At 45.8% G+C, this 1,153,433-nt stretch overlaps 9 protein-coding genes and 2 long non-coding RNA genes across 62 annotated transcripts in view; 4 read left to right on the top strand and 7 right to left on the bottom strand.

Moving 5' to 3' along the window:
• Nucleotides 1–19,975: 19,975 nt before the first annotated feature.
• On the top strand, nt 19,976–73,459 carry LOC142829099 (uncharacterized). Of its 4 annotated transcripts, XR_012903369.1 has the most exons (5): nt 19,976–20,179; nt 23,220–23,277; nt 62,682–62,734; nt 64,909–65,099; nt 69,522–72,092. XR_012903369.1 is itself a non-coding variant. In XM_075926819.1 (3 exons), the coding sequence occupies exons 1-3, from the start codon at nt 63,908–63,910 to the stop codon at nt 70,586–70,588; spliced, it is 762 nt and encodes a 253-aa protein (XP_075782934.1). In that variant the 5' UTR covers nt 63,348–63,907; the 3' UTR covers nt 70,589–73,459. The 4 variants fall into 4 exon arrangements, 2 of the variants coding, with proteins under 2 accessions (XP_075782934.1, XP_075782933.1); XR_012903368.1 differs by lacking the exons at nt 19,976–20,179; nt 23,220–23,277; nt 62,682–62,734 and adding an exon at nt 63,348–64,385 and having other exon boundaries at nt 69,522–70,351; nt 70,496–73,459; XM_075926819.1 differs by lacking the exons at nt 19,976–20,179; nt 23,220–23,277; nt 62,682–62,734 and adding an exon at nt 63,348–64,385 and having other exon boundaries at nt 70,496–73,459.
• Nucleotides 27,232–32,816, bottom strand: LOC112544899 (uncharacterized). The gene is made up of 3 exons (XR_003088262.2): nt 32,681–32,816; nt 27,560–27,658; nt 27,232–27,361 (listed from the first exon to the last, which is right to left on the bottom strand). It is a non-coding gene; the product is annotated as an uncharacterized LOC112544899 (long non-coding RNA).
• Nucleotides 73,460–75,835: 2,376 nt separating the features above from the next.
• On the top strand, nt 75,836–205,922 carry ANGEL1 (angel homolog 1). Of its 8 annotated transcripts, none has more exons than XM_075926811.1 (12): nt 75,836–75,955; nt 78,427–78,520; nt 80,639–80,759; nt 194,103–194,702; nt 195,236–195,462; nt 196,463–196,532; nt 197,108–197,541; nt 198,316–198,442; nt 199,739–199,849; nt 200,892–200,961; nt 201,485–201,648; nt 203,439–205,922. In XM_075926811.1, exons 3-12 carry the CDS (start codon nt 80,714–80,716, stop codon nt 203,597–203,599), a joined length of 2,010 nt encoding a protein of 669 aa, XP_075782926.1. In that variant the 5' UTR covers nt 75,836–75,955; nt 78,427–78,520; nt 80,639–80,713; the 3' UTR covers nt 203,600–205,922. The 8 variants fall into 8 exon arrangements, with proteins under 8 accessions (XP_075782926.1, XP_025037769.2, XP_075782928.1 ...); XM_025181984.2 differs by lacking the exon at nt 75,836–75,955 and adding an exon at nt 76,017–76,303; XM_075926810.1 differs by lacking the exon at nt 75,836–75,955 and adding an exon at nt 77,083–77,211.
• Nucleotides 148,033–184,714, bottom strand: LRRC74A (leucine rich repeat containing 74A). Of its 5 annotated transcripts, XM_075926817.1 has the most exons (15): nt 184,140–184,508; nt 180,375–180,500; nt 177,462–177,637; nt 175,825–175,932; nt 174,772–174,868; nt 174,318–174,367; nt 173,018–173,099; nt 167,661–167,746; nt 165,916–166,110; nt 165,449–165,544; nt 157,560–157,703; nt 153,856–153,963; nt 153,004–153,089; nt 151,228–151,304; nt 149,791–149,859 (listed from the first exon to the last, which is right to left on the bottom strand). In XM_075926817.1, exons 1-14 carry the CDS (start codon nt 184,174–184,176, stop codon nt 151,247–151,249), a joined length of 1,449 nt encoding a protein of 482 aa, XP_075782932.1. In that variant the 5' UTR covers nt 184,177–184,508; the 3' UTR covers nt 149,791–149,859; nt 151,228–151,246. The 5 variants fall into 5 exon arrangements, with proteins under 5 accessions (XP_075782930.1, XP_075782929.1, XP_075782931.1 ...); XM_075926815.1 differs by lacking the exon at nt 151,228–151,304 and having other exon boundaries at nt 148,033–149,859; nt 180,375–180,511; nt 184,140–184,518; XM_075926814.1 differs by lacking the exon at nt 151,228–151,304 and having other exon boundaries at nt 148,033–149,859; nt 184,140–184,514.
• Nucleotides 205,923–218,443: 12,521 nt separating the features above from the next.
• Nucleotides 218,444–237,525, bottom strand: VASH1 (vasohibin 1). The gene is made up of 7 exons (XM_014570814.2): nt 236,140–237,525; nt 228,497–228,585; nt 226,946–227,002; nt 224,138–224,212; nt 222,584–222,965; nt 221,906–222,018; nt 218,444–221,292 (listed from the first exon to the last, which is right to left on the bottom strand). The coding sequence occupies exons 1-7, from the start codon at nt 236,401–236,403 to the stop codon at nt 221,220–221,222; spliced, it is 1,053 nt and encodes a 350-aa protein (XP_014426300.1). The 5' UTR covers nt 236,404–237,525; the 3' UTR covers nt 218,444–221,219.
• On the top strand, nt 237,493–433,184 carry LOC112544898 (uncharacterized). 4 transcript variants are annotated; one of them, XR_012903376.1, is made up of 7 exons: nt 237,528–237,680; nt 241,135–241,266; nt 241,526–241,560; nt 373,224–373,472; nt 407,617–407,715; nt 415,283–415,350; nt 432,655–433,184. It is a non-coding gene; the product is annotated as an uncharacterized LOC112544898 (long non-coding RNA). The 4 variants fall into 4 exon arrangements; XR_012903374.1 differs by lacking the exon at nt 241,526–241,560 and having other exon boundaries at nt 237,493–237,622; XR_012903373.1 differs by lacking the exon at nt 241,526–241,560 and having other exon boundaries at nt 237,531–237,680.
• ESRRB (estrogen related receptor beta) lies at nt 403,644–589,255 on the bottom strand. Of its 4 annotated transcripts, none has more exons than XM_025181980.2 (7): nt 589,118–589,255; nt 466,244–466,653; nt 454,355–454,471; nt 429,608–429,718; nt 428,138–428,299; nt 414,507–414,776; nt 403,644–405,991 (listed from the first exon to the last, which is right to left on the bottom strand). In XM_025181980.2, coding segments are annotated over exons 1-7 (1,317 nt in total). In that variant the 5' UTR covers nt 589,120–589,255; the 3' UTR covers nt 403,644–405,746. The 4 variants fall into 4 exon arrangements, with proteins under 4 accessions (XP_025037765.1, XP_025037764.1, XP_075782950.1 ...); XM_025181979.2 differs by lacking the exon at nt 589,118–589,255 and adding an exon at nt 511,664–511,762; XM_075926835.1 differs by lacking the exon at nt 589,118–589,255 and adding an exon at nt 484,321–484,364.
• Nucleotides 559,650–756,437, bottom strand: GPATCH2L (G-patch domain containing 2 like). 17 transcript variants are annotated; one of them, XM_075926820.1, is made up of 11 exons: nt 756,342–756,437; nt 705,064–705,734; nt 699,532–699,596; nt 696,453–696,629; nt 695,795–695,874; nt 692,591–692,658; nt 691,697–691,751; nt 687,928–688,013; nt 671,693–671,790; nt 589,118–589,285; nt 559,650–560,641 (listed from the first exon to the last, which is right to left on the bottom strand). In XM_075926820.1, exons 1-11 carry the CDS (start codon nt 756,360–756,362, stop codon nt 560,511–560,513), a joined length of 1,620 nt encoding a protein of 539 aa, XP_075782935.1. In that variant the 5' UTR covers nt 756,363–756,437; the 3' UTR covers nt 559,650–560,510. The 17 variants fall into 17 exon arrangements, 14 of the variants coding, with proteins under 14 accessions (XP_075782935.1, XP_075782940.1, XP_075782941.1 ...); XM_075926822.1 differs by lacking the exons at nt 559,650–560,641; nt 589,118–589,285 and adding an exon at nt 662,117–665,263; XM_075926821.1 differs by lacking the exons at nt 559,650–560,641; nt 589,118–589,285 and adding an exon at nt 662,117–665,266.
• Nucleotides 756,438–788,424: 31,987 nt separating this feature from the next.
• On the bottom strand, nt 788,425–873,532 carry IFT43 (intraflagellar transport 43). 4 transcript variants are annotated; one of them, XM_075926854.1, is made up of 9 exons: nt 873,403–873,532; nt 855,452–855,544; nt 832,662–832,729; nt 815,225–815,257; nt 814,587–814,633; nt 792,572–792,644; nt 790,802–790,877; nt 789,463–789,525; nt 788,425–788,663 (listed from the first exon to the last, which is right to left on the bottom strand). In XM_075926854.1, exons 2-9 carry the CDS (start codon nt 855,542–855,544, stop codon nt 788,544–788,546), a joined length of 573 nt encoding a protein of 190 aa, XP_075782969.1. In that variant the 5' UTR covers nt 873,403–873,532; the 3' UTR covers nt 788,425–788,543. The 4 variants fall into 4 exon arrangements, with proteins under 4 accessions (XP_075782969.1, XP_075782967.1, XP_075782968.1 ...); XM_075926852.1 differs by lacking the exon at nt 873,403–873,532 and adding an exon at nt 856,267–856,410; XM_075926853.1 differs by lacking the exon at nt 873,403–873,532 and adding an exon at nt 855,897–856,243.
• Nucleotides 873,533–873,879: 347 nt separating this feature from the next.
• TGFB3 (transforming growth factor beta 3) lies at nt 873,880–894,259 on the top strand. The gene is made up of 7 exons (XM_006117777.4): nt 873,880–874,363; nt 883,800–883,963; nt 886,060–886,189; nt 888,192–888,299; nt 889,146–889,317; nt 890,131–890,284; nt 893,110–894,259. The coding sequence occupies exons 1-7, from the start codon at nt 873,880–873,882 to the stop codon at nt 893,266–893,268; spliced, it is 1,371 nt and encodes a 456-aa protein (XP_006117839.1). The 3' UTR covers nt 893,269–894,259.
• Nucleotides 894,260–906,249: 11,990 nt separating this feature from the next.
• The window catches only part of TTLL5 (tubulin tyrosine ligase like 5), a 280,508-nt gene continuing 33,324 nt past the window's right edge, over nt 906,250–1,153,433 (bottom strand). For 5 of the 13 annotated variants that reach the window (XM_075926837.1, XM_075926838.1, XM_075926847.1 and 2 more), the window contains 25 exons: nt 1,149,318–1,149,419; nt 1,149,052–1,149,143; nt 1,137,931–1,138,038; nt 1,118,371–1,118,452; nt 1,116,285–1,116,346; nt 1,101,370–1,101,461; nt 1,084,032–1,084,160; nt 1,083,474–1,083,565; nt 1,082,503–1,082,565; nt 1,080,933–1,080,971; nt 1,079,448–1,079,605; nt 1,078,239–1,078,539; nt 1,072,740–1,072,860; nt 1,062,736–1,062,882; nt 1,044,433–1,044,536; nt 1,038,075–1,038,208; nt 1,037,495–1,037,608; nt 1,036,327–1,036,728; nt 1,034,335–1,034,525; nt 995,875–996,029; nt 944,769–944,967; nt 931,433–931,653; nt 923,371–923,456; nt 919,544–919,669; nt 906,250–906,847 (listed from right to left, as the gene is read on the bottom strand). In XM_075926837.1, the coding sequence (XP_075782952.1) occupies nt 919,545–919,669; nt 923,371–923,456; nt 931,433–931,653; nt 944,769–944,967; nt 995,875–996,029; nt 1,034,335–1,034,525; nt 1,036,327–1,036,728; nt 1,037,495–1,037,608; nt 1,038,075–1,038,208; nt 1,044,433–1,044,536; nt 1,062,736–1,062,882; nt 1,072,740–1,072,860; nt 1,078,239–1,078,539; nt 1,079,448–1,079,605; nt 1,080,933–1,080,971; nt 1,082,503–1,082,565; nt 1,083,474–1,083,565; nt 1,084,032–1,084,160; nt 1,101,370–1,101,461; nt 1,116,285–1,116,346; nt 1,118,371–1,118,452; nt 1,137,931–1,138,038; nt 1,149,052–1,149,143; nt 1,149,318–1,149,419 (3,319 nt within the window). In that variant the 3' untranslated portion in view covers nt 906,250–906,847; nt 919,544. Of the gene's footprint in view, nt 906,848–919,543; nt 919,670–923,370; nt 923,457–929,654; nt 929,890–931,432; nt 931,654–944,768; nt 944,968–995,874; nt 996,030–1,034,334; nt 1,034,526–1,036,326; nt 1,036,729–1,037,494; nt 1,037,609–1,038,074; nt 1,038,209–1,044,432; nt 1,044,537–1,062,735; nt 1,062,883–1,072,739; nt 1,072,861–1,078,238; nt 1,078,540–1,079,447; nt 1,079,606–1,080,932; nt 1,080,972–1,082,502; nt 1,082,566–1,083,473; nt 1,083,566–1,084,031; nt 1,084,161–1,101,369; nt 1,101,462–1,116,284; nt 1,116,347–1,118,370; nt 1,118,453–1,137,930; nt 1,138,039–1,148,722; nt 1,148,788–1,149,051; nt 1,149,144–1,149,317; nt 1,149,425–1,153,433 lie in introns of those variants that run through there. The other 8 variants (XM_075926849.1, XR_012903377.1, XM_075926839.1 and 5 more) reach the window with 8 other exon arrangements.

Raw genomic sequence — 1,153,433 nt, forward strand, 5'->3', positions numbered from 1 at the left:
ATTATCAATGATGGGAGTTCTCAGAGAGATAAGTAAATAGAAAGGGATTGTGTTGATTTCAATTCCCTTTTATATACCATTGAAGAGTCAGAGAAAAATATCAACACTTACCAAGTGGAAAAGGATAAAATCAGTCAGAAAGAAATGTGAGTTTAAAAGGCTAAGTTGGTTTTACAGACAATGAAAGTAAGAAAAGAAACCCTATAAAATACAATACTGAAAACTGAATGCATTAAAAATTCTTTCCAAGAATTGCATGCTGATGAAAGGCACTGGACTGACTGCGCTCATGACCAAAGTTCTTTATCCTTGGGAAAAAGAAAGCATAGGTAGTGGAAGTACAGGCTTCACCCACACTATCCAAAGTACTCCACCCCTCAACTGGAGATACCAAAGGAAAAACAGGAGATCACACTCCATGGCATTCATCCTTGGCCTCTTTGCTGAGTTTCTAAGAGTGCGTCTACACAGTAAGGCTTATCTTGAAATAAGCTACACAAATTGAGCTACGTCAGGGCTACGTCTAGACTGGCCCCTTCTCCGGAAGAGGCATGCAAAGCAGGCAAGTCAGAATAGAGAAATCCGCGGGGGATTTAAATATCCCCCGCGGGATTTAAATAAACATGGAGGACAGTTCTCCACTATCCAGTTCTGGATAGTGTCCAGTTCTGGGCGCCACATTTCAAGAAAGATGTGGAGAAATTGGAAAGGGTACAGAGAAGAGCGACAAGAATGATTAAAGGTCTAGAGAACATGACCTATGAAGCCAGGCTTCATGAACTGGGCTTGTTTAGTTTGGAAAAAAGAAGATTAAGGGGGGACATGATAGCGGTTTTCAAATATCTAAAAGGGTGTCACAAGGAGGAAGGAGAAAATTTGTTCCTCTTGGTTTCTGAGGACAGGACAAGGAGTAATGGGCTTAAAGTGCAGCAGGGGAGGTTTAGATTGGACATTAGGAAAAAATTCCTAACTGTCTGGGTGGTCAAATATTGGAATAAATTGCCAAGGGAGGTGGTGGAATCTCCCTCTCTGGAGATATTTAAGAACAGGTTAGATAGACATCTGTCAGGGATGGTGTAGGTGGAGCTTGGTCCTGCCTTGAGGGCAGGGGGCTGGACTCGATGACCTCTTGAGGTCCCTTCCAGTCCTATTATTCTATGATTCTATGGTGATTGATTCTATGGCTGCCGCTTTTTTCCCGGCTTGGGGAAAAGCCGGAAAAGAGCGTCTAGACTGGCGCGATCCTCCGGAATAAAGCCCTTTTCCGGAGGATCTCTTATTCCTACTTGAAAGTAGGAATAAGAGATCCTCCGGAAAAGGGCTTATTTTCCGGAGAATCACGTCTAGACTGGCGCTTTTCTCCGGCTTATCCCCAAGCCAGAAAAAAGCGGCAGCCATGTAAATGCAAATGCCGCAGGGGATATTTAAATCCCCCGTGGATTTTGCTATTCTGATGTGTCTAATCTGCATCCCTTTTCCGGAAAAGGGGTGCAGTGTAGACACAGCCTGAGAGTTACAGGATTTGGAGTAAGAAGTCCTCCAGCTTGACAGTATTTCAACATTATTTCAAAATAACTATCTGCTTTGTAGATGCAGACTAAGGGTATGTCTACACTACCCTCCTAATTCGAACTAGGAGGGTAATGTAGGCATACCAAACTTGCAAATGAAGCCCGGGATTTGAATTTCCCGGGCTTCATTTGCATAAAGCCGGCCGGCACCATTTTTAAATGCCGGCAGTTTGAACCCCGTGCCGCGCGGCTACACGCAGCACGGAGTAGCTAGTTCGGATTAGGCTTCCTAATCCGAACTAGCTGTACTCCTCATTCCACGAGGAGTACAGCTAGTTCGGATTAGGAAGCCTAATCCGAACTAGCTACTCTGTGCCGCGTGTAGGTGCACGGCACGGGGTTCGAACTGCCGGCATTTAAAAATGGCGCCGGCTGGCTTTATGCAAATGAAGCCCAGGAAATTCAAATCCCGGGCTTCATTTGCAAGTGCGGTATGCCTACATTACCCTCCTAGTTCGAATTAGGAGGGTAGTGTAGACATACCCTAAATTATTTCAAAATAACGCTATTTATTTCAAAATAATGTTGCTGTGTAGACATACCCTAAGAGTAGGATCAGTTGTATTGCTGCTGAAAACATCCACTCAAAGTGCAGCATCAAATTAGGAATCATTGAAAAAGGGATAGGGTACATCTATACTTGCTTCCTAGTTCGAGCTAGGGATGCAAATGTAGCCAATCAAAATTGCTAATGAAGTAGGGTTTTAAATATCCCGTGCTTCATTAGCATAATCTCACCCGCGCATTATTCTGCTCGCCAGTTGATTTGAACCAAGAAGTTCGCTCCGGGACACATTAGTTCTTCAAAAAATGAAGAGTAACGTTAGTTCAAACCAAGGGGTTTGATTCGAACTAACGCGTCCTGAAGCACACTTCCTGGTTTGAATCAGCTGGTGAGCGGAATAACACGCAGATGAGATTATGCTAATGAAGCACGGGATATTTAAATCTTCACTTCATTAGCAATTTCAGTCAGCTACATTTGCATCCCTAGCTTGAACTAGGGAGCAAGTGTAGACGTACCCATAGAGATTGAGACTGAGAATATCTTATTGCCTCTGTATAAATCCATGGTACACTTACATCCTGAATACCGTGTACAGATGTGGTCACCTTATCTCAAAAACAATAATTTTGGCATTGGAAAAAGTTTAGAAAAGGACAACAAATTGATTAGGGATTTGGAATGGCTGCTATATGAAGAGTAATGAAAGACTGGGACTTTTCAGTGTAGAAAAGAGGAGACTAAGGGGGAATATGGTAGAAGTCTATAAAATCATGATTGGTGTGAAGAAAATGAATAAGGAAAAGTTATTTACTTGTTCCCATAAGAACTAGGGGTTACCAAATGAAATTAATAGTTAGCAGGTTTTAAATAAGCAAAAGGAAGTATTTCTTTATATAATGCACAGTCAACCTGTGGAACTCCTTGGCAGAGAAGGTTGTGAAGATCAGGACTTTAACAGGGTTAAAAAAAAACTAGATAAATTCATGAAGGTTAGGTCCATCAATGCTTATTAGCCAGGATGGGTAGGAATAATATCTCTAGCCTCTGTTTGTCAGAGGCTGGGAATGGGTGACAGGAGAGAGATCATTTGATGATTACCTGTTCTGTTCATTCCCTCTGGAGCATAAAGAATCATAGAATCATAGAATACTAGGACTGGAAGGGACCTCAAGAGGTCATCGAGTCCAGTCCCCTGCCCTCATGGCAGGACCAAATACTGTCCAGACCATCCCTGATAGACAGTTATCTAACCTATTCTTAAATGTCTCCAGAGGTGGGGATTCCACAACCTCCCTGGGCAATTTATTCCAGTGTTTGACTACCCTGACAGTTAGGAACTTTTTCCTAATGTACAACCTAAACCTCCCTTGCTGCAGATTAAGCCCATTGCTTCTTGTTCTATCCCCAGAGGCCAAGATGAACAAGTTTTCTCCCTCCTCCTTATGACACCCTTTTAGATACCTGAAAATGGCTATCATGTGTCCACCCCCCCAATCTTCTCTTTTCTAAACTAAACAAACCCAATTCTTTCAGCCTTCCTTCATAGGTCATGTTCTGTAGACCTTTAATCATTCTTGTTGCTCTTCTCTGGACCCTCTCTAATTTCTCCATATCTTTCTTGAAATGCGGTGCCCAGAACTGGACACAATACTCCAACTGAGGCAGAGTAGAGCGGAAGAATGACTTCTCGTGTCTTGCTCATGACATACCTGTTAATGCACCCAGAATTGTGTTTGCTTTTTTTGCAACAGCATCACACTGCTGACTCATATTCAGCTTGTGGTCCACTATAACCCCTAGATCCGTGGTCCCCAACACGGTGCCTGCGGGCGCCATGGCACCCGCGGGGGCATTTCCATGCGCCCGCCAGGTGCTCGGGGCTGGCCTGGCACCGGGCGCATGGCGGGGGGAGCGCCGGCCCCGGGCGTGCGGCGCTGGTGGGGGGAGCACCGGCCCCGGGCGCGCGGCGCTGGCGGGGGGAGCGCCAGCCCCAGGCACAAGTGTCCCCGCCCCCTGGCACCCGGCGGGCGAACGGCCACGCCCCCTGGCGCCCGACAACCTCGAAAGGTTGGGGACCACTGCCCTAGATACCTTTCTGCCGTACTCTTTCCTAGACAGTCACTTCCCATTCTGTATGTGTGAAACTGATTGTTCCTTCCTAAGTGGAGCACTTTGCATTTGTCTTTATTAAACTTCATCCTGTTTACCTCAGACCATTTCTCTGATTTGTCCAGATCATTTTGAATTATGACCCTATCCTCCAGAGCAGTTGCAACCCCTCCCTGCTTGGTATCATCTGCAAACTTAATAAGTGTGCTTTCTATGCCAATATCTAAATCGTTGATGAAGATATTGAACAGAGCCGGTCCCAAAACAGATCCCTGCGGAATCCCACTTGTTATACCTTTCTAGCAGGATTGAGAACCATTACTAACTACTCTCTGAATATGGTTATCCAGCCAGTTATGCACCCACCTTATAGTAGCCCCATCTAAGTTGTATTTGCCTAGTTTATTGATGAATATCATGCGAGACTGTATCAAATGCCTTACTAAAGTCTAGGTATACCACATCCACCACTTCTCCCTTATCCACAAGACTCGTTATCCTATCAAAGAAAGCTATCAGATTGGTTTGACATGATTTGGTCTTTACAAATCCATGCTGGCTGTTCCCTGTCACCTTGCCACCTTCCAAGATTTTACAGATTATTTCCTTAATTACTTGCTCCATTATCTTTCCTGGCACAGAAGATAAACTAACTGGTCTGTAGTTTCCTGGGTTGTTCTTATTTCCTTTTTTATAAATGGGCACTATATTTCCCCTTTTCCAGTTTTCTGGAATCTCTCCTGTCTCCCATGATTTTCCAAAGATGATAGCTAGAGCTCAGATACCTCCTCTATCAGCTCTTTGAGTATTCTAGGATGCATTTCATCAGGCCCTGGTGACTTGCAGGCATCTAACTTTTCTAGGTGATTTTCAACTTGTTCTTTTTTTATTTTATCTTCTAAACCTATCCCCTTCCCACTAGCATTCACTATGTTAGGCATTCCTTCATACTTCTCGGTGAAGACTGAAACAAATAAGTCATTAAGCATCTCTGCCATTTCCAAGTTTCCTGTTACCATTTCTCCCTCCTCACTGACCAGTGGGCCTACCCTGTCTTTGGTCTTCCTCTTGCTTCTAATGTATTTATAAAATGTCATCTTGTTTCCCTTTATTCCCGTAGCTAGTTTGTGCTCATTTTGTGCCTTTGCCTTTCTTATCTTGCTCCTGCACTCCTGTGTTGTTTGCCTATATTCATCCTTTGTAATTTGTCCTACTTTCCATTTTTTATATGACTCCTTTTTTATTTTTTATCCTGTCTCTCCTGGAGCTGTGCAGGGAGAAGAAGGCCCTGAAGTATGTGACCTTCAAGAGCCTCAATGCGGACATTTATGGGCGTATGGCCGAAGTTTTGGCCCAGAGGGGACACCACCCCCGCACCCTCGACCAAGTCCAGAGCAAAGTAAAGGCGCTCCAGCAAGGGTACGCCCAGGCCAGGGAGCACAGCTCTTGCTCCGGGGCAGGACCCCGCTCCTGCCCATACTATAGAGAGCACACAAGATACTGTGTGGTGGGCAAGCCCTTTCCCCACGCATACTGGTGGACTTGGGCTTGGGAGACCCTGGTGGTCACCTGGCCGGAGCTCCTGGAGGAAGAGGATGATGATGATGGTAACAGACATCAGCTGCAGGAGGAGGACACCAGCAGTGTTGCTACCCTCAGCCTGGAGCCAGTACCCCAGGCTCTGGACGTCTCTCAGGTATCATCTGACACAATAGAGGGAACATTCCACATTCCACCTTCATGCAAACCCAGTTCAGGTGCACGTTAAATTGTTCTCTGCTTAGGTCCAGGTGGCCAGTGCAGGGCTTCATGAACCAGGGCATCAGTGGGTAGGCCGCGTTGCCCACAATGCAAATCAGCATCTGCACATCCCCAAAAGCAAAGTCCCGCTGGGGAAAGAATGTCCCATCCTGCAGCCTGTGGTGGATGCTGGAGTTCCTAAATATGCGGGCATCATGTGCCCAGCCCGACCACCCTACAAAAATGTCTGAAAACTGTCCCCAGTGGTTTACCAGGGCCTGCAGCACCATAGAGAAGTAGCCCTTTCTGTTTATATATTGGGCATTCTGTGCTGTGGTGCACGTATTGGAATGTGGGTCCCATCGATCGCTTCTACACATTTTGGGAATCCAAAGGCACCACATCTAGCCACGATGAGGTCCAGGTCTCCAAGGTGGATGATCCTGGACAGCAGGATGGAGTTGATGGCCCTCACCACCTGCAGAAGGAGACATAGAAACACACAAAACAAAGAATGAGAAGGGTGCCTGAGCACTTGGGAGGTTCCTGCTCCCTCTCCTCCCCCCAAAGATGCCAGAGCCACCCCCTATGAGGGTGCCCCCCTCAGCAGCAGGGCTGTGTGAGGGTGGAATGGCACAACCCACCTCCCGGGGAGGGGCCTTGCCCCCACTTCCACTCCACCGCCCACTCCCCCTCCCCTTTCCCGAGGGTCCCCCTTTTCCAGCCCCCACTACAAGGAGTGTACCCTGAGAGTGCCTTACCTCCATAAAGACGATCCCGACAGTGGACTTCCCCACGCTGAACTGGTGTCCCACTGAGTGGTAGCTGTCGGGGGTGGCAAGCTTCCATACAACAATTGCGACCCTCTTCTCGAGGGGAATAGCGGGCTGCTGGTTGGTGTCCTATCATCGGAGGGCAGAGGCAAGCAAGGCACATAGCTCCAGGAAGATGGCCTTTCGCATGTGGAAGTTTGGAGCCACTGTTGGTCGTCCCACCACTCTATCACGAGGCGGTTCCACCAGTCGGAACTAGTGTCCAGCCTCCAAAATTGGCTCTTGACCAGGAGGTATGGGGGCAAGGGCATTGCTCCTGCATCGAGGCAGAGGTTCTCAATGCTGAGCTCAGATTTGAGCTGGGGCAGTACCATCATGACAGTCTGCTGAAAGTGTTGCATAAGCTGCAGCATGGCAGTGTGCGGCCATCGCCTGCCCAGGAGCAGCTCTGGCTCCATGGCAAAAAAGAAAAAAAAATGCTGTGGCATCCAACAAAGCTAGGCAACCAAAGCATGCCCTGCAAAAGCTTTGCTGTCCCTCAGAGAGGTAGGCAAGCCCGCAGCAGAACCTGAGAAACGGCTGTCCAGGGGGATCCCTTTAGGAAAGAGTCTCAGATAGCCTTCGGTAACAGCACCCAGAAGTAACTGCTGACCTAATGCCCTGACTGAAGTGGTTGTAGGTGGCCTTTTATGTGAGAGAGCATCAAATGAGTGTGGATGCTCTCTTTCGAAAAGCAGATCACATTTTCGATCCACTTTTGAAGTATGGATGCTCTCTTTCGAAAGAAGCTTTTTGAGAGGATCTTTTCTGAAAAAGCTTCTTTCGAAAGAAGCTTGCAGTCTCGACGTACCCTAGTAGTAAAAAACATCACTTTTTCATTTTTACTATATAATTATAAAATAAATTGATTAGACTATAAATATTATCATTATATTTCAGTGTATAGTACATAGAGCTATATAAAGTCATTGTATGAAATTTTACTGATTTTGCTGGTGTTTTTTTATGTAGCTTGTTGTAATATTAGTCAAATATCTAGGGGTGTGTCTACAGTACAGTGTTAATTCGAGTTAACTTAATTCAAAATAGTTAATTTGAATTAAGCTAATTCAAATTAACGCATCTACACACAAAACCTATTTCGAAATAGCATTTTGCTATTTCGAAATAGCGCGTCCACACTGAGTGGACCCTGAACCGAAGTTAAGGCTGGCCGGAACCAGAGCCGGCAGGGCATCAGGTTAGGACTTAGTGTGTGGGGCTGCTGCCTGAGGCTAACTGAGCTCCGTGCTTAAAGGGACCCTACCCCTACCCCGGACAGACAGTTCTCAGGGTTCCCCACTTGCTTGTCTACCTCGATGAGGGACAGCAAAGCAGTCCTGTCTTGGAGTGCTCTGAGTGCCCGCACTCGGGACACCACAGCACTCGGCCACATGGAGCCGGAGCTGCCCCGGTACACCGGTGCATCTCGTGGGGTCGTTGCCATCAGCCCGGCTACACTTGCTGCAGGCTGCCATCCGGGGGGTCCATCGGGGGCTGTCAGGATCCAGGAGGCCCTGTGGGAGAGCGTCCACCCCAAGGAGCCTTCAGAGCCACCCCGGTCCTCCCCACCAGGGGCTCCTGCCCCATTCCTCCCTCATGTCCTTCCACTTATCCCTCCCTAGCCCCCCTTCCTGATGTCAAACAAAAGACACATATGTTCAAAAACAGAAACTGGGTTTATTGAACAAAACTGGGGGGAGGGGATGAACCTCTGGGGAGATTGGGAAAAGGAGGTGGGAGAGGGGAAGAGAGAGGGTGGGAGAGGGGAGGAGGAAACCTGGGAGGAGGGAGCTGGAAGGGGGAAGCTCAGGGCCCAGGGTTGGGGGTCTCACTGGACCAACTTGATTTTCATGCAGACCTGCTCCTAGGTTCGCATGTGGTCTTTGGTGGCCAGGCTGGCAGCTATCCTGCCATAGATGGCTGCATTCCTCCGTCTAGTGTGGAGATCATGGACGTTGGGGGCATCCCCCACCAACCTGAATAAGGGCCAAGATCTTCACCCTAGACCAGGAAGGCACCCGCCTTCTCCAGCCCCTGTCAGGCTCCTGGGAGCTGGTAGACTGCTCCTGGGGAGTGGTGGAAGACTGGCTGCTAGTGGCTTGCTGGCTTATGTTTTGGGGCCACTGGGTCAGGGGCCCCAGTGGCCACTGCAGGAGCTGGGCTGGCAGGCTTGGAGCTGGCACAGGCACTGTGGCCAGGGTCTACCCCTTTAATGGCTCCAGAGAGAGGAGAGTAACTTTTCCTGGTTGTGCCCAGAGTGGCTACCAGGGCTTCCTGGGAAGGGCTGGAGGTCAGCTATTGCGAATTAAGTGTCTACACAGCACTTAATTCAAAATAGCTATTTTGAATTTGGCGTTACTCCTCATAGAATGAGATTTACCATGTATAGATGCTATTGAAGTGAATTCGAAGTAACAGCTGTTATTTTGAATTAACTTGCTGTGTAGACATACCCTAGATGAGTTGATGTACCACATGAACTCTGAACAGCCCTAGGTGTACACGTACCTCTCTTTGAAAACCACTGCCTTAAACCATTGCTCACATATCACACACAACACTTGTAATAAAACAATAGACTATTTATTTAAAAAAGAATAGAGATTCAACTAGAAATGAGAGGGAGTGATGGAAACAAATGGTTACAATACAAAATAAAATCATAAAACATGAAGTAGGACATACACTTATTAATAGTTATCTTTTATAGCTAATAAAGTGCATTTCCTCCCCAAAGTTCAGTGCAGAGCTGGCTGATTTCACAAGAATCAGGATCCAAACATTCATGAAAACAGCCCCCTCCCAAGACTCCACAAGGGTTTCCTCAGTGACTGAATACAGATTGCTTCTCCCTCCTCTGTGCTGTAACCCAAACTGTCTTTTGTTTCTGTTAACTCTGAGGGTCTACTGTGCCTGTTTCTGGTTAATGATCTTACATTTTCAAATATAATTCATTCTCTCTTTCACGGTTTTTCAGTCTGCATGGCAAAAATGTCCACTATAACCTAAAATCTCTAGTCTAGGGTTGCTTATGGGTACTAGTACTGCAGGATTGTACTTGAGAACTGGAACCAAAAAGTCCAGGCTTTTCCATTGTAAACCATGAGAATGTAGCTTGAATGTCTTGTCATGAGCATCCCTAGATCAAACTGGATCTTCAGCTCCACTGTTTCCTCTGAGTATATACAGCTAAGAAAGCAGATTCCATCCTCTGTAACCTAAAGTTGGCGACTCCAATGCAGTATATCACCGGGATTAGAATCTATAGAATTTTTTAGTCATTGTCACTGGGATTAGAATCCATAGAAATTTTTAGTCAGAGGATAAGATGCAAACTGTAAAATAAAGTCTCCAAGACACTACACATTCTAATGCTGAAACATCTCCATGTATTTTCTACATACATACAGATATGCACATGCATTCACAATTTCTTCCATGCATTCAAAAGCTTGTGCATTCATAATCTCAAACACATTCACAGTCTCTCTCTTACACAAAATATGTTCTGTAATATAGACGGTACACAGGATATTTCTGAAGATGGAACAAGATGATTATAAACTGACACTTACACCTACTAATTAAAAAGAGCCAAGAAAATCTCACTCTAGAATGAGTCTGATAATTAATGCTGAAAAATTTTCATTGACAAAGCAAAAAGTAGCAAGTGGATGATGACTTAAATGTTGAATGATTAATGCATAGAGAGGGCGATGAGGAAAGAGACAACTTCAAGGACAGCTATTGGTATTTATGCATGAGATAGAATATGAGGCAGATTCTCATCTTACTAGGTTGTAAATATATTGTCTTTAATAGGTGTAAATATGGACTATTTCAAGTGGCCTAAATTCTGCTCCTACTTATGGTACAGAGTATGTTCATGGTTGTATCTGTATGAGCAGAAAAGAGAGAGCGGGAGAGAGGATATGTGTGTGTGAGTGTACACACACCAGAAGAATTAGATTATGAATTGATAGGCTCTTTCTGAGTTTGTGTGTAAGGCAGAGGAAGAATGTGTGATTGTGTATGTGCGTGTGAGTTGTGAGTTTGTCTGAATGTGAGTGGGAAGATAAGAATGTGTTTGTTTTTGGACTCCCTGGTTCAGTGAAAATGGCTCTTGGAAATGCCATTTCAGATTAGAGAGCAAGGTTGGGAGATGGAGATTTCATTACCTTCCTCTTTGTGTGATGTTTTGGAGTTGGTAATGTAAGAGCAGAGCTATAAATAATCCAGTCACAGCTGCAGCATCCTGGAGATTTATAGTGCATGCTAATGCCAGGGATCTTTGGGATGTTTAACTATGCAAAGTGAAATGAGAAATGATCACCTCACAAACAACAACAAAGCAACAGACCCCACCTGACTGTCCTGACTTTCCAGGCAGGTCTGGAGGGAAAGAAGAATTCTGTTTCTTCCCAGCTGACACCAAAAGTGTTTATGTATGTGTTTTGTGTTTAGTGGCCCATTACCATGGTGCTCTTGTTCTTCTTTGCCTTTGGAACTGAGGTTGCTCACAACCTGCAGTTTGTGTCTGCATCAGGCAAAGGGCTGGGGGGAGGGAGAGAAAGGGGTGTGGAAGGTCATAAGCAGTCGTCTGCTGTGTGCAAGCGTTTGAGGCAGCAGGGTCTGTATTTTTAGCTACTCTAGATTCCCTCTGCTGTCATGGCCAGGATATGATGCTGAAGATTTTATTGCCATAGGGATGTGCCTAGAATACCAGGCAGTCTCAGAAATGGACTATGCGGCAGAGCCTGGACTCAGCGAGTGCATCTTTGTGACATCAGTGTGCTTCTGCCATTGCTAGAGAGAGGAAAAATAGTTTATCTTGCATCCTGTTGCTACAGGAGGCAGAGGGATAGCTGCTCTGATTTACTGAGAGCATTGCTGCAGGGAGTTCCCATATCAATCTAAACTGCATTTTATAGAAAAAAATGATCCTTGGCATTTTTCCCAAACTTATCTACATTTTGTCTAAAGCTTTGAAATTAGTGTTTGCTATTGTTTGTCAATGCATTTCCCAAGCATTTCTATAATCCCTCAGTAAATATTATTTTTAGATATGGATACTAAGCATTTCCCAAAAGCTAGGGGCATTTCACTGGAAATGATCTATCATGACATTTCAGATGAGGATATAGAGTGACTGCCAGGAGTATAATGCTATGATGAGTATAGAGTATAATACTGTTAAATTGGGTGAGGTCTCAGGAAAGTAGCCACGGTTCCTAAAGCTAGCAGGGCTAGAGTTTTCTGAGGGCTCACAGAAAGTAAATTGCACAGAAAGTAAATGAAATTGTCAACACTATGGTACACTGATCAAAGAGCACCTGCAGGTAGAAGTGTGTGAAGTACTGGTGTTAACCCTAAATGCACCCCAGTTGTGAGAGCGCTGTTTGTGAACTTTAGTCCATGCTTGTGAAAGTCTAACCACTTTGTTGACCAAACCCTGCAGTTCACGCATAGCCCCAACTGCAAACCATAATAAATGGTGAATGAAGAAAGATTGGGAAGGCCTGTTGAGTCACTTCGAAGTCCATCTGCTGGAAGCCAGAGCAGAATTCTGTACCTTCTCCTGGGCTTTGCCTATTTCAGTGACCAATATCTCAAAAGGTGGGGTTTCTGCCACTAAGAAGATAATAAAGAGATAAGAAGTAAAAATTATATCAGTGCAGTAATATTGGCTCTTAATTCCTAATTCTAACTGAGGCTCCTTGCTGCCCCCTTGTTGCTAGAAAGAGCAGTGAAAATAACATCTCTAGACTGTAAAGAGAATATTTTTACCATTGTGATGTTGCAAGCTTGAGTGATATTCTCACATTTTGGGGGACAGTAATGATAGCAGTAATGTTTAGCATTTATCTAATACTTTACACTATCAAAATGCTTTCTGAATGTGAATGAAATTATTATATTCTAAAAAAAATAAGATCCTAATGATAAAATGTCTCCTGCAGAATACAGACAACACACAGTCCTGGGTAATTGAGACAAAATGGGAAATAGTACAGGAGGCCCCTGACTTGCAACAGCCCGAGTTCCGACCCCCGGCACTTACAACCATTTTAGTAAGTGTAGAAGGGTTGAAAACTCCTGACTTGTGTCGTCGGCCCGCATTTACGACAGCGCACAGCACCTACCGTAAATGAGGGATTGAGTTACGATGCCCTTGACTTGCGACGCTTCCCCAGGAACCAACCGCGTCGCAAGTCAGGGGCCTCGTGTTTTGATCTGAGGAAGTGGGTCCCATGAAAGCTCATCATCTAATAAACCATCTTGTTAGTCTTTAAAGTGCTACATTGTCCTGCATTTTGCTTCGTGTATTTAGATCTCTTTAATTCCAGGTTACTGTTGTGACTCAGTAGTGCCATCTGTAGTATATTCAGGGATCTGTATGAAATTATTTTGGCAGGTCACAGCCCAATTCTGGATTGGCAGGTGTCTCTATCATAGAAACTATCACAACTGATGCCAAATTGTTCCCTTGTTTGGAAAGGCCAGTGACTGAATGGACCGTAGAGAATGAACTCTGTCTCCTAAAGGGACCTAAATCAGGTCTTAGCCACAGCGATAGAATTCAGTGATATGGAAAGCTTGCCTTGCCATTTTCTGTTCTGTGAATGAACCTAGCATTTTAGTCTCTTGAGATGTCAAGCCTGTACTAAATTCTTAATGAAAATTTAAACACACACATACACACACACACAAACAACCCAGTGGGAAGTGGGATGTCCTGTTTGTCCTCAGTACTCATGAGTGAAAGTAGCTATCACACAGCAAGGGAATTGTGAGAAAATTTGTCGGAGACTTTCTAGGCAATAGGAAGAGAATCCCAACATATTGATATCTCCAAAAGATACGTATTTGTGCCTCCATAGAAAACAAACAACATGCAACAATGTCTAGAAGCAAACACAATTTTCAGGAAAGATAGCACAGACATACCTAATGTATAGGTTACTGCAGCCAGAAGCATTCCTGGTTGCCCCTGAGACTACTGGAGTAACCTCTCTCTTGGTTTCTCTCACACATTCTGTGTCTTTCATATACACACATACAGATCAAAAATCCAGAGTTTTCTTGAGCTGGCACCATTGGGTGACCTCATGGACCCACTTGTCATCTCAGCAGTTTCAGCTTCACTATTCCTCCTTAGATTCATGAAGAAAATATTTAACATCCAAAGAAAGGAAGGGGCTGTGTGGTCTCTGAAGCCTGTCCTGCTGTTCTCTTGTCAGCGAAGCCAATAAAAACAGAGCCCCAAAGCACTATTCTGTAATCATATACTGAATTTCTAAGGATGATTCCAGGGCATTTCTACACTGCAAGGAGATGAGAAAAAAGCCTCACTTTTATAGAAGACAACTAAACCCCAATCATGGTGGCCTTGAACATTCAGAACCCAACAAATGGCAATTAGAAGGCTCTCTCAGCAAGGTGTTTTGCACCATTTTAAATATACATATTTATTGTGGTTATAACTCTTCTCGAAGCTTGAGACTGAAATCTGCTTTATTATTGACTTTTTTCTTATCAGATTTTCATCTTTATCACATGCACACAGGTTGGATGGTTGGATAATGTAAGAATACTCAGACTTATGCATTGATAAATATTTTATTTATTTGATTTTTATAAAAAATAACACCGAAACTTTTTAGTTGGAGGAAGTTTCTTCAGATAAAGTATGGGAACTTTACAAACAAATTAAAATATGATAGTAAAATATTGCCACCTTCATCCCAGTGAGGCCTGCTGAGCATGGGGGCAGGAGAGGAGAGAGGAGAGAGCTTTTAAATCACTGCTGGAGTGCCAGGCCTCCTGCTCTGTGTGGCTCTGAGGGCTGGGAAGGGTACCCTGTGTTCTGGGCACCATGAAGGGCTGGCTGCCCCTTTTGCCTGAGGTCCTGCCCCTTCTGGGTATGTCTACACTAGCCCCCTAGTTCGAACTAGGGAGGCTAATGAGGGCAACCGAAATTGCAAATGAAGCGCGGCAGAGAAGGGTGATTCTGAAATAAACCCCTTACTTCGAATTAATAGTTAAACCTCATTCCATGTAATTCAAAGTAAGGGGTTTATTTCGGAATCGCCCTTCTCTGCCGCGTGCAGACGCGGGCAGTTCTTCCGGGCTAGTCAATTTCCAAAATGGCGACCGCCCAGGAACATGCTAATGAAGCGCGGGATATTTAAATCCCGTGCTTCATTTGCAATTTCGGTTGCCCTCATTAGCCTCCCTAGTTCGAACTAGGGGGCTAGTGTAAACATACCCTCTGGGAGTGTGGAGTCAGCCACACCTTGCCCAGGGGCCCACAGAGGCTGTCGGCTCCCCTGATACCAGCTCTTCATATTGGGGCATGAAAGCTTTGTGTTAACTTGCCTGCTCTCAGCCCTTGGTATTGCTGTGTTTGCAGCCATCTTGGTGTTTGTAGAATTCAGACCTTACTTTCGGCAAGATCAAACAACAAATAAGCTTTTCTTCCTTAAACTTGCAGAACACACCCCAAAATGTGATCTCCTGATTTTTATGCAAACCTCTTGTTTGGTTCAGTGGGAATTTTGTGAGCAGAATTTTGATAGCATGGATGGGGCACTGAACTGCTGGTGGATGATAGTTCTGATAGTGCCATAGCTGCATGCATCACGTGGAGAAAACTACATTTGGGGTGTGGAATTTCCCCCTCAGTGGGGCTTGGATGGGCAGTTGTATTCTCCCCCCCTCCCCCCGAAGTCTCCAAGGCAAATTAATTCAAGACGCTGCACTTTGCACCAATCCCATCAAGGAGGGAAAAAACGCTAAGTGCTGAAGTAAGAGCTGATACAGGCCATTGGTGTTTTGTCCTCTCCAAAAATGGGGCTGGGATGGAAGAGGGATTGCAGAGTGTGCTTGGTACTGACCTGCTGAATTATGACTTTAATGCAGTCACTTTAATAACTTGCTATAGCTCCAACCACCAGATGCAATTTATGACAAAGCAGGCGCCCAAGTGTTTTTCTTTCTCTGAAGACTAAGCAGATCTCTGATTATCACCCCCCTTCCTCCCGCCTTGCTCTGCTAATGGAAAAATGCTACATGTCTGTGAGCTTTCCCCCCAAACTCTGTTTTCCGGAAATAGTAGGGAATGAGAAGTGAACACACAGACAAAAGCTCTTTTTACTCTGCATTTTTCAGCCATACATAATTCCTGGTGCTTCCAGATACTCTGAGAATCTTTCCCCAGAAAACTTTAAAATTCCAGATGGGCAAAGGAAAGGCAAACAGAACAGCAAATTCAGTGATTTACATTTGTATGGAAAAAGTCCCCTGGAGCTAATTAGATAAAAATGAGCCCAAGCCTTACTTTTCAAGGCACACTACAAACCCCATCTTGTATGAAATCCTGCTATCAAGAATGCTACAGAACAAAACAAAACAAGAAGCTGAAGTAGTATAGAGCAAGGTCCTTTAAAGAGAAACCTAATCCAAATGCTAGTTTTGTATTTGGTGCCCCTTCTCTGCTTTCTGTGATTTGCATTATCATTTGTTAAACATGTTATGAACTATTTACCTAGGTCCACCACTTCAAAAGAAATACCACAAATAAATCATGACCTGAACAATAACCTCAAGTTCTGCTTTAGTTTTCTCAGTTGAGGGAAGGAAATCACATAAGAACGTAAGAATGGCCATACTGGGTCAGCCCAATAGCCTGTCTTCCAACAGTGGTCAATGCCAGATACCCCAGAGGGAGTGAAGAGAACAGGTAATCATCACATGTTCCCTCTCCTGTCATCCATTTCCAGCCTCTGACAAACAGAGGCTAGGGACACCATTCCTATCCAGCCTGGCTAATAGGCATTGATGGACCTAACCCCCATGAATTTATCTAGTTCTTTTTTGAACCCTGCTAAATTCCTGGTCTTCACAACATCCTCTGGCAAGGAGTTCCACAGGTTGACTGTGTACTGCATGAAGAAAAACTTCCTTTTGTTTGTTTTAAACCTGCTGCCTATTAATTTAATTTGGTGACCCCTAGTTCTTATATTATGGGGTGGTCTTTATTATGGGAACAAGTAAATAATTTTTCCTTATTCACTTTTTCCACATCAGTCATGATTTTATAGACCTCTATCATATCCTCCCTAAGGGTACGTCTAGACTACATGCCTCTGTCGCCAGAGGCATGTAGATTAGGCTACCAGACATAGTAAAATGAAGCGGCGATTTAAATAATCGCCGCTTCATTTAAATTTACATGGCTGCCGCGCTGAGCCGACAAACAGCTGATCAGCTGTTTGTCGGCTCAGCGCGATAGTCTGGACGCGCGGGTGTCGACATCAAAGGTATTTGTCGACCACCCAGGTATGCCTCCTGGGATGAGGTTTACCTGGGTGGTCGACAAATACCTTTGATGTCGACACCCGCGCGTCCAGACTATTGCGCTGAGCCAACAAACAGCTGATTAGCTGTTTGTCGGCTCAGCGCGGCAGCCATGTAAATTTAAATGAAGCGGCGATTATTTAAATCACCGCTTCATTTTACTATGTCTGGTAGCCTAATCTACATGCCTCTGGCGACAGAGGCATGTAGTCTAGACGTACCCTTAGTCTCTTCTTTATTAAGATGAAAAGTCCCAGTCTCTTTCATCTCTCTTCATATGGACCCGTTCCAAATCCTTAATGATTTTTGTTACCCTTCATTTATTTAATTTTTTAAATGTTACCTTTTAGTGTCAGTCTTAGTAAGACTGGTGCACACATTTCAGAGTTCCTGTAGTATGATTAGATCCTAGGATTAAACAAAAACATTTTCCATTTTATTTTTTCTGTTGCATTTTCTTTTCCCACAGAGTGCAAAATTCCAACTGCAGCACTTGACAAAGGCATCTTTGAAAGGGTCTCCATAGACAGCATCACAGAATAGACCTGGATGACTCTTAAATATCTACCAGCTAAGCAAACCCTTCCTAGGTTACAGCAAGTACAGTTTACAACAACCTGCCATCTGATCTTGAAACAAGCATTCCTTTACAATGCCCAGGTTCTCATTCAACAAGAACAGCATTCTTCCTGTCCCCAGTGTCTAGATTAACTGGATTAATATGTAACATACTCTACAACTTGCTTAGTAAAGAGGTAGCAACATGTGGGGGCACAAGAGTTCGAGAGAGAAAATTGTAATTTGAGCATTTCCATGTGAATTTAATCTAATGTGTTTATGTTTACAATGAATTGCCCTTCTAAACCTTAACTACAGGAGTATTATTGCCTTGAATGCTAATATATAATTGGTTATAAATAAGGCTGAGAGTTTGTCACAGATGTCACAGGTTCTGTGACTTTCTGGGACCTGTGATTTTTGTAGCTGCAGCAGCCAGTGCAGCTGGCCCTAGGGGCTACCCAACAGCGACACTTCTGGGGTTGCCCCTGAGCAGTGGTTCCAGAGCAGCAGCGGCACTCTCCCCCAGCAACAGTGGTGCTGGGCCCCCTGCCTCCCCAGCAGCAGTGTTGGCACTCTGCCCTCCCCCAGTGGCACCCCAGCAACCCTTCCAGAGTAGCAGTCCCCCCCCCCCCCCCCCCAACAGCAGTGCTTCCCTCCTGAGCAGCAATGACAGGCTCTCTCCACCCTCAGAGCAGCAGCACCCCAGGGCCTTAGGAGCAGTTAAGATTTAGTCAAGGGTATTAATGGCAAAAATCATGGACTGGTCATGGGTTGTGAATTTTTGTTTATTGCCCATGACCTGTCCCTGATTTGTACTAAAAACACCCATGACTAAATCTTATACCTATGTATAAAACATTAATTTATTTATTTCCCAAATTGTGCTGTGGATATGCATGTCACTTTACAGATATGAGGCATACTCCTGAACATGAGGATTTAGAATCTGATTTAGATTAATATAAAAACCCAAAATTAAAGTTATCATAGCAAATAACAATGGGTTAGATCCAAAATGGGATTTAAGCACCTAACTGCTAATTTAGGTACTTAAATCCAAAATGTAGATCCCCAAAATCTCCGCTCTCCTGCTGCCCAAAGATATTCAATTCTTATTTCCTTTGGCAAAGTGCCCCTAGTGCCTGAATTTCTGACACTGGGCATGTGCACTACTGCCTCAGCAGGAGCCTTACATGTTGTCTTGCCTCTCTGTGCCAGTTTGGCAGGTATGCTCAGAACACAGCTATTGCCTATATAACATTTAGCCCATAGGCTGAAGCACTCATGCAGGATGCTGGAGACACAGATTCCCTCCCTGACTCCTAAGACTTCCACTTTTCAGGAGAATGCCCCCAATCATAGAGCTGTAGCATGTTATTGCTGGTGGGGGGAAGGAAGGAGGCACTATCTCAAGCTCTACTGTTGAAGTTTTTCCACTTTGTGGCTACGTCTACACTGGCATGATTTTCCGGAAATGCTGAAAACGGAACAGTTTTCCGTTATAAGTATTTCCGGAAAAAGCGCGTCTACATTGGCAGGATGCTTTTCCGGAAAAGTACTTTTTCCGGAAAAGCGTCCATGCCAATGTAGATGCGCTTTTCCGCAAAAAAGCCCCAATCGTCATTTTCATGATCGGGGCTTTTTTGCGGAAAAGAAATCTGTGCTGTTTACCCTGGCCCTTTTCCGGAACAGTTTTCCGGAAAAGGACTTTTGTCCGAACGGGAGCAGCCTAGTTTTTCTGGAAAAGCACTGATGATTTTACAGTAGATCGTCAGTGCTTTTCCGGAAATTCAAGGGGCCAGTGTAGACAGCTGGCAAGTTATTCCGGAAAAGCGGCTGATTTTCTGGAATAAGTGGCCAGTGTAGACACAGCCAGTGTGTATGGAATGGAACCAAGAACTTGAACTTGAATTGTTAGCTCATAGGTAAATACTCTAAACAACTGAGTCATTTTTATGGTGTGTGTGGCCCTTTAGCTGTTAAGCAGTTCCTACAACGTGGAACCTCTTTAACGAGAGATATAACACAATGACAATGAGGAGTTCTGTGGCACCTTAGAGACTAACAGATTTATTAGGTCTCAAATTTTCCTGGGTAAAACTTGAGCCCTAATAAAAGTCATCAGATTAATTGGAGTAGAGGTTACAGAAGCAGGGATATATGTGTGAGACAACAAAAGGAGGGTATTTGTGTAAATTAGGATAATCAAGTCAGGGTGGAAGTGGTTCATTCACAGCTGTTGATGTGGAAATGTGGATATCAAGAGAGGGGAAATTGTCTTTGTAATATATACCCATGCCTTTGTAAACTCCAGTTCATCTGATAAAGTGGGTTTTACCTGTGAAAGCTTACACCCTAATAAAGCTGTCTCTAAGGTATCACAGGACTCCTCATTGTTTTTGCAGCTACCCCTTTGAGAGGTAGTGCAGTGGTTAAGGTACTTAAAGGCAGAAATGAGGCACCTTGGGTTCAAGAGCTTGCTCAGCAACAAAGTGGTATTTGAACATGTGCTGTAGGTAAGTGCTTGAATTACTAGGTTATTGAGTATTTGTGGGGAGCAGTGATGACATCACCACTTTTTTGTGAGAAAGGGCATATACTTCAAGGGAAGGGCTTCTAGTTGTGAATCCTGAGTAGATGGGAACATATCTCTCTGGCCCAGTTATGTACCTACCTAGGTTTGAGAGGTAGAGCTTCACCATTTCCTACTGACTAGTTTAGGCAGCTCTCTGCTCACTCAGTGTGCTGAATTCTATGGAACCCATTTTTAAGCACCTAACTGTCCCTGTACATAGAAGAGGGAGCCTGAAGGCCTGACTCACAAAGTTGCAACATGGCTTCTAAGTCCTGTTTATGGACATCTGCCCCCATTGCAACATGGTGTCTAAATCTCTTTTGTGAATCTAGACTGGTATTACCAGCACATGCATATGTTACAACCTGATTGTATGTATATCTAAAGTATATACTTGCCAGGGTTTGTTTTGATTTTTTTGGTGGATTGAGGCTCTGATCCACCAAAAAAACACAACTCACATGTAGAAGCTAGTTTGGTTTTCCTCCACTCCTGGACTACTTTTGCATGAAGATAGTCCCTCAGGATAAACTGGAGCAGCTTGAAGGCTTCTTTAATTTGTGCCAACTGCAACCAGCTCAAAGAGGAGTAAAAAGAGTTCTGTAAAAAGCTCTATGGCCCTATCATGCTGAGTTGATCCTCCTGTGGCTAGCAATGCCCGCTTCAGGGCCACTTTGCATTAGAGGTTAGGTTATTGCAAAGCCATAGCACAGTTGAGGATGAAAATCAAAGAAGCTTGATTATATACAGAGATAATATGAATTATATACATATTTGAGAGATGCTTGATTATATAAATACATACAGAGAGAATATGTATGTTTTATCCTATAGGTGCACTTATACGGATGTATAGTGCTAGCTTAGCCCATCCTGAACTTTCTGTGATTCTGTTGTTGTTTTTTATTCTTTGAAGCAGTCTTCTGATTAAGAGTCATTTGCTTCCAACTCACAATATCTTTTAAATGGTTCTGCAAAGTCCTCATGGTTCCCAGCTCACATCAGGAGCTGAGAGCTGGAAGTGTTTCGCTGTAAAATAAACATATGGGCTGTAAATCCTGTGATTCAGAAGTTCGTCTGCAATATTCCCCTCTGCTGTTGCCATAGGTAACCAGGCTCTGCAAAACACCATTTACCCTGGAATGCAAGGAGACGTGGAGCTCAGCAAGGACATTCTAGTTAACCCCTTCCCAGCCAAAAAAACCCCCAAACTCTCTGATGGCTCCAGCAAGAACAAAATGCACTGCTGCTTAATCATCACACATGCCCAAATACACACATAAAAATGTATACAGCATACCACATTTGAACAACATAAAACAATATATAGCCCCCACACACATACACTTCATGACCAGGTTCCAGGATTCTCTTGTCTCCCCACCCTTTTAACAGGTGTTGAATCCTTGAGAGCCTGGCTGTTCAATTAATGCTGTCTCATTTGGCTGGTGTGACTCATTAGACTCCACCCTGAATAAAAAGGAGATGGTGGGGGTGGGGAGAGATAAGTTGCTGTTGTCGGCTGAAATGTATGTATTGTTATGTTAGAATTGCTTTTTGTTAATGTAAGTGGATTTCAGAAGGGATGACTGACTTTGTAACCAAAATGTAGCTTTTGTTTGAAGCTGACTGGGGACCATAAAAGCCTATCTAATATACATGCATACCCACACCAGGTTAGGTACGTATTTCTTGTACACCAGAAATATGTTGCACAGAACGTACCACATTGGTACCATATGTGAACACTACAAAGATACACATCTATGTCACTCAAATACATGTTGCATACACTAGCTGAACCTACATGTGTGCACAACTTCAAATTATTCTTTATATAGCGCTGGAAAGAACCATGTATTTCTGCAAGCAGGTAAAAGAACAAGGTTCCTGCTCCAAAGACCTTATTATTTATATTACTTTTGCATCAAAAGTCTGGCTGAGTGTAACCTAGAAAGTCTGGGAAATTCAATTAAGGATGAGATTATTTCTGGATGTAATCTTGTGATGCCTAGGAACCATAGTCCATGTTTGGACAAGCTGGCACTGAAGCTGTTGTGATGTCTGGTTAAAATGGGGCATGAAAGAGAGGTAAGTATTTCTGGAAAATTCCTTGACATTAGTGGGGGGTAGGGATGGGAGAGTTATCCCTCTGGGTTATTTGAATAGTGATTAAGCATTTTTAAGCTTCTTTTTGCCTTACGCTAGAGTAAAAAGGAAAAAAGAGGGACAGATTGTCCCTGGATTTCTTAGTAGTCAGAGAACTACTGGTCTGGAATTTGTGTAAATACGCAGTCAACTCATCTTCCTGAAGGCCATTCTTCCCTGAAACAGTTTCAACACCACAAGGTTGTAATAGATGATGAAGGGAAGTGTTAAGCCCCAGGAGCTTTCAGGGATTCCGTCTGATTCTCTCATAAAGTGCCTCATAGTGGGCAAAGTTCTCTCAATTGCTAGTATGTCAGCTCCCACACAGCCTAAAAACACACAGTAATACAGAGGCATTTCAAAACATGAGTTGAAATCTCCAGGGTTGTGCTTGAACTGTGCTTGGTTCCTAATTTCCCTGAAGTCCCCTGGCCCCTGTTCAGACCTTGCACTGGATTCTTTATTTCCTTGGAAGATCCTGTGGGCTGCTGCCCAGCTCCAGTGCCACCTTCTGAAGAAGTGGGCTGTGCCCACGAAAGCTCATAATACCATCTACATTTTTTGTTAGTCTCTAAGGTGCTGCAGAACTATTTGTGTGGTTTTTTGTTTTTAAGTTTTTCCATATAACATGTGACTCTTGTGACATTATGGATTCCTGCCTGTCTGTGAAATTAATGTGTTCATGTGTAGATCAGAAACAGCAGCTGTCTGGGAAGCAAAGCAAACTCTAGTTATCAATAACGTGGCAATTTAAATGTGAATGAACTACCTGAAAGCCAAAGTTCAACAAAAACCTTCTCTCCTTCCCCCCCCCCCCCCGACCCCCGCAACAGGGACTGGAGGAACGAAGGAGGGGAGTCTTGGATCTAGATCAATTGCTTCAAGATGAAGGTTGGTTTTAAATTGTCAGATTTTACATATCTTTATTTATAGAAGCTAGGTGTGTGTACACATAACATACCATATATAAATACGCACACACACGTGTGCCTGTTTGTGTGTGACAAATACCACAGGTTTTATAAAGAACTTGGGTTGTTGTAACATTGAAATGAAACACTCCCTTTGTTCCCTTGCTGGTGGAAATCGGTAATGTTTATTTCCTGAGGATAGGAAATCACCAAAGAAAGGAATTTTTCAGTTGTAAACTGTGCCAAAAATGTCCTTCCCCCAGTCCAGCAGTGGTTGTTCTTGTTGGCTATGTCTGCAGAAACAGAATGAGAAAGAAGGGAGTGGAGGGAAAGCCTGACAGAATCTGGGCTGGGGCATGAAGGGGTTACTGACTGCATTGCATTCTCTGTCTGCAGCTCCAAGCAAAACCCAGAGAGACAGTGATGTCAGCACTAACTTCCATTGCCCAGGGCCCCTTGCCTGACAGTGTAGATGATCCAACACATTCCAATCTACCACAATCAGAGGTTCATGCTGCTATTTCATGACTTCTTCAGATGAAAACATGTGGAGTTAAATATATATACAGTCTAATGTACACATACAGATTTCAGCAGAAATAGATCATCGATGGGAAACAAGCTGCAGTTTTCTCTGCCTGGTACTCAGTATCTATGTTGATCTCCTCATTGAGAAAAATACATGTTCATGTAGCTAAGAGACAATTCCTCTGTGAATATTTTAATATTGGGTTCAGCTAGCACTGTCACATAAGAGGTAGCCAGACAGAATTGGAGATAAAGTAAAAGGTGGGGATTAGGAAAATAGGAGAGCGAGAGAAAATTCAAACTTGTAAACAGAATAAAACTTTTTTTTTAATTTTCTAGTGCTATTCTTTTAAAGCACTTGTGGCAAAGCAAGGTCACAAGTGGATTGTGTAGCTCCTGCAGAACAAGGTCACAAGTGGGTTGTGTTGCTCATGTCCAGCTGCCGGTGATAAAGAGAATGTTACAAGGAATCCCTTTGCATGTTGGAGTGGAATGAAATGCTCTGGGGAATCGCTGGCAAAGAGAAGCTTTTTGTTTTCCTCTGGAGTGGGAGCCAAATGTTGGAGGAAACTTGTAGCAATAACAGGATTTTATTGATAATTTTTTATGTCTGCGTGTTTAAATTGCATATATGTGTGTGTGTGTGCCTGTGTCTATATGTTGCTTTATCTATTATCTGTATGTCTCCGTATTTGTCCATCATTCGGTATCTATATTTCTCTGTATGTCTCATTTGTCTGTGTATGTGTATGCATGCATTTTCCATTATTATACAATCAGAGAAAGGCAAACCCGATGATAGTTCTTGATTTCAGGATTCAAAAATATGGGTGAGAGAAATTCTGTCACTTTTGTCTTTCTCATTCTCCCTTTGTTTTTGTTTTTTCCCCAGATTCCCTCTCTCCCCCATCAGTTATTTCTCTTTTTCTTCAGCTCTTTTCATCCCCCAGCTTGTAAATGCTTGTTCCTGTAGAAAAGTCTCAAAATTAATCTATTTCTGCTTGGTCATAGAGTCTGACTCCTTTGTATGATACATCCTTGTATATTTTACTCTTTTTTTTTTAAACTTATTGAAGGCTTCAACCTTGCAAATTCCTATGAACTGTTCTGGTTTGTGTCTCCCCTTCATTTGGCCCCTGACTAGAAGATGCATAATTTTGGAGAGAAAGAGAAGCTGCTGTGGTCCCCAGTGGCTCACTGGGGTCTTGGTGGCTGGTTTAGTTGGTAAAACCCTAATCAGGTACTGGAAGGGGTAAGGCCAAAAGTTTAATGTAGGATAAAAACGCAAACCCCTTAAATCTCTTAGTGTTCAGCTTAACCTTGCTTTGACTCTGAAGAGATGACTGCAAGGGAGGATGAGCTTGTATTAGAAACAGGATTCTCTCTTTCTGCCCAGACCCTGCTATGCCAGTTCCAGTATTAATCAGCATCAGTAGTGCAAATCTTCTGTATTGATTTCTGTCAGTTGAGGGTCAGACCTGCCTTACTTCCCCATTAGTGTAATCAAGGCTGAGAACCTGACATTGCTCTCAAGTGCTTTTTTCCTCTGTTTGCTAAGATAAATTCATGCCCTGCCCTGGTGCAGGATCACTCAGCCCTCCTGCAACTTGGATGATGGAAAAACTGTCAAGAAAACATGGGGCAGGTTTTAACAGAGATTGTATTTCACTAGTGATAGAATGGGGGAGCTGCCCCTGATGTCAACCAAACATAATGAGGTATATAGACAGAATATAGTAGTAATATGCATAGTGCCTGACATCACCCCCAGGATCTCAGAGTGCATAGTAAGCACTAATTAAACCATTAAAAGAACTTGAGATGGATTTGAAACTGGAGTGCTCCTAGGCTTCCCTGGAAAAGGGAGTATAGTTTAGTGATCTGAGCACAAGAAATCTTGAGTTCATTTCCAATCTTTGCAGCTGACTTGCTACTGGTACATCATTTTAGGCAATTCTCTTCATTGCTTTGTGCTTCAGTCTCTTCTCCCCTCTTCCCCCGCCCCAGTAACATCTCCATAATTTACAATGGGGTGTGTAATATTGTTAAACTTCACTGAAGATACAAAGTACTTCAAGTATTAATTGTATAATATATAATGAATCCTCAAAACCAGTCTGTGAGATGGATATAATAATGATATGTGGAGCTCTTTGTTGTCTCAGATTATCATGTCTGTTAGAGAGGTTTAGTGACTTAGGTGCTCACACACAGTGAGTCAGATTTAGTCTAAGAACTTATATTGGTATCCCTGTGTTGCCCAGAGGTGTGGAAAATCTACACTCCTGAGTAACTTTGTTATGCCCAACTAACTGCCACCGTAGGCTGTACTAGGTCAATGGAGGGCTTTTCCCATCAACATAGTTACTGCCTCTTAGGGAGGTGGAGTACTAGGGCAGTAAGAGAAACTCTCCTGTTCGCATAAGTATCATCTTGCACTGTTGCAGTGTGAACTTACCTTAAGTGTACACAAGCTCACAGTAGAAAATTGTAATAGAATTTCCAAGCCTTGACTCCTAGTCTCTTAGGGTATGTCTACACAACCACCCTAGTTCGAACTAGGGTGGTTAATGTAGGCAACCAAAGTTACAAATGAAGCCCGGGATTTAAATATAATAATTAGAAAGCCTAATTTGAACTACCTACTCCGTGCCGTGTGTAGCCGCGGGCACACAGTCCGAACTACTGGGGCTTTAAAAATGGCGGCGCCCGGTAAGATGCAAATGAATCCTGGGATATTTAAATCCCGGGCTTCATTTGCAACTTCGGTTGCCTACATTAACCACTCTAGTTCGAACTAGGGTGGTAATGTAGACATACCCTTACAAAACTCACTGGAGCATGATCCTGGTTACAACACTTTTGTTATATTTCAGCACTTTTGTTAGTAGCATTATTTCCATTGGGGTGTGGATAACCCTGACCATTTTGACGGGGGGGAAGGGAAAGGGGGTGAAGAAATCTCTGTAGCTCAGATCCCCAATACCATCTTTCCCTTAGCCGGGAATATTCAGTCACGGCTGCCCAGAGGACATATTCTGGGAGATTTCAGAATTTTATTGAGTAAATTCTAGTTTTCATTTATGACTGAAATAAACAAAGGTGTCAGCCAAAGCAGTGCTGCTGAGGAGCTTGTCACACTCCAGTGCTAGGCAGCTGCGGCTGCTGCTTTGGAGACAGATTTATTAAGATTATTAGTAAGTGTTATTTGGAGGTGACTGAAATCACTTGGTGAGCTCCAGAGGATTAGCCTTCCAAAGATAGCAAAGGCAAAAAAAAGAAACCTCAGACAAACAAGCTACCTAGTACTAGTTGTATTTATTTAATGAAGTCTCTGCACAAGATTAGCTCACAAGCAATCACTTGTTTTCGTGGCAGAAGATATGGGGGAGGGAAAATGGAAAACATTTTAAGAAGCAGCTCCCTCTCTTGTCTGGCTCAACAGGTAGGAGATTGCTTTTGCTGGGAGGGCCCTGGGTGAGAAGGCATCACCGTTTCTTGTGTTGCTGTTTGCTGACTCCCTAACTATACTGCACCTGTGATACAGAAGTAACCTTTATTATGAAGGCTGTATGCAGGGAAAATATATCAGTTAAAATGGATACTTGTGTCTTGGGCACTGATTCAAACTGGTTTGAGACAGAGGAGTAGCTTGAAGGAGGAGTAATAATCAGGGTAATTTTCTGCCATTCTCCAACACCTTTCATCACAGGATTTCAAAATCCCTTGCAAACCTTAATTCATTAAGCATCAGATCCCCTCTCTGGTAGGAGGCAGGTCACAATTATTGTTCCCAGATGTGGAATCCAAGGTACTGTACAAGGTTCTGTGCCCTAGATCACAGAGGGAGACAGTGGCAGGTGACAATGGAAAGAGACCAAACAGACACAAGTATCATAGAATGAATAGAAACACTGATTTATGGCTTATTACAACAAGCTGAAACCCACTAATAATCACCCTCTCAGCTGCCTTCCTACCCCTTCTTTCCCCTCTGTGAATGTAGGGCTGTTAACAGGCCACTTCACCTTGAATGGTGCCTTGAAATGTGTGCTATTTATGCTAAACAATCTGTACCACCTTGTCTTTAGCTGGGAAGCTCTGAGTATGTTTCCCAGACCAGAAGAAGAGCTCTGTGTAAGCTTGAAAGATTGTTTCTCTCTCACCAACAGAAGAATAAAAGATATTTCATCAACTAATTTGTCTCTCTAATGCAGAAGGAGAAAGAAAAAAAGCATTTCTACCATAGGGATGTTAAATATCAGTTAACTCATGAATAACCTCATGAGTTGATTAACCTCATGAATTCTTATTGGTTAGTTGACTATTCAATAGTTCCTGGGCGTGGGGCTGGCAGCCAAGTGTGCTCTGGCTTCACTCCCAAGGAGCCCCCTGCCATTCCACGCTGCTGCCTCTTTATCAGAGCAAAAGGGCTCCCTCACCCCCAGATCAATCATGGTCTGTGGGTGAGGAAGCCCAGAAGTATCCTGGCCCCGCCCCTTCCATTGGAGGCCCCGCCCCTTCCAGAGCAGCCCCGGGCCAACTTCAACAATTTATTGCCCACCCCAGTCTAGCTTCTAATATACTTTAAATGCAGAGCCGCAGCAGGGATAGGTCCCAAACCCATTGCAAGCCAGGACTGAGCTGGGCTGCTGGCCAGCCTGCTAAAAAATTTACTGGCAAGTGGGGGGGCAGGGGAGAATATATGTAGTCTATAGCAGTGTTTGAGTGATTCTGTAGAACACTTTCAAACACATTAACTGGCCACTCCGGTTTGTTTATTAACCGGCACTGCAGCCACGGAGCATCGCGGCTCCCATTGGCTCCGTTTTATCCTTTGCAGCCAAAGGGAGCCACGGGAAGCGGTGGCCCGGCCCACGCCACTTCCCGCGGCTCCCCTTGGGTGCAAAGGATGAAACGGAGCCAATGGGAGCCACAAGGCTCCATGTCCGTGGCGTCGGTAAATTAAACAAACTGGGACAGCATGTGTTTCTGAGTGATTCCACGGAATGCTTTCAGAAACACTGGCCTATAGCATTAACCTATAAGTTTTTGCTTATTGGTTAATCATAAGAACAGCCATACTTGGTCAGACAAAAGGTCCATCTAGCCCAGTATCCTTTCTGCCAACAGTGACCAATACTAGATTCCCCAGAGGGCAGGATCGCAACAAGTAATCCTTGCGTGATCCCTCCTCTGTCACTTAACTCTAGCGAAACAGAGGCTAGGGATACCATTCCTACCCATCCTGGATAATAGCCATTGATGGACCAAACCTCCATGAATCTATCTAGCTCTTTTTGAGCCCTGTTAAAGTTCTAGCCTTCACTGCATCCTCTGGCAAGGAGTTCCACATATTGACTGTGTGCTGAGTGAAGAAAAACTTCCTTTTGTTTGTTTTAAATCTGCTGCCTATTAATTTCATTTGGTGACCCCTAGTTCTTATATTGTGGAAATAAGTAAATAACTTTTCCTTATTCACTCTTTCCATAGCAGTCATAATTTTATAAACCTCTATAATATCCTCCCTTAGTCTCCTCTTTTCTAAGCTGAAAAGTCCAAGTCTATGGCTACACTACCGTTTTTTGCGGAAGAGGATATGCAAATGCAGTGCTTATTTGCATATCTTCCTCTTTTTTTTGTTTGTGTGTGTGGAAGAGGTTTTGCTGCTAAAAATCCCCATGTGCAGTAATTCCTCATTTAACAAGTGCCCTCTTAAAACGTTTTTGCGATAGCACGATTTTTATTTTTTAGGGAATGTTTTTTGAATTACACGACTGTCCCCGGAATAACATGTTTTCCCCAGCTTCCCCCACCTCCCTGCAAAGCAGCAGAGGGTTTACCGCTTGCCACGCCATTCCCTACTGACTCCCCCTCGCTAGACGCCTTGCCCCTTCTCCTCCGCCCCCGTTTGCAGGCTGGCAGCTGGGTTTCACTTACGTCTACACTGCTATTGCATTCTTTTAACAGAAAATCGAAAGAACACAGGGTTTTTTCCAACATTGGTAATCCTCATTCTACAAGGAAGAACGCCTTTTCTCAATTGAGCTCTTCCGCAAAAAGGCATGCGTGGACACGGAAGAGGGAGTTTTTTTGAAAAAGGCCTCCAGGAAAAAGCACAGGTGCCCTGGTGGCCACTCCGTCCATAGTAATCACAACTTAAATGTGTGAGAGTGTCCACACTGAATGGACACTATCTTTAAATGCGCTTTGGCAGTGTGGACGCTCTTTTGGAAGAAGTTTTTTTGGAAGATCTCTTCTGGAAAAGCTTCTTCCAAAAGAAGCCTGAAGTCTAGACATACCACTGGAGTTGTAGCCCCCTCTCCTTCCTTCAGAGCAGTACACAGTTCTGATCTGGGACAATATACACCATTGCCTGTGCATTCCATAACTTTGCTAAAAACCACAACAGAAGCTGAGCTCCTTAGTTTTGTAAGCCTGTTCAGACAGGAAAGGCCTTTGATTTCACTCAGACTTGAGCAGACAGGGGCCTATGAATGTAGCAACTCCTCCTTCAGCCAAGGGAAGGCCGCAGGACACACAGCTCTGCTCTCTTGAGATAAGCTGTCACTGGAAATGGGAGTAAATGAAATGGAAGAATAGGATGGGAATTTGGCTGAACAACATGACACTTGGGTGGTGGTAGAACTCTGTGCTGATCTGTGTATTTATTCCTGTGCAGGGATTGGAGGGCATGCCAGCAGGGCTCAAAGAAGTAGATGTTTGAAGCCCTATTGGTGAAGTTCCTGATTCCTGACAATGCAGCTCTTTGGGATATTAGTTTATGGCCTTAAATTCTTATTTAAATAAATGATTCCCAAATAATGAAAAAACTAGTAAAGTATTGGAAAGAGACTGAGAGCAGAAGAGAGGGAGAGAGAGAGAGAGAGACACTGTGGAATTACAGGATCATCTCCTGGCCTTTTTTTTTTTTTTTTGGCAGGCTCCAACATTTCTGTAGCAGTAGTTACTTCCTCAGGTGAAGCTGGTGAAAGCAGAGCCCATTTTCTTTCATAAATAAAATGAAGGAACATGCATTAAGATGAGAGAGACTGGATTTTCTCCTCCTGAGAATTTCTCTCTGCATCTGAAAATATTCTCAGGCTAAGGAAATAGAACTTAAATTTCCATGGAACACTGGGGGGAATTTTTGCAGCAGGAACAAAAATATAATCAGAGGCTAGTATTTTATAATATTTGATATACTATAAAGCCCAAGGAGCTTTATCTTCTCTCTTTGGAATCAGTTATCTAGAACATATGTGCCATTGCGTGGCATTTTGTTGAGCCCGGGCTTTGTCTACACAGGCAGATGTAATGTGCTGGCGTTTACAGCACTGCTCACAGAGGCTATGTCTACACAGCAGCGTTATGTCAGAATAATGTTCGTTATTCCAAAATAACTATGCGAGCATCTACACAGCTAGCCCGTTATTTTGAAATAATTTCAAAATAATGGGTGGTTTATTTCGGCATTTGTAACCTCACTCCATGAGGAATAATGCCTCTTCCAAAATAGTTATTTCAGAATAGCAGTAGTGTGGATGCTCCACTGCTGCTATTTTGAAATAGTTCCTCCCTAGGCCATTCAAAGTAATTACTCCCCAGTGTTTCCTGGGACTCTAAATCGAGCTAGTGTGCCCACATTAGGGGAGCCTGCCTAGGACTAATTTGCAGGCTTCCTTGTAGTGTAGACACGCTATTTTGAAATAAGCTATTTCAGAGTATTTCTTCCAGAGTATTTCTTCCAGAATACCGTATTTTCCGGCGTATAGGGCGACTGGGCGTATAAGACGACCCCCTATGTTTTTAATTAAAAGATAGGGTTTCATCTTATACCCCAGCGCCCCTCCGCCTCCTTTGCTCCCGGTGTCCCTGGTCTGCTGGAGATGGTCCCCAGCAGACCAGAGGCACTGGGAGCAAAGCCGCCAGGAGCGCCTGGGCTGCCCCCCCCGCCGGAGCCCCTCCGCGGCTTTGAAAGCCTCGGGGGAAGCCGGCGGGGGGGCATCCCAGGCGCGCATGGGCTGCCCCCCCGCCGGAGCCCCTCCGCGGCTTTGAAAGCCTCGGGGGAAGCCGGCGGCGGGGCATCCCAGGCGCGCATGGGCTGCCCCCCCGCCGGAGCCCCTCCGCGGCTTTGAAAGCCGCCGCGGAGGGGCTCCGGCGGGGGGGCAGCCCATGCGCGCCTGGGATGCCCCGCCGCCGGCTTCCCCCGAGGCTTTCAAAGCCGCGGAGGGGCTCCGGCGGGGGGGCAGCCCATGCGCGCCTGGGATGCCCCCCCGCCGGCTTCCCCCGAGGCTTTCAAAGCCGCGGAGGGGCTCCGGCGGCGGGGCATCCGGCGTACAAGACGACCCCCGATTTTTGGGGGATGTTTTTTAACATCAGAGGTCGTCTTGTACGCCGGAATATACGGTAGTTTTTTCCTAAATAATCGTGTAGTGTAGATGCAGCTAGAGTTCTGCAGGGAAGCTGCTGTTGAGTGTCCCTAGTGTCCACCAGGTCTGTCCTTAAAGGAGTGTCCAGGGCAACCCCTTCCCCGCCACAGGCCCCTTCCCCTGCCTCTGCTCTACATCTAATCCATCCCTTCCCCTGCTCTGCCTCCTTCCTGCCCCAAGTTCTCTTCCTTAAGTGACACAAGCCATTACTGGGGGGCCTGGTGTGAGGCAGTAGGATGAAATGTCTCTCCTGCACTCATCATGATGGCAGCAGCCGGAGAGATCCAACAGCCTGCTCTGCTCTACCTCACCAGCCTGCTGCACTTCACTTCGCTGGTAGCACCACAAAGACTCAAGCCTGCTTTCTGCAACCCTCACCCAAAAATTCACTTCAAAGCTTCAAAAAAAATCAAAGCCACTTACTGAGGCATCCTCTGCTGTTTGCGTTTCCCCAGCCTGTGACCTCCGCAACTGTCTAGCGGCCTCTTCTGAGACAGAAAATAGTTCCTGATTGCAAGTATCTGTGGATGCTGATTCATCCTCTGTCTCTGGATCCCCCTTGGCACTTCAGTGCACAATTTCCTCCTCCTGGCTCACTCCACTCTGGAATGGCCTCTGAGGCTCTGAAGTATCCACAGGAGTCTTTGGGGTGGAGTTTGGGGTCACCTCCAAATATGTCATTCAACTCTGTTTAAAGCCAGCAGGTCATGAGCACAACACTGGAGTGGAGGTTGGCCTCCTGTACCTTTGGTAGGTGTTTCACAGCTCCTACACTTTGACCCTGCACTGCAGTGCGTCTTGGTCATGGTCCCTTTCAGTCATGCATCTTGACATTAGCCCACAGGTGTCATAATTCCAATGACTGGAGCACAGCTGTGATTGGACAGTCTCCTTTCACCAAACACTGAGGAGGTCCAGCACCTCAGCATTGCTCCAGGCAGGAGATTGCCTGGTATGTGGCACAGGCATGGTCACCTTGAAAGATATGCTGAGAGCACTCCACATGTCAATGAGAAAACTGGAAAGGGACTTTCAGAATTCTCAAGTAATGAAAAGGGAAAGTGTGACAGGGTGAGGCAACTGCAGTGACCTGGTGTGCCGGGAGGGCTGGGATGAGAGACACCCTGGAGGGGATGTGGCTGGGGAGGAAACCCTAGTCCAAGCCAGGGGATTGGCTGGGGTCAGGCCGAACACCGGCTCAGGTGCAGAAAGCACGACATGCACCGGGGCAATGGGTGCCGGCTGGTGACATCACCTGGTGACAGGCCGGTGACGTCAGCAGAGTGTCGGGGATGCCAAGTGGGGGGGGGGGGGGAGATAGGCCCCGGATGGGATCAGGAAGGATAAAAAGAGCCGAGGATCTGCCAAGAGGGAGGACGGGCCGCAGCATGCTGAGGAAGATGTGGCCGCAACGGTTGAGGTTTTAGAAGGGAACATCCTTTGCACCGAGAGGGGAGGGAAAAGCTAAAAAGCCCGAAACGTGGAGGTAGGAAGTAGCCCAGGGCTGATGTGTTTAGGGGCAGCTCCCCCGTCAGCCAGGCCAGGGAGAAACTATCCTTGCCTTAGGGCGCTGGGCTGGGACGCGGGAGAGTAGGTGGGCCCGGGTCCCCTTGCCCCACCATTTGCGGTCAGGTGTCTCTGATCTGGAAAATGTAGTTGCTAATAGAAACTTGATTTATTTGGTGTATACGGTGCCGAAGGGGTATCAATGGGGATGAGTAAATCACAATAAAAGGGGCATTGATAGAGCCTCCAAAAGTGGTCTGCGTACAGCAGGTCTAAGGATTGGTCACCTGAGGGCAAGGCAGTAGAGTTCAAATCAATGGCCAGAGAGATGAGAACAGGCATTGTGGGACAGATACCACAGGCCAGTCGCAGGGCTGTAGTACACCATGGCATCCATGCTGGTACCCCAGCGCTGTAAATACTCCATAGAAAGCTCTGTGCCTGTCATCACATAAATGTGGAGTTAGTGCACACTAAGTGCCTTGCCAATGATTTACCGCAGAGAACCTTGCCAACATAGACAAGGCCTGAGACCTGCTTTAATAGATATCTGCATGATTCTTCCTGGGCAAGGTTAGGGGAACCCTTAAATAGCATAGAACAGCTGTGGTGCTTCCTAATCTACCCACGTCCTGCCTGACAGTGCAAGGAAAAAGGAGAAGTGGGCTGATGGGGTTTCCTTATGCTTGGCCAATTCCCAACACTTCAAAAGGAAACCTGGGGGGGCCACTAACAGCAATCATCCTTCCGGCCTAATTTATACCAGGGATCAGGACTCGGGAACTTGAAGGTATTTTAAAGCCATCTTTGTCCTCTGTGCATGAGCAGAATGTGAACTACCAGCTGGTGGGAGGCTAGTCCCCAGCTTTGCCCCTTCTGCCTGAGTTCCCCACCCTTTCCATACTCCCCACCAGAGGACCCCCAGCTGCCAGCCCCAGTTCTGTATTGCCCCCAGACACTCCCCATGAGCAATGGGAGAGAGGGCAGCACAGCAGCAGCCTTTCCACTCCCGTAGCGCCATGAAGGCAGGTGGTACGGCCCACGTCGGGGCCACCCCACAGAAGCCTCAATGAATGGGAAGCAGGTGGGGAACGGGCTCGTGGTGGACCATAGGTGGGGATATACCTGGCTATTTGTAGAGGCATAGCCTCCTTCAGCCTTTGATACCTGCTGACCATATCCCTGTCTCCTTCAGCTGTACATTGAGGTTATGTCTAGACTGGCAAGTTTTTCCGCAAAAGCAGCTGATTTTGCGGAAAAATTTGCCAGCTGTCTACACTGGCTGCTTGAATTTCCGCAAAAGCGCTGACGATCTCATGTAAGATTGTCAGTGCTTTTGCAGAAATACTATGCTGCTCCCGTTCGGGCAAAAGTCTTTTTCCAAAAAACTTTTGTGCAAAAGGGCCAGTGTAGACAGCAGAGATTTGTTTTCCGCAAAAAAGCCCCGATCGCAAAAATGGCGATCAGGGCTTTTTTGCGGAAAAGCGTGACTAGATTGGCCACGGATGCTTTTCCGCAGCACTCACCACTTGCTTTCCTGCTGGAAGGCGAGTGGTGGGTTCCGGCTCAGCAGAATGCCACACAGCCTGGTTGCCTCATGTGCTGTAGCTACAGCCAGGCCATAGTGAGGCTGCCCCTGCTGGGGAAGTCTCACTACTATCCCAGTTCCATTTCTGTGGCAGCCACGTGGCCTGTTTAGCGGGGCCGCATGGTGGAGCTGGGCTGATCTGGGGACCGGACTGCTTAGGGGGAGAGTGCGAGCCACATGGTGGAGTGGGGTTGCTCAGGGGGTGAGTCACATGGCGGAGCAAGGCTATTCTGGGCCTGGGGCTGCTGGGGCAAGCTGCCTGTGGGGTGGCTTGGGCCCTGTCAGGTCCAGAGTTGAGTTGGAGTTGCGTGTCGAGTGGCAGTGGCCCCGGCCAGCTCCAAGTCCAGTGAAGGTGTTGTGTCAGCTATAGCAGGGCATGCTACACTCTCAGGGCTGAGAAGGCACCAGCCTGCAGGTCCGGCTCAGGAGTGGAATGGGCTGAGGGGTGTAGGGCTGGGAAAGGCGGGCACTGACCCACTGTGCCGGGGCTCACAGGGAACTTTCCTTCATGAATATTACTGATGTTAAATGAAGGAAATGCCACATTCAGATTTAGATCACAGACCTGCTTTGCTGGTGATTGTTTTTAATAAGACTTACATGTTTACAAACAGCAAAGTTTTAAAAGCAGAATAGTATCAAGTCTATTTATTACTCAAGACACCTAAAAGCAATCTTTAAATTGTATAGAAAGAATGGCCATTCAAAAGCGCATTGTTTCAAGGAGAAAGAGAGAGGGTATGATTTAGTGGTTGGAACAAGATACTGGAAATCAAGGCTATTATTTTTTAAATCTGGTCTTTGTATTCCCCCCCCCCCCCCCCCCTCTCTCTCTCTCTCTGTGTGTGTGTAGAATAGTGATAGAAATGTAGCCGTGTTAGTCTGGGGTAGTTGAAGCAAAATGCAGGACAATGTAGCACTTTAAAGACTAACAAGATGGTTTATTAGATGATGAGCTTTCGTGGGCCAGACCCACTTCCTCAGATCAAATGTGTGTGTGTGTGTGTGTGTGTGTGTGTGTGTGTGTGTGATATTTGTTAGTAACTGGTGGGTGCAATGGTGGCACACATCCAAACAAGCATGTGACCTCAATATTGGTGCACAAGATGAAACTCACTCCACTTGTGGATGGAAAATCTTAGAGGGAACACTGGTAATGATTCCATATTTAACACTGTAAATAGTTTTTTATAATATGTTTGATTTTGACACCACTAGCTCCAACTTCCACAAAATATATCCTTTCTACCTGACATTTTTCATGTGTGGTGTCCTGCCAAAGGTTAATTCATTTGGAGAGACTGAGATGAATTGACCCAGTCTCTTAATACAGGAGTTTGAAAAATGAGAGGGTTTTAACTTTTGGAATAGTCTTCTAATAGTTGGAACATCATATCTCAAAAATGCTTTGGCTTAGAAACACTACATTTGTTTAATTCATTCTTCTTCAGTGAGAATTAGTGTCTGAGTATTTTATGGAGTTTCAGTTATTGTTTTTGATAAATTGATTGTGGAGTTTTGAACTATATAAAGTCTATATAAAACTATACATAAAATTATATAAAGTTAGTAGGCTCACTGACATAGTTTAGAAATTCCCAGGGACTAAGAGCCACAAGGGCTCAGAGCTAACCTGGGATAGATAGAAAGAAGTCCACAATTACTCTGCTTTATAAATTTCTCAAAGTCTGTAGCCAAAGCAGACCTATTGACAGGCTAATTATACTATAAACTCCTGATAGTTAGAGATATAACTGGCTGAATTTGAAGAAGTTCAGAAGTGTATGGGACGAGTCTGCACATTTCTTTAAATCTGGAGCTGAACATACGAGGTTGAAAGACTTTAACATCAAAACAACTTGAAAGAATCTTTGGTTTTTAGGGTTCCCACAAAACAATAACCCAGGGATAAAATACCTGCTATATTCTGATGTCCCGTTCATTTTATTATCCCCACAAGACAGCCTTAAAAAAAAAAATCTTCATTTGTAAGAAACATTCAGCAACTGACGAGCCACACAAGTCAATCTGCAAAAGACCAAAATCATAATATTGAAGAAAAAGCTGTTAAACTCTATTAGGGTACGTCTACACTACAACGTTAATTCGAACTAACTTAGTTCGAATTAGTTAATTCGAACTAAGCTAATTCGAACTAACGGATCCAGACTAAAAAACTAATTCGAATTAGCATTTTGCTAATTCGAACTAGCATGTCCACATTAAGTGGACCCTGAACCAGGCTTAAGGATGGCCGGAAGCAGTGCCGGCAGGGCATCAGAGGAGGACTTAGAGCGTGGAGATGCTGTGTCAGGCTAGCCGAGGGCTGTGCTTAAAGGGTCCCAACCCCCACCCCGGACAGACTGTTCTCAGGGGTGCCCTGCTTGCAAAGCAGTCCTGGCTTGGATTGGCTAGAGTACCCACACTGGGCACATCACAGCACTCGGCCATCAGCCCGGCTGCACTTGCCATAGGCTGCCATCTGGGGAGAGGGGGCAATTGGAGGGCTGCAGGAGAGCTTCCATCCCAAAAGCCCGCAGAGCCAGCCCAGTCCTCCCCATCAGGGGCGCGTACCCCATTCCTCCTTCACCTCCTTCCACTTACCCTTCCCTAGCCCCTCTTCTTGATGTACAAAATAAAGGACAATTGTGTTCAAAAATTGAATCTGTCTTTATTGAACAAAACTGGGGGAGACTGGGAAAAGGAGGTGGGAGAGGGGAAGAGAGAGGCTGGGAGAGGGAGGGCAACTAAAATGATCAGGGGTTGGGAACAGGTCCCATATGAAGAGAGGCTAAAGAGACTGGGACTTTTCAGCTTAGAAAAGAGGAGACGGAGGGGGGACAGGTTAGAGGTCTCTAAAAGCAGGAGTTGGGTGGAGAGGGTGCATACAGAAAAGTTCTTCATTAGTTCCCATAAAGAAGGACTAGAGGACACCAAAGGAAAGGAATGGGTAGCAGGCTTCAAACTAGTAACAGAAAGTTCTTCTTCACAAAGCAAAGAGTCAACCTGTGGAACTCCTTGCTGCAGGAGGCTGTGAAGCTAGACCTAGAACAGAGTTTAAAGGGAAGTGAGATCAAGTCATGGAGGTTGGGTCCATGGAGTGGTATTAGCCAGGGGGTAGGAGTGGTGTCCCTGCCCAAGGTTTGTGGAAGGCTGGAGATGGATGGCACGAGACAAATGGCTTGGTCACTGTCTTCGGTCCATCCCCTCCAGGGTCCCTAGGGTTGGCCGCTGTCGGCAGATAGGCTACTGGGCTAGATGGACCTTTGGTCTGACCCAGTACGGCCATTCTAAGCTCAGGGTCGGGGGTCTCAGTGGACCACCTTGACTTTCATGCATACCTGCTCCTGGGTGGCCAGGCTGGCAGCTCTCCTGCCCTAGCCGGCCACTTTCCTGTGCCTAGTGTGGAGGTCGTGGACGAGGTCCACAATGTCCGCACTAGCCCAGGCGGGTGCCTGCCTCTTGCGGTCCCGGGCAAGCTCCCGGGAGCCGCCAGCCTGGTCCCGGGAAGAGGGGGAGGGCTGGGGGGCATCGGGTGGGTGGCTCGATCCGTGCCAGGTGCAGGGTCTGCTGGCTGGGTGCTGGCAGGCTTGCACCTGGCACTGGCACCGTAGCCAGGCCGTGCCCCTGTAAGGGGTCCGGGGCCGGGAGAGGGGCAGTAGAGTTTCCCTGGTGTTGGCCAGAGTGGCCACCAGGGAAACCTGGGGAGGGCTAGGGTCTACACAGCCCTTAATTCGAACTAGTAAGTTCGAACTAGGCTTAATCCTCGTGGAATGAGGATTACCTAGTTCGAACTAAGCGCTCCGTTAGTTCGAATTAAATTCGAACTAACGGAGCGCTAGTGTAGCACCTATGAAAGTTAGTTCGAACTAACGTCCGTTAGTTCGAACTAACTTTGTAGTGTAGACATACCCTTAGAGACAGAAATTGAACACATCCAAATTAACCACTTCTGGGTCTTTCACACATTAGAAAGTTTAAGACTATCTAGAAAAACATGGTGAGAAAGAGCTGTGCAGATTCTCTGTGTTAAAAAGGGACAACTATACAAATGCTATCAACTGATGATATAGATGGCTAAAACTTAATGAAATCCATGTATCACATGGAATCCAGCTAATTTTACTCTGTGAGAGTGAAGTCTGGTTTAACTGCAAATTAAATTGAACAGAACAAGCCAAAGCTTGCCAAATAATGAAAAAGTGTATTTGTGATGTTTATGCCACTAACAAAAGTCCAAAATTCACAATGAGCGTTACTTGTAATGACTCATTCAACTGGCTTCAGACAAACTTTCAAGAAAATCCCTGTGCATACAGTTCTGCAAACAGGTGTTATGAACACACCTGCACTCCCCCAACAATGCTATAGGCAGGGGAGCTGACAGCCTGCGCGGGCCCCTGGGCAAAGCGGGGCAGGGGAGAGGGGCAGCTATGCATTCCCGGAAGGGGCAAGGCCTTGGGTGAAAGGGATGGGGTCAGGGCAGACAGTCCTCCATGCAGCCTGTAGCACAATCCCCCCCCCCCTCCCCTCCAGGCCTCAGAGCCACCGAAACACAGCAGGCACACTCCTCCTTCCCAGCTTTCCGAGCTTTCTGGAATGTGGTGTGTGTCCCCCCAGCCCTCAGCATCACCCAGAGTGTGCCATCTAGCACTCCAGCGATTTAAAGAGCCTGGGGCTCCAGCTGCCACCATTGCCACAGTAGGAGCAGTGGTGGCTGGGAGCCCCGCTGCAACCCCAGACCCCTTTGAATTGCCAGGCCGGGCCCGGCACAGCTGCCCCTTTGTCTTCCCCCATCATCCTGTCAGTGGGCTTGGCTATAGGGCAGATGTTTCAGACTGCCACTCAATATACAGGAGATGATTCTGCATTTCTGGTGCACATGCAGTAGAAGTTACACATGCTTCACAAAGCATTAGGAGGCCAAAAACTTAAATGCAGTAAGAACACACTTCCCTCTTACATAGTTTCACACTCATACCACAGCTAACAAATCTGCAGTTTTTACTTGGGCAATATAAACCTCAGGACTTTGCCAGCTGATATTAACTAACTACTCAGACCCATGATAAGAACAGTCCCACTGTTTTTATGAGAACTTAATAATGAGCAAAACCATAGACCAAACCCCAAAGTATCCAGCATTGTAGAAAGGAGTGATCATAGAAAAACTCAAGAAGCTAAATTGCTAGAAGCCCTTCACTCTAGCACAAATTACTTTTCGACTGTTCAATTCACAGAGCACATGCAGACCCACACAAAATACAGAATCAGCAAACTCATGTAGCAGGGATGTATGTGTGTGGTGTGTATGTGACATGCCTGTGCATAGGTTCATACATGTGTGTGATGATAGCCTTCTTGAGTATGTATGTGGCACAAGTATTTGAGTGAATGTGTTAGTACTGTATGTGGCATATGAGCATGCATATGTTGGTGACATGAGTATGCATGCATATGAATGTGATGTGGGTTCAATGAGTGTGCATATATGTATCTGATTTGGTGCATGAGTGTGCTTTCATTTGAATGTGGCTTGGGACCTATGTATATATGGCACACCTTTACATCTGCATTGTAAACATGGGTGTGTATTTATGTCTGTGGAATGGTTGTCTGCATACACATGGATCTTTGGAGTGGTTTCATAGGTTTGTATTTCTGTGTATGGAACATGAGTGCATAGATGTGCCTATGGGCATGTGTGTATTTTCCATATCACCTGCAGTTCATCAGCAAGCTTTCCAGCCCTTCGATAGGAGTTGTGCTTGGGCACAGACCCAGGGTTTCTGTTTAAGCAGCAAGCATTAGCAAAACAAAGTGAAGGAGTGCTGCATTATTTCAGGTAGGATATGCTCGTTGGTGTCTTTAGTCTTCCACACAGCACATATAATTCAGGTCAGTGCTTGTATTCCTGATGCTGCCTGATGGTGCATACGCTCTGTTTCCCAATCCAAGTCACACATTCCTTCTCCTTTCTATACTCTGGAGCCTGCTCATTCCATTAACACTTAATGAGATGCCCTCCCAGTGTGGCAAGCAGGGCCTGTGTGTCACTGCTGAAGCCAAGGACAGACCTTGGACAGGAATTGTCCAGAAGTGCAGACACCAGTGTGAAGGAAGGGAAGGAACAAAAAGAGTCTTTTACTTCCAATCACGCTTAGTATTTCTGGGGACAGTTTCTCTGAAGCACTGAGTCAGCAGTGTCTGACAAATTAGTCAACAGGATGGCTGGGCCTTGGCGTCTGGCAATTAGCATTGACAAAGCTCTGTGTGTCTGCGTGTGTGTGCGCGTGCGTGAGCACACCCAAGGAGAGAGGACAGATTGTGGAAGGAAATTACTGGCTTTGACTTCACAAAGGGAATTTGCATTCCCAAGGTCATGCAGCAGTCACCTGATTCTCTGTTTCAGAGGCTTGCAGTCTGTAGCCATTAGGAATATAATATTCTAAGCCTCTTAGAATGGAGGTGTATCAGTAGAGCTGAAGGACATGGGAACCCGGGACTGGAATAGTAGGGGGCACTACAAGTCAGGAAAAATGTGTATTGAAAAAGCTCTAGGAGTAGCTCAAGACTCGAAGAATAGGGAATGTCGTATGTCAGGGTTGAGAGTATTTATTGACAGCAATCAGGGGGATTGGGGGGAGAAGCTCAGGATTCAAATAATAAGGATGCTGCAGATCAGTACTGAGAAGCATTGGCAGAATTTAGGAGGGGGCAGGGAGTGTGTGCAAGGAGAGCCCAGGACTGGAATAGAAGAGGGTGTTTCAGATCAGGATTAAAGTGCATTAGCAAAGCTGTTTGGGAAGCCCTGGGCTAGAATAGCTGGTGGGGCTGTAAATCCAGATTATGCTGTACATGCTGAGCTGCGTTTTATTCCAGTATGACTGAGGTCTGCCTCCAAAGCTTCTTGGCAACATCATGACTCCTGCAGTGCACAATGTCATTTCCTGGTTTCAGGTTTTTTTGAAACTACACCTAAGTTTTTTTTATTGCTATAATCCTGTGAATCTCTTCCTGTTTTCCTAATCTTGAATGCTAAGTCACTATCCATGGTCACATGGGGGTTGAGAGTACTGCAAAGGACCCAGAGAGAAAGGTCAAGTGCTCTTGTTTGTTTTTTCAGTCTTTCCCTTTTCTACTCCATATTCCCCTCCCTGAAAAGTCAAACCTTATGATTATCCTTTCTCCTAGTGTTCCAGACACACTTGCTGATTGTGCCTGAAATTCAACTATTCTAACCCCAAGAACTGAACAGCCTAGTTTTAACCTATGAAGATTTAGTGGGTTTTGTTCTACATATCTCTGAGACCTGCTTTACCTGCTGATATGGTTTCACAAATCAAATCACAAATCCAGTTCATGTGATGAAGTGAGTTTTACCCACAGAAGCTCATGATTCTATGTATTAGTGGTCCCCAACGCAGTGCCCGTGGGCGCCATGGTGCCCGCTGGGGCATTTATGTGCGCCCACCAAACAATCTGGGCCAGCCCTGCCCCTGGGCGGCCCTGCCCCCGGGTGTGTGGTGTGTGCGCGGCCCCGCCCCAGGGCGCATGAGTGGCCCTGCCCCTGGGCGCACGGCTCATGAGCGCCCGGGCGCCTGGCAGCCTCAAAAAGTTGGGGACCACTGATATTGTTGTTAGTCTCTAAGGTGCCACAGGACTACTCCTTTTTAAAGTTACAGACTAACGTTGCAACTTTTTCACAAATGGGTATCAGTGAACTTGAGCTGAATATTTTCAGGTTTAAATGGATGGAGGCTGTGGGGAAGACTAAATGAGGGCTCCTCAACTCTAAAAATCACTTTCCAGCTTGGTGAGAGAACTAGAATCTTTTAGAGTCTAGGTCACACTGTCTACAGCCTGACTTCAACGAATTCATTCATGCAGACTTTTGATAAAGGGGTGGGTTGAAAAGGCTATATGGGAGTTAAATTGCTGACCCTGATTTATTAGGAGGCTAAGTTTATTCGCTTTCTTTGTATGTGTTGCTTTTTTAAAAAAAAATGTCCAGGTGTTTAGAGACTAGTACAGACACATTGTACTAGCCTAATTAATTTATTAATTAATAAGCTGTGTTAGTGCTTACCTATTATTAAAAGAATGGTCTAGTGGTTAAGGAGATGTGAGCTGAAGTCACTGCCATTTCCCAGACTTCCTGTGTGACCCTGAGCAGGTCAGTTAGCATCAGACTTTTAAAAATTACGTATGTGCCTAAAGATGCAGATAGGGAACTGGATGTTTTTGAAAATACCACCAAGAAGCTGCTGGAGCATGGCAACATATCTAGTGGATGGAGCAGTGGTAGGTAGGAGTACAGGCAGTCCCCGGGTTACATACAAGATAGGGACTGTAGGTTTGTTCTTAAGTTGAATCTGTATGTAAGTTGGAACTGACGTCAGCCGCTGCTGAAACTGATCAGTTTCAACCGCGGCTGAATCTGGATGCCAGTTCTGACTTACATACAGATTCAACTTAAGAAACCCAGGCGTCCCCAAGTCAGCTGCTGCTGAAACTGATCAGCGGCTGATTCCAGGAAGCCTGGGGCAGAGCAGCTCTGCCTGGGGCTTCCTGTAGTCAGCCGCTGGTCAGTTTCAGCAGCGGCTGACTTGGGGACACCTGGGGCAGAGCAGCTGGGGTGCTGCTGGGTTGCTCCAGTAGCGCGGCTCCTCGGTGCTACTGGAGCAACCCAGCAGCACCCCAGCTGCTCTGCCCCAGGCGTCCTGATTCAGCCGCTGCTGAAACTGACCAGCAGAGGCTGAATCAGGGCGCCTGGGGTAGAGCAGCTGGGGTGCTGCCGGGTTGGTCCGGAGCGGCACTGCGGAACCAACCCGGCAGCCCCCAGCTGCTCTACCCAAGGGGTAGGCAAGAAAAGCCTGGTCTGCTGGGGGGGGGCACTAGCTGCAGGGAGACAGGGAGCAAAGCCTTGGAGCACGCCTGCAGCAGGACAGCCCGGGCGCGCCTGGGCTGTCCCGCTGCGGGCGTGCTCCGTGGCTTTGCTCCTGTCCCCCTGGTCTGCTGGGAGGGTCCAGCAAAGCCCCTGGACCCCCCCAGCAGACCAGGGACAGCAGAGCAAAGCCGCCGCCTGGGCGGCTTTGCTCGTTTGCCCGGGAGCAAAGCCGCCCAGGCGGCGGCTTTGCTCGGGTGTCCCTGGTCTGCTGGGGGGGGGGGTCCAGTGGCTTTGCTGGACCTCCCCAGCAGATCAGGGAGACTGGAAGAAGCTTTTCTCGTCCCGGAGGACACGGGTGGCGATCCGCCGCCCGTGAGCTCCGGGGCGAGAAAAGCCCCGTTCGTAAGTGCGGATCCGACATAAGTCGGATCCGCGTAAGTCGGGGACTGCCTGTAGTAGTGAACACAGATCCAAGAATCTGGTCAGGATGAAGTTGGAATCATGGTCATGGAGGCAAGCTAAAGCACAACCAGAATCAGGATCAGGGTACCAAGCCAACAAGCAATCTGAAGTGAGTGTCAAAAAACCAAACCAAAGATCAAAATCCGGAGTAAAAAATGGGTAGCAGGGTAAGGAAGCAAGTCTAGATGGAACCAGATGAGAGTCAAGGCTGGAATGGGACTGGAACAAGACTGGTGGAAGGGCTGGAGGCAGGTCAAAATAGGGATGGAACATGATTGGAGCAAAGACTAGAAGCAGATAGGAGCAGGGCTGGAACAAGAGCTGGAAACAGGAGCAGGGCAAATGCAGCTGTGGGCATGGTATGCGTTGAGTAGCTGCTGCGTTGCTGCCACTGCAAGGTTCAAATAGCAATTTGAAGACTTCCTTGCTCAATCAAGAAGCATGAACATTTGGAGAAACCTCTCTGGACCCAGCCGAGCTTCCTACGTTGCCTAATGACCAGGCTGCAAGTCAGCTGTGCTCCTGATGATAGATGCCCCTCTCCAAGGTCATAGTTTGTCAGGATATCATTGATTAAATTCCTATAACAGAGCTGAGATATGTTTTTATGGGCTCTTGTGATTGCTCCGATTGCCCATACCCTTTCCACTTAGCTATGTACTGGAGTTTATCGCAACCCATTGGGAATCAAGGATTTGATGGACCTTATACTCTTCCTGCCCCTGGATCATTATGGGTGGCTGAAAAGAGCCTGTGCATCTGCCCCCATCTTAACCCACCAAGACCCCACTGAGGCCTTCATCATTGCAATTCCAGGCATCAGTTTCAAAGTCCTTTCCCAAATCATGTGTTCCTGCCAGGTACTTCATTCCTGTGCCTTTTTCTCTAAGAAACCGATCTCCCTGCAGAAAAAAGAAAAAGACAATACCTATCTATTTTAAAAATATCTATCCAATCGGGGAAGGGGTTGTTGATGAATGGTTTGAAAAGGGAGACAGATTGGCAAATTGATGCCACAAACAGGTTGCTGGGGAGTAGAAAGATGATGGTTATCAAATGGCCCTCACCCATCCTTCTGATGAAGTGGAAGCGTTGGATAATTGTGGCAAGAGCTTCCACTACTTTGTGGTGCTCATCCGAGCCGGTTAGGTTCTCTATCTTGTGCCTTGCAGGTCTTAGTCCTTGGTTGATAGATGATTATAAATTTGAACTTAGCTAGAAAAAGTGCCCAGTGAATCTGGCATTGGTTTAACCATTGGAATGCCTGTAGGTGCTCGGGGTTTTTGTGATTGGGCCTACCTTGGACAGGGCATGCCCCCTACATAGGGAGGTGTGATCACTCCTTGAGGTTGGCTCTTAGGGCCCACAGTTCCTTATACCATATTTGTTTTCTGCAGGGAGATCAGTTTCTTGGAGAAAAAGCCATAGGAATGAAGTAGCTGGCAAGAATCTATGATTTGGGGAAGGACTTTGCACACTGAACCTGATGCTTGGGATTGCAATGATGAAAGCCTGAGTGGGGTCTGGGTGGGGAGTGGAATGAGGGCAGATGCAAAGCCTCTTTTTGGGTGGTCAAAGGCAACCAGTGCATTAGTGGACCAGGCAAAGTTGGCCCCATTCTTTAGGAGGAATGTTAAGAGAACTATCAGGTTGGAGACTCCCTAATGGGGAACCTTTTTTGGGCCGGGGGCCACTGACCCACAGAAAAATCAGTTGGGGGCTACACATAAGTAAAAAACCATTACTGTGGCCCCTGAGTGAGAAGGAGACTGACACTCCTGACATTCCCCTCACACACCAGAGTCTAGGGGGTCTAGACTACTAGATAGTGTGCTCCAGCCCCGCAGGGGGGTCTGGAGCACCAGTATGGGCTCCCCAATGCTGAGGAAATTCCCCAACCCTACCTTAATGTTAAAAGCCAGTCAGAGTTTGCAAAACCCAGCAACTTCAGAACCCCATCCACACTTGATAGTCCCTCCAGTCTGTTATTGTCATTACCTTGCAGGGGTCCATAGCAAGCCCTGCAGGGGAGATAACATAACCTAAGAACTCCAGTATGTCCTAGTCAAATTCATACTTTTCAGGCTTGGCATAGAGTTGATTCTTGTGAAGCCAATTGAGAACGATACATATAGATAGAACAAGAAGCAATGGGGTTAAACTGCAGCAAGGGAGGATTAGGTTGGGCATTAGGAAAAAGTTCCTAACTTTCAGGGTGGTCAAACACTGGTATAAATTGCCCAGGGAGGTTGTGGATTCTGGAGATATTTAAGAGTAGGTTAGATAACTGTCTTATCAGGGATGGTCTAGACCGTATTTGGTCCTGCCATGAGGGCGGGGGACTGGACTCGATGACCTCTCGAGGGCCCTTCCAGTCCTAGTATTCTATGATTCTATGATGTGTGGTAGCCATGGAGCTCTTGATTCTTCTTTGAGTGCTTGCTCAGGGAAATGTGTTTTGGTTATAATGGACACCACAGCAATGTTTTATATCGACAGATGGGGGTGCACACTCCTCTCCGCGGTGCCAGGAAGCACTCATTCTGTTGGACTTTTATGTAACTCACTCAACACAGGCACACATCATACCTCCCTGGAGTGCAGAACAAGTTGTCAGATTATCTTTGCAGGTCGTTCCAGTGGTGCCTGTAGCTGGACATCCTAAACTCCATCTTTCAGCTGTGGGGGCTTCCCCTGATAGACATATTCACCATGCAATGCAGCAGGAAATGTCAGCAGTTTTGCTCCTTCCTGAACCACAGCCTGGACTCCATTGTGGACACTTTCCTCCTTTCCTGGGGAGGCCACATCCTCTGTGTTTCTGCCCATTTTCCTTCATTATCTGATGCTCCTCAAAGTGTGGATGGACAACTCATTGATGATACTGGTTGCTCCAGCCTGGCCTTATCAACACTGGTACACATCTATCCTTGAAATGTCCAGAAAGCTCCAATCATCCTGCCACTCTTCCTGGAATTGTTAACTCGGGTTCACAGTTGTCTTCAACACCCGAAGCTCAAGCTGTTTCATCTCATGGCAAGGAAGCTCTATGATTAAACCTTCTAAAGCTCACTGGGTCAGACAGATCTTCTCTGACATCAGAAAGCCCTCTACCAGGCTACCTACCTAGCCAAATGGAAGAGATTTTTAAATCTGGTCTGTGCAACACCATCAGTCTTTGACACTTGTGTCCATACCCTTTATAATGGGCTTCCTTCTCCACCTCTCTCATGACCATGAGGGTTGGCCAGCAGCCTGTGGTCTAAGGGGTTAACTATGTCCCTGTACCTAGCCAGGTATTTGCTCAGCCAATAGAAATGCAGATAGGGATTTCAAACTGTGTCAAAAGAATTTTTGGGTTTTCCCTTCTTTGTCTCTGAGCCAGTTTTACTTTCTAGATACCGAGGGAGACAGAAGAGATGTCTCTCTCCAAGAAAAAGACTCTTCATAATGTGTAAGTAGGGTAAAGTATAGATAAATCCATCAGGTTTTATTGTTTTCTGGTTTGGGAATTTGGATCTGATGTCTATGCTGTTAGAAATGGGTTTTCCTCTCTTTTGCAACTAAGTTTTTGGCCCATGGGGGAATCCTCCATGGGTATATTAATTGGTGGCTCTTACTATCTAGCCATTCCAACTATGCTTGTGACTGGGGTATTATTTTAATAATGAAAGTTCTTTCTTTTTTTTAATTAACCTGGTATTGATTCATTTCTGTGTCCTGGAAAATCTGTCTGTGGGATCTGCATGCCTCTGACAAAGGGACAGCAATCACAGACTGCAACTTGTATATTCTCTTTTCTTTTCAAGCTCTTTGGAGAAAAGAGCTTGGGGTGCCTTGGGGTTGGTTTCAAGTGTCCACTCCTGTTTGTGGGTTCAAAAGCACTTGATAGCAGCAGATTCCCCAAAATCTGGGCATTAGGATTTGGGGGGGAGTTTTTGTACCAAAGCCTGTCGAGATCAAGTTTTGGGGTTGCTTTTGTGGGCCCCCACTTCTGCATTCATTGTGCCAGAGTGTGGAATCAGCCATGACAATCTCAAACAGCAGAAGCTGTCCATATTGTCAGTAAGGCTGTGTCCACATTGGCATCCCTTTCCGGAAAAGGGATGCTAATGAGACACTTCAGAATTGCAAATCCACGGGGGATATTTAAATCCCCCACGGCATTTGCATTTACATGGCTGCCGCTTTTTTCCGGCTCTGGGTTTTTGCCGGAGAAAAGCGCCAGTCTAGATGCGATTTTCTGGAAAATAAGCCCTTTTCCGGAGGATCCCTTATTCCTACTTTCAAGCGTCTAGACTGGCGCTTTTCTCCGGCAAAAACCCCAAGCCGGAAAAAAGCGGCAGCCATGTAAATGCAAATGCCGCGGGGGATTTAAATATCCCCCGCGGATTTGCAATTCCGAAGTGTCTCATTAGCATCCCTTTTCCGGAAAGGGATGCCAATGTAGACACAGCCTAAAGGTTTATTTGGCCACCAACTCTGCTTTCCATTTAGGCACAGAGAGTTGGTCAGTCTTTGCCAACCCTATGGTCAGCTGTTTCCTGAAAGGTCTTGGCAGGTTATATCATGTCTGATAGCCGGTCCCAGCATGAGACCTCAGTCTGGCCCTTTCCAGACTAATGGGGCCACCCTTTGAACTGCTGCTGACATGCTCTGTGCTCTAAGTCTCGTACAAGGTGATGTTCCTGGCAGCTATAATCTCTTCCAAGAAAGTGTCTGAACTCAAGGCCCTACAAAGGGTGTGGTGTGTCTGAGTTGACCAACATCTCCAAACAGAGGTTGGGCATTGTGGGGTGCCAGAGGTGGAGGGCATGATGAAGTGAAATGGTGCAACAGCAGAGTGGCTCACTGTGGGTTGAAACAAAATACTGACACAGACTTGGTCCCACTATGGGCAGAGTCCAAGAGCTAGTACAGGAAGAGTCCAAGAGCCAATCATCAGTGGAAAGGTGGATCAAACTTAGTTGAACTGCCTCTGTTTAGGGCCTGGTAGATGAGCTGGAGTTCCATAGGATGGATGGGTCTGATTTGGTGAGGGTTTGGATGCTCTCTTTTCTTGTCCTTGCTATTGATCAGTCCTAAGGCACAGATAAATCAGGACCCCAGGCTAGGCAGGGATTCCAGCCATCCGAACTAAATTCATCTTTAATAGGGACATAAGTCCTTGCTGGAAGTGATGTCATTGCATAATCTTGTTTGAGCACGCCTCATCTGCCTCGTATCAGAAACTGGCTGAGTATCTGGCGCCGGACTAAGACTCCTGCTGGAGTGCTTGGAGAGCATCTTCTGCAGTATACATTGCTAGGGTTCTCAGAAATGCCTGCCATTTCCTGGCCAAACTCCTTGAAGTTTTGAAAGGAAGGTTAGGCTTTTCCAATAGTGGGGAAGTCTGTGCCCAGACCTCTCCAGTAAGCAAGTGTGACGGACCAGGCCATGTCTGGGCACAGCTGAGGGCATCCGCTCAGGGCGAATTGCTCAAATCTGGGGCTCCTTACGGCCCCCAGACTGGTGACCTCTCCAAACAGGCCACAAACCAGTCCCACAGAGCGCTTCAGCTGCCTGCCTGAAGCCTCACGAGCAAAACCCCTCCGACACTCCAGCAATATCCGTGCCCCAGATGGCCCCGGGCCTCATACACCGGTGGGGGGGTCTTAGAACCCAATCCCACCTACCCCCAAACAAGTTCTGTCCGGTTCCAAGAAACCAGCCACAGATCCCTGGTCAATTTACCCTCTGGACCTTACCCACAAATCACGCTGAGCCAATCCTTTAGCATCTAACAACTAAAGGTTTATTACCACAAGAAAGAAAAGCATGAGAGTAAGGTTGTTAAAGGAATAGTACATTACATGCATCGAATCTCCCAGTTCTCGATGCAGGCTGTAGCAGAGATGTTACAGCTGCTGGTTTAAAAGTCCTTGTTGCGCATCGTAGGATCAGGATGGGTCCACAGTTCTTTCTGGCTGTTCGATCCCTGCATTGCTGCCTCTGGGATGAAGTGCTAAGCTGAAGACCAAGATGGAGTCCACCACATGGCCTATTTATCCCTCCTTCCTGGTCTCTTCTTGGCTACAGCAGGTCACCTGGCCCACGGCTTATTCCTGTGTTCCCTGCTGGTAGCCCTTAGGTATGAGTCACCACTCATTCTTTAGGTGTGTCCTTGGCCCATTGAGTGCCATTGTCCCACAGGGCCTCGCTGATTAGCATGTCCATAGGCTGGGCCCTGCCCACTGCTCAACCACATGCAGAGAAATATTCAGTATCTACACAGATTACAGACTCCTAACTACACACACAGACATTATACAATCACATGACTAGCGTACATAGGATTAGCAGACAATAAGCTTCTATTCAATACCCCACATGGCCCCTTTTATACCATTTTTGGGGTCAACACCCCCACCTATGGGTGCATCAGTGATCTGGCTGTTCCCCTCAAAATCCAGTAACGTGACAGCAAGCTAATCACAAGTCCTACTCAAGACTGGCCCATGCATGGGATGTGATAGTGGCCACATTATGAATGAACAGCAGGCAATGTTGATTCTGACAGCCGCTGAATCTGGCACGGTTCTTATTGAACTAATCAGGTAGGGGACCTCCAAGATGCAGACAGCAGGTCTGAGGGTTGGATCTCCACCTGGCTTATACCTGGGCTGCATTCTGATCTCAGACTACAGCAACCTGGGCTTGCAGCTCCTGTAAGGACCTGAGTCCTGACTAAGTCTGTAAGGATGAGCTGACATCCTACAATGGTCGTTACACGTCACTAAGGCTATGACCTCTCTGTCTGGTCCTGCTCAAACTATAAGCTACTGGAGCAGAGCTGACGATGGGGGAGGCAAGGGAACTCACGATCCCCAAATGCCATGGGCAAGAGGGGCAAGGGACCAGCAGCCAATGGGCCAAGAGCCTCTCAGCAGCCCAGAGTATTAGCCAGGGGTCCTGGTGCCCGCAGCAGGGATCGGGCCCCCCACATTCACTGGTAGCACTGGGACAAAGTGAAGTGATGTGGTCCTACCTCTGCTCCTCCCTGCATCACTTGAGGGAAGAGATGGGACCTCCTCCGCATTCACTGTTTCACTATTTCAGTACCATCCCTACAGGTCTATTTCATTTCAAACAGGAGATGTTGTTCTGTGAAATATGGGGGAAACATTGTCTGGTAAGGTTGGGGTTTTGTCATGGTAATTTCCCCGCCCCTCTCTCGTGCCTGATTCTCCATTCTGAAAAGAAGCATCTTGTTTCTTTCAAGACGTTTTGCTAACTCTGAAAGCAGCATCCTCCCCTGCTGGATGATGTGTCAATATGTCTGTCTAATTTCTCTTCAATGTTGGTGTTTTGCTGGTAGCAGGTGAACAATTTTGGAGGCTGAAGAGATATAGCAAGGTCAGGGCCAGTTTCTCTTACACTGTCTTGACAACGTGCCTCTTGCCCTTCTGGTGGGCCTATCTCTAGGGATAAAAAAGGAATTCCATTATTCGTAGACCTGTCTGTGCATTGCCTTTCTCCTGAGCCTGCCAACTAATGCCAGTTGTAATGAGGGAATTTGTAATGGTGATACTTGTCTCGGTGGGAATTGGACTGAGATCCATCCATCTCTCCCTTGCAGAATTCATTTTACGCACAGCACCAAAAAGATGTCAAATGGGAATGTCTTTGTCAATGTCAATCTGGACTGGACTTGAGCTGGCAAGCTAGAGATAAAAAGCTCGATGGTTAATTCCACAGCCCTAATAAGCCACCCAATCTCTGCTCTTTGAGTGTGTGTCCATTTAGGGAGTTAGTTCTGACAATGTTAATATATGCTGCCACTTATTCAGTACCTACAGTTCCTGCCAGAAATCAATGAAAAGTGAAACTGAGAGAAAATGGGGTGCCACTACCCTACTGCCCATCCATTTCTGGAAAGATGGTCTCACCAATTCCCCAGGAGGTTATACGATCCCCACGCTCTTCCTCCTTCTCTCACATGCAGTGCAGGTCCATCTCAAAGAGAATATGAAGGCTATAGGGTCTCAGAAAGGATCTGTTAAAAGAGCATAATAATCAATAGCATTAATAATTAATTCTTTGAACTTCTCTAGTGCCTTCCATTTTAGGGTCTAAAAGCATTTTACAAACATAAGTTAATTAAGCCTCATCTTCCCAGGAGGTGTCACAATTCCCATTGTATAGATGAAAAATAGGGAGGGAAATCCTACAGGGCATAGAAAAGTCAGAGTGGCTCCTATGCTACTGCTCCTCATTGACCCAGTGCAGAGAGAGTGAGTAGAACCTGTGCCAGAACCATTCCATCCTTAAGAGAGAGACTGAACTTTGGAGGCCCCACACTTCAGGAGGGTGCAAGGTCCAGGATGATATGGGAAGTTAGCAGGGGGCCTGGCACCAGCAGCAGCAAGTGACCCAGCCCCAGCCTGGCCTGCTTCATTTCACCCCAGTCCCGCCAGCTGCCAGCATTGCTTGGGAGAGGGGGTGGAAGCTGGAAAGAGGCAGGACAGAAGTTTGGGGGAAGTAGTGCAATGGAGGCAAGGAGGAGCAGAGCAGGTGGCGGAAGAGGCAGGACAGGGGTGGAGTGTGGGGGAAAGGATGGAGTTGGTGTAGGTCTGGGGGGGCAGAGCTGAGGGATTGTTCTGGGCCTTGCAACCCCAGGGATGTCCCTGTCCTGTGCTATAGTGATCCATGGCTTTGAGAGTGAACCAAGATTAAGAACATAAGAACAGCCATACTGGGTCAGACTAAAGGTCCATCCAGCCCAGTAACCTGTCTGCCAACAGAGGCCAATGCAGGTGTCCCAGAGGGAGTGAATTGAACAGGTAATGATCAAGCGATCTCTCTCCTGCCATCCATCTCCAGCCTTTGACAAACAGAGGCTGGGGACACCATTCCTTACCCATACTGACTAATAGTCATCTATGGACTTAACTTCCATGAATTTATCTAGTTCTCTTTTAAACCCTGTTATAGTCCTACCCTTCACAACCTCCTCAGGCAAGGAGTGCCACAGATTGACAATGCACCATGTGAAGAAGAACTTCCTTTCATTTGTTTTAAACATGCTGCCCATTAGTTTCATTTGGTGGCCCCTACTTCTTATATTATGGGAACAAGTAAATAACTTTTCCTTATTCACTTTCTCCACACCACTCATGATTTTGTGTACCTCTGTCATACCCCCCTTAGTCTCTTCTCTTCCAAGCTGAAAAGTCCCAGTCTCTTTAATCTCTTCTCATCTGGGACCCATTCCAAACCCCTAATCATTTTAGTTGCCCTTCTCTGAACCTTTTCTAATGCCAGCATATCTTTTTTGAGATGAGGAGACCACATCTGTACGCAGTATTCCAGATGTGGGCGTACCATGGATTTATAGAAGGGCAATGAGAGATTCTTCGTCTTATTCTCTATCCCTTTTTCAGTGATTCCTAACATCATGATTATGTAATGAATGAGGCTGTTGTTTGTAGGATCCTTGCCTCGTTTGTTTTAAACATTGTAGGGGCAGAAGGCATGTAGTGAATGAAGCAAGGAAGTGTAAAAAGGATGGTCTCATGGTTAAGACAGTTGAAAGCCACCCCGGAGGAACTGCCTTTAGCACAGAATGTTAGGCTGTGTCTAAACTACATCTCTTTTCTCGAAAAAGGAATGTAAATTAGACACTTCAAAATTGCAAATGAAGCCAGGATTTAAATTTCACGTGCTTCATTTGCATAATGGCAGCCATGGTTTTTTTGAAATGGGGCTTTTTAAAAGAAAAACGGCTGTTTAGACGGGGATCAATCAAAAATGAAACCCTTTTTTGAAAGATACTGTACTCATTTTTTTTCAGGGGAACGGGCGGCGAGTTACATGGGCCAGTGGTGCCTGTGCTCCAGCATTATTTAGAGCATGGGACTCCAAATCCAATGTTTGGGGCTGGATCTCTCCCTGAGCCACAAGTGTCCTTCCACCATGGGCAATGGATGGCTGCTCCCCTGCTGCTCCCTCTGAGCTCCGCTCAGCTCTGCTTGGCATATCAACTGCCACCACAGGTTCCTAGCACCCCCCAATCACCAGTGATAGTACAGACTGACCTACACTGTCCCTGCCCCTGCCCTTCTGCCTCAGATAAACAGACTCTTCTTTTTCTGGTGGGACCCTTAACAAGCACAGGTGAATGCCAGCCAGTACTCTGGAGTCTGGACCTGAGCAGCAGCCTGCAAGTACTTATCAGGAGTACATTTCAGTGCATAGTGCAGTGCACTCTGGGTAGGTATCCCCAGTGCTTTTTCTGTGACAGTTCTGCCTGGTATGCAGTACCGGCACCTCCAGTCAGAGCTCAACAACTTTTCCCCTGGAGTACCGGCACCTTTTTTTTTTTTTTTTTTTTTTCCAAAAAACCCACTGGGTATCCCCATGTAAAACTTGCCACCATCTAGTGCACTGTCTTTTGGGAACTTTTGATAATGCAGGACAGAAATTAATCCTACTGAGATGATTAGGACTGTGAGGTCAAGTTTCCATTATGCTACTTTCTCCACCCAATAATGCCATCGCTATCCCATAATTTTTACACTTCTTTTGCATAATTTTTGCACAAACTCTCATGGGATGGCATCTCTGACAGAAGCATGGAGCTTCCATAGCTCTGTACTTATTACAGGCAGTCCCCGACTTACGCGGATCCGACTTATGTCGGATCCGCAGTTACGAACGGGGCTCCCCCGGAGGACACGGACTGCAGGACCTCGCGGTCCTGCCGCCCGTGTACTCCGGGGCTTTCTCCGCGTCTCCCTGGTCTGCAGACCAGGAAGACGTGGAGCAAAGCCGCGGGGGGGCTCGGGCAGCGAGGAGCAGGAGCAGCCCAGGAGCAAAGCCGCGGGGGGGCTCGGGCAGCGAGGCAGCCCAGGCGCGCCTGGGCTGCCTCGCGGCCTTCCCCCCCTCCCTCTCCCCCCCCCCGCGGCTTTGCAAAGCCTCGGGGAAGCCGGCAGCGGGACAGCCCAGACGCCCCGCGGCTGTCCCGCTGTGCTGGCGTCCTCAGAGGCTTTGCTCCCCGTCTCCCTGGCAGACCAGGGAGACTGGGAGCAAAGCCGCGGAGGACCCAGGTAGCGGGACCGCGGTGCGTCTCGGTCCGCCGCCCGCGTCTTCCTGGTCTGCTGAGGTGGGGGGGGGCGCAGCTAGTACCCCCCCCCCCCCCAGCAGACTAGGCTTTTCTCCAGACGCCTGTGGCAGAGCAGCTGGGGCGCTGCCGGTTGGTCCCGCAGCGCCGCTCTGGGCGCTACTGGACCAGCCCGGCAGCACCCTAGCTGCTCTGCCCCAGGCGTCCTGATTCAGCCGCTGCTGGTCAGTTTCAGCAGCGGCTGAATCAGGACGCCTGGGGCAGAGCAGATGGGGTGCTGCTGGGTTGGTCCAGTAGCACCGAGGAGCCGCCCAGCAGCACCCCAGCTGGAGCAACCCAGCAGCACCCCAGCTGCTCTGCCCTAGGCATCCCCAAGTCAGCTGCTGCTGAAACTGACCAGCGCTGACTACAGGAAGCCCGAGGCAGAGTTGCTCTGCCCCGGGCTTCCTGGAATCAGCTGCTGATCAGTTTCAGCAGCAGCTGACTTGGGGACGCCTGCGGTTCTTAAGTTGATTCTGTATGTTAGTCAGAACTGGCGGTCAATTTCAGCAGCTGCTGAATCTGGACGCCAGTTCCGACTTACATACAGATTCAACTTAAGAACAAACCTACAGTCCCTATCTTGTACGTAACCCAGGGACTGCCTGTATGCACAAAATGCACGATCCTCTGGTATTTGGAAAGCTGTAAGAAGAGCCATGGGAAACATTGTGATTTACTTGGAGGGCAGATTTCTATGGGACATAGTGAGAACCAATTTCAGATTGTTGATGGCCTTCACAGAACAGCTGCAAATAGTAGAGTGCCACTTCAGAGCCCAACAAATGAACACAGTTGGTTGGGATTGTATCGTAATGCAGGCTTGGGATGACAAGCAGTGGCTGCCAAACTTTCAGATATGGAAGGCCACATTCCTGGATCTCTGTGTGTGCCATCCTGGCCCTAGACTTCCATCACAGGGACACCAGATTTAGAACCATACTGACAGGGAAGTGAATGATGATCATACTGTGGCAACCTGCAATGCCAGATTGCTACTGGTCAGTAAGAGCACATTTACACAGCAGGGCTAAAGCCAAAATAAGTTATTCAACTTAAGCTATGTCAATTGTATAGCTTAAGTCGAAATAGCGTATTTCGGCTATTGGAGCTGTCTATGCATCAGGAAGTCCGAGGAAGAGCACTCTTCCTCTAACTTCCCTTAATCTTCGTAAAATGAGGGTTACAGGAGTTGGAGTAAGAAGTCCTCCAGCTTGACGTTATTTTGACATCATGTTGAAATAACTGCTGGTAGTGTAGATGCAAACTATGTTCTTTTGGAATAACGTTAGTTATTCTGAGATAATTCTGCTGTGTAGACATAGTCTAAGAAATCACTTGAGAGTTGGCATATCCACTCTGGGGACCTTTGTCATAGAATCATAGAACACTAGAACTGGAAGGGACCTTGAGAAGTAAATCGAGTCCAGTCCTCTGCCCTCCTAGCAGGACCCAGTACTATCTAGACCAGGATTCCTCAAATTTGGAAGCCCTGGGGGCCGCAATGATACTCACAGGACATGCTGCAACTTAAGTGTGGTTGCAAATATATATGCAAATAGCTTTTCACATTGATGGGCATGAATACGAAGATTAAGGCAAGACTATACAATATGCACGCTGCATTTAAGACAGTTCTGCTGATATTAATAAAATGCAATATTTACCCGATTTCCACCTATATGACAGTACTTTTAATGAGCAATGTCAGTCCAGGTATTTAACTATTAAAACGCGTAGCAACAGAAGACCATTATATTGACTCACCATTATGGAGTGTGTTCCCAGTGGAACCCATGTTCAAAGGATCCACCTGTGGGTCGCGTGTTGAGCCCCGCGTAAACCCAAACTGCACCGCAGGCCGTTTGTTGAGTAGCCCTGGTCTAGACCATCCCTGATAGATATCTATCTAGCCTGCTCTTAAATATCTCCAGAGATGGAGATTCCACAAACTCTCTAGGTAATTTATTCTAGTGTTTAACCACCCCAACCGTTAGGAAGTTTTTTCTAATGTCCAACCTAAACCTCCCTTGCTGCTGTTTAAGCCCGTTGCTTCTTGTCCTATCCTCAGAGGCTAAGGAGAACAATTTTTCTCCCTCCTTCTAGTGACATCCTTTTAGAAACCTGAAAACCACTGTCATGTCCCCTCTCAGTCTTCTCCTTTCCAAACTAAACAAGCCCAATTCTTTCAGTCTTCCTTCACAGGTCATATTCTCTAGACCTTTAATAATTCTTTTTGCTCTTCTCTGGATCTTCTCCAGTTTCTCCACATCTTTCTTGAAATGTGGTGCCCAGAACTGGACACAAATTTTATACTCAAATTTGAGGCTTAATCAGCACAGAATAGAGAGGAAGAATGACTTCTCCTGTCTTGCTCACGATACTCCTGTTAATGCATCCCAGAATCATGTTTGCTTTTTTTGCAGCAGCGTCACTCTGTTGACTCATATTTAGCTTGTAGTCCACTATGACCCTTATATCACTTTCTGCAGTACTCCCTCCTAGACAGTCGCTTCCCATTCTGTATGGCTGCGTCTAGACTGGCATGATTTTGCAGAAATACTTTTAACAGAAAAGTTTTTCCGTTAAAAGTATTTCCGCAAAAGCGTGTCTAGATTGGCACGGATGCTTTTGCGCAAAAAGCGCTTTTGCACAAAAGCATCCGTTGCCAGTTTAGACACGATTTTGCACAAGACAGCCCCGATCACCATTTTAGCCATTGGGGCTTTTTTGCGCAAAACAGTTCTTCCCTGTCTACACTGGCCCTCTTGCGCAAGTATTCTTGCACAAGAGGGCTTTTTCCCGAGTGGGAGTGTGAAAGTATTTGTGCAAGAAGCACTGATTTTATACATTACAATGTCAGTGCTCTTGAACAAATTCAAGCGGCAAATGTAGACAGCTGGCAAGTTTTTGTGCAAAAGCGGTTGCTTTTGTGCAAAATCTTGCCAGTCTAGATGCACCCTATGTGTGAAACTGATTGTTCCTTCCTAAGTGGAGTATTTTGCATTTGTCATCCTATTTACCTCAGACCAATTCTGCAGTTTATCCAGATGATTTTGAATTATGACCCTATCCTCCAAAGCAGTTGCAATCCCTCCCAGCTTCATATCCTCTTCAAACTTAATAAGTGTACTCTCTATGCCAATATCTAAATTGTTGATGAAGCATGCAAGTGTGCAGGGCTATTATCTCTTGCTATGCAAGACTGTGACTTTTGGCAATGTGCAGAATGGACTTGCAGCACTGGGGTTCTCAAACTGTAGTGGAGCAATATACAGCCTACATATCCCTATTTAGATACCCGTCAACTTTGCTATAAAGTATATCATTAGAAAGGGCTAATTTTCAGTGATTATGTAAGCACTGATGAATCACTGGGGATGCCACTGGTAAGGGAAGATGCAGGACACATCTTTAAAACACAGGACTGTTCGGAAAGCTACAGGCGGAGACTTTCTTTCCTGTCTGGTGGATTACTACTGGCGATGTTTAAATGATAATAGTGTTCTTGGGGAGCACAGCCCTCCCCTGGCTCCTGACAGAGTACATCAGCCATCTCAGCAGTACCAAGAGGATTGTTAGGTTTGAGATTGATAATGCAGTGTCTGCGCTAATGCTTTGTTGACTTTAGTGCATCAGTCATGGCCCAATGCAGCTCAGGGAGGTGATCCTATGTCCGCATAATAACTTACAGTGGTGGGAGACATATTTAAATGTAGATACATGCACAACTAGGACAATGCAAAGCATCTTACATTGACAGAATATTTTAGTGTAGACCAGGCCTAGGTCTCTGATTTCTTGGAACAGCTAATCTGTGGGTGATGTGATGACAGCAGGCAACAAGTTCTTTTGGGGCAGGTTCTTTTTCATTCACTTTGTTTCCCTCTTTCTGTAGCAATTGCTGCCACTGGCAGCAAGGAAGCTATGGGGGATGGAGCAGTAGCTATTATTAGAGATAGAGGATTCATCATGACTGTTAGTCCTCTCCATGACTTCAGCACCAGCTGGGCGGGGGCAAGGGGGAGGATCGAGGAGGAGTTGAGCCTCAGGCTCATTCACAGCTGACCCAGGGTTATTTTTAGCTCTGGAATGCTTTTCCCAATACCCTTCGGGTTTATTTCTCTTCTCTTGGCAAATGACACTTTGTGAGCTCCTCAGCAGAGGCATTGGAGCGCACTGGAAAAAGTCAAAGGGCAGCCAACTAAGATACTCCCCAGAGAGAGGGACATTTGGAGCATTTGTGCATGCCTGGGATAAGGGCACCTCACACGAGCTCTACTCACTCATCAATTGAGGCTATCCAGCTCACTATGATAAAGCAGTAGGATCTAATCTGAAGGAGAGAGGAAAGGATGGAAATGCAAAGAAGAAAGGAGGAGAGAGACAAGTGAAGCAAGAGGAGGAGGAGGAGAAGAGAAAGGAAAGGAAGGGACATGGAAGAGATGTATGAGGAAAGAAGATTGGGTGAAGGAAGATGTGGAGAAGGGTGGGATGAGTGTGATTGAGAAAAAGGAGAACTAGGAATGGCAGTTCGTTCTCCAAATCCTCAGGATGGATTATCTGGGACTGACCTGGCTTGTGAGGCTGCTCCTCAGCCGGTGAGCTCCTGAATCACCCAAGTCAATCCCATGAAATAGAAGCATTACAAGAGGAGGCTTTGGGCCTGTCTACTATGAGAATTGGCCTTTTTCCTTATCCCCAGGATAGGAGTCAGCCCTAGTGGATGTGGGTAGCTGGCCCAGATTCAGCGAGGTGGTGAGAGTACTCACCTGAGATGGGGATAATACTTCCCTGAGAAAGGAACCAGGCTGTGCATAGGTTTTAGGAAGAGAATCCACTCCAGCCAACCCTTCTAGAAAGACTTTCCCTGCCCCTAGTGGAGAACTCCTTGTCATCTCATCCCAGCACCTCCCTGGCAAAGCCCCAAGTGAGGTCTGGGGTAGAAGACCCAGATTCTGGAGTCCTAATAAATATCAAAAGCCAGATTCCTAGAGCTTTCTGACAATATTAATGTCAAATCTAAAACATAAGCAGCCTCTGGCGCCTGTGCATAGTGAAGCAGTTACTGTGTAGGAAAGGAAAGATAGTAATAAATGCTCAGGTGCTCAACTGCAGAATCCTCAAATGCGTGGGAACTCCAAGTGCTTGAGCTGACCTCGTCTGCATGTTCTAATGTCGCTTTTTTCTGTCTGTTTACTTCTCTCACAACTAGTTGTATAGTACTTGAGCCACAGTAACATTAACGAATGTAGCGTCACAGTCCCTGTGTGAGGTAGAGATGTATGATTATCCTTAGTAGACACCTGGGGATGGTTCCTGGGAAATGCATTAATAACCTTTCCCCATGTGTTGTATGTTTGAAGATAAAGTATGCTCTGATTTCCCTTCTCTCATCAGGGACTGGCCAGCAGCTTCCCTGTGCCAGCACTTGGGCTGCTGCACTGGTGATTGGATCAGGGCTGAATGTCACACCGATGTGAAGGCAGAAATAAGCTACTCAAAATAACATGGTCTCTTCCCCCCCCCCCCCGCTTTCTGCCCCCCTCTCTTTTTACAGTAGCTTCTCCTTAGCTTTCAAAACTCCCAGCTGTTTCTACTTGTCTAAGGCAAGGGAGGCTTGTTGCCTGGATACCAGTCCCTTTGATGAGCAGCTCAGTCCTCCTGGAACTCACACTGCAGCCTGCAGCCAACACCCTCCCCCCTCAATCACGCAGCATTGTTGCTGTGTGTGAAAGACGGAAGCCAAGCACATTTTGGTCCTTGTAAGGCTTTAGTGCAAAAAAGGGAAAGCATAGATGATAAAATGCCTTGAATGGCAATCTTCTCCTTCGTCTCTCAAAAGCCTACCTATCTGTAGTGATTGTAGAGACAGAAGTGGCCAGCAGACCTCCTGGCCCTTTGCTGGGGGCAAAGCGGGATACAATTCCTAAAAATATCATTGATAAAAACTGATCCTGTGCTTGAGCTGAGCCAAGAGGACAATTCAGAAATCTGCATTCCAGGAAGCAGAGATGCAAACTGATTGGCATGTCCTGGCTGGGGAACTGTGTATGTGTTTGTTCCACTAAAGATAGAGACTCTGCTCTCAGAGTACAACTTCACACGGAGGGGCAGTACTGGGAGGGAACAAGATGATGATTCCTTTTCATCCAAGCTAGGCTTTCCGTGTTCCTTCACCCTTAAATGGCTGCTTGGCTCCAATGCAGTTAACCCTGGCTGCTGATGCTAGAACTATCAGCTAACTTGGCACCGTTGCAAAGAGGAACAGATCTGAGAGGGCCTACCAATGTCTGAGGGTGTAAATGCCAGTGAGGAAGATCAGGTTGTTCAAAGGGAGTTTACCTAGTAAGGCAGATATTAAAAGAAACATTGGTGTACTTAGGTGGGTGAATATGGGAAAAAGTGCCCTGATAATGAGCTTTCTTTTGATTTTAAATAGAAAGATCATACAAAGCCCTGTTCAAAACACCTGGGCTATGTCTACACTCACGGCTTCTTGCGTGAGTAATATGCAAATGAGGCGAAGCGTGGAATATCGCCAAGCCTCATCTGCTACCTAATGAGCCACCATTTTTTTCAGAAGAGGCTCTTGCGCAAGAAGGAGCTTCTACACTGCCCTTTCTTGCGCAAGAAAAACCCTCTTGTGCAATGCCATTCTTCCTGAAAAGTAATAGGTATAACGGCATTTGTACAAAGAATTTTGCTCCTCAACATGGCTGACACAATTTGCTGTTAGAAGTTATTGACTGGTTAATTTAACAACCCAATATACTTTAACTTCCCCTCCTCCCCCCCAAAAAAGCCCCATCACATCCTACTTTCTATCCTCTTCCAGGTTTCTTGCATCTTGTTCTGAAGCATCTGATTCTGGTCACTGTCAGAAACAAGGTAATACACTGATCAGATTCAGTGGCAATTCCTAAGTTCCAAAAGGCTAGCAAATAGATACTGTTTGCAGCATGCATGCCCTAAAGTTCAAGAGAATAAAGCTATTTCAGAACAAATTCCTAACATTGGGGCAGGCAACTGTGTTCCCTGTAAGCTGAGCATTTGGGAAGCCACCCAGTAGAGATTCAAATGCTGCCCAGCTGATTAGCAGAGTGCCCACAGCTGGCAGCATATGTCTTTACTGGTGGTGCACAGCTGCACATACCTCATGCACACAACAACATTTATTCCACACAAAGGTAGGGAAAAAGAGAGGGAACATTAGTGGGCAATATGTGGCCCATGGGCTGGATGCCCAGCGGGCTGCAAGATGCTTTATTTACCTTTGCATCTGCAGGTACGGCTGTTTGCAGCTCCCGTTGGCCACAGATTGCCATTCCCAGCTACCATGAGCTGTGGGAAGTGGCACAGATCGGGACAGTGGCTTGGAAGGGTGATCTGCGTCAAGTGGTGTCCCGGTCTGCGCCACTTCCCATAGCTCATGGTAGCTGGGAATGGCAATCTGTGGCCAACGGGAGATGCAAACAGCTGTACCTGCAGATGCATAGGTAAATAAGTAATCTGGCAGCCTAGTAAGGACTAACCCTAGTGAACCATGTTCAGACTGCAGGCCACATATTGCCCATCCCTGCCTAACAGAGGTTGCCCTGCTAGCAGCACATTCTTCTTTTCTGACTAGGCTTCAGCTTTGTGCCTCTGCTGATCACAGCTGTGCAATACCTCACTGAGGGTATGTCTACACTACAAAGTTAGTTCGAACTAATGTCTGTTAGTTTGAACTAACTTTCATAGGCGCTACACTAGAGCTCCGTTATTTCGAATTTAAATCGAACTAACGGAGTGCTTAGTTCGAACTAGGTAATCCTCATTCCACGAGGATTAAGCCTAGTTTGAATTTACTAGTTCCAATTAAGGGCTGTGTAGACCCTTAATTCGAACTAGTGGGAGGCTAGCCCTTCCCAGGTTCCCCCTGGTGGTCTCTCTGGGCACAACCAGGAAAACTCTTCTCCTCTCCCCCAGCCCCGGGCCCTTAAAGGGGTAGACTCTGGCCAGACGGCACTGGAGACAGACAGCCCTGCCAGCAGTGTCTACCCCTGACCGAGTGGCCCCACCATGAGCCAGGCAGCCAGTGGCAGCGAGCCGTCCCCTGCCCAGTCCCCGAGCACCCAGGGGCCAGCCAGGGGCCGTAGATGGCGCGCGGCCCCCTGGACTAGTGCGGAGGTCATGGACTTCATTGAGATTTGGGGGCAGGCCCCCAATCTCCAAGATCTCCGCACTAGGAGGAAGAACGCGGCTGTCTATGGCCGCATAGCGACTGCCATGGCCCGAAAGGGACACAGGCGCACCCAGGAGCAGGTGCGAATTAAACTGAAGCAGCTGCGGCAGGGGTACGCCAGGGCCACCAGGGGCGGCGCCGCTGCAGGGGATGACACCTGCCCCTACTTCCCCGCCCTCCACCAACTCTTGGGGGGAGGGGCGGTCCGTGCCAGCCCGGGGGACAGCGAGCTGGGACCGGAGGGCCCTAACCTGGGCGCACCGAAGGGGCCACCGCCAGCTGTTCCAGCAGGGTCGTCCAGGGAGACCGTACCGGGTAAGTAGTTTGAATTAAGTAGTTCGCGGGGGGGGAGGTGGGAGGGAGACCAGAGACCGCGCGCGTGGGCCATGCCTTCCACCGATCACGCAGACACCTGTGCACGTGCAAGCACGTGCCATGCCACCCTTGGGCAGGTGGCTCCAGCTGCGTGACACCCAGGGGCCATTGCCCAATAGGCACATGCTTGTGCAAAGAGACGTGACATGCTCCCGACCCCGGGGCAGGACCCAGCAGGATGATTTCCCTTCACATGTCCCCTCTACACGGAGGCAGGGGACATCTCCCCCTCCCCCCCCGCCGCCCCGGCCACACTATACATGGCACAGGGACATGGGTGCGGTCTTGGGGCAGCTCCCAGTCCCGGGGAGAGCCAGACATCCTGACCATGGCCTCTGTACAAGCACAGCGGCTGTGACGGTGCAGGACATGGTCACCCTCACGTTGCGGGATGGGGGAGGGGGCTGGGCATCATCCTCTGCGTCCCCAGGGAGAACTGACCACTTCTCTTCTTTCTCTACAGCTGCACCAACTGCTCGTGCAGGGCGCACCACCCCGCCCGGGACATGCTCCGGCACCCGCGGCCTTCTCTGGACCGCCAGCACGGAGCAGGAGTATTGGGACCAGCACCTGGGGTCCTTGAGAGCCGTGCACCGCACACTGCAGGCCTGGATGCGGGAAGACCTGCAGTTCCGCCACAAGCTGCTGGCTGAGGTCTGAGGGCTGAGCACCAACCTGCAGCTCCTGCTGCAGAGCATGGTGCCCCGTGCTGGTCCTGCGTCTGCTGCCCCCCCAACTGCTGTCCCTCCTCCCACTCCTGCCCCCCCCTCCCACCTCTTCCTCCTCAACCCCCACAACCTCTTCCTCGATGTCCACACCCCCCACCTCAACCTCCGCACCCTCCACCCCATCCCCCCGGGGACGCCGAGGCCCCCTCCCTCGCCGTGCTGGGAGGCGGTTGGCCCAGCGAGACCCCCACCCCTGATCCTTGAGTTTCCCCACTTTCTGTAGTGGGGGCCCTACAGTTAGATGCAATACTCAAGATGTGGCCTCACCAGTGCTGAATTAAGGGGAATAATCACTTTTCTACATCTGCTGGAAATGTTCTTTCTAATGCACCCTAATATGCCATTGCTTGGATTAAAAAAGGGTGTTTAAAACAATCCCCCTAAAACTGAATTGGATGAAGAACTGTAATATATGAAGAAGGAAGCTATTCTGCAAAGGTCTTTGGGCTGGGGACACCGTACCATAATTAGGATTTTCCCTCTCTAGGCATTATGAGATTTGGATCAATGAATGAAGGTAACAGGGACAGGTTTTGATGGGGATTTTCCCACAGTCATTCTCCTTCTAACTCCCCTTCACTCTGTGCTGGATGTTTATTTAAATGAAGAGACCAGCCATATATCTTGTTTAAAATGGTGATGTGAGAGGGAAGGAGAGAAGAAAGGAAAAGTTTGATCACAGGTCCTTTAAAAATAATTCTCCCATTCCCATTTCAAAGAGAGAGGGAACGAGAGAGAGAGAGAAGAGAGAGAGAGTGAATCACTTAACATATATTTTAGCTGCATGAGGACTGATATAAGTGTGCAAAATAGGAAGGAAGCACATGAATAATGTAGAGCAGGGCTCTTTGCAGCAGGAAGATTGTTAGTGTGTCCTCTGCTTCTAGCTTCCCAGTGCAAAATGAAGTGGAGACGGAGGGAACATGAAAGGTCTGTGTGGTCATTTCATGCAGATGAAGTATTAAGAATCCATCCCATATTTCAAATAATCACTTTCCTGTTTCTATGCAAGATTAATTTCTATGCCAGTGCTGAGATGAGCACAGAGATAAAGGGAACATGGAATGTGCTTTGTTGATTCTGAGGCTTGAGGGTGCATGTGAGGTGCTGTCCTAAGTTTTGCCTCAGCTGCAGTGGCCCTTCTAAGATACTGGGCATAGGACCTGCTCTGGCTACCCCTGGACATGCACCCAGGACATTCTGTGGGAAGCCATGAACAAACAGGATTGATGATCCAGAAGAGGGTCTTTTTCATTAAAATTATTTCTTGAAGGACTTATACCTACCCTGCACTGCTCCACTGGTGCAAAGAAACCATAGGTCACAGATGAATTCTCCTTAACCTCCCAATTCATCTAGTGCAGGATTGGGCAAGATACATCCTACAGGCCTGATCTGGCCCATCAAGCCTTTCAATCCAGCCCACCTGCCCCTGTGGCAGGGAGCAGCACTGCTCAAAGTAGCAAGCTGCTCCCTGTGGCTCTCTATGCTGTGAGGGAGAGGCTTCGTGTGTTGCCCCCACCCCTAGTAAAATCTCTCAGCTTCTATTAACTGCCTTCTCCCACCCCCAACACCTGCCTGAGGGTATGTCTACACTACAGAGTTTTGTCGGAAAAATGGCTGTTTTTCCGACAAAACTTGAGGAATATCTATACAGCAATTGCATTCTTCCACAAGAAAATCGAAAGAACAGAGGGGTTTTTCTTGTATTGGTAATCCTCATTTTACAAGGAAGAAGCCTTTTTGTGAAAGAGCAAAAAGGTGTGTGTAGACTGGGAAGAGGGAGTTCTTTCAGAAGAAGAGGAAAAAGCAAGGTGCCCTGGTGGCCACTCCATCCATAGCAATCGCAGCTTACATGCGAGAGAGCCTCCATTCAGTCTAGACGCTCTCTTAAAAAAAAAAAAAAAAAAAAAAAAAAAAAAAAAAACCAGATTGCTTTTTCAATGCACTTTTGCAGTATGGACGCTCTTTTTCAAAAGATCTCTTCCAGAAAAAAGCTTCTTCCAAAAGAAGCCAGTAGTCTAGACGTAGCCTGAGAGTGCTGCTGGCCAGGAGCTGCTTAGATAAGTGCCTCCCGGACAGAGTTTACCTGTGGCACCCCTCCCCCTCCCACATGCTAACTCCCTCCCAGACTCTGCACCCCCTCCTACACTGTGCTAGAATTCTCTCCTGCATCCATATCCCCTCCCAGATCCTGCACCTCAATCCCTTGCCAAACTCCCTCTCAGACCCCACACTCTCTCCTGCACCCCAGTCTCCTACCCTTAGCTCCTTTCTGTACCCAACCTACGTCCCAAACCCTGAACTTCCTCCATAGAAAAGTGTGACCCTCGACCATTACCAAAATCTTGGAGTGGCTCCCCCCATCAAAATTACTGCCTTCCCCTGGTCTAGAGATCAAATCATGGATGCATGGCCTGGAAGAGACCTCAAGAAGTCATAAGTCCAGCCGTGTACACTGAGTCAGGATCAAGTAAACCTAGCTCATCCATGACAGAAATTTGTCCAGCCTGTTCTGAAAAACCTCCAGGGATGGGGCTACAACCTCCCTTGGAAGCTTATTCCAAAGCATAACTATCCTTATAGTTAGAAAGTTTTTTGTAATATCTAACTTTATTCTTCCTTGCTGAAGATTAAGCCCATTCTTGTCCAACCTTCAGTGGACATGGAGAACAATTCATCACTGTCTTCTATATAACAGTTCTTAATATATTTGGAGGCTGTTATCAGGTGTTCCTTAGTTTTCTTTTCTCTAGGCCAAACATACCCAATTGTTTAACCTTTCCTCATAGGTCAGATTTTTCTAAATCTTTTATTATTTTTGTTGCTTTCCTCTGGACTCCCTCCAATTTGTCTACAACATTCCTACTGTATGGAGCCCAGAATTAGACAGTACTCCAGCTGAAATTTCACCAATGCTGAGAAGAGTGGGACAGTTACCTTCTGGGTCTTATATACTACACTCCTGTTAATACATCACAAGAATATTAAGAGCCTTTTTCACAGCTGCATCATGTTGTTGACTAATGTTCAGTTGGTGATCTACTGTAACCCTGATCCTTTTCAGCAGTGCTACCAACTTTGCAGTTGTTCCCCATTTTATTTTTATGCATTTAATGTTTTCTTCCTAAGTGAAGTACTTTGTACTTATCTTTATTGAATTTCACATTTTTTATTTCAGACCAAATCTCCAGTTTGTCAAGAATTCTTTTGAATTCTGATCCTGTTCTCCAAAGTGCTTGCAACTCCACCCAGCATCGTGCAAATTTTATAAGCATACCCCCCCTGCCATTATCCAAATCATTAGTGAAAATATTGAATGGTACCAGAACCAGGATTGATCCCTGCCTGACCCCCCTCAGATTGATGTCTATTCTTTGAGTACCATCTTTCAAACAGTTAGCATATAGCAAATTCATCTAAACACATTTCCTTAGTTTGCATATGGGTTTGCCATTTGGGGCACTATTAAAAGCCTTACAAAAATCAAGACATATCATGTTTGCAGCTTTGCCCTGCCAAAGAAGGAAATTAGGTTGGCTCAGCACTATTTGTTTTTGGCAAATCCATGCTGGGTATTCCTTGTAATCCTATTGTCATGTAGGTGCTTACAAACTGATAGTTTAATAATTTGTTCCAGAATGTTTCCAGTCACAGAAGTTAGACTGACTAGTCTATAATTCCTGGGACCCTTTTTGTTCCCCCTTTTAAAGAAGGGTACAATAAACTTTACCAATATTTTGCTGGCTGACTGCAGGCAGGTTACATCATTACCCCATGCCTCAGTTTCTTCTTTGTAATGCACTTTGAGATTTACTGATGCAATGTGCTACATAAGAACGACATAGGGTACTACTATTTTATGCAAGAATTGAAAAAATTGGGTTTGTTTAGTTTAGAAAAGAGAAGATTGAGGGGGATATGATAGCATTTTCAGGTATCTAAAAGGTGGAGGGAGAAAACGTGTTCATCTTAGCCTCTGAGGATAGAACAAGAAGCAATGGGCTTAAACTGCAGCAAGGGAGGTTTAGGTTGGACATTAGGAAAAATTTCCTAACTGTCAGGGTAGTCAAACACGGGAATAAATTGCCCAGGGAGTTTGTGGAATCCCCATCTCTGGAGATATTTAAGAGTAGGTTAGATAAATGTCTATCAGGGATGGTCTAGACAGTATTTGGTCCTGCCATGAGGTCAGGGGAGTGGACTCGATGATCTCTCGAGGGCCCTTCCAGTCCTAGTATTCTATGATTCTATTTTTTTGCTTGAGAGTGCCCATCACCATAGTAGATGGGAGTTTTGTCCTGAAGATACTCTTCTTATTTTCTCCATTTTTTTTCACTTTTCGCAGATTGGCATTTTGGATCAGCAATGTGTGCTATGCATTTACTTTCCTGAATTGTATTACCCCAGTTCTCCAGTGCAGTGGTGGGAGACCCTGAACATATTTTATCTGAGGCATTCAGTAGCAGCAGAGTTCATACAGTCATCCAGAAGTGCTGAAAATTTCTCAAAGTCATTTGAGGAAAGATATTGATTACCTAATGACACGCTCTCGCTCTCTCTCTCTAGTTTAATTATTGCATGTGCATAATCATATAGCCTAGCAATGCCATCTTTAGTGGTGTGATGCAGTTCGTCTAGACAACCACTGAACTAGTCAGCAGGTGTTTGTCAACAATGGGCATCATTGTCTGTGTTGCATCACAAAGGGCTGTCATGAAGGCCCCAGCGGAGCTTGCCCAGTCTGAAACCTGTTCAACAGGGACCATTGATGACGGGGCAGGTCAAAATCAAGTGGGCAGATTGTGGAGTTGGTAGCAAGGGACTGGTTGGAAATTTTAATGGACGTTCAATGCTCTCACTAGAATATTTCTTCCCTAATATCCTGATATGGCAGCTCAAACCCTAATGGGAGATGTGATATCAAGCATGTAGTTGCCTGTTTAAAAAGGACTTTGTGCAGCAGCAGGGTTTAACACATACTTGCTCCAGTAGCTTGCCAGATACTCTTGTCAGATATGAGGAGGAGCAATATTGCTGTGAACTGGGGCCATGGGAATGGAGTCTGACACAGGGTACAAAAAATGATACGCATGGTGTCATGTAACTATGTATCCACGTGTGATATGTGACAATTGACTTCATACTGGTGCACAGTACTCCACCACCAAATACAAGGTGAATAATTTACTGTTATATTAGGACAATGAAAGATATGATCCATCATTAAGAAGGTTTACAAAGCTGACTGAGACTGGAGGATGAGTATTAGGATGTGAAGGCTTCCAAAAAAAGAGGAGCTTACCTGTTGATCCATTACAGAAGGGAAAGAATGGAGCTAACCTTTGGCTCTGGAAGGAGGACGAGAAATGGAAAGAGACTGGTGCTCTGGGGAGAAGAATGTGGAAGACCTAAGAAGACTCTCAACAGAAAGGAATTCATTGGAATGATGATAGCCTGCACAAATAGACATTCTTGTACTCATCCTGCCTGTCCAGCCATCCTGATAGTATATAAAAAGGCAGACTGTGAAAAGTCCAGTTTCATGTAGAGACACGTACATTTTTTAATACAACATTAAAAACAGCTGCTATGGAGAAGCAATGATGCTGCTGCAGTGTGGTGATGGAAATAAACCTGCCTACTGCTGTGAGGAATGAAAAAGCACAGTGGCTGCATTCCACCTTGTAAATCTCCTACTGATCAAAAATGTTCACTGTAACCCTTCTCCAGCCAATAAAGGCATCAAAACTGGGCCTAAAACAGCATTCTTGTTTTCCCCATGTTCTTACTCCATGTTCCTGTAGTGTGCAGCAAAAGGCAAGGAACAGCTTGGCAGATGGCCAGTAGGGACTGTAAAGATTTTAATTACTGCATTTTCTGTTGCATTAGTAAAGTGCCCTGCATTTACTTTTATCTAATATCTTTTCACCTTGAAATGGCAGTTGCAGATGTGGGGATGGTTAGGTCTGCCTGGTGAAGGTAAACCTGCAGCCTGAGCAAGCCCTTGCTCAAGGTTGGGGGGGCGTTGTCTTTGTGCTCCTGGAAGGGAAGGGGACTTGGGTGAAAGGGGCAGGGCTAAGGGCAGCCAGCCCTCGGAGCAACCCGGAGTGCGGCACCCTTCCCAGCCCTCTGCGACATCTGGAGTATGTGGCGTGGTGCTCCAGTGGTGATTTAAAAGGCTCTGGAACTCCAGCTGCTGCCACTGCCACAGGAGCCTGGACCCCGGGCCTCTTTGAATTGCCAGGCCCTGAGGCAACTGAACCCCACGAGTGGGCCTGCTCTAGTGTCATTGCAAGCCTTTCTGTATGTGCTGCTGAAATATTGCAAGGGACTTCCCACAGTAACATCCCTTCATGATTCTCAGTGGCAATCCCTCCACTTGTTACAACAACAGAATATAGAGAAACTATTTTCCTTCCTCTAGTGTAAGGATGACAATAGAGTATCGGGTTCTGTGTCCAGTTCCTTGTATACCCCCCTGAAATGTACTCTGTGAGTTATTGGTTCCCGTATAATACATCCACTACTTATAATACTTTCTCTAGTATAATACTTCTGATACCCCTGCCCCAAGTCACAACCCAAACCCTCTGCGCCCCCAAACCTGCACCCATACCCCCTCCCAGACCTTGCACTCCAATCCCCTGCCTCCAATCACAACCCCCTTCTGCCCTACGTCACAACCAAAACCCCTGCACCCTCTCCTGTACCTTTCCCCCAGCTCACAACCCCCTCCTTCACCCAAACTCCCAGATCTCATACCCCCTCTTGCACACCAATACCTTACCACGTGCTCCCTACTGTACCCAACTTTTTGCACCCAACCTTCATCCCAGACCTTGCACCTCCTCCATTAATATCATGGAAAAGTGCGGCTGTTGAACACTTACCAAATTCTTGGAATGGCCGCCCATCAAAAATTATTGCTCACCCTTGCATTATGCGCATTTCTCCACTTGCACAACTGATTCACAAGTCATAACACCCTATAAATGAAAGCAAGCCACATTGAATCCAATATTTGTAAATAAACAAAAGTAATATTAAGTCTACCCCCACATAAATGAAGGGCTGTGTTGATTCCCTCCCACTATTCCCACTCAGGAAGATGAGCCATATTGAAATTCAGCCTCCCACACATATTAAAGGAAACAACTTGCATTGGGTTTAACTCCCAACATAAGTCACGGTGAGCTGTACTAGTTTCTTCCCCTAAATGAAGGCAAACCTTACTGAGCCAGCACCCAGACATGAAGAGTAGTCTGAGTCTAGCCCCACCAATACTGAAAGCAAACTTTACTGACTCCATCCCATATATTAAGGGAGCTTTCTGAGTCCTTTTCTCCTAGACATGAAGGTGAGATATACCAAGTGTGTCAGCTCATACATGAAGCCTACCTGTATTGAGTCAGTCCCTCCTAAACATGAAGGCAAGCTGAGCCATCCTGAGTTCTTTTCCTCCCCTCGCCTCCCCTACATAAACGTGAACTGTATTAAGTCCATCCTCCCATACATGAAGGTGAGCTCTGTTTAGTTCACCTCTCAGATATAGGAAGGCAAGCTGTACTGGGGCCTTTCCACATAAAGGGAGAGTCATGTTGAATCCAGCCTTTCTAAAGGAAAATGGGCCATGTCAAGTCCAACCCAACATCCCCATGAAGCTGCTCCATAATAATTCCCCACTAGTAAAGGAAAGCATACTGCACTGAGTTCACCTCTAGAAATAAGGGTGGGCCATATTGAGCTGGCTTCTATCTACATAAAGAGAAAGGTGAGGTCCATTGATTCCACCTCCCATAACTAAAGGAGAGCTGTGTTACATTCCCCCTCCCAAGATACATGATGGCAGGGCATATTGATTCCACCCGCCATAAGTGAAAGGTGAGTTTTATCCAAAATAAATGAAGTTCAGTCATACTGAATTGAGTTTTCTCTCCAGAAAGCATCTTATTGTTTATAATTGACACACCAAGATCTTTAATGCATTCATATTACAAATAGGTTCAGTTGACTAAAGCCTGGTGCGTAAGTGGAGCCATGTGAGCCAAGTTACCTAAAAGGGGCAACATGGTCTAGAGTTGAGATGTCCAACCAGTTCTGAACTAGCCACACGCAACTGGCAAATATCTACATTGTTCAAGCCAACTAGCCACAGTCAGCCAGCCAAATATCCACATATGGCTAGTGGCTTGCGTGCTGGACACCACAGATCTAGAGCACTCAGATAAGGACCAGGACCCTGGAGGTCTAATCCTGGCTTATCTGTAGACTCACTGTGCACCCTTGAGCCAATGTCTTTCCTTCTATGTGCCTCAGTTTCTCTGTCTGTATAATAAAGATAATAACTCTTGCACAGCTGATAGATTTTGGTGTCGATTCATTCACAAATGCCTACAGTGTGCTGTCTTGATGTTAACTGTTGTTATGATGAGGTCCCATAGTCCTAGGAATTCCCATGGAAGTGGATAGAGGGCTAATGCTTATTGCCTAGTTTAGGCCAGAAATGAGACCAATTATATGATCTGTGCTTTAGGCAGCCTGGGACTATGCACTTCCAAGAAACCATCTGCCAGAAGCTTCCTGGGATCCCTTCCCCTCACTCATTTCTCCAGCTCTCTCCCATTCCCCCCACATTGGGTTTAAGAGAAGGGAAAGCTGCCAAAGAAGCCCCATCTCAAAGTCATGCACTAGTGCAGGAATTGGATGTTTGGAGTGTGACTACTATAGCTTCATGTTAAACAACTGGGAAGCAAGTGTATGTCTGCAAAGGGAATTGCTGAAGGCCTGTTGCCCAGCTTTGTATGGAGTTGTTGATTGCAGTCCTCCAGAGCCCAGATAGTGAATGAGGAAGATGGGGCTCCTGTAAGATGGAGCTGCACCATGTGATGTGCTTCTGTTGGCAGCACCTGCCAAAGAGCAGGAGGGCAGAAGGGGAATCAAGTAACTAGAATAGAGAACATACCAAATTTAGCACACTCTGACCTCATGCTGCCTTGGGTGCTCCCTGCTATAACCCTTGCTCCTTTTGAGAGAAGCAGAGGAGCTAGAGGCCGCTCCCAAAAAAGGAACCTGAGTGGGAGTAGGGAACAAAGGGGCCAGGACAGATGTGAGTTTTAGGGTTGACTGATCATGTCAAATTTTCAGAAGCCCTACCTGAGTTCCCATGTACAGAAACATATGCTGCTTATCTAGTCCTGGCATGAGTAGGACTAACTCAGCAAGTGAAATCTGAGTTGCTTTTGACTATCCCCTTGATCCTTGTTCAGGGCTTGTTCAGGAGGTAGATCATGTGTAGTCTTGGCTTAATCCTGTGTGTCACATTCCCCAAGCAGTCACAGAAAGAGAAACATTCTAAAACATACATTTTATTTATTTCTTTTTACAAAAACATCAGTGGGACCAACAGAATTTCCTCTGCCAAAATGAAAATTAAGGAAAAGTTACAGAATGTACAGTCTAAAATACACCATTTCTCTTTTAAAATTCCTTTTGTTCTGGGTTGCTGGGAGGTCTGCATCCTTCCAGAGGAATGTGTACAGCCTCCAGAGTGTTGAAAAATATAGGACAGAAAAGGGACATCAGCGAGGAAACAAACCTAGGTTTGCCACTTTTAGTTCCCCACCCGAAATATCCCCAAAGATCCATATTGACTTCCCCATAGTACTCCATCACTGAATAGCCATTCCCTCTTACCTTGAAGAATAGCATAATCTCTGGTGAATCCACTGGAAAAGGTAGAAAAGGGTGAAAATTGGTTGAGCCTGATAAAGGGTCCTAGTGGTCTGTCATTCTGTCAAAGATGATCACTCCTAGAGTGATGACTCCTAGAGAGAAAAACAAAGAGCAAAGAAACATTAAGGCAAGACACAGACAGGTTACACACAAGTAAAAAAAATATAGACCATCAAAATAAGAACTTCAATAAACACTGAACAAATAATACAGTCATAGACAAACCTTCATCTCAATAAGCACTTCCACTCAAAAGTAATATATCTCGGGGCACGGTGCCAGTGGTAGTCAGGCAAGGATCTGGGGGATACTCCCAGCTTGTTGCCATACTGTCCTCCTGCATGAGGGTATTGCAAGAGTCTTTGGCATTACATAACTAAAGCAAGGAAGAGAACATCCTACTTTGGGCCAAGATCCATGGTCATGCAATCTTTTGTCTTGTCCTCACTAAGGAAAAGGTTTGTTTAATATGTGCTAGTAAACATGCTACTGTATTAAATCCCAAGGCCAGGCATAGTTTTAAATGATCGCTAGTTGAGGTTAACACTAGCCTCTTCCTAGATGGCCAGATTGATCTGATATTTCTAAATCAATTTGCGTGCCCAGAGCACACTGAAAAATTCCTGTACCACCTTGAGCAGCAAACCTGAGTGTTCAGTTTCTCTACTGTGCACCCATTTCACCAGCTTTCAAAATCCCTCTGAGGGAGGATTTAGTTTGGGTTTTATATTGAATTTATACAGTGTGCCTCATGTCCTCCCCGGCAGAATCAGACAAGGTTTGCTCCACAGAGCACCAGAGATGCAAAACTCATTCTTGATTCAGGGCAGCCTTTCAAAGGGGCACTAGAACAGTTTCCATGGCAACTGCACATATGACTCAGCTGCAGTTGCCATGGAAACAGGAGGAAATGACTGGGAACCAGGAGAACTAGTCCCAGAGGAAAAAAACCCATGCTAACAAAATAAATAAATAAATTAAATAAAATAAAACAAAACATCCTGCTCTGAAATTGTGAGATCTCAGAAACAAAAGAGCAAAATAGAGGTGGGTGTAATCATTCTCCCAACATACTGTTTGTTTTGTTTTTTACTTTCTTTTGAATCAGGAGCAAAGCATCAGGAACTTTCCCAGTAATTACTATGAGGCGAGCTTCCTGAAGTCCTTGGCCTGGTCAGCGGATCCTTTTGGGATGATCTTCACTAATTAACTTCTAGCATGGAGCCACAGACCAACACTGTCAGTTCAGAACTCTCTCCCCTCCATATTGTCTCTGCCTTAGAGTTGGGCCTGCTCCCCAGTTTTGAAATTGTCTTTGGAAAACCAAAGCTCCATCAAGAGATATAGTGTCCACTGTTAAATAGGAGGCAGCATGCACTGGCTGGGACAGTCAAGGTAAGGTCTTAGTCAGGGGAAATCACGTTACTGCTTAAAACGTTCCAGAATCATAGATGTTAAAAATAAAAAAAATCCTACTAGACTACCTAGGAGCCAGGGCAGGATTATTTCCTGCAGTCTTTTCTCTAAGGGTGTGTCCAGCCATTTTTGAAATGCATGAAGGATTTCACAGCTTCATACATCTCGCTGTCATGCCATTTTGCTAGAATATATTGCTAACTCACATTCTTCTTTGAATGCCTGCACATGTCCATTCCAGTATAGATGTGTGCTTTCCCCAAGCACAGCCAATGAAAAATTGTCCTTCTGTGGTATCTGTCTGGTCAGTTCTGATGCCCCCTGCTATCACACACTCATAGTGATGGTATAAAGGTTCCTGCCAACCTGCAGCCCCCTTTGTTCTTTTTTTTGTCACCCAACTCCAACAGAAGGGTAGGAGAAAGGGTCTTAAAATGGAAAAGTGCAACACATCTCAAAGAACAATAGTTACAAAGAGGTCAGTAATCATTTTTTCTTCAAGTCCTTGCATATGTCCAGGGGTGGCCCATCCATAGAGGCGAACTAGGCGGTCGCCTAGGGCACCAAATGGTGGTGCAATATCATTGAGGGGTTTGGAGGTGGGGGCGCTGATTGCATGGTTCACCTAGGGCACCAGTTGCTGGCAGCTAATCTAGAGCTGCCCCTGCACATGTCCTCTCCAATGTAGGTGATTCCCAAACAGTTGTGCAATTGGAAGGTTCATAGTTTATTGACATGCTATTTGCAACACTTCTCAGCCAAATCCAGACCTGACCTGACAGATACTACTGAGAGAAAACTTTCCAGGGGCTGTGCTCAAGGCGAGCAAACACCTACATTGGAATGGAGATGTGAAACATATCTCAAAGAACACCAGTTATGGAAAGGTTAGTAACAGGGTTTTTTTGTGTTAAAATTTATTATTAATCAGATAAAGATAATGATTAAAACAGAAAAAGGAAGGATGCTGGAGGGTGGGATGAGGGAAGACAAATCCAGCCTCCATCCAGTAAAAGTTTTCTTTATATTGAGAATGAAATAGGGGAGAGCACAGGGTATGGGGTGGAGAGAGACTGCTGAGGGAGGAATAGATGAATGGAAACCAAGGATAGGAACTGAGGTTGCAGAGGTATGGAAGAGGACATGGAAATATGGACAGAACTAAGGGGATGGGGAGCGTGCCAACCGAGAAGATGAAAGGTGAGGCAGAGAGAGTGGGATTAAATGAAATGTGATGGGAGAGAAGAAAGGAGATGGAAGTGGGAGAGCAGAGCACATGTGTTTAAGTTGGGAATAACTGGTGAAGGTAACTGAGAGGGAGGCTGGATCAGTGTTGGCACCAGTGTGTGAAATGACAGGAAGGGAGAGAAGAGGGGTGATAGAGGCCGAGACAATATTATGGGAGCAGGGTGGGAAGAAGAAAGAGAAAATGAAGCTGGGGGAGCAGTGGGTAGGGGCTACTTTTGATTTTCTTGAATATTTACTATTTTACTAGAGTTCCATGACTTTTCTAAAATCATTGGGTGATGTATGTTTGTTAGCTAATTCCCTTAACACCCTAAATAACAAATCATCCAGCCCCAGTGTAGTTATATTTTCCAAGTATTTCTCTCCCTGTTCTTTATCAATTGTTGACAATGTAAAATCTTCCTTATGTTTTAATTGTCCACCATTTTTCATTGTTTTTTATTGACCAATTTAGAAAATTAACTCCGTATCTCAGGTGTTTTTGAGTCATCATTAATTTCATCCATCTTCTCATTTTGTGATCTCAGGTCCTGTCTTTCTGTTTCAGGCTCCCTCTCATTCTGACTGTAAATAAAGGATCTGATCCATTAGTTTTTACATACAAGTAATTCCTACTGTAGTCTATGGGGGTGTATGTGCAAAAGGATTGCAAGATTGGGCAGGATTCCCATTTAAGGGGATATAAACTATTTACATTTACTGAGGAAGAGAGAATTTTTTTTATTCAAAATATAAATCCTTTCCTGCTAAGGAGCGAACCCAAAAGTCAGCCTTCAGGATATGAATATTTATGCCTTTTGCATGAACAGCAAATGTAACATTTCCAATTAATTGTAAATGTTTCCATTTCTCAGGTTGCTGCAGCTTCTACTCCCAATATAGAAAAGAAATATGGATAAGAGGTCCACCTGATTTACCTAAGCTCAGATCTCTATTCATATTCCCACAGTAAGTAAGATGAAATCATTCGTGAAAATGTTTATTTATTAGTGTTTAACTTATTTTTTCCTGTCTTTTTATTTCCTCTATTTTATGTGAAGTGAATCTGGTGAAAGATGTCAAACAAATGCCCAAATACAGAAAATCTCATAGGACAGGTGCAGTCCAGGCAAGGGCAGTACCCATTTTCCCACCTATGCATAGACCCTGCCCTGACAATACTATCTCAACTCTGTCCCAGAAGGACCCCTCTGGAGATGAGAAAAGAGTTCAGTCTCTAGTTCATTTGACCTTTGACCTCCCTGCTGGGGCTGCAAATAAGGGGGCAAGTTAGTGCCAAATATGATGGGGTTTATGACATAGACACCAGTTATGTAGAAACTAGATTGAGACCCACCAAACGTATTTTATGTGACCCAGTGAACAGCTCACTGTGGCTATGTCTACACAGCAAAGTTATTCAAAATAACAGCAGTTATTTCGAAATAACTTTCCTAGCGTCTACACAGCCATTCCGTTATTTCGAAATTAATTCAAAATAGCGGAGGGCTTATTTCGAAATTGGTAAACCTCATTCCATGAGGAATAGTGCAAATTTCGAAATAGCTATTTCGAAATAAGTGCTGTGTAGACGCTTATTTCGAAATAGGGGGCCTCCAGCCCTTTTCAGGATGCCCTGCTGGCCGCCCTGACCACAAGGCAACTTCTGACCTGATGCTCTGCCGGAACTGGTTACAACCAGCCTTAAGTGCGATTCAACGTCCACTCTGTGTGGATGCACTATTTCAAAATAGAAAAACACTATTTCAAAATGCATTGTGTGTGTAGAGGCGTTATTTCAAAATAAGGTATTTCGAATTAACTATTTTGAAATTAGACATTTTGAAATAACGCTGTAGTGTAGACATACCCTGTGAGATTAAAGACAGCAGCCATCCTATATCCATTCAGATATCAGAGCCTTTTTTTAACCACACAAATGAATGCCAGCAAGGACACAAGGATTAACACTGATTCTTTTTGAAAAGTACTGTGTGAGGGAGCATCGTATACTTCGTATACATCGTTAAAGCAGGGGTCTTCCCAAATCTGCCACTGACTCACTGGATGACCTTGGTTTTGGAGGTCTATGTTTAAAATGGGGATCACACATATCTACTTTTGTAAAAGGATTTTAAGTCTTCACATGACTAGTCCTATGAGTGCAAAGCTATGAGTAGCCATCAGTAGACATCAGAGCTTTGCAGAACAGACCTCTAAAGGTCTCCTCTGAAGGATATTTGTCCAGTAGAAAAGCACATCAACTGTGCTCTTGCTGTACTGCAGTATCAGTACTGGGAAGAAGCCCAGTCCAATTCTGGTACATGAGCCCTATGACCTCAGAATTTTGCAATATTTTAAATCAATTGTAAAACAAAATCTGGACTGAGATTGATCCATAGAGATAGATGGTTAGGAATACAGTAGCCATGAAGGGGGACTGACATAGGATTCTAAGCAGAGCTGGTAAGAATTTTCTGGACAAATTTGTTTTTCTATCAGAAAATGCAGAATTATTGGATTCCAAATTACTTGTGGGAAAGGGTCAGTTTTGATGAGCTTTTCATTTAAAAAAATGGAAAAAGAAGTTTTGAAATTGTCAAAAGGTCCCACTTGAAAAGTTTTGTATTTTGATGATTAAGTTTTGATTCTGAAATGTAAGTTTATTATATTTTTTTTCTTAAACAAAAAGGCCATCATTGAAACAAAGTGATTTCATTAATACAAAATGAATTTTTTTGGCTTATTAGTAAATTAGCATTTTTGAGAGTTTGACATTTTCCAGATTCAGGATGGGAAAACATTTCAAATTCTTCCAAGTTTCCTTGGGAGAGGAAAATCATTTCCAGTCCTGGTTTAATTTTGAGTAATCTCTGTAGTAGTATCTGTTGACTTTTTTTTTAACTTTTTTTCTCCATTTCTTTTCTACAATCTTGGTTTTTCCTGGTGTCTCTTATTTAACCCTAGTAATGATAAACTCCCATTTCTACAGCTCCTTTCCTAAAGGCGATAGGTGTACAGCTGGGTAAGCAGGAAAATAAAACTTACTAGAGTTGTCAATTTAACTTTGAAATTGGCTTCATGCAGATAAAACTAAAGCACTTTACTGGAACCTGATGGGAGGATGAAATCAGAAAACGGGCAGGAGAGAAGCAGCAGTTAATGGGAAACCGGGGAAGGCAGGTGTGCAGGAGGCAGATTTTGAAAGGTAACTGTTCCCATACTCCCTTTCCCATGGGATACTTTCTGCTTAGCCTCCCATCCTCCTATCCTGGCTGGCACCCATAGTGAGTTTGGCTCAACTTCTCATCTTTTCCTTATATCTTGTGGGAACCCAGAAACTGGATGCCGATTGGGGATTGAATCAAGCCTAGAAATTCTTTTTCATATAATCCTGTGTTCACAAATGGTTCTGACAGAGAGCCACTTACCTGTCTCTGAGACTGTCTACACTATTAGCTTGGTGTATGATTCCTACCTCACATACACATACTCGTCCTCGCTTGGTAAGAGGTAGCGCAAGTATAAACAGTGTAGTTGTAGTAGCTTAGGCAGCACAGCTGTGGCACGGCTTAGCTGTGCACATACAAACCCACCCGAACTCCATTGGTATTTACTTGGCATGGCTAAGCTGTGTGTCTGCTGCTGCTGTCCATAACACTACCACTACACTACTGCTTTGAATCACACTAGTTCACATCAAGCAAGCACAAATATATACACATGAGCTGGGAATTCATACCCCTAGATCATAGAGTAGAAGTAGCCTAAGGAGATAGGACTGGCCTGAGAGCTGCACTGGGTGAGCTTGTGAGGTCAGCCTTGCTTTTCACCTTCTTAAAGAGTTAAATTGCTCTCCAAAGGAAGCTCTCACTTGTGCTGTTACTATGGAAACAGGGTTCTGCTCTAAAACCATCTCTGTTGCAGTGCAGAGACTGAGGTGTCTGTGATACCACAAACTTGTTGGGTGTGCATCCCACATAGACCTCTGTCTGATGCCTTCCTTATCTGAGTTTCTGCTTGCCCACATTCAGGGAATGTCTAGATAGTGGTGCTATTTCGGGATACCTCCAGAATCCCAAACAGCATTTTCTGTGTCTTAACAGCACACCCATTATTTCAAAATGCAGTTGAAATAATGGGCTTGCTATTCCGACATCCCAGTACACCTCATTCTACGAGGATCAAGGGATTTGTCGGAATTGCTATCTATTTTGAAATTTAGCACTGTGTAAACAGCGCCAAATTTTGAAATAAGTTATTTTGAAATACACTCGAAATAAGCTACGCAATTTGCTTAGCTCAAATTGCGTAGCTTATTTCAAGCTACAGGTGTAGTGCAGACACACCCTCACTGTGCTGTTACTATCTCTACTGGATTCCTCACCTGGATACCTTCTCCCCACCCCTCTGCCATACTAACTAGGATAAAAATCTCAACTTGCCTACAGAGCATTAAAGGTAAACCCTATTATGTAACTCAGAAACATATGAAGCAAGAGACTATCTTTGTTCCATTGGATAGAGCACAGCATGGAAATGGGAACTGTGGAAGGATACAAAGAGAATCATGAGCCTATACGTTGGACCTCTCTGGTCGACTTGATCAGTCCTGAATGAGGGAAGCTGACCAGAGGAGGTCCCCTTCTACCAGCTCCCCAGACCAACTTCTCTCCCTGCTGCTGGTCCCAGCCACTCCCCTCCCTCCACTGGGCTGCTGTGCTGCAGTGGCTCCAACAGCCCACACTGCCCTGGCCCCTGTCCAGCTATCGGGGCTGCCATGGCTGCCACATCTCCAGCCCTGACCCCTGACCCTGACAGCTGCTATGTCTCCAGTTCTGACCCCGCTACCACAGCTGCCGTGTCTCCAGTTCTGGCACCGCTACTTCAGCTGCCGCATCTCTGGCCCCAGCCCCGCTACCACAGCTGCTGCAACTGCCACATCCCTGGCCCTATTACTGGGGATGCTGTGGCTCCTGCTGCGCTACCAGGGCTCTGGCTCTGGGCTCCAAGCTGCCAGTCCTCTTGCCCTTGAGGCCCCCCAGCCAGAACTTCCTGGTTCCGGACCACAGATGTTGCCAGATGAGGGAGTCCCGGTTTTGGGAGGTCCAACCTGTACTATAATTGGTAGAGGGAAGAGGATGGTGGTAAGAAACATAGATGCAGGTCACAGTGGAGTTGTGAGCAAGTGTAAATAAGCAGTGCCTGGTGTTTAAAGGTAAAAGGAACTCAGACACTGAATATAAAGGCAGTAGATACTAGACATGGTGTGTGGCTGTGGTATTAAAACCATCATTGCCTGTGTCTTGCATAGTGACATCAGCTGGCTGCTTTACCTCTCTGATTGCCTTGATTCTGCAGTGAGACCATGAAGATGGGTCCCACCTGTTTGCCTCTCCCATAGGACAAATAATTACATTGTGAAATTGCACTAATAGATCATGCTGATACTGTCCCTGACTCAGGTGCTCTCCACTGTTTGTGTCCCCTTAGGGGCAAGGGCAGCTGCACAGACGAAGCCAGCTCTGTGCTGCTATGGCCTTGGCCTGGTTAGTGAGGGTGGGGTAAGCTATTTCCCAGGTGAAGAGTGAGAGAGTAGCAAGGGAAGGAGGGAGGACAGAGAGAAAGTTCATATGAAGATGGAGAGAAGAGGAAGAAGTAACAAGAATGAAAAAGTGAAAAGAGACAGGGAAAGAATGATCTAGATAACAATATAGAAAATATCAGAATGGTGCTATATAAATCCATGGTACACTCACGCCTTCAATACTGCATACAGTTCTGGAAACTCCACCTCAAAAGAGAGATATTAGAAAGGAAAAGATACAGAGAAGGGCAACAAAATGAGTAGGGGTAAGGGACAGCTTCCATGTGAGGAAAGACTTGGACTGTTCTGCCTGGAAAAGAAATTACTAAGGGATATATGATAGAAGTCGCTACAGGCATGAATAATGTGGAGAAAATGAATAAGGAAATGTTATTTATTCCTTCACATAATTCAAGAACCAAGGGTTAGCCAATGAAATTAATAGGCAGCAGGTTTTGGACAAAAGGAAGTACTGTATTCTTCATACAAGGCATATTCAGCATGTGGAACTCTTTGCCAGGGTATGTTATAAAGGCCAAAAGTATAATTGAGTTCAAAAAAGAATTAAATAAATTAGTAGAGATCAGGTCCATCAATGACTATTAGCCAAAATGATCAGGGAAGAAACCTCATACACTGGATTCCCCAAGCGTCTGATTGCCAAAAGCTAGGACTGGACAATAGGAGATGGATCACTCAATAAATTGTCCTATTCTATTTATTTCCTCTGAAGCATCTGGCACTGGCTGTAGTCAGAAGACAGGATACTGGGCTAGATGGACCAGTATTGTAGTTTTATGGTGATGGATAAAAACTATTGGAACAGATTTTGAGCTCAGTTTCCAGAATGTTGAAACTCAGGAGTCACTGTCTGGGGTGGGGCAAGATGGCTTTGCACTGCCTTTGTACTTGTCAGATTCTCAGCTTATCTGAGTACCAATGTAGTTTCCCACAGACTTTTCTGATTTAAATCACTTGTAACAGCTCCTAATGGAATTGTGTGTCAGCCTACTACGGCTGAAGCATAGTTTCATTTTCATTCTTATGCCTGTTAGCTGCTTTGTCTAGGAAAATATACTTTTTTTACACTCTTTGTTGCTTTTTCTGTGGAGTAGCTGTTTTGGTTTGATTTGTGCTCAGAGTCGTATTAGACGGTTGGTATCCGTACCTGCTTGTGATTGTATGTATTATAGAACTGGAGAATAGATGTCTTTCCTCCAGCTTGGAACTGTGCACACATTTCTCAAATCCTTGGAGATGGGCTCCTTTGTGTTATCCCATCATCTTTTCGCAGTAACTGAGGTTGGCCACTCACTAGATGTATACTTTCCTTACTTTGTGTGGAAGAGGAACTATTTCTTTATCAGTGATGCTCCTGGGCAAATTCATAGAAAGTGGCATTTTAATAAATGACAACAATTTTGAACTGATATTGTCTTCAAGGCCTCTGTGTGGTCAGGAGTAAATGTGTGCTAAAGGATATTTTAGGTGGGCTGCGCTGCTCCATTTTTGGCTCAGATTTGATCCTGGAGATTTCTTCTGGGGCTCTTCTAAGAAAGATGTAGGCTGCTGATGTATCATGTCACATCCCTTGCAGATATGCTTATGATGAATTTGGATTACTTCCTTCCAAGTAATGAGACTATGTTTCAGAAGACAGTGGAGTGTCCCTTTCAATTTTCACATTAACTGACTAGATACACTGTGGACACCTCTCTGGAGTGATTCTGAAATTTCATTGCTCAGGATTAGCATGTGGCCTGTTGTTACATTACCTGTAGCTGGTGTCAGACAGGTACAATGACTCAGCAATAAACTATCCTTCTTGACATCAGCAGCAGTGCATTACTTGACTTGAAGCTATATTGGAGGAATACATGTACTTGATTTGCTTGTAGTGCAGGCCATATATTGTTGCTCTCGTCTAGGGGACCATCCCCTATCCTACCTCTGACTGTTCATCAAACACAATATTTTGCCTAACTTTTTATGTCCGCCACCCTGGTGGGCACCTTTTTTGTCCCTTCATGATTGATAGAAATTATTTTATTCCCTTAATGTTTTAGTCTGATTGAATTCCTTCTTGCCTACCTGTCTGCCTTCCCTGAAACAAAAGGAAAAACTATGTAGCAAGTGAACATTTTCAATAATTTATTTTATGATCATTCTATTATACTTCTATTTATTTCTGACATGTTTTACGCCAAGAGGTTAAGATGTTCTTCATTTCCCATTCATTCAGAAAATGAAGGAAAATGTTTTGGAGGGCACAGAGGCACCAGCTGTTAGTTTGTATATAAGACACACCTGATGGTGTCTCCATGGGTTAAAACAAAAACAACTTGAAAGCTGGGGATTTGATCTTGTCTCACTAAAGGGCATGACCCAACTCTCATTGATATAGAAAAGGCTGTGACAGACTTCATTGGGAGTTGAATCAGACTGTAGAAGTACAAGACTCATGAATCTAGCAATATAATTTAAAAGAAGCAGGGTGAGTTTTCGTTATTAACTCATAAGCCAAGCCAAATTGGACTGAGCAGCATTTAGCTGGGAAATCTCCGAGAAAAATCCACAGATCTGAAGGAAGTGATGGTGGTGATTCAGTAAGTGGAGTTCTTCCCTCTTCTTTAGTCTTAAGGGGGCATTTGCAGTTACTCTGTGGAGGACACAGTGAACCATACTGTTCATTACCCATAATTCAGTATTTTCAGATATTTCATTAAGTGTTTAATTATTTTGTTTTACTTTTGGTGGTTTCTCTGCTTCTTGATTCCAGCCAGGACAGGAAATGCTGAGTTTCCACAAGAGAAGCTGCTTTTATGAAATCTCAGAGGCAGGTGAAAGCAGAAAGCACAAGGAATCCTATGAAAATACACTCTTTTTGTCTCCAGTCTAAAATCTCAGGGTCAATGTGGGGGTAAAGACACTCTGAACAAAGAAGAGATGGGTGGGAGAAAATGACACAGTAACTTCAGAATGGCTCAGGTCCTGCTGCCAATGCAAGAAATGAGGTTGAAGAGGAGCTGTCAAGCAAACAAATGAATCAACTAGCCATACAAACTGGTTGATAAAATAGAGCTGGAAATCTGCAGCTAACAAACACGTCTCTGTCCCTGCATCTCCTGGGCAGAATGAGAGTCAATTACCCACCTTCCAACAATCTATTGATCGAGATGCTGCCAGGTATTGAATCTCAGGCCCTGTCTGCCCCGTGTGTGGCTCTTTGATTTTCTCTCTTTCTGTAGCAGCACGTGGATAGAAGCCAGATGAGCTGGCACAGTACTATCGATCAATATGCTTCCCTCCTCCTGCTCCTCCACCTCCTTTCCCTCTCTGGTCACCATGGAAACTACTGCTACTGCAGCACTGTTTACCTGGCCCCATTTGTTCTCTTTTCCAATATTTTTCCCTTCCCCCAGTTTCTGTCACCTTGGCATGCAATTGGCAAAGCGCTCAGTGGTTGTGAGAGGTGAGTTTTCATGACTCTTAGGGACAATGCGGTGTTTTTATAACAAATCCTTGGCAAATAAGCATGTTGATCACCAGCTAAATCACACACACAATGCTGTGGAGAACCGAGATACTGCCAATATAAAAACACAGGCCTCTGCCACTTGACCTAATGAGGACTTTAAGCTATTGCAGTATTCTGGTTTGTTTATATATATCCCTAATGATTGCAATAGTTCCATACAATGGAGAAATTCTGAATTTCCATCCAGCACAAGTCCTATGTGATACATTCATATTACAGCAGTTCCATTTCCTAGATTCCTCAAATTCCAGACACATTTTTCACTCTCCCATCTCATCTCTCCACAACAGGAAGTAAATCCATCTGCCATCACCTTCCTTATGCTGCTTCCACCTCTCTAAAAACAGCCACTGTGCCCCTAAATAGAGCAACCATCTATGTTTCAAGAAAACAAAAGATGTTTTATTCATGGTGCTAAAGCATACATCTGCTGCCTCACATTGTAGGACACACTGCTGAAATACATGACAAAATGCCTTTTATATGGACACAGGATATGTGATATTGGGAACTAAGTAAAGGACATGTCCTAAAATACAGGTGTTCACCTTCCTCCTAAACAACTCCCTGACTCTTTTAATCCTAATTATTCACCATACTCTCATATTCCTGACTCTTTTTATAGTAAAGCTACCAAAACACATTCCATGAGGCTCCTCGTTTCCAGTGATTCATAAAAGATCACTTGTAGTAGGCAGGCAAAGATTCTCTCCCCTTGAAGCAGAAAGCTGTGGGATAAACTGTGGAATTTGTTACTATACTATATTATGGAGGCAAATATTAAGTTTAATAGCAAAAAGTCATTTACATGAAAGAGAATAGCATCTGCAATTATGATAGATATAAAAAAGTTTCAGACCACAAGTTTCAGAGCAGAAGTTAATGGGGGCCACGAAATAATCCTGGCCTTTCCCCTTATCCTCTTCATCACTGAATATTGCTCATGAGGTTGTGTTATAAAGTTCATATACCTTCCTTGGAAGAATTTGGCATGGAGCACTATTGGAAACAAGTTACCAGACTAGGTGGGCCATTGATCTATTTTTGTACAGCAGATGCAATACTACACTGAATCAAAGGACTGCTTTGGAAAGAGAAATTATTTGTATCCATTATGCATAAATTGGACAAATAATAAAAGGGGATGGGAGAATGGTCACCTGTCTTTGAAGCATCCAGTACTGGCTACTACCAGAGATATTGGACTATTTAGTAGTGATGGTCTAATCCAGCATGGCAGGGGTGAGGCATCAAGATAGATGGAACAATGGTCAGACCTGGTATGACAGGAGTCATGATACTATTTTTATGTATTAAGTAGAACCTTTACCTGGCCTTGCTGGAGTCCTTCACTGAAATAATTCTTGTTTTTCTTCTTTTAAATCATCACTCTGGGGTTGGGCTGGGGATGTAGGATTCAGTATGCAGACTGCCCCAGGGAGAGAGAACAACCCCATCTCTCTCTCACCGCAGCAGGATGGAGCCAGATGAGAAGGACCTCTCCATGGCCACTGCAGCTCTAGAAGGGCAGGGGTGAATGTCCCCCGGCTGGGGCAATTCCATGTTCATCTGCCCCCTGCACTCCTCAGCCAGAGTGAGGAATACAGCAAACTGTGTGCTTTCTTCTTGCTCCCTGACAAAGGAGAACAGCCCGCAATATTCCTGTATGAATGGGAGCAGGAGGTTCAGCCCCCCTGCTGTCCCTAAAGGGCATCTGGGGGGTGGAAGGCTCAGTGCTGGGGCAACCCTGGATTGGGAGGGCACCCCCCGCAAGCCCTTTCACCTGCCTAGTGATTCTGTCTCTTTTCTGTATGGTTTTATGAGATGCAATCCCATTCCAAGCACTTCCCATTTCCCTGGCTCAACCAAACCTTTACCTTGCTTTAAGTTATAAGAGGAAGATGCATACTGAATTTGGTGGTCCTAGATCTTACTCTTTAGGAGGAATTCTTGAACAAACAGACACACAGACAGATAAACTCTCCGAAATACATGGTAGATTTTATGACTTTTGATGAGCACAATGTGCTCCACACGTTCCAGACAGAGAAAAGCACAGTCCCTGCCCTTCAAAGCATAAAGTCTGAAAAGACAAAGTCAAAGAAAGGGTCATGGAAAGGAATACAAGTAAAGGGATCAGGGTGAGATGAAACACATGGCTTAGAACCATGGTCACCAACCCGTCGATCGCGATTGACTGGTTGATCCTGGGGGCCCAACCAGTCAATTGCAAGGCTTTCGGGCCCCCCCTCAATGTCTCCCCCCCCAGATAAACGCTGCGCTGCTGCTACCTCCAGGGATAACGGAGGTAGCACAGGCTCCCTGCGGGGTGGGGTGGGGGGAGTTCTGCAGCTGCGGGCCAGGTCCCAGAAGTGCACAGGCTGCTATTCCTCCCCCTACAACAGCCAGTGCAGTATCTAAAATGCCGGTCTGTCGCATGCTGGGGACTTTGTTCCCCTGCTGCCTTCCTGCGCATGGGGGAGGGGGTGAGGGTCTGGGACTGCGCCTGCTCCAGCTGAGGGGGTGAGGGTCTGGGACTGCGCCTGCTCCAGCTGCTCGGGCAGTGCACGCTGCCATGGGGAGTGGAGAAGCAAGGTGCGTGCTGTCCAAGTGGTTGGGGCTGGCATGGTCCGGGATTCCCCCTATTCCCCCCCTATGCAGGAAGGCAGCAGTGGAATAAAGTCCCTGGTGTGCCGGCTCCAGCTCCTTGGGCAGCACACGCTGCTGTGGGGAGTGGAGGAGCAAGGCACACGCTGCCTGAGCAGTTGGGGCTGGTGCGGTCTGGGATACCCCTCCTCCCACACACACGTAGGCATCAGGTGCATGACGGACTAGCGTTTCAGGTACCGCACCACTGTTTGGGGGAAGGGAGAGCGGCTTGTGCACTTCCTGGGCCTTGGCAAGCAGCTGCAGGATCCCCAGGTACCGGTCCTTGTCCCCTCCTCCCCGCCCAGACCACCACAAGTACCCCGCCCCAGCACCCACCGGCACCCTGTCCCCTGCCCTGGGCCCCTGCCCTGGCACCCACTGGCACCCTGTCCCCTACCCCCATCTTTATTAGTGTAACATCCCTTTCTTTGGCCCGATACCCATCTCTCCTGCTGCACTATATGCAAAATGCAGCTTTTGTGATTCTTTCTTCTCCATCATTTTATGCCACTCCTCTCTTAGAAGTCATCCTCTAGGTCTGCCTTCTCTACCATATAACATCTAAGGTTCTTGTGATCATCTTCAAAGTCATCTGCATAATTCTGCTTCCCCTGTTCTCATATTGTGTTTCCTCTCTGTCCCCTTTGCTTTGGCAACATCAGACTCATTACTCCAACAGTCAGCTTCTCCTACAAAAGTCTCCACAACTTCTTTCATGCTGCCTCCTCTGCATGTAACTGGTCCACAAGACCAACACTTTTTCATCAAGTCCTGCACTTTTCTTCAGCATCTTTGCAAAATTAGCTGACTGAATTATTTTCTTATGTATTTAGTTTATTGGATTTCATGCAGGGAAGGGATGAAATAGTGGGTGAGGCCTTTAGCAACAGTGGAACTGAAGCTGAGAATTGGTGTGGGAAAAAGACAAAAAGGCTGAATTATGACAAGAGATGGTAAAACGTGATCTTTAAAAATGCAACTTCTAAGCCAGTGGTCTCCAACCTTTTTACACCCAAGATCACTTTTTAAATGTCAGGACAAGCCACGATCTACCCTTCCCTTCCTCAAGTCTCCACCCCTTCCCTGAGGACCTGCCCTCTCTGTTCCCTTTCTCTCTGTCACTTGCTGTCCCCGGCCCTTATACACTCGCAGGGTACGGCTACGCTGCTGCTTTTTTCCGATCCTTCTGTTGGAAGAAATTTTTACGACATTTGGCCCATCTACACTGGGCCAAATGTCGGAAAAACCTCTTCTTTTGGAAGCCCCCTCATTCCTCATGGAACGAGAAATACAGGGACTGCCAAAAGAGTGTGTTTGCCAGATAAACTCCTGCAGTCTAGCCTCACTGGGTTGAGACAGGAGTTGCAGGCTCTGGGGTGGGAATGAGTGATTTAGGTGTAGGAAAGAGTGAGAGGTGCAAGCTCTGGGAGGGAATTTGGATGCAGGAGGATGTGGAAAAGGGGAAGCTGGCTCAGGAAGGGGGCTCCAGGCTGGGGAGTGTTGCACTGAGGTGGAGGGTTGGGGTGCTGAGCAAGCCACAGGATTGTGGATGTGAGGGTGCAGGAGTTTGGGGTGGGATGTGTGAGGGACTCAGGGCAGGAAGGCTGGGAGTATGATGGGCTCAGGACACAGATTTGCAGTGTGTGAAAGGTGCATGAGTGTTGTGGCAGAAGACTGAAGATGTGGGGGTGCAGGAGTTTGGGGATGTGAGGCTCAAGATGGAGTTCCAGTATATGATAGGCTCCGATTTGGGGTAGCGGTGGGGGTTACAGGATTGTTATGATGCTGTGGCCAGATGAGAGCTTGGCCCCAATTGAGGGATTTTTGGCCAGGCTTCATTTTTAAATAAAATATTGTGTCAAACACAAAAGGTTTCAGCATTGTCTTTATTTATGAGAGGCGCGGGGAACCTGTTTTGAGTGAGGGGTCACTGACCCACAGAAAAGTCATTCAGGGCCACAAAACTGTACTGGATGGAGAAGAAAGATAATCATAAAAGCTGCATTTTGCATATAGTGCAGCAGGAGAGATGGGTATCGGGCCAAAGAAAGGAATGTTAAACTAATAAAGATGAGAAATATTGATGGTCTGGGTTAGATATCTAGAGAGAAAAGGTCAGATCTTAGTAATATTGAGTAGGACAAAATGGCAATATTTGCTTTCTGCCTGAATGTGTGGAGTAAGAAAGAGGAAAAAGTTGATGGTTATAGGTCAGTGTGACAGAGAAGATGATGGAGGAATCAACTGTAATAAGAATGAATGGGCCAAGTGTGGTGGGTTTGTAAAGAAAGATTAGGAACTTAGTTATGTTAAATTTTATCTCATGTCGAGATATCCAAAAGGAAGTATTTGATATTCTAAATTAGACAGAGGAATAGTCTGATCTGGCAAATCCTATTTATTTCATGAACCACATGTGCTGTTTCAATTATACCCATTTTTTAAATATCAAATTGCATGGTATCCATTCATTCAGGTCTAGCGCATTCAGGTTAGATTATAATTGGGGAAGAGTCTAGAGTATTTTGGTATGAACAATGATAGAATCATATTATGTGGTATAATGTTCCTTCCTTTTGAAGCCTGAGGCTTTTTGGATGTTGATCCTATGTCACATACAGATACGCCTGAGTTTTTGCATTACTATATACTTTCCTGTGCACTTTCACCCTTGCACATGTAGACATATTCCTGTGTCCTCTATGCATGTGCATGTACAAACTCTCTTGTGCACACGCATTTATGCATTGCAAGTACACCCCTGTATACAGTCTGTGCAGATCTGCCCAAACCATTAATCTTCTTGTCTTGCACTTCTCTGGATTTCCTCAGTCACAGATTTGTGGCTTTTAACAAAGCTTATTTCCTTGACCCCCTCCAACTTCCCTCAGGCTATAGGCCAAAGTAGTGCCATCATGCTGAATCTGCAACATCATGGTAATTTCCATGGTAACATGCCCTGATGATATCACAGGAACTGCACTATCAGCTCAGCCTGATCTCCCCCCAGAATTTGACACAATGCTGGGCTCCTGTTAGAGGTGTTATGGAGCCAATACCCTGATTTTAGTTTTTTTTAAAAGAGTGAGAGAGTGTTTGTGTGTGTCCCTCCCCCCAAAGGGATTCGTGTCTCCATCTGGGCATTCATTTCCTCAGCTTGGTTCCTTGCCCAGTTATCTCTTCTCACCATAGCCTGTGCTGTACCAAGTCAATAAAACACAGCCTTTCCTGGAACACTAGGGAACACTGCCAGGCTGCCTGCCCCCTGGGAGGAAAGCTGAATCCAGATCTCGCTCGCTCAGGCATCCAGCTATAACACGTGCAGCATCCAGTTCCAGAGCCTTGCACTGCACCTCCGGCCCACAGGCAACACTGGGTGCATTTTGTATAAATTATTTTCCTATCAGTGTTTACCCCAGCGCCAATTTATTAGCTGGGTTTTGTCAGGACAGAGCCTGTCAGCCCCACCTCAGGCGTGGGGTGCATGTGGGGGGAGGATGGCTCCCACTGGGCTCCCCAGACAGGGAAATGCGCGTCTCTCCGCACACAACATGAGCTGTAATTTCCGGCAGACATTTGAGGTCCCTGACATCTGCATAATGTGTGCTAGTCTCCTAGCAACCGGCAACAGCTGTCTGGCATTTCCAAGATTAAACTGTAACTATACACGGTCATTGCCAGGGAGCGCGGGAGAGAAACGGCCCCTCCTGGCTCTTTTTAAGTCATTTATGTTTTACTCATTTCCTGCTCCGAGTAATGAGGCCAGAGATGGGGGTGGGGAGAGGCCGCTGCTGAGAAGGCAGATTGCTACACACCCGTATGTTATTGTTTCTGGGTGATTTGTTCGTGCTCATGAAAGGGAGGAGATAATAGAGGACGGACCCAAACTTCCTGGCAAAGCTCTGCCAAAAAACGTCACTCCAGCTTGGCAGTACCCACTGCTATTCCAGTCCTGGCCTTCTCCTCCCCCAGCTCTGGCAATGTGTCTCAGTGCTTAGCTGCCCCACCTTCTGCTATTCTTGTAATGCTCCTCCCCACCCGTCCAAATCTGCAGTTACACCTCAATGCTGAACTGCAGATTCCTTTGCTACTTCAGTGCTGGGTTCCCAATGCAGTTCTGTGATTAACAACCCTGACCTGACACTACCTCCCTCCCTCCCAATCGGGGCCAGGGGGGAGAGGGGGGAAACATAGGTTGGCTTGGTGGTGGTGCCAAGAAAGCTCCAGAGCCCATACCTCTTCCCTCCTTAAAGTGCTTCTACCCCCACTTGCCTAAGGCTCTGGAAGGGAATTTGCATGTGGAGGGATGCAGGCTCCGGGAGGGAGCTTAGGTGCTGGGTGCAGACTCTGGGCTGGCACAGAGGATTGAGGTTGGGGGGGGGGGGGGGGCGATGCAGGCTCTAGATAGGAGTTTGGGTATAGGAGGGCTGAGAAGTCAGGCTCAGGGATGGAATGTGGGTGTAGGAAGGGATCTGGGGTACAGGCTGTAGGATGGAGTTTGGGTGCTAGGTGCAAGCTCTGGGTTGGGGCAGGAGGTAGGAATGCAGGAGGGAGTTTGGGGGCTATAGGGGGAGCAGGGGGAAGGGGGATGTGGGAGGGATTTTGAGGGTGGGGATGCAGGCTCTGGGAGGGGAGCAGGAGGAGATGGGGTGCTTACCTGTGGCACCGCCTCTGTCAGTGATTTCTAGGTGGGGGGACCTAGGGGTCTCTGCACACTGCTGCCCATAGGCACCTCCCCAAGCTTCCCATTGGCTTCAGCACATGAAGACACCCCTAATGGGGAGACACTGGGACTCGTGTGCCGGTGGCCATGCAGAGCAAGCAACCAGAAACCACTCTAGCCCCACTGTGCTGTGAGTGGTGGTGGGGGAAGGGGGCTCAGGTGTTTTAAATCACATGGGGGTGGCTGGGAAAGAAACCTGGTCCCAAACTCAAGAATTATACTTAATAGGGTGATACACATGTGCTATATACACATTTCCCTAAGGAGAAATCAACTTGAGACCATCCAGACTCATTGCATTAGTTACCTAAATCTGGTAAAATGTGAATGCGGTCACCCAAGACCACATGTCCACACCCTTGATTCTCTTGTTGATCAGTAGCCAGCCCTAGCCTGCCAGCCAGCTGATCGGCAGCTAGCCCTGGGGATGTGGAACCACTGTAGCTAGTGGGTGCTGAGCACCCCCTATTTGTTTTCTTTGGGTGTTTGAGCCCCAGAGCATCCATAGAGTCAGTGCCTATGATCTTGATCCTTCATTATAATTTACTAACAGGCTTCTGTGTTTCTTTTAGTTTGTTTTTAAACCAAAAGGGAGGGGGAACAACTGTTTGGCTACAACCAGTTCCTTTCGGTCTCTCACTAATGCCAAGGTCAGCTGGATTCAGAAATTCCTCTACTGTGCCAGCAAGAAAGCATTGACCCAAACAAGGAAGCCAGAGCTTGGGCTAGAGTCCTTGCCAGGGATCAGCAAGCGGCCAGAGACCATGCTGCTGAGTCATCACTGCTTCAGTTGCTACAAGCCTTTTCTGGGGACGCGGCTGTTGCTAAGGTTCCTGGGAGTTGACTGATTGCTCCTTCTATAGTCATGTATCACACACACAAATCAGAGGAGTAAGAAACATCATTCACTGGGCCCAGCTCAGACCAAGAACACAGCCTGCTGGCCACGAGCAGTCAGTCTTTTTGACTGCATTGATCCACAGCAAAGGCAGTCATTTAAGCCCATTGTATGTATTTCAGGATGCCGTTTGCAAATCTTAGGTTGTCTCTCCCCTGTATCTAGCTTTTCTTGGCATCAACTCATTAAGATGTTTCAGAAGGTTAATGATTCAACCAGTGGCTCTTTAGAAAGTTTTTTCCTTAAGATTTTTCCCCTTTACTCTCACAAGTTCATTCCTTTATTTTCAAGATCACTGGAAATCACGCTGTCAGAGACATTAAGAGATGGGAAAGTCCTTAGGTCTTATCTAGTCCATTCCCAGGGGGATAGGAGACAGGCAGGATTATTCCCTACGTTTCTGGGTGCCACAGTCAAGAAAAGATGTGGACAAATTGGAGAAGGTTGAGAGAAGAGCAACAAAAATTATTAAAGCTTGACCTGTGAGGGAAGATTGAAAGAATCTTTGTTTGTTTAGTCTGGAAAAGAGAAGATGGGGAGGAGACAGAACAGCTTTCAAGAACCTAAAAGTAGAGAGAAAAATTATTGTCCTTAATCTCTGATGATAAGATAAGAAGCAATGGGCTTAAATTGCAGCAAGTGAGGTTGAACGTTAGGAAAAACTTCCTGTCAGAGTGGTTAAGCACTGGAATAAATTGCTTAGGGAAATTGTGGAATCTCCATCATTGGAGATATTTAAGAGCAGGTTAAACAAACACCTATCAGGGATGGTCGAGATCTGGAGTGGGAAGGATATGGCTCATGGGCCGGATCCAGCCCACCACACCTTTTAATCCAACCCACCTGCTCTTGTGGCAGGGAACAGCACCATTCAAAGAAGCTAGCTGCTCCCTGTGACTTTGTGGTAGGAGAGGGGAGGATTCATGTGTTGCCCCCACCCCAGCAAATTGCTCAGCTCCTTTGGCTAGAAACTGGCCAATAGAAGCTGACAGATTTTGTTGGGGATGAGGGCAGTGCAGCACAATTTCTCAGCTCTCATTGGCCAGTTTCTGGCCATTAGGGGGCGTAGATATTTTGCTAGGAATAGGTAAAGTGCATGAATCCTCCCTCCCAGCGCAGACAGCCACATGAAACAAAGCAGTGTGAGGCTGTTGGCAGGCAGGGGAGCCTGCCTGAGAGTGCTGCTGGCTGAGAGCTGCTTAGATAAGAGCCTCCAAGCCACAGCCTGCCTCTGGCACCACTCCCTCTTGCACCCCATCTCCTATCCAGACCCCGCACCCCATTGTACACTCCTCCTTCAGGCCAGAATCCTCTCCTGCATCCATACCCCTTCTCAGACCTGCACCCCATTCCAGCTACTAATATTTTTGTTCCTCTTCTCTGATTTCCTTGTAGGCATAGAGTTCAGAATCAGACACTGCAAAATGAAATTTAGGGTGTTTATCACTTTCCTGTGGATGTGAGATGGGTCTGCCAAAATTGGAGTTCTTTCAGTCAGGAGATTTAGGTCACAAGGAAGAGAAACTCTGGGTTTGGCCTTCTGCTCCTTAGAAAAAGAGTCTTGAATCTGAGTAGTTCCTTTTTTCACTACAGAACAGACATGGTGGCTGCATTTCCCCAAAGGTCTTCTAAATGTTTGATATGGACAATACCACCCACAGATCCAATCAAGTTCTAATCAACAGTTGTCAGCCGACGGTCAGGGCAGTGTGTGTGTGTGTGTCTCCTAAGTCTTTAACTGCTGAGACACGAAGTCTCGTTGCAGCGGGTAGCCAGAAGGCTGAAAGGAGCCCCGAGAGTTTAACGTCCGTGTCTTTACTGCTAGGACCGGGGTCCCGTCGCAGAGGGTGGCCAGCAGACCAACAGATGCCCCGGTTTGTAGGAAGAGCTTATTACACCTAAGATTTTAGTTGCTAAAACACAGGGTTCCTTCGCAGCGGGCAGCCCAGGAAAGGCTGAAAGGTGCCCCAGCGGACCCTGTCACCTGGGAGTGACACAGATCCAAACGCCCAAGCTCTTCCTATAACTGTCCCTTTATGACCGGCTGAAGTTCTTTTAAATTGTGCTTGGTTCTATTACAGCAACTGAAGGAGTCAAGTCAAAGCTTAAACAGTTACAGGTTGATTAAAGGAACTTATAAATCATATGGTTACAATGGCTGTTGCTCTATTTCTTAAATGCTAGCAAATATATATATAGATCTTAAAAAGTGATACAGGAAAAAGGTAAAGATAGAAAATGGAAATAATGGTACCAAATGACAGCTTAATCTTTAAAGAGCTCTAACACTATGTATATATATACTTAAACAAAGGACCACATCCAGGTACAATTTTTACCCCCTTCTGTGCCTCTCGACTCCAGCGTGTCAGGCCAGGGTCGGTCCCTCAATTCCTCGGAAAGACGAATACGAGGTGGGCGTCCCCTCTGGAACCTCGGGAGGTCAAACACCAAACCCGACCAGCAGATAGGTGGTAGATTGACACACAAAGTCAGTGTGCTGCTGGACTCATCTTTATACCACTGGGGGCCCGTATTCTCTTTCTTATCTTAAGAGGCCAAATTTTACTGGTCCGTTTTGTGGCGCCAGTTCTTACAAGCAAGTTTCAAAATAATTTACACTTGTAAGAAAGGAGGATAGCTAAATTAGGACTGCCGGATATTCTTTGCTGGGCGGGAGATTCCTCCCCTCGCGGACGGCTGTGTGTTCGTATCAATATGGGTTAAGTCAAGGGCACGATGTACAGCCTCTTGGTCAACAATTAGTTTGACCACCCTCCTATCTCTGCTTACAGTTGGTCATGGTCACTGAGGGTATGTCTACACTAAAGCGCTAATTCGAACTAACTTAGTTTGAATTAGTTAATTCAAACTAAGCTAATTTGAACTAACGGATCCAGACTAAAAAACTAGTCCGAATTAGTGTTTTGCTAATTCGAACTAGCATGTCCACATTAAGTGGACCCTGAACCGGGGTTAAGGATGGCCGGAAGCAGTGCCGGCAGGGCATCAGATGAGGACTTAGAGCGTGGAGCTGCTGCCTCAGGCTAGACCAGGGCTGTGCTTAAGGGGACCCGACCCCCACCCCGGACAGACAGTTCTCAGGGGTGCCCCGCTTGCAAAGCAGTCCTGACTTGGAGTGCCCTGAGTGCCCACACTGGGCACATCACAGCACTCGGCCATCAGCCCGGCTGCACTTGTCACAGGCTGCCATCTGGGAAGAGGGGGCAATTGGGGGGCTGCAGGAGAGCTTCCACCCCCAGAAGCCCGCAGAGCCAGCCCAGTCCTCCCCATCGGGGGCTCGTAACCCATTCCTCCCTCACCTCCTTCCACTTACCCTTCCCTAGCCCCCCTTCCTGATGTACAAAATAAAGAAAATGTGTGGTCAAAAATAGAATCTCTCTTTATTGAACAAAACTGGGGGAGACTGGGAAAAGGAGGTGGGAGAGAGGAAGAGAGAGGGTGGGAGAGGGGAGGGCAACTAAAATGATCAGAGGTTTGGAACAGGTCCCATATGAGGAAAGGCTAAAGAGACTGGGACTTTTCAGTTTAGAAAAGAGGAGACTGAGGGGGGATAGGATAGAGGTCTATAAAAGCATGAATGGGGTGGAGAGGGTGCATACAGAAAAGTTCTTCATTAGTTCCCATAATAGAAGGACTAGAGGACACCAAATGAAATGAATGGGTAGCAGGCTTCAAACTAGTAACAGAAAGTTGTTCTTCACAAAGCAAAGAGTCAACCTGTGGAACTCCTTGCTGCAGGAGGCTGTGAAGGCTAGAACTAGAACAGAGTTTAAACAGAAGTGAGATCAAGTCATGGAGGTTGGGTCCATGGAGTGGTATTAGCCAGGGGGTAGGAGTGGTGTCCTTGCCCGAAGTTTGTGGAAGGCTGGAGAGGGATGGCACGAGACAAATGGCTTGGTCAATGTCGTCGGTCCATCCCCTCCAGGGTCCCTAGGGTCGGCCGCTGTCGGCAGACAGGTTACTGGGCTAGATGGACCTTTGGTCTGACCCAGTACGGCCATTGTAAGCTCAGTGGACCCCCTTGATGTTTATGCACACCTGCTCCTGGGTGGCCAGGCTGGCAGCTCTCCTGCCCTAGACGGCCACTTTCCTGTGCCTAGTGCGGAGGTCGTGGACGAGTGGAGGCCTGCCTCTTGCGGTCCCGGGCAAGCTCCCGGGAGCCGCCAGCCTGGTCCCGGGAAGAGGGGGAGGGCTGGGGGGCATCGGGAGGCTGGTTCGAGCCGTGCCAGGTGCAGGGTCTGCTGGCTGGGTGCTGGCAGGCTTGCACCTGGCACGGGCATCGTAGCCAGCCTGTGCCCCTTTACGGGGTCCGTGGCCGGGAGGGGGGCAGTAGAGTTTCCCTGGTGTTGGCCAGAGTAGCCACCAGGGAAAGCTGGGGAGGGCTAGCCTCCCACTAGTTCGAATTAAGGGACTACACAGCCCTTAATTCGAACTAGTAAGTTCGAACTAGGCTTAGTCCTTGTAGAATGAGGTTTACCTAGTTCAAACTAAGCGCTCCGCTAGTTCGAATTAAGTTCGAACTAGCGGAGCGCTTGTGTAGTGCCTATCAAAGTTAATTCGAACTAACGTCTGTTACTTCGAATTAACTTTGTAGTGTAGACATACCCTGAGCCGGCATATCTAAACCTCTTGCTCCAAGGTTTTCAAAGAATATGCTGTTTTCCTGCTCTTATGTGCCCTGCATGGTTTCAAGCAGACAAAGATGGATATTAAATGGGGGTTCGTGTCTGGCTACAACAGTAGAGGAATTATCTTTGTCCACGAGGTCTGATGGATCAGTTTCCTGGAAAAATAAAAGTGATAGAAACCACATTGTATAAAGCTCTGGAGAATATACATTAGGAGACCATCCAACACTCGCCCCCAGGGGGATGAACTAACTAGAGTTTTTCCAGTTTAAACATTTAAATTCCCTGTGAATTGGGGGAAATGGAGAACAATGCATTACAGACACAGAGGTTTTTCCTAATTACTTATATGTGCAAGCTTAGAAGCTACATTTGAGTCCTAATTAACAGGGCTCGACAAAGTATTGAATCTACTCGCCTGTGGTGAGTAGAGTTCAGCTGGGCGCCCTGTTCATTTGCAGCGTGCGCATGCGCAATGCGGGTCTCGTGCTTGCGCAGTGCGGGGCTGGTGAACGGCTTTCGCCACCATTCGTCAATCCCTGCTAATTAAACTCTAAATTACAATGACAATGCCTACATGTACAGTTATGGCCTTGCCTACTCAGCGCTCACATGCAGGAGCAAATGAATGCTCTCTGAAACATAATTTTTTCCTAAAAACCTCTGCTTTGACAGTGATTAAACCCTAGTCTCTGTCAGGTAAGAGTGCCTCTGTATCGCCCAGATATTTGCTCTTTCTTCTGTGAGGGTCTGGTAATGTATGGTAAGAGGTAGGGATGTCAATGTGTAGTCGACTACACAATTAACCAATAAGCCTGGGTTTATCGATTAATCCTATTGACTACACACACTCCCCCACCTTGCTGCCTCTGAAAAAGAGGCAGCAAGGGAGAGGGGAGGCTTAAGCCAGCTCCCCATGAGCACCAGATCCACAGAGCCACCTGCCTCCTCCCACCCCTACTGCCTCCCACAGTGGCAGTGGGCCAGAGGGGAAGCAGGAGCCAGGTGCTCAGGGGGAAACTGGCTTAAAAGCCAGCTCCCCCATGCACTGGCTCTGCGGAGCCGCCTCCCCACCCCGTACACTGCTCCCTATCAGAGGCAGCAGCATGGGGGTGGGGCGCAGGGGAGACTGCCATGGAGCAGCCTCTGTCCGCGGCAGGCCCAGGCTCACTATGGAAAGAGGCTGTTCCATGAAATAAGGCAGCACAGGTGACCAATTCCAATGAAACCTCCAGGAAGAAATTAAAGACAGACTAGGTTGGATAGATACTCTGATGAGTCTATATACCCTCATGAATCTTGCCATCTGCATAGACAATCGTTTACAGCCTATAGGAATGAAGAGAGTTAAAAATGATGTCTGGGATGTGGGCCAGCAATGGTTCACTCCATAGAACAGGAGCACCAATGCCAGCATCATCTCTGCTTCTATTGCAGTGAGTCAGATCACGCTATCTCTGTGTGCCCTGTATGAACTCCAAGAAACCTGGAAAAAGAGCCCACTCACTTCAGTCTTGGTGGAACACATTCAGAGCCATTTGCAGGTGCTGGGCCATTTGCACATTTCTGGAGTATCACTGGAAAATCTCATCCTACCAGCTCTCATTGATCTTTTTGCAGGTGACATCTTCATAGGTGCATCAGCAACCCAAATCCTGCAGGTACCTTTGCAATGCAAGGTCATTCCTGACATTGTAGAGATTATTGGCTCCTTTATCTTTTGGTTCACTGAGAGGTGTTACATTTTGGTATGATTTATGCTTCATACTTGTCCCAATTCTTGATATCCCTTGACTGACCCTCCACAATCCAGTCATTTGGTGGCAAGCACAGGAATTTAAATCTGCCATGCTCTAATTAGAACCCATTGCCTCTTGTCCTGCTCACTGTGGCAAGAGAAAACAACTTTACACTATCTTTTTTATGAAAGCTTTCAAAGTATTTAAAGATGAAACATATCCAGTTCCTTCAGTCTTTGCTCACATGGCTTGCATTCCATCCCTTTGATCATCTTTGTCACTCGCCTAGGGCTTCTTTCCAGTTTCTCTACATCTTTTCTATATATTAGTGACAAAAACTGGACTCCAGCTGAGGCCTTACCAGTACCAAGTAGAGCAGTACTATCACTTTCCATAACTTGCATGCTATGCCTCTGTTAATGCAACCTAAACTGCATTTGCTTTTTTTTGCCACTACATCTCAGTTGACTCATGTTATGGTTTTGATACACCACTGCTGCCAAGCCAGTTATATATATTTTCATGTTTGGTTGTTTTCCCCTAAGTGTGGCATCTTATATTTGTTTTGGATGTTTTGTTGAATTTCATGTTATTGTCTATAACCCAACTTTCCAATTTATCAAGATTCTTTTGAATTGTAGCTCTATCTTCCATAGTGTTCGCAACCACCTCAGCTTTGTGTCATCTGCTAATCTGATCAGTATGCTCTCTATTCCTACAGCCAGGTCATTCATAAAATAAGATGAGACCCAAAATAGAGGTCACGGAACTTCACTTGAGGCCCCTGTCTAATCTGACATTTTTTCGCTAATAACTACTCTTTGTTTGTGGTTGTTTAGCCAATTATGTATCCATTTAATGGTAATTCTGCTGAGCCAGCATTTCTCCAGCATACTTATCAGAATGTCATATTGGACTCTGTCAAAAGCTTTTCTAATATCCAGGTATATTATATCTACAGCATACCTCCTATCCACCAAACCAGTTACCCTGTCAAAGAGGGAAATCAATCTGGTTTGATATGATTTGTTCTTAATGAGCTAGTAATTACTCCTCATCCTCTAGGTATTCACAAATTCAATGTTTTATACATTGCTTTACTAGCTTCACAGATATTGAGGTCAAGATGACTGATTTATAGTTTCCTGCCTTCTCCTTTTTCATAAGTATTGGGTCCCAATTCAGCAAAGCATCGCTAAACATAAAAGCACGTAGAGCCAGATTTTGAAAGATATTTAGGTGTCTAAGTCCTATTGATTTCAGTGGGAGTTAGATACCTTTATACTTTTAAAATTCTCATCTTTAACCGTGTTTAATTTTAGCTAAGGAATATAATAGTTTTAAATGCCTGAAGTTAAGCATGTGCTTGAGTGTTATGGGGAATTGCTGATTTAGAAATGACTTGATGTAGTGTCCTTTTAAATAGTCCTGGCCAGCATTATTAGTATTTATTACTTCTATTACACAGGTTTCCAGAGACCCAAGTTGGAATTGGGGTGCATTGTACTAGGCACTGTACAAATGTATATGAAGATAGTCCTAACCACAAAGAGGTTACAACATTAGAAACAGAGAAATCACCTAGGCTGTGTTCCCTCTAAGCTCTGTGGCAACACAGCTTCACAGGTGATTAATCAGCCCTGCCCAGTCAGAGACTGAGGGCTCAGTGCAGGGAGCTGACTGACTGGTTTGGACTGATTAATCACATGTGAAGCTGGGCTGCCAGGCAACTTAGAGGGAACACTACCTAGAGTATGTAATTAGTCAATCTAATTTAGAATGCCATGAGTTTAGGGCAGGGGACATGTCTTAATCTATAACTTGTATAGCACCAAGTGCAATATGACACTAAATACAGAAGTAATAGTTCTGCAGAAGCAGTTGAAAGCTAGAGAGGAAGATAGTAGGGCATACCTGCACCTGCTATTGGCAAGTTTCTTATCCAGCCCATCTAGGAGGCAGAGATGTGATGCTTGCCCTTCATGTGTGTCTTCCAGATTCTTGTCATCTAAAGTTGCAGTCATTAGCCATCACTTTGAGTGGCATGTGTCACAGGAACAGTGGAGATAAAACGGAAGTGTGTGCACTGGAGCATGCAGTAACACAGCAACAGCAAAGACATCTGAAAAAATTCTGCTTCCCAGAATCAAAAGAATATGGAGATGAATACATTTCAAATTGGCCACTCTGTGTCTGACTGAGAGTCATTCCAAATCAACAGTCACAACTGCCATAATCAGGTACAACAAAATATAAAAGAAGCTGAAGCAATTTCCCTTGCTTGCTTTCTGCCTCTCTTGCACACACACAGATAATCATCTCACACACACAGAGGAACAGATTATATAGATACAGGGATATAGTGTATCTGTATACAGAAACACGCACAGAAATATTTATCCATCGTTGTGAATGAACAGAGAAATACAATATAGACATGCATAGGTGAAGGACTCATTCATGCACAGACACACATAAACACATACATAAACAGACTCAAATTCACACGCCTATAGTCTCTTTCTCAGCACTGACACCTATATAAACACACAGACCCTTACAGACACAAGCTCATCAATGCTGACACCCATAAGCACACACAGAGATACACATACAGTTACTTTGAAGCTTCTTGTGAATTTCCAACTTAGTGTTCTGTTTTTCTTTCCTTGTTTCCTAATAACCCAGCTGCAACTTTATGGCTGCTACTGTCACTAACTCATATTCCCAGGGAGTCATGAGGCAAACATAATAATAATAATAATTAATTACTATATAATTAATAATGTTGCTTTGTTCTTTTACCTCTAGGCTTTCCTGAGAGCCAAGCAGTCAGGCCTTGGTCAGATTGTTCCATTTGTTCCCTACTCATCGACCACCCCCATACTGTATAGGCTAGCTGTTTTCAGGCTAAAAAAACAATAAATGGTCTAGTAGCACTTTATAGACTAACAAAACATGTAGATGGTATCATGAGCTTTCGTGGGCACAGCCCACTTCTTCAGATGACTAGAGTTATGCGTTTGGGATGTGTACACCCGAAATAAATAGGAGAGGGGAAGGGGAGACGGGTAGGAGACAGAGCATCAGTAAGTATCTGAAGATTGGATAGTGAAACTGAAGCAGATAAAAATCAAAGTCAATAGTTAGACTTCCATGTCAGGAAGGAGGCTGTCTGCTGGTTTGGTCTCTCTGCACTATGATTCCTGAACCTGCCTTCAGACTTGTAGTCTAGATGTTCATTGGAGCTATTGCTAGGGCATTTGGCCATCTTCATCCTCTAGATATTAATACTCTGCTTTTTCTGTCCTGGGTGCTCTGTTCTTAGACACAGCCTTTTCAGCAGTCTTCACAATTACGTTCTTAATACTATTAATTCTATTAGGGTATGTCTACACTTGCACCCTAGTTCAGACTAGGGATGCAAATTCAGGCATTCGAATAGTCAATGAAGCGGGGATATAAATATTCCGCACTTCATTAGCATGATCTCACCGGCGCATTACTCTGAATGCCAGCTGTTTCGAAAGTGAAAGTGCACGCCAGGACACGTTAGTTCGAACCAAACCCCTTGGTTCGAACTAACGTTATTCCTCTGACTATGGATAGTTACTCTAACCATTTCGAATGCCTGTATTTGCATCCTTAGTTCGAACTGGGGTGCAACGGTAGACTTACCCTCACTGTCTTGCTGCACTAGGACCTGTTTCCAAGTCTGATCCATATATATATTTCCCAATATGATTGTTCTGAGGTTATTTGTTCCTCTCAGTTCCTTCTCATTACACTCTCATGAAGCTGAGGTGGATTGGGGATATCAAGGGGACTGACTAGAGACCCGGAATATCTCTGTAGAGCCAACCAGAACTTTTCAGGATATTTAAGTGTGACACTGTTGCAAAAAAAGCAAACATGATTCTGGGATGCATTAACAGGAGTGTTGTGAGCAAGACACAAGAAGTCATTTTTCTGCTCTGCTCTGTGCTGATTAGCCTCAATTGGAGTAGTGTGTCCAGTTCTGGGCTCCACATTTCAAGAAAGATATGGAGAAGGTCCAGAGAAGAGCAACAAAAATGATTAAAGGTCTAGAAAACATGACCTATGAAGGAAGACTGAATGAATTGGGCTTGTTTAGTTTAGAAAAGAGAATACTGAGTGGGAACATGATAACGGTTTTCAAGTATCTAAAAGGGTGTTACAAGGAGGATGGAGAAAAATTGTTCTCCTCTGATGATAGGACAAGAAGCAATTGGCTTAGATTGCAGCAAAGGGGGTTTAGGTCAGACATTAGGAAAAACTTCCTAACTGTCAGAGGGTATGTCTAGACTGGCGTGTTTTTCCGAGATACCGGCGGTGCAATTTGCATAGTTTTTTCCAACAAAGGACTGTAGTCTAGACCTAGGCACGGTGGTTAAACATTGGAATAAACTGCCTAGGGGAGGTTGAGGAATCTCTATTGCGGGCGATATTTAAGAGCAGATTAGACAGACGCCTGTCAGGGATGATCTAGATAATGCTTGGTCCTGCTGTAAGGGCAGGGTCTTGGACTCGATGATCTCTTCAGGTCCCTTCCAGATTCTGTGATTTTAGAAAGGATATGGTACAAAAGCTGCAAGATGCCTGAAATGCCAGTACAGGGACAAGATAAAAATGAGCACCGATCTGGGAGGTCTCTAACCCCAGTCAGAGCACTCCTGTTGCTCTAGGATGAGAGAGGGCTGGTGTATCAAGTACCTGCATAGGATATTTTTCCTGCAGAGATATGACATCATGCCTGGCAGCCTCCCAAGACACCATATCCAATTATCCGAGTCATCAGCAAAGAGAAATTGCCAAGGGATTGTCTATGAATTCACCCCCCAGTAAACACAAAAGCAGAAAAGGCCAAGAAAAATGGCTGACAGCAGAGGGATGCACACATACACACAGAGGGTATGTCTACACTACCCCGCTAGTTCGAACTAGCGGGGTAATGTATGCATACCGCACTTGCTAATGAAGCCCGGGATTTGAATTTCCCGGGCTTCATTAGCATAAGCGGGGAGCCGCCATTTTTAAATCCCCGCTGCTTCGAACCCCGTGTAGCGCGGCTACACGGGGCTCGAACTAGGTAGTTCGGACTAGGGTGCCTATTCCGAACTACCGGTACACCTCGTTTCACGAGGAGTACCGGTAGTTCGGAATAGGACCCTAGTCCGAACTACCTAGTTCGAGCCCCGTGTAGCCGCGCTACACGGGGTTCGAAGCAGCGGGGATTTAAAAATGGCGGCTCCCCGCTTATGCTAATGAAGCCCGGGAAATTCAAATCCCGGGCTTCATTAGCAAGTGCGGTATGCATACATTACCCCGCTAGTTCGAACTAGCGGGGTAGTGTAGACATACCCAGAGAGAACACAAAAATTAGAAAGGACGCAGGAAACTGAGATGGATGCTACCAATGAGAGAAACTCTGATTTGCTCACTTTCATACATACATGCTTGTGCCCACACAGTCTTATCCGTGTATGTTCGCACTCCTATATGTGTATGCTCACAGATGCCTGTTTTCAATAGCACATGTAAAATATATACCTATAACATACTATAGTGGCCATGCACAAACATATACACACAGACATGCAAACTGAAATCACACACTTGGAAGAGTACAACCCAGCACACACACATAAACATATGTGACAATATCGGTATAACATTAGCTACTTAATCACATAGTAACTGTTCTTGTTTACAACATGAGGAACCAAAAACATTGGTCCAAATTATTCCCTCTGCCTCAGTGTCAGAGGAGACAAGACCCTATGGAATTTAGACGGGGATTGTTCCACGTAGCCACAGAGTAGCCCTTCTCTGGGCCTGAGAGGAGAGAATAAGTATGGGAGGAGGTGGGCTGCAGGGAATAATTAAGCATGAAGGCCTTACCAACTCCCTGTGGTTTTTATAGCAAATATTACCTATTGAATTACTATGAACTTTACTGCACAACTTTCATCCTATGGAATCTCAGGGGGGAAGTCCAGGGTTATCAGCTAATGGGAGAGTGGAGAGGCAGTGCTGAGGCATAACTCCACAAAGGTATCCCAGGTCTTTGGCAGATCCCCAAAAATTATGATTGGCGGGGAGAGGGGGAATCTTCTATTTGGGAAACTGTAAGGGAAATTTAGAGGTCTCGGTCCTCCACATAAAGGTTGATCTTGGCTGTTGGAGAATGAGAGGTCTTTTGCTTTTTTTGTATGCAGTGTACACAAATCTTCACTGGAAACCAGACCTTTTTCTCTATGACTCAGCATGGATTTTATCCGGAGTCTCTAATGTATTTACTTTGTCTTCCTGCCTTCAGCCTTTTCAGCATCAATTTTCAAAGGCTGAAAAACAGACATTCTTAGCCCTATCCATTCCCTGGCCTGGATTATGCTACCTTTGCAGCTGCAATGTGTTCCTTGCCTGAAAGAGCTTGCAAGGAGCACAGGGTTCTTCTGAAGCTGCATGTGCAGTGTTTTTTTAAAAGCCAGGCCTCTGGAGGGTTCCCATAATTACTTCACCAGAATTCATTTATTTATCTGAAACTCCCCCAGCACATTGGAGAAATAAAGGCTTGTACTGCCTCATCTGCCAGCCACTGAAGTGACAGCTATAAATAATACTATGATATAAAGGCCATCATTGGCATAAACACCTGCACACAAAGTCCCTCTCTCTTACATACACACATACATACTACAATTTCACATGCACATTTAGAATACTTAAGCAGATAGGCGCACAATCACAACAAATACACAGAACTCCTCCCCTGGCCTCAAATAATCTTCCCCTCTTCCACACATGTAGTTGCATGCAGGGGCGGATATAGGGCAGGGTGAACGGGGTGGCCGCCCCGGGCCCCGCGCTTAAAAAAGCCCCGCGCAGGCGCCGTGGCACCACCATGCATGCGCATGGCGTCACGGCGCATGCGCCGTGGCAAAGGGGGGCCCCGCAGAGTTATGCTGCCCGGGGCCCCGCAAAACAGTCATCTACCCCTGGTTGCATGTACATTCAGACTTACAGTCCCAGAATTACATTCACAGGTCAATACAGAGAGACAGAATCACACACACAGTTTATAGAGATAGAAATTCTGCCTCTACAGACAATTGAAATACATACCCAAAGATTTAAAAAAATGAGTAGTCCTGTAGCACGTTAGAGACTAACAAAAATAGACATATAGTATCATGAACTTTCATGGGCAAAACCCACTTAACTCTCATCTGAGGAAGTGGGTTTTGCCTACAAAAGCTCATGATACTATATAGATATATATTTGTTAGTCTCTAGGGGTATGTCTACACTACAAAGTTAATTCAAACTAATGGATGTTAGTTCGAATTAACTTTGATAGGCGCTACACTAGCGCTCCGCTAGTTCGAACTTAATTCGAACTAGCAGAGCGCTTAGTTCGAACTAGGTAAACCTCATTCCACGAAGACTAAGCCTAGTTCGAACTTACTAGTTCGAATTAAGGGCTGTGTAGCCCCTTAATTCGAACTAGTGGGAGGCTAGCCCTCCCCAGCTTTCCCTGGTGGCCACTCTGGCCAACACCAGGGAAACTCTATTGCCCCCCTCCCAGCCCCGGACCCCTTAAAGGGGCACGGGCTGGCTACGGTGCTCGTGCCAGGTGCAAGCCTGCCAGCACCCAGCCAGCAGACCCTGCACCTGGCACGGCTCGAGCCAGCCACCCGATGCCCCCCAGCTCTCCCCCTCTTCCCGGGACCAGGCTGGCGGCTCCCGGGAGCTTGCCCAGGACCGCAAGAGGCGGGCACCCGCCTGGTCCAGTGCAGACATCGTGGACCTCGTCCACGACCTCCGCACTAGGCACAGGAAAGTGGCCGTCTAGGGCAGGAGCGCTGCCAGCCTGGCCACCCAGGAGCAGGTTTGCATGAAAATCAACGTGGTCCACTGAGACCCCCGACCCTGAGCCCTGAGCTTAGAATGGCTGTACTGGGTCAGACCAAAGGTCCATCTAGCCCAGTAGCCTGTCTGCCGACAGCGGCCAACCCTAGGGACCCTGGAGGGGATGGACCGACGACATTGACCAAGCCATTTGTCTCGTGCCATCCCTCTCCAGCCTTCCACAAACTTCGGGCAAGGACACCACTCCTACCCCCTGGCTAATACCACTCCATGGACCCAACCTCCATGACTTGATCTCACTTCTGTTTAAACTCTGTTCTAGTTCTAGCCTTCACAGCCTCCTGCAGCAAGAAGTTCCACAGGTTGACTATTTGCTTTGTGAAGAAGGACTTTCTGTTGTTAGTTTGAAGCCTGCTACCCATTCCTTTCCTTTGGTGTCCTCTAGTCCTTCTATTATGGGAACTAATGAAGAACTTTTCTGTATGCACCCTCTCCACCCCACTCGTGATTTTATAGACCTCTATCATATCCCCCCTCCAGCTCCTCTTTTCTAAGCTGAAAAGTCCCAGCCTCTTTAGCCTCTCTTCATATGGGACCTGTTCCAAACCCCTCATCATTGTAGTTGCCCTCCCCTCTCCCAGCCTCTCTCTTCCCCTGTCCCACCTCCTTTTCCCAGTCTCCCCCAGTTTTGTTCAATAAAGAAAGATTCTATTTTTGAACACAATTGTCCTTTATTTGTACATCAGGAAGGGGGGTTAGGGAGGGGTAAGTGGAAGGAGGTGAGGGAGGAATGGGGTACAAACCCCCGATGGGGATGACTGGGCTGGCTCTGCGGGCTTCTGGGGGTGGAACCTCTCCTGCAGCCTCCCAATTGCCCCTTCTCCCCAGATGGCAGCCTGCGGCAAGTGCAGCCGGTCTGATGGCCGAGTGCTGTGATGTTCCGAGTGTGGGCACTCAGGGCACTCCAAGCCAGGACTGCTTTGCAAGCGGGGCACCCCTGAGAACTGTCTGTCCGGGGTGGGGGTCGGGTCCCTTTAAGCACAGCCCTCGGCTAGCCTGAGACAGCAGCTCCACGCTCTAAGTCCTACTCTGAGGCCCTGCTGGCACTGCTTCCGGACATCCTTAACCTCTGTTCAGGGTCCACTCAATGTGGACATGCTAATTCGAATTAGCAAAACGCTAATTTGAACTAGTTTTTAGGTCTAGCTGCGCTAATTCAAATTAGCTTAGTTCAAATTAACTAATTCAAACTAAGTTAGTTCGAATTAGCGCTGTAGTGTAGACATACCCTTCGGCACTACAGAAATACTAGTTGCTTTTTTAAAGTTACAGACTAACATGGTTACCACTCAGAGACCCAAACATAAGCACTGTGTTCACACAAAAGCTAGTAAAATGTAGAGGTGGTTTCATTAATCTTTGCTGTTGTACAGATCTTATTCCCTAGCTTTCCTGGGGTATTTAGATGACAAATGGTGCCATGTTGGAACATGGCAAAATGCCAAGTTCCTCAGCTTGTGCTACAGAATGAAATTATGAATTTCTTATATAATATGTAGAACATTTGAGGTGAAAGGCAGAGTGACATGTGTCTCTGTGTGTATAAATGTTAGCTGTGTGCATTAGTCCCTGAGATCATCTGGGATGCTTGAATTGATTTATCTATTAGAAGGTAAGGGACAGAACACTTGATTTCAGAACTCACTTCCTAGTCTGACAAATCCTGAAACTGATGACTTTCAGGGTCTAATACGAAGCTTATGTGGGTAGGTCAGTTTTCTAGCAGTAAAGATAATATGTAGTCAGTATGCATGTCTTTTACTTTATGTTTGTGAATGTAAGCGCCATAGACATTTAGGAGAAATACGTTATAATAGCTACCTACACACGTGATGGTGCTATCCCAGAGATGATGCGTAGAGTCACATGATGAATTCTTTAACATGTATCCACAGAGGACACACATTTGTTATAGCCCCAGCCATGGAGGTTGGTTTGTCCAACTATTTAGGTTTCTGCATTTAGCTTTGGAAATCCATGACTCAACCCCTTATGTTGGCCATAATGGTGGCTGTTGCATAAGCAAAGCTTTGTCTGGGATTCAGAGGTCCTCAAATACTTGGGGAAGAACTTACTTTGTCCAGAGGAAACATGTAACTTATTGGTCAATATGCACAAGCCACCAAGGATACAAGCTTCATTATTTTTCACCAACTGCTTCTTTTGTTCAAGCTATCTAGACTTATGTTTTTTATTTTGGTGATCACTAGTTCAAGCTCCAGTGTGGATCAAAATTTGGCTGCTACATATATGTACATATGCACCTATGTATGCAGAGGTTTAGGCCTGTGGTACAGTTATAACCTGTGTGTACATATGCAGAGCCTGCTTTAATCTTCAGTGGATAGACCAGCATGTAAATTGCCTTAATTTTTTTACAAGTAATGCTCTTTCCTGGGGTTCTAACCATATCCAACTCCAACACATTCCAGTAAGGAGTGCTATTTCACGGCTGAAAACCCTAAACATGAAGTAGGTGGGACTATTCTTCTGTTATTTCAGAATAGGGTTTAGACTGTCTAACTGGGACTTGAGCTATGAAGTTAGCGGGACAGGGGAAACAATAATGGAGCTGTGATTCCCCAGGAACTGGACCAGCAATAACCCAAACAGGAAGTGTGTCTGCCTGGGCTCCTCTTCCCCCACTTTTTGGAAGAAGGCTCAGCTAGCATGGGAGGCTTTTTGTAGGAGGGTTTGGGACTCCTTTCATGACTAGAATTCTAGTGATCTGTATGCAGTATACATCTATTAGTTAGGTAATATAAAAACATTTGCCCGTATATGGATTTGCCGCATTACCATGAAACTGTGTTGATTGTGGAGCTGGAGCAGAAAATGGATAAGAGTTTCCTTTCTGCTTTTCTTTTCTGTTATATACAACCATCCCTTCTCCTTGCCTGTGCTTCCCCATCTCCCTTCTTTTTGGAAGCTGTGCAGAATTTCAGACATGTGGAGCTCCCAGATGAAAGCATCATTTTTGTGTTAAAGATGCATATTGAATTTGACAAACAATGATTTACGACATGACAACCCACACAGGGTGCAATAAGGAATTTCAGCTCTTCGTCACAGCCTGGGGATCTGTTGCATTCCTGCCTCATCTCCTCAGTTCCTCTCGCTCTCATTGGAGCTCTGAGTAGATCAGACTTGACAGATGCAGAAAATTTATCTCTTAGCAGAGAGGGAGAAATGGCCAGACAGACACACTGGGGGAGTTTATCACAAATAATTTCTCTCTCTGACCCTTCACTGGGGATCACTCTTAATATATTAAACTAACTTTAACTAAGCAGAAGACCGGGTGGCACAAAGCAGGATTTCTCGCCAGGATTCACTGCCGTAACCACCTTCTCTTTTAGGCAGTTTTATTTCTCAGACATAGGCAAAACAAAGTTCTTCCACTCACCCTGGGCTATTGTCCCCAGGGAAATTTCCTTTTTATCTCTCAGGCTCTCACTGTCCCTGCCTCCCATAGGGGATTCTGGCCATCCTGCTGCTATCCTTATTTCCTGCAGCTCCTCAGCGTTGACTCACTTAAGGTTCTCTCTATCACTGGGTCTCTTTCTTTTTTGCGCAGCTGATCCAGATCTTGGTTGGCTGATGTAGCACAGGTGCACTAGCCAATGTACACTAAGCCCAGGTTCTGACTCAGGTTTGAGATAAGTCCCCCTTCTGTCTATACACAGACCAGTCTGAGTCATGTCAGCAAGCACATGGGACATAGTCCTAGAGCTGTGCTAGGGGATTGGATCAGAGTCTACATCTCACTATGACTCAGTATGGATGCAGCTCAAGCTGCAGGCTTGAGTCAGAAGGTGTACAGTGCGTATATGTGTTAGCATGTCTGCGAGTCCCAGATTCAGCCATTGTTAGCCTAGCTTTATAATGCAGCATGAGTGCAAGCGCTGGCTTGGAAACATTGAGTCTACAAGCCTGGGTCCCATGGACCTGGCTTTATAAAGCTATGTAGTCATACCCTTAAAAAGTTATTATCATCTTATGACACTTCAGTTTCAATCCAGGGCCTTGAATGTTCTGTATTGCCTCTAGGATGATCTGGGTTCAGCTCTCAGGCCTTGTTTCCTGTCCTCTGGGCCAGTAGGCCCATGGCTGTGTGACATGAATTCACCTGAAAATCTTGTGATTAATATGTTGTACTTCCATGTATGAGTTCAGTTTCCCAGTCCAATTTTCCCCCAGACTGGCAGGGGCTAGGTACACTGTGAAGGCAGCACACTCAGGCCCTGGAATAGGGAGTATTTGCTGACTAACCTTGGTAGGTTCCTAAAAGATATTGTTTGGCTCTTATTATTGGCAGGAAGGGTTGGCACAACCAAGAGACTGAGTCAGAAAGGTTTGAAACAGGGAGTAAAATGTCTAGCATATTTATATCCTTGGCACAAGGACAGGCTACTCTTTTCTGGAGGTGATAAGGGAGTATTTTGTATTTTTATAATTTGCTGGAGACATAATTCAAAGTTAATCAAGAATGAAGATTAGAAGTCTAAGAGCTTGTCTATACAAACACTAGTTTGTGGCAGTCTGGGATGTAAATGTACTTCTCACTAGCCATCTGTGCATTAACCATCTGCTTGGACTAGGGATGTTAAATTGTGAGTAATTTACTAATCGAATAGTCGAGCATTTTGCATCAACTATTTGATTAGTAGATAAGACGCCTCCGCCTTTGAAGTGTAGCAACAGCCCTAGGGTCCCCTGCTGATCCAAGGCTCCCTGCGGCGCTGCTGTTTTGAAATGCCACGGGGAGCCCTGCATCAGGCTCTTCACAGTATTTCAAAGTGGCAGTGCCATGTGGAGCCCAGGATTAGCTGGGGACTCCCCCAGGGTATGTCTACACTACCCCGCTAGTTCGAACTAGCGGGGTAATGTATGCATACCACACTTGCTAATGAAGCCCGGGATTTGAATTTCCCGGGCTTTATTAGCATAAGCGGGGAGCCGCCATTTTTAAATCCCCGCTGCTTCGAACCCCGTGCAGCGCGGCTACACGGGGCTCGAACTAGGTAGTTCGGACTAGGGTGCCTATTCCGAACTACCGGTACACCTCGTTTCACGAGGAGTAACGGTAGTTCGGAATAGGAACCTAGTCCGAACTACCTAGTTCGAGCTGCCTCTTTCTGATAGAGGCACAGGGGGAATGGAGCGACAAGGACTGTCCGATAAGCATTTGCTTATCAGATAGTCGACTAGTCCTTAACATCCCTAGTTTATACTTAGCTGCCATGCATATATGGTACATAGAGCACTTTCACCTAACCTTGCTTTGAAATGGTAACAGGTTAACTTTGTGTAGACAATGCCAAATAAGGAAATAAGCTATTTCAAAATAGCATAGAAATAAGATATGCAATTTATGTGGCTCAAATTGTGTATCTTATTAGAGTTACAGTGCAGTGTAGATGCACCCCATGTTTCCAACAAGGCATGGGAGACAAAAAAACCCCTAAAAAACAACAGCAGTGTGGACTAATGATTGGAGCAGAGAACTGAGATTCAAGATTTGTAAGTTCTACTCTTAGCTCTGCTAGGCTATGTCTAAACTACACCCCTCTGTCGGCAGAGGGATGTAAATCATAGAATCATAGAATAATAGGACTGGAAGGGACCTCAAGAGGTCATCGAGTCCAGCCCCCCGCCCTCAAGGCAGGACCAAGCTCCTTCTACACCATCCCTGACAGATGTCTATCTAACCTGTTCTTAAATATCTCCAGAGAGGGAGATTCCACCACCTCCCTTGGCAATTTATTCCAATATTTGACCACCCTGACAGTTAGGAATTTTTTCCTAATGTCCAATCCAGCAAATGAAGCACTTTGAAAGTGCAAATGAAGTGGGGTTTAAATATCCTGTGCTTCATTTGCATAATTGTGTCATGGCGCCATTTTGAAACTGAAACCGCGGTTTAGACTCAGTTTTTTTGACAAAATGCCCCATTGTTGAAAAAACCGTGTCTAAACCGCGGTTTCAGTTTCGAAATGGCGCTTGATCGAAACAGTGCCATGACGTGATTAAGCAAATGAAGCACGTGATATTTAAATCCCCACTTCATTTGCACTTTCGAAGTGCTTCATTTACATCCCTCTGCCAACAGAGGGGTGTAGTTTAGACACAGGCCTACTGACTTGCTGTATAGACTTAGTCAAGTCATTTTCCCTCTTTTTGCCTCAGTTTTGTCCTTTATAAAAGAGTATAATGACATTCATTTTCTAAAAGGTTTTCTTAATGTGACTTAAATAAAATGAATCCTGTGTTGGAAGAAGCTAAAAAGGATAACGGATTCCTATTATAAATGACAGCTGATGCATAGACTTGGCCATCCACATGTCATACCTTCATACATGGCAGCGTGCAACCAAAGATGTGATGTGTGGCTTTCAGAATGGGTGGCCTAGCTGGGATTAGATGAGGAAGGGAGTCTGCTAAGTGTGTCACACCTTTTGATCCAAATGGCTAGCCAATATTTGGAGTCTTGCATGTTGTTTCCATAGGAGGAGAAATTGATAGTAGAATCAGTATTTCTTTAATGTAATTCTGTTTATTTACAAAATAAACCAAATCCATAAAGACCCATTTCCTAGAACACAACAGACATTAAAGAGTGGGACAGAGTTTCTTTGCTCGCTGTTCCAAACCTCTTTCTGACCACCACTCTTCCCCAAATCTCTCTTAGTTTTTTCTCGGGGCCAGGCTGGACCCTGATCTCTCATTGTCTCTGGGATTTCTGGCTGCCCTCAGTGGACACATCTACACAGCCGGGCAAAAGTTGAATTAAGCTATGCAAAATCAGCTATGTCAACTGCATAGTTGAAATCAAAATGGCTTAATTCAGTTTTTGGCACTGTCTACACAGCAGGAAGTCAAAGAAAGAACACTCTTCCTTTGGCTTCCCTTACTCCCGGTGAAATGAGGGTTCCAGGAGTCAGAGTAAGAAGTCCTCCATCTCAACATTATTTCAAAATAATGTCAGTTATTCTGAAATAACGCTGCTGTGTATCTGTACCCTCTGTGTGCTCGTGTGGCCTTTTGGTTTCTTCCTCTTACACACAGCTTCCAAAAACGATGTTCAGCTCACTGCTTTTACATTCAACCCCCAGTCCAATCCTATCACACACATTGCTCAGATTCCTAAGTGGTCTTGATAATGCCTATGTTTTTGGTGGTTCTACTGTTATTTCAGCTACCTGTTTTATAACCCTTAAAAGGTGGTTATTACACTCAATTGCTGTTTCTATGAGGTCTCACGCAACCCCAATACAACAAGTGTAAATGTCTCCTCAACTAATTCATCTCACTCCAAATACTGGATTGTGGGAAAGGAAGACCCCTGAATGCTTGTGGTTTTTGGCCATGGGCTGCTTTGAGCAGTAGCAGGGGAAAAAAGTATTTATTGGCATAGTGAGGTGTCCTCAAGGATTTCTGCCAGCTTAATTGCACTCCATTGAGGCTTCTTCTCGAATATCTACTCTGAGCTTCAGGAGAGAGCAGGTCTTATTTCCATTGTTTATCCCATATCATATACAACAGTTAGAACATAAGAACGGCCATACTGGTTTAAACAAAAGGTCCAGCTAGCCCAGTGTCCTGTCTTCCAACAGTGGCCAGTGCCAGGTGCCCTGGAGGGAATGAACAGGATGTGATCCATTCCCTTTTTGTTTATTCCAAGCTTCTGTCAAACGCCATCCCTGGGGCACCATCCCTGCCCATTCTGGCTAATAGCTATTGATGAGCCTATCCTCCATGAATTTATCTAATTCTTTTGTGAACCTTGTTATAATTTTGGCCTTCACAACATCCTCTGGCAAGGAGTTCCACTGGTTGACTAAGCACTGCATGAAGAAATACTTCCTTTTATTTATTTTAAATCTGCTGCTTTTTAATTTCATTTGGTGATTCCCTAGTTCTTGTGTTATGAGGAGTAAATAGCACTTCATTATCTATTTTCCGGTCATGATTTTATTGACCTCTATTATATCCCCCCTTAGTCATCTATTTTCCAAGCTGAAAAGTTCCAGTCTTATTAATCTCTCCTCAAATGGCTGCTGTTCCATATCCCTAATCATTTTTGCTGCACTTTTCTGAACACTTTCCAATTCCAATATATCTTTTTGAGATGAGACAACCACATCTGCACACAGAATTCAAGATGTGGGTGTACCATGGATTTATATAGAGACAATATGATATTTTCTGCCTTATTATCTCTCTCTTTCTTAATAATTGCCAATATTCTGTTTGCTTTTTTGACTGCCACTGCTCATTGAATGAATGTTTTCAGAGAACTATCCACGATGATTCCAAAATGTCTTTCTTGAGTGGTAACAGCTAATTTAGACCCCATCATTTTATATGGATAGTTGGGTTTATATTTTCCAATGTGCATTACTTTGGATTTATCAATATTAAATTTCATCTTCCATTTTGTTGCCCAGTCACTGAGTTTTGAGAAATGCTTTTCTAGCTTTTCACTGTCTGCCTGGGACATAACTGTCGTGAGTAGTTTTGTACATCTGCAAATATTGCCACCTTGCTGTTACCCCTTTTTCCAGATCATTTAGGAATGTGTTGAATAGGACTGGTCCCAGAACAGTGAGGTGGAAAAATAGTATTGGTGCAAATATATTCAGCCATGGGAAGATGCACCAGATTGAACAGGACATATATAGGTATAAGTCTTACCTCTAAATTCTGGACGGTGTTGAGAAATGGCAGCCATAAGTAATAACAAAGTAAACTGGGACAACATGAGAAATCATGTCAATTCTTTGCAGGAAAACAGTGACCATGTGGGGAACTCCACTAGAGTTACAGAATCAAAGTGTTTTTGAGGTAATTCCTATGGTACAGAGAGTCCTTTCAGTCCCAAGGTTGGAGTTAGCTCTGCTTGGAGTTGTTGAGAAAGTGTACATGCAAGGTAATATGTTCTCTCCTGTACACCACTCACAAACTTTCATTCCAAATACTACTCACATTTGGGACAGCGACCACAGGTCACTTGGGAGGGCTCACTCCATAGAACAGCTCATAGCCAGCATTGAGGGATTGTTAGGCTATGGTACAGATGCAGCCAAGATGAAGGGACAGTGTAGGCTTTGTAGAATTAGGAGACTGGCTTCTCTGGCAAGGGAACTGAAGGGGACAGGGCTGGAATACTGCCTATGAGCAACACTTGGTCACTATGCTCACTTTCCAGAGGCCTCCATTCCCCACATGTAGCCCTACCTCCTAGGTCTTCAGGAAGTTTTTAGCTTCCTTAGGCTCTCTCTTCCCTGGGGTGGGTTTGTGCATTTTTTGGTCAGTTTCACGGACATTAATGTTTAAAAAGGAGCAACTTAATCTTGCCCTTCAATTTCACTCTGCTCCTCCAGTCTTGCCACACACATATCCTTGGTTTTCCTTCTACTCCAGTTGTGAGAGCGCACCTCACTCTTGTCTGCAACACTCCCATTAGTGCTGCACTGGGACACATACGCAGCCCTGCCAGTATACCTCAGTCCTGCCCTGTGGTCCCTGGCTATTTCAGTACAGGCAGTCCCCGACTTACGCGGATCCGACTTATGTCGGATCCGCACTTACGAACGGGGCTTTCTCGCCCCGGAGATCGAGGTGGTGTATTGCTGCCTGCAAGCTCCGGGGCGAGAAAGCCCCGTTCGTAAGCTGCTCCCAGTGCCCCTGGTCTGCTGGAGACCGTCTCCAGCAGACCAGGGGCACTGGGACTGAAGCCGCAGCAGCGGCGGGTTCCCGGGCTTCTGAGACTTTGCCAGAGCAAAGCCTCAGAAGCGCGGGAACCCGCCGCTGCTGCGGCTTCAGTCCCGGTGCCTGTGGTCTGCTGGAGACCGTCTCCAGCAGACCAGGGGCACCGGGACTGAAGCCACTGCAGCGGCGGGTTCCCACGCTTCTGAGGCTTTGCTCTGGCAAAGCCTCAGAAGCGCGGGAACCCGCCGCTGCTGCGGCTTCGCTCCGGTGCCTGTGGTCTGCTGGGGACGGTCCCCAGCAGACCACAGGCACCGGGACTGAAGCCGCAGCCGCGGCGGGGTCCCTCGCCTCTGAGACTTTGCCAGAGCAAAGCCTCAGAGGCGCGGCACCCCGCTGCCGCTGCGGCTCTGCTCCCCGTGTCCCTGGTCTGCTGGGGGGGGGGGGGGGCGCAGCTAGTGTTCCCCCCCCCCCCCCAGCAGACCAGGCTTTTGTTGTGGACCCTGGGGCAGAGCAGCTGGGGCGCTGCCGATTGGTCCTGCAGCGCCGCTCTGGGCACTACTGGACCAACCCGGCAGCACTCCAGCTGCTCTGCCCCAGGTCCTGATTCAGCCGCTGCTGGTCAGTTTCAGCAGTGGCTGAATCAGGATGCCTGGGGCAGAGCAGCTGGGGTGCTGCTGGGTTGGTCCAGTAGCGCCAAGGAGCGAGGAGCGGTGCTATTGGAGCAACCCAGCAGCACCCCAGCTGCTCTGCCCCAGGCGTCCCCAAGTCAGCCGCTGCTGAAACTGACCAGCGCTGACTACAGGAAGCCCGAGGCAGAGTTGCTCTGCCCCAGGCTTCCTGGAATCAGCCGCTGATCAGTTTCAGCAGCAGCTGACTTGGGGAGCTTGGGGTTCTTAAGTTGAATCTATATGTAAGTCAGAACTGGCGGTCAGTTTCAGCAGTGGCTGAATCTGGACGCCAGTTCCGACTTACATACAGATTCAACTTAAGAACAAACCTACAGTCCCTATCTTGTACGTAACCCGGGGACTGCCTGTACTGGGCCACGCTCATCTCAGTTAGTGCTATTTGGGCCCTGTAGTTCCTGCCATTCCAGTTTTGCCTCTCCAAAACCCCCTATCAATGCACCTCAGTCCCACTTTGCAGCAACTGCAAGTAGGCCTTCTTCTGTAAGCACTGCAAGACTAATAAGTTAGACATACTGTATTGGTTGGCTCATCCAGAAAAATGGAGCTCTACAACTGATTTTGATTCATGGGCATTTTTAGAGTAAATATTGTGGAGTCCATCTTAGCTCTGTGAGGCATGGATGGAGAACAAGTGAGCCTGGGGGAAGTTCTTTCAGGCAACAGACCCAACATGTACAACACCCTTGCTGTGAAGAAAGCACATAACATGCAAAGGGTAGGATGGGTCTGGAAGGAGACACTTCTCTGCTGGCAGGAAAGCCAGCATGAAATTGGGATTCTGCAGATGGAACGCATTAGCCTGGAATGTGTGTGAAGTGGTCTGAAGCAGTGCACAAAAGAACCATGAGTTATCCAGCATTCAAGAAGGGCTGGAGAGGATTCCCTGCCTTTTGCGTGCTCTTTTCCTATCTCCCTCCCTCTTTTTACCTCCTATTGTTCCCCTCCCTTGATTCCCCCATATTATTAAAGCAATTTCTTTATTTCACATATTAGTAAGTGAAACTGTTTCTCTCAGCTTCCCCCCTCCCCCCCCCCCCCCCCCCCCCCCCCGCACACACACTGTGTAATCTATGGAGCAGGAAAATGGCTGGGAACAGAGAGGGGCCTTGGTCTAAGCTCACATATTCCTATGAGTCCTGGGGTAAATTTAGCCCTGGGGTAAATAGATATAAATCTCATCTGCTCCATAAGTATAGCAGTCTGCACAGTCAGCAGCTTTTCCCTTCTAAGTGGCCTTGCCAGGAGTTGAAACCATAAGTCATCATCTTTATGAGCTGTTGGAGGGAGAGGGTGCTCCACCCCTGCTCTACCATCACTTTCTGCAGCTCCCATTGGCCAGGAACGTCAAACCATGACCAATGGGACTGTGAGCAGCTGTATCCTATGGATGCTTAGGTAAATAAAGTGTCTGGTGGACCACCAAAGGCTAACCCTGGGGAAGCTGGTGGTGGCTACCCAGTTTCTCCTGGGGGGAACCCAAACCTACAACCCCAGAGGCTGATGCCTTATCCATTAGGCCACTGCATGACCCACCCCACTTCTCTACCTCCAGCAGTTGCCTTAGTCTTCTTACCTTCAGCTGATGCCAGCTGCAGCCCTGGGCTTATTATCCACTGTTGGATAAGTGGGAGGTTCTTCAACAGGTAGTATTTTGAGATAGAAATCTCTACCTACCTGGTCCCCACAGTGTAGCCTCACTGACAACACTGTATGTTACTCCCCATTAGCCACGTCCATTTCCAGAGAACAAATCTAAATACATGTTTGTATAAAGTTTTCATCCCAGTGACCCCAAAGCACTTTACAGACTATATATACAGAAATCCCTTCAGCCATTTCTGAAATGCTGCTATTTCTGCATAGGAAAAGGGAAGTTATTTAACAGTGCACAGCAAACACCATGTAGCAGTTTAATTCTGGAAATGAAGGTGAGCACTGTGTCCAACTGAAACTACATGGGCAATTAAGGAAGGCAGAAAGTAAATGATTGAGCTAGAATTTGGATTGCACATTCAAAAAGGCTCTTTAAGTATGAGAAGAGGACCATGACTTAAGTTCTTATTAAAAAGATGGTACATCCTGCAGTCCAGCGCTCCCTAACACAGATGTATTGGGTTTAATATTCATTTTTCCTCTTCCTGCAGAACCTAGGCCTGGAAGTTCCAGTACAAGTATCTTCCTGGCCCGCCCCTGCTTAGCTGTGAGCTCTGATGTGATCGCAGTCCAAGGCAAGTTGGCTGCAGAGCAGAAGGCCTAAACATATAATTTCCACTTCTGTGATATATTAAACAGTTTCTAAATTATTCCACTTCAGTCAGCAAGGACTATTTCTTTCCTTTCTCCAGAGGGGAAAAGAGCTCTAATGCTCTGCATCAAGGGCTTGTGCTCTGTTGTAGGGATGGATGTCACTTCTGCAGGACAGTGGTTGGCGTAAGCGCCTGCAGCAACACATGTAGCAGGACGCTGCACAGCTGGGTGGCAAAATGGTTTTTGACAGAATCTAATATGAATGACAATACCTCAGAAAGCAGATGTCAGGAGGAATAAGCACTGGCTAGTAGGATTGACACATGGTTTAGACAGCGGCCTAATGTTCTTCCTAAGCACCTCCATGAGGGTGTCTCTGCTAATAGAACTTGTTCCTGTCAACACCCCTTCTCAGTTTCTTAAGCAGTAATGAAGCAAAGCTGCTTTGGGGAGGAAATGCATAGATAGGAATGGGCAACACTCCAGAGGAGGATGACCTATCCCAAGAGAAGAGAGGGAGTTTGGGACCAAGCAGTCCATGTGGTAGTTTGGACTGCATGTAACCAAGCAGTCCATATGGTAAGCCAGAAACTTAGCTCTTCTAGAAAAAACAGAACCTAGTCTTTGCTGAGGGCAGTTTGGTCTGTTTGTTTTGTAAATCTCTGGGCTATTGCAGAGACAAGGGGCCAAAATAGCCTTGTATAATTCCAGTTCACTCTACTGACGTCAATTAATGTGCTCCTTAAACATCAGGGATGAATTTGGGTCACATATGGGAACTGGGTTTAAAAAGGGTCTGGATAACTTTCTGATCAGTAACAATATTTGTAGTTCTACCCGGGAACATTGTGGCAATACAGTGTGGACGTTCAGAAACTTTTGTGATAAGCACCATATAAAAACGTAGACAGATAGACATTTCATGTTTTAGGGTCTTTTCCCAGCTCACCAGTCAAGAAGTAATTCCTTCCCCCCCCCCCCGCCACTCCCGCCATGCAGCAGTGCATAATTGGCCAAGCAGATTATTAATTTTTCTCACCATTCTCTGAGGCATCTGAAGTGCAGCAGTTGGTGGATCAGTATTCTGATCCTGTCTGGTAAATACTGTGTTCATATATTCATAGATTTTAAAGCCAGAAGGGACCATTATGATCATTTACTTTGACCTCTGCATAATATAGGCCATGTTCTTAGTTTACCTAGGATAGGCCCAATTCATCTTCATTTTCAGAAGTAATGGTAAAACACATTTCCACAGACTCCTAGACCACAGCTATGGAAAGCCCTGATAGGGTATCTCATGGGGAACTGTGCTTTTTTTAGTATATTTTTAAATCCTGCTTTCAGTTACTCATGCGGCGGAGTTTTTCTTGATATTTAGTCTAAATTTTCCTTTCCTTAGCTTGATTGTTCCTGGTTCTGCCTCTTTTTATTATATGCAGTGTGCTTGTAGCCAGGTCAATCCCAAGATATTAGAGATACAAATGTGTAAGGACATATCTTTTATTAGACCAAATTCTGTTTGAAAGCTTCTCTCTTTCATCCACAAAAGTTGGTCCAATCAAAATATTACTTCACACTCCTTGTCTCTAATGAAGTGAACACAAATATTATAACCCTTTAAAGATATTGCCATCTTAGGTGAATCAAAGCTGTCATTTCAGATTTCATTCTGAGATGCAGATTCCAGAGCCCTTCTAGGCACAGAGGTTTTTGTGCTCTAATATTTTGGGCTTTGTAGGGGATGTTTATAAAACTACAAGGGGATTCTTGCAGGTCAGGTTCACGGACTCTCACTAACAGGGCCTGGGCTAGTGCATAAAAATGCCTAGATAGATGTTGTTTTGACTCAGACTCTGACACCCAACCTCTTTCATCTACACTGCTATTTTTACTACCCTAGCATAAACTCCGCTAGTCTGTCAGCCTGGCTCTGACTCACTTTTAGCAGCTGTGTAGACATACACTTACTGTTTCCCAATTCTCTATGTCTCACTTTAAGTATTTCTTCATGAATAAACTCATTAATACCCCGTGTCCACGATGTTCTTCTTCCCTGGACTTGGTAAATCAATGCCTGCTAGTTCAGTTCAATCCTCTGCCTTTAAAATCTGTTCAGAAGCATCCATCACACTCAGGCATTAGGCCTTAGGCCATTTCCACAGCTAGGAAGCTGCTGCCGCCCACTGGGTACATCAGTGCAAGAGATACTGTCTCCATAGCAACACAGGGTTTTTGTTTTTCAGAGGAACAGTTAAAAGGATAGAAATAGCACATCTGGAGTTGAAGTATCAATCCCCCACTCCCTCCCGCAGCCTGGAGGAACCAACCAGACACAATACCATGGCTCTGGCAGACTTAAGACTGAATATATCAAAGACAGAAAGCAAATAATTTATATACAGTATACTGCTGGGCTAGGAAGGGTTTATTTATTAGCACATAGTTGGGACAGCCATATTACTCACAAGTGTCTTTCCATGTAAAATCTTTAGATGCTTTCAGCTTATTATCTATATGCCACTTTTGGTACAGAACATTTTATTAGGACTAAGTGCTTTATCCCTCCAACTGTAAATCTTGACAGACAGATGCTCTTAGCATCATGAGTTCAGCTATACAGGCTTTTGAGAGAGAATGAAATGTATCTAATGCATTTTCTTAAGTTCTTTTTAAAAGGTCAGTAAATGTGGTTTTTTGTTCTACTGGAAAGTGGGAATCTCTCCTTCCCAGAGATGTCAACCTCCTATTCCAGGGCCACGAAATGTCAGGCATTAAAGCTGTTATTGATACAGGACTGAACTTTGCTCACTATGGACACTAGATACTCCAGCCCTCAGCTTCTTTCCTTCTCTGGCTCATTCATGGCATCCCCCTTCTGCAACATTCTTACTTGTCTTCTCAGAAAGCAGGAGAGTTTTTAAGGGTCCATATCCTTCTGATTCCAGCTTCCCCAAGCAGCCATTTTAGCAGACAAGGGGCATTCAGCTGCTGGCTGGCTGTATCACTCACAAGAGGAGACGGAGGAATCAGGCTTCCTGCCACCAATCTCTAACTTCAGCTGGTGGAATGTGGGAAAAAGCAAACGCCAGCACCAGCCAAGTTAAACTGGCCTGCAAAAGACCTTCATTCTTGAGGAATTTTTGAATTAAATACTAGATAGAGCCGGCCAGATTCCATTGAAAGTGACTATGTCAATTGGTTTTAAATAACAATAGTCTTTCAAGCACATGTTTTTATATAACTCTCCATTGTTTGTTGATTTCCCCTTAGACATGGGGAAATTAAATACTTTGCTCAATACATTTTTCTTCTTTTTTCTTTGGCAAACAAACTTTGTTTAGTGAACTGCTGCTGCATAGGAGTGCTCACACCTTGGCCTTCTGCATGCCTGATCTTAAAGGAATCAGTGCATTTTTTTATCCTATTCTCATCTGACCTTCACTGCTCCTGCTGTATTACTGTTTTGTTAATGTATTGAATAGGCCAGTCCTAGTTGTACAGAGTCCCTTTGTGTGGTTATATATTGATCTTGACTTCTTCCTGAACCACCTTGTAAAAGTGCAACTTCAGAGTAATTCTTGTAATTCCTACCCATGTCATTTGGTGGGCTAGGAATGAAGGTTAGCCCCTTACTAGCACTCCTACGTGCCTCACCTCTTTTTACATGCTGTCAGAAGAATTCTGCATTTTTGGTGATAATGGAGCAATTCAAGCCACCTGAGTTCCTCACCCTGCAAGAGAACTGGAGAAGGTGGCTGTAGCACTTCCAGATTTTCCTAGAAGTGATATTGGAGAGAAACTGGAGAGGCTGGAATCTTCCACCTGCTGCATGTGACAGCCAAATAAAAGCTGCTTCTCTTACACCCAGCATTTCTATGCACCACAACTCTGGTACACTGTTGGTTCACTTTCAGTTATTCCCAGAATTGTAGTAAACCAAGTCAGTAGTTCCAGTCCTTTAGCTGTATCTTTAAATAAGATGAAAAAGGCTGCATAGTCTCAGAACAGGCTGAACCCATTGCCTTTTATACCACCCATGCAATTAATGTCCTTCCTGCACACATAGTGGATTTCTTTGAATTACTGGCATACTAGGGTATAGCTGAAACATCTTGCAGTATTATATCTTTTGGACATAAGGCAACATGGCCTTTGAGTTACATCAGAGGACTGAGATTCAGGCCTTCTGGGTTATTTTCCATGCTCTGCCACTGATATATGTATCCTTGGGTGAGTCACTTCCCCTCCTTGCTCCTCAGGTTCCCCCAAGTGCTTTTGGATTCCTGAGAGGTACTAGTGAAAGACAAAAGTCTTATCATCATCACAATTATGTAATGCGGCTGGTGACAATTCTTAACCAGGAAGCAGCTGATATCCAAGCATCATGTATAGTTTTGTTTTCTTATGCTATGAGGTTTCTAAAATAAAGTAATAGGCTTCACTTTACCTGGCCAAACTCTCAACTGGATGGCATTTCTGTTTGTCTGTAACACAATAACCTTTGAAGTCCACATCTAACAATTACAAAATTTCATGGAGTATTCTAGGTATCAGAAGGAGGAAGTCTATTAATTTTTGGTGACAAAAGTCTAATTGGCTGATTTGCCTCTGATGTCCCAATCCCACTGAGGAGTTAAAGCAAAAGAGGATGGGGGATGATTGGCTGATTTGCCTCTGATACTACTGAGGAGCTTCTGGGAATTGAGAAAAGGGAAATGGGGAATGCACAGAGGTCTGGGAATAGGAGGAGGAGCAGGCACAAAAGTCTCCTGGCATGAGAAGGGAAGAATGAGGAATTCTGGTATGTAGGATGGGGAAAATGGGGTATACAGAGCCCCTATCACGGAGGATTAGGGAAAACACTAGGTTAGGGGGATGGGAAGGTGGGACACAACATTAGGTGTAGAAACAGAGTTGCTTGGAGATTTTCCAACAATATTTTTTCTGTCAGAAAATGCTGACCTATTGAAATGGAAACATGCTGCGGGAAGTGTCATTTTTGACAAAATATTTGCTGGAAATGAGGCAAGCTGCCTGGCCTGCCAGCCCACCAACCAGCCAGGAGTCCTTGGTGTGTAAAATGAGGTCGTCCTGTAGAAGCAATAAAATGTTCAACTCTTTAGTAATATTTGTCACTTACACCTTTTTTCATTCAGCACTTTCCAGAGTCCAGTAGTGCAAGTCTCATAATATTTGATGTTACTTGAAACTTTCAGCTTTTATTTAAAAAACTGAACAAGTTTCTAGCCTTCATGATAGCAGAGAAAAGTTAAAAAATGTGACACCTCCCCCAATGGCTCAAAAACCCAAAGGCACATTAAAAAAACAAAAATATATTACTTAAAAAGAAATCTCATGATTTTAAAGGGCCTGACATTTGAAAGATTACATTGGCAAAACTGAAGACCTATCCCTGCCATTTCACAAATGAGGAGACTGAGGCACAGAAGTGAAGCCATAGACTCATAGACGATTAGGGTCAGAAGAGATATCAGGAGGTTATCTAGTCCAACTCTCTGCTCAAAGAAGTACAAACTTCAGATAAGTCATCCCAGCTAGGGCTTTGTCAAGAGAAGAGTCCACCCATTAACACCAGGATGTTTGGGGAAGTACCACACAACATTTAAATAGCTCAGAGCAAGGTGAGACTAAAGCCCCATGAAACATTTTGAGGGACATTGGGCCCCTGACACAAAAAAGGTTCCCCTCACCTGCCATAAAGAAAGAAAACATTGAAACTTATGTGTTAGACACAAATTAATATTTTATTTTATTTTATTTAAAATGAAGTTTGATAAACTAACATGAGAAAGTTAAGGAGATTAATAATTTAATAATAATAAAGCTAATAATAAAGCTCTTTGTTTAATCATTTAAATTAAACCAGTCTCCCTAGCTGCAGCACTAGCAAAATGGCTTGGGCGTAATTATGTAATTAATGATGGGTTTCCATTAGCAACTGGTGGTCCACGGAAAGGTTTACATTGAGCCAGATGGTCCCTGGGCCAAAAAGTTTGAGAACCGCTGCTCTAGACAAAGTTTGAGAACCACTGTTCTAGAAAAATGTTTTGAAGGTCAAGTCTAGGGTACAATAACCCACATACCTCTAAGGCATCTACCTTCTACCTTCAACAATCATCTAACACTAACTGGAGTTCTATCACTTCGGACAGATGGATACTGGACATTATCAAGAATGGTTATTGTCTCCCCTTTTTATTTATTCCTCCAACCCACACTCCCTCTCCATCCCTCTTCAGGGACAATCTCACGAGAACCTCCTCAACCACCTACTCCAACTGGGAGTAATAGAACCCGTACTCCAATGTCACAGGGGAAAGGGATTTTACTCCCACTATTTCCTTACAACAAAGAAAGCAGGAGGATGAAGGCCCATTCTTGATTTAAGAAGGCTCAATCATTACATTTACCCTCAACGGTTCAAGGTGGTCACCCTATCGACAATAAATCCTGCCTTAGAAAAAGGTGATTGGTTATCAACCCTTGATCTGCAAGATGGGTGCTTCTATGTGTCAATTCACCCAGCAGGCAGAAAATACTTTCACTTATCAGTGAAAAATGAACATTTTCAATATAAGGTGCTCCCCTTTGGAAGCTCAAAGGGTCTTTTCCAAAGTGTTGGCCATGGTGGCAGCATACTACGCAGGTGGGGATTCACCTTCTTTCCGTATCTCGATGACTGCCTGTTAAAAGAACAGACATATTAAGGGGCAGAAGAGGCAGTTAGTCTTACTATGTCAACGTTTCAGAGTCTAGATTTACAGATAAATCTACAGAAATGCAAATTCACACCAACACAAAAATTAGAATTCATAGGAGCTCATCTGGACTGCACTGTGGCAGAGGCCTCCACTGCAGCTACGTGCTCATTCCACAAGAGCAATGGTGACTTCTGCAGCACACCTTAATAATATTCCTCTGACTGACATTTGTGGGGCTGCCACATGGTCCTCTGCTCATACGTTTACCAAGCAGTAAGCAGTTGACACTTACCTCTCTCATGACACTCACCTTGGCCAGACAGTTTTAGCTGCTGTGAATAAAAGCGACCAACTGTAGCTCCCTCCTCCGGGCACGAGTACTGCTTCATAGTCACCTAAGGTGGAGCACCCACAGGACACTCCTTGAAGAAGAAGAAAAGAGGGTTACTCACCTTGTGTAGTAACTGAGGTTCTTCGAGATGGTTGTCTCTGTGGGTGCTCCACCACTCACCCTTTTTCCCCTCTGCTTTGGAACCATCTATCTGTAGGGCAGAAAAGGAACTGAAGGGATAGTTGGCTACGCATTCAGAGTAGCCACACCAGCGCATGCCAGATGCCTCACATGCACAGCCTACTGAGGGCACTGCTTCCAAAATTCTCTGACTAGAGGCGCAGCAGCGCCCAGATGCCTAAGGTAGAGCACCCACAGGAACAGCCATCTCGAAGAACCTCCGTTATTGCATGAGATGAGTAACCCTCCTTTCTCTAAAGCTTGACATGTCTGATTGTAAGCAGGAATTGTTCAAATCCAGAATTACAATTTTCCAGCCTGTGAGAACACATTTTACTGTGTGCTCTAGAGATTTGCTGAGCTTTTGTGTGTTTGAAGTGTTGTGAAGTAAATTGGAACTAGTTAAAAATGTGAAGTGATCGATAAATTGCTGTCCTTTTTGAGAGTGCAGAGGAGACCCTGTTGGCTTTGCATCCCGAACCTTTTCCTCTGATGAAAACCAAATCGTTCTTTTCTTCAGTTAATGTAGATCAAGAGAATGATGCCACACTGAGAACCCTGGAGTCTGCAACCTGTCTGCATATCTAATCACTGCGGAACAAGGACAGTGCAAGGAGCAGTAAGACATATTTCTCATATGTGCTATCTCTCACTGTTGTGCTTGTTCATGCAGTTCACGGTTACTAAGAATACAACAGACCCTCATGTACTGGTAACCAGATGGAGATTCTCTAACTCATTCCATGTAAACCAATAATCAGCCATCAAATTTCAGTAACTTCTGCACAAGGCATATCTGATTGGTGACGAATATAAATGGTTCCAGCTCCATCTTGCCTCTCCTCATGGAACCATTATTGAGATCTAACTAAACTTTGCCATTTTTTCCTCCCAGTCATAATCTCTGGACTTTTATGTTCCAGCTGCAACCATATGGGAAATTATCAAAATACTACGAGGAAAGCTTTTTTCCATGGCATTTCTAACCTGCAGATACAGCAAAGAATCAGAAATCTCAGGAGAAAACCCAGTCTGATGAGGGGTCCTATTTCTGCATAAAAGAGACTTGGAGGTGTAACTACTAAATTTTAGATACTTTCCTAGCCTCTGAATCTCTGAATCACCTGTTACTTGGGCCATCACTAGTTTGATCTAATCGCATCTAATTTGTCTGTGGATTTCTAATACATTGTAGTATCTAGGTGACAGATTACAAAAATTAGACAATCTTGCAGTTCCATTTGTACCATATTCTCTGCACCGCAAGGCACTTTCGGGCTGGATTCTCTGGTCTCTGTCTGCCAAATTCATTTTGTGTTACTTATGCAGCATAAGGTGAACTTAAACTGGCTGGAGATACTCACAGGAAAATTTCTCCTATGGTGTGGGAATCTCTGTCAATCTGGCTCAGGTGACATCACTGCCTCCTCTATGGCAGCTGTCCCCCATCCTCAGCATACTGAGAAAATCAGAAAAGGGATTGGACAGGAGGAACTGAGAGCTCCAATATACCTGAACCTCCACTGCCATAACCTTTCTTACAGAGCTTAAGCTAGTGTAAAGTAATAGGCCCTTTAAGTACTGGGAATATCAAAGCTGCCGCTGTCAATCTTCCAGGGTTTGAATTAGTGGATCTAGTGAAGACAGTAGTTTGAACTGAGAGGGGCACTCCGGTCAATGCGGTAGTCCTGCTTCCACAAGGAGTAAGGGCAGTCAAAGGGAGACTGTTCTCCCTTTGACTTCCTGCAGTGTGGACAGCACCAAACGTTGAGTTAAGGTACTTCAGCTTCAGTTATGCAATTAACATAGCTGAAGTTGTGTATCTTAAATCAGCCTAATCCCATAGAGTAGACATAAGATAGTAGTGTAAAGTAATAGGTCCCTTTTTACACTAATTTTCATCAAGGGTAAGGTGTTCAAGGATCAGAGAGCCACCACTATCTCCCTGCAGCCACTGCTCTTCACTGTGTGCAGAAGCAGAGTGTTTGTCTTTCTGATTAATCATTTTATAGGATGATCACTGGGGACATGTCTCCAGGTCATTGAGCAAATGACTTTGTAGAGTGGATGCCTGTGTAGAAAGGCATCTCCAAAAGCAGTCAGATATAAGAACTCAAGAACTTCCCAGCTGAAAACCCTCCACTAAGAACATTTTGCCCTGACACCTGAGGTTTTTAACTTTGTGGATAGTGAGGAGAGGCTACTGGTTTCCCAGCCTGAACTTTCTGCTCAAATGTAAATTCTGTTCTCTTTTCTCCCCTTACAAAGTATGTCTTCCCTGCAGAGTTAGCCCATGCTCCTACCGAGGAGTTGTCTTTAATCACTGTCCTGTCCACACACATACAAATCTCAGCTGAGTTTAGCAGTGCTTTTAAACTGCACCAGCTGGTATGCCTGGGGAACAGGTTAGAGTAGGGGTTCTCAACCTTTGTGATACCGCAACCCCTTAAAATGCTAAATAAATTAATGTGACCCCACCCTCGCTGCCACGAGTAAAGCTAATCATTTTATTGGGATTAGGATTGCACAAGAAATAAATATGCCAATAATTTTTGATAATGTAATTTCTTTGGAAGTAGACAAAAAATATCAAATTTGGAATCATATTGTTTAATGTGAAGGATGAGCTTTTTTATTATTGCATAATTTTTGAAATCTGGGTTTCATTGTCGAGATAGCCACTCTCATTTCTCGTTCCACATTTACTTTTGATCTATATTTGCTTTTTATAGCAGCAATTGCAGAAAACCCTGACACACACAAATAAGATGTTGCAAACAGGATCAGTATGTTCATAGCCTTCTCACTTAATTCTTTGTACTCATTTTGCAAACTGATCCAAAATTCAGAGAGACACATTGTTGAGAATTTTATTTTTAAAGCAGTGTCAGAAGAGATATCAATGATTTGCTCCTCCTTGGTAGTAGTGAGTGTACCAGCTATTAGTTTAGCGTCAAATAGGTTCCTTATCCAATCAAATTTTTCAATATCCATATCTGAGAAATAGTTCTTAAAGTGAAATTTTAAAGAAGAAAGGTGATTTAAAATTCAGAATTTCACATCTTCACTAATATGTGTGTTATTGCTTTCAATAAATTGTTTTAAAGTAGGAAACATGTCTAAATTTGAATTTTCCATTTTGCTCCAGATGTAGTTTTAGTTTGCTTGGCTTCATACTTTCAGCAGATAGCATTTTCTGACAAATAACACATTGAGGAAGTTCTATTCCAGTAACAAAAACACTCATGAAACCAGAAGATATGTAACTTTCATCATACAATCTTGATTTAGGCCTATTTTTATCAGCAGTATAGGTAGATTTGCCATCAGCTTTTCGCTTACCACCCAACAAAAAACTTTCCATGTTGTAAGGCTAAAAATTTAAAATAACCGATAAAAGTTTTTATAAATTTATAATAATTGATAAAAGAATGGAACTTCACATACACTCCAAGGACTACTAAAAACGTTGTACTAGTAAATAATATGCCACATCGGCAGACACTGGAGACACATGAATATTTTCAAAAGAAACCAACCCCTACCGTCTGAGATCACGAGATCGGCATTTAGATTGCCAATGGAGACATCGGGGACAAACGAACATTTGCAAGAGAATCTAAGCCCGACTATTGGTAATCACATGATCAGTGTCAATGGATTGCCAGTTGAGATGCTGGAGATACACAAATTTTTTCAAGAGAAAAATTGAATCCAGTTGCGATCCCCCTCTAAGTTGCTCGTGACCCCCCGGGGGATCGGGACCCACAGTTTGAGAATCGCGGGGTTAGAGTCTGAATGCTGCTTTACAATGAGGATGCCGAATAAATCGCTTGAGTTCTGCTAGTCCTTCAGTGCCTTTTCACAATTCTCCCAATGTGTCCAGAAAGATGAACACTATTTCCCACAGTTTACTTTGCACTTACTTCATCACAAAGGATGCGCCTACAGAAGCACTGGCAACAATGTGCAAGATGAGGATAACACTTGAGAGGGAACAGTAACTTGAGTGTGGCTTTCCTGTGAGGCTACATAAACCCAAGTTAGGCTAACATGGGCATTCAGACCCAACTGCTGGTCCTCTGAGCTCACTTTGCGGAGAAGACGTACCTTTTAGTTAATTCAGCAGGGGCGAATGATGTCAAACTGAGCACCAAGGGGTGTTCAAACTTGGCATTAGCAATTTGTCAAGAGCTGAGAAGCAACACCTAATTTTTATAACTGGGATTAATTTCAGTCATTCTTATCTTTAATGTAAAGTTTTTCAGCTCAAGCTGAAATACCGCAGGCTGGGATTTGTAGACTCTTCACAAGCCACACCTCCATTTTTAAGCTGTGGGTCTCATTTGATGCACTTTAACTACCACTGCTTTCTGTATCAAAACAATTGTGCAGTAAGTAATACATTAATCACACCAGGGGCTCATGTTTAAATTGCAGCAAAAAGTTACAAAATGCGAGCTCCTTTTCACACTTGATTAGGAAATATACCATAGGCAAGTATCCTGTGTTGGCCCTGAAAAATGGACTGACGAAATTAATGGGGCTTTTCCATCTCTAACTTTTATGGTAGGCATAGTTAATCCTTTATATAGCACCATAAATTACATAGCACTTTGCCCCTATTTGCATTGAATTCCACAGCAAGACTCTCAGGATCAGGCCCACAGCTAAAGCATATTCACTGTTCAGAAGAGCTTATGATCTAAATTCTTTGACTTTACGAGTCTGTGATAAAACTGACTCCTATGTTGTGTTTGTAGAGGAAGGTGGCAGACGGGAGGAGGGCTGAAATGCGGTTTCCCAACTCCCTCATATCACAGCTGGACTTCTCATCTGTCTCTCCATGGCCTGCTTCTGTATTGCCTGGATGGAGGGTAGGTTTCTTGGGGTTTTGACACAGTCTGGCTCTACTCCAGCCATCTCCACAGCACTCCCTCCCCTCCCATATGCTCTCCATTAACATAATTCCATCTGCTGAATAAAGAAAGAATAACTCTCCCAGCAACCCCAGCCTAGAGCCCCTGAGCCAAGGGAGTTCATCAGTCAGACTAGTTTCTCCTGAACTCAGAATAGGCCTCATTAATGGGCCAAGAGGGGGGTTTATTTTGCCTTTCAGCTAGTGGCTGCTCTGAGCCAGGAGTGGAATCAAGTTACAGTGTCTGGGAATCTAGGCTATTCCGAGTGAGCTGCTGACTCAGGAGGTTTCCTAGGATTTTCAAGCAGAGCCCAGTCCTGTAAAAGCAAATTCAACCATGGACTTGTTTAGTTTTCACCTGGCCCCATGACTGCTATGAAGAAAGATCTGAAGACTACTGGAATATGCTGGCAATAGTATTGGGGTGAGATTCTTCATCAGGCCCCTTCTTTTTCACAGACACTTTTGCCTTTTCAAAATGTCATATCAGCCCTTTGCTTGTTCCTACCCCCTTTCCCTGGAGGATCTCAAAGCTCTGTACATTCATAAGTTCCCTTTCACAATTTACATCAGTGTCATTCATCCCATTTTACTGAGGGGAAAATTAAAAATCAGAGAGCAAGAAAGGTCACACAGCAAGTTAGTGCCAAAGAAATTGGGCATTCTTGACTCCTACGACTTTACCTTAACCACAAGACATCCTTCTTCTCTGTTGTATAGGGATGAGGGAGGATCCCTGTATGGAATACTCTTTGGGATTCAGGAACCTGGAAACTGTGCACATTGTCATGGGATATGACTAGATGCCAACCTGCTCATGGTGATGACATCCTGGTTATTGCTGTCATCATCTACTATCCTGATTACTTCAACCTCCACCTTCTCAGCTCCTGCCTCACATCCCTCTAGTTCATTCAAAGTATAACTACTATGATCACCTCCTTTGCCCAATGTTCTATGTTACCTTCATCTTTAAATCCCTTCACTGTCTGTCCCCCCACCCTTTCCCATCGCATTAAGTTCAAGCTGCTTATCCTCACTTTAAGGTCATTCCCAGCCCTGCCTCTCCTTATTTTTGTGCTATTGTCTCCTGTGACATTGCCCTCCACCCCATCTGTGGTGCCAATTCAGCCACTTTTGACCACCTAATTGTTTTATCTTCCCCTTTCTGCTTTAACTTCTCCTATATGGTCTCCATGCTTTCCCTGAACTGATCCAGAAACCTACTACCCTCTCCTCCTTCAAGTTCTTTCCCAATATTCGCTTCTACAAGGTAATAACCAACATATGTGGAGAGGCAGCTGGGATAGCTGATTGCTATATAATAAAAACTGTCTACCTATAGATACTGGCTCAGCTCTTTGGACCCATCCAAACTCCATTCAGCATAGGAACCAAGGCTAAGGACAAATGAGGCTTATAGCTTTAACTTATGCCATCTGAAGGGCTGTTAAATACTGGACAGTGATCACTAGTACTCTGGCCCTGCCCTCTCACACCCTTCACACAAGTAGCACCAGTAATTACTAATACTCCTGGTTTCCTATGTAAATTTTAAACTTGTCTCTGTGCCAGCCACAGAATGAAAATTCCCTCAACAGTTTGATTTGTTCTTGAACAATAGCAACCAGAAACCCAGGTCTGAATTCACCCTTTCTCCAGAAACTCCTGAATCAGCAGAGACAAAACAATTTTACTTTGGTGATTTAGCTGGTGTTTGGGGGATGGGTTAAAAGCAGATGTGAGTGTGGGGGAGCAAAGCTCCCCATCTGCTAAAAACAGAGACATAGACCCCACTCCTCTCCGACTTGTGTGGATGCTTCTCCCTCAGAATTCCCCCTTCTCTCTCTGTCTATGTTTAGACTGCAGGCTTCTTTCGGAAGAAGCTTTTCCAGAAGACTTCTTCCAAAAGAGAGCGTCCACACTGCGAAAGCACATTGAAAATGCAATCTGCTTTTTCGACAGATAGCATCCACACTGAATAGACATTATCTTGCATGTAAGCTGTGATTACTATGGGCAGAATGGCCATCAGGCCACCTGTGCTTTTTCCTCTTTCCTCTTCTTCTGAAAGAACTCCCTCTTCCCCGTCCACACGCCTTTTTGCAAAGGAGCTCTTTCGGAAAAAGGCTTCTTCCTCGTAGAAAGACGTTTACCAATGTCAGTTTTTTCAATTTTTTCCCAAAATAATGCAATTGCAGTGTGTATGTAATTGAAGTTTTTTCGGAAAAAACGCTGTTTTTCCGAAAAAAATTCTGTAGTGTAGATATACCCCCTTTGATGAAATGAGGACTTCTGGCGGGGAGCTGTGAAGTGGGAACAGCAGGAGGAGTTTGTGTCTGAATGGGGACTTTGGGGGGCTTCATGTGAGCTCAGCACAGGTAAAGAAGAAGCTTCTTTTAGCTGGGATTCCCCTATCCACTGCCTCCTTTTCACAAGAAGATCTCTTCCTCAGCTGCTCCCCCACCCCTTTAGGGAGGCAAAGAAGGAAAAAAGGCAAGCCCACCACCTCTGTCTGTTCCCCGGCCAGGGAAAATGGGAGACCCTACTGTGGCTCTCTTTCCTTTAGCCAAACACTAGATGAAATGCAATGGCCCTGTTAATTCCCTCTCCCATCCTGGCAGTCCACAGTATGTGTGTGGGTGGACGAGTGGGAGGGGCAATGGGAATGGTATATGGCACACAAGGGATGTTTCTTCTGCACAGCTCCATACCCTGTCCCCTCCAACTCATAGCTCTCTTTAGGAACACACACAGTTCCCCTACCTTGTACATACAGATATCGTCCCCTCTTAACACATTAATGCAGTTGCCTCCAGTAATACACACATGCACTTATCTCCTTTCTGGGACTATTCACAGCTTCCCTGAGACATGCACTTACTCACAAACACATGCATTAGCAGATGTCATCAAGACCCAGGGCAGTTGCTACCAGCATTGGAGCTCCCCCTCCCATATATGTTTTTCTGGCTTGGAGGGATCTATAGCAAGGATGGCTGAGGCCTCTTGACAATTCTAAAGAGCCTGACTGGCACCACGTATATGTGATATCCCCTCAAAAACATGATGGAGGCAGTTCTGGGGAGCAAGCAGCTAGGATTCCCTCTTCTACACCCCAACAACTTACCTCCATTGCAATGCAAACACAATGCCTCTCCCCCGCACTGTGCTTTTCTGAATTATGCTCAGGGAGGGGTTGCAGCAATGCCCATTTCACGGGCCAGATGATGGAATAGAGACAATGGGGAAGTGAACAAGGCCATTACTATCAGGTTGTCCAGCTGCCTGGTGGTCCAGATCTGCTCAGAAGATCCTCAGGATTCTAAGTTCAGAGTGTTCCTCTTGCTTTCTGAATCAACTGCACCACCAATTTTCATCAATGTATCCATTCAGCATAGTTGTAGGGCCTACCATAAACAAGCAGGCACTCCCCGCAAAACATTCTAATGCAGCAGTTAACTCAGACTAATCCCAGAGTTGATGTCTGGGGTTACACTGGTAGAGGTAAACATGAGGAAGTTATATTGGCTTCAGTTCCTTGGGAAACATAGGAGACCCAGAGGCAAGTTGAAGGGGGTAGAAAATGAATGGGTAACACTAGGGAGGAAGAATATTTATTCAAGAGAAGAGACCAGAAGATGTGTAAGGGCAAACAAGCTGTTTTATTTCCAGGCACTGAAGTGGGTGCCCCAAGCTCTGTAAGTGCCTCCTAGATCTGTTTTTGATTCCTTCCTCTCTGAACAGCACAAGCATGGTACAAAGCAAAAAGAGGTGCTTTTCTTTTGCAGATGAGACTTTTTTTTGTTCTTGGCTCAGGCAAAAGTGTTCAAAACCTGTGACTTCAGCAGCCACAACCCCGAGGGAAGGGAAATCTGGTTCCTCTGAGCAGTTGTGTCAGAGATGGATGGGGAGGGTTGCACACTCAAATTTCCCTGGCTTGCTCTGGAGCCTCCGATAAGCAGCAGGACTTTTTTTAAAAACCCATTTCTACAGCCTGAAGGAAGGAATTAAATAAAATAGGTTCTGGAAGGGGGACAAGTATGTTCCAAATTATGGAAAAGGAAGTTAAAGGTTCAAGTACTTGAGATCTGGCTCCGCCTGTGTCTGTCTCCACCCCCCAGAGAGAAACTTGCGTTGTGGCTTTTTCACTGCACAGCAAAACAATGTGGCATTTGGACTAGACCGCCCAGTGATCCATGGGAGCACAGGGGTGGTCCCTCTGCAAAGGAACAACCCTGCAAAGTTCAAACTTATCCGATCAGCCTGGCAGTCCTGGGGCCTCACGCGCCCTCTTTGGCTCACAAGCCTGTCGCCTGACTGGATTTTAAGGGGTTTACAAAACCTCTTCTCAGTGCAGAGAGAGAGAGAGAGAGAGGGAGAGAGAGAGAAAGTGTGTGTATGAGAGAGAGAGAGAGTGCTGCCAGGGACCTACACATACAGGGATGTTCATATACATAGAGTGCCCTCTGCCAGCTGGAAATGGAATAACAGCCAAAAATCCCTTCCACAGCTGCTATGTGAAACTCAGGGTTGAACAGTGCAGATCCTCCTGCACACTCCTGGAGAAAGACAGAGTTAGACACTCAGGCTGTGTCTACATTGGTGTGATCTTGCGCAAAAGCAGTCACTTTTGCGCAAAAACTTGCTGCCTGTCTACACTGGCCGCGAGTTCTTGCGGGAGAACTCTGACGCTTTTGCTCAGGAATAAGCCCTTTTGCGCAACTGTTCTTACGCAAGAGGCCAGTGTAGACAGGCAACATGAATTTCTTGCGCAAGAAAGCCCTATCTTTAAAATGGCCATCAGAGCTTTCTTGCGCAAGAGAGTGTCTACACTGGCATGGATGCTCTTGCACAAAAGCACATCTCTTGCACAAATGCACATGCCAGAGTAGACGCTCTCTTCTGGAAGAGTTCTTGCACAAGATCATGCCAGTGTAGACGTAGCCTTAACCTATGTCTACACTTCAGGCTTTTTGCGCAAGAATGCCTGTTCTTGCGCAAAAACTTGCAGAGCGTCTACAATGCACACATATTCTAGTGCAAGTAAATTTACAGTACAGCGTCGGAAAAGAGGGCTTCTTGCGGAAGTGTTATTCCTCTCCTCACGAATAAGCCTTTTTGCACAAAAGCTCTTACGCAAGAAGGCAGTGTGGACAGGCAACATGGATTTCTTGCACAAGAAACCTCTATAGCTAGAATGGCCATCAGAGCTTTCTTGTGCAAAAGAGTGTCCACGCTGCTATGGACACTTTTGCGCAAAAGCACATCTCTTATGCAAAAGCACATGGTAGTGTAGATGCACTCTTGCGTAAGAACTTTTGGGTAGAGGCTACATCTACACTGCCATTTTTTTCTACAGAAGATATGCAAATCGTGATCTCATTTGCATATCTTCTGCTGAGCCCTTTTGTGGAAGAGGTTTTGCCATTAAAAAATCCTGTGTAGATGGAGCCATTTGTCGAAAAAAAACCTTTTTCCTCAATAAATGAGGTTTACAGGATCTTGTGAAAAAGGGTTTTTTTCCCCCAACAAATGGCCCCATCTGCACGGGGCTTTTTAGCAGTAAAACCTCTTCCACGAACGGATCGGCAGAAGATATGCAAATGAGAGTATGATTTGCATATCTTCTGCCAACCCCCCCCCAGCAATGTAGACATAGCCACAGACACACCATGTAATAGGTGTTAACTTTGTAAACTGCATTCAAAGGAGACATATGACAAAACACAGTGGACAAGTATAAAAAAATGACCTTAACAGAGAGTTGGTGTAGAGAGAAAAGGAAAATTACAATAGGGTCACTAAAAGCAACAAGTGGACTAAAAGTGTGTGGTTGTGGTGGGAATTAGGTCAGCATCCTACATATACAGTATGTAAGGAGTATGGGGAATAAAGAGGAAGAACTGGAAGTATTGGTACATAAGCTATATTATGACTTGATTTACATCACAGGGATGTCATAGGATGAAGCTCATGACTGGAATATTGATGTAGAGGGCTATACTTTGTTCAGGCAAGACAGGAAGAGAAAAAAGGGAGGAAGTGTTACATTATGCATCAAGAATATATACTCTTATTCTGAGATCGAGAAGTATTTAAACCAGTTGGAAGTCTCTGGATGAAGACAAAAGGGGAGAAAATGCTTCATCCTCAGGAATGAGGTCATGGTAAGGATTTACTGTGGAGCATCAAATCAGGAAGAGATAGATGAGGCAGTTCTAGAATGAATAACAGAAATACCCAAAACACAAGACCTGACAGTAACTACTCCAACATCTCTTGGAATGGTAATAACTCAAACTACAAAATGTCTAATAAATTCTTGGAATGTATTGGAGACAATTTTGTTTCAGAAGGTGGAGGAAATAACGAGGTGGACAGCCATTTTAGACTTGATTCTGACCAAGGAGGAGGAATTGGTAGCCAATCAGAAGGTGGAAGGCAATTTGTGTGAAAGTGATCATGCAATGGTAGATTTCATGATTATAAGGAGAGGAAGGAGTGAGAGAAGCAGAATAAGGACAATGAATTTAAAAAAACAGACTTATCAAACTCAGAACAGCTAGGTAAGCTCCCATGGAAAGAAAATCTAAGAGAAAAAGGAGTTCTGGAGAGCTGGCAGTTTCCCAGAGAGACAGTATTAAAGGGGCAAGATCAAACTATCCTGATGTGAATTAAAAATGGGAAAAGGTCAATATATTTCCATCAAGAACTCTTTAATGAAATGGAAATAAAAATGAATCCAATGAAAAGTGGAAACATGGAAAGATTGCTAAGAATGAATACCACAGACTAACACAAGCATGTGTGGATAAAATCAGAAAGGTAAAGGCACAAAATCAGTTATGTTTAACAAGGGACACAGATGGCACTAAAAAGATTCTATAAACACATTGGGCTCGTCTACACTGGCCCCTTTTCCGGAAGGGGCATGTAAATTTCATGAGTCGTCATAGGGAAATCCGTGGGGGATTTAAATATCCCCCGCGGCATTTAAATAAAAATGTCCGCCGCTTTTTTCCGGCTTTTAAAAAAGCCGGAAAAGAGCGTCTACACTGGCCCCGATCCTCCGGAAAAAGCACCCTTTTCCGGAGGCTCTTATTCCTACTTATTCCTCCCTCCCACCCCACCCCGGAGCCCTTAAAGCTGCAGCCTCTGCAGAAAGGGTTTGTGGCTCCCAGCAGGCCTGATAGCCCTGAGCCACCTTGCAGCTGCACCTGACTTGATTTTCTCCAGAAATGAGCCAGTCTGATGCTCCCACCCAACCCTCCACTGCTCCCAGGGAGCAGTCAGACAGCTCCCAGGAGCCTGCCAGAGGCCAGAAAAGACATGCGCCTTCCTGATTTGGTGTGGAGATCCTGGACTTTATTGAGGTTTAGGAGGATGAGAGCAACCTCCAGGATCTCTGCACCAGATGCAGGAATGTGGATGTCTATGGCCAGATGGCCAACAGCTTGGTAACTAAAGGCCACATCCATACCTAAGAACAGGTGCAGATGAAGGTCAAAGAGCTCCGCCAGGCTTATACTAGGGCCAGGGAGGACACCTCCCAATCTGGGACAGAGTCCCAAACCTGCCTTTACTTTAAGGAGCTGGACTGCATCCTGGTTGTAGACTCCAGGCTCAAGACGCCCGTCATTGTCCTCATGGTGGGGAAGAGACGAGGAGGAGAAGGAGGAGGATGAGCAGGACCCAGACGAGGCCAGTATCAGCACACAGCTGACCCAGGAGCCTGAAATATTCCCTGTAGATGTGTCCCAGGCATTGTCTGAGGATGGGGAAGGTATATCATGTGAGTGCCATCATTTTCCCTTCATACAGGGGGTAGAGAAGATGGCCAGGGTGAGGGTGAGCTGGGTGCTCCACATTTGGCCCTTGCTGGCTGCGGATCATGCAGCAGCCTGTGCACATGGGAGCATATGCTGTGTCGCTCCTGGGCACACGGCCCCAGGAGGCTGCCACAGAGGACCCTTGTGCTATTGGCCACAGGGTGTTTGGAGAGGCCTGCCATGCTCCTCACCCAGGGTGGGACGCCCTCCCTCCACAATTCACCTCAAGAAAGAGACTGGGGACATCAACACACACACACACAGCAGTCCTGTACACAGCACATGGGCATGCCCACAGCCTTGGAGCAGCATCTACTTCCAGGGACATGTGGGCCCACTGGCCATAGCGCACATGGCCTTGCTCCAAGCACATGGCCTGCAACAGAGAAGAGAACTCTCACTCTCAGCTCACAGATGGGAGCTAGGCTTCAGGCACTGTTGTCCCCTGGGATGACTGACCATCTCTCTTTATTCTCCACAGTCAGACCAGCTGCAAGAGGAGCAACCCCTTCCAATCACCTCAACTCCTGGCAGGGCTTTATGAGGGTAGGACTGAACAAACCCAGAGAGGAGGCTTGCACCACCCCCACCACCACTTTCCCTAGGGACGCCCATTCCATCCTTCCACCCCCACCCCCACCCCCACCCCTGGAACAATAGCCCAAGAATGCCATACCTGCATGACCAGGGCCCTGACGGTTGATCTCCCCACACCAAATTGGTTCCCCACGAATCGGTAGCTAGCCAGCGTGGAGAGCTTCCAGAGGGCGATGGCGACACACTTCTGGAGGGGGATGGCAGGCCTCATGTGCGTGTCCCATTGCCTCAAGGCAGGCGTTCTGGAGCCATGGTTGGTCTCCTCAGCGCTATAGAACTATGTGGTCCCACCAGCCTGCGTTGGTGTCCAGACGCCAGATGCAGTGGGGCACGGCATCCAGTACAGTGCAGGCAGCATCCAGCTACAGGAGCTGTGCCCGCACATACCCAAGGAGGGTCTGCCACAAACACTGGGGGTTGGGTTCCTGCAGAGCCTGGGAAGGTGCATGCAGAAACTGCTGCATGACTTGCAGCAAAAGCTGCAAGAGCTAAAGACTGCCTCGGAGGCGGCCCCAGCTCCATAGTGGAGAGAGCTGTGGTGTCCTGAAGCAGGTCAACCAGAGCAAGAAGAGAAAATGCTTTGCTGTCCCTCAGAAAGGTAGGCAAGTAAGCAGGGAAACCTGACAACCGACTGTCCAGGGGGGTCCCTTCAAGCACAAGCCTCAGATAGCCTGAAGCAGCAGCCACACAAAGTAACTACTGACCTGATGCTCTGCTTGAACTGGTTCTGGGTGGCCTTAAATGTGATTCAGCATCCAATCAGCGTGGACGCTCTATTTCAAAATAGCTACGCGCTATTTCAAAATGCATTTTGTGTGTAGATGCGCTATTTTGAAATAAACTATTCTGGAAAATCTCTTCCATAATAGCTTATTTCAAAATAACTGCACAGTGTAGGCATAGCCTCAAAGAACTAGCTGAAGCAAACTTGGAGCCGTTAGAACTCATGGAGGACAGCCGAGGTCCCAGAGGACTGAAGAAGGGCAAACTTAGCAACTGTCATTAAAAGGGAAAACAAAGAGAACCAGGGAATTATAGACCAGTCAGGCTAATTTCAGTATCTGAAACTACACTGGAACAAATGATTAACAAATTAGTTTGTAAGCACCTTAAGGATAATAGGATTAAAAAGGAACACCCATCATGGATTTGTCAAGAACAAAAATCATGCCAAAAGAACCTAATTTTCTTCTTTGACAGAGTTACTGGTATAGTGGATAGAAGGCAAGCTGTAGAGATGATGTATCTTGATTTTGGTAAGGATTTTGATGCAGGCCCACATGATATTCTCATAAGCAAACTATTGAAATGCTGTCTTGGTGACTTTACTTGGTGACTTGGTGGGTGCACAACTGGTTGAAAGACTGTACTCAAAGAATAGGTATCAGTGGTTCACTGTCAAACTGGAGGAATGTACTAGTGGTCTCTCACAGGTTTGTTCTTGTACTAGTACAATTCAGTATTTTCATTAATGTCTTGAATAATGCATTGGAGAGTGCTGATAAAATTTGTGGGTGACACCAGGCTCAGTGGGGTTGTAAGCTCTTTGAAGGACAGGATTAGAATTCAAAACAACTTTGACAAATTGGAGAAGTGGTTTAAAATCAACAACATGAAAGTCAATAAGACAAGCACAAAGTACTACATTGAGGAAGGAAAATAAAATGCACAACTACAAAATTGGAAATAACAAGTGAGGCAGTGGTACTGCAGAAAAGGATATGGGGGCTATAAATCACAAATTGAATAAGAGGCAACAATGTAAGAGTTGCAAAAAAGTCTAATATACTTCTAAGTTGTGTTAACAAGATTTCCATATGTTAGATATGGGAGATGATTGTCCTACTCTACTTGGCACTGGTAAGGCCTTAACTGATTGTCCATTTCACAAGACAAAGTGTTTTTGTTGTATTCTGAGATGATACATTAAGGCCATTGGAGTTCTCTTGTGGATAATGATGGACACACAGCCACATTTCTTCTGCTCATAGTCACACTGCTACGTATTCTATCTTTTATCTTTTCTACTTTTGCTTTTGTTGCTGCACCAATAGGCTGTTTAATGCTGCATACCTTTTGGTAATGCTGTTTGAACAGCTGATGTGGCACAGTGCAAAGGGACTGATAAAAAGGACTTTGAATAGGCTGGTCACTGCTCCCTGATTTCAGGCCACCTTGTGAGTCAAGCTTGGGCATTCACACTTAAGATAGCAAGATCAGCCATGGCATGACTGACACCTAGAAAGTGTTGGTGCCACTGCTAGCTCTCCTTAGAGCAGGGGTGGGCAAAAAGGCCTCTGCGGGCCAGATCCGGCTCGGCAAGCAGGTTGATCCAGCCTACAGAGGCCCTGCTGCTCCCCGCCACCAGGACAATTAGGGCCTGGGGGCAGGGGAGCGCGAAGCTTCCTCCCGCCCTGCCAGGAGCACACAGTGCTTTGAAGCGCCATGCACTTCTCGCAGGGCGGGAGGAGACGTCACACGCTCCCCTGCCCCCAAGCCCTGATTGGCCTGGGGTACGCGGCACTTCAAAGTGCGTACGCTAGCGCAGGGCGGGGGCAGGGTGAAATAAGCTTCGCGCAGTTCCTTCGCCCCTGCTAGGCCCTCACTGGCCTGGGGCCGGGGGAGCACACGAAGTCTCATCCTACCCTGTGAAGAGTGTGTGGCACTTTGAAGTGACACGTGCACCTCGCGGGGTGGGATAGGGTGGGAGGAGGCTTTGCACACTCCCGCTGCCCCCAGGCCAATCAGGGTCTGGGGGGTGGAGGAACTGCACAAAACTTCCTTCACCCTGCTCCGGCCCTGTGAGGAGCACATGGTACTTCAAAGTGCCATGCACTGCTCGCAGGGCAGGAGGAGGCTTCGCATGCTCCCCCGCCTCCAGACCCTGATTGGCCTGGGGATGGGGGAGCGTGCTAAGCCTCTTCCCACCCTGCCAGGGGCATGGGTGCCTGGTGGGAAGGGGGGGCAAAGAGGTTCTTCCACCTCCAGACAAATCATGGTCTGTGGGGGGGAAGCCCAGAAGCATCCTGGCCCCTCCCCATCTGGTTTAGGCCCTGCCCCTTCCAAAAATTTCAAAATTTTCAAGTCACCCCTGGCCAAAAATTATTGCCCACCCCTGCCTTAGAGGAAAGGTGAGGTCACAGTGGCAATGCTTTTCAGGAAGGAAAGAGCAAAGGAGATCCACAAGGGTATCCGAGGACTGGCCCTGGGCAGGAGATTGTCTGAGAAGAATCTAGTTGCCAAAAAGAACCCAAGCTACATGCATGTAATTTTTGGTGCTAATATTATGGCACTTGCTACAGTACTAACATCAACACATCTCTCCCAAGGCATGAGACAGCCCATGGCATCTTCCGACTTTTGATACAGACATGACACCTAGTGGCTAAGATAAAAAGCTGTCCTTATATGTGACAAAAATCCTTGCAAAACAGGAGTCCTCAGTTTCAATAACAAGTCTGTGCCTATGTCTAAATTACAGAGGTTTTTTTTTTTCGGAAAAACGACCATTTTTCCAAAAAAAGTCATTTATGTTCTCACTGCGGTCTTGTTCTTTTGAAAAAAATCACAAGAACAGAAGGTTTTTTCTGACATTGGTAAACTTCTTTCTACGAGGAAGAAGCCTTTTTCCAAGAGCTCTTTTGGAAAAAGGTGCGTGAGCTTCCTTTTAAAAGGTAGATGAGATAGATGAGGCTTTCTTTGGACAACTGAGAGAAGCTTCCAGATTGCAGGCTCTGGTTCTTGTGGGGGACTTTAATCACCCTGACATCTGTTGGGAGACCAATATGGCAGTACACAGGCAATCCAGGAAGTTTTTGGAGAATGCTGGGGATAACTTCTTGGTACAAGTGCTGATGGATCCGACCAGGGGCCATGCGCAGCTTGACCTTCTGCTCAGAAACAGGGAGGAACTAATAAGGGAAGTAGAAGGGGGTGACAACCTGGGAAGCAGTGATCATGAGATGGTAGATTTCAGGATCCTGACCAAAGGAAGAAAAGAGAGTAGTAAAATACACACCTTGGACTTCAGAAAAGCAGACTTTGACTCCCTCAGAGACGTGATGGGCAGAATCCCCTGGGATGATAACATGAAGGGGAAAGGAGTCCAGGAGAGCTGGCAGTATTTTAAAGAAGCCTTATTGAAAGCACAGAAAGAAACCATCCTGATGCGTAGCAAGAGAAGCAAACACGGTAGCAGACCAGATTGGCTTAATGAAGCGCAAGACATCAGGCCCTTGAATAGCATCATCAGTTCTTTTTACTTATTTGTTAAACATCACAAGATAATAAGAAATATTTTTCACTAACATAAACAAAAATGTCCTTCTCCCAGAGCGCCTGCTTCTGTCACTTCCTTCCTTTGAAATGTATCATAGCATCAGAGATGAAGATTACCTAATCGGTCCCATCTTTCCAGTACTGTACCTCAATACTCCACCGCCACCCTCTCCCTGATTGGGTAAGAGAAGGAGTGTTCCTTACATCCTATTCTCCAAGTAGTGTCTAATCCATCTTTTAAAATTTCAGATTCTGAGACTTCTGTCATTTCCCTTGAGGAGACAATTCTACAAACCAATACAGGGTTTCTCAACTATTTCACACTTTTGGTCTCCAAACCATTTTTTTTTATTTTGTCTCATGTGAACCCATTTCCCAGAATCTATATGATCAGGTGGTCCCTTCATGCCTTAAACAATATTATTCTAAGCCTTTGTACTGTTTCAGTCCAAAAGACCAATACATGCTGTGTTACTAAGTTCACTGTAGCATAACCTGTGGGCAAAAAAAAAAAAAAGAGATCTGTGCAAAGTCAAAAGAGGTGTAGAAATTCACACAGAAATAAGTACAATCATTTTAAGCTTGTTTCATATTTGAACATAAGTTTGGTGTTTTTACCAATAGTACATAGTAATGCCTGAATTTTGCAAAGATTTACATACATGAAGACTATGGGAAGAGTCATTGACTTAAGGGCACATTCCCAATGCAACTGAAATCAAATAGGAGTTTTGCCACAAGGGCAGGACCAGACCCTAACTTAACAGAGCTTGTATGTACATATATATATATATATGTTTAATTATTTTATTATAAATATTTTCTCTCTACATATTTGTGTGGGAAAAAGCTGCATATTCAATAAACCCAACTTATGCAATGATTTCCATTCAAATGATGGAGCACAGTTCAACAATTACTATTGGCCAGGATTGCTCTGGGGTCCTAAGCCTCTAACCATTACCTTATTGCGGTGGAGAGGCTAGTGTATTTCAGTGATCATCAGAACTACGTCTTCCAGAGTCTTGTACTTCTAGTAGGTCCTCCCTGGGTGCTGAGGTGAGGTTCCAGGTGAAGTACAGTCCAGACTTTTCAAGACAAGACCTTATAAGTAACAGTAAATGGTACCACCTATCACTGTTGACCAGAGTGGACAGCTATATCTGGCTTCTTCTGGAAAATTTGTTCTGGTGGACCAGGCAGTTAAGTAGATATGTTCATCTCCCTGGCTGTGAAGATGGATGTCAAGAACTGTGTGGACAGCCTAGGGCATCAGTTCAGATGCAGTAGGATCTGATGGCCACCCACGGCATCCAAACTTGTCTCCAGAAATCTCAGTGTTGTCATGCTTCTGGATTGCGACAGACCTGGATGAGAGAGGGGTGGTGACTCTATGTGATTTTCCCTCACTTAAATCCAGTTCACATGCTAATCATGATATCAACTACTCACCTTTTCTCATGTTCTGTGGTGATAGGTGAGCAGCAAAGCAGCAGGTGCAGATATACTAGGAGCTGTAGTTACAGACCTGCATATAGATGGCTCAGGACATAGGGTCACTTTTCACTGGACTGATGCAGCAGTGGAATATGGCAGCCCCTTGGGTGACCGAGCAGTCCTTTTTAGTATCACAGTGCTCTTCTCTGTGGTGTGCAAAGGCACCTTAAATACTGTCTAATTCACCTTCACCTTGGTTAGTATACCATAACCTATGGGGACTCTACTATAGTGGTCAAAATCACACAAGGAGTAACAGTAGTTCAGAATAGGAAGCCTAGTCCGAACTACCTAGTTCGTGCCGCGTGTAGCCGCGGGGCACGGAGTCTGAACTAGCGGACATTTAAAAATGGCGGCGCCCGGCAACATGCAAATGAAGCCCGGGAAATTCAAATCCCGGACTTCATTTGCAACTCTGGTTGACTACATTACCACCCTAGTTCGAACTAGTGGTAGTGTAGACATACCCCCAGAGAGTATTGTAACACAAGGCACTGTCAGTTACAGTGCCCTAACTAGTGGAGGAAATTGAAGGTACTAATAGCTCACCTAGCACTTGAGATAATGAAGCAAGCTTACTTATTCCATCTAACTTGTTCATCAATCTGCTTCCATTGTGCTCATCACTTTGGTATCTGATTGCCTGCACACCATATCACTGACACTTCCAGGTGAGTGTGAGCAAGAATGTGGAGTCCCACTAACTCTTATAGTGCTGGGTATTATTTCCCCTCACGTGAGTGTGTGAGAGGTGTGAAATTTAGTAGTTTGCATTTGGCCAGGTAGGGCATTTCTGCAGCACAGATCAACTGCACTGAAAAGGGGATAGAAGAAAGGGAATGAATTTGTTACCAGGAAATCAAACACATCCCTATCTACTATAACTCTCCAAGACCCACATCACCACTTCCCTGATCCCTACTTGGGCTGGTCATTTCCCATTGTCTCAGTCCTGTCATTTGGGCAACTGAGCACTATATCCATGCTTCTGTGGTGATGAGGCAGCATGGCAGTTCCTGGCCAAGTAGTGGACCTTATGAGCAGAATTTCTAGTTCCCAGTGGCATCACCTTGTAAGAAGTGGCTGTGTCACTAGACTGGGCCTTGGAATATGTTTCGAGGTCAGAGGTTGCTATGATATATTGATAGTGGGTTTGGGCTTCTGAAATGCTGAGGTTGGGCCAGAAGTAGTATATCATGTGTTCTGTGAGACTGAATGAGGTTTGCTCTGGGATAGCTGATTTTTGGTGGGGCCCTTTTGCTCACTGAATGAGGGCTCAGCAGAGTTCTGGCTGTTTGTGGATATCCTGGTGGTGACTGGTTGGCGCCATGAGCTAAAAGAAGTAGTTGAGAAGTGGGCTAAATCAGACTTGGGCAGTGCCAGTGGCTAATGGCCAGAGGACATCACCAGGGAACTGCGTGGTGTGACCATTTCCATAGCATTCTTGAAAGTCTGCAGCACTCGCTCACTCTTGTGTTTCTCCTTCTTCTGCCGTGACTCTTCTCTCCTCTGCTGCCACCGTTGGTCTCGTATCATCTGCTTCTGTGTGTCCACCAGGCCTCTATGCAGCCAGAGATAGTGAAGAAGGAGGGACAGAGAAATGGGGAAGTAAACAGGAGGCTACTGTCGTTATAGGCCCTTGCCCTATTCCCTCAGGAAGCAGGGCTCTATGTTTAATCAGGACAACTTGCTGCTCCTTACTGCTTGGGTCCATTCTCTTTTCTGGCCACAGGCAGGAGGCTCTAGATACTGATGAGCTCAAAACACTTTCTTGGATTCATCTTCTCACGCTTTGTCTCCCTTTGATCATTCACCATTTAGATCTATTTGTAGTTCCTTGGGGCCTGGTTCTCGGCTGCCCTGTATCTATGTAATTATTTATATCTTTGCAAACTGAATGTGAAGTGGGTATAACATAGTACAAAATCCTAATGCCATTATTCTAACACCTCCTCCACTCCCACTTTGCATTCAGTTTGGCTACGTCTAGACTGGCCCCAAATTCCGGAAAAGGGATGAAAAGCAGGTAAGTCAGCATAGGGAAATCCGCGGGGGATTTAAATATCCCCCGCGGATTTAAATAAACATGTCCGCCGCTTTTTTTCCGGCTTGGGGAAAAGCCGGAAAAAAAGCGTCTAAACTGGCGCGATCCTCCGGAATAAAGCCCTTTTCCGGAGGATCTCTTATTCCTACTTGAAATTTAGCTATGTCCATTGTGTAGCTTAGGTCAAAATAGCTTATTTCAGCTTTTTGCGCTGTCTACACAGCAGGATGTCTGAGTTAGAGCATTCTTCCTCCAACTCCCTTACTCCTAGTAAAATGAAGGTTACAGGAGTCAAAGTAAGAAGTTCTCCAGCTCAACATTATTTTGACATTATGTCGAAATAACTGCTTGTTGTGTAGACGCGGACTATGTTATTTTGGAATAACATCAGTTATTCCAAAATAATGCTGCTGCATAGATATAGCCTAAGTGTGGCTGCTCCCCTCTTTAATTCTCCTTCTTCTTTCAGGGTCCCTGTATGATACTGATATTGCTAAGATCTGTCTCATGGTGTCTGTACAGGACTTCATTTAGACCTTGACCACACTACTCCAGAAAGAGGACAATAGTAGCATATATCTCCAACTGACTGCCACAGTACACTCCTCCTTCTGCTTCTCCCTCTGCAAATATGTACAGCACTTCCAGATTGTGGAGGAAGATGCACTGCTACCCGGACTCTCATGGAGCTATCTTCTTTCCCCCAAGCCAATAGAACTATACTACAGCCTTCACAAATTTGTCCCAAACGTGTAGGGGAATGTAAGCTTTATTTTCTAGATTCAGTAGCTTTGACTATCCCCCACTCCTCTACTTTCCCAAGTCATAGGTCACTTTGTTTTAGCGTCTTTCCATCACTTAACCTTCCACTTTTCAACAGCTGACCTCCCTCTTGGCTTCTCTGCTAAGGTTCCTCCTCCTCTTCTTTAGGCTTCTCTGTTGGCTGCTTCTCTTTTAAATAACTGATTTAAAAGGTGAAAGAAGAGAAATCAGGATTTAAAACCAGTATAATGAACCTTGTCCGTCCTTCCATATTTACTGGGAAGAAGGCCATGAAAAAATTGTCTGAGGTGTGAGTGACCTGGACATCAAAGTTAGACCAGTTCTGCCTCTTTGGGTATGTCTACATTACCCCGCTAGTTCGAACTAGCGGAGGTAATGTAGTCATCCGCAGTTGCAAATGAAGCCCGGGATTTGAATTTCCCGGGCTTCATTTGCATGAAGCCGGCTGGCGCCACGCGGCACAGACTAGCTAGTTCGGATTAGGCTTCTAATCCGAACTAGCTATACACCTCGTTCCACGTACAGCTAGTTCGGATTAGAAGCCTAATCCGAACTAGCTAGTCCGTGCCGCGTGTAGCCGCGCGGCACGGGGTCCGAACTAGCCGGCATTTAAAAATGGCGCCGGCCGGCTTCATGCAAATGAAGCCCGGGAAATTCAAATCCCGGGCTTCATTTGCAACTGCGGATGACTACATTACCTCTGCTAGTTCGAACTAGAGGGGTAGTGTAGGCATACTCTTTGATACATGTGTGACAGTAACAGTATGGCACACATTATAGCACTGAAATAGACCCAGCTGGATAGGAATAGATTAACATTTGCAAAACTGGCCCATACGCTTCAGACCTTAAATCTAGGATACAATGTGAAATATTTAAAATCTGTGGATGCGTTTGAATCGTGAGGATAGCGAGACAAAATTACCAGAGCTTTGAGATCATCAGTCACATTTGAGCATGGCTGCAAATCAAAGGGCAATTTCCATTCCCAGGACAAGTGGCTTGGCCTGCAGCTCCTAACAACCTTGGAGTGTCCAACCACTCAGATTCTCAGAACTTCCACCCTGCTGCATAGGCTGATATTTATTAAAAATTATGGAAGGCACTGTTTGAAAGCAGATTTGTGTGGAAGACCAGGACCTTTAAGAAGGACCATAGAAGGAAGGAAATGAAATGAAATGAGGTGTGTCAAGATGAAATGGAAAGTCTGAAAAAAGAAATTTGCTATCTTGAGTTTCAGAGTGTAGGGTGATGCTGAAATGATATCTGGAGGGTCTATAGCAGTCACACAACATGTACAGCAGTGAAAATGCTATTCAGCTGTGAGATACATGCCATTTCACAGCAGGCTCAGGAAACAAGGGATTTTGTGGTATATGAGAAGAATGCAGAAAAATATAGACCCTCGGGCCTGAATCAAAAAGGTTGCTGTGCATACAGCTGGTATTCTCACCTCTAAGCTATTTAAAAAGACATTCTGTAATCGAGTCACAGAGTGAAATGGATACCTGAATGACCAATACCATGTGCTCCAGATCTGTCCCCTCTTCTAGTGTGAACTAGCATAGGTTCATTAGGGTACATCTACACTGTGGGGGTTTTCCGGGATACCAGAAGTATTTCAGAAAAATTCCACCTCGTCCAAAGAACACGTTTGCTCTTCCACTTTTTTTTTAGGAAGAGCAAACGCGCTCTTTCGGGCAACCCTATATACCTCAACTACAAGTCTAGATAGGGCCAAATGGCGGAAAAGCCTCTTCCGGAAAAGCAATCAGAAAAAGCTAGTGTAGACCTAGACTCAGTGTCAATCAGAACTGAGACAAATAAAGAAAAGAAGAAAATGAGAGAGAAACCAAGTGTAGGAGATGCTTCGCTCACCTATAATCCACCATCCCTGTCCGGTGCTGGTCCAACTTGTGTACCAATTCCACAATCTGTGCTCGATCCAGTGGAATTCTTGATTGCTGGTAGGACAAGGGAGACAGAAGAGTTGTTATTATCTACCTTCTACCCAGTGGCTAAAATACAAGTGGTGCCATGCAACTTGGCTTCTTTGCACAAAGAACTCTTTTTATTAGAATGGGAAGCACTCATTAGTTAATAGCTAGGTAAATAGCCTAGAGCAATTAGGAAGGGATAGTGGCATAGTCCACTTTACTAAGGAGTCAAGAAAAAATGCTGTTGTTTTTTTATACCCCTTGTTCATCAGGTGTAAATAGGATCATATGTTGAACTTTAGACACTTTCTTACAGGCACAATGTTGCACTGATCACCATAGTTGAGGCCAGGGAGGGATTTTTTTTCCTCAGGTTCTGTGGGCAGGGACTAAAATGGTTTTGCTTTTCCTCATATCACTGAGCAGAGATCATCCATAAAGATCCAATAGACATATTCCACAAAGTCTCCTTTCATCATCTGTTTCTCTTAAGTACCCTGAAGGAACCAGAATAGATGGGAGATGAAATGCTGGGATTTTACATGGTTAATGTGATTCCAGAATGGATCCATAGTTATTTTGCCATCCACATCAGATATTAGGTTCCATGGCATTTCCTTTAGCCCTCATTCAGGAATAAGTGTTTCGCAAAGCACATGTGGAATTAACCTAGTGGTGTGAGCTTCCTTACAACAGGGCACAACCAGCGCCAGCTGGGAGCTTCAGCAATGTGAACTTCCTCATAACAATACCTGCTCCAATAAAATTAGAGCACCATATTTCTGAATCACACCTGCATCATAGCTTTCCGGAACTCTGCCACAGGGATCTTCATACTTCCATCTTTGTCCATGTTCCTAAAGAAATCCCAGAGTCTCAACTTGTGTTCATCCAAGTAATTCTAGGTAAAGCAGACAAACAAAGATGAAACTGAAATAATATTCAGTAATGCCTCTATCACTTCCCTAGGGCAACTATTCCGCAGTCGAGTATCTTTCTAGGTATTTATATTGTGCTCATTATTGTGATATTGGAGCATCTCATGGAGTCCATTGTCCTGATTTTCATGCTAAATTTTTCTTTGCACAAGTTCTTTCCATTCTTCCTACTTAGATCCCATGGGAACAACCCTAAATAATTTTTCGGTCTCCTTGCTCTTTATCCTTCAAATATTTATATATAATTCTCAAGTCCCCACCCGACAAGTCATTGTTCAGTCAAGTGATATTTAATTCTTTGCATCTATCCTCCTAAGTCAGTCCCTGCCTTCAGGTGCCTGATTGTTTTTATTTCCCTTCTCTGAACTTCTGCCACTCTGACAATGTCTTAGTAATTTCCAGGGATCCAGACATGGATGTAATATTCCAGAAGAAATGAGCTAGAGTGCCATTGAGAAGTGAAGCCAAGAAAGTAACTGAAATATTTCTCTGATAGATTGTATTTACTGAGGGACAACGTATACTAGATTCTCGATTACTGTGGAACAATCTACACTCCTTACTATATTTGCTTTCCACAAGCTGCTTTTAGTATAACTCTTTATAAGTGATGTACTCAAATGTTTGGATGCTAATATTTAAACTGTATTCTTAAACTTATCAGCCTTAATTTTAGGTATTGCAAATTATATATCATATGTATTTTATGATTTTTTAAACCAAACTTTTTGGCTGCGTCTAGACTGGCAAGTTTTTCCGAAAAATGCTTTTGCGGAAAACCTTGCCAGCTGTCTACATTGGCCGCTTGAATTTGCACAAGGACACTGACAATCTAATGTAAGATTGTCAGTGTTCTGTGCAAATACTATGCTGCTCCCATTCGGGAAAAAGCCCTCTTGCGCAAATGTATTTGTGCAAGAGGGCCAGTGTAGACAGCTAAAAACTGTTTTGCACAAAAAAGTCCTGATCGCGAAAATGGCGATCGGGGCTTTCTTGCGCAAAACCGCGTCTAGATTGGCACGGACGCTTTTCCGCAAAAAGTGCTTTTGCGCAAAAGCATCCGTGCCACTCTAGACGCTCTTTTCCACAAACGCTTTTAACGGACAAACTTTTCCGTGAAAAGCATTTGCGGAAAATCATGCCAGTCTAGATGCAGCCCTTATGTTTGGGTAATTTAAACATTATATATACACTTTTTTTAACTTGTCTATTAGATAATTTTAACATTAGGTTTATTAAAAATGGTTATTCCTGATGCCATGTAAAAAGGCACTAGAATTTTCTTGTTGAAAATTACAGTGCTTCTGCACCTACAACCCAAAACCAGCTTTATCTACTTTAGATACCATATTCTGTTGCAAACACATGGGCTACATCTAGACTGGCATGATTTTCCGCAAATGTTTTTAACTGAAAAGTTCTTCTGTTAAAAGCATTTGCAGAAAAGAGCGTCTAGATTGGCACGGACGCTTTTCCGCAAAAGCACTTTTTGCGGAAAAGCGTCCATGCCAATCTAGACGCGGTTTTGCGCAAGAAAACCCCGATCGCCATTTTCACAATCGGGGGTTTTTTGCGCAAAACAATACCGTGTTGTCTACATTGGCCCTCTTGTGCAAAAGCATTTGTGCCAGAGGGCTTTTGCCCGAACGGGAGCAGCATAGCATTTCCGCAAGAACACTGACAATCTTACATGAGATCGTCAGTGTTCTTGCGGAAATTCAAGCGGCCAGTGTAGACAGCTGGCAAGTTTTTCCGCAAAAGCAGCTGCCATGTTGTGTTTGCTGTTAATTTTCATCACAAGTGACTGTCAGCTGCTAAGATCTGTTCATGCAGTGAACAATTCTCTGTGGCTCTCACCCCCTTTCCCACCTTCAGTGCAAACAGCTGTTCCAAATGTACTCAGGCTGTACACTTAGGGCTCCTAGTACAGGCAGTCCCCGGGTTACATGGATCCGACTTACATCAGATCCCTACTTACAAACGGGGTGAGGCAACCCCGCACTAGCTGCTTTCCCCCAGCAGACCAGGGAGATGCGAAGCTAGCGCCCGCCCCCCCCCCGCCCCCCCCAGCAGACCAGGGAGACGCGGAGTGGCTTTTTTCAGCAGACACCTCAGCTTGAGAATAAAGGACTGAGGTGTGGGAGAATAAAGCTGAGCTCTGGAGAAATGTTTGGCTAGAGTTTCCCCTACAATATGTACCAGTTCCGACTTACATACAAATTCAACTTAAGAACAAACCTACAGTCCCTATCTTGTATGTAACCCGGGGACTGCCTGTAGTTTGTATAGATCCCAACACCTCTATTCAAAGCCACATATACAGTGTTGCAGAGGTTAATTGGCTAACATTCTGCTTAGGCACTGAGGAATGCAGCCATGTTAGCAAGGGTGTTGATAGCTTCCATGGGCCCCCGGGCAAGGTATGGGGGGGCCTGGCTCCCACCCCAGGAAGGAATGGGGCCTCAAGTGGTAGGGGCGGGCTGAGCCAAACCAGCACTGAGCACTGGTCTCAGCACTGCCAGGAGCATGGCATACTGCCCCACCCCCAGCCTTTAGAGCCATGCAGAGCACACTGCATGGTGCTCCTGTGGTGATTAAAAGGGTCCAGGGCTCCAGCTGCCACGTTAATAATGGCACCCTGGACATGAAAAAAATGTTATGCAGCTCACCAGGTCTGATTTTGGGCATCTCTTGTCCCAGCAAAGGGAGAGATCGCCACCTACTGTCATTTGCACAAATTACAGGCCTTTGAAAATACCCTATGGCAGTAGTTTGTGGTAAAATGTGTTTATATATATATATATATATATATATATATATATATATATATATATATATATATATATATATATATATATATTAATCTTTTAGGCTCCAAAATTGCTTTTATATATATAGATCCTGACTGATGGGGTGGAGGGTTTTGTGATGATGTGAACTGAGATCCACCAGCATGTTTCACACAGCGCTTCTGACACCCGTCAGCTGGATAAGGGAGTAGTACTTGTTAGGTGATTATAGAACCGGACTGGGAATCAGAAGAGCTGGGTTATATTCTCAACTTTGTCACTGACTTGCTTTGTGAAATTGGGCAAATCATTTAATTGCCTTGTGCCTCAGTTTCCTCATCTGTAAAGCAGAGATAATACTGATTCATTTCTGTAAAGTGCTTTGAAATCTCTGGATTAAACTGTAATACAAAGTAACTGAATGATTATTAGTAATGGTGTTAATCATAACTAACATGAATAAGAGTCAAGTCATCAGACTAGGGATTACATATTATTTTATCCTATTCAGACCCCATTGAGCCATCCAATCCCCAGCCATTTATTTCCTCTAAAAATCAGAAAGATTTGTTAAATAATTCTACATGGAATGAGATGTGCGACTATGGAATGTTCCCTTTCACAATAGAAGAGGAGATTGCGTAGCCTTTTCTGGAAGATCCTCATTGGCTGAATGTTGTGCTGAGAAGAAAGCACGTCCCTCTCTGCAGTAGCTCAGAATTTGTGCACTGGGTATTGCACAGACTATGGTACCAATCTGCACTGCTCACCTGAATGACCTTCATGGGGTCTGGACGCTGTTCAGGTTTCTTGGAGATGAAGCCTTGAACATCACCATAGATGACATCTAATTCTGGGTGCACCTGACACACAGCATCTAGCAGTTTGAGGAAGCTTCCATTCACAATCACATTCTATTGAAGGGGAAAAAGGACACTACACTCAGCCTAGGCATACCAGCCTTCCTGTCCAGCCTGCCCGGCAGTTTATTGAAAGCAAGAAACCACCAGTATTAATGAATCCCATCTTGTGTCAATATTAACTGTTTTCTTCACGCCTCATACCTTCTCTCTTCCTCACAGTTCACTTCACTTTAGTGGCTCCCCATTGGGAACCCAAGACTCCTCAGTGCTTCAGCCTATGTGCATATGTTCCCTTTCTTTATCCTCACCACCCTTTGCCACTTCTGAGATACATAATTTACTTCTGTTTGACAGACGACACATGCCTATCAAGTTGAAACACATCTGCCACCTTGCTACACTAGCTGGTCAGCAAATGATTACTAAGAGATGGTCCCTTTCCCGCTTGGTCAACATATGCCCTGCTCATTATTGTTTGCATTCTGCAGAAAAGAAAAAAACCTGTGATCTAAACTCAAACGGGTTAGTTTCTCCAATGATGACTCTTTACAATCCATCCTACAGGGGCAGGTAAATCTGGGAGTGGGTGAGTTTCACTTAACACCTAGAATTTTCAGTGCTTTTTTTAAAACCCTGTTTCAATATGTAGCACTGGTAAAAGGTTACAAATCAGCAATATCTGAAGACTAAGGGTGTGTCTAGACTACAGGGTTTTGTCAACAAAAGTGGACTTTTGTTGACAAAACTAAACTTGCATCTACACTTCCTCTGAGTTCTGTCGACATAACGTCGACAGAACTCAGCAGTTTTGTCGACGCTGGTAAACCTCATTTTACGAGGAATAACACCTTTTGTCGACAGAGTTCTGTTGACAGAAGGCATTATTGCATCTAAACTGTCCTTTGCTTCTACACTGCCATGTCGACAAAGCAGCTTGCTTTGTCGACAGAACTGAATGTAGTCTAGATGCTCTTTGTCGACAGAAGCTTTGTCAACAGTATCTGTCGACAAAACTTCTGTCGACAAAAGCCTGTAGTCTAGACGTACCCTAAGAGTTTGGTTTTCAGAGATGCTGAGCATCTGCAGCTCATTGATTTTGATGGCATAGTTGGGGCTCAGCATTTCTGAAAATCAAACCTAAATTAACTATCCCCAGAGCAGGTACAGGAAGGACAGCAATATTCTATCTTAAGGTTTTATAGTTAGCTGTCATTGGTAAACCTCAATATTGATGCAAAAATAGTTATTGATTAAATCATTATAGTTGATTTTTATTATGTTAGGTTATTCCAAATTTGTCTTTGCCTTTATTTGAAAATTTTAAGAGGCATTTAAAATTCTGTTCTATTCATAATGCTTGCAGAACATGGTTGCTCAAAGGCTTATTAGTAGCTTATTTGATTATATAAACCATCAAGCTAGTTACGGAGATTCCTTGAGGTCTCTGCTTTCTGTCAGTATAACAGGCTTCCAAAGCTCCAGGAAAATAACCACATTTATTATTCCAAGTGAAGTTACCAAAATTCTGAAATTCATCTTGATACCTTTTATTTTGCTTAAGTATTTTATGCTCTTTTCTTTTATCATATTTTATAGTATTATTTGTATTAGTTATTTTCATTCATGCGTAATATAGAATATTTGATAGGAGTCTTTACTTGCAAGTTATAAATTCCATATGTAGTAGACTGTGTAAAAGAATGTATGGAGTACCAATACTTAGGATGTGTTATCCAGTGATAAGCTAAGAGGATGTCTTAACTATGGGCTGGATCAATGGGCAGCAATTGAGCCAGTAGGGATCAATTATCGTGTCTAGTATAGATGTGATAAATCAACCACTGAACACTCTCCCATCGACTCTAGTACTCTACCTAAACAAAAAGAGTAGGCAGAATCAAAAGGAGAGTGTCAGCTGTCGACTTAACGCAGTGAAGATAGCACAATAAGAAGACCTAAGTACATCAACTTCAGCTACGTTATTCACATAGCTGAAGTTGCGTAACTTAGATTGACAACCTGTGTCAGTATAAACAAGGCCTAAAACACCATAAAAATGGGCCTTTTCACTGCTTTCCTCTGCAAAGAATCCCACTCAAAGGATTCTAGTAAAAAAATCTTATTGGAATTCTTTCTTGAAAGTCTTCTTTCTTCAAGTGATAAGGAGAATACTTATGATTGGGAAATGTGGGCTAGAAGACTTTTGGTTACATCTCACTCCATGTTTCCATTTAAAGGTGAAAACTTTCATTTATTCCTTGAATACTTAAGATGGCATACGATTTCTTGGTAGATGTATATATGCAAATATATTTATCAAAATGCAAACTTCATATAATAACTTTCTGATGTCATTGCAATATGAATAACTAAATGTTTTGTGTACAAATATAGTGAGGTCATTTGATTCTGTAACTGGTCACTAATGTAGGAAGCCATTAAAGTATAAAACCAGTTGGGGAATGAATTAGTCAAAAAGAAGACACAATGTCTTCTTTGATGACTACTTGAATTTAAAGACTCTCATTGAGAAGTTTAAAAGACCTGTTTGGAAAATTGAAAGACCCTTCTATATGAAACAGGGGTGTTTGTACTCATTTAATAGGGGATGAAATTCTCTTTAGACTCTTTTTTTTCTCCACTCAAGCTCATCTGAGGAAGTGGGCTTTGACTGCCCACAAAAGCTTATGATACCATATATATATACTATATATATGTTAGTCTCTAGGTGCCACAGGACCACTTGTTGTCTTTAGACTCTTGTGAGATTGAACTGACTGAATAAAGGAAAGAGCTAAAACTCTAAAATGTAAATATGCTCTGAGAAGTTCCCCCCTCAAGCACAAAGCCATTTACCATGTGCTGCATGTGCATTCACAGATTGCATATTCATCAGCTGAAGATGCTACTAAGATTTTTTAGTAAGGTGTTAAGCCAATGAAAAGGTGATAGCAGCTGGTATTTGAGCCCAGCCAAGCATTGAATAAGATATGCCTTCCTTGTTCAGTGATACTACAGAAGGAGAATTTAAAACTCTCCAAACTGAGTAAGCAATTAACAATCCTCTACTTCCATTTCCCAGCTTCAACTGCTCACTCATCACAGCACCTTCATCTAAACTCAGCTGTGCATCTCACCACTGTAAGAAAGCAGCAGCTGTAATAGACAGCTGAGAAAAAGAAAAACTAAAACTGAACATTAAGAAGAAGAATCCTTCCAATTCAGCACTATTTCTGCATCATGACACAACAGTGTCTAGAGCAGTGGCTCTCAGCCTTTCCAGACTACTGTACTCCTTTCAGGACTCTGATTTGTATTGTGTACCCCCAAGTTTCACCTCACTTAAAAACTACTTGCTTACAAAGTCAGACATCCCCTGGGATGTTAACATGAAGGGGAAAGGAGTCCAGGACAGCTGGCAGTATTTTAAAGAAGCCTTATTGAAGGCACAGAAAGAAACCATCCCGACGCGTAGCAAGAGAGGCAAACCTGGTAGGAGACCGGATTGGCTTACAGGGGAAATCCTTGGTGTACTTAAGCACAAAAAGGAAGCTTACAGAAAGTGGAAACTTGGACAAATGACTAGGGAGGAGTTTAAATGTATAGTTCGAGAATGCCGGGGGGTTATCAGGAAGGCGAAAGCGCAAATGGAGTTGCGACTAGCTAAGGATGTAAAGGATAACAAGAAAGGTTTCTACAGGCATGTCAACAAGAAGAAGGTGATCAGAGAGGGTGTGCAGTCCCTAATGGATGAAGGAGGTAACCTAGTGACAGAGGATGTGGGGAAAGCTGAAGTACTCAATGCTTTCTTTGCCTCTGTATTCACGGACAAGGTCGGCTCCTGGACTTCTGTGCTAAGCGACGCAAGATGGGAAGAAGATGGACAGCCCTTGGTGGGTAAAGAACAGGTTAGGAAATATTTAGAAAAACTAAATGTACACAAATCCATGGGTCCAGACTTAATGCACCCAAGGGTACTGAAGGAGTTGGCAAATGTCATTGAGGAGCCTTTGGCCATTATCTTTGAAAAGTCGTGGAGATCGGGCGAAATCCCGGATGATTGGAAAAAGGCAAATGTAGTGCCCATCTTCAAAAAAGGGAAGAAGGACGATCCAGGGAACTATAGGCCGGTCAGTCTTACCTCGGTTCCTGGAAAAATCATGGAAGGGATCCTAAAGGAATCCATTTTGAGACACTTGAATGAGAGGAAAGTGATCAGGAATAGTCAGCATGGATTCACAAAGGGCAAGTCGTGCTTGACCAATCTGATTAGCTTCTATGATGAGGTAACTGGCTCAGTGGACATGGGAAAGTCAGTGGATGTTATATACCTTGACTTTAGCAAGGCTTTTGATACGGTCTCCCACAATATTCTTGCCAGCAAGTTAAGGGAATGCGGATTGGATAAATGGACGGTAAGATGGATAGAAAGATGGCTAGAAGGCCGGGCCCAGCGGGTAGTGATCAATGGCTCGATGTCAGGATGGCGGTCGGTTTCTAGTGGAGTACCCCAAGGTTCAGTTCTAGGACCGGTTTTGTTCAATATCTTTATTAATGACCTGGATGAGGGGATAGATTGCACCCTCAGCAAGTTTGCAGATGACACTAAGCTAGGGGGAGAGGTAGATACGCTTAAGGGCAGAGATAGGGTCCAGAGTGACTTAGACAAATTGGAGGATTGGGCCACTAGAAATCTCATGAGATTCAACAAAGACAAGTGTAGAGTCCTGCACTTGGGATGGAAGAATCCCAAGCATAGTTACAGGCTGGGGACCAACCAGTTAAGTAGTAGTTCTGCAGAAAAGGACCTGGGGGTTACAGTGGATGAGAAGCTAGATATGAGTCAACAGTGTGCCCTTGTAGCCAAGAAGGCTAATGGCATATTAGGATGCATTAAGAGGAGCATTGCCAGCAGATCCAGAGATGTCATTATTCCCCTTTATTCGGCTTTGGTGAGGCCACATCTGGAGTACTGTGTCCAGTTCTGGGCCCCCCACTACAAAAAGGATGTGGACGCATTGGAGAGGGTCCAGCGGAGGGCAACCAAAATGATTAGGGGTCTGGAGCATATGACCTACGAGGAGAGGCTGAGGGACTTGGGTCTGTTTAGTCTGCAGAAGCGAAGAGTAAGGGGGGACTTGATAGCAGCCTTCAACTTCCTGAAGGGAGGTTCCAAAGAGGATGGAGAGAGGCTGTTCTCAGTAGTGACATATGGCAGAACAAGGAGCAATGGTCTCAAGTTGTGGTGGGAGAGGTCCAGATTGGATATTAGGAAAAACTATTTTACTAGGAGGGTAGTGAAGCATTGGAATGGGTTACCTAGGGAAGTAGTGGAGTCTCCATCCCTAGAGGTGTTTAAGTCTCGGCTTGACAAAACCCTGGCCGGGTTGATTTAGATGGGATTGGTCCTGCCTAGAGCGGAGGGCTGGACTTGACGACCTTCTGAGGTCTCTTCCAGTTCTATGATTCTATGATAAGGGGATGGTTGGATGAAATAACATGATCTTGGTAACTAATTGACCATTCATTATAGGGAACTTTCTGGGTGTCTGGCTGGTGAGTCTTACCCACATGCTCAGGGTTTAGCTGATCGCCATATTTGGGGTCAGGAAGGAATTTTCCTCCAGGGTAGATTGGCAGAGGCCCTGGAGGTTTTTCGCCTTCCTCTGTAGCATTGGGCACAGATCACAGCTGAAGGACTCTCTGCATGTTGGGGCCTTCAAAGTATTTGAAGGCTTCAATATCTGAGACATAGGTGAGAGGATTATTCTAAGAGGGGTGGGCGAGATTCTGTGGCCTGCGCTGTGCAGGGGGTCAGACTAGATGATCATAATGGTCCCTTCTGACCTTAAAGTCTATGAGTCTATGAGACATAAAAATTCAAAAGTGTCACAGTGTACCAATACTGAAAACTGCTTATTTTTTCATAGAGCAGTGTAAACAAGTCATTGTTTGTATGAAACGTCTGCACTGGCTTTGTTTGGGGATGGCAGAGTTTTACATGTACTCCTGGTTGAGAACCACTAATCTAGAGTATCATTGGTGAGATGAAGTTTGCCAACACTGTCTAGTGATTAGATTTACATTTTTCTTGTAATGGTTTTAATGAGATATGGAAAACTATTGTAATTTAAGGTGTTAAGTTCTTTTCTTAGGCAGCATTCTTGGAGAGGAGATATCAGCTAACTCTGGTAAATAAAGAGAAAATATGTGATTTAATTTGGATTTAAGAAACTTAATATTCATTAATTGCTTATCTAAAGTCCTCTCATTGAATGGCTTCTTTTAAGTAACTGGATTTAAATGACTTTGGTTTCATAGGACTTAGTTAAGATTACTCATTGTTGCCCATTTTTGTGTTTATATTATCAAATGATAAGCCAAATAGGAGTCACCTATATTTGAATGAAATTCTTTTGTCCATCTATAAAATGTTTTAGTTACCTGTGATAAACTTAGATGGGACTCATTACTGATTTTGGGAATAATATTCTTTGGTCTTAGTTTACCTAAAGAAGAATAGCTCCACTGGAAGAGGACCTACCTTGAAATAAAAATGCTCTTCACAGAGAGGCATACAGAAGAGATTGTAACTGAAGTAACCACTGTTTATTGCTTGTGTTCTGATTTATTTTTAATTTTTCTCTTTTTTAACAATAAAATACTCATAGTGAGTATTTTGCTTCTCTTTAATTGTGGGGTGTTCTAAGAACTGGCAAAGAACCATAAGTAACTAAAATAGTGAGTATGTAGCACTTTAAAGACTAACAAGATGGTTTATTAGATGATGAGCTTTCGTGGGCCAGACCCACTTCCTCAGATCAAATAGTGGAAGAAAATAATCACAACTATATATACCAAAGGATACAATTAAAAAAATGACACATATGAAAAGGACAAATCACATTTCAGAACAGAAGGAGGATGGGGGGGGGGGAAGGAAGGTAAATGTCTGTGAGCTAATGGTATTAGAGGTGATAATTGGGGAAGCTATCTTTGTAATGGGTAAGGTAGTTGGTGTCTTTGTTGAGCCCGACACGTAGAGTGTCGAATCTTAGCATGAATGACAGTTCAGAGGATTCCCTTTTTAATTGTATCCTTTGGTATATATAGTTGTGACTATTTTCTTCCACTATTTGATCTGAGGAAGTGGGTCTGGCCCACAAAAGCTCATCATCTAATAAACCATCTTGTTAGTCTTTAAAGTGCTACATAGTCCTGTATTTTGTTTCAGCTACACCAGACTAACACGGCTACATTTCTATCACTAAAATAGTGAGCATCATGTCCCTGAATGGGCATTGAAAGAGGCAATGGTTAAGATTGGTCCTACCATTTTTTGGTCTGGCTACAATAATTTAGTAATATTTGGAATAAAAAAGTTACTCCGAAACTTGAAACACCCTTTTCTACACAGCAGTCATCATAGAGCACATACTCTACTACACTGCCCTAGAAGATCATATTGTATCATGGGAAGGGCATTCAGCTTCCCTGGCAAACTCATGTTTTGTTCTCTCTTCTGCAACTGCAGTCAAAATGGCCAATTACGGCTAACCGTGATGGTGATAGGGTAACTATCTACCAGGAATTCGAATGACACTTCACAACTTCCACTTATGCCACTGAAGAGCTATTAAATAATAACTTTTTGTCATTAGTGGCTGCAGCAGAACTGATACCGGTAGTCTCAAGGACAGACCTCAAAAAGTTTTGAAAGAGTCTAAAATTCAGGCAGCTCCAAAAGGTTCTAAAGTATATATTTTGGGACTCTACCAGCCCTAACATCATCTTACTGAGATGTTGAGCTCTTCCATCTTGGATTTTGGATTCTTCCTGAGGGATGTGACAAGTGCAATGGCACCCTCTACAGTTAAGGGATTCTGAGTCATCTGTGATGAAAGATAAATGGAAACAGATTAGGAGGAGAATTTTACTTCCTGGCAATGAGCATGGGTGTATCTCTCGTCCCTCCCCGCCTCCGGTCTAGACTTTAGGGTAGTCATGGCCCTTTCAACAAATTTATTTTCATTATCTGTCATCTTGTCATCTTCCCATTAAACTCTGCAAAGCCAACTGCAGGAATACATTCTGGTTACTTCTTTCTTCTCCTCCTTTGCCTGCCTGTCACTTAGCACAAAACCAATTGCTTTCCACTTAATCTTAGGCAGATCAGATCAGAGTTTTCTTTACCCCTCCCCCTGTCTTCTTTCTCCGCCGCTCACGGTTTTCCATTCTAGCCCAATTCTGGCTCCATCTTTACCTTCAGGATTTTGAGATTTCCATTTTCCTCTAGCCCCTTTGCCAGCTTTCCTGCCCCTTCATTGTTGATATGATTGCTGCTGATATCCAGTAGGACCAGAGTGTTGTTCTGTTTCAGAGCTTCTCCTAGGGCCACAGCCCCCTCATTCCCAAAACCATTCCATGAGAGGTCAAGTATCTTCAGTGTTCCATTGGCCTCCAGAGAGAGAGAGAGAGAGAGAGAAGAGAGATCACCACTGGCATCACAGCCATTACAAATCCAGATGATACTTCAATCTATTCCTCCTTTCATGATTGAGGCAGTGTGTCTGCCTGTGTCTTCACTGTTGTCTTTGCCAGATAGAATTCTACCCACATCAGCGGTCTCACAGCAGTACCTAGCTGGAGCTTCCATACTGTGAGTTTCTTTACAGATGTGACCTAAGAGAGCCAGTCCAGAGCAAAGTGATGCCGAACTCTCCCCAGCAGTGCTAACTGGGACTGCAGCAATGTGAGCTAACCAGTGCCAACCCACTGATGTGAACTTTCTCCTAGCACTGTTAGTGTTCTCTAAGGGCACGTTTACACTTCAGGGCAAAAGTCAAATTAAGATATGTAACTTCAGCTACGTCAATTGCATAGCTGAAGTTGAAATAGCTTAACTCAGCTTTTAGAGCTGTCTACACAACAGGAAGTCAAGGGAAGAACACTATTCCTTTGACTTCCCTTACCCCTTGTGAAATGAGGGTTACAGGACTCAGAGTAAGAAGTCCCCCATATTGATATTATTTTGAAATAATGGCTTGCTGTGTAGACATGCACTGTGTTATTTCAAAATAACATCAATTATTCAAAAATAACGCTGCTGGGGAGATGTAACCTAGGACTACATTTGTGAGAGCTACCAAATCCAGCCCAAATCACAGTGATGTGAGCTTTTTCTCTGCACTGCCCTATTATTACCAGCTGACACTCCCTACTATGAAAATAGGTGATTATGAAAAGCCAAGCAACACTCATGAAATAGTGCATTTGAGAGAGAGGTGCTGTGCCTGAACACTCATTCATGAATCGTGTTAGTCGCTACTTCAGTGGTGGGCAACCTGGACACTGCTCATCAAGGTAAGCCCCTGGTAGGATGCCAGACAAGTTGTTTTACCTTGTGTCCGCAGGTATAGCAACTCCAGCTCCCATTGGCCACTGTTCACTGTTCCTGGCCAATGGTAGCTGCTGGCAGCAGTATCCATGGATGCAAGATGAACAATTTGTCTGGCAGCTTGCCAGCGGCTTCCCCTGATGAGCCAAGGGCCACAGGTTTCCCACCACTGCATTATGTCATATCAGCCAGACTTTGGCTCAGTGGTGGGAGATGTTCAAGAGTGTGGGTAAGGAGGGGAATCTGTGCCTTTCCCCAGAGAAGAGGGATCTCTGAAGCAGATTAATCTAAAATGAACTGAAGCTTGAGAGGTAAGAAGCTTAGATGAAGGGTCACTAAGAGTATGTGTCATGGGAGAAGACCCCTTTGTCAGAGGAGGACATGAATGGGAGTATCTGTTTTTTCTCTCTTCCTTGGCTTTAAGTGTTGCCTAAAGTTGCCCGTTGGTAAAATTAGAGGGGTGTAGGTTATTGGCAAACACAGGAATGGCAAGTGGTGATATAAAATCAATGTTAGCAGAGCAAGAGCAAGCCAGTGCTTCATACAGAGTATGCTAACCTCCCAAGGTCAGCTAACAGTCATAGTCAGACTTATTCCAGAGGGATGCTTACCCTGAGACCTGCACCCAATGCCACAGCCCCCTTCAGCCGCAAGTGGTTCCAGCTCAGGTTCAGAAATTCCAGTATTTCATTGTTGGCTGAGGAAGAGGAAAAGAGATGTTAGTGAAGAAGAGGGAGAATGAACAGAAATGCATTTTAAAAGGCACAAGAGGTTCATGTTATTGAAGGAGTAGGGAGACATGAGGTAATCCCAGGCATATACCATAAAATACATGCTACAAATGAACACATATAAATATGTCACTGGATCAATGAGCAGTGATCATCCAGCAGGGGTTGATTTATAGTGTCTAGTATAGACAAGATAAATCAACTGCTGAGCTCTCTCTAATTGACTTCACCAGTAATCCACCAGAAAGAGAAGCACATGGGGAGTTGATAGGAGAGCATACGCTGTTGCCACACCTCAGTGAAGATACCACAATAAGAACAAGGCCATCCCTGCCAATATGCAAAATTTGCAGCTGTGTAGGATGCCACAAAATTTGGGGCACCAAATTGCCCCAAATTTCATGGTGCTATAGACATCTGAGTGCTGCAGTATGCAGTGTTGCAAACTCCAACAGCAAGCCCCATTGCCTGGCTGGCTCCCCAATGGGATGCACCCAGGAGAGCCTTCTTTAGTGGGGTGCAGTGCCTAGGACAACATCTCCTTCTTTGCCCTGCCCCCCCACTCTGCCCCTATGTCACCCTGTCCCCTCCAACCATGCTCCACCCCACCCTGATTTGTCCTGCCTTCTGCCGCAAGCCCTCTTCCCCCAAGTGACACATCCTGGGGAATTAGTGGGGGCCCTGGCACTGGCAGCAGGGGAGCGGACAAACTTTCCAGGCCTCTGGGCAAAGTGGAAAAACCGGTTTTCCCAAAAGGGTTGGAACCTAGGGTGGAAGGGGCAAGGCTGGGGGCAGCCAGCCTTCAGCGCCATCTGAAATGGGCCATGCTCTAGCTGCTGCCTCTGCTGCAGCAGTGGCAGTGACTGCCAGGAGGCCGAGGCCCTTTTGAATCGCCGGGCCCTTTTGAATCACCCTTTTGAATCACTGGGAACCATTCACTGGCAGTAGCAGGAAGCAGAGCAACCTGGCCCCAGCCTGCTCTACTCCACAGGCTCCTAGCCATGTCACTCCACTTCCCACTGCCGGTGAGTGCAGGGGGCAGTTATACCTCTTCCCTGAGCATTGCATCTGGGAGCCAGGGGAGGGGAGCAGGCTGTGGCCAGGTGCTGGTGAGTGCAGGGGTGGCCCTGACACCTGCTGCTGCAGTCTCCCTGCTCTACTCCTGCCCCCCACAGTTCTGCGCCTGTCCTCCACAGCTCTTGACCATGCAGCCCACAGGTACTGAGCGCAGCCCTCCCACAGGGGCCCCCTCCCTGCTGAGTGCAGCCCACCATAGGAGAGCTGCATAGGGTACCAGAACTGCTAGGGACAGCTCTGGGTAAGTAGACTGAATATGTCAACTTCAGCTATGTTATTCACGTAGCTGAAGTTGCATAACTTAGATCAATCCCTTGCAGTGGTATAGATCAATCCATAGATAAATAATATAGCTAGGCATTCATGGTAAGTATGCTCTCAGACAGACCCACACAGTTTCTCTCTCACTCACCCATCCAAGCACCCACACACACACACTTGCAGTTACTACAAACAGCGCTGCATAGACCCATGAACACATATGTACACATGCAACTATACAAATGACCCTCCATTTCCCAACCTCCGAAGACACTAGACACAGACTGCAGATACAGAACATGGACACTATTAGGAATCTTAAATGAATAATAATACATCTTGTTTTAGAGAAACAATATGCAGCTGCTATTCTCAAGGTTGATTCCACACTCTCCACTATTGCTGCCATCCCTACTAATAACAACTCCTCCACTGATACATGATAGTGATACCAGTGGCCCTTCCTCCAGTGAGAATCTGATAGCGGCTGAGCACCAAATACTCCTCTGGTAAGGCATATGTGACAGCCCGACAACTTCCTGCAATGTCATGAATGAACTCTATTGATTTAAATGAAATATTATAAATTAGGCTCAATATCTTTGCAGTCCATTGTGTTAAATATGCAGTTGTGTATATGTTAGTGAGGAATTGTCTGTAGCTTCTCTAATAAACTGACTAATGCTCCTGCTGGAAGGGATTAGGACTTTCAAAGGGCTTTTTGGAATAATATGGGTAGAGTGGATTTCCCAGGAAGCATCTGGGGTTAAGGAGAATGCAAATGATCTACTGGGAAACCATCCTTTTGATCTCTGTTTGGGGAGGAAAACCCATTTCTACTAAATACCTGCTCCTGGAAATTTCAGCTGCAAGACCCCTGAATTGTAGAAAGGATGGACTAAGCATGTTATGAGTGTGCATGTTCTGATCTAAACCTGTGATGAATTTGAAACCACAAGGAAATCACTGGTTGGGATTGAAGAACTGCTAGAGCACATGTAAGGGTTGGGCATTGGTGCAGAAAGCAGGAGCATGGGGGGGTGCTATGGCACCCACAGGTTTTCCACCCAGCTTCTATGCCCAGGGGCTGTCCCCACTACTGGCTCCATCACTTCCCTGCCCCAGCTTCTGGCCAGCCCTGACACCTCCCCGGTCCTGCAGCCCACCATCCCCGGGATCTGGGCCACCAGTCTGGAGGCTACACTGTTGTTCTGGGTCCCGCCACTGGACCAGGGCTCTGCAACCACCTCCAGTTGCAGCTAAGTCACCATCTCCTGTGGATTGGATGGACCAGACACCATTGCAGCAAATGGAATCTGGTCCATCTGGTTCAGGAGAGTCAGCAACATTTGTGGGCAGAACAGATTTGGGGGGATGGAGCTCAGCACACTCACCCTAAAATCTGTTCAGGCTCCACTGTGGTTGGGGTGATCTGTGATAAAATTATTAACATGCATATGCAGGTTCTTTTATTGTTTTTAACATGTTTTCTTAGTAATGCTTTGACCTTAAGAATCAAATAGGTTTGCTCAGAAAGAACTATGTGGTAACTTAGTTGTGAGCAGTCACACCCTTAACCATCTCTGAAGAGAAAGCAAGCAAGTGTGCTTGGACAGCCTGGCTCTGCCTGGAGTAGCTCAGTCAGAATGGTGAGAAGAAGGAAAGGCAACAGCTGGGGAGCTGGAAGCCTGAGAGAGGGAGCCTTTATTGGACCCGAGGGGAAATACAGGTGCAGTTGACCTAAACTGTGACAGTGTGGCTACGTCTATGCTGCACCTCTCTTGCGCAAAAGCCTATGCAAATGAAACGCGGATTAGCAGGGCTCGCCAAGCGATGGCGAGCCCCGCTCACCAGCCGCGCGGTCCGGCATGCTACACATGCTCAGACAGTGCTGCGCATGCACTGACTGCGCTGCGCAGCTGTGCCGGTTTGTAATCTACTCGCCACAGGTGAGTAGATTACACTAATTGTCGAGCCCTGCAGTTTAGTATATTGCCACGGTTCATTTGCATAATTAATTAGGGGCCATTTTTGCACAAGAGGCTTTTGCGCAAAAAGGAGCTGTGTGGACGGCTCGTTTTGGCGCAAAAACCTCCTCTTGCACAAGAGCTGTTCTTCCTGAAAAAATGAGGAAGAACGGCTCTTGCACAAAAGGGGTTTTTTGCGCAAAAAGGAACCATCTGCACAGCTCCTTTTTGCGCAAAAGCCTCTTGTGCAAAAATGGCCCCTAATTAATTATGCAAAGGAAGCACAGCAATATGCTAATCCATGCTTCATTTGCATAGGCTTTTGCGCAAGAGAGGTGCAGTGTAGATGTAGCCTGTGCAGTGGAGTTCTCTGAGCTGGTAGCTGGTCTGTGAGGCCCAAGGGTGCTCTGTACAAAGGGAGAGCTTGAAATAGCCTATCCTGCAGATACTTCTTGGAGCAGGGCAGCCCCTGTGAAATTTTGAGGGCTATCAATCAACAAAGGGTTGATGCAGATCCATGAACAACAAGAGCTGATTTGCAGCAGGTGAATCCTGCCTCTGTTTTAACTCTAGTCAGAGTCTCCTTATTCCCTAGAGCATTTGAAGGGCGGAGGAGAATACAGTATGTTGGTGATGCAGAGTATGTCTCCACATGAAGCTGGAGGTTAATTTTCAGCTTAAGGAGGCAGTAGAACAGTTTCTTTGGCTTATATAAAGAGCATAACACGCTGGAGGGTTAGGGAAGGGAGACGATTAATATAGTGGACACTCATTTTCTAAGCAGATGGGTGGGACAGTCCCTCCCACACACACAAAAAAGCAAGACTCACTCTGCCTGCAGGTGATTAGCAAGCAGATAGAAATCTAAGCCTTTGTGCCATATGTATGCAGCTGTATGCAAGCCTTTGCCAGTCCAGCTGCACAGCATGGCACATAGTGGCAATTTTACTCAAAGTAGGGATGGATATGAATTCATCAGTGCAGCATGTGAATCCATTAGTGAGAGAGGAGGCCTATTACTGTGCTGGAAAATGACCTCTGACTGGGGTGAGAGGCTGGCTGCCAACATGTTCCTATCTGATTTTATGACAATTCCCAGGGATAGCAGTTTGGATCCCAGCAGCTGGCATGTTCATCCCATTTTTTTAAAAATCTATTAAAAATTGTTTTGCAAATATCTCTTCATTTTGTGCTTCAGTGGAGCTGGAAGAAATTGAATCTATCATGGCATGGGTTGGTCTAAACAGTAAATCCATGATGGTAGAAACCCTGAATCAGGGAAATGAAAGTGTTATTTTGACTAATGAAAGGATTTCAGTAGCACTGTGTGATTATAGTGCATACATCTGCTGCCAAGGGGCCACTGTGATAGGTGGGCCAGAAATGTTAAGAGAGAGATTTGTAAAGGTCTTTTCTGGGACTCTATTAGCAAGTGAGATTTGGGTTTTGGCAGACTGAGAAGTCTCAGCTCACGGGAGGCAGGTAATGTAGGCAAGGGAAGGAATGGCCTTCTCAAAACTGCCTACACTCCATGACCTTTGCAGAAGGCTGGCACTGCAGAGCAGGCTAGGGGTGGATGGGGCTTGGCCCCAACAGGGGAAGAAAGTGTGCTGAAGGGGCAGGGCTAGAGCTTGCCTTCCCCTAGCTGGGCCTTTACCTGCTGCCCATATTTCAGCCTCAAGAAAGATGAGAGAGTCACCTAAAATGACATGGAATTAAGGGTGAGTTGTTGGCCCAGGCAGAAGGGTTAAAGAAAGCCCTGGCTCCTAGTCCTTTACAACAGCCATCAGGCCCCACAACTTTCTTGCTGTAAAATGTGAGAAGAGTGGTGGATTCACTCCTCAATCAGGATTGGGCCCCAGAGGTCTTTAAGGGAAAAGGTGCCTGTACTGGCTGTCCAGCTGGTTCCATGGAAGTAATGAGTGGAGTTACCCAACAGCTGTCCTAGATGCTCTCCTCCCTTCTCAGAGAACTCATTGTGGCTGAGGTCCAGCTCTTTCACTCGGTAATTGCCCTATGGAGAGAAATTGTGCAGAGAGATTCAGATCTTGCACCCAGCTGCAGCCAGCTGCCATTCCAAGATCCCAGAAGAGAATGAAACAAAGGCTGTCAGATAGATTAGTGCACAGCAGTTTGTCAGGATGGAGATAGGGAATTGTGATTCCCAGAACAAAGCAAGTTTATCAGTCTTTTAACACTGTATTTTTTCCTCAGGAAATGGCAAAGTACAGACAAATGCTGTCCCAAAATCACTCTCACAGCTCTGTTCATGGACTTAGTCCCAGGCCTGCCTATAAGGGGGTCAACAGGGGCAGTTGCCCCAGGGCTGGGCAATTTAAAAGGGCCCGGGCTCCCAGCAGTTGCTGCCACTACCACAGCACGGTTTATCTATGACTTTTACTAATAATAACTCCAACTAAATCTTAGGTGCTGAGGGTGGATGGGTACTCTCACAGACCCTCGGGGGAAGCTCTAGGATGTGCCCCCCTGGAGGGGCATAAAGAAATTCCAGGGGGGGCACGAGGTGACCCAGCCCACCTTCGCCCTCCCAAGTTTTGCTGCTATATTTGTTTTTTGGCCCCGGTCAGTTCCTTTTATTTATTTTTTTTGCTCAAGTTTTGCTGCTATTTTGGGGAGGGAGGCATGACGGTTTCTCAAAAATCAAAAAGGGGGCGTGATGCCGAAAAGTTTGGGAACCACTGCTCTAAGGAATGCTGTTGTGTCCGAGGCCCCACTGCTGGGGAGGGGTTGGCCTGGGGTCATTATTGCTGGAGGGAACCTTGGGTCCCTTACAATTGCTACTCTTTTTTTGGAGGGGGGAGGGTGGCCCTCAGCATCACCACTGCTCTGGGTGGAGTACAGCACCTTGGGGCCCCACCACCTCTTCTGTTGGGGGAGGAGACCTGAGATGCCATCACCACTGCTTCTTCAGGAAGGGGTAATTCAGGGCCCTACCACTACTCTTGAAGGGATGGCCTACAGCACTACTGCTGCTCCCAGACAGCTGCTCCATGGCAGAACCCAACTACTCGGACAGCCCTGCGCTAGCTGATGGAGAAGTCATAGAAGTCTAGAAAGTCAGAGAATCCATGACTTCAGTGACCTCCATGAAAGACTCACAGCTTTATCCTTAATACATATCAGAATGACTAAGAATGGCTCTGTGCAGAAACCTGCTCCCTGCTAGGTCCACTCTCCTATCCACCTCCTCCCTGCCTGGCATGTTACTCACCAGTAGTGCCTCAGCGAAGAATTGTGCAGTTTCCTCCCTAAAGTTGTTTCCTGCAGAGGGGAAGTGTGTATTAACAGAGTCCAAAGGCCTTCTTTGTGACATTACACTGTGTCTGGGAGAATCTCTTGGGCTGGCTGGAATGTCATTCCATAAGATGAAGAACAAATAGAGTTAAAGGTTACTTCCCCACTTTCTCTTCCTTTAATCTCCTTAGTAGTTTTGTCTTAGAATGCACAGAGTGCTCAGACATTGCCTCGCTGAGGGTCATACTTAATTGCTCAGAGGTGGCTATATCTTGGTATATAAGTATAAATCAAGACTTCAGTGCAGTTACTAGCAATTTACATGGGAGCAGAATCTGACCCATAGTCTATAAAGATGAGAAGAGCTATAGAAGTGTAAAATGTTATCACATCATACTCCTCCCCCTCTTTCCCAGAATGCATGGACCCACCTGAGAGCTGAACAGCCCGGAGACTAGAAATATTGTCCAGGAATATCCTGGAGATGGCTTCTGCTCCTTCTGTGTCTAGGTGGTTATTGGAAATGTTCTGAAAGGGAAGTATCAAGCATATGAAAGGAACCTCCCTCCAGCATGGAGCTGCTTTCAGTGTTGTTTGTGGCTGAATGTGAAAGAAAGGCCAAGAGAATACAAGACCAGCAGGATAGAGGCACTGGTCAGGCAGGGACACTCCTAGACAGTAATTAAAACCAGAGGTTTCCTTCTTTTTTATGCTTGTATGTGCAACCCCAGCTCCTTCAAAGTAGGGGCAAAATTCCAGAGCCAACAACTTCACTGAGGTCTTGGTCTTCAAGGAACCAGCAATTACTGTACTATGTCAAGAGATCTTCTTTGACTCAACACAAAGCCGAAGGCATTACAAAATCCATTCCCTATGCCCCCAGTTTTGGATACAGGAAACATTACTCGGGACATATATAAAAAGTATTTTTTTATTCATCTCTTAATCTGTTCAGAAGGATTTCCACATACCATGTCAGAGCATGAAGTCTCCAACACAGACCATTTTCTCCATTGGCTAACCATACTAAAGAAGGATTTGTTTATGAGAAGGAAGATAATCATTTTGTTGGTTTTGGTAAATTAAATAACTTCTTACTTCTGGGGACTATCATGCTCTCAGTATTTTGCTTTTCAGCAGCTTATACTTTTTAAAGTAGAGGGGCACAAAAATTATGATATTCAGAATGTGAAATTTTTTGTGGAGGGACAGTAAGACCCTGGAAACCAATTAATTGATTTTTGTGAAATTCAAAATTTCCTCAGATAGTTTGTGCAGAAAATTGAAGGCAGATACTCTGCATTTTCAACATAAAACAATGGTATGATTTGATATAGCAGATGGTAGGGATATGAGACCTGAAAAATCTGTGGCCTGACCCAGTAAGGAAAGTTACTGGATGAGATGCCCAATGTGGGAGCTTGAATGTCACGTCCTATGCTGCCATGTTCCAGTGTGTTAGAACTAAGAAGAAAATTGGATACCAGCTCTTGAATGTAGCAGTTCTCTCGCAGCATCTGCACCAGACACATGACTCCTTCAGCCAGAATCCAGTTGTCTTCCAGCTCCAGATGAATAATAGTGGTGTTGGACTAAAACAGCTCAAACAAGACAGAGAAAGACAAAGAATTGCTGGAAAGTTAGTGAAATGGGAAATGTCCAAGGTGTAATTTAACAGCCCCTGTGTACCTTCCATATAAGGCAGTGCGGGAACTATGTCTAACATAACTATGGTCAGTGAAAAAGGGCCTAATGGTGTTTGGACATGAAAGAGACATGGTTAAGTGATGTAGCTTCCAAGTGACTAATGCTCTGAATTGCTATTATGGGAGAACCAGGTCCAATTCCCAGTCTCAATCTTAAGCTCTTTGGGCCTACTGAGTGGTTAGCAGAAAGCCACGGTTGGGGTACCAAATTTGTTCTCTAAGGGTGTGTCTAGACTATTGAGTTTTGTCGACAAAAGTGGACTTTTGTCGACAAAACTATACCAGCGTCTACACTACCGCTGAGTTCTGTCGACATAACGTCGACAGAACTCAGCAGTTTTGTCGACGCTGGTATACTTCATTTTACGAGGCATAACACCTTCTGTCGACAGAGTTCTGTCGACAGAAGGTGTTATTGCCTGTAGGGTTGCGTCCAGACTACGGGGTTCTATCGACAAAGCAGCTTGCTTTGTCGACAGAACTCAATGTGTCTGGACGCTCTTTGTCGACGGAAGTTTTGTCGACAGTATCTGTCAACAAAACTTCCGTTGACAAAACGCGGTAGTCTAGACGTACCCTTATTCTCTGGGCCCAGTGGGACCTGTAGAACCCTTCTACCGTCAGCAAAGAGGTTCCTTTTTTTTTCAGTTGGAAGGTTAATGGCTGCAACAGCTTTGATAAATTAAATTGATAAATTAAATAGTAATAAGTCATCATGGCCAGCTGGTATACACCCAAAAGTTCTGAGGGAACTCTGGGTATGTCTACACTTGCACCCTCTTTTGAGAGAGGGATGCAAATGAAGACATTCGAAATCGCAAATGAAGCCAGGATTTAAATATCCTGTGCTTCATTTGCATAATTGCATTATGGCGCTATTTTGAAATAACAAACGCTGTTAAGACGCGGTTATTTTGAGAGAAAACCCTTCTCTCAAAATAATCCTTATTCCTCATACAATGAGGTTTACCAGTTATTTCGAGAGAAGGGATTTTGCTCAAAATAACCATGTCTTAACAGCGTCCGTTATTTCGAAATAGTGCTATTTCAAAATAGCTCCATAATGTGATTTTGCAGATGAAGTGCAGGATATTTAAATCCCAGCTTCATTTGTAATTTCGAATGTCTTCATTTGCATCCCTCTCTCGAAAGAGGGTGCAAGTGTAGACATACCCTCAGATATGAAATTACAGAACTACTGACTGTGATATGTAACCAATCATTTAAATCAGGTTCTGTACCAAATGACTGGATGATAGCTAATGTGACACCAAGTTTTTTAAAAAGGCTCCAGATGTGATCTCAGCAATTATAGGCCAATAAGCCTAACTTCAGTAGTAGGTAAACTGGTTGAAACTATAGTAAAGAACAGAATGATCAGAAACCACTAGCTTCATCCTTAACCATGTACTCACCACTAGTGCAATGGCAATGGCTTTGGCACCCTTGGGTCCTAGACCATGATGGTTCAGGTTCATGTAAGGCTCCTCCATGTTCCTAATGAAGTAAGACACAGGCACCACCCCTACAAGTTTGCAAGCCTCCAGATATAGCTCCTCACCCTTCGTGGTTGCAAAGGACCTCTCATTATCTACAGAAACAAAGGGGGCGTGTGAGCAATATACTGAGTGTCCCATCTCTCTGCCCCCTCCTTGCAGCTATTTCTTCACCTTCAGAAGGAACTGGTTGTTTCCTTACTGGGGTGCATAGGTTACCTGAGGAGGAAGGACTAGAAGATATGAACCTAACCTAACAACCACTCAGAAAAGTCAAATTAATAAGAATCTCTATACATTTCTCCCTTTTGCTCAGTCCTACTCCTGTAGTTTGATGGAAGGAGATATTAGGATCATGTGGGAAGTTCTCTTCCCCTCAACTGTGAAGATGGGCAAGACTGGGACAGCCCAAAAGTTGCCACGCATGTAGAGCTTTTTGTGTTCATGAGAACTCACTCCACACCTTTTCAGATTCATGAGTCATTTTCAACTTTTCAGTCAATAGGCCATGGGCAGGGCTTTTTGTGACTGGTCTGTGTCTAATTTTGCCTTCTTGAGCTAAGCTGAGAGCAAATGGAATTCCACAGAATAAGAAAAAAGCCTCTGTTCTTAAAGACATCTGCTTTCTGGGAAAATTTATGCTGTACCTATTTCTTCTATGTTCCAGTGTGAAAAACATGCATTGGTTTCTCATATTTAATTTCAGAAACCTGGAGCATGACTGAATCATTCTGGGTCTAAATGAACACTTCTGACATCAAACAAGGAAGCCCTATTTTATTTATCTTAGCTGAAACCTGGCCGATGATGCCAGAAGAAAGCTAGTCAGCAGGAATGTCAAACTCGAAGCCTACCAAGGGCCACACAAACAAAAACTGATAGCTTTCAGGGCCACCTAGGATTCCCAGATGGTTTGTCGAGCAAAAAAATCCCAACCAAACAAACAAAAAAAGGCAGAAGGCACCAATACTGGTCACAAGGCAACTATAGAACCACCAAAGAAAATGTACTTTGTCAGAAAGTCATAGTTATTTATTATTATAGATTATGTTTTAGGTATATTTTATAATATTACAGTAATTTGATGTGTAAAATTATTTGCTCATAATAAATAATTTTAAAATTAATGTTACATAATTTTGTATTTAAATATAAATTTAAGGTACTTTTAAATATTGTATATGACACATAACTTGTTTTGTTGAAATAAAAACAAATATAGACCATGGTTAATCAAATAGTACAGGCTTCTGTGAAAATTTCAGATACTTTGTAAGTTTGAGATTTTGCATAAAGATATAATTATTCATGCAATTGCAAAAAATTGACATATTTATTGATATACAATTAATATACATTTTGTGATTTTATTTGGGAATAAATAAATAAAAAACAAAATATTAACAAAGTAACCCCTTCCTCTCCCCCAAAGTCAGGCACTCCCATACCCCCATTCTAACCCAATCCTCCTCCACTCCCCCAAAGCCAGCCCCCCCCAACCTAATGCCTCCTCCTTCCCCCAGAGCCAGGCACTCCCAGCCCCTCCCCACCTAATGCCTCTCCCCTGCCCCAGAGCCAGGCACTCCCAGCCCCCCTCACATAATGCCTCCCCCCTTCCCCAGAGCCAGGCTCTCCCAGACCCCTCAACCTAATACCTGGGTCCCATAGTCGATGTTGCTGCCTGAGGCGCTGGGGTGGCATGAGCACAGTGGCCAGCTGTGAGCGCCTGCTGGAGCGCTCACTGCAGAGCGCCCAGCTGGCTGTGAGTGTGTGCGCAGAGCAGCTCAGCCGGCCTGTAAGCAGGCACTCGGCCACGTGTTCCGAGCGGCCAGCGGGCCGCACTTCATTCTTTTATAAAAATGTTCTGGGGGCCGCAAAAAATTTAGATCAAGCCACATGCGGCCCTCCAAATGCCAGTTTGACATGCCTGGCCTATAGCATTTTGGCTTGCAAATGACAGAAAGAATGACTGACACAGCTGAAGTAGAATAGACAAGGACAGCTGATGGCTGTATTTCTATAAAAAGCTGTCATTTGGACTTTCTTCATCGAACCCAGTATTTAGAGCAGAGGTCTCAAACTCCTGGCCCATGGGCCAGTCCCATCTGCAGCTATTGCACAATCCAGCCCAAGACTCTTGGTAAAACAGCGGGGGCCTGTCCATTATTGGCCCCCAAAGCCCACCTCTTCCTGCCATTGCCCCACCCTCTCCCCCCATGGTACCCAGACCTGAAGCACATGTCTTTGGGGATTACCAAGGGTGAGTCTGGCACCACATGGCAGAAGCGGTCCTGCTGCCCCACACTCCCCTTAATGGCAAGACAGGGAGTTTGAGACCCTGATTTACAGGTTAATTCTCCATATTGCTACATTCATACAATCGTTTAACCTCAGCACAAACTCCTCTCTAATTAAAGTACTTTTTGCCAGTTATATTTGAGGCATCTCCCAAACATCTCCATTTACTTACATTCTTCTGGTTTTTGATTTTCTTTCTCCTTTTAATGTATAGTACATTAACAAAGTGCTGATCCTAGGCACCAGATACCTTTACCATATATAAAATGGGTGCAGGGCTTGGTTAATCAGATCTTTACTAGCTTGAGGACTAAACCCCACTAGCTAAAGAATGATGCTCCAGATAGGAGGGGCTCCACCAGCATGGTCTAGAGATAGATCCCTTGGTGAGAAGTCCTCCCTTTTCCTACCCATACTGCTGGAAATCAGGAAGAGGGCTGGGATTCCTGTAATCACGGTGTCCTTAATCCCTGCTGAAGGACTCCACTTCCTATATTAATAGATTAGTTGAAAGCGTGTCCAGCAAATGCTCACCTTCAATCTCTAGGTCTGTGTCTGAGCTGTCTGCTGTCATCTTTTCTTCTGTCGGACTGTTGGATTGGTCAGCAAGCAACAGGGATTCCACAGACCGGCTGCTCTCAGACATTTTCTCATTCTTGTCTGGAATGAAACTGAACATCTTCATTTAGTGAATGCAGACTTAAAGCATTTGCAATACCCCACAACACACTGCAGATAGTACCATTTTCTCTAGTCACTGAATCCCAGAACCTCCTTCAGAATGTTTCAGATACTTTTTTCCCCGTCTCAACTCTATGTGCATCCCTCCCCTGCACTATACTCACTTGGAAGCTGTCATTGTTATATAGATGTTCTCACTTGAGCAGCTGGAGATACCTGGACATCCAATGGCTTGGCATCTTTTGGAGCAAACTTTCCAGTAAGCCAGCAGCCCAAGTTTATGGAGGGCTATTGTTCTCTTACACTAGTCGTTAAATGATTCTGGTGAAGTGCTTCTTCCCTCTCCCTGATTTTTGAAATAACCAGTCACTGGCAATCAGATCCTCCCAGCCCTTCTGTTAACTCTCAAGACAAAACTATGTCCGTTACTTTAAACTTTTCCTTCCCAAGTGGCTTTCTCTCATCTTGCATGCTACCTTTACTGTCAGTCTGAGAATGCTTTGTTGTGTACTTCAAGTAAGGCAGAGGAGAAATGGTTTGAATGCTACTGTACACCAGCATTGAGCTGTTACTCAGGAGCAAGACTTGTAACCAGATCCCAGTGGATGTGATACAGACTCTCTCACCTCCAATTCATAATTTATTTTACAATTAGGGAGAAAGAGAGATTGGAAAACTACCCTATAGGGGAATAAAATGTTATAAGAATCAAGAAGACTAATGCCACCACACCCCGTCCTGGCTGACAAGTGGCACTAGAAGTAGTTAATATTTATCTGTCTCTGTTTTCACTGTTAGTACTTTGCTGCTTTTTTCACTGACTTACTTTCCTTTACTGGCTGGGTTTTCTAGCCCTAATCCTGAGGGGGCAAAGAAAGAAAAAAAGTATCTCTAAACTCTGCATAAACAATTCAAAAGACATACCAAACAGAAGTGACTAGGTGAAGACATACTATAGGTTCTCTTGTGATCTTTCATTGTTATTGTTTATTTGTATTGTGGCAGTGCCCACAGGCCTTCTCAAGATCAGAAGTCCATTATGCTGGACATGATAATAAAAACGAAGCCCCTGTTCTCAGGAATGTATATTCTCTTTTTGTAACACTGATTCTTGCAGACTCCCACCACCCTCTGACATCCCTTGCTGTTGTGTGTCTAACAGAGCACCCAATCCAGTGCCACCTGAGTAATTCCTGAGAAGGAAGAGATATAGATTTGAACTCCTGGCGGCAAAGACCTGCCTTTTTTTCTGTGAAAAGCCACGCACACTGGTGGTGGTGTAGATGTTAGTACTATATCTACAGTGCTGTTCAAGAAAAGCAAAGGCAAGGATTTTAAATAGTGCAACATTTTATAAAATTAAATTTTTATGCACTAAATATATTAATATCTTCGTTGTTAAAGACACAAAGTGGGTGAGGTAGTATCTTCTCTTGGACCAACTTCTGATGGTGAAAGAGACAAGCTTTCAAGTATGCAGAGCTCTTCATCACATCTGGAAAAGGTACTTAGAGTGTCATAACTAAATACAAGGTAGTACAGATTGTTTAGCATAACTATATTATATTATATTTTTATTTATTTATTTATTTATTTATAAATTTAGCGAAAGATGCCAGATTGACAGTTCTGGGGAATCATGTCCTTTATTTATCCAGATTGCTGGTATTGCCAGAGTAGCATTACGACAAATATCCCCTTGATACACACTCAACGGTGTACTTCAGTCATGCTGGTGAGAGGAGTTTTCAGTCTCAGTGGCTTAGAGTGAGATAGGATTAAGAGTGCCAATTTTCTAATTTCAGAAAACAGAACACCTTGCCCCATCCATTGACCCATCCTTGCCCTGCTCCCTCTCGTGACCCTGCCTCCCACTCTCACAATCACTCTCACCTTTGCTTATGAGCTCATTTTCACTGCAAGGATCAAATAAGCATGCTTATTGTTTGGACAGATGTATTATGCTACATTCAGGTTTTATTTGTTATGGGACAGTAGAGTTGGCAGCAAAATAGTCAAAAAGAGTAATTTAAAAAACCGAAATGTCACAAAGGTTTTCTTGATTCTTTCCCTCCCTTCTTCCCATTTTTGTAACCAGCTCCTCGCTAAAGTTATTGTATTTTTATGTGTTGAAATTAGGACCAAACATTATAACAGCTGCAGTGGGTCCGTTAAAGGCCCACTCCTGAAGCCCAAATACAAATCTAGAGAGCAGAACCATAAAAATGCACCTGTCCAGATACCTAATTACATTTGTAGACTCCCACACGTACATGCAGATACACACATGTATTCATATGCACACATCTAGCATGCACTAATACATATACTTGCACGTTATTTGTTATTACAATTGTTGTTTAGTGCCTACAGAACCCAGCAAATATCAGGGCTCCAGGGTGATAGGTGCTGGACATACACAAAAAATAAAGATTCTGCAACAAAGAGTTTATAATATAACTAGACACAGGTGGTGAGAATGAATTATATATTGGCTCTTCTGCAATTACTGGTAAATAACATTCACCTTTTTAAAATAGTACTCTACTTTTAGAGTTCCTTTCTCTTTTAAAAACTTATGAAATGATTTTATGTCATCAATTTTATATTGACATATTTTATGTCATCAATTTTTTGTGTACAAGCCAGAAAAAGGAATAAAAGAATTTGTAAAGTTATAAAACCAAAATTTTATTTTACTATGGCCAAAAATCTTCCAAGTGTGAGTCTTATTGGAGAAATTAAATAGGAGTAGCTATACTCTGCTAGAATTTTAGGTCATAATACTACAAAGGAATACAGACCTTTTTGCTTCAGAGTATAAGCATGATGGCCAACTAGGGGCTCAGAAAATGCCACATTCAGTGATAGCGCCTGCACAACTAGGACCTAATCCTGAAAGGTGCTGAGCATCCCACATAAGAATATAAGTTATTAAAGTTAATGGTAGTTGAGGGTGCTACAGTACCTTTTCCCCGGAACTATTATAGAGATTTTTATTTTCACCTGATAGAGATCCCATATTAGATGGGTCATCAGTTTGCTCCAATATGGTAGGTCCTATAGTTCTACCTCAGTACAGTAAAACTCCAATAGTCCAGCATCCAATTGTACGGCACTCCTGATAGTCCGGCATCAAAATGGCAAGAGCCTAGTGAGTGAACTTCGGCAAAAAATGAGTCACAAGGCAACAGTGGCAGCAGCTGAACCGAGCGAAAAGGGTAAAAAAGGGTTAAAAAATGAAAACATCACAGTATACAGTATGTACAATAAAAAGGGTTAAGAACACTTTATATACAGTATATAATGTATACAGTATATATATAACCAGTTTATAGTATCTCCTGATAAGTCTGGCATATCTGATAATCCGGCACCACCTAAATCCCAAAGGTTCCGGATTATCGGAAGTCTACTATATATAGGCACTACACATCCAAATTTACTTCAGGTTCCAGATTTTTCATCAGTGGCTACCTAATAGCCCAATTTGAGTGGGGAATGGTAGTCATACATATACATAGAGCCCTGTTTTGGCAGTGGTAATACTTGTGGTGATTCAGATGGTTTTCCGTAAGATTATTTTAAAAACAATTTATTAGTAACTAAATATCCCACCTTCATCCTCCTCAGAGTCAGAAAACGCATGCTCCATGGTGTGTGTCCTTGTCACCACACTGAGAGCGCTGCTTGTTACTTTGCTTTTTGTCCTCTGCAAGTTAGTGGTTTACAGTCATCTCTGTCTGACACCCTATGACCTTCTCACACAAAACTCCTGCTTTAGCCTCCTGAATCTAATGATCAATTTCTGAAAACCTCCAGGAGCAAGGGTGTCATTTATAAGTTTTGTAGTCTTTATGTATACTGTTTCTGAATAGGAAGGTCACATTTCCCAGTCACTGGAGATGCCTGGGTCTTGTGGGAAGTTTTTGCAAGGTTCCTCTTTCATTTCTTCCCAAGCATTCCATGACCTCATCTAGACATTGTGACTCAAAATAGATGAAACTTATGACAAAATATCCTGCAGTCATATAATATCAGTCTTTGCATGCATCAGATCTCACTAAGTAGGATCAGGACTGGTCAGCATTTGGGTAAGTGTTTCAAGAAAGTGCTGCTAGTAAGCTGGCAAGGAGTGCTCACAGATCAGAGTCACTAGTGACACAATGTCCCAACCTAGTACATTTTCATAAGAAAAATCCAGTTCTGATCATTTGTAGTCTTTAAAGAACTCCCAGGACTTTTTGCAAAAATTGGTTTATTAGTCCCCATGTCCTAAATAGATTCCAACTTTCCCACTAAAAGTTATGTAAAGATATAAGCTATGTAAAGATATAAGCATCTAAAAGTGCCCCAAAGCCAGGTATTTATTATTTATCCAAGCAAACCTTAATTGATGCCAAAACTGAGGTTCCATTGAATTGTCAAAAGAATTGGATCCATATTTTTTTATTTATTTATGTACAATGTTAGGTAACTACTCAAAAGGCTGGCAAAAATATTTTCTTAACAGAGGAGACTTTTTTATAAAGGTGTAGGAAAACTATACTCAGTACATCCAGGTGCAGTCTTCCATAACAAGAGGAAGTCTGATAAGATACAGAGAGGTAGCCAAATCCGTAACTGGAAAAAACTTTAAAAAACAACAAATAGTCTTGCAGCACCTTAGAGACTAACAAAACATGTAGATGGCATCATGAGCTTTCATGGGCACAACCCACTTCTTCAGATGAAAGAAGATGCTTTATCTTCTTTCCCAATAAGTTTTTCTCATAGAGGTTTCATAGTTTATATATATTGCACTGATTGCTAACTTCTGTATAAAGTCTTTGTCCCCAAAGAACTAGGTATCTTAGACACATTGGTGGTTTTATTTACCCATATTTTACAGAAATCTCTAAAACATTCCAGTTATCAGAGTTCAAAAAGTGTTGTATTTTGGTGCAGAAGACTAAAGTGTTGCATAAGCCAATGGAAGTTTTGACCTTAAATTGCAGGCTCATTGTTTTGATTTTGTTTGTGAATAATTTTTCAGGAGCAGGCATTATAATTTTGATAGCTTGGACATTTGGTTGCTTGTGGTGCTAGTTAACATTCCTCACATTTCAGTGTGATTGTCCTAATGTTGTTATGTTCTTGGATTCTATACTTCTCTCAGAGGTCTACTTTTGTTTAAAAAATACCCAAGTAATTATCATTTGCTGTTTAAATAGCCTGCTGCCTCTGAGCTATTAGTATTATCACCTTCCATTTCTATAGCTCAACAAAGAGGAAGAATAATGCAGTTAGGAAAACTGAGTTAAATTACCTGCTCTGCCACAAAGGTCTTGTATGATCTTAAACAAGTCACTTTGTCTATGCCTCAGCTGTAAAATGGGCAGAAAATAATGTTCCATCCTCACAGCCATGCTGAGATAAATACAGTAAAAATTGTGAGGTGCTGAGATGGCAATGGGGGCCATATAAGTATCTTAGGCACAGTCATATCTGTACAGAGATTGGTCTGTGGCTTTAAAACAAAATTGTTATTTTGAAAACACTTTATGGCTCACTAATGATTTTTGTGTCATGCACTGAAGCAGTGAGTACAGGTTCTGTTAACAATGTATCAGCAATGTTCTCTATGGCTAGAGGTTTCAGAGTTGTTTTGATGACAATCTGATTAATGTACTAATCAGCAAGTGATGGGGTTGTTTTTAAGGGATGTCTGGAGATAGTCAGCAGCTTTAGTCTTTCCAGCTCCTTGTATTACCGTAAAACATCAAGGCTGTGTCTACATTGGCAAGATTTTGCGCAAAAGCACTTGCTTTTGCGCAAAATCTTGCCGCCTGTCTACACTGGCCGCGAGTATTTGCGCAAGAACACTGATGTTCTACTGTATGAAATCAGTGCTTCTACTGCAAATACTCTGACGCTCCCACTCAGGGATAAGTCCTCTTGCGCAAGTGTTCTTGTGCAAGAGGCCAGTGTAGACAGGTAACATCAATTTCTTGCACAAGAAAGCCCAATGGCTAAAATGGCCATCGGAGCTTTCTTGCGCAAGAGAGCGTCTACACTGGCACGGATGCTTTTGCGCAAAGACACATGCCAGTATAGACGTTCTCTTGCACAAATACTTTTAACGGAAAAACTTTTCCATTAAAAGTATTTGCGCAAAATCATGCCAGTATAGACGCAGCCCAAGTGTATACTTGCAGTAACAGGGCATATTGGTACTCAATTTTATGAGAGTTTAGTTTCAGATTTGTAATATGGTCAGAATGATGAATGCAGCAAAATATTGAAACCCTTCTCTTTCCAGGAAAAAACTATCTGGTTTCAAAAAGTGACAGGCTTCAACTTTCATAGGCTATAATTTGAGTATGACCAGCTGGGTCTGTTTGAGCTTGACTGAAGTCTTCTAGCCTTCTATTAAAGGAAGGATTGAAGGAAAAATAGGACAACATGTTTGTATGTTCATTAAGGTTACATATGATGACATCCCCTGCTTCAGGCTAGGGATGTGAATGGATAAGCAGTTAACCAGTGGAGCCAGTCCCCCACTGAGATCCTGCTTAATTGGTTAACTGGTTAAACCTAATGTTTAACCAGCTAACCGATCAACTGGGATTTTACATCCCTACTTCATGCTGTGCTTTGTCCATACAAATTTAGTGTAATATTTCATAAGATGCTGAAGAGTAACAATTACATTTGCGACGTTAGGAAGGCATCAGGCTCAATAGCTGATCACGCCTAAAATGACTTATCTGCAAAATTGTTCAGATAAGACTGTTTCTTTTGTATTCAGTTTCAATTGATATGTGATGACTGGTTTGAAAATACATGTCCAAAGACTTTTATGTGGGTTTTAAAAAAATTTGTCCATGTGTAATATGGGGCGTTCAACAATGTTTTTAGTGCATCATCATGTTCTTGTTCTGCATATACCTTACACAGCAGATGAGATGACATTATGGAATGCAGTCAGACATTACAGTATTTTGTGAATCACTGGCCAATGTGAGTGAAAAAGATGGTTAGGTTTGTGAATTCAGGGCGCATTTGAAGTTGTTTATGCCCAACATTATTAAGGTAATGTTCAAACTAGCCCAGGTAAGTGTACTATATGCTGCTCCTGCCTGATTTCCTCCACCAGACACCTCACACAGTTCTGAGCAGATATGAGTCATAGGTTACCAGGAATCTAAGTTTTCCCAGACATGCCCTCTTTTCTGGAACCCTGATCTCTGCCCAGGGAGATTTTTTCAAATAAGAAGAAATGTCCATGGTTTTTTCCGTGCAGATCAGATGTTGCAGCTCAGAAAGAGCCATCTCCATCCCGATTGTTTCCTCCTCTGCGTCCTCAGCTGCCAGATCCCACGAGCCATGGCCTGACTTGATAAATAAACAGACCTGCCATGCACTTCTCCGCTGGGCCTTCCTGCCCTGCTGTGGAGCCTCAGAGCCTGGCCAGGAGCCAGGGCAGGACCAAGAGCCTTGCTCCCTCCCTGGCCTAGAAAGGGAGACAGGCCTGTGTGTCAATTGACAGCCTAGTTCTGTGTCCTGGGCCTGCACCATTCGCCCTACCACTGGGGGGAGGGGAGGCGAGGGGAGACACTGCCCGCTGTCTCCAGAGTGAGGGTGCAGGCACCCCCAAATATCCGCCCTGGACAAACCCTTCCAGCACCTCCCAAATGCCTCCTCAAGAGCCCCCAAGTGCCCCTCCCAATATACACACATTGATTCAGACCCCCAATACCCCTACCGCACCCCCAACCTTCCCCTGCCCTCCCGCTGGTGCAGTGTCCTCTGTTCAGTAACGTGACTGTAACGCCGTGTGATTCCCCCGCAGGCTCGGACACAGCCCAGCTCCACAACGCAGACTCCGGCACTCCGGGGTGGAGACACAGGCCTGCGGGCACCAAGGGCGGGGCCGGAGAGCAGAGCCCGGGTACCACAGGCCTCCTCTCATCCCCCCGCTCGGCCTCCGGGACTGGCGGGCTGAGTCTATGCCGGGGCCGCGGGGCAGCGCTGTGCCAAGCACGGCCTAGGCCAGGCCGGCCGCGGCTCCCAATAAAGTTGTTGAGGCGGAGCCGGGCTGGCTCATAGCAGAGGCCGGGAGAGGATCGAGCTGGGCGGCATGATCGGCACCGTGCTCTGCTACCTGCTGCTGCCCGCGGTGCGGCTCCTCAGTGCCCTGCGAGGTAACAACCCCCGGGACTGGAGCCGCCCGCTGGCCGGCGGGCAGCCCCCGCCATGGGCCCCTCCCACGGGCCGCGCGGCACCGCCCCGGCCCCACAGTGCGGAGTCACCGCGGCAGGCTCCTGCCCGCGCCCACCGCCAGCGGCGTGTAGCCCGGAGCACAGGCCCTGCGGACGCTCCGGTAGCTCGCCCTGAGCGGCGGGTCGTGGGCAAACTAGATATCCCGGGCGACCCCCCTCAGCTCCCGGGGCAGGGTCACAGGCTTGCCCGTAGCCCCTCAGCGCCCGGCCTTCTCACGGGGGACGCAGCTTTCACCGTGGAGAGACCAGCTCTCCCAGGACCTCTCGGGTACCTCCCCCAGCTCTCACCGAGCAACCCTGGGGAGACCAACTGCCCCCAGGCCGCAGTGAATCGCCCCGGGCCTGATTGTTCATATAGCAAAATGTTGGCCGGGAGCAGGCAGGGATTAGAGTGGCCCTGAATATCAGGTATCGTGCTTTAATTTAAACAGTAGTGAGACTGAAGGGGTCATTAAATAGAAGCGAGGTGGCCCCTAAAACTAGCAAGGGGACCAGTCCTCCCTCCCAGTCGCTCTGTAATTAGCTCACTGCTAACCAGTGCTTTCGCCTCATTAGACAAGGTCCCTGGACTGAGGAACCTGGCTTTTGGGAAGATGGAGGCAGATCTGAGTGGCATCTGGAACTGTGCTCTAGAGCTGGTTGAAGTAACAGTTACTCTCTCTGCCTCTCTTTTAAAGGAGTTAAGATTCTTAATGGTCTAATTTAATAATTAATCAGAGGAGGGTTTAAAAGAGAGAGTGGAGGAGTGCTCAACTGAGAGACCATCTCCTCCAGCTTCTTCTCCTTACCCTGTATACAGGAGAGAGTAGTTCCTCCAGATTTTCTCAGGAAACTCCAATTCTGATCAATTAAAAAAAAAAGAAGAAAAAAAATAGGCATCAGCATGTCTATTAAGGAGACGGGTTCCTCTGGGCTAGTGCTGACTACTACCAGTAGAGCACAGATCCCCAATTTGTGGGGCATGCTCCCAGTGGGTGTAGAGGAACATTTGGGCAATATGGCTGGGTGCTGAGCTACCTTCCACAGGGGGAGAGTATCACTCAGCTTTGTTGCTGGCCGGGTGCCTAGAGATCTGCTCTTATCCCCTGTGCGTAAGGACCCACTCTGGGCTGTGCAGCTGATTAAGGTTCTGCATCTGCCCCAGGTGTGGCCGCAGCCCCCTAATCCTTGTCTGTGTCGTCGTCCCCCCACCCAGTTCCTGGAGCCATAGCCCTACTCCTGGGGAGTAAAGGGGGGGGGCATGAGATTAAAAGTTTGGGAACCACTGCAGTAGAGCATTCTTTTGGTGGAATATACTTGAAGCAAATACTTTTGAGAGGAATGTCTTTAGAAAATTATTATATTTTAATTAATTTTTTCTTCCACTTTATACATCCTCCTCCAAAAAAAAATAAAATAGGGTGCATCTAAATAGAAGTTCCTTGACACTACTTAAAAATACATTTTATACTTGCTTTTCACACATGCAATTATTCTGAAATATCTAATATCTAAATTCACAGCCTACTTTATTTTGCAATAGTATTAATGTGTAGACAAACTCTGATTTGTAGTTCCATTAATTTCTCTTAACTATTCCTATTCCTGAATCTCCAGTGAGCAATCTTCAGGTTAAAGATAAACTAATAGGCTACGTCTACACTGGCGCGTTCTCACGCAAAAACTTTTTTGTGGAAGAGTTCTTCTGCAAAAACTCTTCCAGAAGAGAGCGTCTACACTGACATGTGCTTTTCTGCAAGAGATGTGCTTTTGCTCAAGAGCATCCTTGCCAGAGTAGACGCTCTCTTGCACAAGAAAGCTCTGATGGCCATTTTAACCATAGGGCTTTCTTGCGTAAGAAATTCATGTTGCCTGTCTACACTGGCCTCTTGCGCAAGAACAGTTGCACAAAAGGGCTTATTCCTGAGCGGGAGTGTCAGAGCTCTGGTGCAAGAAGCCCTGATTTCATACATTAGAATGTCAGTTTACTTGCGCAAGAACACGTGACCAGTGTAGACAGGCAGCAAGTTTTTGCGCAAGAGCAGCCACTTTTGCGCAAGGTTGCACCAGTGTATACACAGCCATAGGCTACATCATCACTGTTTGTTTTTTGCAGAAGAGGAAATTCAAATGAAGCGCTCATTAGCAAATGTCATGCTCTCCTTTGCGTATTTTCTTCCGATCCTTTTTGTGATTTTTTTTTTTTTTTACGAAAAAAACCGTGGTGTAGACGGGGCCATTTTTCAGAAAAAAAACCCTTTTGCACAAAATCCTTTAAGCCTCGTTTTTTGAGGAATAAGAGATCTTGCACAAAAGGATCTTGCACAAAAATGGCCCCATCTACCCTCTGAATTTTTTCACAAAAACCTCTTCCGCAAAAACGATCAGAAAAGAATATGCAAATGAGAGCACAAGATTTGCTAATGAGCGCTTCATTTGCATTTCCTCTTCCCCAAAAAACAAACAGTGTAGATTAAAGAGTCTAACTTTCTTGGGGGGAGCAAGTTCTAAATGCCCTGCTAATGTCTGTGTAATATGGAGGCTTCAGTGACTCCGATGAACACAGTTGCAGCAGTATGGGATAGGATAAAGGTGGTCTTTTGGGTTGGAGGCTGTTAGCCATTATGGTTTTATAGGAAACAAATAAGCAGGGCAGATCAGAGCACCTGATTAATAATCTTGTGTTGGTATGCTTACTAATCAAATGACTGCCAAGTTCTTTTGATGAGTAAGTGCTCATTGTGCCCTCAGTCTTAAAATGGGATTTCAAGGTTTATCCTATTTACAGATCATGTACAGGCTCCCAGTGTAGTTCTGAACTAGATTGAGGAATCTATATCAATAGATTTAAAAAACCGTATTTCTATAGCATCTTTTATCCCAAAGAATCCCTAACTGATTCACAGATAGATTTTACTGTAGATACATAAAGTTCTCCCTGCAGCCTTCTGGGTGCTGCCAGTACTTCAGTGCTCTAGCGATACACCAGTATGCAATCATAGAGGCATCTGAGGGTATCCGCTGATTGTGGGGGGAAGGGAAGGATCTTTTTGGCCCCATTTTCTCTGTGTAATAACTTCTCTGGCCATCGCAATTACATGGTGCATACATGGTGAGAGCTCCATTCAACCCTCCATAGCAAGAGGAACAAGATGTGGGGATGGGATACTGCTGAAAGCAGTAACAAATATCGGGGTTCCTCACAGCTCTGCTATTGCTTGGTATAAACCAATTGGTTTGTACACAGATTCTAGGAGAGATGGATGCCTTTTCTTTACCATCTCTGATAATACATATATCACTAGGTTTCTAAATAGGATTGCAGAATATATCCTAAGAGATAGGGGCTCTTCTAAATCATTACAGTATGAATTAATGTTCATAATGATCACTATGACCTGCTTAGTGGTGACTGTAATGACCTTTCTGTACTCAAACTTACACACTTGTGTGCATTATTATAATACTTAAAAAAAAAAGAGAGAGAGAGCAGTCCTGTGTCATTTTAGAGGCTAACAAATATATTAGGTCATGAGCTTTTGTGGATAAAACCCACTTCCATCAGATGAGTTGGAGTTCTATTTATTAGTTCTAAGCTGCTACAGGACTGCTTGTTTTTAAAGTTACACACGGCTACCCCTAAGACATAACAATACTCAGCTCTTACTAGGGAGGGATGTTAAATTTAGATTAATTCATTAACTGAATAGTCGATGGGATTTCCATTGACTATTGGATTCGTTTATAAGGGCACCTCTGCCTTTGGACTATAGCAAAAGCCCTGACAGCCTCTTGCTACAGTTCAAAAGAGGAAGCCCCACAGGGAGCACAGGGCTTCTTTTTTGAAATGTACAAGAGCTCCATTAGGGGTTTTGTACATTTCAAAGAAAGCCCCCCAGGGAGCATGAGGCCACTGGGGGGGCCCCACTGGGGCTCTTGTGCATTTCAAAAGCAGAATCGCAGCAGAAGCAGCGCAAACAAAGACTGCTTCAGTCCCTGCTCATGCCATTTCTGCTGTGCCTCTACCTCCACTGGCCCCCATGGAGATGGTGCTGGGGGAACCAGCTTTTAAGCCAGCTCCCTCCCGCAGCACTCGCTCCTGTCCCTCCTGCCCCCACCTCTCTGATAAAGACAGTGGGGAGGAAGTGATTAGTCCACGGATAGTCGACTGGTCTCTTACATTCCTAATTCTTACTGTTACTAGCCGTTTTAATGTTGTGCCTAGATACTACATTGTTGAACATATTAGAAATAATGAAAATGTCTCTGTGTCGGGGCTTAACTTCTAATATTTTTACTTAGAAAATTCCAATAAAGGCTTTTAGTGATATTGCTGACTTGCATGCTATTATCTAGGGTGACCCTTTATTACAGGGTATATAGTATGAGCAAAGTATAGGAGAAGGAAATGAATGATTTGCAGAGAACTCAGTCTGCTAATCGGTGATGGGGATATGAATGTACAGAGATACTAGGAAAAATGCAAACGATTTCATCATCTTGAAGTGTATAAAGGGGAGATACGTATCTTTTTGTGTTGAGTGTGCACTGAAGAATTTTGGTCCATTACCTTTGTCATTCACTCCCATTCAGTGGTGAATATTTATCATGATCTGCCTACTCCGACCATGGTTTCTTTCATGGTAGCATTTCCCCTCATGGAGCTTTTCCATCTTTAACTTCTGTTTGTGCTTCCTGTGTTGGTCTCTCCACTCCTTTTCTTATATGCATTTGAAAAGACAATTCAGTGTAGAATGATTCTTCTATACTGTATTGGGTCTCTGCACTTAAGAAATTCCTGATACCTAAAAATGCTGTCATCTGAGGACCTCTAGTTGATTTCCTGAAAATTCACCCATTCCAAAGGTCAGCTGCTAGAACTTCCTTCCTGATGAAAATTCACCCATTCCAAAGGTCAGCTGCTAGAACTTCCTTCCTGATGTCTCCACTCCATGTGGCTAAATGTATCTGCATTTGGATGGAAGATGCCAAAGAAGAGCTAGCATTATAACTTAGATGCTGCTCAGCTGACCACTTATTGCATTATTTAAATAATATTACAAAACTAGCTTAAATTTTCAGTGTCAGTTAAACCAGCATCACCTTACTGAAGTCCATTGAATTGTATTGGCATAACTATAGTCAGAGTATGGTCCAAGAGGCAGTTTTAGTTACTCAGAACTCTAACCATGCACCTTTTTTTGAGAAGTCACTCAGTGCTGTTGATGAATTCAAATGATTCTGTTGCACCAAATAGTAACTGATTTCTCTAGACTAAATGAGCCAGTAAGTGAAGAGAGCTGTGGATTTTAATTGACTTGTATTGACTTTTTGACAGATGCTTTCTTTACGTGTCGAAAGAATGTGCTTCTGGCGAAGAGCCCGGCCACCCAGGTAGGGGACCTCTCTTCTGTTCCCAGCAGGAGGCAGATCCCAGAAGAGCAGGAAGCCCTGCTGCAGCAGCCGCTGGAGGAGGAAGCTGGTGGGCTACAGAGCAGTGAGAGTGTGCCAGCAGTAAGGAAGGTGTCAGTAACATTGACTAGTGACTGGCCGGAAGGCTCAGAGTTACTGATGACCAGTCTCAGCAATCTCAATATGGCTTCAGAGGTCACATGGTGCAGTGATCATCAGCTTGATGAGCTACATACCTTAATGTCTCTAGGATCAACGGAAAATGCTGTAATCACACTGGCAAAATTACCAGAAGAGGAAAGTGTGGTTGTGGTTGACAGTGCAGCCTGGGCAGCAGTACGGACACAGACTGATCATCAGATTAGTGGCTGCACCCTTTCAGCCCTGGAAAGGGAAGATGAAGATACTTCTATGTTAGGCTGGAGTTTAGCACATGATACAGCAATAGTGCCAGTGGAGGCCACGGCCTGGCCTCTTTATGACACAGGACAATTTCAGCCTTTTCCATCAGAGAGACCTTATCATGGTCAGTAATAGTACAGACCTGTTTGATTCTGCCGTGCTAGAGTGGGACTATGTAATGTAACAAACCTTTTTGATCTCCCTGCATATGAATGCTAAATGTTGGATGAGCTAGGCATATCTGCTCTTGCCGTTTGTTAGGCATAGGTTGCCTCTTTTCATACCAGGCTGATTGCATCTCTTGATGAAAATGGTAAAAGTAATCTTTCCTAATGGAAATGTCAGAGCTTCTGACATTATTGGGTTGGATAGTGCTGCTATTCACAGTTCCTTTACAATTATCATACGTGTCTGCCTCATACTGGAGGTGGCCTCCAAAGAATGGTTGAGCTTTTCCTCCCCATTAGGACTCTTGCCATCCCATCACTACCGACAGCTATTCAGATTAATCAAAGAAAAAATAATCCAAGGGCCCAGCTTTAGGGAACAAGAGAACAGCCAATACCATGTCTCCCAACTAGAAGGGGCATCCCAGGAAATGGGACAGGAAGGATACCCATCATAGATCTGACCTGACTTCTTCTCCCTTATATATAGAGATTTTATGGAGGGACTGGGAGGATCTCTCTGCACAGACGGCTGATCCAGATCTGGGCTCAGAGAATGGGCCTCTGTTTGAATTTCGAGTCATGTCTTACAACATTCTGGCCCAGGACCTGGTGGAGCAAAGCCCTGATCTCTACCTGCATTGTCAACCAGATATCCTGGACTGGAGTTACCGTCTCCCAAACCTCTTGCAGGAGATCCAGCACTGGGACCCCGATGTGAGTACTACCCAGGTCCTTCTGTATCATCTATCATCAGAATTTTTGGAGTGGAAAGCCAGAGCCTCTGAGGTTATTAGGGTCCTTGGTTACATGCCCACTGACTCATATAGCCTTACTAGGATCCATTCTTCGATTGAAGGGACTCAACTTTTACCTAGTAGAAGTGGGAGCAGGGCAGCCTGCTACAGTCCTTGGGGAGGATGCAGAATCTGTAGGGCAATTTGGAAGAAGTCTAGATATAAGGCCTATATGGGGGGAGATTTCCTGCTCCTTGCTGCTTCAGACTACCTTAGCATGCTGAGGAAGAAGTGTGCTCATCTCTCAGGATGAGACCTGAATTTGTTTCATTCTTGCTTGCCCACTGGGTAACTGAAGGGGAAATATGTGCTACAGAAATTGCCCATCATGCTCTAGCTCAGTTTTCAACCAAGTTTATGTGTACCCCTTGGGATAACCAAGCTTTTCCAGGGGGTATGTCAGCTCATTTAGATATTTGCCTAGTTTTACAACAGACTACCTAAAAAGCACAAGCAAAGTCAGTACAAACTAAAATGTTATATAGACAGTGACTTGTTTATACTGTTGCATATATTATACATTGAAATGTAAGTACAATAGTTATATTCCAGTTTGATTTATGATTATATAACAGAAATGAGAAAGCAAGCATTCTTCCAGTAATAGTGTGCTGTGACACTTTTGCATTTTTATGACTGATTTTATAAGCAAGTAGTTTTTAAGTCTGGTGAAACTTCGGAGTACGCAAGACAAATCAGACTGCTGAAAGGGATATAGCACAGTATTCTGGAAAGGTTGAAAGGCACTGCTGTAGCTGGAGGGGAGGTTACTTATATAGTCTTTCTTGGTGAAGAGGTTATATAGGGGAAACAGTTTTTCTTTCTCTTCCTCTGCTGTCTTAACTCCTCCCTCCAAAAAACAACCTCAAAGAAATTGCCAAACAGATGTGCTGTGAGCTATGTCTCTGCCTTTCTTCCAGGTTCTGTGTCTCCAGGAAGTGCAGGAGAATCACTACTGCGAGCAGCTGGAGCCAACATTCAGAATGATGGGTATTTCCCTTTCTTATCTACAGGTTTGATTGTGACTTGCTGAGAACACTCCATCTTAGTTTCCAGAGCTCTACTGTGTGTTCACAGAAGTATTTCCCACCCCAGATTTTGATGCCCACATTTCTGAAGCTATCTGTGCTCTTTTAATTGCCCTGTTTCTGTTGTAACTGATTTTTCCCCAGATTCGCTAATCAGGGCCACACAACTTATCAGGGGCCTGGTTTATGCAAAGAGAACAAAAGGCACTTGATGGTAAATGATGGCTAACAGGATAGCACTGCCTACAAAGGTATACGTGTGAGACAGAAGGAGAGAGATGGATGAGAGCATCCCTGGGGGCATAACTAGAAGTATGGGCTGAAAATTCAAAGTGGGTATCAGGGAAGTCTTCCTGCCAGTGAGGTTTGCTGGGCTGTAGGACAGTCCCTTGAGAGGAGTAATAGGAGTGCCATTGGTTGTGCTATTTAAATCCTGCAAAACAGATTTTCTATACTTCGTTACATCTAACTAAAGAGGAGTCCATGCTCCTGGTCCAGCCATTTGGGCCCTCCTGATGAGTGGTGGTTTCTTTTCAGGCTTTGTATGTGTATACAAACGGAGAACAGGAAAAAAGACAGATGGCTGCGCAATTTGCTACAAGCACAGTAGGTTCCAGCTGATCAGTGCCAGCCCTGTAGAGTACTTTCGGCCTGGCTTGGATATCCTAAACAGAGACAATGTGGGTCTGGTGTTGTTGCTGCAGCCTCTACTCCCAGAGGATATAGAACAGAAGGCAACAAGCCCCCTATGTGTGGCTAACACTCATGTGCTATATAATCCCCGACGAGGAGATATCAAGCTTGCACAGATGGCCTTGCTCCTAGCAGAGATTGACAAGGTTGCAAAAACTGTTGAGGGTAGTTACTGTCCTGTCATCTTGTGTGGAGACCTGAATGCTGTGCCTGACTCCCCATTGTACAAGTTCATCCGGAATGGTCAACTCTTCTACCATGGGATGCCAGCCTGGAAGGTAGGTATAGCTAGTGAATGGCATGGAATAGCTTTTTGGATTGCAGAGAGTGGAGTATTTATGTAATTGTGGCTCTGATCACTATTATAAGGCTACTTCCTCCTTATAAAGAATGAGTCCTGCTCAGCATCAAATTCATAGACATACAGTAAATCACATTCTGTGTTCCTAGCAAGAATGGAGGTTACCAAACCAGAGAGAATTTTTAAAATCTTCTTTCTTTTTCACTACTGATGTTTCTTGTTTGTGGTGTTAGTTCAGATGGCAAAACTTGACTGGTCAGTATTCTCCTTCATTCATCCATCACTGTTGTACTTAGGTGATAGTTAATGTAGGGGGAGGCAGAAATTCATATTCATGGAAATATTATCTAAATGTTTGGCCTAAAGCTAGTTCTGTTCTTGAAATATACATCCATGGGAGTACCGCTCCTTTACATGTATTCTCTGTGGCTGTGCACACATACCCAGCTTGCTCTCAGGCATTGGCTCTCAAATGGGTTTGAGCAAAATATTTCAGAGATTTGTTTTCTCTTTTCTCCCCCCTTTCCTTTTCACCACATGTTCCCTAGCTAGTAGGTGCATCACAGATTTATGTGATACTTTTTCTGTGCAAGAGTGCAGGGGTTTGGCTCTGTGTGGGTGCTGTGTATTCTCTTTGAGTGTGCTGTGCCTGTCTCATGAAGTTTCTGCTTTGTGATGTTGCTGGCCTTGCTTAAGCCACTTCTTCCTGGTGTTTTGTTCCCCTCACCTATACCCTGCTGCCTTTTTGCAGGTTTCGGGACAGGAAGACTTGTCCCAACAGCAGCACCAGAGGAAGCTGCAGACCCCACTCTGGCATAGCTGTCTGGGTATAACGGATAACTGTCAATATGTTACACTTTGTCAGCCAAAGAAATCAGGTGAGCTGTGGTGTGAACAGGAGCTCAACAAATACAATCATTTGGTGGATCTTGCACCCACTCATTGATCTGCAGGGCTGGGAATTATGCTGCACCAAGTGGTCTCCTTGACAAGGATTCTGTCATTTCGGAGTACCTGATTTGAATTGTATCACTTGTATGCCCCACAATTCAGGTTGGTTTTCTACCATCTTCCTGCACATGCTGGAAGCTGAATGTCCCACAGTACTTTACATATCATAGTTATATTTAGAGTAAGCTTGAAAGTGCTCATCTTTTTCTTCAAAGCACTATGTGGTGTAAAATCCATTTAGCCTTTCACTCAGCACTTAGGGTAAATCTAGACTACAGGCTTTTGTCGACAGAAGTTTTGTCGACAGATACTGTCGACAAAGCTTCTGTCGACAAAGAGCATCTAGACTACATCCAGTTCTGTCGACAAAGCAAGCTGCTTTGTTGACATGGCAGTGTAGACGCAAAGGACAGTTTACATGCAATAACGCCTTCTGTCGACAGAACTCTGTCGACAAAAGGCGTTATTCCTCGTAAAATGAGGTTTACCAGCGTTGACAAAACTGCTGAGTTCTGTCGACGTTATGTCGACAGAACTCAGCGGTAGTGTAGACGCAGGTTTAGTTTTGTCTACAAAAGTCCACTTTTGTCGACAAAACCCTGTAGTCTAGACACACCCTTAGAGTCCAGGTCAAGATGTTGTTGGTAGAAGCTGGGTGGTTATGAACACGCTAGAAATCAGGCTGAACCTATATCTTTCTTTTTTTCCCCCTTCAGGCAGGAGTTTCCTCAAACATCTATGCCGTTAACACCCCAAATGCCTTGCTTGGAATTTGACTGGTAGACAATTTTTTGAGAAGGGGAAGCTCTTAATTTGTGAAGCCTCCAGATATCACAGTGATGGGTGCATCAGCAATAGGTGTTAGAGTATCTAGGCTGCAGTCTAGAGCAGCGTTCCCTCTACATTTTTCCATCTGTGTGTGGAATAAATGTTATGTGCATTAGGGCACATGCAGATGTGTGCCACCAATGAAACACCTGCTGCCAGCTGTGGGCTCTCTGCTAATCTGCTGAGAGGCACCTGGATCTCTCCTGGGTGAATTATAGGGAAAACTGGTCTAGACTGTCTTTTCCTCTTCTATCTTAATGTCTATTCTATATTCAGTTTTTTTTGTTATGCCTATCACTGTGGCATTCATGTATTCTGGTAGTGGTTTTGGCATGGAAACCTAAAAAGATAGCTGACTTGGTTGTTTTCTTCCTTGAACTGACTCTGCTCTGCAGACAGACACAAGTACAGCCGGGACTTCCTGCTGCAGTTCCGTTTCTGTGATGCTGCCTGTGAACGACCTGCCCATCTGATTCTGCTGGAGGGTGTGACAGATGTTAAACCAGGTATTGGAGCAAGTTTTCCCCCACTTCAGCATCTTTTCAGTGGACATAAGCTTCCTTTGGCAAGACTTAAACCAATAAGTGGAGATCAGTTTTGGCTGCTTGTTGGCTGGATGAGTCCCTGAAAAGGCAAGGGCTTGGGAAGGTGGGAGCCCACCATTCCATCATACTCCCAGGTCACAAGTAGATTACATAAGGTCTCAGCAGCTTTGTGCTGGCCTGCTCCTTGTATTGCAAGTCTTGATTTGCTGATTTATGTGCTTTACCCTCTGTGTGGAGGAATGGCAGAAAGTTTCTGTCCTCTAGAAACTAATTTCTGTCCTCTAGTTTTGGAGTCGTGCAAGTATTTTTTCATTCCTTCTGTGTTTCCAGCTCCACTGGAAGCAATCTGTACTGGCACCTGAGCTGCTTCCATATTAATGTACATTGGCATCAGAGGGGGACCACAAGCTGGCATTAGATCTGCTACTAAAGAAGCAGAACCTCTCCTCATCTCTGGGCCTTTTGACATGCTTGGTTCTGTTCTCCTCATTCTCCACCTTCTTGTGCCTTGCAACCAATTTCATGATCCCAATTCTGTAACTAAGTTTGTCTGACAGCAGAGGTTGTAATATAGGCCCACAGGGATAAGTCTCTGAGCAATAGTCATATCCACAGTGCTAAGCACAGGAGCTGTTCGACCTAAGTAAGTTGGTTGCACTAATTTATTGTCAGGAATGGCCCATTGACCTCAGGGGTGTAGGAGTTTGGCTTGATTTTTGGCCTTGTATCAACTTGTTATTCTTTCAGCGCCACTGTACTTAGAGGCCTCTTGTCTGAGACCAGGACAGTTTGCATTCAGCTTTGGAACCTTACCTTGATTTCTCTTCATGTACTATCACTCCAGAGGGTGTCTTTCCTGGAGGCCATTTTTAGGATAAGATGGGACTGTTGAGGCAGGAATAAGAGACCATTTGGGCCCTGGGAAGAGCTGTCAAACTCAAAATGAGCAAACTGCTCCAGGCCCAGTGGCATGTTCATTTGGAATCTCTCTGCTCCTTTTCAGACTGTCCTGCACACTGGCCCAAGCATCTCACCATGGTGAATGATCCTAATCCAGAGCTGTTCTTCCCAAGGTAACCTGGAGGGAGGGAGGTTCAGCTCGTTCCTGTGAAGCTAGTGGCACCTCTCCTTGGAATAGCCGTAGTGGGGTGCTTGGAAAATGGGCACAGGAAGCTAAATTTATGTAAAGCTTAAAATAATTCCATGGTCCCTTCTCACACGCTAGAAAAAGAACATGTCAGGAATGGGAAAGAATCTGAAAAATCTGTCTACAGCTAGCCAGATCAATTTTAGGCTACACTGGCAGCTGGGAGCTGCCATGTCAATCCTAGGTTGGTGCTGCAAGTCAGGAATGCAGTGTCTTGGCAGGACTGTATCTTGGTGGTGAGGAAACCCCTGTCCACTCAGTGTTTTAGGAGAATTGACATTAATAGTTCTTCACTGATATGAGCATTACAGTGTATTGAAAAATATGTGTGGAAATAGTCTATAAACAGCTGCATCAGGAAGGTGGCTAAGTTTGCTTAGATTCCCGAATTGAGCTTTGCATCCCCCTCTCCCATGTGTGGGAATGGGGGATCTGTTTCTTCTCTGCAGGTCTCCAGGTGTTATCCGGCACGGCCTCAATCTGACCTCTGCCTATAGCCACTTCTTGCTCCAGGAAGGTCGCTCTGAGGTCACAACCATGCCCATGGGCCTTGGAGCTACAGTTGATTATATCTTCTACTCGACAGAACCTACTGAGAATGGGAACAAAGGGGGTGAGTGTGGCAACATGGTGCCTCCTGAGAGCTTATCCCAAGCATGGTAGGAGGGAGCTATGTGGCATAGGAAATGGAGCTGACCATGGCTGGCAGTGTGTCTACAGCATGACAGGAGTGGGCCACTGGGCTTGGCAGCATGTAGTTTCCAGGGATCTGCGCACAACAGAGGCTGAGTGAGGAGATGCTCTCTTTCCCAGTTGATGTGACAAAGGGGATAGAAGGGATAAAGTAGTTCTGCCTGTCCTGGCCATAGTCTTTAAGGGGAAGTCAAAGTAGAACACTCTGCTTTGAGTTCACTAAGGATGTTAAAGTTTAACTATTTAATGATAAGCTAATGCTAATCAGTTACTTAAATGGTTAAACTCACCAGTCGACCCCACCGGTGGCTGAGAGCCCTCTGGCAGTGGGGCCAGCTGCCAGATCTGGGAGACAGGTGGATCCTGCAGTGAGGGGCAGCGACTCTTCCCTCACTATTGCTACATTCCCTAAAATGTTTAACTATAACTGTGACTTAGTGGGGGTACTGTCTGCTCTGTAACTCGGTGTTCCCCTGCGCTGTGCTGTGTGATTCCCACTGACTCAACCACCTTACGTCACAGTAACTGATCACATTTTGATCAGTTATATGGTTAATGTTTTTCTATATTTTTACATCCCTAGAGTTCATTAGCATCTAACCCTAGACCAGCCCCACAGGTGGTTGCCTTGGAGATCTGAGCTCCCCTAGTAATTTGTGCCCTTCGATGCTGCATAGTCCACCTGTAGGAGGTGCCTCGCTTCACCTCCTAGGGTACATCTAAAGTACATGGCTCCGTCGACGGAGCCATGTAGATTTGTTTGTTCGGCAAAGGGAAAAGAAGCCGTGATTTAAATAATCACGGCTTCATTTAAATTTAAATGGCTGCCCCGCTCTGCTGATCAGCTATTTGTCGGCAGATCGGGGCAGTCTGGACGCTCCCCTGCCGACATGAAAGTCCTTTATTGACCTCCCCGGTAAACCTCATCCTACGAGGCATAACGGGGAGGTCGATAAAGGGCTTTCAGGTCGGCGCGGGAGCGTCCAGACTAGCGTGCTGAGCCGACAAACAGCTGATCAGCTGTTTGTCGGCTCAGCGCGGCAGCCATTTAAATTTAAATGAAGCTGCAATTATTTAAATCGCGGCTTCATTTCCCTTTGCCAATCAGTCTAATCTACATCGCTCCATCGATGAAGCCATGTAGTTTAGACACACCCCTACTGATACCCCCTAGAGGTATCATACTGTCTGACTTGAGTTGATGAGGCTCTGCAGCTAACTACATCCAACTCCCATTCCCTCAGCTCAGTGTGGGCTTTATGGTGGTGGAGTGGGAATAAAGTGGGAAGAGTCTTCTCAAGTCAAATTTTGTTTTTTTCTGAGCCAGTGGTTCATTGGACTGGCATGGTTAAGGCACATGTAATTGCCTGTGGTACACAAGTCTCTTCAAGTAGAGACCTAAATTCACCTCTTGAAACTTGAGTGCAACTAGCAAGAGCTTCCCTATGATCAGTTGTGTTATGACAGCAGTGTGTGCTGCATCTCCTGTGTGGGCTGGCTCATGAATTCATGTATCAGAAGCAGTCTAAGGTGCCTGTTGCTTTAGTACCAGACATGAAGAGGGACATGCTGTTTTGTATGACTGTCTGTATGGACATGCCCTTGCTTCCCTGACAGTGCAGCATATGCTCACTGTCCTGTGTCTGCGCAAGGAATTTGAGCATGAAGCTCCAGTCTCCATCTGACATATCCTTCCTGTTCCCTTGTCAGGTCGCAGGCTATATCGAGATGGAGCCCTGAAGCTGCTTGGTCGCCTCTCCCTGCTCTCTGAAGATGTCTTGTGGTTGGCAAATGGCTTACCCAATCCCTTTTGCTCATCTGATCACCTCTGTCTGCTGGCTAGCTTTGGCTTGGAGATCTCCAGTGCCTGAGAGAGAGGGATTATGTGGGACTCCTTCGATGAGCTGGACTGAATGCAGAATACAGAAATTGTGCATTCAGAGCCCTGATTGGCTCACAGGAAACTTCCTTTCCACTCCCCCACCTCTGCAACCTCATGTCACAGGAGCATGAGGGGGCCAGAAAGGCTGAGCCCTTCCCTGCATTGCTTCTCCATGGGACTCCATTGTTGGCTGATGCTCAGCTCTTCTCTTACTGCACTATTTCTTAAAGAGTCTCTGGCAATTAACGTCCTTGCCTGTTTGGTCCTGCTACATCTGTCAGATGTTCTAGCTGTGATGTTCTTATGCAGCAGGAGTCAACATGACTTGCACTCATTTACTTGTCTTTATGTGCTGCACCTGGGAAAGATCAGGTGCAGTTTTGAGACTCATATTGGCTTTTTTTTTAGTTGGCTACTTACTGCCAAGCAGCAGGGGCTGCTCCCAGTCATCTTCTGCCACACCAAAATGGTGATTGTTTTTTATTTCCCTGCAACCATATGTGGAATTCATTCCCTTTGGATTCATTCAAACATCCCATGTGCCACCTGTAACAAACAGGACCAAGCTTGATGATGACTTGGTAACAGAATTAAAGTAGCCTATACCTAGAGATAGGAAATGAAAGTTTCCACCAGGTTCACCGGGGTCTACACCCAGCACATACATCAGCAGAGTGAGAGTTCGAGTTTCAATAATTTTTTGTGGGGAGTTTTCTGTTGTTAGTAAGGTCTGACAAAAGAATCGGCGTGATATGGAAACGCTGGTTCTCCAGAATCATCATAAAAGCCCTAAAATTACAACAGCAGAAATTGGAGATCCTTTGATAGGCTTCCTCACTGCCTTCCTGACCATCTCAGAACTGTTCCTAGTACCTCTTCTTGGCACCTATAAGTCATAGAGAAGGATTTGCCAAGGTCCTTCCTAGAGGTTTCATGCAGGAGGAACAGTGGACTGATAAGAATGTGAATACCGAAGAGCTGTGGTCATAGGTATTCCCAGAACAATGCTAAAAAGAGAAAATGTGCCAGAGGAGGTGGAGCCAGAGGAAAGAATAGCGGCTTCCTCTTCCTTTTAGTAGGCACCTCAATTTGTCTGTCCTGAGACTTGACAACTACATTTTGCAGACCTGGTCAATAACCAGTACTACAGTGTCTTGGCCAAATACTTTTGTGTAAATATCATTGCCCCATTCTGGAGTCTGCACTGAAAAGGGATGTGAGCTGATAAGGGGCAGCTCTTCTGTATGAGATTTGGAGCCCTATCTGTTTGGAGCCAGAGTTTCAATATTTGCATCCCATTGTAGCCTTATTGTCCTGTGCTGAAATAATCACTAGGCAGCAGTGGCTTGTTGCTAGTTACTTTGTGAAGGTTTTGATGCTGGACCCTGCAGGTCAGATTCTTCAGCAAGGCTTGACTGTTGGTGCCCAGTATTTATCAATGAGTTATGAGAAGAATGTTAGTAGAAGAGTTCTCCACCCTTAAGCTCCATTTCTGGGGCTGAGAAATCTCCTGACCCCATTGTAGCAGGGTTTGGTTTTTGGGTTTTTTTTTGCGGAGAGGGGGAGAGGATGGATAAGAAGTTTGCAATAACTTTAACTGGGTTGTATTGAATAATGATTGAAAAGATTTCAGAGTTTTAAGTGTTACTTTCTTAAACTTATTTGAAAAATAAAATTTTATAATTTCAGAGAAAACGCATAGTAAAAGTGGCTGCTGGGGCTCCTAAGGGCAGAACCTTCTCCTTTTAGGGGCCGTGTTACACTTTGTTTGGACCATCAGCTATTGTTAGCTAGCTGTGTGAAAGAGAAGTGGGATTGGATGTTAGCTGTGTAATGGTTGTGGCAAGAAGAGGGGAGAGGTTGGGCTTAGCTCATATTCTGTGTAAACTAGGCATTCGCATCATCAGGCCACCAAAACATCCAACCCCTGGTGCCACTCTGGTATAGCTCATTTGGGCTGTTCTGTAAAGCTTCTAAACTAAAGTGAGCTCAATCCACTAACCTTTCTTCTATAAGTAGGAGAAGCTATTGCTGATTCCTAGAGCTTATGTTCAACCTTCAGTTTGTCTAAGCAGTTCAGCCAGGCCTTTGTTATTGGGCTCCCAGGTTATCTTTACTGTCGGGTAAGGGAGACCTGTACTTGTGTGAGAGGAAAAGGACACACTTTTCCTCTACTAACATGTTGTTGGGGGTGATGTCTGCCTGCCTGTAGGTGCTTGATGTGGAAAGTGGGTGACTAAGATTCTTTTATCAGAGGGGTAGCCGTGTTAGTCTGAATCTGCAAAAGTGGCAAGGAGTCCTGTGGCACCTTATAGACTAACTGAAGTGTTGGAACATAAGCTTTCGTGGGCAAAGACCCACTTCTAACGAAGTGGGTCTTTGCCCACGAAAGCTTATGCTTCAACCAACACTTCAGTTAGTCTATAAGGTGCCACAGGACTCCTTGCCACTTTTTAAGATTCTTTTGTCCATTTATGTATATGCGGTCCAAAAATGTGTTGTGGTGAAGGGGGTAGGGGCAGATCTACCAAAGGACTTAGAAGCATGAGTCCCAGTTATAGGCACCACTGCAGTCCATATGCCCCTTCAGCGTTCCCCAGCACTTGGTACTTAAACTTCCATTGAAGAAGTTCCCCAGCTGCCTGTTTCTGTCACTGGGCCTGTTGGTGTACTCCTCTGGCAAGAAGGAGCTGGCCAACTGAGGTACTCGGCTGCAAGAGGAGGGGTGGTACGCTCCCAGACTGGCTACTGGGGCTCTATTGCAGGCTGCCACACTAAGCAGCAGGCAGATCAAAGGGGCTGGCTGGGGACATGCTCCCCACCCTTTTAGGACTGCCCCAACCCAGAGCCCCTGAGAACATCATTTAGGGACTGGGGAGAAGACCCCTAAGATTCATACCAGGACATCAGGGAGTGAGAGGAAAGTTCACAGCCTGCCTTCATTCCTCTCCCTCCTAGCTGGAGAGGGACAGGGGCAGAGGAGTGAGTGGCCCATGGCTGTGAACTTTCCTCTGGCTCCCTGAGATTGATGAAGGGGAACAGCAAGCAGCATCCTGGTATGAATCTCAGGGGTGGAGTGCTTTAGCCCTCCCTGCCTCCCTAAATAGTGCCCTTGCCCCCCATATTCCTCCCTATCCACACATACCTCAACTCCCTGCCCCGAGTCCCTCTTCACACCCAAAGCCTGATTCCTCCCACATTCTAACCCTCTGCCCTGAGCACCTTCTCACACCCCAGTCTTGATTCCTGCATCCCCCATGCATACCTCAACCCTCTGTCCCGAGCCCCTCATCACACACCCCCAACCATCACTCCATCCCCTCACACCCAGTCCCTTGCCCTGAATCCCCACACCTCCAGGTTTGTGCCTCAAGTCCCCCTACACCCACCACAGCCTCCTGTCCTGAGTCCTCCTCGCTTCACCCCACACTTAAATTTCTTACTGGTACTATCCTATGTAACCCCCATGCTCTGAGCCCTCCCTCCCCCGATACAATAATACCTGTAAGAAATTTAAATTACTTTCACCTCTGCTAAATCCAGTGCAACCCATATTGAAGAAGTGTGTCCTAACCACTGAACTATGAGAACAACTCACATAAGAATATTCTGATGTCGCCAGTTGAAGCTGGTCCACTTTAAATACTAATTAGGTCAGAAAGTGAGAATCACTCCATAGTCTAGAGCAGGGGTGGGGAACCTCAGGCCCAGGGACCGTTGTGGCCTCTGGCTTGTCTGGATCCGGCCTCTGAGGCTCAGCATTGGGGAGCCCATGCTGATGCTCCAGCCCCCCCTGCCACCCACCTGGAGGGCTGGAGCACACAAAATCTAATAGCCTGGGCCCCTATAGGCTCTGGTATGCAAGGGGAATGTGGGGAGTATCTTTCTTCTGAATCAAAGGCTTTTTACTTAGCTTCTCACTTGTGTGCAGCCCCCAATTGATTTTTCTGTGGGTAAGCAGCCCCAGACCAAAAAAAGGTTCCCCAGCCCTGGTTTACAGGTTGTGGCACTTACTTGAGAGATGGAAGATCTCGGTTCAGATCCCTTCTTATAAGACATAGAAGGAAATTGAATCAGGGTCTGCCACATCATGGGTTAGTACCGTGGCCACTGGGCTAAAAATTACAAGGGAGGCTAGGGCTGCCAACCCCTTCTCTTTCCCTTTCCCTGGTACAGGATGAACCTCTTTGGGCCGGCAACATACATGGTCAGGCAGTTATCTGGATGTTCACTTATCATGTCCATGGCCAAGTTTCCCGTGGTCCCATAAAGTTTGTTTACAGCCACCAGTCCTGGCTCTCAGTCCTGTTCTGTAGCTCTAATTTACCCCTAACTGTATTTTAAGAGCCCAACAAGCAATGGAAGTGTTGGTAATGCTGCTAGACAATATTGACTTCCATGGTCTGGCATTTCCTCTGGTTCAGCACCAGTTAGTTTCTGAGGGTGCCGGACTAAAGAGGTTCAACCTGTACTCACTTAATTCATTCTCACAAGAAACAGCCCAGGCATGTAAGATGCCTGACTTCAGGAGAGGGGTTCCCAGCTGTGGATCACAGGCAGAGCTAGGTGCCTCCTGGCAGCCCGGACTTAAGTGCCAAACTTTTCGATGGGGAAATGCTTAGGATACACCCTGCTCATCAGCATTTCTCATTGGCTCAGTTAGGCAGCTCTTTGCAGTAGTCTGCTGGCTTTTGTGAATCAATTCTTAGCAATCTGTCATTCCCTATTCATTATATATGGGGGTTGTGGATCCTATTGTTGTTGGTTTCTAGGTGCCTAAAAGTGGTGATGCAATAGTCAGTGCCTTTGTGGGTCTAGCAATAGTTGCAGTCATTCTTGAGTGTTTATAAAATAGCTCTTTCCCCAGCTTGTATTGGCTTTGGGGTGGCATTGATTGGTGGGGTAAATGCAGTTGTGCACAAGTTCTCATAACTGGTTGATCTAACAACTGTATTAATTGTCGTAACACTTTTATTTTCGCTTCATTACAATGAGAGTTTCTGTATTCACAAACAAATCCATCGAGTCCAGTGGTACCTTAAACACAAGGCTACGTCTACACTTCCCTCTCTTGCGCAAGAAAATAGGCAAAGCAGTGAATATTGCTGTGCCTCATTTGCATACTTAATGAGCTGCCATTTTGTATAAGAGGCTTTTGCGCAAAAAGGAGCCGTCTACATGGCTTCTTTTTGTGCAAAATCCCCCTCTTGTGCAAGAGCCGTTCTTCCTGAAAAAAGTAGCAGAACGGCTCTTGTGCAAGAGGGGGTTTTTGCACAAAAAGGAGCAGTGTAGGTGGCTCTTTTTTGTGCAAAAGCCCCTTGCGCAAAAATGGCAGCACATGAAGTATGCAAATGAGGTGCAACGATATTCACCACTGTGCCTCGTTTGCATATTTTCTTGTGCAAGAGAGGGCAGTGTAGATGTAGCCTAACAGTTTTTTTATGGCTAAAACTTTTATGAGTTGCAGCTTACTTCATCGGATGCATGAGAAGTGCTTTTGTGTGTTCTGTGGAAAATATCACTTAGTTTGGCTGCAGTGCAAATGTACTTTTTTTTTTAAATACACCAAGGCTTCTCTAAAGTACACAGGGAAAGATGACTTTGTAGGAGCCTCACTGAGTGAGCACCGTAGGTGGGACAGTATTCTGTTGGTGTCCCAGCCAAATTGTAGCAGATTCTGGATCACTTTTATTTTTTGCCACCTTCATAGAGGCAAGGGGAAATGTAGGAAATTCACTTTAAAAAATGGAAGTTGCACAACTATGTGCTCCAATCAGAAAAGACCAAGCAGAGAAAGCAGGTGCAGCCTCAACTCTGGTGTCTGTGTATTCCCATGCATTTATTTAAATGGCATAATCCTGTACTGCTATTGAAATAACACCAGATAATTTATCTTCAACAGCCTTTCATATAAATGTAGAGATTCTGGATGCATATAAAACATATATTAAATGATATACCATGTCACTAGAAGACAAAACAGCTATACAGATGTAGGTGGGTGGGGGAATAGCATAATACGGTTTTGAGAATAGCATGTGGGGAGATAATTAAAGAGTGTATCATAATGAGTAGTTTTCAGTAGCACACAGTTAAGGTTGCATATATAGCCTTAACTAAAGCACTTGCTGACCCAAATGCTTAACCAGGCACCATTAACCATTTGCTGGATGATGAGTGGGGCTGGAATCCAAATTATGGAATCAAAATTATGGGAGGAAGTAAAAGGGCAAGAATATCTTTCACTTGGTGAATATGAGAGGGAGAGAGTAAGGGGGAAGGATCAAGAGAGTTCTGCTTTCCCCCTTTGATGTGCTATAGTACTAAAGAGTCTCAGGGCCCTTTTCTCTAAGAGGACCAGAGTTCTGGGTGAGTGTGCATGTTGTTTATGAGCTAGTTTGGCTGCAAGAAGACCAGTTCAACCAGGATGGGGTGTTTATGGTGGCTGCCTGCATTTGCTAGATGACAGTACTGTAACTTTTAGCATACTCTATGGCTATGTCTAGGCTGTGGGCTTCTTGCACAAGAACTGTTTTGTTCAAAAGTACTTGCGCAAGAGTGCGTCCACATTGCCATGTGCTTTTGCGTAAGAGTATCCATGGCAGTGTGGACACTCTTTGCAAGAAAGCTCTGATGGCCATTTTAGCCATAGGGATTTCTTGCGCAAGAAACCCCTGTTGCCCGTCCACACTGCCTTCTTGCACAAGAGGGCTTATTCCTCATGGGGAGAGGAATAACAGCCGTTCTTGCGCAAAAAGCCTGCAGTGTAGATGTTGCCTATATGTCCCATTTTGATGGCCAGAGGTGGATTGTTTTACTTATCCCAAACCCTAGATCTCTTCACCATTTAATGCAATCCTCCTTCCAAGGAGCTGCCACAACCACATTACTTTTGGAAGAAAGATAAACAATATAAAAGGGAAAGGAGAAAATGAGCTTTGGCTCTTTTTTGGGATGTTGGGTTCTCTACTCTTTTTAGGCATTTGGACTGCCACATCCCGTCAGGCCAGTGGTGTGTTTCTGCAGCAGCTGGGTTTAAGCTGTGAGAAATTATGGGAGGGTTCTTGGGTTCATAAATTTCTTAAGACTTGTCTCTTAAGGCAGAGTCTCTTAAGGCACTCCATTAGGTCTATCAGTATAGCTACAGGCAAATACTGTAAAAACTCTAAACCCCATGCCTGATTTCTTTGCCAAGAGAAGAGGAAAGTAAAGTGGTGAGCAAATGGGAAGGAACACTGGATGCAAAAGGAAATGTTACATACACACTGTAAAAATATCGGGACAGGTAATACAGGTTGTACCTCCCTAAACACCAGGGCTACGTCTAGACTGGCATGATTTTCCGCAAATGCTTTTAATGGAAAAGTTTTCTATTAAAAGCATTTGCGGAAAAGCGCATCTAGATTGACACGGACGCTTTTCCGCAAAAAAGCCCCGATTGCCATTTTCGCAATCGGGGCTTTTTTGCGCAAAACAAATCTGAGCTGTCTACACTGGCCCTTTTGCTCAAAAGCCTTGCGCAAAAGGACTTTTGCCCGAACGGGAGCAGCATAGTATTTCCGCAAGAAGCACTGATTTCTTACATGAGATCGTCAGTGTTCTTGCGGAAATTCAAGCGGCCAGTGTAGACAGCTGGCAAGTTTTTCCGCAAAAGCAGCTGCTTTTGCGGAAAAACTTGCCAGTCTAGATGCAGCCCAGGACTCTCTGGTCTGGCTGCCAGACCAGGGAGGCCAGTGGTTGCCAGGGAGCCTTTGAGCAGGTGCTCTGACAGCATGGGGAGCCCCAGCAGTGAAGCTGGGAGCCCCATGGCAGGAAGTTCAGGTGGTGCAGGGAGCTCCTGCAATGAAGCCAGGAACTCCACAGCAGGGAGCTTAGGTGACGCAGCCAGGAGTCCCATGGCAGGGAGCTCAGGTGGCATGAAAAGCCTTGCAGCAAGGGGGGGTTAGGCAGTGCAGCCAGGTGTCCTGAGTTAGAGAGGTCTGGCTGCATGGCTGAGTGGTGTGGCCAGGAGGCAAGGAGCAGCTGGGACTGGAAGCAGAGCTGGTGGGAGGCTGGGAATCTGGTGGCAGGGGGCCATCCCGGGCCAGCAAGTTCCCTTGTTTGGAACCAGTCAGGTCCTGAGGGGGCTGGACTACAGAACTCCAACCTGTACTTTCCATAGTAGGCACTTACTGCTACAAGAGCATATTTTCCACAGTCTTTTACAGTGGAGGCAACACAGATTTCTCCCAATTCCCACCATCTTTCTCTGTACTTCCACTATGGCTGACTAGTTTTACACTAGGAAAGGCTTTTTAAAAAATAGTTGAACTTAGAGAACAGCCAGGTGCTGCATCTCCAGCCAGCCCCACCAGTCCCCTTTCCAGGGTGTGGCCGAGTTTCCCAAAGCACTCACAATGCATTGAGACTGCAAGGATTCCTTTACTTAGGGTACAAAAACAAGAGTTTCTGTGGAAAGATAATGCAGATAAAAAGCACTGTGGGACTTGTATCAAGTCAGTTTTGTTTCTTTGGGGTTATTTTCTCCTGCAGCGTGGGAAGGGCCTACAAGATCAGAACCCAGCCTGGCTGTTTTGTAGCTTGGTTGGCTGATTAATAGCACCCTCAGCTGCTGGCAAAGCTGATCATGCAGTATCTGCTGCAGAGCCATGGGTTTTCAGGAGCAGCTATTATTCAGAGGTACCCTCTCTCCCCAGTAGATATAGTGCAACAGAATAATGATTTCAAAAAAATAACTCAGAAGCTGGTGCAGAAAATTCCTTTACCAAGCTGAAATCTTTTAAAATAAGTTCAGAAGTGGTGACTGATTGCTAGGTGAGGGGTTTATAGATCTCTAGGGATGCAAGAGAGGGTTGGCAACTTGCATCTTATCTGAGGTAGGACCTACTGCTCTTTTTGGTCTTGATTTTATCAGCTCTTACTTTTATTAGCTTAATTTTTTCTTTTGCTGTGACCCAAAAGAACTGTGCAGAGCCTTTCCTCCATACAAAAAAAAAAAGGCTTTTCCTTCATGATCAAGTGCTTTGGTATGAAATTGAGTGAGAACTCTAGAATTGCAGAAATGAAGCTAGTAGTGGCAGCTTGTAAGCTGGGAGATCAGAAGCTGAAGGAGAGTATAATTTTTATGGACTGGGACCTCCCGGTTTTATTCTCGGTTGTGTAGCTTTGGGCAAGCTGCTGCTTTTTCTTCCTCTCTGTAAACTAATATTCATCCTGGCCTATCCTGCTTAGGATGGGTAACTGATGTCCAAGTATCATTAGTAATATCTGCAAAGAGATGGGGGAGGGGACTTCATAATGAGAGGAATGAGAATTGGGCATTGAGGTGAAATGGTGTTGTAGCTGGCATTTATAGCAGCTCCCAGTTCTGCATTTGAAAGGTCTTTTCTCCTAATATCTTGTGAATCTTACATTTAGTTGATGGGAGAAAGGTATGTTGTAGTTTTACTTGGCACAAGAGACAGTGAATTTCCCATAAGCACAGCACAGCAAATCCACAGATGTGGATATCCACGGACCATGGTTGCAGATAAAAATTGTGTTTCCGTGAAGAGCTTTAGCTACAAACCTCTTGCCTGCTAAAAACATGGGCCTGAAGATTTACAGTGAGATCACCTTAGGGATGAGGGGGACAGCCATTGCTTAGTAGGGGGCTTTTTACTGTTACTTTAATATTGTAGTATGGCTTCCTTTTGATGCAGACCTTATTGCTGCTCAGAGGGACCGTTTCAAGTTCCATATTTCCCTTCTCATCACAAGACAGGAAGGCCTCATACGGCATTGCTCCCTTTCACATGTGCCAGCTCTAAGCCTTAACATCTCCATGTGCTGCTGCGATTCAGCCCTCTACAGTTAAGCAATATGCTTTGTAGGAGACTTATTAAATAAAGATGAATCTTCCCTCATGGAGAGAAGACAGTTCTACAGCTGCCTTTCCTTATTAGGCTACTTTGTGCTCTAAGAAAGAATCACCAGAGGGACTGAGCTGCCGAGGACATATGCTTTGCAGAGCCTTGGACTATGAGTTAACTCATAGTTTGGTTAGGATCCGTTGCTCTTGTAAGGACAGCTGGATCATCTACTGAAGGTAGGCCTGTCTGACTAACAGGAGGAGAGTTCTGCTTCCAGCCCACAACACTTCTTGGATCACCACATCATCTTGAAGTTTGCCTCAGCTTGATTAGCAGTATGAAGGGAGCCTGGCTGCTTAGCTCCATTCTGCTGGAGGCAGGAAGCCATATATTTCATTCCTGCTCTCTGAATGGCTTCGGCTAGCATGGGCATATTGACCAACCCAGATGATGAATGAGAGGGATGGTCTAGGACTCTTTCACCTTCCCTATGAAAGCCACCTTTATTTATTCCCTTTTAGTAATAATAAAAAGGGATAGAGAATAAAACCATGAATATCTTATTGCCTCTATATAAGTCCATGGTATGCCTACATATTGAATACTATATATGGATGTGGTTGGCTCATGTCAAAAAAGATATATTGGCCTTGGGAAAGATTCAGAAAAGGCTAACATGATTAGGGGGTTTGTAACAGGTACTATATGAAGAGATATAAAAAAGAGTGGGACCCATTTCACCTTAGAAAAGTGGAGACTAAGGGGGGGGGAGAATATGATAGAGGTCTATAAAATGACAGCTATGGAGAAAATGAATAAAGGAAAATTATTTACTTGTTTCCCTAAGAACTAGCAGGTCACCACATGAAATTAAATAGGTAGCAGCTTTAAAAACAAAAGGAAGTTTTTCTTCACTCAGTGCAGTCAGCCTGTGGAACTTCTTGCCAGAGGATGTTGTGAAGATCAGGACTTAACAGGGTTAAAAAAAGAACTAGATAAATTCATGGAGGTTAGGTCCATAAAAACTTATTAGAATGGGTAGGAATGGTGTCCCTAGCCTCTGTCAGGGGCTGGAAATGGATGACAGGAGAGGGATCACTTGATTACCCCAGAGGAAGTGAACAGGTATCTGGCATTGGCCACTGTCAGAAGACAGGATACTGGGTTAGATGGACTTTTGGTCTGACCCAGTATGGCCGTTTTTATGTTGCATCCTAATCTAGCACATGTTAAACAGCATCTGTGCAGTGGTTTTACTGATCAGCAACAATGAAACACAGACTCTGCTTTTTTAAATTCTCTGCACCAGGCAAGAGCTGTGCAGACCAGAACTTTATTTCCTAATGAGAAAGGAGGAAATACTGATGATACACAGGTGCAGTAAGAACTAAATCTAGAGACAGTTTGTGTTTACAGAAAAACAGACCCACAACTAGGTAATTACAAAAACATTTAAAACAGTCCATAATGAAAGAACCCCTTCATTTCTTGGTTAGAGTTGTATCAGTGATAAAATGTAAATGGGTCTGCTGCACCATATAGTAACAGAAACAGGATAAATACTGATGTGCATGGAAGGGACTACGCAAGTCCCACTAGCACCATCTCAGCCCTGACCTGGAGGCTGGAGGGAAAACTCTGCTCTGCAGAGGTATAGGAGATTCAATTGCCTTCTTGGCCTAAGCTGGTTTGCTCTTGAGCAGACAGTGTCTAGGTACCACTCCAAGGGAGAGTGGTTGTGATATGAATAAACATCTGTTGAGGAGACCAGCAAGTATTTTAAACTTCCTGAGGAGCACAGCTTGGCTGCATACAGACAGACTCCACCTTGTTTTGGCAGAGCAGGAGCCAAGCAAGAACTGCTGACTTCAGTTGGATCACTGGTTCCCTCCTATGCAGATTCTATATATTAGAGATGCCAACAGTGCAAAGACAATTAGAGCAGATGGTGTTGTTTCAACCAAGTAGACTCACTAGTAAGACACAGGGAGGAAAAGCATTCTTGGTTTACAATTATCCACTGGGTACTTCAATCACAGGAACAATACCTAAAGCAGCTGGCCCATGTCAGTAGCAAGAGCCTCTGCAGTTGGTTCAGGCCTACTACTGCCTATCTAGTCCAAGCTTTTGCTCATTAGCAGTGTAGGATTCTTTTCTACCCTGTGGTTTCTTGGCCTTTGTAAGTGACTATTTTTGGAACATATTTCTAGTTTATACCATACCATGTGTGAACTTGGCTTTTAGGTAACTCAGGAGGTCAGAGCCTGGATTTTACCTGCAATACCATGGCAACACTTCACAAAAAGCAACTCTAGTAACAGCAGCACAGCAAATAACTTACCTCGCCTTCTCCACAAACTACATTCCGGACAAGGCTCTGAAGACATCTACTCTAACTGGCAAGTTATAGAGTACACTATAGAGGTGTGCAGTGCATACAAAATGAGCATTACAAGGGGTAGGATAATTGCACCAGAATACAAAGCATGACGCCCCCTAGCTGTGGCATATCATGAAATACAGTAAGCCACAGCAGAGTGGTTTCAGAGCAACAATGGAGTCTAGACTATTGCACAGATCTTAATGGAGACCCAAACCTACCTTTTCAGCTGTCAGCCTGGTATATTTGTACCATGCCAGGGTACCCCAGAGAAGGCATCCCTTGGTCTTGACTCACTGCTTCATTCATTTTAAGACAGTTGTAGAATTAAGTTGCTGACGAGTGTGGAACAAGAGGCTCTGTCTACACCAGCACCATAGAAGTTTCAGAGCTGTATTTTGAACCTAGCATTCATATTTGAAAGTGGTCTGGCCAATAGGAGTTCACTAAAGGAACTCACTCTGAAGCCCTGGTTGACCACATATATCAGAGATGACCAAACTTACTGACCTGCATAAGATGGTCTGGAGACAAGGAATTTGGATAGAGTTTCTGAAGACTCACACCCCCAGCCACAACACTCACTGCCCACCCCCCACGCCCTGCCCCACATAACTTCCACACAGAGTAAAATTCATTCCATGCATTGATGTAAAAAATTAGAGGGAACATTGCCTACTAGTGATGTTTTTATAAGATCTTATTAAAAGGACTCTAAACTAGTGCTGGACAAACCCCTCTGCCCTGCACTTTACATGGTACATGTTTTGCTCTGGAAACCGAAGTATTATGGATAGGCCCAGGCCCACTGCCTTTTTCATTCCTAATAGCTTTAAACTCATGTTCTTAGAGAGGTTTGGGATACAGTGAGAGGATCAGCATCAGCCTTAAGCTACAACATGGTTCCATCTTTGTGTCTAACAGTCAGACTAGGAAACAGACTACAGTGAGTAGCATGGGCAGAGGAACAAGATAGCCAGCACTACTACTTAACTAGTGAATGAAGGTAATGAATCTATGTTCCCATGGTGTCTCATGGCAGTGGCTGGACTCCACCAATGCTTTTTGCTCTGGGGTACCAATCTCCTGCCCTCTGCTACAGTGGCCACTGAAGTGGCAGGGAAGGTGGGATTTATACTGAACTAGCTCGTTTGGAAATAATTTTTTCTCCACGTTTTGCTCTTTCATGGTGAATATAGTCAATCTCCTTGCACCGCCCTAGGAGAGAGATACAAGAGCTCTAAATTGGTGGTCCCAAATCCAGGATGTAGGCTGCAAGAGAACAATGGAAGAGCCCTCAGGTAGTCCTCAACTAGGGTTACTTCACTGAAGAAGCTTGTGGAAGATACAGACAGTCTTATGAGTTCATTCACCCTTTGCCAACAGAGGAACTTGACCACTGCCGTAATCAGCTGTGATCATGATGATCTGCAGTACGATTCCAGCTTTTGTGGCTTGGACCATCCATGAGACCACCACACATTTTTACACTGCTGCATCCATAAAAGGCATCTCAGTCCTGGAAAACAGTCCCTTGGGGGAACGCATGTAGATAGTATTCTCTCTAGTCTCCAATCACTGTTCCCAGAAGAGGACTTGGGTGCGGAATCTGTCACAATTTCTGTAACTGGTATAGAAGGGCTTTTTCTTCAGCCTGGGGGTTTCTCTCCCAGAGCCTGCCTAAGAACAGCAGCTGTTACAAATGCGTGAAGCTGCTGATATTCCTCTCATAAATGATAGGCTCTAAGGAAGGCAGGCAGACAATTACTGTTGAGATATAAGCAGCACATCTGTGAAAGTATGTAGACCACATGCACTGTGGATTCGCATAGGAACAAACCAATACAACATCTACTTCTTTACTAGTCTTGAAAAGTGGTCAGCAACAAATGCTTCAGAAGAATTTAAACCCTTCTAATGCATGTAATCATGCAGCTACACTTTGAAAGAGGATATTCATGTCTGGCCCCAGCTAGTGAATGCACTGAAAGATGAGTTCTAAGAGACCTTGAAAAACATCTAGCTGTCATTCATTCAGAATTCTATACTATGGTCTCAATTTCACTCTGTATAAACAAGCCACACAGCTTGAATTACAGGGTGGGACAAAGTATTTGCTTCATCTATTCTATACCAATGATCTTTTAGAGCCACTGAGCTTGTCCTTCCCTGTTCAGCATCATTAAATGCTGACTCTTCTCAATTGCACTCTTCTGTCCATCTACAGAGAAGGAAGGGTGCAATCTATGAAGGGGACATCCTACTCAGTCACAGTAATCAACTTTTAGGTATCTAGAGAAAAAAATCCAAGGCATACCACAGTGATGCACAAAGCCAAGTTAGGCACCTAGACTCTCAAAATGAATGGGGAGAAATAGGGGCCTTAGGACGCAATCCACAAGAGTTAGTGTGCTAGGTTGGAAGCCACTTCAGCTTGAGGTATGTGGTAAACCTCACTTCTCTCAGAAATAGCCAAGCTCCACTTAGTTATCCACAAATGAGAATTAGCTTCCTGGAGTCACTCAGCCCCTAAGGCATTTAAGGAAATTAGTTAAGCACTTGCCTTGTTCCACACAAAATGGCAGGAGCTGGAGTCAAGATGTGAGAGATCCAGGTTCAATTCCACCTCCTGCTCCAAAACCTCTCTCCCATCCCCTAGTGTGAACAGAGGCTTCCTCTTCTCAGAGGTACGGGTCTAATCAGGCATGTTCTGATTTGGGCCTCTTTTCTTCTTCTCTTGAAAGTGATTAAATACTTAAAAACAGTCACTGGAACAAAGTGAGGGGAAATGACTCAGGACTTCAGTGATCAGGGAACACAGGCAGGAGACTCCAGTTCCAGTCCTCCTATTCCAATCATGATTTATGTTCTGGAGACTGGTACCTGTGTCACTTGTTAAATTCTTCAGAATTAGTCTGCAGTTCTGAGTAGCCAGTAAATTATGCGACTTCCCTATACAATCTTTTTTCCTGGTTACGTACCATACTGCAGAAAGGACAGCAAAAAAGGAGCTTAGACTGGCAAACTGCAGAGAGAGGCACAGAATAACTGTTAGTGAAACACTGTGATTAGATACCTATTAAGGGGCCAGTGAGAGCCTTCTGGAACAGCACTTTAAGGGTCAATACTGTTTTAACTGACATAAGAGCAGTGCATGCTATTACTTGATGTAAGGCCCCATTTAACACTACCAAAATAGCTGCAGTCCACCCATAGTATGCCAGAATGCCCACTTACCTACCATAGTTATAGTCTGAACCATGCTTCCAACACGTATTCAGGCAGGAAAGAATACAGAATGCTCCAACACAATTTGGATACTGCCACAGTCCATATATGTTTAGACGTTTTTGGAGGGAAACTGGACATAATGTTAAACATTTCAACAGCTTCTAGCTATCTCAGCATACCTCAGGCTTGATCCCCTAATGCTCTTACTTCCCTTACTGCTCTGAATCAATTCTGCCATGAGCTGCAGCACCCCTGGCATGCCAAGTCCTGGGCCCCAAACACACACACCTGCCAATGGCTCCTCACTTCTGAACTGTTTAGCTGTGTCTCTCGGTTGAATGGAAATGTTGTGAGCTGCCAAGGCTTTAGTTAAGTGTAAGGGCCAGCCCCTCTTGCTGGAGAATGGTAATCATTAACAGTGCTGTAAAATACCCTGTCAGGGAAAAACAAAACAGGAGGAGGAGAAGCACACAGTTGTGCTCCCTGCTCCTAGGACTAAGATAGTCTGCTGCAGTCAAAATAGGTTAGACTGAAGAGTGAAGAGAAATGGAATACCTGGGAGCAAGATTCTCCAAAGACATTTCAATCTTGATTGGGTTGGCAGGTGTTGTCCTACAGCAACAGCGCAGCACCCCATCTGATATCACCCTGAGAAACATTTCCCCACCGTATCACCCACTAGCATTTGTCACCTGAAAGCATCCTGACAGAGTACCTCAGAGAATTTGCTGTGACAGTGCCCTGTGTGTTCCTAAAGGCAGTATGCCTCAGTTTTAGGGGCACTCCAACAGGCATTGGCCAGCTGTGGATGTAGAAAAGGAGTGGGGGTGAACAGGCCAACAACAGGACCACAACTTGCCATCTTATTTTGTGTAAGGTTTCGTCAGCACACTGGCCCTTTGAGCAGAGTGTATTGGAGCCTGCATGAATCTGAGCATCCAGGAAAGGGAGCTCTTTCGTAAAAGTGGAACTCAGTTCTGTAAGGGGCACGTGCAAGGTGTCACAGTAGTAGTTTCATAAGCACAAGAGCTAAAGGGAATTTGAAGCAATAGTGCCTTGAATATTCCAGAGTTAAGCAGGATGGGAAGGAAGAGGCCCCCCAGGAGATTAAATGCTATAATTCAGAAAGGACAAAGTGAAGCTTTTTTCTTTTCTGCACAGAAATATGCTCATGTGCATCAGAATCACTTGCTTTCTAGTGGATCTTGCACCTCAGTGGCCAAAGCTTTCCCTGCAACTTCCAGTGACCACTGCTGAGACGGGAGTGGGGAAGGCACAATTTCCAACCATCCTATTGGCTTAACACCCATCACCACAGAGAGCTGTCCAGCAGTCTATTTCCTGATCAGACTGTCATGAAGGGAAACATCCACATCAACTCACAGGAACAGAGAAACACTCACCCCCCTCAGCGACAATGAGATACCGGGGGACAATTGCAGACCAGATGAAATGTTACAGTGGTAAATTAACCACATAAGAGGACCTCAACACCACTGGCAGGCTGCATTGTCATTAGCAATGCAAGTGTTAATGATTCCAGGCCTTATTCCTCATCCCTATGGGCACAAGGGATGGGGAAGGTGATCGTGCATTTCACTCACTTCCTCCCCAACAAGAATGACAGTAGAAAAATACACAAGTTACAAAACCAGAAATCCTTCCTCCACCAGAGGCAGGGGGCTTCCCATTCCAATATCCTCCCCTCCTTCAAGCCCAGGGGCTTTGTGGTGGCTTGAGACCTTCATCACAGAAGAGGAAGAGGCACTGTTGAGAAAATACCCCACTTGTCTTTTGTCAGCCCAAAGGATTCCATGCAAAGCCTGAGCTCTGATGGCCTCACTAGCTCCATCTCTCACCATGTTGCAATAGGAGCCTTCTCAAGCACCTTGCAGGACCTTTCCATCAACTGGCATATCTGTTCTCTTAAAAACTTGTTTTGTTGAATTAAAAAGTGCTATTCTGGAGAAGACAGGCAGGCAACTCATCTGATGCCCAGGAGATAGCTCTGGGGTAGGCCTGATAGAAGTACCTTGGAAGACCAGCTCTCCACTCCTACTTCCCCATATTAAGCTTGCTACAGGTGGATCCTGGTCTCAAGTGTGGCCAGCAGGGTCCATGGCACCAGGCACACAAGGCGCACCTCTTCACACCCGGATTTGATACCCATTGAGGTCTGGCATGGCTTTGGATTCAGCAGGCTTCTTCTCGCCTGACAGCCTGTGAAGAAAGAGGGAAGCAGATATTCAGAGGTAATCTCAACTTCTCCTCTGACAGGGCAGCCACACAGAGTGAGAGGTGCCAGCATGAGAAGAGGCATTTCATCCCCTACTGCTTGCATGACAGGGGGAGGAGGTGAGCTCTTCACCTGGCCAACATCCTCAAGTGAATGGAATACAGAGTGGGAATCCTGGCACCTCCTCTTGAGATACTTTACTGGGAAAATAGATTTGGGGTAAGCCTGAAAGCAGGGTCAAAGGCACATCATTTCTCACTGACCAACGATAAAGGTTCAGACGTCTCTTTGGGCATCACGTGTGACCCAATCCACATTAGATGGGCAACTCTCCTCTACCTGCGGCCAACCCCAAATTCCAACTATAGTTTGAAAGTGGGAAGGCAGCAACTCACTTAGGAGAAAGCAGTGACAGAGCTGACAGGCAAAGAGACAGGACAGGAGAGCTCCAATGCAGCTGAGACACATATCCCCTTATGGGCCACACCAAGAGAGTTCTCAGAAATCTACTTTATCCAAGAGTGGGAAGGTATGGAAGGAAATCTTATTGCATGATTGAGAAGATCCTCCAAAAAGCCATTCACCAACCCCACTCACCGTCTCTCCCCACGGCTGTTGCGGCGATGTGGACTAGACTGGCTCCGCTGTGGAGAGGACACATCTTTCCTCCTATCCTTGGTGGGAGATGGTGGCCCTGTTCCTTTGCCAATCTGCAGGAGGAAAACAACAGGTGAAATGGGAGAGGAACTAGGGCCAGCAGTGGCTGGAGAACACAAGGCCCAAGGTAATTCATTCTCTAGGAAGGGGTGAAAGCGAGATGAAAAAAATTCAAGGCAGTGATAGGCATTAAGTAGCTCTCCTGTACTGTACTCTGCCTTCAGAGAGAATCTCAAGCACATCTCTCCACCCAGATCTTCTGAGCAAGTGTGTACCTTGGCTATCAGTCCCATGCCCAGAAGGCATACCTGAAGGCATAGGATTCAGATTCCCAGCTCCTGGACAAGAGCTGCACCCTGATACACAGCATGTACACCCACCAAACAGAGAGGGGTTTACACCCCATTGGGACCAAGGTCTGCAGAAAGAAGAGAAGAATCCTTCCCCTCCTTACTGCGCCTCCCTGCCTCTCTTCCCTCACCCCTCAGCAGGATCTGTTACCTCCGGCATACTTGTGTCAGGATCTAGTTAGAGCTTGGGCACCAAGAACAAAATTCACACCTGCAGCCTCCCACAGCAGCAGCAGGCAGATCTCCCCAGCACTTCCCACCTTCTCACCTTTAACCTCATGTCTCGGGCATGTCTCTCGAGCTCTTTACGGAAGTCCTCACGGCCCAGCTTCTCCACATCCAGGATGGAATGCTTCCACTCAATCTGCTCCACGCTGTGTGGGTCATGGGACACACAATGACCCAGCTTCACTTTTTTGAGGACATGCCAGCAGCGGTGGTACGCCTCCTCATAGTCGAAGATCAGCTCACTCAGCGTGCGGAAGGTGGGTGCCTTATACATGAGCTCCTCACGCCGGCTGATGCCCAGTGCCCCATAGCGGCCCCCAAAGTTCACTCCCAGCACAATGTGGCGGAAGTAGTTCCCTGAGAAGTGAGTTTTGAAGCTGATCGGGAAACGCTCCAGTGTGGGCATGTTGTTGGTGAGGTAACTGGCCCTGTTCAGGAAACAACTGGTGATGCCAAGAAAAGGAGTAAGATTCTTACACCCCATCCCCCACAAACATCTCAACCAGCCTAGACTGGAAAGAAGATTTACTGCTGGGGATAAGGACCTAATTGACAGCCCTAGAGACCAAATCCTGTCTATTCCCAGAGCAGATACAGCTCCTGCCCACCACAAGATACCTCGTGTGTTCTAGGATCAGATGGATTTCTTGGACCTCACTTTCCAAAACAGAACTGCCCACAAAAGGCAGCCAGTTATAATGGCAGTTTTGTGTTGTGGACACCTGTCCTGGTAGGAACTGGGGGGAAGCAGGCCACCATTTAATTTCACACAGAGGCCACCAGACAATTTAGTTAAATTGACCATCACTATCAACCTAGGAGGAACTGGACCTGGTGCCCTACAAGTAAAATGCAACCCGTTCTCCTGAGCCACTGAGGTCCTCAGACTGGCATTTCAGACCAGCATTGCATCTGAAGACAACTAACTTTCCAAAACTCACAGGCCAGTTAACTTAGCTTTCTAATGTTTCCTCATCACTGAGGCAACCCTTAAAAAAGAGAGAGAGATGTGGCCCCAGTTGGACTTAGCCTGCTGGGTCCCAGAGGAGGTGTGCTTCCCAGGACTTGTGTGTATGGAGGGACTGTCACAAGTCCAAGACTGAAAACAAGCATTACCCAAGGGACAGTCTGACAGGTTCCCTTCCATGTCTGCCTGCACTGCAAAGAAAATGCAAGGTGATGTATAGTGAGTGAAACATCCCCACCAGGCAACAGAGCTTGACCTGATGCTATTTCCTTTCTGTTTAATCACCACATTCTCCTCCTCTCTCTTCCCCAGTTATGTCAAAAAGGAATAAACACTCAATTCTATGGTGTGGGGGAGAAGAGGCTCTGAAAAACTAGCTCCAATACTCAGGTTCTCTGATTAGCTCCTTGCAATGCACTAGCAGCATGAGAGGGACATAAGGGAACAGGGGGAGTAGAGCTCTGCATGGATACAACATTTATAACCACATCCAATCCATGTTCCGCAAACATGGTCCACAGATATCCGCATCTGATATAAAGTGGATATCCCCAGATTTGCAAGGCTCTACAGAGGGAGAATGCATTAGGGCGGGCACACATGCACATTTTAAAGGGGAAAGGATACATTCCCAGGATCACAGCTTCCAGGCATTTGATTGGCAGGGCCTCTTTGGTCATTTCTTTGGCCAGGTCCATCAGCCTGTTAGACAGTACAAGACGGAGAGACAGAGGAGGAGAATTAAAGGGGTTTGCATTGAACAGGGTTGGTGAATTCAGTCACTGGATGGCGTGTATGCAGGGCAGGTTGCAAGGAGAGAGGAAGACTATTAAGGCAGATAGGAGCGGAAAAAGCCTTTTAGGAATAAATTCAGATTTAGTCTTTTGCCATTCCCTTTCCACACTGCTGCTGTGACATTTCCTCTCATTGAGCCAAACAGGATCCACTCTGTCAGACTCTACTCTCAGCAAGTCTGGAAACATTCCCTTTCATCTCAATGCAGTTCCTCTAGATTATATTCATCCAACCAAGATAAGCTGCCTGAGGCAGGAGGCCAAGTACCAGAGACACTTTCTTTCCCAAATGTGGGGGCAGGGAAGAGGCTTGCAGAAGCACCAATCAGTCCTAGTCTCCCTGCATTGGTCACAGGCTGCAGAGCATATTCTGCCCTGATCATATCATAAGGTGTGTGGAAAGCCCAAATATTCACTCATGCCTGATGGCTTGGGCCAGCAGCATTAATGTGGGCACAAGGGTTTGGTTGGCAGACTAAGAGGTCCCTACTTGTGCACGTGGAACCTAGTTGCACAAAGATGATGGATTTCTTCCTGTGTGTATGTTATGGGGCTCACAAGGCACACTAGTGTGGCATGTCCACCACCACTACCTTCTTGTCCTTCCCCACACATTGTTTCTCTTTATAAAAAGTGTCCATCACAAAACACACACACACACACACACACACACACACACAATTGCAGAGATGTTTCGCCTTTGAGAACTTAAAGCTTTACTTTACACACAATCTCTCAAAGTCCATGATCCAGAGCAGGGCAGGCTGGATCTAGCCTGTCAAGCTACTGGATCTGGCCTGCAGCCCAGCGTGAACCTAAGGTAGACTCCCTGCCTCCGCATGCCACTCAAAGTGGCCAGCTGCAGGGACCATATGCTCAGTGTGCTGCGAGCCCCTGGGTGGGTGGGTGGGTGGGAGGGAGGGTTCGGAGGGGAGAAAGAGGCTTCACATGCTGCCCCCACCACAATCTTGCAGCTCCCACTGGCCAGAAACTAGCCAATGGGAGCTTCGTAGGCTGTGTCTGCAGCACAGGCAGTATGCAAAGTGCCCTCCGGGTGCATGGAACTCAGAGAAGCACATGGTCCCCACAGTCAGTCGCTTTGAGCAGTGTGCAGGGATTGGCAGGCCTGAGGGACCTCCTGGGCTACTGGCCAGAAGCCATCTAGGCAAGTGCCTCCTGGTCAGGGCCTGCTCCTGGCACCCCACCCATCATATCATACACCAATCCTCTTCTTCCCCTCCTGCACTCTTGTCCAGGTCACAACCCTAACCCTCTGCACTAAGGATGTAAAAGACTAGTCGACTATCTGATAAGCAAGTGCTTATCAGATAGTATTTTGTCTAGTTGATATCTCTCCCCTTTGCAGCCTCTATAAAATATTTTAAAGAGGCAGCAAAGGAGGGGGGAGGGGTACTTCAAAGTGGCACCGCTGCACAGTGGCATTGCCACTTTGAAACCCCCCGGCGGCTTTTCAAAGGGGCAGCCACTGCACAGCTGATCTGTGAATCAGCTGTGCGGTGGTAATGCCTTTAAAATGCTGCCTGTGCACCTTTCTAAGGGGTAGCCGTGGAGCCAGGAGTCAGCTGGGACTCCTCAGCTAATCCCAGGCTCCACTGCCCTAATCCCAGGCTCCACTGCCCCTTTAAATTGGGCAGAGGCTTCCCCTTTGAAACTGCCACCTCTGCCCATTTTAAAGGGGCAGTGGAACCCAGGCCCAGCTGGCAAGTCCCAGCTAATGCTGGGTTCCCCACAGCAGCAGAAACGGGGTCAGCTGAGGACTCCAGGGAAATGCGATGTGGAACCCAGAGTCAGCTGGGCACTCCCCAGCTGACCCCCGGCTCCATGGCTTTGAAATGCACAAGAGCCTCCGCTGGGGACTCTTGTGCATTTCAAAGCAGGCACCTGAGTGCAGCCTGGAGTCAGCGGGACTTCCCACTGGCCCCGGGCTGTATGCGGAGTTCTGCATTCCTCCTTTGAAATGTACAAGAGGGGCTCTTGTACATTGCAAAGTTGGAATGCGGAAGTGCCTATCGACTAGTTGACTAGTCAATTAACTGCATTTTAACATCCTTACTCTGCACTCCTGCTTCCATACCCCCTCCCGGACTCTGCACCCAATCCTCTGCCCCAGATCACAACCCAAACTCCTGCACTTCCTCCTGCACCCCTGCCCCAGGTCACAACCCCCTCCCAGATCCTGCTCTCCCTCCAACGTCCCTCCTCCAGGATCCTCTCCTATACCGATACCTGCATCCCCTCCTGCACCTTAATCCCCTCCCCTAGGTCCCAATCCCTCACCTCATCTCAACTCCCTCCCACATACCACACCCTCTCCCGCACTCCAATCTCTTACCCTGAGCTCCCTTCTACACCCAAACACTGTACCTCCTTCATTAATATCATGGAAGAGTCTGGTTCTTGAGCACTTACCAAGTTTTTTGAGTGCCCCCCCCCATCAAAATTATTGCCCACTCCCAATCTAGATTACAAATTAGATGTGCTCAGAGACAGGATGTCTCTGGCTAATAGGTAGTTTACTAACTCTTGGCAACCAATCCAGTCAGTACTCTTGGCCACACTCAGGGTTACTAGGTATTAGAGGAGGCATGTTCCCGATGTGGGAAAGGCTGACAGTACTTACCCGGTCAGAGGTCTGCTCTTCTTAATTTCAAAGAACTGTGTCCCAGTGTGATTGTACCTGGAGGAAAAAAGTTAAGGGGCCATGCAGACTAGAATAGAGCTGAGAAGCCAGAGTTGCCCACATACTGCAATCTGCCTGGAGGAATCTTTTTGTGCCATCAAGGTATCGATTAGGTTACGCCTACACTACACATTTTTGTAGTAGAAAATATGCTAACGAGGGACTCAGCATAAATTGAGATCTCATTAGCATATTTTCTGCCATTTCTTTTTGCGCAAGCGGTTTTAGCACAAAAAGAAACAGTGTAGCTGCTTCCATTTTGTGCAAACCCTCCCATTTTGCACAAGATCCTTATGCCTCAAAGGGTTTTTGCGCAAAATGGAAGCAGCTACACTGCTTCTTTCTGCGCAAATACCCCTTGCACAAAAAGAAACGACAGAAAATATGCTGAGTCCCTCATTAGCATATTTTATGCGGCAAAAATGTGTAGTGTAGACGTAGCCTTTACTGTCCTCCCAGGGACCTCAGGATCCAGCAAGCAAAATACCCACAAAGAGAAAGGATTTCCATTTGGCTGTGCCTCCCATTTGCATTCTTTGGTTTGGGGGAGGAAGGAAACAGAGTGACAATATATTTCCCTCCCTAGTCCCAAGTGTACCTATTTATTGACAGCACATTTTTGCGTCAGCCTCCTATCCAGCAGCATAAGTTTTGAGGTTGAAACAAACCCTCTCTTGCTGCTGCCTGCAGGGGATTATGACCAGTCTAATAATGCCAAGGCTACCTTGCTTTGATGCTGGCTGTGACATATCCTAAAAGCAGCCCAACCCCAAGATTAGCAAAAAGGTGCTGACATACTCCCTTCCCTCGAGTCAGCTCCATATCCCATCAGCAAGGTAAAAATGCACTTGTGTTGCACATGGCCTCATCCTCACATCACCCCAGCACACAGAGCACGGGGGCATGTAGGAGTATTATTCTCAGGCCATGCTTAGACGCTAATCATCCACCTGACCATCCAAAGCAGGAGTGACTATCATGTTCTGGCCACTTACAGAGCAGAGCGTACCCAGTAAAATGATTCAGCATAAAGCTCATGCTCCCCAAACCCAGTACACCCAATCTTGGCAGAAGAGATTAGCATTTTCTAATCCTAGGCTTTAATTTGTCCCGGGCCCTCCCTGCAGGGTTAGGCAGGCACAGCAACTACCAGGGCCTTCAATTAACTATTCCTTTCAAAATATCCTACAGTATTTGAATTCACTGTGTGTGGCTGAAGGAGAATCTATTACCGTTTAGTTTGGCCCTGCCACTATTCTGTTGCTGGAGCAAAGGCATTAACCACAGGAAACACAATTGGGTAGGATTAGAATGAAACAGCAAAACCACTCACTCTCAACTTCAGTTTCTTGCTTTTAGGAAACAAGTTTCATTTCCCCTTCTGGCTGAAGCAGAGTCAGCTGTTCTCTTATGGTCAGCTAGGAGAAGGTCTCCTTGCTTCCCCTTCTTGGATCATCATTCCCTGGTGTTTGTGGTAACAATGAAGGATACTGAAGCTCCTTGATGTAGCGCTGTATGGCTTCCAGGCGCTCAGGAATGGGGGTGGACGGCTGGAGCGCAGGCACACTCGGTATAGGAATCTGAACAGGGGAAAGCAGAGTGAGTCACAGAGCAGATGTTTCCTGAACCTGCCAGTCCTTTTGCCGAAAGCTTTGGCACATCACCACAGAAAATGCATTCCTCTGTCACCCCACAAACTAATCCCCTTTAGCTGTCCACCCGAGACAGTCCTTGAATTGACAGCCACTGTTTCTTCTGTCCTCAAGTTGACATGCTGGAGGAAATTCAGAGAAGAGCAACACAAAGTTGGCAGGAATATGGAAGGACTGTTGTTTTTTTTTTTTTAATGAAAAACTTAAAAAAAAAAAAGTCTGCAGAACTTATTTAAGTGACAACCACAGAGGAACACAAAATAGTCTACAAACATCTAAAGAGCATACATACAAAGGAGGAAGATGGGTGGTACATGGGTATAAGACGGGCATGGATTGAAAGTTTAGACAAGCTCAGTAAATTCTGAAACAGAAAACCGTATAAGGGCATGAAACAGACTTTTAAGGGAAGAGGTGAAAACCCCAACTCTTGGTACTGTGAACACTAGAAAAGAATTGGGAATGAACTTACATTGGCAGGGGGTGGACTGAATAAGACAATACGGTTTTTCCATTTTTAGACTTCTATGATTTTTAGTTACACAACTGGAATTTGCAAATATATTACCCAGACTATTGCCTTCATTCTGCAGTCTTGGCCTCCTGGATCCAGCCAAGCTTTCCTTTCCATTTATTTGGACGTCAACATTTACAGCTTTGACAGCTGATAAGAGTTATCCTAAGAAAGGAGAAGGGTCCTGTCTGCCCAGCAAAAACAAAAGACAGAGCTGGACTCACAAACAGGGCCAAGGAAACACTTGGTCTCTCATTGACCATGAAAAAATAGATTTGTTGCGACTATAACAGAGAAATCTGTGCCACAGCTAGGGATGTAATAGTATAGTCAATTACCAGTAAGCAAAAGCTTATCAGTTAATCCTATAGACTACACCCCTCCCCCAGTAAATTTTTTAGCAGGCTGGCCAGCAGCCCGGTTCAGTCCTGGCTTGTGCCGGGTATGGGACCTACCCCTGCTGCAGCTCTGTATTTAAAATGTATTAGGGGCCTGGTGGGCAGGCAGCCTGGCTCAGTTCTGGCTCATGCTGGGTCCAGGAGCTTAGACCCCTTCCTCACCCGGAGAGGGGCTGCTGCCACCCCACGCTGCTGCCTCTGTATCAGAGGCAGCAGTGTGGGGCAACAGGCAGCCAGTCTGTGATGGGAGGTAGTTTTTAAACTCCCCTCATGGACCAGCTCCCACCTGGCACCCCATACTGCTGCCTCTGATACAGAAGCAGCAGCACAGAGTGCTCCTCGGGAGTGGGGCTGGAGCACACTAGCCGCCAGCCCCACCCTCGGGGACTATAGAATAGTTGAGTAACCAATAAGAATTCATGAGGTTAATCCACTATTCAAATAACTGATATTTAACATACCTAGCCACAGCTTCCCCAAGTCTACTAAGCAAAGTTAATGCCTTTTGCTCATGGATTCAACCTCAAAGCCCCAAGCTCTGTGTTGGGGTGATTGACAACAATGTGTTCTCTGAAGAATCGAATTGACCCACTCACCCCTTAACAAAGTCAATCAGAGACAGAGCCCTCCCTCTGTCTTTTCATTGTATTTCATATTGTCTACCCATTTAGTCTGCAAGTGTGTGATGGGAAAGAATGGCTTTGTCTATAGTTAAAAGTTTAAAGCACAGTTGCAGTAGTGCTTTAAGCCAAAAGCGTAGCCATGCCATGAGTGCTGGAAGAGAGCTCTCCCAGTACTCCATGTAAACCACCTCCATGAGGGGGAGTAGCTAACAGCGCGAGGGGCATGGCTCCCACCACTGTAGCCTGGTTCAGATTGGTGCTTTACACCCTTGAGCCAAAAAGTTACAGTTCTGTAAAGTGCCAGTGTAGACTTAGATGCAGTTTGCTGCGTGGAGCTCCAAGCACTGACAGTATTTACACAACAGCAGGTAGCTGTAAGATATTCTAGGTCTTTATATTCTCTCTGTATTGTTTGATAAAGATGCCATTTTGTGACTGGTGCCAATTTCCCAGCACCTCTCGGGGAGAGGAACTGTGACCGGACATAAGAACCAATGAAGTGTGCCATCTGTTGTCTTCAGTGCCTTTTGTGAGTCGATACCTCACCTCAGTCCCCTGCTGGGAATGCGCAGAAACCTGATTTTCTTCCATGCAACCTGTCCTTGCAGGAAGCATTGCAAGGGAGGGGAAGGAGAGATGCAAGATCCCCAGCAGTTTGCGCTCCTAGCCCCCTTGAGAATGATGTAGGGAATTCGGCTGTCTCGAAACTAATGCACACTAAATTGGTTTAGAAGCTATGAGTTAACATACTGAGTCACAGGAAATTATTCCCAAGCAGAACGAATGAAAGTCGTAAAACCAGGGCAGGCTCAGCATTTAGACTTACCTCATTTCTTCAGCGGGTGATTTCTGTCGGGTGTTTTTTCAGAGGCAGGCAGCTAAAAATTTACTTCCTGGATTCCAGTCAGATGCATATTAACAACATAAGTTACTGGCTCTTTTTAGTTACTTTTCTCTCTGCTACTGGAAACTGTTGCTCACCCTCACATCCCCTTTCCTTGTGAGGAACATGCAATCTCTGAGACAGTGTAATGGAACACATTTCTCTGGGGAGCTAATTAATGTAGAAGCAGCACTTTAAGTAATGAAGCTATACTCTAGCTCTCAGATCTGATCAGGATGCCCAAACTGGTCCCCCTCATCTCTGTGCTGAACGGAGGAGAGATGACAATACTGAGAACTGTGCATGGAGGATGCTGGAGTAGGCCAAAGAGTGCAAACAAATATCTTTGTGGGCCTCAAGGAGGAGGATGCAAATGTACTGTAAACATGGAAGGGAACATAGAAGTGGATTACCTTACCCATGGTCACCAACAATTTGGTGGGATAGCAACACATGTTTCCTGGGGCCTGCCACTCCAGTTACTAGAACACATGCTCCTGCAAGGTTGGGCACCTTACCCATTCCGGTCTCCTCTTATGTGCATGTCTGGGTTACATCCCAGCACTTCCAGACTCATACACACTGGGATTTTGCACTGGACTCCTGCCAGACACAACTGAGTCCCAATTCCATCAGTACAGCCTGTCCTGGGAAGGGAGCCTGGTGAAGAGCTGAGATTTTTATGCTTAAAATGAGCCATGCAGAATGAAAATAAACCAGACAGAAGAGAGGCATAGAGCTCCCTCAGAGAGGTGGTGTTTTAAAGACTTAAAAAAACAGTTTATCTTTTCATCTTACTGAGGCATTAACTCAGATATATGATCTACAAAAATGTTGTACACTAATGGGTGCTTACCCAGGTAAGTGTCACTATTAACTCACTCAGAGGAGCAGCCGTGTTAGTCTGTAATTTAACAACAAAAAGTTCTGTAGTACCTTACAGTATGCCTACACTTGCACCTTCTTTCAAGAGAGTAATGCAAATGAAGACATTTAAAATTGCAAATGAAGCCAGGATTTAAATATCCTGTGCTTCATTTGCATATTCATGTTATGGCACTATTTCGAAATAACAAATGCTGTTAAGACGCGGTTATTTCAAGATAAAATCCTTCTCAAAATAACCCTTATTCCTCAAACCAGTTATTTCGAGAGAAGGGTTTTTTCTCGAAATAACCGCGTCTTAACTGCGTTTGTTTTTTCGAAATAGCGCCATAACGTGAATATGAAAATGAAGCACGGAATATTTAAATCACGGCTTCATTTGCAATTTTAAATACCTTCATTTGCATCCCTCTCTCGAAAGAGAGTGCAAGTGTAGACATACTATTTGAGACTTTCATACATTAATCGTGAGCTTTCATGGGCAAAACCCACTTCCTTTTATTTCCTATTATAAATTGTGAGCATCCCCCTTTTTCCTCTCCATTCTGCTCATCTGAGAGAGGGGATGAGGAAATGTTAATTGTAGTGCCAGTGCTTAACGAGGCCAATTGAGCAGGCTGGAAGTGTCGCATACTTAGTTTTTGATGTCAATTGGGTGTTGAATGTAAGGAAAGCAGGTTTTATAATGACCCATCCACCTCACAACTTTCTTCAAGCCACGAGAGAGAGTGTCAAATTTGCATATGATGGACAATTCTGCACTCTCTATAGTTGGTTTATGAAATTCCTTGTAGAAGAATGGCTATTTTTAAACCCATCAATGAGTACCCAAGTAGGCTAAAATGTACTGCTATAGGTTTCTGTGTATTACCATTTCTGGTATTGGACATGTGTTCATTTATTCTTTGCCAGAGACAGTCCAGTTTTGCCAATATACATGGCACAGGGGCATTGCTGGCACTTGATGGAATATGTCACATTAGAGGATATGCAGCCTCTGATGTTGTGGCTTATGAGAAGAGGCTGAAGGAGTTGGGTCTGTTTAGTCTGCAGAAGCGAAGAGTGAGGGGGGATTTGATAGCAGCCGTTAACTTCCTGAAGAAGGGAGGTTCCAAAGAGGATGGAGAGAGGCTGTTATCAGTAGTGACAGATGGCAGAACAAGGAGCAATGGTCTCAAGTTGTGGTGGGAGAGGTCCAGGTTGGATATTAGGAAAGACTGTTTCGCTAGGAGGGTAGAGAAGCACTGGAATGGGTTACCTAGGGAAGTAGTGGAGTCTCCATCCAGTTCCGTTAAAAGCATTTTCGGAAAAACACATCTAGATTTGTGGAAAAGCATCCTGCCAAAGCACTTTTTGCAGAAAAGCGTCTATGGCCAATCTAGTCGCTGTTTTCCGCCAAAAAAACCCCGATCGCCATTTTCGCGATCGGGGCTTTTTTGCGGAAAACAGTTCTGTGCTGTTTACACTAGCCCTCTTGAGCAAATGATTTGCGCAAGAGGGCTTTTGACTGAACGGGAGCAGCAAAGTATTTCCGCAAAAACACTGACGAACTTACATGAGATCATCAGTGTTCTTGTGGAAATTCAAACGGCCAGTGTAGACAGCTGGCAAGTTTTTCCGCAAAATCATCTGATTTTGCAGAAAAACTTGCCAGTCTAGACACAGCCGAGGTGTTTAAATCTCGGCTTGACAAAGCCCTGGCCGGGTTGATTTAGTTGGGATTGGTCCTGCCTAGAGCAGGGGGCTGGACTTGATGACCTTCTGAGGTCTCTTCCAGCTCTATGGTTCTATGATTCTATGTGGTTAGGTCCTGTGATAGTGCTGCTTGTATAGATGTGTGGACAAATTGGCAACAGGGTTTACTGCAGGAGTAGGTTCCTGGGTAAGTATGTCTGTTAACTATGTCACTACTGATCAAGTCATGTAAGACAGTTAAAGGGGAATCATGTTTTGAAAATCTACACCAGCCTGTGATGAGATCTTTTTCACTGGAGTAACACCGTTTTCTCTAACAAGACTCAGAACTCAGCATGCCACTGTGGGAGAAAGAAGCCCCAGCAGATCACCAGTAGTGCAACATACTGCAAGCAAGTACATCTCATTGTAGTGTCTCAAGGTATGGAGCTTGGAACAATATCACTGTTTTCACCACTTTACTGATACTCATCCAAGACTGGATTTTGGATTAGGTAGGCCACTGGGCTGATCAGTTACAGCAACTCCTTATCCCTCTCAAGGTCCATTCAGCCTCAGGAACCAAAGGCCATCAGCTTTTCATAGGAGCCAGCCCTGCTGAGCAAGTACAATATACACTTTCCTCTGCAATATTATTGCCAGGATTCTAATCTGTTGCATCAGTTCTTCGAAGAAACTACACCCGTTTCTGTACATCCCAATATAAATGGTGCTCTGAGATATGGGAACATCACCACAGGCAAAGGTGGGCTCTTTCCATTCCTTATCCCAATCCTTCCTACCACATTCTCTCCCCTGCATTCCCTGTAAAATGCTGAGAGACTGAAGCAGTGAAGCAGTGAGTTCAGAGGACAGAATGCGTTTTGAACACAGTGCACAAACTGTACTACTATGCAATAGTGCTGCAGGTACCAGAAACAGAGGCTTGACCCATGCCACTTGCCTCCACTGGCTGTAGACCCTTGGCACTGATGGTGCAGAATACAGCTGCTTCTAACAATGGAAACTAGCAGGAATACTTTGAAATATGATTGCAATGGAGGCTACACAGAGTCTGTTCCCTTATGCCTCCCTCTTTTCCCCTGCTCAAATCAGCTGATTTTGCTTTGTGCAGAGGACAATAAAATTTCAGTCAAAGACATCCCCAGTTCTGATCCAGACCATGCTTAGGAGACAGAAGAGAAACAAGATTTGGAGTATGTCTCATGATTCAAAAAAAGGGGACTGGACCCCTAAACTCTTAAGTTTCCTTACTGGCTCTGCCACAGACTTCCTGGACGAGCCTAGGAAAGTCACTTAATCTTTTTGACTCAGTCATCTATATTTGTAAAATTGGAAATAAAGGATAGTTATAAGAATGAATATTTAAGAAGCACTTTCAATATGAGGATCTAAATATACCCTAGATTTTTTGCCAGAAGCCATACATAAACAAACATAGCAGTATCTACAAAAACTTTCAGGGCCTACACACAAAGGACTCACCATCAAGATTAAGTTGCATGATCTTGGGTTCCCCTTTTCATAGAATTCTGAACAGTAGGACCAGAAAAGCCATGAGATCATCTAGTGTGACTTCACTTAGCAAGAATTCCCCTTGTGGAGAAGACTGTTCCTCATGTTAAAACAAAAGACAGGACTATGCAGCACTTTAAAGACTAACAAGATGGTTTATTAGGTGATGAGCTTTCGTGGGCCAGAAGTGGGTCTGGCCCACGAAAGCTCATCACCTAATAAACCATCTTGTTAGTCTTTAAAGTGCTGCATAGTCCTGTCTTTTTGTTTCAGCAAGACCAGACTAACATGGCTATATCTCTATTACTATTCCTCATGTTAAACTTCACATTGCCTTTTATAGCCTATAGCTTGTTCATTATAATTACTACTCAATCTCCACATCTCAAGTATTTCCCCATCTCAGTCATAAATCCCTGCTTTGCTCTCCTTTTCCCCAAGATGCAGTACTGAGTTTCCTTAGCCACCTACAATAGGTCATGTCAGTCACCTTGTACTCTTAGCAGGCTACCCTTCTGGATGATTTTTAATTGCAAACTTTTACGAGAAGAGTGTTCAGGCCCATACACAATGTTTGCAGTGCAGCTGGAGCACTGTCACCCTCCTCTTTTAAGCAAGGCAGGCTGCCTCACAAACTAAATCTCAGATGGGTATTCTGTCTCAGAATCCTGGCTTTCCCCCCTTTTCTCTCAGCTTATCCTGGACCTGGCTTTTTGCTTCACCACAAATATCACCACAGCAGTTAAATGGGAAAACTCTATTAAATCTAAGCCCAAATCCCAAACAGGGCAGGCGAGTGTGTCTTCCGCGATGTGAAATCCCAATAGCTTACACCCTATGAATGTATTTCATTGAATGAAACCCCCCACTCCAGGATTACTGATCTGAATTTCCATGTTATATAACAAATCCCAGTTTCTGGCTGAAGCCATGCCATTTATTAGTATCAATTCTTTCAAGACTTCTCACCTTGGGTAGGTCGGTGGCTCCTCGAATTCTTTGTGCCACCATTTCTCCCTCAGGGTGGATCTTGGCCACGTGTTTCCACATTCTCTCCCAGGTGGGCTCATCAATGGGTAGCCCTCCTCGGTTCACAAAGAAAGGCACTCCGCCGTCTCGCAGATCTTCATCACCATCATCTTCCTGCTCCTCCTCTCTCTGCGTTGCCTCTTCATTGGCCTCAGGGCGTCTGGTGGCAGCAGCGCCACTGCCTCCTATTTTGCCTCCCGGCATCCCAGCCTGCACCTTGGAACTCGGTGGCCTACAGCACAATGCCCACCACCCCTCTCAGTCTGCCAGAGACAGAGCGGCACATGGCAGCATGAGAGCAGAGGCCCTTTAAGGGAAAAAGGGTGTGGCTCATTGACATAAGCACAGTGCACTATCGAGGTGTATTTTAGCCAGCAGGAGGCGGTTTCCTCAGGACAAAGCAGGGCCCAGATGAAGCAAGCGGAGTGGCACTGAAGACACAGCATAGACGAGGCGTTTTAAAATATACGGTCACCCTCGGTCAAGCAGGCAGACCCGGACGGGCTCAGAACATTGACACGGTCCGGTTACAAAAAAGTCAGCAAGGGGCTGTATATTCAGATCAGGCCGCCCACACGGGACAGGCTTCGCTGACCTAGTTAGAGATTGCCAGTTACACTCAGTGGGAGCAGATCGATGAAGCGCTACACCTAGGTGGAGCGAAGAGGCAAGGGCAGAGCGCAGCTGATTGTTCATAGGCTCCTACCACTCACAGCGTCTTGGTGGAGGAAAATTAACCCGGTAGAGATGCTGAGCGGGGAAACTGCAGCCATCCTTAGACAATAAGACCATTAAACCCAGCAGAAGCGAATGGCCAGGAAATAAGGCAATGAGGCCTCCAGCCTTTGTTTTCTCCTCGGGCGGAGCGAGCCGTCCTGGGGCAGCTCTGGATGCTCAGATGCCCCCTCTGCTTTCAGCCCAACTCCTGCCTGCTCCGGCTGGGGCTGCTGAGCTCAGGAGGGGTCACAATGCAACAGGGGCCGGCGGCCAGGGCCAGCGAGGCTGCAGCTCCCTGCGTGGGGACGAGGAGCGGAGGAGGCGCACGCTGTCCCGCGAGTGGCTCCTGCTGAGACTGCCGGGCAGAGGCCGGGGTGCAGGAGACAAAGGCCCGGCGGTCCCTGGCTGCCGCAGCGAGGAGAGCCGGCCGGGCAGGGGGCTCCGGCAGCTGCTGCATGCGGAGGAACGAAGCCCCCGCGCCGGGGCTGGTTGCTGGCCGGAGCCGTCCCGGGATCGCGGGAGCCCCAGCGGCACCTCCACTACGGCTGCCCCGGGATCACACCCCCGCGGGCTGCACCGAGCGCTGCCGGCTCCACTCCATGCCCGGAGCTAGAGCGACGCCCCCTGCGCATGCGCCCCTCCCCTGGGCAGCCCCACCCGGTTAAAGGGACAAGAGAGCCCCGGCCGCGAAGCCTGAGCCTCCCGGGTGAGGAAGCAGGGGTAGGGGCAGGAAGGAAAGCGCAAGCAAGCAGAGGACCTAGGCGGTAGGAAAAGGGAGGCTTGCCAGAGCGGGGGTGGGGCGGACCCGAGAGGCTGGGCAGACAGAGGGCAGTTAAGGAGGATAAGCATGATACGAAACTGCAGCTTTGCTTTGCAGCCCTGGAGGGGCAGTTGGGATTAGCCCCTGGGCTCAGGGGGCTACAGGAGAGGGGTTGCTGGGTTCAGGCCTGGGGCTCAGGAGAGGAACAGAGAAGTCATTTTCCCACTCTACTCTGCACTGATTAGGCTTCAACTGGAGTATTGTGTCCAGTTCTGGGCACCACATTTCAAGAAAGATGTGGAAAATTGGAGAAGGTCCAGAGAAGAGCAACGAGAATGATTAAAGGTCTAGAGAACATGAGCTATGAGATAAGACTGAAGGAATTGGGCTTGTTTCGTTTAGAAAAGAGAAGATGTGATAGCAGTTTTCAAGTATCTAAAAGGGTGTTACAGGGAGGAGGGAGAAAAATTGTTCTCCTTGGCCTTTGAGGATAGGACAAGAAACAATGGGCTTAAATTGCAGCAAGGGAGGTTTAGGTTGGACAGTAGGAAAAACTTCCTGTCAGGGTGGTTAAACACTGGAATAAACTGTCAGGGCAGTTGTAGAATTTCCATCACTGGAGATATTTAAGAGCAGATTAGACAGACAGCTGTCAGGGATGATCTAGATCCATGGTCTCCAACCTTTTTACATCTAAGATTACTTTTTAAATGACAGAACAAGCAAAGATCTACTGCCTCACTCCTTCCTTGAACCCCTGCCCCTCTATTCTCCTCCTCTCCATAACTTGCTATCCCCAACCCTTATACTGCTGCTTTCCCATAGAAGAATTGTGAAAAAAGAGGTTTTTCCAACATTTGCCCTGTCTAGACTGGACCAAATGTCAGAAAAAACCCTTCTTTTGGAAGCCCCCTTATTCCTCGTGGAAAGAGAAATATAGGGGTGACCGAAAGATCATGTTTGCTCTTCCACTAAAAGAAGCAGAAGAACAAATGCATCCCTGGATGTAGAAGTGTTTTTCTGAGATATCTCCGGAATCCTGAAAAACTCCTGGGCTGTGTCTAGACTGGCAAGTTTTTCCACAAAAGCAGCTTTTGCAGAAAAACTTGCCAGCTGTCTACACTGGCCACTTGAATTTCCACAAGAACACTAACGATCTCATGTAAGAAATCAGTGCTTCTTACGGAAATACTATGTTGCTCCCATTCGGGCAAAAGTCCTTTTGTGCAAAAGCTTTTGCGCAAAAGGGCCAGTGTAGACAGCTCAGATTTGTTTTGCGCAAAAATGCCATTTTCGCGATTAGGGCTATCGGGACTTTTTTGTGCAAAAGCGCGTCTAGATTGGCCACGGATGCTTTTGTGCAAAAAGTGCTTTTGCGGAAAAGCGTCCGTGCCAATCTAGACGCTCTTTTCCGCAAATGCTTTTAACGGAAAACTTTTCCGTTAAAAGCATTTGTGGAAAATCATGCCAGTCTAGACATAGCCCTACAGTCTAGCCATACCCTCGCTGAGTTGAGACAGGATGTGTAGGGTCTGGGGTGGGAATGAGGGATTTGGGCGTGGGAAGGGGTGAGAGGTGCAACCTCTGGGAGGAAATCTGGATGCAGGAGAAAGTGGATAAGGGGACGCTGGCTTGGGGAGCGGGTGCCAGGCCGGGCAGTGTTGGGGTCAGATGTAGGGTTAGGGTACTAAGCAAGCCACAGACTTCTGGATGTGAAGGTTGAGGAATTTGGGTTGGGGTATGTGAGGAGTTCAGGGCAGGGGGTTCCAGTGTATGATAGGCTCAGATGCAGGGTCTGAGGGAACGGGGAGTGCAGGAGTGTTATGATGCTGTGGCCAGATGGGGGATTAGCCCCAATTTGGGGTTTGTTGGCCACGCTTCATTTTTAAATAAAATACTATGTCAAACAAAAAGTTTCTGCATTGTCTTTATTTCTCAGAAGGGCAGGGAACCTGTTTTGAGTCATGGGGTCACTGACCCAAGAAAAGTCAGTTGGGGCCACACAAGTGAGATGCAAAAAAAACCTCCTCCAACCCCCCACTCCCCAAACTTCACTAATGTGGCCCCAACTGTGTTGGTGGGAGCAGGGGACATAGTACTGGGGAAGGGTGCTAGTGAGTGCTTTGGCAGGGGACAGGGTGCCAGTGGGGACAGGGTTCTGCGGCTGGAGGCAGGGGAGAGGGAACAGTGTGCTGGGAGGGCAGAGGACAGGTTCTGCAGCAGGAGACAGAGTGCCACTGGGGACGGGTTTCTGCAGCTGGGGACAGGGTGCCAGTCTGGACAGAGTTCTGTGGCTCGGGACAGGGTAGTGGGAATAGAGTTCTGTGGGTGGGGAGAGGGAACTGGGGAATGGGAACAGGAGGCAGGGGAGTGGGGACAGGGCGGGGTGACAGTGGAGGCAAAGTCCCCTGCATCTTCCTCCTCCCAGGATTCCCTCCCCCCCAAGGGAAGCCAGCGTGTGCCTCCTCTGGGCCTGACCCTCCCCATCCCCCACCGCGGCACAGGAAAACCCTGCGCATGTCTGTCCCGGGGCCAGAAACCCCACACGCGCTTTCCCTAGGGCGGAAACACCCCTCCTCCCCCCGTCCCGCTCTGCGGCGCAGGGAAACCCTGCATGCGCCTGTCCCAGGGCCAACTCACCCCTCCTGCGCCAGTGCAGGGAAGTTGCCGTGCTCCTCCTCCAGGGCCAATGCCCCCTCCCGCAGCACACCTGGCAGAGCAGCCAGCTCACTTCCAGAATCCCTGGAAGTGGCGCTAAGCTGCCGGACTTCTGTCCACCCACGGGAAGCCGGCACTACCTCCATTTTCGCTGGAGGTAGGTAGTGGGGCTTCTCAGGGGTGGGGGGCCCGGACGCCTCACGATTGACTGGTCAAGGCCTCATGATCAACCAGTCGATCGCGATCTACCTGTTGGTGACCACGGATCTAGATGGTGATTGGTCCTGCCAGGAGGGCTGGGGACTGGACTTGATGACTTCTTGAGGTCCTTTCCGGTTCTGTGATTCTGTGAACTGCTGCAGATCACTGATAGGTGAAGGTTGGTAGGCGTCCATCCCCAACCAGAGAGGAGAGTTGGAAAACCCTGTCAGTGGGGAAGGTGGAAAGAACTGGGCAGGTTTAGTCTGGGGCAGAAAAAGCTGTGGGGGGGGAGGGCTGCTAACAGTCTGCAAATGTGTTCAGGGCTGGTACAAAGAGGACTGCAATCCATTGTTCTGCCAGTTCCACTACTAGGGCAAAACATCCTCATCTGCCTAGTCTGCAGTGAGGGAGATCTAGGTTAAAGTGCTACATAGTCCTGTATTTTGTTTCAGCTACCCTAGACTAACATGGCTACATTTCTATCACTAGGTTAGACATTAACTTTTTAACTACGAGGCTAGATAAGACTAGCCACAGGCAGAGCTAGCCTTAACTCTTTTGCTAACCAGAGTAAAAAAATGTTTTTGTTCACCCCGCAGAGCAAAAATGAAACAAACACCAGCCAGTGGGAGGGGGTGAACAAGGAGGAACCTTCTAGCTGAACAAAAAAAAGGAGGAAAAAACCCCAAGTGCCACCGATGCCCAGCAGTCTCTGGAAGTTGGCACCCCAGGTAATCGTTCTACCACTTTCTCACCTAGCTCTAAAAACAGCCTTGGAAACAGGCTGCTGAGGGACATTGTGAAATCCTCATCTTTGGAGGTCTTTAGGAATAAGTTAAACAAACAACTGCCAGGAGTGTCTTGGTTTACTTAATTCTGCCTCTGCATGGGGGGATGGACTAAATGATCTCTTGACGTCCTTCCCAGTATTACATTTCTATGATTCTATATGCTGCTGCTAACAAAAATACATGTTCTCATTTAAATCAGGTGCTTTGCTGGAGGCCTGGAGAGTAGCAAATGGGGTAAGCCCACTCCTCTTTATTCCCCCCAAAATGTAAGAGGTGATTCTGGCAATCGCAGAGCAGTTACCCTTTGTTTAGTCCCTGGTAAACAAGTCAAAACAATAATTAAAATACAATTATGAAAAAGTGAAATGATCATGCAGACATACTCAGAAAACCACATACTTCATCTAAAGGAAAATTGTACCTCTCTTATCTACAATAATCTTCATGTGAGTAAGCAAAATAATGCATAAAGGAGAACTGGTGGATGTAATTTGTTTGTCTTTGATAAATTGTCTCACAAGAGGCTATTAAGGAAACTAAGCACTCACAACCTGAGAGATAAAATTCCATCATGGATTAGAAACTGGCTAGAATACAGAAAACAAAGGGTACATGTTTAATTATCAGCAGGGCACAAGGTTATCAATGAAGTGCTACAAGACTCATACTGTGTTGCTTAATATTCTGACATGGAGATGTGGCTAAAGTGCAGACACATGACATCTATTTCAGTAATTCAAGGTTAGAGTGTTAGTAGTTTAACAAAGCTGAGTAAATAAGTAGCTTGATAGCAGATGAAATTCTGTGTTGAGAAATACAAGATAAACAAAGAAACCTGAAGAAACAAAATGAGCTATTGACACCCATTGCTAAGTTCTGAGTTAACTGCAACTAGAGGAAAATACTTGGGCATTATTGTGAACAGAGTTAATGAAAGCCTCTGCTCAGAAAAAAGTTTTAAATTAGGCTGTAGGAGAAATGGGATTAAAAATACCACTGGAAATTATTATTTACTGGATGAACTCATGAATAACTGAGGGGGCCTGAGTTATGTAGGAGGTCAAACCATATGATCACAATGGTCCCATCTTGACTAGAAATCTAACAAATGGGAAATAATAGAGTTAGAGAAAACAATAAATTGGACAGAGAAGGTAAATGGGATGCTCCAATTTATTGTCTTTTACAATGTAGCCAGAAGGTGCTAATAAAATAATGCATGGAGGTGTTCCTGCAAAGAAGTGCAGTTATGTTCTCCTACTGTTGAGTCTCCCTGGTTTATCTTTTAAGTACTGGTGATTCTTGGCAAGCACTAATAGCCTGATCTTTTGTTTTTCCTGGACTTCTATGGAAAGGCAGGAGTTCTACCAATGTTAGAACATACACACAAACTCCAGGATGCCACCATAGGATGAGCACAAGGGTCACATTTGTTGCCCTGAAAGAGTCCCCATCAGCACAAGGGCATTAGAGTATTTAAATATTAACTATGGGGCTGTCTTTATACAAAATTGAATGGATGTGGTTGCTAGTTCCTGGTGTCTCACAGCTCTGTCATGGCACCTCTGTTTTCTGATCTGCAATTTCCATGTTATTTCTGCCCTTGGCAGTGACTGTTGCTTGTGTTTCTTCCTTGCCCGTTTATATTGACCCTTTTTGAACCTTCTAGTATGAAGAAAAGGTGGTTTGTAATTAAATTACAGAGAAAAAGAAATGATGCAACAAGTTGTTGATGAACCTCCCAAATGGCATCTTTAAAGACTTACATTATAGAACCTTTTACAAAGGACCCTTGTTTGGCCTTATTGGGGTAAATGGGGGACTGAGGGAAATGAGTCATGGAGCTGATTGCTGTGGGTTAAAAGAAGGAATTTAATATGCCACTGGAAAAGTGTCTGTTCCATGTGCAAAGCAGAACGGCCTCCAAACAGATTTAGGGCAAGGCTGACATTTCAGACTGTAAAGCTATTTGTTTGAGATCATGCCACAATCAACACTTAGGGCCAAATGTTCATAAACAGTATGTATCTCATCTCATTAATCTGTCTAACCAAAACTTTTGAACACAGAATTTCCTTCAATAAAGTCAAACCATTCATGTTCCTCTCCTTCATTCATCCCTACCAGGTGGTGTAAAGGCCACCCCAGCTTAACTGAGACATTTTCCATGCCTCCTCCCTGCTGGCTGGTTCTAGGAAGGGGGAAGCCCCACACTTTGCAAAACTATCACCTACACTGCCTCTGAATTTGTCCCTGTCCTTTTGTGCATCTGAGACAAAACTTGGTAATCTGTTGCATGTCCAAATGATGCTTACACAAACAGATTCTGTTTCTGGCAAGTACAAATGGCAGAAGCTGATTTTGTGTCAGGGCTGTGGCTTCCTTTGGAAGTAGGACTCTAAATGTTCATTTTGATTTCCCACTGAAAACCCTAGAATGGGAGGTCCTGTGAGCTTGAATTGTAGCAAAATGATTTTTATTCAAATATTTTAAATTAATTTTGAGCCTTTGATGGACTGATGGTTCTGGACACTATTTAATACATTCTAGGATGACTGGAACTTTAATATTTTGCCAAAAAAATCCTTGAGCTGTCTCATTGAAATGATACTAAAGCCTAGATTGATGAGGTGTAAAGGAAAATTTATATGACAGCAACAGATGCTGGCTAGAGGTGCAGAATGACTATCATTCTAGCATCCCAATGAATCAACAATTTTAAACCATCTCAACCCAGCGCTGATATTGGTCTGGTCTAAAATGAATGTTGAATGTGAAACTTTTTATTCTTTCTATTACAACAATGCAAGAGGCATATGTAGGTTGTAACATTAGATTCCAAACCATAGCCACTGAAGTGTCAGGGTCTCCTTCAAGTTCATTCAGTACATCTAGAAAGAGCTTCCCTGCTCCTGATGTATTGTCTGTTTTGGCTAAAGTATTAAAACCTTGGGCTGGAAAATGGAAATCATAAATCCTGCTTCTGATCACTATTAGCTCAGTGATGTTAACTGAAAAATATGATACTCACAGCTGGCTATGTGGCCATCTAGTGGCTATTAGGAAAATATTTAACAGATGCAAAAGAAAAAAAAAAGGCTTTAATTCTGCAGCATGGCCAAGCTGAATTTAGCATGGACTTGGCTTTAGCATGGTTTTATTCTGTCTTTACAGCTTCCAGCTTCTGGAGGGCTATGTCTACACTGCAGGCTTCTTGCGCAAGAACACATGTTCTTGCACAAAAACTTGTGGAGCGTCTACACTGCACGTGCGTTCTTGCACAAGTAAATTTACAGTAAGGTGTCAGAACTGAGGGCTTCTTGTGCAAGAGCGCTGATGCTTCATACGAGGAAGAACCCTTCACTCCATACCCGCACTCACAGCTCACAACTTCCTGCTTGCCGGACCCCCCCAAAGGGCCAGGCATTCTGTAGATGTCGCGTGGCAGAAGCAGACGGCAGCTCCCCCCCCCCCAGCTCTGCATTCCAGCTCTGCAGGCATGTCTGCCCCTCAGCCACCCCGTGAGCCTGCACCCCCATCCCAGGCTGCTTGAACACCTGGCCCTCGCCTGCCATCCACCCCGGGAGGAAGGCCTCCCCCTTCCGCTCCACTATGTTGTTCAGCACATGCTGTGACAACCTCCACGATGTTCTGCTCATCCATGTCAAGACAGGTGAGCAGACAATGGAATCTCGCCTTCAGCCGGCCAAAGGCGCGCTCCACCTGGTTGCGGGCCTGATTCAGGTTCAGGTTGAATGTTGTATGGGCGCATCAGCCTCGGCATGAGGGGGTAGGCTGTGTCCCCCACGATGCACAGTGGCATGCAGATGTCCCCAACCGTCAATTCCTGATAGGGGAAGAAAGTGCCCGCCTCCGTCCTGCGAAACAGGCTGGAGTTTTGGAGGATGCGGGTGTCATGTGCCCTGCCCGACCACCCCATATTTATGTCCATGAAGCAGCCTCGGTGTCCATGAGGGCCTGGAGCACCATCGAGAGTACCCCTTCCAGTTGATGAAGTGGGCCATTCGATGCTCTGGTGCCCAGATAGGGATGTGGGTCTCATGCACGACTCCCCCGCAGTTGGGGAACCCTAGGGCAGCGAATCCAGCTACGGTTGCATCCACATCCTGCAGGTGGATGACCCTCTTGAACAGGATGTCATTGATGGCTTGGACAGCATGCAGAAGAGCACACAGAAACACAGGGGACACACAGAATGAGGCAGGGCAGGTGCATGAGCCCTTGGGAGGTGCTCGTCCCCCTGTCCCCTCAAACATGCCAGGGCCCCCTCATCTCGGAGCCCCACCCCCACCAGCAGGGCTTTGTGAGGGAGGGACGGCACCAGCCCCCGGGTGACGGGGCTCACCCCCTCTCCCGTCTCCCTCCAGCCTGGAGTCTTCCCTTCCACCGGGCAGGGACTGCAGCCCTCCTCCTCCCCCGCCCCTAAGGGCTTTACTTGCATCAAGATGGCACCCACTGTGGTCTTGCCCACCCTAAACTGGTTTGCCACTGAGCGGTAGCTGTTCGGGGTGGCCAGCTTCCACCCTCTTGTTGACGGGGATGGCGCGTCACAGCTGGGTGTTGCGTCTGAGGAGCACAGGGGCAAGCCAGCCACACATCTCCAGGAATGTCTGCTTCCACATCCTAAAGTTCTGGAGCCAGGGCTGGTTGTCTCATTGCTCCAGGACCAGCCGATCCCACCAGTCAGAACTGGTGTCAAGTCTCCAGTATCACCTCTCCATGGTCGGGTAGGGATGCCACAGTGAGGCCTCTGCATCCAGCGAGAGGGACTCCAGATTGAGCTTGGCATCAAACTCGTGCAGGAGTAGCAAGGCAGCATAGAGCAGCAGCTGCACACAGTCCAAAATGGCCGTGTGGGGCCAGAGCAGGCACAGAGCCATCCCTGGTTCCATGCCACAGCAAGTAGAAGGCAAAAGTCCCCAAAGGCACTAAGGCACAAGCTGTCATGTCCAAAGAGGCTCAGGGCAACCACAACAGGCACTGCTACAGCTTTCAGTCCCTACCAGAGGTCCCAAAGCATGCAGCAGCAGAGAAACAGCTGTCCAGGGAGATCCTTTTAAGCACGTGTCTCAGAGGGTCTCCAGTCCCTACCTCCGGAAGGTACTGGTGTCCTTTTGCCCTGTCCGAAGTGGTTCCGGGGGGGAGGTCTTTGCGCAAGAGCATCTTGCCAGTGTGGATGCTCTCTTGCGCAAAACAGTTCTTGTGGAAGAAGCCTGCAGTGTAGATGTAGCCGAGGTGAATGGGGATATTTATGGCCCTTAGGGGGACAATAATAGGGGCTTGCAACTCTCGTGTATGGGCTATGGCAGTGGAGAGCTGGAGAGCATGCAATGCACACTCATTTCACTCTCCCTCCTTTCACCATTCCCCTACACTGATGACTGCATGGAGATGAAGTGTAGTAACATTTTGCCAGATAATTGGCACTCAGGAGTCAGGGGTCACCCATATGGCCAACTCCGCTAAATTTTTGGTCCTGACATGGGAAGTGTATTGTCTCCACACATAACTTGGAATAGGAGCCCTTTCCTTTAATTATGTCTTGAACGGCCAAAGTGCAGGCCAAAGGCTAAATGGGGCACGTGGAGATTAGGGTGGCCAGAGGTCTAGTTTTCAAATCTATTGACTAGACACCCAAAGTCCAGTTACTGCAGATTGGGAAGGCAGGGGAGGTTCTGAGTCATCAACTACAGCAGCCCCTACTCAGCCAGGGCTCTTATCTGCATTGAGTAGTTGCAACTCCCAGGCCCAGTTCTGCAGGCCAGACCCTCCTTACCCATCTATGCAGGGAGCAATGGAGGAAGGGGGGTGGGACAGTGCAGGAGCAGGGCCTGGGAAGGAAGAGGCAGGACAGGGTGACACCTGGGGGGAGGAAAGGGGATTCGAGCACTCCTGACGACTTGTTCCATTTTTAAATGTTACAAAGTTGGCAACTCTAATGGAGATCTATATTGTGGGCCGCCAGCCTCCCTCAAGTTTAGTGCATCCCGCAGATCCCAGGTACAATATACTGGGCTTGATTTTCCAATCTGCTGAGTAGACACTATGCTGTCTATATCTGTGTTTGACTCCACAAACACTTAAACGTGCTTAGGATTGTTTATTTATTACTGTAAACCACAGTCAGAAGCCAATTTCTTACATATCTTCATTATACAGAAGCAGCATGGTCTAAATCAGTGGTCCCCAACATGGTGCCTGCGGGTGCCATGGCGCCCGCGGGGGCATTTCTGTGCACCCGCCAAGTGCTTGGGGCCGGCCTGGCCCTGAGCACGTGGCGCATGCATGGTGCCGGAACCGGCCCCGGGCGCATGGCGCACGATGAGCGCTGGCCCCGGGAGCGCTGCGAATTGGCCGCCCGTGCTCTGGGCGCGCGGCGCTTGGAGAAGGCGCCGGCCCCAGGTGCTCGGCACTTGGGGGGGAGCTCTGGCCCCGGGCGCACGGCACTTGGGGGGGGGCGCCGGCCCCGGGCGCGTGGCACTTGGGGGGGAGCTCCGGCCCCGGGCACACGGCACTTGGGGGGGGCGCCGGCCCCGGGCACGCGGCACTTGGGGGGCGAGCGCCGGCCCCGGGCGCGCGGCGCTTGGGGGGGATGCTGTCCCCAGGCACACAGCCCTTGGAGGGGGCCCCACCCCCGGGTGTGCAAGTGTCCCCGCTCTCTAGCGCCCGGCGGCCGAACGGCCACGCCCCCTGGCAACCTCCGATGGTTGGGGACCACTGGTCTAAATGGTTGAATACAAATCTGGAAGTCAGGATTTGTTTCTAATTCCAGCTCTGTCACTGATCCCCTTTGTAGCCTTAAGAATTCAGTTTACCTTTTGAGCCTCAGTTTCTTCATCTGTATAATGGAGATAATGATTATTATAATGCTGACCTGCAGGCAGGAATATTGTAAGACTTAATTAATGTTTGTGAATGGTTAAGAATGATTATTTAATTAACATCGGGATAGTGTGTTAGCATAAACATGAAATGCAAACCCTGAATTATTAGTGCTTTCAAAAAGACAAAGTAAATAAACTGGAGCATCACTAGAAAGCATCAGGACAGGATTGGGGGTGGGGGGAAGGAAGACTTTTTGCCCCACTTAGTACTAGTTAACTGCTGCCTAGTGCCCCTCCTTTATTCCCATTACTTCTTCATTTTGCAACAGTGAGGATTTAGTGTTTTAAGGTGATACCATTAGCATGGCACTGTACATGGTGTTAGGGAGTGAAGCATATTGCACTGAGTCTGCAAGTCACCTGCAGCAGCATGGACTGAAGAATGGTGCAATAACAAAGGATCATGATTTATACTGCTTCTTAATCTGCACAACATGTGTTTTCTTATGCCTGGGCATTGTCTTGCCTGGCTCAAGTTGTAATAGAAGCTGAGTGTTGAGTTCAAGAGTCTGGCAGCATCTGAACTCATCAGAAATCCCACTGTATAGACTATGAGATATGGAAAGAGCATTCTGTTTTGTGCAATTATTGAAAAATAATGCCTTGCATTTACCTAGTGCCATCCCTCAAACAAATGGGGGCATGAATTTCCGGAAATGCTTAAAACGGAATACTATTCCATTTTCAGTTTTTCTGGAAAAGGAGCATCTACATTGGCAGGCTGCTTTTCCGGAAAAGCCCTTTTTCCAGAAAAGCGTCTGTGGCCAATGTAGACGCGCTTTTCCGGAAAAGAGCCCCGATCGCCATTTTCGCGAAAAGACTACTGAGCTGTCTACACTGGCCCTTTTCCGGAACAGTGTTCCGGAATAAGGACTTATGCCCGAGCGGGAGCAGAATAGTTTTTCCGGAATAGCGGCTGATTTTGTACAGTAGAGCATTGTTGCTTTTCCAGAAATTCAAGGGCCAGTGTAGACAGCTCGCAGCTTATTCCGGAAAAGCGGCTGATTTTCCGGAATAAGTGGCCCAGTGTAGACACAGCCATGGAGAGTGCTTGGAACTAGGGTGAAAGTCATACTTGTGCAGTCCTTAAAATAATACTTAAGTGGAACTTACGTGTTGCAAAGGCTTGTGCTGGCCCACTGAATGAGGGGGTATTTCATCCACTAATGAATTAAAGAGTGATGGGGAAGAGCATTTTTCAGTTACAATTAAGGTTATTAAGCCATTAATCAAAGAATACAAGTAGTAAAAATAATAAAAAGGTGATCAAAAGCAACCAAACAAAATTAATTAAAATAAGGAATATGGGTTAAGGTACAAAACAAAATTCCTTGTCTGAATTAAAATTCCATTAAAATCATTCAAAAGAAAATGAAAACTCTAGACTCTGGCATTCTGGGCGAAATCCTAGCCACGTTGAAGTGAATAGGAATTTTGCCATTGATTTAAACAGAGACAGAATTTCATTCTGCATCTTTTTAAATGTTTGCAACAGTAAATAATGGACTCATGGGAATGTCTTAATTTCATTTACATCTTGATGAATGTTGGCTCTTTTAATTTCTACACACTGTTTATAACAGTTACTACATGTACTAATACTGTGAATAAATTAGTTAAAAAACTAAAGCTATTGTTCTTTGACCTGTCTTTTTTAATCCCCATGGGTATGTCTACACTACCCTCCTAGTTCGAACTAGCGGGGTAATGTAGGCATACTGCACTTGCAAATGAAGCCCGGAATTTGAATTTCCCAGGCTTCATTTGCATAAGCGGGATGCCGCCATTTTTAAAACCCCGCTCGTTCGAACCCCGTGCAGCGCGGCTACACGGGGCACGAACTAGGTAGTTCGAACTAGGCTTCCTAGTTCGAACTACCGTTACTCCTCGTGAAATGAGGAGTAACGGTAGTTCGAACTAGGAAGCCGAGTTCGAACTACCTAGTTTGTGCCCCGTGTAGCCGCGCTGCACGGGGTTCGAACGAGCGGGGTTTTAAAAATGGCGGCACCCCGCTTATGCAAATGAAGCCTGGGAAATTCAAATCCCGGGCTTCATTTGCAAGTGTGGTATGCCTACATTACCCTCCTAGTTCGAACTAGGAGGGTAGTGTAGACATACCCCATAAGAGTTAACAATTGAAACAAGTAACAGAGGTTTATACTTCTGTATGTCAGTTATAGATCAACAATGTTACCTTGTTTATTTTGTATATATTCTTTTATTCTGACTCCTTCCTGTGCTGTCAATATGGTTTAAAGAATGAATAAGGCTCCTATCCTGGGCTGTGTTTTGCATACTCACTCTCCCCAAATCTCCACAGGATTGATGGATGTGAATGCCTTCTCTTTGTTGTTAATCCCTATAAATTCTCTCATCTTGAAAATGCAAGGATTCTTTCAGTCATCCATCCCCTTTTAAGTATTTCTTCAGCTGCCCAATGACACTCAGTGCAGGGCAGACACTCTGGCTTCATTTCTAATATATTCCAGATATTTCCATCTTCTTTTTGCATAACTTTGGAGATGAAGAATAAATGAATTCTTGACAAATTTTGGCATTTGTTTTACATTCATTTAATTTAATTTAATACCTAGTATTTTTCCTGAGACATTTGCTTTTGAAAGCATTCAGACAGCTATCTGTACTTTTGTTGGATTTATGTTAAGGTGGAAATAACATTTTAACTAAAGAATTGTTTGTTTTATAAATTGTGGGTTTCTTACCAGTATTTTTGTTACATAAATTGTTAATTCAGGAGCATAAAATCAGTTGTGTGAGTCAGGTTCACAGGACAAGGGCCTGTGGAGTAGACTAATGGCTATCTCTTTTGTAGCACTGGGATTTTTTAAAATACATTGGCAGAGTTAAGCCTCCCCTCTCACCTTTTGATTGATTTTATATGTGCTTTTTAGTTAGTCAGCAAGATTTTGAGTCATTTTAACAGCTTTTGAATAGCAAGCACTTGTTAAAACGGTTTATTTGTCCATGGAGAAGAATGATTACATTTGCCAAATACAAATGTAGGAAATTATTCACCCAACTCCAGGAGCCACAAAAGAAGAAACTAGGCCTTCTCTCTGCAGTGTAATTCAGGAGTTTCTCAATTAACAAAAGTGAAGTTATACCAATGTAAAATTGGTGTAAGACAAGAAACAGACCATGGGATTTTAAAGTAAAGATCTCCATTACCCCTGAGACTCGGTCTGATTCTGGGAAGTTGACCACTCTTTTATTAGAACAATATAATTGTTTTTGGAGGCATGCTGGACTTGGCCCCTATTCCTTCATCTCACTGATGAGCTGGCAACATCAGCTGTATGTAATAGGGCTTCATGAGAAAGTCTGAGCCCAGCTGTTATAGAGCTGGGAGCTAATTAGACGGGGAGAGAGGAGTTAGGAAGAAATTGCTCTTTCTCTAGGAAGAACCAATAGTTTGGAGCTGGCTTCTGGCTGGAGAGCAGTGTTACAGGAGGGGTTAACTTGGGGGGGGAGAGCATAAAATGGAGAGAAGCCCTGAGCTGGGACCGAGAAAGTGAGATAGAGGCCTATGGGGTGAAAGGCTAGTTTATGTGTATTTGGACTCCTAGCAAGGAAAAGCCTGGGGAGTTGGTACCCTACCAGGAGAAAGAATTGAAGCTGAGCCCATGAAGGGCAAAGGACCTTTTCTTTGTGAATCTGAGCTCAAGAAGTGGGGTGAACTGTTGTGAGACTTGCCCAGAGTGCTGGGCTACAGAAGACCAGGAGAGGGAATCTGGAAAAGACACCAGCTAGGAGTGGTCGCTGGCTGGGAAAATGGCCACCAGTGTGGGTGCAAGAGACAAAGTCCTCTCTGGTGCTGTTCAAGTACAAGAGGGCAATCTAAAGGTAAGGCTTCAGCCCAACATGGTGTTTAAGCTGTTGAGGTATTTTGTGGTCCCCACCAGTCCTGGAGACCTACAGCAGGTGGCTGAGGTGCTCTGTTTTCCTGAAGGGTTGACAGATCCCTGAAGGTTAGTGTGCTGGAAATGTACCAGAGGGGCTAAGGAAGGAAACAGTGCTGTTGCCTGTTAAAGTCTAGGGAAGCTTATAACCTAGATCCCAGGTCCGTGGATGTTTTCTCACAGCAGGCTAACTGGGGGGCTCAACTGGGATCTGTGACCTGTTTCCAGCAGTGGTCCAAATCCTAGTTCAGAACTCCTTAACACTTCTGTAAAGCTCACACATGTTCTCATGCACACACAGATCTGAGTCTCCCACCAGATAAATGTGTCTCATACTTAATCTGTTCTCTGCCACAAGCTAGAGTGGGCTGAGTGACTAAAGTAGCCACACCAGTCTCAAAAGAGTTACACTCGAGCACTGTCCATTTGACTGGGTTTTTGTTTTGTTTGTTCAAGTTATGGCAAACAAATCCCTAGAATGTTTGTTGCACCTGAGGTATTATGGCAGCCTGTGTTGTGGGAAGCTTTTAACACTCACATCTATCCTCTAGGCATCTAGCTTATGCCCTGGCATGAAACTGAACTCTGTAGAAGACCATGCAGTTGGTGTTTTGTATAAAGTGTCTGGTCAGTCAGTTTTAGTATAGATCATATGCACAGACTGCTTTTCATGTGGGATGCTGATGTCATGCTCTGCTTGCCTGGAGCTGCCTGAGAAGAATATTGTTCCTCTTTAGTAGTTAGTGTCCTTCTTGTGTGTAATGTGTTGCACATCACAAGATTGCTGGCCATTGGGAAAATGGGTTCCTCTGCCACATGCTGGATGGCTAATTTATTTCCAGTGGCCTAAATAACCTAGAGGCCTCCTTCATCCACAGAGAAGTTGACCTCTTGATTGTGGGCAGGACTGTGTATGGTGGTCATAGGGGGTATTTGTCACCTCACTGGTTTGTATATAGCTGGCTCTGTTCAGGTGACACCTGTACTTGCTATTTTTGTAACTGTAGTACAGCTGGTTCTCGAACTTTAGTACTGACCATCATCATATTTGTTACATGGCAAGTTTGCTGTTGATTGGGCCAATGTGATTAAATCTAGTCAGCTATCCTCTGTAACTGGACATTTGAAAACTGTTTCCTAGCAAAGTGATCCAGTACATCTTGCCCCAAGCTCCCTTTCTGTAACTCAGCGGTTTCAGACATCAAGACCCATAGACCATCTGTAGCCTGAGCAGTTCTACAATCCAGCCTGCACATGGCCGCTGGTACGTGAGTCCCTGCGGCCCTAGGGGGAAGGGTGTCTGTACCTTCCTCCCCACTCAAGTCCAGCTCTTGATCTTCCCCACTCTGCCTTTTCCTGCCCTTTCTCCACCCTCTCCCCCAATGCACCCCTTCCTTCAAGTCTTCTCCACTGAGGGACACTACCTTGGATTACCAGGAGGCCTGGTGTGGGGTAGCAGCAGGGGTCAGGTTTCCACTCCTTCCCCCGCACTCACCACAGCAGCAGGAACCGTGTGGAAAAGGAGCAGTGCAGCAGCCTCTGATCTGCTCTGCTTCACTGCCATTTATAAGGCCAGCCCAGTTGCTCCACTTCACTGTGGTGATGGGAAACAGGGTGCCTCAGCCCCAGCGTGGGCTGGCTTGGGAAATGGCAGCAAAGTGGAATGGGCTGCTGTGTAGCTTTGCTTCGCCACAGCTCTTGCCACCATAGTGACTGTGGGGGGGGGGGAGGGGGGGGCGGATGATCCCAGTCTACTCAGGGCCTTGTAGGCCAACCTAAATATGGAGGACCATCCCATCCATAGGGCCCCCCACAGCATATGGCCTGGGGCAGCTATGTTGAACCATTCTATGGATGGGATGGCTCTGCACACACCTCTTCTGGGCCACACAGCATACTAGCAGCAGTGTGGAGCTAGCACTGGAAGCCTCCCTAGTCCCCTTGCACTACTGGTGGTGGTGGCAGGAGGACCCTGGGGGGTTAAATCACCCCAGGGTGGCAGAAAGGGCTGAAGATGCATGTTGTGGGAGGGGGTGGGGAGTGCAGAGCAGTAAGCGGGGCTGGGAGAATGTGCAGGGATCTTGTCCCCTCTTCTGGAGCCCTGCCAGGCAGGAGTGGCCAGCTAAAAGGATTTTAGGAGTGGCACTAGCCCGAAGGTAAGCTCAGTTTGAGACTCCTGTTGTAACTGGTCTGTCTTTTCTATACAGAGAGGCTGTTAGAGATTTGGAATTTCATTATGTTTGCAGGACCATAATCATTTCTTTCTTGCTCCCCAAATAAATACAAAACACACACCTTTTCTGTTCAAATAAGTTAAGGCATAGAGTGGATTTTTAAAAAAAGTCTAGTGAACACCCAAAGCTGATCCTGCCGTCTGTTTGCAAATATTCCAGGCCTTTTTTTATAAAAACAATCCACAAGGTTAGAATGTCTGGAAATATGGACAAGGAATCCAGCCAGCTCCTTCATCTCTGTGCCAGCTCACTTCACTTGCATTGCCTATCCACTTTTAACTTTGTCCTCTTTGTTTCTGTAATGGACGTGCTGAGTATATACTGATGCTGTCATTAGTATACCCTCAGCATATTCATACTTGTGTAATAAAGCTTTTGAAAGGACTATAGTTCGAGGCCATTACATTACATCCGAATCCTGTATGGTCTCAGTGATGTGTTGAAGTAGAATGTTTTTCTGAGTAGCCTTGTAATGACTGACCCATTTGATGTTCTGAGTGTTTTCCATGAAATCTGGATTGCAGTTGCAAGCTCCCTAGTAGGCTTTATAGTGTTTCTGTCCTCTGTCCTCTCTCTCTCTCTCGGGTAATATTTCTAGTTCACATAGTGGTTTTTACTTGACTCCCCTTGTTTTGCTTAGGCTAATCTGTTTCAGGGTTTATTTGTGTGCGTAGCTGGTGCCTTTTGAGTAGGAGATGCCAGCGTTCGTGTCCAGGCCCACCAATGGGGTGAGGTGCGTAAAAGGGGCAACTTCCCCAGAGCCCGGAGCTACATGCCACTACTGCTACTGTGGCAGCAGCCAGCACGTTGGGCCCTTTAAATTGCTGCTGGAGCATGGGGGAAGTGCAGCGTGCTCCAGACAGCAGTGAGGGCTGCCTAGTCCCAGCACCCACCACTTCCAGGGGCATGGAGCAGGGGATGTCCATCTTGCCCGGGGACCACCAAGTGAGGCTGTCAGCACTGCTGGTTGTGCCTTCCTATGGCAGAAGGACCTCTGCCAAAGAAGGTTTTTCAGTATTTTCTGAAGATGGTCAGACACTGTGTTCACTTGGCCTCCTCTGGAAGCTTGTTCCATAGCCAGATCCTGTCACCTGAGTTTTGTTCCCAGCTCTTATATTCTTTGCCGTGGGGATTGTGAACTGTGTAGTTCCCAAGGAGCCCACCTGTCAGTGATCCATAGCTCGTAACTTGGTTCTCAGCCCCAGCTATCTTGGGCCATGAATTACTTTGATGTGATGTTCAGGAGCAAAGCTCTATACTGGCATCAAAAGCTACCAGCCAGTAGAGGAACTTGAGCACAGGCTTGATTTGCTCCTAGCAGCCTAAACCATGGAGAAGGACAGAAGCTACATGCTGGGCCTTAGGGAAAATGACACCCTGAGCAAACTTGTACTTAAACACCCTGGGCCTCTGTGGATGCCCCCATTGCCCTGGTCCCTGTGGGCTTTCCAGGCTCCTCATACCCCTGCGCCCCAAACCTCTGCAGCCTCTTTTGTGCCTACACTTGGAAACTGACCTGGATGCATGGAGCAGCTGGCATTGCTGCTCACTCCCCCTATTGAATGTAGAACCTCTGCTCTCTTGTGTGAGGCTGGGGGTAGGGAGCAAGGAGCAATGTCAGGGCTCCCTGCATCCACATTACTTTCTGCACCTGGGCTGTGGGGCAGTACCCTGGTTGCATGAGGTGCTTTGTGTTTCTACTTGCCTTAGGGGGCATGGAGGAGTATTGATTGAGATGTGGGGGGGAAGAGGTGAGCGATATCTGTGCATCACCACTTGCCCCCTCTCATGTTCCTCCAGTGGGAGGAAACAAGCAAAACTTTGGGCAACTCTCATGTGTTGCTCCCCTGCCAGGCAGAAGCAGTTTCTGTCATTACCCCAACAATGCACAACTCTGCACTGCTGAATGGCACCCCCTCGACCTCTGGCACTCTTAGGGGTCACATGGATGACCCACCCCCAGTATTGGCCCTTGCTGCATGATGTCCTCCTACCCACTTGCTATTTCTATCTTTGTATATTTTTGCTGGTTTGAGGGGGCAGATTTAAGGCTGTGGGATGAAGCGATAGTCCACAATCGGAGATTTTTGTATGTTAATATGGGGTGGGAAAGTCAATGGGATCCTTTAACTATCCATGTCTAGACATTCTACTACTTGGATTTTGTGGTGGTGGACATCTTTTGAGTGGAGGGTGTTTTTAAAGTGCAGTTTTGTTTTGGATATTAGATGGACTCAAACTCAGTTTCAACCTGACACTTTCCAGGGCACAATCCAACCTGAGTAGCTGTCTCACCCCTGCCTGGTATCTTGGAGTGAACTTCACAATGCTTTGCTTCTGTGGCCTCCAGCCATAAACAGCCTCCAACAGGTAAGTCACTCCCACCAGCCCCGCTGTGTGTGTACACACCAGCCACATGTTGGCTCTTACCCTGCAGCATGACCAAGGCTGGTGACTCCCAACAAGCCCTGTATTGCCCAGCCCTCTCCTGCACAGTACAGACATACCAAGTGTATTGTTCCTCCCCCCCTGCCTTAAAGGAATATTTTTTTGGTTAGAGGCTGCTGACCCAATGGAAAAATCACTTGGGAGCCACACACAGGGAGAACACTTCCCCTTCCCTCCCTCCCTCCTCCCCCAAAAAAGCCTTTCTCACTCAACTTGGGGCACTGGGACTCCTTTCACTCCAGCCCCAGTGTTTTTTGAGAGGGAAGAGCTGAGACTTGCAGTGGGGCTGGAGCATGAACTTCACTGTGGAGGGAGAGGGAGGACCGCAAGTCTTGTGATAGGCTGGAGGCAGGATGCTTACTGGTTAACATCATGACATTAAGTTCAAAGCATAATTTTCTCACCATGTGCTTCTTATTAGCTTTACAGACCACACTCATTTGGTCAAGGCCCTGCCCCCAGAGTCCAATGGCTGCTTCCTTTCTCTTCAGTCAATGTGAAGGGCAGGACAAGAAGGATTCCTTGGGGTGTTTGTTTCTTTTTAGCTCATTCCCCATTTTGAGAGGCATATCCATCTGGGAGCAGTCTGTGTGAGAGAGAACTCTACACTGTTTCTTTGCTAAGATGTATATTTTTGCTCTTTTCCTGCCAAAGAATGGCCATTTACAGGTAGCAGTCCTTCAGCCTTGTTTACACTGGGTTGAGATATCAACTTGCTCTTTGTCACTGGGGGACTGGTTTGGTTGCTTAAACTTAGCACACAAGATCTCTTATAGGGGAAAAGGTGGTATGCCGCATTTATTGAGAATACAACAGTTGCATATGCTTTTCAATCTTCGCGCACGCACATGCACACACAGAGTCCTGCCAGATGATGTTATAGTTACCAGTCCAGAGTCTGGATCAATCTAGTGGCCAGCCAGATGGATCACAAAGGGGGAGCCGGGCTCTGTCGGTTGATTGAGCCAATGCTCTTGGAGTTAGTGGCAAGACAAACCCAAAGTTCCATAGCAAAGCACCCTGCTTTTATAATCCTTTCCTCTATGGATTTCACTGTGTCAGTCTGTGGCCAGTTACTGTTATCTTTTGATGTTGACATTCATTCCCAAAACATCTCGAAAGGCTCATCCTGTACTGGATTTAATCAGTTGATTTCAGGAGTGCCCACTCTTTACTTTTTAGAGCCGTCAATTCTGCCAGTCTGATCAATTCTTGACTGTGGGTACTCACTGATGGTTTTCCTGACACAGATATGTTTCTTCGCAGTCTGTCTTTTACAGTTTATCTTCACCCTACATTCTCCCCCTTCTGTCTTGACCATCTGGCTCTAACGATGACCTTCACACTGTCTCATTCATACAAACAGTCTCACAGAATCCTTCAAAGGTAAACAGCAGTGTTTTATTTTAAGCCAAATGAAAACAATTCACATCGAAGGCCCAGGCCTTTAGTATTTCTAATTTCATTAACGTAGACACAATATGAGATCCTGTCTCTTTACTCACTACACTTTAGAACAAGGAAATATAGGAGTTCTATACTTAACTAAAGAATGTAACTCATTACAATATTAAATGATTATATACTACCTTATATTACTAAACCTAAAATACAAATATGAGAGACAATACAACTTTCAGTTCCAAAAGCTCTCCAGACATATCTGGAAAGCCTAAAGTTAGTCCTGATTTCAACTTATGTTCATAATGGCGTACATAATGTCAGGTGCAGTTTGCCATGACATTACTGATCAGCAAGCTGAGTTTTTAAATACCTCAATACATGTTTTGTACAAAAAATGACACTATGTAGGGTGTGAACACACTGGTATATTCATGTCATACAACCTTAATTCTTAACCAAAACACTTTGAAGATTTCCTAAGCTTTAAAAGGGTCTTAAGCTTAAATGAGGCTGACATCAAGAATACACATTTTAGAACAGAATGTCCTCATCACAATCTTCCTCAAATTCCCCAGTTTGAGGTCTCTTGGCAGTGTGGTTTCCAGCCATCTCAGGACTTGTTTGCTCTGAGTGGCTTCTGCTGCAGGCTGGAGACATTTCCCACTGGAAGATAAGCACATTAATGTTGTAAGCCAGTTGCAGCACTATCACCACCTTTGTGGATCTGGAATGTAGGAGGGGGTGTTTGTTTTTCACTGATATTTACAAATAAAATCTGCCCATCCCCTGTACTAAGTACCTATAAAATCACTCGACGTAAAAATATCTCTAGCTGCATCTCTTCACCCACAAATAAGAATTAAGCTTTTTTAAAACAAAATAATTAAATGTAGGGCTGCTAAGGGACCTCAAAGTGTCATCTGATTTCATCTTCCTCCCCTGCCCTATGATGAAGCAGCATTAATGAAATGTAAACTTCCATGTTCCTTCTCCCCAAAATTCCCACCGAATAAGTGGATTTGCAGTATACCTTAAAGGTCAGTAGATTCAAGCTGCTTTAAACCAAAATGGGGGAGGCAGGGGTGTGTTTCAGGAGAGGAAACCCCCCTGTTCCTTTTGAAATCACCCAAACTGGAGGTATCTTATCTCCACTGTCTACAGCTGCAGCAATATCCCGTAGAGAAGCAGCATGTCCAGTGTTGGCTTAATAGGTCTAAACCAGCATCTTAAACTGCACTCAGAAATGAAACATGGAGCTCATGCCAACCAGGATGTGCTGGTGTTATATAATTATCACTGCTGTGGGGCAGTGGTTTAAGGGAGTCTTGTCATCTGAAGAAGTAGGTTGTGGCCACGAAAGTTCATGATACTACTTGTATATTTTTGTTAGTCTCTTCAGGTGCTACAGGATCATTGTTTTGTTGGGGGTTTTTTTAAGTCAAAGGGAGAGGCATCTCTGGCTGCAACAGGCTCATAGAATAGTTGAGGTCCAATTGTGTTCCGGCTGAGGTAAATGTTGTCATTGGCTGTAATGGAGCAGTTATTCGTGCAGTGGTCAGCAACCAATAGATCAGGATCTGCTGATAGATCTTGGAGTCTGACTTGATCTTGACTGGTGTGGCCAAGCAGATATCAACTGTAGCACTTCAGTTGCCCCTCCCCCCACTGCTGTGCAATTCCTGCCCTTTGCCTTAGAATACAGGGTGGGAGAGGGGAACAGCTCTATCTTCACAGAATGGGGGTGAGGGGCACAACAGGGTTTGGGGTGGACGGAATTGGCTGGCTGCTTTTGAGAGTGGTGCAGGGCCAGGGCAGAGGTGAGCCTGCCTTAGCCCCACTGCACCACTACACAGGAGCCACTTGAGGTAAGCAGTGCCCAACTGGAGCCTGAATCCCTGTCCCAGTCATGTACCCCTTCCTGCACCCCAAGCCCCTGCCCTAGCCTTGAGCCCCCCTAGACCCAAACTCCCTTACAGGGTCTGTATCCTGAACCCCTTGCCCCAGGCTCAGCTCAGAGCCCTTCTCTCACCCCAAATCCCTTAGCCAAAAGCCCCCAACCCTCTGCCCCTGCCTGATGAAAGGGAGGAAGGATGGATGGAGTGAGCAGGGGTGGGGCCTTGGAGAAGGGGGCATGAAGTGGGTGGGGCGAAGATTTTGGGGTAAATCTTGGATTGCACTTACATTCAAAAAGTGATCTCATACTTCTAAAGATTAGAGACCACTGCATTAGTGTTTAGAGATCTGAATCCCCACATCATTTCAGGTTCCCTCATCTTGCTGTTGACTTTTGATTGCAGCCCTTATTTTGACCTCTAGCTTCTGGGCTGTAGGTGGCCTGATAGCTGCCAAACCCCAGTTCAGAGATGTCTTGGGCTCCTGAAGGTAACGCTGGAGGTTTTGTAATAGTCACTTAAAACTGGAAGTACTGTACAAAGCTTTTGAGAAATTGATAGGGCCAGGACCATAGGGAGAAGAGGTGATTTAAATGGACCAAACAGATTCTTTTTTGTCTAGCTTCTATAAGTGTGATTCTGCTTTCCCAGACACTGGTGTGAATCCAATATAAATGCACTGTAGATATTGGGGTAATAAAGACCAGGATCAGGCCCTAGAAATGTCTAATGCCTTTCCCAACAATGGGATGCAAATGAGCTTTTTCTCTTAACAGCTGATGTTGAATAAGTGCAGCTGTGAAAGTAATTTACAATAGAACCGTACTGGTAAGAAATTTTAACCCAGGTCCCAGCACTTGAAATGGCTCCTTGCTGGTTTTTGCACCTGCTTACTTTCATCTCTGAATAGATGCCTGCACATCCCCTCTTAGAGCTCCTTGATCAATCTGTTTCACTTCAGTCCATAGCCATTCAAAGTCTAGCTCTGAACTTCTGTGGCTTCAACTGAACCCAGCACACATCTGGTAATGCTGGCAATTTGCTTTCTGTACAAAGTGATTATTTATAGTAACATCTTCAGCTATGTCAGGAATCCCTAGAAGTGAAGCAACCATTCAGGTAAATAACCCCACTCCCTTGTCTCCAGTGCCTCTGAAAGGAGCTGCCTCCCATAGTGCAGCCTTAGGTCTTCATTCAAATGACTTTGCCTTTCTTGGAGTCTGTAGGGAGACTTCCACGGCTGAGTGGAGAAACTCCACTTCCTAATAACCACATGCTGGCACCAGAGCGCACTGGTGTCTTGTCTTGGCCTTGTACAGCTCCTTGGCTCATGTGATTTAATGGAAATTGTTTGCAGGCTAGATGAGCTGTAGTTGCTGAAAGGATGTTTGGGTTGGTGACTGAGGGAGCTGTTTGTGAGAGATTCCTCTAACTTGTGGTACATGCTATGAAGAGGCTCGGAGATCCCTTTGTTTGAGCATTGACTGAGCTCTTCTGACTGCTGCTTTGCTGACACTTGTCACTCATGCCAATGGCACTCCATTTGATGCCAGTTAGTTCCACTGGCATCCAAACTGGACCCTGCCACCCACCCAGGAAGAAGCTCCAGAGCCCTTTTTTAAAGGTATTAGAAAGTTTGCTCTCAGATTACCTTAGAACTCTCCACCTCCACTCTGTGAAGGGTTTGGGTGTATTCTGTGACTGCTCTTAGTCTGCTGGGATGATTATCTAAGAGGAAGTGTTACACACTACCCAATTTCATTCTCCTGCCCAGTGACATTGCTAGAGTGCCAATTGTCTATGGACTGAAAGGATGCAGATTGAATGGATGAGACACTTGGAAATGACCCGTAAAGGCAGACAACCTGGCATTCATCTTCCCGGATGCCAGCTTCCTTCCCTGTAGAGGGAAAGGACTCCAGCAATGGGGAGCTGTCAGTATCTTTCCACTGCCACCCCCTGCTGGAGCGTCTTTCTGCCATTGTGAGACTTTAGTAATATACAGCTAAAATTGTCAGTGTTGACAGGAAGGCACAGCATGAGCACGTAGAGAACTGTGTAATGTAGCCTAGTACGTACCCACATCCTTCACATGCACTTGTATTCTACTCCCCTAAGCCATGCTTCTCTGTCAACACAGGTTTTTCAACCTCTGCTAAGTAGATTGAGTACAAACTCTCTCTGCTGCCAAAGTAAGAGGATATGTCACACTGCACAATGTGTCTAAGAAAGTTGTTAGAGATAACAAGGTATCTGGCTCACTCTGCTTCACTTTTTCATGTTGCTCTAATGTTGAGGATGCTGGCAAAAGTGAAAAAACAGCTTAGTTAAAGGCATACTGTCCCCCTCAAGCATCTTCAGCTTGCTGAGGTCCCCTTTTTTATTTTAAAGTCCATTTTCAACAAGTATCAAAGTGTAGCAATAGCAAGATTACAAGAGTAAGGACATTAAAATAATCAAGGAATAGTTTTGTAGGCTAGGGAGAGCTGAACACTTGGCTGTTTAACTTTGGGGTTTTTACTTTAAACAAGCAAGAAAAAACATTCTGTGGGTGTATGAGATGTTGTTTGTATCCCTTAACTTCCTTTCTCTGCACCAAAATATTCCAAACTTGAAGTTTCAAACACAAACTGGTTCTGAGTCTTTATTTGGTTAGTTCATAATGTCTTCATAACTAGCAAAATAAATTATTCATGATATTCCTGAGAAACTAAAAATGCTTGGATGGGTTTTATTGCAACTTCAAGACAATAAATTTAGCCTGTTTTTTCTATATTCCTACATATATAATCTCCTGCCCAAGAAGGCTTTTGGAAGATATGCCGCAGAGCTGAAGGCTTCAGTTTATGCGCAATTATCTTAAACGCAGAGGATGCAAAAATATAAAAAGATACACTTGAATGGATGTTTGGAACAACGTGTTAGTACGTGCCTTTCATTGCTGCTACTCCTATCCATCTGCACACAGACAGTAGTTTCTATTGAGAACAATAGAACTCTACCTTGGAGTTGTAAGTCTACAGTTTTGTAGTTCAACCACCTGGTGCACAGGTTTTTACAGAGAAACAAGTAAGAGCTGATTGCTTGTTCTTACAGCTATCGTTCATCCAATACATTAATTGATCTAAGTATTTCAATTTAATCAGATGGAGTTTTAATTTACAAAGCAATCCTCTCACTGCTCTACTTGTTCTGGTTAAGCTGTTTAATTGCTCAAGAGCCTTCATAATGTAAAATGTGTGTTTTGTCCTCGGCAGATTGAACAATATTCACCAAACCATTGATCCAGTGAATGTGAGTGTGTGCTTGGTCCATATATTAACTGTTTCACATAGCCGCAGCAGCTCCCACAGCCATATGAACAATACCAGTTAAATCACTTTGGAAGGTGTGTGTTGCACATCAGCTGTCTGACTAAATTCTGAACAACTTAGTAGTGGTATTCAACTGGATCTGTCTCATTACTGCATCTTAATGAGATCTGAGAGTTTTGCATGGGGTCTCCAGCTTCCTTGTCTCAGTGTTGTTTGTTCTGTATGAACCGGGAGATCCCAGATACTTGAGCAAATTGACTTTCTAAGAGTCTAATCTTCAGTGTAGGAAGTGGAGGGAGGGAAAAGGAGCTTGTTTTCTTTTATCTGTCATGTGAATGAGCAGCAATTGGAAATCAATGGTAGGGTCCTATAAGTGCTCAGCATGGATGCAGTCTGAGTGGAATAATTCAGGCTGGTGTAGGCAACATACTTTCTAGAGATAAGATCAATGAAGCTGAGGATTTGTCTCTCCAGGCAAACCCTGTCAAATTAGATATTTATCACCGATTGGTCAGAGCAGCAGAATAAGCTTCCTTGGCCAGGTCCCTGCTTTTGTATTAGGATTAATACTAAAACCTCTTTTGTCTAGGTGATAACTTCAGAACTCCAGGAGGAGTCTAGAAAACTAACTCCCTCTCTCCCCCTCAAAGTTTGACTGCAGTGCCTTCACTTTCCTGACAGCAAGGGTAGCCTTCTTTGTGCCAGAACTATCACCCCATGCATTCATCCTTCCCTTTTACACAGGTGGCAGACTACTAATTTTTCATTGACTTAATGTACCCCTCTCTACACACACTCATGCCATGCATCATTTGTAAGATTGTCTACTTTAAGAGCTATGATGTGAAGCTATTACCACAGGAACAATGACACATCACATTAAAATGACCACCTTGAATATTTGTGTTGAATGATTCTAAGCATTACTTCAAAACCAAAAGTTGGATTTTTCCCCTGTGACCGCAAAGCCCCACAACAGCAATTTAAAGGGTAAAACAAAACCTAATGATAAACTTGTGCGGTATCATTGTAACTTAATAGCACTGGTGGCACTTCTAATCAACATCCTCCTCAAATTCATCATTGTGGTAACCTACACACTAATGATAAAGGTCAGTCATCTTTGCCTTGACAGGTATACATAGGTCAGTGCAGGGAAGGTTCTGACTGGACACAGTTGACTTCACACATTTTTTCATGGCAAATGAGTTTTAGGTGTGTAGTAGGTGTTTCAAATGTTGCATGTTATGAGACTGGTTGCCTATGTGGAGAGTGTGACTCCCCTCACTTCAGTGATGCAACTTGAGGCAGGACTCCCAACAGTCACTTTCCATTTTGTGGCTTGAAGGGATGTATTCTTTCTATCAACTGCTAAAATATGTCTCTAATCTCATTGTGGGTACTTTCCACTTGAAATTAATACACCTCCCTGGAGTCTCTCTACCTCAATCTTTACAGAAGTAGTAGTTACCCACTTCAGCTTTGTATAGGTTATACAGAATCAATGAAGGTGTAATATGTCAATTGAATTGTGAGACCCACATTCATGGTGTAACTAAGCAGCAAGACTTATGTGCACTGGTAAATTCTGGACCTGGTAAATACTATGTACTACACAATTGAAAGACACCTTTTTTGACTGTCTTTGGAAGGATGATACTTGACTGCTGGCCAAACAACATGCCTCTTCATACGTCAACCAAAGAACGAATCACACCAAGTGAGACACAAGTAGTTGGCCTCTTGTATGATCATCTGGTTTTGTATGATAATCTGTGGTTTTTGCTTGAGCTATTTCAGACTGAAGGACTGAAGTGGCATTGTCCCAGACCACTTGTTCATTCGAAAGCTGTTCATCAAGCTTACTTGCCAGAAGAGCATCCACAAAACATTTGGCTAATCTGAAGTAGGAATTTATTAGCCACTGGACAGCATCACTAATATTGTTGTTACGTTAACAGTGGTAGACATGGACTGAAATTGCAGAACCATAGTGTTGTCTAATCTTGCCTGCAACTTGCTCCTGGAATAGCTTCTTGTGGTATTGCATTAGATGGCTTGGCTTCGATTTTTGTTTCACTCTAGTAAAACGGGCATTTTGAGTGACAAACTCCTCCCTAGAGCAGTGCTTTTGATCTCTGCAGGCTCACTCATGACTGATTCTAGCACCAAGTAACACAAGGGAGTTGAGGGATTAACTCTTAACTGTTGGCAAATAGCAAAGCCTGCCTTATTGAGGCATAGGACTTCACTTGCACACTTTTCATTTGATGTCTGTTATCCATGACTCTCTTCTGAATCAGAGGTTCTAAGAATGGGCCACCTAGAAACCTGAATCTGTCACTGCTGTCCTCACAGTGCTTATCCCTTAGGGTTAGGATGAAACATCAGGAAGGTGGCAGATGTCTATTTTACAATATTGCTTTGGCTATGTCTAGACTGCAGAGTTTTTCTGGGATACCCGAGGTATGCCAGAAAAACTCTGTGGCATCCAGGGAACGCGTCCACTTTTTTGGAACAGCTTCTAAAAAAGAAGGTGCATTCTTTCGGCATCCCTGTATTCCTCTCAGTGAGAAGAATAAGGGATGTTCTGAAAGAGGAGTTTTTTCCAAAATTTGGCCCTGTGTAGATGGGCCAAATTTCAGAAAAGCCTCTTCCAAAAAAAATGGAAAAAGATACACAAGTTGTGGTTCTCGATATACATATCTTTTTCTGATAAAACTCTGTAGTCTAGATGTAGCCTTTGAAGTGGACATAAGTCCTCTGGATTGAACAATGTGAGTGGATAGTAGTTAGTTACCAACTTTTTAATTACCTCTTGGCTGAGGCAGGGGTTGGCCATAAGGATGGCTCTGATGTGGGGCTGAGGATGAGGGAATTGGGATGCAGAAAGGGATTCAAGGCTGGGGCAGAAGGTTAGGATGCAGGAGAGGTTCAAGATGCAGGGTCCCAGCACCACTTACCATAGCCCCAAGGCACTTGTGCCCCCGCAAGCACATGGAGGGGGGGGCAGGGAGGTTCCACACACTGCCCTTACATCTGCAGGTAACACACCCAACAGCTCCGACTGGTCATAGTTTCTGGCTGGTGGGAGCTGTGGAGCCAGCACTTGGGGAAGAGCTGTGCACAGAGCCTCCTTGACCTTTCTCTGCCTTGGGGCTGCAGGGACCTGGTGGCTACTCCCAGGAGTCCCACAGAGCTAGGGATTTAGCCTTAGGCCCTCATTGTGCCACTCACCAGATGTTCAATGGCCTGGTTGCATGGCTGATGACCAGAGCAACCAGGGTCCCTTTTCAACTGGGTGTTCCACTCAAACTGCTCGGCAACCCTAGTAGCTGTACTGCCTGTTAAGAACATAAGAATGGCCATACTGGGTTAGACTGAAGGTCTATCTAGCTCCGTATCCTGTCTTTTTGAGAGGGGCCAGTGCCAGATGCCCCAGAAGGAATGAACAGCACAGGTAATCAAGTGATCCATTCTCTGTTGCTCATTCCCAGCTTCTGGCAAACAGAGGCTAGGAACACTATCCCTGCCCATCCTGGATAATAGCCACTGATAGACCTACCTTTCATGAGCTCTCATCTAGTTCTTTTTGTTCCCCTGTTATAGTCTTGGCCTTCACAATAGCCTCTGGCAATGAGTTCCACAGATTCACTGTGTATTGTGTGAAGTACTTTTTTTGGTTTTATGCTTGTTGCCTATTAACTTTATTTGGTGACTCCCTGCTTTTCTTGTGTTATGAAAAGGAGTAAATAGCACTACCTTTTTCCCCCCTCTACATCAGTCATGATATCATAGACTTCTATCACATCCCTCCTTAGTTGGATTTTCAGTTTGGAAAAAAAGACCAGTTTTATTTCTCTCTAATACAGAAGCCATTCCATACCCTTAATTATTTTGTTACCCTTTTCCAATATCTCTTTTCTGAGATGGGGCAACCAAATGTGCACACAGTACCTAGGACAGAAAAATCAGTTTTCCCTATATAAATCCATCTTGCCTATCCCTTAATGATTTCCAACATTATTTGTGCTTTTTTTTTCCTCCCTGATAGTCACTGTATGTTGAGTGGATGTTCTCAGAGAACTATCCACTGTGAATTCAAGATCTTGAGTGATAACAGCTTAGGCTAGATTGCATCATTTCATATGTATAGTTGGGATTGTTCTCCGATGTGCATTACTTTGCATTTCTCAACATTACATTTCATTTGCCACTTTGTTGCCCAGTTACCCAGTTTTGAGATCCTTTGTAGCACTTCCTGGTCTGTTTGGAACTTAACTGTAGTCAGTCATTTTGTATCCTCTGCAAATGGTGCCACCTCACTACTTACCGCTTTTTCCAGATCACTTATGAATATGTTGAATAGCACTGGTCCCAGAACAGACCCCTGAAGGACACCATGATTTATCTCTGTCAATTCTAAAAATTGACTGTTTCCTCTCTCTTAACCAGTTACCAATCCAGGAAAGGACTGTCCTTATCTCATGGCAGCTTACTAGGCTTAAGAGCCTTTGGTGAGTGACCTCATCAAAGGCTTTCTGAATCTATACTGTATCCACTGGATCCCCCTTGTCCACATGCTTATTGACCCTCTCCCCGCCTCCTCCCAAAGAATTCTAGTAGATTGGCAAGGCACAATTTCCCTTTACAAAACTCATACTAACTCTTCTCCAATTGAGTTACCAGCCTGTAACTGCCAGAATCACCTCTGGAGCCTTTTTTACAAAATTGGCATCACTCTTGCTATCCATCTTCCAGACATTTTGGAACAGAAGCTGATTTAAATGATAGGTTGCAGACTACAGTTAGTAGTTTTGCATGTTCACACTTAAGTTCCTCCAGACCTCTTCAGTGAATATCATTTGGTCCTGGTGACTTATTACTGTTTAGTTTTTCAATTTGTTCCAAAACTACCTCTAATGACGGTCAATCTGAGACAATTCCTCAAATTTGTCACCTAAAAAAGGGCAATTCCCAAACCTGAGCCATAAGTTCCTCAGCCATGAAGATGGATGCAAAGAATTAATTTAGTTTCTCCATACTAGCGTTATCATCCTTTAGTGCTCATTTAGCATTTTAATCATCCAGTGGCCCCACTGGATATTTAGCAGACTTCCTGCTTCTGATGTGCTGGCTTTTTTTTTTCTGCTATTACTTTTTGAGTCTTTGCCTAGCTTGTCTTCAAATTCTTTTGGCTTTCGGCTTTCCTAATTATATTTTTACACTTAATTTGCCATAGTTATACTTCTATTTTCTTCACTAGGCTTTTACTTCCATTTTCTAAACAATGCCTTTTTGCCTTCACTACTTTACTTTGTTTAGCCACAATGGCACTTTTAAAAAATTTAGGGTATACATTTGAGCCTCCATGTGGTGTTTAAAATTTCCATGCAACTTGCAGAGATTTCACTTCTGGTACTGTACCTCTTAACTTCTTAATGTTTAATCTTGTCACTTGTTGTGTTGTTCCCCTTTCTGAAATTAAATCATACAGCATTGGGCTGTTGTAGTGGTACAGGGATGTTAAATTTAATTGTATTATGATCACTATTACCAAGCAATCCAGCTGTATTCATCTCTTGAACCAACTCCTGCACTCCACTTAGAATTTAGGATTCCCTCTCCTTTTCTGGGTTCCAGGACTAGCTGCTCCAAGAAGCAGTCATTTAAAGTGTCAAGACACTTTCTCTTCCCCCATCCTGAGGTGATGTGTACCCAGTCAACACGAGGATAGATGAAATCCCCAATTATTGAATTTTTTTAACATTAATCATTGTTCTAGTCTCCCTGAGCACTTGACAGTTGCTATTACCATCCTGGAATTGAAACTCTGCTTATAAAAGCTGGGAAGTGTTGCATTTGCTTTGAAGGACAGGATTAGAATTCAAAACTATCTTGACTGGTTGGAGAATTGTTCTGAAATAAAAAAAAAGATGAAATTCTATAAGGACAAGTACCAAGTATTACAGTTAGAAGAAAAATCAAATTAATAATGTTAAAGGAGGAAATTAACGGTCTGAAAAGGATCTAGGGATTATGGGGATCACAAATTGAATGTTTTACCAATATGATGCCATTGGGAATAAGGCTAATATTACACTGGGATATATTAACAGGAGTTCTGTGCAAGACATGAGCAATAGTTGTCCCACTCCACTTGTAATGGGTGATGCCTCAGCTGGAGTACTATGTCCAGTTCTCCTAAAAACTAGAAGTAGACAAATTGGAGAGAGTCGAGAGCAACAAAGTGTTTTTTTTTTTAAACTTGACCTACGAAGAAAAGTTTAAAAACAAACAAACTGAGCATGTTTAGTCTTGAGCAAACAGAACTTAAAGGGTCTCCCCTCAGTCTTCAAAGAGGATAATGTCATGCCTGCTGATCATACCGGAAGTAATGGGCTTAAGCTGCAGCAAGAGGGAGTTGGGTTAGATTAGGGGGAAAAAAATTAATCTAAGGATCGATAAGTCTGAAACCAGTGGGGTGGAAGGTGGTGATCCGTAGAAAGTTTCTAGAACTAGATAGCTTAATGTTTGTGGTCAGTAGAGAGAGGGGAGAGCGTGCTTGCGCGCGCGCTCTCTCTCTCTCTCTCTCTCTCTCTCTCGTGGCTTGTCTAATTTATGGGCACAGCCCACTTCAGATAAATGGAGTAAAAGGGTCCAGGCTGCAAATAAATAGCAGAGAAAAAGAGGGGATGGAGAGGGGAAAAGAAGGGAGAAGTGGAGGAAAAAATGTAGTAATTAGTATGTCCATGTTAAATGAGGCTAATAGTGGGCTATAAGTATTCTAAATACCTGGTGCTTAGCATCTTATGTCATTAGGGTGTGGAAAGTAGCGGCCTATCCAGGACACGTCTTTGCTTAAACCTCTATTCAAAGGTGTCAGACTTGTAAATGAAACCCAGTTCTGTAGCTTCTCTCTCCAGACTGCTGAAATTACTTTGAAATAATACAGACACTTTTAGATCCATTCTTTCTATGTCTTCTGCCCTCTTCGCTCTTGGTGATGGTGAAACTTGAGCCTGGCCTGCTATCTTCCTCCTGGTGTAATCTGAAGAGGGTCACGGGCAGAACGTTCCCAGTGAAGAGCCCTTCCTCGAGAACACTTACACCTTCTGTATGCAGCAGCCTGACTGGGGGGCTATTCAAACATGCTGACCCCTGATTATTCTGCAGCTACTAGGTCACTGTTAAAGAAAGGGGCTCATTCTGCCATCTAGCGGCAATTTGTGTCACTGCTGTTGGAGTTTAGCTAACCGAGGCTAAAATAAAAAACAACAAATAGTTTAGTAGCACTTTAAAGACTAACAAAACATGTAGGTGATGTCAGAGCTTTTGTGGGCACAGCCCACTTCAGGTGACTGGAGTGTTGTCCACGAAAGCTCAGATACCATCTACATGTTAGTTGTTAAAGTGCTACCAGACTTTTTGTTAAGTTTTTCCTGTTACAGACTAACTTAGCTGCTCATCTGAAGCTTCTAAACTAAATTGTCGTTTCCTCTTTAAACCATTTTTACAAAGAATTTGCACATAAATCTGGGAAATACTGAAATGACTATTCAGAGTCTTTAAATAAAGCAAATCTGTTTATCCATTCTTTGTTTGCTTTCCAGGCATATACTAGAGCACCATCCCCAAACTTTTGCATACCTCTCCCCTTAATCCTATGGATGCCTCCCACCTCAGTACCAGGCCAAGAGTATAGCCCTGGCTTGGGAGGGGCTGGTATGACCAGGGTAATGGGGCACAGGGCTGGGGCCAGAAGTCAAGCTATCTCTCATTGGGATGGCCTGTGCTCCAGGCGCACACCCTGAATGTCATTTGCTAGAAGATGAATGTGTTGGCAGTAGTCACAAGCAGTAAACTCTAGGCATAGAATATTCAGAGTGAACTTCTGAATTTGTAAATGTGAATAAACCTGCTTGTACACTGGACTCAATTAGAGGGGGAGAGCTATAAATTGTTTCCATGTCTAATCAAACTACCCCAAATGTCACTTCTAAAGTACATTTAATTGTGCAGTCTACAGATCAGGAAGTATTCATGCTAATTATTCAGTGAATGGTTCTGATTATATAAAGTTGAGAATTGTACAGTGTTTGCAGACAATTTGCAAACAAGTTAAATTTGTCTGCTTGGTCTTTGCATAGTTTCTCTTAAGAGTTTATAGGTGACATGCAAATAGGATGTTTTTTCTTCTCAATTTCCTCACTTATAAACTGGTCAACATCATTATGCCCAAATTTCATAAAGTGCTTAGAGAGCTACAATTGTAAGCAAAAATACTTTTCTTTCTGCGTACATATTGAACCTCTGATGCTGGGAGTTGAGCAATTTCCTGTCTGAGTTGTGGTCGGACCTTAGAACGTTATGGAAGTAACAAATCACAATTTATGTAAGTTTTGAGAGACCTGTTATCTTTCTATTCTGTATTTTTGCACTCTTGATTTCTCATTGCCCACGAAAATATAAAATGGCCTTTTTCTCCCACCACATTTACAGAAAAATGGGCCTATATTTATTAACCCCATGAAACAGAAGAACTTTCATACCAATGGGGGTTGTTTACAAATCGGTTCATAGAACAGTAGGTTGAGTAGGATTAGCATTTTAAATCGGCAAACAGGAAACCTCCATTAAGTAATGGACTTCAATGTTTTCCATTTGTCCTTTTCAGTTATTTCCCGAAAGTTTTTTTTCCCCAGTAGTAGTGGTTAGTATAATCATTTAAAACATTTTGATTGACAACCAAGTAATGCCTTGACATTACATTTGGTACTACTTCTTAAGAGAATACTTTCTGTACTCTTAAAGTTAAACAACTTAGCCCTCTTATTCATTGATGCATTTTTGTTAGATTTTGTTTTGTAAAAAATATGGTTTGTGTCAAGATGTATTTGGATGGAAATTGTGCATTTTAATAGCATTTCAAAGACGGAAAATTTTTTTAGCAAAATGTTTAGCATTTAAAATTCCCTTATTAAATAATGGACATATTAACGATAGTGAATCGATGAATTATTCTTGGTCACCACAGGCTAGATTTTTTTTCCAAAGTATTGGAGGGTCTAAAAGGCAGATAGGTGTCAAGTAGAATTTTCAAAAGTGAAATTAATAGTTCTGCAATTCTCATTAGTCACCTGTCTGCATCTTTAGGGGCTGAAAATGTGGCCCAATGTCCTTCAAGTTATTAGTATTAGTAGGTGGCTGCTTAGTTCTGAATCATTTTCTCAACTTTGAATTAACTAGTCCAAGTGAAGAAAATGTTCTCTTGGCACCTGTTCACTCAGTTGAAAGGGAGTAAGGCAAAAGCTTTTATCCACAACAAAAATTGAATTCACTTGCTCCATTGCGAAGACTGGAAATAATATGAAACAAGACAGAAGTATGTAGCACTTTAAAGACTAACAAGATGGTTTATTAGGTGAGCTTTCGTGGGCCAGACCCACTTCCACATATTGATCTGAGGAAGTGGGTCTGGCCCACAAAAGCTCATCACCTAATAAACCATCTTGTTAGTCTTTAAAGTGCTGCTTAGTCCTGTCTTTTGTTTCACCTAGACCAGACTAACATGGCTGCATCTCTATCACTATTCTGAAAATAACATAGTTACTTAATGCAGTCACTGACGGATTAGCCACTGGATCAATGGGCCTGTGTCCAAGGACACCACAAAAATGGGCTTCCCACCCTGGCACTCCTGCTGGCGAGTAGGGTTGGGGTGCAGGGACTTGTGCTGCCCTGCTTGCCTGGCACTTCTGCTTTTGAGCAGGTGAACCTACCACAACCTGGTAGGAGTGCCAGGTGTAGGGAAAGAGTGCGGCAAATCCTAACATCCCAACCCTAGTTTCCCAGCAGGAGTTGGGGAGGACTGCAGGCAGAAAAGATGGGGGGGGGGGGGCCCTCATGTGCTCTGACCCAGGGCCCCACACAAACCTAATCTACCGCTGATATGTAGCATGTGACATCCAGGTTAAATTAAGACTTATAAATCTCTCTCAATGAGAGAGGTGGTTTTTTTCCCCTCTGATTCTGTATAACTAAAAATACAGCATCCTTGTAACTTATTAAAACTTGCAGGGGGCTCATGATGCATCATATTTATCATTTATTTAATGATAGTAGGATTATAGTGAATTTAGGCCTTAATAGTATCATATTTCAGATATAATTTTAAACAGCTTAATTTTTTAAATAAGTGAGGTTCTACTGTATGTATACCTCAGGAACGGAGGTTGTAATTGTAGTAATTAAATAAAGTGAGCACTCTACACTTCAAATTGAGTTGCAATTGCAATTAACATATTTGAAAATGTAGAAGAAAATCCAAAAATATTCTTAATGTTTAACAGTACAATTAAAACTGCAACTTTTAAAATCCTTTGATAGCCCTACTTTGAGACTACCATGAAGCCCAAATAACTGAATAGTTGAGAACATAAGAACATCGATACTGGATCAGACCAAAGGTCCATCTAGCTCATCATCCTGACTGCCAACTGTGGTCCCTATTCTGTCATCCATTTCAGACACCCTTCCCCCTCCACTCCCCCCTCCTCCCCCAAGCTAGTGGGGAAGTTGGTGCCTACACACCCCAGCATGATATTGTCAAATGCCATCCTGCTGGAAGTACCTTCATTCAGATTGGGCATTGCTCATAGCACAAGTAGCTTGTGACAACTCAGCAGTTCTCAAACTTTTTGGGCTCGGAGCCCTTTACATGTGTTTAAAAAAAATTAAAATTATGTGGAGCCCCAGTGGTCCACTGATTGTATGTGTTGTACCTATCGATGTTTCCAGTTTGTCAACCTCTGGAGCCCCTGGAGAGGTCCACAGTTTGAGAAACACTGTGCTAACTAAAGGTCTGTGGCTGTTTTCACAATTGTTAATGTCTGTGTCCTGGCCAATGGCTAACTTCGGTAATTCTGTTTTGTCTCTTGTGTTTTTTTTTTTTTCCTGTAGTTCTAACTGGGATTTTTTCCTTCTTGTGCAGTATTACCCTCTGGGTTCCACTCCAGAAATGGCTGCATTTCACTGATGTATGAAATGATCACTTTATAAAATGTTGTACAGCATTGAAAGTAACTTAATTTCTTACAGGCACTGTCCTATTTAAATAGCTCCCTACTGACTTCTGCTGTAGCTCAGCCAACTCCTGCTGGAGTTGCACACCAGGGTGCACCTGCTTACTTTCACCTCTCATGTTGTGGGCAGTTCTTGGAAGGAAGATGCTATAGAGATGGAAGATTACTACAAAAATTCCTATCTTCAGAATCCTTACTTAGAGTAGCTGCAGGTTAGGCTGGTAGTAGGAAAAGCTTTGGCATAATAAACTGTTATAACTGCTAATTAGTGTTGTTAAACCCTTGACTGGGTTATAGAGAAGACTTGTGCTTCTTAACTAAAAAGGAAGCTAGCTCAGGTTGACAGCTTAGCCTCTGGAGACATCCACTTCGCACAGGGCATATTCCAAAGTCTAACCTAGTAATTTTCAAACTATGGGTCATGGCACAGTTCTGGGTCATGGAATGTCAGGCACTGGTCTCGTTGCTTAAGGGTGATCAGGTGACCAGTGGGGATGCTAAGGCAGGCTACCTGTCTGTCCTGGCATCAAAGGCTGTGCTATGCTCCAGAATGGCCGGCAGCAGGCTGGCTCCCAGGTGGGATAGGAGACCACACACAGGGCTGTGCGTATTGCCCCAGCCCTGAGCACTAGCTCTGTACCTCAATTGGCTGGGAACCTGCTGCTGGCTGTTTCTGGGGCACAGCATGGTCTGTGGTGCCAGAAGCACCCCGCTGCACTGTTGATTGGGAGCCACTCCAAGTAAGCCTCTTCTGCCCTAGCCCTGAGCGCAACCCTGCACCCGCCCCCAAGCTCTCCTCATCAGCCCCACCCCAGAGCCTGCACTCTAATCAATTTGTTGGGGTCACAGGCATCAATTTTCTTCAACTGGGTCATGGGGGGGGGCAGGGGGAAGTTGGAAAATCATTGGTCTAACCCATGCTTTTGCACATGTTGAGTGTAAATAACTGAGACCTAGTTTTACAAATGCCTTGAAAAATGTGCAAATCTGGGCAAAATATAAAATAAGGAACAATCTTGTTTTGGACTGGATGAGACACGATAGGGATCTGCTGTGATCCCTATCAGTCAATCATTGAATCTCTTGATGAGGCTATTACTTTCAATGACAAGACTTCCACTGATTTCACTGGAGTCAAGATTTTGCCCCAAGAAGATAACTGATAACTAATCTCTATAGTTATTTCTTTGTATCATGCCTAGAAGTGTTCTGTGTGTGTGCTACATTAATCTACTATGGAAGATGTTACTTACTAAATAAGTAACACTGATTTATTTGATCACAGTAGAATTTTAATCAATCTACACTGGGTGTGTTTTTTTTTTTATTGTGCAGTCTTCAGCCACATATGGGGGGAACGGGGGGACTCCAGAAAGATGTAGGCTACAGAAAAATATCTACACTGAAAATGTCAGCAACACTAAGGGTCTCTACCCTCTCTGCAGACCAGAGGGGCGTGATTTCTAAAAATGAGGACCTACAATGAGGACACCCTTCCTCTGATGCATGATTGATTGATTGTCTCTAGTTCAAGCACATCAGTTGTTAAGCTGAAGTGTGAGGAGACATGGCTTCTAATGGGGCAAGGCACCAATTTGTAGGTTAAAAATAGAATCCATGAATTTTCTGTGTCAATTGATGTCTCTTGCTTTTTCCTTTGGACTTCTATTTTATTCCCCCCAATCTTTGGAGCTAACTGTGGTATAAAGTCAGTTCAAATGCAGGAGGGTGGGTTATATATTTTGTATGGGGGGGGGGGGTTACATGGCTATTAACTTCATAAAATATTTAGAGGGATTATCTAAGAAGTACAAAATACTGTATCTATTGGAAGCCGGTTCCATGTCTGGATTCAGCTACAAGTCTTGAGTGGGAATCAAACTCCATTTCCCAGCTTGTAATTTGGTAGAAAGAGTCATCATAGGAAAATGGGGAGGGAGAATCAAGATAAAGTTGGAACAAAAATCCGAACATGAGCTCTCTGTTCCTGTTGCTTATCACAGGCAGCACACAATCTACAAAGCTTGACCAGTAGGACCAAGTATATCCTGCAAGCTTCTCTTCTGTGGAAGACTTATTTCCATGAGGTATTTGGAGGTACTAGACCTTGGACTTCATGGGGTGTGTGTGGTGTTTTTTTGTTTTTAAGCCAAGCTGTATGTCTGGGGTACCCAGGTCTAATAGTAATACAATTTTATTTGGTGCTTTTCTCATCTTTCCTACCAGAGGGGGAATGGCAGCAATGTTGTACTTGGTGAATGAAGATGACTCCATGCTAAGCTGTGGAGGATGAGAGATTCTTCAAAACCCCATGGCCCAGAATTTTCTCCCTAGCTGCTTGAGTTTCGGTATCCCCTAGGAAAGCTGGAGAAATGGATGCCATACTGGTGAGCAGCAAGGAGAAGTTTGGGTAGCATAGTAGGGGCCCTGAAAGTTCTACAGTACCTGCCTTTGAGTTAAATGACACCTAACCTTGGTCAGCCCTGGAAGGACACTTTTTGTTCAAAAAAAAAGAAAAAATGTACATGCTGATAAGACCATTTCCTTTCTCACAGCGTCTCCTTTAATGTCAGGCCTGAAATATGAAGTCATTAGGGGATATTAAAACAGTGCTGACAAACTAATTAACAAAAGACATTACGCCGGATGGGCTCAATTTATCCTTTTTAATGGTTCTTATAAATGGGTGCCACCAATTAAAATTAATAAAGATTTACCAGCGATTGCCCAGCATACACTGCTAAGGAGCTCCACTGAAGGTCGCCTTAAAGTCAGCCTTGTCAGTGCTGCAAGTTCAGCTCCCAACACCAAGCCCTGCTCAGTTGCTCACGGTTATGTTTTGAGGCACTTTCTCTGTGTATTTGGTTTAAGTTTACTCACTTCAATCTCCATCTGGCTACAAATCCATATATCTATATTGACTCTGTTTAAAAAAAAAAAAAATCCCTTCCCCCACACTACTGGATTCATCACAGCTTACTAAGCATGATCTCATCTATCAATCTGTATGAGAACATGCTGCTTCCCATAGCTCTGTTTTGAGGTGCTCAGAGCATCTGGAAACTCAGTTTTTTTTTTTTGTTGTTGTTGTTGTTGTTTAAATGTCTGTTTTCTTCCAGTCTAACTAATATGAAGTTACTACTTCCGACTCCCTGGGAGCACACTACAGACAAGAGGGACCATATTAGGTGGCTGTAGGCTTGTTTGATTTAACCAGTCTGTTTAGAGCTGGATGACTGTTATAAACATTGATCAAACAGTTGGATCAGATTCTAAGTAACAGTTACCTTCCATCATGTTCATAGCCCATTTTATTCACAAACATTCCTGAGCACAAACTGCTGATGGGAGAATGGCTGCTTGAACTAAATCCTGTATCTATAGATCCTGAAGGCATTTGCTAGTCTCATGTGGGAAAAGTTTCAGTAAATCATTCAGGGAGCAAAAATACCATGTGACCAGTCCATGCACCAAACATAATCAATACCAAATAGCTAAATGAACAGTTCATGAGCAACCTAGTGGCAGAGAATTGCCCTCAGATGTTCAAACAATGGCAAATTAGAGAATCTTTTAGAAAAAAATAGTTTGCAGAGATTTAATTAACAGAAAAATGGCTACATTTGTTGGATATTTTATATGCAGCTAAAACCTGAGTAACTCAACTCCAGTTTTTCCTCCTCCTGATCCTTTCCTATAAGGTGGTGGGACAGGTTGTGCATTCTTCTCCTTTCCACTCCTCAAAATAAACACTGGTATGAAGGTTGTGTGGTAAGTGGATGGGTAGATTGCATACTGTTTTGGAATAGAAGTTTCTGTCTCTGGCTTTTTTTGGTGATCCATATAGATCTCTGTGCAATTGATACTTCATATAGGAGTTTGCTATGAAGAGGCAGAATCTACACTAAAAGGTAAGAAGCACCTGTTCACAAGGTACAGTTACTTGGCATAGTCTAACCCTCATGCTGCTACTATTTATGATGCTCCCAACTAGCGCCAATCTAATCTTCTGGTGGCAGCATTGAGTGATATGCGGCTGTATTCTGGATTTTCATGTGTATACTGAAGAGCCATCATTGTGTTGATGTCCCAAGGTGAATACTGTTGAAGAGCAATAAGCAGTACCAGATCTATTCTCTAAAAGCCTCAAAAGAGGGTGGAGGAGACGAGTCCAGCACGAGGTTCTCCATTGTCCCCTATTTCTTAATTCCCAAAAGAAGATCCCTGGAAGAATAAACATCTGTGACGGGGCTTTCCTGGAGGCAGCTAATCATTTTAGTTGCAAAACAAAGGGAAATACACTCCATGCAAAAGGTGACAAAGGCACATGGAAGATGTTCAGTAAATTCTAATTGTGAGTATAGCCCCTTCTGGTCAGCTTGAGGCACAAGCTCCAGTGGGCAATAGTGTCATTCCAATTGCATAGTTGCTTGAAGTCTTGGTTCTGGTAATGTGCAGACTTTTGACTTTTCCTTTTTCCAGTTGGATTCAATTATTCCATAAGAGCCGAAAATGTCCCTGCAGCAAGCTTTTGGTTGAAGTTGCTCCTCCTATGCTTTATCCCATTATTTTTAAGTTCAGAGGGACTTAACTCTGATACCTCCCATGGTGTAGTTTTGAGACCGCACAGATCAGTTAAGGGCCTGAAGGCTTGTAATTCTCCTTTCATTTGTCCTTGCTAAAGTTGTTCAAGTTGGGGACCTCTTGTTCCTGTGTTTCCTGGCTATTACATCTGTACAATGTAGGGATATGCTGAAGGAGAGCTACCTCTATTTTTTTTTTCTCTAGACTACTTGCCTGGTTTGAGCATATTGCATGGCATGATGGCTTTCTGTAATCTTAAAATACTCAGTCATTGTAGTGCCATGATATTAATGAATACAGCAAACATTATTTCTCCTCCCAGTTTTTTAGTCTGTTCATTTTCTCTGGCACTGGTAATTCAGATTAATAAGGTGAGTGGTCACACAAGACCATAGGCTATGTTATTTGTGAATGTCCGCACTTGTTTACCATTGTTGGGATGAAATATTGGGCTTTCTTACTCTGCCAATGTGTGAATTCTCTGATGTACTTGGGAGATGAGGCTGCAGGATGTGAGGCTTACCCTCTGCAAGGGGAAAATTTTTGGATGAATAAGTAATGGTGAGAGGCCTGGGGTTCTATATGGCTTGAGTTTTTTGCAGGTTCCTCAAAGAACCTGGCAGAGTGGGATCACAAGGTTTCAACTCCCCTCTCAATGTGCAGTACATTAATCGTGCCCTCCCTAATTCCCGCTTCAAGATAAATCTCTTGCACTCCCATTATTCGGCTAATTGCTGTGGATTATATGGCAGTTGGGTGCTCTTTGGCAGGGAGAGATTAATGGGGGATGATTCCTTTGTTTTTATTTCATTTGCTAATTGGTGTGTGGAAAGATGGGTTTATTAATTCATCCCCTCACCCTATTAGGTAGCAGGGGTTGAATCCTTTGTGCTGGGAAAAGATCAGGCTGCAGAGCTATCTAGGATTTCTGGCACCTTTATTGTACTCTTTGGATTGGGAGATTCTTGAAAAGCAGTATGCTTGTTTTTTTTATCAAGCAGTTTGTTGAGTGCTTCTGTGCATATGCATTTGTGTGTGCACACAGGCAGGATTAGCCAGTGGTGCACAAAATGGGGATGGGAGGAGCAACCTATCATCTGGCTTTTAATCTACAGCTGAGTCACCAGGTTTTTGAGTCACTCGATCTTCTTTTTTCTGTCAACTCTCCAGGATAAGAGCGGGAACCTCATCGGAAGAAGTGAGTTTGCCCATAGAAGCTCATGATACTATATGTATTTTTATTAGTCCTGTGGCACTTTAGAGACTACTGGTTGTTTGAGTCAGCATGTTAGCTGAACATCCATGTGAGTGTGCAACCCTCATTCCAGCCACTGAACTACACCAAAACACCACCTGCGAGATGCTAAGTGTCCTCACTTCTGCTGAAGCGGAGGGGAATTGAAGGTGTGTGGCACCTCATGGAATCTAACCTTAGACCAATTCCTTTGCTAGCTCTACTTCTATTGAGCAGCTTATAAAACAAATATGGAACTCATTCAGATTTGAAAAGCCACAAAAATCTGAGAGGACTGTCTGGCTTGGAAATGGGCTATTGGAATCTTTCAGACTTATGATCTAGAAGGAAATACAAGCCAGGGCTCCCGGGACTGAAATGTGTTACCATCTGTTTGCTGTACTTTGGCTTTGAAAAGATTTGAATGTCACTGTTGTTCCTGCTGAGACCAGATGTCAGCATTCCACAGACTCCCACCAGGATTGGCACTAATAGCCCATTTTGGCTGGCGACTTCAGCATTAGTCACGAAGAACAACTCTTATCCCAGCACAGGTCCCTAGAGAACAGGGATTGGCACAATCGCGGGAAGTTGTATGTGTGAAGAAGCTCCACCGCTCCTGCTCGGATGTATTTTTCTGTGGATAAATATTGACACTTCACTCTCCAGTGATATTCTTCACCAGAACTAAATTCATATAGGTGTGTAGCAGTTGTTAATGTGTTCAATGGGGTTGTATGCCCTTTACTAGTAGAGTTAATGGGAGCCAGGGAGCAGTTAGGGCACTCAATTGGACCTAAATAGTGGGCCAGCTCCAATTTAGGATGAGCCTGAACTGAGAGGACTGAGTATCTAATAAAGGAAGGACTTCAGGGCTAGGGATGTGAATGACAAGTTGCTCCTTGCCCCCTTGCTGCCTCTTAGAGGCAGCAAGGGGAGTGGGGGAAGGAGGCGACGCTTCATGCGGCACTACAGCTTTGGAGACCAGGGACAGACCCTGGGAGTCCCTAGCTGGCCCGAGCTGCACACAGCATTTCAAAGTGGCAGCACCGCATAGAGTCCAGGGTTAACTTGGGATCTCCCCAGCTGACCCTGGGCTTCGTGCTGCACTGCCTCTTTGAAATGCCATGGGGAGCACAGGGCCTGCAGGGGACTCCCCACAGCACTTTTGCCTTTGAAGTGTAGCAACAGCTCTGGGACTGTTGCTACACTTCAAAGGCCGAGGCATCCTTATCAACTAATTGAATAAACGATGCAATTTGCATTGGATTACTGTTTTGTTGACCCTGTGATCCTGGATGGCATGGGACTGAATGAGACCTGACTGGAGGCCCAAATCACAAGAAGGAGCCGAGCACTGGAGCAGCTGTCAGCAGAGGAGGAGCGCTTGCAATGCCAAGCCAGAGGAGGTGTGCTGGCCGGTGAACCACCTTCCAATAAGCTGGAGTAACTGGCTTTCACATGTAGTACCCACCACTTGGAATGGACTTAGTCTATTACTATGTTGGCACACTTCCCATATCCCCTCTGAAGCTCAAATTGGAACCCTGATTGTCTGCAGGCAGCTGCTCTGTCTGCAGTAGGAGGAGTCAAGCTTTACTTTCGAAAGCTACTCTTGTGCACACCTGTCATCAGAAGGCAGTGTTTTATGGGACATAATTAGCAGTTGGTCCTTAGGAAGATCGGTTGTGTCATAATGTCCTTGAATTTTAGATGAAGTGTAGGGGGTGTGCATGTGACTGTAGGATGGGAATGGTGGAAGAGGACACATAGTCACGTTTTTTATCAATTTACCAACCATTGTGATTGCTGGTGGTAACCTATTCCTTTAGGTGACCTTCCAGATCTCCTAATAAAGTCCTGCTAATTCAAAGATAACAGGCAAGTGACCTCAACAATGAGGGCAGGGGCAACGATACTAATTCCTGCATAGAGATGGTAGATCTTAGACAACAGCATGAAGCTTTTAAAATATTGTAGCAGCTTTTCCATACTCCAACTTGTTGTGGGGTGAGGTTTTCGCTTTCCTTTTTAAAGCCAATTGAATGCAGATAAGAGGTGCCAGAATGAACCAGCTGGAAATCTGTGCACTCTAGTTATTGCCAAACCAGCTCAGCATGGGGGATAGCAGGGGGTGTTACCCCACACCACCTGCCCAGTATATTTAAAGGTTGAGCAGGAGTGGTCCCATTGAGGGGGTGACGGGGCGGCGGGGGGGGGGGGGGGGAGAATTGAGTCACCATGGCCCATTCAGTCTCTTGACATGTCACCTGGATGAGGGCTGTGTCAGACCTCTGTCCTTAACTATAGGGCTGAGATTTGACAGCTCATTTTAGATAGGGGCTCCCAAGTATATATCAGGCCTCTACCATTCAGTTTCTACCACCTTGTTTCCAGTTTAGCCCAGTCACTTAAAAGTGGCAGACACAAAATTCTCCTCCTAATCTTCTGAACTGTTCAGTCTCCTACCCTGAGTCAGAAAGGAAAGCCAGCTTCTCCTAGGTCCTCTGAGTTTTCAGTTGCATTTTTTTAGAAGAGATTCAGAGTTCCTTGCCGAACTTTCTCTTTAGACATTTTAGAGCAATCAGAACACACGCACACTTATTTTAAGCTCTTTACTGTGCTGCTCCTTAGATGACAGTTTGTTCACATCTGTTCCTGGAAAAAAATCTGAGTTTGCCTTCCCTTGGGTTACTTGCAGTATTAATCTAGTAACAGTGCTGCTATGATGAGATCCTTTATGGGAAGGACTCTTGAAACTTCCACTCTTTGTACCAAAGAAACTAGAAAGGTTGGTTTCTGCTCCCTAACATTGCACCCAATGCAGCAGACTTTGGAAAATGGGTAAATGTGTGAGTGCATGCTACTATTCCCTGGGCTGTGAAGAGTAGAGGCTCTTATCCCTACACAACACTGCCACTGCATATCAAGCTAATGCCTGGGCTAAATATCTGAACATAATGAAACTCCTGCAAAACCTAATTGAGGCACAGGAGAGTTTGTTTTAGTGCTTCCATCTCTGCCCCTCTTCTACAAAAGAACAATCTGGACAGTAAATTCCAGAATGTAACCTGTGAAGTTTCTAACTTGTAACAATTTAACTGCATGAAAGCCTACTGCCCTGTCTTTTGGATGGACCAATGGTGGAGAGAGTTGGGGATAATTTTCAGTCTGGCTAATTGCATTCTGCCTCACTATTCCTCTTGCAGGTTCAGTTGGAAACAAGATTCTTCCCCTTTCTACTGACCTACTTAGTGTGGTTGCTATACAGCTGTTAGACAACTGCCATGTTCTGCTGCAGAAGTCACTCCTCTTACTGGGTGGGCTAATCCTGAACTTGGCTGGTATCCATGCTTTATAGGGTCAGAAGCAGCCAAACCCCACACACAAGTCTCCTCTGTGGTGTTATGGCACTGTGACTCTTCAAAGGAGAGCTGATCTGGTGGGAATGGGAGGAGGACCTCTCTTCAAGGTATCTTCTACATACCCTTTGAGCTTGCCAGCATTCTGTATGGAATCCCCTGGGTGCTGTGTAGTGTTCCTGAGCTGGGGATTGGAGACCAGGACCAAGATAGCAGCATGTGAAGAAAACTGTGCAGTTATGGGACAGTGGCATCTGAGGACCTCTTCTCACTTGCTTCCCTGTCCTCCTCTATACACAAAAAGACCCTTTAGGTTGCTTGTGCTTGTTCTAAGATGGGAAGGTAATCCTTCTCCAGTCTCAACAGGATACTCACTCAGGGAGGTGAAAGCTGTTTGTAAGGCCATCATGGAACAAGGACCCCTTTGTGCTGGGTGCTGTACAAATACAGATAAGATGGTCTCTGCCCCCCAAAGAGCAGGACTGATTGCAGCCCTTCAGGGAATTACTTTCATGGGAGAATGGTTCCCCATTGTTTATGGAACATTGTCTCCATAGAAATAAGGTATTATCAAGGAGAAATAAGGTCTTTTGGCTGGCTGGTGCTCAATGTGATTACTCACACTCACACTTAATATTAATGATGAAGAATGTGGTAGCCAAACTTGGGCTGTCCTGGGGAAACTAACAAAAGCAAACCCATCCCATAATGGTCATTCTTTTTCATCTAGTATTTGAAAAAGAACTTTACTATACATGACATTTATAATGCAGCATGCAAATAGGTGTCCTCAGCAGAGGTCACAGGTCACAACCATTGGTTCTCCCTCCTCCTCTCCCCACCCCCTTCCCTCCCTGGTATGTGGTTTTTTGGGAATACTAACTGCCCTGTTCTGGGCTGTATTCAAGAAGAGGGATCTCTCAGCTGCATTTAATCAATCAGTAATTGTGACTGTTTCAGGGATGTGGGGGGAAGAAAAAAATAGTGGACAGTTACAGGCCTGGGCTTGATGGACTTTCCCTGTTCCTCAGAAGGTCGGGGAAAGCAAGACTATGCCACCACAGGGAAGTGGACAGAGTCTGTTCCAAGCAGGTTTTCTGGAGTGATCAACTCTCCCACCTCCTTGCACTAGGGTAAGGACCAAGAGTGATGCCCTCCTCTCTTGTTGGGTATTTGCATCTGGGAGAGGGTTCCTCCAGTGTAGCAACTCTCCAAAATGAAGGAAAGCCCAGAGGATTCTACGATGGACTCTGCTCATATGGGAGATAGCTAATGCACATCAATCAAGATGGGAGGAGGAGAACCACACAGCAGCCTATAAAGTATTAACAAACCTGTCCATAGTTAGACTTTCCACAAGCAGGAACCCATAACTGTACCTGGCAATTTCTGTTCAAGTTGCAAGCAGTTGCATGGCTAATACCTCTCAAATATTATGAACAAAACCTTTTGGGTGGATTCTCTTTAGTTTCTACAACAGGAAAAACTCTCCCGGTCTTACAAATCCCCCAAAGACATTCTTGGTGCACCCCAGCATATGAGTGTTTCACTTGAAAAATGGGTGATTACTGGTACAGAAAAAGTTAGTGGTTTCTAGGAAGCGCAGTATGGGGGACTGAGAGTACTTAGGGTGGAAGCACTCACATTTGCTTGTGTAGAATCCTGAAGAACAACAAAATAAAGATTCACGAGACCAGATTTTCACACACAAATCTGAATGCAGAGAACACAAAGTATTTGTATTACAAGCTATAGGCAGAACTGAAGTCTGCTTATAAAGTTAAAATTAAAAAAGGGTTGACGATAGAGATGGGCACGTGCAGAGGCCAAATCAATGTAAAATCAAGACTGCTAGTGAAATGGTAAATTTGCATAATGAGGTAGGATAATTGTAGTGGAAAGGGTTAAGGGGAATAAGGGCTCTCACAGTATAGCAGGAGCAAGTGGGAAACTTAAAAGAAAAGGGTAGAATCAGTTGAACTGTAAAACTGCTGAGCTTCTGACCTGCTCTATAAAATCCATCTTGAGCAAGGAACCAAAAAACTGTTGATAAAAAGTGAAGATGACTTTGTACTCACTAACTATTTTTATAGTCTTCTAAAGGATAGAAGAGGGGTCCTGAAAACTATCTTAAATGCATAAACTACTAGTAAAATTAGAAGTAAATATTTTTTATTTTCCATATATACCTAATAGGATAAATTGGAACAAAGTGGTCCCTATCTGAAGGAGTATGTGATTCACATTGGAAATAAATAGGTCCGATTGGGGGATAAAGGATGTTTTAGAGAGCATAATGGAACCACAAGCCATTAATATAAACACTTTAATAATAGCTCATGCCAAACAAGATCTGTGGATACACAAGCTGGTCCATGAGGATTGCTGAGCAGGACTGGAACTTGAGACTGCAAGCTTCACAGTCTAGAGGAATGTATGATGTGTCTGAACAGGGCTGAGCACATACTTGAGTACTTGGCTCAAAATTTTCAAATTTGGGTCCCTAAAGACAGGCATTAAGTTCACCAAGACCCCTAAATAAGTAGCCTGATTTTTCAGAAATGCTTTGCGCCCAGGTTTCCAGTTACTGATTTTAGTGGAAGTGAATTCTGTAAGTGGAAACTGCCCATTCACACCATTATGTCTAGCATAAACCAGTGCTGTTAAATGTTTTGCTTTCAAGAGCTAGTATAAAGAAGGCATTAAATTCAACATTTACAGACAATAGCTACTCTTTATGTATTGTCCTTCCCACATACTTGTGCTCTCTGAGACAATAAAACATGTTAATTATTACTGTCTCGAGCCAGCAGCACACTTGTCTCAGCATAAGACATGGAATAGGCAATCCCTGTCATTGGCATGAAATCTTGGCTCCACTGAAGACAATGTCACATTTGGTATTCACTTCACTGGGGTCAAGCTTTCTCCTTTGGTATCTAAACTGATAGAGCCAGAGAAGACTGACACACAAACTCCAACGAACATTCTTAGTCCTTTGATAGCAATTTTAATTGCTATTCACGTTCCTCTCTCCTTAAATATAAGAAAAGCAAAACACTTTTCGTTGCCAATCCTTTGAGCATGTGAGAGAGAGAAGCTGTTTCTGCCAGCAGTAAACTGTCAGTTGGCCATAAGTGGTAATGTTTCTCTGCAAAATAACATTTCCACCTAAGTCAAATGGGAGACTTACTATGTGTGTAGCGAGGGTGTTATGCACTGGGGAAGAGGGGGGGAGGCAAAATTTGTCTTCCCTGCCACTGGCACATGGTTGAGCCCAACCCTGAGAGGGGGTATACTGTGTCTTTCTCCACCCTTCTAATTTGAGGACAGGCCCCAGCACGTACTAACCCACTAGCAGAGATGGAGGAGGGTCAGGTTGGGGGTGGAGAGGAGGAGCAGGGGCGTGGAGGAATGATGGAGGAGTGGAGGAGGACTAAACTGGTGCCCCCCTAGCATGGCACCTGGGGGCAACTGCCCCCCCACCATACCCTTGCTATGCCCCTGTGGTGCAGGTGTCCATGAAGGACTGACAGTTGGAACTTCAGTATCTTGTCAACTTCCAAGGCTAGCAATAAATGCCAAGATCTTTACCAGTTAGAACACTTAGCTTTTACGTAAATGACTTAAATATTGATGCACTCTGCAAAATATATCTGGTTTGTAAAGTAAATTTCTAATTACCATATTTTTTCTCTGTGAATTCTGATGGGATTCTTAGTGAGCAGCATTAACACTGAGAAGCCATTTTTATACTACAATACCAGCTTTGAAATGACAGAAAACCATCTTGAACTCTAGAAAGCTGAAAGATTGGTGCTAAAGTCTAGTGGCAGAAATGTATAAGGTAATTACAGTAGTGCAACTAAGAAACCATGAAACCTCTCTTCTGATCAATGGCTGAGCATAATCAGTGCCTGTTCAGATTTGTGGTTTTGCCTAGGAAGAATAACCTTTATTATTATTATTTATTATCATCCTCATTGTTTAAAACTATGCAGAACTTGGGTTTGCTTGTGGATTTATCTCTGGTTCAAGTTCATGCCTGAAAATCAGTGTTGATTTCTCACCACTCTGTGTGTAAACTCTCCCAGGATTTAACCAATGTTCACCCTTCACATTCTGGGTGGGGCTCTTTAATTATCTCTGTCCACTTGACTTCCATACGAGGAAGGTCTGACTATGACTGGACAGTGTAGGGATTGTTTGCAAATATTGGTTTCCTGCACTTTTTGCCATTCTGAAAAGCTTGCTAACCACTGTTTCAGGGTCAAGCCATCAAGAGCAAAACTGTTTGATGAAAATTTTCCTGCAGTGCTCAAGGATTGACTCAAGGAAACGTGAATGTTAGTGTGACCCAACACTTGTCTCCCTTAGCCAATCAGTGCTGGCACAGATTTGGCTTCTTTCTATTCTGAATAGCAGGTGTGCCATACTTATGGTTAAAAACATTACTTGGCATCAAAAGTTATTAAGAGGGAGATGCTGTTCAGGACAGTTGCATCACAGAAACCCTAGATGGACCAAGATGAGAAGGTGTGAAGGGAATTTGTTCTCAGATCAGAGACCTACCTTTTAAATGGGCTTTTTGCTCTCCTCGGATCTGCTCTGCTAATCTACATTACATTAAGCAGTAATCGATGACTTCCTGTCTCGCTCACTAATTTAATGCTAATTTATGGATCTTGCTAATCCTTGTCTTGCTGAGTGGTAACATTTTATAATTTGTTCCAGGATCTGCACCTCCAGCTGGGCTGCAGGGCTTCCAGCACTAGCCAGCTAGAGCTGAATTCTTATCTTACCCAAGCTCCCTAGAAAAGACAAAACTGTTGTCTGACTTACCTCGGTTGAAGTGTCATTGCGGTTTGGCACAGGAAGTGGATTGTGGGGAAATTATGTTGTTAAAGGGACTTCCATAGAGAGAGGTTAGCTTCTAGCTCAGGAGGTTGGTAGCAGGGTATGAAGCCTTTCAACAGAAGGTCCCTGATTCAAAGCCCGGGCCACTAGAACCTAAATTGTTCCTATCTGAGTGTGCAGTGGCCTGTGTGAAACTTGTCGGGGTGGGTTTCAGTTCACGTCTTAATGGAAAAGTGTCTTCATGCTCACCACATCTAGCATTAGCCGTTCTTGTTGGCAGATATAGCCAACCATTGAATTAACATGAGACTAACCTTCTCTCTTTATGGAGTGGCTCCTTTCAGGGCAGGTTGGTGAGGGGAAGCTGGCACCGCCATTGCTTTGAATGTACCAGGTATGGTGACAGGATTTTATTCTTCGGTGATGTTAGTCCAACAGTACAGGAGGTTGGTGTAGGAGAGAGGAAGTTGGATGACCACTGCCGTTCTATAGTTCTTCTCTGGGCATGGCTATTTAGCTTGTGTACGGTGGTATGTAGTAACCTGGAGTACTTGCTGGTGGTCTTCAGAGAGCTGACTAGTCATATAGAGACAGTTCTTTGTTCCTACCTACTAAACACATTCTTTTAAAAGAAGCTTGAAATACTCTCTTCCTAATGTGAGCCCCGTGTGTGGGGAGTTGCTGTAGTTCTTGCGGGGATGTTTAGTAATGAAGAATAGGACAATGATACATGGGAAGGAGGGTGTCAAAAGGTAATTGCTGTAAAATGTGTCTGTACAGTGGGAACTGTATACATGCAGGGCCGGCCCAAGGTATTCTGGCACCCTGGGCACGGACACGCGGTGCCATCCCCAGGCGCACGGCGCATGCACGGACCCACCTGTGGGGAGCGAGCCTTCCCCCCTAGGGTGCGCAGGCCTGCCTCTGGGGCGCATGACATATGCGTGCCCTGGCTATGGCTGCTGGCGCGCAGCCTGGAGCCTGCCCCTAGGGTGCATGGCGCAAGTGTAGCCCAGCCCGGCCGTCGCTGCTGGCACGCTCTGGGCTGTGTAGGGCCCCGCAGCTGTGGGGGGAAGGGTGTTGCTGGTTGGCGCCGCGGGGATGCGGGCGGTCCGGCACTGCGGGAGCCGGGCGCGCAGTGCCTGATGGCAGCTGTAAGGGACTCCGAGAGCCCCTTACAGCTGCCATCAGGTGCCTCCCATCGGTTGGCACCCTCGGCAGCTGCCCGGCTCGCCCATGCCTCCATCCGGCCCTGTATATGTGCACGTGTCTGCACACATGCCCTGGTGTAATATAAAGCTGGTTATGGGTTGAAGGGACTAGTGGGAGAGGAAGATGTTGGATATTCCAGCTATCATGTACACTGGACCTGTAGATTCTGTGAGGCTTAAGTTTGTGCATCAAATTTAAAACAACCAGACATTTAAACATAATATTGCTGGAAGTTAGAAGCATCTCCAGCTCTTTTGCTGTATCTATTCTGTTTCCCCATGAAGTGTGAGATTTTAGGCTCATGAAACTTGTACAGAATTCTGGGTGTATCTCTGGGGTTCCTGATCTAGGACTGGGATTCAGGAACTCTAGTACCCAGTAGCACATGTGCTGTGAACACCGAAGGAGAGGAGCTACACTTAAATACAGCTGCTTTCCACTTCAGAGGCAATTGCCCAGATATGCCTTTATCTCCATGTTTCTGGTGCACTGATCATTATAATACCTAGCAACCAAACATTAGACTAAAATGCATCAGAAGTGTCCTGGAAAGGGTATTTTATCTGCATGTCCCTTGACAGGCTCTTACTCCTTCCTCAGAAGGAGATTCCTGAAGGAGGAAGAGGCATCATCAGCTGAAGTGACTTGTAGGGAAGGGCTATGCAAAGTGGTACATCTTATTCAGAACCCTTTGGAGCCAGGGCATGAACTCCCAATCTCATGCAGTCACTCCAACAGTTAACTCCCTCTGTACTCCTCCTCCTATTCTAAAGGAGGCAGGAACAGGATTGGATTCTCTTGCAGATTCAGCCCATCCCTACGGAAACTGTTTGTCTTTGGGCACTTTCATTCTCATTTCTGAGGATTGCGAAAGCTCAGCCCCCCGTTTCTGCCAGGAGGAATGTGGAGTGCACAAAAGAATCTAAATGCCTGCCTTTGGATGTTGTGATGTATGCATGTCTGTTGGACTGAGCACCACCCGGTGTCTTGCTCTGTAATGGTGTCCAAGAGATGGAAGAGAGACTAGGTCAGTGATAGAGATGTAGCCGTGTTAGTCTGGGGTAGCTGAAGCAAAATGCAGGACAATGTAGCACTTTAAAGAATAACAAGATGGTTTATTAGATGATGAGCTTTCGTGGGCCAGACCCACTTCCTCAGATCAGAGGAAGTGGGTCTGGCCCACGAAAGCTCATCATCTAATAAACCATCTTGTTAGACTAGGTCAGTGGTTTTCAAACTTTTGTATTGGCGACCCTTTCATATCACAAGCATCTGACTGACCTCCCCTTACAATTAAAAAAAAAAAAATAATTTAACACTATAATAAATGCTGGAGGCGAAGGGGATTTGATAGTGGAGCTACCAATCATATGTAATAATCTCATGACCCCTGAGAGGTCACAGCCCAGTTTGAGAACCCATAGATTAGATTTTAGGTACTTTTGAAAAACATACCCAAGTGCCTAAATCACATTGACTTGCAGTGAGATTTAGGCCATGTCTACACCACTGGCTCTATAGCAGCACAGCTGTAGCACCATAGAGATGTCCGATGTGGTATGATTGTTGGAAAAACCCCTTCCATGTAGGAACATTCCTGCTCAAGCAATGGTACTACATTCTATGACCAAATTCTTCTAACAGCCTAGATGTGTCCACATTGGGAGGTAAGGTTGGCATGACCTAACTTTTAAGGCAAGTCCAAGCCCAGGGCTCCTTTGGGGCTAAATACCAGATTTTCTGAAGTCATTTAGGTATTGTTAAACTCTACTAGGTGCTTACCTCCATCTTTATATGCATAGCTACCATTGTAAATATGGCTCCAAGTCACTCTGAAAAAGGAATTGGGCTCCTAAGTCACTTAGGCACTCTTGTAAACTTTATCCCACAGCTAGACCATCCAATAACCCAACTAAAGGGTCAGCGCAGAATTGTTCCCATAGTTTTTTGTGTGTGTCTGTTTCTTTTCTCAGTGTTCATGTATGGTCTATCACCTTGGTGAAACTATTTCACATCCTAGATCTCACTGCTAAGAAGTTTTTCTTAATATGCAGCATAAGTTTGCTGTTGCTTAATTTCATCTCATCCCCTCTAACTTTTCCTGCTCCCCTCTTGACTACTATACCTATCATGTTCCCTATTAATCCAGATTTAGGCCCTTTCAAACTTTCATTGTAAATTAGTCTCCCCAAGCTCATAATTGTTTTTGTAGCTTTTCTCTCAGTTCCAGCCAGCTGGAAATTACCAACTTCCATACTTTTTTTTGTTGTATGGCAAACTTGCATCTAATTTCACGTCTTTGTCCACTCTGGCCCAGAGGTGTCTAAGTATTGATTACAGGTTTCTTTCTCCCATTCAACATTGGTTGCTGATTCCCCCCGCCCCCCTTGCTTTATTTTCTGCCCATGGCTCATACTCTAAGTTCCTTTGGATCATCTAAGTTTTAGTCTTCAGTTCTTTACATTTAGTGCCTTTTTTGTGAATTTTACTTATGTACTTTTTCCTGCTTTAGGGGGTAGCCAAGTTAGTCTGTACAAATAAACTTAAAAAACAACAAACAGTCTGGTAGACTATTTGTTGTTTTTTAAGTTTGCACTTTTTCCTGTACAGCTTTTTTCAGATCCAAGTTTGAAGGAAATTAGATTTGCATTTTTAAATGATGTATAAATGTCTGAATTGGTTTCTCCTCTCAGCCAGAAAAATAACTTCTATCTTTTCCTACCACTTGTTTGCCATGGCTTTTGCAGAAGGTTTCCCTGGAACATTCTTAGTGTATGTGCAACATCCCTCCTGCGGCCCATGTCCAGGATTCACTAGAGTTGGTTCATTACTAGTTTCCACTGCATGAGCCATATTCGGGGTGGGTGTGTGTGTGTGTGTGTGTGTGTGTGTATGCGTGCGCGCAATCATGAAGAATATTGTCTATTTCCATTGTCACTCTCACTGCCTCTTTGGAAGTGTAGAGCAAGTTTTCAGTTGTTTTTTTCCAAAGGAGCAATACACAAATAGACCAGGAGCAGTAAAGAAAGTGAGATTTTTTTCCAGCTGGGGCAGTAAATAAGTTGTTATAGTATGCCAGGTGAGGGGCCAAAAGGGTCAGTTATATTAGGCCTAGAGAGCAGAACCTGCTAGTTAAACTTTTAACCACATGGGGGCACCAAAGCACCATATTTCCAGTCATAGCATTCCATTATACTTCACTCAAGAGGTCACTTAAGAGACAGACAGTTGGGTTCTCGGCCTCCGGAGGTGTGAGGGAAGAAGATACTGGCTGGTGCTACACTATCCACATTGTCAATAGACATTTTACTGCTTATTATTCCATGAGGGGAGTGTAATTAGATTCCACCTAGGAGGGCTGTGTAAAATGTGCATCTCCTCTGTCACTAATTACTCCCTGTTAATGATAGGGATGTAAAATCCTGGTTAAAAAGCTAACTCCCTGCCCACGGTGTGATGGGCCCAGCTGGGCTGGAGTAGCCTCCTGCCTGCAATGCAGTGGGCCCAGCCGGGTTGCCGGTTAACTGATAGGCATCATGCCAGTAGGGGTGATGCTTACAGGGGAACAGGTTATCCTCCCTAATTGGAGGTTAGAGTTCTTGGTGATGGGTACGTTAAAGATAGATGCTGGCTATAGATCACAGTGGCTCCGTAAACCAGCAGCATCTGTAAGGGCCCAGGCATGGGTTCTTGGTAGAGTTGCCAGGTAGTCAGTATTCACCTGGACAGTCCGGTATTTGCGGGCTCCATCCAGTTTAAAAAAAAAAAAAGAAAAACAGGAAATACCAAACATATGAAATGTCCAGTATTTCCTGTTTCCCTCAGATGGAAGCCCGGTGGGGACAATTTTCCCCTGCTGCATCTGACAGGGGAGTGAGGAATGTGGCAGAGTTGTAGTGAAGGGGGGAGTAGGAGGGGGCACTTCCTGGGCACCATGCTAGGGGAGCGCCGGGGTGGGAGCAGAGCGCATTCTGCTCTGGCCCATGTAACCAGCAGAGACCCGGGAGCTGGCCATGCGATGCCTCACTCAACACCAGCCGTGGCCAACCCGCAGCTCTCGCCTCCCCAAAATGCGGCTTGCAAAACTGCTCCTGCGCCACCCCCCCAAACAGCTTCTTCTCCCCCCCCCCCCCCCCCCCCCCCCCGGCTTCCCTGTGCTTACCAGGTGGAGCAATGGGGTTTTAAAATGGTGCCCAAGATGGCAGCTGTCTTAAAGAGGCAGCCTCCTTTAAAAACATTTTTTGTTGTTGTTTAACAACTTTGGTCTCTTCTCCCCCCCCCTTCCCCTTTTTTCCCCTGGTGTGTGGGGGGGGGGGGAGGGGTTGGCAGGGGAAAGAGAGGTGTTTGGTATTTTTTTGTTAAACCATCTGGCAACCCTGTTCTTAGCACTGACCTTATACAGCTGATGAACTTTCGTGGGCCAGACCCACTTGCTGCCTTCTGAGACTTTCTACCACTATGTGGTTATTCTGTACCCAGTTATTGCTTATTCTGTGTTTGGTGCAGCTTTGCCTTGGTATAACACAGCCTTCCTTTTACTTGAAGGTATGATGTCTGGCTTTGCTAACTTACCCCATAAGTGAGAAATTAGATTATCTCCATCAAACCTATGAGCAAAGTGCTGCCTGCTATTGATTAGTAGTGTCTGTATCCCAGTGCACTGTGTCCTTTCAGGAGACTCTGGGCTCCTGCCCTGTGGTGAGTCCTTGTGCCACATCACCCTACATTGTCATGATTAAAAATCGTTAGTTAGAAATTGGGAGGAGGAAAACCAAAACCCCAGGAGTAGCTAAGAGCAACCCAAGCTCTCCATGGAGTAAAACAGCCACTCCATGCACATCATTTGTATAGGGTCCTTCATTCATAAACACAATATAGTGCAGGGAGTGGGTCAAGTTCATCTTGGGAGAAATCTGTTGGTGTCCTTGCTACCAACTCTGAGCACACACCACAGGGCAGGAGCCCAGAGTCTCCTGAAAGGACACAGTGCACTGGGATACAGACACTACTAATCAATAGCAGCACTTTGCTCTTGGGTTTGAGGGAGATGTAGCCCAACACATCTTTCCCCATGATATGTGCAGACAGTTTATACAGCACTTCCTGTCTTAAAATCAGGTTTTTCTAGCCCTTTCTCCAGCCCCAATTGAATGTTTTCTGGAGAGTAAATGTCTGTACCCTCCCAACACATGGCATTACAAATTCAATAAAGAAGTTTTGAAAATAGCATATTTAAATAAGTCATGTACCAGTTCAATACCAATAAAGGCTATTGTATCACTAAAGAGGGAGCTCTTATTCTGCCTGGTGGGAAGAGCTAAGCCCACAACAGCTGGTGAGGCAGAATAAATTGCTAAGCAGCAGTAGCTACTGAGCAAGCTGCAGGCAGGAGTTGGAATGGGGGAGGGTTGGATTGGTGTCTTTACCCTTTAACCTTGTGAATGAAGTAGGTACCCAGAAAACTGCAGATTCCATCTCCCAAACTAGAGGAAAGGCTACAAGAGACTGGCATAACAGGACAGGTCTTGCAGAATCTGCTCCCATCGCGCTGAACAATATGTAACAGCAATTCCTTAATTCTGCTGCAATATTAACTTATTCTGTTGCTGTGAAATGCCCTTTGTTCCCATCTCTGCATGTGCAACTGTATTTTGGAGTTGATCCTTGTTATAATGTTTATTACTGATTTTCAAGGATTAATGTGTTTTAGGATGGAGGGTGTGTGTGTTTACACCCTACTCTACATCCCCTTTTTGGCTCTTATGTTGTTGTCCAGACCACTCAGCCTAAAACCTCCTCCTGGCAAAGGGATGTAGTATGTATCAGGCAAAGGGATAAGTTCACAGTTCTAAGTCAAGGATGCTGGATCTTTTTACTAGTCCGTGCTGGGCTGGAGTGAATGAGGAGTGGCCTGGCCCCTGCTGCTAAGTGCTATGTACTCTCCAGCCCTTGTACAAATTAATCTGCAAGGGAGCAAAGAAGATGATGGGATAGTGTCTGCTGGGAGCCTCCCCTAAGGCTTTTCTCAAATCCATGTCGTTTGGCCCACAGGGGATGTGTAGATGGCTCTGGTTGTTGGTAATAAGGTTCCTGGCTAAGCATGTGAGAGTGTGAATAGAGATAATTAGATACTCATCTGCTGAGCACTAACACACTCATCACAGTTGTGCAGCCCTAGGTTTTCCTAAATTCCTGAAGGTCATCTTGGGGCCGACCAGAGCTGCGACAGGGAAGGTTTTACTTGGGGATCTTGCTGTGAGTGGGGTGGTTTGTGTTAACTGTGTTCTGTAATTAATCCTAAAGCTTGCCTGACCAGAGTGTGTTTCATCTTTTTTCACCTATTTCTTTCATGTGGGGTGAGTGATGAAAACTGCCTGTTTTTCATGGTAGGTGATTTCATATGCAGAAGCAAAATTCAGGACTGTGCCTTTAAGGTAGCAAGTCCTCCTATTGTATTTTTCTAGCTTGTCAAGGTTCTTTCACTACACTCTTCAGGGTGGTATCTGGGCATCCGGGGATTTCTACTTTCGATATAAAGACAACTCTCCTGAGCAGGTTCCACTTGTGAGGGCTGCTAACCTATGCAGACCAAAAGGGTGTCTCTCTGTTGTTTGCTGCATTCTATTTCCTAGGATTTCTTTTTTTACTTTGTGTTTTAAATATATTGCTGGGGCATGGAGCTGTTCCTTGCAGACACTTGGCTTCCCCTCATAGGGATAAAAAGCCTTTAACTTCTAAGATGCTGGTGTACATCCAACCCTGTTACAGCTTGGAAATTACCCTGTGGTGGCTGTTTGGCTGCTCTGAAATGCATTTGATGGGCCTCAGTCCTCTCCTAGTACATAGTACCAATTGTGACAGCAATTTTTTTTTCTTAAGATGCTAACGGACCCCCTCGAAAGCAGTCTTGGCAAAGAGGACTAGGGCTGAGTGCATCATTCAGTAATTGGATGCTTCAGTTGTGATTTGCAGTCTGAAAGATAGATAGTGACTAAACTCCTGTCAGCCCAGAGGTGGCCCTTCCAGAGCAGCAAATGTCACTCTCTAAACTGAATCTTTTTCTTTGACAGACCTGCTCCCCACATATATCAGGGTAACTTCTCCCGACATTGCAGACTAAAAACAGACTTTTTACTCCAGTTGCTTTTAATTCCGCTGAGCCTCACAAAACCAGCATACTTACAGGAATAAACTTGGATTCCATTCTGACTCGCATATCAGCAGAATTGTTAACTGTGTTTTGACTGCAGAATCTTTATTGTTAACGGACAGGTCTGCCAACAGGGTGGGCAAAGGGGGCAACTGCCCCAGGGCCTGATGATTCAAGGGGTCCAGGGCTCCCAGCTGCCATGGCAGCTACCACAGCAGTGGCCAGAGCCTTGGGTCCTTTAAATCACCTCCGGAGTGGCACGAACTGGGTAGTGCTGAAGGCTGGCCACCCCTAGACTCCCACTTATACTCAAGGTCCTACCCTTTCTCGGAGTATAGAGCTGGCCTCCTCTCACCTTGCCCAGGGGCCTGGCTAGTCTGTTGGTCCCCTTGCCAATGGGTGAGCTGGACAGAAACCAGCTTAATACTTGGACTCTAGACAAGCTTGTAGGGCTGGCACTTAGATAAAGCATCCTTACTCAAACTAGGAACATTGAATATGGACTAACAGATCCAATAAACATAGACCAACTCCCTTTTCAGAATTTGAAGGACTGTTCCGACAAGCTCAAAGAACATGACTAGTAAATGGAAGGTAATCTCACCTCTTGATCCCTTACTACTCTGGATCAGACAGACATCTTTGAATTCTAAGCTTATTATGATGGCTCGTGAAAGTAACCTGGAGAACAGAAGTTGAAAAATGACTTAAAAAAAAAAAAGTTCTGATTTGTCATAATCTAAAAATGTTTGAAATCATTCGCAGGATACACAGCGAACCTGCTCTGTAGTTGAATCTATGCATCAAAGTACAGTAGTGAACAATGAAGAGTTGAGACTTCCTCCTTTCTTGTTCCCCATATGTGAAAATTAACCAGATCTGCAGCAATGCTTTCTGTGCCAATCCATAAACCTTTTTTTTAATTGTATCCCTTGGTATATGTGGTTGTGACAATTTTCTTCCACTATTTGTACTGAGGAAGTGGGTCTGGCCCACAAAAGCTCATCACCTAATAAACCATCTTGTTAGTCTTTAAAGTGCTACATAGTCCTGTTTTTTGTTTTATCTTCAGATAGTGAGAGTCTCAAGCCTACTCCATAGAAATCCTGACCTTTCTTATAACACTTTTCAAGATCTCTTGCTTTGGTATTCCAGATCTATATAAAAAGACCAGCAAACAAAAACAAAGGCCGTATCAGAGAAGCTAAATACATTCTTTGCATCAGTCTTCACTGCAGAGAATATGGGGAAAATCCCCACACCCAAGTCTTTTTAGGTGACAGATCTGAGGAACTGTCCTAAATTGAGCTGTTAAATCGTGCATGTTTTGGAACAATGATAAATTTAACAGGAATAAGTCACTGAGGCCAAGTTTTCAATCAGAGTTCTAAAGGAGATAAGATATGAAATTACAAGAATTATCAATTGTGGTTTGTGTCCTGTCCCTTAAATCAGCCTCTGTATTGATGATGGGAGAATAGCAAATGTAACCTCTTTGAAAAAGCTCCTGAAGTGATCCTGACAATCACAGGTGAGTAAGCATTATTTCAGTATCGGGCAAATTGGTTGAAACTTCAGTAAAGAGCAGAATTATCAGACTTACAATTAAAAACAGCATGCCAGAGAAAGCTAGTTAGAACTTTTGTAAAGGGAAATCATGTAGACTCTCAAATTTGTTAGAATTCTTTGAATACCAACAAGCATGTGGACAAGGGTGATCCAATGGGTGTAGTACAATTGGATTTTCAGAAAATCTTTAACTCACAAAAGACTCCCAAGCAAAGTAAGTTGTCATGGGATAAGAGAGAGAGTCCTCTCATGGATTAATATCTGTTTAAAAGATAGGAAACAAAAGGCTGGAATAATCTTGTTTTTTTTACGATGGAGAGAGGTAAATAGAGGGAGCTTTAAAGATCTGTACTGGAACCAATGCTGTTCAAAATATTTATATGAAATGGAAAAAGAGATGAACAATGAAATGGCAAAATTTGCAGACAATTCAAAATTATTCAAGACCATTACATCGAAAGCTGAGTTCAAAGAATTAAAAAGGGATCTCACTAAACTGGGTATCAGGGCAACAAAATGGCAGATGAAATTCTATGTTGCTAAATGCAAAGTAACGTATATCGGAAAACGTAATCCTAACTGCACATACAAAACGATAGGGTCAAGATTATCCATTACCACTCAAGAAATAGTTTGTGGATAGTACTCCAAAAACATCTCTTCAATATGCAATGATAGTCAAAAAAAGCTAACAATGTTCAGAAACATTAGGAAAGGGATATATAATAAACAAAAACAAATCAGAATGCTGCTATATAAATCTGTAGTATGCCCCAACTCAAATAGCCTATGCAGTTCTAGTCCTCCCTTACCTCCAAAAAAAGATATTTTAGAATTTGGAAAGATACAGAGAAGGGCAATAGAAATTATTAGGGAGTATGGAATAGCTTCCATACAAGTAGAGATTAAAGACTGGGACTGTTTATCTTAAGAGTCACATTTTAGAATGATGAATGGCATGAAAAGTCACTAAGGAAGAATTATTTATCTCATTGCATATCACAAGAACTAAGAGTCAGCTTTAAACTGGTTGCCTATTCATGTCCTCAGATAACATAAGTACTTCTTCACATGACATACACTCAATGAGTTAAGCTGGATGTGGTCTTTGCGCAAAACGGGGCCTGTTTACACTGCTTTTTTTGTACAAAAACTTCTTCCACAAAAAGCATCAGAAGAGAATATGCAAATGAAGTGCATGAAGTTGCTAATGAGCACTTCATTTGCATTGATTCTTCTGCAAAAAAAGAGGCAGTGTAGACGAGCCCCTCATTGTCTCTGAAGCACCTGGCACTGGCAACTGTCAGGCAGCAGGATACTGTGTTAGGTGGAGCATTGGTCTGACCCACTATGACTATTCTTATATTCTAGAACCCAGGGATTTCTTTGTACTGCAGTAGCACCCAGAGGCCCTACCCCAGACTGAACCAAGCTCTCAGGGGGATTCTGAGGAGGACTGGGCATTTCTATAACAAGACTGTCCAAAAGAATAAGTGTAAATATCTTTTAAATCAAGAGTTTTGGAAACCCTCATGCTTCAAGGTACACAGTGATCACTAAGTATTTGAAGTTCAAAGAAAAAAATCTTCTGGGGACAAGTTATCTCATCTCACTGCCTCCTGCAAGATATTTTGCACCTTGCTCCAGTGCTGGCAGGCAGGTGGGCCACTGATCTGATTCTGTGTGATGAGGCCTATGCTCATACAAAGGGTACACATACAAAGGACACTGTCTCTGCCCCCAAACTGTTATTCTGAGAGAATGGGTGCAGAGGCAGCACTTGAGTTTGAGCCCCACACCTCCTGTTTACTTTGGCTCCAATATTTACCTCTGCTAGCTAACCCTGAATAAAAGCACTCCCTCATTAATACAAATCATTTTTCACAGGGAAACAGTAAAATAACAGATTTAAATGCCTGCGGCACTGTCTTCCTAGAGAGACTGTTTTGTTTTTCAAGAGAAACTCATCACTTTCCTTGATATATAATCCTCCTCCTGGAAATAGGGTTAGAACCTGGGTCTCCTGACTCTCTCTTTGATGTCCCCACAATGTGGCTTCTCTATAGGAACTGCAGGACTTGGTGTTACACTGATGGAGTGTTGTATATGCACCTTGACAGACAAAGCTCTGCAAGTCTGTGGTTCTAAATTGTATTTGTGTGATGAGGGAAAAACCCCAAATACAGAGAATGTAAACAAAAATCCTTCACCTCTTCTGCCCTCCCCTTACGCTATCATAGTAGGGGGCTACATGACTCATTTGGCTTGCTCTTTACCTGATTTTTGGTAGAAGAGCCGTTCCTTATGGATGTGGTAGAAGGTGGAGTCTGCAGGTGTTTCAGATGTGGTTGAAGGAAACTTGTCATATGGGGTGGTGCATCAGTGAATTGAAGCTCTTTTCTATCACTGATGTCGACTGTCTACAGCACTTGACTGCTGACCCACAGAGTCATATCAAGCATATGAAAATGGAGCAACACCTGTGGCTATGACCGAGCTGACATCCAAAGGGAATAGGAAGGGCACATGAGCCATGCAGTGGACTGCAACTCAAGTATCAGATCAGCTCAATAGGGGGAGAGTTGATGATGAAGGAGACTGATAAGTAGCTGCATCTAATTGGAAAAAAAAATCTTGTACTAGATTTATACCAGCTGTGGAATGGTTTTTGGTGGCTCCTGATCATTCCTTCAAGGACCGACCTGTATATTGTGCAATAACTCTATTCCAGGCCCTATACTTCTAACCTAACTTCCACTCAGGCTTCCCTTGCTCTCTCTCCTCCACAAATGGCACCCACCTCCATACTCCTGTCATCTCTTCTCTTCCTCACAGGAATCTTCATGCATCTTTCCAGACTCTCCTGTGTGCTTGGAATGCCCTCTCCAAACTTGTTCACCAACCTGAGTCTCTTAACTCATTCCTGTCCCTCTTAAATACTCATTTCTTCTGAGAAACCAGTGAGATATGAAGGAGTTGGACAAAAAACTTTAAATGCTACTGGACCAAGTCACTGGGATCTTACCATAGTCGTCCTCTTTCCTCAATACCTCCTTTTGAATGTACATGGCCCTCACTTGAGAGTGCATGATTTCTTTTGGCTAGAGATTGACCCTTGGCTTTTTTTCTGTGAAGCTCCTATAGTACTTTTATGTGTTTTTTGCATTAATAAATATTTTTCAAACTCTCTTCTGTTTGGTCTCTGACTATTCTGGAAGCAGACCCTGTTCTGGTTAGTCTTTTGGTCTGTAGCAGACTTGTTTCCTTTGACAATTATCTTGGCTGAAATTAAAATGAATGACTCGTGAGTTCATTCTTCATATAGGAGGCTTCACACCCAACATAATCATCACTTGGTGTAAATGCGTGTAGGTTTTGTTAATTGTTAGACTGACCTTTGGGGGCCTATGATAAAAAAGTCTCAATTTTTTTTCCTCTAATCAGTGATCCATAAAAAAATGAATCAACCAAATTTCAGGAGTGTGGCTCAAAAGGGCATTTGAGCCATTGAAATCCAATACTAAAGTCTGACCTTTGGGTGACCTCTGATGGAAAGGTCAATACAGGGATAATTTTCCTTCTACTCAATGGTCCATAATAAATGAGCACACCAAATGCCGAGATTCTGCTCAGTAAGAACATGGAATTGAATCTAGTCCCATTCTGCATGATAGAAGATGAGCCCCATTTTGTAAAGGCAGAAAGGTTTAAGAGATTTGCCTGAGGTCACTGAGAGAGCTTGTGTAAGGAGTGAGATGAGGACTAGACGGAAGACTTGCGCAGGCCATACATCTCTCTAGTATGCATCAAGATGGAGCATCATAAGATGGGATTTCTACTCTTCCCTAGGCTGCACGTTTTGTGCAACTGGATAGGCCTCTGGGTTCCCGCAAATCCCTATGACGGCCTCCAAGTTGGGCAGTGTTTGAACAGCCTAGTCTTATGGATGCTAAGTGGAAGCTGTTGTGGTGGTCACGTCCTTACATACTTACTTCCTAGCATGAAAATGTTTAAAATATTATTCTAACATCTGATCCTATAAAATAGTAATGGGTATATTTAAACCATGTCACAGTATGTGCATGTAAGATGTTACTTTCATGTAGACCAGCTGCTTTCCCCCCAGCATGGATTCTATCAGTCTGATTGTCACATATCATTTTAAGAGCTAACCCCATCTCCATCCGCAGCTATTCGTTATTGTCCCCTTTGCCTGTACTGCTTCCATTTGTAATTTAAACATCCTAATTTAATAGGTTTGTCTCATTATTTTGATTAATCATATTAACTCATACTAATTAAGAGATGGATTTAGGTAATGACAGAGGTTAATGGAATCAGTTTTCACTTTCCCCTGTTTTTCCAGAGGTAGAGGGAAGAGTCAGGATAGAAGAGGGAAAATAAAGAGAGAGTCTGGAAAGAATGAAAGAGAGAAACTATTGGGAGGGGAGGAGGGAAATCACAGTTAGCAATCAGAAATTTCCTGCTAATTGAATGTCTGATTTTATTAATGATGAAATTTATAAAGGTCCTTAAGAAAAGAAAAGAATTTAGCCAGTTCAGCAGTTGTGTGAAAATTAACTAACTCTCAGATAAGTTAAAAATATCCATTTTCTTTTCTCTTTGAAAAAAGAGCCTTGTTTGATAATTCATTCCATTAAAGCTTTAGTTTCCTTTGCCTCACACTGCCAAATGGCTGGAGGCTGTGCAAAGAATAAAATGACTGTAGAGGGCAGGAAGGTAATGCAGGGTCACCAAGTTCAGTCATAATGCTGATTCCCCTGGATGTTTTGAGAAGGTTTACACAACAATGATGACACCTACTCTCTGGTTTTGCCTAACACACCTGTCCCTCTTAGACCCACACTAGTGCTGTGAACTGCAGTTCCAGATGAACAAAACTATCAAAGTTGTATCCTGTACATACTGGCATCCTTCCAACACCAGGCTCTTGTCATTGTTACTCCTGGAAGTCCAACAGCACATTGATCTTATTCACCTCTACTCTGTACCTGTGCTGTCTTCTATGCCTGTACAATATAAAGGCAAATATTGCCATTCTTACTGGGGAATTCTGTGCACCCATTCTGCCCAAGTGTATATAACACAAGGAGCAAGTCGGAGGAGAACTCCCATATCTTGTGCTCTATGCCACTTCAGGTAGCCCAATCACTTGGATACACATTTGAGTAAAAAGCACACTTGGGGTGTGTCTACACAGCACCCTTAGCTTGAAATAAGCTGCGTAAATTGTATAGCTTATCTCAAGGTTATTTTGAAGTTTGAAATTTGGCACTGTCTACACAGTTCCAAATTTTGAAATAATCGCTATTTCAACAAATCCCTTAACCCTCGTGGAACAAGGGTTACAGGGATGCCAGAATAGCGTGCCTATTATTTTGAAATAACAGACATTTTTAAAGATGCAGAATAGCAATTTTGGGATACCAGAGGTATCCCAAAATAGCCCTGTTGTGTAGATGTAGCCTTGGAGTTCTAACTGGGATTCCTTTTCTGTGAATATAAAAATAGTTTCAGGTTACTAGTCTCTCCAGACCCAGATTTCCTCATTTGCAGTACAGCCCTCACTGTGCTATTATTCTATTAGTGCATGAAACAAACAGTGCAAAGCTCCACAGATCCATTGTCTCAGTAGTAATTTTTACATCCCAGTAGGAAATTCACCATGTGGTCTGTTGGTAACTCTCAGTAAATGTAATGAATTTGCAAGACAAAGCACAGCACCTACCCTCCCCAGACTGGGGTTGGAGCATTCAATGCATAGATTAGTATTCAATACATGTTAGTCAGTGTATTCAATACATAAGTTTGGCCTTACCACTCTGTAAAAAAAAAAAGGAGTATACATCTTTTTTTCCCCCACAAAAATGCCCCAAATGCCAAAGTGAGAGTTTAACTCCTCTTGGGGGGGGGGAGAGGGGAGAGAGAGAGAGAGGAGTGTTTCTATAGAAAGTAATAACTTCCCTTTCAGTTCCAGTTATGTAGAAAATGAAAACAAAGTTAAAATGCTGTAAAAGCAGCCAGGAATTTCAATTAATAAGAATGGCCAGATTGCATCAGACTAAAGGTCCATCTAGCCCAGTATCCTGTCTTCCAGCAGTGGCCAGTGCCAGGTGCTTCAGAGGGAATGGACAAAACAGGTAATCATTAAGTGATCCATCCTCTGTTGTCCATTCCCAGCTTCAGGCAAGCAGAGATTAGGGATTCCGTCCCTGCCTATCCTGGCTAATAGCTATTGATGAATCTATCCTTCAAGAACTTTAGTTCTTTTTTGTGTCTTGTTACTGTCTTGGCCTTCACATCATCTGCTGGCAAACAGCTCCACAAATTGATTGTGCACTGTGGTAGGGATGTGAATGACTAGTCAACTATCTGATAAGGAAATGCTTATTGGATAGTTGACACACTAGTCAACTAGTCGCTCTCCTCCCCTTCCCCTTTTGCTCCTTTATCAGAAAGAGGCAGCAAGGGGGGGGGGGGGGGGAAGAAAGGGGTCATTCAAAGTAGCAGCTCCGCATGGAGCCTGGGGTCTGCTGCTTTGAAACTCTAGGTGGAACCCAGGGGATGCCATAGCTGACCCCGGGCTCCATGCATCAAAATGAGTCCTCTTGAGTCCCCTGCTGGCCCTGTGCACCATGTAGCGCTTTCGACTTTAAAGTACAGCAACAGTTTTGGGGCTATTGCTACACTTCGAAGGCAGAGGCGCCCTTATCAACTAATCTAATCTATTCGATTACCCAATTAATCTAAATTTAACATCCTTATGCTGTGTGAAGAAATACTTCCTTTTGATTTTTTTAATGAACACTGATATCCAAAATAACATGTTCATAAAACTTTAACATGCAAATCACAATGTTGCTTTAACAAATACATAATATATCCTGAAGTATCTTAAAGTGCTTTGCAAATCTTTCCTAAGGATATTGCCCATCTATGAAATTTATTTTTATGATTTCTTATTGATTTATAGTCTCATAATGCTTAAGAGCACCAGCAATGAGCAAGAAACCCATTGTGCTTCTTTACAAATATTGAACAAAACGTAAGGGAAGGAAGGTGTGTGGCATAACTGCTGTGTGTGGTGTTAGCAGAGGCTAAAAGATGACTTTCTGTGTTGGAACGCAGGGCTCTGGGACTATAGCAGCTGGACTTTGAAACTTGCTTCAAATAGTCATTGCGGTGCATGGTGAACATTTATGATTAAATATTGTAAAAGTTTTTCATAAAGAATATTCAGTTAAATTGACCAGCTGTGGTGGTTGTATTGGGTTTGACATAATAAAATAGAATTACAAGTTGACAGACAAGTGCACCCTTTAGTTATTGTGGCTATCGACCTTGGTTCCTGAAATGCATTCACACACCTTCAACAATTTTCTTTAGCTGAAAACTATTACAGGGAGGATCTTAAATTAGTTTAATATTTCCAGACGGGAAACCTCATACCTTATTTGACTACCACACAAGACATTTTAATATAATTTTTGTAAATTGTTTGACTGTCTTATGAGTTATGATTGAAATATTGAACTTTGAATTTGAGGTATTTGTCATCAGCAATTCAGAATGAATGAGTGAACTAAATTTCAATATCTAGTTTAGAGGCACCAGAGCAGGTGAAATCTGATAAAGAGTAATGACCTTTCTGCGATCCCTGGTGAAAAGGTTAAAGGCCAACTTTCTCCCCTACTCTGGATTATAACAAATGTACCACATTTCAAGATTCTAGTTCAATGGCAACCTGGAAATTAATTGTCAGACAATTCCCTTGTAACAAGTACCTGTGTTATATTAGATGTTAATTAAAATCACTATGGTTCTTTTCATGTGTTTTGTATTTAAAAAAAAAAGTGCATAACTTAAGCATAAGTGAACTTGGGCTCAGTTCCTGTGCAAACTTTAGAGTCAGCTTGAACAGAGAATGAAGACCTGAAAGAACCAATTGATACCACCAGCCTAATATCCCTTTGTTTACATACAGATCTAAGGCCTACATGGATTGCAGTTGAGAAGAATGTCCAAATTTGGAAGATGGAGAATTCTGGGATTGTAAGATTCATTAATATGAGGAATAGACAAATGGGTAGAGTCTAGACACAGACTGAGGGTACGTCTAGACTACATGCCTCTGGCGACAGAGGCATGTAGATTAGACTACCCGGCATAGGAAAATGAAGCGGCGATTTAAATAATCGCCGCTTCATTTAAATTTACATGGCTGCTTCGCTGAGCCGATCAGCTGTTTGTCGGCTCAGCACGGTAGTCTGGATGCGCGGGGGTTGATATCAAAGGCATTTGTTGACCTCCCAGGTATGCCGCTGCATTTTCCTATGCCGGGTAGTCTAATCTACATGCCTCTGTCGCCAGAGGCATGTAGTCTAGACGTATGGACTGTAAAGGGAGTGGTTGAAACTCCTTGGGATATATTCTGGTTTGGCTTAAGAAAATGAAGGGCCCAGTCCTGCCAGGAGAAGTACCCATGCAGGCCCCCATGCCCACATGGAGTTCCATGTCAGCATTGCCAACCTTCATGACTTTATAACAAATGTCATTGTATTTGGTCTTTTCCTTAAAGCACTAACCCTTGGAGTCATAAGAATTTCAAGTAATAACTTTTTAAAATGTAAGTTTCTAGCCACCACAGTTGAGAAAAGCTTGACAATGCAAACCATCAGGGCTAAGAAACCAGAAAGCAAATGAAGTTCCAAAATGTATTTAAAAAAACCCTTATGATTTTGAATCTGATTTCCTTATCATTTGGACCTTGACTTGTGAATTTTGAAACTCTCAAGTTTGCAATACTGCCACTGTCTCCAGCTGGAGCTCTTGTGGGCAGATGGGACCACCCACGCAGTTCTCCTTGCAGTATTGAGAACTAAGACTTGATCCTTTCCTGAGACTGGACTGTTGGAACAATCAGTGTCACTTGTGGGTGCTTGACAACTGCGCAAGTCCTAGTGTTTTCAAAAGTAAAGGAACTTCATCTGGATTCATGGCTCATAGTTTTCACTTTTAATGCCAGATACTAGAACTCAAGTCTGAGGTGCAGTATTCCATGTGGTCATTGGCTTTTGCTAGCAAAAGATTTAAATGTACAATCCAAGATGTGTAATGTCAGGAAATTCTAAGTGGGAGAGAGAAATCGTTTATCATTCTAATCACTAGCTGAAAATAGGTAGAAAAAAGCAATGATAAAATAACAAACTTGTGTGAACTGCTATTTTCCCTAATTGATTCCAATTTCATTTTTCCTGATTTTTCTTTTTTATACCAGTGTAAAATCAATGAATCTACTCCTGGGATTTACAAGTGCGAGATTAGAATTTGGCTTGATGTGTGTATTTTCTAACATGTATGTGTGTGTGTTCACATATCTGTGGGCAGACTGTATATCTTTCTGTGCATATGCATATTTATATCTTTCCCAGCAGCAGATTGCATCATTCACTTCCAAAACCAGCATGAATTCATTTTCATAACTTTTTGTTCCATTACAATATTAATGGGACTATCAATGGAAAGAGGACAAGGGAAGCATTTTTAATGTTTATCTGACAGTTGCAAATTTCACTTGAGGTTGTTTACTGGGATCTGATTGTTGACAAAGAAGAGTAGGAGAGGCAGTAAGATGAATGGTATCACAGGAAGAAAAGATGTATTTGTGGGCCTTCCCCACGCCATCTAAGAGTAATAGAAAGTCCTGTCTTATCCCTCCTCTAGCAAGTCTTAAAAAGTTTTAAATGGTGAGAAATGAGGCATTGTTTTAATTAATTTCCATCTAATCTAGGTGGCCTGTTCAAAGTGTATTGTGTTGTATTTATATCTCTGTCAATTACAATTAGAGGGAGACCTATTCTGGACATGTTCACTCCCTCCTTCTTTTCTTTTCCCTCTTTTACTTTGTGCAGAAGAAAAGCAAAGGATAAAATATGTCCTCTTCTGAATGGTCCTGCCACCATATAATGACAACCTGGGTAGTCCTTTACTGTCATGATTACCACTTCTCTGCTTCTAACTATAGGAGAGGGGTGGGTGTTATTTAGAGCAGAAGAGGGTGAATTACTTGGCAATATTGTGAACCACAAGCATTCTGAAATGAGTCAGGGCTGAAAAAAATCAGTAATTTTAAAATTTGCGACATTTTAAAAACAAATTTGGGGCTCTGTTGGTTTGCCTTCTGGCTTTTTAAGCTTTTGTGCATCATGTTTTCAAACTTTTCTCTGCAAGTAGGAAGACTATTTTTTTTTTAAATGGAAGCTGAGGTTCTCAGGTTATCCCATGATTCTAGCAGCTGGGGCTTTAAAAAGCACCACATATTGAGAACTTCATGATCAAATGGAAGAGGATAACAACCCAGCATTTGCCTAATTTTGAACATCCAGTTCAAAAACTCCATTTGAATATAACTGTTTTTGGGCTTGTGTTTCACAGAGGAAATGCTATGAAAAGAGGGAGCGTGAGAAGGTTCCAATGGCAGTCTATTTGCTGTCTATTTCTATCTGACATAGTTGGTAGGGTTATCTCTCTCATGCCTAATTCAGGCTGTACAGTAGTCAGCAAAACTGGCTTTACAAAGAGTCATTCTTTAAAATATGGTTTTAAATAAGATGTGTGAGGGGAAAGGTTTGGAAACTTAGGTGATACAGGACTGCTCATTGATTTTATGGATACAAACATAGCTACCCCTCGGAGACTTCCATAAAGTGTGTGGAGGAGAGACTGGAATGTTGGAAGTCCCCACATTGGAACATGATGATGAGGTGTTTTGAGAATCAACCAGGGAACCATATATTAATCTGTTAGACCCAGAGGTGGCCCTTGTGGACTACCAGCATGTGGATATGACTTTTTTAGTGTGAACTCCCCACTCCAGAACAGTGTCTTTCCTTGTTTGATCCCCTCCTTCTGACTTCTTTGAGTTGGGCAGAGACGCACAGAGGGAGTATATATTGGCGCACACCTAGTCTAACTGTTACAAAAAGAGATTCTATTTCATTATTCCTGGTGAAGAGGACCCGGGAGAGACAGAGACATCGGTAGATTCAACGCATCACTGCCTGGTAACTCCACTTCACCGTTTGTCAATTACCAGGACTAATTTCTATTCAGTGTTAGGTTTATGTTAATTACAGTCAGGTTCCTTTCAATACTTAGGTTAATCACAGTTGGATGTTCCCTGTGGGTCACCCACCAACCCCACCTTCTCTTGGGGCTGGGGATATTCATTTCAGGCCTTGTTTGCTGCTTGTATACTCTGACTTCAGGCTAGGACTGAGGCAAGAGGGGTCATTGCTTTATTAAAAAGCAGAGGGAGCAGTTCTATATATTTTCATCATCTAAGCTTTCACTAAAGCTTTTAACCAAAGAATTGAGACTTCAGGTGCCTGAACCCCAGGGAGTCGCTGTGCCCGTTTTAAAGCTTATAACACAGGCTTGGATGTTCTCATATACCCAGGCTCTTTATGGAACTGTTCTCATGCAAACTTAATCTTGGAGGGGCCTGTGAAGCCCAAAGCTTTTGACTGAGGAGACCTATGCATTCAAAGACCAATCTCTGCTTTCAGTTAGAATGCATGCTTCCAGCCTTTCATGTTATGGGGATAACCTCAAATTTAAACTGATTGCCAGGGTTGAGGATTTAACTAATTTATCCTCAAGAGCCCAGGTAATTCACTGTCCTTACAGACCTCTCCATTGCTGGCCTGTGGAGGTTTTATATCGTACAGCCATGAGCCTCTCAATCTTGGGGTGGAGGTGGGGGGGTGGAGTATAGTTGCCTAAAACAAGTTACAACTGTGAAGTTGCTTCTCTCAGGCTGGCTCTGGCCCACTATGATCTGTATCTTAGGCAGTTGCCTGTTGCTGAGCTGGTTCCTCAGCTAAGTACAGCCTCTGGCCACAAAAAATGGGTAATTCAAAAGTATAGAAGCAGCGTGGTGTATAGAGTGAGGTCTGAGACTGAAAATAAGGGATTCCTGTGTTCTAATCACTCCGACTGTGGCATGGCCAGGTTACTTTATTCTCTGTCTTAGCTTCTCTGCCCATCTCCTATGGGGATCACACGGACTACTTCATTAAGGGGTGGTGCTAACTGATTAGTTTATATTTAAAGGTGTTACTATATCTGAGCTAAAATTCACCAGAATTCACCTAACATCCACCAGAATTCACCTAACATCTTCTGGTGGATGGAGTTTAGCAGCCCCCTGCTGCCCCTTGGAAATCTGCCACCACGTTGTTGCTGCCTGAAGCACAGGAAGTTTCAGGCAAACTGAAGATTTTCCTCTCCCCGCCTCCTGAAAGCAAGGTTATTTAGGTAGGATGGGCAATTTAGGTAGAATTGCCTTGCTGAGCCTCCCCACGGTTGTAAATCTGCTCCCATGTATAGTGGGATGTTCACAGGACAATAGCTGGTTACGTTGCATATTGCCCTGGAAGCTTGTTTCAGAGGATAAACCCTAAATCAAAGGGTAGCTCTGTTACCATGGGCAGGGGAATTTGCCAACCCACCAAGATATGAAATTCCAGCACTGGTCACCGATGCTGAAAATATGCTGTGAGCCAAATGGTACCATCCAAGTTACAAGCTAGAGTTGTAAAGGGGATAGGAGTCGTGCATGCAACAGGGTTGAGAGGAGATATTTCCTCTTTTACCAGCTTTATCGCCTCTCTTCCAAAGAGATCCTTTGTGACCGCATGCATCATGGCAATCTAGTAAGAAGCATAGTGATAATTAGCATATTTATGGCAGCCTTAATCATAGGTGGTGGGAAGACAAACTTGGTAGCACCCTGTGCAGTGAGAGTGCTGGCTTGGGGCAGGCAGAAGGGGAAGGGCTGGGAGCAGCCAGACCTCGGTGCTGCCTGAAGCGTGTTGCAGTGTGCCCCTTTTCCTCCACCCCCAGTCACCCCTCAGAGCCATCCGGAGTGTGCCATACAGGGCCTGGGGCTCACCACTGCTGCAAGTAGCAGGGATTGGGAGCCCTGGGCACTTTTGAATCGCCAGGGCCCGGGGCATTTGCCCCCTTTACACCCTTTTCCCCCATCAGTGGGCCAGATCAGATGTTCATAAAGCACTTTGTCAACATTCATAATGTAATTTCACATCATATTCTGGAAATAAGTAGGTGTTCTATCCAATTTACAAGCAGGGAAAACAGGGCATTTAAGAGTGACTGGCCTCCTAAGATTACAGATAGGGTAGAACCTAAGCTAGCACTTCAAGAGTGGTGACTGCTAATCCTGTACTCTGACCACTAGACCACATTGCCTGTAAATTAGAGTGTGTTGGGGGGAGGGAGGGACAGAAGTGCTGAACAATAGCTTGATAAAGCTACTTCATGACCAAAAAAAAAAAAAAAAAAAATTTGAGCCATGCCCATTGGATTGGAGCACTGACCTGGGATGGATCCATCACTAGCCTTGTGCTCCCATCTCTCTCTTGCAATCATTGCAGGTCGGGCTCTAGTCATAGGCATGAGAAATAAGGGTGTGTGGGGGGGATGGGGGGAGTGCTGCAGTACCTACCCATTTTACATGGATCCCAGCTGTTGCCCCAGCCTCATCTCTCTTCCCCCACCCAAGTCCCTCCCTCCCAGAGGCATGGCCTTGCTCCTAGTCCCAGCGCTGGCGGTGGGGTGATTAGGTTGGCTTTCAGCACTTGCACTACTAAAAATGTTCCAACATCAAGGTTCTAATCCTGTTAGATGTCCCAAGTTAAGCAAGGTCAGAACTTGTTTACACTTCGAGGGCCACCCCCTCAAGAAAACCCAGGCTCCTATAGCAGAAGTGCTGGTGTTTTTCTGTTGAGTCCATACTGACTAAATGTCCTGTCATGGTGCTTCACAGTGCTGTTCTGCTGGGAGTGCCACTTTTCAGGGGTGATTATAAAACCTAGGCCCAATTTAAGTGTGGCCATTTCAAGCCTCATGAACAGGCCTGCTGACGGGTGACAAGGCAAAGGGGGCAGTTGCCCCAGGGCCCAGTGATTCAAAAGGGCCCAGCTCCTGGCAGCCACCGCCACTATTGCTACTGCAGGAGCGATGGCAGCTGGAATCCCAGGCCCTTTAAATTTCCTCAAGAGCTCCACACAGAGTGGCTTGTGTAGCTCTGAGGTCTGGCTGCCCCCGCCCTCCCTCTTTCACCTGAGGCCCTATCCCTTCTGAGCAGACAGAGCCACCCCAACCCTGCCCCAGAGCCTACAAAGTTTGTCAGCCCATCACCCAAAGTCACGAGATGTTTATGTAAGAGTTGACATTAATCCTTTTGTCCTTGTCTGATTCTAACCGTGCTGATAATATTCTACTTCTATGAATTATCTTTGCATTTTTAGTTAGATACAATACTATTAGTCACTTCCTGTTCTCAACTGTTAGTTGAATTGTTAAACGGATGCCAAATTCCACCCCAGAAGTGGCTGCATTTCATTGTTAGTGATTTTTTTTCTGCGTGCGTTTTTGTGATTTGTTGAGATTAAAGGTACTAATGTGTAATAGATGATACAGACACATTCTTTTAAACTGATTAATGAGGCTGAGGTCTAGAAGTGCTAGACATCACATTCAGCACTCGGACATAGAGAACAATCGGATTATATCCAAGCAGATTTCTTTGGCCAATGCCTATGGCCCTTTTTAGAGGTGTGTGTGTGTGTGTGTGTGTGTGTGTGAGAGAGAGAGAGAGAGAGAGAGAGAGAGAGGGTGGGTGGGTGGGTGGGTCAGTGGGGAGGATGAAAGAATACTAACTGTGAAGAAAATATAGAAAATGTCCCACTCCATCTCTAAAAATTTCAGTTATGTTAAACTTGCCTAGTCCAGTGTTTTGTGATTGTCCTGATGAGCGAGGTTGATGGGATTCAAATTCACTCTGAAGATATAAATGGGGTGGGGAAATAAAAGAAGAAATAATTTTGGAGCGCATTGAAGTTTTGACATAAATCACAGCCTCCTACCCATCTGTTTGGACAGAATGTAAATGCAAGTGTGTTTCCTGGTGATCGTCCAGGTGATAGCCTCTTTGGAATTCCATGGAACGGCCATCTGTCTGTGTGTAATAAATGATGGCTATAAAGGAAAGTGATCCCAGCCCCGATACAGCAAGAGGCATTTGTTTATATTCTTATAATATGTATCAGATTGAATAGAAATGATCACTTAAAATTGACAAATGGAAGAGCAGAGAGATTTGGTGGGGATGCCAAAGCTCAGCCAGGTTGAGCTGGTTACAAACTTTCTTCAGCAAAGATTCTCCATGGAATCCATGAACCATGCCAGATGGGTTGAAGTCATGGCTGAGGATATGGGGGCTTATACATAATAGTGATCATCATGTCTCCTGAGAACTGCATGATGGCAGGAAGGTTTTGTGGCTTGTCAGAAAATGGGTTGTGGAACTTGTCAGTGCCTGCACAGAGAAGGTGTTTTGGGGGCAGTGGTATAATTCCTGGTAGCTTTATTTTCACTGGAGAGTGGTGCTCCTGTCATGAAATTTTAGCTCTTGTTTTGAAATGGGCTTTCAGTAATGAAATCCCATCTCTGCCACTACTTCCTGGGCTCCCTTTAGGATTACAGAAATAACAAGAGGCATATTGTCTCCTAAAGGCTTGCAGAGCGTCAAATGTTTCTGCCTGCTCAGCCATGTGCTCGAGTGAGTAACTGAGCAGCTGGGTTGTGCTTCCTGACTGCCTGTTATACAAACAGGCAGCTCCCATTGGCCAGTTTCTGTCCAGAAAAAGGCCAATGGGATTGTTCTGGGGGTGGGAGCAGTGTCTGAATCTTTTCCTCTCCCTGCCCCTCTCCTAAAGACTCATAAAGAGAAAGTGCCCTGCAGCCTCATTTCTGAGTGACGTGAGGGGCTGTGCGGCAAGGAGGGGAGCCTGTCTGGGGTTCCCTGCTGCCTCCGCAGGCTGGATCTGGTGGCTTGATGGGCTGCATCCAGCCCACGGGCCATATTTTGCCCAGCCTGCCTTAGGCTAAGGATGGTAGTAACCATTAGAGGTCACTTCCTCAGCTCTGGGATGTAGTGATTGGGGTGCAATACTCTTCTGTTTACAGCAAACCTTCCACACCCTATGGCTTTGTCTACACTACGGCTTTTGCCGGAAGAGGCAATGCAAATGAAGTGCTCATTAGCATTTTGTCACACTTCATTTGCATAATCTATCCTGAGCCATTTTTCCGCAAGGGGTTTTTGCGCAAAAACATGCACTGTGGCCGTGGCCATTTTACGCATAAACCACTTTTTGCACAAGATCGTTATGCCTCTATGTATGATTCATTGTACCCTGGAGAGTACGCATGGCACCCTTCACTGGAGAGTACTTGTGTATTGTGACACTGGCTCCCAGGAGTGGCCCAAGGTGGGCTGCAGCAGCTGGCGCCCCAGACGGAACACACGATCGGCACCCCCACCTCACGGCCGTCAATGGGGTGACGTCCTCATCGGGCGCCCTGGGATGTCCTCATCGGGCGCTGTTGAAGGTGACGCCCTAGGCAGCGGCCAAGTCGGCCTATAGCCATGGGCTGCCCCTGCTGGCTCCACCAACCCATTGAGCTTCCACAGTTACAGCAGCAGCTGGACTAGAGACAATAATTATTTAATAATAATTATGTCACTGTTTAATAAGTATCCCAGAAAAGGCACAGGGCTCTACAGAACACAGAAACCACATCATCCCTGCCCTTTGATGTCTACAATCTAATATAGATAAGGCACAGCACAACCATTCAGGTAAGGGTAAGTATGAAGAGCAGAGATAAAGGTGGGTGTTCAGATACAGCATAAACTATTCACAGATTTTATTAAATTGAAATCAGTGGTAAATAAGGCAGGAAAGGTTTTCTGGCAGACACTACGTCCTTCAGAACTTGCAAATTGTCTTCTATGATTGGGTGTATCTAATCTATTCATTTAAAGCAAAAGACCCCTAGTCTACATAGCTGTGAGATCTGTTTGTGGCTAGAATCCCAGAGAGTTTGTAAACAAGGAATACAGGAACTGGACACAATTCTTTGTTCTTAAATGCGCACACAGCATGTTTCTGCCTTGATGCAGAGATGTTAATACTCCTGGGCCTCTTTCTGAAAAGGCTGTGTCAGTTTGTGCCAACCTTCATCTACAAAACTTGGCCTTGCCTATAAAATTACTGGTTTACTGCTCCCCTGATGCCTGTGAGAGTACAAGAGTCTAAAACTGCTGCAAGCACTGGAAAAGTAGCCACACTTTTATTCTAGATCAGTGTCATCTGTATGCCGTGAGCAATGGGGAAATTCATAGGCTCTTGAGATGAATAGGAAAATAGGGATACCTGGGACTACTTTGTTTTCTGGTACTATGCTAAGTTCAGCGAGAAGTTTAGAAATTCCTCCCCCTCTGCAAATGTACCCCATGTAACATCAGTTTTGGTCTTTGGTTGGCAATAGCAGTCCTCTTGCAGGTCAGAAAGGTGCATGTGTCAAAATGAAGAGAGTTAGCCAAACTGACCAGGAGGGTAGAGACATGGACTTAGGAGAAGATATTTAAAGAGCCAAATATGTTTAGTTTGACCAGGAGATGGCATAAAATGAAGCAACAGAGGAAATATTTTTGGGGTGGTCCCTGGGAGTTTTAATTAAGAGTAATGGAAACATTTTATTGAATATCAAAAAAGCCTTAGTAATAGATCTCCAGTTCTGGGCACCACGTTTCAAGAAAGATGTGGAGAAATTGGAGAAGGTCCAGACAAGAGCAACTAGAATGATTAAAGGTCTAGAGAACATGATCTATGAAGGAAGACTGAAAGAATTGGGCTTGTTTAGTTTGGAAAGGAAAAGACTGAGGGGGGACATGATAGCAGTTTTCAGGTATCTAAAAGCGTGTCACAAGGAGGAGGGAGAAAACTTGTTCTCCTTAGCCTCTGAGAATAAAACAAGAAGCAATGGGCTTAAACTGCAGCAAGAGAGGTTTAGGTTGGACATTAGGAAAAACTTCCTAACTATCAGGGTGGTTAAACACTGGAATAAATTGCCTGGGGAGGTTGTGGAATCTCCATTTCTGGAGATATTTAAGAGCAGGTTACCTAGATGTCTATCGGGGATGGTCTAGACAGTACTGCGTCCTGCCATGAGGGAGGGGACTGGACTCAACGTCTTGGTCCCTTCCAGTTTTAGTATTCTATGATTCTACTAGCTAGGGAATAGTCTCCCAAGGCAGTGGTGAGAGCAGAATTCCTTGGGACATTCTCTCCCTTTCTGTATTCCCTACCTCTTTTCCTTTTGGAGTTTTCTTCTTTTAACTTTTTTGGGATCTTTCTTTCCAGGTCTTCCATTTACTTTGTATCTGTTCTCTCTCTCTCCTTTTTTCTTTTAAAGAAAAGGACAACATTTTCTTCTTCGTGGCTTCCTTTTTTCTTCTCCTCCTCACACATTTTCTAGTTTCTCCCCTTTTATAGGTGCTTAGTGGCCAGAAAAAAGAGTGAATATAATGTGGTTACCTGAATATGCAGTGTTGGCATGAGGCCACCTCCTGAAGCACATGGCCAAAAGGACTGCAAAAAAAAAAAAAAAGAGCTGGCATCCTCATTTCCACTGCTCGCTCTCCCAGGGCTCTCTGTGCAGTATTCATTCACTATTGTTAATAAGGATGTTGCCCCTGACTCCATCCATGGTTCTTGGAAGATGTCCTCCTAAGTGATGTTAGGATTTTATCTCCCAAACGCTTCCTGCTGACTCTCTCTCTTGGATTCTCAGTTTTCTGGAATCTCACAATTTCCCCCTTCCCTGCCTCCACTAAAGTCCTGCATGTAGCTGACCAGTTTCAGCCAGGAAGAACTGGCCACAACTCCCTTTGGAGCACATTAAAGTGGCTGCTAGGCCCAATGTGCGCCCCCATCCCTGTCCAGTGCTGATTTTTAATAGCAAGTTAACACTGCCCCTGCCCAATATCTGTCATCCGATGATCCCAGAGTGCTTTACAAACACTGGTGAATTAAGCTCCCGATACTCTGTGTGGAGAGAGTTGGTATCTTTACCCATATATTATGGGATGGGGGAATGGAGGCACAGACATAGAGAACCGGGGTCCCACAACAAATTAGTTGCTAAGTTAGGTTTAGACTGGTCAGTCCTAGCTCTTCCCAATAAACCTTGCTTCATCCCAGGGGTGGAATGTAGCCCCTGGATCCTGACTCTCTGGCTCTAGCTACTAGACTACTCTCCCTTTCTTACTCTTTTCTTTACTACTGATCTTTCCACCTACTTTTCTTCTTTCCTTTTCACTCTTGCTCTTCCCCACATACCATGAGCTCTAGGAGGAAGGTGCTGATAATGCAATAAGTAATGGTGGGAAACTCTCCCCTCAACCCTTCCTTCCTCCCTCTCCCCATCCATACAAGATTGATAATGAAACCGATACCTTTCACCAGCGTAATTTTCATATTTAATGAGCGTGACTCAGAAACTATTACATTAATTAGTCAAATCCCACAAACCGTTAATGGTGCACGCGGTAATTAATATTGTATTCAATTAAAAGCTGACCCATTTCAGGTGCCTTCCCCTGGTTTGGGGGACTCTTTGGAGACGGCGTATGTTCCAGCGCCTGAGGCCAAGCCTTTTATTTTTTTTCCAAGCAGTGGGTGAGGGAGGTATTCGTCTTGCTTCTATAGTTTTTTCTCCATGAACATATGCTAGGTTCTTTCCTCCCGTCTCTGAACGTGGCTGCTCTTGCTATACAGACAACCTGCTTTCTGTGATTTATGGGTTAGCCCAGCGCGGGGCTCACAGACTGGAAAATTTCCAGTTTACACAAGAATTCCCTGAAAAATGAGCTTGGTTAATTTATTTCTTTCATTAACGAGTTCGAACTGTGAGAATCCTTCTGAAACCTGCCCCCTCCCCATCACGAACCCTGACAGTCTCAGGGCCCCTCTACCCAACTCCTAGCAGATGCTCAGGTTGACTCCTCAGTGGCAAACAAAGCCACGGGGATGAAACTTACTTTGAAAACTTGTGCAAACAGGGATTTTTTTTCACTGCTTGGGAATGGTTATGGGCCATAGGCTCACATCAAAGGGCTGGTAATCTAGGTTTCCCCCTCTAATGCCGCTTGCTCCCATCGAAGTTAATGGGATTGTTGCCTTAGATTTCAAGAGGGAACAGAGTCACAGACCTTTGTGCTGGGCCTGTGTGTCACTGCTGCCCACTTCCCATTCAGCTGTGTATACTCCCTCACTGGCTGCTCTGTGTCCCAGTCTCTCAAGCTGCATGGTGGGTTAGGGGACATACAGGCCAACAGGAGGCAGTAGGTGTCACTGTGAACTTTGCTTATTGAAGTGAACCCATGGCCCATGTGGCTTGAACTGCTGGTTACAGTGGCCTCACTATCAAGTGTTCTGTGCTTGGTGGTTTTTGTTTGTTTTTAAGGCTATTACTCCGGAATCGCATCTCCTTTCATACTTTCGTAACTATCCCTGCCTCAGGTTTTTCGAGCCTGTGCCCACCTGCTCTCTTTGCTTCCTCTCTCCCATGCCAAACAGACTTGGGAAACAGTCTAAAGTCCTTGTGCATTATTGGCATCTTTCTTTGGACTCTTTCCAGTTTTCCTATAGCAGGGGCCAGAACTAAGCTCAAGACTCCCGTGTACTCTCCCTAAGGCTGAACAAAGAGAAATGATCACCTCCCCTTAGTCTCACAAAGGGGAATCCTAGGGATACATCCCAAAATAGCACTGGTAATAGCATCACGCTGCACATGCCTGTTTAATTTGGTATCTGCTCTGACCCGTAGGCCCTTCTCTGGATCACTGCTCTCTAACCAGCTCCCTCTTGGCTTCTTTCTATGTGTGGTATTATTTCCCCCCAAGTGTATTACCACAATTTATCTGAATTAAATCTCTTTGGAACAAAACAAAGACCTTGTTGTCATGTGTATAGCCCAATATAACAAAGACCCAGGAATGCAACATAGAAAATTGTTGATGCAATTGATTCTAAATATAATATTTGTCTAAGTTTTCCAGGTGGGGTTGGCTGGGCTTTAAGGAAACATGTAATATGTTCAATGACAGCAGCACAAATATCTTGTAATTACTCTTTAGTAAACTGTGTAATTTAATGGGATTTACTGATAAAGACTTTAGGATCCTGCAGGTTACTGAGTATAGATCCAGTAATTGCCATGTACAGTAAACTGACCTGCCCTCTGGTTCAGAAGAAATTATCATGCTTTTACACTCTCTTTGTGTGGTGTTTCTCATATCTAGATGGTGTGATTGCATGGTATTGCCAGACTGTAAATTAGCTCTTCCAGACTGGGACAGTGTCCTTCTCTTCTGTTTCTTTTACAGGGTATGGTGTTGGCAATTAACAAATAAATATAATATGCTGTCAACATGGAAAGTATATCTGGCCACTGATAATAATATGTGCAGTATTATTAAATAGCTGGAAGTTATCAGCCAAGTAAGATGTTACTAACTCCTTCAAATTGTATATGCCATGAGTGTAAGAAAGGCATGAAGTTAGCATAATGGCAGGGGGGAAGGGACTATGAAATAAATGTAAAGTTACGTCACTGTGGGAGTGACACTAGTAATACTTGTCTGAGGTCTCTGAGCATGCCTTGTATGAACAAAGACTGGAATTTTGAAAGAGACCAAAGGGAAGTAAATGGGACTCATGTACTTTACTACCTTAAGTTCCATGGAAAATCCCAGTAGAATGTTTTCTGTCAGACTGAACTGAGAGCACAGGTAGCAATTAAAACATGCTGGACCTGATTCTCCTCTGTTTTGAACCTTGTGTCTTTGTTTATATCAGCGTAATGAGGATGCTAAGTCACTATTGGTGAACATCTGGCGATTCAAAAAGATTAGCCCAATTCAATTCAGCCCAAACTGAAAGCGAGTTTTTTTTTCCAGACCGAAAATAGAAAAAATTTGGAAAAATATTTTTTCAGATTGAACATTTCTGTCCTGGTTACCTAGGAAATGGCAGTTCTCATCAGCCCAAGCAAGTTATTTCACTCTGCATCTAGAACCTTGATGGCCATTTTGGGCACTGCCAACTTTATGATTTTAGGATAAAATCCCTACAACAGCACCCCTGTGGCCTAAGGTTCCCGCAGCAGAAGTTGTTCTACATTGCTTTCCTTGCAGAGGTGGTAATGTTACTAGCAGCTGCTGCCCCTGTATAATCATGATACCTGGGGGTTCCAATTGGGCTTAGGCATGAGCAAATATACAGTCCTTGTCCTACACTTTACGAGTGACAGGTGCTTAAAAATGTCTTGGATAGACCTATGTTCTTCTCTTCTAGCCTCCTAAGTAAGTCCCATTGCCATGTCGTGTTTGCTTTTCAGTGGCTTTAGACAGGTTTTGAACCTGCATTTGTTGACTGAGCTGACCTGGGTATATTAGAATCTGAGAGTTATGAACATGGAGATTGTTCATAACTCTGAAATGTTCATCACTCTGAACAAAACATTACGGTTGTCCTTTCAAAAGTTCACCTCTGAACATTGATTTAATGCAGTTTTGCAACTTTACTATGCAAAACCAAAATGCTGCTTTCTTTTTTTAAGTAGTTTTGTTTAGTACTATACTGTATTTCCATTTGTAGGAAAGGGGGCCTCTCTGCTGTTGCTCCCTAATTGTGTATTTCTGGTTCCAAATGGGGGGTGTGGTTGACCAGTCCATTCATAACACTGAGATTCTACCGTATTTTATTTCCTTTTGCAATGTGAGAGCTCCTACAAAATAGATCTTTCCTCACTAGCTGGTGGCTCTGCTCACAGGGAAGAAGACATTTTAACTGCTGCTGCAATATCCATCCATCCCCACGTTAGCTGTGTGCAGCCAGGTGGAGTTGCACTGACATACTTTGGTCTGTAAACATGGCCATACATACACCAGCACAAATGCACACTCAGGTCCATACTGACAGGCACGTCAATATAAATACTTCTACTGAAATTTGGCCTTGTATAGTTGCAAAGAGGCTGTGTCTCAAGCCATATGTGAAGTTAATCCTGGCTCCAGGACAGATCTCTCACCAGGGTATTTCTTACAGATTGACCCTACAGCAAAAAGGTTTTAAGTAAATGGCCCCACATACTTTTGCCCTATTTTCATCTGTCAGTAGCTGTATGCCTGGCCTGCCTGTTTGTACACACAGCTCACTTGACTTCTTCCCAGAATACTGATCATCACTCATGTGGCTTACAAACCCTTGCCTCCCCTACCCTCCATCTGTACTTCCAGCCCTGTCTGTGCACACAGACCCCTCGTTCTCACTTGTTGCCTGACTGAATCAGTAATTCTGTTTTTTAGCTGATGCCCAGTTTTTCACTTGGACAATACATGCCAGTATCTTCCACCTGCTGATACTTTAGTTAGTGTCAGGAGACTGACCTTCCCCTCTTGCTATTCTAGACCTTGACCTTTTCTCCCACCAATCGCTCAGTTGATACACTTCAATCCTGACCTAGAGCAATCCGTAGTATTTCGCCATTGCACCTTTCTTGCTAGAGATGGGCCAACCTCTCAGGCCAGGGGTGGGCAATGATTTTTGCAGGGGAGCCACTTAATGAATTTTATGTAGTCATGGACCGGCTCACTCCTCTACCCCCTTGCCCCCCGGAAGGGCTCGTGACTCCCAACCCCACTGCTGTTGCGTTGCCTGGCATCTGCCCGGGGTTGCTGCAGCTATTTAAAAGGTTTGTGGCTCCAGTCTGTGCCACGTAGCACCGCAACGGTGAGCCATTTTAAATAGGATCTTGTTGCCTGAGCCACCGCTTAGAAATTCAGTGGTACGGGCAACAGGATATAAATAGAAAGCAGCCAGATGCAGTCCACGGGCCAGATCAAACTGTTAGCCAGGACAGGTCCAGCCCTCAGGCCATATTTTGCCCAGCCTTGTGTCAGATTGTTGTATTTTTTTTGTTGAGAACAAAACCCACCAAGCTCTCATGTCTTGTGCGATGGGGCAAGAAGATGAACACTGGTGTAAAGAAGTCAGCAGCCACTCTAACTCACTGCATTATCCAAACCATGTATCATTTCCTCTTACAGATACTTGACATGTCTAATTCTGTTGCACTGTGCTGATGTCCTAAACCATGGCTCATGATACTGATACTCCCTTGGCCCAGGCCCTGACTGGGTTTTTTCCATTTGGAGGTGATATTAATGATCAGATATTTCTTTGATTAAATCCTGTTTGTGTGCATACTTTATAAATAATGTCCTGTTTCCCTGAACACAGCAGGAACAAGTATGAGTCAAGTTTCCTTATTTAAAAATCTAAGCCTGCTTTCCAGGTAATTCTGTGCCCTGAGGATTTCTGTCTTTGCTTCCTCTCAGGGTCATACTACCCACACTTCCCTGGCTTTCTCCTTGCTTTCTGGTTCCTTTCTGCTTCAGACCCACATAGGCAAACCCCATCTCGCCAGTCGATGCCGACCTGCTGCATTTTCAGTCAGTCCTGGGGAAATCCCTTTATTCTTCTTGAGGTGGTATTTGCTCAGTACTTTTCATGTGGCCCAGCACATTGGATGGTGGTTTTAGTTGTTTCCTTTATGTTACTCTATAAAGGAGCTTAAGTATTCTTACATGTTGCCTGAATGAAAGAGGCCTACCATGTCCATTAGTGTCTGTGACATCTGTGATTGTTGGTAGATCAAGGACCTGCTTGATAGCAGCCACCAACACCCTCTAGCACAACAATATAATTTTTTGAGGGACTGGTTTTAAATGTTATAAGAAGTCTTGTGCTAGTCTAGATTCGGCTAATCTTGAGGTCTCCTTTAAATAATGGGTGTTTGCCTAGGGATCTCAGCGTTTGGCTCACTGGAAATAGGAACCACTACAGAAGGCAAGGCACATGCAGACTCTGCTATTCATGATGCTGCGGAGCCACTTGCAAGCATAGTTGCTTTCCAAGCACAACACTGGCAGTCCTGGACATTGTGTGTGTGTCTATCTCCAGCGCAGGGAGAGAATCCAACAATATTTCACCCAAATGAGAAATGTTATTGTGCAGATTAAAGCCACGCAGTGCCTGGTTTTGTCTTTATTTATGCCTTTCTATTTCCTTCTCTGCTGACATGGGTGCACATGCCGGGAAGCACTGAAGGACATAATTGGCGTTGTGAAAAATTATTGGGAAGCCAGGACGTTCCCTTGCAGTGATCCCCCCCTTCTCTTTCCCATCTGTCACCATCTAATGTGACAAAGTTTTTATCGGGCATTGAGGCAGAGGAGATTAAAAGTAAATACTGCAATCAGGAAGCAGCTGGGGGGAAAATGTAACACATTTCACACTAAGCTGAACAGCTCATCAACTTAGCCTTGTATATCTACGGTGGGAGGTAGAGGGAGGAAAGGCTGCAGGGAGATGAGGCGGTTCAGCATGATCCTCCACTCGGGGAGGTTGGAGGGGCTTGTAGGTTCCTTTCCATGCAGGGCTCCCAAGTTTAGACATTTGTTTTGCTTGGGGAGGGAAGAAATCCAATAGCAGGGTCTTCCTTTGTTTATAATAAGGTCCTGTCTATGTTTTGTCTGAAGGCCCTGATCCATGTACTGAAGCTGTGCTCAAGGCTTCCCTCCCTATTTTAGTGATTATTCTCTGTACTTGGACTCTGTCCTAGGCTGCGGAGCCCACCATGGAACAGCTCAGGACAGAGGATCTGGCACCCCAGGAGGCCTGGAATCAGATAGGGCAGAATGTGGAGAAGGCTCCATCTGCACACTGTGGCAAGAGCCAGTAGGTCAGCGGAGGAACCAGGCCAGCCCCATAGGGTAGGAGTCACTGTGGGGTGAATGTGAGTCAGGCTTGTTCTGCTCCATTTTCCCCCTCCAGATCCCACCCTCTGGGGCAGAATTGGGTCCCCCATCTCTCACATGCCCCCCCCCCCCCATAAATGACACTCTGCAGCTCCTGGACTTCGTGCTATGCTATTCCCTATCTCCCAGTCATCTGGGACGGGTAGGCTCCAACTCACCATGAAGCACTCTAAACTCCTGTCACACAATCATGAGCAGCTCTTTGGCAATGAGGTGTGTGGAACACATGTCGTTGAATGGGAGGCCTTATACACTGACTGGAACAAGAAGGTCTTAGACTGGTTAAGCTGAAAGTCTGTGAAATCTGGAATTCACTGATTTAAAGCACCTTTATACAAGGAGGTCTGATTTAATGGAGGATGAATTCACATGAACGTCCCTCTGCCCACGTGACAAAGTGATCAGGAGCGCCATGCAACTGAAAAGGCGGTGGGGAGACTGAAAGACGTGTAGGGTTAAGGTTGGGGATTAGCAGCAAGGTGATCTGCAAAGGGTTAAAAAAGACACCTATTCTTCCTTTCCTCTCCTCTCTGTATTACATATGCGGCAACTATCATTTCTGGCTTTTTGTTTAGTATTTTTGTCTTTCCACAAAGTTTGTGAAAGCATGTTTGTGGGGTTTTGTTTTTTGTTTTGTTTCTTTAAACGCTCTGTTCAGTGCTGGTGAAAGAGGTTAGATTGGCAGCTCTGGAGGCTGTCAGAATGGTCTGTTTGTCCCTAGGGTGCATATAGCCTGGGCAAGGCAATGCAGACTTCCCATGCATGCCACCACCTGCTAATGTGACTCACTCCAAGCTAGGAGTGAAATGGATCCTCTTAGGGGTGAAAGGAGTTCAGTATCTGGAATCCATTCAGTGTTTGGCTTTGCTGCTGAGTGCCAGTATGGGGGGCAGTTATTGGCACTTCTCCTGGTGGCTTATGTGCAGTTGACAGCTGTCCTGCAAGGAATTAGACTTAGACCCAGCACTTTTAATTGATGTGACGAGGTTTCGCCTCTTAACAGCTCTGCAGTCTTGAAGACAATTTCCCATTTTTGCAGGTGCAAAATCCTGCCAACCAAATTCTGAAAAACAAATCTGCCCCTGTTCTCTTTCTGCGATGTGCCTTTTGACACTGCTTGGTTAATTGTAGGGTTTTTGAAAATGGGCGGACGTGTTTCACCTTTCTGATGAGGAGATGGGACACTGTCACTTTACTTTCTTCCTAGTGTGCTGTTTTGAGCAACAGAATTAGATAACCAAGGATTTGGGATGGCACTCAGTGCTACAGGCACTGACTTCACACAGACTCAGCATTTGCCACGATCAGATTGCTGGTTGGTGGCTTATGAGAATTCTACTGATGATCTCAATCTGGGGCCATCCAGCTGGAACAACTCAGTCATATCACGGGATCTGTGCTGTGGTACAGCAGAGGGAAAGCAGTGCCCAGATTCAGTACTGGGATTGTGCTGTGTGGCTCTGTGGCCTCTTCAGAGAAAAGAAGTGTGTGCTGGACATCGCAGCTGCCTAGCTCCAGCATGGGGCTTTGACTTCAGTAACTTATGACTATAGTCTAAAAGGCAGGGCACCAGCATGCCAAAAAAGAGGCACTCAGTTGATTGCCATTATTAGAACTCTCTGGTTCCATGGCACTTCCAGGGAAGGAGATAGAAGACCTTGAGCCAAGGATCCCCTTTTAAGGAAATGGACTAGGCAGGTTCCTGTCTCATCCTATGTGCACCAGCACTTTCTCTGATTTGGCCAGCAATCTATCTGATGACCTCAGTGACCTCCACTGCTACCTGTGAAAAGCTCAGACAGACCGGACTTGGACTGCCAGGACTACTTGTCACAGACAAGGAAGCGCATTTTACAAGCATTGGGTTTAAAGAATGGGAGTAAATATATTCTTTTTGACCAAGAATGGGAGTAAATATATTCATCCCCATATCATCAAGTAGCCTTGTAGAGATCAAAATAAGAACTTTTAAAGAGAGGTTGGAGAGGAAGATTAATGGGAGCTTGGGAACAAAGCTGCCTCTCTTTCTTCTGACATACAGAATCGCTCCTCTAGCTACAAGGATCATGAATCTGGCCCAGTTATTAATGGATTCGAAGATCATTTGGACTTCAACCAGCCTACCATGGAAGGAAGAGTGTTAAAGAAGCAAGTATCAGAGGGGTAGCCGTGTTAGTCTGAATCTGCATAAACAACTAGAAGTTCTGTGGCACCTTATAGACTAACAGATGTATTGGAGCATAAGCTTTCAGGGGCAAAGACCCACTTTGTCAGATGCATGTCTTAAAGAAGCAATTTTTTTTTCAAAAACCACCTAAAGACAGAGATGTGGGCACAAAGAACCTAGTCTATACTAAAAGTCTCAATATTTATCAGCCAATGTGGATTCTGGGTACTATCCTGAAGCAAGTTGAACCCTTCTCTTTGAAAAGCCGATATAAGTGATGGGCAAGTCGTAAGAGGACATCAGGATCATGTCCACTTGCAAAGTGATGTGGAAGCACCAGAGCCTTTGCCTTTGGGTGATGACCATCTGGAGGAACTGCCATCAGGAGCGGATGCAATTTTATCAGGAATGCCTAAGACAGGGGTATTTACAAAATTGCTGAACGAGGGGACTGAGGAAAGGAGATCCCTACTCCTGGAGTAGGCTCAGGCTGCTGCAGGCAAGTGCTAAGCTCTCAGAGAAGAGCTTTTGGTTATTTAAAAGACTTACATCCAGGCTGTAAATTAAGAGGAGTGGGATGTAGTAAATGTTCCACACACCCTTATTTCTTGATAATTAGTGGATGGTTCTCCATTCTGTTAGGTAACTGAACAAAGAAGCATGTTGCCCCTCCACCCCCGCAATACCATAAGTAAGCATGTTTCTTGTGCACTTTAAAAATGGTTGTTTCTTTACTTGTTTGAGAGACATCTAGGATGGTTTTCGATGCTCAAAAAATAAATATAGGCAAAGCTGGTAGAAGATGAAGATTACCAGACACTTCCAGTTTAAGAGCTTATTCTCAGTTTCTTAAACTTTGCCAAACTTACAACTGTTCAGGTTGAAATTCTCCATGCCAAATATCTGGCTGTGGCTAAATTTTTCTATAAAGTTTCAGCTAAAATAGTTCATCTGTTTCTGAGAATGAGGTTATGGGAAAAACACATTGTTTTACGTGTTTCTTAAAAAAACATTCTTACAGTGTTTTTGTTGAATGCATGGAGGTACTAGAATTTCTCAAGCTGGGATTTGAAATTGGCAAGAGGCTTGCACTATGGTCAAGGATATGCCCGTGAAAATTCACCCAAATTTGACCAAGTTTTAAGCCTGTCAAAAAAGTCTACTTGCATGTCCTCAATAGCAACTGGTTAGAGTTTGGATAGCTAAGTTCTCAGAAGAGGTTTGCACTGAGAATACTTCAGCCTATTGCAGCATCTTCCTGCTGACTGCACTACACATGTCTTCCTCACAGTGACTTAGGCCCTGTCTTACAATAAACGGACGATTGCCACTGCTGTGATCAATCTTCTGGAGTTCAATTTAGTAAGTCTAGTTAAGACTTGCTAAATCAAACTCAGAGGGTGCCCCTACTGACTGCTGGTACTTCTGCTTGTGCAAGGAGTAAGGGAAGCTGATGGGAGTGTTTCCACTGTGGGGAAATGAGAAACGTTGACTCCAGCAATGTAATTAACATAACTGGAGTTGCCTATCTTGCTTTGACATTCTTTACGAGTATAGACCTGGTCTGAGTATGCTCCACCATAGGCCGGTAGGCACTATCTAGTATTTTCTACCGTCTAATCTCACAGAGGTAGTGTAAAGATAAATAGAGATCTGCAAATCTGTGGATATCCACTTTGTATCTGTGGATGTGGATGCAGATAACTGCAGTTCATTTTTGCAGATACAGATGTGGATACAAAATTTTGTATCCATGCTGGGTTCTAAAGATAAATTTTTCAGTGTTTGTGAAGCATTCAGACATTATGGTAGAAACCCAGGAGGAAATTAATATTTTTATATTCAGTGCAGATTTGAACAGTGTGCATTTTAAATCAGGCCTTGGGCCACACATTGAGTGCGGAGGATAAAAAGAAATGTTGAACAAATACACATTCACTGAGGAGTCCCAAGGAAAAACGGTTTGTGATTATTCAATTTAAAGACAGGCTGCATAGGCAGCCTTAATTCTGGCATTTCCTATCTCTTAAGAGTTTGCAATCTTAATGCTCTTAGCATAGGTTTGCTTTTTTAAAAAGAAATTCCATGGCTTTTAGTTAAAATTAAATGTTGCCCACTGGTCTTAAATAAGTGAGGCTTTTTCCTGGTTTTTTTTTTTTTTTTTTTTTTTTTAATCCCTGAGCCAGGTTATAAGGAAAGAAACAAAGGGGATTTACATAAACAAACAGAAAAAGTCAAGATGGGATGATGATCCAGTAGCTATGGCACTGGGTGTGTGCCTCTGTCTCTTGAGGGACCCCTGCACCAGTAGCTGTTCTGGAATTTGAGTGCCTGATTGGTCCTTCAGTTGCTGAGCTGGCTTCATTATGGCACACTTGTGGGAGAGCTGCACAAAGAGTTAACACTTCGCTTATTGGTATGCAATTAGGTCCTTGCATCCTGTTGCATCTTTCTTTATATCTGCCAAGTTACTTTTTGAGACCATCCGCATTTCCCATGTAGTTTGCCTCTTTCTAGAATGCACTTAGAATTTGATCGGCAAAGGGTTCTTCAAAATGTCCAGCTAGTTACTGTAATTTTCAAGAGACTGGCATTTTCAGCCTAATTTTTCAGTCTGTTTTAGCCTCTTTTCCTCTTCCTCCTCAATCCCACAGTAATAAGCTTGACAACTATCTGTGCACATAATAAATAACCTCAGGACAATTCTATTCATAGAATCATAGAATAATAGGACTGGAAGGGACCTCGAGAGGTCATCGAGTCCAGCCCCCCGCCCTCAAGGCAGGATCAAGCTCCGTCTACACCATCCCTGACAGATGTCTATCTAACCTGTTCTTAAATATCTCCAGAGAGGGAGATTCCACCACCTCCCTTGGCAATTTATTCCAATATTTGACCACCCTGACAGTTAGGAATTTTTTCCTAATGTCCAATCTAAACCTCCCCTGCTGCACTTTAAGCCCATTACTCCTTGTCCTGTCCTCAGAAACCAAGAGGAACAAATTTTCGCCTTCCTCCTTGTGACACCCTTTCAGATATTTGAAAACCGCTATCATGTCCCCCCTTAATCTTCTTTTTTCCAAACTAAACAAGACCAGTTCATGAAGCCTGGCTTCATAGGTCATGTTCTCTAGACCTTTAATCATTCTTGTCGCTCTTCTCTTTACCCTTTCCAATTTCTCCACATCTTTCTTGAAATGTGGCGCCCAGAACTGGACACAGTTGTTCATGTTTATGTTGTTCCAACACAGTGGAAACTGAGGACAGTGTTAGTGGCAGACGAAAAGAGATGGTCTGGAAACGAGCAAGACACGAGAAGTCAGTCTTCTGCTCTGCTCTGCGCTCGTTAGGCCTCAGTTGGAGTATTGTGTCCAGTTCTGGGCACTGCATTTCAAGAAATATGTGGAGAAATTGGAGAAGGTCCAGAGAAGAGCAACAAGAATGATTGTTCTAGAGAACATGACCTATGAAGGAAGGCTGAAAGAATTGGGTTTGTTTAGTTTAGAAAAGAGAAGACCGAGGGGGGACATGATAGCAGTTTTCAGGTATCTAAAAGGGTGCCATAAGGAGGAGGGAGAAAACTTGTTCATCTTGGCCTCTGGGGATAGAACAAGAAGCAATGGGCTTAAACTGCAGCAAGGGAGGTTTAGGTTGGACATTAGGAAAAAGTTCCTAACTGTCAGGGTAGTCAAATACTGGAATAAATTGCCCAGAGAGTTTGTGGAATCCCCATCTCTGGAGATATTTAAGAGTAGGTTAGATAAATGTCTATCAGGGATTGTCTAGACAGTATTTGGTCCTGCCATGAGGGCAGGGGAATGAACTCGATGATCTCTCGAGGTCCCTTCCAGTCCTAGTATTCTATGATTCTGTGAAACAGGTGGCATTATTTCAGTGGCGGTAGCTAGATTTTGACAAAGTCTGGGAAGTGGTGCATTAATTCTTTTTATGTTGGGCCACCTGAAAACTAGTGCTCCTTGGTCACAAGTGAAATGAGTTGAGTTGTCTTAGCTGGGGCCCTTGGGGATGTGTTAATGACACACATGCACTGCATAACATGACATGACAGCATCTGCAATCAGAAGAGGATCAGGTCTGCAACCACAGCAGATAGTGTAGACCTGGTACAGTTGCAAAGTTGCATGGGGGAAGCTTGCATTGTGCACAACCAAGCATTAACCAAACTCTCACCACTTCACTTCCATTCGTGCCACATTCATTGTGTTTATTTCAAATTCATGAAGCAGAGATGCTTTTATTCCAACACGCACATTTGACTGAACAGCTGGGACTATGCAAAACTACAGACAAGGTCATTTGCATTTTATGTAAATTATGAGCCAGCCCTTCTATCAATTCATTCATCCCTCAATTCAGTAGTAGACATTGCTTGTTACTTCTGTTTCTAAAGGTACCCATCAGAGACCTTGGGTAATATTATTTACCATGGGTGGTTGGTGGGGGTAGGGCTGGAGGAGGCATGCCCCCAGTCCCACCTTGAGCCCACCCCACTGCTGTGGCCCTGCCCCAATAGGGGAGAAGGCAGGGCAGCATGCTAAGTGTGTGCGCCCTCTCCAGGAGGGGAAGAGAGAGGAGGGGGTGAGTGCACACACCCCAGTCTTCTCGGCCCCGAGCACTGGGGAAGGAGGCCACGCAGCTCCAGCCTCCAGAGAACAGGGAGGGCAGGAGCTGGGGGCAGCAACACTCCGCCCCCAGAATGCCTAGAGCAGGTATCCTGGGGGCAGAGTGTGGGTGGGGCCAAAGCCTTCCCCCGCCTAGGCTACCGGTCACCCATGTTATTTATCATTATACAGTTACCTCTTTGCTAAGAGTTGGCAGAATTTGGAGCCTTGTGAGTCAGTTTCCTATGTGGAAAAAAGTTGGTAATATAGTGTAATTTGTTTATTTAACGAATGTGCCCATTTCTGATTCTTTGAATTGGGGTGGTTGGAAAATGACAACACAGGCCTCTCCCTCTAGCCTGCAGGTTCTCAACCAGTGGCACGCAAATGTCAGGGGGTATGCAGAGGTCTTCTACAGGATACATCAACTTGCCTAGCTATTTGTCTAATTTAACAGGCTGCATAAAAAGCACTCGAATAGCCAGTAGAAATTAAACTTTCATGCACTTATGACTTAGTACTGCTCTATATGCTAGGGATGTCAGTGGTTAACTGATAAGCATCACCCAGCTGGAATGGAGCAGCTCCCTGCCTGACACAGGTGGGGGCTGCTCCAGCCCAGCCAGTCCTGCCATGCTATGGACATGCAATGCAGTGGGCCCGGTCCAGCCAGAGTAGCCCCTTGCCAGCAGTGAAGTGTGGCAGGCCCAGCCCAGTCAGAGCAGTCCCTGCCTACCGTGGGCTTGCATGGGCTAAAGCAGCTCCCTGCTCATGCCGTGGGCTAGGGTGCTCCAGCCTGGCCAGGCCTACTGCACCAAGAGTGGGGGGTGCTCAGGGTAGGCCCACTGACTGTGTCTTCTCCCGTTTAAGCAATTAGTGGGTTAAACATAACGTTTAGCTTGTTAACTAGTTAAATGGGATTTTAAATCCCTACTATATAATATTATATGGTAACGTAATATGCATGTATGCATTATATTAGGTATATGTTTTATGTCCTTTATTGATGCATGCAAGCACATTAATGAGGCTGTCCTGTCTGTGGAAGCAGCTTGTACTGTGTGTTGGCCTAGGGGCGTCACACAGGTGTCTCTCTGGTTAACATACTCTCTGGTCCTTCTCCAGCAGCCTGATCTGCTTTAGGGATGTGAACAGGTAACCAGTTAACCGGTTACCCAATAAGCATCACCCTTACTGAGTGATGCTTACCAGGTAATGGATAACTATTACTCAGGAGCAGCCCACGGCCTGCCACAGGTGGAGGGCTACTCCTGCCCCTTCAAGCCCCGGGCTGCTGCTTCCGGCCCGGAGTGAGGCTGCTGACTCCCAGCCCAGGTAGGCTGGGAGCTGGCAGCCCATTTAAGGGCCAGAAGCTGTCAGGCTAGAACAGTTCCTGCTTGCAGCATGGGGGCTGCTCTAGCCTGCCTGCCCCCGTTTAATCAGTTCACTGGTTACACTTAATGGGATTTTACATGTAGGTTGATCTAACAGTGTTGGTTAGAGGTATGAAAAATTCCCATTCTTGAGAGGCAGAGTGAAGTTGATCGAAGCCCTTCTTTGCCCACAGCTAGGTTGATAAATGGAAGCATTCTTTTCTCAAACTACTGCCGCTCAAAGGGGTGAATTAGCTACAGTGATGTTAGCCCCCTTCCATCATGGTAGGAGGTATCTACGCTACTGCAGCATGTTGTCTGCAGCTGTTCCACTTGTAGTACAGACATACCTTGACTCAGCGCTTCCCTTTCTTCCTGTGAAAACTCTAATAAAAGGCTGCTCAGTGAGACCGTAGCTTAGAAAGGTTAGCCTGGGCATCTGTCCTCCTTTGTGCAGCTGTTTAGTGACCCAAAGAAAGCTCAGAGTTTCAACTGACAGACAAAAATGAGTGCTTTAATCCATACAATAGACTTTCTAGGAACAGTTGCTTCATGGCATCTTTAACTTGTTCTATAGAATTTCATTCTGGTTACTTATATTCATCTGTGATTCCTAACATGCAGCCAATTGCACCTTTCCACATAGTAATATTATTATTAAGAGGAAAAAGTACCTGCTACTCTGATTATATACAGGAGCCACCACCATAGGGTACAAACTTGTCACTTTCTAAGCAGAAACTGGCTTGCTCATTACTTGGATGGGAGACCTTCAAGAAATAGATTGTCAGAAAATCCTTTTGGTGGTTCATTGCGGCATTTTCCCACACCTAGGAGATACTGAGCTGCTGCCTTTTGGGTGATGCACAAAAGTGAGGCCTTGAATGTGTGCATAACTGCTCCCTTGGCTGTCTTCTAGCTGTGTTTGAAAAAGCTCGTGTGTTTTGTTTGGGCAATACACAGTACCAAGATGAAGTGCAAGTAACTCAATGGGATTTGTATGAGCTTATGAAGCGGAGAATAAACCCTATAGTTTGCACAGTAAATCAATTTGTAAAGCGCTTTGGGATCTTTCTGGATGAAAGGCTTTATATAAATGTAAGTCATGACCATTCATCACTATTGAATATGAAATAGAGATATACACTCTATCAAGCAGCAGCAATAGGCTGAGGCTCATGATTGCTCACAAGGCCCAATCAATCATCAGATCACGACATAAAGCAGCTAGAATAAAAAGAAAGGGAACCCACAGCAAATCATTCCAAGCAATGCAATTAATGGGTGTCCAATATAAATAATGATCTTAGAACTGGGGAGCGTGGGCTTTACCTAAGCAGCAAAGTCCAACAGGGCTATGCAGAGTGGGAGACGGGCATTAAAGGACAGATCCGTCACAGGGGCTTGCTAAGAAGACTATGTAGATTCTTTTCAGAGTTGTCTTTTATTCTGTCTGGTTCCATTTTCAGCTGAACTTTTCAGGCTACAAATCTGGGGATTAAGTTGTACTTTCTGCAAGTAGTTAAGACACTATTCCAGTGATTGCATCAGGATGCAGCCCACAGGCCAAATGTGATCTGCCAATCTCTGCATTGGTCACTCTTATCTTTAGTATGCAGGCGTGGCCCTATATAAAACAAGGCCCAAAATGCAGCTCTCCATACTGATCCAACCAGAAGGAGGCTTGGCTCAAATAGAAAATGGGATGCTGAGACCTGGAGTCTCTTTTGGCTGTTAATCCTTACAGAAGATGAGAACTGCTGCAATTTGTTTCATTTTATGCCAGTTAGGAAGGATGAAGCAGACTAAGTTCCTTTACTTCAGCATTGAGGAGCCCCACATGCTCCTCCCACACCAGAGCTGAGGGGAGATTGAGCTTTGGGGGCAGGATTCAGGCAAGCCCCCCCACAATACCCCTGCTTTGAGGTTCCCTTCCCCTGCTTTACTTTCTGCTAAGAGATCAAGTATCCGCTAAAGGCTGTCTGTGGCTTAAAACAAAAAGTCCTCTAGATTTAGAGGGGTAGCTGAGTTAGTCTGTAACAGGAAAAACTTAAAAAAACAGCAAATAATCTAGAAGCACCTTAAAGCCTAACAAAACATGTAGATGGTGGTATGAACTTTCATGGGCACAACCCACTTCTTCATATGACCGGAGTATTAGAAGTCCTCTCTCTTTTTTGAAGGAATGCAATACTGGGGGAACGTTTTTCATTCACAGGCGCTTAAGCCCCCATCTTCACCATGACCATAGGGGTGCTCTCCTGACAAAGCAAACACCACTTGTGGGGAGTGAAAGGGTGTTTTTTTGGTCTGCAAAAGTGTTCAAACAGCATTTACATTGCCCAACTTTTAGCCACATGGCTGTCCCTAAAAGCTGTGCTGTACAGTAGACAAAGCCTAGGATGATTTTTGACTGTTGAGAATGGTTTTGTCCCCCAAGCTCTTGTGGTGTTATGAAATATAATATTCTGCTCCCTTTTGTTTGTTCACTATTATAGAAGAGAGATTGAAAATTAATAAATTATAAGGAGGGAATGGCATAAGACAATAGGCAAGTAAAATTACAGTCCCATTGAACACAACACAGAGCCACAGCTCAGGAAAGAAATGGCAGGTAACTTCCAGTCTGCTGTTCACACTGGCCATTCAGTTCATTAGAAGAGGGCTGCACTGTCTGTCTCAGCTTGCAGCCATTTTCCTTTATAATACAGAATTGTAGCGCACGGATGCTACTGGTTCTAATGTGTCAAGAATGTGAGGTGTCGGGTCCTGGGACTGAGCTATCTTAGTTCATGTCTACACTACAAAATTAGGTCAGTCTTTTTTTTTTTTTATATCAACAGTTTGACTCTGATTTTACAAAGTCAATGCTGATTATCCGCATTAAGCACATTTGGTCAGCAGAGTGCATCCTCGCTACCTGGGCTTGCATTGACTGATGGACCAGTGCGCTTGTGGGCCACTCTCCCACAATTCCTACTGCTGAATGGAATTCTGGGGTTTTGTCCCAGTGCCAGATGGGACAAATATATTTTCTCAGATTGTTTGGGTTACGTGTAGTCAGACTGTCACAATGCGCTTTCCTCCTCCCTTCCTCCTTTCATCCTTCCCTCTCTGAAAGCAATGACAAAGAATCATTTTCATGCCTTTTTTCCTAAGCTAGGGTTACCCATGCAAACATCATAGACAAGCTGGCAAGCATGGACAATTCTCATCTGTCAACCACTGTTGTGAGCCTCACAAACACCTCATGCACTATTTGCAGAGGCTATTATCCTGCGTCATTTGCAGTGGCTAGCCAGGAGCTGCTTTGTGGAAGAACATGTTGCCACACAAATAGGTGTGCTGGAAACCATGGAATGGAGCAATGTGCATTTGCTGGTGGCAGCTGGGCAAGTTGACATTGTTGAATGTCATTTCTGGATCCAGGAAATAGGCATAGGGTGGGGGGACTGCAAAGTTATGCAGCTATGGGTTGAGGAGCAGTGACTTCAGAACTTTTCAAATGTATAAGGCCACTTTTATGGAATTTTGCAAATTGCTTTTCCCAGTTCTGAAGCGCTGCAATACCCAAATGAGACCTGTTCTGACAGTTGAGGAGTGGCAATAGGTCTGTGGAAGCTTGTGTTACCGGATTGCTACCAATCAGTTGGGAAAATCTACCATGAGGGCTGCTGTGATCCAGGTAGCCAAGGCAATTGATACCCTGCTGCTAGGAAATATAGTGACTTTGGGAAATGCACAAGACTTAGTGGATAGCTTTGTTGCAAAAAGGGTTCCCTAACTGTGGTGGGGCAATAGACAGAACACACATATCTCTATCTTGGCACCAGAACACCTTGCCAAAGAATACATAAATTGCAAGTGCAAGTAGATAATGAGGGACTTTTCACTGACGTCAGTGTGGGGTGGTCAGGAAAGATGCATGATGCATTCATCTTTTGGAACTCTGGTCTCTTCAGAAAACTTCAAGAAGGAACTTTCTTTCCAGATTGGAAAATTACTGTTGGTGATGTTGTGATGCTAATATGTATCCTTGGAGATGCTGCCTGTTCCTGGCTCCCATGTCTCATGAAAGATGTACTCGGGCACCCTGGACAGCAGTAAGGAGCAGTTCAACTACAAGCTAAGTAAGTGGGAATGGTGGCAGAATGTGCCTCTGGGCATTTGAAAGCCCGCTGGTGCAGTTTACTCAGTAGGTTAGATCTCAGTGAAAGCTGTATTATTGTTGTTGTTGTTGTTGCTGTGTGCTCCATAATATCTGTGATAGTAAAAGGCTTCCAGTGAGGTGGGGGTTGGAGGCAGATTGTTTGGCGGCTAATAATGAGCAGCTAAACACCTGAGCAAAAAAAAGAGCACATCGAGGCACCCAGTGTCTCTGAGAGGCTTTGAAAACCAGTTTCATGAATGAGTCGATGCTGACATGAACGTTGTGGTGTTCCTTACCAAGCTGCCCCCCTCCTCTTTTTTGCATGTATTGCCCTGTAAACTAAACCCACATCAACCATAGTGTGCACTGTGAATAAAGAACTTCTTGGCCTCAGCCCATTCATTTTTATTATGCTTAATATACACTGAACAGAGAAGCAATGAATAGTAAAGATAACCCATGTTTAAGAACCTGTTAACACCGGGGAAGAGTTCACAGAGCAGCAGGCTCTTTCCCACAGCTCACAATTGCACTGTGTAGCAATCAAATCTGTGAACTCTCCCCTGCAGAGGCATAGTGAGGGTGTTATGCGCTGGGGGGCAAAGGCAAAATTTGCTCTCCCCTCCCCCCCCGCCACCACTATGTGGCGGGGCTCCAAACCTGGTACACAGCTGAGCCCGACCCTGGCGGGAGCGGGGAAAGCTTGTACTGAATCTTCCCCCATCCCCTCCAGTTTGGGGCTGGGCCCCGCACACACTAACCCACCGACAGAGATGGAGGAAGGTTAAGTTGGGGGTGGAGAGACAGACAAGAGGGTCTAGGCGGCGGCAGGCAGAGGAGGAGTAGGCGAGCTGAGGGATGGCGCCCCTCTATTGTGGCACCCAGAAGCAACTCCCCCCCCCACACACACACACACACTTCTCCTTGCTATGCCACTGCACTACTGGAGTTGAGTACATAGGATACTGGACTGTTCTCCCACCTCCTACACCTTCCCACATTCTTGGATGTCTGGGAGAGGAGGATATAAAAGTTGAAGAGGTGGGCAGCTAGTGGTTCTTCGAGTGGTCCCCATGGGTGCTCCACTGTTGGTGTCAGGCTTGTCCCTGTGTCGCAGATTGGAGACTTTCAATACCCATTGTCAGCCGGGCCACACATGTGCGATCAGCATCTCGCACCGTTTGTGTGTTTTGACTGTTGCACGCAGCCTGGCTCCCACCAGTTCCTCTCAACCATCCTCGGTCACAGACGTAGCTCCTTTCTTCTCTGTCTCTTCACAGAGTTACCTCATCTATTCTGTAAATAATTAGTTGTAAATAATTTAGTCCACTGTAATATACATTGTTCTACTTTACTTCAAACAACTTCATCTTCCTTTTTTTTTAAACTGTCCACGGCTTGCCATTTTTTGCTGTTCATGGTGCCTTGCCGAAGCGCCCCTCTCCTTCCCTTCCCCCCTCCAAAAAAAGAGAGAAAATAGTTCAATACAGATAGGCACGATTCCTGGATCACCAGGTTTTAAGAAATGTGCCCTTTGCCGAGAGGCGATGCCGGCCTCAGATGGTCATTCAGCGTGTATACACTGTTTGGGGGAGGAGACATATTCCCCAAAAATATGCCCACTGCTCTAAGCTCACAGCCAGGGCTGGCCGTGATAGAGAGATGCTCCTCAAAATGTTACTTTTTGATAAGGCACTGCAGCCAGATATGCCATCGTCAGGCCACCAACCGGAAATGGCCCAGAAGCGTAGGGCTTCCTCCCGAGTCTACCTCTCACAAGAAGAGGAGGGCATCCCCTGTTCGGTCATTGCCACCTGATCCAGCAAGCAGGGACAATAGAGGAGATAAACCAGGAACCTCAGGCCTTGTCCCATGGTCATCTGTATTGCTTTCTGGCACGAAAGCTAAGAAAATGGCAGTCCCCACACGGGCACTCTCGGCACCAAAACCACCATCGGCGCCGGGCAACAGCGCCCACACCAAAAAGGCACTGCCAGCACCCACCACATGGGAGCACTTGGCACCAATGCCGGCACTGCATGTGGCACCAGACTAGCAGACACCAACTCATCACGGTCCTGAGCCCTCGGCACTGGCACTGGATGAGCTCCGTCCAGCACAGACTGTGCTGGCACCTACAAATGCCCTGGCACCAGCACCGAATGGGGTGCGTCTGACACAGGCTGCTCTGGCACCGAAAAACGCCCCAGCATCGGCACTGATGAAAGCTCCAGACAAGTCAGGAAGGCAAAGGAGTCCCATTTCACCATCTCCTATGTCTTCACCTGGACCTTCGCCTTCACCTCCATTAGATTATTCTCCACTACAACGTGTTTACCCCTACCATAGTCCAAAACATCATTACTATCGGAGGAGTCCTTACTCACCACGTAGGTCCTGTCCTCATCATGACAGTTACTATAGGCGACAATAATATTCTCCACCACATAGATGGTCGACACACTATTCTTATTCCCCGATCCAATCTCCCCATGCGGATTACACTAGGCGATATGGAAGTGGTAGGACCAATATTCTAATATCTTTCTGACCGATATTATGATCACCCCCACGGGTCGTTGTATTCTCCGTTACTGTTACCAGCAGCGTTCAGATCAACAATCACCACATTCAGATCGGCCTCCAGCACAACGCACTCCCCCGCCAGACTCTCATCATGCACATCAATCAACCCCTCCTCTACAGAGTCTGAGGGCAAATTACCCAACATTCGGACCCCGAAGAGGGGCAATTATCAGAGGTAGAAGACCAACAGCCAGAGATTCCAACAACCAATCGCTCGTCGTCTTCCCCTGACGAGGTGGTGTTCCCAGCAGATATGTTCCCACCAGATGACTTCAGACAGTTTCAGGAGCTTTTCAGGCATGTGACTCAGTCCCAGGAAGTCCAATTGGTTGAGGTACAAGCAAAGTAGTACCGGTTATTAAAGAATCTCCATCCCCGGCAGAGTATAAAAATTGCCCTCCCTATTGATGAGGCCATCATGGAGGCTGCTGAGGTCATCTGGCAGATACTAGTGTCGGTTGCACCAACTTGCAGGAAAGTGGACAAGAAGTATTTCATCTCCTCCAAAAATCTGGAGTTCCTATTCAACCACCCGCGGCCAAACTTGCTAGTGGTTGACGTGGCCCAACAGCATGCCAAAACGCCACAATATAAGAGTGTGATGCCAGACGTGAAGAAATTAGACATAGTCAGCAGAAAGGTCTATTCTTCTGCAACCCTTCTCCTATGCATCGCTAATTATGCCGCCTTGTTATCTAACCACAACTTTGATAACTATGAGAGGATAGTGGAGTTGCTCCAATATCTGCTGGAATACAACCGTCCTCTCTTAAAACAGCATGTGCAAGAGGGTTTCACAACAGCTCGAGCAAGCTTGCAGATCTCACTAGATGTGGCAGACACAGCGGCTCGCACCACAGCAACAGCAATCACAATGAGGCAGTTGTCTTGGCTTGCCGCTGCTGCAGTCCCAAGAAGCTTCAAACCAAAGTGGAGGACCTCCCGTTTGATAGGAGAAATTATTCGCAGACAAAATGGATGAGGTCCTCTATTCAGGAAAAGATTCCTGCACAACGCTCCGTACTCTGGGGATGTACACACCTCCCTTTAGGCGCAGAAGATACTATCCCTATCAGAGGAGGTACGATTATTCCTTTCAGAGGCAACAACATTGGCTCCTAGATCAACCCCGTACAAGGCAGCATCCACAGCGTAGACACCCTCAACCCCCCCATACAATCAACCAGTCGAACTCTAAACAGCAGGTTTGACTTCTTGGTTGAGGGCATGCAACAAGTCCTTCCCACAGAGGCGAAGCATCCATTCACCTACCTTTTTCACCACTGATTACGACCTTTTCAAGTTCAGTGGGCAGCCATAACATCAGGCCACTGGGTGTTACAACTCGTGGTATCCGGGCTCGTCATCCCCTTCATGACCATACCACCCACAAATCCACCAACCCCGTCCCTCTTCAGGGACCCATCTCATGAGGCCCTTTTGAAACAAGAGGTACAGCATCTCCTTTTCATAGGAGTAATAGAGGTCGTTCCACCCCAATTCAGAGGAAGAGGGTTCTATTCTTGTTATTTTCTCACAGAGAATAAATCTGGAGGGTGGAGACCTATCCTCAACCTCAGAAAATTAAATCAGCACCTCCCACAGCAAAGGTTCAAAATAGTGACCCTTTCCACTGTAATACCCTCATTGGACAAGGACGATTGGTTTGCAGCCTTCGACCTGCAAGACGCGTATTTTCATATAGCCGTCCATCCAGCGCACAGGTGTTTTCTCTGCTTCACCACCAGTGACCATCATTTTCAATATTGCGTGCTACCATTTGGTCTCGCAGCCGCCCCCAGAGTTTTTTCAAAGACTCTGGCAGTTGTAGCAGCCCATCTGCAGCACAAAGGTGTGGTTATTTTTTTGTACCTCGACGACTGCCTTATAAAAGGCTGGTTGAGGCAAGAGACATTGCATATGATCATGCTAGCCAGACAAACCTTCCAATCACTCAGTCTCATCATCAACGAGCAGAAATCCACAACAGAGACTATGCAGACCATAAATTTTATAGGAGCGCAGCTAGACTCCATTATTGCTCGAACATACCAATCTCACGAGTGCTTTCAAGTCATACAAGAACTAGCTACCATTGTTATGCTTGCTCCCAAAGTGACAGTACGTATGTGCCTTTGCCTCATGTGACATATGGCCGCCACCACTTTTGTGGTTCATCATGCAAGACTCCATTTCCGCTGTCTGCAACATTGGCTGGCATCCATGTATATCTCCACAAAGCAAAGCACTCAGAGATAAGTCTGACCACTCTCCTTCGCAGATCACTGGGTTGGTGGAAGAAGCCCCAAAAATCTATTGGCAGGGGGTACCTTTTCACCATCAGCAGCCATGAATTCAATTAACTACAGACACCTTCCTTATTGGTTGGGGCACACACATCAACAGCATGTCTGTGCAAGGGAAATGGTCGTCAACAGAATCCACCCTGCACATCAGTCTCCTAGAATTCAAAGCCGTGTTCCTTGCTTGCAAGTATTTCCGTTCTCACATTGCCAGTATGACCGTGAGGGTTCTTACGGACAATATAGTGACCATGTATTATGTCAATTGACAGGGAGGGGTGCATTCTCGGCTGCTCTGTAGCAGAAGTGGTCCGCTTATGGAATTGGTGTGTTCGAAAATGCATCACTCTAATAGCTTCTTACTTACCTGGCATGAGCAATGTAATGGCGGACACACTCAGCAGACATTTTCTGCATAACCACGAATGGGAAATCTGCGCCAATGTCCTGTGACACATCTTCCACACTTGGGGGTCCCCCCAGATAGATCTGTTTGCTACCTACGACAACAGGAAATGTCACCTATACTGCTCAAGAGGGAGCATAGGCAAGAGGTCCCTCGGAGACGCATTGCTAGTCTGATGGGACAGACATCTGCTTTATGCATTTCCATCTACAGTGCTTATACCGAGAGTGTTAGGTAAAATCAAAGTGGATTCAGCCCAGGTGATTCTTACAACCCCAGTCTGGGTGAGACAACCATGGTACCCATTTCTCAGCAGACTGTCCCTGAACTGGCTGCGCCCTCTGCCCCTCCTCCCAGATCTCTCTCAGAACCACGGCTCTTCTCTACATCTGAGACCAGAGACCCTCCATCTAACAGCGTAGCTCCTTGCTTGCTCAACATAGAGGAGCGTTTTTGCTCGGATCTGGTAAAGGCGGTTCTGTTACACAGCAGAAGAGAGTCTACAAGGAAGACTTACCTGGCAAAATGGAATAGATTTGTGGCTTGGTGTGAATAACCATATTGATCCACACACATCTCTGGTGCATGAGAGCCTATATCCTCTCTCGATCAAGCGGGTCTTTCCATTTCCACTCTTAAAGTACATTTATCAGCAATTAGTGCTTTCCAGAAACCGTCAACAGAAAATCGATCTTTGCCCATCTGTTGACTATGAGGCTATTAAAAGGCCTAACCAATCTTAAACCTCCCCAAAGGCCCCAATCTCCCTCCTCAAACTTGGACCTGGTACTAGACACCTTGATGTACCTGCTCTTTGAGCCAATGGCCACAACATTCCTATCCATGCTTACCATGAAGGTAGTGTTTCTGTTGGCAATTATGTCCACCTGCAGGGTCAGTGAACTAGCAACGCTGATGGCAACGCCATCCTTCATGGTCTTCAACAGAGACTCACATATATTACGCGCTCATCCTGCTTTCATCCCTAAAGTCTGCTCACGGTTTCATGTCAATGAACTTATTGTCCTTTGCACCTTTTATCCAAAACCACATGCTTCCACGTGAGAATCGCTGCTCCACACCCGCGACGTATGTTGAGCTATAGCTTTCTACATTGACATAATGTGGGGTTGGCGCAAAACGGACCGCTTATTAATGCCCATAGCGGACCACTCCAAAGGAAATCCTTTGTCCTCTCAGCGTGTTCTAAGCTCATAGTTTCTTGCATTGCCACCTGTTACTCCATCCGCAACAAACCCCTTCAGAGCTTACCAAGGGCACATTCCACCAGGGCAGTATCTGCATCGACCGCCTTTGCCCACGGAGTCTCATTACCGGACATTTGTCGAGTGGCCACATGGTTGTCTAATGTGACCTTCATGAACCACTATGCAATAGTTCAATGGTGGACTGCGGATTCAGCAGTACTTTCAGTCACTGACAGATCGTGACTCCGGAAGTGCACATCAAGTACTGCTAGGTAGTCACCAACAGTGGAGCACCCACGGGGACCACTTGAAGAAGAAGTAGTTACCTTCGTGCAGTAACGATGGTTCTTCGAGATGTGTCCCTGTGGGTGCTCCTCATCCTGCCCTCTTAAAAGCAGCATGTCTGTGACTCAGAACCAGAGTGGCTCTTTGCCTCCCTTGTCTTCTGCTGTGCCTCCCAAGCTCCTTTATTTTCACATGACACTTCTGTGAGCCCCTGGGGTAGCCCTTCCCCTCCAGAACACTGACAATCATTGTACTGCCTTTTGTCAGAATGGAGAAAAGAAAAATCAAAATAAAATTAGAATGATCAGGTCACTGAATGCCTCCTGAGTCCAAGTCATCCTACCCAGTCCAGGATGGGAGTGAAAACTTAAGGTTAGTTGTAGATCTCTTGCAGTTTATAATTTAGTAACACACCCCACCGCCACAAAATGGTGGACCTGGTATAAATGCCAAGTGGATAGCCTGCCATTCTTCAAGTGACCTGTCTTAAGATCAAGCTGGAAATAGCCATAGTCTACTTCTTAGTGTTAAAGATGTGGGTGCCTATAGTTTGTTCCATTTTATGCCAAATGGAATACAGCCCTTTGTCTCCCTGGCTTTTCAGGGATCTATTACAGGCCAGCGGTCAGACACTTACAAACACTTGTCACACTTGTTGCATCTTAGGCACTGTAACAGGTGGTTAACACACTCCAAACAGGGCATTAATTAACCTCTGTGTGGAAGTGATTAAATTTAGCTGAAAAAATCACCAGTTTTCCGTCTCATTCCAGCAAGTCCCAGAAAGTTTAGAATAAAGACAACAGCTGATACCCAGGATGGAGACCCAGATAGCAACCCAGTATGCTTTATCAAGTATATCTTTTTGTTTTGTTAATAAAATCACCCTTTTTAAGGCAATGATTTGATTGTGTCCTGGAAGGTAACAGGTCTGTGTGTGTGCTCCTGCCTAGCCTGAGAGGTCAGCTGCTAGAGATTGCAGTTTGTTTTCAGTTTTCTTTCTCAAGCTCTCTTGTGGTAAAAGAGCTTGGGGTATGCCTCTGGAAGATGTTCAAGTGATTCTTCCTGGGTTTTAAAAGAAGGAGTTAGGCTGCCACCATCAAGTGTCCATCTCCCAGTGTCAGTGAATCTGTGACTCTGGGGAGTTTTTGTAAGCAGAGCCTATAGAGGCAAGGTATTTTTAAGGTCTCTCGCAGGCCCCCACATTCTATACTCGGAGCGCCAGAGTGGGGAACAGCCCTGACAGGTGCACTCTGCTTCCTTCATGTCAGGGATTCCTTGCAGGCAGGGTTTCATAGTCATCCTGCTTGTTCTCTTGGATTTGGTGCTGGGGTCCGGTGTGGGGCTTCATAAGTTCAAATAAACATTCATACTTATAGCAGCTAATCCGGATTTGGAATCCTTTCAGATTCTCCACCGATTTCTCTGGCACATCTCTAATCCATCCACATTTAACACATGGATAGCTTAACTTTTATTTCCGAGGTTCAGAATTCTTATCTTTGTGCTGCAACATTGCAATTACATTGTTATTTCCAGCAACAATCAATAGCCTCTCAGTTGGGATTTAATAGCTTCTTGATTAATTGATTAGTTAATGTAGCTAATTTTATAGCTTCTTGATTAATTGATTAATTAGTGAATGTTTATATAGCGCTTTACATTTTCAAAGTGCTGTACAAAGTGCTAAGTATTGTTATTAATTATTAATACTATTATTTATTATTCTGTTTCAGTTCGTCAAATCCTATTGAATAATTATCTTAGGCTGAGTTTTAATGCAGGATTTTAAAATTCAACTGATAGCAAAGCATTTGGTGTTTAGGACTTTGTTCTCACCAGCTGATACAAGTTCAGATCATTTATTTTTTTATCTATATGCAGGTGTAATATCTTTGGGAAAAACACATGGGACAATATTAACCCTTAGATGACCAACTGAGTAAAAAAACACTGACCTGTTGTCTGAGGCCTGTGTGTACTTAAATTGCCTGTATCCCATTTTGTGTTTCTCTTTAGATTGTAAGCTTTTAAGGACAGGAACTCTATCTTTCTAGAAGGTTGTACATGACCATTTTTGGTACTTAACTTTAATTTGTTTGTGTAACTATCCAAACTATTACCTGATGAACCTCCAGTCTCTCGGGATGTCAATACCCCTCTTCTGCCAGGTCTACGCTTGGAAGGCTTTGCCAATACAGGTTGAGCCTTTCTAATCTGACACTCTCTGGTCCGGCAACATCCGGGTCTAGTATGAATTTAGTTAGCTGGATGTCTGATTATCATGGGTATGGCTGTGTTTCCCACAGTCCCATAAAGTTTGTTTACAGCCACTAGTCCTGATTCTGTGTTCTGTGCTGTTATTTAGCTCTAATTTACCCCTAAATGTCTTCTAAGAGCGCAGTACTGAGTGTTGGTAATGCCGCTAGACAATATTGACACCAGTCAGATCCCAAGAGTGCCAAACTAGAGAAGTGCAGTTCACAATCTGAGGTCAGTTATTACATTGCATTAGGATTTTTTTCCTCTTGGATTTTAGATGATAAAAGTAGAAGAGTTTGGTTTCAGTCAGAGGAGGTGGAGTTTGTTCTTTCTTGCCTGTTAAAAAGAAAGGAGTATTTGTTTGAGGGCTCCTATGCAAGGTCAGGAGAAGGCTCTTTAACTTGTATGGCAAGGTTAAGAAACTGATTTCATTACACAGGTGCAACTCTCCAGTGAGGACATTTCAGTGTACAAGAAGGCCGTAGGCCAATTTAACTTACATCGATTCCTTAACAGTTTAGGCTAAACTGATATTCCAAGATTTTAAAACTAGGGGGCTATGCCCCCTGCTAGCTATGCTTTCCACCCCCCACCCCCCCACCACCACAGCCGCTACGCTCGCCACCCTCCCTCTGTCTCCTCTGTCTGCTATGCTTGTCAGCCTCCCCCTCTGACCGCTACTCCCTACCATCAGCCTCCCTACCACCGCCCTCCCCTCTGGTCAGATACCCTATCCCCAGCCCACTCCTGCATCCTCCCTCTTGGCCCCACACCTTACCCCCATCCTGCTCCTGCACCCTCCCTCCTGGCCAGACTCTGAACCCTCACTCCTGCCTGCGCCCCCATCCCTATCCCACTCACTGGTAGAGGCAGGAGTAGAGGAGGAGCGGCATGGCTCCCACCTCCCTGAAGCACCCATGTGCAGCTCTTGTCCATGTCCAGCTGCAGTGACGGCTCCCTCAGGGTACCTGGGGTGGCTGGGCAGTCAGGTTCGGATGGCGGAAGGGACCCAGCCTGGGCACCAGCAGCTCTTCCCCGGCAACACAGTCCTCCAGGGCATGAAGCGGGAGCCAGAGCTGGAACAGCCTATCCCCAGAGAAGACATTGCCAAGGCTGGCCACAGCAAGCAGCTGAGGGCAGAAGCAGCATGAAGATGCAGATGACATGATGATGTCACTCTGTTGTTCCATGGGAAATGTTTTTTATACCTAGAGAGAGACAAGTGATAAGGTGGAGGCTACACATTAAAAGCTTAAGGGTATTTTTACTTTTTTTAAAAAAGGGTATTACAGTTATCCCTAAATCAAGCAGTATAAGTACAGAATATTCAGATTTAAGATTACATCTAAAAAAAATCCAAACATGTTAGAGTATGGAAGTGCACATTTAAGGCACTCAGATAACCAGAACTCTGCCCCATAGTGATTATCCAATAACTATACAATTATAATAAAGGTATTTTAGTTTCTATGGACTCACATTAAAGTGCTTTTAAAGACATTCTTCTCCCCCTCCTGTCATGTCTTTTTCTTTTCATGGTGTTACTATAAGGCAGACTTAAATTCCGTATGTGAGCACTAAAAAAAAAAACCAGTGAATGATACTATAAGGCATTTCTAATTATATGAAGTTATATAGTATCAACTTTAAATTAGAGCTGGCAAGTGATTAAAAAAATTAATCGCGATTAATCGCATATGCTGCCCCTTTGATATGCTGTGGCGGCATTTCAAAGGGGCAGCACTGCGGATGCCCGGGATCAGCTGGAGTCCTCAGCTGACCCCAGGCTCAGTGCAGCTGCCTCTTTGAAACGCGGTAGTATCATTTCAAAGAGGCAGCACTGCAGGAGCCCGGGATCAGCTGGAGTCCCTAAACGACACCTCAAAGGGTCAGCTCAGCATTAACGCCTACAATTAATGAGTTAATTTTTATAACGTGTTTATCCTGCCCTGCATTAATCACAGGCATTAATGCACTAAATTGAGGGCCCTATTTTAAATTATATTTTAAAATGTGAGTATTAAGGTTGGACTCTGCCAGAACAGTACAAACCAGCCAGAATGTACCAACTAGTTAAGCTGAGTTTACATTTGCTTTGCATTGTCAGAATAGTGCAAAGCCTTCAGAATGAACGGGTGAATTTGGGCCATAATTTGCAGTCGACTTACTGGGTTGGACAAAGAGTGGGGCTATGTGAGAGGGTGGGAGGAACCTAGTCCTGAGCTCCAATATGATGGCACTGTGACTCTAATTTAAGACTAACTTGTCTGTAGCTTATATAACAACTGGACATAGTATTTGTTAATAATGTGACACAATTACAACTTAATTTCTTCAGACACAGACTGCCCAAGTTTTCAATGAAATTTCATTGAAAGGAAAGTTTGAAGAGCCTGTTGTTCTGTTACTAAAATAATTCTGGATAAAAAACAAAATTCCAGGACCAATACAGAATTTCCTAAAAAACTCATTCCAAGTTAACTTTAACACAGTAGGCAGTAACTGTACTTTTTTTGGTTTTTATATGTAATAAAAGTTGAATTCCTGCTTCAAGGGGAAAATGAAACACTACTTTCCATTGTGGCTCCATAATTAATAAGTCACTTAAACTGAAATGAGTTTCCCTACAAGGGTTTGTATTAATTTAACTAAACCAGATTCTAAATCACTTTAGTTAATTAGGAACACTTTTCTTGTGTAGACAAGACCTTAGAGACAGGCGAATTAATACTAGAGTTAGCTGGGCAAGTTCAAAGAAACCAGAAGAAAGTTTTCATGAAGTTTTGTTCCTGTGTTTTGACCAACTCTAGTAAGTTGTCATTGACTTGCAGCACCTGTGTGTGTAGCAAGGGCTCTATCATTTTATTTTTCCTTCGGGCAAGCTCAGCTCCCAAAAGTTTATGAAATGTGGATATAAGCAGCAGCTGCATACTAGAAAATCAGGCAGAGACAGACAAAGGCAGCAGGTAGACTTCACAGATGAGATGCACACTTTTTTAAAAGAACTGCACCACAACTGACAAAAAAGCATTTATCCAGAATGAAATCCATCTGTACAGTGAACTAAGCAGTACTTCCAAGGTTATCTGTAATACATTGACGTCTGACTATTCCCAGATCCTATAATGTAGCCCACAGCTACCATCATCGTTTGACAAGAGGCATGGCCCGTAGAAAATACAGGTCTCAGCATGAGGTGGGGAAGGACATTTGTACTTGAGTGAATTGCCAGCTGGAATTTGTAGTCTCTGGGAATTGCACCACAATATTGAAGAGGAGGGTGCTTGGGATCTGCTCCAGTAAAGCAAATTAAGGCTCACATGTAGGCTTCTGGCAAGCTGCTAATTAGGCTCCCAGTTAGGCAAAATTTGGGTGACCCTGGTCTGCTGAGTTAGTGAAGATGCCACTGCCCCTGCTGCTTTTCCTTTCCTGCAGCCGCTGCTTAACACTTGAGATGGTGTATACCCGTTACCTTCTTCCCTTTGTCAGGCTGGAGGAACCTGTGCTGTGCGTGAGCGTCTCTGTGTGTGCGTGTGTGTCTGGCTGCCTGTCATTACAGCACTAATGGAAATACTGCACGGATCACAACTCTCAATTAGCTCCTTGGGAGATTGCTGTGACAGCCAGTTACTGAACAGCAAGGCCTGGAGGAATGAATTAATTTGTAGTACACGGCAGTTAGAGTCACAGTGTTAGCGATGGAATGAGACAGCAATAGACCCTGATTAGGCGCAGGCTGTGCGATGCAAAGGAGTGTTACCTGGACAGTGGCCTTTCCATCTCCCTACTGCCACCCCCCAGGACCGGGAATGGTCTCAAGCCATAAATTAGGTGAATGTGAGGACCTACGTTTAGCTTTGGGAGGCACAGCTTGCCTGAGGCTATAGCCAGCAGCGAGTTTCATTCCCTACAGACAAGGGCATGCTGCACTCCAGCGGGGTTGGAGCCAGGCCAAAGCCACTAAGTGAGCAATGTTCAGGGAGAGTAACGCTATCTATCTCTCTGTCCTCAAACAAGATCTCTCTTCCTTATTAGTTTAGATAAGCATAGATCACAGAGTGTACCCTAGGGCTGCTGCTCCCAGCAGTGTTGGTGTCTTGCTAGCTTCCCTGTGCAGCACAGGATCTCACTATGACATGGGGAGAGGTAGGGTTGCAAAATTTTCGCAGCAAGCACCAGGATGCAGGGAAGCTTTGAAGTGCATTTACGGGTAACATGTACGACTCACACCTGAACAAGCAGCCTGACGATTCGAGAGCTGCTGCCAGGAGCCAGCCGTGCACTTCTTATTACCCTGATGTTCCCTAGTACCCAGCCCAGTACTATAATATTTGCCCATTGGCCTCTAGAGCTACCGCCGCCAAGGGCAGCATGACCGTCTCTTCCACCCTGAGCTCTCCAGATCTGCAGCCTAGAAAACTTGCATTGTCTTATCCTGAAATCCCTGAGGCTGCTGCCCAGACCTAGCCTTTCTTTTCCTGTTGCACACCATTTCTTATTAGGACTGTATAAGGGTGCAGAGTTATACACTGCTTTTTTGAGTACACAGACTTAGATTTGTTAGGATGGATCACCACCTTTTCTCCCCCTCGAGGGAGCATCCGTCAACTGTAGAAAAGAACTGTGAAATTCATGAGGTGCTGGGAATTGTGGTGATTTGAAAGGGGGCAGGCCCTGGGCTCAAAAAGCGTGTGATCTGCAAGTTGGGTACATGAGCAAGTTGAAATATCAGGGGAAAACAAGGGTCTGTGTGATTAGCACAGAGGGTTCTCGTGTAAGAGACAGGAAGCAGGAAGGGATTTCCTCCTTGAAAAACAAAACTCTTCCAACGATTGTTGTGCCGATGAACAGTACGGAGCGGTGGCCCTGCTGCTGACACTCATGTGAATTCCAGCAGCACCATGCGGGGTACTGCACAGAAATTTATGAAGAGACGGTCTCTGTTCCAAAATGCCTCACCTTCCTTTCTGTTTTGTCTTTCTGGAATGCAAGCAAAGAGAAATAACCTGCCAGCAATACAAGCTCTATGTGGGTGTTGCCCCCTGTTTCTCCACAGTACAGGGCTAGCCCAAGCAGCACTAATGGAAGCTTTTTCCGCTTGGAGTGTGAGCTCTTTAGGGGCAGGGGCCACCTTTCGAGCTCAGTGCCTAGTACAGTGGACTCTTGGTTCATGACTTCTGCTCCTAGGCAGTACTGAGATACAAATAACAACTATCCGGCCAGTGACTTCACTCCTGACCTGTAAGGGGTAAGTGTACTTCCGTGGGACACCCATAGCAGGCCTGTGCAAGCTGAGTCAGGCTCAGGATACAGAGTTGTTAATTGCAGTGTAGCTGTCTGGGTGGGAGGTGGGAGGATCCCAGAGCTCAGGCTGCAGCCCCAGCTTGAAGATTTACACCCAGGGGCAGATGAGAGTTTTGCAGGGCCCAGGGCACGAGGCCTATTGAAGCTCAGGGCCCGGGGCAGCCGCCCCCCTTGCCCTGCCCTATAGCCGCCGCTGTTTACACCACAGAGTCCGCTGAGATAGACCAGCTGTTGGCATCTAATTGCAGTGTGGACTTGCCCTAGGTGTCATTTCTAGGAGTGACGGGGTGTATTTAGAGCCGTTCAGCCCTTGGCTCATTAGTTGAGACAACCAACAAGAGGACTAGTTCATGCTGTCTGTGCTGGTGGAATGAGGTAAGTTTTTAATACCTGCGACCCAGGTTCCATTCAGCTCCTGTAACGTAATGATTTGTATGAAACGGGATAATGGAACCAGCATTTAGGATTATGGCCCTTCCAACATTGCCTGGCAAAGAGCAATCTAGGTCCCCCACACCTATTTATTTTCTTGTCGTTTTGTGTATAAACAAGGTGAGTGGGCCCATGAGTCAGATTTCTTCTGTACCCATCTTGCCTTGCTCAGCCTCCAGTTCTTCATCCATCTCTCTGTTGGTATCTGGTGCTCTTGGGCCTCTCAGCTACCCAGTCAGGGTATGTCTACACTACCCCCCTAGTTCAAACTAGGGGGGGTAATGTAGTCATACGGAGTTGCAAATGAAGCCCTGGCTTCATTTGCATGATCCCGGCCAGCGCCATTTTTAAATGCCGGCTAGGTTCGGAAGCCTAATCCGAACTAGCTAGTCCGTGCCGCGTGTAGCTGCACGACACGGGGTCCAACCTAGCCGGCATTTAAAAATGGCGCCGGCTGGCTTTATGCAAATGAAGCCCGGGAAATTCAAATCCCGGACTTCATTTGCAACTCCGTATGACTACATTACCCCCCCCCAGTTCGAACTAGGGGGGTAGTGTAGACATACCCTCATTGTACAGAGCTTAGAAGCAGCATTTTACTTCAATATCCTCTTCTGGCCACTGCTGTTTGTGGTTTCCTGAAGAGATTTAGTGATGTGACTTACTAGTGTGAGATGTACTGGCGACTTCATTGTGATGTACGATTCATTGTACGATTGTATTATTTTTGCATTACCGGAGCATATAGAAGGCCCAGGCATGGACCAGGACCCCATTGTGCTAGACACTGTACAAACACAAACTAAGAGGGTCTGTGCTCCAAGGAGCTTACAGCTGAAGTGTAAGATGAGACAACAAATGAATACAGACAGACTGGGGAATATATGGAAACAATGAGACTATTGGTCAGCATGATAGGCTGTGTTCTCAGTACACTGGCTGCATAATAGGAATTTTACATGAGAGCTCCTCATACCGGCCATTGGCAATGATGGGGCAGCAATACTGCAATTGCTCGGTTTCTAGAGCATTCAACAAGCATAGCATGGTTCTGCAGCACTTCTCTGAAGGTTGGAAAAGGTCCCTTTGTGGACAAGGACACAGACACTCTCTCTCTTAAACCAAAGGACAGCAGAATTCTGGAATGCTGTCTTATTTGAATCCCCTTTTTTCATGGCTGTATCTTTGCTAGTTAAGAAACTTGATTCACTGCTGGAAACACTTGCTTTGGGCTGTGAGACTCAGCTTCTCCCACTAAGCTAGTTAGGCTAGCACCTTATTTAAATTCTTCTGTGAATTTTGGTGGCTTGCAGCCTGAAGGCCAATCACCTTGTTGGCAGCAACTCCCATTTTTCCCAGGAATAAAATGCAACTCTTCTGATTTGGGATCGGCTGGGCACTCTTTGTCTAAGTGTAAATGAGGACACACGAAATGGGGTTGGGAGAAATGGGGACTACTGAAGGGCAGCCCTTGGACCTGAAATGGCAGAGAGCTATGTGACTGTTGAGAGAGGGGGCAAGACACAGACGGAGGAATGGGGGAGAGTGGTCTGGGAGGCTGAGAAGAGAGGAATATTGATAAATAAAAAAAGGTGACTTAAGTGCGAAGAGAGAGAGGGTGATTCTCTCCTGATTAGAATTCATGAACTCCGTTCTTACATTAAGTCTATAGATGACACCTGGCCTTTAATGTGAAGCTGCCTACAAGCATTAAAAATTAAAAGCAGAAGGTAGGATCCATCCATCTCGGGCAGCGCTGCTCCCCTCCTATCTGAGCTCTGCACAAAGCTATTACACATTGATAAATTATTTTGGGTAATAGCTGAGATATTACATTGTTTCTGAGTGAAGGTAAAATCTCTCCATGACATGGGCATTTATCAGGAGTGCATTTCATCCTATTTATTATGGCCGAGACGAGATCGCGGGCTACGGGCAGAGCTGGCACGTTGTGCTGATCACCTCCCCCATCGCCTTCCTTCCCTCTGTCACTTGGGTGATGGGATATTGATGGAGCTCATGACAAGTTAATTATTAACTAAAGATATGCAGTTCACCTTTGCCAGGGGAGGAGGCATGGAGAGGAGCAATGATAAAAAATATATCCACTGTGTTCCTGGAATTCTTTCCCCTCTACCCAGTGCATGGTCCCCTCATTCTGCAGCCCCCACATTAATGTGCAAGTTGTTTGGAGCTCAGTAAGGCCCAGACATTGAGTAGGGATGGAGCTTCGAAGGGGAAATGTTTGGGTTCAGTGAAGCTTCCAAAATCTCAGACACCTACCCAGCTCCCTTGGGTCTGAAGTAAGTGCTGTAGAAATCCTATTGGAACAGCGATTCCTATGGTACTTGACATCTCTGGCTCTTGAGCTGGCCAGAAAATAGAAGTGGGAACTGACTTCGCCACAGGTGTTAGAGCCAGAAAGGTTTGTTTGAGTTCTGAAAATGACTTTTTTTTTTAATTTTGTGGGAAAGGGTGGTTTTTATAGAGAAGCCATTCAGCCATCTGTGGATGGGTGAAGGCAGCTAGTATGGTAATGTGCTTGCTTGGACACACTCTCGATGCTTCCTGGGATGCTGGAAGAAGTGGGGCAGAGTTATCTTCCATACACTAGTGTAACCCAGAGGCTCTGAGACAGACCACTAACAAGGGAGAGTGATGTCTGCTCTACAGGCTTATCTGAGTTGGTTTTAGATCATGCGGCAGAGGCACATGGCTTTAGCCCCTAAAGTCCCGGGTTCAATCCCTCCTGCCAACAACCAGGATCCATCAGTTGTACGTTAGCATGACAGCTACCATCTTGGCTGCTACTAGAGATAGAATCAGGGACTTGAAGAGCTACTCTCTATCCACCAAACCAGTTACTCTGTCAAAGTGTGAACCTCTACAGCTTGAGCTAAATTGCCTGGCTCTGTAGCTAGGGAGCTGCAGCACACTTACATCCTCTGTGGATTGGGTATGTGGGGTGTTATGGAATGTGGGGGAGTCACCGGGCCCTGCACCCCCATCTGCAGCCAGCTGTAACTCTCATCCAGCAAGTAGAATAGAAGGTTTATTTGTTAATCAGGACACAGCATATCACAGACTTGTTAACACTGGAGTCAGGGGCTGACGGTACAATCCAACTTGGAGAGAGGGGGCCCCAGAACCTGCGACCTGGGCTGCCTCCCTGTATCTTCCACCAGCGGAAAGAGCTCACGTACCCAGCAACTCATCCCCCTACCTGGAGGCAGCTCTGCCTCTTCCTTTGTTCAGTTTCCCAGGCAAGGTGTCACCTGGTTGTCCCCCCACCCAGGCTCAGGTTACAAGACAGCCTGAGCTATTGTCGTGTACATGCTAAGGTGGGGCAGCCTTCCCCTCAGTGAGAGTCACACCTAACATTCCCATTCCCAGCCAGGCACCAGTGCAGTGCCCAGGGAAACTGAGGCGCACGTCCCCCCACCCCCACACACAGAGTTACAACAGACTAGCACAGGACAGTAGGAATCACCTACAACATAATGAAGTGAACTGAGCGAACACAATCCCCACTACGTCACACAGGAATATACAGCGCGCACTGATCAGTAGGTAACATTAGCACATACATTTACACACATTAGAGTGACTGAAAGGATTAGAAATAGAACATTCATCTTTTTACCTTTATGTCAATAGTTCCTGAAGTGCAAGTCCTCATCATCGGTTGTCAGTTTGGCCTGTCTGAAATGAGTGGAGGTTCCATTCAGTTCTTAGTGGACAAAATGCCACATTCATGGAAAATCACCAGTGCAGTTGCACTAACTAGCATCTCTGTTGACCTCCGAATAGATTAAAAGGGCCACTAACCTAATCTTAGAACACTAGAACTGGAAGGGGCCTTGAGAGGTCATCAAGTCCAGTTCCCTGCCCTTGTGGCAGAACCAAACACCATCCCTGATAGATGTCTATCTCACCTGCTCTTAAATAGCTCCAAAGATGGAGATTCTACAACCTCCCTAGGCAATTTATTCCAGTGTTTAACCATCCTGACAGACAGGAAGCTTTCCTCATGTCCAACCTACACCACCCTTGCTTCAGTTTAAGGCCATTACTTCTTGTCCTAGCCTCAGAGGCCAAGGCAAACAATTTTTCTCCCTCCTCCTTGTGACACTCTTTTAGATATTTGAAAATTGCTATCATGTCCCCTCTGTCTTCTCCTTTCCAAACTAAACAAGCCCAAATCTTTCAGTCTTCCATCATAGTTCATGTTCTCTAGGGATGTGTCTACACTGGGCCACTTATTCTGGGAAATCAGCCGCTTTTCTGGAATAAGCTGCGAGCTGTCTACACTGGCCCTTGAATTTCCGGAAAAGCAACGATGCTCTACTGTACAAAATCAGCCGCTATTCTGGAAAAACTATTCTGCTCCCGCTCGGGCATAAGTCCTTATTCCGGAACACTGTTCCAGAAAAGGGCCAGTGTAGACAGCCCGGTAGTCTTTCCAGAAAAAAGCCCCGATCGCGAAAATGGCGATCGGGGCTCTTTTCCGGAAAAGCGCGTCTACTTTGGCCACAGACGCTTTTCCGGGAAAAGGGCTTTTCCGGAAAAGCAGCCTGCCAATGTAGACGCTCCTTTTCCAGAAAAACTGAAAACGGAATGGTATTCCGTTTTAAGCAATTCCGGAAATTCATGCCAGTGTAGACACAGCCTAGATGTTTAAACATTCTTGTTGCTCTTCTCTGGACCTTCTCCAATTTCTCAGCATCTTTCTTGAAATGTGGTACCCAGAACCAGACACAATACTCCAATTGAGGCCTAATCAGCATAGAGTAGAGTGGAAGAATGACTTCTTGTGTCTTGCTCACAACACTCCTGTTAATGCATCCCAGAATCATATTTGTTTTTGCAACAGTGTCACATTGTTGACTCATATTTAGCTTATGGTCCACTATGACCCCTAGATCCCTTTCAGCAGTACTCCTTCCTAGACTGTTGCTTCCCATTCTGTATGTTTGAAATGGATTGTTCTTTTGTTAGTGGAGGACTTTGCATTTGTCCTTATTAAACTTCATCTTATTTATCTCAGACCATTTCTCCAGTTTGTCCAGATAATTTTGAATTATGACCGTATCCTCCAAGGCAGTTGCAATCCCTCCCAGTTTAGTATCATCTGCAGACTTAATAAGCATACTCTTTATGCCAATATGTAAATTGTGGATGAAGATATTGAACAGATCCGGTCCCAAAACAGACCCCTGTGGAACCCCACTTGTTATGCCCTTCCAGCATGATTGTGAACCCTTAATAACTACTCTCTGAGAGTGGTTATCCAGCCAGTTAAGCTCCCACCTTATAGTAGCTCCATCTAAGTTGTATTTGCTTAGCTTATTGATAAGAAGATCATGTGAGAGTGTATCAGATGCCTTTTTGAAGTCTAGGTATGCCATGTTCACTGCTTCTCCCTTATTATCCTATCAAAGAAAGCTATCAGATTAGTTTGACATGATTTGTTCTTTACAATCCTAAGCATTGAAGTATTTTGTTGGGGAGCAGAGAATGGAAGCTTGCCTTGCTATTGGCTGTGCTTTGCCTGTTCTGGGGAAATTCGAACTTCAGTCTCCGCAGCGACCAGTTCTGCACACTGTTTTAGGGTTGTAGTCACAACAAAGGAAAATTGTCAAAGAGCATGTTGATTATGTAGCTTTACGAAGATATGAGCCAATGGTATCTCTGCGCTTTGTAAGTTGCCACAGCAATGGTCCCATTTAAAATGCAGTCACAAGTAAAAGGATCATTACCTAGAAGCCAGGGACCACTCTTTCTGTCCCTGTATGAGACCTTTAGACCTGCACCGGGCTCTGTAGAGGCTCTCTAGTGCAGTTTGTGCGTCAAGTGAACATTGCCAACATGGAGGGCTGTTTTTGTTTTGCAGAACTAGAGGTGATTTGGATTCAGTTCCCAATATATCCAGCCTCAAAATGTTAATGGCAGTTTTCATAAACACATTAGGGTTTTTTCATCTCTGTTAAGCCTCATCTTCTGTGGGTCAGGCCAGGGTTTTTCCTTACACTCTGTTCTCCAAGGTTGTGTCCTGTCATACTTGAAATGGCTCAAGAAATGGGGCTTCTGGTTGTGGCCTACATCTGCCTTCAAGTGTCCTATCCAGATACTAAGCCTGCCAGCTGCTAGTCAGACACCCAAAAAGTTATTTAGCCTAGTTATTTTGTTGGGACTGAAAGTGGAGGCTCTCTTCCATTCCTCCACGTTTGGGTTCAGATTTGAAAATGGGAAACCAGTTTCCATTTGATGCCTCTGTCCAAGAAACCATTCTCTCTGCCCCAGGGTTGTCCTTGGACATTTCATTAATGCCTCTCACAATGAAGTATCCCAAAGCAAGTTACAGACTATCGATAGTCTTCTCCTCTACAGTGCAGCCACTTCCTGGGTGGAAGCCAATATACAGCAGCATTTAACAGTGGAAGGGAAAAGAAAATGATCTGCTTGAGCCCTTTCTGTTTTCTAGTAACACTATTCCAGTAGGACTATTTGAAACTGAAGTTTCATCTAATTGATTTCTACCCTTTTTGCTCCCTGGCCCCTTGGGGCTTCAGTGATTCTGAGCCAAAGCCACTGCTTCAAGAGATTGTGTTGAAAACCCTTTTAGCCTTGTGTGTCTCTATCTGAAAATGGACCCAGTTTATCCTGGGTAGATTTTTTTTTAATAGCTCATTGGACATGATGGGTACATCAGTGGCCTCCTCAGATTTAGTTCTTCCTTGCTGAAGCTCCTGCATTAAAATTGCAGTTTATAAAAGTAAAACTTCCAGAGAATATTGCCGGTTTCATCCATCCGGCTTTTAGAAATCCTGCTGAATTTTAGTTTTTAGTCTTTTGGACTTTTGATGATATCAAAGGTTTGAGAGAGAGAGATGGGCCTGGCTGCTACCTGCAGATAAGGTGACCAGTATCTGGTGTTTGATAGGTAGACAAGCTGTCTCTGAATCCAGCCTAAACTCCAGTAATAATTATCTCACTGTCCTTGTCTGGTCATTGTGATTGGTCTGCCCTCTACTTAATATAATAAAATACATAATAAAAATATATTAGCAACCCTGAACCTTTCTCCTCCCTCCACTTCCCTTCAGGATCCATCAAGGTTACAGGAGTTATGTAACATACTCTCCTAAAAGAAACTACATGAATGTCTTCACCCTTATTTCCTGCACCTTTTTCTCTCACACACACACACACACACACACACACACACACACACACACACACACACACACACACACACACACACACACACAGCCTTTCTTGTTGTTGTCTTCTCTTGCTGATGTATTTATATAAGGCTCACCTCTGCAGTCACTCACTACAGCGTATAGTGCTCACTGATATAATGTCATGTGACAGTGAACCATTGAGAAATACAACTAGTTGAAAGAGTAGATCTGCCTTATAGTAATTTTATATGAACCCGTTTCCCTAGATGGCTTTTGAGAATATCATGTGGAAATATGTCAAAAAGCCTTACTTTAACAATAATACTTATATCTTCCTAATCTTACCCATTCTTGCTGCTACTAATGCTGTTTTGTACTTTCTCTTAACATGTGCAAGCCAATCCAGTTTTAACTATTCATTAGAAGGATGCCTCTTGCTGACATCCATGGTGTATGGGTACCAAGAAGCAATGTATCTTCAAATGCTCCCCTTTGATTTTTCAGAGCATTCCATTTCTAGTAAGACATGCAAAGCCTCTTATGAAAATGGGAAATATTGCAACACAGTAGTATAAATAAGCATTCCGAAAAAAGTACACTTATACATGTCATTAGTTTCCTGGAGCGGGATAAGATGATCTTACAAGGATATGCTGACCTATCAGCTATGGATATATGAATTTAGCTTTGACTCCTGGTTGGCTGGTGAATCTTTTTGTAGTGGTTAGTGGAAGTGCATAAAACCACCACATGATTCAGCATGATTGGACAGAGCTGTGTGTTGGAGTGGATCAGGACTGGAATAGCTGAGGATGATAGAGGATAGAGATAAAAGGCCTGAGAGAGTGGAATAGGAGGGTTACTGCTGGTGAATAGTCAGAGCTGTATGTGGGTTGTAGGCACTGCTGTTGTCCATTCTGCACTGAGCTCTTGCCTCCATGATTAGTTTACTATTTTCATGAGGTCAAAATGCCCTCAAATTTTAAATACAATTTTGAAAGATGTCCCAATAAAAAAAAGCATCTGCTTCTGACTTGACTATTCCCAGCTGCATGTGGTGTAGGTGAGGGCAGACTATTTTAATTCCCTAGGCTTCTATAGCTTTTTTCTATGACATTTCCACTGAAGAAATGCTTTGTCTATAAAGGAAGGTCCCAGGGGTCTGCCTAATTCCTGAAAGATGGTGAAGATTTAATTGTGTTTAACAAACTTGCATTTTCAGTTATAACTTTCAAAATTGTGTCCACGCTGACCTGCAACCATAAAATATGGTTGCCAACACTGAGTCAAGACCCTTCTGAAAATCCAGGGCAAGGTTAGCAAACTCCTTAGAAGGTGTAAAATGCTTTATAAATGCTAAGTACAATAGAAGAGCATCTTTAATTTTTCTATATGTAACTGAAACTTTTGGGACATTGGTAGAGGGTTGTATGACAAACACAGTGTGTGGTTCATAGGTGTTTAATAGCTTGTACTACTTAGGTCATTCTGTGCATTCTCAGTGCTTTAAACTGAGCCCAGTGTTCCTGAGAGGAAGAGATGTGACATGCGTATTTCCAACCAGTACATCCATTAATGCCCAAAGAGGCATACAGGCTCACCAACCCATCAGCATTTACCACTGACACTGTCGGAGCCATGTATTTATTTTAATAGACGTTATTTTGTCCATTCGCAGGGCAGAGAACCTGCTTGTTTGGCCTTCTTGTGTGACACTGCTTTGTGACTCTACAGCACCATGTAGGAACATCAGAGCTGCCATCTTGGGTCAGACTAAAGGCCTTCTAGTCTGGTATCATATCACTGACTGTGGTTAGTACCAGAGATTTCAGAGGAAATTGCAAGGATTCCTGCAGGAAACCATTATGGCCTAATCTGTCCATAGGAATAGTTTCCTTTTAACTCTGTAGAGGCTGGCCTGTGCCCTGATTTTGCACAGAGGTTATCCCTTTCAAAACTCTTGGGTGTTTTTACTAATAGTGTATTAATCTATATAAAAGTCTGATCCTTTTTAGAATTATGCTAAACTCTAGAGTTCGGTTAAACTTGTGGCAAGGAGTTCCACTGGCTATTTGTATGCGTTGCGTGGCAAAAGTATTTCCTTTCACCAATTTTGCATTATTGCAACCTTTAAAAATTATGGAGTACCCCTCTGGTCTTGTATATTGCAGCACTAGACAAATCATCAGTCCCCCACTCCCCACACTGGTCCATTCTCACATTGTCTCACATTTCCTGATGTCTTCTCCACTCTGCTAATGATGTCAGCCTCACTTGTGGGAGAAGCTGACAGACAAACACTGTGGGGCTTTCTCCCACTCTGCCCTTCATTCATGAAACATTCTCCCAGTCTGACCTATTGAGCCATTTCCCTCCTCTCTTTCAAATCCTGCTTCAAGGCCCATCTCTCCTGTGCTGTCTGTGGGATGCTAATGGCCTCAGTGAATGTCCTTACCGGCATTCACGGCTATTTATTTCTACCTCATAACTACTTATAAATATATTATTAAGTGTCTTTGGCTCTAATCCATTTAGTTGTGTTCACGGGGTCTGTATGTAGCTATCTGTTCCTATCTCTCTTCTTTTTCCTCCAGTCGATTACTTCCAACTGTTGTATCTTGTCCAAAACTGCACTGTAAGTTCGAGAAAAGACTTAGAGCTTCTCTACTCTAACACTTAAGTTGATATAAAATATCTCACTCAGGGGTCTGAAAAAAATCACACTCCTGTGCCACATATCTTACGTTGACTTAAAGCAGTGTCTACACTGACATAGTTGCCACCTCTTGTTTGTTTGGGTGGATTAGTTACATGTACAGGAGAGTGTGCTCTCATCAGTGTAACTCGTCTTCATCAGACACACTAAACTGACACTGCAAAATTGATGCCGCAGCACTGAGTTAGCATGGTAGCGAAGGTAAGTCCTGAGACTTTGTGTCTATAGGGTGCACTGCATAGTGGGGACCTGAGCCAGACTGCAGGCTTGGGATGGTACCCTAAAGCAGATTTGTAATAACTCATATGCACCGAAGTCTACACCTTGTTACCTGTGAATTCAGGTAATGTAATGTTGCATGCCATCCCATACCACTAGGCATTCTACATGTTACTGCAGGCATACATTACCCTACACACACTTCAAATGGATAGGGAGAACCACATGCTATGTGCTCTCAGATCCACCTTGAGGAAGCGTTTAAGGCATTCTGTGTTTCACAGAGATGTTTAAAGAAATAACCTTATAATAATTGTACGAGGGTGGTGGGGGGGGGGGGAGGGGTGGAGTGGTGGAGGGGTGAAGAGTTTCCATAAACCCATTGGCTCAGCTCAGAGAACCTGCTAAGGGGCAGTGGTCAGAGAGAAACAGAGGGAGAGAGAGAGATATCAAGTGTAGTAATCAGAATGAAAAATGGAGCTCCGGTTACTTTAAACAAGAGCTAATTTATCACGAGAACGAGTGGATAAGTAGCTGAGTTTCAGGCGTTCAGTAAGTTCCCCGTTCTGCTCCAAAAATTATTCCACCCCTGTCTCCATGCTACCATAAATCATCCCCTTCTTCACTTCTGCTCCGATTGCCAATTACTCCTTTCTACGACACGCTTTCCTCTGCCCGACACAATCTGATGGGGCCCTGCCTTTTAATTTTACAAGTGCTTTTTTCTTCCTCTCCCCCATTTCCCTCCCCCCAGTTTTTCTTTCTTTCTAATTTTTTAATTTTATATTTTTATTTATTTATTTTAAAATAAGAATGGTGGAGCTGAGATCGCTTTCTGGCACTTCCCAACTGGGGAGGTTAGCTGGATTGCAGGAGGAATATGGGAATTAGTTATTTCTGCCATTGTGGAATATCTTTCAATTTTTGTGTCTTCTTTCTAGGTGCATGACCTATTCTAGATCCATCAAATCTATACTGGAGCTAAAGAGTTTGTTGGTGAAAGGTTGTTTTTCATTTTATAGAAAACCTTTTTGTATTCTCCATCCATTTTTATTTGCCTTTGAACCAGATATGGTATGTTGCATGTATAGCTTCAGTCCTTTGTAAAACATGGCTGCTCAAAAGTTAGCTTCTCTGCACCACCGACTGCAATCTCTGGCAATGCATTAGCTCCTTCTGTAGTTTTCCCCATACTAGGTGCTGTGCAAACATATAGGAAGAGCCCATCCAACCCTTAATACAGGTAACTTAGGAGAGGTCTACACTAGCAACTTTTGCCAGTAGAGCAATAGTAGGTAGGGGTGTGGGTTTTAAAATGACATTTCTATATTTGCAGAAACTCTACTATAAACACTGATACATTAGCAGGAAAAGGCTTTTGCTTGTATAGCTTATTTCACTTGGGTATAAGACCAGGGCTGGCCTTAGGGATAATGACACACTGGGCAAATTTGTGTTTTGGTGCCCCCGTCCCCTGTGGGCATAGCATTGCCCATTTCCACTAGCTCCCATGGGCTCTCCAACTCCTGCACCCCCATCCTGAGCTGTCTTTACCACTAGCCTGCATTGTGCCCCCGTTGCCCGAACCTCTGCACAGTACCCCCTTCTTCCCAACCCCTGCACTTTCCTCCAACCTGTGCCCCCAACCCCAGCCTTGAACTTCCAGCACGTTCTGCCACACTGCTACCTGCCCACTAGTCTCCACCCCCCTTTCTCAGCAATACCTACGCCCCGTTGCTGCTCACCCTCTCGCTATGGTGTCATGGCCACGGGCCCAGTTTGCCTAACTATAAGGCCAGCCCTGTATAAGTTGCATCTGTCCTTTTAGAGAGTGTAAGAGGGTTTGGCAGTATATCTATACCACAAACTTTTTGTAGTATACAGAAGTACTTAATATAGGGGGAAACACAATATTATTTAAGCGCTGGAAGAGTCTGATTTCAAATCACAGGGAAAAAAATCTCAGCAAATATATTTTAAACACTAGAAAAATAAATGTCTTGAAACATCTTGCTTGTATATTTTGTTTCATAGCATAAACTATTCCATTCTGAGTCATAGTTGTGTATGTTATCGTCAGTATGTTTCATATAACTGCGTGTTCTGTTCACTAGTTCAGCATGTGGGCACTGTAGTTTTTCAGTAAGGATACTGGTATGGTCAAGTACATAGAAAGCCAATAGCCACTGATATTCCATAGGGGAAGGGGTTGGGTGGATGCCATTCTCCAGAAGGGTGGTGCCTGGAAACCAGAGCAATGTGTGCATTATTAATGCTAGATAGAGAGAGGTAGTTTTTATGCTGTCTTACCTATCAACCCGAAATGGACAATAACCTGGTCTTTGAAAGGTTAATTAGATGTAAAAACAAAAAGAGATTTCTAAAGCCTAATGTGTGTACATCCTTATTTACATTGGTGAGCGCTTCCATGAGCTGTCTCCACTACCTGGTACTAAGTACAAAGAGTTAGTAATTCCTGTAAGACATTAAACCAAAGTGCATGAAACGTATTGAATCTGAAAAGGAGACTCCCTTGCCCTACGGAAGAGAGGATAGGCAAAGTGACAGCTCTGGCTGCCTTGCTGCGGAGAGACCTGCTGCCCAGAGCTGATTTTTCCAGCTGGATAATGGATGGAGGAGATGGATGACCTGGTGATAAATCACAAGGAGAAATTGCTGATGCTGGAACTCATGAGCGAAGGGTGCTCCAGCCCACACTGCAATGGGTATTGCCATCTCTGCCCTAGGAGCCCTCTTCTCTAAAGGTGCCACTCTGAAATATAAACAGGAGTTGATTAGCATCTGCTCGTTGAATGAGGACTTAATATGGGAGTGGTTGTGAAAAGGGGAGCATTTTCTTTGTACATCTGGCTACATGTTTCCTGTGACCCCTTTAATGTGAAGCAGGCCACTGGGATCTTGTTTTCACCTTTTATTCCTGTCCTTCAAAGGTCCTGTGTTTGCACTGCATCCCCTTCTCTGACCAAGGAAGGTGGGAGGTATCTCTCACTGGGTCTTGCAAATTCCAGAATCGCTAGGGGAGCTCATGGGATAGTGACACAAGTCCTTCCCTTCCCACGGGAACTGTGTGCACTTCCTCTCCAGTGTCCCCACCAACCCAGGGACCTGAGCGTGGGGCTCCTATATAACAGCATGTTGCACTAGCAAAAGCCCTCCTTCCTTTCCTGAAGTCACTGGTGCTTTAAACCAGAGTTCCTTGCGTTCTGCTTCACAGGATACATCCATTCCATACATTTTACAAGGAAGATGCTCAGGGCTACTGGAAATGAGCCTATATCTTCCATTTCCTTCCCTCGGCACTATGGGTGATGTTGCACTGACTAGCAATTTCACATGCACCAAAACACCCCACAGATGCTTTGGGCACATCCTGTACCAGATACAACTCCAAAGAGGTGTGAAATGGACTTGGGACATGGGCATAGACTGGGAGAAGAGAGCTGGAAAAGACTGTCTGGAAGAAGTCTTCCTTAATTCATAAAAGCCCTTTTCAATCTCTCGCTTTTAGGTTTTTGGGCCTATTTGACTACCAGGGCAGCATTTCTTCCTTATACTCCAGTGGCATCCAACCACATTATTCTGAAAATGTAAATAATATAGTGGCTACTGCTATAGCCAACTAGCCACACTCAACTGGCCAAATAGCCGCTAGTGGCTAGCATGTTGGACACTACAATTATAATCCATTCACAGGTCAGCATCCAGTTTAATTTTAAGTATTCTAAGAGAGAGAGCTTTTCCCATTTCCCAGGAGAGGACCATGTTACTATCTACTAGATCCCTCAATTCAGTCTTCCTTTTGGCTCTGCAGCCACAATATGTTAACTGCTCTACACCATGCTGCTGACAGGCTGCAAAAGCTGCTTGCTCACAGACCGCAGTATTGGCAAGGCGAGGCAAGCAGAATTTTGACAACATTTCAGCTTCATTCAAAACAGAAATGGGATTCTTTTTTTAAATCTATACAGGCAGTCCCCAGGTTACGTACAAGATAGAGACTGTAGGTTTGTTCTTAAGTTGAATCTGTATGTAAGTCAGAACTGGCATCCAGATTCAGCTGCTGCTGAAACTGATCAGATTCAACAGCGGCTGAATCTGGATGCCAGTTCCGACTTACATACAGATTCAACTTAAGAACCCCAGGCATCCCCAAGTCAGCTGCTGCTGAAACTGATCATCGGCTGATTCCAGGAAGCCCAGGGCAGGGGCTTCCTGTAGTCAGCTGCTGGTCAGTTTCGGCAGCGGCTGACTTGGGGACGCCTGGGGCAGAGCAGCTGGGGTGCTGCTGGGTTGGTCCAGTAGCGCCGCCGCTCCTCGGCGCTACTGGACCAACCCAGCAGCACCCCAGCTGCTCTGCTCCAGGTGTCCTGATTCAGCCGCTGCTGAAACTGATCAGCAGCGGCTGAATCAGGACTCCTGGGGCAGAGCAGCTGGGGTGCTGCTGGGTTGGTCCAGTAGCACCAAGGAGCGGTGCTGTGGGACCAACCAGCAGCGCCCCACCTGCTCTACCACAGGCCTGGGGCTTTGCTCCACGTCTCCCTGGTCTGCTGGGGAGGGAGGGCGCACTAGCTGCGTCCCCCCCCCCAGCAGACCAGGGAGACGCTGAGCAAAGCCGCGGAGGACCCGGGTGGGACTGCGGCGCTGATCTGGCTCCTCTTCCCCCCCACCCCCCAGCAGACCAGGGAGATGCAGAGCAGCTTTTCTCGCCCCGGAGGACGTGGGCGGCGGGACCAGGCGTCCTGCCGCTCCCGTCGTCCGGCGCGAGAAAATCCCCGTTCGTAACTGCGGATCCGACATAAGTCGGATCCGCGTAACTCGGGGACTGCCTGTATTTACCGAAGGGGAAAAGATTAAGAGCAGGAAGGAAGGTAAGGAGAAGAAAGGTAAGAGCAGAAACACACAGACAACACAGGTTGTCAACTCTGGGTGGACATGTTACTGCTGCAGTAGCATGGACTGGGAACTTTGGGTCTTTTTAAATTGTCACTTTCAAGAGTGGCTGCCCCTTTTGCTTCCCACCTTCTTGGTGACCCTGCCAGACCCTACCAGCAGGGCCGCCAATGGAGGAGAGCAAAAGGGGCAGTGATGATAAAACATTGCCATGGCAACACTTTAAGGAGCATCCTTAAAGTGCTGCTGCAGCAGTACTTAATGTCAGCTGTGTAGGGGCTGGTACCAGTGGCCAGTTCTTACCGCTACGCTGTACCAGCCCACTTTCACCTCTGACTTGACCCTATATTGCATATGCACTATGATCAATTACAGACAATTGATTATTGCTGGTTCCACAGGGACCCTCTGCCCCGTTCAGTGCACAGAAGGGACACACAAGGCGCAGAACTGAAGCTGCAAAAGCAGTTCTGAAACTGGGCATTTCCTCATTTTATGGTGGTCAGCTTTGCAACCTAACTATCGTTATGTCACAGGTAATTTGTAGAGTAAGTGAATTAAATGTGGACTTCAGCAACAAGAAGCCTTGAAGACTAAAGCATCCTTTCAGTCAGGTCCCCGACGAGTTTAAGATGGGTGAGCCATTCTTAGCTCAGCCACATCTTAAGGTGTGAGTTGACATGTGGTGGTATTAGCGGTGTCAGGACCACAGGATCTGCTGCTTCTTGCAAAGTGGCACTTGACTGCCCTCATATATGCCCCCAGTAGTTATCATGCCACATGCTGGGCTGTAAAGGTTCCTTAAACCCACTATAGGATTCTTCCTGATGGGGCTGGACTGACTTAGTCTTCATGTGGCTCATAATTGACCCAGTATGCCTTCCTTTCACCTCCTCCCTGGTCATTGTGCCTCTGCATTGGTGGTGTGATACATGTGCCAAAATTCCTCAGAAAGCTTGTGATGGGAAGCAGTCCCTGACCATGCTGAGCTAGTGGCCATCCAGAGGAGTATTGGGGACAATCCCAAGGAGGAAGGGACAGGAAGAGAGAGCAAGGTCAGGTCAGAGGGTGTGGGTGAAGGCTCAACTGGGGAAGGCAAGCCAAAGCCCCGCCCCTTCCGCCCAATGCCATACCCTTTCCCCTGAGACTATTCCCCTTCAACAGTCTCCTCCACCCCGGCCAAGCCCTGCCCAACCCTAGCTGGCAGTTGGGGCTGTTGCGTGGTGTGGCCCCAGCCTTTCCCAGCGCTGGGGAGCTGCGTGGCGCAGCCCCAACTCCTCCTGGGCAGTGTAAGCAGTTTGGGGAAGGCAACCCTTTCCTTTGCCTACATTAACCACTGCCCATGTCAGAGGGGTCAGGCTAGACTTAGGCTCACTACTTATAGATGTAACTCACCTGTAGTTGGACACTGGAAGAAATAATTTGCTTAACACTCCTCCCCCCCCCCCCGTGTGTGTGTGTGTGTGTGTGTGTGCACGCGCACGGGGAGGTGTATTTCTGGTTGATACGAGATTTGACATCTGTGGTAAGGCTGTTCCTGGGGAGTTATCACAGCAGTTCAGCAAGACCAGTGCCAGTTTTTCCCACTCATGCACACGCATTGCCCCGAGTCCGACAATGTACCTCGACCTGGTAGGGGAGGGGCTTCTGGAGGAGAATAAGAAGGGAGTTGTCTCCCATGAACTTTTGGTCTCCCTGCTGAGTCAGATGAGCCAACTAAGTCAATTGTGGCAACCTGTGATGCGTGGTCAACTTCCTAAGCCAGCCAGTCCCCTAACAAAATATCCCAAATGGTGTTTCTGTCTCAGGCCAAGAGCAATTCAGAGGGTGATTTGTCTCAGGAAACGCTTCTTGCTTTCTCACCTGAATGTTTGTCCCTGTTACTTGTGTCTGCCTCTCCTGGTTTTATTATGAGCAACTAATCACCGGAGTAAAACTAAATTTAAAAAGGAAATAATAAATATGAGGACTAGGCTGGGCCCTGCTGAAATGACCCAGCACCCGCGATATCATCATTGCAAGAGAAGAGCCTTCTCCTATCAGGAGATCTCCAGGTTGCACTAATGTTTTTTCTGCCACATTCGTTCTGTCTCTCCAAAACAAATCTCTGTGGGGAAGGTTATCTCAGGGGCTCTTTAGCGGGTCCCCTCATATGTCTGTCATGGCAGGAAACCAATTAGGCTGCACTGGTTGCTTTCCTAAGCCTTACTTGGATGGGGAAGTAGCCAAGCAGGCTTGGGATTAACTGGGAAAGGAGGGAGTTGAACCTCATTTGGAATCCCTGCCTAACAATGTTAGGTTGATTTGCTTTGAAGTGAATTTAGCATTGGTGAAAGGGGCCAGGCTTAAACTCTTTGGAATATTCTGGCTGCAGAAGAACTCAGAAGATTAAGGTTGGAAAGGACCTAAGGAGGTCATCGAGTCCAACTCCCTGCTCAAAACAGGACCAACCCCAACTACATCCTCCCAGCCAGGATTTTGCCTCTTGATTTGGATTTTCCAAATGCCATTTGTTGCATGCATTTTCTGACACAGGGTTTAGTTCATGTGACTGAGCTTCACCCACACTGGGGCTATGTCTACACTCGCGGCTTCTTGTGCGAGTAATATGCAAATGAGGCTAAGCGTGGAATATTGCTGAGCCTTATTTGCATACCTAAGGAGCCACCATTTTTTTCAGAAGAGGCTCTTGCGCAAGAAGGAGCATCTACACTTCCCTTTCTTGCATAAGAAAAACCCTCTTGTGCAATGCTGTTCTTCCTGAAAAGTAATAGGTATAATGGCATTGCGCAGGAGGGTTTTTCTTGCGCAAGAAGGGGCAGTGTAGATGCTCCTTCTTGCTCAAGAGCCTCCTCTGAAAAAAATGGTGGCTCAGTAGATATGCAAACGAGGCTCGGCGATATTCCACACTTAGCCTCATTTGCGTATTACTCGCGCAAGAAGTCACGAGTGTAGACAGCCTATAAGCAGAGTTAAGGTCAGATGTACTGTAAGGATGTGTGTCCTGTTTCTTTAAATTTGTAGCAAGAAGTGGAATTGCAGAAGCTTCTGGGCAGAAACTATTTAGTGATGCACAGAGAGGTTTTAGTGCTAATCCTGTTTCTTCTAATGCTGAACAGGAACTTTCTTAAAATAAGAAAATAGCTTTGTGTGATTCTTTACGGTTGTGACATGACACATACAGCTTTAATATTGGCATTTCCAGACTCATGAGAGCTTTGCTTTATGGTAGCAAAGTGTAGTGTTGCTCCTAAAAGTGATATTTTTTTTATTTTATTTTTTTTAATGAGGCACCTTCTTACTGGGCAGATCTTGTGTGGATCAGTCAGACCTGCTGTTTTTAGTGACAATGTTCACTGTTTTACACTCTTGTTAGTCTGTCACGGGTCACAGAGTGAGCTGTGTCTTGTATTCTTCTCCAGTCTCTCATGAGTGCAACTTTCTGGTGATAGGCCTTGAGCCTCCACTTCCCCCGAGGGATTTCCATGACCTTGCGGCTTGTGGGACTAAAGGACTCTGGGCATGAGCATGCCTGTTTCATACTTCAGCCATGTGGCTGGGCTGCCTGTAGAAGTCTTTTCTCTAGGCAGTTTGTAACTGGAAATACTATATAATGACAAGAGACTGCCTTTTAAAAAACCAGGTATTTGTCAACAGGAACACGCTGGGCAGGGATGTGGATTCAAAACCAAAGAAGGGTTTTTATGATTGTGTCTTGCCTTGCATGTTGGTTCAGCAGTAGGTTAGTGGGTGGCACGAGTGTCCCTCCTTCATCTCAGTGGGCTGCAAGGTTGTTGTGACCAAGATGGTCTCCCGTGACAGGGTAGGTTTGCTAATGACACTTGTGTACCTAGAATGTGCAGGGTGTGCCGGTTGAACCTGAGCAGTGCTTTGATTGGCTGCAGAGAGAGCGCACGGCTCACTTCATGTGCCCTTGGTCCACATGAGTGTTGCTTTGTTAATACTGGCAGGTAAAAATGACACAGATGGAAACCAGTGAAATCTGGCAACTCTGCATGTGGGCAAAAGTAAACCAAATGTCTCGTGGGCCACACCGAGAACCCCGATGGGCCACTTGCAGCTCTCGGGCCACAGGTTGCCCACCCCTGTGTCAGTTTCTCCTTAGTATAGCCCAGGTAGCCTTCTACCTTGGCTATGGGGAGAGAGCCTGCATCTAGTTTCTGCCAGCCTCTCTCCCCAGGCATGTCTGTTCTGCAAAGTAAGCCTGGGGCTAGTGGGACTCAAGTCAGCGAACATTGGGTTTGAGAACCTAGGGTTTGAGCATCTACACTGGTTAGCAATCCTAGGTCCAGGTACTGACTGTCATTTCCCAGGGGGTGCTTGACCCCCAGCTTCACCCCCAACCCTGCCCCCACTTCACCCCTTCCTCCAAGGTCCCACCCTACTTCTTCCTGCCCCCTTCCACCCACATCCCTGAGCACACGCTGCCCTTGCTCCATTCCCTCCCCTACACCTCCTGTGTGCTCCTCAGAGTGGTAGGTGGCAGATGCTGGGAGGGAGGGGGAGAAGCTGAATGGTGGGCAGGCAGGAGGCACGGGGCGGAGAGAGAGATGCTGATTAGCAGAGCCACTGCTGGGTGCTGAGCACACACTGTTTTCCCCCACGGGTGCTTCAGTCCCACAGCAGCCACAGAGTCTGTGCCTATGGCTCTAAGTTAAGGATTTTTTAAAAAAATCTTGGGCCTGAATCTGGGACTCTGGCATCCACACTGCAATCTGCAGGATGTGATTGTGGGGGTGTCACAGTGCTTGGGATGGATGGTGGGTTGATTGCCATACAATGTACTCATGAATGACCTCACCGGTTATCAAGGGGGGGGTGAGAGGGTTGATTTACAATATGGATTGGTGTAAGCAAGTGATTGATGCATGGATTGATATAGCTGATTGCACTGAGAAATAGCGTTTGCCTACAAATTCCCAGTGTCCCTTATTATTTGCAGCATGTGTGGCAGAGATGTGATGCAATTATAGCTATAAACTTGCTTAATAAACTAAAAAGCTTTATGTATTAACATTTATTAGAAAAGTACGACATGGACCTACTGCCAGGCAGGCAGGCTGCCATTTCCACGCCAAAACCTGAAAATCAAAGTGCATGAAAAAGAGGAAACAGTGACGCTATGTATGAGACAGACCCCCCTGCTGTTACCATCCTGGGCTGCCTCCTCTCCTTTCCTACCACATGTGCTACACACATGGTGCTGGTGGAAGGAGTGGGGGCAGCCGCAGGGAAAGAGGTTGATATGGAGAATGGCATGGGGCAAAGTTGCCATGCTCAGCCACTTATAGGGCTTGATCGCATGGGCCACCTCCATGTTGTCCAGGCTGTTCCTGGAATGTATCCCATGGTACCATGGAGGGTTGCAGGCACAGGTTAGGGGGATAGGGAGCCTGGGGAAGGGCTGGGGCAACTCCTTTCTGCCCCAGACCCGGCTCGTGATCTGCCCCTGCTCCACCCTCTCTCCTTTTCCCTGCCCTTGCTCCTCCCTGTCCTGCCTCTTTCCCCCAAGTGATGCAGCCGGGGAACGAATGGGGCTTGGGGTCCAACCCTTGCCCCGCACTCACCAGCAGCAGCAGGGGAAGTGGAGCAATGTGGCCCCAGCTCGCTCTACTCTCCCAGGCATGTCGCTCCGCTTCCCATCAGTGAGAATGGGGACAGTCCTGCCCCTTTCCCTGAGTAATGCCCTGGGAGAGCAGAGCAAGGTGGGCTGTGTTGCTCTGCCTTGCCCTGCCACTGTTGTTGAGTGCAGGGGGGGGGACATCTGCTGCAGACACCAGGCCTCCCACTAGTTTCCCAGACACCCAAAGACTCTTGCCCTACTGGCTGCTGACTGGCCCCAGATCCCTCCCACCCATAGTTTTTTGGGACACATGCCCCCATGTTGCCCCTAGATGCAAGCTAGGGTCCTCAAACTGTGCAACCAGCCTGAGCCTTGTCTCCTTACCACACCTTTCCTCTAGCTGTAAGTCCCTCTGTCTTTGGCCCCTCTGCCTGCTGGCCCTGTCCAGAACTTCAGCCATAACTTAACCATGAATGTTTCCTCGTGGAACAGTGCAGGAAGGTGTGCTGGGCCAGGCTTGCTGCACTGTGGGCCAGCCTGTGAGGCACTGCAGCCTGGAGAGGTTGAGGAGCCTGTCCATAAGCACTGACTTCTTATTTTGCCAGGGGGTTCTTGACCTCCCCGCCGCTCCAGGACCGGCCACTTACTCCACCCCTCTAAAACTCTGCCTCCTTCCCTGAGCACACCCAGTCCCCATTCCTCCCAGAGCTTCAACAGCATGAATCAGCTGTTTTCCACACTCCAAAAGCACTGGGAGGGAGGAGGAGAAGTTGGTAAGTGCCAGGGGAGAGGACAGAGTCAGGGAGTTTGGTGCTGATAGGTCCTCCAGCCCTGGGGCAACCATGGAGTCGGCACCTATGGGCCTGGCGTAGGAAAGACACGGAGGGTGATTGTCTCAAATAGCTCAGTGCAGGAGCTCAGCAAAAATCCAGGTAGAATTTGAAGGACATGAAATGTTACTTTTCCAAACTGAACTTCAATAAATTGGGATGATTCCGATGCTCCCTGGATACAACCAGTGAAAAATTGCAGTGAAAAAAAGTGCAAAGACAATAATAAGTTAAAAATCAAAGCTCCTCTCCCCCCCCTCCCCCTGAAATCGCAAAACAGCTTGGTTTTGGGGTAGGGCAGGCAGTTGGTGGCCATGCTATGAAAGTTTCTCTCTCATTTCAGGAATTCCACTTTTTGGAGGACGTAACAGCTCCTGTGGTGCCTGGCTGGCGAAGAGAGATGTTAAGCCAAGGAGCCAGCAGTGTACGCCACTGAAGTATTCAAACACACAGTGACAGGACAGCACATCTGTGAGTGCTATGGGCTGGTGAGCTACTGAAGGGGTCCTGGAAAACACTCTCTTCCCTGAAATGCTATAGGACTTACTGCTACAGGGAAAGTTTGCAGCTATGAGGGGATCATTGGAATCAGGTGAGCCGACAGACTCTCTGGGCCCCTGGGCAAGATCAGGGCTGGCTCCTCCCTCTCTGAAGGGGCATGGCTTTGGCTGGAAAGGGGAGGGATGGGGCCAGGCTTTAGCACTGCTCTACGCACGCCACCGGGGGCTCTGGCAGTACTTTAAAGGGTGTGGAGCTCCAGGCCTGTTTGACTTGCTGGGTCCCAGGGCAGTTGCTCACTTTGCCCCGCCCCCAACCCCTCCTACCTCTCTGTCGGCAGGCCTGAGTAGGATGCTGTGATAGCTTTCACAAGGCTTAGTCCATTATGACTGCGTGCAAACAAATAGAAGTCCACTACTGTATCTCATCCCTTATTCCCCCCTCCCCAGCACATTTCTGGACAAAATTGAAAACCTCAGTTGTGTTTAGGAGAAACAATGCTGTCACCTGTTTCATTGGAGTGAAATGAACTAGCTGTGTAAATGGAAGACATTTCCACCCCCGTTCACTGTTCTCAGACACTGTTGAGTGGTTTGAGTTGTGTGCCTACAGAGATGGCAGCCTAAGGTGGTTATTTAAAAACAAACAAATAGGAAGGGCCCTAACAAAAATGTGCATTTCTCCAAGAAAAAATCACCTGTGGGAGTGTTTTTTGTTTGTGTTTCCTAACCGCCACTTGGAATTCAACATATGGGAAGGGGCAGGAGGACACCCAGGTGTTGGCATACAGTCTGCCATGAGCTGGTAAATGCTGCTAACTAGGGCTTGTGATGACTTTGTGAATTGGCTTCAGAATGGAAATCCCTCCTGTTCCTATAGTAATAAAATGGAATCAGAAACTTATCAGATTCCAGATCCACTTCTGCCTCTTCTGTTTCTGCAGTCAGTTCTGTGACAGGCCATTTACTGGGGAGTGGGGGCATCAAAAAGTTCCTCTGAGAATGGGCCCCAAGATGTGCTACAGCTGCTCCTGTAACCAAATCTCCTCTCAGACCAGTGGTCAGCAGCAAAGTCATGTAGCTGGCCTCATTCAGCACCAGCTGGTGCCTTCCATCTGTACCTATGCTAGATTCTGGGGCCACTAGATCATATCTGGACCAGCAAGGTCATTGTGCATTGCTGTTGGCTCTGAGCTTGACAAAGTACCCAGCAGCTGGTCAAACTTGTCTAAAACAGGCATGAGGTCAGCGAGTTGCCCAAGATGCGGTTATAGTTCCTGGATTTCTAGTACTTGGGCTTGAGCCGCCTAATCCTGAATTGGATACTGGTCCAGTGAATTTCCAGTGCAACTTGTTTCTTTGGTGTTTGCTGGTCATTTGTGGTACTCGTACTATAATCGGGGCCGGCCCAAACCGCCCCCGGGAGTGCGGGGTGCATGCATGGCCCCACCCTGGGCATGCGGCACCCCTGGGCACCTGGCACATGTGCAACCCCATTCCGGGTGCCCGGTGCATGCGCGGCCTCCCCTCCCCAGGTTCGGCAGCCCCGTGCAGCACCCCCTACAATGGGGCGCCCTGGGCAGTAGCCCAGTCAGCCCGTAGCTTGGGCCAGCTCTGACTATAATCCACGGTCTCACACCAGTGATTAATCGGTTGGGTTGTGCTCCCACGACCATGAAGCAGCATGTTTTCTAAAGGACTTCTGCTCGGTTCTGTTGCAAACACAGAAACTTCTCTGAAGGAATGTTTGCAACTTGGTGGTCCAAATAAAACGGAAGGGTTGAATGCTGACTCAGAGCTACAACTGAGCTTCTGTTTCTATTTGTGGGAGAAGACAAAGGAAATTGACCAATGCAATTGTGGGATACTTTTGACAGACTCCCAGGACCTGAATCTTGGCAGGGCTGCATCTACATTGCAAAGTGATATAGTTTGGACCCTGGGTCCCATCTGGACTCAGCTTTGAACCCCTCCCCCCACTCTCATAAGGTTCAATATTGCTGCTCCTTGTATCAGATGAGAGGTTGCTTCTGGCAAGCTACTAGAGAAAGTAGGAGCCAACGCAAGCCTGTCACTGCACAATGATCTTTTTAAAACATCGATGCATGTTTGTTGTCGTGTTGCCCAATATGGTCTCATCTGCCATGCCAGGATGTCAGGGTGGAAACATTCTGACAAGAGCAATGGATGTCTGTTAAAATTCCCAACTTGTCCTTTGGTGCTGACCCCACAATCTGTCCACCTTGTTTCCACCTGCTCAATCATCCGTGGTCTCTGTTGAACAGGTAGAGGACAGGAGAAGTTCTCTGTGTAGCCAATCAATATTGCTGATGCACATTGTCAATGAATACCTGCTGACTAGATTCAGCAGCGGTCTAGAGGAACTGCATCATGCTGATGGAAGTGCCATCATTTGGAGAGATGACCACACACACACTAAATAAATACCTGAGGATGGACTAGGGCAGTGTATCACAAAGCAGTCCATGGACCCATTCTGAGAGAGCTGCTACCAGTCCTCTCCAGTTTGTTTACTTACCGGCTCTGCAGCCATGATGCCTCGCAGCTCCTGTTGGCTGTAGTTTACGATTGTAGTTCCTGTTGGCTGTAGTGGCCAAGGGGAGCCGTGAGAAGCAGTGTGGGCCAGGCCACTGCTTCTCACAGCTCCCGTAGGCTGCAAATGGCAAACCACAGATAATGGGAGCCACGAGGCTCCATGGCTGCTGAGCCAATAAGTAAACAATCTGGAGCAGCTAATTAGCAGGTTTCTCAAAGTGGTTTCGTGGACCGCTTTGAGAAACACTGGACTAGGGGATTGTGCTGAATCCAGAGTCTAAGCCAGGTCTTATATGGCAGTGTAGACAGGCCCACGGAGTCCTTTGTCCAGTTTTAGGGCTTCTTTTTAACAAAATCAAATCCCTTTTGATTTTGATCCTAGACCACCCTTCCCCCTTTATCCCAAGGAAGGGCATCTGCCCACCATGTGCAGAGACAGTACTTTGCAGCCCTGATCACCTGTGTGATTGGTGAAGAAATGGCTGACAGAGTCAATTCAGATCATTGTCTCTCTTTCTGGTCTCCTGAGAGGAGAGCTTCAAGCATGAGTCAGCCCTTTAAGTCCCTGTAACTCACAGTACAAAAGTAGGCAGGTAAATGGAGTCACACACAGTATTAAAAAGAATAGAGAACAAATCTCCCACAGTCTCCACAGTGCTGTAGTGTTAACGCAGCTATAAAATGGATTATAGTTTATTTTTTTCTCATGTTCTATTGACTGAGTCCAGTCAGATGCTTCTGTGAAAATCCATTGGTAGCAGGTGGCTTGCACAAGTGTCACTGGGAGCAAAATTTGACCTGCAGAGCCTTTATTATTAGTGATGTAGGAGATGTAAAGAACCCAATTTGACTCTCGTAGCCCAAGAGACGTTTGTGTTGGTGACAGTAAGTAAAAGTATAATTGTACTTAAATGGAGGATATTTGAACTGCACTCACTGAAAGACCTGAAACATGGAGTTCCCTGTTGTGCTGTCATTTTATAAGTGGGTGTGGGTATAGGTGTGCATATGTGTGCATATATAAATAGACACATTTAAATGTCTTAATGGGCAAGTGTCATCAGCAGAAACTCTAGAATAGGCTTGGCCCAATACAGCCTAATTTTGTTGATCTTAAGGCAATTCCACTGGGCTTCTCTCTTCCTTCAGACTTTTCCCAGAGTGGGGGGTTTGTTATTTTGGTTTTGATCAAAAGGCATGTTAAGCCTCTATAACTCCCATAGAAATCGCTGGTAGTTGCGGGTGCTCAGGGCTTAGTTTGCTTTTGAGGCAGACCTGTTCTTTTTATTTATGTGTTTATTATTGTAGCCATTCTGGGAGGATTTTTTTCTTTTCAGTCTTGTAGACGTGCCCTGAGTTTTTATAATAAGATGCATTGTATACATTAAAACATAAATCTTTATTGCGGTCACTTCAAAATCATCTGCACAATACACAACACAAATAATTTGTTAGCTTGATTTAACACCAAGTATATCTAATTCAATTTACTTCCTAGACTTTTATTTGCTACTTAGCATGTTTTTAAGGGTGCTTATAGAGCTACATGTTTGTTTTTGTCAAATGTCCCCAGTCTCCTTGGGTCTCAAAATACAACTTCCATAATTCTATGCATACTATCCCTGTGGAGATGCCTCTCTAGTTACCAGAAAGAGAAAGGGAATGAAAAGACCATGGCTGAGACCCCAAACAGCATTTTGGAGAATATACATATTGTAATGATTGGCTGTAGTGTAAATGTCACTCTTCTCCCTACTTATGGAATCAAAATTGCTTACGTGTGTATCAGAAGCCATATAATGGTTCACTGAGATTCTCCCATGGTCAAGTGGCAGGAGTGTGTGCTCTTTGGAGTAGAAGGATCTGAGTTCTTTCCCTGCTGTGACTGAAATTCCAAGTGGCTGTGGAGTGTGGTGTAATGACAATTGACGTCCCAAATGGCCACGGGTTCCTTGCACTACAGAAGCTTCCAGAGGCTCAGAAGGACTCTTTCACTTCACTCCCGATGCACAGGTGTATTCCAGAAGGAACACCGTAATGGACTCCACTCTTGGAGACAGGATACAGGACTGGATGGGTTAGTCTGAAAGAACAAATATTCTGTGGTCTGTAAGCCGCCTCTAAGGTTTGTGTGTGATATGAGCCTGCCCTTCAGGAAGGTGCCTTTGTGGGCTTACACAACTATAAATTACATTTTTAATAATTCTTTAGATGTGCACTTGGGCATCACAGGAGCACAGGAGTCTGATTTCACGCACACAGAATGCACATGTATTGCGGGGGGGGGCAGTTTTAACAGCTTCTTATTTTTCCATCTCTGAAATGCTGTCGTCATAATCTGTTTCTCCCTTGGGCCTCGCTGTGTGTGGAGTTGAACACTACTGCTTTTATGCTATAAAAAGCATTACTATTGCTCTTGTGCATTGCCCTGTGTTCTTACAGTAGCTATTTCATCACTGGTTTTAGCCTGGCTCAGGTAAGAAGGTAGAGATAAGACAAGTTGCTGAGGATTCATGCTTTCCATCCATCTCTAATTATTGCAGATCATGGCCCATGTGGACCCATCCTCTGGGGTCCCTGGGAGATGCGAAAGAGATGAGCGCACAAAGTGACAATCATCATGCTAATGCCAGAGGCAGGTAGTATGCTCTCAGCAGCTATGTCTACACTGCACACTTATTTCGGAATAAACTGTTCTGGAAGAAATATTCTAAAATCGCTTATTTTGAAATAGCGCATCTACGCCACAGGGAAGCCTGCGAATTAGTCTGACAGGCTCCCCTAATGTGAGCACGCTACCTTGATTTTGAGCTCCAGGAAGCACTGGGGAGTAATTACTTTGAATGGCCTGGGAGAGCAGCTATTTTGAAATAGCAGCAGTGGAGCGTCCACACTACTGTTATTCCGAAATAGTTATTTTGGAAGAAGCGCTATTCCTTGTGGAATAAGGTTTACAAATGCCGAAATAAGCCACCCATTATTTTGAAATTATTTTAAAATAACGGGCTAGCTGTGTAGATGCTCGCATAGTTATTTCAAAATAACGAATGTTATTCCAAAATAACGCAGCTGTGTAGATGTACCCAGGTATATGACTGGGTTGGAGTTCCTCCCCCCACCCCGAAGTCTAGTAGTGCCCTTTAGGATGCTGTCAGGATAAAGATACTGACCCACAATGCAGGGTGGTTGTGAGGCTTAATTCACTGATGTTTCAAAGCACTTTGAGAATCTTTGAAGTGCAAAATATTATTAATGGTTAATGGCAAGGGTGGAGAGCAGAGCAAAAGGAGGGCATGGGGGAGATGGGGAGGCAGAGAATAAAGAAGAGGCAGGGCATTGGGGCAGAAGGGGGCAACAATAGGTTAGACAAGAAGAGGGGACAGGATAGTACTCTGTTGCCTTTGCCCCAATCCCTGCCCATGTCCCTCTCTTTCACTGCACTCTGAACTCTACCTGCGCCCATTCTGAAAGCAGCTCGGACCCTTATCAGAATTCAGCATTGCAATAGGTTGTTTTTAATCCTCTCCATATCTCCCTTATTTTTTTTCCCCTTGCCGAGCTTGCTGGGCTGTAATGTTTCCCTCTGTGTAATCCATCACAGACACAATGTCGCTTGTGCAAATTAAAATGCACCTCGGAATAATAAAAAAGAGACTTTTTTTTCTTCCTTCCCAGCAGCAGTTCCTCAACACAAACCATTTGTCTCCGGGCAGGAATTCAAGAAAGTTAACCCTGTATGTGCTTCTCTAGGGTGCTCACGCACCTGCTGTGGAGAACACCCAGGAGAGTCCAGGAAACTTGGACGGTGGGACAGCAGGTGACAGGGGTATCTGTTTGTGCATCAAGCTGTTCTTTGGTTTTGGGCTCCCAGATAGTTGGAACAGTCAGTTGTCTGGCCACTCATGGAGCAGACCACAGGAGTCACTTTCAGGACACAGGTGGGTCCCATGGAAAGCTTATTGATGTAGATAATCTGCATGAAAATCTAAACAGCAATAACCCTACTGAACTAGAGTCCTTCAAATCCAGCTGCGGGGGGTGTGGTGCGACTGTCTCGTTCTGGGTATTGTGACAGACATGGAGCAATGGGATCCCTTGAACACGCGTTTCATGCTTTGTAGTTTAGTCTCTGCCCAAACTCAGAGAGTGGGGCAGGGAGAGTTAAACATTTTAAAACACTTAATCCTCCTGGTACCTCCCACTCTCCCCTCAAAAACCACTCAAGCCCAATTCAGAATCCCAGCCCCTAACATACCCAGGAGGCTTCAGGCTGATAAGAGACCAGTTACCCAGCTATCTGGTCTTAAGCTCTTGGGCAGGTCACTCCACTTTTGGAAGCTCTCCCATTACTTTTCATGTTATTGGCACATCTTTGTTTAAGACTGTTATTTGCTTTGTTCAAGGGGTTTCCTTCCATGGTAGTAAACTTCATGTCTCTGCATACAGTGCTCCATATAGAACCCAGATGTCAGGATCTATATTGGTAGTGCACCTTAGTACCTGTAGTTTCTTCTTTATCTGACCAATAAAGTGGGCACTGAGATACATCACACAGCCCCATGTGCTAAGTTTGGCAAGTGGGTCACATGCTGGGCACTTTTGGGTAAGGCTACATCTACACTGCACTGTAAGGCTACATCTACACTGCACTGTAGTTCGAAATAAGATACGCAATTTGCATAACTCAAATTGCGTATCTTATTCTGATCTTATTTCAAAATAGCTTATTTTGTAATTTTGAAATACCCCGCTACTCCAAAATGTCCCTTACTCCTTGTGGACTAAGGTTTACAGGGATGTCAGAATAGTGAGCCCGAAATAATGAGTTTGCTGTGAAGACCTGGGATAGCTATTTCAGGATACTCCAGTATCTCAAAATAGCATTGCAGTGTAGACATTGCCTTAGTGTAAGGCTACCATATGATGAGCCCGTAGTGAGAGAGGAGTATTCCATCCTAGCTGAGAGTTTGTCTGTAAGGGTATGTCTACACTACCCCGCTAGTTCAAACTAGCGGGGTAATGTAGGCATACCGCACTTGCAAATGAAGCCCGGGATTTGAATTTCCCGGGCTTCATTTGCATAAGCGGGGAGCCGCCATTTTTAAAACCCCGCTGGTTCGAACCCCGTGCAGCGCGGCTACACGGGGCTCGAACTAGGTAGTTCGGACTAGGATTCCTATTTCGAACTACCGGTACACCTCGTTCCACTAGGAATCCTAGTCCGAACTACCTAGTTCGAGCCCCGTGTAGCCGCGCTGCACGGGGTTCGAACCAGCGGGGTTTTAAAAATGGCGGCTCCCCGCTTATGCAAATGAAGCCCGGGAAATTCAAATCCCGGGCTTCATTTGCAAGTGCGGTATGCCTACATTACCCTCTTAGTTCGAACTAGGAGGGTAGTGTAGACATACCCTAAGAGCTTAGCTCAAGAACAGCGTTTTATTTCTTCTTTCTTATTTATTTTAATGGACATTTCTCCTGAGTGACTTGCACATTCTCAGAAGTTGTATGTGAATTCTCAAAACCCCTGCTGTGAGGCAAGGAAAGCCCTGAAAACTGACCAAAGGTAGGTAGATGTTGGAAGAGCTGGCTAGGTGTGGGAGAGGGGAGTGGAATGAGAAGAGGTACTGTAGGACTGAGGTGCACTACCAGAGCTTTTTGAGGAGACTGGGATATTGAGGGGGAGGGGAAGCTTCAGGCCAGGACTGCTGGGCTTTAGCAAACTGTGGGTGGGATCACAAGGACTTCTGATAAAAGTTGTGCTTTTGTGCATCATCCCACTCCTAGGACTCTCAAACACCTTTGTCTCCACAGGCACCGAACTCTTGTTTTCCCCAGCCCTCCACCTGCCTCTTTCTGCCCCCTCTCCACACCCTCCCAAGCACTTACCTGAGCTACTGATCAGTTTTTTGTCTCCAACCACCAATCAGCTGTTTGGCAGCCTGGCTGAATAGCTGTTGGGGCACCCCAATTAGACCATTGCAGAGTTCTGCTGAATGGCTGTAGCTGATGGGTGTGAGCACCTGCTATTTTGTTTCTGTGGGTGCTCTGAGCACCGACAGAGTCAGCACCTATGCTTGTCTCCCTTGTGACTCCCTTCTTTGTTTATTCTCTTGGCAAATTTGGAGATGTACCGGTTTAGGAGCAGATGTCCTTTTAACTTCCAAGCTGAAGAGACTGTCCATCATCTGACATCTCTCACACTTCTGTTTTTTCAAACCCAGAGGCTGGCCCAAGCACTCTATCTTGGCCAAGAGGAGACTTTACAGCACAGTTGCAGAGACACCTGATAAACTAGAGCATGTGTAGAATTCTGTGCTATAGCTTCAAGCTTGTCTAGGATTATGGGATGTGGGAGGACATCTGAAGAGCCTACTTGTCTGCTCTGCGTTATTAGTATCTGGGAACTGTTGTATCAGGAGTAAGATGGAAAGACCAGGGTCGAAGGGATGCAGGGGAACTTAGCTGGCATGTGTTGTAACAGGTAGTGGAACAAGTTAAGGACCAGGGTCAGAGTGGACAAAATGATCCCAAAGCTGCAGGTCTGTGGCTAAGGAGGCTTCCCTATTGCTCTTAATCATTGCTTGGAATAAAAAGGTCACACTGAAGAGTTCTGATCAGGGCTAACAAAGAGTGATGGGGTTGTGAGCGGCTTTGATGCATCTGGATAAATGGATATGTAGCTGGCTGTGGGGAAATGAACAGCTGGATACATACCCTGAACACCTAATGACATCCTGGGAAATCTTTCCTCTGCCCATGGGCCTGATTTTTCTGTCACTTACAATAATTCCAATGTCCAAGTTCCAGCAGTGTAAAAGAAGTGTGAGTGGTCAACATTTGTGACCCCCAGTTAAGTGAATAGTGATTTTTATTTAGATCGTGTATTAGCTGCTTCATTCTTAATGTCCTTTGAAACCCTTGAGTGAATATCATCCAGTCCTGTACACATCTTGCTGGTTAATTTATTGATTTGTTCCAACACCTTCTTCTTGTGACATTGCACTAGCTGACAGTGCCTTGTCTTTATTATCTGGAAAGAATAATTCTGGGGTCTGTATCTGCACAAAACCTATTTAGCTTCTGTGCACTGTCCTTATCCTCCTTAATTGTTCCCCTTTTCTTTGTTAATCCAGCAGATCCACCAGATCTCTCATTGGCTCCATTATTTGTATTAATTTGATTAATTGCTTCAGAATCTCCATGATCTAATGTCCATCTTACATGTTACTATTTAGGATTCTTTTTACTGGCTTTGCTTAAGTTGGATTTCCATTTTCTGGGCCAAAATAATTTGTTTGAGAGATGCTGTCCACTTCGTCTCCCCTTGCTCTTGCCCCCAAAGTGCAGGAAGGTAGCCTACAGTGCCACCTGCCTTGGGCCCAACCCCATTGCTAGCATCTCTGAGCCTTCCCAGAGTTTGGGGGCCTGTGAGGAGAGGCTGGGCCTGTCTGACACAGGGAAGGTGGAAAGTCTTGCACCAGATACTATGAGGTATGAAAGGTGATAAACCATTTTCAGAGAGAAAATGTGTAAAAAGAAGAGAAATTGTGAGCAAAATGGAGGACTGGGAACTAGGAAACCCTGCTGTCTGTGACCTAGGGCAGGTCACATCCCCGATGTGTACCTCAGTTTCCCCATATGCAAAAGGAAGGGGAGGATATTCACCCATGTCTCTCCTGGAGTGGGTGAAGATTAACTATGTTTGTAAGATGAAAAATGCAAAGTTTTATGTAGTGAAGGGAGGTTGGACTCTGAGCCTAAACAACTGCTCTGTGTCCTTTGATGAGAAAAATTGGCTGCTGGCACTAATAACGTGTACCAACAGCCCTGCTCATCATCTCTCACCCACTGATGTGGAGTGCGGGGAGGCCTGGGGTTTGTGTTTGATGTGATCAGCTCGGGGAGGGGGCGGGGGGCTGAGAGCACATTCTAGTGGGCCAGGTGCTCTTGGGTCTGTCTCTTCCTGGGGCATTGAACTGTTTCTGTGAACTTTCTCTCGTAGCGTGTCCCCTCCGTGCCTGTGTGGAGGGTTGTGGGACAGAGGGGGGCCCAAGAGCAGGCAGTGCCTTTCAAACCAGCACACTTAAGTCTCGCATACAATCTCCAAGCCTGGAACCTTCAGGACCAACTTTCAGCACTGGCCCAACCCTGAAAGGAGACGATGCATCCAATACACCGTGGAGCGGCTGCGGCGCTGAACTAACCGAGAGAAGCATTGTCCCCCCCCACCCTGCCCCTGTTCCATAGGAAGATGAATTGGTCTGTTGATTCTGAGCAGAAGTAACTTGATAGTTGTGCGCCTCTCTGGAAAGCGCTGTGCTGCTCTGTGCCCATGTCTTGTTATGTGCTGGCTTCATTGCTCTGACAGCATGAAGGATGTTTGGTTTTGTTCCTAGTGCTGTTATCATTTATCATCCTCTTGTAAAGCCAGAACCGTCCGCTCGCACCCCCCACTCCCCAGTCCTGTCTTGCTGCTCCCCCGCCTCCCCAGCATTGCGATGTCTTGTATCCGAGAAGCAAACACACTCTCCACCACTACGGATGAAGAACTCAGGCCTGGAAGTGCAATGAGGCCTTTTCAATTCTGTGTCCCTCCCACAGATCCCCAGGGCCAAGAGTGATGACTTATAAAAGTCAGGACCCTGGCTTGGGAAGAGAGAGGTGGACCTGATTCAAGGAGAGAGCCTGCTGGTAAAGAGCCAAACCATGATGATTGTACTCAGCCCTTACTCAGGGAATCTCCTATTGAGGCTGATGCGGAGTAAGTTCATCAGTATTCAATTTAAAATTAGCAAAATTGTGAGGGGGGCCTTTCCCAGTTTTCTACCTGCTGGGCAGATAGATTGATTTGAGGGCCTATGGTGTAGCACTGAGTTGAATCAAGTACGTGTATGGATGGGGACTATGTTGGGAAAGGACATAACTGGGAGAAAAGTTTACTGCCCCTCTCCCCCATGCCTCCTCCAAGAAACAATCCACAAGCACCCCTTTAAAAGTGCAGACCTGTAGCCCATCAATTCCCCAGAATCACTGTAGATAACCTAGAGGCAAACAGCTATTTCTGGGGCGCTTGGGGTGGCAGCGGAGGATAACGTAGGGGCTGGAGACAATCTCTGCTGTGTTTTAATTTAAAAATCAGAAGATGGTATCGGTACATTTTGGAGCTGCAGAATGTGACAGCCCCATAAATTCCTGTGGAAACATGGACAGTGCTGGAATGTTTGTTTTTCCTTTCGTTTGCCATCTTGCCTGCTCTTGCTACAACAGCATAAGCAACGTTGCCTTGTGTTTGCTCCACAGGGTGGTGTCCCAGGCTTTCCTGCTGATGTGCCCTGGAGACATGACTTATAGCAGTGAGAAGGGAGTTCAGGCCCCATGGCCCATGCCACTCCTCCACCGATTCCTGTCAGTTGCACAGATGGTTCTTGTGGGTACTAGCCTCTTTAGGACCTGGGTTGAAACTAACAACTCATTTCAGGTAGGACACAGCCACTGGGGCATTTGGGTGCATATCCCAATCCCCAGAACCAGCATATCCTTGCAAATAGGATGTTTTTCAGGTGTCCAGAAGTTTTTCTCCACATGTCCTGAGTCCCCGTATTCAGTATTTTCATTAATTATGTAGCTGATGGAGTAAATTATGGAGCTGATAAAATTTGCAGACCACACCACGCTGGGAGGGGTTGCAAGCACTTAGGATCACAAGATTAGAATTAATTTCAAAATGACCTTGACAATTTGGAGACTTGGTGAGAATTTAATCAGATGAAATTCAATAAAGATAAGTGCATGGTAATTTACTTAGGGAGGAAAAATCAAATCCACAGCTACAAAATGAGGGAATGGCTACCTAGATGGTTGTACTGCTGGAAAGGATCTGCAGGTTAGGGTGGATCACAAATTGAATGAGTCAACAACATGATGTGGTTGTGAAAAAGGCTAACATCATTCTGGGATGTGCTAGCAAGAGCGTTGTATGTAAGACACAGGAGGCAATTGTCTGACTGTCCTGGGCACTGAGGAGACTTCAGCTGGAGTGTGTTTAATTCTAGGCACTGCATGTTGGATAAGGATGGGAACAAACTAGAGATCATCCAGAGGGGTGAACAATAAAAAAGATTTAAAAAAAAACTATAGAAAATGTGTCCTATGAGAAAAGGCTAAAAAAAGACCATGGACATATTTAGTCTTGAGAAAAAACAAAGGATGGGTGACCTGATAAGTCTTCAAATATGTTAAGGGCTATGATAAAGAAGTCCATGATAGATTGTTCTCCATTGTGGAGAGCTGCACTGGAATGGACATAATCTGAAGCAAGAGAAATTTATGTTAGCTATTAAGCAAACCTGTCTATAACTTAAAACTCTGGGACAGGTTTCCAAGGGAGGATGTGAAATCCCCACCATTGGAGGTTTTTAAGAATAGGTTGGTTGTCCGGAATGGGTTAGGTTTTCTTTCAGCAGTTAGACTTGATGCCTTCTCAAGGTCTCTTCCATCCTTCTATTTTTATGATGCTACGTATTGATTGAAAATTACCAGACATTTTATCTTACGAGAGCTCTCAGTGCAATGTGCAAATGAGAAGTGCAGTATTAAAAGCATCTGAATCGGCTGCTTAGTGTGCTCAAGACAGACTTTGCTTTTATGTCCCAGGTGTCAATGGGGACTTGATGGGCACTGGATTCCATATAGAAGGGCAGCCTGTTGCACAGAAAAAAAATCTTCACAGTAAGCGGAATGACCTCACTGCTCAGGTTTCTCCTCTTCTGGGCCAGGCACTATAATTTCTCTGTGCATCTGTTGGAGCTGCCGGCAGCAGACTCCTTATTATCCTTATTTATAGAGTATCATAAATGTTTAGAGCACTTTATAGACACATAAAAGAGAAGATTCCTGCTCTCTGAGGAGCTGCCAGGCTGCCAGTGCATCTCAGCCTTACATGAGACATGGGCCAGTACTTCAGGCTGTGAGGAGGACAGAGGTGGAAGGAGAGGAGATAATGAAGGAAGCCTTTGCAAAAGAAGTATGATCAAAGGAGGGATTCAGTGGAGGAGAGGGAAGCCCTTCATAGCATAAAAACTTGGAGCTGACCCAAGAGTAGGAGCTGGCATGGAAGCAAGTCTGATCGGAGGAAATTAGTGAGGAGGTGAGAAGGGGGAGGCTTCAGAGGCGCATGTGATGTGAGGGGACAGTCACAAGAAATGGGGGCAAACGTGTAGGCAACAATGGAGTTATGCCAGGGAGGACACAATGATCTTTGGAGCAGCCTCACCAGCCCATTACCTTCAGCACTATCCTACTCCTGCAAAAGGAGCTGAGGACATCTGCACTCCTCCTGCTTTCCCATTCTTCCCTTTTGCTCTGGCTGATTGAGGAGGGTGTGTGATGTGAATGGGTATCCGTAGCAATCCATCCGTTCATCTCCACTGGGGAGCGCAAAGCACTGCAGTTAACAGTGGAAACCATCTGTAGCTGGAACACTCATGCTGGGGCGTGGCTGGGAGGCCCTGGGCAATGTGGGGGAAGGTTCGGCTCTGGGCCCCTCAGAAAGGGTAGGGTTTTGGGCAGAAGGGGTGTGGGTAGGGGGTAGCCTCCAGCAGCCAGCCCTCAGTGCCACCTGGGGCGCCTGCTGCTGTTGCCACGGTAGCAGTGGTGATGCCCCAGAGCCCCTTTTAAATTGCTGGACCCATGATGCCTGCTCCTCTCTGTCCGCAGCCCTGTGCTGAGGCCTTGTCTGTGCTGGTGAGACAGCCTGCCTGCAGCTGACCCCAAATTCCAGCACTGCCTTCTCTCTCTACTTGCATCAGGCTGAAAATTGTGTCATCACTCGTCAGGGCCTTTCCCCTCGTGCACCCAGTTCAGCTGAGCCCATGATGGGAATCTTTTCAAAAATATCCCCAGTGCTGGCAGAGTCCACGTGGGATGCAACCCCCCCTTGCAATGTGCTGGAAGAACTCCGGGCCTCATTTCCCTGCACTGTAAATAGTTCATTATATCCAAGCTCATCTTATGTGAGCTTTGCTGGCATTCTTCTGTGAGTGTGTTGTGGGCTTGAGGAGTGACTTGCAAGCTTTGCTTTCCTTCTGCAGGGTGAAATGATGTAGCTGTGGGTTTTGCATGCTAGAGTGGAAGAGACATCTGTCTCCCTTCAGCTGTGTCCCCCACCTGGACCTGATCACTTCCTGCAGCCTTTTATTAATCTTCTCCTGGGACAGTGCTATCAGCAGCCCATCAGCGTTCCAACTGCCCTCAGCCACTAGCTTAACTCGATTAGGGCAGCGAGGAGTGACTTACAGGGGAAGCTCTTCCCCATGGTTGGCATTTACATACACAGTGATTGATGCTGATGCGTCCTCTAAACACATCCACATTTTGCATTTTAAACAAAGCAATTGCTGTAGAACTGCTCTCTGTCACTCAGGGGAATTTTCAGTGCCAGCAAAGGGCTTGTCGTCTTTTCTTCCTTCTTTTTCTCTTCTCCAGGGAGGAATTGAGAATGGAGTGGAGGGAGCCTTTTACTTTGAGATCACTGGTTCCAGTCCAACCCCAGGCTAGTAGAGAGAAACAAACATTGCTAACTGGTGGCCTACAAAATGAACTGGTGCACACAATGCTGGTTTTGGCCAGTTACTGTCCACACATCGCCACAGTTGGTACCAATTGGTTTCCAAAGCTCAGCAGAGAGGCCAAGGATTGAATAATTCTTGTTGAGTAAACTCTTCTGATGCTCTTTCAGGGGGCCCTTCCAGTTTAGGTTTGAGACTTGTTTGTTTACTTTCCTTCAACATTTCCTAAATTTTCCCTTCCTTGCACAGCCAAAGCAGATTTGACTGGAGAGAAACTGCCTTTTATGTAGCACCCAAAAGCCTCAGATTAGTCTACAATTTAGATTGCAATGTTCTTGGGGACAGAGAAACTCTGGTCTAAGAGAGAGAAAAGAAATACTTCAGCCCCCCCCCCCCTTTTAAGTGAAGGATACCCAGATACTAAGAACTGACATCTAAGCAGGGTACTGTCTCTACTGGGAAACTTCAGAGGCAATACCAAATGTGTAGTAGAAAAGGAAATTTAGCTGATACCCAAGAGCAAAACTTGAGGTTGTTTCTTTGTTCTTCTGTGTAACTTGTATGAGTTTGCTTTCCCTTATTAGTTTATCTTGGAACCTGTGATTTTTTCTATTAAACAATTTTTATTTTTACTTAGGTCTTCCTCTGCTGTGCAAACTGTGTGGGGCATGTGCCCCTTGGGTTAACGGATAATCAAGGGCTTGTTTCTCATCATTGGGGGGTGATGATCTAGAAGGGAAAACTGAGGCTATGTCTACACTGGCGGGTTATTGCACAAGAAGGGCTGTTCCTCCGCAGAGCATCCACACTGCCCACTTTACAGTAAAGCGTGGTAAGAGAGAGTTTCTTGCGCAAGAGCTACACTCTTTTCTAACAGGTGTAAGTCCTCTTGTGCAAGAGAGCAGTGTAGATGCGTGATGGGTTTCTTGTGCAAAAAAGCCCTCTGGCTAAAATGTCCATCAGAGTTTTCTTGTGCAAGAGAGGGTCCACACTGCTATTACTATCACACTGCCATGGATTCTCTTGCACAAAAACACATCTCACACATGGCAGTGTGGACGTGTTCTTGTGGAAGAGTACTTGCACAAGAACCCTTGCACAAGATGTTCTTGAGCAATAAGCCTCCAGTGAAGACCTAGCCTGAGTGTTTGATAGTTAAGAATTCAGTGTAGACAGATTTGGGGAGATTTAGGACTGGAATGGCTGTTGAGGCCCCTCTCCAAGGAGTAACTCAGCTAGGGTGAGGCCTTTATATTGTGGGCTAGCTGCTGCTGGTCTAGGCTTTGAGCGACAACAACATAGCATGAAGGCACCTGCAGTTACAAGGCAGGTGGTGACAGACTCTGGGTGATCACCAAAACCGAACAGGAAGGTGGGTGAAGAAAGGAGAGCTAGGGAGAAGGTCAATAGTCTGTAATTCGCTGGGTATTAATCAGTGAGACATGAGGAGCCAACCTCAGAAGGGGCTTGGATCCCCAGCCAAGTTTGAAATGCTGAGGATCTGCTGACGCCTTCTTTTCCCCTCCTCATGTTATCACTGTGTGGCATCTCCCCTCTGTTTCTGAGACACTGTGTGTTCCAGGTTTGCTGGGTATCCAGTTACCTGGTGAGTATGAGAGAAACTCTGATTTCTCAGTTACGGCCAGGAGGCCACCAGAACCCCTTCCTGAAGGACATTCAGTCAGCACCGCTCCTCTCCTACACCAGCATCTTCCACTGTGTCAGCCCCTCCCACTAGGATCTTGTGTTGGAATCTGAGTCATAAATGACCTAGGCCGATTCTGTTGCAATTCCTTTCCTTTGGTAGTTTTGATTTTGGGAAAGAATATTGAATAACTGCCAGGAAAGCCATTTATGCCATCAAGATGCTGTGGCCAGAGTAAGTGAAAGGCACGGGCCTTCATGAGTTGTGGGTGGGTGCATGAAGCCAGCCATGGCACCAAGGAGGTGACGTATTAATACTTGCAGAATTTCATTGGTGACTAAAGCAGGTGTTAGGATTAAGGATGTTAAGGACTAGTTGACTATCCAATAAGCAAATGACTTGTCGCTTCTCTCCCACCCTCCCGCTGCCTCTATCAGATAGTGGCAGCAAATTGGGGGTAAAGGGAGGTACATCAAAGCGGCAGCATTTCAAAGCGGCATGGAGCTTGGGGTTAGCTGGAGAGTCCTAGCTGATCCCAGGCTCTGTGCAGCATTTCTGTGGAACCCAGAGTCACCTAGGGAGACCCCAGAACCGGTTCCTGCTCCCCCCATTTGCTGCCTCTGATATAGAGGCCGTAAGGGAGGGGGAGCGAATAGTCAACTCGACTACCTGATAAGCCAAGGCTTATCGGATAGTCAACTAATCGACTGCTCTTTTACATTCTTAATCTGTATGGAAGATTTATGCTTCTGTTATACTTTGTCTCTGTTTTAACTTCCCTGATGTCTTGGAGATTTCTTGTTAGCTTTAACTTTTGTCTCATCTCTGGTAATTGAATGTGTTTTACATGTCAGTTATATAGCAATTCTACCTGTGATTTTCCACATTGCAGTGGTGTTGCTTTAAACCTGCATGGGACTAAATATGCCTCACTTACTTATCACTCTTGCATCACTTACTTATCTGATCAAATTTTTGACTTGAGGGAGTCTCCATTCTGCTAGTGTATTTGTTTATATGTAATTTGGGCTAGATGTTTTATGCTGAAATCCATACTGTTAGAAAAAGCCAGAAATTCCCTGTTCTTGGACTATGGTCTAATGTCTGTTGGTTTCTCTGGGTCCTTGTTATGTGAAGAGATGGGTTTAACATGTTTAATCACAGCTGTGGTAACCATTCTAGAAGGCTGCTAGAACAGTCCATTACATGGAGGTGGTTTTGTTTTCCTTGGTAGTGCCAATATGTCCCCTGGAAATATTGGCTGTTCACTGAGTAACCTGGAGTCTGAGTTGCGTGCCTGTGTGCTTGAGGCAGGTCCCACATCAATATCGCTGCTCTATTGTGGTCAGAATAGGACTTTCCCAGCTACTCTTTTGGACGTCATCCCAAAGTGCTTTTTGTGAGTTCTTCCCAATGATTTCCATCTCCTCATTGTGAGAAATACTGGACTTTCATGGGTGCTGCTTTAATCAGTGAAAGGTCGCTTTTTTACATTAAGAGTATACTGGGGGAAACTAGAATAGAGCAGAACCCTTACCTCCCCTGTCTCACATATGACTTTTCTGGAAACTCACCTCAGAGTGACATTTTCCTAGGTTGCAAATTTATCACTTTGGCTCATGCAATTTGTGATCCACTCTAACCCCTGGATCTTTTTCAGCAGGACTACTGCCTACCCCAGGGCTACTCAACTTTGGAAGCCCTGGGACCACAGTGATACTCAGAGCACATGCAACCACACTTAAGTTGTGGCTCTCGGCAAATATATGCAAATACCTTTTCACGCTGACGGGCATGAATACGAAGATTAAGGCAAGACCACACAACACGCAGGCTCCATTTAAATCAGTTCTGCTGATATTAATAAAATGCAATATTTACCCAATTTCCACCTATATGACAGCACTTTTAATGAGCAATGACAGTCCAGGAATTTAACTACTAAAACACATAGCAACAGAAGACCATTATATTGACTCACCATTGTGGAGTGTGTGTAGCCAGACAGACTGCCCCATCTCAAACAATCTTGCTTGCCCTCTGAGATGTCTAGCCATTGCAACCATATGATTTATAAGCTTCCTCAATAAACCTGTAACTGTTTAAGTTTTAACCTGACTCCTTCAGTTGCTGTAACAGAACCAGGCACAATTTAAAAGAACTTCAGCCGGTCATTAGGGACAGATATAGGGAGAGCTTGGGTGTTTGGATTTGTGTCACACCCAGGTGGCACAATCCACTGGGGCACCTTTCAGTCTTTCCCCAAGGCTGCCCGCTGCAAAGGAATTACGAATTCTAGCAGCTGAAATCTAAGGTGTAATAAGCTCTTCCTATAAACTCGGGGCGTCTGAGAGCCTGTTGGCTGCCCTCTGCGACGGGACCCCGGTCCTAGCAGTAAAGTGACAGACGTTAAACTATTTTTCGGGGCGCCCTCTAGCCTCCTAGGCTGCCCACTGCAACGAGACTTTGTGTCTCAGCAGTTGAAGACTTGGGTGTAACACACACGCACACACTGCCCTGACCGTCGGCTGACAGTGTGTTCCCAGTGGAGACCATGTTCAAAGGATCCACCTGTGGGCCACGTGTTGAGCCCTGCGTAAACGCAAACCACACCGCGGGCTGCAAACAAACAGGTTGCGGGCCACCTGCAGCCCACGGGCCGTTTGTTGAGTAGCCCTGGCCCACCCAGTTATTTCTCATTCTGGATTTGTGCATTTGATGTCTTTATTCCTTTTTTCCCCTCTGGTAAGCACTGCTGACGTCAGACCAGTTCTTCAATGTATCAAGGTCATTTTGAATTCTGATATTGTCCTCCAAAATGCTTGCAACCCCTCCCATGTTGGTGTCATCCATAAATATTAAAAATATGCTCTCCACACCATTATCCTAGTTTTCAATAAAACTACTGAATTAATACCAGAGTCAGGACAGATCTCGGTGGGTCCTACTTGATTTGGCCTCCCAGTTTGACAAAGAGCCACTGATAACGGCTCTCTGAATGTGTGTTGTGTGTTTCAATCAGCTGTGCAGCCAACTCTCTTTTAATTTGTACATACATATTCTCTGCTGCTGTCATGGCTTTCAAACCAAATGTTACAATGAGCCATTCGTTGACATATCTTTACAGTACTACAGATCTCCACCCTCCTTTTGAAGAATTTTGTGGAGATCTTGAGCCCTTTCAATGGGTCCAAAAGTAGCAGCACTGATCCTCAGTACATGTTTCATATATTAGGGCATGTCTATACTTATAGCTAGATCAGCAGTGCTGCAGTTGATACAGCAGTGTTGATTTAGCACAGTATCTCTCACAAGAAATGTCTGGTGGTCTCAGAGTGCGGCCACCAACTCTTACAGATGGCCACACTTGACAGTTTTTCCTAAAATACTTAATTCACTTTAGGAAAAACAATTAGATACGTACATACACATGCCCAAATCATTGTAATTTATTTATCAGTTTTTATCGCAAACTCAGTAATAAAAATAACGTGCAGTCGCCTCTATTTTTTGCTGGACCTAAACACATTAGAAACAAATCACGTGTTTTGCATTGTCTTTGTCTTTTGTTGTTGTTGTTGTTTCTTTTGCTTTTTGGGTTGCTTTTTTAAAGACTTGTAGCTAGTAAGTCTGTTCCTATGGCAAGTGATATTTGTTTGTGTTAACATTCCTTTGCCCCCTCATTCACCACCCAGGAGGCTGTGAGCACAAAAATCCCCTGGTGTCCACATTTAAGAAATGCTTTTTAGAAGGCCAGGTGAATTGAATTCTGTACTCCAGCTCCCCAAAACATGTAAGGTAGGATGGGGGGAGAGCATTTCCTGTCTACATAGAACAGTGCAGACAGTCCTGATCAGTGCTGGTGCTCCTCGCAATCATGAGGAGTAAGGGAAGCCAAAGTGAGTGTTTGCTCCCATCAACCTCCTCTGTGAAGACGGTGCCAAGCTCGGTTTAAAGTATGTTGACTCCAGCTATGTTGTTTATATAGCTGAAGTTGTGTACCTTAAGCTGACCTTCTGGGTCTAGTATAGACCCAGCCTAACTGAAGTAACTTAGGTCAACTTACAGCTGTAGTGTAGACCAGTCCTTAGTATTTCATGTTAGCTTCCATGTCCCTTCTGAATCTTTATGAATGATTTTTCCTATGCAATTTGCCCGAGCTGCATAATTGGATGTGAATTTGCTTCACTGCCACAATTCAACATAAATTGCTCTCTCTACTTGAAAAGAAAAAATATTTGGGCCTCTGCATATTTTTGTCAATGGAGTTTTAGACTCATCAGGCAAATAGGTAAATACCTTTGTGGTCAATTTCTCTAAGTAAATTTCAGCTGTGTGAAATTTACTCATAGCCTTGTTCCATTTAAGATAGTTTTTCACTATTCCCAGGAGTCTTCACTCATTCTTAATGCTGAGTAGAAGTTCTGCATCAGACTGCTGGGTTATCTACACACACACTTGCTCCTATGAGACTCCCTGGTTCTGGGACATTGTGTGGTAAAAGGCTTCTGGTACTGAATATATTCCAAAAAGCAATCTCAAAAGCCATTGTGTGCCAAAATGTGTTTTGAAAACATCCTGGAGCATTCGGTGTTCCAAGAAGTGTGCCAAACCACTGCCAGTGCCACTAATTTGCTGAAAAACATGGTGCCTGCCACCTCAGCAAACATTTTGTTCTTTGTAGGCATGTGGGAAAGTTTCCTTTTAGTGTTTGAATTCAGCTTTTCAGGGTCAGTGCTCTACCTCATTTTGCACCTTTTTCCCCCTCTATGATTACTGAGAAGCAAACCTTATCTGTTGGCTTTTTTAGTCTGCAAATAAGGCTGTCTACATCTTGTTTGTTGCTGGGACACATCACTTGCCCATGGACACAATGTTCCTGGGATAGAGGCACATCCTGGTTCCGGCTCGTTACCAGAACTGCTGTTCTGATTTCTCTCTGTGGCGTTCCCTCTCTTGACTAAATCATATGTGTGCAAGCCTGACTGATTGCCGTCCTTGGTGTGTTATGACAAACTCTTGTCTTGTTTAGCTCTTATGCCTTGGTGACAGTTCACTCACTCTCCCGGAGCTGGCCTTTGCTTCTTCTCTCTGTAGGATTTCAGTCTCATCATTTGACTTTTCAAGCTAAATATTTGCTTTGTTTTGCTCTGCTTCAGGTTATTACATTCACTTGCACTTCTGTGTTTAGTTTGTATGTAGACCATTTGTGCATATCTTTAGTAACTATTATCATTTGCATGTTTATAAAGAGCTTACCTGTAGTGGAGGGATTCTCATATTCGACCTTTAGCTCATCCACTTTCCTGCTTTGTCTGCACATTTCTGCAAAAATGTTGGGCTTATTAGTATTTCTGTGTTTGCCCTAATGCTTGACGTTTGCTATCCTCTTCCACATTGCTGCTGATGTCACTTTCATGGTATGTATTCTCCCTTTCGTGAGTCCTTATCTGGAATGTACCTTTCACAGGGAGCACTTTTTATCTAGGGATACAATTATTCTTAAACCTTCTTCTCAACTTCCTCTCCTTTGAAATGTATTGTGGGTATGCCATACCTCAGCATAAAAGGGTGCAATACTTATGCCTTATTTTCCATTTTATTAACCCTTCTGACTTTCATTTACAACTGAAACCAGCCAACAATGACAACAGCTCTGCACATGGGCAGTGGTAAACAAAAATGTCTTGCGGGCATCATACAGAACCCCGATGGGCTGCAGGTTGCCCATCGCTGCACTGGAGAGACATGGCGGAATTGGTACTAATTCCAGGCCTAGCAGGTTGGACTGAGGAGAGTCCCATACCTCAGTAGGAGAGCTAAAAAAACAATCTGCACCCTGAGAATGGAGCTCCAGAGACAGTTCCTAGACTCTGCCCACCCCCAGCAATCCTGAGGGGATCCATCCTGGTGCACATCTACCAGGAAAACTCATCCAGGGTTGTAGCACCTTTATTGCATAATAATATCCCCAGCTGGAAAAGGCCCAGAGAGCCAGTGTACAATTGTGAGGTTTTTGTGCTCTTGTCTGGGATGCTGTTTTAAAGCTCTGAAGAAACCAATTGGAGTTAAATAATTGCTTCTTAGCCCTGATTACATTTGCTCAGCAGGATTGGTCATTGTATACCATTGAGATTACATTGTCTTCTAAATCAGATTCAGAGGATCATCGGTTAGAAGTGCCATTAACTGCTGCTAAAATGGTTGTTTGTGTTTTGGTTAATGAGTCTGGGTTTAATAATGTAAATGGTATTAGAAAATTATGTGCAGAGTTGACTGATTTCAGTGTTGCAATAGAAATGAATTTTACAACTCTGAAAATGTAATTATCGGAGGTGATTATAATTTTGGCGTCAGATGGATCGCTTTCCTTCCAAATATAATATTTCTCACCCCAATAAGAGTATTCATAACCATTGCATTGCACTCAATTGACAGGTGGTTAAATTAACTCTCCTCAAACTTGATTTGTATGGTTCGGTTCTAACTGATCTATTAAATACAGGTTTGATTTTTGTGTTGGTTTCCAGACAACTTGGATAAAGTGGTTTCAGTTTGCTCAGTTTTAGCTTCTGCTTGTCTGATGATTGTTCTACCTTTATTATTCTACAATTACAGCCATGTTGGGAATGTGTGATAAAACTTACTAAAAACATTGTCAGTTCATTGAAATCAGAACACTGAATACATCCCAGGTGTAACTCCATCCATTCCAGTAATGCACTTGGCTCAGAGACTATTTTGTAAAAAAGTAAATGTTTCCATTGCAAATGTTTCAATACAAAGAGAATTTTGACTCTGGAATTTATGAAAAGTGGGATTTCTAATCAGAAAACAAGTTTATTAGAGTGACAGCAGTGTCAAGAAATACTTTAAAAACTTGGCTTTTCCTGAAGATTTTAAGGTGCATTTATAATTCTGTCAGTTTCAGGTGGGAAAGGAATCTATCACGGCAAGGATTAAATGAAGAAAAAGGAAGGAGAGAATACTGTTTCTTAAATGAGAAAAAATCACCCCTCTAAGTAATGTATTAAATAGTTCTTGTCTGTAAACTGCTTTGAAGATGCATGCTAACTCCATACAGTACTGTGTATGAAAGAATGACTAATGATAGCTATCTTCTATGTCATAAACAGTAATCTCTTCTGGGGAGTGACCTTGTTTTCATACTTGTCTGTAAAGCACCTAGTTCAGGCAGTGCAAAGTATCCGGACAGCTGCCTTAAAGGAGGAATTGACTTTGCTCCACTCATTTTCCTAATGCATACTCAGAGTAGAGGATATATGTGGGGCTATGAAAGGGTAGGGCTGGAAAAAGCCCTGCATTCTGACAATCCTCTACTTCAGAATCGTCTCTCAGGGACTATTATGAGCCAGGTGATCATATGGGCTCATTGCTCATCACCCTCAGTTGGAGTCAGATTTTTCAAGAGCTCAGCTCCCATTTAGGCAACAAACTAGGTGATAAGATTTTCAGAAGAGCCAATATGTGGAATACTGAGCTCTTCTGAAAATCTGACCAGAGGGGTCACAATGGGAGTTGCCGAGTGCCCTCACCCAAACTTGTTTTGTAATCTTTTCTCAGATCTTAATCTTCTGCTCTGTTGGTCATTCTTGATGCTCTTTGTTGAAGTTCCTTTCCCTTCAGTTTAGCACCATCTTTCTGATTGAGGTGCTCTCAACTGAGTGCTATCTGTGAGGTCTGATCTCAGCAGAGCCCTATGGAAAGCAAATATCCCCTCCTTGCTCTGTAACTGAGACACCAAAATCATACTGAGCCTGACTGAAAGCTGTTTATACCTACTGGAAATTTCTCCACTGAATGAAAAGGTCTCTGGATCAGAGCCACTGGGTTTCATTAAAGCCCCCATACAGATGATGTGTGTCACCTGGTCTCTCTTAACCACCCTCTTAGTTTACTTGTAGGTTTCTCCCTCCCATCACAGTAACTGCATTTCAGTTTATTCCTCCTTAGTTAGTTTTCCAGGTTTTTTGCACCATGTCATATATAGATCAGTGGTAATGAGAGAGAATTTCCATGGATAATGAAGTGTTTGTATGCAATATGTGTAGTGAGTCATAACTGTGTCATTTGCAGTTACTGGAGGTTTTCAGTAAGTGGCCAAATATGTGCTTTGAAACACTGTGCAGTACCGTAGTGGTCTTGAAAGAATCCTAACAAAAAATCTGTCTCATTTTGTTTTCTTGTTGTGTTTTAGGATACATGTAGCCAGCAGACACCAGTAAAGAAACTTTTAACTGCCTGAGCCTAAAGAATATATGCATACAGACAGAAAAACAGTATATCCAAATGAGGGAGGAGCTAGTGAGCAGGGATGGCTGTTTAAAAAAGGCATATATATGTCAGGCACAGCAAGAAATCCAACAAGCATTTCTTGGATTATAAAGTGTTCTTTCTCTAGCACTTTCTTTTGGTGCTGTTCCATGAAGATTTCAAATTTGAAGCTTCAACTTACCTTCATTTTTTCCCCAGCAGTGTTTGGGTTTTAATCTCAATTCCATACATTAAGTAGATCTGCTCTTATACCCTCAATGTCTACACTGCCCCAGTTTTGCACAAAAATATGCAAATGAGGTGGTGTGGAATATTGCCATGCCTAGTTTGCATAACTGATGAGGCTCTGTTTTTTCAGGAAAAACGGCTCTTGTGCAAAAGCCTCTTGTGCAAAAATGGAGCCTCGTTAATTATGCAAATGAAGTGCAGTGATATTCCACACTTCACCTCATTTTCATATTTTTTGTGCAAAATGGGGGCAGTGTAGACATAGCCTCAGGATGTACCTGCTCCTGGAATTGGCCATTTTCACTGATGCCATTGAATAATGGTAGGTAAAGGCTGATATCTGAGGCTTGTGGAGAGTAAGAGTGACCCACAAATTTAGAAAAGGATGTTGCCACTGTAAAAATAATGGAACACTTGCCAATTTACTGCTCGTCTACAAAGGGAAGTTAATTCAGATTGAGAGGGTGTAGTTTTAAAGTGGAATAGCTATTTCTGATGTACTCCCTGTTTGGACACTGTTGGGTTGTCCATGTGGCATGTAACCCTATGACAAGCTATAGTGTGAATCTACAGTGCACCAGCTTGCCATGCAGTAATGTCCCATGTAGGGTCAGTGTCGGGAAAATCCCAGAGTGAGCATGGCACATTGTGACTTCCTGGTAGCAGGTCTACCCAGAATGGTACGCTGCAGATTTTTACCAAGCTTTGCCATGCAGTAACTTTCACATTAAACAAATCCTAGATGTTGCATGTCTCAAGGTACTAAATCCTTGTAAATGTCTGTACGACACTGCATTTCTCTCCATGGATTAAGCGATGGTGGATGTCACATGAACATTTCCCTCGAACCCTGAATCGATTACCTTTCTGTAAAGTCCTAATTAATACCTTCATGCACTGTATTTAATCCACATTGCTGATATTCTAAAAACTGGCCTCTGTGGGGCCAAATTCAGACTGATGTAAACTGGTGCAAGTTGGAGAGAAGCCTGGGACCAAATTCAGTTGTGGGAAAGAGAGGGGCAAGTTGTATATGTGAGGTGGATAGTAAACTGCTCAGAAAATAGGTATAAAATCCTTGTTTCCATTGCTTGAATACACAGTCTGTGTGAATTGCTGTGCAGCAGCAGCAAGGGCTGCTTTGTTACACTCTCCCTGTAACTGCTCTTTCTAAAGTACTGCCCCACTCCCCTCACCCTTATACAATAAATAACTCATACTCAGGGCTTTTCATCTCCCAGGGTGGCACTCAAAGGGCCCAGGCAGTGTACTTCCAGTGTTACCTACTCCATTATTTTACCTACTCCATTATTTTGTCTTGAGTCACTCAATTATTGTGCTGCTGAAGTCAAATAGATATGTGGTCATGGCAGCCTACGTTCTCAAAGAAAAAGTAAGTTTCTAGCCCTCGTGACTGCAGAGAAAGCTTCAAAATGTGACCCCAGTGCACTCTAAAGGCTCAACAAAAAGCAAATAAAAAAGTACACCACATCTATTATTTTTACCTAATCTAGTTATTTTAAAGCCAATCTCATGATTTTTGAACATTTAGGGTTGGCAATACTGCAACGAGACACGCTTACAGACTTCCCCTTCGGTGTCCCCCTGAGCAAGGGGAGGGAAACAGATGCTATTCCCTGACCACGCGAAGGAGAAAAGGCCTTGGAAGCAGCCAGGAGTGGCAGAAGAGATAAGGAATGGGGTAGTGACAGGAAGCAGAGATCACTAGTGTGTGTGTGGGGCGCACAATTTGAGAGGATTGATTTTTGTGGGCGTGGCAGAGCCAGGTGCAGCAGAGGGTTATGTGAGAGATTTGGGTTTACATAAACGACTCTAATCAGCCTCTCCCATCCTCTTTCATCTGCAGCTTTCCATACTAATCCTGTTCAGATCCTTCCCAAGCCATCAATGGTGTCTTCTCCTCCTCCTGCCTATGGATTGCAGAGAGGCCTCTGGGAGTATTCTACACTACAGCAGGGAGTGAGCCTCCCAGCCTGGGTAGAGGGACTCATACTATGAGGCTTGAGCTAGGACACTGAGGATAGCAGTGTGCACTTTACTGCTCCTCACCAGAACTCAGACATGGGGATGGGTGGGCTTGAAAGCCTGAGCTGCTTCCTATTTGCAGTGCCAGCTCAAGTCTGAGGCTAAGCTGTGACCTACCAGGTGCCAGAGGGATCCCCGTAGGTGCCTGGGAGGAGGAACTACGACTCTGCTCCTCTGTGCTGCTGAAGGTCACTTACCGAGTTCACACTATGCAAGATGCACTCAGCATGGAGTGAATAACACAGAGAGGGGAATTGACTGGCCCCAGGATTGGTAGTAGCTGCAGGTTTGAGGGCTCCCAATGGTCTCCCACAGCCAGGGAATAGCTCCTTCTCTCCTGGCCCAGTGAGAGCTTTGCACATCCTGTGAATGCCAAATGAGGGCAAGTGACATCACTTTACTGCTCCGCTTCATGAGCACCTTAGAGCTGGTGCACAGCGTACATCATTCGTCATGCCATTGCTGTTTTTAGGCCTACTGTGTATTTTATAGTGAGTGGCTGTTTCACTGGAACAGCTTCAGACTTTTTCATCACTTGCTTATTTTGCGTCCTATGAGAGTGCAGCTCAGGCTGCAGGGACAAAGGTGCAAAACCAGAGATGGATCTTTCTCAATTCTATGCCAAGTACAGTGCACATATCACCATTTCCCGGTGATTCTGCTTTTTCCCCAATTTAAAACAGAACCCCCCAGGATTATTTACCTGTTCACAAGAGAATTTTGACACAATCACAGAAATGTAGGATTTGTAGAAACCCCAAGAAGCCATCAAGTCCAGCCCCCTGCACTGCAGGGAGACCAAGTAAACCTGGCCCATCTCTTCAGGTGTGTGCAACCTGTACTTAAAAACCTTGAATGATGGGGATTCCATATCCTCCCTTGGTAGCCTGTTCCAGTGGCTACCTATATGGTTAGAAAGCTTTCCCTAATATCTGCCCTAAATCTCCTTTGCTGCAGATTTAGTTCACTACTTTGTGCCCTACCCTTCTATAGGGTAGCCAAAACCCAATTGTTTCTATAAACAAAACACAATAGATCACAGCCCTTGCAAAACAGCCTTTAACACTTTTAAAAACTTATTTGATTCCCCTCTTCCCCATCATCTTAAAATAAAACTAGGCATATGTTGAAGCTTAATCTTTTCTCACAAGTCAGGTTTTTCTAAACCTTTTATCATAGTGCTCTGTACAATGGGACTGGGTATAGTTACCCTACAGTGCACCACAAAATGCCATCTGCCCTCATCAAAGTGGGAAGGAGCACTTCGGAAGCCCAATAAACATCACCTTGGCTGGCTTTGTTTGTACATGTCTGTGTTTTATTTCTTGTTTTGTTTGAAATGCCCTGTACCACAAGAATACAATTTATTTATTTAACAGCTTTTAAGGAGCAGATAATAGTTGAATAAAATAGATACTGTTTATTGCACTGACTATAACTCCCTGCATCATTCTCTCAGCCTCTCTCTCTGCCTTCCCCGTTTAACCCAGCCACAGAAACAGGGTGGCCTTTGACTATGTGTCTGGTTGTAACTTGGATACATGGTGGAAGCTCTTTCTCAGCTCAACCAGTTACATTTTAGGGCTGTTCTCAGTGACTTTTTCCCTTAAATAGTTGCTTACATATTTCTGGTGCAGCATGATTGTAAAATATGTTTGCAATAGTTCAAAGATGTATGCAGTCAGGTTAATGAGAGAGAATAATGCCCCCTATTTGGCATGAACTATACTGCTAGGTTGTGGTTCAGCATTTCTTCCGTAGTGTCACAGTTTCACTGTAAGGTAATGCCCATGTTTGCCCTAAAACATAGTTCCATGCATGTTTATCTGAATTGATCCCTGTGAAATTTGTTTGCACCAGAGGCCAGAGACAAATTTCCCAAGAGGAATGTGACTAAGAGGTGTGTCCCCTTTTGACTAGCACTGCCTTTTATAGCAGCTGGCAGCAAGTGAATTTATTGTATCTGTGTATGCAGGCTTCACTGTGGGTGGTACGGTAGTGAAAGAGAGCAGTGTGATGTAGCCCCCATTAGTGTGAATGAACAGTGGACTCAGCTTCATGCTTATGCAAACTCATTGAGGCACGTACCTCTGTGTCATGGTTACTAAACTAATCTCAGGTGTTTAGAAACCATGGCTGGATTCCAGCATCTCTTACACTCTGTGAAGTTACACTACTACAAGACTAGGTCAGTGACTCTTACACTAGGCATGAATTCCCTACAGGGCTCCCAGGGAATCTGTCCTAAAACCTCTTTCTTGTTTAACGGCTCCGTAGTCCCATCCCTGACTCTGTGAGAGACACTGCCTAGTGTACACTAGCCTAAGGAGTCCCTGCAGCCGCATGGTCCCTCTCTGTGTGAGAGGGCTGCAGTGTGACACAGACTCAAACTCCACTGTCTCATGCTCCTCAGCCCCATAATCTCAAAGTAGCTGCTCTCATGGTGCTATCTTGGCTAGCCAGTGTAAGCCTGGGTGTAGGCCCTGGCCTTGTTTCCTAGTTACAGGATGTGTGTGTATGTGGGGGTGCTGTTTGGGTTTGTTCTAGGCCTCTGATCCCTTTGAATTTCCTGGGGAGAGTTCACACTCCAGGCAAAGAGAGTCGTTACTACACTGATTGGTTTTCCAGCCCGCTGTGGTGCTTCTATGGCTTGGTCCCAGGTTTGTCAGCTGAGCGTGATGGGGGTGAGGCGAGCTGTTAGGCGCAAGGGTTATGCAGATAAAATGGAGAAACAGCTCTGCAGCTGTCTCGGGGCAGAGTGCATGCATCCAACCTGCTTCAGGCTCTATATCCTCCGGTAGCATGTTGAGGAGAGGGGCGAAGGGCGAGCACGTTCAAAAGCCTTCCACTCCCCTGTCCCTACAAGAATAACTGCTTCTGGAGGCCTTTACAACCTGGTCTGCAAAAGGGAACTTTGCACAGAAAAGAGACATGGCCATGCTCCCTCAGAACACAGGTCAGTGCAGCTGCCTATGGAGCTCTGGGTGGAAGTGACTCCAAGGGGTAGGCCTCAGTGCTGGGGAGAGCCCATCCTAGTTTGTGTAAACTTATCTGGGGCCGCACAGCCGGAAATAGTACAGCTGTACTCAGGGATGGCTACAGGCTGACAACATACATTTCCATCTCCCCCTGTGTTGTGAAGCATGATGTGGATGTTTGACACAATCTAAGTCTCTGTCTCCAGGCAGCTGATGATCAGCAGCACAAGGCCACTGTCCATTCTTGGCCTTGAAGAAACAGTCAAGTGGCTGTTGGTTCTGTCACCTAAAACTTTTATGGGCTTACTCTAGCTGCTGTTTAACGTGGTTGATCCAGTGAGGGAGTGAGCATAGCACTGGCAAAAGTCGTTTGAATGACAGCCCTGGACAATGTCTTCTGCTCTCATGGAGATCAAACTCCAATATACTGTCTGCTAACGTACCTCATCTTTGCTTCATAGCAGGTCCTACATCGAGGGGGGGACCTGTGCCATCAGGTCATAGCCTTTCTCCTGAGACTGTCAGCAAGGGGTCAGTCAGATCATGCTCATAGTTTTAGGATGCACAAATCACCCCCATCTCAAGCCACTGATCTGGCACCAGAAGATAATTTTCATGCAGCGCACTGTCATTTTGGAATGGAAATCTGTCAGGTGGGCTTTGAACAAATGCCTGGAAGGTACAGTCACTGAATCTCCTTCCCTGATTTCTTTCTGGCTAATGGAGTTGATATTTCCCCCATAGAAAGCCACTCTAGAAAACTGGTTAGAGGAGGGGAGGACAACTCTTAGGAGACAGGCACAAACCTTCCCCATGCAAGTTTTCTAAAAAGAAGTATTTTCTTTTGGCACCAGCTCCATGAGGCTTCACTAGGCCATAGAGCAGTCTGAGATTGGTGGTTGCTTATTTTTTGGGGGGGAGGGAAGGGGACATGGCTAACAATATGTAAGACTCAGGAATTAAATGACTTTATTGTGTTTTAAGATGGCACTAACTAGCAGCTTCCCAGGTCTGTGGTATGTAATTTTTTTTAAAGGACAATGCTCTTTGTTCCAACTGGAGTTAAGTCCAAGCTTCTATGGAGGCAAACATCCATTCTATCCAAAATGGATGGACCATGCCCCTGGTTGTGAGAGGGGGGTATTTACATTTGGGCCCAGTTATTGCAGACAGATATTTGTCATGGGGGGGGAGGGGAGGGCTATTTTCTGAGTTGATGAGGCAGATTTGATCATTGCATGGTAGAAATGGAGAGATTTTAATTAGCACCATGTGTGAGGATGCAGAGACTATCACATGAATCCAGCACCAGAGCAAAATGTCAGGCTCATTTCCTGGAGAGAGGGGACTCACATTTTCTGAGACAAAGCCTCCCACCTGACTAGCTCACGGGAATGGGGGACTGCCCGGGGAGCGGAATAGCCAGGCGTAATGACACACTGTACAAGATTGCCAAATATCTTACATGGGCAGGGGCATCTTTCCCAACAGGAAGTGGGACCTCTATGTACATGTGTTATGTGTAGCTAGGGGAGTGCAGGAGGCAACCACCTTGGAGTGAAGAGGTCCCATGAGGCTCTTTTCTAAATAAGCACATACCCCAGGGGCCTGTGAGCTGGAGACAAACAGCAGGAGCCACCCTCTCTGCCTCCCCTCACAACACCACCAGCTGAAGGTTATTGACTCTTTTCTTCCTCATGTCCTGCCCCTCTCCAGAGTTGGTGGAGGGAGCTGTGGAACAGGCTGCCTTGGATACAGCAGTGAGCATAGCTGTTCAGGGACCCACATTCCCTCCAGCCCCCTCTGCAAGTGCACGAGCACGCTCTGGTACTTCCTACAGAGAAAACAAAAACAGAGAAACAGGTGACTGATTAAAAGAGTTTCCCCCTCTGTACATGAGATTCTGCAGACAAGCAGGCCGACAGCTGGACGTTAAATAATTCTTCCATAATAAATGATTGGAGATAAAAGCCGGCCCCTGCTGCTGAATTGCTCTGTGTCTGCGCCTTTGTTTCTAGTTTGTTCCCCGGCGGCTGCGGGCTGGCACTGGGGCCGTCAGACCTTGGCCTCTAGCATTTCTAGGAAGAGTTTGTGCATGGGGACCTTGCCCTGCAGTTTGATGCTGTAGAAGTGCTGCACAGCTTTAGCGGCTGTCTGCCGCAGGAGGGGCAAGGTCAGCAGCAGTTTGCCCGCCCGCCGTGGCTCCTCGTGGCGCTGACTCAGCTCGTAGTCCTGCAGGGCTTCATGGAGCAGGTCCTGGAGTTTCTGCACTGCCTCCATGTCCTCTATGTGCATGGAATCTGAGGGAGGGGAGAAGGATAGCAGTCACCAAACAGAAAAGGAGCTGACACTAGGATTTGTCAATACTGTGGCTTCTGGAAAATTGCTTCTGTTTAGGAAGCACCGGCCCCTGTGAGAAGGGCTGGCAGGGCTGCTGTTGGAAGCAAAACCTGGCACAGAGAGCCATGCTGGTGTTGTGGGGCTCTGGTAGTGGCAGCTAGGGGACAGGAGGGCTCTGAAGAGAGGGCTGGTGACTTGCAGGCAGGCTAGAGAGCTGTGCAAGAATGACACTGGCTTGAGTTAGGCTGGCTACTTGGCTATTCCCAGGCCTCCCAGCTCTCCATGTTCCTCAGGGGGAGTGATGTGAACAGTGAAGGGCTGCTGCTGCGCCATCCATCAGGAGTGATCTCAGTAGGTATAATTAACATTGCCACATAGCTTCATCAGTATGCACTAATTGCTGTGCAGCTGCCTGGAGTGGCAGTGAGATGGACCCACTAGGTCCCAGGCAGACTGACCCTGGCAGCGTGTGGAGGGTTGCGACCCACGGTGCCTTAAGTAGCCTTTGTCTGCAGTTTGAGAAGAGCCACAGCTGCTCAGGACGTTTTCGGCGCTTGTTTTTTTCATGGTCATTTGCTCTCCGCCCACTAGATTGAGGGCTCTGGGCAAGGCTGCTGCACGCAGGCCATTCACCTTGCTCTTAAGAATCTCTCAGGACGTTTCAGCAGGGGGCGACACACAGCAACTGGGTGCAAGAGCTGCCCTGCTGCTGAATGAAAAGACAAGGCCAAACAAGAGGTTGGAGCAGTGGCAGCCATGCACTGGGCAACTCCCACAGATGGGCCTGTAGTGCTGGAGGAGGGTGAGGGCAGTTTCTGGGGCTGTCACAGGGTACCAGTGTATATGAGTGGCTGTGGCCATCACATGGGTACCACTGGTGCTGTAGCTTGGTGGGAGTAGAGCCATGGTGTCAACATGCTGAGTGTGGCTAGTTTGCTATAGCAGCAGCAGCTATCCCGCTATCGTGGCTACTGCTTCAGACCTGACTGGCGACCACGGGAGTAGAGCTTTTTCTTGTCAGCGTGGAACTTACACGCTTCCTGGCTGTGTCTAGACTGGCAAGTTTTTCCGCAAAATCATTTGATTTTGCGGAAAAAGTTGCCAGCTGTCTACACTGGCCGCTTGAATTTCCGGAAGAGCACTGACAATCTCATGTAAAATCATCAGTGCTTTTCTGGAAAAACTATGCTACCCCTGTTCGGGCAAAAGTCTTTTTCCGAAAGACTTGCGCAAAAGGGCCAGTGTAGACAGCATGGTAGTGTTTTCCGCAAAAAAGCCCCAATCGTGAAAAAGGCGATTGGGGCTTTTTTGCGGAAAACCACGTCTAGATTGGCCACGGACGCTTTTCCGCAAAAAGTGCTTTTGCGGAAAAGCATCCTGCCAATCTAGACGGGCTTTTCCGAAAATGCTTTTAACGGAAAACTTTTCTGTTAAAAGCATTTTTGGAAATTCATGCCAGTGTAGACGTAGCCCCTGAGTGGGCTCACCCAGCACAGGACATGGTGGAGCAGAGGGTCACGGAGCAGCGGAAGTGTGGCTTTTAACCAGCCAAAAAAATCTAAAACCCCTTATCCCTTCTCCACAGAGGCTTTCTTGTTCCACCCTGTTTGCTGAGCAGTGTGACTGGCGTGGCTGCATGGGCGAGCTGAGGCACATGGGCAGGTGCCAACAGCTCACCTTTGAGGTGAGTGGCTAGCAGTTGTACTCTGCCAATGTCCACGTGCTTTACAGATCAACATCAAACCCCACTAAGATGGAGGTGTATTACAAATGGGGAAATTGAGGCACAGAGCAGCTGAGTAACTTATCCGAAAGGTACAAAGAGCCAGCTTCCAATGAGCAAACCAGATCTGACTTATCACTGGCTCCTTGCAGGAGCTCGTGCGCTGTGTGTTCCTTCCCTTAAGGGTAGTGGGATCGAATCGGGTGGTAGTATGCAACTTGCTTTGCTTTATAAACCTGATGCTCTTAGAGTGGTGCTGTTGTATGACAGGTGAATCAGTGTAACTGTGCTGCTTTTTTCGCATCTGATGTCTATAGGCTGAAGGGCCCTAAAAGCAGTGAATTTCCTATTTTTTTTTCTCTGAGTGTTTGTTTTATAAAGTCCCAGCCACATCCCACACCTGGTTTACCTATTGCCCCTCTCTATACTGAGAAGAGCCCCAATTCTGCCATGGCCTGCAAAAAAATAAAGCAATATAACAGGATTAATTTCCCAGCAATCCATCAGCAAGCCAGTGTTGATTGCATTGATAAACTGTTAATTACAAAAATCAATGGCTATGAATTTTTACAGCCCCCAGAACACCTAGGAGGAGGGAGTCTGCCAGGCTGAGGGACATACAGCATGTCTGTGGATTCCCTCTTAACCTGTACGTTCAGCAAGAGCCATGCTGCACTTCTCCACAGCTCTGTGGCTGGGGGATAGGGTGCATGTGTGATAATGAACAGCCAGTCGATGACATTTCTGCAGCGGGGCCTGTTGCTACCCCAACAACAGGGCTACGTCTAGACTGGCCCCTTCTCCGGAAGAGGCATGCAAAGCAGGCAAGTCAGACTAGGGAAATCCGCGGGGGATTTAAATATCCCCCGCGGGATTTAAATAAACATGGCCGCCGCTTTTTTTCCAGCTTGGGGAAAAGCCGGAAAAGAGCGCCTAGACTGGCGCGATCCTCCGGAATAAAGCCCTTTTCCGGAGGATCTCTTATTCCTACTTGCAAGTCTAGATGTAGCCCAGATGTTTAGTTCAAGCAGGCAGCCTGGGGCCCTGTAGGAGCAGGGGTGTCTATGTTCCACCATGCCAGGATTTGCTGCACAGTTCATCCCTTGCCGCAGAACTGTGCTCAAATCACTTCAGCTGGGGCAGCTGCGAGAAGTAAAGGGTAAGACTACAGCCAGGACGAGATGCCCTTAACTAAATAGGGGTTGGGCTACATGACAAGGAGCCCCTTGGCAGTGGAATTTAAATGAATCTGCCCCTCTGTTTTTTTTTTGCCCTTCCTCTGAAAGGCTGACACCGTAGCACACGCAGCACAGTGTAACAGGGTAATCGCAGATTCAGGATCTGATTGCTGCCTGAGTGTTTAGCATGAAGTATTGGGAAGTGGTGGTGATCACTGCTCTTTATCTGTTGTTGTCCAATAAAATACCCTCATTCTGTTCAATAGTCCTATTCAGCAGCTCCTGGAAGCATCACACACAGAGAGCGTCAGTGATATGCCAAGGTTCTAGCAACACAGTTTCCTCCCACAATTTTTGCTAGTAGCAGTTGCAGATAGGCCACCTGCCACTGTAGGAAAATTCATGATACCACCTCTTCAGCAGTGAAGCAGCTTCAGTCTTGAAGCTAATTAGTTAGGTTTTTTGTCCCCACTGCTCCCCTTGAAGGCTGTTCTAGAACTTCACTCCTCCTATGGTTAGAAACTTTCACCTACTTACAAGTCTAAAATCATTGATGGCCAGTTTATATCCATTTGTTCTTGTGTCAGTAATGGTGCTTAACATAGCTAACGCCTCTCCATTATTTATAGAGCACAATCATAGCTCCCCTAGGCCTTTGGTAGTTAGGCACAAGTCAAAGCTCCTTGACTCATCACTCTGCTCATCCCAGTACCTGTGTCTGCACCTGTTTCAGTGTGCATTTTTCTTTCTTAAACATGGGAAACCAGCACTGCACATCGTGTTCCACATGAGGTCTCACTAGTGCCTTGAATAACGGCAAGAACGTGTTCCTCTCTTTGCTGGAAATACCTCGCCTGATGCATTCTAGGACTGCATTAGCCTCTTTTATGGCTGCATTGCATTGGTGGCTTATAGTCGTCCTGTGGTCTGTCTCCCCCTCTGTTGCTTCTAACTGATATGTCTTCAGCTTACAGAAAATATTCTTATTAGTCTGTACATGCATGACACTGCATTTGCCTCTGTTACATTTCATCCCATTGCTATTACTCCAGTTTTCAACATTCGACATCTCATATGCTATTCTGATCCTTCTCCATATTGGCCATACCTCCCAGTTTTGTGTCATCCATATACTTTATTAGCACATGCCCACTTTTTGTGGCAAGGTCATTAAGGCAAATGTTAAATAAAATTGGTCTCAAGACCAGTCTCTGAGGAACTCCACTAGCAACCACCCTCCAGGCTAACAGTTCATCTTTCAGTAAGACTCACTGTAGGTGCCCCTTTAAACAGTTCTTTAGCCATCTTTCAGTTCCCTCATTAACTGCCATCTTGTTCAAGCTAACTAATAATTTCCCATGTGGAACTGTATCAAACACCATACAGAAATCCAGGTAAATTAGTGCTACTGCATTTCTTTTTGCCTAAAAAAATCAGTTATTTTCTCAAAGAAGATCATGCTAGATGAACCTGATCTAACTTTGTAAAATTATGTTGCATTTTATCTTGATAATTACCATGATTGCTGAGGAAGGATAGACAGGGAAAAAAGGGAGGAGGTTTTGCCTTATATATTAAAAACTTGGAGTGAGGTGGAGATGGACATAGGAGACGGAAGTGTTGAGCGTCTTTGGGTTAGGCCAGTGGTCCCCAACCATTGGAGGTTGCTGGGGGCCCGGGGGCGTGGCCATTCGCCCGCTGGGCGTCAGAGGGCGGGGATACTTGTGCACCCAGGGGCGGGGCCCCCCCATAGCCTTGCACCCGGGGCCGGCGCCCCCTCCCAAATGCCTCGTGCCCGGGGCCGGCGCTACCCCCCCAAGCGCCGCGTGCCCAGAGCGCGGGCGGCCAATCCACAGCGCTCCCGGAGCTGGTGCTCACTGTGCACCATGCGCCCGGGGCCGGCTCCGGCACCATGCATGCGCCACGTGCCCAGGGCCAGGCCAGCCCCGAGCACTTGGTGGGTGCACACAAATGCCCCCGCGGGCGCCATGGCGCCCGTGGGCACCGTGTTGGGGACCACTGGGTTAGGCTAAAAGGGATTAAAAACAAAGGTGATGTCATTCTAGGAGTCTACTACAGGCCACCTACCCAGGTAGAAGAAGTGGATGAAGCTTTTTTTAAACAATTAACAAAATCATCCAAAGCCCAAGATTTGGTGGTGATGGGGGACTTCAACTATCCAGAAATATGTTGGAAAAATAACACTGCGGGGCACAGACTATCCAATAAGTTCTTGGACTACATTGGAGACAACTTTTTATTTCAGAAAGTTGAAAAAGCTACCGCGGGGAAGCTGTTCTAGATTTGATCCTAACAAATAGGGAGGAACTGGTTGAGAATTTGAAAGTGGAAGGCAGCTTGGGTGAAAGTGATCATGAAATCATAGAGTTCACAATTCTAAGGAAGGGTAGAAGGGAAAACAGCAAAATAGAGACAATGGATTTCAGGAAGGCGGATTTTGGTAAGCTCAGAGAGCTGATAGGTAAGGTCCCATGGGAATCGAGACTGAGGGGAAAAACAACTGAGGGAAATTGGCAGTTTTTCAAAGGGACCTTGTTAAGGGCCCAAAAGCAAGCTATTCCTCTGTGTCTGAAAGATAGAAAATATGGCAAAACACCGCCTTGGCTTAACCATGAGATCTTGCATGATCTAAAAATAAAAAAGGAGTCTCATAAAAAATGGAAAGTAGGACAAATTACAAAGGATGAATATAGGCAAACAGCTCAGGAATGCAGGGGCAAGATTAGAAAGGCAAAGGCACAGAATGAGCTCAAACTAGCTACAGGAATAAAGGGAAACAAGAAGACTTTTTATAAATACATTAGAAGCAAGAGGAAGACCAAGGAGAGGGGAGGCCCACTGGTCAGCGAGGAGGGAGAAATAGTAACAGGAAACTTGGAAATGGCAGAGATGCTCAATGACTTCTTTTTCGGTCTTCACCGAGAAGTCTGTAGGAACACCTAACATAGTGAATGCTAGTGGGAAAGGGGTAGTTTTAGAAGGTAAAATAAAAAAAGAACAAGTTAAAAATCACCTAGGAAAGTTAGATGCCTGCAAGTCACCAGGGCCTGATGAAATGCATCCTAGAATACTCAAGGAGCTGATAGAGGAGGTATCTGAGCCTCTAGCTATCATCTTTGAAAAATCATGGGAGACAGGAGAGATTCCAGAAAACTGGAAAAGGGTAAATATAGTGCCCATCTATACAAAGGGTAATAAGAACAACCCAGGAAACTACAGACCAGTTAGTTTAACTTCTGTGCCAGGGAAGATAATGGAGCAAGTAATTAAGGAAATCCTCTGTAAACACTTGGAAAGTGGCAAGGTGATTGGGAACAGCCAGCATAGATTTGTAAAGAACAAATCATGTCAAACCAATCTGATAGCTTTCTTTAATAGGATAATGAGTCTTGTGGCTAAGGGAGAAGCGGTGGATGTGGTATACCTAGACTTTAGTAAGGCGTTTGATACGGTCTCGCATGATATTCTTATCAATAAACTAGGTAAATACTACTTAGATGGGCTTCTATAAGGTGGGTGCATAACTGGCTGGATAACTGTACTCAGAGAGTAGTTATTAATGGTCACAATCCTACTGGAAAGGCATAACAAGTAGGGTTCCGCAGGGGTCTGTTTTGGGACCAGCTCTGTTCAATATCTTCATCAACGATTTAGATATTGGTATAGAAAGTACGCTTATTAAGTTTGTAGATGATACCAAGCTGGGAGGGGTTGCAACTAATCTGGAGGATAGGGTCATAATTCAAAATGACCTGGACAAATTGGAGAAATGGTCTGAGGTAAATAGGATGAAGTTTAATAAAGACAAATGCAAAGTGCTCCACTTAGGAAGGAACCATCAGTTCCATACATACAAGATGGGAAGCGACTGTCTGGGAAGGAGTACGGCAGAAAGGGATCTAGGGGTTATAGTGGACCACAAGTTGAATATGAGTCAGCAGTGTGATGCTGTTGCAAAGAAAGCAAACGTGAGTCTGGGATGCATTAACAGGTGTGTTGTGAGCAAGACACGAGAAGTCATTCTTCCGCTCTACTCTGCACTGGTTAGGCCTCAGTTGGAGTATTGTGTTCAATTCATGGTCCCAGAACAGTTGACCCCTTTATTAGGGATGTAAAATCCCGTTTAACTGGTTTACTCTTCATGGCCGGTTCAGACCAAGACCAGGGCCGGATTAAGGGGGGGGCTAGCCGGGCAGCTGCCCGAGGCGCCAACCTATGGGGGGTGTCTGATGGCAGCTGTAAGGGGCCACACGGCACCCCTTAGAGCTGCAATCAAGTGCTGCGCACCCGAATGCAGCTGTAGGGTGCACAGCGCGCCAGGGGGCGGAGCCACGCATGCGTTGTGTGCCCGCTGCCCAGGGCGCAGGAATGACTCGAGCCGGCCCTGACCAGGACTGCTCTGTTGAGGCTGCTAACAAAGGGGGAAAGTTCAAATGCTAAGTGCAGTGGTGGTTTTGGTGTTGTGGACACTTGTCAACTGGGATTGGAACCTTCAACAAATTTCACACTGGCCAGCACCCCCCTCCGACAGAGCAGGGTATAAAATCAGACTGTACAGTCTGACTTCTCTGTAGGCAGCACCGAGCCAGGCCAGATTCAAACAGGGCCTTTGAAACAAAATGTGATACGTCCTATTTTAAAAGAGCCAAGTTGTTCCCCTGCCCTGCCCTGAGTTTGCATAGGAACTGGTGATTTCAAAGTAAAAGGCTCCATATTCCATTCTCTGATCCCCCTGAGCCAGCCTTTCCTCCTGACCTGGCTCCAGGACACTAGGGGGAAAAAAGCTCCATATTCAGTAGTTCTGACTCCAAAAGCCAGCCAGTCCCTCTCTCAAAAAACTTGAGGCCTGAGTGGAGATGGGGACTCATGAGTGAAAGGGCTCATCTTTCCTTTCTTAACTCCAGCCTCAGCCCCTCCAATGAGGGACATACGTTGGGAGCACAAACCAGCTGCCCACTCCTGATATAGATCCTTTTTCCTCAAATACCAGCCAATGGGCTGGATCCAGTCCACCAGGGTTAGCTCCGGGCGGGCCCCCACTGCTATATTTACCTGCATGGCTGCAGGTACTGGCAATTACGGCTCCCATTGGCCACAAATCGCTGTTCCCAGTCAATGGGAGTTATGGGAAGCGGTGTCCCATACTGCTTCTCGACGCTCCCATTGGCCGAGAACACCGATTCGTGGCCAACAGGAGCTTCAATCACTGCTACCCGTGGCCATGCAGGTAAATATAATAGTGGCGGTCCACCAGGGTCTAACCCTAGTGAACTCACCACTGTGTTATTGGCCATCCCTCTTCTATACGCTATTTCCAGACCTCTAGAGAGAGGGCTTCCATTTCCCCAAGGTACTCAATTCACTTTCAATTTAAAAGACAAACAGTGGGGAGAGTGGGTACTGTGTTAGATCCCCTGGAGAGACTCACTGTTACCAGGAACCAGAGTGTAGCCAGGCACTGGTGTTCTGACTCCTCAGGAGCATCTTGACGTGCTAGATCCATGTTGGCCTTGGCTCCCCTGAGCCTCACACCAGCCCAGATCATGACTTTACCTGAGTTGGCAAGGGCCAGGGCCTTGAGGGTGACAAATTCCTCCTTCTCCACCTTCAGCTTCTTGTAGCGGCGCACCAGCTGCAGGATGGCCAGGTAGAGTTCCAGCAGCCCTGTTAGGCGCGAGTGCTCCTCATCCATGATGTAGTCTTCGGCATAGACCAGCTTGTCTTCATAGGGCAGGGAGCGGTACACGATGCCCAGGATGAGGATCTCCATCCAGGCGCTCTGCAAGAGGCTCATCTGGTCCCCCAGAGAGAGATTAGAGAAACCTGGCAAGACAAATGACAAGCAGGGTCAAACTGGGATGGGCTCCAAAGGCTGTATCCCCCCACAACTCCCCTGTTTTTCTGGGCGTCACTCCATTTCTCCAGTCCCCGCCTGCCTGCATGGGACATGGGCTCACAGAGCACATCTCCAAAGCCCATGGCAATGAGCCTCCTAGCCCAGGTGGATAGACTTGGGTTTGCGAGGCTCATGCTGGCATTTAAAAACTTGGGTAGACAGTGCTCTGAAGTTATAGCTTGGAATGGAACTCTAACGTCCCATCCCCTTTGCTTCAGGCTTCAGAGCCTGAGCTGTTGGAGCTACACAACCATTTTTGGTGTGGGCTGGAAGGCTTGCTGCCATGGGCTATGTAGACATACCCTGTCTAGGAATTTACATGGCCCTAATCATATAGTGTCTGGCACCCCTGGAGTTCACCCATCTCTCTACTTCCCAGTTCACTCGCAGTCCTGCCTGGAATTCATTCTTCTTCCTCCCCATTTCCTTGCAGCACTGCCCGGAATACAACCCAGTCCTCAGGCAACACCGTGATCCTCACTCCTCCTGCAGCACTGCCTGGTAGGTACCTTGTTTCTATGTTCTTCCTGCTGTATTTTCTGTAATGCAAACTATTCTCTCCACCCCAGCAAGGAGCTCTGTCCTGTCTTCGTATGACAATGGACAGAGCAGCACTCCAAAGGGAGTCAGTGGATTCTTGAGAGAAGATGCTTGCCCAAGAGTTAAGCTCACCAAAATGTCATCTCAGCTCAAATTTTCCTCCACTGTAGCAAACTGGGAGGATCAAAAGTTAAATCCATATGAAAACATGTTCCACTTCTGTACATCATGACTCCCCACACTCAACAATTCCAGATTTCTACTCAGAGCCCCACAATATCCCAAAATGCTCACAATGCCAGACAAAAACCTAAAATACCAAGAGATGGGTCAGCATGAACAAACCGAGTAGCAAGAAGGTACAGATCCCTAAACAGACATGGAGCCTGGCCCCATGAATAGAGCTCACAACGGAGGTGGGCAGAACCAAGGCAGCCCCCTCCCCTCCAAACACAGACAAAACGAACATAAACAGGATGGCACAAAGCACTGTTCACACGAAAAGAAGCGTGCGTGCACAACCACCCATATGACAGAGCTGAGATTGAGATGAGAGGCACCCTCTGCTCTAGTGTCTGAAATACAAGGGAGTATGAAAGAGATTTTGCCTGAAGTGGTGAAGCAACGAGGAAAAACTCTGCTGGGCTGTAAGAAAAAGGAGAGGTACTGCAGAGATGGCCTCAGGCTCTGTAGCAGCCTGACACTGGCTCCTGAATGGACACAAGTGCCTTGTGTCTGTCTGCAAATCCTAAACTCTGTGTGTAGTATCCCTGCCCACCATGACAGAGAGCAGAGCACGGTGTTTATACGGGGCAGCCTGTCCTGGCAATAGAGTCTCTCAGAACTGAGCAGAAGTGGGAAGGCCTGGGTATTTCTAAGCAGCAGAAACACCTGGGACTTGATGCAGCCTTCTCTCCCCTCCCTCACATCCAGGCGCCCACCTTTTTTTAAGTTTTCTCTCCTTAACTCATTCAGTGTCCTCTGCCCCTCTTCCTCCTGCAGCCTCATCTGTGTTCATTAGCCCCCGCCTCCGAGATTCTCCATCTCCATAGGCCACAAATTGTATGCAGTGAGATGCCCTTTATTCCCACAGTCTGCACTGCTCAAGTCCTGTGTCTGGGCCCAGGTAACCAGCCACTGCAATGATCATTTGATTTCTCTTGTTATCAAGTCAGCAATTAACAAAAGAGCTGGTGATTGCTGTATTGACTGACTGTAGGTTCTATTTTTCTATCAGTGCTATCTCAGCCTAAGGAAGTGGGGGTAGGAAGATGGGTTAGTCTTATTTATTTATCACTACACCATGTTTTGTGTTTGTGTTGCCAGGGGAAGCAAAGGGTGATAATGGCATGGCAGCCCTTGGACATCCAATTTCCCTTATCAGGCCCCTGAATAGAAAAGAGGCCCCAGGCCACATTAATTAACAGATACCAATCAGCTGTCACGTGGGGGTGTGTGTGTGAGGTCTGGGGGGTAGCAGTGGGTGGGAGGGAGGAATCGATAATCCATTGGGGAGGAGTGCCAGAGGGAATAAGGGAACAGCTAAAGACCACCAGGGAGAGGAGCTTGGAATAGAGAGTGAAATGAGTTAGCACTCAGCTAGGGATTCAATCTATCCACCCAATAGCATGGGGTTACCGTCGCTGTGGGAGGGAGGCTCATACATACTCCCCATTGTCACGGGCTTCTTTCCAGCTAACAATCCAGGCCTGTTCCAGGCCCTGAATATGTTTGTAGAGAAAGGACTGGCTGTGTTCTTGAGTCAGCTAGTAGGGTGTGGCTATCCTGAAGAGTTAGGTATTCATATGGGCAAGTTTGATACCCCCCTGTTCCTTCTCTTTAAAAAAAAAAAAAAAATTTATTTCTGAGACCTACCTCTTCCTTCTTCCTTAGCCCCTTCTGTTGCAGCTGGGATACAGTCCCCCTTTTACCTCAGTGTCTCAGGGCAGTAAATGGGAGAATGGCCTGAGGAGAAATGTACATCAAGTTCCTGATTTCTGATGCCTTGCTGACACTCTCCTCTGCTGCATGTGGTGTGAATGTGCTATCCCCTCTGGGAGAGAGGGGGGCTGCTTTGCAGAAAAGTTGTTATAACTTCAGTTCCCTACGTTTCTAGCCTCTCTCACTCTCTCCTAGTTGCACTCCCCACTGTGGCATTAGCCATTCATTCAACTCCAAAAAGGAAGGCTGTTCAGGACTTAAGATGCAAGCTTGGGACTTGAGGGTCCTCAGTTCAACTCCCACAGTTGCCCTGGGTCGGTCGCTTAGTCTTGTTCTGCCTCATTTCTAAAATGGGGCACTTCTCTACCTGAAAGAGCTGTTGTGACAATAAATATGGGGAAGATTTTTTTGTTTGTTTTTGCTCAACAACTTTGAGCTTGGAGTACTGGCACCTTTTTTCTTACAAAAAAAGCACTGCAAATGACAATCACCCACAGAAAGTGTTGGAAAACTGCTAGTAAGTATGCTGGATGGAAATGAATGGAGTGTGTGTATTAGATGGAGCTACGGCAGTAGTTCTCGGCCTTTCCAGACTACTGTACTCTTTCAGGAGGCTGACTTGTCTTGTGTACCCTAAGTTTCACCTCACAAAGTCAGACATAAAAAATACAACCGTGTGACAGCACGCTATTACTGACAAATCAATTACTTTTGATTTTTATGATTGACTTAAATTGTGACCCCCCACCACCACCCTGGTGAAAAACTCTAAACAGTATACAGAGCAGTATAAACAAGTCATTGGTGGCATGAAATTTTAGTTTCTATTGATTTTACTAGTACTTTTCATGTAGTCTATTCTAAACTAGGCAAATATCTAGCTGATTTGACCACCAAGAAGGCTGGGGGTGATTGGATGTCTAACATAGTGAATGCCAGTGACTAAAATAGGAACAAAACAAGTTAAAAGTTACTTAGACAAATTAGATGATCAGGACTTGATGAAATACTCAAGGAACTGACTGAGGTATATCTGAAAACTCCTAGAATACTCAAGGAGCTGACTGAAGCCAGTTTCCCCCAGCACCAGCTCCTGCTCCCCACTTGCTGCCTCTGATACAGAGGCAGCAAGTGCTGGGGGGAGGGAGGGTGGATCATGTAGTGGACTCAACTACCTGATAAACCTAGGCTATAGCTATATTTGCCCTTTTCCAATCTTCTGGAATATCTCCCGTTTCATGACTTTTTGAAGATAATTGCTAAGGGCTCAGATATTGCATCCCTCATATCCCCACATGCTGCCCTGAGCCCTCCAATCCTACTCCAAACTCACATCTCTTAAAGGTACTGTCTTATCACAACCTCCCAATCCCTTGCACTGTGCCCCCTCCTGGCAGGGGGTGATACACCAGTACCCATAATCAATTTAAGTTAATTTCACCTCTGGATCCAGTTCAGTTCAATATCTTCATCAGTTATTCAGATTATACAAGTTGCAGATGATACTAAGATGGGCGGAGTTGAGAGTGCTTTGGAGGATAGGGTTAAAATTCAAAATTATCTGGACAAACTGCAGAAATGGTCTGAGTTAAAGAGGATGAAATTGAATAAGGACAAATGCAAAGTACTCCACTTAGGAAGGAACAATCAGTTGCACATATACAAAATGGGAAAAGACTGCCTAGGAAGGAGTACTGCAGCAAGGGAGTTAGGGGTCATATATAAATAAAAGTCATCAGTGTGACACTATTGCAAAAAAAAAGCACACAATTTTGGGATGTATTAAGAGTAGTGTCATAAGCAAGACATGATTCTTCTGCTCTACTCAATGTTCATTGGGCCTCTGCTGGAGTATTGTGTCCAGTCCTGGGCACTACATTTCTGGAAAAATTGAAGAAAGTCCAGAGAAGAGAACAAAACTGATTAAAGGTCTAGAAAACATGACCTATGAGGCAGGATTGGAAAAAAATGGGTTTGTTTAGTCTGGAAACGAGTAGACTGAGAGGGAACAGGACAACCATTTTCAGGTACATAAAACGTTGTTTCAAGTAGGATGGAGAAAAATTCTTAACCTCTGAGGCTAGGACAAGAAGCAATGGGCTTAAACTGCAGCAAGGGAGGTTTAGGTTGGACATTAGGAAAAACTTCCTGCCCAACAGGGTGGTTAAACACTGGAATAAATAGCCCAGGGAGGCTGTGGAATCTCCATCTCTGGAGATATTTAAGAGCAAACACCTATCAAGGATGCTCTAGATAATATTTGGTCTAGCTATGGGCAGGGCTCGACAAATAATACAATCTACTCGCCATCAAACCTCTTCATGCCTCGATGGCACACATACCCCTGGTTGAGAACCACTGACATATGGCACCTGTGTCTCTCTTACCCACTTTGAAGATCAGTCACCACCAGAGATCTGGGAGTTAGAGCCAGATACTGATCTCAACTTTGTATAAATAAAATAATTCCATGGACCTCAATGGATGTGGACTCTGGATTTATGCTGGTGTCACTGAACTCAAGGGATGTGTCTAGACTGGCCAGTTTTTCTGGAAAATCAGCCGCTTTTCCGGAAAAACTTGCCAGCTGTCTACACTGGCCGCTTGAATTTCCGCAAAAGCACTGACGTCCTACTGTAAGAAATCAGTGCTTCTTGCGGAAATACTATGCTGCTCCCGTTCGGGCAAAAGTCCCTTTTGTGCAAAACTTTTGCGCAAAAGGGCCAGTGTAGACAGCTGAGATTTGTTTTCCGCAAAAAAGCCCCGATCGCGAAAATGGCGATCAGGGCTTTTTTGCGGGAAAGTGCGTCTAGATTGGCCACGGACGCTTTTCCGCAAAAAGTGCTTTTGTGGAAAAGCGTCCGTGCCAATCTAGACGCTCTGTTCAGAAAATGCTTTTAACAGAAAACTTTTCCGTTAAAAGCATTTCCGGAAACTCATGCCAATCTAGACGTAGCCACAGAGTTTAGGTGGAGATCTGTGGTAAGAACTAGAACCAGTAAGTGAACCTGTGCCCAGAAAGAAGGAAGCTTTCTGCTCTGCTGGACCTGGTTAGAAACAATGTGAGGTTATGGGCCAATTGGCATTAGCAGGGACTGCCAGCTTCTGCCCTTTCTAGCCTATTTTCTAGAATCTGTCAGATTAAAATTGGAAGAATTACTGGCCATAAAGACTTTATTCACCTGTTGCCTCCTATACCAATGAAGAAACAAGATTAGGGAGTCAGGTATGACAAGAAACAGTACACAGACAGACCTCCACTGAATGCAAAACTATAGATACAGGGTTAGAACCTCATGTCTGGCTGACGTATTTTATTCCACCTTTGCACCCCCACCACGCTGCAGTTGGCTAGGGGCTGTTCTACTCTTTGGTGCAAGTGAGAGCACTATTTAGGGCTGCTCTAACTTTTACCCAGCTACATCCCAGGTCCCCCGCTAACCCCAGGCACTGCTGATTTGAAGTGCCACGCAGAGCCAGGGTCAGCTGGGAACTCCCCATCTGATCCCAGGCTCCAGCGCGGCATTTCCATGGAATCCGGGATCAACTGGGGAGTCCCAGCTGACCCCAGGTTCTGGGGAAATGCTGCACGGAACCTGCCATCAGCTAGGGAATCTCCAACTGACCCCAGGTTCTGCTGAAACGCTGCACAGAGCCCGGGACCAGATGTGTGTTGCTGCTGCTTTGAAGTACCCCCTCTTCCCTCCCCCCGTTGCTGCCTCTATCTGATAGAGGTAGCAAGGGGGGTGGGGATTGACTAGTCGACTGACTATCCGATAAGCATTTGCTTATCGGATAGTTGACTAGTCCTTAACATCCCTAGCACAGACCCCAACTGCATTAATGACACAGAACCAAAGAACTTCCAGCAACACAACTGTGTTATCTGTGCTGTTTGCCGGCACAACAGTCAGACCCAGCAACGAAATGTGAATCTCAGCTAGTTTGCCACACGGGACCCTTCAATAATGAGACACAAGTGCCTCGGTACTACTATATTAGAGCCTGGTGCTCACGGCTGCTGAACACTCAACTTTCAGGCCCCACTCCACCCGCTTGTGCCCTTGTACTGAAGCAGTCAGACTCTACAGTGCTGCAGCTGCATTCTCTCGGCTGTAGCCTAGCACAAAACTGATCACCTCTCACGACAGCCACGCGTGAATTCCATTCCCCCGCATTCCAGCCACAGGTTGCCACATCCCCTGTGGAAAATTACCTGGTTTGCTCTAGCTGCTGTGGTGACATTTCGTTTTTTTATTTCAATGATTTGGCAGGGTGCTCTCCCAGAATTTTTTTAAACCTACACACATAATTTGTGGCAAGTGGAGTTCATAATCTGTTAATTTATTATCATTTCTGTCATCCTGGAGGGCCATTAGCAGAGGTAATAAAGGGAGCTGTAATTATAGGATCTGAGGCCACTCCAGACACAGCTGCTGTCACTCCACTTGCCATATTTCATTCTGTGCTGCTGCGATCAGCTTCCCAGTGTGCACAGTACAACAGATACCTCGGGACAGCCTCTGTTGTTTCCCTCAAGAGAAGTCTCCTCTTCTACACAAAAGCATGTGTAAAAGGTAGATGAAATACAAAGGTGATTAACAGAGGGGCTGGGTGGAAGGAGAACAAGAAGGCAAGTCTCATCCAAAGGGGAAGGACTCCAAGCTGGTTGGGGAGGACACTGAGCTAATGATGTTTGCTCAACACTTTTAAAGAATATTTTCATGTTCGTGATGGCAGGAGAGTGGCTTTAAGCTTAAATCAGTTTCATTTTGCTGACATTAAAGAACAAGTTTGCTCTGGGACCTTGAAGTGCTGGGCTCATTCCTGAGCCTGGGTTGTTAAAAACAACATTCTAATTGAACACAAGACTGACAGATGGGATATTAGTGCTTTTGCTTTGTTCTTGATGTCTGAGATTCAGGGGCTACACTTACAAGGGGGAGGTAGGCATCTAATTGCAACTTTAGGTGCTTAAGTAAGTCCAACATTTAGATCATCAAATATCCCAGTTTCCAGCAGCTCCTTAATACACTAGGCACCAAAGTTTCCACTGATAAGGATCCCATAGCATCTAACTGTCTAACAGAGCCATGCACATGCCCCCAACTACCCATGTCCTGGGGGGCAATGGGCAACTTAATAGACACTAGAGCAGGGATTACAGTCTGCCACACGAATGCCCACCCACTGACTTAGAGTGAGTGTCAAACTCTCACATGCTATGGAATAAAACTCAAAAAACCCCAAATAAACCCAACACAATCACAACGGGTACAACTCACAGCTATGAAAAGAAAACAGCCAACCCCTTCCTATCTTAGACTTTTTGGTCTGAGAACTAAGAGGTCAATTCAATGTCATAGGCCTTCAAGAGACTGCCATTATGCCAAACTCATCAGCCTTTTTTTCTTAGCCATTGCGAACAGCTGAATGACTGCAAAATCGCTTAAACTAGAGTTTCAGGTCAGTCATTCTACACCTGAACGTGGGCTGAACCACAGCTCTGCTAGAGGTAGGATAAAACTACTGCAGGAACTGCCAGAGGCTCCAGCAAATGTCTGTCCTTCCTCTGGGGTCTGAAAAGTTCAAAAGCCAGTTGGTCATAAAACTGGCCATGCAGCAGTGGAACGATCCTGAATGTGCCAGGATCCTAAATCCCAAAAGATCCTAAATGTGCCAGGAAAGGAGCAGATCAGCAGGACAGGTCCCATAGGGTGTGTCTACACTGCAGAAAGATCCCAGCAGCAGCCAGTCTCATGGGGCTCAGTAGGTGTTCCCACTCAGGCTGCTGCCTGGGGGGCAGGGTCTCAGAGCTTGGGCTCCCGCCTCAGCAGGGATGTCTGCAGCGTTTAGTTCAGCTGTGTAGTGCGAGCCTAAGGCAGCGGACTCAGTGTCACTGCTACTGTATTTCTGAAGTGTAGCTGCACCCACAGTCCCCTCTGTCTCACAGAAAGCTTTTGTTGACTATGTGCTGGCCTTGTGGGTTACCCCTGATGTACAGGCGCTGGTGAACTACCTGCCAATGAGCATCACTGTACTTGAAGGGAACTGCATTATTTTGAGGGAACCACGGTGCCCTGCTAAGACAAACTTGCAGCCAATTCAAAACTACTAAATGATGTTATAAAAAATACTCCTTCAGGGCCCTCATGTTGAGTACACGCCTAATGTGCAAGCTACATGCCAGACTGCTGGTGCCTAGATGTGCCAATAGGGGATAAGTTTATCATCATAAACAAGCTGTTTGTAAGAAGGAGTTTGCTAGGCTGTTGCAGGAAAAATACTGGTAGTGGCCTCTGCCCATTGGCCCAAGGGCTATTTAAGTATTTTATACAAAGTAGAACAGCTTTAACTAGAGACTCCCAAGTGGCAGAAGGCATCTCTGACCAGCATTGACTTGAGGCCTTGGTTCCTGAGAGGGGCTCGCTTAGGCAGCTCCCCTTTCAGCTTGCTGGCTTCTGAGAGTCCCTTTTTTAGCTCTGAACCCTCTCTAGTTCTGGCTGCCTAACCTGTGAATCCCACTGGGCAGCAGGGTGTCTAAAAGACAAGCCCTGCAAATGCTCAGCCTAAGAGCCTGTGGAGAAATCAAGCCTCCCATGTCTAAGAATTCAGCTGTGTGGCAACCTGTGTGTGAGATTAGCCCTGATGGGTGAGCTCCTTGATGGCTGAGTTTCGGGGTGTGCAGACTGAAAGAAACCAGCTGCAGTGATACACCCATTTGAGTCAGTCTCCTTCTCTGTGCTGCTGCTTCACTCAGTTTGTTTTATTATTTTTATTTGTGACGGGGGAGGGATTAAAATAAAAAGTCTGTCGTCTATTGTATTAAAAGTGCTTGTGTAAAGCCATTAGTTTGTTACTGTTGAGCTGGACTGAGCTCTGACCAGCCCAGGACATGTGGTGCTTGTATTGCCACAATGGGGTTTATTCACAGGAAAGGGAAATAGAAAATAGGGGAGATTTGCAGGAGAACTCTGTCGTACCCATTTTACAGTGTAGCAGTCACTGTGCACTTCCCGGTGCTAGGGCAGAAGCAGCAGCGCTAAAATGAAAAAGTTTCCATAATAAAATTCAGGGAGGAGCAGCTTAAGTTCATCACAGGTCTAAGCAAGTGACCTCTGAGTTACTGCAATGCACAGCAGTGATAAGGGACTTCCACACCTAGATGTCTGGGAACTAACACTCACAGTGAGTAATTTAAAAAACAACAAATGGTCTGGTAGCACTTTATAGACTAACAGAACAGGTAGATGGTATCCTGAGCTTTCGTGGGCACAGCCCACTTCTTCAGATGACTGGTCTATAAAGTGATACCAGACCATTTGTTGTTTTTTTTCTGTAACAGACTAACTCAGCTACCCCCTGAATCTCCTTCAGTGAGTAATTTGTGAGTAACTGTGTTGGGTGGGGCCATGCAGCAAAAAAACCAGGGCAGGAAGTGTCAGGGCTGGGTCAGCTGACCGGGCGTGCACTTGAGGGCTAGGAACAGCAGCATGGACATTTGGGCTGGGCCCCCAGCTAAGCAGGAGCCTCTGCACTGAAGCTCTGTAGCACAAGCCTGAAATAGTTCACCTGAGCTCGGACGCTTGCTCTTGTGGGGTTTTTTGGCTGTGCTGCCGTATCTTTAGCTGGCTTGTGTTCATGCCCTTTCTGTTAAGGGAGTTAACCCGGCTGCTGGGTTAATGGAGCAATCCAGGCTGAGAATCCTCAATCAGCAACATAGCCCAGTTTGTGCTGAATCAGCCCCAGGTGGATTCCACAGCTAGCGAGTGGTGTAATCCCGGATACTGCAGATCTCCTTTAAGAAGGGCAGCCCTGGCATTAACCTCCGCTCACAAACACTGCCCCCAGAAAGACCTATTTCTCCAATCTCTACAGCAGAGATCTCAAACTCCCAGCCCATGGGCCATCTCAGGCTGGAGGAATTGCTCCTGCTGTCACAGGAAGTGTGAGGGAGCTCAACCGCTGGTGCCAAGCCACACTAGGCCCTCCCCCGATAATCCCTGAGGCTATGTCCCTTGGAGGATGGGGTGCTATGGGAGGAGAGGGCAGGACGGTGGGAGACAGAGTGAGGCTTAGGAAACAATAACAGACAGCCTGCTCCTCCCCAGCCTGCCAGCACTCTCAGGCCAGGCCGTGCATTTACTCCAACCCACAATAGCCCACGGACTGGGAGTTTGAGACCCCTGCTCTACAGTCAGGGGTGTGACTATGAAACACCTAACTCATGGTGCCTAGCAAATCACAATAGGAGCTTCAAAGCTTGAGTTACGCCCCTAGGCTCCCTGTACAGTGAAGGGGGACATGTGGATGCCTAAGAATGGGATCCATAAAAGTCTGCACACCAGGTGGAAAGTCAGGTAAACTAGCCAATGGTGGATGCCTAGAAGAGAGATGTGTCCTAATCTACCCCCACCATGGAGATAGGCATTTAAATCCAGGCTCCAGGCACCTATCTCTGTTTGCAATCTAAAGCCACAACCTGCTGTCTGGAGTCAGGCTATGCAGGTGTCTTGTGAGGAAGCGGTGGCCTCTCTTACAACCTTTAGTCACACGCTCACCTGGGAGGTGGGGAAACCCCTGTTCAAAGCCTCTCTCATTGGTCAGTGGGAGAATGGACGTGTGTCTCCCACATCCCCGGTGAGTACCATATCCCCATGACCTAAGGGAGGTGGTGTTGAATATGCTCTCTGAGTGCACTGACTGGACTGAGCCCTGTGGGGACAGGCGGGGAAATGCCTGTCTTTCCCCTGGTTTGAGGATTTTGCTGCAGCTAAGGCATGAAAGAGTTGTCTAGACCTCTCCCGCTTCCTGATGCCATAGTGAACATGACCAGAGGCAGGAGGAACTTGGAGTCTTAGGGAACTTTTACAGTGGAAATGTTGGTGCCAAGTGAATGTGGGTGCATATAAGGCAGCTAAGTGAGGGGCTTTGTGGCTCACAAGGGTCTAAATCTGCTCTTTAGGTGCCTGAATCCCTTTGTACATGTAGGACAAGCTGCCCAGAAGTCCCCACTGCAAGCAACCCAGAAAATCTTCTCAAGCGGAGCCACCAACCTGAGAATCCAACGATGACAAAATTTACTGAGAAACAGTCATTCCAAAACCAAGAGGAGCAGCAGCCAAAAAGGGTATGTCTACACTACCACCCTAGTTCGAACTAGGTGGAACGGTAGTTCGAATTAGAAAGCCTAATTCGAACTACCTACTCCATGCCGCGTGTAGCCGCGGGCACGGAGTCCGAACTACTGGGGATTTAAAAATGGTGGCGCCCGGCAAGATGCAAATGAAGCCCGGGATATTTAAATCCCGGGCTTCATTTGCAACTTCGATTGACTACATTAACCACCCTAGTTCGAACTAGGGTGGTAGTGTAGACATACCCAAAGAGAACAAGGACAAACTGCAGAAATCAGTCACTGCATGAGTCAAATGCCTGCTAGGCTAGGACAACTGAACTATGGCAGATCCTACCAAGTGATCAGATGGGACTTAAAATGTGTCATGGAAAGATGCTGCATGGTTGAAGCATGGAACTGATGAACCAAGAAGTGGGCTGGGGAGAGTGTGAACCTGTGCAGAAGATGGAGCACTGTGTGCATGGTCAACAGCAGATTAGGCCAGCAGCTGAGTACAAAATATTCCTATAGGCTGGGGGGAAAGAAGTGGCAGGGGCTGAGACTGCTGATCAACTAATTCATGCTGCATGTCCACCAGAAGAAGTCTTCTGCAACGCAGCAAAGTGAGCTCTGGGGACACTTCTGGAATCTCTCCCCACTCGCCCTGCACTTTTGCTACCCAATCAGAATTTTTGTCTAAGATGCCAGGTCTTCTCCTCTTGCTGCGTTATGTTCTGGAGCTTGACATAAGATCAAGCTGTGGGCTCTGAATGGCAGGAATCACATGGGAGCCCTCACTATGTGAGTGAGAAAACAACAAGTAGTCCTGTGGCACCGCAGAGACTAACAAAGACGTATAGAACCATGAGCTTTCATGGGCAAAACCCACTTCATCAACTGATGAGCTGAATGAGGGAGATGGTCTCTCCTTCAGCCTGGGACCTGTCGCTACAGTGCTCATGTTCCACACGGAACGCTGCTGCTGTGCTGAATGAACAGTATGGAAGGCCTGGACACGCCCCAGTCAGCTTCCCTGTGGAGCCAGATCCCATTACAGTCAAAATGTTCCCACCTTCCATCAACACAGGAAACAGGAGCTCCAAAGTGGTGCCCTCCTCAGTTGCCACATGGATGAGCCTTGCTCATTGGCCTTGCTCCTCTTGGCTAGGAAAGCTTCCCCTTCAGATGGGCACTGGGCTCCCTGTTCTGTGGTGCTGCAGCAGCACAGCTCCTGGCCACTACTGGCAACAGGGGAATATAACAAGACTGGGTACAACATCCAGTTGCCATGGTTATCTATAGACACAGTGGATTCAGACTGTCCTGAGCCAATGCCATAGGGCATGCAAAAATCACCAAAGCCCACCACTGTCCCACATAATCCCAAAGGCTCATGGCCAGGGGTTACTGTTGTCCCACTCAGTCACAGGCACTACTGACTGCTGTAGAATACGGTCTGTAAAGCTACCACATAATCCTAGGACACTAAGCGTAGATCATTAATTTGCACAAATCAATCATATACTGTATTGAACTCATTGCCAACGAAGGCCTCACTGTGAGCAGCTTTCTCTTGAAGTAGATTCAGCTCATCAGAGTGCCAAGATAAAGTGATGCTCACAGTGGTAAATAATCACCTCCCCTTGCCTTTCACACTCATTTCCCCTCCCCTAACTTCCCCCTTGTTACCTGGGATGTGCTTTGCCCATCCAATGATCACCACCAGTTCCCTGTCTGCTAAGTCACAGAGGGTTGTCAGCGCTTTGATGTCACTCTCCGGCATGGTGGGGTCAGGCATGGCATAAATCTTCTCTGGCTCTGCCACCATCAGGTGGGAGACGATCTTAGTCACTGCAAATGTCAGAGGAGAGGTTACTACTGCACCTGGCAGGAGATGGTGTGTTTGTAGCAGCTTTCAGACAATACTTAGCAGGATACAAAATTGGTGTTATGGGACCTGCAATTTGGGATCTCAGAAATGTGTTTTGTTCACAGCAGGAGGGAAACTGAACTGTAGTTAGTGTAGAGTTTTCAAACTTCTTATGCTGTGTGTTCCTTTCCAAATAATGTAGTCTGCCACCTACCTCCATCTGAGACAGGGTAATAGCATACCTATGATTAGATTGCCAAATCTTACTAAGCAAAATGTGTTCTCTGCCACTATAGGACTTTTCTCACACATTCCCAAATGACAGCCTGCATACCACTCTAGGTATGTGTACACCCCAGTTTGAAAATCACTGGTGTAGAGGTTGAAAACTAGAATCTATGACATTTTAGTACTGAGGCAACACCAGTAGAAGTCTTATAAGAAGACATTGTTCAGTTATACCAGGTATCCTATAGACACACAACAACAGTGAGAAAAGTCTTAGATCAATATGCTGGACAAACAACTGATGGGATGGTGAGACGCTAAGAAAACAACGTGGTGACATGGTGGCGAGAGATATGGGGGCCATGTGATTTAGTGGCTCTTGGGTGCAGGAAGGACCACAGCAGCACTGAAGTTATACACTTAGTCTCTCTCTCTCTGAGACAGCTCTGGTTAGGGATGTTAATTTTTGACTAATCAAGTATTCGATGGAATTTCCATCCACTAGTCGATAAGGGCGACACTTGCTATCCTGCTGTGCCTCTCCCTTTGAAATGTACAAGAGCTGCCTGCAGCTCTCGTACATTTCAAAGGGAGAAGTGCAGCACTTGGGACCCTGCACAAGAGTGGACTGCTTCGGTCCCGCTTGTGCTGTGTCCACTGTTGCGCCGCTGCCTTCCTCACGGAGATGGTGCTGGGGGGAATCGGCTTTTAAGCCAGCTCCTGCTCCTCCCCTCCCTGTTCCTCTGATACAGTGGCAGCAGGAGGGGGGAAGCGACTAGTTGAGTAGTGACTCAACTACCGGATAAGCCTAGGCGCTTACATCCCTAATTCTGACTGATGATCCAAAAAGAGTACCATCAATGAGCCATAGCCTTAGATGACACTATTCCACGCACAGTCTATATTCATTGAAAAAAAAAAAAAACCCAATCTGATGGTGGTGGTTTGTAATGGAAACAGAAGAGGACAACAAGCCCACAACATTATTTGTGCACCCACAACACCAATAGAAAAAGAAGCTGTGCTGGACTTAAGGAACACAATAGGAAGCTTGTACATACATGGCTTTTTGGCTGGAGGAGGAATCTGTAAGCTCAGATAAGTACTGCTCTCTGAGTCCAATCTTCTCTTGTACTTCTGGCGTCCTCCGCGGACCCGGTCCAGACGAACTCCTGTAGGGAAGAGAGGAAAGAAACTTACAATCCCCTAGCAGCGTCATAATGACTGCTACAGTTTTGTAAATGAGGAAGCCTGGATAGTCTTCCTTACCCAGCAGAATTTCCCTGACCAGGACAAACGGCTTATGCGCTGAATCCAGCCCAGTTGTCCCAAGAGAGCCAGGTGGGCAGCCTCCTGCTCTGACAATATCACTAGGACAGCTATCTCTCCAGAAAACATTAATGAAGACAAAAACCAACCCACCTCAATTCTTGAATCATTGCATTGTGGATAAATTGAGGGCTTCAGATTTCTGTGCCCTCTGGATGATCATGTTTTTAAAAAGAAAGTCTCAGAAGTGTCAGTCGAAACTGCGCTTATGAAAAAACCCTTTTAGATTGTTCTTAAAAATGAAAAGTTAAATGCTCTGTGACCTTTTGCTGTTTATATTTGAGGAAAGCTGCCCCTAACAAATAGATTCTGAAATATGAATAGAACCAAGATTAGTCAAGCAAGGCAACCCATAATGAAAGAAGAGCTAAATATAAACAGGAACAAGACATTGTAACTTCTACCACAGAAAGGCAATGATAAAACCGAACGAAGGAGGCAGTGAAGAATTGTAGTAACAATACTTCAATACTCTGAGTTAAACAACAAGCAAAGCATCAAATACAACACTGAAATCACTAAACCTATACAAACAGCAATAGCAGGATCAATCATTGAGACAAGAACAGCAATCGAACTTCTACATCAGTAGTAGACTTGAGTGAATAGTGGAAAAATAAGACCATGAATAGCTGTCCAGATTATTAAATTCCTTTCTTGTTGGCTTTTTCTGGTCGTGTTCAATCTCTATAAAATTGGACAAATTGGACAAACTGCCATTGAAAGTCAATTGCGAGTCAAATGGAAATTGAATTTTAATTTTGCAAATGCAATATTCACAGCAATAATATTTGTGTGCCGATTTCATCCAATCAGAGTACCGAAATAACACCACATGATTTATCTGATTTATCTGACAAATCTAGCAACTATTTGGTGATCAATCCATAGAGCTAAAAAAAAAATACATCTCATAACTACATTTTAAACAACATGTACCTTTCAGGAAACTGCAGTCTACTCACAGCTATTGTATAGCAGAGAGAGACTTAATCTGACAAGTAAATTACTCAAATCAGACCAACACTTTGTTCTCTAACCAATACTGTTTCAGTAACCTGGAGGCACTATACCAAATCTGTACCCAAAAGCAATGACACCCCTTACCAATACGAGCAGCCGTACCCTGCTACTAACTCTACCACCACTTTACAGCAACATCAGTGCCCATGTGAGGGCTATGATGCAGATTTGAAGCTATAGACCTGAGTAGCAAGTGGTGTGGAAAGCATGACACCTGCTTACCGGCACTCATGCACGAGCATAGGAGCTGGCAGGGTTCTGTTGGCAAGGGTGCTTTGAGGGCTGGATGGTGCGGGTGCTTAGTACTGCGATTGGTCCAGTGCTTGTATGCACAGTAAGGCCCTTGGGACCACACAGTGATCTTCCTCTTCATGAGGCACAGCTCCTTGCACGTGAGCTTGGGAGGTGGGGGAAGGTAATATGATAGGCCAGATCCAGTCCCATGGTGTGCATCCCCACTCCAGCAGCCAGCACTGTAGGGGGAGGTGCCATTGACCCATCTTCTCCCTGTCTAGCCTGGTGCCATTTTCAGAGACCTGCTCCCCAGTGTGCAGGGGAGTAGAACCAGCTCTTGAAAGCCCAGCACAAAGGAATTGCTGTTGTGAGCGGCCCTTGCACAGCCCAGTGTGCAGAAAAGAGAAGGGAAGTGCATGAGAGGCAGATGAGAAGAGGGAACACGACTGAGCTAGGCTCTGTTGCACTTAGTTCTCCACTGGCATGGGACCTTGCCCTAGTTAGAGCTGCTCCCCCACCGGCGAGGCTGGGCTACCGAGAGTCAGGTGAAATCAGCTCTGACAGCCCTTCTCTGCATCAGACCCAACACAGTGAAGAACCAAGCCTAAAATTATAGCTTAAGCCATCAGTTTGGACACTGGAACCATTAATTTGAATTGAGATGTGAGGCCTCACTCTCCACTGCCTTTCCCATCATACTGTCCTTTACATGCATGCAGAGGGGTGTCCCATGTGATCACTCTGAGTTGGCAGCATTGCACACCGCACTTTGCACGGGTCAGGATGACAATACAAGGGCCAGAATGATGATGGAGCTGATGTCTAGCTATAGTGGAGATTGGTGGCTGCACAGGCCAAGTTAAAAGGATGATGTTCAACCACCTGGCCCCAAAAGAAGTTAGAACTGCACAGGGCTCACTCTAACCTCCATGGCTGATGTGTGGGCCAGTGTTAGTAGAGGTGCAATTATGGTCCTCCTATGCTACATCACACTCCTACCTGATTATCCCACCTAAATGCCCTGCTACTACCCCCGGTATTACACCACCTAAATGCCCCAGTACTAACAAGGTTATATCCTTGCACATGGGATGCTGGAGCTGACTGATGTGGGAGGACTTTCAACCAGCAGATAATTCACTGCTGTTGCTCTCTTTTAAGGCCACTCTGTGCTGCTTACATAGTGCAAACTTATTTGGCATAATGAGCAAGGCAGGAGCCAATCATCTCCAATGAGTTAAAATAGCATTGTTTCCTGTGAGTAGTCAGGGGGTTCAGAGGTGCTGAGCATGGGGGGGAAGACTTGACGGCTAGACAGACAGGTCAGAAGAAAGTCCAGGAAGCAAACTGTGTGATGTCAGAGCATACTGGATGAGTTTGCTGCAGCTGGCACATTTTCTAAGCTGGCCACTGAGCCAGTGAAGAGACCCACTGAACTTACAGAAAGTCAATGGGGCCTGGCTCCCACATCCCAAGGGCACCTTCAAACATTTTATCCAGTGTTTCTTATTTCCCTTCTCAGCACCAAGGAGCCTGGCTGGATGGCTCTTCCTTTGAAGTCCCATCAAGTTCCAGGGAGAGAAGAGAAAAAAGCAGCAGAATTTGGAGCCTCAGGAGACCCAGGAAGAATGGCAAGCCCATGCGACACAAATCCAGAGTCCTGTATTAGCCAGGAGACCCCAGGACTGGCTTCTATCCTGTAACTTCTGTACTGAGATCAATGTGTTCAGATTTCAAAAGACAGAAACCCCATGAGGCCTCTATCACATGCTGTGCTGAATGAGCAGCGCCTCAAGTCAGTCAGGGAGAAAACATGCCTCCGCAGGAAGTGTGGAGTCAGCAGCAGAATAGGGAAAAGGCTGCGAAAGTGATAAACACCATGAATATGACAGTGAGTTGCCTGGCTTAAGCAACCCCTTCTGAAAGATCCACTGCTTCCCATTCCCCCTCACAGCTTAGAACAGTGGTCCCCAACCTTTTGGGGCTGCCGGGCTCCCGGGGGCAGGGCTACTCACGCACCAGGCACCCGGGGGCAGGGCCACACACGCACCCAGGGGCGGGGCTACCCATACGGTGCGCACCTGGTGCTGGCGCCACCTATGTGCCGCATTCCTGGGGCCAGCGCCTGTGTCGCGCGCCCAGGGGTAGGACTGCCCATATGCCATGCGCTGGGGCTGGAACAGCCCATGCGCCGCACACCTGGGGACAGGGCCGCCACTGCCCATGTGCTGCATGCCCAGGGCCGGTGCCGCCCCTGTGCCATGTGCCCAGGGGCTGGCACCGCCCATATGCCACGTGCCCAGGGCTGGCACAGCCCTTGCGCCACGCACCCGGAGGCAGGGCCGCCCAAATGCCGTGCGCCCGGGGCTGGCACCGCCCATACCCTGTGCGCCCGCAGGCGGCCCTGTTCACACGGCGGGCACCGCGTTGGGGACCACTGGCTTAGAAGCTCACAGCTCCTGTTTCTTTTATGGGCTGATGGGCAGATATGATAAGACTGGGGGTGGAATCACCTATCCGCTTAGTAGAGGAGTTAGGAACCAATCTGCAATTCCCCAGAGTGCACTCTCTGCACATTCTGATGAAGCGAAAGGGGAAAAAAATGGCAAGGTAGTTGCTTTACTTGTCCCAAGGAGACATGCAGACAGGCGCATCGTCCCCAGCATTTGGCTGGTGGAATGGCTGCACAGGTTGCAGAGGTATTAGGGATCCTCAATCAGATTATAGGGACACAAAGGACTTAAGTGCATTAAAAGAGATAGAGAGACACAAGGAGATTTACCCTCCGTCCCTGGCTGAGTGGATACAGGCCTGTTCATCCAAGGACTTTGGCTTGTTAATTTCTAACGAGACAGTATTTTCCTCCTGTTCCCCATCCTATGACACTCCTTGAGGCAAACACTTTAAATAAGGTCACAGCCATTGTTCTGCCTCAGCAGCGGCAGCATTAGCCTTAAAGAGACAGCGTGTGGACTGACCCACATGCGAAACATCTCATCCATTTCCCAGTCACTAATCGGGGCAATCTGTAGGGGTGACAAGCAACTAAATGCATGTCAGTCCATTTGTTGTGTGTCTTATTATTGATCCTGGGTATAGTGAGCAAGATACTTGACAGACAAGTAACAAGAGAAGAACTCTGCCCTAAAGAGCTTGCAGTCTAACCGGTCCCATACAGACAGAGGAAGAGGGCACAGCTGATAACAAGAACGCTTACTTTTCCTTTGCACTTTTCACTTCCCGGAGTTTTGTTACTTTTCTGTCTGGTTGGTTTATTCTCTGATTTTGTGAATGCCTCTTACAAGGGAGTGAGGTGGAAGAAGAGGAGCATTGCAATGGGTTTCTAAGAGGGATGTGAAAAAAGAGTGGTAGCGTGGTGGGTGAGAGAAGCAGTGCCAGGCCTGGATGCAGTCAGAGAGGCAGTGTCAAACCCAAAGCAGGGTGGGCTGGGCTAGAGGGGCAGTTCCAGGCCTGGAGCAGCAGGGGAGAAGACAGATGAGATAAGAATGGGACAAAGAAACAGCAAGGGAGACAAATTGTGAGGTGTGAGTAGAACAAGGAGAGTAAAGGGTGCAAACAGAAATGAGATGAGAGGCATACAGGAGGCCAGGATGTGCATGGTGGAAGCATACAGACAGGGGCGGCCCGAGGCGGGCTGCCGGCAGCTGGCACCCCAGGCGGAATGCACAATCGGCACCTCTGTGCCCCAGGCGGAATGCACAATCAGCGCCCCCACTTCCTCAGCCCTCAATGGCATGATGTCATCATTGGGCGCCCTGTTTAATGCGGCGCCTTAGGCAACAGCCGAGTCGGCCTATACGCACAGGCCGCCCCTGCATACAGATGGATGTCAATCCAAAATCACATGGTGGTTAAATATTCTGCTTAACTCCTTCTATGCAGAATTGCAGGGTGGGACACATGGTATGAAAATACTTTGTGGGTTGCAACCAAACCTTTAGGGGTCACCCCATGCATGTTTTGCTTCCTTTGACGCTTCCCAGGATACGAGCAATAGAATCTTGTTAGCCTCCCGCTGCTGTATGATTTCCAACTCATTTCATACTGGGATCCCCACAATCCAGTTCCCTGCAAAACAGGTGTACAGCTCACAAAATCACCATCTCTATCTGGAACTCACTGGCCCCCATGTTACCACCTTCTGCAGAGAGGCACAAACAAACTGGGCTTCAAAGACATAAGAACGGCCATACTAGGTCAGACCAATGGTCCATCTAGCCCAGTATTCCATCTGCCAACAGTGGCCAATGCCAGATGACCCAGAGGGAGGGAACAACAGGTAATCCTCACACATTCCCTCTCCTGTCTCCCATTTCCAGACAAACAAAGGCTAGGGACACCATTCCTACCCATCCAGGCTAATAGCCATGAATCTATCTAGCTCTATCTATCCTCCATGAATCTATCTAGCTCTTTTTCTGAACCCTATTAAAGTCTGAGCCTTCACCACATCCTCTGTCAAGGAGTTCCACGGGGTTGACTGTGCACTGAGTGAAGAAAAACTTCCTTTTGTTTGTTTTAAATCTGCTGCCTATTAATTTCATTTGGTGACCCCTAGTTCTTATATTGTGGGAATAAGTAAATAACTTTTCCTTATTCATTTTCCCACACATGTCCTGATTTTATAGACTTCTATCATATTCCCCCTCAAGTCGCCTCTTTTCTAAGCTGAAAAGTCCAAAGTCTTTTTACTCTGCCTTCATATGGGACCTGTTCCAAACCCCTAATCATTTTTGTTGCCCTTTTCTGAACCTTTTCCAATGCCAATTGGAATTCCTTCCTCACACCTAGAAGGAGTGCCTCCAGCTCAGACCTGAGGCATACTGGCATGGAAAAGTTTGGAGGATGCTCACTTTTTCCTATTTCACTTTTAGGGGTTCATTATGACACAGAAAAAAGCTTGCAGTGCATAAACATGCCCACGGATCCACTTGTGCTGTAACAAAGAGAGTGACATACTCTACTCCTGTCACCTATGAGGAGAACCCCTCTAGGAACCCTGCCATCTGTATGAGACTCCCTTCTGCCACATTCGTCTGGGTTTCTTTAATCTGAGGTGTATGTGATTAGTTCTCCTGCCTGCCCTGTCCCAAAGTGGGTCCCAAGATGAAGGAAGGTGGCGGCGCTGGACTTGCAAGTTTACCTGGTCCTTTTCAGCCCACCATTCTGCCCTAGGTAGGGCTGTCAGTTTTCTAACTGTCCTGTTGGTGCCACTCGTGTTCCAGGAGCTCATGTGAAGGGGGGTCTGTCTGTGACAATGCCAAGCCTCTGCAGTGCAAAAACCAATCTGCTGATCTGTTCAAGCTCCCTGCAGTTCTCTGCCATGCCCCTCAGAGAGACATCTGCCTGACGAGTTCGGGATCAGATGTCTCCTCGCTGACTTGATAACATCAGGCTTTTGGGGTTTTTTTTCTTAATGGAAGTAAAATAATTCCAGTGTTTTTTTTAAAAGCTGGACCCACGCCTAGTCTGTCGGAAGTAAAAATAGCCGAGTGTGCAGAGGCAGCAGCACAGGAAATCAGGTTTAGTTTTTCTTTTATATTCTGGGAACTAAAAATATTCTTAAAAGCTCTGTGAAGCTGAGCCCTGGCCAGTGGAAATGCAGCGTAGGCCCAATATCTGCTGTCGTGTCGAATTACTAGCTGCACATCACTTTCTATAGAGTCCGATCACATGCTCATGAATTGATAGTAACAGAGTGATCTATCCCAGCCTGAAGGCTCATGGCAGAGTTAAGCCAAGTGGCTCTGATGGGCTGATCGGTACCCAGACTGAAAAGAACACAATTAAATGGGATGCTAAAAGGAATGCGTAGGCCAGGGAGCGATGCTGTAGAATTCACACCAGCAAGGCTGTTCCCTGGATGCAGAGGTCAGAGCCTTCTTTCACTGGCTAAACTGGAGTCTGAGGTACAGCTTCTACTCCAGTGCCCCGCTGGTATTTGGACAGTGCCATAGGTGTGTGTGGCAGGGGAGAAGTGAAAGGTCCCTGTCTCACGCAGTTAGCAGTCTACACGAGACAGAAGGCCATAAGCAAATGGCCACAGACAATGGATGGCAGGCAGTGCAGACTGGCAGCACTGAACAGAAGGGAAGGGAAAGAGCTCTAGGGGAAGCGTTGTTCCCAAGGTGTGATACTGGGGTTTTCCTTCTACTATTTGCTGTGTGTTTTGCCTTTACTCACAGGTGAAAGTGACTGGGATATCATAGAATCATTGAATATTAGAACAGGAAGGGACCTTGAGTGGTCCTCAAGTACAGTCCCCTGACCGCACGGCAGGACCAAACACCATCTAGATATGCTGGGGTGCAGAGCGCAGGCACGAGCAGAGAGTTTTAAAGAAGAAATTGGCGAAGCAGGATATTATTATTAGACCTGATACAACAGTAAAAAGAAGGAACTGCTGAAAAAAACCCTTAATTGGAGGGGGGAATGTGGAGCGGATGGTCTCTAACCAGGCTCTTCCAGCTCTGTCTTATATGATGCTAAGGCTCCAGGTGCAAAAGGCACCATGGAAAAGGCTTCTAGACATTGATATGCTCTATGACTAGCTTCTTGGCTCTATTAGGACAACTTTGCAAGGCTGCAAGGATCTTTCCAGTGTATGGCTGGTACAACCCTTCCTCTCAAGGATTCCATGCTGGCATGGCCTCTTGGTGCCCAAAGGCAGCTAGCATAGCCTAGAGCAGCAGTCAGGCTGCAGAGGGACACCTGGTTGTTACAGATCAGCAAGGATGGGGGGATGGTGTAGGGGCCAGCTTTGCATCCTCCCTGAGTAGTTTTCTTGCTCCGAGACTGAAAACCAGCATCTGACCTTACCATTTGATTGGCTAAGCAGTGTATCTAATGAGAGCGCAAAGGAATTTTTGACATATACAGTAAACTTCCGATAATCCGGCACCTTTAGGACCCGGGGGTGCCGGATTATCAGATATGCCGGACTATCAGAAGGGGGGGCTATGAGGGGTTTGGAGTGGGGTGGGAGGGGATGCCACCCCAGACCCCTCATAGCCCCCCCTTACGATAGTCAGGCTCTGCCCCAGGAGTCCCTGATTCAGCCACTGCTGGTCAGTTTCAGCAGTAGCTGAATCGGGGATGCCTGCAATAGAGCAGCTGGGGTGCTGCCGGGTTGGTCCCGCAGCACCGAGGGGCGGCGCTAAGGCACCAACTCAGCAGCACTCCAGCTGCTCTTGGGGACGCCTGGGACAGAGCAGCTGGGGTACTGCCCGGTTGGTCCTGTAGCGCTGCCCCTCGGGTCTCCGGGACCAACCCAGCAGCACCCCAGCTGCTCTTGGGGACGCCTGGGGCAGAGCAGCTGGAGTGCTGCCGGGTTGTTCCCGCAGCGACAAAGGACGGCGCTGCGGGACCAACCTGGCAGGACCCCAGCTGCTCTGCCCCAGGGGTCCCCAAGTCAGCCGCTGCTGAAACAGATCAGCGGCTGATTCCAGGAAGCCCGGGGCAGAGCTGCTCTGCCCGGGGCTTCCTGGAATCAGCCGCTGATCTGTTTCAGCAGCGGCTGACTTGGGGACCCCTGGGGCAGAGCAGCTGGGGTGCTGCCGGGTTGGTCCCGCAGCGCCGAGGGGCGGCGCTACCGGACCAACCCGGCAGCACTCCAGCTGCTTTGCCCCAGGCGTCAGAATTCAGCCGCTGCTGAAACTGACCAGCAGCGTCAGTTTCACCAGCAGGCTGAATCCGGACGCCTGGGGCAAAGCAGCAGGGGTGCTGCCGGGTTGGTCCGGTAGCGCCGCCCCTCGGCGCTGCGGGACCAACCCGGCAGCACCCCAGCTGCTCTGCCCCAGGGGTCCCCAAGTCAGCCGCTGCTGAAACAGATCAGCGGCTGATTCCAGGAAGCCCCGGGCAGAGCAGCTCTGCCCCGGGCTTCCTGGAATCAGCCGCTGATCTGTTTCAGCAGCGGCTGACTTGGGGACCCCTGGGGCAGAGCAGCTGGGGTCCTGCCAGGTTGGTCCCGCAGCGCCGTCCTTTGTCGCTGCGGGAACAACCCGGCAGCACTCCAGCTGCTCTGCCCCAGGTGTCCCCAAGAGCAGCTGGGGTGCTGCCGGGTTGGTACCACAGCCCCGAGGGGCAGCGCTACCAGACCAACCCGGCAGCACCCCAGCTGCTCTGCTCCGGGCTTCCCCGATTCAGCTGCTGGTCAGTTTCAGCAGCAGCTGAATGGGGGAAGCCTGTCCGGCTGCCCCAGCACTTCCGGGTTCCTGATGGTGCCGGACCATCAGGAGTCCCGGAGCATTGGATGCCGGACTAATGGAGCTTTATTTACTGTACTTGGATTCAACAAATTTCCTCTCCTGCCCCCGTATGCAACCTGTTCCACAGGCAATCCCATGGCAACAAATTAATCAAACAATCTCTTCCCCACCAACCAGAAATATGACTAACAGTCCAAGCTCTGAACAATTATTTCACTGAGCAGTTTTCCTCTGTCCCTTGCCTCTGTCGTTTTCCCTCTGTACTCTCCCCATACAGACTGTTGCCATTTCTTGGGATGCTAGCAGTCTCATGTAGGTGAAATCCTACTACCTTCACTGGAAAGTGCCATGCTGGGATGTGCCTAGTGCAGGGTACCATCCACATATTTGACCCATGGGCCAGAGCACAGGCCAGATTAAATAACAGCCACACTACAAAGTCTGTAATATTTCACTGTTCCTGTGAATAAGGCGGGTGTGTCACTGCTGGCTGGGTAGGAATTCTCCACTGCTGCTGCCCAGGTGTGCTGGGGAAAGGCCGCCTGGACTCAGGGAGGTTGCACTAGTATAACAGAGCTGCTTTTGGCTCACTGTATTACTAGTCAACAGCCAACAAAATCAGGTTAGAGGCAGGCTGGTAAGTGAAAGGCTCCTTTGTAAAGCAATGCAGTGTGACTAGACTGCACTATGACAGGACACTACCGGCAGAGAAGGGTCTTGGAGGGTGAACACTGAGGCTGAAAGAGAACGTGTCAGCAGTAGCACTCAGTGGTGCGCAGTTAGGCCAAATGCTGCATGCCTAGGACAGCAGTGCATGGAAAGAGACACAGTTACATCTCAGGGCCAAAAGCAACATCATGTGAGTGATGCCCCCTAGGCTTGCAATCCATGCCATAAGCACATAATCTACTGTGCATCGTTGCCCTGAGGTGTGCAGTATCACGTAGAAGCAGGCACCTTATGGCATCATCTTTCACCTCATTGATGCCAGCTTCGGCTGTACAACTGTCAGCTACTCACCCAGACTGTATCTCTGCACTGCCCCTTTGTGTACTCTGTGTGTGCATGCACATATATCTATGCCCATACAACAATCTGTATTTGATTAACCCTCTCCCCTCTAGTCAGTGGCTGGCATCTGCCTTCTTAAATTGTAAACACATTGGGACAGGGAGTCTTTCCGGGTTTTTCACAGCACCTAGCACACCAGGGCCCTGATCACGGCTGGAACCTTAGTGTGCTGCTGTGCTATACTTGCTACTCATACAGTGTGTGGTTCTGCTAGAAAACGCACGCCTCAGGGCAGCACCGAAGAAGAAAGCAATGCATGCCTCAGGCCAGGTGGTAATAGCACACAGCGAGATGGCTGTGTACAGTACCCAATGTCAGTACATGCCCAGAGAGGAAAGTCACTAAAGAACAAGGATAATTCCTTCAGCAGGGTCCAACTGACTTAAGAGTCCAAGTCCCATTTTCCAGAGGGACTTTGGCCCAGATCCTTAAAGTACTTCATCATTGCTGCAGCCAGCACTGCACTGCCTAACCTCTAGTTTGAATTTTCAGCCTAAGCTAGGTCCCCAGGCTCCCTGTACAACTGATGGGAAGATTTAAGTGCCTAAGGAAGGGTTTTTCAAGTGTCAATCAGCTAAGGGGGTGGGGCGGCTAGGCTAGTCAGGAGTAAAATGCTGGGGCGGGGGAGGGAGCTGGGGAGAAGAAAGAAGCGTAAGCCCCTAAGTAGCTGAGTTGGTGTGGCTGGCTGATAGGCATTCTTCTGATTAGGATCCCAAGCTGCGAGCCCCCCTCCTGGAGGTAGGTATCTAAGCCAAGTCAGCTGCTTAGGTACCCTGTGCCCTAGCAGCTGAAAAAATCTGTCTGGCTTCCTCTCTCTCTTGGTCACACTCAATACCTTCTCATGCTCACCATGTTTTTGCCTGTACCCCCAGTTGCCCACCACCTATTGGTGGGCTGTTTCTGGCCCCCCTCATTAATAGTAGCACGTGACAGGTGTTAAGCATGATCTCTGTATGCTCCCAGGGATCAGAACCTGATGGCATGATAAGCATTACCCTGAACTTGAGAATCTAGCTACGGGACCACTGGGGCTTTGGCTTGGGCTAAGGCTCCAAGCAGCTTGCTAGCTACTGAGATGGCACTGGCGCTCAGGCAAATGTTGACTGGTAGAAACTTAGGGGCGTAGGGACTATGGGTTTGGCAGCCGCTTTGAAAACATCAGTGGCAGCTAAGTACCTTTAAGGATCTGGGCCTTAGACACTTTGAAAGCAAATGGGATATAGACTGCCGAGTGTCTAAGTCCCTTTTGAAAATGGTATCCAGTAGGCACTTTTGGAAATTTTATCGTAGTGCCTTTAGCTAACTCAGAAGAGCAGGTAACTAATTATAACCCCACCTCTGCTTGGAGCACTCTCTTGCATTCAGAAAAGGGTTTTAGCTGGCTAACAATATGAAACTACATGGTTCTGGACAGTTCTACAAAGCTGGGATCTTCACCAGCATGTCAGCTGTCTTCTTTCCCAGTGTCCATTTTATGGAAGTACTGAATAGAATCCCCCTTGATATGGGAGAGCAGTTTGAAAGGGGGAGAGGAGAATGGAACTTAAGATCTATCAAATTCACTAAAAGCCCCTAAAATGAATGGTACTTTCAGAGTGCCTGGTGCAGACATAATGCTCTTTTTCTGAAACAAGAGCTATAAACCATTCATGGCAGCAGGACACCAGATTTGCTGGAGCAATGGTCCAGTCCACTATGGCAGCAGATTAGATACCAAACTAGACCACTCAATAATCCACACAGAGTGGGAGAAACTGGACTAGATGACCTAAAAGTCTGTTCAGGTATGGCAAGATGCAGGAGACTGGACTAGGTAGACCAACGGTCTGATCTGTTATGGCGGGAAGCTGATGTGCCATATGGACTTCTGGTGTGGCTCCAGTAGGCACACACTGTATTCCCAAAATGGTAAGCCATCAGGGTGAGAGTGTCACAGATATAAAGTGTTACTCCCATGGCTCTTGCTCTTAAGGTCATGGCATAGAGGGAGGGGTTTTTTGTTTGTTTTTAAGCACAGGTGTATTTTAGAGAAAGAAAATTTGTTTTTCATTCTCTTCATTTGGACACTTTGAAAAGTGATATTTCTGGCATGGGCTGGAGGCAGAATACTCTCTAAACACAAAGCCATTAAATCCCATGCAGCAGCAACCTGATCGGGACTGCCTTTTAATTTCCTGACATGAGCTGGCCACTAACTCAATTACCCAGAATTCCCAGAGGAGTCATCCTTCCCAGGAAGCAGAGAGAAAGTCCAAACATATTGCAGGGATTTCAGCTGAGCTTTCACTGAAATCAAATATCATTCAGGAAACACATGGTCTGGAAAAAAAAGGATGGGGCAAGCCATAGAAGAGGGAGGTTTTGGAAACACTTTGCTCTACTGAGAGATTCTGAAACTTAAATGGAAAAGAGACATTCCAGATTTGGTTACTCTGCTCTGTAACCAGAGCTACATCTACTATTTATTCAGCTTTCTGGGGTTTTGTACAGGATGAATCCAAGGTTATTAAATGGGAGTGGATTGAAATCAATGATGCCTGCCATCTCCTGTTCAGTTACTAGACCACCACCATATCCTGCTCAGATCACGAGAGACCTAGATCGGCCACAGGTGAGAAGTGAGTTTATTTCTGTTACAAACACTGGGGGGCACTTGCTGTTACGTGCAGTTGGGTGTATGTGTGGGGGGAGAACAGCAAAACTGAGGCTAAACCCAAGTAGAGTGCCATTGTCTACAGAACTTCACAGCTCACAGACTGGGTTCACAAAAAGAAGGGTCAGGTTGTAAGGGACAGCAGTTAGGGGTGAAAGATGAGTTTGATTTCCTTGTCTGTGGAATCTCAAGTCCTCTCTTCTCTAGACATAAGTAGTGACCCCCTCTCAAATGCACTGACATGCAGAAGATTGGAGAGCACAAATATCGAGTTGGTGTAAGGTTGGTAGGTTCTAGGACTGAGACCTTTCCCCTAGCAGTTGGAAATGTGCTAGGAAGGCACACAGTTAACAGAAAGGATAGTTGGGGGTGAATTCCTCATTAGTGGTATGCAGCTTGGGACAAAGCACTGGGAAGAAAATGTCTTGGTTAACATGGAAGGAAGACACCACTTTTGGCAGAAAGATTGGAGGGGATCACAAGTGAATTTTGTGTGGCTCTGCATATGGTTTTTTTAAATCTCTGACACTTGTCTCATCGACGTTATTGCCACAAGGAAAGTGACCTTCCATGACAGGTTGGAAAGGGAAGCAGACTAGCATGTCATGCCAGGACACCCTCTGACCTTGGATCAGCAGGTGGAAAGTGGAGATGGCCACAAGGTGCACCCAGATGATGTCCTGGTTGGGAACGTGCACCAGGAAGGCTCCTGAGAATGCCTGAGTTCTGGTAGAATAGGCCCTCACAATTGGCAGTGGAGCGACCCATAGCTTGCCACATGTTGAAGTCATAGCGGCCAAATAGAGTTTGGTAGTTGGCAACTCTCAGCTGGAAACAGGAGGATGAATAAACTTCCCTTCCCAACAAGTACAGCATCTTGGAGGCTTTGTTTTTAGGGGTTGCTCCTGGCTGACCTAGTCTTTCCCATTCATTAATGGCTGCAACTACCAGGGAGCTCGGTACCAGGTGAGTGTATAGGTATGCATGACCCTTCACTGGTTCACAATATTTACATTCTGCCCTTTTTGAAATAGGGGGCAGAGATGAGGAGGCTTGCCACAGGGCATTAGTAATCTTAGACACGCCCTCATGGAGGGGTAGCATGATCCTAGCTTGTGCGATAGAGCAGAGGACATTGAACAAGGAGTCAAATGGCTTCTTTAGCTCCTCTGCATGGACCCCCAAGCTGGAGGTGACTCTTTTCAACAATTCCTGATAAGCTTTAACATAATTCTGCAGAACTGGGCATGGGGGATCCTGTAATCACTTCATCGGGGAAGATGAAGATGAGGCTGGTGTCATGGGTTCCGCTGCCTCTGGTGGTGGTCCATGGGTGTGTCTAGACTACATGCCTCCTTCGACGGAGGCATGTAGATTAGCCAGATCGGAAGAGGGAAATGAAGCCGCGATTAAAATAATCGCGGCTTCATTTAAATTTAAATGGCTGCCCCGATCTGCCGATCAGCTGTTTGTCGGCAGATTGGGGCAGTCTGGACGCGACGCGCCGACAAAGAAGCCTTTCTTCATCGGCACAGGTAAGCCTCGTGAAACCAGGTTTACCTGTGCCGATGAAGAAAGGCTTCTTTGTCGGGGCATCGCATCCAGACTGCCCCGATCTGCCGACAAACAGCTGATCGGCAGATCGGGGCAGCCATTTAAATTTAAATGAAGCCGCGATTATTTTAATCGCGGCTTCATTTCCCTCTTCCGATCTGGCTAATCTACATGCCTCCGTCGAAGGAGGCATATAGTCTAGACACACCCCTAGTGACTGTTCCCCAGGGTCCAGGAAGACCTGGAGGGTTTTCTTTCCTGGGAAAAAATTCCTCTGAGCAAACTTCCATGGCTGATGGCTTGTCCAAGGCCCTTGACACCGAACGGAGGACTTGTGCACGCTGGGTAAAACCTCAAAGGTTCCAGAGGTTTTAGATGGGGGGCCACTGGCCCTGAAGCCATGGAGCAGTAGGCAGAACCACTAGTGAAGTGGGTACCACCAATGACAGATTTTTGCCCACTGGCAACAACACCTGGCTGGTGCTGAAGTCTGAAGAGGAGTGCTCTCAGATGACCACATGCAAGTGAGTGGGTGACTTCATTCACTGCAATGCCAGGGACTTGGCTGCAGACTGAGATCTCTCTGCTTGCAGAGGTCCCCTCTACAGGTTCTTGGAGAGAGAGAGTGACAGTGGTCTAGTGAGCTGCGCTTCATGCTGCCTCATCAGTACTGAGTCCAAAAATGGGAACAGCAGCTGGAACAAGTTAGTTGCTGGGAAAACCTCCCAGGACGAGGAGGGCCATGCTGCAGTGACACATACCGGCTCTCTGACAATCAGTGGCTTCACTCCTGGTACCGTGTGTCTAGAGCTCATGACCAGTGCTGAGTGATGGGCAAAGTGCTGGGCCGGTCCTGCTCTTGATGCTGCTGGGAGTGGTCTGCACCAAGATACTGGTGAGTCTTGCTGGTTTAACCTTGGATCAAGGTACTGATGTAGCCAGCGCGGGCAGCATCACTAGTGCCATGATGTGCTACCTGCAGGGCTTTGAGTGTTAACGGGACATCCAGTTACCTGAGCTCGTGTCACTGTGCAGTGAGGGAGGAGTGGCTCAGGGTGGGGATACATGCTTTAGCTGGGGCCTGATCTTCTGTGGTCTTAGCTCACCTCCAGCTTTCTCATCCCCCTTATGGTATGTAGGAGATCCTCCTCTCCCAGTCTTCTTTTACATTTGGTGGGTGTTGGCGAGAAGATTGGCGCTAGTTAGTCGACAATGGTGAGGGGGCACTTCACACTGATGTCATGGGGCTGGGAGCAGAGTTGTACCTTAACTGCTTAGGCACTGGAGCAAGCACCGACTCCATGAGGAGCGCTCTGAGATGAGTATCTGTCTTCGACGTCTGAGGTTTGAAGGCCTTCCAAGTTTGACACTTGTTGCTCAAGTGGGACTCACCCAGGCACCTCAAACCACTGCTATAAGGGTCGGTGATGGGCATACGTTTTCTGCAGGGATTGTAGGGTTTAAAACCTGGGGACTAGCGCATGCCCCGTCCCCTGACTGAGTCCCATCTGGGACTAACTACCTAACAGTAAGGGTTTTGCTGTAACTATTTACAACTATTTTATAGTTTTTGTATGAAAATTCATATAATTACTGTAGAAGCAAAGAGAGCTGCAGACATCCCAGGACTGTCACTGGTGACAAGAAGGAACTGAGGATGGGAGAGCCAATGGAGCCTATTACGCTGCACATGTGCATGTCACTCGAGGGGCAACAGTGCTGGTCTGCTATGGATACCACGGAGGGAAAAACTTCTGGCACCGCTTCACGTAGTGCGCACACACATCAATGGGCATGTGCAAGAACTTGAAGAATTTAACTTTTTTTCCTGTCATATCCTTGGCAAATGCACTAGTGTGACAAGTAGCAAAAAGGGAGCAAAGTAAGAGCTCGTTCTGGAATCTCTAAATTTGGGATTCCTATACCATGGAAGTTCTAGTTCATAGAAGAATGCACATCTGGAGAGAGGGAAATAAATGAGATCCTATTCCTGACAAGTCAGTACATCTTCTGTGAGTCTCTTACTCTTGACAAGAGTCTCTCTTAGAATCATAGAACTGGAAGGGACCTCAAGAGGTTATCGAGTCCAGTCCCCTGCCCTCACGGCAGAACCAAGCACCATCTAGATCACCTCTGACAGGTGTCTGTCTCACCTGCTCTTAAATATCTCCAGTGATGGAGATTCCACAACCCCCCTAGGCAATTTATTCCAGCGTTTAACCACCCCAACAGGCAGGAAGTTTTTCCTAATGTCCAACCTAAACCTCCCTTGCTGATGTTGAAGCCCATTGCTTCTTGTCCTATCCTCAAAGACCAAAGAGAACAATTTTTCTTCCTCCTCCTTATAACACCCTTTTAGATACTTGAAAACTGCTATCATGTCCCTTCTCAGTCTTCTCTTCTCTAAACTAAACAAGCCCAATTCTTTTAGTCTTCCCTCATGTGTTACATTTTCTAGATCTTTAATCATTTTTGTTGCTCTTCTCTGGACTTTCTCCAATTTTTCCACATCTTTCTTGAAATGTGGTACCCAGAACTGGACACAATACTCCAATTGAGGCCTAATCAATGCAGCGTAGAGCGGAGAATGACTTCTCATGTCTTGCTCACAACACTCCTGTTAATGCATCCCAGAATCGTTTGCTTTTTTTGCAACGGTGTCACACTGTTGACTCATGTTTAACTTGTCCACTATGACCCCTAAATCCCTTTCTGACGTACTCCTTCCTAGACAGTCACTTCCCATTCTGTATGGGTGTGTCTAAACTACATGGCTCCATCGATGGAGCCATATAGATTAGGCTGATCGGTAGAGGGAAATGAAGCCACAATTTAAATAATCGCGGTTTCATTTAAATTTAAATGACTGCCGCGCTCTGCCGACCAGCTGATGATCAGCTGTTTGTCGGCAGATCGGGGCAGTCTGGATGTGCCGCGGTCGACAAGGAAGCCTTTGTCGACCGGCGCAGGTAAACCTGGTTTCACAAGGCATACCTGCGCAAGTCGACAAAGGCTTCCTTGTCGACCGTGGCACATCCAGACTGCCTCGATCTGCTGACAAACAGATGATCATCAGCTGGTCGGCAGAGCGCGGCAGCCATTTAAATTTAAATGAAGCCGAGATTATTTAAATCGCGGCTTCATTTCCCTCTACCGATCAGCCAAATCTACATGGCTCCATCGACGGAGCCATGTAGTTTAGACACACCCTATGTGTGAAACAGATTGTTCCTTCCTAAGTGGAGAACTTCTGCTCCTGGAGGTCCTGCCTCTTCTTTCCTCTATGGAAAGAGCTTTCTTTGCATTTGTTGGGCTCATTAAATCCCATCTCACAAAGAAACAAAAAGTTACAGACTCTGGGGGAATCCTCAGAATCTTGATACTTCTCTGTACTAATAGACATTCTAAGTATGGAGAATCTTCACAGCTCTTATCCTAGGATGGAAGTTTCCATTTCTGCCTTTATTACTCTAGTTCTTATGGGTAAAAGCTGAAAAATCTGGGAGACTGAAGTTATTATCTCCTTTATGCAACAGCTGAAGACTTCTTTGCCTAAGGGGAAAGTTTCCCTCATACTGTACCTGCCAGTTGACAGCATACAGGTTCCTGCAATGGCCATGGCGGCACCAGATCAGAAGGAACATCTGACAAACCCCAACCAGGTATCAGGTTTAGTGTGAAGAGATTTACTATCTTTTTATGGAATCACTTTTCCTGGACTAACAGCTTCTTGAGCAAATTACTTTCTGCCCTTTACAAGCAGTGTTTTTAGGAAATCTGAGGCAGGTGAAGTGTGTGGAATTAGCATCTGTGAAGAGCAAAGTGCCGTTTATCCACAGAATAATGGATGTGGCATGAGCCATGGAAGTGCTAATCCCCATCCATGATCTTCTGGGACCATCTCTAGAGTGAGAAGGGTCCTGGCTCCATAGCCAATCTATATTGCCTCCTTGCTGAGAGTGCCCAGATAGGAGCCAACTATCAGAGGGGGAGTTGTGTTTGTTTTTGCAGATACAAGTCCGGTGGCAGTTTAAAAACTAACAGATCTATTTGGCTATAAGCTTTTGTGGGCAAAACCCTACTTCGTCAGCGAGAAAGCAGCAAGAAGGCAGGGAGTGCTCCCTGTGACCAGCCAGTCAGCAAAGCATGGCAGGATTTCTGGGAAGGGATCTGGCACCCCTGACTTCAGGGCCTTTTCCTCTTCAGTTTTACTCTGGCTCGTAGTAGGTCTGTGAAATGCTGCTGCTGAAGGGCAGCCTTCTGCAGTGGAGCTAAAAGTAGCGTGGAGGGATCAGGCACTGGAAGGATGGGGCCTTGGGAAGATTAAACAGTTTCTCTTTCAAAGCAAAAAGTGACTAGGCTGAGCCTTGGTAGCCTGCCAGGAGTGTGCCAAGCTGCAATGGGAATAAGAGGCACCAACACAGAACTGCGAGCAGTGGCAGCCACCTGCTGCGTACGTGGCTTCACTAACAAGGCAAGCATTCCCTGCAGCGACAGGCCTCAGCAGGCTATCACACAGGGCCGAATGCCCACACAGGGAGAAAGGAAAGACTTGTGTCAGAGAACTCCTAGGGCCATGCTGCTCAAAAAGCTGTCTGTGAGCTTGCCTAGTGTGGGTCTGCAGGGTGTTTTGTTGCGGCATCAGTCCTTCTGGCGACATCGCTCTCCTCCTCCTCTTTGCCCACTTGTCTGTGGCAAAGCTTCCAGTGATCCAAGCAATCAGGCCCCTTTCCACTCCCTTTCTCCTCAATGCATGATTTTCCCAGGGGGAACTTAACATCCAGCTGCCTCTCAGTGGTCATACATCATCCCCCTTCCCATGTCTCGTAATTGCTCACGCTATTATTTTTAAACAAAGGGTTGGCACCCTCTCCTCCTGTTGGCTCCGTCAGGGAAAGCGGACACAACAGTCATTTCCATAGCAACACCCTATGAGGCAACAAACACAGGGGTATGACCTCAGTACAGTAGCAGAAAGGTGGAGAATTTTGGGCTAGGAGACCTTTTTGAACCCTCTTCCATCTGGAAACAATCCGCCTCTGAAGCCATGTACATGAGCATGGGCTGAAATTACATCCCTCTCTGCCACTTTTAGACAAAGAAACTGAGCACGACTGAAGAACTATTAGAAAAGAAACACAACAGCTGACTGAGGGATGAGTAGCAAAGGCTTATTCTCCCCATAGCTGATATGGCACAGACAGGGATTAAACAAGCCACATCTGCAGCACTCCAGAGAGCCACAAATCCATGATCAGAAGGTAGCAAATTATAAGCACTTACAGTAAAACTGTAGCTGCAACCACTGCCTGTGTTGTACTGGGATAAGGAGGAACTACATTCCAGCAACTGTGCATAAAATAGAGAATGCTCATGGGGGTACACAGTCCTGAACACTCCCCTTCTTTTGCAAGCTGCAGCATAGGCTCTCCCTTCACAGGGCCCGCTCTACTGTTCTGTGTGGGGGGACGGACAGGAATTTTGCTCTAGATTCTCTTGTCGTTGCACGGTGGAACACAGGAACCAGGATGATGCCTGGCCCTGCACAGAGGTGATGGATGGAGATGGAAAAAGGTTCTCAACTGACATCATTCAGGTAGTGACACTGAACAGTACAGGACTAGTAGCACAGATTTCCCAGGCTATGTGCCTTTCTCTGCAGGCACCAGCTCTGGCCGTTAAATGGCATTTTAGGTCCACGCAGCCCTTGGCCTCTTTGCTGAGACTGCCAACAAGGGAGCCAATTAGTCCTACCTGGGGTGAGCTCTAGATGGAAAGGGAGTGGGATTCACAAACAAGAAAGCCCCAAAAAGTAAATGCTTTAGGAAGAGGAGCAGGATGTGCCCTACACCGAGAATTTTCTGCACCATGTTCTTTCCAGGTTGTGCTCTCCCCAGAGTCTCCTACGCTCTGCAACATCACTCTGGGAGAACCGGAGATGTCAAAGCTCCGGTGCCTTTGCAACTCCCTGGCTGCAGCCCATTGATCAGTGCTCTCTTAAAGAAAGCAGCCTTGGATATGTGAGATACCTATTGATCTCTCGCTCGACTCCTTTCCTGCCTGTTTCTCATTCACTTTCTGCCAACACAAACCGCACTGCTGTGTTCATCCCAGGGATAGTCTTGCTGGCTCTTAAAGGGGCAGAGTTGTGCCCATGTACCGTACTGAATCATTCCATCTTCCCCTGATGCAGGAGGGACTGTGTGTACTCCTGCTCATGCCCATGCTTACCAACTGAGGCCTGAGTCTGTTCCCATGGAAATTACGCTCTGGATCCTCACAGGAGCAGGCTCAGAATTACCACCAGCTTTATTAGTATCACCTCTGCCTATTGTCCCCAGGCATCCCCACTCTGAGATTTAGATTTAACCCATGTGCCAAGCAAGCAGGAAGGTATGAATATGTAATACTAAAAATAATGCTTTCCCCTTCTATAGTATCTGATGCCCAAAGATTTAAAAGCACTTGACCTAAATATTACCCAATGCAAATTCCCACCTGTGACAGGCTCCCTGAAGCCCGCACTAAGCCCAGCGGGACCCTGGCCATTCGGCCGGCAAGTGGGCGGGGCGATCCGGCACTGGAGAGCAGCAACCAGCAACTGCCAACAGACGGCTGCGACGCGCGGCCCAAACCCGCAACCCCCCAGAGCAGTGGGACGCAGAGGGGGCAGAGCAACGTCCCGCAGCATCCGGCAGCGGGCCACATGAAAAGCCTCGGGGAAAAGGCAGCAGGGCGGCTAGCAGGGCAGGAGTCGCAGGACGCCTTGCTGGGAATGCTTTACCCCACCCCAGTGGAGGAGAAGTCAGCGTTTCCCAGAAGCCCGCGATCTTGACGAGGGAACTGTAGGCGGCAGTGGACTGGTAAGCTTCTGTGATGAACCCAGAGGGATCACTGTGTGGGAGGGGGATAGGAAGCAGCCCGGGGCAGAGCGCATTTAGCACCTGTGGACTGATGTACTTTGGAGTGGAACCCCATCAGCTGGGTAGGGGTCAAACACCCTGAACCCTTAGGGCCCCAGGCTGGGGCCCGGTGGAGAGGGCAGGCCCAGGTCCCCCTAAAACCCTCTCCTTCGCCACCCTACACTTCCATTGATTAGCAAGTACTGCTGGCCAGCTGGCCTAGAGGGCAGAAGCTATCATTATCAGGACCCAGGAAGGGGTCAGAACTTAGAGGCTAAGGGACCCCCAGGGGTCCCACAAGACTCTCAAGACGGTGGGCTCGCTGGGCCCCACCCTCATGCCCAAGAGTGGGAGCTTGCACCCCTAAGTCCATCTTCCGTGGATAAACTAAGGTGGTGGGCTAGCTGGGCCCCACACCCCTGCTGGGTGGTGGGCACACGCACCCTTAAATCCACCACACCACCCCTCCAGCGTTTTTACACTGAACCATTACAGAAAATAACTGGCCCAAGGGGCATCAGAGAATAGAAGCAGAGGTCCTGATTCCTATCTGCAGTCTAGTAGCTACCTGATTTCCTGGCAGCTGGAGGCAGAAATGTGTCAGCAGACTTCTGAAGGGGCTAAACACCAAGGAGAGAGAGGTGTTATTTGGTGTGATATAAAGGGAGTGGGGAGAGCTAGAAGTAATTAGATGAAATTATTAAAAGGAAGGAAACTTATCTTGAATATCCAGATACACTTCTTCACTGTGAGCTCCTAGAGAAACCAGAGCAATCTCCCCAGGGGAGATCTGCCACTTGGGAGTTTCAAAACTAGACTGGACAAAGCACTAGAAAAACGTACAGAAGGGAACAACCCGGCACAGTCAGAGCAGGGCGATGGAGTGGCTGATCTAATAGGCTCACGGAAATCAGAGATGGGAAAGACCAATGAACCTTTTATAATCTATATCCCCTGTCAATTCTTCATTTTTGAGCAGAACATCAAACAATTATAGATTTCTTTTTTTCTGGAAACTCCTGGTTCTGTGGAGACCAAATACCACAAAACTTTTTTTCCTTTTTAGATTTTACTTTAAAAAAATGTGTATTGATTGAATTCTATGTAATATGTTGTATTTCCACAAGGCTTTATGTAAGTTAACTAATCAATCCACAGAATCCCCCTACAAAGCAGGTCAGCAGGAGCCTCATTTTACAGATGGGAAAAAATGAGGAATGGAGTGGAAAAGCGAGCCTTAACTCTCACAGCATATCTGTGTCAACACCAGGAATCCTAGATAGCATGGCTGTTTTCATATCACTCAACCAGACTCCTCCCCATTAGCATATATTATTATATGTCCATATATTACTGTTGAGCTACCTTGATATCACATATCTAAAATATGAGAGGTCCAGTCATAGATCCACTGATGATAGTAGCAAAACTCCCACTGGATTTTAAAGATGCAGGGCCAGTCCCTATAAGGAGAACAATAAGGAACTATGCCACTAAAGCTATTTGGTATTATAAGACATGAAATAAGTGTCAATAATGTAAAACAGCACAAGAGGATCAGAAGAAACCTCATTCTCTGCAATACTGAATGCTGAGGACCAGGTATCAAGGGGATCAACCACTACCCCAAAAGTAGGTGCATTCCTCTTAGAAACAGACTCATGTAACCTTCAGACTATATCACCTTCTAAGGCAAAGCCATGGAAGATGGTCAGACAGTACACTGGCCATGCCCTCACAAACTCAGCAAGCAGTAGGTGAACATCTAGCTCCAGACGTTACACATCCATCAAAGAACAGGCCAGGGTTTAAAACCTAATCTACATTCCTAACGGCACTGGCTGCCATCAGCCTGTCTCCCAAGAGATGAGCTGTACCCCACAGCAAAGCAGCACAGCCTCCTGGCAAGAGCTTACAATTCAGCACTGGCTCAGAAGATCGAAGGGAGCAGTGTGGAGTGCGGGCACCTTTGGCTCAAGCATGCTGGATCTGCACAGACAACTGCCAGCTACTGCTCACTGGGCTTAGGTTGAAGCTGCTGTGCTTTGCCAGGTACAGCAATGCAGAGAGCTACAAGCAGTGCTTCTCCTCCCCTCCTCTCCCAGAGGGAGCTCAAGGAAATGAAGCTTTAAAGTCAATCCATACGAATGTGTTTAATTGCCACTGAATTCCCAGTGGCTCACCTTGAATGGACAAGGATGAGGGGAAAGAGCAGCACAAGATCAATAGACTGAGAGAGGAGAGACGGGCTGAGCATGCAGGGCAGAGGGACCCACCTGCTCAGGGACAAAGATCTTTTCCCCACCACTTGCTTCGAGCCTCCCGTCAGGATGGAATAGGTGTCCCACCCTCCCTGCACTCTGACACACCTTTGCACCATCTGCAGCCTCCTCTACCAACAACCCAGGTTGTTCATTAGTAAGAGCAGTAATTCTCTCCCCCCTCCAGTTGTACAGGTACTGGTACTGTTACTCAGCTCAGTCACTGGGGCAGGAGGGATGCGCCCCAGCTGAGTTCCTTTAGAAAGGGAATGTACAATATCATGGGTCAGGCTCTCGCTGAGGGTCAGATGTGCAGCTCCATATAAAATATTATAAGGATTCTGCCCTCTGGAGACTGAAACTAAACCTCAAAGAGCCACATCTTCCCATGCAACAGAAACAGACCCTTACCCTTCCTGAGCCCTTTGTAAAGGCTGCACCTTGGGAAAGCCAGGCAGGGCCCCCAGGCAGTCAGTCTGGAGGCTGCTACAAGCCCTGGCCCAAGCTCAGGAGGCAGTGAGTGGTCCCAGGTCCCTGGTGCCCTCTCTCTTACCTTCTTTCAGCATCCCCACTTTGAGGCATTTCATGAAGCGACAGGCCTGACAGGACTTGCGCCTCCGTTTCGTGATCTCACACTCATTGGTGGCTGGGCAGCTGTATTCAATGTTCCCTGCAACCAAACAGAGATGGTCACCAAGAGGCCTTGCTCCCTCTACCAACAGGAATCATCACTATCATGGCCAGAGTACCACACCTCCTGCTTGCACTGGGAAATACCCATTAAGCCCCATGCACCACCCACATGCATGCTGTCCATCCATCCATCCACACACTAGGGGACTGCCATGGGCTGATGAGGAGTCCATCTGTGAAAACGTCTGGGGGTAACCACATGGGCTGGGCTCCTTTGTTAGAAAAGCAAAGGATGAAAACATTACAGAAAAAGCAATTCGACAGGTGGAGTTAGAGTAGAAGACCAGCTGGAGGGGAGGGCAACTGTGGAGGGTAGCCCTTGAGCCATGAAGTGTCTGAGATGCACTCCTTACCAGCCTTACCAACACACCTGACATTCTGACATATCTCTTACTATTATAATCATGTCCCTGGGAGTTCAACCCATGGGGAGTGTCCCGGTTGCTGCCCTGGTCTCAGTCTTTTCTGGGATGACTGTTTCCCTCAGGTCTTTGGGACTCTTGCTGAACTTGCTGGGGAGCAGGAGAAGGGACTTTCTTCTTCACTGTCTCGCACACTTTGACTCTCAGAGTTTATGACATGGCACATTACACTGGGCTAGCAGAGGCAGGGAAGCATTCGGTGTGGTGTGGGAGGCCCGTGGAATTCCTGAGGTTTGGTTACAGGAAGGAGAATGCGAACCTTTCTGGTTTGACTGGACATGCCTCTGGTATCCCCTGATCTGGATTCTGAATTTATTTTGAGTTTGAATGAACTCCCAAAATAAAATAAAATTCCTCCAAAAATACTTGATTTTGTTCCTGTTTTTTTGGTAAAAAAACCCACAAGGAGAAACACATTTCCAATGGCTTCCCATGAAAACTATCAACTGAACCCAGATCTCCTGAAGCTTGGCCACTGGATTGGCCAAAGGTGCATGGGCCTCAGCAAACCTGGCCAGAGATTGGGGTTTCTTAATAAAAACAGAACATAGTAATAGTTACAAATAGGGAGCTCTTCTGAGGACTGTGCTAGAAGAGGGATGGAGGTTCTTAATGCATTTGAGGGATATTGCCTCTCATTGGCCCCACCAGTTTCTACTGCTTGTCTTTTAGCTCAGCACACAGAGCCCCCATGTTTCCAGGTGCACCTCTCACTCAATCTTCTTTTAGAATCTCCTTCCACTCCAACTGCCAGGGGGCTTGTTTGCCACTTGCAAGGCCCAAGGGCAAACAAAACCCCCCAAATGAATTTCAGGCCACATGACACAATATCATGATGCAAGAATGCAACCTCAGACAGGATACAATGGTTTGACATGCCACGTCAGAGCATCGCAGAACCATTCTTTTAACCCGACTGTTAAAAGCAATAAGAAGCAGGGCTGCCAACCACTCTTCAGAAGATACTTCTAGACAGGGTTGTTCAATATAAGGGGTGAAGAGAACAGTCATTTATTAAAGGAAGGAAGATCTAGTGGTTCAGGCAGGCAGCTTTGCATCAGGACTCCTGGGTTCTATGCTCAGTTTTGTCGGGGGGAATTTGTTCTGGTGTGCTAAGTGGAAATTGAGATTTAGAATTCCTGGGTTCCACTGGTAGTCCTGGGAAGGAGTCTGATCCAGTGCCAGGACAGGGAATCATGACTCCTGGATTCTATAACCACTTCTGAGGCGGGGGGGGGGGGGGGGGGGAGGGTATGGGGATGTGGGGAGCAGAGTTTGATTTAGTGGGGCTGGAGCAGAAGTCTGGGAGTTAGGACTCCTGAATTCTGTTCCTGCATTTGCAGTAGATTTGTGTGATCTTCAACAAGTCCTTTCATCAAGGGAATGCTTTAATATCCACCTATTGGATGGGATTGGGGTGAGAGGTGTTTAGCTAAACTAACCCCTGTAAAGCCCACTGAAAAACTGAGTTGAATGCTATAGATGGGCACAGACGGGAAAGTCGAACTGAAGGATTCACCAGCTGTTAATCTCACAAGTTTATGTGGGACAATATCAGCCCCACACAGGTGACCTGGAGCCAGGAGCACTGTAAGCCCCAAAAGGCACAAAGACTTGATGTCGGCATGCAGTATGCAGAGCTTTCCCCTTCAGTCTTGTCTTGTCAAGCCTGCGTCCTGACAGTGATCTCCAGCATCACTGTACAATTCTCAGCCATCGCCCTTTTGCATGCTCGCAGTCCTGCCATCACACAGTTGGACTCAAGACACAGACACTGTGCAGAAACAGAGAGAGTTGCATGAGCCACGTCCATTCAGTCTATATATCAGCATTGTATAGCACCTGAATTTCAATAGCCAGCTAAGTATCAAATCTCTTTGCCAGCTGGAAATTGAGATGCAGGGTTGGTCCCAAGGTAATAAATGAATCAACTTCCATTCCTGTTCCCGTACAGCCAGTGAATCAGAGACCAGAGAGCCCCGGCCTCCAGGCTGCACAGCCACTATGTCCCACATGTGAGGAAATGGAGAAATAACACCCCAAAGAAGCAGCACATGGCAGGCTTATCCTTTTTTTGGGGGGGAGGGGGAAGAAGTTGCCTATTTTCCTGTTTCTAAGCCTCTCTTTCACAAGAAAGACCCCAGCATTTCCAAAGGAAGCCCACTGCCCACTAAGAGGCACTCAGCAGCTTAGTTTTATGGGATTTCAGCAGTCATCTCATCATACAGCAACACTGGACTACGCTGCTATAAGGTTTGAGTCTAGCATCAAAAGTTTGCATCAATGGATGGCAAGGGCTCATTGTATTGGAGCTCAAGGTCATCACAGCTGGATGAAGGCAAAGATCACACCACTTCCTTTCACCCTCAATTTGAGGAGCCAATTGTCATGCAAGAAACTGGGACCGTCCCATGAAGATGCCCTGAAAAAGTTCTAACAGTGCCTGATGGCGTGCTGGCCTATAAATGCTATAGTCTGTATGCAAGAGCCAGTGGCTGCCCACAGTCAGTACAATAGCCACAGCAGAGTGAAAAGAGGGTGCTCATTTCAGCTCTCAGAATAACCCTTCAGGATGGGAATGCAGCAATCTCTTGCATAGTGGATCCTTCGTTCCCTTGCTTCTCTTTTAGTTCAAGCCATGCTTCTGTGCCCCTTTCTTCTGAGTCACACACCTTGTGTCGTCAGTTACACCAGTGACACATATCAAAGCAGAACTGCATTTTACATCTAGCTTGTACAGGCGCAAATATGCAAGCCAATGGAGAGTTCAGGCTGTGTCCCCCTTCATGACAATTCACCTTGGTATAAAACTTCCTTTGCTTCTGTAGAATTAAATATCATTTAACCCAAAATGTTTTCTCTGCTGTAAACAAGATGAAGTGCAGGGAAGACACCGTTGCTTGAAATGGCTCTTCATTTTGGGGGGAAATGAGGAGGGCATGGCAGAAGAGAGAAAGACGCAGTCAGTCAGCGTCAGCCAAGCAAAACTCGTCCAAGAAAAGTGACTGTCTTCAAAACTTCAGCAAAGTATTCTTTGACTTTTTTTTCCCCCTCTCAATTTCTTTTATGGGTCCTGCGGCCGGCTGCCAGCACAGCTGAGCTGCTCGCGCTGGCTTGTAATTTCTGTAAGTGCCCTGTGATAAAGTGATGAGATTAACTCATCGGAATTCCGGCAGCCTCCCGCTGGCGGGCAGTCACGCTGCCAGCTCAGTCACCACGGCCTGGGAGCTCTGGGGAAGGAAGGCTAAAAGAACTCCATTCTCTGTGACAGCCAGTGGAGGAGGCTGTGCGTGTCAATGAGCAGCTGCAGGGGTGCGTGATTGTTCCTGCATAGGAGTCTGTAACTGCCTCTGTTTGAATGTGTGGTGCGTTCATGCTCACCTCGTGTGTTCGATATTATACGAGCCAGAAGGAAAGAGTGGAAGATGGGTTAACCTAAAATCCAATGAAACTGTTCTGAACAGTCTCTCAGAAGAGGGGCTTTCCTCACTGTAGAACAGTATTTACCTTTGATCCAAAGAATTCTGGTGGGATATGCACATTATTTATATCATGAAGAACTTACAAAACTAAAAAGCACAGGAGGCAGTGTTGTCTAGTAATTAGAGCAGGAGACTTTGGTTCTACCATAGACTTGCTATATGGCATGATGCCACTACTTCGGTCACACGGGTTATAGGAAATGAGAAGCAGGATTTCCCATCAGAATTGGTCTCATGTCCATTTCAGATCACAACACGTGTTCTTCCCTTTATTCCATTTCTCATAACATTAGAGATGCTTCTTCTCATTTTCTTTCTTTAATTAGAAATAGCTGCAAAATTACCTAAATTTAAGAAATTACTTTGGCAGATTATTTTGTTCAATCAAAGAGCAACATGACATAGGAAGAATATTGCATTTACACTTGGGCAGTTCTACATGATTAGGACCGCACAAAACTCCAGGATTTCCCAAAATTTGGACTGTTCAATGGAAAGAAAACTGGACTATTCAATAAGCAACAAAGTCAGATACACAGTCACAGTTTCCAGCAGTGTTTTATCTGGTTACTTTTTATCTCAGGTTCTAGTTTGGTTCCTGAACTTATTCACTTGGATCAGTAAAGAAGGGCCCCACAAAAAGAACCCGGAAATGACAGTGGCATGCTGTACTAGTATAGCTGTAATTCAGCCGTGCTCTCTCCAAACTAACTTGCTCAGCTTTACATCAATGCTGATGCTATGTGTAAGTGATAGTTAGCAGAGCTGATTCCATGTTAACCCTGTCCCCCTGCTTTTGCACACGCATCATTTTCAGATACATTCCTTGTTTGGGATTAAACTTTATGTGTTGGTCCAGGTACAAGTGTGAATATTTTGTCAAAATATGAGAAAAATCCCTTTAGCCATGTTCAAGTAAGGGGTGTGTGTCAGAGGAAGGTGGACGGAAATAGTCTGACACCACGATTTTTAAAAACAGGAACCTGAAAATTCCAAAATTCATATTTTAGTGGTTTGATTTTCAAAAGCGCTGAGCAGCTTACAGGCTCCTTAGCTACCATTTATTTATTTAGGTGCCTAAATAGGGATTCAGGAGCCTAACGCTGAATCCTACTTTTTAAAATCGTGGCAAGCACCAGAATGTGCATAGGCATAACCTTTGGGACAATGAGATTTTGAAAAAGTATAAGATGCCGGGCAATAGCACTTTGGTTACCCACAAATTTAACTGAAGGGAAAAGTAAAATTCTGAACACTTAAAAAGCATGATACCCTCAAGGGCACCTGCTGACAGCAGCCACAAATGCCAAGCTTGACTCACCAACAAGTCTCTGCTTTGTTTATATTTTAATGCTTCCCACAGGATTTCAACAAGTAAAATACATTTTTATCAAAGTCTCATGGAAGAGATCCCCTCTGCGTGGAACCATTCTGCATGATTCTGGTCCTCAGAGAAAAAGGAAAACCAGGGTCATGTCTGCAATGCTGTCTGATTTCAGTGCAGTGGTGAACATCTTCTCGTTATGGCTAGAGAGATTGTGACATCAAATATAAATTAGACAATCACTACAGAGCTGACATTAGTTCATGAGCACACTGAAATCTCATAGGTTGTAATGTAAAAGTTGTTCTGAGCTTTCAAAAAAAAAAAAAACCTATTTTGCCAATTTGACCTTGGATCTGAGAAAGAGCATAGAAATCTCTAGGAATAAGACTACAAGGCTAGCCTGTGCCTATGCACATGTAATTCTGTTCTCTACGGGATGAAAACAGAACTGCTCAATTGCATGTCATAAGCCCTATACTGTCAACTGGTAGGGGAAATTTTCCTTCAGCTCAATTATCAGGTGTTTGGATTTTTGGAACAGGAGGATCTGGATTCTACCCTTGCTGCTGTGGCCATGAAGCTCCTAGGGGTCATTCTGAGCAGCACGGCAACGACCCTGGAGCCCCAGAAAGTCGTGGTTCTATTACAAGCACTTGTTACCACCCCTGGGAGGTGGGTAATTAGCATTATCTACATTTGAAACCTTAAATGAAAAACTCCAGATTTCCCCCCCAGAAATTGCCCATCCTGCTATGTCCTGCCATAGCAGCTACATTTAGCTATTTGTCCTGAGGGTGACAGTTATAGGATCCAAGACCAGGACATTCATATGAGTGGGTTCTCCACTCTAGAATTCACTTTCAGAGATTTACCTGGCCAAGTTCTGGATCAGGCACAATATGATATACTAGGGAGCTGAGCCCCCTGCTCGCTATGCTTGCCAACCCCCATCTCTGGTGGTAGACAGCCTCAGCTCTCCCCACGGCTTCCAGGGAGGGCTAGGCTGAGGTGCAGCAGCCCTGGCCTGATCTCTCCCCCTGCCCAGCCGCCGGACAGGGCCGAGACCATGCCAGCCCCAGCTTTCTCCCCCTACCCCTGGGCAGGGCTGAGGGTGCACCAGCCCTGGCTCTCACCTCCTACCCCCAGCCACTGGGCAGGGCCAAGGCTGCACCAGCCCCAGCTCTCTACCCACCCCCAAATGCCAGGCAGGGCCTAGGTCATGGCTTTCTCTCCTCTCCCCTCCAGGCAGGGCCGAGGCCAGGCCAGCCCTGGCTTTCCCCGACCTAGCCGCCCTGAAGTTGCACCAGCCCTGACTCTATCCTCTCCCTCCACAGCTGCATCAGCCCTCCCCCAGTCGCCGGGGAGGGTCAAGGCCATGCCAGTCCTGGTTCTACCCCACCCCACCCTGCCTCTCCAGGCCGGGCACTCTCCTCCAGCTGCTGGAGAGTTGGGCTGGGTCTCTCCTCCAGCTGCATGGGGGTTGAGCCAGTCCGAGACCGTCGTGTGCCTGGCTTCCCCACTTGGAGCACTGGAGAGTGGGGAGGCCATGTGGCACCTGCCCCCAGAGCACTGCAGAGAGGGGAGGGAGGAGGCAGGCAGGACACAGAGTGATGTGATTATATCACTCTGTCATCTCTCAGGAAAAAGGAGAGAGAGAGAGAGAGAGAGAGAGCAAACACAACTCTTTGCCTGGATCTTCATTAGCCGTAGGTTCTGATATCTCGTGTCATTTAGTACATGGGCTAACCGATAGTAGGATGCCAGAGGACACTACATGGTGATTTCGTGGGGAAGGGAATATAACAACTTACATGTTATTTTATTGCCTACCCATAACTCTACCTTGTTTTATAGGATTGAAAAAATACCAAATATATAAAAATAAACTAGCACAAACTAATACATTAATAATGACTAGAGTGGAGCTAAATTTGGAATCTCCATCCTGTGGGAAATTAAGAAATTTCAACGTTGTTTTGTCCCATATCAGGATGAGAAGTCAACATTTTTGCAGATTGGACATTTCAATTCAGAAATAGCAAAACAAAATATTTAAACTTTCACAAAATCAAAATGTTTCATTTCAGTTTATTGAACTCAGCCGAAAGACTTTGGGTCAGCTCAGTAATAAACCACATATGCTAACAGTGGCACACAGCCTCATACAAGCTATAGTTTGAGAGCCTAATGCACCCATATTTTACCTAATGTGCCAGGTTATGTGGCTGAACATCACCCATGATGCACCTATAGTCATGGCATTCTGATGATGCCCCGCACAGCTCAGTAGGAACGAAATCTGAATTATATTACTGGACAGGTAGACTTTTATGGAGCCCTGCTCACACGAGAAGAGGAGGGGCTGAACCACAACTCCTACAGGCAATACACACATTGGGAAATTCAGTTTAATATTTTATTATCCAGATTGGAAAAAAAATAAAAAGTTTCCAGCAAAACCAAAATTTTCCCAACTCTTTTTGTGTTGTTGTTGTTTTTGAAACTACATCTTCTGTTGGGAAAATCATTCAGCTGGAAACTTCCTGACCAACTCTGATAACCACATAGCAACCAGCCTTGCCCCTCAGCTCAAACCTCAAAGAGATGTACTTTACAGCATGTTTAGGGGGCCAGCGAAACTGGTTTCTAGCAAACGAACAGTGGAGGAGCATTCACAGAAAACACTCTGCCAGACTTTTAAATCAAAGGACCTACATCTTGGGCATCTTTTCTGATCACAGCTATGACAGTACTATGTGGGGAGAGAAGGTATCACAGGTAGTCCAGTCCCAAACCACGCAGGTGTCTGTAGCTTTAAACTCCACTCAGGAATCAACAGCAGCTAGGGAGCATCATTGCCATGTATGCTCAACACGAAACTCTGCTTTGCAGTGAGAGCCCAGATTGTGCACTAGGTTTCACGGTTCATAGGCAACAGAATGAAGCACCGTGAAGAGTACAGTAGTCTGTTGCTGCATTAGCTCCCCATGTGAAGTGTGTAAGGTGGGTTAGAAATACTTATAATGAAGTCATTAATTCTGCAGATAGGGAAACTAAGTCACAGAGAGGTGAAGTGATTTGTCCATGTCCATATGAGTGTCAGTGTCAGAACTGAGACAGATACCGTAAGTAGATTCTGTACCACATGCATCACTGTGCCATGCTCTAACACCTAATAAATGTCTTAGTCTTTAAAGTGACATGGGATTCCTTGTTGTTTTTGCTGAAACAGAGAGGTAACACGGCTACCTCTCTGAAACCCGTACTATCTGCATCCCCAGTCCCAATTCTGTGCTTGATTGATCAGACAGTGCCTCTCAGACATCACAGACACAAAACCCTTACAAATCCTGTACCAATCTGACAGGATTCCCCCCACAACCTTCAAACAGGAGTCATGGAGATTGCTCTTTGGCATAGGTTTGTGGCAGGTTCCGCATGGCATGAAACTTGTGATTGAGACATGCCCTGAACCCCACGAGGGGGGACCCAAACAGGAACAAACTAACTAAACTACTACTGACTCTAAAGCTACCTGTTTACAGATAGACGAATTATAAGTCATTAGGGGAATGCTTGCTGAAGATAGAAAACAGACCTGCTGCTCCAACAACTGTCACTGTCAGTAAGAAGAAACTAAAGAGACGCTGGGTTGATGCCATGAAGGCATGACTCCAGGGGGTGCCTGGACCAACCCAATGTTAGGCCATTCCAGAACCCACTCCACCTCCCTACTTCGGGCAGGGGGAAAACATTAGAGGAAAAACCTCCTGACAATTGTGCACACGGCAGGCACACGCACTTATGTGGAATCGACACGGACACATACTTAGAAGAGAACTGATCTGTGCTAGCAGGCAATGTAATATGTTAGACCAAAACATATCACAAATACATCACACGTGTGCACACCGACACACGCACACATATATTAAGGAGGATTGGAATTTAAATTCTCTCATTTGTTATAAACCCGAAAGGATGAAATAAAGCCACAGGATGAATAAGGCTTTTGGAAACCTGTTTGCTGTTGCTACTAATATAGAGAGAGTTCTGTCTCTTTTCTCCTACTGCCCCCTACCTAGGGCCCTGTCACACTGAAGAGCTCGTTCTCCTTTTGCTCAGCATGTCCTGCGGCAAAGCCTTTTTTGCTCCTGCAATCTGCATATTGCCCTGACTTCCAAGCAAGCCCCACTTCCTCTCTGATCCCCTTTTCTGCCTTTCTGATGAACAAAAGGCTTAGTCTCAACTGCATTAGACTGAGCTCTACAACTCAGATGAATAAGGGCATTTTGGTGCCCTAACTGCCAGGTCAGCGGGTGGAGAGAGGGATTTGAAGCTGCCTGGAGATGGGCTGATGACAGGGTGAAAGAAATCCTCACTTACTCCTTTTTCCCATCTGTTACATGTTAACAGGCAATCAATTAGGGAGCAGCCAGCAAGGCTGCTACACTCAGGGGGTCTCTCTCTGCTGTAGGATGAAATAAGCTGACAACTTATACAGGCTGGTGAAGTCTCCGATTACTCTGTCTCTTCCCCCTTCATGTTCTCTCTCTGATTTCTGAACTCTCCATGGATGCTAGTCTTTCCCATCTCTCCTGATCTATTCTTGCTGTTAGTTTACTAGAGTAAATTGGGAGGGATTTAAGAGTTTTCTCCTATGGTACAAAGATTCCCCAAGTTGATCCCCTGGACACTTAACCTTATACTCTATTTCCATACAAAGATCCCCTGCTGTGCCCCCCCCTAGAGTCCCACCATTAGCATTAAGTTGCCCAAATGATCAGACCTGTAGTATCAAGAATGGAGCAAGAGAAGGCAAATGTTCAGTGCAGCTAGACAAGAGTGGCTGTAAAAGTTGACATTCAGTCCATGAAAACTGCAATGACAAGCCACAGAAACATTGCATATGAATAGCTGGGCATTCTTTAGTGCTACATGTTTTCTATCTGGTGTAATGAGAGAGGCTGAACCAGACAGAGGGAGAAGGAGGATGTCTGTCTGAGAAAGCAGCCATTCTTCTACAAAGGAATTTCATCCAATTAGAGAGAGAGACTGCTGAACTGGAGTTCATTCACAAAATTTGAGAGTGACAAAGATATTAACTGGTTAACGCACTACAAGCCCAGGGTGACAAAGATATTAACTGGTTAACACACTACAAAGCCAATTTCCCCTGCCTTTGACATTCACATTTTCACATCAAAAGCTATGAATGGAACATATCCAGCCCACTTAATTAGTTTCATTCACACGGGTCCTACAATTGACAGGTAACTGCTTTTGCTCTGTGTGTGTGTAATTAATTTAGAGTCAAGTGTGGTTTTGGCATAAATTGAATTAAATTTCCATTACTAGATGAATGATGTTGACCATCTTTTCTACTGGAGAGAGGGGAGGATGTATATGCACCATATCTATGCATGGGAGCTTACACTAGTGCATGTGTATGAAGGGACATGCAACTATCTGTGTGTATGGCAGCCTGCCTGTAAGTGAGTTAGTGAGTGTGTGTATCTGTCTATATTTTCATAGTATACCAATGTACATGTGTATACATGCACTTTTGCCGGTATACATCACTGGTGCTGTCAGTATGTACAGTTCCTCTATGTACCTTTGTGGGGCGGGCGGGAACGTAATAGGTGTACGTGTAAGTATACATGCAGGTATCTCTGGCTACGTGTTTGTGTCTGTGTGCATCCATGCACATATTGGAGGACTGGGGGGCATACTTTGCTATTTATGCTTAAATTTTCAAAACTATTTAAGGAATTTGCAGCTCTGAGACTAAACAGAAATTGAGTATCCAGCCCTATTAAGGCACCTAAAAAAGTCTCTATCTAAATCTTTAGGACCACATGCTGTGCTGCTGAGAAGGGAAGGGCACCAGTGTATCTCCGTATCTGTGTGCTCTGTATAGCATCTCCACAAGGTCTGCAATGCTCCTGAACTTCTGGATGCAAACTAGGATTGACAGGCTTGCGTGAAAACCTCTTTTCCCAGAGCACTGTCTTTTCCCCCGCAAGGTGCACAACATTATAATAAGGCCCTAACCCTTTCCTGATGTCCTTGGCAGGAAGAGTTTCTGCTCTCCAGATGAACCAGTGTCAGACAAATACCCTCCCGGAGTAAAACCTAACCCCCTGACAGCTCCACTCCTGGAGTTACTCAGGGATGTGCAAGGGGTGCTGCCTCTTCACTGCAAAACTGGAGACCTCCCTGGAACGACATTTCCTACAGCAATGTTTTGAAAACAGCTTTGCCACATGTCACGCTGCTGCCGCCAGAAGAGAACCTTTCAAAATGTACAAGGGCTTTGGTTCACATCCAAGGTGGGGTGGGGGAGGGGCAGAGGAGGCTTGGCAGAGCTGTGCTGGGGAGCAGAGGATGGATTATGAGTATTTTTATTGTTTTTCCTTCTCTCTTCAAAAGTGCCGTAGGAGTCTCTGTAATCACAGGAACCCCGCCCCCGCCCTGGAGTGAATGTTTGTGCTCCCTCTCCCACCACACTGTACCTTGAATTGTTCTTTTGAAGAAGGCTTTGCATGCCTCGCAGGAAGCCACGCCATAGTGGTAGCCAGATGCAATGTCCCCGCACACCAGGCAGAGCCTCTTGGGGATGGCATTGAGCATGTACTCGCATTTGGTGGGCGAGTCCTCCATGATAGCGCTGGCACAGTCGTCGTAGCGTTTACGGCAGGACCCACCCCCAATCCCTGAGCCATTGAACATGGGCGGTGAGTCCAGGCCGTTAGGGTGGCCACCTATGGAGATGCCGTAGCCACCACTAGCATCAGAGGAGCCGCTGGGACTGTGATGGCTGATGGCATCAATGCCGGAGGATGGGCTGGACGGCTCAGTCTTGATGAAGGACCCGCAACTAGAGGTGAGGTGCCGCTCCTCCGTGGACATTCTGCCAAGCAGCCTGTAGGAAGAGAGCACAGAAGCCATCAGACAGTGTAGACACCACAAAGTCCATCCCACTCCCACATTTGGTCCAGTTCAACTCAATCTCTTTGACTTCCTAAAGGGCATCAGTCCAATTTGTTACGTGCTGCCTCCCTACTATTCTCTGATCCGAGTAATGACCCATAGTATTTTTTGCAGGCCACGTTTTCAGATAGTCCCAAATGTCAATGAACTAGCTGTTGAAGCGACTATGTTGTTATCGGTGCCAACTAGTCATACTCTAGCCAGGGAAGGATTCATTAGCATGGAGGACAGATGAAGATCACAAACTGAGCAAGTCTGTAGTGGAGTCAGACAAAGTGTGGGTCCCTCAATCTGGGATTCCCAGCTACTGCTCTAGGCAAACAGATTTATTAGCAGATTCCATATTAGGCCTGAGAGGACTCCTTCAGTCTGTAAGTTCCCTTGCAATAAAGTGAGTTATTGTGCCCACTTTTCTCTCACACACCTTTTTCTTTTTTCCCTTAAATACCTAGGATTCCTCTCTAGAAAAGTGGCTTCAGAAGCTAACAGGCAACAGTTTGTAAAAGCCTCTTTCAATGTCCTCATCTATCCTAGTGTAATGGCAGGGACTTTTTTTCCCTGAAAGAAAGTTGCACATGCATTTCCATACAAGATGAGGTTAATGCTCCTTCTAGTCTAGGGTTTTATCTGTTACAGAGGCCAACAGCAGTGGTATCAAAGGAGAGAGTGAGAAACCCAGAAGTAAGTATTGCTGGACTCATTTGTCCCGTGGCAAGTTTGTCCCAAACGGTCATCAATTAGGGATTGCCTTATTCCCTGATACAGACAGGTATATGTTCCTTCCCAAGTGGTGAGGGTTTTTTAGAAACCAACCAACCACCCTCATCTATAGTAACTGAATATTTCCATTATCCATATATGTGTATGATATTTTTTTGAATACTACTAAACTGTTGGCACCAATTATGTCTTGCGGCAGTGAGTTCCACAGGTTATATGAGTACTTTGTGGAAAAAATATTTCCTTTTATCACTATTAAATTTGCTGACTTTCAATTTCATGGAAAGCTCTTTTATTCTTGTGGTATGGGAGGAAGAAGTGTGTCCAATCTACCTTCTCTATGTCATTCATTACTTGCTGAACATTTTTCACGTTTCCACTAAGTCATTTCCTATCTTTTTAAATCTTTCTTGATACAGAGGTCTTTACAGGCCTTTCACTGGTCTCATCGGACATCTCTGAATCTCTTCCATTTCGGCTGTATCTGTTTTTAAAGAGTGTTGACCAGAACTGAATTCAGTGGTCCAGATCCTCACTGATGTAACTCAGCGTAATTACATTGAAATCTATTCTCCACCTGAAGGTGTAGCCCAGCATTCTAGGTAAGGATTGATCTAAAATTCATACGCTGACATAATATTTGCTGTGCTATTTTTCATCCCATTTAGTATACCTCCTACCATTGTTTGGCTTTTTTAAAAACCATTGCTACTAAACACAGTCAGTTGTCCACAATGATGCTTAAGTCTTTTTTCTGAGTTATTACAATTAATTTAGATTCCCTCCAAGACCTTTTCCCTGCAGCTTAACCAGAACACCTCATCCAGTTCTGGGAGAAAACTTCATCCAGTTTTCTGGGATCCAAAAACGTAATTCAAGTCCCCACATCACTTAGTCATGTATGCTATGCCCACAGTGGCCAGGCTAGACACAGGAATCAGAGTGATACCACAATTCCAAATCATGTCACACACTACATCATTTCTACTAACTTCCACATTTCTTGATCTGATAGGTTTGGCCATGGAACAGATGGACCAATCATTTAGAAGATCAATTAAGGACCAATTGCTTTATGTCTTTCACCTCATTTATCTTTCAAGCTTATCAGTTCAGAGTGTTCCCATTTATCTCAAATAGCTTGGTCTCCAGCACTCCGTCTGTCACACCCTTGTTTACCATTTAACCTTGCACTCAAAATCAAGCTATGCCCAAGTTTACTATGCCCAGCAAGATCTATGCCTACATCCATCAATGCATATAAAAATTGAATTATTCCTTCCAATGTACATCATCCCACATTTGCCAACAATTCATCTTCTCTGCCATTATATTACCCATTTTTACCCAGCTTTGTTAGGACCTTCTGGAGTTCATCAGTCTCTTCTCTGGTCCTGAACAACCTAAATAACTAACAGTGTCTAGGGATGTAAGCAACTAGTAAACTATCCGATAAGCAATAGCTTATTGCAGGGGTGGGCAATAATTTTTGATGAGGGGCCATTCCAAGAATTTGGAAAGTGGTTGAGGGCTGCACTCTTCCATTATATTAATGGAGGAGATGGGGGGTCTGGAATGGAGGTTGGGTGCACAAGGGAGCTTGGAGGAAGGGACTGGGGTGCAGGATGGAGACAGGAGTCTGGAAGGGAGTTGGGATGAAGCAGGCATTTGTGACCTAGGGCAGGGAACTGGAGTGCAGGGGTTTGGGATGTGACCTTATAGTAGGAGGAGATTGTGATCTCGGACAGGAGACTGGGGTGCCAGATCTGGGAGGGGGTATGGGTGTAAGAGGGGGACAGAGGATTTGGGTATGCTGAATGGGGGGGAGTGGGGGCAGAGAGTTGAGGCAGGAAAGGGCTGGGATGCCAGAAGCAGGTTGTGGCCAAGAGACTTACTTGTCAGTTGCCAAACTATCCTGTCTGCCTGCAGAAGTTAAAATGTTCCCAGCCAGCCTGCCTGCTTGCTGGGCCATGTGCTTGCTTCATGAGTAACTGGGCCCAGGAAAGGGGGTATGATGTTACTCCAACAAGCAGCTCCCATTGGCCGGTTTCTGCCAGAAACTGGCCAATGGGAATGTGCTGGGGGCGGGAAAGTTCCTAAAACTACCCCACCCTCCAGTTTTAAAACAGAAACGGAGCCCTGCAGCCGCATTTCTGCATGGTGCATGGGGCTGTGGGGCAAGCTGGGGAGCCTGCCTGGGGCTTCCCGCTGCCTCCGTGGGTCGGAACTGGTGGCTTGGCAGGCCGGATCTGGCCTGTGGGCCAGATTTTGCCTAGGCCTGGCTTATCGGATAGTTGACATTAGTCAACTAGTTGCTCCCCCGTACCTCCCCGCTGCCTCAATCACAAAGAGGCAGCGGGGGAGAGGAGAGGGTGCTGCGGTGAGCTGGCTAAAAAGCTGGTTTCCCCCAGCTCCAGATCTGTGGCTCTTGTACATTTCAAAGACTGAAATGCTGCATGGAGCCTGTGGTCAGCCCTGCAAGGGCTCTTGTACATTTCAAAGAGGATGCGCCCCGCACGGAGCCAGGGGTGAACAATACTCCCTGCTGGCCCCGGGCTCCATGCTGCGTTTCAATCTTTGAAATGCACAAGAGCTCCTGCTGGGGCTCTTGTATAATTCAAAGGCGAAATGCCGTACTTGTCCTTATCAACTAATCGAATAGTTGATGGAAATCCCATTGACTATTCGATGAGTTAATCAAAGTTTAACATCCCTAACTGTGTCATCTGCAAATTTTGCCACTTCATTGCTCTCCCCATTAAACACGTATGAACCTTTTAGCCACCCTATTGTTAACCTACCTTGTCCAGGCTGAGAATTCATCAGTTATTTCTACTCTTTGTTTTCTGCCTCTTAGACACTTTTCAATCCATACTAGTACTTAACTTCTCAACCCAGGACTACTGAGTTTCCCCTCTTGTGAAGGAATTTGTCAAAAGCTTTTTGAAAAAAATCAAAAATACATTATAGTTGTCCTTTATGCACTAATTTGCTAACATTCCCCCCAAATTCTAATTGATCAGAGAAACATCATTTCCCTTTTTGGAAGCTCTATTGATTTTTGGTTGACATGCCTTGATCATGCAGGTATTTTATCATTGTTTTTAATTTGAACCCATGTAAAAAATGTGCCACCATCCTGCCTTCAGAAAATCAAACCTGTCATAGATAACAGGACTGAGTTTTTCTAGTACCAAAATCAGAATATGCATGAGTAGGCACTTACTCCAATATGTAGGTGCAGCTCCACAATGGAGATGCAGCAGCTTTATGACCTTGAATCCTCATAACTTCATTCTAACCAAGTCTCTCCTAAATTTTCCCTTCTCTACTCTGTTTAGGCCAATATTGGCATTCATGCTTCCCCCCACTCCTGACTAAACTGCCAACAACTTTGTTGTTACCTATTGAGACTTCTGATCTCACAAATGTGGGCAGGTATCCTGACCTGATTGGCTCCTCCACACTAGGGTTACACTAAAGAAGACACCAACTTTTGGTCCCACTCAGAATCAAGATCTGAAGAGTTAAGGACAACCCCAGCTTCACCCGGCAGAGAGTTACAATGGACGATCACCAATAATTTGCAAAAATGTAGCTGACTGCCCCTGAATTCATCCTCAGTGGAAAGGGGCAGTTAGAGCAACCACAGATCTCTTCATGTAATGCTGCTGGTCTGTTTTGGCCAAACAGTTCATGGAGCACGTTTTGATAGGAAATTTCTTCAGTCCAAAAATTTAGACCATTTCTAATCACTGAAGCACTATAAGACCACACCGTCCTTTACTAGAAGGCTCTTTTACAGCACTCTGGCAATAAGGAGCCTTAAAATGTGTAGTCCTGGGGGAATTCACTAAGAACAAAGGGAACAATTTACTAGCAGGCAAGCTGAAACATTCTGTTCTGCTTGAGGGGACAGCCTGCCCCAAGCTTACCTTCCCGAAAACACCCCAATGCCCAGCCCCTTCACACTGCAATAACGAGCAAAAGGGACACATGCATGACTGCACAGCCCTCCCATCCAAGCAGTGATTTATGTCTCTACTGGCTGCTTCAGGCACCCAAACTGACCTGGCTGCACTGTCGAGGGGGGGAGCATGTGACCATTCTTGCCGCTTCCCTTTGCTTCCCCATCAGAAATCATTTTTCTGTAGTGAAGCAAAGAAATCTGTGAAGGGCCATGAATTCTGTGCATGCACACTGATGAAAAATTCTGCCAGGAGTACAAATTGTACCATTCATTGACTTGTGAAAAGGATACTGAAAACTGATAGATTAAGGGTCTAGGAGAAACCCTATTACCAAAACCTATTAGAAGGAGCAAAGTTGTGATTGTTAGGGGCAGTTAGGGGAACAGTACTAGTGTGACTTCCATGATAGTGGTTTAGAAAAATCCAGATACATTCTCTCTGGCTAAAATTCAGAATCATTTGGAAGTATCTTCCACTTTATTCCCATATGGAGTCTTGGTTTCTTAAAGATGGCTTCAAAGTGAAGTTTCATCTAGGAACATTCATGTCTGATCGAATCGCAACCCAGCCCAGAGATGACTCTAGTTTGCAATCACTTTTCAAAATCATAATCCCTGATAGCCAAACATGTTTGTAAAGGCCTGACAAACCTGGAGACTGAAGGCTTTTGATTGTCCCCAGCATAGGCAGGCCAATAGTAGAAGCAGGGTGGGCTTTCCTATATGCTGATTCATCAATGTGCCATGTTTTGTGCTAGAGGAGTTTAAGGGGAGCTCAGCCCCCTTAGTCCAGTTCACTTATCTGACTCAGTGCTGAGACCAACACATGGGGGCCAGATAGTGCTTCCTGTAATGATGGTTTTCAAGAGGTATTGACATCAATCCTTTAGGATCTAGACTGTGGCCTTCCCCATCCATTTCACACGGGACAATGACTAGCCAACAGATAGTCATAAGTAATGACTAGTGACTACGCACCAGGTCAAATCTGCATCAGTGACCTGGAGTAAAAGGCTGCATTTCCCATTAAGGAACAGAACTGGCAATCAGGACATCTTTGTCCATTATTGAGCCTATACTTTTATTTTCTGCTCTGTGGCACAATTTGTACATCCCATCACAGCTGGGGTTAGCAACACTACTCTGCGCCTCCCAACAAGCTCCATATGCGGAGCAAAACCTGACAAATTCTGACTTTCCACAAGTTCCATGAACACTCCTAACAAAAAAAATCCCCTTTCTGGCCAGGCATGTTTGTCACTTTTAAAACGGACTCAACGAGATGGCAACAAAATGCACAAAATGAGGCAAAATTTTGGAAAGGCACTGCAGAGTGACAGCAGAAAAAATTATTAAACATTTCTACCTGCCCTGTAAGTACACAAAGAGAATAGGAGCTATTTAATGGACTCCCGTTTCCTTACTGGGAATGTAAAAGGAGAGAGACTTGATCCAATTCTCCTCCAAGCTGGCACAGGAAGCTCTGTTACTATTTCTGTGCCCATGTAACAAGCTTAGAGGTTCTAAACGTTTCGTTCTTTTCACCTTTCCTAATCATAGGTCATTTCCTCTAATCCCGTTAGCATCCTTGCTGCCCTTCTCTGGATTCTCTCCAACTTGCCTGTGTCTTTCCTGTAGCGAGGTGCCCAGAACTGCGTGCAGAACTTCAAGTACAGTTGTGCCAGGGCTCTGTGGAGAGGGACTCTCTCTTCCCTGATCATGCAGTACAGCACTGGCTTTTCTAGCCATTGGGTCACATTGCAGGCTGCTATCATTTGGTACCCATCCTCATCTTTCTGACCCATCCTCATCTTTCTGAACAAAAGAGCTTTAGTCACCTTGTTCCCATTACCACTGGGGATTCTCCCTACTGCAAGGGGATCCTCTGCCATTTTCAGCCTCATGTTTCTAATTTCTGTCCATTTTACCAAATCCCTCTAACACAGCTTGGTCTGATTCTCTCTTTCCTTCGCTTGTGTGGTACTTGTTTCCAGGACCTTCCAAGCATGGTAATTATTTGTGAATACAATAACTTGTGCCTTTCACATACTTTTCCAGGATCTTTTGGACATTTCAGCATGATTATTAGCATTCCTAGCATGATAAAGAATTTCTCTCACCTCTCCTTTTACAGCGTATCAGCCAGTCTGCGATCCATTCCACAGGATTTGCATCCAAACCAATTTGATCTAATTTCCCTAATAAGATCTTGCATGGCTCTGTGTCAAATGCCTGAGAAAAGTCAGACAGTCTATCTACAGTATTGCTTTTGCCCACTAATTATCTAATTGTATCAAGAATAGCTGTTGTCTGTTGAATTTGTTATTTATTGCTCATGATGCTGTTAGCCTCTACATGCTCAACCCTGTCCTCGGACATGCATGCACAAATCCCATTGACTTTGGATGCAGTTGCACAGATTTAGATGAGAGCAGACCTGGGCTCTGGAAGCTAACAGATTTAATCCATTAATATTAGTTGTATTATCTTTCTAGGCAGTGATGTTAGGTTAATGGGAGTTAGGAGTTCTTCCAGTTCTCCACTAGCCTTTCATTCTCCAGCTCTTCGCTGAAATGGCTAATTGCTAATGATGCAACACACTGTTTAAGAGCTGCTCAATGGACAGTACTAGAGAAGGCAAAGTATTCTTTCTGTGGCGTTAAGATAGGAAACACTGCCCTTTGACAACACCCTTAACAGAATTTTCTAACTGAAAAACACATAAATGACAGCAAGTCATGATTTGTTAAACCTCCCGCACACATTTCTGGCACACTAGTCATGGTGATGTCTTTAAGAAGACCCCATTTCCACCTCCATCAGTGGTCCCCATCTCCCCTCACACCCGCCTCTAAATAGCTGTGGAATACTAGACTTCTTCCTGCAAAAGGCCAACATCTTCTAATCTCCAGTAACACGCTCCTACTCTGTCCGATGGAGGATCAGTGGACTCAAGACACATCCCTGCAACCTTGCAGAAACCTTATGTTTGTGTGAGATTGTTAGCACAGTAGTTGGCTTCAGGTTAGAGGGGAGCTCTTGTCCACCAGAGGGATTTTCTGTTGGCTACTTTTAGCCAGAATCCAGCCATTTTCTGCTACCTGAGCAGCACAAAATGGCAGGAGCAGGACCAAGGAGCTGGCCCCAACTCTCCATCTCCTGCCAGCAGTACAAAAAAGGGCAGAGCTTAGAGATTACAGGAAACAATTCTGCTTAACTTCTTCAGTGGCTGAGTCTTCCCCACATGGACAAGTGAACAGGGTGGAGGCAATGGCATCTCATCACCCAAGCCTAATACTAGACTCCAACTTCCTCTAAGGAAGCAGGACATGGTTGGAAGTTCTGACCTAAAGGCCAGGCCCATCACCAGCTCTTGTGCCCAAGTCATGTATAAAACTGACCCAAAGTGGTAAAGATTTCTCAGACCAAATTAAAATCACAGACTGACACTGAACCATTTCCCATAAGAAATTGCAGCCATTTCTGGGGATGGGAGAAGTGGTGAGCGGAACATTCTCCCCTGTGTTTCTCAAATGGAGGTGTCAAGACTGCTACCCACTTGTAGAGTTTTCCTTGTTCTGGCTGCTCTGGCAGTGCAAAGGGACAAAAGGGGGGCATTTTCTTTGGCTCCCACTATGGAATGTGAAATCTTTGATTATTTTTAATCCCTAAACTCTGTCAAAATTTTAATCTCTGCAAGCAATATACCAGTAGAGCATCTAACTTCCATGTGCCTATCACTATGCTAGTGGAATTAACTACTTTAGTAAAGCCTCCATTGGGATAGGGAAAGGGGGAGGCATTCAGAGTGATTACAGGCTTTTTCAGCAAAGGTCTATGAAGCCTCCACTACAATTCTGTTCACTTCATATCATGAATAAACTTGTGACCCAGCTGAGAAGCACATTTGCAGCAGCACAGAAGTTTTAAACTCTAGCAACAACAGCTGCAGAACTTGTAAGTCTCATAAGCGCCACCAACTCAAGAGAAATTGCATTGAGAGTCAGAAGCAAAGTCTGTCCAAGAATTTGTGACATACAAGTAGGAAATAAATACTTTCTCCAACCTTAATAAAAAGTAAATACATTTTCAGAGAAAAATTCAGTTAATATACACTGGTAAAGTGTAGAGTGTTGTGGCTGCTTCTCAAAGCTATGTTAACAGAGCCTAGCAGATTTACACCAAAACCTCCCCACAACATTAATGAAATTTGCAAATGACACTAGTCCGGGAGGAGTTGCAAAATGCTCCTGAGGACAGAGGAATAATCCAAACAAACCTAGAGAGATTTAACATGAGCAAGAAAAAACAAAATGAGATTCAGCTTCCAAAAGTGCAGTAACTATACTTGGGCAAAAGTAATCAGAAACCCAGAAGCAAGAATATAATGAATGCCAATAACATAGATTTATGGAAAACAGAATCTGTCAGCTAACTTAATATATTTTATGAGATTACAGGTTTGGCTGATAAAGGTAATAGTGATGACGTAATAGATGTGTGTAAGGGGTTTGACTTGGTCCAGCATGACATTTTGATCAAAAGAACAGAATCATATAAAATGAAACATGAAATGGATTAAAAGAGTGCTAACAGGTTTTGAAAACATAATTGTAAATGGGAAATCATATCAAGCAGATGTTTCCAGTGGGACCCCACAGGAGTCACTTCTTGGCTTTGTGCTATTTAACATTTTTAATCAGTGACTTGAAGGAGAACCTAAAAATCACTTCTGATTAAGTTTGCAGAAGCAAAAATTGGAGTGGCACATTATGAGGAGAACCAGGAACTGATATCCAACAATCTCAATCACTTGATAAACTGGGTATAAGCAACCAATAGACATTTTAAACACAGCTAAATGGTAATGTATACATTTAGGAACAAAGTATGTAGGCCCTACTTACAAGATGGGGACTCTGTCCTGGGAAGCTGAGACTCTGAAAGTTGCTCTCAGTGCAACATTATCACCAGAAGTATTAGACAATCTCTCTTGCTTAACAAAGAAAATGATAAGAGGTGACTTAATTATAGTGTACAGGTACCTACATGGGGAAAAAATATTTAATAATGGACTCTTCAGACTAGCAGAGACATACATGTCAATGGCTGGAAATTGAAGCTATGCAAATTCAGACTGGAAATAAGTGTACACTTTTAACCATGAGAGTATTTAACCATTGAAACAACTTACCAAGTTGGATTGTCCTTCACTAGCAATTTTTAAAATCAAGATTGGATGTTTTTCTAAAAAGATCTGCTCTGGGAATTATTGGGGGAAGTTCTGTGTCTTGTGTTATATAGGTGCTCAGACTAGATGATCATAAAGGTCCCTTCTGGGTTTGGACTCTATGAAAGAGTAGGCAGCAGCTCAGGAAGGAATTTGCAATGGGATGCAACAATGGCCAGGGCAATCTGCATGTGCGAAGGGCTGATGCCGTGGAGCAAGGGAAGTGAGAGGTGTGACGTCATAGGGATTTTGTTCACTTTTGTAGTCCTGTGTTCACTCTGTTGTTACTGTCACTGTTTGGTTTGTCGTGCTGTATGCGATTCCTACTGTCCTATGCTGCTCTGCAGTGACTCTCTGTGTGTGTTTGCGCACCCCTCAGTTTCCCTGGGCACTACAGCACTATCTGGAAGAGAGGGGGGAAGGCTGGCCATGACTCTTGTGGAAGTATGTTCAGCCTCATGTCCTGCGGACCAGGTGTCAGCAAATAACACCTTGGGCCTGGAAGCAGGACAAACAGAAGCGGAGGCTGCCTGGGAGGCGGTGAGCAGTGGCTGTGAGTGTGAATTAGTTTCCAACTGGCTGGGGGAGAAGGGAGCCTAGCTGGCCTGGGGCCCTATCCCCGAGATGGACTGTACTGGATGCTCCTGGATCCTGTAACAGGAAGTCCGAGCTACGCTGTGTCCCTGTCAATGAATAAACCTTCTGTTCTACTTGCTGGCTGAATCATGCCTGGCCGTGGATGGGGGTGCAGGGCCTGGGGACTCCCCCATGCTCCGTGACAAGAGGGAAGCTGCCATGTGGGTAGACCTGTTTGTCTGACAGCTTCTTATCACCTTGGACAGCTCATGATTGCCACCTGCCCTCCATTCTTTCAGGTTTGTCAATGAGCCACATATCATCTGCAGGGCAGACACTCCTAATGCTTTCCCTGTTCCTCTGGCTGCTTTTGTGACCTATGCACATTGCACTGGCAGAGCAAAAGGAATCATCACCTGGGCAACACTTCCTTCCAAGCCTGTTTGCTCTTTTCAGCGCAAGGTCTGAATCCCAAGGATACCAGGATCTGCTCCGGACACTTGGCCAGCTATGGCTGGCATAGGCTGGAAAGGCAGGAGTGGGATAAACTATTTTACAACTAAAGGGTACCTTGCTGGAATTCATGCGCTTAGGAGGGCAAACTTCAGTTTTATAGGCCAGCAGGAAAGAGTTTCTGGGCTGTAAGTGGGCATAGTTTAGGGCAAAGTTAGAGATAGTGTTTGAAGTTGGACCTTAACTGTGAAATTCTTCAGTTTCTAGCATATAGAATTGGGGATTTTTTAACTCAAGCATTTTGTTTATGTTGCTTTCAAGGTCAAGGGAGTCTCAACCTCAATTTTATATATATAGGCCTGGACTAGAGATGCTCCTCCAAGGGCTCTTCAGGTCCCCAGAAACTCCTCCCTTATGGACTGCTATTTCTCCTGAGTCTGTTGTGCCTCTTCTTGTGGTTTCAGATTGCGATGGCTTGTATTCACACGCACTTTTGTGTACCAGATTTCTGTTTTAGGCTCCAAACAAAGCAAAGCTCACAGCTGAAGGCTACTGAATTTGTCCTGATTCGGGGTAAAATTCCTCAAGCATCAGATGGCTTCCACCCAAAGCCACAAACTAACCCTGAAACTCAGGCCTCAGATTCACAAACCAGAACTTAGATCCATATGGTAACAAAACATACAGTTTTTGAGTTTCATTATGCTAGACACATGCAACCCTCTTGCCAACATGGAGTATTTTTCTATTGCTTCTCTCCTTGCCATTCATCTGCAACTGGTTTCTTTTGTACAGATGCACTGCAACCACCTTGCCCCCTTCCCTCTGAACTATTGTGCTGTGTTGTATGTTTTGCGGTGGGTTATTTTGCGGTGAGGGGAAGGTGCCTTATATTTTCTTGTAGGGGGAAAAAAGCTGATGAGTCTAGAGGTTGAAAGAGCTGTAAGCAAGTGAATTTGCCAATAAACCCAACAGCTCTCTCCAGCCTAAGAAGTCTATCTTGAGGCAGGTCTCCAAGGGGCAGTGTCACTGGTGGCCACAGGAGAATAGGGTTATACTAGGTCTATTGATATAGGATGTTGGCTGAAGCCCAGTTCTTGCAAATGGATCGAAGAGATCAATTCCTGGCATGGGACCAGGGGGAGACTTAAATCCATGCCTCCCTGCAAGCTGGGGGATGGGGAAATAGATGCTCAAATTCAGAGTCCTGCACAAATAATATTCACTTGTCTAATGCCCAGGAAACATTTTATTGCTCTGACCATTGTTTAACTAAATCCCAGCTACACGGCAATAGCCAAGTCTGATCATACTGTCAAAAGCTACCCCACAAGCTGTCTGTTTGTTTGTTTAAAGACATCCAAACAAACAAACAAACAAACAAACAAACAAACAAACAAACAGCTTCTTGGGGTGAAGAGACTTTCTTGTTTTCCTGTTAGCCTCTATCCTCTTCAGTCCTCCTCCTCATTCTTTCTTTTCACCTTTAAGAAGCCCCTCTTGTTTGTAAACTATAAGAAGAATTATACAGAGGAATTAAGACAATTAATCTGGAGCAGCGACACATATTATCAGTTCACTCTCTTATTAACAGGTCGGCTTCTGATACTACTCTGCCCTCTGGTACATTGCAAGCACTGCCTACAAAGTGAATTATTTTATTATGTGGGCTAATGCTTTTAACAGAGAGCTACTGGTAAAATCCCAACAAAATGAAGGCCAAGACTGGCTTTCCAATCATTATTTACCCAAACAGACCACATTTTCCCCCTAAAATCATGTTTTTCATGTGTCCAACCCACCTGCTTCTCACTACCTTTCACAATCATTTTTGTATGTGCAAATCTAACCACACCACCTGCACAATATTGCTCAGGGAAATGCTCAAGGCCCTGCTGAAATTCTGAGCCAGACCTTCATCTCCTCTATCTCTGCCTCTTTGAGTCCCCTTCTCTGCAGCCTACTTATCTACGGTCTGTACAAGATACTTTTCACCTTGGTATCTAAAATGGCCGTCCCAATGCCCTTCAGACACTATGGTAATCAGTGCTGTATAGGAACGTAACTGAATAAAAGGAACCTTTCAACTCCGGCATGTGCAGGATTCTGCCTTCATTCTCAGATGTGGAAAGCAAGGCAAACATGCCACCCTCCAGAACCTTGAGATCCCATTCATTATAGCATTATGCCCTGCTCCTTCAGATCATCTAGCACAGGGGTGGGCAAAAGGGCCTGCTGCTCCCCTGCCCCAGGCCAATTAGGGTCTGGGGGTGGGGGGGAAGCACACAAAGTTTCCTTCGCCCTGGCAGGAGCATGCGGCATTTAGAAGTGCCACGTGCTCCTGCCAGGGCAGGAGGAGACTTTGCCCACTCTCCCACCCCCAGGCCAATCAGGGCATAGAGGCAGGAGAAAGAGCACGAAGTTTCCTCCACCCTGCCCCCACCCTGCAAGGAGTAGACTTAGTGAACTCCCCTGACTGCATGCCCTGATTGGCCTGGGGGCAGAATGGGGAGCGCGTGAAGTCTCCTCCCACCTCCAGGAGCATGGGAGTCTAGGGGGAATCTTTGGGGGGAGGGGAGGAAACAAAGACTTCACACACTCCCTCACCCCCAGACCAATCATGGTCTGTGGGCGGGGATGCAGGGAAGTATCTTGGCACTGCTCCTTCCGCTTGAGGCCCTGCCCTTTCTGGTTTGGCCTAGGGCCACTTCAAAAATTTCTGAAGTGGCCCCTGGAAAAAAATTATTGCCCACCTCTGATCTAGCACATCTCTCCTCAGCACCACCTTCGCACTGTCAGTGAGAAAGCCTCCTCCTTTGCAACTTCTTTCAGGCTGGACCAGGCTTCTTGTTTCTCCTTGCCTCATCACCAATTCTCTATTACATTTTAGAATGGCCTTAAAAGCATCTCCTCTTTACCTTGCCTATGCTTCACGCTAAACAATAGTGTGTGGGGGAGGGCGGGGGAGAAGGGGGAGTGATTTAACTCTGTGAAGTGTTTGGGAGAAGTATAAGGAGCTGGGAGGAAAAAAACAAACAAAATGAAGTGGCACTGAATTGAAGAAGAAAATCAGGGAAACAAAATCAGAAATGAAGGTTGGAAAAAAAGAGACTACAGAATTAATTTCTAAATATTTATTTGCTGAAAGGTGGACTCTAAATTTAGGCATAGACTGGATGGAACCCCTTTTCTTCAACTGCACTGTGCTTGGAGATTCTCTGACTTTAGTCTCATGTTCAATTTCTTTTTTTCCTTTCTTAGTTTCCCTACATTACACCTCCCATCCCCCCAAAATCCTGAGTAGGAGCAAGACACTGCCTCTATCTTCCCTCCCAGCCCACCTGAGAAAACACACCAGTCAGGGGCAGGCTGCTGGGCCTAGACCCCACACAGAGCTCTTGGAGAAATCTATAATTAAACAGCTCATCATTATAAAGATTAGTCACAACCAGCCTGATCTGGACAACTGATTGAAATCTCATTCTACACAAATTATGGCATGGAAAATAACGATAGGCAATTAGTGCTTTTCAATCAGGCCTTTCTCTCTGACTTCTCTGGAAGAAGTCATAAAACTGAGAAGGAACAAAAGTAGGATGAGAATGTGAACATGGGGATAGGAGCTGGCATTGTTTGACTTCCACAGAAGCCGTGGGCTATTGCCAGGGAGGTATAGGACATTGGAAATGAAATAGCAGGAGTGCTACAGATGTGTCACAGGGCAGAGTTGGTTGTGGGGCAGGCATGGAGAAGAAACGAATACTGCGAATCAGGACTGAAATACTGCTGTAGGGCAGTGAGTCCGGATCTAGAAAAGAAGTGGAGGGTGGCAGTACAAATAAGGACTGGGATCCATTGGCAGAGTTGTGTGAAGTACACTTATATGACTCATACATGCTCTGTCTGGCTTTTACCCTCTCTCTCAACCTCTTAATCTCACAAGCAATACTGAAAGTTAGAGAGGAGTTAGCTAAATGTTGAACACTTGTAATGCAACTTATTTGCTGGTGTCCCTAAATTAGTCAATGTACCTATATCTACAGGGGCCACTGTTAACGTACAGCACTATTTTCAGTCACAAATTTAAGATATCCCCAAGGTTTCTACTGTAATTTTGATCATCTTTAAAGGACTCTCTCCCCTTTGGTTGATATTTAAGAGTTCCTTTAAGACACATGTCATTGCTATAACAAGTAGCCATTTACACGGGCCCAATTTACAATGGATACAAATGCCAGTCTGGACTTTGAAATTTTAAATTTAATTTTATATCCACCTCATTCATCCACCTTCCAGACGGTCTATCCACTCTTCCCTCATACTGACAAAGATGCTTCCTCTGAACTTAAGTCCAGCCTGAATTCAGCCCATGCGATGCATGCTTGCATGACTGATTGCAGAGATGAGTAGGAGCCATAGGTCATGATAAACTGTTGTATTAGATAATTTCATAATCTGGAATTTTATGGCACATGCATTCATTCTCTCCTCAGTATACTCCTTAAATACTATAAGTGGTTTACACTGTTCAACTGAAGAATGAGAATGATGTCCTAGAACTATAACATGGGGCAGGTACCTTGTTACAGAGTGTGAAGTGGTCAATGACAATGAAAAACAGCCTCTTGGGAAACAGTCAAAAATAATATAATCAATTTTCAAGATTCCAGGCCCCTAAAATATCAATTATCCCAGGGCTAGAAGAACAAAATTAAAAAAGGTAGAAACATCTTTTGATTATGAAATATGTCCCTTTACTTCCAGCTGCCTAATAGAAATGATCAGAAAGTGTAGCTAAGAATACAGGAGAGTTTTATCTTTTTCAGTTTTTATGCGATATAGTTTAACGCTAAAAATGCATAGTTATTGACAAAGTTTCACTGAGGCTACTGAAAATTCACCCACATGATGAGCAGGTCCAGGTTGTACCTTCCTGGTCTGGCATCCCTGGGACCTGACCAGACCCAAACTAGGCAATTTGCCAGATCAGAGAAGATCCATGCTGACGACTCTGCTGCCACCAACCGCAGGACTCCACTCCGGCAGTAGCAGAAGGGCCGGGATTGATCAAGCAAGGACTGGGGGGGGGAGGGGGGGGGCACTTGGAGAAAGAGACTGTGCTCCCAGCCCTCTCTGCTGGCCCCCAATCATGGGGCTCTACAGCCACCCTGCTTCTCCCCAAGTGCCCCCCCAACTCTGCTCCCCTCCATCCATCCCTGATCTTGAATACTGCATATTAGCTATTTGTGATGTTCCAGAAGCTCTGGAGGCAGGAGGAGGAGTTGCTGAGCATGGGGTCCCCAGTTAGTGCACCAATCTGGGAGCACCCACGGGGAGGCCGGACCACAGATATTGCCGGACAAGGGAAGTCCAGATTATAGCAGGCCAAACTATAATTTAATGTATAGAGAACCTTTCCTCTCAAAGGATTTGCAGAGCTTTACAGATTATACTTGTGCTATATCTAATCTATATAACTGTTCTACATCTATACATGTCTGTATCCATATCTATACAGAATATGCAGTCCGGGACTGGAATGGATCTACAGGTCATGACTGAGGCTCATCAGCAGACCCAGAACTGAAAAAGCAAAGGGTTTTGTAGTCAGATCTCAAGTTTTCCGACAGCTTTGTGAAGGGAAAATGCAAAGCAAATGCCTATATCATGCCTTCATGTTTATCCAGTGTTAGGTGCCTTTCATTGAGCACCAATACACACACACAAAACCTCAACCCAAACATGGAATTTCTTCCTGTGCTTTTCCGAAACACATGATATCACTGGATGAAAAATAAAAATAATCAAATACAAAAACATCAAAGCAATCCTTTCCATTGAGAAACCAGAATCCCCTCTCCCATTACTGGAGTTTGTCACTCTGCCTGGTGTTATTCTTTTGGGACACAAGGGAAATCCCCAACTACCTCAATGTCAGTTTTACTTCCTTCTCTCCTTTTTCAACATTCTTACTAACAGACAAACCAAAGCCAACAAAGATACATAACACAGATGGACCGGCAGTCAGCAACCTAGGGGGACGGAGATTTGCATCTGCTTATATGACACATGCAGACTTCCACTGTGTACCTGTGGGTCATGTCATCTTTATAGTGTATATGGGAGAAGGTGGCTCTCAACTGTGACCTCAGGCCTAAAGACAAACAGAAAGACAATAGATTTGGGCAGATTTTCCTGACATCTAACAGCCCTGCTAAGCAAATAAAAACTGACCTGTTTTCAGGTCAGCCAGATCAATGAAAGAGAATGAAACAGAAAATAATCTGTAACAAATCAGATTCTATGTGTGTATATCTGAATATAATGTACTGAAGTGGTATAAATAGTAAATCATAACTAGGAATTTGTAATGAATCCACCTTCATGGTATCCAGGGCACATTATATAGATATGCTGATGGAGAGGTGTATGTAGTGCTACATACGTGTGTGTAATGTGGTAAATGTATACAATGCATATATGATATAGAATTACACAACATATACCCCCTCCCTCTCTCTACGTACCTAGATACCATGGTGATGGATCCCCTGCATTGCTCAATTCTGATTTAATATTTATTTAATGCCATAATTGTACAGACCTTTACAACAGACAACACATGCTAAGTAAAGAAAATGACTGCCTACCAGCGCCACGATCTCTGTGAGCAGCACCCTGAGTCAGAGCCTTGTGTCTACTGGGACATGAAAGAAAAAATGACTCATGATTTTCCATAGGTCTGCCCTACACTGGGTCTGATATTCAACAAGAGATGTTCATTCTCCCTCGTGAGGGGCAGAAAAGAGGGTGCAGCTCTTAGGAGGAGAGGAGCCGCCCTGTGCAGGGAAGGGTGAAGGGGAGCAATACTGGAGCATGTTTCAGATACAGCCCAGCCCACCCTGACGGTGTGTCCTCCCTGCTGCGTGCGTTCCGTTTGCCCTTGGAATGCTATCACTTATTATCACGCTGACTTCTCCAGATGGGGCATTTTGGCTATTGATCTGATAAATAAACAGTCTGCTCGCTCGATCAAAATGTTATTTTGCATTTCAATTACTGTTCACTAATGCAACCTTCATCCCGCCAAGAGCGCTGCTGGCAATGACACTCGACCTGGCACAGGCGCTGCGAGCAAACTCGGCAGCGCCTGCTGCAAGCACCTAACGGGATTACTACCCTCCATTAGGTGCACAGAAAGAAAGGGAGATGGGCAGAGTCTTGGGCTGAAGGGGAACTGATGTGCAGAAAAGGAAGTGTCAGGGGGCTGGAAATGGGGCAGGAAAAAGCAGGCACGTGAACACATTTACATAAGGAATTTGCTAGGCATTTGCCAACTGGAGGTCCCTAGGGGATAAGTCTGCTCTAGCCCAAGAATGACTGGTTCTTATGGTCCATCTTCCAGACGGGACTGAGCTGACTTGGGCTGTATCTAGACTACATAGTTCTATTGGCAAAAGATATGCAAATTGCAAACTGCAATTTGTGCATCTTTTTCCGCCTTTCTTCCAAAAGAGGCTTTTCCGACAATTGGCACATCTACACTGGGCCAAATGTCAGGAAAAAAAGACTCTTTCAGAACATCCCTTCTTCCTCGTAGAACGAGGTTTACAGGGATGCTGAAAAAATGCGTCTGCTTTTCCGAATTTTTTTTTGGAAAAGCAGATGCATTCCTTGGATGCGGCAGAGCTTTTCTGGGATACCTCTGGTATCCCAGAAAAACTCTGCAGCCTAGACGTACCCTGAGTGGGAGACATACAAGAATTCAGAGGTATGGGAATTGGAAATCAATCTGTGATTACAGCCCAGCAGTGTGAATTGAAAACCGATCTGTAGCATATGGTGTAGGTCCAAGATGATATTTTTCTCCAGGTTATTTTGGGTTTAGCAACACAGAGGATGCAAACAGGGCATTGCACTTGAGTCTGGGGAAGGAGAATCCTCAAAATTCCTGACAATAGCCTTGAAGAGATGAAAAACATGGCTAGCTCTGGAGGTGGCGTAGTAACAACATGGCACACAAAAATTCTGGTAAGAGACTGATCTATATTTCCCGGTCTAAATTATATGGCATGGGTCAGGTTTCCAAAAGTTTCATACCTCTGTCAAATGGCAGGTGTCAGTATCCGCCCTCTCCAAAACCTTCTTTTACATCGTCTCCTCTTTTTTAATCCAAATGAAACATAAAACCAGCTAAAAATACCAACCCCAAACTAACACAGACTATTCATAAAAACACACAAAGTGAGGAGAACACGTGGAGGTCAGCTCTGAATGCTCAGATAGAAGGGATGCCTCTTATTGGGCTTCTGTCAGAAACAATCTTCTCTGAAACACAGTGACTATCCGCTCACAGAGCTGTCTCTTATTTAACAAAAAACACAGCTCTTTCTGCAGAGCCCTGAAGCTGCTGAGGTGGATCTGCCACATAAAGCTTTTGTCCACTGCCATGTTGTCCCGCTCATTCCCCAATGCCACGGGGATGTTTTCTCAAATAGAGGAACAGAAGATCCCTTCCACAAGAACGTCCCTGACTTGCTCCAACTGGCTGACAGACTGCTATTTCTCACACCACAAGAGAAGCATGAAACATGCTCTGTGGACTGCCCCCTAGGTATTTTGTTTCTCGCTCACTCACACACGTCTGCAGTATAAAACACTAGAATATTTACCCGGCACTGCTCGGGTCCTTAACTCAATTAATGTGTGTTTTTCTTCATTTAAATCATTGCTCTGGGGGGACTGAGGATGAGGAGTTCAGTGTGAAGGCTTCTCCAGGGAGAGAGGACTACCCCAGCTCTGTCACCACAGCAGTTTGGGGCCAGATGAGAAGCCCTCTCTCCATGGCTGCTGCAACTCCAGCAGGCACATCCAGGGAAGGGGTCGTGTCCCCTGACTAGGACAGGTCCAGGTTCATCTGCTCCCTGTGCCCTGAAGCCAGAGTGAGGAATTCAACAAACTGTGCGTTTTCTCCTCGCTCCCTGACAAACGGTAACAGCCAGCAATGTTGGGACCCTCCTGAAAGCGTGCCTGGGGGGTGGGAGTCTCAGGGATGGGACAGTCTCTGATGGGTGATTCAATCTCTTTTTTTGTATGGTTTTATGAGAAGCAATCCCATTCTCGGCACATCCCATTTTCCTGGCACAGCCAAACCCTTACTTTGATTTAAGTTATGATAAGAGGAAGCTGTATACTGAATTTGGTGGTCCTAGTTCTTATTGTTTAGGAACTGTTCTTGAACAGACAGACTCTCTCAAATATAGGGTAGATTTAGCCTCATCTTTTCAGTCAGGATACTACATTTGGCAATGGAGAGTCAAAAATCACAAGGCTGATATCATCACCATGCTCCCTGTGTATTTACACATTCAAAATGGGCATATAAATCCACCATTCTGGTTTGGTAGCATCTTACACTCTATTTGCCTAAATGGCAACACAAGGTACAGGGCAGTGGAGAATCAGACCCTGTATATTTGCTTCTCACTAAGTCCAGGACATTTGAACTTGCCATTTTTGTGGAAGTTATGAATTTCTAAAGGTCATTTTTGCAAAATCTCTATTCAGACCTGAATGCTGCCTCCCAGTCCAGCCACACTGGGGAAACTGTTGGCCACCACAGGGTTATAAACAAACAAGTCTGTATAAAACACGTACATTGTATAAATGAAACTCTCACTATAATACACTGGAATGAGATCAATCTGATGTGTAAAGCCAAAGAATGTATAATTTCTCACCGTCTGACCTTATCTATTGTCTCTAGCCAACCTCCAGCCATCTTTGACCTGATCTATAGCCCCACCCTGACATCTTGAGTCTAAGCCTATATTCCAGCCCTATCTCCTTCCAACACGTTCTAAACTCTTAAGACCTGTCTTCCCACAGCTGTACACCCTAATACAGTCCTTCTTTGAATGTCCTCTACTGACTCTTCATTCTGTCACAAATACATTGTGTGAGATGATTCTGAACCCTAACCTTTTCTTCCTCCAGGGGACACTGTATTCCCTAGCCTAGTGGTTCCCAATCTGTGGTCTGTGGACCGCTGGGGGGCCGTAGCAGTACTATAGGGGGTCCACGCGGAGCTGCTCTCAGCCAGCACATCCCTCAACCTGTGCTGCTTCCCCAGCAGGCTGAGGGATGCCATTCAGGAAGCGACACAGGCTGAGGGACGTGCAGGCAGCAGGCCTGGCTGTTTTCTTTGGGGGGGGGGTCCGTAAAATTTTAATAGATTGAAAAGGGGTCTGTATCCTCGAAATGGTTGGGAGCCACTGCCCTAGTCCCATGCATGCCCTTGAAGCCTATTATATAGCTTAGTTCCCTCTCTCTTGTTCATCACCACCACAGTGGGGCAGCATGGTAAAGGGCACTGAGCACTGGAGAGAGGAGAATAAGAACTTGGGACTGGCTCTATAGCAGTGTTCTTAACCAAGGATCTGGTACCTCCTGGGAGACTGCCAAGCATGGACTTGCTAGAGCCAGGGCAGAAAGCTGAAACCCTGCCACATGAGACTAGGGATGTAAGCCACTAGTTGACTGTCCGATAAGCATAAGCTTATCGGATAGTCGATTAGTAACTTGACTAGTTGCTTCCCCTTCCTTGCTGTCTCTATCAGAAGGAGGCAGCAAGGGGAGTGGGGGGGGGGAAGCAGGAGCCAGTGGTGCGGGGAGCCGGCTTAAAAGTCATGTTTTAAAACTTATCAATTAGCAACCTTTTAATCTATTTCATGTGTGTCAGGTTAATTTTATATCATTCCAATTATTTTAAATCCAAATGTCATGCTGTACCAAGTCAAATGTCTACTACATCGACAGTAACACCTCAACCAAACCTGTAATCTCATCAAAAAAAGGTAACGAGTTAGTATGAAATGCTGTTTTTCATAAACCCATGCTGACTGACACTAATGATACAACTCTCCTTTAATTCTTGATTGCCTCATCAATACAGTCTTGTTCCATGGTTGTGGCTTTTTGGACCGCTCATAAAATGTTCTTAAACAATTTCCAATCATCATTCATATTTTTCTGATTAGATTCTTCCTCCTAGATGATATGGCTCATGGCTTTGTATCATTTTTGCCGAACTGTTAGTTTAGAAAGGAAAACAAAAATTCCAAAGAATTGGATTTTGCCCACTAAAGCTCAGAATACTATATATATATATATAGTTAGTCTCTAAGGTGCCACAGGACTACTCACAGTCTTTAACATTAAAAACAAACACAGCTACCCCTCCGAGACAAAGAAATCAAAATGTTTAACATTTTCTAAACAAATTGTTATGATTTGGGGGGTCAAAAGGACTTTGTTTTGGAATTTCCTTCAATTATATTTTTAAATAACTGCTCAGAATTTAAATGAAACTTTCATCTTGACCTGGAACGACTTTTTAAAAATCACCCTAAAAATTAGTTTTCAAGTCAACCTAAAATTATTCCCTCTCATCCCCAGTATTTCAGGACTGTCACCTGTCATTTGAACAGCTCCAATCCCAACACCATCTACCTGTGACACGTTCTGTATCTGAATACCTGCCTTGTTCTGTCTTGATACACAAGATACAGTATTTCATGTTTCCCTCTTTACATATGCATGATATATGGAAAGGTCTTCTCTTTCACACTTATCCATATAAATAGGGAGGTTACTGGCAAAGAGAGAGGCATGAAAATTACACTGAAATAGCCTTTAAAGTTCTAATGCTAAAAGAGAAACTCTGACAATTCAAACGTACAAGTTTCAGTTCACTGGAGCACAGGAATCGTGCAGTACCCCAGCATTCCCAGCCTCAGCACAGCTGAAATCCAGGACAACCCAGGAGCCATGCTGAAGCAGGGTGCAGAGTATGAGAGGGGGCATGGCTGGCAGTTTGGGAAGGCAATGCCCTCCCCTGCCTCTTATACCTGCCGACCATAAGGGGAGACCATTTCGCTGCTTGCTGTCAGCCACCTTGTGCAGACTACTCTATAAGAAATCTTCAGCAGCAATTTCCAGCTAAAAGGGTCCTCTATGAATGATTCCTTTATTTACAACCATCCATCCCAAGCTCCAAGGACCTTTGACAGGTGCCGTGTCTTCACAGAGGCAGAAAATTCAATCCAAGTCCAAACAACTTTCTCCTCCCAAAAACAGGAATATCCTCAGAACAGTAGGAACTTATGTAAGCTCCCAAGCTAAGAGGACAAAAATTAAACAGAACAGAACACCAGCCTCTTGACAAGAGAGCACCCAGTATGCTGTGACAACAGCTAGTCAATAGAAAAACTCCAGGTCACCTGCCTAGGTTCCCACAGCAGCATTGCTCACCCCATGGCCTCTAGAGGGAACTTGTGAAGGTACAGCCTCTGATACAATACAGAGTGGCTACGTCTACACTGGCATGATTTTCCGGAAATGCTTTTAATGGAAAAGTTTTCCGTTAAAAACATTTTCGGAAAAGAGCATCTAGATTGGCAGGACGCTTTTCCGCAAAAGCACTTTTTGCGGAAAAGCGTCCGTGGCCAATCTAGACGCGCTTTTCCGCAAAAAAGCCCCGATCGCCATTTTCGCGATCGGGGCTTTTTTGCGGAAAATAAATCTCTGCTGTCTACACTGGCCCTTTTGCGCATACGTTTTTCGGAAAAAGACTTTTGCCCACACGGGAGCAGCATAGTATTTCCGCAAAAGCACTGACAATCTTACATGAGATCGTCAGTGCTTTTGCGGAAATTCAAGCGGCCAGTGTAGACAGCTGGCAAGCTTTTCCACAAACGCAGATGATTTTGCGGAAAAACTTGCCAGTCTAGACACAGCCAATGGGTCAGCAAGGGAGTAGTGAGGATTATGTTGCCTGCAATCCTGGGTGTGACTGCTCCTTAACCAGCACAAAGAACTAGTGCAGTTAATGTTAATTTTCCTACGTGTAGGTGGGTGTGGTTTAGCTCAAGGTTTCTGGCAAATCTACAAATGCTTTAAAGTTGCTCTGATGCTCCAGATCTGCTGGATAGAATTTCAGGTGATGAGGGATTGAAAGAACCCTTCATCTGTATCTCCCAAATATAACATGTCCCCATAACCCACTTTTCCCTCCCACTGCCAGTGTGGTCTCTGTACCCTTGAAAATCAGGGTGGATAGAAGTGAAGGGAGGGAGAGAAGAGGGCATAATATGGTGTGTCCCATTGGATCAGTGTTTATTTTAATCAATCAACTTAAAAATAACAGCAGAGTGTAATTATTAATAATCAAGTAAAATTGGATTATTTCTCTGCACTGCAGTGCTGACTAGATGGGTAGGTTGGTATAGAACTCAGGTTCATTGGAGCAAGCTAGTGAACTAAAATAGCTGACCTCAGCAGTTTGTCAGGGAAGGTAGAAACAGGAAAATCAACTAACCATATGGAGATACAATTCGAAGGGCATAGAGTTATTTGGTCAGGATAAATAACAGGTCTGGATATGTTTGAAAAATAAGCCCAGCTGCCAGATCATCCCAGAATATTAAGGTTTGCTTATGGACTACTCTCAGGCTGATCTAGTATTTAAACATTTCTCCCCACAAAAAGTGTTCTATAAGTAGTATAACGCAACAGGCCTATGAAAACTACAAGAGCAACATCACTGAATATGCCATGCCCTCAGTGACTGCTTGTATCTTTATTTGTTGCTGTAATCTAGGGATTCAAATACCCCCCCTCCAAAATCCTAGAGGAACATGACAGTTAAACTTTTATGTACACTGAAGGCAGGAAATTCAATAACAACGAGCAATCTTATGGCACTCTAAGGGTACGTCTCCACTAACCCCCAGATCCATCTAGGGAGGCTAATGAGGGCGACCGAAATTGCAAATCAAGCCCGGGATTTAAATATCCCAAGGTTGATTTGCATGTTCCCGACCGGTCACCATTTTAGAAATTGACTAACTCGAAGTAACTGCCCGCGTCTACACACAGCAGTGAAACGGGATTCCGATTTAAAGCCCTAACTTGAATTAGCTGGTATTCCTCTTGCAATGAGGTTTACCAGCTAATTAGATTTAGGGGCTTTAAATCGGAATCCCATTTCACTGCCGCATATGGACGTGGGCGGTTACTTCGGGCTAGTCAATTTCTAAAATGGCGACCAGCAGAGAACATGCAAATCAAGCATGGGATATTTAAATCCTGGGCTTGATTTGCAATTTCTATCGCCCTCATTAGCCTCCCTAGACGAAGAGAAAGAGATGTATTTGGGCATAAACTTCTGTGGGTAAAAACCACTTCATCAGATGCATGGAGTGAAAATCCATGCCCAAATAAATCTTTTCATCTTTACAATGCCACAGGATTCCTTGTTGTTTTTGCAGATACAGACTAACTTCGGAGAAGAAATTCAGTATTACATTTTCCAAAGCATGAGTGACATGGACACATTGCACAGAGAGGGCCACATATTAAAACAGTCACCTAAATTGCATCCACAAAAAAATGCCTATGACTGCATGAACATTCATTTTACACAGAAAACATGCATTTTTGCTTCAAAAATGAAAGCAGATTCAACGGCACACAAATATGTAGCTGTAAGTGTGCATGTCTGTCTGACTATTTTGCAGGCATGATTTAGACACTTTTGTAAAAAAATCTGATCCAGGCCACATTGGCTATGTCCACACTACAGGCTTCTTGCACAAGAAGCTTTCTGCGGAAGAGATCTTCCCCAAAAACTTATTGCACAAGAGCATGTCCACACTGCAAAAGCTCATCGAAAAAGCGATGCGCTTTTGCACAAGAGAGCATCCAGACTGCATAGATGCTCTCTCGAAAGGAAACGCTGATTGCTATTTACAGAATAGCCACCAGAACACCTGCGCTTTTTTTGATTGCCTCTTTTTGCGCAAAAAAACCTGTTCCCCATTCACACACATCTTTTTGCTCAAGAGCTCTTGCACAAAAAGGAGTTATTCCTCATAGAAGGAAGAATACCTACACCGGAAAAACCCCTGTGCTCTTTCATTTTACTTGTGCAAAAACGCGCTTGAGGTGTGGATGCTCCGCGAGTTTTTGCACAAAAACTCTGTACTGTAGACTTAGCCATTGAGGGACAGACTTTCACCTGGTGTAAACTGGCATAGGTTCCTTGCAGTCAATGTAATTAGGCAAATTTACAACAGGTAGACACTTAGCCCAAATACACTAAGCCACTCCTAGTGGGGAGTGGCACGACATTCCCACTGGTTTGCCTCAGTGTCTGACCACAGGTGGGGTCAGAACCCCAAGGTACAGGTGGGGCTGGTGCTGAAAGGAGAGGGAGTGGCTGAGACTGGGTTTGCCCCTGTCCCTGGGTGCCACAGTATCCTGAATGCCTTGATTTTGGTGCTGAACAAGGTGACCTTGACAGCTCAATGAGGTCCCTGGTCGCCTTGAACATCTCTGGGATGGAAGGCTAGTCGATGAATTCTACCACCATGTTTTCCAACTCCGGGGACTCAACCATCCCTGGACTCAACCACGCTCTTGAGGCCACAGGAGTGATCGCAGGTGCCGACGGGGCAGCAGCTTTAGAGTGTCTAACTTTAGATCAGCCTCCTCCCGCCCGCTTTTGCTTAGGCCCTGGTGCCGCATGACATCAGTGCTGCCTGCTGGTGCCAGATTTCAGGCGCCTGTACCGATTCCAAGGCTGACTGGGGCCAAACAGCTACCTCCATAAGTTTTACACAAGTGTCTCTCTCCTTTTTCATGTGAGGTTTAAATCCTCAGCAGATCTTACACCTATCTGCCTCGTGACCTTCTCCCAAGCACTTTAGATAAAACTTGTGCGGGTCACCTCAGGGCACAGGCTTCAAGTACTTGGTGCAGGGCTTACAGCCATGAGGTCTGGACAGACCCCAGTTCAGGAAAACTAATTTGGGGGAAAACCCCACTAACTAATACTACTAAAAACTGTACAACGAAGTATATAGCTACAACTAACTAGGAGAAATTCTAATTACAGGCAGTCCCTGAGTTATCGGATCCGCAGTTACGAACGGGGTTCCTCTCCCTGGTCTCCAGCAGACCAGGGAAAGGAAGCAAAGCGGCGGAACACGTGGGCAGCGGACAGGGCTGTCCGCTGCCCACGCGCTCTGCGGCTTGGCTCTGCTTTGCCCCCCCCCCCCCGTCCCCCTGGTCTGCAGACCAGGGGGATGGGGGGGGGGCAAAGCAGAGCCAAGCCGCGGAGCGCCCGGCCAGCTGACAGCCCAGACGCGTCTGAGCTGTCAGCTGATCGCGCGCTTCGCGGCTTGGCTCTGCTTGGCTCTGCTTTGCCCCCCCCTCCCATCCCCCTGGTCTGCAGACGGGACGGGTGGGGGGGCAAAGCAGAGCCAAGCAGAGCCAAGCCGCGGAGCGCGCGATCAGCTGACAGCCCAGACGCGTCTGGGCTGTCAGCTGGCAGTGCACTCCGCAGCTTGGCTCTGCTTTGCCCCCCCCCCCCCATCTCCTGGTCTGCAGACCAGGAGGACGGGGGGGGGGGCCAAAGCAGAGCCAAGCCGCGGAGCACGCAGGCAGCGGACAGCCACGGCGCATCTGGGCTGTCCCGCTGCCCCCGTGCTCCGTGGCTTTGCTCCAGGCACCTGTGGTACAGCAGCTGGGGCGCTGCCAGTTGGTCCCTTAGCGCCGCTCTGGGCGCTACTGGACCAACCGGGCAGCACCCCAGCTGTTCTGCCCCAGGCGTCCTGATTCAGCCACTGCTGGTCAGATTCAGCAGCGGCTGAATCAGGACGCCTGGGGCAGAGCAGCTTGGGTGCTGCTGGGTTAGTCCAGTAGCGCTGAGGAGCGGCGGCGCTACTGGACCAACCCAGCAGCACCCCAGCTGCTCTGCCCCAGGCGTCCCCAAGTCAGCCGCTGCTGAAACTGACCAGTGGCTGACTACAGGAAGCCCCTGCCCCGGGCTTCCTGGAATCAGCCGCTGATCAGTTTCAGCAGCAGCTGACTTGGGGACGCCTGGGGTTCTTAAGTTGAATCTGTATGTAAGTCAGAACTGGCGTCCAGATTCAGCCGCTGTTGAAACTGATCAGTTTCAGCAGCGGCTGAATCTGGACGCCAGTTCTGACTTACATACAGATTCAACTTAAGAACAAACCTACAGTCCCTATCTTGTACGTAACCCGGGGACTGCCTGTATATACAGGAAAACCGCTAGGGAAGCACTTGCAGAACAAGGATCAGAGTGTTCCAACAACCGTCACGGGCAGTAACAAGGAACTGAGGGTGGTGTGGGACAGCAAGAGTATATATACTCTAGGGCACTCCTCTGCCAATCCAACGGCGACTGCTAAGGGAAAAACCTTACAACAATTGTGCACAAAGCGCACGCACAACTAAATGGAATGGACATGAGCAATCACTTAAAGAATTAACTTTTCAAATTAAATACTTACATTCGTCTATCTTAGGTATCATATCACCCTATAGAACCTAAGATTTAATAGGTTTCCTATCTTTTGCACATTTATTTTATTTGTAATGGAACATTATTTCCATTCCTTTTAAAAAAAATCATCAGGGTTACTCCTTTTGTTTAAAAACCAACACACTGAAATGTAGGTTTTAGGAGGTATGCCATGTTACACAATCCCTGGTGCATACAATCAATGAATAATCAATTGAAAAGTTAAAGGCAGCAATAAAGTAGTCATTGTATGCAACGACTTCCCCAAAGGGCTAAAACGTAAACAACAACAAATAGTCTAGTGGCACCTTAAAGACTAACAAAACGTGCTTTCGTGGGCAAAATCAATTTCTTCAGCTGTCATCTGAAGAATTGGGTTGTGCTCACAAAAGCTCATGATACCATCTACATGTTTTGTTAGTCTTTAAGGTGCCACTAGACTATTTGTGTTGTTTAAGTTTTTCCTATTACAGACTAACTCAGCTACCCCTTAACCAAAGGGCTAAATCAGTTTCCCTCAAAGTTGGTTATCCCACACCACCTGCTTCCTTAACTGAAAGAAATGGATTCTGGCCACTTTATGGTTTTCACTGTCACTCCCAGCAACAGCAGCATGGCTGGCGGGAGAGGCTGGATTTGAACACCCCAGAAGGTTTTGATGCTGTGGACCACATGTCACTGCAGCAACTGCATAGGCCCAATTCTAAGCAACTGGCAACTATTTGGGAGAGAAGAGAGTGTGGAAAGAGAAAACTATGCTGAATGAATAGCTCTTTTGGCCTTTGTTTGTCCAGAGTGGGAAGAATCAAGCTTGCTTTGAGGTTCACTTTGGTTTCCATGATTTGTGCAAGCCCAGCAATCAGTTTTGCTTGTATTCTATTCCCTCCCTGGGAACCAGTACAGGAATATCATGCTCAGGTTAAATCTACAACTTCTCTCCCTTGAGTCATTCCACCCCCACCTTCCCACATCACCCCTCCCAAATAGGGCCTCCTTCTGAGCTCGTTTTGCTAATGTATTCTTAAACCAAATTAGGGGCCCTGACTCTCGGTGAAGTTCGTGAGTTAGTTGCTGCAATGCACTGAATTAAAGATACCATCTCGGACTCAAATCAGATTAGAGCCCACACACACACATGCAAAAGCCCACTTTCTAATCAATTTTATAAAGGGCCTTCAGCAGAGATACACTAATGGTATTGAGCTGAGATCTTTAAACTAAGTCTGCAAGAAGTCTGCGGAGATAAAACACACACTGTATTAAAAAGAGAGCTCTTCACAGTGCCCTTCCCACTGGGAGCCCAGTGCACATGGGAACGGCCCTTCAAAATACAAAAACAACCCTTCTGACACTGACAAGACTTCCCCCTCCCCCATCTTCCTCTTTACTCTTCATCCTTCAAACTTCCACTTGGCTCCTTCCTCCCTCCCTCCCAAGCCGCTGCAGGAGATCCCCACACACAATATTCTCCTCTTCCTGAGAATTACTGGGCCTTAGTACCTATCAGGAAAGGGACTAAAGCTAACAAAAGTGGGGATCCTTCTAGTTCTGACAGTAGAATGGATAAATTCCAACACTGCTGCATCTCCAGCATACCGGGATCCCTGATAGCAAACCATCCTATTTCTGGCTGAAAGGGAGTCTCAATTCAAAAGAACTATCCAGTGGCTGCTTAGAAGTACTTAAACCTGATGTGGTGCTGGCTACATCAGGGTATCATAACACTAAGCCATGATGCCACTATACACACATCCAAGAGTCAGGATGTGACTTAGTCTAGCATAGAGTGTGCTGTTTAGAAAGTGGCAGTGTTTACTCCTCATCTTCCCACCTATCTATATCTCTGCCATAGCCAGGAGCCCTGCAATTCCGCAGATACCCATGGACACAAAGCAGATATCTGCAACTCCTTTTTGCGGATCCAGATGTGGATGCAGATACAAATTTTGTATCTAGAATCTGGAAATTTGTGGCTAGCTACTTTATATCTATGGGTATCCACATCCTGGATGTATATGCAGATATCCATAGCTCATTTTTGCGACTACAGAGGCAGATACAAATTTTATATCTGCACAAGGCTTTAGCGCAGGAGTGGAAATTCTTACATTTTAAATAATATGTTTCTCTCTCTGAAGTCTGCACTCTACATTGTTATAAGGAGCATGGAAGATATATGGAGAGGTGAGTTCCTCTTACCTCGGGAATCCCAAGTGGATATCTAGAAGAGGGAGACAAACAGATGGAAAAAAAGAGATTTTGTATAAATAGCTAACGCTATAGATAAAATAGCTCAGCTACTGCCCAGGTACTATCTATGATTGTGTTGATGGGCCAAGCTTACTGTTCCAAACACATCAACAATCCTTTGCCCTTTTCTGACAGTTTCTGCTGGAGGCTCTCAAAGCACTTTATAAACATTTATGAATCACACCATCCTCACTTTACAGATTGAAAAACTGAGGGACAGAACAGTGAAAGCACTTGTCCAAAGTTACAAAAGGAAACTTCTGACAGAGCTGGAAATAGAACCCTTGCATCTTAAGAAAAAAAGACAATCTTCATCAAAAATAGCTCTCTTAGGCTAAATCTACACAACAGCGTTATTTGAGTAACTGAAGTTATTCCGAAATAACAAAGAGCATGTCTACACTGCAACACATTATTTCAAAATAATGGTGAGCTGGAGGACTTCCTACTCTGACTCCTGTAACCCTCATTTTACAAGGAGTAAGGGAAGTTGAAGGAAGAGCATTCTTCCTTCGACTTCTGCTGTGTAGACAGCGCCAAAAGCCGAATTAAGCTATTTCAACTTCAGTGACGCAGTTGACGTAGCTAAAGTTGCGTATCTTAACTCAACTTTTGCCCAGCTGTGTAGATGTACATTTAGGTTGCTAGAAAACATACTGATTAGATTCTCAAAAGCTTTAGGGATTCAGGCTCTTGGGGAAAGTTTTTTTTTTTAATTTGTAATGCCCAGATTGGCTGATTTATTTGGGGTGCTCTTCACACACAATCTTTTTATAGAGGAAAAGGCTCATGGAATAGCCTGATCATAAAATATGATTCTCTAACCAACAGCTAACAGCTGAATAAATATGTACGTGCCCTAGAGCAGATTAACTAACAATTCTTTCTGGGAGGAGTTTTCATCATGCAAAATATATAATTTTTATTTTATATTGTCAGTAAAACGCCTGAGGTGAAGGGGAAATCTTTAATAAAATCAGCGTACCCTACTGTTTTCAGCATAGGTGGTGATTGTAATGTGAATCGAGAAGGATGCAAAATGCAAATATGGCATTTTGCAGCAGGGGGAACCCAAACTACACCTCGCCAAGGGCTGTAGCAACAATTTATCAGAAGTCCAAGCTCTGCGCTTAACTAGCATAAAATAGAAAAGAATGCAAATGCCTTACCACAAGCACAAAGTTGAGGTGCACAGAGACTACTGATCCCAGCCTACAATACTCCTTCTGGTCACACATCTGTACTAACCCTGTGAAGAGCTGTGCCCTGGGTGAAACGTTTTCTGTGAATTGCACATGGCCAGCAATTTGCACTGTGATACCCCGCTCTACAGACGGATGCATAACAAGGGAATCTCTTTCACCAGCTGAGAAGCCTCTTCACCCCACACCCCAAAGCAGGATGGGAGACATAAAGGGAAAGCAGAAATGAAGAGGGGGAAGGACAGCAGCAAGAGGAATGGAATGGAGATGGGTCAGGAAAGTTTAGGGTCTGACTATTTCTGCTCAGAAGTGCAGTTGGGTGGAGCTGGTTCATGCTCAGAGCTCAGACATTCTCCCCTTTCCTGGGAAGATTCCAGGCCTTGCACTGCTGTGCAGTTTTATGAGGGTCATGCGCAGAGGCCGATGCCAGTTTTCAATATAATTAACCTTTCCAGACTAATGAAATGGTTCTATTGGCTGCGATGGCAGTGAGAAGCCCCTTGGCTCCAGCAGGCTCCTGAGAAGGGGTTATGGAGGTCACACAGCATTACCGCTCTAGTTCTATTTGCAGGCTGCAGCTAATCAATGCCAGACCTGAAAGGAGCAGGTGATGCCAACCCCAACATCACACGCCAACACTGTATTGATCCAAGGAAGGGGAGGTGACTTGAGCCTGAGCCTGTTGATCTTCTGTGTCACAGGCAAAGGTCTTCCAAAAATGAACCCCACACCCCCACGGGAGGAAATGAAGCGTCGCTGCCAGAGCCGGGGAAGAGCACGGATTCGTCTTTGGGTGATACAGAGGCAAAATGCTGCTCCTCTCCTGCCTAGGAGGAGCTGATCCTGGGTATTACAGACTCCAAGGGCTTCTCTACATTTAAAAGGCCACACTGATGCAACCCTACCACTGGAGTGCGTATTGACAAAAGAAGCTTCCTCCTGACCCCCTGGTTGACATAACAGTTCTGTCGCTATAACTGCATAGTTACAACTATACAAGTTACTTGTGTAGACCAAGACTAAGGGGCAAAGACTAGGGTTGCCAGATGATTTCAACAAAAATACCGGACACACTTGACATTACATCACAATCTACATTACATCTGATTTAGAAAATACCGGACATTTATATTTTCTCAGTTATATTTTCTCAATTTGTTTCCCAGACAGCTCAAATACTGGACTGTCCAGTTCAAAACCGGACACCTGGCAACCGTAGCAAAGACTGACTTATGTCTGTGCAGCAGCCAGTACCTTAGGACCTATAACTGGATTAGGACCAAAGGGCTGCAACCAAAATACAAGTTAATAATAATAATAGGCAACATTAAAAAAGAAGACATCAAAAAAAGAATGACTGCTCCTTTGATTTACAGATCTGTCCATAAATTCAAGCAACAAAATCATCCCAAAAGGGTTTACCATTTCATACCTAGTCATAGGAGCATACAGAATTTAGTCTAGAGTCCTAGTTACTAATACAGTTGCTGGCAGGAAGAGAAAAGATAGGAACATACTTTTTAAAATTACACAATGCAGGCAGCTCATCACCTGATGTGCTAGCCAAGTGTTTCCATTTTCAATTACTATGTTTGGAGAGGGGAGGAGGGTGGATCACACACAAATACAGGCCATACTTACAAAGGAGAATCATGCTTTCAGAGGAGCATGTTCAGCTTTTGCATGTTAGGCTAAAGTTTCTACGACAAGGTAGCACACATGCAGGTTTGCAGTGTGAAAGCTGTACCCTTGAATTCAGAAATGCATTATGAATGGAGCAGAAAGGCCTCTTATGAAAAGCATCATCATTATTATTACAGATGTGCATAGATGCTCCACTGGCTAGTAACTGTACATCTAATAACTGATTTTTAGGGAATAAACAATCTAAGTAGAAGACAGACACAATAGGAAAAGAGAAATATTTTACATTTTACAGATGGAGAATAGAGGCCAAGTGAGATTAAGTCATTTGCCCAACATCACACAGGAAACCTTCAATTTTCTTGAAGGCCAAATTTTTGCCATTTCCTCTCTAAAATATTGTCCTTGAGCTAAATTAATGACTCTTGGTGAGAACGCACTAAGCAGCAGCAAAGTGAGCATTTGCACAGCAATATCAGTGGGAGACTCCTGGGTAAGAGTCAGAAATAAGGAACTTAGGGTACATATAGACTATGTTCGTCTTTTGAAAGGAGACATGCAAATTTGGCACTAATTTGCATATCTTCTTCCAATCGCTTTTTCAAAAGTTTTTTTTTTCGAAAAAGAAAGCAGTTTAGAGACAGTTCTTTCGAAAAAAAAGACCCCATTTTTCGAAAGAACCCTGCACACCTCATTTTTTGAGGAAGAAGGGTTCTTTCGAAAATGGGGGTTTTTTTTCTGAAAGAACCGCATCTGAACTGCTTTATTTTTTGAAAAAAAAAAAACGCTTTCGAAAAAGCAATCGGAAGATATGCAAATTAGTACCAAATTTGCACATCTCCTTTCGAAAGAAGAACATAGTCTAGATGTACCCTAAGGAAAAAAGATGCTTTCATTTGATTAGTAAGTGTGAATTCAGTTTCGTGAATGATGACTTTATGGATGGAGGTTGCACTGTTACCTCCTGCGATGCTCTTATCTCTTAATCAGCTCTGCTTGATGGAGAAAAACAAAAAAAGAACATTTGTTAGAAGTCCTTTGATTTCTTTCACTCATGGATTGCTGGGTCTCACTAATTTTCATAGAATCATGGAAGTTAAAGCTGGAAAATAGAGATGTTAGGAAGCGAGTAAACAGAAATTCTATTGACTACATGATTAGTTATCAACTACATGATTAGTCAATAAGAAAGAAAGTCTCCAGGAGTTACCCCCCACTGCAGCAGCCTCTGCTGCCCCCGTGCTGCTGCTTCTGATAGAGGCAGCAGCATGGGGGGAGCAGGCAGCATCGCAGAGACAGTGCTGGGGGGGAACCAGTTTTTAAGCTGGTTCCCCCCCCAGCACTGCCTCCTGCTTCCCATCTCCTTGCTACCTCTGATACAAGGAGGAGGAAATGTGAGTAGTTGACTACTTGACTACTCGCATGCATCCCTACCGGAAAAGTGAAATAAGTTTTGTCTAGTCCACTGGCACTCCAAGAGGTCAGTGTAGAACTGTTCCCTAAGTCAGTTCAATGGTGGTTGGCCCAGTCTTGTTTTTCCCTCCTCCTGTAATCTGGACAAACTTTGGGTGACAGTTCACTGATCTTCAAAAATCAAAATATTCAAGATAAATGCTAACTAGCCATCATCAAAACAACTGCAGACTCCTTATGGGGCTGAATTAAAATAAAAGTTTATTGTATGCCCCCAGGGTTTCTGGCAGCCCTGTTATGTAAGAATTAATAATGTGTAATATTAAAGACTGTATAAACATTACTACTCTTCCTCCTCCTAAACACCCAACGGACTCGAGATACTAAGGAGGTAGAGGCTGTACAGTAGGGCGAGTAGTTTGTAGACAGATGGAATTATGTCAGAAAATGGAAAGGAGAGAGATCATGACTAAGGCTAAGATTTTGTCAATGGAGGTCATGGAACCTGTGACTTTCAGAGATTTCTGTGACAATTTTCCACTTCAGCCTTGGGCTCTTAGTCAGAACTCCCAACTGCCGTGAGCAGACCCCATTGCTCCCAGCCACCGTAGGCAGTCTGGCACTCAGTCATTGTAGGGAATCCAGAACTCTAGCAGCAGTGGGTGCTGGATCCTTCTCTACCTCCATTTTGTGTCAGTAATTTTTAGTACAAGTCAGGGACAGGTCACAGGATTCTGTGAATTTTTGTTTATTGCCCATGTTCTATGACTTTTACTAAAAATATCCGACACAAAATCTTAGCCTTAATTATGACTAACAGACACATTCTTTTTTTAGTGCCCTCGGGCTGGGCTAGAGGTGTTTGCCGCTCTGCCTGTTACAATGCAGTTAGACTACAGTGAGACTGCTCTGTTTCACATCACTGAGAACTCTGCATTTGTGTCCTTTTTCTGACACACACGCTGAATTTTTCAAACCATCTTACAAGATTGCCTCACTTGAAGCCAACAGGAGATTCACAGCTTAAACACGGCCCATAAAAATTTACCCCATGAGAGTTTTGTTTTCTGTGTTATGATAGTTTGTCTGGATCCCAGTTACTATATTGAGACGCATTTCTCTCCACCAGTCAGAGCTCCAGTTGTAAGATAACCATCCATTCTTCAAATCCATGCACTCTGGTTTGCAGTTGCTGTACTCAGAGCTCACCTTTCATGCACCCCCCAGCCACCTCATCAACTTGCTTCATCCAGATGACAGCAGAAGAAACAATATTTATGCCCCATTACTCTATGTCTCAAAAGTTTCACTCCTTCGACATATAAATATAATCAGTTATAAAGGATAGCTCTATTGCTAAATTTTATTAGTATACTAACAACTTCTTGTTAACACAAAGTTATTGGTCTTGGATTTTACTTAGCTATATGATACAGTTATTACCTCTCAAAATGAAAGCACTCCTGTCATCCACTAAGTCAGAAGGACATTTTAAAGAAAAAAATTGGCAGAATGTAGTGTTCATATTATTGCAATAACTTTATACATACTACACAGTGCCATTCAGTCAAAAGGTTTTCAAATCACTTTGCAAATTGAACACACATACAGGAATCAATTTATCCTCTACAGAAATATAGCCACTTCTCTATTTTATAATACACATAATGCTACGCAATGGTTTAAGGTAGCAAGTGAAGAATCTTAGATCCAGTTGAAACTCCAGTGGATTACAAGGAGAGAAAACGTAATTACCCCATTCGGAATTTGGTCAGGATACTGGTATTAATGCTCCAGATGACTAATGCCCCAACACAATGGGATGGTTAAGGACACAGTAGTCAAACTAAGCTTCAGGTCTCATTGGAAAGACAAAGGCCTCTTGCCAGCACTCTTCTATGGTTCAAATCTGGGAGTGAAGATCTTCTGACTCACCAGCACCACATCTTGCACGGCCCTAAAATTTTCCATGCGAGCCTCCCACAAAATACTAATCTGTCTTAACTCTGCCTCCAACTGTTAGATCAGACAAGACCATAAATCAGGGCAAGGATGACCCAAGCATGAGGATGGAGCAAAATGATTAGTTCCATCATTTTAAAAATAATCAATGAGCAGTCCTAGAGAATTTAACAGAAAATGATCCTCTTTCTGTAGGATTTTTTAAACCACCATTCAGAATTTAACAGAGAACTTCTTATCATGTCACCCTGCCCACCTTTTCTAGTCCATCAGCTATGCCTGTGCTCTCCACCAATTTATCAGCTCCTCACATAAATGTCTACAAGCCTTCTCCATGCTGCTAATTACACTTGGGATGTCTTCGGAGGAAAGAATGGAACTGGCAAGATGTATACCTATCAGCAGGGGCAACAACAGACTTGGCGGAAGGGGAGGGGCTGTGCTGTCTAGAGAGTGCCACCAACCTCCAGGTAGCCCTCAGAGCTGCCTGGAACATGCCATGTGGCACTCCAGCAGTGACGTAAAGAGCCCAAGGCTCCAACCACCACCACCACTCATGCAGTAGCGGTTGCAGCCAGGAGGCCCAGGCCCCTTAGAATCACTGGACCCTGGAGCAACTGCCTCCTTCCCCACCCAGCAGTGTGTCTGTATTTTAACCTGCTCCCCTTTCCTTTGTCAATTACTTATCTTTTTTAAACTGTAAGTTCTGCAGGGCAGGTACCATCTCTGACCACGCGTTTGAATACCATGCCACAAAATGGAGCTCCAGTATTGGTAGACGGCCTCTGGATATTACTATAATGCAAATATATAAGTGGGTATTTCCCCACCACCATCTTGCAGTAAATCCGCACAAATGCAAGTCAGTGCTTTGGAATCGTCATGACTGGATTAACGAAGTACAGGAGTGCTGCAGATCAGGATCAACGTTCACTGGCAGAGCTGCAGAAATGTGTGGCACATTAGGTGTATTCGTAAAATATGGATGGACTCAGAAGTTGTACAGCAGGGACTGCGGCAGGTCAAGTCTGAGGTGCATTGGTAGAGAGGCAGGGGAAAGTGATTTGCTCACACTGCCTTGGTCTGCCCCGTCATATCAGTTCATCACTTTTTTGTGTGAATTTAGAGCTCATGAATGTTTTTTTAAAAACCCACCACAGGCGATTAAGCTGTGATCTAGATTAATTAACTGCCATATTTCATTTTTAAAATCAGAACCGGCCTGCACTGACACTGAGGAAATGTATAATAATATTTTCACTTCTATCTAACAGCCTGATTTTTCACTACATCTCAAACTAACAATCACTCCTAGCTCCATGCGCCTCTGCCAAGCTTCCAGGTACACCCACTTCAATAGGCAAGTTCTACAGCATTCCTGGAAAAGGGTGCATGTGTTGGAGAGGGAACGGAGTGTGGGGGTCTAATGAAAGTGTTGACCTCTTTGTGCAACCAGAGTACCCTGAGCAGCGTCACTTCAATGCAAGAAACAAAAAGAATGATGAATTGTATAATGTACTTTTATTGTTGTTAATTTTTCTAAGTGCTGTTGGTTGGTGTCTCTTAGGGTATGTCTACACTACAGCACTAATTCGAACTAAGCTTATTCGAACTAGTGCATCTAGACATAAAAACTCGTTCGAATTAGTGTTTTGCTAATTCGAACTAGCATGTCCACATTGAGTGGACCCTGAACCGAGGTTAAGGATGGCCGGAAGCAGTGCCGGCAGGGCATCAGATTAGGACTTAGAGCATGGAGCTGCTGTCTCAGGCTAGCCGAGGGCTGTGCTTAAAGGGACCCGACCCCCACAGGAGGCTGTGAAGGCTAGAACTATAACAGAGTTTAAAGAGAAGTTAGATAAAGTCATGGAGGCTGGGTCCATGGAGTGGTATTAGCCAGGGGATAGAAATGGTGTCCCTGGCCTCTGTTTTGGAAGGCTGGAGATGGATGGCACGAGACAAATGGCTTGGTCATTGTCTTCGGTCCATCCCTTCCGGGGTAGCTGGTGTTGGCCACTGTCAGCAGACAGGCTACTGGGCTAGATGGACCTTTGGTCTGACCCAGTACGGCCATTCTAAGCTCAGGGCTCAGGGTCAGGGGTCTCACTGGACCACCTTGATTTTCATGCAAACCTGCTCCTGGGTGGCCAGGCTGGCAGCTATCCTGCCCTAGATGGCCACTTTCCTGTGCCTAGTGTGGAGGTCGTGGACGTTGGAGGCTTCCCCCCAAACCTCGATGAGGTCCACGATGTCCGCACTAGACCAGGCGGGCACCCGCCTCTTGCGGCCCCGTGCAGGCTCCCGGGAGCCGCCAGCCTGGTTCCAGGAAGAGGCGGAGGGCTGGGTGGCATTGGGTGGCTGGCTCGAGCCGTGCCAGGTGCAGGGTCTGCTGTCTGGGTGCTGGCAGGCTTGCACCTGGCATGGGCATCGTAGCCAGCCCGTGCCCCTTTAAGGGCTCCGGGGCCGGGAGGGGGGCAGTCGAGTTACCCTGGTGGTGCCCAGAGTGGCCACCAGGGCAAGCTGGGGAGGGCTAGCCTCCCACTAGTTCGAATTAAGTGGCTACACAGCCCTTAATTCGAACTACTTAATTCGAACTAGGTGTTAGTCCTCGTAGAATGAGGTTTACCTAGTTCGAATTAAGCGCTCCGCTAGTTGGAATTAAGTTCGAACAAGCGGTTTGCCTGTGTAGCGCCTATCAAAGTTAATTCAACTATCTGGCCTTCTTCGTCACAGAACAATATTAACTCCATTTTCGTGACTGTGCTGTCAGAGACAGAGGCTGTGTCCTCACTTTCAGAGTGAGGAGTAAATGTCAAAATACACACCCGGCTGAGAATACCACATTCGAGGGACTTGTGGGTGCATGTTGCCATCTCACTCCCTCATCCCCAAGGAGCAACAGTGTCCTGTTCTTTCATTTGCATGTACAGATGTTTGTTATTTACTCAGAGCTCTGCACTTTTAAATCCAGGCACAACAGAACTCTAGAAAAGGTGCTCTAGGGAACCATTTGGCTCTAGTAGCAAGATGGCTGGGTTGGGACGCCAATGGCCTTTTCCTTCTTTCATTTCTCGGCTGCTATTTCTCTTCCCTACCCACTCATCTCTTGTTTGTCCTTTGTCCTTGAAGACTGTATGCTCTGAGGGGCAAACACCTGCCTAATCAAATGTCTGTAAAGTGGCCCACTCAATTGTAGGCACTGCAGAATAAATGTATTCCATGTTTCTGTTATATCTCCTGCCTCAGGCCAGACTCTAGCATGGAGGCCTCTGGCTCCCAAAATTCCCCATTTGATGGCTGTGTTCACAAGCACGAGCATCTGCACTCCATTATCCTTAGGCACTAGCTTGACCAGGTGAGCCCAAAGGAAGCCTTCCCCCATGCCAAGATAAGAGGAACTGCATGGAGCTGGGGTGGCTGCAAGCCCCCTTGCTGACTGAGATACGTGGGTCAGGCTGTAAGGTCCTCATCTGTAACTTGAATTTTGTATGTGTTACACACTTACGCTTGTGCACAAAATGCTTGCATGCATATCAAATACACACATACATTGGCACACTCAAAAATCTCATTAATGCTACAGAGACATACGCCAATACTCACCGTATGCACACAAGCATGCATACTCCTGCATTCACATTAAAACAATAACATTAAGATATTAAACAAAGCATTCAAACACACATGCAGATTAACACTTCTCTCTATATCCCCCACCATCCAGTCCCACATGCCCTGTGACAAGAACCTTTGCAAATGTAAATGGCCAGATCACAAATCAGCCTGGCACTTTAATGACCCTTTAAGCAGAGAGGATCTGTGTCATGTTCTATTCTCACCTCACTCATTTGGTTTGAAATATAAAATATTTCAAATCAGCAGAGAGGCCGTGGCTGGCTACTGCCATTCATTGCTGTTAAACCATACTGAAACAACTGGAGGGCTCAGTAATTCCACAGAGCAAGACTAAGACCCAGGTCAGAGCAGAGAGAGTTAAAGCCACAACAAGAGTCAGCATGAGCCCACTGTGCAGGTCAGAGAAAATCCTCAGATAAGCTAATCACGTTGCTCTCTCTAGGATTGATTCACTGTGAGTTTTCCTTCCTGCCTGTTCTCTTATGGCTATTTTTATTTTATCCCTCACAGTGGCAAAAATGATAAAACTTCTGCTTCATCCAAGTGCCAACCAGGGCTCAGCACACCATGTGCTCTACCCTTCCACCACCCTCTCCTCCCCCCACCAAACATCACCTTTGGATTCTATTCCCATCAATTCCCATTAAGCCTCATACAGGTGACATGATTCCTGTCCCCTACCACTCCATTGGAGCATCTGTCCCAGACAGGGCTTCTATCAGCTTCCAATGAGAGTGTCTTCTCCAGTTTCCAAGACACTAAATGCACTATAATAAACCATCTCCTGATCTGATGTGGACAATCCCTATTCCTCAGAACTCCATGAAGTCCAGCACTATGTCTTCTTGCATTACCAAAGGCTCCATTTCAAATTCTTCTGCTCTTTGGAATATCCTGCTTTCCAAGCCCCACCATCTGTCTCTAAAATTTAATAGAAAATGGTACAATTCACTTCTGCCTGCTCATAATTCCAGCTCCTTATGTTGCTCATCAAAAAGAATGCAGGTAGCAGCCTCTGTTTTCACCAAAGGACCAGGCACTATCAGAGTATTAAGTACTTTATTTGTGTATGAAAGCTTAATTTAGCTGTGGTGAAACCTGTCTGCTGTGCTACATCTTGCACCCATCTGGTTGCCACCTTCTCACTGTGACATGTTCCTCAAACCTAAAGGAAAAGCCCATTTCCAGCAGTGTCTCACTGAGCTGTGTTGGACTTAAGTTGCTTATGAGATGAAGGTCACTGTTGTTATAGATTGTTTGCTGGATTTAATGCTTATTGTTTAGGCAAATTCCGACTCCATTTTTCTGAAAGAAGGTTTTTCTAGTATCCATTTTCTTACCCTGCAACTCACTACATATAAAATCTCAAACCTACACCATTCCTTGGAATGAACTGCCTGGGCCAGTGGGCATTTGCAGAGTAGCTTTTATAAGACCTAGTCTGCAATATGGAGAATGTCACGATTTATTACCTTTAACCTAAGACCAAAAACCCTGGTTACACAAATAAGACATTCACAATAACTCGCTTCTCTCTGGGTTTTTTCAATCATTATGACCACGTTACAGGTCTGATCCTAGGCTCCCTGACCTCTGTTCTGCCCTTGCTAGTTCATATTCCATCTTCAAATGTGTTCCTAAAGTGACTAACTGTAGGACACAACCCACATGAGGAATCTGTGATACTATCCTGTAACTCTGACTTCCCTTCAGATCACCTTTCGGGGCGGGGCAGAGGGAGGGGGAGTGAAGAGGATTATCACCTGCTATCAGACATCCAGCTGTTGCCAGTTTCCCTTGTGGCCTTAGAGATCTTGTCCCTTTTCAGCAGCAGAGTTGTCATCTTTCCTAAGTTTCGTCTTTGGATTTTGTTCACACGTTGGTCATTTCAGATTTTGAAAGGCCAGAGTGTTCTTTTGGAATTCCTCCCCAGTCGAGGCGATCAGAGGTTGTCATCCCTCTTCCACTTTTTCTTGATTTCATGTGCTGTTGTGAGGGCTTTACTGTTGCTTGGTTTGATGGCACTATTGAGTTTCTACAGCATTTGCATGGGTTAACTCTCCCCATATGGATTTCTTCCTCATTGTCTCATCAGAGCACCTTCGTTTCTGGAACGCTCACGGATTCTCCACATGACAAAATACCTCATCTGATCCCAGTTTTATTCCCCTCTGCCATGTTTCTATCATAATAATATTCTTTACAATTTCAGTGAATTCACCCTTTGTCTCCTCTCGCACTTGACTTGCCATTTGTGCTTTTCAGAAATGCAACAAATTCACCCCCAATTACCACTCTGTAGCTTCCTCAACATACTCCAAATTACTCCTAAAGGACTGAAATAATCATTTCATGAATTAGAAGCGGGAAACTTGAACTCTGAAAGACGCAGCTGATGATCAGATTCAAGAAGAGCACTTGGCAGAGTTTTGCAGACAGCAGAATGCTAGTTTCTGTTTTCCCCGTACAGTCTGCTTCTCACAGAGATCCCTCTAAACAATTCCAGGTGTATCTTTACCTCCTGTGATGTGAAGCTGAATGGCCTAATATTGATTTCACATCAGTTTTTACACTGCGATAACTACTGATTTTAATTGAGTTACGCCTCATTTACCCCAGTGAAAATGAGAATCAGCCCAAAGTATCTTCAGATATAAGATGATTCTTGGAGCAGAACTCTAAAGACTTGATGACAGTGCCTTCAATTGCTTACCTCTCCCATCTTGGTCTCCCATTTACATTCTTATCAACAATATATTTTTATGCTAGCACTGACAGCAACTCATAGTTGTTAGTTACACTGAGAAAGATTGCTGCACAATTACAAACTACTTATTACTGGATGCAAAATGAAATCGGTTACACATTAGTCTCTCCTAGAAGTTGTGAAGTACTGATTAGATTACTTCTATGTGGGGAAAAGAGAATCACTGTGAGCCACTGCCATTTAATACGATCTTCCATCTCTGAAGGCACCAAAAATTCCTTCTTGAGCTTGTGAGGCTCTTTTGTCTAGTTTGATGGTCCACCATGAAAGATATCAAAGCTCTAGTGTAACTGTAATACTGGTGTTATAGGAGTGTTGAATACTGAGACTGTTCATATTGGACACACTGACTGTCATGGCATCATTACCCATGGAAGATGGGCTTGTGGGAAGGAGGACCATTAAAGATTGAATAGTGGGATTAATTTAGTGGCAAGCCAAAAAGGATTTGGTTACTACTTTTCAAAATCTGCTTTTAAACAAGAAAGAGAAAAAAACCAGCTATTAATGAAAAGAAGGTAAAAGAACACTTACACATATTCGTCAGTTCTGAATGACTCGAGACAGGGGATTAGCTTAGGGTTCCACAGACTGTTATTTTGAAAAAGTCATTGGGAATGTCACAGGGCCGCCAGCAGAGCAGGCAAAGGGGGCAGTTGCCCCAGGATCCGATGATTTAAACAGAACCAGGGCTCCGGGCTGCTGCAATAGCAGCAGCGGGAGCCCCATGCCCTCCTTCAGGCAGTACTACCCTCAACACAGAGCAGACTGCCACTTCAGAGCAGTCCCATGCTGCTTTAAGTGGCTGGCTGCTCCCTGTGGTTCTCTGCACTGAGCACTGGGGGAGGTTTCTCACAATGCCCCCACTCTCAAGTAAAATCTCTCTGCTCCCATTGGCTGGAAATCAGGCAGTACTGAGGAAGCTGGCCTCTAGCCCCGCCCCTTCCACTCACACTTCTGCCCCTTCTGGATCAAGCCCCCCCACCCTCCTCACATTGCCCAGGGCCCCGTGGAAGTCAGTTGCCAGCTCTGAGAATGTGTATACTACACTTACACAATGAATCTCTCTTTCTCCCTCAAGTGCCTGGATTACAAAGAGCCAGTTACAAACTCTGAGGAACAGACCTGAGTCTTCTAGCTCAGTAATTCATATCTTGAAGTCCAATATTTTATCACCACTGCCAAGCATCCACCCCAGAGACACTGCCTTACAGTATCACGAAACATGGAGGTGACAAATCTCTACACAGTTCTGCTGTAATTGTACCTGGATTACTATGTGTTAATCTGTGGGCCTCATTTTATCAGACTGACGCTGAGAAACTGGACTCAGCTTTGAGCACCCAAAAGTGATGAGGTGGTTGGCTGTCTGGACTCATTCAGAAGAACGATCAACAGATGACTAAGGGATAACAATATACAAACATGTGAAGAGAGAACAAACAGGGGGATGAATTTGCTTAGCATGATATTAGAGGACATAATCAGGAGGCATGAGATGAAATTAAGAAGGAAAAATTTTATGCTGAATATTAGGAAAAAGTAATCTTTTCCTAATATCCTTCGGCTATAGAATCAATCCTGAAGGGAAGGAATGAAAGCCTCCTCATTTGTGACACATAAAACAAGGCTAGATAGAGTACTGGTAGATGTATTAGAGGGCAGACTCCTGCACTGGCCTAGGATAGGGGTAAGCAGGATCCAGCCATGGGCAAGATTTGGCCTACCAGATCCGGTCAGCAGGCTGCATGCCAGTACCCTCAACACAGAGCAGACTGCCACTTCAGAGCAGTCCCATGCTGCTTTAAGTGGCTGGCTGCTCCCTGTGGTTCTCTGCACTGAGCACTGGGGGAGGTTTCTCACAATGCCCCCACTCTCAAGTAAAATCTCTCTGCTCCCATTGGCTGGAAATCAGCCAATGGGAACAGAGAGATTTTGCTGGGAGGTGGGGGCAGTGTGCAAAGCCTCTCCCTCCCTCTGTCACTTGGAGAGAGAGCCACAGGGAGCAGCCAGCCATTTTGAGCAGCTTGGGACTGTGGTAGGCAGGGGGTCTGCCTCGGGGTTCTGCAGGGCTTCTGGTCAGGAGCCTCCTAGGTAAATGCCTCCTGGACAGAGACTGCCTCTTGCACCTCAGCCCCTCCCCCCCCCCCAATCCCTGCCCCACACCACCAACCTCTCCTGCCTCACATCATAACCCAAAACCTCTGCACCCTCCTCCCCCAGGGAACAACTGCCTCCCAGAACCTGCACCCCCTGTTATACTCCTCCCCCAGGTCAGAATACTCTCTTGCACCCATACCCCCTCCTGGATCCTGCACCCCAAGTCCCTGCCCCAGATCATTACACCCTCCTTCACCTGACCTCCCTCTTAAACCCCACACCCTCTGCTGCACCCTAATCACCTATCCTGCACACCCTTCTGCACCCAACCTGCATCCCAGACTCTGCACCTACTCCATAGAAAAGCGTGGCCCTTGACCACTTACCAAAATCTCGAAGTGGTCCCCCATCAAAAATTATTGCCCACCCCGATTTAGGAAGAGGGGCTGGATGACTCAATAGTACCATCTCCAATATCGGATTCTGTGCTTGAGACAGGAATTAAAGAACTGCCAAGACAAGTAGCTGAAAGGAATCCACATTTACTTTTCAGACCACACAGTAATTTGATTATTTCCCAGGATTACATTTGTAAAAAGTAATCTGTGATTGTAACCCTTCCCAGTAATTCATCAACTCTGAGCCTACACTCCTCAGTTATGTGTCAACGCAGCATCACCCAAGTCCTGTAGGGGGCTGTAGAGTTCTTCTGTTTTTTCTCTTCTGGTGCACGGATTGGAGTAAGGGTCAAAGCTATTTTAAGGCAGGTTGAGGCAAAGATTATGAGCACTGACTGGTTTCCCAGTAAGAGCTGCACACCCATTCTTGTTTCAGAAAAAGTAAAGTCACATTCTCAGGTCTCTCTCCTATTCCCCACTTTAACATCAAGTCTCCTTCAGGGTTAAACTAGTAACTGACAGATCCTGTAACCTCAGAAACATTATGCATTGACAATTTTTCCATACTGACCTGCCAAAGCATAAGGTGCTGTGACTATTTGAAGCTATAACTGTGGTTAGCCCTAAACTCCTGTTACCAGAGCAGTTGTTTTTACCTCAAAGTGCTATATAATCTTGAACCGCTCTTCCAGGGGTACACCTTTTGGAGCTTAAACTGGCTCTGTCCCTTTGCTCTGCCTTACCCAAGGCCACAGTCATGTCCTCCTTCCTCACTCACATAAGCACATCTTCTCAATGGAGTGCGGCAAATCATTTGCTAATGTGGAAAGACAACGTAGTGCTTCTGTCTCTAACCTGACATAGTCACTCTTGCACTGAACACCAGCACTATCCTGCGAGACGTGCAATTACTCCATGCTCTAGCCCCTACCACTGCACATCAAGACACTGCTATAGAATAAATAGAGCCTACCTTGCTCTTTATCCGTTCTTTTCAACAGCAAAGAAACTCCCAAACCAGATCCCAACCTCTGAAAAATAACACAACTGAAACATTTTCTTTCTAGTCCTCATGAAGCAAATACATTCACTGGATCCATGATACAGGAAATTGCCAGCTAGGGAGGGTCCACTTTTCAAGAGCAAAGTTTTAAAGGTAATTTAAAGGACTATGGAAAAGTACCTCCGTCCTCTGGTTCTGACAGTTTGTCTTCCTCTGCCTGTCTACCAGACTGTAAGCTTCCTGGGGCAGGGACTACCTTGCTGACTGTGTATTGTACAAAACCCAGCACATTTGAAGAAGTCACATTGAAGTTGAAGGGAATTTGGATGCCTAAATCTCATAGAGTTTATTGAAAAGCCTTGCCTTTAAAATATGTTTAAAATATGCATATTGTTACATTCCTTTTATCATCCATATATTTTTTAATCAAATGGATTATCTGCTAAGAGATGGTTGAGAACTTGTAATAGACACCAACCACCTGGCCATTCTTAATTCACCCAATTCATACTTTCTGTAGTCCAGCACCTTCATCAGTTTATTCTTGAAAAATGGACTTTCCTGCTGGTGAACAACATGGGTGCAGGAGAGCATGCAGCAGGCTGGAGATCTGGATCCAGTTAGTCATCAGGATAACAATTCTATTTGCAAATCAAGTACGTTTATCAGATAACCGTCGGGGCCAGGACAATATCGAATAGTTCAACAACATCAGCACCAAGATATATAACTGCTTCTGTACAGAAACGCTTTCTTCTAATCCTTCTTAAACTCAACAAGACTGATTGGTTTTTATTATTCATGAATTAATTTTTAACTCTCGGTCCAACAGGGGAATTGAATCTATAGCATTTTCCACAGACTGAGGCAAAAAAGCTCTACATTGACGGGGCAAAACAGCCAAAAGCAGATTTTTTCCTTCAACCAACAATTAAAGAATGGTTGTGTATTTTTTTTCTTTTTTCGCTAAACACCTTAGGTGAAAATTTCAAGGAAAAAACCGAACACATTCAAATATATATAATAGTGTATTGTTGAGCTGGGAGAATTCATTTCCTCTTGTAAATATGCATGCAAAGAAAAATGAAGGCGGTAGGGAAATAAACTGCAGTTTTGGGGGCTTAAGAAGGCAATGAAAGCATTTAAGGTGGGGGACAGATTTGAAGACTGGGTCTGTACTGGAAAGGGAGAAATGGGCATGGACACCGTTTTAGGGCATATGGTTCTTTCTGCCTCCTTCCGAACTATAATCACTAGAACCAAAAGCAAATAGTCCTCGCTATAAATCACAAGTGGCTCCTAACAATTATAACATTGTTATAATGCTATTTGCTTTCCTAGGGTAACTTGAATTATTCGTTCCTCAAATAACTCTCAAAAGTGATGGACTGTGTAGTGGGAAGCATCTTACATTTTCTGTCCTCTCATAAGCACTGTCCTTAAAATCCCACTCAAACAAAAGTTCCAAAGTATCCAGAGATTAAATCAAAAGAAAAAACACCCAGGTTCTGACTTTCCAAGCTTTGGCACAAGTCCCTGGTTTCATCCAAATAGTATTTTGTGTTTTGCACATCTGTCTTTTCATCTTCACATTTTAACAGAAGAAAAAAATGACTGCATTTCTGTAAAAACAGAAACCCTGATGTGGGGCGGGGATCTATAAACAGAATAACTAACCACATTTAGCTATCCAATGATATCTAATCTTATTATCTACTATCTAATTATGTCTGCTCTAATTCAGACTACAAAAAAATCTATAAATACAGATGTTATGTACACTGTATCCAGAGACCATTAGATTTCTTTTTACTTCTAAAACACTTTTTATCCAAGGCTCTCAAAAGCTTTAGAATCATTCATTAATTAAGCCACAGAACACTCCTATGAGTAAAGAAGCATTTTAAAATATATTTTTACGTACACACACAATTTGTGTGTGTGTGTATATATATATATATATATATATATATATATAAAGAAAGAGAGAGAGAGAGAGAGAGAGAGAGTATTCACACACGCTACATTCATAGTATGTATATATACACAATAGATCTACCTTTTATATAGAAATATACACACTGTGTGCTTGTTTATTTATAATATATTACATGCAAAGCTGTTGTACCTATATTGATCCTAAGTTATTAGAGAGAGAAAGTGGGAGAAGTATTATCTTATAATTGACCTAACTTTTGTTGGCGAAAGAAACAAGCTTTAAAGCTTACACAGAGCTCTTTCAAGTCACACACATACCCCTTTATGTAAACACTTATTCACACACTCATCTTTATTAGTTTTAAATCTGTATACTGTGTAAGGTGCAACAGCACTATTTTTATCCATTATTCTAAGGGAGATGTGCCTGGTATCATTTGTAAAAGGGGAAATATGTGGACACATCAATACATCTCATCATCATATTCAAAAGGTCACAGTTGCTACGATCTATTAAGACAGAAAAGAGGAGTGAAAGTAGAATATTTTCTAAAGCTGAAGTGCCACTGTAGAGGTCTCTGAATAGGGATACATTTGGATTTGAAAGTGAGTTTTGACTGTACCAGACAGCTGTGCTTCCTCTCCCTGCCCCCTGGTCCCAGGTTAGACTGCATTGCAGGCTACACTCAATTGCCTGGAAGTCACTGCTTAATAATCCAGTTAGGCGTACAGCGTGCCTTGCTCCCTTCTGATACCTTTGCACTACACATGAATCTGATAACCAACTGACAGCTAAAAGACTTTCAGGCAACGGGCATTAAGGTCTTTGGTTTCATAGGAGTATCTACCCAGCATCTCACTACAGTGCAGCACCCGCATGCACCCCCTTCCCAATGACCAAAAATGCAAAAGGCAGAAAAACAGAAACAGTTGAAAGGCTGAAGGAAGCAGCAAGTCAGAGGTTTGTGGAGAGGAGGACAATGCCCAGAGCGGCTGAAAAGGGGCTAGAGAAGAACTGCAATCTGAGTAAAGATATTCATCAAACACACATACTTTTGTCTGATGTCTTTTAATCTTAAAATGTCATGCTCAATTCTGAACCAGGAAACAAATAAAAGACAAAGGTAATTCTCAGAAACAGTCTTTCAATCAATGATTACTTTAAAAAATGAAAAAGCAAACGAAGTATGAATATATACAAATATACACACCCTTAAAAATTGGCCTAACCCTGGCTATCAGTTCTATGTTAACATTTATAAAATGAACCCCTGAACTTGTCACAAACCTGTGTTCTTAACGGTTGTATTTTTAAGTGTGAAAATCCCATAAAGAATTTTGTAAAAATATAAACAAAAAAACAATACTGTTAATGTTTCAAAACATGTCAGATTGAATGAGTTAAAAAAATGCTATGAAAACATTTTAAAAATAAAATCAGGCAAAGAAAAATTATTTGTTGTCTTGAATTTTTGTATGTCCAGTTTTTTAAGTTCTATAAATTGGTATAAAGCTCAATGGAAGGATGTTTTGTAATTGTTTTTGCCAGCACGTTGAAAAACACTTAAAAAATTTTATTTACTGGCGGCAAGTTATAGAAAATGGTATTTCTGTCTTTTACTCGTTCACATTTTTGTAGAGGAGGAAAAACTAGATGCTCTCAAAATAATTATCTCCATGTGCAAAATCATAATCACAGAATTAAATACTTTTAAGGCTATTCTTTTGACCTTTCTCTTGAGTAAAAGGACAGTGAGACAATACGCTCACCAGTATTGTTCACGATGACGGCTCCATCACCAGCGATTGAGGCTCATTATTGCTGAAAGGAACTTTAAAGTGCCAGGAATAAAAACAGAAGGAATTCAAAAATAATACTTTGCAAAACTGTGGCAAAAATAATACTTTACATGTGGCAAAGACTGGGAGAATCAGAGAAAAATAGCAACATGAGATCTGTCAGCTATATTAAAAATGCAGTCATTTCAGAATGAATGGCACTTTGAAAAGAGACTCTCTTTCACAGACTCCCCAACTGAAAGTAACTGGTTCTCTATAACCCATGCTATAACCTAGTTTTCTTATGTTAATAAAAGTGTTTGAGATTTAAAATGAACGGTGAATTGGACATAATTTCCTGGGACAGAAAAGGAAATTGGGACTCTAAGAGAAGGGTTCTCACCAAATGTTCTTAGCCTCTTAAACCTAGAACAGGGTTCCCTTCTCTCCCACCTCTCTCAAATGGCATCTAAAAATCAGAGAGATGCCCTAAGAATGAACATGTTACCGGCAATGCAGAAACGGACAAGACAGGCTGCCTCTCTATGTTCAATCCATTCCATTTCACATTAACAAAAACAATAAAAAAATAAAATAAAAAAAAACCACAAAAAAGAGTTCTGCCATGGAATGTTACTGAAACTTAACCCCTATGAAAGGGGCAGAAAATAAACTAATGAAGGAAGTTGCATGGGAAAGCAAAAGACATCCCTCCCCGCACACACAAGGTAGTGATAGAAATGTAGCCGTGTTAGTCTGGTGTAGCTGAAACAAAAAACAGGAAAATGTAGCACTTTAGAGACTAACAAGATGGTTTATTAGTTGATGAGCTTTCATGGGCTAGACCCATTTCCTCAGATCAAATAGTGGAAGTTAGTGACTTTCTTCAGAATAGATTCAAGTTCTATTGTTCATAACATCCTCATGCAGCCTGACAACGTCAGAATAAGGATAATCAGAGCGGGATTTTCTGGGACCCCAAAAAGTGGAATTAGATTTCTGGTACACCCTATTTCCCTTCCCTAATAGGAAAAAAAAACAGAGATGAGTAAGCCTCCCGTTTAGAAGAGGGGAGCAAGACAAATTCAGCTCAGCAGGGACACAAATCCACCACAAGTTGTGTGATAACAGCTTAGCACCTGCTTTTCACAAGTTGCCTTTGCAAAGTGAGGAGGCACTGAACACTGCCTGCAGTGATCAGAATGCACTATATAGTACAATACGCTAGCACTTTCATTTGTACACAGTGCTCTTTGTAAAGGGCATCACAGCATGCTTTCCAGAGGGTGTCAGAAGCACTAGGGAACAGGAAATATTAGTGAAACTACCTGAATCTATTGCCACTGCAGTAAAATAAATTATAAATACAAACGCAAACACACAAAAAGACAAAGAGTTGGTTAAAGCAAGGTCAGACCTATAGAAAAGAAAATTTAGCAGCAGTAAACCCAGAAAGAGGGAGCACAGCAGTGTGTAGGAATGGTGAGAGTTAACAATACACAAGCTCCTATCCAGCCCACACAGGGTCGAATGATGTGCAGTGAAAGTTTCAAGTCCTCTATCCCCAAGAGCTTGTTTGCTAATTACATTTGCAATTACAAACGTGACAAATATATTATTGTAGAGCTCGTTCCACCTCGAGCAGGCATGTTTCTCCTCATGGACAGTCACTTCCAGCAGCAGGGCTCTCAAAAACGCTGCATGACCAACAAAGTAAGACTGTACTTCAGCTGCAAGAGTCATTTTGTGGGCATCTGAAGTGCTCTGAAGAGGCAGGACAGAGTTTTAAAGAGAAGCCACATGACAGGGACTGAAACTGATATACATATAAGTTACTGAAATTTAGTTCCACAACAGTAAATTCCCCAGAAGTTGCTTAAGGTTTCTGCAGGTTCTTAGTTATTGTTAATAAACAATCATTTATACAGCTTACTATTTATTTATTAATAATCATGTTATATTACATTTCCATTTGCACATTCCAGAACACTTTCAGGCTAACTTACAAAATACACACAAAGATCACCTCATCTACTGCTGAACTGCAGTCAATCCTGGACAGCAGAAACCATGCAAGATTTGTCCTGTTTTCAGCACAATAGACAAATCTGATCACTGCTGTTTTCATTGTCCCCCAGAATCTTCAGACAAACAGCCACTAGATTCATAGTGACCTATGGAACTTCTGATTACTTATTTGACGGCGGTGCCTAGGAACCCTAATGCAGGGTTGTGTCCTCATTATGCGAGGCACTGTACAAATGCTAAACCTACCTACCTACCTACCCACCCATGCAAACAAACAAAAACAAGTAAAAACCCTTTGTATATCCCAGATGCCAAATTAAGTTAAATAACGATATGAGATATGGAGATGGACTTACTGAGGAAAATTTTCCTCAGCTCTGAGGTATACAACACGGACACACTCTGGTTGCCAGTAGGACTTCCCAACTTCTGGGCTGAGGAATGCAGAACAGAACAGACAAAATCTGAGAGCAGGGATTTGGCTCGTATATCCAGCATACACCATCTTCTTTCACTATTTCCTTCTCTAACTTAATGTAGTCAAGACATTTTACATGCTTTGAAGAGGTTTCTCAAGAATGTCCATCATCCCCATAGAGACATGAGCTGCAGATGGGCTTAGCTATATCCCTTCTGCCTCCTCCATGTATTTCTTTGGAGAGATTCCATATTCCCTGAAACATGAAGTCTTTGGGACAGAGCTGCTGGTGTCGCACACAAACCCCCTTGATGTGAAGACCATAAGAAATGTTGGGAAGCATAAAATTACAAACCAACAATGAGAATGAGGCACAGATAATTTGGAAAAATCAGGGCTGGGAGTCGCTGAAATCAGGACAATGGGTTGTGAGCAATGTTCCTCTCTGAGAAGGAACTGGGATATGAAACCTTTGCCACAGCAACTTTCTTTGAATGCAATCCCTCCAAAGTCTTTTCCCTCTCAGGCTAAATGCAATATTTATTGATTACTTCAAATCAATACAATGAAAGATTTCTGTTTGGTTGGGTTCTCTTTAATAAATTGATCTTTTCATATTTCTCAATAATTAAATATGATTAAAGTTTGTTGGCTTGTTTGTTTTTTTCAAAGAAAGAAAGAAAGAAGTTGGGAGGAGGTGAGGAAGTTAATAAAAATCCTATAAAATAATTTCCCAGATTCCAGTGCCAGCCAGATTTTTTATAAGCTTAGTAAAAGCAGGACCTGGTCCTGTGATGGGAAGCCTATTCACCGAACAGCTACTTCAGTTCATTTCCTTACAAACAATTCTCAACTGATGCTGTTAGTAAAATATAACAAAACCCCAAACCAACTCCTTATTCCAGACCTCCAGAAATGCTCAAGAGTACACAGCTACAGTCAGCATCTAACATCAATTCTTTCCATTCACAGACTATAGGGATTTTAGAGGTTACTGGAAACAAAGTCACATTTCCCCAGTCTGTAAATAAGAATCAACAACAGATTTACTAATTCTCTCTGAATTTGCTCTTTCATTGGATCAAGTTTCCAGTACAATATTTCTGTGTCTGTTTCTACCAAAACACAGACATCTTACTCCCTTTTAACATTTTTCCTGATTGCACAATCATATTTCATAATCATCACTGAACAATGATTTGTGCACCTCTCTTTTACAAAGGAAATGCACTGAAAGACAATGTCTAGCAGAATGCCGTAGTTAGGCAATTGTACACGTGCATGCACACACTCATGTAATTTGGTCAGTCTCCCTCTTTCCAGTATATTATTTAGAAATAGCAATGACATTTTCCCACTATTTTAAGATCATCTGAAGCAGTAACTAAAACAAAACAGAAAAAAACCCTCTTCTCTCATTTAGGACAGTGAAATTAATATTAAAGGGTAAAATGCCAGATTTCACTCTTTTGTGAAAGAATTTTACATTTATGTATGGTACACCAAAGATACAATACAGGTATTTTATATATACATATATATTTGTATACATTAAATATGCACATGTATATTATACACTGTACAGCAGACAGACATTGTAAGGATGTTGATTCTGCCTGCCCTAACCTGTGGGATAAATTGCAGGCTCAGTTTGAGCCTTGCAAAAAGGTTCTTCCTTGGCACCTGCACACAGACAGAACTTTCCCAAACATGAGTATATGAAAGTGGCAACGGGTCATTTAAAGCAGTAACTCCCTCACATCAAATCACACCACACACAGTCAACAATTAGAAACAAGTGTTTTCTCACTGACACTGAAAGATTCTGCACTGTAGGAAACAATGGATACCAATGATAGGAGTCCTTCCCGCTTCCCTGTGTCATTTCTCAAGTCGGGACACACACATATGCAAAACAAAGCAAACTTTTACTGTTTAAGGAAGGTGAAATTGAATGTATAATGGAGTTTTATTGAAAGAGCTGAATTCCTCTGCTCAGTTAGTTCTTGTCTGGACTCACCCCTGGATTTGGAACTTGTGTAATTTAGATCTTTTCCTGGTCACCAAGGTAGAGAGATCATGGTTTCCCTCTCTGTCTCCTATGTAAACTACAACTTCCGGGCATTGTGTGGCTCACGCAAGGTGTCTTGCCCACTTATCCCTCCATTTTATCACTATTAAAATACATAAAGGAGCAGCTTTCAATATTTTAAACTTTTCATTCAGAGTAATGTTCAGTTTGCTAAACATAATTGTTGCATAATTGTACTATGTCAATGCCCAGTATTCAGTATATGTTGGACAATATACTCACCCAAGCAGGTATAGATAAGCATATACACTACAATATGCCATAGGTACATCTATACTCCTGCATACACGATACACCTGCACTATTTACACACACTGTATAGATAAATAAATGTATATATGTGGGGTCACATTCTATCCTGACATACACACAATCACACTGAAATCTCAGTTACACCAGTGTGCAAACCAAAATAGACCCTGGCCATTGTATACATTTTTATTTATACACATTATCTTTAAGGCCTCCCACATCTTTCCTCTCCTCTTGACTTTCTTCAGACTTTGGATTAGCCATGGCTTCAACAGCACTTGCCCCATGGTTTATGACCTTTTAACATTTCTTTATTTTAAAATGGGAGAATTAAAAAACACACAAACCCATTTAAAAATATTCGTTGCACACAACCAAAACTTGTAAATAAGCTTAGAAGCCATGCAAGCTCAGGAAAAAAGAATATAGCGATCACACCAAGAGTTTATCATTACCTAAGCGTAGGCTCTCCGGCACATTTTGAGCCATGTGTCTCCCACATTCCCAAGCCACTTTCATGTGTCTAACCGGATGCCAAAGTTAAGAGAGCAAACAGGGGTGAAGCGCATTGGATACACTATTCTTGGGGGCTGTGCAGGGATACCATTAAATAGTAAAAGTTTTTAATAATAATCAAATGAGTGATTTACTTTTCTTGGTTTTGTGCTGTCTGGATTGCTTTTCCGAATTCAACAAGTAGAAAGGGTGAACAAGAAAAAGTTAAGAGCAGACATGATAGTTGGTAATTAAGCTTTGATCAAACTATTTTTCATGCAGATAACAGTGGACTTCCAAAACTGTTACCTCGTATTAGAAACACCTAGTAAGATGCAATCCATGTTTCCTTTATGAATCTGTTTATTTAGTTTGAAATCACAATGGAACAGCTGAAAGAGAAGCACCAGTCACAAAAGGCATAGGGCTTAAACTGGTAATTCCCATTTAATATAATAAATCTGATTTTAACAGCACTGTTGAAAGCAAAGGAGTAAAGGAAAGAGGAACACATAAAGACACAAGAAATGAGAGAAACTCAGGAAAAAGGGGGGAGAGAGAGAGAAACAGAAAGATGTGAGACAGATGATGCTGTAATGAGAACGGGGTAAAAGGCATTCATTTTTTAAATTCTCTTTTAATTCATGCTAACTAGGATGCAATTATTAAGCAAATGAACCAAAGTGACTATTTCCCTCTCAGGTGACACCATATAGCTCTTATAAGGTGAGAGACAGGTTAATACCCGAATACAGAAAAGGAGACTCTGCTTAGAAAGAGATTTGTTGGAGAAGAGAAAAATACTTGAAAAGGAATGACATTCATAGACGGAACACAGTTGCAAGAGATTCAGACCTCCCTCCCAAATTTCCTGAAAAGGATCAACTCCAACGTACTTGCTAAAGTGATTTTACACAAAGCATTGTCGGGCACGTTCCAACGTAACATACAAAAAGCGAGAACACCAGCAGGTGCTGAAGAATCTGTCATCAGTCCAGCTTGGGATGCCTGCTCGGTAGCTCTCCCTCCACTCTTTCCCCGTGCTGGCTGCCCTGATTGCAAGCCTAGGAAGGCTAGCTTTCCACAAATGACACTTTTCCCTTTCTTTTAAATAAATGAACCCAATAAAATATCGGTGTTTTAATGTATCAACTTTATGTAGAGAGTGTATATAGTTATTTACATACACCCACTAGCTCATCTAATAGCAATTTTAGCCCTGAGCACAAACAGAAAGTAAATCTGTAAAAGCAGAATGTGCATTGTAGATTTTCTGTTTGATCAGTCTGTGTTTCCCAGAGATGAAACATTAAAGGAAGAAGTTACAAGAGAGAATTTAATAAACTGGCACAAACTAAAGTCAAATCAAACTGAGGAGAGATTTCCTTAAAGAGATTTTACTTTCACCTAAGCAGTCTTTCTGATCTGCACCTGTTCTAAATAAAGATTTGCTTCCCTCCAAGCCTCAGACAGGCACTAAATATTAACTTCCCCTTACACACAATCCCATCCCCACCTCTACATAGTTTGTCCAAAAGAAGAAAACTGCAGAAGAATTTCGGCTGGGGCTGGGGGAAGAACCTCAACTAAAAATTGCTTTCCCCCCTTCCCAACTCAAAGTCAGATAATACTCAGGCTCACACCAGTGCCATCCTGTCATTTCCAGCACAGGCAAAACCAAACCGAACCAAACCAAACAGGGCACCTACTGGTTGTGGTAGCTGAGAGGGTCTGAGATGCAAAGTTCGGAAATGTCCATCAGTCCAGTTTTAGCATTCCCAGTTGGCAGAGAAAAGCAATTAAATTACAGTGAAGAGAAAAAAGGTAGCCACAGAAAGGGGATAAGACAGCAAGAAAAAAGACAAGGAAGGGAAGAAAAGGAATGGAGATAGAGAAGAGACAGTTACAGAGGACAGGAGAGAAAGAGACAGACATGCACATCCACATACACGCACACTCATCCAGACGCACTGAAGCAGGCAGCGGGAAGAGAGACAGCTGAGAAGACACAGACACAAGAGATTTAGATCCCACTAACCCCACTGTAGCTTTAAGACTGAGAGACTGATGAATATGGCAAATGCTGCTATTGGTTACCACTCAGGGGCTGGACTTGAAGTGACAGAGCAGAACTGGGCAGGGAGGAGGGTGGGAGGGAGAGAGGTGGGGGGTAAGCAAGTGAGACTTCAATAGACTAACATACCCACACATGGGCTAACAGCATCAGAGGAAAGAGAACGCTGATCACACATCCACAGAGCTTGTGATCCCACAGTTTGCTGGGCAAAACCAGGGGGAGAGTGAACGACCTTTGGTCCTTTACACAGTCCCCCTTGCCCTTTACAATGCGAATTCCACTGGCAGCAAAAGGGGGTGAGACAGAGGACCTCATGGCTGGTGGGTCTCCTTTGTTTTTTGTTTGTTTGTTTCCAAACGCATAGCCTGCAGGTTCCTCTGAATGCCCGTGACAGTTAAAGTGTCTGCTAGGGAGAACAACTTCGGGGTCAGGAACAAAACCTCATGCTGCCTGTGCATGCGTATGTAATTCCTGATCATTTCCTCAAGTTATCAGGAATCACAAAAGGCTTCTCATCGGAAACTGATGGAAAAAACCTGACCCTGGAAGAAACGAGAGGGACTGCACAGACAATATTGTGCTAAGTAGCAGCCCGACACCCGCTCCTGCATGGACAAGACTAGCAGGCAGAAGGCATCAACCCCCAAACACAGTATAGCTGTATTGAAGCCTGAGGGGTCTGTCTCTATTTGCACTGTGGTAAATCTTGGGCAACTTGTCATGCCAGTAAAATCCAACTTGAGCTGAAATGAATGTGTGTTTACCAGTCTAAATGTGTGGGGGAAACAGAACTTTTGGGATTTATTCAACAACCTCATTCTTTGGTGAGTGCCAGTCAAGTGCCACAGTGATGGGTGACTTAGAAATGCAGATAACAGTAACATTAACTACCATCAACTGATTCTGTCTTAAAATATAAGTTATTGTGACACATTGACTCTCCCTGCGTGTGCATGTGCCTACCGACTCCCTATACTATACCCAAAAGGAGCTGGTCATGCCATGCATTTAGTGTTCAGAAAGCATTCAGGTCCTGAATTGAAAGGTGAATATTATAGGCTACATGCATATCTACACATGTACCTCACTGCATGTGCAGACACGCACCTACACATACACAGAAGTTTACACACATGTATATGCACAGACATATGTACTTCCACATGCAAACACATCACATCTGTATAGAAATACAAATACATACAAGTGTGTGTGTGTGTGTGTGTAATATAATGTTTAGCTCTGTGTGTGTGTGTGTGTGCACGCACACATGCACAATTCAATGCTGAGCACACACCACAAAATAGTTATGTGGCCTACTCATAATGCAGACTCTAATATATGCAGACCCCATTTACAGCAGTACACAGACAATCTAGGAAGTTGCTGGAAAATGCTGGGGATAACTTCCTGGTACAAGTGCTGAAGGAACCAACCAGGGGCCATACGCAGCTTGACATGCTGCTCACAAACAGGGAGGAACGAGTAGTGCAAGTAGATATGGGTGGCAACTTGGGAAGCAGTGATCGTGAGATGGCTGAATTCAGGATCCTGACCAAAGGAAGAAAGGCGAGCAGCAAAATACATACCCTGAACTTCAGAAAAGCAGACTGACTTTCTCAGGGAACTGATGGGCAAGATCCCTGTGATGCTAACATGAAGGGGAAAGGAAACCAGGGGAACTGGCTGTATTTTAAAGAAGCCTTATTGAAGGCACAGGAACAAACCATCTCGATGTGCAGTAAGAAAAGCAAATATTGTAGGCAACCAGCTTGGCTTACCAGGGAAATCCTTGTGAGCTTAAACACAAGGAAACTTACCAGAAGTGGAATCTTGGACAGACGACTAGGGAGGAGTATAAATATATTGTTTGAGCATGCAGGGCTGTAATCAGGAAGGTGAAAGCACAATTGGAATTGTAGCTAGCAAGGGATGTGAAGGGTAACAAGAAAGGTTTCTACAGGCATGTTAGCAGTAAGAAGGTGGTCAGGGAAGGTATGGGACCCTTACTGGATGAGAGAGGTAACCTTGTGACAGATGATGTGGGAAAAGGTGAAGTACTTAATGCTTTTTTTGCCTCTGTCTTCACAGAAAAGGTCAGCTCTCAGACTACTGCACGAGGCAACACAGTATGGGAAGGAAGTGGGCAGCCCTCGATGGAGAAAGAACAGGTTAAAAACTATTTAGAAAAGTTTACTTACACAAATCCATGCGGCTCGATCTAATGCATCCAAGTGTTTGCAGGAATTGGCTGATGAGATTGCAAAGCCATTGGCTATTATCTATAAAAACTCATAGCAATCGGGGAGATCCCAGATGATTAGACAGAGGCAAATGCAGTGCCCATCTTTAAAAAAGGGAAGGAGAACAATCCAGGGAACAGCAGATCAGTCAGCCTTACCTCAGTCCCCTGAAAAATCATGGACGGGATCCTCAAGGAATCAATTTTGAAGCACTTGGAAAAGAGGAAAGTGATCAGGAACAATCAATATGGATTCACCAAGGGCAAGTCATGAGTTACCAACCATATTGCCTTCAATGACAAGATAACTGGCTCTGTGGATCTGGGGAATGTGGTGGATATGATATACCTTGACTTTAGCAAGGCTTTTGATATGTGTTCCCAAGTTTTCTTGCCAGCAAATAAAGAATTATGGATTGGATAAATGGACTGTAAGACAGACAGAAATCTGGCTAGATTGTCAGGCTCAATGGATAGTGATCAATGGTTCGATGTCTGGCTGATGGTCAGTATGAAGTGGAGTGCCCCAAGGGTCAGTTCTCTGGCTGGTTTTGTTCATCTTTATTAATGACTCGGATGAGGGGATGTATAGCATACTCAGCAAATTCACAGATGACAAAAAGCCAGGGGGAGAGGTAGAGATGTGGGAGGGTAGAGAAGGGGTCCAGAGTGATCTAGACAAATTAAAGGATTGAGCCAAAAGAAATCTCATGAGGTTCAACAAGGACAAGTGCAGACTCCTGCTCTTGGGATGGAAGAATCCCAAGCACTGTTACAGGCTGGGAACTGACTGGCTAAGCAGCAGTTCTGCAGAAAAGGCCGTGGGGATTACAGAGGACTAGAAGCTGGATATGAATCAATAATGTGTACTTTTAGCCCAGAAGACTAACGGCATAATAGGGTACATTAGGAGGAACACTGCAAGCAGATATAGAAAATTGATTACTGTATTCCCCTTTATTCAGCACTGGTGAAGCTGCATCTGGAGTACTTCACCCAATTCTGGGCCTCCCGTTACAGTAAGGATGTGGATGCATTGGATAAAATCCAGCAGAGGGCAACCAAAATGATTAGGGGTCTGGAGCACATGACTTATGAGGAGAGGCTGAGGGAACTGGTCTTATTTAGTCAACAAAAGAGAAGAATGAGGGGGGATTTGATAACAGCCTTCAACTACCTAAAGGGGGATTCCAAAGAGGATGGAGAGAGGCTGTTCTTAGTAGTGACAGATGGCAGAACAAGGAGCAATGGTCTCAAGTTGCAGTGCGAGAGGTCTAGGTTGGATATTATGAAAAACTATTTTACTAGGAGGGTGGAATGGGTTACCTAGAGAGGTGATGGAATCTCCATCCCTAGAGGTTTTTAAGTCCTGGCTTGACAAAGCCCTGGCTAGGATGATTTAGTTGGGATTGGTCCTCCTTTGGGCAGGAGGTTGCCTTCAATGACCTCTTGAGGTCTCTTCCAACTCTGTGATTCTACACAAACCTTCAAAAACACACACAGACTCATTTATATGGAAATATATATATGCACCCTCTTTCATACAGCGAAGAAAGTCTGACTCATCTCAATGTAAATCAGAAGTAACTTCAATGAATTCCATGGATTTTCATTGGTATAAAACCTGTGTAAGCAAGACCAGAATCAGATTTTCAGGATAAGTACATTCATTCCAGATACAAATCTTCAACTCTTGCCATAAGTACAGACATGCCCTGAGGGGTTGATGCACTAGAGTACACTGATACATACATTTGCAGAGATGTGCTCACAAACCTTCTCAATCTCAGACTCAAGACATCAGTCACTCTCTTACACATTTTCAAATGCCGCACACATTTATGGGCTGCCAGTAGTCGACAGGATTTCCCAACTCCCATACTGTCAAGTTCACAGACATATTTTCACCTCCTAACCCCAGCTACATTGGCACATCCACACCCACCCAAACATGCACTCTTAACTCCACACTTGCAAAGTCAGATTCTCTCAGACATGATCCCACTTTACAGAGACTCACCCTGGCACTCCCTCTCCTACAAAGTTGTATTACAGGATATGTTTGGTGCCATCTTCCATGTTCTAAACCAGACACGTGTAAATCTTATTTTTGTCGCTCTCTGCTTTCTATTTTTTCTAAATGTTTGGCGTTTGCTACTCAATTAAATCCAAATTTAATAATCAAGAAAAATAGAGATTTTAAGTGAAAAATGTATCTGTGTTCAGCAGAACTTGTTCTCCTCTGCCAAGGGAAAAAAAATCTAAGTTAGGGCGAACAGGAGATTGCTTCATTATAAAACACAGCATTAAATCTGAGTCCATAACTGCAGGTTATGATGTAAAACACCAGGTACAGCACTAGGCAGATTGGAGAGATTCAAATGAGGGAGACTACACATCACAATGGCAAGTGAGATTTGACTTGGTTAAGTGTTCAGCAATGCACACTGGGCTAAAGTACCCTAAATTTCTCCTATAAGCAGATGGGCTCCGTATTTACAGAATACTGAGGAAAGGATAAAATAATGGGCCAGCTTCTCAGATGGTATAAATCAGCATATCTCCACTAAAGTCCACATTAAGTGAGTAAAGCTCCACCCGTTTATTTCAGGTACTACCTGAGGTAAGGACCTGCCAGCCCCAATGTGAACAAATACTGTATAAAATAACGGTGCGCCCTCACCTGGGGAACTGTGTTTGATTGACACACTGATTTTAAGATGCAACAGATTAAACAATCAAAGTAAATTGATAAGATAGTTAAAGGTACAATATGATAAGACATAAAAAGACTGCAAAAGTGAGGATGATTCAGTTTGTAAAAGAGGGAGGGGGGATTCAAATGAGATGTTTGAGACAGAGTATGACATACTTACAACAGAGCAGGTGACATGAAATTCATTCAAATTATAGAAGAGCTGTGTAAGCTCAAAAACTTCTCTTGACAGAATTTGGGTCAATAAAAGATATTACCTCATCCGCTTTATTTCTCTAATAATGGCACTCAGGCCCCCGGTGGTAGGGCAACTGCTCCATACTAGCCAGAAGGGGTTAAAGCAGGCAGGAGGGAGCCTGTGCAGAGCCAGAGAGCGGCTTGCTGGGGTACCCCTGTATAAAAAGAGCTGCCGAGCAAAGAGAGAGTCAATTAGGCCCTGACCAGGGAAGGTGCAAGAAGGAGAAGCACTTTCTGGAAAGCAGTGTTGGGCAGGCTCAAAGAGAGCTAGAGAGGGAGGCTCCAGCCTGATACCTGCCAGGCTGTAGACCTTACTACAAGGGCCAAGAGGGTGAAAAGGATCACAGAGGAAGTGGCCCTGGGAACTGGAGGAAATAAAGAGAAGTGGAGGAGGGCAGGACAAGGCTGCCTCTAGAGGGTCCCTGGGTCAGGACACAGAGTAATGGATGGGCCTGGGTCCCCCCTTTTCCCTTGCACCACTCCTTGCCACCACGGTATGACTGATGCAGACTGTGGCTTGCCCCAGAAGTAATGGGCTGGGCTTGGAGGCCACAGTTGGCCACAATGGCAGTACAGACTCAGGACTGCCAATAAATCTCCGGAAGCAGAATGAGATACCATTGGAGGGGACACTGCCAGAGGACAGTGTCCTGAAGAGGACATCATGGTCCGGGAGCGAGGCGAGCCTGGAACACGAGCGTGGACCGCAGACAGGGAGACACCAGCCTGAAGGAAGCGCCCTGCTGATGAAAGGACTAATTCCCCAGAGCTACCAGCAGGAGGTGCTGCAGTGGTGACTCCCACCAACAACGTGTGGGGCAGAAAACGGGGCTATTGCCCCAAAGCTTGGCAATACGAAAGGGCCAGAGCTCCTGGCCACCACTACTGGAGCCCTGGGCCCTTTAAATAGCTGGTGAAGCACTGCAAGGCATTCCCTGGGCAGCCCTGAGGGCTACCTAGCCCCATGCCCACCCCCTTCCACCTAAGGCCCTGCCCCTTCTGGGGCACAGGGCAAGGCCCCCCACCTTGCCCAGGGGCCTGACGAGGCTGTCAGACCCACTGACAGCACTGCATTCAGATTAGATAGTTCTGAGAAACAGGATTTGTATGAATTAGAATAAAGATTTACAAGCATACATATTTATGCACATACATGATACTTGAGCATATAAAAACTTACGCATTTAAGTCTTTACATGTGAATTCTGAAGTTCACTAACAACATGTTGGCATGTAACTAAGAGGACTGGGGGAAAGCATTCTCTTTTAGATAATGAGGATTTTTCAGATACATCAAATTTGGTTAATAAAGGTTCTACTGCCCATAGTTCCCTGCTTTATCCATGGCCCAAGAAACTAAAAACAAATTCAAATGAAATACTATTGTATATTGTATATACTACAATATATTGTTAACTTGTGAAACTCACTGGTGCAGGAAGCATCAAGCCAAACTATGTGGCTAGGTTTTTGGAACTTTCCGAACATTAGTAACATTTGCAACTCTTAAGACACGACTACACTAACAAATTAAGTTGACCTATACTAGGTTGACTTACAGCCACTGTAGTAATTAGGGATGTTAGATATAGAGTAACTAAATAATTGTGTAACCACAGCAAATATTAGCAGTTACACGATTATTTGATAGCCCCCAGGGCAGGCTGGCAGCCACTGTGTTCCTGGCTCCACTCCTGGGGAGTACCCTGCCACCTCACGCTGCTGCCTCTGTATCAGAGCAGCAGCATGGTGTGGCAGATGGGAGCCAGTCTGAGGGGAGAGCTGGTTTAAAAGCCAGCTGCCTCCGTGCACTGGCAGAGCTGCCTGCCCTTCCCCACACGCTGCTGGCTCTATCAGAGGCAGCAGTGCAGGGAGGCAGAGGACAGGGGAGGCTGCTCTGTGTGATGTTTGTACCAGGTACCGCCTGCCCCCCTCACCCTCCATGCTGCTGCCTTGCTATCAGATGCATCAGGGGCGGGGGAGAGGTGTCTCTATGGGATCCTGTGCTCCACAGACACCAGCTCTTGCCTCAGAGGCAGAAGGGGAACGGGGGGATGAGCATAGTCAATTACACAATTAACCTCTAAACCTGGCCCACCAAGCCATTTGATCCAGCTGCAGGACCCCAAGGCAGGCTCCCTGCCTGACAGCCCCAAGCTTATCAAACCAGCTGGCTGCTCCCTCCATGTTCTTCTAGGTGCTGCACGGCCCTTGCAGGGATGCAGGGGAATAGGTGTTTGGGGTCCCCTCTAAACAACTGGTATTGTCACTATCTGGTGCCTGTCTCTGCCAGACATGGGATAACTGAACTAGATGGACTAACTGTCCAATCCACTATAGGAAATCCTACAGTGCATGAAAGGATGCCAAATAAAGAATAAAATACACTGTATTGTATCAGAGATCAACTTTCCTTACAACTACATAAATGAAGAAGAAAAGTGAGGTTTTGTTTCAAGCCAGAGGACTGGATCCTGTCAGAATATTCTATTTTGTGGTACTTAAGTTTTATTAGACCAAATGATTGATGGAAAATTAGTCACTTTATCTGATCGTTGCATGCAGTACTAATGCCAGTGATAGGTGAATTGCAAAAAGCAGGTGGATTCAGTATGGATATGTTGACACATTTATCCAAACTTTTTTGCTCCCAACCATCCTTCTCTCAATCTTTTCTCCATGCAACTGGGCTGGACTGCCCCCTGACCTGGTATGCTATCTATTTTCAAGAGGTGCAATGGTCTGCTCTTTTCTTTGGTAAGTCTCCTTCTTAAGCTGAGGCTGAATGAGGTACTGTTTCTCTCCATCGTGGCATATAGGTCTTGTTTTCAAATGGAAAAGGCAACCTGGCCAGAGCAAATTCTAGAATGCCGACATTTAAAGGGGCAAATCAGTGAGGTCCAAGGAGGATTGAGGTCCAGAAGTCCAGAGAGGAGGGGCAGGCAATCTAGTCAGCCTCAAAAGGAGAAGAGCTGACAGAAGCGGTGGGGAGCAAATACCAAGATGCTTCCTTAAGGAGTCTGAGGTCATAGCAGGGAGAAGACTGTTCAGAATCCACTGATGATGAAATAGAAGCAAGAGGCCATCCAGTTGGCCCTTGAAGATGTAATCCCTATTTTGCACACTTAGATGGGAAGGAAGAAATCTGTAGCGGTTCTGTTGGAACATGCCCTGTGATACGGAGTTTGGAGGGGCTGTTATCTAAGCTCTGAATGAACAGGATTTGGTCTAAGGGTGCTTGAAGCTTCTGACTGGTCTTATGTCTCCCATTGGCCTCCCATTGGCCATTGTGGACTATTGCTTACCTGACTGGTTCAGTGAGCAACCATATTGTGTGCTGCTTCCACCAACGAGTGGTCAGCTTGGTAATTGGCATTTCAGGCAGCGGCCACTTTCCCAATAGTTGAAGTTTTCATTTTGTGTCTAAACTTTTCAGGACCTAAGGAAGCCAGCCAGGGAGCCATTCAATTGGTTGGCATAGGCTCTATGTAGTCTAATTAACTTACATCACTAACACAATGGGGCTTTGTGCCCAGATAATGGACTCCTGCTGACAGAGAACTGCTCAGGCACAGATGAGATGGGAATTTGTGAAGCTCCTGGACGGACCCATTTTTCGTGCAAATTATAATCACTTTAGACCCAATGCAAATGGACAAATGACACTCTCCGTGCCTCTGGAGTAGAAAACATGTAGCTGTTAAAAACACAGCTGCTCAGCAGAGACCTGCCATCCTCCTCAAGAATCTGAGACAATGATCACTGTGGGCTTTGCCACATTTGCCATCTAAATCTCTACTGAACAGGGCCACAAACCCAAGAGGCTGCCTGTGGAGCTTTAGAGGGTTCATTTTGCTCCCCAAAAGCCAAAGTTGAGTGTGCTCAGAAAGCCTTTCTAACTTCTAAAGCTGCCAGCTGGGCTTCCTCCTCTCAGAGGAAAACAGCAATGACAACAGAGCGAATGCAGCCTCCCTTGGGACACGTCAAAAGTTCCTTATGGAGGAGTCACTACAGGCAGTCCCCGACTTACGCGGATCCGACTTATGTCGGATCCGCACTTACGAACGGGGCTTTCTCGCCCCGGAAGTCAGGGCGAGAAAGCCCCGTTCGTAAGCTGCTCCAGTGCCCCTGGTCTGCTGGAGACCGTCTCCAGCAGACCAGGGGCACCGGGCGGGTTCCCGCGCTTCTGAGGCTTTGCCAGAGCAAAGCCTCAGAGGCGCGGGGAACCGCCGCTGCTGCCGCTTCAATCTGGGTGCCTGTGGTCTGCTGGGGACGGTCCCCAGCAGACCACAGGCACCCAGATTGAAGCGGCAGCAGCGGCGGTTCCCCGCGCCTCTGAGGCTTTGCTCTGGCAAAGCCTCAGAGGCGCGGGACCCCCCCCCCCGCGGCTGCGGCTTCAGTCTGTGAGCCTGTGGTCTGCTGGGGACCGTCCCCAGCAGACCACAGGCTCCCAGACTGAAGCCGCAGCCGCGGCGGGGTCCCTCGCCTCTGAGGCTTTGCCAGAGCAAAGCCTCAGAGGCTCTGCTCCCCGTGTCCCTGGTCTGCTGGGGAGGGGGGGGCAGCTAGTGTGCCCCCCTCCTCCCCCAGCAGACCAGGCTTTTGTTTTGGACTCTGGGGCAGAGCAGCTGGGGCGCTGCCGATTGGTCCTGCAGCGACCGCTCTGGGCACTACTGGACCAACCCGGCAGCACCCCAGCTGCTCTGCCCCAGGTCCTGATTCAGCCGCTGCCAGTCAGTTTCAGCAGCGGCTGAATCAGGACGCCTGGGGCAGAGCAGATGGGGTGCTGCTAGGTTGGACCAGTAGCACCCAGGAGCGGCGCTACTGGAGCAACCCAGCAGCACCCCAGCTGCTCTGCCCCAGGCGTCCCCAAGTCAGCTTCTGCTGAAACTGACCAGCGCTGACTACAGGAAGCCCCAGGCAGTTGCTCTGCCCCGGGCTTCCTGGAATCAGCTGCTGATCAGTTTCAGCAGCAGCTGACTTGGGGACGCCTGGGGTTCTTAAGTTGATTCTGTATGTAAGTCAGAACTGGCGGTCAGTTTCAGCAGTGTCTGAATCTGGACGCCAGTTCCGACTTACATACAGATTCAACTTAAGAACAAACCTACAGTCCCTATCTTGTACGTAACCCGGGGACTTCCTGTACATAAATCTGGAAACTGGTGAAAGGTGCTGGACTAGCAACCCTGGGAAATTATTTATCATCAGGGCAAGTTCAGAAGGAGCCGAAGCAGAGCAAGCTTCCTCCATGCACAAACATGCTAGGTTCTCTTGCTCCTAACCAGAGGCCCTAGCCTCCTGAGCTAAAGGAAAGTCTCCCATAGCTGTTGGCAGGAATACACCACTCCCACTCCATAGCCTTCCACAGTAAGCTATCCCCTGCCCCTGCATGATCACCACTAGGAGAGAGACCGTGGGCGGGTGGTGAAGACATGGCTGGGGAAGGTAAGCCATCAGCCCCACCTCCAGCCCCATCCCCACGGGGAGACGGGGCAGTGCGCTGTGCACATGCTCCCTCTCCCAACCACGGGAAGAAGAGGAAAACAGGCAGGTGTGCACTCACCAGACTCTCCCCAGCCCTGGGGAGGGCAGAGGGCATGTGGCATGGCCCAGCCTCCCCAGTGCCAGTGGAGAGTGTGCCACGCTGCACAACTCAGTGCAACCCAGCCTCTCCAGCCCCGGGGGAGAAAGGAGGGCACTTCACACAGCCTCCCCAACCCTGGAGGAGGGCAGAGGGTGCGCAGCATGGTCCCCGCCTCCCCAGCCCCAGAGGAGGGCATGCCACATGGCTTGGCCCAGCCCTGCCTCTCCTGTCCCAGAGCATGGGAAGGGCAGGGGGCAGCAACACTCTGTCCCCAGTACACCTACGGTAGCCGTTCTGGGGGTGGAGTGTGGGCGGGGCCATGCTTGGCCATTTGGGAAGGCAAAGCCTTCCCCTGCCTTACATACTGGATGCCCAGGAGAGAGACAGGAATCCAGGTACCATTCCATCTATTCAGTCCTTGGCCATTCTGCTTGGACTACCAAGTGAGCCATTAAATATGGGGATGGCTTTCATGATGTGGACGTCTGGATTTGTTTCTCACCAGTCAATATTACACATGACATAGCTCACCAAACAGTGGACTTCTTGGTGTACGCGTAACATGTCTCAGGTGGCATTTGACCAGGATATATCACTGAATTTGGACTGCTAGTTGAGTCATTAGCTTTCCTGGACTGGGCCAGGTATTGATAGGGAGTATGATGTGAACGCTGATCCATGATCCCCACCGAACAATTATCATATTACAATGACTTTCATTCACTAATAGGATGGAATGGAATCAGTGTCCTCTAGGCAAATCATTCTCTAGTTTGAGATCAAGCCTGTCCCTTCCCTGAAAGAAAACAACAAATTTACATCACTGCAGATCTCCGGTATTTTTACTGGCTTTGAGCGCAGATTTTCTAGAGACTCATTTTCTGTCTTTTAATGACTAAGCTATTTTCTGACGGATTAATTTTTACTTTAATTTTTATTGTGGAATAATGGTCAAGTTTCCAGCAAGCTGACTGATTGAATGACAGAAATTTCATTTGGTCTAATATTGTAGCAACCTACAAATCATGCCAAGCAAGCCTGATTTCACTTTTTGATAAAATTATGGTTTTTGTGGAGAAGGGTAATGCAAACAGATAGAACAGATCTAGATTTTTTTTAAAAACATCCCCTCTATGATAGCCAAGATATTCTTGTGGGAAAGTCAGTGGCATCTGAACAGGGAAAACAAATTAGATGAAAAAAAAAAAAAAAAAAAAAAAAAAAAACTTAGGAGAGCTGGGCCAAATAATTTGAGTCTGCCTCTGAGACACCAAAGATACAGCATATAGCATGTTGATGTGATAAACAGTTATTTTGTGCTGCTTATGAATAAGTTACCTGGAAAAGGTTTACCTAGGGAAGCTGTGGAATCCTCCTCATTGTAGCTTTATAAGAACAGGTTAGGCCATCCACTTAATCCTGCATCAATACAGGGGGATGGACTAGATGATTTCTTGAGGTCCCTTCTACACATACCTTTTTAGGATTCTATGGACAATAATGTTGTAACAAATCCATAACCCATTAGGGCTTCACAGGTGTATGTTGCACACATGATCACATGACTTCACAGTGGCAGTGAAAGTAATATCAGATTCTCTTGCTCCTAACCATAGCCTCCTGAACTAAAGGAGAGTCTTCCGTAGCTGTTGGCAGAATACCCCACTCCCACTCTATTGCCTTCCACAGTAAGCAGCTATCCCCAATTATGACCATATGTAAGATCCTTCCCAAAGAGTGAAAACAGCCTACCCTACTCTCTCAACGACTGTCCTTGTAAAACTCTTCATAAATAAATCACACAGAAGACACATTGCACAGTACAAACTGTTTATCTGCCACGTCAAAGACAATTTCCAAACATAACCAAGTCCCATTCAGACCTTTCCTCAAGCAAAATTAACCTTACTAGTTAATTGCACATCTACCCCAAATGCATTGCAACCATGGCTGTAGTTAAGGCTGTATGTTTACTGTAGGGGGCAATGAGTGGGAATGTTGTGTGCTGTGTATTTAGGATGGAGTAGTGTGGTGATGTGCAGAAGAGTGAATTTGTGTGTAGATTACACATACTCATCTTGATTTGGAGGGTTTGTGTCAGTGAGATTCACCCCAGCTCTTTATTAATGACAATTTTTTAAATATGTGAATATGTACACCAACTAGCTCATTACCATTATGATGTACTTCTACAGCAGGGATGTTAGCGAGTAGTCAACTAGACAATAAGCAAAAGCTTTATCGGGTAGCTGACTGGAGTATCGACTACTCGCTCCTCCCCTTGCTGTCTCTATAAGAGGCAGTGGGGGAGGGAAGGAGCTGGTGTTGTGGAGAGCTGGCTTAAAAGGCAGTTCCCCCCATCACCATCTCTGCTGTGCTGCCTGCCTCCCTACCCCACTGCCTCTATCACAGGCAGCATGGGGGGGATAGGAGAGGCTGCTTTGGAGCAGCCTCTGCCAACAGTGGGCAGAGGAACACAGTGCACAGATACTGCTCCAGCAGCAGCCCCTGTCCAAGAGGGTCCCAGCAGGCAGCTGGGCCCCCACTGCAGACAAAGGCTGCTGCCACCAAGCAGCCCCCATTTGCAGTGGCCCAGGCTGGCTGTGCGCAGGGGATGCTCTGGCAGCAGCCCCTGTCCACAGCCAGCCCCAGCCACTGCGAACAGGGGCTGGTGCGGGAACAGCTCCCGTTTCTGTCCACTGTAAACAGGGGCTGCTGGACTCAACGTGAACCAGGAGCGAGCAGTCTCAGCTCGCGCTTGTGTGGGATGCTGCACCTTTGCATTTTAAATGTAGTAAGAGCCCCGTTGGCTCTCACTACATTTAAAATGCAGCACTGCAGTGCGGGTGGCTCCCGGAGCTGGCATGAGCCGCAACTGCTCAGTCCCGGCTGGGAACCAGCTCCTGGAGCTACCCCCACTGAGGCTCGGCAGAGCGGTCCTTATCAACTAGTTGTGTAGCTGATACAAATTGTATCGGCTACACGATTAGTTAGATAACCGCAATTTAACCTCCATATTCTGTAGAACCGTCCATCCGCAAATCTACTTGTGTCACAAACTTTAATTAGCCCTTGAATTCCTGCAAGTCAGTATCCTCATTCCCATTCTATAGATGAAAAATAAGCAAGCACTGAGAGATTAAGTGACTGGTCCAAGTGTCTTGGCTCCTGGTTTTCAGCTGTAGCTGCAGAATTCTGCTTCCCAAAAAAATGTGATCTTAAGACTGGTAGAACTGGGAGGGGAAGCTAGTCATCAAGTTCTGATATTTTTCCCTTGCCTGCTTAGATACCAGACTGTTAAGCAGCCTTGAGATAAGATAAAAATAACCACTCCTTTGTCATGGAGAAATCAGAAGACAATCTAAACAAGAGTTCCTATTTTTGTAGGACCCATGCTATTTTTGCCTTTTTATTCAGACTTCCAGCTTTGCAGTAATAATTGCATGACAAGTTCTATTTCCAAACCAGTGCACGTGCTTGCTGACACCCCTGATGCAAGTGTCTACACAAAACAGCATCCCAAAAAGAGGCACATCATCTTCTGCTGAATTCAAAACACAAAGTTGAGGCAGAAGGTGAGCAAGAAGCATTATGTCAAATAAGAAAAAAAAGGCATCTGCGAGGGCAATTTTCCATCTTTGAAAGATTTTAAAAGAGAATGGAGGAGGGGTGGAAGTGGGAAGGAAATCTACAAGTAGGATTTGAAAGATCAGCTCCTTTGTGCATCATTGCTGTTGTTGAACAAAAAAATTATTTGTCCAGGAATGTTTAACATAACTTCCCAATATTTTTATTATGTTATTTTAGCAGCCTATTTCTTTAACAGACCTTTGCATAAATCCATTCAAACTACAGCAGACAGAAGTCTGCCACTCACAAAGAAAGATGGATAGCTCGAAAGGCAGACAGATGGATCTGTTACAGTAGGCAAAGCTAAGATGAGAGCTGTGGTCTGGCTCTAAACTTTGACCTATTGGTGATCTTCTCCCCTGTGATTCCCTCCATTTACTGTATTACACTCAGCCCTTGATGAGGTTGCGCTGGTAGGACAGGACACGACTGAGGCATTAAATGGTGAGTGATCTTATTCAGACTGACAGTTACACATTTTCTATTAGTATGCTTCCCCTTCTCCCCATTCCAATTCCAAATCCCGGCAGAGCTGTGACAGAGCCTTCTCCACCTGTGACCTCAGAGACACTGCTCACATCCTGACAGCAGCACCAGGGTCAACTGTTCAGCTAGAGGGCAGGAAAGCAAGAGGATCAAGGGGCCTTGAAATACCTTCACTTGGGGTGTCACCAAGACTGACATTACAAAGACCAAGACATCCCAGACACAGCTTCCCAGGCTGATAGATCACCCAGTCAGACGGCAGACAGCAACTAGCCACCTGCCACTCTTATTTCAGCAGGAAGGTTGAAAGGACTAGAGACAGAGGGCCACAGTGCAAGGTCAGGGGAGTAGGGAGGTTAGACGGATGCTATATATTCAGTTAGTTCAGTGAAGTTTTCTATCTTTAACTCATTGCACCCCAGCTAGTCTAAAAGGAAACACCCTTGGGACTCTTGTTTATGATGCCAGGCTCTTGACTAGGGATATTAAAATGTGTTTATGTAGGTAAACGTGTAACAACTGAAATTTTTAGTGTCTACACATTTACACATGGGGGGGAGGGCAAGCTGCTTTCCTCCCACCCCTTCAATGCACCAGCAAGGTGGAGAATAACAGGTAGCTCCCTGGGAGCAAGGGGTTTGCAGGGAGCCTGCTTAAAAGCTGTCCCTCTGCATGCACCAGCTGCCACCTGCCGCCCCCCTGCGGGCATGGGGGAAGCTGCATGTAATCATGAAGGTCAACAGATAAACCCAGGCTCGCCAGTTAACTGTGTACATGTTTACACTTTCACATCCCTACTCTCGACTGAACTGATCAGAAGAAGTGCCTGCTTGTTGTCAGGAGGAATAATAGTTATTTGCTGCAAGGAAAGAAAGCATTAAAAAGTCATTGCCACTTGTGCTGTAAGGCAGTGGTTCTCAACCTCTCTGAGCCCCACACCCCAAACGTGCTACAAAATCACTACAGCCCATCTAGGCCATAACTGTTTGTCTGCATACAAAAACCAGAGCCAACAAGCAGGGACAATTGCTTGGGGCCCCACCAGTGACCCCTGCAAGCAGTGCATTTGTGTGGACGCTCAGGAGAGATTCCAATGTCACCTACCTGATCAGCAGAGTGCCCACAACTAGTTTTTTTGTTTCTCCTGGTGGTGCCCATTCACACGGGCCTCTGTGCACATAGAATGTTTATTCCGCGTGTGATTTGAAAAAATATGCACATGAATGGAAAAGATTAGGGGAACAATGGCCCCCACTCCAAAGGGGTCCCTCAAAGTTAAGTTGCTCAGGCTTTGGCTGCAGGCCTTCGTGATGGAGCTCAGGGCCCTCTGGCAGCAGTCCTGCACAGTGGGGCTTCAGCTTTCTTCCCTCAGCCATAGTAAGACTAACGCCAGCCATGAGTGGAGGACCACCTGAAACCCACTCACAGTCCCCAAGGGTGCCCCAGACTGTTATAAGGGACACATTAACAGGGTCTGATGTAGAAAGGTAAAGGGGTCGGAGGAAGTGGAATGCTCTACAGCTGCTACCATCAAGGGAACACAACTCAATCCCTGTTGGCAGCTTCACAGGAAAAATGGAGGGAAATTTTTCAAGTTTCAAAACTTCTGACTGGAAAAAAAAAACCCTCAAATTGCTATGAGCTCCTTTTTTCTGGAACAAGCACCAAGGAGGCTGCAATGTCACAGGATGTATGACATCACGAAGCATTTACTGAGTTAACATTAAACCAAGTATTCCAAATCCAGATGTACCACTTGTGTCTAGTTTGGTTCCTAGAACAGGTACCCCATTCTTGATTGCTTTATGAAATTTTACCAGAGAAGACAATTACCAAGAAGTGTCCTGTTTGGAGATCTCTTACAGTCAGCCTGAGGCCCTCTGGAGATACAGGAAGAGTTATGAATATCACGCTTCAGCGCGCAGGAGCTGCAATCTATGCGCATAGGCTGTGTCAGACAGAAGGTTCTTTTGTCTTCTTCCAGGAGACCAACCCTCGGAGAGCTCATCAACAGTAAAGAAGTGCAAAGGTTCCTATCAACTAACTCCACAGTGATATTTGTAATTGACACACTCAGTAATATGGCACAAGCACACAGAGTAATGCCAGGACACCTGTTCTAGAAAGCTGAGAACTGATAAACAAAATGACTCTACCCTAGGATCAGCTATCAGCATTCACCTCTCCAAGCCTCCAAAGATTCTAGTTCATAACAATAAGGTTACATGTTCTAGCTAACAGCAGAATTAGCACAGGACAGGCTTCCTTCCTATGGCTCTAACAGTACATAGTAACAGTAACTGTCATGAGCAGCCTTCTCCCTTACTCCAGACCCCAAGCAGAGCTGTTAAACTTTAATGCTGATTTGTTGGTCTCCCACAGTAGACAGAGAAGGCTATGCACCGACCGTATGGGATGGACAATGTGGATTTCAGCAAACAGGCTTCACTAGGAGCGCTCTTCTCCCCCAGTGCCATTGTCTTTGCTTTGTTAGAAGAGACATGTTTATCTTAATGATACTAAAATGCAATCTCAGTCCAGTCTATTATCATGGCAGCTTTGGTGCTTGTAATATCCCAGCAGCACACCTGACAGGCCTCCTTAGTGCTTCCAATGGAATGGTCCACTTTTGCTTTTCTAGTTCATTTTCACAAGGGACATATTTGTCTTGGAAGATATTAACCCTTATCCCAACGTTGATCAATGAGTATTAACTCTCTCCTAGCCTCTCCTCTACTGTATCCACTGTGTTTCCGTATTAAATATTAATGTTCAGCTGAAATCAATAGACTCTGTCTAGGCATTTATACCACACGTCACCGCAGGGTGATGAACATTAGGTTGCTCCATAACTAGTACGCTCAGCAGGGAAGGAGGGGCCACCTGCCAAGATTAAGATGTCACCGGGTGCTTCTACGATTCCCTGGGCAGCACGGCAACATGTGGTCGCTACTTCTCTTTCTTAAACTCTCTTTCCCGTCAGCTCAGACGAGAGAAGATTAGTGGCCATTTATTACTTCTTTGAATGTGATTATGGTTCTACAATCTAGTCCCTTTGTAGTGACTTGGAGACTCTTGACTGCACACCCAGAGAAAAAGGTCCTTGGGCAGGACTCAGTGTGCCCTCATAAAACCCTGCATTTCTAGGTCAGTGACCATTTCACAGGAAGAGGCCTTGATCTTATTAGCAAAGCAGAGCAGTGAGAGCCCAGGTTTTGGTCAGTGGCCACCATAGCAGCGGGGCTGACCACCAAAGTGGAGAATCCGCTCATTCTGCATTCTAATCAGAAGCACTGGATCTATTTCACAGCCCAACACAGGGCATTTCACCAGGCAGGCAGCCCGCCCGCTCAACACAGCTATTCTCCAATATGGCCGCCCAGCGCAAGGACGTAGCCCAGAGCACAGTAAGTGCGCTCTATCTGAACACACCCGGTGCATTCAGCAGCATGGCAGATGTGCTCTTCCTACACAGACAGTATTGGTACATTCAGAAGCACAGCACATGCATTGTTGACTCTCTGTATTCCAATGCAGCCACTGAAGCTGCTCCTTTGGATTGGACTGTAAATTCTTTGGGGGAAGGGACCCTTTCTCCCTGTGCACCATATTGTATATTTTATACACACAGACAGACAGTATGCAACATTAATGTAAGACACTAGGAGATTTACCCAACATTGCTCAGGTCCTGCACTCAATTTTTTTCTTCATTTAAATCATTGCTGGAGGGTGGAGTTGAGGAGGAGGGATTCAGTATGCAGGTTTCCCTGGGGAGAGAGGACTATCCCAGCCCTCTCTTACCACAGCACAGCTTGGGGCTAGATGAGACACACCTCACCATGGCCAGTGCAGCTTCAGGGGGAACAGCCGGAGGAGGGGTGCATGTCCCCCAGCAGAGACAGATCGTCTAAGTTTGTCTGACCCTTGCATGCCCCAGCTAGATTGAGGAACGCAGCAAACTGGGTACTTCCCCCTTGCTACTTGAGTAAGGGAATAGACAGCAATGTTCCCATACGAATCGGGGGGAAGGGGGAGTTGCAGCCCCTCCGATCCTCCATAAAGGGAGCCTGGAGGGTGGGAGGCTCAGGGATGCAGCAGTCCCGGATGAGGGGCATGCCCCCAGCCAGTCCCTTTCACCTGCCTGGTGATTCTGTCTCTTGTCTGTATGGTTTTATGCATCCCCGGACAAATCGGGGGGAGGAGGGGAGGGATGTTAAATTTAGATTAACTAGCTAATCAAATAGTTGATGCAATTTGCATCAATTATTCGATTAGTTGATAAGCCTCAGCCTTTGAATTATAGCAACAGCCCTAGGGCTGTTGCTAAACTTCAAAGACAAAAGCGCTGCAGGGAGCACAGGCCAAATAGGGAACTCAAATAGTCCGCCAACTGGCCCTGTGCTCCATGCGGCGCTGACACTTTGAAATGCTGCAAGGAGCCTGGTGTCAGTCCCAAGCTGCATGCGGTGTTTCAAAGCGGCAGACCCCAGGCTCCATGTGGCGTTTCAAAGTGGCAGTGCCACGTGGAGCCCGGGGTCTGCTGCTTTGAAGTACCCCGTTCAGTTCCACCTACCACTTGCTGCCTCTTTCTGATAGAGGCAGCGGGGGGGGAGGGGAAGGGAGAGCGACTAGTCAACTAGCATGTCCTTACTTTGCTTTAAAGTTATGGGAAGAGGAAGTTGTACCAGAAACCCTCGCCATTTGCAAATAAGCCAGGAGCTAGGTGAGTTCCCTGCAGTTCCCAGCCCCTGTTGTCCCCTCTCCCAGGCCAGGCCAGAAGACCCACAAATACGTGGAACCACGAATCGCTAATGTCTCCTGTATACCACATTTGGTGGTCCTAGCTCTTACTGGTTAAGAAAAGTTCTTTTTATGTGTCCCCATATGAAATCGGGGGAAGGGAGGAGTTCTAGAGGGGAAGCTTCAGCCCCTTTTCCCACAACCAAACCCTTACCTTATTTCAAGTGATAATGGGATGTTGCATACCAAATGTGGTGGTCCTCGCTCTTACCATTTAGGAGGAGTTCTTGAACAAACAGACTCACAGATGGACACACAAACTCTCTCAAACAGATAGTAGACTACACTACACTGTCAAGAATTTCTGGGGATCTAAACCATTTGGTTGGTATGGGTTTGTGACTGTGAAGAGGGAGGCAGCTCCCAGGGCCACAGCTGGGATTGACTGCTCCGACAGTCCTGGAGATGCAGTGGGGAGAGAAAGCTTCTCCAACCTCAGGACCATTGAAGGAATTCAGAATGCTCATCCAGCTCTGGGGTTGCCTTGAGACAGAGTGCTCCTCCAGTTCTGCAACAGGCTCCATGGACGGAGGTCGTCCCTGGTCATGACCTTGGGCCAAAAGGACCTGTCAGCTTCCCACCAGAGCTCTCAGCCCCCTACTTCTGGCCTGCCTGCAGTGATGGGATTCAGAGACCAGGTTCACTATAGCCCTGGGTTCACTATTGCGAAGGGCATTATTACCTGGGCTTACTATAGTAGTATCTGCGATGGGGTCACTAGTCAAAGTTTACATAGTATGGCCCAGTGACCAGAACAGTGAATTGGCCTCGGGAGACTTGGTTTCTACTCCCAGTAAGCTGGATCACCTCAGGCAAAATCACTTTGCCCCACTGCGCTTCAGTTTTCCCCATCTGTAAAAATACTGATCTCCTTTGTAAGGCACTGAGAGCTATGGATGTAGGATGTTGTGCAACAGATTGGATTCGTATTATGTCCATGGAGCAGCACAACTAACACAAATATTTTCTGTTGTCTCATCATTAGAGCTGGGGGCTGGACTCCTTGGGTTCTGTCTCCAAATCTAAGTCCCTGGGTAGCCTGGGACAAGGAATTTAACCTCTCACTGCCTTACTCTCTCCAGCAGTAATCTCATCATGGAGCACTGTGGCGGCTAGTTAGTTAATTAACTGTGAGATACCTGAGAGCCTCAGACTTGCCCTGTGAGTTTCTGGCACAATGGGTGACAATTAGCTGCGTACTGCAATAATATCCGGCAGAAGGAAGGGGGTGAGAGAGGGAAAGTACCAGAGTATCCCCCAAGTGCCAATGGCCTAAGCCAATGTTACTGGAACAATTTCCATGTGTGGCTGGCAAATGCACTCACTGCTGAGATGCCAGTGTCAATTAAACTAAGAGGAGACGCTGAACACAGAGGAAAGGGGAACACTCAGGGTGGAGGGTGGGGAGGCACTTTGCTCTTCACTACTTAGCAGAGCACTGTGTGTGGTCAGCATGAGCACTCGCAAGTCACAACTCAACTGACCAGTTTCCCTAGGTAATTGATGGGGGCTGAGAGGGATACCCAGGATCCAGGAGCAGCTAAGGGATTAAATACCCTCTGCTTCACTAGGTGAACACTGCTGATCCAAAAAACTCTCTGAAGAGAAGCAATTGCTCTTCCACAGAGAGAAGGAGCTGGGGCATCAGATGAGAGTGAAATTGCTCTAAAAGCCATTTTAAACAAAGCAATTTGGCCACAGAGGGGCAATCTCAACTCTATGGGCTGATGAGGACAGACAGAGGGGATTATTTATTTATCAAGTTCCTTTCCCCAGGGCCAGACATTTCCACTTGGGAAGACTTAGGAGGGGTGGGGAGCTCCTTGGAATCCTCCAGAGGTTTCCTTAGGTCAGGGTCTCAGGAAAGTTAACACAATTCATGTCCAGAGTGCCCATGCCATACAGACTGTGCAGGAGCTTCAGTGAGAAAACAGCAAAGGCCACTGAAAGCATCAAACAGGCCTCCCGAGCGACGGTGTACACACAAGCTCTGGGCACCCAGCATACCCAGCAGGCTCTGACTAGCTTTCAATTAAGTCCCCTTAGAGCAACCATGCTTGTGTACAAAGGCTTTTCTCTTTGCTGGTAGTTTGGCTGCTTCCCTTCAAACACAGAGCAAGTGCCTCCAGGGACTTGGCAAGTGTTTAATAGACATGTGTGACGGAGGGAACTCCAATGAGAGGACAAAGACCTGACACTCCCAGCAGACACACTCAAATCAGTTCACAGCTGGCAAAAGCCACTCAGGGAGCTATCGGCTACCAGATCCTGCTGCTTAAAAAGCAGGTCAAGTCATCACCCAGATCCAACCCACATTTAAATAGCCCAGATTTTGCCACATATACCAAGATGTCAAGGTAGGGGTGCAAGATCACTCACAAGGGAACATTAGGACACACTAGGGGAAATAAATAAATAAAAGCATCAGGAATTTCTTGCCCTGAAAACTTTGAAATTTCTAGTGCAGTTTTCTTTCCTTTCACCAAATCAGCAACAGAGGAATTATTTGCTACATTCAAAAAGTTCCTGCTTCCATCCAGCACAGCACCTTTCATCAGCAATACATTTCCTTTAAAAAAAGAGCTACAGTGACATATAATTATGCCCCCAGCAACACAGTTATGATGTTTCTAGCAGAGTCATAGGGAAGCCGTGTTCCCATGGTAATCTGACTCTGATGTCACGGGGACATGGATGTACAATGGCACTGAATAGTAAGCTACATGGGTTCTTTCCATTGTGAGGTGTTAGCCTGGAGCAGAGACTCAAAAGAGCCAGCAGGCTGCACTTGGCCAATCAGGTTCCTACACCTAAACATAGCAATGGCTAGAACATCCCATGCTGTTAGGGTTGCCAGGTGTCCGGTATTGGCCTAGATAGTCCGGTATTTGTGGCCTCTGTCCAGTAAAAAACCCAGAAAATACCAGACATGTAAAATATTTCTCTCAGACAGAAGGCTGCTTGGGACATTCCTTCCCTGCTGTGTCTGGCATTTGGTTGTTTTTTTTTTTTTTTTTTTTTGCCTCAACCAATTTTTTTCCCTGCCATGTTCAGTATTTTTTGTGAAAGTATCTGGCAATCTTACATTCTGTCCTATTTTATGACTGCCTCGAATTCATTAGCAAGGAGATAATGTACTGAGGAGGAAGAGGAAGTCTGAGAATTACTACTTCAGACACACATCTGGCAAATAAATAATGGGACAGCTCATCTTGTTCAATCCTGGTGATTTCTTTTTGCCTCCTTTTGTTTCGCCAGCAAGTTCCATTGGATACACCATTCTTTTTCACTTCCCATCTTGAACTGTTGTAAAGTGTTGCTGGGTGCTGTTAAACGCTGCTGAATTCCACTCCAGAGGTGGCTTCATTTCAATTATGAGTAAAGTCTCAATAATTTGGCTATTTGGGATCCCTTGAAAAGAAAAAGCACTACCAGGAAAGGTTAAAAGAGGACAAGCCTTCCAGCCCCTCCCCCAATTTCAATCAAAGGCAATATCCAATTAGATCTGTTTTATTCATGCTTTCAAAGGGGTCTCCCTTTACTATCCATTTATTTCTGAAGGGACCAGCCACATTTTCAGGGTTGATGTGACAACAAATCTTGTTTCTCACTCTGTGCTCATCACTATATGATGATAGCCTGCTCAGGCCTGGACAAAAGACAGATACAGAGACTGTCCCTGTCCTGATGAGCTTATAATGGGAAAGAATCAGGGCTCGCTCTTGGAAACCCCACAGTTGTGCTGCCTTGACTACCATGACTTGTGAGTCTAGAAATGGCTGTGATATGAGTCTAAGCCCATTCCCATTTCCTACATGGCAGAGGGTTATTAGATTTTTGTGGGTTAAAAACATTGTTAGGGATATTCAGATGATCCCTGATCTTTCTAATAAAGGTTTAGATTACAAAATCCTAAAGTTTTAAAAATCTTGTTTCCACTCAAGCTGTTTACTACTTGTTTTTCTCCCACACTGGATTGAGCAACAGACAACTTTGCTCTTGCGTTTTCTAGTTAACCTTGCTTTCAGATTCCCATACACTAGCATCCTGCTGCAATGTTTGGGTTGCAAAAATGGCAGGGGAACATTTGTTTGTTTAAAAAACCCTTTCCACTGGAATTTTTGAAAGGTCATATAGACATGCCTCACTTTTGCAGAAATGTAATCAGACAAACTGAATACACGGTCATCCATTTAACAAGCAGAAGGCTTTACTGTTGTCAGTGCCTCTGAAAGATCATCTCACTGAGTATGGTGTCTCCCCCAACGTGGACTTCAGCCCAAGATGGGCAGCGATACCCATAATGATCCACGGCACATTGGTAGTAGGGATGTAATAGTGTAGTCAATTAACCAATAAGCAAAAGCTTATAGGTTAATGTTATAGACTACATACTTTACCCTCCCCCCCTTGCCAGTAAATTTTTCAGCAGGCTGGCCAGCAGCCCAGCTCAGTCCTGGCTCGTGCTGGGTCCAGGACTTACCCTCACTGTGGCTCTGCATTTAAAGTGTACTAGGAGCCAGGTGGGCAGGCAGCCAGGCTCAGTTCCAGGTCCAGGTGCTCAGCTCCGCCCTCTCCCCAGACAGGGGCTGCTGCCACCCGACACTGCTGCCTCTGTATCAAAGGCAGCAGCGTGGGGCAACAGGCAGTTGGTCCATGAGGGGAGCTGTTTTTTAAACTGTCTCCCCTTGCAGATCAAGTCCCACCTGGCGCCCCATGCTGCTGCCTCTAATACAAAGGCAACAGCGCAGAATGGCAGCAGGTTCTTTGGGAGTGGGGCTGGAGTGCACTGGCTGCCAGCTTCACCCCCAGGGACTATAGAATAGTCAACTAACGATGAAGAATTCATGAGGTTAATCGACTATTCAATTAACCGATATGAAACATCCCTAACTGGTAGCCATTCAGTGGGACCAAGTGTTAGCCATGCTCCTCTTCCACAACATCCTCTACTTGAGGCTTAGGCTGTCTACATGAGAAAGATGAATAAGTATAATGTAAAGCAGTGGTCTCCAACCTTTTTAACCACAAGATCGCTTTTTCAATTTAACTGCAATGTAAGATCTACCTCAAACCCAAATACCCTTACCCCACCTCCTTCCCACCCCTCCTCCGAGGCGGCACCAGGCTCACTCCATCCCCCTACTTCCCTCATCCTCACTCCCTTTCACTAGGCTGGAGTAGGGGTGCAGGCTCTGGTCTTGGGCCAAGGGGTCTGAAGTGTGGGAGGCACTCCAGGCTTAGCCCAGAGTGGAAGATTGGGGTCAAGGAGGGGCTTGAGGGTGCAAGCTCTGGGAAGGAGTTTGGGTGCAGGAGGACTCACATCTGGGGCAGGAAGCTGAGTGTAGGAGGAGGTTCAGGACTGAGACAGGGGTTCAGGAAGCAGGCTCTGGCCAGGCACCGTTTAACTGAGAGGGCTTCTGGGTGGTGGAGCAGTGGGGTTAAGGCAGGTTTACTGCTGCCCTGGCCCTGCACCACTCTTGAAAGCGGCTGGCATGTACAGCAATGGTTCCATGGCATCATGTGCTGCCCCTCATCTACAGGCACTGAGCCCACAGCTTCTACTGGCCATGGTTCCCCATTACTGATCAATGGGAGCTGCAGGAGTGGTGTCTGCAGGCAAGGACAGCATGTGGAGACCCCCTGCTCTGCCTCTCTCAGAGGTTGCAGGGACATACCAGCCTCTTCCAAGAGCAGCAATTACCACAGGGATAATTACTCCAGCCACACCAGGTTAGGCATTTTAGAACTCACTACTCAAAGAATTACATTTAAGCATGACAGAGAAATGAACTTTATGAAATGAACAGACCAGCCAAAACCTAAAAATAACACACTTTGCAAGCAGTAAAAGAAGTAACAACCACCCCCCATGTATGTGTTGGGTTGGCAAATGAGAGTGAAGGAGTATGTGTTTGTGAGAATGACAGACACACACACAGCGTGCGAGAGTGACAGAGATTTGCATTGCCAAGCTCCCTCCATCCCCTTCTCTCTGTGTGGAGATAGGCTACAGAAGTGGGAGGAGGGACACCCTGACATCAGCGTCTCCCCTCTTCTCCCTTCCACACCCTGCAGGATGCTCCCGGGGGGCAGTTCCAAGGCAGAGGGCAGGAGCAGCATGACAGTGGGTGGAGGGGCAACTGAAGTGCCGGAGCATGAGAGCTTCCTGGCTAAACCAGTCAGGATCACCTGTCAGAGGCTCCAAGACCTCCTGGTAGAATCCAATCTACTTGTTGGTGACCACTGGTGTAAAGTGCAATTTTAAACTGATTTGAGTTAAACTAGTTCATCTGGCATCTGGACACCAGCAGCGACTGGTGGGACCACATTGTCCTGGAGCGCTGGGGAGACCAACAATGGACCCAGAACTTTAGGATGAAGGAGGACACCTTCATGGAGCTCTGCAAGTGGCTCGCCCCTGCTATGTGGTGACGAGGCACACACGAGGCCCGCCAATCCCCTCCAGAAGCGTGTGGCCATCGCCCTCTGGAAGCTCTCCACGCCAGATAGCTACCGATAGGGAACCAGTTCGGCATGGGGAGAACTACCGTCAGAGCAGTACTCACGCAGGTATGGCAGTCTCTAGCCACTGTGCCAGGAGAGGGATGAAAGGAGGGGATGGGCTGCCCTAGGGGAAAGGGGGGGGAGGTGGTGCAAGTCCCCTCCACGGGAGGGTTTGTTCTGTCCCACCTGCACTAAGGACTGCCCATGGTGGCCAGGATTGCAGGAGGAGTGGGGGCACAGGGCAGTGGCGGGGAAGGAGCACTCTCAGCCACCCTGGCACCTCAGTGACTCTCGGTTTTGTGTGTCCGTCTGCAGGTGGTCAATGCCATCAATAGAGTGCTGCTCTGCAGAATCATCCGCCTTGCCGATGTGGACGTGGTGATCATGGGGTCTTCCCCAACTGCAGGGGGACTATCGACGGGACACACATCCCCATCCGTGTGCCAGAACACCAGGCCTCCCTCTATATCAACCGCAAAGGATACTTTTCCATTCCCTGTAGGCTGTGTCTGACCACCAGGGCCACTTTGTGGACATCAACATGGGCTGGGCTGGCAAAGCACATGATGCACGTGTGTACCGCAACTCCATTTTCCAGAGGCTGCACGCCAGGACTCTCTTCCCCAACCGCCATATCAGGGTCAGAGATGTAGACGTGCCTGGTGGGAGATGAAGCCTATCTCCTACACCTCTGGCTCACAAAGCCCTACACGGGACACCTCAATCCTCCCCAACAGGCATTTAATGCCAGGCTTGGCAGGGCCCACATCATGGTGGAGGGTGCCTTCGGATGGCTGAAGGCCTGTTTTAGATGACTCCTCACCCGCCTGGACCTCTCCGAGCGGAATGTTCCGCACATGGTGGCAGCGTGCTGTGCACAGCACAATTTGAGAGAGAGGAAGAGGGAGCCTTTCTTGACAGTCTGGATGGCAGAGACCGAGCACTTGGCCAGCCTGTACACACAGACCCGCATGGCTGTCCATATCTGGGAGGCTCTGTGGGAGAGCTTCCACCCGGAGGAGGACTAAAGTCTCCCTGGTGTGCCCCACTGTGGGCTTGTGCCTCATTCCACCCTCACGTCCTTATACTTACCCCTCCCTAACCCCCTTCTGATGTACAATAAAGACATGTGTTTAAGAAAAACTCCCTTTATTGAACAAAACTGGGGTGGGTGGGGCAGGGAATGAAGGCAGGAGGGGGGAAGGCGGGAGGGTGCCAAGCCTGGGAGGAGGGAGCTGGAAGGGGGAGGCAAGGGAAGGAGAAGCTCAGGGCTGAGGGTCTTGCTGGCCCACCTGTCTCCCAGCACTGCGGGTGCAGGGGCCTCGGCGTCCCCGCAGCAGGGGAGGGGGGAGAGGAAGCAGGAGGGGGAGCAGGAGCGGGAGGGGGGGCGGTAGCAGGGGCTAGAGCAGCAGGAGGCAGCAATCTCTGCACCAGGGTCTGCAGGTGGTCACAGATGGCATGGCCCTGGGCACGCAGCTCCTGCCAGCTCTCCTGCCGGAGCTGCAGGTCTTCATGCACCCAGTAGTCCAGAGTGCGGTGCAGGCCTTGCAGTATCCCCTGGTGCTGCCGCTCGTACTTCTCCTGGTTACGGGTCAGCATGCTGGGTGCAGGATGATGGCCTTGAGCGGGGTGGTGTGCCCTGCACTTGCAGCTGGTGCAGCTGTGGAGAAACAAGAGAGGTGGTCAGTTATCCCTGGGGACACAGTGGGTCAAGCCCAGCCCCCCTCTGCTGGGACGACAGGTCTCCACATTATCAGAGCTGATGTGCTAGCACAGAGGCCATGTTCGAGATGTCCTGCTATCCCTGGGAGTAGGTGCTGGCCCAGGAGTCCACAGAACAGGGACATGGGTATGTGGTGTGGGTCTGTTGAGGGAGGCGGGATGTCCCCTGCCTCTGTGTAGAGGGGGCTTGTGGAGAGAGGGCGGTGTCCCACCCTGGGGTCAGGAGCACATCATGTTCCTTCAAACATACACGCGTATAGGTAACAGGCTATGGTCCCTGTGTGGCAATCAGCTGGGGCCACGTGCCCAGGGGTGGCACAGCACATGCACAGATTGCTGCGTGAGCTGCGCCCAGGAAAGCACCAGGGCACCCTGTGGCCAGCAGGGCCCACGCAAGCGGTCCCTGGTCTCCCACCCCTCCTGCCCCCACATAAGGGGACAGTAATAGTACTCACATGTTGTTGCCTCCCCAGCCTCGGACGACACCGGTGACAGGTCCGCTGGGACAGCTCAGGGGCCTCGGCTGCACGGCATGCTCCCTCCGGGCTCCTGCGGCTCCTGGCCCTCCTCCTCGTCCGTGCCCTGGTCAGGGCCCTCTGTCCCAGGGTCGATGACCACCTGGGAGGCACCCCCCCCATGCAGTCCAAGGCATCCAAATAGGGGCAGCTCTCTGGGTCTGCCCCTGCTTGAGAACTGCCCCCTGTGGCCCTGGCATATGCCTGCCACAGCTCCTTAATTTTCATCTGAATCTGCTCCTGGGTTCAGATGTGGCCTTTGGTGGCCAGGCTGGCAGCCATCCGCCTGTAGACGGCCACGTTCCTCTGTCTAGTGCAGAGTTCATGGACTTTGGTGGCATCCCTCCCAAACCTCAATCAGGTCCATGATCTCCTCACTGGACCAGGAAAGGGTCCTGGGAGCTGGCAGACTGGTCCTGGGGAGCGGTGGCGGGCTGGGTGCCAGTGGCTTACTGGCTCACGCTGCGGCCTGGGTCAGGGGCAGCAGCAGAGTGGCTCTGGGCTGGCGCTAGCCACAAAAGAATGTAGCCAGACTCTACCTCTTTAAGGGCTACAGGAGAGGGAGGGAGGAGAGGAGTTTTCCTGTTTGTGCCCAGAGTGGCCACCAGGGCACCCTGGGAAGGGCTGGAGGCCCCCTATTTTGAAATAAGCGTCTACACAGTGCTTATTTCGAAATAGCAATTTCGAAATTGGTAAACTTCATTTCACGAGGAATAGTGCCTATTTCAAAATAAGCCCTCCGCTATTTCAAATTAATTTTGAAATAGCGGTTGGCTTGTGTAGATGCTAGTACAGTTATTTTGAAATAACAGCTGTTATTTCGAAGTAACTTTGCTGTGTAGACATACCCATAGAAACACTTATTAGAAAAAATGGTGCCCAGAAGTAATAGCTTAAGAACAAGAGCTGAGTGCCCCAGGACTATCCCATGTTCCTTCTATGCTAGAGAGAGAAGTTCCCATAGCAAGAAAACCCACAACTTCAAATAAATAATAATAATAATAATCAGGAAAATCTCCCTGGTTCCAATGACATCAGCATGTCACTATGAGCACTAAGGGCCGACATGCCAGATTCACCCAGGTGATTCTGGTAGTAGATTTTCACTGTAATAATCTCTTCAAGAAGGTATGGTGGTTCCTCCTCAGCTAGGCTCCTGGACCCACCCCAGGAATGGTCACAGAGCCTTGCTATCAAGCAGATTTTGTGAGGGAACCAGTGCCCTTTGCTGGTATACAGGCTGGACCAGAATCTGCTCCTGTCAAACATAACCATCCAGCTCAGGATGTCACTGCGGCTGGTGAAACGGTAGCTAATGAAGATTGAGTGAGGCAGGCAGAGACGATCCCCTCAGCCTGTTAATCCACTTAGGGGAAGGAGAAAGGAAACCTGATCTGAATACTTGTGTTCCCTGCAAGGCTACAGACTCTGGCACTTGGGAGAATGAAAAGAACCAAACCTGGATTGGTGAGAACTGGGAAATGGACTTGGATGCCCTTGGGAAGTAAGGAGGAAGATGACAGACTCAGGATGCAGCCTGCTCTAGGCAAAGAACCCACATTGGATTTTAGCCCTCGCTAGAAACTGATTCTTGGTGCAGGTTCTGGGATGAGCATAAACTGAACTGGGTTTGGGTGTGGGGAGTTCGGACAGAAGCTGCTTCCAAACTAAGTGGCAGCACAGCACACAACAACCATTTCCAGAGGGACAGAGAAGTTTGAAAAAGCGATTGGCTTGAAATTCAGAGACTCAAAAAGTCTGAGAAGGGAGAGGAGAATGTATTGATGAAACTTCCATTTCCCTCCATCCCTGAGGGCTCATCTACACAGCAGGGCTAAAGTCGAATTAAGTTATGCAACTTCAGCTACTTCAGTTGCATCACTGAAGTCGAAATAGCTTAACTCAGCTTTAGGCACTGTCCACTAAGGATGTTAACTACCAATTAATTGACTAGCTGCATAATCGATGGAATTTCCATCAACTACTCGATAGGCACTTCTGCATTGGCTCTGGGCTGCACTCATGTGCCTGCTTTGAAATACACAAGAGTCCCCAGCATGGGCTCTTGTGCATTTCAAAGTGGCAGCGCAGCATGGAGCCCTGGGTGAGTGGGGGACAGAGAGCAGGGACCCACTGACCCTGGGCTCCATGCTGCGCTGCTGCTTTGAAATGCCATGTGGAGCCGGGGTTAGCGGGGGACTTCCCAGCTGACCCCGGGATCAGCTGTGCAGCGCTGCCCCCTTTGAAACGCTGAGGCACAATTCAAAGTGGCAGCCCCACACACTGCTACCTCTATCTGACAGAAGCAGCTGGGGGGGAGGGGAATTGACTAGTTGACTACTATCTGATAAGCATTTGCTTATCGGATAGTCAACTAGTCTTTAACACCACTACTGTCCACACAGCAGGAAGTCAAAGGAAGAACACTGTCTTCTACTTCACTTATTCCTCATGCAATGAGGGTTACAGGAGTCAGAGTAAGAAGTCCTGCAGCTTGACATTACTTTGAAATAAAGGCTTGTAGTGTAGATGCACACTATGTTATTTCAGAATAATCTCAGTTATTCCAAAATAATGCTGCCATGTAGACGTACTCTGACAGATCCTGTTCATTCTTCTGCAGGTGCTGGAGCTTTCACAGCAGTGACAACAGCAACCTGAATTAACTGAGCCTCTCTGTGATCTCCATTCAACAGAGCCCAAACCTTGCATGCTGGGACTGTGCCTGCCAGAGACAGGTGATGTTGGAATATCCTTGGCCACTAGAGGGTGCTGCCTCTCTCAAAGACATGGTCAATGTCACAGAGCGATCCCATGTCACGGATTCACTGAGACAGTCAAAAAAAATCTTTATTTCCAACAGACAAAAATGAGAACATTAATAATTAATTCAAATGGGTGCATCTTCCCTGTGCCCCCCTTCCCCTCGTTAGGTCTCATTTGTCCTCTGCCTCCTACTAAGTGAGATGATTTCTCTCCTTCTGGAAGTTAAATTCACTTTTATTCTTTTCACCTAGGTCCTGGATCCAAAGTAGCAAACAGACATTTTCTGCTTGACAGATTTGTAAAGAGTGAGACTCTCTGCCTCTCAACACATGTAGTTCCCATAATGCCCAAAGCCAAACCTTATGTCCACGCTGCCACAAGGGGCTGGATGGAGGCAAAAATGCTCCATCCCCTGCAGTTAGTGTGCTGGCTTAGTCTACCAGCTCCATTCTGTTGTCCAGAAGGCAGGGTGCCTGCCCTGCTTTGGGGGAGATGCCCACGGGCACTATTTTCAAAACAGATGTGACCAAGTTTGCCAGTACAGCAAGTATATATGTGTGCACTGTGCTGACCCAGCTATGTATTTTGTACCCGCATCTTTAGGAAGTTTTCTGTCTTGCCATCTGTCCCTGATTTGTAGAGTTCTGTCACTCATTTCCAAAACTGCAGATCATTAAGGAAGGGAGCAGGCCTAGTAGAAGAAGTGATAATACCAGAAGTTAGAATCCCGAAACAAAAGTCAGTTCCCTCTCTGCCTCAGTTTTCCCCATTGGTAAAATAATCCTGACCTGCTTCATATTGTGAGGAGGCAGAGGGATGGGAATGATGATGTTTGTAAAATGTTTTGAGAGCTCTATATGGAAGGCCCTAAAGAATGGCAAGAAATTCTGATCAGAATGCTGAGTCAGTATGAAGCAGCATTGCTCTTTTAAGTCAATGGAGCAACACTGGTACTAGCAAAGGATCTGGTCCTACACTATTTTGATGGACGGGTTTTATTTTTTCCTGGGGGAAACTAGATTTTGTGCTCCTGTGTGGATGGTGGCTCCCAGCTGAAGGCACTCACTTCTTTTCCTTTCCCTCTGACCACACACAGGAACAGATTTTGTTGCTGTTTATTTCCCTTCTCCTTTGTTAGTGCCACATCCGGCTTAGCATCTGCCTGCCTGCCTGGATGCTCACCAGAGTTCCTCCTGCTCAGCAGCAGCTTTCAACTCACAGAGCCTCTTGTCACCACTATTTCTATCTCCTCCCCCTTTTACCTCACTCTGTCCTGACTGAAGGGGCACTTGGATTGAATCTTTTCATATATGTAGAGCTTAAGAAAAACATGTGTAGTACAGATGTAAGTAACTAGCTGACTATCTGATAAGCAAAAGCTTATTGGATAGTTGACTAGTCCCTTGACTAGGAAGAGCAGGATCCAGGGCTGGGGGAGCCGGTTCCTCCCAGCACCATCTCCATGGGGGACAGGCGGATAGTAGGGACCAGGCGCAAACCAGAAATCAGCTGATTCCTAGCTCGTGCCCAGTCGCAGAAGCTGCGCCTCTGCTTTTTAAATGTATTAAGAGCCTGCTGGCTCTTAATAAATTTAAAAATCAGAAGTGCAGAGGGGGGACCCGTGCGAGCCGGGACAGCTGATTACTGGTTCATGCTGGGTCCCTCCTGATGCACTTTAGCTTTTTAAATGTATTAAGAGCCAGTAGGCTCTTAATACATTTAAAAAAGGCAGAAGCTCAGTGGGGTTAGCGTCCAGGACGGGAGCTAAGCCTGCTGCAGCTCCCCCGCTTATACTAGTTGATTAGTTGAGTAAACTGAAATTAACATCCCTAGTGTGAGGATGATGAAGAGATGAGAGTGGGAAAAGGTATTAAGGGAATTTTTAAAAAGAGAGGGCACTTAAGTGAAAGTAAGTGGGTGTGCCCTGGTGCACAGCTTCAGCAAAGGTCAGCAGGGAGCTATTTAAACAGCTGGCAGGGAACCAGGTTGCAATAGAACAGCACCTCTAAGAAATTTTAAGTTACGTTCACCACTGAGAGGGAGTCACAGGTTACAAAAGGGAGAAACAGGCACAGTGCAGGTACAGATTATGCAAGCTTCTCACAGTCAGTTTTGCCAATGCACCTACACAGAATGCCATCCCTAGATAATTGTCTGATAATTTTGTAATAAAGGCACTTTGGAACACAGCTGGACAAACAATGGAATTTTCAGTTCACTTGCAAACATTTTGTGTAGCCAAATTTAAAAAAAAAAAAAAAAATCAAATAATGTTATGTGTTTTACCCATTTTAAAATGTTTTATTTAATTTTATTAAAAAAGAGAAAAATCTTAAAACAAGTAGATTCTGAACAACAACAAAAAAATCCTGAAATGTTTCATTCCGGAACTGTTGAAACAAAAGCATTTCAATTTTTTCTGACCAATACAAGTAGGTAAAATTGACATGAAATTACAAAAATGTATCTTGTTGCCAAAACAGCATTTTTAAACCAAAAATTTTTGTAGAAGAAGATTCCCAAACTTGTTTTCGGTGTGGCAAATCTAGGTTTCAACTTACCGTTCCAGAGATGAAAAGCCACTGGCTTGATCACCATGCTAGCAACCAAAATACATTGCCACATCACAGCTGTGATGTAAAAGAGGAAGGAAATGGCATCTTTGCTTATGACAGAGATTTTAATCTAGAATTTCTTGTGCTTACGAACTTTTTATATGGGATTTTTTAAAGTCAACGTAAAAATCAAAATGTCTAGCACCAACCCTGGGCACAGTCTGGAGTAGATCTCAGGTCCTCACTTCCAATACTGTACCTCAGCCACAAGTCCATCTTTCCTTTCTGATGAGCAATGAAAAATCTTGACCGTTTTCATAAGAAATGTTGCTTCCAAAGAAACTTGAAGTCACATGTAGCTCCATGGCTGGCAAGCATAGGAATCATAGACTAATAGGACTGGAAGGGACCTCAAGAGGTCATCGAGTCCAGCCCCCCGCCCTCAAGGCAGGACCAAGCTCCGTCTACACCATCCCTGACAGATGTCTATCTAACCTGTTCTTAAATATCTCCAGAGAGGGAGATTCCACCACCTCCCTTGGCAATTTATTCCAATATTTGACCACCCTGACAGTTAGGAATTTTTTCCTAATGTCCAATCTAAACCTCCCCTGCTGCACTTTAAGCCCATTACTCCTTGTCCTGTCCTCAGTGACCAAGAGGAACAAATTTTCTCCTTCCTCCTTGTGACACCCTTTTAGATATTTGAAAACCGCTATCATGTCCCCCCTTAATCTTCTTTTTTAAAAACTAAACAAGCCCAGTTCATGAAGCCTGGCTTCATAGGTCATGTTCTCTAGACCTTTAATCATTCTTGTCGCTCTTCTCTGTACCCTTTCCAGTTTCTCCACATCTTTCTTGAAATGTGGCGCCCAGAACTGGACACAGTACTCCAGCTGAGGCCTAACTAGTGCAGAGTAGAGCGGCAGAATGACTTCACGAGTTTTGCTTACAACACACCTGTTGATACAACCTAGAATCATATTTGCTTTTTTTGCAACAGCACCACACTGTTGACTCATATTCAACTTGTGGTCCACTATGACCCCTAGATCTCTTTCCGCCATGCTCCTTCCTAGACAGTCGCTTCCCATCTTGTATGTATGGAACTGATTGTTCCTTCCTAAGTGGAGCACTTTGCATTTCTCTTTATTAAACCTCATCCTGTTTACCTCCGACCATTTCTCTAACTTGCTAAGGTCATTTTGAATTATGTACTTATCCTCCAAAGAAGTTGCAACCCCACCCAGTTTGGTATCATCTGCAAACTTAATAAGCGTACTCTCTATCCCAATATCTACATCATTGATGAAGATATTGAACAGTACGGGTCCCAAAACAGACCCTTGAGGAACTCCACTTGTTATCCCTTTCCAGCAGGATTTAGAACCGTTAACAACAACTCTCTGACTACGGTTATCCAGCCAATTATGCACCCACCTTATCGTGGCCCTAGCTAAGTTATATTTGCCTAGTTTATCAATAAGAATGTCCAGACACAAAGGTTTAGGAATAAAACTGTGGGAGGAACATGAATTTAATTGTCTGGCTTTCACACAATTACACTCTAGATCTCAATGCTATTGTAATATCACAGATTTTGCTTTTAACATTATAATATCTGCCCTGGTCACAGGCAAGTTTGCATCCATTTCATACAGATGGTAAAAGAAGGAGCTGTTCTTTCTGATGAAGTCTTGTTAGGAAGACATTATGAAAGGAAGGGGAGAGAGGGCAATTACAACTGAAAGGTGCATCTAACCACTCTGTAGTGGGTGTTTGCACAAGTGCGTGAGAGTGTATCCCCGGGTGATGTTATTCACAGGCGCTGGCTGACAGTAAATAAGACAGTCGAGCTTGATTCATGAGGGATGACAGGAAATCTATAGCGTGTGGGCTATATAATCTGCTTGCTACTGCGTAGCAAAATGAAAGAACAACAGTCCAATTACTGAGTCCTTGCTGATCCTGGGCACATCCTTCAGGCTCTACTCTGCACAGATCAGCCAGGGTCTGTCTGGGGGAAGGGGAAGCCTGCCCTGGCACTGACCACAGGGAAAGGCAACAGTATTTTGATCCCTTGGAATCACTGGGCTGACTTGTATTGGATCCAAATGGAGCAGGGCCAGTGGCACTTATATTAGAACAATCAGCTGGCTTTATTCAGATTGGAGGCTTGGCTGAATCTCACCGGTTAATGAGTGGCTGAGGCGGAAACTGCCACCATTCTGGAATCAACTCAACACACTGGGATGGTCCCCATACATACTGGCCTCACATTCTGAGGCTGGATGAGCAGACAGCAGCGCCACCGCACACATAAGGTAGAGCTGGCTCAGCACCAAGGAGCTGGCAAATCCAGGCCCTGAGACAACACAAAAAAGTCAGGGCATAATTACACAAAGCAAACAAACAGGACTATCCAAGAGACCATAGTGTTAGAGTTGGAGAATAAATGCCAGCTGGAAGAAGAGGTGGATTCAGAGAACAGAGAGAAAAGGGAATCTGCAGATGGGACTTAAAAACAGTTGGAGAAGAGACAGGAAGAGTTGCAGGGAGCCTGGTCTAGATGTCAGCAGCTGCAGAGGAGAAGGCTCTCATACCAGCAGTGGAGAGCATCCTCAAAGGGACAGAAAAGAAGTTTATGCTGGATGAGACGCATGAGCAGGGAAAACACCAGATGGGCCTGCCAAGTCAGCTAGAAGGGTTTAAAATCAAGGAAAGAATCAAGGATTTTGCATCAAATCCTAAAGTGAATGGGAAGCCAGCAGAGTCATCGAAGTGAGGGACAGCACTTGATCACTATCAAATCAGTCACATAAGTGGTAGCAGGGCTATATTTTAGCTGCAATTGTGCAGTGAGATCGGATGATTTTTTTCCTTTATTTCCTCCAGTCTAACTAGTACTTTTACTTCACAGTGCCCCAACCCTACCCCGTTTATCATCCATATCCATCCACCAAGCCAGACAGCCCCTCAGAATGGAGCCAGACAACAGCTCTCTCATCGCAGGTAAACAGCATGGAAAATGGGGCATAATTTCTCCAGGATGTGGGAGAGAGGCCTTCTCCCTTGCTGAGTAGATACTCCAGGGGCTGCTGTCTTTTTCCTGCCTCCCACTTCACCCATGCCCACCCCTGCCTTGTTATCTGTCAGTAAACAGTAATTAAAGATGTGGCCTACTTGATAAAGCTCCCGCCTGCCCTCACACAGTGCTGCCCTCTCGGACGTGTCTAATTAAAATCCTGATGAGAAGATGAAGAAATCCCAGCAGCCAGAAGTCTGGGACGCATCCAGTACTTGGCCTCTTCATTACTGACGGCAAGGCAGAGAGATATAAAAGGACCGCAGGAAATGCTCCGACAGACCAAATCGATGCAGCCTTTTGTGGGACATGATAGACCACTCCAGGCAGCCTTTTGAACTGTGCCGGATAATGAGGATGCCACAGCGTGGCTTACTGTATGGCCGGATGGGGCAAGAGCCCTCACTAATCCTGATAAACAGCACCTGCGGGCCCTGTTGACAGGCAGCACTTCAGGGTCAAGTCATAAGATCATTTAGTGCATTCAACCTGAGTCAGAATAGCTGGTCATCTGCACTCCCCTCACCTACTCAACCCATGAACATCAGTGTCCACAATGACAGGGTACTGGAATGTTTTCAACTTCAGTGCACTCAGAAAACCTATGTGCATGCATGTGTGAGAAAGCTACCTCTATGAGCATACAGATGAGGCAGTGTGTGTTTGTGTGTTGGGGGGGGGGTTCACATACATAGTCAAATGTTTGTATTACTAGTGTATGAAATGCAGTTTTCATTTTGGGAAGTTTTGTATTTAATTTTTACCATTTCATTGCATGCATTTTTAGGGGCAGCCCATGGCTATAGACGGACTCAGCCACCGCATAGGGCGCCTCCGCCCGGGGCACCTGATGATGATGTCACGGGGCACCGACTGATGACATCAGTCCATTGATGGCCCTGCAGGCGGGGGCGCCAATTGCGCGTTCCGCCTGGGGCGCCAGCTGCCGCAGCCAGCCTCAGGCCACTCCTGTGCATCTGTATTCTCCAAGAAGTGCATTTTGGGCAAGTGAAAATGAAATGCTGAATTTTTCCATTCAAAATGATTACCAGGAATTCTACACAACTATACTCATACACATACTTAAGTAAAATGGCTATTTTCAGGTTTTTTTTTTTTTTTTTTTTTAAAGCAAGGCCATTTTCACAAGGAAATGGGCCTATTTTCAATTGAAAATTAGCATACTTGCTGAAAACATTTGCACAGCCCAATAAAGTATGTTGCAAAAACTGGTGCCAATTTCAAGATCATAAGAAAGTGTGAATTCATGTTTTGTATGTTCTTGAAGTTTTACCCCAGAGGCATGGAATGTTAATAGACATGTGCATTTTGTGAGGGTGAGCATGTGCACACTGTCATTGGGAGGGAATATTTGAAGTGGGGGGGAGGAAGCGGACGGACAGGAGAGACTGCAGCAAAGGTCCAAGTTCCCCAGGGATAGAATCTGCTGTTCTAGCCCCCTCCACTGGGAGCTAGGACCCCTCACAGACAGGGACTGCTGCCGAGGAACAGCCTGGACAGATCCAGCCGTCATGGACAGAAGCTGCTTTGTGGCTGCCTCCCCCGCCTCCTTCCTTCCTTCCCCGCAGCAGTCTCTGTCTGAGGGGAGCTTGGACCGCCATGGACAGGGGATGCTGCCACCCCACCTGATGCCTCTGTATCAGAGGCAGTAGCGCGGGGCGGCAGGCAGCTGATTTGCATGGGAAGCAGATTTTTAAACTAATACAATGGCAGCAGCGTGGGGAGGCAGGGAACTCCCCGGGAGTGGGGCTAGAGAGCACTGGCTGCTGGCTCCACCCTCCGGGGACTATCAAATAGCCGTGTAACCGCTAAGATTTCATGCAGTTACATGGCTATTCAATTACCCAACATCTAACATCCCAGGTACAAGCATACTGGGTATGTATATATGGCAGAAAAGTAAATGTGTGCCGCATATATGGCTTATGTAGGAGTCAGAAATCATTCATTTAAGGAGTTCATATTCGTCTCTCCTGTTCTGCCAGTCTTAGCATCCTTAGTGTGGCTAACTCTTGTGATTTTCTCACAAGCCTCACAATATTTGGAGGATTTATTAAATTGCCAGCCCCTGGACTCATGCAATTATCTCTGCTTTAAATAACTGTTGACATTTCTTGGTTGCAGAGAAGAGAACTGAAAGGGACTTTGAGAGGTCATTGAGTCCAGTACTCTGCCCTCATGGCAGGACCAAGTACCATCCCTGATAAATTTGCCCCATATCCCCAAATGGCCCACTCTAGGATTGAACTCATAACCCTGGGTTTAGCAGGCCAATGCTCAAACCACTGAGCTATACCTGCCCCCTCAAGGAGGACTTGAAAATGTGACACCTAGTGGTACAAAAAGGCAGAAGACTAAGAACCTAAAAATTATTCTGAAAAGAAAAATCTCATGATTTTTACACCATTTGTGATCTTTCAAGGCCAGACACTTGGGTTTTGAATGCTAAGGGTTGGCAGTATGTTGGAATTTCTGAGGGGAAGGGGATGCTTTTTTTCCCCTAAATGTGGACCACAACGGTGTGCATGCAACTCTGTGGTCCCCCAAGTAAGCAGGGAAATAAGCCTCAGCGTTCCCCCAGCTAGCCAGAGCATGGAGGAGGGAGGCTCAGGCAGCACGCCACTCCTGCCTTCCCTTGGCTGGCTGGACCATGCTTACTTAAGGGACCACCCTTTGCACACACACCCCAGTCTGAAAATTGGGCACCATAGCAGGAGCATAGGAACCTCTCTCTTAGAGACGAACAAAAAATGTAGATAGTATCGTGAGCTTTCATGGGCACTACCCGTTTCTGAAGCTCATGATACTATCATGATATTTTTATTACTCTAAGGTGCCGCAGGACCATTCATTGTTTTATAAAAATGTGTTGCTCTAACGCTGAGCTTAACATGGCAGACAAAAAACAAATCCTATAGCCCACATCGCAATTGTAGCCAACAACTGTCAGTCGCCACAGAAACTGGTCAGTCAGGTGCAAAATTACCCACTGGCCTCAGAGGGAACAGTGCAGAAGCACTGCCTATCGTGGAGTTCAGACTTCTAGAAGAGAAGAGTAACAGCAGGAGAGGGACTGTAAAGAACAGTGCAGCAGACCTGGCAGGGAGGAGCTCACAACTACTGGACTCACAGTTTTCCCCACTAGGGGGCACAGTAAGATATAAGGCAGGGGGCACCAATACAACCTCCTTGGGACAGGTCCAGCCTGCCAAGCCCTATGGTCTGGCCCACGGCTGCTCTGTCTCTCCCCCTTCCCCAGGCCCCGATTGGCCTCGGGGTGGGAAGAACATGCAAAGTCCCGTTCTGCCACCAGGGGTGCCTGGCACCTAGAGGGAACTGCTAGCTGTTCAAAACAACTGGCAGTTCTCTCTAGGCTTTGAGTGCCCCTGGCAGGGTGGGGGCGAAGGGCAAAGATTTCACATGCTGCCCCACCCCCAGGCCAATCGGAGTGTGGGCACAGTGGAGCATGTGAAGTATCCTGGCTCTGCCCCCTTCTACCTCAAGGCCCCGCACCTTCCAGGAGGCCCACAACCACTTCCGAAATTCATGAAGTGCCCCCCCTTCAAAAATTATTGCCCACCCCCTGCCATAGGTACTCACAATGACTCCAGGTCCGGCAGAAGGCACTGTAAGCAAGAGGCAGGAACATTAGCTGAGGGATGCTCACAACTATTCTAGGTACAGTCAGAGGGCAACATAAGGTAGGAAACTAGAGCCCTGAGTTTGCAAAGCACACAGCTGCACCAGTCCCTGCTCTTCCAATAGGAGGTGCTGTAAGGCAGGGGCACTGGCTGTGGGGAGCTCTCCGTGCAGTCCCAGCTTGTCCCGCTACCTGTACTTGATGGAATGACACATTGCTGCAGCAGCTAATAAATAGAAGTAATTTGATTAGCTTTCCCTAACTAGCGATAAGATCCTGACAAACCCTTTTTAATGCGTTTCTGGAGCAGGATGAAATTGTTTCATTTGGAGAGCAGGGCCCCTTGGGAGTTGCCTCCAAGCTCCTCTAGTGAGAGGTAAAAATATGCCAATCATTAATGAGGGGAGAATTACGGAGACTTTAATGCAATCAGAAAAGAGGAGCCCTGAGGCAGCTGGGGAATAAAACCTGCCCTTAAATCAGAGGCAGGCAGCTAGAGTATGGAAACAGAGGCATGCACAATACAGGCATACCCTCCACATCCATGCACGCACACACACAGAGCTGCTGTAAATAGTTTTGCCTGGATGACAATTATAAATGCCTGCCTACTCAGCAAGCTATATCCATCTTGCTTAAAAAGTGATCATAAAAATCACATCTGGCTGGAAGATACATGGGCTCAAAACAGTTCATTTCATTCCTTCTCATCAGATCCACCTGTTAAAAAGGGGGGAGAGTATAAGATGGGGGCAAGTATTCTGAGAAAAAACCCCTCCCCCAATGAATGCTTTGACAAGTTAGGTTTTCAATGCCACAACCCAAAAAGGTGTTGTGTAGGAGGAAGGATGGCCTTTGGGTGCTCCCTTCATCTCAAACCAGATCCCTCATGCCAGCAGCAATGTCTGCAGTTGGTATATTACAGGGTACCTCTGTCCCCTTGTTATTTCAACACACTGACTGTCTGCTCAGGTGGAAGCAGCTCTCCCACGAATGCTGAAACATTTATTCAAATGCAAAAGAATTCTGTAAGGGCTGCTGTGATTTCACCTGGCACATGTGGCTTTGCCAGGTTCTGCTTTTCCAGATCCCAGTGGTCTTTAGGTACTGTCCTTTCCTGAAAAAAGCACTTTGTGGTGGAAGCAGAGCAGCATGGGAGTCTAATCCCCAGCCCATAGTAAAGGGATTGACTGGGACAGCAGAGACCATACTCTAACACCATCCATGTTTTTTCCCTTCTTTCTCCACCTCCCCCCTTATTTATTCTTGGATCTGGACTTTTAATACTCTAGCCATCTGAAGAAGTGTGCATTGCCCCCAAAAGCTCGTGATACCATCTACATGTTTTGTTAGTCTTTAAGGTGCTACTAGGCTATCTGTTGTTTAAGTTTTACCATCCATGTTATGGCTTAGTGGCATGATAAGAGTAAACAGCCCTTCTCAACTTGTCTCATCTGCTGCTTCCCTGGGATCAACTCACTAACAAGCAGAGGCACTGGGACATCAAAACTCAGCCACCCTTTCCACTTTTCTTCCTCCTACAACAAACTCAGCAAGTGATGCCACACGAGGGACACACAAAGATATTAGCCCTCCTCCCTGGATCCACTGGCAATAAGAAATGGCAACAAAGTGACAGCTTTCAGCATCCAATGCATGGGGTTAATCAAGGCCTGTTACTACCTGGAGAAATACAGGTCGGTGGAAATGAAATGGAAAGCAATTCCCTTTTAGAGAAGCCTCAGAACTACAGAAGTGTTTAAGGTGTGAGGAAATATGTATGTGATACTACTTCCCTATGCTAGATGGAATAACAGTCCCTGCGTGTCATTAACCCTACACTGATAAAGCTAAGGAGATTCCTTCTTCGTTGCAGAGGTAGGGCCTATGCTTTTGGAGCAGAAAAGCTAAAGTTCTGTATCCACTGATGAGGGCTGATCACAGGGTGACATAGCTACTGAACTGAAGTCCCGAGTAGAGAAGACTTAGCAGGTATTTAACCTCAGAAGCAAAGGGACTTGTGCTCAGAGAAGCCATGCAAGAGCATGTAGCAGGGAACTAGGAAACAAGCAGAATGGGAGCTGAGTAGGAAGAGAAAGTAAAGGACATCCCAGGAGACCCTGGCCAGGCACACAAACCCCAAAACACTAGAAGACGAGTGGGAATGTACAACTCCTCTGACAAACACATGCACCAAGGACAAGGCTGTGAGCCTCTCCTGCTAAGCCAGCAGAAAGAGACTTAGTCCTGTGAAGTGCATTGCTCCCCACCAGTCAACAGCAACTCCCTCTGGCCATCAGAAGCACATGATGGTGGGCTCCAAAAGAGAGACAGCACTAGTCCATAGTGGTGGGAAGGAGTGGTAGTGCTCAGTCACCTGAGAGAAGGAAGAGGGAATGTTTTAGGCTCTCCTGTACTCCCTCAGTATTCTTACCTCTAGAAATGAAAGGGTCAAACAAACTGGTCATGAGACAGGCTCCTTCTCAGTAGATCAGTTAGACTGAAATTAATGCTCCCTAAAAGTCAGAGAAGACACTTTCCAGGAATTATGTGGACAAAGTTGAAAAGGGGCTAGTGTAACCACCACCAAGGAAGCAATACTGTCCCTTGTCTGACAGAGAGCTCAGCAAGGTTCTCCAGCATGATAAGAGGGCTCCTGAAAGACATGGAATTTGGGGGCTGGTTCACTCTCGATTCTGGCCCATTCATTGTTGAGGGAGGACTTATGATTCTTGGTGCTGTCTGGTTGTTGGGGAAGGGCTTGTACTGCCTCAGGGTTCTACACATTTCAGATCAGGTCCAATTTGCAGGGCTGGCCACTCTGTCCAAGATTCCTAGTTCAAGGGACTCTAGTTCCACCCATAAGTGCAGGCTAGTTAAAGTTCTTCCAGGTTTCCTCCCAGGGATTCTTTCCCACTAGAGATCAAGCTTCTATTAGGCATATGATCCAGTTTGGATTGTAGTGCCATGTCTGTCACAGGCCTGCCCCAGTTTGGAGCGGTCAGGTTCCTGTCGGAAAGTGCTCCACCTCAAACCCTGTACTGCAGCGCCTATGAATAGGGTCATATGATTATTAAAATTGTAAGTTTCATTATTTCAGCTATTTAAACCTGAAATTTCATGGTGGTGTAATTGTAGAACTCCTAACACAAGAAGTTGTTGCGGTTGTTGCAAGGTTATTGTAGGTGGGGTTATGGTATTGCTATCTTTACTTCTGTGCTGCTGCTGGCAGCGATGCTGCCTTCAAGAGCTGGGATCCCAACTATGAAGGCAGAGCCGCCAACAGCAGCAGAGCAGAAGAAAGGATGGCATGGTATGGAATTGCCACCCTTATTTCTGTGCTGCTGCCTATAGAATAGGCCCTCAGCCAGCAGCCACCACTCTGTCCACCCAGCTCTGAAGACACCACAGAAGTAAAGGTGGCAATACTGCATCCTTGCTAAAATAATCTTGCCACCCCTCTGCAGCTCTTTTTTGGATCCTCTCTCTCTCTCTCTCTCTAATTTGAACAAGGCTGGTCTCCCCTGTGACATCTGTATTGTACAGGGTAAAATGCACACAAAAGAGACCAGATTTCATAGTCCATGATGCTTTTTTCATGACTGTGAATTCGGTAGGGCCCTTTATGGAGCCGGCAGAGGTACAAATGACATCACACTCTGCGGCTTCAGACACAAGGCTGTCTCACTGTAAATGACTCCTTCTCATTCTGGTTTGTTATGATTAAAAATGCACATCGCCTGGTGAGGCCTTGGAGTGGAACCCACCTGGAAATTGGATCATTAATATTCCCTCTCCTGCCCGTTGCCATGATTTCCAGCCTCTTCACAAATGATTGTTAACATTGCAACAGTTTGGGCTCTAAGATACAGCGTGTGTGAGGGGGAGAAGTTCAAGACCCCAAAAAGGTTCTGTTCATCAGTTCTCAGCTAGAATTGCCTTGGCATCCAGTCAGGCTGCACCACTGGTTTTGTCCAGAGTGTCTTCCTGTATCTCACATTGGAAGAGGAGTTAGATAGAGGCAAAGAACCCCAGAGAGATTTACAGCCACTCAGCCTCAATTCTCCTTGACAACAGGCCAAGATTATCCCCGTTTTACAAAAAGGCACAAAGAAGGTGTCTGACCTTGGACAAGCCAATTCTGAGTCAATGGCAAAACAGAGCCCAGGAGCCCTAACTCCAAGTCATTTGTTCGAACCACAAGAGAATGATCATCCCACTCTTGAGCGTCACCATCTGTGCTCTCAAAGGTCTGGCCAGTGGAGACAATCAACCTTAAAGGGGCACAGGGCACAACTCAAAGCAGGGAGGTTCTGGAGTATCCGGAATGGAGACATCTCATTTCTAGCTCATTTGGGACCCACACTGACTTGTCTCATTGACACATCCTGTTAATCTACAGCTTCCTACCATTCACAACATTTAAGCTGTGAGAGCTGGGCAATTCTCCCATCATTGCTTCTGCTTTTTAGGGGGCCACACTTTAGTCCTGAGAGCTAGAGCACAAAGGGACAGGAAATGAATAGCTGTAACAATCCTTGGATGGAAGGGAGTTGCAGGCTGCTGGTGCTGAACAAGCAGTACCAGGAAGTCTGGAGATGGTACAGCATGCTCTGTCCATTGTACATGCCCATAGGATCTTCTGCACCTCCCACTCCCGAAGCAAGGTCGCCTATACTCTGTTAGGCAGCACCCAGCACAAGGCTGTCAAGACAAGCACATTGGTTAAAGGAATAAAGGCTTGATATTTTCCCTCTCAGCCATAAGCACTTTGTCCCCCACCCCCGCCAATACAAGGTAACGGGGCTTTGCTCTTTACTAACAGCTGAGAGCAGCCAGCCTCATCAGCTAACACTTTGGTTTTAAGAAGAGGGAACTGCAGGCAAAGCAGCTCACATGCCAACTGTACATACTAGAAGCAGAGAAGTAACCCACCAGATCCCATCCAACTGAACACACCCATCTACTTGTGCAGGTCAAAGCTGCTTATCAATGCAGCGAAATTTGTTGATTGGAAAGTAAACAGATAGTTGGCCAATCCACCCAGCACCTCTGGCCAATCTACTCAGGGGAAACTTTGCCCCAGAGCTATCGTTTAGCTATTTAGATTGTACATGCTAGGGGCAGGGGCTGTTAGTACACTGTCCAGCACAACAGGGCCCAAATCCCTCATTGGGGACTCTAGGCACTGCCATATTACAAACAATAATAGTTGGGAGAAAGTAGGAAGGACTCATAAGAGCAATACAGATTGTGTATTCCTTGTTACTAACACAATTGCTGGGGATTGTCTCAGAGGGGCCGCCCCATGCATACTGAAGAGGAAGAATAAAATGGAAGATCAGAGGGCCTGGGGAAGACAGGATTTGCCATACCTGTTCAAGCCATTGACACACTAATCCCCATATCCTGTTCACAATAGGAACCACTAATTGGGCTTCATTAGGAAGTCAAAAACCCCACCCCAAATGACCAGACAGTGCTGCACATGAGGGAAAGTCCTTCATGCAACAAAAGGCAGCTCCCCATTGCCACCCACTCCTGCTCCATTGAATACAGCACCGCCTGCAGCATGACACTGGTTTTAGCACTGCTGGAGTTGCTCCCTGGTGCTTGCTTTTTGCACACTGAGCCAGACGCTCAGGAGCTACTGTAAATTGGCACCGCTCTATTGAAGACAAAGTTGTGGCCCTTAGGAGGCATCTCAGATTCTATGGTGAAAGACCCTTTAGTGAAGAAAAAAAAAAAGCATAAAAGCATCTACTCCATCACTATGTGCAATACAGTTAGAGAAGCATACAGGACAATTTCCTGATTTGAGCAGAGCCTTAGTCTCGTGATTACATTAGTATCACAAACTGCTGGAGGTGGGTAGTTCAGCCATTCTAGTTCTGCCTCAAACACCTGAGATTCCTAGCAAAGCTCAGAGGCATTCTACCACATCGACTCCCATCGTAACTGGGCTCTGCAGCATCCTGAGCCTGTTCACACGGCGTACTGTTTAGGATGGCGGTCTCTGTGAATGTGACAAAGGGCAGAGCACAGGTGTTCTGTTAACACCACATCCCAGGGAGTACTAGCAATCATGCCACAAATCTACAAATTCCTGAGATTACTTAAGAAGCTGGAGGACAGAAAACCCATCCAATATCATCATCTCTTTCTAGGCAATTCTTTCCATCCTACCTGAACCTTGGCTGGACTTTCCTTTCCCCCTGTCCTCAGCTAGCACTGCCAGGCACAGTCCTCTCCACCCTCCCCCTTCCTCCCCCAAGGACAAGCAAAGTTATTACAATAATGAATTAGCCAGGCTGCTTACCGCTGCCAGTGGCGAAGGCAATTATCCCACTCCACGTCCCCAGCCGCTGCTCAGCTCCCTCATAAAGAGAGGCTTTTGGGGACGCTTTGTGCTTTGATTGGAAATGAAGAGATTGCTAATTAGGGAACCCCTGCTGGGACCCGGCTGGCAGGAACAATGGTGAAATGGACGGAGCACGCGTCCATTTCGAGAGGCAGAGAGAGGAATGTGATCTCCTCTAGGATGCAGGCATCCTTCACTCACACTATAAACAACAGAGGAGACAATTTTATAGCGCTTTTCACCTTTTAAAGCATGCTAATTTGTTTATGGGAGGCTATAACGTGGAGTGTGTTTGCATAGGTCAACGCCTGTAGTTTCTGTGTACAGTGTGTGCATGCCGCGCACACACACAGTCAGCTCCAGAGAGGCATTTTCTTGAAATGTGCATTTATGTGAATCTACACGGCTCAGTGTGTATTTCTATCACTCCCTGGACAGAACGCATCAATCTTGGATTAATTGAGAAATACATTTAATGTCCAGACAGGCCTTTCCCCTCTAACTTCTATAGAAATACTTATAAATTTATGGAGTAACCAACAGTAGTAATAGAAACAACCTCTCAGATTATATAGTCCATCTGACACTTTCCAAGTACAGCCCTGGGCCCTATAGCTCGTTTTCCAATGTTTTATCCAATTTAATTTTAAATGGACTATGGTGCTTCTACTGAATATTACTTCACCACTATTAAGAAATTTTCCTAGTATTCAGCCTTAATTTCCCTTCTCAAATTTTATCCCAATTCTGTAAGTTATTGATTTTTGGACCATATAACAACTATTCTGTTTGCTTAGCAAGTGCTAAAGCTTACAAAAAAAAAAATCTAACACATGACATATAATTTCTCCTCTATTGTTTTGTAAGTTGTCCATGAACAGATTATGAAGTTGTTCAATTTATTACACACACACACCCCACCTTTAGCAATATCATTATAGACAGAAAACGCTTCTCTGGGATTCTAGTGACTGAGTGGTTAAAAATAGTTTATAAAAAGGAATACTATACAAATCACGCCCAACAAAAAAACAGCCTGTCTCTCTATTTATTATGCTAAAGTATTAGTGATTTGTTTAAATAATTTTTGGTGTTGAATGATTTGCGAAAATTTGACTGCAAATATTTGCAAATTGTACTGTATTGGTCAGTTACATAAGCCGTTCAAACCAGCAAACAAAACAAAACAAAAACAAAAAACCTAATACCACAACACATATGCAACTAGCCAAGAACACAATTTTGTATATTTAACTTATCATAGCAGTAATTTGCGCACTGTTGGTTAGTTTCATGAGTCACATGGTAACAAACTAGATCCAATTAGGTGACTTATGTAACTAAACATAATGCAAACTTTTAGACTGAATCTACTTAAAAGTTCCCTTTTGCAAATATTCAAGCATTTGAGCTAAAAATATCTTGTGAGAATCTATTCAATAAAGCTTGAGTGAACAAATCTTGGCAAAATATGATCATAAAAAGGGCTGAAAAGATGGTTGAATTGAAAATCACTTCAAATTCACAGACTGTTTTCCTCCACTGTTTGCTTAGCTCTAGCATTTATATCCTTCAAACAGCTGTAGGTAGTTCTTACATTTCCCCCTTAGTCATCATTTAGCCAAACACTACATATTTAATGCTTTTTATCTTTTCCTAATAGAACAATCTCTCCAGCTCTCTTGTAATTTTTGTTCTTTAACTACCCTCCAATATCTTCTATCTTCCTGCCATTGCAGTGCACAGACTGGAAGTCTCAGAGCTGTATTTGGGGGAGTATTCTACCTTACTGGCTCCAGGACATGCTGCTTCTCTGCACACACACAAATCCCATTCAAAGGCCAAAATTCACACACATTTTTAGTGTCATGCCACAGTGCCAACACAGATCATATTTGCCATTCACTACCGTTGCCCACCATTAGACTTTTACTGTTTTCCACCTATACATCTGTTGTTAGAATATTTCTGCTACATATATGCATATTCCAAAAGTAAGAAAAAGCCTCCATTAAACAGTTAAGACTGATAACGTAGTTATGTACAAAAACCCAAGAACTTAAAAGCAAGGAGATGAATAGTTAAGCAATTAAAGGGTCGGATCCTAAATTGCTGTAATTCAGCATAGCTACACTGATGTACACCAGCTGAAAATCAGCTTCCATAAGTATTATACAGCCCACATCTTGTTTATTCCAAGAAAGCACAAAGAAAGAAATAGTCTATCACAACACCCATATGTCTGATGCACATAGTTTGTTTAAATATATCATTTTTGCTATTCTGATTTCAGGATCTAAGGGTGCGTCTAGATCCTGCAGGGCTTAACTTGAAATAAACTACACAAATTGGGCTACATCAGTTGCTTAGCTTATTTTGAAATAGGGAGTGTATATACAGCACTTATTTTGAAATAGAGCACTCTTCCTCCGACTTCCCTTATTCCACATACAGTGAGGGTTACAGGAGTCAGAGTAAGAAGTCCTCCAGCTTGACAGTATTTTGATACTATTTTGAAACAACTGCCTGCTGTGTAGACGCGGACTAAGTTATTTCGAAATAGTGTTGCAGTGTAGACGTACCCTAAGTATTTCCTTTTAAAGGATGTGGTTAAACGGGAAACATCAGTTCAATGTGTTTATCTGCTTACAGATTTGTAATAGAATATTTATAATTGCTCTCTTAATGAACTGCTATTTAATAAAACAAAGCATAACAGTGTCAATTTATGAGAAAATTATGAATGTTAAGTACACCTGCACCAGAATCTGATCAATAGATGTAATTAATGGCTTCATACACAGAATCAGTTTTTGACTGGTTCTCATGCAGTATCAGGAAGAGTAACTCCCCCACCCACACTCTACCCTTGCATGGTAACATGACAGCTTCATCACAGCTAGAATGCAGGGTACAAACAGAGGCTGAATAGCCAAAATTCCACTTCTTGTAGCTTTTCCCCCTCCCTGTCCTTTCACAGCTACTGCAAGAGCTAACCAGGCACAGAAGGAAGGAAACAAGCATGCTGCACTGTGAGATGGAATCAAGTAACTTACCTTTCAGTTCTCCCTCACGGGGAGGAGGGGAACACAGGAGTTGTGACAGTCACAATTACACACCAGAGCTTTCCCTGAGGCAACCTAATGTAGCTAGGCACTGCCGCTATAGCCAGAACGAGGTTTAAAGCCACAATCTGGACTATATTTTTTGTATTTCTTTTTCCAGAAAGGTTCTATGTAGGATTTATATTTTGAGATTACTGATGAAAGAATCACTTTTTTTCAGGGTCAGAGTTCAGGTTGTTCTAGTGTAGTTAAATATGCTTTTCTTTTTACTTGGAGTGAATAACGTGTGTGTGTTCTTTATGTAGGCAGCATAAAATATATTATGTCCTTATTACTTTAGTTCCTTGTTTTTTAAGACCTTGGCTTTTATAAATTACATGATTCGCTATTACACTGTTGCCAGTTAGTCACCTCAATTGGTTTCTTAAACAAGGTCTTATTTGGAGTATTTCCCTTTTTTTAAAAACAGTTTTTCCTCTTTTTTTTATAAGTAACTGAAGACACAGGATAAATAAAAGGGATGGAGGGGTCACTAGATTATTGGATTAAAAGAGAACGAGTAGCGTCTACCACACCAACAATTGCTGGAAACCAACACCATTCACTAAGAGATTTAAGAAGCTCAATCAATTTAGCTTATCAAAGAGAAGGCTAAGAAGTGACTTGATCACAGTCTATAAGTACCTACACAAGGCAGGAAGATTGCTGATAGCAGAGGGCACTTTAACAGAAGAAGGCATAAGACCCTATAACTGGTAGCTGAAACTAGACAAATTGAAACTAGAATCAGGGTGCAAATTTTATTGGGAAGGTAATTAAAAATGGAAATAAACTTTCCTAGAAACATGCTGGATTCTGTGTCATTTAACATATATTTGCGCATCAAGCTGTGGAGAAGATTCCCAGTTTAAGATGACATCATGATGTTAGTTCTCATTTAGCGACAGTGTTAAAAACATACAGCCATGACAGCACGACTGGCAGCACATGCTAGCTCCCGAGTACATACCCGTCCAAGACCTAGCATGCCAGATTGATGAGAGGTAGCACAAGTGTGCTGCCTTGAGCTGGGAATCACACACACACCCCTCCCACTCATAGTGTAGATATATTTGTGGAATCTTTAAATCGAAACTAAAATTTATTTTTAGAAGATCTGGCTGCACTAGAGACTAAGTTATACAGGAATCACTGGATGAATTCTATGGTCTGTGTGGATACATATATACTGCAACGCTATTTTGGGATACTAGAATATCCCAAAATAGCTATCCCGCATCTTCACAGCAAGCTTGTTATTTCGGGCTCGCTATTCCAAGGTCCCCATAAACCTAATTCTACCAGGCGTAAGGGACGTTTAGGAATAGTGCTTTATTTTGAAAACTGGCACTGTGTAGACAGCGCCAAATTACAAAATCAGCTCTTCTGAAATAGCATTGAAATAAGATACACAATTTGTGTACCTCAATTTGTGTATCTTATTTCAAGTTACGGTTCAGTGCGGACGCACCCTCAGATACTAGAGACCAGTGTAGAGTACCAGCCTGTGTTACTGTGGGGGGAGGACTTAAACCCTATGAATTTATATTTGTCACTTTGAAGTTGTTGGAAAAAGCACTCATCCGATAGAGTGCCATGTGTACTAGCCACATAGGATCAATCAGTTAAAGGATTCACTGAGGAAGAGGGCTGTTGGAGATTATTCATCATCTCTTTATTTTTCCATCAGCTTCAATTATAAAGAATCATGTCTAGTTTTCATATATAGTGGCAATTTCTTAAATATTTCACCATTTCTGCCCTGGAAAAATTCCTGTTGATGCCAATGAGAATCTGTCTAATCTATCAGCATTTGTAAGGCACTTGGCTATCACAGAGCTAAATGCTGTGCAGTACACAGATTTGAAGAAAAAAAAAAACCCTCAAACAAGGAGACTGGTCAGTAAATTTCATCCATGTTTTGAATTTTGTGATGTCCCTGGGCTGGTGAAACAGTGGAAAACTTTTTAAAAGCTGCTTTTAATCTCTGTTTACTCCAACTTTTCAGATCACATACCAGTTGTCAATGAGATTTTACCACTACAAATTTTTTTTAAAAAAGAATGTTCTCTTTTTAATTACAAGACTAATGTCAGCTTTATCACAGAACTGTAGTTGTAAATGAGTTAATTCCATAACCCTGCCTCTCCATGAAACAACTTTTACGTGTACAATCTCATTTTTCTTCTTATTCTAATAATTAATATGTATATTATGGTAGCACCCAAAAAGACCCCATTCAGGGATCAGGTCCCCATAGGCATGGGTATCATGGGCTAGGAATATGAGCATGAAACCGCACTTTGGACAGCTCAAGATGATGTCTTCACTTGGCCAGTGGGGGGTAGGGAGAGGGAGAGAGATACTGAGACTAGGCAGGGTTGCCAGGTGTCTGGTTTTGAACCGGACAGTCCAGTTTTTGAGATGTTTGGGAAACAAATTTAGAAAATATAAATGAGAAAACAGAAATGTCCAGTATTTTCTAAATAAGATGTAATGTAGATTGTGATGCAATGTCAAGTGTGTCCGGTATTTTTGTTGAAACCATCTGGCAACCCTGGCATGGGGAGAAAGTTGGGCAGTGACTTTAGGCTAGCATGGAGGGCTCCAGGGGTTCTACTTGGAGGCCTGTTCTAGCTCCTCTGGTTGTCTCCTCTTCCCCGACCCAATCTCAGGCCCTGCAGGAGCTGTTCCAATTCCTCTGGAGCCCACTCTCACCTTTGCCCATCCCCAAAGGCACGTGTGTGTTTGTAGGAGCAGTACCCCTACTATATTTCCATCGGAAATACACAGGCTTCTTGTACTCACTGCTCCTACAAGCTGTAGATTCAAAAGACCCTTTGTGAAGGTGTTCAGATTATTTAAGGAGACCGGTTATCATCCACCCTAGTGCTACCTGCTCTTGCCTCAACTTCACTATTCAGGAACAGTTATCCAAGCATTTGCAGCAATATTACAGATACAAGCAGCTCCTCTGCTCATGAAATACTGCTGCATTCCAGAAGTAAGTTCTTACTGACAAATTAGAAGTTCAGAAATTTGCCTTTAACAGTGATGCAGCAGCTCCCAGGTGAACAGGAAAGCAGCAGCACCCAACTGGCTGGGGATTAAGAGATATCTGCAGAACATCTATTTTTTTAAAAGTGTGTTTTTACAATAAAAATGAGTAACTGCTGATTTGTTATCTGACATTTCAGCTGGGCTCAGAAAGAGGGAAATGTCTGTGATGGTGGTGATTTGGTATGGAGTATAAGTAGCAGTGTGGCCCCCTATCTCTCCTGGCAGGCCAGGAGAGTTTCAGGTCTTTGAGGATGCCAAACAGGAGATCGCACACCATTAGAGATTCAGGTTTTTATTCCAGTCAAGATGAGGGCCCAGATGTACTAAGCACTGTAGACACATTGGGGGTGGGGGGGAGGGAGCCTGTCCCTGCCTTACAGAACTCGCAATCCAAATTTGAAACAAGATGCAAGGTAACAATCAAGGAGACTCCTAGAGAGGGAGCAGTCAAATCATTCTGAAACATATTATTTTTCTTTTCTAATGAAATTAGTTGATCCTGGCAGCTGCCCAGCCAAGGCATCAATGGAGAGCTCAGACTCCGGACCCATCCAATCTTCTTTTCTCATCCCAAGAGCTTTTGAAGAAGACCATGTTAAAGAAGTAGTTCAGGAAGTGCCTTATTCCCACAATAGGCTTTTAACCCAGCTACAGAGCACATAGCAGTAAGCACCACAGATACTAAAACTCTTACAAACTACCATGGCAGTTTGCATAGCAAGTACTGTGCAGAGGGTCACCTTTTCACAGGGGCCTCATCTATTCGTTGGAATTTTTAGTATTAGATTTTGCAAGGATAAAATTAAATGCATTTATTTTCAGGTTATTTCAGTGCTTTACAGGGTGCAGGTTTCAAAACGGTCTGTAAAATTTAGAAGTGCATCTGTTTGCCTGGAGCATTCATGCTTCCAATTGCATAGGTATGCACAAGTGGAGATACTAATGTGTTTTAAACATGCACTTCTAATAAGGCCAGACTTTAAAATGGGCCTAAGTGCTTATAGCAGTGTGAGGGAATCTGGATTTGTGGCTTGTCTCAATAGTCAAGGTCCAGAACAGAACTGGAGACTGGAGCTCCAGAACCCAAATAGAAAAGCCTTGAAGTTTAAGTAGCCCTCATCTTGCCCTTCTCCCCAGAGTGGATTAATTTAAATCAAGGTGATTTAAAAATAATTGATTTAAAATCAAGTTTCCTACTGATATTCTTCAAACAATGGTGCAAATCTGCCCACTAAAATGTTAATTTACAGCTAAGTACAGCATTTTACAACATCTAAGAGATTATACTTCGTGTCATTTTTAGATAAAAATCAAGTTATTAATTTAGGAAACAGTACATAATACTCATTACCCATGTCAAGCTGCAGATGCAGCAGTAGTACATTAAGAAGGGTAAGAACTAAATCATATGTGCAAACAGAATCACACTTATATTTTATTAAACTGAATCTTAAATATTACATAAATGTTTCACATTTGCATTGAAGCAGTCTCCTGAGTTTCTAGCTGATGGCTGTCCTTAAACTCCTTTTTTTTTTACTTCAGATTTTATTAACTAACAGACAAGTCCTCAGAACACTAAATGTTGACGTTTTAAGGACACTGTACAACTAGCTCTCATTTTCTCCACTCTCACTGTCATTTTTGTTGCAGATCTGATTCCAAGTTACGAAAAAAGCTAAGACTGTGCTTAAGGGGCACTTAATTTTAGAATAAGCCCCATTGAAAACAATATAAGATGTGGTTCCTTTGGGAAACCTGAATTATACCAAAGTAAAAAAGGGAATAGTCTTATGGCATCACCATTCAGAGGTATGTATTATGTAATGTAAGATAAGAAAATGACACAGTGGCAATTGGCAACTCTAGATTTAGCTTACTGCAGTTTTCTGTACTGTGTACTTGGATGATAGATTCTAAGCCTAGTTAACTAATTAAACAAGCCATAAGGATTAGCTAAGCTAATTTTTTTCTAGATACATCCAACACAGAAAACAGCTTGGAAATTTACTTGTTAAATCACACTAGTACTAAAAGGCATAGAGAGAGCCTTGAAAAATGATTTCCAAAGTTGATCCACATTGATTTTCAAACAGTTACATCATTTTCTCCCATGAAATGCGTTTTACCTACAAAAGCTTATGATCTAATATATTTGTTAGTCTAAGTTGCCACGGATTTGGTCGTTGTTTCCAAATAAGCAGTTTTCCTTATGATGTTTTATTTTTGCAATTAGGCCCTGAATCTTCTTGCACGGTTTACACATTTCCCCCTCTTTTTACCCAGGAAATTAACTTCTTCAAAATATTCCCCAATAGGATCTCTCTAATGCCTAGAAGCTAGGCCAGTTTCTGTGGTAAAAGTGTAGGGGAATATAGGAATCTGTGGGTGCGCTGAATAATGTCTTCTCTTTCTTTCTAGTGCACTCCACTGTTCCTTTCTATCAGGGGTGGGCAATAATTTTTGGCTGGGGGCCACTTCAAAAATTCTGGTCCTAAACCAGAAGGGGCAGGACCAGGATGCTTCTGGGCTTCCCCACCCCCAGACCATAATTGGTCTGGGGGTGGGGGAGCCCCTTAACCCCCCTTTCCACTAGGCACCCATGCCCCTGGCAGGGCAGGAAGAGGCTTTGCACACTCTCCCACCCTCAGGCCAATCAGGGCCTGGGGGTGGGGGAGCATACGAAGCCTCCTCCTGCCCTGCAAGGAGTGCATGGCACTTTGAACTGCAGCGGGCTCCTCAAAGGGCTGGGGCAGGGCGAAATAAACTTCACGCAGCTCCCCCACCCCCAGGGCCTGATTGGCCTGCGGGCGGGAGAAAGCGCACAAAGCCTCCCCCGTCCTACCTCACTCTGCAAGGAGCACGTGGAACTTCAAAGTGCCATGCACTCCTTGCAAGGTGGGAGGAGGCTTCAGGAGCTCCCCCACCCCCAGGGCAATCAGGGTCTGGGGGCAGGGGAGCTGCGCAAAGCTTCCTTCACCCTGCTCTGGCCCTGCGCGACCACAGGGCACTCAAGAGCCGCACACTCCTCGCAGGGCAGGAGGGAGGAAACTTTGCATACTCCTCCCGCCCCCAGGCCAATCAGGGCATGGGAGCACATGACGTCTCCTCCCACTCTGCAAGGAGCGCGTGGCACTTCAAAGCACTGTGTGCTCCCGGCAAGGCAGGAGGAAGCTTAGCGCTCCCCACTTAGCAGGCCGGATCCAGCTTGCAGAGGCTCTTTTGCCCACCCCTGCTTTATGTTGTCTCTATCTTTAGACAATGTCTTAACTAACTCTGCCATGCCTGGTCCAGGTTCATCACGACATAAGCACAGAACAAAATACAATCATATCAAGCCCATGTCTGTTTTTGCACGTTAGTCTGCTGAGAATCAGAAATTAAAGCCCATAACTTTCAAGAAGTAAGAGCTGGCTGTTAAGATTGGACAGACTAGGGCCATTACTTCATTTTTATGAGACTGTAAGTGCAGGTTTAGCATGTTTCTGATAAGTTTTAATCATACCTGTTATTATTAAATGAGAAATTTAATAATGTATTGATTAAAAAAATAACACGTTGGATTAAAATAAAAATTCTGATTTTTTTAAATCATTTTTTGTTCACCCTGCTTCTCTCACCTGGGGCAACTCCAGCCCAACCCAGCTCCTCCTAAAGAAACTATGCTGCCATCAGCCAAGTCTACCCTACAGCAATGCAGGAAGCAACCCTTGGGAAAGCAGCATCAACTCCTAAGCAGAAATGTGCAACATCAACTGGGGGGAAGTCTCTAGCCCTATCTACAAAAACCACAGAAGGAAGACACAATGGAGCTCCCATGGTTTCCCTGAAAGTGAGAAGTGGCATGCTTATCATCCTCATCCCAACAGGTGGAGAAGGAGGGCTGCATTCATCCCTAACAGTTTGCTGCTCTCATCCCTTGCTAAGTATGTGCACCAATAGCACAAGCTCATGCACTGACTGAGCTCTTTACAGACTATTTGGGAAAAACTCCCCACACCCTACTATGCAGAGCAGATGATCTGTGATGGCCCTCCCAGGAACACTTGAAAGTTGCTACACACCAGTGAACCAGATTTCCAGTGCTTAATCCATGCAGAACCCTCAGCAAGGTCGAGTGTCACTTGCAGGGGATGGGCACAGTGTGAAACACACAACTCTGACTGCCCTGCCCCAGAAGTCATGAAGAGAGAGGAAAGCAACCTTCACATACACAAGGATGTCTCCTAGCTCTCTCTACCATGGCTGCTACTCAAAGCCAACAGATGCACCCCCAGTCTTTTCCATTCCCCAAGAGGGAATAGAACAACCATTCCTTCCCCACTGTTCTCCAGCCCCCCAAAAGGAGTAGAGAAGTAGAACCTTCATACCACACAGCAGAATCCTTGGCTGTGAAGACAATTTTTTTCAGTTGCCCCAAGACTCTTCTGTTTTACAGGAGACGTACAGTAAGAAGCAAAAGAGCAGGTGCTCAGCTTCTGAGTTTACACAGGCTAATAGCAATAAGGCAGCCAGCTACATTGGGGAAGAGGAAACCACACGACCCTGAGCAACTATCTTCAGCACAGACACATACAGTCACTAAATGTTAAAGGGGGAGGGGGGCTGCTTCCTGTAAACACTGATTCTGTGAATGTTCGTGGCCTTCAAATTCTCTCCTATTGTAGTTCCCCTTCTTAAGGGTGGAACCTCTTGTGCTCATCTGTCCTCCCTCAGTCCCACTTCCTCTCCGTATGAAAAGGACCCCTGGGGGTGAGCTACAGCAGCTAAAAATGAACTTTATGCTTCACCACTGAAATAGGTGTCATTCAAAAAGTCACATCACCCTGCCTCACCTGCATGCAGGAAACATACAACAGACACTAATGCTGAAGCTACACGGAAGAAAGATCCTGCCAGGGATAGGAGTTCACTTGGCTGACACTGTAGTTCACAAGTAATTCAACATTCCTCTACTGAAGAGCGATTCAGCAAAGCGATATACCTTGACCACACAATGAAAACCTATCAGGTGACTGGATCCTCAATTTCAAACCTGCTATGGGCCTAGGCAATGTGGAAGTGGGACTTTTTCACTGAATCAAGCCTGTGGATTACATGGTTGCCACGTAACATGCACTTGTGTATAGACAGCAGAGAAAGTTGTAACCTATCACTTTCATGCTTCTGAGCCATTTCTAATAGGAAGTGGCTAACATGCAACTAACTACAGGGGCCCTAGGATACATGTGCCCTACAAATACCTTCACAAAAAAGTCAATATAGATTCATCCCACACTAATGTGGAAGAAAAATAGAGAGCAAGCACAAGTACACTCTGCTTAATCACCCCATTCACATTCTAGGGCCCTGTTGCCGCTTATACAGGCACAGCACATCTATACTAAGAGTTTTCACTGATATAGGTACATTGCTTTAATACTATAACAGTATTAAAAAAAATCCAGCTAAGAGATATGGCTTTTCCCTAGGATGAATGTGTTGAAACTCAGTGTAACAGCACATCCCACATGCATGTAATTCAACTATTAGGATACAAAGTGGTGGCCAATGTACTACTCTCACCAGAGATGTTAATAAGGGGAAACACAGCAGTGTAGTCTAGGAAAACAAGGTTAGAACAGGAAAGGACAAGGAGACAGAGAACATGCAAAGCACTTTGTTTAGCAGAAAAAGCAGGAACTAAAATAAAATAACTAGGTAATTTTACATTATGTTGTCTTCTTGTTACCATCCCCCTCATCCACTTCTCTTGTTCCTTCACTTTGTTTATTGTACCCTCTGGTTATATTCTGATTTTAAGAGGAGATACAAGGCCCTCAACGCCATCTTTGTGCAGTCCCTGGGGCAATAGACCCCTGAGCCTGATGTAAAAAGTGAGAATGTTTTCAAGCTTTTCTGTGAAACGAGTGCTAGCAACCTTTTTTATATATATCAGATTTTCCCATAATCACTTGACTCCAGGAGCTGAGGCTTTAAGAAAATCATTTCATAACATTAATAACACTGAAGAACTGGCAACACTATAAGATCAGCAAAACACAGAGACATTATATATAGGAAAACTGCACTGATTTTTTAAAAATATATACCAAGCAGCTGGCACAACAAAATCAAAAACTGCTTTATTTTAGATTAAAGCACTCTCTGGTTTTTTGAAAGAATTCTGTAATAGCCAGAATATAAGGACAATGCGGTGCATTTCTATAGAGTTTTACACCCCCGAAGCCCTTGTTCATCCTTATAGCTTGCTTGAGAGGCAGGAGAGCATTAACCCCATTTTAAAAATGGGCAAATTAAGTCGCAGAAGTGAAAGGACTCTCAGACTGAACAGGGAAACAGTATTAGAGGAGTGATTAAAACTCAGGGAGGTCCTTGTGAAGGACACTGCACACTCCAACAAGGGAAAAACCAGAAGGAAACTTGGATATGAATCTACTCTAAAAAGGGGTAACATTGCAACATAAAAATTACAAGGGAATGCTACTAGAGTATAAAGGAGTTCAAGAGTCATATGGATTCATATATGGAGAAGGAGACAACTGGGAGTTTGATGAGGAAATGAGGATTACTGACAAGAAAAAAGGGGAGGCTGGCTTGCTGGGCCAGGTAATCTGTCCAGGCCCTAATGCTGGCAATGAAGCTTTTCTTGCAATGAACATCACTCTCCTGGTTTTGTGAGCATCACATGACTTCTCAGTTAAACAGTGGTGCTGTAACTTACGTTGCTGGTCAAGTGGAGGGGGAGAAGGGAAATGGCAGTGACTCCCCAAATGAATGAAAATAAGGAGCCAATTAAAGCATCCCTCTGATACATATGAGGTTCAGCTCCTGGTTAGACATCTTCTGTTCTGCATCCAGAGAAGGATGTTTAACTAAACAGGAGTTGTATTCCCATTAAAAGGAGAAAATCCAAATGGGACACTCAGTGCTTCTGCTACATCTTGATTTCAGACTGTTAAATTGTGGCATCTTTCAGTTACGGGCTCCCACTTAATCCTGTACAGTTGAATTCATGGCAATACAGTACTTGGATTTACAGGTAGGGGAATAAAAAAAAAAGTCCCAATAATTTCTCTTAATCTGTACCATGAACAAAGCTACTGAATGTTCTGTAAAGGTTTCAGTGGAACTGTGCACTATTTTGTGAAGCACTTAAGGATGAAAGGCGATAAATATACCTAAATTCTTTAGAAAATGTACACATGCACAGCTCTACTGAAATGCAGCCCCCTCTGGGGTGGAGGACAGAAATCCATCCAAAGTGTGCTGCACAGTAGTGGAGGGGGCAATGGAGGGACAATTTTGGCTAAAGGACACCAAGGTAAACCCCTGCAATTATAGAAACTGCCAAGCAGGGATTAAAATACATTGAAACATGAGGGGACAGTCTTCTTGCACCAGCCAAGAAACAAGGGACCAATTATAGGGAGAACAGAAGAAAACTGAAGACTACCTAGTGCAGGTTGGCCATAGAAACCACCCTCAAAACTGTGAAGTGAATACTTTATAATAGATCTGCCATGGATGCCAACACACAGATTTTTTTATTTTTATTTTTATATATATATATACACACACACACACACATACATATACATACATACACACACACACACACACACCACAATACATGTATCAGTGCAGCATTTAGATGAATTAATTTCAGGATTTATTGTGCCTTATGTTAAATACTGGCAAGGCTTCATCTTTGTCAACCTTTACCACTTGGATGTCAGAATTACACCAGGGATTAACGCAGCTTAATATGTATCTCCTTGTCATAGGATGAACATTTATACAAATAGGTTTTTTTATCCACATATCTCAGATTATGGATCAGTGCCATTATCCCTATTTTACAGCTAGGAAAACTGAGGCAGTGGGTGGGGAAGTTATTTGGTACTCAGAGTCAGGAAGTACACCTATGTCTAAAAGACCCTTCTAGTCGGAGCAGAGAGCAACTCCCAAAGCACCAGCTCATTTCTTGTTCTTCAGTCTTTGCGGGTTTGCTTTTCATACCCAACCTAAGTCAGTGCCTTTCTGTACTATTTTCCAACACCCAGACACTGAGCATGGTGTGTCCTGGTGATATCAATCAGAACACCCATTGACTTCAGTAGAAGGAGGTACTATCTAAGCGTTTGTTCTTGACTCCTCACCGAAACTAAATTGAATCTTCTAGAAACTGATAAAAGGGTAGCTCTTCCCCTTCTCATAGACACCTGGCACCCACCCAACTATACGTGAGAGGAGAATTTATTTGGAGTTTCTAGTAGGCCTTTGCATGCATTCCGTGTCTACCTACAGGAGAGCTGTTCTGAAGCATCACTTGACTTTGTTTTAAACAGCTCGCTACAGTTTCCATTTTAGCTTTGTGAGATGATTATTTTTTCTTACAGAATTGAAGTTGTATAGCAGTTGAAAATGCTGATGGCTTAACTGATTTCATTTTTTTCCATAGCAGCCCTAAGGGGTTTTAACTCTTTCTGTGGCACTGAAATCCTGCTTTGGAGTTCAATGTTTAACTCGCGCTGGGAGACTCATAAATATTCGGAGTCACTCTCTCCCTCTCTGTTTGATTAGGAAATGAGCCTTTAACTCAATGTAATCCCCAAGCCATTAACAAAAAAGCCCTCAACAGCTCCACTATTAGAATTTCACTCCTAACCCACAGAGGATTGAATTAGATTAACATAACTACCCGCAATCTGAGTTTATTTTCTGTGCCAGATAGAAATGTGTTTTCAGGAAAAGAGAGAGAGAGAGCGAGCAAGCACGAGCATAATGAAATGTAAAAATAGAGGGATAGAAATAGATGAACAGATGTACAGGTGAAGAGATAAAAGGAGAGAGTAAGAGAGAGAGAGAAAGAGAAAGATAGTTACATAATATTTATTAAGTGGCTGCTGACTTTTGGGCATGGTGTTATTTGGAAGGACCCTAACAGCATTAAATTGTTTTACTAAGGATAGTGTTTTCCCCCAAGCATTTATTCCTTATTCTCAGAGATTTACAGGTATATATACACCTGGGTATGCTGCATTTCTGACACCGGACAGCTAATTTGGCAGAGGTTTTATTCAAAATTCCCAGGAAGCATTATACACAACAAAACAACAACTTCAAGAACGAGAATGTATGTGTCAGTTACTCTGCAGTCAAAACGAACAGAAAAGATGGAATGAGCAAGATTTTTCATTCCTCAAAAATCACAAATAGCCCATGACAAATTACATTTAAGAAATCAGTTTGGAGGAGATTAGTTTAATGAGTGTTTAGTCCCAAAACATTAATAGTTAGTGAAGCAGAAACTAAATAAAAACAGGCTGCATTCTTCCACACAATGCATCAAAGTTTTTTCCAATCATTTATCTAACCATGCATAAAGATAAAAGAGAAAGGAATATGTCCCATAATCTATTGATCTACAAACTATATACTGCAGCAGGCGCTTGATAATTTTTCCAAATGCAAAAACAACACAAAGCATCTGCATATCGCACAAGAAAAGATCCACTGTAGTCAAAAAGGGGTAAAATCCAGCAGTTTCATGGAAACAGGCAAGAAATATTCCAAAAATCCTTAAAAAAGAAGGTTTATTGGGAATACTTGCTCAGGAACATTGGGAGCTCTGCAGAAGTATTTAATCATATATATCTGCAGTCATGTCTGAACGTAGGCATGTTGGATTTTTGCTGTGTGCATGATAGAGAAAGAGGTAGCTTTAATTTTTTAAGAGAATTTAAAACTAGCTGTACAGTAGCTTCTTTTTTTAACTAACGAATAATCAACTATTCGGATTTCTTTCAATACATTTTGGAATAACCTGCTCTCTCATTTGAGTAAATCAATTATAACAGGAAATAAATGTAGTAGCATCAAACAAACAATACAAACATAATTTAAAGTGCAACCGCAAGTGAAAAAGATCTTACCAGTCTGAACCAAGCTTTCTATAGTGAGCATTGTCATGCTGAGAATTCTATTTGATTTGTTTTTTTGGAGGAAGCTTTGAGTTGTAATTATTCTTTTAAACATGACTAACCTATGGAAAAATCAACATGTTTATCGGTGTTATCCCGCTAGCTGTATGTACCTCTCTAGCTACAATTTCAGTTTGTTAGCTTTAGTCATTACATGGATGGTTAAAAAAAAACCCAAACTGGCAAGTAACAATTTGGAATAAGTTCAAAAAGAATACAAAAATACACTTATAAGTCAAACAGTTCAGGAATGATAAAATTTGCATTGAATAAAAAAAATGCATAAAGAAACATTAAATAGTATTATAAGACGAGATCTGGACTGTTTGTCACCTTCTCTCAGTCAATCCCACAACAATTCTTTTTTTCTTAATATTTAATACAAGACTCAAAAGGCAGCTCTCCCATTGTTCAGTTAATATTTTCATTAGATGTTCACTCAGTCCAAATTGTTTAAAGCTGAACAATTTTGTGGTTTTTTTAGTTGCTTTCAAAGTGTTAAAATACCCGCCATAAAAAAGTTTCCAGAATGTACTTCTAGAAACAATGTATATAACCAAAAAAATGCAACATACATGGGGAAAAAAATTGCAATCTTGACTTTGAGAAATTATATATACACAAAAATTTCAGAAAGCAGGCACATATTTGTAAAGATTGTTCTATCCTTCAAAAAAATTATTAAAACTAAACAGTCAAAAATGTCAAACCTTTGAGCCCAATATAAGAAACAAGACAAACTTTAATTATTTCAGTTTTTTAAACAAAAAAAAAGTGTGTTTACAAAATGAATAAATACTTGCTGATTCACTTTTAACCCTTTCTAAGTAGAGCTTTTTCTTCCTTTAACAAAACACCACTGTATGACTTATATTGAATTTTAGATGCCTTAAGCAAACACATCCTTATCAGACACAATGAGTTCCTCCTTTGATTATCACTATGCCTCTTCTCCAAGTGCTGTACCCCTCAATTTCTAAAGCCTCTGCAGTGACGATAAAGTTGCTTAGGGACCTTTAAAACTAGACAAACATCAGCTGTTTGATGCCACACGCATTTGGTAAAACAAAACAAAAAATCATTTTCATGTGTGTGCGCCAGAGAAGGTGTGAGCCAAAGCTGGAGGTTTTGGGGAGTGGTTGGGAAAATGATTGTTTGGTTCTTTTAGTAATTGGTTGCTGAAGTTTCCAGGTATGTGATTTTTATACTGGCATTGGGGAGAGATCACCTGTCCTTGATAAGCCCTTAAGTGGAGTTACATTATATAGTGGCCTTTTCAGAACATCAGCAAAGCTGACTATATACATTCCCAAAACAATCCCATTCTGCTCAAACTTTCATTTGTTTGTTTTAAGAACAAAAAAACCTAATACCCAAACAGTGAAACTGATTTACATGAAGTTCCAAAATCATCTTGCCTGCTTGTGGGTCACTCTGACCTTCCTTTGATAGTATGAAAATAGAAAAAAAAATGTATGCTAACCACACTGAGATGCTGCCACAATTTTAAGCTGAGATAAAAGGATTAGTACCAGGAGACATTTGGATCCAAAATACAATAAAAGGTAGAAGTTGGGTACTTACATGCTGCAGGTTGAAAGATGAAGCTCAGGGCTGGAGCAGAATTTCCCTTGCCCTCAGGTGTTTCTAATTGCCGATTAAATATCTTTTGGTTGTGCTTGTACCAGCCAGCAGTCCCCTCTGCGTCTCTGCCTCTCTTTGTGACTAGGACACAGTACTCCGAGTCCCAACCTATAAATAGATCCCAGCTCTGTGATTGATATAACAGGCAGCTGACAAAAAAAAAAAAAAAAAAAAAAAAAAAAAAAAAAAAACCACACACCCCCCCCACACCACAGGTCTTAAGCAAAGCAGCAAAATCTGGGCTTTCGTCTCTGCACTGCACCTAGGGAGGAGTCCTCCCTGTCAATGCTGGACACAGCAGTTACTTCCCCATCACAGCATTACAGCAACTTAGGCATGTAAAGCAAGCGAACAAAATTCACTGCACAAGAAGAAGTAGAAAAAGAAAAGTAGAGATTTGATTCTTTTACACTTTATAGTAGGAAAAAACTGTGAGGTAGGGACTCATGGGGTCAGAGTACAGTTCTGAGCTGTGTTTTATTCCAAACTCTTCCCATGAAGTTGCTACAGAATAAACTGGGGCTTATGCCTTGGTTAGTAACTGCAAGGTTAGCAAACTTCTTCTGGGACTCCAAAGAGTTTGGGGATTGAGAATAAAGTTACTGTTCTCCAAAACCCATTAGATCAGGATACTCCCTGACAGGTAACACAGCAAAGCACTGACAAAATTCCTACTTTTAAAGGAGCCCCTCAACCAAGGAATTCCCTGTTGGCTAAGGTTAGCTCAGAGTAACAAGTTAGTAAACTTCCGCGGATTTGCATAGAGATTTGGGATTTGATCAAGGTCCTTGAATATTTGGGAAGAACCCTCCCATTGATGATATCTGTAGCTATGGAATTGTTTTCAAAGAAAGCCCCGTTCTTTGGGACATATATCATGACTGGATAAAGCCCTTGGAGATGGATTGTAGTGAGGAATAATGCCTTAGCCCCCATAGGTAAGTGTACGGATGGTCTAGATAAGACTTAACAGGGCTTTTCTGCTGACACTTCTATGATATTTTCTACTAGCTCTCAAATCAGTCTCAACAGCAGATCAGTTGAAGTCTCAAACATCTGTAGGAAGTGGCTATTACCCCTAACTCCAGATGCTTAGCATCAACAGTGACCTCTATAGGGCATATGTAGCTCTGCATAACTGAACTCAAAGGTATAGCCCAATGAGTGGCACCTGCAGCTGAGTATTGGGGATACAGTGTGCAGAATGAAAAGTTGGGGGGAGTGGGAAATGACCTTTTCTGCATTAGACATTTTGAGGTCTCTTGCAGTATGATAACTAGGAGCTATTCTGCTCTGATGATGCAAACAAAGTACCAGAACTTATATTTTTTTACCACTCATGTCATGTAGATTTCCTCTGAGCAGGGTTAGGCAACATGATGTTCAAAAACTAGCATCTAACCTACACTATAGCTACTATTTTCATAGACTGGCACTAGTGCTAACGCAGTGGGGGGAGATTTCCCCACAATAAGCCTAGGAGACACCCACCTGCATGGCCCAAGTTCCAGATTACATCAGGTATTCATGTAAACAACTGAAAGCAGTTTCCCTATTTTAAGGCCAAATCCTTCAGTCCCAACACAGGCAATATGTTCTTTGGAGGCAATGAGCTTTTTTCCCTGAGTAAAGAGGACAGGATTTAGCCTTCATTTTGCTTCACGAAATAAGAATTATATGATGTAATTTCCCTAATATTCTAATTTTTGCAGCATGTTCCAGTGGACAAAGCAGAGGTCTGGGCCCAGGACTCCTGGGTTCTATTCCTAGCTGTGCTATTACCTTATGTGATTTTGAGCTAGTTGACCTCTGTGGTTCAGTTTTGCCATCTGTAAGGCAGAGATAATGATACTTAACCTCTAATATCTACAGATGAGAAGTGCTAGACTTAGCATTATCATCATCATCATCATCATCATCCTACAATAAAGTGTGCCAGCTTCAGCCATAGAACAGTGCCATTGATCTCAATGGAGATGTACCCAGGACTTTCAGCTGAATTTGACCTTTTGAATTTTTTATTTCAGATTTGTTCTCCTTCAGGTAAATATTGATCTGAACATGGTGTTCGTCTCAATAAAAATCAGTGTGCTCTAATTTTGGGTGCCTAAAGGGAGACACACGAGTCAAATGTTGAGAGAAGTTGAGTACTTAGCTCTCACTGACAGTAACAGAGGGGCTTGCCCCAATCCATCCTGTCATGGGTGGAAGTGCTTGTTGTAGTAAAAGCTCTGTTAGCCTGTTAACTCAATTAACCAGAAGGCTCAATTAACCAGCATTTCTGATATCCCCCAACATAAAACTTCAGTCTAGTAACTGGGACTAGTAGCCTGCCCATCATGTTATACAATTCCATTTTCTCTTTTCTAGTTTTATAAAAAAAAGAGGCAGAAGCCAAGTAAGCTGAAATCAGAGATTTATTCAAAAAAGCAGCTTCCAAGTGTGTCCAGGGGGTCATTACAGATTCAGGCCAATTTCCTATATCTTCTACATTTACAATGGGAAGTGATGTTGATAATGATGACCCTGAGGCACAGCAAGATCCTGAAGATCATTCAAAGAAAGATTTAGTTATATTCAATATAGTTTTAGTGTTAAGCATTTTTAGTGACCTGGGTATACGGCATGTGCTGCCCATAGTGACATGCAGTGTTATAAGATAACTTGTTATATGAAAAACTTCACTTGTATACACCTAAAATTGGTATTCCATTGATGAAGTAGAACTCTCAGTTAACTAGAATAAGAGTATCCAGCACCCCTATTCTCCCAACATGCCAGATAACGGAACTGTTACTGTATTTTGACGGATCTGCCTCAGTTTCCCCAGTTTTCCCTGGCCCACTCTGATCATAGGAGTGACCTGGCCTCCTGCCAATCAATCTAACAGTACCCCTTCCAGGCTGCAGAGTCCTTTGCTTGAACACCAGCAGAAAATAGCAAAACAACTGAATCTTTAGCCCAGCTGCACTCAGCTGTTAGCCTTCTTCTTTGCAGCCTAATCCCAGCAGTAAACAGTACCACCACTGACCAATTGTATGGCTTTTATTCCCCCGGCCGCAGGGTTGGCACACACTTTCCCTGTTTTAGACAGGCTACAGTCTCTAATTGAATCATGTCTCCACTGAGGCTCCTTGCCCACTGCAGGATAGGGTGTCTTCGTCTGCTATCCCTGCCAATCCCCCACTTCCGAGTACTGCAACCCTGCACAGGTGTAACAAGGCAGGACTAACTGAACAAGGCTAAGTGACCTCAAGCTTATCCTAAAAGGAACAAGCCACCCTACTACAGATTTCAACTAGAATTTTCAGTGTTGAATACTTTTGAAAAATCAGGCCAAGTGTATTAAAGAGGCTTCTGAACACTAAGGCACCCAAATCCAGTGGCTTAATGTATGTATAGTTGTGTACATTCTGAACCAAATAAATATCAATGGAATCAATTCATTCCTTGCCCTTCCATTATCAGCTATATCCAAACCCTTTAAGCATTACTCAAGTAAGCCCCAGGTAAAGCAGAACAGTATTATCATCCCCATGTTACATCAGGGCAGGGAAACCACAGAGTTACCAAGAGATTTGTCCCCACTCTCTTAGCAACACAGTGATACAGCCATATACCAAGCCCTGAATTCTCTAAATCTTCATTTCCTTTGGGAGAAAGAAGTCAGAGGCCCTAAAAAGACTCCTTAACTTGACACTGACCCTTTACACCAGGGTTTCCCAGCCTATGGTCGGGACCCAAATATGGGTCGCCATTACATTTCAAAAGGGTCACCAAGCATCTCCCCAGGTGGACCTACCCCCTCTCTTCCCCCATTTTTGAATTGCCCTGGGTCACCAAGTCTTCCTGAATTGTCAAAATGGGTCCCCATCAGGAAAAGGTTGGGAACCGCTGCTTTACACAGAACTCTCATGGCCTTGACTCAGTCAACTCCTATGTGGAAGCACTTCTTCATTTCAGCAGTAAATGATTTGTGTCAGGCAGTCTCAGAGAGGGATGGACACACAGGCAGATAAACCCTACAACAGAGGAAATCTTACACCACAACACACTGCAGAAAGTAGGTCAAAGAATTGCAAAAAAATCACCTCCTTAAAAATCAGTTACTTGTAGAGCAAATAAAGGGTTAATATATTTTCCCTGAAACACCCAGCCTAGTGGACTGCAATCTGGAAAACTGGGTCTGTAGCGGAGCAGTCGCTCTCACTAGTTATTTGCTGTTGTATTTGTTATTTAAAGGGGCCTGTCATTAGTACCTACTGTAGTTAAAGTCAAAAGTAAGGTGACCAGATGTCCTGATTTTACAGGGGCAGTCCTGATAACCGTGGCTTTGTCTTATATTGGTGTCTATTACCAGGGCCGTCCCTGAGGGGAGGGACCCAGGACAACATCGCCTCCCTCATTTGCCTCAGACCCTGACCTGACCCACTTCTTCCTGTCCCTGCTGCACCATTGCCCATCCCACTCTATCCCTGTCCCTGAAGACCCTGCCCTGCCCCACCCCTGGTCAACCCCCACTCCACCCCTTTTCCCAAGCTGCCTCCTCCCCCAAGCAACGCGGCCCTAGAGACTAGCAAGTCAGGCCCCCCCCACACACACACACTCACTGGCAAAGGTGAAAAGTGACCCAGACCCAGCCTGCTCCTCCCCCGCCCATCAGCTCCCAGCCACATTACTCCACTTCCCACTGCTGATGAGTGCAGGGAGCGGTTCCACCCACTCACCCATGTGATGCTGCTAAAGGCAAGGGAGCAGAGCTGCTGAGTTGCTTTGCTTCCGGCTGCCAGCACTGGTAAGTGCAGCATTGGGGCCTATCCTTGTTGCTCATGCCAGGCCCCTCCCACCCCTGCTAATTCCCTAAGCCACCCTGGGCCCCACAGAGGCACCCAAAGTGTGGAGTCTGGGTTGACTGTCCCAAACTATCCAATGGGCAGGATAGCACTGCCTATTACCCCACATCCCAGTCTTTTCTGCTTGCTATCTAGTCACCCTAATTGAAAGTAGTTTCCACTATAAACCTCTGCTTCACAAGCTCTTAAATGACTAATGTATATGAAACTTCCAGTGCTTGACTTCTGCTCAAGAGTGAGGAGCTTCAGGTGGTAAAAGTTTAAGTGTTGGAGAGGAATAGGGGATGTAAAAGGGTAAGTGTCAATTGATCAATATCATTTCAGCCATTTATAAATTATGGAAGAAAGAAACATACTACACTTTTCCTCCAATGTTAAAAATGAAAAGTAATCATACTTTAGACAACTACAGTAATATATATAAAACCTGAAAAATGGCTTAGACAGACAGCTGGGGTCTTCCTTTGGACTGAAAGTGAGAGAGGAAAAAAATAAACACCAAAAAATTACTTATGTGTGCTGAGCACATCTGGTATGATTTTAGCAAAGCCCAATGTAACCCTTCCTGTCTTAATATAGAGAAAATAAGGATGTACAACAACTACAAAAATCAATAAAAATGTGATTCCATAGTTTTAAGGTCTATCACGATCTTTTTTTTTTTTTTTAAATTGTAGGATACAGCAAAAAGTTTGTTTGTTTTTTAAAGTTTCCTATTAGGAATATTCAGTTGCCATTTTAACAGAATCTACAAGAGAACTCTCACCAGCCAAAACCTGAAGCATAGGTAGGCCATCATCCTATTAGGGTTAGAGAGGTGGGAACTTCAGAGCCTTCAAATTGGGCATTTACATATTAGCATTAATATGAACATGAAGAAAATTATTTTTTTTAAATAAACTATGTCAAGGCTGCCTAGTTAACATCACTAAGTGTGAGAGAAATGCAGAGAGGTTCCAATAGCAACATGATTTTGGGTGTTAGTCTGAATATATTTTGTTAATTCTCAAATATCTTTAAGTGTGGCAATCCAACTGCAGTTTTGCTGTTGAATTTAATTAATAGTATTTGTTATGCATGATCATACTCTTATCAGTTTATTTACTGTTGAGTTCACCAGTATTACACTAGTGACCCAGTACAGTGAAGTCACCATGTTAGATATTAAGTGGAACATATTCAGAGAAGTCAGTATTTTTGAATGTGTAGAGAAAAAAGATAGGTCTAAGTTTCTATCTATTGGCAGCAGGACTGTCATATATTGCAGTACTTTTAAATATTCCACCTAAATACTTAATTCTGCAGCACTGCCTCTGCCTACAAAAGTTAGTAAGTTTAAAATATTGTTTTAAATGTGAACTCCCTAGATTTGCTCCTGGGGAAAGGCAGCTGCCTCACGTGTTTTAAACATATATAACATCCCCATGTATGTCTGTGAAGCACCTACCACACGTGTTGTTGGTGCTATAAAATAACAAACATGTACACACCTGTGCAGACAGAGCATTAACCACGCACTTCATAGCCTGCTGGTATGTTTGAGATTCATGTAAGGTCATTTTAGACAAGAGATACTGTTTGATGTTCTCGATAACCTTGGTGGAAGGAAGAGAGATCATGGCTAGTTTTATAGCAAACACCTATTATAATTATATCCATACTAACTCTGAAAAGGGTAAGGAAGATAGAGATTTAAGCCAGTTCTAGTGCCAAAGGAAATAAGGAGGAGCTGAACAGTCTATGCTGGTACCCTTACCCAAGTTTGTTTATTTGAGAACAGACTTCCTTAAAGCACCTCTATCAGAACAAAAACCAACAGCATACTCATGCATGGGCCCAACCATTATATTTGACTCCAGATCCAAACTTCCAAAAAGCATGAAGACCCTTTGATCTGAAATTTTGGTTCAGTCCGCCAGAGGAATTATAATTAAGCTTCCTAACGCCATTGCTAACAAACAAAAGAATTAACTGTTCCAGGAGGAGTCCCGTCCCCTCGCTCCAAAAGCTAGAAAATCAACAGATAAATGAGACTTCAAATTAGTTGCTTGCTTTCTGAGGTCTGCTTGAGGAGAGCCCGGTTCCACAGCCCTTATTCACATAAACAACAAACTCCCTGATCAGGTAAATCCATGAAAGAAGATAAGTCACCAGGATGAACTGCCTGGGTTTCAAAAAAAGAAAGAATCTAAACAAGTCTTTTGTGGAGGCCACAGAACACAAAGCTAATCTCTAAAGTAGTGCCAATAATTTCTTGCCTTGTCTAATCTCATCTGATCTCCCAACATCCATTCCTTACACCAAGGCACAGCTCTTTCCTAGGTCCCTGATCCAGAGCTAAAGCTGCACTCTCCTAATCAAAACTAAGGATACCTCTACAAAGCCGCTGTAGTGGAATAACTGACATTATTTAGAAATAAGAAAATGCTCATCTATACAGAAAGCCATTATTTCGAGATAATGGCAAGCTGGAGGACTTCTTACTCTGACTCATGGTAACCCTCATTTCACGAGGAATAAGGGAAGTTGAAGGAGGAGTGTTTTTCCTTCAACCTCCTCCTGTGTAGACAGCATCAAAAGCCAAATTAAGCTATTTCAACTTCAGCTACGCAACTGATGTAGCTGAAGTTTGCGTATCTTAATTTAACTTTTGTCTTGCTGTATAAACGTATCCTAAGTGTAACTCTCAGTGCATTTCATTAAAGAAAAGGGGAATCCTCTACGTCATACAGTGAGCATGTTTCTGTTCTTGAGGGCCAGCAAGATGGCAAAAACAACACTCACATCCAGACTTCCTCAAGCCAACCAAAAACAAGCAGCAGCGTTAATGACTCAATTAGGGCTACTCTTCCCTCCAAAGCAGCAGTGAACTATGGTATTAGCATGGAGTCAGAGGAACTGTGCAGCTGGAGCTGCTGGACCATGGATGAGACAAAGCCAGCCATTAAGTTAAAAAAAAAATAAAGAATCTGGCCCTCATACCAAGTTTCATCTCGGGACATTAAATTCTACCTTCCCAAAATTCCACCTTGCATTTTCAGGGCATGTCTACGATACAGGTCAAAAGTTGAATTAAGATACGCATCTTCAACTACATCAACGCCGTAGCTGAAGTAAAAATAGCTAAATTCTGTGTTTGGTGCTGTCTAACACTCTTCCTTCAACTTCCCTTACTCCTCGTGAAATGAGGGTTACAGGAGTCGGAGTAAGAAGTCCTCCAGCTCGACATTATTTCAAAATAATGGCTTGCTACACAGACATGCATTTTGTTACTTCAACATAACTCTGCTGTGTAGACGTACCCTCAGATCTATACAGTAGTTCCTTTTCCATACATTTGTGTAGTGTTACAGTGCACTGTTAAACAACTGCTATGCACCACCCCAAAGAGAGCTGCATTTCTGTTGTGGGTCAAGAGATTTTCATCACTCTAAAAATTCTGCTTGTATGTCTCAATCCTTCTTCACAACACCTTCTGTTATTCCAGTCCCCATCTACCCCACCACACACACACACACACACACACACACACACCAGCTTTGCCAGTTCATCTCAATCAGCCTCGGACTCCCTCAAACAGCTCTACCAATGCACTTCACTCCAGACCTGTAACATTCCCTGTTAATGCAGCCTGGCCCCCAAAGACATGAAACCTTTTAGGTGCTAGAGCATTTCATCCACATTAAACAAAACCCTTGCTTAAACCAGATCATTGTGCATTTGCTATGTGGGAGTGTACAGGAAATTCCCAGGGGGAGTCCGCACTGCTGTTGCTGTCTGACAGATGAGCACTTCCTTTTTCTATCATGTCAGGTATGCACCTGGATACCCAAAAGAGAGCTAATTCTAAACAAAATAATGGGAAAAGCACATGACGCCTAATGCATACATAGACCATCATGAACCTGCATGTGCTGTCCAAGCCATTGTCTGGCTTCTAGTTGCCTTTTATCACCCTTACCTTGTTTGAAAGTTCTTAAATGCAAGAAGAGATAAAGTGCTATAGGTATCACAGACACCGTAGCACTGAAGGCTGTCAAGAAAATATGTTTGGTGTACAGTTGAAGAAATAAATAGTAAGCTCTCAGATGGGCTGAAGTCAATCCTAATTCCAAAGATCCCGATGTTTGAGGGCACTGAAGGGAAGCCACTAGGGCTCTGTACCAATCCCTGGCTAGTAGGTGACAGCAGCTACAGCTGAACTTGGACTAACATTTCCATACAACTGAAACACTAATGTGGTAGAATCACAACCTATGAACAGCTTTGTCACCGTCATCCCCCTTTCAAAAGGCCATAGATATACTAGCAGTAACAGTGCAAAGGAACTGCTCACCAAGTTCTCTAATCTAAAGTGAATTTACCCAAAGTCCCATCAAGCCACTCTCCTAGGAAACTTTCTGCGGGATTCTTGTTTCAGGTATAGATTCTTTCTTTTTAGCTGTGTTGCTCTGTCCCTTGTCACTTTATCCAGCACTCCTCCCAATGCTGAATCAATCCCAGCCTGGAATAACCAGTCCCTCCCATTGCATCTGCCCATAGGCTTGCTGCTGATTGAAGGTAAAGTTCAGCTCTTTGACAGCCCTTTCTCCAGCAGGGTGTCGCTGTCATTCTCACAGTGCACATGCACGCACATGTTCCAGCTAGCACTGCCCACAACAGAGGAAGTAAGACTATTGGTTGAAGATCTCAGATAATTAGAATAGCCTCTCCCCTGGCACACTGAAGACCATGCACTCACCGAGGAACTTGTACACCACTTTTTATAAAACATCAATAGAATTAAGAGACAAAGCAACCTCTCTCTTCCACTATGAAGATTTCAAAGCTCTTCACAAAAATTAATGATAACATTTCCCTCACCCTTGTGAGGCAGGCCCATTTTATTATCTCTCTATTAAAGATGATGAAACTGAAGCACAAGGAGGGGAAGTGAAGTGGGATAGATTAACAGGTAAGACCAGGACCATAAAAAACTGGGAAAATTAAAAAAAAAAAAAAAAAAAAAAAAAAAAAGAGAGAGCGAGAGAGCCAGTGTCTCCTCCAGAGAGAAACCCTGGGCGTGTGTGTGTGTGTGCGCGTGCGCGAGAGAGAGATTCAGTGGCATAAAGAATGCTCTTTCCATACAGCTATTTAATAAAGAATAATGCTATTCCTATTTCTTCCCTAAAGGTCACAATGTGAAATTGAATTACTCACAAAAACAGTGGGGGAGGGAAAACCCAGGAGAAGATCATGGGCAATCCACACCAGTCAGGAAGAGAACTGTGAGTGTGTCACAGGCATCTCCTAAAAGGCTCCATTTCAGCCTGCACATGCACTTAAGTCCACAATACTTTGGCAGCTTTGCTTTGTGAGAGCCTGTGTTGCAAAGGGGGTAACTACTCCTAAGTACATGAGCAAAGCCTAATTTAGAGGGATGCTTCCCAGTCAAATTTTAATTTTTTGGATCAGAACAGGTTCTTACAAAAGATAAGATCCATGGAAACTTTTCTGTCTCTTTCTTAAAATAAACTAGTTTATTTAAAACAAAAATGTTTCTTACAGTATCTCACAGGCTACCAATCCATTTCCAGGTAAAATGCAAGACATTTGCATTTGAGGCCAGTACTACATTACATTAGACGTTAAGATATGTAACTTCAGCTACATGAATAGCATAGCTGGAGTCAACGTACCTAAGATTGAATTTCCACAGTGTCCCCACTGAGGGAGGTCAATGAGAGAAACTCCCTTACTCCTTGTGACCTGGTGGAGTACCTGAGTTGATAGGGGCACGATCAGTGGTCAATGTAGTAGGTCCTTATTAGACCTGCTAAATCAAACCCTAAGAGATTGATCTCTTGGTAAGTGGAGACAAGCCCTAAATGATCTAAGCCCAAGTTATCCAAAACCAGTTTGCCACACCAGAGGTATCTTTGAGCAATACTTCACATCTCTTGCCTTAAAGGCAAATCCTTCCAAGGAGCAAGCCCTGATCTCTGGAATTTTCTCCTGCTGGAAATACAACTGAGTCCATATTTGGTCATGTCTAGAAGATGCATCTATTTCCAGCCATAATGGGATCTAGCTTTTTTTTAAACTTTATATAAAACTGTACTTAAACATTGTGAAGCTCTGGGGATAACAACACATTTCTTCATTACAATTGGGTAAATTTATTGGTTCCCATTTTAAACAATGATGGAAAATATCACAATGTTCAATATAATAAAACTTACAAGCAAAATCCATTCAGCCATTTTTTAGTATTAGGAGCAAAGTAAATGTAAGGTACTTCCCCATTAAAAAAAAAAGTGTCACTAAAGTCTTGACACAACACATGTTTATCTCCTAGTAATTGGTTAACATTTACAAGTCCTTTGTAGATTAACATTATTACGACTACTAATTATAGATGCACTAGGAGGACTCCATAGCTACATCTGTAATTTCCTTTCCATTATTACATAATAGTTACTGCATGGTAACACCCAAAATGTTTGTCTAATAAAAAGCTCAGAGCCCAAGTCAGCTGATTGGGCTCACGGATCTCAGGTTGCAGAACTGAAAATAGCAACATAGATGAGAACCTGCAGTGGAGGGAGGAGGGGGAGTCTCAGCGCCCAAATTCTACCCAGAGCCCAAACATCAAAAGTGTAATTTTATAGCCCTGCAGCCAGACACCTGGGAGCCCGAGTCAGTTGACTTTGGCCAGCCACAGTCATACCATGGGTCTTTTATCACAGTATGGACATATTCCCAGAAGCCCTGCTCAAGATCAGAGCCCATTTATGCTAGGCAACATACTTCCATGTATGAAGACACAGTTCTTGCTGCAAAAAACCTCACACTTTAAGGCCTGGACTGCACACAGTTTTCCTCTCTATGTAATTATTTCAGCTAGCGGTGTCATTATATTTTGAAATAATTCTAGCAGTTCAACAGCCTAGTACGCATAACATGGGTACAGATTATTCCTGTAAAGAAGCTACATTGGTATAAGCACTTTTATATAGGGATAACTGCATCCGCACTGCGGCATGAATCCATTTATATTTGTTTTAAAACCAAGAGAGTAAAATTGGAACAAAAATTGTAAATAGACCAGCCCTAAAATAGGCAGAAGAGGCACAGAATCAAGTACAGACTAAGGATGTAAAATCCCATTTAATTGCTTAACCGATTAAAGAGGGGCTGGCAGGGGGACTCCTACCCTGCTGGGCTGGAATGCCCCTCCCCCCGCCCACCGCACCCGGGCTAGATGGTTCCCCCCACCTCATGCAGTAGCTGCTCCAGACCGGTCCTGTCCACAACAATCCCCTGCCTGTCACAGACAAGAGCTCCTGAAGCCCCCACCGGTTAACCGGAACTGGTAAGCATCATGCATGAAGGGTGATGCTTACCGATTAGCCAACTAACCTTTCACATCTCTAGTTAAAACTTTGCAATCCTAAGCCTAGTTTTCAGTTTTCCTCCAGAAAACTTCAGGTAGAAAGGATTCTTTGTATTTCCAATCTCTAGTCAGATGCTTATTTTTTCTTCTGAACAACAGGGAAATAAGGTATAATCTCCTTTTTATAATTCCATTCATGATTTTTAAAGGCCTGTCCCAAAATAAAGTTTGCCGTAGAATCTCCACATTTATTTTATTCAGTATTTGTTACACTTAAACTTTTATTGCATTCATCTTCTCCACTCACTTAGAATCATAGAGCTGGAAAAGACCTCAGGAGGTCATCAAGTCCAGCCCCCCCGGCCCATGGTAGGCCCAATCCCAACTAAAACAACCAAGCCAGGGCTTTGTCAAGCCGAGACTTAAATACCTCTAGGGATGGAGATTCCACCACCTCTCCAGGTAACCCATTCCAGTGCTTCACCACCCTCCTACTGAAATAGTTTTTCCCTAATATCCAACCTAGATCTCTCCAACTGTAACTAGAGACCATTGCTCCTTGTTCTGCCATCTGCCACTACTGTGAAAGCCTTTCGCCATCCTCTTTGGAACCTCCCTTTAGGAAGTTGAAGGCTGCTATCAAATCCCCAGTCTTCTCTTCTGCAGACTAAACAAACCCAAATCCCTCAGTCTCTCCTCATAGGTCATGCGCTCCAGCCCCCTAATCTTTTTGGTTGCCGTCCGCTGGACTCTCTCCAATGCGTCCACATCCTTTCTGTAGTGAGGGGCCCAGAACTGGACACAATACTCCAGATGTGGCCTCATCAGAGCAGAATAAAGGGGAATAATCACTTCTCTGGATCTGCTGGCAATGCTCCTCCTAATGCAACCTAATATGCCATTAGCATTCTTGGCTACAAGGGCACACTGTTGACTCATATCCAGCTTCTCTTCCACTGTAATCCCCAGATCCTTGTCTACAGAACTGCTACTTAGCCATTCAGTCCCCAGCCTGTAACAATGATTGGGATTCTTCTGTCCCAAGTGCAGGACTCTACACTTGTCCTTGTTGAACCTCATCAGATTTCTTTTGGCCCAATCCTCTAATCTGTCCAGGTCACTCTGGACCCTATCCCTGCCCTCCAGTGTATCTACCTCACCCCCTAGCTTAGTAGCTTCAGGGGATAGCCAAGTTACTCTGCAAGGTGCGAGACAGGAAATAGTCAGACCCCAAGAGAAGTGATTGCTCCCCTCTACTTGGCATTAATGAGGCTGCATCCTGTTTTTGGGCCCATTCTACAAGGATATGGCACCTTACAAAGGGGGTGAGTCCTGCAGAGGGAAACAAAAATAAGGGGACTGGGGCACATGACTTATGAGGAAAGGCAGAGGGAACTGGGCTTATTTAGTCTGCAGAACACAAGAATGAGGGGGGTATTTGATAGTTTTCAGTTACCTGAGAGGAGGTTCCAAAGAGCCAGGCTGTTCTCAGTGGTGGCAGATGACAGAACAAAGAGTAATGGTTTAAACTAACAGTGGGGGAGGTCCAGATTGGATATTAGGAAAAACTGCTTCATTAGAAGGGTAGTGAAGCACTGGAAGGGGTTGCCTAGGGAAGTAACTTGACAGCCATGACTGGGACGATTTAGTTGGGGTTAGTCCTGCTTTGAGCAGGTGTTGGACTAGATAACCTTCTGAGGTCTCTTCCAACCCAAATCTTCTATGCTTAGTGATTCCCTTGAGTAATTGCACTGAATCACTTCTGGTGCTATTTAGCAAGCTAAGGGAATGTGGATTGGATAAATGGACAGAAAGATGGATAGAAAGCTGGTTAGAAGGCTGGCCCAGCCGGTAGTGATCAATGGCTTGACGTCAGGATGGCGGTCGGTTTCTAGCGGAGTGCCCCAAGGTTCGGTTCTAGGACTGGTTTTGTTCAATATCTTTATTAATGACCTGGAGGAGGGGATGGATTACACCTTCAGCAAGTTTGAGGATGACACTAAGCTAGGGGGAGAGGTAGATACGCTTGAGGGCAGAGATAGGGTCCAGAGTGACTTAGACAAATTGGAGGATTGGGCCACAAGAAATCTGATGAGGTTCAACAAGGACAAGTGCAGAGTCCTGCACTTGGGACGGAAGAATCCCAAGCATTGTTACAAGCTGGGAACAAAGCAGTTAAGTAGTAGTTCTGCAGAAAGGGACCTGGGGGTTACAGTGGATGAGAAGATGGATATGAGTCAACAGTGTGCCCTTGTAGCCAAGAAAGCTAATGGCATATTAGGTTGCATTAAGAGGAGCAGTGCCAGCAGATCTTGAGATGTCATTACTCCCCTTTATTCAGCTCTGGTGAGGCCACATCTGGAGTATTGTGTCCAGTTCTGGGCCCCCCACTACAAAAAGGATGTGGACGCATTGGAGAGGGTCCAGCGGAGGGCAACCAAAATGATTAGGGGGCTGGAGCATATGACCTATGAGGAGAAGTTGAGGGAGTTGGGTCTGTTTAGTCTGCAGAAGCGAAGAGTGAGGGGGGATTTGATAGCAGCCTTCAACTTCCTGAAGGGAGGTTCCAAAGAGGATGGAGAAAGGCTGTTCTCAGTAGTGACAGATGGCAGAACAAGGAGCAATGGTCTCAAGTTGTGGTGGGAGAGGTCCAGGTTGGATATTAGGAAACACTATTTCACTAGGAGGATAGTGAAGCACTGGAATGGGTTACTTAGGGAAGTAATGGAGTCTCCATCCCTAGAGGTGTTTAAGTCTCAGCTTGACAAAGCCCAAGCCGGGTTGATTTAGTTGGGATTGGTCCTGTCTAAAGCAGGGGGCTGGACTTGATGACCTCCTGAGTTCTCTTCCAGCTCTATGGTTCTATGATTTCCGAGTTTTCTTTTCTGACCTAGCTTGCATCTTGTTTCTCCTACTGTTTCCCCCCTGTCCTGAGGGCAAAAGCAGCCTTTTCTTATTCAGCCGTCTCATTTCAGCCTGCCCTGGCTTGTCCTCCCCAGTGCCTGGTCTTTGTCCCAGGCTTTCCTCCCCCAGCCCCTCTCTTTCCCCCCCTCCTTTTATTTTGGCCCACAATCATCCCCCAGCATATCAACAGCAATGGGAAGTAACCTAATTAATAGTTATTTGATAGACTAACCACTCCCAATATCCCACTGGCAATTCAACAATCCTTTCTGCAGCTAGGAAAATATTTCCATGCTAATTAACAACAACATAGTGGATTTCTGGGAGGAAGGAACCAAGATTCCCATGTGAGCTCACGGGTCTCATGCTGATTTAGCAATTGTAACTCACAGCACATTTCCCTACCAAATTCCTGTCTTATTCCATTATTAACTGTTTACAGTGCCCCCTGCTAATAAGGCCTTGGTAGTCTGACATACTTCTTTGTAAATAAACTCAGACTAAATTTCTTCAGTGCCCAACTATGTGTCATCTTCTTCTGTATATGACACTTAATCCAACAGCTGCATATTTCTCTTTCACCATTATGGCTCACCTGAGTGGGTCCCATCCAAGTTCTCAGTTCTAAAGAACAGAGATGAACAATTTCAGCAAGAGTAATTTGTTGTCCAAAGAGAGCTGGCCACAGTTTCCAGGAGTCTCCCCCTATTCATCCCTTCGATATCGCTAAAATAATTCCCGATTCATAGCACTAGCAATGCATTTGGAGCTACAAGATCAGTGTTTTCAGGAGGGCATGAAATCAGTCATTGTCAGGATGGTGACAATGGGTTTTGTGAACTGAAAGCTTTCTCTCTGCCAGGAACTAAGCAAAATTGCTCATCTAAATGAAGAATTAAATGAAACAAGGGGGAGGAGAAGGGCTTTTGCAACTGTTTGTTTATAATGGACTAGGAAAGTCTGAATAGTTTCTTTTAAAAAAAACTTGACTTCTATCTTTGAAATATCAGGAACGTCAAGTCAGTCCATCTCTGGTTTTGGTAGAGGACTCACTGGAGATCTTAGATAGTGAATGTGAGCTCTCTCACTCTTCAATGGATGCATGGGGCATGGAATATGTAGCAAGGAGAAATTTTCTTCTAATGATTTATACTGTAATTGACAAGTCACTAACCAAAAATAAATAAATAAATAAAGTCAAAACCATAAAAGCAGTGCGAATAAAATTAATTCCTCTCTCTGTTAATTGGGTTTCAGTAGTATTGCATTAATGGTAACTTTGGTACAAGTGACCATGACTGTCTCACATTTATAAAGTACAAACAGAATAAAGAAAAGTCAAATGTATAGATACTTCATGTTTTAAAAGCTGAAATAAAAATACGAACCAAATCACTTGGGAGGAAGAATTTAATCAGAGAAATGTGAATAATAATCAGGAATTGTTTAAGAACAACACTTGACTAAATCCCCCAAAAGCTACAATTAAAAAAAAAAAAGTCATATTGGTTTAACAAACCAAACAACAACCTGGGTTAGAGGGAAAGTGAAGGCAGCTATTAAAAATAATAAAAATGGAAGGAAAGGGGAAATTGATAGTAATAAATATAAATCAGAAACTACGAACTGTAGACAATTGGTAAGTGAAGCAAAAGGACACAAATCTATGGCCAGCAGATTAAGGAGATTTATTTAAGTACACTAGTAACAAAAAGAATCCTAACAATGGCTTTGGTCCATTACCAAATGGAAATGGTAGAAATGTCAATAATAAAGAAGAAATGTTCTATAAATATTTATGTTCTTTGAGGGGGAAAAAAAACAGATGATACAATCCTAACATATGCAGAGCTGTCCCATGCATAGGATGGTTCAGGGTGACTGCTCAAGGCCCCATGCTTTCAGGGGCTCTGCGGTGGCCACCTCAACCATCCTATGGACAGGCCCCAAGGGAGCCTGGGGAATTACAGGGGGACCTGGTGCCAGGCAGCACCAGAGGTCCGTCCCCCCTGTCACTCATCGCGGCAGCAGGACCCAGCAGCCTGCTCCACTCAGCCCTGTCCTGCCACCCTCTCCCCAGCCTGCTGCACTCTGCTTCACCACAGCAGTAGGAAGCAAAGCATCCTGGCCCTGGCTCCAACCCTAGGACACTTTGTTTCCTGCCACTACAATGAAGTGGAGTGCGGGGGCTGTGGGAGGGTGACGGGGCAGAGTGGAGCAGACTCCTGGATCACTCCAACTCCTGCCACCATGGTGAGTGCAGGGGGCGGCAACCCCTGCTGCTGCACCATTGCAGGCCCCCTAATAATCCCTGGCTTGCATTACTCCAGAGAAGGGCCTTCAGGCAAGGAGGCAGAGTGGCGTGGAGCAGGGGTGTGGTTTGGGGAGGGGCAGAGCAGGGGTGAGCAATGGCAGTGGCAGAGCCTACAGTGTGGGGTGGGTTGCCCTAGCCCCGACGCCTGGAGCTTTGTGGAGGTTGCTCCTAACCCTGCATCCACCTAAGGATAGCCCGGAGCATATGATACCCTCTTTCCACTTCACTAATATCTCAGGCGCACTGTAATATCACAGCCACCACTTGCCTCTATTTCACCTTCACCAAGGATCTCAAAGTACTCAGTTTCCAGTCACCTTCTCAGTCTCAAATCCTCTAATTCCTTCCGCACCAGGCAGGCAATATAATTTGTCAATCACAGAATTCAAAATTCCCCAAATACACACAAAGTCTTTCATCAATCCCAGCACTATACAGTCTCCTGTTTCCCAGGGTTCCCTGCTAGACCTTCTGCCTCAGACATTTGGTTACTTCTCTCAAATATAAAAAGCTGCAGAGTTATGTGTATTTGAATCACCTGATTCCTCTTGGTGGGGCTTGCTCTCTCATCAAGGCTGGCTTAGCCCTAGCCCAAGGGCAAACCACTCTATTAAAAGGATGTTAATTAGCAACTACTAAAGTTAAACATTTCCAAATCACCATTACCCAGTAAGTTACATCCAAGAATTTTAAAGGACTTAGGTGAGGAACTTGTTGTTCTCAGACTAACAGTAATGGTGCAACAGGAAAGTGCTAGAAGAAAACTAATATTGTGCCAATATTCTAAAAGGGTAGATGAAATGACTCTGACACATTAAGTCCTGTCAATATGCCATCAATCCTAGGCAAGACAATGGTGTGACTGATTCACATCTCAATTAATAAAGAATTAAAGGAGGATAATATAATTAATACCAATGAAGAAAGGTTTGTGGAATACAGGTCACACTGATTTTTTTTTTTGGGGTGAAATTACAAGTTTGGTTAATAAGCGTAATGGTGTTGATACAATATACTTAGATTTCTGTAAGATTTTTTATGTGGTACTGCATGACATTTTGATTAAAAACTAGAAAGCTATATAATTAACATGGCACACATTAAATGGACTAAAAACTGGCTAACTGGCAGGTCTCAAAATGTAATTATAAAGGGGAAAATCATCATCCAATGGATGTGTTTCTAGTGGGGATCTCTCTAGGACTCGTTCTTCACTCTACATTATTTAACATTTCTATTAATTACCTGGAAGAAAACGTGAAATCATTGCCGATAAAAGATTGCAGATGACAAACACTGGAGGAGTGGTAAATAATGCAGAGGACAAATCACTGATACAGAGTGATATGAATCACTTGATTACCTGGGCACAAGCAAACAATACATGTTTTAACATGTCTCAATGGCAATGTACACGTCTAGGAACAAAGAATGCCGACCATACTTACTCAATAGGAAAATTAGTCCTAGGAAGCAGTGACTCCAAAAGAGATCTGGGAACCATGGTAGAGAAGCAGACGAACATGAGCAATACTGTGCCAAAAGGGCTACTGCAATCCTTGGATATTTCAACAAGGGAATCTCATGTAGCAACAGAGGTTATTTTATCTCTAAATTTAGCATTAGCACAACCACTGCAGGAAAACTATAGCCAGTTCTGGTGTCCACAGATCAAAAGTATGTTGATAAATTGGACAGGGCTCAGAGAAGAGTCGCAAGAATGATTAAAGGATAAAAAAGTATGACTTATAGTAGTGATACGCTAAATAGACTGATTTCCTTGTGTCTAACAAACAGAAGGTTAAGGGGGGACTTGATTACAGTATGTAAGTATCTACATGGGGAACAAATGTTTAATAAAGGCCTCGTCAATCTACCAAAGAAAGTATAACAACATGGTGATAGTGTGGTTGCCCTGAACTGGAAAACTGGGTTAAAGAAGGGGGGGGGATAATAATTTGATGGGGCGGGACACTCCAAGATTTTGAAAATTGGTGAATGGTCGCACTCTTCCATGATATTAATGGAGGAGGCCCAGGGTCTGGGATGAAGGTTGGGTGCAGAAGGGAGCATGGGGTGCAGGATTGGGTATAGAGTCTAGAAGGGAGTTTGGGCGAAGGAGGCGGTTGTGACCTGGGGTGGAGGGGTTTGGGTTGTAACCATGGGAAGGGGATTGTGGTGCAGGTTCTGGGAGGCGGTATGGGTGCAAGAGGGGGACAAAAGGTTTGGCTTATGTGGGGTAGGACAGCTGTAGTGGAAAAGAAAAAAGAAAAGAAAAAGAAAAAGAGAAAAAGAAAGCAAACATCAGGTGATGGAAACACCAGCTGTGGAAGTTGTATCTCATCACTCACTGGAGGTTTCCATTAGTCTTAATTGCACGGAAAGGATTTGATGGAGCAACAGAAAACATAAGCATAATAATTTCTAAAAGTCACTTCTAAGCAACACATGGGGTCGTCCCAGAGCCACCAGAACAGATTAGAGGCGTCCAGAGCCTAGCACATACTCTAGAGGCCACCACATCCCATTGGCCCTCTCCAGGAGCTAATGTGATCACAGCAAAGACTTCACAGCGGTCGCAGCACACAGGTTTGTTCCAGCCAGGAGACTCTCAGTCATTCACAGTGAAATGGAGAATCATTCTGAGTTAAACACTCAGATCAAAAATCGGGGAGGATCGTGTATCGCTCACTCAGCTGAGCTAAGGTTGAGGCACAGCAGAAACAGAGAAAAGACAGAGTGATAGCAGCATAGAGCAAGGTAAGGGAGAAAATAACACTCATTCCCACCATCTTGGTACTGCGTTTCCACCCTCGGTCCAGCCCAAGTACTGCTCCCATAGTCTGGCCTCTCTGACAGCCATGTTACCTGACTCAGATTCCTTCTCTGGCTCTGCAGTTCCTGTACACTGAGCCCCAACCCCTGCACGTCACTATCTTCCTCCTACATGCCAGCGCTTCCATGGCCACTTTCCCTCCGTGTCCCAGGCTGCACCTGCATTCCATCACAACACACAAGCATCCTTCTGCAGGGAAGCCTTTAGCCCAGCTGCCACATGATACTCAGTCACGAGTGGAGAAGAGGCCAAGGGAAGGAGGAAAGAAATGCATTTAGAGAAGGGGGAAGAGAGAAAGATGGAGACAGAGGCATACAGGAGGGAGAGAGAGGGGCCATAAATTCCCTTCTAATTCCAAATAATTCCGATTACACGGATGAGTAGTTTTCAATCAGAAAGATAATCTCAAAGATAGATGGCAGGATAATTGCTCGTCGGCACGACGTAAATATTGTGTCGTTTCTATTAATCTCAGCGAATCGGGTGTCAAGGCTGTCACTCATTCATCAAAACAAATTAAAAAAAACATATTAAAAAAAGAGAGGGAGAGAGATGCTAGAGGAGGGGGGATGTGTATCCAACGAGCAGCCAAAGGCCCAGAGCTCAGTAATGAATGCTCCTTATATGCTATTTGTATTTTTTATTTTATAAAAGCCAAAGGTAACCAAGGATGTAGGTCTTTATTAACCTCCTTATAGGGAATGAAACAGGTACTGCTACACGCAGAACAGAATCATAGGCCACTGAAGAGCAGGATGGTGGGTGGGAGGAAAGGGGGAGGAAGAGTAAAGAGCAATCTCAGGTGTTGGAGCCGAACAGTTGGACACATGCAGCTACTGCTAATCCAGGGGTGCCTGGAATAAGGAATGTTATGCAGCCTTAAAGCCTGTACAAGCAGCAATGTTACCACATGCTCTGGTTTAGAGAGTGAGCAGGGAAATGGGGAGAAGAAAGGGAGAGGAGGCCTAACTGAAGCAGACTGGGAGAGATGAAGGGCATGAGGGACATACGGGGGAGAGAAACCACTCTAAGTGTTACTTGTTCTGTGCTGAGCATGGGTGAGGGCGAGTCCCCTCATCTCACTAGGCATTCTGTTCACTGTATTTATTATTCACTTGCTAGTAACAGTTAACAAAGCCGCCCCCCCCACACACACCTTTCCACCTCCCTTCCAAATCCCACCCGTTTGCTTGTACCCCTAGCTTGTATCCTCCAGCTCTTCTTAAAGTGGGGAGAGGGTGCAATGGATTGTGCCTCTTTCAACAGCTACAGCTGACCTGATCTCACAGAGATGAACTCCTGGGGAACAAGTAAGAGATTCTTTGCAGAGCTCCATTTGCAGCAGCTCTGAAGTCACTTTTCCTAAGAGTTTGGTGCGTCTTTCCCCAATAAAGACATCTCTTCACCACCGACACTCACATCCCTCTCTACTAGAACAAAGACTGAGACCACCAACTCATGTCACAACAGCCAACCACACAGCTTTCTGTCACTTCTGAGCCAGGTCATATTTGAACCAGTGATGGAGGAAGAGGAGGCTGCCTATGCTGTTGCCAAAGGAATAAGTCACAATAAGGTTCTACCAAATTCATGGTCCAGTTTGGTGAATTTCACAGTTACAGGATTTCAAAAATCATGCATTTCATGATTTCAGCTATTTAAATTTGAAATTTCACACTATTGTAATTGTAGGGGTCATGACACAAAAAAGAGTTGTGGGCGGTGGTGTCAAGGTTATTGGGGGGAGGAGATAAAGGTAGTTAAGTCTAAAGCAGAAGAGCTTCAAAGGGATCTCACAAAATTAGCAACTAGGCAAGAAAACGGCAGATGAAATTCAATGTTGATTAATGCCAAGTAATGCACATTGGAAAACATAACCCCAACTATACATATAAAATGATGAGGACTAAATTATCTGTTACCACTAAAGAGAGAGCTCTTGGAGTCATTGTGCATAGTTCTCTGAAAATATCCATTCCATGTGCAGCAGCAGTCTAAAAAGCAAACAAAGCTGGAAACCATTAAGAAAGGGACAGAGAATAAGACAGAGAATATCTTAATGCCTCCATATAAATCCATGGCATGACCCCATCACAAATATTGCATGCAGATGTGGTTGCTTCATCTCAAAAAGATATATTTTGGCATTGGAAAAAGTTCAGAAAAGAGCATCAGAAAAGATTGGAAGTATGGAATGGATGCCATCTGAGGAGAGTTTAATAGGACTGGGACTTTTCAGGTAGGAAAAGAGACAACTAAAGGGGGATATGACAGAAGTCTATAAAATCATGACTGGCATGGAGAAAGAGAATACAGAAGTGTTACTTACTCCTTCCCATGACCCAAGACCTAGGGGTCACCACATGAAATTAATAGGTAGCAGGTTTAAAATAAATAAAAATAATCACTTTTTTTCACAAAATACACAACCTATGGAATTATTTGCCAGAGGATGATATGAAGGTCAAAGACTATAACAGGGTTCAAAAAAGAGCTGGATACATTCATGGAGGTTAGTTCCATCAATGGCTACTAGTCAGGATGGGCACTGCACAGGTGCTGAAGGAACCCATCCCGAGGAAGACCTGTCACTCAGGGGAGGGCCGCCGCACCCCCAACCCAACCTGGTCTCCAACCTGCCTTGGCCAGGGGAGAGTCAGCCTGAACCTGGCACCTCTCTCCAGCCCAAACAGAACCATGGCCAGGGCAGCCCAGCTCCAAAGCCCCCTGCCGCAACTGGAACCCTCCCTGTTGCAGTGGGAGCAGCCCAGCCCTATAGTTGTCCTACTGTGGCCAGAGCAACCCAGACCCTCCCCCCTCCCACTACGGCCTGGCCATAAAGTCCCCCTGCTATGGCCAGGACAGTCATCTCCATTTCCAATCTAGCCCTGACTGGAGCCTGCTGGAGCTGGGGGAACTACACTTATCCTGCAGCTCCTGCCCCTGAGCTGGCACGGCAGGGAAAGGTACTTTCCCCTCCTTGGCCTAGGTGCTGCTGCAAGGAGAGAGAGCTGAGGGGAATCCTCTTTCTTCACAGAAGCCCTGGAGCTCCCTCCTTCACCCATAGCCCCACAACTTGACCCCATCCCAAAGCCCATGCTCCCAGCTGGAGCTCACACTCCTGCACCCTAACCCAGGTCTCCCACTCTCAGAACCCCTGGGCCTGCCCCATGAATTTTACTGTGTGCACCAACACACACATATATATCACTTCCATGTTGCACATAACTTGCATGTTGGTGCACATAAAATCCATGACGCTTAGGGGTGGGGAATATTAGAGGGAACAACAAATGCTACTCTTACCTCAGCACTGCTGCTGGTGAGGCACTGCTTTCAGACACCTGGCCAACAGTCACTGCGCTCCAGCTGCCAACTCTGAAGACTGCACCAAAGTAAGAGTGGCAATACAGCAATGCCCCTAAAATAATCTTGTGACCCCCTGCAACTCCTTTTTGGGTCAGGACCCTCCCCCTTCTGAAAAATGCTGGTCTTCCCATGAAATTTGCATAGCATAGAATAAAAGCCCACAAAAGACCAGATTTCCGGGGAGCAGGGGGAACCAAATGTCATGGTCCATGGTGTGTTTTTTACAGCTGTGAATTTGGTATGGCCCTAGTCATGAATAAATACTCCATACTTCCCAGAGTGAAAATTTTACACTAGACAGTGAACTTGCAGCCACATCACCCTGTGTTATAATCTCACAAGAGATCATGAACAGCCTCAGGATGAGACACTTCCATGCAAAATGCAGGCTACATCCACACTTTGAGTTAAGGGTATGATTCCCCTACTCGTGTATATATACAATCACACTTGCACTCATGAGTTGCCATGAGTACAAATAGCAATGTTACTGCAGCAGCACAGGTAGAAGGAGTGAAGGCCTGGCTTATCAATGATGAGTATGTACTCAGGTTTGTACTCGGCACATCTAAGCAGAGGAATAGCATAAAGAAGCGGTTCTCAGCCCAGACGTACACTAAAGGACACTGGGCCACAGCAGATCCAGGTTCCCAAATGCTTAGCTGCCCTCCCAATGCATAGAGTCCGGGCTGTCTGGCAGTCCAGCTCCATGAAGTCTGGGGCTGCCCCTGAGAATGGTACTCTGCATAAAAAACAGGGTGTAGATTCTAGTTTATTGTTGTCTGGAGTTTCTGCATGGCTGCTAAACAGCTGCCCCCTTTCACACCAGAGGTGGCAGAATTTCAGTGGTGGGTGAAGTGAGCCCTACAACTTGCACACGTGTAAGTTTCTAAGACGTGTTGGGTGGAAAGATGGAATGGAAATGCAGGACATTATTGTTTTAGCCTGTTTGTGGGCTAGTCACTTACGAGTTTCACCATCCTGAGAACTGGGAACAAACTGACAGGTTTTGGCAGTGAGTGAACTTTGTGCTTTGCAAACAGCTTCCTACCCAAGGATCTGAACTGATTCCAGGGCCTCTCTTCACTATGATAGATTTGAAAAATGCTAAAATTTCACCCTTGGACTCATCATGATTTCTATTCACTCATCAACATTCATTCACTGTTTGCCACAAATTTTTTAAAACATTTATCTGATAGATTCCAAGAGAAAGGCAGAAACAAACTGCTCTGAGCTGTTCCCACATGAAGCCATGGCTAAGCTGGACTGAACAATGTTATTTAGGTCAAGATCCATTTGGATGTAGCTCACTGTTCTCACTGAGCACCTCTCTGGGAGGAAGGGAGCAGGGAGGAGGAAACCTGTCCCAGCTGTACTTCTAACCTGTCAATCCAGCCAGCAACGCAATATCCGCTGGGGGATTTCAGCTGCCTTTGTGCTCCTTCCTTATCTCACTACATCCCCCCGCATGCCCACCACTTGGTGAAATGTCTTTTCTCTCTCCCCTTCTCCTAAGATGGAAGTGAACTTGTGTGCCTGGCAGGAGGGCTGACAGACAGGAGCTGAAAGGCTGTCAAGGAACACTGAAAACTGGCTGGGCCACACTGTGTCAGATTTCGAGGTCTAACACTGCAGCCTTCTGTCTGCCCTGTGGCCAGCTCTAAATGGAGCCTTTGATGGGCAGCCAGGCAACTGTCATCAAGGGGCTGGCCTCAGAGGGAGGATTCTGAGGATATAAGCACCTGGGAAGCACGTGCCTGACAGAAGAAAATAGCAACAGCATTGTAAGGCTGGGTGCTGCCGGGGAACCAGAAACACAAAAAAGGAAAAAGACAAAAATCAGACAAGGGAAGGTATGAAAGTGCATCAATTCTCAACTCCCAGAGAAACTGGCCCTACAGAGACCTCCCAGTCCCCACAAAACCAGACCTTGAGAAATCCCTCAGTGCTAAACGCCTCCAACTCTCTGAGAAATTGTCTGGAGGAAACCCCCCCAGGACTGAAGAGTGCTCTAGCACAGTGTTTCTCAACTAGTGGTACAAGTACCCTCAGGGGTACTCGAGAGAAGTCTGGGGGGGTACATCAACAACTGAAATTTGGAGAAAACTGAATTTTTGTTTTAAGTTTTATAGCGCTTTATTATTTTCGTACTTTTTACACTTAAAAATTTCATCACCTGCCCAGCTACGATTAAAGTTGTTTAAACAAATGTGTTGCAATGGTAGAAAAAAAATTGTGTGTCTGAAAACTGTAGGTACTGGGGGTACTAATAATTTATTTTTTAAAGGGGTACTTCATTAAAAAAAAAAGGTTGAGCGACTCTGCTCTAGCAGGTACATCTGATAACTTTCCAACCTCAGACAGACAGTGTACAGAGGTCCTAGCTCTCCCAAGTGATGGCTATGATGGGCTTTGAAAGCCTAGTCAGGGCCATGACATGAAAACTACTTGTTTCCTTAGGCAGAGTGGAAGGTCTAGATCTCCCTGCAGCAGAGGTGCTAAAGTTCCAAATGAGCTCTTGGAAGGTCTTCCTTTGTACAAAAGACTGAACTTCCCTATGACAGAGATGTGAGAGAAATCACCAAACAAAAGTTAAGTGAGATCAAGGCAAAACTGAAGTGAAACTCCCTAGTTCAGCAGTGGCCTTGTCCCCAACCCCATGTATGTCCATACCCACCTGAACTTATGTCTAAGACTCATGTCTAAGTCATGTCACTCTGGAAGCAGAGTCAAAATTTACCTTAGGGCCAATGGAATTGTGTGAACATATGTCCAGGCTAAGGAATAAAGCAGAATATGTTGACATAGTTTATTTGTACTTTCAAAATATTTTTGACAAAGTCCCTCAGAGACACTTCTAAGGAAACTCAGCAGCTACAAGGTGAGAGACTCTTCCATCATGGATTAGAAACTGGCCAAGACTGAAAACAAATAATAGAAGGAAATGGCCAACTTTCAGTATGGCAAAAAGTTAACAAAGGAGTGCCACAAGGTGCTATCCTAGGAAAAGGTGGTGAACAGGGAGGTAGCAAAATTCACAACAGACTTACAATTATTTAGGTTAGTCAGGATTAGAGAGGAATGTGAGTAGTAACTTCAGAAGGATCTAAGAAGCTAGTGAATAGGCAGCATGCTGGAAGATGGATGGGATTCAATGTTGGCAAAAGCAAAATCCTGCAGTTAATAAGGAATCATTTTAATCACTCATATATATTACTGGGCATTCTAAATTAACTACAGACACTAGAAAAAAAAAAAGACCTGGGCACCACAGTAGAGAGCTGAATGGAAACCACTTCTCAATGTGTGGCAATGGTAAAAATGCAGGAGATATACCTCAGGGGAAGAGTCTGCCCCTCACACCTTTGCCATTAAATATGTAAAAATGTACCACAGGTCAGGGGAGGATCAGCCCAAAGTGCTCAGTTCTGGTTACCCTATCTGAAAGAAGAGTCAGCAGAAACAGGGGTCCCAAGATAATTAGTGAAAAACGATTGGAGGCCTAGCAAGGCTACCTTTTGCCCTCTCTCATAATACAACAAGGAGTCAGTCAAGGACTTTCAAAGACCACAACCTTAAAAATTGGAAGTAAAAAAAGCAATTTTACACAATGCATAATTGTCCTCCGGAACTTACTGCCACAAGAAAACACCGAGGCTACAAATTAATGCAGGATTAAAAAAAAATAAGGGTTACTCATAGGCATAACAAAATATAGGAATGTTCACACTGAAATAGAAGAGTGTAACATCCAGTCCAACATCATGTCTCTGACAGTGGCTAGAGCCCAGTGCAGAGGAAGTTCCCCCTCCCACCCTACCCCACCCCCCAAAAATAAATCCACTGCAGGCAGGTGTGTCCCTCTCAACCATCTCATTCTACGCCTAATGGTTGAAGATTGTCTTAAACTCTGAAACACAAAGTTTTACATCCCACCCAAAATGTTTCTTTTAGACTATCATAATCCTAGCTATTTTTGTATAGAATAGTGACAACTATATCAGATAAGATCAAAATAGAAATGCTTCAGAGCCCACAAGCCAATCACTGACAGGGCAAAAGAAACCCCCCTTTTAGGCTGATTATTCCAAAACTGACCATTCGGAAGCATGTGATTCAGGTCACAACTGAAGACAGGAGGCTGAAGTAAATAGATTATTGGCATGAACTGGTCAGACCTTTCCTTCGTTCTTAAATTTGAGAACTTTTGGTTGGTGGGAGATGAAATGCAGGGTTGCCCTTTGACTATGCGCTTCTACCCCCTTTGTCTGAACCTCCCTCCTTCTGCCTCTATGGATGAGGAGATAGGTGTGGACTCCAGAGGCAGTGGCAGAGCACGGGAAGATAAGCCTGTCTTGTTATCCAAAGGCAGCAGCAGTGAGCTGGCCATGTGAACTCAGTGTGCAGAGGTCAGGCAGGAAAGCACTGCAGGGCACAAAAAGCCATCAAGGAAAAATGATAAAATTCCTTTCCTCATTGCCCTCCCCTTACCTCTAGAGATGAATGCCCCCCACACCACCCTTCTGAAACCCCATGACTGTATTTCAGGGGTTCCCCAAGACTCAAACATTCCAGTACTAGCCTTCAGTGGCTGGCCCTCCTGAACATAGTACTTATCATTAGGATGTCATACAGAGCTTCTTTAAAGCAGTTCTACCCTGTATATCCCAGGGTTAATATTAACTATGTGACAGTTTTCACGTCTTACCTTTCTTTGCATATGCCTTCCTTTGCTTGGGAGACAGTTACAGCAGGATAAATCAAGACACCTAAACCTACCAGGCATAGTACAAATATGCTCAGAGGAGCCCACATTCTACCCTTTTCATCAGCACACCCACAACTGAATACACCAAAGACTGTGTGACAAGTGAACTCACAACCACAGCACCCCTGCCAAGCCTCAATGCAAAGTAGAGCAGCACTGCCATTGCTGAACAACTTGCTGAACTTGGGTGGGCAGCAGAGGAAGGAAGACCTAAAACTGAGGTATAGATTTTTAAAACGTCCAAGGACCCCACTCAGATCACTGGCACCAAAAGGTGAAATTTCTGTGCACCCCGGGTTTGCAAAAGGAGGGAAAGTCCAGGAAGGTAGGGTGGTATGAAAGCATGGAGCTTATAAGTAATGGGATGAAATGAAAAAAGGGAAGAATTTAGGCTGAATCTCAGGATAAACTCCCTGATAGAAAGATGGGTCAGGAATCATCATCACCTAGTAGCAGAAGGTCAACAAGCTTTCACTCAGCTCAGGATACCTAACACTAAACTAGGCAATATATTAGGGAATGCAGGAGGCAATGATTAGAGCAGGGGACTAGACAATTATCTCTAATGGTTAGAGCAGGGGACTGGACATCAAGAACCCAATTTTAACTCAGGCATATAATAGATCAGTGGCACCAGTTAAGTTACTTCTTGGTGCCTCAGTCTCTCTCATCACAAAAAGTGGTTCATACAAACCTTTCCCCCAAGAGAGTTGTGAGGATCTCTCTAATCACACTGATGCAGCAGCTCTTCTGTGCTCCTGGGATGGAAGGTGCTGGAAACGGGCACAGCACGGTTATTACTTATGTGCAGAGGACTCCAGCTGCTGATTTAATTCTGTTTTCATCAGCTGTTTCCCCAGTTATAGTTTGTTTCTTCTAGGGCTTGGGTTGTCACCTTAAATGACAGAACTTTCTTCCTTTTCCCAACATGGTTCCTTCACTCAGATCTTTAGACAATACAGGCTCAGTCCAAAGCTCACTGAAGTCAATGGGAGTCTTTCCACTTGATTAGGCTCATTGTCTCCTGTGAGCACAATGCCAAGTTTTCTAGTCTTGTCACAGTGCAGGCTCTTAACTCATTTGCTGTTCCCTATTATCTCTAGGTCTTTCTGCCACCAGTACTTTTCAGGCTTCCCCCAACATTACAATATCCGTGTTTCAGAATGCTTTCTCTCCATCTTGCATTTGCCCAGGTTGAATGTAGTTTTTTTCCCCTCCATGTTTCTAATCTCTAAATCCTTTACATTATTGCTTACTCATCACTGGCACTTGGAACACTACCAATTTAGTATCATCTGCAGATTTAATTAATGAACTATTTACCTCCTCTTCCAGATCACTAATGAAGAGGATTAATCATACCAGAGTTAACTTTAATCCTTGCCCCACTTCACTGGCCACCTCCCTGCCATTCAGTATTCCCATAACAGTCTTTCAGTGGTAGAAATGGGCGAAATGACCAGGTCTTTTCATCTCTGATTCCTAAAGATTTTTCTAGGATCACAATTGGGCACTTCTCAGTCCCCATGCTCCCATCCAATCTAATCCAACTGAATTATGAGAACAGGATTTCATAAAACAGTAACAAATGTTTCACTAAAATTCAGATGTGTCCATAGCAACAACCAATGGCCCCTTTCAACAAGGGATGTAAAGGAGTAGTTAACTGTACAATTAACTGATAAGCTTATCGGTTAACCAAGTCAACTACTCGCATTCTTCCTGCGGCCCCCCCCCCCCCACTTTGCTGCTTCTGTATTAGAGGTACCAGGGAGGGGAGCAGGAGCTCGTGCTTGGAGGAGCCAATTTAAAAGCTGGTTCTCCCTGCACTGGCTCCACAGTGGCACCTGCCCCATCCCTACTGCGCTGATGCCTGTATCAGCTAGGACCCCCCCGCCCCCCAGACAGGGCTGCTAACGCAAAACAGCCTCTGTCCGTAGTGGTGACGGCGCTGGCCTTAGACAGAGGCTGCTTTGTGGCAGCAGCCCCTGTCCGCAGGGGGTCCCAGCTCCCTGCAGTCAAGGGCTACTGCTAGAGCAGCCTCTGCATGGCGAGCCTCCATGGACGGAGCCTCCCCCTGAAACAGCCTCTGTCCGTGAGGAGCTCGGACCCACCACAGACAGCAAGGGGAGATGATTTTTAAACTGGCTCCCCTCGTGGACTGGCTCCCACCTGGCAGAGGGCTCTCCAGGAGTAGGGCCAGATTGCACTGGTTGCCACCCCACCCCTACAGAATAGTCAACTAACAGCTAAGAATTCATGTGGTTAGATGACTATTCAATTAATCGAAAGCTAACATCCCTATTTTCCATCTGTTTCCAAAGCTATACTGTAGAAACCATTTTCATGTTTAGCTAGAAGCCATCTTGTATATCAGAAACCATTTCAGCTTTTCTCTCAAGCACGTAGACCAGAGTGAACTTTCTGTCACCCCGTGAGAAGAGGCCTACAGGATGGGCTATTGGTATGTGTTAATTGGGCTGGTTGGGACAGGAGATGTACTCCCTTGCACCTGTCCGCCATCTTGTTGATAAGGTTTGGTTTTTCCAAATTTAATTGAGGATTTCTGTAATTGGATGCCCTGACGTCAGACTGTTTGGCTAAGGGTATAAAGATACTAGGATTGATTGTATTAGCAGCCTTACTGGGTCTGGCTCTGCTGTGACCACGTTTGGCTCATGCTGTGCTTTATTAATTAATAAAGCTGTTTGTTAGCTGCCTAAACACAGAGGAGCGTGTTTTTGCTTCGACAATTTGGAGGTCCCACCGAGATTCCTAACGCGCCACTTGCCCGTATGGACGGACCGGCACTCCACTTCCAAACTTCTCAGAGCGCTCAAGAGAAGGTAAAGGGGATACCTGTTACGAAATCTCCTGGTTGAGGGCTTGGGATTTGGAGTGACGGCCGGCCATCGGGGTAAGGGGAGCTACGGAATTCAATTTTGTTGAGCGGCTAACATTTTTGTTTGTCTGTGTCTGTCTTTGTCTATTAGGCCTGTCTTATGTGTCACAGTTCCAAAAGGGCACACCGGTGTCTCTAGTGAGGCAGCCATGCGCTGGACCCTCTGTGTTCAGATGCTAAAAGCTGGTGTGGTGCCATTACTCTCTCTCGGCACACGGAACTGTGGGGAAGCTTTGTTGTCTCTCTCTGTTATTTGTGGGCGTAGTACTGACCTCTGAGGCTAACCCCAGGCCATAGTGCCCCATTCCGCCAGGCTGTCTCCAGGCGCCAGGACGTGGTGTTCTGCCGGGCTGGGGCAGGTGCCGGAAACCCCTGCGAGGCAGGTGGACCTTGAGTCCAGTGCTTCGCAACAAAAAGGGGGGGGGGACCAGTGCAAGCAGGTGAATTCTTGATTCGGTGACTCGCAGAGCGAGCAGGCGGATCCTTGATTCGGTGACTCGCAGAGCGAGCAGGCGGATCCTGATTCGGTGACTCGCAGAGCGAGCAGGCGGATCCTGATTCGGTGACTCGCAGAATTAAGCGCGCGCAGAAAATGGGGGTAGGTCAGTCTACAGGAATTCCAGTGCCTTTATGATAAGTGTTTTCTGGTATAAGATCCTAATGAAGTCTGATATTAAGTGCCGGGTGTCTTAGGGCAGCGTCGCTTAATAGAAACCCATGGGAACTAGACAATAAATAAAGATGCATCTAGATGTGGAAACTATAGGAAAAAATGTGAAAAAGGAGAAAAAAATGTGTGTGGAAAATGAGTATGAATGTAATGAGTGAAGAATGAATGCCATTGCATAGGTCTGAGACTTGAGCTGATCCCAGCTGCACCAGGGCTCTCCCACGAGGGAGCTCTGAACCCAAGGGAGGGGGTCAGCTGAACCTCGAGACTCAGCGGATATGTGAGGGAGTGACGACTCCCCTTATTTCATGAGCTGCTAAGGTCTGACACTCTAGACCCGGCAGACTCTTTCTTTGGAGTGTGTAAAGTTAGTTTAAGTGGGGGTTAGTCTAAACACCCCCCACTCTGCCGAAAGGCACCCCTGTGTACTACATGTACGTGCATAATGGTCCAAGGACCTGTAAGCATTTAACAAATTGGAAAAGAGGAAAAATTAAAGCTATGAGGGATGAAAGTAAAGCTCAGAAAAGCAAAAATCCACCCTGCAGTAAGATAGGTAACTTAAAAGTTGCTGCAGTGCCTCTGTGCCAAAATAATGCATAAGAAGTGGGAAAAAAGAGAAAATAAAATTCTCAGTTGGCACACCCATATCAACCAAGCTTAGGGGGAAAATCTGGCACAACATCACCCCTCTATCCCTCTTTATAACGCATACACAGGTAGAGAGGAAACATGAAAAATAACTGAAAGGAATTAGCTCTTCCCTTTGAAAACACGGGCTCCTGTAACAAACTTGCCCGATCCAAAGCAAAACACAAAGTTTAAAATAAGTTTAACAGTTTAAGGAAAGTGTTCCTCCAAATCCTAAAGGGGAGGGAAAAAAAACAAACAAACCTGCTTTAAGAAATGACTTGTTTCTTGCAGCCTCTTTTAATCATCTTAGCAATGAAACAATCAAGTTAAACATTTGGCTACAGACACTTTGTTAAATCTATTAAAGGGAAAGTAAGGAATTCTACTGAAACTTTATTGGTTAATGGCATAAAAGAATAGAATCTATACATTGTAAATTTGTAAAACCTGCACCCTAAGGGTTAAATGTGTCTTCCAAGGAACCTAATTATTGTTTAAAAAAAAAAAATCCAAGCCCAGAAACTTCACAGTGTTTCTGTTCAAGGCTGAGCTGATAGCACTTTTGGCTTGCTTTCAGATCCAAGGTTGTGTGTGTCTGCAAACTGCCTGTCTGTTCTGGAAGGGGGGGAGCACTGACCCCCATAAGTAAGTCTGTAACATTGCATGTGATTCTTTTCAGGAAAGGAAAACCTTTTTGCTTGCTGGAATAGTAACTAGCAAGCACCTTGTTTTAAGAGAGTTTCTGTGGCAGAAAAAAAAAAAGCCTGGTCTGCAGTACAAGAGGGAAACTGAGGCATGCCACCTTTAACTTAATAATTAAATAATGAAGTAATTTACTCAAACCCTCTGAAGCTAGTGTTCAAAATAAAAGCATACCATTGGGTAACAGCAGGCTGATCAAAAAGTAGCAAAAAATCTGTAAAGAAAAAAGTGTTCTAAAATATAATGCACCACCCCAATGTGGGTAGAAATGTTTTCTTTGTCTTTCAGATCATCAAGAAGTGCTAATATCAGCTGAAAATTAACTGAAGAAAAAAACAAACAAACCATGGTTCTGTGTCATGACATAATAAGTCTGTGTTCTGTGTTCTGTCCAAATTTGTCTTGTGTGTGTCTTGATTGTGATATATGTATTTCAAACATTGTGTGTACAATATTGTTGTTTTAATGAAAGAATAATTTAAGTCCCTTGAATAATCTTAACATTGTGCTTTATATAAATGGTTCTTGCCTTTATAATTCTAGTAGAGTTTTAGTAGCAGGCTATCCAGTTTGTACTGTCTAGAATGTAGCGAAATCTGCTCCTCTACCTGCTGTTTTTCCCTTCTCTCCTACCATCGCCAGCTCCTACGCCGTCTCTTTCAGAACTGGCCCTCCTGCGAAACCAAGCCCCAGAATCAGAAAAGCAGGAGTGGAGACTGGCAGGGTGCACTTTGCGCCCAGACCACTTGTGGTGCAGCTCTGATGGCCACATTGTTGCCCCAGTGGTCTTGCTACCTCACCTTGCCCCCGTGCTCCCTGGATTGTCGCACGTTGGCAAAGGGGGGGATGGTAGCAATCCTAAAACAAAATTGGTTTGCTCCCAAATTCTCCCAAGCAGCCAAAGATTACTGTCTGGCTTGCCCTGTCTGCCAAGCCCACAACGTGGGTAAACCTGTAAAGACAGTTCCGGCAACCAGACCTCCGCCTTTGGGACCATTTCTGAATTTACAAATGGACTTTATTCAGTTGCTTAAATGTCAATCTTTTGAGTAATGTGCTGGTTATTGTTTGCTTGTTTTTGGGATGGGTAGACGCTTATCCCTGCAGGAAACATGATGACATCACAGTAGCTAAGAAACTTTTAAATCATTACATCCCATCATGGGGAATACACCTTGTGATCTCCAGTGATAAAGGTACCCACTTTACTGGGCAAATTGTTCAAAAAAAAAAAAAAAAAAAAAAAAACCTGGAAAAGTACTACTCTACCAGACAAGCACTGCACTGTGCACGACACCTGGAGAGCGCAGAAGCAGTAGAAAGATGAAACAGGATTTTAAAGAACAAACTTGCTAAGATATGTGAAGACTCTGGATTAACATGGGTAGAAGCACTCCCGATTGCCCTAATGAGCATGAGAGCCACTCCTAATCAGAAAACTGGACTCAGCCCACATGAAATTGCATGTGGCCAACCTATGAGACTGTAGAGCAGCCCAGAAATTAACCTGGCTGATGCCACACTTGTTAAAGGAAGCATAGTCAAGTATTGCCAGGAACTTATGAGGTGTATACAGTCTTATCATTCACAGGTTAAGGACGCCTTCCAGGAGGCCCCGACTGAGCCGTGCCTTAAACTACAACCAAGAGACTGGGTTTGCGTGAAAGTTCACCAGCGGAAGACTGCCCTGGAACCCAGGTGAAAGGATCCCTACCAAGTCCTTCTGACCACCCATACTGCTGTAAAGTGTGAAGGATTGCCCACCTGGATTCACGCATCCCACTGCAAACCCGTTCCAGTCCCTACAGAGGTTGTCCCCAACAAGGAGCACCGCAGACCTGGTACCGGCAATCCAGGCCCAGAAGCAGATGAGCCTGAGAGACCAAGGCTAAGGTACCAGCTGCGGCCCAGAAGAAACTGCCAGCGATAGGTGAAGCAATCTACGAAGTCCTGAAGAACAGCCAGCATGAGGCTGGACAAACAATTCATGTTGAGCTTATGCTTAATCTTGTTTTTAATATTTAGTAGTTATAACCTATATGGTTCAAATGTGTTTATGCTTTTAATGAACCAAGTTTCCCAAGAATTTAATTCTACAGGTTGCTAGATATGTGCTCACAGTCCGGTACATTCAGAAGGAGGCATCCCAATGATTCCAGTCCCACTAAACAACACTCAAATGAATGGCACACTGTTTAGTGAACTAAGCCAAATGATACTTGGCAGGATAAAGGGTTTACTAACCCAGGGTATATCCGCCTAGCCTTGACCCCAGTTGGAAAGTACTGCTGGACATGTAACGGTTCAGGAGCCAGGGTGAGAAAAAGCCAAAACCGAATGGCCCTAGACTATGTCCTAGCTAGTAAGGGAAGGTTGGTGCCTTAGTAAGAAGAAAATGCTGTCGGTATATTTCTGACACCAGCAAAGAAGTAAAGGAAGATGCCTCAGAAATTAAAAGAACTGTGAAACGCCTAAGGCAGGGGGAAAACTGAACCCTCTGGGATTGGTTGGGAGGCTGGTTTGGACATGTGGGAACTTGGATTTTGCAAGGTATAGTTTTAGTATTGGCTATATTCTTTTGTGCCTATTTTTGTTTCTTGCTAATCAAATGCTGTATTTCTTGTATTCTGGAAAACACAAGACAGACCCTTACCAAAGGGAATGTGGAAGTAATGACGTTAAAATAGGATGAGCAGAGAAAGGAACAAGAAATGTATATAAATACTTTAATGGAAATGGAGATGTAAAATGGTTTCGTGGTTAGCCTTTAAAAGGCTAAAAGGGGGGAGTTGTAGAAACCATTTTCATGTTTAGCTAGAAGCCATCTTGTATATCAGAAACCATTTCAGCTTTTCTCTCAAGCACGTAGACCAGAGTGAACTTTCTGTCACCCCGTGAGAAGAGGCCTACAGGATGGGCTATTGGTATGTGTTAATTGGGCTGGTTGGGACAGGAGATGTACTCTCTCGCACCTGTCCGCCATCTTGTTGATAAGGTTTGGTTTTTCCAAATTTAATTGAGGATTTCTGTAATTGGATGCCCTGACGTCAGACTGTTTGGCTAAGGGTATAAAGATACTAGGATTGATTGTATTAGCAGCCTTACTGGGTCTGGCTCTGCTGTGACCACGTTTGGCTCATGCTGTGCTTTATTAATTAATAAAGCTGTTTGTTAGCTGCCTAAACACAGAGGAGCGTGTTTTTGCTTCGACAATTTGGAGGTTCGGATCCCAAAACCCTAACCCAGCCATCCCTAACGTATACCTCCAACTTGGGAGAAGAAAATCCATTGCCTCATGTCAGATACTCCCTCTTCCAAGAGGTGTCCTTTACTGCAAAGACTGGAAATGGGGACAGCAAGGTAAAGTTTGTAGAGCTGAGCTTTTCTACTTAAAAATACCTGAAGACAACGAAGGTTGAAAATACTTGCTTGGCCTAACAGCTGGAGGGCAGGCATTTCTGTGGAGGAGGAAAGTTGGATTGACTCTGCTCAGGAATAACCCTGTTGAAAAACACCCTTGTTCTGAAGTATTGGTTAGAGGCAACATGCAGTACAAAATCACTCCTCATGTTGTGTGAAATCAGAAAGGAGGAATGCTACTTTCAGTCAGGGCTGCAGTGCTCACCTGAGGCCCCTGCACTGACAGGTGAGCTGACAAAACAAAGCAACATCCGACACTCAGCTGAAAACTGCCCTCCTATCCTCAGAACAGCCACCTCTTTTCCTCTCACCCTTATCTCCTCAATCCTTGGGCCAAGGATGGAAATTATCTTTCCAAATTTCCTGCAGGAAGCAGCTGCAGAGAGCTCTCAACATCCAAAGGAACTTTGCAGCTTCAGTTACAATTGCACCGTTTAAGCACGCTGTCAGCCAATAATCACAATGCCGACAGATAAAACTTGAGAAGAATGAGACAGGTGCTCCGGGACACTCTGGCTAAAGACCCACTCAGAGACTTGCAAAAAAGAGACCTATTTGTCTTGGTCTGAGTTTATCTCAAGACAGAGTGCAGGATGAATGCATTCATTTGACAGTCATGAAATGTGGGTTGGGATAAAATTTTGTTTCCTTCTTAAGGAAGAAAAGAAATAGGAGACAAACAGGATAGATGACCAGGTGTAAAAGCAGATCTCTAAGTGATGGGCATTCTGAAATACACAACACAAAGAGGGATGTAAAGGGCAGGGGGTTTAAACAAGCTAAATCAAATGTCAACTCTGCCTCATCAAAGAGCTTTTTTTCCTTTTAATTAACCCCCTCAGTTGCAAACTAAGTACTTCAGTGACTGGGGAACAAGTGACAAGCCTTATGTCTCAATGTCCACACACCTATGACTGAGGGATAAATCATAGTTAGGGCTTCTGAATTTCAGTTTTAACAAACAACATGAATAAAATATCCCCATTAAAAATGAAATTGGTGTTTATCCACTAATCCCCACAAAATGTTATTTGTATCTAAGGGCTTGTCTACATGAAACTCTAACGTGCACTACAGTACAGGGGTGTGATTTCTCTAGCACACGAATTTGTTATGAATTAATTGATCTTCGTGGTGCACATTAAAGGTACCTAGTTTGCTTTAACGTTGTGCTGTTTGACATAGGGCTGTGTTAAAGCACACAAGAGAACACTACAGAAAGATGATTCATTACAGCAGATAAAGAGACAGCCACACCCCCAATTTTTGAACATCAACATAAAAATACCCGCCCCAGTGAAAACAATAAACCCTGAGCAAGCCCTCGGCATAGCAAAACCCACCCTCTGCTCTCCCTAGGCCTTGTTTCCAAGTCCTGACCACCTGTGATGCTTGAATGTGGCCAGTCCCACACCCCAAAGTTGCTCCCCCAGGCTGGAATCCATGTGCCACCCCTGCCCCTGCTCCATATTAGCTCCCCAGACACCCATGTGCTGTCTGCGCCCTCCAGCCCCTTTCCCTCATCCCGGTCTGGTCCCTGGTCCCTCACCTCCCAGCTAGCAGAGCACTGACTGAGGGCGCCTCTTCCTCTCCATCTCAGAAGTACAAGCACAGGGACGTGCAGGATAATCCCGAGCCCAGAGAACAGGGAGCTGGTCGTGCATGCGGGGCACGCGGACAGCCAGCTCCAGCAAGAGGCCGCCCAGGCTAAGTGTGATCCCACTGCCACCTGCGAGCCAGCGGGGGGCAATAGAGGGCAGCTGAACGAAGCAGGCAGAGAGGCTCTCTGGCTCCCTTCTTTTGCTGCTCCACAGCAACCCCCAGAGTCCAGGAGTAGTCATTGCAGGTAAAACCCTGCTCAGTTCACGCTTGGTCATGAGAACCCGGCTGCGCTGCTGGAAAGCATGAAGGGGGCAGTGCAAGCATGAGTGCCATGGCCCCCATGTGCCACCTGGCAGTTCCACTGGGGATGCAGAGGGTTACAAAGTCATATATGTTGTATAAGTGCTCAGTATCCTTACTCTATTTCTTGAAATCATTGGCCCACTGCAAGGCTGCTGGTGTATGTCACTGCTTAGGACTGGGAGACTGCCCTCGCAGTTTTTCTTTAGTTTAATAGGAAGAGGAATAAGAAGAGGAACAGAAGTGGAAGCTCTTCATCCTTTACTCTGAAAATTCTCAAGAAAGCCTTAGCCCCCCTCTCCCCACACCCTGAGCAAAAGCCAGCAGCAAGTGGAGAACACAACACATGTTAATACATACTGGGAAATGCACTGTCAAGGGGACTGACTTCAAGGGCTGATCAAAGCTGGCTACCTGGTGAGGCTGTTAGGGACACAACGGGAGTGAGTGGAAATATGGGGACATTATCTGGGACAGCAAGAAGATTTACTCCTGCTATTCCCTATCACTCTACTCCTCTGAATACCTCTTCCATTTTTCCTTCAAAACTGATCACAGCTCAAGACAGCCACAGAAACTAAAAAGTTTCACCCTTCCCAAAAAATAGAAGGGAAGCTGCTTTCAAAAAAGCTGACAAAGCAGTGAACTGAACTCCCATACCTTGGGACCTACTTGAAAAGAGAGACTAGAAAAGCACCACTAGTGCTCCTGCTATACCATTCCCTAAAGTAACTTGTTGCCTGGGATTGGAATAGCTGGGAGTTCCCTACAACTACAGTTCCTATCTGGTTTCCCATAGTCCTTCCCTGCTGGAAGAAGCTGGGATGTGATACAATGGTCTGGGAAATCTGCAATCAATTCCTGTTGGAAAGGGCTAATGAAAGACTTTTCTATTTTGAATGACTGTAAGTACAATAAAATCTTATTGCTACAAACACCAGAGTTATGAACTCATCAGTCAACCACACACCCCATTTGGAACCAGATGTATGAAATCAGGCAGCGACACACACACACACACACACACACACCACAACCAAATACAGCACAGAAAAGTGTTAAACATACATTACTAAAAAAAGGGAAAGAATCATTTTTCTTCTGCATGATAAAGTTTAAAACCTGTAGTAAGTCAAAGTTCGGTTGTAAACTTTTCAAAGAACAACCATAATGTTTTCTTCGAAGCTACAAGCATTTCAGAATTATGTAAAACCTCCATTTCTAAGGTGTAACTCTGAGTATCTACTGTTGTTTGTTTTGTGCCAAGCAGAGCAATTAGCACTGAATCAAAAACGCACAGCTCTCTGGAACTTTTTTCTCTCTTCACTATCAGACTGCGATTTCATCTCAATGTTCAGAGCTCAGAGACCCAGTGATTAAAGGTCACTGCCCGATCCACTGAGCTACCCAGTCCCCAGATCACGATGTTAACAAATCACCATTTATCTTAGTTACTGCAGCAAGTGTCCAAGGCACACTGGCACCAAAGATCACATCTGTTGGGATAACCTATTGATTCGTGTCATATTCTGTCCAATCCCTATTTTATTCTTGTTCAAACAGGGGTCAGGACAGGTTAAAAATAACTCTTTCAGACTGAGGTGTTGGACTGAGGAATTTAAAACCAGCCTGTTCTTTCCGAGATGGAGGCTACAGAATCCCTGATAGATGCAGCGAAGAGAAGCAAGATGAAGTCTTAATACAAATCAACAGCAAGAGTTGGCAGATGTTTCACCAGGACTGTGTAAGGACGTTTTGTAGATTTAACCAAAACTAAATGAGATACACTTGGGAAAATTATTAAAAAGAAAGTGACTAAATCCCTTTAACAATGTTGATACTGCCAATTACAAGCAGTATGTAATGTATATATTATATACCTGCACTAATTTTAAAGTGCCAGTGAAAAATTGGTAGCTTTCAAAAAATTTCATCAAAATCCTTGGGGAAGCTTGATGAAATCTGGCACTGTAATGACAATATGTCACAAAATGCTCCTAGGCTATTACAGAGAAGCTAGTACAAAAGCTTTATAATTAAAAGCCTCTAACCATTACACAATATAGCAATGACAAGTTAAGATACATATATAAAGATGAAAATCTTCTTACCATATTCACATTCTCAAGTTAAAATGTTGATGTGCCACCATTAAAATTATGCATTGTCCTTATACCATACTTATTACACAAACTTTTGAACAACTGTATTATACAGGAATAAAAAGATAAAAAGGATGAGGATTAAGATTGTTATTGGATTTTGTAATGCTAATGTTCACATGTCATTTTTGTCAAAGAATGCTCTAGGGGTATTCAAATAATTATCTACATTGCCATATCCCATTTCCATACTTTTTAAAGTTTAGGGTTTTTTTAGATGTAATATACTTGGTATATATTTTATCTAACATTTATGTTTTGTATCAAATCATTTTAATTTATTTTTTATTAAATAACCCAATTTCATAAAGTAATGTATAGGATATCAAGAGCAGAAATTAGATTCCTACAAGCCATGTAAAGTCTACACTTATTCCTGTAATCTTTGGTTTATGGCACATAAAACTTGAAGTTCAAGGCTCTGAGCTTTCCTCTAGCTTCAAGATCCCATTCTTCTCCTCAGATTAAAGGTACAGATCACTAGAAAAATGTCTGTCTGTTTCTTTCTTCTTAACCCTCTACAGTTGTAGGATAAATGTACCAAACCTCTGCAGGGTCTAGGAAGTACTACAAGTAAATTGCTCAGGGAAAAGACAAGACTTCCAATTTGTTCCATTTGGTTCTCCCCATAGACACATATATAAGAGTGGTCCTTACATGCTGTCCACACCATTCTAAGAGATCTGATATTAACTCATAGTAGGAAGGAAAGAGACTAAGACAATGTATGCCATCAAGAAGCTCAAGTGGGAATAACAACTCTGAATGAAGGAAAAGAATAAAACTCTATGTCCCTCTCCATTTATAACTGGACTCTGCCTGCATGGGGAGGAGGGGAAGTGAGTACTGAGAGCTCTCCCACATAATTCTTTGGTTAAATGAGAGGATATGGGGACTAATCTAAATTCAAGGGCCTATGGGACCCTGATCTCTCTCCTCCCTTGCTATTGAGAGCAGAAAAAGGAAATAAAGAAATAAAGCCTGTACAAGACAGTCCTTTACTATCAGCTCTGTACCTCATTCAATGATAAAAGAGCTAAATAGCTTTGTATAATGAAGGTTGTGAGGAGCATCTCTAAAGCAAAGACAGTGGCATGCAATACTTCTAACATGAGCCAACTGATGTGGAATCTGCTATCTGCCAAGATAGTGGTGTGAAGTACTCTGGTTTCAATAACTGGGATGTGGAATTCTCTTTTGTACAAGGATGAAGATCAGGCTGCAGCATGGACCCTTGCCAGCATTAAAGTCCTGATCCTGCATGTGGCACTCCAGCCAGAAAACCCTAAAGTAAAGGTCTCAGAAAAGAGACTGAGAGTCTGTTGGTCTTCAACCCACTAAAGAGGTGTCCTGGTTTCAGTACCCTGGACAGTTACTCAACCCATCCCTTCCCCTTCCACCTCCGCCCCAATCCTCCCTCCCCCCCCCCCCCCCACACCTGCAGCCATAGCTAGAATGCTATGATGAAGAGGGGAGGTGAATAAGAGCAAGAAGGCCAAGAAGTAGTGGTGGAAATTAGACACTAGCCTAGAACATTCCTGTTGAATCTAATGAAGACACACTTAGCATCTGCCCCTGTCACAAAGCTGACCCACCAGGGCTGGCCTTACCATGAAGTGAACTGAGGCGGCCGCCTCAGGTACCAGATCGTGTGGGGGGGAGCAGCACCACTGGGACCCAGAGTGTAGAAAATTGTGTCTGCTGCTGGTGCATATGTATTCTCTCTGCTCTAGATGCACAACGATGGTGGAATGCTGTGCTGGAGGAAGAAGGGCACGAGAGACATAACAGGCAGGCAGGAGAAAAGGTGGCATGGGGACGTCATTTGAGCTCCCTGCATCAGGTGCCAAAATGTTGTGGGCCGGCCCTGTGACCCACCCACCAGTTAACTAGGTTCAGAGCTGAAGAATCTGGCTGTCTGTCATAGAAGAAGTCCTCTCTGTAAAAGTCAATCAAAAGGTCAATTTAACCACAAAAACAACAAAACTCTGTCCATGTTAAAAATTTCAAAAATTATCCCCTTATCCCTCTTTCAGCAGTTCACAGGCAGCTGGATGGGCATGGTCAAGTAACGCCAACTCCCAGGCTGTTAGGAGTTGGCCACCACTAGAGTTAACTAGGGACAGCTGTGGCTTTTTATTTATAGGTTAAAGAGGCAACACCCCAGATAGGAGAGAACCGCCGGGTCCTGGAGACAGCTGAGATCAAACAAAGCAGGAGCTCATGTTCTCTCGCTCTCTCTCTAGCGGTTCTGCGGGTGATTACTCCAGAGCACCCAGCCATACCAAAATCAATAAACAATTTCAACGCTGCCCAGGGAACTTTGCCACACTTAATAAAAGTCTCCAAGCGCAGTTATGGCTTCATTTCACCTTAACGTCTTCTTTAACTGTCCCTTCTTTTCAAGATCAATTAGGGGCACGTGCAAAGAGAATAAAAAAACAAAACAAAACACAAGGTCAAACCAAGCAGCTCTTCCACTCCCCCAGCCAAATACCTGAGGAAAACATGGAAATACGGAACTGACAGATGACACACTACGATGCCTGTTGTACACATGCCCTTCCCAGGCTCTCATCTAGGGCATTAGGGACAAGTCCAGGGTCATTTGGGAAGGCAGGAATGCCAGTTAAATCAGAAGTGAACCTACAAAAAAACTCTACTTTTCATGCAAATTCTGTGCTGGTGAAAGATTCCAGATTGAAATTATGTTCATCCCCAGGATAGATACAGCACATACCCACATCCGGAGAAAGCTTTTTGACACCACAGCCACAGGCCTAAGCTCTGCCCGGGGGTTCAGTCTCCATGGCCTATTCAGCTCTTGGCATTTCAAATTAAACTGCTAGCAAGCAGGCCAGTCAGAGGTTCCTACAAAATTAACCTTCTTAGTGTAGATGAATACATGAAAAAAACCACATAGGCATAATGTATGGAGTCATGTCTCTTGCTACCGTACAGCCCCAGTGAAGATAATAACCAGCTACTTATTTAACTCAAAGAGCTGGGGCTTGTGTCTGAGTGTTGAAGGTCCCAGGCCTTACTGTCCCTGACAAAGATGTGTCTGGACACTGGAGGACCTATCTTGCTACAAGAGCAGCTACTTGTACTACTCCCAAAAAACCCACACTGGTGAAAATTATATAAGGCCAGAGCGGCAGGACTGGAGTTTGTCCCTTGCTCCAGTAGCTCCTTGCTACTGTCAGCATGCTGCCTTGGACCCCACAAACTCTTTTGCTGGGCCTGTGTTCAAGATTTCATTAATGATCTAGATGGGATGGATTGCACCCTTAGCAAGTTCACGAATTACGCTAAGCATGGAGGAGAGGTAGGTACACTGGAGGATAGGAATAGGGAACAGAGGGACTTAGACAAATTGGAAGTTTGGACCAAAACAAATATGATAAGGTTCAACAAGAACAAGTGCAGAGTCCTTTACGTGGGACAGAAGAATCCCATATACTGCTACAGGCTGGGGACCATCTGGCTAATTGGCAGTTCTGTAGAAAAAGGACCTGGGGATTACAGTAGTTGAGAAGGTGGATATGAGTCAACAGTGTGCCCTTGTAGCCGAAAAGTCTAATGGCATATTGGGCTGTATTAGTAGGAGTATTGTCAGCAGATCAAGACAAGTGATTATTCCCCTCTATTCAGCATGGTGAGGCCACATCTGGAGTACTGCATTCTCTTTTTGGCCTCCCACTACAGAAAGGATGTGGACAAATTGGAGAGAGTCCAGTGGAGGGCAACAACAATGATTAAGGGGCAAGGGGCATGACTTATGAGGAGAGGATAAGGGAAATGGGTTTATTTAGTCTGCAGAAGAGATGAATGAGGTGGGATTTGATAGCAGCCTTCAGTTATCTGAAGGAGGTTTCCAAAGATCTGTTAGGCTGTTCTCAATGTTGACAGATGTCAGAACAAGGAGCAATGGTCAAAGTTACAATGGAGAAGGTCTAGGTTGGATATTAGTAAAAGCTATTTCACTAGAAGGGTGGTGAAGCACTGGAAAGGGCTACCTAGAGGGGTGGTAGAATCTCCATCCTTAGAGGTTTTTAAGTCCTGGCCGGGGTGATTTAGTTGGGACTAATCCTGCTTTGCACAGAGTGTTGGACTAGATCAGTGTTTCTCAACCAGTGGTATGAGTACCCTTAGGGGTACTCGAGAGAAGTCTGGGGAATATGTCAACACAACTGAAATTTGGAGAAAACTGAATTTTTGTTTTAAGTTTTACAGCATTTTATTATTTTTGTACTTTTTACACCCAAAAATTTCACCTCCTGCCTAGCTACAATTAAGTTGTTCAAACAAATGTGTTGCAAGGGTAGAAAAAAATTGTGTGTGTCTAAAAACTGTAGGTACTGGGGGTACTTATAATTTTTTTTTAAAGGGGCACTTTATAAAAAAAAAAAGGTTGAGAAACACTGGACTAGATGACCTGAGGTCCCTTCCAACCCTAATCTTCTACGAGTCTATGTTTCATTCAATTTATTTCCTGTTTCTTATACAAACACCATGTACTCGGAACGATCCCCTGATGTTTCCATCAATGGTTCTGGAACTCTTAAATTGTGCCTACTCCTAAATGAGGCCTTTTGCTATAGAAACAGGAACATGGTAACAGATCTTTGGTATTTCTATTCTCCTCGCATTGGTGTTGAACTGCTGCTGACATAGAAATGGGATCCAACTCACAGGAACTGTATGTTACAAGATACTTGTCACTCTGGAAAGGCCATGCATAAAAGCACACGTGCATCCAAAATAATGACTTTAAAAGACTCCTTCTTATCCCCTTCTTGCCTCCCCAGGCATCTCCACTTTACATCTGCTGACCTTATTGACATCAATACATTGTTACTCCCATTACCCCTGAACACCTATGGCTGAGGGAGCTGGGTTCAATTCTGCCCTGCACAAGTCTAAAAAAATCAGCAGCCAACTTCCTACTACAGAGTCTTTATATTCTCTGGCTGTGTCTACATTGGCAAGATTTTGCGCAAAAGCAATTGCTTTTGTGCAAAATCTTGCCACCTGTCTACACTGGCCACGAGTATTTGAGCAAGGACACTGACATTCTAATGTATGAAATCAGTGCTTCTTGCGCGAATACTCCGACACTCCCGCTCAGGGATAAGCCCTCTTGCGCAAGTATTCTTGCGCAAGAGAGCATCTACACTGACACGGATGCTTTTGCGCAAAAGCACATGCCAGTATAGACGCTCTCTTGCACAAATACTTTTAACGGAAAAACTTTTCCGTTAAAAGTATTTGCGCAAAATCATGCCAGTGTAGACGCAGCCTCTGTGTTAAGATAAAAGGCAAAAGTGCCCAGCTGGACACAAGTGCATCAAAACTATTACCCAGGTGCAGCCCCCAGCGGGAGCTGAGAAAGACGAGCACGCTGAGAAGATGATTGAGGAGTGGGTCGAAGTGCTGTTATCCGGCATCAGCTGCTCATTGCCCTCAGCAGAAATAGGGCAGGTAGGGCATCACCAATGTAGTATGGTTTTTGAGAAGGAAACCCATATAGCTTGATGCTATAGTTAACTCACCCTGTATCTAAATCATGCTAGATTTTCCTTCATAACACCTCCATGATCCAGCATTTCTGGGCCTCTAGCCTGTCGACACACACTGCACCTTCTTCATCATGCATTACGATTACTGTTCCCTCAGGTCTATCATCTCAACAGTTCATATCACATCTCCTCCTGCTGCAGTGCCCCACTGGTTCCTCTCTCTCTCCCAAATCAAACACATTTTTAGTCAAGATCCTTCAGAATTTATCTCCTCACTTATCTGCCTCTAATCTTTCCTCTTAATGAGCCACCTTCTTCACACTACCAGCAATGGCAGCAATTATCACTTTCACGTCCCACAAGTATCTTCGTATCTGCTTCCTTGTTGCATGCCCTCCCCATATCAATTTGCATAGTCAATACCCTGTCCTCCTTCAAATCTTTTCCTAAGACTCATCTTTACCATGGTATCCTAATGATAGTGGCTAGATGAGTGGCCTGCTAGCAATTTATCATTCTCTCTTTTTCAGTCATCTCATCATTAAACATAATTGTTTTAATTAAGCGTAAGATTTGTAATCTGTGCAACCATGTTTCAGTTGCGATCACCCTGGTTTTCCCACCTTCAACCCGTGTCTGCCTCCCATGTCACATCTTGTTCCCAGTTAGATTCTAAATTTCTTGGGACTGGGACGGTCTCTTATTTTATGTCCACACATCTCACAGCACAGTGGAATTCCAATCGTGCCCAGGGCCTCTGGAGATTAGTGTAATAAAAAGAGAGGTAGGGCCTATAATGAGGCCATAGAAGCTCAAGGCACAGTACTGGTCCATGAATCGATCCATTGAATGCAAAGAATACTTGTTAAAGCCCAAGACTCTTAGGTTTTGCTGAATGGCTTCTATTCACACAGGCTGTGCTGTCTCACACACTGAAGTTTAACACTACTGTAGTTACTACCACCCTCTAGAATCAAAGCAAATTTCCATCCAAACTCCCATTCTAGTAGTTCTAATATGCATTGATGGAAGCATTGTGGTACAGGTTATGCAAACTTGCATCTGGTTATATCTTCATAACTGAGGCCCGGCAGGGAACACTGAAATCACCAATATATTAAGGAACACATCAGAAACTAATAGGGTGTTAAATATTTCCAATTGAGAAAAACCTGCACGGCTGGGAGGAGAAAGCTCCAGCAGATTATATGCTGTCGTGCAGGCCTTCAGCAAGAGCAATAATTTTCTCACCTGCAATATTTTAGAGACTGATCAAGGCTGGAGAAAATCTAGCTTTGTTATTTAAACATGAAATATTTTAGCAATGCCCTGCACTGGGGAATAGGTCTTCTCTTCTTTCATATTTAATCTTGTGTGGTGGTTCCAGGGTCTGCATTAGCAAGATGGAGCAAAGAAGGGTCCAAGGAATGCTACTTTATTATAGAACACAATGATGACAACTACCATCAAAATAGTAACCCTACTTTCCCATACAGTATTGTAATATATTTTACAATATAACCAACCAGTGTGGTGTTTGTTTTCAAATGATACCTCACAGGCAAATTTTGATAAGGTGTGAATAAAGGGATGGGTGCCTATGTCATAAAGAAATCTCATTTACTTGGTATAAATTAATCCAGTGGTTCCCAACCTTTTTTTATACCGCGTTCCAGCAAACTCATTCAAAAACTTTTGGTGGACCAGCACTGAAATATGTGCATATTCATTATTATAACTAATGTATTTGCATATTTACATATTCATTAAGGTGATTTTGAGAGGTCACATATTGTTATCAAAGGAGGGGGAAGATGACGGTTAACACTAGCTCTCCAGACATCACAAGAGTCCTCCAGACCTGAAATTCGAAATAACAGCACAAAAATCCCTTTCTATTAAAAAGTTCCTTTAAAGATTTTTTTAACTTAATAAAAAAGATCTGATGTGTGTGTGTAACAAGCTCCCTTCAAGAAGTCATTTGTTATATATGTAACCAAACAAACATGTTTCCAATCCAAGAATCATTAATAAGTCACTGGAAAGAGAACAGAGCTAGGAAGAATAATATCAATCCAAGCACTAATGATCTCACTGAGGGCATTACCAGAAATAAATGATAAAATCATGTTAATTCTTCTACTGTATCTGTTGGAGTTTGAAGCTGTGGATGAAAGGTTTGGTTCACTGAAAACAATTCATACTCCAGAAGGAACCCAGAATATTTTTCCCCTTCTACCATAACAGAGTATTTTCCCAGAACAGTGTTTTTCTCTTCACCTCTCTAAGGGTATGGCTACACTACAAAGTTAATTCAAACTAACAGACGTTAGTTTGAATTAACTTTGATAGGCGCTACACATACAAACCGCTAGTTCAAACTTAATTCGAACTAGCGGAGTGCTTAATTCGAACTAGGTAAACCTCACTCTACCAGGACTACCACCTAGTTCGAATTAAGCAGTTCGAATTAAGGGCTGTGTAGCCACTTAATTCGAACTAGTGGGAGGCTAGCCCTCCCCAGCTTGCCCTGGTGGCCACTCTGGGCACCACCAGGGAAACTCGTCTGCCCCCTCCTGGCCCCGGAGCCCTTAAAGGGGCACAGGCTGGCTACGGTGCCCGTGCCAGATGCAAGCCTGCCAGCACCCAGACAGCAGACCCTGCACCTGGCATGGCACGAACCAGCTACCCGCTGCCACCCAGCCCTCCACCTCTTCCCGGGACCAGGCTGGCAGCTCCCGGGAGCCTGCCCGGGTCCGCAAGAGGCGGGCGCCCACCTGGTCTAGTGCTGAGATCGTGGACCTCATCCACGACATCCGCAGTAGGCACAGGAAAGTGGCTGTCTAGGGCAGGATAGCTGCCAGTCTGGCCACCCAGGATCAGGTTTGCATGAAAATCAAGGTGGTCCAGTGAGACCCCCGACCCTGAGCTTAGAATGGCCATACTGGGTCAGACCAAAGGTCCATCTAGCCCAATAGCCTGTCTGCCGACAGTGGCCAACACTAGGTACTCTGGAGGGGATGGACTGAAACAATGACCAAGCCATCCATCTCCAGCCTTCCACAAACAGAGGGCAGGGACACCATTTCTACCCCCTGGCTAATAGCACTCCATGGACCCAACCTCCATGACTTTACCTTACTTCTCTTTAAATTCTGTTATAGTTCTAGCCTTCACAGCCTCCTGCAGCAAGGAGTTCCACAGGTTGACTCTTTGCTTTGTGAAGAAGAACTTTCTGTTATTAGTTTGAAGCCTGCTACCCATTCATTTCATTTGGTGTCCTCTAGTCCTTCTATTATGGGAACTAATGAAGAACTTTTCTTTATGCACCCATTCCACACCACTCATGCTTTTATAGACCTCTATCATATCCCACCTCAGTCTCCTCTTTTCTAAGCTGAAAAGTCCCAGTCTCTTTAGCCTCTCTTCATATGGGACCTGTTCCAAACCCCTGATCATTTTAGTTGCCCTCCCCTCTCCCACCCTCTCTCTTCCCCTCTCCTACCTCCTTTTCCCAGTCTCCCCGAGTTTTGTTCAATAAAGAGAGTTTCTATTTTTGAACACACGTGTCCTTTATTTTGTACATCAGGAAGGGGGGCTAGGGAGGGGTAAGTGGAAGGAGGTGAGGGAGGAATGGGGTACGAGCCCCCGATGGGGAGGACTGGGCTGGCTCTGCGAGCTCCTTGGGGTGGAAGCTCTCCTGCAGCCCCCCGATTCACCCCCCTCCCTGGATGGCAGCCTGCAGCAAGTGCAGCTGGGCTGATGGCCGAGTGCTGTGATGTGCCAAGCGTGGGCACTCAGGGCACTCCAAGCCAGGACTGCTTTGCTGTCCCTCATCGAGTTAGACAAGCAAGAGGGGAACCCCTGAGAACTGTCTGTCCGGGTTGGGGGTTGGGTCCCTTTAAGCACAGCCCTCAGCTAGCCTGAGACATTCCTGATTCCTAACCTGATGCCCTGCCGGCACTGCTTCCGCCCATCCTTAACCCTGGTTCAGGGTCCACTCAATGTGGACATGCTAGTTCGAATTAGGAAAATGCTAATTCAAACTAGTTTTAAGGTCTAGATGCACTAGTTCGAATTAGCTTAGTTCAAATTAACTAATTCGAATTAAGTTAGTTCGAATTAGTGCTGTAGTGTAGACATACCCTAATATAATATGGGAATGGATCTGTGAACATATTGCTTCTTGCTGTAAAGCCCTTGCGTGTTATCATGTTTCCAGTCATGACTTATCTAAAATGGCCTATTTTGATGCTGCACCTACTGCAGAAATAATAGACACTGAAAATAGACACAACTCATTGCACTGATAAGCTCAAGAAACACTGAAACCTTCCTCAATTCCTACTGTGCTCGTCCTTGGTGGCTGGGGCAGCCACTTTCCACAGGGCGCTTGGCCCTGGCCGCCATTGTACACATGGCAGTTGGCCCCAGCTGAGCAACACTGCTGCTCTCCAAGCAGCCCCACCAGAGCTGGAACCGGGACCACGGTGAGGCCGCCCCAGTCAGGACAATCTCACTGTGGCTCCGGCTCCAGCCACCACAGACCTGACTGCCTGACGCCCCACTCACTGTGCTGGGAATTCCCGTATGGGAAACCCCAGAGGGCAGAGCTAATTAAAAGATGGGGACATGGCCTGGCAGGCAGGGGTTCGCAGCCCATCGCCACTCCATGAACCGGTGGTTGGGAACTGCTGACTTAATCTATGCTTCTTTGTTAATAAACTTGTTTTACTTTTACTAGTAATCAATTCGGTGCTGTGTTTGAAAGGAAAGATATATGACCTCAGTTAAATGAATTAGCTACCATGTACAGCAAACTTACTATCTTCTTTGTGTGTACAGTGGTAGGGAAACACCTGTGAGGAGGGTGAGGACTGCAATTCACTGACCCTTACAGGAAGTCTGGGATAGGAGTGCCTTGAGGAGTTTGCTGGTGAGGAAAAGAGGCTGACATGGCAGAGAGCTGAGACAGTCTCACTTCAAGCCAACTCACCCTATCTGAGACAGAGAGGTAACTGCGGCTCACAGCTTTGGGTATTCCCAGCAGCCTGGTATATTCTCCAAGGTTTGCTACATGTAAGTGCAAACCAGCCAGTTATGTAGGTATATGTACATGTCTTGATGCCTGAAATAAACTGTAACCATTGGCCAAGTACTTAGGAAACTCCTTTAGGGCTGCAGAAAGGTGATGTATTGGTAGTGTCTTGTCTACACAGAAGGGAAGCTACTTTAAGTGAGCTGGTCAGAGGGAGATGTCAAAATAAATGTCAGCCCCAAGTCAGTCTTGAGTGGAAAGATTGGGATAATAGAAGCCAATTATCAGCAGCGTGAATTTGAACCTCCTGATGCAAACATTCAATATTGATTCATAATGGGACTAAAGCAGTCTCTAATTTCTGGAATAAGAAAGTGCCTGGAGTAGAAGCCCTTCGCTCCGTATTGCTGGGGCACTTTCATAACTCCCATCTTCAGCATGGAATCCACATCTCAGGGATCCCTGAGAAGGGACGGGAATGGAGGACTGGAAGGAGGCAGAGAGTGGAACTTCACTGTGTATCCAAAGAAAGTTATTTTCAATACCAATAATATGTTGTAATTCCACAAGAGAATGGTCCAAACTGTCTCTGAAAGGGAAGCAAGGAGGACCAGGTAAAAGGAAACAGACTGAACCTAAGCTTCAATATAACATGTCACATCTGCTGGGCAGATTAAAACAGATGGGCAGTGGAAGAAATGTTTTTCTTTACCTGGGTTCCTCTGATGTTAGCAAGGCTGGGTTTCTTTGGAGAGCAGGACAAAGAGCGTACTAGACAAAGACTGTGGAACCCAAAGAAAGATGAAGCTGAGTTCTTTCTTCAGTTAAGAACATTAAATTTTTAAGTCTGGAATGGATGGCTCTAGAGCCAACAGAGGTAATCCTCAGAAGAGTGGACTAGCCAGGAGAGTGAACCTTCCTATCTAGTTCTGAAGGACACTCCCCCACAAACCTCATGCAGAAGAGTGGACATTCTCAGGCCAGCAGACCTTTACCAGTGCTAAGGGACTAATCCACCTCTAAAGACAACAATCCTCCTGGAGTCCTTAGACTCAGTGACACAAGAAAGATAGAGACACTTCTGGTTCTGAACTGGTGGAACCTTTGACTTTGATATGCCTGGACACCAGTGTTCCTCTAAGTTGTGCGGCAGTACAGCTTCAGAGGTGATTAATCAGCCATGCCCAGTCAGAGGCTCCAGGCTCTGTGCATGGGGCTGACTGACGGGGCAGGGCTGATTAATCACCTGTGAAGGTGTGCTGCCACACAGCTTCGAGGAAACACTGCTGGACACCCCATTGCTCTGTGGGGGTTCTGTTTCTCCTGGTGCAGTACAGGTTTCAGGACGCCAGATTCCCTCCAGGTCCCCCCTCCCCTTGTGTTTAATAGTGGACAAAAGCAGAACCAACATCTCCCAGAAAAGACAGGCTTAGCAGGGGAGCTGGATCCACAATCAGCCCAGCAGCAACAGCCTCCTCTTTAGATGGGGCTTCTGTAGTACTGAGGAAACCTCTCAGTACCAAGAATATCCCACCATCACTGGTTTTCTCCTTGCCCCCAGTAGATTCATACCCTGGAACTTGTTCTATGAAGCAGGAAATCCTTTGAAACCTAGCAGACTTGGACTCACCAGCAGAAGATGGCCCTGGCATCCAGTTCTCCCTCTTGAAGTCAAAGGCAATTTTGCTTGTTACAGACCCATTGGTCATTCTATTGTAGTTCCTTATAAGCTGCGGAACTTCTGGAGACACACAAATGAGAAGATAGTGGCCATGTGGACTAGCCCAGAGAAGGCTTTTCATCTATAGAGGATGCTGGGGGGTGGAGCAGAAAGATGCTTCTTGGACAATGGGTCAGGTGGTTTGGCTGAAGCTAGCATCACTGGCAGAGTGAACACATGGTCTAAAGATAAGACATAAGAAGTGTATGAGGGGAGTGCCCTGTATTAATCCTAATGTGCTAGTCACCCTTTCAGAAACAAAGGGAGCAGGCTTATTGTTCCTTATTCCTTCATCCCTGAGGTCACCCGCCTCTAGCAAACTAAGAGCTCAGAGATAGTTCTCCATGTAATCACTCTCCTGCAAACACACTTCCAGCCACTCTCTTGCAAGAGAAAATCTGCAGCAATACAGTGTAGAGAAAATTCCCACAAGCAGCTTTGTTGTGACTGAAGCAGCAACCTTGACCAGTCACTTCAGAGCCCAGTTACATCCATAATGATACTGTCTCCATCTTTCCCTTCCCCCCCAACATGAAAGATGAGTGGCTGTGTGGAACGAGTCCCCGAGCTGTGATGGGAATCCGTCTCGCTTGGCTGCAAAAAATATATATATACACCGGTATGACTGTGATGAATCCTTTCATTATTCATCTGCAATTGCCCTGCTGCTGCCTCTGCTTCCTTCTTTCTCTCTCTCCCTTTCTTTTATTTTTTAAATAAATACAAATGAAAACAGATTAATGATAAATGCTCACCGTGGTTACTTTTAAACAGCCAGGCCTGATTATGAAACAAGAAAGAGCACGAAAGAGGTGGACACAATGAGAGACTGAGAAAGACCAAGCAGCATAAAGAGAGATAAAGAGGCTTACCCCATCTTGGGATAGCAGAGTGTTCATTGGAGCAGGAAGATTTTGATGTGGCAGAGCTCAGTTTGTTGTATCCAGTCATCTCAAGGTTGGGAGAGAGTGTGCTTATCCAAAATATTTGATACAATTCTCAGTCCTCATGGGTGTGGCTGATTTCCATAGAGGAGACGTTTATGGAGAGCTCAGTGAATAAGAAGGAACAGCCACAGGACAAGAAGCATGGGAGGAAATGGCAACACAAACTCCTAGGAAAGCATAGAGGCTGGCATGCATGTTTATTCTCAGCTGGGGACTTTCTAGTGTGATCTAATAGACCCTAGGAACCCAGCATGGCTCACAGTGATTTACCTGACTCCCAGAAAACCTGCTCTCTCAGGCTAGGAGAGAAAAGCTCCATCCCTTGCAGCATAGCAAAAGCGACACACAATGGAGGCTTGGTGTATATCGGAGAAGATGGTGGACAGTTTGTGACCTATCGGACCATAGGCTGCATTGGTGAGTCGGTGCATCTAGCAGGAGCAGAACCTGGCTCATGACCTCCCTATCAGTTCCATTAACCAGAGAAACATGACAAGCCTTTTAATCACACAGCTCTCCAAGAAATGGCATTGATTAGTCCCAGTTAAAGCACAAGGAAGTGGCAAGGGAAGTGGCAGAAGGCAGTATCCAGGAACTAAGAGGCAAAATCAACTCACTTCTGTGTTACATCTCATCTAATAATTTCTTTCCAATCACCTGACTCACACGGGTGCCAGGTATGGAGGGCTTGCTCAGAATGTGCCACTCACTTGGTTCCCAAACTGAATGTCGCCTCTGCAGGTCCAGTCAAATCATTTCCGGAACCTGTTTGGATGGCCGAACATCTGCAGCAGTCATCATGGCATCTCCATAACAGCAAGCCTGGAGGTAACACTTTCAGAACGCTGTACTATCATTAACTAATGGACACATGGACTCTGCTCCTGCTCAGCCTGCACATGGGACTCCTTGGGCAGTGGGGAGTGCCCAGAGGCTCCTCACATATTTTCACTAATTCTCTCTTATCCATCACAACTGGCAACTCCACTGGCTAGCAACCCTCATATTATTTTTTACTCACCCCCTTCACCTCTCTCATCCGTCTCCTCTTCCTTCATAAACTGTCTAAACCCTCTTCTAACTTCTCCCCATTCCTTTACCTTCCACTCCAACTTTCAAATCAGCTTCAGTCACCTTGGCTACCACAGTCTCCTCTTCTGGCTTCTGCGCTTCATAGAATCCTAGGCCTGGAAGAGACCTCAGGCAGTCACTGAGTCTAACCCCCTGCCCAAAGCAAGACCAATCCCAACTAAATCACCCCAGCCAGGACTTTGTCAAGCCAGGATTAAAAAACCTCTAGGGCTGGAGATTCTATCACCTCCCTGGATAACCTATTCCAGTGCTCCACCACCCTCCTACTGAAATAGTTTTTCCTAATATCCCACCTAGACCTCCCTGCTTCCTTCTCCTCGCACCCACTCACTGCCACTAGATTTACACAAGTCTAACTCCATAGATTTCAGACGCACAGTGGTGTAAGATAAAAATCAGACCCACACTGGGTAGCATGGTTGAAAAACAATTACTCTGATGCCACTCGGTGGGCCTTGTGCCATCATTTACACCTGTACTGAGTGCAAGATGCTCCCCAATCAGAAAGGTGTTGTCTTATACCAGCTTAACACAGTATAAGTAACACAGTAAGACAAGAGAGACCTAGGCCCAATGTGCTGGAAAGCACAGCTAGGGGACACTGGGAATCTACTCTACATCCAGAAACTAGATGTAACAATCTAAATATCTTGATATTTCATCTCTGAATTGAACTGTCAGTTTTCAGCAGAAATGTTAAGATGCTCTGCAAATTGAACCTTCACACCTGTGTCTAACATGACTCATGTAAAATCTTTGGTGACTGTTTATTTTTAAGGGTATTTACTAATTCTTATGATAGGCCCAGAATTGAGGCCAGGATGGGAAGACAAGGAAAGTGAATGGAAAGCTAACAAGACACTTCCATGATTTTTCATAGCACTTTTCCATTTTCTTTTTGATGTGACTCAGTCATGTGTTTTGCTATGGTTTCCTGGTTGCTCTCTGATTCTTCGGGCATTGTCCCTAAAATATTCATGCAGCTTTTTGTTTTGCCTGTTTGCTAAATTTGGTGCATGTAGGTAGCCTATTTGTTGAATACTGAGTTTTTCTGTACTGTACAAAAGAAAAAAACCCACAAAACAAAACATTCACTTCTTTACAGCTTGCTTTGTGGAGGAAGAGTGTCAGGGGATGACAAGTATTGGCCCAGACCAGGAGAATGCATTAATCTGGCACTGCCTCTGGTGTGTGGCTAAAAAAAGTCTCTCTGCTCTCAGGTGCGATCTTACACTCACCTACTTCTCCTCCTGGTTCAGTAGCAGCCAACCTATTTAAACAACATCTTTTCTCAGAAATTGTGCATTTGGGCTGCTCTTTAGCTGTCAGTTCTTCAGAATTCAGGGAAATGTAGTTATTTTCAGGGAGTATGCACATTTTTAGGAAGCCAAAATTCCCTGTAAAGAAACCCCAACATGTAGAAATGTATTCATACAGACATACATACAACCACCACCCCAACCAACAATAAAACCCTATGTTAAAAAAATGTTATAGTTGCAAAGACAAGCACCCAAAAGGTAGGAAATGCCAGACCTATAGTTAATTGTAAAATGGTAACCCTTACTCAGTCCCCTTGTGCATGTATTGAGATATAGGCTTTTAAGTAGGATCACATACTATTTTCCCACAAAATTCCTTCCTCATTCAGTGCACAGAATGGGCCATGTCTGAGATAAATCAGAGTTGCATGGTGAAATTGTCTATAGAACCCCTGCCTCATCTGCTTCATAAAGTGTAAGGTGTGTAGTTAAGGCAGAGCACACTGAAGGATGGCAAAGGACAGTCTTCTGGTTGAGGCACTTGCTCTCCTAGAGACTGAATTCAACCCCTACCTGTACCACAGAGACCCTATCTGATGCTGGGTGAGTCACTTAAACCAACATATTGATAGGTGGCTATTGGATGTGCTTCTTATTTTTGGTACCCAACCTGAGATGCTAGAGTCTGATTTGCAGGAGTGCTGAGCACTCACATCTACAGCAACAGCTGAAGTCAACGGGGGCCATGCTTTGACCATATAAAGGATTATAAAAATGCTCAAGTTGGAAAAAGATCAGATCATACGTGTCTCAAGTTGGGCCTTCAAAATTAGTACACATTTGACAATTTTGGCTTTAGTCCTTTTGTCCCCATCTGTAAAATGGAGATAACAACAGCACCTTAACTCACAAGGATTTGGGGAAGATAAATTTATTAATGTTTGTGAAGTACTCAGATATTCTAATGATGAGTGCCATAGGAAATTAATAATACTTTATTCACAGTAAGGTTTGGATGGTGTGCTCTAAAAAGGCATAGGACCGGATGCTGATTAATGAGGATGACAAGAAATACTGAATAGCTGGTCGTTCAGTGAGTACCATCCACCCTCTACATTGAATGATGCAGGTGTCCCAGGGAAAAAATGCGATTAAATTAAAAGCTGCATCATAATGCATAAAAAGGGACAAAATTAAAGCAACATGGGCAACACTAATAGTCACTGCCCAACTTTTCAGAGTTTGGACTTGGTAGTGTTAATGCTCTTTTAATGTAATTTCTTAATTGGTTGTAAAGGAAACTGAAAAGACGGAAATCTCTTCAGGTGGAACCAATCCCCTCATGGGTCATCTGCAGTGTTGGAAACCTTTCAATCTACCCCTTGAGTCAGTAATTATCCTGTGTGAGGACCAGCTGCTACAGGGAGATGAAAGGCACGCTTTGCCGTAGGTTGTAGACAGAGGAATTCTGGGATTCAAGAATCACAGAAATGAGCTTAAAGGGAGCTCTGGGTTCTATTCCAGATTCAAAAGGGAAGTGTTCCCTAGCAATGATAGGCCTCTCTACCTCTACCCCACCGAGCCTGCCCCATTTCCCATCTGCTCCCTATTCCCCTGCATTAAAGTCAAATCATTTTTCACTCTTTCCTCAGAGCTGCTCTCTGGCACCACAGTGACATTTAGTAGCCAGGAGGAGTAACTGAAGGGAAAGGTCTGCTCAGTCCCAGGCATTCTGCTCTATAGCAGTGGTTCTCATCCAAGGTTGTGTACACCCCTGGCGTACAAATATCTAGATGAGGGGATATATCAACTCATCTAGGGTATGTCTACACTACAGCGCTAACTTGAACTAACTTAGTTCGAATTAGTTAATTCGAACTAAGCTAATTCGAACTAACGCGTCTAGAACTAAAAACTAGTTCGAATTAGCGTTTTGCTAATTCGAACTAGCAAGTCCACATTGAGTGGACTCTGAACAGGGCTTAAGGATGGCCGGAAGCAGTGCCGGCAGGGCATCAGAGGAGGACTTAGAGCGTGGAGATGCTGTCTCAGGCTAGCCGAGGGCTGTGCTTACAGGGTCCTGACCCCCACCCCGCACAGACAGTTCTAAGGGGTGCCCCGCTTGAAAACCAGTCCTGGCTTGGAGTGCCCGGACTACCCACACTGGGCACATCACACCACTCGGCCATCAGCCCGGCTGCACTTGCCGCAGGCTGCCATCTGGGGAGAGGGGGCAATCGGGGGGCTGCAGGAGAGCTTCCACCCCCAGAAGCCCGCAGAGCCAGCCCAGTCCTCCCCATCGGGGGCTCGTACCCCATTCCTCCCTCACCTCCTTCCACTTACCCTTCCCTAGCCCCCCTTCTTATTGATGTACAAAATAAAGATAACGTTTCTTCCAACATTGACTCTGTCTTTATTGAACAAAACTGGGGGAGACTGGGAAAAGGAGGTGGGAGAGGGGAAGAGAAAGGCTGGGAGAGGGGAGGGCAACTAACATGATCAGGGGTTGGGAACAGGTCCCAGATGAAGAGAGGCTACAGAGACTGGGACTGTTCAGCTTACAAAAGAGGAGACGGAGGGGGAGCAGGATAGAGGTCTCTAAAAGCAGGGGTTGGGTGGAGAGGGTGCATTCAGAAAAGTTCTTCATGAGTTCCCATAATAGAAGGACTAGAGGACACCAAAGGAAAGGAATGGGTAGCAGGCTTCAAACTAGTAAGAGAAAGTTGTTGTTCACAAAGCAAATAGTTAACCTGCGGAACTCCTTGCTGCAGGAGGCTGTGAAGGCTACAACTAGAACAGAGTTTAAAGGAAAGTGAGATCAAGTCATGGAGGTTGGGTCCATGGAGTAGTCTTAGCCAGGGGGTAGGAGTGGTGTCCCTGCCCAAAGTTTGTGGAAGGCTGGAGAGGGATGGCACGAGACAAATGGCTTGGTCACTGTCTTCGGTCCATCCCCTCCAGGGTCCCTAGGGTTGGCCGCTGTCGGCAGACAGGCTACTGGGCTAGATGGACCTTTGGTCTGACCCAGGATGGCCATTGTAAGCTCAGGGCTCAGGGTCGGGGGTCTCAGTGGACCCCCTTGATTTTCATGCACACCTGCTCCTGGGTGGCCAGGCTGGCAGCTCTCCTGCCCTAGACGGCCACTTTCCTGTGCCTAGTGCGGAGATCGTGGACGAGGCCCACGATGTCTGCACTAGCCCAGGAAGGTGCCCGCCTCTTGCGGTCCAGGGCAAGCTCCCGGGAGCCGCCAGCCTGGTCCCGGGAAGAGAGGGTGGGCTGGGGGACATCGGGTGGGTGGCTCTGTGCCGTGCCAGGTGCAGGGTCTGCTGGCTGGGTGCTGGCAGGCTTGCACCTGGCACGGGCACCGTAGCCAGACCGTGCCCCTTTAAGGGGTCCGGGGCCGGGAGGGGGGCATAGAGTTTCCTTGGTGTTGGCCAGAGTGGCCACCAGGGAAACCTGGGGAGGGCTAGCCTCCCACTAGTTCGAATTAAGGGGCTACACACCCCTTAATTCGAACTAGCTAGTTCGAACTAGGCTTAATCCTCGTAAAATGAGGTTTTCCTAGTTCGAACTAAGCACTCGGCTAGTTCGATTCAAATTCGAACTAGCGGAGCGCTAGTGTAGCGGCTATGAATGTTAGTTCGAACTAACGTCCGTTAGTTCGAACTAACATTGTAGTGTAGACATACCCTTAGATATTTGCTTAGTTTTACAACAGGCTACATAAAAAGAACCAGCAGAGTCAGTACAAACTAAAATTTCATATAATGACGTGTTTATACCACTATATACTATACATTGAAATGTCAGTACAATATTTATATTCCAATTGATTTAAAATATTATGGTAACATTATAAAGTAAACAATTTTTCATTAACAATGTACTGTGACATTTTTGTATTTTTATGTCTGATTTTTTAAGAAAGTTGTTTTTAAGTGAGGTGAAACTTAAGGCTATGTGAGACAAACCAAGTCTCCTGAAAGACAAACAGAAGCCTGAAAAGGCTGAGAGTTCCTGCTATAAAGCATGTAAGTCCAGATGAAGTCTTTAGATAACTTAGCTGCCAGCCTCTAACAAATCTCTCCTGAACATATGCATACAGCATTTTTTTTCAGAAGCCAAATGTGTGAATTTGTACATGGCCAGAAAAGAGTATTTGCCTGACCCTAAAGCAATCTTCCTGCTAAATTTCAAGTCCCTGCTCTAAACCATAGAGGAGCTAACACACCTCATTGAGACAGTTGTAATAAATGACTAAATATTTGCTGAAACTTTCCAGAAAATATCAGTCTGAGATAGACATCTGACATGGAAAATGTTAACCTGCACAGTAAAAGTTTGTCATAATTGTAAGTAGGGTCCTACCGAATTCACAGTTCTTTTGAACAATTTCACAATCATAGGATTTTAAAAATTGGGAATGTCATGAGTTCAGCTATTTAAATTTGAAATTTCATGGTGGTGTAATTGTATGAGTCCTAACCCAAAAAAGGAGTTGTGGGAGGACTGCAAGGTTATTGTAGGGCGGGATGTGTTGCAGTACTTCTGCACTGCTGCTGACAGTGGCACTTCCCTTAGAGCTGAGCAGCTGGAGAGCGGGAGCTGCTCTGAAGGCAGAGCCACTGCTACCGCAGTGCTGAAGGAAGGATGACATAGTATGGTATTGCCATCCTTATTTCTGCATTGCTGCCAGCAGCCATGCTCTTTGGCCATCTAGCTCTGAAGGCAACAGCACAGAAGTAAGGGGCATAGTATGGTATTGCTGCTGGTTGTGCTGCCCTCCGAGCTGGGTGTTCTGTATATCTTTTGGGTCACTGCATTGATCTGACTCACAGGAAGTTCACCATGTAGTTCTAGATATTAAACATGCACTTATTTCCTAGATTGGGTCAGATGGGGGGAAAGGTGGGCTTTTAAAATTTTCCCACAGGAAGTGATGTAGGCCCCATCAGTTAAGAAATATATGATAAAACTAGACAAGAAAATCTAGGGAATTGTAAGGGACATATGCATCATCCCCAAATAAGAAGGAAAGAGATGACTCTGACCTTAATGGGGATTTCACACCTGTAACACTATTTTAAAACATCCCAATGTTTGTGTTTTGCATATTCCAAATGTCTTTTTTAAAGAGCTCTGCCCTTGTTCTTCCCTTTAGAAATAGCACTTTTATATCCAACACTGCCTACCTCACTGTCTGCCATTTTTGGCATTTAGAAACCCTCTATATTGCCTATCACTAAAGAGTTATTGCTAACTCCCTGATGTGGAATATCCTGACATTGCTCTGGATTTCACATACCAATTCATTTAAATGGGAGTGTTGAATCCTTGAGTTGACATTGGGTCAATTTGTATACGTGTTTTAGTTGTGCACCTGAGCCCAGAAGTGATAATAGGAGCATTTTATAATTAAATGATGTACAAGAGATGTTGATAAATATCAAGGAATAAATGAAAGCTATAGTTTTTGTGAGCTGCAGAAAAACGTGTGGACATCTCTACTGCTGGCTCTGCCATAAGCGATTCAAACGCATTCAAGAACAATTCCCAACCTAGCTAACATCCTTGATGCTTCTCGTTTAAAACCAATGAAGTAAATAAGAGTAGGGATGTTAGATGTCATTTATTTTAGTAATTGTGTAGCTGAATCAATTTTTAGTGGTTACACATTTACTAAAATGATCTCCACGGGGTTGGGGCTGGCAACAGTGCACTCAGCTCCTGGCCCCACTCGCAGGGAGCTCTCTGCAATCCAGCACTGCTACTTCTGTACCAGAGGCAGCAGTGTGGGGTGGCAGGCAGAGCCAGTCTGCGAGGGGAGCATTTAAAAATTGGCTCCTCGTGCAGACTGGCTACCAGTTCCCACCTGCCGCCCCGCACTGCTGCCTGTAATACAGAGGCAGCAGCGCTAGGGGCTGGGCAGGGTGGCTCTGCAAAGCCAGTGCTCTGCTGCTTCTATGGAAGACAGCAAGTGGGGAGCAGACAGCTCTGCAGGCCTGGCTTCCCATGGGTATTGGCTCCTACCTCCCTTCCCCTGCACTGCTGCCTTAGATACAGAGGCAGCAGTGCTGGGGGGAGTAAGGCAGGTGGCTTCTGCCTGCCCCCCTCACTCTGCATGCTGCAGCAGAGGCAGCAGCATGGGGATGGGAGAGAGGCAACTCTATGGGATCTGGTGCTCATGGGGAGCTGGCTCCCAGTCCCCCTCCCGCCTGCCCTCTCTCCGCCGCTGCTGCCCCCGTGAGAGGCAGTGTTGGGAGGGGCAGGTGGCTCCACAGGAGCTGGCTCTCAACGGACACCAGCTCCCATCTTCCTCTCCTTTGCTGCCTCTGATACAGGGGCAGCAAGGGGTGTGTGTGTCCCATGTAATGGTTTGGATTAACTGATAAGCCCAGGGTTACTGGCTAAACATTTAAATGACTATTTGCTAACATCCCTAAATAAGAGTGGATCAACTAAGCAACTTCAGTATTTAAAGAAAACCTCTGTTTATCAGATGGATAAAGAGTTGATAGAGGAGGTAGCTGAGCCACTAGCTATCATTTCTGAAAAGTCATGGAAGTCAGGAGGGATACCAGAAGACAGGAAAAGGGCAAATATAGTGTCCCTCTATAGAAAGGGAACCAAGAACAATGAAAGAAACTACAGACCATTCAGTTTAACTTCTGTCAAGGAAAAAAATGGAATAAATAATTAAGGAATTCATCTGCAAACACCTGGAAGATAAGGAGATAGGTAGCAGCCAACATGGATTTGTAAAGAACAAATCATGTCAAATCAATCTGATAGCTTTCTTTGATAGGATATCAAGCCTTGTGGATAAGGGAGAAGTGGTGGACGTGGTAAATCTGGTAAACCTAGACTTTAGTAAGGCATTTGACTTGGTCTCACATGACCTTATCAATAAACTAGGAAAATGCAACCTAAATGGGGCTACTATTAGGTGGGTGCATAACTGGCTGGATAGTTATTAACGATTCACAATCATGCTGCAAGGGCATAACAAGTGATTTTCCACAGGGGGGTTGTTTTGGGACTAGTTCTGTTAAACATCTTCATCAATGATTTAGATGACACACAGAGTATGATTAAGTTTGCAGATATCATCAAGCTGGGAGGGGTTGCAAGCGCTTTGGAGGATAGGGTCATAATTCAAAATGATCTGGATAAACTGGAGAATGATCTGGATAAACTGGTCTGAGACAAAATAGGATGAAGTTTAATAAGGACAAATGCAAAGTACTCCACTTAGGAAGGAATAATCCATTTCACACATACAGAATGGGAAGCGACTGTCTAGGAAGGAATACTACAGAAAGGGATCTAGGGGTCATAGTGGATCACAAGCTACATATGAGACAACAGTGTGACACTGTTGCAAAAGAGGCAAACATGATTCTGGGATGCATTAACAGGAGCGGTGTGAGCAAGACATGAGAAGTCATTCTTCTGCTCTACTCTGAATCGATTAGATCTCAGTTGGAATAGTGTGCCCAGTTCTGGGCACCACATTTCAAGACAGAAGTGGAAAAATTGGAGAAGGTCCAGAGAAGAGCAACAAAAACGATTAACAGTCTAGAAAACGTGGGCTATGAGGGAAGACTGAAAGAACTGGGCTTTTTTAGCTTAGCAAAGAGAAGACAGAGGGGACATGATAGTTTTCAAGTATCTAAAGAGGATATTACAAGGAGGAGGGAGAAAAATTGTTCTCCTTGGCCTCTGATGATAGGACAAGTGGCAATGGGCTTTAATTGCAGCAAGGGAGGCTTAGGTTGGACATTGAGGCTATGTCTAGACTGCAGGCTTCTTTTGGAAGAGGTTTTTCTGGAAGAGATCTTCCAAAAAAAATTCTTCTGAAAGAGAGTGTCCACACTGCCAAAGCACATTGAAAAAGTGATCTGCTTTTTCGAAAGATAGTGTCCATTCAGTGTGGACACTCTCTTGCATTTAAGCTGTGATTACTATGGACGGAGTGGCCACCAGGACATCAGTGCTTTTTCCTCTTTCTTCTTCTTTCAAAAGAACTTCCTCTTCCCCATCCACACATGCCTTTTTCCAAAAGAGCTCTTTCGGAAAAAGGCTTCTTCCTCGTAGAATGAGGATTACCAATGTCGGAAAAACCTTCTGTTCTTTCGACATTCTTTCGAAAGAACGTGACTGCAGTGTGGAAGTAACTCAAGTTTCTTCACTCTTACACCCACACTGTGCCTCTGCTACTCATCCTATTTACAAGATATGCAGTTTGCAGACAAACAAGAACATCAAAAGCCTTATGAAACAATTCCATTTCAGAAAGATCAAATACGATTCAAAATATTTTTCTGGGTATTTTTAAAGAACTTAATGATTTTTGTGGTATTCAAAAGTGCTGAATTCATAGGCTAGCTGAAGTCCTATATTTTATACGTACAGCAGTTGATGCACAAGGGAGTTTCCAACATGGCTCCCTCACAGATAGCTTCAACCTTGACTTTTAGAGACCAACATCACATGTAAGAGAGGAGTTCAATATCCAGGTCCATTTGAGATTCGGGCTCCCTCCCTGCTGAAATTGCTGAAGACCAACCTAATCAGTGCTCACAGTGATGTTACCTTTGGTGAAATAAACAGATGTCCATTAAACACTGACATGATTCCACCAGCTCATTTCAAACATTGCTCCTGTTGATGTGGGTCACATTTAGCATGGTGATTCAGGTCAACAGCAACTTGAGGGCACTTGGATTTAACGTTTCAAATTACAAGCTGGGTGCATAACAAGAACAAGGAAATGAAGCAATGGCAAGCCAGAAACAACAAGGCCACTGCAAAACAAGAAGCAATAATATGAGCATGATAAAGTGGGGTGGCCCAGCAAACCCCTCCTCCTGGACTCAAGAAACTATGACTTGAATGCTGAAAGAATAGTCTCCCCTGCAGACTTCTTGTTTGATTAATACATTATTATTACTTGGACCTATATCAGAGAAAATGAATAGGTAAGGATTATACATGTCATTGAGGCCTGATTGCATGAGCTCATTTAGACATCTATGAACCGCCTCATTCTATTGCAGGCCGCAGTTTGCTTTACATCATATAAAACTCTTTATTTTTAATATTGCTTTTATTTCCAGTTTCTACAATCTGAACAAAGAGTGTCCGAGAGCTTGGCTCAGAGAGTGTACAGCATGTTTTTAAACCTAGGGACACAAACATGAGTCTTCTTTGTTTACAACATTAACAAACAAACAACAAAAATCCTAACGTTCTGCAGTCCAAGTCCTGTCAGTGGGGAAACTTTTTGACCACACACAACACTTGGAACATGTACATAATGGGTCCATAAAGGATTATTGGGTAAAACCATCTCTCTGGATAGGCTGCCTATGACAGGTGAACAGTCAAGATTCTTCTAGACGTTCTTGCTTTCAGCTTAATTTTTGGTGCAGTCAAAGGTGAGAAAACTGGAGTTCTTTGACTTCATCTTTGCCCTGGGTCAGCTCAGTGCAGATGGCCTCAGTTCAGGATATTAAAACAGAGTCCAGTACTAAGGACTAGAATACACCATTCCGGGCAACAAAGACAGCTGCTGGCACTACATGCCAGTGCCATTTCCGGGACCCATGATTTGGAAGCTGGCAGGAGGCACTGCTTCATCAGTGCAGGAATTTTATATTTATTTTAAAACATGCAAGATGCACTTTGGTGCATTTTAAAGCTGTCTGTTGGCCTCTCATTATTACAGATCATGCTACCAATAGAACAACTCTATACAGCCACATCATCTCCTCTAAGAAGCTGGGTGCAACGCTCTTTCATAGGAAGACACCTACCACCTGTCTCTTCCCCTTCCATATCAAACCAGGGGCTACCAGTGGGGCACTTCTATGGTGAGGCATCTTTCCTTATGTCAAATGATGGAAATGGAATCAATTCCGGATTAAAGGCAATACAGAATGCAAGGAAGTTATAAGTACAGGGTGACCCTTTCTAGTCCAGCACCCTCGGGACCAGACGGGTTCCTAACGAGACTTTTCTGGGCCACTGGAGGTCAATATTGTCTAGCAGCATTACCAATACTTCCAGTGCTTACTGGGTTGTTAGAGGACATTTAGAGGTAAATTAGAGCTAAACAGCATCACAGAACACAGAGTTAGGACTGGTGGCTATAAACAAACTTTATGGGACCGTAGGAAACTTGGCCACATCCATGAAAAGTGGACATCTGGCTAACTAAAATCATTCTGGACAATGGATATTTCCAAACCAGAGTGTCCTGGACTAGAGAGGTTCAACCTGTACTTTCATTAGCTGTTCTAAAAAGTCAATAGCAAGCCCACCAATTTCCTACTTACTTTGGTCTAGGGGAACATCCACAGCCTATGCAATTAATCTAGAGAGCTGAGATTCAGCTCTTAAAGTTGACTCAACATTGACAGATTCTGTAGAGAATCAGAAGGGATTCCTCTTCACTTCTGTGTAGCAGGAAGAGGGGAGCATCCTAACTATGAAGGAATTTAACTGGGAGATAGTGGGGTACCTCAAAATAGCACATCAATAACACATTGCCCCACTGTCTCCAGTCCTGTGAAGCTACATACAAAAGGACTAAGAGATGCAAGTTTATTTGCATAAACAAAATTCTTGCCTCTTGCATAATCTTACCAGTTGCTGATTCCATGCTTGCAGCCCTTTGGTAACATATTTTACTGTAGGGAACTGTAATGCTACCCACTGTTCATTGGATCTCTCTTCTCACACAACAGGGTGGAAAAATGGGAAGACAAAAGCAAACTTGTTTCATACATTGTTTTACCTCTAATCTGACTTTCACTGTTAAGCAGACCATAGAATTTCTTCCATTTACTCCATGTGGAACCCAGAAAGATAGATTTGACTACAACATACCTTCCAGAAAGACACACAGACTAGCTACAAAGACATCAAGAGATAGAAAATCCACTACTTCCTGGGTCGGTTGTTCCATTGGTTATTCATCACCATTAAAAATTTGTGCCTAATTTAAAACTGGAATTTGTCTGACTTGGGCTTCCAGCCATTTGTTCTTGCTGTGCTATATTAGAGAAAGATTGTTAGTACCTGGTCTTTTCTACCCCTGAAAAAGCTTCCATACCATAATGAAGTCACCTCTAATCCTCAGCGTTAAGCTAAACAGATTGAGCTCTTTAAGTCTCTTACTGTAAGGCCTTTGTTTTGTTTTACACATAGATGTTCTATGATACAAAGGCAACGTACCTCCCATACCAAACAGTAAAAGTAGGGCAAAAAAGGGAGAGAAAATTAAAGATACTAGAACAGAGACACTGGGGCAGGTGGTGTTCATGTTGTGTATTTGACAGTCTCCTAGTAACATATTTTGCCTGTACCTCAATAATGAATGTCAGGCCCTTTTCAGTTCATAGAATTCCTTGATAGTTTTGAAGCACCAGCCTTTTCCTTTTAAATACTGCAGAACTTCAGAGAACATCTCCAGTGTCAGGAATGAGGTTGTCTGTGAAATGTTCATAACTGAACAAAACATTGTTAGTTCTTTCAAAAGTTTACATTGACATAATACAGCTTTGAAATTTTACTATGCAGAAAAAATGCTGTTTTCCTTTTTTTAATAGTTTATGTTTAATATAGTACTGTACTGTATTTGTTTTCATGGGGGAAGGTTGGTCTCTGCTGCTGCTTGATTGATTGTGTACTTTCACTTTCTAATGTTCATAACTCTGAGGTTATACCATACCTATTGTTTCTCAGAGGTGGGGGAGGGGAGAAGACACCCAGGGACAAAAGATGAACCTAGTGGTTCCCAACCAAATCTCTATCTGCACTTGTGGCAACCTTCTTTTTCATCAGATACCCACTGTATACATGGGTCAGTGCTGTCTATGATGTCATGGCCTTCTGTGGCTGGGAGCATAGGAGACAACTGTCTCAGTGTCCTCTTTGTCAAAGTGGTGGTACTGTGCATCTTGGCATGTACTACAATCATTGAATTGCACTAATGGATCATTCAGTAATACCAGCCACAATGGCACTTTCGTTTCTTTTCCCCATATCTGTCCTCATACCTTCTTTACCCTTTATTAAACTATAAACACTCCAAGGCAGCTGTTCTTTTAGTCGGCATTTAGAACACCACCTAGCAAAACTGGGCCTTGATCCATCCTGAGGTCTCTGAAAACTGCAGTAAAACAGCTACTGTATATTTGACAGTTTGTCTGCAAGCAAGTCTGTCTGTATTTGTTCAAGAACTCCTCCTAAATGCTAAGAGCTAGGCCCTCCAAATTTGGTATGCAGCTTCTTATAACTTAAAGCATGGTCAGGGTTTGGTTATGGGATGTGCATGGAATGAAATTGTTTTCCATAACACAGAAAAGGAGGGGACTACTAGCAGGGACAGCTATATGTGTAGTGACCCTAGGGAGTAGCAAGGGGGCAGAAATGGGAACTAGGACAGCTATACCACCATTAGCACAGCAGGGGGCAGAGGTGGAGATACACTTCCTGTACAGCCCCCCCACCCAATGCTGCAGTCAGCCCCAGAAATCCCACCCCCCCACCAGTGCTTTTGTCAGTGAAATTTGTGTAGATCAGGGGTGTGTCCCCAACCAACAGAAGTTTTGGTGATAAAAGTACTCGAGGTTGAACCTCTCTAGTCTGGCACTCTCTGGTATGGCAACATGCGTGGCGCAGCATGATTTTAGTTAGCCAGATATCCATTTATGGGTGCGGCCTAGTTTCCTGCAGTCCTATATAGCATGCTTACAGCCACCAGTCCTGGCTCTCAGTGTTCTGTGCTGTTATTTAGTTCTAATTTACCCTTAAATGTCTTCTAAGAGCCCAATATGCAGTGGAAGTGTTTGTAATGCTGCCAGACAATACTGACCTCCCTTGGTCCAGCAAATTCTCTGGTTCGGCTCTGATTAGGTTCTGAGGTCTAGAGGTTGAACCTGTAGTGTAGACAAAGACTAAGCATAACACTTGGTTCTAGGCTCCCAAATTCCTCGAGCCATTACTGTGGTTCTGCTCCCTTCAGAGTCACACAGATTATGCTCTTAAGTTCCTGCTTCACTAAGGTCTGGTCTACAACTGAAAGGTTTAACAGTATAACTGTATCAGGTAGTGATGTAGATTTTTACTGAATAACTGTATTGATATAATCCTCAGTGTAGCTGCAGTTGGTATATAGTGATTTATACCAGTAGTTATTTCCCTTCTTGTAGAGATGGTAAAAGCACTGTATGCCAATAAAACTGAAGCCACACTGGGAGTTGTACTGTTATAATCCCAACAGAGATGAAGTAGTGCTGCTAAGGCTATGTCTACATTGAATGCCCTACCTGCCAGCATACCCCCATAGTGTAGATTCAGCCTTCCATGATGGAAAGGGTTTTTCTGTTCTCCCCAAGCTAAGTTGATGGAAGCATTTTTGTCGTCAACCTAGTTGTATCTACACGAGGGAATAGATTAGCAAAGCTATGGTATGGGGTGTGAATTGTCCCATACCCATAAGTATCACAACTATATCAATTTAAATTAGACATGCCGACTAGGCCTTATTCTCATGCTGGGACTCAGCTCCCTGAGGTGGGTGTCAGCTTCTGCTGCCCTAGAAGCAGGATCATGGCACTGCTTAAAGTTTCCTTGTTTTATTATTTCATTGACACTTGCTTCTAAAAAAATCTGTATTGCCTTCTTCCCCTTGCTGCCACAAGTAGCATTCCTCAGAGGGAGGCAAGGAGCCTGGACATACAAAAAAATAACTGACTGAGGGGAAGGAAAGAGAACACCTGCCCTAAAGAAAGAAATAAAACAAACTAGCTGAATCACAGCAACACTAAGAACCTTTATTTAAAACCTGAAGCAAGCTACTGATCTCTGAAAAGAATTTTACAAAAACAAATCACATAACACTCCAATTTCTGGAGTCATAGCACAGGGCATAACACTTCTCCAATTAAGCTTGTGGAATCCCCTACATATCAGCAACCCTGCCCTGAGCCTGGTTGACCTATAATTGGATTCCAGACTAGAAGCGGGGAAGGGAGAGCAGTCACAGGGACTCACATAGTTGAGTCCTCCAGCCCTCTTGAAAACATTCCATGGCAGGAGATGTAACCTACAAAGGTGGAAACTGCTATTACTTTAATCGTGCAATAAGTATGGCCAGACCTTTGGAGACAAAAGAAAATGAGTCAGTACCCTGACCTGAAAGACTTCAATCTAAGAGTTTGATCTATTGACACCAATAGGAAAATGTGAGAATAAATTATTTCCACCAGCCCTCTGAGAAAACAGTTGCAGCCTGGCCAATTGTGAGACTAGGCTGATGATTCTGTGATGGGGTGACCAAATTGATTGTCATATGAGACTCTAAGGACCAATCTTCAGAAGTTTGAGAGCTGAGACTCACCAGCAAAGGCCAGGGCTCAGCACTTCAGCCCCACTACTGGTGAAGCCCTGACATGTACACCCCGCAGGGCTGAAGCCCTGAGACCCTCTTTCCCCCATTGGGCAGAAGCTTGTATTGCACCACCCCGCTGCAAGGCAGAGGTACCTCACCTCCAGTCCAGTAGGTGGAGAATAGGGGAGGGACTCCGTGAGCTGCACTTTAACAGTAAAAGAGACCCATGTGGTTTCCAAGCCACAGTTTGTCCACTCCTGTTATGTGCAATCAACTCGTGGTGAATGGTTCCAGTGCCAAAGAGGGACAGGAATTATGTAGGACACAAGAGATTATAACTGGAGTACCAAGATGAATTGAAGACAAGGAAAATTTAAAATGACTATTAGAAAACTCTTAAAAAGAAGTATTAGGCCGATTAATAGATTTACAAACAAGGGAAGCTGTGATGGGTCTTTAAGAATATTTAAAACTAGATTGGACAAAGCATTAGAAAATGCTTTTGCAGGGAACAAGCCTGCATTAGTATTGAAAGACTGCTTGTTTTCATGCATGGCTTCTCAATGTGTGTGTTACAAACAGGTTTTGGGGATTGCAAATACTCTCCTAAGATTAGAAGGAAGATCAAAAAATGTTTTCTGTTGTAACATGAGGGTAAAGTATAGAAAAAAATTGAAAAACACTGTTTTAATTGAACATTTCCATCACTAATATTTATGATTTTGTATATTATCTCCATATATAAAGGTAAAATGATGTAAAATTAACATCATACAAACGGATTAAAAAATAGCTAATTTATAGATCTCAATTTTTAATTGTAAATGGAGACTCATAATCAAGTGGGTGTTTCTCCAACAGGGTCCCATTGTGATTGGTTCTTGGCTCTATGCTATATTTCACATTTTTATCGAAGCTCTAGAAGAAAAAGTAGTTACTGAAAGATTTCAGATTACACTCATTGAGGGAGTGATAAATAATTAAGATGACAAAGCAATCTGGATCATTTGATAAGCAGTGTACAAGCAAACAATGTGTGTTTTAATATGGCTTAAATGGAAACAGATCTAGGAACAAAAATGCAGGCCATACTTATATTATATGAGACTATATCTTGGGAATGAGTGACTGAAAAAAGATTTGGGAGTCACGGTGGATAATCAGCAGAACATGAGCTCCAATTATGATGCCCTAGCTAAAAAAAGCTAAATATGATCCTGGGGATGCATTAACCAGAAACAAGTAACAGAGAAAGTACCTCTGTATTTGGCATTGATATGACTTTTGCAGGAATACTGTGTCCAATGCTGGTGACCACAATTCAGGAGGGATACTGATAAATGGGCAAGAGCTTAAGAGAGCCATGAGAATGATCAGAGCATTAGAAAACATGCCTTATAGTCTCAAAGGGATAGCCATGTTAGTCTGTATCTTCAATGCATCTGAAAGTGGGGTTTACCCATGAAAGCGTATGCCCTAGTACATCTGTTAGTCTTTAAAGTGCCATAAGACTTGTTGTTAATTATGCCTTATAGTGAAATTCTCAAGTTCAATATAGTTACCTTAATGAACAGAAGGCTGAGGGGTGATATTACAGTTTAAATATCTACAAGGGGAACAAATACTTAATGGGATCCTTCCATTTTGCAGAGAAAGGTATAACATGATCCAATGGATAGAAAAATTCAAACTAGGAATAACATGTAAATGGTTAACAGTCAGTAATTAGTCACTGGAGCAATTTCCCAAGGATGATACTGAAATCTCCATCACTTGAATTAAATCGTGTCATATTGGATAAAGAACTGCTCTAGGGATTATTTTGGGGAAGTTTATGAGCTGTGTTATACAGGAGTAAGACAGTGGTCTTTTCTGGTCTTGGAATCTATGAACTGCCAAGATGCTTTGTCTCCACTTTAACACTGGAAGTAAAAACGAAGAAGTCAAGTTTCAGAGTATATTTTGTTAGGATAGGTGGCCTGTCTAAATTTTTCTACTGGCACCCATCACTGGAGTATCTGAGCTTCTTCCAAGAGACAACCAAGTACCACAACAGACCAAAGGTCTAATGGTCTTTCAAGAGGAAAACCAAGGACATGATTTAGACTTGTGCTTTAAAATGATGAGTACAATTGTTCATGGAAAGAAAGAGTTATGTAATCTTTATTTAAATCCAATTTTTCAATTTTTAAAAAAATACATTACTAAATTTCTGTTTGTTTCCGGCCCGCGGTGCAGGTTTGGGTTTACTCGGGACTCAACCATGGCTCACGGGTGGGATCCTTTGAATACGGCCTCCACTGGGAACACACTCCATAATGACGAGTCAATATAATGGTCTTCTGTTGCTATGCATTTTAGTAGTTAAATTCCTGGACCGTCATTGCTCATTAAAAGTGCTGTCATGTGGGTAGAAATTGGGTAAATATTGCATTTTATTAATATCAGAGGAACCGACTTAAATGGGGCCTATGTGTTGTGTAGTCTTGCCTTAATCTTTGTATTCATGCCCATCAATGTGAAAAGCTATTGGCATATATATTTGCAACCACACTTAAATTGTGACCCTCGGCATGTGCTGAGAATATCATTGTGGCCCCCAGGGTTTCCAAAGTTGAGTTGCCTCGACCTATACTCAGCTCCCCAATCCTCATGGCTTCTCACTCTTCAATACATGCCCTGTCAGTGCTTGCCCTTGCATTAAACAAGCAGTATCTAACATCTCCTTTCATCGCTCCACTAAAACAGCCTTTATAACCAAGAAAAAATTAGCAGTTGGATGGATCTTATCTCCTGCTTTCCCTACAAGGAGTGAAATAATAAAAAAGCCAGGTTGTTCCCTAATTATTACTTCCCAGTGTGCATCATCGTCTCTGTAGGTATAGATCTGAGGCTTTTTATAATAGGGTCTGTCTGTATTAATTGGGAAGCACCATAGAGTTGGTTCTGTACAAAGCACTAAATGAAAATGAAGCGACACCTGAACATCTTTCCCCTCACAACGCTTGTAATTGTTCACAGATAATTCAAACTACTGTTTAACCTCTGTTCCCCTCTACCAGGGTAACAAGCGCTCCCTCTAAGGAATTTCAATATGTATAAGGAAGACGCATTACATTTTTCAGAGGCATTTACATGGTCCACAAGTCCAATTTGGGTCTCTCCTCAATAAGAAATAGGTATTAGTGGATAAGACATGCACAACATGTCTAATGTAATTATTCATCGGGCATGGTTTAGATTGTCCTAAAGTATTTTGTTTGATTTTGTAACTTATTTTCGTGTTATGTTATGGGTCTTCATGGCTGACCATTTAATTTTAAAATTTTAGTGCCAAGAAAATTTAAAAACAATTAAAACATTGTCTGATGGGCTCATACTCAAATCTATCCTGCACTGATTTGATTTATAGTGTTGAAAATGTATTTTCGCTCTTAATGGATGGTCCTGCCTGGAACTCCACCTACTCAGCCAACCAGAAGGTTTTGTAATGACAAGGGCTACCTGTTTCAAAACACTCCAGAACTCACAAGGCAACAGGGTTGTCAAGCAAGCACTCCTTTTGTACACACTATCCAATCACATCATCTAAATATGCAAACCAAAGGAAAGCTGTAGAGAGGTCTGTCAAGAGATAGAGAAACAAGCAGAGTACAGCCAAGGACACTGGAAAAGAGAAAGCAGGAAAAACCCTCTCTCATCAATACTACAAAGTGAAGGACAATCAGGAAGAAAAGGAAAGAGTTGTGGGAAGAAAAGAAACCCTCACCTATATATGCAGAGCATGTGTCATCAAGGAATGCAAGGAAAGGTGGAGAAGGCAAACTCTTCCTATATAAAGAGAGAGAGAGAGAAATATTTGGGATATATATATATATCCCAGAGAAGAGTACAAATGGAAATCCAGGGACAGCCCTCCCACGTATACCACAAAGCAGAGTGCAATCAGGGATAGAGGAGATCCCTAGAGATAGAGGGGAACCCACTTACTGTTGAGGAATAAAAGGAGAACACAAGACAGGGAAGTAGTCCAATCCATACAGAGTGCTTTGCATTCAGATAATACGCTCCATGAGGGACATGGACTTCAAACGTCCAGGGGATTACTAACAGTACCTCTGAAGCTGGATGCCCAATATTTCCTCTCTATAATCTCCCCAATGAAGACTTCTCAGAGGATATTTTAGGGCAACTTGATCCAAGCTTCCGCTCATAACTCCAGTTTGCTCATCTTTGTCTGATTAACTAGACAAATGGAGAGGACGGGGAATAAGGAAAGAATACTGCAATTCACAGGGCAAGACTAAAGACACTCTGAACAAGGAAGGACAAAAAGCGCTGGAGGACCATGCTGATAGCAAGATACTGGCAATTCCTGAAAGGACAAGCACCACATCAGCTTCATTAGAAGCAGTATCTTGACTCCCAAGTTCCTTAGTGAGAGGCCTGTAGGCATTTTGCTAATACAGAATTCAAGTCCCACATTTCAAACCTTGTTTGCACTCCGTTCCCCTCCTCCTCTTGAACAGGGATCCTAGCTAATCTTTGTCTCTATCCTTATGTTTGCCAAAGACAGATTGTTGCCTATGCACAGCTGCAATGGGGCTTTCTGCTGCTATATTCATAGAATCATAGGGTTGGAAGAGACTTCAGGAGGTCATCGAGTCCAACCTCCTGCCCAAAGCAGGACCAACCCCAACTAAATCATCTCAGTCAGGGCTTCATCAAGCTGGGATTTAAAAACCTCTAGGGATGGAGATTCCCTAGTCCCTTGAAACGAACAATATGTCCAAGTTGTGACCAGCTTCATAACAACGAACATCTGCAAACCCACGAAGTTCTGTACACATCCCAGCCACCGGGAGAAGATGAGTGTGTAGTAAGTACTCACAGCAACAGCAGGAATGTTTAAAAAAGCTGCAGCCCCAACATCACCAGTTACTTTTCACACAGATTCACAAACATGATCTGGGGATGTGTGGGGCACACAGCTCAGCCTAGATGACAGTGAGCATCACGCACCAACACTGATGAGATGGTTATTGCCAAATTAGACATTTGGTGCTGATGCACTTTGAAGTCCAACATGTCATAAACCCAACCAGCTTCAAGTCAAAACACCTTCTAGCTGTAGCCAGAGCCCTTCTCTTGTGGTGTTTTAAAGAAGTTAGCTGGGTCAGAAGCAGTGGATTTATCTGCTGCCTGGGTTCTGCCCATCCAGTCAGAGCTCTGGGACTTCTGGGACCGTGTTGCTGGCAGGGATGAGTCCGCTGCATCCATGTGGACAGGTAAAGCTGCTGGAACACAAAACAGTAGGAGGAAAAGGAGGACAGAGACAGAGGAGCAGAAGACAGGAGAAAAGAGTTAAAACTGGTAACCTCATAGCAACCACTAATAAGAGTTCTGTATGTTATTCTAGTGGTTCCCAGGCAATGTCGTCACAACCCCAATATCTGTTTATGACCCTCAAATTGAGAGATCCTGACCCAGAGCATCTATTCTGCAGGTCTTTTTTTTAAATTCAAGTTTGAATCCTATGATGAAAAAGGATAACTTAATCAGCACCAGAGAAGTTGAAAATAAGCTTTATGCACAACAGAATAACTCATTCTGGGCAAGCTTTATCATGAGACAAAGGATGGAGTTATCATGTGAGCTGCAGGAGGAGAGACCTACAAAGAAATGCAGTGATGTTTTGGTGTTCATAGAGAGAATGGTACAGATAAAGTAAATGCATTGTAAACTTCTCCATGGACTCAGCAGACAATGTATCACAACAATCTACATCAGTGGTTCTCAAACTTTTTGGCCCATGGCCCACCTGGCTCAATACAAACCTTTCCATGGATCACCAACTGCCAATGGAAACTCGCTGTTAATTACATAATTACACCTGAGCCGTTTTGCTAGTGCTGCAGCGAGGGAGATATGTTTAATTTAACCAGTAAGAAAGGAAATATTAAATTAAAGAGATTAAGCCCTTTAACTTTCTCATGTTAGTTTATCAAACTTCATTTTAAATAAGGTAAAAAATTAATTTATGTCCAAACAAAAGGTTTCAATGTTTTCTCTGTTTACGGCAGGGTTGGGGAATCTTTTTTGGCCACTGACCCACAGAAAAATCAGTCAGAGATCGCACAAGTGAGAAGGAGGGGGAAAAAAAACAACCCACCACACCACACAACAAACCACCCTCCTAATACCCCCAATCCTCACTGATGTGCGGCCCAACTGACACTCATCTTACTCCGCTGGAGCTCCAGCCCCATATGGCAAAGGGGAAGGACAGAGAAGACTCAGGTTCAGGGTTCCCATGGGCTGGATTTACTCTTCTGGGGCTCTGAGGTTAGTGGCTCTGGGGTGGGGAAAAAAAGGGGTATTTAGTGTGCGGGACAGGGCAGCCAGGGATTGGCATAAGGATGGGGGTGCAGGATTTCGGCAGGAGGTGGGGGGCAGGAGGGGATGAGGGTGCAATGTCTGGGTGGGAAGTAGGGTGCAAGAGCAAACGGAGTAGGGTGTCTGGCCACGGGGAAAGAGGCAAGAGCAAGGGAAGGTGCAATGTATAGCAGGAGAGAGAGTGCAGGAGTAAGGGTGGGTTCAGGAGCATGGTGGGGGTAGGGTGTCTGGCTAGGAGGGAGGGTGCAAGAGCAAGCTGAGGGTGGGGGAATCTTGGCAGGGGGTGTGAGTGGGGAGGATTGGGGTGCAGGGTCTGGGAATGGGCGGGGGGCACTTACATGGCTTCGCATCCCTGTTGTGGCCTCCTGCTGCTCTCACTGGCTGCAACTTCAGCCAATGGGAGCAGTGGGGAAAGCCTCCAGACAGCGTGTCACTGTGCTGCCGTTCCCCCAGTGGCTGGGGGTGGACGGGTGAGAAGAATGGCAGCACGTGGAGATGATTGTTCTGTCTCGCTCTGCCAAATAGGTCTGGCAGGGAAGGTCGGGGCTTTCATTCATAGATTAGATATCTCTCTCACACACCCCCACCCACTCACCCCGCACTCTCCGAGTGGGAAGCCAGAGCTGCTGTTTCAGTTTTGCGGCGGCCACGAGGCTGGAGCTAGTAATGTAATAGTGTAGTCCAGTGGTCCCCAACCATTTGGGGTTGCTGGGCACCAGGGGGCGTGGCCGTTCGCCCGCCGGGCGCCCGGGAGGGGGGCGGGGGGCGGGGCCCGGGGCCCCCCCCCATAGCTGCATTCCGGGGCCGGCGCTCTCCCCTCAAGCGCCGCGCGCCCGGGGCCGGCGCTCTCTCCCCAAGCGCCGCGCGCCCGGGGCCGGCGCTCTCTCCCCAAGCGCCGCGCGCCCGGGGCCGGCGCTCTCTCCCCAAGCGCCGCGCGCCCGGGGCCGGCGCTCTCTCCCCAAGCGCCGCGCGCCCGGGGCCGGCGCTCTCTCCCCAAGCGCCGCGCCCCCGGCGCTCTCTCCCCAAGCGCCGCGCGCCCGGGGCCGGCGCTCTCTCCCCAAGCGCCGCGCGCCCGGGGCCGGCGCTCTCTCCCCAGCGCCGCGCGCCCGGGGCCGGCGCTCTCTCCCCAGCGCCGCGCGCCCGGGGCCGGCGCTCTCTCCCCAGCGCCGCGCGCCCGGGGCCGGCGCTCTCTCCCCTCCCCCTCCTCTCCCAAGCGCCGCGCGCCCGGGGCCGGCTCCGGCACCATGCATGCGCCACGTGCCCGGGGCCAGGCCAGCCCTGAGCACTTGGCGGGCGCAGAGAAATTCCCCCGCGGGCACCGCATTGGGGACCATGGGTGTAGTCAATTAACCAATAAACAAAAGCTTATAGGTTAATGCTATAGACTACAAGCATTCCCCCCTTTGCCAGTAAATTTTTTAGCAGGATGGTCAGCAGCCCGGCTCAGTTCTGGCTTGTGTGAGATCTGGGAGTTCAGCCCTGTCCCACCCCCTCAGACAGGGGATCCTGCCACCCCATGCTGTGCAGCAGTGTGTGGTGACAGGAAGTCAGTATGCGAGGAGAGCTGGTTTTTAAACTGGCTCCTCTCATGGACCAGCTCCCGCCTGGCACCCCACGCCGCTGCCTCTGATACACCAGGGGGCGCCTTGACAGTGGTGATGAAGTGTACCGGCTGCCAGCCTCACCCCCAGGGACTACAGAACGGTCGACTAACCGATAAAAATTCATGAGGTTAATTGACTATTGAATTAACTGATGTTTAACAGCCCTAGATGGAGAGTGGGCTCTCTGCTGTCAGGGGAAGAAGGGGGCTGAGCACGAGCCATGGACCACCTGTAAGGTGGCCACAGACCATTAGTGGTCTGCGGACTGCAGTTTGAGACCCACTGAGCTACGCAGATGTGGCAAGACACAACAGACTTGAACCCATCTGCAATCTCCTAAACCAAATATTTCTGCAAGTAAGACCAGATTGGAACAGGTCAAAGTTTCCATACCTAAGCTCAACAATTACCTAATGTCTGGACTGGATTGTAGCTAGTAATTTAGAGGTAAAATGCTACATATACCATTTCCAACCTCCATCTCCTTAGTCAATCAGTCCCCATTAACAGAACTTGACAGCATGAATAATTATTTACAGGAATAAGCTAAATGACCCATGATTTCATTTGTTAGTATCTAAGGGCAGTTACAGTTTTTGCTTCTGTGTTTTATACAACACAAAGTACACAGCCAACATGTAAATAAATATTCTCACAACAGAAGAGGATTGTTCACATTTCTTTTTCATTTAGCCAAGCTACAGAAGACTAATCTGGGACATCCAGTCTGATACACTGCATGCATCTCCTCACTCACCTGCTTCTAGTTAGAATTTGTGGTTTATACCATGATAGAATTCTAGCTGGAAAGCCCTGGCTTTTAGTTTCAGCCTTTCTGGGCAAGAAAGTAAAAAGAACTGCCCAACATATTTCTAAGACAAAAGTCACTTCCTGGGGCAATGAAGTCTCCTGTCTGAATTCCTTCCTGTTAGTTCTCAAGAGTTCTGGGGAAAATACCCAATCTCTTTCTCCAGTGACAACTAGTTTAACAGCAGTCACTAATCCAGTTGGCCTGTGGCAGCAGTGCTATTACTGGAAATGTTTTGCTCTGACAATGTGATATAGATTTGGAAGCTCCCCTTAGCTTATTGCGTACATCTAGCCATGCCTTTGAATATAGGTCTTTCTGACAGAACAAGCGTTACCAGACTCTATTTATTAGGGAGCAAGGGCATGTGGAGAGAAGGGGTAATTAACTTAGCTAGCCTGTTAGGTTACCAAATAAATGGTCTCTCCTTTCATTCCTGACACTGGATTAGAGTGACTATGTGCATTTCACATGGCCTTTAACAACATCTGCTGAATTCAGTCAAATTCAACTTAAAACTTTGTGTGGGTAGGGGAGGGTGCGACTGGAGAAGATTTGTAGCTGCATGTTTAAGAAAGAAGCTAAATTCATCACAATGACAGCACAGAGTGTTGGCAGAGATTTGAGCTATTTATTCTTTTAGGAAAATCCTATAAAGAATGACACGAGGAAGCCTCTATCTGCAGTCTTGTTCATCACGCTGGTGAGGAGTCTGATAACAGATGTATGCAGAAGCGTGATTTAGTGCCAGGAGCTGGCCCCTGATGTGTATTAATACAGCTGCAAAGCGGAACAATCCCCTCTTCATCACTCATCTCTATAAAAGAGGTGGAATCCAAGATAGCCCGATGTTAGGCAGAGCAAGCCCATTTGTTCTGCTGACTGATGGAGCCAGCTCAGGCTGTGTCCTTCACCTCCACGGGGCACTCAGGTTGCAAAAAAAGAACTCAATGAAGCAGGACCTGGTCAACAAGTGAGACAAGAGCAGTGGGACTCAGCCAAGGAGCTATTTAAAGGAGAAATCTGGCACTACGTACATGTGCCTGATCCCTTCCCTCATTTAGGACCTGAATTCTAACTCACCCCAGAACATTATCTTTCATTGCAGGAATAGGATTTCTCAAAGTGAACTCTGCAATTGAGAAAAACTGATGTTGTCAAGATAACCCAAGGATGGGAAAACCCTGGTTAATTTGACATTTTAATAACAAACAAAAGTACACAAGAGAGTCTGCAATTGTCTCTGTCATCTTATAAACACAAGGCTGGGTAAAGTTGTTTAAAGGTGTTGGAATTTATCTTGACAAAAGCAACCACAGAAATGGAAGATCAGTCTATAGAAACAGAGCGGTAATAAATGACAAAAGTCACATTTTGAACAGGAAGAACCCTGGAAATCAGCAAAAGGATAAAGTATTATGATAGGACAAGAATTCCCATCAAGAACTCTATATACCTGAAGAATTATCAGAATTAGCTATTAGATACATTTCTACAACACTTTCCATGCTATGAATCTGATTATCCTGGTATAATATGCAAGGCCACAAATAGACCTGCTAAAATCTAATACCACCAGCAAACAGACTTTTGCCAGGAAGAAGCAAACTTGACACACTTCAGTTGTTTACCAGGGACACACTTTTTGTCCCTTTGAAACCAATATAGAAATCCCTCTGGATGCATATTGAAAAGACATATAATCTGAACATACTGACTGCATGATTTCCTTCTAGCTCCACTATTCTTAATTTCCCACAAGCTCCCAGAAAAGGTACCAACAAGATTCTACCCATCCATTGGCAGTTCCTCTGGTCTTCCCCACTGTTTACTGGATGTGATCATTTTTTTTTTCTTGGCCACCCACTTTCTTGCTGCTGGTTCCTGACATCAAATTTTGTCTCAAGCTCTCAGGAGGAACACGGGTCACACAGCAATCGCAATGTTGGGATTTAAAAATTTCCAAGAGTAAACTCACTCTAGGCAGGTATCTCCCTGCCTCCTAAAAGCCTCTCTAATCCTTAGACTTATTTCACACCTGAGTCACTTTCAAAACCCTAAAAAAAAAAAAAAAAAAAAACCAGCCACTTCTGAGGTATCATCCACTTAGGGGGGAAAAAACCCAGAATTCTAGATGTTACATTCCTGGAGCAAGAAGGGGAAAGGGGCCATTATCCCTAGGAGGTGGTAAATGGCTCCAGGCGGAGCCAGCATTACCAGTGTGGATACTGAAAGATGAGCCATCAACCATAGTGAGAACTAGGCTCTTGCAGCAAAGGGTCCGGAGACCTCCTTGATAGAAGGAACCAAAACATTGTGAAAGAGATTTGGGAAGTACAGGAGCTTGCCTCCTCATTGCTATGGGGTTACATAACTTAATTGTAGAACTGTGGAAATAATGGCTTGTGCAGCAGCAGTACAGAACATTGACTTTGCAGTGTCAATGATACTAACTCGCCATGGGTGCACCTTCATATATTTATTCATTAGGCCACCCTTTTAGTTGCTGTGAAAGCCATTTACAGCCACAGTTCACTATCACCTTTGTAATGGTGTTTCGTTTAACTTTAATTCACAATATTCCTGCAAGTATTGTGCTATTTTCAGAATGTCTTCCCCCACTCTCCAGTTTAGGAAATCCTGCACACCAAGATTTTGAAATAACTAGTGATTTTTGGGTGCCAACTTAAAATACCTTAAAAAGGCATGGTTTTCAGCAGGTGAATGCTTCAGACTTCCTGAAAAAGATCAAGGTCCTTTTAGGCATCAAAGAAGTTGGGGATCCAAAAAACGAAGCACCCAATATCACTAACCACTTTTGAAAGTCTTGGTCCCAGTGTTTTGTCTATGCTGGAATGTCCTCCCATGACAAATAATGCTGCACAGGCAGGAGTGCTAGGGTTAAATCAAATTACCTGAAGCAGGGCTGGAAAGAGAGGCTGCAGCTGCTGTTGGCTTTCGTTTCCTCTTGATATCCCTTGAGCATGGCGGTCCCAGGTGTACGTTTGTCTGTCTGTAAGGGATGAGGAAATTGAAATATTAAAAAGATTGTCCGAACATCACCTTCTTGGGAAGAGACACTGATCACTAAACTTTCAACACCTCCTGGCCAGCTTCCCTAATCTGCTTGCTGCCTGGTTAATGGGACAACCTCCAGAAAAAGTAGCAACTCATTCATATCCCCTACTGCAACCACAGCCTATGACCAAAACTTTGTTTTGTCCTAAAGCTCAGACACTAGATCCCAGACCTGAGCTGAAGCAAGCAGATTGATATTCCCAAAAATATAGGCTCTTTAAAGCTCCGAAATAGCTAATAAAATCAGTACACGGGCAGGGATGGGAGCGATTAGGTACTTAGTGGATGCAATATCAGTATTTCTATGGGGCCCTATCACCTTCTAGAGATTGTAAACTTTCATTAAAAAGCAAGGCAAGTTTTCTTGCCTCTATGGTTGTGAAAATAGCTCTGCACTCATATCGCATTTGGAACGTTATCATAGGATGTGCCTAGACTACAAAATTTTTACCTGTTTTCTGGCACAAATATATTACTGCTTATGTAAATCAGGCTCCTGTGTTTTCAAAACTGTTATGCAATTGTGCTGAAAACATCAGAGCTTGGTATATGCTAGTACATACAACATTTTGTAATACAGCCTTACTGAGCTAATGAATAGACTGAAACACTTTAAAAGCCCGAACTTCCCACATGAGCTTTTGTTAACTCTGAAGTCTAATGATAATGTTTTCTTATACATCAATTTAACTATCATTTTAGAAAAATACTATCTTTATTACGGATCATAGTGGAACTGGAATTGTGGATGAAGCCTGAACAGAGTACTGTCATCTAATCCTCCCATGGACACTGACCTCCGCTCATAAGAAATATCATGAAGTTTAATACAGAAAATATATTCTGTTTAACATAGAATGTTTAATAATCCACAATGAACAGAGAAGAATAACTTAGTAAAATTGAGTTCAAGTTCCCCCTTTGCCACAGGATTCCTATCTTACTTTGGGCTTGTCGATACTGCCCCTGGGTTGAGACTACAGAGGTGTAAATAGCAGTGCACAGCAAAGTGCTGCACTGTTATTGCCCCAATTGAGTGCTGCGAATGTAAACTTAAACTAAAACGTTCCTCGTTGGCATTAATATAGAACAGGGTTTCTCAGCCTGTTGCTTGACACCCAAAATTGTGACACCAGAACGTTTCGAAGGGTCACATAGCAGCTCCCGTGCCTGCTGTTCCACAGCACTGGCTGGGCTCACAGCACCACGCAGGTTTGGCACAGCCATCATGGGACAGGAATCTGGCTAGGCCAAATCTGAGTATGTGGCACTGCAACCTCATCATGAGCCCGGTCACAACTCCACTCCCGCAAATTTGGTCCAGTTAGGGAGGCAGTGCCTGAGCAGGCCTGCAATCCCAGAGGTAGCAATGCCCAGAACAGAGAGCCAAGCCCAGCCAGCTCTACTGTACAGGAGCTGCTGTGGGAGTGAACGCAGGGCAGGACCCCAGAAGGACCTGACAAAAGCTACCCCAGGGCCTCCACTTCCTGACTATTTACTGGGTTGCAACAGGCCATAAACATTTACAAATGAGTCCTGAGCCCAAAAAGGTTGAGTGCCACAGATGTAGAGGACCATGTTAATGTTAACTAGCAATTTTTTAGTTTGCAGCCACAGAGGGGCACATGGAGGAGTTGCAACACAGCACTCCTGGGCAGTGAACAAAGCTTCCCCTTGCTTCTTGCCTCTTTCATTCAAGCTTCTTGCCTCTTTCATTCAAGGACACGTCCCAGCTCTCCCAAGGACCCAAAAGAGGTGGGGAAGGCAGACGCTGAGACCTTAGAGTCATGCAGAGGCTGGGAAGGGGGATGAGAGCTCCAAACCCAGAGCCTTTCCCCATTCCACCCCTTCCTCTGCAATCTTGCTCTGTTCCACCTTTGGCTCCACCCTCACTTTACCTGACCCCATCCCTCCCTGCAGCCCCACCCCCATTCTGCCCTTGGCCATGCCCTGTTCTGCCCCTTCCCTGTGACGCATCCTCACTCCACTTCTTCCCCCCCAAAGCCTGTTCACTGTGGCTCAGACTGCAAAAACTCTATGGCTGGGAGCAAGAGCTACTTCATCCTCGGGACTACCCTGGGGGGAGATTTTTCCAGGGACTTCAAGTTGACCATTCCCTCTGGACCTGAGTCTAATTGGGTAATCTTTCCCCCTGCAGTGGCACAAGATTTGGGGAGGCAGCCTTCACTACACGCCATCTCGTGGGCACTGCTTTCCATGCCCCCATGATCCAAACTGCGGGGTAGTGTAGACAGGCTAAGTCTCTCTGCTTCTGTTCTCTGTCTGTAAAACAGGAATAGCTGCACTTTTCTATTGCACAAATATAATTATGAGGTGTTTTCCACTGCTAGTGTACTGAGGGCCATGTAAGTACCGAAGATAAAAGGAAATCTTCCATTTCATTTCAGATTCTCATACTTTTACAGCTGGTATTTCTATAATTATTTTTCTAGTGTTTTAATAACTATGCTTTTCATCCTTAGGGTCATGGGCTCCAGTTTCTTGTAGGTCATCAGGGAAATGAGTTTCGTGCTTTCATATTTCCAACTGAGTGTTTGTTCATGTAGAAATGTGTTTGCTCATAATGTGTTCACAGAGTTTGGAATCTGAGTTCATAGGAATCCAAGACTGGATGCTGCAATTCAACCCTGAACTGCATCAGCACAGCAGAGTAGGAAGCCCTAAGAACGAGGCTAAACAGGATATTCTACTAACTGTGGAAGCATTCTTAGCTCTAGCTAGGCAGAAGTCTCAAATTCATGAACTCTGATGACCAACAATGCACAACAGACCAAAATTGTACATTCTGTGCCATCAATTAAAGCTTAAAAGCTGCCAGGGTCATTATGTACAACATGAGAACAGTCACGGCAGAGATAATAAGAACACGGCTACATTTCTACCACTATTCTACCAGTAGAATGATTTTATTTTAAAGCCTGGAAGTCAGCTTCCATGAAAGCCCAAATTTTCTAATGCCCTCAGTTTTTTGTGTGCAGATCAAGCTCAAGTATTTCCATGACTTTGTGAAAGAAACAGAAGCCTACTGAAAATCTGGGCCTATGGGACAGATTTAAAAAAAGCTCACACAATTTAGTATGTGCACTCATGCAAACGGGGTATTTGTGAATCAGCTGAATATGTGACTTCTCACTCAAAATACCTGATTTGCCCACACATTCACGATAATGGAATACAAAATTTGACAACTGTAGCATAGGTTTTGTGAAAGGTTAGAGAACCGAAGTCCCCTTCTGGTTACCCCCTGGTATACTGATCATGCCACTAGCACCTGTCTTCCTACCCTGTGGGGCTCCCATCCACCTGTGTAGCCAGAAGCTCTGGTCTCCCTCAGGCAAGGCACAGAGTTGGGGTAACCTGCAGAGCAACACAGACACTAAACCAGTTCAGCTCTAGGAGGGCTCAGCACCCAGGAAACCAACCTCCAAAAGAGACCAAACCCCCAAATAAATCCATCTGACCCCGTGTAAAAGTTTTACACAGAGAATGCTTAGAAGGCTTGCCCTCTATCACTGAATGAGAGATAGGAACAGTGGTTGCTCTCGCTCTCCCCTCGCCCCCCCCAACAATCATTTACACTGGACTTGATAACAAACAAGAGAGTTTTTATGAAGTGCAAGAAGTATGCTTTAAGTGGCTGGAAGTGAAAACAATCAGATCTAAGTAAGTTACTAATTTAAATAAACAAAAATGCCGACTAATTTTAAAATACTAAGAAACTTGTTACATGCAAGTTCTTACCCTACACAGTTGCTTTAAACATCTTTTGCAAGCTAAGCAACCTCCTAGTTTGGACCTGATCCTTCCCCCTGTTCAATCTTAGATGTTTTCAGCAGGCATCTTGGGTGGCAAGTGGGGGAGTAGTTTCCTGGCATTTGGCAACAGACTCTATTGTTTTCCTTCTTCCTCTATCCCTTTTGCCCAAGCTGGGAATTCTTTGTGCTCAATTCAAACTTTTCTCCCTTTGAGTGGAAAAGTGCCAGATCCAAAATATGTTTTAGTATCAGGTGGCCTGGATACACAGCTTTCTAGGGCCAACCACGGTTTGGGCTTACAGGACAAACAAGAGTATTCATAGGTTGTTGATTTGAGCCGTTAAGTTTCCCAAGCATCAGTAATGGCTCTCATTAGCATATCTGAACTATAAATAGATCTACACTTCATATGTCTAACTTCACATACAAAAATAGGATATACACACCCAGCAGACTGTAATCATTAAGGGTATGTCTACACTACCACTAGTTCGAACTAGGGTGGTTAATGTAGGCAACCGGAGTTGCAAATGAAGCCCGGGATTTGAATTTCCCGGGCTTCATTTGCATATTGCCGGGCACCGCCATTTTTAAATGTCCGCTAGTTCGGACTCCGTGCCCGTGGCTACACGCGGCACGAACTAGGTAGTTCGGATTAGGCTTCCTATTCCGAACTACCGTTACTCCTCGTGGAACGAGGTGTACCGTAGTTCAGAATAGGAAGCCTAATCCGAACTACCTAGTTCGTGCCGCGTGTAGCCGCGGGCACGGAGTCCGAACTAGCGGACATTTAAAAATGGCGGCGCCCGGCAATATGCAAATGAAGCCCGGGAAATTCAAATCCCGGGCTTCATTTGCAACTCCGGTTGCCTACATTAACCACCCTAGTTCGAACTAGTGGTAGTGTAGACATACCCTAACACTGATATGTTACATGAGGTATTCTCTCAAAAGCTCCTTCAAGTTATTTACATTCTTATTCATAAGCCAATTTTTGTAAAGCATAGGTGGGGCCTGTGATCGGTTTCTGAACACTTGAACCTAAACAGCTCTCAGTGTTCAAAATAAATAACCAGGGCTTGACAAATCCGCTTATCTATTTACCCATGCCGAGTATATTTCAGCCAGTTACCCTGTTCACCAGTGGTTCGCACATGCGCAGTGTGGGTCTCACGCATGTGCAGTGCAGGGCTGGAGAGTGGTTTTCGCTGCAGTTTGTTAAACCCTGCAAATAACTGTAGCCTAAGAATTTTATTTTGCACCTTTCTTAAGGCAGGACTAGATTACAAGATGACTGTATAAATGACCATATAAAATAAAACAACTAGCTCTTCTTCAGCACTTCTCAACTTTCTAACTATACAGATATCAACCAGTCAATTCCCACCACACTCCTTGGAAGAAGATAGGCATTATCTTTCCCTTTATGGCAAAGATGTGAAATGAAATGCCACTGAAGGAAGCTATAGCTAGGATCAGAATTCAGGAGCTCCATGCTCAAAGCACAACCACCTCTCATTACAATTACAAAAACAGAATGTTAAATATGGTCCATTATTAAAGTTTCAGAATTCTTTACTGTTCTGAAAACGAGGAGGAACAGTTTCCTATTCAGATGCAAGTACCAACTACGCTGCATCCAGCAGCCCTGTTGCTTCTACTCAGTGGTCATAAATCACCCCATAATATCTATTTCATTCAAATTTATCCCTTATTGATCACCCACACTCCAGTTAGTTAATCAAAAGCCCACTGATTGCTCACTAACTTTGATTGACCTGGTGGTAAAAGTGTCAATTTCAAGTGCTCAGTGCACTTTCAGGCACTGTAAATCTGCATACAGGGGTGGGAGGACAGATGGGCCCTGTTAAGTGCATTAGGATAACAGCCTCCAAGCATGAAGAGTACATCTTATCAAGAATGTGGCAGTGCTGTGTATTACCCTACAAACACCATATATGTCATGATTGGTTATTATAAGGAGAGGTACAGGGTAGCTATGATGGTTTATTGGAAGCTGGATGCATATCAAAAACCAAACAGGAAGACCAATCAACTGGCACAGATAAGTCACCTCCTGACAAACAGCAAGAGGTGAGCCATTAACTGTAAAGATCCTACTTATAGGCTCTGATGAAGTAGGAATTTTTTGCAATGTTTATATGGAGCCCACGTATATGTCTCAGTTTTCTCTATATACTGCATTGTTATGTAGTGTGAGAGGGAGGAGATGTCTGCTTATTCTCAGGCTCAAGTATGAATAGTGCCTAGCTGTGTGGAACTAAGCAGGTAATTGGAATCAGACTGGCAGAGGCCAGCTCTCGATCAGTGGAGAATCCATGAAGACAAGGGCAAATCTGAGGTGTTGAAACTTTTAAGCCAACCACCATACCTCTTTAAGCCAACCACCAAGCCCTGCCTCTTAGCAGGGAGGCTGAATAGCATTTCCCCAGCTGGAAAACCAAGGACTAGAGTTGGGGGATAAGAGGCGAAAGTTCAGTGTGGGCTGCAGGAAAGCAATTAAGACACAAACTAGGGAATCTGCTGGAGAGCCAAAGAGAGCTTGAACAATGGGGTTCACTAAAGCTTGGCTGGCTTTGGCTACCGAGAACCAACCATGCTTTAACCTTCATTTCTCTATGATAATCAAGGATTTGCTACACTATGTTCCAGTTGAGTAATAAGCCTGACTGTGTAACAATACTGGCTGAATGACTGCAGATGCTTGCACAAGTGCCCGGCTCCTTAAGAAAGTAAAAATCTCTCCGCGTCGGTCTCAGTGGCACTCACTGAATCAAGTTCACAGTGTATGACACAGCAGTGCCAAATGCCCAGAGGTCCAATCTAAGGAGGTGGAACATAAGAACATAAGAACGGCCATACTGGGTCAGACCAAAGGTCCATCTAGCCCAGCATCCTGTCTACCGACAGTGGCCAGCACCAGGTGCCCCAGAGAGGGTGGACCCAAGACAATGATCAAGTGATTTGTCTCCTGCCATCCCTCTCCAGCCTCTGACAGACAGAGGCCAAGGACACCATTTTATCCCCTGGCTAATAGCCTTTTATGGACCTAACCTCCATGAAATTATCTAGCTTCTCTTTAAACTCTATTATAGTCCTAGCCTTCACAGCCTCCTCTGGCAAGGAGTTCCACAGGTTGACTACACGCTGTGTGAAGAAGAACTTTCTTTTATTAGTTTTAAACCTGCTCCCCATTAGCAGTGGAAAAGCTGTGTGGCTCACCCCTGTAGGAAGACTGGGACTCTGGTACACTGTATGGGTCCGCCCAGTCTTCTCCCAAACTGAGGCCATAACCATGAGTTACATAGTTGACCTGCCAAGGCTGAAACTCAAAGATCAAAAGGACACTAACCAGTCACAAAGCAGCTCAGAGAAGGGGGGGGGAGGCAAGTTGTCAGGAGCTGTTCAGGGAGAGCAGCTAGGCCTAGAATTTTAATGTTAAAATTCTCTCCCTATATATATATATATATATATATATATATATATATATATATATATATATATACACATACATACATACATACATATTATATATATATATATACACACACACACACACACACACACACACACACACACACACACACAGTGTTTTGGAGAAGGCTGCCTGGTATAGTAACAATATATTTCTGTGTGAAAAAAGGGTAGTTACCTGTTCTGAAACTGGTGTTTGAGGCGCGATGCTCGCGTCCATTCCACTTTAGCCGGGTGTGCTTGCCATATGCTAGACATTTTTCCTTCACCAGTATCTGTAGGGGAGCAGCTTTGGAGTTCTCTGAAGTGGTGTTCGCATGGTGAGGGGCAAGGGATGCTGCCCGCTCCTGCCACCCTCAATTCTTTCTTGCAAGAAACTCCCAACAACGGGGAAGGAGGGCGGATTGTGGAATGGACATGAGCAACACTTCTTGAAAAACACCAGTTACAGAACAGGCAACTGTCTTTTCTTCGCTGAATGATTGTTCATGTCTATTCAACATTAGATGACTCCAAGCAGTACCAGTGCAGGCAGGTGGGAATTCACAGCTGTGCAGACTGTAGCACAGCTCTGCCGAACCCAGCATCTTCCCTAGCCTACTGAGTGATGGTGCAGTAAGATGTCAATACACAGACCAACGATCACATCGCAGCTCTAGAAATGTCCTGGACTGGTACATGGACCAGGAAGGTCATTGATGATGCCTGAGCATTGGTTGGATGGGTCCTGACAATCAGTGGTAGCAGGCCTTTCCTAACTCATAGCAGGTCCATATGCAAGAGGTGATCCATTTGAAGGTTCTCTCTGATGACACCGGAAGGCACTTAATCCTATCAGTCACGGTGATGAAGAGATGGATTCATTTGTGGGAAGTCTTGGTAAACTCCAAGTAAAAGTCCAAGGCCTTCTGGACGTCCTGGGTGCACAAACAGCTCTCCTCCACCACCTTGTGCCTCTTAGGACAGAACACAGGCAGGAATATATCCTCATTCACATGAAAAGACGACATCACTTTTGGTAGGAAGGCCAGATGGAGCCGCAGACTGTCTAAACCTTGCACAACTCAACATGAGCACCATTCCGATTAATTCTATCCTTTGAACATGAACTTTGTGTTGATATTAATCAATAACCCCAAGCATCAACACATGGCTTGCAGGACCTTAACGTTGCATTGGATCTGTGCTTTGGATCTACCTTTCACTAGCCAGTCATCGAAATACAGGTAAAACTGGATACTCTAGAACCTGAGGTAAGTCGCAATTACCACCATGCATAGCCAGGCAAAATGGGAAGACTGCAAATTGGCAGTGGGACAAATCTACTGTAAAACAAAGAAAGCATCCATGCCCTGGGAAGATTACCACATGGAGGTAAGACAGAAAGGTCAAGAATGGCATGCCAGTCTCCTGGATCCAGGGAAGGGAAAATAAGAGACTCAGGAGGAAAATGCAAAACAGTAGTTTCTGTAGGTACTTGTTGCTGTCTCGTAGGTCTAGGACAAGATGTAGACCAGCTTTAGCCTTTGGTATAAAAAAAATAAAAAATTACCAGGAATAGAAACTAGGGATGTAAAAATACTAACTGGGAACTGACTGAAAATCAATCAGTTACATGGTTAAACATTCCCAGCAGCCACTAGGAGTTTAACCGGTAAGATTAACAAATAAGTTGATACTTTAACTGGTTAAATTCTTAAATCCCTAATAGACACCTTTGTTGCAATATGAAGGCAAAACCTCTTCCACTGCCCCCAGCTTCAGAGGCCTCTGAACCTCTTGTGTGAGGAGATTCTTTTGAGACTCTTAAGAAAGGCAGGTAGAGGGAATAGAAATAAACTGGATGGTGCAGTCATGCACTACTATATCGAGGACCTAGAGGTCTGAAGTTTTTGCAGACCATGCTAGAAGGAAATGTGAAAGGCTGTCGCCAAAAAACTGGATCCAAGGAATAATCTGGTATGTCATCCTCAGGAGTACCCTCAACTTCTTAGCTCCTTGCTTGGAGATGGTTGAGTCTCATTGGGCAGATGGTGGTGGCTGGTGGGTTGTGTGCCATCTATAGCCCTTCGGCTTTTTGTGCAGTAGGCTTGCTGAAGCTAGCTCCCTTGCCCCTAGGACTATCCAATAGTTGTGTAAACGTTAAAATTTGGTGCAATTACACAACTCTTCAATTACATGCTACCTAACATCCCTAGGCTCTGCTCTGAGTTTCTCCCTATGTCCAAGGTGTGCTGGCTTCTAGAGGGAGAACTGTATTAGGACATTCCCTACAATGGTGAGTGGACATGCTAGGGCAAGAGCAGGTGAAAGGGCCACAAGGTGGGCTTACCCTGAGGTCTGGATACTGCCAGTGCCAGAGTGGGCAGCACAGAGAACTTCAGGACCTCTTGCACAGCCTGGAGAGCATTGGGGGTTGACAGCACCTGAAGTTGACAGAGGCCCACTTCTACATCCGGGCTTCCAGCCAAGGAATAGAACAGGCTGCATTGCTCAGCATAAGTTGAGGCCAGACTCCCAAATAGGGAGATGAGCTGCCCAATGCAGCTCTTAGTTCACCCCCAGCCCTAACCCTTCCCTGAGCTGAGGGTCAAGGTAATGCTCTTATAAGGTGCCACGTCGGCACTTCTATAGAAGCTGCTGAAGCCTCTACTGCCTAGGGGAAAATTTCCAACACACACCTAATGTGGAATGGACATATGCAAGCACTCCAAAGAAGAATCTATAGTTATCCACAAACAGTGATAACCACAAGATTGGAGTTCTCATGAGCATCTGGATTCTCTCCCATCCTTGTTCTTAACATATTAAACCAGGGAGTGCAACTCTGTATAGAGCTATACCTGAAGAAAGGGACAAATCTTTGATGGACAGCAGATTGGGTTTTGCTGTTTTCCCTACCATGAGCCAGAAGAGTTTTGATTATGGCTTCCTTTTGTATAGAACCCTATCAAATTCATGGTCCATTCTGGCCAATTTCACCATCATAGGATTTGAAAATTGGTAAACTTCACATTTTCAGCTGTTCAAACCTGAAATTTCATGGTATTTTAACTATTGGGTCCTGACCCAAAAAGAGATTGGGGGGGGAGGTTGCAAACCTATCGTGGGTTGGTTATAGGATTGCCACTTTCACTTCCATGCTGCCTCTAGACAGCTGGACTCTGAAGGGATCAACTGCAGAAGGTTCGAAGAGGTAGAAATGGGTCTGATCACCGCTGTTCTGCTGGGAGCACCTCAGCGAGGGGCTCCTCATTGCTAGTCCTGACCAGCTTGAGAGAGGCAATACTGCTTTTTCTCTGCATGGCTGCAGAAAGCGCCTCACCCTCTAATCCCACACTCAGCTGTAGAAACCTCAGGATGCTTCTCAGTCCCAGATAGTGTCCTGCAGCAGGGGGAGGCACCTGGAGGTGGGTCTGTCTAGTCCTTTGTTCCCTCTGACAGAGCAGTTTTCAGGGGAGGGACAAGTCCTGTCCCTCCACTTCCCAGTCAGAGCTCAGAAGGCCCCTTTGATGGGCCATTCCTAGGAACAAGGAGACACCATATTTCACAGGGAAGGGCTTATTTCATGGTTCATGATGCATTTTTCATGGCCATAAAATTGGTAGAGCCCTACTTCTGCACCGGTGCAAACTTAGCCAGAGAGATACATTTTTGGTTTAGACTTTACTATTTAAATAAATGTGATTGACAACCAGGGATCTGAAATCCTCTATTTTATCTCAAGATCAGCACAGCACAGCATAAGCTCCTCCTCCTCTTCACTCTATCAAGACATAGCAAGCATGAACTGGAAGAATCATCAGTAGGATAAAGAGGGGAGTTCAGTTCTTCACTTCTCTTGGGAAGGAGTCAATTCAGCACAAACTGGAATGGTCATTTATGTGATGTGGGCAACTGTCTACAAGGAATTAGACTGAGAAACACTATGTTCATTTCACTTAGTCCACTGAAACAACTCAGGCACTAAAATGAAGCCCAAATTGTAAACTGACATCTAATTTTCCAAGACACTGGCTCAGAATCATCACAACTGCAGAAAACGAGATGTCATCACAAGCTTTCCAGAGAATTCTCCATGCCAGATTGGCACACTTGGATTAAAACTATAGTATAATTTAATAAGAAGAGCTTTTCAGAGGAATAGCTGCTGCGAAGCATTCCCACTGGCATACAAAAGAACCTCAGCTCTTTGTTATGTTTCCCAATCTAGGACTTTGTTGGAAGCTTAGTGAAAACAACCCACAAGGTATGAGCCTTTCACTAAAACCCCACAGTGCCATGCCAACCTTAATCTAACACTATCCTTAGGTGCAAGGCACTTGTATCATGTTAGTGAAAGTTACAAGTGAGCATTAAGAGTGGTTGTAAATCTCATGTCTTCCAAACAAAGGCCACTATAGCCTCATGTTAAAGTAAATGTTCAACAGAGCCAGCCTTCTAACAAGGCTATTGGTACTAAAGTAGCACACAGTCCAGCAGCTGCTGTTGTGATGCTGCATCACCAGCAAACAGGCCAAATAAAAGGTTCTTTTTCTAAGCCCTGAGGTAAAACCTGAGGCTGTTTATGGTGGCTTCAAAGGTCAAAATTAATCGTGAGAGCAGAGTTCTTCCTCCTCTTTGAAATGAAACAACCAGCTGGGCATCAAAGTCTGATCTGCACATCATACATGTGTAAATCACTACAAGATGCTCATCCAATCAGCACACACAGCTCCTATGCATGCAAAGGTCCCTTGCTATCCCGTCATAGAGCACACATTTCCTCTGCACAGCAGCATCCTCTCTTCTGCCATCCCAATGCCCGGGAGTCCAAAAGGAGCATACTTTTTTAGGTTCCAGAATCACCGTAAAATTGTTAACTTCTGAAATCATGTAAACCTCATGGGTCATTTACACTACTCATCAGACTTCATGCAGTAGTAGCACAGTCACCAAGAAAGGATGTGTACAGATGTGGTAAACACTGAAAACTGTGTGATGGCACACAAGTGAACTGCTGTCCTTTCAGTGTCTTGAATAAAGATTCCAAAGTAGAAAGAAGAGGGGATCTCTGTCTTGTTTCCTCTTCCCAATAAGGATTCAGGAACACAACTCAGAGCTCTTCCTAATTTATATTCCTGGCTCCTTCCACCCCACTCCCATAATCTAAATGCCATGTGTCTCTGGATACAGACTGTCCCCCTTCTTCTGACCTCCAGAAAGTACAATACATGAGTTTCCACCCCCAACCACATTTTGGAGGATGACCAGGGAACAAATGGCAATGGAGGCAATCTGTCTTCCCTCCACCTATCATTCAGACCTATCACTCAGACTCCAAGACCCAGAAGGAAGGTGAAACAGAGGTTCAAGTCTGCTCTGAAATTCATAGACTCCCTCTAGGAAAGATCATGCTTAACAGACCAATCAGGCCAAAAGAAAAAAAGGGGGAAAAAACCTACATAAAGCACCTTCCCAATGATGGAGCCATGGAGCATATTAAGGTCTAATCAATGATTCTGAGTATCTACAAACCTAGCCCATTTACAGTACCCAAATAGCTGCTCACTGCTACCACTATGCATAGTGTCAAGGTGCAGCAGAGAAAAATGGGTGGTAGTGGAACAGGTGAAGGGAAGAGAATGGGGAGAACAATACTTGGCTGTCCATGTCTCTGTACACTTGTCTGTATAAGTCTGCACTGTCAAGTGGAAACCTTAACAGACAAGGCATGATTAGCAAACGCTTTTGTGCTCTTAAAGGAGAGTAATTATAGGCATGTGAAAAAAGGGAAGTGATCCCTGAGGTACTCTTCCTTGCACACCTCCCAAGAGGGAGCAGGGCCATTAAAAATTCCATGATGAAGAGGAAAAACAGCCTGGGAACAGCCAGGAGGCAATACAGCAAATTAATACACCAGCTACCCCTGGGGAGAGCTGCAAGAAAGCAGAAAACTCTCCTTGCTTTGCAAAATAAAATTATACCACTAATGATAACAGAGTCATCGCACACACACAAAACTGCTTTTAATGATGGGTGTGAAATTCCCAGTGCTGCCCAGACACTTTGAACAAAATCTCTCCTCATCACAGACAGAAAGCAAGAAAGGAAGTCTTGCGTGGTACAATTTATACAGCCTTTCAACTGCATCTTCCCAAGGAACCCTCCACAAGTACCTTCTCCTTGACACTAAACAGCCCTTCTTATATGCCAATAGATCTGCACTCAGCATTCTGACCAGAAGCACTGTTTAAAACATAGCACTGGGCACCAAAACACTCACTGCACTGCCAGACAAACTGCACCAAAAACCACCAGAGAGGGGGGAGAAACCCCCCCCCCCAAAAAAAAACATTTCCTTGAGGAAAAAGAGAACAAACACCACTTGATAACTGTGTTTCTAACAGATACATTTCCAAAAACTTTCCAGCCAGGCAGTCAGCAATAGCAAATAATTCAAGAAATCGAGCAGAGGGAAGCAGTAGTACTTCACACAGTGAGCGCCATACTGCATGTGGGCATCTAGTACATTTCTACATAACGTCTAGGACAGGCTAATGTCTAAGCAGACATCGCTTTCTTCCTACACCTTAGAATCATAGAACACTAGAACTGGAAGGGACCTTGAGAGGTCACTGAGTCCAGTCCCCTGCCCGCACGGCAGGACCCAGTACCATCTAGACCATCTCTGATAGATGTCTATCTAACCTGCTCTTAAATATCTCCAGAGATGAAGATTCCACAATCTCTCTAGGCAACTTATTTCCAGGGTTTAGCCACCCTGACTTTGTGTTTTCCCACTACCCTTGGACAAGTAGATAGATGAAGCCGCTGTAGGAAGATTTGAAACATACAAAAGCATATACTAACAGCAACAGCTGATTCCAAATCTGGAATACTGAGAGACTTTGGTAACTAAAGCAGTCCGTAACAGGAAAAACTAACTCAGCTACCCCTCTGAAGTTGCTATAATAGAGTTTGTGAAAGCGGGCTGACCTTTTCATATCTTTAGGTAAAGCAAAGCATCTTCAACTAAAAGATTTCAGTCTTACCTAGGTATATGGAAATGCAAATGCATTTTCACTTCTACTGCATCTTTCATACCAAAGAAATCTTGAGCATTTTTCACACTAAACACTGGAACCACTTATCCTCATTGCAGGCCCTTGAAATGAAGCCACTTCTAGTGTGGTCAAACCAATTGCTTAACAGTATATGGCAACACATGACCACAGATTAGAAGAAGGGGTAAAGAATACAACATAAGCTTCAAGATGCAGAAGGAACTGAAGATAAGAAGAAACTACCAGGGTTAAAGTTGGGCCAGAACGTGAGGTTTATTCTTTGAAATAGGGTAGTAATTTCTGAAGAAGGGATCTCAAGATGCATGCACACCCATCCATTGGTTACTAAATCATTCATGTAACAGAAATTAGAAACTCCAAGAATCACACCTGCTTCAGAAAAACTTTGCTCAACACAGCCACAACCAATAGCTTTGGGACCAGGGGAAAATTTTCATGGGTGCCAACAGCTTCTCTCTGCCTGGATTTATTAGCAGGAAACAGGTGTCGTCTTATAGAGAGTACAAGGAATGGCTGGCTCCACTCATAGCATTAGCATATGCTCAGTGCACCAGAAGAGATCTGCTCACTGCCCTATGCAGAAATGCAGCTTTAAGATTCACAATGGGGTTTACAATGCGTGCAAATCTAAACGCAAGAACCATTGTGAGAAGCATGTTTGCTGGCTGGTAATCTCTTGCATTCTTTTTACTCTTATCCTGCCTCTGGTCCTCCAGCTGCTGTGTCCTAAGCAGGAATCACAGACCTGCATGCATGACATCATGGTGCGACATCACGAATTCCCTGCAGATGCCAGTGGGAGGAGAGGCTAAGCTGGGAAGATGCCAACCTTTCATTTAGATGAACAACTCCAGTATATTTTTCATACCCTATTTACTAATTAACAAGTGAAAGGAAACTGAAACTTTAAGCATGGAGAGACCCTTCAGAATAAATCTATCTTTATGGACATAGCAGAGTTCCCTCCCGCGCTAGGCTTCATTCAAACACAGTACAAAAGGAGCAAAGGTGCTTCACACTTTGACAGCAGCAACTGCTATGAGGCCAGCATTTCAATCAGATTTAGCATTGGCCAGAAGAAGGCACTTGTATAACATATGACCCTTCCTCCTGGAACCCAACAATGCCAACTCAAACACGCCCAACCCATTGATCATTCCTGACCCAAGTCTCTCACCATAATGCCAAAGCACAGAGATATCACCAATCACAAAAAGTTCTCTCAGTCTGCTATCGGTTCAGGATACCCACTTCAGATACTTAGGGATTTTAGGGTTCCTCAGTTATGCAGATTAGCCTCTCATCACTTTCTTTGCAGTTTGGTCTCCAATTCTAATAGGCAACCATTTCATAGAGTCATGCAAGATTAAGTTTGGAAGAGGCCTCAGGAGGTCATCTAGTCCAACCCCTGCTTGAAAGAGGACCATCTATGCCTTCATATGATCTACAGCAACCTACTAGCTTGATATTACTGGCCACTGGGTGGCAGAGCTCCAGTATGTATTTCAAACCCAGACCATGCTCTGTTCCCAGCATCCTATTGCTCATTATTCTGTACACTCACTGGCAACTAAGTGGAGACAAACTCATTGCACATGTATACTTTATTAGTACTGGAACCCAGGTTTCTAAGAGCATTAACTCCCAGGTTTACTAGTACTCAAGGTACCAGACATGTGCTAAAGGAAAAGAAATGAGACAATTCTCATAATAGGAACAAAGCAGGGGAATTACCTGGCAGTGCAGTGTGCTGGTAAGCATCTTCGGTGTGAGGCATCAGCAAGAACATCCAGAGAGTACAAAGGAGATAACGGATTGAACTGGAAAGTCCAAGAGAAATTATTTAAGCAGTGTTTAAGGAACAGTCTCCAGATGCAGCAGCTCATGCATTGTTCAGAAACTCTCTCCAACACACCATCAAATAATAGGGCCAAGTGGTATATGACTGAGCCCTCCACTCTACCTTCCTTCAAGGCAACAACCCTGCTGGGGAGTTACTCCTCTTGCTCAGCACACAAGCATCACGGTGAACAGGAGGATGTTCAGGGAGCCCCATATGGAACTACTGCTCTCCATGTCCAGAGTCCACCTCCCTCAGGGTGTCCATGCCCTTGGACCCAAAGATGGAAATCACTTCCATAAATACAAGTTAAGCTGCAAGTAAAACAACTCCTTCCTCACACTGAGCACAATGAAGCAGATTCATTACCAGAAGACTAGCCAAGCTCCCAAAAGCTCAGTTTCAAGGTTAAACTCAAGAGAGAGCTCCCCGTTACTTTCACAGCTAGATGAGAGACCCTTCCCTCAGTTAGCAAGGTCTCTTCACATCAGGGATCCTTTTAAAACCAGTTTCAGAGAAGTAGGGATATTTATCCTGCCCTTCTGGTCTTTACACTTATTTACACTGCACACACTGGAATAGCCTGGGAGCCATCAACCCGATAAAGGGCATCTTATCTGCAAGGACACAACCCTAGAAATGTTTTTATTCTTTTTAAGGAAGGGGTGGGAATTGAACAGTCAATCATCCACATAATGAGATGGAGCAGCTTGTAAACAGAATTCATCCTGCTAGCTATCCTATACATGCCTGCATTAACCTCACATGCATCACCACCAAATCCTCTCCTCCTGTTTGTTCTCAACTTTGACTGGAAGCTCTTCAGGGCAGGGAATCCATTTCTGTGTGTGCTTTAAAATGCTAGATAGTAGGGATGTCATTACACAATTAACCATTAATCTTGTCAACTTCATGCATTTCCCCCCTTCGCCTGTGTATCAGAGGCAGCAAAAGAGAGGAGGCAGTGCCCATGAGGAGTTGGTTTTAAGCAGGCTCCCCAAGAGCACCAGATCCACCTCCTGCCCTCCCCTCCCTTCCCCCGCGCTGCTGCCTCTGATAGAAAGAGAGACTCACAGAGGGAAAGGGAGGCACACTACAGCCAATATGTCTGAGGTATCAGCTTTCAAGCCAGCTCCCTGTGTGTGCCTGCTCCACAGACCTGCTCCTACAGAGGCAATGGGGCAGAGGCAGCCAGGATCCAGTGCTGGGGGGAGCCAGTTTTGCTGGTTTCCCCCAGCACTGCTGGGAAGCAGCCTCCGTCTGAAGCGAGCCTAGGCTTACCAGACAGAGGCTACTTCACAGCAGCATCCCCTGTCCATTGTGCAGCCCGAGCTCCCTGCGGACAGAGGCTGCTCCACGGCAGCAGCTCCTATCTGTTGTGGGGAGGCCTGAGCTTCCTGCAGACAGGGCAGTAGGCAACTGGTCTGCGCTGGGAGCTGGTTTTTAAATTGGCTCCCCTCGCAGATTGGCTCCTGCCTGCCACCCCCATACTGCTGCCTCTGATATAGAGGCAGCTGCGCAGGATGGCAGGGGGGCTCACCAGGAGTGGGGCCAAGAGCACACTGGCTGCTGGCCCCTTCCCCATGTGATTACACAACTATTCAATTACATGCTAACATTCCTACTAGACATCTCTGATACCTCTCTATTTTAGGATAGAGCAACTTACCACATACAGTAATTGGAATTCTTTGAAATGTGTTCCTCTATGGGTGTTCACAGTAGGCATGTACGGGCTTGTCTACACTGACAGTTTACTAAGCTATAACTTTTCCATTCCGGTATGTAAAAAAAACACCCCCACTTCCAAAACGCAGCAAATTACAGTGCTGTAAAGTGCCAGTATGAACAGGCTCCTAGTGCTGGGAACTGAGCTCCCAGCGCTGCTGCCATGACAACACTGCAATGTTGAAGTGCTGCCACAGCTGCACTTTAAAATTAGCAGTGTAGACCAAGTCTACGTGCCTTCAATAGATTTTTAACAGCAGTGTCTTTTTGGTCTGGGTGTGTGCCTTAATCATTGTAATGGCTCATACTAAAGATCATAGATCTACAATGAACAAACTACCATCAGTTCCTTCTCTACTACAAAGTCTCTCAGAGACGAAGGTGCCAAAGTAGAGAGGAAGAAGTGTAGGTAGTGGAGTATCAGTAAGGGGACATCTCCAAGAACACCTGCTATCTTACAAGGCAGGTAACCGCTTCTTCGAGTTGTCCTTATGATGGCTCCACTTGAGGTATCTCCCTTAGCAGCGCACAGAAAGAAACGAGAGCTTTGAAACCCAGTCTAGAACTGTTTGCAGAAATGCAGAACCAAAGACAATATTTGCCCTGAAAGTACACACTAAAGCATAGTGTCTTCAGAAGATGTGAACTGAAGCCCATGCAGCAACTTTGCATATTTCTGCTATAGGAACCTATATAGCCTAGAGGATAGCTAGAGTGCATGTGTGGATCAAACAGGCATTGTTGTTGAAAATCTCCTCTCAAAAGCACAGAGGAGGAGGTCAAAGGACCAAGTTTTCTTGCTCCTGTTTATAATATTTGATATTATTAATCTTTCAGCTATGGAAGGACTCTGGTTATAAACACCTCTCAGGAATCCAGAACTCAATGCCACCTTTTATAAACAAAAGGCTTGACACAAGCTAAAGAGATGCTATAATCTCTGAGCCGTCAATTACCAGAGGGCTCCTCCTTTAAATGGACCATTATTCTATTATCAGACAAACAACATTACATTATTATGGGATGGAAATGCCAACAACCCTTGTAGCTATTTAAGTTCATAAGAAAAATATTTCCAATGGCTCTCAGGGTCTGTGCGGTCAATCTTCACTCTGACACTCAGAGCACTAAGAACTTTGAATGTTAGAGAGCTGTTTGAATGGGCTGGAGAGGGAGATGTGACATTAATACTATGGTACAAAAGTAGTTCTATCACCCCAGAGACAGGGAACGCTCACTCAGCCACCTGAGACAGCAAGACTGAAACCCAATTTCAAAAACAAGATGAATTCAACATCAGTGTCTGTGAAAGAAACTGATTATCTGACCACTGAACAGAAGGAGGCACCATTGCTGTGAGGAACAAGACAGTACTGGTGCTCTGGAGGAAGAGGTCCGTTGCCTCGGCAGCATCACAGAGACCTGGCTCTCCTGCTTTGGCTAGATGAGCCAGTTATCATTGAATGTGATCTCCATAACACACTTTTGGAGAAAACTTGACAGTGCACACTTGTGTAGGAGTAATGGAGAGCACAGGAGCTGACTATTTTCCCTCTGCATCACTTCCCAGTACTTCTGTTGTCCGGTTGATATTTAACTGTAACCAGGCCAACAGCTTTTCTTCCTTTTCAGGATCACTGGAAAAAGCATGATCCAAAAGGATGAAAGTGAAGGGTTTAAATCTAGAATGAGTCCCATTCATAGGTTTGCACTGAATTCCTTATGGCCAGAGTTCCTACAGCCAAGAAGACTCTTCCATCCAGCTTGTTGTCAAGGCTGAAGTTAAAAAATCAGATGGACCAAGGGAGATTTCAGAAGATGACTGGGGTACTAGGGAACTATTCAGTACCAACAGCCCATATGATCGCTGGCATGCAGGATGAACTGGAAGCCCAGAAGATTTCAGAGTGAGATGAAGGGCTGAGGCAGCCTTACCTCATGTGCACAGGCCATAATGTGGTGGAAATCAGAAGCCAGCACTTTGTTCTTTCTAGAGAGAAGAAAACCAAAGGAGAAAATAAAAAAGGGCAGAGAAGAGCCAGCTTACCTGGTTGCGGTCTCTCTTCCCTGTCGATGGTAACCAGAAACTGGGAGGACGAAAGAGAAGGAGTAGGGGCAGAAAGGTTATGGGGAACAGAGAGATGGGGAGGAAAAAAACAGATGGAGAAAGAAGTGAGACAGATTAAACACTCACAGGACTCATACTAAAAATGACAAAGCTTCAGACACAAGTAGGCAAGTGAATCTGAGTGCTGATAGCCAGTGAAGACTGGATTCACTGCAGCATGATCAGGAAGAGCCACCCTACCTGGCAAACCACTACAGTGGCAATTCCAACCACTCTGCTCTGCTCATGATTATGAGGAGGAGCTGGGAGGGAAATGCAGAACATTTAATCTGTGGGGAAGGCAAACTGGCTGGTGTCCTGTCAGCACCACTTCCATGGCCTAGCTCTGTTCCCGTAGTGCTCCTCCATACATAGTGCTATTCAATAATAAGCAGAGAGAGCCCTCCAAGGCTCTGCTGGGGACTGATGGATTTTTCAAGTGCATGTTGTGAAGAAGGGAGGAGGAAGGTGCAATGCAATTAAAGTGTTCTGCAGCTATACATTAGGGCAAACCTATAATGAGGGGATATGAGTAAATGTAAACACAACAGAAGGAACAAATTTTGGACCCAACTACCTCCCATCCCACAGGTTATTTTGTTCTCACACTCGTGATCCCAATGAGTAAATGGAAAGGGGAAGTCTCAAGGTCTTCATAATGCACCCTCCCCTTCACCTATTCAAAAGTGCTAGACCGTAATCAGTAGCATATAGGTCCTTACTCTTTTTGACGTGGGTCACTAACAATGTGACCCATCCTCTCAGTGCCCAGAGTGCTCAAGCTGGTCTCCTGAAACACAAAAATAGGCAAAAGCTTCATCTGAGACATTCCCCCTCCTCCCAGAAGCATACCACAAAGACCTAAAATATATTCAAGGTCCTATTTTCCCAGAGCAACCTGGCCCTGGCAAAGATGACTGTAAATCCCCTCAGGGACAAAAGGTTCCTGAAAACAGTTATTTCAAGCTACTAGGTGAGGCTGGCAGCAGAGTTCCTACTATGCCTACGAAGCAGATCCTCTAGCTCCTCTTTCTCATGAAGCTGAACCTTCCTACTTCTTCCTCCTTTACAACATGCACTGCAAATAAAAAGGGGAGGGGATTTCACCAGTCTAGAGAAAGGAACCACATGGGAGCTTGTACTGTCTGAAAGCAGCCAGTTCAGTAAAAGGCCCTGCAGCAGTTAGTAAAAGCACATTCCAAGAGGGAGGAATTGCTTTGGGAACTTGGTTCTCACTGAAGCACATGCTTGTTGCCTGCACATATTCGCACAGGAGGCCCTAAATGTCAGGCTGTTCATCTTATGGCAATTGGCCATAAAAAAATTCACTACAGGGGAGGGGAGAGGTGTATGTCAGAATCTAGATATGAGAGAGAAGGCTCCACAGGCCAGACTCTCCAGAGCTTATACCAAACTGCTTGGGCACAACTGAACATGAGGTTTAAGGGAGGCAGTGGCAGCAGCACGGGTGAAGAAAGATGGGCTATTTGTTACAGCAGGAAAATTATTAACTTAAAGTGCCGTAATGTTTAAATTTACGGTTTATTACTGTGTAAATTACAAGCCGTACTTTGGGTAATTAGCAGCTCGCTGGCGGGGAGCTCTGAATGAAACTCATTATTTATGATTACAATTTAGAGAGAGAAGGGGGAGGGGGAGCAGTGACCTCCGCTGGAAATGACAAAGATCCCTTTAAGGTGATGAAGATGAATTAAACAAGTAAATATTATCCTTCTCATTTGGGATCGTTAGAGGAGTCTCCAACAGGCATAGGCATTTGCAGATGGCCTGAAGAGCCCTGTTCAGAGGAGATTTCACTAGGGAGGTTAAAATGCGTTTATTCAAGTAAACGTGTAACCGCTGAAATTTTCAGCAGTTATATGGAGGGGAAGGAGGTCTCAAGGAGCCAGTGTGTGAAGGGAGCTGGTTTTTAAGATGCAGTGGCAGCAACGCTGGGGGGGACAGGCAGCTCCCCATGCATACCAGCTCCTGCCTGCCCCCCATGCTGCTGTCTGACAGAGGCAGTAGTGTAGGGAGACAGGCGGCTCCGCTGGAACCAATATGCATGGGGAGCTGGCTTAAAAGCTGGCTCTCCATATGCACGGGTTCCTGTTGCTGCCTCTGATACAGTGGTAACAGTGCAGGGGGCCTGTGTGTAATCATGAAAGTTAAACTGTGTAAACAGTTACACTTTCACATCCCTAGATTTCACACCAACTGAGGACTCATATTTTAAATGCTGGCTCCAACTAAAGATTAATGGACTGAAGAAGAGGAGCTGTGGAGTGTGACTGATAGAGAAGAGAGGGGAACTGTACCCCAATAACCCCCCTCCCCCGAAAACTCTAAATAACTGGAAAAGCTATCTTCTCAATGTGGGAGGGCTTCCTCTTTCTAGTTGAGACATTTTACCATTCCCCCCCTTCCCGCCCTCCATTCTCAGGCAAAAGGCTGGCTGGGAAACTGAACCTTCACCAATTAACGTAAACCAGAGTCTCCAAGAATACACGTTAAGTCCCACTAACAAATTCCCAGTCCTTCACCTCCCTTTGTTCCCAAAAGCCTCCTTATTCCACCATGGCTGATAGCTCCACTCTCTTCCTCATCGTCCCAACACTGATGTAACTTTCACCACGAGTAGGCTTGTGGTAAATCCTGTCTATTTTTTTGTAACAGATATATGTCCTTTTCTCTCTATGCCAACTGCTGTACCTAGCCAAAAATTGTGGTCGTTTTTTACATTCATTACAGTAACCTTCTCTCTGACCTCCTGTCTTTTCAGCCATCCAAAATGGTGCCATTAAAATCATTCTCTGGCACCAATAAGACCATGTCACTGGTCTGTTCAAAACTCTGGCTTCTCTTCACCTTCAACATTAAGTTTAAGCTCCCAGTCCTTGCTTCAGGTTCTGAATCTACAAAGCTCTTCAAATACATCAACTGTCGTCATTTCCCACTATCCTCTGCCAAGCTTCCTGCCATATAGCTCCCTTTATATTCTCCCTCCACCCTCTATCTTCTCACCTTCTTTAGTTGCTTATCTACAAAGTCTTAACAGCAGGATAACACACAGCTTTCTTTAAAAAAAAAAAAAAAAAGTACAGGTTGAACCTATCACAACCGGGATTCCCTGGTCCGGCAACATCCCTTGTCCAGGAGGACCATGGATGTTGCAGGACTAGAGACCTGGTGGAGGGGCAGAGGTAGAAGCCCTGCAGGAGCCAGGAACCCAGCCAGCCTGGCTGCAGGGAGTCCAGCGGCTGGGAACCCTGCTGCGGGAGTCCATCTGAGCTAGTGGCAGGGAAGCCAAAATGCCAGCGGGCTCTGGCAGGGAAGTAGTTTGCTTCAGTGGGGCCAGGAGCCCCAGTGGCAGGGCTGCAGACTGCTACAACATGGCTGGCAGGGCCAGGAGCCCTGGCAGGAAGATCAATGCTGCCCTGGTAGGTCTGCGGCAGACCACTCTCAGCAGCTGAGCAGTTGTCTGCTGCGAGGGGAGACGGTGGGAATCCTGATGGCGGGACTGTAGGCTGGCAGAGCTAGTGCTGCCCGACAGGGATGCTGATGGGGCTGGGAGTACCAGTGGCGGGGCAGCAGTCTACCATGGTGGAGCTGGGAGCTCCAGAGATGGGACCGTGAGCTGCGGTGGCAGGACAGCAGGGCTGGTGGCAGGTGGGGAGCCAGCCGAGAGGCCACGCCAAGAGATAGGCAAAGTTGGAGAGCTGGTGGCAAGGAGGGCAGAAATGACCTCCCCAGGTCCAGCAAAATCCTTCCTTCGGGACCAGACCAGAGAGGTCCAACCTGTGGTGTATGTCAGACTGCCACACAGGATCTTTCTGCACAAAATAATCCACCTGCTGGTTTACAGAAGCAGCTCCAGACTGACTAGTACAGCAGAGACAGAATTACCCTCTTGGAAGAGGCAATACCTTTCCAACAAGCCTCCTACGTCCTTTTCTGAGACAGCGGGCAGTAGCTCCTGGAAGGCGGTTCAGACGGGCATGAAATCCTGAAAACCAAGAGAAGGAAAAGTCTGAGCACTGGAAGCAGAAGCTTGTTTCTGGTAAAACAGTGATGAGATGGTTTGTGGTCCAGTGCCTAAAGTATGAGACTGAGTCATGAAAACTGGGTTTTATACTCTACTCTCTGACATCTTGCACAAATCAGAACCTCTGTGCCTCATTTTCTCCATAAGACTTACTCAAGAGCTACAGATAAAAATATATATACAGTATTATAAAAGGAGTGAAGAACTTAAGCAGCTGAAATGAAGGACACAACATTTCTTAGCATTCTCTTGTGGCTGGTGCAGCCATCTTTAAATCTAGACTTCTGTTTGCTTTACAGATAACAGCAAACACAGTATCAAAATTCCATTTACTGGAGAGGTACATGTAGAGTGTCCACATCACTCTGTTCTAAAAACAGGGCACAACAAAAAACAAATGCAAGTGTATTTTAAAAATCTAGAAACAGGTTAACTTTAATATTAGCTTAAGTTGAACGTTCCTGTTAGTGAAATCTGCTCCGTCATCTGAAGATTCACAAACATACTGCTGAAGCCATCCCATTCCCTGTGAAGCTCACCCCTCTGAGCAGGCCGGGAGGGCAAGAGGAACGTAGAGTCAGAAAGTTTTTCCAGGCCGGAGTCCATTCGTTCCACCTCAGACCGGTGATCAGTTCCCCACTTTGGCAGAAGATTGGGGACGGTGAATCCTGGGACACATTCGCCCTCATAGAACCAATCACTCTGTTCGTCATCCCCTAAAGATGTAGCACAGAGTTACTCCAACATCCCCTGTGAGTGACCCTCAAAATGTTACATGTCAGAATATTGAAGTCACTGGAAGATTCATTGGGAGTTGTTCCTACATTTTATAGCAGTTTTTGTTAAATTTAAATCGATAGTACTGTAATTATGGGGAATTCAACAAGTATTATAGTCTTGTGCTCAGACTATAACAACATAAACAGGATTTTCCATAGAACAGCACCGCATAACATCAAGGCAGCTTTGTTGGATGGATCCTTTTCACTGATAAGTTTAGGAGCAGAGGAAGCTTTAGTGCTCAATTGTCGCTGAACCTCACTGACATTATTTCAGTTCCGTGTGGTGTCTGATGTACAGGTGCAGCTCTTTCTCCAATGTAATTACTAAAGGGGAAGTGAAAATGAGGTGGCCTGATACAAGCATTATGGGCTACCACTTAGGAGCCTTCAAAATGTAGAGAGGAGCAAGTGCTGCACATGCTACCAATCTGTACATCACGAGGAATGAGCCACACTCAGAAGACAGCAGCTTCAAGGAAAAGCACACAACTCCATTAACAATGGCTGGTGTCAGAGCACAAAAAGGGTCAATGAGTATTAACTGTATCATACACCTGACTATGAAAACCCCTTAGGATCTGCCAAGACAACAACTCATTCATGCCTGAGCTAGCAACCACCACCACAAAACCTTCAAAAAACAGAACCCCCAGTGTAATTAACATAGTTGTGTCCTAGTAACTGATCTACAACAGACAAAATTCTGTTAAAGCTGCCTGGTTGCAATTCTCTTCAGGAAACAGGTGAGCAGGCTCAGAAAAAGCAGGCAGCTCAATTCAGCACTGGATCCAGACATCATCCTGAGAAAATAAGCCAGTCCTGCATCCACTCTGAAAACTAATCCTTAGACAGATAGAGCAAGCAGCCCAAACCACAGCATCAGTCCCCAAAATTACTCACAGTAATAGACAAGTGCCTGGAATCAGAACATTTCATTCATTCAGACATTTACTTTTATATGTATTTGATACCTATCCTCTGGCAGAGGCTTAAGAAGTGGATTCTGAGATTTAAAAACAACATATCTAAAAAACACATAGGTACTATTTCCCTAAACACTGGAAAATGTATTGTGTGTATAAACATGTTAGACACTACAGAATAGGCTCAGTAACTCCTATCTCAAGCAATTTCCTTCAAAGTCACTTGCTACATTAGACAGACACTAAAGATCAGCATCAACTATCCCTACAGTGCCTTTCACCCTGAGAGATCCTAACACATTTTATAAACTTACATTCAAACTACACAGGGTTCATTCCTCCACCAATTAGATGCAGCTACTGCTGGGAGTGGAAAACACCAACTGTTCCAACAACATAGTAGTTAAAAGGACAAAAGGGAAGAAAGCCTATAGCTAGATGAAACTACATGGGATATGTAGGGAAGCAAAATATAGTTTATTAAGTTGGGATTGAGGAGTAATGTTCGTTTGAACCAAGGGGTTTGATTCGAATTGATGAGGCCTGGAGCGCACTTCCTGGTTCGAATCAGCTGGTCATCGGAATAGCATGCAGGCGAGATTATGGTAATGAAGCGCGGGATATTTAAATACATGCTTCATTAGCAATTTCGGTCAGCTACATCTGCATCCATATCTCGAGATAGGGAGCAAGTGTAGACATATCCAGAGAGAAAGTGTTTTTTTTTGCCAGTTTGAAGACTTGGATTTTTTTTTGGTTGATATCTGTTTAACCTCTGTACCTAATAATCATCTTGGACAAAGAATGTGTATGTTACAAGATTTCAGCACCAACACCAGTTAAAGCTCGAGAATACACGAACTTCTGACAACTGCTTCTTCCCTGCCCAAAACATACATTTTTCTGTTGGAGCCCCATTATGCTTGGTATGCTGCTTGTCATATTAGATTGTGAACTCTCTGGAGCAGTATGTTTCTGTAAGGATGGAGCATGACAAGCAGATTGTGGAAACTAACATAATATAAACAACATAGAAACAACTGACCTCTATAGAAAGAGACATCATGGAGTTCTGATGACTACTGTAACTAAGCAGCAAAGTCTGAATAGTCATCCACAAGAACCAGGGATGTCAATTGTGTTCAACTAACACTATCGATTAGTTGATAAACAAGGGAAACTGCAGAACCACAGCAGGGTTAGCTCCTGGCCCTAGAGCTAACCCCACTGCAGCTCTGTCTTTTAAATGTATTAAGAGTCTGCTGTCTCTTGATACGTTAAAGGCTGAAGCGCATTAGGGGGCACCAAGCATGAGTTGGGACTGCTGATTCCAAGCTCACACCCGGTTCCCCCCCCCACTGTGCTTTAGTCTTTTAAATGTCTTAAGAGCCTGGCAGTGCTTAATACATTTAAAAAGCACAAGTACAATGCCCGGTCCCTGCTATGCCTCTGACTGTGAAGATGGTGCTGAAGGGAGGGAAAACCAGCTCCTACTCCCCCGCATTGCTGTCTATCTCTGATAGAGGCAGCAACGGGGAGCGGGGGGGGGGGGGGGAGGGAGTTGACTATCCGACTAGTTGAGTCACTAGTTGACTAGTGACTAGTTGAGTCACTAGTTGACTATCCAATCAAGCATATACTTATCGGGTAGTTGACTAGTTGCTTACATCCCTACCAAGAACCCAACAATATGTATTTTTGCCTTAATAACATTTCCCCGATATTGAATTTTATATAGTTGATAAACATCACAACATTTCAATAAAAAATGCATGGTTTTTCCCCAGCCACTATCCCTTCCTCACACATCCTGATCCCCTCCAATCTCTGCACTGCACTGAATTTGCATTAACAAGGAGAGAAAGAGAGAAATTCCCAATTGAGCAGGAATTAAATCATGAGACAGTAGTTACCTTGGCGGCCTTCGTCATTGGTGAAGAGGCCAGTGTCACTGCTGCTGCATACACTGCTGGTTTCACTGCAAAGTACAAACTCAGTTAACCCCCAAAACAATATTTTACAGTAATAATCTTTTACATTTTGCCAGTGCCCTTCATCCCAAAAGGACTTTATTGTGCTTTCTATGCCATACAAAATGGGAATCAGCTCATCACTGACACACGACTACCTTTGGCATGAACATAAAAGCTGTGAGACAGCTCACTACAGGTTAAACCTCTATTTCAGCACCTTCAGGACCTAACCAATGCTGAACCAAAGAATTTGCCAAACCATGGGAGATCAATAGTGTCTATCAGCATTACCAACTCCTCCATTACTTACTGAGCTATTAAAAGACATTTGGGGTAAATTAGAACTAAATAAGAATACGGAACACTGAGAGCCAGGACTGGTGGCTGTAAACAAATGTTACAGAACGGCAGGAAACTTGGCCACATCCATAAGCAGACTATCAGCTAACTGAAATCATGATGGACCATGGATGTTGCCAAAGAGTGTCGGACTAGAGAGGTTCAACCTGTACAACGCTATGCAGTTTAGGAAGAATCCTGTATCCAAAGGGAAAATTTAAGTTATCAAAACATGATGATCCAAAATGGAATTAGGCCAGAGCACCAAGGCTAGTGACCATAATAATAATACATTCTGCAGATATCCCCTTCTCTGATAACGAGCAGGTAACAGAAATTAAGCTATATACTCCCTTCATGGGTCACCCAATGCCCACTGACAATTGTACCACAACTTTTTCTTTTTAGACTCCATTTTCCAACATGAATGGAACATAAATGCTTTGTCTTCAATGCCTTCTTTCTTTGGCTGGATAAGGGACTGTAAGTGTACATCTACCCTTCAAGCACTACAACAGCATAGCAGCACCGCTGGAATAACAGAAGGAGTTTTCTGTTATAGCAAGTAGTCGACCCCCACCCCGAAACAGTACCTAAGTTAATGGAAGAATTCTTGCATCAGCCTACCTGCATCTACAGTAGGGATTAGGCTGACCAAATTACGTCACAGGGCATGAAAATTTTCACAGCTCTCTGAGAAACATAGCCAGATCAACCAAAGTTTTAGCACAAACCAAGCCTCAAGTCCTGAACTACTCATCCAAATAAACCAGTATTATATAGCCTGCTGCTACAAGTAACCCTCAGTTAGACTGAGTTTTAAACTTGGCCACTGCAACTGCTCCAGGAGACAATTTTTTCCGCAAACCAAGGAATTTATTTGGAAAATAATCTGAATAGAAAACCGTTAACTGACATTTTAAGAAGTTTATAAAACAGTGATGTGCAGCAAAATTAGATTCTCATGTCAATCCAAGGTATTTGATGGTTTAATGCTAGGATTCAATCACTTCTAGGACATATTATCCAATATTTCCATTATCCCAAGATCTCTCAGCAAAAAGAACACCCCTTTCACACTGCACACAGATTACTTGGGCCTTATGGGGAAAGTGAATGTAGTTGCAACTCAGCATCTAAAACAATCTTAACAGTGTGATTCAATAAAATCCCTTTGTGCCCCTAGAAAAGCAACACCAGAGAGCATGGAGTGCTGTTATATTGGCCACCAATATCTTTACAGAACTTTATGGGGCACAAGGCAAAGGGACAGTATCACCACACCCACAATTAAGTTTTAAGTACTCACTATAACTACATGCTATGAAGCACATTATTTCTTTTTTTTAAAAACACGTTCTGTAAACTAGCTAAGAATCCATTACACTGGATACCTGAAAGTCTGAACCTTCATCAGTCCATTAGAATCCATTTTTCAGTTGGTAGTTTTAAACAGACAGATGAAAGAGGTTGCAGGTCCCTCCCACATTCTAGCATGCAACTTAACACCAAGTTCTAAGCCGTCCTCTTATGACGTTTGTGCCATCCATCCCCTGACATGCTGTATGAGAAAGGTACAGAAGTTAAAGCATAGGACCAGGAACACATGAAAGGAAAGGATTTATTAAACCAAGTTCCTAATCAAATTGACAGCAAAGTAGGGAATCTAAAAGTACTGGAAAACCCTGCAGTGCCTTACAGATACATACTATACCCAGCATACTACTTGCAGTATCAGCACAAAGGATCATGGAAAGATATCGTTACTTACACCCTGTTTATATTTCAGGCCTGGAAAACAGTATCCTCTATACAAGCATTTCCTCAGGTCCAGTAAGCACTGATTAATGACCTCCACTTGCAAAGGAGGCTACTTACCTTAACCATGAAATAATGAATGCTATTGATCCGACAAGCTACTGCTATAGAGTGTTATTGATCGCCCAATCTTTGGTTAAAATGGTCCTCATTTAGCAATTTCACTGTCGCAAACACCTGGAGCAAAACACGCTTATAATTAAATAGTTTGGGGGAGCTAAAGTGAGAGGTGATGGACAGAGATCTCAGCTTTCCGACATTTATTCCTGCTCCTGAGCTATTGTTTGTGTCAGGAGGGATATTGATTTTCTATAAAAATAAGAAAACAAGAAGCACCAAGGGGCTGCAGAAGGTCAGGCTGGGCTGAAGAAGGAGGGGGAGACTGAACACTCTGTCTTTGTCACTTGCCTTATAGGAGAAGGGGATTTTTTCTTTCCTGAGAGATCAGCCTCTAATACATCAGCTCAGCTGGACTCATGACTGCCACTACAGGCTGTCACCAAACCTGCTACTTTTCAAAAGGAACTAAACTACACACCGAGGGAGTAACTAGTCATTCTATGAGCCTAGAATACATCAAGATAAAACAAGGGCTTACCTCATCACCGGCTGGTACGACATCCAATTGAAATTGAGTGATACAAAAGACATCTATTGTTATGTGAAAAATTAGACAATATGTCATCCGTGAACTTAAGGAATCACGTGCATTACTCAAGGATGATCTCACACAGCTCTTGGACTATTCTGGTTTGATCTGCCCTATATAATCACATTAAGCAGACAATTCAGACAACATATGCCTTAGACAAATGAAACAGACATTTAGGGTCTCCATTTATAATTTGTCAGTTCCCCAGTATGTGGGAGAACTCCCAAACATAAAAGGGTGACTTGGTTGCGAGGTCGCTTAGAAGTAAAACCTCTCCAATCACCACCATTATACCGGCAGCCCAAAAACGTCAAAGGTCTCCAAAAATTAATCCATTGTTTCTCTCACTCTTGTTTTCCCCTTCCTTTTAAATATCAGGCTTTGAAAACCCTTACATACCATTCTGATAAGTCAATTGCTCCCTCACCATGTTTTTATGTATCTTTTCTTCCTTCTCTTCATTTCAGTCTCCATTTCCCCCATTTTTATGTGGGATATTTCCTATTTCACTATGTATGTGTGTGGGAAGATACTGCAAAATTCATTTAATCTATTATATCCTATTCTGAAGCCATGATATGGTAACAAATCTTTCTCCAGTATAAGACTGAATGTAACCCCACTAATAATCTACCAAAGCTGCTTCCTCATTAAGGTCCTGATCCAAAGTTTATTAATTCAACAGAAGTCTTTCCAATGACTTCAATAGGCTTTGGGTCAGAGCATAAACAAAGGAAAGTGATGCAAGTGCTGTGTGTTCTAACTTCACAGAGATGATAGCTCCTGCTAATCCAGGAGGAAAGAGAGTGGGAAACGTCACTGCTGAATGATACAAGCATTTGTTCCCCTACTGGCTGAGTGTGCTATTTCTGCAGCACTCCCAATCTCTATTGACAGGAGAAGCAAGAAACCCAATTCAATCCCAAACTGATAGCCTGTTTATGGCTATATTCCTATTTTTTCCCCTTCCTGTCCAGTTTTTACACGTTCCTCAGGATATGCCCTTGCTGCAGCTGTAAAAGCACTTCAGTGGTATCATTTCATCTACAGTAGAGTGAAAGATGTATACATATCCAGTTTCACGCTGCTCTTTCTAGTAGGGAACCACTGTATTTAGTTCAGGAGAAGCAAAGGCACGGCCCCTTCCTGCTGCCAGGAGCATTCCACATGGAGGAATGATGACATGTATTTCTCTAACTCTACTTCCCTCAGCAAACCAGAGTCCAGACCATACATGTGGAGGTGAGAGTCAAACATTTGATCTCTGGATTTCCAAAGAGAATTCCAAAGATTTGTCAGCAAATTACAAATGTCATTTAATGCAAAAATGTGCATAAGCAGCCCTAGTCTACACCACAGAATTAGGTCAATGCAAAGCAGCTTATATCAGCCTCATTCTGTAAGCATCCACACTAACATGTCACTTCTAGTGACCTAACTCACCCACTATGACAAACTTAACTCCATCTGTTGAGGGAGACGTAGTGTTTAGACTGATGTAGTTAGGTCAATGCAGTTTCAGGATACATACTGTATTCCTTACATGACTGCTGCCGGTTTTCAGAATTTGTCCCACAATGCCCCACAGAATTAAACTGGCACAAGCACTCCTGATGACGTGCATCATGGCCACAAGAAGCATACTATGGACATGCAAAAGCAATTTAATGTACTGTGGTTGCTGTATGTCTGGTAACTTAGATCAACATAATTTTGTAGTGTAGACATTCCCAGATTAGCCTGAGAGCAAAGAACCAAATGAAGGAAAACAAAACAGCCACCCAGCACAATCATGTGATGGACCAAAACAAAACTGTATGTTTCCTTTCTCAATGGCTGGCATAAACCAACTGGCTTTCATCCAGCCTTATCTAAATTCAATTGAACATGATGGAAGAAATAGTGATTGGTGGAGAAGTACCTTAGGGTGGGTAGCAATGCCTATTACTGGTCCATCAAGTGATGGACTCTATCTGCCCATTGTCATTGATGTACATTCTTGAGGTGTTGCTCAATATTTCCTCTCCTGGACTACCAGATAAAAATGCCTTTTCCCATTTTTAGACAGCAAAGAAGCATCTTTTCTTCAGTAAGAAAAGTTCCACCTTGATCTATGCCTGTTAGTTAGCTAACATAATTGTAACATGCACTAACTTGTAGACAGAACAATTTTTTTTTAATCAAAACTGCAAGACTGAAAAACTGATCACTACAGAAAAGTTGTTCCATTTTCCTTTTCTGCTTCTAATACATCCTCGGAAACTTGAAACTGAAATCAGTCTCACTCATCACTTACTGGCTTGTCAACTTACAAAGACTAAAGACACCAGCATTCTGGTTTGTAACTGTGAAGAGAGACAACAGACTTTTCATTGGCATCACAAGTGTTCTCAGGACAAATGGTACAATATGCACATCATTACTGGATCAGGAGGACAACATGTATATTCATTTAGCACCACAGGGCTGTTGGAAGGGCTGCGGGCAAAGGTTTGAACCTTGGGAAGGGTTTGGGGATTGTTTTTTGTGTATCTTTAAGGGAAAAGTAGCACTTTTGTATGAGAAGGAACTACCTAAAGTACAGCACAATCATTGCAAGCAGCTGAAAGGAAAGCTGATAATTTGAGTCTGGTAAGGGGAAGGAAAGGCTTGGGAGAGCTCACCATTCAGACATGTTTTCATCAGAACCCTGTTTTTGTTCATCTGCTTCACACTCTATCCTCTCCTTTCTGCCCCCTTTACCAAGGAAGGGCCTGTTTTCTGCTGACTCACACAGCCCATGGCTGGATGAAGTCCAAGGGGCGTTCTCCTTCCAGCGTGACAGACGCTGCTTCTTGGCTGACTTGAACCTACAACCTCTCTCATAGTTCCATTCTGACACCTTGAGTTTCTGCTGGAGGCTAGCGGCTACCTCTGAGGTCACACGTTTCACCTTCCGGCGACGCCTGAGGGGCCGGCAAGGCCCATTCTCTGTAAAAGAGTCAGATTCATGCCAAGAATGCTGTTTGCTTTTTAAGGTGGCACTAAGAGCAGGGTGGCGTCTGGCCACAGCCATGTCATCTGAGTCACTGAAGTTGGCAGTCAACACCTCACGACAGTCCTTCATGGCTTCATCCAGGCTTGACTCTGAAGCCTCGCTGTAGCAACAGGCATGCTCCGCCTGATGCGTGAAGTCAGAGCGCCGCTTACGACCCCTCCTCTTTCGAAACTGCCGCCTCTGCTGCCGTGGGCTCAGGGCCATCTCTTCCCACAGCTCATCCAGCTTGTTTTGTTCTGAGGTCTGCTCCAAGGCCGAAGCCAAGTCATGCACCAGCTCATCCATGGGCAATGTCCACTAAACATGAAAACACACAATTAACACCAGCCACTAATGTTTCTATAAAAATATGTCACTAGCTCAGCATAAACTAGAGCCTTCTTCACACCTGCAATTAACTTAGACACTCACCTTCGACCTGCCCAATAGGTCTTGCGCTACAGTTCAGTCTTCCCTTTAAAAATAGGGCTACCACTTCCCCTTCCCAGTGCCTCATGCGATAGCAATTAGAGACAAATGTATGCCTGACAGGGATAAGAGACTGCATGTTCTTCCTTGAACCACTATGTTTCAGTATACAACCTAAAAATGAAACAAACATCCACAAAATCATGGGATGTCACACCATCAGCTGCTAAAAGAAAAAAAACAGGGTTGGGCCTGCTCAGTATATGGATGGGAGTCCTCTACCAGTCATGTAGGAGCTGAGAGGCTGTGTCTAGACTACATCCCTTTCTCAAAAAAAAAAAAAGATGTAAATTAGACATTTCGAAATTGCAAATGAAGCCATGATTTAAATTTCTCGTGCTTCATTTGCATAATGTCGGCCTTGTTTTTTCGACATGGGGCTTTTTGATAGAAAAATGGCAGTTTAGATGGGGATCTTTTGAAAATAAAATCCTTTTTCAAAAGATCCTGTAAACCTCATTTTTTGAGGAGTACAGGATCTTTCGAAAAATGGTTTATTTTCTGAAAGATCCCTGTCTAAACTGCCATTTTTCTATTAAAAAGCCCCATGTAGAAAAAACCGAGGCCAACATTATGCAAATGAAGCACGAGAAATGTAAATCACGGCTTCATTTGAAATTTCGAAGTGTCTCATTTACATCCCTTTTTCGAGAAAGGGATGTAATCTAAAAGTAGCCTGAGTGATTTAATAAGTGGCACACTTATTTCAGATCAATGGCACGATGTGGTACTAAGGACTCTATGCTGCATGTGTGTCAGTCTTTCCAAAGAGGAATAAAGCTAAGTCCCATACTATTGCAATCACAAAGATCACATAGTGCTTTGTCTGCCCCATTTTTGTTTTAAAATGGTGTGTGTGTGTGTGTGTGTGTGTGTGTGTGTGTGTAAATCTCCTGATTAAATTTCAATTTGTGTAATTATGTTACAGCTTGATACATCTCCCCAATCATTTCAGTTTCATATGGAATTCTTCATCGCACACCCAAAACCGTTTGGTAATTCACTGTAAGATTACACATCAGCTGTGGTGTCGCACCCCAAAAATAATTGCTCACTTACAGAGGTAGCTGTGTTAGTCTGGTGTAGCTGAAACAAAATACAGGACTATGTAGCACTTTAAAGACTAACAAGATGGTTTATTAGGTGATGAGCTTTCGTGGGCCAGACCCACTTCCTCAGATCAAATAGTGGAAGAAAATTGTCACAACCATATATACTTTGAAAACAATGAGCAGTCCTGTGGCCCCTTAGAGAGTAGCAAGTATACCATGAGCATGAGCTTTTGTGGATAAAACCCACTACATCAGATGAAAATATACAGTGTATCTTTAGTTTAAAGCACTTTTGGAGAGAGATGCTACAAAAACAAGATCCCATTATTATACAATACGTAAACCCCTCCCTACTGAGATGCTGCCGACACGATCGAACCACAGCAACAATCGGCCCCCCAAGGCAGGAAACCGGACGGTTAATGTAAATGTGCGCGCATGCGGCCACAACGGCCTAAGGGAATAGGGCGCATCGTCCCTTGCCTGCTCTGAGGGGCCCAGGAGCTAGCGACTGAAAAACCTGAAGGAAACAGACAAGGACTGAAGCTCTGGGCACCTTTCTAACCCAGGGGCAGTGGGCAAAACCCTCCGCCACCCAATCCCAGCAGCCCGACTCCCCCTCACCAGCCCCCGGCTGTTACCCTTCGCTCCCGCGCCGCCCTCCCGACCCGGGCCACATACCCCGGCCCTAGCACCCCCACACCGGTCCTAACTGCTCCCCGGCCTATCCAACCAACCCGCCCGCCCCCAGACCCGAGCCGGCCCTCACCTACCCGCCGCCCAGCGCCGGCCTCGGCCTCTCCCAAATCCTCGGCCTCCTCTCAGAATGGTACTTCCGGCCGCGGAGTCAGTTCCGCCCCGCACGGCGCCACGCCCTCTCCCTCGTGCACACTTCCGCCCCGCAAGAGGGAGGCGCCTGACGACTGTAGGAGAGGACTGGACAGGGGAGCGGGGGGGACGCGAGCTCCGCGGCCCTCGCGAGAGGGTAGGGGGGGCTCTGTTCGCAGCAGCAGCAGCAGCAGATCTGGCCTTGCAGCTGTGCCGCCTAAACCGGGGGGAACACACAGCTGCCCCCAGCCCAGCCCATCTAGGGAACTGGAGCCGCTGCCTCCTTCCCTCCAAAGGCAGTGAGCTTCAGGGGCTTTCTGCCGTGCCCTCACCTAGAGCACCTGGCTTTAAGCACGGCGACGGTGGAGAAGTCTCAGGGATGCGTGGGGGGACACTGACCCAGCGGATGTAATTTGTTGCCTCAGCCTTGCTTCTGCACAGTTGTGAGCACAGGGCTCCTTCCCCAAGTTGCTCACAGAAAGACAAGGTGCTAGGCAAGCAAGACACAAGACAATATCTTGACTGACATAGCAGCTGTGTATGTTACTAAAGTGTGAGGAGAGGGAGGCCTGCGCATCTGTCAGATGTGTATGTGACCCAGCTAATACTTGCCTCCACCGTATGTCACATCTCCAGAGTGTGGTGTTTGGCCTGCAGTGAACAGACAGGATTACATCAGCCTTTATCCTCTTGAATGGGGTGGTGTCCTCTATGCCCAACTGTCATTTTTGTCTATGTTTACAGCTGGCACCCAAGCACAACAGGCAGGGGATATCCTGCATAGCAATGCTGCATATGTAAGTTACATACAAAAAAGCTGTTAAAAGAACACTGTTACAGTGGAGAGTGCAGCACTGAAAAGTCAGGAAGTGGTAAAGTTCAGGTTGTTCCAGGGATGAAAGTAACTTACATTTCTTACAGGTACTGTTGTCTTGTCCTCTGGGGGGAGGAGGGGAACTCAGGGTTGGGGGGTGCTATATGACAGAACCTGTAAGAAATGTAAGTGTGGGGTGGAGTGTGTGTGGGGGGGGAGCTCAGGGCTGGGGGTTTGGGTTTGTGTGGGTGTGGAAGGGCTCAGGGCTGGAAAAATATGGGGATGCAGGAGTCAGGGTTGGGGTGCCTGTGGAAGGGCTCAGGGCCTTGTGTTGGGGGTGGTGCAGGAATCAGGGCTGGAAGGTGTGTGCGAGGGGGGAGTGGGGAATGGCAAGGCTGACCTTAAGCTCCCCTGATTCCTACCGACTGCTTGTTGCTTACTGTTTCCCTTCTGTCACTGTCAGGAAGTGAGAGGAACCCACACAGCATGGGTCACTCACTCTCTGTCCCCTCCCCACACCAGCCAGGAGGAACAGGAATGCAGGGACACCCAGAGGAGAGGAGGGTGACTCAGGGCTGGGGCAGTCCAGGACAGGTGGGGGAGCATGCTCCCAGCCAGTCCTTCACCTGCCTGCTGCTGAGCGCAGCAGCCTGCAGGAGAGCCCCAGGATTCCATCTGAGAATGCATTGTACCTCCTCCTGCAGCAGAGCAACCTAGCTGGTTCTTATTCAGCTCGTGGCTTTATGTCCTTTTGCTAGCCTCATCCCAGAGAAGGCTGACTCGGGCCACAGTCACCCCTGTATGCCCCAAGCCCTCCCCCAGAGGTTCTATCAGTACAGCAGAGCAGGGGAGGGGGAAGAGAGGGGGTTTCACACCCATTCCACCAGATCACAATACAGGACCGTGAGGGTTTATAAACGCACCCAGAACAGTTACTGAGCTACTCCAAATTATGTTTTCCCTTGGGTTGCTTCCTATCACACTGGAGCTCCTCAGTTTGGGGCATGGGCTCTCTGGCTTAGCAGACTCTCCCCAGTCTCTAATGCTCCTGTTCAGTCAATTGTGTTTAGGGCTTTTCAGCTTCCAGAGAGAGGGAGAGAGTCTGATCCCAGCTGCTAGAGCAGTCTGCCACAGCCACAACCTTGATTCCTTATGCCATGTGCAACTAATTTCCCCCTCTCTTTTCTTGGGGTACAGTGTCCTATAAAACTGTTGCTCCACTGGGAACATACCCCGCACCTGCTGAGGGACAGCACCTTCTTAGCCCAGTATTGCTGTACTCCCAGTTCAGAGTGGGGCCTATAATAGATGCCATCACACAGATTAAGAATTGTATTGCATAAGCATATCGATCAGAAGTAATGTAAGGCCAGTGTTAATTTACTATAAAACATCTGGCTCTTCCTTTGGAGATGCCTGAAGGAGTGTTCCCTATATTAAATTTTCCAGGATTTTGTCCAGTCCAGTTTTAAATATTCCAAGTGAGGTACTTCCACCATTTATCTAGAGAAACAGGAATCGCCAGACTGCTCAGATTGATGGCCTGTCTAGTCTGCTCTCCTGTCTCAAACAGTGACAAAAAACAGATGCTTCACAGCAAAGTGTGAAACTTCTAGCCCAGTAACTCAAATAAACCTCACTCTTAAGAAACGTCTCTTCGGCTACGTCTACACTGGCCCCTTTTCCGAAAGGGACATGCTAATTTTAAACTTCAGAATAGGGAAATCCGCGGGGGATTTAAATAAAGATGTCCGCCGCTTTTTTCCGGCTTGTAGATAAGCCGGAAAAAAGCGTCTAGACTGGCCCGATCCTCCGGAATAAAGCCCTATTCCGGAGGATCACTTATTCCTACTTCAAAGTCTAGACTCTTTTTTCCGGCTTATCTACAAGCCAGAAAAAAGCAGCGGACATCTTTATTTAAATCCCGCGGGGGATATTTAAATCCCCCGCGGATTTCCCTATTCTGAAGTTTAAAATTAGCATGCCCCTTTCGGAAAAGGGGCCAGTGTAGACGTAGCCTTCATGTACAGCCTAAATTTTCCTTTTCTTAATGTCTCGCCCTCATTCTTTAGTTCATTTTTTGGAGCTCCATAAACAAATCTCCCCTCGTGCTTACTCCCTTCAGAGCACAGATCAATCCAATGTCCAACGAAGTCAACAAGTGTCTCTCCACTGATTTCAATGGGTACAGAATTGAATCGTTATCCTGTTGGAAAGGGACTGAGCAAAACTTTTATTCCTGTCTCTCTGGCCAGGTTGTTAATAGAGACAAACTGTGTGGGGTTGCCTCCAGCAGTGTGGCATCACAGAATCTTGAGGAGGTTAAATTGAACGTAAAAGGCAAAGAAAAGTGAGGGATCCTAGTGGTATTCCAGTATAGAGAGGACATTGATTTGTTCTGTGGTTGAAGGTTATGAGATGGAAATAACTCTCTCACCACTACAGATGTGTCAATGTACACATTTAAAAAGTTAACCCATGAGTCTGGGCTCATTGGTTAACCTTCACAGTTACGTGCAAGCCCCCACCCCATCCCCATGCTGCTGTCCCTGTATGGGTATGTCTACACTACCCCGCTAGTTCGAACTAGCAGGGTAATGTATGCATACCGAACGTGCAAATGAAGCCTGGGATTTGAATTTCCCGGGCTTTATTTGCATAAGCCGGCTGGCGCCATTTTTAAATGCCGGCTTGTTCGAACCCCGTGCCGCGTGTAGCCGCGCGGCACGGGGTTCGAACAAGCCAGCATTTAAAAATGGCGCCGGCCGGCTTATGCAAATAAAGCCCGGGAAATTCAAATCCCAGGCTTCATTTGCACGTTCGGTATGCATACATTACCCCGCTAGTTCGAACTAGCGGGGTAGTGTAGACATACCCTATCAGAGGAGGAGCAGGCAAGAGCCAGTGCTCACAGGGAACCTGCTTGTACAGAGGCAGCAATGCACCGGGTTGGGTGGAGGGGTGTTACATGTAACCGTGAAGGTTAACTGATGAGCCCAGGCTCCCTGTGTGCACTGACTCCTGCAGAGCCGAATCCTCTCCACTGCATATAAACATGTAACAATTGAAAATTTCAGTGGTTACATGTTTACCAAAAAACTCCACATTTTAACACCCCACTTGCCATTAATTTGACTTTTGCTGCCTTGCCCAGTTGTCCGCCCATGGGGACATTCCTTACAACCATTTAGTGTGCTCTTAGGCCACAACACTTGTCCCCACATTGCCTGGACGGTGTGCATATTAGAGCAGTATATACTGTAGAGCTGTCAGGGAGTGGCATAGTTTTTGTGTTACATTCAGGGAGAGGCACAGGGAGAACCATGTAGTCTTTATTTTGACCTCTACTAGTTGCCAGTCCTGTATCCCAGCCTGAACAAAGATGGTCAGAGGACCTGTGCTGGCATATGCAGTCTCCCAAACCCACCTGGAAAACGGCCTGTATCAACCCAGGCTTGACTCACTGTCTAATCATCAGTCAGTGTTTGATTTTGTGGGTGTATATTATCAGTCACCATAGGTTGTTTATAAAATTCTTATTTATGGAAATATCAGCAACTAGCTTGTCTGACCTCTGGCCCTGGTTTCAATGAAAGTTACATCTTCCCTATTGAAGGCCTGACATTCCTGTATTGATTTTCAGAAGATTTGTGCTTTGGTAGGTCCCATTGCTGGAGTTTCAGCTCCTGTTTCAATAGATCATTAGCTGCTAATGGAAGCTGTGGGTTCACAGTTTGCACCAGGTGCTTAGTCTTTTATTTGTTTTGTTTTTTTAAGTCATGGGACACAGGCAACTATTGAGTCGGGAACCCAGGACCAGGTTCTACATCTGGCTCTGCCACTGACTCCACATATTGAAGTCAAACTTAATTTTGAAATTTCCTGCCCCTATTTCTTATCTCAGATCCTTTGTAGTCTCTGTTCTCACTAGGGTTAGCAGCTCCTTCCAATTTAGTATCAACTGCAAATTTCTTTAACATGCCTCTCATACAGATGATCAATAAAGGCACTAAATAAAATCAAGCCAAACCTCAACAACCCAATTCTTTGCCATTTTGTATTTCCTTTTGTTTATGGCCCTTCTGCTGGTTTTTAATTCATGTGGCAGTGCTTATATTCAAGCCAATATCAATTCATTTTTCAAGTAACATTTTACAAGGCACTGTATCAAATACTTTGCTTAAATCCAGATATATTACATCTGTGGCATTCTCTTCATCCATTAATTTTGTAAATTTAATCAGAGAAAGTAATCAGGTTTGACTGACATGATTTGTTCTTTATAAATCTGTGTTGCTTCTTATTCCTTATAGTTCTGTTATCCGTCTAGATGTTTGTATTTTTCTGTTCTCTTGCTATTTTTTTCCACTAATTTACCAGGAACAAAAGCTAGACCCAAAGAATGATAATTTTCCAGGGTCACCGTCTTTGCTTTCTTAAAAGAATGGCACTACATTTGCTTTTTTGTGTCCTCTGGCACTTTCCCTAGTTTGCTACGATGTTCCAGAAAGTTCAGGCAGTTAATTTGTACCTGATTCCCAGATCACCACAGGATGAATCTAAACATGATGAAGCAAAAAACAGGACTATGTAGCACTTTAAAGACTAACAAGATGGTTTATTAGGTGATGAGCTTTCGTGGGCCAGACCCACTTCCTCAGATCAAATAGTGGAAGAAAATTGGCAAAACCACATATACCAAAGGATACAATAAAAAAAATGAACACATATGAAAAGGACAAATCAAAATTCAGAACAGAAGGGGGATGAGGAGGGGAGGTAAATGTCTGTGAGCTAATGATATATTTCGTGGGTCTGGCCCACGAAAGCTCATCACTTAATAAACCATCTTGTTAGTCTTTAAAGTGCTATATATTCCTGTTTTTTGCTTCAGCTACACCAGACTAACACGGCTACATTTCTATCACTAATCTAAACATGTTGGTTTTCCTATGTATTACCTTGCTTGTTTTTCGTCATTCATTTCAGTGACAAAGTCATCATTGCTCTCTTACTGTGAAGTTCTATGTTATTTTTTTATTGAAGAAATTAAAAAAAAATCACTATCAACACCACTTATTGATTTCCATCCACCTACCTTCCTCATTTATCAATGGATGCACTTTCTGGTACTTCGATTGCACTAATTTAATTGTAACTTTCCTTCTTAGTCTCTTTATTAACTCTTTTGATAGTAACTCATTACGCTTTATCACAGTATATTGCTTTCCCTTCCACTTTTTAACTTCCTGTAAGGGTATTTTACCCTAAAATCTTAGATCCCTCCTAAAATCTAATTCCTTTCTACTACTACAATCAACCTTCATGCTTCAGGATGTAAGACAGCTACTAAACTCCTAGGCTACGTCTAGACTGGCATGATTTTCCAGAAATGCTTTTAACGGAAAAGTTTTCCGTTAAAAGCATTTTCGGAAAAGCGCGTCTAGATTGGCCACAGACGCTTTTCCGCAAAAAGTGCTTTTGCGGAAAAGCATCCTGCCAATCTAGACGCGCTTTTCCACAAAAAAGCCCCGATCGCCATTTCTGCGATTGGGACTTTTTTGCGGAAAACAGTACTGTGCTGTTTACACTGGCCCTCTTGCGCAAATCATTTGCGCAAGAGGGCTTTTGCCCGAACAGAAGCAGCACAGTATTTCTGCAAGAACACTGACAATCTTACATGAGATCGTCAGTGTTCTTGCGGAAATTCAAGCGGCCAGTGTAGACAGCTGGCAAGTTTTCCTCAAAAGCAGATGATTTTGCGGAAAAACTTGCCAGTCTTGACACAGCCCTACGTTTTGGAAGAAACATCCCTTATAGATAGATTATTCCATCAGTATCCACTTCAGAGTTCTTTGCACCTTCTTCTGCAAGTATCTAGTCTTGACTTTTGTTACAGATAGGTTGCTGGATCAGAGAATTGTGTAGTCATTCCTATGTTCATATGTCCTGGAAGTGTTAATGCCTATAGAAGATGCTGCTATGGTTTCTCTTAAATTTTCCATTCCTTGTACCGTCTCCCTCCCCTCTTCCCAGTATTTCTCTGCCACTCTCTTCATGAACAAACTATTTCATTAGAGGCATACATTCTGGATATAGTAGGCCAAATCATGAAGCATCACTCAAATCAGGTTCCTGTTGGAATCAGTGGAGTCTTGCTTGGGTAAGGATGACAGATTCTGGTGCACTTTGCTGGAGAAAATAGCAGTTCTATCAGGTACTGACTTGGGTGTCTGCCCCAGGGAGCAGGAACAAAGCTGGCAATATGAAGGAGGCAGGAAAAGTGGAAATAAGAATTAGGAGGACCATAGCTGAGTCTGCTGGCATAACCTAGGTGATGGTCAGTTTGCAATAGGGATGGTAAGAAGAGAGTAATTTGTTAATTGTGTAGTCGACAATCAGTTACATGATTAATTGATTAAGGTTAGCACTGCAAGCACTCAGTCCTGGCTTGAGCCAGGTCCAGCAGCTACCCCTGCTGCAGCTCTGCACACAAAGAATTTGTAGAGCTGCAGCAGGGGTAGTTGCCAGACCTGGCGTGAATCAGCATGCCTGCCCATTGGCTCTGCAAATCCTTTCTATGCAGAGCTGCAGCGGTGGTAGCTGCTGGACCCAGCCTAAGCCGAAACTGAGCCAGCGAGCCAGCCAGCCGGCTCCAAAAACTACTTTAAATGCAGAGAAAGGGGGAATTGCTTGTAGCTGGTAGCGTTAACCAATTACCATCCGCTTATCAGTTAATTGTTTAACTGGCTACACTATTACATCCCTCGTTTGCAATACATCTATACTGCTTGAGAGAGAGAGAGAGAGAGAGAGAGAGAAAGGATGTGTCTAGACTACAGGGTTTTGTCGACAAAAGTGGACTTTTGTCAACAAAACTGTACCTGCATCTACACTGCCGCTGAGTTCTGTCGACATAACGTCAACAGAACTCTGCAGTTTTGTTGATGGCTGTAAATCTCATTCTACGAGGAATAACGCCTTTTGTCGACAGAGTTCTGTTGACAGAAGGCGTTATTGCATCTACACTGTCCTTTGCGTCTACACTGTCATGTCAACAAAGCGGCTTGCTTTGTCGACAGAACTGGATGTAGTCTAGACGCTCTTTGTTGACAGAAGCTTTGTCGACAGTGTCTGTCAACAAAACTTCTGTCGACAAAAGCCTGTAGTCTAGACGTACCCAAAGAGAAAGAGAAAGAAAAAAAATGTGTAAAGGACTAGAAGCCAAGAGTTCTAATGCCAGTTGTGTTCCTGATTCCATCCATATTCCTGACAAATTAGTTAATCTATCCATGTCTCAGTTTCCCCATCTGAACAATATACGCGATGATAATGACCCCCACTTCTGGGCCATTGTAAGCTTTCACCTATTTGTGAAGTGCTATGCAGAGGCATGCTCAAAACTATTATCCTGGCAGGTACTAGTCTCTGTATGTGCAAATATTTTATACAGTCCAGGGATAGTTTTATTTTGATGCCTTCCCCTTCTACCTTTGTTAGTGGCAATGTTGTTAGAAGTGGACAGGGAAGAGACAGCATTAATTTTTGGGGGTGTTGTCAAAGTCAGCAAAAAGGGGAGCTCCACTGGATCATACCAACCAAGTCATTGCTTTCCCTATACGCTGCAAGCTTTCCACTGAGTATACATAGAGGTCCAGGTCTCAGTGGTCGGACAGGTCAGGAAGGGGTTATCATTCTCCCCGCAGTGAATGCTCTGCAAGGCCCCCAATGCTTCTCAGCAAAACCTTCCAGGGGTTAAAAGGAAAGAGAGGGAAAAGGGGACAAGAGACAAAGCGAGGAATAAAGTCAAAAAATGTGCCGTGAAGCTTCTTGCAGCAAAATGCGGAGAAAGTCATTTCCAACTTCTTTCATCTCGGAGATGAAGCCACTAAATAAAAGGGCAGCACAGAACACAAGGGCTTTTAATCTGTCTCATCTTCTTCATAATAACTGCAAATTTTCCCTGGGCTCCTGGGAGTGAGCCTCTTTCCTCTGTCTTTGCCTTATCTCCCCCCTCCATATTTCACAGACAGCTCGGCTCCCCTCACTCCACTGCCCCCGGCCTAGTCTCTGCAAGGCCTGTGGGAGCCGCCAGCTCCCAGGGCCTCATTGTTCCCGGCTTGGGAGGAAGCTCAGAGAGGGAATTGAAGGCAAGTCAAAGGGAAACGGCATCATCGCTGCTTCATTAATGGGAGCTTTTCAGTGGCAAACATATCAGAGTGAGGTCTTTTCAGAGGCAGTAATTAGCAATTTGGAGCCTTCCCCCCTCAGGAGATGCAGCTGCGATCTAACAAGTGGGAGCAGCGCTCGCCTCCTTTTACGCTTCATATTTATTGTTTTTCATTTTCTCCATCTTCCTCCCATTGTCCAGCCTCCTCCTCACTACCAGATAAGGGCTCTTTATTAATCACTCTCTTTTAATTCTTCATTAATGATAATAACTTTCTCTGCCACGCAGAGAGGAGTTAATCTTTCTTGGGTATTGAGAAGGACAGGGTTGAAAGGGAGGAGGAGTGCACAGTGGACAAGGCAACACGGTAGCTTTTCCCATCTGAAAGGGAAGTTTTATCCTTCCTGGAAAAGTTTCTGAAGAGTTGGGTTGCCAATTTGCAAGTGGCTTGTTGGAAAGGCCTGGCCCATTGACCTGGCCATCTGACAGGTAGGGTTGCCAGGTGTCCGGTATTGAATCGGACAGCCCAGTATTTGCGCCTTCCATCTGGTAAAAAAATTAAGAAAATACCAGACATCTAAAATGTCTGGTATTTTCTGTTTTTCCAGAGGCCCGGCTCAAGCGCCCGATGAAAGGCCGCTTGGGACATGTTGGGGCGGAGGGAGGGGGAGCGGCCCAGGAATTTTTTTCTCAACAACTTTTCCTGTGGCCTTTTTTTTGCTCAATAGATTTTTTTCCTGGGTTTTTTTGGCCGGGGGAGGGGGAGGGAGTTTCGGTATTTTTTGTGAAACCATCTGGCAACTCTATTGACTGGACTTTGATGGCATGTATCAGACTGCGCTGTACTCTGGTTTTGCAAACATGGTCCTTAAAGGAAAAGGCAACATTGGGGAAAAAGAGAGACTTAAAGATTGCATCCCAAGAATGCCTTGATTTGTCTGACAGCAGGGCTAGGCCTCTGGCTGCCACTGGCTGTTTGGGCTGGGTTTGTGAGAAAGAAGCTCCCTTTTTACCTTTTATCCATAGAGATGTATTACATAGGGAAAATACACACATGTGCGTGCGCGCACCCCTAGATTGGATGCCTCCTCCAGAGCACAGAGTATCCTGATTTATCAAGTTTACTGGCACATGATCCCTTCAACCAGACAAGCTCAGATTCTGCCCCTGGATTGGACCTAATTGGCTTCTGGCCTGTAGGCCATGCAATATCCTGTCCTCCTTCCCCCGCCCCTCTCCATATTAGATGGGACTCGAGCAATCCACCACAACCTCTCCCCAGCACTATACTGGTTCTAACACCTTTGCGCAAGACTGAATTAGTCCTTGGACCAGCTGCAAACCCCTCCCCCTCCAGCAGATCTTGCTAGCATCTGTTCCTCCTTATCTGGCCTTTGCTGATTGGCAGGTAATGGGGTAATGAGGCTTTTTTGGCAATTTCCAGGAGGACTGCACCTTCATATCCTTAACCTCCCTTGTACCACAGCCAGGGGAGCAAATGGGACATGTGTGGTGGTGCCACCAACTGCCAAGCCTTTGTAGACATCAGAGAGCTCCAAGGCAAGGAAGAGGCGGCAGCACAGAGCAGCTGGGAGGGGGAGGGGAGCATCTTGACAATCCCTTTCGAATTATAAACATATCCTCTTTAAGTACATTTCTAAGGATAACATTTGTATTACGGTGTCCTGTGGCTGCTGATAGGGCCCTGCTTATCGCCGCGGTCTCTCCTCCTTTCTCTGGGCCCTGCTGGGAAAGGTCCCTATCTGAAGCCGGGCTGGCAATCCTCCACCAGGCAATTGTTTCAGTCCAGGGGAAAAATTAATTTCTGCCTATCGTTAATTGAGAGAATTGTGTGGAGAGCTGCGAGGGGGGAGTTTGGAAGGAGGGGGATGGAGTGGGGAAAAAGAGATCGTGTTATTAACAGTGTCCCTTTCATAACCAAATACCCTGATTTCCATCAGCAGCATGAGAGGCTCATTACAGAAGGAAGGTGATTAGAGAACTTGGAAGAGCTATCAGGCTGAGCAGGAGGGTGGTAGGGAATCGGGAGGGACTCCCAGCAGAAAAGCTGGCACACCAACTGTTCACTCTCACCCTCACGTTACCCTCACCCCTGGCTCTTCTGCACCAGCTGCCCAAAGCCGTAGTAGAGATGAGCTGGGAAGGCCTGACAAGCTGCTATATCTGCAGCAATGGGAGACTGAAAGAATCCCTCCCCAGACTGAGGAGCTTATATGCTTATTACTCCTAACCCAGTAGAGGCTCCAGGGAAATAGCAGCATGTGAGAGAGGGATGGAACAGGAATCTGCATTTGCTTTGCTGGGAGCCTCAGGGAGTTCTAGAGCCCCCAGGGAATAGCAAAGTGTGTATGTATGATTGAGCAGAAGTCTTCAGCAGCATTGATAGAAGTCCTAGAGAGAGGGGGCTGCTTACCACTGTGCTGGTCAGGATGGTTTCACAAATTGCCCGAGAGGAGGTTGCCTGGTGGTTATCAGTCAGCCCCTATCCCTTCCCATCTCTGGACTCAGTGCCCTCATCCTGCTGATCTCTGAAGAAAGGGATCAGTTCTGCAGCTCTTCATCCTACTGATATCTAACCTTGGCCTGGCTTTGCCAGTAGAACAGCAGCAGATAGGATCTATTGCACCAACAGGCTTGGATATGAACCTTTTCAAAGCCTTTCACCCTATGGCCACATGTGGTGTGGAACAACCACACCAGAGACTTCCCGCCACCTGCCTGTGGGTCTCATACATGGTCATGTAGAGCTGTTCCAGCAGGCAGTAATTTTAAAATACATATTCTCCACTCAGTCATAGACACTAACTAAAAGTGCTGGGAGAATATACAAGGCTCTACCCTGCCCCAGATGAGAGGGTTGGGGAGAAGATACCCTATCCTATGTCCTCCGCAGAATCTTACAAATCATGGACTGGAGTAAGAAGAAACTACAGGCTGCAAGTTCTCTCCATAAAGACATGTCTGCCTTGTAAGTTTCTGTTCCATCCTGCACCTCTCTTGCTATGAAATATTTAGCTCTCTTCCACAATATTACATACACAGCTGCGAAGTACCTGACCCCCATCAATACCTACCTCTGAAAACAATGAGTAGTCCTCTGGCACCTTAGGGTACGTCTAGACTACACGGCTCCGTCGACAGAGCCATGTAAACTAGTTTACACGGCATAGGCAAAGAAGCGGGGATTTAAATAATCCCCACTTGATTAAAATAAACATGGCTGCCACACTGTACTGACGATCAGCTGATCCGGCACAGCGCGGCAGTCTAGACACGTTTCACGAGGCATAAGGGATTGGTCGGAAAAGACTTCCCCAGCTGATAGATCTGTGTCTAGACTGCCGCGCTGTGCCGGATCAGCTGATCGTCGGTACAGCATGGTGGCCATGTTTATTTTAATCAAGTGGGGATTATTTAAATCCCTGCTTCTTTGCCTACGCCAGGTAAACTAGTTTACATGGCTCCGTCAACGGAGCCATGTAATCTAGACATACCCTCAGAGACTAACAAAACAGTATCATGAGCTTTCGTGGGTAAAACCCACAAAAGCTCATGATACTATATACAAATTTTTGTTAGTCTCTAAGGTGTTACAGGACTTCTCATTGTTTTCAAAAGTTGCAGACTAACATGGCTACCACTCTGAGGTGCTCAGCTCTTCATGAATTCTCCTTCCTCATGACACTCCTGAGATAGCATGTGCCTCCCAAAAATCTTCCCCCATGAGACAGCCAACTCACACCAACTCTTTTTCAGACAAGAAGTTAGAAAAATCCTCTTGATTCCTGCCACTGCAAAGAATTCTTTTATTTTCTTTTGGGGCAGTGAGCTCCCTTGAAAACTCAGCCAATGCACATATATGTTACAGTAACACTGGAGGGAAATAAAATAAATAGCTGAGTTTCCTACATACAGCATACAGATGATACCAGAAAGCTCCACCACTTTAATTTATTTTCTAAATTTGGTGGCTTCTCAGTCCAGTTCTCAGGAGATCGGAACATAGCCAAGGTGAACATCCATCCCATTTTTATAAGGACAGCCCCTTATTTAAGACCTCCTCCCAGTATCCCAACTTTTTTCCCCTGCATTGGGGAGTGGGGGGGAGGGGAGGAACCACCAGCACTCAGGGCTTCACCCTAGTAGAGGGTTTTCCCGCTTGTCAACAGGACTCTCTTAACTTCTTCAGAGCGCTCCTGCTCCTCTTCTGTCAGCCATGGATATACCACGCTGCCAGGTGGAGCAATGACAGGTTTGGGTGGCATATCTGTCCCTCCCCCAGCTCCTGGGTGATTAGGTCTGGCACCATGGGAAGGGCTATGGGTCCCCCCAGCATCATGTCAAGGAGGATAGGCTACCAGTATTGTCTAGGTCACTCCAGTGCTATGAGGATGACCTCAGCTTTGAATCTTTTTGCCCTGATAAGGATCTCGTGTATCAGGGGAAATGGGGGAAATGCATAGAGGAGGACTGGTGGCCAATCAGTCACTAACACATCCCCTCTGGACTCTGGGTCCTGCCCCAGGTACAAACAGTAAAGCTGACATTTCCTGTTCCTATGAGAGGCAAATAGATTGCACTGGGGACAAACCCTCTTCTGGAAGACCTCCTCCAGTATCTCGACCTTTAGGGACCATTCACGCGTTGTGAAAGTACGGCTGAGAGTGTCCACCAAGACAGTCTTGTTCCCTGGTAGGTACGCGGCTTCCACTTAAATGTTGTGGGCTATACAGAACTCCCAAAGGAGTAGGAGCTTCTAGACATAGGGGAGAGGAGCGAGCTCCACCCTGTCGATTGATATAGAACATTGCTGCTGTGTTGTCCGTCAGGACCGAGACCATCTTGTGCCTCAGGTCAAGTAAAAATACACTGCAGGCCAGTCTGACCTCCCTGAGATTTATATGAAGATCTTGCTTCCTGGGGGACCACGTACATTGAGTCCATTGCTTACCCAGATGCACTCCCTATCCTGTGTCTGATGCGTCGGTGTTACCGTTTAAGTCCGTCCCACACTCCAGGGGATAGGGGGAATCCCCACCTCAGGCGTCCCTGCCCACACCGTGCACCCCAGTACTTGCCACCAGTCCTTTCCAGTTCTTCTTAAATTGTCAAGGTCCCTCAAACGCCAAGAGGGAAGGGAGACCTGGGCCCTCCCTCACTCCAGGTCTCAGCCCAGGACTGTGGGAACAGGTATTCCGGCATTCTGTTTGGCCGGTGGGGTCGTGCTGCAACTCACTGGCCCGCAGGCTCTCCTCCCTGTCCTGGGCTCCTTCATTCCCTCCGGTCTCCTTTCTCTGCTCCTGCCATGTCTCAGGTCCAGTCTTCTCTTGGGCTGGTGTTGTCGTCCCTGAAGTCCGCCTCTCCTCCTCTTCCTTCTGGCTGGCCCTGCTCTCCACCTCGTCTGCCTCGCCTCCTGCTTCCTCCCCTCGCGGGGCCTGTCTCTCCCTTTTCAAAGCCGGTGCCCTTCCTTGGGACACCGGTGCATGTGCCATCTTCTTGCCCGGCGTGCCAGACAGGGGGATCCCTACACATGCATGCGCCACGGCTGCCAAGCACTCCCAGCACAGCCGCTCGCATCCTGCGGCGCTGGGGCCACGCGCCGCTCCAGTGCGGGGTGCGGTGCTCGCCCTGTCAGCCTCCGTTACAGTCGGTGACAAGCCACACAAACGGGCTCTGGCTCATGAAAGGCACTCCCCCACACATCACATCCTCTTGGATCCACTACTCGAGGGAACGGATGACATCTTGAGGAAATGTGAGGAGCGAGTCCCAAGGTGCCCATGCCTGGTTGAACATGCGGGCTAACCACATCTGTAATGGTCTGAGCCTCAACCTGGCGTGTCTGACCACATAGGTGCAAGCTATCATCTGACCGAGCAGCTTCATGCAGTTTCTTGCCATCGTGACTGGAGAGGCTATGAGACCCTGTATGATGAAACCTGGTCTTGGGAAGGGAAGCCGTGGCTGTAGTGGAGTCCAAGTAACTTCTATAACTTGAGTGGACACTAAGGTGGATTTCTCCTAATTTATTAGGAGATCCAGACTGCTGAACAGATCTCCGATAAGGCCTATGTGAAGTAACACCTGGCTCCTTGGAGCGGCCTCTGATGAGCCAGTCGTCCAGACAGGGGAACACCTGGACTCTGTCTCCCCTCAGGAAGGTGGCTACTACGGCCATGCACTTCGTGAATACCTTTGGTGCCAGAGACAATCCGAAGGGGACTGAAAACTGGAAGTGATCCTGCCCCCACAGTAAACCTGAGAAGCCTCCTGTGGGTGGGTCTTATGGAAATATGAAAATATGCGTCTTTCAAGTCGAGGGCAGCGTACCAGTCTCCCATTTCAAGGGAGGGAATAATTGATGCCAATGTGACCATCTTGAACTTTGCTTTTGGTATGAAGGTGTTGAGATCCCTTAGGTCCAGGATAGATCTGAGGCCTCCCTTGCTTTTGGGGATGAGGAGGTACCGGGAGTAGAATCCCCTTCCCCTGAATTCTTGAGGAACACTTTCCTCCACCTCTCACTGGAGGAGCGACACCACCTCTTGATTCAAAAGATGCTCGTGAGAGGGGTCCCTGAAGAGGGACAGGGATGGAGGGTGGGTGAGTGGCAAAGAGCAGAAGGGGATGGAATATCCCACTGCTACTAGGCCAAGAACCCATTTGTTGGTAGTAATCTGGGCCCAAGCCTGGTAAAAGTGAGAGAGCCTGTCCCTAAAGTGGGGGAGGGGTCTAACACGGGAACTGGTACTCTGTCCTTGGGCATATCTTCAATATGAGGACTTGGGCTGCTGAGGAGGGGGTGGTCCTCCTCCCCTTTCTGAGCCTGAACGAGACCTACACCTCCTGTTGCTCCCATTGGCATTATTGTTGCCGGCGTTTTGAGGCCTGTGCCTTGTTTGGTCAGGCATATAGCCTTCATAGGGGGGCCTGTCCTGTGGTCTGGGGTTGAATGATTGCCTCTGCATGGCTGGTGTGTGGATTCCCAGGGACCTAAGTGTAGCCCTCGAGTCTTTTAGACTATGCAGCCTGGCATCTATCTGATGGGAGAGGTCCTTTCCCTCAAACAGCAGGTCCTGTGGCGTGTTCTGTACCTCAGGAGGTATTCCGGAAACTTGAAGCCAGGCCCCACGGTGCATCACAACCCCTGTGGCCATCGTGCGTGCTGCCGAGTCTGCCGCATCCAGCACAGCCTGTAACGCTGTGCGGGATATAATCCTACCCTCCTCCATCAGTGTTGCAAACTCCTGGCGGAAGTTCTTTAAATTTATCCACTGCCATGCTGGTATTACATGCATACCCGCTTAACATCACCTGTTGGTTGGCAATGCGCAGCTGAAGGCCTCCGGTGGCATATGCCTTCCTACCCAGCAGGTCCATTTTTTTTGGCTCCCTGCTCTTGGGGGTAGGTCCTGGTTGACCTCGAATCTCCTCTTTTGCCCTGCTGCCTGAACTACGAGGATGGGAGTGTAAATGTTCATGTCCAGTCTGGGGGACAAAATAACGCCTCTCTACTCCCTTCTGAGTTGTCCCAGAGCCAAAGGTAGCAGGCTATCCTGCACCGATGGCACTACCGGTGCTGCCAAGACTGCCAGTGCCGACAGGGTTGCCAGTGCTGATGAGGTCATCGTTGAACCATATGTGCCCGGTCCCAACAAGGCCCGCAGTGCCAGAGAGCTTCCCGGTGCTAATGAGGTCACTGAAGTTGGGGACAGAAGACCCATCTGTGCCGAGTGTCTGCCCTGTCTCAGTGCTGACTCTGGTGCCGGAGAAGAGATGGACGAGGAAGTGAGCTCGATTAGCTCCCTTGCGGTGTTGAAAGTCTCAGGGGTTGACAGCTTGACTACATGCACAGCCCTCTCCTGCATTGGACCTCTAGGCCATGTCGAGCTCAACCAATGCCTAGAAAGGGCGGAAGCCTCCAGAGGTTGAGGGGGAGAGTCCTCACGGTGACATCCCCCCTGCCCGTTTCCCAAGAGATCTTCCCCTGTGTTGCCATCTCTTTTTCAGCACCGGGGACTGCGAACGGTGCCTCGACGGTGCTGACTTTTGTGGTGCTGAGGCAGCCAGTGCTGCAGATGAGTTGCACACTGACGCCGGTGCTCTCCTAATCGCCGGTACCTGCTCCGATGCCAGCTGTAACGCAGGCTCCATAAGGAGTAGCTTGAGGCAAGAATTGCATTCCCTTTTTGTGCAGGGCTTAAAATCTATGCAGATCTTGTCCCATTTTAAACAAGAGTCATGGGGGTCCGCACAGGGCATGGGTCTTGCACAAGTCATGCAAGGTTTGAATCCCTTGCCACCCCCCTCCCCTGGAGGGGAGAGTTAACAACAAGAACTATAATAACGACGACCTAACTAATTGCCAACTATTTACACTTCAAACAACTAACTACAAAGATAACTATGAATGTGCTGGGTGCAAAGTCACAGAGACGAAACACTCCAGCTACCGTCACGGGCGGTAAGAAGGAACTGAGGGAGGGGAGGGCCACCAGGGGTGCTTATTCACCATTATGTTGGCGCCACTCTAGGGGGCTCCCTTTTGGCCCAACGGATACTGCTGGGGAAAAAAGGCTCCGGAATCCGTGTACATGGCACATGCGCACCTAATTCAAATGTACATGAGCAAGCACTCGAAGAAGAATAGTAAGAACTACTCACCTCTCTAAATGTCAATTCTCAAATCTCATCATCATTGTGGCAATTCCCAAAGGGACACAGCCTCCTTGTAGATCAAACACCACCTGATTCGGTCTCTAGCCAAGTCTTTAAAGTTGTGTGGGTGGATATTCAGTTTATGTCCATCATTGGTACTCATGAAACCAAAGTGCCAAAAAATCTAAATACTAAGATGGGTGACCATAAGTGCTTGATTTTAAATGAGGGATATTGATATAATAACCATCACAGAAACATGGTGGAACTATGATAATCAATGAGATATGGCAATAACAGGGTACAAAATGTATAGGAATGACAGAGTAGGCGGGGGAATGTGACACTATGCTTATGTGAAAGAAAGCATAAAATATAGTAAACATTTAAATGAATCAGATAATATCATAGAATTTCAATGGTCAGAAATTCCATGCTTGAATTATAAGAATATAACAGTAGGAACATATTGCTGACCAGGAAGGTGGCAGATATTTTTAAATGGCCACAGCGGGTAGAGAGGTTACAAAAAATCAGAAAACCCAACCATAACGGAGGACTTTAACAATTTCCTTATTGGCTGGGATCATGCCATCTCAGGACAGGATGCAGAGAGAAAATTTCCAGACACTGTTAATGTCTGATTCTTGGAGCAGTTAGTCCTGGAACCCACCAGGGTTGATTTAGTCCTAACTGGCACATAAGATCTGATCCAAAAAGATCCATTACTGAATCACTCAGTAATAACAACCATAATTAATTAAATTAACATTGTTGCAGGAGAGAAAATACCAAAGAAACCCATTGAAAAAGAGGAACTACATAAAAACAAGGAGGGTAGCTACATGGAAATTAAAAGGAATAGTCAAAAGAGTGAAATGTCTGCAAGTGGCATGGGAACTTTTAAAAAACACCATAATAGAGGCTTGAACACTATGTGTAACCCAAATACAAAAAACAGTAAGAAATCCAGAAACACCACCATGGCTAAACAACAGAGTAAAAGAGGCAGCTAGAGGCAAAATACATCCTTTTCAAACTAGATGTCAAATCCTCCTGAGGAAAACAGAAAGGAATATAAACTCTGGCAAGTCAAGTGTAAAAGTATAATTAGGCAAGCCTATTTTGAAGAGCAAAAAAAAAAAAAAAGTCACAAAAACTAATAGCAAAACTGTTTAAGTACACGAGAAGCAGAAAGCCTGCCAAACAATCAGGGGGACCACTGGATGATCAAGTGCAAAAGGAGCACTTTAGGAAGACAAGGCCATTGTGGAGAAACTAAACGAATTCTTTTCATCAATCTTCACTGCAGGAGGATGAGAGGGTATGTCTACACTAGAAAGTTAGTTCGAACTAACGGACGTTAGTTCGAACTAACTTTCCTATGCGCTACACTAGCGCTCCGCTAGTTCGAATTTGAATCGAACTAGCGGAGCGCTTAGTTCGAACTAGGAAAACCTCATTTTACGAGGACTAACGCCTAGTTCGAACTAGCTAGTTCGAACTAAGGGCTGTGTAGCCCTTTAGTTCGAACTAGTGGGAGGCTAGCCCTCCCCAGGTTTCCCTGGTGGCCACTCTGGCCAACACCAGGGAAACTCTATGCCCCCCTCCCGGCCCCGGACCCCTTAAAGGGGCACGGGCTGGCTACGGTGCCCGTGCCAGGTGCAAGCCTGCCAGCACCCAGCTAGCAGACCCTGCACCTGGCACGGCACAGAGCCACCCACCCGATGCCTCCCAGCCCACCCCCTCTTGCCGGGACCAGGCTGGCGGCTCCCGGGAGCTTGCCCTGGACCGCAAGAGGCGGGCACCTTCCTGGGCTAGTGCGGACATCGTGGACCTCGTCCACGATCTCCGCACTAGGCACAGGAAAGTGGCCGTCTAGGGCAGGAGAGCTGCCAGCCTGGCCACCCAGGAGCAGGTGTGCATGAAAATCAAGGGGGTCCACTGAGACCCCCGACCCTGAGCCCTGAGCTTACAATGGCCGTCCTGGGTCAGACCAAAGGTCCATCTAGCCCAGTAGCCTCTCTGCCAACAGCGGCCAACCCTAGGGACCCTGGAGGGGATGGACCGAAGACAATGACCAAGCCATTTGTCTCGTGCCATCCCTCTCCAGCCTTCCACAAACTTTGGGCAGGGACACCACTCCTACCCTCTGGCTAATAGGACTCCATGGACCCAACCTCCATCACTTGATCTCACTTCCCTTTAAACTCTGTTCTAGTTCTAGCCTTCACAGCCTCCTGCAGCAAGGAGTTCCACAGGTTAACTATTTGCTTTGGGAAGAAGAACAACTTTCTCTTACTAGTTTGAAGCCTGCTACCCATTCCTTTCCTTTGGTGTCCTCTAGTCCTTCTTTATGGGAACTCATGAAGAACTTTTCTGAATGCACCCTCTCCACCCAACCCCTGCTTTTAGAGACCTCTATCCTGTCCCCCCTCCGTCTCCTCTTTTCTAAGCTGAACAGTCCCAGTCTCTGTAGCCTCTCTTCATCTGGGACCTGTTCCCAACCCCTGATCATGTTAGTTGCCCTCCCCTCTCCCAGCCTTTCTCTTCCCCTCTCCCACCTCCTTTTCCCAGTCTCCCCCAGTTTTTTTCAATAAAGACAGAGTCAATGTTGGAAGAAACATTAGCTTTATTTTGTACATCAATAAGAAGGGGGGCTAGGGAAGGGCAAGTGGAAGAAGGTGAGGGAGGAATGGGGCACGAGCCCCCGATGGGGAGGACTGGGCTGGCTCTGCGGGCTTCTGGGGGTGGAAGCTCTCCTGCAGCCCCCCAATTACTCCCTCTCCCCAGATGGCAGCCTGCGGCAAGTGCAGCCGGGCTGATGGCCGAGTGGTGTGATGTGCCCAGTGTGGGCACTCAGGGCACTCCAAGCCAGAACTTCTTTGCAAGCGGGGCACCCCTTAGAACTGTGTGTCCGGGGTGGGGGTCGGGACCCTTTAAGCGCAGCCCTCGGCTAGCCTGAGACAGTATCTCCACGCTCTAAGTCCTCCTTTTATGCCCTGCCGGCACTGCTTCCGGCCATCATTAAGCCCTGTTCAGAGTCCACTCAATGTGGACTTACTAGTTCGAACTAGCAAAACGCTAGTTCGAACTAGTTTTTAGTTCTAGATGCGTTAGTTCGAACTAGCTTAGTTCGAATTAACTAATTCGAACTAAGTTAGTTCGAACTAGCGCTGTAGTGTAGACGTACCCAGAGGGACAAACTAGATGCACTCACGTAGTAAAGGGTCTGCCTGTGGGCTACCTCTGCACCTTGATTGGTGGAATTTTATCCTAATTGTTACAAGCCACCCAGAGATGAGCATTCACTGGAATGTCTTGCAGCATTCTGGTGACATGTCCAAAAAGCATAAGATACCATCTGCAGACAATGGCCCTAGCAGTCTGTAGATTGGAGTGACCATAAATGTCTACATTATGAATTAAGTCATTTCACTTCATGCCCAATATACAACATTGGCATTTTGTGTGGTAAGTCTCCAATTTTTGCCAAGTCTGAGTGGCACAGTCTCCATATTTTGCAACAGTACACAGCTTGGAGAGGACACAGCTTGAATAGATCCAGACCTTGGTTATTGTGCTGAGAATGTTGATTCCGTATTCATCATAAATGATCCATGGCAGACACTGTGATGCCAATCTGGTGAAGAGCTTGTAAACTAGAGTTGAAGGAACTGGCAAGTATAGAAGCCAAAATAAAAAAAGCTGTAGATTGGAGTCACTAGGCTTTGCAGCTTTGTCTTTGTCTGTGTAATATGGAGGCCAGCCTTGGCTGACCTCCTCCTCTATTTGCTGGAGTGTGCTACAAAACTTGTTGGGGCTCTGTGTTAGAAGGATAACATGATCAGCATAATCAATGTGTGAGAGCAAGAGATCACCAATCATAATGCCTATAGACCCAACAGAATGCTGCATTAAGAAATCCACTGTCTGACAAAAGAGTTCAGGGACTAGACACTACTGTGCCTGACACTGGATACTAACTTAAAAGGAGCCAATCACCTGGAAAATGCAAATAGATAACTGGAGGGGAAAGTTTGTCACTTTTTTTTTTTAAAGTCACATGTCAGTTTTGTCCCGGTCTCTCTAAGACCACAGGACTATATTTTGGAATGGGAGTGCAATAGCATGAGATACAAGATGATCGAACGGACTAAGCACTTTGTTCTAGTCCAGCTCTGACACTTACTTTATGTGGCCTTGACTAAGTCATATATAACTACATTTTCAGAAGTGGCCCACAGATTCTGAGTTCCTCAGTTTTTGGGTGCCCAACGGAAGCTATGCACTCACAAACTCCAATTGCCTTCAAATACGGGAAAAAACAGGCCCAATGTGCCCAAATTGGAAACTAAAATAAGGCCAGGTCTATACTATGGGAGAAAGTCAACCTAAGATGCATTCAATGTATTTTAGGTCAAATTTCCACAGCGTTCCCCACTGCAGAAGGTTAATGGGAGAAACTTTCCCATTGATTTCCCCTATTCCTCGTGATCCGGTGGAGTATCTGAGTCAACCAGGGCACCATAAGTGGTTGATTTAGCAGGTCCTTACTAAACCTGCTAAATCAAACCCTAGGAGATTGATACCCAAAGATCGATGCTGTGGCTAAGTGGAGACAAGCCTTATGTGGAAGCTTGAAAATGTTGGCCTCTGCTTCCTGTGGATGATTCTTAACAAGTGACCTCATAGGGGGGTTGAGTTTTGATCAGTGTGCAAAGTGCTATACAAGGGCTAATTATTATTAGAGAGCTGGAAAGACATATTGGAAGAATGACTGGAACATGAGGACAGCAAGGAGAACAGAAAGATGAGAAGGTGAGGTACAGAACTGGAGGAGGAGAAATAAGGGCTGGGAGAAAGTAACATAGGAGAAAGCAAAGGTGAATAAGAGAAAGGAGATAAAAGGGTTGCTGTTATTCAAAAAAAGGTGGGAGGGAGCTTTAAAGAAAGACAAACCAGAAGGAGAGATGACAGAACATAGATATCACAGTGATGGGTGCTATGTAAAACCAGTTAGTTAAAGCAGGTAAAGGAAATGGTGTGGAGAAGAGTAGAATGGTAGATGGAAAAAAGGAATAAGAAAGTACTACTAGGGGATCTTCAGGCGAATGCACACAATTAAAGTGATCTGTGCACCTTTATTTTATTGTACTTCCTTGCTCAATTTCATGTACTTAATCTCTCTGGGTATGTCTACACTACAGCACTAATTCGAACTAACTTAATTCGAATTAGTTAATTCGAACTAAGATAATTCGAATTAGTGTATCTAGACCTAAAAACTAATTCGAATTAGCATTTGCTAATTTGAAATAGCATGTCCACATTGAGTGGACCCTGAACCGAAGTTAAGGCTGGCCGGAACCAGTGCCGGCAGGGCATCAGGTTAGGACTTAGAGTGTGGAGCTGCCTCAGGCTAGCCGAGGGCTGTGCTTAAAGGGACCCAACCCCCACCCCGGACAGACAGTTCTCAGGGTTCCCCGCTTGCTTGTCTACCTCGATGAGGGACAGCAAAGCAGTCCTGTCTTACAGTGCCCTGAGTGCCCACACTCGGCACATCACAGCACTTGGCCATTAGCCCGGCTGCACTTGCCGCAGGCTGCCATCCAGGGGGTCAATCGGAGGGCTGTCAGGATCCAGGAGGCCCTGCAGGAGAGCTTCCACCCCGAGGAGCCTGCAGAGCCACCCCAGTCCTCCCCATCGGGGGCTTGTGCCCCATTCTTCCCTTAGCTCCTTCCACTTACCCCTCCCTAGCCCCCCTTCCTGATGTAAAAAATAAAGGTCACGTGTTCAAAAATAGAAACTCTATTTATTTAACAAAACTGGGGGGGGGGATTTGAAAAGGAGGTGGGAGAGGGGAAGAGAGAGGGGGGAAGAGGGGAGGGGAAAACCTGGGAGGAGGGAGCTAGAAGGGGGAAGCCAGGGGAAGGAGGAGGAGGGGAAGTATAAAAATACGGTATGCCATATCTTCAGTACTGTGTACAGATGTGCTCTCCTCACCTCAAAAAAGATATTTTGGCCTTGGAAAGGGTTCAGAAAAGGGCAAGTACAATGATTAGGGGTTTGGAACAGGTCCCATATGAAGAGAGGCTAAAGAGACTGGGACTTTTCAGCTTAGAAAAGAGGAGACTGAGGGGGGATATGATAGAGGTCTATAAAATCATGAGTGGTGTGGAGAGGGTGAGTAAAGTTCTTCATTAGTTCCCATAATAGAAGGACTAGAGGACACCAAATGAAATGAATGGACAGCAGGTTTAAAACTAATAAGCGAAAGTTCTTCTTCACACAGCACATAGTCAGCCTGTGGAACTCCTTGCCACAGGAGGCTGTGAAGGCTAGAACTCTAACAGAGTTTAAAGAGAAGTTAGATAAATTCATGGAGGTTGGGTCCATGGAGTGCTATTAGCCAGGGGGTAGGAATGGTGTCCCTGGCTTCTGTTTGTGGAAGGCTGGAGATGGATGGACGAGACAAATCGCTTGGTCATTGTCTTCGGTCCATCCCCTCTGGGGTACCTGATGCTGGCCGCTGTCGGCAGACAGGTTACTGAGCTAGATGGACCTTTGGTCTGACCCAGTACGGCCATTCTTATGTTCTAAGCTCAGGGTCGAGGGTCTCACTGGACCAACTTGATTTTCATGCAAACCTGCTCCTGGGTTTGCATGTGGCCTTTGGTGGCCAGGCTGCCCTAGATGGCCAATTTCCTGTGCGTAGTGAGGAGGTCGTGGACATTGGAGGCCTCCACCCAAACCTCGATGAGGTCCACGATCTCCGCCCTAGACCAGGTGGCCCTGGGCAGGCTCCTGGGAGCTGCCAGCCTGGTCCTGGGAAGAGGCGGAGGGCTGGGTGACAGCGGGTGGCTGGCTCATGCCATGCCAGGTGCAGGGTCTGCTAGCTGGATGCTGGCAGGCTTGTAACTGGCATGAGCACTGTAGCCAGACCATGCCCCTTTAAGGGCTTTGGGGCCGGGAGGGGGGCAGAAGAGTTTCCCTGGTTGTGCCCAGAGTGGCCACCAGGGCAAACTGGGAAGGGCTAGCCTCCAAGTAGTTCGAATTAAGTGGCTACACAGTCCTTAATTTGAATTACTTAATTCGAACTAGGCGTTAGTCCTCGTAGAATGAGGTTTACCTAGTTTGAATTAAGCGCTCTGCTAGTTCGAATTAAGTTCGAACTAGCGGTTTGCATGTATAGACGCTATGAAAGTTAATTCGAACTAACAGCTGTTAGTTCGAATTAACTTTGTAGTGTAGACATACCCTCTGTCTCTCTATTCTGTGTCTATCACTGTGGTAGCTGGGCCTGCACTTTCTGTGTTTAGGGGAAAGGGACATGAAAGTTGTTTTTAGCTTTTAGATTATACAGGTTGAACCTCTCTCAACTGGGACCCTCTGGTCCAGCAACATCCGTGGTCTGGTAGGATAATGGATGTTGTTGGACTGAGAGTCCCAGGGGAGGGCCAGAGGCAAGAGCCCGGTGGTGGCTAGGAATCCAACTAGGTAGGCTCCAGGGGGGCCAGTAGCCGGGAGCCCTGCCACAGGAGTGCAGCTAAGCTGGCAGGGCAGTGGTCTGCTGTGGCAGAGCTGGGTGTCTTGGCAGAGGGGCAGCAGTCTGCTTCAGTGGGGCCAGGAGTCCCGGCAGTGGGACTGTGGACTGGCGAGGTCAGTGCTGCCGCAGCAGAAAAACTGGCAGGGTTGGGAGCACCAATGGCTGGGCACTGGTGTGCACAGTGGAGATGGGAGCCCCAGCAATGGAACTGTAGGCTACCCGGGCAGAGAGGAAATAACTAAAACTCACCAAACTACACAGAAATCGTTTGTAGATGGAGCTCAACAGATCCCAGGCTCAATTACTTATTTGGAAAATGCTCCCTTGATTTTTTTTTTATGCACAGACCCCAACATAAGCACCTGGTCTGCACTCTCCTTGCAGCAGAGGAGGTAGGGACTTTGGCTACGTCTAAACTGCAGTGGTAAATCGGAAAAAATATACACAATTTGTGGTACACAAATTGCGTATCTTTTTCCAATTTACTTTCGAAAGAGGCTTTTCCGAAATTTGGTGCGTCTACACGGTGCCAAATTTTGGAAAGAAAATGCTCTTTCAACACATCTGTTATGCCTCACAGAATAAGGTTTACAGGGATGGAGAAAGAGCGCATCTGCTTTTTCAATGTTTTTTTCCCCGGAAAAGTGGACATGTTCCTTGGATGTGGCATTGCTTTTCCAGGATACCTCTGGTATCCTGGAAAAGCAATGCAGTCTAGACTTAGCCTAAGCAGAAGACTCCACTCACCCATTACTTAAATTTGAGGGCCCAAACATTCATCAGGCTCCTCTTACGTACAGTGGCATGATCTAGATCTGTGGTGTCCAACATGTGGCTATTTGGCACTTGAGCGTGGCTAGTTTACTATAGCAATAGCCACTATAATGGGTACTACTTCAGAACTGGTTGGACACCAAGGATCTAGATACACAGGGATATGTAGAGGGTTTTTTAAGAGACAAGATAGAGGGGAAGGGTTTAAAAAAAAGACAGTTCACAGGACAACTCCAAAATGCTATGATCATCTCCAAGTAGGTCTCTGTCCCCCAAAGGATCAAGGCCCGGAGAAGGACCTAAGAAACAGGGAGAGGGAAGTGCTCAGAGTCTCTCTTCTAGGCTTCAGCCCTGTGCAGAGAGAAAGGAAAAAAAAGGTGAATTAGAGTTAGAGAGAACATGTGAACTAAACAGAGAGGGGCAGACAACGAGACTGGGAGAGAGGGAGAGAAGGAGAAAATAAGAGGGAACTTCAGAATAGAAAGGAAACTACAAAGAAAGAGGGGAATGAGAACAAATAAGACAGAGAGAGATGGAGACACAGGAGAGGGAAGAGGGAACATGGTGGGGAGCGAAGGGGCAAAGTCCGAGGCACTTGGTTAGTGGGTTCAGAACAATTTCCATTCTCTACAGTGCTTTCTGTTTAAAAAAATAAAAAAGGAATGATGGAGCAGGGGAGAGAGTCAGACAAGTTTAATGATGTGTGTTCAAAGCTCAGATTGGAAAAATGACAGAGAAAAGCAGCCTGTTTCGGCTCTAATAAATTGTTCTTTGCTGTAAGAGACGCCTGTCGCAGCATTAATACAGGCCCCTAATACACGGGTCAGGGTTAAGTAATTTTCTCCGGCAACTTAAGCGAATAATGAAGCTGGCAGCGGCTGGTGGCGCAGTGGGAGAGATGGCCCAGGCCGCCAGCACTTTGTCTTCATTTATTATGCCAGCTCTCATGATTTGGGTACTGGCTGCGGCGACGAGAAGCCTCCACCGAGGAGATATCGCTTCATTTCGGCGAGGTAATGAAAGCTGGGGTGGGGGGAGGATAAACCAATTTGCTGGCTGACATGGGAAGGAGTGATTTGCGGACCTGAAAGAGGGAGGGGGTCATCCAAGCAAGAGGAAGCACAAGGCTAAACCAAGGGAGGTGCTCAAGGCCCTTCCTAGAATAATGACACTAAGTGTGCAGGAGAGAAGGGCAAAAGACCAGGACAGGGGGCAGGGAGAATAGCAGAAACTAGAGTTGAAATGGAAGAGAAGGACAGGAACACTGGACACAACAACTAGTGAGGAGTGCAGAGAAGGGGAATAGCTGAGAACGGCAGAAGAGGAAGTAGATGGTGGAGGGGAAGATGTGACTGAGGGACTAGTGGGTGTATAACAGAACATGGGCAGATGGGGGTAAAGGGGCAAAAGCATAGATTAAGGATATGGGAGGGGGATATAGACACACTGAGACAAAAGTGGAGATGAAGAAAGCAGAAAAATGTGATCCAGGTCTCTGCAAGTCATGAGGAGGAGGGGGCTTTATAAACATCCTTGTTTGTTTCAAGGAGGTAGGTATAGAGGAGATACAGTTGTGGGGTTTAATATAGATCACTTCCCAACACCATCTCTTTTCTTGCCTGAGAAAATTGTCAGGGTCACAACCACTGAACAGCTCTGTAATTCCATTCTTCTTGGGAAGGCATCTGCCCAGGTACTGTTCTCTGCTCCCCTGCATTAGGCCATGAGGGTGGAAACAGGTCCTCAAAAGCCATTATGATGGACATAGTTTATAAACTTGAATAGAAGAGCAAGATCATATGGTCTCTTGGGTGGATGGTGCTACACGCCTCTGAAAATCACACAGTTTATGGTGATGTGATGTTCACAGATAAAGATTCTTTATTTTATAGGCCTCTCTGAAGTCAGGAATTTTGAAAAGGAACTTAGAGGAGTAAAAGGTAGAGATATGACTGATAGTCAGGGGATGCTAGGTGGAGATGTCTGTGTGGAACTCCCTTCCTGGCCCTGCTTGTCATGTCTCCATCTTCGATTCCTTCTCAAAAGCTCTTCTCCAAGGAGGCTGATCTAAAAGGAGAATTTATCATTGATTCACCACAAACTGTAACTCTCACAATGATGATACTACGCATTTGTTTTCACCTCATTCCCCCACAAAGGTCCTCTCATGTTTTGTTATCTCCTCCTGTTTTTTTTTTTCATTTTAAGCAAGATGATATGCACTATGGGGTTGGGATACCATCTTAATTTGTTCTCTAAAGTACCATGCACCTCTATAGCCCTCCTGAAGAAATAAATATCCATAATGTATGTGATCCATCCATCACTAAGATCATGCTCTGATTTTCTTCGCTCCCCTCTCCAACCAGCAGAGAGAGTCACGGGACTCCCTTGTGGATTCAAGAATGGGAATCTTACACTCCCCCCGCCTCCACCTCCGATATGGGTTAAGTATTTCCAATAAGGACCAAGAGATGCAGGCTTAACACGGCAGTCTCTGGAGGAGCAGGCCAATTTCACACTAATCTTCCCCATGAAGGGAGAGAGCATCGGAAGCATGAATTACATCAAAGAGAAGTTAATGCCGAGAAGCAGACGACAAAAAGGAGCTGCTTTCAGTTTCAAATGAATACACACAGCTGGATTAAGAGATCAGGCTGCTCAGTGCCTCTATCACCGGCTTTGGTACCCAGGACTTAGCCAGCAGGGAAGAGTCCTGATCTAGAGTCTCCTTTAAAAGGGGAGGAGGCTCTTTATTAATCACTGCAGGAATTGGGGGGTGGGAGTGGTTGATCTCTCTGTCTGTCATTCATTGACCTCCTCTAATAAATCCCAGGACTACCCCAAGAAGCAAGATGGTATATAGCAAGATGGGAGGGGGCTCATTCATCTTACCAATTCCTTTTTTAGGCCAGTGAGATGAGTAGTTAACCTCACACTCAATTCTCTGCTTCAGAATTGTGATTTGGGGGCATTTCTGCTGTGCTGGGAATAAGCCTTCAGGGTTTCAGACCTGAGCAGTCTTCAACCCTCACTCCCCAGCTCCAGGGGCTCTCCGGCTAAGGAAGCTGAACTGCCCATAAATGGGAACTCTGAGAAAGAGGAGAGCACAGGGTGATTGTGGCAATAATGCCTGTGTCCCAAACCAAGGAGGCTCCATTGTTCCATTTTAAGTGGTGCAGAAGTGAGTCCCACTGCTCCCCTGCTGGGAAGCTGACAGGCGTAAATCCCAGGATGAATAAAGGCACAGAGCCCTATAAAGCTGGGGCCTCTCCACGCATCTCCGCTCTGATTGACTCGTTGTCTCTCTGAGGCTGACTCTATCAGCTCCTCGCTGCCTCCAATTCCAGGTGTGATTTAGTTTGGAGATGAGAGGTGACAGTTAACATTGGTACTCGTCAGTGTAGATCAGACACAGTCACGCTGTCTTCTCCTCGCTCGCTCTCACCCCCCTCCAGCCCCATCCCTCTGGTACCTCCCACTTCTGTATGTTGCTCGCATGCTCCCTGCCTATTCTGATCCAATTCCTTTGGTTTTTACCACCATGTCTCATCAGATCCCATCCCCCAGTCCCCATTGCCAGGGCCTGTGTTTAGTACATCTATGTGCATCTTACAACCCTGAGTAATATATTGCTAACCACTTCCACCAGCAACTCTCTCTCCTTAAAAGCCTAGAACTGCTCATTTTGCTCATTCTCCTTTTCTTCTACAGCTGAGCAGATAATTCTTAGAAATGTTCTACTTGCTGGATTTCACCTGTTTATCTTCTCATAGGTTGTTCATAAGCAGCTCAGAATTTTCTTGAATGTGTTTGTTATTTGGAATTCACCAAAAAGCTTCAAGGAATGAATATGGACCTGGAGAGTGTCCAAGAGAAGTTCATTGTGAGTAGCTGATATCTGAAATTTAAAGTGAGTTGGCTAGTTTTATTGATCACTGAATTGGTCCCATGGCATAATGTCTATTATGGCCTCACGGGATGAATAACTCTTAGAATATGGCCCACAGGCTGGATCCAGCCTACCAAATGATTTCCTCCAGCCCACCATGACCCTCTGAGCCAGGGTTGGAGGAAAAAATGTCCTATGGCAGAGCAGGGTGTTCTGGCAGTCTGCCTACCTGCTGTGGCTCCTGCCACACTGCTCCTGCAAGCAGCCCGCTGCTGCTAGCAAATGTATCTCTGTATGCCCCTGGGAGTGGGAGATGGCAGCAGGTCTCCATGCAGTGCCCCCATCCCCAGCATGTGCTATGGGGGTGATGCTGGGGACAAGAGCAGCGCACAGAGACCTGTTGCTCTCCTTTCCCCTAGAGGCAGAAGCAATAGACAGAAAAAAAGTGATTCTCCCCCTCCCCACTTCTCATAGATTTATTACAGATTAGAAAGTCCCACAAAATAAGCACTTGGCATTGTCCCTTTAGCACCTATACTCATGGTCACTACTCTATGGCAATGGCTCCCAGACTACTGTACCCCTTTCACGAGTCTGATTAGTCTTGTGTACCCCCAAGTTTTACCTCACTTAAAACCTACTGGCTTACAAAATCAGACATAAAAATAAGCAAGTTTCCCAGCATATTAGTAGTGAAACATTGCTGAATTTCTCATTTTTACCATATAATTTATTAAATAAATCAATCGGGATATAAATATTGTACTTACATTTCAGTGTATAGCATGTGAGCACTATAAAAAAGTCGCTGTATGAAATTTTAATTTGTACTGACTTGTTAGTGCTTTTTATGTAACCTGTTGTAAAGGTATACAAATATCTAAATCAGTTGATGTATACCCGAGAAGACTTCTGTGTACCCCCAGAGGTTCATGTACCTGTGGTTGAAAGCCAGTGGTCTATGGCACTAGATCACGTTATCCAAACGTTGCAGCAAAATCAGAGTCTGTGGTGCCTTAGATTCTAGGCCACAGAGTGAATGACACTCAGAAGACAGTGCCATCAAGTGAGATGCAGACATGAGCATGAGGATGGTATGACGGGGTAAAAATTCACAGGAGGGACCATGATCATATCTAAACTTTACAAAAACAGAGTATATTTTCTGTTCCCATGGAAGGCTTTGTTCTGTGTGAGGGATTCGAAACTCTTGTAATTGCGCACGAAAAGAGTTCAAATCGCAACAAACATTCCCTGCATGCAGTACATGCATGCCATTATCATAGACTCACAGGGTGAGAGTCCACCCTAGTTGGTAAAGACCAATGAAGAACAACTAAGCCAATTACTCAGTGAAATGGTGAATGACTCCTTCAACGAAACCAACCAAATAACCCTTCTGAAGCACATGATCATCAGGAAACCAAACCTAGATGCCTAACGTTCTTATCAAATACAGCCTCTTCTCCCTCCCTCCCTTCCTTCCTGCTGTTCCCTGTAAAAAGGGGTAATAGCCAGACTCCACCAGCACCTAACCTTCTCCACTACACTGAAGGCTTCACAGTCAGGGTTCATACTCTGCCATAACAGCTCAGCTTTGGTAATTTAGATAGACAACCTCCTTACGTTTTACAGACAGAAGCCAAACCTCAGTGCTTATACCAGTGGTCCCCAACCTTTTGAGGTTGTCGGGCGCCAGGGGGCATGGCCGTTTGCCCGCTGGGCGCCAGGGGGCGGGGACACTAGCGCGCCCGGGGGCAGGCTCCCCCCTTGCCGCGCACCCGGGGGCAGGGCCCCCTCCAAGGGCTCCCCCTCCCGCCGAGTGCCGCGCGCCCGGCGCTCCCCCCCTCCCGCCGAGTGCCGCCCGCCCCCGCCGAGTGCCGCGCGCCCGGCGCTCCCCCGCCAAGCGCGCTCCCCCCGCCAAGCGTGCTCCCCCCGCAAGCGCCCGTGCGCCATGTGCCCGGGGCCAGGCCAGCCCCGAGCACCTGGCGGGCAATGAAATGCCCCCGCGGGCGCCATGGCGCCCGCGGGCACCGTGTTAGGGACCACGGGCTTATACTGTTCAACCTAAATGTGGCTTTAGCTATAGTCATCCATGGCATGCTGCTAACCCATGGGAAAAGGTGAGCAAAGCAACTAATGGGCTCAAATAATCAGATCCTGGCAATAGGTGATGGGCAGCTACTCTCCTACTCCTTGAGAGCCTTCCTATGTGAAGTCCCACAAGATTTAATCCTCTTCCTTCTTCTTTTCAGCATATATGAGAGACCGCAGGGAGAGGTCACAAAACAGCACTGACGCTACTATGTCAACATTCTGTTGACACTCAACCAACATAACAAACACCCTCACAGAAACGACAGCCCCCACAAGAGATAAGCCCGTTAATGACAAACAAGTGGCTGAAGTTCAACCCAGGGGGAAGATAGAAGCCATGCTAGTGGTAAATGGCAATGACTTGAGGAGCTGGTTGAGACCCTGGCTGTGTGCTCCAATATAGGTGGACAGGGTGAAACAGACAGGAAAAGGTTAAGGGCTATTGGCTTGCCAGGTTACTCAGTGGAGGATTTAAAGAGGTGGCATGCCCTTTTCTCAGGGGCTGACAGAGGCAAGGAGAAAGGTCTCCGAGGAGCACAGCCTGCTTTGGTCAAGAGGATTATATTACTGTGTGTATCTTCAGGAGTTTTTGAGTTTCAGTAATAAATTGTGCCCGGAGGCAAGGGTCTGAAATGGACAAGGGCTTGGTACAGGAAGCCCTCGCCATTCACAGTTTCGCTACCCGCCAGTTTCACATTCGCGGTGTGCTACGCCACACCAGCCCAAGCACATAGCACAATGTAATGGTGCTTTTTCAGTGTGCTCTAGTAATAGAGCCATACAATACCAGGAAATTTCACTGGGAATAGGATACTGTGACTCATAATTATAGATATAATTATCATGAAAAGCACAATTCATCACTATTGCATGTGGTCACAGCCAGAAACTAGAAGTGGGTGGAAAAATGTGGTTTTGTATCGGAAACACACCTTGTCCCCCAGTATTCATTAATTCTGCCAATGTGAGGTGGTCTCAAGAACCTCTTTCCCACAAAAGGTGAGGGCTTCCTCTATTAGTTCTTTCCTGGGCTGGCGAGAGATCCCACCAGCTCACAGCAGGCATCTGTCCTTCAGTTAAACTGGTTGAATAATATTCACCAATAGTTTATTCAATTATTTTTTCTATCAATATACATTATTCATAATTAGGAATTTGGGTTTTTTGTTATTTCATTAGCTCTACCTCTGATTAACAGATTAGAGCTTATTTTTAGAGCATGAACAGGTTAATCACTCCTTCTCTATTACCACGTAGCATCACACACCTTTGGGTATGTCTACACTACAAAGATAATTCGAACTAACAGGCGTTAGTGTACTGTTAGTGTACTGGCCACCCATGCGGTCAGCCTCAGCCATCCAGGCTGGCAGGAAAGCCTCCCCCTTCCTCTCGCACAAATTGTGCAGCACACAACATGCTGTCACCACGGGAGGGATGTTGTGCTCGGCGTGGTTGAGGCGGGTGGATGTGCGTCCCGTCTATGGCCCCCCCGCAGTTGGGGAAGCCGAGGGCGCCGAACCCCCGGATGACAGCGTCCGGGTTGGTGAGGCGGACCACCCTGTGGAGCAGCACCCGATTGATGGCCTTGACCACCTGCGGAGAGACACAGCAAAGTGCGAATCAGTGGGACGCCCGGGTGGCTGGGAGTGCTCGTGCCCTGGCAGTGCCCCGTGCCCCACTCCTTGGAGCAACCCCCCCGGGAGGCGTGTAGTACGGCCGGGAGAGACCGGCCCCTCCGGTGCGGGGCACTTTTGCCTCCTCCCCGCCCCGTCACCCCGTTTTCCCTGGGGCAGCCCATCCCCTCCTTGCAGCCCCCCTCGCCTCCGGCCCAGTGGCCAGCGAGTGCTATACCTGCATGAGCACTGCTCCGACGGTGGATCTCCCCATGCCGAACTGGTTCCCGACGGATCGGTAGCTGTCCGGCGTGGAGAGCTTCCAGACGGCGATGGCCACACGCTTCTGGAGGGGGATGGCGGGCCTCATGCGAGTGTCCCTTCTGCACAGAGCAAGGGCGAGCCACTCGCAGAGCTCCAGGAAAGTGTCCCTCTTCATCCTGAAGTTCTGGGTCCACTGTTGGTCTCCCCAGCGCTCCAGGACGATGCGGTCCCACCAGTCGCTGCTGGTGTCCAGACGCCAGATGCGGTGGGGCACGCCGGCGCCCGGGCGCCGCCGCAGCTGCGCCATGGCCCCCAGGGTGGCCAGGTGGAGAGGCAGGGGGCTGATGTGCACCAGGTGGAACCAGGCAGCCTCCAGCCATTGCTGGCAGGCTTGCAGCAGCAAGTCCATAAACTGTACCAGAAAGTGCAGGGCAAGCTTTGGCTCCATGTTGCCACCTGTGGCAGCGTCCCCGAAGGGAACCACCGACACAGACGGGCACAGAGAAAAACGCTTTGCCGTCCCTCGGCGAGGTAGGCAAGGAAGCGGAAAAGCTGAGAACCGACTGTCCAGGGGGGTCCCTTTAAGCACGAGCCTCAGCTAGCCTCAGACAGCAGCCACACAAAGCAACTACTGACCTGATGCCCTGCTAGAACCGGTTTCAGCCGCCCTTAAATGCGCCCCTGCATCCAATCAGTGTGGACGCGCTAGTTCCAATTAGCAAAACGCTAATTCAAACTGGTTTTTAAGTCGAGATGCGCTAGTTCGAATTAGCTTAGTTAGTTCGAATTAGCGCTGAAGTATAGACATACTCTACGTGTCCTCTGGTCCACCAGTAGGTTGCACCTATTCCTCTTGGACAAAGTAGCAGCACCTTTGATCTAAACATTCCCACCCTCAAGCCTGGTTGACAGTAACTTCCTCCACCTGTCTGCCAGGCAAGGTCAGTAAAAAAAGCTCAAAATGGGTCAATGTATAGCTGTCCACATAGCTAATCTCTAATGACTAGGGATAAGGAGAAGACTTCAGTGGGAGGCCATATCTGTTTATTGTGGACCTCTTGCACCTTTTAAAATATTTAGTGCTAACTACTAAACTAGATAAGAGCTGGTCGGTAATTTTCCTACAAAATGTTTTTTTCATTGGAAAATGTTGTTTTGTTGAAAACAAAATGTTTTGCAGAAATGTTTTGGTTTCGACAAACTTTGCAGAAGAATTATATTTAAAAAGTGCCTGCTTTCTAGCCAGTTTACCCAGGAGGGTGAGAGATGGTGGGCAAGGGAGGAGTTGGGGAGGTGCTTCTGGGGAGCCTGTGTTTCCAGGATTCAAAGCTTTAAGGCAGTACCATATAGATTGCTTTGGAGTTGGGAACTCAGAGCTTCCATGCTCCTTGTCTCAGGGAATAGGAACGAAAACTTTCCTAAAAAGTCAGAATTTCCCATGGAATAGAAATCCTGATTTTCAACAAGCTGCATTCATGAGCACATCACACTAGTGCTCCATGTTCTCTTCTGACTTGCCATTCACTAACAGGTCCAATTCAAGGATCTGGTTCTCAACTTCAAGATTTTCAGTAGCACAGCATCAAGCTCTCTCAGAGGCAGCTTCATCATCTATGGCCTACCAAGAGAACTGCATGCCTTAGGGACACAAAAACTAAAAACGCTTCAAACTCAGGAGCTGAAGGCTAGGTGGTCCCAATGCTGTGCCTTAGCCTGGTGGTCCTTAAACTGTAGGTAGGGACCCCAAAGTGAATCACAATCTTGTTTTAATGGGGTCACCAGGGCTGGCATTAGACTTGCTGGAGCGAGGACCAAAGCCCAAGGTCCACCACCTGGGGCCAGAGATGAAGCCCAATGGCTTCAGCCCTTGGTGACAGAGCTCAGGTTACAAACCTGGGGCTGAAGCCCTTGACCTTTGACCCTCCCACTAGGATGGTGGGGCTCAAGTGGGCTGAGGCTTCAGCCCCCATTCCTGAGGTCATGTGGTAATTTTTTATTTTTTTTTTTGCCAGAAGGGGGTTGCAATGCAATCAAGTTTGAGAAACACTGCCCTAGCCTGTACGGCTCTACGTGGAGGTGATCGGGGAAGCCAGTAACACAAGCATAGCTACAATAACAGTGACAGAAACAAGACATTGAAAAATTCAAGTTTAAGCGTCAGACCCCAGGAGGGCTTGACCAGAGCCCAAAGAGACGGGCTGACCTGCAGGCTTTTACAGAGTGCCACAAATGAGACCAACAGAAAGAAAAAATTATCTTGTGTCATCCCTTTGAAGCCCCTGAAAGGCTCCCCCTCCACCATTCCTGACAATGTCTTTTCTCTACTTGCCAGCTGAATCTCTTATTGCAAGGGTATATTCCTTAATCTCCATTGTTAGGATCCCTTACTTAATGCCAACCCCTGCTCCCCATCTTTCCATCATAAGAGACTGATTCCTCACTTTTACTTAGGTGGTTATCTGATAGCTATTCCTAGACTGTAATTTTGTCCTGTCCCGGACTTCTTTTCTAGACTAGAGATATATTACCTCTCTCTAAGTCAGTTGTTTCCTCTATACTTGCTCTGCTCCATGTATGCCATTTTTCATACACACAGCAACAGAGATTCTGCATTCAAAGGCCTGAGCACAAAGTGTATTACATCGTATGAACCATATTCATAAGAGTTCATGAAACTGTATCCTCCCTGTCTGTGTGACCTGAAAAGCATTTTCAAGGCAGAGGCATAAATAAGACTTCTTGCAACTCCAGAAGGAACATCTTGGAGATGAACATCAGTAATGACTCACATACAGAGTGTGTCAGGAGGACTCAAACACAAACTCTTTCACTCTCATGCAACTGCTCTTCCTAGAAAGACCAAAAGATGCAGACCACCTAGCTCATCTAAGAGACAGAACTGTTCTACCCAAGCAGCTCTGTGCAAAGATCACAATATACAGAAACAGGGAGCATGATAAAGCACTGTAGGGTCTGGGGAGGCCTCATCCAAGGGTGAGCCTGCAACCCCCCCGTCACTCTCACCCCCACTGCAGCCCCCAATTTTCCACATTTTAATTTCTCTTGTTTAAACGATGGCCTTATCACTATTCCACCAATGAAACCTCCCTGCACCTGCACTCCTGTTCTGAGAAGCTAGTGGACAGTGGCCTAGGTCAAGGTCTTTCCAACACTTTAAATGTGGTCATTGCACTTCAGAAGCCTGTCAAAAGAGCACTATGTCTTCTGTCTGCATCTGATGGCAAACACTTCCAAGAAACTGAAATCCCAGGGGAATTCCTAGTTCTCACTCTCTCTATCTGCCCCATGGAGTCTTCAGGAATTGGAGGGGAAAATTTGAACTCTCAGATCTCTCCCCATAAGCTTGCCTATAAAAGCCCCCATGCCTCCTGTTATTTCCTTGTGTCAATCTGCTACACAAACACACACACACACACACACACACACACACACACACAGCTTCCTTCAGTACCTCAGCCCATGTGTCGATCCATGAAAGACCCCAGCAGTATGTCACAGGAGTGATAATTACATCCCACACTCCCATCATGCCGTCTGCTGCTGACCTCTCACCCCTCCTCTCTTTTAATCACCCCCTAGCATCACTCACTCTGACAGAGCAGCAGCACAAGCCATGTGACCTGTCAGGCTGGGGACATGACTTATAGGGCCCGGCTGGTGGACAAAGGGGAGGGAGGGAGGCAGCATAAATCTCTGGGGCGAATAAAAGAGAATGATGGGGCACTCTGCCGGGGCCTGCGTTAGCAGATTCTTGGCCTCTTGTTATTCAGCTCAGAGTTATGGTGATGAGGAAGTGGCCTAGTGTGACTCACACTGGTCCCAATCAACCTTGCAAAACCTACAAAAAACTAAAGGAGTCTTAATGTCATGCATGGTTGGAGAACCCCAATGAGGAGGGGTAGAGCCAGCAGAGCAACCAGGGAGCAGTCCCCAGCTCAGAGACCAGATGCAGATGACCAACAGAAACTTCTGTCGTTAGTCCAGGGCACCAAGACTTGCAGGACAAGGGGTCAACAAGAAGCCCTTGGCTTCTAGCTCTCAGCTTCATTTTAGAACTGGGGAGGGCTGGAATCCTCGATCTGAAAAAACAAGAACTGTCTGCCGTCACCCTTAGTTCAGGGCTCAGACTTCTCCTCCAGCATTACAGAGACCTCTCAGCCCCCTACTCTATACATCTCCTAGGACTGAGAGCTCAAGTCCTCCCTACCTACCCTCTGCTCTCATCAAGCCTATCTAGCTGCCCACCCTCTCTGCTGTCCCACCTCTCACTTTCCTTACCTGTTGCCTGGTAGGATAAATCACCTGAAGCGGGAGTCAGTAGTTGCCATTATGAAGATAAAGACATTAATAATTTTCAACAGTAAAAGGTTCAAGCCCCTTCAGAAAACACTGCTGTTAGTAGTGGGGACAGAGCTGTTCCTCCAATGGTGGCAGGGTGGAGAGAGGGTTGTTACTTCAATGTGCTATGACATTTGTTTCTAAGGGTGGGATATAAGAACTCTCTCTGCCCCTGCAGGCTGCCCTATCTTCACAGGTGCAGTGGAGAGAAATGTGCTAGGTATATTGGATCTGTCTTAGGGGGGTGGCATTAGATGCTCGTAGCAATATTGTAACCCGTTCCCATGGAACCATCAGAGCCAAACTGAAAGAAATAAAGAATGCACATGCTTGGGATGGGGTTGGTGAAGAGATGATGGCTGCATCATTTCCTTTAAGTAGTTCTAAAAATAAGAACACAGTGAAGCTTTGGTTCTTTGGATGAGACTGAAAATCTGGGGACTTTCCCCACAGCTCAGGGAAGTAGGGCAGCAGGCAACCCTCTCTATTTCTTGGGTTCAATCCATTAGTATGTGATTGAACGCAACAACAAAAAACAACTCACCCCCAGTGAGCAGCAGAGATTGTGTTTTGGATATTTCATAAAAGTGCCATGGTTTGAGAACAACTGAGAAGCTGAGAGCACCTAGGAGAGCCAGGCCAAGAGGGACTGTGGAAACCTCCTCTCACACAGCTCTAGGAATGAATGTCCATGCTACTTAGACTACAGCACCCCCTTCTCTTTTAGTTCCTGGACCCCCATATAGCTCTGCTGATGCACTCACTCCTGACGTGCAGCACCCCCCGGCAACACCAATACTGGACCTCACTCATGTACAGAAAATGCTAGCATGGTAAATTGTGTGGTATTGGCTCTTTTGTGCTGTGCATAAACATCTCTGCTCATTCCAAGACCTGCCGCCTATGACCAGAGGAAATCTGTCAAAACAAGAAACATTCTTAAGCAGGGATCAGGGTGGAGTTTGGTTTGTGAAGTCCTCTCAGGCCACAGCCTGTTTCAGTCAGGTCCCCGATTCAGTACAACTTCTGCAAATGGTCACGGAAACCTCAAGACCAACAGGGAACGTGTAGAAGGACAGTACAACACAGCACAGCTCAACATTCCCACACAGGCTGATGGGTGAAGAACTGACAGCAGTGCTTGGGACAGGCCTGGCTTGAGTTAGGGGTATCAGAAAAAGCCATAGGGGCTTCACCTGAAGGACCAAACCAATCCACCCAAACAACCTCCCATTCCTCACCATGTCAACTCCAATCCCGTAACTTAAGCAAAGCCCCTGTAAAAATGGGTCTTTAGCAAGTAGGTCCAAATACAGCACAAGGAATGTCGTGGCCAAGTTGGGTCTCACTGGCCAAACCAATTTTCCAGAGCCTACAGGAAACAAGACTGACTACAGCAGGTTCCTTCCAGCTTCCACCAAAAGCTCCCCCTGCCAACTCTGTTTCCCCAAACAGACCCCCACATTCAGCAGAACTGTTTCACTTCAGGTCCTGAGTAGGGAAGCCCCACACCTCCTGCCTCCTTGCCAGCTGGGTCTTAGCCTTTGAAACTGGAGAACACAACTCCCCCCCATCTGCCATTTAACGATGATGGAAGCTGCTGTCAGCACACAGTGACAGTAATAAACACTCTTCTTAATAACACAGGGTGTCCCTCTTATTAAAATGAATAGACTTCAGCAGTGGAGCCGGGCCGCCTGCCTTGCAGCCAGTTGGGGACAACAGCTCTCAAGCAGAGCAGTTTATCTGCTGTAATTACCAATGTAACACGGCAGCTCAGGCTCCGGACTACTCATGGTCATGGCACGGCTCCCCACAGACAGAGATCAGAGCCACGTGTGCTCAGACAGACACACATGCGCAGATATGCTTGCACAGACATTTGCTTACACACAGATGCACATACATCGGTGTTTCTCAAAGTGGTCCACAGACCCACTCTAAGAAAGCTGCGACCTGGCTACTCCAGTTTGTTTCCTTACCGGCTCTACAGATAAGGAGCCTCATGGCTCCCTTTCGTTGCATTTGCCGTTTGCAGCCAAGGGGAGCCACGGGAAGCAGTGGCCTGGGTCACGCCACTTCTCACAAATGGTGATCCACAGACAATGGGAGTCACAAGGCTCCACGGCTGCAGAGCTGGTAAGTAAACAAACCAGAGTGGCCCAGTGGCAGCTTTCTCAGAGTGGATCTGCGGACTACTCTGTGAAACACTAAGGGTATGTCTACTCTACCCCGCTAGTTCAAACTAGCGGGGTAATGTAGGCATACCGCACTTGCAAATGAAGCCCGGGATTTGAATTTCCCAGGCTTCATTTGCATAAGCGGGGAGCCGCCATTTTTAAATCCCCGCTTGTTCGAACCCCGTGTAGCCATGCTACACGGGGTTCGAACAAGCGGGGATTTAAAAATGGCGGCTCCCCGCTTATGCAAATGAAGCCCGGGAAATTCAAATCCCGGGCTTCATTTGCAAGTGCGGTATGCCTACATTACCCTCCTAGTTCGAACTAGGAGGGTAGTGTAGACATACCCTGACATATATGTACCCATGGACAGACATACATACAGTGTAGTCAGAACAAAAAGATGCATGACCCAACTTTCAGTAGGGCTGGGCATTCACAAAATGCCACTGAAATCAACAGTCATTATTAGCAGCACCTTGAAAATCAGACCAGTAGCATCCTTGGGCTAAGAGATTTAAGGGTCCAATTAGTCATAAACATTATTATTATTATTAATAATAATGCAGCAAATCCTGAGGTCCTTACCATTCACTCCTGCTAAGTAGGTAGGGTCTGGGCAAAAATTAAAACTTAAAAATTGTCCCCAAAAGAATAAGTAATAAGGGCAACAATCTGAGGATCTCTGAACAATTTACAAAGGATTCATTAGTGAATGCTCATGACCCAGCATGAGGAAGTCCAATATCTGGACTCCTCTACATTGTAGGGAATGCACAGTTATCTTTCCAACAGCTGTGCCATTAATCTGGCACTATGCTTAGCTCTGTTATTCATACATGCACACACACCTGCCTTTGTGCAAACACACATTACATCTCTACAAAAGAACACAGAACACTTTCTTAAATAAAGGAAGCTGAAGGCAAACCATTGGTTTTAAAGCTGCCTGGGTGAGATTCTCCATCCCCTGGATTAGCGTCACTGATCCTAAATGTTCCTCAGTCTGTAATCAGCCAGAGGATCATTTGTGAATCCAGGGTTCTTGGGACACTCTATAATGTTCTAAAAAGTTAATGGCCTGAACTTTCACTTATGGAGCCCTGTATTCAGATACTGGTTGGGTTTGAGATCACAATGAATTTGCTGGGCTCTGCCAAGTGGATGGGTGGGGGAAATTATCCACATTTCAAAACCACTGGACTCAGCCAACTCAGGGTCTGGGGCCAGAAGGATCACTGTATCGTAATTAATATTCTGACTATGCCTTTCAGCCCATGTGCTTAAGACAAACTACAAGCTTTGTAGTCAAAGTACATTTCAGATGGGATTGTGCACATGGCAGAAGTGCAGTAGCTGGTGCAGGGAAGATTGTCTTGTGTTCAAGAGTACACCCTGGTTGTGCATTAAGAATAAAGAAAGATGGATTTTGGAGCACTTTTGCTGTAGGGAGACAAGGGCCTCTACTGAGTCCCCCAGGCCAGATGCTCAGACACAAAGCAGATATTTCCTTCTTCTGCTTCTTCCTCAGATCAGTTTCTCAGAGTTGATTAGAAGCTGGTGGATTCTTGTAGTGATTCTGCTGCTGGCTCAGGGGAGAGACAGTCATGGAGAGAGAACCACAGGACACTGAAAGCAGGATTTTTCCTGTTTTGGGAGCTGCTTCACAAGCAAACTATTTGAAGGGGGCATCTGACAGGAAAGGACATGATGTGGTTATATGCATTAGTACATGGACTCCCCACCATTCTGGCACTACCTCAGAAGGCTCCATCCCCAGACTCTCCCCACTTCACTGTGGAATGCAGGGATGTTGACAAGTCTCATTCTGGACCTCTACTTCTTCCCCATTGAAGTGAAATGGCTGGTTCAGAGCACAGACACGGGGCACCTGTCACAGCCACTGCGTGTCACCTATCAGCCAAGTAGTGACCTCATCTACTTCAATCGATCACACTGGCTTTCTGCCATACTTGCTGTCGGCACACTCTGTACTGTTCCTTCAAGGACCCCCACAGATCTGGGAGCACTTCACTTGTCTGTTTTCACAGAGCTCCTCCTAGGAATGACGCTCTCCGGTTGTGGATAGGCCAGATAGACGGGCAATGGAAGCAGAGTTAGGGTGAAGGCAATTTGACTCTTAGCCTGGAGAAGCTACTGGTAAAGCCTTATCACAAAGAGCCTGGTCAGAAGATAGACATCTGGGTATGTCTCACCCTTAAACTGCCAGCTGGTACCTATTCTGAAGATATTATGCTCAGTGTTTGCACAGGTCTCTCTGCAGAACAGCATCTGCTTATGTTGCAGCACAGGAGATTGTGGAGGAAAGAGGGATGGATGGGAGGGAGAAGCAATGGCTTGGTTAACTGCCTTTCATCTCTGGAGACCAGTGGCTTCAAAGCCTGAGTGGATCAAATGAGAGCTGCTGGCTAAGCTTTGTTTATTCACATCCCACCTCATCCCCACCCACCCCCCCGATCACACATATGCCATGCCCTGTTTACTAGGTTCTCTGCTCAGGACAGAGTCTGGGCTGGAGAGAGCACAGGTTAAAACTAAATAGGGTCAGAATCTAATTCAACTGAAGGGCCTCCAAAAACCCAAAGGCCTCCCATCCCAAATCAGAGCAGAGTTTCCCATCCCGTGCCCCCAAAGCAAAATGATGCCTGACTCCATGCCAACACTGCCTCCTCCTCTTCAGTCCCTATGCAGGGTCCCAGCACTCTGTCAGTGCCCTCAATGGATCCAAATTTTGTACGTCCAAAGTCTCCTGCCTTCTCCAACAGCTGGATCTGCAGAGCTATGTATTTTGCCTTAATACATTTCCACTAAGTTTTGCTTCAGGCGAGACTGAAGTGCCTTAGAAGAGCTATGGGATTGGGTGGGTGGCTAGGGCTGGAAGAGCAGATGCTGCAGAGGTTTGAGGTGTGCTGGCAGAGCTCTATGGGAGAATGTACCAAAGTTCCTGCTTGTATCCTGCCTGATTCTATCAGTTCCTAATTTTAATGAGGTAAATTTCCCACATGAAGGTCGCGGAAGGGGGATTTCTTGTATGAAAAGGCAGAGCATTGGAAAAATTGCAGGACTGAAGTGCCTCTGTACTGTCTTCCATGGCTTTTAATTGTGCATGCAGAGACCATTAGGTAGGCAGACTCAACATCTTCTGCCCCCCTCTCGCCCCCGAGGAAAAAGTCTCAGGGTGCCCAATTCACCTCTGCACTGGCACTCACTCCAGCATTGGGAGCGAACTGGGAAGTAGCATGCCTCACTGATCCCCGGGCTGCTGGGGGTCAGTTCAACTTCTGCACATTACAGCAGCCTTAGGAATTGCCCTAACGTTCTCTGGATGCAGTGGTTTCTACAGGCCATCTCTGCAACCAGGGATCCCCTATGATAGGTACATTCCCCAAGAGGTGTTTAGGGTGGATTTGCAGAAGCACAGACTGTGGAAAGTGACCACAATACAGAAGTGAACTCCACCCCTACACCTTGTTGAGACAATAATCTGAGTTGTTATCCACCATACAAAGTGCTGGGCCCAGAGCCTTCCTTTCAAGGGGAATCAGGGTAACTAAGAATCACTAGGCGATGGCTCATTGTCAGTCACCACTCAAGGGAGGGTCACTGCAGTGCCCTTAATGAAACACACAGGAAACGGTTTCCCATCCCAGTATACTCTCCTCATCCCTCCCACCCTGCATCTCAGCTCTCTCGATCAACCTCCATTCTCAGGCAACCCTCCAGGAAACAATTTGCTCAGAGAGCTGGATAGCCATTACTGCATGAAAGTAGAACAAATGGGGGAGACAGTAGTAGTACTCCATTTCAAATATGCAGCTCCCCCCGCCTGTAGCTGGGAGTATGGAAGAGCTGGGTCTCTGATTTGCACCAGCATATAGGTTTGCTTTCTGTACTGGACCAGTAGAAAGGGCAGGAGAGAGGATTTGGCAGCCAACCTACTTACTGTAACTGCACAGGTGGATGGACTGGAAAAATGTAAAACCGAGCACCGGACTGGGATCCAGGAATGCTTAAGTTCTAGCTATTTCTGAGACGGGGTCTGCCCTTAGCCTTGGGCAAGTCACTTCCTCTCTCTGTGCCTCAATGTCCTAACCTGAAAGCTAGAGATGATACTTCCTATTGCCAGGTGCTGTTAATATGTTAATGTGCTAGAGATGTGCTTGATATTACAAAGTCAGAATAAGCAGAATAAGAATCCCAGGTTGTGACATTCCTTGGCAGCTCACTGAGCCCTGAGAGTCCAGCCGGTGATAGTGAGCTGGGCTCCTCCACGCCAGAAGGCTGGGACACATTCAGTGCCAGCCGAAGAAGTTATTCAGAAGGAGCGTATTTCTCTCTCCTTGCCCTCCAGACAAGCACACACAGATAAAGAGAGACCTCTAGTGATGCTGAAGGGTGTCTGCCTCTCCTCCCCCACTGAGCTTCCTGCACAGTCACAAAGCAACCCACTCTGAACACTGCAACAATCTCACTTTTTTCTGAGCCAGAGAAAAATGAGGGATGATCCTCAGAATACCTGAAGAGCCAGGCTTTCACCCCCTCAGTAGATGGGGACACAGGAATATAACCCCAACACCAACTGGAGCAAGGAGAATGGCAGATCTGAAGTGACTCAGCAGAGCTAACATATGTGTGCGTGCACCCAGTCTCTGGCTGACTTTAGTCAATATGCACCTTCAAGGACCACAATGATAGCAAGGTGGTGCTAGAGTTTAGCATGTGGCGGGGAGTAGGTGCAGGGAAGAAGGGGACTTAACTTGACAGCTGGGGGGGCATGTGGCTAGTTTGTTTTTTAAAGTATCTTAATTTTTAATTCCTGAATGTAAAGTCTGTATCTTGATGGAGAGAGAATTTGATCGATAACCCGCTTCACGGGATTAGAGGTGGAAGAGATGGATAGAAAACTCCTGGCTTGGCAAAGTCGCTCCTGAAGGTATGTACAACTTCCCATCACCTCTGTATGGCCCTGAGACTTGTAGCAGGTAGGACACGCAAATACAAGAGGCTATGGGTTTGGATGAATATTTCAATACAATTTTGGTCTTTACCGGATACACCCCCAAACTCGGGCTGTTTCATGGCTATGATGAACTCAGTGACTGGATCTTTAACTGCCTATTTATGCCACCACAGAGAGGGGTTTGTCTGCTCCAATGATAGTATGGGAACTAACGTAAAAACTGTGGGTAAGGGCAAATTCAGAGAAGACTATATATATACACCCTATGCACAGGCTCACCACAGATATAAACAACAAGTTATACAGGCCCATGGTGCCCGAGCCCAGAAATATTTCTATCCTGGGGACCTGCTCCACCAAAGTTTGGAGCCTGGTCTTTCCCCCAGCCCCACGGGGAAGGTAGGGGTGGATGGATATCTTCATGCACTGCCCCATCCCGAGCACCCCCTGTGGCCAATGGGAAGCTGCAGGGGTGATGCCTGAGATCCCCTAGCCCAGAGCCTTCACCCCTCACTAGGGATGTTACACTTTTACCTGAGTAAATTAATTTTGTTTACACACAGGGCATGAGGGGGAACTGGCTCTCTGGAGAACCCACCTGACCTCCCACCCCGTGCTGCTGCCTCTCCCCACAATCCCCGGCTCCTGCCTGCCCACCTGCCCCTCGTGCTGCTGTCTCTGACATGCAGCAGCACAAGGGAGGTGGTGCAGCTGCATGTAACCATGAAGGTTCACCAATGAGCCCAGGCTCACCAGATAAGCATTTACACTATCACATCCCTAGCCCTCACCCCATTCTGCATCCCTGCCCCAGCCCAGGGCCTGCACCGCAGACCTCCTCTCACATCCACATTCTCTCCCAGAGCCTGACCCCTCACCCCTTCAGCACCCAAAGTCTCTCCCACAGCCTGCACCCCAATCTCCTGCCCCAGCTCAGAGTCTGCACCCAGCACCCGAACTCCATCCCAGAGCCTGCATTCCTGCCCCACCCAAATTCCCTCAGACAGGGAAAGGGGAGGGAAGAGGTTTGGGTGGGGAAGGAGTGCAGGTTCTGTGTTCTCTGGACACCACCAACATTTCTGCAAACCTGCTGCCCCTCAGCATGGAGGCTAGCTAGCTTCTAAATCTAGCCTGAATACTCCTGCCTTCCAAGCTCTCTGACACCACAAGATGGTGCTCCCTAGCACCAGCACCTAAGAGGAGAACTTCTAAATTCACCCGCACACACAGCAGCAAAGCAGCCACATAAAACATCCCAGGTGTGAAATGAGTTTTGCAGCTTTGTTTGAGGACAGCACTGATAGCCCCAATCTGGGGGTGGACACAAGCTCCTCATGTCACTACTAGCACCTGTGACAAAGACAGGTGGAGACACCGGTGTGAAGGAGATCGGAAAGCAGGCAGGCATATCTCCACTTTTGCTCTCAAACCCAGAGCAGTGGCTGGGAGCAGGAGGGCTCCTACTAGCCTGCAGAGGAGCAGGCCTCATTGCTCTTCTGCCTTATTTAACTCACCTTGGCAGTGCTGAGGCATAATCATGCAAGCAGCAGGTCCCTAAATATCCTGCTTCCACTTAGCCACCTCTCCCAGTGCCCAGCCAGCATGTAAATCCAACAGGAGCTGCACTTCTGCCTTCACTTTTTTTCCCCCTAAGCTAGTCCAAAGTGCCAGTGAACCCTGGTCAGGAGAAGAGGTTTTCCACTGGGGTGGGCAGCCATTATTCTGCTGGAATGTTTTATTTTCTAAGGGGAATGGAAAGCAAGGGGGAGGGGAGCTTAGGCAAGCGTGTGCACTGGCAGCAAGTCTGATGTCCTTGTCCCACAAGGTTATGGACCCATTCTATCTCAGACAAAAAACCCTCATGGAAACACGAGAGTCATAAAACAAACATGAGGGCAGCAGATGCCCCGGAGTAGAAAACAAGGGGTTTATGTGGGGAGCTAGACAGACTCTTTGTAGCGTACGAGCAATGAGGAGTTTTGGGGAGCAGGGTAAAGTCTGGGGGAGAAGAGACTGAAGAAATAATATTCTGCTCTCTTTTCTCCTGTATAGATAACTAAGGTCAATAAGGCCTTACTGGTGTAAGTGGGGGCAGCATTCGGCCTCATGCAGCCTGGTCTCATTGGTTAACATGCACATTTACACATGCAGGCCCCCTCCGACGCTCCCACACTGCTGCCTCTGTATCAGCTGCCTCCCTCTGTGTACTGGCTCCTGCAGAGCCACCCTCTCCCCGCATGCTGCAGCGTGAGGCAGGGGCAGGTGGGAGCTGGTATGCAAGCTAGTTTTAAAGCCGGCTCCCCGTGTATCCAGCTCCTGCCTGCCCTCTGCATGTAACCACTAACGCATTTTAACTTCCCTAATTCAGACTGATTGATGTGCTTGACTGAAACCCTAGCAGTTGGGGGGACAAGAACAAATTTAATTTCTATAGCCCCTTTTCATCTGAAAGCCTCTCAAGGTCCCTTACAAATGATACGCCCACTGTGGAAATGCAGGTACCTAAAGGTGGGGGGGCATAACAGCTATTTAACAACCACACAGGCCACCAAAAATCACTTCCTGATGAGATGACAAACATTTTGAACTAATGAATATCAAAATGGCACAGGTATATGGAGAAAGAAATATTCCTGCTACAATTCAGAAAACTTTGAAGATTTGTAAGCTCTGTCATACAGTCCTAGCACACCACTGCATACTTACAAAATGATAAATAATAAAATTCCACAAGCTAAACTCAGCATCTTTATTTGAAAATATATTTGGAATTCAGTTTGTTTAGGATTTAAGCACCTCTAATCACTATTACTGTTCTTCAAAGTTAGTAACTTACAAAAATTAGCAGACAATGTCCTATCTGCATATTTCCAATGTGCTGAGCACACCGATATTTAGGTAGAATACACGGGGATCTGAGAGAGCACAGATGAGTTTAGAATTCATGGGACTACTAGTGAGGGAGTTGGCAGCTGAATTAATTGTGAAACTGCTGAACAAAGTCTGTTAAACTAAAATGCCTGAAGTCTAACTTAAGAAGAAAACCCATTTCAAGCTAATACCCACTCACAGAGTAAAGAACCTTATTTAACTATGGAAGCTACATTAGCTCCATAAGTCATGGGGGGAGATGGCTACTGAATTTTCATCACAAAGTACAAAATGGATAAGAATTACTTGCCTTGTGCCAAGTGGCATGCATATATACCAGGTGCAATTAGCTCATGGCCATCAGAGCCCAGAGGTGATGAACTGGAACAGCTGAGAGAGATGGAATCTGGAGGCAAATCAACAGGACTTTGTAAAGGAAAATCATGCCTCCTTCATCTACTAGAATTCTTTGAGATCAGCAGAAAATTAGTGAAGAAAGGAGAACCAGATGATAGTCACTTGGATTTCCAAAAGCCTTGGACAAAGTGCCTTTCAAGAGATTAAAGAAACTAAGGGTATGTCTGGACTACATGCCTCTGACGACAGAGGCATGTAGATTAGGCTACCCGGCATAGGAAAATGAAGCGGCGATTTAAATAACCGTAGCTTCATTTAAATTTAAATGGCTGCCACACTGATGCCTCTGTATCAGAAGCAGCAGCACTGGGTGACAGGTAGCCGGTCTGCAAAGGGAGCTGGTTTTTAAACTGGCTCCCCTTACGGACCAGCTCCTTCTGATACAGAGGCAGCAGCATGGAGCAGCAGGAGGCTCCTGGGAGTGGGGACGGAGTGCACTGGCTGCCGGTCCCACCCCCGGGGATATAGACTACTCGAGTAACCAATAAGAATTCATGAGGTTAATCGACTATTCAATTAACCGATATTTAACATCCTTAAGGACATGCCTTATGAATTGACAGACTAGATTATTCCCTAGTCCATTCTCCAAAACTTTGCCCATTCCAGTCCCTAACTATGCGGGTTCCAAAAAAAGATGATTCCTTAGCCCTGTAAATCTCACACCATGAGTTTCTTGATATTCAGTCTAATTTTTTACTGCTCATTTTCATCCCATTTTCCCTTGAGCCACCTGGGCAGCAATTGTCCTTCCAGAGAATTTGTACCCTTTCCCAAGTTTGCTCTTTCACCCTTTGAGGACTGGGATCTTCATTCCCTTCCACTGAGATTCCTATTTTTACACATGGGAGGACTGTGATAATTTTTTTGCAAGCAGCTGTTGGAAACTGCAGTTGTGATGCGATTGAATGATCTCAGAACAGTCTGATCCAGGACTAGTTATATAACTCAGTGGCAATTCTTCCTCTGAAGGGAGAGGCTACAGGATGAACCCCTCACTGGAAGCATATCAGATAGGCTGGATCTGTTTCATGCTGCCCCTGCCAGCAGAGGGCACTGTGAGAGAAAAAGCTGAGGTGGGTGACAAGAGAAGGCTATGACTAGAAATCTTACCAGAATCACAATGGAGAGGCCCCAAGAATTATTTAACTTCTGGTTTCTTGGGGTGTATTGCTTCTATTTCACATTGTTATGAGTGGCAGTTTAAGTGCCACTCCCTTTGATAAGACCATCCTGCTAAGAAAACCTCACCTGATCCTCCCTCCTTTGCCCTTCACTCTCTCCACAGCAGCTTCATCCACCTCTCTTAACTTCCCCAGCATATGTGTGTGTGTGTGGAGTGGTGACTGAAGGACAGCCCTCACACAAGGAATATGAAGAAAGCTGCCAGTAGCACCATGACTGTCAGGTTCCTTGGCTCACTAGTCACATGTTCTATCTGCATGTAGCTATTTATTCATTTGATGTAAAAGTGAATTCATTCCCCACCCGCCCGCTTCTTTTACCATCTGTCCATTCATTTGGAAATCTGTTTCACTTGACCTTTAGCTGACCAAAGCTTCTCTGTTCCCTCCATCCTGCCACGGGCTCCTCCAGACATCCCCAGCTCAGGAGCTTTTAGCTGAATATGCAAATGTCCCCCCCAGCCAGCTGGTGTCTGCCTCCCAGAAACACATGTTCAAAAGCCCACTGGGCTGTTGGAGAGGAGGAGGGGCAAGACCCTGCACCCAGCCCTTGAGGCTGCAGAAAGTTACTTATCAAGGAGTTATACAGCAGCAAAACAGATGGGAGGAGAAGAGAAGAGGAAAAAAAAGGAGCTGAAGCATGCATCTGTATATATACATAGTAGGGTCAGTAATGTGAGTATGAACATACCAGGATGGGGGGGGGGGGAGCGGGTTATTGATGGGAATGCATAAGAGTGGGAGTGATGTACAGAAGTAGAGACCATACATCACTGATATATTGTCTGTCTCTCTCCTCCTGCTCCCTGCTGGTCATCATCCAGGCTGGTTTCTTTATGTGCCTGTATATTTACAGTGCTCTTTTTACAATGGTATCCAGGTATTCTCTCAGAATTTTAAGAACAATGAGTTGTGACATCATGACTTTCGATGTGATGTCAGAGATGGATGATGGTTTCCTACCAAGCACTGAAGCAATCTTATAAGTATACGTCTAAAATACGTCTTTGCCCCCCCGTAACACGCCCCATCCAAGGATCTTAGAGCACTTTTCAGACATTCACTGTGGATCAGTTTCATTCATCCTGTTTTGTAGATGGGAACTCTAAGGCATGGAGAGCAGTGTTCCAAGGTCACATTGCAAGAAAATGACAAAATAACCCAGGAATTCTAATGCCTGGTCTCTCAAGAATTACGCCTCACTGAAGACAGCAAGAACATTACACAGGACTGGCCCAAGGTGGTTCATACAATGTCTCTGCCATGTGGGAGATGAGACAAGTTGGAAGGAAGGGGACAGAGTGCCTCATAGTTTTCCAGATTGGTCCCTCTGCCCCCTTAATCAGCTAAGTTGCTTGCTTCCAAAGGCTAACTTGTTCACTGGCTCTCTCAAGGAGAAAGATGGTGGCTGTGAGATGTGGTTTGCATAGGTGCCTGGTCCCTCTCCACATGGTGCAAGATTCCATTTTTCATTAGCTCTTCCAGAGTCTCTTTCCTGCTAGTCTTCATGTATCTGGGGGTGTTTCCTGCCAACCTTTGGAGCAATATGACACCTAGAGAATGTCACATCACCCACTTTCTCTAGGTTAAGGAAATATCAAGATGCTGGTATTGTAAATTCAACAGAGCTATTAACTGTCTGGAAATTAGAATTCAAGGAACCTTTCTACCCTACCCCAAATTCCTGCTCTCACAACAGCAGCTCTGTCCTTGGCTCCAAGGGAACCAGAAGTGCAGCTCCAGATGTAGCCAACAGATGCTGCTCTTTGTGGCCATCGGCAAAAAGCACGAAGTCATGAGCTGCCAAGAGCAGCTGAAGGAAGGGATATGGCAGACAAGGGAAATACAGCAGAATGGAGCGTGCAGGGAGCTGCAGTAGGAAGGCTGGGGAGTTGTATGTTTTCTGTTTTCACAGCAGGTGTCAAGGGATCCATTGACCTTTGAACCAGGCCAGGTGCGATACAGGGTGACCCCAGTGAGAAAGAGTGAGTGTGCCAATCCCCCTCAGACTGGTTCCCCCAATTCAGATCCCTGGGCATATCCATGGGACAACCACAGAGGCACAACATCAAGGGTTGTGTAAAGGATCTGGGGACACCATGTTTCACCGTCCAAGGAAGGGATGGACTGCTCTCCTTAAGCAGGTCTCCATCAGACCTGGTTTTAAGTTAGCCCTAGGGAAGCTGCAAGATACAAAAAGGTTCTGGATGCCCTGTGGTGGGGGAAGTGGAGAGATTTTGGCTACCCTACATGTATGGTTTAGATAGGGGTGGATTCCAGAGGCCCCATAATAAAATACAGTATGTGTGTTCTTCTTCCAAAAAAGAAATGAGCATTGTTGCTCCATTTTAGAGATGGGAAAGAGAAGGCAACTGAGGCACAGAAAAAGGAAATCACACAGCAAGTCATGTGGCAGAGCTGGGATTAGAATCTAGATCTCTGCTCCCTCTCCTGGGGTCTCTCTGCTAGCTCATGCTGCCTCACAGACAGCAGGGGCGCATTGCTGGTTCTGGTCTTTCCAGAGATGAAGATGGAGGTACAGGAAAACCTCAGCCACCCCAAAGGGCTAGACTACCAGGATTGGTTCTAGCCACTAAGGGGAACAATTCAGGGTCACAGCCACTTTACACAAGGTAACAGTCTCTGGAACTGAGACAGCTGATTGTTCAGTTAAGTGAGTATTAAGACTACCTGAAGGTTCCCACATGTCGCTCAACCTGCAGGGCTCTTCATACAAACCCTTCTATAGTCTCAATTTCAGCCTCTTACTAGCTGTACGTGGCAAACTACCATCACCTCCTCCTGACCTTTCTGTAGCAATGTGACAGGCCACCAGGGGCACAGGATAGAATCATAGAACAGAATCACAGAACACTAGAACTGGAAGGGACCTCAAGATGTCATCAAGTCCAGACCCCTGCCCTCATGGCAGGACCCAGTACCATCTGCACCATCCCTGATAGATGTCTATCTAACCTGCTTTTAAATATCTCCAGAGATGGGAGATTCCACAACCTCCCTAGGCAACTTATTCCTGATAGGAAGTTTTTTGTAGGGTACATCTAAATTACATCCCTTTTTCGATAAAGGGATGTAAATTAGACGTATCGAAATTGTAAATGAAGCCGGGATTTGAATTTCCCATGCTTCATTTACATCAGTGGTCCCCAACCTTTTGGGGCTGCCAGGCACCCGGGGGCGGGGCCACTCACGCACCGGGCACAGGGGGGGCAGGGCCACCCATACGCTGCTTGCCCAGTGCTGGTGCCACCCATGTGCTGCACTCCTGGGGCCAGCGCCGCTCCTGTGCTGCATGCTCAGGAGCCAGCATCACCCACGCGCTGTGCACGTGGGGCCGGCGCTGCTCCTGTGCTGAGTGTCCAGGGGCGGGGACGCTCATACGCTGCGCGCCCAAGGGCAGGGCCGCCCATGTGCTGCGCACCCAGGGGTCAGCGCAGCCCTTGCGCCTTGCACCCGGGGGCAGGGCCACCCATACGTTGCGCGCCCAGGGACCAGCACTGCCCATGCACCACGTGCCCAGGGCAGGGCTGGCCCCGATCACTCAGCGGGCACACAGAAATGGCCCGGCGGGCGCCACGGTGCCCGCGGGCACTGCATTGGGGACCACTGATTTACATAATGGTTGCTGCAGCTTTTTTTCAAAAAGCCACTTTTTGGGGAAAAAAAAAACGCAGTCAAGACAGGGATCGTTTGACAGAAATGCCCCGTTTCGAAAGATCCTGTAAACCTCATTTTTTGAGAATTACGGGATCTTTTGAAATGGGGCATTTCTGTCAAACGATACTCATCTTGACCGCGTTTTTTTCCCCCAAAAAGTGGCTTTTCGAAAAAAAAGCCACAGCCGCCATTAAGTAAATGAAGCACAGGAAATTCAAATCCCGGCTTCATTTACAATTTAGATACGTCTAATTTACATCCCTTTATCAAAAAAGGGATATATATTTTAGATGTACCCCTAATGTTCAGCCTAAACCTCCCTTGCTGCAGTTTAAGCCCATTCTTTCTTGTTCTAGCCTCAGAGGCCAAGGAGAACAATTTTTCTCCCTCCTCCTTGTGACATCCTTTTAGATACCTGAAAACATGTTTGTGGGGCTTTACTGTAACAGGAAAAGTGGAAGTGCGAAAATGTCCTATTTATTTTAGAGCCAAATAAGTCACTGCTTAGCCAAAGCACAGAGAACAGAGGTTACTGCAGTCAAGTTCCAGGGAGACACAGCATCCTTTCTCCTCTTTACTCCTGTCTTCTTCCTGGGGTTGACAGTTAGAATCAGCCCCAAATATCTCTTAGTGTCCCATGGTGAATGGCCCAGTTCTGCTCCTCTGCAAACTCCTGCACTTGGGGCAGGCAATGGGGCTCCTCCCTCTAGCAGAGAGAAAGGGTTAACTCTTTTTCTGCCATCTCCATGTCCTGCTATCCACTTTAAAGAGGCAAGGAGGGTGAGGCAGTGTCTTTTACTGCACCAACTTCTGTTGGTGAGAGAGACAAGTTTTCCAGCCACACAGAACTCTTCTTCGAGTCTGGGACTGACACAGTTACAACTACACAGCATATGCCAAACTTCACAGCATTCACGTTGTTCCTTCTCAATAACTGACTGAAGGATTCAGTCCAGGGCCAGCCATTAGAAAACTATAAAGGGGGTATTTATGGGGCTATACATGCTTTCTAGGGACTGCTTACATTTCCAGACCTCGGAGGCAATTTACCAAGGAGGGTAAAAATCATAACAAAGGCTCCAACAAGGCCCGTTGACGGTTACAAAAGGGAGTCCATTTCAGTTCAATTTCAAATAAAATCTCACAGTCTATATCAGAGAGAATGACCTTTGCTCTTTGGCATTTAGACAGATGCACTGGGTACAAGGTAACTCCTGGGCCTATAAATCCTCATCCTAATGTCTGCTTAACACTGATCCAGGGAACGATTCCCCCATTCTGGCTCCTAGAATACAGCACTGACTTCACCTCACAGAAAGCACTGACCCTCTGGTGCTTTGGGGCTAGTGTTGTCCCACCCCAAACATGAAAAGAGATCCCTCTTTTAGGCCTCCCTAATTTCCAAGGAAAGGCTGTGAGGCAGGGGGAGAGAAGGAGGGGTGGAAGGCTGGCTGGGTTGCTGTGTCTCATGTCTCTTCTCCCTTTGTATGTACCTCCTGGTACGATTATTAAACGCAAATTACAAAAGATGTGACCCAAACGATCTTTATTTCTTCTTTCAACAAGTGCTGCCTGCAGGGTCCTGATTCTGAATTCCGTTTCAATTATCTCTGCCACTTTAACATAAAGCGACTTGTGTCGGCAATTACCGGCACTGAAGGCAGCACAGCAACAGCTCCAGTGGCAGAACACAAAAGCCTAGCTTCTTCTGTTTAAAAACTTTCATTTGCTTTGATTAAAGGCAGAAAACACAGGAGCTGTCTGTATGCATGACTGTACTGGGTGCTGTCTACACTCCTCAGTGACAGAGTCCCTGAGAAACCAGTCCTTAGCACTCAGCTCCCAAGAGAATCTCTACACAGAGACACACCCCTCAGCGACTTGTAAAAGGGACTTGAACTGACGATCCAGCTACCCAGCTTCAGATGGTCTAATATACTGAGTTAACTCCATCATGTCTCCTGTTAGAGTGGAAGCTCTCAATGCTTGTACAGCTAGTGAGGCTGTGAGTGCAGGATCATAGCCAGTCATTCCATTCTGACCCTCAAACAGTGTTCCTTCTAATTTTTTCTATCCTTGTGTGGAATACATTTTGTTAGGTGCACTGAGGGAAGTGCAGATGTGCACCACCAATAGAAGCATATGGCTGTGGGTGCTCTGCTAATCATCTGGGGGGCATTTGAATCTCTCTCAAGTGCTCAGCTTACAGGGAACACTGCCCCCAGAGTATTCTTCTGTAGGACCTTCCAGTATAGATGGAACCTAAAGCACTTTATGGAATATATACATATAAAACTCACTTTACACATGATTGAAATGCAGCCTCCTCAGGAGAGCAGCATAGTAGTGATCAGTTATACACCACAACTAAGACAAGTGATGGAGATGATTCCCATATCCAAATGAAACTGTAGGGATGGGGAGATAAAGGATTTTGGAAAGCAGAATGTAATGACCACAGTTGAAATTTAGTTAGGACAGGGGAACTAACCCTCAACTTCTGCAAAAACTGCCCTACAGTTGCAAATGACCACAAGATAAATACTCAATTATTCAAAAGACAGCACCTCTAGTAGCACAGCACCCTAGAACATGCGGGCTGTCTACACACTGGCAAGTTTTTCTGGAAAATCATCTGATTTTCCCGGAAAAACTTGCCAGCTGTCTACACTGGCCGCTTGAATATCCGGAAAAGCACTGACAATCTAATGTAAAATCATCAGTGCTTTTCCGGAAAAACTATGCTGCTCCCATTTCGGGCGAAAGGGCCAGTGTAGACAGCATAGTTCTGTTTTCCGCAAAAAAGCCCCGATCGGGAAAATGGCAATCGGTGCTTTTTTGCGGAAAAGCGCGTTTAGATTGGCCACGGACGCTTTTCTGGAAAAAGTGCTTTTCCGGAAAAGCGTCCTGCCAATCTAGACGTGCTTTTCCAAAAATGCTTTTAACGTTAAACTTTTCCGTTAAAAGCTTTTCCGGAAAATCATGCCAGTGTAGACGTAGCCGCTGGGTATTACTTGAGTCCTGAGTTGGAGGAAAGATCGCTCTATTCTTCCACTTACTCAGACCCATACCTAGGAGTCATCTTAGGGCACTGAAAGCAGAAGTGTGATTGTAGCTCAGGTAGGTATACCCGTACTCACGTTAATCTAACTAGCATGTCTAAAAAGAGAAGTGAAGATACAGAAGCACAGGGCTACTCAGAACCCTGTGATATATTTGTGTTGCTAGCCTGCTCTGGGGTCTGTATCTTTACTGCTGTTTTCAGTGAGCAAGCACAGGTGTGCCTACATGAACTACAATCACATCTCTGACTCCAACATAGATAAATCCCCCAACTCCTCCTTCTTAAATGCCCCAAACATCTGGGCAGGAGGGCTAGCACAATTTGTATAGTGGGGGGGGGGGGGGGGTGAGACCATTACACCAAACTGTAAACCACATCGAGTCACCCCTAATTCCAGCACCTATGCATACAGGCCAAGCCTTGCTGCTTCTTCCTTCTCTACATTCCTAGATCTGGCCATTTTTCTCTGTCCTTTAGAGAATCCCTCCACTAGTTCTTCCTTCTCTAGCACAGTTTCAAATTTATTCTCATCATGGTCCTTTTTAACTCCACTTCTGTTTATTTAATCCCCCTCACCTCTCTTCATCAGTGATGTCTAGGGCTGCCACCAGGCCCAGTTAGAGCAGTTTTGGGGCCAGCTGCCACCAAGTGCAGCTCCAAATAGCTGCTGTCCCAGGGGTTGCCAGACTAGCCACTGCTCAGGCAGCAATCCCCAGACAGCAATCCCCAGACAGCAGTGGCCCAGCCCCAAATTTAGACACAGGTATTTGTAATATAAGTCACGAATTTTTGTATATTTCCTGTGACTTGGCCATGACTTTTACTAAAAATACCCATTAAATCGTAGCCTTAATGATGCTGCTTTGTTACTCTTTTGTCCTCTTCTCTCGCACTTTCTTTATATTGGCTTCCATACCATTCCTAACATATGGTACTTTCTCCCCAGGTTGGTCTGTGTGGCCAACACTCTCCTTCATATCTCTTGGAATGATCCAACTCTGCAGCACAAAGTTAGCGAGCTAACAATGGGGGTCGTTGGGGGAAGAGAGATCATGTTTATTTTTTAAAGCAGTTTTATTCCTCTGTCTCCTTCCTTCATATTTCATCTGCATACTTAGATCTGGAGCTCTTTCAGAGGCTGCATCTTTTTTTATGTGTTTGTACCACACCTTGCACATTGTGAGCACCACAACAATACAAAAACTCAGAACAATGAAAGTTCAGAGACAGGCACTGCAAGCCTCCTCAGGTAACATTTAGCAGTCAAATTCCATGCTAAGTAGTTTTCATAGCAAGATGTTGCAAACAGATGTTGCACCAATCCCAATGGGGCATGAGACTTCGCACCCGAGAACTCCCAATGGCAAAAGAGGGATGTAAAGGTTCTTTCCCTGGCTGAAGCTGAGGTCCCATTACTCTCCTCCTACTGTGTGCATTATGGAGGCAGTACATGCTATGTACACTCTGAACAAGACTAGGTGCCAAGAGATCCATTGAGGCTGAAGCCAGAGCAGAGAGCCTGAGTTTGTGGAGGCGATTTACAGCCATGGTTATTGAATGGTGTGTGAGCAGTTTGTCATGCTGAGCCCTGGCACCTTGTCCTACCTGTGTTGTACGTGTTTTATTGGTGTTGAGCAGAGGGAGGCCAGAGCAGAGGGGAGTTTGGGAGGGAAGCCACTCAAGTGAAAAATGAACTAAGCCAAATAGGATTGAGAAAGAGAGAGAGAGAGAGAGACATGCAGGGGAAGAGGGTGACGGGGCCAGATTATAAAACACAAGACAAATGTCCTCACTAGCAGCAGGGTTAGGGAAAGAGGGAGGGAAATGAAATGAGAGAGAGAATAAAGACACTGCCTGGTGGCCAACACTTATCCTAGTGGGCTCCGGGATGCACATGTATTCAGAAAAATAAATTCTCACTTAATAAAGCAAGGAGGAGGGTGGAGGGAACTTACAGATCCAAATGGAAAAGTGCCCCAGGGTGTTCAACCTGTTGGGTTTAAAAAAAACAAACCATCATTCCCCCTCTCTTACCCACTTGGGAGCCCACTCCTTCCCCAGCCACCTGCACCAAGAGGAGAGGGACCAAGGGAGAGCAGAAGGTCTGTTTAGAATTTCATATCCTTTCCATCTTTCTCCCTCAGTGCTAAACTTTCAAGACAAAAATCATAAAATGTGGTGCTTTGTTGGCAAGGCAGATTCAGAGATCTTCCTGTTAGGCACAAGAAAGGGGAGAGACAGACAGAGACAGACAGAGAGATAGTGAGACGGAGCGCTGGCTTTGTGCTTGCAACAAGCCACTAAAGGTGCATTTTTAATTAAATTTATACAAAATGTGTCAGTTTTATCTCTATGTTTCAAACCTGACTCTTTCCTATCAAAGTAAAGTATTGATCTTCACTGCCCCGAAGCTACCTGACTGAATTAAACAGAATAAATAGAAGGAGGACTGAAAGGGCTTAGAAACAACTGCAGAGAGGCGAATGTTTAATGGCTCCTCAGTCATTTGCTGCAATTAAAAAACAAAACCGTTTAGAGGGGCTGTTAACACCTTGAAGTCTGAAAATCCTCACTTCAAAAAAGCCCCAAAACAGCTCCCAGGCAAAACATTTTAATTGCCATAAATACTTCCAACCTCAGCCATGAGCTGATGCATATGCACATTCTACAGACAGACAAATGGATCCCTGGGTCCAACAGAAGAAAAATCCATTAATATGATACAGCACACACAGACAAATTTGTCCTATATATAGACAGACATAGCCAGCATGGTAAAGACATATGTATCCAACATGATACAGACATACACAAAAGAAAAATGCCCCTTTTTCCAGTACGATCCAGACAAACAAATGTATTCAACAAAGAATGGCAGCATGAGAAAGATCCATTTATCCAACGTGGCACACACCATACTCCATATTATCATATACACAGAATCATAGATATTCAATATTAGACACTATATAAATCACACATCCTGCACCAACCTGCATTATAAACAGATTTCCATGCACCTGTCCCGCATCAGACATTGGACCATGTGCCTATTTCACCTGGATATGGGCTCAGTATGTGGCAGCCTATGTTATCAATGGCCCCACAGGCCCGTCCTGCATTTTAAAACTTTTATTGGGTTTGGATTACCCTAAAAGATCTTATATGCCCCAACTGTAGTTGAGATCTGTGTGAATGCTTGATATGGTATAATGGGGAAGGGGCTGGTTGGAGGCAATTCTCAACAGGACCTTGCCAACTTTAGAAGTCGTTTTCCCTCTTTTGTCTCCCAGATCTTGGACAGACATCATGCACTGCATAACATCATGCACTGCATAACAGAGGAAGGGTATTTGGGGAGAGAGTTGGCCAAGGAGTGGAGGCTGTTTCTACATTAAGGTACAGTATTATGGTTTATTATCATGGCCGGTGAATATCAGTATTCAGGCAGTGCCTTGTGTTATTACGCTCAATGGTATATTATTCTGAGACTGCTAATTTTATTTTGTATATTTTTAAAATGGTAAAAATTAGTCGAGCGCCTACTGTAAGCATTTGGTTAGAAACCTCTCTATACACAGATCAGCCCAGTCAATTGGGTTTGTTTAGTTAGTTACGAAAATAACGAGATTAAGACACTGGATAGAGACTCAGGAGATCTGGGTTCAATTCCTGTCTCTGACAGTATAACCAAATAAAGTCACGTGATTACCTATGCCTCATTTCCCTATCTGCACAATGGAGATAGTCCTGAATTGCCGCACAAAAGGTTGGGATGATTTTAAAGCTCAAATTCTATCTCGATGAAGGACAATCACCAACCCTCACAAACAGCCAAGTCACAAAGCCTCTTGCACACACTGTGCACATATGTTGAAACACAACACCCAAAGAGCTCCATTGTGGATCTCTGAGCAGTTTTAAGGCTATTTAACTTGTGCCAATTCTTTGCAGATTTCCCAGGTGCTTTGTGGCAGCTTGCTGTCCAGAGTCATGATTATAACTACGGATGTTAAATTGTGACTATCTGGCAAATTGCGTAGTCGATACACAATTACTCGACAAGGGCCTCTCTGCAGTGGGGGTAGTTCCAGGAGCCAGCTCGAACTGGAACTGAGCAGTCCCAGTTCTGCAGCCACCCACGCTGCAGCTCTACATTTTAAATACAGTAAGAGCCATTGGGATCTTACTGCATTTAAAATGCAGAGGCGGAGCGTCCTGGACCGGCACGAGCCGGGACTGCTCGGTCCTGGCTCATGCTGAGTCCAGCAGCCCCTGTCCATGGCAGCCAGCCATGTCCACTGCAAAGAGGGGCTGCTCCAGCACCAGCCTTCCATATTCCTCTCCCTTGCCTTGCAGCAGTCTCTCCTCCCACTTGCTGCCTCTATCCCCTATCGAGCAACAGCAGGGAGACAAATCAACCCCTTTTGCTCTGATAGTGCAAATCCCAGCATTTGAGCTAAGGGAGCTCTCTGCTATATCTTTTGTGGACTTCCATCCACAAGAGGAAGATATGTCCCTATGTATTTGAGCAGCTTCTGCTCAGAGCAGACGCCAATGATGCACATATGCACTTAATTTCACATTACAATGTGTATGTCTGAAATGGATGTCACTTAAGCAGGTCTGGGGACCAAAGATTTTATATTATTTACCACGAATGCTGACCACCATCTTCTGTTTAAGGTCAAATCTCATCCTCTTCATTTCAGCACACTTTGCTATGGTACAGAATCACTATTAACATAATTTGAGCTTCAATCCCTACTTCAGTCACTTTACAGTTTTATCCAAATACAGATATGGTTTTATGGTTTTGCCCGACGTGTATGAATTAGCACAGCAATCTCTCTCCTGCTCCCTCCATCATCACCATAGCAGTGACCCAGCAGTTTAGACAAAACATATTTTTACGCAAGTAAAACACCCATTTAGGATAATGGCCATTTTAAGTGGCAGAAGGAATGTCAGTGCTGAAGTATGTGATAGCTGGAAGTGACAGCCATTAAGTGACAGGGATGTAAGAAAGCCACCATGGAGGCTTTGGAAATCTGTAATTTGACTCTCTCACTAGAGGGTACTGGAAACTCTGAGCATTAGAGATCCTGAGCTAAGGATCCTGGCTTCATTTCTGTTGACAACTCAAGCTGAAGGGTAAACACTCACACATGCACAGGCTCCTGAGGCTGTACTAAAATGGGATTCTTTCTCTCTCACATATAACCTAACCTCTCCTGTTGCCCATTATGAAGTCCTATGTCTCCAGGGGCTGTGCAAAATACTGTTCCCCACAGTAATCTGCCTCTTTGCCTGCTCCCTGGATATCAGAAAATGCTATCAGTCCTATCTCTGAATGGGGAGGAAAGAGGGCTGACCAGATTTCTTTAATTAAAAAAAAGGATCAGGTTTATTCCAGATAAGCAGGCAGGGTTAAAACAGACAGAAAGAATAGACAAGGGGCAGCTGTCAGCACTCCAGCCAATCCAGGGCGATTATTAATAATGATAAGCAGAAAAGGATAATCAAAGGATAATGAAGTGGTCCTGAAAGTGACAGAAGATGGAACCTGATAATGGGGTCTGTAGCCCTGTGTTCTTACCACATGAGCAAGGTCTAAAGTAGTACTGGCTAGAAGAAAGGCAAGAAAAAACAGGGGACTAAGAGTAAGAAAGAGTTTCAGCTCATGCACTAGCCTCAGTGGAGAAACTAACTGACCCAAGAACACTAAACTTCTGAGTCACACAGGGTTCGTGAGCAAATTAATCAGAACTTGCCCACAAGTCACACAGCACAAAGGGTAGATACATACTATATCAGCATAAATGCCATGTACCTAGAGGGGCAGATGGGTTGTCTGGAGAAGGAAGACTGGGGTTAGGTCTTCATAAGTGATTGTGTGTGTATATAGTATATACTCATAAGTGATTGTGTATGTGTATATTATATATACACACACCACACACAGTGTCAAGAGCCCCTCTTATCCAGGCCACTGCTCAGGCCAGCCTCTCACCAACTCCCCCCCCCCTTTCCCAGGGGTCAGGGTTTGTGGCTGATTTCTGGGGTAGGGAGCCCAGCCACTCCTCCTGGGAGCCCCCCGCTGTTTCTGCTCTAAAGCTGTACTGGTCATTATGAATAAGGCCGATTATAACCAGGAGGCAACCAGACAACTCTCGAACACCACATTTTACAAACTTCTCTCCTTGATCCCACCTAAAGAAACTACCAAAAGAAACTACACTGTCTCCTTAAAAGCCTCCCCATAGCTACTCGGGAACAAATCCACACAGAAACACCTTCTGACCCCCGACCAGGATTGTTCTATCTGCTTACCAAGATCCATAAACCTGGACACCCCGGACGTCCCATCATCTTTGGTATTGGCACGCTCACTACTGGTCTATCCAGCTATGTAGACTCTCTTCTCAAACCCTTCGCAACCAACACCCCCAGCTATCTCCGAGACACTACTGACTTCCTAAGGAAACTACAAAACATCGATAACCTCCCCAATAACACCATCCTTGCCACCATGGATGTAGAAGCTCTATACACCAACATCCCACATGAAGACGGATTACAAGCAATTAGAAACACTATCCCAGAGGACACCACTGCCAACCTGATAGCAGACCTATGTAACTTTGTTCTCACCCACAATTATTTCCAGTTTGAGAACTTATACTTCCAGATCAGCGGCACAGCCATGGGTACACGCATGGCCCCTCAGTATGCTAACATCTTTATGGCTGACCTAGAACAACGTTTCCCCAACTCCCGTCCCCTTTCACCCCTTCTCTACTTACGCTACATTGATGCCATCTTTATGATCTGGACGCATGGCCAAGAAACACTGGAGATATTCCACAGAGATTTCAACAACCTACACCCCACCATCAACCTCAGCCTGGACCATTCTACACGAGAGGTCCACTTCCTGGACACCACAGTACAAATCAACAATGGAAAATTAGACACCACTCTCTACAGAAAACCCACTGACTCATACAGTTACCTACATACTTCCAGCTTCAGGATCTCTACCAAGCATTTATAAATCTCACCTACCCACCCAGAGAAATAAAAAAAGCAAATTGAAAGAGCCAGACGAATACCTAGAAACCACCTACTTCAAGACAGACCCAAGAAAACCAACAATAGAACACCACTTGTCATCACCTACAACCCCCAACTTAAACCTGTCCAACACATTATCAATAAACTACAGCCTATACTGGAACAGGATACCATACTCCAAGAGGCTCTGGGAGACAGACACATAGTCTCCTATAGACAACCACCTAACCTCAAGATGATTCTTACCAACAACCACAGGACATACCACACTAATACCAACCCTGGTACCTTCCCTTGCAACAAACTCCGTTGCCAGCTTTGTCCACATATTCATTCTGCTGATACCTTTATTGGACCTAACCAAGTGAGTTATAAGATCAAGAACACATATTCCTGCGCATCCAGAAATATAATTTATGCTATCATGTGCCGAAAGTGTCCGTCTGCTATGTACATTGGACAAATGTCTCAGACACTTCGCCAAAGGATTAATGCCCACAAAACAGATATCAGACAAGATCACAAAGAAAAAACTATTTCTTGCCTTTCAACCAGAAAGGACACTTTCGGCACATGATAGCATAAATTATATTTCTGGATGCGCAGAAATATGTGTTCTTGATCTTATAACTCACTTGGTTATAAGCGTCTAGACTAGCGCTTTTTTCCAGCAAAGCTCCGAGTCGGAAAAAAGCGGCAGCCATGTTATGCAAATGAAGCGAAGGGGATTTAAATCCCCGCTTCATTTGCAATTGCGATGTGTCTAATTTGCATCCCTTTTACAGAAAAGGAAAGCAGTCTAGACACAGCCTAGGGCAATGTTTCTCAACCTTTTTTTTATAAAGTACCCCCTTTAAAAAAATAATTTATATGTACCCCCAGTACCTACCGTTTTCAGACACACACAATTTTTTTCTACCCTTGCAACACACTTGTTAAAACAACTTAATCGTAGCCGGGCAGGCAATGAAATTTGTGGGTGTAAAAAGCACAAAAATAATAAAACGCTGTAAAACTTAAAACAAAAATTCAGTTTTCTCCAAATTTCAGTTGTGTTGACGTACCCTCCAGATGTCTCTCAAGTACCCCTAAGGGTATTCATACCACTGGTTGAGAAACACTGATCTAGGGCATAACTGGGAGGAAAGGAATGAAACTGAGTGGAAAAAGAAATTAGCTGTAAATATCAAGAAACAATGAAAGAAAAGTTTGAGCACTGGGCTGAGAGCCCAGAACTCCTGGGTTCTGACACTGGCTTCTCCCCTGCATGGAAGAACCATTCTTACTGCACACCTCATTTTCTTATCCGTCAAATGAGATGATAGTGACCAGTGTTCCCTGTAAGCTGTGCATTTGTGCGGTCGCTCAGAAGAGATTCCAATGTCACCCAATTGATTAGCAGAGTGCCCATAGATGGGTTTTTTGTTTCTACTAATAGTGCACATTCACACATGCCTTGGTACACATAAAAATCTATTCCGCATATAGATGGAAAAAATACACACATGGACAGGAAAGATTAGAGGGAACATTAATAATGACCCAGAGCTATTGTGAAGAGTATAAAGTTAATGTCTGCAAGGCCCTATAAATAGCTACTCTCAACTTTTTTACAGTCACTCCTGATTATTGAAATTCCAGCAGTTGTAAGTTGCTGCCATCCCAGTTCCTATTTCAAAATCACTGCTCAATTCAGAACTTAAACACAAACACGCTCAATCCAGCAATTACTTGGTGTGCTGCTTACCAGGAGCTCGCATTCAGGATGTGACTGAGAGGCTTACCAAATTGATCAAACCTTCGGATCGCTACCCCTTCCTGCTTCTCCATCTGGGAACTAACAATACTGCCAAGAATGACCTTGGGCGGGTTACTGCGGATTATGTAGCGCTGGGAAGAAGGATCCAAGAATTCAGAGCGCAAGTGGTGTTCTCGTCCATCCTCTCTGTTGCAGGGAAAGGACTGGGCAGGGATCGTCGAATTGAGAAAGTAAATGCGTAGTTGCGCAGGTGGTGTCGCAGAGAGGGCTTTGGTTTCTTCGACGATGGGACTCTGTTCCAGGCACAAGGATTGTTAGGAAGAGATTGGATCTACCTAACCAAGAGAGGAAGGAGCATCTTTGCGGGCAGGCTTGCAAACCTAGTAAGGAGGGTTTTAAATTAGGTTCATTGGAGGACAGTGACCAAAACTCTGAGTGCAGTGGGAAAGTCGGATACCGGGAAGAAATGCAAAGAGGAACAAGCAACAAAGGAGGACCCCTGATTTGAATGGAGAAGATAGGGTGATCAACTGGTTATCTGAGGTGTTTGTACACTAATGCGAGAAGCCTGGGCAACAAACAGGAAGAACTGGAGGCCCTGGCCCAGTCCAAGAAATATGATTTCATTGGGATAACAGAGAGTTGGTGGGATGACTCATATGACTGGAGCACTGTCATGGAAGGGTATAGACTCTTCAGGAAGAACAGGCAGGGGAGAAAAGGAGGAGGAGTTGCACTATATGTAAGAGAGCACGATTGCTCTGAACTCCAGTATAAAGAGGGAGAAAAACCTGTTGAGAGTCTATGGGTTAAGTTTAATGGAGCAAATAACAGCAGTGATGTTGTGGTTGGTGTCTGCTACAGGCCATCGAATTAGGTGGATGAGGTAGATGAGGCTTTCTTCGGACAACTGAGAGAAGCTTCCAGATCGCAGGCCCTGGTTCTCATAGGGGACTTATCACCCTGACATCTGTTGGGAGACCAATATGGCAGTACACAGGCAATCCAGGACGTTTTTGGAGAATGCTGGGGATAACTTCTTGGTACAAGTGCTGAAGGATCCGACCAGGGGCCATGCGCAGCTTGACCTTCTGCTCACAAACAGGGAGGAACTAATAGGGGAAGTAGAGGTGGGTGACAACCTGAGAAGCAGTGATCATGAGATGGTAGATTTCAGGATCCTGACCAAAGGAAGAAAAAGAGAGTAGTAAAATACACACCTTGGACTTCAAAAAAGCAGATTTTGACTCCCTCAGAGATCTGATGGGCAGAATCCCCTGGGATGCAAACATGAAGAGGAAAGGAGTCCAGGACAGCGGGCAGTATTTTAAAGAAGCCTTACTGAAGGCACAGAAGGAAACCATCCCGATGCGTAGCAAGAGAGACAAACATGGTAGGAGACCAGATTGGCTTACAGGGGAAATCCTTGGTGAACTTAAGCACAAAAAGGAAGCTTACAAAAAGTGGAAACTTGGACAAATGACCAGGGAAGGGTTTAAATGTATAGCTCGAGAATGCCGGGGGGTTATCAGGAAGGCGAAAACACAAATGGAATTGCGACTGGTGAAGGATAACAAGAAAGGTTTCTATAGGCATGTTAACAAGAAGAAGGTGATCAGAGATGGTGTGAGGCCCATACTGGATGAAGGAGGTAACCTAGTGACAGATGATGTGGGGAAAGCTGAAGTACTCAATGCTTTCTTTGCCTCTGTATTCACGGACAAGGTGGGCTCCCGGACTAATGCGCTAAGTGACGCAAGATGGGATGAAGATGGACAGCCCTTGGTGGGTAAAGAACAGGTTAGGAAATATTTAGAAAAGCTAAATGTACACTAATCCATGGGTCCGGACTTAATGCATCCGAGGGTACTGAGGGAGTTGGCAAATGTCATTGAGGAGCCTTTGGCTATTATCTTTGAAAAGTCATGGAGGTCAGGAGAAATCCCGGATGACTGGAAAAAGGCAAATGCAGTGCCAATCTTCAAAAAAGGGAAGAAGGACGATCCAGAGAACTATCGGCAGGTCAGTCTTACCTCGGTTCCTGGAAAAATCATGGAAGGGATCCTTAAGGAATCCATTTTGAGGCACTTGGAAGAGAGGAAAGTGATTAGAAATAGTCAGCATGGATTCACAAAGGGAAAGTCGTGCCTGACCAATCTCATTAGCTTCTATGATGAGGTAACTGGGGCAGAGGATGTGGGAAAGTCAGTGGATGTGATATACCTTGACTTTAGCAAGGCTTTTGATACGGTCTCCCACAATATTCTTGCCAGCAAGCTAAGGGAATGTGGATTGGATAAATGGACTGTAAGATGGATAGAAAAATGGCTAGAAGGCCGGGCCCAGCGGGTAGTGATCAACGGCTCGATGTCAGGATGGCGGTTGGTTTCTAGCAGAGTGCCCCAAGGTTCGGTTCTAGGACCGGTTTTGTTCAATATCTTTATTAATGACCTGGAGGAGGGGATGGATTGCACCCTCAGCAAGTTTGCGGAAGACACTAAGCTAGGGGGAGAGGTAGATACGCTTGAGGGCAGAGATAGGGTCCAGAGTGACTTAGACAAATTGGAGGATTGGGCCACAAGAAATCTGATGAGGTTCAACAAGAACAAGTATAAAGTCCTGCACTTGGGACGGAAGAATCCCAAGCATTGTTACAGGCTGGGGACCAACCAGCTAAGTAGTAGTTTTGCAGAAAAGGACCTGGTGGTTACAGTGGATGAGAAGATGGATATGAGTCAACAGTGTGCCCTTGTAGCCAAGAAGGCTAATGGCATATTAGGTTGTATTAAGAGGAGCATTGCCAGCAGATCCAGAGATGTCATTATTCCCCTTTATTCGGCTATGGTGAGGCCACATCTGGAGTATTGTGTCCAGTTCTGGGCCCCCCACTACAAAAAGGATGTGGACGCATTGGAGAGGGTTCAGTGGAGGGCAACCAAAATGATTAGGGGGTTGGAGCATATGACCTATGATGAGAGGCTGAGGGAGTTGGGTCTGTTTAGTCTGCAGAAGCGAAGAGCGAGGGGGGATTTGATAGCAGCCTTCGACTTCCTGAAGGGAGGTTCCAAAGAGGATGGAGAAAGGCTGTTCTCAGTAGTGACAAATGGCAGAACAAGAAGCAATGGTCTCAAGTTGCGGTGGGAGAGGTCCAGGTTGGATATTAGGAAAAACTATTTCACTAGGAGGGTAGTGAAGCACTGGAATGGGTTACCTAGGGAAGTAGTGGAGTCTCCATCCCTAGAGGTGTTTAAGTCTCGGCTTGACAAAGCCCTGGCCAGGTTGATTTAGTTGGGATTGGTCCTGCCTAGAGCAGGGGCTGGACTTGATGGCCTCCTGAGGTCTCTTCCAGCTCTGTGGTTCTATGATAATCAATTTCCACTCAGGCCAAAATCCTGAGTCATTCAGATCCTTCATTAAGGAGCTGGAGTGCAACACATTGTAAGAGATCACTGATGTATCATGATCAATAGGACTGCAGTCAGAGGGCCCATGTTCCCTGAAGGGACTGTTATTGACAGGACACCAGTGGAACAGGGGATTACAGATGTTAAATATCGGTTAACGGAGTAGTCGATTAACCTCATGAATTCTTATCGGTTATTCTACTATTCTATATCCCCATGGGTGAGGCCAGCAGCCAGTGCGCTCTGGCCCCACTCTCAAGGAGCCCCCTTCCACTCCACACTGCTGCCTCTGACACAGAGGCAGCAGTGTGGGGTGCTAGGTGGGAGGTGGTCTGGGGTGCGGAGGACAGTTTAAAAACCAGCTCCCCTCGTGGAGTGGCTGCCTGTTGTCCCACACTGCTGTGGCACCGGGTGGCAGCAGCCCCTGTCCAGGGAGCAGTCTGAGCTCCTGGACCTAGCACAAGCCAGGACTGAGCCGGGCTGCCTTCCTGCCCTGCTCTTAATACACTTTAAGGCACAGCCACAGCAGGGGTAGTTCCCAGACCTGGCACAAGCCAGGACTGATCTGGGCTGCTAGCCATCCTGCTAAAAATGTACTGGCAAGAGGGGAAGTGGGGGACACACAATACATACAGTCTGTAGCTTTAACTGATAAGCTTTTGCTTATCAGTTAATCGACTACACTATTACATCTCTACAGGGGATATGGGGAGTGAGGCTAAGAGCATCCACATGGACAGAGCAGTGTAGACGATTTAATAAAGTTCCACTTGTTGAACGTAACCTGCATCCAGTTTCACTATTAAACATGGTGGGGGAAGTGGGATCTATGAATTCTCTGAAGTGCAGCAGCCATACGCACACTGGCTTCTACACATAATTGTGGAGACTTGACAGACTCCCTGATTTAGGGATTGTCTATAGCACTTGGAATCACCACCTACAAGAGCAGCTGCTCCAGGAAGTTGATCTCACATTAGACAGATGCTTACATGTGGGATGTGCAGTGGGAATGTCAAGAGAAAGTCTAAAGAGGCAGTGGCACAACAGAGCAGAGGAAGGTCTCAGAAAGAGTCTCAGACTCTTAGAAAAGGAGCATGGCACATCAGACAGCAGTGATATGATCACGCCCTGCTGGAGTTCAAGAACCTATGGCTACATCTACACTGGCATGATCTTGGGCAAAAACTCTTTAGCGCAAGAGTTCTTGTATTAAAGTAGTTGCGCAAGAGAGCGTCTACACTGGCATGTGCTTTGGTGCAAGAGCATCCTTGCCAGTGTAGACACTCTCTTGCACAAGAAAGCTCTGATGGCCATTTTAACCATAGGGCTTTCTTGCGCAAGAAATTTATGTTGCCTGTCTACACTGGCCTCTTGCACAAGAACAGTTGCGCAAAAGGGCTTATTCCTGAGCAGGAGCATCAGAGTTCTGCACAAGAAGCCCTGATTTCATACATTAGAACATCAGTTTACTTGCGCAAGAACACATGGCCAATGTAGACAGGCAGCAAGTTTTTGCGCAAGAGCAGCTGCTTTTGCCCAAGATCCCGCCAGTGTAGACACAGCCTATCTGATTCAGGCTGTTGGACTGGAAACAAGTGACAATACCAACCTCCATGCATGCAACAATGTTAATAAGGAAATGCCCTGTATGATTTCAGCTGGATAGCAGGGCAGGCCTCTTGTAAAGTGATTCCTCAGATGAACTGTACTTAAACATAATCTACTACAAAGAACAGATGCCAGCAGAGCTCTGTTAAAGACTTAACAGGAATACACCTAAATATAAAGAATTCTTCTGGCTATGGTATTTGCAGAGGACCAATTCTATCAGTACATCTAAGGACACCTAGTAGTAGCACAATCAAACCACGGATCCCTAGAGCTGATCATGGCAAAATCCCTTTTTAGAACTTCAAAGCATTGCCAGGTAGAGCATTTTTGACACACAATAATACCCCTTCATAAGCATGCCAAAATAATCCAGAGTAAGCACTTACTGTACGAAGGACCAAAACACTGCTGCCAATGAGAGAACATTGATTACAGATGAAAGGTTGGAGATGACCCAAATTAGAGAAAGCAGGCACTAAAGTACAAGTCAACGATGGGTCCCACTGACCAGGGCAAAAGGATTTCCTGAGGATCCAGCCTGTAGAGAGACACTAGCAGGAGTGGGCTAAAGGAATTAGGAGACGTGCAGTGATACCAGGTAATGAGTTGACTATGCAAGAAGAACAAGTGATCCAAAGGTTCAACAAGGACACGTGTAAAGTCCTGCTCTTGGGACAGAAGAATCCCAAGCATTGTTACAGGCTGGGGACCGAATGGCTAAGTAACAGTTCTGCAGAAAAGGACCTGGGGGTTACAGTGGATGAGAAGCTGGATATGAGTCAACAGTGTGTCCTTATAGCCAAGAAAGCTAATGGCATATTAGGGTGCATTAGGAGGAGCATTGCCAGCAGATCCAGAGAAGTGAGTATTCCTCTTTATTCAGCTCTGGTGAGGCCACATCTGGAGTACTGCGTCCAGTTCTGGGCTCCCCATTATACAAAGGATGTGGATGCACTGGAGAGGATCCAGCAGAGGGCAGCCAAAATGATTAGGGGGCTGGAGCACATGACCTATGAGGAGAGGCTGAGGGATTTGGGTTTGTTTGGTCTGCAGAAGAAGAGTGAGGGGGGATTTGATAGGAGCCTTCAACTTCTTGAATGGAGGTTCCAAAGAGAGTGGAGAAAGGCTGTTCACAGTAGTGATGGATGGCAGAACAAGGAGAAATGGTCTCAAGTTACAGGAGGAGAGGTCTAGGTTGGATATTGTCCAAGCTAGATCTTCCCCCACTATTGCCATTCCATAGTTCACTCTGTGTGTTTTTGCTCCTTTCCCACCTACAGTTTGTCTTCCCCTATTTATATTTTTAGCTCTTCAGAGCAGGGATCATCTACTACTCCATATTTGTATCATGCTAAGCACAATGGGACTCCCTCCTTGGTTGGGCCTCAGGTTCTACCATAATAAACCTTGATCGCCTTAATAAATAGGTCTGTCAGCCCTCACCGAGCGAGCTCTGATCATGTGTCATTTATTTTATTCTAGCCAGACCTTCAGCCACCCAATGTCTAGGCTGCCAGTGGCACTGGACACCTAATCAGAATAGTGCACTACAGCCCAGAACCTGAGAGCGATCTGCCAGCCACAGTCTCCCATGTAGCTGGGATTACAGGCATGAACCACTGCACACAGTCTCCATAATAAACATGTTAAATAAAATAATAACAAGGGAGGGAAGATAGAAACGACTGTGAAATAATCTCCACCTCACCCCATCCCTAGGCAACTAGACACAACAAATTGTATTGGTGTTCTCCTCAGTGATAGCTACTCCTAAGCAACATTCCCTGCCTGGTGGAAAAGTCCTATATGTCTGTACATATGCAAGGGGGTAAAATGGCATGATCTTAGAAAGAGAAGCTGACATAGAGATGGTTTTCAGGTCATGGCCAGAAACAGTAGATAGGGAGCCCACAGCTCACAGCCTGAATGCTTTACCCAAGGAAGGCACAGTCCAAATGAGCAAAATGCATACAGGGAACACATGCCCAATTCAGTCCAGCACAAGCCTTCTGGATTCAGTGAGCTGTACCCACTTAAGCCAGAGGTGGATATGGCCCTTGGACCCCAGTGTATCATACAGGAGAGAGGAAGCAAGAATGGGGAAGGGTAGGCTTGCTCTGAGGGAACCAATTTTCAGAGAAGAACAGAGTGGATTTAGGAAGGATATGAAGAGTTGAGACCTATTGAGGCATCTCCAAGCCCTGTATTTGCAAGAAACAAACACATTGGGAGTACACGGGACGGACTCTCTTTGGGACCCCCTGGGTTGGTGCAAGGAAACAGTAAACTTATCCTCTTTTTGACAGCTATTGAACTGTGGTGGGAAATAAGGGAAGTGGGGGAAGAAGCCATACAGCTTTATGTCAACCAGCAGTGCAGGCAGGAGAGCTGGAGGGCTTGTTCCAAGGGAGTCCAGGGGTTGGACTTGTTTTGGCAGAGCTGAAGTAATTCAAGGGTTTTTTCTGCTATTTTAATGCTCTTTTCCCCTCCAAACATCTTAATCTCCTTCCAGGAAGGAAACACTCTATCCCAGTCCCTGTAACATACTTACCCACCTTTCATGGAACGCATGCAGTGCTGTGTGGTGCCACATAGCTCAGCGGAAGTTCCTCCCTCTCCAACTTGCATGAGGTTGAGGGAATAGTGGGGGAATGCAGAGCTCTGGCTCTCACTCCCTCCTTCTATGATCCCTCCACTCCAGGTCACTGCAGCAGATGCTAAGAGCATATGTGATGAATTAATTCTGCTTTCCCCAAGACACTCCAGAGACAGGAACAGCCGTACCTTTCCAACTGATTAACATAGCAGCTTTCCCCTTCCTCCCCCGGTCACTTTGTCTCATTTAATAAAGCAGCTGGGCAGAGTCCCTTTAAGAGGCTTCTAGCTAGCAAATAAGAGTTCTGTATGGAACATTTCTGGGTAAACTACTGCCTAATTTTCAGATTTTATTGTCTCCATTATTTGTTATACAGCACAATATGTGTGGACTTCCTCAACGGCAAATTACAATCTATTCAACTGGCCAATTTCCAGCTACAAAGATAGAATCTGCTATTGTTACAAGAGCCACCTAAGATCCCTAGAAATGGAAGAAAGTACAACCAGGATTTTTGTGTGCAATTGAATCATTTTGTCTACAGTCAGTCTCACCATTTCCTCTGTATAGTCTATTGGATCCTGATCCTGCAACTGGATAGGTGTGGATAGATAATTACACCTGGGCAGAATCCCTGTAAAACCAGGTAGAATGAGGCACCAATAATAGGCACAGCACCATAACCTAACTCTTTATGATAAGCTTTGACAGGTACTCAGCTTTCCTCCACTCATGTAGATAACAGAAAAGAGCAAGCAGTGATCAGGTCACCAGTTATGTAAGACCACTGCATTAAAAGCGTCTCTAGAGTCAGGTACGGGTCTGGGACTCGGGACTTCAGGATTCAATTCTCAGGTCCGAGATAGGGATGTTAAATATTGGTTAACTGAATAGTCGATTCTACTCTGCGCTGGTTAGGCCTCAATTGGAGTATTGTGTCCAGTTCTGGACACCGCATTTCAAGAAAGATGTGGAGAAATTGGAGGGTCCAGAGAAGAGCAACAAGAATGATTAAAGATCTAGAGAACATGACCTATGAAGGAAGGCTGAAAGAATTGGGTTTGTTTAGTTTAGAAAAGAGAAGATTGAGGGGGGGAGGGACATGATAGCAGTTTTCAGGTATCTAAAAGGGTGTCGTAAGGAGGGAGAAAACTTGTTCATCTTGGCCTCTGAGGATAGAATAAGAAGCAATGGGCTTAAACTGCAGCAAGGGTTGGGCATTAGGAAAAAATTCCTAACTGTCAGGGTAGTCAAACAGTGGAATAAATTGCCCAGGGAGGTTGTGGAATCTCTCTCTCTGGAGATATTTAAGAGTAGGTTAGATAAATGTCTATCAGGGATAGTCTAGACAGTATTTGGTCCTGCCATGAAGGCAGGGGACTGGACTCGATGACCTCTCAAGGTCCCTTCCAGTCCTAGTATTCTATGATTCTATGATTAACTTCATGAATTCTTATCCATTACTTGACTATTCTGTAGTTCCTGGGGGTGGGGTCAGCAGTGCGGGGTGCCAGGTGGGAGCTGGTCCATGAGGGGAGTCAATTTAAAAAACAGCACCCCTCATGTACTCGCTGCTGTTGCCCTGCACTACTGACTCTCATATAGAGGCAGCAGCGTGCGGTGGCAGCTGCCCCCGTTCGGGAGTTGGGCTGAACTCCCAGACTCAGCGCAAGCCAGGATTGAGTCAGGCTGCTGGCCAGCCTGCTAAAACATGTACTGGGAGGGGCGGGAAATGCGTGTAGTCTATAACATTAACCAATAAGCTTTTGCTTATCGGTTAATCGACTACACTATTACATTTCTATTCTGAGAAGGTATGCAGTCTCCCTCTTAGAGCCAAGGGGCCCTGGATTCTAATAACAATTCTGCCACTGTGCTATAGTGTGACCTTGGGCATGTCATGTTCCCTTTCCATGCCTCAGTTTCTCCATCTGTAAAATGGGAATTGCAATATTGTCCTACCTCCTGTACTTGAAGCATGCTGAGTTCCTTGGAGGGAAGCTAATAGAAGAATGCAGAGAACTAGTATTTCTCTATTCAACCAGAATAATTGCAGTATCCTCAGTTCAGCATCAGCCCATGGTACTGATTCTACCTCCCTGTGGAAACCTATTTGGAATAGAAAATACCTGAGGCTGAACTATAATGCATCCCAGATCAGTTACAAAGAACATTTTGCTCCTGACTTTTCAACACAGTTAGATACTTTCCACCAAGCGTTTTACAAATTAGAGGTCACAATGCAGCTCTGTCCCAGCCAGCATACCTGGGTACATTCCAGTCTAGCAAAGAACTGGCTGTGGCCTGCAAACATACCACATTGTTTCCACTTGGCTAATACAGTAATGAGAAGTTCATCCTTTGACAGTGCTGCCCCTGTGAAAGGAGAAGCAGCAGTTCTCAGTCACATTTCGGGTGTTGCAATGCAACCAAAATAGGATTGTGAAAGACAGGAAAACATGCTAATTGAAGGAGTATGGTCAAACGATCCCAGCTCCTTTTCCCAAATGCAGAAAGGAATTGAAGGGGTATAGAAACAGGACTCAATCTATCTGGCTCACTGAAGAAGGGGAGAAGGACAACTTGATCACAGCCTATGCTGTATACATATCTAAAACTGGGAGAGGATAACGGACATGCTTTTATTCAAGCAGACAAAGGCACAAGACCCAATGGCTGAAAGCTAAAGCTAAAAAAATTCAAATGTAAAATAAAGCAAAAATTAATAAGAATGTAGGTAGTTACCCATTGAAACAACTTACCTGGGAATGTGGTGGGTACTCTTTGAATCAAAATTGTAGAAGACATGCTGTAGCTCAACCACCTGTCACTGGGCTCTTGCAGTCTTACGTGATGGCCTGTAATATGCAGGCAGTTGGATAATGATCACGGTTGTCTACTTGCTCTAAGAAATGTGAATCTATAACTTTTCTAACATGCTTGCAGTGTAGTAAAACAGCATCCAGCTATCCAGGATTCCTGTGGGCCATCCAGTAGGCAACAGCCAGGAAAATGCCAGGGCACAGGATGGCCCTGGCCACCACCCCTCTGTCCCGTGACAGAGATTCTGGTGTGGGAGCAAACAACACTGTACCTGCCAGGGAGGCTCCCTCCCTCAGCAGAAATTCCACAGGACCAACTTCAGGTTGATGTTCACCCCACTGGGATATAGTGGCCACAGCACACTTCTGAATTCCCCAATCTCACTCCAAACACCTTTTTGCTCTCTTCCCATAGACTCTTTAATTCTTTTCTCTCACGCTCTCCCCACTGCATCTTTCCTACTTCTCCACTGAGACTCTCCCTGTCCTCCAAACCCTTATTTCTCTCCTTCTTCTCCCAAAACACTCACCTTCTTCCCGCCTGGTCTCCAAATCTCATTATTCCCTTCCTGACCTTGTTCCTACCCTATGGCAGATTAATTCACAGGGCCCATGTCCAGGGGTCCTGGCCAATGTGGGGGCCCCCAGGCACCAGAACCTAGATTAGGAAGTGTAGGTCACTAGCACACTGCTCCTCTCTTCTCTTCAAAGCTAAGCCCTGCCCTCTGGTCAGATTAGAAGCTGAGCAGTGGTAAGAGCAGCTCGGGGAGCATGAGGTTGTTCTGGGAAGCTCCAAACCCTTCACCTGCCCTGAGCGGAGACTGGGATGCCTAAGAGCAGTCCCTCACACCATATTGCTGCAAGTGGGACCCTAGGTGGGGCTCCAATCTGGCCTCTTGCTCCCTCCCCAGGCCTTGCATACAGGCTCTGCAAAGAGGCAGCAGGGAGGGCACAGGCAGCGAGGAGCTGTGCAGGAAAGACTCCTTTGGGGAAGCTCCCACTGTTACCGGCCTAGCGTCAGTGGCCACCACACTCCACCTGGTCCACTCAGTGCCTGCACCCAGTTCCTACTGCTAGGCTGCCCCTATTGAATCCCTCCTGCTTTGGGGGCATGGCCCGGGACCCACAGGATATGAGGTCCCACTGTTCTTTGTGCTCAAGGCACCAATCAATCTTAATCTGCCTCTGCTCCAGCCTTTCACTTCTCCAGGTGCTCTCCACAGTCCACTCCTCTGCCCTCTCACACAACCTGATCTTGACTCGCTTTCCCCCTCACCCCAAGTAATCCAGTCCACAATCCCCCAGTGCTCCCTCCTAAGCTCCACCCAGCCCCTTTGGCCAGCTCCTTTCCTACCCACCTGACTCATCTTTTCTCAGAGGCCCAGCTCTTCTCTGGAGGCTCCTCACAGCCTTGCTGGCCTACCCTCTTTGTTGGTCTGGGAAGTGAACAGGCAAGCAGGGTGCTGCTGGCCCAGAAAGATCAGAGCAACCTCTACAGACAAGAGTCTGTACTGCAAAGCCTCCCTCCCCAGCACAAAACACAGCTGCATGCTCTTCTCCCCTCTCCAGAGAAAAAAAACATAGCATAGGCTTTCCCACCCAGGCTTCTGCTTGTGGGGCGATGTGCTGCCCCCCTTTACCTCTCAAATGAGGCCTGCACCAAGTGAGCAGAGGGTCCATACAACACACTCAGCAAATGAAAGGCTTGGCTTCAGTCACCCCACATGGGAACCACTCAGGAGATGTGGCTTTTAGCACCACTCTCAGTCCCTCACTCTAGTCAGGGGAGTGCAGTGCCCCCCTGTGGTGGGAGGAAGAGAGAGAAAAACCTCTGCATCAAGTAACCCAGACCTGTGCCTTCTGGGCAGCAGCTTCAAGCCCCTGCGTATGGGAAAAGCACAAACAAAACAGAAATCCTTAGGGGGTCCTCATGATGGTGGTCCACTTCAACCTCCAAAAAGCATAATAACCTAATATTACAGACTTAGCTTCACCTCATGCAATCAAGGAATTCGGATTCACAGTTCCCCCTGCCTTTGTGCCCTAGTCTTGGGGCATCTTTAGCTATTCCAACAATAATAAACTGTGGAGTGGTTTTGTGATGTGGACTACAGACTACTAGGAGGGGAGAGCCACAGTTCTTTGTGACAGTATCTGAAGATCTGAGGCCCAGTCATCTAGCTGTGGAAGGTGGAAACCCCAAATGCCCCACTCCCTTGCAGGCCTTGCTCTCCCTCCCCTTGTTTTAATCATTTTTCTCTTCCAGTTTGTGTTGTTTTTCTGCTAGAGCAGTTAAGGATGGAGACCGGGAGATAACGTAGGGTGGTAGCAGCAGGCATGTTGCAGATATGCCTTAGTGGAGAGTACTGGGAAGGCCATGCTGAGTCTATTTTGGAAGCTACGGAACCTTCCCTCTCATTTCCAGGGCTGAGGTATAGATACATGTCCATCAGTAGATCCCTGTAGATAGCCACAAAGCAGACATCTACAAATTTGCAAGGTTCTAGATACAAAATCTGTATCTGCCGCATCCATATCTGCAAATATGAGCTGATATCTGCAGATTTGCAAGGCTCTACCTATCAGGCTTCAGAGATGCTGGGACTAAGAGATGGCAGATAGCAGCAGTAAGCTATCAGCTCAGCAGACAAATGGTGCATGCTGGAGTCTGACCTTACATGGAAGGGAAAGAGGACCCCAACATCAGTAAGTCCCACCACAGTTTATAATTAAAAAGAAAACTCTTCTCTGGGGGAGGGGCAGATCTTCCCCCTCGTTCTTCCTAGGTGTGTATATCTGATCTTCTGAGCTGCTTTGTTTTGTTGAATTTTAATGCAAAGTTTGGGATGTGGGAATTACCCCGTGAGCCAGACTTCTTGAAACACAGAGGAAGAAGGTGGCTTGGCTGGGAAGTCGTGATGGGGAACAGCTCAAACAAAACAGACTTCTCCACTTTAGCAAAGCATTTGGCCTCGTCCACCAAACACTGGCATGTTGTATGTATATGGGCACTCCCAATCTCCCTCTCTACTCTCATCCCACTTTCACAGTCATTTGGGGGACTTCTTGATTTAAAAATTAATATCTCCCACAGTCTAAGTGCAAGGGGGCAAGGGCACCACTGTTATGATAACAGCCTGAGTAATTCTCTTCTACTCATTGTCATTTTCATAGTAAGGGCACCTGGGTTGCCCATGGTGAAAAGCTCAGAGATCTTGGAAGCTGGCCTCAAAGCCTGAGGGTGGGTGGGCACTGCAGTTGTGTGTGTATGCCAGAGGTACTGGGGAAGTAATTTCTATGTAGGTTAATACTTCTGTTTTCTAATACACAGTAGAAGTGTATGGGTCTCTCCAATTACACACGAAGGGTTTTGAACCCTTCAGGGTTCTGAGGATCCATTTTATTGAAACTACCACAGATAACTAGACAAGACTCTTTGCCCAGTTAAGCATTTATTCCACCTTTATTTTTCAGAAATCAGCCATTGTGCTGTCCCGTCCCCTCCAGCCATGGTGCAGTAGCACAAGTTTCCAAGATGATGCAATGCCCTTCACACTGAAGGCCCTAGTGTAGGGCTCCATCCTGTTCCTCTTTTGCCTTCAGCATCATCTCTCAGGGGGCCCTGATGTTACAATTTAACATTTGCTGCATTCAGAGAGGTAACTAGACTGGTTGTGCTCTCAGCACAGCAGTAAGAATGGAACACAATGAAAATATACCAACCAAGCATAAAGCCTGCTAAGAAACCAGCAGCATTGTTCTCCCCCAGACATCTGAACCTCATAGAAGAGTGTTTACACTTGTTCCGCATGGGAGAGATCATAGTCAAAAGCTCCAGCAGCACAAAGCAAACAATGACCACTGATACTATGGGGGTGGATGCATTAAAAATAGCTAAATAGATTTCTCTAGGTAGCTATGAAAGATGTTAGGTCCTAAAGAAATACCCAACAGGGAGTTCCCCATATCACAGCAGCAAGCCTGGCACTTTCACATGTGTGGCATAAACAGCATTTTCTTTACAAGCTACCTATCACCTAAATTAGCCCAGGCTATTCTTTCCACTGTGTTGACAAGCTAAGTAGGGTTAGCTCTGGTTAGTAATTGGCTGGGAGACCACAGGAGAAAATTCAGGTGCTGCAAAAAGTAATAATGCTGAGAATTTTGTAGATAGTGCTCTTCACTCTAAGGGTATATCTACACTACCACCCTAGTTCAAACTATTAAATGTAGGCAACCGAAGTTGCAAATGAAGCCCGGGATTTAAATATCCCGGGCTTCATTTGCATTTTGCCGGGCGCCGCCATTTTTAAAGCCCCAATAGTTCGGACTCCGTGCCCGCGGCTACACGCGGCACTGAGTAGGTAGTTCGGATTAGGCCTGTCCAAGCACAGGACTAAGGATGCTGGGTTGTTGGAGGAATTACCTCTGGATGGGTAATTAGGCTGGGACCACATGTGGCATCTGTTGTGCGAGAAAGATGGTAACCTCAATGTCCTGGGTAGATTTGACCTAAACTCCTTTGGAAGCCTCAATAGGAAGCCATGGTATCCTTCTCCTGTCCTACCCTGATGTGTGTGTAGTACAGGTGCTATACAGGTGCACCCAGAACAGGGTGCATTGCAGTAGCAAAGGACAAGATTCCAGCAATAATTTGTGAAACATCTTGAGAGGAAGAGCTAGAGAAATGGAAGTGACTGTTCATGTGTCATTTTTTAAATTTTAAGTTATTCAGTATGGCATTTTGAGAATATTAATGTTCAAAGACCACTTTCCTATTGTGCTCCCATCTCCTTTATTTTCATATCTGAAATATTTTCTCAAATACAAGAGTTGATAAAAAAATAACTAGCGCTATTTACAGCTGTTTGAGTCTGAGTGGTGAGCTGGCCAGAGCTCAGATGTTCTTGGAAAGACCCGAGTGCTCATCTCTCTCAGATTGTCCCAGGTCCCACTCAGTCATGAGTTCTGAAGACACTTCCGTGTAGAGATGGTCCCAGTCCCAGCAGACATCCTCCTATCAAGAGAAAAGAAAAAAAATACTGAATTGCTACAGGTGACACCTAAAGGCCCTGAATGCTGCTAAATGGCCAGGTGAACAGCTCAAGAGAGAGAGCTACCACTCTGAATGCAGAAGGAGCATTAGGGCCAGGTCCTAGATTCTATTAGGAGCACTAGAAATCCCAAGGCAGTTTCAATACCTGCCACAATTTATATATGTTAACAGGTCAGGTTATGTTTTTAAAATGCACCCCAAAAGGCAAGTTATAGACTGAACCAGGCAAGTGCAGGAAGAGGCTGTAAAATCTCCACCCATGCCCCTATGCAACTCTGCCAAATCACCTCAGTCCTAACTGCAGAAAACCTGCTATTCCATTCCTACTATTCCACTAAGCTTACCCAGTTCTGCTGGTGTTCCTCTCTCCTAACCTGTTGTTCCAGGCTTGGACACCCCATATACGTCTGCCTCCCCCCCCCCCCAGTGGAGCTGAGGGTGGCTCATAGAGGCAAAATGCAATAGAACATTGATTGCATCAGAAGCCCTGTGCCCAAGTGAGAGATAGTCCCTAATAATCCCTTTGTGTTAGCTCTTTCAGAAGGGAGGACCCAGCTGGAAATGGTGCCATAAGATCTGGTATCACATTCAGGGCCCTGGTAATCCCTGAAATCCAAAATCTCTTCTGACTTTATCCAACTGAAACAGGTTCTCTCCCTTGCCCCATTAATAAGGCCCTAGGCACCATGTACAGCCTGTCTGAGGAACTTGCAGGCCGGCAGAAACAGCTCTTCTAGTTTCCGCCTCATGACAGGCTCACCTCTCGTACTTCCTGTTCTGGGGCTAAAACTTTGGTAAGAAGCTTCAGATCAATCTCTCCATCCTGTGAACACACAGCAGATCAAAGACTTACTCCAACAGATCAGACACGGAAAAAAGGAACACTCCCCCCCACACACACACCTTAGTCAGGAACAGGATGTTCTTGGTAAGACAGTTGCATTCCTGCTTCCTCAGGGACAAATGGCTTCTTATGGGACAGGATTAGCAGGTGGCAACTAGATGTGGGCAGCTCAGAGGGATGGGGAAGGAGTACTGACACCAACCCCAGTGTTGCAACACTCACTGTGATGTCACACGTGCTGTTATTTCTGCCTGATTTGGGGGTGTATAAATTTTGTCTGAGAATTCTGAGTGGGTGAGAGCCCAGAAAAAACAAAACCTTCACCCATCCACCGCAGCCCAGGAGAGTTAAATTAAAGAGTCTGGGGAAGCCCCTACTGTAGACTGAGACAAGTGCTGCTGGGACATACTGAGGATGAACTGGTAACTGTGGAGGGGTGTATTGCCTGGCAGATGCATAAGGCAGTCAGGACCTGCATGCCTATGTATATCCATTTTGTGTCTGTGTCACACAAACACAGGGGGCGGGGAAGGGGAAAAATGGGGAGGACTAAAAAACCAGACCAAAATCATCATGATTTGGGGGATCTGTGTTATGATTTTTGAATGTTTAGGGTTGGCAATATGGCAGTCTCCAAGGGGATAGGAAATCACAGCTTGGCACCATTTGGGTTAACAGATGTGGAGACTTCCTTCCTGCTTGAAAAACGCTCTTTGGGCTATAGCAGCATGAAGAATTCCTGTACCCAGACTAGCAGCCCAGACACTGAGGGACGGGATGCATGTGCTTCCAGTAGCATGAGAAGGAGCAGCACTTTAGGTGACCCTGGCTGAGGAAGGAGCAGTACTGTATGTGTCCCAGGACTAGAGAAAAGAGCAGAGCACAGTGAAACATGGATAGGCAATGTGTTCTAGGAATGTACACAACATTGCTGGAACCATGCTGGGTGAGGTAATATGTTATTGGACTAATAGAAAACTCAAGGGAAAACTCAAGGATGCTGACTGTGTAAATAAATGGCAATTGGAGCAACATTTCCAAGTGGACACCAAAGAAAGGTGCAAGGGAGATATTTATATCTAGTGTCAGAGGCATAGTAGGACCCCTGCCAGAGCAAAGCGGAGCAGGTCTTTGAAACCTTAGGGAGGTTGTAGTAAGTATCAGTAGCTGTCTCGCTTTTCTTGGAGGATATGAGGAGATAAGAGATAGGTGCAAAGGGGGTTATGTTGACTACGAGATAGGTGCGCCCACTCACCAGGGTTTGGAAAGCAGCATACTTCATGAGATCATTATCCAGGTCCCGGAAGGTCAGCACTCTGTTCACCTGGATACTGCAAGAGGGAGGGGCAAGAAACACAACTAGCTAAGGCTACGTCTATACTACAGGCTTCACAAAAATTTACGCAAATGAAGCCCGGAGCAGAATATCACCATGTGTCATTTGCATAATTAATTAGCAGCCGTTTTTGTGCAAAAAACCCGTATTGTGCAAGAGCCGTTCTTCCTGAAAATATGAAAAAAGCCTCTTGCGCAAAAACAGCTATTAATTAATTTTTGCAAATGAAGCACAGTGATAGTTTACTCCGCGCTTCATTTGCATAAGCTTTTGCGGAAGAAGGCTGCAGTACAGACGTAGCCTGAGTGTGGGAGCACCTCATGCTCCACTAGAGAGCAGTGCACATGGATGGGAATCTGGGAGCATCCAGCTTGAGTACCCATGTCCCAAGAGAAAAGGAATACATGAGTAGAGAGGAATCTCAGAAAAGTCTCTCTACTGCCATTTCCATACCAAATAGAACAAAGATTTGGACATGGAGTATTATTATTTACTGTACCATGAATGTCAAGGAAGCCTCATACACACTTCTTCAAAGCAGTAGACGCTATATTCATAGGAAACCTAACAGCAAAAACTGCACTCGCTGTTTAGGAGAAAAGCTGTCTGATTGTTCCATCTGGCTCCTAGCCAGCCCTACCATGCAGCTTCCAGCATACTGAGGTCTCTAAGTTTTCATGGAGGCTTTGAAGTCATAGTAAGGCAATGCAGCTTTTTAAAAGGTTACTTGCAAAGGGGGGAGGGAGAGATGAAAGGGTGTTATGATTGCTTTTCCTTCTGTGTGATGTAACAATATAAAGGAAGACCTGCATCAATTTTATTTCTGATTGTCTTCTTACATGAGAAATATGTGTCTTTTACACCCTGAAAGACTCCATGGATGGTCAGAGAACTGATAGGATCATAACATGATAGAAAATGAGAAAGTAAAATCTGATGGAAAAACAAAGTGATTTTTAATGAAAGCGGTCTTCATTTGTTTTTGATAACACCTATTTAATTTCAATGTCCAATAAACATCTGGGAGGAAAGACATCTTATTCAAGATTCAGACACCATATCTCTACAATTAAGGGCCATAAAAGCTCCCAATACATATGATTCAATAAATCACTCAACAGCACAGAAAAGAGCAGATTTGATATTCCCTGATATAGCTAAGATAAAATGAAAACAAACGTTATTTTTTTCCATTTGCTGGTCACCTTTGAGATAAATCCAGAATTAGTTTGACTAGTACTTTTAACCAATAGGATTTGCACCACAAATTAACTAGGCACTTGAATGAGGCAGATATCATATAAAGGAAAACAATTTACAATCAACCAGTGAATGGTTAATACATCTACACAAGAAAGCAGTGTTAAAGGTTGCATAGGCAACCTTCAATTGGTCATTTCCTAACTTTGGTTCCACTTTGCAATCTCAATCTTGTTCTTTTGATGTATTTTTGTATGTATATAGAATATGCTATAATCACTTTTGCTACATATTTGGAAACACTACACTGGACCCTTACCTATCATGCAGACTCACTATCATAACACATGGCATCAAATCCTACTGAATAGGACAGCCACTAATCTTTCTAGAACATAAGGTAATGCAAGATTTAATTTCAGCAGTCCCTGCTGAGCCCCAGCTGTAGGCCGTGACTCTAGACTTGTGATCATGTGGCTATGCTGTTACCTGGGTGGAGCTGCCACTTGCATGGCAAGATCTTCTTCCTGTACTTCCTCCAAGTCTGGGATCACTGGAATATCTGCAACAGGAAAAGGCCACAGCAGCATGAAGAAGACAGAATATTGAGCACTCCCTCAGAATCTAGACAGAAGACAGAATATGGAGTCCCACTCTCCAATGGTACACAGTGAGAGAACACACTCACAGCCCTCAACAGAAAAACAATGGCAGGTTGATTTGCAATGATTAAAAAAGCATATTGTTGAATAATAAAATAAGCTAATAAAGTTCTGAAACTTGGAGGCAAAATAAAGTCAAGAGAAGCAAATTTGTGCTGCATTAGGACTCACTAGACAGTCATGGATTCTCCATTTGGAATAACCTTGAACCTTATGGGGTTGCCATCATCCCATAAGCAGAGAAGAATTCCCTTCATATAAGAATCACTATTCGTCCAGCCCAGGCTCACATTTTATTAGAGATTAAAAATATCAAATTTCCCTCAGAAAAACTGTCATTTAAATGAAAGGGGAATATGTTTAACAAAGCTTACAATGACAGAAATAAAGAAGTTTCATAACAGATGCCTCCTCCCAAAAGGCATGATTCTCTGGATGTATCTCAAGCTGCAGCTGGAAATCTCTTTCTGATCCCTGGAGCTTGATTTCTCTGTCATCTGTCCTTTTCTCTTTCAGAAGCAATTAGCCTTTCATCTGTTTCCATTTTCAGGCTCTTCCCTAGGTTTTTCTGTTCTTCTCTTGAGCATTTCCAGTACCCTCTCTTCCCAGACCCTATCTCCCACTGAAGTCTGAGCTAAGGGTGTTTGCACAGGTTGATCAGAATGTTGGGTGCAGCCTCTCTATTTCACCAGATGGGGCTCCCCCACCCAGCAAGAGCAAGGACATAACAGCAGGTGAGATTTTGTTTGGTTATAACCCAGGATGCCAGTGAATATGCTACATCCTACTGCAATCCCAGCCATTAGATGTACCTGCCCCCCATCAGGGTAGGGAGATGAGCTTGGCCTAAAATAATTTGAATAGTGAACAAAGCACATAAATCTATCCAGAGTTGCCAGAGGCATAGTCCACAATAGTTGGTTATGGTAAAGGCTCAGTATGTCCCGCCCCATCTCATAACCTCCCTGCTCCCAGGATCCCACAAGAGAGAGCATGAACTCTCAAGTTCACTGCTCCAGCACTGACCACATCCAAGCTGCATTACTGAAGGAGAAGTGGGAAGAGGAGAGGAGATCAGGTTGAAGAACATGAAAAATTTCCTGTTGCAGATATTCCCATGATGCCTTCACCTCAAGATGCACAGTGTGTACCTAGTTTTATATAAACTCAGGGAGGAAATAATCCCAAAATGACCTGGCAAACACAGTGAGTTGGAACCTAATTATGATTTTGAATGAATCTGCTGTGTAGCAGGCCTAGGCTACAGGTCTGCCTCCAACCCATTCCTGGACTAGGGTCACAGCTACTCCAGCTGGGAAGGAAAGGAGAGGAGAAAGGAAAGAGAAGGAGAAAAAGGTGCTGAAAAGCTTGGGTGCAAACAAATGCCCCTTAGAGAAGGTGAGGCACCTTTCTTTGAGACAGATTCCTGGGGTTAACAAGAATAAACAGGTGGGGAAAGTGGATGTTGGAGCAAAATATGACAGTATGATTTAGTACACTGTCCCTTTAAAGACCTAAGGTTTGCTTTGTCCAGAAGGCTGCTCCAGAGGCCCCTGTTCCTTAGGTGGCAGGCAAGTCACATGGCTTAGATCTCTGAAGATTCTTCACCTACCTGGCATCTGAACAAGGCAGGCATCCCAGGGGCTGGAGCAAGCAGGCTGTTCCTGGCTCCATCCGTAGCACAGCTACTGTGGAACACAGCAGTTGGCTGTTTCTAGCTCAACCCTGTTTGCAGCCCAGGCTGAGATGAATATTCAGGAGCTGGAGAGACCGCTCCTCCCCCCCCACTCCATGAAAATTTGGGGCTCGAGACAGAGCCTTCCTAAGAAGCTTCCTCCTCCTGTCAGGGCTGTGCAGCTTCCCACAGCTCCAAATGGCACAGCTCCTGCCTCACGTCCACTCCACATCTCCACAAGCTGCCCCAGTTCCCCTTCCACCTCTTCCCGGCGGAGGAGGCAGTGATGGCCCATCTGCAACAGAGCACGGGTCAGCCCAGGCCTTGGCAAAGTGGCTGTTTGGAGCTAGCCACACAGTGGGATTTTTCTCTAATTGGCTGCCTGCTGAAAGGCCCGAGCTGGATAGAGGCTGCAGAGAGAGGCAGGCAAAGGCGAGAGACAGTGACAGCTTGGACGACCTCAGCATAGACATGCCATCCAGTTCCCCAACTGCCCAACAAACAGGTGCCTATGGCTACAGCAAACTCCATAAAGACTTTTGCAGGGAAATTGAAGCAACTAGGCCTGCTCCATCCCTGAGACAGAGGATGGCAAATGCTGGCAATGCCACAGTGCGGAGTCACTGCACTGTGTGACAAAGGCCTGTCACTGTTCTGCTCGCTCGTGAGCCCTGACTGCCCTCACAGCGGAAGCTGCCATCAAACTGATTCTTCCCAGCAGGGGAATCCAGCTGCTGACAAAATCCAATGAAGGGACAAAAGAGATTCAGCTGATGGAATGACTGACTTAGAAGAACTGAATATGTAGGGCTTAGCTCAGTAATAGCTATGGGGGGGCACAGTCATTGTGTATAAGGGGCAAAGAATAAAGAGAAGCAAAATTGTGTAGACTGGTCTGAGGGGATCCACTTACAAGTAAGGAGATGAAGCTGAGCAAAGACAGAAGCTATGCTGAGTCACTAAAGGGACTAATAGGACATCTCTAAGGGTACGTCTAGACTACATGCCTCTGGCGACAGAGGCATGTAGATTAGACTACCCGGCATAGGAAAATGAAGCGGCGATTTAAATAATCGCCACTTCATTTAAATTTACATGGCTGCCGTGCCTAGCCGATCAGCTGTTTGTCGGCTCAGCCCGGTAGTCTGGACGCTCTGCAGTCGACATCAAAGGCATTTGTCGACCTCCCAGGTATGCCTCATCCCAGGAGGCATACCTGGGAGGTCGACAAATGCCTTTGATGTCGACCACGGAACGTCCAGACTACCGCGCTCAGCTGACAAAAAGCTGATCGGCTCAGCACGGCAGCCATGTAAATTTAAATGAAGCGGCGATTATTTAAATCGCCGCTTCATTTTCCTATGCTGGGTAGTCTAATCTACATGCCTCTGTCGCCAGAGGCATGTAGTCTAGACGTACCCTAAGCGTATGTCCACAGCAGTGTTATTTCAGAATAACTGATCTTATTCCAAAATAACATAGTGTGCATCTACACTACAAGTCTTTATTTCAAAATAATGTCGAGCTGCAGGACTTCTTACTCTGACTCCTGTAATCCTCATTTCACAAGGGCTATGTCTACACTGGCCCCTTTTTCGAAAGGGGCATGCTAATTTTAAACTTCGGAATAGGGAAATCCACGGGGGATTTAAATATCCCCCGTGGGATTTAAATAAAGATGTCCGCCGCTTTTTTCTGGCTTGGGGAAAAGCCGGAAAAAAGCGTCTAGACTGGCCCGATCCGCCGGAATAAAGCCCTATTCCGGAGGATCTCTTATTCCTACTTCAAAGTAGGCATACTTTGGTACGTAGACAGCACCAAAAGCCAAGTTAAGCTATTTTGACTTCGGCTACGCAATTGACGTAGCTGAAGTTGCATAGTGTAATTCAACTTTAGCCCTGCTGTGTAGACTTATCCTAACTGTCCATTGGAAGAGGCAGGATTGCCATGGCTGGAGTCATTTAAAACCAGGACTGGGCAAGGGCCTGGAGAACAACGGTAGGGATTAGGAAACATTCTTGCATGGGCAGAAGCAAGGGAATCACCAGACTAGATGGGACCTACTGGGTTTTTTGGGTCTCTAATTTCTCAGACTGTCTGAAGGGCTCATCAACAGTTCAGTGGCTAAGTTGAGCTGGGGGCTTTCAAAGATGTTTGAAAATTAGTCTATTCGGGTATGTCTACACTACAGCACTAATTTGAACTAACAATTAGAATTAGCTAATTCAAACTAAGCTAATTCGAACTAGTGCATCTAGAACTAAAAACTAGCTCGAATTAGCGTTTTGCTAATTCAAACTAGTATGTCCACATTGAGTGGACCCTGAACCGAGGTTAAGGATGGCTGGCAGCAGTGCCGGCAGGGCATCAGATTAGGACTTAGAGCGTGGAGCTGCTGTCTCAGGCTAGCCGAGGGCTGTGTTTAAAGGGACCCGACCCCCACCCCGGACAGACAGTTCTCAGGGGTTCCCCACTCGCTTGTCTAACTCAATGAGGGACAGCAAAGCAGTCCTGGCTTGGAGTGCCCTGAATGCCCACACTCGGCACATCACAGCACTCGGCCATCAGCCCGGCTGCACTTGCCGCAGGCTGCCATCCGGGGGAGGTCAATTGGGGGGCTGCAGGAGAGCTTCCACCCCAAAGAACCTGCAGAGCCACCCCAGTCCTCCCCATCGGGGGCTCGTATCCCATTCCTCCCTCACCTCCTTCCACTTACCCCTCCCTAGCTCCCCTTCCTGATGTACAAAATAAAGGACACGTGCGTTCAAAAATAGAAACTCTCTTTATTTAACAAAACTTGGGGAGACTGGGAAAAGGAGGTGGGAGAGGGGAAGAGAGAGGGTGGGAGAGGGGAGGGCAACTAAAATGATCAGGGGTTTGAAACAGGTCCCATATGAAGAGAGGCTAAAGAGACTGGGACTTCTCAGTTTAGAAAAGAGGAGACTGAGGGGGGATATGATAGAGATCTATAAAAGCATGAGTGGTATGGAGAGGGTACATAAAGAAAAGTTCTTCATTAGTTCCCATAATAGAAGGACTAGAGGACACCAAAGGAAAGGAATGGGTAGCAGACTTCAAACTAATAACAGAAAGTTCTTCTTCACAAAGCAAATAGTCAACCTGTGGAACTCCTTGCTGCAGGAGGTTGTGAAGGTTAGAACTAGAACAGAGTTTAAAGAGAAGTTAGATAAAGTCATGGAGGCTGGGTCCATGGAGTGATATTAGCCAGGAGATAGAAATGGTGTCCCTGGCCTCTGTTTTGGAAGGCTGAAGATGGATGGCACGAGACAAATGGCTTGGTCATTGTCTTCGGTCCATCCCCTCCAGCGTAGCTGGTGTTGGCCGCTGACGGCAGACAGGCTACTGGGCTAGATGGACCTTTGGTCTGACCCAGTACGGCCGTTCTAAGCTCAGGGCTCAGGGTCGGGGGTCTCACTGGACCACCTTGATTTTCATGCAAACCTGCTCCTGGGTGTCTAGGCTGGCAGCTATCCTGCCCTAGACAGCCACTTTCCTGTGCCTAGTGCGGAGGTCATGGATGAGGTCCACAATCTCTGCACTAGACCAGGCAGGCGCCCGCCTCTTGCGACCCCAGGCAGGCTCCTGGGAGCCGCCAGCCTGGTCCCGGGAAGAGGCGGAGGGCTGGGTGGCAGTGGGTGGCTGGTTCATGCCGTGCCAGGTGCAGGGTCTGCTGGCTGGGTGCGGGCAGGCTTGCACCTGGCACGGGCACCATAGCCAGACCGTGCCCCTTCAAGGGCCCCAGGGCCGGGAGGGGGGTAGAAGAGTTTCCCTGGTGGTGCCCAGAGTGGCCACCAGGGAAAGCTGGGGAAGGCTAGCCTCCCACTAGTTCGAATTAAGTGGCTACACAGCCCTTAATTCGAACTACTGAATTCAAACTAGGCATTAGTCCTCGTAGAATGAGGTTTACCTATTTCGAATTAAGTGCTCCACTAGTTCGAATTAAGTTCGAACTAGTGGTTTGTATGCGTAGCGCCTATCAAAGTTAATTCGAACTAATGTCTGTTAGTTTGAATTAACTTTGTAGTGTAGACATACCCTTCTTTGCTAGAGACATTTGCACAGATATAGACATCTCTACATGTGGGGATTGGAACTGGATGTTACACTAATGACAGATGTTCTTCTGCTAATAGAAATTAAAATAAAACTCATCCCTTTTTTACTCCAATGGATTTGATGGTGTTTGGACCACTGCAGGATCCTTCCCTATATCATCAAACCAATAGTCTAGCTTCCCCATTCCTTACTTCCCCATTCCTTCTCCAGTTGGATCTTGTTTCCTTAGATTCCTTTGGGCTTTGCTGTTCCCCTTTTCTTGCAGATGGGCCACAAATGTCAGATCAGTGATGCATCATTTACTTTGCAGGATCCCAAAGACTTTTTACAAATCGGATATCCTGCCACTGGACTCAGTGGCACAGGGCCCAATCCAGCTCCCATTGAATTCCAGGGAAAGACTCCCACAGGCTGCAACTGGACTGGAATGAGCCCTTATTGAACACTGCAGCCACACAGTAGTCTCAAAAAAGGAACGAAGAAAATCTGGGGAATTTACCTCACAGAAACTCTCTCTACAAGAAATTCAAAGCTCCAACTCCACACATGTACTTTGAGAGAAATCATAGACAGTAAAATTTAGATATAAATGGAAATGTGCTATCAGTTTCTTATCAGCCCATGCTGCAGAAGCCAGTTTAGAATTGTTCTTTATTGTATGCCATGTAAGGGTATATCCAGTCTACTCTGAAATGTTCCAATACTAAGGGGCATCTCCAGCTCCCCAGACTTACAGATCTTAGTGGCAGGAAGATTTAAATGCTATTCAGCATATAATTTCTTTTTTGAATTTCAACTCACTACTTAAAATCTCCTCCTCTCCTGCCCCATCCATGTTGTTTCACTCTAAATAACTTTGCTCTCTTCTCTTGGTTTATACTCTTTGCATATTTGTAAATCATCAGTGTTCCCTTTGCCATCAGTTAGCCTTGCATTTTTCCTTTTCATTCAAGCCATCCACCTCCTGATCATTTTTGTTGCTCTTCTCGGAGTTTATTCCAGTTTTTCCAATATCTTTCCGGTTACACTCTGTTGAGACGTTATTGCAATATTCCAAGTATCTGTCACAGCACAGCCATGTTAACTACTGGATACAAACACATGCTAACTTTAAGCATATGCATCGACTTTAATGAAAGTACTCAAATGCTAAATTAAGAATGTTAGAAAATCTTTGCAGGATTCCCTGTTCTACAGTGTAGTACCCTTGCACACGCAGCCAGAAACTTATTTCAGCAGCTTCAAGTCTCCCAGGTAGGTTGGTGCCCATATCGTTCCCAGTCTCTTTCAGCTATCCCAAGTCTCTGATTCCTACCTTCCATAGAGTGTCTATATTTCTGAACAATTTCCTCCAGATCAATTAATTTTGATTTTTCCACATGGAATCTTGCGGTAATATTTTCTGTCCACATTTCTCTGAATTCAGGGCCTTTGAATATGCATCTCATATGTGGCTTTGTAACATCCATACATGTTAAACAGCTGCTGGGAACTGCATTCCAGAGTATGCATTTGGGAATTGGGAACATCTTATCAAACACACAAACATCATCATTGTGATGGTGCTGTTGAAGGGCCTGCACATTGTAAAGCGAGGCACAGAATAAAAGCACCACAATCTGGGAACAAATAGATTCAGAATGTGTAGCTGTATTTTAGAAGGAAGGGTAATTTCCCAGTCATCTCCAACTAACATCTGCTGATTTCAATAAAATATTGCAGACAAGTCATTGCAGCTGGGTGGAGACACCACTAGCCATGTTACAAGCCAGATGGAATTGCTCCAGCAGTGGCTTTCCCTCCCCTTTGCAAACCCTTCTCTCCAGGGCCCAGAACTCACAGCATAAAAATAACAATGTAAAATAAAATATCAATTACCAACAACAAAAACAAAGAATAACAATAAAATCAGGCCTAAGCCATCTCTTAGCAGTTGGTATCCAAGAAGCTCTTGGGCCCCTTTACTATAACTCATGCAGATCTTCGCTCAACTGCAGCCTCTGCCAGAGTTCCGCTGGTATCTATTTTGTGATATCATGAATAATGTTCTCACTGTACCCTGCTTTTAAAAGGAACACTCATTCCTCCTCACTTAAAACAAATCCAGTTTTCCTCCTGGCAGGGGCGGATGAGAGTTTTGTGGGGCCCAGGACAGCACAATTTTGCAGGGCCCCCCTTTGGAGACAAAATAGAAAAAAGGTGTCAAATGCGCAAATTGAAGACTATTTTACATATTAAATGTGAATTGGGTAAATTTGATAGAAACTTAATTTAGTTGGATAATTTTTATTTTAATTATATTGTAATTCATTCTTAAACACAATTCTGCATTAATAATTAAACATTTTAATTTGTATTTAAGTCTACTATAGCTATCTAGCTCTTTTGGCAGCACATTCTTCAATTATGTCAGTAAAGTCCATTTCTTTACACAGGTCGTTTTCAATCGATATAATCGAAAGACGTACAAAACGCTCCTGGCTCACAGTAGATTCTCTTTGGCTGCCCATGGCTGGTATCTGCCAGGCAGCGTTGGGTGTTCCGCAGCCAGGCAGCATTGGGACTTGCGGGGGCCAGGTGGAGTGTGGGTGTTGAGACTTGAGGGGCAGGCAGCATGTGGCTGTTGGGACTTGGGGAGCCAGGCAGCATGTGGCTGTTGGGACTTGGGGAGCCAGGCAGCATTAGGTGTTGGGATTTGGGGGGGATAGGCAGTGTGTGGGTGCTGGGATTTGGGGGGCAGGCAGCATGTGGGTGTTGAGACTTGGGGGAGCAGGCAGCGTGTGGTTACTTAGAATGGGGGGCAGGCAGGGTGTGGCTACGTGGAGGATGGCACATGATGGGCCATAGGGAGGACCAGCGGGCAGGGGTGTCTGACTCATCAGACAGGCCAAAATAACCATTTCAGCCTCTTGAACAGCTCCTGGCTGGGCGGGGGCAGCTGGCAACTCCCCCTGCTCCCAGAGACGTGTGTGTGTGTGTGGGGGGGCACTGTCTGTGGAGCTGGATCGCACTGCATCCACGAGTGGGGGGAGGTGGGGACTGGCGGGAGGAGATGGGGTCTCCCTGGTGGGCGGGTTGCTCTACCCCCAGGCATGGCGGGAAAGGGGTCTGGGCTCCCCCCAGGGGAGAAACCGTGCCACCCCCAGCCTCTCTCTGGGCGGGGCAGGAGGGTGGAGCAGCGGGATATCCGGGCGCCATGGCCAGGCGTCGCCCTTCACCTCCCTGGCAAGGAGCCGCCGCCGCGCACGCCACTGGCTAACGGAGCCGCTTGTGGACTCACAGCAAAAGGCAGCAGCGGAGGCGGCTCCAGCAGCAGATACACGGCAGGGCGAGCGGGGCTGGCAAGGGGCCTATTGAAGCGCAGGGCCCGGGGCAGCCACCCCGCTCGCCCTGCCCTATATCCGCCGCTGCCTTCTGGCAAAATCAGTGAAGACAAAAGAAGAGGTGTATGTTGGAAATGTTTTACAGATAGAAAATAGAAGAAATGTGTTTTTATATGTTAGAGAAAACAAAGGTTCCTCATGCTCCCAGTCACAGTGATCTTAAGGAAACCAAGATGGGACTTCTCTTTTGCACCCCAGTTTGGCTAAAGGGGACTAGTTAGTAATATAAAGCACTTTCCCTTGGCATTTTCTTCCTTAGATCAAGCCAGCCCTGACCCAAGCAGAGATGGAAAATAAATATTTGAACTCTTTTCTGGTCATCAAAGAACTGTTTCCTACAGTCTATTCTCCATGCCTACATCAAGTCTGATTTTAAGTTACCCAAGGAGTTGGGCACTATCTTTTGGAGGAAATTTAAACTAAGTTCATCAACCCCACAATTGCTGTGGCACAGCCCCAAGTGAAAGTTCAGGGTTAAGTTATAATTTCAGTGACCAAATGTAGAGCTCTTGTTAGTGACTAAGTCAATGTTTTATCTCTATAACAAAAGCATCAGAGATCTGCATTTAGTCAGGGCTGCAGTGGGATACGCACTGGCCACACACACACAAAGAGTAAGAAAAAACCCAGGCATCGAAGTTATGGGGAGGAAAGGTGGTGTAAGGATGTGTTATGAGTTTGGATGAGAAGGACATATACTTGATCAGAACTGATACCTGAATTATTAGCTGAAGAAAGTGGGTTTTTTTAAAATATAAACAAACAAGAGACATTAGTGAGGTCAGTAGTCCAGGCTGGGAACTTGTGACCATCTCCCCTTCTGCCTCTTACACAAGTAACTGATCTGCAGAGAAGATGGACAGAGAGGTGGAAGCAGGAAACGTATCTGGCAGAAGGGGTAAGAATATGATTTAACTTACAGCCTCCATACTCCTGGCAGTTGCTTTTCCTGTTGCACCTCTCTCCTCGACATGCAAGACGCACCTGTTAGTTATTTGTATTACAGTAGCACCCAGAGACCCCAAATGAAACTAAGGCCCTGTTGTGTTAGGTGTGTAAGGCAGTTCCTGCTCCAAAGAGCTTATAAGCTCAATTGACAAGACAGACAAAGAGTGGATGGGGGAAGAACAAACTCCAAGAGGCGAAATGGCTAGCCCAAGGCCAGGCAGCAGGTCAGTGGCAGAGCAGGGACTGGAAGTCCTGTGTCCTGGGTACAAGTCCAGTGCCAACACTGATTCAGTTTAAATACATCTTTTATAGCCACTAACATTCCCTTTTTAATTAGGTCCCCTAGAGTTTCCCAGCTATTCCCTCTGCAATCAGACTCCAAGTGCTGAGAATCACACTAAAAATCTCCTTATTCATGTGTAAGGAAGATTTTCTACTCCTAGTCACATGACATTTTCAATGGCCACTTCAGAATGGAAGCTCTGCACAGCAGCTATGCAGTCGCCTTCAATGACCACAAAATGCCGTGCACACCTTTGCTTCTTTGGAGATTACAGAGTGCAGGCTACCCAGAAGGTGGCAGCTTTAGGGGCAAGCTGACCCCTTCATATCAGGTTTATTCTCAGCACAGCAAAATTACAGGCTCCTAACTTAAAGAGTGACAGAAACTAACTGAATTTTACATTTTATGAGCATGCAACTTAAACCAGGGATAATTATAATTTCTCTGCTGCTGCAAAACTTTATTTTACTGAATGCTTTTACCTTCTGCATCACGTTTAGGGAATTTTAAACAGGCAAATGGAAGAAGGTCTGATTGAAGATGAAGTTAAGTGAAAGAAATTGGTCTCATTTAGCACATGACAGGATTCATCTGTGTTCCCAAGTCCACCGAGGTAGCATCATGGGCGTTTCATATTCATGAGCTGCTGCGACACTGTGTCCCCTCATTTACAAAGCGCCGTGTTCAGCAAATTCCGTCCCTGTGGACACTCTGTGCATTTCATGGTCTTGTCAGAGAGACATCAAACACTCCATTAACCAAATACCAGAAAATGGCTTTAATTAGCGCATCTCATTCCGATAAATATTTTCCCCCCTCTAAATGGAAAATATGGAGAATAAGAAAAGTGGAAAGCAACAGGCTTAACAAAACCCACTAGGAACAAGGAGCAGAGACAGCGTCTACTGAACACACAAACAAGCTCAGAGCCTCTTGCAAGGTTTCTTGTGAGAGCAGCAAGCAAGCAGAGAGGGTAAAAAATAGCTCTCTGGACCCCTACCCTTTCCACTTGACTGGGATGCAATTTCCAGGATTGTACCTGACCTGCAGTCAATACGATGGCTGATCAGGAGCCAGGTCTGTCACCAGTAGGGAGGATGAAAGAAGAGGGCTGTAGAGAATCAGATAGCTACCATGGCCCATTGGGTTGTGGGCCTGGAAAGCACAGAGAAAAAACTAAGAGTCCATCTCCTTTAGAGCCATGATATGAGTCTACAATAGTGACACCCCCAGAGCTAGCTGCTATGAAAAGTCACAATAACAAAGGAACCTTCTAACTCCAGGGTATAAGGTCTTGGTGGCCTCCTAACACTGCAAAGCCAAATAGTAGCTTTACAGAGACGATCATATAAGAGGAGAACAAGAGCAAATGGTATTGTTGTTTTCTCATCTTTTCAGGCTAGGAAGTGATTATCAACTAGACAAAGGACTGGATAAGAGATGGAGAGGCTTCTCAGGCTCTCGAGCTAAGAAATCTGTGGAAAACAGTTCAGGTTTGTTGTAACCAGGTAGTGCTGTTTGGTTTCCCAGGATGCTCACCACGGTTGCATCTGGAGTCACACCGATAGGCCCAGGCCCGGCTATAATCCAGTGCAATTCCCACCGGCTACGTCTACACTGGCCCCTTTTCCGGAAGGGGCATGTAAATTTCACGAGTCGTCGTAGGGAAATCCGCAGGGGATTTAAATATCCCCCGCGGCATTTAAATAAAAATGTCCGCCGCTTTTTTCCGGCTTTTAAAAAAGCCGGAAAAGAGCGTCTAGACTGGCCCCGATCCTCCGGAAAAAGCGCCCTTTTCCGGAGGCTCTTATTCAAAGTAGGAATAAGAGCCTCCGGAAAAGGGCGCTTTTTCCGGAGGATCGGGGCCAGTCTAGACGCTCTTTTCCGGCTTTTTTAAAAGCCGGAAAAAAGCGGCGGACATTTTTATTTAAATGCCGCGGGGGATATTTAAATATCCCCCGCGGATTTCCCTACGACGACTCGTGAAATTTACATGCCCCTTCCGGAAAAGGGGCCAGTGTAGACGTAGCCACCTTGTCTAGGGTTGCCACTGACATATGGTATCTTCCCAGTTTGGAATAATCATTGCATGCATCTTCATTGGAATGCTTGAGGGAGAGGATAGAAGCACAATGATACTGTGGTATAGGGGGCAAAAAGGCAGAGTCCAACAAGTTAGTGGGCTTAATACAGGAGGAGCTGGGTGACATTCTATGGTTTGTGTTATACAGGAGACCAAAGTAGATCATCTAATGATTCCTTCTCATCTTAAAAATCTATGCACCTATGATCCTTGGATAACTAGACTAGTCACTGGCAATAGAAGCAACAGGAATTTGGAGACCAGAATTGAGACTGTGCTAATGGAGATCAACATACAGCTGGCATTAGCAGGAAACTGCTATGAGGGGGCCCAAACAGCCAAAGATCTCTCTGTGGAAGAAGCTTTTAGCCATGATAGTAATATTGCTACCAACCTTAAGACACCCCCCCCCCCCCCCCGCCCCATCTGAATTCTGCCTGCCTCGGTTCCTGGAGATTTCCACTTTTCTCCTTTCAAAGGTTTCTCCACATCCCCCCCTCATTATTTTTCCCTGCCAAAAGGTAATAAGGCAATGGCAGGGTCACAGCCTAGAAAGCCATGAGGCACAGCAGGGAGTTCAGAAATACAAAACCCTCCTCAATAATGCTGGAGATGAGTGATTTTGCTTTAGAGCATTAATGTGACAGGGAAAGAGGCTTCTCAGAGCAATCCCGTGGAAGTATGTTTGGGAGCAGGGGTATCTGATTTTATTTCATCCTCTTCATGTTACACTGGAAAAACAAGACAAACTACATTTCTTTTATGCTAAATCCTTAGGTTTTTTTTATTTTTTCTTATATATATTTATTAAAAAAATGCCTCTTTGATCGGCAGCACCTGTGACATTTCCACATCCAGAAACTCCTCAGAAGCCTCCCTCCCTCCACACAAGGCCACCACTGCTGACAGCCAGCTGGGTTTGATCACAGCCATTCCGAATCGGATTTTCATGAGACAGATGAGGAGTCTTACTGCTGCTTTCTCATATCAGATGAGAAACTAAGGGGGGAGTGGGGATGGGTCCTGAGGGAACGATGCTACAATCAAGGGCTACGTGGTTCTCTCTCTGTCCCTCCACTGCTGCAATGTTCAAAGGAGTTTGCCTCAAGCAGTTTTAAATGATGGTGTCTCAATTCTGTAATCATCTTTCAAGAGCTTTTTCTTAAAGGGTCTTTTAGGTAAACCTAGTCCATCAACTACACTTATGGGCTCAGCAATCATAAGCCTAATATGACTGTGTATCTAAGTTACTACAGAATTTAGAGATGGAAGAGACTTACCAGAACCAAACAAGTTCATAGTTCATCCCTAAACAGGCCAGGATTATTCCCTAACAGCTGCATTATTTGCTGCCTTGTCCAGTTTTAAATTACTCAGAACAGGGCTTCTACCATATACTTAGGTTACACACACACAACTTTCCACTTCTGCTAAAAAGATGGAGACTTCTCTAGACCAAGTTAATTCCAGGTTGTAATGTCAGCTGCCAAAATGAGGTTAAGTTGGCCCATACCAATCTCAGGCCTGAAGCCAGCATGAGCCTTGCCCATCACTGGCCTCACAAAGAAATCTCCCAATTCCTGGAGGACTTTCATTCACATCACAAAACTGCCACACAGAGTTTGGCCTGATGCAGAGCCCCTCTTAAACAGAAGTCCAGGGCTGGAATAGCAGAGGGTAGCTGGTTAGAACTCAGGTGTGCTTGCACAGCTGTATGCCTGACCTCCAAGTACCATCCCACTGGAATGTGCATGGCCACATGAAGTCACAGTGGGACAGACCAACACACAACCATAATCATCATCCTCTGCTCCAGGTCATCACTCCCCATTCAGCCCATTCACTCAGCTCCTCATGTCAAGCACAATTCTGCTCCCTTTCTCGATTTCACCGATGGTCAATTCCCTGCCCCCCTCGCTCTCCACCTCTAGATGCTCCCTCTCCCTGGCTTCTCTTTCTACATCTTTGAGCAAGGAGGAAACTAAGTCACTCTCAGCACTATGCTCCACCATTGCAACCTTCTGAACATCACATGGGAATCTGCCATCTCCTTGACTTTCCCACACAGACTTTAACTAGCCAAGAAGGCAACTAGGATATTTTATTATTAATGATTGCTAGGCAGAGGTGACCTGGTTTGCACTGTGGTCTAAGTTCTGCTTAAAGCCACTATAGACCAGGCATTATATTCAGGATCCCTTTTATTCAGAAGGTGATCATGAGAAGAGGTCCGTAATGTATTGCAGTGAAGTATTGGTTCTAGGTAGCTACCACATGACAGACACCCAGCTCTCCAGAGGGAGAAAGACTCAGTAACTCTGGCACTTCCTTCTTTTAATCTTTTAATGTTCTCCCCTTCTGTTTTAAGGAAGAGGAGCTGCCCCCACAAACCAGTGGGTAAGAAGCCCTTGCAAAGGCTTGACACTTTATGCAGAAGCCTCATAGTTAGCATCACTTCCTAGGGGAAGCTTCCTGGGAGGAGGGAAATGGGTTTCACTTTGATGGCACTGATTTAGTCACTGCTGCCTGGTGTCTGCTTCCTGGCATCTTCTGTCCCTGCAGGTAAGTATGGCTTGAATGTGCAGCACAGTTAGCCCTTCATCTCACTCAACTCCCTTGTTCACACACACTACCTGCTCAAAAAAATTACATACAGTGCCACCTTTTCCCACATTCAAAACCACACATATTGTCCCCTTCCTATAGCACTGGCCCTGCTCCAGAAGCTGCGCTTCCTCCTGGGGAGCAGAGCTACCAGAGCTGAGCATTTCTGAAATGGGGGAGCAGCATATATGGAAGGCCATGGCCAGGGGATAGAGATGGCAGTCTCAGCCCATGTGCCATAGCTGCATCACACCTGAGGAGCTGCAGAACAGGAAGGAATTCCAAGGGGTGAAGAGGGATTGAGGGGACTCTCAGCTGAAGAGCTAAAGAGGTTTACTGGTTAAGGTAGGTGCCATCTCTGAAAGGAAAGACAGAGGCTTTCAGTATTCAAAAGCTGCCCAGTCCAGGAGATGGTCACTTCATTGCTGCATTGGTCAGACATATGCAGCATTGGCTATGAAGAGCAGATTGAACAAGTGAAATACCAGGCAGAATAAAAACAGGGCCATGCCCATCCCACAGAGAAAATGACACAGGGGCAGGTGCCCCCTTCATTGTGAATTTATTTATAACAACCCATTTCCTCCCTTATGTACCCTTAGCACCAAGCAGCCAACATTTGCAAGACAGTGTTCTGCAGATAGCTCTTTTCTAATTCCACTGACAGCCTCACATCTCTCATCTCATCCAGCATCACTGCTGCGCTGAGCTCAGCCACTTCTGCCCATTTTCCCTGTTGACATGGACAGAAAATTGAGCAATTACCCTTAAACTCCTCTCTCTCAGATCACCCAGATTGCTACACATAAAGAATTAAGCCCCCAATTGCCCCTGGCCAAAAGTGGCTCAACTAGGCCTGTCCTTTAGGAATTAAGCACTTTTTTGTTGCTCATGAAGGTTTATTATTCCTAAGGTTGTCAATGTATTAAATCCTGTTAAAACAGGTCTCCCATTGTGCAGAGAGGTAGAGCTCTCTTATCAGAGCTCCACAAGCAGAGGCTCAGGCAGACACTGCAACCTGCAAAGGAGCAGTACCTGTTTACTGAGCCCACATTTTATGTACAAATATGTATATGTAAATGCCAGTGTGGGCTGTACATTGGAGCACTGCACAAAAGCTTAGATAAGTCAATGGTGCTTTAGAACAGTGTTTCTCAATCTATTTGATACAAGCCACCAGCTTGCAGCCTTCCTAAACAGTACCAGAAAGATCTCAGGGACCCATAGTTGAGAAATACTGCTTTAGTAAACCCCAACATTGGTATATAGAGACACAAGTTACAGCTGGGGAGTTACTGCCACTATTCTTAGGTGACTATAACTTTTCAAAAAAAAGTTCCCACGATTTTGAGTTAAAATCGGAAGATGATGCTTTTTGTCAGATACATTTCTTGGCTCTCAAAAACATTTTTTTTAAAATAGGCTTCTTTTCACAAGCATCACTTCTCCTGGAATAGTTCTCAGTGAGAAAGAAAGACCAGGAAAATGGCTCGAGAAATACGGATTAAAGAAAATGAATTGTTAGCCCACTTCTGTATATATCTCAGAACAGAGAGCCAGAGCTGCCATATCTAACCTTTCCCAGTCTTCCATAAACTCTCTCCTGGTAATGTTTCACTCATTTCTACTGCACTGCCTTTGTGTGGCTTGTGCTGTGGAATTCTTTATGGAACTCTAAAGATTCACTGAAATCAGAAATGGCTCCCATTCTGTCTATCTCCTTCTACTCCATACTTTACATGGTATGCACACCCTGAACTAATCTGTGAAGCTACTATCTCTTCTATTTCAAACCTTTCCCCAAGAATCCAAATCAGGCATAACACCTATATGAAATCTTCCAACATTACATAATTAGGTGGAATGGCAGTTGGGGAAATCCATATTTATTTGATCAATATAGTTTCTATTTGATTATATTGCCTTCTTCCTAACCCCTTCCCCCATCCTTCCCTGGACAGTTTGGCGATTCTTGGTGGTGGAGACTGTGTCTTTATGTCATCTACTGCAACGAGGCCGTGATTGTTACCTGATGTTACTGGACACAACCGCAGTATGAATAAGTAAGTAATAAAATGTGCCTGGATACCAAAAGTGTTATTGAACACAATGTTCTTTTCTAAGTCTGCAGCTGATTATTAAAATAAAAGGGTGGCACAGAAGATAAATAATGTTAATGCAACATTATGACTGACATTTCTAATACATTACATACAGAAGATTCAAATACATGGTTTAACAGCAACAATTATTAGGCAACCCTAGCTAGTCACATTAAGGAATAACAAGCCAACACCATATGCAACATAAAAAGACCACAGCACATTCCTTGGGAAACTAAAAGCCAAGATTTTGACTTTGAGGTATTTAAAGTCCCAGCCATAATGCTGTATTAAATGGCATAAGCCAAAATATAGGTTTGTATTAGGTATACCAATATGTCTGGGGCAGTAATTCAATTCAGTGCATGGCTATATTAGATATCTGTGCTATTCCATACTTCTTTCACACTGTGTATTATTTATTCTTCCAGGACTGTTTATTCAACATAGTCATTTTACTTTAGGTGGGATTTTGTTTTTAAACCATCCACTTTCCTTCACTGGAATTGCTGAGATCTCAGAGGGTACGTCTACACTACAGCTAATTAGTTAATTCGAACTAAGCTAATTCCAACTAACGCATCTAGAACTAAAAACTAGTTTGAATTAGCGTTTTGCTAATTCGAACTAGCGCGTCCACACTGATTGGATGCAGGGGGGCATTTAAGGGCGGCTGAAACCGGTTCTGGCAGGGCATCAGGTCAGTAGTTGCTTTGTGTGGCTGCTGTCTGAGGCTACTTGAGGCTTGTGCTTAAAGGGACCCCCCCGGACAGCCGGTTCTCAGCTTTTCCTGCTTGCTTGCCAACCTCGCCGAGGGACAGCAAAGCGTTGATCTCTGCGCCCGTGTGTGTCGGTGCTTCCCTTCGGGGACGCCGCCGCAGATGGCAACATGGAGCCAGAGCTCGCCCTGCACCTTCTGGTGCACTTTCTGGACTTGCTGCTGCAAGCCTGCCAGCAATGGCTCGAGGCTGCCTGGCACCACCTGGTGCAGGTCAGCCCCCTGCCTCTCCGTTTGGCTGCCCTGGGGGCCGTGGAGGAGCCGCGGCGGCGCCCCAGCACCGGCATGCCCCGCCGCATCTGGCGTCTGGACACCAGCAGCGACTGGTGAGACCGCATCGTCCTGGAGTGCTGGGAAGACCGACAGTGGACCCAGAACTTCAGGATGAGGAGGGACACCTTCCTGGAGCTCTGCGAGTGGCTCGCCCCTGCTCTGCGCAGAAGAGACACTCGCATGAGGCCCACCATCCCCCTCCAGAAGCGGGTGGCCATCGCCGTCTGGAAGCGCTCCACGCCGGACAGCTACCGATTCGTCGGGAACCAGTTCGGCGTGGGGAGATCCACCGTCGGAGCGGTGCTCATGCAGGTATAGCACTCGTCGGCCACTGCGCCGGAGGGGGAGGGGGGCTGCAAGGAGGGGATGGGCCGCCCCAGGGACAAAGGGGGGGGAGAGAGGAGGCGAAAGCGCCCCGCACCGGAGGGGTCGGTCTGTCCCCGCCGTACTACACGCTGCCAGGGGGGTTGCTTCCGGGAGTGGGGCGCGGGGCACTGCCAGGGCACGAACGCTCCCAGCCACCCGGGCGCCCCACTGATTGGCGCTTTGCTGTGGTCAAGGCCATCTACTTTGAAATAGGAATAAGATCCTCCGGAAAAGGGTGCTTTTTCCGGAGGATCGGGGCCAGTGTAGACGCTCTTTTCCGGCTTTTCTAAAAGCCGGAAAAAAGTGGCGGACATTTTTATTTAAATGCCGCGGGGGATATTTAAATCCCCCGTGGATTTCCCTATTACCATCTCTGAAATTAACATGCCCCTTCCGGAAAAGGGGCCAATGTAGACGTAGCCTTTCAAAATAGCGTTTTGCTATTTCGAAATAGCACGTCCACACTGAGTGGACCCTGAACCGAAGTTAAGGCTGGCCGGAATAAGTGCCAGCAGGGCATCAGGTTAGGACTTAGTGTGTAGAGCTGCTGCCTGAGGTTAACTGAGCTCCGTGTTTAAAGGGACCCTATCCCCACCCCAGACAGACAGTTCTCAGGGTTCCTCACTTGCTTGTCTACCTCGATAAGGGACAGCAAAGCAGTCCTGTCTTGGAGTGCCCTGACTGCCCGAACTCAGGACACCACAGCACTTGGCCACATAGAGCCAGAGCCGCCCCTGGGCATGCCGGTGCGTTTCGTGGGGTTGTTGCCATCAGCCCGGCTGCACTTGCTGCAGGCTGCCATCCAAGGGGTCCATCAGGGGGCTGTCAGGATCCAGGAGGCCCTGAGGGAGAGCGTCCACCCCGAGGAGCCCTCAGAGCCTCCCCAGTCCTCTCCACTGGGGGCTCGTGCCCTATTCCTCCCTCACGTCCTTCCATTTACCCCTCCCTAGCCCTGATGTCAAATAAAAGACAGATATGTTCAAAAATAGAAACTGGGTTTATTGAACAAAACTGGGGGGGGGGGGGATGAACCTCTGGGGAGATTGGGAAAAGGAGATGGGAGAAGGGAAGAGAGAGGGTGGGAGAGGGGAGGGGGAAGCCTGGGAGGAGTGAGCTGGAAGGGGGAAGCAAGGGGAAGAATGGGGTGGGGAAGCTCAGGGCTCATGGTTGGAGGTCTCATCGGACCAACTTGACTTTCATGCAAACCTGCTCCTGGGTTCACATGTGGCCTTTGGTGGCCAGGCTGGCAGCTATCGTGCCATAGATGGCTGCATTCCTCCGTCTAATGTGGAGATCATGGACATTGGGGGAATCCCCCCCAAACCTGAATAAAGTCCATGATCTCCACCCAGGACCAGGCAGGCGCCCGCCTTCTCCAGCCCCTGTCAGGCTCCTGGGAACTGGCAGACTGCTCCTGGGGAGCGGTGGAGGGCTGACTGCCAGTGGTTTGCTGGCTCATGTTTTGGGGCCACTGGATCAGGGGCCCCGGTGGCCACTGCTGGCTCTGGGCTGGCAGGCTTGGAGCTGGCACAGGCACTGTGGCCAGGGTCTACCCCTTTAATAGCTCTGGGGCTGGGGGAGAGGAGAGTAAGTTTTCCTGGTTATGCCCAGAGTGGCCACCAGGGCTCCCTGGGAAGGGCTGGAGGTCCCCTATTTCGAATTAAGTGTCTTCACAGCACTTAATTCAAAATAGCTATTTCGAATTTGGCGTTACTCCTTGTAGAATGAAGTTTACCAAATTCGAATTGGCATGTATAAACGCTATTGAAGTTAATTCGAAATAACGGCTGTTATTTCAAATTAACTTTGCAGGGTGGACGTACCCTTAGTCAATCCTGCTAAACTCTGATTCATGGTGATATTTTATGGCCCTCAGTTTTATAGGTTAATTAAAACGGGGAAAAAAATCAGCCTGGAAGTTTGATGTAGCTCCTAGGAACTGTGGATGAGTGTCTGGGCCTGCCAGGCCTCTAGACATATGAAGTTAATATCTGTCCCAAACTCTTCCTTGTAGATTTTTGCAGCTGTTTCTCTTGGCTAATAACATAGTTTAAAACAAACACTAGTTGCCTGGTGCTGGAGGAGCAGGCAACATTAACGACAAGGCCTGGCAGAGATAAAGCCTGCCCAAAAATCTGGGGTACCTCACAGCAGCCAGTCCACTGCTGGAAAAGGGTAACTCAATGGGGCATGTGCTCAGCCCATGTATATACAGAATTTTGGATTAGGGGGATGAGATTTTAGTAAAATAATTCCATGATGTCTTCATTAATATAGTAATGGAGAGGGGTAAAAGATTTGATAGCTGATGAGAGCGGGTTATGGGGCACGCAGGAGGCTGTTAGAAGTGTTAGTCCTGAAGAGGCACAAGAGGGGATGTGTCAATAGGAGGAACAGGAAGAGTTTAGTAGTAGAATTTATCACCTTTTGAAATAGGGGACCTACTTGTGACACTTTCCCCTTCCCCCAACCATCCACTGACCTTCCAGCCTCCTTCCCTGTGCAGCCAGACACAAACACGTTCTATGATCTCTCCATCTTACCAAAAGTAAAGGTGGGACCTCCCTGGTCTGTCATCTTCAGGACTTGAGTGGTCTCAAACCCCAGAGTTTGCTGGACAAGGGGAAGTCAAGGCTCCCCTCCGGCCCTGCTCCCCACCATTGGCTCTGTTGCCTTCACCCCTGCCAGGGCCATGTTCCTCACCACCAGGAGCGCCAATCTGGCTGCTCTCCCAGCCTCAGGCCCCACTGCCTCCAGCCAGGATGGGGTTCATTTCCCACTGTGCTGGCTCAGGTGGAGCTGCGCTCCCTGCCCCTGCTGGCCAGGACTGCGCTCCTATGCACCAGCCTTGCTGCTGCTGGGACTGTGCTCCCCGCTGCTGGGACTGTGCTCCCCACTGCCAGCCCATCCCCTAAACCTGGCCAGATGGGGATCTCTGGTCCAGCAATATCCCAGACCATGGATGTTGCTGGACCAGAGAGTCCCAGATTTCAGAGGTTTAACCTGTATTTGATTATTTCTACGTTATTCAAGACTAAGGCTAAGTCTATGGGTAACCTCCCTCGTCCTCTTTCCCTAAAATACTGTCCCTACTAATCTCCATCGCACCTTCTCCAGGTCTGCAGTAAAGGAGACCTTTACTCCAGCATTTCTCATCAATGTGATGCACTCTCCTGTTTGCTTCCTCCAGGACAATTCTGCCCATGCTTCTGGGGATCTCTAGAAAGCACAGGACATTTTTTTCTAGCAGTTAAGAAGATGAAACCTTACCTCCTCCATCATCTGATCCCTCCAGGCTCTGCTGCCTGAGGCGGTGACTGCAACAAAGCACAATAGGAAAACCATTTCAACGACAGAAGTATTTATTCTCATGTCCCCTCTCTGCCACTGAAGTCTCAGTCCCCATCAGATGCTAACGCTAGTTTTCCCATGCTGCGGAAGACTTGGGAAGAGCAAGCATATTTTATCTATTTATCTCCTCTCTCAAAGCCTTCAGTGCGTGGCTCTCACAAAGCTTAATTCTGCAGCCACCTGGAAGGACTATTCAGAACAGAGAGTGTACCATGGATTCTGTGGACAGCAGGACCTGAGGATTCAGGATCCTGGGCAGCTGGAAAAAAAGATAAACTTTTCACCCAAATTCTTGTCTTTTTCTGTCCTCATGGAATGACAGAACAACTATGCATGCCGCCTCTAAAGGAACAAGAGTCAAATTATCAGCCCTGTCCCTCAGGACAATGGGCACTTCAAGCACTTTCAGGCAAGGTTTTACATCCCTGACGGTGAGCATGGTGAAATTCAAAATCCAGTGCCAGCAGTTACATGCCCATACTACACTCTAACTGGGAATTAGGGGCCCATATCAGAAAAAAAATCAAGTCTTTCATTAGCAAAAAAGGAGAACTTACTCTTCTACTTCTTCTGCAGTTTTCCGTCCTGATCTGTAAGACAAGAAGCCCATGCTGAGAAAGGGCCAGAGGGTGAGGCAGACACATCTTTCAACACATTGCTTTGCAGAATAAGAACAGCCTCCACACATCCCTGGGGACATAAGTCACTTCAAGCACAATACAACAAGCCTCACCTTTGAAAGGTACACACAGGTGGATGTTGGCCCCCTGCATACAAAGAAACTACAGCAAACTTGGTCGAGAGAGGCAGGTTAGCAACACACCAGTAAGAGCACTCACTGCTCTTTGAGGTTCTCCTAAATTCTTTTGTTCCCATTGCGCATCAGCTGCAGGTAAAGCTTCCTGTACTCAAAGGCCAACTCCTGAGGGATCGGAAAAAAAAAAGTCATGCTAGTTCCGGGGCTACATTCCTGAGAGACCAATATGTCCCTCCTGACCTCAGCCATAGACAAATATTGTCTGGTTGTTTTTGTAGGCCAGGGGGCCCACCCAATGCTGGGCAAGTTCAGGTCAGAAATGCTGTCGCTGCAGCAAATCAGGGCCGATCCAGCTGAGTTAACAGGAGTTCATAATAATAATGGGGAGGGGGGAGGTGTAGGCAAATGGCAACTCTCTCGCTCTCCACCCCAGCAAGCCCAGAAGTAATTCAGTTCCGATTAGGGATGCTTGTTCAATATTCAAAATGTAAAACATGGAGGTTGCTGAACCAGCACTTTGAGAAGTTAATTAAATGCCAGGTTTCTTTTTAGCAGATACTCCATCACTCGCTGATTGCTTTGGCCATTTTGCAGAATGAAGTTTTAACTCTGTGCGCTGGGAATAAATATTCTCCCCTCTTCCTGGTGTCTTCCTGGCGCTGTGACAAAGGATACAGGCACTTTCTTCTCCAACACACCCTGTCCCAGGAAGCATCACAAAGCCATGGTCACTACTATTCCCTTGCGCTTCTCCCATCAAAGTAGCTCAATGAGATGGGAAAGGCTTCTCTCTTCATTCATCCAACTCTCCATTTTAACAGGTCTCAAGCCTCCTCTAGCCTTTAGTGCCTAATCTGTCCCTGGGTGGATAGGGAGCAGGGGACACAGATTCCCATCACTGAGAAGAGGAAGCCAAGAAAAGGTTGCTGTCTGGGAGAGACGGAGAGGAAGGACAGCTGCACTCACAACCACTGCTGAAGCTTTCACTCTGAGACACATAAGAGAGAACTGAAGCTAAATTGTAGACAGGCCCCAAACCAAGTCGAAACAATGTCACTGATGTGGCCAGAGTTGCAGCAATTTAGGCAAGACTAGAACTTGTTCTTTACTAACTGAAGGGCAGCCATTCAATGCAACAGAACTATAGCATTTAGGAGAGAGCTTGCTTGGTGGGGAGGCAACTGTGTACAAAGACAGGGATGGAGACGGACAATGCACCAATACCTACTACCACCACCCTGCTAACACAAGAAAAGCTAAAAATCAGCCAAGAGGGCCCATCAGCAGTTCAAACTAGAGGATCTACTTCAAATGGAAGAATCTGAGATGGCAGAGATGAATTATGTACCATTTTATCCATCTCTAGCTATTCAGGGCTGTTTCATTCCAGCCTATCCTTCATTCAGCCTATCCTCCAGGGCTTTGCCCAGTCAAGATTTAAACATTCCAAGAAAGGGGCCTTTTTATCTCTTTTTTGGGGGGGGGAGGGGGGACAATATCATAGACTCAGACAGCAAGAATATTTTGTGGATATTCAATCTATATTTTCCTTAGCTTCATCCCATTACTCCTGGTTACAGCCATTTGATGGCCTTAGGGTTTACACTCTTCAGATCCTTGTACACAACTAGTCTGACCCCTCAGTCATCATTTAGCCATTCAGCACCTACCTAGTTCATTTAACCTCTTATCACATCACCAAGTCACCACAAATCCTTCCACCTTCCAGGAGAAGCAAACAGCAGTTTGTAGTGAGGCACTTGTAGATCTAGATACATAAAGCATCAGGTACCAATAAAAAGCATCCAAGATAATGGGGTGGTTTCCAAACACCCAAACAAGGGTTTAGAGCTGCAAGAAAACTCCACGTGAGTGAAAATGTACATGACTGGACCAGCTCCTCACATAGAAGAGTGGAAAAGGAACTCAGAATGGATCAAAGGGCTTTTTTATATACAAAACGTGTCCATCACAACTGTCTCTTGCTACAACTGATGAAAGAAAGAGACCAGGCACCATTATTTATTCTTTGTACTGTGGTAGCATCCGGAAGGCTTCATTCAAAAATTATGGGCCCATCCTTCCAGATGCTATACAAACATGCAATACAAAAGTCAGCCTCTGCCTCGAAACCATTGATAATCTACTGGGACAGGGGATGTCTCTGATTGTGTATGTACAGTACTCACACAATGGACCCTCTGGGTGATACACATGCATAATAAAAGAAACAACAAAGCTGGACCTAACCCCAATACATAACCCACATTTGTCACCTCAGGAAAAGCCTGAGAGACTACAGACAGCAAAAATCACAAACTCTGCTGAAGCAGTAGGACAAGCAGGTTGCCAATTCAAGGGTCTTTATCGGAGGTCAACCTACCTCCAGACCTGTTGGCACTGGATGCTTAGCAAACACAGGGAAACCATCCCTGTTTACTTTTTAGTTCTCCAGCTGCCATTGGAAGCCCCATGTGCAATTTGCATTTGATCTTTCTGTTTTAGGCGCTGTGGAGTGCCCCATCCTGAAAACTGGCTCTGCCTCAATGCCAACTGCATCAGGCTGGGACAGACATTTCATCCTTCTTAAAAGGTAATGCTCTGGGTGCACAACATCCTCTTTATCAACCACAAGAACACAGTTTTCCATGGCTAAGGCAGAGTAGCAAGAAGCTTGGATTTAATCATCCCAACCATGCTTGGAGAGGTTTCCTATAAATTTAATCTTACATTCCCAGCAGCTCCCGACACTGAATTCTGCTCTTACCAGTTCCTCCCCCTCCAGCAACAAAAGCATGGCACAAGGAGGGCATCAAACACATACAGAATGGGTAGCTGTAGATTCACCCATTCAGATACACTCACTCAGAACAATGCAAGTGAGGCAATATTTAGACAGAACTATTTCTCATTCAGGTGTATTAAAATACCACAAATCACTAGCTCCTGTGAAACAGACCTCAGCTCAGCCAGCTATTTCTAGCTATCCAGCAAGGTAAATTTAGAAGTTACTCAATGCTGGGGCAACTGGACACCTGCATCTTCATTCTCTCCCACTCTAACATTTTGTGATCAAACCAATTTCTTTCCAGGGGCACCACAGGATGGGCTAACCTAGTAATTTGGCCAGCTCAGCTCAAACTCTTCACATAGGAGCTGCCACGACTCCCACATTCACTCAGTATCCCTGCAATATTCTCTTCAGCTCTGGCCAGTTGTCAATCCCTGGTTTTAAAGGAACTGATGGAAGAAAAAATGGCAGCAGGGCTGCATAACAGATCTCAGAACTATAACACACTCCTGCATCCATCTACCCTCTGTCCCATCCACCTGCTGTGAAAAGGGAGACAGATCTGCACCTGTTCAGTAAATGTCTTTTTGTCTCATTCTATACTACCGGTAAGAACCCCTTTGTCTCCAAAGAACTTAGATGAGGAAGTGACTCAGCCCCCACAGAAATGTGACTGAGTTGCTACAGAGCCTCTTGCAAGCTTTGTGCTGAAGGGTGAAAGACAGTTTTAATGTAGACATCATCTCTGTTAAACTGTTTCTCTCTCATTTAATGGAATACTATGGAGATCTAAATGGAGATAAAGTGGCAGGGCTCAGAGAACAGCGAGGATGCTATCTTTATGCAGCATGACAATGTTCAGTGGTTAATTAGACACCGTTAACCTATTTTAGCAGGGGACATAACTGGGATGAATGGGGGGAAATGTCCTTGAAATCATTTAATGTCCATAGCTCATGGAGGACCCTAGTTACACTTGTTCTGCAGGACAGCATGCTCCTGAGCTACAGCTGAGCACCAGAGGTCAGCCTGCCACAGGAACACCTTTTATCCTGGGGAGGCAGGAGTGTTGCGTAGCTAGGTAAGAATAAGGGAAACAATTATGATGACCTGTCAGGTATACTAAGGCATTGTTCAGGGAAAGAATGGATCCTGAATCTGATGGCAAGGGCTGCTGGGGATGATTGGAGGCAGGTGGCCACACTGGATATTTGATGGGCAAGTGAAATTCAGATTGTTGGACGTTTCCACCAGCTTTACAGGAAAGAGTGGGCAGGCAGAACTCTTTGGGCCTGGGTGTGTTTGTTTGCTGTGGTCATTTTGCAAGGCTTGGGCACATACAGTATAGAAACCCCAGATGCCTCAACATTCAATAAATCTGTCCTCCCATCACTTAACAAGTGTGAAACCAGCTCTAGCAGCAGGGACGAGGAATGAGGAACTATCAATATTCCAATCTAAGAACAAACTGCCCCCTATGCTAATGTTGACCATCCACCCCGGATCTTCCAGGACACTCCCAATTTTTAATCTCCTGTCCTGATGTCCCCATGAAGCACTGAAATGTCCCGGAAAGCGCTGAGGCTCCAAACACAACTAGAAGCGGTTCTGCGCTGCTGTTTCCCCCTCCCCTTCCCTCAGCTGGGGGAACAGCAGGAGCAGGGATACTTCCTGGAAGCTTTCCCTGCTGCTCTGGAATCCAGCCAATAGGAACAGTGGGAGGCAGTGCCTGTTGGGAGCATGAAAAAGCAAGTAAATTGTGAGGGAGGAAGGTGCAGGAAACTGGTGCGTGGCTCAGCTGGGCTGGGGGTGTGTGCAGGAAACCGGTGTGAGGCTCAGCTGGGCTGGGAGGGGGGGCGCAGGGAATCGATGTGTGGCTCAGCTGGACTGGGATGGGGGCACAGAGAATAGGTGTGCAGCTCAGCTGGGCTGTGAGGGGGGGTTCAGGGAACTGATGCGTGGCTCAGCTGGAATGGGGCAGTGCGCAGGTAACTGGCACGTGGTTCAGCTGGGATGTGAGGGGGGGCGCAGGGAACTGGCACACATCTCCGCTGGGCTGCAGGGGGCACAGGGAATCGGTGTGTGACTCAGCTGGGTTGCATGGGAGGGAGGGCAATAGGAAACAGTGCACGGCTCATCTGGGCTGTGGGGAAAAGAGGGGAGCCAGAAAGCCCAATGTGGTGGGGGCAGCAGGGGGCCTGAAATGACCTCCCCCGATCTGGAAACATCCTTCATCCAGGACCAGTCAGGTCCTGAAGGTGCCAGATCAGGGAGGTCCAACCCCTACATGAAGTCCCCTCCTGGCCAAACACTCTACCCCCCGTCTGCTCCTGCATCCTCCTTCCTAGCCAGACACCCTAACTCAAGTCTACTCCTCACCCTCCCTCCTGGCCACACACTGCATCCTCCCTTGCTCCTGCTCACTCCCTCTGGCCAGATGCTCTATTCCCAGCCTGCATCTGCACCTACCTCCCACCCAGACCTTGCAATGTCTCCTCCTTCTGCACCCCACCTCCCGCCCAGATCCTGCACCCCATCCTTATCCCACATACTGGCAGCCCTGTCCCATATACTGAGCCTCTCATTTTTGTCCCCACCCCAGAATCTAAGTGGGTCCATAAAATCTACCAGAAATGTAAATCTGACCTATGAGAAGCCCTGAATCTCAGTCCTCTCTGTCCCTTCTTCTCACCCTGTGCAGCTGGAGTGCCTGAGGAGTGAGATGTCTCAGTTGGAGGCCACCTCAGTGAGGGTTGGAGATTTTGGGAGGAGTTTTTTTGTTTCTTGCTTGTGCTATTCCCAACTGATTTTACTGTGGGTCAGTGACCCCCAACCCAAAAAAGGTTCTCCACCGCTGCCATAAATAAAGAAAACACTGAAACCTTTTGTGTTGGACATAAATTTTTTACTTTATTTAAAATGAAGTTTGATAAACTAACAGGAGAACGTTTAAATGCTTAATCTGTTTAATAACTAAAATTAAACCATTCTCCCTAGCTGCAGTACTAGCAAAATGGCCCGGGTGTAATTATGTAATTAACAATGGAAAGGTTTGCAGTAAGGCAGGTTGTTCACAGGCCAAAAAGTTTAAGAACCACTGAAAGAGAGGCACCCCTGGCCTCTCCCCACCAGAGACTGCCACAGGCTCTCTGCTGCTCCACATGGGCCACAGAGAGACCGAGTCTTTTACCACAGTGGTGAAATCACTGTGTCACTCTGGTGTAGATGATGGACAGACTTCGTGAGTCTTCCTCATCCAAGCAGTTGATGATTTAAACAGCGAGTTAAGATGCCATGTGAAAACACCTGGCACATCCACAGAGTTGCAGGATGTATCCTTTCTCTACAGAGAGGGTTGTCATAACTTGTGTGTGTGGGTAAACAAGCCCTTTGTGAGCTCTGTGAAGAGGTGAGATGTGAGATATTTTGACTTCCAGCTTCAAGGGATTTGTTCTTCTGTCTTTAGGCTGCACATTGTCTAGACCTGAATGGAGTTAGCTGTGACAACGCATTTCTGAGTTATTCTGACACACAAAATGAAACCTGTACTAAAGGCCCCATGTTCAGTGAGAGAAAGCGCTGCTGTAAGAAGAAGTCAATTCAAAGTCTCTCCAATTTTTTTCAAAGATTACCTCTACTAGGCAATAGGGCTTTTACTGACTGGTCCCTTATATTTTTGAAGGGTGACAATGTTAACTGGTTCTTCTTGGGTAATGTCAACAGACTGCTTTGGGCCCAATCCTAGCTTAAAGTTTAAATTCGATCAAATCTTCTGTAAGCAGATTGGGAAGATTTGGCAATTATTATTAGGTATCATTTATATAATATAGGCATTGCCACCATGGTATTGACATATATATATAGGCATTGCCACCATGGTATTGACATATATATTTCTCAATAGCTTTACATATAAAATAGCCCAGCCCTATTGGAAATGTACCTTTCAAGTAGGGGTGGTACGGGTTAGTGTCATGGTATTCTCCTCCCTGTAATTGTTATGGTTAGTTCAGTATTGTCATTCTGGCTTGTGGAAATGGAGGACACTTCACAGTTTTTCTGTAATTTCAAAAAATGCAGTTGCAGTACATCTCATTAGGGATATAAATTCCCATTAATCAGTCAACTAGTTGATATTAGGTCACACTGGGGCTGCTGCCAGCTCCCAGCCCACTCCAGAGCAGCCCCTGTCCACAGCAGGCTGAACTTCCCACAGAGAGAGATTGCTCTGGACACTGGTGCAGTCCCTGCCTGCAGGACCCTTGGGTCCCCCACAGATAGGGACTGCTCCAGACGAGAGCAACTCCTGTCTGCGGTGGGCCCTCTGTGGGGCCGGAGCAGCCCCTTACCCACAGCAGGTGGGGAACTGCTCCAGCCCACTCTGATTACCAGTTAATTAGAACCAGTAAGCATAATCCGTTAAGAGGACTAAGTAAGTTGTCCCATGAAATTGTGGGATAGCTCTAGATGACTCCCAGGTCCTGAGTCAAATGGGTCTGCATCTACACTGCAAGGTAATAGGTCTTGGATCCTGGATCTCATCTTGAATCAAGGTTGAACCGCTAGTGCTGTAGTGTCATGGGACCCTAGATCGGGGGCCTGGGTTAATGCAATTGCAGTATAGTTGCATGGGAGGGTCCTAAGGTGCCCAAACCCATCCCTGTTAGTAGAAGATGGCGGGAGAAGTTCTTAGAGGGGTCACATGACACCTTTTACTTGTGGTCATGTGTCCTTCTTGACCCTGGATATACTACCCCAGGGGTGGGACTTCCTGTGTCAAGTGGGTGAGGCCTAAGGAATTGGGGTGTGGCTAGTGGTGTCAGGGGACGTGACTAGCAGGATCAGGGTCTGTGGCTAATGTGTCCTCATTTTTGGTTCAGAAAATATGGTCACTGTACCTATGCCGCAACCTCTGTGGGACCCTAGCACATAGCTATGATGATGGTTAAGAGTTACACTGAAAGGCTGATGTTGAGAGGCCTTTTGTTGGAAAAAATATTCAATTCTGTCTTCCTTCATCCTTCTGCTCATCCCCACAGGACAGTGCTTCCTGGGCAAAGAAACCAGAGCACCTTTGCAACATGGTATCTGGTGACCAACCCTCCATCTACTGGGACCCAGCAAACAAGCCTCCTCAGACGGCTCACCCCACACAACACATCTATGTTGCATTCAGATTCTACCTGCCCATATTCTCTATAGCACTTCAAGAAGATGTGAACAAGTTAGCCAGCCCATGCTGGCAAGATCTAGTCAATGGGCAAGATTCAAGCTGCACTGGAAGATACGCCTATTCCTGTGTAAAGTTTGCCCCCTGCTGGCTATAATTGGAGTAACATTCCTTGTCAGGCTCAAGGTGAAACTCTACACAGAAAGCTCATGGGACAACAGAACAGGAAAAGTATTTTGCTGCTTATTGAAGGGCAGGTAGTGACAGAGATCACGTGCAAAATCAAATGCAGTATGACCTATCTGGAGAGGACATGTGCCTCTCTCTTACACTGAGGCTCCTGTTTGTGCTCTTGCTCACTTTCATGGTTTGCTGACAAAAAGAGACATGGCTTAGGCAGTGGCTCCCAACCTTTTCCAGATGGGGACCCATTTTGACAATTCAGGAAGACTTGGTGACCAAGGGCAATTCAAAAAATGTGTGAATGGTTCCTTAAGAGCCACCTGGGGAGAAACCTGGTGACCCTTTTGAAATGTAATGGCGACCCATATTTGGGTCCCGATCCATAGGTTGGGAAACCCTGGCTTAGGGTAATGACAGCAGCATGTGGGGCTTCGAGATGTATGTGAGCAGCTGCATCCCTACTTTGGCCTGAGGATGTAACTAAGGCAAGTGTCTGGGCGGAGCAGAGGTGCAGCTTGCAGTGCTACCAGCAGACACAACATTTGTGTCATCTCAGGCTGCACATCATGCTCACCAAGCTCCCAATACGCACATCTGGCTGTAATGGCTGAATGAAAACAAGGAGAGAGAGGCTTAGTAACAGGCATCCCACCATGAAGGGGTGTTAGGTAAGATGTTGATCTCCCTCACAATTCTGCAAGCAGCACAGCTCCAACAGGAAAGCCCCAGCCAGTGCAGGTTCCTATAGTCTATTCTCCATGGTTCTGTAAAGTATAGTTTTAAAGGGGTTGCTACGCTTTTCCTTGGAGGACTTGCCCTAACATCCACACTTTATTTTTCTTTGCTCAGTTACCGCCCTGGAGAACAACAGTAACATCAAAATGGCACCTTATCAAACACACCTCTATGAACTAGGAATGTAAAGGGGTAACTGGCTAACCACTTACTTGGTCAGCATTACTTTACCAGCATGCTTATGGGGTAACCAGTTAACCAGTGCCCAGCTTGGCTGAAGCAGCCCCCCATGCTCCAGCCCAGCCAAAGCAGCCTTCCGCCCATAACACTGTGCAACAGGCACTCCCAGCCCAGCTGGGCCTACCACACCACAGACAGGGAGGTGTTCCAACCATCCAAGCCCATGACACAATGTCATTGGAGAGGACCAGACATCTTGCAGACACAGACAAAGAAGACTTCGCCAAGGCTCTCTGCTGGTGGTGCTGCAGTCCTCAAAACTATCACAGAGAGGGGAAGTGCTCCAGACTGCATGCTCCCCAAATGATCAAGAAAAGGTTTGGAGAGCAGGAGGCCACTACATAGTTTATTTTTTCCATCTGGCTTTCACCACTGGAGAGGTAAAAGGACAGATCTGGACATGTGTGTACAGACATGCAGGGTAGGAGACTGGGGCATCTGCAAACTTGGGGGGAGGGTTCAGTCTGCATATTAAGATATTTCTTGGCTTGTCTAAACCACTTCTCTTTTATAAATCACTTCTAACAAAATCTGCTTCAAGTTGCCCTCTTGCTAAAAAACAAAAGAAGAGAGGGAGATGTGATGTTCAAACATACATTTTGTTTAAAGAGAGAGTGGCTTCATCACAGGAAGAGAAGGGTTAAATGTGAAGAATCTAATACAAGTGACCAGCATTCTCTCTCTCTGCATCCAAACAAAAATACCGAAATCATGTTTGTCCCAGCACAGACTGCTGGCTCAGAAGACATGGGCCCAGATCTAAAAAGCCGCCTGTAACTAAAAACTGTGATGAATTAAAATAGGAAATATTTCTCTCACCACTTGCTACTTCCCCACTGGGAGTCTCTGATGCTGCCTCTTCTGCCCATTCTTTTTTTTGGCTTTTTACTGGTGCTGAACGTAACCAGCAGCTACTAGAGCACTATCCTGGCAATGACATAGAGGGACAAGAGGAGAGGAACCAGTTATCATTCCTGAAACATACAGCCTATTTTTTTAAAAAAATATATACACAAAAAAAAAACCAAAAAGCTCCCCTAACACACACCCTGGGCCTGCACACCTCAGCTCTACTGCCAACTTGATGTCCTTGACACGTGCTGATGGCATGGAGGCGGCTAGCACCAGAACAGCCCAAGAGAAAGAATGAGAGGCCAATGGAGATTTATGTGAGGAGAGTGAGATGGACAAGGTAAAATTGTCAGGAGGAGTTGTTAGAAAGTAAAATATATTGTGACAATTCCACTCCTGCCGTTCATCAATAAACTGACAGATCATTTAGTGTCAATTAGGAGTGATAGATGGACAAGTCCCCATGATCCTGGGCCAAAATTAATGGCTGGGAGGGAGAGAGTGATTGAAAACGACGGCTGACATTGAGAGGAAAGTCCTGAAGGTCCCCAAGGGGCCATTACTTGCCTCATTCCCTTGCAGATCAATGCAGGGACAAACCCAAAAACAGACACTTCAAGTCAAAACTTAATCAGACTTCCTTTCCCCCCTTCTCCTTGTAAGTTCTGCTCCCTGGCCTGGCCATCTTGCTCCCCTCTGCACACTCTCCATCAGGCTGATGAAAAAAGCTACAGGTGGCAGAAACCTGTTACAGGTTTCCCCACAACCAAGGGCCTTACTTAGCTCCTAACATGGCAGTACAAAAGGGAAGCCCTTTCTTAGATTTATTTCAACACTGTATTGGGACTACATGATGAAAGAAATGACATGTCCTCCTGCCTTGCCATGCCCAGATGCAGAATCTCATCAAAACTTTACTACTCCCACTTGCTAGACAGGGACAGCCAAAGATTCTACAAACCAGCTGCTCTCAAGGAACATTTCATACAGATAAGAGAGCATATTTTAAGTCCTATCTTCTTGTAACAGACAGCTTTAACTTTACTTATCTCCAGAGCCTGCAATTCATTCAAGTATTTAATCCCGTAAATCACATTCCTCCAGCTTGAGTGCCCAATGCTAACACTGCCCACAGTTCAGAGCCCAAAACAACTTCTGTACTCAGGGCATGCCACCACCACTGCAATGCTTGAGGGTGCATCCCACCTGCCCTCAATCTCTAAGATGTCCACCAATGCTTCTCTGCGATCACATGCATTCCAAGGCATTATATTGCCACTCCTGGCCCAGGACATTTCAACGTAGCCATGATCCAGGGCATATCCTGACCACACCTATTCTCCAGAACACGCCATCATTTCTCCAAAGGCAGCAGCTTCCGTTATTCCTGTGACCATCTGTTCCCAAAATGCCACCATCGTGGATCCTCCATGTCCACAACAGATTCATGTGTGCACATGGTAGGGTGACTTCCAGATGAAAGCTGCTTGTGAAGGCGCCTTGAATTGGCTGTGTATGCTCAACCACAACATTAGACGCTGAGGAGAGGATCGTGGAAACTAAACCACAGGGCTGATGAGAATGAAGGGAAACAGACCCAGGTTTCATGCAATGTCCTTACAGGAAAGCAAGGACAAACAGACACTAACAGAGATAGAAATGAAAGAGGCTCTAAAGGAAATGTCACAGATGAGGACAGCAGTTAATTTGATTGAAAGGGACCCTGGCAAGTACTTTTATTTAAAATACTTTCACTTATAAAATCCTTACAAATTCTCTTTGCCTGAAGCCTGGACTTTTCCCATTGGTAAACATTTCCCCCCCTCTTTTCGTCTCATGACGCATAAGCCTACATGGCAATAAACTATTTACTGTTTTTCAGAAGTGTCAGCAAGGATGCCATCAAGGGCATATTCAGCACAGCTTTTATAGCAGAGCTTGGGTTCCCTCTGCTGGTTGAAGAGCAAATTTACAGCAAAACAAACATATTGCCATTCATTTGTATAGCAGTATCTCTAGGTACTTCTATAGTCCCCATCACCAAAGAGCTAGGGCTGGAATAAATAGCACTGGGGTTGACACAAAAAAACCCCCTGTTTCTTTCCTTTCTCTCATCAGATAAATTAAAAATAAATAATAGAGAAAATTAAACTGGAGGGACACTCCATTGTAAGAAAAACAGATGATGCCAAGTAGCAGTGAGGAGCATTATAATGGTCACAACAGGATCCCAGGCTCTGCTATTTAATCTCCTTCTCTCAACTTCCACTTCTATAAAACAGGTTACTAATAAGAATAGCTATTTCACAGTTACTGGGAGTTCTAATTAACCTGTACATGCTTGATCCTTGGTAACCTTATTTATAAAATGTGCCACTTTGGTGGCCTCTAGAAATTTCAAGACAGATTTGTAGATGCTTTTGGAACCTTTATGATGAAAGCCCCTATTCATGCAAAGTATTTTTTTAAACAAAATAGAGTATGGAGAGAACCGGAGGCTACAGTCCCCATCCTTGCAACAATTTAGAGAGTAATGATCTGGCAGATGGAGCCAAGAGTATGGTGGAATGTATGTTAATGACATAGGTTACCCCGCTGAGACAAGATCAGGGAGGATTGTGAGGGATTCCAGAAGGGTCCAGCAAAACTAGGAACAATGGAAAACAAAACAGAAGATGAAATTCTGCCATGACAACTGCCAGATGGCACACTTTGGAAGGACACTTTCAAGTGACTTGCTCACACTGACAGGCTTTGGAAACTGGTAATGTAGCAAGAAAGAAGTCTAAGTGCCCCTGCAGATAAATCAACAAGGCTACCAGTGCAACAGCATCATAGAACAGGAACTAAGATGTGAAGCTTCATAAGGGAACAGAATAATAATTCCAAGGCCATTACATAAAAAGATCCATAGCCTAGCAGATCAGCAATACACCTGCATGTGACAGAAAAAATCTAATTACAGTCCCATCTCCAACCTTCCCTTCTTAAATAAAAGTCATTGAGGATTTGTCTACATGTCGATTTTGCACTAAATTTAACTCCATCAGTTTAGAAACTGATATATTTGAAGGATGCAGTTCTCTGGCATGGGCACAGTTATACTGGTATAAGAGTGCTTATAGTAGTAGCAGCTATATCAATGTAAGCACATCAATAACTGCATAACTGTGAGAAGAGTGGTGTACTAATTTAACTAGATGGCCTTTCAAACCAATATCATCAGTCAAATTGGTACAAAAGCTGTGCATAGATAAGCCTTGGGAAAACAGAGACAACCAAGCTGCAGCAACATGTGTGACATCAGCCTATGACACAGACACTTCACAAGCAAAATCTAGTATGAGATATGCCATAAAAACAGCCCTAGTAGCACTGGCATCTTGGAAGGAAGAAATGGAGACAGATGAAGAAAGCAATATTTGAAGAAGCCACAGCTGGAGTCACACACACAAAAAAAAAGATAGACCCTTGTTTTTTATCTAAACTATCTGTTCAATTAAAAAAAATCAGAATAACCCCCACTAAAGCAGTTACCAGAAATGATCATAAACATTTTTTTATGGCCCTTAATTCTAATCAATTACAGGGGAGCTAACAGCCATGCTAGGCCCCTGGGCAAGATGGAAGGGGCCGGCTCTATGCTCCCAGAAGGAAGAAGAGGGGGTCTGGAGCAGCTAGGGTTGCCAGGTGTCCAGTATTCACTCGGACAGTTCGGTATTTTCGGCTCCTGTCCAGTAAAAAAAATTAAAAGAATACCGGACACCTAAAATGTCCGGTATTTTCTGAATTTTTCCCTGGCCAGGAGGTAAAAATGCCGGGCACCCGGCAAACCTACAAGCAGTCAGCGCCCGGCCTCCCCCAGACCTCCCTTCTGGCCCCCAATACCCCCAGCCCCCTGATCCCAGTCCCCATACTTACCTGGTTCCCCAAGGCTGCGGGCACAAACTGGCTGCCTGGGTCTTAGTGCTCAACTTCTCCCCTGTTCCTATCCCTGCACTCATTCTTAAAGGGGACATGCTGTTTTAATGCTGATTTATTTATTTGGCTTAAGTCCTTGGAGTCCTTTTTGGTTTTTTTTGCTCAACAATTTTGGTCTCCCCCCTCTTTTTTTCCCCTTCAACAGAATTTTTTCCCAGTGTTTTGGGTTTTTTTTTTTTGGAGGAGCGGTGTTCGGTATTTTTGTTTCAACCATCTGGCAACCCTAGGGGCAGACCATACCCGCTCCCCCCAAGTTCTCAGAGCAGCCCAGAGTACACCATGTGGTGCTCCAGTGGTGATTTAAAAGGTCCAGGGCTCTGGGTGCCACCACTGCTGTAGTAGCAGTAGCAGCAGCCAGGAGCGCAGGAACTTTTGAATTGCTGGGTCCTGGGGCACCTGCCCCCTTTGCTGCTCCCCCCAGCATGCCTGATAATTCACATTAAGGGCCATTTCCACTGACTGTTGGAGAGTTACTCAAGCCAAAGATGCCTGAATGCCAACCTAACCAGTGTCAGAATACAGATATCCAGGCCTGTGTTTAAAGGCCTATACTTTAAGGACTTAGATTCTTATCACTAGCTAAGTGATAAGAATACATCTATATTAGACGTATAAAAGAATCAAAATCACAAGTCTGCCTATGTCTGGGCCGTCTCTCACTGTGGCAAGTTGAGGCCTTCTTTGGCTAAGCAGCAGGGGCAGCCATAAGCTGGCGAGCATATGATCACATCCCTCACTTTTCAAACCAGTCATGATAAAATTAGGCTTTTAAGAAGGTGATTCACTCCAACACTTCCAGATAAAACAAAGATCTCAGAATGTTTAAAGAAAATTTAAGTTGATAGTTTTCTGTTTGGCAAGAACTCACTTATCAATAGTTGTGATTGTGAAACCCTCATTTATTTATTCTGTGTCTTTATGGTCTCCACTTTTTTATTGTTAATCTGTATGGTCTAGGATTGGCTCTTTAATTGTTTTTACCTGCTGTATACTTAATATGGGTGGATGTAAATCAAAGTTGGTGGGATATAATTGTTCAGGGAATTATGTTACAATACATCACGATTGATTAGTAAAATTTCACTACAATGATTGGCTAAGGGAGAGCTGAGACTATAACTGAATAAATTGGGGGCTAACAGGAGTTGGGGGGAGAAAGCAAAATTGGAATCATGCTTCCTGGAAGTTAACCCCAATGAACATTGAATTGTCTTCACTTTGGGTATGTTTACACTACCCTCCTAGTTCAAACTAGGAGGGTAATGTAGGCATACCGCACTTGCAAATGAAGCCCGGGATTTGAATTTCCCGGCTTCATTTGCATAAGCGGGGAGCCGCCATTTTTAAAACCCCGCTGGTTCGAACCCCGTGCAGTGCAGCTACACGGGGCACGAACGAGGAACTAGCGGGGTAGTGTAGACATACCCTTTGGACTTCTGGTTTTGTGGCTCTCTGTCTGCGTGAGAACCAGGGAAGTGGGAGGGTGAAGGGAAAATGACTTACAACCAGGTCTCCCATAAAGATGGGCCATTCTCCTTGATCTTCTCTCTTGCTCTTTTATTAGATTTGCATCTAATTTGATTTGAAGCTTTCCTAGGCAAGGACCTGCCACATCAAATCTCTGAAGTGTCCAAAACACAGATGCCCTGCACCCAACTCCTGTACCCTGAGAACTGATGGGTTCAGGTAGTGCACTTTCCTTCCTCTCTCCCTCACACTACAGAACCCAGATGATCCACCTTACTATGTTCTTTTAACAACAAGAAATTTCTAAGGGAAGTTACTTTTTCCAAGAAGGTTCACTGCTGGGGGAAACCCCTATTTCATTTAGTCCAGTATGACCTTTGCCATATAGAACCTACTGAAGGGATCCTGAATGCTCCATCCTGTCCACAGGGCCCCATGAGTCAGCATACTTCTGGTAGAGGTATATTTAGTCCTTTCATAAATTGGAATGCTTCAAGAATAATGTGACCAGGTCAGTAGATTCTCAATGCACACCTGAGTGTACTAGGGATGTGAACAATTAGTCAACTATCTAATAAGCAAATGCTTATCGGATAGTCGACACACTAGTCAAATAGTAACTCCCCCTTCCTTGCTGCTTCTATCAGAGAGAGGCAGCAAGGGGGGTGGATGAGGAGAAGATGCTTCAAAATGGTAGTGCTGTGTGGAGCCCAGGGCCAGATCCTGGGCTCCACACAGCGCTGCCACTTTAAAATGCCACAGGGAGCCCGGGGCCAGAGAGGGACTGCTTGAGTCCTCCACTGGCCCCATACTCCCTGCAGCACTTTTGCCTTTGAAGTGTAGCAACAGCCCCAGGTGGAGGTGCCCTTATCAACTAATCTAATAGTCAATGCAAATTGCATCAACTATTTGATTAGCCAATTAATCTAAATTTAACATCCCTAGAGTGTAATATAACTCCCCCACATTCTACCTGAGCCTAATACAAGAGGCGTCTTCTTACTTTTTAGCTCCATCAATACGGGTGAAGCAGAGCCCAGTTAACTTTACAGCCTTTGGTGGAGGGCCTGAAGTTTTCATCTCTCAACTCCACCTGCCCTTAGTCCATATCCTCTGTCTTTTGGCATACCCTGATCTCCCTTTTCCTCTAGATTCCCTTCGTCTTCCATACTGGACTCTCCAGCTGTACTGAGTCCCACCTCTTTCCCTGATTCCTCTCTTCCCTGAATTCCATCCCTGACCACACCCATCAATGTGGGATCCCTCCATAAGGACTTCTTCTTAGACATTACACTCCCAGTCAAACATACACAAACTCTGATCAATTTCACCTTTTTCCACCAAACCTGGACACAAAATCATGACTCCTTCTGTGGAGTGCCCTGGCTGCCAGTGGGACTCCACCATTCATCAATAGGATCTTCTCATTGAAAGAGCGCAGCCAGGAAGAGTATTTAGGATTGCAAACTGTCCTTGACCAGACACCATTGCTGCAAATGGCATCCAGTCGGTAGAGCTGGACAAGTTCCTAAACCCACCTCCACACTCCTTCCAAATTACTTCCATCAGGTAGGGGATGTTCTGTCACTGGCTTCATACAGATCTGTGGATCTGAATAGCATAGCACATAAGGAGAATCAGGTCAGCTGCCTGGTGCTCTGGGTTGGATGGTCTGGAGGGCTCACAATGGCAGAGACAAAGGCAGTGTACAAGATTCCTGGAGATCACCCTAGTGGTTGAGAGAACAAACCCTTAAAGGTGATGTTCTGTCAATCTATACTTAAGCCCACCTCAAAAAAGAAAGAAGCTGGTACTCACTTCGAAGGTGCCATTACAGGATCTTCTGCCCAGCCTCCTTGCCGTCGTGGGGGTTTAGGTGGTGGGCCCTTTAAGAATAAGAGACGTACACAAGAAAGAAAATATATTATACCCAGGCTCCAACCAGACCACCTCACGCTAGATTCACTCATATTGATTCTTGCAGAGAGTTACCTGGCAAGAAGTTTAAGTCCAACACTGAAGCGCTGTACTTAACAGTGTTTCATAAAACAAAGGAACAGAAATGCTGCAGGGCAGATTGTGAAGTGTCTAAAACCATGGTGTCTGGCCAGTTCTGAACTAGTAGCCACTATAGTGAACTAGCCACACTCAACCAGCCAAATAGCCACATGTGGCTAGCGTGTTGGACCCCACAGGTCTAAAACAACATAGGATGCATCTCTCTATTCAGGGAACTACATGAGTCTCAAGATCACATATCCAAGACTCAAATGCTGCCTAGCCAAAACATGCCGGGTATGGTGGCAGTCCAGCCTGTGTGTTCTGCTTTTTACAGGTGTGTCTTAGTATTGTACCTTGGCAGAGAAGAATTATTAAACTGCACTCATTTTTTAATCTTATCATAAAAACACAACACGCACACACACTCTCTGCCCTATGACATTCTCTGTCCAACACATGCAGACAGACAGAACAAGACACATTAAGAAACCACATTAGGAGACTGAATTGGATTTTTAGAAGATAAGAATAATAATCATGTTGCTTCTTCCTATGATATGCTGTGTAACAATGGTAATTGGCAGGTGTGGTGGGGAGAGGAATGTGTCTCAGGGACAGGGATAGAAATTTCCAAGACCATGAATGAAGCCAGTAGTAGGGATGTGAATGTATACCAGTGTCACTGGTTAACCCTCACAGTGATACGCAGCTTCTCCTGCTCTCCTTGCACTACTGCCTCTGCATCAGAAACAGCAGCACAAGAGGGGAGAGGAAAAGAAGTGGGAACCAGTGTGTGTGGGGAGCCAGCTTTCAAGCTGGCTCTTTGTGTGTACTGGCTCCCATGGAGCCGACTGCCCCCTCTGCTGCCGCAGCAGCAGAGGGAGGGGGAGCCAGTACTTATGGGGAGCCCCTGTGCATGCCAGCCCCCACAGAGCCATCTTCCCCTACCCCCTGTGTATAAATGTGTAATCCCTGAAAATTTCAGGGATTACACATTTATAAAAAATAAACTCATTTTAACATCCCTAGCCAGTAGGCCTCTGGTTTGTGTGTCCAGCCCATGACCTTTGCAGCTGAGGGTTCAATTCCCCTCTCATAGGGCACTGAAGTATAAAGCAACTGATGTGGCAGCAACCTTAGCAGTTTGCCTGACATGCAGTAGTGTGTGAGAGGAGACAGTGCAGTGCAAGCAAGTTCAGATTTCATATTTCTTCAAAGGACATTTAGAGAAAGCAGATGGGCTACAGAGATTCCTAAGAGCACAGTTTCAAATATGGAAAGCAGCACATTAATTCCAAGGGAGCCTCAACACTTAGGCAGGGATAGTAGAATGAGGATGCTCTCCTGAACTTTGGTTAAGGAAGAGGAAAGGGATCGGAGAACATGGAAGATTTCCTGGTCTCAGTGAGGGGTGGGAGAGGAGGATAATTCTGAGACTCAGCGAGGATAGGTTGGAGGTAACCCTGAGGCAGAGGGTCTCTTCTATTTGTTTCTAGAAGAAGTAGTATTGTTTGAGAGTGTGGGAAATAGAGACAGCCTGCCAGGGGCAACTGCTGCCTGCTGTAAGGCTGGGGCATGACCCTGCATAACTCCTTGGAAGGAGCAAAAATAGGCACTATCCAAAAATAAACAGGGAACAGAAATGAGCTGGGAGCTGAAGTCCCAAAATGCCAGCTTTCTCCAGCAAAGGGAGCACGAGAAGGCAGAGGAACAGGCAGGGAACATGAAATGCAGGAAATGGCCTCCTTATATGGGCTCATCCGCAGGGGACAGAGCTCAGTGGACTGGAATGACCATGTCACAGAATGCGAAGCCTTCAGGGCCCCAAGTGAATGGAGTTTTCTGATCTTTACATGATTCCTTCAGATTCTTAAGATGCCAAACTACAGAAGAGGCTGCAGTGCCAAAAAAGGAGCATTTTGAATACAGATTATTCATGTGTTCCCAAGCCCAGAAAAAAAAAGGGAGCACACCACACATGGGTGCGTGCATATACAAAAAAAACCTTATACTTGCACCTCATCCCTACATCTCCTCACACAACTGTCCTTCCCCATATATGCAACTTTGCCCTCCCTCCGTTTATCTAGGGATGTAAGCAACTAGTTCATTATCTGATAAGCATGAGCTTTTTGGATAGTTGATTAGTGCTGTGACTAGTCGCTTCCCAACTCTTACCGCCTCTATCTGGGTATGTCTACACTGCATTTCTCTTTTGAGAGAGGAATGCAAATGCAGCTGAGTGAAATTGCAAATGAAGCGCGGATTTGAATTTCCCGTGCTTCATTTGCATAATTGCATCCGGGCACTATTTCGAAATACCCTATTTCGAAAAAAAGAAACGCTGTCTAGACACGGTTATTTTGAAAGAAAACCCTTCTTTCGAAATTACCCTTACTCCTTATAAAATGAGGTTTAAGAGTTATTTTGAAAGAAGGGTTTTCTTCAAAAAAAAACCATGTCTAAACAGCGTTTCTTTTTTCTAAATAGGGTATTTTGAAATAGCTCCCGGACGCAATTATGCAAATGAAGCGCGGGAAATTCAAATCCGTGCTTCATTTGCAATTTTGCTCAGCTGCATTTGCATTCCTCTCTCAAAAGAGGAATGCAGTGTAGATATACCCGCTGAGTGAGGCAGCAAGGGGTGGGGAGCAGGAGCTGGTGCTAGGGGAAGACAGCTTAAAAGTCAGTTCCCTCCAGCACAGTCTCCGTGGGGAGAAAGAGAAGTAGAGGCTCAGTGGGAAATGGTGCAACTGGGAACTGAAGCAATCTCCGCTCATGCCAATTCTGTTGCGAATCTGCTTTTGAAAAGTACAAGAGCTCCACTGAGGCTCTTATATATTTCAAAGGCTAAGGTGCCACAGGGAGGGGACATGGGGCGCTTTTGAACTGTAGCAAAGCCAGGCAGGGCTCTTGTTACAGTTCATAGACAGAGGTGCCCTTATCGACTAATCACATATTCAACTGAAATCCCATCGACTATTCAATTAGTTAATTAATCTAAATTTAACATCCCTACCTTGTTCAGATCCCTCCACAGCACTATACCAATCCCCCAGACAGACAGTAGACCATGTCCCCCGATACACAACCATACAAATCCTCAGACAGCCCCTGCACAGTCACATTCAGAAACACCTCATGGGTCTGATGAATTATATGAATGCTGCCAAAGAGTCAAGGGGACAGAACCAAGTGAGAACGTAATATCTCCAGCCTCTGCTCTATGTCCAGTTTCCCACAGTACTTGGGTTTAGTCCCAAACTATCAAGGTCAACATTCAGGTTCAACTCAGGCACTCAACATTAGAAGCTACTTCTGAAAACATGCCATGACTGTGTAATAGGGATGCAAGCAACTAGCCCCTCAACTAGTCACTTCCTACCCCTTTGTTGCCTCTATCAGAGGCAACGGGGGGGGGAGCAGGAGCCGATGCTGGGGGGAGCCAGCTTAAAAGCCAGTTTCCCACAGCACTATCTCCACAGGGGCAGGGAAGGCAGGGAGATAGCGGGGACTGGACACGAGCCGGGAATTAGCTTATTTCCGGCTCGAGCTGGGTCCCTCCTGCGCTTTAGCCTTTTAAATGTTTTAAAAGCCTTACTGATAGAGAGGCAGCAGTGCGGTGTGGCAAGGGGCTCCCCAGGAGTGGGCCCAGGAGCACACTGGCTGCTGGCCTCACTCCCGGGACCTATCAAATACATTTATAAGGCTAACACGCAGTGGGTGGGGACCCAGCATGAGCCAGAAATCGCTGTTCTGGCTTGTGCTCGGGTACCCCTGCTGAGCTTCTGATTTTTAAACATTTTAAGAGCTGGCAGACTCTTAATACATTTAAAAGGCAGAGCCACAGTGGGTTTACTCCCAGGCCTGGAGCTAACCCTGCAGCAGCTTCCCACTTATTGACTAGTCGATGGAAAATCCATTGACTAGTCAATTAGTTGGTTAAACTAGATTTAAGATCCCTACTATGTAATTGGGGTTTAACGCCAATGGCTCACCTATATCATTTCCCCACTGAATATACAGTCCACGTGGCTCTTAATGTCCAGAACATAAATGTCCTGTCTCAGAGGTAGTAGTGCAGAGCAGCAAAGAGGACCTGGTCTGTGTAGGGAACTGGTTTTAAAATGGGCCCCCCGTGCAGACTGGCTCCTGCCTGCCATCCTGTGCTGCTGCCGCTGATAGAAAGGCTGCAATGCGACATGGCAGGGGGCTCCCCAGGAGTGGGGCCAGGAGCGCACTGGCTGCTGGACTCACTCCCAGGACCTATCAAATAGTCGTGTAACCACTAACATTTGATGCAGTTACACGCTATCTAACATCCCTAATTCCCGCAGCCCTTTTATTCCTGTTGAAATAAACTCAGTAATTCTTTCAGGATTACCGAAAAGGTTCAGCCACAGTGATGGCCAGGCCAAGAATCATTGCTTTGTCTATTTGCCTGTAAAATACCATTAGTAAGTTAGTGTACCATATACATTTTAAATATTAATTTACATTTATTTTAAGATTTTAAGACCAGAATAGGCCTCTGGGATTACATAGTCTGACCTCAACTATAGAGGCTACAGCAGTGGTCCCCAACCTTTCTGGGTGGAGGGCACAATGCAGGACTGCCAGGCCACCCAGGGGTGGGGCCACGCATGCCCCAGGGGCGGCGCTAGGCGGGCACTACAGGACTTCTGTGAATTAGTGCCTAACTGAAAAATAATTTTTTTTTAAATCTAATCTTGATTTAAACATTTCTAATATAGGTGAATTCACCACATCCCTTTTCCAATGATTAATTATACAGCATCATTTACCCACAAATTTCAGTGTTTTACAAATTAAAATGAAAATATCATGTCACACATCATCACCAAAATGCAGTCACTTCTGAGGTGGATGTGGCTGCCCCAAACAGCCCTAATTAAGAATTCAAGACAAAGGTGAAAATAATGTAATGTCTTGTTGAACTGTACATAGAATTTAGAGATACAGTTTTCATGTACTAACCAAATTCCTGCCTAGATACCCCAATTTTTATGAAGAAGGCTGTAGGATTTTGATGACCAAAAGTGGTCAAGACCTCTGTGCCCCTAACTTTATAGTTAGGTGCCTAAATAAATGCATAGACTTTCAAAATGATGAGCACCCAGCAGTTCTCAATGTGTCACCCTTGTTTATTGGTGGACTACTTTCTGGTATAGCTTTTCCCATTTCTTGGCATACTTCTCAAAGCCTGTTCTCTTTAGCCTCTTTGGTAGCATCAACTAGGGCAGGAATAGCCAACCTAAACCTGAGAAGGAGCCAGAATTCACCAATGTGCATTGCTGAAGAGCAACAGTTCTATGTCACCAGCCCTGATCGTCTCCCCAACACCACTCTCAACACATTCTGCCCACTGGCAGCCCCACTGGTCAGTGCCTCCTTCTCCTTTTCCTCCTGCCCACTGGGATCAGCTCCTTCTCAGTGGGAGACACTTGAAGGGGGAACTAGGGGAAGACAGGCTTAGTGGAGAGGGTAGGAAGTGGCAGGATACTAGGGGAAAAAGGGTGGAGGGGGACACCACCTAGGGCAGAGCTGGGGGTTGAATAGTGAGCACCATCCAGTCCAGTGGAAAGATGGCACCTGTAGCTCCAGCCCTGGATTTGGTATCTATGTAAGGAGCCATATATTAACTTCTGAAGAGCCACATGTGGCTCTGGAGCCACAGGTTGGCCACCCCTGAACTAGGGGCTGGTCTATACTACAAAGGTTAAGTCAGTTTAAATGCATCGTCCAGGTCTGCAAAAAATTTACCTTCAGTGAAACATAATTCAGCCGATTCAAGTCTTGGTGTAGACACTGTTAGGTCAACAGGAGAATTTTTCCAGACTCAGCTACTACCTCTCGGAGAGAGGGATTTACCACAGCAAGAGAAGAACCCTTTTCATTGCTGTACTAAGTATCTATAACTATAGTGGCGCAGCTGCAGCTGTGCTGCCATAACATTCCTAGTACAGACATACAGTAGTCTAGTTCAGTTTTCTTTATGCCCATAATTCTTATTTTCAAAATTTAACTAACTACATATTCTTGTTCACATACCCATTTTCAGAAGCTCTCTTACCTTCAACCCTGGAAAAAGTGTCCTTTGCACAGTGATCATATAGCTTCGTCTTTTAATTTTCTTTTTCTACACAGAATTAGTCTCCTCTGTCTTCATCAAGGTACCATTCAAGGATACCCCAGAAATCCTTCCTCACCAATAATTATGTTGCTGCCCACCATAATTACCAGAATTCTATTCGCTAGATCTTCCTAGGAGCTGGGAACTCCTATTCCTCACTATGTTGATCTCAAAAAACTAGTGGTCACTGGCACCTTCCTACTATTCTCAGGTCTTCTTCCTTGTTAGGCAGCAATCATTCAAAGGTGGCTTCTCCTGTGCTCCTATCACTGGGGGGGCTTACTAGATTCCTATTAACTTGTGTCTCTGCAGCTGCAGCGGCAATGAAGCTTTGTGGATACTAGAAGCACCTCCACTGCCTCTTTTTGGAATCTGAGCAGGCGAACCTTTCAGTAAATGATCGGTGTTACAGACACAGCTTATGGATGCTCTGGACCCTTCCCATAAAGATTCTCAAAAGGGATTGGAGAGATAGATTCATTTTCCTTCTTGATCACAGCACCCACTGGAAGCCATCAGCATTCTGTGCAGGAAATATGAACTCAAATGACACTGACAGTGTGTGTGTCAGAGGGCATATGGGTCTCAATCCCAACCTGAGAGGCTATGGTGACAGGTCAGCAGGTGTCCATCTCATGTATCTCATACCTCCTGCCCAACGTATTGTAGAAGCATGAAACTCAGCTCCCTGACCCAGGCAGAAGCTTTGGGGTGTGAAGGGCTGGTGGTGGGTGAGGTGGTTGTATGTAGATGCTTTGTTTTCATTTAACAATATTCACGGTGTAGAGAAAGAAGGGCCAGGCTTCAGTTTCCATCTCCACAAGAAGTTACCTGAGGTTCCTCCACAGTAAGAAAAGCTGCATCCTCAGAGAGGTCTCACGAATTAGTTTTGATTATCACCAACAAAGGGATTCTGACTCATATAGACCTACTGCCTCTAGGCAGCCACTCAAAGAAACCAGTTTATACAACCACCACATAGAACAAGACATGGGGAAGGCTTGATTCCTTTGCCTGCCTAAACCAACTCCCCTAGCTTCCTAGGATAATGAAGAGTGGTCTCCACTAGCAGAACCCCTAGGGGACTCCTTCTCTTTATAAGGCCTTTGTTAGAAAGCAGTAAAGATTCCGTTTAACAAATTGGTGTCCAAGGAGTTCTCAGGGGTATCCTAAATCCTTGAAGCACTGGGTCTTCATTTCCCCTAGGTTCTTTTTGTGCTAGTAACAACTTACTTCCCTTTACTAGGAAAACTGGGTCAGAGGTGCATCAAGACATCAAGGAACCCACTTAGGGCCCCAAAAGGTCTATAATATCACAAGGGATAAGCAGCGGCAGCCCATGTTGTACGATAATTGTCAGGATTTCATGCAGTAAAACAACTGCTATATCCAGCTATGTAAATCAGGCTTGTGTTTCTGTCCTTTCAAGGAAGTGCACATATTGAAGCATATGGCACCTTGCCTTGCTTATATCCTTCTTTCCCTTCCCACATCTATACATCAATGCACTCCCCACAATGGCTTATCCTTTCTAACCCTGGGGTTACAGAACAATGTCCCTCCTTACCCCAAGGCTACACAGCAATGCCCCAACTACCCATCCTAGCTATACAGCAAGATCCCTCTATTAGTTTGCCACTCTCAAGCTACTTACTGGTAGCAAATGTTCTCATCCAGCCATACCCTTCCATCAGTTCCTTTAGTGGGTTCAGGATGGAAGCATTCAAAGCATGAAATAAATGTATGGAAAAATCTTGTAATAAAACTGTTTCCCATGGGATTCCCAGGGTCCGTCCCTCCTCCTCACCAGGGAGCTGCTGAACAACTCAACAGCTAGGCGAGCTGAACAGGGAGAATGCTACAAAAAAGGCTGGGAAATGTGGCTGATTAGAAGAGCTATTCTGGTGAAACTGAAGGAAGATGTCATTGAAAGGCCAAAAGATAACCTCAACAGGCTGAAAATAACTGCCTTGCTGGCTGGCCACTCGGGGTGCCGGGGGGTAGGGGGAAGGGGGAGAGGCAATACAAGGCCTTGGGGAGCTCTAGGCTGTATGATGCTGGGGCTCACACTGGGGAAGTTGGCCTAATTAGGGAACATGAGTTCAGCTACATTTTTCAGATTCCTCCTGGAGAATCTGGCCAATGTCCAGCTGAGCAGGAATGGCTGGGAGTCCAGCATATCTGCAGACAAAAGAAGACCACATGAAAAGAGAAGCAAGTCCTCTTCAAAAGTATACAAGTGTAACAGCCCATGACTTCCAATATGCTGGCTCTCCTCTGGTGGAGGATGCATCTCCTAAAGCAAACACTAACATAATCCAGATAGCCAACCGAGTCTCCTGGACATGGCAAGTAAGTTCATCCCAGGCCAGGACAAACTTGTTTGCTAAGCAAATCTGGGAAGGCATTCACAACTGAAGATACCTCCAAGAAATACAGCCTTGGAGCTGGCACTTATTTTTCTCAGGCTCTGCTAAGATGCCCGTCACTATGAAAAACTCTGCCGCGTCCAGGGAACGTGTCCGCTTTTTTGGAACAGTTTCTGAAAAAGCGGGAGCATTCTTTCAGAAGCCCTGTATTCCTCATTTTATGAGGAATAAGAGCACTTCCAAAAGAGGAGGGTTTTCCCACATTTGGCCCTGTGCAAACTGGCCAAATGTTGGAAAGCCTCTTCCGAAAAAAAAAAAGTGGCAAAAGGAATGCAAATTGCGGTTCGCAATTTGCGCATCTTTTTCTGGAAAAAAATTACAGTGTAGACATAGCCTGTGAGAGCTATCAACACCCATCCTGGCCTATGCCACTTCCTGCAGCTGCCCTTGGCTGCAAAAAATGAACCACAGCCAATGGGAGCTATGAGGCTCCATAGCTATGGACACTTTAAATAAACAAAGTGGTGTGGGTCTGCCCGCGGCCCACTTTGAGAAACACTGCTCTATTTAAATCCATGGTATGTCCACATCTTGAATACTCGAGACAACTAAAGGGGAATATAATAGATGACTATAAAATCATGACTTATGTGGAAAAAGTGAATAAAGAAGAGTTGTTTACTCTTTCCCATAACACGAACTGGGAGAGGAGGGTCACCAAAGGAAAATTAATTGGTATCTGGTTTAAAACAAATAAAAGGAAGTACTTTACACAACATACAGCCAACCTATGAAACTCCTTGTGGGAGGATGTTGAGAAGGCCAAAACCATAACAGGGTTCAAAAAGAGCTAGATAAATTAATGTATCCATCAATGGCTATTAGTCAGGATGGGCAGGGATGGTATCCCTAGCCTCTGTTTGTCAGAAGCTGGGAATGAGCAACAGGGGATGGATCACTTAGGGTGTGTCTAGACAAAAGAGTTTTGTCAACAAAAGTGGACTTTTGTCGACAAAACTATACCTGCGTCTACACTACCGCTGAGTTCTGTCGACATAACGTCGACAGAACTCAGCAGTTTTGTCGACGCTGGTAAACCTCATTTTACGAGGCATAACGCCTTCTGTCGACAGAGTTCTGTCGACAGAAGGTGTTATTGCATGTAGGGTTGTGTCTAGACTACAGGGTTTTGTCGACAAAGCAGCTTGCTTTGTCGACAGAACTGAATGTAGTCTAGACGCTCTTTGTCGACAGAAGCTTCTGTCGACAAAACCCTGTAGTCTAGACGTACCCATAATGATTGCCTGTTCTGTTCATTCCCTCTAGGGCACATGGCATTGGCCACTGACAAAATATTGGGCTAGATGGACCTTCGGACTGACCCAATTCGGCCATTCTTAAGTTCTTAAAATCCTCAGAGCAGGGGGTGTTGGGAAAGCACCTGGCACAGAGCAGATGCTTCCTCAAGATAATTAAATAATCCCCCCTAGAGATAAACCCAGAGCTAAGCATATGGAACAGTGAACTCAAAAGCAATTTATTCTGACTTCTGTAATTTTCAGGATGGAATAGCATCGAGTCAACATTTAGGTTCTGGGAAGATTTGGGGTGGTTAATGGTATGAGAATAGAGCTTTCCATGGAAACAGGGCTGGGATCCCAAATATCATACAAGATACTTGAACAAGAACTGGGCAAGAAAATAACAGTTTTACTTTCTGCTTACAGGCTCTGATCCTGCAGAGTCCCACCCAGGTGAGGAAGCCTCAGTCACACTAGTAACACTATTGATTTTAATGGGGCTCCTCAGCTACATGACCAGGCTCATCATGATGAGTAAATTTATAAAGTTATAAATTGGCTTTATATTTTCCTCACCTGTGTTTCCAACAACAGCTCACCTTATTAATCATGATTACATTCCTGATAATGACCCACTTAATTTAAATAATAATAAATAATAAAGTGCAGCACTTTTTCACATTTATGCTGCTTTACAAGTATCAGTCAATCTCCACACTCTCCTGCATATTATGTTATCCTCACTTAATAGAAGGGATTAAGGCACAGACTGAAAAAGGAACTTGCCCAAGGTTACACTCCAGATCTGTGGCACAGTCAGGAACAGAAATCAAGAGCCACCCCTTTCCACCCTCCAGATTAACTGTAGTCTCTTCCTTGCCACAAAGCCCAGATACTGAGCTAGAGCCTTTATTATCCCATTGACCAGCCTCACGTCTCTTTGCTAAGTGTTCTAGGCAGCCTTGGAAAATGCAGCACAATGACTGGTTGAACTGTCAAGAATTCAGATCTGAGCCAGGGGATGCAGAACAAATCCCAGAGCAGGCGGATGGATGGAGGGCAGGACTTCAGCAGGCACATTCACACAAAGAGCACAAGAGCTGCTGGTTCAATAATCTTCAGCCCCCCAGTGGGAACATACCTAATACAGGAAAAGACCAGATTATAAACACTCAGTACAGCCCAAAGGGAGTTCAGAGAAGGGTTATATGAGTCATCAGGGCGATGGAGGGGCCAACTTCAGACAGATGATTAAAGAAGCTAAGTATTTCAGCCTGGCTGAACAATGACTAAGTGAGGAAAGTACTGTAGCTGCACAAGCCTGGTCACACTTGATAGTCAGGTTCCATTTATAATGGTCTTATAAAGCGTAAATAATTGATTCACAGAGATTATAAACATTTTATAGACTTAGTAGTAGGCATTAGAGATGGTTGTAAGCAACTTATTGAATCATCACACCCTATAGCAATTAACCATTTATTTTCCTGTTTAGATTAAAAAATAATAACATTTAACATTAATATAAAGAATGGCCAGGTATCTGAAGGATGGGAAGGTGGGGATTTAGGCCAAGTGAACCTAATGCATTTCATAGTAATGATCACATCTTGCCAGAAAAATTGTCTCCTTGACAATTCCCCTTCGTCCCATCATACAACATTCCTGTAGCTATGACTGCTCACGTGGAAAAGACCCCTCAGGAAAGTATTGGTCTTTTATTTTAATTAAATGTAGCAGCCAGCAGCTAGTACCATGTGACCAGCGAGCTCACCACAGATTTCCAGCAAGTGCTCAGTAGGACCTGACTCGGGAACCACTAACTTAGGAAGATACAGAGGGATGTAATTAAATGTAACCAGATGGAATTAAGATGATGATTTAGGCTGATTCTTTACCCAGCAGCAAGAAGAGCAGAAGCAGAGTGGGGGCTATCCTGTTTATTGCGTCAGGTGTAACATGTATGATTACCTGCCCTGTGGGCGGGTGGCATATGTGTGCACCCGTTGCAAGGAGCTCCTGACCCTCAGAGACTGAGTTCGGGCTTTGGAGGCCAGGGTGGCTGAACTGGAGGAGCTAAGGGAGGCAGAGAGCTATGTTGATGAGACTTTCCTGGACACTGTAGTACTGCCCCACCTCCAGACTGGGAGCCCCAGTGCTCTTAAGGAGGATGAAAGTCTCAAGAGAACAGAGCATTAAATGGGAGCAGAGGGAAACCATCACCTTCCAAAGGATGTTGCGGTATTCTCTCACACTGAGGATACCTCTGAGGGGGAGGGAATGCCAGTTGTTAGGAAGAAGCAAGTGTTAGTAGTGGGTGATTTGATCGTTAGAAACATAGATAGTTGGGTTTGTGATGACCGGGAGAACCGTATGGTCAATTGCCTGCCTGGTGCGAAGATTGCGGATCTCTCGAGGCATCTAGATAGACTTATGTGTAGTGCTGGGGAGGAGCCGCTGGTCATGGTACATGTAGGTACCAATGACGTACGGAAGGGTAGGAGAGATGACCTGGAGGCCAAATTTAGGTTGCTAGGAAAGAGACTGAAATCCAGGACCTCTATGGTGGCTTTCTCGGAAATGCTTCCAGTTCCACGCGCAGGGCCAGGTAGGCAGGCAGAGCTTCAGAGTCTTAATGCATGGATGAGACGATGGTGTAGGGACGAGGGGTTTAGATTTATTAGGAACTGGGGACACTTTTGGGAAAGGGGGAGCCTATACAGGAAGGATGGGCTCCACCTAAACCAGGGTGGAACCAGACTGCTGGCACTAAACATCAAAAAGGCTGTCGAGCAGTTTTTAAACTAAGAGATGGGGGAAAGCCACATAAATCGGGTGGAGACTTCTCTTAGAGAATCTCTATCAATGAATTCTCCTCTAAGCTGTAGTCAGAAAGAGAGGAAGGGAGAGGACAAACCATGGGCCAGAGCAGACAAACAACCGCATATAAAGGAATCCAATGCTTCAGGGAAGGACGAATAAATAAACAGTGGCAAATTTTTAAAGTGCTTCTACACAAATGCTAGGAGTATGACTAATAAGATGGGTGAACTAGAGTACCTTGTATTAAAGGAGGAGATTGACATAATAGGCATCACTGAAACCTGGTGCAATGAGGAAAATCTGTGGGACACAATCATACCAGGATATAAAATATATCGAAAGGATAGAGCGGCCGTGTGGGTGGCGGAGTGGCACTGTATGTGAAAGATAATGTAGAATCAAATGAAATAAAAATATTAAATGAATCAACATGTTCAATAACTCGCTATGGATAGTAATTCCATGCTCCAATAATAAGGATTTAGCAGTAGGGATATATTATCAACCACCTGACCAGCACAGTGATACTGACATTGAAATGCTGAGGGAGATTAGAGAGGCTATGAAAATAAAGAACTCTGTAATAATGGGGGATTTTAATTATCCCCATATTGACTGGGTACATGTCACCTCAGGAAGAAAAGCAGAGATAAAATTTCTCAATGGCTTAAATAACTGCTTCTTGGAGCAGCTGGTACAGGAACCCAGAAGGGGAAGAGGCAATTCTCGATTTAGTCCTGAGTGGGGCGCAGGATCAGGTCCAGGAGATAACCATTACAGGACCGCTTGGGAATAGTGACCATAATATAATAACATTTAACATTCCTGTGGTGGGAAGAACACCTCAGCAGTCCAGCACCCTGGCATTTAATTTCAAAAAGGGGAACTATGCAAAAATGAGGAGGTTAGTTAAACAGAAATTAAAAGGCATAGTGACTAGAGCCAAATCCCTGCGAGCTGCATGGAAACTTTTTAAAGACACCATAATAGAGGCCCAACTTAAATGTATACCCCAAATTAAAAAAAATAGTAAGAGACCCAAAAAAGAGTAATCATGGCTTAAACACCATGTAAAAGAAGCAGTGAGGGACAAAAAGGCATCTTTCAAGAAGTAGAAGTCCAATCCCAGTGAGATAAATAGAAAGGAACATAAACACTGTCAAATCAAGTGTAAAAATGTAATAAGAAAAGCAAAAAAAGATTTTGAGGAACAGCTAGCCAAAAACTCAAAAATAAATAGCAAAATGTTTTTAAAGTACATTAGAAGCAGGAAGCCTGCTAAAAAAACAATGGGTCCCCTAGACCCGTGGTCCCCAACACGGCATTTGTCTGCGCCCGCCAAGTGCTCAGGGCTGGCCTGGCACCGGGCACGTGGCGCATGTGCGGTGCCGAAGCCGGCCCCGGGGCGCACGGTGAGCGCCGGCCCCGGGGGCGCCGCGGATTGACCCCCCGCAGCGCATGGGGGAGAAGGGGAGGGGGAGAGAGCGCCAGCGCCGGCGCGCGGCCCTTGGGGGAGAGAGCGCCAGCCCCGGGAATGCGGCTATGTGGGGGCCCCGCCCTCCAGGCGCCCGGCGGGCGAACGGCCACGCCCCCTGGCGCCCGGCAACCCCAAATGGTTGGGGACCACTGCCCTAGACGATCAAGATATAAAAGGAGCAATCAAGGACAATAAAGCCATTGCAGAGAAACTAAATAATTTCTATGCTCAAGTCTTCATGGCTGAGGATGTTAGGGAGATTCCCAAATCTGCACCGTCCTTTTTGGGTGACGGATCTGAGGAGCTGTCCTGGATTGAAGTGTCATTAGAGGAGGTTTTGGAACATATAGAAAAACTTAATGTTAACAAATCACCAGGACCGGATGGCATTCATCCAAGGATTCTAAAAGAACTCGGGAAATTGCTGAACTATTATCTGTGGTTTGTAACCTATCCTTTAAATCAGCTTCTGTATCTAATGACTGGAAGGTAGCTAACGTGACACCAATATTTAAAAAGGGCTGTAGAGGTGATCCTGGCAATTATAGACTGGTAAGTCTAACTTCAGTACCGGGCAAATTAGTCGAAACAATAGTAAAGAATAAAATTGTCAGGCACGTAAAAGAACATAATTTGTTGGACAAAAGTCAACATGGTTTCTGAAAAGGGAAATTATGTCTTACTAATCTATTAGGGTATGTCTACACTTGCAGCCTATTTCGGAATAGGGCTGCAAATGTAGGCATTTGGAATTGCAAATCAAGCCTGGGATTTAAATATCCCACGCTTGATTTGCATCTTCCCGGCCAGGCGCCAGTTTTTGAAATTTACAAGCCCGGAATAACTGCCCGTGTCTACATGCGGCAGTGAAACGGGTGTCTGAAATAAAGCCCTATTTCGAACTACCTGTTATTCCTCCTGCAATGAGGTTTAACAGGTAGTTTATAATAGGGCTTTATTTCAAATGCCTGTTTCACTGCCGCGTGTAGACGCGGGCAGTTATTCCAGGCTTGTAAATTTCAAAAACTGGCACTTGGCCGGGCAGGAATCAAATCAAGCGCGGGATATTAAATCCTGGGCTTGATTTGCAATTCCGAATGCCTACATTTGCAGCCCTGTTCCGAAGTAGGCTGCAAGTGTAGACATACCCTTAGAGTTCTTTGAAGGGGTTAACAAACATGCAGATAAGGGGGAATCCAGTAGATATTATACTTAGATTTTCAGGCTCTTGTGTAAATTACATTGTCATGGGATAAGAGGGAAGGTCCTTTCATGGATTGAGAACAGGTTAAAAGACAGGAAACAAAGGGTAGGAATAAATGGTACATTTTCAAAATGGAGAGGGGTAACTAGTGGTGTCCCCCAAGGGTCAGTCCTGGGACCAATCCTGTTCAACTTATTCATAAATGATCTGGAGAAAGGGGTAAGCAGCGAGGTGGTAAAGTTTGCGGATGATACTAAGCTGTTTAAGATAGTCAAGACAGAAGCAGACTGTGAAGAACTTCAAAAAGATCTCACCAAACTGAGTGATTGGGCAACAAAATGGCAAATTAAATTTAATGCGGATAAGTGTATAGTAATGCACGCTGGAAAAAATAACCCCAACTATACATACAGTATGATGGGGGCTAATTTTACGACGACAAATCAGGAAAGATATCTTGGAGTTATTGTGGATAGTTCTCTGAAAACGTCCACAGAGTGTGCAGCAGTGGTCAAAAAGGCAAATAGGATGTTAGGAATTATTAAGAAAGGGATAGAAAATAAGACCCAGAATACCTTACTGCCCATGTATAAAACTATAGTACGCCCGCATCTTGAATATTGTGTACAGTTGTGGTCTCCTCACCTCAAAAAAGATATTTTGGCCTTAGAAAGGATTCAGAAAAGGGCAACTAAAATGATTAGGGGTTTGGAACAGGTCCCATATGAAGAGAGGTTAAAGCAACTGGGACTTTTCAGTTTAGAAAAGAGGAGACTGAGAAAGGATATGATAGAGGTATATAAAATCACGAGTGGTGAGGAGAGGGTGAATAAAGAAAAGTTATTTATTAGTTCCCATAATAGAAGAACTAGAGGACACCAAATGAAATTAATGGGTAGCAGGTTTAAAACTAATAAAAGAAAGTTCTTCTTCACACAGCACGTAGTCAACCTGTGGAACTCCTTGCCCGACGAGGCTGTGAAGGCTAGGATTATAACAGAGTTTAAAGAGAAGCTAGATAATTTCCTGGAGGTTAGGTCCATAAAAGTATATTAGCCAGGGGATAGAAATGTGTCCCTGGCCTCTGTTTGTCAGAGGCTGGAGAAGGATGGCAGGAGACAAATCGTTGATCATTGTCTTTGGTCCACTCCCTCTGGGGCACCTGGTGCTGGCCACTGGGCTAGATGGACCTTTGGTCTGACCCAGTATGGCCATTCTTATGTTCTTATGTAAAGTCTGTGGAATCATCCCCCAAGGGAAGTTCCATCACTTGAGGCAGTGAAAACTTACTTGGAACACAACCCTGGGACTTCTAATACAGGGGATGATCCTGCCTTGACCTGGCAGAAGAATGGGAGGATTAGATGGATCTTTCCTACTACAACCATTATGCTACTCTGAAAAGAAAATTCTGAATTGAAGTGCTTGTTCTCTGAGGGTATGTCTACACTACCCTCCTAATTCGAAATAGGAGGGTAATGTAGGCATACCGCAATTGCAAATGAAGCCCGGGATTTGAATTTCCCGGGCTTCATTTGCATAAGCGGGGCTCCGCCATTTTTAAAACCACGCTCGTTCGAACCCCGTGCCGCGCGGCTACACGGGGCACAAACTAGGTAGTTCGAACTAGGCTTCCTAGTGCGAACTACCGTTACTCCTCGTGGAAGGAGGAGTAACGGTAGTTCGCACTAGGAAGCCTAGTTCAAACTACCTAGTTCGTGCCCCGTGTAGCCGCGCTGCACGGGGTTCGAACGAGCGGGGTTTTAAAAATGGCGGAGCCCCGCTTATGCAAATGAAGCCCGGGAAATTCAAATCCTGGGCTTCATTTGAAAGTGCGGTATGCCTACATTACCCCGCTAGTTCGAACTAGGAGGGTAGTGTAGACATACCCTGAGGTAGTAGGGGGGATTCCAACATGGAGTGAGGGAGGGAAGGAGGGAGGAGGGATTTCCAACATGGAGGAAGGGAGGGAGGGAGGGAGGGAGGAGGGATTTCCAACATGGAGTGAGGGAGGGAAGGAGGGAGGAGGGATTTCCAAGAGGGAGGGAGGGAGGGAGGGAGGGATTTCCAACATGGAGTGAGGGAGGGAAGGAAGGAGGAGGGATTTCCAACATGGAGTGAGGGATTTCCAACATGGACAACACACAGCACATACTTTCAAAAGATGTTCTTGTTTGGACAGGATACACTCCATTTCTCCCTCACCTCTGGACTGAGGAGTAACGGTAGTTCAGACTAGGAAGCCTAGTCCGAACTACCTAGTCCATGCCGCATGTAGCCGCGCGGCATGGGGTTTGAATGAGCCGGGATTTAAAAATGGCGGCGCCCGGCTTATGCAAATGAAGCCCGGGAAATTCAAATCCCGGGCTTCATTTGCAAGTGCAGTATGCCTACATTACCCTCCTAGTTCGAACTAGGAGGGTAGTGTAGATATACCCAAACAGAAGTACAGGCAGTCCCCGGGTTACGTACAAGATAGGGACTGTCCCGCTGCCGGCGTCCTCAGAGGCTTTGCTCCCTGTCTCCCTGGTCTGCTGGTCTCCGCGTAGTCGGATCCGCGTAACTTGGGGACTGCCTGTAACTCCTAAAGAATGCTGTGCACCTGATTCTCCCCTGCCACACACATCATGTAATCACAGGCATTCAGTCTACCCAGGTGTAAAACCTCCCCACTCACAATGGGGACATTTCACATCAGCTTTGTGTGGGTGTCAGAGAAACAGTCCAAGACAAAAGAGAGTTTGGCCACACACAACTGCAAAGGCAGCAGAAAGCTGTCGCAGAGCAGATGCTTGTCTAGAGACTGCCTAAAAAGGAGGCCAAGTTACAAACAAGGTCACCAGAGAGTAAATAGTCATTTTTCCCTAACAAATTAAAGGGTCCAAAGCACTCACAAGTGCACACAATCTAGATATATAGGCAGGAGGCTACAACTATGTATCCTGGAGTCACTGCCTCCTCCAGATCCCCTACAGTAACTGTAATTATCCATGGTGTATTATTCATACACATTTAACTCTTTCTGCACATGCACTTCATGCATATGAGATTGGATTCTTTCAGCTAGCAATAGCCACTGAGCCATGTCTGTGCCATAGGTGACCTCTTGCACCTCCCTCCCCAGCCCCTTAGGGAATAAAAAGCTGAGCAGGCCCAACTATCCCCAAGTTTCTTTGCCAGTATAGAACCCAAATGTTATAGGACTCTGTGGTAATGGGAAGAGGGGCCAGGTCATATATTACATGTGAACATCACATCTAAGTAGAGATGTTAAAATACATGTATTCAAGTAAACGTGTAACTGCTGAACATTTTAGCAGTTACACGTTTGCATGCAGGGGGAAGGCGGTGTGTGTGGGGAGCTGGCTTTTTTACAGCTGGCTATATCAGAGGCAGCAGCACAGGGGTAGGGCACAGGCAGCTCAGCAGCATGTGTGTGTATGGGTGGGGGGCCTGTATGTAACCATGAAGGTTAACCAATGAACCCAGGCTCACTGGTTAACCGTTTACACATTTACACTATCACATCCCTACTTCTAAGAACCACAGTGCCTGCAAAGCAAGTAATAGTTCTTCTCTGAGTGACTGGCCACATGGTTTGATATTCTGGCTGCTCTAAGGGGGTGGGGATGTTATCAGGAGCCCTGTCTCAGAACAGGAGAGGCTAGTATGAGGCATACCTCTTAAACCTCCAATACTAGTGATTCAAAAGAAGATGCTTTGGATTTCATAATTTTGAGTCTCTCAAGGATGTGACCTGTTCCCAGGCCCTGCAACCAGTCTGCATCACTGCTATGAGCACGTGACCAAAAAAGGCAACTAAATCAAGCAGCCTAAAGCTGGTACAAGTTTGCCAGGTCTCAGATGCCTGATAAGATTGCATGCTGTGTCTATGTTTTTCCAGCTGGGAGGCTGTAAGTGAAAGTCAATATCACAAACAGAAGCTGCATTTCCTATCATTACTGTTATTTTCGCTCCCCTATTGCGTGGGTTTGTCTTGTTTTATCTTTTAGAAAACAGGACTGGATTTTAACAAGAGTAATAACAGCTCCAGTCGATCTCAACTAACTTCTCTTTCCCTCCCCCTCATAAAAACAGTTGTCCTCATCTTTAATACCATCTAAAAGAACATCAAATATGATAGCAGGGGGTTTCCATCACAAACTGTCTCCAGCTAAACAAAAAGGGAACAAGAAATGTTGTTAAAATAAAAGTCTGTATTTAATATTTTGAATTTCAAATGCTTTAACTGGTTTTCCTTCATTAACAATTTTTATAACCTTGTATTAAAGATACAGAAAAGGTGTATTTGCCATAATTCTAAGTAGGCTGATGTCTCTGTATAACAAACTTTGTGTAAAACTGATTAGTGCTAGACAGTGAAAAGATTATGTTAACAGCTTTAATCCTTTGGGCTCGGATAGTCCATCAAAACTAAAACAATACAGTAAGTACTAGGAATGTCCATTATTAATAAGCATCTAAGTGTCACACAGGGCTGGATTAAGACCTTTAGAGGCCCTAAGCACTGAAAAGATTATGGTGCCCCCCATATGTAATTCAAAATAAAAACAATACTATAATGTAAAAATCTCTCTTTTTTGGGGGGGGGGGTGCCCCTGCTTTGCTGGTGCCCTAAGCACGTGTTTAGTCTGCCTATTGGGTAATCCAGCCCTGGTGTCACATGAAGGATGGATCTTAAAGTCCAGGGACTTAGGCTTCTGCTATAATGCTAGTACCTGTGTGTATGTCTACACTACAGCGCTAATGCGAACTAACTTAGTTCGAATTAGTTAATTCGAACTAAGATAATTCGAACTAACGGATCCAGACTAAAAAACTAGTTCAAATTAGCGTTTTGCTAATTCGAACTAGCATGTCCACATTAAGTGGACCCTGAACCGGGGTTAAGGATGGCTGGAAGCAGTGCCAGCAGGGCATCAGACGAGGACTTAGAGCGTGGAGCTGCTGCCTCAGGCTAGCCGAGGGCTGTGCTTAAAGGGACCCGACCCCCACCCCGGACAGACAGTTCTCAGGGGTGCCCCGCTTGAAAGCAGTCCTGGCTTGGATTGCCCCGAGTACCCACACTGGGCACATCACAGCACTCGGCCATCAGACCGGCTGTACTTGCCGCAGGCTGCCATCTGGGGAGAGGGGGCAATTGGGGGGCTGCAGGAGAGCTTCCACCCCGAGGAGCCCACAGAGCCACCCCAGTCCTCCCCATCGGGGGCTCGTATCCCATTCCTCCCTCACCTCCTTCCACTTACCCCTCTCTAGCCCCCCTTCCTGATGTACTAAATAAAGAAAACGTGTGGTCAAAAATAGAATCTCTCTTTATTGAACAAAACTCGGGGAGACTGGGAAAAGGAGGTGGGAGAGGGGAGGACAACTAAAATGATCAGAGGTTTGGAACAGGTCCCATATGAAGAGAGGCTAAAGAGACTGGGACTTTTCAGTTTAGAAAGGAGGAGACTGAGGGGGGATAGGATAAAAGCATGAGTGGGGTGGAGAGGGTGCATCAAGAAAAGTTCTTCATTAGTTCCCATAAAGAAGGACTAGAGGACACCAAAGGAAAGGAATGGGTAGCAGGCTTCAAACTAGTAACAGAAAGTTGTTCTTCACAAAGCAAAGAGTCAACCTGTGGAACTCTTTGCTGCAGGAGGCTGTGAAGGCTAGAACTAGAACAGAGTTTAAAGAGAAGTGAGATCAAGTCATGGAGGTTGGGTCCATGGAGTGATATTAGCCAGGGGTAGGAGTGGTGTCCCTGCCCAAAGTTTGTGGAAGGCTGGAGAGGGATGGCACGAGACAAATGGCTTGGTCAGTGTCTTCGGTCCATCCCCTCCAGGGTCCCTAGGGTTGGCCGCTGTCGGCAGACAGGCTATTGGGCTAGATGGACCTTTGGTCTGACCCAGGACGGCCATTGTAAGCTCAGGGCTCAGGGTCGGGGGTCTCAGTGGACCACCTTGATTTTCATGCATACCTGTTCCTGGGTGGCCAGGCTGGCAGCTCTCCTGCCCTAGACGGCCACTTTCCTGTGCCTAGTGCGGAGATCGTGTGCCTAGTGCAGAGATCTCCGCACTAGCCCAGGCGGGTGCCCGCCTCTTGCGGTCCCGGGCAAGCTCCCGGGAGCTGCCAGCCTGGTCCCGGGAAGAGGGGGAGGGCTGGGGGGCATCGGGTGGCTGGCTCGAGCCGTACCAGGTGCAGGGTCTGCTAGCTGGGTGCTGGCAGGCTTGCACCTGGCTCGGGCACCGTAGCCAGCCTGTGCCCCTTTAAGGGGTCCGGGGCTGGGAGGGGGGCATACGAGTTTCCCTGGTGTTGGCCAGAGTGGCCACCAGGGAAAGCTGGGGAGGACTAGCCTCCCACTAGTTCGAATTAAGGGACTACACACCCCTTAATTCGAACTAGTAAGTTCGAACTAGGCTTAGTCCTCGTAGAATGAGGTTTACCTAGTTCGAACTAAGCGCTCCGCTAGTTCGAATTAAGTTCGAACTAGCGGAGCGCTAGTGTAGCGCCTATCAAAGTTAATTCGAACTAACGTCCGTTAGTTTGAATTAACTTTGTAGTGTAGACATACCCCTAGTTAGGGGATGAGGGTCCAGCCTAACAAACTTAAGGAAAAAAACATGATTATATATTTTCCAAATAAAAACTAATGAATTCACTACTACTTTTTTTAACAAATACCAGCACCATACACAGAGAAAGGGCAAACAATGCAGGGGTTCTATCTCAGTGCTATGGATGAAAAGAAGGATCGAAGTATGGTTGGGCCCTCTCAGACAATTAAGCCCTGGGGTGGAACAAGATAGCACAAAAGACACAAGCCTAATGGACACTGTTGGCTGCCCAAAAGATTCTGATTTTGTGAGCATGGGGCGCATGAGCAACAAAAGTCGAATCCATGTGGAAAAAATTACTCAAAGAAAGCATTCAGCACACTGAAAAAAACAGTTTATGGAGCCCTAATTGCAGATCCTCAGATTCCCCAAGCCAGCATGTTCCAAACACCATGCACATCTCTTCTATAGTAAATCACCATAGCCCATGTCACACCCCCTCCAGTTCAGTTACACATCTTGGACTTGGCTAGGACTTCACTCAGTCAGGCATTCCACCGCACAGCTGGAAAGTACAGAATGGCAGTAAGAATAAGACTTTGTCAGGAATAGCCCTGAACTGGTGAAGCGGGTCCACAATACATCCGGAATCCTCTAAAATAGGTGATTTGTATTTAAGTGGCACCTTAGGCTGCAGGCATGTGATCCTACAGAATACCCACCTCTCCCATAGAAGTAGTAGAGGAATTCTTCCTGCTGAGACGATTCTCCTCTGGAATGGAATCCTGGCGAGCTCGTCGCCCCATCTTTGCCATCTGGAGGATGGGTAGAGAGAATGATTACTGACAGTAGCAACTTCAGGGCAGTACAAACATGGCCACAGAGAAGAAACAGAATCCATATTAACTTCCGTAAGGCAACACTAACTCTTCACTGTAAAACTCACAAACAAGCCAATATCAATACAGTGGACACCAGGCCCAGCATTCATCCACTGCTCACTCAACCACCTCTGGACCATCTTCCAAATGCACTCCCTGAGCTGATGCACAAGGCAGTAAATACTCTTCTACAATCCCATCTCCAGACTCAAGATTCATTTAAGAAAAGCAAACGGCCAATTGCAGCTGCAGGGGCAAGTGCACATCTAAGAGGAACGCTGCGTACTGGATTGCACTGCTCTCGCCCAGGCCTTTGGACTGTGAACTGTTGCAGGCAGGGACCGCGTCTCCTCACGCGAACAGCGGCGCCCCGCTTGGGGGCAGTGCCCCGAGTGCGGGAGGGAAAGGAGGGCACAGCCCCGCGGCGAGGGGAAGAGCGGATCCGAGAGGCGAGGCGGCGGCCAGAGGGTGAAGGAGGCCCGGCGAGTCCCGCTCCCGTAGCCCGCCCTGGGCCCAGTGGCGGGAACCAGCCCTGCCCGCACCCCGGGGAAGGGGGGAGATCCCCCGCGCCCTCCGGGGCCAACCGGCGCCACCGCGCGAGCTGAGCGCGCCCTACGGGCTGGCCCCGGCCCGCCCCCCGGAGCACGGCCTTTTACCCCGGCTGCCCCCCGGCGCGGCTCCTCGCGCAGCCCCAGATCGGCCTCCATCCCGTAGCCGGGCCTAGCTGGAGCAGAGCGAGCCGGGCCGGCCTCCAGCGTCCTTGGCAACCAAACCCCGCCCACCCTTAAAGGGCCGCCGCAGCGAGTGAGGGAGAAACTGGGGCAATGGGGTGAGGCCTCCGCTCAGACACCTCCCTCGCGGGGAGCCCCGACACCTTTCCCTGCCCGCCAGCCTCGCTCGGAACCTCACTGCCCCCCATCTGCGCCGCCCCACATTCTTTTTGCCTCTGTTACCCCCTGGCTTCCTGTAACCCCATCTCCTGCGGGGGAGGGAAGGGGGAGCCCCAAGGGCCTCTCTTGCGCCTGCTTAATCCCACGTAACTGCTCATTACCGCACAGAATCCATTGCACCCATCCCAGTCCCACCCTGGGATGACGCACAAGTCCTTTTTTCTGAGGCACTCCTTGCCCCCTTTCCCAAGGCTGGACCCTTTGCTCCCAAAGGCCTGCTCCCACTTCCCAAGAGCTTCTCTCCCCCAATTCTCAAGGGTCTGATTTCGTCCCCTCCTGATCCCCAAGGAAACATTCCCACTAAATCGCAAAGCCCCAGTCTCCTCAATCCTCAAGGGTCCCACTCCCACACAGAATTGTTCATCACTCACATTTAATTGGTTTTGGTCATCTTCAGATACTTTAGATTAGTAACCATTTGAAGATTTGACTGTAGGAATTACTATTCAGGATCAGACCAGTGCTCCACCAAATCCAGTATCCTATGTCTGAGTAGCAGATGCTTCAGACAGAGGTTTAATTTTGCTATTTAATATGACAAAAGAGATATTATAAGTAGCTTCCCAGTAGACAGCAATATAGTATGGTTATGTTAAAGGCTATGCATCAAAATGGAGAGAACTTTACTTTCAAGAAGTGCTTGAAGAGAGAGGCCAGTATATGTGGAAGAAGTAATGTCTGAATGTTTCATTCTCAGTTCTCTCTCTCCCTCTCTCTCTTTTTATGCTCACACATCAGTTTCCATGGATATTTAAGGGTCTGTGTGAAGTGGGTTATCATTGGACACTGTCCTGTGTCTTCACAATGGTAAAATAGTCAACAATTGTCATTTCAGATAGTGATAAAGGGCACTAAAATGGATATCAATTACTTTAAAGCACTGTGCTGTTCTCTCTCCGTCACCTTTCCTTTTATAAACTGCACATAGTCTGAGAGAAAAATTTCTGATTAGTTGTCCATATGTAGCTAAGACTTCACTGTTCGTCCAATTTTGGGACTATGGTCTTTTTCAAAGTTAAATGATAATTAATAATTGTTGCTACTGTGATTTTTTTAAAGGTATTTCTATATATTCTACTTGTTCAGTTTTGGTTTATTGTGCCAGAGTTTCTCTATATCATTCTTTTCTTTTTAGTGTGTCTGACTCTCATTTAATCTTATTTGTTTAGTTTCATCTCACTTTAATTAAAACTAGTAGATTGCGGTCCCACCCAACTAATACAGTCAAAACTAGTTTAAGTAAATTCCTATATGTAAAATAATATTATTGGTAATATCCATCTGGACAGAGAATCAGGTCTGATCATACAGAACAGCACTAGTCTAGACCTCCTTCTGTTGCTGTTGAAAATTCCCTGTGTTTGGGCCTATGACTGCATTTTGGTCCTGATCTTCCTTCAGACCTGATGGATCTGGAAATTAACTACCTGCCAAATTCATACCTGCTTCTTGTCCCAGAAGCGTACTTTGTTGTAATCTATATCTAATCTATATCTATATCTAGACAGATAGACAGATATACACATGCACTTGCTTTAATTAAGTTGATTTTGGAAAATCCACAGTCTACCAATGCTTTGGTACAAGACTACAAGAACAATATTTCCATCAAAAGCACTATGTCCCCAAAGACAGAGGGCCACATTTTTGAAAGGTCAGAGAAACTTCAAACACAACATTGAAATATAATGTACCCACAGATTTTCTTGTTTTAATCTCCTTCAGGATATTCTTGATTTGGACTACATCAAGTTCTGACTTGGATTTATAGTCAGGGCTGCCAAGTGCTTCATATTTCCGGTGAAACTCACAGTTAGTAACCCTGCTACAGTCCAGCTGGATTCTGACACAGCTGATCTGTGAGTTTTCCAGCAATTGCTCCTCCAGCCACCAGGAGGGCACTATGGTGCTTGTTGAACCAAGGATTCTCCGTGCTTCTTCATTAGTTGGATGGCAGCCTAAAAGGAGTGACCAAGATCAGAGGAGATGATAGTGGAGACAGAAAGTGAGTGGCACCAGTATTCCCCATCTGCCCCAGGTATGTACTACCTTTGAGCGGAGCCAGCATCGATCCACACAGCACCCACTCCAGGCAAACTACCCAACTACCTCTGATTCTTTATTCAGTAGCCTCCTCTCCCTTCTGTGGTGATGTGATTTGGGTGGGTTTTAGAATATCTCGGGAACCTGGGTGGAAGGGTGGTGGGGAACCTGTGGTGGATGCTTGATGCAACTGTTTCTTCTAGAGATTATGGGGAGGATGGGCATCCAGACTTCTGTCACTGTTTGCTGCTGCCTTCCTCTGCTCCCTGGCTGGCAGGATAGATGAGCTAGTAGTAGACTCATAGGGTGTGTCTAGATTACTGAGTTTTGTCGACAAAAGTGGACTTTTGTCGACAAAACTATACCTGCGTCTACACTACCGCTGAGTTCTGTCGACATAACGTTAACAGAACTCAGCAGTTTTGTCGACGCTGGTAAACCTCATTTTACGAGGCATAACGTCTTTGTTGACAGAGTTCTGTCGACAAAAAGGGCAGTCTGGACGCATGGGTTCCTTTTGTCGACAGAAGGAGACCTCCAGGGAAGCCCCCTGCTGGAGAGTCCTTCTTTAGGAAAAACCTCTTCTTGGTCCTGTCTGTAGCCATGTTTTAAAGGCAGAGGCATCCCTGGCAGGCATTGTGGCAGGAAGCTGGCCACAGAGAGATCCTGTCAGCCCAGATCTCTCCCAGCGTAACCTGCACGTGGCCATGTGTGCAACTCCAGCGCCACGAGGCACCCAAGGAGCTTTGAGGGAGCCAGCCCAAGTTCTCTCAGGCGAGAAAAAGAGAGCCCCAGCTTGGTCAGGGACAGAGGTCCTGACACTGTTAGAACTGTGGGGGGAGGAGGAAGCAGTCCAGGCCCTGCACACCCGGCGCAGGAATGCAAACATCTATGGCCGCATGGCTCAGGGGCTGGCCGATAAAGGGCACCATCCCAGGACACTCCAACAGGTCCGGGCCAAAGTAAAAGAACTTCACCCGGGGTACATGAAGGCCCGAGAGCAGAGCTCGGCGTCAGGTGCAGCCCCAGTGCACTGCACCTATTATGAGGAACTGGACCGCATCCTGGGAGGCCAGGAACCAATGTCTGCACCAATGCTCGTGTAGACAGGCTTGCACACACCGGTGCAGCATAGCCGGCAGGAGGTCCCCAGGGAAGATGTCGAGGAGGAGGAGGCAGAGAAGCAGATGGAGGACACCCTGACCCTGACTCTGCAGCCTGTCCCAGAGACAGAGGAAGCCTTGCAGGCACCGTCCGACGCTGGAGAAGGAACATCAGGTGAGTGCAGGCAGGGTCACAGACACAGAACAGGGGAGGTGGGAGCAGAGAGGATGCAGAGCAGTGGACAGCTTGCATCTCTCTGTGCATGTACAAGCAGGCGGGCAGGTGGTGGGTATGTGGGTGGAGGGCATGGGAGACCCAAGGTGCAGCAGGCCCCTGTCCTACTGTGCCTGCACACTGATCTGGCCTGGGCGGCCACATTGGAGGGCGGGAGGATCTAGGGGGTGGAGGTGGACATTGTCCTAGCCACAACAGGTCCCCTGTGCAGCCAAGGCGGCTGGCAAGGCCAGACGTGGCCTACCAGTAACAACATTCCCATCCTTTGTTGTATGGACTTGTGTGTGAATTGCTAACACTGATCGGTTCTCCCTCTTCTTCTCCACAGCCAGACCTGCTGCAACTGTCCACCGCACAACTCCTGTGCCACTACCCACCCGGTCCCACAGCACCCGCAGGCATTGGAGGACCTATAATGACCTCCTAAAGCGGCATGTGGAGGCCATGGAGAAAATGGAGAGAACCATGGCCAACATACAAGAGATCATGGCTGAAAGAGCGAGGGAGGAGGCTCGGTGGCATACTCGCCTGCTGCAGGACTTCCTCCCAGAGTGGAGCAGTATGTGTGCCACTGTCCGGGAGTCCCTGGCTGTGCCAGGTCCTCTCCCCCTGGGGACTCCTCCTGCCCATCCAGCTCCAGCTCCCTCTGACCCCCCTTCTTCTCCCTCCGCCCCTGCCACCCCTTCCTCTCCCTCAGCCCCTGCCACCCTTCCAGCCCTGCTCCTCCCCCCCCCGCTAGGGCAGAGTCATTGTCAGCCCCCACTCGAGCCCGAGGACGGCTGGGTCCACGGACCGGGATGGCAAAGCCTTGCGGCCCAGGCGAGGCCGCCATTACCCTTAAGGTGTCTGCCCTCCCTCCCTCCCTGTTGGAAATCCCTCCTCCCTCCTTCCCTCCCTCACTCCATGTTGGAAATCCCTCCTCCCTCCTTCCCTCCCTCACTCCATGTTGGAAATCCCTCCTCCCTCCCTCCCTCCCTCTCTCCCTCCAGGTTGAAATCCCCCCTACTACCTCAGTTATAAACACATGTTATTAGTTAAAAAAAGAACTTTATTTTTCACTGTTGTTGAACAATTCAATTTGGTATAACAGATCTAATTTCTTACGTTACTCCTTTATAAACATATTTTTTAAGTTTAACATGGTGTGTGCGCCTTAACTGTTCAGAGGCTGATGCATGGATGGATTGTGGGAGGGAAGGTTTTGGGATGGGGGGGGGAAGGCCCACAGACCCCATTAAGGATACGTTGGGGAGTCATAGGGCTCCAGCTGAGAAGCGCTCATGCAGAGCCTCCCGGATGTGAACCCTCACCTGATGGGCTTGGCGAACGGCAGCTGTCCGAGGCTGCGCAAACCGCCTGCCCTCCACTTCAGCCATTGGCCCCCAACCTGGGAGGAAGGCCTCCCCTTTGCTCTCCACCAGGTTGTGGAGGATGCAACATGCTGCCACCACCTCTGGGATATTGTGTTCCCCCATGTCAAGGCGAGTTAGCAGACACCTAAACCTTCCCTTCAACCGGCCAAATGCGCATTCTACCTGTAAACGGGCGTGTGTCAGGTGCACATTAAACACTTCCTTGCTCGGGGTCAGATGCCCTGTGTATGGCTTCATAAGCCAGGGCATGAGGGGGTACGCCGCATCGGCCACAATGCAGACCGGCATCTCTACGTCCCCAATAGCAGAGGTTCGCTGGGGGAAGAAGGTTCCTGTCTGCAGCCTTTCGTACAGGGGTGAATTGCGGAAGATCCGAGCATCATGTGCCCGGCCCGACCACCCCACACACAGGTCCGTAAATAGTCCACAGTAGTCAACCAGGGCCTGCAGCACAATGGAAAAGTACCCTTTCCTGTTGATATACCAGGCGGCTCGATGGGGTGGTGCACGGATGGGAATGTGCGTTCCATCGAGCGCTCCTCCACAGTTTGGGAATCCCAGCCCTGCAAAACCAGCCATGATAGTGTCGAGGTCTCCGAGGTGGACAATCCGATTCAGCAGTTCTGAGTTGATGGCCCTCACCACCTGCAAAAATAGACACATACAAACACACACAGATTATGAAGTAAGAGGGGTTGCCTAAGTCCTTTGGCGACTCCCCCCCCCCCAGTGATTGCTCCCAGTAGTATCATGGTGTAAGGCACAGAAGCCCTCCACCACCTCCCCTCCATTGCCCCCCACCCACCCTTTTTTGGTTACAGTCCCCTTACGGACTGCCCTCCCCCCATCCCCAAGGGACTTACCTCCATCAACACAGCACCAACAGTTGATCTCCCCACACCAAACTGGTGTCCCACTGACCGGTAGCTATCAGGAGTGGCCAGCTTCCAGAGGGCAATAGCTACCCTCTTCTCCAGTGGGATGGCAGGGCGCAGGTGGGTGTCCTGTCGTTGCAGCGTGGGGGCAAGCCAGTTGCAAAGCTCCAGGAAGGTGGACTTCCGCATCCTAAAGTTTTAGAGCCAAGCCTGATCATCCCACTGCTCCATTACGAGCCGGTCCCACCAGTCCGTATTTGTTTCCCTCCTCCAACATTGCCTGTCCGGGAAAAAGTTTGGAGGCAGGAACAGTGCTGCTGCATCCTGAAGGAGGCGCTCCAGTCTGGGCTCAGGTTCCGGACCAGGCATTAACAGCATGATAGTCTCATGCAGTTGCAGCAGCATTTGAAGCACCGTGGAGTGGGGCCAGCGCCTGGCCAGGGGAAGCTCTGGCTCCACGGTAAACAAAGGTTAGGAAAAACCTTCAAAAAAAAAAAAACCCCACACTGCTGTGCTGTGCCAGGAAGCAGGGCACTCCAAACAAGCACTGCAGAACCTTTGCTATCCCTCTAGGCAGCTGCAGCAGCAGAGCAAGGGCTAGTCGGGGGGGTGCCCCTTTTAGCATGCATCTCTTCAAAGTGCAGGCAGCAGAACAAGGAAGTACATGCTGCCCCTGTGACTTGGCAAAGCAGTTCTGGGTACTTTCTTCTGTCGACAGAGCGTCCTGCAGTCTGGACGCTCTCTGTCGACAAAGCAAAAATTTTTGTCTATAGTTTTGTCTATTGCTTCAGTAGTCTAGACGCGCTTTGTCTACAGAAGTTTTGTTGCCAGATTCTGTCGACAAAACTTCTGTCGACAAAACCCTGTAGTCTAGACGTACCCTTAGACTCATAGACTTTAAGGTCAGAAGGAACCATTATGATCATCTAGTCTGACCCCCTGCACAGTGCAGGCCACAAAATCTCACCCACCCCTCCTAGAATAATCCTCTCACCTATATCTCAGATATTGAAGCCTTCAAATACTAGAGGAAGAGAATGTCATGGCAGGCACTGTATTTTTGAGTGTAACTCACTGCAGCAGGTTAAAAGAGGGATAGGGAAGAAAGAAAAATCACAATTTTCCTCCCGTGAGGCATCTCTCTAATGAGAACTCATTCCTGCAACAGATGTCACCAGACAAGTGGCTCCAAAGCTGGCAGCTAAGTCTCTTGTGAAAAAAGGGATATTTTCTGCTTTCATGCTTTTCATTTGAGAAACAAAACAGTGATGTACATGTATAAGAAATCATATATTCATAGACTACAAGGATAGAAATGGAACATTCTCATTAACTAATCTGACCTCGCCTATAATACATGTCATAGAACTTCCCCTAAATCAGTGCCGGTTTCAGACATCCAGAATGGCCAAAACAAATTGAAAAACAAAAATTTGTTTCAAGTTGACTCAAAACATTTCAGTTTATTTTTAAATGAAAATTTTAGAGTGTTTCTATTTTATGAAAAATTTTAAAATAATGTTTCAGTTCAAATTGAACTAAAATGTGTTTTGGGATTTTTTGGTTCCCAAATGCATTCCTTTCTTAGGTCCAACCATAATTCTTGGTAAGATATTTGAATGGTTAATTACCCTCAAAGTTAAAAATCTGTGCCTAATTTCACATCAGAATTACTCTGCTTTCTAATAATTTATTACGTCATGTTAATTTTTTATTTTTCTTATTTCTTAACCAAATTTTCAAGTACAGGCAGTCCCCAGGTTACGTACAAGATAGGGACTGTAGGTTTGTTCTTAATTTGAATCTGTATGTAAGTTGGAACTGGCGTCCAGATTCAGCCGCTGCTGAAACTGACCTCCAGTTCTGACTTACATACAGATTCAACTTAAGAACCCCAAGCGGCCCCAAGTCAGCTGCTGCTGAAACTGATCAGCGGCTGATTCCAGGAAGCCTGGGGCAGAGCAACTCTGCCTCGGGCTTCCTGTAGTCAGCGCTGGTCAGTTTCAGCAGCGGCTGACTTGGGGACGCCTGGGGCAGAGCAGCTGGAGTGCTGCTGGGTTGCTCCAGTAGCACTGCTCCTCACTCCTTGGCGCTACTGGACCAACCCAGCAGCACCCCAGCTGCTCTGCCCCAGGCGTCCTGATTCAGCCAGAGCGGCGCTGCAGGACCAATCGGCAGCGCCCCCAGCTGCTCTGCCCCAGGGTCCACAACAAAAGCCTGGTCTGCTGGGGGGGGGAGCACACTAGCTGCATCCCCCCCAGCAGACCAGGGACACGGGGAGCAGAGCCGCAGTGGCAGCGGAGTGCCGCGCCTCTGAGGCTTTGCTCTGGCAAAGTCTCAGAGGCGAGGGACCCCGCCGCGGCTGCGGCTTCAGTCCTGGTGCCCCTGGTCTGCTGGAGACGGTCCCCAGCAGACCACAGGCACTGGGGGCGAAGCCGCAGCAGCTGGGAAGGATTCCAAGCACTTTGGAGAACAGGGGCACCGGGAGCAGCTTACGAACGGGGCTCTCTCGCCCCGGAGCTCGCAGGCAGCAATCCGCCACCTCGACCTCCGGGGCGAGAAAGCCCCGTTCGTAAGTGCGGATCCGACATAAGTCGGATCCGCGTAAGTCGGGGACTGCCTGTAGTACAAAGTCAAATGTCTTACAGAAGTCTAAGAATTATATTATATTTTACCTTTAATCAACCAAACTTGTAATCTCATCAAAAAAGATATCAACTGATTTTGATAAGAACTATTTTCCATAAACCCATGATGATTCGCATTAATTATATTATCTTCCTTTAATTGTTCATTAATCAACTCTTGTATCAACCATTTCCTTATTTACTTGGAATCAATGTTGGGCTGACAGGTCTACATTTACCTGGGTCATCCCATTTACCCTTTTTAAATATTGGTACAATGTAGATTTTCTTGCTGTTCTCTAGAACTTTCCCAGTGTACAAAGATTTATTGAAAACCAACATTAGCACTCCAGAGACCTACTGATTTAAAAATGCGTGACTTTCGTAGTCACTGTTTAACATCCTCCTGAACAATTGCCAAAAAGGAAAATATGTCATTATCACTGCATGATATGATAAAGTGTGTGGATGATACTAACATGGGAAGGGTTCCAAGCACTTTGGAGAACAGGATTAGAATTCAAAATTCTAAAATACTGGAGATATGGTCCAAAATAAATATGATGAAATTCAATAAGGATAAGTGTAAAGTACTACACTTAGGAAGGTCTAATATTTTGCACACATGCAAAATAGGAAATGGCTGCCTAGGAAAGAGTACTGCTGGACAAGATCTATGGTTATAAATCTAAATATGAGTCAATAATGTTCACTTTTTGTGCAACTGTATCATCATGCTGGGATGTATTAAAAGTGTTGTAAGCAAAACATGAGAAGTAATTATTCCACTTTGCTCAGCATTGACCAGGTCTCACCTGGAGAATTATATCCTTTTGTGGGGGTCCACGCCTCAGGAAAGATGTGGACAAATTAGAGAAAGCCCAGAGGAGATCAACAAAAATTATTGAAAATCTAGAAAACATGATCTATGATGAAAGTCTGAAAAAAATGGTTTTGGTTAGTCTGGAGAAGGCCAAGGGGAGACACAATAATACTCTTTGGCTATGTCTACGCTGCAGGCTTCTTGCGCAAGAACGCATCCACACTGCCATGTGCTTTTGTGCAAGAGAACGTCCACACTGCCGTGGACGCTCTTGTGCAAGAAAGCTCTGATGGTCATTCACAGAATGACCATCAGAGCACCTGTGCTTTTTCTGAAAGGCGTTTCTTGTGCATGAAATCTGTTGTCCATCCACACGCCTTTTTACGCAAGAGCTCTTGTGCAAAAAGCCCTGTCTTCTGACGATCTGCTGTAGTGTTTCTTGCACAAAAATGCGTTTGTAGTGTGGATGCTCCACGAGTTTTTGCACAAAAATAGTTGGTTTTGCGCAAATACTCTGCAATATAGACGTAGCCTTTAAGTACATAAAAGATTGTTATAAAGAGGAGGGTGATAAATTCCATAACCAGTGAAGCTAGGACAAGAAGCAATGGGCTTAAACTGTAGCAAAGGAGATTTAGGTTGGAAATTAGGAAAAACTTCCTAACTGTACAGGCAGTTAAGCACTGGAACAAATTACCTAAGGAGGCTATAGAATCTCTATCACTGGAATTTAAAAAAACAGGTATACCAGTGGTGGTCAACCTGTGGCCCGGGGGAGTTCTCTGTGTGGTCCATGAGACATTTTGTTCCTTGTTGGCCATGCACAGGGTTGCCAGATTCGTCCATGAAGTTTTTTTCTTACTGGTATTACAAAAGTGACCTACACATAAAGCAAGGGCACTTGAAGTGAGGCATGTGCTGATTGCACACAGCAGTGTGAGAGCTGTTTGTTCCCTCTGCATTCACTAAAAGTGCTGCTACAGTTCAGTTGTAGCACACCACAAATTCAAGGTACGCAAACACAATTAGCAAAATTACCCCATATCAGGGGACCGTATTGGTTACTACAATCTTGCGGCCCACTAAGATGAAGGAGGACCACTCATGCAGCACATTCACTACCCTAGGGCTACATCTAGACTGCAGGCTTCTTTTGGAAGAAGCTTTTCTGGAAGAGAGCGTCTACACAGCAAAAAAGTGCATTGAAAAAGCGATCTGCTTTTTCGAAAGATAGTGTCCACACTGAATGGACCCCTATCTTGCATTTAAACTGTGACTGCTATGGACGGAGTAGCCACCAGGGCACCTGTGCTTTTTCCTCTTTCCTCTTCTTTCAAAAGAATTCCCTCTTCCCCATCCACACACGCCTTTTTCCGAAAGACCTCTTTCAGAAAAAGGCTTCTTCCTCGTAGAAAGAGGTTTACCAATGCCGGAAAAACCCCTTTGTTCTTTCAATTTTTTTCTGAAAGAACACAATTGCAGTGTGGACGAAGTGAAGTTTTTTTTAAAAAACAGCTGTTTTTCCACAAAAAAAAAAACAACCCCTCTGTAGTGTTGTAGTGTAGACATACTCTAGGTTGCCTCTCACTAGGTTAAACATACATCTGTCAAGGTAGGTCTAGATTCTAGGTCAGGGCTACTCAACTTTGGAAGCTCTGGGGGCCACAATGATACGGCACATGCTGAGGGTCGCAACTTAAGTGTGGTTGCATGTACATGCAAATAGCTTCTTTCACACTGAGGGGCATGAATACAAAGATAAAGGCAACACTACACAATTTGTAAGCCCCATTTAACTCAGTTCTGCTGATATTAATAAAATGCAATATTTACCCAATTTCCACCCATATGACAGCACTTTTAATGAGCAATGACAGTCCAGGAATTTAACTACTAAAACGCATATCAACCGAAAACCATTATATTGACTCGCCATTATGGAGCGTGTTCCCAGCAGAGGCCATGTTTAAAGGATCCCACCCGCGGGCTGAGTGTTAAGCCCTGAGTAAACCCAAACCGCACCGCAGGCCACAAACAAACAGGCCGCAGGCTGCATGTGGCCCACAGGCCAAGTGTTGAATAGCCCTGATCTAGATAATACTTAGTTCTGCCTCAGTGCACCGCAGCGAAATCCACTCACCAACCCCGCACTGCACATATGCCAGACCCGCATTGCGTGTGCGTGCACCGCCAGTGAACAGGGTGACTGGCTGAAATCTACTTGCTACAGGTGAGTAGATACACTGATTTGTTGAACCCTGAACTGATATCAATATGAACACATCATCTGGCTTTTTTGCAAATACAAAAGAGAAATATTTATTTAATATTTCTGCTTCTTCTGCATTATTATTGATAGGTCTAACATTTCCGTGTAGTAATGGAGCAATGCCATTGTTAGTATTCCTTTTGTACCTAATCTCTCTCTCTATATAAAAGTTTTTCCTGCTGAGACACAGAATGTCATCATGCTCTCATGCTCTTTGGCTGGCTGCGAAAGTGAAAATGGCCAAAGGGAGGTTGGCGAGCATAGCGAGCACAGGGCACAGCCCACTAGTAGACTTTTAAAAACTCTTTATTGTCCTTGTGTTTGCTAGCCAGTGTTTTCGCCATGTGCGCATTTGCTTCCTCTTCAATTTTCTATAATTTCTAGCTTCTAATTTATATTAATCATTATCAAATTCTCTTTTCTCCAACCCAGACTGTTAATCAGTGTAGCCTTACTTCTTGACTGTGTGATTGGGACTTTTGGAGCATGCAGTAAAATATTCTTAAACAGTTCACAATTATCATTCATATTTTTTCTGTTTAAACTTTTCCCATTGATTTGACTTTTTCAGTTTTGAGAAATTGGGCATTTTAAAGCACAAATACATCTATTACTAGTTTGTACTTTATTCTTGTTTGCACATAACAAAAGTGATGAAGTTATGATCACTTGTACCCACTAATATTTAGTTCTGTGATCAGTTCCTCTTTATCTCACAAGGTGAGGTCTAATATAGAATAATCCTCTATCGGAGACCATGTTTTCTTTAGTTAAGAATTTGTTATCTGTAATATTTAGAAATTTGGAGCATGTTTTAGTAATGGCAGCATAAGACATCTAGGTGTCTAGCATATAACAGCAGCTTGAGTGACTTCAACCTAACACAGCTTTTCCCTCCTACACATTATAGATAGATGCTTCAAGAGCTGGTCATCCTCATCTCTAGTGTAATTTGGTGGTTTGTAGTCAACGTTAACGCAGAGGCGAAAGCAAGTGCAACAGCTGGGAACTGTAGGGTAGGGACTCTGCTTTCTGGGAAGGGAGACTGAGGGGAAGAGGAGTTTGCCTGCCTGGGGAGGGGTGTGACTTGAGCTGTTCCGGGGGTGGCCGAACCTTTAATTGTGCCCCTCTCCACGATGAGCAAGTATGGGTCATCCCTACACCAACTAGTACCCTATTTTGGTTTTATCTGTTAGGACATTGGGTCCATAAGCATTCAATATCATTTGCTTCCAAGTTGTCAATGACTCAGAAACAGGTTGTCAATTTTTTACATAGAGTTTTTTTACACACTTTCTCTTCTGCTTATTGATTTTAACATTCTGATCATGTGAATCTTCCCACCAGGTTTCACTAATACTAAGTAGATAGAAATTTATGCTCATAAATGAGCAATTCCAATCCCTCTTCTTTAAAGAGGCTCCTAAAAATCAATTCTGTACTAACATACAGGAGGCATGCCCTTGTCAGCAAGCTTCTCATGCTTCCTGCAAATGATTCAAAATGTTGACTCCTTGTGACAGGAGAGCCAAGGCTATTTGTTTTTCCAAAAATTCTGGAAAATGTGTGTATGTCTAAGTTTTTCCATAGTCCTCAGCATACACCTTTTGTATCATGCAAACTATGGCCTTCAGTAGTACTTTCTGTTAAGTAATGCTGTTGGTTTTTAACAAGCACCAAGGCTCTGTGTATGTCGTTTTTTAATAAAAATGTGTTTTAAATAGTTTGAGAGTCAAGGACTATTTACAGATTAAACTGCCTGCTTCTGGCAGTGGCAACTAAGTGTGTAATTGCAAGCATTAGAGAGAAGTCACCTCCCTCCAAAACATCAGGTTGTGTTTTGCAGCAGCAGCAGATACTCACATTATAGTTTATTCTGCTACAAAGCCTGTTCTGTCTTGACTAGCAAATTGAATTTTAGCTTGCCTTTCTGACTAAAGTAAATGCTTGAGTTGTCTGGTTCCAGCGTGTAGATCACAAGTCTCATTTTCCTACTTAAAACTAAGCTGTGTCTTGCAGCTGCAACTTAAGTTTGTAAAGCTCAGTAATTAGAATCTCATCTGGAGATTTCCCATCTCTCTCTCTCTCTGGGTACATCTACACAGCAGGGCAAAACTCACATTAAGTTACGCAACTTCAGCTAAGTCAATTGCATAGCTGAAGTCAAAATAGCTTAATTCAGCTCTTGGTGCTGTCTACACAGTAGGAAGTTGAAGGAAGAACACTCTCCCTTTGACTTCCCTTACTCCTTGTGAAATGGGGATTACCATGAGTCAGAGTAAGAAGTCCTCCAGCTCGACATTATTTCAAAATAATGTCTTGCAGTGTAGATGCACTCTTCTGAGATGTTATTCCGAAATAACGTTACTGTTATTGTCAGAGACCAGTTGCTCCCCCAATCAGGAAGAGATGTGGGGGGTTAAGGTGCAGTCTACCAGCCAAGCCTTACAAGGCTGGCTCTTCCCCCAGTGGCTGATTCTGCCTCAGCACATACAGCCTATTTGTCTTCTTGCGGGCAGTCTGTCACTTTCTGTCATCCTCACTTGACTGTCAGAGCTCTCTTTAAGTAAGTCCGCCATATGGAGCATCTCCGAGAGCTGTTCAGGGGTAGGGCCCTTTTAGCCCAATACTGCTTCACCATTCCTTTAACCTTAGGCCTGGTCTACACTAGGGCTATGTCTACACTGGTAGGTTCTTGTGCAAGAAGTATTGTGCAAGAACATGTCCACACTGCCATGTGTGAGATGTGCTTTTGCGCAAGAGCATCCATGGCAGTGTGGACACTCTCTTGCGCAAGGAAGCTCTGATGGCCATTTTGGCTATAGGGCTTTCTTGCACAAGAAACCCCTGCCGTGCATCCATACTGCCCTCTTGCACAAGCGCTGTTGTGCAAGAAGGCTTACACTTGTAAAAAAAGAGCGTAGCTCTTGCGCAAGAAGCCCTCTCTTACCATGCCGTACTGTAAATCTTCTTGCACAAGAGTGGGTGGTTAGTGTAGACGTAGCCTAGAAGTTTAGGTTGAACTTAACTACATTAAGTAGATTTTCTAAACACTGAATCTATACCACCAAGGGGGTTTGTAATATGCTGCTTTCCCATGTCTCACACACCGTGCCCAAGCTCCTGCCCTGAACTCCGTTTCTGTCCCTTCTTCCTTGTGTTCACTAAATAAAAACACATTATGTCTCAACAACAGTATCTTTATTGCTTTTGTTGCCTGGAAGAGAGGTTACAGGATTTACAGGCAAGCACACTTAAGAGCAATGCACATGACTGTCATATCATTGTCTGGCCATTCACAAAGCTGTTTTTCAAAGCTTCTCCGATACACAATGCATGCTCCTTATTTCCCTAGTGTCAGGCCCCTCAGGCCCCCACCCTGCATAAAGCTTTCCTCCTTACTTTCACAGGTATTATGGAGCACACAGCAGGCTGCTATAACAATGGGAATGTTGCTTTTGCTGAGATCTAACCTAGTAAAAAACTTCAAAACCTTCCCTTTAAAAGTCCAAAAGCATATTCTAGCACCATTCTGCACTTTCTCAGCCTGTTGTTGAACTGCTCCTTGCTGTGATCCAGGCTGCCTGTGTCTGGCTTCATGAGCCACAGGTAGGAAGGGGTAGGCCGAGTCTTCAAGAATTACTTTTAATGGCACTGACCTGCTATGTAAAAAGACTTTGAGATCTTGGGATGAAAAGCTATAAAAGAGCTAAGCACAGAGAAGAATAATTCTGTGGGCAGGTTGCTAGCCTAGGATTTGGGAGACAGGTAAATGCCCTGCTGTGCCACAAACTTCCTGTGTGATTTTGGACAAGTCATATAGGGTATGTCTACACTTTTCAAAAAATCCCAAACCCTGAAGCAACAGGTCTCACAGAGCCCAAACCAACTGATTTGGGTCATGGGATTGGTGCTAAGGGGCTAAAAATAGCAGTACAGAGATTGCTGTTTGCCCTGGAGCATGGGCTCTTGAAACCTGAACAAAGGTGGAGGGTCTCAGAGCCAGGGCTCCTCCTCTGGTGGAAATGTCCTGACATTATTTTAGTCCCATAGCAAACCTAAGTCAGTTGACCAGGGTCCTGAGATTCGCTGTTGTGGGGATTTTTTGCAGTGTAGACATACCCAAAGACTCTCTGTGCTTCAGTTCCCCTTCCAAAACAGTGATAGTGGTACTTCCCAACTTCACAGGATAATACATGAAAGATTGTGGGGTGCTGACACACTATGGTGAGGGGGGCCATATGGGCATGTAGAATACTTAGTTCCCCTACTTGTCCATGCCTTCTGAATCTAAGTAAGGCTTTATCCAGCCCACCCATAAAAATTGCCCCCCTTTCCACATCCTATCCACTGCTTGGATCCACTTTCTAGCTCCCCCTCTCCCAGACTCTGTTGCTGGCTCTTGAATCCCTTGCCCCAATCCTATTTGCCATTACCTGCCCAGCCATGCCATCCCTCACCTCCACCACCCCGGTCCCTCATATCCCTTCCCCTTCCCTGCTGTATCCCATCGCTCCAGCAGCTCCAGCAATTGCTCACATGGAAAAATCACATCAGCAAAGTATGTCATGTATTTTTAGCTTCTTTTAATGCAATTTAGCAGCTGGAAATCAGCGGAGGCGCCAGCCTCAAGTCACCCGCCAGCTCTCTGCGGACCACCAGCGAGGGCTGCAAGGAGCTCAGGCTGGGAACGGCGGGGGTGAGCGGCTGCCTAGGAGCCGCGCCACCGGCCTGTGCTCCCCGCCAGAGAGCGCCATTGGCTTTCCCGAAAGCCCCACCCTGACTTCCCGGCCCCGGGAGCGCGTTCCGAGCCGGCCCGCAGAGCTGCCCCGGACCACGATTAAAGCCGCGCGGGGCCCGTGCGCTGAGTCTCCCCCCGGCCCCGAACGCGGTGCAGCAGGGTCTTGTTGCGGGCCCAGGCACGTGCCCACGTCCCATTTCGGAACCCGCCAGCCCGGCAGTGGGCTTCGTCCCCCAGGATCACCCCGCGGGCGGGGCCCAGGGGGAGGGAGGCGCTGCTCAGCGGGGCGGCGGGGAAGAACGCGGTCAAACCAGGGCTGGGGAGCAAAAAGTGGGAAGTGGCAGGAGAAGGGGCGCGAGCGGGACGGTGCAGAGGGGAGACTGGGGGCAAAGCACCGACCCTCCCCCCTAGGGAGGTGGGACACCGGCCCGAGCCAGACAGCCGGGCGAGAGGCCGAGCCTGGGATTTGCCCCCCTCCCCTCGCGCCTGTGCAACGCATTAAACCCGGGTTGAATGTGAACGCTGGGCCGGCAGGTCCCTCCCCCACCCTCCTGCAGGCCCGCAGACGTCATGGGAGGGAGGTATAAAATTTCAGCCGAGCGGAATAGAGAGTCAGTGTGTGAGGGAGCGAGGGGGCCGGGGGCCAGAGAGGGCGAGCGAAAAGGACAGGCGCGCACGGGGCTCCGGCTGCGCGTGGGGATACCGCCCGCAAAGCGAGGCGAGGGGCAGCGCTGAGCTACCCCAGGCTCCTACCTGGACCCCGCGGAGACGCCGGAGGGATGTGCAGCGCGGCCGTCGCTTAATTCCTCGCAGCGCCAATGGAGCCAAGCGGCCGCGAATGACAAACCCCGTCCTGCCCCGCGAGGGGCTGTGAACTAAGGGGCGCGCGTGGATAGTGCATGCCCGCAACAAGTGTGCGGAGCCTGCGCCTGCCCGTCCCCGGGGGGCTGCCTGACACGGGCGCAGGAGGTCGCTGCTCCAGGGGACCTGCCTCTGGAGCTGCGAGACTGCCCCGCGGCACAGTCGAGCTCCAGCCTCTCTGCGGTTGTTCCTGGCTTCGTGCGGAGGCGCCCTCCCCTGCCCTGGTCTGTCTGGAGCCCTGGCTCAGCGGGTCCTGCTTGGACACATGGAGAAAGATCCCGGCTCGCCGCGGCACAGAGCCTGTTTCTCCTTCCTAAGTGTTGCCAGCGCTTCCTGGAAGTCCTGAATCGCTCACTGCACAGTGAGTTCATGCACCTTCGTGCCAAGCCTCAGTCTGCAGGATCTGGGGAGGCTGTACCGAAAGCCCTGCCTAGTCTCCTTAGCCCACTTGCGCTTCCTCTGGGGTGTCCCCTCGTTGTGGCTCCCTCTTTACTCTCGCACATGAAGATGCACTTGCAACGGGCGCTGGTGGTCCTGTGCCTGCTGAGCTTTGCCACCGTCAGTCTCTCGCTCTCCTCTTGCACCACCCTAGAACTCGACCACATCAAGAAGAAGAGGGTGGAGGCCATCAGGGGGCAGATTCTGAGTAAGTTGAGGCTCACGAGCCCCCCCGAGACGGTAGGACCAACTCATGTGCCCTACCAGATTCTGGCCCTGTATAACAGCACCCGGGAGCTGCTGGAGGAGATGGAGGAGGAGAAGGAGGAGAGCTGCTTTCAGGACAGCACCGAGTCCGAATATTACGCCAAGGAAATCCACAAATTTGATCTGATCCAGGGTCTTCCCGAGCACAGTAAGTTCCCCATCATCCTCTGCTCCTGTGCATGGCTTTCAGGGCGTCATCCTGGGAGGGACCCAAAACTGAGCAGGAGGTGCATAGTGCATGAAGCCCAGAGGCAAGGCTGCCTAGGGTGGGGAGCAAGAAGGAAGGGACAGCAGTGCCTTCTACTGGGACAGGGGAGGGGGAATGCAGGAGGAATACTTTGCACTTCCCTCTGGAAGGGATGAAGTTTCCTGGCAGGAGCATTCACAGATTCTGATAGCCATTCTGAGGCAGGTGTCTAGTAACTGTGGACACGTCTGCTTTCCCATCCACTTCTAGCAAAGAAAAAAAATAGCAACTCTTTTGTTGTCTTTTTTTAGGTGATTGATCTAGGCCACATTGCTGTAAAGTGTGTGCCTGACAATGCTTATGTGTGGGTGTGTATGTACAGCTAGTTGTGTAGCTTTCTGTACAAAAGTGAATGTGTACACACAGGTCTATTTTTGCATGTGCACATTCTATATTATGCATTGTCTGTCTGTGTCTGCGCACATGTGCATGTATTTTATATGTGAATGTGTGCGCACATGTTTGTCCAAGTATGTGTGTGCACATGTGTGAGTGCCAGTGCGTCTGTTTATGTATCTACATTTTTTACCAGTGAGATAAGACTACGTGTGTTTCAGCCCTATGTGAGGCTGGAGTGACATATGAGACATTTGTTTCTGTGTCTTGGGGTATAGCTGAGTGGGAGTAATATGTTTTCATATCTTCATGGAGGTTTGTACATGGTTGGGAAGAGTCCATGCGTTTCAGTGTGCAGTGTTTCTTGGCATGTGTATTTGCTCATATAGGGAAGTTGTGAGATGTATATGTGCTTTTGCATGCCTTTGAACATATATGTTCAGTGTATGTGAATCACATGATTACAACAAAGATTTTCAAAGCACAGTAGGAATGAAAGAAATCTGGCAAATGCTGAGAGACTGCACAGACGAGAACCCCAGAGTCTGGGAATAGCCTCATGCTGCCTTCATACCATAAGGTGTCCTCATGGACGCTGAAATTATTGTTTATTGGGGCAGCAAGTGTGTATGTTGGGGGAATAGAGTGAAGACAACACTAGAGAGCCATAGGTGTGGGGGTGGTATGTAGAGTGTATAGGGGAGCCTGGAGATAAGCAGTGTGAGTGGGAGGGGTCTGAAAAAAACCTAAAGATGAATTTTAAAAACAATTTTTTTTAAATGGCCAAGTGCTGGCTGGAGAGCAGCCTCCAGCAGGTGGAGGAGTTTGAGCATTGGCAAGCGGCAGGCAAGGGATGGGCTTTCAGTGTCTTGGAATAACATCAGCCTAGACTCTAGCCAAGGAATAGCAAGCCCAGCCAATGTTTGAAGCCCTGATATCCTGAAGAAGATGGGAAGGGAGGAGACACATACACCCGACTGGAGGAGAGAGAAGAAAGAAAAAAGATGGTGAGCGGAGGCGATGAGGAGGAAAGAGTTTGGGGCTTGTAGGCTGAATTCACCCTAAAGGATTAGTAGCAGAAATAAAAGCGTGTCTGCATGCGGAAAACATAGTCCCAGTGCTGGGCCATATTAATCTGTGGCAAAACTCTGCTGGCTTCAGTGGTTGCAGTAGGAATGGATTTGGCTCATTTACTCTGCAGAATGTAGTCAGATGCAGAGAAGACAAAGATACATGTACAGAGGAAGGCAGACATGGAGATGTGGAGAGGTACAGCCACTAAGGGAAGACAGAGGAGATGCTGAGGAAACTCAGATACTAAGGAGACACACACAATGATAAGACACTGCATAAATGCAGAGGAGACTCAGATGCTGAGCAGATACTGGAGAGACGCTCAGGAGAAACAGATACTGAGGGGACAGATAATGAGCAGAGGATCACATAGATGCTGAGCAGGTGCAGAGCAGACACCAAAGTAGATGCAGAGGAGATCTCAATGGGACACACACACACCAAGGAGATACTGAAAAACAGATGTGGAGCAAGTGCAGAGCAGATGTTGAGCAGATACAGATGCAGACACTAACCAGATTCAGGTTCAGATACAGACCTAGAGACTGAGCAGACACCAATCCCGAGCAGATTGCAGATGTGGGAGCTGAATGGATGTTGGGACTGAGCAATCCCTTCAGTCAGTGCTGGAGATTCCTCAGTTCTGGAATACAATGGAAGACATGCAGTGATGTCCCAACACAGGGGTTATGTCTAGACTGGCAAGTTTTTCTGCAAAATCAGCTGCTTTTGCGGAAAAACTTGCCAGCTGTCTACACTGGCCACTTGAATTTCCGCAAGAACACTGACTTCCACTGTCTGAAATCAGTGCTTCTTGCAGAAATACTATGCTGCTCCCGTTCGGGCAAAAGCCCTCTTGCGCAAATCAGTGCTTTTGCGGAAAAGTGTCCGTGCCAATCTAGACACTCTTTTCCGCAAATGCTTTTAACGGAAATCTTTTCCGTTAAAAGCATTTGTGGAAAATCATGCCAGTCTAGATGTAGCCAGGGTGTTCCTTGATGCTGTAGTATTGCATTGGGGATGCAGTTTTGGTGATGGAGGTTCCTGGTGCTGTGTTATGGAGGAGCTGCATTGTGTTGGCAGTTTCAGATTGCAGCCATGTTTATTTTATTCTTACTATGATGAACTGGAATAAGGGCAACAATGGGTATTTATATATTACCATAGTGCCATAAGTGGTACTCTGCAAACATGTTGGTAGGCCAGATCTCTGCCCTGAGGAGCTTACAGTTTAAATTAGACCCCCCACTATAGAGAAATTATTCTGGGTATGAAAATGGTTTCAGCACCACAGCGGAGCATTGCAGGGTAAGGTGAGGTGAAAGGAGAGGATGGTTGGTACCAGGAAAGAAGGAGCCGGTTTAAAATGCAGGCACAGTGTGCGAAAAGATAAGAGGAAGCTGCAGGCTGGTATTTGAGGTGCACTGGCTCACTTTGGCAGAGGCAGAGCAGGAGTGGAAGAGCCAGGGGTAGTACATGTCAGGCATGAGGTGCATTAGAAGAGGTGAGGGGGTAAGTTGCCACATCCCCAGGCCACTCTCTGCCAGACTCTTATTAGTCACAACAAAAACATACGACGAGGAGTCCTGTGGCACCTTATAGACTAACTGAAGTGTAGGAGCATAAGCTTTCGTGGGCAGAGACCCACTTCGTCAGATGCATGTCTGACGAAGTGGGTCTTTGCCCACGAAAGCTTATGCTCCTACACTTCAGTTAGTCTATAAGGTGCCACAGGACTCCTCGTCGCTTTTGCAGATTCAGACTAACACGGTTACCCCTCTGATACAAAAACATAGAAATGCAGGGCTGGAAGGGACCTCGAAAAGTCATCAAGTCTGGTCCCCTGCTCTCACAGCTGGACCAACTGAACACAGACCATCTCTGACAGGTGTTTCTCTAACCTATTTTTCAAACATCTAATGATGGGGATGCTACAACCTTCTTTATTAACCTGACCCAGATATCTAGTAATATCCAACTTTTATCTCCCTTGCTTTGGATTAAGCCCCATCCACTTTATAACAGCCCTTAACTTATAAACAGGATGTTATCCTGTGCCCCTGTCTTCTTTTCTCATGACTAAAACATATCCAGTTCTTTCAGCCTTTCCTCACAGGTTTTTATTTCGGGTCATTAAAGAGTTCCTGATACATCCATATTGAACTCTTACTATTCTTCCTATCTTTCCTTTGAATCAGGATAGTTTGCAGTTGTACCATAATTCAGATACTCTAAGAACTTATTGGAAATGTTGTGTTTTGCCATGTTACTCTCTTCCAACAGTTGTCTGGGTATTTAAAGTCTGCCATCACTACAAGGTTCTGCTTCTCCTAGTCTCTTGTTATGATTAGCACTACAATTAATTAACCTTCCCAATCCATATCCGGAGTGCCCAGATTATGACTGAACACTGGGTTCAAAGTGCTGTTTGGACTGAATTTCTGGGAAGGGCCAGTACGTTTTCCAGGGGAGAGACATCTTAGAAACTGAGTTGATGTGGGAGACAGTGTGTCAAATCTAGCCCTGGAAGAAGCAGCCACATTCCCACTGAAGTCAATGGAGTTTTATCCACTCATACCAGGGTTGAATTTGGCCCTATGTCTTGAAAAGTGGCTAATGATCAACTTTCCCCTGACACTGCCATGCTCAGGTGGTGATCTGAAAGTAAATTCTGAGCCATAACTCAGTCTAACTTCAATGAGAAATCTTAAGGGCTTAAACAGACAAGTTGCACACATACACATGCTCAAAACTGCCCTACCTCCAAACCATCAGTTAAACAACTCACTGACTTGGAGACCTCATCTTTCTCCAGAACACCAAGTTGACAATGGGGAAAGTCTAGAAGGGAGCTTGGTGCTGGGTGAGCCTGGTTATGTTAGAATCGTTGGCTGTTGGCCGTATACATGATCAGCTTTTTGCTATGCTATTCCAGGCACTAGAACACTGCAGGGGAAGGTGGCCCTTGCTCAAGGTAACTCAGAGGGAGGAAAAGGTTTCACATTTCTAGAAAGCATTGTGTTCTGTTTCAAGTAGTCTGGACTGCTTGTGTTTGGATGAATGGCATCTCTGTTCCCGTCCTCTCCCCAGCTTTGCAAGCAGTGCAGGGGAGTACGTGCTGAACACCATGGCTACGTCTATACTGTAGCCTTCTCACGGAAAAGCATATGCAAATGAAGCACGGCATGGAATATTGCCTCGCTGCAATTGCATAAGTAAAGAGCAGCTGTTTTTGCGCAAGAGGCTTTTACGCAAAACGAGCCGTGTAGACGTCTCCTTTTTGCACAAAAACCCCCTCTTGCACAAGAGCCGTTCTTCCTCAAAGGGGGGTTTTGCGCAAAAAGGAGCCATATTCATTTCTCATTTTTCCGCAAAAGCCTCTTGCGCAAAAACGGCTGCTCATTACTTATGCAAATGAAGCATGGCGACATTCTACACCGTGCTTCATTTCCATATACTTTTCTGCAAGAAGTCTACAGTATAGATGTAGCCCATTTCTTTAAAGAGTCTCCTAATTCATTTCTAAAGGCCTGGTGGTGCCACTATCATCCTGTGCCCAGCTCTTTCCACTTGTGCCATCCACACCAAGTAACCTGCTGGGAGTCCCTAACCACTATTATCCCACTGTCAGAGCCTAACCCACACTCACACCCACATGCCACAATTAACAAGAGGCAAGTGAGTCACCCACCTCTCACACTGAGGCAAGCAGCCTGTTCTGGAGAGCAGCGGAGACACACAACCAGAAAGACCAACAATTACTTGGGGAAAGGAGGAGCGAGGCAGATGTTGGAGGCATGAAGTCTTCTGTGTTTCCCTTCACATACACAGATGGCTGGTTCCAGTGTGTAAGCTACCTGTATCTGCACTTCAGACAGGAATTCAAGGGGATAAAAGAGAGGGGGGTCAGAGGGCATATGGGGCGAGGGAGCAGCAGCCAAATGCCCTGCCAACTCATGGGCCTGTGTGTAGGCTCTGCTATATTAGAATGTGCCTGGTGAGACTCATTAAGGAACAGAAGGATGCCATTGTCTCTCCAAACACATAAACCTGGAGACAAAACCTGCAAGAACCAACCTTAAAAAATAATCCTTCTCCTGCTCATCCACATCCTTCTGCTCCAGAGATTCAGAGTCTTCTAAGATTCAGGTGACTGAGTTTTATTTTGAGTGCTGACTGGATGGCCTCAGAATGGAGGACTCACATTTGCCAGTCAGTGACCTAGCTTGGTCTCGTGCCACAAAACACAGGCCATCTTGAGAAAGGGGTACAATTATATCAAACCCACTGGGTCCTTTGGCCAATTATCCCTCTACATCCAAAGCCCTCAACTAGAGTCCCACCAGGCTCAGTCCTCTCCCTCATATTATTCTCCTTTATATCAAACACAAACAGTGTCACCTCCTGGCTCTCTCAGCCTGTTCCTGAATTTAGCACTTGGATAAGAGCAGCTGGCTACTACTGACTCAGGGAAAGCTGAGCTTACACTGGTTGGAAAGGGAAGCACTTTGAAGAACATGCCTTATATATCATATCTTCTACTATCAAAGGTATCTGCTTTCAGATTGTCAAGTCATTCCAAGTGAGTCCAGGGGGTGAATCTCCATGAAGTTTTATACTTCTGCTCCAAAGTCTGAGTGCAAATCAAGAGAAAGGCCTTTGCCTTCATTGGAGTGAGTGTGGATTGAACCAATGGTGTGCTGTGCAGAATTTGGCCCTGGGAATTTATCTTCATTTGTGGATAGGTTTGTCTCCCCCAAGGCCTGGGTTCTACATTAGCTCTCTTTGGAGCCTGACACATTGTTCCTTTGGAAGCTGCTGGTGCAGTGAAGAGAAGTGGCTGAGACCAGGGTCTTTCAGGATTAGCAGGGCCTCCTGTCTATCACATGCTGGGCCTGTAGAAGGAACATGGGTTCTTAAGACCAACAAAAATATGACATCAAATGACACAATAGAGCAGTGCTGAGAACTTCACTATGGCTGCCCATACAGTGCTGGGTCTGCAGCACATGAGAAGCTGCATGCTCTGTGCAGTTAGCCGTAAACTGGCATATGGGGGCAGAGAGGAGCAGAGACTGAAGGGGCCAGGGTGATGCTGGCTTTAAAGGTGCAAGTCATGAGGGCTGCTTTCTACCTAGGCTGAAAGTGAATCAGGAGCTCAGAGTAGGTTTGCCAGGAATCTGTTTTTGACCAGAACACCCAGTTAGAAAGGAATCTAGGGCTCTGGACAGTACTGCTGACCAGAATGTAAAAAGTCAGGTTGATGGGACAGCAGGGCTAAAGCAGGCTCCGTGTCTGCTCTGGCTCCACACAGCTCTCCGAAGCAGTCAGCATATTCCTCTGGACCCTTGGCAGAGTGACAATCAGGGAAACTTCACGCAATGCTCAGATCCCCAGCACCAGCTCCATGACTCCTATTAGCCAGTAACCACAACACAGCAGAGACCCCAACCACACCTCCATCTAGAGGCTGGACATCCAGCTACTTCTGGGAGCAATGTGGAGCCAGGGCAGGCAGGGAACCTGCCTTAGCCTTACTGCATGGTCAACTGGGAGCTGCATGAGGTATGTGCTGCCTGGATGGAGCATGGGCCCTGAACCCCCTGCTCCAGTAGTAACTGACCCCTGCACACAAACTCCCAGAGCCCATGCTCCTGCCCCAGCCAGCCCTAAGCCCCCTTCTGCACCACAAACCCCTCATCTCTGGCCCCACCCCAGAGCCCACACCCCTAGTCAGCCGTCACCTCCAACCCCCTCCCCAGCCCAATGAAAGTGAGGGTGGGGGTGAGCAAGCAAGAACGAGATGGTGGATGGAGAGTGTGGAGGGCAGAGCCCCAGAAATGGGGCAGGTCAGGACCTCAACAAGAGGTGGGGCAAGGGCATCCAGTTTTGTGTGATTAGAAAGTTGGAAGCCCTGGCTCAGGGAGCTGCACTCTCAGGTAAGCCTGGGGCAGAGGAGGAATCCGGGCAGAAGAAAGGGGAGTGGGAGAACAGAAGCAGTGGACTCCATTAGGTGAGTGGAGGCTCATTCTGTGGGACCTCTCTTCCGCCTCAAACTGCATCCATTCTCCAGGCCCCTCCCCTTCCTTCCTGTTGGCTATCTGGGTTCTGAGCATTTTTCCCCAGCAGGCTGCCTCCTTCTGTTATTTCCAGTTCATTTGTCTAATCGCTCTGGGTCCTTCGGGATTATTTCTCTGTCCTTGCTGGTGTTTGTGGCTAGTATTGGATGTCAGTCCTTCGTCCAATCAATCAGTGAAGACTAGCCCTAATGCTAAGCCCTACAGCAGTGGTCTCCAACGCGGTGCCCGCCGAATCACCTGGGCCGGCCCCGCCCCCATGGCACATGGGCGGCCCCTGCGGCACATGGGCAGCCCCTGCCCCAGGTGTGTGGCCCATGTGTGGTGCTGGCGCAGGGCACGTTGGCAGCCCCTGTCCTGGGCGCACGGCGCATGAGCAGCCATGCCCCCGGATGCCCAGCACATGAGTGGCCCCGCCCCTGGGCGCCCAATCGCCCCAAAAGGTTGGGGACCACTGCCCTACAGTACCCATTAGACAACACCCCTTCCCAATCTTCCCCCCGACCCTTGCCTCATGCTGTGTGTTCTTTGGCCAATTTGCATTCCAGGAGACAATGACATCAAGTAGTTTTTTCCAAAGGAGAACTTTGTGAAACTAAGATTCAGAGACAACTGGGCCAGGTCCTTTGCTCAGATATAGTGGTGTAAAGCCAGAGGTACTTGCTTGCCTTTAGTGGAGCCTCGTCTACTCCAGATAAATGCTGTTCAACTTTCCTAGTAGCAACAACAGTGTGGCTATGTCTACACTGGCGTGATCTTGCACCAGAGCTATGCAAATGAGGCTAAGCATGGACTATTGCTGAGCCTCATTTGCATATCTGAGCCGCCATTTTTGCAGAAGAGGCTCTTGCGCCAGAAGGAGCTGTCTACACTGCCCCTTCTTGCGCAAGAAAAACCCTCTTGCGCAATGCCGTTGCGCTGATTTTTTTCAGGAATAACAGCATTGTACAGATCTTTCTTGCACAAGAGCCTCTTCCGCAAAAATGGCGGCTCATTAGATATGCAAATGAGGCTTGGTGATATTCCACTCTTAGCCTCATTTGCATAGCTCTGGCACAAGATCATGCCAGTGTAGACATAGCCTGTGAGTGTTCGTGCAGATGAGGATTGTATGGTCAGTGGCATTTTAAACCTGTGTTGATTAGATGTGCCTGGAGATGGGTTAGATGACATGAATTCAAAATGCGGGTGATTGGTCTGCCTGAGGCCCTCTAGTGTTGTTGCTGGTGACGCTGAAACAATGGTAGCATCAGCAGGAAAACTTTTCTGAAAAATGTCTGGCTTAAAGAAGGTTTGGGTGGAGAATTTACCCCTGGTTCACTTCATCTGGGACAGGCAGGCTGCAGTGTAAAGAAGACAGAATGGAAGGCTTTGTTCACAATGCCTCTTGCCAATCTACTGTTGTTCACAGGGTTAGCTATAGTGTTCTGCCTAGGCCTGTGTCCCATTGGGGTTCTCTGGGTGGCCCACAAGACAATTTGTTTATCACCTCCCATACACAGGGTTGCCAAATTCTGCTAGTTTTTGTCCATGTAGTTTTTTTCCCCACCAGTATTACAAAAGTGACACGTATGTGCAGTGAGCACACACCATTCTGAGAGCCCTGGTCTCTAGCTGGAGCCAATCAAAGGACTATTACAGTTCAAGTGTCACACCCCGGAAATCCTAGGGACTGAAGCACAGTTAGCAAAGCTACCCTATCAGGGAGACTGTCTTGGGTAGACAATCTTGCAGCCTACTGAGATGAAGAAAGGTTACTCGTGAAGTCCTTCATTAGCCTAGGTTGCCCCTCACTGGCTTATGCCCTCCTACTTTGCCCTCTGCTCTTAGCCTCCCTCTCTGTCTCCTAGATGAGTTGGGCATTTGCCCCAAAGGCATCACCTCCAACGTGTTCCGCTTCAACGTATCCTCAGCAGAGAAGAACAGCACCAATCTGTTTCGGGCTGAGTTCCGAGTGCTGCGAGTGCCCAACCCAAGCTCCAAACGCAGCGAGCAGCGTATCGAGCTCTTCCAGGTGAGTGGATCTCTCCCAAATCCAAATGCCAGGGGGGACAGGGTGAGAGGGAAGCTTGGCTGCTGCTGTCAGGACAAAACAGAAGTGGGATGGGCAAAGGCAGGAAGATGGCACAAACCTCAATTTCCCTGGTACAAACAGCTACCTGTCTCTGACCTTTATAAGTTCTTGTAGGGGTTTTCACCCCGGGGGAGGGGCTTACGTCCGCCCCCCTTAGTCCTTATGGCCGTTGGCGGCCGTGTGCGCCCGGCTTTGCTCCGCTCAGCTCGGCCGGTTGGGGGAAGAGGGTCCGGGCCCGCCCTCGCTCCGGACCCCGACCCAGGGCCCTAAGGTCAGGGAAAGAATCCCCACCTAGCGGGGGGGGTCGAGAACCCTAAACTCCCCCGCTCTCAGGGTCCACGTGCCCGCCCTGGGCCACTTCTTCCCCCAAGTTAAATCACTTCACCCCGCGGGCCTCCACTCCGGTCCCGCCCAGGGTCTCCAGTACCTGAGTCCTTCCGCTCGCTCCCGGGGTGGATCTGTCTCCTCGGCGTCCCCCCTGCTTGCTGGTCCAATGCGACCTTTTGAACTGCCCGCCGGTTGCAGGCAGGTGACGTCACCCCCCTCATCAGCCTCCGGCCCTCCCTCGGGCCGGCCTCCCCGTGATGTCACTTCTGCGACCTCCTCCCCCCGCCCCTTGTCCGCGCCGTCTGCCGGCCCCGGCTCGTAACCCGGCTGGTGCGCCGGCCCCCCCACTCGGGGGGTACGGACGGCTATGCCCGCCGCGCCGGAGGGGGGTCCTTTCCCCCGCGGTCGCGGCGCCCCGGCGGCTTCCGGGAGGGGCGGGGCTACCCCGTCACAGTCCTTCTCTTCCCTTGGTCTTTACTGCCCCTTTTCCTGCTCACTCACTCACTCTCAGATACCAAGGATATCTTGGTATGCTGCCCTCTCCCACAGGTTTCTATCTTTATTGGAGGAGTAGACATGGGAAGAAAGAACAAACTCCCTTGTCTCTAACCTTCACCCCCTCCACCTGTTCCTGTGTGGGGCACGGCCCAGTCAGCGCTTATCCAGGCAGAGGAATGCCCTGCCCTTGTCAGTGTGAATCACTGACAGGGGAAACATTTGCACTGGCTGCCTTTTGCCCCTTGCTTTCAGCAGCAAAATTGTGAGAATGAGTGAGCAAGTGTGAGGGGTGAGGCAGGCAGGGCCAACCAAAGACAGGACACAGCAGAGGAGAGGCACAGCTCACAAGGCAGATCCAATGACTACAGTAGAAATTAAAGACTGTCAGCTTGGTGCCTTCTAGGGGCTCCCTTGCTGCAGGCTCTAGACTAGGACTGGCTGTAGTTTTGTGGGTCAGATATAAGATGTCCCCCAAGTCCTGCTTTGCCATATTGCAGTTTGATGAAAGCTGAAGCCCAAGTAAATCCAGGATGGGAACCAAAGGAAATGCTCCCTTGGAGGCCTTGCTATGTGTATAGTTCTGCTGCTGAAGGCTTAGGTGATGGTGAGATCACCCCTTTCCACCCCCGTTTCAGTGCTGGTTCTGCCACCAAATTCTGGTCTGCCTTCTGGGGGCATGTGCACAAATTCAGCTGCCCCTTTAATCTGCTACCATATTCCAGTGTTCTATGCCACACTGGAGTTACTTCCATATTTATTATACTTATGTAGCCTCTATCACCACAGTATTCTGAGAATGCTTTTATTCTCATTTCACAAATGGAACTGAGGCACAGAGCAACTAAAGGACATGCCCAAGGTCACACAGGATACTGGTGAGAGCAGGAATTGATCCTGGCTTTCCCACAGCCCAGGGTAGCACCCTGCCACTGGGACACATCACAAGGTCTGGCCAGTCCTTTTAGAACAGGATGCTTTGTGAAGGTCCCATGCAACACTTCAGTTGGGGCTTAGAGAGTACGTATCATTCTCACTGGTGCCAAAGTGTTCCTGAAGGAAAGGCAGGGCCATTCTCTCTCTCCCTGGCACACTCTTTCTGGATAAGTTCACAGCAAACTTCTCTGTGGTGGGGGAACAGAGAATGTGCAGTGTCTCTGCTCCTTAGCCATGCTGCACTTTGCTGACTCCCTTTGTGTCTCCTCCCAAAACAGATCCTTCGGCCTGATGAACACATAGCAAAGCAGCGCTACCTCAGTGGCAGGAATGTGCAAACTAGGGGCTCTGCAGAGTGGTTGTCCTTCGATGTCACAGAGACAGTTCGCGAGTGGCTCCTGCGCAGAGGTAGGGGTCTTGCTGTTCCAGGAGGGCCTGGGTGGAGGGTCTGGTTCCCTCAGATAATGTTCAGAGAAGAACCTCCTCTTCTTCTAGCAAAGGGTAATTCTCTCAGTCTAGTCTAAAGCAGTGATAGAAATGTAGCCGTGTTAGTCTGGTGTAGCTGAAACAAAAAACAGGACTATGTAGCACTTTAAAGACTAACAAGATGGTTTATTAGGTGATGAGCTTTCGTGGGCCAGACCCACTTCCTCAGATCAAAAAACTGAGGAAGTGGGTCTGGCCCACGAAAGCTCATCACCTAATAAACCATCTTGTTAGTCTTTAAAGTGCTACATAGTTCTGTTTTTTTGTTAGTCTAAAGCAGTGAGGTTTCAGCAAAAGCAGTTCTGCCCAGTTTGTGATGAGACTGCTCACAAGGAGCTGCCCTGGTGTGCTTCTCCTTGCTCCTTCAGCTGCTTATCCCTCCCTGCAGTTTCCTGTCTGTACAGGACATGAGAACTGTGTGAGGGTTCCCCCTTTTCAAAAGGTTGACCTCCCTTAGAACTGCAAACAATGTGGGACCAAGAATCCAGAGGTAAAGATGAGGGACTACCAGAGGCTTCTAGTGTAATTCATTTGTCTGGCACGTATGGCTGTGGCTGAGAACATAGCAATAGTTTTACCTCTTGCTGCATCATTCAGCAGAGCCAGCACACAGTGCTCCTCATAGCTGAACACAGGTACCCTGAGTCACAGATGAATTATCCTCACAGCTGGAACCTGGGTGTCACTAAAAGCTGGAATGCAGGCACTTGGCATGAAGCCAGTCTCAGGAAGAATAAGCCATGAGTTTGTTGGCTCCTATTTTAAAGCAGTCCAACTTCTGTCCTTAATGGCCTGAGTTCAATGCCTGAATCACTTAGCTTTGGGCAGTCATGCTGGCTGATACTGTGCAATGAAAGGTGTCACAATGTTGTGGATGGTGCTTACAGATCAAGGTGACGGGCACCTTAGAAATACCATAGATAGCCATTTCCATGCACCCAAAGATATAGACTAGGGGTTTCTGTAAGAACTTTGTGTCAGATTCCTGCTGCCATGAGAACCTCTCTTGTATGGCAGGTCTAAGGAAGTTCTTCATAATACAAAGAAACATGTAACCTAAGGAAAATCTATGTGACTTAGATGAAAATTCAAGAGAAACAGGAGGCTGCTGCTGTCACCATGCTGATCAGAGCTGGGCAAAAAACTCCCAGTAAAACACTTATTCATGTCATAGTCACTTGCCTTCAGGTCTCTTCCTCCAGCAGTAGATGAAGGCCTATCAATGGAGCTGTGATAGAAAATACTGACTTAACACAGAAACTTAGGGCCAGCTTTGAACAAAAAGGGTTCAGTTTCCAGTACCACCTACTGAAGACAACAGATGCTGTTATGTTCTGAGTACATTAGAACAGGGGTGGCCAACCTGCCGCTCGCAAGCTGCATGCGGCTCTTCAAAGGAAAAATTGTGGCGTCTGCACCCGCGGCTCTTCTCATGGTCTCCTGCTCTGACCCTTTTTCCTCGTTTGGGTAGGGCACTGCTTGGCGCAGTGAGATCTGATGCTGCAGCCAATGGAAGCCTGCTTGGGCCACACACAGCTCTGAAAGGGGCAGCTTTTCTTGGGTTTTTTTGCTCAACAACTTCTTTCCCTTGGCTCTTTGCACTGTATCCACCACTGTTTTGATTCTTCATCTGTAACAGGTTGGCCACCTCTGCTTTAGAAACTTAGCCATAAATGCTCTGCTCCCTTCAGTAGAAGATTCCCTTTAAGAAGGGCATGACTATTGGTACAAGTGAAGCCTTCTCATTCCTTTTTTTTTAAGCTGATAGCTGGTTCCTACCTCCCATGTCATCCAACAGCCCCTGAGCTGAGCTCAGAAACTAGGAGCTATAGGGTTTCGGGCCTTGCTGGGCTCTCTTCATAAGTTGGAGGATAGTTCTTATCACTAGAATGAGTTTCTCATGGAGTCACCTCTTCCTCTGCAGAATCCAACCTGGGTCTGGAGATCAGCATCCATTGTCCATGTCACACTTTTCAGCCCAATGGGGACATCTTGGAGACCTATCACGAAGTGCTGGAGGTCAAGTTCAAAGGTGACAAGGGTTGGAGAAACTTCATGGGAGAGGGGAGCATGGAGCAGTTGCCAAGAAGAACTGAACCTCCATCTTTATCTGAATGTTCAAATATTTATACCAATGGAACCCCGTATAGATATGGGCTTGCATGTGGATTGTTTTAATGTATGAATACAGTGTTTAGATGTGGGTGTTTCAGGTAAGTGCATGAGTGTATGTGTGTGTGTGCAGAAAGAGGTAATTTTGTGCTGTAACCTCTCTGGGAAGCTTGACTCTGGTGAGATTCTGTTTTTCGCTCTGGTTTTCAGATCGGGTGGCTGAAGCACCAGGAGTCGGACATCCTGCCTGAGGTGGCAGAGAGAGAGACAGTGGCTTGGCTGGGTTAAGAACTAGGAATCTCTTGGCTCTCAGCCCTGGGCTGTAGCCATTAGCCCCCACCATCTCCATTTCCGAGGCTATTTCTGAGGAGTGCCAGTGATCTGACATCATTAAACCATTCATCTTTCTGCCTGTCCTGGGACTGAAGCCAAAAGAGAGGGGGACTGATTAACAGCCCCACCAGCAGTTTGCAAACAGTAAAACAAGTGGTTTGCAAGCCTCTGTTTCAGGCCATTGGCAACCATATTCACCCAGGTCAAGTCAGGGGTCCAGTTTGGGAGCAGTCTGGGAAGAAGTCCAGGAGTCAATGTAACGGAAATTGATCCCTTTCTCTTTAGATTAGGAGTGGAAGCAAGCATTGCACAGTCCTGTCTAGGCTGCTGAAAGGTCGTCTGGGGTCTCTCTCCACACCTTCCTTGATCCATACACTCCCTATTTCTGCTTTAAGGCAAACCTTTTCAGAAGGACTCCTTTTTCTGTTCTCAGGCATTGACAGTGAGGATGACTATGGGCGTGGGGACTTGGGCCGGCTGAAGAAGCAGAAGGACCTTCACAACCCTCATCTGATTTTGATGATGCTACCCCCACATCGGCTTGAGAGTCCAGCTCTGGGAGGCCAAAGGAAGAAACGAGCCCTGGATACTAATTACTGCTTCCGGTAAGCAAGGACCATGTCTACTCCTGATATTATTCTGCCCCATCCATCAAGCAGCAACAGGATCACCTGTGCTGGGTTGGCTGCGGTTTCTTCTGCCAGATGGCATGGAAATATCTGGAAGCTTCCTGCAAGGTCCTCAGATATTTGTGAATAGTGTACTTACCCAGCCCTCTTAAGGGCAGAACTGTGCTGCTCCTTCTTCCCAGAACAAGAACTCCAAGATGTTTGGGGTTCTAGGAGAACCTGACACAGATCAGAAAAGCGGCCCCACTACTGCAGCTGAGCTCCTAGCCATTGAGTGTGACCGATGGGAACTTGAACTCTCTCCTGCAGGACACATGTGAGCGATCAGTCTGAGCTGGGACGTACTGTGTCACCCAACCAAGGCTGGGTTTTTTGATAGCTATTTTGGAGATTGCTGAGCAGGGTGTTGCCTACTCTTGGGCATTATGGTTTGTTTCTGATGTTCCACTTCTGCTTTTAAAAGAAATTGGCATATGTATCCAGGCTCTTCCCCTTGCCTACATGCATTGGTGGGAGGACGTTAGCACTCCCATATTGGCAGACTACCTCTTCTTTTTCTACTCCCGGCTCTGCTTGTTGTAGCCATGCAGCTTGGTCACATAAAACTCTGTTTCTCCCAGACATACTTGCTACTAGCACAGGACCCCAGCCACACAGTCAGAGCAGGCATGGAGACAATAGCTCCCTCTGCTCAAAAGATTTATTTTTTCAATGGGGTGTGAAGGCCTTGAGTCATGTGGTGTCTCTCCTATTTTCTTGGATTCACTCTGTGCCAACATTTTGTGTCAGGAACTTGGAGGAGAACTGCTGCGTGCGTCCTCTCTACATCGATTTCCGACAGGACCTGGGTTGGAAATGGGTCCATGAGCCTAAGGGCTACTTCGCCAACTTCTGCTCAGGCCCTTGCCCATACCTCCGCAGTGCAGACACCACCCACAGCACGGTAGGGCAGGCATTTGATACTGATGGGGCGTCTAATGGCTGTGACTTTTTTTGGCAGTGGTGGGTGGGTTATAGATGGTTTAACACTAAATGTTTGTGTCAAGTTTCAACTCCAGTAATTACATTCTGCTTTCCTAAGCTCCTCCTACAGTTTCCACTGGATATAGGGTTCTTTTGCACTTTGTTGTAAACAGTCACCGAACACTGCTGGGCACGTGTAAACAGCTGCTGCCTAATACCCCAGTGATGCATGAAGTGAATGCTATGCATTCCCGGCATGGGTGAAGTGGCTTTGTGTGTAGATACTAGACGATGTATTCCACCTCCTGCACCACTACTGCATTGTGGAGAGGAGCCAATCCATTCACAAAGGCCATGGCATGAAACGGGGGAAGGTGGCTACATGAGAATTTGCCTCTTGGCAGAGGCATCTTTCCTCACTGCAGGACACCTGCATGACCCATTGGCCTCATGGAGGAAGGGTCTAGGGCTGGGAGTGAAGCCCACTAAGCAGAAGGTTAATGCCTCTAGGGTCACCCTTCTGGGTAATCCACTCGTGATGACCCTAGGACATGATCAGTTCTTGACTAGAACATCACGTTGGGACTAGGCAGAGTCCCAAAGATTAAATAGCTACAAGAAAAGGGAGACGTGTCAGGGGCTGTGTGCAAGAGGATGGTGAAGTTAGGGCCACTGAGCCTGCAAAAGGGAACAAAACAAACCAAAATACAGGGGTTGTGTCTGCTCAGGGAATGGAGACAGCAGCAGAACAGAGAAAAGGCAGAATTGCTCACTAGCTACTTTGCTTCAAGTTTCACTAAAAAGACCACTGGTAACTATCGTTGCTTTGAGTATCCTGTTGGGTTGGCAGGGGAGGGATCGCAGGAAGCAGGTTACAGCTGTCTTGATTGAGCACATGCACGTCAGGAAAGCCTGACAGAGCTGTAGGGCTAACAGTAGTGGGAATCCTGGAACTGGGGAAATGACTAGAGAACAAATACTGGCAGCAGGGTAAAGGGCATGGCAGATAGAATCAATGGCTTCACGGGGATGAGACCAAGATACCCCAAAAGACCAGTGTATGTGGAGGGTGGCCATGTTCTATTAGGCAGCTTTATCAAAGTTAGCAGGGCTGAATCAGTGTAAATGCAAAGAGAATTTGGTCTGGTTCCTATTTTTGAAGGAAGATGGAAAAAGCAGGAAATTAGTGACCAACAAAATTAATTACAATTAGGTCAGTTAGAGTGGCTGCTGGTCAGCAGCTCCTAAGGGCAAATACCATGAGAAACAAGACTGCTCACAAATAATCAATTTGAGCCAGCTTCACTTGTCTCAGGGGTATGCAGCATTTTGAGATATGGGGAGGAGGGTGTCCCAGAGGGAAGCTAAAACAATGTGGATTTTATGGATCTATATAATAAAATAGGATTTTCCATAGCATTATTCAGCACCCCAAGGAATACTAGGACTATGGGCCAAACTTTCATTTAAAATAGGGCCAACTCCAGTGTAGTCAATGGGACTGGACTGGGGTAGGTGAGAGGCAGATTTTCACCTTGTAAATCTAGGTAACCCACTGCTGAAATGCAGCCACCTTTGAGAGAAACATGGCAAATGCTAAAAGACAGTTGTGTGACTCGAGTGTATAATCATCAGTAGTTGAGAGGAGGAATCCAGTGGGGTCCCACAGGACTCTGTTCTGGCTCTAATACTATATTGTAATGACAACGGATGGTTCTAAGCTGGGGGGGAATGGTGGATACTTGAGAAGGCTGGATTAAATCCAGTACTATCTGGAGAACTTGGCAGAAATCAGCAAGACTGATTTTTTCAGCTGCTTTTTATGGAGCCCAGCACAACATGGCCCCAGGCTAGTCACACCCTGCTTTGTCAAAAGCATATGTTTTTACACCATCAGCCATGCCAATACAAAGCTGAGAAGATGGATTAGTTTTTACTCAGGCTGCATTTGCGCTCTATAGATTAAATATCAGTTAATTGAATAGTCGATTAACCTCATGAATTTTTATCAGTTACTCAGCTATTCTATAGTCCCCGGGGATGGGGCCGGCAGCCAGTGTGCACCAGCCCATTCCCAAGGAGACCCCTGCAATTCCGCACTGCTACCTCTTATACAGAGGCAGTAGCATTGGGAGTCAGGCGGGAGCTTGTCCACCAGGGGAACCTGTTTAAAAACCAACTCCCCTCACAGACCAGCTGCCTGTCACCCCATGCTGCTGCCTCTGATAAAGAGGCAGCAGTGCAGGATGGCAGCAGCCCTTGTCCAGGGCAGGGGGGAGGGGGCTGAGTTTCCAGACCTGGCATGAGCTGGGCTGCCTGCCTAGTTCCTAATACACTTTAAATGCAGAGCCACAGCGGGGGTAGGTTGCAGACCCAGCATGAGCCAGAGCTGAGCTGGGCTGCTGGCCAGCCTGCTAAAAAAATTACTGGTGGGGGGTAAGGGGGAATGCATGTAGTCTATATCATTAACCTGCAAGCTTTTGTTTATCAGTTAATTGACTACACTATTACATCCCTACTATAGGCCACTTGCTCCAATTATCAGCTACAGAGTAAATAGAGTTGGCAATAAATGAAGGCTCATTCAGGACTAGGCAGATTAGAAACTTTCAATGCAGGCACTATTTTGGGGCAAACCTATTGGAAAGTGTCCCTGCCAGTCAGTCAAGTACTATTGTGTTGAGTGATATAAATGCCTAGAGACCAGCTCTGCTGATTCCACTGGACTAGAAAAGCATCATGGGACAGCCCCAGTAGCCTCATGTACTTCCAGCCAAGTTCCTACATGTGTGTTTGTTTCCACAGGTGCTGGGCCTGTACAACACGCTGAATCCTGAGGCATCTGCCTCCCCCTGCTGTGTCCCCCAAGACCTGGAGCCCCTCACCATCCTGTACTATGTGGGGAGGACCCCCAAAGTGGAGCAGCTTTCCAACATGGTGGTGAAATCCTGCAAGTGCAGCTGAAAGGCACCATGCCCCCATCAAAGCTGAGAGAGAAAAACTGTAACCACCTGTTTGCCAGCTGCCAGAGTAACATGAAGGGAACAAGGAGGCCAGAGACTTGAGCACACTGAGACCTGGACTCCTAACTATGCAGCTCAGGACATATCACCCACTTTGGGGATCCCTTTGGAAACATTTATTTTCTGTCTGGGTGGTTCAGTGACCTTCTTTCCAAGAGGCACTCTGATGACATGAAGACAACACACTCCGGAATGTCTGGACATTTGGTAGGAAGTGAGGGGGCACTGAATGGAGAAACTGCACTGTGTTTGGAGGCAGGGGATAGTTTAGAATGAGAAGCATGATGAACATGGAGGAAAGGGGAAGGGAGGTGGGACAGTCCTTCCTGTTCCAGCTATATTGGGACCCTAGCCCAACCTCTGTCCTGAAGAATGAGGATTTCCTTATGAAGGAACAAACAAGATTTATTAAAAAAAAAATCACCAAGAAGGGGAGCTGAGACACACACTTAGGCTCTTACTGCCTCAGAGCTGGGATGCAGGAGTCCCACAAATTATACCATGTCCATTCTGTAGCTCCTGAGTACTGAGGCTAAACCCAAATCACAAGCCCCACATTCAAGGTACTCAGGATGGGCTGATTTGAGAAGAGGAGGGGAAGGGAGGGTGCGCTGATTCCATTCACAGAAGGTTTGATGTTCTGCATTTCCTTTTTAGGCGGGTCCCCTCCCTTCCCTGGAGGTCCTGCTACATAGTTTTTGGGTTAGCGTGTGCACTGTTTCTCCTGTGAGTACCAGATTTGGAACCATCCAGTCTTGGATTATCTCTCTCCCTTTTCCCCCTCCATGTTTGTTGTGGTGTGTGAGGTGCCTTAGGGAATTCTGCATCTCTCTTGCACAAGAACCTAGCCCAGGTCTCACCAGCCAAGGTTTTAAAAAAATTATTAATCTCAAAACCATTGTAAAAAATAAATATTTTGGGGGGAAATAGAATTTTCTGACTAGGAGTGTTATTTGCTAAGAGGTTAGAGATTGTCATTTCAGAATTCTGCTCTAGCTGCAACATAGCTTAGGGTGACTGCAAGATCTGTCCCCCATCCAGAAACCCTGGGCCCATTCTCAGTGGGAAGATAGAGCACTACAGCTAGCTAGAGAATTACAAGATGTGATCATGCCAGAAAGCTCTTTTTCCTTCCTTTGCCAAATACAACTGTCAGCCAGGTCAAGATCCATGCAGTCCATCCAAATGGTACTAGTTCTGCATGTGTCCATCTGGTCTAGGTTCTTTGATATGCAATCACTTCTGTCAGGTGCTGTCAAACAGACACACCCTCTCTTTCAATACAAAAACAAATGGATAGAGTCCAACACATAGGGCAGTGCAGTTCTAGATAGCCTGCTACAGAATACACTATAGTCACCATGGCTTAGATTCACATGTTTAGTTAGACATGCTTTTGAGTGTAGTCTGCCAACTGAGAAAACAAGAAGGTAACAGTCTGACAAATGGGCACTGAGAGAGTGCATTCTCTGCCTTCGTGGGCCCCATGATTTCAGGCAGACTGCTTGACTCAGAGACTCACAACTGCCTTCAGTTCAGACATTTTCTCCATGGCCTCAAACTTGCTATTTAATTAACCACCTTCTTCATTGGCCAGCATGGGGCAACGAGAGGAGAACCGTCCCCATAGTCTCTGCTGCTCTTCCTAATGGATCAGGGACAGGCCATACCCCTTGCCAAAGTATACCTTCCCCTCTGGTGTGTCTTACTCTCCAGGTCAACTCTCCTGAGGCAAGTAGGGAATTGGAGAAATGGCAGGAACCAGTCCTACTCCAGGTTCCAACCCAGAGAATACCAGCTATCTGCAATATATCCTGAACCAGCTGTGATAATTATGATTTCCTGGGTCATTTCCCCAGAGCCTCCCCTAGCACCTTTTTTATTGTTATCACAGAACCTTCCTGCTGGTACCTGACAGCATTTGTAATGCCTAGACCTCCAGCTACGCATTTCTACAAGCTCCTTGAGTGCTCTGAACTGAAAGGAAGTCCTTTTAACCAGTACTAGCTAGTTTTTAATTGGCTCCACCTAGTCCTGATTAGCCTGTTTTAATTGATTCCAACAAATTCTTGATTGGCTCCAGGCATCTTAATTGGCCTGTATGCCTTGATTGGTTGTAACAAGTTCCTTATTGGCTTCAGGTGATTTGGTTGCACTGAAGTAGCTCCTTCTAGCTTACCTGCAGAAAAGGGACTTGTTTTACCTGGGGCTAATATACCTGCCTTCCATCACAATCATGTAGGCTACATCTAGACTAGCATGATTTTCCGCAAATGCTTTTAATGGAAAACTTTTCCGTTAAAAGCATTTGCGGAAAAGTGTGTCTAGATTGGCACAGACGCTTTTCCACAAAAGCACTTTTTGCGGAAAAGCGTCCATGCCAATCTAGACACGCTTTAGCGCAAAATGCCCTGATTGCCATTTTCACGATCGGGGCTTTTTTGCGCAAAACAAATCTGAGCTGTCTACACTGGCCCTTTTGCGCAAAAGAACTTTTGCCAGAACAGGAGCAGCATAATATTTCCGCAAGAAGCACTGATTTCTTACATGAGATTGTCAGTGTTCTTGCGGAAATTCAAGTGGCCAGTGTAGACAGCTGGCAAGTTTTTCCGCAAAAGCAGCTGCTTTTGCGGAAAAACTTGCCAGTCTAGACACAGCCGTAGGGTTTACCTCAACCAGTTACTGTGAGAAGGTGCAACCCGCCCCTCATCCCTGGCCCTCCAGATCTCTCCATCGGCCCCCGACCTCATGTGCCTTCCCAACCACCTCCCTGGCTGAGGGAGGGGCCTGTGACTGCGGGGCCTATTTTCACTCCTTTATCTGTTTATGCAGCTGGGTTGAGTTCCACTGGGCAGCGTCTGCTGGCTCTCTTGAGGCCTTTGAGGAGCAGTGGGTGCTGTCCAGGATTCTCTGCTCAGTGTCCCCATCCAGCTCCCTCATTTTAGCCCTTTGACCTCCACACCTGTCCCTGTTTTCCTCTTTGTCCCCCATAATTAGTGTTCTGGGCTCTGTGGACCCTCCCTGCTGGCTGGGGGAAGGTCCTTTAGATGTGGCTGGGCTTATGCCCACCCACCTCTCGAACTCTAGTAGGACCACAATCCTGTAGCCATCCAGCCTGACTTTTTTACAGCACAGACATGTATTGTTTCCAGGCATAGACTTGCACACATGTAAATACCAAAGAAATTGTCCCAGACACATTCAGACAGCTTAAGTTTGCCAAATCTAGCTACCCAGTTCTACTGTACAGTCTCACAGACATGCTCAAGGCAAGATATAGCACCCAATGCTCTCCTCACTGAGTCCCCCAAAGAGAAGTCATGGTCAGGCCCGGCCCTAGGACAAGGTGAGCAAGGCAAATGCCTTGGGCCACATGCATTCGGGGCCCCATGCTGCTGAGTATTCACCATCTACCGTCCGGGGCCTCACTCCCAGCGTCCTGCCTTGGGCCCGGCAAACCATTTGGCCGGGCCTGGGCACGGTATTCCAGATATAGAAACACTGTCTCCTGCATGTGGACATTTCTAGAAAGGGTGAGTTTCTTAAAAAGACCACTCCAACAGAGTCATGCATGCACAGACCGCTCACTCAGAAAGCCAGTTAGTTATGTTCTTAAGGCTATAGGACATACTAGCCCACCCCCAACAAATTTAGTGCAAAATGATGCTCGGCTGGCAGTCCATATTCACCTGCAGCCAGGCTTCCACGTGGGCCTCTTCTTGTGGTGTAGTGCTTCCATCAGGTTCCGGTCTGGTCCTCCTCTTTCAAAAAGCAGGCCACTGCTGCTCACCTCATTACGGTACTGCCTCAACACACAATTCCTAACATTTTTATAAGCCAGGAAAGAAATCTAGATTTTTAGCTGGCAACTGGCTGGCTGCCCTTTTGGCCAGGATCCTGCAACAAAGGAACACCAACTCTGATAAAAGGGCCCGTCCCATTCACTGCCTAACTTCTTTATCCCTTTCATTTTTCTTCAGGTCTCCTTGACCTGTATTCACTTGAGATGAAACTAGCAGCTCTGCCCTGCCTTGCAGCAACCATTTATTACTAGGTATAATTTAACCCTTTAGTGAAAAAGGAGCTCCTCGGGCTGGTGTCTTCTCCACTGAAAGATGTGTGAGGGAGTACACCGTGATTAAAGAACATGCTGACGGATATGCTATAAATGTCTGGTTAGATAGATGGGGGAATCCAGATGCCAGCTGGCAAAGGAATCCTCTTTAATCTCTTAGCAGCAGCCCCCGGGAAGGTTTTAGTTTACAAGTTAGAGCTTACTCTCTGGTTATCATTCCTCTGACCCTGGGACTGGCCCCATTCAATGCAAAGGGATCCCTTTCTCTAAAAAACTGGGAGGCTACAAAGGGCAGCACTAGAGCACTTCTAATACTTGACATTTCCAGTACTTCAAAAACATTCACCAAGCTAATGCTGGCAAATGGAAAAACTTAAGGTCCAGAAAAGGGAGATGACTTGTCCAATGCCATAAAGCAGGGGTGGGGAAACTTTTTTGGGTTGGGGGCCACTGACCCCCCCAAAAAAATCATTTGGGGACCACACAAGTGAGAAGCAAAGAAAATAAACCCCAAACCCTCACTGACATGGCCCCCTAATGAGGAGAAAAACTCTCTCCACATTCCCCTCACACACCAGAATCTAGGGAGCCCAGAATAGTAGATTTTGTGTGCTCCAGCCCCGCAGGGGATGGTAGAGGGGCTGGAGAGCCACTGCAGGTTCCTCAATGCTGGGCAGGAACCCTGAGCACTGGGAGGCAGATCCAGGCAAGCTAGGGGCCTGCGTCTGGCCCCAGGGCCTTAGGTTCTCCACCCTTGCCATAGAGGGTGCTAGTGGCAAAGAATTAAAATTTAGGAGTTTCTGACCCCAGTTTGGCCTGCAGACCACTAGACTCTCACCTTTCCACATTCTATCTGGGCAGCTGCTTTCTGGAAGAACAGGCTGAGTCAAGAGTGGTATAGTTGACTTAGGGATTAAATAATAGGCCTGGGAGAGAGAGAAACTGGCTTGTATTCTGCTACTCATTTGCCGTGTGATCCTAGACAATTCTCCCCAGTCTGGGCCTTGGCTTCCCTGTCTGTAAATACAGACTGAGGTGTAGTCTTACAGGGCCGTTTGGTTACAGATCAGCAGTGAGACAAACCAACAACACTCTAGTTAATGGCAAGTTGAATAGATGCCTGAGCCTAGAACCAGCAGCAGGTTGTTTCAGAATAATTGGGGGAAGGGGGTAGGAAAGGAGGACAAAAGCAGAAAGCTGTTCCTTGTGTGGTCTGCTACAATGGGGAAAGCAAGTGTGGACCGTAGGAAAGCAGACAGAAGCTGCCTGTACTGAATACACGCTTAATGCCTTTCCTACCAGGAGCAAACCGAGATAGGATCAAATGATACCAACATAATCAGTTAGCTCAGATTACAGATCCTGCTTTCATAAGCGTACAAGACAGGAAGAAGAGAGTACTCTGCACTTCCATATGGGAGACCATTGTGATGAGTACAAGAACCTTTACAGAATAAACTGTTCCAGATCCTTGCTCTCTCTGCTACTGACTGTGCTCTGCATTGGACCTAGCTATTCAACAGGCACACTGGAAACCAGTGTACCATCCCTCCCCCATGTGTCTGAACTAGAGCGTGCTGCTTCCCCCATTCTGGTCTCCTGCCAAGAGACCTCAGTGGACAAAGGAAAAGAGATTACCTAAAAGGAAGAAGGAATAAAAGGCATAAATTCACACAGACCTTTGACTGTTTCACTGAAAACAGGATTAGCTTTGCTCCAACCCATTAAGTCTCAAACCTCTCTCACTTTTCTTTGTCGCATTTGACATCTTCCATGCTTCAAGTTTACAAATCCCTTTCTGGACTTTCTTAGTCTGCCACAAAACTGTCTTGTGCCTGCCTGAGGTAATCATCCCATCAGAAGCAGAGAATACAGGTGGCTTCCAACCATCACTTGGATTGCAGACCAAAACAGCCAAGGCCTCCCAGGGGATTTCTCTGTTGCCAATGGTTTATGACCACAAGTTCTGATGGTGGAGCCGGGTTCTCACTGCAGGACAGATTCCATAGCACTAAAAGAACTGGAGACCATTCTAGGGGCAGTTTTGCCATACAGAAAAGGTTACTTGCCTATTAAAAGGATATCTCCAACAGGAAGCTCCTGGAATCTGCATAAAGGGGCCCACCTCTCTCCATCACCTCTCCACAGGTACTGTTAGGCAGAAGGATGGCTCAGAGAAAAATTCAAAAGGTCCTTGATACTAGTACACATGGAGACCAGGAGGGTGACTTCCTCAATCCACTCTCAGTTCAGAACAACAGTAACTGAGAAGGCTCCTAGCTGACAAGAGGTCTAGGAACCCCTGTGAATGATCTTTACATAGCAGCACCAATTAGACAAATTAGGGAGTGGACTCAGAAAAACTCATTGACTCAGAAAAACTTGTACACCTGAACCTCTTTAATCCAGCAAGTCTGGGAAACATGATATGACAGATTAAAGGGGTTTTTTTTTTGGACCCTGGGAGGGTGCTGGGGTAAACTCTGGTAGGAAGGGAGGGTGCGTAAGGGGGATGGGACACATGTGGCTCCATGCACTGCCCCCTGCTTCTGGGGGGAAGATAGTGCAGCTGCACACACAATTGCTTCCTCTGCCCCCTGCCAGGGTCTCAACCACAGATGTTCCTGGATAGGCGGTAACAAAATTAGGGAGCTTCAGGTGTATTAGAAATTTAATTTGGAGCCCTTAGAATGGGTTGCCCACAAGCTGACTAAAAGGAGTCACTAACATGGTTAGTAAAGGAGCTGCTGGGCTTCCAGGTGGCTGCTTTGCAAATCTCTTCTATAGTTTCCATTCCACTTTCTCTCCAGGAAGCAACCTGAGCCCTTGCGCAATGGACTATTACAAAGGACCCCTTCTCAGAATGATGCTTTAAGATCAGGGGAGCAAATTATTGGAGAAGTCAATACTTCACAAGCTGCTTTGTATTTCTGTGCTGCTGCAGAACCCACAGAAGAATCAGCTAATGTAACAGATTTCTGTTTTTTCTAAGTAAAATGTATGAAGTTTCAGGTCATGTTGCTCAAGTGTAGGATCCTTTCTTTGTCACATTCTGAGTTACTGTGAAGGAAAGGAGACAGGAGATACCTTTCACTCAGTGTGAAAGCTGGGATTTGTCTTTGGAATGCAGCAGAGCTCAGGAAAAAAGGCAGCACATTCAAAATGGCAACAAGTGGTTGTGATTTCTCTTACACTTTTAGCTGACAGAACTGCAATGACAATGCCACCTGTGTCCACAGATTTAAAAGGAGAATGGCACAGTATTTTGGGCCACAATTGGGCTCCTCCATGGAGGAGGGATTGCATGGAATTTGGACTTCAGTTGCATGGCTGCTTTTAGAACTCTTCTTAGGCCTAGTGTACACTAAGCCCTCTCCTACCCTCTGGCTGATCTAAGATATGCAACTTCAGTTATGCAAATAGCATAGCTGATTACTGTGATAAGGTCAGTGCAAGCTGCTCTTCTGTCAGCTCTGCCTACTCTTTTCATCCTGGTGAAGGATCGAAGTCAACACGAGAGTGCTTGGATGTCAATTTATCGTATCTGAACAGACATGATAAAATTGACCATCAGTAAATTGATCGCTGCAGCATCGATCCACTGTTCAGTAAAGATAAGCCCTTAGTAGGGGATGAAGTTGCACTGGGGAAGTGGCACTAGATCTGAGAGAACTAAAACATAGCAGCCAGGTCCTTTCTGATACTAGGGCTTTTCATTAGGGTGTACACTGGAAAAAATATTTTAAAAAATTGGGTATTTAGCACCCAAAGAGGGAGCTAATTGTATTCTCAATTCATAAGGAAAAAACTTTTCAGACCAAGTTATATTTGCCATTGCTTACTTGTATTAGAGACTTAAGAAGGGAATCAATGTCTAAGGCAGGGAGAATTTGGTACTCCAGGATTGGTCTCTCACAAGCTATATCCATAAGAAAAAGTATGTTCTTCTTATCATTGAGAATCAATTCCTACTGATTATGATATGAAGACTTCAGGTCTTTGCTAAGGACAGTTGAACACACAGGCTTTTCCATGGCTAACCTGGAATTATGAGACTCCACTTCAACTTCTCCTGTACTTTTCTCAGCACCTGGGAAATGAGGGGAAAAGGAGGGACGGGTCACATCACGCTGAGATTTCATGGAACAGAGACTGTGTCTATCTTTAGTGCAAGGGGCCCCTATATCTGCTTCAGAACTGAGGCACTTTACAGCTGTAGCTTGTGGCAAACGTGTATTATTAGAATTTCCCACATCCTGCACATCTGGTAAAATACTTGTGGATTGAAGCTCCCTGTGATGTATGCTGGAACTGCCGAGCCAAACTGCTCTGATGCTGACTTTCCCAGATATGTGGATTGCTTTGAATGTCACAAGATTCTTTTCTGCCCATTTCAGGAGCTATAGTGCACCCCTCCCCAAGTGTGGTAAGATACCACCACAGCATTGCCTAAAAGGACGGATGCAAGTGTAAAACAGAATAGCTTGTGATGCAGAAGTGGCAGGTGAACTGCTTTTATTTCCAGTCTGCTCCGATGAACATGCTTCTCGCTCTTTGAGCACTTAATGTGGTTCATATGAACTCTCTTGGCAAGGAAACTGGCATGTGCCATTACAATGGTCCAGGCAGGATGTGAGTATGAAAATCCCTTGAGAAAAGTAGTAGGCAGGTCTCACCAGAGCAGAGATTTCCTGATGTTCCTCTGGCAGGGTTTTCTTTTGCAGAAAATGACATTTGTGCTTTTGTGAGAACGGAAGAAAGTGAAGATTTGCTGTGAACCAAAGAGCTGCAGGACAGCATGGTACTTAGAGGATGTCCTGGTTACTAGTGAAACAATAGTCTAGAGCAGTGGTTCCCAATCTTTTTGATACTAGGGACCAGTAAACTCATTCACAAGCTTTTGGAGGACTGGTAACATTTATTTGCATATTTGCATATTTATTAAGAAATGATGAATATGCAAATAAATTGTGTTGCTGGCCCTACCTGTCTGGTGAGTTGTTCCACCCCCCTCCTGGCCCCAATCCCGGCTGCTTTATCAGCCGGCACCTTTCTGGGCAAAAACCCCCTCTTGTGCAAGAGCTGTTCTTCCACATTTTTTTCAGGAAGAACAGCTCTTGCGCAAAAGACTCTTGTGCAAAAATGGAGCCTAATTAATTATGCAAATGAGGCATGGTGATATTCCATGCTTCACCTCATTTGCATATTTTTTGCACAAAACGGGAGCAGTGTAGACATAGCCATAACGTAAAAAAAGACGAGGGAAGACAAAGGAAATCTGAAGGTAGCATACCTCAGCAATAAGCACAACTTGATGACTACACATCATTTGAAAGTAATTTTTATTTTTTTATTAGGGCTGATGATTAATAGGTTAACTCACATGATTAACTAAAAAAATAAATGTAATAAAAAATTAAATCATGATTGAGCAGTTTTAATCTCACTGCTAAACAATATACCAAATTGAAATTTATTAAATATTTTAGATGTTTTTCTACATTTTCAAGTGCAACATAGAATACAAAGTGTACAGTGCTCAGTTTATATTATTTTTATTACAAATATTTGAACTATAAAAATGATCAACAAAAACAGTTATTTTTCAATTTACCTCATACAAGTACTGTAGTGTGATCTCTTTACTGTGAAAATCCAACTTACAAATGTTGATTGTAACATAACTGTACTCAGAAACAAAACAAAACTTTAGAGCTTACAAGTTCACTCAGTTGTACTTCTTGTTCAACCAATTGCTAAGAGAAACAAATTTGTTTACATTTGCGTGAGGTAATCCTACCTGTTCATTTACAATGTAACCTGAAAGTGAGAACAGGGGTTTGCATGGCACTTTTGTAGCAGGCATTGCAAAGTATTACCTGCCAGATATGTTAAACATTCATATATCCTTTGTGCTTTGGTCACCAAACTTCCAGAGGACATGCTTCCATGCTAATGATGCTCATAAAAAAATAATGCATTAATTATATCTATGACAACTCTTGGGAGATATCTGTATGTTTTCTGCTTTGTTTTATCCACATTCTGCCATGTATCTCATATTACAGAAGTCTCAAATGATGACCCAGTCAAGTTGTTCATTTTAAGAACACTTGCACTAGATTTGAAAAAAAAAAGTTAACAATGATTTCTAAAGATAGCTAGTAGCTACAACACTTGACCCTGTCTTCTCAAATCTGAGGGACAAGGTGAGGAACATACTTTCAGAAGTCTTTAAAGAACATTTTGATGTGGAAACTATAGAACATATATCAACAAAAACAAAAAACAAAACAAACCCCAAAAGCCAAAGCTATCCTTCTGACTCATGATGAAAATGAACATGTTCTGGTGAACATGTGTCTGCACTGCTTTGGATCGTTGTCAAGCAGAACCTGTTAGCAGCATGTACATTTCCTCTGAAATGGAGGTTGAAACTAAGGGACATGTGAATCTTTAGCACATCTGGCATGTAAGTATTCTGCAATGCTGGCTACACCTATGTCATGCAAACACCTGTTCTGACTTTTAGGTGACACTGTAAAAAAGTGTCCCCGCAAATATAAACAAACTTGTTTGTCTGAGTGGACAAGAAGTAAGACTGAGTGAACTTGTAGGTTTTAAAGTTTTATATTGCTTTATTTTTTAATGAAGTTTTATAAACATAATTCTCTATTTGTATGTTCAGCTTTTATGATAAAGAGATTGCACCACAATACGTGTATTAGGTAAATTAAAAAAATACTTTTTTTTTATGGTGCAAATATTTGTAATAAAAATAAATATAAAGCGAGCACTGTACATGTATTCTGTGTTGTAACTGAAACCAATATATTTGAAAATGCAGAAAACATTCACAAATATTTAAATGAATGGTATACTATTATTGCTTAACAGCACAATTAATTGCAATTTTTAATCACACAATTAATTGTGATTTTTTTAAACTTTGTGACAGCCTTATATTTTACTAACTCTAATTGCTTTCAACACATCATCATTAGTTGGCTACAATCAGAATCTTTGTGAAAATTTGCAGAGCCACAACTTATGGCAGGACCAGTTGCTGATTTTTATTCTTAAGTAATTCTCATGCGATACTTGTAATAGGTACAAGTACAAATAGAGACATGAGTTTTTCAGGTAAGAATTCAGCTAAGAATTCTCAGCTAATATTAGGCTACAGAGATACCATCTTAAATTTCTGGTACTAGAAACAAGAGAGAAAATGCTTTCATTTAGCTGTCCTCAGTAGTCAGGAAGATTGGCACAAATATCCGAGAGGTGCTGGGTATATTTGTTTACGTCATCTTTTTGAAAGGTCAAAGACATAAGGAGAGAACATTTCTTGAGCCTGAGGAAAGTGAAGCTATCTTCTGCTCTTAGGTAGCTGTGGTAGTAATCAAACTGCGGAAATTAGATCAGTATAGGTGTTCTGTTCCTTCCTCTGTTGGCGTTGAGGCTGAATTGTACTGAGCTTAAGAACCTGTCTTCTCTTTGACTTCTTTAAGGCCAATTCCATTTTTTGTCTGAACAGTTCAGATACAGAAGTTACCCCTTCTCAAGGAACATCATTCTTCAGAGAGAACATTTAGCATGGATTTCTACTGAAGAGGCCCTAATATCACTCTTTCCTTTAAAGAGTCTGTCTGATTCACTGAATATAACCACAAAGCTTTCTCATCAGGGTCTCCCCAAACATAAGCAAATTTTTCCTTAAGTGATTTGTGACAAGGCTTCTTGCTTTTGTGGTGTTTAATAGGGGATTAACCTCTATGGTTAGGTTGAGTGACGGGGAAGCAGTAAAAATTCTGGTTTCCCAGAGGCCTAACTGCGGTAGCCCGCTAGCTTCTGATCAGATATTAAACACGCAAAGGAGGGAAGGGACATTTGCATAGTAGACTCTGCAGCCAGTTTGTATGGGAGCAGGAGTCTGTTCTCACACATTAAAGGTACAAGCCACCTGCTGTTGCCAGTGGCCATTGCCAAATACAGTAGTGGATGTGAATCCTCTTATTAATCTTGTTGTTTCCATTTTTCCAGGCACCTCCTTAACATCAGCAACCACCACTCACTAAGGCAGAGTAGAAACCAGGTCCTGTGAGCACTAGCAGCAGGGTCCCCAAGTGGCAGGAAGACTTCTTTCTTCTGATACATCCTTCATCCTGTCAATCACTTGTCTGCCAGTCACCTGAGGAGGACCTAGTAACATTGATTACTGGACCTACAGTGTGTACTGTAATAACAATGGGGGAAAATGGAATTGGGAAGGAGAGAGACCAGTTCCTAGCAGCCTGTTCAGTGTGGGGTTCAGTATAAAAGAGTGGGAGCCTTTGTGCTGCTCGAGAACATGGTCTGTTATAATTGTTCCATTTGGCCATCTGACAAGAGAAAGAACATGGAAAATATGTGAAAATCTTATTGGCTATTTAATGAACCTAGAAACTGAGCAGGGCCTGAATATATTTGGACTGTATTTTAGGAAGCAGTGGGTTTTCAACTCAGTGTAATCTCCAGTGGCGGAGGCACTCCTTTAACACAAGCAGTTATTTTCATTGCACTAAGCAACTGTGATTGGAGTGGTGCAACAAATCACTACTACAGCTGACAGAAACCACCTGGGCCTTGGGCTTCAGGTCTGGTTCTAAGAACAGCAGCCAATCATGAAAAAAAGTTTGGAAAGCACAAATAAATGGGAGGAGAAAGTAAGATACAAAAATAAGCCACACAAAACAAACATCCAGCAGTGAAACATGACACAACAGTCAGATTTTAAAATACTATCCAATATAATAAAGGACCAAATATTCACTGGGTGTAAATTAATAAATGAAAATATAAACCATATAAACAAAATGAAATTACTTTATTCAAATTGAGTATTCTCATGGCTTCCTGCCAAAATTCAAGATGGCAATGAGACCGTCTCTCATCACATGGTCTGTTTGTCTTCTGTCACTGGTTGTCATGTGGTGTGAGCAGTGCCCAGTAGAGGACAGAGAACCATGGCCATTACAGAACTAGGATGGACTGAAATGAGTGAGTAAATGAGGCTTCATGTTCAAACTTGGACTTTGGGAAGCACAATGCAGACCGCTGGAAGACGTCTGTCTTATATGGGTCTCTATGGCTGGTGAGTGGAATATGGTGTAGGAGAGAAAGAGAAGAAACCTCGGGGGCTCAGTGGCAGAAGTTCTGGGAGGGAATGGTGCCCCTCAGTTCGGAACCATACCCCCAGTTTTCACAGATATGCAACTTCTCTCCTGTCCTTAGGGACTTCTTTGGAATGTGCAGCAGGGCCTCACTGTCACCTTCATCTGGGTGTTAAAGGGAGGGCGGTGTGATGAGCAGTCACTGCTTCTCCTCTCCTTGCCTCTCACTCAGGAGCTATGGCACTGGGCTTCTCACCTGGTGCTCAGGGTTAGTCCATCACTGAGAGTAAGAACTAGAAAAGACATAAAGCAAAGCCTGTGAGTGACCTCAGAAGGGCATTCAGAGTGTAAAACACTGCTGCACTGACCCACTGGATGCAGAAGTAATTAGCACTAGAAATTTGGAATCCCCTGTTGGGCTGCAAACCACACTAAAGCTACACACAAATGCACAGCTCAATATGCTAAAACTGTCAATGATCTAATAGCTTAAAAGCCATAAATATCCTCACCATCCCCCGGACAAAAACTACCCCTTCAGCTGCATATGACTGGCTCCCTGCCTGGCCCATTTGCTCCTCGGAACATCCTGTTAGCCAACGGAACTTTAGAAATGGGCTTGAAATTAGATTGTCTCTTTCCCCAGACTATGTGATTAAGTCTGTTTCTTAAAAAAATTAATGAGACTAAGTCAACATGTATAGCAGATTGCATCCCCTTATCCTCCACTTCTCCAAGAGTTGTAAGAACACAAAGTCTGTCTTTCTATCTCTTCAGGAACTTTTGGGTTCTCAAGGAGTAACATCTGAGAATTTCATAAATAGGGCTCTTCCAAATTTATGTTTCATTTTGATCAATTTCATAGTCACAGGATTTTTAAAATGGTAAATGTCATGATTACTGCTATTTACATCTAAAATGTCACCATATTGTAATTGTAGGGGTCCTGACAAAAAGGAATTATGGGGAGGAGGTTGCAAGGTTATTGTAGTGGGTCTGCAGTACTGCTACCCTTACTTCTGCATTGCAGAAGCAGCTCTGCCTTCAAAGCTGAACAGCTGGACAGTGGTGGCTACTGGTCAGGACCCCAGCACTGAAGACAGAACCTCCAACAGCAGCAGCACAGAAGCAAGGATAGCATGATATGGAATTGCCACCATTCTGTGCTGCTGCTGGCAGGATGCTGCCTTCAGAGGTGGGTTCCTGGGGATAGCAGCTGCACTCTCCAGCTCTCCAGCTCTGAAGGCAACAGAGAACTAAGGGTGGCAATTCCACAACTCCTCCTAAAATAACCTTGCAAGTTCCCTCCAGCAACTCCCTTTTGGGTCAGAACTAGGGATGTAAAAGACTAGTTGACTATTCAATAAGCATTTCCTTATTGGAAAGTCTTTTGACTGGTCGATATCCCCCTCCTTTGCTGCCTCTATAAGATAGAGGCATCAAAGTGTGGGGGGGAGGGTACTTCAAAGTGGCAGCTCCACTATGTGGGCTGTGCGGCGGCTGCCCCTTAAAAACGCCCCTTTGAAAGGTGCAGAAATGGTGTTACAAAGGCACAGCCGCTGCACAGCTGATCCGCAGATCAGCTGTGTGGCGGCTGCCCCTTTAAAACGCCGCTTCTACACCTATCAAAGGGGCAGCTGTGGAGCCCGGGGGCCAGCTAGGGATTCCTCAGCTGATTCCGGGCTTCCCTCATTATTTCCCCAGAACCCAGGATCAGCTAGGGAGTTCCCAGCTGACCCTGGGCTCCACTGCTGAGATCAGCTGTGCGGTGAGATCAGCTGTGCGGTGGCTTCCCTTTTGAAACTGTCACCTCTGCACCTTTTAAAGGGGCAGCTGTGGAACCCGGGGTCAGTTGGACAGTCCCCAGCTGATCCCGGGATCAGCTAGGAAGTCGCCAGCTGACCCCGGACTCCTAGCAGCATGCAGTGTAGCATGGAGCCCGGAGTCAGTGGGGGACTCCAGCTGACCCTGGGCTCCATGGCTTTGAAATGCACAAGAGCCCCTGCTGGGGACTCTTGTGCATTTCAAAGCAGGCATACCGCATGTATGCCCGGAGTCAGCGTGACTTCCTGTTGGCCCCAGGCTGTATGCAGTGTTCCACATTCCTCCTTTGAAATGTACAAGAGCCCCTGCTGGGGCTCTAGTATATTTCAAAGGAGGAATGCGGAAGTGCCTATTGACTAGTCCACTAGTCAGTTAACCACATTTTAACATCCTTAGTCAGAACCCCCAGTTTGAAAAACTCTAGTCTTTCTCATGAACTCTGTATAGTGAAGAGTAGAAGCACACAAAAGACCAGATTTCATGGGGAGAGACCAGATTTCACGGTCCATGATGTGTTTTTCATGGCCATGAATTTGGTAAGGCCTTACTGATAAAAGATTAATGAATTTATCCTCAGAGCATCTGTGCAACAAGGAATTTGCGTCTCCGTTTCACAGACAGGGCAATGAAGCACAGAGGCCCTATAATTTGCCTAAGGTAACACAGTGAGTCTGTGGCACAGCTAGGAAACCAAATCTCTTGAATTCTAGTCTGAAACACAAGATCTTCCTTCTTCCTATAAGGGCTGATAATTCTAGAAACTCATCTGTCTTGGCTCCCTGCAGATAGACTTTCCAATCCTACAGTGCTTCTCTTGGTTAAATAGAGATTATGATGATAAATGGCTAGATTTTGTGTGTGTGTGTGTGTGTGTGAGTGTGAGAGAGAGAAAGAGAAAGAGAAAGAGAGTGATTGAATCTGAATGGTAGTAAATGGCTAGAGACAGCGAGAGTGTGTGTGTGTGTGGTGTTACATACAGATTGAGTCTGAATGGTAGTAAATAGCTACTATGGGTAGGTGGGGAAATGACATTAGCAAATAGCGACAGGTGACAATTGCAGACAGACCTGTATCCTCTCCACCTTTTCTGGGCACAAGTCCAGTTTGGCTTGTTGGATTATGTAGGCTCAAGAAAGCAATAGCCCAATAGCCCCATGTCATGAAACCCTAACTGGCGGGGGGGGGGGAGGGTAACACAAAAGGGCTGGCCACAGCAACAAGCATTTGAGTGAAATCTCCTTGCATAAAGAGGCTGGAGAGAAGTCTCATTAAGAAGGAAAGACAGACTTGATGAGGCCACTGTAATCACTGCTGTCTCCCCTTGATGTGGAAAAATAGAGCTTTACCTTCCCATCTAACACCACTACAAAGTCCATGCGCTCTGGATAACCCGAGCTATTTCCTCTTGTTTACCTCCTCCCAATACTCTAATTTGTTTGTTGTAATTGTTTCTCCCTGCTCTAGCTTTGTCCTTCCCCTCGTTTCATTTCCATGAATCTTGCCACACTCTCTAACTTACTCACCATCATTTTTTGGCCTACATTTTCTATTGCAGACTAAGAGTAAATCAATGCCACATAAAGATATATCACTCAGTGCAGGGGCAGAGTAAACTATTTGGTAGCAAGGTCCCAAAGGACCACATACAAGACAGAAGTAGTATGAGAAGATATCTCACTGTGTGCTGTAACTAAGGTTCTTTGAGATGGCTGTCACTGTGTGCACTCCACTTTAGGTGACTCTCCACCCCTGCACTTGTAATTTGAGATTTTTAGGAACAGTGCCAGGTTGGGTTGCACAACCTCATTCAATCATGCATTCTGTTCTTCCCCCTCCTCATTGAATTATACAGCGCTATGTGATCAACACCCCCTGGATTCCTTCCCGACTGCAGTATCTATAGTGTGAAAAAACCCAAAGTAGAGGGGAAGAGGGAGGATAGTGAAACATCCATAGGGACAAACATCTCCAAGAACCTCAGGGTATGTCTACACTAGCCACCCTAGTTCAAACTTTATTTATCCTGGGCTTTATTTGCATGTTCCCGTGCACCGCCATTTTTAAATGCCCGGTAGTTCGAACTCCCTGCCCACGGCTACACGCGGCACAGGCTAGGTAGCTCGAATTTAAGCTCCTATTTCGAACTACCATTGTTCCTCATTGCAGGAGGAATAATGGTAGTTCGAATTAGGAACTTTAATTCGAACTACCTAGCCCGTGCTGCGTGTAGCCGCAGGCAGGGAGTGCGAACTACCGGGCATTTAAAAATGGCGGTGCACAGGAGCATGCAAATAAAGCCCGGATATTTAAATCCCAGGCTTCATTTGCAAGTTCGAATGACTACATTAGCCACCCTAGTTCGAACTAGGGTGGCAGTGTAGACATACCCTCAGTTACTGCATAGGATAACCTTTTCTTCTATTTCGTTAAGAGGTGTCTGTGGGGGTGCAGCAGTTTAGCTGACTCTAGAGCAATGCCCCTTTGTGGAAAGGAGAGCTTTGGAGTTGCAGGCATAGTGGTTGATAAAATTGTCAGTCCAAGTAGAGTGTCTGATGTGGAATGTTGCTCTGTGGCATAGTGTTGTGTCAATGTATGGACTGTTGCCCAGGTGGCTATTTTGCAGATAATAAGCACATTGCTGAGGAAGGCTATCGATGTAGACAGCACTCTGGTGGAGAGAGCGCAGATCCCTGATGGTGATAAAGACAGCAAAAGTTAATGCAGCTAGGGATCCATTTTGACAGTCTTTGTTTAGGTATGGTGTCTCCCTTAGATTGTTCTGTGAGGGAAAGAAATAACTCTGGGTGTCTTTTTAATCTAAAAAGCTAGCACCCCATGAGCATCTAGGGCATGAAGTGTTGCTTTTCATTTGTTCCTCTGAAGTTTTGGGGAAAACTATGGGAGATGAAGGAGATGATGTAAATGGAATGATGAAACTATTTTAGGTCGAAACTTGGAGTGTGGTTGTAGGGCAACTTTATTTTTGAAAAATATTATGTATGGGGGATATGCCATGAGCGCCCCAGTTCTCTCACTTGTTGGGCAGATACGATAGTGACAAGGAAGGTCACCTTTACTAAGAGGTGCAGAAATGAGCATATTGCTAATGCTTCAAAGGGGGGGGGGGACACGTAAGACATTGCATCACCACACTGAAGTCCCTTGATGGAGTGCGGGAGCTTGTACTTCTGCCTAGAGATTATGAAGACCCTTGAGAGAACATTTAATGGTAGGGTAGATGAAGATTTGAGAACTCGTCTACTTTGTGGCAGAAAGTTGTGACTGCACTTTAATACTATTGGTAAAAAAGAGGTAATTGCCATTGTTTGCCTATTCTGGCATCATGTATGGAATTTCTTCCATCTGTGAAGATAGGTATACCAGGTAGTAGGCCTTCTGCTGTTTAAAATGATGTCCCTTATCTCCTCTGAACAGTCATTTCATTCTTGTAGCCATGCCTTGCCAAGTTTGGATGGTTGACCTGGCCCACATTCTGAGACACAAAATGAAGTAGAAGTATAAGAGTATGTGGAGGGCACACAATCATCCTTAGTAGGGACAGAAACCATGTTTGCATGGGCCATGTGGGGGCTATAAATATTACTCTGGAGTTGTTGGTCCTTATCTTGTGCATGATCTTGGCTAGAAGAGGGGTTGGAGGGAAAACATACAGTAGGTGTGCATTCTTTTTGAGGAGAAAAGCATCGCCAAGAGATCGTGGTCCCAGTCCTATTCTGGAATAGAAGTAAGGGCACTTGGCTGGTTTGTCGCAAAGAGATCTATAGTTGGGGAGCCCCAGCATCTGAATATGTTCTGCAGTATCCTGACATTCATTTCCCATGCATGGGCCTTTGAAAATTGTCTGTTCAGTGTATCTGCCGTGATGCTTTGGCATCCTGGTAGATAGATAAATTTACCTCCTGTCATAGTAAATATTTGTGAGACTGGACCCTGAAGAAGGATGAGAAGGGAGACAGAGCGAGTAGAGGGAATGGAGGTAAATTGGATGGAATACCCATTCTTGATAATTTCTATTATCCTTATGTTTGATGTTTCACCACGAAGGGTGGAATGAAATCAGATGGTCTCCAAATGGGGAGATGAAGTCAGACAGTTCCAGCAATAGAAGATGTGGGAGTTGTCTCTGGTCCTCAAATACAAAACTTCAAAACTATTTAGAGGGAGGTTGTTGGGAAGTTGAGGGTTGAGAAAGGTGTGGTTTTGGTCTAGTGGATCTCTCTCTCTGCCTTTGTGGGTCATATTGCCTTTGAGATTGGGTCTTCACACTGCATAATACTTCCCTTGTTTTTTCTTTTGGGAAGGTGAATCCAATGCTCAAAGATCTGAGAGTCACCCTGGAGTCTTTTATTGTATGAAGTGATTCATCTGTCTTAACTGTGAATAGCTTCGGGTCCTTGAATGAGAGGTCCCCTATGGCAGGAAAACCACAGAAGCTGAACCAGGAAGCTTAGAGCATCACTGTGACTATGGCAAAGGAATGGTCCACCATGTCAATCAAGTCCAGTGAGGCTTGTGAGACTGTTCAGCAAGGTGGCCCTCCAAGATGGCTGCTTTGAATTGCAGTTTTTAGTCCTTAGGGAGATAATGAAGAAATTCAGACTGTCTTGAATAATTTGTGTAGTTGAACTTGGCCATCAATGCCTTGCAATTAGTGATCCAGAGCTACAGAGTCACTGAAAAGTAAGCTTTATGCCCCCAAACATCCAATTTCTTTCAGTCCCTCTCATGAGAGATAGACCTGAAATGGTGTTCTCTACCCCCCTCATTCACAGCCTCTACCATAAGAAAGTTTGGTGGGGCATGAACAGAAATTCCATCCCCTTGGAAGGGCTGTAGCATTCTTTATCTGCTCTTTTGCAGATGGGCAGAATTATTGCTGGGGTCTGCCAGATGGTTTTCATTCATTTATTGGGAGGGCAATCTTGAAGTCTGAAGGATGTCTAAAAACTTCCGCTGGGACTCCACAATTTCTTCCAGTAGTATTTAAAGGTAATCTGTGAACCTGTAAACAGTTCCTGGAACTGTTTAAAGTTATCCCTGTGGTGGATGGTGTGGGCATGATAGCTTCATCCAAAGAGGATGATGAAAAACTGTCAGTGTGACTTTTTGACCCTAAGTGCCCTCCAGTTCTTTAGTGATAGAAATGTAGCCGTGTTAGTCTGGGGTAGTTGAAGCAAAATGCAGGACAATGTAGCACTTTAAAGACCATCTTAATCTTTAATAAACCATCTTGTTAGTCTTTAAAGTGCTACATTGTCCTGCATTTTGCTCCAGTTCTTTGAGAGTCTCCTCCATAAGTATGGAGGGTTCAAGTACAGAGAGTGTTGGGGAATGCCTCAACCTGTTCTGTGTGGAATGGGAGGCTTAGGATACCGTTGGCACTATGCTGCCATGGGTCCCAGTAAAGTCAGTGTGGTGGAAATGGCATACACGGCAGCATCCTTGGGAGTCTATACCATCCGTGAGTTTCAGATCTGGAGTAGTATGCCTTGTGTTCTGCTGGACGTAGCCTCGTAGCTGTGTGGATAGGCAAGAAGTGATGGGAGGAGTAGATTTCCCCTTCAACTTCTGTGTGGTAAGTTAGCACAGTATTGAGCATACTGGAATAAAGTCAGTGCCAAGGACACCAGAACATCTTTATGGCAGAGAAACTGTGGTAGTACTGAGAACATTAGCACTGAGGTTGGTTTTGATGGCAATATCAATGCCTTTGCTGCAGGTGTTGGTGCTGAGGGTTGTGCTCTATGTGCTGTAGAAGCAGAAGTTGGTGCCGTACTCTATAGCGCTGCTGAGATGCTTGGTGCCACATATGTGAGTGGCCCTGGCAATGTCATGGCAGGGAAGGTAGGTTTCCCTATTTTTGCCTTATTGTGAGCCAACCCACTTTGGATCTTTTGCTCATGCAGTACCCATGTCACCAGATGGTCCTGCTACCTCCAAGGTAGATGGTCTCAGTGCAGTTGGTACCAACATGGTTTGACAGGTCAGGCAATGCCTCTTTTTGGAAAATTCTTGAGGTAGTGATGTCACCTTTGGGGGTAGAGTGCTCCTGCCTCTGAGAGCATAGAGGGAAACTTATTCCTGATGCTGTCATAGGAGACTGTTGTCCAGAAAGAGTCTGTTGTCCAGGATCAGGTGCCCAGCACAGAGACTTATCTATCATGATGAGTTTTAGCTGTAGGTCTCACGTCCCTGTCTTGGGCTTCAAAATTGTGGCATGGGAGCACTTTTGTGGAATGCATGCCTTGCCAACGCAGCGGACACACTGTGAATGCCTGTCTGAGACTGTGACTGACAACTGGCAAGCAAAGCAATGTTTAAGCCATAGGGAACAGCCTTGCTGCTTAGAAGAGGGTTTCTCTTAGGAAGGAGGGTTACAATGATATGCTAAGGGGCATATTAATAACTGAAAGTTAAACTCATAACATGAATTTTTTTTTAAGAAAAGAAAAATAAATGAGGGAAGAAAGAGGGTAGTTAACTGTGAACTAACTGGGTTATGAACTCATACCCTAAAGTTAGAACTAAACTAAAGATTAAGCTCAGAGATGCAGCCAACTCCTCTGTCTCAAGCTGAGGGGAACAGAGAAGGAACAGGAGTGATTGGAGGGTGGGGGGGTTGGACACAAAATGCTACACAACTGTCAGAAGCAGTGAGAGATGGGGAAAGTGCACCCCCCCCATTTACTGCTACTAAAAAATCGCCAATTACAAGCGCAGGGGCAGAAGCAGAGGAATTAGGATGGTAATTAGGGATGGCAATGGGTAACCAATTAACCATTACCATGCGTGCAGGGCTGCTCCAGCCCCACAAGACCCCCATGTGATGCTACCAGCTCCTAGCCAAAGCAGAGCTAGGAGCCGGCAGTCCCACACAGAGCCGGGAGACCACCGCTGATAAATCAGTTCGCTGGCTAAACTTAACGTTTAACTGGTTAACTAAACAAACAGGATTTTTCATCCCTATGTGGGATCTCCCTAAAAATGGGTAGAACATGGGTGCCCAAACTGTGACTTCACCATCCATGCCAATGTTTCACCCAAGGCCCTACCTCCCTTCCCTCCTATGCTCTTTCTCCAAGTCCCTGTCCTTGTGCTGCCTAATCCCTGAGGCCCCTCTCCTCCTCCTCATCCCTGGTCCCATACCATCTCTTTCCACCCATGACATCATCCCTTGCTTGTTCCTCTCCAGTCCCTTCCCTCCCCTCCCGCCACCCCCCATTGCCCTCCCACTTTTAAAAATGATAGGCCCTAAACCCCTGATTTTTCCTGTTCTGATGCCCCTGCACACAGGTGCAGATTCACCTGTTAATCACATGGATATTCCTCAAAGAAAAACCAGAGGATCACATGAATTCTCCAAATCTTTGCAGGATTGATCCTGAATGGCATTTTCAAAAAGGTGAGATCCTGAGTGAAAGGCTGCCCTGCAGCTGGCTGAGTTTTGCCAGTTCTCTGTATCGAAGTATCTACCATTCTTATTCTAAAGGCTCAACCAAGACTCCCAGTGATAAGCTTTCTTCTAGGCTCCTACACTTCAGGCTAGGTTCTAAGTCAGCTTTAAACATTAGACCTTATTTAAAAGACCAACCCCTCCTCCCTTTTGTGTGTCTCCAGCCCCAAGTTTCTTTTCAGCAGACCTGAAATGCCCTCCTGGCTTGGACTGGCCTCTCATTAGCATTCAACTAACAGATAACAGGAAACAGCTTCTTCCTCTCATAAAACATAGGCAGGAGAGGTGCAAAAGACAGACCATCCTCATATGTTTAGGAATAATTGTATTTTTTGTTCATTAGAAATGAACACAGCCTCTCAGATCTAACTGAGGTGATGGCTGAGTTTGACAACACCTTGGACTCTGTTGGCATTAATGAGAATTCCCCATATGAATCTAATAGGTGGATAAACACAGAAACAATTGTAATCATTCACTACTGTAAATTTTGTAGCTCCAAGTTAATTGTGAAACTATTGTAATGTACCCGTTAAGGCCTCTGATGTCTGTTCACTAACAGTCAGAGTCACTCTGCCCTCCTTTGTTAAATGAAATAGACCAAGACAAAAAGTGTTATATACTACCACCTCAGCCACTTCTAATCCCTCTGTACTGGTATTAGGGGCTAAGACTCTGCACTGCTCTGGGCCAGTAATCCCACAACTACTGTAGTAGGATCAACAGTGAGTCTGGCTTTCCATCTGTCATCTTTTCATGCCTTTGGGAGTCAGCTGCTGCTCTATGGCCCTGAGATTATAGGAAGGGGACCGAGGGGCAGGAGGGGGCTATGGATACTAGTAGAATGCTTCAAAGGACAATGGTTTTAGGAGGAGATTTCTTGGAACAAATGTGAAACCAAATACTTGCCATCACTGCAGTCCTCCATCTTCTCAAAAAGGGAAATGTAACAGTGAGATAAACCTCCCTTTACCACATCAAGCCCTGCTTCTTTCAAAATTCCTATGACACAGGGTAGATCACATTTCCTGTTAATCCCCTTTTGGCAGCACTCTAGAAAGGGCAGAAAGAGGTGCTCACAGAAAGTCAAAACCATTGGTGGCACAGGCTGTGCACAGGCATGTGGGGGAAGGGGTTCTGCTGAGGAAGTATATGTCTCTGTGAAAGATGCTGGGGTTCTAACCACTGCTCCCTTTAAGCAACCCAGTGAGTTTCTTAGATAGCTAGCCTATTCTGAAAGGATTTATGGGGATGTGTTTGCATTACTATATTCTTGTGCTACAGTTAGTGGTAAGGTGTCATCAGAAGCAGTTTGCTGGTCCCATGAGGTATTTCACACCCTAAACAGCTGGGTCAATCTGAGGCAGAGGTCACGCGAGGTGCCCATTTGAAGCTACTTTTCAAAGTCAATACCATATGTGCAGTCAGTCACAGAAACAAGAGAGAAAGCCAGAAGGGTGGCAATAAAAAGTGGAATTAACAGGATTAGTGGTATGGAGAAGAGGAATCAGGAACACACACTGTGGAAACCCGAGTGAGTCCTGATCCCAGCTGCCCATGCTGAAGGATTTGCACAAATTCAGCTGGTCTCACTGCATTGACTGTAAGTGTAGCCAAGGATCCCCTGGGGGCTATCAACGAAGATGGCCAGGAACTGCTAATCTAATCTTATAACAGTACCCATCACCCTCTCTGCTTCTCCCTGGGATTTCTCTATTGTATTGCCACTATCGGAATGGATGAATAATAAATAAAGAACTGTGTAATTTTGTAGTAATCTGGAGACCTTCCTCCATGCTGCAGTGCTACCTGCCTTTTTATCTGTGTCCAGATTCTAAAAATTCCAGAGGGGAAAAGAGATAGTTTTTACACTAGGGAAACGTCTTTTTCTGAAGACAGGTACAGAACAATTTATAATTTCAAGTACTGTCTCTCTACAAAGGAGTGGAAAAGTAAAACATTATGATATGGCAAAGAGTATGCCCCATGTACCTGATGTTGTTAGTTTCTTTAATGGAAACATTTACTGAATGAGGCCCTCAAAGGTGGCTGGCTCAAATAGAGTAAGGAACTGACCAGCCTATAGCTTTGTAGCTTCATCTTCTGGATGCAGCCATCTTGGTCACTGTGCCACAAAGGCAATTCCTGGAACTCAACAGCACCACCATAAACCTCAGCATAGGCCATTCACTCAGCAAGCAACAACCAGGCAACCTCAGGAGGGTGGGATTGCTCTTCTTAATCCCCTGGCTGATTACTTTGCCAGCATACACTGTGTTGTTAAATTCTATTATGGAGAAAGTAGCAAAGGAACAGTTCTCTCTAGGGATCCTCAGTCTAAGGCAGGGAGAATCTAAACCGGGGTGGGCAATTAGGCCTCTGCAGCCAGATCTGGCCCACCAAGCAGGTTGATCTGACCCACAGAGGCCCGCAGGCTAATTAGGGCGTGAGGGTGGGTGGAAGCGCACAAAGTTTCCTCTGCCCTGACAGGAGCATGCGGCGCTTTGAAGAGCTGCACGCTCCTGGCAGGGCAGGAGGAGATTTTGCGCGCTCCTCTGCCCCCAGGCCTATCAGGGAAGAAGGAGTGCCCAAAGCTTCCTCTGACCTTCCCCTGCCCTGCGAGGAGCATGTGGCACTTAGAAGTGCTGCGTGCTCCTGGCAGGGTGCGAGGAGGCTTCGTGTGCTTCCCTGCCCCAAATCCTGACTGGCCTGGAGGCGGGGAAGCACAGGAAGTCTCCTCCCACTGCCAGGGGCATGGGTGTTTAGTGGGAAGGGGGAGCAAAGGGGCTTCCCACCCACAGACCAATCATGGTCTGCAGTGAGGAAGCCCAGAAGCATCCTGGAGCAACCTGGGGCCACTTCAAAAATAATTTCAAAAAATTATTGCCCACCTCGATCTAAACCTTGTTCATATAGCAAGACTTGAGTCTTCTCAAATGGAACTAGCAATGTAATAATGATTACATGTGGTCTGATTTTCAGAGGAGCTGGACACCTCTATTTCCATTTAATATCAGTGGGGATTTGTGGATGTGCAACACTGTGAAAATCAGGTAAACAGTATTTTGATGATTTTTTTGGAGGTAATTCTAATTATAGCACTTAGTAGTACAGGAAACCCCTGCTGAAGTAAAATACCCAGAGACCTTAACAGGAAACTGCCTGTTTGGAGAACGAACATTAAGCTCCATAGATTATTAGCAGCTTTAGATGCTTAGCATCTCATGTATTTAGATATTCCTCGATATCAATGTCTTTTTTCTCATCCCCAAAAGACACACTCAGTGATGATCAATAACCCTGCATAGTCCATACAGAGCTGCTTGTCTGTCCATGGATCAGACTGTTTTTATGGGAGGTAGAGGAACTAGAGGTTAAAATGTCTAGTCTGCACTGGTTGCTTGGATCAGAACCCTGGGTAGTGTCACAGCAGAAGTGACTCTCACATCTACCATCAAGAGCTCAGGGCAGGCTCACAGTATCTATAACTAGTATTTTCTTACAGCTGCAAGTAGATTCTTATCTGAGCAGATTGGCTGCTGGCTTTTATAGCGCCTGTGTTTCTCACTTCCACAGATCCTCAGACTCACCTTTTCTTGGGTTACCTGCCTCCCTCACTCTTCTTCTCTTTGCTGAGCCCCAAAGTCTACTCTCCACAGCAAGGCTATCAGAGTTAAGAATGGGCTGTTACCTTAAATTGGCCCTGCCTGCACTGCCTTTCTCTTTCTCTGCCCTACAACTGTGCCAGTGGATCTGGAACGGCTGGAAAAAGGTTTGGATCTGGCGAATATAAGCTGGGAACCAACTTCCAAAGGACCTGGAAAATGGAAAAGATGGCTTAACTTGGGGCTGTTCCTCCCCCCTTCTGCACAGCTTCCCCACTACTTGATTCTCTTATCCCTTATGCTAAAACAACCACCAAAAGGCCCAGTGGGTATGTCTGTGGCAGCTGGTACCCAAATAGCTTTTCCATTTGTCTATGACTACAGATCCATCCAGCACCAATGAGTTAAAACATACCCAGATGTATACACTGGCATGACAGGTGAATGTTGCTAGAGTCTGTGTTTTAAATATTGGGACCAATTATGTCAGTGTGAGGTTTTCCATTGACTTCAACAATGACATAATTTCACCCTCTGTATGGTTGTGTTTAGCTGGCCTTTCTTCAGAAAAGTATGTCTCTTCACCTCAGTTTATAGATTAGAAAGGACAAGACTCATCGAAGGAGCAATCTCTACAGCCAAGCAGTAGAGAAGAGGGGAGATAAAGCTCTAATCCCTACACAGATACTACCATATAATCAAATGGGCAAAAGGACCTCTCTACTGCTTCTATGATAGCCTTTCCCAACTGAAAAGTCAGTCAAATCCATGCTCACCAGGCAGCAGGCCCAATCCAGGGTGCTCCATGAGTTTGCCCAACTAATACACTTCCGAACCCATTTGCACCAGGGGATGTGGTCATGCTGCTTCCCAATTCACTGCCCTGAAGGTTTCCAAGATAGGATTTAGTAAATTGTGTTTGAGTGGACCAAGCATAGAGTGAATGCTCCTTCTGACACTTCAGAATGCACGTGGAACTTCCAGGCTGAGGGGCAGAAGGGAGGATATTTTGCCTGAGTCCTTCTTTGCCTGTCCCTGCGGCTGTGCGTGGAACGGCCTCATTTAATCTCTTGCCTTTCCAACTTAATTATCCATTCTACTTCTAGGATGAAACCCTCAGAGCAAATTCCCTTCCCCTTTACCCAAAGTCATGACCTGTTGTATCTGACCTAGACTGCATGCTCCTCAGGGAAAGGCCCATGTCTCCAAACTCTCTAGTCAGTGCCAGGCACATATGTAGCACTACTCATAAGTGAAATGATAATCAAACAAACCTGTTGATGAAAGAAACAAGGGCTACAGAACAAAAAAGGTATTGGGTTGCAGAGTGAAATGAAGAAAAATGGCTTAGTTCCTCAGCCACCTAGAAGAGGAAAGACTAATGTTGAACTGGGTAAAGTATTTTCCCCTCACATTTCCAAGAAATCAATCACTTTTCTCCAGCTATTCTGCTCACTGAAATAGCACACACTAGTCTTGGAGCTATTACACTTTTCTTCCGGGGCAAGAATAAGGCTTTAAGTGGCTTACCCGGCAAGTCATGCTTCCATTAGTCTTCATTCAAGCTCTGAGCTCTATCACTTGAGCTTGTACAACAGCCTTTGGTCTACAATCTTCATTTCAGATTCAGAGATGCAAGTTCAATGTGGGTCAGCTAGACACATCCTAAGGAGAGGACTCAAGATTTCTACCTCACGTATTCACTCCACCTTGAACAGGCCAAGTACTGATGATTACTTCTCTCCTTTAAAGGGGACTTTAGTTTCCAAGGGATCCATACTGTCTAGCTCACATTTCAAGAGCCCTGTAAATCCATGGATATCTGTTTATATCCACAGATGTGGATATCTGCAGCACATTTTTGCAGTTATGGATGCAGAAGCAGATACAGTTTTTGTTACTAGAACCTTACCCTCAAATTTGTATCTGCTTTATATCTGTGGGTATCCACACCTTCAGATATTGATGCAGATATCCATGGTTAATTTTTGCGGATGTGGATATAAATTTTGTATCCCCAAAGGGTTTTATACATTTCCGCTACAGTTCTGGATTGTTGCTGTCTACTGTTTCTTTATTGACAATTTCTGTCACAGGTGCTCTGCATTAATTCCTGGAAGATGCTCAGAGAAATAGGGAGGAATAGAAAGGGTTGTTGCCTGCAGTTACAGTAGTTACACACAAGTTCAAGAGAAGGAGCTACTTCCAACAGTGACCAGAGGAAGAGAATACATTGCAGGTAGAAGTGTTAGCTTCTTGCAAGGCTGAAGGCTGTAGAGTGGCAATGGTGGGAACAACTAAGAAAACAGTGCTCAACAGACTGGCATGTTCATACAGGACCACATAAGTTAACTTGGTCAGATCACAGGCACTGAGTTTTCTTTGTCCCCGAGGAGAACCGCCTCCCTCCACATTTCACCCCAAGGTCCCGCTCACACTCCACACTTCCTTGAAGTCCCACCTTCACCACCCCTTTTCCTCTCTTGCTCCAATCCCTCCCCTGAAACCCTGTCTGCCCACCACTCGCTGCTCTCTGCACTCCCTCAAATGCCTTCCCCAGCCACATGAAGAACTGATGATCATCAGCTGCCCAAAGAGCTAAGGCTAGTGGGTGCTGAGCACCTACCACATTTTTTCTGGGGGTGCTCCAGTGCTGAAATTAGTACTTGTGGGTCAGATCCTGACAACTGATCTTTTAATCAGTGACATTACATATATCATAGCCTCAATATTCTGCAGCAAACTGGGCCTGAATTGTGCATATTAGAAATTTTGTAGTAACTACATATACATTAAAAGAGTGACGTTGTGTTAATTGTTTTGATATGAAATCCTATTTTATACTCTCCTCACTCACACCATCAGGTTTCAGTGGGATGTGGATTTTTCCTTTAGCTGTTGTAAAAACTGCTGGTAGGAAAGCTAGAGGTTTTGGCAGGTGGCAACGTGTGGGAGGCAGTTTGGAATTGTACAAGAATTTAGTTAGCTGGATGTTTTTTCCTAAAAGATCAGCAATTAAATTGTTAATGTTAGTATTGGAAATGTCATCCCTAAGTTCCAAAGCTAAATACCCACTAGATATGAATAGGGCAATTCATGTCTTTCTGAACTACTGTTTCAGGCTGTGCAGACTCCAGCAGAAATCACTTGCATCAGAAACACTAAGGACATGTTCTCATGGTTCTCTCAGCCACTATAAGGGCTAAAAATACAATCATCTAAAAATTAAACCTAGATTCTGGAGCTCAATTCTGCTGCAACTTCCCTGGCTGAAACATCACAGAATATACATAGCTCTGGCCGTAACTTCACATACAGTTTTGGTTCATCTAAACCAACAACTTATCTAGTCTGCAGACACTTTTGAAGCAGTGGAAAAAGTTTAGTTTCTTTTTCCCCATACACGAGTCCAAGAGAAACCTCTTTGAATTAAGCAGTCATGAGCCAGGGAAATAAGAAAATTAGTGAAGACACCCATAAGACATACCTCGAGTAACCCTTTCTGGAGAGAGAGGCTTTATTGCAAAGACAGGAAAATAAAAATAAATAATATCCTGGCCTTTTAAAGGCCAACAGAAAGAGCAGAGCATCCCACAACTAAAGTTAAAAGCAAAGAGGGCTCATTTCAGCCAAGCTTTCCCTTCAACCCTACTTCTAGGTATACTTCATTTCTTTGCCAGATTCAACCCCAGCTCTGACTTGGTCTGTCCCTCTCACAGTGTCGCAGGAGGAATTAACTCTATCCTCAAATGGCTCCATGGCTGCTTCTTGCAAACCTCTGCACTCAGGTAAGCAGCTATATCTTTTTTTCTAGCCAGAGGGTTGGCCCCTTCCCTGCCAATCCTAGAGATCAACATCGTCCATCATTCCATTACTTTACCTGTCTCTCCTGGTCTGTGAGACCTGAGCTCACCTTTAGATTCTGTACCTGGCTCACAGGACGCTGCACTGTTAAGGCTGTTCTTGAATCCATTTAGCTGTCCTTCTGTAGAGGTTACCCTGGCAGACAAAAGCACTGGATTAGAATGAGATCAGCATGGAAAGGCCAAGCCAGGGCAAAGATTTAATTGCCTTGGGAAAGACTATGTCATATAGCCCCACTGGGGATCACAGATAGAAGCCACAAAACCTTTCTGAACATGGAACTGAGGTGGACAATAAACAGCCTGAGGGCCAGACATGGTTCATCACAATTAGCCCCTGATGGGCTGCCAGATGCTTTGTTTATCTATGCATCCACAGACATGGCCACTTGCAGCTTCCATTGGCTGTGGTCGCTGATCCTGGCCAATGGAAACTGCAGAAAGTGGCGGCCCATCTCATGCTGCTTCCTGTAGCTTCCAGTGGCTGGGAATGGTGAACTGGGGCCAATGGGAGCTATGAGCAGCTGTGCCCATAAATGTGCAGGTAAACAAAGCATCTGGTGGCCCACCAGTGATGAAGGTGGGCAAACAGCATCTGGCCCATGGGCTGCTTGTTGCTTCTTTCCACATGGAAAGAAATGGGGAGCAGGCAGCCCCAAAAAGGCAGAAAGGATGCAAGGGAGCCCACAGGTACCTGGAAAAGGCATTCCTTCTATATGCCTCAAGCAGCTGTTTGTCCTAAGAGCCTTTGTACCTGGCTCTGAGAAAAATAAATGGGAAGTGAAGGAAAAAGCATTTGTTTCCAAGCTGCCAAGTCACAAAACACAGATAATAGTACCATGGGGTCCTCACTATTCAGTGCTTTGAAGCAGAAAGGGGTCATCTTCGTTAAGCCATTGGGAAGAAAACTACCACATAGAGACAGGGAGCTAGCAGAGGGGGCTGTGTTCAAATCTAAACTCAGGATCTCACATGCTTTACCCCAGCTAGAGAAGCTCACAGAGTTAATGAGCTGTAATCTGAAATCCACATACAAGAAGAATCCAACCCTCACTCATAAAGCAGATACCTTTGCAGGCCCATCTGCAGTTGGCACAAAATGTTGTGGGCACAAAGAGAATACATTCTCCTTGGGTTTTGTGAGTTTCAGTTGTGCTTCCTTTATCAGGGAGTATCACTTCCAGTGAGATTAGCACTTTCTCCTGCTTGAAAATGGATCAATTCACTGAGGACTCTAGGTCAAACTAGATGATCATAATGCTCCCTTCTGGCCTGAAAATCAATTAATCGATTTCCTGCTCACTGCTCCTTTCTCTCTACCTGATCCTTCCTGACTCCCCCTCCTGACTCTCTGTTCTTATATCCTTTCTGACTACTTCATGGCCCTCCTGATTTTCTATTCTGATTACTCCAGACTCCCCTGCTCAGTACTCTTGTGCATGCCACAATTCTTCCTCCTCCTTCACTGACTCCTCTCTGTTGCACAAATCCAGAATAATTCCCAGCTCCTCAGTGATAAGAATAGTTAGTCTCGAATCCCCATGTGATGTGCTGATGACTAACAGACTCACGCACATGTGAGCAACTTCTGAAGTGTTGACTGATACTTTTTGTCTTCTGATTTCAAACAGCAAGTTGCCAGCAAGCCAGGTGCTCCTGGCAGCTTTCTGGCCAGGCAGGGACACCTATGTTGTTGTTTTTCAGATGGGTTAAATAGAATAAATTGGGGTGCTGGGGAAAGGAGTCTGATATATTATTTGCATGGAACCACCTTTACCTTAGCTCAGTCATAATCTGAAATGATATTGTAAAATGACAGGCTGGTTTCCACGTTTATTTTCATAGACAGTTCTGGATCCACCATGCTCATGGTTTCTTATTGCCAATGCTGCAAACTTCAGCCAGGACTTGAGTGTCCAGCTGGATTCTTTCTGCCTTTAACATGAAGATTCTGCACTTGGAATTTAACTGCTTATTCTGTTGGTGCTGCATGAGGCAGAGTGGAATTCAGCTCACACATTGTAGCTTTGTAAAGTTTGAAGAACCAACAGATAAAAACATGTTGTGTCACAAAGTCAGCAGGTGTGACACTAAGATACATGGGGAACCAAGGGCAGTGGGATCATGCTTCTTCTGATAAGTACATTTAAACAGAACTCTCTCTCTCGGCATCCAATACATGTGCCCACCATCTTCTCTTTCTATATACTCTCTCTCTCTCTCTCTCTCTCTCTCATTTTATCCTGCAGTTTCAAGTATCATTTCTATGCAGACAATTCCCAGATCACCATTTTTGCCCAGTTCATACATCCCAAACTGAGCTGATTATCTTTCCTTCCAATTCCTCTCTTCTCCATCCTTATATTGCCTTACAACTTTATTGTTTTTTCCCATTTTCCAGGGCTCAGTGTCTGTCAACTTTGGTTTTTCTCTCCAGTAATCCATCTCTCACTAAGCTTTGTTATTTCTTTCATTAATGTCCCTGAATACTGCTCTTTCCTCATTCTCACCTTTGCATAAATGCGCCTCAATGCCTTGGTTCTCTCTTTGCCTGATGGCTGCATTAGAAAGGGAGCTGACATCCTTCACTTTGATCTAACACCACTTTCTTCTAAGCTTTCCGGCGCAGATTGCAGCTTTGGAGGGAGCTGCTCTTCTACAGGTTACAGGTTCAAATGTTAAGACTCTTTATTGTTACAACTTGTTTCTGGCAGATTAATGAGGTAAGGGGGACAGAACTGATCTCAACAAATTCATATCATGTAAGAACTGAGGTTTGACCAGAGGACAGCACAGATGTGAAGATCCAGTGCCAGTAAGGCTTGATCCTCTGTTGTTCTTGGACAGGGTGTGTCTGCATGTGTGTCTGTATGTATGATGTGAGGCTGGCCAGCGGCTAAGAGCTGCAGGCCTAGTGAGCCCAGCTGTGTCAGTATGTTAAATCAAGGGACTTCTCTCAGATGCTTTGCTACAGCTGCCAAAAAATGTCTAAGGGTCAAGCTGCTTGATTAACCCAGGCACTCAGGAGCTAAAACAACAAGCATGCCTCTGTGTAGCAGTAGCAGAAAGTGAAAGGGGTCCCAATAATAGCTGCATACTTCCTCAGTTGCTGTCTGCCCTCTACACAGTGGGCACTCTGCTTTTGCGTGAGATACACCCAGCACACTTGAGACGCTCCATGTCGGCCAAGGAATATATAAACTTGGGAAGGATTGGGTTCAAACCAGAACTGAAGTGATTTGCAGAGCTTTCTATGCAGCCATCACCTCTGCTTTCTGCATATCTGCCAGAGTGGGCCAGCCCTTGCTCAGACGGCTGGCTATAGCCATATCAGATTGCAGTCAGGTCTCCACCCAATTCTGAGGTGGATTTGTAGAAGCCTGAAGAAAGACATCATCTCCTCCCTGTTCCTGTGTTATTTATGACAGTGCAGAACTGTTGGGCCCTTTCACAGATATTGCTGTTACCACATAAAGTAAACATATAGTGCAGAAGGATTCTTTCTTGGGAATGGGAATTTGACATACTAATCAGCTTCATTCCTTCTGAGCCACACTGATTACAGGAAACTCAGTCAGAAGAGGTGACTGAATGAGAATATTGGGAAATGATATTAACACAAAAGCTCAACACAAGAGACTGTGCTACACGGATCAACATAATCAGGTTTTGTCAGTCAACAGCTGGCCAAAGACCTATCCACAGTTCTCCCCAGGCTCTCTGCATGCTGGCACCAATAATTGTATGGTTTCTTTTCTCCATTTGATGCTTCCTCTCCCTTGTCTGCAGTGTTGTCTTTTTTGAGTGATGGTTCTGCTCACCAGCTTTTCAAAGTTCTGTTTTACCTGGTACTGTCATAATTCCGGTTTTAAAAAACAGTTCTCTGAATAGCGATCGTTAAAAATAGCATTGTAGCATTTCATATTTATTGAATTTCAGTCATTCCAAACCAAACGTTCAGAGATTACAAGTGGAAAGATTTTTTTTCCTACATACTAACCATGCCAATTCACTTCAGGCTCTGAAAGTCAAGCTGATTTCTGTCTGCTTTGCACATCATAATCTATAATGAAGGTTCTGCAGAACAAATGCTGCCCTCAGTGACATCTGCCTGACCCCACTGTTTCTAAATGCAGCTTCAGTGACAGTGTGATCTCATTGTCTCCAAATTCTGCCGTTGGTAACACCTGGGTGACCTCAACAAAGGATATAATCTTGGCCTACAGAATCACCATTAGTGATGATGGTGTGTACAGGGTGGAAAGAACCCAGCTTGACTCCTGGAATTCAGGACAAGTTTGAGGTGCTGGCACTCAGAAAAGCTATCTATTTGTAACCTGAGCACATTTAATCTGGAAATTATTGAGAACACAAACATGGAACTCATGAGACCATTTTATGGAGTCGCATTTCTAACATAGCTCTACTTTAAACAGTTCCTTTCAGTACCATTGTCTTTTTCCATATATTAATGTAGATCTCAGTTTTCTGCTCCATTACCTTTGTAAAGCGTCTGCCTTAAATACAATCCACAAGGACAACCTTCCTCTTTCCCAAATTGGGAGACTGAGAAAACAAAAGGGAAAGGAATGGAAAAGACAAGACTTGCTTGTCTGGTTATTCCATTACATTTTCCTTTTGGGTCCTGAGTTAATAGAAGTGTTAGTAATGTTCATCTTTAGAATCGTTATCTTGTTTGTTGCTGAGGTTTCTCTCTCATATGCTTCTCCTACTCTTCTGGACACCATATGTGCTGGCTGAGTAAGATGATAATGCCTGCATGGAAGAGATGGTTCAGGAAGACAAAACTGTCTACACACCCTGGAGGAAATTCAAAAACATCTTTGAAAACAAAATGTGATTATATTAAGCTAAAAACAGTAGATACAGAGATTAAAATGGTCTTAGAGAAATTAGAAAAATGAATCAGAATCATTGGATTTGAATGATCAAAACAGACTTTGCCTCAGTGAATGAAAATCAGTATAGTCCAGTAAAAGAAATAGGCCAGGTTGAGATCTCTTGGGGGAAAGGCAGCCTGGAAAGTAGCCAAGAATGAGATAGGGGTGATGGTGCACAGCAAATTAGGGATGAGCTGGAAATCCCATATGGCAGCACACCCAAAAAGCAAATTATATACTGTTTTTTATGTAAAGAGGCACATTATCATGTCATGGTCTAGGGATGGGACAGTTCTACAGGATTACCTCCCTAAACTGGGACACTCGGGTCCAGCAATGGGCCATGGATATTCCAGCATCTGAGCTAGCAGCCCTGTGGTGGTGGGCGGGGGGAGGGAGGGCAGGAGGGACGTCGCGGTGCCTGGAAGCACCATAGCATTGCACGGTGGGCCATGCAGCCAGGAGCCCTGTAGCGCAAATGGTAGCTCCATGGGGCTGGCGGCAGTGGGGCCAGCAGCAGCCAGGGAGCTCAGCCCCTGAGGAGCCCTGGCTGGGCCAGAGGCAGCAGGATGGGCAGTGGCCAGGGAGTTCTGATCCCAGGGAGCACTGGGCAAGCTGGCAGCAGTGGGGCCAGGGCCTGAGCCTGGCACCAACAGGGCTGGCACCTGGGCCAGAAAGAGCTGGCAGTAGGGAGAGACGGCGAGCTGGGAGGCAGGTGGCCTCCCCTAGTCTGGAAAATTCCCTCATTCAGGACTGGTTAGGTCCTGAGGATGCTAACTAGACCAGGGAGGTTCAACCAGTATTTTTGGATAGAAACACTTTTGGAATATTACAATTCCACCTCAAGATAAGCATAATACTGACAAACAGGAGAGGGTCTAATAAGTAATATGAGACAACTGAGGACTAGGTGGGTGGGATTACTATATGAGGAAAGTTTAAAGAATCATCAGTTAGTATAATTATAATTAAGAACCTCAAAGATGTGGAGGGAGAGGATTTAAATGATGTCAAAGACTGTATTTAGGAGTGAGTGGGTTGTTCAGGAAAGAGTAAAATTGAGCTGCAGGATGAAATAAACTAAAGGAGAAATTCGGGTGTACATCAGAAGAAATTTCCTAGCAATAAGATTGATTAAATTTTGGTGTAGTCTCCCAGGGGAAGTGACGGAATTCCTGCCTCTGGGAGTTATTTAAAAACAGACAATCTCTGTACAGCGTAGCTGGAGAATGGAAAGAAGGGATTGAAGCATGGAAGACCCATTTTTCATCTCTATTCTTTGTGATTCTTTGAGAAAGAGTTTCTTCTATTTACCCTGCTCTGAATATAGTATCTCCATTCCTTTTTCTGATTTGGATGGATATATAATACGTAGGTATGAGAGACAGTGATTTGGAAATGATCAGCTTCCAGTATGTTAGAAGAATACTCACTTCTTTCCATGTAAGTAAAAAAAAACAATTATTGTGAGATCCCATGAATGGCAAGGATGCGTTTGGAGCTTCATCCTGGAGTCCAAAAGGCACCTCAGAAAGTATTTCCAGAGCAGATTCTTGCAGACTTCAATACTTTGATTATGTTTCTGAAATTTTGCAGGATTCTTTTGCTTTTTTCCCCCTTCTATGCATTTTTGGTGCTGAGCTTTTTCCGGTTTTCCCACACTCCTGCCTGTCACAGAGCAGAAACCACAAAAATGCAGCGAAGTAAAGTCTGTCCAAGAAGCTGCAATTCCATCTCACAAGGATAAACATTCTCCCTGCCAACAAGTGAGCACAGCGCACTGGCATCTTCAAATACACCTCCCTGCTGCCCAGCAAAGGAACCCACTAACACAACCTGTCACCTGTACTAACATGAGCCACCACAACACAATAAGAATTGGATGGTGAATTCACCAGCATGAACCTGCCAGACCTCATGCACACAGTCGCCCTCACTGAGTCAACCAACCCCACTAATGTCTTGTTTTCTTTTTAAATAGTTTTGGGGGATGAATTTAGTGTACCATCTAAAGACAAGCATTGTGCAGGCAGGAAATATATCAGCTTCTACACCATATCTCTGCCATGTACGTCCAAAACATCTTGCTACTCCAGTCCTGCTCGCTCAACTCCCCAACCACAGCATTGGCAATGCATCTCTATCCTGCATATCAGCATTTCTGCAGAGGGGGTTAGAAAATGATTATTTTTTATTAAAGTGTCTTTCTTAAATAGAGAAGGGGATGTGAGGAGTCAGAGAATCTGGCAGGAATTAAACATCTCCAGGAAGCTGCAGAACTGTGAACTCCTGAATCAGTGGTCTGAGATTAAAAATAGTCCAATAATGGGTAAGAAAAGGGACTGAAGAGACTTCAGTATGAGGAGACATTGTAAAGATGAAGACCTTTCAGTTTGCAAAAGAGAAAAGTAAAAGGGAGCATGATACAGAGAGATATAACAGTGAATGCTACAGATAAAGTTAATCCTGCTTACCATCTCATAACACAGAAACAAGGGGATGTTCAAGGAAATTAAAAGGCAACAAACTTGAAATCGCTAAAAGAATTTTTTTTTGTTTTTACATAGCATATAACTAACTTGTGGAACTCTCTGCCACAGGATACCTCTAAGGTCAAAGGCTTAGTAGGGTTCAAATAGCATTGGACATTTATATGGAAAAGAGAACATCCATGGTTACATTAGACAGGATATAAAATGTATATGGGATACAAACCCTGTGTTTCAGTGCAAACCAACCACTAGATGATAGGTTTAGGAAGAAACATCTCCTATAGGCTGATGAGTCCATTATGGATAGTTTTGTGGGATGATGTTGTACACTATCTAAAGATAGGCATTATGCAGGCAGAAAATGTACCAGCTTCTCTCGCACAGCTATGCTCATGCATCTCCAATACATCTTGCTACTCAGGTCTTGCTCCCTTAGGAAACACCTGCCACTCACCATTGTCAGAGACAAGATAGAGGCCTTGGTAACCCACTTCTCTGATCCTTTTAGGCAACTCCTATGTATCCATATTTGTATGAAGCTATGGCCCTGCTTACAGGCTGAGGTAATGCTCCATTTTAGGGTACAACTACTCTAGTGTATCAAGACCAAGCTCTTCCAAGGTCTCAATTCAGAAAGACAGGCCTCAAAGGAGCTATATGAAAGACACTTGCTGTCAATGTGTTCCTCACAGATTTCACTGGCAAAGGAAAAAACGTACTTGGAAATCCTCTGGGATGCCACTTTTCTGACCACTGCCTGCTTGTGGTTGGCTGGAGGCTTGGGGACCAGGTGAGAGGAGGTACTCTGGGATGGCATCACTTTGTGCAAACTGGCTGCCTTCTGGATGTTGGAAGTGGTGCTTGATGTCTTGCGGGCACCAGACTCAGTTGGCATGGATATACTGGTGGAGCTGGGTGGTGGGTGGTTGGCAAACAGAGCCTGGTAGAAAACAAGATACAAAGATTGGTTATATTCCTTTTGCAACTACAGTGGGAGAACCCATAGGGTGAGGAGCCTGGTGGGAGAGGAGAGCATCCCAACCACAATTGGTCTCAGAGGTCGATGAAAACTGAGGGTGACTGAAGGAGTTTTTAATAGCAGAATGATATAGCCTTTGGATTAGTTAAAAAATGCTGTCTTACTCTGCTACTGTGGCACAAGGCAGAACATGCTACAACACTGTCTTCCAGATCCAACCTTCTCCTACTCACTGAACTAACAGGAAGCCCTAGGCAACACTTACAGAAGCAAGGGACACTATGAAGGCAACTGATAAAGATTCAAGCTCTAGGGAAGTTTGGGGAGATGGGAAAGTTCGCAGTAATGAAGGAAGAGATATGGTTTTGGAGACAAAGCAAAATAGCCTGTACACTGCCAAGCACTGGAGAACAAGAACACAGGTGACAGAGCCGGGGAATGGCTGAAATTAAAAACAGCGCTCAGTTCTCTTCAGGAAGTTACAGCCTGCCTGGAACGCTGTCTTTTCTTTCCTCAAAGCTGCTTAGTTAGATCCCCAATCGAGGTCAGTGAACTGTAGTCATGTGGCTTAGTGGTGAAAAGTTGGTTAGGAAAGATGAGGGGAATGGGTGAGAAATAGCCAATCTCCTGGGAAAGGCTGGGACTTCAGTGCACTTTGTTGCATTCAGCCTGAGTTTCTTTCTCTGGTAAGGAACACTCAGAGGCACAGTGAGTGAAAGCCACAGTCTGAGGGTTGGCCGAGTCACAGCATAAAGACCCATCTCCCCCACAATTCCCTAGTAAATGGCAGGGTACTTATGTGGGAGGGAGTTTTTGACAGCAGAGCAGGGGGGACAAAGGAAAATGCAAGAGCCAAATCGAGCCTTTTCCACTACAATTCACTGACAAGATCTTCTGAACTCTTCATTTCCCATTAGCCTCTCCTTGTGCTCTCTCCCCCCAGAACCACTCCTCACTGCATCCCATTTTATGCCATGTAGAAGAATTTTTTTTTAAAGTTAGTGCTTTTCCCTTATTATTAAAATCTTGAGACACTTGGAATTTGCAAACTTCTTGCTCTGTGCAGTTTATGTTAGCTCCCCAACATGCTCAGGCAAGAAGGTCTGTCACCCAGGAGGAAGAACAAACAAATTCTTTTAACACAGACTGATCATCAGAGGCAGGGCCGACTGAGGCCTGCCTAAGGGAAGGGCTGTTTTGCTTAGGGACAACAGACTTCTGAAAGGCCTGTCTCCAATCTGTGCTGAGATCCTGGCTGCCTTCCACTCCAGTCAGGGTGGAGAGACCGGGGGCTAACACTGACCATGGCTTCTGGATCCAGCTACAAAGCACACTGTCCTGCTGTAAGCCCTATAGAGACAGCGGGAAACCAGGAGAAGCTACTGTGCAAACAAAGGGCAGCAGGGAGGCCAGACAGAGAAAGGGATTGGAAGAGATTTCAGCACACACACACATGGAGAAGAGCCATCGTCATTCAGGATCCACAGAGTCCAGCTCCAGGGAGGACAGATGCATTCACACTGTACGGTACTGTATAGTATTTGCTTTGCACACTTTCAATTGCAAATGAGCTCGGTAATGGACTGGTGAGTTTGTAACTCTGATGTCCATAAATCTGAAGTACTAATGTACATAAACTAAAGATCTGATTACATAGGTAGCAAGTAAAATTTTGATTTACATTGGAAAACTACAATTAACAAATTTGCAGAAAAACAATCTGAGGGAGAAAACCGGACAAAAGAAATAGATGAAGGAGATGGAGGGAGGGAGCTAATTAGTCTTTAATACAATACGATAATAAAAAACATCAAGGAAAGTTAGCCTGCTCTGAAAGAGGACTTGCATCCCAAATCAAGAAGGGATTGGGAGGGGGCAGTTCTAGTGTGGCCACACCTGGTTTGAATGCCCCACATTCCCAGTAAGACACTGACAAATTGGAGGGAATCTTAAAAAAAAAAATGGGGGAGGGGGGGAAAGAAATGAGTTATGGGGAAAGTTAAATTTCCTTCACTTAGGAAAGCACTGACTAACTTGGGAATATGAAGTATATAAGGAGAAAGAGGAATTATGTAGTACCTGAAGATGAACTGGACATAGTATTTATATCAGAAAACTATTTAAACTGCTGATTGAAACTGTAACCACGAGTGACCCCATTTGTGTAATGTTTTCTCTTACGTTTTCTGACATAAGGCTCCTTTGATGGGGATCATTTCAATATACCATATTTGGGATAAAGGTCTAGATTAGCTCACACACATACAATAGATTCAGGCTGAACAGAAAGAACAAACCTACATAGGGAAGGAGAAGCTTCCATGACAGTAACATCTCCTCAACAGAGGGAACAATTAGAAAGAAATCACTGATTGTTTATTAAATTGCCTAGGCAAGAATAACTATGGACCAACATCCAGGCCAGATTATGTCACTCATTGCGCCCTTCAGTCCATACAAAATGCTGCTACTGATAAACCTTCTTCCTTTTCTGTTGGTTTGATCATTTAACTCAGGGGCAGGCAATAAAAAAAATGACAGCCTGCAGGGTTAGTCCCTGGAGGGCCACCCTCACTATGTTTACCTGCACCTCCGCAGGTATCAGAGGGTCACAGCTTTGGTTGACCACAAATCGCCATTCACAGCCAATGCAAGTGGAGGGAAGTGTTGCAGACCACCATACCACTTTCCGCTGCTCGCATTCGCCACAAATGGGGATTTGCAGCCAACGAGAGCTGTGATCCTCTGATACCTGCAGAGGCACAAGTAAACATGGAGGTGGGGGCCTGCCAGGGACCAACGCTGCAGACTGGATCTGGCCCATATGCTGGAATTTGCCCACCCCTGATTTAACTCTGGCTTCCTGAGCCACTTCAGTATCAGATGTACGTTTCTTGTAATTACATTCAAAGCTCTACATAACTCTTCCCCTCCCTTCTTATCCTTCCTTGTCAAGCTTCATGTTGCCTCTTTGTCCCCCCCCCCTTCTCTCTGCCAGTGCTCCCCATCTCTTTCACCTGTCCATCAGATTCTCACACAATCACCTTTGTGCCTTCTCCCACACAGCCCACTATGGACAATACAGAGTCTCTGATAAACTGATAAAGAAGACCTATCTTTTTCCAAATTTAAATAGTTCTTTAAGATCGACTTTTTCCATGTTGCCTATAGTGGATCAATTTAACTTGCACATAAATTGCCTATACAGGCAGTCCCCGACTTACGCGGATCCGACTTATGTCGCATCTGCACTTACGAACGGGGCTTTCTCGCCCCGGAGGTCAAGGTGGCGGATTGCTGCCTGTGAGCTCCGGGGCGAGAAAGCCCCGTTCGTAAGCTGCTCCCGGTGCCCCTGGTCTGCTGGAGACCGTCTCCAGCAGACCAGGGGCACCAGGACTGAAGCCGCAGCAGCGGCGGTTCCTGCGCTTTTGAGGCTTTGCTCTGGCAAAGTCTCAGAAGCGCGGGAACCCGCCACTGCTGCGGCTTCAGTCCCGGTGCCCCTGGTCTGCTGGAGACGGTCCTCAGCAGACCAGGGGCACCGAGACTGAAGCCGCAGCCGCGGCGGGGTCCCGCGCCTCTGAGACTTTGCCAGAGCAAAGCCTCAGAGGCACGGCACCCCGCTGCCGCTGCGCTCCCCGTGTCCCTGGTCTGCTGGGGGGGGGGGGGCGCAGCTAGTGTGCCCCCCCCCCCCCCAGCAGACCAGGCTTTTGTTGTGGACCTTGGGGCAGAGCAGCTGGGGCGCTGCCGATTGGTCCTGCAGCGCCGCTCTGGGCACTACTGGACCAACCCGGCAGCACCCCAGCTGCTCTGCCCCAGGTCCTGATTCAGCCGCTGCTGGTCAGTTTCAGCAGTGGCTGAATTAGGACGCCTGGGGCAGAGCAGCTGGGGTGCTGCTGGGTTGGTCCAGTAGCGCCAAGGAGCGAGGAGCGGTGCTACTGGAGCAACCCAGCAGCACTCCAGCTGCTCTGCCCCAGGCGTCCCCAAGTCAGCCGCTGCTGAAACTGACCAGCGCTGACTACAGGAAGCCCGAGGCAGAGTTGCTCTGCCCCAGGCTTCCTGGAATCAGCTGCTGATCAGTTTCAGCAGCAGCTGACTTGGGGACGCTTGGGGTTCTTAAGTTGAATCTGTATGTAAGTCAGAACTGGCGGTCAGTTTCAGCAGCGGCTGAATCTGGATGCCAGTTCCGACTTACATACAGATTCAACTTAAGAACAAACCTACAGTCCCTATCTTGTACGTAACCCGGGGACTGCCTGTATTGTAATCCCTCTTCTCCCAATTTCTGAATACTTGTCCTTAGATCATGTGCTCCTCAAAGTATGTACAACACAGATCATGCCCTTCCTCTGAACACATATATATGGCTTCAGACACGACAACCCTGTCATGCATGCAGTTCACTTGCAGCACAACAGGCTGGAAGCAGCACAGGGAGCAGCCCTTCTCTGCATCATGCACAATGGTGCTGCTGTTACTCACTCACAGGCTGCCTGCGGACAAACAGACACATCCAAACCACACATTGTTTAGAGAAGGGGAAAGTAGAAACTGCTTACAGTACAGTGAGGCACCTTTCAAGGACACGACATATCAGGAAGGTGACCACAAAAGCTCTGGCATGGGCACTAGGCTGTTGAGAAATGGCTGGGTTGCTTTACCAAGACAATTCCCAAGTCATGACTAGAACTGCAACATCATATGGAAATGCATTCACTGTGGCCTGGAGATACACAGAATGCAGAGTTCAAAGCACTCACAGTAACATATAGCATTATACCCCTTCAAATGCTATCTTCTCGACTTGGCTGCATTTGACCTGCTGCTAACAGTATTAAGTTCTCGGCCTACTCTAACACTTCACACCCACAGACTTCAGACAAATCACACAAGTGGGTCAATATTAGATTGGAAATTGAGGCATAAAGACATAGGCATCAACTTCTATTTTTCCCCAGAGATGTTCCATCACTGCTCTCCTCTGAGGCCTGCCACCACTCTGCTCCTGCCCCCATCCTCACTCCATCTCTTCCTGCCCCTGCTCCACCCCTTCCTCAAGGTTCCCGCCTGCTAGACTTGCTGCTCTCCTCCCTCCCGCAAACTCCTCCTGAGCTGCCAAGCAACTTGGTGGTGCCAACTATTAGCTGTGGTTAGTAGGTGCTGAGCACCCACTATTTTTTTCCTTGTATCCAGAGTCAGCACCTATGCACAAATCAACACAGTAACTTACTTAAGATCCCCCAGTAACCTGACAGAACCAGGAATAAACACATGGGCTACGTCTACACTGGCCCCTTCTTCGGAAGGGGTATGCTAATTTTGAACTTGGGAATAGGGAAATCCGCGGGGGATTTAAATATCCCCCGCGGGATTTAAATAAACATGGCCGCCGCTTTTTTTCCGGCTTGTGGAAAAGCCGGAAAAAAGCGTCTAGACTGGCGCGATCCACCGGAATAAAGCCCTTTTCCGGAGGATCTCTTATTCCTACTTTGAAGTAGGAATAAGAGATCCTCCGGAAAAGGGCTTTATTCCGGAGGATCGCGCCAGTCTAGACGCTTTTTTCCGGCTATTCCCCAAGCCGGAAAAAAAGCGGCGGCCATGTTTATTTAAATCCCGCGGGGGATATTTAAATCCCCCGCGGATTTCCCTATTCCCAAGTTCAAAATTAGCATACCCCTTCCGAAGAAGGGGCCAGTGTAGACATAGCCATGGTGTCCTGAGCCTCAGTCCAATGTCCTAGCCATAGGACCACACAATTAAGGGAGAAAGAACTGGACAGTCTGGAAAATTAGAAGAGGTGAACCCCAAGCCAGGGAACCTGGAGGCTGGTGTGCTGCACTTCTCTAAACCAGGGGTCTGAAGCAAAGGTCTGTACCAGGGCTGTGCTGAAGGAGTCTCCAAATTCTCTTACCAGGCTTCTCACCCTTCCCCATATTACACACAGTGCTGGAAGCGCTCTCAGAAGCAGGAGTAATTCCTAGATGAATTTTTCTGACTTTGTGCAATGAATTTTACTGGATCAGAGTAACAAAAGTTCTTTGTGTCCAGGCTTCCCTCCCAGCAGTGCAAGTGTGCAGTACACAAGGAGCCCTCAGCAAGGTGAGGAAGCTGTCAAAGACCCATTGATGTTACCCACTGACCTCTCCCAACCCCAGGCACCCTGCCTGCGAGAACACACGGTTTCTGTGGGCCCTACCTTCAGGATGCCAATAAATATTTCTATTCCCAACGTCCAAGCCTGGCTGCTTGAGAAAAGGAATGGGGGAAAACTCATCAGCATGAGAAGCTAGCTCAGAAAAGGGCTTTTTTGTGGGTGAAGATCTAAGGTATATGGAGGGAGGTAATGGAGAAAGTGGGAGGAAGAGAGGAACAGAGGAAAGAAGGAGACAGAGAGGGATGGAAGGGATGTTAAGATCCCTGATTCTGCAGTACAGAGTGGATTAGTCACCTGCTCCAGACTCCTCCTCTTATATCCATCTGTGATGCTGATTATATACTTTCCTGATGTGCCTTTGCCATGTCAAGTCATTGGTGTCATTGACATAAGGATGTTTCATCATTGCAAAGTGTTGAGGCATTGAAAGTAGGAAAAAAGCAGGATGACCCAGGTGCAGCAAGCAAGACAATGAATGAAGTGGCAGACAAAAATGAGTGCAATGGAATGGAGCTTGGTCAGTGGTGAGCAGGAGTGGGGGAAGGAAGCCTAAGTGACAATGAGTGGTAAGTGGGTAAGGCAAAGGGATAGCGAGCACATGTGAGTGGTTGCCTCTGGGCAGTGAGTGAAGAAGCACAGATAGATAATGGTGAGTGAGAGGGGAAGGCAGGAGGCCAGAGTGAAAATGAGCAGGATGGTGATTACGTAAACATGAGTGGAAGGGAGAGAATGATGGGGGCTTGAGCCAAGTGAGTGGGGGAAGGAAGGGAAAGTGTAAGGGTAGGTGGGGAGAAGCCAAACAGGTAGCAGGGACAGGGCAGGAAACAGTGAGCAAGAGAGGAAGGAGGTGGCACAGCAGGTGTTGGTGAGTCTGTCAGGGAAGGGGAGGGAGGCAGGGGCACTCAGGCTGCTAGGCAGGAGAGGTCAGTGCAACCGTGTCTTGGGTGGGAGAGCTGTCTGGCCAGTGGGTGGACATGTATTCAAGAGAACCTCTATTAAGATCTAGCTTCCACTACAAAAAAGTCTGAGAGGATATGTCTACACTACAGCGCTAATTCGAACTAACTTAGTTAATTAGTTAATTCGAACTAAGCTAATTCGAATTAGCACAGCTAGACTTAAAAACTAGTTCGAATTAGCGTTTTGCTAATTTGAACTAGTCCATCCACACCGATTGGATGCTGGGGCGCACTTAAGGGCAGCTGAAACCGGTTCCGGCAGGGCATCAGGTCAGTAGTTGCTTTGTGTGGCTGCTGTCTGAGGCTCGTGCTTAAAGGGACCCCCCTGGACAGCTGGTTCTCAGCTTTTCCGCTTGCTTGCCTACCTCGCCGAGGGACAGCAAAGCGTTTTTCTCTGCCCCTGTCTGTGTCGGTGCTTCCCTTTGGGGACGCCGCCACAGTTGGCAACATGGAGCCAGAGCTCGCCCTGGGTTTTCTGGTGCAGTTTTTGGACTTGCTGCTGCAAGCCTGTCAGCAATGGCTGGAGGCTGCCTGGCACCACCTGGTGCACATCAGCCCCCTACCTCTCCGCCTGGCCTCCCTGGGGGCCGTGGAGGAGCCGCAGCAGCGCCCGGATGCCAGCGTGCCCCGCCGCATCTGGCATCTGGACACCAGCAGCGACTGGTGGGACCGCATCGTCCTGGAGCGCTGGGGAGACAGACAGTGGACCCAGAACTTCAGGATGAAGAGGGACACCTTCCTGGAGCTCTGCGAGTGGCTCGCCCCCGCTCTGCAGCGATGGGACACTCGCATGAGGCCCGCCATCCCCCTCCAGAAGCATGTGGCCATCGCCCTCTGGAAGCTCTCCATGCCGGACAGCTACCAATCCGTTGGGAACCAGTTCGGCGTGGGGAAATCCACCGTCGGAGCAGTGCTCATGCACGTACGGCACTCACCGGCCACTGGGCCAGAGGAGACAGGGGCTGCAAGGAGGGGATGGGCCACCCCAGGGAAAATGGAGGAGGGGGAGAGGAGGCGAAAGTGCCCCGCACTGGAGGGGTCAGTCTGTCCCAGCCGTACTACACGCCGCCCGGAGGGGTTGCTTCCAGGAGTGGGGCACGGGGTAGTGCCAGGGCACGAACACTCCCAGCCACCCGGGCGCCCCAGTGATTCGCGGTTTGCTGTCTCTCTCTGCAGGTGGTCAAGACCATCAACTGGATGCTGCTCCGCAGGGTGGTTCGCCTCGCCGACCCGGACGCCATCATCCGGGCGTTCGGCGCCCTCGGCTTCCCCAACTGCGGAGGGGCCATCGACAGGACGCACATCCCCATCCGTGCCCCGGAGCACCAGGCCTCCTAGTATGTCAGCTGAAAGGGGTACTTCTCCGTCCTCCTGCAGGTCGTGTGTGACCACCAGGGCCAGTTCACGGACATTAATGTGGGCTGGTCCAGCAAGGCACACGACGCACGGGTGTACCGGAACTCCTCCGTGTGCTAGAGGCTGTAGGCCGGGACCTTCTTCCCCGACCGCCACATCAGGGTCGGGGACGTGGACATGCCTGTGTGCCTGGTGGGGGATGCAGCCTACCCCCTACAGCCCTGGCTCATGAAGCTGTACACGGGGCACCTCAACCCCTCCCGCCAGGCCTGTAATGCGAGGCGGACCAGGGCCCGTATCGTGATCGAGGGGGCCTTCGGCCGACTGAAAGCCAGATTTAGGTGCCTCCTCACCCGCCTCGACCTCGCTGAGCACAATATCCCTCCCGTGGTGGCAGCATGTTGTGTGCTGTACAATTTGTGTGGGGGAGGGGAAGGGGGCCTGGATGGCTGAGGCTGAGCGCATGGCTGGCCACTACGGTCAGCCCTGCACCGCCGCCGTCCGGGAAGCCCAGCGGGGAGCCGTCCGGATCCGGGAAGCCCTGCGGGAGAGCTTCCATGTGGAGGAGGAGGACTGAACTCTCCCTGCATGCCCCACTGGGGCCTTCTTCCACCCTCCCCTCCTTCCCCTTTCCTCTCCCTAACCCCCATTCCTAATGTCAAATAAAGACACCTGTTTTTACAACCAAAATCTCTTTTTATTTTACATAACTGGGGTGGGGGGAGGGAGGAGTCAGGGTGGGAGAGGGGATGGGAAACCTGGGAGGAGGGAGCTGGAAAGAGGTGGAAGGGGAGGAAGGGAAGGGAAAGCTCAGGCTTGGGGGTCCTGCTGGCTCTCTCGTCTCGCAGCACTGCGGGTGCGAGGGCGTCGGGGGGGAGCGGGTGTGGAGGGTGGGGCAGGAGGGACGGGGGGTGCAGAGGAAGCGGGAGGAGGAGGAGGAGGAGGAGGAGGGGTGGGAGGAGGAGCGAGAGCTGGGACGGCCACAGGGGTCCGGTGCAGGAGGAGGCAGGAACCTGTCCACCAGGGTCTGCAGGTGGCCTCTGAAGGCACGGCCCTGCTCCTCCAGCGCCTCCACACTCCGCTGCCGCAGCCGTAGGTCCTTCCGGACCCAGTGGTCCTGGGTGCGGAGCTGGTGATCCAGGAACCGCAGGTGCCGCCGCTGGTACTCCTCCTCGTTCCTGGCACGCCTGCTGGCCCGGGTGGCTGTTGCAGGAGGGGTGGTGCGCCCTGCAGTCCCAGGTGCTGCGGCTGTGGTGAAACAAGAGCAGCGGTCAGTTCTCCCTAGGGACAAGGTGGGTGAAACCCAGCCCCCCTCTGCAAGCCCAGGGCCCCTGCATGACACCCAGCTGCTGCTCCATGGGGGGCAAGGCCCAGGCACACGGTCCCTGGGCTGCGTCTCTCCCCAACTCCCCGTACACATAAGGGGAACATGATGGTACTCACAGGTGGAGGCCTCCCTGGCCTCGGACGACACAGGCGATGTGCTCTGTGGGGTTCCTCAGGGGTCCTGGGTCCTGGGCAGGCTCCCTGCAGGCTCCTGGCTCTCGGCAGCCTCCTGCTCCTGCTCCTGCTCCTCCTCCGTGTCTGGGACGGGGCCCTCTGCCCCGGGGTCGATCACCACCCGGGGGGCATGGACGGCGTGAGCCCCTAGGATACGGTCCAGGGCCTCAAAGTGGGGGCAGGCCTCTGGGTCGGCCCCTGGCTGGCAGGCCCAGGAGTAGGCCTGCCGCAGGTCCTTGATCTTGCAGCGGACCTGCTCCCGGGTCCGCATGTGGCCTCTGGCGGCCAGGCTGTCAGCCATGCGGCTGTACACGGCCGCATTCCTGTGGCTAGTGCGGAGATCGTGGACATTGGAGGCTTCCCCCCAAACCTCGATGAGGTCCATGATCTCTGCACCTGACCAGGCGGGCGCCCGCCTCTTGCGGCCCCAGGCAGGCTCCTGGGAACCGCCAGCCTGGTCCTGGGAAGAGGCGGAGGGCTGGATGGCAGTGGGTGGCTGGCTCATGTCGTGCCAGGTGCAGGGTCTGCTGGCTGGGTGCGGGCAACTTGCAACTGGCACAAACACTGTAGCCAGACCGTGGCCCTTTAAGGGCTCTGGGGCCGGGAGGGGGGCAGAAGAGTTTCCCTGGTGGTGCCTAGAGTGGCCACCAGGGCAAGCTGGGGAGGGCTAGCCTCCCACTAGTTCAAATTAAGTGGCTACACAGCCCTTGATTCGAACTACTTAATTCGAACTAGGCGTTAGTCCTCGTAGAATGAGGTTTACCTAGTTCGAATTAAGCGCTCCGCTAGTTCAAATTAAGTTCGAACTAGCGGTTTTTATGTGTAGCACCTATCAAAGTTAATTCGAACTAACAGCTGTTAGTTCGAATTAACTTTGTAGTGTAGACATACCCCGAGTGTGTCTATATGGCAATTAAAAACCCATGACTGGCCCGTACCAACTGACTCAGGCTTGTGGGACTGCTTAACTGCTGTGTAGATGTTTGAATTCAAGCTGGATCCTGGGCTCTAGGACCTGTGAGGTGGAAGGGTCCCAGAGTTCAGGCTCCAGCATGAACCTCTCTGCAGCAATGAAACAGCCCCTTAGCACAGGAGTGTGAGCCCTACTCTGCTGGCATGGGCCAGGTGTGGGTGTCTAACTGCAGTGTAGACATATCCTGAGTGTTCAGTAAATCCTTTTCTTCTTTAATGGAAATTTCAGAGCTGCCTGAGCCTGTGGCATGGCAATGGACTTGATACTGCAGCTCTGAACTATTCAGCTCAGAGGGAGAGCGGGGGTGAGAGGAGAGTGAAGGCTTAACAAAGAATCACTTTAACAGAAACTCCTGAGTAATGGCTCTGTCCTAGGCCAAAAACAACATCAGCTCAATGTCGGCAATTAGAAGAGGGCTCAGTCAGGCCCCCATGGTCAGCTTCAGCCTCCTTGCAGGCACAGCTCAGCTCAGCTTGCAGTGCTACCCTAAGCTCAGCAGCAGCCATGGCTGCCCACCCAGAGCCCTTTGGACCGAGATGAAAGCAGAGCGTTCTGCTCCTGCTCAGAGAAGTAGCAAGCAGGGTGGGGGTGGGGTAGGAAGGAGTTTGGGGAAGAAAAGCACACAGTACAGATGGGGTTGGGGGAAGCAGATCTAGAAGCTGCTTCCTCCTCTGATTTCTCTCCCAGAGTGGTGGGAATTGGGCTATAAACTGTTTGTTAGGGACTCTGCAGTATCTAGTAACTCTTGCCCCGATATCGGGTAGGGGGATCTGCATGTTTAGTTCTTGCTTGTGTTTGAGGCCATCCCTGCCAGACTGCCCAGCAAATATCAATAGCCATCGCCAAATCTGGGTCAAACAATCTGTGCTGAGTAGAGGCCCAAGCACCTGAAGAATCCCACTGCTATTCCAGCTACTCAGGCACCAATCAAAATGAGGGAAACACTGCCCTCCAGGACAAATGGGATAAATTGCGCTTTATAAACCCCTGCAGGATCTCTATCTGAAGTGTAGAGATACTGGTCCAGACACAGCTGCTGAAAGACTGGCATTATTACTTGGGAATCATATAGAGCACAAGGATCTTGATCCCATTTTCCTCCTGCCTTGAAAGTATTGTGTCTCTTCTGTCACTTACAATGGTGTTAAGGGACTGACTCTGTGCCAACTGGCTGAGTGCCTAGCAAGCAAAGGAAACATTAGATGCACTGAGTGACAGTGTTCCCTCCAGAATTTTCCATCCATGTGCAGATTTTTTCCATGTGCAGAATACATTGTATGTGCACAGAAGCATGTGTGAATGTGCACCACCAGCTGAAACAAAACCTAGCTGTGGGCACTCTGCTAATCAGCTGGGCAACAGGTGAATCTCTTCTGAAGGTCTGCACAAGTGCACAGCTTACAAGGAATGCTACTGACTGATAATGATGATGAGTAGCAGACCCCGGGAGGTGTGAGAGAATCTTAGACCCTGGCTTGGGCTTTATATCTGTGTTTACCGTGGACCAAAGGCTTTTAAAATATTCTGGAGAGATTAACCTTATTCTCTCACAGAAAGGGTGGGGACTTCCCAAGGTAAGTTTTGGAATTCATTGTAGTGAAGTTCTTTTCCTATCAGTCTACGCTGATTGATGCATAGTGCAGGCTCCTCCTCAGGAAAGGGATTTGGTAGCCAAACCAGAGGCAATTGAGACCAGCTTCAGAGGGCACAGACACATACCAACACAGCTGAAACTCTGGAGAAAGGAGACACACAAATGTAGTAATGCCATCTGAATAAGTACAACCACATGTGACCTTGGTGGAATCAGAGACATGCCACCACAACTTTGGGATTTACAAAGAATTCCAGCGAGGCTAAGCTCTGACTCAGGTATTAGGAACGATAGTGAGCGGCAGCACTCAGAAAGACAACTAGAGAGGGATCCTGACACAGCAGGGAGCCCATGAGGGATAGCAGTATTAGGTTATATTCAGTGATTCTGATAGCAAGTTCAATCCCATTCCTCCCAAAACCGACTAGTGGTGCTTTCTTCCCACAAAATTTGTGCCATGTCCTAGATTTAAAACTGCCCCATGCCAGTCCACAGATATAGAAACTAGCAGTGGTCACTCTCAGGCAGAAAAGTATCAGTTACCTGGTGCCGGGCTCTGCTCTGCTCCAAGAGCTGTCGGGACTGAAGCTTCTGCTGCTGAAGTTGTTGTACGGCAAAATGAAGCTGATAGCTGCCAGCAGTAGGCTGATACTTGGGATGTGCCAGCTGACTTCCTGTCACCTTGCTGTAGACACTGTTGTCTAATTCTCCTTCCCAGGCAAAATTGTTACTCTTTAGAGCCCTGAGAAGAAAACAGCCATCATATATGTTATCTATCTCCTTGACCCTGCATGCACGGCCAGAGGAGCTGCTGCCCACTGGGCATCACTGCTCCCCAGACCGTTACTAGTACCTTCACAGGCATCTGATTAGCAACAAGGGATGTAACAGAATAACCATTTAAATGGTTAACCAATATGCCTGGGTTTATCTGTTATTGTTAACAGTTACATACAGGCCCCCACCTGAAATCAACTGGGAAGCCAGTTGACACCCCACAGGGGGACATTGCATCAGAGCCCAGGGCAGCAGCTGGTTCCCTGGGAGTGAGGCTGGCAGCTGGGAGCCAGAGTGTGCCCAACACTGCTGCCACTGTATCAGAGGCAGCAGCATGGTGAAGCAGCTGGCTCCCTGGGAGCAGGGCGGCAGATGTGCACTTAGGCTGCTGCCCCATGCTGTTGGCTCTGCAGTATAACGCTTATTTTGCAGAGCCCACAGTGCAGCTGGCTCTCCGGGAGTGGGGTCAGCCAGCTTTGCTTCCAGAGATCCAGCTCCGCTGAAGGCTCTGTGGTATAAGTTTTATACTGAGTTTTTCAGTGGTTACACAGTTACCTAAATAAACGCCTTTTAACATCCCTATTAGCAACGAGTGGGTGGCACTGGCAAGTATAACACATGATGCACATGTCACGTGTAAGCTGATAAGAAGGGCCTGCCTCCAACAGGGAGAGTGTCTAGAAGTCTCAGCTGGAGCTATGTTACTATTGCTACCAAGTCTTAGGTAAACAATTGCAGAGAAACAAGAAGAGAAAACCCAGGGGTTTTAACATTAGAACACGATCATGGCTGCCTAGCTAGCACCAAGGTGCAAGTCAGCCTTGGAGCCTGCAGAGTCAGGTATCCACAGAGTTAAGTGGCTGAGCTAAGGGAACTACATTCTTCACCACTAGACCTACGGCAGAGTGACAGGATCACAATGTGTCCTAGAGAGCCTGGGATATATGAAGATATACCTATCTCATAGAACTGGAAGGGACCTTGAGAGGTCATCAAGTCCAGTTCCCTCCCCGCACGGCAGGACCAAGTGCCATCCCTGACAGATTTGCCCCAGATCCTTAAATGGCTCCCTCAAGGATTGAACCAAGGGACATTGGTTGTTAGCATCTCCATCCTGCTTCCTGTGGGGCACCTATACCCTTCTGACCTATTTCAGGCACTTTTCAGGCCCTTGTATCATGCCCACCACCACAGGCTACTGTTCATCATTATATAACAAACCAAGTAGAAGTGAGTAAAATTACTTTGGCCCTCACATCATTGGGTCTTAAATTGTCATCTCTGCCTCTTTTCTAACTGCTTTGAAGGCAGTGTGGCCTAATGAATACAGCAGACTTGTGATTCAGAAGATTAGGCAGGGGTCTAATCCTGACTCCACCGTTGAGTCAGTGGGAGATCTTGGGCAAGTCACTTCTCCCATCTGTTTCCCCTTCTGTCCTTTGTCTTTCTTTTCTAAACAGGCTGCAACCTCTTTAGGAGCAGAGACTGTTCCTCACTATGTGCACCTAACACAACAGGCCCTGATCTCATAATCATATATATAGTAGCACAATGTCTGAGAGTCTGTAACGCTGAAATGCTGGATGTTCCCTCTAGGGGGCGCTGTTGCCTGAAATGTTGGCTGTTCCCTCTAGGGGGCACTGTTGCCTGAAATGTTGGCTGTTCCCCCTGGGCGGTGCTGTTGCTGAAATGCTGGCTGTTCCCTCTGGGCGGCTCATGCTGCATGGGGAGTATGGGGCCCAAACAGCTGCTTGCGCCGTTTTGTCCTCCGCAGCAGCCCAGCTGAGCGGTGCAGAAGTCAGCCGAGCGCCATGGCGGGAAGGGAAGAGGGACGGGGGGGTGATGTACATGGCAAGGGGGCGGGGCCTGGCCATGTACATCACCGCCCCGCCCCCCTTCGCCTCCCGCCATGGAGCTTGCCTGACTTCTGCACTGCTCAGCCGGGCCACCATGGGGGAGCCCAAACGGCCGCTTGCTCCCCCGTAGCGACCCGGCTGAGCGGCGCAGAAGTCAGCTGAGCGCCACGGCGGGAAGCAAAGGGGAGGTGGGGGGGGGGGTGACAAGTAGTGTGACAGCAGCTCCAGGCCCCACCCCCTGGCCGTGAATGTCACCGCCCCACCCCTCTTCGCCTCCCGCTGTGGCACTTGGCTGACTTCTGCACTGCTCAGCCAGGCCACCGCATGGGAGCAAGTGGCGCAAGTGACCGTTTGGGTCTCCCCCCCACCCCCATGCAGCACAGGGAGTGCGGAGCCCAAACGGTTGTTTGGGCTCCGCAGTCCCCCGAGTGAGAGGCAGGAGGGGGAGACGAAGAGAAACAGAGAGGGGGGGGGGCAGGAGGCGGAGGAGAGCTGAGAGGGGGAGGGGGAAGGCAGTAGGAGGAGGAGGAGAGAGAGAGAGATGGAGTGAGAGACTGGAGGCTCAGGAGAGAAGACTGACGTGGAGGAGAGACCTGAAAATCCCATCTTATGATGGGCTAATTTGCTAGTAATAAAATATTTAACTCTGAAATGTCCTCTCTGTCTTTGGCATTTCATAGTTCTTCAGTTTCCCCCTCTTACGGTACCTGGTTTATTCCTCTCCAGTTCCCTTCCTTCCCATCCTCTCTCCTCTCAGATACTCCCTTTCCTGCTATTTCTGTTGCAGCTCCTGGGCCACTTCTCTCCTTCTCATTTATATCCAAACAAAATGAGGGTGAGCCAAACTCTGGGATGTCTAGTGCCTAGGAGTGCATGCTCTCACTTTTCCCCAGGTGAGTAGTGCAGTCTTAACTCTTCAACACTGCTGGATCCTGTTCTGCAGCTCTGCCTGCAATTGTTCAGCTCTGTGCATCACGCATATACCACAGGCTGAAAAGAGGAAGTATTACAAGCCACTCAATACTGCCCCCTACTGGGCACAAAATGTTCTAGAAATGTAAATACAGGCAGTCCCCGGGTTACGTACAAGATAGGGACTGTAGGTTTGTTCTTAAGTTGAATTTGTATGTAAGTCAGAACTGGTACATATTGTAGGGGAAACTCTAGCCAAACATTTCTCCAGAGCTCAGTTTTATTCTCCCACACCTCACTTCCCTCAGTCCTTTATTCTCAAGCTGAGGTGTCTGCTAAGAAAAGCCGCTCCGCGTCTCCCTGGTCTGCTGGGGGGGGGGGGGGGGGGGGGGCGCTAGCTTCGCGTCTCCGTGGTCTGCTGGGGGGAAGCAGCTAGTGCGGGGTTGCCTCACCCCGTTTCTAAGTAGGGATCCGATATAAGTCGGATCCATGTAACCCGGGGACTGCCTGTACAAAGAAATGGATTGTAAGGCATATTTAGAACCTGGAAATGATCTCCATCTGCTGCCTCATCAGTCCCTCCTGCTCCCAACATTGGTTATTATCAGGTTGTTGTCATCTGGACCTTTCCTCATATCTTTGGGGGTAACAATGGCCCACCCGCTGCATGGATCCTGATTCTATCCCCATTTCCAGATGGTAAAATCCCTGAACTCTTCTGACAGCAAGTGAAGCAGCAGCAGCTGTGTTCCTCTCAGTGAAATTTGGAGTCATGCTCACAGTTGAGAAACACAAAGATTTTTCTGGGACTGGAACACACTCTGGGGACAAATGGAATCACAGAAAGAATCACTGAAACAAAATACAAAACAGCACTGCCCACTGGCCCCAGCAGATACAAAAGTCACTCAAAAGCAAAGGTGGAATTAGTCTGGCACTCAGCAGGCAGCTTGAGGAACACCCTCTCATCAATGGCAATGAAGGATCTTGAGCTGTGGTCCCTCAATTACAAACTATTTACGCTACATTCTACTTACCTATTTGCCTATGGTGTGTAATTTTGCTCACACCTTCAATTTCTCATCCTTATTGTCACTGTAAAAGGTAGCTAAATGATAATTTTTATGGTCACATCTCTGCTCTAAGCACACTCTATCCCTGGAGCTTCCCATTAACAATCCATCAAGCACAGCGGAAAACAAGCAATGCTCACTCCATTTAAAGACTGGCCCTTCCTTTGGTCATCAATATGATAGGGGTATGAACTGCCTGACTAACATTAAACATCTTACTTCTTAGTACATTTAACTGGCTACCCTTCTTAACAGTGCTCAATAAAGAGTAAGAGTCCTGCTGATCATGACTGCTTTTGGTAAACTCTTTAGGACAGGCACCTATGGTACTACAGTGCAGCTCCCATCCTGACTATCAAGACAAAATAATATATAACTAAGTCTTGTGAGGTGAAGAGTCAAGAAATCCTGAAGGCATTCAATGAAAGTATCCAACTGATCCTGGAGTTCAGTGCCTGCTCCAAATCTCCCAGAGATCTTCCTCCAGTTAAGAACCTGCACAGAATAAATTCTATCCTTCAATGAACAAGAATGCTTGAAAAGTTTAAGGACAGGGTTGCTGAACAAGAATCTTTACTGAACATATGAATGTAAGCCTTGAGGAAGTGAAAGAGATACACTGAGTTGATGTGAACATCTTTGAAGACAGCTTTAATTTGCTCCCAGTCTAACCAGCTAGATTTGCTGTTGAATGGAAGAAACACAAAGTGTTTCAGGAAAGGGAGTGCAAGTTGCAAGAGTCAGATACGAAAGTAATGGAGACCTAAAGTCACTGTGAGCAGCAGCAGATCTCTTTAGGCAGCTGTCATACCAAAGATCTGAAGGGATCACACTTAACCTACAAATTTGATGCTGTCAGGGATGACTGTGATGCCTGGAGACCAGGTGCCAGTTCATGTTAAGGCCACAGGCCAGAATGACAAATGCACAGTTGGAAACCAATCTGACTCACCTATGTGTTAGGATTGTTAGAACAGATTTTAGAGCTAAAGGAAAAGGTTTAAACGTTATGAAATGCTTATAGAATACTGCATGTATTAATCTTACTTATAATATCTGCATCCCATGCTATAAGGTGTTAAGTGGTTGTTCTGTAAATATAAAAGAAGGTTGCTCTAAGACTGCAAACCCCCACAGTTGGGAAGAAGCTTCATCTATATGAAGTACTAGTTTACAAGAAATGTTATCTCCATCCCATCAAAATAAAGCCTATAGGCACCGACAAACCATAGTGGAACATCAGTGAACACAGGATTGACAACTGCTACCATCAAGACGAGATATGCACAAGCCCTTGTCCCACCACAGATTGAATGCTGGAGGAAGGGAATAAAAATCCTTATTAAAGAGAAATCATCATCACTTAGCTGCTTGGGCTTCAGAGAGGGCACTATTTCTAAGCATGAGCAAAGGATCCCTATAGTGCTAAGTTTGGTTAAGCCCTAAGGCAAGGGTAGGGAACTTTTTAGGCCCAGGGTCTACACACAAGTGAGGAGCAAAGGAGGAGGAAAATAAAACCCTCACAAATGTGGCCCCCAACTGAGGAACAGGGGAAAAAAGGCACTCCCCTCATGCTTCAGCCCCACTGGGGATGGGGGGGGGGGGGGCAGAGAGATCCCGAGGCTCAGGGTTTGCAAGCTGAATTAATTCTTCCTGGGGCCTGGGGCTAGTAGATTTTGTGGGGGCCCCTTAAGCTCTAGGGTCAGGCCAAATATGAGGGGCTCAGTGTGCAAGAGGGGGCTGCAGGGAGCAGCATGGGGGTGTGGGTCTGGATGGCTGGGTGGGAGGGAGGGTGTAGGAGCAGGCTGGGGGTGGGGGTACAGGGTCAGGAAGGGAGAGGGAGTGGAGGAGCAGAGGGAGGGTGTTGGAGTGTGGTGGGGATGTGGGATCTGGGTGGGAAGGAGGGTGGAGGAGCAGGCTGAGGGGTCAGAGGCAGGGTAAAGAAGTGGACTGCGAGGCATGGGAGGCTGTGGACAAGGGGGTGCAGGAGGAGGTAGAATTGCAGGGTCTGGGTAGGAAGGGGCTGAGGCCAGGGACACATGGCACAGCTCCTGGGGAGGCACAAGTGCACCTTGCAGTTCTACATGCTGCAGAGAAGCTCTTCCTGAAGTTGCCACCCTTCCATTGCTCCCACTGGCCACAATTCCCAGCCAATGGGAGTGATGTGGGGCAGTACCTGCAGGCACAATTCAGTCCAAGGCTTGCTTTGATAGAACCTGCAAAGGTTGGGGCTCCCCCCACCCAAGTGGCATGATCTGGACAATGCTGGTGCATCAGCCACGGCACCCCTCATGTGGCTGGAGCACAAGTGCCGACTTGCATCACTCATAGGCTGGATCCAGGTAAGCTCCAGGCCACATCTGGCCTGCTGGGCATAGGTTCCCCACCGCTGCACTAAGGGATACAGTAACTGCTATATAGGCAAATGCTATATCATCTATTGAAACCTAAGACTAATTCATTTCTGAGTGTACACTTCCCAGCTTTAACTTTTAAAATAACTCTATTTCTTTTCCCTCAGTTAGTTACAAGATTGGCTGTAAGTATTGCCTTTGCTGACAGATCTAAGGTATAACTGACCTGGGGTAAGTGACTGGTCCTTTGAGGCTGGGAATAACCTCAATATTATGATTTTTGGTGAGAGGAAACATTTATCACAAAGGAAGGATTGCCTGGGTAGCAAGAGACTTGGAACACACAAGCCTCTATGTTAAAGCTGTCTTTATGTTGAGTCATTCACATTTGGTTGGTGAAATCTAATTAAAAAAAATACAACCAGTTTTGAGTTTGGCCCTTGTTTGTAACAATCTGCCCTGAGATTGGCATCCTCATTTGTGAGCCATTCCAGACAGCATGACAATGACAATGCCCGTTTTACAGCCTGCATTGACTCTGTGCCTTACAGATAGCTGAAAGAGGTACGACATTCCTTTCTCTTTCAGCCATCTGGTGAGGGACAAAGAAATGCATAAAGATTGGGGGCTCCTAGTCCAAGTTTCAATGAATGCAGTGGGATTGTTAGTATGATTTGCTTCACCCTCTCCAAACATCTCTCTACAGCATGTGTTTGCCTTTAGTCTCTAGGCCAGGGGTGGGCAATAATTTTTGATGGGGGGGGGGGGGCACTCCAAGATTTTGGAAAGTGGTCGAGGGCCGCACTCTTCCATTATATTAATGGAGATGAGGGATCTCGGATGGAGGTTGAGTGCAGAAGAGAGCTTGGGGTAATCGACTGGGATGCAGGAGGGACACTGGAGTCTGGGAGGGAGTTGGGATAACGCAGGCAGTTGTGACCTAAGGCAGGAGACTGGAGTGCACGGCTTTGGGATGTGACCTAGGGTAGGGGGGATTGTGATCTGGGACAGGAGACTGGGGTGCCAGATCTGGGAGGGGGTATGGGTTTAAGAGGGGGACAGAGGGTTTGGGTATGTTGAGTGGGGGAGGGGCAGAGAGTTGAGGCAGGAAAGGGCTCGGAAGTCAGAAGCAGGCTGTGGACAAGAGACACACTTGTCAGCTGCCAAACTAGCCTGTCTGCCTGCAGAGCTTAAAATGTTTCCCAGCCTGCCTGTTTGCCTGGCCATGTGCTTCATGAATAACCGAGCCCAGGAGAGAGGGCATGATTCTTCTTAGCTGTCTATTATTCTAACAAGCAGCTCCCATTGGCTAGTTTCTGCAGAAACCAGCCAATGGGAATGTGCTGGGGGCAGGGCAGCTCCTAAAACTTCCCCCCTCCCCTCCAGTTTTGAAACAGAACCGGAGCCCTGCAACTGCGTTTCTGCACAGCGCACGGGGCTGCAGGGCAAGCCAGGGAGCCTGCCTGGGGCTTCTGGCTGCCTCCACGTGCCAGACCCGGTAGCTTGGCAGGCTGTATTTTGCCCAGGCTTGCCCTAGGCTGACCTCTTTCCGTTATTTAACCTGAGTGTAGTCTATAAGGCTACAGTGAGATTTAGAAGGTGCACTTTAGCACAGTTCAGCTTGGAAGTTCCTGGCTAGGAAAACATGGAAACCCTGTTGCTACTATATTCGGAGAGCCAGGATTGTAATCAGTTCTGGCCAGTTAGTTTTCCTGTAGCATGCACACATTTTATATACAACTCACTTGCGGTTCCACTGTACATAATGCTCCTCTACACACAACAAATTCCAGCATCTCCCATTTAGAGAGACCACATCAATGCAAATTGCTTTCTGCCTATGATTCACTTTGATAGTTTGTAAAACTATGATGGGATGAGAATATTTTTTTACATTAGGCTTCATGGCTTTGTTTCCTTCTACATGGAAATGAACAAAGTTCCATTTCATCTAACTTCAACTTCAATAGGTAGCAGTTTGGCCCTCCTTGTAGAGGCCATGGAGTTCCCAGTGCAGAACTTGGGATAATACACAGACAAGGGTTCCTGCTTCTGAGATCTGCATCAGTTCATTCAGTATGTTATAAAAATCAGCTATGACCCATACATAGTGAGGTCTCCCCATGTAGATGTGAGGGGAATTGGGGTGAGAATACATGAATCATGGAAGCTATTTCTGGATACTCTCAATACCCTGCCTCCTTTCCTTGTCTGCTGTGTTCTCAGGGCAGCTTAGTGCTTTAGCTCCCTATTCTCAAACTCTGTGGCTACGTCTACACTGGCATGATTTTCCAGAAATGCTTTTAACGGAAAAGGTTTTCCGTTAAAAGTATTTCCGGAAAAGCGCATCTAGATTGGCAGGATGCTTTTCCGGAAGAGCACTTTTTCTGGAAAAGCGTCCGTGGCCAAAGTAGACGCGTTTTTCTGCAAAAAAGCCCTGATCGTCATTTTTGCGATCGGGGCTTTTTTGCGGAAAACACTACTGTGCTGTCTACACTGGCCCTTTTCTGGAACAGTTTTCCGGAAAAAAACTTTTGCCTGAACGGGAGCAGCATAGTTTTTCCAGAAAAGCACTGATTTTACATTAGATCGTCAGTGCTTTTCCGGAAATTCAAGCGGCCAGTATAGACAGCTGGCAAGTTATTCCGGAAAAGCGGCTGATTTTCCAGAATAAGTGGCCAGTGTAGACACAGCCTGTGTGCCTGTGGTTTATTAATGAAGGTCTCCCTTGGGTTATACCTGTAGCCAACACACATACATTTTGCAGGAGGCTCGGGACAGTAATTGACACCTGCACTACTGCTAATTTAGAGAACACTGTCACTTAAATGAGCCTTATTCCTTCTTCTTCTGAGCCACACAGGGTTGAGTTCTCCTTTTTTCTAGTCTGTGATTGTCACTCAAATGCTGAGGCCTGCTGTTTTCCTAGATACTCACCTGCACATGCTACCTCTCTCACATATGCATACACATACCTATACACACAAAGGATGTGTAGGTTCCCATATTGCGTTGCCTAGTGCAGTCATCTGGGAAGACAGAGGCAAAAAAAGCATTGAGTACTTCAGCTTTTCCCACATCATCTGTCACTAGGTTACTTCCCTCATCCAGTAAGGGCCCCACACCCTCTCTGATCACCCTCTTATTGCTAACAAGCCTGTAGAAACCTTTCTTGTTACCCTTCACATCCCTTGCTAGCTGCAGTTCCAATTGTGCTTTTGCCTTTCTGATGACTCCCCTGGATTCCTTTCCTCTTCATGTTAGCATTCCCGGGGATCCTGGGATAAGAGTGAGGGGGGATTTGACAGCAGCCTTCAACTTCCTGAAGGGAAGTTCCAAACAGGATGGAGAGAGGCTGTTTTCAGTAGTGACAGATGGCAGAACAAGGAGCAAAGGTCTCAAGTTACAGTGGGGGAGGTCTAGGTTAGATATTAGGAAAAACTATTTCACTAGGAGGGTGGTGAAGCACTGGAATGGGTTACCTAGTGTGGTGGTGGAATCTCCATCCTAGAGATTTTTAAGTCTCGGCTTGTCAAAGCCCTGGCTGAGATGATTTAGTTGGCGTTGGTCCTGCTTTGGGGAGGGGGCTGGATTCTATGACCTCCTGAGGTCTCTTCCAGCCCTATGATTCTATGAAACAGATAAAATTGTGTTTCAGTCTATTAATGAGGCTGGTCTATTAATTACGCTGGTTGTGAGCAATCTTTCCCAGTTCACTTGGGATTATTTATGGATTGCTTAGTAGAGGCCTAGCCAGTATTCAGGCTTTCAGAATGCGCTATCAATCTCATCCTGAGTGCTATGGTCCATCCTTCACAAGCTAGAACTTCTGTCCTTCCAGTAGCACTTAGGACAAGGTGGAAAGAGAATCATTGCATTCCTTTCTTTGACCTGTATTTTTCCATGTACCTTGACCATAATTCCACCACTTCTTCAGTAGAGGGTATATAAATATCCTTGCATTTGAAGAAAATTCTAACAGAACTCCTTATTATTGTGGCTCAAACTCAACCCAACAGTGATTGCACAAATTCCTAAACTTCTGCTTCTAAATTCCCTTTCAGCTCAGAGATCTCTTTCCTGATACACAACCTTGTGGATGGAGACACAAGCAAGTTCCTTGCAGCCAGGTGACTATGCCTGTGCTGATGTCAGATATGAGAGGTGGGTCTGTTCAGCGACTGGGTAGGAGAAGAAAGAGCCCAACTGGATCCCCAAACCTACATGGAAGAGATATGGGGTGTAGCTTATGTGAGAACAACCTGAATTGTATTTTCTGTGCCTCATGGAATGGAGTTAAGAGAGAGCCGATGAATAAAAATCTAATCCTGCAGAGCATACTCTCCCAGCAGCTCAGGCTCTATGAATGCTACATTAACTAGAACTGTTGGAGCTAGTACCTGCGTAAAGAATAACATTAGTAAATAATAACAGCTTGCATAGCCATAGTGCCTTCTATTTCAAAATATCTCAAAGCATTTTACAAACTTGAAGTAGGTCGTTTTGCCAACCATTACAATGTAGTCACCGTCAGGGCTGGACATGGTAGCTGTTACAGAGTGGACAGCAGAAAGAAGTAAAGGCAAATCTTTATCCAACTGAAGCTGCATGAAGAAAGCCATGGCACAGAATGCAATCACTTAGATAGGAATTTAGCCATGAAACTGGGATGCACACTTTCACTCCTATAACAAGTGATCTGTAAGGATCACAAGAGACAAAGACCTCAATTTCAACCATGCCCCCAGCTCCACCCCCATGCTGGCCACTGGTTCAGTACTCACCTTAAAAACCAACACCACTTCCTGCAGCATCTTGGTGTTCCTTCAGAACTGCCTCTGCACTTATATGTATCATTTTCAAAAGTGCCAGAGAAATTCAGGATCCTAAGACTCAGTGAAAGTCAATGGACTTTAGGTCCCTATGTGCACTTAAGTCACTTTTGAAAACGGGACTTGGACATTTTTTAAAATGTTTCCCCCAGTCTAACCTGTGAGGGCTGATAAGATCACAGCAAAAGGTGGGATGGAAGATCGCAGTCAAAAGGTGAGATGGCTGCATGGCTACAAAATTAAAAAAGAATGTATCCTCTCTTTAATTGAGGAAGTAAGCTGACAATGAAAGTATATCATACCCTGTTCTGTAATGCCTGGAGTTAAGGAGGAACTACTAGGATCACTGTGCCAAGCAGTAACAAGGGAGTCCAGTGCCTATTTAGAAACCAGTGCTCCCACTTTGCTATGGAATGCAAGACAATCTTGGGCTATAGCTCTTTGACCCTGGGGCATTAGGTGCTCTGACAAAGCCAAGAAGCTTTCAGAGCAAAACCCCTGTGGGCACTAGCTGGCACAAAATAGTTAACATTCTAAGGAATGAATCTGTCTGATGTGGTAGCTCCCAACATTCTGGTGACTTGTACTCAAGTATTCAGAAAACACACAACATTTTCTTTAGCACAGTCTGTACTTCCTCCATCCCATAAAGGCTCTCGTCTCGCGCTGGCTATGAAGTGACGATAAATATGGGGGATGTGGGCCAGGACGCTGTGGTCCTGGCTAGGATGAAGGACAGTGCCACTTGCCTTATGGCCCTCATTTCTCTCTTTCTCTTTTTAAAATGGAGTAATGAGCCTCTGTAGCTGGCTTGTTCCCGGGCCCTGATGTTATCAAGGATGTCTAAGAATCAGGGCCTTTGATTCAGGGTGGCTAGCAATGGCCTGCATTGTAGCATGGCTCCTCTATCATGGAAGCCTGCAACATTCAGCTGTGAATGTGCTGGGAACAGAGGCAAGCAGAGAGATAACACTCCAAATGCCAGAGGAGAACAAAGAGCATTTGACATTCCTGCTTGAGTTGCTGTCAGTATATTGAGGATTCTCTGTAAGGAAGGGAGCTTTACCAGAATCCACTCTCTACAGTGTAGGTACATGAAGACAGATAAGGGGCAGGCTACAGCTGGCCTACATAAAACTAGGATGCCCTCACCTGGCCTGCAATCTGTTTTCAAATATTACAGAGAAGCCAAGGGAAAGCTTTTAAAGTAGACTGTCCAGGCTAGCTTAGCAAGGCTGGTGAGTGGAACTGCACCCTGGGTTCAAATCCAGTTCACAGTGACAAATACAATCTCCAGTGATAATTGAAGGTGTTGCAGAGCTGTAGGAGAGTTCGTGTCCCTCTGCATCAGCCAGCCTCTACCTGCTTCTTGTGATGAAGTGCAGCTGTGGGCAACTTTGAAATAGTTCAGTTCTCCAGCCTCTTTGCTCTTCAGCATCCTACCTGCCCTGTCTCAGAAGTTGCAGCCATAGAAACAGGTGAAAGAAAAAGCCATTCACCAAGTGCCATGAGAGAATAAGAAAGGTACAAGGGAAACATGAAGGACAGACTCAGAGTCGACAGGAGTGTTTGAAGGGAGGCAGAAGAAAAATCATTAAATGAGCGGTTTTGTAGATCAGCTCCTGTTGCCAAGCCCTTGAATATTTCATTGTCCAAATAAACCATCTAAGATAGGCACAAATCACAGTCAAGGCATAATGGTACAGCTCAGTATGCAACAACCACAAGCAATTGTCAGGAGCCACTTTTGTTTATTTCCCCCTTTCTGCTGTGAGTCCTGATGTCATCACTAATTTAGAACCATAAAAATTATGGAGGTTATCCAGCCCTTCTCTGCCCAGTGCAAGATCTGGACATCTGCCAGTTCTTTGCACCGTCTAGTAGTCAGTATCCACAATAATGGAATGTAGGAGAAAACTCCACAGGTTGATACTCTTCAGCATCATACGCTAGATTATCAGAGTAAACCTTCATTTACCTTTTTCAGTTTCATCACATCACCCATTGCTATATGCTTTCACCTGCTTAGGGCTTAACCCTTCACTTACTTGTCTTTACATCCCCTCAGTTACAATGCAACTAAAGCAGACATATTTACTGCCTTTAATCTTTCCCTATAACTCAGTCTCTCAGTCCATTTATTCATTACTCTCCTTTTGAACTCCTTCCAGTTTGTCAATGTTTTTGATAATGAGGTGCCCAGAACTGAAGGCAATATTCCTGATGTGAATGTGCTAGAGCTGTAGAGATAAACAACATTCCTCTCTTGCTCCTTAACTTGATAATTCAGCAAATGCTGCCTAAGAATCACACTGGTCTTTTTAAAAACCCATACCCCATTGCAAACTCACATTTAATTTGCTGTCCACTTCCATCCCTTAGTCTTTGTTAGCTACTCCTGTTTTCCCTCTCTCCTCCCCCACTCCGGAATAAAACTAATTTTCTTGGAGCAAAGGCAATGTGACGTCTACACCCTACTGCTGCAGATCAGGAATGAAGAGTGTTGGCAGAACCGGACATGGAGGCCCAGGAAAGGACTAGCCAGGACTGAGATGCCTCAGGACAGTTGTGTGATAGCCCAGCACTGTAATAACAGAAGATACTGCAAAGCAGAATGGAGAGGCACTGGCACAATTGTGCAGGAGAAGCTTGAAGATAATTTGCTTAAACAATTCTTGGATTTAGCTGGCATTATTGGCCTCTTACTTTCAGAAGCATTAAATCTGCTGGTCTTGTGAAATGAAATGAAATGTTTAGTTTTCAGTGGAGCCAGTTTTTGTTGGGCCCTTAGCAGCATCCTTGGCTCCATGCCAAGCACACTGTGTTGCCAGCCGCTCTGATCTGGGGAATACTTGGCAGGTAAGCGGCTTTGGATTTTTTCTTCTTACACAGGGCAGCTTTGAAAATTCACTAGAACAGAGACTAAATCAAGAACAAAGTAACAGCCAGCTGGCTGGAAAGTTCAATGCCTCCATCCCATTGCTGTTCATCAGGTCGCTGGAGATTCAGTGAAGGCAGCCAAGCATAGCTCCTCCATGTGATCCAGATTAACAAGATCACACAGTACACGGCAGCTTTACTCTCAGTTAGTGCAAGTGGAGGGGAAAGAGGTGGTCCTAGCCTCCTGTTGCCTGCACATGCTCCCACACCTGCCCCTAGCAGATTTTAACAGCATGGCACAGATGTGATGGGATTAGCAGTGATGGAAAGGGAATGTGCTACTATTCCACTCCTTCATGAAAGAGTGCTACAAGGACAGAGCTTACTCAAATCTGACATGCAGTTGCATGAATTGGCCTCTCACACCAATCTGAAAGCATTAAACAGATGTGAAGCTCAAGTAGAACAGCTGGGCCATTTATGGAGAGTGAGTGACAGCACTGCACTGGCCACTGGCTGGTTTTGTCTTCACTAGGAAATGTGATCACATCGAGGTCAAACTTAGCCAATATACGGTAGCAATGTAACAAACTCAGCCACACTTCCTGATCAATACAAAGTCTCTGTTCCGCACATGGGTGTGAAGGGAAAGCACCTTTTGCATAGTTCAATGCACAGGGATTCTAAGAGCCATAGGCCATTGGTAGAATTACTCCAGTGTAACTGTTCAAGAGTTAACCTATAGTTTAAGTGCACAGCAGTGGCTTAAAATGTGAATTGCACAGACTGCCTTTCTTCAAAACCCCCACTGTAGACAAGCCCATAAAACACAGGGCTGGAAAAGCTTAGCTGGGTCCCACCTTGTCCCCCTGCCCAAGGGAAAGTTTCCCATTGTACATGTACAAGTGATTTGATTTGCTAATTTTACATATTAAGAAGATGGAGAGTAGCAGTAGCAGGCAGTAAGGACACCACTAAGGAAGACATCTCTATTTATCTAGAACATGCTTGTGACTGTGGCTCAGTAATTAAGCCCGAGCTAACACTTGCATAGAGAGATGCTTCTCTACTTCTCCCTAGCAACAGAAGGGTTAAGGCACATCCACAAGGCAAGCTTTGAGCCCTGTAGTGCCTCCTTTGAAAAGCCGTTAACGGGGTTTACAGGGAGAGAGTGAGAGTGCAGCTGCCATCCCAGCCAACATTTGGTTCCCATTACAGTGAATAAATCTCCCCCTCCCCTTTCTTTTTTTCCTTTTTATATTAAAAGCCTATCAAACACATTTTTCTTTTTAATATTTTCCATTAAGTTTCCTCCTGTGTTGGCTTTCCCAAAACACCATACTCCTTGCTGTTTGTGCACTAACATTTGCAAGACTTCACTGAATAAAGAAATTGGGAATGGAGGCAATGACTGATGCCCCAGACCCACTCCTAGGAGGCAAGTGACAAGTAACTGTTGGGCTAAACTGGTGCACCACAAAGCATTCCTACCCAAAACCCCAGACCAGATTGCACCAGGTAGCATGAGTGCCTAAAGTATTGGGGGTGGAGGAAAGACAAAAGAGCCTCCACATTTATCTCAGCTCCACAGTTCAGGGGAAAACCACAACTAAACAAAGCAGAATGATTCCACAGAGCTAGTGCCACTGCCCCCACTAGCCTTCCTACAAGGGGAAGGACAAACTGTCACTGTACTGCTTCAAGGAGTACTTAATGTATGTGCTGTCCAGGCATCATTCTGCAGCAGCTCAGTACTGCTCCAGACCTGGACTGGTGGCTTCATATCACACTGTGGCCCTTGGTTTTTGTTAGAATTATAAATACTTATCACTCACTTAAGGGAAAAATACCCAGAAAATATGGCAATTCTCTAAAAATCCCATGCATACAAAAGAGTCTGGAAATGCCCAGTGAAGCTTACGCCCCTACCTCATTCTGCCCTATTCTATCCCATTCACATCACATCTTGCGTGTGAGACAGACAGACTCAGGCTAAGTCGGGCCCCAGTGGGAGGGAGAGGGCTGCCAAGAGCAGGTCCTGTGTCTAGCAGGCCCAGGCCTGATGCAGACAGGAGCTGCTCTAGATGACTGGAGCAGCCCCTGCCTGCAACAGGCCCGGAGCCAGCAATGTACAAGGCTGGAACAGCCCCTGGCTGTGGCAGGGGTGTTGCTCCAGCCCCCTGTCCATCCCCCTTTTAACTGGTCAATTGGTTAAACGTAATGTTTAACTTCCAAAACAATGACTAGTCCTTAGAGACTATCCACAATATATAGCTTCAGAGGGGTAGCCAAGTTAGTCTGTAACTGAAAAAACTTAAAAAAAACAACGAATAGTCTAGCAGCACCTTAAAGACTAATAAAACATGGACGATGGAATTAGATGACCTGGACACTTGATGCTAATCTGCGTGCTAGTCTGCTGAACTGTTCCATGGGGAGGTGAAGAAATGAGCAAAGGATTCCATTTTATGGAAATTCTATACAAAGCAGGGGAGGAAGATAACAATTGTCTTCAGCTTCTTTTATCTCTTCCTCCTCACCCCTAAGAGATACTAGAAAAAACCTGGGAACAAAAAGGATAATAAATGGGGAAAGTGGGGAGGGGAAGAATGCTGGACCAAAGCTAAAAAGTTACCTGGCTTATGAAGTACTCTGCCTGAAACAATAACTAGGGGGGAGAAATTATTATTTGTAACCAACTTTTTTGTTAAATTAACTCAGACTGTATGTTTTGTATTATTTTCTTAGTAATCTGCTTTGTTCTATTTGCTACCTCTTAGACCACTTAAAATACACCTTTCATAGTTAATAAACTTATTGCTGGCTTATAATATAACCCAGTTTATGTAATTTCTAATGTGTGGGTACTGCAATAAGACCCATGAGCTAAGTCTTCCCAGAGCTGATCTCCATGTCTGTATCCTCTGCAGCTGAGACTGGCCCTGTCTGTGTGCTTTGCTGGAGGAGGCTTTGGTGCCTGGGTCAGCAGAACAAGGTTAAAGGGGGACTTGCTGGCAAAGTGGGCTGACTCAGTGGTATCTCAGCATCTCAACTGGCATCCCAGGGGTTGCAAGCCATCGCAGTCTTAAAGAAGGTAGGAGTAGTTAACTACTGTGTTTAAAAAAAGGTGTCTATCACTGTAAAAGGATATTACATATGCAATAAGAGAAAGGTTCTCTATAAATACAGTTTAACTTAGGCATCAAGAACCATAATATCTAACTGATATAATATAAAATAAGACAACCCAAAAATGGTCAGTCTAATCTGATGAGAATGGGGGTTTAAGGCCAAGGACTGGTCTACATTAGAAAATTAGGTTAGTATAACTATATTGCTCAAGGGTGGAAAAAATCCATCAGCATTTTCTCAAAAAACATAACACTTTCTTAAATAGCTTTTCCTTTGAATAACTTTAAAAACAATGAGTAGTCCCGTTGGCGCCTTAGAGACTAACAAATATATTACATAATTATCATGAGCTTTCATGGACTTCCTCAGATGAGCTTGAGTGGAGAAAAAAGGGGACCCTCAGAATATACAACAGAAAAAGAAGGGAGAGTGAGGGAAAATACCTGTTAATTGTAGTGCCGGTGCTAATAAGGCTAATTGAGGGAGCTGGAAGTATCCCATACTAGGGATGTTAAATGGTGTTTAATCAGCTAATTAACTAGTCAATGGTTAGTCCAGCAGTGGCCAACCCGTGGTTCGCATGAGACTCTCCCCCCCCCCCCCCCCCAGGGTGCGGCTCACGCTGCTACCTCCCTCCCCCCCCCCCCCCCCCCCGCCGGCGTGGCTCATAAAGCCGGCCCTGTGCCCCTGAAAACAGCCCTCTCCTCTCAGCTCCCTGTGCTCATGGGGGCAGGGGAGCCATCCGGCGCAACCATTAAAGATGAAATATAAAGATGGTGTTGGCCAGTGGGAGCATGATGTGGCCAAAAAGCCTCTAAACGCATTTTCTTAAAGGGGCAGACCAAACACGGGGGCTCCTTTTTTTTTTTTGGCTTGACAACTTTGCTCTCTGGATCCACTGATATCTTGGCTCTTTGCCCGGAATGGGTTGGCCACCCCTGGACTAGTTGATTACTTGATTGGGGGGAGGGGACGGAGGGAATTGCAGAGCTGCAGTGGGGTTAGCTCCTGATTGCAGGAGCTAACCCTGCTGCAGCTCTGCCTTTTAAATGTAAGCGCTGTCAGGCTCTTAATACATTTAAAAGGCTAAAGCGCAGAGGGAGAGTACTAGGCACGAGCCAGTAATTGATTGATTCCCAGCTCACGCCCAGTCCCCCGCTACACCTCTGCCTCCCCTGCCCTCTGTGGAGATGGTGCTGGGGGGAAACCAGCTTTTAAGCCAGCTTCCACCCTTCCCTTGCTGCCTCTATCAGACTAGTGACTAGTCGAGCCACTAGTCAACTATCTGATAAGCATATGCTTCTTGGATAGTCGACTAGTCGCTTATATCCCTATTCCATACTTAGCTTTTTATGTCAATGGGAAGATGAATTAAGGAAAGCTGATTTTATAATAGGCTAGCCCGTTCAAGTCTTTGTTCAAGACCAGGAAAACAGTGTCAAATTTGCATATGAAGGTCAATTCCGCACTCTCTCTCTGTAGTTGGCTTGTGAAATTCTTTTGTAGAATAGCTACTTTTAAATCCATTAATGAGTGCCCAAGCAGGTTAAAATGTTCCCCTCTACAGTTGTCTATGTGTTACCATTTCTAATAACTGATTTGTGTTCATTTATCCTTTGTTGTAGAGACTGTCCAGTTTGGCCAATATACAAAGGGTACTGCTGGCACATACCACATTAGAGCAGGGGTGGGCAATAATTTCTGATGGGGGCCACGCCAAAATTTTGGAAAGAGGTAGAGGGCCACACTCTTCCATGATATTAATGGAGGAGGTGTAGGATCTGGGATGGAGGTTAGGTGCAGAAGGAAGCTTGGGGTAAAGGATTGACCTAGGGCATGGGATTGGGGTTAGGATTGTGATTTAAGGCAGGGGACTGTGGTTTATGAGGAGGTGCAGGGGCTTGGGTAGTGACCTAGGACAAGGGATTCAGGTGCTGGGTCTGGGAGTGGGACAGACGGTTTAGCTTATGTGGAGTAAGGGGGTAGTAGTGGGGGGGCAGAGGGCTGGGTGCCAGAGGCAGGCTCTGGGGAGACATACCTGTGAGACTCATTGCCAGCAGCCCAGCATGTCTTCCAGGCAGAAGCCTGCCCCACCCCTGCACAGACTGCAGAGCCTGAGGAGAGGTGGGAAGGGTGCTTTGCATGCTGCCTATTCTTGAAACAGGCAGCTCCCATTGGCCAGAAACCAGCCAATGGGATTGTGCTGGAAGCGGGAGCAGCCATGAAACACCGATATCTCCTCCCCCCTACTCAGAGTTTGTTAAACACAAATGGCCTGGCAGCTGTTTTTTTGAGCGGCATGCAGGCACGGGGAAAGCAGGGATGTCAGCTTGAGGCTCCCTGATGTATCTGCAAGCCAGATCCAGGGGCCTGTGAAAGGTGTTTTGCCCAGGCCTGCATTAGAAGATGTGCAGTTGTTTGAATCTTTGATGTTGTGGCTTATGTGGTTAGATCGGGGTGGGCAATAATTTTGGAAGTGGGGCCACTTCACACATTTTGGAAGTGGTCATGGGCCGACCTGGAAGGGGCGGGGTTGAGAACTACCCTGCTGGGCATGGTGACCTTATTTTCTGAACAAGCTGCTGCTAGTAAGAACAGTTTAATTTAAATTATGAAACAGTTAAAAACGCTTAATCTTTCCCATGTTAGTTTATCAAACTTAATTTTAAATAAAGTAAAATATTATGTCCAACACAAAAGGTTTCAATGTTTTCTTTATTTATGTCAGGGTTGGGGAACCCTTTTTGGGTCTGGAGTCACTGACCCACAAAAGAATCAGTTGGAGGCCACACAAATGAGAAGCAAAAAAACTCCTCCAAAACCCCCCAACGCTCACTCATGTGGCTCCAACTGAGACAGAGCGCTCTTCTGGTGCCCCAGCCTCACAGAGTAAGTGGAAAGGATGGGGGAAACTGAGATTCAGGGCTTCCCATAGACTAGATGAACTTTTCTGGGGTTCTAGAGTTAATGGATTTTATGGACCTCCCTAGGCTCTGGGGTAGGGACAAAAATGAGGGGTACAGTGCACAAGAAAGGGCTGCCAGCAAGTAGGATAGGGATGGGGTGCAGGATCTGGGAAGGAGCTGGGGTGCAGAAGCACGCTGGGAGTAGGATATCTGGCCATCTGGAGGGAGCAGGAACAAGGGAGGGTGTCGGAGCAAGCTGAGAGTGCCAGGTCTTGGGGGGGGGAGGGAAGTAACGGGATTGGAGTGGGGGAGGACTGGGCATGAGGGGGAACCTTACCTTGCTTCATGCCCCCTTGCATCAACAGCTGCAGCCATGCAGTCTTGGCCGCCCTGGAGTGAGGCCCCGCTGTTGCAGACACACAGCCTTGGAGGCTCGAGACAATGCTGCCATGGCCACGCAATTCAGGGGCTGACCCTGAGGCACTGCGACCACACGCCACCCCGGAGGCTGTAGGCACTGCTGCCATGGTCACACGGCCTGGGGCCAGCCCCAGAGTCTGGAGGTGTGTCAGGCCATCCCAGAGGTGCCCCAGCCACAGGCCGCCCTGGAGTTGCCACTACTCTGCCCACACGCCTGGCCCTGGGGGTACCGTAGCCATGCATCCCCAGGCTGCCCCAGAAGCCGGAGGTGCACGGCCTGGGGCTGACCCCAGAGGCACCACTACTGCATCCACGCAGCCCAGGGCCAGCCCTGGAAGAGCCCATATGGCTTGGGGCTGGCCACGGAGGCACCGCTACTATGACCAAGAGGCCCGGGGCTGGCCCCAGAGGAGCGCTACCACGGCCCAGGGCTGGCCTTGAAGATGCCGCTACTGTGGCCAGGAGGCCCAAGGCTGGCCCAGACGTGTGGTACCACAGCCCAGGGCCAGCCTCGGAGGTGCATGTGGCCTGGGGCTGGCCCCAGAGGCACCCTACCACGTCCCGGGGCCAGCCTTGAAGGCACCCTACCACGTCCCGGGGCTGGCCCCAGAAGTGCTGTGGTAGCAGTGCCTCCAGCTTCCTGGGCCAGCTTCAGACCATGTGGCTGTAGTAGCGGTGCTTCCGGGTCTGGTCCAGTTGAGGAGCCTCAGCCCCAAAGCTGCCTCCTCTCCAGAGGCTGCGTGGGAGGAGGAGAGGCGGGGCTGAGCTCTTTCCCTAGCAGCACATGCCAATTAGGGGGCAGGGCAAGGGCTTGCCTCACAGGCCGGATCAAAGCCCAAGGCGGGCCGCATCCGGCCTGCTGAGAGGCTTTTGCCCACCCCTAGGTTAGGTCCTGTGATGGTGTCACTTGCATAGATGTGTGGACAGAGCTGACAATGGAATTTATTGCAGAAGTAGGTTCCTGGGTAAGTGTGTCTAGGGTGTGACGTGTGGCTGCTGAAATAAATTTAGTTCAGGTTAGGGCAGGGCTACTCAACTGTGGAAGCTCTGGGGGTCACAATGATACAGCACATGCCGAGGGCCGCAACTTAAGTGTTGTTGCATGTACATGCAAATATATTCAAATAGTTTTTTCACACTGACGGACATGAATACAAAGATTAAGGCAAGACTACACAACACAAAGGCCACATTTAAGTCAGTTCTGCTGATATTAATAAAATGCAATATTTGCTCAATTTCCACCCATATGACAGCACTTTTAAAGAGCAATGACAGTCCAGGAATTTAACTACTAACACACATATCAACAAAAGACTATTATATTGATTCACTGTTGTTGACCATGTTCCCAGTGGAGGCCATATTCAAATGATCCCATATGTGGGCTGCGTATTGAGCCCCATATAAACCCAAACCGCACCGCGGGCCACAAACAAACAGGCTGCAGGCCCATTCTGAGTAGCTCTGGGTTAGAGGGTTGTCTGTAAGTGAGTTTTGGCCTGTCTCCCAAGGCCTGTGATAATGAGGGATCATTTTCTAGGATAGGTTGTAGATTGTCAATGTTAGTCTCCAAGGTGCTACAGGACTACTCATTGTTTTTACAGTTACAGAGTAAGATGACTACCCCTTGAATAACTTAAAAAACAACAAATGGTCTGGTAGCACTTTTTAGACTAACAAAACATGTAGATGGTATCATAAGCTTCGGTGTGCACAGCCCACTTCTTCAGATGACCAGAGTTTTGAGTTTAGGATGTCCAGAGACCTTGAATAACTGATAGACATTCAACTCCTAAACTCCATTTTACTGAAGTGTTGGAAGAATTTTCCTCTTTTAAAAATATTTAAATATTATATAATGTCACCAACATGATGACCTTGCAAGCTGCACAGGAATAAACCTAACTTCTCCCCAAATTACATCTTTGTTTCCTTAAGTAGATTCTTCTCTCCTGGTCCCTAGACTGGATTTTGATAGGGTGACAGAGGTGTGGAAACACGAGTGTAATTATTTAGAAACACGAGTGTAATTATTTAGAAACCCACTCCACCCTGCTAAAAAAAAGTTACTAATCTTTCGGTGACAGTTGTTCTTCAAGATGTGTTGTACATGTCCATCCCAATGTAGGTGTATGTGTGTTCCAGGCACAGTTGCTGCAATTTTTTCCCTTAATCAGACTAACTCCATCACCCTCTGGTGCCATACGCTCAAAGTGCCTACCAATCCAATGCTCCTTCAGTTTCTTCTGACCAACTGAATCAAGTAAGAAGGGATGGGGTAGACATGTACAACATCTCGCAGAACAAATGTTATAGAAATGATAGTAACATTCTTTGTGTGCTAGTACATGTCCATTCCAATGTGGATGACTCATAAGCAGGTGCACAAGAGGTGGGCTCAGAGTTCAAGTACAAATTACTGTAACATTGTGTGATGGAAGTTGACACCATCTCTGACCTCTTGGACAAGGGCATAGTGTGCTGGGAATGTGTACAGTGAAGACCAGATTCCTGCCTTGCAGATGTCTTGAACAGGAACTTGCTCTATGAAAGCAGCTGAAGAACCCGAGATCTTGTTGAACAAGCATTAGGAATACCTGGAGGATTGACTCCTGGAAGCTTGTAACATGCCCAAATACATGAGATAATCTGAGACCAAATTTTCTGGGCAGTGATGGGGAGTCCCTTCATTCTCTCTGGATTGATATGGACACTTGAGTTCATCAGCCAAATGGTTCTGGTCCCTTGAATTTAAAACACCAGGGCCTATGTAACATTCAAAGTCTATGTTCACATGTGGATTAGGGTAGAATACTAGTAGAAAAATTGCTTGGCTTCAGTGGAATTGTGAAACTACTTTCAGGAGGAACTTTGGATATGGATGCATCTGTACCTTATCTTTGAAGATCATACTTGGGGGTTCCAATGTGAGGGCTTGAATCTCCAAAACCCTTCTGGCAAAAGTGATGGGCACTACAATGAGGTTGCTAGTAGCTATAAAGGTAGTCCCTATAAATTTTGAAAGGCCACGGTTTAGGCCCCATGGAGGAATTGGCTCCTTTACCTGGAGGATACATTTTCTCCAGGACTTTGAGAAAACAGATTGCCATTTGTGTGAAAAAAAACCTGATCTCGTCAACTTTAGGATGGAAGGCTGAAATGGCAGCCAGATAGACCTTGACTGAAGAAAAGGCCAAATCTTGCTTCTTCAAGAGCAGAAGGCATTCCAAAATAAGATGCTATGAAGACTGCAGGTAAAACATTACATTAAGAAAACCAGATGGAAAATCGTTTCCACTCTTCCAGATAAGTTGCCCTGGTGGAGGGTTTTCTATTGCCTTGTAGAATTCTCCAACCACCTCTGAGCAAGCTTGCTCTTCAGGATTTAGCCATGGAGGTTCCAGATGAAGAGAGCTGAGATTTAGGTGGAAGAGCTGACTGTGATCTTGAGACATCAGGTCTGAATGTAATAGAAGCTGGGTTGCAGTTTCCGTTGAAAGGCTTGACTGGGTGATGAATGAGTTCTGTCTTGGCCACTTTGGGGTTAGGAGGATGGCCCATGCTTGGTCCTGCTTGATCTCCATCAGAACCTGGTGTATCAATGAAATGGTGGGAAAGGTGCAATACGGTTGAGCTGTCTATACTATCAGAAAGGTGTCTGTAGGATAGACTGGGCTGTAGCCTTACAAAGAGCAGAACTAATAGCATTTTCTGCAGATGTGGGTAGCAAAGGCTATGACTACACTGCAAGGTTTTTGTGCAAGAAATTTTGTGGAAGGAGTTCTCATGCACAAGAGAGTGTCCACACTGCATGGACCCTCCTTGTGCAAGAAAGCTCTGATGGCTATTCACAGAATGGCCATCAGAGCACCTGTGCTTTTTCGGATAGGCTCTTATTGCGCAAGAAACCCCTGTGGAGCATCCACACATGCCTTTTTGCCAACAGCTGTAGCCGAAAAAGGAGTTATGCCTTGTAAAAGGAGGTTTACCTACGCCAGAAAAAGCCCTCTGTTCTGCCATTTTACTTCCGATTTACTTGCGCAAAAGCACATTTGAGGTATGGACGCTCCGCAGATTTTTGCGTGTTTTTGCGTAAAACCCTTGTAGTATAGCTGTAGCCAAAGAGGTCTATAAGGGAAGTCCCTCTTCATTGAGGGATTTCCTTTCAGATGTCTGGTTGACAGAACCACTTGTCAGTAGAGAAGTACCTGTCGAGGTGATCAATAAGTTGGTTCTGTATAGCTGGCGGATAAGATACTTTTATATAGATTGAGTATGTGATGCAGAACTCCCACAGCCAGATTGTATCCTGCTATGGGGGAAGAATGCACTCCGCCCTGCCTGTTGAGGTGGTACATGGCAATTGAATTATCCATAAAAATTGAAATCACCTTGTCTGTCATCTATGGCAGGTTAGGTGGACTGCCCCACACTTGACAGGTTATGTGGACTGCCCTGAGTTCTCTGATATTGATACGAGGAGAGAGTTCTTCCTGGGATCATATGGCGTCTCAGGACTCAAGGCCTCAATGGTCTCCCCCAATCAGTGTCACAGGCTTTAGAAACAAGGCACAAAGATAGCTGGGACCTCAAAGGCGGCACAGACTGGGTGTTAGTTCAACCACAAAGTCAGAGAATCAAGGACCTGAAGTGTGATGGTGAGTACTATGTCCAGGTGATGTCGTGAAAATTAATATACTGTAGCCAGCCAGACCTGGAGAGATCCGAGATGTGCATCTCATATTGCAGCATGTATGTGTATGATGCCAGGCCGCCCAGGAGGCTCAAGCATATCTGGACTGTGGTGTCCATATGTGTTTCAAAGGAACATATCAGAGTTGGAACTAAGTAAAAATAATGGCCTTTACCCATATAAAGTTGAGAACTGCCCCTGTGAACTCTATCCTTTGTACAAGAATAAGGGTATTGTTTATTAGTAGGCCTAAGGCCCAGAAGATCACCTGGATGAGATGGATATCAGATTCCACCTGAACTCTGGACTGACCTTTGATTAGTCAGTCATTGAGCTATGGGAATACATGAACTCCCTTTTTTTCTGAAGAAAGCCTCTATTACGTTGGAGCCTCTATTATATTTGGTGAAGATCTGTAGGGCTCCCCACAGGCAAAACAGGAGATCAAATAAATGGTGATGTGTCTCAGTTCACAACAAATTTTAGGAACCTTCTGTGGTACTGAAAGAAAAACTGATATGTGGAAGTATGTGCTCTTTAGAGCATGGGTGGCATACCAATCACATGAAGGAACAATGAAAGACAAGGACACTATACAGAACTTCAAACTCTCGAGATAGTGGTTGAGATGACACAGGTCTAGAATCGATGTGAGATCCCTAATGGTTTTTGGAATTAGGAAGTAATGAGAATAAAACCCCTTTCCTCTTAGATGATGCGGAACCTCTTCCTCAGCACCCACTTGAAGAAAGGACTGAATTTTTTTTCCTAATAGCTACTCATGAGAAGGGACCCTATAAGAAGCATGGAGACGGATGGTGGGAAGTTGGAGTGGATACAAAAATGGGAAATATAATCTAATTCTATTGTGCTTAGAACCCAAAGGTCCAAGACAAGGTGAGTCCAGGCATTCAGGAAGCAGAAGAGTCAGATGGAAAACAAAGGGATAACTGGACCCAGAACTTAAGGGATTGAGAGGTCATCCTCGAACATCTCATCAAAACAAGGGGTTCAAGCTGCCTGATTATTTATAGGCAGATTGCACTGTCTCTGAGGAGGAAGGTCTATGCCCGAACCCTTGGTTCTTCTTCCTCTGCTGGTTCTGCTTAGCAGACTGTGTGAAATAGCATCTAGTATGTTGAGGCCTATAGTGTTTTCTGAACACTTCTGGTGTATAAACATCCAGAGATTCTAGAGTCATCTTAGAGTCCTGAAGTCCACAGAGTCTTTCTTCTGAAAAAAAGAGTGAGGGTTTTTCAAATGGGTGATCCTAGAGGGTCTATTCCACTATTAAGGAAATCCTGAACAGTGTAATAATGAGCAACTATGCATGGTAATAGCCATGGCCATCAATCTGGCCACAGAACTGGTAGCATCCAAGGCTGCCTGCAGGAAAGGTCAGATTACTGTCTTCTCTTCCTCAACTAGCAAAGAAAACTCCTGTCTGGCCTTTTGAGGGAGCATATCCATATATTTTTGCATTGCCTCCCATATAGAGAAGGCTCACACTCAAGAAGCTTTTATGCATTTCTTAGGGTGTGCCACATGTCTTATAATCTATGCACTGTGTGGTTGTGACTTATGTCACAGTTCCAGATGTTCCAGAGAAGGTAGTCAAAGCTTCAGACAGCAACATTACTCAAAGTGAACTGGATCAAACACTGGTCTTAGTAAATACCAGTGCCGTTAACTCTACATTTTGGTTGTGGAACTGAGACCAAAATTTTCTCCACTCTGTTTTATTTCATGACACCAGTGAGGATTTTCTAAAGTAGTCTGATCTTGCCAATTCACAACCATTATAGGAAAAGGCCAGGCTGGGGAATCACAGAGAGGGGGAGCACATGGGCCAGTGGGAAGAGCACAAATGCAAGATAACTATGACTGATCTGAGGAGAGCTTTGGGCTACAACACTGGCCGTTTAGAAGCTGGAAAATCCCTCTGGGTCTATGAGCATTACATTATAATGCAAACTTGGTGTAGGCATGAATACTCTCTCTGACTAGTTACCAACTTTCCCAGAGCTAGTGGAAAATACTTTGCCTGGATGAAGTCATTTCAACAGCTTCCCTCCTGCTGGTCACACTGGCAATTAGCTTTATCCTCAGCAGGGCACCCCCTTTTGACCAGTGTCTCATCCATTCTCACTCCACTCTCTCTCCATGCTCTGTTTTGGACCTACCTTGCTCCCCAGATATCAGCATTCTCTTCAGGACACTGACCTACGTCAGTGCCCACCACACTGGTTTCCTCACCTCTGCTCTGGAGATGTCAGCAGTCTGCAGCCTGATGCCTGCCACTATGGCCAGCTGTAGCCTCAGTCTAGCCCCTCACCTCAGGGGAAAGCCATAGTCCCTAAAGGCCACTCCTCAGTGTGGCTAGATGCAGTGCAAGAGGGAAGGGGAGGGGATGCAAGTCCACCCACTACTTTGGTTCCCAACCCAGGGACTCTCTGGTGGCAGCCTTGTCCTGACCTCCTTCTCTCCTCCTCTACTTGTCTCCTGTTCCCTGGGCATTTCCCCTGTGGCCCCTGCATCTCCCTGTCTCTTGCATCAAGACCTGCACCCTGGCAGGTGTTAGTCTGATGCCTCACTCTCTCTAGCTCCCCTGAGCCTGCCCAGCGCTGCTTTCTCTAAGGCACCTTCCTAAGAAGCAGTCCTACACCCACCCCTGATCAGGACACCAGCTGCCCTCTGCTCTGCTCAGCAACTCCTTATATACAAGGGTGCCCCAGCAAGCTGCTCTCTCACTGGCTCCCCTCTAAGCCCCTCTTTGATTGGATAGGGGTCTGTGCAGGCTCCCTCCCTTCTTTAACCCATTTCTGGCCGGAGTAGGGAAGTCACCACACTACACCCCTCCATTCTCAGGAGCATATGAGGCTGGTTATTGACTTGTCTGGACTGAACCACAGGGAATTATGAGGAGGGAGTAGAAAGGTGGTTTTATTTATTTTAAAGCCCCACCTGAACAGAGAATGATCTCCAAAAGCAGCAAAGATTTTTACACTTTCCATCTCCTTGTCCTTAGGGATCATAACTACAGAGGCCCAGCCTTTTGCCAGAGGAGACTTCCCTGGTTAGTGATGCTTTAAATCTGCTCACCCTTCCTTTATTTTAGGACTTTACAGAAACCAATCCCCACTCCATGGCAGGGCTGTTCTGCAAATATCCAGCCTCTTCCTACTGTAGTTCCATCTGCCTCTTCCATTTGCAATACCCAACATGGCATATGACATTTCCAGTGAGCCAAAGCTCCTGTGGAAAACTAGAAGGTAATAGGGAGGACTAGCTGGGATCACTGAAGCAGACTGAGCTATGTGGGTGGCATCTATTGTCTCACTGAAGACACTTAATTTGCTGGGTGAAAGGAAGGAAAAGCATTTGTATTCTACTTAACTGAGTGCCCTTTTGGTTAAACCAGATGATGAGGAGTCAATACTCCTGGTTTCTATACCTTGCTCTGACAGACTCAGCATCTGGCCTGGAGCAAGTCACTGTACTTTCTGACATCTCTACAGTAGGGATAATAATAGTGATCCCTCCACATTTCACTCACATGGGGTTGTGAGGCTTAGTAGCTGCAAGTCCCTTTCTTACTCAGATGGCAATAGCAGCGTAAATTATTAAAAGTACTACACTGATTTTGGGGAGGCAGCAGAAAAAAAGGGTAAGACTGAGCTGGAAGCATTAAAATACCAAAGAAAATTAATTTGTCTAGTACTTTTATAGGGTTAGCCATATGCAAAGTGCTTCACAGACAACAGAGGCATATGAGGCCCTGAGTCAAAGGGTGCAAATATAATAGCAAACACTAGTTCCAGCACAAAAACCTTATAGTTAATTGTTTTCTCCTATTCCCGTTCCCTCCAAGCACATGCACTGAAGTATGTGACACAGGAAGACTGGGGGCTGAAGCACTGTACAAGGCTAAGGCAACATATCTGGCAGCTGCTAAAACAAAACTTCAAAAGACTCAACTCCCTTTGAAAATCCATCAGGTAGGAGCCACTCCTCCCCTTCAGCTTCCCTAGCAGTTGGTACACTTAACTATTTCAGCATGTTTGGCAGTGCTACTGCCAGTTCCAAAGCAGGTGGTAGAATGGAAAATTGTGAGAGAGCCTGAAATCATTCTATCATCTCCCTCTTCCTCATTACTGTTGGTGGGCAACAATGTGCATGTTGACCAAGCAGCCCTAGTGATGGATCAAAGTAGTGCATACTCATTGCAGGTCCTTGGTTCATGTTTCTGCAAGAATGATATACCAAAGTCCAGAACTGTCACAATTTGCTGCATGGTGGCCATTGTCCTCCATCAAATTGGGCCTGACAACAAAGTTAGCTTGTCACTGCAAAGTGAGGAGGAGGAGTGAATTCTCAGCTTGTACCCAGAGTAATAGAGAACTAGCATGAGTTAGGTCAGGTCCTAGACTCACTTTTTCCCAGGAGTATCTTAATTAAATGACACCTCTCTTAGGCCCTACCTAAGATGACAGAGGTGCACAAAATCGCTTGGAACATCTTGAACTTCTAGTTGCTTATACAATACCACTGTCTCCAAAAGACAGCCACAAGCTAGGAGGTGGGGCATGCAAGTATTGGGTTTTATTCATAACATCTAGAGGTAAAGTTTTCAGTTTCAGTCCTGCTGAACCGGAATCACATTATTTACAATGGTATCTCCTCAATGTGCGCAGGAGGGTAAGTGTTGCTGTTGCATTGTTCAGCCAGTCATCCCAGCTCCATGCCACTGTGTCCATCTTTTCTTCTAGAATGTGATGACTAAGGACCGTGGAACAGATGGGAGTTAATGCTGCTATACTGGAGGTGTATTTCATTGTTTCCAGACTGAATGAGAAAAGGGAGTTACTCACCTCGTGTAGTAACGAGTGTTCTTCGAGATGTGTGTCCCCATGGGTGCTCCACTGTAGGTGAAGTGTTGTCCTGAGCCACAGATCGGAGCTTTGTATAGCAGTTTCCCCTGTTGAGCCACGCATGCCCAGGAGGCGTCTCGAGCCCTTCCCGCCTCCTGAGGAGCGCGGCTCAAACCCCTCCCTTTCAGTTCCTCGTCTCCGCCTGAGAATTTCGACTCCGAGCAGAGGGGAGATAGGGAGGGTCGTGGAGCACCCACGGGGACACACATCTCGAAGAACACTCGTTACTGCATGAGGTGAGTAACTCCCTTTTCTTCTTCGAGTAGTGTCCCCGTGGGTGCTCCACTGTAGGTGACTACAAAGCAGTATTCAATGTAAGGCTGGAGGGAGCCGAAGTCATTGTTTAGCAGTGGTAGAGAGTACTGCTGTGGCAACTGCTGAATCATTCTTGAGTTGTGGAAGGATAGCGTAGTGTTTAGCAAAAGTATGGTCTGAAGACCATGTTGCTGCCCGGTAAATGTCTCTTAAGGGCACGTTGCTGAGAAAGGCTGTAGAGGGAGCCGTGGCTCGAGTGGAATGCGCTCGTGGTGGGCGCTGTAGCGGTCTATTGCCTAGAGAGTGGAATTTGATTATACATGTCGAGATCGATTTTGAGATTCGTTGTGATGATATTGGTGCCCCTTTTGATCGTTCAGCGATGGAAATAAAAAGTCTTTCAGATTTACTAAATGGTTTTGTTCTTTCTAGGAAGAAGGCCAGAGCCCTCCGGATGTCCAGAGTATGCAGGGTGACATCTCTCTGTGAAGAGTGCAGTTTCGGGAAGAAGGTAGGTAATACGATCGGTTTGTTGACGTGGAATTCCGTACAGACCTTAGGCAGGAACGTCGGGTGGGGTCTAAGTATGACCCTATCCTTTGTGAAAACTGTGTAAGGGGGTTCCGACATTAGTGCTGTGAGTTCACTTACCCTTCTGACGGAGGTGATGGCTAAGAGGAAGCAGACTTTCATAAAAAGGAAGGGCAGTGGTATTGTTGCCAGTGGTTCAAAGGGAGGTCTGGTCAGGTAGTCCAAAACAAGATTTAAGTCCCACAAGGGGGGTGGGGCTTTATATGGTGGATACACATTTTGGAGTCCCTTGAGGAACCTCTTTGTGATAGGATGGTTAAAAATGGAGAAGCCATCCACCAAGGTATGAAATGCTGCTATTGCAGAGAGATGTACTCTTAGAGAGGAAATTGACAGTCCTGATGTTTTAAGGTCCATAGATGGTTAAAAACGGAGAAGCCATCCACCGAGGTATGAAATGCTGCTATTGCAGAGAGATGTACTCTTAGAGAGGAAATTGACAGTCCCGATGTTTTAAGGTCCATGATATAATCTAGAATGGTATTCAGTGGTGAAACACGGGGTTCCACTTTGGCTCTTTGACACCAGTGAGAAAAACGTACCCATTTCTGCTGGCAGGTTTTTCACGTGAATTGCCTCCTGCTATGGAGGAGGATGTCTTTCACTTTCTGCGAGCAGTGGTCTTCTATCTCTGAGAACCAGAAAGAAGCCACGCCTGAAGATGCAGGGTATGGAGTTGGGGATGTAGTATCCTGCCATTGTCCTGAGATAATAGGTCTATCCGGTATGGTAGAGGCTGGGGAGGCTGGACCGCTAGCTTGTGAAGGTAAGGGTACCAGGTTTGGCGAGACCATGACGGGGCAATCAGGATGACTAGGGCTTTGTGTCTCAGGATTTTGCGTATGACTCTTGGGATGAGAGGTATGGGGTGAAAGGCATAATGCAGGGGGGCTGCCCATTTGATTAGAAAGGCATCCCCCAGAGAGTGCTTGCCAAGTCCCGCACGTGAGCAGAATTGGGGACATTTGGTATTCTGGGCTGAAATGAAGAGGTCTATAGATGGCCATCCCCACTGGTGGAAAACTGAGTTTGCGACCTCCGTATGTAGTTCCCATTCGTGGTCTAAGGTGAAGTTCCGACTGAGGGAGTCTGCTCTGGTATTGTTCACCCCTGGCAGATAGGATGCTATGAGGGTGACCTGGTTGCGGATGCACGAATTCCAGAGGCGAATAGCTTCCATGCATAGGGATGGGGAGCGGGCTCCACCCTGCCTGTTTATGTAGACCATCGTGCAAATATTGTCAGTTAGGAAGCGAACTGTATGATTGGCGATGTCGGAGGCAAAGTGTGTGCAAGCGTTCCTTACTGCTCTTAATTCGAGAAGGTTGATGTGCAGGAGTGTCTTGTTTGGAGACCACCTGCCCTGAACTTCGCGGCTGTCCATATGTGCACCCCAGCCAAGGAGGGAAGCAGCCGTGGTAATTTGGATAGTAGGTTCAGTTTGCTGGAATGGGACCCCCGCCAGAAGATTGTTTGGCACGGTCCACCATCATAGGGATGCAAGCACGTTTGGTGGAATAGTAATTCTCTTGCTTCGAAGATGTCGCGATGGGATGTAGACAGTTGTCATCCAGAGCTGGAAGCATCCAAAGTGTAGGCGAGCATGGTGGACTACGTAGGTGGTGGAAGCCATGTGTCCCATTAGTCGGAGGCATGTAAGTACTGTGATAGTAGGCATTGTGAGCATCCCGGTTATAATTTCCTGTATCGTTGCGAAACATTGCCGAGGTAGGTATGCTCGGGCTGTAACGCAGTCCAGTCGTGCGCCAATGAACTCTATATCTTGGACCGGGTGTAGCATTGATTTGTCTTTGTTGATCAGGAGGCCTAGACGATTGAGCAGGGTTGCAGTCGTATGAATCATAGAGGTGGTTTCAGCGTATGAGGATCCCTTTAGAAGGCAGTCGTCCAGATAGGGGAATATGATAACGTTCTTCTGTCTGAGGTACGCAGCTACAACCGCTAGTACCTTCGAGAATATTCTCAGAGTTGATGAGAGGCCGAAGGGAAGAACGTTGTACTGGAAGTGGTCTGGACCGAGCGCAAAGCGTAGGTAGCGTCTGTCAGAGGGGTGGATGGTTATATGGAAATAGGCATCTTGGAGGTCGAGGGCTGCGAACCAGTCCCCTCGATCTAGCGCAGGAATGATTGCGGAGAGAGTGACCATCTTGAAACGCTGTTTCTTGAGAAATTTGTTCAGTTTGCGGAGATCCAATATAGGTCTCCAACCCCCTGTTCTTTTCTCAGTTAAGAAATAGTTCGAGTAAAACCCTCTCCCGTGGAACTCTCGGGGTACCCTTTCTATGGCTCCGATGGCAAGGAGCCGATTGATTTCTTGTTTTAGAAGGTTTTCGTGAGAGTGGTCCCTGAAAAGGGACGGGGTAGGGGGAAGGGTGGGGGGATAGAAATAAAAGGGATGGTACAGCCCACTCGAATTATCTCTAGGACCCAGCGGTCTGATGTTATGGATTCCCACTGTGGGAGAAAGGCACGCAAACAGTGGTTGAATAGATGGCCATGTTGAGGTGCTAGTTCGAGAGGGAGGTCTTGCAGGCCCTCGACCAAACGTTCAAATTTGCTGCTTAGATGGTTGGGTAGCCAGCAGGCGGGCTTGGTTGAGTCACCTTCTGGGACCTCGCTGTCTTGGTCTGTTGTCTTCATAGGGTCTCTGTGGTCGATTGTATTGTCCATACCGGTATCGATTATATGAATTATATGGGGTGTATCGCCTGCGTTTATAGGGTGGTGTGCACATGCCTAGCGTGCGAAGTGTGGACTTAGAATTTTTACTGTTGTGGAGCATTTCGTCCGTAGTGGCTGCAAATAGCTTTTGTTTGTCAAATGGCAAGTCTTCTACTTTGGGCTGGAGTTCGCGGGGAACTCCAGATGACTGGAGCCAAGAAGCTCTGCGCATCACCACCGCTGTAGCTGTAACTTGGGCTGCAGTGTCAGCTACATCCATTGCCATTTGGAGAGCGGTGCGGGCGATCATATGGCCCTCATGAACTATTGATTTCAAAATGGGTCTTTTGGAGTCGGGGAGGTGTGCCATTAGTTCTTCCAGTTTTGAGTAGTTGTCAAAGTCGTGATTTGCTAAGAGAGCAGAGTAATTTGATATTCTAAGTTGTAGAGTGGAAGAGGAGTATACTTTCTTGCCAAAGGAGTCCAACTTTTTGTGGTCCTTGTCTGCATTGCCCGTCCTATATTGTGGAAGCTTCGCTCGTTGTTGTGCTCAGTCCACGACTAGTGAGTTAGGTTGTGGATGAGTGAAGAGAAAGTCGTTGTCTTTTGAGGGGACAAAGTACTTTCTGTCAATTTTCGTGTTAGTTGGTTGGATGGATGCAGGTGTTTTCCACAGGTCCTCTGAGGTCTCCATGATTGCCTCCGTCTATGGGTAGGGCAATTTTGCCATGTAGTGTCGGGTGTAGATTCTTTAGCAATTGGTATTGTTTCTTCTGCACTTCTTGCAGGGAGACATTCTGGCTTGTCGCTACTCTCTTGAATAGCTCTTGGAACTGTTTTAGGTCGTCAATTGTTCCAGTGTCTGATGGTACTACGGCATCCTCTGTTTGCGCATCAAGGGCATCGGAGTGTGTGACGTTAACTGACTGAGTATCTGAGTCATTGTCTGAGATTCATTCCGCCTCGTCCTCCGAAAGACTTGCTGGAGGTAGGGGTTGTGGCCGAGGCAAGCTTCTCCGGGATGCGGTGGAGTGAGGTGGAGAGCGGTGTCCATATGGCTCCCAGTGTTCCCACGGTCCCCATTGCGGTGGATAAGGTGGAGGTGGGTGAGACCAGTATGGGTGCCATGGGCTATGTTGTGGCGGAGCCCTATAATGGTGGGAGCGAGCCTTCCCAGGTGACGGGTGTCGCGAAGAATAGACCGTGCGGTGGTCATCATCAGGAAAGGGGGCATCCTGAAGAGATAATGGTGATATCGACCTGGGAGGGGATTGCCTTGATGGAGACCTCCCAGGAGAGTAAGAAGTAGAGGGCAGGCAGGGATATTGATGCCTGCTGTGTGAATCAGTCTCTTGCTGGGGCTGATCCCCAGCAGCCTCATTTGGCTGCTTGTCTGGCTGTGGCAGGACCAGCAGAGCATCAGCTGGTGCCAGTGACTTCGGGGGCTGGCCATCCTTTTGCTGCAGTGCCGTGACTTTAAGAGGCACTGCAGCTTTCAGCGCCGCAGAGGGTTGAAGCGGCGCTGGGGCTGGAAGCGGTGCGGCGCTTTCAAGCGGCACCGTGGTTTGAAACAGCGCCGGCTTTTCATGCCGTGCCGGCTGTTTAGAGCACTCCCGGGGCCGCTCAGCTGTTGCGCACCCCGATGCCGGTACCGAGTGCGAGGATCGCCCCGAAGCCTTAAGTGGCAGGGGATTTTACAGCCTGGTGTGCCTCTCCTCTACGCTTGGGAGAGGAAGAGGTTGGAAGGGAGCGGGATGGAGAGGCTCTCGGTCTCGGGGGATTTTTGGAAGGTGGCGGAGGCTCTTGCTGCAGTGCTGATTGTTCCCCCGCAGGCTGTAGAGCTTTTTCAAATAAAATCATCCGGAGGCGGAGCTCACGGTCTTTTCTGGCTCTCGCTGTTAGGGAATTGCAGTGGGTACAGTTGTGGGGAGAGTGGGTCTCCCCCAAACAATGTATGCAGTCTGAGTGGCCATCTGAAGATGGCATTGGGTCCCGGCATTGACCACACTTTTTAAAACCCGAGGAGCTAGACATGGCGGGCTCTCTTTTTCTTGAAATTATTATATTTATCTTCTATATTGTTATGTGGTTTTGGTGCTGCTTCTTTTTTTTTTTTAAATGTCTTTATGTGTCTCTTGTTTGGCAGGCAGGAGAACGCCGGTTCACCGGAGTCCCGGTCTGAGGTGAGTTCAAGCCCCCTGAGTGGGGAAGTTAATTAAGTCTATTTTTCCTATTTCTAGGTTTTTTTTTTGTTTTTTTGTTTTTTTTTTTAAGAACAAGGAGAGACTAACTTGGATAAAACAGGGGAAGATAACTATGCCTAAATAACTGAGGGGAAAGTAGTCAGATAGTCTGACAGGGAGCTCCAAGCTGCTCCGTCTCCTGACGAGGGCAGTTAAAGAGGAACTGAAAGGGAGGGGGTTGAGCCGTGCTCCTCAGGAGGCGGGAAGGGCTCGAGATGCCTCCTGGGCATGCGTGGCTCAACAGGGGAAACTGCTATACAAAGCTCCGATCTGCGGCTCAGGGCAACACTTCACCTACCGTGGAGCACCCACGGGGACACTACTCAAAGAAGAACAATTACTTCTCTAAGAATGTTGCACTTTACTGTTAACACAAGCCTGATCTACACCTAAAAAATGTAAGTAAGGTAACCTAATCCCTGCTGTAGACACCATTAGATTAATGGAATAAGTCTACTGTCAACCTAGCCACTACCTCTACAGAGAAGGAAACTTGTTCCATTGTTGTAACAAGTGTTAACACTATTGTACTCCAGTCACATTAGAATGCTGTAGCTGTGTCACTGTATCATCTGTAGTGTAGACATACCCTTAATTGCTTAACTACAATTCTTGAACTTCAGAAAACATGTAGCAGCACCTGCCAGCTTGGAGCAAAAAGATTATTAATTCAATTTCTGTGAATCTCATGTGATAGCGGAAATTGTAACACCACGTATTTTTACCTCAACTTACTTTCATGAACCCACAGTAGTATGAAACTAATATCACAGAGCTATCTGCACTTAATATGGGGTTCTGGAGATCTATATTTTCCCTTCCCCATTACAGGGACTATTGCTGCTTCCACACAACATGCGAGTCACCCTAGTCTCTTAGTAGACAACACAAGCCATGTGGCATACAGCCCAAGTCACTTGGCCTCACCGGACTCCTAGCTTTGCCCACTGCCTAAATATCCTGACCCCTTCCACTTTATGCAAACTGGCCATCTATTCATAGTTTCAGGACAGCACCAGAAACTACCAGGGCAAAACTGAAAACCATATTTAACGTCAACACTACTAACCACAACAACTCTTAACACTCCCTAAAAAACTTGGCTGGCTGACGAGGGTGCCAGCCTCCCCATCTCTCCCATATTACACAGCATGCTTAGGCTTCATAAGCTTGGGCCAATAGCTTTTTGAAGAGGGTCTCTAGGCGAAGCTGTCACCACATGTTGGGAAAGCTAAACTACTCCCTGGCTTTTTTTTACGTTTTTTTTCACCTCTTTTAAAAAGAGGTTTTTGTTAAATGTTGGAGCCTTGCATGGCTCACAAACAGCTGCTGATTGATACCTGCAGCCCAGAGAAGCCCTGGAGAATAACAGCCTGTCATGGTGCCAACAACATACCACTCACAAACTCCAATGTCAGCTGCAAAACTCCCCTGGATATAAAACACTTGGGAAAGTTAAGCAGCAAAGTCTGATTCTCCTTTGAGGGTCCTCTACAATCCTCCACCAAGGAGAGAGTGGGAAGGGGGTGACCAAGGCTTTCAGGGACAGGAAATGGGCTTCTTTCTACAATTCATCCTTTTGGCAGGGGATTCTTGTTTATATCACAAGATAAAGCACCAAATTGCAAATGCTGTGCTCATCCTGAGAAAAGCCAAGCCAAAGCATGACCCTGGGCTGGATGGAAAATGTGAGCATGCACTGGCTTAGCAGTCAGGCTGTGGTGGAAACTTCACTCTCCAAGAGGAGGTAGCCCAGAGGAAAGGCCTGATGGGAAGGAAGGATTTCCCTCAGTCAGGGGACGAGGCAGCCCTTTTTGATATCTCTTGATCAGTCCTCCTTGCTTGGTTACTGAAGTCTTATATAGCTGAGATCTTTCCTCCCATGTTAGCCAGACTTCAGGACTTCTCTGTCCACCTTAAATGGCAGCTGACTTCAAGGGCTGTTGTGTGGGGTCTGTCCCATGTGAGGGCTGTCTTAAATTGTGCCATCCTACACAGAGCCTCTGGATTCTCTGCATTCTCCTGAGAAATGTAATTGTTGGGAGACCAAAGTTAATCCTTGTCTCAATCCATCTTCAACTAGGTTTCCATTTGTAAAACACTGGAGGCCTTGAGCATAGCTGCTTACATGTCGGTCTTCTGCAGTAACTGAATCCTCTTGTCTTGCATTTCAAACACACCCAGCACTAAGCCATCTGTTCCTTTACTTAGGGGACTCCCTCATTTTTCTTGAAACAGTGCAGATCTGGAAATCTCCAAAATGTTCAAGCTGAATTCTGTCTCAGGACAGTCATGGAAAGTCTCAGGCCAGTGGAGGGAAAGTAGCTGACCTGCCTCTTCCTTCCAAGCCTAGATTATAGAGAGGTGTCTCCATTTTCACAAAAGGATGGGAAATTGCAGAAAACACAGCTCTAATATTTCAGTGCCTCTTTTTGATCTGTCCAAATGGCACGGTTCAGAGATGAGCCCCTGAAATTTTTAGTTCCTGAACTGGGTGGTTCTGCCCTGAAAGTAATGCCAGAAAGGGCTCCCCCACATGGAACTTCCTAGTACCCTTCTCACTTTCACATGTCAAATGATCTCAAAATTAATTCAAACAGCAGTGTGATTTTCATTCACACCTTACTACTTGCAAGTCTGAGCAATAGACATGACTCCAGGTCCCTGTGTGGGAAAGAGCCAGGAATGGATAAAAATACTGCTGGAAAAAAAAAACACAAAGGAAGGGGGAGAAGCCAGACATTCGTGGGATTCCCTGACAGTTTCATGCAGAAGGAAGGGCTGGGCTGGAAAAAACAGGCCCCAGGTTCCTGCCAAGCTGTCTGAGGCCCGTCCTTTCCAAATTGCTCAAAGAAACAGCCAAGGCTCCCTCGTAACCCTTTCAGCACTCACCCGGGACGGAGGCTGCTCTGGACATTAAACCTCTCATGGCTAAATCTAGGGCCCTCTGCTTCCTCAGGAGCATTAAACACAACAGCTGGACTCCCTAACAACAGTGAAACTCAGATGGGATTTCAGGACATTAACCCTATAAGCACCATATTGTACTGAATTAAAGGTTTAATCACGTGGAAGGAAAAAGAGAGGCCTAGGTGCCACTTTGTAATGGCCAATTTCTGCAACCCCAGAGGGCATCTGAATGAAATCCAGGGTCAAGAGAGAGAGAAAGAGGCTACTGTCAGACACTAGCACCATTAAAATACCCCATCTCAAGTTAAAAATTACAGATAAAAAATAATAACAATACCTGTGAGGTTAGACATTTAGCCAGAGAAACATGGATGGTAGCCAAGAGACATGGTCAGAAGGTGATTAGAGGAGTAAGAGAAAAAGGATGTAATTATTTCCAAATGAAAAGTCCATACATATTGTGAGTTTTACATTAATAGCAACCACCAAAAGTAAAGATCTGAATATCATTGAGGGCAGCCAAGTATGTAGCAATGGTTAAAAAACCCAACAAGATGTTAGGATGCATAAATAATGGCTGGAAAATTATGCTGAAAAATATAATAATGTCATTATATAATTCAATGGTATGCCCTCACTTGGAGTACTGTCATCTGTTCTAGTCACTGCTATAGAGAAAGAATCAGACAACAATTAGAGGCCTATAAAGCCTATAAATACTGAAATGACTGGGACTGTTCAGTTTAGGAGGACACAAATAAAAAGACATGATAGAGACATTACAATGAAAGACAGAGAGAACATAAATTAAGCACTCCTATTTATTCTCTTGTATAATACAAGAGGCAAGGGGACATTCAATGAAGTTGAAAGGCAACAGATTTAAAATTTATAAAAGAAAACCTTCACATAATGTATAATTAACCTGTGGTTAAAGTCAAGATCCTACCAGGCTTCAAAGGATCAGACACTTATGAGTAACAAGTATGTCCACAGTTGGAACAGAAAATATTGAGAGAGCTACAACCCATTATGCTTCCAAATATAAGACAACCATTAGCTGATAGGAATTAGGAAGGAGCTTCCCCAAAGGGTAGGTTATTCCATTATTACCCATTACAAGGTTCTTGTATCTTCCTCTGAAACATCAATACTGGGTGTTCCAGACACAGTGAAAGAAGGTTCGGTTGTTTGATCCAAGATAGCAGTTCCAATGTTTAGAATGAATGCAGAATAGTTTGTGAAGTGAGCTAGCCCAGTCTCTTAATATGTACAAAGGAACTGGGAGCAGATGGCAAATTTTAATCTCCTACTTCCATTACCATTCTGGTAGCTTCCATCATGATAGAGCTTACTGACATGGAGGGATAAGCCCTGGGGACATGGGAATGAGAACATCTCTACTGAAGGCAACAAAAGGTGATGGCCATGTATTTTAAAAGACTCCACCAAGTTACCTCAAACAAGACTGCAAAAGGGGACCATAATAGCTCAGGGCCAAGCACAGAAAGCAGGGTAAATGAAAAACAACTCTTCATTCAAACCAGAGCTAGTCAGAGAAAGAGGCCACCAAGTTCCCAGTTCTACAAAGCCCTCTGAAAGCTGGCCACTTGAGTCCTGGGTCCCTGACCTGTGCTCAGGCCTGTGTAAGCCAGCCGCTTGGGTCCTGGGTCCCTAACCTGTAATCAGGTTTGTGTAAGATGGCCGCATGAGTTTTGGATCCCTGACCTGTGCTCAGGCCTGTGTAAACCGGCTGCTGGAGTCCTGGGTCCCTGACCTGTGCTCAGGCCTCAGATCTGTTCAAACCACAGGCCCTCAGAGTAAAGCCGGCAGCAGTACAAACACCATCCCACCATCAATAAGACCTCAGGCCCTGATTCAGGGTGGGGCAGCCAAACAAACATAGTTCCAAAGTTAATACACCCCAGGCCCTAGTTCAGGGCAGGGCAGTCAAACAAATACAGTTCCCCAGGCATCAGTGGGGAGGGGGAGACTGCTACCTGGTATGTGGGGTGGCAGGGGGGCCGCAGGCCCTCCCTACTCTACCACATCATGGCCCAAGGCCCTAGCAGTGGCCTTGGCTGCCACTGGGGTCAGCAGAGATTCAGTCCACAATACACTGACACACTTTAAAGTGTTATTAGATCAACTTGACAGTCATCATCTTCCCCTGGGCCACTTCCTAACTCCACCTCAGCATCTACCTGGCTCCACACTGGCTGCTGGTTCTCAGGGTTGTGGTAGTCTGCACCCTGGGGCAGGGTAAAGAAGGTCTCTTCAGAGCAAGGGCCCGACCTCTGCAAGGTCCTCAGGGCCCTCCTGGCTTGGAAGCTCAGGGCAGGCCTCTGCTTCCTCCAGTGGCTGGGCTTTTATCCTACTTGCCCCGACCCTTGGCTTCCAGGCAGTTAACAGGGCAGGATACAGCTCAGCCCACCTGGGCTTAGAGAGGGGTTCTTCCTCTTCAGGGTCAGTGAGCAGCCACCCCTGCTCACTACATCCTCCCAGAAGTAGCTGAGCACAAAGGCCCTACTCACGCAGCTGGCTTGTGCCCCCACTCTGCCCTGCTGTGAGGCCCCAACTTTCACTTCCAGCTAACAGCCCCAACACTGACTTCTACACACTCATTCCAGTCAGCCCAAATCCCCTTCGCCTCTGGAAAGGGTCCTGTGATTAATCTCACCTATTACCTAGGAAAAGTAACAACAGAGAAGCAGCCAGCCAAATCCTACTAAAAAAAGTCTGGGGCTGGAGGGCCAAGCCTCAGACGATTTGGTCAAGTCACAAGCTTTCTGCCTTTCCTCTCCCAGAGGCTCCAGACAGACACAGCCAAGATTTAGGCTGTGGAAAGCAGGGTTCCTTCAAGGTGGTGCCAATCCATGTTGCTGAGGCTCAGAGTGGGTTGGTGAATAATAGGACCTACCATCACAGGCTTCTCTAGTGTGATTTATCCAATATTCAAATTATACAAGGCTGGTGATGCATCTCCAAGCTTGATTGACCTGATTCACCCCCATAGTTAGGTTGTCATCAAGTGTGCATGGGAGCAGGACAAGATATGGATGAGTGGTTGCCTGTGGTGGTAAGAAGAGGCAGGTGTATGCATAAATGGTACAGGAACGAGTAGCTGCACATATCAACTTAACTCATCCTGCTTATAGAGCAGGGGTGGGGAATCTCAGGCCTGGAGGCCAGATGTGGCCCCCAACTTGCCTGGATCCGACCCCCGAGATTTAGGGCTCCCCTCCGTGCATTGGGGAATCCATGTCCACTGAAGGACTGGAGCACACAAAATCTACTAGCCTGCGCCCCCCACTAGGTTCTGGTGTGTGAGGGGAATATGGGGAGCGTCTTTCTCCTTCTCAGTCAGGGGCCATGTCAGACAGGGTTTGTTCTTTTTGGCTTCTCACTTGTGTGCAGTCCCAGACTGATTTTTTCGTGGGTCAATGGCCTGACCCAAAAAAGGTTCCCCACCCCTGCTCTAGAGTTTAGATGCCAAGACAGTATTCCCTCCAAGACAGTGTAGTAAGAAAAGAAGATAAAAAGTTCAGTTGAAAAACCCACGGTCCTCAGACATACACTGCTCTTCCAATGCCAAAGCCCAGGGTTGAGGTGCCAAGGTACTGACAAGGGGAAGCTAATACAACTCAACTCAGTAGCAAACACTAGCTGCAGTCCACTTCTAGTCTCTCCCAATCAATAAAGTTAATTGATCCAAGCTGTTTAAAACAAAATGAGATCGGATGCAAGCAGTGGACTAGATGACCTCTTGAGGGCCCTTCTATTCCTACATCCCTATGATTTCCAATGTACCTGTCCTAATATAAGACATTTTTCTGTCTGACAGAGACTCTTCTATTAGATACTTTCCCTAACACAGTGTTGGTCATGCAGGCAGTAAGACAAAGGCATTGACAAAGGACACTAAGTTGGCACTCCAAATGACCACATAGATGGTAATCACAGAGAGTAACTTCAAGATAACCTGGGTCATACCCACCTTGGGCTTAAGATTCTTCCTTTCCCACCCTGGGCATGAGGGTAGCACAGCCTGCTACTGGCAGGCACAAGAGGGAAGCACATGTAGGCTGGCATGGAAAGATCAGGGTGTAAAGAAAGGGAATTGTGTGGGGACTATGAAACAGACAGAATATGGTGTGCCATGCAGAGAGACAGATCCCACTGCTACCCTTACCCTCAGAAAGGAAGGAGGGAAACCAAGAAGGTGGAATGCACAGATAGATCATGGGAACTTGATAGATGGGTGGCTAAGATGGTACAATGCTGGAGTCAGTGGGCCTGGGTTGCTCTTGTTCTGGCACTTCTGTGCTGCCTCATCAGGGAGGTGTGAAGGTCAGTGCCGAATTTGCTAAGACGGAACTGAGGAACTATTGTGTAGCACTTGGAACTGCTGCTTGTGCCCTACATTTGCACTGGGGGAATAAGTGCAGTTCAGATTCCTCAGCCTACACTGTAGCCTGCATCTAGTTGCTGTGAAAAAAGACTGGGTATGTCTACACTTGATTCCTCCTTCGAGGGAGGAATGCAAATGTAGACATCCGAAATTGCAAATGAAGCAGGGATTTAAATATCCTGAGCTTCATTTGCATAATTGCGCACTGCTGCTTTTCCACAATAGCGCTATTTCGGGACATCAAACTCGGTCCCCACGGGGTTATTTTGAGAGAAAACCCTTCCCTCAAAATAACCCTTACTCCTCAAAAAATGAGGGTTAAGGGTTAATTTGAGGGAAGGGTTTTCTCTCGAAATAATCCCTTGGGGACCGAGTTTGATGTCCCAAAATAGCGCTACTGCGGAAAAGCGGCAGTCCACATTATGCAAATGAAGTGTGGGATATTTAAATCCCTGCTTCATTTGCAATTTCGGATGTCTACATTTGCATTCCTCCCTTGAAGGAGGAATCAAGTGTAGACATACCCACTCAGGCCCTGGTCATGTAGCAAAACAGGGCATGAGGTAGTGGAGAGATTCTCCACTATTCACACAGGACTATGGAGCAACTAAAGCAAACAGCTCAAAGACAGCAATGCCATATTAATCCCCGAGACATTGGGATACAAGAAAAAGCAGGTCTCAGATAATAAAGAACTGCCCTCTGCCCCTCCAAATCTTTGCCTTTGGCTCTCAAGATACCCATCTAGGCTGTCATCATGCCCTAATACTGGTAACTCCCTTCTATTTGGATTCCCCAAGTCTCATCTTATAACATCAGTATGTATAGACTGCTACCACGTCACCTGTACATAGCTATATAGCCCCATCTCCTGCCTTTCTTCCCATCACTCCTAGAATTCCCAATGTCACCACATTTTAATTATTTTCAGGATTCAGTTGAAGATTATCCTTGGTTTTATAAACCTTCAGTGATTATGAGCTGATCTCTTCAGAGCTTAGCTTGTCTAGTGTTGGTATCCACTCGGTCTCTGAGGGTGTGTCTAGACTACAGGTTTTTTCAAAAAAAAGTTGCCTTTTTCGAAAAAACTTCCCCTGTGTCAAGACTGCTGCCGCATTCTTTCGAAAGTAAATCGAAAGAATGCGGCAGTTTTTTTGACCACAGAAAACCTCATTTTACGAAGGATAATGCCTTTTTTCAAAAGTGCTCTTTCGAAAAAAGGCATTATGTAATGCAAACTGTGCTTTTTCGAAAGACAGCATCCAGACTACCTGGGTGTTCTCTTTTGAAAAAGCGGCTTGCTTTTTTGAAAGTACAGGCTGTATAGGGTTGCCAGGTGTCTGGTATTCACCTGGACAGTCCGGTATTTTCATCTCATGTCCAGTAAAAAAAAATCAGAAAATACCGGACACCTAAGGTGTCTGGTATTTTCTGATTTTTTTCCCCGGCCAGGAGACGAAAATGCCAGGCATCTGGCAACCCTACAAAGCTGCCAGCACAAAATGGCTGCCAGCAAAAGGCCAAGGGGAAATCAATGACTCCCCTGGGTCTTAGTGTTCAACCGCTCCCTTGTTCCTATCCCTGCACTCACTCTCTCACTCTTAAAGGGGACATGCTGGTTTAATATTTTTTTTTTTGCTCAACAATTTTGGTCTCCCGCCCCCCCCCCCCTTTTTTTTTTTTTTGGCGGGGGAGAGGGGGGATGTTCCCTGTGGCAACCCTATGGCTGTAATCTAGATGCTCTCTTTCGAAAGAGGCTTGTAGTCTAGATGTACCCCGAAAAACATATTGGCTGCGTCTACACTGGCCACTTATTCCGGAAAATCAGCCGCTTTTCTGGAATAACTTGCCAGCTGTCTATACTGGCCCCTTGAATTTCCGGAAAAGCACTGACAATCTACTGTAAAATCATCAGTGCTTTTCCGGAAAAACTATGCTACTCCTGTTCGGGCAAAAGTCCTTTTCCAGAAAACTGTTCCGGAAAAGGGCCAGTATAGACAGCACAGTAGTGTTTTCTGCAAAAAAGCCCCAATCGCGAAAATGACGATCGGGGCTTTTTTGCGGAAAAGCACATCTAGATTGGCCATGGACGCTTTTCTGGGAAAAGTGCTTTTCCGGAAAAGGGTGCCAGTGTAGACGTAGCCATTGTGGTTATCTGTCATTTTTGAGTGTAGTTAGACTGGTAGGTGGTGATTCAGTGAGGCAGCCAGTTGCTAACAAAGGTTGCTGGGAATGGGAACAGTAATTTAAAATCCCTTATCTTCAAAATTTAAATCATGTTAGACTCTACGCACAATTGTAAATGAGGAGAAGCATCCCTCTTTCTCATAATAAAAGGTACAAATATCTCCTGGATACCAAGAATCAAAGCTACTCCTCCCACGTCTTTAAAAATTAGGGAATTCTTGGGGCCAGTGATGCCAAACAATGTAAAAAACGTCCAGCTTTTCCTTTGAATATTACTGCAAGTTTGCTTATTCATTGACAATACAATAGAACCTAGAAGGTAATAGGGTTATAAGAAATAGCCAACATGGATTTCTCAAAAATAAATCATGCCAAATCAACCTAAATTTCCTTCTCTGTCAAGAGTACTGGCCTAGCTGATAGGGGGATACAGCAGACACGATATATCTTGATTTGATAAAGCTTTTAACACTGTTCCACATGACATTCTCATAAGAAAACTACGGAAATTTGGCTAGAAGAGATTTCTATAAAGTGGATGCACAACTGGCTGAAAAACTGTAATCAAGAGGAGTTATCAATGATTCATTATCAAACTGGAAAAACATATCTAGTGGAGCCCCATATGGGTCTATATTTCATCAGGTACGATTCAATGTTTTCATGAATGACCTGGATAATGGAGTGGAGAGAATGCTTCTAAAGATTGTACATGACTGTTACAGTTTCATGCCTCCAGGACTCCGGAGGCGCCCATTGTCCCGTAAGTTCCCGCTCAGTCAAGTCTCATCAGTCTTTTAGGTCCCAGGTAATTAAGGCTTACTGGAGGGGGGGAGGGGAAGGAGGCCTGGGCCCACCCTCTCTCCAGGCCTCACCCTAGGACTTTGAGGACAGGAAGCTCACCTTCCTATCCGGCCAGTGGGAGTGCCGCAACTCACCGGCCCGCGGGCTCCATGGCTGCCCCGTCCTGGGCTGCTTCCTACCCTCCTACCACATCCTGCAGTCGTCTCCCTGCTTCGTCCGCCTCCCGAGATGGCTCTTCTCCCGGTGGGCTCACGGTGGCTGGGGATCTCCCCTCTTCCACGGCCCCCGTGGTTCCCTGCCCCTCCCTGTGGGGCTCCCGCCTTCCTTCTCCTTCCACCAGCCAGTCTTTTTAAAGGTGGCGCTGCCGCTCCAGCACACCAGCGCCTGCCCTTTCCTCCCCGCTGCGGCAGGCACTACCACGCAGGTGCCCACTGCAGCTGCCGAACACTCCGGGCACCGTCAGAGCGCCTGTACAGAGCGCCGCAGTAGTGTGGGGTGCAGGACTCTCCACGCTGGTCTCCGCTACCCCGTCACAATGACACTAACCTAAGAGGTATTGCAAGCACTTTGGAGGACAGGATTAGGATTCAAAACCACCTCTACAAATTGGAGATCTGGTCTGCAATAACAAGATACATTCAGTCAAGACAACTGCCATTTACAAAATTAACTGGCTGGGCAGGGATCCTACTGAAAAGAATCTTGGGATTATAGTGGGTCACAGATTAAACAGGAGTCAATAACATGATACATTTGCAAAAAAGTCTAACATTCTGCAGAATATTAATAGGAGCATAGTTCCCTTTAAGGTGCATTCCTGCACAGGGGTGCACCAATAATTTGCCTCTCACGCACCTCCTTGGGAGAGCCATTCAAAGCAGCCACCAATTGGCCCTGGCCCTAGCTTCGACCCTTCCCAGGGCTGGAGATGTAGCCAGGGTGAACCGTGTGGTGGCTGCCGAAGCTGGAGCCCGGGCCATACCACAGTACTAAAAAATAGCACCTCGGCTCCACCTCCAGACCCAGCACACAGAGTAGCTGCCCACTGAGAGGCCCTGCTTGGAAGCAGCTAGGACTGGGGCTGCGTGGCAGCTAGGGCCAGGACCATGGTACTAAAAATAGCACCATGGTCATGTCTCCTGTTCTAAACTGGAGCAGCTGCCCACCATGCTGCCCCACCCCTACAGCAGGGGCTTGAGGAGGTTGAGGGGTGCACGTGTCAGGAAAGCAGAAGGTGAGAGTAGGGGCAGGGGGAGAACTAAGGGGAAGGTGGGGGTGAGGAGAGGAAGGGGCTTGTGCTGAGGGGAGAGGAAGGGACCAGGGCAGGAGAAGAAAGGGGCAGGCATCAAGGAGCAGGGTGGAGGAGAGACAAATGCCAAAGGAGACAATGAAGGGAAAGGGCAGGAGGAGCAGCCTGGGGGAGGGTAGGGGGGAGAAGGAAGGGGACAGGGTCATGTTTGGAGAGGAAAGGGGAGGGGCAGAGAGGAGGAGCAATGGGGGTAAGAGGGAGGAAGAGAAGGGAGGAGTCGGTTGCAAGGAGGGGTGGGCATGAGGAAGGCAGAAGATGGAATAAGTCATACGTGTGCGAGGGCGCAGAGGAGCATGAGAGAACTGGGGCAGAGAGTGGTGAGGGGGTGGGCATCAGAGAGGAATAGAGCAAGAATGGGCAGGTGTTGGGAAGGCAGGGGTAGAGAGAGAAGGGGGAGGCAACTGGAGGGTGCTGGGAGTAAGGGAAGGTGCAGGTGCTGGGGGGTTGTGGGGGTGAAGGGCAGACACAGGAAGAGGAGGGGTGTAGGGGTCCTGTCCCTCAGGCACCAGAGGGCAGAGGAGAGAGGCAGGGCAGGTGGGCAGAGGAAGGTGTTAGGAGAGGGGATGGAGAGGGGCAGCTTCAGATGATCAGAGTGGGGTGATAGAGGAGAAGATGGGCACAAGGTGGGAAGGAAGGGAAGATGCCAGAGAGGATGGGGAGGGGGGCAGGTCACAGGAGGGCTGAGGGGAGTGAGAATGGCAGGAGCCAGGATGACAGAGGAGGGTGAGGGGTAGGGGGCAGCAGCAAGCACAAGGGGAGCAGATGGGGTGAGGGGAGGGTGGGATACATGGCAGCAGAGGAAAAAGGGAGAGGTTTATAAGATATCTGTTAATAACATGGTTGCTACGGTGGCACATATCCGATCAAACGCACAATACCTCAATATTGGTGCACAAGGTAAAATTCACTCTGCTCATGGATGGAAAATCTTAGAGGGAACACTGAAAAGGAGTCTAATATATTAGACATGGGTGGTATACTGTTCTGTTCTATTCAGCAGTGGTGAGGCCTCAGCTGGAGTATTGTATTCAGTCCTTGGCACTATGCTTTAAGAAACGTGTGGACAAATTTGTTGCCCTTCTCTGGACTCTCCAAACTGATAAAAGGTTTAAAAAAAGCTATGAGGAAGTTAAAAAAACTGGATATTTAGTCTTGAGAAAGAAGATTGATAATAGTAGGCAAATATGTTAATGGCTGTTATAAAAAGAACAGTAATCAGTTGTTCTTCATGTTCACCAAGGATTTGACAAGAAGTAATCTTAATTTTCAGCAAAATATTTAGATTAGAAATTAGGGAAAACTTTCTAACTATAAGGATAGTTTAGCATTGGACTAGGCTTTCAAGAAAGGTTGTGAAATCCCCAACACTGGAGGTTTTGAAGACAGTACCTGTCTGGGTATACTTGGTACTTCCTTGACAGAGGAGGGGTGTGGAGTAGATTATCTCCTGAGGTCCCTTCCTATCCCACATTTCTATGAACAAAATGGTCAGCTCGGTGTGCTTTTATTCTCAGTAGTCTTTCAAAAATCTCTTCTTCAGAGAGAATTCCAATACCTCCAAGTCCTTCTTCAGAGAAGTGGATAACAGTACTCAGAACTCTACACTCTTAGCTGTCTGGCAGTTCTCAAAATTCCCCTTTTAATTTGTAGATAGGACTACAAATAGGAAAGATTTTGGCTTTCATTATTCTGGCCCTTTCATGCAAATAACACCCTCCCACACAGAGAGACCCATGAGACAACCTTTCCCTTCACTGTGTGCTCTGGAAGTAAAGGCACACAGGTCAAACACTTTTTGGAGGAATGTACCATTTACAGAGATTGTGAGCACTTACTGTGCGCTTTGTTTGTGAAGGGCATTTTCTCAGTGCTTCAAACCATAAGTGCTTCACCAAAGGCATCATTATCAAATCCTACACGAACACTGGCAAGACTCTATGGTGTGCATTATTTTGGAGTTTTTATATATTATAAAACACTTACAAACATTAAGCTGCACAACTGTGGTGAGGCAATATTTCTGGGGATGCCTATGCCAGCAGGGAACAGGGCATTATGGAAAAGGAGAAGATTTTTTAACCATAGATCAACTGCCAAATCTGCAGCTGATGCATGTGAAACCCTTATGATCATATTACTCTAAACCAGTTTCATTGATGAGGCCTACAGCAGAGATCTGAAAAAGGAGGAAGCATCCTACTGAGTGGCCCTTTTCCAGTTAAGCAGGGGCCCCAGTCCCATTGGTACAAGCAATGTGGAGGAGATGGAAGTAATACAAGGTTGCCTACACTCTGCTGCTCTTAAAAGCTATACAGGAGAGGAAGGAAGGTTTACACCTGTTGTACACTTTCTTTATTTGGATTAGGTAATAACTTCTTTGGCTGGGTTCCAAGAACAGAATTGCAGCGTATCTCAATAATCCTAAACCCCACAGGCAAACACTGTGCTAAGGCAGGCACAGGCCAGGAATTTATTTCTCACATTCCTCTTCTACAGGAAGGGGGAAAGGCAATGACTGGTGAAACACGAGCCGCTTAGCTAGAGCTTTCCAATACAAATTCAAATCCACCTTTTGCAGGGTCCACTTGGGGGGGACCACCCAGAGCACCCTTCTTCCCTCTGTGCCCCTCTAAAGTTTTATTAGTCATCATCTACTTGCTTTCAGTAACAAACACTCATCATTATTTGCACCTAACATGGCACTTTCAATCCACAGAACTCAAACACTCAAAAGGGCTAGGCTCATTATCTCTATTTTACAGGGCAAAGGGAGAGTCAGAAAATCTGAGGCAGAGAGGAAGAAAGAGAAGCAATTTTCACACAAATAGTTGGGACTTAACAAGGAATAGAACTCAGGAGTATCTAGATCCTAGTCTTATACTCAATCATATACACAACAGTAGCTCCACTTGGCTCCTATTCTCAATAACACCAGTCAAAGCTCCATTCAGAATCCTGTAAGCACATTTCCCCTCTAAGAATCACATACAGTCCTCTGTTCAGAATCCAAGCGGTATATTAACCACTAATGCAAATTCCTATGTCTACTTTGATTAGGAAAAAAAATGAAGAGAGAACAGAAGGAAGCCACTCAAGGGAAGAGTGTGTATTGATTGTCCTTCTGTCTTCAAACCCTCAAGTTTTGCATCCAGGTAAAAAAATTAGCCAAACTCATGTCCAATGGAGATTTCTGTACCATCAGGTAATGAACTGTGCCTTGGATAAATGCTTGAAGGGAAACTGCTTTGAGATATCTCCTACTCATCCACCTGTCCTCCCTTCACCATGGCCCTGCCAGCACCTGGACTTGAGGGCTATTTTCATGGGCTCTGTTTCTGATAGGTCTGGGAAGATGCTGGGAACTGTATTTCATTACTCCTAGAACAAGATCTCTTGAGTAAGAAGCTAATGATGAGAAAGAATGCGCTCCAGGCCTCTGTGCACAAAATCCATTTTCCTCAAAGCCAGAAGCAGTTGTTTTAACTTACCTGACTGCTGAGGAGGTAGGCTTGCTGTCAGCTGTGGAAGTATCTGGCTGAACAGCCCAAATTGATACTCCTGTGTTAAGTGCTGATCGGTGGCTCAGTGGGGAGGCTGTGCTCTTTCTGCTTGTAGCTCCACTCGCCAGATTCAAGTTTGCTAACTAAAAAATAAAAAAAGAAAAGACAAAAATAAATCAGGAACTACAAAGAGCTAAGAAAGTAACAGCACATCACCCTGAGAAAGATCCAAAGCATTGGCCAGACAATCTGATAATGGAGGGATGACTCCTGTAGAAACTTTCTCCATTTCCCAAGAGAAAAGCTCTTGGAGTGGAGCAAGCTGTGCTGGGTGCATGAAACACGGTGGATGGCCACTATCAAAGCCACCTCACTTCACATGGCTTCCAGCATCTATGCTTCATTGTAACACGCCCATTCAGTGGTGCATAAGGGCAGGGGTGGAATTCCCAAAGGAAAGCAGCACTGGGCCCCTGCACCACTAATTATAATTCAGAACAATGAAACCACAAAAGTCATAAACCATCTGCAAGCATTTACAAAAGCCAGTTGCTCACCTGGCCCCCCACATCCTTAGGTCACTGAGCCAGATCACTCTATCCATTTAAAATTGACCCATTACCATTTTACTTAGATAAGATTATCAACAAAATCTCTCCCAAATGAGAGAAATTTTCCACTCCCTTTGAAGCTGTTAAACCAATTAGGTAACCTGTCAATTAATGAAAACTCTGAAGTGAGGCAGGGGTTATTGCATTTGTTTGATCAATTTATAAGAAAATTGCACATATATTTAATAACACAAATATTACTTGTTTGACTGTATCCTTCTCCCATTACTTTTCTTGGGTCACTCATCTTCTTGAATGTGCAAACTATGAGCAGGTACTGTCTTACTATATTTGAAGAGCACCCAGCAACAAAGCGTGAATGATTCTAATTACTGCAAAAAAGTATTAAATTGCAAACAACAAACTATGTTAAGGTTGCTAAGTCAAGCACTCGTAAGTTAGGAAATGCTGGAATGTGGGCTCCCAAGGCAACTTTAATTCAGCCCCCATGAGTGTATACATTATAATAAGTCTTTAATTACATGATCACATACTATTCTTTCCATAGGACCTCTGACTTATTCAGTGCACAAAATAGATCTGCTGGTGGAAGATAGAGAAGTGTGAATCAGGATTGTATTGGAGGAGACTGTTGCATGCAGGACATCTGGGTGAAGGCAGCTGAATGCTGACCTGGAGATTTAGATTCTATCCCTGCCTGTGCCACAGGGTTCTTTGTGACATGCTAGTCAAGTAACTAGGGTTGCCAGGTATCCAGTTTTTAACCAGACAGTCCAATATTTGAGCTTTCTGTTCAGGAAACAAATTGAGAAAATATAAATGTCCGGTATTTTCTAAATAAGATGTAATGTAGATTGTGATGTAATGTCAAGTGTGTCCGGTATTTTTGTTAAAATCATCTGGCAACCCTACAAGTAACTTAAACCCAACTCTTCATAGCTAGTCACTGATTGCATATTTCTCATTTTCTAGGTGCCAACTTGAGGCCTTCGGAGTCTGACTTGCGGAAGTGCTGAATGCTTACAGCTGCAACTGAAGTCAGTGGGAGCTGTGTTTTGAACATATAGAGTGCTATCCAATGCTAAGTATTCTGAAAAATGAGATCCCAGGTGTCTCAAACTGGGCATCCAAAATTAGTGGATTCTAACCCTTACTCTCTCTGTGCCTCAATTTGCCACCTGTAAAATGAGGATAATAATACCACTGTCTCTCTCAACTTCACATTGGTCATGAAGGTAAATTAATATTTGTCGAGCACTCAAATACTATGAAGAGAGCACTGAGAAAAGTCCATTTTGAGGAAAGCAGTAATTCTGTCTTCAGAGCAGGGTCTGAATAGCGTACAAGTAAATAAGGCCTGGGAACATACACTGAACAGTGAGAAGATGACAAAATTTTGAATAGCAGCTCAATAAGAAAGCATCATCTGCTCTGTGCACTGAGTGAGATCAGTCTTCTCAAAAAAACAGTATATGATCATGTAATTAAAGATCATCATAATGCATTCACACAAGTGGAACAAATTAAGGCTGCATACACAACTTTTTTTCTAGAATTTTCAAATTTTGAGTGCTTGGCATTGCAAGTATAACTTATTTTAATGTAGTATTTTGTGCGCGCGCGCGCGTGTGTGTGTGTGTATGTACTTTCTTAGGTTTTTAAAAATCAATTTGATACCATCCATTTCCCCCACGAATTCCATCATAATGGTATCATATTAATAATCACATGGATCATCAGCAGGGTTGGAATCTTTATATCCACTGCACAGTTCTCTGTCACTTGAGATCCTGTAGTAACTGAAAACAGTAGTAGGATGTCATTCTGTATGTGTACCAGCACTAAAGAAGGACAGGGCACTAGTGATCCCAGACACTTCTGCACATAACCCCTAGACATCACCTCTTCAGGGCCCTCACACAACCTCAGTGTCCATACCCAACATCTTATTCCACCCTCTTTGCCCCTCCAGGCCCAGTTCCCTCCCTGCATCCTAGTTTGTCATCATACCTGGTTCCACTCCTTTCCAGTGCTCCACTGGTTCCCAGACCTAGTCTCTTTGCTCTAATCTGCCATTCATCACATCTTCCAGGCCTAATTTCTTTTCTTCCTCCTCCTTCGCCCCCCAGCATCCAGTCTCCTTGCTTTTATTTATTCCCCACCCCCAACTCCAGCACTCATTTTTCTATATTTGAGTCAAGCAATTTTCTCCTCCATGCTGCCTGGGTCTAGAAGGGGATCATGTAATACAGGAGAGACAAGTTTCCCTTTTCTGTTACAGTGCTGAGCCCTGGCCCTGCACACAGCAGTCCAAAGCTGAAATTACAGAGTATCATGTTTTTTAAACATGATTAAACCAATATATTTTTCCTAACCTCATTTCTCTGAAAATGCAAGCATCTTTGCTGAAAATTTCCCCAAAAATTCAGCCTGAGGCAGATGCCTGCCATTGAAAATTCCAGCCCAAATGGTTAAAGCAACTGAAAACATGGTCTTGGTATGGGAAGTCTTGTGCAAATTAGTTGGTGCTACCAGACCTACCTATATCAATAACAACAAAGATTTGATTATTCTTCCGAGAGAACAAGCACTGGGCCCTTTTGTAGTTCTGTATTAATATGAAGCATTTATATTATAGTAGCAATTTAAGACCAAAAATCAGCTTGTGCCTCATTTTACTAGGCACTAAACAAACATCTAATAAATGACAGTAACTGCCTGTAAATAACTTACAGTCTATAAAGACAAAAGAGAACAGATGGATGAGACAAACACTACAGAATGTATTCAATTCTTAGCCAGTCAGTACTTGTGATAACAACTCTGTTATAGAAGGCCTATGCAGTGGGGACTTGATCCAGCCTTGAACTACACCAATATCAAGGTTAATTTAGTGACATATAACAACTCTCTACCCCTCATCTGAAACCTAGGTGCATGTTTCTCTCTGATACCCTAATATTGTTTATTTTAAAGCTGTCTTTACAAGCAGATGAGCAACTAGGTGAGTGTGACGGGTAAGGACATTTCACACATTCCAGCTAGACAGGTGTTTAAATTACAGCAGGATTAAATACAGGCAACAGATTCATACAGAAACATAAAGAAAGAGTGAAGATTACTTGCAGCCAGCCCACCTGCTTGATTGCAATGGTTTGTTACTGCTCCATGGTCTGGTAAATTTCAGGTACTAAAATTAGTCTGTCAGAAATTTAGTAGGGCAGATTACTGAGTATCCCTCACCAAACAGCTTGACCTTGTTTTTTCTAGTGGTGACTGTCAGTACTGGTTATCTGATGAACTTCCCACAATGTTTCAGACACAGGGAAATATTTAGCAACAGATGAGTTTGGGCAAGCAAGAGCACAGTACCCTGCCCAAAAGCTGGAGAAGAAACTCCTTTAAGAATAATCTTCCATTTCAGGGATACAAACTGGAGCGCACAGATCAGCAGGACTAGTGGTGCTCAAATAGGGAACTGGTGATTGTTTGAAACTAAGGCAAAATCTGATTGACCTGATTTGTATACTGAGCTGAATTCACATGTGGACCATAACAAGTTGGACACTTGAACCCAAGTACAGCATTAGATTAGCCCTACTTCTGGTTTCTCCATTAGTGCAAGTCTCCATTTTAACTGTCTAGGGAGTTCAGAGGGACCTCAGCAGACAGTGAACCACTTGTATTCACTGCAGCTCTCTCTATTCACCTGTCCCAGCTTTCGGTGTGGATCAATTTAAATTAAATTAAGTAGAAAAGGTGTTCTAGAAATAGAGCTGGGAGTCAGCTTAAAAAGTACAGCCTCTCACCACTCTACAACATGACCTGCTCTAGTGCTTTCCCCAAGGATCCTTCTCAACCCCAAGGAGGGAATGAAAAGTCCTGCTGCCTTGGAGCATAGCACTCCAATTCTGCAAAATTCTTTGGCAGCTCACTATGCATCCTACAACCCCATCTCCTTTAAGAGCATGCTAGTGAGAAAACTTTCTTCTTTCAGACTGACTAGGCAGATTACTGCTCTCTACTGTGTCATACGGAACAAGATCACAGCACCCTATCTGGGCCCAGACAGAGGAACATTCCACTAGCAAAATCAGAGGCTGAAAAATGTTACACCCCCTCACCAGGACTTTTTCATACCAGAAAAGCTAAGATGTGCTATCTGAAAGGCCACAGGACTTGACACTGCCACTTTTTGCTAGCAGATAGTGAATACAGACAAGTAGTCAAGCCCCATTCAATTCCCGCCCGGGTTCTGTAAGACAAAACATTGAGCAGCAATGGTGCACCATTGGAGATGATGAAATAACTTAGACTTCTCTTTGTGGAATGCACATTCCCACACATCTTCTCATGGATGCCCCCTTCCCAAGCACAAATGGAATAGTTAAAGGGTTGTAATTTAGGACTGAGAGGCAGCAGCAGAGTTTTAGTGAAGGGAGATGCCTTAGCATCTACTAGGAAATGTTTTATGAACTAACTTTCCAAGTTTTATTTGGAACAGATTTTCCTGTAGAAGCTGACTGATAAAATTAAAGTTGGCATTCAACAGTAATTACTCTGACAAGCATCTAACCCACCCCACACTCAAAGCTCATCACAATTCTGCTGCTCTCTGCTTATCCACTCGTCTCTTATTGTGTCACCAACAATGTATCATCTACCTATTTGTTTGCTTCTCAAACTAATATTTTTATACTTTTTTTTCCACGGTGCCCCTTACATATGGCATGCACTCTGTGAACTGACCTGTATGGCAACTAAACTTTCCTCCTTCAAACTCTCCCGAGACACTCCTCTGTAATCTTGACTATAAGATCAGTCAATTATATCAGAGGGGGCAGGGAAGGTATCTAATTTCACTAATTTTTTTAAAAATGCCCCTCCACTCTTAATTAGTTAATTTACATGAACTGTAAGTCCTTTGGGACAGTGATTGTTTTTGTTATGTTTCTACATAGCAGCTAGCACAATGGAACCCTATTCTTGCTGGAGCCTTTGAGTGGTACTATAATACAAATATTAATTATGATCAATAATTTATTCCACTCCAGATCAGTGCGGTGCATTTTCCCAGTCTCACACACAGATGCCACATGCATCACTGGTCTAGGTCAGAGCTTGGCTGACTGGGTCCAACAATAGTTCTAGAGGAACTGGGAGCGCTGGAGCCGGCCCGTCTGCCTTGCTTTCCTCAATGTTTTGAGCTGCCAGAATGTAACAGGCGATCCCAATGTGGGAAACATTGCTGGATCTTAACTTGTCTCTTTTCTGGACAGCAAAAGGAAACCCCAAACCACTAACTTCTTACTAAACCCACAAGTCACTGTTTGAATAGTGGGAAAAATACACACATTAAAGGCCTTTCGGAGAAACCACAGTACACACTTACTACTCCAGGGTCACCTTCTCATGACCCAGGTCAGCTTTTTGGCCACACCCAATCAGTAAAAATCCACCCCAAAGCAGTTTCATTGTATGCATGGATTTGCGTTCACTGGGATGACCAGCCAGAAGAAATGAGAACTGGGGCTAATGGGATGGGAGGTGTGAAATCTGTGAGAGCACCAAGACTGATCTGGCCAAAGGCCTGTGACATTCCATCTCTTCTTGCTGAGCTTACCAGCTTACAGGATATACATATGCATACAGAGCACAAGTGTTCCAGTCTCCAGAAAATGTTCCAGACAAAGACCTGCCAGAGACATTCCTGGGAAACCTGACAAACTCAGAGGTTTCTTTGTAGCGTCTCCAGCGTATGCATCCATTTAACAATAAAAAAAAACCAAGTTAGTACTGCCGCCGCGGATGGCTGAATTCGCCTCTTGCTTCTTCTCAGAGTTAGGCTCTCATCTATGCATGCAGCCTCAAAACTTCCAGTGGGAGTGATTTTGATGGGGCACGGATGTGTCAAATGATTGATGATAAGGGCATAATCTTTCTTAAACAAGAGTTCTTAGCTGCACAACTTGTCCCATTTGGCATCTTCACCATAAAAAAGCCTCTGCTTCCGTTCCCTCTACAGCTTCAGAGCAGTGGGAGAGACACAAATACTGTGCTGCAGAAACCACACTGACATTTTCTTCTTCTATAGCTTCTGCTGAGACCCTTCACATTATTACTGATTTGCACAAGTCAGCAATGACAGAAATAACACCTGTACCTGAGAACAAGCAGTGTATGAAGAACAGTTAAGGGATGAGGCATTGTGGGATCTACAGAGATGCAGAAGGCAATGTGAAAGAGCAGGAAAAACCCAAACTTCATCCCCGGTCTTCTGATTTCTCTTTTTGATTGTGAAGTGTGCCCCCCTCCACTCCAGTGATATAGGAAACTGCCCTGCCTCCATTTTCCTCCTCTGCTCCCATGGGAGGAAGAAAATCACAAACAGCAAACCGAAGAGTTACAGGAGGGAAATGAAACAGCTTGAGAAGTCCAAGAGATAGACTGAGCCACAGCAAGGGACTAATCACTGATGATAACCCTGCTGTACATGGATTTTCATGTGTGTCCTGAGTTTTATGGTCTTAGTCTAATCTCAACTTAGCCACCTGAGCACACACTTCTCAGGTCTGAGACAGAAGGAGCTGAGCTGTGTACTAGCACATGCACTTTACTTTATGGCACATCTGGGTTATGTCTCTATACTAGCGATTTTACAGTGGCACAGAGATGCTTCCCCCTCCCCCCCCCGTGTAGCTGCTCTATGACAACAGGAGAGATCTTTCCCTTTGATGAAATTAAACCACTCTCAATGAGCAACAGTAGCGATGTCAGTGAGAAAGCATCTGCTGAAAACACAGTCCTGTCCATATTGGCACATCTGCTACTGCAACTCGTTCAGAGGGGTGTTTTTTCACATCCTGAAAGAGAATTAATAGCGACAAAAGTACTGTTGTAGATATAATCTTAATTTGCTAAGGACAAGGGGACTCTAATCTGCACAGTAAGAGACAGACAGGTAGTATGGAAAGGAGATGCACAGGCTTGTGTTTTATCATCAATATCTAGTGGAAGGTCCTTATTCTGAGGTTTCTGTGGCAGACTATTCTTACAAGATCATTCTGGGGCACTACAAGCTACACCTCCAAAGGTTTAACAAACTTATCTGGTTTCTGCTAAAAACTACTTTCTGTCCAAATGAAAAAGAGCAAGAAAAACACCACATCCTCCTGGGGATCTGTCAGGCACGTTTGCAGGAGGCCTGACTCTTGAATATTGGGCACTGGCTGGCTATACAGCAGAGAAGACAGCTCATTCTAGCTTTCACCAGGGTGGTCTGATGTTATTCCTTTGATTAAACTCCCTGGCTGGAACAGCTGGAGCTGTTCCCAACGATAGCTGGGTCCTGAAACCTCACACTCTCCTTCACGAAGAGGGGCAGCACTCCCATCAGGTTTTCCCTCCTACTCCTCCTTGCAAAGCTGGGCCAATTCAACACATTCTTCAGTTCACTAACATTAATAACCACTAAATGCTACAGCATGGTTGATATCAACAGCAGATCCATCCATCCCAGTGATATGAGACCTCACACAGATCCAATGCTTCAGGAGAGATTCTCTTTCTACCTTATAGCATATTTCAGAGAAAAAGATGCACATCCACAGAAAGAGGCATCGCCATCAGTGCCTGTGCACATTGGCGCAGGAAAAAAAAAAAAAAAAAAAAAAAAAAAAGGTAAGCTACCTACCTTTTGTAACTGTGCTCTTGAGATGTGTTGCTCATATCCATTCCAATAAATACGTGCACACACCACATGCATAACTGTTAAACAATTTTTCCTTTAGCAGTACCCACTGGGTTGGGTGTGGAGCCTTCATGGCATGGTATATAGGACTCCTGCCCTCTCAGTTCCTTCTTGCCCAAATATTCCAACATAGGAAAGATGGGTGGGATTTGAAATGGAAATGAGCAACACATCTCTAAGAACAACAGTTCTTTAAGAAAGGTAGGTAAAGGGAAGTTACTCTCTTTGTGCAGTAAGGACAGTTCTTCAATATGTGTGTCCCCGTGGGTGCTCTGCTGTTGCTGTTGGGTTTGTCCCGCACCGCAAATTGGAGACTTTTTCTAGTAATGACTAATTGGGTTGGGCACGTGTGAGAGCAGCGCATTCCATTTGTGCGCATGGCCCTGACTCCCTCAGTTTCTTCATGAACACCCTCTTATGTAAGTGTCAAACCAAAGAGGGGAGGAGGGTGGGTAGTGGAGCACCCACGGGGGGACACATCTCGTAGAACCATCGTTACTGCAGAAAGTGAGTAACATCCCTTTCTTCTTTGAGTGATGTCACGTTATTGAATTTTAAGGGGAGCAGCCAGATCACTGCTGCACCCATGGGGGGGTTTGCCCCAAAGTCTCTACAAAGTGAGCCACGTGAGGTATCAAATGAAAGCTTATGTTCTACTGATTCTATGTATGCTATTCATATACTTGTGTGATATCTGTATGTGGAGTTATAAATATGGACTCTGTGCTTGTACTGTGAATGTTCTCTGCCTGAGACAGAGCAGTGGGCCTGGACTGCCTGCTGTAAGGAAGGAATGTCCAATGAATGACTATGCTAACTAGCAGGACAATGGCTCTCAAGGTGGCCAATTCACACCTGAAGAATGCAACTGGAAACCTGCAAACCAATTAGTATCTAATGGCTGCTGGCATGGGACACAAGGATTGCTCACTTGACCATGTGACCTGCTCCACCTTGGAAGGTACCAGGAATGGATATAAAGTGCCCTGAGGCGGACTCCATTTTGTTTTCAATTCTGCTACTGATCCCAGGTGCATCCTTGAGAGGGACAGAGAGCCGGGAAGAACTGTTGACCCATCCTGACATAGGATGTACACCAGAGACTTTTAAGATAGCAGTTTGTAACATCTCTGCTGAGAGCCTGCACCAAGAATTTGGTGACTAATGCATGTAATGTATTCTCCTTAACAACCTTAAACTCAACCATTTATTTCTTTTATTAATAAACCTTTAGATTTTAGATTCTAAAGGATTGACCCGGCATGCTCTTGTGGGTAAGATCTAAAGTATAAATTTACTGGGAATGTGTGGCTGGTTCTTTGGGACCGGAAGAATCTGTTTAGGGTAGGTAAGATTGGGTTGGTGAGATTGGGTTCTATAACCCCTCACCTGTGTGTAAGGCCCAGAGCTGATTGTGGCACAGGGAGAGCTGAGGTGTCTGAGGGGTTTTGCTCATGAGGCTTCCTGCTGGCCAGATTGGTAGCTGAAGCGCTCTATTTGGGAAAGATCACCAGTATGGGGCTGTAAGGAGCCCTAGTTTTGAGCAATTCGCCCTGGGCGGACACCCTCAGTGGTGCCCAGACCTGGCCCAGTCCGTAACAGATGTCCCTGTGTGTGCTTCACTGTTGGCGACTACCTGGCAGTAACCCAAAGATGGAAGGTGGGCTTCGGCTAGGTTTCACATACGGATAAAAAGAACTGTGCTGGCTTCTGAAGAGTTTGTGTCCACTCATGTAGAAATTCCATAGTGCTTCATGAAAGTATGATTAGAAGATCAGATAACAGCACAATATAAGTTCCTGAGTGGAACTCCCAGTTGATGTTGCCACCGCTGGAGTGGAGTGCACTTTAGGGGGCATAGGGAGCAGTGTGCCTCAGAGGGAGTAACATTGGAGGATGCAGGCTGTCACCAGTTTTGAGACCAGCTGCGACGAGAGTGGCATTCCCCTGGAACACTCCTCCAGTGAAATGAATAAAGTCTGTGATTTCCAGAAGGATCATGTACAGTCTATATAGAATGCTAAGGCCCTTCAGACATCCAGGGTGTGCAGAATAGGTTCTTCTCAGGAGGTGTGAGGCTTTGGGGAGAAGGCTGGAAGGACTATAGGCTCGTTGATGTGGAAATTGGAACCAACTTTAAGCAGGAACAAAGGGTGGGGGAGAGAACCATCTTATCTTTGTGGAATATGGTGTAGGGAGGGGATGCTGTAAGAGCAGCAACCTCACTAACTTGCCTTGCTCAGGTGATGGCTGTTAGGAACACTTTCTTTAATGTTAAGAAGTAGAGTGAGCACTTGGGCAGGCTCCAACAGCCATCTGGAAAGTGCACTGAGTACCAATTCCAGATCCCACATGGGAGGGATCGGTCTACACCAGGGCTACTCACTTGTGGAAGTCCCAGGGGCCATGATGATACAGCACATGCCGAAGGCTGCAACTTAAGTGTGGTTGCATATACATGCAAATATATATGCAAATAGCTTCTTTCACACTGACAGGCATATATACAAAGCACTTCCCACAATGCCCTGGCGCTCCTGAAACCTTCTCCCTGGGGGTTAGAAACAGCAACACCCTGTACCCGCCTGTTCCAGCCAGCCCATCCACTCATGTCTTTCAGTGCTCACTGCGCCTGAGACACACCTCACTGTGGTGGAGTGTGTTCCGAGTGGAGGCCATGTTCAAAGGATCCTACCCGCAGGCTGTGTGTTGAGCCCCACATAAACCCAAACCGCACTGCAGGCCGCAAACAAACAGGCTGCGTGTTGAGTAGCCCTGGTCTACGCAGTAGATTACGGTTAGGTAGTCCTTTGAGGAAGCTCTTAGAAATAGGGTGAGCAAATATAGAGAAAGTGTCAATAGGAGGGTGGAAAGCTGTAAGGGAAACTAGATGCACCCTGAGTGATGAAACTGATAAACCTTGTCGTTGAAGATGCATAATATAGATGAGGATCATGTGGAGAGGTGTGGACAAGGGTTGGATGTAGTTTCTTTCACACCAGGCCATAAATCTCCTCCACTTACAGAGGTAGGTATTGCGAGTGTATGACATCTACTGTAGAGTAGGATGTGTCTTACTTGTTATGAACACCTTTACTCTGCCTCTGAGAACCAGCAAGGAGCCATGCTGTCAGATGCAGTGTCTTCAGTTGTAGGCCCCAGAAGTGTAGACATGCATGGTGGACAACACAAGTTGTAGCGGCCATGTGTTCCATGAACCGAAGGCAGGTAAGTATAGGGATCTTGGGGCTCAACTCTATGGCTAGGTCTACACTACAAGGTTTTTGCGCAAAAACTGGCGGAGCATCCACACCTCAAGCACGCTTTTGCACAAGAAAATTGACAGAACAGAGGGCATTTGCCAGTAGAGTTATTCCTCTCCCCATGAGAAATAACTCCTTTTTGTGCTACAGCTCTTGCACAAAAAGGCAAGTGTGGATGCTCCACAGGGGTTTTTTGCACAAGAAACCCCTATCGGAAAAAGCACAAGTACTCTGATGGCCATTCACAAAATAGCTATCAGAGCTTTCTTGCGCAAGAGCATCCATTCAGTGTGGACGCTCTTTTGTGCAAAAGCACATCACTTTTGTGATGTACTTTGAGGCCTGGATGTGCTTTTGCGCAAGAAATTTTTGCGCAAAAACTCTTGTGCAAAAGGCTTCTTCCGCAAAAACCCTGCAGTGTAGACAAAGCCTATGGTTGAAACCAGGCTTTTTATTGCTTTGAATCGTTGATTCGGCAGGTATGCTTCTGCTGTGGCAGAATCAAGATGCACCTCTATGATATCTAGGGATTACATCAGGCAGAGGGTAGAGTTCTGCTTGTTGATAATGAAACCAAGAGATTCGAAAAACCCCTTGGTGAAGAGGAGCATATTTGTTGTGGCCTGTAGTGGAGGGCATTTGAAGCAATCTTCTAGGTATGGAAATACCATGATGCCTCTGCAATGAAGGTATGTTGCTGCTACTCAGAATCTTGGAGTGACTCTGGGGACAGACAAAAGTCCAAAAGGCAGAACTCTGTAATGGAAATGGTCTGAACCCACCATAAAGCAGAGAAAGCGTCTGTGCACTGGGTGTATAGTTATATGAAAATACACATCTTGGCGGCTGAGGGCTGCATACCAGTCTCCCTCATCTAGTGCCGGGATAGTTGCCACAAATATGACTATCTTGAATCATTGTTTGCGGAGGTATTTGTTTAGATGAAAGAGGTCAAGGATGGGTCTCCAGCCACCTGTTCTTTTTTCTGTGAGGAAGTAATTTGAATAAAATCCCCTGCCCCAATGTTGCTTAGGTACCTTCTCTATAGCTCCTATACATAGGAACTGGTGTACCTCTTGACAGAGCAGCGTTTCGCAAGAGGGATCCTTGAAAAGGGACAGGGAAGGTGGAGAGGTTGGAGGAACAGAAAGTAGGGGAATGGAGTATCTGCATTTGATGAGCTCTAGGATCCAGCTGTCCATTGTAATTGCTGCCCACTGGTTTTAAAAAGGGCGCAAATGGTGATGGAATATGACATGTTGGGAAGGCACTGGTGAAGTGGGGAGGTTTCGCAGGCCTTCGACCAAAGCCTCAAGCCTGCTGCTTGGAGGCTTGATGAGTGATTGTTATTGGCTGGTTGGCTCTGGTTTCTTGGCTTGGAGCAATTGTTGTTGAATAGTCTTTGATACTGCTGCTTGCCAAAAGTAAAGTCTCTATGTCTCTGGTAGGGAGCATACCGTCTCCTACAATATGGGGGTGTATATATCCCCAAAATGCAGAAGATGGTCCTCGAGTCCTTGCTGGAGTGAAGGACTTTGTCTTATCTACAAAAAGTTTATCTTTATCAAATGGTAGATCCTCCACTTTGGTCCGGAGCTCTTTGGGGACCCTCGCTGTTTGTAACTACGTGTCTCATTACAATAGATGTTGCCATTGCTCTCGCAGCTGTGTCAGTGGAGTCAAGTGCCTTTTGCAGCACTGTGCAAGATGTAGTGTAGCCTTCCCATATTATAGATTTTAGTATAGGTCTTATCATCAGGAAGGTGTTGCATTAATTCTGTCAGTTTAGCATAATTATCAGTTGTGGTTGGCTAATCGTGCTGTATAGTTGGCTAGCTGTAGCTGCAGTGTTGAGTACTTTTTCATGCCAAACAGATCCAAGTGCTTATGAACCTTGTCCTGAGTGGTGGATCTGTACTGTGGTATCTTAGATCTGTGGTATGCCACATAAACCTCTAAAGAATTTGGTTGAGGATGAAGGAATAAAAAGCACATGCCTCTGAAGGGGATGAAATATTTCTTGTCTGCTCTCTTGTTGGTTGACGGGCCCATGGCTGGTGTTTGCCAGATCTCATCCACTGTTTCTAGAATTGTCTCATCTATAGGTAGAGCAATTCTTGACGTAGTGGAAGGACGAAGGTTTTTTCAAAAGTGTGTGTTCTTTTTCCAGCACCTCTGATAGAACAACCTTCTGGCTGGTAGCAACCCTTTTGGACAAGTCCTGGAATTGCTTCAGGTCATCTGTTGGTAACAGATCATCGGGGATAACTGCCTCATCTGGAGATGAGGAGGATTTATCAGTTGGTGACACATCAGGTTGGTCAGTGTCAGAGTCATCGATGATCTGTCCCTCCTCTGTGCCCATGTCCATGGTTTGGGAGGGAGAGGTGTGAGGACATGAAGGAGATATTGATGTAGGCCGGTGACATGTGGGTGCCCAATGACAGTATGGAGCCCAGCGGGGTGGGTGATATGGGTGATAGGACTAGTGAGGATACCACAGAAGATGGTGAGAATAGCGTGGCTGGTGCCTATCACAGGGTGAACGTGCTCTGATTGGAGAAGAGTGCTGGGATGAGAATACGCTCTGACAATCCCCTTCATAGTTGCTATGGTGTGACAGTACTGGTGACTGTGGTAGGGGAGAAGAACCATGAACTGAGAAGGGGGATCAGGAACAGTGCCTGAAAGAGGGAGAATAGGGAGATCTAGATCTAGGTTCCCTATGTGGCAATGGTGGGTTGTATTCTTGTATGCGCACAGCAGGACGATGATAGCTGGGTGCCAGTTTCTGCAGTGCTGATGGAGATGGCACAGACTCTGGACTTGGCATATGTGGCACCAGTTTTATTGATTTTGACCTAGCTTTGGTGGGCACCGAGGTCTTGGACCGTACTGGCGGTGCCAAAGTCTTATTCTGTTCCTTGGCACTGTGTCTCGGTGTGGTGGTAGTCGGTGCTGCAATTTGCTCAGACCGTGATTTCGGGTTTGTCACAGATGCGGCACATGGGCGTGTGGTACCAGGTTTGTTTCCTGTACTAACCCTTGTTGGTAAGGTGTGGGCTGGAAAGGCCCTTCTTTTAGTCAAGGGCTTATGTGATGGAAAGCTCAAGGTTTTCTTCTGCTTTGTGGCAGAATCAGACTGATTGGTGTCGTTAGTGTTCATCTGTGGCTCGAGTGTCTTATCAAATAACAACATACGTAGCCTGAGCTCCCTGTCCTTACGAGCTCTGGCTGTAAGGCTACGGCAACGGATGCACTTCCGAGGAACATGTGTTTCTCCCAGACAAGGAATAAAAGATCCATGACCATCTGAAGCAAAGACAGGGTCACAGCACTTTTCACAATTTTTAAACCAGGGGAGCCGGGATTTTGCTGTTCTTTTCCCTTCTTTTCTGTTCTTTTCTTTTGCGTGTCAGTAGCTATGTGTCTTGTGGGTCTTATTCTCCGATTTTTTCAAGGATAGTCAGTGTGTCCTACTTGTCTTCTCGTTCTTTTGGTTCTCTCTCCTTTTCTCTCTTCTTCTTGTCTTGTCTTTTTTTTTTTTAACTAAGTAGATAAACCTCTGGGAGTTGGGATAAAGGGTATGTGGAAGTATGTTTCCTTCAAGTCAAGGGCAACATACCAGTTCCCCAGATCCAGGAAGGGTATGATAGTGGCTAGGGAGATCATCTGAAATTTGAGCTTTTTGATGATGGCATTGAGGTTCCACAGGTCTAGATGGTGTCAAATTTTGCTGCTCTATCTTAAAGTCCCTTAACAAAGATGCACCTTGTTAGGGTCCTCCAAAAGATGCTTGGCTAGGGGCCAACCTCTGGCTATCATCTTCTTATGCGGTACTGGGAAGCAGGAATAGTGCTGAGTCCTTGAATCTGCCTGCAGTGGGGAGCAGTGCCAGTGGGCCCTTAAGATGTCTTTATGCAGCGCCAAAGGCTCCTGCACAGAGGCTGGTGCTCTGCTCTCCATAAGAGACAGTGCTGACTCCAGTGGTGGTTCAGCGCAAAGAATTGCCACTATAAGTAAGAGCTTCAGGCAATAGTCCTGCTCTTTTTTAGTCTGAGGCCCAAAGCTCTTGCAAATAGGGCACTTAGCAGTTTGATGGCCCTTTCCAAGACACTTGTGGCACAAAGAGTGCGGATAGCCCTTGGATATATGCTTCCCACAGGTCTCACAAGATTTGAACCCATGAGATCATGGCATACCTTGGTCAGGGGAAATGTAAACTGGAGGGGTGGGGAACCCACTGGGCCAACTATACAACTATCTGTGTAAACTAACTGTGAATGACTAACTAATGATGGATACCATGAACGTACTTGCAAAGCAAGAGCACAATGATGTTCTAACAACTCTCACCGATGGTAAGAAGGAACTGAAAGGTTGGGAGGAGGAGCAGCAGTGTCCTATATAACACGCTATGAAGGTGCCACCCAGAGGACTCTGCAGCCAAACTAATGGGTACTGCTAAAGGAAATTTTCTCCAACACAGAATGCACACACACCTATTGGAATGCACATGAGCAATCATTTGAAGAAGAAACAGAGGTATAACATGCTCCCTGCAGAAAGTTCTGCGAAGCATGGAAGCAAGCACTACCTTGTGTGCTAGATACATTTTATGAGTGGACTTCAGAAATAATGCACTGTAAAGAACACTGTTGTTACTAAGTCAACAAAGCCTGTATTACTGCTGTGATATCCTCATCCAACAGGGAAGGCCACAGCCCCCCTACTACGCACGGATGGAAAAAAGCTGTTTGACTACTGCTCCTTGGTGTGGCCCTCCAAAAGCAGAAGAGTATCCAGTAAGATCCTTAATTTATTAACCAAGTTACCAAAAAGAGGGATGTATATTGATCTGGCCATTTCTTCAGGCTGCAACCCCCAACATTGTTTCTATTTCATATGGCATGAGCCTCAAACAGCTGTTTTATCCATACCCCAAATAGGGATGTTAAATTCAGATTAACTAATCAAATAGTCCCATCAACTATTTGATTAGTCTATATGGGTGCCTCTGCCTTTAAACCCCAATAGGGCTCTTGCTACAGTTCAAAAGCAGAAGACCTGCAGGTAGTGGGCAGAAGACCTGCAGGTAGTGAGGCCAGTGGGGACTCCCTGCGGTGCCTGAACTTTTGAAATGTATAAGAGTCCCAATGGGGTTCTTGTACATTTCAAAAGCAGAAGCTCTGCAGGAAGCGCCTCTACCTCCCCTGCCCCCCATGGAGACGGTGCTTGTGGGAAACTGGCTTTCAAGCTGGCTCCTGCTCCACCCTTTGCTGCCAGGGGGGAAGCAACTAGTCGCATCACTATTCGACTATCCAATACGCTGATGCTTATTGGATAGTCGACTAGCCACTTACATCTCTAACCTCAATCTCAGCCAAGCAAACTGAGCAATCAAAGTTTCAGGACCCAGAGAAACAAATGCCTAGAGCTGTGTGTCAGCTTACTGACTGCACTGTAGCCCAAATCACTTCACATATTCATCAAGATATAATTACAATCTTGTGCTTCACCAGCAGTACCAAAATGGGCCTAAACATTGCAGTCAGTCTAACACTAAAGAGAGTCAGAGAAATACAAAGACTCCAGATATTGCTTGTACTACTTCACCACAACCATCTCAATAACCTTACACATAAAATGAAGATTACCCTGTTCAGAATACAAAAAGCTGGGAAAAGACAAAGGGTCACAAAGGTGGGGGAAGCAGCAGCGCATGCTCATTCCTCATGGAATTAAAGATCACTTTAGGAGAAAAGCATAAGAATTCCCAGATCAGTTTAAAACAGCAACCCAACAAATCCAGTATTCTTTCTGACCAACATTTCAGAGCCTCAGGGGATAGCTGAGTTAGTCTGCTACAGAAAAAAACAGCAAGCAAATGGTCTGGTAGCACTTTATAGACTAACAAAACATGTAGATGGTATCATGAGTTTTCGTGGGCACAGCCCACTTCTTCAGATGGCTCCGGTCATCTGAAGAAGTAGGCTATGCTCACGAAAGCTCATAATACCATCTACATGTTTTGTTAGTCTATAAGGTGCTACCAGACCATTTGCTTAACATTTCAGAGGAAAGTGCAAGAAACCCTAGAGTGGACAATCATGGAAAAGTCTGCTTTCTAATCTCTATCAATGGTTGGATTATGCCCCATTTCTGAGGATCTATTTGTTATATTATTTTTGTTTTCCTTTCTAACGTAACTGTGCCTCTTCTTACCATATATGCATACATCTGATAGGGTTTTAATCCTGTTAAACCAGGGGTGGGCAATAATTTTTAAAGGGAGGCTACTTCAAACATTTCTGAAGTCATACCAGGCGACCCTGGATGGGGCAGGCCTTGGATGGAAGGGGTGGGACCAAAAGACTTCTCGTGCTCCCCTGTCCACAGAGCCTGAATGCCAGGGGATGGGGGGGGGGGGCACGCAAAGTCTTTGCCCCTCAACCCCGCCCTGCCAGGGGCTCATGGCAGCTAGAGAGAACCGCCAGCTGTTTTAAAACAGCTAGTGGTTCCCTCTGGTCCCGTGCACCCCTGGCAGGGGGAGGAGACTTTGCATGCTCCCTTCACCCCCAAGCCAATCAGGGCATGGGGATGGGGTGAGTGCTCAAAGTCTCTTACCCCCTGCCTCCGCCCTGCCAGGGGCACGTGGCTCCAGAGGGAACTACCAGCTATTTAAAAACAGCTGGCGGTTCTCTCTGGTGCCGCACGGCCCTCTCCTTGGTAGGGAGAGGAGACTTCACCTGCTACCCCAACCACAGGTCTTGATTGGCCTGGGGAGCAGCAGCGTGGCCATGGGCCAGATCAACCGGCTTGGCAGGCTGGATCCAGTCCATGGAGGCTCTGTTGTCCACCCATGTATTAAACTCTTAGCCTTAATAATATCTTGTGGCAGTGCATGTCAGAGGTTAAACATGTTCAGTGTAATTAAGTATTTTCTTTTATCAGTTTTAAATGGGTTGCCTTTCAATGTATTTAAATGTTCCCTCATTCTATCATGAGCAAGTGTAAATAAAATGTACATGATTTATCTTCTCTATGTCATTCACTGTTCTATATATCTCCATCACGTCCCCTCTAACATATCATCTCCCTAAACTAAAAAGTCAATCTTTTGAATCTCTCTTTATGATGAAGTATTTCCCTGCCTATCATTTCAACCCATCTCTGAAACTCTTCTATTTTTCCTCTATCCTGTTTCAGATAGGGTGACCAGAATTGAACACAGTATTCCAGCTGAGAGCATACCATTGTTTTTTGTATAATAGCATATTATTTTTATCCCATTCTTTTTATATATATATATATCCAAATATCTTGTTTGCTCTGTAGATTTCTTGGCTTAGCAGATGTTTCCATTGAGCAGTCCAGAATGAAACTCAAGTCTTTCTCCTGAGTGATTAGAGTTAATTTAGATCCCTCTAATATGAGTAGTTAAAATTATTCTTTACAATACACATTTCTTATTTGCTTGTCTGTTGTGCTACCCAGTCACTCAGCATCAAGTATCTCACAATTTTTTCTAGTCTTCACTAATGTAAGCACCATCTGTAAATTTTGCCGTTTCAGCCCCCACCCCTTTTTCCAAACTATTAATATTTTTAAACATTACTTCCAATGTTTTACTCTGATTAGTCTTTTGCCATGTTAAAAACTGGTCAGTTATTCCTACCCTCAGTTTCCAGTTCGTGATAGAACATTATGACCGAGCCTCTTGTAAGAGACTTTGTTAAAGTCTTTTTGATTGTCTAACTAATATAAAAAGGTTACCCAACTTTTGTAACTATTGTTCTTAGAGATGTGTTGCTGATGTCCAAATCATTGTAGGTGTGTGGACACTCATGTGTGTGGTTATTAGATACTTTTTGCCTTAGCAGTTTCCTTAGGGCCAGCTGTGACGCCCTCTGGAGTGGTATGTTCGTGCTGCAGTATATTAGGCATCACCAGCTCTACGCCCTCTCAGTTCTTTCTTGCAGGCAACTCTGACAGATGGACAGGGGGCAGATAATGAAATGGACATAACCAACAAATCTCAAAGAACAGAGGGCACCACAGACAGCCCTGCCTTACTGCTATGGGAAAAGGTTCCAACAACACCACATGTGGGCATACACACACCTACAATGTATTGGACATGAGCAACACATCTCGAAGAATAACAGTTACAAAAGGTGGACTTTATTTGGACTTTCAAAAAGACTTTAACAAAGTCCCTTACAAGAGGCAACTCGTGGACTGAGAGGTAATATCATAGACTGGAAACTGACAGACAGAAAACAAAGATAGGAATAGTTGATCAGTTTTAACGTGACAAAACACTAATGGGAGAAAAATACTGGAAGGGGTATTTAAAAATATTAATGAACGGGGGGAAGGAGGGGGAGGTGAATGGCACGCACAAAAGGTGGCTTACTATTTTTTTCTTCTTTGAATACTTGCTTGTATTGATTCCACTGTAGGTGACTCTCAAACAGAATCCTCAGAGTTGGGCTCAGAGTTCACAGTTTTGCAAGTTGGAGGACTACTCTGCTGAAACCAGCATAATTTTGAGCTTGCTGGGTCAGTGAATAGTGAGGAATGAATGTGTGGATGGACAACCAGGTTGCAGCCCAATATATTTCTTCAATCAGCAAGTGAGCAAGGAAGGCTACTGAAAATGCCTGTGCCCTAGTTAAGTGAGCTGTCTCAATCACTGTCTGGCGAACATTCGCCAACTCATAACGGTAGTGGATGTAGGTTGTGATCCATAATGTTCTTCTCTGGGCAGAAACTGGGCAACCCTTCATTTTGTCCATGAGACCAATGAACTACTCTTGGTTTAGGGAACAGCTAAATTCTATCTATGTAAATGGCCAGCACCCATTTGCCATCCAGAGTGTGCAATCTGCATTCCTCCTCGGTCACAGGAAGCTTTGGACAAAGGACTGGTAAGCATTTTTGACCAGTATGGAAATGGCAGACCACAGTGGGAAGAAAGGCCAGATGTGGATGCAGCTGGACCTTGTCCTTGTAAAAGATCATGTAAGGCAGTTCTGATGTGATCGCCCTGATCTCAGACACCTGATGGTATGAAAAAATACTAACAAGAAGTCCACCCAGGAAAGAAACAGGAAGCCAAGGGCTTGAAGAGGTACCCATAAGACTTAGACAGCACAAGAGTCAAGTCCCAAGATGAAACCGGCTCCTGGATATGAGGGTAAAGGCACTCCAGGCCTTTCAGGAATCATGTTGTCATGTGAAGACAAACCTGCCTTGAAACAAAGGGTGGATCACCAAAATGGCTTTCATGTGCACCTTGACCAAAAAAGCAACAGAACCTGGAGCTTAAGGTGCAGCAAATGATTCACGATGTCCTGCAGCAGGGTCTCTTTCATGCGCATATGATGGTATGAGACCCAACACGTGAAACACTTCCGCTGTACCACATAGGTAGCCCTGGTGGAGGGTTCCCTGCTGCCCAGCAGGACGTACTGGACATCAGTGGAACACCAATATTCATCCCTGCTTAGCCATGAAGCAGATAGGCTGTCAAGTGCAATGCTGCCAGATTCAGGTACAGCAGATTGCCATAGTTCTGGGAGAGCAGATCTAGCCAAAGGGGCAGCTACACATCAATAGCTGCCAAAAGACTGAGCAGTATACCAAACTAGTTTTGATGAGGACATGCTGGGGCTACAAGGATGACAGTTGCTTTGTTTGGCAGGACCTTGTGAATCAACAGCACTGTCTGAAGGTGTACATCAGAGCTCCCGACAATGGAATCAGGAAAATGTCCGACAGGGAATCCTTGTTCCTGCACCACAGAGAACACATCAAGCAAGAGACCATCTGGCACTTTCTGTCCTGACAGGATGCAAAACAGGTCTACCTGAGGAGTCCTCCACCTTTGGAAGATTAGGCAGTAAGAAGTTACTCACCTTCATGCAGTAACGATGGTTCTTCAAGATGTGTCCCCATGGGTGCTCCACTGTAGGTGTCAGGCTCATCCTGGTACCGCAGATTGGAGACTTTCAATAGCTATAATCAGACGGGCTGTGCATGCGTAGTTAGCGTCTCGCCCCATTCGCGCTCTTTGATCGTCGCACGCGGCCCGGCTCCCACCAGTTCCTCTCACCGCTTGGTTATCTGCAATGAGAAAGAATAAGGCTCCAGAGCAGGGAGGAGGGTGGGACGTGAAGCACCCACAGGGACACATCTTGAAGAACCATCGTTACTGCACGAAGGTGAGTAACTTCTTCTTTGAGCGGTTCCCGTGGGTGCTCCAGTATAGCTGACTACATAGCAGTACTCTGGATGCTCTCCATAATTAATGTTATTAGTGACAAAGTACTGCTGAAGCCACCATGGAGTCAGCGGCCCAACACTGCACTATTGCGTAATGATTCATAAATGTGGTATTGGAAGGCCACGTGGCTGCACGGCAGATGTCAGGTAGGGAGACCCCCTTCTGACAAAGGCAGCTGACGTGGCTACAGCCCTGGTAGAATGTGCTCTTGGCACCTCCTGAAGGGATTTGTTGCAAATAGAGTACGAGGTAGTGATACGTGACACAATGAACTTTGAGACACACTGTGAGGACAAAGGGGTGCCCTTAGATTGGTTCGCTATGGAAACTAGTAATCGATCTGTTTTACGCCAGTCTCACATCCTGTCAATATAGAAAGCGACTGCTTGACAGACATCAAGAGTATAGAGTAACGCTTCTCAGGGGAGGCATGTGGTTTTGGTTAAAAGGAGCAAAGAACAATTGGTTCGTTAATATGAAAACGTGAACAGACTTTAGGAATGAAGGCAGGGTGGGCAAGCAAGACAAGTGATTCTCTGTTGAAGACTATGAAGGGTGGCGTTGACATCAGTGCTGCCAATTCGCTAACCCTGCATGCTGATGTAATAGCCAAGAGAAAAACGACCTTCATGGTAAGCATGGAAAGTGCGGTTGTGGCCATTGGCTCGAAAGATGGGTACATCAGGGTCTCCAGTACCAGATCTAAATTCCAAGAGGGAGGTTGGGGCCTATGTGGGTCACAAGGCCCTTTAACAGCCTTTTTGTCAACAGATGAGCGAACACCGAGCTCCTATGGATGGTATCGTGGAAGGCACTAATTGCTGATAAATGTACTTGGAGAGTGGCGACAGAAAGACCAGTTTGTTCAAGAGAAAGGATATACTCTAGGATCTGATGCATCGGTACTGTATAGAGCTCGATGTGGTTATCCCCACACCAAGTCATGAATCTATTCCAGTTAGCCAGGTAAGTTTTTCTCGTTGAGTTCCTTCTGCTATGTAACAGTACGTCCTTTACCCGATTCGAACAGAGATTTTCCTTCATTCTGAATCAGCTAGAAGCCATGCTGTTAAAGGCAGGGTCTCTGGCCTGGGGTGCAGCAGAGATCCGTGGTTCTGGGAGAGGAGATCTGGAAGGAGAGGCAGTAGACACGGTGGTTGTAGGGACATCTGGTCGAGGAACCGGTACCATGGTTGTCTCATTCAAGCTGGGGCTATGAGAATTACTCGGGCTCAGTCTGCATTGATTTTCTCCAATACTCTCGGTATGAGTACCGTAGTTAGAAAGGCATAGAGCAGATGTGCATCCCACAGGACTAATAATGCATCCCCAAGAGATCTGTTGCCAATGCCTGCTCTCGAATAGTACTGGTGACATTTCCTGTTGTTGTAGGTAGCAAAGAGATCTATCTGAGGATACCCCCAGGTGCGGAAGATGTCCTGGAGAACATCTCCTAGTGGATCTCCCATTCGTGGTTGTGTGGGAAGTGCCTACTGAATGTGTCCACCATCATGTTGCTTGTGCCAAGTAAGTATGAAGCTACTAGCGTGATGAGATTTCGGACACACCAATTCCACAGAACTGCTTGTGCACAGAGTGACCAGGAATGTGCCCTTTCCTGCCAATTGATATAATACATGATCGCTATATTGTCCGTCAGAACCCTGACGGTTGCACCCACAATGTGGGCACAGAAATACTTGCAAGCCAGAAACACTGCTTGAGCTCTAGGAGGTTTATGTGGAAGAAGGACTCTGTCCCAGATCATCTTCCTTGTGTCAACATGCCATTCATGTGGATGCCCCACCCAATAAGGGAGGCATCCGTAGTTAGCAGCATCAAAGGTTGTTGACATCGGAAAGGTACACGAGTGAGCAAAGTTTGGGGTTTGGTCCACCAGGCTAATGATCTGCGGACTATGGTAGTAGGGGTCACCCACGTGTGCTTGCTGTACTTGGTGGGAATATATACGGTTGCCAGCCAGTGTTACAGGCAACGGAAATGAAGTCTCGCGTGGTGGATCACAAAAGTGGTGGCGGCCATATGCCCCATTAGACAGAGACACGTAAGTACTGGTAGCATAGGAGCTATCGTAACGATGGTAACCAGGTCTTGAATGGCCTGAAAGTGCTTGTGTGGTAAGTATGCGTGGGCTGTAGTGGAGTCTAGCTGAGCGCCTATAAAATTTATGACCTGTGTAGGCTCCGTTGTCGACTTTTGCTCATTGATGATGAGACAGAGCGATTAGAAGATGAGTCTTGTTAGCCTGATCATGTGTAGTGTTTCTTCCCTCGATCTTCCTCTTATAAGACAATAGTTGAGGTATGGAAAAACGATCACTCCTTTGCGCTGCAGTTAGGCTGCTACAACTGCCAGAACTTTGGGAAAAGCTCTGGGGGCGGCTGCGAGACTAAATGGCAGTACACGATATTGGAAATGATTGTCGCCCATGGTAAAACGTAGGAATCGCCTGTGGGCTGGATGGATGGCGATATGAAAATACGCGTCCTGCAAGTCGAGGGCTGCGAACCAATTGTCTTTGTCTAATGCCGGTATTATAGAAGAGAGGATCACCATTTTGAACCTTTGCTTCCTGAGATATCTATTCAATTTTCTGAGGTCCAGGATGGGCCTCCATCCGCCAGATTTTTTCTCTGTGAGGAAATAATGACAATAAAACCCTGTTCCTCTGAATTGAGTTGCAACAGCCTCTATAGCTCCTATGAACAGGAAACAATAGACCTCTTAACTCAAAAGGTCTCCGTGAGATGGGTCCCTGAAGAGGGACGGGGGGGTTGATGGGTGGTAAGGATATGAAGGGGATAGTGAGCCCCGCTTCTATCAATTACAATACCCAGCAGTCTGATATAACCTCCGCCCATTGAGCTTGATAGGGACATAGTCAGTGGTGAAATGGTAGGTGACCTGATGAACCTGGTCTGTGTGAAGGACTGGCTGCGCGCCCTCAACCAAGCAATCAAATCTGCTGTTTAGTGGCTGCTGGGTTTGTCGTACAAGGAGGCTGGGGGCATCTGCGTTGTGGACGGTGCCTCGCACAGAGCTGATCCAAGGGCCAATGTTATTGCCTTTGGAAAGAGAAATCATATCTTTCCTGATATGCGAAGTATCTTTTGCGCCAGAAAGCCGGTGTGTACATTCCCAAAGTATGGAGCATTGTCCGGGAATGCTTCCCAGAATGGAAGACCTCATCCGTCTTTTCGGCAAACAGCTTTTTCCTGTCTAATGGGAGGTCCTCCACCTTGCTCTGAAGCTCTTTGGGGACGGAGGCGGAGGCAAGCCAGAACGACCTCCTCATCGCAAATGCTGTTGTGGTTGTGCGGGCTGCTGTGTCCGTGACATCGAGGGCGATCTGAAGGCTTGCTCAAGCCACTGCGAAACCCTCTTGTACCTCTGCTTTTAAAAGAGGCCTCTTAGAGTCAGGGAGATACTGGAGAAGCTCTGCTATCTTTGCATAATTATCAAAATTGTGATTTGATAATAGAGCGGCATAATTGGTGGTTCGTAAAAGGAGGGTTGCTGACAATAGACCTTCCTGCCGAATATGTCTAACTTCTTTAAGTCAGGCACCAGGTTCCTGCAGTGAGGTGCTTTCGCTCATTGTTGTGCCGCGTCAACTACCAGCGAGTTGGGCTGAGGGTGACTGAACAAAAACTCTAGCCCTTTGGAAGGGACAAAATATTTTTTGTCCGCTCGCTTGCAAATAGGTGGAACAGAAGTTGGAGTTTGTCAGATGAGTTCAGCAGCCTCTATAATGGCCTCATCAATGGGGAAGGTGATCCTTGATCTCTGTTGAGAATGGAGGTTCTTTAACAAACGGTATTGTTTGGCCTGAACCTTGGCCAATTGGACCTCCTGGAATTGTGCCACACACTTAAAGAGCTCCTGGAATTGCCTGAAGTCATCAGGCAGAGACATATCAGCTGGAAACACTGCCTCATCAGGAGCCGAAGACGAGTGATCTGTTGTTGGTGGCTCTGGTTGTTGGTCATCCGCCTACGACAGTTGCCCTTCCTCCGGTTCTGAATGCAGGGTCACTGCTATGGGGCTCTGCGGGGGAAGAGTTGGCTGGCGCTCCCAGTTCTGACAAGTCTCTGGCGGTGGGGTGAGACGTGATGGGGACCGATCGGAATATGGAGAATGATGATATGAGCGGTGTCAGCAGTAGAGATCCGAGGAGTGCACCAATCTGCAATGGTGGCCATAATATGGTTGCGAGTGGTACAGCGAGGAGTGCCTAAATGACCTAGCACTGTCATATCACCTGCTGTATGAGGTGTGGGGCGACCGAATCGGCAAATAGGAGTAACGCAGTGATCATCTGTAGGAGGGACCCAGAGAATATGACAGCCATCTGTGATAATCATCCACATGAGGGCAGGATGGTCATGTATGAGATACGTAAGGGCTCCTTCGGGAATAGCAGTAATCTGTGGGACTGTGGTGGCGATATACCCTCTGCAGAGGTGAATGATGTAATGGAGGCGAAGGTGATGGCCCAGGAGAGAAGGTAGGTGATGGTGATCTTAGTACCTGTCTCCGCACCAGACTTGTTCCAAACTTTCCTTGATGCCGATAACAGTGCCAAGGTCGCTGGTGCTGGCTGCTCATGTTGCGGTTCCAGCGGTGCTGACACAGGTGCCGTTGTCGGTACCGAGACCTCGGTGTTGGTGCTACGATGAGTCAGTGCTGGTTGGTCTGGTGCTGGCCACGGTGGTGGCAGCAGTGCTGACTGTTCCAGTTAGGGTGGGTGTTGGAGGTGCCCGTGAGGGGCGGGTGCCGCCATTCAGTGCTGATGGTGGTGCTGGTGCCGAGGTTCTGATTGCTTTAGCTTTTGTGGCTGAAAATGATATGCCTGAGCAAGGGGAAAGCCCCGAGGAACCGGGCTTCTCTCCCCTACTAATCCTGTCAGTAGGATCAGCTGGTAATGACCATGTTGGAGACAGCCTTATCTTTTCACACAAGCCCTTTTCAGGAGAGGACGCCCTGCGCTTTTGGGTGACTTCTGGCTGAGTGGTCATTGGCGGCACATCAGGCTGGAGCGCCTTATCGAACAGAATTTTAAGGCACATTTCTCTATCACGGCGGGCTCTGGCCTTAAGCTTACAACAGTGAGGACACTTCTGTGGAATATGCGCCTCCCTCAGGCACCTTATGCATGTCAATTGGCCATCAGAGGCCAGCATCGCCTCACGGCAATGGGCGCACTTCTTGAATCCTGGGGATCCAGGCATTTTGCTCACTCAATTAAGTCCTTTGTTTTTATCTTTATTATATATATATATTTTATTTTATTTTTTGCGTCGGCAAGTGCCTGTAAGCAGCCTAGAGAAGCGGCATAGCCGCGAACAATTCAAACAGCAGTTTTTCTCCTTCTAAATAACTAAGAACAAAGTATTAGAAAAATGGTTAGCTTATTTACAACTACGTATTTACAGGACAGATCAGTTCGTCATCTGTGAGGAGAAGGAGAAGAGAAGAGCTGCGACCGAGGGCGGTTGAGAGGAACTAGTGGAAGCTGGGCGGTGCGTGACAATCTAAGGGCGCAAACAGCGCAAGACGCTAACTGTGCATGTGCGGCCCAGCTGATTACAGCTGTTGAAAGTCTCCCATCTGCAGCTCCAGGATGAGCCCAACACCTAGACTCAAGCACCCATGCGGAAGAAGAACCCAGGGTTACTCAATATGCAGCCTATGGGCTGCATGCAGCCCGTGGCACCTTGAGCCGCTTTCTGGGCCGCCTGCCTGCCTCATTGCTGGGGCTCCAGTGGCAGTGTCGAGCAGCTTTGAGCCAAGCAGCGTGCGCAGGAGATACTGGCTGGTGGGGAGGGAGGGGTGGCATAGCAGCAGTGCCTCTCTGTGAGCAGAGTCTGCCGGCCGATGTCAGAGAAAGGAGGAGCAAAAGGCATGACAAAGCACGCCTGCCACAGCGGCAGCACCTCCCCGTGAGTAGCAGCTAGAGCAGGGAGGCTAGGGGTGCCTGGCTCTGGGAGAGGGGAGGGACATTGGGTTGGAGCAGGGGGCTAGGAGGTACCTGGTTCTAGTGGAGGGGATGGGCGTTGGGTTGGAGCGGGAGGGCTAGAGGGTAACTAGCTCTGGGGGAGGGCATGGGCGCTGGGTTAGAGCAGGGAACTGGATGTTAAAACGCCTCACTTCTTTCCTTTCCTGTAGGTGGGCAGAGGATCTGTTGGTTAGATTTGGGGGTTCCGGTCTCTGCTCTGGGAGGACTGTGGCAGCTGGTGCTTGGTGGGGTGGGCAGGGGAAAGGAAGGGATTCTGGGAAGCAGGATTCTGGGAAGCAGGATTCCCGAATTCCTTTTCTAGTCATGCCACTTCTCCGCTCAGTGCCTTTAACGTCACATTGATTGTACTTATATTTCAGTAAACATTGTATTGGCAGTTTTTGATAGATTTGTTAAAATTGTGAAGCCAAAACAAAAAAGTAGTCAATATAATGGAATTCTCTTGATATATGTTTTAGTAGTTAAATTGCTGAACTGTCATTGATCATTAAAAGTGCTATCATACGGGTGGAAATCGGGTAAATATTGCATTTTATATTAATATCAGCATATCTGACTTAAATGGGGCCTGCGTGTTGTGTATCTTTGTATTCATGCCCGTCAGTGTGAAATAAGCTATTTGCATATATGTACAGCTATGCTTAAGTTGCAGCCCTTGGCATGTGCTGTGGGTATCATTGTGGTCCCCGGGGCTTCCGAAGTTGAGTGGCCCTGCAGTAATCATTTGTGGTAAGATGAGAAGGTCCTGCCAGGATGTTCTTAGTTCCAGGCAGGTGGGCAGCTGCGAGGTAAATGGCACGCCACAAACAAAAGTCTCAAAAACTGTGCACTCCTGGCAAAGGGTCAAGACCTGGTGCCACCCTTCCTGTTGATGTAATACATCATGGTGGTATTATCCACTTGCACCATCTTGCCCTTCAGGTGGGGCAAGAAAAACTGGCAGGCCAGACGAAACACTCTGAGCTCATTTGTATGAAGGGCTGGGTAATTTTGTAGCCAGCAATCCTGAATCTTCCTAGCCCTTGTGAGAAACAGGGATGGGATCAAAAAAGAAACTACTAGAGGCACAAACTCGTGTCCCACTATCATTCCAAAGACAAGAGGATGTGGCATGGCACTGTGATCACTTGGTCTAAGAAGTCCCTGCTAGGAATGTAAACCAAGGTCAGCCACCTTTGCAGAGGCCTTAGATGAAGCTGGGCATGTCTGACCACATATGTGCACACAGTCATGTAGCCCATCAGATGCAGATATGTACAGGCTGTAGCGAGCAGCTGGCTTTTTATGTGGAAGATGAAGTCCACCTTGGCCTGAAACCACACTTCTGGAAGAAAAGTTCTGGCCCACGTAGAGTCAAGATCTTCTCTGATAAACTCTGTGTGTTAATACCAGTCCAACATGGACTTTTCTCTATTTATTAATAGGCCCAGGTCACTGCAGGTGTAATGCACCAGATTGAGGCCCCTTTGCAGCTGTTCCAGCAGAAGGGTGGAGTCAGCTGAAGCTAGTGTCTTTTCATCTTGCAGAGGTCTTGTGAGGCTGCCAAAGCCTTGGCAGAGGCCAGAAAGGCTTCCAAGCAGACTGCAGTGTATTGTCTCCCCAATGAGCAAAAGATGGCCTTGGTATCTTGGATCACCCCTTCATGGACTGTCCAAGCCACACAGGCAGGGCTGGAAGCATTGGTCTGTTACAGTCTGTGCAGGGCTTGAACCCTGGGGGCAAAGTCCTACTGGGGGCTCTAACGACTAACTATCTTCAACTATAACTAACTATTAAGAGTAGTTAAAACCATTTACAAAGCCTTAAGGCTGAATGGGTCTTAACAAGGTGAGAAAACTGCTAACCACTTGCCAAGGAAGGGTGAGAGGTGCTCTGACTAATCACCACATGCAGTAAGGAGAAGTTGAGAAGGTGTAAAACTGGCAGGTGCCTAATATACTATGGTATGAGCATGGTATTCCAGAGGCTACCTCAGGTGGCCCTATGGATACCGCTAAGGCAAAATTATCCGACAACCGCATATGTGGATACATACACACCTACAATGGAATTAACATAAGCAAACACTTGAAGAATCAGTTCTATAGTATTTACTATTTTGCTAATGAGCTCAAAGAATTCTAATAGTTCAGAGACAAAGTTTTTGTCCCTGACTTATGTTTCTCTAAACAATGGTCACCATTTGATCAGTGATGATCAACTGATCAATCCTGGGGGCTCTCTCAGTCAATCATGGTCTCTAGTGGTGTAGTGGGGCTGCCTCTAAGGCTGGTTTGCTTCCTGCCTTCTCCAGCCCTATGCTATCCTCTGAGATAGTAACCAACTTTAATAACAGAGTACAAATTTTTGTTAGCAGTAGGGATGTTAAAATGCATTTATTTTGGTAAACATGTAAAAGAGAGGTTACTCATCTTGTGCAGTAACTGATGTTCTTCGAGATGGGTGTCCCTGTGGGTGCTCTACTGTAGGTATCCTGGTGCTCCTATACTTATAATCGGAACTTTTTAGCAGCTATATTCCCCTAGGTGATGGCATGCGCTCATGACGTAGTGAGCGTGCCAGTGGGTATGCGCTGTCAACTGTCCCCTCAGTTCCTTCTCTACTGAGGAGAGATGTTAAAGCTCCAAAGCAGAGGGGAACACCCACAGGGACTCCCATCTCAAAGAACACCAATTACTGCACAAGATGAGTAACTTCTCTTTTTTTCTTCAAGGAGTGTCCGTGTGGGCACTCCACTGTAGGAGTAGTACCCTTAGCCTCTAGGAAGGAGGGACTTCGGATCTCATCAGCACATCGCTGAGAGGACTGTCATTCCAAAGGTGGTACACTGTGAAGGGTAAGTATCTAGTAAAGTAGTCACCAACCAGTAGATCGGGATCTATCAGTAGATCTTGGAGCCTCTCTCAGGTGATCCTGACTGGTTTGGCTGGGAAGCTATCAAGTGCTAGCACTTCAGTTGCTCCTCCACCCACTGCCATGCTGCTCCTGCCCTCTGCCTTGGAGCTGCCCCCCTGGAGCCTCCTGCTTGCTGTGCAGGCTGTGAGAGGGAGAAGAGTGGGTGCTGATGTCAGGGTGTCCCTCCTCCCCCCACTTCTGTACCCCATCTTCACACAGAGAAGGGGATGGAGGGACCTTGGCAATGCAAATCTCTGTCACTCTCAACAGTTTGTGCGCCTCTTTCAGTCTCACAAACACACACAGTCCTTCACTCTTATCTCCTGACCCAACACATATGGGGATGGAGGGGTTGTTACTTCTGTTACTGCTTGCAAAGTGGGTTAGTTTTGGTTTTTGACTGGTCGGTGATTTCATAATTTTCATTTCTCTTTTATGCTTAATTTGAATTCTTGGAGTAGTGATTTCTAAAATGCCAAGCCTGTCATGGCTGCAGTAATTATCCCTATGGTAACTGCTGTTCCTGAAAGTGGCTGGCATGTCCCACCAGCCCCTGAGAAGAGCAGGGGGTCTCCACATGCTGTCCTTGCCTGCAGACACCACTCCTGCAGCTCCCATTGATCAATAACATGGAACCATGGTCAGTAGAAGCTGTGGGCTCACTGCCTGTAGATGAGGGGCAGCACATGGCACTATGGAGCCATTGCTGTAGAGGTCAGCTGCTTTCAGGAGTAGTGCAGAGCCAAGGCAGGAGTAAGCCCACCTTAACCCCACTTCTCCACCACCCAGAAGCCATTTAAGTTAAACAGTGGCCAGCCAGTGGTTCCTGAACCTCCTCTTACACCCAACCCAATGCCCCAGAGGTGAGTCCCTCTGCACTCAAACTCATTCCCAAAGCTTGTACTCCAAAAGCCCTCCTGGACCCCAATCCCCCAACCTAGGCTAAGCCTTGAGCCCCTCCCACACTCCAAATCCCTTTGGCCAAAACCAGAACCTGCATCCCAATCCTTACCCCAGCCTGGTGACAGTGAATGATGGTGGAGGAGGAAGGGGGATGGAGTGAGAAGAGCGAGGCCTTGGAGAAGGGGTTGAGCAGGAGCAGGGCCTCAAAGAAGGGGGATGAAGGAAGCAGGACAAGGGTATTTGGGTTTGAGCTATATCTTACATTGCACTTAAATTTAAAAAGTCATCTTGTGCTTAAAAAGGTTGGAGACCGCTGATCATTATGTTCATATGATCATTAGTACATAATGTTTTGTAAAAGAATGCATAGAGGCCCATGTCGCCACTCTGCAAATGTATCTGATGGACACATTGTGCAATAAGGTCATTGATGTGCCCGCCGCTGCTCTTGTGGAATGTGCCCGCAAGGGTGCTGGTAATGCAAGTTTGTTAATGTTATAGCATCTTGAATGCAGTTCACAATTCACTTAGAAAGTCTCTGTTTGGATACCACTTTGTCTTTTAGAGCGGCCTGTTATTGACACAAAAAACCTGTGTGATTGACTAAATTGTCTTGTTCTGTCCAGGTAAAAGGCAATTGCATGCCTGACATCCAAGGAGTTGCTGTGGCACTGGCATCCGGATGAGGCTTCTGGTGGAAGACTGGTAAGTATATAGGCTCATTGATGTGGAAATGTGAGACTACTTTTGGAAGGAATTTTGGATGTGGTCCTAGTATCACTGTCTTTATGGAATGTCAAACGGTGGGTTGCCTATGAGGACAACTAACTTACGGATCCTTCTGGCTGTTGTAATTGCTATAAAGAATGCCATCTTCATGGAAAGGTGTGTAAGGGAGTGTGTCACCGTGGACTCAAATGAAGGGCTAGTCAAATGTTTAGGACTAAGATGAGATCCTAAGATGGGACTATTGGTTTTATTGCAGGAAAGGTGTTAAATTCTTTCATGAATTTTTTGGTGACCAGGTGAGAGAAAAGAATTTGTCTGCCCACCATGTCACACTCACTTGATATGGCCGCCAGATGCCCATTACGAGATGCGTTAGACTGGTTTTGCGTTTTGAGTGCGAGGAAGTACTCTAAAACCGTTGTGAGCTGTGTTGACCATAGCTGAAGTGCTCTGTTGTTGACCCACTGGGAGAAATGCTGCCATTTGTAAAAAGGTAAGTTCTTCTTGTGCTCTGTTTGCAACAGCTAGGGATTATCCTTTGTATTTCATCTGTGCAAGTGAAAGGTTGCACTGTCAACCCTGAAGGAGCCATGGAGTAAGATGAAGCTTGTGAGCCTCTGGATGCAGTTCAATCAGTTCATTTTTACATTCCTTCAGAAACCTTGGGGGGAAGACCATCCAGGCCAGGGGTCTAGCTGCTCTATATCAATTTATTCCATTCTTTCCTCTTTTGACACCTCCGTCTGACAGCACCTCAACTTCATTCTTTGAAAATAATAATTCTGGGGTAGTGTCTTCCCAACATCCTCTTTGGTGAAGTATGATGCAAATCCACTTCTCTGCAATGCCCTTATTCTCCTGAATTATTTTTCTCTCTGGTAGTCCAGAGTTGGGACCCACTAATTTTCTCAGGTTTCCTGCCTCATTTATACTCCGAAATGTCTTGTTTATATATTTACATGTTTTTGGCGATCAGCTCTTAAAATTTCCTGTTGAACCATGTCATTTCAACAGCCAGCTGGCGTAGTAGCTACAAGAAATTTAAGCATCTCAGTGCAGAGAATGAAACATTAAACAATAAGAAAAGAAATATTAATTGGATGCTTTGGGGCCAGGGAAGACTGCAGAGAGGAACAGTAGGGATTAGAAACAGTAAAAAAGATTTAAAAGACAAAGCTGTAAGATACAAGTTGAGCGTATGTATTTCACTAATCTCATTACAATAGCCATTGTTTTTTCCAAGTCCCCAGATAACTTAATGCACAAGATAGTTTGATGAATGACACACTGAAGTGTATTTAATAAAAGGTGTATCACGGCTAAACATGAAGCAAAACCCTTCTCTTTCCCTGACATGGAGGGAACTCAGTTTGTAAAAAGCAAGTTTACTTTCTGCAGATCTTAACCATTTTTTTTCTTCAAAAAAGCCTTTTACATTTTCAAAAATGATCTCTCCTATAGTGTAGGCTTCTAATGGTATTAAGCACAAAAACTCCTCCTTGAAAATTTCACCATAATAAAATCTAACAAAAAGCAATAGCTGGGGAAGCATTACTCACATTGCTTGATTCAGCCACTGTAAGAGACATGTATTTGATGTAGGGTTGTAAAATACTTTAAAAAAAAATTAACCGGTAAAACATTACATTTAACCTGTTAACCAAGATCCTGTGGGCAAGGAGCCCAACCAGATTGGAGCAGCTCCCTACGCGTGGCAGGGAGGGCTGCTCCAATCTGGCCGTGCTGTGGGCAGGAGTTGCTCAGGCCAGGTCTACTGCACTGTGCTGTGAGCAGGGTGCTGCTCTGTCTGGGCTGGAGCAGCTTCCTGCCTGTGTCCAGCAGGGGGCTGCTCTAGCCTGGCTGTCAGTTAACCTTTTATTCCGGTAAGCATGCTAGTAAGGATTATGCTTAACGGGTAATAGGTTAACCTTTTACATCCCTAATTTGGTGGGTTTTAAATCAGAAAGCAGTGATGACAAACAACACTCATAAATTACCTCCAACCTTCACAATGCTGTGGAATCAGTCAGGTGACCTTGCTTTACATGATTCACAAAGTTTTTCATCTCTGGCAAAAAGCTCCTCAGCATTTCCAACATGTACTCCTTCATAAACTCAGCATCCAGGAAATCCTTTTTCTTTTTTAGCTAGTACAAATATTATTCAAAGAGAAGGAGCTGTTGCTTTTTCCTGGATAGTCGATGATGTTGTGAGAATGATATTTGAAGTGTGATACGAAGACTTCAGATTTGCAATTTTGTCATGTCTTGCAACACTGCCAGGAAGATAGGCTGCATTGAAGTTACTGTGCTTTAATTCAAAGTTGTGTCTTACATTGATGACTTTACAGATGTATAAAGTAGTTTGGGAATATTAAACACAAAGGTTTTGTGTTTAAATGAGGTGGCGTAATAAAAAGAAAATCCACTTCTAGTTTGAGGTAAGAGCTCCTTTTTTGCTGTTGGCTTTGCATTTACTTCCACACGATCATTTTTCATTCCATTTCCTTCACTAATGAAAAAAATGAGTGGCGTCCAAAGTGCTCTCTAATTTGTTTCCATCTGTGTGTGGAATAAATTTTGTGATGTGCACAGAAGCATGTGCAGATGTGCTCCTCCAGTAGAAACATATGCTAATGGCTATGGTACTGTGCGTGCTCTGCTAATCTGCTAAGCAGCATTTGAATCTCTCCTGGGTGGCCGCTGAAGCATTCAGCTTACAGGGAACATAGGTGGTACCCTAACTAGTTCAGAGCTGATGCTATCATGAGAATTTCAGATCCAATAAGCAGTTTATGCCAGGATTTGTTAGGCTAGGGCTGAATTCTGGCACCTCTAGGCTTGGCAGTTTACCAACCCAGTACCTATGAGCTCTTGGCCAGCACCAACCACTCTCTGGCTATCCAGCTCTGAAAGTAGTGCTGCTGTCTGCAACAGCACAAAAATAAGAGTGGCCATGCCAGACCATGTTACCTTTACTTCTGTGCTGATGCTGGCAGTGATGCTGCCTTCAGAGATGAGCACCCAACCAGCAGCTGTCACTCTCCTGCTGGTCAGTCAATGCTTAATTTGTGCTAGGTCTTGCCAAGGCAGAGCCCCAGCACCTCTTTCATTACAAACCAAGCAATTAAGCACTGCCAATATGTTACTTACTAAAGAAGTCATAGGCAAATGATAGTCAGCACATGGTGGCCCATAACAGGAAGCCTTGGCAGGCCACATCTGGCTCATGGGCTGCCTATTGAGTATCACTGGCCTAAAACAACAAATAATGAATTAGCGATGATGAAATCCAATCCAAGTTTCTGTGGTACAGATTGGCCTCCTCACAACTAAACTACATGGTCTCCAAGCCTATGGAAGTGATTTCAAACAACTTTACTAATAAGTGATATTCTTATCCAGGTGCCTTCTATGTAACAAGATTGTCTCTATTTCAGCTAGGTCTCATTGGACTTTACAGTTATGTTGTGATGCCTCTAAACTGTTACCTTTTGAGGGTTTTTTTACCAATTTTTAGGCTGAGAAAATTGTGTATGTCTTAAAGTGCAACTACCAGTCACTCAGGAGACAGAATGTCTCTAGACAAAGGCCAGCACAGAACTGAAAAGTTGCCCCTGACGGCAACTGGAGAGGAAGAGTTGAGTTCATCAGTAGGCTTCCTGCTTGGGTTTTTCTGCTTTGCCATTCTGTAACTTAAGGTACTCTTAGTTGGGCAATGCCTTGAGATGCCTTGAGATGCCTCTCAATGCCTTGAGATGATGCCTAGCAATACATACCATCAGGCTACACTCCAGTCTTTCATCTTTATACCACCAAGGACAGGTACTCAAGTGTTTATTTTCCTGTCTCTCCCCCTATCTTTAGTCAAATGTGTCTCATCAGTAATGATATAAAAGGAAAGCCAGACAAAGCCATGAGAATCCCATCAGCTATTTAGTGGACAAAGAACAGCTGAAGCTCTCTATGCAAAGCTAGGAGACATTAAGAAGTAGAATAGTGGGAATCAGATTTTTCGCTTCAGGGAAAGCTTCACAATTTTGAAATCTCTTCCATTCCAAACAGTGGGGAAGGGAGATGGTTTCAGGTCAATCAAAACATTATGTTTCAGAATCAGAATGAATTATATAGATTTTTCATTATATGGGCACAGCAATTCAAGCTTCCCTCATTGCTCCCACCAATGTCACATCAGATTTAGGCCAGTTCTATACTGGCAAAGAAAACTGATGCAAGATACACAACTCTAGCTACATGAACTGACTGATTTGGTCAAAGCTACATGGAATGAAGTGGGACCATTAACTTAGAGACAGAAGAGTCCATAATCTATTCAATCCCTGATAGTCACCCACGTGCCCAAATTTTCTTTTTAATATTAAAATATAAACAAGACACACCCAGTGCTAGGCACCCCAACAAATATTCAAAAACACACACTAAAACAGGAACAGAACAGCAGTGTATACAATTCACTACAACAAACTACTATTCATCAGAAAATATCCCCATCCAGAACCCACCTGAGCTCTCCTCAAACAGCAATAGATGCAATGTTGACGGCTGGGAGCCCTAGACCCCTTTGAATTGTCAGGCCCCGGGACAATTGCCCCCTTTGCCTCACCCATCGGCGGGCCTGGTCATGCGTTCTTAGAATGATGGCCTTTTTAGCAAAAGGGTTGCCATACGGTACACTACCTTGAACTTCAAAATGGTGTTAGGAATTGAATGCAATATGTTTTATGAAAACCCCATTAGCCTGTCAAGTGTTCTCTCTAAACTTCCTGTGCTATCATTCTGCTTGCCCAGGCATTTCTACAGAAACAGACACGTTCTGCCGGGTTCATCAGTTTGATACTGTTTGATTCCCACATGATGCTGTTATCCAGGGTCTTCTACACCCAAAACTCTTGGTAACTTTACTTTATGTGAGGTGGCATCAGGAAATAAATCAATGGAAGTTCAGCACATCTTTCTGACAGATGACTGGCACAAGCAGTACAACACAAGAATTCTTTCACTTAAAATCTTTACTTTATTTAGTCTCACAAGCACAAACAAATTCAACAGGTTATATATAGAGCACCCCAAATTAATAGTTACTTCCAAAGGTTTGGAGTAGTCTCCAGTGGTCAACAGCCTTCAGATGCCCAGACTTCCGACTACGGCTAGAGACGTTAAGATGGATTTACAGCAGAGTTTACTTGACCCAATCCCCTTTCCACTCATGATGCGGGAAATATCACATAGCTTGTCAATCAACAGTAACCACTGAGCAAGCAGTTTAAGCAATAAGTTTCAAGCTATTAGTTATACAGATGTGGTTTTGCAAAGTCTGCAGTCTCATGACAAACACACACAAGAATCAAATATAAACAAACTTGTAGTTTTTCAAAACTGCATACATCAGCAATTTAAAAGAAAGATCAAGAGGATGGTGCAGGGTCTTAGTTAGTTCTCGTGGTTACTATCCCTCCCTTCCTAGCCTACTTAGTTATGCTAAGGCTGCTACAAAGGCCTTACAAGCTGCTTTTGGCAATAAGCATAATAATTGATAGTCCAGTTACTGGCACTGACCTAGACACTTTGGTGGGCTGTTAAAAACTCCCCATATGATGCCATAGTACAGCATGGCATGACAAGTCAACAGAGGAATGAGGTATTTGAGTTTAAGGGAGTAAAAATTTTAAGAAATGAGATTAGAGAAAAACCTACTTCCCCATCAATCCTCTCTACTGACAGCTGGGGCAGATTTTGTTCTAACGATGTATTTTCCAGTACTTTGTCCAATCTGACCATTTGAGCAATAGGGATTCAAGCACTTCCCCATGCAATTTACTATAATCGAAGGGAGTTTTAGTCCCCAATCCCACCGCAAAAGGGAAGGAAATATGCTTCCTTGAGATTCTTTCTTCCTAGAACAGTCTGTCCCAGTCCTTGGCTCAAACTCAGGAGAATATGCCACTCCTTTCTATTGTCACCAGGGAAACTTTACTGCCCACATACCTGCTGCGTAAGGAGGCTGATGTGGCTGGGTGGGGAATACTGCCTGGCTGCTTGCTTTTCCGCTAGCCGCTGCAGCTCTGCTGCTACAATACTGTGGTTGTAACGTCTGCTCTGGGAAGAGCTGTTTTCTTCATCCTTGTGCACCCTGGCTGAGCCCATGCACTGCCCACTTGGACTGCGATGGCATGAACCTGCCAAATACAGAGTTTTCATAAACTAAGAAAAGTAAAGCAACATGTTGGGTTGCAGAGAGCTCTTCGTGCCCTTTGAGGAGGGTTAAAAACACTGAATTATATAGGAGAGAGCTATATACTTTCAACAATAGAAATAAAAGCCAGCAGGATATTTTCTGCAACACTGTGCACATCTCAGCTTCTCCATGTCAATACTGAATCTTCGTGCACCTCAGGATAAAACAGCTAATGGAACCCAGTTTCAACGGACATTGGCTGTTTGTTCTCATTTATTAATTATCTGTATTAGAGCAGTGACTGGAATTGGAGCAGCAAAGGTATGGGGATTAAGAGAGAGTGAAGATATTCTTGTACTCCATCCCAGAAAGTCAGTGGATGTTTGGAAGCCAAGTGTGCAGAGGAAAGTTGTTTCTAAAGTTGTTTGTATATTTAAATCCCCCGCGGATTTTGCTATTCCGAAGTCTACATTAGCATCCCTTTTCCAGAAAGGGGTGCCAATGTAGACACAGCCTTTGTGTGCTGCCCCCACCTTCTGGTAAAAATCTCTCAATTCCCATTGACTAGATGGGAACTCAGAGATTTTGCTGGGGGACAGAAGCTGTACATGAAGCCTCCCCGCCCCTCTGGTGCCCAGAACAGAAAGCCACAGGGAGAAGTCACATTTTGAGCAGCCTTGGGCTGTGGCAGGTAAGGAGCCTGCCCCAGGGTCCTGCAGGGCTCCTGGCTGGGAGCTGCCTAGGTAAGCGTCTCCAGGCCATAGCCTGCCTCTGGCATCCCAGTCTCTTCCACTCCCCAACTCCCCGTCCCTGGTCACCACCCCTTCCTGCCCCAGGTCATCATCCAAACCCTCAGCATCTCCCCTCCCCCAGGTCACAACACCCTCCCAGACCCTGCACCCTCTCCTATGCCCCTTCCCCAGGCCCTATACCCCCTCCATGATCCCATACCCCAAGCCTCTGCCCCAGATCATAACTCCATCCTTTACTTTCTCAGACCCCACACTCTTTCCTGCACCCCAGTCTCCTATCCCAAGCTCCCTTCTGCACCCATCCTCTCTCCCAAACCCCACACTCCCTCCATCAAAAAGTGTGGCCCTTGACCATTTACCAAAATCTTGGATTGCCCACCCCTGCCTCAAACACCGACCCATTCAGTTTTTACTTGGAGGCCTTGACCATTCTCTGAACCTGTGACTAACTGCTACTTCTACTGATAAATCTCCTGGAGAAAAGATAGGAATCCCTAGCAACAAGAACCCTGTATAGCCCCATAGAGGACTTTTATACTATTGAAACTGCCCTGAAAACGGTTAACAATAAGAGATCACCATGTGTTGATTATGCATCAGTTGTGTGGTTGGATACAACTACCCCTTCTCACATATATCATTTCCCACTGCTATTTGGGGTGAAAGCCTCTCCATTCCATGCTGACTGAACCAGTTCAATTCCCCATTCATCAGCACAAAAAAAAAAATTATGAGCAAGGAGAGGTTTCTTTCTCTCAAAAAAGAATGCAGAAATGGTGAAAGGAGCTAAATTCACATCTCTGAAAATTATACATTTCTGGCTATCCCAGAGCTGGTAAAGATGACATACACTTTGCCTTGACTGAGCAGCCTTAGTTGTCATTACGCTGCCTGTACTCTACTCTTCATGGTAACTGGGTTAGCCAACTTGAGACTGATCACTGCAGCCATAGGGACAAAAGGACAGTATGATGAATTCTTAAAAAAAACTTTGACTGACAAAAGACAGGATTTGCCCAATTAAATGTTCACACATCCCAGCACACTCACCTGTTTTAGCAGAGGATGGTCGGGATAGTCTTTGGCTGTAGATCTGAGTAGCACTTTGAAATGACGAGAAGGGTGCAATGGTATAGCTGCTAGACCGACAACGATGCAACCCTGCATGGCTAGACGTCTGGTGGGACACTGGATTTGTGGAGACAGACCAGTTGTCAGGGACTGTGCTCTGGAAAGAAGGTGGGGAGGATGGGGACTGAGTCAGTTTTGAGCCAGCTAGCAGAACCAGGGAAGAGTGGTGACCAGGCACCTGTGTGATTTTCGAGGCTGTGGTATGAGATGACAGCTGGGAACTGATGCTTCTCTGGATCGAGGAACCAGAAACAGAGGAGGAAGCATTAGGGGGATTGCACCCGAGTAATTTTGACTCATTTTCCGTGGAAGACGGGGGCCCTGTTAAAACAATACAAACAAACTAATCAGAATGTTACATAAGTTAAGCAATTTTCCAGAGCCCCAAAGACAACAGCAATGAGGCCCAGGGGCTGTGTTTATTGGCCTGAAGGAAGCCAAAAAAAACCTCATCCACCAACAAGGGCTGACAAGAACCAAGATCTGATTCAGGCATATCCTTTTCCAAGGCTCAAAATATCTTGCAGAGATCTTTAATTGCAGAAGAGTTTATTTCTTCACCCAGTAATCTTCCCCCAGAGCCAGGACTGGGAGACTCTCAGCTTGTTCTGCATCTAGAGTCTGACTAGAGTAGTTACTCAAAGTAGTTTTAAATCTACTCAGGAGGTTCAGCTTCTGCCTCGGTCACTGCAGAACTACCCTTGCCTTGGTTTGGATGGGTTCACTTATCCGGGGCAGGGGAACTTTTCAGGGTCGGATGCTGCTGACGCACAGAAAATCAATCAGGGGTACATACAAACAAGATGCAAAAAAGCCAAACCAAAAAAACCCCAACAGCCAAACCCTTACCCAATTGAGAAGGAGAAAGACACTCCCTCATATTCCCCTCACACACCAGAGCCTCCAGGGACCCAGACCAGTAGATTTTAGGTGCTCCATCCCCACTGGGGGGTAACAGAGAGGCTGGAGTGCCAGCATGGACTCTCCAATGCTGGGAGGGGGGAGCCTTGAGCCTCAGAGGCCAGATCCAGGCAAACCAGGGACCACATTTAGCCCCTGGGCTTTAGGTTCTCTATCCCTGATTTACCAGATGGCCTGGCTTCTTTGGGCTTGTAACTTCTCAGTTCTCCTTCTCCACTTGAGTCTGTCACTGAATGTTGGGGCTGATTCCTTTTAACGTCTTCCACCTTCTCAGGAAGATCTGAAATGAATTTTCAAAGTCAGGAAGCAGAACAATTTCAATTGCTTGTACCATGAGAAATGGACTTCAGGGTCTGAATACCGCACACACACTGGAGTCTCTTCCTAATATTTATTGTGGCCTACCTTTTTCTATTATCACTGTCTGTTGGCTTGATTCACAGCATTAGCTAATGCAGATTGCAAGCTAGAAACCTACCCCTTCCTTATGTTGGAATCACTAATCACTCAGCTATCAGACCCATCTGCTCTGAGCTGCTCTGCACCCTTACCAATGCAAGGACAACCTATCATGACAGTGTCATACTCATCACACTCAGGCTCCTCATCTCGTTATTGGGCTTCCTACTTCAACCTAGACAATGCCCCATTTGAGTTCCACCTTCTTCTCAACTTTATATGGGGTCACCAGAGCCAACCCCTGTTTCTTGTAAGCTCTCTGTCTCAGTACTGCACAAGGCACTTACCTCCTTGAGCCCTGCTTTCTGGCTGCCTGATGCTGCTGCTAGGCTTTGTGGTCCTGGAGTTTGTTCCCAGAAAAACACTTGCTGATTTATTCTTGTGTGTATAATATGTCAGCACCTCCTCCAGGTCACTCTCACTGAGACAGAGGAAAAGAAAGGGCCTATATGAGGCTTCTATGAGCTCCTGCTATTGCTTCAGAATCACAATGCAAACAGATCATCAGGCTGAAGAGGAACAAGAAGCCAGAGAAATTACTGGAATGTCTGGAACTAGAACATGCTCAAGTCTGTATTGTGGAGAACAGCTCAGAAAGACTCCTGTTCAGGTGCCACTCCCAGGATGTGTGCGGGAAAACCCAGGGACTTCAGGAACCTTCCAAGACTAAACAGAGAGCCAGTGCAAACCTTATATGCTGTTTTTGGGAAGTTGTCTTAGATAAGAGGGGGGTTCAGTTTTAAGCAGCTGTCATTAGCAAGATTCCACAAGTGCTCGCTCAGGTGCTCACCAAACCTAGTGCCATCAATACTGTAACAGACTTCAGCATGACCTGTGTTTTATATTAAACATTAATGAGATTTATTCCAAGAGTAACAGGAAAGCCCACTAAATAACCAATTTCACAGAATCACCAAGGGAAGCAGTCAACATTTTTATGGGTCCCACAAAAATATTTCACACTTCTTTTTATTATTTTCTTGGTTATAAAATTATTAAATAAAATCCTATCCCAGTGTCATAGGCCTCTATCACATCTGGGACAAGTGCCAGTCATTCAGCTTTCAATTCATAGCAATCTTGAGCTGTATTTCTAGTATCATGAATAGCTATTTTCCTTTCCTTTCCTGATCTTTGATGCTGCTTCAGCATCATCTCATGATCATGTAATATGGCTGTTGCCAAATGCAACCCTATATAATACTGTAATATATTTTATACAAAATATATCTTGTGAGATATCATCTGAAAAGTAGTAACTCACTGGTCAATAATGCAGGATCACTATATGTACAGTTATGAACACAAGCTGAAATTATGACTGCAGTGTGTTTATCAGACATGACATGACTGGAGAGGTGGTAAACCTGTTCCCAAAAGACAAAGGATAAGCTAATGCTTTGAGCCAGGTGTCAAAGTTGATTGGCAATTACCTGTCAAGTGGCCATTCTTTGGCTACTAAATGGGACAGAAATAGATGGACTTGCATTTTAGCAAGCAACAACATGGAGCCTCTTTCACCCAAGATTCCATACATGTGTACTCACAAGAGGAAGGAACTTAATCTAGCTGTTACCCTCAGAAAAATGCATTTCAAAGGAGGACTGGACTATACAAGGGAGGGGCAAACACACTCCAGGATCTCTCTCTTTCCCTCCCGCTCTTTCACCTAACACGACAAAGGAACTAGCCCTTTGATTTTGGGAGATGATCTTGTTTTGGAATTTTAGTCCAAAACGTAGCTGGAAGCATATGATAAAGATTTTACCCTGAACCAAATCCAGTTTGTTAAGTGTTAGCTATTAGAAAATATTTTATCTTTATTTCTCTTGTAACCATTTCTGATTTTAATGCTGTGTACTTGAATTTCCTTAAAAATTTCTCTCTTTGTAGTTAAATAAACTTGTTTTATTTTTTTCATCAAAACAAATTGAGTACCATGTAAAAACTGACTTGTTTGGATAACTCCAGTTAAAGTAGCAAACTGTTGCAGATTGACCACATAAAGGGGACTTCTAATAGCTGAGCTCCCCAGGAGAAGACTGGACAGTGTAGAACACATGATTTTGGGAAAAACTGGGGGCTGGGAATATGTTGGAGTCACCCAGCAGGTAGCAACCAAGGCACTGGAAACCAGAGTGTGACTGCTGGGCTGCTGACAGGCAGGAAGTTAGAATTACAAGACCAGGGCTATAGCTATATACAAACACTTAAGATGTGACCTGTATGCTGTTTGTGACCAAGCCAGTTGGGAAGATACAACAGCAAAGCACTGTGAGGCACCAAAGATTGCAGGACAGTTAGTGATTATAGCGGGAAGCCAGGACGACTGGATGCTAGCCTGATTCTGAAAAGGGAATGGGGTCTAGTGGTTATAGCAGGGGGAGCTGAGAGTCCTCACTGGTCTGCATCCTAGAAAGTGACAATTGCACACAGGATAAGCAAGCCAGCAGAAGGGTACTGCCATCAATAGTCACAACACATCACAGTCCAGTAAGGTAAAGTAATTACTGCTGGCTGTCAATTGTGCAAAATACCATTTGCATATTCACACTTACGGGGTGTGCCACTGGTAACACTGAGCTTTGGGGGAAAGAACCACCTATTTGGATAAGTCTTTTGACCCTCAGGGCTCTTTTTTCTCTCAGACATCTGAAGAGTAGGAATATGTAAGGGCGACAAACTGGTGGAAGGAAGGGTGATTTAAGTTTTTGGATTCTCTGGTTTGTTGGTAGTAGATTACAGTGAGTTGTACTAAACAATTATGATTGGGTATTAATTTTTGTTATATTTTAAGTTGTGTCAAGGTTGTTGAAAGCCTATGACTAGGCAATCTCTGAGTACGCATATACTTCTAAATAAAACAAATACCTACATAAATGGCACCAAGGTTATGAGGGGACTGTTGGATAAACTCTAATTAACAAGTGGTAACTCTTAGCTTCCATTGTCTCTGGTGTGTGTCTGATTATGTTACAGAACAAGCACTCATCATCAACAAGGATGGCTTGAGTTGCAGGAAACAGACGAGATGTTTTAAAACTGGAAATACTCATGCACGGTAATGTTTTCCACTATAGTTTATGTATATGTTTATGTATATGAAACAGAGAGAACATGCCTAGAAACTTTTCAACCCTCAGCAGTAATGTCTTTTGCCATTGTCCTGTAGATCTAATGGCAAAAATATCCAGCATGCGCTTCATGCTGCAGATACTGATGATGCAACATCAGTTTGGGGAAACAGGACAGTGTAAGAGCAGGCAGACGGGGCCAGTAAAAAAGTGCCTACTTCCAAGCTACAGATAATATCTGGCTGCAACAGCCTGGTAACTGCAACAAGGGCTCCCAATATTCCTAAAGAGAACACATTTCTGCCCAATACATGAATTTTCTTAGCATCCCTGTCCAAAGGAGTAGACTGCAAACTGAACAACTCCAAAGTCAGTCTTTTTACTGCCCCCAGAGACCATCAAAGAACCAAAAGTCCGGTGTGAAAAAATGGGAATTCCTGCTGTGGGACCAGGAACAAGCAATCTGCTGTCTAAGTAACAGCAGAAGTAGATCCTAATATTCTGAGACACTTTCCTTTGGGTGTGTCTACACTGCACCCTTAGCTTAAAAAAAGCTATGCAATTTGAACCACACAAACTGCATAGCTTATTTCAAGTTAATTTTTAAATAGCTTATTTCATAATTTGGTGCTGTCTACGCAGCGCCAAATTTAGAAATGAACTGCTATTCTGAAACGTTCCTTAATCCTTGTGGAACAACATTTACAGGCACATCGGAATAGCAAGCCCGTTATTTCAAAAGATATTTCGAAGTAACGGGCACGCTGTCAAGACATGGAACAGCTATTTCAGGATAACGAAAGTATCCCGAAATAGCGCCTCTGTCTAGATACACCCTTCCTCTGCACTATGGTGATAAACATTTTTTTGGAACACAGTAATCTCCTACTCTAAACAATCTACCATTTGAATCACTAATTCTTGTAACTATTGTCATCAGAAAGTAAAAGAGATAGTCATCTTGATATCATCAGGGAGGTGGAGAAGACACTGAAGCTTCCTGATCAGTAACAGAGGTTTAGATAATATCACCCCTACCTTCTCCTCATTCAAATTCAGTAATTCACTATCAGTGTTGGTCAGATATGAAAGAGAGATAACTTCCACAATCAGTTATGACAAAGGAAGTGGAGACGCACCTTAGCTCTCTTAGAAGAGTGTATTAGTAAGAAATGTTCTCCTCTGTAGCATCTGGCCCCCATGAAGTTGTGAGAAGTCTGTCAATATGGTTAAATAAGGAACTAAATAAGGAGCCAGTATAAAATTTTCCCAGAGGACCTGAGAGGTCTTGGAGAAGAAATATCTCATCTCTGGCTCTCTTCTAGAATCTACGATATACAGGTTGGACCTCCCTGGTCCAGAAACCTCAGGACCTGACTGGTCCCAGATGAGGTGGTTTTTCCGGACCAGGGAAGGTCATTTCTGGCCTCCCTGCTGCTGCTCCCCCTCCCCTATCCTCCCACTGGGCTCCTGGCTACCCCTGCAGCCCAGATGAGCAACTACCCTCCCCCACCACTGCATGCTGGCCCCCACCAGCTCCCGGTCACAGCTCCGCCCCCACAGCCCAGCTGATCTGTGCATCATTCCTCCTCCAGCATAGCATCAGGCTCCGAGCCCCCTTGCTTCCTGCAACATACCAGGACTCCCTGATTCTGGAACATCCATGGCTCTTCTGGACCATGGATATTGCTGGACCAGAGAGTTCCAGTTTACAAAGATGCAACCTGTATTTGAGAGAGTTTGTCTACTTGTCTGTCTGTCTGTTCACGATCCCCTCCTAAACAGTAAGAGCTAAAACCACCAAATTTGGCATACAGCTTCCACTTATCATAACTTAAAGTAAGGCAAGGGTTTGGTTGTGCCAGCAAAATGGGATGTGCCTGGAATGGAATTGCTTCTCATAAAACTATACAGAAAAATGGTTTCTTATAAAATCACACAGAAAAGAGACAATCACTAGGCAGGTGAAAGGGGTTGACTGGGAGCGTGTCCCCTTCCAGGACTGCCCCAGTCCTGAGCCTCCCATACCACAGGCATCCTTTAAGGAGGATGAGGGGGGCATAGCTGAAGCTCCTCCTCTCAGTTTGTACAGATATATTGCTGGCTGTTCCCCTTCATCAGGAAGCAAGGGGAAAGCGCACAGTTTGCTGTATTCCTCACTGTGGCTGGGGAGCACAAGGGGCAGACAAACTTGGACCTGCTCCAGCTGGGGGACGTGTACCCCTCCCTCAGGGTACGTCTAGACTACATGCCTCTGTCGCCAGAGGCATGTAGATTAGGCTACCAGACATAGGAAAATGAAGCGGCGATTTAAATAACCGCCGCTTCATTTAAATTTACATGGCTGCCGCGCTGAGCCGACAAACAGCTGATCAGCTGTTTGTCGGCTCAGCGCGATAGTCTGGACGCGCAGGTGGCGACATCAAAGGTATTTGTCGACCACCCAGGTATACCTCATTCCAGGAGGCTTACCTGGGTGGTCGACAAATACCTTTGATGTCGTCACCCGCGCGTCCAGACTATCGCGCTGAGCCGACAAACAGCTGATTAGCTGTTTGTCGGCTCAGCACGGCAGCCATGTAAATTTAAATGAAGCGGCGATTATTTAAATCGCCGCTTCATTTTACTATGTCTGGTAGCCTAATCTACATGTCTCTGGCGACAGAGGCATGTAGTCTAGATGTAGCCTACGTTGTGCCCACTTGAGCTGTTGCAGCTGTAGAGAGGTGCTTCTCACCTGGTTCCAAGGTGCTGTCATAAGTAAGGGCTGGGGTAGCCCTCTCTTCCTGGGGTTCCTTACATACTGAACCCCTCATCCCCCGCCCCACTCCAGGGCATGATACAAATGAAGCATGTACATATTCATTTTTTTTCCAACAAAAAAATAATTAATTGAGTTAAGGACCTGAGCAACGTCAGATAAATCTTCTAGTTGAATATAATCACATGAATGTAATATTGTATTGTTTTTCATACCACCCTGAGGATTTAATTTGTTTACAATAACCTTTTCCTACCAGATTCTAGCAAGTTTAAGGCTGGTCAAATGTGAGCCTTATAAAACTACAGAGTGTTGGACCTTAATGAACTGCTCACAATTAACTGTTTTAGCAGAAAGGGAAAGAAGCCATGGGCATGGCAAGGAGTGTGCTTCACTTCACTCCACATCCTAGTAGGCATAGTCCTAGATGGTACCTGGAATTAAGGAACGATGGCAAGGATGGTATGTCCTTTTGAAGACAGGAATTTGATAAGCAAATTCATAAAGGAAGCTGAACCACAGAAAATCTCAGCAGCAGCTCTGGCTTGTTTTCCTTCCAAGAAGTGATTCCATTTGCTCCAGTGTGACAGAGAGGGGATATTACAGACTATGAGCATTTACAGCATTTACTATGAGCCTGGATGGAGCCCATACTGGCCTTTGGGTATAGTGGCAAAAATTTCCATCATACACTTCATGCTGGAGACATTAATGAGACAACAGCAGTTTAGGGAGGTAGGACGGGACAGTATAAGAGCAGAAGTGATGTAATGTGATACATTGTTACAAGGGGTAAAAGTTCATTCCTACCTTGCCTTGGTAACAAAGTCCTGAAAACCTTCAGCATTCACACCCTCCTCTTCCTCTTCTTCCTGATTTCTTTTTGATCTTGTCTGAACCATCTGCTCTGTTTCCTGCAAATAAGCATATTAGTTACCCATCATTCTGCTTCTCTATGAAACTTCAAGTGCTAAGACATAGACACTGCCCAGAGGGAAAGGATTCCACAGCAATTTCATGGTACCTAGAACAAGGGGATTGCCTGATTCCATTAGAGCTCTGTTACGTCCTTGCCTTCCAGCAGTATTGTCTCGGACAAGCTCCAGAATCTGTAATTACAGAGCACCCCAGAAACAGAGACACATGTTAATCTCTCCACTCTTTCACTCTATACATGTTATTACAAGTGGTATGCTGAATAGCCCCTTCTAGCTTGATCAAGTGGGTGCCTTTGCTATGGATGCCACCTCTGTATTAAGACATGAGGGCAGAGGGTGGCATCCTTTGCTAACTCTGCATCCCCTCTGTTTCTGCTGCTCCTGCCCAGCCCTGTCATCCCTTACCTCCACTGTCTCCTTGTGCCTCATTCCCCTTCCCTGTTGTATCCCATCCCTACAGCAGCTCCAGCAATTGCTCACATAAAAAAATCACATCACCAAAACATGTCACGTGTACATAACATACAGGGCAAGTCTCAGGGCCCTGGTCAATTAACCTGCATTAGCTTTAAAGGACTTCTCCTAGCAATTTTTGTTCCAACCATCTTATACCCAACTAAAGCAAGGCAGGAGAAGATTCCATTTGCTCCAATGTGACAGAGAGGGGATATTACAGACTATGAGCATTTACAGGGCCCTGGATGGAGTCCATACTGGCCTTTGGGTATAATGGCAAAAATTTACATTATACTGAAGAAGGTTAATGAAGTGGGTCTGCAGGAAACTCCCCCATTCAAAGAATTTGCCTTTATATTTGTCTCTCTGCATGTATCAGTGAGAAAAAGGTTTATATATTGGGACCAAACATGAAGAAATATGTAGACAATTAGTCTCTCAATAACTTAAAAGGAGATGTTACTTATTTTGGTGCAGTAACCCAAGTTCTTTGAGACGCATGCTGCTGTGGGTGCTCTGCTTTAGGTACACATGAAACCCTGTGCCTTTGATCAAAGGATTTTGGGTAGCAGTGCCCTTTCAGGTCACTCATGCACCTTACACATCCTTGTGCTCTATAGTGAGGCTACATAGGGCTGCACAGTTACATTCTCTCCATTATTACACCACTGAAAAACCCACAGTGGCAGCTCCAAACAGCAGGGAGGAGAGCAGGTAGTGGCAAGTAGTGCCCTGTGGGTTCTCCACTTTTGGTGACTCCCTTACTGTAACTCTTTAAGGACATTGGCATTTTGGAGGAGTTCATCACTGAAGAAAGAACTGTGGTGCCTACTGTAGCATCTGATCTTGCAGCACGAACTAAGGCACAGTGGCTGGAAAATGGGTGCAGAGTGAACTATGTTATAGCCCTTCAGAATGTCTGAATAGAGATACAGATGTATACTATAAGGGCTTATCTAGACTACGCGGAAGATTCGAAAGAGGATATGCAAATTCTGCTCTGTTTTCGAAAGTGAAAGTAGTCGGATGTGGCTTTTTCAGCAACCCCCCTTTTTGAAAAGCCATGTAAACCACATTTTTTGAGGAACAGAGGTTTTTTGAAAAAGAGGGGTTTCAAATTTCCGCAGAATTTGCATATCCTCTTTCGAATCTTCCACGTAGTCTAGACATAGCCTAATAGAATGTAACCTCAGTGAAACCACAATAGTCCATAAAACATCTCAAGATCTAGTTAGAAAGCTTTTGAATGAAGATAGATTTAGGGTAACAACTATGCAATAAAAACTAAGAGTCTAGGGGTCCTCCGGAATGGCCAAGCTTTGTCCAAGTAAAAGACTAATGCCTGCTTAACATCTGTGTATGAAAGGAAGATTCCTATGTAGACTGATGTGACTTTGTTAAAAGTGTTCACATTTTCCTTCCAGTTTGAAAGATGTGACATTCAGAAGACATGTTAGGTAAAAAATGTGGATGAGGTTGTAAAGATACCTTGGAGAATTAAGTAAAAGGAGGATCTGCCATTAGAGTCCCCATGCCCTCAACCATTCTAGCAGAAGTGATGGCTACCAAAAAGGCTGTCTTCATAGACAAATGTAGCAGTGAGCACATAGCTCCTTGAGCCACTGGCTATTTCATGAGATAGTTAACAACAAGGCTAAGAATCCCATACAGTGTAGGGGTCTAATTTGCGGGAAAATATTTAAGAATATTACAGTAGTCAGATGAATGAATATCAAAAGACCTTCCCCTCCACTGGCACATGTGAAGCTGTTATTGTTGCTAAATGTTTCTTGATGGAACTTCTAGCAAGGCCTGAATTTTTCAATTCCAACAGGTAATCCAAGACTGAGGAAAGAGATGACTGAATAGGAGAAAAAATTCCAAAAGTTATACCAAAAGATTATATAATCTCCATTTCTGACGGTCTCATAGATTCCTTTTTCCTATTTTAAAGTATATTTTGAACTTACAATGAAATACACAGCCTCTAGTTCCAAGAGCCATTTTCAGTTAGGGGTGAAATGTCTGACCAGCATTCTGAGACAACAGTTAAGATTTGATGGGGAGCCACCATAGAGGTTGGGAAGTAAGTTTGATGAAGTAAAGAAACCAAACTTGTCTTGTTTTGGTCAAGTTGGTGCATGCAAAGCTATTTTGGCTTAGTCCTGTCTGGTCTTGATAAGGATTTTTAAGAGCAATAGAGTTGGAGAATATGCATAAAAGAGACCATTTATCTCTGTAATAAGGAAAATTTCACCTAAAGATTGAGACATGAGTGCTCATCTGAAACAGAATTTCCTACACTTTGTGCTGACTATCATGGCAAAGGGGAGGACTTCTGGAAATCCTAAAGCTAGGAAAATTTTTTGAGTACTTGAGATTTCAATTCCCACAGTAATTTAACAAGAAATGTCTGCTGAAGATGTCCACAATGGTGTTTTATTTCACTGGGAAATAAGAAGCCAATATGACAGCAGTTTCAAAGCTGTATTGCTTCACTGCAGAGTGGGGAATGTGTTCAACCTTGATGATTAATGTATGCATGCATCCTATGTTGTCTGTCGCGATCTTGATGAACTTCCTTTTGAATAGGGGAAAGAAAGTGGATTGAAGTATTTCTGACCTCTTAACCTCAACAAATTGATAGCCAAAATGTGAACAACACTTGCCTATTTGCCTTGGACTTCATGAAATCTGTTACTGTTGGATAATAAAATTGTCCTGAGCCATCTCTTCAGACATCAAATATGCGAGCTGCCATATGTCCCAGCAGTTGCAGACATGTTCTTGCTGGAACTGGAGGTTTGATGTACACTCTTTGGCTAATTCCATCAGAAAAAGGAGTCCATTGAAAGAAAATAAGCTCAGCCCACTATCAAATCAAAAAACGTTCCAATAAACAGAATTAATTGCAGAAGGGGTCAATATTCATTTCTCAAGATTTCTGCAAGCCTAGGCTTTGGAACAGTAAAGTTACTGTTTGAACTGCTGATCAAACCTCCTGATATGACTACCCCTGGAGGAGACAGCAGTCCTGTTAGAGAAAGACAGTTATTTCTAAACAATGGAAGTAGGCAGCTATAAATGCCATAATTTATTAAAATATCCTTAGGGATGATGATGAGCCAAACAGTAGGACCTGAGAAATGTCAGTCACTGGGTGGGGTCTGGATTCATGACCAAACCATCAAAACTGGTGTTTGGATGATTTTGAAGATTAGGACGAGGTAGTTGCAGGCTTTTCTTTGAAAAATCTTAACCTTTTAGCTGGTGGAAAATTGAGAAGGGTTGGATCTTTGTGTTGACTGAGACTTCCAAAACTGTCTTTTATTTGAAAACATACATATTCTCAAAGACCTAAGGGTTGTTCTATAGTCCTTCAAGGTAGGAAGGAGTCATCGGTTGAATCTGCAAAATTTCTGGCCATTGAAAGGTTTATCCACTATGGTAAATTGTACCTCCTACAGAAACACAGACAAATTAAGCCAGGAAGCTCACCTCATCACTGATACAGTGGAAACAGGCTTACTTGCAGTGTCCACAGCACTGAATGAAGTTTGCAGTGAAGATATTGCAATGAGCTGACCTTCCTTTATTATGGCATTGAAGTGTTCTCAATGTTCCTGTGATGAACAGTCAATAAAAGCATTAAACTTCTTGTAGTCCAGGCAGTCATATTTTAATATCAGTGCCTAGTATTTTAGCTATCCTGAATTGATGCGTTGCAGATGAGTAGCTCTCGGGATCAAAGAAGTCTTGATATTGCTGGCCTATATTATAAGGGGTGTCTTGCTGAGTCTGTTGTCCAACCCTGTCATTGACTGAATCTACAACCAAACAATTTGGAGTTTGATAAACAAATCAAAACTCACAATCCTGGGACATATGGTTGGTTGGTTGGTTGTTTTAATCAGCCCTCTTACATTTTGGAGGGTCAGAAAGAATTGATGTAGAGGGAAGGGCCTTGCTGGAGTTTGCCAGATGGACCTCGCTGGTTCAAGGAGGGTTTAGTTTATAGGCAGTGCTACCTGTTCTGAGATGGAAGTGTGCAATATGCCCAGAGCTTGTGATAGGAATCCTGCACTTCTTCCAGGGGAATTTGCAGGGTGTCATCGAGGGGTGCTGGAACAAGTTTTATAGAGGCAGTGCTGAAAGCCATTGAAAAGTGAATGCTAATGGAAATGAGGTAAGTTTAGAAAGAAGTTAAAATAAAAAAAAAGAACAAATTAGAAATTACTTAGAAAAGTTAGAGGTCTTCAAGTCCCCAGGGCCTGATGAAATATAGCAAGGAGCTGATACAGAAGGTATCTGAACCGTTAGCCATCATCTTTGAAAAAATTATGGAAGTCGGGAGAGATTCCAGAAGACTGGAAAAGGACAAATATAGTGCCCATCTATAAAAAGGAAAATAAGAACAACACAGGAAACTACAGACCAGTCAGTTAACTTCTATGCCAGCGAAGATAATGGAGCAAATAATTCAGGAATTCATCTGCAAACATCTGGAAGATAATAAGGTGATAGGTAACAGCCAGCATGGATTTGTAAAGAACAAATAATGTCAAACCAATCTGATAGCTTTCTTTGATAGGATTACAAACCTTGCGGATAAGGGAGAAGTGGTGGACATAATATATCTGGACTTTCGTAAAGTATGATACGGTCTCACATGACGCTCTTATCAATAAACCAGGGAAATATAACCTAGACGGGGCTACTATAAGATGGGTGAATAACTGGCTGGATAACCATTCCGAGAGAGTAGTTATTAATGGTTCACAATCATGCTGGAAGGGCATAATAAGTCGGGTTCTGCAGGGGGTCTGTTTTGGAACCAGTTCTGTTCAATATCTTCATCAACCATCATGGGCATCTGCTGGCTTAGGCAGAAGAAGGTTCTGTCTTCCCAAACCACAAGCTTGGCCCCACCCACTGTCCGCCCATGGGTTTGTATAACCCCCTGCTCTTGCATGTGAACCAGCAGTGTGTATCCAGAATAGCTGATCAGTTCACAGCAGGGAAAGGAGGTGATAATGGAGTGTTGCTGTCCTCCAGAGTCTGCCTTCCTCCCTGCTCCTGGCTAGGGAGGCTGGAACCACGTGACCGCCTCCCCTCACTGGTGCTCCAGGAACTGCACTGTGCACATGCCCCTCGTGCCTCTGCCCCTTCCCAGTGCTCTGGGGAGCATTCAACGCCTGCCCCATCTCCTCCGCTGGAAGGGGCATGCTCAGCATGCTGCCCCACCTCTTCCCCATGGGGACAGGTGTGTAGGTGGGTCTGGGGGCCTGCCTCCCTCAGCACCAGGTGCACCAACCACCCATGTCAACAATTTAAGATATTGGCATAGAGAGTATGATTATTAAGTTTGCAGATGACACCAAGCTGGGAGGGGTTGCAACTGCTTTAGAAGATAGAGTCATAATTCAAAATGATCTGGACAAAGTGGAAAAATGGTCTGAGGTAAATAGGATTAAGTTTAATAATGACAAATGCAAATGAAGGAAAACTTGGAAGTAACAATCATTTTCACACATACAGAATGGAAAGTGATTGTCTAGGAAGAAGCACTGCTGAAAGGAATCAAAGGATCATAGTGGACCACAAGCTAAATATGAGTCAACAGTGTGACACAGTGGCAAAACAAGCAAACGTGATTCTGAGATGCACAGGAGTGTTGTGAGCAAGACCTGAGAAGTCATTCTTCCACTCTATTCTGCAATGAATAGGCCTCAGTTGGAGTGTGTCCAGTTCTGGGCACCAAATTTAAAGAAAGATGTAGAGAAATTGGAGACGGTCCAGAGAAGATCAACAAAAATGATCTAAGGTTTAGAAAACATGACCTAGGAGGGAAGACTGATAGAATTGAAGTCCCTTCCAGTTCTAGTATTCAATGATTCTATGAACCAAAACTGTAAACCCTATATATATGGAAACCACTTCAAGACAGGGGGTACATCAGTACCCCAGTTTTAGCACCTATGTCAGCAATACACTTCATGGGTTATTCTGGAACTGCCTAAAGTCATCAGCGAATGGTGGTGATGATAGTGACCTTAGTGCATTATCAGATGACAAGGATGAGATACCTGTAATAGGTCAATCTCCTTGTTCACCTTTGCCTCTTGCTTCTCAAAGGTCTCCTTGGGCTCAGAATGGGCAGGAACAATGGACGGTACCAGTGAACAAAATCTGTGTTCCCGCTGAGCTGAGGTGCCTTGAAACTGCTGGCAGTACACTGTCCATGAATCCCAGCAAGGTTAATGAGGGAGACCATAAGGTATGGTGAGAGATATCCAAAACTGGTCATCCTGAGCATCGGATCTGGTGCCCAGCCTTTGTTGCATCTGCAATAGGGAATAACTTCTGGAATAAACTGGAAAGCCTTGAACAGTAAATTCAGAGTTTGAAGCAGAATGCTCATCCACATATTGTATCAGAGATGACAACTCCTCCTCATGGATAGTGGAAGATGGAAAAGAAGTAGATCTTGTGGAAACATGAGCAGCTGGTGACCAAGCTGATCCCAGCACTGAAAGGTGTCCATAGATTTTAAGGAGCAGAAACTCAGGCTTATTCGCAGGAACCCTAGTTTTCAGTGATAACTCTCCCTCCCCCACAAAAAAATTCTCCAGTAAAACAAAACATGAAAATCCATGTGTTTCTGTGATTAAAATGAGATGTTGAACTTTAGTTTCCCTTGCCACAATATACAGTAAAACATGGCTTATCCAAGACTCCATTATCCAGCTCTCCATATTAACTGAACCACCCGCTGCTCAGGGCTGATCAGCAGAACACTTGAACCCCTGTCACCATCTTAAAAATAAGAGATAGGAAGCTCTTTGCCAATTCTCCTGATTATATAATATATAATTTGGATAATCTGGCCTTGGTCCCAATTAGATCAAACAAATGGTGCTTCACTAAAAATTTAAAGTGCATTCAAAAATCAACCACAAGAGGGAGAGATTGCATTCACTGAGTAAGTGACACTGGTACTTTCAGTAACATTTAGTTAATATGTGTAAAAAAATGTAAAAAGAGGAGGTAACTTACCTTTAGCTGTAACTAAGGTTCTTCAAGATGAGCATCCCTGGGGGTGCTCCACGGGAGGTGTTGGTGCATCCCAGCACTGCAGACTAAATTATTCCTACTAGTGCACTGTGGGCTGTGCATGCGTGGTGTGTGAGGTGCACGGGTGCTGTTCAGTTCCTTCTTTATCCAGAACCCAGTCTGAGAGAGAGAAAGGATGCAAAGTAGAGGGGAGAAAGGGAGGGTAGTGGAGTACCCAGGGATGCTCACCTTGAAGACCATCAGCTACAGCTAAAGGTAAATAACCTCCTCTTCGAGAGAGAGAGAGAGAGGTCACCTGGGGTGCTTCACAGGAAGCGACTACAAAGCAATATGTCCTATAGAGGTAGGGACTTTGGATCAGGCAGACAAGCCATTGTCAGAACCGCTTTTGCCACTCTTGTGGGGTGAAGGGACCCATCGGAAAGTGTAGAGTGCTTTGTGAAGATTTGTTCTGATGTCCATGTAGTAGCAGGACACATATCTTCAATAGAACCCTCATCAGGTAAGTGATCAAAGTGGCAACTGCTCTCGTGGAGTTCACACGGACTGAGGTAGGTGGTGGTAAATGGTTTAAATCACAGTGCATTTTGATGCAGTCTAAGATACAGAGGGATATCTGATATCTGATGCCCCTTGTTGCATTCTGCAATAGAGACAAAGAATCTAGAAGACATTCTGAGGGGTCTTGTTCTATGGATGTAAAAGAAGAGTGCTCTACATATGTCGAGGGCATGCATTTGTGCCTCAAAGATATTGGCATGGGATGTGGGGAAGAATACAGGTAAGTGGATTGTCTGATTGGTGTGGAACGTAGAGCGTATTTTAGGTACAAATTTTGGACGTGTCAATAAAGAAACCTTGTCCTTATAAAAGGTAGTATATGGTGGATTAAGGTGGCCATCTCTCTCCTACCCGACGTGCTGATGTTATCACAACAAGGAATGCTGTTTTTAGGGATAAATGAAGAAGGGAACATGCAGCCATACATTCAAATGGAGGTTTAGTGAGCATGGTTAGCACCAGGTATGGGTCCCATGGTGTCTGTAATGCAGCTATGTCAGAGTATAACGCTTGTAAGCCCTTTAGGAAGCAGTTGGTTGTGGGGTGTGCAAAGACCGTGGTATCATCAATCCTCGTGTGGAACGTTGTGATGGCTGCTAGGTGTACTTTAATTGAGCTGATGGAGAGACGGGATTGCTTGAGGTGCAGTAAATATTCAAGTACTGTAGGTAGGGGGGCTGTCTCTGGCAATATGTTGTGGGGAATGGCCCAGTGAGCAAAACAAGACCATTTGTCACTATATGTCTTTTGTGTTGCAGGAGCCCTGCAGTAGAGAAGCACCTCCTGTACCTGGGCTGAACACTATAGCTCTTTGCCTGTGAACCATCGAGGTACCATACGTTAAGGTGAAGTGTTGGAAACTGGATGCGGAAAACTGGTTGGAATAGGATGTTCAGGTTTCATGGGAGCTTGATTGGGTGATACAGAGCCATTCTGTTCGGGAAGGAAAACCACGGTTGCAGAGGCCAACAGGGGGCAATGAGGATGAATCTCATCCTGTCCCGCTGTATTTTGAAAACTGTTCTGTTGAGGATGAAAACTGAAGGGAATGCATAGAGTAGGTGATGATTTCACTTGAGGATAAGGGAACCTCTTAATGATTCTTTTCCTATGCCTACCCTGGAGCAGTAAAGGGGGCACTTTTTGTTTGCTCTGATAGCAAAGATGTCAATCTGGGGATATCCTCACTATGCAAATATCGTTGCGAGGATTGAATATTTATCTGCCATTCATGGTCCCATAGCAGGGCTCTACTTAGCGTGTCGGCAGTGGTATTTAGAGTGCTGGGGAGGTGGCATGCACTTTTGTACATGCCATGGATAACGCACCAGTTCCATTGTGTGATAGCTTCCATGCATAATGTATGGGATCGTGCCCCATCTGACCTGTTTACATAAAATATGGAAGCAGTGGTGGTATATATTCTGACATGCCTTCCAGTGATATGAGGTAGGAAGTGTTGGCATGCAAGCCGAATGGCCCTGAGCTCAAGGACATTGATGTATGGAGTCTTTCATGTGCACTTTCCAGCCCGTAAGGGAGGCATGTGTGGTGATGAACACTGTGGGTTCTGGGTTTTGCAAAGGTATGTCCTTGCATAAGTTCTCTGGCCTTGTCCATCGAAACATTTCTCCTTTTACTCTGTGGTGAATGAACAGGGTTTTGGTTAGAGAGTGCAGGTTGGGCTTGTAGTTTGAGCTGAGCCATCCATGAATAGGTGCGCATTTGGGACCACAGGATTGCAGGATGCCATGTGTCCTAGGAGTTGAAGACAGTTGTGAACTGTGACAAGTGACATTATGCACAGCTCTCAGGCTAGCTCGCGAATCTTTAAGAATCTGTTGTTAGGTAGGGAAGCTACAGCCAATGTGGATAAATTGTATGGACTGAGTTGGTGTCAGTACTGATTTATTTTTGTTGACTAGTAGTCCCAACAATTGGAAACACTACTGTACAAGGTAGGTACAATGATGGGAGTCCTCTCGAGTTCTTGCTCTGATAAGGCAATCATCAAGGTAAGGATAAATTATGATGTCCTGTTTCCTGAAGTGGGCCGTAACCACTCCCAGCATCTTGAAAACACACCTTAGTGCTGTAAAGAGTCTGAAGTGTAGGACCGTATATTGATAGTGTTGCGTACCTAAAGTAAAATGGAGAGACCTTCTATGAGCAGGGTGAATTGTCACATGGAAATATGCATCCTGTAAGCCAAGAGACAAAAACCAACCATCCAGCTCCAGGGGGATGATGGTAGATAAGGTCACCATTTTGAATTTTTATCTCTTCACAAATTTGTTAAGGGCCCTCAGGTCCAAAATTGGACACCAGCCTCCAATTTTTTTTTCTGAGTGAGGAAGTAGTGAGAAAAAAACCCCAGTCCTTCAGTATTATGGGGAAAGGGTTTCAACGGTGCCCAACTGTAGAAGGTACTCTTCTTTCTGTTGTAATATGATCTTGTGAGAAGGGTCCCTGAAGAGGAATGAGGTGGGATGGTGGGGGGTGGAGATGGAGAGAAATGGAATGACATAACCAGATATGATTGTTTGTAACACCCATTTATCAGATGTTATGTCATGCCATTTGTCATAGAATGACAAGAGATGACAGGTGAACAGTTTTTCAGTATTTGGAAGCTCTGGAGTGGGTAGGCTTGTTTTCAGTCTCTCAAGAGATGGTTTAAATTTGCTTATTAGAATAGGGTGGCTGGTTGGTGGCACTGCCCTGATTCCTTCTACATTGCTGCCTGCCATAGCTACGTTGTTGGTGTGGTGGGTGTTACTGTCTTTGGTACTGGTATATGTGGGGCAGATACCTCAGTCTCTGGTACGGTTGGTATCTATGTTGCCCCCTCCTTGTTGCAGGTGTCTGAATGCCAAGGTAGCAGAGCATTGCTTGAGAATCCTTCATGGAGTAGAGGACCTCATTAGTTTTAGATGAAAAGAGCTTCTCGCCCTCAAACAGTAGATCTTCTACAGATGATTGGATTTCTCAAAGGAATTAGGACAAATTGAACCATGAAGCTCTTCTCATTGCTACTGCAGTAGCTGTTGCCCTGGTGGCAGTGTTGCACCATCTAGGGTAGCTTGCATGGCTGTTCTTGATATTGTGTGGTCTTCCGCAATGACCACCCTGAACTGTTGCTTCTTTGCCTTGGTTATATCAATAAAACGATTAAATTCTGTATAGTTATTAAAATTGTATTTACTTAGGAGTGCAGCATAATTGGCTACTCTGAGCAGTAAAATGGCTGAGGTGTAAACCTTCTTTCCAAACATGTCAAGTCTCTTACTGTCTCGGTCTGATGGTGTGGAACGATTTTGCTATTGCTTGTTCCTCTGACATGCAGCATCTATTGCCAAGGAGTTTGGGGGGGGGGGGGGGGAGAGTGTGTGTACGTACACAGAAACTCTGACCCCTTTGGGGGAACATAGTATTTTCTATCTGCCTTTTTACACATTGGAGGAATTGTGGCAGGAGTTGTGTCAGACAATTTTGGCAGGTTCCATGATCACTGAATTAACAGGCATAGCAATTTTGGCAGAAGGCATAGCCTGAAGGAAGTTGGTAAGCTCATGTTCTGTATCCTGAGCCTCCTTCATGGCAATGTTAAGATCGGCTGCTACTCTTTTGAAAAGATCTTGGAAGGGGGTGAAGTCATCAGCTGTTGCTAGAGGCAATGACATGACTGCCTTGTCTGGCAGACATGATGAATTTGTGTCCAATGATGTGTCTGAACATGAGTCACGGAACTGTGGTTCATCGGTTTAATTTTGTTCCCTCTGGGGTGCAGGGGACTGAGGTGGAGAAGAAAGTGAGTTTTGATTATGTTTCTTCTTTGATTGTTTCTTTTTATAGTCGTGAGCCCATGGGTTGCAATATGCCATTGTGCTGGATAAGGCATAGGTGGTAGCATCCATGGGTATGGAGCTCATGGGGGGCATGCCCACAGAGACAGAGTGGGCAAAACTGGCATGGGAAAGATCATCATGTCTCAGTGCCAGGTGATGTCCCTAGATCATCATCATCATAGCTAGATACTAAGGTAGGTGATACATTAGGTACTGCTGAGTAAAGTACCTTGTCTATACCAAGGAACGGAGAATTGAAGGTCAACGAAACTGTGCGGTCTCTCTGATATAAGTAGGTAGGTTTGGAAGTCAACGGTACCGTGGCTTTGGTAATGTACTCAGCACCGATGACTGTGCTATTTCTGGCATTTTTATCGTGGCCAATGTAGTTGTCACCCCTTGTGATGACTGAACGGTACCAATAGGCCATGCTATCAGATGTTGCGGTGCTGCATTGAGCACTCTCAGCGCTGTGAGCTCAGGTGCTGCATTGATCAGCACCATACTCAGTGCTAAGATCGGTGAGGCAGGCACTGTGTGGCCTGTAGCCTCTGTACATGCTATGTGTGGTGTGTTTGGAAAGAGGCTGGTCAGCACCAGAAGTGCCTGGGCCGTCATATGTACTGAGGTGCGGTGGTTTTTCAGCCCTGCGTGTTTGTTTTCCAATCGTGTGTCGCTTGGGCAACTGAGTGGCCTATGGTAAAGAAGAGGCACGTCTTTTTGGGGATTTCTTAGATTTGTCCCGTTTGAACTGAAAGTGCCTTATGCGCTTGGGTCAGAAAAGGGGTCTTCTTTCCTCTCAAGCATTATCATTTTCAAGCAGCGGTCCCTATCTCTCTGTGTTCACAATTTAAGTTTGGCACAGTGTTGACAGACCTGTTGGATGTGGGACTCTCTGAGGCATTTGACACACTTAGTGTGTCCGTCTAAGATAGACATTGCCTCACTGCAGGTTAAGCAGCACTTAAAAACTGGTTACCCCAGCATTTTGGGGTAAGCCATAACTGGCAGGAAAACAACTTGGAGTAAATGAACAACCTTTTTTTTTTTTTTTTTTTTTTTTTTTTTAAAAGGTGGAGAAACTTGGTAACAACTTGGTAAGAACTTTGGAACTTAAACTGAGCAACTGATCTACTACACTAATGAGGAATCAAGAGCACCCCCGAGGTCAGTCTTAAGCTGGGATGGTATGAAAGAACTGAGGGAACAGTGGCCGAGTGGAGCCTGCATGTCTTGCATGCTGCGCATGTGTGGCCCCCAATTCACAGCTAGGAAGAATCCAGTCTGTGATGCTGGGATGCACCGACACCTTCTACAGAGCACCCCCAGGGACATCTCTCGAAGAACTAAAGATCCTCTATAAAAAAATGCAAATTCCACATTTTTCCATGGCAAACATAATTCTCGGATCCCAGTGCCATAGGTACCAAAAGTTTTTCCTGCAGTTCCAGGAACACAACAGAACTTGGTGGTGGCACTAATGATGTTGGTATTGAGGGGATCGAGGATTCCACTGAAACCAGTGTCTTGCTAGTAGTAGTATTTGGTACCTCTTTACCACTGTGGTATGTATTTTAGTTGAAGTGTTAGAATGCTTTGTGGTACCAAAAGTACTTGGAGCCTCACTAGGACTCCTTTTGGAGCTCTTGGTCTCCAGTGACCAGATCTTTGATGAACTCCTCTCTGTTCTGCTCCTCTGATTTCTTTCCTTACACACTGAGTAAGAAACTCTCAGTACCAGCAGTGCAGGTATTGGTACCTCACTCATGGAGATTGATGGAAACTGGATTTTCAATGCTGTCTTACCTTTGGTGACCGTGATCTTGATGACGGAGCACTGACAGAAGTGGAGGGTCCCTATATACAGCACTCTCTACAAACAGGTCAGCAGCTGGTCTCAAGGCTTGCTTCACCATTAAAAGCCTATACTTTATTTCCCTGTTCTTGCAGGATCTTCCTTTAAAAGAAGACCAGATCTTACACTTGCTGGGAATATGAGAACCTCCAACCAACAAATGCATTGGGAATATCCATCACTAACACAGATTACTTCTCAACAAAAGGAGCACTTTTTAGAATCCAGCATCCTTGAGCAAGGAAATTTGATCAAGACCCTCAATGGGAAAAAAACATTTTTTAAAAGAAAGGGGAGAAAAGGGGAGAAGTGTTCTAACAACTATAAGGTACTAAATCTACTACGACTGAGATGTAATTATGAAAGCTAAATACAAGAGACAACAGGAACACTGCTAGACTCCATCTCTGGCCAAAGACAGTTGAAAAGGAACTGAAAGTGGTTCACTCATGCAGCTGTATGTAGCCTTGGCATAGGGCATGAGGATGTGTGGGGCACATACCTGGGCTGAATGGACATTGCTACCAGAAATTTCTGACCAAAGGCACAGGGGCACTACTTGAACTAGTGGAGCAGCCACAAGGACACTACTTGAAGAAGTTTATGTTCCAAACCCCCCAAGTGATCTGTTCTAACTTGTTCTAAAATAAAAAAAAATATGATTCTAAACAGATGCATTACCAATTACAGAGTATTATTTTGTGAATTTACTTGAAAGTTAGCAGAAAATACTGACAAGCCTCAGGAGTAACCGTCTTAGTCTGTATTTGCAAAAATAAGGAGTCCTGTGTCACCTTGAAGACTAACAGATTTATTTGGGCATCAGCTTTTGTGAGTAAAAAGACAAGTCATATGCATAGAGTGGAAATCACAGACAGAGGGTTTTGATGTGTTTTTAAAGAACGGCTACTTTTAAATCTGTTACCTTTCTTAATGTCTGATTTGTGTCCATTTATCCTTTGGCATAGAGACTGTCTGATTTGGTCAATATACTTGGTAGAGGGGCACTGCTGGAACATACTGGCATATATCACATTAGTAAATGTGCAGGCGGATGAGTCTTTGATGGTGTGGCTGGTGTGGTTAGGGCCTGTGATGATGTTGCTTATTTGATGTGGACAGGGGTGGCAACAGGTTTGTTGCAGGGATACATTATTGGTTAGTGTTTCTGTGGTATGGCTGCTAGTGCGTATTTGCTTCAGGTTGGGGGGCTATCTGTAGGCATGGATTGGCCTGCCTCCCAAGGTCTGTGAAAGCGAGGGATTGTTTTCCAGGATAGGTTGCAGATCAGGGATCGGCAACCTATGGCTTGCGAGCCAAATATGGCTCACTAAGGAGCTAGATATGGCACTTCTAGAGTCCCAACTCAGCACACCTTTTTCCCCCAGCAGCAGGGAGCCAGCACTGGCACTACAGCCTTATGGCCCTCCGCAAAATTGGAACGCCTGCTTGGGGGTAGGGGAGAAAGCCCCAAGCCTCCCACCAAATCCAGTGCGCAGGGAACAAGCGGAGCAAAAAATGTCTCAGTGTGCTGCTCTTTTCCTTCCCTCTGCAAGAAGGAAACAAGCAGCCAAAAATGGCTCCATGAACACTGCCCTTTTCATCCCCTGGGAAACACTTCTCTGGAGGCTTCCCTTATGAATCCTTCCTGGAGGCTTCCAGGGAATGGGAGCAGCAGGACGCCGTGTTACATGGTTCCTGCTATGTGGGGCAAAAACAAGTAAGTGCCCTCCACCCCCTTGTGCCCAGACCTCAACACACACACACACACACACACACACACACACACACACCGTGGCCAGACACCCCTTGCCCTCTGCCCCCTGCCAGGAAGCCAGCCCCCAGCTCACTCATGCCCCCTTGCCAGGCAGCCTGCCCCTTGGCCAGACCTCACCCCCTCCGCTCCTATCCAGATACTCAACTCCCATACCTATCCCATTGACTGGAAGCCCTGTCCCACACATTTAACCCCTAACTTTTAGCCTCACACCAGAGCCTAGGGGAGACCACAAAATCCACTAACCCTGGAACCCAAGAAGAATAAAACTGGCCTGAGACCTTGAACCTCAGTCCTCTCTGCCCCTACCACTACTATGGGTCTGGAGCACCAGAGGAGTGAGATGTTTCAGTTGGGGGTCACATCAGTGAGGGTTGGGATTTTTTGCTTGTTTTTTTTGGGGGGGGGGGGCTTCACTTAGCATTTATGAGGTCCCTGATTGATTTTTTTGTGATTTCCCACTCCTGCCATAAATCAAGACAATGTTGAAACCTTTTGAGTTGGACATAATAATTGTCCTTTATTTAAAAATGAAGCCTGGCCAACAAGCCCTCAATTGGGGCCCAACCCCCATCTCACCGCAGCATCATAACACTCCTGCACACCCCCCACACCAACCCTGAACCTATCATACACCTGAAACCTCTGCCCTTAGCCCCTCACACCCCCACATCCCCAGACTCCTATACCCTCGCATACCCAGTTCCCTGCTGTAACGCTCCTGCACCTCCACACACCCCAACCTTGTGCCCTACGTCCATCATACATTCAATCTCCTGCCCTGAGTCCTCATACATCCCAACACAGGATCCTGCATCCCCACATCACTAGCCCCCTGCCATAAGATTGACAGAAGACAGTCTGAATGTATGCATGAAGTTGGATTTGACACAAGTTATCATATAAACTTTAAAGAAATGTGTGAAAAGATGCAGCACCAGAATTCCCATTAAATAAAGTCTGTGAGTACAATGTTTCATGCTATTATTAATCATTATGTCAATTATCAATAATATTATGTTGTATATTTGCAGTCATGCAAATAAGCATTCTTATATGGCTCTTTGCTAATCACTTGTTCGGAATTTTGATGTAGTTTGGCTCTTTGGTTTGAAAAGATTGCCAACCCCTGTTGTAGATTGTCAATAATGCACGAGAGGGGTTTTAGCTAGTGGTTGTAGGTGACAACCAGTAGTGTTCTGTTATTTACTTTGTTGGGCCTGTCCTGATGTGGTCGCTTTCTAGGTACTCAGCTGGCTCTGGCAATCTGTTTTGTCTGGCTCTGGCAATCTGTTTCTTCACTTGATCAAGAATTCTTAAAACTAAAATACCCACCTGATGAAGTACTATGCTAGTACATACATATATCCCTACCTCTGATTTCCACTCCTTACATCTGACTAAGTGGTTTTTATCCATGTAAGCTTAGGCCCAAATAAGTTTTTTAGTTTTTAAGGTACCACAGAACCCCTCATTGTTGTTGTTTTTTTAAGAAAATACTAATGTTTGAACAGAATCTGAGTGGAAATTGCACCCACAGTAGATATGTTCTGTGACCACCAACAAAGCTACTCAGGTGTTTTGTGGTTACTCCTAATACAGTAAGTCTGATAGCATTAGGTGCACACAGCACTACCAGGAGATGATCCCTATTTGGTTTGACAGATCAGATTACCAGATGTCAAGTCCAGACACAAACTGCTGTGAATGAATATCCTCCCCTAATCAGTGGAGCTAAGCGTGTCACAGAAGCACCGTGCAAGGCATCCCTTCTAAAAGGTTACTATTTTGACTCCTCTCAATTAAATGGGCAGACAAGAGAGACCCCAAAAGGAAACAAAACAACATAAATCAGCAAGAAAGCTCAGTGCTGAGAATGAGGTTGACTGCATCCGAAGAGGTAAAGAGCATCAGAGGAACTTTTAACCCCTTCTTGCATGGTCTCTGGCAGACTTTACACAATTTCTCTCTTTTCATCTAGTAAGCTGATAAAATATTTAAAATATTTTAAAATATTTGTATCCTAAAGCTGTTCTCTGCAGGTGGACCACAATAATGCAAGAGACACAGAGATACCCTACTAAAAAAGATAAGCGTCAGTTACATGTTCTTTACTATTTTTCTTTCCTTATGTCTACAGATAGGAGTTTATTTTATTTGAAATATAAATACTTGTGTCATCTTGAATTTGCCACTGGTCAATTTAATGTTTGTAGCCTAGATTTATATGCCAGTAATTTAAGAACGTTCCATGTGAAGTTGAGCACTTAATTACAAAAAACTTCATTTAAGCCATAAATATGTCCAAGGGTTCCTAAATTTTAGAAATCCTGAATAATCTGGTAGACATCTGTCTATCTGTGTCTGGGTGATTCATATGGAACTGGTTATCCTTAAACATTCAATGGTTAGAAAATCAAGGGACCGCTGCTGTAAAGAATGGAGGAGATGTGGGGTTTGGCACTGGATTGTGTTACGCATCTCATCGGGCATAGAAGCCACAGAAACAATGAAGCCCCAGTACAGATCTGAATTATGCACTAATCTGGATCCAAGTGGGCTTAGCTGCCATAGGAAGAGGAATCTGAGATAAAAATCACTCACCTTGTTATAACAGACTATGAATTCGCCCAGTTGGTGAGCCAGGATACGTCTACGATCATTCAGAGCCAAACGTCGACTGGGAAGTAGCATCCTCAAAGACTGCTGAAGATTGCTGGCTGCTCGTTTCAGAAAACGTACCACCAGCTCCTGCCACCAAGGGAGACAGCATTAACAAGAGAGTCTAGAAGGGCAGGTGCAAGGTGTGGGGCAAAGTGCCCAGGAGTTGCTAGGTCAGTCCATGATGGGTAGAGAAGAAACACTGTTATATAGCTGTGGGATGACAAGTAACCTAGAATACATCCTAGAATGGTCATGGTAGTGGATGGTTTTTCCACCTATTCCCATAAATTCCCAAAATAAGGTGGAGAAAAAAAGTTACCTTTTTCCATAACTGATGTTCTTCGAGATGTGTTGCTGTCCAGTCCATATGAGGTGTGTGTATTTGCCACACACAGCAGTTCCAAACGTTTTTTCCCTCAACAGTATTTGTAGGAGATTGGCTCTAGCATTTCCTGGAGTGGCACGTGTGATGGGATCCATCACTGAGCCCACTTGGGACTGTCACTTGATGGGCTGAATTAACACTGAGACCATCTTTCTGCCCTCACCCTTAACTATGTCCTGCAGAGCCAGGCCCTCAGGTCTCCTCCATCAGTGACACAGAGCTAGGGTCACAGCCCTCTGCAGTATAATACAGACATTGAGATCAGATCATCTTAGGGAAGGCTCGGCTACAGGGACTTGCCTTGGTACCCAAATGCATCGCCTCAATGGGACCTGAACCTCAGATAAATCCATCTTACTCTGTATAAAGTTTTATAAATGGTAAGCTCATGTTTGCCCTCTCTCTCAGGATAAAGAGAGATATGCACAGATTCCTTGTCCCCTAACAATAATTTACAATGGGTTTACAAACAAACAAAAGTGATTTTATTAAACATAAAAGGTAGGATATAAGTGGTCATAAGAGACAGCAGACAGAACAATGTAGATTATTAAACAAAAACAAAACAGAAAATGAAAGCAAAGCTTAATAAAGACTGGAAAGCCTCCCTGTCTGGGCTCAGTCCTTCCCCCCCCATTCAATCTTAGATGTTTCCAGCACTCATCTTGCATGGGGTAGCCAGGGAGAACCGATCACCTAGATTATCTTACTCCCCATTCTTAAATAGGTTTTGCATAAAGTAGGAATTTATTGTGTTCGGTCTAACCCCTTCCTAGCGTCTCATGGAAAAGTACAGGATTTAAGATGGATTCCGGTATCAGATGATATGGTCACATGTCTTGGTAGGAGCCATGATAGCCCTTCTTCCCAGGCTTACAGGCAAAATGGTTTATTCACAGATCATTGTTCTGAGTATTGGACCATTATGTTCCTTAAGTACTACTAATGGCTTTCGCTTACTAATGTAGTCATGCTAACACATGTTTATACTTCATATTTTTATATTCAAATACAGGAATTATACACACATACAAATTGAATAATCATATTCAGTAGATTACTAGTTTTCCAATTATATCAAACAGGAAATATACTGCATATTTCAGTTATATTATATTCATATCCATATTTTCATAAAGCCCACGATAGAGGCACCACCAGCTTCCCTTACCCTCAGTTTCTCTTTGCCAGAAATCTGACAGTGGGAAAGGAGGACATGAGCAACACATCTCAAACACCATTTATGGATAAAGGTAACTGTCTTTTCTTCTTCAAGTGCTTGCTTGTGTCCATTCAATATTAGGTAACTCCCAAGCAGTACCATCGGAGGTCGATAGGCGTTCACAGAGGTGCAGATTGCAACACAGTGTCATCGCTGGCTTGCTGCATGATGTCGTAATGCACAGTGAATGTGTGAATGGAGCACCATGTTACAGCTTTGCAAGTATTCTGGATTGAGATGTGCGCCAGGAAAGTGGCTGAGAACACCTGAGCTCTACTCAAAGAGGGCTCTGACCAGTGGGACCCCTGCCAGCTCATAACAGGTCTTTATGCAAGAGGTGATCTTGTTGGAAATCTTCTGTGTACACATTGGAAGGCCCTTCATCCTTTTCACTGTAGCCATGAAGAGCTGGGCTGATTTCCTGAAGGGCTTGGTACACACAATGCCTTTCTAAAATCTAGCGCATGGAAATGTCTTGCCTCACTGTTTTGTGTGATTAGGAACAAATAATCAAACGAAAGAAGTCCTGGTTTACATGGATGGTAGATATGACCTTTGGCAAGAAAGCCAGGTGTGGCTGAAACTGAATCTTGTAATTGTAATAAATATAGGGCCTTTGTAATACTTGTCTTTGTCAGGGCCTTAATTTAAAAAAAAAAAAAAAAAACAGTCTTGGTCAGCACCACCAGGAAAGTGAGTTTCCAGGATAGGTAGGAAAGGAATCAAGAGTCCCTCATTTTGAAGGGCAGGCCCATGTGCCTGGAGAGAACCAAGTTAAGATCCCATGGCTGAACAGAGGTCCACACCTGCAGTAAGAGTGACTTGATGCCTCTCAAGAATCTGACTATCATGTCATGAGAAAACACCATCTGACCCTGAATCAGTGGATGGAAAGGAGAGATGACCGCAAAGTGCACTCTAATGAAGAAGCATACCAGACTATAGTTCCTCAGGTGAAGTAGGTAGTTTAAGATAATCTGAACAGGAGAACATGACAGAGAGGTGCCATGCTCCCAAGTCCAGCAAGAAAACCTCATTCACTTTGCTAGATTTAGTGATGCCAAGATGAGATGCAATAGCTGACATTGGTCTTGTGACAGCAGGTCCAGACTATTGGGCAGTGGCCAGGATGGGGCTGTTGCCAACTTTATGAATGTGCTCAACCAGTGCTGGCGAAACCTCGCTGGGGTGATCATAATGTGTGGTTTGCCTTTCTTGATTTTTGTCAGTACTCTGCTGATGAGCAGAATTGGTGGGAACACAGATCATGTCCCTCAACCATAATAGAAGAAATGCATCAGAGACGGATCCCCTGCTCAGGCCTTGTCGGAACAGAACCAATGGCACTTCCTGTTCTGTCTAGTAGTGAACAGGTCCATTTGGGGAGTTCCCCACCTCCGGAAGATCATGTAGGCTTCCTCCAAGTGGAGTGACCACTGGTGGTGACTCATGAGAGGAGAAGTCCCTGCTGAGCTGGTATGCTAGCGTATTTCTAACACTGGGGAGGTGACAAGCTTCTGCTTGGATTTTGTAGCTGATGCATAAGTCCCATAGATGGAGTGCCTCTTGACAGAGAGGTGACAAGCACTACACATGACAGCTGGACTGCTCTGAGATCTTTGACATTTATGTGCGATTTTGTATCCTCCTGGAGAGAAGTGTTTTCCCTTTCAAAGGAACTCTTTTGTCTGGACATGGCCATCCTCTGCTTCTCCAGCCTGCACTCACACTGCTTGCCACCACCAGTGCCTCCTGCCTGCTGCCCTGAGGCTGCAGATAAGCCTTCCTCGCTACCCTGCTCCAAGGTTGCCAACTCTCCTGGGGGGCTTGCTCCCCTTCCTCTTCCATGAGGACCAGGAGGAATCCCTCCAGGTTGTCACCTGGCCAGGTACCGATGATAGGGGCAGTGATGTGGCCGCGGGCAGCACCCGAGGCCTCAAGCATGAGGGGCCCTCGATGGATGGGCCCTCCCCTGCACCTGGTAGTAGGCCCACAGGGTCCAGAACAGTCACTGTTCTGGTTGTTGCTACTATGGCGACCAGGTCTATTGCACCAAGTGGCCCAAAGCGCTGTGATGGTGCAAGTGGTGCTAAGACCTGGAGTGGTGCCGAGACTGGGAACGGCGCCAAGACCCGGAACTAAACCGACTCCGCATTGGAGTCTGAGGAGTATTCGGACTCTGACCATGGCAGTGCTGAAGATGGGCCCTAGGAACGGTACCAAGGGGGGTGACAGACCATTACCGCTGGCTTGCCTTAGTGGTGAATGGGCAGCAAAGGCATCAGATGCTCCAGTGCCAGGTATTGTGCCAGTGGGATGGGGGCATTGGAGGATGAGCTCTCCCACGACTCCCAGGAGAGCGTTGCCACTGGTTCCATGGCCACAGCCAGTGCCATAATTGGCATCAAAGTGTGTGCTGGTGAGAGTGGCATCACATGTTCTGCTGGGCCTGAGGTCATCGGCAAGGGCTCAGCTGGTGCCAGCCTCGATGATTGTCTGCCCGGGTCCAGTGCCAATGCCTTGGTGCGGGCACAGCGATCACAGTGCACCAAGAGGAGTGAGGGTGGGCTCGAGGTCAGTTCTATCAACTCACGCGGTTGCCTCAAAGGTGTCTGGCGTGGAGAGTCCATCGATGAGCACCAGCTCCTCCTCTGGGTTCCGTTCCCTGGCTGCGCTTGACTGGCTGCACATGGGCCCAGGAGCAGCAAGCCTTGAGGCCAGCACCAGTACATCAGGGTGCCCTGACTGGGGGTGCACCATGGGCACATGCCAAGGCAGCGATCTACCCCTCTCCACCCTTTTTTTCTTACAGGGCACCAGGGTTTGAGAGCGGTGCTGGGCAGAAAGGCATCTTGACACTGTTGAGGACCCAGAGGAACTTGGTGCCTACCACACTGAGGACAGTGCACCTCAGTGAAGTGTTTTCAGGCGTGAATCTCTCGCCTGCTGGGTCCGAGGCTTGACACTATGGCAAATCTTTCAGTTTGCTGGGACATAAGCCTCACTGAGACACTTCAGGCATGAATTGTGCAGGTCCCCACAGGGCATAGGCTTAGTAGAGTTTGCACAGGGCTTAACTCCGTGAGGCCTTGGCATGCCCCAGGGGTGGGACAGGAGGCAAAGGGGACCCAACAGTAACACTAACTAAATAGATAAACAACAACTTAATTGCCTAACAGGGAAAGCAACTTGGAGAAACAATGGGATCAACTAGGTGCTAACTAACTACAAATATCACTGGGACCATGCTTGCAAGCAAGTGAAATAAGAGCTCCAACAACCTGTCATGGGTAAGAAGGAACTGAAGGGGTGGAGAGCCAGCAGGAGTATAAATGCATTACTATAGAGGCACCACTCCAGGGGACTTCCCAGCTGGCCCGATGGGTACCACTAAGGGAAAACTTTATGGCAATCTGTGCATGCAGTTGAATGGACATGAGCACGCAATCGAAGAACAGTCTATGTGGGGTCTTACACACCAAAGCCTTGGGCAGCAGAAGGGGGTGCTGGCCTCTGTGTGGCTCCTGAGATCAATCAACAGCCAAGAAGGTTGGGTGAACCGTGGATACCACGCTGTCAGTCTCTGAGCTTGGGGATATAGGGCAGGGTTTGGTGCTGAAGATAAGGACTGCACAGTAGGTACCAGCGCTTGTCCTATAGCCAGGTAACCTCATTCTTTGCCAGTGCTGTACACAGAATAGTTGGTGCCAGGCAACCAGGATAGGGTGAAGTCACTATGTCCCAAAGCTGACCTGTCCAAACAAGATGAGCAACTTGGTCAGGATCTCAGGGACCGACAGCATTTGGTAGATTTGCGTCACATAGTGGGTGATCTATGCATCCCACTACTCGACTGGTACCAGGACATCAAATGGGAGTGGGAGCTAATATGAGCCAGTTGTCGGGAGTAACTTTCTGAGTAGTGCAATCTCCTTCCCAGAGACTGGTGATAAGGGCTTGGCAATCAGCAATTGCTGATTCCCGATCATTCCTGTAATCAGTATCAAGCCCTTGGAAATAGTTACGGTCAGTATTGCCAGGCAGGATGTGCCTCTAAGACCGTGGTCCCCAACGCGGTGCCAGTGGGCGCCATGGCGCCCGCAGGGGCATTTATGTGTGCCCGCCAAGTCTGAATTAGGCACACCCCAATGCAGGGGCGGACTGGCACGGCACAACAGAGCCACCGGGCTCCGCACTACTGCACCGGAGCTGGTAGGGGTGCTGCTGGCACTTACAGCCCCGTCAGAAGACCCCACCGGGCCAAGGGACTCCGACAAGGAGGCCGGCAAGCTGACCCCGGCCGGGGAAGGTACTGGGCCCAGGAAGGGAAAACGGGCATGGCTGAGAGAAGCACGAGCATGCGCTGTCAACCTGGGTGGAGCCAGGGCTGCACCGGGGGTGAAGTCACATGCGGTGCACCGGAGGGGGTGGTGCCACATCGGTGTGGCGTTGCGGCGCCGTTTTTTAAAATGGCCAGCTGTGGCTCAGGGAAGGAGGAGGAAGGAGATGTGCCGAGTGGGGCGTGAGGGAGCAGAGCCTGGCTAGAGGCGGGACAGCAGTGAGCGCACCTGGCAGGGCGGTAGTGCTGTGATGGGTGGAGGAGATACAAATGCCGGAGGAGGGAGGCAAGTGGAGACAATGAGAAAAAGGGCAGGAGGGGAGGTGTCAGTGGGAGGGGGGACAGGGTGATGCTGGGAGAGGATAGGGTAAGGGCACTGGGGCTAGAGTGGGGAAGTGCTGGGAGAAGACTTGAAAGAAGGGATGGGCATGAGGAAGGCGGGGATGGAGCAAGTCAGGTGTGAGGGCACAGGGGAATGAGGGGAATGAGGGCAGAGGGTGGTGAGGGAATGGACATCAGGGAAAAAGGGGGCAGAGGCAGTGAGGGAAGGGGGAGGCACCACGAGGGTGCAGGGCTAAGGGAAGGTGCAGGTGCCAGGGGATTCTAGGGGTAAAGCAGAAGGGCAGACACCTGCAGGGGAGGTACCAGCACCAGAGGAGAGAGGCAGGGCAGGTGTGTAGAGGGAGGTGTTAGGAGAGGGGATGAGGAGGGGTAGCTCACATGATCAGAGTGGGGCTACTGGAGGAGTGGGCACAGGGGGCAGAGAAGGGCTGGTGGAGGAGGGCAGGTCTCGGGAAGGCTGAGGGCAGTGAGAAGGGCAGGAGTCAGGACAGCAGAGGAGAGTGAGGAGTTGGGGGGCAGCAGGCACCAGAGAAGCTGATGAAGCAAGGGGAAGAGACATGGTGGGGATGGGGAGTGTAAGATTTAAAGGTGTCATGATTTTTTTTGGAGGGAGGGTGCTTTTTTTGCAACAACATTTGGACATCCCCCCTTTTTATTAACGCAGAATTTTGTTTAAAAATTACAACATAATTAACAAAAATTATCCAACTAAATTAAGTTTCTATCAAATTTACCCAATTCACATTTAATATGAAAATAGTAAATTCACATGGTAAGGTGAAAGAGTAATTGCTGAATAACTTAATTAATACCTTTTACATGTAAAATTACCTTTTTTATCTTAGGATTCATATATTAAATATGATGTTTTTCGTATTCTTTAATATACAAATACAAAATAAGCCTTGAAAAATTGTTGGCGCCCGCCACACTCTTCTGAAAACATGAATGTGCTATTGGCCACAAAAAGGTTGGGGACCACTGCTCTAAGAGCTGTGCCAATCAGTGCAAGAACCAAAGAGGGCTTTGCCCGGCCCGATGCTCCAGTTTGGAGGCATGACAGTGTCAGGCAGGTGAGCAATGGTGAGACATCCCTTTTGATGGGGAATGATGCCACTGAGGAGAGGGGGCCCACAGGTAGGTCCCAACATGGGTTTTTCCCAAGACCAGGATATCACTAGAGCTGCTTGAAGAACTTCAGGCGTCAATGATGCCTGAAGCTGGCTGGGGCCAACACCGCTATCTGGGATCATAAGCAAACCATGGGATGGACTGCACTACTGGACTGTAGATAGGGCCCAGCTTCTCAAAGGGTGCACTGAGTAGGGATGTGATAGTGTATTCATGTAAATGATTAACTGATGAGCCCAGGCTCATTGATTAACCTTCACAGTTGCATGCAGCCCCCCTGCTGCCTCTGTTTCTGTGGCACTTGGTGTAGTGTTGGACCATTGCTCCACGGCTGGAATGAGAGCTGAGTCCATTAGGATTACCATCACATGGATATCACACTCATTCTTTGTCCTAGGTTTAAAGTACTTGCAGATACAGCACTTGTCATCATGTACCCTTCGCCTAAGCATCTTAGACAACTGATATGCAGATCACCAGGGCTCGACAAACCGCTGATTCTACTCGCCCATGGCGAGTAGATTTCAGCCGGTCGCTCCATGCGCCCCTTCACCAGCGCTGCGTGCATGTGTGGTGCCAGTCTGGCGCATGCATGGTGCGAGGCTGGTGAGTAGCTGTCACCACAGTTTGTCGAGCCCTGCAGATCACTAATGGGCATCGGCCATTTGCAGCAATTGTAGGTCTGAAAGCCTGGAGACTGGGGCGTGCCCTATCCTCCAGCTGAGTCCCATTCAAGACTAAAAACTTTAAAAAACTACTACTAAGAATAACTAACTGTAACAACATCTATCTACAACTATACTACAAGTTCCATCAAATTTGTACGAACAGAAAACAAGACAACTCTAGCTGAAGTAGCAGAAAGTTTCGGCATTGGCAGCAAGAAGGAACTGAGGGTAAGACAAGACAGCAGTGTCCCTTAAACCAGGGACGTGTGTGCTCCTGGGGCACCAGAGCATGTCCCCATGGATACTGCTGAGGGAAAAAACTCCCAGTACTGGTGCATGTAGCAAGCACACACACCTAATATGGAATGGACATGAACAAGCACTCAAAGAAGAACTATGCATTGCCTCCTGGACTGGGACAGGGATGGAAGTACTTTGGGAATATCTCTATGAGGAAAGTATGGCAGAGAAGCAGATGTGGAAAATCTAAGCAACATCAGTAATGTAAGGTTCCTATTATAACAAGCATTGTCATAACTATAATGTAAAAGGAATCCAGGGGTAAAATGACAAAACTGCTGCAAGACACACTTCTCTCTTCCCACCACAATGGAGGAGGGTCTTAAAGTTCTTCGGCCACACACCTCCTACCACGTGATCAGATACAACCTCTGGTCAGAAAAAAGTCCTTCTTCCTGCATCAAAAACACAACCCCTGTATGACCTCTGGCCAGGTACTCACTCCACCTCCCCCCCCTCCCCCCCACGTCAGCCCTCTCATAAAATCTCTGATGGGAAGCACAGATATCAAGTCAGGCTCCAAGACAAGAGCCTGCTGTGGGTATTCGGTTTTGAACCCTTTTTATCTCCCCTCTGGATTTGTTTTTGGTTAGATGCCCTGATAGTGCATAAATGAGCTGCCTCACAGCCAGAGCATTGGATTTCACAGCTCCCCTCTCACTGCCATTACATTAGGCTGGTTTGATCTGTTATTTTAAACATTTTTCACAGCACAGCAGACAAAATGAATCTAAAAAAGCCCGTTTCAATTTTCCACTTGGAAAGAGCAGGGGTAACATTTTCCACTGAGCCGACTGATTATTCCTGACACTTGGTTTTTATCTTCAAGCTGCACTGGCGGTTTCCCCACAGCCTGCTTTAAGCAAGAGTCCATTTGGATTAGCAAAAAAACCAGCATATAATCTGATGCTGTCTTTCAGGAGATTTAAAAAAAGGGATACTGGGCTTTCAGAGCTCCTTAAAGTGGCTGATTTAGATAGGGAGAGTTCACTATATTGTCTGAGGAAATCCAGGAACATTCAACATTAGAGAGAAACCTTTTCCCCTCCTTTCCATTTCTGCAAGGAAGTAAGGGAAGATTCTATAAGGTGCACACAGAATAAGAGTGTGTATGAGGAAGAGGGCTAAGCCAGGCACCACTCCATTTAAGCAGATTCAAGCTTTCTGTTTCTAAAGGAAGCTGCTGGTCCCTTTGTGAGTCAACTGGAAAATCCAGGCACTAGCAAGAAATCTCAGAATAAATCCTGCCAGGGAACAGGAACTTAACCATAGGTATGTTCAGAGGTAGGAATGCAGGGAAGAAGAGGCTGTACTGGATAGAGTGTCAACCAAATTCACTAAGAGCTGACTGTGCTGATCTTACTTAGAAGTCAGTCAGCATTTCTATCTGGCCTGTAGCTATGAACCTGGCACCAATTCTCAACAGAGGTAGAGCTATGTGCACAATTTCAGGAACCAGGAGCTTTCTAACCTTGCTCTTTCTGAGGTTGGGAACTAGCCTCCACACTCTCAGGACTATTCTCAGATAGGCTCCTTTTGCCAAGCATAGCTTCTTACCATTTGCTCATCCTCCTTAGCAGCCCAGACAGCATTGTGGATCTGGTCCCCAGCCTCCTTCATCAGACGTAGTTGAACACGATGCAGGTAGGCAGAGAAAGCCCTGCGAGCCTGCACTTTGCTGAAGAAACCAAAACAGTGGTCAGATACACAGCACCACATCTGGACTGTTTATGAACCTAATTATAGTCACCAAAGTCCTCTGATAAGCAGAATCATCTAAGGATGAGGAGAAAGAGGGCTTCCTTGTCCCTAATTTATTCTTAATATACCTTCATTCCAACAGGTTGGGGCAGAAGCTCCAGAGGCCACTATAGGAAAAGGCAAGTTCTATGAGCAAAAACAACTTCTGGGAATACGGTGCCCTCTTTCTCTTCCCACATCCTTAGCAGCCCAATCAGGAGTACAACCATTCGTGCACCAGCTGAACAGAATATTTCTAGCCCACTCTGAAGCACTCATGGCTCTATCTCTTTATGACAGTTTTGAGCACAGCACTCATGACCACAAATTAAACTGAAGGGCTCTGTCCCAATGACAAAGCTGTAAAGGAAGTCCTGCCATTCTTATGGCATGAGTGAGGGGACCTCTCCTCATCTAGATTAAATCTCTATAAAACAAAGGAATAATATTTGTGAAAATGTGCTTTTCCCCAACCACCCCTGAGTTACAAACTAGGCTTCACTGAGGCAGGTACAATTCAAAGAGAAAGAAACACTAAAGCAAAGCATTCCACGCAGCTGCCCAAACACATAAGAAGCTATGGAAGCGAAGCAAGGTGACCAGATGGTACAGGAGTTGGGTGGGATACACAATTTAATTCTCAGTAATTTCAATGAACACAAATTTTAAGACAAACAACTACCTAAGGCTTTGCTCAACTCCAACCATTTCTCAGGCCTGATGACGAATGGATGGGGGCAGGGGGCAAAAAAGGCAGCTGCCACAGGACCTGGTGATTCAAAAGGGCCTCAGGTTCCCAGCCTCCATTGCCAGTACTGCAGTAGCAGTAGTGGTTAGAGCCCCAGGCACTTTAAATCACCACTAGAGAGCTGAACAGTGCACTCCAGATGGTACTAATGGCTGGTGGGAGAAGAAGGAGGGCATGGTGTGGTCTGGGCGGTGCTTTGGGCTGGTTGACTCCAGCCTTCTCCCTTCACGTCCACAGCCCTGCCCCTTCCGGAAGCACAGAACTGTCCACCCCCATCTTGCCCAAGGGCCTAGCATGTCTATTGGTCCCCCTGCCATTTGCAGCCTATCCTTCAAACCTTCCGCCATCCCTGTGAGAGCCCAGCTTTCTGCCACCACTTCCTTCCAAGGGCTCTCTGCTCCTCTCAACCACTTTATACTTTGTGGCTTTTTAAACACTTCCCTATACTTAGACAAGGTATGTTCCTGTATGGTACTCCACTTCCTGCTTTTGATTTCTCAGTACTTATATGGCCCTCATCACTATACTAGGTCAGCACCTGATCCTATTAGGGTCTCTGATCCTATATCAGGCTCCCCAGCTCAGAAGCCTGGCCTCCCTACCATACGTATCTACAAAGTGCATCTTCTAATACTATGGAAATCATGCAAAATAGCAGCAGCACCAGTATGACTACTGCATCAGCCTAAAGATGATATAGGGAGATGACCATGGAAGTTAAATGCCATGCACTGCCTGGATTCATGCATCTGGTTGGTCATTAGTTCTTCACATTTCTGAAGGCCTACCACAGTGCAAGAGAAGATTTGAGAAGATGAGGAGTTTATAGGAGGCTCAGGTTGACGTGTCTTGGTTGGGTTATCTGAGGGGTTTACTTTAACTAAAATACAAGCTTGGTCTCCGCCCTGCAATGAACTCCATTACAATGAACTATCTTTGTGGCGCCTCAGAACTCCCTGCCTTAGTGTCTAGACCAGGGCTACTCAACTTTGGAAGCCCCGGGGGCCACAATGATACTCACAGCACATGCCAAGGGCCACAATTTAGGTGTGGTTGCATATACATGCAAATATATATGCAAATAGCTACTTTCACACAAATAGGCATGACTACGTAAATTAAGGCATGACTACACAACACATAGTTTAATCCCATTTAACTCCATTCTGATCTTAATAAAATGCAATATTTACCTCATTTCCACCCATATGACAACACTTTTAATGAGCAATGACAGTCCAAATTTAATTACTAACATGCATATCAACAGAAGACAGTGTTGCAGATCCCTTCCAGGGGCATCAAAATATCTTGTGATAAAGTCTCTAAGACTTGCTGCTGTAAGAATTAGAGAACAACTCGTTGACAGCTTCTTGCCTGTATCTTGGTTTCAAAACTCAGAACCTGGACCTTCTTAATCGTGGAACCATTGGAGGCCCTTCAGAATGGGCCCTGTAAGTAGAAGGTTACATTAGTTCCTGCAACCTCTGTCTGTCTTATGCCTCAGAGGGTAGCCAAGTTAGTCTGTAACAGGAAAATCTTAGAAAACAACAAATAGGCTAGTAGCACCTTAAAGACTAACAAAACATGTAGATGGTATCATGAGCTTTCATGGGAACAACCCACTTCTTCAGATGACAGTCATGATACCATCTACATGTTTTGTTAATCTTTAAAGTGGAACTAATCTATTTATTGTTTTTTAAGTTTTTCTGTCTTATGCCTGATAGTCAAAAGAAAAAAGCATTCCACAGAGGCCTTAAAAGCAAAGGCAGATACAGCTTCCTCTAATTCTCCTGAGGCTCACACAGTGGGGAATATAACGAATCCCAATAATTGTGACCACCTATTAGTACTGCTAGAAGGATAAGAGGTAGAAAAGATAACTGGCCAGGCCTAGATAGAGGATTAAAGAACATTCTGCCTTTCAGAAGGACTGCATGAGACAGGCTGGTTTCTTTCAGATGAGATTTTCATGACTTCAGTTCCTCAGACTGCTGACCCTGTAGCCAAACTTTCCATCAGTGACAAATAGACAGGGCCCAGTCCAGCACAATCCTTGTACATGAAGTCACTGCACGCTTTACGCCGTGTGAAGCTCCTTAGCTGCTTCAGGGGAATCCCAGTGGGGCTGGGTGCTGAGTAGGAATCTGCCAGTAACTTCTGACAGAAGCCTGCATTCTTAGCAGTGCTTGGCTGCCCTCAGTATGAGTGGGTGAGGTCAGCACTGCTATATCTGTCTTGAAAACCTGTTTCCAAACCACTGCCCTTCTCTTCCCCCCACCTTTCCTGACACCACAGCAGCACATGCCTCAGTCATAGCAAGATAATATAGCAACCCAAATTCCTCCTGATGTTTCCTGAGGCCTCCCAGTCTCACAGAACTAAATTGGGAAATTGGGAAAGAGGCGGCAGGTTACACAGGGGTCAATGAAAGCTTATTTTCTATAAGATATCACAAACAATGAAAACTTTATCTAGAAGAGACACAGTTATTCTGATCCCCATAAGGCAGGCCTGCACAACATGCGGCCTGCAGGGGCTCACTGTGCGGCCCGTGCCAACTACGGGCGGCGCAGCCCCATCCGATCCACCGGCCAGGCAGAGGAGTGGCGCGCCGGGGAGGGTGAAGTGCGGCGATTCTCACTGCTGGGCTGCCTGCGTACAGCTCTGGCGCGAGGAGGCGGGGCGTGAGCCAGAGAGCAGGATGCTGGCAGATGCCAAGATGCAGGCGTGATGTGGCATCGTGACATCACGGCTGGCGACCGCCGGATTCTAAAAGGCTCTGGCAGCCCCGCAACCTGGAAGGTAGAAGCCGGGTAGGGGAGGGGAAGGTGCTTGTGCTGAGGGAAGGGGGCAGGTCAGGAGAAGGGGGCAGGCACTAAGGGGCAGGGGGAAGGAGAGACAAATGCCAGGGGGCCAAGTGGAGACACGCGTGATTTTTTTTTTTGCTTGACAAAAAATTTTAGCCCACGTATTCGGTATTTTTTGGGAGAGCATCCCTACTTGCAGCCTGCAGCTGTTTTCTTTGGAGTAATATGGCCCTCACCGCTTTCCGAGTTGTGCAGGCCTGCCATAAGGCCTGCTATTCAGTAAGGGTGTGTCTAGACTACATGCCTCCTTCGACGGAGGCATGTAGATTAGCGAGATCGGAAGAGGGAAATGAAGCCGCGATTAAAATAATCGCGGCTTCATTTAAATTTAAATGGCTGCCCCGATCTGCCGATCAGCTGTTTGTCGGCAGATCGGGGGAGTCTGGACGCGATGCCCCGACAAAGAAGCCTTTCTTCATCGACACAGGTAAGCCTCGTGAAACCAGGTTTACCTGTGTCGATGAAGAAAGGCTTCTTTGTCGGGGCATCGCGTCCAGACTCCCCCGATCTGCCGACAAACAGCTGATCGGCAGATCGGGGCAGCCATTTAAATTTAAATGAAGCCGCGATTATTTTAATCGCGGCTTCATTTCCCTCTTCCGATCTCGCTAATCTACATGCCTCCGTCGAAGGAGGCATGTAGTCTAGACACACCCTAAGGGAATATTCTCCCCCATCTTTATAATGTGCCCCTCAGCAGATAGATATTCCGGCTCCTCCACTTATCCAGAAGACTGATTATCTTCCTATCTAGTAGGCCCCACCTGGAGAGTTCCCAAACTTTCCCTGCAACCCATACTTCCCAGTACTGGACAATCAGAACTCTCATTGCTTCATCACCCTCAAAACACTTCTGTCTTGCTCTCAAGACACTGCAATTGGACATTTCAGTTGCTATTCCTAAAGTTAGGGCTTGTTTGCACAGTAAGCTTGCACAGAGTGAATCTACAGCACACCAGCTTGCTGCACAGTAACTTCACACGTAGACACTGATAAAGTGCAGTGGAAGACCCAGAGTGTGGCTCACTAATATGCTAAGCCACATTCTGGAACTTTCACTGTGCTGGAGCAGTGTCCAATGGGATATTAGTGCACAGCCAGCTGATGTGCTGTATATACACAGGCTTGCTTGCTATGCAGAAACACACAATGTGGATAAGCCCTTAGAAACATGCACTTCAAGAACAAAGGCACAAGAATAAAAAGTTGATTTTTTATGGGCGGTCAGAACAACAGGAGAATTTTATTCTCAGCCTTCATTTGTTGGCTTCATGTAAAACAAAAATACAGTAAGATGAAAAACAGAAGAGATAATGAACAAACAAAGGTTTACAGTTCAACAAGAAACACTTTGCATCAAATCAGACGCATTTTGAAGTGACCAAAGTTCTGCTCACAGCCACCTCTTAAGAGAAAATCCCATGGAGACTTCACGTCCCAATGTGCAATGCTGAGGTCACATATTCTAAGACTGGTAAGGCGAAGGCTCCTCCAGTTGTTTCCATTTTGTGTAAACTAGATGCTAAAGCAGCCTGCATTTGAGCAAAATCTAAGCACATTTGTTATAGAGCTCTACCACCTTCCTCTGTCAACTTGTAAGGGAGGGCATTACAATTTATTCAGTGCCCCCTCCTTCCTGTATTCATTGATACTAATTACTATGAGTACCAAAATAATCTGCCTACAGAATCTTACCTTAGATTCCCGTTCTCTTGCAGAATCTGTACCAAGTTAAATCGAGGCTCTGGTTTAACTTCTTGGAGAAGCAGCTCTGCTCCTCCACCTCCAGCTTTCTGTTCAGGCTCTTTCAACACGTTCTCTCGGCAGACAGCATCCATCACCTCGGACAGCTTTGGCTTGCATTTTACCTGCGTGTCCGTAAGAGAGGCAGCAGTTTCATCCCTAGTAACCTCTATTTCTTCATTCTCACGTGCCTCCTCTTCTTCATCACTCTCTGTGTCAGACTTTAGAGGCATCTCCTTTAGCTTGGAAGTCCCTAAAATGAGGAGGAAACCAATGATGAGGAATAAAAAACCCTTTCCTATTACTCATCACCCCCTTGTTTATGCCCACACTCTTTGCTACTGGAAGTCCAAGAGCGATCTGTAATAGCCCAGTCTTCACCACTGTATTTCATTTTTCACTAGAGCTTTCCACTTTAGGATCTCAAAGCAACTTACAAATCCCTCCTCCCAGGAAGTAACTGAAGGTTACTATACTCTATTTCCTCGTCTCTAAAGTAAAAACAGATAAATGACTTGTCCAGGATAATATCCTGACTTCATGGCAAAGTCAGGGTTAACACATGACCTGATCTCTGGGTTCTTATGTTAGTCTGGATTTCCTTGTCTTTGTTTACTTTCATGTTCACCAATATACTGCAGATACTGTCTCCCCTGATGACGTAGCACTGTGCACACGAGCACTTATGCCTGAAAAACTAATGTCACTCAAGAGGGTGAACCAGTTTCTTCCTTACTCCTTGGGCTTAGTCGGTGCCATGTTGGAAATCCAGCCTGGAACACCTCAGGTTTTCAGCTGCTTGCAGACGGTGACAGGAAAGAATAGGAACATACCTGGTTTCACAGACATGTCTTGATCCCAGAAAAAGGCTGTGACTACCCCATTCAGAGGGATTTACCCCCACAACCAGAGCATATGCAGATAAAACTATAGGTGGAATGGCATACCAGAGAGAGGCTGTTCAAAACGGGAATGGAGTGAAAAAAAATCAATGCTAACTATTGAGTCTCTACCTTTGTAGCATGATTCCCAGAACCAAAAGAGCCCACTAACACCAGCTTTATTAGTCTCTTTCAGCCTTACCATCTGGTAACTAGTGACAAACATCCCTTATTAGCCTGGCTTTACCCATTTGACATACACGGTCCTAGCCATAAATACCTGGTGGTCTTGCCCGTGCTGCTTTTATCTTGCTATGACACTGTCTGCGCTTCCGTACTTCCAGGGACAGAAGCTTCCTCTCATACAGCGCAGCACGAAATTGAGGATTAGAATCCACTGCTTCCAGTCCAAGACCTGCTCCCCCATTAAGAGCTGCTCTGGGAAGCATAATACAGACAGAAGCCTCAATCACCTTGTCTTGCCTATTATGGCCTACATATTAGTATCTGCGTGTTACATGAGAAAAACACGGAAGCCCAGCCTTATCCTTACTCTTGGTGAAGCCCACACCATGTTAGAGCGGAAGGCTTTTTCAGGGATTTGCACAAACTGGGGGTAGCATCTCCCCAAACCATCATGGCAAGGATATAGAGGCAAGGCAAAACCCAACAAAAGTTCATGTTTCTATCACCACACCCCTACTCACTCTACAGCACATATGTGAGCTAGTAACAGTTCAGAAAACTTCTCAAATGGCAGTTGCTCTAAGCAGAAGAGCAGGGAGCCTTGAGAGAGGAACTAGAAGTATAAAGCCATGCAAGAGAGCGAGGTGAAAGATCTTGAACCTGACATTCACCTGACACAATCTCTTATGCAGATAGCTTATTCACATGGACAAAGTGCCAGCTCTTGTGCAAGTCCTGTCCCAATCTAAACAAAAACCCTGAGGCATTGCATTGCTCAGTGGAAAGACAGAAGCATGACAACTGACCCAGAGCAAAGAGCTCCAGCAGAAAGCCCCTCTGAGTGTAACTAGAGCACGCACAGAGGTCCTACTGCTTTTCCCTCTGTTTCCCTCTCCTTTGGGATCTACCAACAAAAAAAACAAACAAAAAAACATGGATAGAGCCCTGTGTGGATTCAAAATTTGTATGCATGTCTGCACCCATATTGACAAAACTGAGCTGCAGATGTCTATATTCACATCTGCAGATGTGGATACCCGTGGATATAAAGCAGATATCCACAAATTTGCAGGGTTCTAGATACAAAATTTGTGTCTGCATCTGTATTTGCAAAAATGAGTTGTGGACATCTGCATCCACGACTGTGGATATAAAGTGGATATCCGCAAATTTGCGGAGCTCTAGACATGGACACTTGAGGTCTATGAAGTGTCAGCCCTTATAGAAGGAACAATCTGCACCATTCTGTATCACATGGGAGGGTCTGATTATGAGCAATAGAGACCCTCTAATGTGCTAGGAGTTTTCTGCTATGAGACATGAGAGAAACCCTGTCACCTAAAAAATTAGCTCTCAAAGAGCAGGGCAATTGGTTATTCATGGGACTGAATTTACAAAGCTGATTCTGAGGAGGAGGGCAACTTCAGTGTCAGGTTTTCCCACACAAATCTACCTAATGATGGCAGGATGAGTGCTGGGGCTCCAAGCTGCTGGCTTGGGTGCAGTGAGTTTATGCCTGAGCAGTGTGAACTGTAAAGCCCTTCAAATGTAGAAATTCTATATTTAAATAGCCACTTACCGGGCTCTTCCAGCAACTGGGCCTCGTCTCATCCTGGCCCTGCAGAGGAAGAAAGGACAGAAGATTACAGAACAGCACCAAAAGCTCATTGTAGATCATTGCAAGATTTGCCAAGCTGTCCAAGGGAAGTCACCTAAATTTGCAGAGTTCCCTGAAAATCCCACCTCATAAATGGATGAATAGGGCCTGATACAGGAAGTCCAAATAGCTCTCTTTCAATAGAAATTTATTTTACTTTAGGTCACACTGAAGGATCTGTCAGTTGGAGGCAAAGGGCCATAAACATCCTGCAAAGCATGAATGCAAGCAAAATTACATTCCTAATGCTGGCATGCCTCCTATAAGTGACTTCAAACATGATGCCCCCTCTCTTCATCAGCACTATCACTCCCAAATGGGTTTCTTGTGTAGCCCAGATCTGGGAGAGAGAAGTCTGGAGACCCAGACGCAGGACCACTGATGCTGGATGCAGCGTTCAGTGAAGGTCCACATAGCAGCATGCATTGCAATGTCTTTCAGAGTGCTGAGTGAAGAGGCGGGGTTTCCAACAATGGTTGCACAGGTGACGGTACAGGCGGCAGTAGCTCTGGAGAAGGCTCCAGTGCCTATCCTACAAGAAGGGAGCATTTTGTGGTGTGAATTCAAAGAAAGGGGATAAGGAATCATTTCACCCTTGGTACAACCCTTGGTGGCTTCTAAGCCTGTAAACATCTGCCTCCCTTTTTATACAATGCCACTGAACATTCCTTATTCAATGCACCCTCTTCCTCTTCCCTCCCTGTCCCATGGTTCCTTTGCCCACCATGCTGTGCATCCCCTTCTCCTCCCACAAGTGCCCAAAGTAGGGATGCAAGCAAGTAGTTGAGTACTCGACTACTCACTTTCCAGCCCCGCTTGATGTCTCTGTATCAGAAGCAGCAAGGAGAGCAAGGAGGAACAGCTTAAAACAGTGAGCTTAAAAGCCAGTTACCTCCAGCACCATCTCCGCAGGGCCGCCTGCATCTTCCCCACTGCTACTGCTTCTATCAGAGGAAGCAACAGGGTCGTGGATAGGGGAGGCTGCCACAGGGCAGCCTCTTCCCACAGTGACCGAGCAATCCCGGCTCATGCCAGTCCGGGACATACCCCTGCTGCAGCTCTGCAGTTTAAATGTAGTAGGAGCTGACTTACCTGCCCGCCCAACTCTTACTACATTTAAACTGCGGAGCTGCAGCAGGAGTAGCTCCTGGACCAGCGCAAGCCAGGACAGAGCACCTTCCTTTATAATATAAATTGTATTATCTACACGATTAGTCAGTTACCCACCTCTTAACATCCCTAGCCCAAAGATTGGCTTCTCCAAGAATTAGGGAATCTCTGAAGACTTTGTTTGGAAGGATAAATATATTTGTATTCACTGGAATACTGAGGAAATAGTGTGAGGCTATTCTCATTACAGGCCACAGCCCAGCAACCAACGATACTGTAGCTATTTAGAGCTACTCCTTTTTGCTCTATTTCAGTCCTTTCTATCCCTCTCCCAGAAGGTGTCTCCCTCCAGTGAAGGCTGCCAGAGCCAACAGTTTCCTACCTGTCCTGGAAGAGACGTATGGACAGCATATAATTCATTGTTGTCTTGTGCTCTAAGTAGGATCTGGAAAGGAAAGTGGAAGAGACCGATTAAAGCTCAGGACAAAATAATGAAAAGGTGAAGGAGGCCTTGCATAGAGAGAAGACATTCATAAAATACATCCCTATCAGAAAGGCACTGAAACAATACAATGTAATGGAAAAAGCAAGGGGAGAAGAGGAAGGCAATCACTGTTTGGCACCTAAATAGGGAGAGACAGGTACAGTGTGTGGTGAACAAAGGAAACCAGAACACAAAGCAAAAAGAAAAGCAGAACCTAGCATCACCTAAGGTGAGGCCCATTGTCTACCTATGGCTCTGAAAGTGGGATACACAGCATGCATAAAGATAAACACAGTAGGGATCTAAGAGTTTAATCGACTAGTCGACTATCCAATAAGCAAAAGCTTATCAGATAGTTGACACACTAGTCAACTTGTTGCCTCTATCATGGGGAGGAAGAAGAGGGAGTACTGGGAAAGCCGGCTTAAAAACCAGTTCCCCCCATGTCCAGCTCTGTGGGAGGGGGCAAGGGCGCAGCAACAGCCACCTTTGAAATGTACAACTTTGAAATGAAATGTTTCAAAGACTGAAACGCCGCATGGAGCCCAGGGCCAGCAGGGATTTCCCCCGCTCACCCCAGGCTCCATACAGCGTTTCAATCTTTGAAATGCACAAGAGAGCGCGCTGGGGCTCTTGTACATTTCAAAAGTGGAACATACTCGTCTTTATCAACTAATCCATTAGTCAATGGAAATCCCATTGACTATTCGATTAGTTAATTAACCTACATTTAACATCCCTAAAACAGAGGTCACAGGGGGAGTTGACAGTTCAGTTCCCCATCCCCAACTGCTAACCTGGTTTTAACTTGTGTACAAGTCCTGTAAGCCAAAACAAAGCATCAGTGAAACACTGAGTTTTCTCCTCACCCATAAAGATCCCATGTTAATGGCGTTGGGAATATCCGGATGAAACCCCCTCTCCGCTCATTCTCCTCCTTCACGCGACGCAGAACTTTTATCTGGGATCAGAGAAAGAAACAAGAGTCAAAGTGAAACAGATATTAGGACTGAAATTTTCTACATGGCAGCTTCATCCTCTGGAATCAAAACCCTGCAATTAGTCCTGTAGCTGTGGGAACAACTAGTGTAAATTTGGCATAATTATCTGACATGTAGGCTCCTAAGGCTTTTTAGAGCATATATGCACTCTTGTCAGAGCAGGGGGAAGAGGCCCTCCTAGGTTGGTGCCACTATTATCAGTAAAATTCAACAGTTTCACTCTGAGAACATGCCATTTTCTAAAAGGTCTCCCTTATCACTTTTGTTTGTCCCACACTGGGGCTAGACAGCTCTCTCGTGAGCCAGTGAATACTTGGCTGCAGCAACTGTTAATCCAAAATTATTAAATTACTTGTGTTCCCTTCATCCCCACATGTTGTCCCAAAGCCAAGGTACATATAATACCAAATATTTTACAGCCCTTACCTCCTCCATGGACAGGCCCAGCATGGATCCACTTTGCTTTCCAACTACCTTTTCCTTGCCTGAGGGCATCACATTTTTCACCTCAGCATCACTGGCAGACAGAGGGCGGGCACGCTGTAGAGACAGAGTCTGAATCCATAAGATACATTTAGAAAAGGGAAAAAAGTATTTTAAACATTAATAGCTAAATATAAATTCCAAGCCCCCATACTCAGCAGAATCTATATTCAGGGCTGTCCCAAGGTGGGCACAGACCCAGGGGCAACCCCTAACCAGTTCCCCAAGTACAGGCCGCACCCCTTCCCCAAGTCCTGTCCCTGCTCCAAATGGCCTCCCCCTCTCTATGAAGCCTGGAGGATTACTGGAATGCAGCCTGGCGCGCCTGGCGCAATGGAAACAGGGCTACCCCTTGTCCCCCATTCATCATGGCAGTGGGAGCCAGAACAGCCCGGAAGCATGCTCTGCTCTGCCCTGTGCACTGCCATCCCAGCTCACTGTGTCCCACTTCTCCATGAAGGCAGGATGCAGAATACCCTGAAGCTGTGACACTCTGCTTCTTGCTGTCTCTGAGAACCCACATGCAACAGGTTGGGAGAGGGCAATGTAGAGTAGGCTGCTGGGTCGTTCCAACTCCCGCCACTGCAGTGAATGCAGGGGGTGTAACTCCTGGTGCTGCTGCTGCACCAGGCCCCCAACCCCAGATAATCCTGTAGGTCCCATCCAGAGAATTGTTGGAATGACCGCCGCAGGTCTCTCAAGAGTTAGGGGTCTGGTGTGGCCCCCCAAACTGTCCTATGGATGAGACTAGACAGTTATGTCCATGCTCCAGGACACCAGAGCCAGGATTCACACTCCCAGCACAGCATGCTGTACATCCCATTGGGCATTAATGTCAGAGTTTTTGAGAACAGCAGGATCCCAGACCTTAGTGCCAGCATTCACACACCTAAACCCTTTGAGAAAACCATGACATCCCCAAGAGACACTGCTTCCAGCCAGCCATTTTCACTTCCAGCCCTCAACAACAGAAAGATTCACACCCAAATGGTCATCAGAACCAGGATTAACAGTCCCAGGTGACAGGTTAAGTGGGATCCACATCCCCATAACACCAGGGTCATGATTCACCCTCTTAGTCAGGCTGTAAACTCTCTAGTAATTAATTAGTGAGATGAAACTGGAAGAAAAAAGGTTAGACATTCACTTCACTATTCATAACTCTCTTTTCTTAGCTCACAAATCTGAAAGACCACAATCTGATGCTCCTGAGACTCAGCAGAAAGACCTTTTTTCTTCACGCAGCCATACTTCACAGCTAAGTGGTTAACACTGTCAGCACAGACACAGAAGGCAAAGAGAGTCAAGAAAAGCAAAAAACTAAAAAAGGAAGGTGTCATAAATAGGAGCTGCTAAGGAGAGTCTGACTTACCTGAAGAGTGAGGAAAAGGTTAAGCAACTAGAAATGCACCTAGAACTGGGGTTTGGGCAGTCAGCCAATAAAAATACAGATAGGAATTTCAAACCAGAACAGAGGGGTTTCTCTTTCTCTCTTCTTTGTTTGAGATCAGAGCAGTTTCTCCCAGGTATTGAGGAGGAGGATCTCTCTCCCCAAGAACAGACTTCTTGGAATGTGTAAGTAGGGAAAAGTTTAGATGGTCCATCAGAGTTATTGTTTTCCTTGTTTGGGCATTTGGAAATCATGTCTGAGCTGGCTAATTGTTTTTCTCTTTTGTAACTAAGGATTACAGCCCAGGGTTTTCCCCCGGGTCTATGTCAGTGGTGCGCAAACTTTTTTCAACCCCGACCCCCCTATACTCGTGTCATGGACCCCCCAAGATAATTTGAGCAGTGCAATGCAGTGCTTAGATCCGGGCAGCCGGGGGCTGGGATCGGCCATGGGTGGCCCCATAGCATGGCATGGTGCTTAGATCTGGCTGGCCGGGGGCTGGGCCCGGACATTGGCAGACCCCCAGGAAGACATCTGCGGATTGCGCACCACTGGCCTATGTCATTTCATGGCTCTTTACCACCTAGTCAATTTACTATGCTTGCAACAATAGTTTTGTTTTCATAATAAAGAGTTTTCCTTTTGTTTTGATTAATTGCTGTGTCCTGAATTTTACGTGCCTAGTTACCCAGGCAGAGTCCATTGTTCTCTGCAGATTCCCTCTGTTTGTTTTCCCAACTCCAAGAAAAACGGAGACTGGGGACATGGGGAGGGAGGGGATTCCTAAATGATCTCTTCCCTGGAAAAGGGTTTATTTTATATTTTCTTTTAGTCACTTGGGTGGTGGCAGCAAGGAACCAGTCCTTTGTCCTTTTTTTGGATCTCAGAGGGACTGATATCGAACAAGTTTGTCTCTGGGAGTCACTTAGACAGGTTTGCAGAGTTTATTCTATTAGCCGCCTCCCCCCCAAATGACGTCTGCATTTGGAGTGTCAGGTTGGGGAACTGAGCTGTCACAGAAGGGTTTGCAGAAGTTCTAGCAAAGAAAGTCTTAACCTGAAGTCATAAGTCAGTGCCTCATATGTCACAACAGATCAAAGTATGAGCCTAGAATAAAAAATATTCCAAAGGCTGCAGAACTGCCAGGTCCTAAGAAACTGACAAAAACCTAAAAACAACTTTAAAAAACCCAAAAGCTTAGATTAGTGTGTCTGAACACAATCTGACAGTTTAACTGGGCCCTCAGCACAGTGCATAGGCTTCCTCTATAGAAAGACACAAAATAGACTGAACCTAAGGTCTCTCATTCCTCCCGATGGCATTCAAACCCCTTCTTAGCATAGAAGTGAAAGATGTATGAGAAAGTAACCTCAAAGCCCTGATCTATACTAGGGAGTTATTTTGAAATAACCTCCCTTATTTCAAAATAATTAGAGCGTCCACACTACCAACCCCCTTATTTCAAAATAACAGGCTGGTTATTTTGAAATCTGCACTCCTGTTTTCCTTGGGAAATAAGCTTATTTTCAAAATAGATATTTCGGGAGTTATTTTTTCAAATTTAGTTATTTTGAAATTATTTCCTAGTGTAGACATTCCCAAATTGATTAAACCATCAGACTAATACCACAGAACACATATTGAAATGAAGATGAATGCTGGATCCAGTTGTATTTTTATTTGTAAGGATCATCTGGGCCGGTAACTAAAACCACAGGATTTCATTGTGGCAACCTTCACAGAAAGTACAAGCACAATGACAGAAGCTGAAAACAGAGCAGTTGCAACAAGAATGGATGTTGCTCGGGAGCAGGCTGGTCAAGCTACTCAGAGGTGATTAATGTGGTGAGAACCAGAGGGAAAGCTGAAATAGCAGGTGCCAACTAAAAATGTTTCATTACAGCTTACTGAAAAGTGATTAGAAAGGAAGGACCCCAAAACGGGCTGGCTGAGAAAAAAATTAAATGAATAAACAGGAGGCACAAGAGTCATCAAATCTGAAGGCCAGAATGGATCACTAGATCATCTCATTTGTGTGCGTATCATAAGCCATAGACACATAACAAGTACAATTAGACCAAAGCTTTACAACCCACAGGAAAATAGATTATTATGTGCCACAGGCAAAGAATGGGAGGGACCAAGGTGCATCAGTGCTCAAGACCCCTACAATGGTTAAATGAGAAAAATGGTTAAATGAGATATACCCAGATGATCCTGTCAAGTGACCCAGGTGCACAGGAAGATAGAACACCCCAAGATCACTGCAATTCTGATCCGATCTAAAAAATTGTGATTGGTCAGGCCCTGATCATGTTGGTTATTCCATATAGGGAAGTTACTCACCTTGTGCAGTAACAATGTTTTTTCGAGATGCATGTCCCTGTGGGTGCTTCGCTGGTTGTCTCAGCACCACAGATTGGAGTTTTCCATAGCAGTAGGTGGTTGGGTCATGCATGTGCACTAGGCTCCTCATGCCGTTCACACCTAGCACTTTGTGTGTGCAGCTCAACCGTACTCAGTTCCTTGTCTATGCCCAAGTATCTAGAAAAAGAGGAAACAAAACTCCAAAGAACAGGGGAGGAGGGTTGGTAGTGGAGCACCCATGAGGACTCACATCTCGAAGAACCAGTGCTACTGCACAAGGTGAGTAATTTCCCTTTCTTCTTCGAGTGTTATCTCCAGGGGTGCTCCACTGTAGGTGACTGTACAGCAGTAATCAAAATGAAAGGTAGGTAGGCTTCAGAGTCACGATTTATTGGCGGTGGAGAGCACTGCAGCGGCTACTGAGACATCCATGGGCAGATGCAGGAGAACAGCATAGTGCTTCTTAAAAGTGTGGTTCGATGACCATGTAGCAGCACAACAAATGTCCTGAAGGGGAGTGCCCCTGAAGAAAGGAGGTGGATGTTGATACAACTCTAGTGGAGTGCATGCTTGGTGGAATGAGGAGTGTTTTGTTCCGTAGAAAATAGCCCTGGTGATACAGGAGACAATGATTTTGAAGATATGCTGTGATGAAATCTCCCCTTGGAGCGCTCAGCAACCAATACGAAGATATGTTGTGATGCACGGAAGGCCTTGGTTCTATCTACATAGAAGGAAAGAGCCCTGCAAACATCCAAGATGTACAGGACTGCATATTGGTGGGATGAATGAGGTTTAGGGTAATAAGGAGCTCTGACCACACCTTCGGTAGAAAGGAAGGGTGACATCGCAGTATGACACTGTCCTTACTGAAGATAGTATAAGAAGGTGGCACTGTAAGGACCGCAAGTTCACTCACCCTGTGGTCAGCAAGAAGGCAACCTTCATGGTCATCAGAGTCATAGGGCAGGTCACCAAGGGTTTGAGTGGGGGTTGAGTGAGGGTATGTCTACACTACAATGTTAGTTCAAACTAACAGACGTTAGTTCGAACTAACATTCATAGCCGCTACACTAGTGCTCCGCTAGTTCGAATTTGAATCAAACTAGCGGAGCGCTTAGTTCGAACTAGGAAAACCTCATTTTACGAGGATTAAGCCTAGTTCGAACTTACTAGTTCGAATTAAGGGGTGTGTAGCCCCTTAATTCGAACTAGTGGGAGGCTAGCCCTCCCCAGGTTTCCCTGGTGGCCACTCTGGCCAACACCAGGAAAACTCTATGCCCCTCTCCCAGCCACGGACCCCTTAAAGGGGCACGGGCTGGCTACAGTGCCCGTGCCAGGTGCAAGCCTGCCAGCACCCAGCCAGCAGACCCTGCACCTGGCACGGCACAGAGCCACCCACCCGATGTCTCCCAGCCCACCCCCTCTTCCCAGGACCAGGCTGGCGGCTCCCAGGAGCTTGCCCTGGACCGCAAGAGGCGGGCACCTTCCCGGGCTAGTGCGGACATCGTGGACCTCGTCCATGATCTCCGCACTAGGCACAGGAAAGTGGCAGTCTAGGGCAGGAGAGCTGCCAGCCTGGCCACCCAGGAGCAGGTGTGCATGAAAATCAAGGGGGTCCACTGACACCCCCGACCCTGAGCCCTGAGCTTACAATGGCCGTCCTGGGTCAGACCAAAGGTCCATCTAGCCCAGTAGCCTGTCTGCCGACAGCGGCCAACCCTAGGGACCCTGGAGGGGATGGACCGAAGACAGTGACCAAGCCATTTGTCTCGTGCCATCCCTCTCCAGCCTTCCACAAACTTTGGGCAGGGACACCACTCCTACCCCCTGGCTAAGACTACTCCATGGACCCAACCTCCATGACTTGATCTCACTTCCCTTTAAACTCTGTTCTAGTTGTAGCCTTCACAGCCTCCTGCAGCAAGGAGTTCCACAGGTTAATTATTTGCTTTGTGAACAACAACTTTCTCTTACTAGTTTGAAGCCTGCTACCCATTCCTTTCCTTTGGTGTCCTCTAGTCTTTCTTTATGGGAACTCATGAAGAACTTTTCTGAATGCACCCTCTCCACCCAACCCCTGCTTTTAGAGACCTCTATCCTGTCCCCGCTCCATCTCCTCTTTTCTAAGCTGAACAGTCCCAGTCTCTGTAGCCTCTCTTCATCTGGGACCTGTTCCCAACCCCTGATCATGTTAGTTGCCCTCCCCTCTCCCAGCCTCTCTCTTCCCCTCTCCCACCTCCTTTTCCCAGTCTCCCCCAGTTTTGTTCAATAAAGACAGAGTCAATGTTGGAAGAAACGTTATCTTTATTTTGTACATCAATAAGAAGGGGGGCTAGGGAAGGGTAAGTGGAAGGAGGTGAGGGAGGAATGGGGTACGAGCCCCCGATGGGGAGGACTGGGCTGGCTCTGCGGGCTTCTGGGGGTGGAAGCTCTCCTGCAGCCCCCCGATTGCCCCCTCTCCCCAGATGGCAGCCTGCGGCAAGTGCAGCCGGGCTGATGGCCGAGTGGTGTGATGTGCCCAGTGTGGGCACTCAGGGCACTCCAAGCCAGAACTTCTTTGCAAGCGGGGCACCCCTTAGAACTGTCTGTCCGGGGTGGGGGTCGGGACCCTTTAAGCGCAGCCCTATGCTAGCCTGAGACAGCATCTCCACGCTCTAAGTCCTCCTCTGATGCCCTGCTGGTACTGCTTCCGGCCATCCTTAAGCCCTGTTCAGAGTCCACTCAATGTGGACTTGCTAGTTCGAATTAGCAAAACGCTAATTCGAACTAGTTTTTAGTTCTAGACGCGTTAGTTCGAATTAACTAATTCGAACTAAGTTAGTTCGAACTAGCGCTGTAGTGTAGACATACCCAGAGAGTGTCCATCACCATCTCTAGATTGCACAATGGGGGTGGTGGTCTATGGGGTGGATTGAGATTGTGAAGGCTTTTGAGGAACCTTCTAGTGGTGGGGTGTGTAAATATGGAATATTCGTCTATTTGAGGATGGAAGGTGGACACTGCATAGCAGCAAGGCCTTGCATAGCAGCAAGGTGGACCCTGAGAGAGGCCAGGGATAAATTTGATTGTTTCGAGTCAAGGATGTAATCCAAAATTGTGTGGAGCAATGCTGCATATGGCGTGATACATTTTTGAGGGCACCAGGCAATGAACTGGCTCCATTACTGGAGGTAAGTAGTAAATGTGGTCTGTCGTCTACTATGCAGTAGAATGTCCTTCACCCAATCTGAGCAGGGTGAAATCAGCAGTAAGCCATGCTGACAGATACAAGGTGTGAGGTTGGGGGTATAGGAGGGCTCTCCCGTTCTGGGACAGTAGATCATGGCAACTAAGAAGGGAATGGGAGGGGTCAAAGAGACATCCAATAAAGATAAGGAAACCACATCTGCCAGGACCAGGAGGGGACTATCAGGATCACTCGAGCCCTGTCCCTCCACCAATTCCCCTCATCCCAAGAGTCCTCAAAAGAATCAGGAGGGACGGGGCTCGTAGCCAAATAGCATCTGCACAAAGAGAGTGAGAGTAGCCCCTGCCATGATGATTGACATAGTACATTGTTGTCATGCTGTCCACGAGTATTCTGACTATGTGGTTGTGGATATGTGCCCAGCAGTGTCTGCAAGTGCTGGCCACCATTCACAGTTCCAGAAGGTTGATGTGAAGAGCTGCTTTGCAGTTGCACCATCGACCCTGGGCAAAATGCTTGTCTAAGTAGGTGCCCCTTCCAAGGAGGGAGTCATTGGTCATGATCTGTACTGACGTTTGAGGTAGAACATTGCCCCTGCCAGAAGATTGTCTAGATTGGTCCACCATCTAACGGAGGCAACCACGTTGGATGGCAGAGGGTGGGGGGCAGATGTTCTTGTGGATATGATGTTTGGAAGGAATGTATACCAATATCAGCCAGTGTTGAAGGCAACAAAGATGTAGATGGGCCTAGTGAACAACATAAGTTGTCGCAGTCATATGGTCCATCAGTTGTAAACAGGTAAGTACCGGTACAGTTGGACTCGTGGAAACCACTGCAACCAGATCATGTATTGACTGAAATCTTTGCACGAGTAAGTAGGTGCGGGTAATGATGGAGTCTAGCCATAGAAGTCCATAATCTGTGTTGGATGAAACATAGATTTTTTTGCTCATTCCTAATGAGTCCCAATGATTCAAAGAAATATCTGGCACTGCATATTATGCTGTGTGCTTCTGCACGGGATGGACCCTTTATAAGACAAGCATCGAGGTATGGGGAGATCACGAAGCCCTGATGACATAGATATGCCACGACAACTGCGTGTCTTTGAAAACACTCTGGGGGCAGATGAGAAGTTGAAGGGCAAAAAGCGATATTGGAAAATCTTCCAACGCTACTGTGAAATTGGCCATGGGATGGACAAAAATAGGCATCTTGCACGTCAAGGGCTGCAAACCAGTCTCCCTTGTCCAATGTTGGGATTATAGATGCTAGCTAACCATTTTGAACCGCTGATTGCATAAGTATTTATTGAGTTTGAGAAGATCAAGGATGGGTCTCCAGCCTCCCGTTCTTTTCTCTGCGAGAAAGTAATTGGAGTAGAAGTCTTTGCCTCTGAATTGGTCTGGCACTCTATTGACTGCTCCTATGGCAAGGAGACAGTGTGCTTCTTGTCTTAGGAGCTCCTTGCAAGAGGGGTCCCTGAAGAGGGATGGAGGGGGTGTTGGAGGAAGAGAGAAAAAGAGTATGGTGCACCCAAATATTACAATTTCAAGGAACTAGTGGTCCATGGTAATGACAGCCCACTGGTGGTAAAAGGGGCACAAGTGGTGTTAAAATATGCAAGGACGCTCATGAAGCAGATGTGCAAGGGAGAGGTCAGGCAGATCCTCGACCAACATCTCAAAATTGCTGTTTGGTGGACTGTTGAGTGGAGGAGTGGTCGCTTCCTCTTTGTGGTCGCTTCCTCTGAGTTCGTAGTCTAAAGTGAGATTAATCAAAGTCTCTCTGTTGATTGCGAGAGTACAAAAAAATCACAATGCTGTTGGTAGGGCATATAGCATCTGCATTGGTATAGAGCAGTGGTCTCCAACTTTTTTACACCCAAGATCACTCTGTTCCCCTCCTCTCTATCACTTGCTGTCCCCAGCCCTTATATATTCTCACTGGGTTGAGACAGGAGGTGCAGGCTCTGAGGTGGGAATGAGGGATTTGGGAGTGGGAAGGGGTGAGAGGTGCAAGCTCTGGAAGGGAATCTGGATGCAGGAGGTGGTGGTGAAGGGGGCTCCAGGTTGGGAAATGGTGGGGTCAGGTGGAGGGTTGGGGTGCTGAGCAAGCCACAGGATTGTGGATGTGAGGGTGCAAGAGTTTGGGTTGGGTGTGTGAGGGGCTCAGGGCAAGGAAGTTGGGAATATGATGGGCTCAGGACACAGATTTGCGGTGTGTGGATGGTGCAGGAGTGTTGTGGCAGAAGACTGAGGATGTGGGGGTGCAGGAGTTTGGGGATGTGAGAGAGTCAGGACAGAGGGTTCCAGTGTATGATAGGCTCAGATTTAGGGTTGGGGGGGTCTTCTTGGCTAGGCTTCATTTTTAAATAAAATATTATATCAAACATAAAAGGTTTCAGCATTGTCTTTATTTATGAGAGGGGCGAGGAACCTGTTTTGAGTCAGGGTCACTGACCCACAGAAAAGTCAGTAGGGGCCACACAAGTGAGATGCAAAAAAACAACCCCTCCAAGCCCCCCCAAGCCTCACTAATGTGGCTCCAACTGTGCTGGTGGGGGCAGGGGACAGGGTGCTGGGTCAAGGGGCTGGGGCAGGTAGCAGGGAGCTGGTGGGAACAGGGTGCTTGGGAAGGGTACTCATTGGGGGGGGGGGTCGGGTCTGGCCAGGGGGAGGGGACAGGAACAGCTGGGACCAGTACCTAGGGATCCTGCAACTGCATGCAAGGTTCGGGTCTCAGGATGCACGTGCACTGCTTCCCCCTCCCCAAACACCTGGCGCGTTTCCTGAACAGCTGGGTCTGTCGCGCGCCGGCGACTTCCTTCCCCCTGCTGCTTTCCTCCGCGGGGGTTGGGGGGGGGGGGGGGGAGGAGGATGGAGTCCCAGGACTGTGCCAGCTCCAACTGCTCAGAAAGCGCACACCCTGCTCCTCCGCTCCCCATGGCAGCCACGTGCTTCCTGAGCAGTTGGAGCTGGCGCGGTCCCAGGACTCCTACTTCCTCCCCCACCCCCCCAACTCCACGCAGGAAGGAAGTTGCCGGTGCATGACAGACCCTGCATTTCAGAAAACATGCCAGCTGTTTGAGGGAGAGGGGAGAGGGGAGCAGCCTGCACACTTCCTGAAACCCCAGACATGGCATGTAGCTTCGGGATTTTCCCCACCCCACCCCACCCCACAGGAAGCCAGTGCCACCTCCATTGTCGCTGGAAGTAGCATCATTGGGGGCTTCTTCTTCGGGGTGGGGGAAAATGGGGGGGCCCGAATGCCTCGTGATTGACTGATTGAGCTTCCCCAATCGACCAGTCGGTGACCACGGGTATAGAGGCATATAGGATATGCAGTGTGGTATGAGAGTCCTTGCTTGTATGCAAGACCTTCTCGGTCTTTGCCACAAACAGCTTTTCTTTATCAAAAGGAAGGTCCTTCACTTCGTTCTGAAATTCCTTAGGGACTCCAGCGGCTTGGAGCCATGAAGCACTCTACATGACTACTGATGTTGCTGTACAACAGGCAGCTGTGTCTGCAACACAGAGGGCCACTGTAAAGGAGTGAGAACCGTAGTATAGCCCTCCTGCACTATGGAATTCAGGATGATTTTTTTTTTTTTTTTTTTTGGTTATCTGGGAGATGGTCCATCCGCTCCGTAAGATTGAGTAGTTACCAAAATTGTGGTTGCTAGAAGGGCTGCATAATTGGCAACACAGAGCTGAAGAGTTGATGAAGAATACATCTTTCTGCCAAATATGTCTATGTTTACACTATCCTTGTCCAGCTTATGTTGTTATACTGTGGCAGTCTGCATCAACTACTAAGGAATTAGGTTGAGAGTGAGAGAATAAAAAGTCCATGCCCTTGGCAGGATCAAAATATTTCTTATCAGCCCTCTTGTTAGTAGGAGGGGCAGAAGCTGGGATCTCCCATATTTTATCAGCTGCTTCCATGATCGCCTCATCAATAGGCAGTGTGATCTTGGCACATACAGTAAGCTGTAGAATTTTCAGGAGATGTTATTTCTCCTGGACCTCAGTGAGCTGGACCTCCTGAGGGGTGGCTATCCTTTTGAACTGTTCCTGGAACTGTTTTAAATCATCAGTTGGTCAGGCATCTCCTGGAATGACTGTCTCATCCAGGAAGGAAGAGGATTGGTTAGGAGGAGATGTGTCAGGATGCTGAGGCTCATCCTCATCTGTTATTTGGCTCTCCATGGTCTCGGACTGCTTGGTGGGTGGCGGGCTGTGGGCATGTGATGATGGTAGGGGATGCCTCTGATGCCTCTTAGCTGGTGTTGATGAAACAGTGGATCAATGTCTGGACAATGAGTGATGGCACCAGGGTGACCTATGTCTAAAATAAGGTGGTGGGTACTGCCATTGCACCATCCAGGGAGGAGGATGGACATAGGACAACCGTGTCTGTAACGGTCATAGTGAGATCTTGTAGGTGAGGAGGGCTGGGATGAAAAGACACTTCTATGGTTGTCAAAGGCACTGCGAACTGAGAGTTCCAGTGATGTGGGAAACCAAACTAAGCCCCATGAGAAAGGGGATGATGGGGAGACCTGTCTAATGGTGGTGCCATAAAATAATCTGGTCTCTGGTACTGGAACATGCAGAGAAGTATCCTGCTGCCTCCCAGGAGCGTGTATAATGTGCACCAAAGAATCCTCTTTCGATGCCGGTATATGCAGTGCTGATGAGTGTGACATGGGGCATCAGTTCCACGCTGGGAGCCCTAGGTGGCACGTTGGCCAATTTCAAGTGTGCCTTAGTCAGTGCCAAGGGTTTTGCCGGCACTAGTGGTTCCAGGGCAATCAAATGTTTCTCTGGTTCCTGTGCCATGTCAGCCAATCCCAACGGAGCTGCGTGCTGGGACTTTGATTCTGCACTGATCACAGAATGGGCATTTGTGGTGTTGGATGTTCCCTGCTTGTCTCCACTACTGACGCAAGCAAATGAAGTAGCTGGGAGAAATCGGGTTGGTGAAACTCTCTTTTTGGTTGAAGTTTTCGGTACCAGGGAGCTCGCTCACACCATTTTTTCAGCCCTTGGAAGGTCCAAACGAGACAAGGAGTCTCTGGGGTCAGCTGGTAAAGAGCCTTATCAAACAGGAGCACGCAAAGATGCATCTCCCTGCTGAAGCACACTTTTGTTGTTAGTCTACAGCAATGAGGGCATTTCTGGGGAGTGCTTGCCTTCCCCAGGCACCTAATACATGAAGGGTGCCTGTCTGACGCTGGCATCGGCTTGTGACAACTGTTGCAATTTTTTAAGCCTAATGAGCCTGGCACGACAGAAATCTTTTGCAGCGGTTAACTGCAGCCTACATCCGCTACTTAAAAAAAAAAAAAAAGGAACTAGTAACTAACTAATCAGAAAGAGATCATGAAACTAACCAACCAACAAGAATGCTAACTAATTAATCTTGACTTAATCTACTAAGTAAACTCTGAGGAGAGATGCCAGCTCTGTCTGCGACCGAGGGTGGTAACGAAGGAACTGAGGAGGGTCGGGACGCATGCGTGCAATGCAGGGCGCGAATAGCAAGAGGCACCTAGTCTGCATGCACAGCCCAATTGGCTACCTCTATAAAAACTCCAATCTACGGCACTGGGACAATCTAGCACTTACAGCTTCCATGGGAACATTACTCAAAGAACCGCCTTTCTTCCCTGTCTTCACTCCCCTATGTCACCCCTATCAACATCTCTGCCTCGATATCTTCACTCTCTAAAATCTTCCATAATCCATCCACTTTCTAAAAACCCTCCCTGGACTCCAGTATTATACCTACCACATCAGAAATTATTCTTAAAGAAAACATTAGGAGAATATTTTTCCATCTTAACGGCTTTCCCTGGCCCTATCCCTGTAGATAAATCAGAGTTTCTTCACTGCAGTTGGGGAAACAAGCAGAGAGGGGAAGTCAGGGTATGTCTACACTACCCTCCTAGTTCGAACTAGGAGGGTAATGTAGGCATACCGCACTTGCAAATGAAGCCCGGGATTTGAATTTCCCGGGCTTCATTTGCATAAGCGGGGAGCCGCCATTTTTAAAACCCCGCTGGTTCGAACCCCGTGCAGCGCGGCTACATGGGGCTCGAACTAGGTAGTTCGGACTAGGCTTCCTATTCCGAACTACCGGTACAGTCTGATTCTGTCTTGACTATCCTAAACATTTTGGTATCATCTGCAAACTTTACTACCTCACTGCTTACCCCTTTCTCCAGATCATTTATGAATAAGTTGAAAAGGATTGGTCCTAGGACTGACCCTTGGGGGACACCACTAGTTACCCCTCTCCAATCTGAAAATTTACCATTTATTCCTACCCTTTGTTTCCTGTCTTTTAACCAGTTCTCAGTCCAAGGAAGGACCTTCCCTCTTATCCCATGGCCATGTAATTTACACAAGAGCCTTTGGTGAGGGATCTTGTCAAAGGCTTTCTGAAAATCCAAGTATACTATATCTCCTGGATCCCCCTTGTCCACATGTTTGTTAACCCCTTCAAAGAACTCTAATAGATTAGTAAGACAGGATTTCCCCTTACAGAAACCATGTTGACTTTTGTCAAACAAATTATGTTCTTCTACATGCTTCACAATTTTAATCTTTACTATTGTTTCAACTTATTTGCCCAGTACTGAAGTTAGACTTACCGGTCTGTAATTACCAGGATCGCCTCTAGAGCCCTTTTTAAATATTGGTGTCACGTTGGCTACCTTCCAGTCATTAGGTACGGAAGCCGATTTAAAGGATAGGTTACAAACCACAGATAATAGCTCAGCAATTTCCCATTTGAGTTCTTTTAGAACCCTTGGATGAATGCCATCTGGTCCCGGAGATTTGTTAATATTAAGTTTTTCTATTTGTTCCAAAACCTCCTCTAATGACACTTCAATCCAGGACGGTTCCTCAGATTCATCATCCACAAAGGACGGTGCAGATTCGGGAATCTCCCCAACGTCCTCAGCCGTGAAGACTGAAGCAAAGAAATCATTTAGTTTCTCCGCAATGGCTTTATCGTCCTTGATTGCTCCTTTTATAACTCGATCATCTAGGGGACCCACAGGTTTTTTAGCAGGCTTCCTGCTTCTAATGTACTTAAAAACATTTTGTTATTTCTTTTTGAGTTTTTGGCTAGCTGTTCCTCAAAATCTTTTTGCGCTTTTCTTATTACATTTTTACACTTGATTTGACAGTGTTTATGTTCCTTTCTATTTATCTCACTAGGAGTGGACTTCCACTTCTTAAAAGATACTTTTTTGACCCTCACTGCTTCTTTTACATGGTGGTTAAGCCACAGTGACTCTTTTTTAGGTCTCTTACTATGTTTTTTAATTTGGAGTATACATTTAAGTTGGGCCTCTATTATGGTGACTTTAAAAAGTTTCCATGCAGCTTGCAGGGATTTGGCTCTAGTCACTGTGCCTTTTAATTTCTGTTTAACTAACCTCCTCATTTTTGTGTAATTCCCCTTTTTTAAATTAAATGCCAGGGTGCTGGACTGCTGAGGTGTTCTTCCCACCACAGGAATGTTGAATGTTATTATATTATGGTCACTATCCCCAAGCGGTCCGGTAACAGTTATATCCTGGACCTGATCCTGCACTCCACTCAGGACTAAATCGAGAATTGCCTCCGTCCCTTGTGGGTTCCTGCACTAGCTGCTCCATGAAGCAGTCATTTAAGCCATTGAGAAATTTTATCTCCGCTTCTCTTCCTGAGGTGACATGTATCCAGTCAATATGGGGGTAATTAAAATCCCCCATTATTATAGAGTTCTTTATTTTGGTAGCCTCTCTATTCTCCCTCAGCATTTCTATGTCAGTATCGCTGTCCTGGTCAGGTGGTCGGTAATATATCCCTACTGCTAATTTCTTATTATTGGAGCATGGAATTACTATCCATAGCAATTCTATTGAACATGTTGATTCACTTAATATTTTTATTTCATTTGATTCTACATTATCTTTCACATACTGTGCCACTCCGCCACCCACCCGGTCTGCTCGATCCTTTCTATATATTTTATATCCCGGTATGATTGTGTCCCACAGATTTTCCTCATTGCACCAGGTTTCAGTGATGCCTATTATGTCAATCTCCTCATTTAATACGAGGTACTCTAGTTCACCCATCTTATTAGTCAGACTCCTAGCATTTGTGTACATGCACTTTAGAAATTTGCCACTGGTTATATGTCTGCCCTTCCCTGAAGCATTGGATTCCTTTGTATGCAGTTGTTTGTCTTCTCTGGCCCATGGTTTGCCCTCTCCCCTCCTCTCTTTCTGACTACAGCTTAGAGAATCTCTATCAATGGATTCTCCTCTAAGAGAAGTCTCCTTCCGATTTACGTGCATCTCCACACCAATCGGCTTTCCCCCATCTCTTAGTTTAAAAACTGCTCTACGGCCTTTTTAATGTTTAGTGCCAGCAGTCTGGTTCCACCCTGGTTTAGGTGGAGCCCATCCTTCCTGTATAGGCTCCCCCTCTCCCAAAAGTGTCCCCAGTTCCTAATAAATCTAAACCCCTTGTTCCTACACCATCGTCTCATCCACACATTGAGACTCTGAAGCTCTGCCTGCCTACCTGGCCCTGCGCGTGGAACTGGAAGCATTTCCGAGAATGCCACCATAGAGGTCCTGGATTTCAGTCTCTTTCCTAGCAGTCTAAATTTGGCCTCCAGGACATCTCTTCTACCCTTCCGTACGTCATTGGTACCTACATGTACCACGACCACCGGCTCCTCCCCAGCACTACACAAGTCTATCTAGGTGCCTCGAGAGATCCGCAACCTTCGCACCAGGCAGGCAAGTGACCATACGGTTCTCCCAGTAATCACAAACCCAACTACCTATGTTTCTAACAATCGAATAACCCACTACTAACACCTGCCTTTCCTAACTGGCATTCCCTCCCCCTCAGAGGTATCCTCAGTGCGAGAGGATACCGCAACATCCTCTGGGAGGAGGGTCCCAACTATGGGATAGTTTCCCTCTGCTCCCATTGAATGCTCTGTTCCCTTGAGACTTTCATCCTCCTTAAGAGCACTGGGGCTCTCAAGACTGGAGGTGGGACAGTACTACAGTGTCCGGGAAAGTCTCATCAACATAGCTCTCTGCCTCCCTTAGCTCCTCCAGTTCAGCCACCCTGGCCTCCAAAGCCCGAACTCGGTCTCTGAGGGTCAGGAGCTCCTTGCAACGGATGCACACATATGCCACCCGCCCACAGGGCAGGTAATCATACATGTTACACTCGACGCAATAAACAGGATAGCCCCCACTCTGCTGCTGGGCTTCTGTCTCCATTTTTCTAATGAATAAATTTAAGTATAAACTGGGATTCTTTTTAAACCTCTAGAATATAGATTATTATAGGAGTTATGTTTTAAAGAAGGTCAGAAGTCACTAGTGCCCTCTAACCTCCCCCTCTAAACTCCCTCTCCAAACTCCCTGTTAGCTGTTCATGTTCGCAAGCTTCCTGGTCGCTGAGTCACAGGCTTATATAGCTCTGGTAGCCCCTCTCCCTGACTGAGGCTCAGCCAATTAACAGAAGCTTCTGGATTTCAAACATTTTAGAAGCTCCTTCAAACAAACAAAGAAACCAACCAACCAACCAACCACAAGCTCAGCACACAGCAAATAACTCCCACACACACAAACACACACTCCAGACAGTCACTTACCACAAGGGTCCCGTTTTTACTCCTCTTACCTGGAGAACTCCCTCTCCAAACTCCCGGTTAGCTGTTTCTTTTCGCACTTAGGGTATGTGTAGACTACATGCCTCTGCCGAAAGAGGCATGTAAATTAGACATACCAACATAGCCAATGAAGCGGGGATTTAAATATCCCCCGCTTCATTAGAATAAAAATGGCAGCCACGTTGTGCTGACTCAGCTGTTTGTTGGCACAAAATGGCAGTCAAGACAGGGATCGGTCACCAAGGAAAGCCTTTGTTGACCGATTCTATAAACCTCGATCCCTGTCCTGACTGCTGCTTTGTGCCGACAAACAGCTGAGTCAGCACAACGTGGCTGCCATTTTTATTCTAATGAAGCGGGGGATATTTAAATCCCCGCTTCATTGGCTATGTTGGTATGTCTAATTTACATGCCTCTTTCGGCAGAGGCATGTAGTCTACACATACCCTTATAGTAGAGTTGCAGCATAAAAGCCTTCTCTTCTACAATTTGCTAGGATTCCAGGGGTCTCACTACAGTCATTTACAGGCTCTCACCCCTTTGGGCAAAACTGATTAAAACTGCTATCCGGCTGTTCTTCTCAGAGTTGCAGCAGGAAGTCCTGGGTTGCTGAACTTGCTTACCTGAGTCTTCTGAAAGGGATTTCTTCTGGCTGACTCAGACGAATGATGGCCTACCCGGCTTGTCCGCTGGCCTGGATCCTGGCACACAAAACCTGTGGAAGAGTAAGAAACTATGTAAAAAGAAGAGATTATTCACTTTGTGCAGCAACTGTAGTTTTCTAAGATATATTCCCGTCCCTCCCCTCTCCCCGTCATTCCACTTCACATGCAAGTGCACTCCACGCACTTTCTACTGGAGATTTTCGCTAGCGGTGTCCATTCGATCCAAGCAAGGATCCACACCCTTGTGCTCACACAATGACTATCCAGAGTTGCACAGATAAATTGCACTCAGTTCTTTCTCTACTGCAAAGTCTCACAAAGGAAACCCTAAAACAGAGGAAGCAGGGCAGGAAGTGGAACATCTTTAAGGGGATACAACCCAAAGAATTGCACTCCGTCTTCTACACTACACTCCTTCTTTGAGAAGTGTCCCTATGGGTGCTCCACTTCCAGTGACTCCGGGGTAGTATGCCCACAGAAAGGAAAGAGCTTCAGAGTCAGGTCCAGCACTAAAGACAAATCCATGTTGCTGAATACTGCCTCAGCTCTAAAGGGATGACTCAAGGCCTATTGTTTGGAGAAGCTATATACTGAAGACAACAAAGAGGTTCTGAAAATCTCAGATACCGGAACATCTGTAAATAATGAAATAGATGTTGATTGTGACTTTGTACAGTGAACCCTAGAATTCCCCATTGAATTTTAGACACATCATAATATGAAAAATCATACCCCAAGACCCCTGGAAGTAAGGAGTCCTAGAAGTCTTCTTACTTTGGAATTTTTTGGCCCTATCCAAGTAGAAGGCCAAAGTTCTTCTCACATGTAAAGTATGAAAGGAAGCCTTCTGTTGAGAAGAGTGAGAGTGTGTGTGTGTGTGTGTGTGTGTGTGTGTGTGTGTGTGTGTGTGTGGAGGAGAGGGAGAGGGGGGATTGGTAAAATGAATGCACTGACTATAAGATGAAACTCAGATTATATCTGTGATGCTATGCCATATTGTAATGGAAATATGCTTTTGAATATGAATATGCATAACGCAAATATGCTTTATGCAAAATGGGGCAAATAACCTGTCATTCAAGTGCTTGTGATCCCTTGAATGTGTATATTCTATTTGGGTGCATATATCTTTCTTACATGTGAAGTTAGAAATATTAAAATGTTAAGTGAAAATCTGCTTTTTAATCTAGGTCTTCTAGTGAAAGCCATTAGTAATACTTAAATAACTGAATGGCCTGGTGATCAAGGCAATGATCTGTAAACGATTTTGTCTTTTTCCTGTAAGCCTTAGCCGTGGTGGGTCCCACAAAGACAGATGACCATGCCACTTGTTGCTCCAACTCCATCTTGAATTTGTTTTTTTCCATTGAGATGGGGATTATGGAACAAAGACTTCTATTTAAGGAATGGATAGCAAACTGGGTGGCGTGCCCCCCTAGGGGGGTTGAAGAAATTCCAGGAGGGGCACAAGGCATCCCAGTTGTCCCCCCCGTCAATCTCCCCCCCCCCAAGTTTTGCTGCTATTTTTGTTTTTCGGCCCCAGTCAGTTTCTTTTTTTTGCTCAACAAGTTTTGCTGAGGGATGGGGGAGGGGGGAAGGCGTAAGGGTTTCTCAAAAATCAAAAAAGAGGCGTGATGCTGAAAAGTTTGGGAACCAATGAACTAGGGTGAGAAATATGATTAGTTACAACTTCTCTTAGGCTACGTCTACACTGGCCCCTTTTCCGAAAGGGGCATGCTAATTTTCAACTTCAGAATAGGGAAATCCGCAGGGGATTTAAATATCCCCCGCGGAATTTAAATAAAGATGTCCGCCGCTTTTTTCCGGCTTGGGGAAAAGCCGGAAAAAAGCGTCTAGACTGGCCCGATCCTCCGGAATAAAGCCCTATTCTGGAGGATCTCTTATTCCTTCTTCAAAGTAGGAATAAGAGATCCTCCGGAATAGGGCTTTATTCCGGAGGATCGGGCCAGTCTAGACGCTTTTTTCCGGCTTTTCCCCAAGCCGGAAAAAAGCGGCGGACATCTTTATTTAAATCCCGCGGGGGATATTTAAATCCCCTGCGGATTTCCCTATTCTGAAGTTGAAAATTAGCATGCCCCTTTCGGAAAAGGGGCCAGTGTAGACGTAGCCTTAATGTATTAGGCTTAGCTGGCATGTTTTATTTTTGCTCAGTAACATACTTTCATCTGACCAGAGTTATGAGTAGGGGATATGAAAACTTGAAATAAATAGGAGAGGGGAAGGAGAGGGGGGAGAAAAAGAAAAAAAGAAGAGGGGTGAGAGACAGAGCATCATTAAGTATCTGGAGAATGGGTACTTATCTACCTTGATCTGCTTAGGTTTGAGTACACATTCTCCAGATATTTAATGATGCTCTCTCTCACACTCCCCTTCCTTTTCTTTTTTTTCCTCCCCCCTCTCCTTCCCCTCTCCTATTTATTTTGAGTTTTCGTATCCCCTACTCATAATTCCGCACATCTGAAGTGGGCTGTGCCCACAAAACCTCATCATACCATCTACATGTTTTGTTAGTCTATAAAGTGCTACCAGACCATTTGTTGTTTTTTTTCTGTAAGGGTGTGTCTAGATTACAGGGTTTTGCCGACAAAACTATACCTTGTTCTGTACGTTGACAGAACTCAGCAGTTTTGTCAACGGCTATAAACCTCATTCTATGAGGAATAACGCTCTAGCACTAGCAAAATGGCTCGAGTATAATTATGCAATTAACGGCAAGCTTCCATTAGCAACTGTTGGTCCATGGAAAGGTTTACATTGATCCATGTGGGCCACTGGCCAAAAAGTTTGAGAACCACTGTGTTAGGGGGAGGCGAGATCACTGTGTTGATGGAGGATGGGCAAGCGGGGCTGGTGGCAGCATAGCAGGGCCAGGGGAATGGTGTTCCCCAGCCGCAAGGAGCAGCTCAGGCCTGGCGCTACTGGCCAGAAGCCTTGCCTGCACTCACCCGGCACTGGCCTTGCCAAGCAGGTAGAATAGCAGCAGGCAAAGGCGGCTGAGGAAGTGGGGGGCCATGGCAGCTGCACTGCCTGCCATGATCCCAGAAGGTAATTTCTATAAAACCTTTATTACTGTATACATTTTTAGTATGTTATAACAAAATCATTTTACCAATCATTGTTTCCATTCAAATTTTTTATTAACCTCTCTTATGCACACTTATTGCATGACTATTTTGAACACCTTTATATATTAAAAAAAATTGCAGTCCACATTTACAAAAAAAGCAGCCCCACCCCCACAGACATGCCTGCGTATGGGCCTGTTTTTGTACTTAATAAAAAACTTTTATTTATCAAACCCAGTGTAAATAATTGTTATCTGAGGGGGAGCCACAGCTGTGCATAGCTCTCCCTTCATTGATAAAGAGAGCGAACTTATGAGCTTTCTCTGTATAAAACTTTTACACAGAGTAATACAGATTTGGGGTTTTCATCTTATTTGAGGCTGTGGTCCTCGGTGCTGACAAGTCGCTGTAACTGAGCCCTACCACAGCTGAGTTACCAGCATCTGTGATACTCTGCTGAGGCTCTGTTACTCCACTCTGTGCCTTTGCTGGGGGAGACCAGAGCATCTTGCCCAGCAGGAGAGGGTGATGGGGGCCCCAGAGGGCAGGTAAGCAGGCTTAGTGATACCATCAGCCCAACAGGTGACAATTTCAAAGGGATCTCTATGACCCAAGCTGTCTCAATACCTTAGGTAGGAATTTAGGATGTGAGCATAAGGAAACCTTGTTTTTAAAAAATGAACAAAAGGATGGCATATTGGGTGAATGAACACTGAGAACACTTTTACTGGGGAATGAAAAGCTGTTATGACAGCCAAGAGCCCCTTGACCAATCTGGTTGATAATCCTGTTTTTCTTCTGTTCCAGCAGGTAATCTAATATAACCAAGAATGAGGAAGATGTAGGTGCAAGTCACTGAAGTTCATACCAAGAGATAAATCTTTTCCATATTTGAAAGTAAGTATATTGGGATATTCTTTACTACTTTTTAATAACATCTGTGATACTTCTACAGAAAAGGCAGTCTCTAGCCCCAAGAAGCCAATGAGGAGATATGCCCTGAAGCAGAACATTCCTAGGCTGGGATTAAGCAATTGACCCATATATTAGGAGAGGAATTAAGGGATAATCAACAGTTTGATCACAGGACAAAGGGACAAGTGTAACAGCTAAGGATGCCAAGTGTGTTCCAACCATGTTTGGTATCCAAGAATAATCTGGCTTTGTCCTGTCTGATTCTATAAATCATTCTCAGTATTAGAGACATTGGGGGAAATATGTAGAACAGACTTTCTGTCCATGGTAGGAAGGAGGTGTGCCACAGAGAATGGTGCCTACACTGCATCTTGAATGGAATACTGTTTAAAGAGGAAGCAAAAAAGTCTCTCACCTGGCAGGGAACTGAAACTATGTTTGGTAACTAGACTGCTCTGAGCCACAGCTTGAAGAATTAAGGCACAACCTTGCATAATCTTTTATAAAAATAAAGCTACCATGTGACCCACAAAACTGGAGGCAGTTTCTGAGGTCTGAAGGTGTTCAGACAGTCATGGCAAGATCTAACAACATTATGAATGTTTCCATGTGAAGGAAGCCCTTCAGTGAATTGAAGGATCCCCTATGAACTCTCTTTTCTATACTAAGGTCAATATGAACTATTTTTACATTGAGTTGAAGACCCCGTTTTGGGAACAGCAAAAGGTCACACTGCACAGCTAATTGCACTGCTTTGCGTGACCAATTCTTGAATGACCAGCCATGAAGGTACAGGAATACTACAACTGCCTCTTGACAAAGGTAAGTGATCACTGCAAATACTTTTGAAAAACACTCTTAAGTTGAAGAGCGTCTGAAGGGGAGCACCTACTACTTAAAATGAGCCTGGCATAAATTAAAGACACAGGTATCTTCTGTGAGATGGATATATCACTTTATGGAAATAAGTGTCTATATGTCAAGTGCTGAAAATAATCCCATGAATTTAATGAAGCAATTATAGCTGTCAGAGTTACCATCCTGAATTTCTGAGACTTTACAAATTTATTTAGTAGCCTTAAATCTAAAATCAGTCTCCACTTTCCAATTTTCTTTAGTATATGTACTTTGAGTAGAAACCCTTTCCCTTACGTTGAGCATGAATATACTCTATCACTCCTAAATTAAAAAGTGGCTTATCTCTGGTCTCAAAAACTTGTGAAAGAGGTCCCTGAAAAGGGATGGATGGGGGAACAGAGGTGAAGGAGGGAGAAAAGTGAATGGTATCATATATCTGTGATAATCTGTTCCCATGCAAGTTGAAAATGGGTAAATCACGCTATGTCTACACAGCAGTGTTATTTCCAAATAACTGATGTTATTCTGAAACAACAAAGAGTGTGTCTACATAGTAAGCCATTATTTTGAAATAATGGCGAGCTGATGGACTTCTTACTCTGACTCCTGTAACCCTCATTTCATAAGGAGTAAGGGAAGTGAAAGAAAGAATGTTCTTTCTTTGACTCCTTGCTATGTAGACAGTGCCAAAAGCCGAATTAAGCTATTTTGACTTCATGTAGCTATTTCAACTAATTGATGTAGCTGAAGTTGCATAGCTTAATTTGACTTTTGCCCTGATATGTAGATGTGTCCTCAAAGTCCAAATGGGGGAAGTAAGGAAAATGTTGCAGCTGATGGGGATGATTTGAACCCTTGACCATCCTATCGTATTGGTGTTTTGTTTCTGGCTGAGTACTTGGGCCACATGGATGAACAATTCTTTTCCTTTGAAATCTGTATTTCTTCCTGGTAAGTCCAATGGGTCTCTGGAACCAAAAAATTGGATTGGGAAGTATCTCTGGGTGCTTAGTAATCTACTAGATTTTCTTTTGTTCATAGGGTTGTAAATTCACAGAGATTGTAATCTGGTTCTGAAGTCTTTCAAAACATTCAGGGACTTCCGTGTTTTCAGACAACAACTTCATACCACCAAGCTGTAGATCTTCTGCAATGCTCTGGACTTCTCAGGGAAAAGTTGGAGAGTTGGAGCCAGGATGCCCTTTGCCTAACTACCACCACTGAAATGCAATGTGCCATAGTGTCTACCACATCTCAGAACATTTGAAGGGATGGACTGGCCAATAACTGTCCTTTAACAGTGATGGTCAGAAATTGCTCTCTCTGGTCCATTGGAAGGTGCTCAATAAAACTAATAAAATTCATGTAGCTTGGGTAATAATATTTTGCCATGAACACCTAGTAATTCTCAATCTGAAATTTCAGAGTTGCAGATGAGTAGGACTTCCAGGCGGTTCTGGTCTGCCACATGGGGTTGATTTGATGTTTCCCCCACTCATTCACCACCTCCAACACCAGACAATTAGGTAGCGAATGGGAGAATAAAAATTTTGACTCGTTGGTGGAGACATAGTATTTTTTTAATCTGCCAATTTGGAAGGTGGTGGTACTGTTGCTGGGGTCTGCCAAACCACCTTCGCTAGATCCAAAAGTGCCTCATTGATAGAGCATGCAAATCTGGTTAGTGTTGCTGACTGCAGAATGTTTATCATCTTGTGTTATGATTCTCTGACCTCTTCAAGTGATATCAGGAAAGCATCCACTACCCATTTTATGAGGTCCTGAAGCAGCTGGCTGTCAGTCACAGATGGTGATGGAGCCTTAGCAACCTCATCTGGAGACAAAGAGATGGTGATTTGAGGGGTACCTTTCTTGTCTTCTCTAGCTTCCTGTTCTTTGAATGTCTCCTGTTGACAAATGGGTTGGGGTGGAAAGGAAAAGAACGGTTACTTACCTTGTGACTGTTGTTCTTTGAGATGTGTTGCTCATGTCCATTCCACGGAGGTGTGTGCGTGCAGCATGCACGCATCGTCAGAAATTTTTTAGCACTACCTGTCAGCCAGCAGGGGAGCCTCTTGGAGTGGCACCGCTATATCAGCCCATATATACTCCTGTTGGCCCTCCACCCCCTTGGTTCCTTCTTTCCAGATCACTCTGAAGAAGGGAAGGTGGGCAGGATTTGGAATGGACATGAGCAACACATCTCAAAGAACAACAGTTACAAGGTAAGTAACTGTTCTTTCTTCTTCGAGTGATTGCTCATGTCCATTCCATGTAGGTGACTCCAAAGCAGAAACCCTACATGGCGAGGTCAGAGTTCTAACCTTCCACTGAATGGAGGACAGCTGTCCCCAGGGCATCATCCTCCCTTTCCTGGTGTGTCAATGCCTAGTGATTGGCAAAAGTGTGAACAGAGAACCATGTGGTGGCCCTGCAGATATCCAGGGGGACTTGAGCCACAAAAGCTGCTGAGGAAGCTTGACCTCTAGTAGAGTGGGCCGTGATGGAAGGAGCTAGAACCCCGGCCAGTGCATAGCACTCCCTAATACAGGCCGTCATCCAGGAAGAGATCCTTTGTGCAGAAACTGGCTGTCCTTTCAGCCATTCCGCAATAGCCACAAAGAGCTGAGGCAACCTGCGGAAGGGCTTCATTCTCTCTAAATGCTAAAGTCCTCCTGACGTCCAAAGTGTGTAATGCCTGTTCCTTACCAGATGCATGGGACTTAGGACATTTTCCTACCTGTTTTCTACCCTGTGACACATGAAAGTTGGACATTACTTGGGCAGGAAGGCAGGGTGGGGGCACAACCTGACTTTGTCCTTGAAGAAAACCCATCTATGGGGGGGGTCTGACATAAGAGCTCTCAACTCAGTCACACATCTGGCCGATGTTATGGCCACCAGGAGGGATAGCTTATGGGACAGGTGCAGCAGCGATCATGTTGCCAAAGGCTCAAAGGGAGGTCCCATAAGTTTAGACAGGACCAGGTTGAGATCCTACTGATGGACAGGTTGACCGACGTGCAGATAAAGCCTGTCCAGGCCTTTTAGAAATCTGTTCACCATCAGGTCCACGAAAAGGGTCTTACCTTTTTCGGATGGAAAGCTGAGATAGCCACTAGGTGGACCTTAATCGAGGAGAAGAATAACCTCTGTAACCTAAGATCCAGAAAGCAGTCCAGAAGCAGGGGGATTGGGGCATCTATAGCCAAAACCGCGCTCTGGGTAGTCCAGATATAGAACCGCTTCCACTTGGCAAAATATGTAGTCCTGGTGGAGGTTTTCCTACTACCCAATAGTACCTCCTGCACCAGAGCTGAGCACTGAAGACACTGCCGCCATCAGCCACGAAGCTTCCATGCTGTGAGGTGCAGGGAGCACAGGTCCGGGTGTCAGAGACTGCCGCAGTCCTGCGTGATCAGGTCCGGGGTCAGTGGGAGAGCCTATCATATGATAGGCTCAGGAAGGTCGAAAACCAGTGCTGCCTGGGCCATGCTGGGGAAATGAGAATCAGGGACACCCCGAATTCCTGCACCCACAAGAGTGATCTTAAGAGAATGGCAGGAACGCGTAGAGCAGACCCCTGGGCTACGGGGTGACTGGTGCATCTCCCCGAGATCCCCGCCTCAGCCACATGAGGGAGCAGAACCTCAGGCATTTCCTGTTCTGTCATGTGGCCAACAAGGGGAAAAAGCCCCACTTGTGGAAGATCCACAGGGCCACGTCCCCTCTGAGGGACCATTCATGGCCAGAGAAGGATCTGCTCAGCTGATCTGCCAGATCGTTCTGGGAGCCCAGTGCAGAGATCCCACAGATGAAGGCCTTCTTGACACTGGTCCATATACCTTGTATCCGCATACCTCCAAGGTGGGCTCCCCAACTTGCATCCAATGCATCTGTCACTAGCGGTGGGTTGGTAGAGGCCTGGAGAATGGTACTTAGGGGCATATCTCCTCCTCCTGGGTCCATCAGTCCAGGGAGCGAAGAGCTTGGAGGGAACCGTCATCACTCTGTCCGACGGGTGGAAGGATAGGTTGTGAGTCCATGCCATCCACATCTGCAGTGGGCATATGTGGAGCCTGATGTGTTGGATGACACACATGCATACGGCCATGAGACCCAGGTGCCGCATGCAAGTTCTGGCCATGGTTATTGGGAACGCCTACATGTCCCGAACGCCTGCCTTGATCACCAGGAAGCAGGATCTGGGGAGCAGGACCTTGCTGATGTGGAGTCCAGACTGGAACCCACAAACTGTCACTGGAGTGGGCATCAAGGTTGACTTGGACTCATTCAGGAGCATGCCCAACTCCCGGAAAAGTCCCCGGACTAAGGCGATATGGTCCCACACTTGGTTTGTGGAGTGCCCTCACAAGAGCCAGTCATCCAGATGTTTCCCTTTTTCCTCAGTGCGGCAGCTACGACAGCCATACACTTTGTGAAGGTCTATGGGGATGCAGAAATCCCAAAGGGGAAGGCCGTAAACTGATAGTGGTCCCTGCCTGCCATAAAGCGGAGGAACCAATGGTGGTGTGTTGCTATGGAAATGTAAAAATAGGCATCTTTTAGATAGAGAGCAGCGTACCAGTCTCTGGGAGCTAGGGAGGGAATAGCGGATGCCAGAGTCACCATCTTGAATTTGGTTTTGATGATAAAAGCATTGAGGTCACTGAGGTCCAGGATTGGGCAGAACCCACCCCCGGCTTTGGGGACCAGGAAATACAAGCCCTTGCCCAAGACCCCAGGTGTCCTTTGAGACCATGCAGACTTTGGTCTGTCTGCTCGGAGAACAGAGAGGGGACCTTGAAGGGGAGGTCCCGAATCATATTTTGGAGCCCCGGAGGCATCCCGGAACCTTGCAGCCAGGCCACCAACCCCGTGGCCATAGCGTGTGCTGTCGCATCGGCTGCTTCAAGGGCAGCCTGGAGCACGGTCATGGAGATTGCTCTGCCTTCCTCCGAGAGGGCTCTAAACTCGGGTCAAGAATCTCTGGGGAGCAGTTCGGCAAACTCAGCCCAGGTGCTGTAGCAATAGCGGGACAGCAGAACTTCCTGGATCGCAATGTGAAACTGAAGGCTTCTGGATGCATAGGCCTTTCTTCCTAACAGGTCCATCTTTTTGGCATCCCTGTTCTTAGGCATGGCAGCTGCCTGGCCCTGCATCTCCCTCTGGTTGACCACCTAGACTAGTGGTGCGCAAGCTGTGGGTCGCGACCCCCAAGGGGGTCGCAGATGTCTTCCCAGGGGGTTGTGGCACTTAGATCCAGCTGGCCAGGGGCTGGGCCCATCTGTTGGCAGCCGCACGGCGTTTAGATTCGGCTGACCAGGAGTTGGGCATGGCTGTGCAGCGCGGTGCTTAGATCCAGCCGGCCGGTGGCTGGGGCTGGCAATTGGGGCTGGGGCCTAGACAACCAGCGACCCTGGAAGCGAATGAGAGAAGAGGTATTTGTTCCCCTCCTGGGAAACAAAATACCACTGCTCGGCCCTCTTGTCCATTGGTGGAATCGAGGCTGCAGTATGCCAGAAGGACTTAGAGATTTTGGCCACTGTTTTGTTGATGAAGAGGACCACTCTGGTAGGTGTGTCGGGTTGCAAGATGTTGGTGGTGGGGTCAGAGTCCTCCGACACCCTCGCAGCCTGGACTCCCAGGCTTTGGGCCAGACAGCGAAGGAGGTCTTGGTGTGCCCTCGAGTCCATGGAGGGGAAAGTGTCACCCAGGGCTTCATCTGGAGAGGAAGAGGACCATCCCTTCGGGTCTGTCTCTGTGGAGGCCATGTCCTGCAAAGGGTCTTGAGAGGCCACAGACGAGGGTTAGACTCTGTGGCCCTCAGTCTCCAAAGGATGTGGGGAGGTCTGGCTTAGTGGGAGCGACTGCTCCGACGTGGGGGACCAAGTCAATGGGGTCACCGAAGGAGGTGCCCTGGAACCAGAGAAGATAGACTCCAGCCTAGAAGGGCCCGCACCCTGGCTCTGGTGGTAGGCCCATGGGGTCCAAAATGGCCACTGAGAAGGAGTTGGTGCCAGTGGGGGCCATGATTGCTGCATCCCCGGTGCCAGGACTGGCTGTGCCCACTGGTGCTGTTGCTAATGAGCAGAGGTACTGTGAATGGTGATGGGAATAGGACCTAGACCAGGATCTGGATCCCCTAGACGTCCATGTGGATTCTGCTTCTGAATCAGCTGAGGACTTCAAGGCCGACCAGGGTGGAGCTCAGGCCTTGGAGCTCAGGGTGGAGCTCAGGCACAGTAGGTGACCCTGCTGTTGGTGCATGTTGGGCCATTGACTCCAGCTTGCCTTAGTGCCGACGCGGGGGAAGGAGGAGAAGGCATGGTTGGACCCAGGCCCAGTGTTGAGCCCTGGGCAGAGCTGGGGGTCGCGGTGGCCAGTGCCGTACTCGGTGCTGCTTGAGGACCTTGTCCCGGTGCTGGGTCCAGTGCTGAGGCATGGGCCGGTGTTAAGATTGCCGCTGGTGCTGGTGCTGCAGGCAATGCCATTGGTGAGACAGCACCAGATCGGTGTTTCCCTCAATTCTGGTGCCAGGGCACTGGGTGCCCTAACCTCCGATCGGTGCTGACTGGGGTCTCAATCCTTGACTGAGGCTGGTGCCAAAGTAGGAGAGGGGGATAATTCAAGTAAGTCCTAACTGCTTTGAAGGCCTTGGGGGTCAAAGGTTCTGGGATGTCCCCCAATGGACTGGGGTCCCAGTGCAGACTAGGCTGTTTGCCCAGCTGAGATGGTCAAGGCTTGGCGCTCGATGGTGCCACATGCCCTACTTGAGGGCGCACAGAGGGCACGTGCCATGGAGGAGATCGACCCCTGCTGGGCCTCCTTTTTTTCCTGAGGCACCGGGAACTGGGAGCGATGCCAGGGTCTGTGCAGTGCCACTGAGGCATGCAAATGGCTTGAGCTTTCCCACACTGAGGCTGGTGTGCTCTGGGTCACCAGCGCCGGGTCAGAGGCCAGTGTGGGCTGCAAAACCTTCTCCATTAGGATGATATTTAGGCGTGACTCTCTCTCCCACTTAATGCACGGCTTGAACGCCTTACGGATTTAACAGGCCTCAGACAAGAGGGCCTCACCCATGCACTTAAGGCAGGCAGAACACGGCTCACTACAAGACATAGGCCTCTGGCACTTCTCACGGGGCTTGAAGCCTTGCGGCCTGGGCACGCCTTGCCACGGTGGGTCCTTAACCCAAGAAACACCACTTTACTATTTAAACAAAGAAAACTGATAAGAACCATAACTATGCTACTAGAACAAACAAGTTTAATGCTGGGTAATTGTGAAAGGGCACTTGCTAAACAAGAGCAGAAGCATGTTCCAACAATCCTTGTAGAACAAGATTTACAGGGACATCGGAATAGCGAGCCTGTTATATTTTGAAATAATGGGCTTGTTTCAAAGACACAGAATAGCTATTTTGGGATCCCAGAAGTATCCCAAAATAGCATCACAGTGTAGATGTACCGTAAGTGTATACATACAGGAGAAGGGGTAACATCCACAGTTGCCCCCACCATCCATGATATCTTCCCCAAAATTCCTCTCTCTGTGTCTGTGAGTGATAAGATTGTCTGCATAGGAACCCAGATGGTAGAACTTTGCTCTGAGAGAAAAAAGACACTGAAAAGTTAAAGGTCTCCATTACCATCCTTGAGATCGTCCAGTGTGTGAGTTCCAGCAATAAAAGGTGGTGAATTAGGGAGTATTGGAGATAGATGGGAGTCCATTGACTGAATGGGTCATGATTACTAATGGCACTCAGGACCCATGAGTGCTGGAGATTCGGGTTCACCTGCTGCTGATATATCACCCGTCAGGTACCAAAATATTTGTGGCACCAACGGACAGATAGTACCAACATGATGGTATTTGTATCTACAGAGATAAGAGGTACTGAAAATTCAGAGTACTCTAAGGTCAGTGTCAGGGGAATTGGATACTTAGGCTTACTTAGTACCGAGGAAACCATCAGATAAGGTGCTGTCAGGAAAGCTGTACATTCAACAATACTGGCCTGGAGAAATGGTTCCTCTTGCCCACTTCTCAGAACAATGAGAAGTGCTTAGTCAATTAAGTGTTTGTTCTTGGAAGAGCTTCAGCGCTATCCAGCCTTGCAGCTACCAAAATAATCCTTTTCCTCTATGGCCAAAAAAATTGAAGCTTCTGAGATAGCTGAACAACTGGGAGACAGAAGTCTTAGTAGGAACATGCTCCTTAAGAAAGAAATTGGACACACTCTAATCTTGGAACCCTTCAAGGAACTCCCTGGAGTCTTCCCCTTTGTGGGGGGCAGCTGAACCAAGATCAAAGGGATGCTGGATCTATCCAGAGACTGATGTGCTGGCTGAAGGGGATGTTTCCTCACCTGGCTCTGAAGCAGGGAAAAGGGAAAGCTCTATCATTAGCAGTCTCAAATTCATCTCCCAGTTCTTGCTTTAAGGATCAGACAGAAGTTATGTTTTTGGAGGTATGTGAAAATCTCCAAAGCAGTGAACACATTCGGAGTAGATGTTGCTAATCAGAATGGCCTCTCAGCAAGTAAGGCAACATTTGAATCCAGGTGAACTGGGTGTGCCTTTCCCAAGGAAGGCAAGACTTCCCAGAGGGAGGGAACAGGAACAAAACAAATCCTCCCAACTACTAAACTAAGTAGCAAACTATCTCAAAACTAAACTCACTAGGAGGAGGAAAAATAACTTTTTGTTGAAGCACATACAAGGCAGACATGCAAAAGGTCCATCTCAGGCTGAGAAAAGGAGTAAGAAACCGAGGACAATTCATCCAGGAAGCCCTACATAGTCTCGGTTTGGGGCATGAGAGAGTGTAGGGCTCATGCATGGGTTGAATGGACACTACTAATGAAAATTTCCAACTGAAGCTGTGTAGAAGGCATGCACTTATAAAGTGGAGCACTATCCCAGGAACCACCTTCAATTTCTGGGAGGGTTGGGCAGCCCTGTATCACCAATCTATCATTCCTAACAACAGTTTTATAAACCACTAACCAGGGATGTGCGTCTACCTGACCAAATCCCAAAGAGTCTCTTTTCCTCTGTATGCCTTGTTCTATGTAACTCTTGAATCTCCTCCCTTTCCTTCCATTGCATTATATTTCTGACTGAGAAACAGAAAGAATGCCCCTGAAAAACTAGCACTTAAAAAGAAGGGCTGCTAAACAACATAGAGGAGTGTCCTCTTCCATTCAGTGGCTAAGCATGACACATCAGTGGCATTCTTCTGCCTCTTTTCAGATCAAAAGAGTTAAGATACCAAAAACCAAACCAGCCCTCTACCCCACATCACCCTTCAGAGAAATGTAAAATATTATCAGGAGGGTGCCCTCCTAGCAAACACTTCTACACATTACAATCATTCAGATTTTCACACCCACAATTCCACATTTGTATAGCCTAATCACAGCTTACTAATACTGGCTTCCCTTTGTAGCATTCAACCCTACAAACATTTTTTCATTTCTTAATTCCCTTGAGTAGGGTATCACTCATTTGGGGGAGTCAAGGAAACAGACAACTTTCACAAACCAAACAAAAGATTTCAACACATTAAGAGAAGGAGTTACTCAGCTTACACAACAGTCCCCTTCACATCTAACACATTCACCGCCATTTCTACAACTAATTACATCCTGACCTGCCACTGAACATTCACACATCACTCCTCCACAAATCACCTTGTTCTACAGACCAACACACCAACTCACCATCTGTCTAAATACATGTGACAATTCAGAACACTTACTGATACACCCTTAACATATATACCTATCCAATTCATTCATATTGACCTACTCACAGTTCCATCTGTGCAACTGAATACACTCACCATCCCCAGAAGGCAATGATTCCACTCTTCAACACCTTCATCCATTATACCACATACAAATCTCAAAACTGAACACATCTACCCAAGCCTAATACAATATACCACACAAAACTGCACCCTTAGCATGAAGTTAAAGAGTTAAATTGAAGTTCCTACTGCACTCACCTACAAGGGTAAACATGTCCGAAATCATGCTAGCTTTGATCTTCAGGTCCAAAGGAGCATCGCTGTCCCCGTATGCAACAAGAGACAGGAGGAGTCAGTTATTTGGCAATTAGCGGAAAGTATCAATGCCTAACAGATTCCCTTTCATATTATGAGTGGATCAGTACTCAAGGAAGTACAAACAGAATGAAAGGTATGGGGAAAGTCTAGTTGGCTATATCTGTATCACAAAAATAGTGGATGAATTATGTCTACCTCTAAGCACTGTATCTGTTCAATTATTATCCTCTCCGCATTCCCTTCAGGCATCATTTGGGGAAGGGCGTCAGCTTTTCTTGGGAAGAGACTGCCTTTACATGTATCTCTACAACACACTTCAGAATGATCCATTATTAATGGGCTTACGGAGTGGATATTCTTTGCTGTTCCTTCTCATTGTGACCTGGATGTAACAGGGATCCTGGAGGAGTCCAGAGGGGGTTCCATTTTACTTTCTGGCTATTTCTTTGTTACTACTGCTAATAGCTCATTGCCTGACATCCTATTTGCCTTTGGATTTTTCCTATCCTCTCACACAAGTTGTTTCCAAATTCACAGTGCATCAGAGATCTGTTCCTTCCTCCCTCTCCCGGCAGCTATGAAATGCTGTGTGTATTGCTTCTTGCGTGTTACTGGAACATCCTTCTTTCTGGCCTCCCCAATACCCATTTTGCCTATACAGGCAGTCCCCGGGTTACGTACAAGATAGGGACTGTAGGTTTGTTCTTAAGTTGAATTTGTAGGTAAGTCGGAACTGGTACATATTGTACCCCAGGTGTCCCTGATTCAGCCGCTGCTGAAACTGACCAGCGACTGACTACAGGAAGCCCGAGGCAGAGCTGCTTTGCCCCGGGGTTCCTGGAATCAGCCGCTGATCAGTTTCAGCAGCAGCTGACTTGGGGACACCTGGGGTAGAGCAGCTGGGGTGCTGCCAGGTTGGTCCGCACAGCACCGAGGTGCGGCGCTGCGGGGACCAACCCGGCAGCGCCCCAGCTGCTCTGTCCCAGGCGTCCAGATTCAGCCGCTGTTGAAACTGACCAGCAGCAGCTGAATCGGACACGCCTGGGGCAGAGCAGCTGGAGTGCTGCTGGGTTGGTCTGGTAGCGCCGACCCTTGGCGCGGCAGGACCAACCCGGCAGCACCCCAGCTGCTCTACCCCAGGCGTCGGCAAGAAAAGCCTGGTCTGCTGGCGGGAGGAGGGGGGCGCACTAGCTGCGCCTCCCCCCAGCAGACCAGGGAGACGCGGAACGGCTTTTCTCGCCGCGGAGGACGCGGGCGGCGGGACTGCGGCACGTCTCGGCGGTCTCGCCGCCCATGTCTTCCGCGGCGAGAAAAGCCGCTCCGCGTCTCCCTGGTCTGCTGGGGGGAAGCGCCTCCCGCACCGCCGGAGGCAGCAATAGTGGGGAAGGCACCCCGCAATAGCTGCGCCCCCCCCCCCATTCATAACTAGGGGTCCAACTTACGTCGGATTGACGTAACCCGGGGACTTACTGTATTTTAAATCCATCCAGAATGCGGCCACTGAAATTACTTTTCTGCTCCAATGTTCCATGTATACATATGCCTGCATACCTAGTCTAGTATTATTGCATTCCTTCCTCTCTCCTGCTTTGCCATTGGTGCCAGCCTCTGTACCCCATTCATTTTCCACAGCACTGCAGAGTATGGTATCTTAATGGTACTACAATGAAGAACCAGGCTGCCCAAGGCCTCAGAGGCTAAGCCTTTTAGTCCATATGAATATCAGTTAAACTATGTGCATACATGTTTTGCATTTCCCCTTATATCTGATCCCGCATCTGTCTGAGCTCTTCAGGATCCATCTACTTTCTCTAATCATTTGTTCACTGCTCCTTAGCATCCATTGAGCTGTCATTTTATATGGATGATGGTTACTCTTTAACATTTGTATTGCAATAACACTCACTATACAAAGGATTTCACTCAGCTATGCCCTCTCAGGTCATGCACTTGGTGTGGCCAGAGATTCCACTAACTGTATTGAGGTCCCAACCTTTCCATTTTTTTGAAGCTGGGAATCACTTACCAGGCCAGAGATGGGGATAAGTTCACCTCCAGTAGCCAGGGCTTGAGAGTAGCATCAATAAGGACATCAAAACCATACAGCTCTGAAAACACAAATGTCATTTTCATACATGATAATGCACCAGAGAGCCCAGAGAATGCCCAATTTAAGCATCTGTTGTGATACTTCCATTAGCTGACTCATCCGAGACTTACTGATTCCTCCAGCTCAGATTCCCTCTCATATGGTAGTCTGGCTTCCCTAGAATGGAAGCTGAAGACACTAACAATTCTCAGAGAGTCCAGAAAACTAGTCCCAGGAAAAACTTAAAGAAGGATGAGACAGGGAAGGGAACAGACAGGATCAGCAGACAAAGGCAGAACAGAGAGGAAGAATTAGAGACACTTGCCTCCCCAAGACCTAGCTGTCCAGACTCCAGAATGTACAGAATTATGCTACTTACGTTTCTCCACACACACGCATAAAGCAGCACTCAAATCTCCCCATTTTCCGACACTTTCACTAACTCTGTTTTGTTTCCCAGATCCTGTTTAACACACAAGTTCACCCTCCTTGCTTTTAAAACCGTCCATTCACTGTTCTGGTCTGCCAGATGGATGTCAATTTTTTTTTTTTTTAAACCATCAGGGTACACCTACACTGCACGCTTATTTTGAAATAAGCTATTTTGGAAGATACATTCCAAAATAGCTTATTTCGGAATATAGCGTCCACACTACAGGGAAGCCTCAAAATTAGTCCTAGACAGGCTCCACTAATGTGGACATGCTATTTTGATTTAGAGCCCCAAGAAGCATAGTGAGGAGCTATTTTAAAATAGCAGCAGTGGAGCGTCCACACTGCAACTATTTCAAAATAGCTGTTTCGGAAGAGGCATTATTCCTCGCAGAATGAAGTTTACAGAAGTCAGAATAAGCCACCCATTATTTCAATTATATTTCGAAATAACGGAATTGCTGTGTAGATGCTCGCATTGTTATTTTGGAATAATGCTAGTTATCTTGAAATAATGGTGCAGTGTAGACGCACTCTCGTAGTCTCTCCATCTACTCATCTAGCACTAGCTTTATCTCTGTACTCGCACATAATGCCTACGTGGGTGTAAGATCTTTCTTCTCTGTATTTCCTACCATTTTCACAGCCTCCCACTAACTTCCCTTTACTGATGCTCCACCACTTTGCAAATCACTGTTTAAAAACAGCTACTCATCCTATCTTCTAAAATACTCTCTCACTCAGAATGTTTTACATGTGCTATAAGAACCTCTTTCTGGCAGGTCAGACTGACAGCAGCTTCCCAATTCCAAGACTGATTTTATTTCATTCTATAGAGCACACACTCTCATTTTGGGACACTACTTACAAGAAATATGGTACACAAATGTGACAGTCAATAAGTTGGCATGATAGTGAAGCCCTAGCACAAGACTTTAATGTTGGAGATAGTTAATATCTATGCAACTTATGCACTTTTTAAAACAACATTGCAGACATGGGATTGGAACAGGAAAAGGATTTCCATGGAATTGATCAATTCCCTAATACCTGGAACAGGAGCAACAGGATTAATGTGCCATGCTGCTTTCCTCTAATTCTGGCCCCAGCATTTTGTCACCTGCCTGACATCCATTTGATCTCTGAGGAACTGGACTATTCGACAAGATCCTCCTTTGCAGGCAGCTGTTCAAGAGCTCATAGTTCTTGTGATAGTAAGTTGCTAGGGAACTTGGAGGGGAAAGAAATGGCAGCACAATGTGAATGTTGCATGCATGTTTTTCTGAGCCCTGTAACCAGACACTGAGTGGGAAATGGCACAGAACTAATCAGTTGGCCCAGGCCAAGAAAGTAAGGCTGATCTGCATCTGAATTTCTTGTTTCCCAAGCTGGGAAGACTGTGGCAGGGAAGGAGGAGGAGGAGGTTTTAAGTGTGAACATTTGTTAAGGATTTTGGACAAAAAAAAAAAATCTCATTGATAGACTAAACACATTCTTCCAAAAGACAGGCTAGGCTAAAGTGAGGATCATATAGTTCCCAATGTACAAAGAAACCTGGGGAACAGCCAAGCAGCTAGACGGAAAAGATGTGGGTCAATAGCAGATGCTGGTTTGCAGCCTCTCATCCCCAAATACAGGACTAGAGAATAGCTTTGGTTTGGACTCCGACATCCTTTTCCCTGCTGCTTGGTTGTTTTTTCCATTCTCTCTCATGCCATTCACAGTACCTTAACTACCAGATTCACCTTCCATGCTCCTCTCTCCATCATTCTCTTCCATTTTTCCCCTTGTCCCATCCTTTTCCACCATCCCCTCAATGTCCCATCCCTCCTTTCCTTCACTCCTATAATCTCAGTAAGTCATCTTCTGAATAAGTGAAACTAAGAGGACCCTTGGCAGTCAGCAGCCTGACCATTCTTCTTGTATAGCATCTCTTTCCCCCACCCATGTCTCACTCATTCACATGCCAAGTCCTCTGAGGCAGGAACCACATCTCAAGTGTTTTTGTACATTGCTGTTGATGATTTCTAGGTTGCTCTTACACTTAGAGGATGGGGCAACTGTGCCTAACAGGTGACCAGGATTGGTCCGTTTTTCTTTTACAAGATATATAGTGGACAAAGAAGACAGTACCACAAAACACTTCCACACAGTTTTATAAAAGAAGAGTGAGCTACAATGGGAGAGGCAGTGTGGTACGGTCTTCGTTGTTTTTTAAATGATATGTACACTTTTGTGCTCTCTAAGTCAAGAGCAATGATGTTTTAAAACCCAGTGTTGCTTCTGTGTGTTATATGCTATGCCTATCATACGCACCAGAAGAGGTAATCTAGATTATCCCCATAGCTAGAGTTTAAGATATGGGAATGTCTGGTTGGTTGTCACTGGTGCCAAAAGCTGGACAGTTGGATCAAGTCGTCTTAGTTCTCTGGAGTGCTAAGCAGCTGACCCACACATTGTGATTGTGCCTAAAGATCCCGATTACAGGCACCATTCATACTCTTGATCTTTAAAGCAGCAGTTCTCAATCAGGGGTCCAAGGCCCCCAGGAGGCCAGGAGCTGATTACAAGGGCCATAGAGCTCTGCAGCTGAAGCATGGGGCCTCAGCTCCCAGCTCCCCATGGGGCTAAAACCAGAGCTGAAGCTGGGAGCAGAGCCATGAGTCTTCAGCCACAAGGCATGGTGCCCCTGCTGGGCCGAAGCCCAGACTCCCTACCTCAGAGTGGAAGCTCCAGCTCTCCCCCACCCAGTCGTTGAAGTTCAGAAGCTCTAAGCCCTGCAAGGCTAAAGTCTCATGCCTCTCCCCCCACCTCCATTGCTGAAGCCAGGAATCCACACTGGCTTGAAACATATGGGAACTTGCTGTCTGGATGACAGTCCAACAAGTGGAGTTCTGTTAGAAATGAGATATATAGCACAATGGACACCCTGCCCCTGACTGGTAACTACTACACACATTCCCCACTGGTTAAAAAAATAAATGGTGTCCCACATTCCTTAGAAGTGTTTCATCAACCTATGAGCCAGGACAATTTCACACTGAAAAATACCTCACTCCTACCCCACTCTATCTTCTGCAGGCAAAGATTTGGAAGTCACATGTATGCAATGTGAAGAAAGGAAGCCCCTTTGAGGACACGAGAGAGAGATCTCCTCTGCAGATGTAGCCAGACTGCCTAGCTGTTACTCCCCTTTGTAAAAGGATCAGAGAAAGCAGACTGAAAGCGGATTTCACTCTTTTCATTTCTCCTTAGGCTGTCATAGACCTTGCCACAACTATCTTGCACTCCTTCTGTTGAGGAAATAGGGGGAGCTGGCAACTGGGCAATCAGGTTTCCACACCTCCTCAGATCTTTAGCCTACTCCCCTTCTTCAGCTACTGTGACCCTCAAAAACCTGCCATCCTTATACAATTTTGAAGTCTGGAGCAAGTTATAAGAAGGCAGTATGTGGTGGAATGTGAGCTCCCCCTCAGTTAAACAGTCGTTACAACCAGATCTCCCCAACCCAACCCACCAGAAGGATTTAGGGATATTTCCCTCGCTGCCAGGGAAAAGAAAGTCTTCCTGCATAAGTAATAGCAAAGCAATGCTGCTCATTCTTTACCCGTCAAACACTTTTCCATTCTCATTCAGTCCCTTGGAAGTGCTGAGGTAGCCCTAGAGTCTGGACACAGCTCAGCTCCCCATAGGGCACAGTATTCAACATGGCTAAGCTACTTTGAAGTAAGGATGTTAAGGAATAGTCAACTAGTCGAGCAGCCAATAAGCAAAAGCTTATTAGATAGTCCAGTCAACTAGTCGATTCCCTCCCCTCTTGCTGCCTCTATCAGACAGAGGCAGCAAAGGGGAGGGTACTTCAAAGCGGCAGCGCTGCACGGAACCCATACCTGGACTCCATGCAGCACTGCTGATTTGAAATGCTATGGCAACATTTCAAAGCAGCGCCAAAAGGAGCTGACCCTGCGCTCCGTGTGGCGCTGCCCCTTTGAAACACCGAGGTGGCATTTCAAAGCGGCAGCTGACCTCGGGTTCCACACGGAGAGACTAAATGATTTCTTTGCTTCAGTCATCACAGCTGAGGATGTTAGGGAGATTCCCAAACCTGCACCGTTCTTTGCAGGTGATGAATCTGAGGAACTATCCTGGACTGAAGTGACAGAGGAGGTTTTAGAACAAATTGAAAAACTTAACAATAACAAATCACCAGGACCGGATGGCATTCACCCAAGAGCCCTGAAAGAACTCAAATGTGAAATTGCAGAACTATTAACTGCGGTTTGTAAACTATCCTTTAAATCAGTTTCTGTACCCAAGGCCTAGAAGACAGCTAACATAACGCCACTATTTAAAAAGGGCTCTAGAGGTGACCCTGGCAATTACAGACCTGTAAGTCTAACATCAGTACCGAGCAAATTAGTTGAAACAATAGTAAAGAATAAAATTGTCAGACACATAGAAGAACATAATTTGTTGGGCAAAAGTCAACATGGTTTCTGTAAAGGGAAATCGTGTCTTACTAATCTATTACAGTTCTTTGAAGGGGTCAACAAACATGCGGACAAAGGGGATCCAGTAGATATAGTATACTTAGATTTCCAGAAAGCCTTTGACGAGGTCCTTCACCATAGGCTCTTGTGTAAATTAGATTGTCATGAGATAAGAGAGAAAATCCTTTCATGGACTGACAACTGGTTAAAAGACAGGAAACAAAGGGTAGGAATAAATGGTAAATTTTCAGAATGGAGAGGAGTAACTAGTTGTGTTCCCCAAGGGTCAGTCCTAGGACCAATCCTATTCAACTTATTCATAAATGATCTAGAGAAAGGGGTAAGCAGCGAGGTGGCAAAGTTTGCGGACGATACTAAACAGTTCAAGGGAGTCAAGACAAAAGCAGACTGTGAAGAACTTCAAAAAGATCTCACCAAACTGAGTAATTGGACAACAAAATGGCAAATGAAATTTAATGTGGATAAGTGTAAAGTAATGCACATTGGAAAAAAAGAATCCCACCTATACATACAATATGATGGGGGTTAATTTAGCTACAACTAATCAGGAAAGAGATCTTGGCGTTATCTGAAAATACTTCTCTGAAAATGTCCACGCAGTGTGCAGCAGCAATCAAAAAAGCAAATAGGATGCTAAGAATTAGTAAAAAAGGGATAGAAAATAAGACGAAGAATATCTTACTGCCTCTACATAAAACTATAGTATGCCCACATCTTGAATACTGCATACAGATATGGTCTCCTCATCTCAAAGATATTTTGGCATTAGAAAAGGTTCAGAAAAGAGCAAGTAAAATGATTAGGGGTTTGGAACGGGGTCCCATATGAGGAGAAGCTAAAGAGACTGAGACTTTTTGGTTTATAAAAGAGAAGACTGAGGGGGAATATGATAGAGGTATATAAAATCATGAGTAGTGTGGAGAGCATGAAGAGAGAACAATTATTAACTTGTTCCCATAATATAAGATCTACAGGTTACCAAATGAAATTAATGAGTAGCAAATTTAAAATTAATAAAAGGGTATGTCTACACTATCCCCCTAGTTCGAACTAGGGGGGTAATGTATGCATACCGAACTTGCTAATGAAGCCCGGGATTTGAATTTCCCGGGCTTCATTAGCATAAAGCCGGCGCCGCCATTTTTAAAAGCCGGCTAGTGCAAACCGTGGGCCGCGCGGCTACACGCGGCACGGACTAGATAGTTCGGATTAGGAAGCCTAATCCGAACTATCTAGTCCGTGCCGCGTGTAGCCGCGCGGCACGGGGTTCGCACTAGCCGGCTTTTAAAAATGGCGGCGCCAACTTTATGCTAATGAAGCCCGGGAAATTCAAATCCCGGGCTTCATTAGCAAGTTCGGTATGCATACATTACCCCCCTAGTTCGAACTAGGGGGGTAGTGTAGACATACCCAAAGATAGTTCTTCTTCACACAGCGCCCAGTCAACCTGTGGAACTCTTTGCCAGAGGAGGCTGTGAAGGCTAGGACTATAACAGAGTTTTAAAAAGAGCTAGATAAATTCACGGAGGTTAGATCCATAAAAGGCTATTAGCCAGGGGGTAAGGAATGGTGTCCCTGGACTCTATTTGTCAAAGGCTAGAGATGGATGGCAGGAAACAAGTCGCTTGATCATTGTCTTCGGCCCATCCCCTCTGGGGCATCTAACACTGGCCACTGTCGGCAGACAGGATACTGGGCTAGATGGACCTTTGGTCTGATCCAGTATGGACATTCTTATGTTCTTATGAAAGCAGCCCATTTAGATTTCAAAATAATGGGCGGCTTATTCAGACATCCCAGTAACCCTCATTCCATAAGGATTAAGGGGAATTTGGGAATAGCAAGTTATTTCGAAATTTGACACTGTGTAGACAGCGCCAAATTACAAAATAAGCCATTTTGAAATAGCATCCAAATAAGCTACACAATTTGCATAGCACAAATCGTATAGTTTATTTCGAGCTAAGAGTGCTGTGTACACACACCCTATGTGTGATCTTAGTACCACACCCTAACGTAAAATATGACTAAGGAAGGTCTACATTACAAAAGTTTGGCAAGACAGTTATGCCAGTCAGGAATGTGACAAGGTGTGATCTCTGAGGGTATGTCTACAATACAGCGTTAATTCGAAATATCTTATTTTGAAATAGTTAATTCAAAATAACGCATCTACACACAAAATGCATTTCGAAATAGCCTTTTTCTATTTCAAAATACCGCGTCCACACTAAGTGGACACTAATTCGGATTTAAGGCTGGCCGGAAGCAGGTCAGGAAGGGCATCAGGTCAGGAGTGTCTGCGTGTGGCTGTTGCCTGAGGCTATCTGAAGCCTGTGCTTAGAGGCGACCTCCCCCTGGACAGCCGGTTCTCGGGTGTCCCTGCTTACTTGCTTGTCTGCCTTGATGAGGGACAGCAAAGCATTTGTGTCTTGAGTGCTCTGGTTGCCCTCACTCGGGACACCACAGCACTCTGCAACATGGAGCCAGAGCTGCCCCATGGCACTCTGATGCATCTCATGGATGCGTTGCTATCAGCCTGGCCATCCAGGAGGTCCATCGGGGGGCTGTCGGTATCCAGGAGGCCCTGTGGGAGAGCGTCCACCCTAAGGAGCACTCAGAGCCTCCCTGGTCTGCCCCACTGGGGGCTTGTGCCTCATTCTTCCCTCACGTCCTTCCACGTATTCCTCCTTATCCCCCTTCCTGATGTCAAATAAAATACATGTATTTTCAAAAATATAAACTCTTTATTTAACAAAACTGGGGGTGGAGGAATGAAACTATGGGGAGACTGGGGAAAGTAGGTGGGAGAGGGTGAGAGGGAAAACTGGGAGGAGGGAGCTGGAAGGGAAGGGGAAGGGGAAGAAGAGGGAGAGGAAGCTCAGGGCTCGGGGTGGGGGTCTCGCCAGGCCAACTGTCTCACAGCACAATGGGTGCGGGGGCCTCGGCGTCACTGGAGGGATACGGTGGAGGTTGAGGTGGGTGTGGAAGTTGAGGAGGGAGAGGTGGGAGGGGGAAGAGGAGCGGGAGCTGGGGAAGCAGCAGGTGCTGGAGCGGCACGAGGCAGCATGCTCTGCACCAGGGTCTGCAGGTGTTCGCAGATGGCACGACCATGGGCAAGCAGCTCCCGCCGGAACTCCCGGTCATCCTGCACCCAGTGCTCCAAGGTGCGGTGCAGGGCTCGCAGGGCCCCCAGGTGCTGCTGTTGGTACCCCTGCAGTGTTCAGGTGAACCTGCTGAGTCGTCGGGTGCGGGAAGATATCCCGGGCTGGGTGGTGCACCCTGCACACACAGCTGGTGCAGCTGTGGAGAAACAAGAGAAGTGGTCAGTTCTCTCTGGGGACGCAGTGGGTGAAGCCCAGTCCCCCTCTGCGAGGTGAGGATGACCATGCCCTGCACAGTCAGAGCCAATGTGCTTGCACAGAGGCCATGGTCGGAATGGGAGCTGCCCCAAGACCGCACCCATGCCCCTGTGCTGTGTATAGTGCAGCCGAGATGGGGGGAAGATTTCCCCTGCCTCTGTGTAGAGGGGACTTGTGAAGGGAGGGCGTTCTGCTGCGTCCCGCCCCGGGGTCAGGAGCATGTCATGTCTCTTCACCCACGCGTATGGCTATCAGGCCACATCCCCTGTGTGGCAGGCAGCTGGAGCCACCTAGCCAGGGGTGGCACCACATATGCTTGCACATGCATAGGTTGCTGCGTGATCCATGGTAAGCAAGGCCCACACGTGCAGTCCCTGGTCTCCCTCCCTCCGGGAAGGGGACAGTGATGACACTCACCTGGTGTGGCCTCCCTGGACGACCCTGATGACTCCGCTGCTGGGACAGCTCAGGTGTCCTGGTGACATGGCACCCTCCGTGGCGGCTCCTGCGGCTCCTCATCCGCGCCCTGGTCAGGGTCCTCCGCTCCCGGATCAGTGCCCCCCGGGGTGGCACAGACCATCCCGTCCCCCATGATGCGGTCTAGGGCGTCAAAATAGGGGCAGGTGTCTGCCCTTGCTGAAGAGCTGCCCTGAGTGGCCCTGACGTACACCTGCCACAGCTCCTTAATCTTCATGTGCACCTGCTCTTGGGTGTGCATGTAGCCTTTGGTGGCAGCTATGCAGCCGTACACAGTGGTGTTCCTCTGTCTAGTGCAGAGATCATGGACATTGGAGGCCTCCCCCCAAACCTCAATGAGGTCCATGATCTCCGCACTAGTCCAGGAAGGTGCCCACCGTCTCTGGCCCCTGGGAGCTGGGAGACTGGGCAGAGGACAGCTGGCTGGCTCTGGCTGCCTGGCTCAAACTGGGGCCACTGAGTGAGGGTCAGTGACTGCTGGCAGGCCTGTAATTGGCACATGCACTATGGCCAGAGTCTACCTCTTTAAGGGATCCAGGCAAGGAGAGGAGTTTTCCTGATTTGGCCCAGAGTGGCCACCAGGGCACCCTGGGAAGGGCTGGAGGCCCCCTATTTTGAAATAAGCTTCTACACAGTGCTTATTTCGAATTTGTTATTTCGAATTTGGCATTATTCCTCACAGAATGACAGTCTACACATTGGCCCCTATTCCGTAATAGGGATGCAAATGTAGCACTTTGGAATAGGCAAATCCACGGGGGATTTAAATATCCCCCGCGGCATTTGTATTAACATGGCTGCCGCTTTTTTCCGGCTTGTAGATAAGCCGCAGAAAAGCGCCAGTCTGGACACGATCCTCCGGAAAATAAGCTCTTTTCTGGAGGATCTCTTGAAAGTAGGAATAAGGTACGAGCCCCCGATGGGGAGGACTGGGGTGGCTGTGCAGGCTCCTCGGGGTGGAAGCTCTGCTGCAGCCCCCTGATTGACCCCCTACCTGGATGGCAGCCCGCAGCAAGTGCAGCTGGGCTGATGGCCAAGTGCTGTGATGTGCCGAGTGTGGGCATTCAGGGCACTCCAAGCCAGGACTGCTTTGCTGTCCCTCATCGAGTTAAACAAGTGAGCGGGGAACCCCTGAGAACTGTCTGTCCGGGGTGGGCTTCGGGTCTCTTTAAGCACAGCCCTCGGCTAGCCTGAGACAGCAGCTCCACGCTCTAAGTCCTAATCTGATGCCATGCCGGCACTGCTTCCGGCCAGCCTTAACCTTGGTTCAGGGTCCACTCAATGTGGACATGCTAGTTCGAATTAGCAAAACGCTAATTCAAACTAGTTTTTAGGTCTAGATGCACTAGTTCGAATTAACTTAGTTCAAATTAACTAATTTGAATTAAGTTAGTTCGAATTAGTGCTGTAGTGTAGACATACCCTAGGAAAGTTAATTCAAAATAATGGCTGTTATTTTGAATTAACTCGGATGTGTAGACATACCCTGACTGATATAAGTGGAGTGGCAAAAGCCCTGAGAGTACTGCAGCTTTGCCACTATAACAGGGATGGGGACCTAGGGTCTGTGGGCCAAATCCAGCCCATAGCTTGCCTTGATCCAGCCCACAAGGCTCAGGGCTCTCTCCCCCTACAGCAGGGAGAGCCAGTTGCTGGCATGCCAGCAACGTAGCAAGTCTGAGCCTCAGCACCCTCTGTGTGACTGGAGCACCAATGCTGGCTCCCAGCTGCAAGGATGAGAAGCCCCGAGCCTCACAGGCTGAATCAAGCAAGCCACAGGCCCCATCTGGCTCATGGGCTCTTGCTGACAGGGAGAAGGAAGCAGCTTTGCATGTTGCTATTCCACTGGCAGCTCAAGGAAACTCTGTCCCTGAATCCACCCCTATCACACCCATTGGTCAAGAATCATAGCCAGTGGGAGCAGGGGGCAGTAACTGTAAGCGTAGGGAGGCACAGATCCATCTGTGACCTCTCCCCCGGATAGGTGCTCCAATCCCCTGACTTCTCCTACCCAGACCCTGCCACCTACCCCCCACTCCTATACCTTACCTCCTCATCTCACGCCTGCACACTGCCTCCCTCCCACACTCTGCACCTTCACTCCCATTCTGTTCCCCAGCAGTTCCCTCCCATACACTGAATTGTCATTTTTGGCTCCACACCAAAGTCTAAAAGTGAGATCCACAAAAATCTATCAGCGCCAGGCCCCCAGAAGAGTTAATCCAGCCATGGGGAGAGATCCTGAGCCTCAGCGCTCCTCTTCTTCCTTGCCCTCCACAGCCTGTGGAGAGTGAGGTGTCTCTCTCTTTTTCTGCTTCTGAGTTGGAAGCCACATTTATGAGGGGTGTTATCCTCCTCGCTTGGAAGCCAGGTCAGCAAGTTTTTGTTTATTTGGAGGGGGGGTTGTATCTCACTTGTGTGGCCCCCTCAGCAGATTTTTCAGTGGGTCAGTGGGCCCCGACTCAAAAAAATGTTCTCTATGCCTGGGCTATAGCTTGGTTTACTCAGGAGTGATCTAGGATCCCGATAGCAACACTTGGGAGGCACTCAAACTACTTCAGGTTTTAAGCTTGTTGACAGTTTTCACTCAAAGAGGGCACTGACAATCCCACTGACTAGAAGAGTTCCCCCCATGTGTTTTCTATTCTTTCAGCATTCAAGTCAGCCAATGCTCACAATTATAGGTGATGATCCTGAGTGCACACAATGCTTTTCAGATTCCATCTACTATAAATGGGCTGAATTCTTAGGAGGTCATTTTAACGCTAGTCTTGCCTTTAGCTAGTTTTTGATGCATCTATGAAATCATCCTCAAGTCAGGAGATCTTCCTGTCAAGATAATGCTCTGTATCAGGAGACTGATGTGGAGCTGAATGGAAGTAATTTGGGTTTACAAACACCATTTGTCATCTGTAAAAAAAATCCATGGATAAGATTTCACTGCCTCTGTGACAGAGAAGAGACAGGCTCTCTTTATCATAGCAGTGACAAAAATTGTAGACATTTTGTATCGATATATCAAACTATGTTTCCTGCTACTGACATTCAAGTTTCCTTCCTTTCCACTTGTTCTTGACATGGTTCTCAAGAAACATGGCGACTTGTACTGACAGAGGACTAGAAGAACATGCTGCCTCTTGCTTTTTCTTCTCTTCCTTAAATTCTTGCTGCAGCAGAGTTTGCCAAAAATAATGAAATCTGAGTGGTGACAATAATGATAGCTTGTATCTGCTGTGACAGGACAGCTATTTCTGCTTAGAGAAGGAAGTACTCTAAATGAGGGCTGCAAAAGTGTAAACATGGAGGCTACGTCTAGACTGGCACGATTTTCCGCAAATGCTTTTAACGGAAAAGTTTTTCCGTTAAAAGCATTTGCGGAAAAGAGCATGTAGATTGGCATGGACGCTTTTCCGCAAAAGCACTTTTTGCGGAAAAGCATCCGTGCCAATCTAGATGCGGTTTTGCGCAAGAAAGCCCCGATCGCCATTTTCGCGATCAGGGCTTTTTTGCACAAAACAATAAAGCGTTGTCTACACTGGCCCTCTTGTGCAAAAGCATTTGTGCCAGAGGGCTTTCGCCCAAACGGGAGCAGCATAGCATTTCCGCAAGAACACTGACAATCTTACACGAGATCGTCAGTGTTCTTGCGGAAATTCAAGCAGCCAGTGTAGACAGCTGGCAAGTTTTACTTGCTAGTCTAGACGCAGCTGTACAGAATTAACCAATGAGCCTGTGCTCATCAGTTAACCTTCACAATTACATAGCCTCCCCTTCCCCTGTGCTGCTGCTTCTAATACAGAGGTGGGAGCCAATACTTGCGAGCCAGTACCCACAGGGAGCTGGCTTTTAAGCTAGATCCCCTTGTGTTCCAGCTCCTGCAGAGCCACCTCCCCCACACCCCATGTAAACATCTAACCCCTGAAATTTTCAGTAGTTACACGCTTGCCTAAATAAATGCATTTTAATAGCCCTAGTCTAGATCAGTAGTTCTCAACCAGGGTTAGAAGTAGTCCTTTCTGGTCTTTCAGTGGGTACAGCAACTAGACATTTGCCTAGTTTTACAACAGGTTACATATAAAGCACTAGCAAAGTCAGTACAAACTAAAATCTCATGTAATGACTTGTTTACACTGCTCTATATACTACACAATGAAACATAAGTACAATATTTATATTCCAACTGATTTTACAGTCTATGGCAAAAAATGAGAATAAACAATTTTTCAGTATTAGTATGCTTTGTTTGACACTTTTGTATTTTTATGTCTGATTTTGTAAGTAAGTTTTAAGTGAGATGAACCTTGGGCAGTATACAAAACAAATAAGACCTGAAAGTGGCACAATAGTCTGGAAGGTTAAATTACAGTAAGAACATAATTAAGTCATTCTCCTTCAGTTCTCTTCTTAAAACTCTTCTCTGCCATAATGCATACTGTGACAAAGCTCCTCCTTAGCCTTAGTGGATCCTGCCCTTTCAGGTGGATTACTTGCCTCAGAAGCTAACAGCAGCCCTGAATTTAAACACTAGCTTGCTGTTTGCTGAGCTACTTTCATTATTGAGCAGCATGGAAAAAAAGAGGGAAACCAAACTTCATAGTCTCTGTGGCTCCATAGGTGGTACAAGGTAGGACAAACCCTTGTACGAAAGCCAGTCTCTTCCTCGTACTGAAATGGGAACTTGGTAGAGGATGGGCCAGGGTTTCCCCCACCGCTCTGGGTTCCAGACAAAGGACCCTGTAATAGCAGTTATCTATGCTATCTCTAGAAACAGCTGTGACACAGCTACAAATCCCTGGGCTACTTCCCATAACCTTCCACAGCACCCTCCTAACCAGAGGTTCCACTTCAAAAGCCTGCAATCATGCTATTTAACCATAGTGAGATAGTCAAGTGGATCACCCAGAATTCTCCAGGTTTAAGCATGGAGCAAACAGGAGTACCTTCAGTGAGAATCTATACAGGCAGTCCCCGGGTTACGTACAAGATAGGGACTGTAGGTTTGTTCTTAAGTTGAATCTGTATGTAAGTCGGAACTGGCGTCCAGATTCAGACACTGCTGAAACTGACCGCCAGTTCTGACTTACATACAGAATCAACTTAAGAACCCCAGGCGTCCCCAAGTCAGCTGCTGCTGAAACTGATCAGCAGCTGATTCCAGGAAGCCCGGGGCAGAGCAACTCTGCCTGGGGTTTCCTGTAGTCAGCGCTGGTCAGTTTCAGCAGAAGCTGACTTGGGGACACCTGGGGCAGAGCAGCTGGGGTGCTGCTGGGTTGCTCCAGTAGCGCCGCTCCTGGGTGCTACTGGACCAACCTAGCAGCACCCCATCTGCTCTGCCCCAGGCGTCCTGATTCAGCCGCTGCTGAAACTGACCAGCAGCGGCTGAATCAGGACCTGGGGCACAGCAACTGGGGTGCTGCCAGGTTGGTCCAGTAGTGCCCAGAGTGGGCGCTGCAGGACCAATCGGCAGCGCCCCAGCTGCTCTGCCCCAGAGTCCAAAACAAAAGCCTGGTCTGCTGGGGAGGGGGGGGGAAGCACACTAGCTGCGCCCCCCCCCCCCCCTCCCCAGCAGACCAGGGACACGGGGAGCAGAGCCTCTGAGGCTTTGCTCTTGGAAAGCCTCAGAGGGAGGGACCCCGCCGCGGCTGCAGCTTCAGTCCGGGAGCCTGTGGTCTGCTGGGGAGCAGCTCGACTTCCGGGGCAAGAAAGCCCCATTCGTAAGTGCGGATCCGACATAAGTCGGATCCGCGTAAGTCGGGGACTGCCTGTACTCAGACAAGTTCTCACAAGCGAGGAAACCCATTATACCCAACGGAATTTACACTGAGGAGTGGTAATAGCCAAACAATGGACAAGAAAGATGCAATACCCAATGAGAGATCATGATAAGATTAAGTTTCACTATAATCAACCAGTAGCGCAGGACTGGCCAACACACGGCTCGCAAGCTGCATGTGGCTCTTCCCCCCCCTTCAGGTGCAGCTCACGAAGCCTCACCGATGGCTCACGAAGCTGCCCCTGTGCCCCTAAAAACAGCCCTCGGCCTATTTTCCTGTGTTTCACCATCCAGCACAGCAAAGCAAAATGGTGCCATCCGACGGGAGCCTGATGTGACCAAAAAGCCATCTGGAGATTCATTTAAAGGAGCAGCGTCCTTTTTTATTGACCAAATGCATCTGGGGCTTTTTTTTTTTTTTTTTGGCTCAGCAACTTTTTCCCCCCAGCTCTTTACGCTATATCCCCAACTATTGTGGCTCTTTACCTTTAACGGGTTGGCCACCCCTGCAGTAGCAGGTGTGTCTAGAGTAGGGCTACTCGACATGCTGCCTGCAGCCCATTTGTTTGCAGCCCACAGTGTGGTTTGGATTTATATGGGGCTCAATATGCTGCCCACAGGTGGAAGCCTTTGAACGTGGCCTCACTGGGAGCACACTCTACAATGGCGTGGCATCTCCCAGTCTGGGTGATCACTGAAAGATGGAAGCACCAGGCTGGCTGGAACAGAGGGATACAGGGTGTTGGTATTTCTAGCCCCCAGGGAGAAGGTGCTGGGAGCGCAGGGGCATTGTGGGAAATGCTTTGTATTTATGCCTGTCAGTGTGAAAGAATGTATATGCAATCACAGTAAGTTGTGGCCCTTGGTATGGGCTGTGAGTATCGTTGTGGCCCTCAGGGCTTCCAAAGTTGAGTTGCCCTGGTCTAGAGTGTAGTAGGAGTATGAATGAGTGTCTTGTTTCTACTACACCACCTTGAGAAACCCATGAAAGCTTATTAGCAGTACTTTCCAGAGCAAATCAGCCCTAGAACACCCTCTCAAAGTTGTTCTTCCTCAAGGCATCTTGTTTTTATACTGCCAAGAGCAAGAAATATCTTGAGTATTCTGACCTTCCTCTGTGTGTGGAAACAATGCAACATCTTAGCTGCTGGATTCACCTCTGCCAAAAGTGAGTGGGGACCCATTATACTGCCTCTTCTTCAGGCTCATGCTTCAATGAATGCAGAGAAGGGTTACAGCAAGAGAGCCTTGACCCTGCTGCGTTCACACCATCCCCCTAAGGAAAGGTTTATAGGTTTGCTTCAAAGTTGACCTTGGCACAAGGGTGAGGCCTTTCATAGCCTGCCAAAACTCCAGGAGGCTAAAACAAAGAATCCTTTAACTGACTTGAACCATGTATCCCAAAGCCACTGCCTCCTCATACTGAATCACCTCTGCAGAAGGCTTCCTAAAGTACTATCCCATCAACCCTGAAAGTTAATCTGTACTGTCAGTCAGAGCCAGTATCTTACAGCCTTTCCAGAAGCTGCACAAAACACAGGTCAACTTGTTAGAGTCTCTGTTTGGACAAAACTAACACTTGTGCCCCTTATCTCTAGACTACATTTGCTTCCATGTGATGCTAGTCTGACCTTCCTCCTCTGCCTTTTAGGAATACAGAAGAGAGGGTGTGTCCATTTCTTCTATTAGGTTCAAGGAGCAGGACATCTCCCTGAATGCAGAGACTGTATTGCTTTGACCTTAAAATACTGGCATTTTCCAAACTGCCTGCCAAATGAACACTTAGTGAGAATGTATATATAATGTCTGCAGCCAGACAACCTAGGTCTCTGATTCAGTCATCTCTCTCAAGATACATAGGGCCAAACTAGGTCATCGCTTCAATGGAGAGACCCCCTCCTTCACCTCTCTCACAGAAAATTCAGAGTGGTTCAGAAAGTGCCACCTACTAAGACAATAGCACCTTCTCCCCGCTGGTTCAAAGTCAAAGCAAGGCCCCAATAGGATGACAAGGGTCACTTTATTTATGCTCATAAATGCTGACTTTGGAATGAGATAAAAAAAAAATCAAGGGCCTGACTATTTGTGCCCATTAAGGATCCCATGATTCTTTTCACAGTAGTTGAGTTAGTCCTGGGATTCTGGCCAAACCCTAGCTCAAGTAATTACTTCTGTCCCAAATTCCCCCTGCAATTTTGATTGGATATGACTTTTTTTTCCCTCTTTATTTCCTGCCTTAAATTTTAGAGCAGTGCTATGCACGGATGACCAGACATCACATCACATACCATACTGATGTGTTTTAGTGTTAGGGAAAACAATTGTCTGCATAAAGTTTTGGGATCCTTCAGGATGGATGAAGGAGCTAAAAAACTAAACCTGATTAGGCAGAAGAGTCCTCACCACTAGGAAAGAGGCCTCAGAAAGAAACCAAGTTTGTCACTTTGTGTGGGCCTTTCTACTCTAGATGCAGTCAGAAAGTGCAAATGCCCCAGAAGACAAAATTTCTCTCATAAGCTTATTTCTAACATATCAATTCCATTACAAGAGAAAAGTCTTCTTTAGAGAACAATCTGGAGCAGTCAGTGGCATGGGCTCAGACTTCACAGCTTAGCTAGTGAACAGATACAGGCAGTATCAGTTCTGAGCCCCACGATTCAGTCTCCCTGAGAACCACCAGTTAGGATAAAATTACGCTTCAAGTGAAATTAAGTGAGAACTTAAGATCCATTTAGAAACCGCCACAGCTAGCAGGAGCATCAACTGGCAGCTGCACATATCAAAGCACCAAGTTCTCACAGCTTTGTGCTCCTCCTACCTCTCCCCAGTCCCATGCACAAATATGGCTGCAATAAAATTTACACAGCCTCCTACAATGTTCTTCCATTCTGAACTTCAGATCTGTCAGTGAAACTGCTCTTGAGTAGGCAGGAGCTACTAGGACTCTGGCAATAACTGGCCAGCCTGCACATTCATTGCCGATAGTCTCCTAAAGGCCTGAACAATACTCCAATCAGGTAGAAGCGAGATACTGTCAGAGAGATGGAGAAAAAATGTGAGAACCAGGATGGCATGGGGAAGACTTGTAGCTGAAGCACCATGGAAGACTGAGCCAGGAGCACAATAGGCCAGCCTTCCCAACAAAGGAAAGGGTAAAGTTCTGCAGTATGACCAGATTGGAGAGATCATGGAGAAACACCAGTAAGGCACAAAGATCTAATAGACAGGCTTGACTGATTATATCAGTTATATGATCTGTCCATCCCTCCCAGTGCATCACTGCCAGGCTGTATTGTTGCTATCAAAATAGAGGAAGGAGCACAGAGAAAGTGGCCTCCAAAGGGATCCCACCTTCTGATCCTCCTGTCTCATTCAGTTTCCTCACAAACATTCATGACTGCAGAACATCCCCAGCTGGCAACAGCATCTTTGCTGTAAACTGACACAGCAGAAGCAAGGCATCAAAGGGAGAGAACAGGGTATGGGATGAAGATTGGACAATGGAGGAAAGTAAGGGGCAGCTCAAGAGTCCTCAGAACAATAGCCAACCACTTGGCTGAAAGGGGAAGGAAGGTGGCAGCAAGTATGAAACTCAAGGAATGCCTCTAGCTTCCTTGAGAAGCAGCATGGCTCCTGTGTAAGCTCTTAATCCATGTTTATACTCAAACAAATTGAATGAAAATCTGTCTGTGGGACAGCAGCTTGTGGGAGGCAAGGGAAGCAATCAAGAGGGTTATTAAGTCCAGTCCTAGGGAGGCAGCAGGAAGTGGGATAACCTCAAAGCCAGACCCAACATAGAGGATGTAAGGAGCATCAGAGCTTCTCCTACAAGTAGGTCAGAATAAACTTAAGAAAAGGGCTGAAAGAAGAAGGAGGAGGAGGAAACACAGGGGGGGATGGCCACATCTCTATTAGGGTGCTGGTATTTTTTGAGTAGGTACTTCACTAAAAACAAATCCATTTGACTGCTATGTTTCCAAATAGATCCAAGAGTTTCAGTGACTGTGAAAGAAGAGATCAATGCTGCACAGAAAAGCAGAGGTCCTGCAAGCTGGAGGTAGCCTACCACCTGTTATCATACATGCCTAGGCTTTTTACTCCATCTTGTTAGGTCCCAGGACCCAAAAATGGGCAGCATTAATGTTACTATGCAGAGACATACGTAGTGCTGCCAAACTTCAAAAAAAGCACAGCAGAGGGACAGCAGAAGAGACAGCCTATTCCCCTTGGTCACCAAACACAGGATAGTCTGAGCTACCAGTAACTTTTAGTGCAAGTAGTGACTCAGTACAAAACTAATTCTGCATTCAGCAATCTTCTGCTCTGGGACTCTTGCCTTCTGTATTTGCAGAGAGCAGGAGGCCACCTTGGGGAAGGCTGAGTAGCTACCATTGGAAAACAGTAGGAGGCATGCACTGATACCAGCCACAGCTTTTTGGAGCGGTTCCAAGCTTCCCCTGCCAGCAAGCTCTCAAAACCCTTTGCCAACACAACTCTGTATACAGCCTCCACCACCATGTGGTACAGTCATACATAAACAAGCCCACCAGGCATCACCAACACCCATATGTAACAAGCCTTCCTTCTAGGTACCAATACCAAATGTTTGCTCAGCACTCCCCCCCACGCCTTTCCAGGATCATTAGTGGACATGCTGGAGTTGCTAGCTCAACACCCTGCAGACTCCCACTGAACTGAAGTCCTGTTCCTCTCATCACAGAACCTCACAACTCCTCCCATCATAGAGCCCCTATGGGGGGCAGTGATTCTGGGGTCAATCCCACAGTCTGGGATGTCTACGCAGACAGTCAAACCCAAATTTCCCTCTGTCCAAGTTTTTCCACACAACACCTGGACTGGAAGCAGCAGGTAACATCAACACCCAGTAGAAAATGGAACCTGCAATAGCCTCATATGTTCAGAAAACCTCTGTGTTCCTTACCAAAGCAGCTGCCACGATGTGGAAGAAAGGTTTTACAGGCCGTGGCAATGGCCAACTCAGCAGAAATAATCGTCTTAATAATCAGATCCTCCACATTGGCCATCAGTGCTGTGAGGGGATGGGGAGAGAAAAAAAGAAAAAACAATGTTAAGCAGGGACTGCACTCATTCGCAACTGCTCTCCTGAGTTTCCATGTTAATAAGAGCATGGGTGACTTCATAGGTCATGCACATCAAGCAAATGAGCACATATGTGAACACCCAGAGGAGCAAGAGATCATGAGTGCATACATGAACACAAACAACAGAGGATAGGAGTACTTACAAGAGTGCAAGAACAACATGCAATAAGCAGGAGCATGTATGACAGTACAATTTAGCATGACCACCCATCCACCCACCCACCAGCTCTGTTTTAGGGATTAAATAAAAGCATTAGAGAAACTTCCATGCTCCAGGATACAAGCCAAACTAATGGGGTTAGCAAAAACAAAAACACACAACCACAAGCCACTTTCCTTGTTGGCAATTCCCTTTTGCTAGGTACTGATACCAACTACCAAACTAGATAAACCACTGACCTAAATTAGTACTGCATTTACTATTTTCCATACATGGGAGAATATGCCTAAGAAAGCACAAGTAAGCATGCAAGCAGATGCAAGCTTGAGCACCTGTACAAGAGGAAGCATGAATGTGTGCACATGACTGAACAAGTGTACACTAGCGTTCCTGCATGTACATAAGAATATAGGAATAACTGTCCCAAGTCAGACTAACATTCTTAGTCTGTCATTCTGTTTATGACACCAGCATCAGAGCAAGATGCAGGAAACCCCTTGCTGAACAATTATGGAATAAACAATTCACAGGAAAGTCTTCCTAATTTCTCAGTGGTTGGCTTATTTATGAGAGTTTATGTTGCTTTATCTTGGGCCTTATGAAGTATAATAGAACATTATATTATCTGCATAAGCAGGGCTTGACAAATAACGTAAATCTACTCACCCATGGTAAGTAGATTACAACCCAGAAGAGCTGGCGCAGAGCAATCTGCGCATGCACAGAACCACGTGGCTGGCAAGCAGGGCTCACCGCCACTTGGTGAGCCCTTTGCATAAGTATCTAATCACATGAGCAACTAAGAATATAAATTGGTGAAAGTGAGCACAAGTTAGCCATGCACATAAAAATGGGAAAGGCTTATTCCCTCTTAAGACTGGTCTCTGACCTAAATTCCCAGTGTACTTAGCCACATTACGTCCATTTTCTAAACAAGTCCACACCACCAAGTCCACTCATTCCATTGACTTTAAAGGCCATTACAGTCGATTTCAATACTCCCGATTTTCACAAACAGGAACACTAAATTTGACCTTGCATGATCAACTTTACAGTACTGCAGACACAGTGCTGTGAAAGTTAATGTTCTTGGCCTTTGGGAGATGTTTCACAGTGACCTGCTGTGACCACTTTAGCCAGGACTTTCAACTCTAATGATCTCTGGATGAACAGAAAAAGCTCTGGTAAAATTTGAATTTCATTTCCTGCGTGGTCAGCATGGCTAGCAGACTTTAGAGCAGGCAGCACAGCTGAGCAGCACACCTGACCATGAGCTCCCAGTGTCACAGACTACCACCAGCATGGAGTGTGCAGAAAATCCTGGATCACACTGGTGCTTGGGGAAAGGACTCTGTTCTCGCACAACTGTGAACCAGCAAAAAGAATGCAGATATCTATGCCAAGATTGTAAGAGGTATGGAGGAGAAAGGATATGCCAGGGACGCCCAGAGTGCCATGTGAAAATAAAGAGGAGGAGGCAGTTGTACCAGAAGGCAAATGAAGCAAACGGATGGTCTGGGTTACCACCGCAAACACACCACTTCTATAAGCGATTACATGCAATCCTAGGAGGGGAACCGACCAGCTTCCCTAGTAAGTCTGTGGATTCCTCCCAAGACACTCCTCTGGCAGCTTGTGACACCAGCATGGATGAGGAAGAGGATTCAGCAGTAGGGATGTTAAATATTGGTTAACTGAATAGTCGAGTAACCTCATGAAATTTTATCGGTTAGTGGACTAGTCTGCAGTTCCCGGGGGAAGGGCCAGCAACCACTGTATCAGAGGCAACAGCGCGGGGTGCCAGGTGGGAGCTGGTCCACGAGGGGAGCCAGCTTCATGTCATCCTGCGCTGCTCCTTCTGAGAAAGCAGCAGCAGCGCTGGGTGGCAACAGTCCCTGACTAGGGCAGGTCTGAGTGCCTGGACCCAGCACACGCCAGAACTGAACTGGGCTGTCTGCCCATCTGGCTGGCTCTTAATACACTTGAAATGCAGAGCTGAAACGGGGATAGGTCCAGACCCAGCATGAGCCAAGACTGAGCTGGGCTGCCTGCCCACTCAGCTCCTAATATACTTTAAATGCAGAACTGCAGCAAAGCGGGTCTTGGACCTGTTGCAAGGCAGGACTGAGCCAGGCTGCTGGCCAGCCTGCTAAAAAACTTACTGACAGGGAGAAGGGGAGAGGGAAATGCATATAGTCTATAGCATTAACCTATAAGCTTTTGCTTATCAGTTAAATCGACTATATTATTTCATCCCTATTCAGCAGGCGAGTGAGGTAACCAATAGCCAGGACCTTTTTATAACTTTGGAGACAATCCCCTTCTCCATGGACATCTCACAGCCGGGCACTAATCCCAAGGAGGGCACTTCTGGGTTGTTCACATTTTTCATAATGCTACAAGCGGGTTAAGAGAAGAGTATGATTTGTGGCAGCCACTGTGGCTACACAACAGGGGCTCCCCACAATAGCTTGTTAACAGGTCTGGAGACCTGCACATCTCCGTAAAGCTCTCATAGTGGAACTCTTTCATCCTCCTCACAAAGTTTCTGAGCAGGCCTGCCTTATTTCGTCCTCCATAATAGGACACCTTTCCATGTCAAGTCAGCAGTAAGTGTTCTGGCATCATTGCAGCACAAAGCATTACAGAACAAGGTCCAAGTTTCTGGCCATATTTAGTCAGAATCCATTCCTTATCACTCTGTGATTCAGAGAAGACTGGTATCTCACATGGCAAGCTCAATGAAATGGGAAGCTATTATGGGAAGAGGAAGATACACTCTCCAAGCAAACAGGGCTGTCAGACACACGGTCACTGGATGAGTTCCTGCCCTGCCACATCACCCGGGACCCTTCCTTCCCCACAGGCTTGAGACCCAGCCGGTCCCTTACCATGCCTGCCATCAAACTGAGTCCAAGTACTCTCCTTAGAACTTTGTGGTGTACCTGCTGCATAGCAGGGCTCTTAAAAGCGTAACTGAGACCTTGTACATAACACATCCCTATTGTCTCTAGATAGACCTACCATTTATACTAAACATATTGGCTGTGTCTACACTGGCATGAATTTCCGGAACTGCTTAAAACGGAATACTATTCCGTTTTCAGTTTTTCTGGAGAAGGAGCATCTACATTGGCAGGCTGCTTTTCCGGAAAAGCCCTTTTTCCGGAAAAGCGTCTGTGGCCAATGTAGACGCGCTTTTCCAGAAAAGAGCCCTCATCGCCATTTTCGCAATCGGGGCTTTTTTCCGGAAAAGACTACTGGGCTGTCTACACTGGCCCTTTTCTGGAACAGTGTTCCGGAATAAGGACTTATGCCCGAGCAGGAGCAGAATAGTTTTTCCGGAATAGTGGCTGATTTTGTACAGTAGAGCATCGTTGCTTTTCCGGAAATTCAAGGGCCAGTGTAGACAGCTCGCAGCTTATTCCAGAAAAGCGGCTGATTTTCCAGAATAAGTAGCCCAGTGTAGACACAGCCATTAGGTTTAATGCTCTACCATGTTATCTCCTTTAAAGTCTACCCTTCACTTTTTGTTACAGTCAGAACAGCAGTGAGCATGCTGTACATTCACCCAGCTCTGCCAGCTGTCTGGCTTGCACAGATCTGCAAGTGAAAATGGACTAAGAATAAATGCAATCTGCCTGCTTGGACAGGGGGCGCTTAAGCAAGTGGAGGAATATGCTGCTGCTGGAGATAAGAATAAAGCATGAGGACTGGACAGTGTGCAGGGAGCTGGAATTGAAGAACCAGGAGAAAGTCTTGAAAACCATTACATAAGTGAGCTGCATGGCAGCCTTCCAAGATAGCTATATGCACAGGTTCCCCTCCAGCCCTTTTGGAACCACATTCCCTCCTCACTGAGTTTTATAGCTTCCTCTCCCAAAGGCCCTAGATAGCAAGCGGGGAGGGGAAAAGTTAAAGGCAGCCTCACACAACCCCCAGGGATAGATTTTGAAGCAAAAGACTGTCTTGACAATTGTGATCACACACACAACCCTTCCTAAGCTCCTGCCATGAACTCTTTCTATCCCTGCTTGATTTTTTGAACAGTCTCTTCATTGCTTGTGTTGAAGTGGGAGGGAGGGGGAGAAAGGTTTACAAGCAAGTACACTGGTTGCAAGGGCACCTTGTTAAGAGCAATATGCATGACTAAAATCTGGCCGTTCATAAAATGGTCTTTCAAAGCCTCTCTGATTTGCAGTGCCCCTCGCTGTGCTCTCTTTATTGCCTTGGTGTCTGCCTACTCAAAAGTCACTGGCTAGGTGCTGTGCCTTAACCCCCCCATCCTGCCATACAAAACTTTCCCCTTAACTCTCTCAAATATTATTGAACACATGGCAGGCTGACATCACAATGGGAATGTTGTGTTCCCTGAGGTCTAAACTAGTCAGACTGCAGAACCTTCCCTTTAAATGCCCAAAAGCACACGCTGCCACCATTCTGCACTTGCTCTGCCTGTAGTTGAACTGCTCCTTACTTGGATCCAGACTTCATGAGTAAGAGGTAAACGTGGTTGCCAAGGATCACTATTGACATTTCAATGCTGCTGATGGTAATTTTTCAATTTGGGAAGAAAGTTCCAGCTTGCCGAAGAGGCAGGGGTTCTTAAAGATGCACGTATCATGCACCTTTCCCAATAGTCTCACACTGATGTCGGTGAAATAGCCCTTGTGATCCACCAGTGCTTACAGCAAGGCCAGAAGCCAGTGCGCTCCTGGCTCCACTTGCGGAGAGCCCCCTGCCCATCCCACGCTGCTGCCTCTGTATCAGCGTAAGCACTCAGATTGAAAACAAAACTTAGCAAAAACCTAAGGCATGAAAAGATGACATCACCTGTATCAGAGGCAGCAGCAGGGGTGGCAGGCGGAAGCCAGTCCACAAGGGTTTAAAAGACAGCATCCCAGGGAGCAGCCTGTCGAAGGGGAGCTCAGATGTGTGCTGTTTACCGGGAGCTCGCATTCAGGATGTGACCAAGAATCTTCCAAAAGTGATTATACCTTTGGATCTCTAGCCCTTCCTGCTTCTCCAAGTAGGAACTAACGATACGGCCAAGAATGACCTTGAGCGGGTCACAGCAGATTATGTAGCACTAGGAAGAAGGATCAAGGAATTTGAAGCACAAGTAGTGTTCTCATCCACCCTTCCAGTTGAAGGAAAAGTTCCGGGTAGGGATCGTCAAATTGGGGAAGTAAATGCATGGTTGCGCAAGTGGTGTCGAAGAGAAGGCTTTGGTTTCTTTGACCATGGCATTCTGTTCCGGGCACAAGGATTGTTAGGAAGAGATGGGATCCACCTAACCAAGAGAGGAAAGAGCATCTTTGCAGGCAGGCTTGCAAACCTAGTGAGGAGGACTTTAAACTAGGTTTGTTGAGGGACGGTGACCAAAGCCCTGAGGTAAGTGAGGAAGTCGGATACTGGGAAGAAACACAAGGAGGAACGAGCAACGAAGAAGGATCCCTGACTCGAATGGAGAAGGTAGGGCAGTCAGCTGGCTAAAGTGTTTGTACACAAATCCAAGAAGCCTGGGAAACAAACACAAAGAATTAGAAGCCCTGGCCCAGTAGAAGAACTATGATTTGATTGGAATAACGGAGACTTGGTGGGATGACTCGCATGATTGGAGCACTGTCACAGAAGGGTATAAACTGTTCAGGAAGAACAGGCAGGGGAGAAAAGGAGGAGGAGTTGTACTGTATGTAAGAGAGCAATATGATTGCTTGGAGCTCCAGTATTTAGAGGGGAAAAAAGACTGTTGAGAGGTCCATGGGTTAAGTTTAGAGGTGGAAGCAACAGGGGTGATGTTGTGATCTGCTATAGACCGCCGGATCAGGTGGATGAGGTAGATGAGGCTTTCTTTGGATGACTGAGAGAAGCTTCCAGATCGCAGGCCCTGGTTCTCATGGGCGACTTTAATCATGCTGACATCTGTTGGGAGACCAATACAGCTGTACACAGACAATCCAGGAAGTTTTTGGAGAATGTTGGGGATAAATTCTTGGTACAAGTGCTTAAGGAACTGACCATGGGCCATGTGCAGCTTGACCTGCTCCTCACAAACAGGGAGGAACTAGTAGGGGAAGTAGAGGTGGGTGACAACCTGGGAAGCAGCAATCATGAGATGGTAGATTTCAGGATCCTGACCAAAGGAAGAAAGGAGAGTAGAAAAATACACACCCTGGACTTCAGAAGAGCAGCCTTTAGCTCCCTCAGAGAACTGATGGGCAGGATTCCCTGGGAAGCTTACATAAAGGGGAAAAGAGTCCAGGAGAGCTGGCAGTATTTTAAAGAAGCCTTATTAAAGGCACAGGAAGAAACCATCCCGATGCGTAGCAAGAAAATCAAATATGGTAGGTGATTGGATTGGCTTACCGGGGACATCCTTGGTGAGCTTAAACACAAAAAGGAAGCTTATAAGAAGTGGAAACTTGAGCAGATGACTAGGGAGGAGTATAAATATATTGCTCAAGAATGCAGGGGAGTTACCAGGAAGGCGAAAGCGCAATTGGAATTGCAGCTAGCAAGGGATGCGAAGGGTAACAAAAAAGGTTTCTACAGGCATGTTAACAATAAGAGGATGATCAGAGAGGGTATGGGGCCCTTACTGGATGTGGGAGGTAACCTAATGGTCGATAATGTGGGAAAAGCTGAGGTATTCAATGCTTTCTTTGACTCTGTCTTCACGGACAAGGTCAGCTCCCAGGCAAATGCATTAGACAGCACAGTATGGGATGGAGGTGGACAGCCCTTGGTGGGGAAAGAACAAGTTAGGAACTATTTAGAAAAGCTAAACATACACAAATCCATGGGCCCGGATTTAATGCATCCAAGGGTACTGAGGGAGTTGGCAAACGTCACTGAGGAGCCTTTGGCCATTATCTTTGAAAACTCGTGGAGATCAGGAGAGATCCCAGATGATTGGAAAAAGGAAAATGTAGTGCCAATCTTTTAAAAAGGGAAGGAGGACAATCCAGGGAACTACAGATCAGTCAGCCTTACCTCAGTCCCCGGAAAAATCATGGAGGGGATCCTCAAGGAATCCATTTTGAAGCACTTAGAAGAGGGGAAAGTGATCAGGAATAGTCAGCATGGATTCACGAAGGGCAAGTCATGCCTGACCAATCTGATTAGCTTCTATGATGAGGTAACTGGCTCTGTGGACGTGGGTAAGTCAGTGGATGTGCCATGCCTTGACTTTAGCAAAGATTCTGATACAGTCTCCCACAATATTCTTGCCAGCAAGTTAAGGGAATATGGATTGGATAAATGGACTGTAAGATGGATAGAAAGCTGGCTAGCTTGTCGGGCCCAACAGATAGTCATCAATGGCTCGATGTCAGGTTGGTGGTCGGTTTCTAGTGGAGTGCCCCATGGTTCAGTTCTAGGACCAGTTTTGTTCAACATTGTGACAGGGTTCACTCACCAACTGTAGCACCCCTGGCAGTCTGTCCACGGAATTAGCTCCTTCTGGTGTCAGGGGACCTTCCCTCCAGCAGTGTTTCCCCCTTTTCTTTCAAGCCGCGGCGTCCTCTTCAGGACACTGCCCTCCAGCAATGCCCACGTCAGTCTCTGAGCCCCCCTTCCAGGGGAAGTTGTTATTGTTTCCTCAGCAGGCCTTACTCCAGGCCCTGCAGTCTGGGGGTTTGTTTGGCCAGGGCTCCCCTAGCCTTGCCTTGCCTCCCCAGCCCTGCCCTACCTCTAGGGAGTCTCCTCCTCCCCTAGCGGCCAGGCTCTCACAGCCCCTCCTGCACAGGAGCAGCAGCCCATCATTTTATATGGTTTCCAGCTGGGGCCAAACTCCCAGACCCTGCTTCAGGCCAGGGTTTGCTCTTAAAGGGCCAGTGCAGGACAAAGGCCCTGTGTCAAACATCTTTATTAATGACCTGGATGAGGGGATGGATTGCTCCCTCAGCAAGTTTGCGGATGACACTAAGCTGGGGGTGAGGTAGATATGCTAGAGGGCAGGGATAGGGTCCAGAGTGACTGGACAGATTAGAGGATTGGGCAAAAAGAAATCTGATGAGGTTCAACAAGGACAAGTGTAGAGTCCTGCACTTGGGACGGAAGAATCCTAAGCATTGTTACAGGCTGGGGACTGAATGGCTAAGTAGCAATTCTGCAGAAAAGGACCTGGGGATTACAGTGGATGAGAAGCTGGATATGAGTCAAAAGTGTGCCCTTGTAGCCAAGAAAGCTAGTGGCATATTAGGGTGCATTATGAGGAGCACTGCCAGCAGATCCAGAGAAATGATTATTCCCTTTTATTCGGCTCTGATGAGGCCACATCTGGAGTATTGATTCTAGTTCTGGGGCCCCATTATAGAAAGGATGTGGACGCATTGGAGAGGGTCCAAAGGAGGGTGACCAAAATGATTAGGGGGCTGGAGCACAAAACCTATGAGGAGAGACTGAGGGATTTGGGTTTGTTTAGTCTGCAGAAGAGAAGGGTGAGGAGGGATTTGATAGCAGCCTTCAACTTCCTGAAGGGAGGTTCCAAAGAGGATGGAGAAAGGCTGTTCACAGTAGTGACAGATGGCAGAACAAGGAGAAATGGTCTCAAGTTATGGTGGGAGAGGTCCAGGTTGGATATTAGGAAAAACTATTTCACTAGGAGAGTGGTGAAGCACTGGAATGGGTTACCTAGAGAGGTGGTGGAATCTCCATCCCTAGATGTTTTTAAGTCTCGGCTTGACAAAGCCCTGGCCGTGTTGATTTAGTTGGGATTGGTCCTGCCCTGGGCAGGGGGCTGGACTTGGTGACCTCCTGAGGTCTCTTCCATCTCTATGATTCTCTGACTGCTGCCATCCTGCGCTGCTGCCTCTGAAATAGAGGAGGCAACATGGGGTAGTAGACGGGGTCCCCTAGGTGCTCTTTATTGAAAACTCAGACCAGCGGGCTGGGACTGAGCCAATTTGCCAGTCTAAGATTTAAATGCAAACCACAGCGGGGGAGAGGGGGGATGGCAGCAGAGAGGAAGAGCTGTGTAGTTAACCAGGATTATTAACCGATAAGCAATTGTTTATCAGTTAAACTGTTAGCCAATTAGCTGCTAACATCCCTATTGAGAAGTATCCCTTGTGGTTTATGTACTCTTTGGCAAGGTGGTCAGGTGCCATGATAGATGGAACGCACATCCCTATCACTCCATCAGTTTGGGAACCCTATCATTGCAAAGCCCTTCACTGCGTCCTCAATGATTCCCAGATTCACTCCCTTCCATAGCAGAAGGGTATTGACTGCCTTGGCTACTTGGATCACAACAGCCCCCACGGTAGAAATCCCCATTTCAAATTGACTCCCAACTGAGCGGTAGCAGTTTGGCATTGCAAGCTTCCACTGGGCAATTGCCATTCACTTCTCCACTGTCAGAGCATGTCTCATTTGGATATTATTGCACTTCAAGGGTGAAGAAAGCAATTCTCAAGCTTCCACAAAAATGGCCTTATGCATGCAAAAGCTTTGCAGCCACTGACGACTGTCCCATACCTGCATAACTATGGAGGTCCCACCAGTCTGTGCTTGTCTGATGGCACCAGAACCGGCATTCCACTGTGTCCAAAGGATTGAATGCTGGCAGCATTTGCCAGTGGTTCAACTCAAGTTCTTTGCAAGAGTATGTTCATGGCCTCCCAAGATTCTTCCTTGTTCCAGTGGACTCTGGATATGCTCTGGATCCACTCTAGCATACAACTACAATAATGCTTTGATGCTCAACAGGATCCACAATAGATTTCACACTTATGCTGCTATGGCAGTTGCATGCATAATCAGTGAAAAAAGGGCACAAAAAGACTGTTTGCTGTTGCTTTCAAGCCGGGGGTGAGGGAGGATACAAGTGCATTATGGGAAACTGACACCACATACCCAGAACCACCTGCTGTGCAGTTCTGGCGCCAGAATGCACTGGGAGCATAACATAGAATGCAAAGTGGCACAGGAACTGTTTGATATCAACGTTGACGGTAGCCACCCCAATGAGGATACACTACTGCGAACCATGTTAAATTCTTGAGCACAGTGGGGACATACCTTCCAATTTTACAAAATCAGGTGCTAAAAAGCAACCTTCATAAACTCAACCTCATCTTATAATGCATACATAGCCTTAAAAGCCCGATTCAAATCCCTTCCTGCATCCTCTATATTCCCTGGTAATACTTATAGGATGGGCATAACGGCTGCCTAAGAGTGTTACGAAGATTCGAGTATCAGGCAAGTTGTCCCGTAAGGTAAAATTAAATGGATTCTGCTGTGCTGATGGATTAAGAGAGACCTGGCAAAAAGTATGGAGGAGGGAGCTGTACTACCAAATATAAGCACTCAGACTGGAAACAAAACTCAGCAAAAACCTGAGGCAAGAAAAGGTGACATCACAGCCATGAGTCATTCAAAATGGCACAAGAAACTAGCCATTCACCCACTAAATTACAGTATTAGAGAGGTTGAGGACTCACCAGACTGAGCAAGCCATGGGAGTTGGAGAGAGGGGAAGCATTTAGGTTGGTACCTGGAGGTATAACTAGGAAGAATGGGATGATATTAAGAAAGGGAGACATAGGAAGAATATCAGTCTGCCCAACTATATTCCATGCAACAGAAGGTTTGGAGTCTTCTCCAATGGGGATATTAGGACTAGGGCCAGCCCTAGGTCTCAGGGAATATATCATAGGGAACAATCCTGCCCTCCACCCTGAGACAGAACCTAGTAGAGTTTTTCCTAGGATTTCTTGGTGGTAGACAGAGCTGAGGACACATGAAGGAACCAAAGGAGATCTCTACTCACTCGTTGTGTCTCTCCCTTCTTGTTTCAGGTACCTCAGCATAGCACTCATACTCCATTTGTTCCCATAATCCTCCACTTCAGGGTCATCACAGCTAAAACAAAGCAAGGGTCACACAACTGGCCAGTGCCTCAAGATCACCACTCTGACATTTGAAAACCATATTTAGCTGCATTAATACAAATATGTTCCCCCATCCTGGTATGAATTTGATTCCACCGCCAAGAACTCAAGTCCATCTTCTCATCTCTTAGGCAATTCTAAGTACCTGACATAGTCCCCACTCTTCTTGTTGACGCTGTAGTTGGTCAGATGCATGAACTGGTTTTTAATGTTCTTGATTCCCTGGTCATATCTCACAGTTGCAAACCTGAAAATAAGGACAAAAACCTCAAGCTACACTTTCTGCAGAAGGTAAGCAGCTTGCTAGATGAGACTTACTAGGCAGATACATGTGTAATTGCAGCAACTGAATTAAGAAACTTAAACCATCTAATGCAAACCACAATGGAAAAATTGCAGTCCATTTCTCAGGGCTGTATCAAGTCTTGTTTCCAGTGTCCCAAAGGACGGGACTCCCATGCCTTCCTGCAAGAGATTATTTCACAGCCCAACACAATATATCCCCATGTCAAAAAGTTTTGCTTATAGTCAGTTGAACTGATCATCATTTAATCTCATCCCACTTCTCCCTCCTAGTTGGAGATACTACTCCTAAATCTCTCCTCCCCAGCCTGGAGTTTATTATGGAAGTGTTGGTAGCAAGTCTGTATTAAAGGTGTGCACTTAAAGCAGGGATCCAATCTCTTATGCATACACTGTTTATCATTCTGAAAATGACATTCCTAACACAGAGTACAGAATTACCTATTTATATGAATTTACAGCTAAGGTTTGGTCTACATATTGGTATAACTGTTTTGTAGAGGTTAGAAAATCCATACTCTTAAGTAACAGTTATACCAGTCTACCTTGGTGAAGGCAGCACAATGTCTATGGAGAGCTTCTCCAATCAACATAACTGTTGCCTCTCTGAGAGATAGAGTGTCTATACCAATGGGAGAAGCTCTCCTGTTGGCATATATAGTGTCTTCACTAAGTGCTACAGCTACATCTCTTCAGCACTAAGTGTACACAAGCCCTAAAACATTATTAGGACTTAAAATTAATAAAAATAAGCAATTTAAGAAACATATTACTTGTCATTAGTCTTTTTCTGGACCTCTAATCAGAACAGACTCTTCACACTCCATGAACAGTTAACACACTGAAATCGTGTCTAAGTTAGATTGGTTTAGTGATTGTTCTTATGGAGCTTGAAAGGCGTAACATGCAACTTGATGGCATTTCTCAGGGTAGGTGTAATGCAATAATCTTTGAACACTCCATCTGATCAATTCCAAATTTTAGGGAACCCTCTTGATTTTGATAAAAATTGGAAAAACCAAAAGGAGGAAAACAGGGGTCACAATGAGCAGAGCGACCAGATCCAACCGCCTCTGTAAGTGTTAGCTGATGACCGTCATTAACTCACTTCAGCATAATACCCATCATTTTAGCCCTTCCCATCCCTTCAACAGTTTTAATAAGTCTTGACACCATGAGCAAGAAAAGGATAAGAAAGTGAATGAATATGGCTAGTTCTACACTAAAAAGTTAGGTCAACCCAGCATGTGAAAAAGTCACATCCCTAAGCAACACAGTTGATCTGACCTAACCCCATGTGTAGACAATGCTAGATCAATGAAAGAATTCTTCTGTCAACCTAGTTACCACTTCTTGTGGAGCTGGATTAACTACACAATTTGGATTCTGTTGTTGTAGTGAGTGGCTAAAATGAAGCATCATAGCTGCAGCCTTTCTAGTGAACACATCACCTAAGCAAGGTGAGTGTAAGGCAGAGGCACTCAGAGCCCCAGGATCAGGGGACAGTGGGAGGGTTCCTGAAATATAAGGGAACAGGGTGATTTTTTTTTTTTTTAAAAAAAGCGGTTTAAAAAATAGAAAATCTGATGGTTTAAATCAGATTTGTTTTTAAAAATCAATTTCGCATTTAAAAATAACAGTTATAATGAAATCTTATCACAAATATTCTACACATACATTTAGTCTTATAAAATGGTTCTAGACTGTCCAGCCTAACAACTAGCTCTTGTTTCTTGAAAGTTCTGGGTCTTCCATTTCTGTTTCTCAGCAGACTGACATGCACAGACACAAGCTGGATATGATTGTTTTTGTTCTGTGCTTATACAGTGGTGGCCTTGGGCCAAACACAGAAGACTTAGTTAAGACATTGTCTAAAGACAGAGCGACTACATATAGGAAAGCATGGAGGCAGCATAGAAAGGAACAGTGGAGTGGACTGGAAAGGAAAAGGGAAGACATTCAGCACACACACAGCTTCCTATATTCCCCCACACTTTTCCAAAGAATCACCCAGAATCTATGACAATATAAAAGAGCCCGTTTCTGGGAATGTTTTAAATAAATTAATTCTCAGAGTAAAAAAGGAAAACATGTCAAGTATAAGCAGCACAAGATGATGTTGCAAACATAAGGAAAACTGCTTGTTGGGAGAAAATTATGTGGCTGAAGATGTGGCTATGTCTGAAGAACAATGTGGATCAATTTTGCAAATGCATCAGTCTTCAAGACTCTCTATGCTTTTTAGTACAAGTGTGATTAGCAAGCAAATTCCTAAGCTGTGCTCATTGGATGCTGCTAGGAAAAAGTTTAGCTTAGCTAATCCTTATGGCTTGTTTAATTGGTTAACTAGGTTTAGCATCTATCACCCAAGTATACAGTACAGAAAACTGCAGTAAGAAATATCTAGAGATGCCACTAAATGTCATTTTCTTATTTTATATTACATAATTCATGCCCCTTATTTTGGAATATCATGCTCACCGACCATAATAGCAATGCTGTAAGTCTGTTCCCTATTTTACTTTAGCATAACTCAACTTTCCCAAAATTAAGTGCACTCTAAGCATAGTAACTTGGAATCAAATCTGCATCAAAAGGACAGTGGAAGCAGGGAAAATGAAAGCTAGTTGTAGACATTTTAAGCACATCATACATAAGTGTTCTAAGGACTTATCTGTTAGTGATAACATTTGAAAGAGTTTGACAGCTATCATCTGACAACTCCTGAGACTGCTGCAATTGCAAGTGTGAAACATTTAAGATTTAGTTTAAAAATATAAGTGTGCTACTATGTTTATGTGTATGATTTAGTTCTTACCATTCCCAATTCATCTGCAGTTTGAACCAGGTAGAGTATTATGTACTATTTCCTAAATTAATTATTTTTTTAAATCGGATTATCTAAACAAAACTACACAAAGAATACCCTCTTTGAGGGTAAAATGCTGTCCAGAGGTATAAAGTAATATGTTTTAGTGATCAGATTTACACCATTGTTTGAAGAAACATGTGAAGAAATATCAGTGGGAAACATGATTTAAAATCAATTATTTTTTTTCTTGGCAATTTAAATTACCTTGATTTAAATCAATCCACCCTACAAGGGAACAGGAAAGTCACATAGGGAGCTTGAAGTAAGGGAAATGGAGGAATGTAACAAGCCCTTTGTATATGCTTGGCCTAAAGAAGCAACAAAGCAAGCCACTATTAATAAAACTAAAAAGCCTTGCCGCCCCCTGTAACTTTTCATAGGTGAAAGCTGCTTTCAAAGGCTGAAGGATACCAGGGTCTACTACTGAGAATTCTTGAAGAGTTGTCCTCTTTCAAAATTCTGCATGTTTTGTTAGTCTTTAAGGTGCTGCTAGACGATTTGTTGGTTTTTTAACTTTCAAAATGGCTGCCATCTCCCATTCTTCTCATTGTGACTGCCCTTAGTTGGTGGAAATTTTGACAAGGGTGTCTCACTGTCAGTGGGACTGAATGTCAACACTATGTAAAAACTATATAACCATGATTAAGGCATTTTAGGGTTTGTGGACCCAGATTAGTTTAAATTGTTAAAACTTAGTTTTCCCTTATTTTTCTCCCCCTCGTGGTATCACTCCAGGTCTGAGTTCCAGTGCCTGCTGAAGGATAAACATTCATTTATAAAGAATAGCAAGGTGGAAGTTACCATCATAAAAGTTCAGATGTAATCCATGCAGAAGAATCTGGCTAGCTTTAACTACAGAGGAAGTTGGAAAATCCTGTAGTAGGGCAGAGTTAAGATTGAATCAATGTCCTTGGGTGTATATCCATATTTTAACATAACTGGATTTCATATGTTTAACCCCAGTTACAGATTTTCTAGATTTAACGCATTTGGGATAATTACATTAAAGAAGTTGTATTTTACCCTAAATTATGGATACGTACTCTTTACCTTAACTCCATTTTATGTCTAGGACTATTCCTCCAA

This window comes from Pelodiscus sinensis, chromosome 4 (genome assembly GCF_049634645.1).
Source record: "Pelodiscus sinensis isolate JC-2024 chromosome 4, ASM4963464v1, whole genome shotgun sequence".
In the NCBI taxonomy this organism is placed as follows: Eukaryota; Metazoa; Chordata; order Testudines; family Trionychidae; genus Pelodiscus; species Pelodiscus sinensis.

Coding starts and splice junctions, on each gene's coding strand:
- LOC142829099 (XM_075926818.1), top strand. CDS start 63,908: ATGAGCCAGGCAGCCAGTGGCAGCGAGCCGTCCCCTGCCCAGTCCCCG. Junction 64,386..64,908: donor GTCCAGGGAGACCGTACCGG/GTAAGTAGTTTG, acceptor CTTTCTCTACAG/CTGCACCAACTGCTCGTGCA. Junction 65,100..69,521: donor GCCACAAGCTGCTGGCTGAG/GTCTGAGGGCTG, acceptor CACTTTTCGCAG/ATTGGCATTTTGGATCAGCA.
- LRRC74A (XM_075926814.1), bottom strand. CDS start 184,176: ATGGAGCATGCGTTTTCTGACTCTGAGGAGGATGAAG. Junction 167,747..173,017: donor GCATCTAGGACAGCTGTTGG/GTAACTCCACTC, acceptor CCTCTTCCTCAG/CCAACAATGAAATACTGGAA. Junction 157,704..165,448: donor TGGAAGAGCTCAACATCTCA/GTAAGATGATGT, acceptor CCCCTTCAATAG/AATGTGATTGTGAATGGAAG.
- ANGEL1 (XM_075926809.1), top strand. CDS start 188,644: ATGATCGGCACCGTGCTCTGCTACCTGCTGCTGCCCGCGGTGCGGCTC. Junction 196,533..197,107: donor GCCAACATTCAGAATGATGG/GTATTTCCCTTT, acceptor GTTTCTTTTCAG/GCTTTGTATGTGTATACAAA. Junction 198,443..199,738: donor TTGTCAGCCAAAGAAATCAG/GTGAGCTGTGGT, acceptor TCTGCTCTGCAG/ACAGACACAAGTACAGCCGG.
- VASH1 (XM_014570814.2), bottom strand. CDS start 236,403: ATGCCGGGAGGCAAAATAGGAGGCAGTGGCGCTGCTGCCACCAGACGC. Junction 228,586..236,139: donor GAGCCACCGACCTACCCAAG/GTGAGAAGTCTT, acceptor TCCCCTGTTCAG/ATTCCTATACCGAGTGTGCC. Junction 227,003..228,496: donor CGCTACATCAAGGAGCTTCA/GTATCCTTCATT, acceptor TTTTTCCTCCAG/GTACAATCACACTGGGACAC.
- ESRRB (XM_006117787.4), bottom strand. CDS start 466,679: ATGGCTTCTGTGCTCTCTTCCTACAGGCTGCTTGGCAGAATGTCCACG. Junction 414,777..428,137: donor ATGGGCAAAGCACATCCCAG/GTAACAAGGGGG, acceptor TTGTCTTGCCAG/GTTTCTCTAATCTCTCTCTG. Junction 405,992..414,506: donor CCTGGCCCTTGCCAACTCAG/GTAAAGTCATGA, acceptor CCCCTCCCTCAG/ATTCCATGCACATAGAGGAC.
- GPATCH2L (XM_075926820.1), bottom strand. CDS start 756,362: ATGCATGCCACTTGGCACAAG. Junction 705,735..756,341: donor TGCATGCCACTTGGCACAAG/GCAAGTAATTCT, acceptor TTTCATGTTTAG/TGGACATTGCCCATGGATGA. Junction 688,014..691,696: donor TTATGGCCTGTGCACATGAG/GTAAGGCTGCCT, acceptor TGGACTTTCCAG/TTCAATCCGTTATCTCCTTT.
- IFT43 (XM_075926851.1), bottom strand. CDS start 855,750: ATGGTCCAGAGGTGGTTGAGTGAGCAGTGGATGAATGCTGGGCCTGGT. Junction 815,258..832,661: donor CCTGTAATGGCACCTTCGAA/GTGAGTACCAGC, acceptor CTTGTCTTACAG/ATCAGGACGGAAAACTGCAG. Junction 790,878..792,571: donor CAAGTGGCAGCTCCACCCAG/GTAACAGCATAG, acceptor TCCCTCTTGCAG/TATCCAGGTGAACAGAGTGC.
- TGFB3 (XM_006117777.4), top strand. CDS start 873,880: ATGCACCTTCGTGCCAAGCCTCAGTCTGCAGGATCTGGGGAGGCTGTA. Junction 886,190..888,191: donor CGAGTGGCTCCTGCGCAGAG/GTAGGGGTCTTG, acceptor CTTCCTCTGCAG/AATCCAACCTGGGTCTGGAG. Junction 888,300..889,145: donor GCTGGAGGTCAAGTTCAAAG/GTGACAAGGGTT, acceptor TTCTGTTCTCAG/GCATTGACAGTGAGGATGAC.